This window comes from Colius striatus, chromosome 1 (genome assembly GCF_028858725.1).
Source record: "Colius striatus isolate bColStr4 chromosome 1, bColStr4.1.hap1, whole genome shotgun sequence".
NCBI classification, from domain to species: domain Eukaryota; kingdom Metazoa; phylum Chordata; class Aves; order Coliiformes; family Coliidae; genus Colius; species Colius striatus.
The window spans coordinates 194,514,021-195,667,453 of record NC_084759.1 but is presented as its reverse complement, the minus strand read 5'-3'; the positions used below and the strand labels follow the sequence as shown (position 1 = coordinate 195,667,453).

The following is a 1,153,433-nucleotide window of genomic DNA, read 5'->3' as shown; positions in this document are numbered from 1 at the left end:
ACTTTTGAGAGATGACATCAGAAACATGGTCAGGCCATTGACTATGCCTTATTGTTATCCTGTACTTTAAAAAAAAAAAAACAAAACAAAACAAAAAACAAAACAGGAGCAACAAATTTTTAACGTCCTTGAATTTTAAACTGCGTGCTATTACCGGGTGCTATGTCTTGAGAGTTCCCGTTTCTGCCGCTAGAGAGCAGTGTATGTCTTCTAAGTACAAAATACATATTTTTTTCCATAGGTAACCTATAGCTCTCACTTCTTGTTTATTAGTATTTCTTTCAATTAGTCCTGAAGGGTGGTGCAGAATTTGTGGGAAGAGCTATAGAATAGCATATGCTAAATATAGAAAGTAATATTAGCTTTTATTTGCTTTTTTTTGGTTGAAATTATGGAAAAAAGTGTAGACCTTGTAATGGTCCACTTATTCAGACTCACAGAAAAATCCATTGCTTAAAATGGAATTCCTCGGGTTTATATTAGTATAGTGGGAGGAAAATGTGTCCCACTGTCTAGGAATTCTTGAGCCTCCTAATAAGAAGGGGAAAATACATAATTAACACAAGTAGAAGGGAGAGTAAGGTTGTCTGTACTCTCCTGACACTGCTTTGGTCAGCAACATGGTAGTCAAAGGATGTAAGAGTGTTGTGCTTAAAAATACATCACTGTCAGTCCATTATGACATGTTGAATAACCTGATTTAATTGATTTCAGCAGCTCACTCTCTCTGTACTTAGAAGTATTTTGAAGCAAACCATCCCCTGTATAATGCATATGGAAGTCAAAAATGCAGTCAGCTAAGAGGTGGCTCAGGTCTACTTTCCTACTGCCTGTCTGTGCTGAAATAAAACTGAAGTGCTTGTTAATGCAAAATTAAGAGGCTCTGCCTTCCAGAGCTCTACTCTAACAAGTTAACACTCTGATATGAAGTGGGCTGTGATTCAAGGATTGCACATTTCTGATGAACACCATTAACAAAAACAAACCCGCAGAAAAAATTAATGCCAACATCGTTACAAGGAGACATTACTGAACAGATGGGCAAGCTTCTGGCAGGAGGACTTTGGAAACTAGCATCAGTGACTTGGCTGCAGGGAGAAAGAGAGGCAGAAAGTAAGATAAAAGAGAAGAAAATAAGATAAACAGATGCCCAAACTTCAGCAGAATCCCTGCCAACTCAAAGCAGCAAATAAACTGACTTCTCTGTTACTTTATAGAAAAAAAGTTTATTTTTAGGTATCTCCTTTTGTTGGTATATTCAGGAGTCCAAAGGACCAGAATAAATGTAAATATTTGAATATGAGGATAAATACAAATATTTGGGGATTTTTTTATTTTGTATTCATTGGGTGCTTGGGGGCTTTTTGTTTATTTGTTTTGGTGGACCAAGCTGATGTTCTTCAGGAAAGCATATGCCAGGATACAATTGGCTCTCAAGATTGACTGGATCTGATGTAAGGGTATGGTTTTAAACATAATCAAAAAATAGATAACGAAAAAGTTTTTCAATGTTAGTGACAGACTGAGCAAAAGAAGCAGTACTGCCACTGGATTTGTCTTTCCTGGGATAAATGGCACTCTGCAAGGACAGAATTGTAGTTTTTTCCTTCTGTTGCCTAGAGTTTTCTGAGGATTTGTTTAGGGACAACTCTTTTTTCTTTTCCAGGGAATTTCTTCAAAATTTGATATTACACCCTGCCTCCCCACTCTAAGTGATCCATGGGATCAGTTGAAGGAGGTACTTTGGTGCAGAATCTGCAGCCACTACTATGGATGTCACCTTCCCCCTCAATCAGTGAAAGACAGTGGAACCACTAGTAATGACTGAAATCCGTATCCATAGAAGTGGTGTTGAGAATTTGGCTAAGATATTGTGCAATATAATTAAGATTTTATGTTTTGTGTCCAAACACCTTTAATTTCTCATTGTTTTGGAATGAGAGGAGCCCACTGCAGTCAAATTTTCATTTTTTTCCAATGATGACCTAGTGCTGTTGGAATGAAGCTGAAAGAAGTCAAATGAGAAGCAGGAGCACAGTTTTCACTGCTTGCTGCAGTGCTTCTATCCATATCTTAATCATGCTCTCTGAAATGTTTCCCTTAATTTCCCTTGTGGCCATCTCTTTTGAAGTTTTAATATGTGACCTGTTGCCATCTACTTGAATAGCTCTTTTGGTTTTTTCCTATTTTCTCTTTTTCTGTGCCCTTTGTAACATTATATTTTTTAGTGACGGCCTTTTTAATCTCAAGATATTAATGAAAAATATTCTCATAAACCTGCTCTTCATACCAATGTTATGCAATGAACCTATATAGTTTATCTAGGCCAGATAATCTACTTAAAATAGTATGGAAATAATGGAACAGATAAATGTGAACTTCAGTGGGGTCATTTATTTCATCTCCGAATGCTACATACTATACTGTTTGGTAACCAGAGCAAGTCAAAATGAGTGAAAATCACATTGATGACAATTGCTTTCATTGTTCAAGGATTTTGATTTTTCAGAGGTTTTTTCTTCTATGCTTTGTTGTTTTGGTTTGGTTTGGTTTTTTTTTTTCCATAGGAAAACAGAATAGATCTGTCCTTATTCTCAAAGGAAAAAGAATTAAGAGAGAGAGAGAAAAAAAAAAAAGCATATTAAATTTTTCACAATAATTTCTGAGAATTCAGACTTTATTGTATCAGCAGCATCAATCACCTCTAACAGCAGAGGATCTGTGGGGTAGGATCGAGCTATTTTGATTCTGAAATCAGTTGAGCAGAAATCCACAGTAGTCACTTAACCGAGGCCAAACAGAAAAGCACTGAAGCCACTTCTAAAAGAGAGAGAAAAAAGGAAGAAAGGAGAGATAACTATATTTATATTGCTATGAAACTGGAGCTGGGGACTGACTGCAGTCTTTTTTTCCATTTAGAAAGCCTACTCTTAATAAGTTGGGGATTTTTTTTATCGACCAACAGATCTTTAACATAGCAACAACAGCCCAGAGGTACTGGGAAAAAAAGGTCAATGTGTGCCTTCTTATTCCAGTATGAATATATTGATAGGATTATTTTATAGAACCACCCAACTAAGCAGGCAGAAAAGCGGCCTTTGGCTATGAGAACAATAACATGAAATCTGGGAAGGCTCCACATCCGCTGAAAAGCTGTGCAGCTTCCAGTTACCCCAATAAACTGAGTCTGAAACTTCATTCAAGGCATACACAATTAAACAGATCAGTAAAAAATAATCACTGTAAGTATATACCTGGTATTGCTGAAAAGCACTTTCACAGAAACTTGAAAGTTTCTAATTTCAGGACAAATTAGCCATTGCAGCTTGGAGATTGCTTATGTTGACAAGGATCAAAAGAAATCAAATCGTATATAAACTGAAAGCACTCCACAAAATGTAAAATATATTAATGAGATTTGGAAGACATTAGGAACATTGCATAACTTATAGTTTGCTGTGTTCTCATCCATCTCCTTGACCAACTTTTCCATCACTTTGCTCATGACAGAGCTAACCAGAACTGCTGCCTCCGTGGGCTTTTGCCTGAGCCCTGCTAAAATGAATTGTGTTGTACCTGTGGGTGCTGTGGTAGCAGCTCATTTTGGGGAAAGGACAAGGAGTGTTCACCTTCTGCCTGCCTTTAATACCACCATTTGCAGCACTGAAGTTCACACATAAAAAATGGTTGTGACTGCATAGCCAGATTGATGCCTCTGCTCATAGGTGTTACCAAAGTCAGTGGACCAGTCCTTGTTAATACAGACACATTTAATGTGTTGACAGTGGCATTTGTGGTATCTGTAAGCAACAGTCATCTCTAAAAGAAGCAAAGGAAATTTCCCATGCTGGAACTGGTATTTTCCTGGGAGAGTAGCACAAGCCTGGTTTGAGTGAGAGCTTTAGAATATTTCTAGCCTTGTAGCAAAAGCCATCTAGAAAATCAGATCCTGAAATACTTAGTTAGAAACAGATGGATACGTCAGGCTGTGCTCTGTGAACCAAGGAGGGAAATGGGGCAGGCAGATTGGTAACGAACTGGAAGTTACGCTTCATATTTCCTCGTGCTCTTTTCTTCCTGGTAAAGGATCTGAATGTGTAGTGCTATTATAATAAAACTCATCTGCATCATCTGAACTTTCTCCAGCTTCGTAACAGATAACTCAATAAAAGAACAAACCTGATGATGGTATGAAGTACTTAATGGGCCAGTAATTAACTAACATCCAAGCCAGTAGAAGCCAGAACCCCTCAGAATACTGAAATAAAAACTCACTTATAGAAAGGAGATAATTTTCATTTCCAAGCTTAGAATATGAATTTATTTTATTTCTTCAAAGTAATTTATGAATTTTAGTTTTAGAAATATTGCCTTTCTGGAAGTCATTCAGGCTTTTCTTTCTCATCTTCCTCTCTCCTCTCTTGACCTTCTCCACTGCTCTTTTAAAGAGAGAGATAGGTGTTGGGAACAGAGCAAAGACACATAGGGGAAGAAATATAAAAAAAATATCATTGATTTCCACATTTCATCAAAGCAGCAAATACTTGTTATTAAGGGTTATTATTTTTTCAGTTTTCTAATGTAAAGAGCCCAAATGATTGAATCTGGCTGGAATCTTCCTTTGTTATACAATGCTTTTTTTTCCTCTTTTTTTATTACATGTCAACTTTATAAGTATAGTGTTTATGGCTTTAGTACAATGTTGTTAAATAACCTTGTCTTATTGGTTGTTATGAACTTCTATGTGAAAAGCAAATGAGGCTGGAATAGTAAGTCTAATGACATTATTTATTTACTGATCTTGATAAACTGTTCTGATAAAAAATTTAGTCTCTTTAATTCCTTGAAGACTAAGATAACCAATTCATTATAATGAATTACAAAATAAATCAAACCATAGCTTTCTCCCAAAATATTTCCCAAAATTTTATCTTTTTCACCATATCTTAATACTTTCAGCTTGTATCTTTAAGAAGCAAGTTAGTATTGACTGGCTGACAAGGCAAGAGATCGTAACAGTATTTTATTCTCTTTACTAAAACTGTTGGAGAGAATCTGATGGAAATTTTTTGTAAAATAATTGCTTGGTCCGAACAGAATGTGTTAAGTTCTTATATTTCAGTTTCAACATAAAAGGTTTCCTTCTCCAAAACAAAATGCCATCCAAAGAAGGCTAAAGGGAAGAGAAGAGCATGCCAAAGCAAAAAAGCTGCAGCTAGCCAGGGACAAAAAAGCAACTGGAGATGCAAGGGGGATGCGGCTCTGGATTCAGAGATGGAGCACAGAGCAGGTACTTGCAGCTGCCCCTGTGTGAGCAGGGCGGTACCAATTTGATCTCTCCAGTTCAAGACAGAAAGCCATTCACCTTGCCCTGAGGTTGACACTGATGACTCTGTTTTGTTCCCAAATGTATATGTCACAGGGGACAGCCTCGTGTATGAGAACACTCCAGATGTGTGTGTCCCACAGGCTGTGTCTGTGTGTGGGGTAGCTGATCACTCCCCACAGACATCCATGCCAGTAGCTGTCGGTATCTTGGGAACGGAAGACATTATGCCAGTTCTGTAAAGAGTGATAAGGTTTGGAACAGTGAAAAGCTCTCTGATGAATACAGTTTGTGCTGGGCCTACAGCCCAAGGAAGCAGTTCTGCCAACACACAGTATACATTTATTTGGTGAATTCAGCAACTCCATCTACAACCTTACATTAAAGCACAGAAGGAGCAACCAGTCTATCCTAACTTTGTGTAAGTATGAATAATATTCCCAAGGATGCTTATTGCTTGGAATTACTAATTTTGAAAGTCCCTCCTTGTCACACATACACAAAATTTGTTGTGTATATATATACCAGACCTAAGAATTTAGTAACCATGTTTTGAAAGTAAAAGTTATATACATCCCAAGGAGCCTGTGGACCTTTGTACTTTAAGCTCTGTTGATTTTTTTTCACCTTTTACTTTAGGAATGTATGGAAATAAAAGAGAAGGTGCTATAAAAATAATAATGCTGTAGGCTATAGTGTGTTAGCAAATGCTTCAGCACGCTGACAGCATATTTAGAAACAATAAAGCTTGGATGCCCTGGAGAGGACATGAACCTTGTTTTCCTCCATACTTGATCTCTTAAAAGGAGATAAGTGCTCTTGTCGCACAGTACAATGTGTTCAGCAGGATTCTATCAGCAGGATTATTCACAACTGTAAGTTGTCTCCCAAATTGTTGTTTCCCAAATTACAAAAAAAAAAACCCAATAAAAAAACCTAAAAAATAAAACCTAATCCTCTATAGAAAAGAGTTTGCAAATGGCTTCGTTTCATTACACTGATGGCAGAATAAGACAAGCTTTCGTTTAATTAAGAATCTGCAAATAAAATTACTCAGGTCAGCGTTGTTTTAGGATTACATCTAGAGAAGGCTGTTGAAGTAATTTATTTTATTTTTAGCTAGTAAAAGATTTGTTTCAACTACAGGAAAGCTACTCCTCAAAAGAACCCTAAGAATAAACATTCTCATTCATTGCTTTCTTTTTAAAAATAAAACTAGAAAGCCTTGAAGATTAAGCTACTTATCAACACTTCCAGGGCTGTGTTCTCCCTTTTTGCATGGCCTGTCTAGCTGGAGCCTCAAAATCAATTAACTAAAAGGTCTTCATCACCTCTGGAATCCCACTTACTCACATCGGTAATTACAGAGGGTCTCCATGAAGCAGTGGTTTCTAAAAGAGTTAATTGAAATGCAGAAACAGCTTAATACTTATTCAGCAGACTTAGCTCTGAACTTCAAAGGAATTGTGATTTACCATTTGGTTCTTTATTTGTCTATTTTAATTAATTATGTTACTTGGAGGCAAGGGAAATGAAATGTCAGAGGGCTCAGAGACATTCCAACAGAAATGTTAAGATACGGTAGCATTGTGAGATTCAAATTCTGAAAGGATATTTTATTTTCATTTATCTTATAAAATATTTATTACACGACATTTTTATTTTGTTTATCTTGCCCTGCAAACATAGAATTTACCCCTCAAATCTCTGCACTGTACATCACATCTGGGTTTATTAACCTTAAATACACTAACATAAGAAAACACTCCCAGGGCCTGGTTCCAGTTTTACAAAGGTAGCACAAAGCTTATCATAACTGTGGCTTACTCTCTAGATGGAGAAAGCTGCCCAGCAGTCCCAGTATGATTCATAATCATTCATTTTGACCCTTAGATGGGCAAAGACACAAAGCCAGAAAGAGGAATTTAAGGGATGACACCAGATTTATGTCCATGCACATTGTCTCCATCCTTCATCTGAAAGAGTGAGTGAAGATGAGACTACACAGAGATCTTCTGTAGCTCTGTAGCTCTGCCTGACAAAGCAATTGTAGTATCAAAGCTGTGGATTCCTGGGCAGCCTTCTCTGAGGTGAGCTTAGCCCTCAGCACTCAGTAGCAACCAGGGTATGTGTGATTCATTGACTGATCTTCCAGGTAGAGAGACACCAGCAACTGTCACTAGCTGAGTGCATGTCCTCCTGTTGAGAAGGAAAAACACTTTTTCTACTTGTGGTGTCCAGAAATGGCCTGTGCAAACTTGCTCACACAGACATGGTTTTCCTGGTGTGCTGCCATGGTGAAAGGCATTTACATCAGTATCCAGAAACAATGACTGTCTGCAATGGCCACAGCTTTGCAGAGACCTCTGCCAGTTTCTCACAACCTCTTCTCGGTGCTTGTGAGTGCTTTGAGTCTGACCTCAGCTATTGTTTCACTGTTGTCAGCAACATGGCTGAATCCTCCACAAGAGTCTCTGCAGCTTTCCTCTCCAGGCATAGCATCCTGATTTACTCCAGGCAGCAGAGATAGGCTCCATGGGCGATACCATTGCTGGACAGAGAGGACTTCAGCAGAGACCATCTGCTACACAACTCAGCTGCCTCCAGCTCTTAGTGTTTAGTAGACTCTGCTTACTTCTTTTCTCTGACACTGCTCCAAAGAGTCTACTACTGGGAAAGATTCTTGTGCTACTTATCCTGAATCATCATACATTAATAAAACCCCCCCTACTATGTCTGCCTAGCACCATCTGAGCAACAAAAGATTGTTGTCAGCCAGTCAGCAAGAGACATCTCAGCCACACAAAGACATCTACCACATGTTGGTGTTATGATAACTCTTCAGGACATGCCATACAACATATGCTATGAGTTGCTTGCTCCTTCCTTGCCCTAGCTTTGAAGGTTGATGGGCAGCTCTGCCTTCTCTAGTATGTAGGACCACATCTGCAATGGGAAAGGAGGAACTGAAGAGGGCAGTTTCTGGCCAGCACCACAATTATGCTGAAAATCAACTGCTGCATGACAGGAAGGCTTGGCAGAGACATGGTACGGGGTGTTGGACAGAAAGAGGATTCCTGTCCGTCCTCTGAGCTGACACAGCTTTCTAATCACCCCCTCAGATGCTCTTCCTGCTGGTGATGGCATGTGGTGGAAGAGATGTACAGATGGATCTAAAAGGCCTTTGAGAGGCCAAATAAACCCAGCCTTTCCCACCTCTGTGTCCAGGGAAGGAAAAGAGACATAGATCTAATTCTTAAATGTACTCTATCCTGTGGATGACAGAAGCATCCCATCAGCTACTATGCTTGACATGGAGCTGCAGGCAGAAGCTCATGAGGTGGGACATGCCTTGACCATCAGTTCTCATCAGCTCACAGGGGTATTGTTCTTCACTCAAAATAGTATTTCTCGGCAGTTTTAATTCCATCCCGAAGGAGTTTCCCACAGAAGTCAGTTAACAAATCTATCAATGTTGACTCTGATTCCTTCCTGATATGCCACTATTCCTACCTGTTATCCTCTGAAATGATGGGAGAACGGGGAGAATTTAGTAGATGTGCAAGTCTCTTCTCCTTTTCCCACTCTAACCTGCTCCATCTTGTAACACTCCATAGGGGCTCCCTTGCTTGGCTGAGTGGACCAGAATGTCTTTCCACCAAAATCACAAACCACCCTGGAATCTACCTTGTGCCATGCAGAAACACGTGCAAACCACCTCTTGGGGCTGCCAATGGGGGCTGGGGCACAAATTAGTAGGATTGCAAATATCAGAAGGATGTATCTGACAAGACAGGCTGGTCAGACAGAGTATTGGTCTTGCAGAAATGCTAGAAGCTGTTCGAACTAAATAGAATGTCTCTATGTCTTGTTGGGTCTTTTACAAAAGGATTCTGCCCCTCAGTAAGGAGCGAGTCTCAAAAGACTGACAGGGAAAGCAGAAACAGTGCTTCCTCACTTTTCCACAAATTAGATGTAACTCTTTCCTATAGAAACCCCCCAGAAGGGTAGTTGCTTAGCTTTCTCACTTAGATGTACAATCTTCTCTTTACAGCTTTCAGGATGAGAAGAAACCTGTAATTAGATATTTAACATGAAGTGAGTGCAAAATCTGCTGTGTCTTTAACATTCTTTGAAGTGAGAAGGGTCAGTACATAGCATCATTTCCCTAGTCATCATTTTTGCCCTTGTGTTTTCTGTAAATACAAGTTTAATTACTAACTCATGACTATTAATCACTGTCATTGCAGGGTAATCTTATCCTGGAAAAAGACTGTGGTAAAATGGATTCTTTACTTAATACCACTGCACTCTGAGAGTTTTGACAGCAGTATCTCAATGATGCAGACTAGCATTTTCAAAGTATCGCCAAACTGCTATTGAATTTAAATGAGATACAAGCACCTAAACCTCTAAGGATCCTTTGAAGCTCACAACTGGAAATCAATTTTCAGTGTTTTTAAATTTTTTCTACCTACTATAGAACCATCAGGTCTAAGACCAACTATTCTTGCCTGTTTTCTCTAAGATGAACTGTTAGCCGACCCGTTTTGGACTGGGGATAATTGTGTGGTTCTGGAGACCTAGTGGGAGTCATGGAAGTGTAGAGGTGGGCTTACAGATCTGATGTGAAGAGGTAGGGCTAATATCGGTTCCTGAGCTCTCTGTGTTTGCTGAGGAACCCTTTTTCATGGTATAGTCTATGAATAAAAATTAAAGCCAGTTGGTTCCTAGGACTGTAGAAGTACCACCAGACCATGATCTCCAAAATAGTTTTATTAGGGTACGTTGCTGTACCAAGGCATAAAATGCATCACAGGAGAATTCTGACCCTTTGTTGATGATTAGTGAGGAAAGTCAAGATGTTGAAAGGCATCACTTCATGAAGAGTACATTCATTGCAGGTATCTGAAGCGTGTAGTGCAAGCTGCAGAGTGCTGAAGCAGCCTGTCGTAACCTGGTCCTGAGATATAGACCTCTGTTTGAAAGGCCTGATGACCGCACCTTCCCTTGTGATTAGTGCCGTAAATGAGTTGTCTTACTCCAAGTGTGAGACTCATCTCTCCTCCCTTGAATATCTGCACTGTTTCAGCCTCAGTTCCAGTTCTACAGTTTACTGATGATTCTAGAAATTTCTTGCCAGAATAAAAATCATGCCACAGATTATTTGCTTAACAGAACAGGATATGGATGTATTTATCAGTGGGCAGGTACCTGGCTGCTTGAGTGTGTAGACACCTTCCTTCCCCCATGCACCTATAACCCTCTTCTACCCAATCTTCTGTAGTTGTTTTCTGCTGCTTTTTGATCATTCTCTGGTTTAAGTACATGACTACTTTTGTGCAAGTTTAAATATTGACTATCAAAAGCACTTTAGGGCTGATATGTGTGTATAAATACGATTTTATGTGCTGTAAATCATGAAATAAGTAATTTTAAGAAGTTTAGAAAAACTAAATATATATAATTACCTGTTTTACAACCAGTCTTGGGCAGTGCTAGGGGGGAATGGAAAAGAAGGATGGCAAAACAACCATCATGACTACAAAAATTCCAGTGCTGAAGCACAGAGAATCTGACATGACACTACAACCTATTAAAGGGTCACAGTCTTATTCCGTTAATTTTATTCAGCAATGAGTTATTTTCTGTCTATCATTGTCAGGGAGAGAGGAAAAGAAACCTGACTTCAAATGGTAATATGTACAATTCAGTCCATTTTATGAGCAGAGCTGTCCAGCTGCCTAGAGCAGAGCTAATCCTGGTCAATGCTGGGAATCCAAAGCTGATGAAGGCATAGTGAGGGAAATGAGGGGAAAGAGCAGACAGTTCTTAGGATTCCAGTATTTTTCTGGTGGTTAACTTAGCTTAACTTGTGTGTTGGTCCTCATAAATTATTCCAGAAGGTCACAGACAATTTCTTGGCTCATTAAGTATTATCTTTTCTCTGCTTTATTTTTTCTGAGTGTTTTTGGTCCCACAGGTTTAGATTAGACTATGACTCTAGGTCATACAAAAAAAAATTGTTATGTATGTAATGAAGGGCTGTAGCACAGACCCTGGGAGCTGCTATAGGGTTGTACACAAATGCACAATTATTGTAGAGCAGAGGAAGCCCATGTCTTCCTAAACCAGGACATATCAGTTGTGAGAAACTGACAGTATGACCTTAACTCAAGGATTTTTCATAGCACCAGTGACCTTTTGTCAAAACCTAAGCAGATGGAGAAGTAACTAAGGTGTATCTAGCCTCAGCCTTGTGAATTACATTAAGTTACTTGCACTGTACCTCTATTTGCAAAGGTTAACATCAATGGGATCTCACCCTTCTGGCATATGTGTGTGGTGGAAATATTGGCAGTTTTGTCTGTATTAGCCTGTCAAATAAAATAGTTATTACTAAGGCACATCTGCCTTTGCACTAAACTCTGTTGTTTGTGTTCTGTAAAGATGAGACAGACAAATTATCGTGTTTAGCTGTATATGTAACAGCCTGAGGCAAGAGAGAGGGGAGTTCTAACAGAAAACATGTATTTGCTGGAGGCTTATTTGTCTATGGTTGATCTCATTTTGAGCATCCAATTTTTTGCTTCTCAGAAAGAAGCACCAACCCTGTTCCCAGCCCCCTCTGACAGCACTGGCACTTCATCCCTCCTCTTGCCATGAGATCAGTCATCTGTACTGTGTTTCCACTTGGGAGCAAGGCTGATCTGAAATGAGTTTCCCAGCTATTACTGCGAGTACCATCTTCTAGTGCTGTAACACCTTGTACTGTAACAATGGTTAACAGGAGAGAGTAATATTTCCATTTTACATTTGACAGTCCTACTGCTATGAGTCTAGGTAGTCTGGGCTCTCTCTGTGGCTGTATGTGGTGATAACAGTGATGGAAGTCAGGCATTCCCAACATCATCCAGAAGTGTCTCTGACTGATCCTGTATAAAGTGGATGGTGTCTTGGTTTCCAGACCCAGTGTTCTACTGGTGCCTTTTGGATATGTGAAGCTTGGCTGTGATAGTTCTGGACATCAGGTCTGAAGGATAACCTAGTGGGAGAACACCTACCAGCTACAGAAGATGTAGAAGAGACATATGATGACAGATTTGTAGGAATTGCAAAAATTGCATAATTGAAATCCCTCAGGCTGACAACACCATCAAACTCAGCTCTATTTCTGCTGATTTAGTTCCTTAATTAATGGATATGCACCTTTAGATCAGATTTTTAATACCAAGCACTTATAACAGCTTTGTCTTGTCCCAGTAGATGCCCCCTGGTAAGGCAGAGCAGACTCTTCACAGGATTAGATGGAGCTTAGCTGCCTCCTTAGCTTGTCTGTGACTCATGGTAGAGCTTGCGAGAAGTTCCTTCTGTGCCAGTGACAGCATGACCACCCAACCACGTGCCTGGGCCACGTTGTCCCTGGTGTTGCTGAAGGAGGGAGCAGGGACTGTCTCAGGACCCAACCAGCTGCTCACAAGCAGCTGCAGCTCTGAAGCTGTCTGAGTTACTCCTGGAAATGACAACTGAACCATGATACCTACAAGTGCTTTTCGGCAGGCAGCTGTGCCCAGGTGCATCCAAGGCAGACATTGCCTTGCTCCATCTTGCTTCTTCCCACAGAGAGATGAGCTGGTGCAGAGGTTGGAGGGAGCACTGTTTTACACTGCAGCAGTTATCTGCCTAAAAATTTAGACATAGCCTAAATCTATAAATCCCTTGATCCATAAAAGCTGTTTTTTTCTGGTCAAAATATGTTTATTTTCCTTTCAGAAGAAGCTTAGCTCACTTAAAGCAGCTCATAGAGTTTTTATCTCACTTTTTTCCAGTACTGAAAACGTTGCTCCTCCAAGGGATGAAACAATGAAATAGTTTCTGGCTATTGCGGTAACTTACAAAGAAGTAAAAAAAACCAGAGTAAGAGTGAGCTGTCAGATGAGTGACCCTATCATGTCAATACCTGTCAGTGTTATGAAGCTAAGGCACAGAGAAATAGTTTTTTCTTTGGGTGCAGGGAATAGGTCAAGTCTATCTCAATGGGAATCTCAAACTATGAAGAAAAATCTGTCCTCTATCTGTAAACACATCTTCAGCAGTAGGATCTTTTTGGCATCACTGTGATGAATTGCTTTACAGGAATAATTTTGGAGTCAGGAGGAGTTCTTTGTGTGTCTCCTACAGCACATCCAAGTCTCTTCCCTACACACTTACTCTGAGATGACCCCTCAGGAGCTGGTCATGTCTGACTCTCCATTGAATTGCTGGCATCTAAAATATACTAAACACTCTGGACTTCCAAGGACTAAATAAAAGCATTCTCCAGCTCCAATCGAGCTATTGAAAGCAGTTTTCTGGCTGTAGCTATCTTGGGTTCTCCATGTGTGTCCCATTTGAATATAATCTTTTGTAGTGTTAATAGACACACTTTAGAGATAGCTACTCACAACAAATTAATGAGACATTTCAAGACAGAATTCTTACCAGCTAATTAAATTACCTGCCTAGCTTACTATCATTAATCACCCCGCTCTCAATATATCTGTGTAAACAGTCAAGATTTCATGTCAATTAAGTGATGTTTCAGATGGACTATGAATGCCTTTGAATCTCAGTCTTGTTTGGTGATTCCAAAACTTAATACAAGAAAAAAGATAAAATGATTAGATATTATTCTTGATTACTGCTTCCAGATTCATAATACTTGACCAGTTTCTCTAACCATACATTGTATAAAGACACTAACCTTCCTCCACATAGAAAAATCAAAACTTACTGCTCACTTCCAACATTTAATTGTCAAGCATGAGAGCAACTGTCTCTGTCACAGGAATAAATTTTGGAGATTTTAACAAATTATAGTGTAAATCTTTTGTTGAAGATCCATATTTCTCCAAAAGATTATAACAATCATATCATAATCATTTTGGTTGGAAAAGTCCTTGAAGATTATCAAGTCTAATCACTAACTTAACATTGCCAAGCTCATCACTAAACCATGTCCCTAAGCACTGCTTATACATGTCTTTTAGATACCTCCTGGGATGGTGACTCCATCACCTTTCTGGGCAGCCTGTTCAAGTGTCTAAAAACTCTCACAGTGAAAAAGTTCTTCCTAATATCTAATCTAAACCTCCTCTGGTGCCTTTTCCTCTTGTCCTGTCACTTAGGAGAAGAGACCAACCTCCATCTCACTACAACCTCCTTTAAGGTAGTTGTAGAGAGCGATTATGTCTCCCCTCAGCCTCCTTTTGTCCAGACTAAACATCCCCAGCTCCCTCAGCCATTCCTGATCAGACTTGTTCTCCAAACCTTTCACCAACTTTGTTGCCTGAGTGACCCTCTTGTAGTGAGGGGCCCAATACTGAACACAGCAGTCAAGGTATGGCCTCACCAGCTCTGAGTACAGTCACAGCTGAGTACAGACAATCACCTTGTTGGCCCTGCTGGTCACACTATTTCTGATACAAGCCAGCATGCCATTGGCCTTCTTGGCCACCTGGGTATCCTGCTGGCTCATGTTCATACAGCTGTCAATGAACACCCTCAGATCCCTTTTCAATGGCTAAAAAAGGAAAAAATACACTTTATAGGTATATTTTAAACATCAGAGGGCCTAAACAGTACCTTTTCTCTAAAGAAAATGATTTGGAGATTTTTTTTATTCTGATCAACTCACTGTTTTCAGGGGTGTCCACTCCTGAGGAAATTTTTCAGACTTTCTATAGAGAAAGATGCTAGAATAACAATGAAGAAAACTGGTTTTCCAATTCAGCTGCCTGAGCCACTTTGTCCTTATGTGCTTCCTCTTGCTGTCTATACCCTGTGTCATTGGTTGTAAGCTACATCCACTACAAATCCTTTTTCATTCCGTGTAAGCAATGGAGTATCAATAAGAATTCTGTAAATAAGATTATCTTGGTTTGCTGCATGAGTCAAACTGTAAAATTCAAATGAATTTCAGCCAATTTAATTTTTTTCAATTATATCGTGGAAAATGAACATACCTATTTCTGGATGAATAAAGTTTAATTCAATCTCAAGCAAATGGTTTCAATTTCAAGTATTTGCCAGGAAACTTGGAAAAAAAGAGGCTACTTCAAAAAACCAGAGTAAGGAGGTATTTAAGCTATTCCTTTCAGTCTGGAGCCTCATTTTTCCAAAAGATGAGGAAAGCCAAGTCCAAACTCCTGTTTTATCTTTCAGGTAAGGAGCTGTCTCATAGCCAATACTCTAATCAGCAACAATAAGGTTTTCAGTACAGGTGGCTTGTTTCAGGTCTTCTAGTTAAGTGCTTCCCATTTATATGAAAATACTTGTAGTAAGAGAAAAGTAGGAGTCACAGTGATTAGCAGCCCAGGAATTGTGGAACATTATGAGCTGGATTAAAAATTGCAACTGTTATTATTTTTAAATTAAAATTTGGGGTTTTTTAATAATTGTGTAATCAAATTTTAAATTGTGGGGTATGATGTTGGTTTCCTGATATAGAGGACCATGTGGGGGAATTCCATGAGTAATTTTACTAGCTGAGAAAAGTCTATACAAGTGAGAGCTATCAAAGTCTTTACAAGGCTTACCTTTTAAGTAATTTTTCATGTTCACAGCAATTCATAGGGGAGGAATTTATTATAGTTTCTGGTTTTACATTTCCTGTAGACCTAAAGATCCACATGTAAAAGTTTTCTCTCAGCAGCTGTAATGACACAGAGATTCAGCACTGGATACAGCAGATGAAATTGCATTTGCTCCAGGAAATGTAGGAAATTCATATCTTGAAGTCTCAGGAGTAAGGCTGATCTGGCTTTAATCCTGTGTGCTATTGCCAAGTTAAAGAACCAAAATTCAGACAAGCATCACTCCTGGGATTTGTGTCGTTATTATCATAGAATCATAGAACGGTAGGGTTGGGAGAGACCTTTAGAGATCATCTAGTCCAACCCCCCTATGGATTTAATTCCATAGTCCTCCTAGTGACAAAATCTGTTCTGCTGCTTCTCACATATTGTGGATCAGCATTAGTGTTATTACAGATAGAAAGGAATTTCAGACAAGGATGATAGAATGATTAAATTAATGTTTCCCTCTTCATCTGAAATGTGCCATTAACCTCAAATATTTGTTCAGTTGCAAGGTTTCCTGAGTTTCCATTCTCCAGAAAGCTTCTGCATAAGTAGGATCAAAAATTGTGTTGTGACAGAAATGGTTTTCTTTATGGAACGCTGTTTGAAACATAGTCCTGCCCCAGAACATTCAGAGCCGTGCTTAAATCACTTTATTTTCATTGATGCTGTTTTCCTTTTAAAGATTCACATCCAAATCTGATCCTATTTCTCAATATATTTCTGTGGGTTTCAGAGGTCAGTTTATAACATGCAAAGCTCATGATGAGATTCATTAGAAGTACATAATTTTAAAAAGGATTATGCAATCTGGGGATAGAAATCAGAGAGACTGAAACAGACATCAAGGACAGAAAAAAACAGTAAACTTACTGTCCTAAAAAACTTCAGCATGAGTATGAGAGAAGACAGGAGGTTTTCCAGGATGTGTTCCTGGGCAACCTGAGCTAGGTGGACCTGAGTTTAGCAGGGGGGTTGGAATAGATGATCTCTAAAAGGTCTCTTCCAACCCCTACCAGATTCTGTGAAAACTGATGTAGATGCAAGAGCTGGTAAGGGCTCAGAGGGAGCCCTTCAGGCTGGATATGAGGAAGAATTTCTTTACTAAAAGGGTTGCCAGGCATTGGAAGGGGCTGCCCAGGGAGGTGCTGGAGTCAACATCCCTGGAAGTGTTTAAGAGACAGTTGGATGTGACACTTAGGGAAATGGTCTAGTGGTTGATAGGTCTGGGACAAAGGCTGGACTCGATCTTAAAGGTCTCATCCAGCTGAAACAATTCTATGTTTCTATGGGTGCCCGTCAACTTGTCTGTGGTGAGCCCAGCAAGGAAATCCTTTCTTTATTTCTACCATTCTAGTCGGAGTTAAGGTTCAGTCAACAAGATGTTTTGTTTGATGGCAGATGTTGCCTTCAAGAGAAAACAATGCTCATTCTTTCTTCAAGAGACCAAGTGGAATACCCTACACTAGCCTGACATCCATCCTTATGCCCACAATGCCACCAGGAGGGCAATGGTGGCACAGCCTGACAATGTCCCTGCTGCTGAAGGGCACTGAGCATCTCACAGCAGCTGTATCTGCCTGCTGGGTGGTGTTATTATCAAGGCTTTGCTGCAAGGGCATGTAAAATGATGTATCAGATATAATGGTCAGGATAATGGGGGACACCCAATCCAATTCATCTGTGTTCTCGCTCACACAAGGTAATTAAGGAAATTGCAATTCATTAAATGAGCTACCTACATGTGTTAAATTAGGTATTGCTCTCTTGAAGTGCAGTGCTGCATCCACAGATTTGGTCCTTTCACACCATGGTTGTAGAGGGGAAGAAGTGATGTTGCACGTCCCATTCCTATGAAGAAAATGAATGCAAAGAGGAATCTGTTTGGTGTGCTGTCTGCATGAAGTTTGGTTCCCTGCCCAGAGACACTGAAGTGGCCCTGGCAATTTGTCTTCCTGGCTTTCTCCTGAATTCAGCATGGTTAGGCAACACTGCTGTCAGAAATATTTGGGCTGATTAGGTTTTTTTCAGCTAGAGGACACAATGTGGAGTATCAGGCCCCATCTGCACTGATCTTCCAAGAGAGTTAGCTTTGTTTAATAGTTTAAAACCTTCTTTCCCTTTTCTGTTTGTTTCCAGAATATTTACAGAGCAAAGTCATGCCTTGGTCAGCCTTTTTTTTTTAATTTATGATTAAGAAAAAATTGCCTTTAAACTTACTCTTGTGAGACAGCATCTGATCTCTCTAGCAGCATTTCAATGCACCTTTCCCAATTTTAATGATTTTTTACATCAAATCAATGTGAACTAAACATTACACAATATTCCAAATAAGGTTTTCTTAGTGTCTTAGACCTTGTCATTGCGCCTCCTTGCTTCCACTGAAATCACCTTGTCTGATCTTGGGTTTATATCTTCCCTTTATTTGGCCTTTTTCCTCATGCGAGAAACACTTCCTTAGCAGTGCTGCCATTGAGATATGTGTTCTGTTTGTGTGTTATTTAATTTTTTTATGTGATTTCAGTTTGAATAACTACTATGCTTTCCAAGCACTTTACTGAAGTAGAATGGGACCTGAAGTACCACACACTATCCACTACAAAAAAGCCATCACACAGACAATAAAATTCCATGTAGATTCCTTTATTAATAAGAGTAAAATTATTTTTAGCCAAGTTTAGCAAGAGTGGGGTGAACTGTAATTAAATTGCTGCAATATTCCAAGGAATTATGATGAGGTATCATGCATTATTTGTACTGTCTACTCAGGCTATTTAGACATCTTAATTAAGCTGTGATTCAGAAGACCACAGGAGCATGATTCAAAAGGCCACACTCTATGAAGCCAATGAAAACATATAAGGTCTTGTGATGGGCTGTGTTTGACACGTATCATGGTTTAACCTCAGCCAACAACTCAGCACCATGCAGAGAGAGAGAAATAAAATCCAAGGAAAACAAAAAAAAAAAACCACTCAAAACAAATGTTGCACAATGCAATTGCGCACCTCTTGCTGACTGATGCCCACCAACTGCCCCCAGTTTGTACACTGGCTATGATGTTCTGTGGTGTCAGATATCTCTTCAGATAATTTGGGTCAGTTGTCCTGGCCACGCTCCATCTCAGCTTCTTGTGAAAACTTAGCCTCCTTGCTAGTAGGATAAGTGAGAAGCTTTGACGCTGTGCAAGCACTGCTCAGCAAAAACTAAAGCATTCCTCTGATATCAACACAATTTTCAGCACAAATCCAAAACACCACCTTGTAGCAGATACTAGAAAGAAAATGAACTCTAGTTCAGCCTAAACTCAAATCCTCTTCCCAGTGCTCACCATGGAATAATGCTTTCTCCAAACTTGCTGCAAGTTCATCCTTTGTGAAAATGAAAGAGTTTTCCACCCTTTGGTGCTGGCAGAAATTGGCTTAAATATTAATATACAAGTGCAAAGCATGGATCATTTTTTAATAAAGCTTTTCTGTGTGTATTCCTTAAAGACTTGTGGGATGTAATAGTGGTGGTGAAAGACAGACATAACAATTAAGATGAAATATTTAATAAATATCTGAAGATTTTATTTTCACTTTGCTTTAAAAGTCACCAGGTGGGAAAACATGGTATTTAATGACTAATTATTTCTCTAATAACCTGTTGACTGTACACTTCAGAAAATCTATTTACTTTAGCCTTTTTAGTGTGTTTTTGCCAAGCAATCTGGTGTCTTCAGCTTCCTTCCTAGCAATAAAAGTGAACTGTTTTTGTGTTTTCACCCTTTTCTCATTAAGGTCAATCACTCTGTTTGCCTGACACAGGTTATAAGTGCTACTACAACTCTTTTGATCATAACACCAGGATTATTGACAGATTGTCAAAACATGGGTTATTCCTAGTGCTTTTCTGAGCTTCAGTATTGACTGTATGCCCTAAAAATTGAGACATCTCTTTTTTCTATAGTAGCTAGCAACAGGACAAGGGGTAATGGGATGAAGCTGGAACACAAAAGATTCCACTTAAACATAAGAAAAAACTATTTCACTGTGAGAGTGACAGAGCTGTGGAACAGGCTGTCCAGAGAGGTTGTGGAGTCTCCTTCCTTGGAGGTCTTCAAGACCCGCCTGGACATGTTCCTATGTGACCTGATCTAGGTGACCCTGCTTCTGCAGGGGGTTTGGATGAGATGATCTCTAAAGATCCCTTCCAACCCTACCATTCCATGATTCTATGATTCTGTGAAGTATCACTGCCATAATTTCAACTCACAAACCAACAGGTTTCGGGTCTCAATCAGTGACAGACTGCCAGATTGAGCAGATTGGCAGAAATAGCGATCTTCAAAATGCAGTAACGTAATAATAATTGTTAACAATAATGTTTCAGAATGGAATGTTTGAAGAGTATGATTTGTACAGGTTCCTGAAATATGATGCAATTTGGCAGTTTCAATTCCCTTTGCAGACCTTTGGATATAAATGATCTTAATAACTTTTACCCCTCCTCTGCTCTGCAGGGAAAACAACATTCATCTCAGTTTTGAAACATATATACTTAATATTGAAAAAAAGTTGAAATAAATCAACACAATTCTCTTGTATTTGTCATGTCTACTAATCCTTGCTAACATTCATGAATAATAGAGCTTTAACTAGTAGTCTAATAAAAAGATGGAGCCAAGATGGGTGAAAAATGTAAACATCCTGTAAAGTTAATATATTGGATGAACTCAAAAACTGGTGGTTGAGGACTGTTAGAGTCTTAATTCTAGTTTCCAGGCTCTGTCTGACAGCTGGTAAAGTTTGAAATATCTGTCTCTTGACTACCTCCTTGCCCAGCTTACAGGGAGAAAGACTGACAATCTATGTCATGTTGCCTTCTCTTATCTGTGCAAAAAGTCTACTGAAAGCTGTGCCCTGGTTTTTTTAGTAAATATCAAGGCAGAAGAAATCTGTCCATTCCTGTATTGGAAAGATGCAATTGAAAATGTCAGTAGCTGGATGTTAAGGAAGACTTAAGCATGTAGTCAAGCTGGTATCCAAGGCTCAAGTTTAGGTAATACCAGCTGCCTCATAAATAAATTACCACGGGTGGCTATATATTGAGGGCTTGACACTGATAGTCAGGCCATCTGGAGCTGTAGCCTTTATTAATTGCTCAGCTCATCTTTAATCTCTGCTTTTAAAAACAAAAATCCCATTTGCTATGATGTTATTGTGGTGTGAACTTTTACTGACAGAGTGATTTATGTGCTGTGCTAAATCAGATCACACATACTATTTTAGGGCCAGTGCATTGCATTTACTCTCAAAATACCAAAGTACTTTACAGATGACTAAGCTGAATGAAGTAAACCATTTGCTGCCTTGTTATGGCTTTGTTAGGAGTACCACGAGGTGCAGAGTATTTTGACTGGCTCTGACCGTTTTTCTATATGTGATGCTAAATTTACTCTCAGACAGCTTCAGAAGCATCTCAGCCACATGGTCTTAGGTACTAAACTACAATAAACTCATCTTGTAGTTCGTAAAACTCCTAACAGTCTTCCTAGGCAATCCAGCAGCATTTGACTATTACTTTTCTAGCTGTGTGCTTGGTAGGCTACCATTTGTCTTCCCCTCTCTTAGCCAACAGAGAACTAACATGAACAATGCCTTGTGTGGTATGTGAGCAATTACTGGATAGAGATTAAAAGTAGTGGAATGTCTCTAAGTAGAATTTGAGCTATGAATCTGGCAACGTACACCTTGCTCCACTGGGAAGCACAGGAGAGAATAAAGAAGCAGCTATTTCAGGAAGAGGGTTCTCCTCTACTCTTTTTATGATACTTGATGTAGCAAAGAGGAGTTTGAACCACAGATCCAGAAAGAGGAGGATTCACCAAGGTAGAGGTAAAGGCATTTGGAAAGGTGTCCACAACTGTTATTGGTGCAAAAGGTGTGATCAGAGATGAAACGACACAGTACGGTATATCATAGTTCCTGCACCTCCAGGGACAGCAGAGAAGAGATTATGGCCTTCTCCTCTGCCTTTATTTTCATTCCTGGTTATTTGATATGAATTATCATTTAAATAACATTTCAAGAGGAATAATTCAAAATATGATACCTCAAACCCTGGTTTTAGTCATCTAAAATGGATCATATGCCTCTTTCAATTACCCAAGGCAAATAGCTTGATAAAGACAGCACTCCAAACTCACATTCCATCTCTTTATAGGCTCCCAGCTCTGCAAAAGCTTTAATAAAAGTACAGGAAGGACCTGCAGAGCTGTTCTGCTTCCATATGGCTGAGCTGGGAGCAGCTCAACTTCCAAATGCATTTGTGAACCTCAGAGGCTCAAATAGTTTCTATCAAAATAATAATCTTTGAGTAGATTACATTTGTTATTGTCCTTTCACTCAAAAGCAAATATACTGTTAAGAGTGGTTTGCTTCTGAGAAATTGTGGTTTTCTCTAAATATGTTAAACTGGATCTTATTCAGTATTATAGTTTTGAAATGAAAAAAAGGATAAGGAAGCTCAAAGCAGGCTTGAGGCTGAATTATATATATTGCTGAAGTGCAGTACAAACTGGCACCGATAAACATGTCTAAGTTTGTGTCTGTGAAAGTAGCAATGTGTTAAGTAAAAGGAGTTAAATTAACACTATTTGGAAACTAGAATCCTCCCTATATCCAGAAAACATTTTTTTCTAAGTCTCCTCTCAACTCCTTCCTAATCAATTTGAACTCTAACCCAGTGGGTTGAGTATTTTGGAGCAGAGGGTAATTCTTTAATCTGTATGCTGAGGCTGTCATTAGCAGTTTTCTTGCAATTTTGGCTTGACCACCTGTTGCAGGGGGTGTTGAACTGCCATTAGCAGGGAGCAGATGAATAATGGTACAAGCAGCACCAGCGACCTGGAGATAAAGTGTCTGATGGTTCTTTCCTAGACCCAGCAATTTCCTCAAGGATGAGCTTCTGCTGGTGGACAGATTTTTTAATGAAAGTTACATTTTTTGCAGATTTATTTTGCTCCCTTATTAGCTCCATTGGCCATGTGTAAAATACAAGCCTGAGTTGTCTAAGTGGTATCTGTCAGTTTACACAGTAAGTGCTGTAACCCAGAGGCAATAATATGAGTTTAACAGATAAGAATAACTTACTCAGCATTCATCGAAGGCTGGGGGGGAGAAACCGGCAGCTGACCCCAAACGCTTTAAAAATACTCCTCCTAGCAGCAATGTACTAAAGTAAACTCTGAAGGGAAAATGCTGTGAAATGGTCTTGTCAAGGACCAGAGTAATAACAGAGCAGATCAAGTTAGGGCTAATTAAATTGTTTTAGCTACTAGAGGGTTGGGATTTTCCAGCTGTGTGCAAAGTGCAATAACAAACTTTCCTTAGGGTGCAGATTCTTTCTTGAGTCTTTAGCTTTACACAGCTTAAATGTTATTCTTGACCATGACAATTTCATCAGATATTTGGCTTCAGAAATGCTTGTCTGGCTGCAATAGCTATAGAAGAAAGCAAGTGGAGTGAATTAGATAAACAATTCAATGTCCTTGATGGCAGTGGGATTTTTGGCGATGGGATGTGGAGGATGGAGGAGATGCTCCCTGTAGCAATTACTCTGTAAATTGCTCTATCTTCTTTCTTCAGCTGTATTAAGCCTGAATTTGAGATCATTACTTTTTTTCCCTTCCTTGTATAATTAATTCTTACTCATTTATGCAATTCTTTGAGCTTCAATATTTTCAGGAGTGGCTAAAAAAAATGGACTCCTTTTTCAAATGCCCCCTGATGGCTTGAATATAGGATGAAAATGTTGCTACAGTGTCACTGCTCTTTGGAGATTACTCCCTTGAAGTAAAAAGAAAAATAATACAGAGTATTTATTAAGGCTTCACTATACAGTCTAAGAAAGGGAAGGAACTTTCATAGAGAAATAAACCACACAAAAACTGAAGAACGTTTAATTGTAGAAGAGTTGTATCTACACATGCACATAATTGTAGGATTTTGTTCCTGATTTCAGTCACTAAGCAATCACATCTAATGAGTGAGGAAAGAAAAGAGGGTTGGCTATACTTTCTACATGATACACACAGGGACAATGCTTCATTCATCATGGTGACTAAGGGGTTCAATGTCTATGCTTTAGTTGACAAGATATTTAAGACAGCCAGCTGTAGCTTTACCCACTTGCCAGCCCAGTCAGAAAAAAGACAATACAACTCTATGAAACATGAATGACTGATGCTGGAATTAATATGGCTTGTGATTGAGAGCAACCTAGTACTTTATACCTACAAAGAGAGTTGTTGCCATGATGATTTTAAATGAGGTTTGTTGAAAGTATCAAGAGCAACAGAGTTGGAAGCATCAAAGCACCATGGCTCTTATCACAGAGTCATTGATCTAACTTTTCTACTCTACCTCACTATATTTTTCTGTTAAATAGCCCAGTGACCTATACTAGATATAACGTGCAGAAAGTTTTTATATTTCTTTTTTTCTTTCACAGTTACAGTGAAAAAAAATAACTACATAGGCAAATGTCAGCAAAGAACTGAGCAAAGAATTTACAACAAATATGTTATAGTTTAGTTTGCTTTTGGAACTATGCAAGCATAAACTATTAGCCAGTGTCTATTATATTCCCATTTGTGTTTGATCCACAGACAATGTTTTACACTTACAAACCACGTCTGTGAGGGATGAATCTTTAGGTCAGTCTGGAATCAGCTACTAGTTCAGGAAGATGTTCCTGTTTCATACCTTAGTGTGGTGTTGTGCTTGACACAGAAGTATCCTGAAAATTTACATCAACTAATTGCTAAGTGTAGATTGTTTGAACCAGGAAGTTAAAACTTTTTGTCAAAGCTTATAAAAGCTCTGATAATACAAGCTAGGGCTTTTATTCAGGAGAATGGGCACCATCTCCAGTTTATGTTGTTTGGGAAAGAAAGAGGGTCACTCATTTATTGGAATTAGAATGTATTTACAAGTCTCTGTATCACAAAAATTGCATTAATGTAAACGTGCTGAATACTTACAGTATGTATGTGTGAATGTGAAGAGAAGTCTTTAATGACATTTACATTTTTAATTGTGTTAGTTTCTTTTAATTGGGCACATAGGCTCAAATTAGTGCAAGTATTCCCACCAGAAGCAAAACATCCCTTGGCTTCTCAGAGCCTAAAATGGAGAACTGATGTATGGAAGTGCCTCTCATGCCTTGGACTCTACAGGAAGCTTCACTGAAGCACCTAAATATCCTGGACTGAGCTATTTGTTTCACTATTTGAACAAATAACCTAACTGGGCATGAAGGTTCTTCCAGGACAAGTGTTCTTATGTATAAAGACAGTCAGATTCCATCAGATGTTCTCTGAGGAATGAAGCTTACTCTTACTAGAAAGGTCCCAGTTAAATTGAATGAAGCTTCAGTGATGGTTCTCTTGTCATATTTTTGTAGATGATGAGTTACTCTGAGAAGCTTCCAGTCCAACAGCCAGTTTACTGACAGAATTAAAAGACTGAACAACTATTAGAGAATTTCTCAGGCATCCATCTATGCTTCAGATGTGAGTATTTGAGAGATCATTTTAGCTATGAAAAGCAGGTGGAAGCTTCTGGATGACATGAGAGATTAAATCCCTAGAAGAATTCATTGACACTTTTATCTGTGAAGGTGAGAAAACCCTGCCAGGGCTATGGAAGAGGAAAATGGGGCATGAAGTTCAATGTGAGTGAGCAGCAGAGTAGAATAATACATGGGAAGAGGAGATGCTGTGTGGACGTGACAAAAGCTAGCCATTGCTTTGAATCAGCACACCTCCAGGCAAGGATGATTACTCTAATTTTGGGACCCCAGTTTTCCTCAGACACCAGTTAAAGGCATTCTTTCCCCAGTGAGTGAAAGTGTTTTACTAGGGTTCAGCTTATCCCTGAGAACCACTTAGAACATTGGAAGGGTGCGGGGGATACCTCCCTTGTGCTGAAGTATTTCTGTTCCTCCCCTACAGAGAGAGCAGCCATTTGTCAGACTTCCACAAGGTCCCAAGAAATTAAAAGCAGGAACAGACACAGATGTCTTCCTTGGAGATTAATCAAAAGCTTAGAGAGCATAGCAACTCTGGAAAAAATAGATCCCTTGCCTCATCCTTCTTTTTTCCTATGAAGACATTAGCATTATAGTTGAAAGGCCATACAGAACAATTGGCATGTAAACAAATGCTTTAGTTGCTTTTATTTTGTCAGGGAGTCTACCAAGGAAAACAAGTGACAATTACTCAGCATTCTTAAACTGCTGGTGAGTAAAACAGGCACAGTGAGTTTCCTGAATAAACAAAAGACCAAGTCTCCTTCTACTTCTGTTGCTTAACTGCATGCAGCTGTTCACAGGTATTCCATATCATTAGAGCTGAAGAGTTTTTCTGTTCACCTTTGACAGTAAAGTGAAATTTGTCTTTAAATAGTTCTTGCTTATTGAAAGCTGTGTGCCTCATTTTCTGCCGAGTACTGGGAAGCAAACTTGAAAACAGTATATTTAACAACACAGATGGAAGGACCAACTGTAAGAATTCATGATCAATTAGAAAAAAAATAATAACAGTTATCTCTGTATTAACATTCATGTTTTGGCTGTAGGAAATAGAAATGCTAGAAGCTTCTAAAATTAAAAACTACATTTGTATTCAAGTAGAACTACTTTCTTTAAATGCAAACTGCATTTAATTTGGGAATCCTACACTTTTGTCTATCGGCAGGCTCGGTATCATAAACATGGGATTCTGTTCTGTGACCTCCAGCTTGCCGACATCAATATAAGCGTCAAATGTGTTAAGAGCTACAAGTAAAAAGCTCATAGCTCATTCACAGATTCAGAAACCAGCGAAGGGCTTAAATCCAAATAATTTCAGAGTTTTCTTGTGTTATTTGGACATCTATATGCTTCTTAATGTGTCGTCAAAAACTGTATTTTCAGGGAAGATGTACAGCTAAAGATACTTCTATCTGAAAAAAATAAGTAAGGTCAAAATAAAATATATTGTGGAAATGTAAAATTCACTTGAATTGCTAAGAGATACTAACACCTTCATAAGAACATGGCAAAACTGATGAGAAAAGTGTTCATGTTTCTGTAGTACTTAACAAGAAGCTAATATAGAGTAGTTAAGGTATTAGACACTGAAAGTGCTTCAGATTCCCTTGATGAGGAGCTTCAGAAGTTGAACCATTTTCCCTCTGCACCATAGAAATCTTGTCATCATTTCTACAATCCCTCAAGCCAGTTCACTTTCCAGCAGCAATGTCTGCAGTACCTTGGGAATGCTCTTGACTGCAAATCCTCGTTACCCATAGTGGAGATGTGATTTGAGTCTTGGGAGTGACCAGGTTAAGGGCTGGAAAAGGCTGCTCCACTGCTTGCTGCTGTTATCTTCTGATCAGCTGTTACTTTCCAGCTGACTGCTGAGCACTGAGAGGGGCTAGCACAGAGGTACCAGTGATTCTGTAAGGTTGAGGTCTGAAAGGGCTCACAGGATTATATTGGGGTGATTAGGGTGGGAATGCAGAGGTGCTCATGAATGGCAATCTTAATACCTGGAGTGAAATTTGGAGGAAGGTAACAGAGCAGATCATGATAAAATTTGCCAGTGAAACCCAGATTCTCTTTCTTCTTGAAGGCTCAGAGTGAGATTGGGGGTCTTTACCCCATATTTTCCACCAGCTCCTAGACTAAAGTAAGACAAGTCTTGTAAGGAGAAGCAGAAAATAGGCACTTCAGAGCTGCTCTGCTCAGAGAATTTTCCCAGATCCAGACTGTACTTCATGTATCATAGAGTTGTTTAGGTTGGAAAAGACCTTTAAGATCATTGAGTCCAACCACTAACCTAGAACTAGCATGGTTACCATTAACCATGTCCCTCAGCACCACATCTACATGTCTTTTAAATACCACCAGGGATGCTGGCTCTACCACCTCTCTGGACAGTCTGTTCCAATGCTTTGCAACTCTTTCTATGAAGATTTTTTTCCTAAGGTCCAGTCTAAACCTCCCGTGGCAAAACTTGAGGCCGTTTCCTCTCATCTTATCACTTCTTACTTGTGAGAAGAAGCTAAGCCCTACCTGGTGACAACCTCTTGGTAGTCATAGAGCGTGATAAGGCCATCCCTTTTCTCCAGGCTTAACAATTCCTGTACTCTCAATCACTCCTCATCAGACTTGTTCTCTAAGCCCTTTACCAGCTTCATTGTCCTTTTGATACACTCCAGCACCATTTCTTTTTGCCTCCAGACAGGACAAAGAGGAAATGATGCTGAGATTTTTACCTTTTAAATTTAAAGGACTTCCAAAACTGTGAAGATGCTTTAACAAAAGCTCAATTAAGTGTCTTGGTCCTTCAACAAGAGTGCACAGTGCAGGCTTTCTGCTGAAGAAGAAATGAGCAGTGCCTTGATAAAATTAATTGCATCCCTGAATGATACAGCTACAAATTAGAGGTTTTTTGGATTGGTTTTTTTTTTTTTTTTTTCCCCCAGGAAACCCACTTATGCATCAGGCAGATGGAAAATGATGAATATGCAAACATCTCCCCCCTTCCCACAGTCAGACCAAGTGAGAAATTTGGGGTTGGAATGGGATAAGCCTTATAATAGTCTTAAGGCATTTGATGCAGGACATGCATGACTCATTAGCTCATTGTTCTTCACTGATGTACAAAATTATTCTTCTCATACAAGGTATTTCTTATCTGTCTATTGTGTTGACATCTAAGGACTGACTTTTCAGTTTTCATGTCATGTAAAAGACAGCTTACAACAGTCATGCAGATAAGTAGGGAATGACTCTACAATGTTGTTGGCACTTTGTACTAGGAAGGAACTATTTGTTTTTACTACAAGCAGGCAAAAGACAGCATAAGTATAACCTCCAGTGAAATCAGCCCTGCTCTGGATAGCATTCCTGCAATATTTTTGACACAAGAGAAAGAAACAGGCTTTCATTCTCACACAAGCAACCTCTGTGTTATTTTGACTTTCTGGGAAATGCACATTTCACCTGTAAAACATATTGGGTTAATCTTCTGATTTTTTCCATGTTAGTAAAACCTCATATAAATATGGTGTCAGTATGGGTCACTGTGCTTCAAGAAAGGTTTGAGTGCACATGAGACAGTTCACATGAGACCAACAGTAGTTGCCAGAGAAAACACTGAAGTACCGAAAAAGCTTTTAAAAGGAAAGAAGATTGAGAAATGAAAAGATGACACACTTCAAATACATGCTGGCCTACTCCAGCTAGGAAGAAAAATGCATGGAAATTAAAATTCTTTGGAGTCTAATAAAAAAAACCCAACACTTCTGGTTTAGGAAGTCCTAGGCCACCTTAAAGCAAAAGGATATTTTGGGGAACTACCTCTGTGCTAGACTTGCTCTTTCACAAGTCCATAAGTATTTCCTCTTGACTCTGCAGGATTGTGAGTTAGATGAACATTTTTTCTGACTCTGAACAGTTCCTATTTTCATTTGTTGTTATTGTCTGAAGTAACACTTTTTGATAACAAATGATTTTTGATAAAAAACTCATTTCTTCATCTGTCACTGAGGCAGGCAAGAAATCAGTCTGTTATAATGAGTGGTTTGTGATCACAAGATCTATTTTCCCTTTACCCTAAGGACCATGAGTAGTACTATACTTCTTATTTTCTCTTTTGTGGCCCACCTGTATCAGATTAACCAGCAGATCTCAGAGATCTTGAAGGCTGTTCATAGAATCATAGAATCATAGAATCGTAGAATGGTTGGAAGGGATCTTTAGAGATCATCTAGTCCAACCCTCCTGCAGAAGCAGGTTCACCTGGATCAAGTCACATAGGAATGCATCCAGGCAAGTCTGTTAGCTGATAGAGTGCCTCCACTTCCCAAGTATGGTCTTGCATTCTGGAATAGAAAATTCCTTTTCTCAATAGTCTGGACATTACTGTTTATCTGTAATGTACAGTTTGATGCCTTCTTGGATACCCATCTCATGTCAATCTCTCTCACACACGTCAGAAGGAGCTGGGACATCTTTCTGCTGACCTGATGACCTGAGGGAAAATGTTATAAATATGTATAAATATTTGCCTTATCTGTTTCATGTGATTCTCTCCACAACTTTCCTTAAAAGGGACTTGAAAATTTATTGTCCCATGGTCTCAGTGTTCTCACATATTTTATATTTCTGCAAAGGTTACAATTTCATATTCATATTCAGTTGTTTTTCTTTTAATGCTACAATTCTCCCCTGGATAAGTTGTCAGTAATTGAAGTCCCTTTCTTGCAGCATACATCTAAAATAATAGTGCCACTTTCTCAGAGCGTGGGCTGAAAGCACTTTGTTGCAGCTTGAAGCAGCTTTTAAGACATACCCTCCAGTGATTTATAGTCATGTTCTACTTGAATGGCTTCCTGCTCCTGAAAGTACTGGTTGAACTTTTCATGCACAAATACCACTGCAAGACATTTCCTTCAATTTGTGTCTACCTTTATTCTATCTATGTTAGTGTCACTGAGGCAAAAACTGGAGGCTGTCCCTTTCATAGGAAGATGTCTCATCTCTTGCCCTATGTCATAATTTTTCTCTTTACCTTTTCATTTTCATCATAAGTATTTTAGAATAGGTCACTGTTTCTCTGACACGTGGGATAAAAGCGCCATGTTGAGGAAATCATGGTTGTTTTAGTCTTTGGTCAATCAATGCCTTAAAGTTTGCAAATATTTGTGATTTCTGGAAGATATTTTGAGGTTTTGAGGTTTGTTACAGTGTTTCTGAATTGATCTATCTTCTCTTATGTTTTGTAATGATTTAATCTTTCCAAGGCCAGTATCCCAATATTTCCACAAATAATCAAAATTTCATATCTATCCAGTACTAGATATACTGACAATACACTTTCTAGCTGTTTGAAGAATCTTTCATCCCAACCTTATCATGCTGTCTCCAATCTGGGCTCTGGGTTGCCATCAGTTGTTCTGTCGATCCAGTCAAGTCTTGTCTGGCTGATGGCATGTTCCTTCTTCCAGTGGCCAAATGGTGTTGTTGACCACACTTGCCTAACAGCTGTGCCTACATCTCAGGAATGTGACTACCTCTACATTCATAATTTTTGTCAGTATCCTTTTCCAGACAAAGCACTTGAAAATATTTTAGCCTTTCTTAAACTGACAATAATGCTCACATTTTGTTTTTCATTTCATTTTTCTCCTACCTTTGTATTTCTATATTTGCTTTTATAACAATTTAATAGATCTTTCCTACAATTTCTATACGTATATGTATTATTTGACAGTCTACTTCTGTGCCTGACTCATATGCTCTGCATTTGGTTTTGAGCTTATTTACTTGTTCTGCATATAGGTCTTTGTTGATCTCTTTGGGCCTACCAGAGCACATCGATCTGAGCTCCTTCATACTTTATGGACATAATTAATCTATCACAATGTTGGTTCACAATTTAAGATCTTATCATTAGCCATCGGCAAAGGTTGACAGTTTACTTACTTTGTAGTTTTCTTGTGGAGTTTTAAGTAAAGTCTTTCAAAAAGTATCCTTTGTCTAAACTGAAGGAACTTTTGAACTATTGCTAGCATTTTGCATAGATACTTCTGGTCTAGTATAAAGATGGGCAAAGTCTGCCAAAGCAGAAGACAGCTTTCCTTATTGTTACTAATAACACAGCTACTCTTGCTTTGTTCTGTCTTCGTTCAAATGACATGATTTCCATTTTGTGGTGTGAAAATTTCCATTTGCAAAAGACTCTCACAGCTAGATGACTGGAAGTGGAATTTTAATACAGTACTATCATTATGTTTTGACTAATAGTTATGCCTTTTATTGTTACACATTTGCTTGTGGATAAATGGTTGAGGGGAGTCATTTTGCCCTGTTAGTACTTGCACTTACCTGTAGGAGCTGGCTTCAGCTAACAATTTTACTCCTAAATTGTTAAAAATGAGGACAATGCTCAGGTTCTATTCCTCTTTTCATATTAAGTATTCTTTTAAATTCAGAAATTACTGGAGGCAAATGTTCCAAATGCCCAACATTATCTCATTTATTAAAATAATATTATGCAACAAAATTGTTTTTATAAAGGAAATATCTTTTATAACTTGATTTAGTTAGATTAAATTTTACTTGGGGAAAGTTCACAGACATGGTTTTTCCAGGACTACTACACTCCATGGTACTCCCATGACTATTAATTTTACCCTCTTCCTTCTGTTGTTTCCCCCAAAAATATTTTTAGTTGATTCCAGAATAGTAATCATCTCTTTCTCCTCTCTACTTACACCTCTCTTCCCATCTTCTGGGTATTTGGAGATGTTAAAACCGAATAGAAACTAAAATTGGAGGGTGTAGGAAAAGAGATGAAGAGGAATTCCTTTGATTTTCATAGCTGGGGATATGAAGAAGGAAATCCACAACAACTGAAGATTTCAGCTTGTCAGGTAAACTTCAACACTCAAAAATAAATATTCATCTTAATAATTGATTTTCAATAGCAGTGACTTCCACCAAACCCCAAATTGTCCAATTACCTGTTCCACTACTATTATTTAACATGGACTTTCTAGTCTCACAGTGTCATTCTGCCTTTCATTAGCACTTCTAGTAGCACAACTTGGCTTGAAGTCCACAAAATTGGTCTTCTCTTTTGAAGATCATTCTCATAGATGGTTATACAAGGTTAGCTGTCATCTTTATTTCTTATTCACACCAATCTCTTCTGAAATACATAACGACCTATGGTAAACAATTATCCATTAATTCCGTTGACTCAAGGTAGGGAGCATTTATAACACACAAAAAATAGAGAATGAGAAAGTTGGCTTGAATTCTTCTTTCATTACTCAGACTAATTTCTTGTATACATGACAACTGACAAGTTAATTTTTGTTTATTTTAATTGAAGTTTTATGTTACACAGGCACCTATGATTAATCTGCCACCCTGGACACAGAAATTATACAAATTTAAAATCTAGAGCACTCACTTTAAATGCAATTTCATCAAAATTCTCTGAGGTTCTCTCCAGCAAAAAAACCCCACAGCATATATTTTACCCCTATTTCTAATATACATCCCTATTAATAGGGAGCACTACAACAGTAAATTGATGGCATGCTGAGCTATAAGACAACATTCAGATGACAGAAAATTGATTTTCTATAAAGCTGAGGGATTTTATATATAAAAAAGCCAAATAAAATCTTCTGGGAACAATTTGCAAATGAAATATGTGAAATTGGATGTTTCTAAGTCACATATTGATTTGATTTTCGTAAACACATTTGCTTGTCAATACTGTAAGTGATCATTGCTCAGTCTTCTTGAAAACATCAAATGGAGTAGGAAAATTACAGCAACATCAGCATTAGGGCTGGACCTCCCTGAAAGCTGTACCTGAGAAAGTCTGCTTTTCCTACTGGAGTTCAACTTGTATATTGACAAAAAATAGGTACAGTCTATTCTGTCCAATGGCAGTAATATGAGATTAAGTTAGGAGTCTTGTGCTCCTGAACTGTCGAGTATGAGGCTTACTGTATGTCCTCAGGTCCAGAAGAATGGAACAACCACCTTCTGTCAACTCATCACACTCCCCTGCCAGGAGGACAAGACCCAGGTTATGTCATAAACTGTACCAGGAGTATCCCAAAAGAAGTTCTGGGTGGGAATAATTCCTTCTCGTCTCACTTTCTTTTTTTCTTATTGGGACTAAATCGTTACAAGATGATGTACATTTGGCGTAGCCATTGTGACCAATATTGAACTGTGCTACAGAATATGATATTTTCAAAGTTTGTTATGAACTAGGGACAGTATATCTCTTTTATTGTAAGAGGTTTTTGAGATGCAGTTACCAGAAAAGAATTCTCAGCCCAGTTTTTCAAAACAGATTCATTAAACAATGAAAATTTGTTTCAACCTCGTAATCAGATTGTATCTATATTTTTAAGCAGTATCACTAAGTTGAAGAACATGAATCAGGAGACAGATTGATGTGGAAACAAACATGGATATTTATTTTTTTAGTAATAAAGCAATTCGCAAGACTCTAGCTGCCACTGAGAGACTATGCAAGTCATAAAGTGCAGTACAGTGATGAACTATTTTATAACATACTTTAGCCATTTCTCTGTTCACTAATCATTCTCTCCCAGAATCCCAGAATCTTAAGGGCTGGAAAGGGCTGGGCAGCCTGTTTCAGTGCTCTGTTACCCTCACAGTGAAGAAGATTTTTGTTATGTTTCTTTGGAACCTCTTACCTTCCAGTTTGTACCCATTACCCCTTGTCCTATCATTGGACATCACTGAAAACAACCTGGCTCCATCCTCCTGACACCCACCCTTTATATATTTGTAAACATTAATTAGATCACCCCTCAGTCTTCAAGCTGAAGAGCCCCTTTCATCATAAGGGAGATGCTCCACTCCCTTCATCATCTTGGTGAGTCTGCACTGAACTCTCTCCAGCAGCTCCCTGTCCTTCTTGAACTGAGGGGCCCAGAACTGAACACAATATTCCAGAGGTGGTCTCATGAGGGCAGCGTAGAGGAGGAGGAGAACCTCTCTCGACCTGCTGCCCATAGCCCTTCTAATACACCCCAGGATGCCATTGGCCTTCTTGGCCACAAGGGCACATTGCTGGGTTAGAGACATCCTGCTGTCCACCATGACCCCCAGGTCCCTTTCCCCTACACTACTCTCTAAGTGTTCCTTCTCCAACCTATACTAGTACATGGGTTATTCTTTCCCAGATGCAAGACTCTACATTTGCTCTTATTGCTCTTGTTAGCTTTGAGAAAACTGAAGAGTGATGTCATTAACGTTTACAAATATGTGAAGGGCGGTTGTCAGGAGCATGGAGCCAGGCTCTTCTCAAGCTGGAACATAAGAGGTTCCAAAGAAACACAAGAAAAACTTCTGCAATGTTCAGGTGTGGGAGCACTGGAACAGGCTGCCCAGATGGGTTGTGGAGTCTCCTTCTCTGGAGACATTCAAAACCCACCTGGATGAGTTCCTGTGTGACCTACTCTAGGTGGTCTTGCTTTGGCAGAGGGGATGGACTAGATGATATTTCAAGATTTCTTCCAATCCTTAAGATTCTGGGATTCTGGGTTTCATCAAGAAGAGTGTGGCCAGCAGGTCAAGGGAGGTTCTCTTCCCTCTCTACTCTGCCCTGATGAGGCCTCATCTGAAGTACTGTGTCCAGGTTTGGGCTCCCCAGCTCAAGAGGAACAGAAAACTTCTAGAGAGAGTCCAGCACAGGGCCACCAAGATGATCAGGGGACTGGAGCATCTTCCTTATGAGGAAAGGCTATGAGATCTGGGGCTGTTTAGTCTGGATAAGAGGAGTTTGAGAGGACACCTCATTAATACTTACAAGTATTTAAAGGAAGTATGTTAGGAGGATGGGCCAGCCCTTTTTTATTTCAGTGTTCAGTGATAAGGGTGGGGGTAATGGACAAAAGCTGGAACACAAAACGTTTCACTTAAGGAGAAACTTCTTTACTGTAGGGTGATGGAGCCCTGGCACAAGCTGCCCAGGGAAGTTGTGGAGCCTCCTTCTCTGGAGGTTTTCAAAACTTGCCTGGGCACGTTTCTGAGTGACCTGGTCTAAGTGGGCCTCCTTGAGCAGGTGGATGTGACTGGGTGATCTCTAGAGGTCCCTTCCAAAGCCTACCATTCTGTGATTCTATGATTCTGTAAACAAGAAGCACAGTAATTTTGCTGTGTGATTCTTTTTCATTGAAGTATGCATCTCTAATATATAGTCAATGGAAGAACTGGATGTGGTTTAGACTGCATGTAAAGCAATGATTTATAGCAGATTCAGAGTGCATTTCCTTTCCTACCTCAGTGTTTTGCTGAGTGATGCTGTGCTGGAGTTCAGTCTTTTAATGGGTAACTTCCATGAGACTGTGAGAACAGCAGCTCTCCAGCGAGAATAAAATTAACTGAAGAGAGAACAGGAACTTTGGCAACTGCTTGAGCAGCTCCATAACTATCTGTAGAACTCTTAAAAGTGTGGCCATGACATTGGTCATCCTAACTGTGTGTAATACATTTGCCTCTGAAATACATGCATCTACCATGCTGTCTCCTACAAAATGAGGAATATTTTGGTATTGCAAATGAGTTTCTCACAGAAGGAGAAATCAAGTGTATTTTAGCTCTCACTGCAAATAATTTAATGCTGTTATCTACTCTATCTGAAAATAGTTACTAAAGGAATTCAGGCAGTCGTTTTTTCCAGATACCCTGACATGAACCTGTCTATCCAATGCCAAGAAATGGTTTTATATACCAAGAACTGGCCAGAGAGGAGGACAGTAAAGAAATCTTCCTGCATCTGAGTTTTCACAAGTAGAGAGCTGGATTTCTTTACTACATACACCACTCCTGTGCCAACAAACATCTTCCCCAAGGTAATATTGGTAGCAGCTGTGCTAGCAGCTAAACAGGGTAAGAGAGAAATGCCCTCAGGACTAGAGTGGGTCTTGCTCTTCTAGTAATAATTCATTGGTACAAAACCAGATTTTCTGACCATATATTTTCAGATCTTAGTCATAGTACTCCTGGGACAGCACAGACACAGTAAGGTGGATCCAGAGTAACTGATCTGCCCAGATGGAGAAGAGACACTTAGAAAGAGGTGGCAAGATGAAAGGGTGTCTAAAGTAAGATGGGAAAAAGATGGAGGAAAAGAGAAGTAGTTAATAGGAAGACGAAAAAGAGAGAGAAGAGAAAATAGGAGCAGCAACAATAATAGTCCATCTCTGCTTCTCATACTTTTCAGCCTGTTTCCTAACAATAATCCTATAGCCTCCCATCTGTTACCTTCCCACAAAGCAAGGCTGTTCAATTGAACAGCAAAGCAAGGCTGTTCAATTTGTCTTGTTTTTGCAATCAGAATACTTTTTGCACAGATATTTTTGTACTATTTTATTATTGGGTACAATTTCAAGCCAGAGTCAGAAGCCCCACTGAGACACTTACCTTAGTCCATTGCCCCCAGCCACCCTTCCCACTGTGCACAGTCTTTCGATTTCCACCTCCACTGAACAATTAGGGTCATTCCACTACAGGAGGACACAATGCTGCTGAGTCTCAGCAACAGCTGAAGTTTTTTATACTTCTCAAGTTCTTTTGGAAATTCATGAAGAAATTTATTATGTTTGAGAAGACACAAGGAAAAAGAACAATTGAAAGCTTTAACTTTCAAGTGATTTTCACTACAGTGATGTACAATACAAAGGACAAACAGATGAATTTCCATGGCTAAACATAATGTGTAAGTTCCTTGTAGATGAGCTTCAACCAACTGAGGAACAATATGTCTGTTCTTCAGTAAAACACAGTATTTAACTATGAAAAATAAAGATATCACATTCAAACTACTATTACAGTAGACACTTTTATGGCTTTTCTAATTATACTGTCATCTGGAGAAAAAAATATATATCTGTATCATTAATCAGATCACAAGTTAAATTGCAAATCAAATATTCATTAAACTTGGTTATCATTCTGCAGCCAAATAGCTTCTGTTTCTGTAACACACACTTTCTTACAGTTTCTAATAATTCCTTCAGTCAAATTTCTTAAGAAGAAATACGCTGGGATGTAAATCTGTAGCTTTGTTTTGGTCAAAAATTCCAACTATGAATTGCCAGAAAGTTCTCGAAAGAAAGATTCATCTTTATGTTCCACACTAGGTGCAGAGTACTGGAAAATCAAATCACTATCAACAGTTTTATTAATTTTAATGTGATAAAGTCAAATTTATTATTCTAATTTGAAATCATTACAGTGGTTCCCTCTGAATTCCCTCTGAATCTTCTTCTTCATAAGACTTTCTTGCAAATGTGCCAAGCTCTTTCATTAGCACAAATTAGAACAAATGCAAGGATTTGTACATCAATAAATTTTCACAGATGCATGAAATTGCATGGCCAATAACTGTAGCTAGCTCAGTCATTTCAGTGATTATACTGGTGCAGAGGAAATTAAAGTAAACCCTTGCAAACTCTGATCTTGACAGTTTTCCACAAACAAAGCAGGATCCTGCTATGCTGAAATGAGAGTCCTCGAGAGAAAAACCTTGGTAGTTTTATTTTTGTGACCTGTGACTCTCAACTTCATACCCCATTCTGGGGCACAAGCTCAGTTCTAGCACAGTTTTCCAAGAGGCACCGCCTCTTATCTCTTTAAGACTGTGACTGATTGAGGGATTTTTAGAGGTCCTACAATTCAGAAAGCTGGAATTTCTACAGCCTCAGGCGGCACATTATTTTCTGTTCTCCCCAGTTTTTGAGCACAGTGTCTTTGTCCTGCACCACTGCTTTTTGCATACTGCTGATACAACCTGTTAAACAGATGCTGCATTCCACTACAGTTTTTCTTTCATTGCAATATGACTGAAACACAAATCCTTACAAAAATTAAAACCAAATCTGAATAACAAGGAACCAACGGATGAAAATACACAACTTAGCCAGTCAAATAAGTGCAAGCAGGGACCACTCACTAAAGCAGCTAAACGTTCTTGCTCAGCATGTGCCAGACTGAGGTTCAGTGTAGGGAAGTTCCCAAGTTCAAAATACTGGTTCACTGGCAGAGCCCAGATTTGTCGGATACATTTCTGCAGCAGCTACCACTCTACAGTGTCTCCTAAACCAGGCAGCTAACAATCTGTCTGCATGCTAACCTGTTAACCAGGCAGGGCAATTTGGGTGAACAATGAATGAAACTCATACACATCCTGATGCCTCTGGACCACTGGAAGTGTTCCCGATAGCTATAGACACAGACCCAAATGCAGTCTGGAACAGTTTCAAGCACTCTTTAATTATTCCTCCTGCCTGCAACGCAAGACATGGACATAGTATGTAGGCACTGATAATGAACCAGTTAGCCAAATCTGATGCAAAGCAGCCCTGATGGTTACAGGGAAAAGCAGTATTGGAGAGAAGAGAGAAGAAAACAAAACTGAAAATAATAATAATAATAATAATAATATAAAAAAATCCAACAATAGTGAATAGTGACTGAAATGGAAAGAACCAAGGGTTACTTTGCCAAGGGCTTCAGGCTACCTAACTACTTTACCTTTATTTACCTGACAGGCCTGCAAACTTCAGAGGATACTACACATCCTCAGTGATCTAAGTGGTCTTCAGATGTCCCATGAGAGAATAAAACTGGAGGCTGTGGTGTAAGAAGCGTGTATAGCTGACTCTGGCACAGAGGCTGAGAACCCTCTAGGACTGTATCTGGCCACATCTTTAGAGAGAGGAAAAGTTAAGTTGCCTACTGTCAGTGCTGTTAAATCAGTGCCACATTCATTCAAAAATTATCTAATGACACCTTGAATTATTCTAACACTAACCCTGAATACACCTTCATGCTTGCACTTATTGTACACTCCTTTCCTTATCATCATGCTCCATGTTGAAATTATGTTTTTAAAAGCAGAACAATATTTGCTTCAGAACTCATGATCAAGTATAAATTAAGGTATGTAAAAAATAGTACTTTGAAAAGGAAACATTTTGTGCAAATTGACTTTCACAAGTGCCCCCAAATCCACTTCTCCTTGCAATAACTTCTCATTTTGCTCATATGAGTCTCCTGTAAAGCAACTCTACAAAGATAAATTAACCTTTCTACTATCTAAAAATGATTTATTGTCTCCACACTGATGATACATTTTATAATAGATAAATCAGGACTAAAAGAAGGTTATGTATAATTGCCAGTGCATGTACTGATTTGCCTCACCTCTATACATCACACCCAGAATTTTAAAATGTAATTAATACCTGTCTTGTTATTAACTGCTAACATTGATATCAAAAGAAACAAACCCAGAGTTAAGATGAAAAGATATTCTGCAGTGTTTTCATTACCATTTGCTTTTTTTGTCTATGGACCAAAGCCAAAAAAACTTCCTCAAAAATGACTTTGCCAGAATATAGAACAAGCCTTATGATGATGGCATTCATAATTACAGCTATTAGTGGTGTAATTGAGACTTATCTTTTAGAACGTAATGATAGTACTTATTCGGATATCTGGTCTTCAGCAACCTGTTCTCCAGTTTTATTGTGAGATTATCACTGAGTGCTGATATCTTGTCTTCTAAAGATATTGTGGTGGAAGTCAAGTAGTGTAATCAAGTCTTCTTCAAAAGTGCTGAAGCCTGCAGAGGTCGTTCCCTTGACATCTTTATAGGTCTGGCTACTGCTCTGGGTTTCCTCATCTCCTATGCACTCCCTTTGAAGTTTGCTTGCTGCATTCTAATGCTGCTAACTTGAGTGGAAGAAGGTAATACACTAAATAGTACACTCTCTCTGTTCAGACAGTTTCTGTAACAATAAGGATACTGAGAGTCCTGACCCAGAATAGTTCTGGGAACCATCAAACAAATATGTTTTCAAAAAGCCTCAAACAATAAAAAGTTTGCTACATCACCATGTGTTTCAAATTTCTTTTGATAGTGAATATTCTTTTGTGTTAAGTCATAGATCCTGCTGGTTTTGGACTTATGCATTCAAACTGATCTTTGGCTACATACCATATATTTGTTCCCTACATGTCTGCAGGAGATTTGTACATGGAGTGAATGATAAATGCAACAAAAATGACATACACAGCCTGGATTAGGGAAGATCATTTTCATTTTGGATGATTTCTAACAGAGCCTACAGTAGCTGAAAAAATTGTAGATAAGTTTATAAGATTTTGAATTTGAGAATAATGCTTATCACTCTGTTGATGATAAATGACAGAGAAGAATGCAGTAGCCCTGGCCTCTAACATGATATAATTCAATAGGACCCTTTTTGTGCCAGCTAAAAGGCTTCAATAATTTAAATTGGAAAATAAAAATAGGGATTAACACCACAAAAAAGGAGTTACGTTTTTCAGTAGATAAGGGCCGTAGATATCAGACAGAAGAGAACAAATGTAACAACAGTTGGGATTTATTTGTCTTAATACAAACTGTTATGGATCGGATTCACTTTATGCTTGCATGATATCAAGTATCTACATAATGAAGGACAATTCAGTTGTGTAAACATCAGGATTCGCTGCTGTCTTCGGTGCTAGAGGTTATTACATATGGTTTCTTACTACCTCTCCAGAAGGACATAGGTCTTCTATAAACCATATGTCCTCCTATCAGTCATATATAGATATTTTGGACAACTGAGGACATCTCAGAAAACATCAAGTGCCCATATTTTAGGCATTTGAATTTCACTTTATATGTATGCAGCTGAGCTAAGTGCCCCAGTTTCCATTACAGTCAATGAAGAGTTGGTCAATGTTATCAAAGAGGCTTAGAAAAACACTTAAGTGTCTGATCAAGAGACATTCATTTTGAGGTGAACTGAACCTCTCTTGTGGTTCCTCTAGATACACTGATTTCACTCTAAGGATTAACATTGGACGTGACATAGCTAGTTCACATGTAGATATCTGCATTACAGACATCTTGACTTAGAAGTCTAGATCTGTACTAAAGTCAGATCTATATTCAAAGCGTTCAACAGAAAAGAGTCAGTTTATCTCCATTTTTCTGGTGAATTTCTCTCGTTCAGACTCAGATACTAACTTTTAGATATCTAAGTTCAGATACCATAAACCTGTTTACCTTCATGATTTGGAAAATTAAGTGGCTACATGAAGATAACACTGAAAAGAACTTGGAAAAATATGAGAAAGTAATGATTTTCCTTCTGTTGAAGCACTATTGAGAATAATAAAATAGACAGAGACTATCTCTGATGGAGAAGTCTCCACCTTTAGTGGATCTAGCTCTAGTCTGCACTAAGAGTCTTGTTAGCTGAGGGTAGAATCAGATTTACAGTCTATTTACCTCTGCAGGGCTGTGTTCATTTATGGTACAGTAATAAACATACTGTATTCCTCTACCAGGACTTAACACCATCTACTGGTTGGTTGTTGTCTGTTTTCTCAAGGATGTTCTTGTCTTGGTGATTTTGAACCATTTCTGTTTTGAGCAATTGTCAGACAGAGTGATTTACAGTAGCCTTTATCTAGATCATAGTACATTGCCATAGATCTTTTGCCAAGGCTTCTCGACCTTTTTTTATTTGCAGTGTCTAAGGTTGAAGGATTACTTGTGTGTACATTTTGGCCATTTGAGATAAGGGCTTTGACAGTTTTGTTCACACACCACTAACTTTATTGAACTGTCCTCTGTGCCAGGGCATACAGTCTATGCTATGAGAAGGACACAGATTTTTTATGAAGAAGAGCAGTTATTTTATTTTCTCGGGACTAAAACCCCTGTGCTTCCAGTTTCCAAAAGAAAACGCACCTTAAAATTTGTGATCCAGTCCTAGTCTTTGGGACTTTCTCAGCTAAAAGGAACAGAGCTTCACTGGGCTTAAGCCAGCATGCTTTTACTGCACAAACCTCAGGCATGATAGTTTATGTTCAAAGGTGATCCGATTTACCCTTTGTAACCATTGGCACCATAATTCCGCCCTAATCTCAGCCCTGCCACCATGTGGCACTCCTTTTGCCACCATAAAACCCAATAAGAACAAACTTTGAATCAAGGTAGAGGAAATACCTATAAAAGGACCTTCATGAGATATATATTCAGAGTTCCTTAAAAGACATTTGCCATTGCTTCTGCCTCTGAGACAGTCTGGGTTAAACTTTAAGCAGCATCCATGCTTTCATTTTCTCATTTTGGCTGAAAATGTATTATTCACATCTCTATTGCTTTCAATTCAGCAATAGAGCTCAAGAGGATGAGATTCATGTCCTACTGCATAGCACAGGCACAAAAGCCTACAGAACCACACAACACAATGAAGCAGAGTCTCACTCAAAGCTGGCACAAAACTACTCTATCCGGAAATAAATGGGGTCACAGCTTCTTCTTTTTGAAGCAAAGGAAAAGAATTTATTACAGACATCAAAACAATGCAACTTACTTCTCCTTTTCTTCTCTGAAATGAGCCTTGTCTATTGCAGGGGTTTGTGCTAAGCTGTGTAAAGACCTACGGCACTGTCTACCATCCGTCATGTGTATGCCTGCTCCTAAATAATCTGCAAAAGGAGGCACAGCCAATTCAGAGGTACTGAAAATCTTGCCCATATTGGTTCAGTGATAATAGATATCAGTATTAGATATCACTTCATTGATATCTATAGAGACTTGAATCAATAAATTCCTTCTGAGCAAATCTTATTCATGGTAATACCACACAGTTTTTATTATTGAGCTATTTATAAATTTATTTAATGAACTGAATCTACACTCTTTTATCCATAGCCAGTCCCTGTTATTTCCTATTTAAAAGTACTAGTAAATGAAAGAAGAAATTAATATGCCTCTGTAAAAAGGTATAGATTTATATAATTTTTTGGACAGGACCCAAAGCTTACCCTAGCAGAATTATAATCTGTCACAGCAATGTTGACTGGAAGTTTGTGAAAGAAGAAAGAGTGAAGAAGGATGCTGACCTGTACTAATAAGACTTTAGCTGTTAGCCTGTGAGCACAGAAGCCATTCTATGATTCTATGATAAGTATGTAGTATAATCATCTTAACTGCATCTGTCATGCTATGCTTTGGAAGGGCAGGATATAAAGAGTCTGTTTTGCTAGTTTGCAAAAAAATTTAAAAAAAGGGAAAAAGTCAATTCCTTATAGTCAGCAGAATTCTTTACAAAACTTTACAAGGAGAAAGCAGATGCTGAGTAGCACAAAATTAATCTTGTAACATACTAGCTATAAAATACAGTAACACAAATCAATATTGCAGCTCTACACTATCAGCTGCTGAGCATGGAAATAGTCAGCTGTATTGTGTAGGACATATGCTCTGCTTTCTGGTTTTTCACCACAGATTTCTTTTATAGGTCCTGAGTCAGTGCCTATTGGAAGCAGTGACAGAAACATGGCTTTGGATCAAGCCCTCAGCTGTAGATTTATACTGACCAGTAACTGAGGAGAAATACTGCAGTTGAGTCAGTGCTGCAGTAGAGTGTCACTGGTTATGTTATCCTCTGCTGGAGCCAAATTGCTCTGTGTTAGAAGAAAGCCAATCACTTTTGAACTGTATAATTTTAACACAGCAAAATCTGACCCTTTAAGTGTAAAACTGTACATGGCAATTATTTGGTTCTGCAGGAAATGAACTCACTATGTATTCTTGTCCAACAGCAATTAGGTTACTTTTATAGGTGAACATGTAGTTCCTTAATGCAGCAAAATCCCTGCCTTTAACAGCCATAGCTCACAACTTCAGCTGCAGAAATACAGACTCTTTCTGGTGCCGTAATCATTAGCTCTTTTGCAGTTGACTGCAAAGACAGCCCATGTTCTGCAGTAGCTCAGCTCACTGGGCCAAAGCCCAGGGAACAGGAATTTTTCACATGAATATTCTGGCCCCAAACCCTGCTTCTCATTTTGGTTCACTGCCAGCCTTCCTCAGTCCCCATATTTTGAAGGCGAAGGCATGAAGCAGGCATTCAGTACTGAAAATGAAACAGTCTGGACAGCAGCATCTCTTATTTAAACTGTTCAACTTTGAAAGCTGATAACTGCAATAAGAAAACAATGGATAAGCTGGAAAATACATCTATGGACTAGCAGGATTTGTTCAAGTCCCTTTGGCCCCTACCACAAAGTCTGATATCCTCAAAAGCATCTCCCATTCTCTCTTCTAAATACTTCCATGATCTTCCAAATAGTGTGAGGATCTGTTGTACCCTTCGACTCCTGACATGTTGTGAGATCACCTATCAAACCAATTGTATGAGATTGAAGTAGAATTAAAAGAAGTTTAATCTCTTGACTACTGGAAGTGATCATTGCCAATGAGCCTGCCCACACACTTCCAACATAATAAAAGTGCTATTCTTACTAAGATAGGCCAAATCAAATAATATCTTGCAATGTTCCTCTTGATTCTTTCCTGGTGAACAATGGCCTCATCTGGAGGTTTTTCAAAGGATTTGTTTCCACTGATGTCCTCAGATCCTGAGATCACAGATATCTCTTCTGCCATCTGCTTTAATTTTGGCCTCACGTTAGACAGGGGTAACATGAGTTACTGCCACCATCCCTTAGAGGGGAACCTGTAGCATATTGCAAATGAAGCCTTCACAGCTGATGAGGTAGGACCACCCCAATGAAGCAATATACTTGGACTGTATCAGCTATTTACTACCTCTAGTACCCAACTCTCTGCCTTTTCATTTTATATATGCTGAGTCATACTTTTCCCATATGAAACCTCTTATAATAACCAGCAAAGCTAACCTTTAAATTGAAATATATGTAAAGCTTATATAATAATTCTCCTTAATCAGCATCTGTTGATGAGTTTTATAGTTTATGTCACTTTCTCAGTTTATATTTACTTACTGTTTCTATAAAAATGCCAATAAATCCCATAAATGCGCAGCACATAGATGAGAGTTGCTGTGAATTCCAAGATGCAGCTCAAAATTTTATAGCACACAGAATGATGAAGAAGGAATGAGTAACTGGAAAATGGAGCCATACTTGAGCACATATATTTTTCCTTTGTATCAGTGATATGCAAAGGCAATTATGTTTATTGGTGCTTTATCAAGTGCTCTGTCAGGAAGATGCAGAGACTTTGAAAGAGCTGAGCTTCCTTGTCTTGCCAGTATCTGACTTTCAAGACATTTCAGATACAGAGAGAACTTTAAAAATATTCTGTTTGTTTTTCCCTGTGCCCCATTATAGTACTAGATCTCTGAAAATAATGGATTTTATAGTTCAGTAGTTCAATCTGAGGAGAAAAGAAATAGTTTAGGTTGATACCATTATTTTTCCTAGGACTTAATACAATTTTGAGATCAGAAACCCTTAAAATTTTTATCCTTAAAAACTTCTACATCTGTTTTGAAAAGGAAGTAAAGTTTTGAAAGAAACCAAGGAAACAAAAGAAGAAAATATACAAAATTTAAACTTCAATATATACTCAACTTTGCTTTAAATTATTTCTTGGACTTCTTGAATCCCTGAAAATTCAGCCAAGTATTGGTGCATAACAATGGTTCAGGATGCAGGACATCATCATTGCAGTCAGAGGATGCCAGGACATACCATTCTTTTTATGGTCTTTCTAACTGTTTCTGTCCTTGCCATCTGTCCATCACTGTACCTACTCTGCCCTGCTTCCAGATGAGCATCAGCAGCAGTGACCAAAATCATAAGCAGAGTTCAGATACACTTTTCTTTTCTGTATTTCTGCCTATTTCTCTAAGCCTGCGTGGAAGCTGGGAAGATAACACGGAATAATAACTGTGGTCTAATGCATAATTCTTAACATGCTTTACAACAGCATCCCCTGGCAGACACACCATTAGAGGCAGACAGCTGCACATCGGAGCTTTGTTTAGCCTTCAGAATGTAATATTTGAGTAACTTTCTTGGTTTTCCATAACTTATTCCACCTGATACTTTATAACTTGCATAGATTTAATGTAAATTGAACATGTCCAAAGACAACTAATGAAAAAATTATTAGAAAAGAGCTACTCCTGATTGACTGGTATTTGTGAAAGTCAGCTGGTTCCAGACTTTTTAATTGGAAAATGATTCTTGCTATTATTTATGACCATTCATGCAGAATTTCCTCTGTAAATTCCTTAGTTAACTGAAGAGAGATAATATAAAGAATTAGATTTTAAGAGTTTAAATGATGAGCTGTTAATTGACATACCACAGGTAGGTTCACATAATTAATATACCAATCAGCCACCTCATCATTGTTACTCAAAATACCATTGGGAGGATTTTTTTCTGTGCTGAATATGAAGATACTATTTGGCTTATGAGCCTGCTTAAATGTGTAAGTGTGGACACATTTCTAATTTTTGTAAAAGATACAGACAACTGACATCATTCCACAGGGAACACTGACCATATAATTTTAAGAATTGACATAGCCTGTGCAAATACAGAGAAATTTCTATCACATTCAGATATTCTTAAATTAAAGAAATATATAGGCCAATGATAGATAACAATTGAGGCTGTTAAAATATGTAAGGTCTATTACCAAAAGATATCAATTAATTACTATGTAGAAATTCAGTGAATGCGTCATATTATCCTGAACTAAGTTTTTATTAATATATCCATTAGTCTTGATTTATACTGGATGATGGAAATGACAGATCAATAAAGCAGAAGCCTGTGGGATGCTTTTGCAAATACTATACAAACCAATATGTTGATTAACATTTCATCACAGTAGCCTGTCAGGAAATTTTCTTGTACATATAAGCTGAATATGCTCCTGTCATCCAAAATGACTTAAGTTTATTATGCAAGCTGGGTGCCACTTCTTCATCATTTTTGTGTTTTAACTGAACTACTGCAGCCACTGAGCAGGGCTCTGAGGTACCAAATACTGCAAATGCAGATAACAGGAGTTGCTCTTGAGAGCTTATGATTTATTCCTTCATCTCAGTGAAGGCATGCTCTGCTTCAGCAGGGGAAGAGGTGCAGCCTCCTTCCTTAGCCAAATTTCTTTGAACAACAAGGGCCTGAATATTCCCATTTATCACATCTGTAATTTGTTTTTCCAGTGCTGACAGTGGACATCATACGTTGGCACCCTAGAACACATGAGGGCCTTGCGAGAGCAAACCTGTGGAAGTTCCCTTGTCCCTGGTACATTCTGTGAACTTGAGATAGGGACGATGGTGAGGTGGGGGGTAAGTGGGGCCTGAGGACCCTCCTAAGGAGTTTGAGTGTCCCAGTAGCTGGGAAGATGATCGTCTCCTGTGCAAGGCTGTGAGATTTGCAGCTGCACCTCTACCCTACTCCAAGCCACCTTGCTTTCAATAGCTGGCTGCACTGGCCTCAGGGGCTTGTTGTTTTTCGTTTTTTTTAGCTGTAGTCTCTGAACATCAGAATATCTATGAGCAGTTATTAAGGCATTTACAAAAAGTAACTATGAAAGCAGAAATATTGTCCATGACTTCCATCCTTTATATAGCTCTCTGTAAAAATGGTAAGGCTCTGCAGGCCAGAGAAACCCCCATCTTTGGGACTGACAGCGTCTTCTCCTCTAAACACAGTCCCCTCCCTCACAGTTCTCCATATCCATGATTGACAAAACACCTTGAGCATACCCTATGCTCTACCCAGAAGTGTCTTTAGCAATGACACCTGTACCTTTTAGATGATGAATAATTGATAAACCAGACTACTACCTCTCGATTAATTTACTTGCAGAACAGATTTAGAGCCTAGAAACTGAAAACAACTTGTACATCCAGAGATGGTTATAGGGTATCCAGAATCAATACCAATTCACAAAGGATGCTACCCAGGACCTGCTGTTAGGAGTTTCATTTCTAGTCTTAATGAAACCTATATTCTACATTCGGTCAACAAGATTTCTTGCAGCAATAAACTGCACTTTTTACAGCATGCCTCTGCTCTGGGAGCAATAATGTACCAAGTTCCATAGTTTGCTCCTTCATAAGAGAAGTCCCAGGCTATTAAAGTAACTATCTCTACCTATCAGCAATACAAACAATTGTTCAGTAGTTATTTAACAATTATTAAATATCATTACTAGAAATATGTATATTGATATAAATATTTCATAAATAAAATAATATTATTAAATATTAAGTAATTTTAAGACTATCTCAGGAACTTAATTAGTCTGGATAAAAAACTAGGATTTTTTTTTCCTGTATAGCATAGGGCATGCTCGGCTCTTTGATATTCAAGAACTCTAGTTTTGGTGAACTTTAAAAATCCAACTTGTTATATCACGTTTTACACTCTCATCTTATTCCTTATGCTCAGGTATAAGTACAGATATAAAATTTGTTATTGACTGCATTTTATTAGGAAAGTCTGAAGTCCTACAGCAGGCTAGCAGAGAATATGTTGAGTGATGTCTCCATTTCTTATCCTTTCTTCTGGTCTTAATCAGTGCAAAAGTTCATGTTTCTACTTGACACATGAGTAACAGAAATGCATTCAGATCATACATAGAGAAACAACAAACACTTCCCTGATGTATTGGTCAGGCTGCTCACTCAATGACCACCATTGTAAATCAGCAGAAAATGAGTCAGAGAGCTTGCAGTGCTACCAGGACACACAAATTTTTTCAATTTTAGATTGAGACATCACACTCTAAAGTAACAACCTCATACCGCTTCCCTAGGTAGTTCTAATTTTTTCACATCCAAAGTACAGTGATTGCACCCACCTTTACCAGGAATCCGTACGAAAATTAGGGATTATTTAGAGTCAAGTAGCAAAATGTTTCCAGCAGCTGAGAGGTTAAATTCTAACAGAAAGGTTTAAAGTTAAAAACATGAATAATGTGAGTTAAAAAATGTGTTGGCAGTAATGCGTAAAATTAATTGGCTTATAAAGTCACAATGATGTTGAATATTTATTTAGTTAGATTCACAAAACAGTAATTAGGAGTAATGGGTTATAAAGAGGAAAGATGATGTGTTGGACAGTTATCAGGATATGTGTCAAAGCATAATTCATTAGGTAGTGACAAACAATAAAGCTGAACATGGTGGAATATTAACATTTTGCAAATTGAAGATAAGCAAAGCACAAAAAGCAGTTTCAGGAAAAATCAGGCTGCTCTGACACCATTTTTCTGGGGAGGAGGGGCAAGGGTGGGGGATTGCTGAAGCTGTGTAAACTATCACTCAAAAAAACAATAAATGAAAATGATACCACCAGCTAGTTCTGTAACTAGAAAAGACCTAATGTTATTATGACTTAGCACTGTTGTTGTACTCTTATAGCTAGGTTTAATCAGAAGTGCTTATATATTTGAGCTTAAAATTCTGGTCCTCTGATCCAAGTTATAAGCCAGTCTTCAGTTCCCACATGAGTTTCCTGTATTGAACTATACTTTGAAAACCAGTTCCAGCCCTGCCAAAGGCCGTTCATGAAGCTGCTCCAGGAAAATGTAACAGTGATGCAGTCTGAGAGTTAGGATGGGCTCAGGCACCCGTGTTGTGCCACGCAGTCATAATCCAAGTGAACTGAGCCAGTTTAAGCAATCATAGATCTGCGAAAGCTAAACATGAGGAAGAAAAAAATAAACATTGTGATCTTAGCTTGTCTGCCTGTGTAGGCTTTTTGACAGAAATTAATAAAAAAAAAGTTTTCCTCCTCCAAATAATGCATTCAACAGAAATGGTACTTTGGAACCCTCGGTAGAGAGATTTTATATAAATAGTGGAAAATGAATGATATTTAAATGAATTTTCATGTAAGTAGTTTTTACTTTTTTTAAATGATGAACTTCTGTTTACCTAAACATCATTTTTCAATTTTAAATTGACAGCAATCACAGAAAAAAAGGTTTATGAGAAAGGTTAAATAAGCAATAAATGAAGCATTTCATCCTTTATTCCGAAGTCAAGCAAAACAATCTCATTTATTCCACAATGAACTCTATTATTTATGCAGCTTTAATTCTGAATCATTGCCTCCAACTAGGATATGTGGAGTTTTGTGAACAGAACTCCTCCTGTCATGCAGGCAAGAGCTGATTTTCTGTCTGGTAGAACAATCCCTTAAGTAGCTTTGCCCTTTATCGCCTTGAAAAGGGATCAGTGCCAAGCATAAGCCAAGCATTTATTTTCCATAAGTAATAAATCTGTGATTACGGTGATTGTACAAAACATGTTTTGTCTTTTTACATTTATCAAGGGGAGAAGCAATCCTGATTTATATTTTGTTAAACAATGCTTCTAACTGCTTTGTAGACACACGTGTTCAGATCTGAACACACCTTGGGATATATTCATTACCAGACTTGTATCATTTTACCATTTCCAGGTCTATTTTAAGTTATAAGCATATGCAGAATCTGGAATATGGCTTCAGTGGGAAAGTAAGCACAGCAGATTGAGGAGAGATTTGCAATTTTCTAGACACTCCTTTAGCATTCTGTTGAGTCTAAATTGGCATCCTTAGACTCCTGACTGGAAGTGCTATTCAGAGATGAGTTACAGGGAATGGTTACAACAAATCTGTGGTACTTAACATTTTGTCTCAAACCATTTTTTTCCCTCAAATTCAGTGTTGTTGGCTTTAGGAAGCCTAATATATAATGCAAGGTACTATCTCACAGACATCCAGAATTAGATACAGAAGGTTTCTAAGGTTTCCTACAAATACTGTTACCGACCTGTAGGTGGTCATCAGTTTTATAGTACTTAATGCAATCACTGAAGAATATAAGGTCAATGTAACATTGCAAAGGTTCTCATGGTGAAATTGTGATTTGATTGAATTTCCAAGTTGAATTGTTTCAGTGTTTGCACAAAGCACAAAGCAAACCAACCGTTCTTTGGCATCTGCTAATAAAAATCTATGACAGAGTAAATAAAAAGTAATTTGCCTACTGCAAATTAAACACAGCACAGTACCTTTAGGATGATGTATACAGGAAAAAAAAATCAGCACTCCACATATAACGACTTGAATTAATCAGCATTTTGACTGATACACAATGGCCAATTCAGCACTATTACAAGAGCTTCCTTTTGATTCTGCAATGAAGCATTAGAAAAAAAAATTAAATCAGAGCAACTGTAAGGCTAAATGATCTGTATTTTTGACTTATCATGTTCTCAGACCTTGATATTAATTCAGGTAGTTAAAAAAACACAGGAGAGGAGCATGACCCATGTCTCAGCCTGCATGTACTGCCTTTCTGTCAACATCTCAGAGAAATGCCAGGGCGTGCTTATTTTATCTCTGTGTGTGTGTGCATATGTGTGCTAGCAAATAATCTAGTAACAACAGATGTACCATAATTATGACTGAGATTTTTTCCAGGAAGAAATTACTACTTTTGCTGTAATGGTTATTTTCATTACAATTCAGAACTCAGTACCAGATTTAGTAGGAGCCTTGCAGTTTAACAGAAAAAGGATTGCACTTTCAAGTAGACAACATACTTTGCTAACTGCTGCTTAATGTTCTGTGGTTTAGAGATTGCATGTGCTGGCATGGTATGACGGCACTCAGTGGCACTGAAGGTGATGGGGGCTGTGGAGTTAGGTACTCTTACTAGGCTTCAAAAGAGACTGTAGCCTTTGATGTCTAAGAGTAGTCCTACACTTGCCAGTGTTCCTGCTACACAATTTTAAAGTGTGATTTGACAGCTCCAGCTAGACCTCTCTATTCTCTCTGCTTCTATGAGACTTCCCCATGAAAGCAAAATTTTCTCAGCACCAGTTTCCACCCATACAGGTTCAAAAAGATGCTCAGCAAGAGATCAGGCTGTACCTTCCTCAGGCCATGCCATAACATGTCACACTTCAAAGAAACAAAGCAGAAGGGAATAAAACCTTAGCAGTGAAGTCAAAAGGGGACCAGCCTCTTCCGGAACCTCTTTAGCACATTCTCCAGTCGTACATCAAATGGGGCAGAAATCATTCTCAGATTTTTATGTAAAAAAGAGTGCAGAAGTAGCTTCATACTTAGACTGGGTCTATACCATAGACCTCAAACCACGGGAGAATCCTCACTGCTCAGTGAAGGAATATTTCTGCAGAACATTTTTGCAACGAAATACTTTTGATTTGTCAGCCTTTTCCCATAATATAACTGGCACACAAAGCTAACAATCTTCTTTATAGTTTGCATACTTTTACAGCATAACAGTAGCTTGTACCTATACAGTTGATGCTGTATTTTGCTGGCAACCTTAAAATATATTGCTGAAGTGGACCACTGATCTGCAGGAATAGAGGGAAAAACGAATGATAACGTTTCTGTGCTGCTGAACTCAGAGCAGAGTTCACTCCTAGGCTGATGTTTTGTCCTTTGCCCGGATTTTTTGATTCCTCCCTTGAATTCTGTTGTGAATGCTAGAGGGAGTTGAGAGTGATGTGGGCAGAATGATCTTGTGCTTATAAATATTGCTTTTCAAAAAACTAGAGCTTATAAACCATATTTCTGAAGTATATTACATGCCTTGAAGTTTTATGAATCCCCCATGTGCTTTATTTTAAGATTAGTAGGATTCTTTCAGGCAGGGACAATAAGAACTGTGAAGAGAGTGCACTTTCTTTTGAGAGAAAATAACTTTTTTTTTTCTTGCTTAAAGTGAGCATCTAGAAGGAGAAACATTTTAGAAGAAGCTTAGACTTTATTTTAATCAAGATTTATGAAATTATTTTTGTTTCAAAGGGCTTGAATGAGATAGAATAGGAAAGATGGGAGAAATAATAAGCATTTTCCATTTAAATATCCACTTTCTCCCCTGAAGGGATTCCAGAGCATTTTAGAAGCCATGAGGCTTAGTGTGCCATGGGGACTGCTTGTTTGAAATGCTGTCTCCTCTGGGGTGGAGCCGAGCAGGCACTTTCCTGCACGTGGTAGCAACATGTAATGCATTATCACAGAAACAGAAATATCTTCTCTGTCTAAGACTGATTAAGACAAGCTGTAACACAGCATTCCTGCTATCTCATCAATCTGTACAACAGGCTTAATGACCTACAGTTAGACTGTCCTTGAGCCCAAGTACAGCCCTCCTACCCAGATGTGTACCTGCCTGCTGCAGCGAGGTTTGCTCCCGTGTAATGGTGCTTGGGGCCATAACGCTGTCTGTTCCACTCATCTTCTGAGATGAGTAGTAACAGTTCCTATTACTGAAAGAAACCTCAAATACAACTTCTACCTCCCTGTGTCTCAAACTCCCGTCCCAAAAGTATCCCTTTTTGTGTTCTATATAAACAACTCATGAAACCTAGGAGACGATTTCAATCATAATAAGGTACATCATCACAGAGATGAATATCCTCCAAAAACTCTCTAGCATTTAACTGTTTTGCTTGTGTTTCCAAGATGCTTCCTATTTCTACAGCTAAGGGAAGAGTTTCTTACTCATAGCTTACATATGAACCTCACCTCCTTTCAGTATTTCTGATCTGATAACTGCCAAAGAAGATACCGTATCCTTTAGTTACCGTATATCAAACCTCTTTCTGGTTATAGATATGCAGTAAGTGACCAGAATGTGCACTGGGTATATTGGATACTGGTACATTGGTATATTGGACAACTCTGATTTCAACAAGGCAACTGAATTCTCCTCTGCCTAAGGCTGGGGTGCATTGCCCTCTGCAAAGTAACAGACTCCCAGCAGCTGGTGCACAGATATTGGACTGCTTATTAAAATCACAGATCCCAGAATCTTAAGGGTTGGAAGGGACTTCGAGAGATCATCTAGTTCAAACCCCTGCCAGAGCAGGACCACCTAGAGTAGGTCACACAGGAACTCGTCCAGGTGGGTTTTGAATGTCCCCAGAGGAGGAGACTCAACAACCCATCTGTTCCAGTGCTCCCGCACCCTCACAGTAAAGAAATTCTTCCTTGTATTTCTTTGGAACCTCATATGTTCCAGCTTGTACCCATTGCCCCTTGTCCTGTCATTGGATAATTGTCAAGATAATTGTCAAGATAATTATTAACATTTTCTCCTCCACTGAAAGAGTCTGACATTTTCATATTTCTCCTAAAACCCAATGCAGTATATTCATTTCTAAATTTATGAGGAAGAATTTGAAAATATTTTGAGTTTGATTTATGAAATATTGATTTTGAAAATTAGGCCATTCATCAGAATGTTTTCACAGAATCACAGAATGGTAAGGTCCCTTAGAGATGATCTAGTCACACTCTCCTGCCAAAGCAGGTCCACCTACATCAGGTCACACAAGAACATATCCAGGCAGGTTTTGTAAACCTCCAGAGAAGGCAACTCCATACCACTCCACACCTGGGCAGCCTGTGCCAGGGCTCCCTCACCCTCACAGTGAAATAGTTTTTCCTTATGTTTAAATGGAAGATTTTGTGTTCCAGCTTCTTTCTGTTACCCCTTGTTCTGTCACTAGATACAACAGAAAACAGTGATGGCCCAACCTCCTGACACCCACTATTGAGATATTTGTAAATATTAATGAGATTCCCCCTCAATCTCCTCTTTTCTAGACTAAACAACCTCAGTTCCCTCAGCTTTTCCTCGTATGAAAGATGTTCCAGTCCCCTGATCGTCTTAGTGGCCCTGTGCTGGAATCTCTCCAGGAGTTCCCTGTCCCTCTTGAGTAGAAGGGGAGGAGAACATCCCTCAGCCTGTTGGCCACTCTCTTCTTGATGCATCCCAGGATGCCATTGGCCTTCTTGGCCACGAAGGCACATTTCTGACTCATGTTTAGATTACTGTCAACCAGGACTCCCAAGTCATTCTCCACAGAGCTGCTCTCCAGCAGGTCAAGCCCCAGCCTGTACTGGTGTGTGGGGTTGTTCCTTCCCAGATGCAGGACTCTGCACTTGTCCTTGTTGAACCTCATGAGATTCCTCTCTGCCCAACTCTCAATATAGTCGAGATCCTGATGAATGGCAGCACAGCCTTCTGGTGAGTCAGCCAGTTTTATCTTCCTGGTGCCAAGATAGTTGAAGTACTATTGCATGTTACTGTTAAAGTAACATGCAATGATACAGTTTAAAAGAAATCTTTTAAACAATTCAAATAATAGGAGTTTCAGTGAAATACAAACAAATGTGGGAAAGAAAGCAAACTAAAAATAATATTGAAACAAAAATAAAGAAAATCATTGAAATTAAATGTGTTATTCAAAACATATCATTGTTTTGAAACATCATTTTCAGTAAAAAAAAAAAAACAAAAACAAAAAAACCCTACAACAACAACCAAATCTCATTGGTCAGAGTTTTTCTTCAACCATAGCTCCTCAATTCCAGATCGTAGGTGCTTTCTGCCACATCCTGGTATGGATGAGAGAATAGCATCCAAAAGGAACTTATTTTAAGGAGTTTTCTTCCAGATCTTCTCCAAGACACTGTGGGAATTATCATAAACAGTAAGAAATTCAGAACTGATTAGTTAGCATAATTAAATAAATGGAAAAGAGAATTATTTTTGCTTTTGTGAAGCAGTACTTTCTTATCATCCCTGCCTAAAAGTCCTATATGCTATTGATTTGAATCTGAAGAGGATTCTAACTGCCAAAGTGAGACTTTGATAGAAAGTGAACATCATTAGTTGTTGAATCCTGGAGCCTTTTTATGTAGTTAAAGGGTAAAAATAATACCACTGAGCAGCATAGTGTAAAGAACTGAAGATGGGTCTGTCTGCCTGCCCCTCTGGACACTGAGTATACACTACACACAAACCATGTGCAGGGTTTAATGTGCTTAGGTTGGGTTTAATGTGCTTAGATTGCATCTTGGCTGCTAAATGTATCCAATCCAAGGAGTCAGACATAGCCTTAAGTGAACTGATGAAGAGTGGAAAACATTTTTGCTGATCAGGGCTTATTTCTTCTAAGTGGGCTCAGGGATAGCTTTGTTTAGGTAGTAAACTTGTTGCCTTGAGTCACAATGTTTTTTTGTTTTTCTGTGAGTTTTTTTAAAGTGAAATTTATGGATTGAGCTATGTCACGGGCCACTTAACTGATTTTGTTACAGGCTGGAACTCAGGGTGGACAGTGGAACTCCTGGTATATTTAAGACTTCCTGTCACTACAGACCAGTGAGGGTAGATCTGCAGCCCTGTAGGTGTGAGACGGTCCCTGACATGGACTGCATACAAGTTTTGTGTCAGTGGCTCTGGTTGGTTTACTCTAAGAGAAGTCCCACAAGCAAACTAACAACCAGGACACAGAATCCAATGCATAGAGTGAACTCAGAAACTAAATTATGTGATGGCATAGACAAATCCTAAAAAGAAATAAATTACACAATTAAGGGTACATGTTACATGATCACCAGAATGGAAAGGAATTGCAGTTATGAGCTAATAACATAGTTACCAAGGAGTGCATTTTAGTTACCATTCGTGTGTTTTTTCTGATTTCCATAATAAAATTATTTCACATATAGACCCAGTTTTTATGAATGGGGAAATGCTGCTTATTGAGAATTACTGAGGGAAATAACTTTTGATTCCGGAAACTCAGACAGTTGTATTTGTTAGGTTCAAGAGAAATGTTTGTCATATGAACTAGTTCCTTGTGGCTACTGTTATGCTATAGCAGAAGGCTTCCCGCTCTTCAACCAGATACAAAACTTTTCCATCACATTAGTAACTGGGGATGATATTCATTTATATTTAGGTATGTGAGAGTTAGGTACCAGTGTAAGCTGTCCATCTAAAACACTTTCTGTAACTAGTAGAGAAACTTGCTCTAATTAATCGCTATCCCTTAGCTACAATGGAGGGCCAGATCACAGATTTAAGCTGCATGCCTAAACTATCTAAAGCTAAGTGAAATGAATCATGATTTGATAGGATAGTTCATGCTCTTGGGAAAAGTGACTAAACTTCTGCAAGTATTTATTTAAGTAAAATGCTTAAGTAAATATATAGCCATGAGGATTTAAAGACAAAATATAACTCTGATTATGAAAAGTGTGACATTTTCCAATTTATACATTAGTCTGATACAGTGGATTAACTAACTCCTTGTTATAAATATAATACAGAAACTTCAAAGTGTAATTTTATTAATAATTTCCTCTAATGTGCTAAGAATATTTTGGTATTGGAGATATGGCAAAATCATATACTTCCCCGTGGTATCACCAAGGTCACATCTGCATAGCAAATAGGAAAACAGTTATAATGATAAAGGAGAGTTTCTGTGGGAGTTTAGATATCTTCTGCTATGTTTCCAGAGAATGATTAAAAAAAAAATCTATTCTGCTCCCAGTTTGCTGCTTATCTTAAACTGTAGGGATTTTTTTTTTCAGATTAGGAATGTATTTCATTGCCTTTGCACGGCATCTGACACATTGAGGAACCCAACGTAATGCAAGTGGTAAAAACGATGGTAATGTTAAGACATTGATTTCTTGTTTTCTTAAATGATTGGAGAGTTACAGACTGTTTTCTAATGGAGTGAGAAAATACTGAGGACAACAGAAACATCATCATTACCTTCATTGGGGTTAGGTGATGTTTTTGTAACTGACTGCATTTTAAAATGCAATTCAATATGAAATACCAAATATTGCCTTAACATGTTCTTAGTTTAGCTAAGAAGGCTGATTTTTCTTCTAGTTTGCTATATTCTACTGAAAATTTACTGCCAATAAAATACAGCATTACAACTGCATTCATTTTTTCTTATATTAATATTTTCTTTAGATAATGTGGTTCAATTATTTTGGTCGACTTTCTCTGTTCTTAAAACATTTGTGTAAATCATAGCAATCCTCTATGGTTTCCATCAACTTTTAAAATGGTTTCTTTCAATATAGGGCATTAGCTCATGTTTCAAGCATCCAAAAACACACTTTCAGTCTGGATCAGCCAGGCATGAGGTGAAATTCCTACCTATCCCATCTGAAGATACCCCTGTGTCACCTACAGTGTTACAGAGTGTATTAATGTGACAATTTTCTCTACTGTGTTGTTTCTAACCTTCACAGCATTACCTTGAACTGGTGTTGGCCTCAAGCTAGACAAAGGCCATGACCAAATTCAAGTGCCGTGGTTTGGTTTATTTACATGAGAGGCAAGGAATGTGACTTTTCAATTAAAGCCATTCCCTACAGAGCTGCAGGATCTCATTTACTTGGAATGCAAAGACTTTTTCTTGTGAACTAAACTCCTCCAGCTTTAGAGAATGCATTAGCAGCCTGTAATACTGTAACTCTGGTTTTATCACATAGCTATGCTTCTTCCTGAAGAGTTTGATAACATATGTGGATTTTTAGTAAGGTATAAGTCTACATTGGCCTGATCCAAAACTCCTCAGCAAAATGCTAGTCTCTTGCTTTGAAGCTAGATTCAAATCTCACTTAAACTTTTGGCATCATGAAGTTAGTCTTAATATGTTCTCATATCTGTGATTAGTCTCTCTCAGCTATCTGCTCCCAAGACTGCAGACTCCTGTAAAAGTCCTGAATTCATCTTTGCATAGGTCTTCAGTCACTCATTGACTTTCTACAAGGTAAGATTTTGCAGGAACAATATTCCTTTCTCATATATTTCCAACTAACTGTAAATACATTTATGCCAGTATGGAATAACTAAAGATTAATTTCCTTTCTGGAATTAAATTTTTTCAATCACATTAAAAAGAGACTGATGTGTACTTTCATGCAGGATAAGAGTCAACTAAACCAGTGGCTTTGGTATAAAGTCAAAATTTGGCTTGAAAATCCCTCTCTTGAATTAACTCTTTTCCCCTGCTCCCTTATCTCTTCACCTTCTTCAGAGCCTTTAAAAGCAGGTTAGGACATATGAGAGAAGGAAAACCAAAGGTTTTAGGTTTGGGGTTGATTTGGACTTTTTTTCCCCTTGCCAGCTGAAATGAAAACTATTAGGTGGAAAGGATATTGCTGGCTAAGTGAGAGAAGGAGCTGGACATAAATCACAGAACTGTCTGTAAGTTCAGAAAAGCAGGCTGAAAGAATACCTTAAAATATGAGAGAGGAGTTTGCAGAAGCACAGAGTGTTGTCTAAGTATTTAGATTCAGCTGTGAAAAGATCATTTAAGCACATAATAGTATTGAAATATCAGATGCTTACTGTATATTGTTTTGAATCACATTCCCCTCTGCAGTGGGTAGATGTAGCAGTGGTTTGTTGGTTTGCATGAATGTGACTATATAAAGAATGCACAGAGAGTGAGACATTTTGATATAGAGCTGGGGATCCAAGGACTTTGGGGATTATTATAAAAAGTAGTAAGTAATATTTTTAAAGTGAAAATTGTCTCTGTATCAGGAGGTTAAACAGTCTGAGCAGAGAGCCCACCCTGAGCTTCCACAAAGAACAGACACAGAGCTTCTGTTTTTTGCACTGTCTTGCATTGGTTTTGGACCATTTTCTCACAACTAAAACAGTGTTCTAGGGAGGTTCTAGAGACACTGCAGGAGTGGGTCAGCAGTGTTAGAGATGCAGATCCCACCCCAGACCAAACAGAGAGGGTCAGGTTGACACTGCTTTAACTCTGCTTTCAAATAAATTCGGCTCTGTGTCAGCATCACATCTTGAGTACAAGCCTGAATGCAACATTTCAAAGGACAAACTAGAGCAATTTTTTTTCTCTTCATGCTCCTTTCTTAGGAAATAAACAAAGAGTTATGTAGGTTATGTTGAAGAATTAGAGAGTTTAAGCTAGTGTTACTCCCAGCAATAAGTGAAAGCTTCTTGCTTTCAGACTATGTCATGATTTTCACCTGACAGGCAGAGAGGTTCAGGGTGCAACTATTTATAAAAACAAAACAAATCAAAACAACGGGGAAGCTTTTCTGTTGCTCATAACACGGAAGAACCATTCTGCTACATGTAGCTCTACAAATGGTCTTATAATCAGGTTAGAAAAGCACTTTTCATAGACTAGAACACAGTTTTAACCTTCCTCAGTGTTAACCGGATGACAACAGATGGAGCAGATGGAATAGTGTCAGAAGGTACAGAAGCAATTGGCATGTTGAGTTGAAGAGTCAGTCCCTCAGGCAAGAAAATTCTCTCTAAGTGGAGTTAATGTCTTGGGATTTCATTTAAGCTTAGTTGGACTTTTAAAACTGGTGGTCCTTTTTGAACTCTTTATAAAAAATATCAACAGGTTTGCAACAACTACTGCATTACTTCAGCATGCAGCCAAATCATTCCTGCTGCTTTGGTGACAGACAGTCCAGGCAGATGATTTATTTGCTTTTGTGATTTTTCACTGCAGATTTTAACCATTCATTAAAAAAAACCCCATGTTCCTCATAATGCAGAATGTATGAAATTTGCTATCTGCGTCACTCTGAGTATCTATAGGGATTTGGTTCACAACTGCAGCCCATCTCTTCTGCCATCGGCTAATCTGCAGCCCCATGCTTTTGACTCTCCTTTTCCTATACTTGTCATTGTTCTACACAGGCTTGAAACAAAACCTCCACACGTCCTCACAATTGTTTTTAATCTTTGGGACATCACTAGTAACAAGAATGTGCTTCTGGAGTGTGAAACTAGATTAACAAGAGCACAAATCTTTTCTTCACACCACACAGAGGAGCAGGAATGCTAGCAGATGAATCCTCTATGCCAGAAATGTTGGCAATTGATACAAAATATCACGAAGTGGGTAAGAAATATATATGCTGGGATGTTACTGGCTGTTGCACCCAGTCCAGCTGTCACATACTGCACTTGATGCACCAGCTGGCAGGAGATCAGTATCTACCGTAGAAACATTTAAGATGTCTATTAAGCTTTTGGCATAGGCAACAGATTGTTCTCATCTCTCTCCTGCTCTATGGGATCTCTTTGCAGTTTCAATCCATTTTCTTGGAGAAAAACATCCACATGACAAAACTGTGGGTGCAGTAGCACCCAGAGGAAGCATCTGGATAAAGTCCAAGGACTGAATAGCATCTTTAACTACTGTACTGCCCCTACCTCTTCCAGTCCCTTTTGGTAACCATTCTGCTGGATTCCCAGATGCCCAGCAGCCTGCCTGCCGTTCTGCTTATCCAGAGATCCCAGCTCCAGGATCCTTGTTCAAGGCCCTATATCACACTCAACTGCCAGCATCCTCTCACTGCCCATGGGTTGGGCAACCGACTTATGTCTGCTCAGCACCTTCCCCAGAACATTAGTTTTTTTGTATGGTTCAGTGCTGGAAGACATGGAATAGCTACAGAAACCAGAGAGATTTTCTTTGTTAATGTTGCTTTCCATGTTCCTTTGATATGTAATGGTACTTAGTGCAGAGAGGCTTATACTCCTTGAATTATTGTTGTCAATCAAAGGCAAATCATGCAGTAAATTCAACAGTGACATAAATGACAAATAATTTTAAAGGAGAAGAGAATCAGGACTTTGCTGCCTACTCAGTACTTTTCCAAGAGACAGACAAAGGACTTCATGTTCTTCTACTGTCAGTCTTGCACCTTCTGTAAGCACTGACTTAACTAAGAATTCTTAAAACACTAGAGAATGCTGATAAATATAGCTGCTATTTTCTCTTAAGAAGAGGAACATATATATTTCATGTAGCCTGTAAAATGATGTTTTATCTATATTAACAATATCTTCCAGGCAGCAACGTGTCTTTTGTGTGTCTCTCCCTTTTTCTTCCTTTCTCTCACCCAGAGAGCTAAAATGTGTACTGGGGGAAAATGTGATACAAAGAGAAATACTTGATTGTCACATGACATCACCTCATTATAAGCAACCCTTAATCCTATGGCTCATTAGACTTTCCTGCTGCTTGCATATTTCTAAAGGAAAAAAAAAATCTATCACTTATCTTTGCAACTGAATATTAAAAGTTCTGTAGTAAGAAACTGATTTATGCTGAAATCTTTTCCACTTAGATCTTTTAAAAAACAAGGTAAAACTTTTCACATCTAAGCAACCAGAAAGTATTAGTCATGCTCAGCTTAATAAGACAAAAGTGGTCAGGGGTATAATTTATAATTTTACATAGTTTTATTTTATTGATAGGGTATGTCCTTTCATTTTTCTCCCATTTCTCAGTCACATTATGTTACTCAATTGATCCAATACATATCTAGTACAAGCTATGACAAAAATAGTTTACTATCTCCATCTCAGTCTATGATTGATAATATTTTCCAGATGAACCTGTTAAGTTTCTTTTCCATTTTAACATAGCCAAATCTTTCAAGTGTTCCGTTTTAAGATGTGAACAACAACTGCATTTTACAAAACAGTGCACAAATCCTTTGTAAAATGTATTCTATGGTTCCATTTAAGAAGAACATACCTTTAAAGTAAAATTAATGCATTTCATATAGTTGTGAAAACCCCTTAATTTAGAAATATCTTATAAACATAGAGGTCTTTATGCTGAATGTTATCTAAACTACTAGTGTCTGAAAGTAATTACTGCTAAGCCCAGGATGTTCCTTACCTAATAACCTTAATCTGTTTTCCTAGTGAAAACTGCCCCGTTCATAAAGGGCACAGTCACAACAATGTGGTCTTCTAGCCTTGGCAAGCTATGAAAGAAGGTCAGGGAGTCAAGGAATAAAGAGACGTGTATTTCATGCAGGCATCTTCCTGCTGGGTTTGAGGTGCCCCGGTATCATTAATGTGACAAATTACACTGCTTCGGACCATACTCATAATTTCAGAACTTTTTTTTTCAGATTAAGCAATCTTAATTAAATGAATTACAATAAGGGTAAATGGAAATTCATCTACAACTCTGTGATAATGCAAATGACTATGCAAAGAAATACATGAGAGCTGTGTTTTCATGTAATGTGTGGCATATACACAGAAGATCACATTCAAATAAAACTTGTCTGTAATAGGAAATTTTGTTGTTTTAAGTCTGTGATCTAAGTGTAAGATTCACCACATTTACTAGCAGGACTAGTAAAAATAACATACATGGACTAATACATCATACATGAACAGACATAGTTTTACAGCTTTTGCCTTATAAGTCAGGCCTGAAACACTGCTTGTATCTGATGAACTCATCAGCAATCAAAAGGAGGGCTTCACTGAAGGGAAAAAAAATGGTTAGGATAGCTTTTTAGAAAATCACATTCTAGTTACTGCTTTCTGCTATGTCACACCTGCTTATGCTGTTTATGACACGTTACACTGCATGACCATAATGCAAAGTGACTTATCTGGTGTAACACAAAGTGAGGCATTAACAAATGTATAAATAGCTTCAGGAGGGAATCAGATTTAGCAAGGAAATTTTGATTACATCAGACACTTCAGATTTTGATAGACTTTTAGCCAGTTTGCAACAGAAGTCTATGTATTTGCATTATTCAGTGTAATTTGATATGAGTTACAACATGAAATATGTCAAGAGACATTTTGGTAAAATTCATGTGCTAAAGAAACATGGAAGTATTATTTATGGTGGAGACTCCTTCCTTAGAGGTCTTCAAGACCTGCCAGGATATGTTCCTATGCAACCTGATCTAGGTGAACCTGCTTCTGCAGGGGGCTTGGACTGGATGATCTCTGGAGGTGCCTTCCAACCCTACTATTCTATGAGTCTATGATTACATATCAAATTTCAAGAACAAAAATCCCTCAAATATCTAGAGACCCATGTCATTTAACAGATCACTGTCCAGTCGTGAAAATACTTAAGCCTATGAGTAATTTAACATGTTAATAGTTAAGATTACATACATCAGTTATTCTGTTGCTGGCGACTCAGTAGGTACATGCATTTAAGCTTGTGTGGACAGTGCATAGTTAGTCTCCTCGGTTTTGTATTGCCTAACAATTTTCCCCTTTACTTTATTACTCTAACTATTAAACAGGACTACAGTTTGGCTCAATCAAATGAATAGTCATAATTACAAAGTTATCTCCATTTTTATTTGTATTAAGTAATAGCCAGAAAATGAAAGACCTGCTTCTCCACATTTCTGAAGCAACAGATTTTTAAAAAGATTTGCACTGAAAGTTTAACTCAGTATGTTCTCTGCAAAAAAATCACCTCATTGACAAAAAAAAACCCAAGAGAACAAATTCCTATGAAAAATACTGTAGAAAAATAGCTAAATTTAAGCAGAATTAAACCTCGATGACAAATTTCCATTACAATATGGTAAATGAAGAAATACTGCATCTTATTAGTTCTGTGATATAATTGGAAACTATCTGGGAAACACGTACATAAGGATAAAGTATTAATATAAACGACCTTTACATCGCTACCATGTGATTTAAGACTTTTTTATTGTGTTACACTATTACTTTCTTTCAATCGTTTTGGATGGAAATGCCTGATACTTTTATAGCTCTTCCTTGATTGCTCCAATATGCTTTACAGGGAAACATAAATTCCATCAGTAAATGTATGGAAAACCAGCATAGCCTGTTCAGATCTGAATTATGAAATATTTTTAATTTATGTAACATGGCAGTGGTATTTCCATCTACTGAAAATTACACATATATTTCTGCAATGAACCACTCAAAAGTGACTCACAACAGCTAAGAAGTGGTAGAATATGTGCACCGAGCACGATTCTGGCATTGTAATTTTTCAGATGCATTACATTTCAAATAGGGGAACATTTCTGCACTCATCAGAGCTTGTTTTTTGCAATAAGACTACACATCTAAATTCCAGCATAGACTGGCATACAGATTAACACTGGAATGTAGATTAGCAGCAACAGATTAAAAAAAAGAAGAAATAAATAATAAGTTTAAATATTCTTTGCATCTAGAAATATTTCAGGTTTGGCAGCATGTTTATGGTTTAGCAAACAGAAATTAATTCCAGAAAACCTAACATCCCTCTTGGAATCAGGGGATTACCTTTTTTACTGCAGAGTATTTTATCTGATATCAACAGTTAGTGCATATGGAATACAACAAAGAATCAGACTTCATGAAAGTAAAACATAGCTTTTTTAATAACAAAACAATAATGATAAATTAATTTCCATGTATTCTAATGTGTTTTCCTCTTTTTGTGTCCATGGGATTTGTTGACTGTCTCTATCGTACATAACACAGCTGAAATATATAAGACAATCACTTACAAGAGTAAGAACAACAGAGTTAACAGATCCGAATGTGAAATGGCTTTCCCATTGATTAAAATTCTCAAAATGATAGAAAACAATTATTGCAAAAAGAGACTAAACCAAAAATTTCATTCATACATCTTTATTAGTCAAACCCTCAAGGAGAATTGACTGCAGAGAAGTTAAAACATTAGATTGGTTTATAAATATATAAATGTTGATATTTTTTATTTTTTTGTCTCTCCACCACATAGAACATAAATTTACCTTTAAAATCTTAAAATAGGAACTTTAGTCATCTTTGAAATATTGCTGAAACAATTTGGTAAAATTTTGAGAGCAGAATGCATCATGCTTTAAGCTTTCCATAAATTTGAAAATGTTTCAGTTTTGACAAATAAATATCGTGGAATCAAACCAAACCAAACTGATGAACAAAGCAATACCCTTGTAGCACTTCTGTTTTATCTCCTTTCTGCTGGAGAATTTTTTTCATACTCAAATACCTCCTACATTCTTCTGCACTGCAGTCCTTGTAAAAAAAGTCATTCTTTGAAAAATTTTCTTAGGGAGTTTGTGAAATATATTTTTCCTGTTTTTCAGGCTTCCAAATCATTCTAACGGAAAAAAAACATTGTCATATGCTCAGGCTTTTGAGGGCAGAGCTGAAGAGTTCCTGCAATGCAACTGTAAACATTAAAAAGCTCATTCTGTAGCAGTTAGATCCCATCTTATCTGTACAACATGATCCTGTGCATTTCAAACAAGGGCTTTTAATTCCAAGAAGTGGCTCCAGGTGACCCAGTCACAGCATTGATTGACCTGAAACTCCATAATTTGCTAAATCCATTCCCTGCCCAGTTCTGTAAGCCTGCAGCAGAAGTAAGGCCCTGCAGCTCAGAGCCACTAAGATGATCAGGGGACTGGAACATCTTCCTTATGAGGAAAGGCTGCAGGAACTGGAGCTGTTTAGTCTGCAGAAGAAGACACTGAGGGGGGTTCTCATTAATAATTACAAATATCTCAATGGTGGATGTCAGGAGGTTGGGGCATCACTGTTTTCTTTTGTATCCAGTGACAGGACAAGGGGTAATGGAAAGAAACTGGAGCACAAAAAGTTCCATTTAAACATTAGGAAAAACTGCTTTCCCTGTGAGGGTGACAGAGCCCTGGCACAGGCTGCTCATGGAGGTTTTGGAGTCTCCTTCTCTGGAGGTTTTCAAGACCCACCTGGACACGTTCCTGTGTGACCTGACGTAGCTGGACCTACTTTGGCAGGAGGGTTGGACTGGATGATCTCTAAAGGTACCTCCCAACCCCTACCATTCTATGATTCTATGAAATAAAATTGAAATGCACAGCCAAATTTTGCCTATTTAAGAATGATTTCCTTGAAATTAAGCAAGGAGGAGGGGAAAAAAAAAAAGTTATACCTATCCAGAATACCTGAAACAAAGGTTAAGGCAGCAATATAAGATTCCCAACTGCATTTATTGTCTTGGATTCCACTGTTGTCAACTTGGAGTCATTCTTCTATATCTTAGGCAGTGACCTGAGAGATATACACTGGGAAAGAAAGGATACAGTTTTTCAATTCTTGGGAGAGTAAGAGGTTTTTCAGAGGGTTGTTCAGATTTCAGATGTCCTTCAAAGTGCACAGATGACAATATGACAAGTATGATCTTGGATAAAGTCGAGCAAAACCTACTTCCTATAGTACGGTTCAGTGTTGAGCTTCACTGGCAGGATGGTGACAACAATAGACTTTTCTTCTGGCTATGAAGATGGGGCTGCACTAGCAAAATGTTAGGAGTTGATTCATTCAAAACCACCAGAAATGTGAACAAAACAAAATGTGGCACAATTAACACAGGAATCCTAATCTATAGTTTTGCTGAAGCATTTTTTATTTCATTCTGGAAAGGAATATTCAAGTGTCCTCATGGTTTGTGCTAATGGAGAGGGTTGATTAGATTATGACTCTGTATTTCTGTTAGAGGCAGAGGCACAAAGCCAGTAGGCACATTATAAACCCAAAATACAACAAATCTGAAAAGCTATGATACTACTGTATAAGCATTCCTGGCACAGAAAGAATGAAGAGAGCATCCTTGGCACTGCCTGGAAAGAGCCTAAGAAGCACATGGAGGGGAGAGGCTCCTTGGTTTTGTTCCTGCTACATTGGCAGAAATAGAGTTTTGTCTGGAATTTCTAAATATAGACAGGATTTCGTTTAACAGCAGCTACTTCTGATCATCATTTTTTCATCCTCAAGGAAATAGTCCTGGAGACCCTGAATTCTGTTAGAACTGCAGAGTCAAAGGCAGTAAAGTGTCTTCCCATGCATGGGTGTATAACTATAGAGACTTTCATATACTTTGCATTTTATTGAAACTGCTACATTGTCACTGTAATATATTTTTATCTGTAATTGAAGAAATACAACAAAAATGAGATCACTGAATCATTTCCTCTGTAAAATTTAAAACTCTTTTACTGATACTTTTTAAAGCCTAGGGAGGCCCAGAGCGATGTACTGTAACCTTTAGATTTCTTTAACGCATTCAAATGGGAATTGGAAACACTTTCATAGCTATGCATGCTATTAAGCAGTAACCTAATATCACAGTTGAATATACAAGTAGAAACAGTAGAGGGAATAAACTTTGATGTGGTTTTTCTTTTTTTCTAAGAGGATGAGAGTAAGAAACAATTAGTTGTTTAGGCACTGACTCCATAGTTTCTAAAGCATATTTGGTCACATTTATTTAAATATCTCAAACAATAAAATATAATGCTCTATTATTCCCACTTCCCTGTTTCCATAATGACACGATTTTTCTCAGTATTTCTTTAAAATATTCTAAAGTAAACAGATTCACAAAGAGATACAAACATATGCAGCAACATCTGGGTAGTTACTGCTCTTCTTTGATCTGGTACAGGTAATAGGGCAAGATGAATGACTTTTTAAGCAGTCTAGTACAATTACACTGCCAAAAGCATCATGTGCTACATTAAGGTGAAAAGTGAGGAAAAATTATGCTAAAGCTCCATAAATGTAGTTCTTTAAAGCTAAATGTGTTACATTTCTAATTTTGAAACATGCTGGAAAAGTGCAAGACTAATTTTATTTCTTATCTCAACATATTCCCTTGAAATAGTGAAATCACTTGGAGCACTGTCCAAAACTTTGGACATCTATACCTTTCTTTGCTAAGAACATGAAAAGATAGTGCAGGCCACAAAATAAGCTCTTTATTCCTCATGAAATCTTTGGCTATTCGGGGAAAACACAATATCATCTTCCTCCCAGTCTCTCAAAAGATCACTTCAAATTGGAAATACTCCAAGGTGTTTTACAACAGAGCAGCTAGAAGTTAAGTGCTGCACAACTCAGCTATGCCCTGTGTGCTTTACTGTCTTGTAGGAATTCCTAAGCAAAGATAATCTGTCTGATGCTGCCTCACACTACCAAATGTGAAGCCTGGTATGGACAATTGCCATGTGCCACTTCAGACAAATGCTACTCATCTAAGGCTTAGCTCCATACCTCCAGTGACAGTTATATATCATGATTAATATTGCTGACTGTAAATATAGTAATTTAGTCTAGATAAGGTCAAAAAGTACAAAGCTCTGTATCAGTCCACTGGTATGGTTGAGCAAAAACAGTCTCTGGCAGAATGTACCCTTCCTCATGCTGGAAGCATTCTGGTGGTGCTGTTGCACTTTGCTGGAAATGCTCTGATTTCTGACTAAATGAGATTGCTTTACAAGGCATTTCTCATTCATGGCAGCAGTAGGAGAGAAATCAATAGCACATTCACAGCTGATCCCCAGCAGCTCTCATTCTTCCTATTCTAAAAAAAAAAATAAAATAAAATGTGCTGAGAAGTTCCTCAGTCTGGATAACTTCATTATCTAAGACTAGTTCCAATTACAGAAGATTTAAAAGATGAACAGAGAGAGCCTAGTCTCCCGAGCTGCAGAAATTCTGTATTCCAGGTTATGATAGCAATGGTGAACACCTTACATTGTTGCAATTTTAAGCCACATGTACTTTGAGAAAGTTAGTTATGTTAGTTAACAGTACGTGTTGGTTATACTGCTGGTGAACTGATGTTAGAATAAGACAAAATCACTGCCCCAGTTTTAAGCTTGTAAGTGATATATGTAGATATCACACATTGCCATGTGTGTACTAGGATGTGAACTGTTAGCTAACATGTATTGTCTTGGTAAGGGCAGAATTTGTTCTTCCTATTTCTTGGTTATTTCTGCTTTCCCGAGAGTGATTCTCTTATATCTCATCTCCATCTTTAGGTATTTTGGAGCACATTACCACAGATCTCACTGGAGCACCATTGAAAGAGAAATGTTACCACTTTCCTGTTTTGTACTGAAAAAGAGTTCTGCTAATTATCAGTCTGTCCTTATTCCTATTGAGTTTATTTTCTTTTTTTAACAAAGAAAACATAGATAACCCTGCTCACCTTGGAGAATGATTCATAGTTTTCTCCTCTTTCAGAGCATAGTCAGATGTGAACTACTACAGCAGAAGGATTATGCAACAATTGTTCTCTTTCATATAATTTGATCCCAGAGTACAGTGTACTGCTATTCTTTATATCCACTGCAGCACCTAGGCATTCTAATTGATTATGAACTTTCATTCTATAGGGTTTTTTACAAACCCCTACTAAGAGATCCCAGTCATCTGAAAGTGAAAATCTTAATGGTCAAGAGAAAGCCTTATTTCCTAATTCATAAAATAACTACATCAAAGAGCATTTAGATGACTTTGTAATATCACCCCCAAGGACCATCATAGGCAGGAAGCTCTTCTTAATCAAGAAATGTCTTTGACTTTTTAAGAAAAATAATCTTGTGTGGTCTGGCAACTTGAGGAGTCTGAATCTAAAGAAAATCCAAATGATGGTTCTGAGTGTGAGAAATGAAATTCATTCCTTTCCAGTGGCAAAATATACAATGCATGTATACAGGGATGTATAATGCATCATCTCTTCTCTTTACCTGGAATAAAGCCAGTTGTGCAGTAGGTGAAAGAAAGAAGTTGAGAAGGCTTCAAAGGAACTGAAACACATGAAGGAAAGGGGTGGAAACGGGAGAGTGAATGGAGAGGCCCACAAAATATGGTGTCAGATGGTCAGGCACAGACTCCAGGATTGAACGTGCCTGGGGGACCCAGTACCAGCTAGCAGCATACCCTGTGCTCCAATGGGAAAAGAGGAAGATGTGTTATTGCAGCTATGGGAGAAGGGTGTTTTCCTCTCAGTGGGAGGACACAGTTGAAATGCTGAAGGCAGCAGGGTAGACACAGCATTTGGTGATGAATTATCTTGTCTAAATTTAGGGGTGGTTCGGATTGTTTTTTTAAAAAAGAATGAAGTCAGTGCTTAAGCCCATTATAAGAAATTGTTCCCAACATAAATTGCTAAAGAAGAAAATTCAGTTATAATCATCTTGGAAATAGTTTGATCTTTGATGCTTTCCATCTTGAGTATAAAGGAATCTAAAAAAACAATTTAACTCATGCACAGTGATGCAAGAGAGTGGTTGGAAGTGCATACTAGAAGTACATGCAATATGTCTCATCTAACATAAACCCACACATGCCCTTTATGACATAACTCGTGTTCTGATATTGTTCTGGGATTTGCTAGTTGATATTTTTGGTGACTGACAAACCCACATGATCAAAGAGCATCCTCTCATTGACTGCTCCCTCCTTTGCATTGAGAAATTCTCCCATCTAAAGATATCACATACCCATTTATTTGTCTTCGTCTACAGAAATACAGAAAAAAGTATACAAAGCTAGATACATGTATATTGGTACACGCTATATATATTTCTTATATATATTTATTATAGCATATATGGGAGAGACCACAAAGAGGACTCTACTAGGGCAGCCTTGGGGCTCTGATGGGGACTGCTCTGCATGGGCAACACAGCCTAAACCAAGTGGAAATCCAGGACAAAATGACAACAGCAGCAGAACACGTGTGGGGTCAATAAGGACATAAAGAACTTTGAGTTAGTCTCGTCACATTGGTGCCTCGGGACAGTATTTTCCTTTAGCTGTGTACCTGATCTGTGAAATTGTATTGAAGTGTCATGGTCCTGCAAAATGGAATTTTCTTAATGGTCTGTCAAATATTGCTGCTCTGAAGCTTTCTTCCAATGTGTCAGGGTGCAAGAGATGTGGGAGGAACATGTAGCATCATATGGAACACATTTAACCATTTATTTATTTTTATTTTGTGTGGACTCTAGTATCTGTATCTGGGTCTGGTTGCCCTGCCAGGGCTGTTATAAAGGGCAACAACCCTAACTAATACAAAAATCTGCTCTTTAATGAATGAATCAGTCTTGAATACTCTTTTATTAGCATATTTTCATGATAATTCTAATGATTCTGAAGCAGCTTTCCAAATTGTTTAATTAGTCTGATGATAAAGTATGGGAACAGTTTCTTTTTTAATATTATGAAATATCGCTTCTCCAGCTGTTACTAACAAAATGTGAGACTGAATATAAAACCGTGTATGGTTTGTATGAGACAAGCTCCAGGATGGAACACAGTGCAGGAAATAAGTTTCTTATTGCTAATATAAACTCATTAAAACTGTCTGCCTGATTCTTGCTGTTTTTCTTGACTTTCTGATAACAACAGATTTATGGAGCTGATTTTCCTATTATCTAACTGTTATTGCATACCATGTTGCTGATCTCAGGAGAGAGTCAGTTGAAGCTTCCAATTATAAATATGGCATTTGAACTTGGATCAACATCTATGTCTGATGTTAAATGACATCTCTATTACAACTAATACATTTCTGATTAGTCAGTGAGGTAGCCCTTGCTAATATGTAGCAGAAGAGTTGGCTTAAGAGTATTATAATTCAGGGAAAGATTATTTAGAATATATTTAAAAGTGAATTAAAAAAAATCCATTACTCAACAAATGTGTTTCTGTCTGGTTTATCCATGGTAAATGTCTCTTCCTCTCAAATATCTTTTCCAGTTTTTCTTGCATAAGAAGGGATCATGTGAGTAATGTACAATGAGAAAGCAGAAGGGCACACCATAAAGCTCATGAGAATCCAATGAAATAGATATTTGTGGATACAAGATCAGATAGAATTTATATACAAAATGATTGCATAGAAGGAAATTAACTTGAATATTCATTTGTAATTCTGGACCAGAAAAATGGAAAGTTTGCCATAGTATACTGCTGTATTTTGAGGTGCAACACCACAGTTCTGGTGATTTTTGAGAAGCAAATCTGTGAATCATTAAAGGCAGAAGTCATTTTTGACAATAGGCACCAAAGTGCCTACAATGTATTAAAAAATAGAAGCCTGGGAATCTTTTAGGGTTTTGGAAAACTGTAGGAAAAATGTTTATATTGATAGGAGAGAGAATGTGAATACATAGATGCAAGATAGCAGCAGGAGGACTATAAAAATTACATGTGTTGCTGAGGCTTCCAATAAATAGCAGGTTGTCAAGGCTCTAGTACACATCTACCTGCACTTTTTCTGAGCAAACATATATGAAGTAGAGACAGTCGCTAAATGCTAATGACTCACAGCAGTGGAACAAGGCAGAAAGATTAATCACTATCAGCTCCTGAAGGGCACAATGAGACGTATCCAAAACCATTACACTCCTGAGAACCTCGTAGAGGCTCAAAAATGGATGCTCTTGGCACAGTAAGGGGTTTTGGCAGAACTAAGACATAGTGTGGGGCAGACGGGGCTTGGCAAAGCTCCAGTAGGCTGGGGAGGCTCTGTGACTTCTGCAGATACATGACGACCTTTGTCAGCCTCTTCAGTGACTCCTGCCCAAAAGGTATCTGCTGTGACACCTCTTCATCTTCTGTCAGTCTGACCCAGAATTTCCAAGCTCTTTACAGGCTGAAGAGCTGCAACTCACAGTGGTCTCACAGGTGTTGTAAGTTCTCCACAGCCATGGGCAGAGGGATATCACTGCTTGCCTGTCATGTAAAACTGCCTTGGAAGTGCAGTTTCCAATTCATGGGTCCATTAGTTCTTCAGACTTAGAGAGTCTCTTCTGGGGAGCCTCTTTGGTCTTTTCCATACTGTCTCTGCACACATTCTTCTGCTGTTGTAATTTTGTCCTGGGTTTGCACTTTAGTTAACCATTTTGCTTGTACTGTGCAGCCCTCAGCAGAGCCTTGAGGCTGATCCAGGAGAATCCCAGGGTCCCGTGGGGCACAGGTGAGGAAGGTCCTCTCAGGGCTAGGCTCTTCTCTGCCCGGCCCCAGGGTAGCACAGGGCCTGTTGGTGGCCTCCTGGGACATGTTTGAAGACTAAGGTCATTTTTCATCATGTTCATGTCCATCACCACCCCTGCATCTGACACCCTGCCACCTTCAATACCTTCCGTCATGCCAGAGATATGAGGTATTCATCAGACTTTGGAGTTCATGCACCTGCCATTTGATTTTGTTTAATTACTTTTTATTCACATTAAAATTTAATTACTCATTTAATTTGTGCTTATTAAATTTTTTTTTCATTACTTACTTGTACTTTCAAGGATATTTATACTTAGTTTATATATATTCAAATATAGGTGTTATAAATATACATATCAAAGTATATTTATTTAATGTGCAGCTTTGTATAAATAAATAAAACATATTTATGCTGGTTTGTACACTTTTTTCTACAAAACATCGTATGTAGTATGTAATCATATATAAATATATGTTTATACATATAAAGAGAAATGTATTCATGTCTATGTACATACGTACTTTTTTCATAAGATCAATTCCTGGCAAAAAGGAAATAAGAAGACAATCAGCTGGTTTCAAAAAAATAGACCACAGCCAATCACTAAGCAATGAGATGAGCTTTTGAGTGTGAAGTAGTGTGTGTCGAGGATGGAGCTCCAGCAGTGCCTCTATCAACTCCACCTCCCCTTGCCCAGTTCTGCCTGGTGGCTCTTCCCAGGGAACAATCTCTGCTCCGGTAGAAGCCCTTAAACAGCTTTGATGTGCAAAATGAGCACTCCCATTGCTCAGCCATCTCATCAAAGTTTCCTAGAGCTTAAATTTGCTCAATTTTAATTTGCAGCTCTTACCCACCTGTCTCAATTAATTGCTCCAGCAACAAACCAGTTACTGAAATTGCTTCAGTCATCTGTATTGCTCTCTTCTGAAGCCCCAGTGCTTGTCTGTGGGCTATTTCAGGATGCCTCATGTCAATTAATGGAAGCATTTATTAATGCTCTGTAGTTGCTGTGTTATCATTTGCTTTCTAACTCTTGGCCAAGACAGGAAAATTAGGAAACATATTGTAGTCCCCAGTTTAAGTACCACACTGGACACATTTGAACTGCAGACCCTGCCTTAGCTGAATGTTGATGTGTTTTCTATAGACTACAACACTCCAAGAGGAAACAAAATTTTTGTATTCCAATAGTAAGGAAACTTTCCAGTTACATGAAGGAAGTGGATTCAGATCAAACAGAAGATTATATGAAGTTGTCTGTTTGAACTGTAGATGCATATGGCCACAGCAGGGATGCAGAGTACCAGGTCGATCTTCTCATGTTTGTTTTTCTTTCTTTCTTCTTTGTAGTAAAGAAAGAATTCACCTTGAATTTGCTGCTGAAGACCTAGAAAGTGGACTCAGCTGCAAATCCCCAAAGCAGATACCCACATTCACCTAGCCCAGATTTAGCAGCCTATGCAATTCATGAGTGTAGTAGTTCTACTGCTGCTGTATTACATTGAGACCTCTTTCTTCATGTAATGAACACGTTATTATGTTTTCTCCTAGAATATCATTGGCTACTAAATATTTTCACATGTTTAGAAAACTTAGGCAAAGGTAAAGAGGAAACCCTCTGAGAATTGTTAAGTTAAAAAGGCACTTGGAAATACCTAAGGTACAAATTACTAGTGCCTGGGAGCTATTTTCCCTATTTTTATGCATTTTATGACTGCTGCCATCCAGTATCAGGGAAAGGGCCCCAAGCCAGCCAAGTAGGTATTACAGTATGTACTATAGAAAAAATTCCACATTGTATTTCTTTGCTTTCTAGTGCTGCATTCACATGCAGTAGTACTGTTTCACCACAGCTATTTTAGCTTTCACTGTCATTGCAATTCAAAGAAGATGAGCTGTAACACCTGATTTGTCTTGATTTGCTGTGTTGAGCCATACATTGTTCCTACAAGATCACGAGAAAAAGCTTTTAAAAGTGAAGAGATGACACAAGGATGCATCAGGTACCAGGTAACCAACATCTGGGGATCACATTGACTACTTGAAACACAGCTAAGTACTTTCAATCCTTGTAGCATAGGGGGACCAGATTTATGTTGACATAAACTCCATGTGCAACTCATCAGACTCAAATGAGTTTCAAATATTGTGGCAGGGGGATTGTTAGAGTCTGAAATTCAGTACAAAATTCAACAAGATAAGCAGAAAACGAGAAATAATTGCATTAAATCCTCTGTCCCCAAGCACAAGATTTTTCTGTTGTGGGGTTGGTGTCCGTTCTTAACTGAAGATACATGTTTGCCTCATGAATTACATATAAGAATCTGAAATACTTTCTCATCTAGTTTTTCTGCACAGCCATCTTTTTGTTTTCAGTGGTTTACTCTGCTGTATCAGTTTGTGCTTCACTTAAAGTGCAATGTACTTCAAGCCCAGTGTACAGCTTATGTTCTTCAATAAAAACAAAATCTTTCATATATAACCAAAACCCCAGAATTATGACCTATCTAGAAGTTTCATTTTCCTTAGGAGTTTCTTCTTTTCTCTGCTAGCTCTGTGATACTCATTCATCCTCAAATTTTCCTAACAGAAATTCTTAACCATGACATCCACACGTTGCAATAACCATCATGTGTGTACCTGCTATGCATTTCCATTTATAAGCATGAGCTTGAAATGAGATCCAAATAAATGTAAGAGCAAGTAAAGCTCTATGAAAAGCAGAAGCACCTTTTGATAAATAGAGCTTTAAGTTCTCAATGTGCTTGAATATATCTATATTCTAAATCTTTTATTGCTTCACTGCTGCCTAGGTGGGAAGTGAAGGTTCTTTATGGCTCTGAAATAAAAAATCCTGAAAGCTTTCCAAGTCAGAATTTTGTTTTAAGTTTTTGTACAGAGAAAGTCTGTATACAAGGTTTCTAATATGAATGGACATTTCCAATGCTGCTTCAAAATACAAGAAACTAGGGAAGTCTGTAAGGCATGAGCAAAAAGAGTAGAATATTCTGAAAAATGGTTTCCATATTTATTAAGCAATATTAGTAACCATTGTCAAAATGTAAGTATTCAAGAGATGGAATATTTCCAACAAGATGCCGAGATACCATCAGAGTATCAAGGCAAATTGTTTCTGAAATACCTGTCAGGAGGATCAATGTCATACAGGTGCTGTCTCCTGCTGAGATGATTGGTAACAAAGTGATCTTAAAATAATTTGATGTCTTACATTGTCTCTATACCTTAAAGTTGCAAAATAGTTGCATCATCAACATGCCTGACCAATTAAATTAGCTAGATTTTTCCCACAGTATCTCAGATCTTTAAAATCCTAATTTAGGAAGTTATTTCCATTCAAATTATTCTATTTTCTCCTTAACATAGAATTTCCCTGTTATGTCCATTAAAAACTTACTAAATTATCCTATCCTTCCCTTGCAAGCTAATTCTTTCTGGACAAGAACAAGAAATATTATCTCAGAATTTGTCCATTAACTTATAGGACCTTATGGATAGTATAACCTTATTTTTTTTTCTTCGATAGCACATTGCAGACAATCAGTCTTAAATAGTTCAGCTATAGTGTGACTATCCAGCAAGTGTAAATGTCCCCAGTAAACAAGAGAGGATTTAAAAAAATGGTTCCACCACTTTACATAAAATTAATATAAATTTTGTTATATATATTCTAGCAGTGGTATTTTGGCCCTAGTCAAATGTATAATTAAAGAAAGATTTAAAATGTCATTCTGATTTTTCAGGTTCTGAAAACATGAACTGATCTACAAAGAAGCAAATGCCCAGACTACCTGCTATTCTTTCCCAAATTAATACTCACATAGTACAAACTGGATCTTCTAAGAAATCAGGCCATATTAGCAATACAACTTATCATGTATGTGCTTCTGTTTTGGCAAAATGAGTAAACCTCATGAATAAACTATTAAAAAGCAAATCAAGTGCCTGGAAACTTGTAAGAAAATGGGAAACAAGACTTGTTCAATAGCTGCACACAAATCATTCACTCAACTCTACAGATAAAATACAGAAAATTACTTTAAAAATTCCTCTGCCAATTTGTGTACAATTTATTCAAGCTTGTTCTTATTAATGATATATCAGACATATATCTTCCTTCAACAGGTAGTGGAGGCTGGTGCTCCTCTCTTGGCATCAGAAGTTCTACCAATTTGGTTTCTGTGTTTCATTTGTACAACAAAGAGTATGAATGTTAATAGCCCCACAAGAGCACCTGCTAGCTGGCATTCATAAAGTTCATCAGGATCACTTAAACTTTTTTATCTCATATGGGATGGTACAACATTCCTCTTAATTTACAAGAGCTACTCATCATAGACAACACCTGCTGCAATACAAATATCAGTCACCTGCTGCAACACAAATATCAGTCAAGGTCATTATTTGATGTAGTATACTGCCACATCCACTAATTTTATAGATTCTACCACCATTCCATAGCATCCTCTGGAAACAACCTGTTTCATTTTCCTTAAAAATGTTCATAGCCATATCTAATTCACATTTCCAGAAGCAGTAACATAGGAGGATCATTGACTTCCACCTGCTTTGCAAATGAACAGAAATTCTCCCACCAATGCCCAGGAAACAACTTCCATTAGCATTAACAGAAATTGCTAGCTTGGATCTCTGTGCATTTTATTGAGAGCAAACTTCAAATTAGACTCTGGATATTTTAATTCATTTGTAATTGCCTAAGTAAACACATCCAAAAATCCAATGGAAAATTTACTTCCTTTCTAAACTGTTTCTGGATGAAACATTAACCCCTTCCAAAGTGAATAAAAAATGAGTCAATATTTCTCATGAGAAGCCAGGTGCTTTCCAATAATAATAACTATAAAAGCACACTTCAATGCAAAAAGGAAAAAGAAGAAAAAAGAAAGAGAAAATGCTATTAGAGTCATAGCAAAGTCCTGCCATTAAATTAGGACATTAAATATTAAATATGGGTGGTGCATGTTTAATTTGCAGTACTGCACTTTTCAGCTTAAGCTGACCTTTAGTAGAGAATATGTTTTTCTGGCAATAAAAAATCTTCTTGCCAATAAACATGATGCTATCCTGACAATTAAAACATATCACCTCAGTTATACCTTCCAAACTGTATCTTTTTGACAGAGTGAAGTCATTGTTGCACTTCCCCATCATTTTAGTTCATTAGATGTCCCTCGCTGTACACTGGAAGTAGGCTGTCAACATGGTGAAATGGTTGATGTGGTACTGACGACTCGTCAGACAAAAACATTATGCAGACACAATAGGCAAGGAATCATGTTGTCATGGGTCATGGAAAACCTGATTTTTGTAGTCTTTTTACTGTCTGCTTTATGCAAGGCCTTCTATAAAGACCAAATTAATTGGCAGAACAAGAAATTACTTGAGTAATTTAGGACTGAAGATGCAGACTGTTATCTACATCTGAGAACCTCTTTGGAGATGAAAACCAGCAATACAAATAATGACATCAATGCATGTTAGCAAATCACCTACTGCTAGGATCCAAGATTTAGAAATTGATATAACAAATAATTTAAAGAATTTACGTTCTCTTTTGGTTATCAACATCACACCCACATCCCACCACCCCCAATCAGAAGGATATAAGCTGTTTTCAGATATGCTTTTGGAGAGGTAACCAAGAGTGATGTTTGTGCTGGCAGATCAGTTGTTGAAGACTTCGCAATAGGCTCAGAATGAAAAAGCAAGTTGAAAATTTAATCCAAATAAGAACAAGAAAACCCATTATAGTCAACCTAAAAATGCATGAAATGAAGATAGGTTTGGCCCAGTGCTCTATAATTAAAGAGTTGTGGGCTTTCAATCAGAAAAAAATGTCATCTTATTCACTTATTAGGTGCCAGAATAACTTAACTTAATTTCATGGTTCTTGCACATAAATTGCTCTTAGATTGATCGGTATGGAGAATTTCTTTAGTGTTGTACATAGCAATTTATGTCACAGTGATTCCTTTGGGTTCTAAGGAGAAACAGAGCCATCCTAGTGGAAATATAATCACTAGGTATACCATGGCTATACTATACCAGTCACCTTCATTTTCAGGTCCATGCTACATGGTTGAGAAGTGCCAGAGAACATAGGTAGGTGAAATATTCACAAAGTTTCTTCCCTTCTCAGTCTGTTCATTCTGAGCAGAGTCACACATTCATAGTTTGTATTGAGATGTAGAAGGAATGAAGATGTGCTATTTATCGTTTGTTTATTTATTGAGAAAAGTAAACAGTTGGATTTTGCTGTATTGGCGTGGAGTTAACTAGATCTGACAAAATTTTTCTGACTTAAGGAAGGCCTCTCTATGGTCAAAGTCAGTCTGCCAAAATGAGCTTTCATCAGAATTGTCAGAGATACATAAACATGTGTAACATAAACTCATTCTCAAAGGAAATTCCAAGGTTGTTGTATCAATTCCTTTGAAAATAAAGCTATGAACAATCAAGTGTGAAAATTATGTACAAAACCTCCAGTTCTCTCAAATCCTTTTGCATATATTTCCAATGCTATATTTTGCAATTAATGTAGAGTCAATATCAAAAAATAGTTATTCCCCAAAAGACTACTGAGTCTACCCAAATCCAACTCTTGAGTCAAAGATGGATCAATAGCTATGTATAATCTTTCAGCTCTCCAAGAGGTTAATGAGACATATTTGACGGTCTCAGGCTTACATATAGACAGTATTCCTTTAGACGCCCACAATATTCCAAATCAATTAAGAATAGTAATGTCTAAAGTCTATAGTGACTCCTGTGTAAGAATTCCTCAGTAATGCTGAAGACATGATTATGACATTTGATAGATCACTGGTGTATTTTTCAATAACATAGGTTCTGGAAGAATACACAAAGTAATGACATATTCCTTTAGTTAACATTCCAAAAAAGTAGATTTTAGGGTTCATTATAAATCATTAATTTCATCAGTATAGGTTTTAAATGACCAATATGTTCCGCTACTTGCTTAAACTCTATTTTTTTCTTTCACATGTTGATGTTGGGATTGATCAACTTTTCTTCAGAGCCAAAATACTGACTAAACAATAATTTATAAGAAAACTGTCATGATAATTTATTGATCCATATTTTCCAAAAAATACACAAATTGAGTTCAAATACTGTAACTTCTTTTTAAAATGAGATAATTTCATTTCTTCTGAAGCAGCTACTTACCAGATTAAGTATCACTATTGCAGTAAATGTGTCACTATCTAGATAATAATTTCCTGATTGTTTTGTGTAAAATCGATACTTGATATTATCTTTTATGAACAAGACAACTATATCCCATCATTTCCTCCTAGTTTCTTGTTAATGCCTCTTTGAATTATTTTGCAGGCTCCCAGGCTTTGACAAACTGTTGGAGTGTTTTATCCACTAAAACAAAAAATAACAATATCATTGTAGAGGTTGAACCTTGGCTAGGTGCCAGATGCCCACCAAGTCATTCTATCACTCCCCCTCCTAAAATGGATAGGAGAGAGTGAATCAAAACAAAGGGCTTGCAAGTCAAGAGGAGGACAGGGAGATCACTCAGCAATTATGGTCATGGGCAAAACAGACTCAACTTAAGGAGAAATGGTTTGATTTATTAATAAATGATCAAAACAGAGTAGGGAAATGAGAAATAAAAAAATGAGTCTTAAAATATCTCCCCTCAATGCTCTCCTCTTCCCAGGACTCTCCATCTTCCCTAACCTAGCAACGCAGGGGATGGGGGAAGGAGTTTGAGGTCAGGTTATTACAGATGGACTTTGCTGCTGCTTCTCAAGGGCAGGCCTCCTCATTCTCCCCTGGTAAGCATGGGGTCTCTCCCAAGGGAGATAGTCCTCCAACATGAGTCTGTCCCACTGGCTACGATTCTTCACAAACTGCTCCAGTGTGGGTATCATCCATGATGGAAACAGTCCTTTAGTTACCGACTGCTCCAGAGGGGGTCTCCCAAAAGGGTCACAAGACCTGACAGCAAACCTACTCTGATGTGGGCTTCTCTCTCCAGGGGTTCCCAGGTCCTGCCAGGAACTTGCTCCAGGGTGAGCTTCCCACAGAGTCACAGCCTCCTTCAGGCATTCACCCACTCTGGCGTGGGGTCCTGCATGAGCTGTGAGTGCATCTCTGCTTCCCGGTGGTCTCCATGGACTGCAGAGGCACAGCTGCCTCACCACGGTCTTCACCACAAGTCACAGGGGAATCTCTCTTCCAGTTCCTGGGTACCTCCTCCCCATCCTTCTCCACTGACCTTGGTGTCTGCAGAGATGTTTTCACATTCTCACTCCTTGTTGCTGCTGCAGTTTAGCAACTGCCCAGCAACTTCTTCGCCTTCTCAAACATGTTAATCACAGATGTGTTACCTCAGTCACTAATTGGCCAGGCCTGAGTCAGCTGTGAGTCCATCTGGCACTGGCCCTATCAGATACAGGGGAAGCTTCTAGCAAAAGCCACCCCTGTAGCATCCCTCTACCAAAAGCTGGCCACACAAAACCACTACAATAATTCCTGGTAATATTCACTTCAGAAATATGAGAAGTGTGATTATTCTGGTATTAAAATGCAGTCTAAGCATTGAAGTCCAGATTAAGGACTTTTACAGAAGAGTCAAACTGTGTAATCTGCTGAACCGTGGCCAGGTATTCCTGCCTCATTCATCATGTTGGAATAATCCTCAAAGACCTACCACGTTGCCAGGATGTCTATGAAAGGGAAAAGTATCTTTACTCCACATTCTGGAGGATGATCTCTGGAGGTTCCTTCCAACCCCTACCATTCTATGATTCTATGAAAGCAACCACTTGCTCCAACTTCCTCTTATGTTTATTTTTTCTTGTAAGCCTGCTCACACAATGCCTCTTCAAAAAGGGCTTAGTGAGATTATATTCCAGAGCTCTATCAGATCATATCTAAAACAAGCACATTAACACCAGTTTCCTGAAACGTTTCAGTCTTTAAAACAAATATTACCAGTATCACTTATCTGCTACAAGAAATAACACAAATACTTGTACATGCCTCCAGCAGCAGTGGAGAGGGAGTAAAATTGCAAAGCTTTACATACAGATAACTTCAACACAATCTTTGAATGGGTGTTAAGAGTTGCATAGAACAGTGTTTAGTGTAAATAATACCTGTGACATTATATCCAAAAGATGATACACATTAGGAGTTGGTAGGTAACTGGTAGATAGATCTGTATTCTATTTGCCCAATTCTAAAAATGCTACCTTGTGGGTACAAATGAATACAAGTCAACATTTACCAGTTGTCTCAAGAGTTTACAAGAAAAAGATATAACCATATCCTAAGCTGCACTTCATGACTATCAGTGATTACAGCTTCAGTTTGCATTTGGTAAATTTATAGTGGCCTGAGGTAAGACTTCATGCGTAAAGGGAAGTGATGTCTAAACTAGCAAATGCCATTTTATGATCTGGACTCCATGGTTTGGCAATGGTTTTTGCACAATCAGATGATTTCTTTAAGCCAGTATTTAATAGATTACAATAGTACAGTTGCAGAGCTGTTTATATAATTTTTCAAAATTTTTAAAAACAAATCACAAGAAAGAAGATAAACAGCTTTCACTATGTTCAAGGCAATGCTGAAAAAATGTATGTGGATAGGCTTCACAGAGACAACAAATATCTTTAGTGGTAGTTATGAAATACTTGGAGATGCAGGATTTACTGAAAAATGCAGTTTTTTTCCCCTTTGTCTTCTCTATGCTTGCTTCCAAACACAATTTTTTTGATAATGTTGATTGTTTTGAAGTGTCATTTGTTATGACATGCAACAGTTTACCCAATGTCTCCAGACAGGACAGAAAATAAAGCTTACTTATCATCAAAATGGGCAGAAAGACATGGAAAGAGTAAAAAATATCCTATATAAAATATAAAAATATTTTACAGTTTATGTTCTTGTTTCTTATCAGCAAGTTGTAAAGAAAAAGGCAGCCTTTGGAATAGTGTGACTGATTAGAGTAAATTAAATTAAAAATAACCATTTAGTGACTTTCACAGCAAACTGCTTAAGAACAATAATATTCCTCAGAGTATACATGCTTGGGGCAATTATATCTACTACAGTATTTCACCTATTAAAATTGAGCAATTTAATCAGCCTGTTTGATTGGATTGATGGCAACATCTGATATATAAACCTGCTTTAAGACTGTAAGTTTGTTCACCGTTCTACCTGCCTCTGCCTTTTGTCTGCCTTGGATGACTTTTGCTGTTATAATTAGACAGCTTTGGTAAGTGCTGAAGCATTTGGTTGTGTATGTAAATAAATTAAACACCTTGGCACAATGAAGTCTGCTTTTAAAGTCGTGTCAGGTAGTGAATGGTGAGTTTGTACAAAACTATTTAGTATTATTTCATGCTCCAGATTCAGGTTTCAAGAAGCCAGCTTTATAATAGCCTCAATACAATTTCTCTAGCCTGAAAGGATATACAACACCCATTACACCAGGAAGTGCACGGTTAACAAATCAGAGTTAGATTGAGAACTTGAAGAATTGTTCCTATGCTCCGCCCCAGGTCTCAGAAGAATAATTGGGCCAAGGAGTAGATTTCCAAGATTTCAAAGAGGAGGATGAAATTCAGCCTTGCTGAGATTTTCTTCTGTCTTCATATCTCTTGGAAAAAGTGGCTTGAGAATGGAAGTTGTAAGGCATAGGTAAACCTAGAAATTCATTCAGATTCAGGACACTTCCAACTAGAATCAAGAGTTCATCCAAAATCACACCCTGCATATTACTGCATTATTTAACTGCTTTCTGCAGCAATTTGTATGGATTGTTCATGATGATGATAAGCAGTCCAATTAGTTGTAAACTAAGCACTTACTCTCTTTACTCTGTAAGGTACAACCTTACAGGTTAGGTATGCTAACATAATATGAGAGCCAAACTGTATAGGGAAGTCTCACACATTTTTAATCAACAACAGTATGCTGAAAATTAATTATGAGCAAGGGGAAAAGTACAGTATCATAGAATCAGGGAATTGTTTAGGTTAGAAAAGGCCTTCAAGATCACCAAGCCCAACCATTAACCTAGTACTCCCACATCTAGCACTAAACCATGTCTCCAAGTACCACATCTATATGCATGAATGCAGATGCCCACCAGATTTCAGACAAAAGATATTATAATAAGCACTTTTCATTACAGGATTACTGATGATTAGAGAGTATTGCAGGCAGAAATCAACTCATCTGATTATTAAAGTATATCATAAAACAGGAGCTTGGTTCTATTAATAGAAAAATCAATGGGAAAGTAATATTTTACAGTTCACATTTCATGCTTCACATTTCATATTTAATCTTCCTCAATCTCATGGATAGATGTGATCTGATGGATTCCTAGAGTAACTCCATCAGCTTTGTGAGCATGCACAAAGCATAATACACTGAGATGGCAAAACTAAAAATGAGCTAGTGCTAAATGGAGAGTTCAATTTTCTGATCAATCGGGTTGAAAACAAATGGAATATAAGATTTACCTGTCTTTCATTCAGTGACCTTGTGTTAGCAAACCCTGCATGGACATGTCTCAGCTGCCACCTCAGCTTCTTCTTACCAGGAAACATCACCTTTCCATTTCATCTGTCATAAAGCAACTGGATTTGTTACATACTGAGATTAAAACCAGAGCCATCACTAGTTGACCTCTTTTAACTCCTGCAAATGGTTGTCATCAGTGTGTCTAACACAACACAGTAAGAACAAGTTATTCAGTTATTCAAATAATTTCCCTAGGGCCTAGTGCTCAGGTAAAGTGCAAGTGGCAAGTACTTAAAGACAGTGCATTGTCTGACATTACAATAATGGTGGATATTGAACGTGCTATTATATACATGTCCTTTCAGACTGCCAGCATATCAGTGCTTGCACTTTGCAGACTGGCAGCAATTTCTTTAGGTGACAGACATAGAACTGCAGCTCTAAGGCAGTTAATAAACTTGTCAGACTGTACTAGCTTTTGTCTTATACTATGTCTATCCTCTGTTGTCTAAAGCTGACAATATACTTTGATTTGCATGTAATTCATACTTTGCTGTAATATCTAATTTCACAGAACAAAAAAAAAGACTTGTTTCATTTATTTGTAAGCAGAGAATTGTCATCAACTCAATAGCCATTAAACAAAAATATTATTCTACCAAAACTCTAATAGATACAGTTTCACTTCACAGATCACATGTTTATTCAAGTGCATTTGGAGCATGTGGTTAAGGATAAGACATTTCTTACTAATGTGTTATATACAAATAAGTTTTAAAATATTTTTTTTATTCTTCTTGCATTTTTATGCATCTGCACATCCAAAATGAATTTCCCATAAAGTTTTAATACATTTTCAGCCTTTCTAAGTAGTTGTCAAATGTATTTAGTTACAAGAAATATTTGAAATTTTAATTTCTTTTCAATGACTAAAAACTTCCTTTTAAGGTGCATTGAAAAGCAAGATACAACTAACAAATGTTCAGACATTGAAAAAACAGCCTTTTTGGATACAGAAGAAAACTTTAATGTGAAATTCTTTTCATTGTATGGGGATTGAAATGAATGTTTTATTTAATCCTGAATTTTCTGTAACACATTTTAAAAATTATCTGGTTTTGGTAAAACATTAATTGAAATGAGGAAACTTTTGAGTATATCTTTTCTAGGTTTTCTAGGAAAAAAAAAATTTCACTTGGATTACTATTTTGATGAAGTTGTGTGCTTTTCCATAAAATATCATTTTTAAACAGAGCATATGGTTTCGATGCAATTTTCACTCATCTGTCACAAACATTTAGTATAAATAGCAGAAGGCAAATTATCCACTTCCAATTAGTTAGTTTTAGAGCTAAACAAATATTTGAATTTTTTATGTGAACAATCACAGAGATGCTTTTTTTTAAAATGTCAAATATTTGCATACTTTCATCACATTCATAAATTTAAATACTTAGATTTTGTAAAATAAAATACTTCTATCTCTTAAAATGTAGTCAGTAAGTTAATTAAAGGAAAAACAAAACAAACAAACAAAAAAAGCAGAGATCATGGAACCAGAGAATCACAGAATGATAGATTGGGATTAGAAGGGGCCTCTTAGAGATCATCCAGTCCAGTCTTCTCGAACGCAGGTTCGCCTCAATCAGGTTGTATGGGAACACGTCCAGACAGGTTTTGAATACCACCAGAAAAGGAGACTCAACAATCTCCCTGGGCAGACTGTGCCAGGGCTCTCCCACCCTCACAGTAAAGTTTTTCCTCGTGTTCAAGCAGAACTTCCTGTCCTCCAGCTTGTGCCTGTTACCTACCTGTGTCCTCTCACTGGATGCTATGGAAAAAAGACTCAGCCCGTCCTCCTGACACTCACCCTTCAGATATTAATCACCATTGATAAGGTGTGCCCTCAGTTTTTTCATCTCCAAGCTAAACAGCCCCCAGCCTTTACTCATAAGAGAGATATTTTGTTTGTCAGCAGAAGATCACATAGTTGGCAATCATAGATCACTCAGTTGGCAGGCTCACAGCTGCAGTAACAGTCAGTTCTTGTGGATGAGCTGAGGATCAAGGTGTACTGGGGGTTCCAGGAGCCAGGGACACCCAAGGAAGAGCAGAGAGCTCTGTCAGGAGCTGGCAGCTCTCCTGACAGGGGTTGGCATAGCTTGGGCCTTGCCTAAGGAGCAATTGTAGGAGATTTGGGTGACCCTAGGGAGCATCAGTGACCAGGAGTACTGTGGCCAGGGCACACAGATAGGGGTCAAGAGGGCACCACAGTTCTTATGAGTAGGGTTACACAGCCTGCTTGGCAGCCTACAGCCCAGCTAAGTGCTCTAGGCCTCTGCCATAATGGTGAACACTTGCCTCAGACTTAGAACCAGCATTTCTACAGAGGAAACTTCTGAGATGTCGGATGCTTCCACCCCGAGGGAACTGGTAAGGAAGGAGACTTCAGTACGGACAGTAGATTGCATTAAGTGTCCAGACTCTGCCTAGAGAAAAGGTAAGTATCCGGAAAAGATGTGCACAGGTTCATGACCTATTGTTTCAGGAGGCTCAGTTGCAGGAAGCAACCAAAAAGCTGAGCAGTACTAGAGAGGCTGAGATGGAGACAGAGACATGGTTTCGCAAATATGCTCCAGTGGCAGACACCATAGAGAATGAGGTACCTTGGACTCTGATGACTCACTCAGTCCTCACTTTCCAGCATTACAACCAAAACCTGATATGAAGCTTTAACAGATGTAGACTCCCATAAGCAAGGTTTGCAAGGAGAAACTCTACCAGTAACATACAATGGATACTGCAAAAAGAAGTGACAAGGGCTCATAGTGAGTGATTCTGCTAAGGGGAACTGAGGCACCCATCTGGTAGCTTGACAGGGTGTCATGACAGGTATGCTGCTTTCCAGGTCCAAGATGTTGCTGAGAGGATGCTACAACTTGTCGAAGGCACATACTACTATCTATTGCTACTCTTTCATGTGAGCATAGATGACACTGCAAGTCAGAACCTGAGTAGAATCAAGGAAGAATAAGAAATCTTGGGAATGCAAGTGAAAAGTACTTGTGCTCAAGTTATCTTTTCTACTCTTTTGCCAATTAGAGGGAAAGTTTCAGCCAGAAATAGAAATAGACATATCATGCAAATCTACTTCTGGCTTTGTAGCCGGTGCCATTGTGAGGGTTTTGGCTTTTATGACAATGGAACATCCTTCAATGACTATAGCCTGCTGGGGAATGATGGGATCCACCTAGCTAGAAGAGGCAAGGGAACCTTTGGCAGCAGGCTGACCAACTTGATGAACTTTAAACTGAAGGACTCAGGGTGAGGGGTTCAAAATGGGAATGTTCATGCCATTGGAACCAACTGGGAAATAAGCCAGACCAATCAGAGCAGTGACCAAAGTTCCTTAGCTGTCTAACAAGATGAGAACCAGAAGATCAACTATCTCAAGTATGTGAATAGCAATGCAGGCAGCCTGGGGAACAAATAGAATGAACAGGATCTCTGTGTCCAATCGGAAGGTTATGATATCATAGGAATAACTGAAACGTGGTGGGACAACTCATATGACTGGAGGATCATAACAGTTATAGGCTGTGTGAGATGTGATGGTTGGAGGCTGTCTTGGGCAAAGCAATCAGAAAATAATTGAGTTCCTGATTCTTGGGGATGTAAGCAGGAGGGTCAGCAGTATTGCTACCTTAGACTTCCTGAGGGCAGACTTTGACCCGCTTAGGAAGCTGCTTGCCAGAGTCCCTTGAAAGGGAGTCATGAATGGTAAAGGAGCCTAGGAAGGCTCAACATTCTTCAAGAAGGAAATCTTAAAGTCTCAGGATCAGGCTGTTCCCATGTGCTGAAAGATGAGCCAGCAGGGCAGAAGACTATTCTGGCTGAACAAGGAACTTCTGCTGGAGCTCAAGAGCAAAAAGAGAGTTTATGATCATTGGAAGAAGTGTCAGGCAACTCAGGAGGACTACAAGGAGATTCTGAGGTCATGCAGGGAGAAAATCAGAAAGGCCAAGGCACAACTAGAACTCAAGCTGGCTGTTGCTGTCAAAGACAATAGAAGTTTCTATAAATACATTAGTGACAAAAGACAGGATAAGGAGAATCTTCATCCTTTATTGGACACAGAGGGAAGATGATCCTTGAGATCCCTTCCAGCCTAGTATTCTATGATTCTATGGTAGTGTGATGGGTAAGTAGCAGTGCTCAAGGAGAATACATCAATATTTACGAGACAGTGCAGCACAGGTTTATTAAAGAATAAAGAAGCTAGAGTCAGTCTTCCCAATTCAGAGCTTCTATCAGCTTTTGTAGGCTGAGCAGAGACATGCCTGCTAAACAAATGGACATCAGACCTCCAATGAAAACCCCTCTGTTTCTGGAAATTATGTTAACGCTTGAAACCTCAGTCCAGCAATGTCCTTAATTACACTATATGGGAACCTGATAAATAATGTCAGGACAGTTCTGAAGAGCAAAGTTAACTCGTTTATAAGACATGTTCACCTGCAAATTCACATTTCAATCACACTTGCAGGAGAAAGGATTGAATTTTAGAAGGCAGTGAATCAGAAAAACATTTTGATTATCAAAAAGACATATGTTCCCAGTGTGCTGTAGCAGCTAATACAGACTTTGGATGCATAGACATGTAGGGCTGTCTAGCCAGTAAGGCATGCCTGAGTTATCCTTCAGAGCTGGGAGCAGTGTGTCTTTCTCAGGGCAGCACTCCACACAGACTAATCGGTCTTGCTGAGAAGTGACACAGCCCTCAGCTCCGCGGTCTTAAAGCCACAGGAAAACAAGTCCTCTTGAAAAAAAAAAACCCGACTCACTTCTCTTGTACACAGTATTAGCGAAATTTGATGAAATACCATACACGTTCTGTGGCTTTCATTTAACTTATCAAAGATTAAGATGAATGATTCAGTCATGGTGTACCAGCACAAACTCCCAGCCAGCATCACTCACTATTGCTGGGCAGCTGTCAGACTCAATAAGATTGCTGTGCTGTTTTGACTACAGAAGTAGTACATAAGAAACAACAATGGTAATCAGCTTCACTTTTATTTTTGAAGTGTCTACAGTATAGATGTTTACAGACCAGTCAAATTTATCAGTCCTCAGTACAACTAATGAAGATCTAGTCAGGACAGTCAATAAGAAAGAACTCCGTTACTTAAATATGGATATCTAATGCCATTTACAACAACCTGGAGGCCAAAAAAAACCCAACCCCAAAACAACCTGAAGTTGCACCAGGGGAAGTTTAGATTGGAGATGGGGAAGAATGTTTTCACCAAGAGGATTGTTAGTGGTACGGGCTGCCCAGGGAGGTGGTGGAGTCATCATCCCTGGAGATATTTAAAGGACAGATAGATGAGGTGCTGAGGGATGTGGTTTAGTTTAGTGATGGGCTTGTCAATGGGAGATTCGTTGGACTCAAAGGTATTTTCCAATCATAATGATTCTATGATTCTGTGTTATACAACTATGAAGAGCTGGGCTATATGACCTTCCAACCCTGAAGATTCTGTGATCCTATGAACCCAAAGAGAAACCAGTGCTTTGCTGCATCAGTAGGAAGATGAATAGATTGCTTCACAGCATCTCACTTAGAAGCTAGATGCTAGACATAGATGTTTCAGCAGATGAATATTGCCACTAGAGAGTTATTTTTCTTCTCTGAGAACAGACATCTACTTTGAGAAGCTGAAAATCTCTCTGGATTCCTTATGTTAATTAGATTTTTATTATCTATAGTTTTCTAAATCTATGACATACATAGGCATCAATTCTGTAACAGCTAAATTTGGTGTCTAAATCTGGAGCATCATTTCTGAAAATCAAAAAGAGATAGGATTATGTACTGGATGAGGCAGCCTAAATATTGCTGAGTCATAGTGCTTACTACTGTTTTCCAAAGGTCTACTTCATTTCCAGAAATTAATGTTTCAAACTTTTTTTCTTCTGACTTTTCAAAATACTGATTTTTAAAGAATGATCCCAGGGACTGAAAATTTCAGCACAAGGGTAGACAGAGAATTTGCAGGTATGTGAATGTAGGATATTAACATAGAGAGCACAGCTTTGCTGCAGTCTCCTTTTGAAACTCCTGATTTTACAGACATTTGCATTTCGACTCACACCTGCAAAGTAGATCTGTGTAATCCCAGTTCCAGGGGCAAATGACCATGACATGTCAAATGAAAGTTTATCAATCTAAGTCACTAAGGCTAAATCTGTTTTATGCAGTGGAGCAATGTACAGAGATTTAAGGTAACACAGGTCCAAGCTAGTAACTGAAAAAGTGTTCCATATCTTGTAAATATGACAACTTGGATCTGGAATTAATAGAGTTCATTTATATGTAGCCATTGTCAGTGTTTAGCTAAGGTAAAGCTGAGGAGCAGTACTGAGCAAGCCTTGCTGTACAGATTTAAACCTGTCTGCACTACTGAACTTCTGAATCCAGGGCTGATGTTCCCATCTCTCTTAACAGTGAGACAGCAGTAGAGCTAGTGAGGAAGCTCAAGCTGGAACTCCTACATCCCTCTCTCACGGAGTGCTATAAACTCCCATTAAAATGTAAGACAGGAAAATCTGATCACCTGTATACAGATAAATTTAAATGTCACTGTCATTAAAAAAATCACTGTAAGAAGAAATATATTATCAAGTATCTTGAGTTCCCTCTGGCAATGTGATGATAAAGAAATCATAGGATTCCAATTCCCTGTCATATAACTAGGGGTTTTTTTTTCCCATATATTTATCAGATAAGCAAGAGTAATATGATTTTCAATTTATAAAATGCTGTATTTGTGATTAAAAGTAATGAATCTAGAATCATAAGATTCCTGAGTGTGCCCTAAGATATTTTTTGTTATTTTTCATCTCATTTGAATGCTTTTTGCCCCCTATTTGGTCTTTTGGAAATTGGGGGGAAAAAAATACTTATTTTATTCAATGAGAACTTTAAAATGAAATGTTGCTATTTGCTGATACTTCAAATAGACACACTTGAAAAGAGATAAATTAACATTTTGAGGAATCCAATTTACATTTTCTATCAAAAATGAAGATTTGCTGTCAGGTGAAATGACACATTAACCAATCCAATCTATTAAATGCTAATATAATCAGCATAGAACACATTCATAATCCTCTTGCACTAATGCAAACTATTTTTACGTATTTCCCCTATTTACTTCCCTTATACTCTTGGTCTTGTCACCTAGAACTTCACTGGCAGTCTACAACATATGGTTAAAATGTCCTTTCATTTTTCACAAACCGTCTTATCTGTAGCAGATGCCTTAGGCAAGTCTTGATAGGTTATAAGGCTTTAACCAGACTTTAAATGGGTACCTGGCAAGCTTAGAGGAATCTGCCATTCACTGAGTCTGTTTTAGGCTAATAGCCAGGAGATCTCTTGGCCCAGGCATAAGGCAGAGATAACAAAGAAACTTCCCACAGCAAGCTCTCAGAAATGGCATGCAGGGGCTTACATGCCTTGGCAGGCTTTACAGTGGAATGTGGCGGGAGGAGATAAATTTTATGTTTCTGGATCTTTCGAATACTCTGAGAAAGAGTGATAAAAATTGTAAGCAGTTTATTATCACGTTGTCAGAATGTCCACTTCAATTATAAATCTTGGATGGATAATAAATATGTATACGTAGCCTTGGGCCCATATTCTGCAGCTTTTCCATGTATTAAAGCTTCCTTTGGCTACAATACAAGTTTCAGACAAGCAGCAAGTTTCAGGGCCAGAAGAATATGATGCTACAAAATGAAGCTTTCTGCCTGAGTGAATTTTGGCTTGACAGGGCAGAGAAGGACAAGCATCAGGGCACTACTCCATCTCCAATACAGGCCCCAGTCTTGTGCCACACAGAAAAGGCTCTGGGCTTCTTTCCACTTCATGACTGTTGTGTTACTGAGGAACATGGTGAGGAACTGGTTCTTGTTGGTCTTACACAAACTTTACAGACGCTCTTGACTATGCTAAGAGAAACTCCTGATGGTGGTCTTCCCCCTCCCCTTCCCCCACAATCTGACCTTTATTCTGTGTAACCCTGCTCAAGTGATAATCACCAGTGACAGTCATTGTAATGAATACATCTGCTCAATGTGGATTCAAAGCGGTTTTAAGGGAGACAGATAACAACATAACAGTAAAAGGCTGATTTTAACAATGGATTCCCCTAACCACAGGGCTGGTCAATGTCTTACTCAAGACAAATTTCAAAGAAACTAACATCTCTAGTCAGTATGCAAACATGACTGAGTCAATTATCTTACTCTCTAAACGATGGACAGCCTAGGGCCCATTGAGCTCTTCTGCATGGCAGCAACTGCACATCAGGATCTCCCCTTGAGTACTGAAGAGATTTCTTTCTGGAACAGATTCTTGGTATATGACTAATAATCACTTTGAAATCTTAATTAAGTGATATAAAGGACTTTTTGAACATATATAATCTTTAAGACCTCAGCTGTTAACCAGGTCTGGGACTAAAGTCTGGATTCAGCAACATCTAAACTTTCCTCTGAGAAGTTCAGAATACTAGGGGGTCCTTTGTAAACTTCATGACCCAGCGGGAGGGTCTCCCTAACAGTTTTGTCTAACCCTGTCTCATATGCAATACATAGTCAAGCATACCTTGCCATCAAATCTTGTTAATCCACTGTTGCATTTACTACCAAACTCCGTAAAATCACTGTTTCATATCAATAAACATATTGCTGCTTCTGTTTTATGAGCAAAGTGTATCACTCTATGCACTACACCTCTGAAACTGTATTTATCTGCATTGACACAGTTTCTGATAACTCTGGCCTCAGGTTTCACATAAGTCTTCAGACTTTGATGATCTAACAACCTATTCTTAAACCTGTGATCAGTCTTTACTCTGCAAGCAATGAAGCTGTACTCCAGATAAGGAAAATTGTACTTTGTCTACTGTTAAAGGCATTTTCACCTACAGGTTGTGCTTGGTCAAGCAACTCAGAGTTGCTTACACCTTTGCTGCTCTGGGTTGGCCCCTCCTGGATAGTCAAGGTATGTCACTCTGTTTGGCTGGGGCTCCACTGGGCACCACTGGGCAATATTGAGGTCCTAGTCTTTTGGGGTTTTAATTTCAAACATCTCAACGTAGTGCTGCAGCTGCCAAAGATGTCATATGGTTCTGTAGTATAAACCAGGGTTAAAAGTTGTTGAGCACAAGAGAGACTACCATGATGTGGTAGATTGTTTCAGTGGACAAGTCCTAGTGGAATAACACTAGGCAACTGCATAAAGCAGGAATCAAACATCAGTGGCATCGATGTATGAAAAGAACAAGAGGTTCAATGTAAAATCTGTTGCATTGATGAATTTTATCAAGCTTGCCAAGTTGTGTGTACACAACTTGTAGTAGTAAAAGCATAATCATCATAGGTAAACACAGGCCCATATTATACAAATTAATGACGGTCTGTTATCAGTTGCTGAAGCACAGCTTGATTTAAAATCTCATTCAGTCAATTGCTGAAAGTACCTTTACTAGCTCAATAGCTGTGAGAATCCTTTCCTCCAGCAGAGAGCAGCTGAATAAGCCTGTGTTTCTGTACTGGAAGAAGCTTTTCTGACTGGTTTGATTAGTGAGACAGAGTAATTTATTTGCAAGCAGAGAATCCATGGGAATGTCATTTTTCCTAGACAACCATAGAGATCAACTAGATATTTCCTCCAGAGTCCTCAGCATGCTAGCATGTTGAAATATTCAGTACATCACAAGATCAACCCCTTAGTTTATCTACCATCACTCTCTGACCTGAGCATCTTGTTTTGGAAGAAATTTAAGCTGCTCTAGTTCATGCTTTTGGACATTTTGCCCCTTTTTGTTGTCTTTTGGATCTAACTCCCACATGGATCTAATGTGGGAGTTCAGCAGGCAGCTCAGCCAATCTAATTGTACAGCTATAGATTTTTTTTTTCCCCTTATGTCTAATTAACCAAAGTATTTATTATTCCAAGGACTGATTTTTGTGAAGGAAAGTCTTCTCCAGCAGTGTATCAGTTCCCTAAGGATTATTAGCTGTACCACAGCTTTTTACTAGTTTATGGATGAAAATGTAATGGTGACCTATAAAAAGATAATTGTTTGATTCTTATTTGCTCTTATGTGATGAATAAAAAAAGACTAGAAAGCTTCTTTTAAAAATTATTTGCCCTACTGTGAGTACTAAGCAAAAATTCCTGTTTGCAGGAATGTCCTGGGATTAATCAGGGAATATTTAACTTAGATTTCACTGTTCAATGTGGGAAGGGGCTTTGGTCAAATTCTTTGCTTCATTAAAAACAACAGAAATTGTACTTTAGCAGTACTCTTGAAAAAAATTAGCTTTCAGAAAAATAAGGAAGTGGTAGCTCTACAGAGAAGAAAAATTCAAATCAATGCCTCCACAGTAGAAAAACTGGATTATTTGGTAGTGTTATAGACATCAGCATCAACTCATTGGTCAATACATCTGTAGCTTCAAGTCTGACTGCTGTTAAACAGAGCTCATGGGCAGAAGATGAGGGTACTTTATGGGACACACGGAAGGCAGACATAAGGGTTTTAGGGACCATGAGGCAAACTTAAATGTTGCACAGGTAATCCATTTTTTCTTGGAAAATTATCCTCGAAAGAGAAGGGTTTGAGCAAGATTCTTTCCTGATGTAAGTCATCATGTACTTAATTACAGTAGTTAATTATCTGGCCACAGCTGCAGTGTTTATGAGAAGAGAGACTTTGCTCATGGAGATTCTTGTCTCAGAGAATTGCTTATGTTCTTTGTATTTTCATGTATTTCTGTCAGAAGGTCAAATAAATGTTTAGTATTTAGATAACACTGAATGTTACCAGAGTTCTGTTCAAATATTAATTAATGATTTGACAAAGTATCTCAACTAAGATAATATTAATGATGTGGGGGAGACTGAAACACCAAGATTGCATTTCTTGCCCCAGAACATGCATTGAGTCAGAAGGACAGAAATTCAGAGTATCTCTGCACTGCTGAAGATGTAAACATTGAGAATCCCCACAAGCCCTATCCCAAGGTGAAAATAAGAGGTAAAGAATGACGACAGTGATCAGTTACCCTAGTAGAGCAACGTTGGCTATTTGTTGCCCCTTTTACCCTGCAATTCCTTTTCTGCAGGCCTCCATAAGAGAAGCTGTGCCTGTCACACTCACACTAGACCTACTAGGTTGCTGACTATGTGTTTTGTTGGCAATTGTTCAGCAATCTTCAGCTAGAGCATCTCTAACAGCTTTTACTTCATTAATCAAAATACCAGCATCTGCATCCTTTATTCCCTATCAGTTTTGCCATATTTTCCTTTCTTCATTCTGGGCTCTTCATCAGCTGCATCTTCTATCAGCCTCCCCCTCGTTCCCTCACAAGTTACCACTGCAGACAAAGATGCTGATTTCCATTGTGTGACAGCATCTCAAGAAACAAAACCTCAGTCGTTAACTCTAAGTTATTGGAGCAACATTGGAACAGCCATGACTGCCCCAGCAGTTACCTGAGTGCTGCTGCTCTGCTCTTAATTTTAATTCACACTGCAGAATTGCAAATGCAAATCACATACTGCAGTGACCAAGGCAGATAGCAGAGATGGCAACTGGCCAGCATATACTGTGCTGGGGAGGACTGAGAGTTAAAAATCCTTCAGAGGTGGGACATATCCATGAATGTGGACCCCCTAAATGAGACAGGGGTAGAAATATGTGAAAAGAGTTAAAGCAGAAAATCTTGAAGATAAGAAAGCCATTTCAAAGACACTGCTGGAATGAGAAAGGTTTTTTGGCTGCTTCTGCTGTGTGCTTAGCTCAGGCCAAGGGAGAGAAGATGAATTCTACGATCTGGCAATAAAACTGCATAGCAATACTTTGCTTCTCAGTAATAACTTTCAGGGAGTTTCTCATTAGAATTGCACTACTGCATTGCACACACACCGAGCTCAGCTTAACGGCATATCCGACAGCATAGCACTTCACTGTAACTCTCTCATACCCAGTTTGTGTGATGTGTGAAATGTACTTTATTTTTACTAACACCCTGATTCCAGAAGACAGAAGTTACAAGTTTAAACACATCCCTGTGAGAACTGTTGATATGACCAATGACTTTCCAATATCAGGCAACTATATCTCACTATAGGAGCTATCTGGCTAGAATTTTAACAGCAAGAACAGACTCCTAAAGAGCTGAACACATACCAATAGGGATACATTAGCATAAGTAGCCCTGGCAGCTCCTGAAAGGCAACTCTTGGAAATGTATCTAGTGATAGAGAAGACTGTAAGAACTTCCCGATGCTTTCAGAAATGGTCCCAGTAGCATTTTCAATATTTTCCCTGACAAATAGGACTAGAAAGAGGACGAGTAGTGGTAACAAGGAAATGAAACAGAGAAGGAAACAGAAAGTAGACCAAGAAGTTAGAACTTGATGTTAACACTAATTGAAAATAAAGGAGAAAGGTGTAAATCTTGGTCACTGGGACCAGCACCAGGCTTGTAAAGAAAGGTAGAAGAGGTTAATCTAATTGTGACTCTTATTTGTATGAGGCTTGGTTTTAGACTATAGCTATAGACTATGTAATTTACACTACTGAATATTTCCCTTTCAAGCAGGGAGCAGTAAGGCACTTTCTATGCAAGCTGTAGAAAAAACAGACAGGTGATAACTGAGATATTAGGAAAACACAGTCTTAGACAAAGAGATGGAAGTCAAGATATTTCAGTGTTTTTTATCCTAGTTAAGACATTGAATGAATGTAGCCATATCATTTACTTGCCTAAGCTTACATACTAGTAACATTTAATCACAAAACACATACATTTCATCCTGTACAATTCCAAGGTTACTTGGGCTGTCAGCACAGAGTTTGAAAGCATCTGATAAGATTTTCCTCAGTATTTCACTCTGTCTGAAATGAAAACTGCCTTGATGTCTTACACTTCTTTCTACTCCCTGAATGTCTCTCATGTTGTGACACATTATAGAAAATGATGACCAAGTAAATGAGTTTCTACTTTAAATGATGCCTACCCATTTAAATCAGCATGATGTTGTTAGAATATCATGTGACAGACTCACATTGAGTTGACCTTTTACTATTGCATATTCACTGCTTAATCAGATGAAAAAATGCCTTACTACCTCTTGAAAATATTGTACCATGAGCATTGGTTAATTATCATATATTTACATATATTCAGGCAGCTTCTGGCAGACTGCACAAGTATTTATGTGTTAGTATAGTACATGTCTTTTTATTTCATAATTAAAAAGTCTTACACATTTTCAATTTACTAAAAAACATCTCCTGGCATTAATCTGCTGATACACTCTAAAATATTCTCTGCTGTCTAGAATAAGCTGTATGTTTCAAATGATAACAAAGGTAACTTGGTTAAACTGGGTGGAATACTCTGAGTGATATTTGTGTGACGAGTTCTGGATGATAGCAGTCCGTATTTATAATGCATTCATAGACAAAGCATTCAAGTTTTACTACCTATTTTGCTTTCTTTGAGGCTTGAGCAAAATTAAAGCAATAACTAAAAGTTGCTAATTTTTTTGTCCTCTGAAAGGAGTTTTTCATTGAGGTTGCTGGCATTATCAACCATGAAAGTAAGCTCCTAAGGACTGATTCATTCATTCCTTTTGTGAAAGTTGAATCTTATGGGTTCTTTTCTTCTCATGTCCTTACATTGCTTGTCTTACTTAAGACAGAAATATTAATGCCATAGAGAGAGTAAAAATCTGTCTTAGCCATAACAGCAATAATCAGCAGCACAAGTTAGAAACCAGTCCACCCTACATGAAAACGTTCTGAGACAACAAAGATGATTTTTTTAAAAGTAGCCAAAATATGCTGATGAATGGATGGTACTGCTGACAGTGTAATTTTTCCAATTAGTTTATCTTAACACTTATCATTGCTTTGGTGGAAGTGCAGTTCTGGTATCACTATATATTACTAGCATAGATAAGTAGCTAACTCACAACGGAATCATATTCTGAACAGACACACTTATTTAATGCGTCACTAGTATTGTTAACAAAGAAAATCTTAGATATTTGTAATAGAAAGTCAATACACAGAATTTTTAACAGTTGGCAGACCCCCATGCACTAGTACAGGCTGAGGATTGACCTGCTGGAGAGCAGCTCTGTGGTGAGGGACATGGGAGTGCTTATTGATAATAAACTGATCATGAGCCAGAAATGTGCCCTTGTGGCCAAGTGGCATCCTAGGATGTATCAAGAAGAGTGTGGCCAGTAGGTCGAGGGAGGTTCTTCTCCTCCTCTATGCTGCCCTGGTGAGGCCTCATCTGGAGTCCTGTGTCCAGTTCTGGGCTCCTCAGCTCAAGAGGGACAGAGAACTGGAGAGAGCCCATTGCAGGGCCACCAAGATGATCAGGGGACTGGAACATCTTTCATACAAGGAAAGGCTGCAGGAACTGAGGCTGTTTAGTCTAGAAAAGAGGAGACTGAGAGGGGATTTCATTAATAGTTACAAGTATATAAATGGTGGATGTCAGGAGGTTGGGACATCCCTTTTTTCTATAGTAGCTAGCAATAGGACAAGGGGTAATGTGATGAAGCTGGAACACGAAAAGTTCCATTTAAACATAAGAAAAAACTATTTCACTGTGAGGGTGATGGAGTCCTGGCACAGGCTGCCCAGGTGTGGAGTGTTGTGGAGTCTCCTTCCTTGGAGATCTTCAAGACCTGCCTGAACATGTTCCTACGTGATCTGATCTAGGTGGACCTGTTTCTGCATGGGGGTTGGACTCTTATTCACCATCCTGATTAAAACATCAGTTTGTATGTTTCCAAAGAGTTGTTATAAATGTTTTATATCATGCTTATACATTTACGTATAAATTTTAGAGCAAAGGCCATAATTGACCTTTCTGGTACTTCAATAGGAAGATGTATTTTCCCATTAAGAAAACAGATACTTCAGTCACAGTTGTGTTTTCATTACCACACCAGAACACTAAAAGAAGACAAAATCAAAGTGATTTTTTTTTGCTCTATGCAGCTATATGAGCTGACTGCAAAATGGTTGCCTTTTCATACAGCAGAGTACAGAGATGTTAAAGTCTAGTAATAAAATGAAGGTTTGGAGTATAATAGTAGACTGTTTTGCAGTTATTGCATTATGTATTTGTATATGTCAAAGACACAACCACTATAATCTGCATGCCCCCATAAAACAAAGAATTTAATGAACCTGATTAATTTCTACTTATGGCAGAAACTAAAGGAGTAGCCAGTGATTTTTAAACATCCAGTGATGAAGACATTATCTACCACAGCTTTTGTTAAACTATTCTAATGATTAATGGCCTTTACTACTAATAGTGTGTGCTCTACTTATGGACTAGACTTCTTAGGTTTGGTTTCAAGCATTTGTATCTTCTTACACATGTCTGTGTAACAGAGATGCCTTCTCTGTTATCACATTTCTGTTGCACATGTAGACTTTTAAAGAGCCAATTGGATTACTGCTTGTAACTTTCTCTTTGATAAACTCCTGTGCACACAACAAAAATTTTGTTATCCCTTTGGCCAAATAACTGTACTGGAGTCAATGTTCAGCTGATTACCACTATAGTCTCAGTATGCTTTCTTGAAAGCCATTTTTAATGTGGCTAGAGCTCCCCATGCTGTAATCAGGTTCTGTATTCTTCCTTCCTAAATGAGTAATTTTACAGGTGATTTTATTGAAGGCCAAATTAATTTCTTGCAGTCTCATTTATCAAGTAGTGATTGTAATTGGTTTCTTTCTGTTACATATCCTCACCATTACTTATCATTCTCATTACTCGTTTCTTCTGTTAACTTTGTCAGCAGCAATTTTAGACTTTCTTCCAGATCAATAATACAGTGTAGAACACATGAAGTTGAGAATCAATCTCTAAAAGACCCTGATAAAGACCCAACCTACAGTGGCACATTGAGACACAGCAGTTGCTTTGCTCTTAAACTATTCTAGCTAGATTCTGGATTCTCAGTGGAAGGAGTTATCAACCTCAGTTTAAATACTTCATAGAAGTCTATTTTTTCAAACTCTTCCTTTTGTTAAACCTAACTTAAAAAGAAATAACAAATTCATTTTAAAAAAATTGTACATCACCTTCTTTTAAGTGGTTTTTTTTTAATTGTATTGGTGTCTGTGGAGTTGTTGATCTCATATCACTCCTGTCTCCCACTACAATTTGCTCCTGTCCAGTAATTCCTTTTTTTCCTTCTTAAATATGTTAATAATTAATCATTACCATCATTGCTAATTGGCTTAGCCTTGGCCAGTGACACATCCATCTTGGAGCTCTATTGGATATAGGTGAAGTTTCTAGCAGCTTCTCACAGAAGCCCTGTAGCCATTGCTACAAAAACCTTGTCAAGCAAATCCAATACAGTTATCACATTATTGTGTTTAGGACTGATGGGCTAGATCATGTTCCTAACTCCATGTTTACAGTGCTGCATCGTTTGCCTTCTTCCAGTGTTTCAAACTCTTGATGTTGCAAGATTTTTTGAAACTCGGTGTGAAGGAGCCAGAGAGCTCTTTGACCATCTCTTTTAAAGTTATTGGATAAGACTTATCTAAAGCCACTAACTGAAAAATAGAATCCTATAGCTGATGCCTAGCATCTTCCTCAGTGTCTGTTGAATTGGTTGTCATTTAGTCTGAACATATTCTAGTGTTTCAAAGATGAACTGTTTATTGAACATGCATTATATTACAAGTCACAATCACTGTGTCAGCACTAATCATTAAAGTAATGAGTGTAAAATTATACCTAGGAGAAAATCCCATGCTAATCTCTCCTTTGTTAGTCTATTCACATTTTTACTCTTCCCAAATCATTTCAGCTGTTGCAGAATTGTGGCAGATAATGTGCTAAAACTACATCCAACTCCATCCCCACCTGAACTGGGAGGAGTTGAAAAATTGGTTTTTTATTTTTAAAATTTTTTTTTTTTCTGTTGCTTTATTTATGCCAAAGGAATTTTGTGCTTTATTGGACAGTCACATTTCTAAAGCTCTCTTGAGCAAAACTAAAGTAAACACTACTACTGTCATTCAACTTTAGAATTAGAAGTATGCATGCCTGTCTAGTGGTATTTTTATTGCAGGAAAAGTTCAGAACAGTGTTTCAACATCCTACAACTTCCACTTGTACTTTTATTTGGTGTTTGTACATCTGCACTGCATGATGGATGATCTGAATTTCTGCCATTGGTTTTGTAACTTGGATCTCTTAACAGAATTCATTCGTAAAATAGGCCATCTGATCTTAATATGGCAAAAACAACATCACAAAAAGGAAGAGTGTTATTAAAGTGTCTCTGCACAGAATTATAAGCTATGAAGGTTTCTAATATTTCATTTTTTTTCTTTACTAGTTTTTTTTTTCTTTAGCTGGAAAAACTTATCTCTCTCATTAAAAACATTTGAGATTACAGAAGAAAACCTTCTTAAGGCTTCTTCATTTTTGCCAACACACAAGGATAAAAATTAAAATTAAAGACAATAATATTGTCTACAGAAATATAATTTTAATTGACATGCATATGAATATATAGACTTCTTTTCCTTGAACTAACTTACCCATGTTACACTGATTTTTTATTATTTTACTGACAATACTAGATTAATTCTCTATGAAAGGAATCACTAGGTCTTAGTGAAAGATACCTGCAGTGAAAGATAGTGAAAGATACCTGCATGATCTATCATCAGTGAAAGATACCTGCATGATCTAATGGCAGTAGCCATTTTCAGGTGTCTCTGTAGAGGCACAGATTCCTCTAGCGTGTAACATTCAAAAAATGCAAATTGTTCATGACTGATGAACACTGCAGAGCACAAAAGACCTGTGGTCCTGAAAAATATTTCAGCCAACCATCTGAGGGACGGAAGGAAAAGATGGGTTAACTGGCCCTGCCTTCTGCACAAAGGGCCTGGCTGCATTACTGCGCTTCCTTAGTGTTGCTTCGCTGACGATTCCAGCTCTTCCTTTGCTTTCTTTTCCACCATGTCATCCAGCAAAGGTTGTGTGGTTTCTGTATGGGCTCTGATGGAAGGAATGGGATCATCACTGTAGCAAGAAATGGTGTTTATTGTGTTGCAACAGAGCTGCTCTGTACTTACTATCTTGTTTATGTTGTGAAGTGTTTCATTGCAACATATGGGTCAGGGGACATAGGTCTTTAAAACCTTCCTGAGTTTTTTTTTCTCAAGCCACTGCCGTCATTCAGTCTTATAGAGGAGGACATGGACATACCACCATAACAGAACGATGTTGTAGGTGCTGCAGCTACCCTGACTATTTATTGAAACAGGTCATGCGTGTCTGCAGCACGTGTTAACCTCTGCCTGGGGCACAATACAGCCATTCTGATTAGCACATTTTCTTTCTGTGTTGCAGATCTTGGTTCAAAACTACAAATCCTTCAGGTGGAAAGGTCACTTGGATTAGATATATCAAGCAAACTTTTCTCAATTTGGGAGGACTAAAAGCCATTCAACAAGAACAGTTCATGTTTTATGTTTTCAAAGTTTTCTGCAGAAATGCAGTGTCTTCTATTCTTGGTATAGACATAAGCAAGTTCAAAAGAACCAGTGGGCCTTGGTTTGCTTTGGGGGATGATCAGTTTAAACATACTTTAATCCCTTTTAACAATAAGTCTGTTTGCTTCTGTAAAGTTTAAAAAAATAATAAAAAGGCACAGTGTATGCATATTTATTTTTTCATGGATTTCATTCTTAAGATTTGTCTTTGTCAGTGTAAAATGAAACCTATTTTGATTATTTTTTGTCTACTTTGAAAACACCATTATTCTGACTTTTTTACTCACTTTACACCCATTCACTAGTATTTGAATTCTTGGCATTTTTCTTCTAAATGAAAAAGGTGATCCTTTTAAAATCAACACATTTCTGACCAGATTAGGACAAATGAGTGCTGGATCCAATGGTCCTTCAAAATATCATAGAATAAATGCATTGCTTGAAAATGATTGGGTTTTTTTTTTCCTGGTATTGTAATTATTCTTGTGACTGAAGTAAGATAATTTCATTTTTATGCTCCATTATGAGATAATTTAAAATGTTACATTTGTTTAATGAGTAGAGCAATACAAGTGCTTTGGCAGGACAATATTTTTGCTGTACTGAAAATAGTTTTTTACTGTAAGCAGTAAGTCCCAGTATCAGAAATATTGTGCTCTTGCTCACAATACAGTAAATATTTAATCATTCATTGTCACTGCTAAGAAAAACTTTTCCTCTAGTTCTTTCTTTACTGTGTGACATGACTAACTACTCTTGCCATTATGTTCTCATTTAATAATGTCATCATGAAGCAGTAGTTTGTTGTCTTCATAATGAGATCAGTGCCTGGAAAAAACAAAGCAGAATAATCATACATCATATTTACCATAACAGATATATTATATAAGAGGAGACATTATTGCAGTCTTTCAGTACTTAAAGGAGTCCTGTAAAAAAGATAGGGAGAAACATTTTAGCAGGGCCTGTTGTGAGAGAACAAGAAGTAATGCTTTTTAACTAAAACAGAGTAGATTCAGACTAGGTATAAGGAAGAATTTTTTTACTAAGAAGGTCATGAAACACTGGAACATATTGCCCAGAGAGGTGGTAAATACCCCATCCCTGGAAACATTCAAGATCAGACTGAATGGGGCTCTGAGGAACCTGATCTAGTTGAAGACATCCCTGCTCATTGCAGGGAGGTTGAACTAGTCTTTTAATTGCTTCTTCCAACCAAACTATTCTCTTACATGTTCGGGCAAGAAAAAAGCTATATTGGATCAGCAGCATTTGGTACTGAACAAGAGAACTCCAGAAGCAAAAAACCCACAAATTAACAGTCTTGTGACACCAGAAAAAAGTTTTACACTGGGTCAGTAAATGTTAGCCTGTGTGCAGCTCTGTGGGGGTTGTAAATTAATGTAGCTGAGCTGAAATTGATGGAGTTTATCAAGACTGACTATTTATCTTATAACACAGAACATGACCAGTGAGGGGAAGAGAATATGAAATAGAAGAAAAGCTAATCATAACCATTGGAAGGTGCCTTCTGTAGAAGGTTGCTCAATACCATAGCAGAAACTTAGAGCTACTCACTGTTCTCATTCCACAAAACTCCAGCAAAGAGGGGGATGATGCTGATTAAAGGAACTTAGAAAATAAAGCAAAGATTAACTGTAAACATTATATTAGCTGGAAGATGGACAAAAAGGTATTAGTACCATTATGAATCCTCTTGATGTGAATGTTTCAGTAGCTGCTACTCCTTTGTACCTGGCAAAGTTGGGACACTTGCGCAATTGATACATAATATACATATTCTGCCCATTCTCCTTCATTATATGATACATCATTTTCTCAGTGTCTGGCTGCTAGCATTTAGTAGTGACTGTTTTCAAGAATTACTTTAACAACTCTATTTCTATAAGAATTTTAACACTATCAGGATTTTCTGAGGTTGAAAATGTTGGTTTATATTTTATACAGCCAAGGCTAGCCTGTGAGTGGTGAAAAAATTATCTATAATATTAATTCCAAAAATTCTGTGTCCAGTGAATCACTAGGGCCTCCTCATGCTGATTACATGGAGTCTTCTCTGCTTGAATTTTCTCAACAAATTGCTGTAAACCATTGCTTTCTGAATACATCACTGTCGTCTGCATTACATCTTCATTAAAAACTTTTGTTCAATCAAAAAAGAACTCCTATTCCCTTATATCTTAATTTTTTTCTCAATCTGGAGAACAAGAGATAGTAATGCAAAGATCTATATCTCTTCAGCTTTTCTGTCCAGCTTCCTGGCCAGAAGGATAGAGAGTTCACGTCTTTGTGAAGTAGCAATGTAGCCACACTGGAAGATGTTGCTGAAGTTACCATTCAATGTATAAACTGCCTTGCTGTTTTTTATGCAGATGATCTGGAAATGGAGAATATAATTGTCTTTCAGACTAGCAGGAAATAGAAAAAATATCCAGCTCTTCTGCAAAGATCATTTCACTGAGTTAGAGTAAGCATCACACAACAATTGGTGATTAAGCTAACAAGCTGGATGATGAGGGATGCAGCTCTTGAAAGTGGTCTCTTTTTTTTTTTTTTTTATGTAGGAATGTATGCAAAGAGAGTAAGTTTAACCAATCTAAACTTTTGATCTCCTTGAAGTTTCTCTATTCAAACCTCTTCTATTCTCTAAATGACACTAAGGACATGAGGAAGAGCTACACAGCAGTTGCATAGGCTATGGTTAGGTGCATAAATTTTATTCCCTACTTCCTTCAAGTGACACCTTCTTACAATCTTGATACCAGTTCTGTGAATTGAAGAAGTCCTTTACTGACTGAAAATCTGTATGTTGAAAGTACAAAAGTACCAACACATTATATACACACAGCTACTCAGTGGTATTGCTCAGTAGCTGAGCTGAAACATAAGAAAACCTCTCTCTCCCAGGTCTGGAAGTAGAAGGAAAATTGTTTTTCTCATTTTTTGTAAGTAATGGAAACTGGCATCATAACAGTGACATGAGAAAGAAATAGAGCTGACAAGCCCACTGTAAAATTGTATATGGCCTATGAAAAGCATAAATAAGCTTTTGCTGAACTCTATGGCAGAAGTAGCCAGGAAATTATTCTTTGCAGATCTAGAAGGAGAGAAAATATATTGTTAGGGCAATAGTTGAGGATTTTTCCCTTGTCTAAAGAATGCATCTGAAACAGGTTTCAGGCAGCTGGGAATTTTACAAGCTTTTCTGACCCATAAAAGTTATTGTGCACTAATATTTGCACAGTGTCCTGCACACCTTGGTATGTGTGAACTGATTACTAGTACCATTAAACAACAATTACAATGTTGTGAATAACAGCAGCAGTAAAACACTAACAAGTGAGAGCTTTAGTTTCCTGTTCAGGGAAGAAACAGCATCAGGAGTATATCATCTTGCACAAAATATAGTGAAATAAATGAACATGAAAGCAAAGTTTAACAAAGAATTAAATCATAAAGGAAGACTGGGTGAGATGCCTGGCCAGCTGGACAACATTTACATTCCAGGCAGCATTCCCATGATTTACTCTGAACACATGGTGAGGTCATGACTGTCAAATAACTCTACTCCAGATTTACATATCTTTGTGCCTGAAAAGAAAATTGAAGGACAAAAAGATTAAAACCTGGTCATTTAAAGAAGTGTTTTACTATATCACAAAAGTGCATAACTTCTTCCATCCATGGGGATTTTCAAAATCCTTCTGTAGAGAAATCATTTTCTCCTTCGTTGACTTTGCAAAGATATTTGATATGGTGGGATGAAACTGGAGATGAAGTTCTCATAATATCTAGTTCAATTTTTATGTAAGCTTTGTGGCAATAAAAATATTTGTCAAAGTTGAATGCACAATACTGGAGTACTTTGCCATTACAAAAGACATAAAACAAGGGCATATATTATGATGCTTGCTTTTTATCTATTTTCTGCCATTTTTCAAACAGATAGGAAAACAACTACAGCAGGTTAAATAAGAACAGATAGGAAATGCCAATACTTCTAAACTTGTACTTAGCAATTAATATGCAGATTGTACACTCTTGACTGAAGAGTGGATTCATTTCCATAGGTGCTCATTATCAACTTTCTAAAATTAATCCAAAATCTCCAACTACATTCACTCCTCTGTGTCCTTTCCCCAAGTTCTACTAAGAAGTGTCCCCTATTTTCCCTCTTATGCTTAAATAATTGACTTCTTCAGTCTCCTCCATAACTGACTACAGGTAAAAAACATACTAACTTCTTTTAGTTGCTTCAGTACTGGCACGTCAAATTTCTCTAGTCAATAGATTTTTTTCTGTCTATGTAATTCCAATAACTTTCAACAAGAATTTAAGCATTTTTAACTTTTACCTGAATCTTTAGAGTGAAGCTCTCACAACAAAATATAATTGGTGTCTACATAATTCCCTCCAGATTTCTAATTATAAGTTGATTTTTATATTTTTCCAGATCTTTTTTGTACACATGATGTGTCTAATCTCCTTCAAACAACCTGCTTGTATGAAATACCTAGATTCATTAACTTTGATCTTGCATAAAAGACATTACTTTGCCTGATATTCAGATTTGTCTTATTATTCTAGAACCATGAAAGTTTTCTGTCATTTCTTTTGGCTTTTATTCTTGTTTGGTTCTCTCAAGAGAAACTAACTGAAGAGTTTTTACTGTGACATGCCTTTTTTTGTTAGACACAGTCTGTTAAGCACATTCCTCAGGCAACAAGATGGCCAAACTCATGTCTTCTGCAAACTTCAGTCTTGTTCCTTCCTTAGGTCTCTCCTAAAATCTTCCAAGGTTTTGCTTGTTATCTCTGTAAAAATGCAAAGTTCTGATCACTGTAAATATTGGAAGTCAAGTAGGATTCACAATAGGTAGGAAATAACTCTAGCAAAAGCAAGAGGTCCAAGAAACAAGAAAAGATCCCATATTACTTGTTTAAATATATTAAGACAAACAGGAAGCCTAGGAGATGGACCTAGGTTGAATCACAAATCCAGAAGTTGAACTTGAAGAAAGTTTTGCAACCCATGAAAGAATTTTTTTCTCCTTATCAATCATAAAGTCAAGATTTACAGTTTGTGACAAAAGATGAAACTCCTACTACCATCATATACTATGTAGTGGTTTATTATTAATGTTACCTGAAAGCTAAAAATGCTATTCCCCTAATTACCGAAATGGTATATTACTGCATCAAGCCCTGTCTAGGGCAGCAGAAACATACAATAACTAGGAAGTACTACAAGATCACAGTTAATAAATTGTGCTACAGTCTTAAAATGGAACAAATAAAGCTATGTTTTACATAGATATTTAAAGTGTTAGATCTTGACTTTTGAAACAAGCTAGATATGAAAAAAACTTGGAGCAAAATGTTCATGGTTTTCATAGTTCTATTTTCTATTCCTATTATCTGCAGGCTCGCTGCCTGAGAGGTAATACAATTAAAGTGGACAATTAAGCCTCATTTAATTGATGTAGTCATTATAGATTTGGAGTACCATTCAACTTACATTCAGGTTTCATGAAATCAAATTTTCGTAATGGATGAGGTGAGGCTTTATTATTATTATTGCAAATGACCATATTCCTTATGCTTTCCAACCACATATAACATTTTATAGACAGATTGAAAGTTTTCCATTGAGCAGAGCGGCAAAGGGTGATATCGACACTGACGTTCAGCTGATCTTCAGACTGTTCTGCTCATAATCACACACCTTATTCTTCCAATCACAGACCCACCCTGAGGTCTAATTCCAGTGTCCTGTCATGGATATAGAGAAACACCGTATATCACATTCGGGCACTACTAATTTACATTATTCTAGTTTTGGGTTCTTGCATTAAAAAGAGGGGAAAATGTGGTCTGTGTAGAATCAGAGTCCCTTGCACTTCTGTAAGAGGCTGTTCTAGCAGGTGGTGGCCTAAGATATGCTGTTGAAAGCCTAGTACTTGACCACCAGCCTGCACCTCTAGGCTGTCTTCCTGAGCATTTACAGTAGACAGTCACATTGCCTTACTGGCACCTACTGGCATCCCAAGTCATACAGCATAGCCATCAAGATTCATTTTATTAATGGCACAGGCAGAAAAATTTTTAGCCACCACCAGCCTGGACTTGTCAGAATTTCTTCCTGACTTGTGGCTGTTGAGCACATTCTGGGCTCATGTACTCTATTATTTGTGTTGAAATAAGTCAAAGGGGAGCATATCAGCTTTCCTGGCTTCACACTAATGGCCAAAGTCCCAGGCTAAAATAAGCTAAATATAGACTATTCCTGGCATCTACATCACAGTATCTGCAATATAAAATGCTACCCCAAAGGTGTAAAGTATCACAGTGATTCACCTCAGGGACATTTTCATTTTCATTTTCATTTCTTCATTTGAGTCTAACCAAGCTTCCAGATGAAAATCCAGTGTCAGCATTGTGTCCATAATCATCTTTTTTATAATACTCTTCTCTGATTTAAGTGCACTTTCCATTTGCTAATTATATTTAATATTCTTCTGAAACTCTGTGATGAAACATGACAATGTTAGGATTAGTTTGTTACAATAATTACATCCTCTCCAATTTTTCTATCTTATTTCTTCTACAGATAATAAAATATCAAAAGTCCTTCCTCAAGTAAACACCAGAATATTAAGTTTTCCTAATATTCTGCAATACACAGGTGTGTGTTTTATTGAAAAACAGCAGCATTAATTCTAAATGCTTATATTGAATTTTCTATATTGAATTATTAAAACAAAATATTAATTATTCATGTGCAGCATTGATGTTCTCCCTAATAAGAAAACATATGAAATAGAGTTGTCAAGTATGAAAGAAAGAAAGAAAAAAAATGGTAATATTTGCAACAAAGGACTCCCTACTTGTTCCAGGCTGAAAAGTTCCTTATTACCTTATCCATCACAGCTTGCCATAAAGTGCTTTTCAGTGAGATACATCCAAAAGATTACTTCCTTTCCACACGCATGGTATTAGGCATCAAGAAAAATGTGCACTCTAGAATTAAAGGAGGCAGCTGATGGTTGCTATTCTGTTAGACAAGTGATGGAATACCTTAAATGTTGAAATGGCACGGATTTGAATGAATAGTCAAAACATAAAGTCTTTAACAAGAAGGATTTGTGTAGTGGATATTTTGGAAGCCTGGTTAATTATAACCCAATTTTTCTCTCTTTTTTAGTATTGTAGGTAATAGACAGCTAAAGGCAAAAAACAAAATCTTATAAAGGCAGATAGTTCTATGATGCACTTTGGCCACAATATTACAGTTGGCAACTTGAGCTAACAGTAAAAATCTAAAAACCCTCACAAATACAAAGTTGTTAATAGAGAGGACAGGCTGTACACAAAGTATGTAAGTATCTGAAGTACAGTATTAGTTGAACTTTACTTGAGATATCCCAGAAACTACATTTTATTGATACATCAACTGCAGAAGGAACTGCAATACAACCTTGAACTTGAATAAGTTCTTATAACAATATTTTACTGTGCTGAAAATAAGGCCTCATTAGGAATAGTTTCACAGAATAACATGTTTGCTATGATAGAGAATTCCAAAAGTGTTATGGAAATATACTTGAGAAAATCCTCATTACTAATTTTTTTGTTCTGTTAAGTGTCCCAGTGACACTTTTGAAAGCCATCTTTGAGGGAAAGATAGAGCCACATATAAGTGACGAGAAATAAATTTGTAATTTAGTAATGGAGGAGGCTATGATGATCCAAGTTTTCACAGAATCCTCCAAAATAACGTGAAAACTTACCAATAGCTCAAAAACTATAGAAAATCAGAAAATGAAATTTTTGTTCTATAGAAAAATGTATATTAAGTTTATATTTCAATATGTGTTTTTTTTAAAAAAAATAGAGCAAGCTAAACTAGTAAGAGAGCAGAATGATATACTCTGAAAAATTTTATTAAAAAAAACCCAGTAATAAGCTCTATCTCCTTTAAACCATAATATATCCTAATGTATGAGGTTCATGAAAATAATAATGATCTCCTTATATAATTAAGTATACCCCACTTTATATTGAGCATTGGTAATACTATAATTTACCAACAGTAATAATTATACATCCAAGTACTGCAAATTGAGTAAAGTTACAGGAGAAAAAATGGGCCCCTGTTATGACTATAAAGCATCTGAAAGCTGATCAGCTCCACTGAAGTCTCTAAAACTGCAATTATTTCAAGAAATTGGATATATTAAGAGCAGCCAATGCAGTCAACAGTTACACACCCTCTTAGGTCAGAGGTCAGCCCTAAAGAGAATTCTGCATTTGTTAGAGAGTGATATGTAATAAGTGTATATAATAAAGAACTATTTGTTGCTCCCTGAAGATTATTAAGATATCAATTTTTTTTAAGACATGTTCATTTTTTCTCTTTCATCTGGGATAATATTTATGCTTTGCTGCAGTTTTAAATAAAAGATTGTATCCCTGTTCCAGTTTAGTTTGTGATTTAAACAGGTTTCCCATGCACTATGTGACTGATTAGATGTTCCATCTTTTATTTGGAGTTACTGTAGCTTTAATGCACTTAGGTAGATCTTTCTCTTAGCTGATCTATTGTAAGTCTAATCTAATATGGAAACTGTAAGAGTTGGACTAAATTGTGCTATTACAAGAAGAGAATATAATGGAATGGGGAAAACATATTCTTTGCATTCAATATTCCTTTAACCAGAACTGCCATCCTATGAACCTTTAATGTGGAATATGCTTGTAGTATTGACTTGATCCTGATTTTCCAAAAAGCTTTACAAAACAATTTAAAACTTCTATATAGCCTTTATAGAGCTAAGGGTTGTTGGATTTTGCCCTGGAACTCTTCATCAGCCACAGGAAAAAAAAGCCTTGCCCTACAATATTTTTGTGGTTCAGACATCTCTAACAAGGGGAATGGGAAGGCAGGAATCTGAAATTTGAGACATCTGAGGCATGTCCAAGTAGGACAAGCTCCAAGTAGGAATCCTTTTTCCTGCTGCTCCAAAGTGAGTGGGTGTCAGACACTCTTTCTGGGCTTTTAGGCTGTTTTGTTTTATTTTGTCTATGAAACATCTTCAAAGACATTAGCTTTATCCAGATAGATCAGAGGAAATTAAATGAACAGTTTTTTCAGCCTCTTCTCTCACCTTTTGTCCTACTCAAAACTAATAATTTCAGAGAGTAAAGTTATATCTCATCAGTAGCATTGGGTGATGTCTTTTAAACAGAAATTTAATCCATAAACAATAATAACATATAACATAATAACCTATTATCGTCTTATACTGCAACTGCTACTAAATGCTGTAACAGTACTGTCTAGTTGGAAGTTTCACTTAATATTAGTATTATTTTGGGCTACACAAACACATTCAAAAGTGCATTCTCTGGGAAAAAATAAGAACCAAAACCTTGCTGTGTTTTATGGACATAAAATGACAGAAAAAAAATATCCTCTCAAGACAAACTTGGAGAATATTTCTGCAGTGTTAGATTTGTGCAGTAACAGAAAGGGCATTTCTTAAACTGGGTGGAAAAGTTTCGATTTGGTACATCATTACTGAACATTTTAGTGAGGCAGCTATACACTTACACTTTAGAATGGGAAAGGTCATTTTCCTGATGAACTGAGACCTCACTGTCTATTTTGTCATTTCATAACTTTGCTTTCAAATTGAGGAGTATTCTCTAAAACTTCAGATCACAAATGTTACAGGAATTGCTAGAAAGAGTAGATAAAGCAGGTAATATTAGGCAACCTCTCAGGCTCAGTGGATTCTGGATTCTTTGGATTCTTTTTTTTTATGGTCCTAGTTCTTTGGATTCTTTTTTTTTTATGGTCCTAGTTCTTATCCTCCTGCAGACTTATCATTTCATCCTGTCCTATTTTCCTTAGTTTTCCTTTAAAGTTACTAACTGAATTTCAAATAGAACCACATATAAATCACTTAAAATTCCAAGATGTCCATGAAAGTTCTGTGGACTAAGACACTGGAAACAGGCTTTATTAATAAGATGGAGAGCTGCTAGACCAAACCAGCTGTCTGCATGGCCCAAGAGTTGCAGTTAAAAAGGACAGAAAGTTGAAATATGCAATACAAGCTTTTCTTATTGTCTCGTGACAGTAAAATAAGAATGGCAATTTTCTCTTTTTCTTTTCTGTATCTCTCCAGTGTATTTGTTGGCTATGCAAAAAGCAACAATCATAGAATCATAGAAAGGTAGGGGTTGGAAGGGACTTTTAGAGATTGTCTAGTCCAACCCCCCAGCAGAAGCAGGTTCACCTAGATCAGGTCACATAGGAACATGTCCAGGTGGGTCTTGACCTCCAAGGAAGGAGACTCCACAACCCCTCTGGGCAGCCTGTTCCACTGCTCCCTCACCCTCACAGTAAAATTGGTTTTCCTTATATTTAAGTGGAACTTTTTGTGTTGTAGCTTCATCCCATTACCCCTTGTCCTCTCGCTAGCTACTATAGAAAAAAGGGATGTCCCAACCTCCTGACACCCACCATTTAGATATTTGTAAATGTTAATAAGATCTCCCCTCAATCTCCTCTTCTCTAGACTAAACAGCCCCACTTACTGCAGCCTTTCCTCATATGGAAGACATTCCATGGTGTTAAATAACCTATGCAAGTTGATTGTTTTTCTTTTTTTTTAAAAAAAAATTAACAAAATGCAGGAGAAAACGAGATGGAATTTCCAAATACATAGGTAGGATTTAGGCATAAAAATCCCATTGAGGAGAAAATTGGATAAGTCAATCAGTTTCAATGTTTTGTTCCAGGTGGCATAGGACTGAAAGATTAAATAGGGAACTAGCTGGTCTTAGGCATCTGTAAACAATACTTGTATTTGTGGTTTAAAATTCTTCTCTCATAGACAATCTCATTTCTTTCCTTAATTTTATCACCTTTGGAAAAGATATTCAGTAGTCATAGGAAAAGCACATGAAAATAAGAAAACAACCTTCTCCCTTGGGCATCAAAAAGAAGAGTTTCACACAATGTTCCCATTCTTTCTCAATGCCCATCAACAAACAGTCATTTGATCGCATAACTGTTCCAGAGAATTTTCACTTCTTGTTCTGTTTCTCTGTGATATCCTTAGTAAATGAATGCTTAAAACAATCATCATGGAGTTTTTACTATGGAGAAATAGGCCATTAAGTTTAAATTAATGTAGATGATTGTGGTGTGAAACTAATAATTTTCTTGGAATTAATACTGGAAGTGAAAAGCTGTGGCAAAGAAGTAAAATCAAGCTTCATTATTAGACATACTCCCACTATTTCCACAGAACTCAGATGATTAACTTATGCATGAAACTCACCACATTTCTGATTTCTCACTCAGTGCCCCTTTCCTAAAACCCACTAAATTCAATGAAAAGATTTTTGATAATTCCCATAAAACCTGAATTGAGCCTTTGTTTATTCATGTGTGTATTCAAATACTTTTTAATAGTCTCATTTCACACAATTTTATAGTACCCAAAGGTCCTAAGAAGCCACATGGAAAGAGGATGGTCTTTGATGAGGAATCAGAGTAGTATGAGTCCTGACAAAGAATACCTATGTCAATACATAACAGCAGCTCTTGAAGAGCTTACCATCTAAGCTGAAAAGACAGTGAATAGGCAGATATATACAGGTACAAAGCAGTCAAATGGCTTTGTCAAGATTAGTGACGGAGCTGGAATTAGAAACAAAGTACCTTAAATCACAGCCAAGGGATTTCAGATATATTGAAGGATGTGTGTTGCATGTGACTTTACTGAAGTTAGAAAAATTATCATAAAGGAGATATTTTTCCATGAACGATATCTCGTGTTGTAGCCTGGCTGCAATCAAATGTAGCTTTTTCATGGAGTGCCTATTTCTTTTCTTCCTCTTCCAAAATAAATTAAGAAAGAGGCAGAAATCAAAAGGAATTTTGATGAAAAACTGGAAATACTTGTCTCCTGTTCCAGCATGTTTTGCTGATGTAGATCAAATAAAAATAAAAAAACCCTGCAGAAAAATGAAATATACTGAGAGATTACCTAATTTGGATTTATTGCTCCTTACTTCTTTATAGCAACATAAAAAGACTGTCTTAATAGAGGAGAATGTGACAAAGATTCATAGAGAGTAATTTAATACTTTGATACAGCTTTTCTTTACAGATATGTTTGGACATGAACTTGCTTTCTCTGACAGAGCTTTGATGACCTTTTCTTAACCTTTACTGTCCCAAAGGCCTGATTAAATCAAACTATATCATATATACGCAAACACACAATATTCAGTTCTCCTAATTCCACTTCTAAACCATATTATTTCTTATAGATTATTTCTTAGAAAAATATTGTAGGCATTTTTGTGTGGGGAAGATTTGTTTGTTTGTTTGCTTGTTTGCAAATGCAACATAGAATTCAGGAAACTAAGCATTTTATATGAGCCCTGATCACCAAGAAATCACAGCTTCCTGCAGCAAGAAGCTATGAAACCAAAAGATTTGAGCTGCTACAAAGTGTTGTAATGGAAAGCAGCTAGTAAGATAGAGAGGGACAGAGTCACATGTCTGAGCTGAGAGTTCAGTGGCTGCCGGTACAAGAGACAGTTGATGCTGCTGCCAGCAGTTTCTCATGTGCACAGTATGAGTATGAGCACCTGTATGTGTGCATATGTGAGTAGGTCAAAAGGCTGTCAAAATTCAGTGCAGGAAGATACATCTGAATGACATTACAATGCCTTTTTCTACAATTATGTGTGCAATAAACAAAGAGAGGAAATTATTTGTCTGAACTTAGCTGTGACAGACTGATACAGTTTCAAAAACACATATGACTATTATCTCCTTTCAAGTCCTTTGGTTTTACTATCTTATAAGAAGAACAACTTCTATTAACTTAAAATATTATATTAAGTTATTATTTGGACAATAAGCCAATTTGCTAACTTAAATTTGGCACTAAAAATAGGAAAGGAGAAGAAAAATTATATATTTCTGGTATTAGCAGCTGCATCATTCTCCGAGGATCATTAGAAGGGTTGGAGTTATTAAAAATATAGGTGAAAGGTGAACAATGAGCACAATGGAGTCCTGAGTAACTCCAGATGAGACATTACATACAAAGTACAAACAATAGTTTAGGCATAAACACACTGTCCTGAGGGCAAACGTCAGTGAAATCTTTCCATTCACTCAATGATAATAAAGCTTCCTCTTGCTTGAACAATTATTTTTCAATTTAAAGAGGGAACTTGACATTCATCTAACTTATAGATTCAACAAGGGTGTCTTGAAAAGGGATAGGTACAGAAAGATGTATCTTTATCTAACTTAAAGTTAAATCAGCCCCACTTCCCAAGTCAATGGAGACAAATAGGTACTTTGTCTATCTTGGACAACTGTTTTAGGAAAAGATGAATCATGCCCTAGAATTTTCTTTTTTTTCTTGAACCTTCTAAACTTTAAAACTCTTGGGACTTTTATACAAGATTTTGACTCTTAATGACATATGATATTGACATACAACTCCTAGATTCAGTCCCAAGAAGTAACAGCCAGTGAACAGTATAAAAAAGAGGTAAAAGACAATCAGTTACAGTAATTCTGAGCACCACCAGAAGCCTGGAAATGAGTGAGTGATGCAAGTAGCACAAAGGTAGAAAGACAGCCATGTGGACCATTGACTTTTCTGACTTTGGTCCAGAAACACATGTGCTAAGGACTGATGGAATAAATCAACATAGCTAAGTACATTGCCTTTGTCATAGGATGAAATATTCCCTCAAATCTTCATCATGTTCTGCAAACTTTAAACATTATATCCCTGAAATAAATTATTAGCTTCCACTGTCAGTGTGTCCCAGATAAAGGGAAAATTTTAACCAATGTTTACCATTGTTGAATAATGAGTATACATTAGAAATGAGAAATAGTGTGTGTCTTCTTAACAGGTTTGATTTCAGATTACTGTGATTATCAGAGTAATTTTCCACTTAATTCATCTGATACACCTCAATCCTTAAATTTGAATTATTCGTGCATTCACAAAAATACTTTTCTTTGATTCATTGACTTGTTGCATTAAAGCAATGGGTAATTTTTTTTAAGAACATGCAGTAAAAGGAATTTGAACCATTTTATCTCTGATTCTTTCAAATGGACCGTATATACCACCTAACAGCCTGTTTCAGACTCCACTGAAGTTTGTAGAAAGACTTCCATTCATTTTAATGAGGACTGGTGCAGTCTTATGGTTCTACTAATTCAAGCCAACAATAAATGTGTCCCCTGTTTTTTTTAAATAGATGGCACAATATTAACAAGAATAAGCATGTGTTCAATATTTTTATTTTAGGACTGACTGGAAATATTTTCGTACTCCCACCAAATAGGTGGAAGAGGTGAAGAATAAAATGTATTCCCTAAGAAAAATATAAAATCCAATCTTCAGAGTCTTGACCATATCTTAAAACTTAAGTGATAGCTACTTGATTATCTCAACTCTCCTTCAGAGCTGATGAATTGCAGTGTTTTGCAGTGTCTTAGGTCAGCTGCTGCTCCTAGCTTAGACAGTTGGAGCAAGGATAAAAGGTGCCACTAGTCATCAGTCATATATCAGCCTCATCTGGAAGTGATAGCAAAGTGACTGTATTGCTGCCATGTGTGGCACAGAGTTCAGAGATAGAGTAGAAACAATACCATGGTTGATATCAGTTGCTGAAATAAAGAGTAATACTGAAAATGACCTCCTAGGTAATTCCTTAGCTGGTATAAAGTGGCCTAACTCTACTGAAGCCAAAAAAAGTCACACTTTTGGGTATCAGGTGCAGAACTGGCCCATTGTCACTACCTGCTGCATGGCCTCAGTTTCAGATGGGGCCCACTGGTAGACTCATGTAACCATGAGTAGCTTTACAGCTCCACTTTGCCCTCTGGGCTCCAACTAACATCACTACAAGAATGCAACAGCACGCTTACTGATTTCACTACAGACATGTTACCATATTCTCTTAGTAACTAAAAGATATTCTGTTATATACATCCATTCAGATGTAAGCTTACATAGGTGTCGGGGTTTTGCCCAGCCAGCAATGAAGCACCACGACAGTCTCTCATTTGGTGTCCCTCATCCCCAGCCTCATTAAGATGGCGGAGGCCCCAGTGAAATGAGAGGAAAAAAGATTACCAAGGTCGTTGTGGATTGAGACAAGGGCAGGGAGGGCTTGCTGCCAGTTACGGTTCCAGGCAAAACAGACTCCTCTACTCGACTTAGAGAGGAAAGTAGGAAAGTTTACTACTTACAAGAAACAGAACAGAACAAAAGCAAAAAATGAGTAGGATGATGAGAAAATTACAACCAGCACTTTAAGATCTCCCTCTCTCATCTCTCCTTTCTTCCTGAGCCCAGCTCAGTGCTCCTGATGTCTACCTACTCCTGTCTGAAGGGCTTGGGGAGGTAGGGAATGGGGGATGTGGTCAGTCTCTCACAGATGGGCTCTGCCACTTCTCTCTTCTCAGATGAGAAGAATTGCATTCTTACCCTGCTCCAATATGGGGTCCCTCCCACAGGACACAGTCCTTAATCAACTTCCCTGGTGTGGGTTCTTCCCACCAGCTGTGGCTTCTGCCAATACAGGGTCCCTCACATGGGACACAGGCCTTGGTGAATATCTCTGGAGTGGGTTCTTCCCCACAGCTGCAGCTTCTGCAGATAGAGGTTCCTTCCCTTGGGACATGGCCTCTTCTGGGCATAATTTTAACGAAATTCTTTGGCATGAGTTCTTCCTCACAGTTGCAGCTTCTGTGAATACTGGGTCCCTCCCACGGAACACAGCCTCTTCTGCCCACAGTCACTGTCCCTGGCATGGGGTCTTGAATGAAATAGAAATAAATCATTGCTTCAACAGTTCTCTCTGCAGGATACAGGGGAGTCTCTGCTCCAGCACATCTCTTCCTCTCTTCCCTCACTGACCTTGGAGGCCACATGGTCACTTCTCTCTCTCCCAGTTCCTTGCACCACCATCAGCTGGAAAAGAAGAAGGGACAGAAGAAAGAAAAAACAGGAAGAAGCCTCCTCTTCCGGCTTCTTAAAAAGTGATCATGGAGGTGCCCAATTGGCTCAGCCCCAGAAGTGGGTCTGGCTCAGAGCTGGGGAGAGCTTCAAGCAACTTCTTACAGGAGCCATCTTTACAGCCCTTTCCCCATTACCAGAAACAGCTCATGTCAAACCATGATAGTAGGCATACTTTTGGGGAGCATCAATCCATGTCTCATCAGCATTGAAGATACAAAAACAGGTACCTTGTGTGGAGTTTTAAACACCTACTTCAACTCCTCTTAACCCTTCAGTAGATTATTTGACCAAAAATAGGGAAAACAAGTGTTAAACAAGGACTCTAGAGCTGGCTAACAGTGTAGTTGCTACCTTGGCTGAGAAGTACTGCGGACACTGTGCAGCATTTTGGAAGGCTTTGCTCCCTCTCATCCCCAGAAAGGACATAGAAAGCAGAGGTCCTGGCAGCAGTGTGTAGGGTCAACCTCACATTTGTTTAATAGATGGCAAAATATGCAGAGCTTGGAAGAGTGACACCAATACTTTAGGCAACTTCTGATTTCAACTCTTTGTTATTTCTTTACAGCTAACTTGGATCAGTTGCTGAGCTCTGTTCACTTCTGAGAATTATTGCTTCCTCACTTTCTAGATTTCACTAAATGATGCAATACACTATATTAAACAACAAAGCAGCCCAGACATTCAGAAATTGTTGCTAGTAGTTGCTTTTCAGATTTTTTTTTTTACAGTTTATGTTTCAAGACAGGATTTCAGAGTTCATAAACTGTGCTGTTGTTGCAATCATTACTTCAGTAGGCAGCTCTATATCAGTGTATCTAGTTTGAAGCTGACTCAAAGGATGCAGAAGCAGTTACTTTCTTCTGCACTTCTTCAGTTCATTTCTTCTAGTATCTAGCAAAGCTAAGGCAAAGCCTTACATTACTGTCAAAAGCCCTGAGTTCGAGCTTACTGACCCAGTAAGAGAGCCATTAGACATGTCTTACCTGACAGTCATTCTGCAAACTTTTCAATGAGAATAATATTTTGATTGCTTATTAATAAATCCTATTTTATGGGAAACAAATAGAATGGAAACTGTGACAACTAGTGTAGGACACCACATCTTATGGGTTGAGCAATTTATTTGTCAAAACTTCTTGTCAATACTTGTCAATATACTGCGGATAACTAGTATTTCATGTCAGTAATACCCCCATGTTTTCATAATAATGCTGTTTTATTTTAATAGTTTGTACCCATAAGGCTGCTCATGTGGTTGTGACTCGTTATAGCCATAAAATCGTTTGCTTTTATCTGAAGAGTGAAGAAATCAAAACACTGCATGCAAACGTAAGATAAAAGTGGAGCACAAGGGACATAGGAGAGAGAAGTATTCATCTTGCATTAGTAAGACTCAAGCAGCATGAGTGGGACAGTTACACATCACTAAATGTCTCATCATCCTGCTGAGGTCTCTAGCACAAGTCCACATATTTACAACTTCTGCCCAGCCCCTTTTCTCAAGGTATGTCACATATGGAAGGAGTGGGCACAGATTTTGTGTTGTCTTAAGCATTTATCCCAACTTGTGCAGTCTGCCTCTGAATTAGTGATGAAGAAAAACCTTGGGGTTTTTGGTATATTTTGCAAAACCTTGCAGAATTAAGGTTGCAGCACTTAATATACACACATGGCAGAAGAAATTGGGGAATGGGTACACTGCAACACAGACCTCTGGGTACAGATAGCACTCAATGCACTGGCTCCACAATGCAATTCCCACTTCTGCTCATAAGTTTTGGACTGTTAGTCTTTAACCCCCAAAGAAACTATATCTGACAGGAAATTATGTGCTTAAATTGAGTTATGTGATATTAAGGCCAGATGTAATGGCAAAATTTAATGCTAAACAAAGCACTCATTGGTTAAGGAGATGGTGGAAGCTCTGCTGCTTCTCCTGAAGACAGATTAAATTAGTGAGACATAGATGATCTTTCTTAGAGCCAAAGACTCCATTGATAAGTTGGCCTGTTTCTCTTCACTATCTGTGAAAGAAACCTAGGTGAGTAGGTCTGCTTTAGAGATGCTGAAAATTGTTAAGGTGAAGATTGATGCTTCAGGTGCGTGAAGTGGTTTTGCCTGAGCCAAGTTTTTTTTTGGTAGCAGGGGGGGCTACAGGGGTGGCTTCTTTAAACAAAGAGCTGCCAGAAGCTTCCCCAGGAACTCATAGGGTTAGGGCCAGTCAATTCTAAGCTGGACCCTGCACCTGATCCAGGCCTGGCCAATTAGTGACTGAGGTAACACCTCTGTGAATAATATATTTGAGAAGTAAAAGAAGTTGTAGGGCAGTTGCCAAACTGCAGCAGTAATGGGGAGTGAGAATGTGAAAACATCTCTGCAGACACAAAGGTCAGTGGAGAAGGAAGAGGAGGAGGGTGCTTAGGCCCTGAAAGAAAGTATCCCCTCTGACTTGTGGTGAGGACTGTAGTGGAGCTGGATATTCCCCTGCAGTCCATGGACGACCACTAGGAAGCAGAGACCCACTCACAGCCCATGGAGGAGCCCACTTTGGAGCAAGTGAATGCCTGAAGGAGGCTGTGACTCTATGGGAAGCTCACCCTTGAGCAAGTTCCTGGCAGGACCTGGAAGGTCGTGGGGAGAGAGGAGCCCACACCAGAGCATGTTTGCTGTCAGGACTTGTGATTCTGTGAAGGATTCAGGCTGGAGCAGTCTGTCCCTGAAGAACTGTTCTCCCTGTGGATGACCCATGTTCGGGTTGAGTTTGAGGAGCTGCCCCCGTGGGAGGCCCCATGCTGGAACAGTGTGTGAGGAGCTGCAGCCCATAGGAAGGACCCATGCTGGAGAAGTTTGTGAGGGATTGTCTCCTGTGGGAGGGACCCCACAGTGTAGCAGTGGGAAATGTGAAGAGGCCTCCCCCTGAGAAGAAGCAGCAGCAAAGTCCATCTGTAATGAACTGACCGTAGCCCCCATCCCCTGTGCCTCTGTGGGGGAAGGAAGGAGAGTCCTGGGAAGAGGGAGGGGTGGGGAAGTGTTTTCAAGACAGTTCTATTTCTCATCTCCCTGATCTTATTGTTCCTTTAATAAATCAAACCATTTCTCCCCAAGTTGAATCTGGTTTTGCCCGTGATGCTAATTGCTGAGCTATCTCTCTGTTCTTATCTCAATTCACAAGCCATTCATTATAATGTTTTCTCTCTCCTGTCCAGTTTAGGAGGGGGAGTGATTTTTATGACTTGGTGGAACACGGTGCATTAAGGAGAGGAGATGAATCTCTAAGTGACCAATGTAGTAGTTTCTATGTAGAAATACATTTTCTGTATCACCTGTATAATAAGAATGGAGATGTCCAAGACACTGGAGGTGTTCATTCAGCTGCCAAATTCAAACATATTACAAGTTTGGAGTTAAATGTTGACTGTGTCTTAAAACATATATCTGCATGAAGTTTACACAGAAGCTTGTATATTTATTTGCTGCAGGAAAGCAATTCCACTGTTCCTTCCTTAGCAAATGTTCTAAATCACTATGAAATATTACTTTGTGTGACTTATGTTTTAGAATGGCATTTTTGAATGACTTCAAAAATGTCAATTCTGAACTGTCACAGCTCACCTGAAAAATTGGCAAGTCTTCCTTGCAGCATCTTGGGATGCTTCAAATCTCTAACTTCTGTGTGTTCAAAATTAAGAACTTTAAAAAATATCTTAGCTTTTCAGTCTCTGCTTTTTGAATTTTTAATCTGGAAATTAGCCTGAAAGGTTTCAGGTGATTTATGTCACTGTTATTCAAAATCTTGTCAGAACAGCAGCCGCAGTCACTGCCTTCTTTAATAAGTGGAAGAATAGCACTTGTTTAAACAATAACATTTTTACTGAAATATGCCTCACAACCATGACATAGGAAAAGATCTTCAGGATTGCTTCCTGCTTCTGACAACACTGCATTGAAAATTTTTATCAAGTAACATGATAACGAGACTGTTGTTACAAAAATCATCATCTTGGATATTAATAATAAATAAGATTGGACACTGATTAATTCATGACATACTATTAAAAGCGTTTTATGAATTAGAGTCAGAAAAAAAGGAACGTTTATGATTAATGAGTTCTTCTTCTGAACAATTTCCAAAATCAATAGATACGGCTTTAAACTTCCTGTGTCTAATGCAGAGCACAGCATGCTGGCCAATAGCATCTACTTCTCTCTTCATCCCGGGAGTGCTACCCAGAATCCCAGGTTGGTCTGACTGGAAAGTATCTGTCCTGTTGTCAAAGGTACCACTGAACTCTGATCTTACCTATTTCTCAAGAAAGCTGAGGCAGCAACAAAAGAAGCAGTAGAGCACGTTGTAGGACTAGAAAAAAGAAAAAGAACGATCAAAGGGAATGCATTTGATTTTAATCTATCCACTTGACCTTCACATTCATTCCAACTTTTCTTTTAGGTAGTGTTCACTGCTCATTGTAGTTCTAAGTTCAAAACTTGCTATCTCAGCTTTTGGCCCAAATCCCTCTGAAGAAACAAAAATCTTATTATCTTTTGTACAAAGAGGGCCATGACCCAGGTGGTTACTTGGAAGTGTTTCCTCTTTCCTCTAAAAAAAGAGAATAGCCAGAAGGCTAGTTAAAAGGTAAGAGTTTATTCTGGGTTTGTTAAGGGAAAAGTAAAAGAATTCACAGTACTTCCCCCAGACATAATGAAGGAAGGCTGCGGGGAAGCTTTAATGACTTTTGTATACAGAAGCCCAGAGACAGATCCTCAGGAGTGACTCTGTGTCCCCTCTGGCAACAGTGAGTCCAACATGCTCCCCAAAATATCTCAAATAGTAGAAAAGTATGAACCTCTGCAAGCAATGCATTTCAATCTTCTGCACTATTACCATGAAAACCTTCCCCTAACACCCAACCCTCATATTCTTATTCCTCAGACCCATAGAGAACAGTTTTCCTTTTTGCAGAATCTTTTCATATATTTAAAGAGTATTAGCAACACCTCTCCATTTTTTACTGTCTCCATTATGCTACATTGTCCTACTTTAATTAAGCATGTCCTTACAGGTTATGTGCCCTGTATCTATGATTGTTTACATTTCTATCTATACTTCTTCCACTTTTGCTACTTTCTGTAGCAGAGGTGAAGAGCTAAGTATGTTCAGCATATCCTAGACACTGGTTCATCTTTCTCACAGCCTAAGAGAAGCTGATAAACTATGTGAATGCCACAAAAAAAATATAGTACTAGTATTTCTTTAATGAGAAACAAATTAATAACATGTGAATAAAGTGTTGGATAAAGAGGAGTCAACAAGATAATGTATTTAAATCGTTAGAAAAATGTCTTTAGAATAAAGACAGAGAATTTTTCATGGGTGAAAAAGTGGACAGGAAACAGAAAATAATTTGTAACAATTTTAAAAATTCATAACAAAGTCCACAGTGACTCTGTATTGAGTTCAATATTGTACTTATCAGTGAACTAGAAGAAGGACACAGAAACTATTTAAAAAATACCATATCAAAGAGGATTATCTGAGATATCTAATCTTATACCAAGTACTTGTTTTGTAGTACATGACAAGAAATATAGCAACATGAATAACACCAATTTCTCAAATTTTTCTTCTTATGCAATTTTTTAAAGATCCCTGGTCATGTTTGTTTTTCACCTCTAGGCAGCTTTCCTTACTATTCATTATGTTCAGTAGTCATTGACAGGTAAATCCTCCATGAATTTAACCAATTCTGTTTGGTCTCCACAGTGCATTATGTCAATATGTTCCACAGTTCAGTGATGTACTCTCTGAAAAAGGATTTCCTTTTATTGTTTTAAACCTATTACAGGTTATTTTCTTGGCTGCCCTGCTGTTGTTTGATCTTGAGAACAATGAATAATCAATTCCTATTCACTTTCTTCAGGAACATATAGACTTTTATCCAAACTACCTGAATCACCTCTTTCCCAATCTAATTTTTCTGCTCTATCAATTATCTTCTTTCATAGAAGTTGTTTTGATGAGCTTTGTTCTACTAAATCCTCTCTTAGGTGGAGCAACCACAGTTCCACAAACCATTCATGGCTGCACATGACTTTTTCTCCATAAAGATATGCTTGGCTGCTGCTTTCCTTGCCATATTCTACAGAAAATATCTACCTTTTTTTATTTGATCCTGTATTTTTCCAAACGATGAAGTTAAACTGAAAACTAGTAGTGTTTTGGCTTTTCTTTTGCTGTGTTTGAAACAGAACTAAGACATGGTGTGTGAAACTTTACTGATTGTGAGATCTCCCATTTAATGTCTCATAGTTCTCCTAGTCAACACTTCCCAGTCTCTGCTAAATGTAAATACTCAGTTTACATTTTTTCTGTCCTGTGTCAGCTGACTGACCATAGTGGACTTTGTTTTGTGGACTGCTGTTTAAAAAGCCATTTTGATATATTGATGTCTTAATCTTCACCTCAATGGCCAATGAACTCTTCTGTGAGTTTTTCCTTTCTCTCTTAAGGCACTTGCAGAATGTTTTCCTGTCCATCTTAATGCCCCTTGCAAGCCATACTCCGTTTCATGTTTTTGTTATGCTTTCTGTTATTGTCCATGGATGCTTATCTCTACTTACCTGTCCCTGGCAACTTGGTTTAATTTGTCCAACTCAGTATACCTCCTTTTTGTTTTGCCAGCTCTTGAACCAGCCACAACAGTCTCTTACTGCTTTTTATCCTCTACACTTGCATAGTTTGTGGTTGTGCCCACACTATAATTTTCTTAAGAGAGTTAACTATTAGCTCACGTCCCTTTTCCATATATATTTGCTTTGAAAAGTAATGCCCTAGGATTAACGATGCCCTCAAAATGTAGGGACCACATAGACAGATTGTCTTGAGGATTTCCTTCCTCAACAGACTTGTGCTTTCTTCAAGGAACTCAATGTCTTAATAACTTGTGTTGTGTCTGATTTTACTGCCTACTCAGAAAATACTGCATCTACCTCTATGTTCACAGCAAATTTGTCCATAGAGGATTCCTGCTACAGCAATTACCTTTATTACTGGTAAAAGAATTCTTATAAGTACATCTGTGTGTTCAGGATCTAAGAGTTTGCATATAAATCTTTTATATATACGGCAATATATTTTTTCCCTTTAAAAGATGTACATTTTGCTACTAAAATTCTGATCATGTAAATCCTTTTTGAAAACATGAAAGTAAATAATCTGAACAATATAAAGACTTTGTAAAAAAACAAGAGTGTGGATGTATATACGAAATGTTTACAACACTATCTGCCTCCCCTGAAATACTATTGCAAAAATAATTCAAGAAAGAACAAGGGACATGAAGTTGTGCATCCGTATAGACAGGGACTCTAATTCCCAGATTTTGATAATAAAAATATCATTTGTGCATGTGGATGGTATTACAGAAGGGGTTTCTCACTGACTAAGATACCAGAGCTACACAAAGCTACTAAAAGGCTGCTAGCAGATGTTATAGCAGGCAAAGAACATTGACTCCTTCTAAACTATCACCTTAGAAGAAAATGTAGCACCTGTGACAGCTCAATTGCAGTCCAAGAGTCACGACATTTCTACATGAACTGCTTTCTTGAACCTTACAGCAAAACTTGGCTGATCAAGTCAATCACCTCATTAATTTTATTTCACATTATAACTATTGAGCTTCCTATATGTACCAGTCAGATTTGAGATAATCCTGCAATAAATTCAATTCAACTAATATCAACATATTCAACTTCAGACCATTCAGCTAAATTCATAAATCATATTACCTCTAAAAACCTCTGCTATTCTATTACTGTCCTGGCTTTGTTGAGAATATGTAGCCATTGCTGTTATTCAGACTCTCTCTCTCTATTCTTCCTGAGACTTCTATAACTGTAGTTAAAAGTTCTCTCATTTTTATGAGTGCATATCAACTATTCTAATTCACTGTCTTTATAGTATCTCGCATACAATAGTGTTGGGGCTTTTTGTCTCAGCATTTTGATGAACTGCCTGTAAAATTCTGAAGTTTTTCTTCTCATTATTTATGTACAGAAATATCTTGATTACATTTCAAAAATAATATAAGTGTTAAAATCTATCCTGAAGCAAGTGCTTTGTATGTTTTTTTCGTTCAATTCTTAGAATCGGAAATAAATCCTGAAATTATTTGACAGATATCTCTTTACCACAATATGCATATTTGATATAACTTCATCTTTTCTTATATAATTTAATAATCCTTTCTCTGCTGACATCTATATAACATTTTTTTCTCCATGAGAAAGTTTTCAAAAACAAAATAAATGTTTGTCTTTAAGTAGTTCACATTCCATCTCAGAATTAATGGAATAAAGCAGGAAAAAACCCTCAAAGTAAAGCACTTCATAGAAATGTAATAAAATTCAAAACATAAAGAGTATCAGGTGAAAAAGTAACTACAAAGATGACCAACAATTAAAACTCGTATTCTGTAAAAAAAGACTGAATGGTATTTTCTTACTTAATTAAGTTTCATTTGTGGATGAGATGTTCAGTGTCAGCATTTCACGAAAAGTCTCTTTTGAAGAGACTGAGCACAAAATATATCACAAAACCTTTTAGCTTCTAATGTGAAGATCTTTCTTTTTCAAAGGGAAAGTCCAATGTCTACGACTGTATGAGTTCAATTTCTAATAAGACCTTTGGCATTAGTGTAAAAGAGAATCATATTCCATATTAATGGATCCCAGAAGTGCTATTTGAAGACAAATGTACAGGTAGTTTTATCTTTGGGCATAGTAGCTGAGTTTATTTGACTTGGCATGTAAAGAACCACGATCTGCTGGTAGCCCGAGTGCATGAAATGACATCAGTACTAAAGGCAATAATCTGGGAACATCTAAAGAACAAATGCAGGGTTAACAACAGAAGCAGAAGTGGATAAAGGTTTTTTTTCTCCACACTCCATAGGTGGAGATGGCTTCCATATAAACATTTTTCCAGGACTTTCATAGCCCTGTTCAAAGGCATTAAACAGAAGAATCTTGGCAGTGGATCTTTCTAAGGGTGCATTTCAAGAAACAAGAAAAGGTATCTCAACCAGTAGGCACACAGTGCTTTCATGTCGTAAGACTTTCTAATCTCAAAGATAACCCAGGAAAAGTAAACAACAGTAATAACATAAACCAATCACACAAAATGGAAACCTTAATCTCTTTTTCTCAAGTCAACTTTGATACAGCTTCCTTAAAGTTTTATACCTTTAAAAGGATAAATTTTGCTGATTTCATGTTAGCAAGGTTGTCTATTCATTGTTATGACATTTTAAGTGTTCGAGACCTGTTTAATGGCAGCATTCTTTTAAATTAAGATTTTTTCCTAAATCACAGAATCATTAAATGCTACTTTGTATCAAAGGACCAATTCATAGATTGTTGCATTTATTCATCTAAAACATGGACTAAATTGCATTGATATTGGCATTGTGTTGAATTGGTTTGGGTTTTCATTTTTCCCCCGAGTGTCATGTTCTAGCTTATGTAGGTAACTATTTTAGGCAGTTTTCTCATTCAGATATGATGTTTTGCCTTAAAGTGTCACTGCAAGTACTGCAACTGCTGAGGTTTTATGCTCAGCCAACTACATTCAGTCACAGATTCTCATTTCTAGATGAAAGCATTTATACAGACTGTTGAAACTCTCTGTCCTGCAGCTCCTCATAGACCCATCTGTGTATTTAATGCATACAATCCTCAGTTTACCTCATTTAACTTTGGAAAAGCCCTTTTTTTTTTTCCATGTCAGATAATATATTTTACTTCTTTGTCACACATAATTCAACAAACAGAACTAATCTCTGGAGCAGGGCTGTGCATGGCCCTAACTCAGGAACACTATTGTACTTGGGGGATGTCTTTTTGCTGTAGCACTGAGTTTTCAAATGTAACAAGTGGGTTTGTTGTTGACTATGTCTTCTCTCTCTGAGCTAACAAAAACACAGTAAGACAAGGCTGTAAACCAAGAAAATCTAACTTAATAGAATCAAAGAATCATTTTGGTTTGAAAAGATCTTTAAGATTATCGAGTCCAACCAATAACACTGCCAAGCCCACCACTAAGCCGCATCCCTCAGCACCTCATCTGAGCATCCTTTAAATATCTTCAGGGATGCAGACTCCACCACCTCCCTGAGCAGCCTATTCCAGTGTCTGGCAACCTTCTCAGTGAAAAAGTTCTTCCTAAGAGGGTTGTTCAGAAAATAGAGTACTTGTTGACAAGGGTTCAAAAGGGCAATACTGTGACTTTTCCACATCTGTATTGGCAAAAGAGAAGTGAGAGACTGAAGCAGACACTAATGCTACCAGATAGTGTGTGGCAACACAGACTAGAAACCAAACTAGTCCAGAAACCATTTAGACATACAGCTGGACACTTGTGCAGCCTGTGGACAACAGATCAGAGCAGTCCTGCAGTCACCTGGCTCTGAGCACAGGAAAAATTAAGAGCTGCCTGTTTGTACTTGGCCATGACTCAATAAGAGTGTGAGAGCAACTAAATGCTTGGGCTGTGTTTCTCTGATGCTTTATTAATTAGAATTTCATATTGAAAGTATTGCACTGGGATATAGTTGCCCTGTGTAACCTCAAAGCATGGTGACTATGTACTGAAGTCTACTTCTACAGAAGTTTAGTCTATGTTACATTCCCTGTAGGATGCTCACCACACAGCATTTCCATCTCTTCTTTGTCTCGTCTTGGTTTGGTGACTTGCAGGGTCACAAACCTCTTTCCTGTCCTGAGACTTTTTGAACAGAGTAGAGAAGTAGAGGAAATTAGAAGAGTGGGAAGTGTTTGAATTGTGAATGTATTTCAGCTTTTGAATTGCCGAGCTTGCAGTTAAGAGTCTACACTGAGCTGAACCTTTGCTAAGTTTCATTATTTATTTCTGTATTTGGGGAGGTTTAGAGTGTTTATTTTGAACATATGTGCTTCTTCACGTGTATGTGAATTAATGGGAAAAAAAAAAGAATAATTCAGGCTCATATTATTATCTGGTTTATGCAAGTTTTGCCAGATGTTATACAGCATGAAGCATGTGAGTAAAGGATAGCAACACTTTTATCCCCATCCACTTTATACCATACACTTTTACATTTTTATTTCTTGAAATGCATTTGTTGTCATGCTACAACTAACACACAGTCCTGGGGAGGCAAAACAACGTTCATATACATTTAGTAGGCCTCATTTAAGTTAATACAAAATCACTGTTCCTTGAGATTACATTGGAAAGAAGTTTCACTGCAAATGTGAAGGAATGAAAGTACCATTGTGACGGGCAGAGAGCAGTATACACAGTTATGTTTGGGTAAGCAGATAACTATCCTAATATATAATATCATTAAAATATCACAGCAACTGAGGCTCATGAGAAGTAATATGGTGTCACGGGTGGAGTGACATACTTCACTTGTGAAGCAGCAAAATGCTTATTGATATAAAACAGTGGGTTTACAAAGTTTAATAGTAAATGCAACAGTGGTTTAACAAGATTTCATGGCAAGGTACATTTGATTACTTACTGCATAGATGACAGGGTCAGACAAAACTATCAGAGAGATGGTCCCTCTGAGTCATGAGGTTCAAAAAGGACTCTCTTGCATTTTGAACTCCTTCTCAGAGGGGGATTTTGATGCAACTGGATCCAGACTTAGTCACAGACTTGATCAACAGCCTATGTCTAAAGGATTGTATGTGCTCAATCAACCCTTTATACCACTTAGATAAGATTTCAAAGTATCAGTGTGCTTATTCCCAGCTTGTTTACTGAGTGTCTGACACAATAAGAATTCTCTAAGCCTCAAGGAGTGACCCTGAGAAATGTCCCTACTCAAGGGGAGATACTGGTGTGCAGCCACTGCCGTGAAGAAGAGTTCAATGGGCCTTGGGCTGTTCACTGTTTATGGTGTAAGATAATTGACTCAGTCTTATTTGCATACTGACTACAGATGTTAGTTTCTCTGAAATTTGTCTTGAGTCAGACATTGACCAGCCCTGTGGTTAGAGGAGTATACTGTTAAAATTAGACTTTTGCTATTGTGCTGTTATCTGTCTTTCCCAAATCCACTCAGCAGATGCATGGGTTATGAGCAGACACATCCCCTATGACCACCACTACTGGTGGTTATCACTTGGGCAGATTTATGGGAAATAAAGGTCAAGTTGAGGGAGGGGAAGAGGGTACAAACCCACACATTGTGATGCCATTAAAATGTGAGATTACAGAAAAAGTAGCACATCAACTTGCCACTGAGGCTCATTTCCACACACAATAGTGTGCAGCTGCCATGTCAAATGATGTGACTTGGAATTTTTTGGCCTTCCTGAACTTTAGCTGTACAGATACAGATTTCTGCCACCAGAAATTTTAATTGTAGGCAATACCATTTTTGACTATTTTTAAAAAATGCTTTGTGCAGTGCATGCTTTCCAGCTTCATTGTGCCTGAATGTTTTATTTGAACATTAACTCGGAACTTACTTGAGAATTACTGAGTAATAAATGCACTAGTGTGGGAATATAGATGCAATGTTTCTTTAATTTATTTTCCAAATAATGACCTATGATACAACTTACTATTATTTTGTCTAGTTATTTCTGTTTGAAGGCTATTAGTCATACTTTGCTACAGATTAACCTTGAAGATTTGAAGTGCTTATAAAAATAAACCTGTGATTTCAGAAGAGCACACACCTTTATGCATGTGCTTCATGGTAGAAATTATTTTCCTACATTCTCTGCTCAGGTTTTATTTCTAATTATTCATTTGAATGGATTTTGCTTAAAGTTGATCTCTCGGTTGTACTGAGCCATATTTGTCATTTGTTCTTGAGCCGTGGCAGCCTTTGTTAATAGTCCAGCTATATCTAGGGCTAAAGTGTCTGCAGCTGTTCACTGGCCACAACACTTCTGCCTTCACAGTAGCTCTGATTGTTTGAAATGAGAATTACAGTCTTAAAAACATCTTAGTTAAAACTCATGACTCGAGGTTTTTACCAGGTTCAGGACTTCAAAGATACTGAGTTACATGCCCATTGCTGATGCAGCGGCACATGGAGTCTGTGGTGTTCAAATTACTGTCTACAGATGTGTAAATGACACGTATTAGGTCCAAAAGACTGATTCATTGCATCTGCTGTAAATACTCCCTATCCAAACATAGGGAGATACTTCTTAGAAGGGGATTCCCAAAAGCTTTAAGATGGCACCTATCTCTCTAGCTTGTATAAGGCACATATTTTCTAACAGGGTAATTCAGTTTCCCACACCTCCAGAGAGGAGCTGCCTAGAACCAGAGCAAAAGGGAGCCCAGAAAGAGGGTGGTCTGAGCCATACTCAGACACAGTCCTGCACAGGACAACCCAAAGCTCAGATCTGTAAAATCAGATCATTCATATAAATTGGTTTTCTGGGAACATGGGAGACAGAGGTAGCAATGCTTACACATAAAAGATTATTGGATCTTCAATGAATTTTCAGCCATTGGGGGCTGGGAATAAGTATGCTGATACTTACAGATGTTGGCAAGCAACAGTTCTCTTATTCCCATGAAATTAATTACTTACAGACTTTCTAATGTCATTTCAGGTGATGTGAAAAAATAGTCTGATTATGGATCTAAGTTACTTAGACACTTTGGGAACCATTCCCATATAGCTACATGTATGCACAAGCAGTGAATATTAACTTATATTTTTTTTTCTTCCTTAATGTACCTAAATGGTTTTGTTTTCCTATTTTCTGAGCAGACTGGGAGCTATTTGCCACAATATCCAATTCTTCATTACATGATACTGCTGTTAATTCAGGGACCATCTGTGTGTACTTATAACTTAAATCATTCCTTTCAATGTGCATTATATTGCACTTGTCATATTTCAGTTTCATCTTCAGTAGTGTTGCCTGTTTACCTGGTTTTGGTCCTTCCCAGTGGAGCTTATCACATTCCTTTTACATTTGCACATAAAATAATCTTGAGACAGCCACATACTTTACAGCTTTCTGCATTTTGGCGAACCAGGCAAAACAGTTTATGCACACCTAAAGCGCAAAGGATGCTGCGCTGGAATTGGCACCCGTTCTACATTGTTCCCTCTCACAAGGCTGCAAGTGTGCAACAGTAAAGTGGAATTCCCATCCTAAATGCAGATAGAGGGTGGTGAAGAAGAATGTCCCACCTCAGCCTCTATCATGGTTTGACATGGAGCCATTTCTGGTAATGGGGAAGGGGCTGTAAAGATGGCTCCTGTAAGAAGTTGCTCAGAACTCTCCCCAGCAATAAGCCAGACCCACTTCTGGGGCTGAGCCAATTAGATGCCTCCACAATCACTTTTTAAGAAGAAGAAGCCAGAAGAGAAGGGTTCCTCCTGTTCCTTCTTGATGTTCTGTTCTTCCTTCTTTTCTGACTAATGATGGTGCAAGGAGTTGGAAGTGAGAGAAGCAACCATGCGAAGGAGGAGGAGATGTGCTGGAGCGGAGACTCCTCTGCATCCTGTGGAGAGGACCGATGAAGCAGTGATTTGGTTGCACTCTGTAAAAGACTCCGCACCAGGGGCAGCAACTGTGCCCAGAAGAGGCCGTGTCCCATGTGAGGGACCCTGTATTTGCAGAAGCTGTAACAGCTGGGAGTCATCAAGCAAGAGACTGTTGTGGTGCTTCATTGCTGGCTGGGAAAAACCACAACAGCCTCCCTGATGCACGAGTCCGAGTTCAGAGTAGTGAAGAGGAGCAGGTGTCTGGTAGAACAGTCGGTCACTGAAGTTACATGTGAGATATTGAGCATCTTTTGATGGATTACTTCTTTCAGCCAGATTGTGACTGTACAGAGAGAGATAATAAGCCCTAAGTTAGCTGTCTTAGGCATCAAGAGCAATAATGCCTGAGGCTTCAGTTAAGCTATGTAACCATTTGCCAAAGGCTGTGTTGCTGTGAGTATTCTGCTATTGATGTCTAAGCCAGCTGGACTTAAGGCAGTGCAGGTATATCAGCTGCAACCCTTGTGCACAGTCATGTAAGTGCTCTTTAACTTGCTTTTTGTATATTTTCTGTCTTTTCAGAGATGTCAATATCACTTATTAGTCTCAACTACTCACAGGAGGTATAATGGGCACGAGTTTCTCATGAGGGATTTATCTCCCTGAACTCCAGCCCTCAAGTGCATGCAGCTGGAGCTGCAGTGTTGACTGACAGTTATTCTGCACTCTACTCTCTGTTGCCAGCAACTTATGCTTTTTTATAGCCTTTGGTGATTTTTCTGAAGGCCTTAGTTCTTCCGTGACTTTAAATTTTTCATAATGTGAATACTTCTATGTCAGACGAAGACTTGAAAAATGTTAAAACTAAAGGTACAAGCACTGTAAGGAAAAGTCCAGCATTTATGATTACTAATGCCACATGATTTTAAAAAGCTTGAATTACAACTACTAAAAACTGATCATTGCTAAATGTAGCCCCAAATCAGAGCTGGGAACAACTTATGCAGACAGCATATGCGATGGTTGCTGCTGCTGCCAAACTGCATGGGTGCCTATGTCTTGTCACACTAAATCCTGGTCTCTTCTCAGAAAAGATGCTGCAGGATTCATTAGGAGCTTGCAACTAGAGAGCAGTAAGTAATGGATGAATGTGGTTACAAGGACAGCAAATGGTTAAGAGAGTATAGAAGACAAGGGTGGATAAGTCCCCACCTTTTAGGCAGATTCATTAGTATGCCAGTTCCCATCTGACTCTGTCCTCTCCTACTGTCTTGATGAACAAGAATCTGCCAGATGATGAGCTGAGGTGAAGAAAAGCAAAATATCCTTAAACATCTGTCAAGGGACATTTTTCATTTTGGAGAGAAGAGATAGTCAGGAGAAATCCTTTGGGAGAAGTAAGGAAATATTGACAAGGGTTTACCTGAAGTGTTGCTTTTCTCTCTCATCTGTTTAGACTGCACAAACATTGCAACAGAATCCATGCCTGTGTATCTGCACAGTGTTTAGCATATTTCAAGAGCTGCAGACAAATAAAAGAAAGGAAACAGTGAGAAAAGCAAAGCAAAAAGTACATTTCTCCAGTACCCAAGAAACTCAAGACAATTCTACTGAATGATAATGTATCTATATCCAAGAGTTTCATTCTTCCACTGTTTGATAGGTGTTTTCAGCTGTCTTAAAATCTGAATGATGATTTTATGGAAGACAGATTTTTAGGTTTGTTTTTTCCTTTTTTTTTTTTTTTAGAAATGCATGTAATTGTGTGATGAATACCACACCACCACCCTGTTTCATTTTAAACTCTTTGATTCTCTGTTGTGCAGATTTGCTTTCCTGGTTACTAGGAAGAACCATATAGAGGTAAGCCATGAAAGGCAGAAGGAAGGTGCTGGAAACAAATACACTTGGAAAGGACAGAAAAGATAACTGGAAAATTAGACACAGAAGAGAGAGAAGAAGGAGGTAAAACGTAAAGAAAAGGAAGAAGACAAAGCCCAACAACTACTTCCTGCACAAAGTTAAGCATGTGAATAATCACTTTTTTTCTAAGAAACTAATTCTTTAACATAACTTGCACATGTGCTATTTTCTGGTGATTCTCGTTGTCAAACATAGCAGCCCTGCCAGTCATTCTTTCTGCAACCACAGAGATCTACAGGATTATTAAGGTTTCTCAGATATGCTAAAAATTTTTAAGTATTATAGGATTTTACCAAATAAGTTTATGCTTATTATAGACATAATAATCTGCATAAAACTAAAGGTTACTTCAGTGTCAGTACAGGGACTTTTAACTCCAATTTCATGCATTTTTCAGCAATAGGAAACAACGAGGGAAAGGTATTTATAAGCTGTAAGTTGTAAGAGAAGTTTACAATATTCAGAGTTAATGTCTAACATAGTTCTGATTATGAAGTAAACCTTAATATCTTACAATGCACTCAAAATGCCGCTGTGTCACATTGCTTGTTCATCTGAGATAATTTTAAAAAATGAGGGTTTTTCAGGTGAAAAAGTTGTTCAGCCCATCTCCTCTTAGTGTATGGCTATAATTCTAAAGTCCATGTGTTGTGGTTTTATCTCATTAGGTAAATTAGTAATAAATGAACAAATAAATCCATCACTGCTTTGGATTGTAACCTTAGAAAAGCTGCTGCTGCTTTTACTTTTCTTCTCATTTTTTATCTACCTTATCAATCTCACCAGGTAGGGGTCAATCTCATGACATATTTTGCTCTCAGCTATGTCTCAGTAAAAAATACCCCTGATCTCATTTAGAATCTGCTCACTGCTGTACTATAATGTTAATAAAGAGTTCAAAAATAGTAGTATCCCTATCACTGTCATTGCACACCTTTTGAAAGACCAATACTTCTCACTAAATGGAAGTTTTCCTTTCCTTCTCTTTACAACTCTGTTTGCAGTTGTTCTGCTGAGCTCTGCTCTGAGCACTCATTCTGTACCTCAAAAGGCCTCTCATCAAAGATTAATAAAGTGAATTAATGTTTCATCACCTCTTAAGTTTAATACACAGATTTCACTTCTAAATCCTTATTCACATCTCTCCCAGCCCCTTGATTTCTTTTTGCGGTTTGCCTTTGGCTATCCAGTATTTCATGCAAAGCTACCCGTTTTTCTACAGAGAGCACAAACAAAATATCACCAAGGAACTTGACGGCCCTAAAAAAATTGCTTCACAAAGACCTGAAGTAGAAAGGATTCTTATTTATCCTGAACATACTGTACTACAGAAAAGTAACATGGTTCCCTAGTGACAGACTATAAACCACGCTTCTACCAGTTTTAATACCTTTCTCAGAAGAACAACTTCCATGTTTAAAGTTTAAAATAAATGTTTTATATTTAAAGCAAAATAATTGTTTTTGCCCTTCAAATGCTTTGCCAGTCATAAGGCACTCAGTGGGTGCCACTTTGCCAGCACTGACATCCGGCTCCCATTCTGCTGGTGCCACAACTGATTACAGAAACATGAGAACTGTTAGCAGCAGGTCCAGGAAGGCTCAGCATTCCCCCACCTTTTAAAAGCTTTGATTCAAAATCTGATTCACAGCTTCTACGTGTTTTTTTCCTTTGTGGATATGTATTTGAAACACTATGCCAAGCAAAAATTTTTGGCTTTTCTTTGAGGAGGATATGAATGCAGCAAATATTTTTCAAATAAAATATTCCAGAATGCTGTATTCAGTGGTGGACTTTTTCTCACACAGAACTATTTTCTCAAGGTCAAATCCTGTTTCCAATGAAATCCAGGGTAGATTCACAACTGACTGCAGTGGGATCAGGATATTGCATTTAAGGCCAGGTTCTCTCCCAGAAGCTTAGCTTTTGTGTATGCAACAAAATAAATGGTCAGGCATGAAGACAACAGAAATTGAGTTTCCTTGGAAAAAAACAGTCCTGATGGTCTACAACAGCATAGTATGTGTGATTACTTGCAAATTTTCGTATAGTTTCTAGTACTATTTTTGTACCTGCAAGATACAGCTGGAAGAACAGGGATAAACTAGAGAATCCATCTACCACAATCACAGCCTACCTAAAAAGAGAAGAAAAGTAGCTTCATTCTCCTGTAGAGTTATTTGAGTCATTCTTCATTACTTTTGTTTCCATTCTGTTTTTGTTTTTTCCTTCTTACTCCATCACCTCTATTCTATCTCTTCTCCAACTTTCATTTCTCCTGTATTAATCTGTATATAAGAAAGAACATAGCTATCCTTCTGCCCATAAGAAGATACAAGCACATATTTTCTTTTCCAAAGCATATTCCTGCTGAATAATATGGCATGTTCTGTTATTATCCTATAATTCCTTTTCATAGATACTATGTCTGAGAGTTCTAGAGACTTCAGCTTTGAATTGGACAATTTCTATGCTCACATTAACATTAGTGATCATGAAGTTTATAAAAGCAGACCAGGCGCTGTCAGTGTTATTCAACTGTCCAGCCTCAAAGTCTAATGATGAGATACCCTGAAGTATCTGAGACATCCACCCAAGCAGTAGCAGACATGATAGAGGAATCCAGCACCCTGCTGCCTGTATTTGGACAACAGAATTAAGCCTTAGGTACCACTGTCCATATAAGGTGAACTGCTGTATGGACTCTGTTACCAGAATTGCGTACATCTCTAAAGGTTACAAAGAGAGCTTAGATGTCATATAGGCACCTACATATATATGCTTAGATTTAAATGTCTTAGGGATGAATTTCATTCTTACAGTGTAGATTGGCACAAGTAGCAGTGTGATCATTGTCGTATGATACTATTCCCTGAAGATTTCTTCCTACTTGGTGGCAATTTTCATGCTAAATCGATGTAGGCACTTAAGAAGATCAAAAAACCCACCAAAATCAAACCAACCAAAATTCAACAATTAAACCATGAATCTGCTACTAAACAATGACTTCTAAAGGAAATGGGTGTCTACAGCCAGTTTATAGATACACAACCAAAATCATACCATACCAGGCAAGGTATGGGATTCAGCCAATATTTGGTCTGCCATACTGAAATCTATGAAGACGGCAATCCTTATCCAGAAGTCCAATGAAGCCTCTCTGTTTTTGCACAGCATGAACTGAGACTTTTGAGTATTACCAGAGATAATCTCATGTTAGTATAAAGTAATTACTATTAATCTGTTGCTCAATATGTGGAGGCTGCAACATGTAGAGGATTATTGCCCTACTGAGTTTGAAGCAGGAGTGTAAATAGTCTTTTAATAAATATACTTTCATTATCACAGTTCAGAAACAACTGACTGGCTTTAATGAACTCTAATGCAAAGATTTTGGTGCCATATACTAATTAGAGCATAGCTTGTTTGGAAACGTGTTTTATCAATACAGCACTGCTAGATGAACATCAATACTGTAACTGATGTTATTTTTCAAGAGGAGAGAGATGTAGTTTATCCATTAAATTCTGGACATCAGCTAGCTACAGACTTTAATAACAATTAGACCAGAAGTCCTTGACATGCAGCAAAACTAACTCACAATTCAAACTCACGCTGCTATACAAGATTCAAATGACTGCAGACTGCAGAAAGGTCTCAAGGCAGAAAATCCTTCCATGGTATCTTACATTTCTGACTCTTCAACCCAGCATCAATTTTGATGCTTTGTGTTCGTGATCCTACAAAGTGCTGAGAAATGTGAAATTATGTTTAATCAAAGGTAGCTAGAAGTTCTTAGAATTTAATCAGCTTTTGATTTACTTACACAAAGTGTTGGAAGAAATTCCATATTACAAAATATGGGCGATGTTGATGCGTGAGTATGGTCTTCTTCAGGGAGGTAGAAATACATAGTATTTATATACATCAAAAAAAAGGACTCTTCTATTGATGTAAAATACTGCCTCCAGTGTTTTACAAAACCAGCTACTCTACTTCAACCCACTGAATTCCTCGAGGTTTTATTAAAATTATTAAAAACTACTCAGTCTGGGGCACAGAAAGACAACTCAAATGTTTAGAATTTAGGATTTGTAGAACAACACTGGATTTCTATTTTCAAGATGATTTATAACTTTTCTTTTTTACTTTTCAGGGAGGCAACAAAAGGAAATGTATAATGAATATCATCCTGAAAATTTCACGAAATGTGTTTTCTGATGGAGAAAACTGGTTTATTTGTGACTCCGTCTGATCCAACAACGTGTGTCTAAAGCCATTTTAAATCAATCACTGAAGCTTTCAACTGTGTAAAACTAAGGCAGTGTTAAAATTGGACCCATCTGATTAAATAATCTTTAAAATCAGCTTTAATTTATTTTATCTATCTCTACGGTGCTTTTTTAGTCTTATTTCATCAATAAATTAGCACTGATCACAAGTCTATTTTGATTAAAACCAAAAATATATTCAGACACCAAGACTATGTGAGATGACACCGTGTACAAATTCTAATAATGGAAGCCAGTACAGCTGAATCCTCAGCTAAGACAACAATTGACATATAATGTGTTGTTCTTTTAGGCTTTCACACAATGGAGGTTGTTACCAGCACTCTTTCAGTTTTATCAGTTACTTTAGAGGAGAAAAAAATGGAAATTGAGAAACAGTTAATCATGTGGAAAATGAGATAATACACAGCACTGAAGTTTTCTGATATCTCTGTTTCTGTAAAAGCTCTTAATCACAGCATCACTCTTGTTCTCCATAAGCTAGCAGATAAACTAAGATTTCCAACAACAGTCTCACCAAGCAATCAGAAGTGAATGTAGGTTAACTCAGCTGCTGCTTTATTCACCGTGGCTATGGCAGCCATACAGCAGACCTAAGGTGCAGCATTTGCTATAAAGTCTACATTCAAGAAAATTGACTGTTCCATCTTATTTCATTGGTGTAAGTTAGGTCATATCTAACGTCTGGGCAAGAATTAGAGAACTGGCTGAGACTCACTTGAGTATATTGGGAGGAGTAGAAAAAATGGTGATGCAATCTCAGCCTCTTCAACCAGCTTGTGGCCCTTCTTAAACTCAGGAGGATTCCTACCAAGGGTGGATTTAAACACTGTCCCCTGGCACATGCTACTCATTCATCTGACTACAGAGTCCATTTTGCTATTTTGACACAGGTAACAGGCAAGTTACCTCATTTTAAATGTAACCTTGCTATCTACATACCTGCCATAGAAACCTTGAGATTAGACCAGCAAAGCATGAAGCTCCACCACAACACCGTGTCGCAGAAAAAAACAGATTGAGGCTTTCCCAGAGAGTCCTGAATCTTTGCCTGCAAAGCCAATGCTTGCAGCTTTATGGTCTCACAACTGTTTTCAGGGTGTGGATCTTAAGTCACGAATTTCTTGATAGCATAGAACAATCCTGTTTGAAGAGCACTTTATTCCCTTTAGATGTACTTACAGGGTTGAGATTAGCTGAGTGATTGATCAAACTGATTTTCAGAAGGGCATAATCAGAAGGACATTTCCCATGAAGCATGGAACTGATCTCACAGACCTGCTACAAGGTCTTCTCATGCATGCAGAAATTATTGATCTGACAGCTCTGGGGGGAAGCTTGCTGTTTTGGTCAGAAGGAGAGGCAAAGTAGAGTATTTTCTGTTGCTTTTGCTTATTGGCTACATGACTGAAGCCTTTACTTAGACCTAGGGATTTTTTTTGTTTCTTTAAGTCTGAATAAACAACAACTGTAATTACAGGTCTATTAAATTAAAATCCACTGAGGTTTTGCATTTATATTTTTATTGTAATTTAAATTTTAAACCTCTCTGCAGATCTATGCAGTATTCTCAACTACATAGTTTGGTGTGAAATCCAGATAAGTTCCAATATGACTTTATTTTACTTTGTGTAATGAAGTAGGATTACTGAGGTGCGAAACAGAGGAAGAAAAATGCAGATAATAACACTGAAAGTGTGGCTTTTTTCTTTCATAAAAACTTAGAGACTAATAAAAAGTTTTAAAGGTGGAATTTTTTATTAATCTTAGATTTCAATATTTACATAACAAACAGGGACATGAAAACCTCTTTCTACAAAGTTAAAGATACACACCATAGCTGACACTCTTGTTAACAGAAAAACACATCAATTTATTTATTAAATGTAGTCTTAACCTTCTGACTCTACAACTATCCACCTAATTATCACAGATTTCATGAAAAAATATTTATTTACTTGTACTGATGTATATTCAGAAAGTTAGTGTTAATTTTATAAGTGATTTTTGTGTTCTGATTTTTTAGCATCCAAAATATTATTACTGGAGGGAAATGAGTGTTACATGTTAATTGAATATGAATATCTAGCCTTTCACCATACCATTAATCAAATGATGGTTTCTACAGCTCAAATTTTTCTGTCTCTGGTTTCAGTATTGTCTGTTGTGACAGGTGAGCTTTGACTTTCAAACAGAAGTTGATAATGTGCTAGTCACATCATCCCATTTGGTTAGTTACTTCATAAAACTATTTTGATGAGTAATCACTTTTACTGTGTCAAAATGAATCCTACTCAGTTTGAAAAGTACCATACAGCCCTAGTAGTAATGGATTAAAATTACATTTGGATAATGACTTTAAATTTTTTTAAATGATGAAAGGAACTTTAGTGTTCAATGCAGTTTGTATACCATGCATATGCTTCTGCATAACAACAAGGCAACACAAGACTATCTCCTGAAGTCTAGTCATTAATAACACATATTGTATTACTCTTTCCATAAACCAACGGTGCTCTGTCTTAAACTCAATTAGATTTTATACCCTTACTCTTCTAACGGGAAGTCTGTTCCACAATTTTGTTTCTCTCATGGTTAAGAATCTCCTCATATCCAGCCTAATTGCATTCATAGCTAGTTTATATGCATTTATACTTGTGTCAGCACTGTCCTTTACCATAAATAAGTTTTCCCTTCCTGATGCTTACCCGTTAAGGATCTTTATAGAGCAGTCATATCCTTTCTAAGACTTCATATCACAGACAAGATAAGCAAAGCTTTTTTATATCATTCTATTGATCATCCCAGTAGCTGTAATTTTTCTGATGTGATTTTGAATTCTTTTTTTCTTTTTAAATAAAGAACCAGAAAAATCTGTCATATTTTAGATAGGCTTTCTCCAGAATCTTGAAAAAGTATTAATACTTCTATGATCCATCTGTCACATCTCACTATCACATTTTACTTCTTTTTTACTGCTAGTTATGAAGTTTTATGTATTGATTGGCACATGCCAGTCTTTACTGTTCCCAAGGCTTTCTCCATGTACTAGTTTGTATGTGTAAATCTGTGTACTTCCTAAAATCAATAGCACATTTGCTGTGATAAATCACAAAAATAAATCTGTTACCCTGCAGAGTAACTCTCTCTGCACCTGATTTAGAGATAATTCAACTCTATGTTCACATGAATTATGAGCCCAAAGCAATATTATTTCATATTTCTGTTCCACATATAGCACATTCAAAGTTCCTGAACTTCACCAAGCAGATTTCATAGTCTATTAGCAATAATTAAACCCATATAAAAGGTTTTGTCTTAAAGTCCTTATCATCATCAGTACTGCAGTTAAAGATATAACTACTGATCCTGTAGATGAGCTCCATTAAGTTCAGGTAGGTCACATACTGTGGGAACATGGAGTTCAAACTGCAAAATACACCTGGTATCTTGGGTAGAACAGGCAGATACTGCTGAATAACATAATGAGGCAAAGCTATTCCTCTCTGTCTTGGATAGAGTAAATGAAAAATTTGTTGTTGTCATGGTTTAGACCCATCCAGGGACAAAAGACCATGATTAGATTTAAGTACAATAGACTTAAGAATTCCCAAAAGACAGGGAGTGTTTAATTGCCACTTATGGTCCCAGACAAAACAGACGAGGCTACTCAGCTTGGGGAAGAAAATAAAACTTAAATTTAATTCACTTAACAAACAGAAATATCCAACGGAAAATGATAGGGAGTAGGGCGAATGAAGTGCAACAAACCCTTTAAGAACACATTTCCCCCATCCCTTCTGCCTTCCTGGGCTCAGAGCCCTGAGTCTGGTGTCATTACCTCCTCCCTGCCATAAGCAGTGCCAGGGGCAGGGAATGGGGGTGCAATCAGTCCTTTCTTGATGTTTCTAGCCACATCTCACTCCTGAGGAGAAGTACTCCTGGCCAGTCCTCCCTTGCTTCAGCTTGGACTCCCACACACCAGGCAGTGCTGCATGGGCTGCTCCAACAGGCTCCTGCAACTCTAGTTCATCTTCTTCAAACTGGGGTCTAAACTTCTAGCTCCCTCTGACCCAGAGCTTACCTCCTCTGTCATGGGGTCTCTGCTTCTCATTGCAGGCTGCAAGAGTGTCTCTGGTCCAGCATCACTGTTTCTGTCTTTTCCTGGCTGCAGTGTCTACGTGGTCACCTCCATCTTGCACTTCCCTTCCATCTCCTATGCACTTCAAATTCCTGTTGTTAAATAGTGATGGCAGAGGTGCCAGATTGTGTCAGTTGGGCTAGAGGTGGGTCTGAACTCCAGAGCTGGGGAAAGTCTGAGAATCTCTTTACTGAGCTTGCACTTCAGGCTCCTTCCCCTGTTACCAAGCAAAAGTAATTCCTCACAAACCCATGACGGTTAAACAAAAAGCAAAGTAGAAACACTTTTGAGTATCATACTTCCATTAAAATTCCATGACATGCATCTGGCCGTCTTAGATACATGTGAAAATTCCAGTATTAAAGCTTAGGCTAAAGGGCTGAGTATAAAGGATAGCTCAGAAACAAAGTAATTTATGATTTTTATATATATCTGTCCTAGATCTGGCTGGAATAGAATTAATTTTCTCCCTAGTAGCTGATCCAGAGCTATGTTTTGTGTTTACACTGAAAAGAATGTCAACAACAGAGCAATGTTTTGGTTATTGTTGAGGTGTGCTTGCACAGTGTCAAGGCCTTTTCTGCTTTTCACCCTGCCCTTCCAGTGAGTGGGTTGGGGGTGTACAAGAAGCTGGGAGAAAGTATGGTCAGGGCAGATGACCTGAACTAGCCACAGGGATGTTCCACACCATGGAATGACATGCCCAGGATATGAACTGGAGGCAGTTGGTGGGGAGAGACTGATGTCTGCATCCATCAGTGAGTAGTTAGCAATTGTATTGTGCATCAGTTGTCTTTACTTGGGTTTTGTTTCTCCGAATTATCTTATTCTATTTTATTATTGTTATTATATTTCTTTTAACTTGAGTTATCATTTTATTCTTATCTCGACATACAAATTTTGTCTTCTTTTCTGATTCTTCTTCCCATCATATGGGGGGCAAGGGAGAGTGAGTAAGCAAGCATCTGCATGATGCTTAGTTGCTGGTTGGAGTTAAACCATGACTATATCTTTTCTTACATTTTAGAAGAATATTGAAACTGGGAAAATAAGTTTTCTAGATGATATTTTGGCTGAAAATCTGAGATAGACTTGAAATACCTTTTGTAGCCCAAACTGTAATGGGATCTTGGTTTAAGAAAATGCGGCTCATTGCCATTGAAATTCTTACAATTAGAAGTGATTGCTTTCACAATGAATCAAAGAATCACAGCATCTTAAGGGTTGTAAGGGACCTCAAAAGATCATCCAGTCCAACCCACCTGCCAGAGAAGGACCTCCTAAAGTAGGTCTCACAGGAACTCATCCAGGTAGGTTTTGAATATTTCCACAGAGGAGACTCTACAACCCATCTGGGCAGCCTGATCCAGTGCTCCCTCATCCTCACAGTGAAGTTTTTCCTTATGTTTCTTTGGAACCTCTTATGTTCCAGCTTGTACTCCTTGTCCCTTGCCCTGTCATTGGACATCACTGAGAAGAGCCTGGCTCCATCCTCCTGACACCCACCCTTTACGTATTTGTAAACATTAATGAGGTCACCTCTCAGTCTCCTCCAAGCTAAAGAGCCCCAGCTCCCTCAGCCTTTCATCATAAGGGAAATGCTCCACTCCATCTTTGTGGCCCTGTGCTGAACTCTTCCAAGCAGCTCCCCATCCTGCTTGAACTGAGGGGCCTAGAACTGGACACAATATTCCAGATATGGTCTTATAAAGGTAGAGTAGAGGGGAAGGAGAACCTCTCTCGACCTACTAACCACATGCCTTCTAATGGCACCCCAGGATGCCATTGGCTTTCTTGGCCACAAAGGCACATTGCTGGCTCACGCTCATCCTGCTGTCTACCAGGACCTCTAGGTCTCTTTCCCCTATACTACTCTCTAACAGCTCATTCCCCAGCCTGTACTGCTACATGGGGTTATTCTTTCCCAGATGCAAGACTCTACACTTGCCCTTGTTGATTTTCACCATACTGTATGCAGGCAGTTACCTCAAATGTTTTGTCAGTTTAAATGAGTTTGCAAGCAGCTGTCACACATCTTTAGTCAATTTTCCCTTGTTGTATACAAAGAGCTCTGACACCAGAACTGGACTGATTATCATTAGCAGTCATGGAAACCAGATGGATTTCTTGAAATGTTACACAGTATTATTTCTATAATACAAGATGGCATCCTGGCACTGTAGAGTAGTCTGCTAAACCTCAAGACAGATACAGTGTAGACACATTTTACCACAGAATATGGCAAAGCAGCACAACTGTGTTTTATTGTACTGTGAGAGCCTCTGGGAGGAAGGATGGGCTTGGGACATACTTCTGCTGTATACTTTGTGTGTGACCATGATCAAAATTAGTCTGTCAGAGAGGGAGAGGTGATGATCCTTCAATGATGGGTGTCAATGCATTTTAATGAATGATGGTGAGATATTTTCATGGGGCATATACAGTGAAAGCTTTGCTCATGGCTAGATGCTAATCAGCTCTGATATAGAAGATATTTAGCCGTGGTAAAAAGGGGAACATACTGGTATTGAAACAGTAACGTAGCTCTTTTTCTTCATGAATAGTGACTGCTCTTGGTCCAGACAACTCAGAACACAGGCAATGAAGATTGTAACCATCCAAACTTATCTCTCAGGCAGAAAGTCACACATCTAAGAAGACAAATTCAGAGGTATTTCTGCCTACACTTCCATTATAAATCCAATTAATAATATTTGAGGGTTTTGAATTTGTCTAATATATTTTAAATGGTGAAACTGTCTTCTAGGATAGATAGGGTTATACCAAAACAAAAGTGTAGCTTTTTCTTGTTTGATGTAATAGTATAAGAGTGTCTACATTAACTCATTGGAGTACTGATGTTTCAAATTCATATTTTCTATGCTGTGGTCATAACAGTAAGACTTTATAGGCAGATGCATCAGACTGGTCCTTGTCATACTGATTTCCCATTCAGTTGTTCTAATAAACAAAAGAAATTAATGTCTAGAAAGTCAATTGGAACTGTTCTACAGATTAATGAATTTCCATTAGACAGAAGTAACTTTCAGTGATAGCTTCTAACACTGTTGTTTTCAAAGACATACTAAGGCATTCACTTCCCATGGACTGCAGAAATGATTGAGTCAGGAGAATTGTAGTCTAATCCTCTGACATCTCACCATCTCTCTTATTTCTCTGTGTTGTAAAAGAGGATTCCCTTAAGAGGACATACTCTTCCATTTTTCTTTCATTACTAGTTAGGAGTAGAACTACCGAAGAGGTAAATTCCATTTTTATAGCATTTCTAATGTCCTTTTACACCAGAGTGTCTAGATCAGTGGACAAGTGAAGAGCTATGGCTGTCTTCTATGAATTTTTCTAAGGCCTTTGATACAGTCCCCCAAAACATTATTGCTAGTAAATTGGAGAGGTATAAGTTTCATGAATGGATAAGGAATTGGCTGAATTGCTGCATCCAGAGTTACAGTCAGTGCCTCAATGTCCAATTGGAATCTAATAATAAGATGTATCTCTCAAGGGTCTGTACTAGGACTAAAACTATTTAATATCTTCATCAGTGGCATATGCAGTGGGATAGAACTCACCTTCAGCAAATTTACAGATGACCCGGAGTTGAGTGGGGCAGTTGATTAGCTTCAGGCATGCGATGCCATCCCAAGAGACTTCAGTAGGCCTGAAAAGTGGGACCATGAAACTCATGAGGTTTAACAAGGTCAGGTTCAAGGTCCTGCACCTGTGTCAGGGCAATCACCAGTATCAGTAGAGAATGGGAGGTAAATGGATAGAGAGCAGTGCTGCAGAGAAGGGCTTGGGAATTCTAGTGGATGAAAAATTTAATACAAGCCAGCAATGTGCACTCACAGGACAGGAAATCAATCATATCCCAGGTTGCATAAAAAGGACTGTGGTCAGCAGGTCAAGTGAAGTGATTTTCCCGCTCTGCTCCGATCAGATCCCACCTGGGGTACTGTGACCAGCCCTGGAGTCTCTGGTACAAGAAAGACATGGACCTGTTAGAGCAAGTCCAGAGGAGGGCCATGAATATAATCAAAGGGCTAGGGCACCTATCTGAGAGAGATGAGGTTATTCAGCCTGGAAAATGGAAGGCTCCAAGGAGACCTTATTGTGGGCTCTCAGTGTATAAAGAGGGCTTATAAGTAAGATGGAGGTTTTCAGCAAGGCCTGTAGTAACAGGACAAGGATCAACGTTTTAAAGTAAAAGAAGCTGAATTTAGATTGGATATAAGGAAGATTGGCACAGGTTGCCCAGAGAGGCTGTGGCAGCCTCATTCCTGGAAGTGGTCAAGGTAAGGCTTCGAGTGACCTGGAATAGTGGAAGGTATCTCTGGCCATGGCAGGCAGTTTGGACTAGATGATCTTTAAAAGTCCTTTCCAACCAGCACTATTTTATGATTCGATTATTTCAAAGCTTGTTCTATTCTGTTTCTGGAAACATAAATGAGGTATTTTTTGAGCTCCATAGTATGTTTGCACAGATGTTGTAATTATAGCAGGATAAACCAAACAATTCAGAATCAGATTGATCTTTGGCAAATTGTTTTCTTTGGCATGTCATAAAGTTCATCCTTCAAGCAAGGTAAAGCTCTAGGAATGAGTTTATCTAGGGGAAGCATTTCTTCTGTACTATAATTAAAAGCTAGTAATTAGGCTTATGATACATCATTATTTGTGCTGTGAATCCTGGTCACAGCAAAAAATTGTTCACTGATGTTTTCATCTTTTCCTTCCCTGTTGCAAGGAACACTAACTACACTAGGCAGGGGATAAAATCTCCTGATCATAGAAATTAAACACTGAATGGGAGATCTCCACATGGATTATCAGAAAGTAGTACAGTGATAGTAAAAAAAAAAAGGAGAAAAATAGGGTTCTACTTCCGTGTAGAACATGATTATGCAGCCCCACTAAGAGCAGAAGGGAAGCACTGAAGTACTTGGTCACTAATCATTCTTGTGGAAGAAGCAAACCTGTGGCACAGATCTTTAGTCTAGAAGTACCCTTTTCTTGCCTGTGCATAGCACCTTTGCTCTAATCCCAAATGTTTGCATAAAAGATTAAGAAAGAAGCCATACTGACAAGCTGTTAAGGTGTGAGATGCCACTTAAAAGCTATGGAGTTGTAGATGCAGACAGTTGATGGAGTTAAGCTGCCTTGTTAATTTCTATCTGTTTTTGTCATTGGTCCATTATGATAGGACAGTCACTTCATCATTTAATCTCATTTCATCTTTAGGTCATCAGGTCCAATGCTGTAATAATTCTTACTTTATAATGTACTATCACTCAAGTACAGGAGTACTGTATATTTCACTAAATTTTTTTTTAATATATAAATGGAAATGAACTTAGCTTCATCCTACCTCTTTTTTTGTTGTTTGGCTGATGTAGCTGAAGAGAATAAGCATGTAGATTCCCTTGATGTTCAGATAGGATCTGACACCATTTTTCTGCTGAGACCTGTGAAAATCTCATCTCTAATCACATTTTATAATTCATTACTTTTGGGTTATATGTCAAATAGTCCACATGACTATATTATGGTCAAAGAGTTACGAGCCTACAGAATTTTGAACTGAAGGACATGACAAAACTCACCTTTTTTTTTTTTTTTTTTTTTCTATATGCTTTCCCCGGTGAATTCCCACCATGCCAGCTTCTACTAAGGAAAAGGAAGATCAGCCACAGACACACAAGTTGCAGTGCTGAGCTTAGTCCACAATACATCCACATGCATGGTTAATGATGAATCTGAGCCCATCCCAAACATCTTCATGACTCTGCACTCCAAGGTTGACTGAGGCAAAGGAGTTCTGTGATCCTAATGATGCTCTATGGACAGATAAAGCATAGGCCACATCATCCACAAGAAGCCACCTGAAAGTGGTTATTAATAAGCATGTTATAGACTTTTGTTCATAAGCTACAGAAATCATAAAATATTTTATTTGAGAATACCAGCTAAAATACAGGGAAAGGAAACGCTTTGCAAAAGCTGCTCTTTGCTTCTGCTGATCTCCTCAGTGGAACTGAAATATGTGCCACACATACCAAACCAAGAAGTGATCAAAATAATACCCAGGGCAAGTATCTCTTTCACTGAAGAAAAAAAGTCATGAGTACAATTCAAGCAGTGGTCTCTCTCTCTCCAGGGCCTAAAGGGGTAGAGGTCTGAAGAGATCTGAAACTGAACCCTTTTGCTCAGACCCACAAAATCTTTCTCTCTACCTCATTGCTGACCTAATCATAAATTCATGACTGCTGTAAACCCCTCAGGTTGTGAGCTTTATTGACCCAAGCATGACACCCAGCAATTCAGGAGGGAACAATCTAAACATCATTTCATTTTCTTTCATGAAGCCAGGAGCCCATATCACTTTAAAGTTCATTTCAGCTTTCTTATCTGCTTTAGCAGAAAACAACCTCCCCCCCATGTATACTTTTGGATTGCTAAAATTATATTAAATTTATCTATGCTGAAGTTCATGGTGTTTCTAAGGGAAACATTATATAGTTTGCAATACAGATAAATGCATCATGCTGAGAAAAGAAACTGAGAAAAGAAAAAGAGTGAAATATAAATGTGCAATGCCTGAGTTATCATATCCTTTCAATAGGAATAGCTCTTGAAAGGTATAAAGAACAGCACAGAGCTTCTCAGAGGTAGCTCACTCTAAATAGCAGGGATTCAGCAAATACTCTTTCTTCCTGTCTGCTCATGTGACACAATAGGGAGTGAAACAAAATAAAAAGCTGAAGATATTAAAAATCAAGCTAAAACAAAGGATATAAAGACAAAGGTAGGAAGGGAAGTATATATATAAATATACATAAACTGGAATTTCCTTTCTTTTGTTTGGAAAATCTCAGATGTTCTTTCACTCAAGCATTCATTTAGCAAATCAATCTTGCTAGAAATGCATTAAATTTCCCAGAATGTTTAACTGTACATTTATTTTATGACTGAAGTACCAAAAATTGAACTAAGAATAACTTTTTCTGTCATATAGAGTAAAGTTATCTTGTTTCTATGAAAAATATTACTTGTATCCACAGTTTGTTGACACACAGAGACTAGAAGTTAAGATGAACTTGGGCAGAACATTTATAGTTAAATGGCGTTAAATCTACGTGAGTAGTTTAACTCACAAAATGAAATAGATGAAAGTAAATTGCAACCACTTGAATTCTCTACAAGGATGCCCAATTAGAGATTCAATAACATTCATCTTCTTTAAATCTATAATTTTAATTTGGATTAATGACCCAGTGAGTTCTCACACTAAGAAACCCTGAGTTTCCTTGGTTCACTGAAAATTCATCTTTTTCCAAAGTGGGCAGTTGTGGTAAGTGGATAGAAGTATTTTTAAAAGGTGATATTAAAAACTTCTAGAGTATTTGTCATATGCATATTGGACATGTAGCTAGAATAACAGATGAGGCTTGTTTTAGGAGATAATAATAAAGTAACAGTAGCTGAATTTAGCAGGAGCTTTGTCTGCCGAAGAATCATAAGATCAAGTCAATAAATTTTAATGCTTATGTTAGGAAAGTCACCTTCAAGTGAGCAATAGGGAAAACTCAAGGAGAGCTTGATCAGGTAATGGAGGACTGATAGTTTTCGGAAGTAGTATTTTTTTCAGTCAGCTGTATAGGAGAAATAGGAATGCATTTATTTCCTGCTGGTTTTGCTCCTATGTCAATGATGTTCTTCCTCAGAACATACCTCTAATTCCAGGTCATTCAAGAATCTGAGAAACTTCTTTTGTGTTGTCATGTGGTCCTGGATTTCCATAGAAAACAGACAGCAGATACTGCCCCAAAATGTCTGCCACGTTTTCCATTAGCGCCAGAATGCGTGCATGGGCCTCAGTGTCCCTGCCTGCCCCAAAGGCTCCCCACAATGTGCCCACAACCCAGTACCCATTTCCAGCCCCCAGGCCTGCCAGTTCCTGTCTCAATGAAGCTATAGGACACATCTCCAGCCCTATCTTGCCTGTCCATGAGCTATGCCCACCCACAGCCAACATCTCATCCCTGTTCCCAGGGAGGTGGATAATATATAGGGATGGGCTTGCCTTGGTGCCCTTCAGTCAGGGAGCTTGTACTCCTCAACCCCTGCACCACAGTGTAGGACACAGGTAGGATTCAGGCATCTGTGAATAACAAGCCAGCAGCAAGAGAAATCACAGTCTTTCAGGAGATTCAATACCTTTCTGAGCAAAAAGGTAGCAGGGATTCTCCTGGATTGCTTAATAGGACAGAGCAGTTACAAGCTCATCTTTATTTGGAGAACAGCAGCTGAAGCTGACTCATGGAAAATGTTAAATCATATACTGGGCTACTATACCCTCTATTATAATTACTGTCTTTCTACCTGGAAAGTTATGTTCCTCATACAATATGTTCAGCTTATCAAAGTGATGCATGCACACAAGCCTATACACTCATGCTGACTTTCAGGAACACATAGATATATCTAGAAATGGTCTCTTGAAAGTGTATAAATATCTCTTTAGATAGGACAAAAATCTCCATGAAATATTTGCATAAGAAGTCAGATTGTCTTTTAAGCATACAGTTCAAGCTCAGTAATTGCACAAACATGGAATGAAGTAGGAGTTTTAGCAAACATGCGGATGACCAGAGAACTAGATCTACACTTATAGTATACTTGTGGTGTAAAGAGGGAAATATTTCTTTGTGAAGATTTAAAGTAATTACTTGTAAAGGTCATCAATCATTCTTTAGTCAAGAAAGGTAAAAGTGAAAAGGCATTTTTACTTAATGTCTCTCACTGAAAAAGAATATTTAAAATAACATTAAAATAAATATGAAATTACCGATAACAATTTTTTATGTGAATTTTCAAATACATTTTTAGGTAGAATTCTTTATCTTTTCAGATTCATAAACAGTCCTAGGAAGAAACATTGGCCACATGTATATTTATTTGTAATCAATGAATGAAAGTCTTAAAGAATCAAACACCATGCTTTGATTCAGGACAGGCATTTAACCACTGTTCCCCGGCCAGCTCTGGAGTAAAGTGTTACAATTGTGTTTCGGAGAGCTCTCTGTGCTCCCTAGTAGAGCACAGTGCAAATATGCCCTTGGTGACCTTTCATATTCAAGGGATGTGTAATTTTTTCTTTTTTTGACCAAGCTATGTACATTCTTTTGCCAGTCAAAACCTGAATTGAAAAGTATGCATCATCAAATTGACAGATTGTCACATTTCTTGCTTGATTCTGCACATTCATGTTAAATTCATCTGTTTCAGCAAAAGGATTTGGACCATTGTTTTATCAAAAAATGTATCTAACTGATCAATAATCTAGTCTCATAGGGCCATGAAAAGCATTTAGTTGCTCTCAGTGAATGCCAAAATTCCCTGTCTAGTTCAATAATGACAACACATTAAATTACTTCCCTTCAGAAATATGTCTATTGACAAGAGATTTCAAGTTAATCTCCTTTATACCAGAGAACTATTTTAATGGGTGAATACTTCATCTTTTATCCCTGCTGGCAAGTAGAGCTTTCTGTTCATACTTTCTATCCTCCACCTGCATGTGTACACATTTTCTCTATAAGTTTAATGAAACAACCCTGGAATTTTGAAGAAATTTAATTTTTTATTAATTAACACAACGCTCTGTAAAGTTGGTTCTGATTTCTGCATTTCATCCAGCACCATCACATACTCTCTGATGTCAGGCCATAGTTTCCATACCCTACCCATCTGCTAAGCCTAACCTAAGGTATGCTTAATTGGCACAAGACCTTAGAGGATCTCCAAGTTTTATCTACATGACAGAAGGTTAAAGGCATTATTCTGACAACTATCAGATCTAGGCCATCAAAATTTTCAAAGGTGTAGGTACATGACTTCCGCTGTTCAGAACCTCTCAGGAATCTGAAGTTAATCCTTCTCCCAGACATCATGGCCTCCCAGATGTCAGGGTAGAACTTGGTCATAGAGTAGTTCACTATCACCCCAGCCCAAACAGATTGCATATGAAACAAATTATCCACACATACATGATTTCACTAGCATGGAAACATGTTCTAGTCAAGTTTCATCCACTATGCCAATTTAGAGACAGCACTTTCTTTACAGATTTGATCAGTATTTCACCAGGTTGGTTTATAAGTTAAATCGAGCAAGACTATCTATGAAGCATATACCTACAACTTTATCAGCTATTATCATGGAATGGATTTTAGAAACATACAACATAATTTGGGTTTTTTTCATATTCTAAGAGATATAAATAAATAAACCTCACTGAATTAATCACAAAGCTTACCTAACTAAAGGCTTATGACCATTAAACTATCACTCTAGTATCTAATTCATTACAACATTCTACCAGAAAATAGAATCTTTGTTTTATTTTGTTTGCGGTTTTTTTCCACTGAGAAGTATTACCAACTGTATGTTAACAGGCTTAACAAGGTGGTTATCCTTTTTTTCTTAAAAAGGAATACTTCATGACTTTTGAAACACAGCCCTGCAATTCATCATGTAATTCAGACACTATCTCTGTGCTACCATGGCTATGCACAGGTTCCTATCCACATCATGTGTGCTGATAAGATAGTCAAATACTACAGGTCTATGATTTGTAAACATTCGAATCAAGGGCATTGCTATATTCCTTGATCATTCACGCAGTAGCGTGCAGTAAAATGGAACAAAAAAGCTCTGACTGCAATGCTCAGATTTTAATAAATTAGCTTAATCTGTGGGAAGGTTAAAAGAAGCAAGCTTATTTGATTCAAGTTATAATTACTTTGCTTGTATAATTTCTGGCATCCTCAAAGCTTGTTTATGTCCTAGAAAGGCATGTACTTCTTCCAGTTTCATGTAAATTATTACTCTATGACCTTGTCAGGCAGCCACACTGAGTATTTCTTTGTCTTTGGGAAAGCTCTGTTTTAGTTCATCCAAATAATTGTCACAAAAGTGGCACAGTGGAAAAATAAAATACAACTCTTTGATTTGGTGTGGCTTTACTCCATATTTTTTAGCGATTTGCATGACATGCAAAGTGGATAGTCATATCAAAATAGTAGTGATTTCCACTCAAGTAATTGACAAAACAAAAGCTCAAAGCAACAGAGCCATTCAAACTTCTCATTTAACCATGAGAAGATGTGCTACATCTCAAAAGAGATATCTAAACTGCCACCAAATATGAGATTGCAGTTTTGTTACCAAGTTATACTGCAAAGGAATTTGCCACTGTCTTCCCACTTCTGAACATCTGCCTGAAACATATAGAATCACATGCATCAAGAAGAGCTTTTTTATTCTTCCTTCTCATTTGACAGTTCTCTCTTCCATTGTGAGAGAGTCATAGTCAAGGATTCCAAACTTCTTTGGCCACAAGGGCACATTGCTGGCTCATATTTAGTTTATTATCAATCAGGACTCCCAGGTCTCTCTCTGCAGAGCTGCTCTTCAGCAGTTCAACTCCCAGCCTGTACTGGTGCATGGGGTTGTTCCCTGCCAGGTGCAGGACTCTGCACTTGTCCCTGTTGAACCTCATGAGGTTCCTCTCTGCCCAACTCTCAAGCCGGTCGAGATCCCGCTGAATGGCAGCACAGCCTTCTGGGGAATCAGCCAGTCCTCCCAGTTTGGTGTCACTGGGGAACGTGCTGAGGGTACACTCTTCCCCTCATCCAGGTCATGGATGAAAATGTTGAACAAGACTGGCCCCAGAACCGACCCCTGTGGAACCCCACTGGCCACAGGCCTCCACCTTGACTTGACTCCGTTTATCATCATACAGAGGATTCTGTCATTCAGCCAGCGCTCGATTCACCTCACTGTCCACTCATCCAAGACACACTGTCTGAGCTTTCTAATGAGGATGTTATGGGAGACAGTGTCAAGAGCCTTGCTGAAGTCAACAGTCCTGTCTTAAGTACCCTAGATTTACCAAAGTAATTAAATAGGGTAGAAAACAGAGTAATCAATGTTCATTTTAAGTTTACTCCATTTCTATTTTGATTTCTGGGTTTCAAAAATGGATGAATTATCTTCTTTATGGACATTTATATTGCACTGAAAATCTGGTAATATATATCTTTACAGGAGTGATAAATGTATAATACTCAGTTTGACTCTACTGGTTTAGGACAAAATTTATATTCTTCCACACAGCTTGTCTAGGTTAGTTTTGATATATATTTCAGTCATTTACCCTCTTGTTATAGGGAAAAAAAATAGGGTGTAATTTTCAATCAATCCTAAATTACTAGTGTTAAGAAGCAAATTTTTTCTCTAATACAGTAAACCCTAAAGTTATATTTCTTCCCTTCAGGTTTAAGCCCTGTCAAGAAAGACAAGTGAGATGTTAGGAAGAAACTGTTAATTAAATATTCCTCATGAAAACTGCTGATTACCTCTTTAAGGTCCTATGACACATATTGATTGAAAATTCCCCCAAATCCAGTCTTTTCAAGGAAGCAAAAAATAAAATGGTAACTTTTCAGTCTTGCAGTCATGTATCCTTTACGTTTTCAAGTGATCAAACCTGTTTTTTGCTGTAAATCATCAAGGTCATCCTTTGTTTGGTTAAGTACACATAAAATTAACAGCTGTGTAATACCTGTTTGTACTCACATGAGAGATTCTGTGGCTTTTTAAACCATTAAATTAAGCCTCAAACAATGTTGTTACTGGCTAGAGTTTCAGAACAGAAATATTTTGCATTACCATATGCCTGAGCCTCTTTTCTCATTTAATACCCTCAGTGTGAATGAGCCTCTTTCAAGGGCTACATGCTGGTATTGCTTGTAGCATTACATGAGAAACACCAGGAATGTTCATTGTCCTCCATCATAGAAAAACAAAGCATAACATAGAGTTTATCCCTATACATCTGAAAGAAAAGATGAAAATATGATATTGTAAGTCCCTGTCTAAACAACAATATGCCAACAATAGGACCTGATGGTTTTTGTAGTGGTTTTGCCTGGGCCAGGTTTTTTGGTAGCAGGCGGCCTACAGGGGTGGCTCCTTTAAACATAGAACTGCCAGAAGCTTCCCATGTAGCTGATAAGGCTAAGACCAGTCAATTCTTAGATGGACCCCATAGCTGACCCAGGCCTGGCCAATTAGTGATGGAGGTAATGTCTCTGTGAACAACATATTGGAGAAGAAGAGGAAGTTGTAGCGCACTTGCAAAAACAGCAGCAGTGACAGGGAGTGAGAATGTGAAAACATCTCCATAGACACCAAGGTCAGTGGAGAAGGAGGGAGAGGAGGATGCTTAGGTGCTAGAAGAAAAATTCCCCTGTGACCTGTGGTGAGTGCCATGGTGAGGCAGCTGTGCCCCTGCAGCCCATGGAGGCCACCGGGAAGCAGAGATCTGCTCACAGCCCATGGAGGAGCCCATGCCGGAGTGGGTGGATGCCTGAAGGAGGCTGCGACTCCTTGGGAAGCTCACCCTGGAGCAAGTTCCTGGCAGGACCTGGAAGCTCACGGGAAGAGAGGAGCCCATGCCAGAGCAGGTTTTCTGTCAGGGCTTGTGATCCTGTGAGGGACTCAGGCTGGAGCAGTCGGTACCTGGAGGTCTGTTCTCATGGTGGATGACCCATGTTGGGGCAGGGTGTGAGGAGCTGCCCACGTGGGAGGCCCCATGCCAGAGCAGTTCGTGAGGAACTGTAGCCCATGGGAAGGACCCACGTTGGAGAAGTTCATGAGGGACTGTCTCCCATGGCAGGAACCCTACACTGTAGCAGTTGGAAGTGTGATGAGACCTCCCCCTAAGAAGAAGCAGCAGCAAAATCCATCTGTAATGAACTAACCATAACCCCCATCCCCTGTGCCACTGTGGGGGAAGAAAGAAGACTCCCACGAAGAGGAGGGGTGGCGGGAGGTGTTTTAAGATTCAATTTTATTTCTCATCTGTTTCTTCGTATTGTTCCTTTAACAAATCAAAGCTTTTTCTCCCCAGATTGCATCTGGTTTTGCCTGTGACGCTAATTTGCTGAGCAATCTCTATGTTCTTATCTCGACTCAAAAACCATTCATTATACTTCTCTCTCTCTCCTGGCCATTTCAGGAGGAGGAGTGATATTATGACTTGGTGGACACCTGGCTAAACCACCACAGTTTTACTGGAAACACAATGCAATAGAAGTCAGCAGTTAGATCTGCTTGCAAAAGTACATCTCACACTTGGTAATGACTGATCAGGAATTTGTGAGTGTAGCTCCAATTCAGTATCTAGCTTGTCATCTGCTTTTCAAGAAAAATAATAACTCAATGAAAGACTAGAAGACAACAAAGATAAAATGTTTATAAAATATACACTACTGTATGCAGATAAAATGGTAGGGAAGATGTCCTGCATAAAGGGGTTGATGATTTAGGATACAAGAAATTTGTTGTCTTCACACTTAGTGGTCCTCAGATGTGCAAGGGTTTGTGGACACATTCTCAGAGGTCAAAAGGTAGAAAAAAATATAACCTGCTAAACTCAGTGGTCAAGATACAATTCAAGTAAGTACATTCACAGTAAAATCATTAGGAGCTGCAAATTGAAAAAGAAAAAAAATCACCTGGAAAAGACTGAAATGAAACATGGTAACAGCTTTACAGTATACAGTAGAGTGTTAGAAATTGAAAGGTGATCCATCATCTGTTCTTTTTGCCCAGTGGGATGATGTCAGGAACAAACCAACTTAATTTGCAACAAACGATCTTTTTGACCACTTCACCAAAGAATGATCACACAGATGCAATATTAAGAAAACACTTTCAAACCACAAGAACAGTGAAGCAGATTCCTCAGCTCCTCCAGAGCTGAAATCAGCTGCAATGCATGGAAATGGTACTTTTGCACATAACCTTTAGATATCACAAGTACAGAGATACTCGTACATCACAGGATCCAGGCTGCTGTTCAGAGGTTCAATATAGTTTATCCATCCCCTAAGAAGTGGGATGAAGATTGATCCCATAGAAAAACTATCATGTACTTATTTAGACACACAATTTAAACACTGAAGTGAAATCATGACTTTTCAACTCCTATTCTGCCTGCAAGTAAGCTTCAAGGTAAAATGGTCTCAGACTGTCCTTCACAATGGGCAGATGATAATGCTTGATGACATTTTTTTAAATTCTTCCATCATTTTTTGCTTTCTTTCTTCCTTTTCTTCACTGTTAAAGTATACCTTGTTATAGGAACAATAGGAACCACAAGAACAGATGTAGAAAGGCACTACTATAGGAGGGTAATGATATGTTTTTCTGCGCTTACGAGAAAAGAAAAAAAACAAACATAGTGCCATTTTGGAGGATACCCAGCAGAGCATCAAAACGTGTACTGTTTCACTGCTTACTAAGCAGCAACAGAAAACATCTGACACCAAAGCTCATTTCTAGACTCAAAAGAAACCTCACATTTATTATTAGGGACACAGAAACAAATAATAACTGCAAAAGAGACTCAAAATGTTTGTGGAAAGAGACCAAGAATAGTGTTTGTAAAGATTATGTGCTCTTGTAAACTAAACAACAGGGTGAGATGAAAATGGAAGTGCAGATCTCAACAGTCTTTTTAAACCTACAGGAATACCAAATTTAATCTCCTCCTTTATGAACAGACAAACCTCCTGCAATTGTTCTCGAAGAAACTGCAGTCTCCCAGTAAGTCCCTGAGGTTCCATTTGCCACTTGAAATGCATTCCTTTCTTAACACACATTATTTATAAAATCATAACATTATCCTCTTATCAATTTAACAGCCAGGAAAAAACAGTCAGGAAAACACAGGCTGAACAGACTTCTAGATTGCCAAAATTAAAGGATTTATATTTTTGCACATTAACTCATACCTCTGCTAGCTTGGGTTAAAACTGGTAAGTCACTTCTTATCAATGAAGATAGGATTGTACTTTTAAAGTAAAACAAGACTAAAAGTTCATTTACTATGATTGTAAGACCAGGTATTGAATTTTAAAAATATGTTTCCGCAGAAGAAAGGTCAGAGTTTTGAAGCACTGGGGAAATGTAAAAATCACAGGGAATGAGCAATCTTAAGAAATCAGAAGAAAACATGCAGGAGAATTGCTTTCCTCTCTAGTCTTGATGGTGAACACTGGGCTAGGTGTGACTTCTGGCTGCTTAAGCTTTCGTTACACCATTTGCTGTTCTACTATTTCGCACACTAGTGCAGTTGTAGTCTTCCTGACTTGACACTGTGATAAAGAACAGCCTGTGCTGCAACTTCCATACCAAATTCCTTGGTCATCTAATTGTGCCATGCTTTGGAAGAAATCTTGATTGGCAACGTATTTGTCATAGCATCTATGCTGTAAGAGAAATCTGAGGTCTATCACCCTCTAGGTCGCCACATTCTGGATGACCTCACAGGAGGTTCTTCACCTGTGCAAAGACCTGAGGTCCACCATTATGCATCTCACAAACACATGGTCTCATGGCATGCTCAATGCCACTGTACCACATCAAATCACACCCATGACAATGCAAGTGCAAGATGATTGCAGAAGTCCTTGACAGACACTGATTGATACAAGGGACATCCAGGATATAAATACAAATGGCAGATAGTTGACCTGTGATCCCTAGAGAAATGTTTCCTGGACAGTTGGATAGTATCAGTTTGAGAGCATACCAAAGAGAATAGAGAACATTTCCAACAGGAAATACTTCTTATACAGGGTGAAGAGGCAAAGGCAGTAATGAGATGGTATAAACCACTCATGCCTTCTGCCAGAATGAGAGCAAGGTAAGTGCAGACACAGAGAAAATGCTTCAGGCCTGTATTGGCTGGTTAAAGGTGCTTCATCTGATCAACGCAACTGCAAATCCATTGCTGTCATCTAAGAAACACCACTTTTTAATTTGCCATTTGCCACATTCCTCCACTGCAACTCAGCAGCCACATGCAAAAGGTTATCTCATTGGATTAAGGAAATCAGTATTTTAAAGGGGTGTGTGTGTGTGTTTCCATCTTAGGGTAGGATCCAGAGAGTGGTGGTAAATAGAATTTAATCCAGTTGGTAGCTGGTCACCAATGGTGTTCCCCAGGACTTGGTGTTGGGGCCTGTTTTGATTGAGTGTATCCTCAGTGAGTTTACAGGTATCATCAAGCTGGGCCAGATTGTACATCTTCTAGAGGACAGGAAGGTTCTACAGAGGGACACAAACAGACTGGATTGATGTACTGAGGCCAATTGCATGAGATTTAAGTGCTGGGTCCTTCACTTGGGCCACAACAACTCCATGCAACATTGCAGGCTTGAGGAAAAGTGTCTGGAGAGATGTCCAGAGCAAAAGGATCTGAGGATCTTGGTCCACAGCTGCCTGAACATGAGCCAGCAGTGTGTCCAGGAGACCAAGGAAGTGATTTTCCCCTTGTACTTGGTGCTAGTGAGGCTGCATCTGGAGTACTGTGTTCAGTTTTGAGGCCCTCACTACAAGAGGGACACTAAGGTGCTGTAGCATGTCTAGAAGCTGATGAAGGATGTGGAGCACAAACTGATGAAGACTGGCTGAGGGAACTGGGACTGTTTAGCCTGGAGAAGACAAGGCTGAGGGGAGACAGGATCACTCTCTACAACTACCTGAAATGACATTGTAATGAAGTTGGGATTGGTCTCTTCTCCCAAGTAATGAGTGAAAGGACAAGAGGAAGTGGCCTCAAGTTATGCCAGAGGAGGTTTAACTTGGATGTTAGGAAAAACTTTTTCACTGAGAGAGTTTCTAGACACTGGTACAGGCTGCCCAGGGGAATGGTAGAGTCACGATCATTGTAAATATTTAAAAGTTGAATAGATGAGGTGCAGAGAGACATGGTTAAGTGATGGTATTGGCAGCGTTAGGTTAATGGATGAACTCCACAATCATAAGGGTCTTTTCCAACCAAAACAACTCTATAATTCTGTGATTTATTTACTAATCTGCACATAGTCTAGTCTGACACAAAAGTAGCTGGTAGAAAGTATAGAAGACTGAGGAAAGACTAGCTTTTTCCAAAGACAGTGTCAACCTCACCTTCTCAGTTATGCAGGCAGAACTGGAGAAGTGGTCTGGCACATGGCAGCCCCTATGTAACCCTTGTCTCTTTATTTTCCAGCAACAAGATACCACGTCTGCCATCCCCGCACATGCACACCTGCATGACCTGTTTTGCACTGCTGCCCAGACAACACAAATCTAGCAGGTATCTGACCAGTACATTTGGAAGTCCTTGCTGGTCTGAATGTGATGAGGATCAGAGGATCCTGAGTGATTTGGGAAAGCATTGGTTTTGTCTGGGATACAGTTAGTCATAGCAGCTTGTTTGGTGCTATGTCTTGGATCTGTAATGAGAACAGTGTTGACAATTGTTGATAAAATCTGGGAGTGTACAAGGAGTTGGGAGAGGACGCAGCTGGAACAGTTGACTACAAATGATAAGAGGAGTGTTCCAGACCATATGACATCATGTTAGCAGCTAAACCCAGGGGAAGAATAAAGGGGACATTTGTAGTAATGGTGTTTGTCTTTCCAAGTAACTGTTGTTACAGATGATGAATCTTTGCTTTCTTGGATGTGGCTGAACATCTGCCTGCCAATGGGAAGAACTAATTGCTTGTGCTACCTTTCTTGCACACATAGATTTTGCTTTACCTATTAAACTATTTCAACCCATAAGTCTTCTAACTTTTGCCTTTTGATTCTCAATTCTGTCCCATTGTAGGGGAGAAGAGTGACTGGAAGTGCACAGTTGAGCTGACTGTTGAGGTTAAACTATGACAAGGGATTAATCCTGTAATAATCCTAGATATAATCTCATTGCTTGTCCTGAATGTATAAAGCATTGTTAACATTGGCAGGGAACACAACAATATTTCTTACAGGTCACATCCTTTGACACTAACTGGATTTTTGGACACATCTGCACCTCCTAGCTTAGTAAGTGCTTGTAAAGTGGACTGAAAGGTCAGAACCCTTCAAATTCTGTGATATTTGTCGAGCTCTCTAGATCAAGAGAATATCAACGAGCTTTCAGTCAAAAAAATTCATTTTATGTGGATGAAATAATGCACAGTTTTACCTAGTGGATATTAGAACAGAACTCAGAACGTTTGGTTATTCAGTTTCTGCCTAGGTGTGCTTCATCACAGTCCAATCATTTCTGAAACTCCACAGGGATTATAAAATATAAGAGATAAAGGGCTTGTTAAAACACCATGGTTCTTGTAAATTCTTATCTTGCCAATTTGTCGATTTTTCAGATGGAAAGGATGATACATACATAAAAAACCTATCCTAACAGGGTACAGAGACCATCAGTGCCCTTAAAAGAGACATGAGCTTTGTAGCCATTTAGTATCGTTATCTTTGAAGGATGGGTAAGAAAGACCTAGAGGTTGCAACATACAATGAAGATTAAAACCACTTTTCCTGTAGAGAGGAGCACATTTGACATCCATTTAAAGATAATGATAGCAGTCTATTAAAGGCAAGTGAAACAAAGGGACAAGGAAAAATATGTCTAAATAGAAAATAATGATCATGGACTTAAAAGGACTTAAAAACATATCAGGTCACTAACTGATAAACAATAATGTCTTAAGTGCCATTTATCACAGACCTGAACAGTTATATGTTAAAAGAACAACGTCCTTCACCTCAAATGGTAAATCAAAACTGTGCTTTTACCAAGAACAGCACAACAGAGGGAAACAGAGAAACTCTTTTAATTCACTCTTGACATTATAGAGATAATGGCATCACCTCTCAAGAAAGTGAAGGCGAAGTCTGAAGTCCATTCTTGGGCCCTTTTTGATTTAATTAAAAATAAATGTAATTGAAAGGAAGACAGAGTTTGGGAAGTAACTTGTGCTTTATGCTGGGGGCTGAGTGACAGTTCCATCCGATTGAACTAATATGTCTTAAACGATCTATAAAACTATAAAAACCTATAAAACTCAAACAGCGTTCCCAACCAATCTGGTCACTAGGAAGTATAAGACTCGCTTCATGAGGTTTTTAGATTTTCCCTCATTCAGACTGTTCTAAGAAGATAAGATACAAATACACATTTCTGACAGACTGCAGTTCTCAGAACATATTCTCAGCTTTTATACATGGTTGCATCTTGTTAAACTCCACAGAGATGTGCAGATTCAGAGCAGCTGAGTATCTTGTCCATCAAGCAAGTAATGCTGTTGTATTTGTGGAAAGATACAGTTTATTTTAGGACTAGAAAAGGAAACTGTTTTATGCAAGATTGCATAGTCTTGCAGACCTTGTTTTGGAACAAAATTTACACAGAGAAACTGTATTTGGTTCACCTACCTGAAACTTGTAAATGAGATCCTGCTCAACAGGCATGACCAAATTTCCTCAAGAAGTCGTAGGACCGCTTTTCTGGCTCAAATATGTTCCAGAGTCTTAAAACCTGCTGGAACAGAAGTCAGTTATATATGTCAGATAGATGCTTCACACCAGAAGAATTGAGAAGTTCCACCTCTTTCCTTTTATGCTGAAGGAAAGTGATTATTTGCTTTGATATAATTTTTTTATATAAATGTAAGCAGTTTTCATTCCACCCAGCAGACAAAAATGGCATGCACTTAGAGCCACATGTATAAGTGTGCAACGTTGCATGTCAACCAATCCATTACAGTGCTTTGGAATAACATTTTCTGTTTGAACTTTCTAAAATCCCACATCTGTTTTGTATGTAACCCACTTGGAAAATTAAAATGAGAAGCAGGAAGATCAATGTTTCAGTTGGTTCTCTAATAGGCTTGGATTTCTGATACACACACTGCCAGTAAAACTGTTCAAGACCTCTCATGAGAACTTAAAATACAATTTCTGTACCTTTACTCATCTGATAATGTCTCTGGAAAGCTAGTCATAATCATCATCTTAATTAAAAGATGTCCAAAATTAGAGTGACAGAACCATGAGCCTACGTCTGTCTTCTGTCAGCCTTGCCGTAATATGTTCTGAAGCTATCCTATACCCCACATACTATCGTGCCAGTTTCTATGTAGCTGTTGCAGAAAAATGTTTTTCTTTGCAGTAGGAAGCACTGGGGAAGAATTTTTGTGCATGGTAAATGCTGCTTACAAAGAGATATTTTTCAGACCTCAGCGTTTAAAATAAATCGACAATTTCTACACAGGTAATGTATGTAAACCACTTAATGGAACAAGTCACAGTAATGCTTGCTTTAAAAGTGTCAGTTCCATTACTTTGCTCAGTGCCCCTTCAAAGTGGAAAAAAGCTGATGAAGAACCATTTAAAATGCTTTATACAGAGAAAAAAAAACTTAGAGAATTTTTTACTCCTGCTCCACAAAAATCATAGATGTGTTTGACTGAAAAGCTGAAATGAATTCAGAATTAAGACTGGAGAAGACATGGTAATGCCCACTTCTTCAAATTTTGATTCTGTAAATCATAACAAAATAAACTGATGTTAAAAATAATTTACTGCTAAGAAAAAAAAGAGGCAAGTAAGATTTGACTCAGGTCTCCTTGTTACCTGTTTGCCTGCCTTCAGATTCTGTTGATTTAATGTTGCTCCTATCTCCATTACATTCAAGCATTTTGCATTAATGAGCACATAGCACAAATCATTATGTTGGCTCTTAGATTCCTTTTGCTTCTTCCTACATCTGCCCAGGACACATCAGTGCAATTCTAGTCAATGCTTTTGTTATGAGCATCTCCTCTGGAAAAAAAAAAAAAGGCTTTATGGAAAGTTTTTACATGTCTGGAGCACACATTGATCTCCAGAAATTTATTGCTTGAATAGTCCTGAGCAAAAAGTATTCTTTTTCCTATATCAGTGTGGATGTACCAAAGTGGAATGCACATGTCTTGGTGACTCATGGATGTATACTCCAGGATTTAAATCTCCAGTTGCCCAGGTTCTCAAAAGTGCAGGATCCCCATCCTCCCTCCTTCCTTTTCCTCAGAGGAAGATAAAAGCTATAATGGGGGAAAGGTCTGTCTGGGAATAGAGCAGAGGATTTGGCAGCAGTAAGATTTTTTGAATGCTTCCAGCCAATCTGCTATTACTATCCCTCCTCCTTCCCCCAGTGAAGGAGGTGTAGAAAATGCCCATGGAAAAGCACAGAAGAAGAAAGCAGAGCATCGCAAAAGACTGAAAATCACTGTATCTTGGGCCACACTGATCAGGGACTAAGCCTGGTACCCTAGATCTACAGAATGACAGGTCTGATGTATTTCATACTTGCAGGCCACTGAACTCTGTCACAGCCTCTGGGATTTTTGGGGGCTGCACAGTGTTTAGTCCAGCACAAATCTGTTCTCTATCTATTTAAACTTTGGTCTCAGAAGCAAGCGATGGGTAGAAGAAATACTAATACTCTGTAAATTAACAACAAATGTTTATTCCCAAGTTCCTAATGAACCCTTCCATTCTCTATAAAAATGACTCATGTCCTTTCAGCCAGTTCTTTCTCTGGGTATATAGGAGATCTAAGTCAGTCAGGCTCCAAAACCACTTTGGTACTTCTGAAAAGGTTTCCCATTATGAACTGAGTCAGATTTTTTCTGAGCTTTATGAGGTCCTCTGAAATGGATGAACATTGAAATGCCTTTGATATTATCATTGTCTCTCAAAGTAATAATTATAATTAGCTCTTTTCCAATATCCTCTTTTGGCTTTAATACCGCTAAGGCTATAAAACAGACTTGAAATTTATCCCAGACACTGTTGGGAACTCTTTTGTATTTTAAGTCAATACCTAAATAAAATCAACTTTCTTAATGTGTATGAAGAGTTTGTACAAAGTCAAAGGACTTTTACAATGTTCTACAGATATTAGACTCCTGCTCCCGTGAAATAACCTTGACTAGATGCCCAGACACTCTGGTGAGGGTACAGTAATGTTTCCTGTTTTTCTTCCCTCCTCCCTACATTTCATAGAAACATAGAATCATATAATGGTAGGGGTTGGAAGGGACCTTTAGAGATCATCTAGTCCAACCCATCTGCAGAAGCAAGTCCACGTAGATCAGGTCTCTTTATCCATTTTTTAATCCTTCCCATTACACAGAATCTTCATTTCCAAGTGACCTCAGTCTCTCCCACACTCTTACCTCTCCATAAACTTATTCCCTCTTCTCCTTTCCATTTCTAAATATTTCACATGCATAATTTTTAGCCACTATGTTTCCTTCTGCAGAGAGAAGACATTTCAAAAGACATCTGTTTGTGACTCCCCCAAAAAACCAAGCTCATATCACATTTTCTGATAATTGCTTCCTAAAAAGCAAGTATTTTTTCTTCATTCCTTGCTGAGGACACTCGTATTTTTGAACTGTTGCTTTTTTCACCTTTTAGGATTCAGCCTTTTGGTTTTGATCCAGGTGTCTATAGATTTCCCAGAAGGTTCAGTCAGTTACTGCTGGTTCCTCCCTTCCACATACTGTCACTGAGAAACAGAAATGAGATTCTTTATTCTGGAGAGCCTCCATTTTACTTCTGTGTGGAGCTTTCACCTTTGATACCAATATATATCATATCTTCTGTTTCTGCCATACTCTTATCACAGAACTATACAAAAATTCAGATGGGAGGACATCAAGGCCAACCTTCTGCTCAAAGCAAGGTTAGCTCTGAAGTCAGATTAGAGTGCTCAGGGCTTTATCCAATTGCATCTTAAAAACCTTCCTGGAAAGAAGCTGTGCAGTCTCTCTGGGAAGCCTGATCTAAAGTGGACTTTTCTTGTGAATCTCAATCTCAACACCCTGAAGAGTACTGAGTTCTTTTCTTTACTACTCACTTATTATGAAAAAATATATGCTCTTTCTTATTATCTAGTTCATCACCTGGATACTGGTGTTACACAGACACTCAAAGACAGAATTCTCTGTATAGAAACGAATTTATTTAGATTGTGACATAGGGTCATTCACAGGCAAAGAGGACTGTGGCTGCCAGGTGGCAAGAGTCTCCATTGAAAGCATCCTCACAGCAGCATCTTCAACTGGATAGAGTGAGACTCCCTAATTTGCTGTTCTTCTTATTTCATATAATCTCACTGGCCTGTATGTGACTGCTTCAGCACATGTATAATAAATTGTTATTGGTTGTCTTAACTATATACAAAGCAATCCCAACATAACTTACCAAAAAGCTGTTCTACATGACTCTTTCTGCATCTGTAAGAACATTTTCTATTGACTATCTACACTTCTTATCCACATAAAATTTGACCAATTCTGCAGCATGAATCTCTGGGGAACTCTATACATGACAATCAATAAAATACTTGATTTTTCAGTGTGGCTGGGGGTTCAGACAATCATCTAGTTGGTTGGTTTTTTTAATTCTGTATTGAAAAAGTGACGATGATAGTGAGCATAATTCACAACTTTCATGAGATGCAGGAGTAATAAAGTCCTGGGAGTCTTTTGCTTTCACTGGTATGTACCTCAGTCATTTCAATAAACCATGTACTCCTCCAGGCAATAAGTGGAAGTCTCCAGCTGGGATTCAAATTAGCAAATTAGTTTAATATAACACTATCATCTTGACTCAAGCATAGAAATGGATTTTTGTTTGGTAAGTTTTGGTTATCATATTTGTGTATAAAGAAGGAGAACAGTGTACTAATCCATACAGGATAGGCAAGCTTGATTTGTTCTCAGCTTGCTTTTAACATATTTTTGTTTCTTGTTCCAGGTGCATTAGTTCTGTTTTATTTAACTCTGCTAAGACAGGGTTAGTATCTGAGATTGCTGTTATTTGGAGAAAAATCCAACCACAAACAAATAAAAAGCCTCTCCTTTTCTCTCTTGTTTCATATCAACACCTTGTTCAAGGAATGAAAGACAGAATGAAAAGATTCTGATATTACCTCATTAATGTGGATTCAGGGTTGATGCTTGTTAAGTCCTTCTTTCAGTTATTCTGGTATGATACAACAAAGCTATTAATTTGATCAAGTTCAGTATTCGCTAAAAACTCAGAATTTCTGAATTTGAGACTATGAAGACAGGGAAGGTATACAGCCCAAGGAATTAGAAAACTTCCACACAAAACTTGGAGTCCTCTGCAGCTCAGATGTCTGAGGTGAAATGACAATGAGTGAAAGAACATAATTTGCTTTTACATGTTACTTTATTCTTTATGATGAAAACCGCTGAAAAGGTCGTAGTCTTTCTTGAAGAGTGTATAGAAAAAAGTTCATTAAATTAATTTTCCAAGTCATTCAATCACTGTTTGGTCAAACAGTTCAGAAATTGTGGACATAATGCTAGATTTTTTTTTTTTTTTTTTCTATTTTGCATGTGTGTGTGATTTTTAATGAAGACAGTCCTTACACATTGAAAAATTGAAACACTCATATTTGACTTGACTGACTGGAGACATTCAAAACCCACCTGGAAGAGTTCCTGTGTGACCTAGTCTAGGTAGTCCTGCTCTGGTAGGGTGATTGAACTAAATGATCTTTTAAGGTCCCTTCCAATCCTTATGATTCTGCACAACAGCATCCAAGGTCAAGTCCACCCCTTGATCACAAGCTCATCTATAGGTGGCACCTAGGTGTCCCACCATCACAGAAAGCTTCTGCAGGTGGGCAGCAATATCTTGCCACAATGAGGCAGCCCAGATGGCTTTGCCCCAGCATTGTCAGTTATTCTGTTTCCACTGTTGTAGCCACCCCTACAAAGCATTTGCCACCATCCATGAGTCAGTATAGAAGTAAAATATTGGTCCTTTTTCTCATTCAACGATGTCTAAAGCCAGCTGGATGACTTTCACGTCTGCAGATTGACTTGATTCATCTTCTCCTTCTGCTGCTTCAGCAACTTGTCGTAGGGGACTCCACATAGCCGCTTTCCACCTTTGGTGTTTTCCCACAATACAGCAGGACCCATCGGTGAACAAAACATATTGCTTGTCATTTTCTGACAGCCTGTTGTATGGTGAGGCCTCTTCAGCATGTGTCACCTTTTCTGGCAATATTCCAAAGTCTTTGCCCTCTGGCCAATTGGTGATCGCTTCCAGGATGCCTGGGCAACTGGGATTTCCTATATGAGCTCATTGTGTAATCAACACAACCCACTTACTGGCATCAGTCACATGATGTGTGGAGGAGACCCTCCCTCTGAACATCCAGCCCAGCGCTGGCAGTCAGGGTGCTATGACGGGTTGTACTTCTGTCCCAATCACTCTGAGGCAGCTCAGACTCCTTCATATGCTGCCAATATCTCCTTCTCAATTGGAGTATATTGGGCCTCAGATCCTTTGTAGCCCCGACTCCAGAACCCGAAGGCCTGGCCTCGAGTCTCACCAGGTCCTTTTTGTCAGAGGCTCCAGGTATGGCCATTCTCTCCTGCTACAGTGTAAAGCACATTTTTCACATCTGGTTCTGTCTGGACTGGTCCAAGGGCTACTGCCTGAGCAATTTCTTGAAAGCTTTGTTGTTGTTTTGGTCCCCATTTGAAGCAATTTTTCTTCCAGGTGACTTGATAGAGAGGATTTACAATCATACTATAGCTGGAAATGTGCATCCTCCATGCACCTGAGTTTCTTCCTTACTGGTTGGGGGAAACATAGTAATTTTGTTGATGATATCCATCTGAGGAAAATTAACCCTACCCCTGTCAAGCCCAGGACAACATTCTATAAGAACAGAACAAAAACCCACCCAGCCTAGTGCCCTGTAGCTGACAGAAGCCAAAACAAATTTCCTGGGCTTATGGGGTAAGAACAATGATATTCTCACAATATATCATCACCTTCCCACAACTTGCAGTTCAGAAGTATCTTGGGAAAAAATGTGATATTTGTGTATTTGGGAGAACTGTAGTAAGTAAATCAACACCTGTACCACCAATACTCCAGTGCCTGATAAATAAAAAAGACAAGCGGGTAAAAATAAAATCAGATGATAAGTGGTGCTGGAGGGGGAAACAGTCTCTTCTTTTCCTTTCCCTTCCTCATAATTTATGTGATATTACAAGCACAATCTTGCCTACATAGCCCTGTTTCCTAACAGTAGGTAGGAAAAAAACAGATTTGGAGCTGGGGGAATTAATTTCTCTGTGCTTGGCAATACAACATTTGAATGTGTTTCATGCTTTTCTGCGAACATTCACATGTGTTTGGCAGGGAATGTGTGAAGATATTTAGGACAGCAAAGGTTCACAACCTCTTCCAGCAGAACACAGCTTGCTAGTAGCAGATCACTCTAATTTACAAACCTAACTTGGACTAGCAGTGGCATGAGTATTGCTTTCAAAATACCTTTAAATCTTCTGGAATGCAAAATATTCCATGGATCATTTCAAGATTTTCTGAGGTGGAGGCACTGCTAATACCCCTTTGGGCTCTGATTCCAAACAGTCTTGCATCCATAACAGTGTTTCTATCGCCTAAACAGGACTTCAGGAGATTTTCTTTCTCCTTATTACTTTTTATTCAACTAAAATATTTAGAAAAACTCTGATGTTTAACTATTTAAATGAAATAAGTCTGATCTTTTTGTGTGAAAAATATTATTTTAGATTAATTGAATCTAGTTTAAATATTCTGATCAATTCATACCAAAAAAGAAAGAAAATCAGTATTGGACTAAAGTGTTTGCTCTGATACAGATTTCAGTGTTCCTCATTTAACTCTACAGCTTAGGTTAAGCTAGTGTAATTTCAGACCTTGGACTACATATGATGCCACTTTACAGAGCATTCCATTTTAGAGATGTTTTCTGGGGTTGCATTTCCTTCATCATCTATTTCCCCTTAAAAATTCAGCACTGAACGTTTGCAAAATAAAAGATCTAGGAAACTATTTTTGTGATTAGCAATGGCAAAAAACATACTTGGAGTCTAGAAACATTCAAATCCACAAGCTGATGAAATCAGTGGGAAAATGCTTACTGACATTAAAATTTTGGATCACATCCAGCAGAACAAATCTTCAGAACTGATAACCAATTTTGAGGTGACTAACACATTTTTCTCCTGGTTGAAATAGTAAAAAGAGCAGTTCCTTTAGGCTATTTTACAGAGCTAAGTATCAAAAGGGTCTGTAATAGATTTAAGCTATTAAAAGGGAATATTTAAGGGCAATTAATGTGGGGTTTTTTGCAAGCCAGTGTCTTTTAATTTCCCATTTGGGACAATTTTATGACAGTCTAGTAAAGAAGTTTTTTTACACACAGACTGTCAGATGAAGCTTCTCTTCTTGCAAACATTATGTGTTTAAGCAACATAATCTTTTTTTTCCCTATTGGGAAATTATTTATCTTTAATTAATGTATGTCAAAATATTGTCCACCAATACACTGTTTTATGAGGGACTCTTAGATATTTTACTTAGACAAAGCACAGAGCTGGTGACTGCAAAAGATGTTTTTACCTAAATGCCAGTGGCACTCAGGTCCTTTGTCTGTACAGAAGTGTATAAAGTGGCTTTGTGAGCAAATGAGATGTGTGACTTTTGTTATTGACTTTAAAAGAAGCAGGTCTTGGTTCTGATGAAATGAGAGTGAAATGGCAGAAGTCTTCTACTCCTTATACATTAGCAGTGATGGAAGCAGAGAAAAGAACTGTATGGACAGCCTGGTCTACACCAGGAAGGCCAGTACCTTCCTGCAATTAACATTGCTCTCTGCACCTTCCTAAGTTCTTCTCCCTGGTATCCAGCTCTTAATAACATGCTTTAAACTTTTGGTCGCATAGTTGGACTAGATGATCATTGTAGGTCCCTTCCAACTGAAATAATTCTATTCTATTCTATTCTATTCTATTCTATTCTATTCTATTCTATTCTATTCTAGTCCAGTCCATTCCATTCCATTCCATTCCATTCCATTCCATTTCTTCAGAGATCTTCTGTTCCAAAGGGGTTTTTTTCCTTCCTGACAGCATGGAGAGTGATCCACAAGATAGTAAGATGAAAGGAAAGGAGGTGATTCTTCTTCACCAAGCTACTTTCCTTTCACCAAAATATCAAATTTCATCTATCCCTTGGTGTGTAATACAATCCTATTTATACTATGATTCTTTAGCATTTGATGAAAGAGCTAGAAATTTAGTTAGAAAGGAACTTAGAAACAAGACAAATCTCCATCCTTAAAATCTGGAAAAGAGGATATGAAGTGTTGTCTTGAATTCAGTCATAAATTCAGCAAATTTACTTTTAAAAATAAAATAGAAATATAAAATACTAAATTTATCAGAATATAACACATTCTTTCATCTTTGTCAGGAACAGGGATAACAGTAATATAGAAGATGAAAATAAACTATTCTGAATCTATTATTAGTTATTAGCCAGACAAGTAACTTCACTTTCCTGGTAGTCATGTTCTGAAGCCTCTTTACAAAGTTTTGGTTGTGCTCATCTTGTGTACATTAGACTCAGCTCCAGTTGGAAGAGCAGAATGGAGAGAATATTGCATGTATTCAGATAATTCACATGCTTGTTTAAAAAACTACTGTTTCACCAGGCAAGCCCATGAGAGCTCATTAATGCAAAAACTGATTCTCAGCTCTGCCAGCTTGATGCCACGGAGTCCATGGAATTGCTCCAGAGCAAAACTGATGTAACAGAGTGAAGAGAAAACACCTTTTCATCATCCACATCCTGTCTTTTTTAATAAAAAAGTGTACATTTCTTCTGTATTCTTGTAAGGAATTCATATTTGCTGTGAATGAGACATGGTTTATAATATGACTGCATTATTATTCTTTCTTCTGCTTGCTTTTTTCCTAACCAAAGTTATTCTAAATTGAATATTAAGCTGTTATGGTTCAGGCATGGAAGTCAGCTCTACTTTTCATCTTTCATACTTTCTGCAAAGGGTTTCAAGAATCAGTACCCTCTCCCGGTATTAGCAGAGACAGTCCAGAGCCATTTTTGCATATTGTGGCAGTGGTATGCTTTTTTGACCATTCATACCACATTATGTCAGCACCTGTCATAGTTCTGCTCCCACAGTGCAGTGGTCAACTGCTGTAAACTGAGTTTAAGTAGTACCTGATTTTTTTCCTGGCACAGGTAAGTTTTGGAAGCAGGATGCCTTTCTTTTTAAAGGGATCTCAGATATATCCTTACTACTTGCTCCACACTAGTGTCAGTTTGGTTGTATTTGTGTGCAGATAACAAAACAGTCTGGGAGAAAGCGGCAGGCTATAGTCTTTGTGCTTACCTTTTCCCAGTTCTCTGGGGCATCCACTGGAAAGAAACGGTAAAACATGGAGATCCCTTGGTTTTACTTATTGTCAATGTTCATGTTAATTCAGTTGTTTTAACAGAATGCAACAGCTGTGAAACCCCACCACAGAGATGTTCCTGGAATAATTATCTCCTGCTGCAGTCTGATCAGAGTACAGAATGTGACTGGGTCAAGGCTTTGGAGTTTGTTAAAATGAGATCCATGCAATGATAAATAATGTATGTATCTAATGTGTTGCAACAAGATGTAAAAGAAAATTAGTTCCAGAGGCAGTTTTTATTATTCTCAAGTCTGTAACATGTCATCTTCTCTGTGAATCAAATACCAAATTACAGCTGAAATCCTGGACTGCAAATGAAGTCCTTTAGTCATGCTAATTTTAATTGTTTGCATTTTACATTTCTTACTATTAGCCTGGAAGCCAATTCAGTCTCCTGAATTTTGACACACAAGAAGCTTTTTTCCTGTTCTAGTACTGCAGATGTAAATGATGATGCCATAACTTCACCTTAAGTGCTTCTCAGGAAGACAATGGGTAATGAACTGAGGAAGAAATTGGGGCTGTTGATAAGGCCTGAATGAAGCAGAGAACTTGGGCAAGAAGAATCTAGAAACCTCTGGTCGTTTTAGAAGAGCATGTACTGTAAAAAGGCTAAGGGGTCAAACTGAAAAGAGGTAGATTTAGAGGAGGTACTAGGAAGAAGTTCTTCTCTGTAAGAGTGGTGAGACACTGAGACAGGCTGGCCAGACAGGTTGCGGCTGCTTCATCAGTGGAAGCTTTCAAGGCCAGGCTGGACGACACTTTGAGCAGCCTGGTCTCCTGATAGGTGTAAATAAACAATTAATTCCAGCTGTTGCCTGGGTTCAAGAAATCATTAGTGGAGACTTATGCTGCTTTGAACTGGAAGCATGCACAGTTAGTGTCAGAGAACTGAGGACAGTAACTTCCTGCCAGCTTTAATACTATCTAACTCAAATGCTCCTTTTATACCTTAACTTTTGGATCTGGTCCTGAGCTCCTAATGCTTAAGCTTCAAAATGAGTTCAAGTCACTTCACCAGCCAAAAACACTAAAATACTCACTTTCCCCTTAAAGAAATGACTTTGGAATGAAATATGACTCTTTTCACAGCATGAATCAGTTCTAAACAGTATTTTATTAGAGGAAATGAAACATATCAGGTGGTGCTGCAACAGGAATCTTAAATTGGCAAAATTAATCAAATTCTAAATTTGACAGGTCAGAAGAATTAATATAACGAGACTTTCAGAAAGTGCCCACTAGTGAATATTGTGCAAGACTGTTACATTCCAAGTGGGAGAAAAATCCCAAATCATTTCGATACCATCTGCTACATGCTACATACCCTTGCCTCCAAAGAGGTTACAGTGGTTCCATAACAAGTGACTGGACATGTAGAAATGGCATAGATTAATCTTTTGCTCTAAAAACTCACTAGCTCCAGGCAGACCTCTGTCTGTAGCAACTGCAAAAGTGGGTTTAGATGACCTTGATGTGTATACCATCAAGTACAGAGATAATCATCTGAAAATATATATCTGAATGTAAACTACTGATGCTAAATGTTAGAGCTCTATGTTCAGCTGAATTTTGTTGAACATATTTACAAAAAAGACTGGCTAATTTCTAATTTTAACAGCCAAAGTTCTGCTAATTAATTCAACATTCATCAACTCAGCTTTCAGACATCTTTTTCCCAATGACATAGATGTATGATGCATAGACCAGCCTATAAGACAGCAAGTTATCTGGAAAGGAAAGAATAACTGATATTATAGCACACAGCATAACTATTGATCTAGCAGCTGATAGTTTTGGATCTCTAACAGGACATTTCTAATAATCTAAATCAGCAACAGCTGAAAATACTTATCAGAGAAATAAAAACAGAGGAAGAGAAGACAAGGACAGTACTCACTGAATCATTCAGAACATGAAGTGAATGAAAAGCTACAAGTGCACATAAAGATAAATGGGAGAGATGATAGGAATCTTTTATTGACATGAATGTAAATTATTTTTTTATATATCTACTGTACAGGTTTTTTTGAGATAATCCTCAACTTTCTAACTGACGTTAAGTTTTGCTGGTATTCAGTAGTTACTAAAATGATAAATTGAGCAGTAAAAATTTATTGCTTTAAAAAAATTGCTCCTTTGGCAAAGGACATTCCTGTCACAAAAACAGTGAAGGAGATTATACCATTTGCATATGTTAAAAAACATGCAAGATCGTGTTTTCCTGGACTGAATGAATTGCTGAAAGCTGGGTGGGATGGGGATATCTAAATAAAAAACTCTGACTGAAGGAAATCTTTCATGTTGATCACCTACTCTAGGAGCACTTAAGTCAACATATACATGTCTATCTTAATCTGAAGGTTACCAGGCACCTCATTTTCTGGTTCTATGTATGCCCATTGTCTTATCAGTCCCAGAATCTGGGTGTCAACTTCTCATGTAGCTGGGAACAGGACAGGAGACTCAACAGAGCATTACCCAAGTTCCCCCAAGGGCCTCTGCAAAGATTTTCTCTGAAATTGTAGCTCTAACTGCTTGCCTTTAAAAAAGACCCGGAAGAAGCATTTACCTCTAGAGCTCTGTTTTAGAATTGGGACACAAGAGTCTGCAGTCAGGGGTGGGAATGTTCCACATTCTTCCTGATGATGCTGTTCAGCAAATAATTTAAAACATTTGACTATAGGGGAGGAACAGGGAACAGCCCCAGATTACGCAGCCTTTCCTCATATGGAAGGTGCTCCAGTCGTCTGATCACCTTGGTGGCTCTGCATTGGACTCTGTCAAGCAGTTCCCTGTCCCTCTTGAGCTGAGGAGCCCAGAACTGGACACACTACTCCAGATGAGGCCTGACCAAGACAGAGTAGACGGGGAGGATCCTCTGCTATAAATCACAATGTCTAACAGGTCTGATACTTTCTGTGCAGGGACTCTGCATTCACTGTATAGTAGGCTGAAGGGCTCAAAACTTATTTGAGGGTGACATGCAGGCATATATTTCCCTTACAGATAATAATTACCTCAAGAATTGAGAGTAGGATGTTGAAATGACAATGTAGTCTGCAGCCAGAAGAAAAAATTAAAAAGAAACCCGTGTGTTGCTGTTCTCCATATCATGTGATTCTGTATCAATTCCTTAAAAAAGAAATTGCAACAAAACCTCTGGTGTTCTTATTGTAGCTGGCATGTGAGTAAACTCTATACAAGTCATAAAACAGTTCTTGATTCAATGGTCTAATATTTTGGTGTTTGGAAGGGGATATTTTCTGGGAGTAATGTTGCAGTACATTGCTACACTAAAATATGAATCACTTTTATGAGGTTGCACTACAGATCATTTGGATATTTTTGTAAAAGCTCTCCTGGCAAATGCTTCCTATCATATTGATTTTTGAAGAATACTTGAAATTCTCATGCTCTCATTATGGCTTATTAACATACAGTAATTAAAAAATACATCTATTTTTGGACATTTTTTCTATCAATATTAATTAATTCCCGACTATGCTGAATGATTGAGACAGAAGACAGTATTATTTTGCCTTTTGCTAGGAATCTTGCTCACAAACTTTGGTGTGTTTGGTGTGTTTCCATGAAGTGACAAAAAACATCCAAATTCTCTTGGGTTTCTAGGCTCAAAACTTCAGAAGAAAAATGAAGGTGTAGAACTCATATTTTTGAAAGAAAAAGTAGGAGAAATAGAATAACAGAAAAATCATGTGTGTATGTGTCATGGGTTTGTGAGGAGCTGCTTTTGCTTGCTAACAGGGGGAGGGAGTTGCAATGCAGACCTGGTAAAGAGTTCTCAGACTCTCCCCGAGCTCTGGAGTTAAGACCAACCTCCAGCCTGGCTGGGAAAATCTGGCACCTCTGCCATCACTATTTAAGGATGGGAATTTGAAGTGCTTTGAAGAAGATGGAAGGGAAGGGCAAGATGAAGGTGACCATGTGGACCCTGCAGCCAGGAAAAGACAGAAGGAGTGATGCTGTACCAGAGACATCCTTGCAGCCTGCAATGAGAAGTAAAGACCCTGTGAGAGAGGGGGTGAGAGCTGGAGACTCTGGGTCAGAGGGACCAAGCAGTTTAGCTCCTAAATCAGAGAAGGTGAACTGAGGTTGCATCAGCCTGTCAGAGTGGCCCATGCAGGGCTGCCCGGTGTGTGGGAGTCCAGGCTAGAACAAGGGAGGACTGACCAGGAGCACTTCTCCTCAGGAGTAAGATAAGTGGCAACCGATATCAAGAAAGGACTGACTGCATCCTTCATTCCCTGCCCCCAGCACTGCTTATGGCAGAAAGGAGGTAATGATACCAGGCTCAGGGCTCTGAGACTGGGAACAAGGGCACGGAAAAATGATTGTAAAGGCCTGGTTGCACTTCCATCATTTGCCTTACCCTGTATTGGTTTTTTTCTGTTGGATATTTCTGTTTGTTATGTTTTGGTTAGAGGTGGATTAAATTAAGTTTCGTTTTCTTCCCCAAGCTAAGTAGCCTTGTCTGTTTTGTCCAGGACCATGAATGGCAATTAAGCCCTCCCTGAGTCTATGGTACTTAAGTCTAATCGTGGTCTTTTGTCCCTAGATGGACCTAAACCAGGACAGTATGTAAATACTTTTATGTATATCAATAAAGAGTTCAAATAGACAAAGTGAATGAAAGTTTAGGATTTTACTGACTGACTTGCTCATTTCTTTCTGTGTCCTTAAATGCTGTTTTTCACAAGGCACTATAATATTCAGTCCTCATTAGAAGCCTACTGCCAGCAGAAGCCTGAAGGCTTTTGCCCCTCAAGTTGTTGAAATGGAAAGTACAGCACATATAATGCAGCCAGACCTCTCACATTTGACAATCTGGAGGATACTGGATGCATATAACATTTAATAACCAATACAGACAAACAGTAAAATCTAAAAATTCACTCATGCACAGTGTATTCACTGATCACAACTGCTACGTTCATGATGAAGGAAAGACTCTTTTAAGGAATAATTTTGAAGGTTAAGACAGAGGTTATAAAAGGATCCACTAGAGATGATCTTATCTGGTACCTTGTGGTTCATGAATGACTCTTTGTTTGACATGTTTTTAAGAGCCTATAAAGAGATTTTGCAGCCTTCTTCTATGACCTTAAATAGATCTCTTTCATAATGATTAGAAAGTCTTTCCTAATATTAAATTTAAATTATTCTGTCCCAAAAGTTAATTAACTTTCCTACTTCAAGCGTGTAGAAAAGTAGCTTGTTCTCCTGTATTGTAACCTGTGACAAATCACAAGCCCATTATTAAGATTTCTTTTTTATATCTTGCTTTCTTAGACCAAACAAAGCTAATTCCATTATGAGTTTGATTTTGATATCTCTAATATTACTTTAATTACTGCTCTGGAAAATAATCAGTCTCCTTATCAAATGCTATCACTAGTAATGGTGAGACTATTATTTTTGTCTCACACTCCCTTTAATAATGCTTGGAAGATACAAGTTTATTTGATGTCTAAATATTGAAAGAAGTAAAGTGTTTCCAGGTGGTCACAATAAAACTGTTCAACTACCAGAAAAACTTTCTATTACAATTTCAGTAGAACTGCTGGTTATTGCAATGGATTTCTAAGAGGTCTCTTGGCATTTGCATTGCTGATCTTGACATTTGAAGATGGTTTGGTTTGCAGATGACCTGCAGCACAGATGATGTGTTGGAGTGCCATGTTTAGAAAAGATTTTGTTTCTTTTGTGGTGTGAAAACCAAAGGACTTATTCACCAGTATCATCAATCTAAATACTTCTTAAAATTAGACATATTGAATACCAATAAATTGTTCATTTTAGTGCAGAGGTCAAGCCCTTTGAGGTGACACATTTCACTCTTTATTATTCTTTATTAACACAAGTAATAACAAAAAAAATCCCTGGAATATATGCTTTTATATGCCAGCTTTTTTAATTGTGACTTAGCCTGAAGAAATTTTGCCTGTCATCTCATATGCTGGGAGGGTGGAAGGTCCAGGGACATAAGTGCAATTCTAAAATTTGACTTCAGCATCAATAAGTCACTTGAGACCTTGATAGTTCTGCTACCATGTTGTGCTTTAAAGCCACACTAAAGCTCACTGTAAGAAAATTGCTACACAAATGAGCCCAGAGTTGAAAGGCAAGCACTTCAAAAACATCAAACAAAGCAAGGGAATGAGACCAGAAGTAATGCCCAGCCAAATGAGGTCTTTAAAAACTTGACAGTAAAAGAAATTATCTTTTACATTCATCACTAAATTATCTAGAAATCACCAATGATGTTATTTAACATCAAATAAAATGCAAGAAATAACCTTCACAGAATGTATATGACAGAGGGTAATATTTGCAAACAAAGATTTACACACATAAGAATAATCAATTTATTTTAACAAGTGTACAAGGAAATGAATGGCTTTGCTTCTCCTGCTGTGTTTTCTCATCTTTAGCTGATGTTCACTCTTTTTCTGGAGTTCTTGTAATATAACTTACCTTTGTTTTACTAGAATTTATGAATCCTGTGATGCTGTGAAAAAAAAGAGTCCTGGATAATTTTGTAGGGGAATGCATAGTAGAAGCACAAACAATTGTCGTTCCATAGAAAATTATTTTGATGTCAAAATAAACAATTTTAAAAGAAAAAAAAATAAACCCAAAAGGTAGTTGTATGGAAGGAAATCAGATCATTCAGCCTGGGACTGTTCAAAGTTGAAAGCGTTAAAACTATCAAAGAGAATGATTCTGTAGGAAAGGATTCCAGAACCTACAAATATAGAAAAAATGTTTTATTGAAACAAATGATTGACAGAGTAGTTATCAAAGGTTCACTGTGAAAATGAAAGGGTTTATTACATGGCATTCTGAAAAAGTCTATTGTGGATTGAAACTAATTGATATTTTCAAGAATTATGTGAATAATAGAATGAAGTATATTTCTTACATTTGCTAATGACACTATCCTGGATAGAACTGCAAGTGCATTCACCTAGAATTCAAACAGCCTTGATAATTCAGGAGAATAGCTGAAGAAGGTAGCATACCAAAAGGCTGCAAAAAGGCTGTCCTACAGAGCACGAACATGAGCAAGACACTGAATATAAGGCAGGAGTAATCACTTGCAAAAATACAGCAAGAGCACAACTGAGTAGGGAATAGTTCTGAGAGAGTACATGACTTAGAGAGGATTACAAACTGAACCTGAATTGATCAAGTGTTGTTGCTGGAAAAAAAACAAACAAAAAAAATACCATCTAGAATCTACAAGCAGGGATACCATTTCCAAAGTGTTTAAAGCAATATCTTAGAAGCCTCAGCTGATGGATATTCTTAGGCTCAAGCATGGTAAGAATCAGTTGAAATGAGTCTTAAGAAGAATAGTGAGGTAGTCACACGCACAGATTAACCCTGGGAAAAAAACATGGGACTGTGGCCAGAGGAAGAGGCAGCTGAGGGACACCTCAATAATTGCTCAAAATTGAAAAGGGTTGATACAAAGAAGGAAATAATCTGTTATTCATATTATTGGTCAAAAATGCAGAAGTAGTTTCAATTCAAACAAGAAAACTTAAAATTAAACAGTAAAAAACATTTGATAGAAATAATAGTGAAATACTGGAGGAAGAAGGATAAACCCCTGTAACTGGAGATCTCAAAGAACAGATTAAGCAGCCTTGGTTTGGGACAGCAAGATGAACTGAATGACCTCTTGAGGCTCCTTTTAACACTGTGATTTTATATTTAAGATTTTGGAAATAAAGTGATACAGTGATGAAGTGAGACTTCTCTAAGGGAATATTCAAGGAATTCTTGAAAAAGATTATGGGAAATAAGAACTATTAAAAAAATAGAGTGGGTTTTAATCATACAGATACAAAGACACAGGAAAAAAGAGTAAGGTGTAATATAAAATAATATATTTTAAAAATATTGAACCAGAATAGGTGTCAAATAAATGCTGAAAAATCATTGGAAATGTAAATAAGAGCAGGATGCAAAATTTTCATCTGAGGGGGAAGTAAAAACTTTCAGCATTGTAGGAGGACTGGGCGATTGCTGCCACACAATAAATGCATAAGAATTTGGGCAAAATTAATGATAAAGTATAACATTTTTTTTTAGAAAGTGTGAATGCCAGAAGTGCATTTTTATGAATAATGAAAACAGAAACCATATGTCACAGGAAAAATAAGTATCAATAGCTACAAAATCACTTTTTCTGACCTTAATATTATGCAAGACTTTAGAACAAATTTTTAGAAGAATAACTAATGGAAAACATGCAGATAAATAAAAAGTTAGGTAAAACACAATCCATGTTAACCAAACAACAGATCATCTAAGGCTTGTCCAATACCTAACTAAAAAACTATTTTTATAAGAATATTTTTATATAGTAGGGTTTTTTCCTATCTGGTCTTCAAATATGGTGCTTTATGGAAAACAGTTGGTGACATCTGACTGTGTGGAAATTAGTAAATGAATTCTCATGGGAAGACTAAATGACTTATGAAAAATGACACCTGGTCATGGTAGAGGGGGAAATAACAATCTGAATAGAAGATATCATTCTCTACCACTGATCTTTTAAAATGTTTTTGAACAACCTAGGTACTAAGGATAGTGGTATATTGCTGAAATGTGACACGGTCAGCATAGAAAAGGACTAGAATATCATGGGGAAAAACAAGACAGCCATGGTTCATGAATGGTAGAAATAGGATGAAATTCAAGTGTGCAACATACAGCACAATTCATGCATTTAGGGACAATAAACAGAATTTTGCAATGTAAATTGGATTCTAAAAACTGATTCTGCCACCCTCTGCCCTTTTACTTTTTTCTCATCAGACAAAGATTCTGGCCTCATAGTTCATAAGTTATGTTCAGAACTGCCACTTGGTTTTCATTTTTTTAGGAAGTCTGGCAAAAAGCCTCACACTAACACACTGCTGGCCAAGCAGCTAGAGGAACTCAACTCAGAGGCTGCAGAAAGACCTAGGACACAGAGTACTGGCTCCTGTTGAGTGTGAGATACCAGACATGGCACAATATTACATACCAATGGCTTGGCTACGTAGCTCTCCCATGCCCTTGCCATGTCCTAAGGTTTGTGACATGTCATCTACCTTGACTTCAGCAAGGATTTTGACACTGTCTCCCACAACATCCTCATCAGAAAGCTCAGGCAGTGTGGCTTGGATGAGTGGACAGTGAGGTGGATCAAGAGCTGGCTGAATGACAGAGCCCAGAGGGTGGTGATCAATGGCACACAATTGTGTTGGAGGCCTGTGGCCAGTGGAGTTACACAGGGATTGATTCTGGGGCCAGTCTTGTACAACATCTTCGTAAACAACCTGGATGAGGGGACAGAGTGTACCCTCAGCAAGTTCCCCAGTGACACCAAACTGGGAGGACTGGCTGATTCCCCAGAGGCTGTGCTGCCATTCAGCAGGATCTCAACCAGCTTGAGAGTTGGGCAGAGAGGAACCTCCTGAGGCTCAACAAGGACAAGTGCAGAGTCCTGCACCTGGGAAGGAACAGCCCCATGCACCAGTACAGGCTGGGGGTCGAACTGCTGAAGAGCAGCTCTGCAGAGAGAGACCTGGGAGTCCTGATTGATAATAAACTGAATATGAGCCAGCAATGTGCCCTTGTGGCCAAGAAGGCCAATGGCATCCTGGGATGCATCAAGAAGAGTGTGGCCAGCAGGTCAAGGGAGGTTCTTCTCCCCCTCTACTCTGCCCTGGCGAGGCCTGATCTGGAGTCCTGTGTCCAGTTCTGGGCTCCTCAGCTCAAGAGGGACAAGGAAGTGCTGGAGAGTACAGCACAGGACCACCAAGATGATCAAGGGTATAGAACATCTTTCATACAAGGAAAGACTGCGAGAACTGGGGCTGTTTAGTCTGGAGAAGAGGAGATTGAGGGGTGACTTAAGTCTTAACATTTGATGTGGTACTCAGTTTTGTCTGTTTAGGCCCATGTCTAGGATGAGGAGAAGCATCTGAGCAATCCAACCAATTGTAAGGACACCATGCTTTGTGACCACAAGAGTGGTTCCAGTCTTGGGACATAAGTGCTATCTTTTGGGGAAAAATAATAAAACCCAGATGCCATTGTAAGGTAAGGAAGAAATCAAGTGAAATTCTATATGGAGTTCTCATTGCTCATATTTAGGAAAGATCAGTTGCAGAGTTATGAATCTTATATGTTATTATGATGTGAGTGTGTTAGTTGTCATTATGATGCTAATGCCTGCATTAGCATTTGTTCAGGTTAGTAGTGCACCTCTCTAGCTAATCTTGTCACACTCACTTATCTTGCTTGGGTTAACTTCTCAGAGGCTCTCAGAGCACACAAACAAGAATATTTTTGAACAAGTGTGAGTCATACCCAACTAATGGCTGTTCAGTTTATGGGACTAGAGCAGACGTTGCATGAAGTGAAGACAGAGCAGACAGGTCTAGCATGCAGTGGTACTATAATAAGAGTAGAAATGCCCTTCTACGTACACACTGCTTTGCCTCTGAAAGTTCATGTTGGTTCTGACAATGGTGAAAAGTCATGCCACAGCCCAGCACACCCTGCACAGGTCAACTCCCTTGGAACTGAGTACCTGCCAAAACTTGTGCTGCCTATGTCAGACATGCCACAGGAGGTCTGCTTTGGCTCCATGGTACAGAGATGGAGGTAGACATGTCCTTGAGACATGACCTGCAAGCAGAGGTAGAGGCAGGTGGCTGGGATGCTGGATAAGTGCTGGCCTGAGGTTAAGCTATCTGAATGGGAGATAGGAAACTGCTGAATGAGACATGAGGAAAATATTTGGTTTAACAAATAACAATGTGAAAAGTTGACAAAAGTAACATCACTATGAGGAATAGCTAGATTTTAACAAGCAATAGGGAGGAGGTAAGTGAGAAACAGACTAACTTCACAGGTTAGGAATCAGCAAGATCAACAAGACACAGCACAAGAATGAGCTGTGCAGGTGCACCAAAGTATGTCTCTAACCTGTGAACTTCACAGGTGGAGGAATAAGAGGGACTCTTAGGAAACTCACAAGACCACTAGTGCCCAAGAAATATGGTAATACCCAGGTATACTTGTGTAACTATCAAAAATAATAAATATGGGTATTGATGCAGCAAAATTGGAAGCAGTGGGGAAAAAAGTAACTAGAGGCGAATTGTTCACATGAGATAGGATAAGGGTGGTAAACAGGAAGAACAATGAGCCAAAATTTACAAGAATTTATCTAAAATATTGACAACAACTTTTATTTTGAAGAAGAAACGTAAGAAGGAGATTTGTTGACTGCTTTCTGATAGAAGCAGAGGAAAAACTTTGAATTTGCAAAACTTTGGTTCCATCTTTTCAAGAGCCCAGGTGAAACCTATCTGTATAGTTCTGGTACAACATAGTGACATGAACATTAGTGAAGGGAAAGGCTGAGCCAGTGAGAATAAGTGGCAGAAAGAGCTGTAGAACTGAGAGTAAATAAAAGAAAATTGCTTTCCTTTCCCAAAGGATTCCAACAGACCTGAAGCTATGCAAATCAGTGTCTTCCTAACCTCAAGTAATCTAAAGCAGTCCTGCACCTGCCCTTGCTTAGACTGTAAAATCAATATAACCTTGCAAGAAGACACTGCATTCTATAATAAGCAAGATCATTCAACTGCAGCCCAGTAACTAAAGTAATTAAAGATTTAGGTATTCAAAAAAGACCTGTCTTCCAACTTAATAAAATCTGGGAGAAGTGGATGATTTGGATCCCACCTTTATACACATTGTAGACAACTTGTCTCTCAGACTTAGGAACATCTGTTTTGGCTGAGCATGACAAGAGCTCTCTCTCTGTTTAATAGTGGTTATTTACAGAAGCTAACATGAAAGAGGAAAAAGTGTTACTAATATATCTCCGTACTGTTTCAAGAAACTGATAAGGAAAGAACATGTATCAGGGCAGGATCCTAATCCAAATGGATCCATTCCTCAGCCAATTGATTCACTCAATTCTGGCAATCCAAATAAAAAGTAAAAAATTAAATTTAATAAAAATAATTTTATATTAATTAAATGAATCAAATAATGTTTTCCAGCCTAGGACAATCTAAATTTCCCAAATGATCTGCAATAACACATTTTAAATGCCTAAATTTTTATCACTAAACAATTTCCAATTATTCAGGAGCAATCTGTTCAAGGAAGAACCAAGCCCAACAGTCCAATAGAGAAAACAGCAAAGAAAAAAATTCTTTTGTTTCTTCTTTTAGCATTTCCAGATTAAGGCATCCATGAATGATGATGATGAGGATAAAGTATAGTAGAGTAGGGCAGAATAGAGTGGGATAGAATAGCATAGAACAGAATAGAAAGAACATATGCTCTTGTCAAAATATTCAGGTTGCACAAATGATGCCAATTAGGAACTCAGATGAAAAGATCTCCTTTCCCAGGCAAGGGGAAATATTTCTACACATATAGCTTTATGTTTTCAACAGCTGGAGAAAATGAATACATACTTCTGAAGAAAGTGATAGCAAAGATTGCAGCTACGTATGAAAGGTCTCTTGTTTGGTGAATCATCCATATTTTTAAGTACTTGCAATTATATGCTGAAAACCCTGTTTTCTGAAATTGTGCCCTAATTTCTTCTCAACCCAAAGTGAAGTGTTTTTAGATCCTTAAGCAAAATTGGTTGAGCTTACTATAAACATTTTGAATATGTAGGCTCAACTTGCTGATGTAATTTAGTAGAATAAACATAAAGTTTCAGTCTTGGCTTTTCTGTAGCTTTTGCTGAGATACTTGAAAAAAGCATAGAAACAACTTGAAAAGTTATGAAATTTTAAACATGCAATTTCAAATAGTCTTCCTGGATTGCTGAAAAGAACTTGTATATCTAGAAGTAGATATATACACATTAGGGGTTTGCCATAGGTTGTGAAGGCATCAACATTGGTAGTAACTCCCAGTTACCATCTATGAAGCACACAGATTTTTTGAGCAACATTTATATAACACTTGTTGAAAACTAATGGTGACATTTGAAGCACCATTGATACAGCTGCAAGGCATAAAAGGAGAAAGATGAGTCAGTTCTTTTAAAAGATGCAGAAAGAATCTAGAAGTGAATTTTTAAATCTACTGAAATCACCAGTATAACTTGTATTCTCTTTAGTGGCTCAGGCTCATGCACTTATTTTTCTGCAGCTCTCTCCTCAATCTACCTCACCCCAAAGTGATACAAGTTTAGAAGACAATCATGATTTACTGAAAGCTGAAAAAAAGAAGCAGCATTATATTTTTTGCAGTAACACCTCTAGGTGGATTTGGTTTTAAGTAGTTGAGTAGAAGAGGAAGAATGACAGTAAATTGATCTTCCACTGCTCACCTCAATGATGGGAATTGCTGTGAATGTCAGAACTCCAGTCATATACTGAGAATAGTCATGCAACCGACATTATGCAGAAAGCAGCACTGAATAATAATGTTGCAGATACTTTTATATAAACCCCTCTATGTTTAACAACTACAAGAGTGAATGCAGTCTCACCTACAGACAGCCTCACTCTAACAGCAGACAGGATAACAGACCACTTAACAAGACACAGCACAAGAATGAGCTGTGCAGGTGCACCAAAGTATGTCTGTAACCCGTACAACATGCAAATATCTTTTGATGGTTTTTACAGGTAGATCTTTTTTCTTGCATAGGAGAATGTCTGTTTAACATGATTTTCAGATGAACGTTGTCATTGACACAATTGGGGTCTCAAAAATGCTCCAGAGCATGCACATATGCAGATACAAACTCAAATAGAAAAGTCATGGCAAAGCAGAACATTTGCAACAAGCCCATGAAATTAAAGAATGAGGAGGTGTATCTCGTGTCTCCTGTTATCACTGAAGGATAAGATGGTTATCAGGGGGACTCAACATGAATTCACCAACGGGAAATCCTGTTTGACCAACCTGATAGCCTTCTATGAGTGTATAACCAGCTGGCTAGATGAGGGGAGAGCAGTGGATGTCATCTACCTTGACTTCAATAAGGCTTTTGACACTGTCTCCCACAACATCCTCATCAGAAAGCTCAGGCAGTGTGGCTTGGATGAGTGGACAGTGAGGTGGATCAAGAGCTGGCTGAATGACAGAGCCCAGAGGGTGGTGATCAATGGCACACAATTGTGTTGGAGGCCTGTGGCCAGTGGAGTTACACAGGGATTGATTCTGGGGCCAGTCTTGTACAACATCTTCGTAAACAACCTGGATGAGGGGACAGAGTGTACCCTCAGCAAGTTCCCCAGTGACACCAAACTGGGAGGACTGGCTGATTCCCCAGAAGGCTGTGCTGCCATTCAGCAGGATCTCGACCGGCCTGAGAGTTGGGCAGAGAGGAACCTCATGAGGTTCAACAAGGACAAGTGCAGAGTCCTGCACCTGGGAAGGAACAACCCCATGCACCAGTACAGCCTGGGGGTGGAACTGCTGAAGAGCAGCTCTGCAGAGAGACACCTTGGAATTCTGATTGATAATAAACTAAATGTGAGCCAGCAATGTGCCCTCGTGGCCAAGGAGGCCAATGGCATCCTGGGATTCATCAAGAAGAGTGTGGCCAGCAGGTCGAGGGAGGTTCTTCTCCCCTTCTATTCTGCCCTGGTAGGGCCTCATCTGGAGTCCTGTGTCCAGTTCTGGGCTCCTCAGCTCAAGAGAGACAGGGAACTGCTGGAGAGAGTCCAGTGCAGGGCCACCAAGATGATCAGGAGAATGGAACATCTTTCGTATGAGGAAAGGCTGCAGGAACTGGGGCTGTTTAGTCTGCAGAAGAGGAGACTGAGGGGAGATCTTATTAACATTTATAAATATCTAAAGGATATGCGTCAGAAGTTTGGGACATCCCTTTTTTCTATAGTAGCTAGCAACAGGACAAGGGGTAATGGAATGAAGCTGCAACACAAAAAGTTCCATTTAAATATAAGAAAAAACCATTTCACTGTGAGGGTGAGGGAGCCCTGGCACAGGCTGTCCAGAGGGGTTGTGGAGTCTCCTTCCTTGGAGGTCTTCAAGACCCCCCTGGACATGTTCCTATGCTACCTGATCTAGGTGAATCTGCTTCTGCAGGGGGGTTGGACTGGAAGATCTCCAAAGGTCCCTTCCAACCCCTACCATTCTATGATTCTATGTAGTAGGCATGACACAAAGGAAGGGTGTTGCTGAAAAATTAGGGAAATGGCATTGACCAGAAAAGATGGCTAATGATAGGAAAAAGGATGAAGACAGTGGAGAAACAGAACTAGGAAGTAAGTCTGCCTTTATAATCAAGAGGTGCAATTTCTAGTAGCTGCTGGACACTTTCACTCCCTTTGAAACTGGTAGGAGTTTCAGATGGTTTGCTTTATCTGGAAACAGCACTCATGGATATTGCCATGGTGTTTGCAATAAGATGATCGTCAGACTCATGGAGGCAATAGACTTCCATATAGAGCTGACAAGACCCCAACAACATTTCCAGCAATCCTCCCCACCTAGAGAGATATGTCTGGCTCAGGTAAGGACATTACAGTGCAGTTGTCTTCTCAGTGACTGTTAAGTCAGCTCAGTTGCTCAGTGACTCCACTAATATAAGGGCCTCCAGCCAAGCATTTGTTACCAAAGTTGTTCCACAAGTCCAAATGCCAAAACAGCCTCAACCAGAGCCCCTAAACACAGGCAGCATCATTTGTCAAACAGAACAGAAACTCATCAGTTACTCATGCAGGAAACTGAGGGTCTCTCTTTAGTCTCTGCAGCATAACTAATATTGGTGATGAGTTTCTGGTAGCTGTAAAAGGAGAACTCCTCTGGAGCTTTTGTGTCCTAGTGTGCATCCTCATTTGATAATTTAAACTGCAGGCTCTTTTAAACACAGAGGGGCTCATTTTATTACCACTGGGATTATTTTGTCTCATAGGTAGCTCAGAGCATTTCAACTGCTTTCATTTAACTGCAGGAAGAATTTTACTTCAGAAGGTAGAAAGCAGGATAAAATCTTACTGCAATGCTGCTTTTCCCTGCAGAATTACAGACTCAGCCTAAAAGATGTATCGCTGGTAGGGAAAAAGCAGTCTGCAATGAACACAGATTCATAAATTTGAAGGCCAAAAAAAAGATTATTATGATCATTTATGCCTTCCTGCATAGTTCAGGTTACAGAATTTCCCACAAGTGATGCCAGTGTCAAATCCAATAATTTACAGCTGAACTAGAGTACATACCCTGAAAACAATGGGAGTTTTTCCATAATGATGATGCCATGTAGCCCATGCAGTAGCTCCCTTGCTAAAAAAAAAAGAGCATTGAGAAAACTCCAATAACCTCACACTTCTGAAAACTTCAGTTTAAAACATTTTTCAGCATTTTTAATATTTTTAAACTGAACTTGTTTTTCAAAAGGAAATGCATTGTTACAGGATTCACTGTGCTCTGCCACATGAGATGTTCATTGACAATCTGTGAAAGTATCAACTCGGACAAACAGTAGCCCTAACACATAGCTGGCACACCACAGATGCACTTCTGAAGTGAGAGGATGTTTATATTGAACAGTGTATGTGACCTGATCCTTTCTTTGGCTTCTGCTCTGTATTCCACATTTACTTTATACGCATGACTGCTGCGTATCTAGGTGCAGGAATGTTTGAACACGCAAGGTGGATCTCAGGCAGCTTTCTGTGAGGGTTCAGTGTGTTTGCCTTTATCTATCACAGTTAATATGGCATCAAAAAAAATTTTGTTTGGTCCAAGGAGCTTACTGTCATTCAGCTAACACTCTTATTAAGAAATCTGCCCAAATGGATTCTGCAAAAGAGAATTTTGTCTTAATGTTATTTCAAGACAATGAGTCAGTTCTCAGCTGATGCAGAATTGAGTTAATTTACTGAAGTCAAGGAAGCTGCAAGAAAATCCATTGTAACCAGATGTGGATAAAGTCACTTACAAAAACTCCTGAAATGGCAATGCTACCTGTAAAAAGCTTATTGCCCAGCTTCTGTGGTGACAACATTTCTCATATGAGTTCTAATAAGATGTTTCCATACAAGTGAGGTTGTTTAGTCTGGAGAAAAGGAGGCTAAGGGAAGACATGATCACTCTTTGCAACTACCTGAAAGGAGGTTGTAGTGAGGTAGATGTTGGTCTCTTCTCCCAAGTTACAAGAATTAGGACAAGAGGAAATGGCCTCAAGTTTCACCAGGGGATGTGTAGATTGGAGATTAGGAAAAAAAATTGTTGTCAAAAAAAAAAAAAGTGTTGTCAAGCATTGGAATAGACTGCCCAGGGAGGTGGTGGAGTCACCATCCTTGGAGAGATTTAAAAGACACATAGATGTGGTGCTGAAGCAAATGGTTTAGTGGTGGACATGGCAGTGTTAAATGAACGGTTGGACTCAAAGATCTTAAAAGTCTTTGCCAATTTAAACAATTCTGTGATTCTAGAATAATATGCAGGTACAAGAAGCCTATGGTTAGTTCAGAACATAATTGTTATTACATTTCTTTTGGAAATTACTGATTTTTATCAGCCTTGATAGCTCCTCCCCTTGAAAAGGTCAGTGTCTCCCCAGGGAGGTATGGCTCACAGCCTGTGAGAGACTGCCTGGGAGTCATACCCTTTTGTCAGCTGACCTTTAAATACAATAATGTCAGTTTGTTAACAAGAAAGTTTCATTTATTAAAGTCCTTGATGTCAGTCTGACATGACTTGCCATTTAAAACATTTATCTGATTTTATTTCCTACTCTGTGATCTTATGATAATGCTGTAGTGTTAATCTGTGAGGTCACATACTAGACAGATTCCCTTTCTAGCCCATATTTGCAAGCTAAATATAAATACTTTCTTCTGTCACTAAACTACGTTTAAGGAAGTTCAGACATAAGTTCAAAGAAGTATCATTTCCAAAAGCTTTTGCACTGGGGGCTCCTTCAGGGAATGCTCCTTCAATTTCTCTCCGTCCCTGATTGACAACCTTGGGAAACGTTTTTGATTGATTTCATGGGTCTCATTAAACCAGTGCTCTGTTCTCCAAACGAATACTATACTCACCCTTTCTGTACTAAAAGGGGCAAATATTGAGCATTTAATTAAAGACAAACATTCAAAACTATTTTCCATCAGAGCTTAGCTAGAATATAGTTGGATGAATGTAATCCATCCAACATTGCAGTATAAATTCAAACAGTTTTCTGAACTCTTAGGCTTCTTCTGGTGCTGCCTGAACTCAGAATAACAGGCATAATATTAGGTCTTTTGGTGAGCACATGTATTAGTGGCAGAAAGTGAAGAATTTTCCATTGGAAAACTCAGGGACATCATTTTATGTGCCATACTCTTACACAAACAGAAGTTCAGGCTCTTACAGATCCTCTCCTAGGAGTTACTCAAGTAGTTTACAGTCTACATATAGCAGGCTAAATGTAAATCTTCTCTAGAAGCTAGCTGAGTCCCTGCTGCACAGTATTTCTTCCCAGGTTGTTTATATAGACAATCTATCAAAATGCACAGGATGCCCTTTTGTCTGCCCAACAGAATTGTTTACAAAGAAAATTGAGGAAAAATGTATGCACTGGTAACCTCCATGTGGTGGCTAAGGCTATGGGACATGATGCAGAGCATATCTGCCTCCAGCATGGACATGTCTATGGAGGAGAAACCATGAGCCCATCTAGGCTGCCTGCTATCACTTGAAACTCAGCTTTATCCCAACACACCGTATGGATTGTAAAATCCCAGCCCTTAAGTCTTGCAAGTGAGAACAAGGAGAGAAGAATAGAGTCATCAAGACTCTGAGAACTGTTTAGAGTCAGGACACTGAGTACATGAAGTTCAATTGAACATATCTTATACCATAAAAGCCAAATTAAATGAATAAACAAATCACCTCCCCCCAATCTAAACTAATCTGTCCATCCAAAGGAAAATATTCTTCGTAATTTTGATAATTACCTTGATCATGAATATGTGATTGCTTTAGACTCCTAGCACATCTAAGGATGTGGATTCTCTGCAACTCACTAGAGCACTGACAGAGGTGTGTTGATGATCTGCCCCCAGCTAAGTTCCATAAGCAAGGCTTCAGGACACACACATACAAACTTCACATTATTTTCCTACTTCTGCTTGATGCATCTTCCCCTTAATGTAATTCTGAAGTTCACATTATCCCTTTTAGTCACAGCATTGCATACAGTTCATGTTAAGGTAATTATCTGTGATGACCCTGAAGTCCTTTCTAGAGTCTAATGCACTTATGTTCATTACCATAATATCTCAGTCTCCATAGTATCAAGGCATCTGAGTCAGTCATGTTGATCTGCAGAGCACAGGATGGAGAACAGTGGAGAAGGAAAGTAGGTGAAGATAGAGATTCAAGAGCAAAAGCATATGATTTTTAAATTTTAGAAGATATTTAGGAGATCAAAAGGAGAATGTAAATTTTCAGTAATAAATTGAAGTGTTAGTGACATTTCATTGGAAATACTAATGCAGACATCACTTTGCAGAACACAGCATAAAGCTGCATTGCAAGAACTGACAGGAAATCTTTTTCCCTAAGAACAAATAAGTTGAACAGAAGCAAATTGCAATAGAAGACTAATGCCACTGCCATATACACTGCCTAAACCAGGAGTGATTTCATTGAAAACCATGCAGTTGCATGTGTAAGAGTGCTATAAAGAACAGAATAAAGCTCAAAATAAGGGAAATTCAGTTCTGTTAGTATTCCTGTGTTGCACTGGACTGTCATGTGAAAATAATGTACATTATCCAGCATGGCTTCTGTCAAATTATGTATTCACCATAGTCTTACAGATCTTTCCTTGGTTATTTGTTTCTTGCAAGTTAGTCATTAACTGACCTCCTTTAACAAATGACACATGCTTCCTAACATCTATAGCTTTGCAGCACTAACAGAGAAAGTACCAATTGCACATTTTCTCTGTTGAATTACGTATCTCCCGTTTGTATTGTGGGAATAGTCGTGCTGGAAGAACAGTTCCTCGGTGGGAATCATCTCACCTCACTTTACATCTCTACATCTATGGCAGTCAAACTTGACTCTTCTTGTAGCCAATTACAGACATCTCTGTATTAGGGCAGAAATGGCATCTACTTTAAGCATAGATGAATCATGATCTAAAAGTGTCTATTTCTCTTTATTGGCTGCAAAGGGAGCCAGGAGCAACTAGATCAAATATAGCCTTCTACAATAGACAGCTACACACAGTCAGCTGCGTATCACCCCCACAGTTTATAATTTTGACAAATCACACACACATTTTAAACCCAATTTGTTCAGTGGGGCATTCTTTTAACAAGCTTTTGACAGGTAACATGCAGTCTAGAAAATAGATCTTTCTGTATGAAACTTCTCTGCCAATATACTTGCAGGGATGACCATGTCACTGTGTCAGACTATTTTACTTAGACAAGCACTTTGCCCCTTAGCAAAGGACAGCACTCCGACAGCTGCCTCCTAATTGAATATTAATCCTCTGTGGCCTGGCCTATAGTAAAGTATTTTAACAAAGTATTTTAATGAAGAGATGGAAAGTAAAAAAGTATTAATGAACATCATTTGAAAATCAGATACTGCTTGCTGCAGATATCGGGTTATTCCAGAAAGCTCATGTGCTCTGTGGGATGTGATGTCATCTACTGCTCGAGACATACAGATCAGCAGTGTCCTCGTTGACCTCGTGCTCTTTTATTTCCAGTTGTCACTGCAGGTACCAAAACATGGGTGGTGAGCTAAAGGCAAAGTAGTGCAGGTGCCCAGAGTTGTAGATCTGCTTCAGTCCAATATAATACAAGGTATTTCTGGTCTACAAACCAGCTAATCATGCTAAGGTATGAAGAGCACTGGCTAGAACCTTCCTCCTCCATTTTAGTTCCCATGATAACAGTAACACAATGACATCTCAGGAGATACACTTTGCTTACAAATAAAAAGAAAGTAAATTTATATCCTAGATGATCAAGAGACAACTGCAGGTCACCTAGAACAGGTCACCTAGAGAGGCTGTTGAATCTTCATCCTTGGCAATATTCAAAAGCTGCCTGGATAAGGTCCTGGGCAGCAGGATCTAGGTGATCTTGCTTGAGCAGGGGTTTGGACAAGATGACCTCAGAGGTCTCTTCCAACCTCAGATATTCTGTGATTCTGTGAAATCTGCTACAAACCATCTGTTAGGAAGCTTGGTCAACTGAAAAGAGAGTTAATGTGTTTGTACCTGTGCTTGTAAAAGCAATTTGTGCAACAGCCTTTAAATATGCAGTGAGGAAGTATATCACTGCTATGGCTGTAAGAGATTGTTGTTCAGGTGTCCAGAGTTATAGATTTAATCTCTGCCATATGAAGTAATTGGAATATCATATGTTCTTCTCTATTCATGGCTCCCTTCAGCAGTTATTTCATAGCAAGGTGACAGCTTCTACTGAACAGTTTCAACTACAACAGGTATATCTATTCCTTTTAAAAAAAGAAATTAAATTGATTCTTATGTAGCAGCTGTTGGAGTTACTCTTGCAAACAGTTGTAGAAAATCACACAGGCATTTTCAAATTAGTCAGTCTAGAGAAAAATTATGTGAATATTTAAATCCTTAAGATTCCAGCATACAGCAGAATGCTATCTCCAAGGTGCAGAAACTGTACCAAAAAAAAGAGGATTGTTTTTTCCTTCATAAATACTGTACATACAACCTAAATTGACTTTTTTCACGTTTTAAAAATATGTGCTTCACCATATTTTGGATGTTTGCCCATAATTCAGATTGGCTTAGATTTCAAAATCAAGATCTGCAAATAAAATCCAAGATCTGAATGCCAAGCAAGGCATCTTGATGACAAATAATGTTCTTTAAATTTCAATTACTTTATAAATAAAAGCACCAAGTCCCACTTGTGATTCATCAGCTCACGTGAAACACTGAGTTTCCAAACAGAAAAAAACAATTCTGGGGTTTAGTCCTCGACTACATCTTTAGTCTACAGTCCTAGAGGCCCACAGTTGGATTGCTTATACTCTCTTACATTGATTTTATTTAGTAGCTTCTAGAGGTACTGTAGTTTCAGTATCGAACAACATTGTCTTGCACTCTTGGTAGTATTTATTTATTGTTCCTGTGGACTGTCTTAGGAAAGACAGTCCACAGCTGCAGATGCAGAGATTTCAAGATAGTCTTATCTTCCTTTAGTCCTTTGTTAGTTTTTACAAATTGAGGGAAACACTGAGGGAATTTGTGTCTAATATCAATACCAGAGAATGACATACAAAAGAGCCTCATTCTATTTCCTGCATACAGATTGTCTGGAACATTTTAAATATTTCCTTTTGGGGGAATAGATATGGAAAGTCCTTATGTGACACTGAATTTTCTTGGAATTTAAGAATTTATATGAGATGAGAAGTTGCCTTTTTGATTTTTTTTTTTTTTTTACAGAAAGTGACTTTAAGGACATCTTTTCAAATTCAGAGGATGTAAGACTGTGATTCTTTTTTTCCCCCTCATTCCCAAAAAGGTATAAATGTCCTTCTGGTCATTAAAGACAGGCATATAAAGCCAAACACATTATTTTCCTTGTTTTCCTGTATGTAAACAGAAAACTCATGTTTTCTTCAGCAGTTGCTGGTATAATGCTTGTGCATGCTTTGCAGTTTTTGCATTTAGGAAATACAATAGGAAATGGAGTGAATTAGATCACATGGACAAACAGAACACCTTTTGAAGTCACCTTTGCATTCCTACGGAGAAGAAATGAAGGGGAAGCTCAGCGAAAAGGGAAAGAGTTTCCCAGTTTAGTCTATGATGTGTCAAACGATGAGTACCTTCTCTGTGGGAAAGTGGCACACAAGAATAGTATCAGCAACAGGAAAGCATCAGAGAGAGAATTTTAGCCCTGGAAGGTTGAATTAAAGGAACTGATAGAGATGGGAAAATTAATTAACAGCACTTTCAGAGACATGTCAAATATTCAAACAGGCATAAGTCCTACCTAAAAAGCAAATGAAGAGATGGAGCTGTTCATTAAGACGTGGTTCAGAAATACCATTAGACACTGGAAAAGGTTAAAAAAAGAGATCCCAGTGAAAGGTTTTCTCCTTTGGATAATATCAATGTAAAATCCATCACTAAGGAGGGTCCTTTGAAGTCAAGAACCCAAACCAGAAGGAGTTGAATGATTGGTAGGAATAGAAGATGTAATCATCAGGGAAAAAAAGATACGATGTGTTTACTACCTTGAGATAATTGTATAATGATTTGTTTTCAGTCATCACCAACTGGTAGGCATAATAAGGAACCTGATACACCTGCAACTCCAGCAGGAGAAGGAAAACAGAAACAAAATTCTAGGAAAGAGGAAATTACTGCAGGTTTGTTGGGAGCAGAAACGACCTGAACAGGAGACATGAGCTATAGGGAACAAACCAGCTGGCACTTAAAATCAAGAAAGTTGTGAGGGAGCTTTTAAATACAAGGGTGGGGGAGATCCAGTGTTTGGGATGATACTTCAAAGAAAAAGCCTGTTGAAGACCAAACTAGGAAAGAAACTTCAAGAAAGACAAGTCTGTTGAAGAAGGCAAATTAATTCTTTGCATGGGCATTCACTTTAGAAGAAACTGAAGGCATTCCTATGTGATGAGAAATTATTTGATTGATCTAATCTATCCCGATTTCTAAATAGGTTTTGAAGGAAGATGACAAGCAATGTGTTAAGAGAGAAGGTTCCAGAATGTCTAAAATATTTGATAAAATACAGAAAAGTGATAAAAGAAGTAAACAAATAGTTCTTACAGATCAGGAATGTCAGCAGTGGATTCTGTAAGGATCTGTCCTGGGACCTATATTAATATATTCATAATTTACCTACAAAAGAAAATAATCCATGATAAGGTTTGCTGATGGTGCAAAGTTATTAAAGGGGATAAGTGCAGAAGGATTGACAAGACTGATTGGGCAATAAAATTTCAGATGAATTTTTGTAGACAAATATAAAGTGATACTTATGTGGAAAACCATTGTAGCTTCAGACAAATTGTTTTATTCTCACTTGGCTTTTACCTCTTGGAAGTGGGAAGTTGGGATATGATAGATAGTTCTGCAAAAATACCATCTCTGGCCTCAGCAAGGATCTTAAAATAGATATATAAATAAAGGAAATTAAGCACGTGTTAGGAGGAACATATTGGACCATCAATAGAGAGCAAAGAGGAACGAATGCACCTCTTTGCGGCTGTATAAGTTTACAACTCACACATGTCATGCCCTTCAGTTTGAAAAATATATGGTGTGAGTGGTGTGATAGACGTATAAAATTATGATTATGGAGAAGAAGGAGAGAGATAGACTGCTCAACAACAATTCAGTCAATAAAAACTAATCATTCTTCACCAATGCTCAACATCAATAACAAAACTAGAGGCCATAAAAGGAAGATAGTAGGAGCTTTTTAAAAACAAGAGGAGGTAGTTCTTTGCATAATGGACAGTAGATCTATGTTATTACTTGCCAAAGGTGGTTCTGCATACAGAATGTTTAGATGTCCAAGGAGAAATTGGATGAAATTCTTGAGAAGACATTCGATATAGGGTTAGCAAACAGACCAACTTTAACAGGCTTAGGAAGTCCACTAAGAGGAAAACATTAGTAAGAACCTTGACCTCATACAACTGATTCTTCACCTACTCTTCCCTAGAGGTCTGTTTATGGCCATTGTTGGAATCACTGGTCTAGCAATACCATTTGCCAGGACAAAAATGATTGAACTTATGTTCTTATGTGCTTATGGTTTGCAAAACACCATGCCTATTTTGTCATCAATGAGATCACAAGACTACTCATGACAGAATTAAGCTGTTGATCCAATTGCAAGTGGTTCTTTAAGATATCCCATAAACTGTATACTGCCACAAAACCCTGCTTGCACGTTATCAGAGTTTGCACTCCTAGATTGTAAAATATTACACAGAGCTATCTACAGTGTCTGGAGACAAGGATGTTTCATTTGGCAGTGAATAAATTAATTATTATTTCAACCAAACCAGTGATGTCAAGATGGAAATATAACATGGTTCAGTGCAAAGAATATGATAGGATTCTAGAATCAGAAGGAAACACACTTGATTCTGTATTGTAGCAAGGAGGTAGCCAGTGACAAAAGGTTTCCGAACTTGTGTACTTGAAATTAAGCACCTGAGAATTCAGCAGATGTTGAAGATATCCTTCAGTACAATCGTGCTTCATATGTGTCACAGACATTTAGAAAATGATACAAGAGATTGGTCTCCAGCTGAAAAGATTTTTTTAGGGAATCAATCTCTCAACTGGAAGTCTTATCAACAGGATATGAGATTCATTTTGTTTAATGCTAGATGTTTACAGCGTGTTTGTACCTAAGTTATTCGGTTGGACTTCTTTTGCAGTCAACAAAAAAGTATTTTCAATATATTACACAGATGATAATTTTAGACATGTACTAAATGAGTTATAACCAAAGTGCCTGGTTGCTTCCAGTGACCATAAAAGGAGTCTAGATAATTATATCAGATACAGAAAACTACACTGCAGTCTTCTCAAGTTTAGGTGAGATGTCTCCTATTACAGATGCCCATGTTTTGAACTGAAGAACTATTTATCTTACCCAAACATATCTATAATTTTGCAACTGTTGCATACTCAATTGATTCCACGAATGAAGCCTACTGTCTATCACAGGAACTAACCCCCAGCATACATTTTCCCTTTCTACTCCTTCCTGTTGTTGTTGTTCCTTTTGTCCCTTTGATTGTGCATTTCAATTTATTTTCCTAACTACAGTTCTATCTCCTATGACTGTCCACTCTTCCACTAAGTAGCTGTCTTAGCCTCCCGTTTACTACAAATGATCTCTTCCTTTGCTTAGATCTTCTTTAGGGTAAGGTCCCATGTACCCTTTGCAATGGCTTCTGTGGGTAAGGTAGGCTGTATAATGTAAAATGAACATCACAGGTTTTCTTTGATCATCTGGCATTCTCATAAAATTCTGAAAATGTTGTCAGTTGATTATGCAAATGCAGTAAAGAGGCTGCTTTTCAAAGAAAGTAGTAGCTGTTGAGTAGAGCAACTTATAAATTGTACCATAAAAGCATAAATAGCCAGTTGTTATTTACACAGGTACCTACATCCACTGTGTGCACCTGTTTTTGAATAGTAGATCACTACAGATACAGACATTTCATAAGATATATATTCCCAAATGTGACTGAAGTATTTTTTTTTCCTTTAAAAGAAATTGTAATTTACATTCTGATCCACTAATGGCCCTTTAATGCCTTTTACATTCGATGAACCAGTGCAAGTCTTCCATCACAGTTTAAAATCAATCAGAGGATGAAGAGTTAGGATTTATTGGTTAAAAAACTAAAATCACAGACTATTGAAGTTGTTAAGCTAATTTTGACAACAGTTGTGTTTTGTGAATAAGCATAAGAGTATTTTTCATCTCAGTTTATGTGACTGATTTAGTTTAATGCTGATCTGAAGCAAAGCTGTGAGATCTAGAACATGTTGAAAAAAGCAGTAATCTCATTTTCCAGTTTCAATTAGTTTGTAAGTAACAATGAGGTGTGAAACAATGAGACTCTACTCATTTTAAAAACCCAAAAAATGTGGTAAGCAAAACTAATCAATTGACTAGTGATGATTAATGCTCTCTTTGTTTAATATATTAATTAATTTTGAATTAAAATTTGTTTTGAGAAACATTTTTTTCAACTTCTAGAGTTTCTTTTCCCCAATAAACTGTATCAAAATATGATTTTGGTTCATTTTTAAGTGAGTGTCAATTAAACTGAATTTCCATTCAAATGTAATTCCACATACACAATTAAAAAGATAAATTATCGACTAATTAATGAGTTCACTATTCATTGATTCCAGTATAATAAAACTGTGAGTACCAAGAACCACAATAAATGTATGTAGTTTTATAACAGCTTAGACAAATGTGTAGCAGACACGCATCTCTTACTGAGCAAATAGCTTAATTAAATTTATCAAATTACCAGCGAACTAGAACAGACTTTATTCTTAGGAAAAAGGATAAACATTACTTAAATTAATGCTTGTCTGTTTAAATGATACTCAAAATCACTACCATTTAAATCACCCATCTTGATGCATGTATTGTATATACTTGGTTTTTACATGCAGGAAATGACATTGCATCTGGAAGAGGTTGAAATCTACTCTGGTTCCATTATTAGCTGTTGAAGATTACATTTGCAAGTCAGACATTTTTCTAGCATCTGTGTTTTGGAGATGTCTGTTCTATATTAACATAAATTACAGGCACTGCCTGCTTGATCTGTTGGTGAAAGAACTTTGTTAAGAAATCTGAGTACAAATAGCATTTCCACAGTTCTTAGATGTGCCTAAAGCACCTAGATATGAGACACACAGGAGTAGGTACATTTGCATTTTTGAACACTCTCAAGTTACATCGTGATTTGCAAATAATGTAAAAATAGAAGTATAACTACAGGTTATAAAATGATGGAAAATTATGAACTACTGAACTACAACAGTCGGCTGCAGAAATTTAACACTTTATATGATTGCACAATGCCTCCAAACTCTTCATGATTGTCACTTAGGATAAATCGAGATCTACAGTACTGAAATTTAGCACAGGAGTGAAAGCCAAAGTTAATTTCTAACAGGCATTATGCACAGAAATAGTGCACCTGAAGATTCACAAAATAAAGCAGGAAAGCTTACAATATAAACCCCAGGAAAAGAAATTGAGTTGGTACTCATTTATTAAGAGAATTGTGTTTAGAAAATCTTTCCTAATGTAATTTACTTTAGCATCAGTAATCAGTACTCGTGGAGCTGGCTACAATAGCAAAATGCAAATTTGTATAGAGTAGGTAACCAGTTCACACCACATCAGAGGATGGTAGAGCGGGGGAAACTGACGTAGCAATCAAAAATGCTGCACTACCTGCCAAACAAATCCAAAGAAACTGTGACACTGAAAAAGCAACAAACACAAGCCAAATAATTTCGTCCTGCATGTTCATATTCATCCCAAAGAAAATATTTATTTTTCTGAAATATTTCTTAAGTTCCAAGGCAAATATCCACATATTACTTGACAGGTAGCATAACTGTAGAACAAAGTGACTAATTTGAGGAAATAAAAACAATAGTCACATATAAGGCTACGTTTTCAGAGGACATAGAATCATAGAATGGTAGGGGTTGGAAGGGACCTTTAGAGAATATCTAGTACAATCCCCCTGCAGAAGCAGGTTCACCTAGATCAGGTCTCATAGGAACATGTCCACATCATTTGTTGTAACTATTGAAACCTTTTGAGAGCCACAGAAAAGGATAGCAGTTGCTTTTAAAGCTAGATCATGAAGGATATATATGGCAAATTATACACAAAATTGCACCTTACATTGAACTTACACATTAAATTGGAAGAATGATGACAATTGAAAGAAGAGTAAAACTTCAGTATTTTCTCTGCTTTGGCCCTTACCAAAAAAGTTAATTTTTAACAAATGTTTTTTCAAGGAAACCAGGATATAAGTCAGAATAAGAAACACAGCTTATAGAATATTTGATTGACGTAGATGTTTTCACATATGTGTGCCCAGACATACTTTATCCTTCAGTGATTAAGGAAATATACAAAAGAAGCTTTAATTACCATCTTTAAGAACTCATGACGAACAAACAGTATTTTGAGGACTGGGAAAGGACTACAAAACTGTCTCCAAACTAATAGGACGGATTCAGTGAAATACAGATCTAATCAGTCTAGCTTCAAATCTTGAAGTATACTGGAAAACTTATTAAAGGTTTGATTTGTGAGTGTTCAAAAGATAATTACATTATAAACAACAACCAACATGACTTTTTTTCAAGAAAATTAATATGAAACCACTCTAGTTTCATTAAATATCTTATTAAATAAGAACAGAAGAAAAATGTGATACAGCTTGATTTTTAAAAAGGTTTATGACATTATCTAGCATGATGTTTCTTAATGTAATGAAATAAGAGGTAATAACTCCAAGATGAGTGAATAATTGTTTAAAAATTGGATTTCAAATTGCTTTTTACCTATGGTCAAATCTTAAAATGTCATGTACAGTCCTGAACAAGTTTGATCTATGTTTCATTCTACTCAGAAACACGTATTTAAATAGGAGCACGGGTATGTAATGTGCTGTCCTAGAAATTTCAAACACTCTACTGAAACCCCAGCAGATGATCAGCACTCTTATTTTGTCTTTCTAGAAAATTAGTCACCTTTTAGATGAAATATGGCAAATTAGTCGGAAGTAATCCGATTTCATAAAACAATATTGCATTTATTCCCATTTTCCATTTATCTCTAAGTCTTAATTATTCTTCTCTTTCAAGGTTATTCAAAAGATTTTCATTATACTTAGATCAAACTGATAGATCTCTAGCTTTTAAGAGAAGATTTTTTCCTTCTCTCAGATATCATTACTGTAATGCTGGTTTTGTTGCTGTACCATCTTGACTTTGACAGATTCAATAAAATTTCATGCTACCAACTTTGAATCTTTATGTACTAGTTCTTTCCAGTATTATGCAATGGACATTATTCTTTCACTCCAGACTGATCAAAGGAACTTTGCTTCCACCTAAAATGAACAGGCACTTGTTTTCTAAAACCTACAAGGCAGATGACATGCTGGTGCCAACCTATCCTTTGAGGCCATGCTTCTCCTACTTCTCCTACATGTCATGACTTCTCAAGACATGAACTCAGCCCATACTCAGTAGGTTTCCTTTCATACAGTTTGTCAAGAACCATGCCAACGTTTTTTTGCAGGCTGAACTGCTGACATGGAGCTCTTCAGAAAGTGAAAGTTCAGTTAGAGGCTATAGCCTCCAGCTGCACTTAGATCCCTTTGATTATTTTTCTTAATCAGGCATCTCATTATGTTCTGTTTCAGTACAGTTTCTCATATCTAGTCTCTTTATCAGAAATGATCCTTCTCTGCTTTATGAGCGGCCATAAGTTACTACACTGACAGTCACTTACAGTTAGTTAGAGGCAAACTTACACCTGCTATTTCTTTCTTCTACAGAAATTTTATCTTAATGGATCTTATCCTGGAGGCTTATTGCAAACTCTCAGTATTGCCATCCCCAAAGCAACCTGGACCAAAGAAATTCTGGTTTACCTGTGATATCACATCACTCTAGCTTGTTGTATTGTTAGTATGCAAAACTACCTGTCATGTGCATCTTTACTCCTACCTCTCCCAAACAGTTCCTATCCCATGTCTTAGTCAAACTTATTTTCTGATGTATTTTTTATATACTCAGAATCTCCCATTTCACTTTGCTCACCAGTATTGTTTTTGTTTGTTGTATTGTGTTAGTGGGTGCAAGTGTTTCTTTTCCTTTTTTTCTGTATGTCCAGTCAGGTAGCTACATAACCTTTCACTGTTTATGTTCCTCAGCACTCAACAACAGTGCTTTCACTTTTGTTTTCTGTTGTCCTACTTTCCTGTTTGGTTTTTTTTTTGGTAGGACCACTCCTTTTCCCTTCCTCAGCACTATCTGATCCCAGTCTTCATTCATGAAAATTCTTCACTTTTATTTTTTTCTTTCTTCACCTATTCCATGATGACATGTTCCATATGTACCCTTCTTGGGATAGTCTTCACCCTGATATGTACCTGGTCAGCTCCTATTCTTGGTGGTGTTTATCTGATTGACATTCAGTGGTAACACACCTGTGGGTTTTTTCATTCGTTCATCTTTCCTTCTTCTCCCTGCCTTATCTTCATTTATGATAGACACTACTGCACTAATCTCTTTTAACACTTCAAAATATTTTAACTTCCCTCACTTAAAATACAACTTATTGGAGATTTCCTGCAAAAACACAGTTCATACATAATATTGAGAATATTCTCCCTTCTAAAACCTCTGTTAGCATCTTGGTGGAAGTTTCCTTCAAAAAAAAATCATGCTGACTATGCAATCCTTACCATTCTCTGCTGCTTAAGCTCTGCAATCCTGGAATTAACTTTTTCTGTAATTCCCAGCTTTTGTTTAATCATGCACAAATTTTATTCTACTGAATAAATCAAGTTGAAATTCTCCCAGTTTCTGCTATGTCTGATTTACTGTTACGTCCCATTCCATGCACACTAGATCACGGATTGTACTAATTCTAATGCCTAATTGTAATAAAGCACATAACTAGTAATTTTTACATGTAATTCTACAGCACTGATAGCATATCTTTTCCACTGTTAGAGCTAGACAGATATCTAAACCTTGTGCATATTTTTAACAGAAATTTATTGAAAAGTTGAAATACTCTTGTTTTATACATACAGGTATAATAATTGGTTTGTTGTCTGTTTTCAAAAGAGTAGTCATAGAGAAGAATAGATCCTGGTTTCAAAGACGATCTATGCTTTTTGACTCATACCAAAGACCAAGTAAATTTCTGTGAGGCTTTAACAGCTAAGGTCTTGCTCCCACAATGGATATAGGAATAGGGATTTTAGATTTTTTTTTTTTAATTTTGAATTCTGCACTGAACTGCTGCCCAAGTCTGCAATTGTCAAAGCTCCATAATGTCTCAGGTGTTAATTTTAAGTTCCCAGGCACATGAAGATCTGGCACTGTTCATTTCCAGGATGACATCTTTCTTGACTAATTTGACCTCTTTGTTGCCTAATATATGCCAATATGCCAGATAGAGCACAAGACTGATAATATTGCTCTCTGCTTGTGACCTCCGTACTAAAAGGGATTTGTGAGAACACATATAAAGCATAAACATGAACAGATAAAAGGCCAGGTTATCACAGCACATTGCATCTCAGTTGACAGGTGCACAGTCTTGGAATCCGTATAATACAAATTAACATTTCCTAATCCATAGCTTGTTAAATCCAAAATTGGAGCTTCTTCTTGCTGCTCTTTATTCTGGCAGAGAGAAATAACTGAACATCTAGGTAAAAAACTGCTGAAAACAGGATATTGTTCTGTCATATTTTGTGCAAACCACTGAAATCTGACCAAGTAACCTGAGCTAATATAAACATTAAAAACTTATTCTAGTGAGTGAAATAAAATTTTACCGTATTTTAAGCCTCAATTTGCCTTACCAAGCTGCTTGTATTGTGACAAGATATAGTCTATTCCGTTGAAACTAGGATGTTCTTCAGTCAGGGTTATATCTAAAGAAGGTAGATTCATATCTAGGGCTTTCACCTGGAAAGGAAAGAGCCTATGAATCTGCTAGTTTTTAATCTAGTGAATGTATAATATCAAGTACAGAAACAGTCCAAGGAGTAGAGCCCAGATTGGGCATGGAACAACTTGTAACTGCACTAAATAATACAACACAATGCCACTAACAAAACAAAGAAGAAAAAATAGTCTTCAGAATGGAAAATGCACGTCTTTCATAGCCTCTTCAGTTGTATGTGTCTGTCACTTTTATTTCAAAACCAAGGCCAAGCTCCTTTGCAATGCAAGGCACCAGAACAGATCAGCCAGCACTTGATGTCAGTGGCTGAAGCAGGCTACTCATATGCAATGGCAGTTTTAGGCTCAGAAAATAGAAATGCTAATTGATTTTTTATAATTACAAAATACATTTCTTCTACTCTGCATTCAACTGTTGAGATCTATTTATTCCACCCTGTGCTGGAAGAGTAGAAAAGAGTACAAGCAAGTAGTAACTTCTGTTGCTACTATATGTGAGATGGACTGATACATAAAGAGAAAATACTGCATTTGTGATGAGATTATATCAGTGGTTTAGCAGCAGTTCTGCTGTTGCTAGACTATTACATCTATTATTGTCATATAGGATTAAAAAAGTATTAAGGAATGGAGAGCGTTCAGGATAATTGAAGGATTGTAAAGCTGCCTGCAATGAAATCTTCAAAGGTCTGAATCCATTTAATTTTTTTTTTACAAATAAATAAATAAATAAACCTTTGATTAGAGGCTGGAAATTCTAATTTGGATAACAAACAATCTGGTTGTAGCTGACTCATCAACCTTGTAGATAAAGATAAAAGAAGATCAAGTGTCTGCAAATTGAAGCAAGGAAAGTTCAGATTCAGAAATAAAAGAAGGTAAGAAATTTAAGGAGAGGGACAATTAACCACTGAGATAACCTAACAAGATTATTGTTAGGTATATTGTTAGGCTATTGGGTTTTGTTTGCTTTTTTCTTTCTTTCTTTTCTAAAAGGAATATTTAATTCAACAAAAAATTATTCAGGAAAGCTTTATGACATGTATTATTTAAGAGTTTAGAATAGATGATGGTGATGATGATAATAATAATATAGAGTTGACACCTCTTCTGAGTAGAAGCCCGAGCTCATTATATCCAAGAGTATTTTGCCACTGGCTTGATTTCATTGTTGCTTTTGATTATATTAAAAATTCTTTCACCACTCCAGATCTACCAGTGAAATAAACATATACAAACCCTAGCTGAAGCGAAATACATTATTTCTGAAATAATTAAGAGGAAAGGAGGAAGCATTTGCTGAATACAATTGAAGTCCCAACATTGGTTACTCTATTTTCAGAGCAGTGTAGCACAACAGTGTCAGGGCAACTGCCCATGGCTCAATCACATGAAAGGGATTGGGTCAAAGACAGCACTAAAAGAACAAAGGGTTTGTCGTGGGGTTATTTTAAGCCTCTTCTCCATGCGCTTTCACAAGTAGTTAAACTGGCAGGACTTAAAAAACTGATTGTTCCAGGACAGCATGGTAAGTAGTGAAATATGGCTTTCACAGAAAGTAAGAGGAACTTCTGAAGCCAGCTTCACCACCAAAACCTGCATATCATGTAACTGTCTCCTGAAGCAGGCTGTCAGACAGAAGAGTAAAATACTGATACGTTGATCCATCATTGCTATGGTGGTTAAGAATCACCTTGCTTAGAAATGTGCCTACCTCACACATTAGTCTTTTGTTTAGATTCTCTAGAATCATTTGAAGAATATTAGATTCTCTACATAGCAACATGATTTTTGAGTAATATTCCTGTAGCACTTACACTGATTCAAAATAGCATCTATATCTTAAAAAGAAAATGTATTTTTAGCTTACAGCCCAGAGCATTTTTTAATGTCTACATTTCATATTGCATTTGTCCTTCATTTATAGTATGGAGAAGCCCTAGTCAGTTAATGGAAAGTTCATCTAATATTTTTTTTTAGCATTTTTGAGCTGACATGCTATTTTTAGACAAGATTAGTTATTCCCTCGTCTAGCTACTCTATTTTGATCTGCTGTTAACAGGCCTCAAGCTAGCTTTAACATGTCGTGTCTGGAAATAAAAGAGGAGAGGAACAATGGACGGGAGACATTGCTGTGTATTATTTATTTCTGTGCAACACATACAGTGTAATGAAACTCAGCTGAAAATGCCCATAAGCTTCCAGGTAGATAACATGGTAGCCATAAAGCCTTCCTCAATAGCTTCTTGTTCAGCTTTAGGTGGAGTGCCACAGCATTTTAACAGCCTACCAGAACAAGTACTTTCAACATTGCCCCTGACCTGGTGAATTACTCCTACTGCCTTGTCACTCAAGCTTTTGTAAATCAACTGGAAGCAAGGTCAGGGACTCGACTGAGCTGGATTAGCTTCCTGGTTGGTTGGGTGACTGCTGGTGCTGTCACAAGAGAGAGTGGGAATATGCATCTCAGAGGGAGGGAGCTTTGAAAGAAACTCTTCAAGCTGCCCAGATAGTGAATTCACGCTCTTTCCATGTGTCTTAAATGCCTTTTTACTAAGAAATTAGAATGTATAAACTCTGCATGAGCTGATGCAGAATCACTATAATTATTACAGAGCACCTACTAGGTTTTATGAGTTAAAAACAAGCTGTTTTACAACAGATAGTCTTAGATTTAAAACCAAACTGTCATGGAAATTTTCTCTTTCACAGAACTGGCTTCAACATCCACCAACTCAGCAGCTTCTCCATTCACTCCCTCTTCACCACTGCAATTCTGTAGCCCTGCAGTACAGCACTGCTATTGTTAAATTAGAGTCCATAAGGATTGCGGTTTGCCAGGTCTGCTCTGCATGAACTTGTCTTGACATGCCTGTAGCTCTAAAGCGCCTATGGCTAATTTGTTCTACTTTTGCTTGTCTTTGTGTGGCATAACCATCATTTTATATAGATAGCTGTAACGAGCAGTTATCTTGTATAGAATGAGTTATTTACAACTCTAACACGATGATGTCATGTACAGAAATACAAGTCTGCTACAATAGCAGAGACCTTGAGAAGTGAAATTGCAGAATGCAACAGAGAAGGGATGATAAGAGATTGGGTACAGACTGGCATTGTGGTCCCCACAGCTATAAACCACTCACCCACCACCAGGCAAAACAATTCCAATCTGGAGCTGGACAAAGGTACTTTTAACAGTAACACAACAGTATTGTCTAACATAAAGATCACCATGAACAGTAAGTTTGGATGTAACATGGAGCTGCAGAGCAATGAACAAAATGGAAGGGATAAATGTGTATTATTAAATGTATAAAACTGGGTAGAGTAAGCAGGGAAAACCAGCAATATCAACATTGCATTCTTCCTAGCAAAGGAGTCCAGAGGCTGAGTGCTTATGGACTTATCCTCTCCAGCTGCACATAAATGGAGGAATGCATGGGATTTAACTGTTAAGATTTACATTATACTAACAATATATTTTTGGCTTTACATATAGGTAGTGTGCTTTCTTTAACCGTAAACAAACTTTGGAATGTAACACCACCTGCTCCTTAGTTGCACTTGTTTATCGGTTTGTGAACAACAACTGCACTGTGAACAGAGCAGTGACCCTGGTGATGGAGTGGAGCCACGGTTAAAATAGCTCCAAAATAAAACCTGGAAAATCATCCAACCAAAACCACTTATTTGTTTCTGGTTGTGGACTCTTGATCTAGTCTACCACATGATCTGCAAAAGTTAATGATGGTATAACAAAGGGTGGCACCAGAACTGAGCAAGCATGGATGGGCATTGCTTAAATAAATTCTGTTACCAATGGAACTGCAGCCAAAGGTGTTACTCTGGCTTCAGAAAATAGCCAAAAAGACTTAACAATCCCTGGCACTCCAGTAAAAGTTTAGAGAGAAAATGTATGTCATTTAGTTATGTTATTTTTTCAATAATATCTTTGAACTTCTTTTTAAATGAGAGACTACGCATAATGTAAGCCAAAATCATTCAATTAGATTTTACATATGCAAAACATCCTCAAGTGACAAAGATCAAACCTGGAGTCTCAAATATTGAAAACACCTATAAACCTACTTAATCAGCTTTCAATTCAGCAAACACATATTAAGCAATTAAACAACTAAAAGCAAGTAATTTAGAATTTCTCTCCAGAAATTTGTTTTGAATCAAAGGCAGCTCTCAGTTTCACAGTGTTACCTGTGAAACACCAGAGGGGCCACAAATAGTTGCAGTCTCTCAGGATGAAATGCGAACATTGTGCCATGAAACAAATTATGTTGTGTAGCTGAGATAGGGGCGTGACAGAGATACAAGGGTCATTAATGGTTTTTACATGTCTAGGGGGAGGAATATGCTGAAATGGATTTGATATTGAATAAACTCTTGTTAAAGGAGAAACATTTTAAATGGGAAAACATCATCAGAAAAAATATCAGTGTTTTAATGAACTTTAGATTTCAAAAATTAAAACCCAAGGAAAAGCTGCAGCAAAAGAAGAAGAAGAAGAAGGGAGATTGGAAGAGTATAAAATAGAAGAAAAAGAAGGAAAAAAAACCCTCACAAAGCATAATATAACCTAGTAAAGCAAAGGAAAGCTACATAAGGCAATGCAAGACCATGTCCCGGCAGTGGTTTCCCAGAGAGGCTTGGCTGACATGGCCAAATGAGGACCCTAGTGGGGTCTCCCATCATGAGATAGCCCAGGTGGCCAAAGACCATGCCAGCTAGGTGAGAAGACCGAGATAAAACTTGCCGGCCCAACACTCGGGGTACTTGGCTGGCGAGGGAGGATCTGGGCTCTGAACGCCCTCACGGTGATCAGAAGATGCAATGGAACCTCTGTGGCACAGAGGCTGAGAAGGGGTAAAAAACAGTGAAACCAAAATGAAAACCCAAGAAGATACAGCAACAAAAGAAGATGAAGAGAAAAAAGAAGAGAAGACCAGTAAGGAAAAAAAACCACACCGATCATAACATAACCTAGTGACGTGAAGCAAAACAAAGCAAGGTAAGGCAAGTCCTGGCAGTGGTCGGCCAGAGAAGTTTAGTCGAGTTGGATGAGGGAGGTCCACTGTGGGGTCTCCCATCATGAGACGGCCCAGGTAGCCAAAGACCATACAAGTTAGGTCAGAAGTCTGAGATGAATCTCACTGGGAGTCCGAAGGCCCTCAAGACAGTCAGAAGGTGTGATGGAACCTCTGTGGCAAGAAGGTTGGCAAAAATAAAAAAATTAAAACAAAAAATGAACAAAAAAAGCAACAGGAAAAGAAGATAAAGGGAGATGAGAACAGATACAAAACAAAATTAGAGATTTTTTCCTTTATGTTTTGGTTGAACCAGAATTTTTCCATATTGCTTTCTCAATTTTTTAAGACAAGAAATATTCTGAAGTTATATGTCACATATTTTTATTATCTTTCTGCATGAAATATTCATAACATTTTTCAATACCTTCTCTTTGGTAAACATACCAGAATCAGCTTTTTCAGGAAAGAAAAGATCTTTGAACTGCATAAGCTCTCTGAACAGCTTGATTAAGTCTATTGTGACTGAGATGAGCAAATCTTTATTTTACAAATTGATGTTTATTCATTCTGAAATATCTACAAATTTGTCTCAATTAAAAATAAACAAATTCCTTTCTCAAGTTCATATAATTCCTTCCAGACTGTAATTTGCATCACCTTTCCTTTGGACTTTAGGACGTCACATTGGCTTCAGCATCTCCTCAATATTCTCCTTGACTAGTAGAAAATATTTCTATGCTTCTCTTAAACTCTTCATTATGCTATTGATTGCAAAGCATTTTTTATTCCAGCTTAACTAGGTAATTAAAAAACTCTCAGTTTAAACATGTGAAATATCTCATTGAACGAAATACTTCAGTGTTGATCAGTATTTAAAAGTTTCAGTGAACTTGGCCTTAGAGAATGTTTCTTCTCTCAGAGAAGCTCAAATAATATTTCCTTGTGTGTAAATTATGTCCTCATCACTCTGGTGATCTATTTCTGGTCCCTTTGGAAGAGGTGAGGTTACCTTTTGATTCAGAACTGGAGGTCAGTCTCTGGATTTGAAAACCTGCTCATTTAAACAAGTAATTAATGTCTATGTCATAAACCAAGGGTTTTATTATCAAGTTTATAATTTTTCATTAAGGGTACAGCTTGTTCCAAGGAACAAGTGCTATAGCACTGAGCACTGTAAGGTCCTAAGGTTTTTGATCTTAAGCTTCTTATCCTTGGAGAAATTAAAAGTGGTACCAATAATAAGTGTCAGCAAAGAACCACCTAAACGTAACAGGATCCACGGGAGATAAGGGTATCTCATTAATCCTATCCAGTCAAGTACCTTACAAACTCCTTAACTAGACAGCTAACTCACCGCAACCAGAGGTACTTGCTACTTGGTTCTAACAGACATGTGCCAGGAGTTTCCCTGCAGTGTGGAGTCAATGAAGTATCTGAATCAAAAATTGCTAGAATTGAGAGATCTTATGCTGTCTTTGCATATGTGTGTCCAAGAAATTAACCATTGTCTACTGCTGCAAATACTGCACTGGGCTATGTGGCACTCAGGTCTGAGTTGTTACAGACATTCCTACCCTCTCTTAAACCATGAAGGGTGGAAGTGTCTTCTCATGCTTTGCCTTTCTGAAAAGGGCAAACCCACTCTTCCCCATTCCCTCACAACCACGTGTTCTCTCTTGCAACCTTGTCCCTGGGAAAAGATTCATGTATGTGCACTGAGCCCTGCAGCTAGGTGATAACCCAGAAGAAACAAAGTCTATTTTTAGGTTATGTGGTTTTATGATTGAACAAGAGCAAGGTCCAATTCCCCCCACATCACAAGAGGACTTATATTCACAAGCTCTGTCACTTAAGAAAACAACCAGAGTTCAAGACTGCAAATAGTATGAGGTGGGAAACAAGGTCTGCTCTACCTACTGAAATTGAAACATATTACATCTTTTCATTTGTGAAATTTACTAACTCAGACTTGCCTTTCAGGGACAAGGAAAGGAAAGCTTTGTCTTAAACCCCACCTTCACTTTTTAGCATAACCCTTCTTTCAGGATCTCAGACTGGAATAAATCTTAAATTTAATACATCTTAAATTTTGCACCAGGAGAGGTTCAGGCTGGATATGAGGAGGAATTTCTTTACTGAAAGGGTTGTCAGGCATTGGAAGAGGCTGCCCAGGGAGGTGCTGGAGTCACTGTCTCTAGAGGCGTTTAAGAGACAGGTGGATGTTGTACTTAGGGAAATGGTCTAGTGGTTGATAGGGCTGGTACAAAGGCTGGATTCAATGACCTTAAAGGCCTCTTCCAGCTGAAATGATTCTATGATTCTAAATCTCCACATGTATATTCTAGCTATGCATCCACCCTAGACATAGTTTCTGTCTTTTCTTCAAGAAGGAATGGACATTAGTGGTTGGACACAAAAGCAATTACTTTCCTGCATGTATCTGTTTACCTATATGAAACTGCAGCATAGAGATGTTCCTAGTACTTTCCCTAATCGCCGACCTGTGCTATCTTCAGAAGGTATGAGCATCCTTGTCATGTAATATAGCACATAACCATTTCTTAGATTATCATTTTAGCACACTTAAAACCAGCAAACACAGCCAAAACCAGAAATTTTATAAATCCTAAATTCTCTTTAATAATAATTTTATCATTTGGGGAAATAATGCTGTAGTATATTTCAGGTTTCATAACTGCACTGATAAGATATTAAAATGAGAATGGTTTAAGTATAAAACTACTCATTTGGCAATCCTGGTTCATGGAAAAGTAACATAGGTCCTCGTCTAGGACATTCAAATTCTGTACAGTCAGATGGCATGTAGTCTGGAAGTGACAGGTATTAAAATGATTAATGAGATATTTAAACATGATATATAATGTCTCAGTACCACACAAATAAGAATATTGACTTCCTTTTTTCACTGAAGACTAATAAACTGTAATCATTCTAAGAACTTTGCTAAACATTTGTAATGATCACATGTGAACACTGGTAACTGTAGTTTGTCTTTCAGTGAAAGGATAATCTTAGTTTTAAAAGATTTAAGACAAGATTATGAGTAGCTATCTATGAATATTTGAGGATCTATCCCCTTTAATCTGCTCAATATCATGCATTTCTCATTTCTACTGAAACAGTTTCAGCAGCTTTTAAACCAGTTCCTGATAATGGTCACTTTATATCACCACTGCAGTATGGGTTTAATATGGTACATTCTTCACAAGCTAAAATTTGTATTCAGGTATTTGCATCAGCCCTGTAATTGTTATGTATGGTCAGTAATACTTAAGGCTGTCATTAAAACCATTATTTTTAATGACACAGTTTATAGTTTATAAATCAGCTCTTCAAGTGTCTAATCAAACTGAATCTTTAGATTAGTGGAATCTACTTTTTATTATTATTTTTTAATGTTACATTAAAGTAATTTTAAATTATCATTATATCAAATTTGTACTCCTGTAACTCCTTGTATACAAGCACTATAGTGTTTTCATGCTTTTTAAGGCTTCTCATCTAAGAATATTTCTGATCTGAAACCATAACTGTTGCTAACTTGTGTGTGAATTTATTTTTTTCCCTTATTTTAAAATAGATTTTCAGATCTTCAGAATACATCTTTCCTCAACAAATTGCAAACATCAGTGAATATATAAAGTCAACTCTTTCCTTTGTAACTTTTCTTTTAGCACAAAAAAATGTAACATTTTAGCACAATGTTAATTGATATTAACATTGAATCATTCACCTGGAATCACTCCTTTTAAAAGCCCTGAAAGCCATATTGGTAACTTTGTGATCATTAACATCAATTACTGTTCAACTGACCACAAAAGGTAAGATTCTTGATACATCATTACGCAGAAGATTAATAGAAGCCTATCTCAGCATATTATTTATAGGTGTAGTGTCTATTTTTATTAGGATGCTTGGAATGTAACACAATCACACATAAAGAGTGGACCATTGATTGCAATAGTAACACTTTCTATGATGCTCATCATCAATTTGCCAAACAAAGGTAAATACTCTAAATTGGCATGGATTTATTTACAACAGCAGAAGATGAATTGTGTTTTGTCTTTTGAGCTGTTCTCAAGCAATGATATAAGAGCAACATTTTGCTGGTTTTGAGTATCTCCTTACTTGTGCAGATGAATTATTACTATTTTTTAACCTGACGTTTTGTTGTTGCACAGTGTAGATCAAAATCCAAAGCCTATGGGAGTTAATTTTTCCTATAACTTCCAATTATCAGTAGTGAACATTAACAGATCTCTTGTCTGGGTTATTAAAAGAAAGTAGGGAGCTACATAACCATGGAAACACAACTTCCAACCCCCTCAAGCATATGACTTCTCCAAGCCATGACAGGCAAAGGCCTGGCAGCAGAAGGGCCTGATTCAACGGATCTGATGACTATCTAGGCATTAAACTCTGTTCAAACATATTTAGTGGAGTTTCTACCATAGCTTTTCAAAGGAAACACCTAAAAGGACAAAGCAGTTTTTCCATTAACTTGAATGAGCTTTATAAGTTTTTACCACTATGTTATGATAGCACACAAGGCCCTGACCACAGACCTGTTTTGTTTCAGGCATTTGCACAAACACAAAGAAAGGGACAGTTCTGGTCTTGAGCTTACATAGCTTACAAATAACTTATGCAAAGTACATGGACAGAAAAAAGAATCTTGTTTAACCATGTCTTTAAATATGTACTATCGATGACACCATCAGAAAATCAAGTTGCTTCACTGAGCCAATGCCTAACCGATTCTAGGGATACTGAGAAAACCTATGTTGGAGTCAAAAGTTGCATCTACATTTCCCATGCACCACTGTTGCCTTCTTCCTAAAAGAAACGTGCACCTCTTGCTGAGCAGGTGCTTTTCACAAGAACCGATTTCACAACAAATTTAAAAACCGCTACCATCACTATCTTTTCTCGGTAAGGGAAAGTGCAGTCCAAGATCTTCACAAATGCCTCAGAAACATCTGTTATCTTCACATGCCAGGTATTCAGGCTGGTGACAGAAAAAGTGTTGAAACACTGTTATTTCAACACTTCCTCAGTTGTTAAACCTGCCAAATTTTGTTCCTTGGGAAGTTCAGCTTTCACCAGGCATTATTATTCCTGACAGACCACCTTGTGAAAGGTTGTTTCCAGAATGTAGGCATCTTCCATACATATGCCTAGAAACTGAATCTTGCTTCAAAGTATTTTGCTCCTGCTGAAGCTATTCCTAATATATTCAGCACAGCAAAATTAGCTTGACATTCAAAGAGCTCCCTAGTCTTAGCATGTTCCAAGTTTTGTGAGGGACTGCACCATGTAGCCCTGCTGCTGGGACACCGCCTGGAGCTCCTCAGTGCATGTTCACAGCTTTGGAAAACAGGACCTCCAGGACCGAGCTCAGATCACAGTGCAACCGTTCAATGGCACTATCAGAAACCCCACTCTTTCTTTTTTTCCTGCTAAACACACCTTAAGCATTGTTTCCAAGAACAGATTGCACAGCATGCATATTATTTACTAAATAATCTTCAAAGACACATGCACAGTTTGTCCTTTGGGGAAAGAAAATTGCTGTGCAAGGTGATAGATACTCCTGCTGCTTCCTGTACTTTCAAAAGGCTTTAGTGCTACAGTGATGAGAACTATATGCAAAACTGGAGCAAAACATTGACAGAATATTGTTTTAAACAGAAACATCCCAACACTATGCAATCATTGTTGCACGAGTGCTCCCAGTAGGTTTCAACAGAGGAGGACTGGAAGATACCATTTGCTTTCTGTACCATCAAGTAAGAAACACAGAGATCCAACTTGATGGCTGCATGACTGTCTCATTCTGAGGGTCGTGTATGGTGATGTCCTCCTTAAAATCAGGTTCAGACTTTGCTTCCTGGGAAGTACATATATGTAAGAGCTTGCTGGTCACATGCTTTCCCAGCAGAATCCCACTCACCCACAGAAGTTCCTAACATAAATATTATCTCACCAAAATGGTAAACACTTGACTCTGGGGGCAGCCCATGGTGCCTGAAATAACTGTCTCAGATTTCTATGCTCTGAATAGTGCTACTGAAAAGCCACAGAGGGAAAGTCACTTGGCCTGAAGTGAAGCACCCATGGGGAGTACAAGGAATTGGTAAGAAATATCGAAGTGGTTCGTCCACTTGTCATGCAAACTACTCAGCTTTCTTCTAAGGATGCACACCTAATAGATCAGGATGGCTGCTCTGTGTTTTTTGCATTTTAGTCCAGTAATTAAAGCAATGATCCAAGAAGTGAAAATCCTGAATCCACAGCACTGAATATTATTTCAGGAGTACAGATAGTCTCTTGCATCAGCTTGCTTTGTCCCCCTTCTTTTAAAGACAAACCACTACCAGTCAAGAAAGCAGGACCTAAATGTCTGTAAGGAGATCAGGCAATTGGCTCTTCCAGTTTGAATACATTTGCTGAAAACAGGAATTCTGTTTGTAAAACAAAACCTGAATTCAGTCCTGTAAGTGTAATGAAAGTGTTGTATCATAAACAACAATGCCATGACAGATCTGATGCAGCATGAGTCACTCAGCTCCCAAGTAATTGTGAGCTTACCCACTGCTACAGACAGGCCTGCTCCAGGGTCAGTGCTAGCAGAATATGCCCTTCCCACACTGGCCAGCTGAAGGACTGCCCTGGACACAGCGTGCTGCCAGTTGGAGTGCAGGAGCATTTTCCTTTCATAAAATTAAAGTGTCAGATATAAACAAATACATCCATAGCATTGTTAGGAACCCTGTCCAAAATGAGCAGATGTAATTACATCCACCTGCAAGAATACTGTGCCAGGCAGGTATGGAAAGCTTCCTGCTCACCACCACTACTGAGCAGGTCAGTGTAGCGAGAGGGAGAAGAGCAGGAGCATTGTGATCCCAGGTATTATTCAACGTGGAAACATGGCTTCAGATAGTAAGGCAAATTCATGAAGTGCCACTACCTCTGATAGCTATAACATATTCAGTGCTATTCTATTTTAAATTTTTTTAACCCATGAGTTGACTGATGCCATTTCAGCAATGGCTTATTATACTGCATCTTAAAATGTCTACTGGGTCTACATATGTTACATTTGTTGAACTATTTAGATACTAATGAAGGAAATTTGTATTCTCAATTCTTCAAAGCATCCATCTTTCTTTTTATCACACTGCAAAAGCCTTCTGTTGACTTTTGATGATAAGCCAAGTAAATACACGTTCTTTAATTAAGTTCATCCCAGCAAACAGGCACAGAATACTGTATTTTTACACAAGAGAAATGAAACGAAAAATCCTGTAATCTCGAGGCTCCTTGAAGCATAGGCAAAATATCCAAGTTGTTGCTGGGCAATGCTTAGTTATTAAACTGCTTTGAAAAAAAAAAATAAAAAGGAAGATAGAGGTGGGAGGGAAATACTATTTCTAGTTGCAGTGCTGCCCATTTGAATATTGCTACTTTCTCTGAGAATTTTGCCAGAGATGCATGCCCATCTAGCTACAGAGCAAGCAGGATACAGGAGCTCATCTCACTCCTACGACATGCAACTGAACAACTACATTTGGGCATCGAGGGAAAATTTAGGGTAAACAATAGGGCATGTTATGACTACAAGCACCTATGAGTGCAATAGTTTTGGAGAATAGACAGATTAGGTTGCCATTTACTCTTTAAGGGATTTTCTATGTCCTTAATCTAAATGTAGGCAAGAAGAAGTAGAATAAAATTCATTAAAAGTAAGGCTTAAAGGAGAAAAACACATTATAAAGGTTATTTCCTTTATACTCAAAGCTCTATTGTCTGGACAGGAACAATATATATCAGAGAATTTATCTTTGAAAAAGAGAACTGCAGGAAAACCTGTATCTCAGTTATGGTCTGCTATCTCCACAGCCATGTTACGCACATTTTCACTTGTGAACTCTTAACTACCTGTGTACTTTGGCATGAACCTTGAAATATCCTATTTTATTTGTTAGATCTTACATTTACATCACTTCAATATTAACCACACCATTAGGGTCACAGTGCTGTCAGAGCTTGACTTGGCCAATGTCGTTAACATTTGGCATTGACACAGTTTTAATTCACAAATGTCTTATGATCTCAAAAATAAATTATTTACATACATATTCGTATGTCCATCATACTAATTAATAGTGCTAGATGTCTCAGCAGACTAAATGATTACTATTTATAAAGCAATATTTGTGTGTCTTTAGATATAAATTAGCTTATCTATATATAACAAAATCTTTGTTTTTTCTTGAATCATCCTGTTGCAACCTGTTTAACTGTCTGTTTCTTCATCTTGAGTGCTGCTCACTCATGAAGGTGGTGCAAAAGCCACACAAAGACTGATGTTTATCTACTGCGTAGAAGTTAATAGTATAAGTTAAAATATCAGGTATCTGACCATCCCACAGGCAGTGATTCTAGTCCCAGAAAAGTTCTTTCTTCTCCGTTTTAGCTTCCGAACTATCACGGGAAAAGAAGTTAAAAGAAAGAGTGACAAACAGCAGGACACATATGAGTGCCTAAATGAAAACAGATGCAATCATTGCCATCCTTCTCTGTTTCTGTGCAGGCCAAATGATGTCCCTGTTATTCCCACTGGGAGTGCTGAGTTCTGTGGTTCATCGGCAATGTTTCTACCATTGCTGCACAGAGTGTCCCTCTAGAAGAACCAAGCAGACCTTACTGGCATTTCAGTGATGTACTCAAACCTCCACCTCCTCTAGTGGGTATGGCCATGTTTATGGCATGTTAAAAGCAGCCTGAAAGACCTTCCAAGAGGTAGAACTTTAAATTAATTTCTATTGATGAGCAGAAACTGGAAAGCAGATAATACATCCCTTTTATTCAAGTTATTAGTCTGAACAGTGTTTATATCATTCCCATTGAGAACCTCAGTGTCAAAGAGGAGGAAAAAAATACAATAATGAGTCTGAAGGAGAAAATGAAATAATGGATGTGAACAATTTTCTCTGTATCACAGTCCAGTGCTCCTCCACTTCTGAAGGTAGCCGGGCAGGTATTGCTCCACAGCTATCTCATACAAATTCAGCATAGCTGAGCTCAAGTGGGCTTCATGAGCCAGGACATCATAGTTCCTGGATACAAGTACAGGTATAGCAAGAGATGGCAGCTCAGTTCCCACTTCTTTTTATCTAGGACTATGGCATCATGTTACACAAGAAGGAGAAGAGAATGTGGCTATTAGCAGATGCTGAACTGTGTTATCTACTGATGCGGATCAATGCCCTTAGTGTGCTTGGTGTCTGATAAATATGGAAAGATTAAAAATAAGGAGAAAACACTTCCAGAAAGTCCTTAAGCTTTACAGATCTCCAGGCAGACAGACAAAGAATTACTTGTCCTCCTTTGGAATATTGGTAATGTGCTCATTTAATTATTACATAAACATTTTTTAATGGGAATTATATATTTGGGCTTGTTCCTAATTCTGTCACTACTGATCTAAACAGACAGAAGACAGAAAAGAATCAAATCCTAAAGACATACTAACAATTGGTGTCAATTTTTTAGCATATTTTCCACTCAAACATAGCTAGTGGCTCCATATATAAAAAATATTTACGACCGTGAGATAATTTTTATCATCGCTGCATCACTTCTTCGTTATGATATTCTTCATAGCGTTTAGTAACAAATAGTCAATTATCAGCCTCCAGAGATTTTTAAGGTATGTTCTGCCAATAACAATTAAGCTGATAGTGACTTCTGAGTAAGTGAATATCCAGATCTATTGACCCAAGTGTTAAATATTAACTGAGGAGACGCTCAGGTCAATAGTCTCCTAGAGTAACAGTAAATTCCTATGTTCTTCACAATAAAAAAGATGCACCCAATAACATGTCCACGGAGAGCTGTTGCCCAAACCCTCAGTCTCTCTCCTAGGCCAATATAGGATGCTCCTGACAGAGAAGAATCTTTGTTATAGGTGAAAATAAGGAGAGAAAGATACAGTCAGCCAGCCCAGAGCCCATTTATCATGATGTTCTTTAAAATAAATTGTCTGTTGTTCTAAAATATGCCAGGAAAATCTGTAATCTGTAATCAGCAAATGGAATGAACAGTTGGGTGCTTGCCTCGGCTGTAGAGGTTACTTTTCCAGATTCATATGCTTGACTACAACTTTTCACCTAAATTTAGGTGAAACCACAGAGAGAATTAGATTTCTATCTTGCATTAATGAGCTGGGTAACCCATCTCAGCCTCATTTGGGGATCATCTGAAATATTAGAAATTCCCTATTATGAGCATTTATAAGACTATATGAACATACATGAGAACAGGTGAACATGGAACTAGATAACAGAAAAAATTCCAATGCAACAATCCCCTACTTCTTCCCAATTAAAAATATCACAGGTAATGGCTTCAAGCAGTTCACTTACCAAAAACAAATTTCATACCTCATCCATATAGCATTTGCTTTATAGACAGTCAGAAAATGTTGAAGTTGACCCCAGTCAGGTACTAGCATTTATATTTCAATCATTTGAATTATCTTCACATGTAGTCTCAGTAGGAGATTATTATTGCCCAGCTGCACCTTTTCCAAACTCAATTGGATTTATTGTGTGGCAAAACAACATTCAAATCAGAAACAATAGATGCAATTTAGAGCCTGACTGACTCAGATGCAGCCACTTAGTAGATCAGAAGGCAGGGGAGGAACCAAATCAGCATGGTTTCTAGTCTTGTAGGTGGAATATTTACCCACCAAACTGTTTAAATTAAAGGTTAAAACATAATCTCTGAAATTATAAGGTGTCCAGAAAAAGACATTGAGTTTAATGCTTACTCAAGGTCAGAATTAGAAGGGAAAAAAAAATCTTTTATAAGCCAAAACATCACACAAGCTGTAGCTTGCTTAGTTACTATAATGAGATCTAAGTGACCAACAGTTCCACCATGAGAAGAAAAATTATTATAATATCTTGATTTGATTGATTAAACATGTTAAATAGATAGTTTCAGAGATAAAATGATTGTACCATGTCAGGCATCAGCTTCTAAGAGTGGTAAAATGATCTTACACATAATTTGTGCTCAAAGACAAAACAACCTATGGAAAATCATGACTCCATTAACTTTAGTGCATAGACAGAAAGCTCTGTGTTTGATACAGATGCAAGGATGAGTCATGTAAGGATAGTGCAAATTACAATGTCAGGGTGGGAAATCCCGTTCCAAGAACTGGAAATGTACATTCAAAAGGCTGTGTGTACATACTTCATCTAGTTATTGTGTGAGGCCTAATACTATACAATGCAAATTGTTCTAATTTTTCACACACACTTATCTTGTACATGGTAGGATTCAAGATTGCATCAAAAAGATATTTTGTGTGTGTGTGTGTGTGTGTGAATTCATCAATCCATTATTTCTGTATACAATTTCTTTGGAATAAAGATAATAGAATAAATTCAGATAAACAGAATATTTGACCAGAGGGGAGTTTATAATCTATATGTCAAAGTGCATGATACAATATCAATTAAAGGGATTTTTAAAGACATATTTGTACTACTACATTTCCTCCTATGTACATACAGTGTTAAGAATTCATCTCATCATTTATTCTTACACTGTTTGACACTAACCATGGGGAAAAGAATTGAGGATTTTTTTCTTATTGGCTCACTCAAGCTTCTGATATTTAAATGTAAATCACTTATGGTTAGCAGGATTGTTATTCTTATCTCCCTGAACCTCATCTTTCCTGTGTCCCTCATTTGTTCTGCTTTAATGTATGTGAACTGTCTTTTTTAATTCCTACAGAGAAAGTCTGTTCTAAGAGGCACAGTGGTAAATGTTCTCCTTTCACCTGGAAGAACCACTCATTTGCATTTCAATTCTCATGCTGCTGGAAATTGTGAAAAATAATCAGAATATTTGTTTATATATATCACTGTTTCTCTAAAGTTCAAACCATTATAATAAGAAAATCCTATCCAGTATTCATAGAGAAAAATGTCAAACAGAACATATGGACATATCAGGTATTCAGGTGACTGAATCTCAAACAAGATTGTACTAGGGGAAGAGGACAAAAGCAATTTTGTAGTTAAATATTTTGGATAATGTAGAAGATGAACAGCAGGCAAAGGTCTTTTATTCACAGCTTTTTCTTTCTATTTTTGTGTTAAAATCAAAAATTGTAAGACTGTGACTGAGCAGAAAGATAGCGCAGTGAAAATTGTTCGCTTCACTTTTTTACTTAGGAGTGTATTGCCATAACTAAATTCCAATTTGCAGCTAAGAAGATTTTATTGAAAACTGACATTTCTGAACATTTGCAAGATGAAAAATAAACTAGCAATAACATGCACAGGAGAATGAGCTTGATAATAGATTCTTATGACTATGCCCAGATTGCTTTAGAGAAAGTTTAAGAAAACTGTAGAGAAAAGTAAAAGGGTAGTTCTTCTTATTTCAGTCTACAAAAATTTAGGGAATAAATAAGGGCTTTTAATTATTTTAATTATGATTTTAATTACATTTAGTGTTTGGGGAAAATGTTAAATCAGCAAACATTTTCTACACCCAGAGAAATGAAATGAGAAATGTGTCAGAGAAATGTGTCTTTGGTCACAGCCCGATAATTGCCTTTCTACCAGACCTCAGAGAATCACCCTGACAGACCTTCCTGCCTAGGTTTTGAATAGTGTGATGTGCTTTTCCATAAGCTGGCCCTGCTTGAGCAGGATGACTGGACCAGGAGACCTCCAGAGGTCTCTTCCAACCTCAATTATTCTGTGTTTCTGTGAAGACAGCTAAACATGTTGGTAACTTTGTGAGAAGGACACCTGTCCACTTTAAGCTTCTCTGAGCCTATTAGGCTTTGTTCTTAAACATCACAAAATGGTCAAGCAACAGTAACAAATTTCACTTCCTCATGTGTCAGGTTCAGATCTCAGTAGTCATTTAAGCACATCAGTAGCTTAAGTATATAAGCAGTTGAATCAAGCCTACAAAGTTCTTACTTATTTCTTTAGTAGGCCTATCTATACACTTAAAAAGATGCACATGTTTGTGTTTTGCCCCAGACCTCAGCCTTTTCCTGAATTTCCTCCAAGCTGAGCTCCAGATGCAGTAGAAGCTACTGTAGCTCTGTACAGGCACTGGCTGTTTGGAGGGCAGTCAAATATAAGACTGTGCATCCCTCTCTTCTCCCAATTACATTTTTAGGCTGTTTCCTTTCTTTTGATATTTATCATTGCTTAAACTGCAATACCTTTCTGAGCAGATATTCTCTTCATTGTAATGCTCCCCACTGGAGAGCTTCATTCTCTGCCACTACTCCAGTCTTAGTGCACATAAAGCTACTGAAATCCTTGCAGCTAAGCAGAGTGGTGACCTCTGGACTCTGAATCGCAGGGTTTTTGTATCATCAGCTTGTATGAGGTAAGTCTTTGTAAGGCTAACAGCTCTGCATATGACCAGGATAAATCCTCAAATGCTGTTTAAAAATCTTCCATCAGCCTCTTTCTCCTGCAGGTTTAGGGATAAACATTTCAACCTGGCTCTTCTAACAAATATGACATTTTATTCAAATGTGAAAAAGGAAATTTGAGAGTATATTACCAATTCATCTTTATGCAGGGATTTATAACTCAGTACCAGGATTAACTAAAGACCAAAGAGAGATGTCAACTTCTTCCCAGTGGGAGCAGCACGTCCTTGCTGAGCATTTCTCTGTGACGCAGGGATGTCCCTCTACACAGATCTTTGCTTGGTTCAGCCTCGGACAAACAGTCTAGGAGCAGGCTGTGGTTCTTAGACATTAATTCTGCCTCCTATTTCAGCGGTAAGATCTGGAAATTCCTTTGTAGTCTGAAAATGTTAATATAAACTTTGTTCTGGAGCCCATTGTTTTTTCCTCCAGTTTTTGCTGTTTTAAATGTGCAGAATCTTCACTCATTGTATCTGATTTGCAAATTAATTCAGAAAAAATAGCCCTTTCTTTCAGTTACACTGGAAAAATTGACAGTTAATTCTTTTTTCACAGAATAAAGTTTTATTTTAAAATTTAGTTTTACTCTCAGTTAAATAAGCATGGTTTGAAGAAAATAAATATTAAACAACTCAAAATCCGATGTTTTCTAGTCATTGCCCAATTGCTAACTTGCTCTTTACAAAATGAAGAGCTAGGTAGTAGCAAAATTCATTATGATTATGAAGCATGCCGAAGCATTCTTTAGCTAGGAAAGAAATCCTCAGCTGAGCTTGGATAAAACTAGAATCTGACAATCAAAAGACAATGCTTCATAAAATTTTTACAATTTTTTTTTTCCTCAGAAAAAAATACTTTCAAGAAAGTTGTAACCTTCCCTTTCCTAAATTATCTCACATTCAACTACATGAAACATTTGTAATACTGTGGAGCAGGCAAAAATCCAGAAACTTAACACCTCCACCATAAATTTTGTTTTAGTGCCAATCTATTTTCTTGGGAATTTGTTCAGATGTAGCAATTGGCAACCATACAAAACATGTAAATGGACAGGTCAGAGTGCTTATCAGACGTGTTCAGGTTCCAGATGACCTTTTCTCAGTGCCAATGATGTCAGCTTTAATCCTATTAGATATTTCTGTTGTGCTGCAGTGTAATAGGTCACTGCTGAGCTGTACGGACAGTTTGTGTGGGAGAAAGGTTTCACGTCTGTTATCATTATACTTATTATAGATGGACGGGCAGTGATTGTGTTCAGATCAGATTTAAGTTTCACTTGAGGTTTCAAAGTTTAGATCTGAATTATATAGGTTTGATTTTGATGATGGTAAAATTCTGCAATCTAACCTTGGAAGACTACTGCCGTCCAAATTGATAAAATCTTGTTTTCATTATATTCCTCCTATATCTAAAGTAGAACCAGAAGAATCAGGATTTTAGTTTGGACTTGTCTTAAGTGTGGCTCCCTAGGAACAGATGGAAATTTGAATACATACATTTCATGCTTCTGGGAATTAAAATATCACTTCTTGCTTTTTAAACCATCTTTAAATCCTAAATGTTTGCTGTTCATTTCCAGTTTCTTCTTGGGCCACATAAATGTGGTTTTTTTTGAGCTCATTATCATTCAGGCACTTCACATTTACTTGTTTTCTTCAGTGATCTAAAATATGGATTAGTTTTCCATTCATATGTTAATGTTGTGCCAGTTTCTTTGAAGATCAGCTCTAATCTTTCATCCATTTTTGTCCCTATGTGAGCTTTCTGTGAGAAAGTAATGCCTGGATAGTCAAGTACTTTTTAAAGCACAATGCTAACAAAAGTGAACTATTGAACTGAAATTTGCAATATTAAAGTGTCTTGTTCTTTTAATTTTTTCTTCTGCAGTACCCTTTCCTGGTCACACACCATCAATTTAGCTGGTAGTCTCAAGACTAATAGGGTTCACTGACTGTCTATTACAAAATAAGCCATTTCTAAGAATACAAATGTGCTAGTCAATTTGATCAAAATGCAAGGAAGATTAGTGCCTCCCTTCCGAAAATTGACTTAAGAACATAACCTCATTTAGATTAAAAAAATACAGTATATTTAAACACAAGCTTTTCTCAACGATGTCCAATGATAGGACAGGGGACAATGGGTACAAGCTGGAATGTAAGAGGTTTCAAAGAAATAAAAGGGAAAATTTCTTCACAGTGAGGGAGCACTGGGACAGGCTGCCCAAGTGGGTTGTGGAGTCTCCTTCTCTGGAGCCATTCAAAACCCACCTGGACAAGTTCCTCTGTGACCTACTTGAGGTGGTCCTGCTCTGGCAGGGGGGTTGAACTAGATGATCTTTTGAGGTCCCTTCCAGTCAATGAGATTCTGTGATTCTGGGATTAATATACAACAAATATGAATCTATTAACCTATAAAGCACTTTCAGTGGAAATGATATTTCTGAGATCCCCAGAGCAAGATGACTTCAATGAATATTTTGCAACATCTAATCTTTCTATGAATGAAAAGAAGTGTAGTTATAGTCTAAAGAAATACTAACAGAGTTTTGGAGACCAAAATTCTTCATTGGAAACAATACTAAGTAAAGTTACCAGTGCTCTTACCATTATGTCAGAGTGATGCTGTATTCCCAGACCAGCAGAGCACACATTTTATGGCCACTATACTTTACAGAAACCTGCCAGAAGAAGAGAGGGCAAAACAGTAGCTCATTTCTGAAAGCAAATTCTACCTACATAGGAAGTAAAGGATATAATGAACAGAGGAAAGAGTGATCAAATTCCTACTTTGTTATGCTTTCAACTTTAACTAGAAGCCCAGATATCCAGAGATATTTTTACTATATCTTAACTAATTCCTGTCAAGAATATTCACAAACCAGCTCTTTCAAAATGAAGGCTTAAACTCCTCTCTCACTCTGGGTTAACTACTTCACAGAATCTTGGTTATTATTTCATGATACTCAGAAAATGTTACACTCTAACCTTGAAATGAAATGGTGAGGTGAAAGGAAAGTCAGGAAAGTATGTTATTAAAACTAACATTTTTAAAGTCACAAATAAAAGCAAAATAATCCATTGTGACAAATCTGGGTTAACTTGCCTTTGATATTTTTCATTTTTTTCTTCTAGCCTCCTTCCAGATGGAAATAGAAATCAGAAAGAAATGAAGAATGCTAGTATGTTGAAGTAGTAATCTTATTAAGTTTTGTCAGTCAGAGCTCATTTTTTCTTAACTTTCCATAATGCCATTCATCTGAACTAATCAACTCATACACAGATTGTGGGGTTTTTTTCCCCATGAGATAGAGTTAAGAAATTGGCAAATGAAAACAGATACAGAATGTCTTAGTGGAATGAAGTTCGCTGCCTCAACAAACAAGTCAGATTGACACAATTAGGCAAGACTCTCAAAGCAGTTGCTGTATCAGATACTTCCCCTATCAACCAAATTGCAAGATTTGATTTACATAATTAAACATAATTCTTCTTGCCACCTGCATAACATGACACACAAATGAAAATAATTTTTTAAAAGCTTTAAAAATATATTACCCTGACGTAGTGGCTCTCCACACTGGCACAGGTCTACTGAGATGAAGTAAAATACTGAAGGATGTTCCAGGTAAGCAGAAATTGGCAGGTGATTCTCATTGGCTTTATATGCACTTCTACCTTTTCTTGTCTAAACCCTCACAGAGATCATTCACAGCCTATAAAAGGTTTTGTGGAAGTTTTCTAAGGTTTTTGTAACAACTATAGAAAACCACATATTTTATTGACTGCTACAATACCCATCTCAGCTGAGGAATTTAGCTGCAGAACCTAATTGCTGTATTATGCTCTCCATCACTCCTATGATATTCCAGGGAAGAAAGAATGAAAAATTTATAACTGAGAAAGGAATCTTTTTGCCCACCCCTTTGGGCAGTTATGTCTTGAAATACTTTTAAATGGAACTTCAAGCATTATTACTTTAACAGATAGTCATCTTTATTATAACCACATTTGGTACTCACCTGTGACTTGCCAGTCCACCCAAGAACAGTAGCTCTTTTTCACTTTAAAACAATCCAAAATGAAATAGTTAAGAGTGGTGGCATTAGGTCTTTATTACATCTCAGGGCTAATGATTGAAAATTATATTAAGCTAACTGGAAACATTTTCATTCTCTCAGACTCGTGAGACCTGGCTTTGATCTCATATCAAATGTATCAGAATTAATTTGAGTCAACTGAGCAAGTCTATTGACTCCAGTTGTACTAGGAACTCAGAAACCTGGTGTTGTATTTCTGAAGACAATTCCAAATTGAGTTTCATTTTCTGCAAACTTCCATCATGTGCCACAGTTCTCTATGAATTGGCTTTTTGACATGCAAATGAAAGAGTCACTCTGGTTCTCAAGTCTTATAAGTGGAGTGGTTAGAACAAGACAAAAATATTTCCAGTCCAGCTCTTGTAAGATCATAAACACTCTGATTCAAAATGAGAAAGTGATAAATGCTAATCAATAAGCAGAGAAGAATACATGGTTGCATGCTATTGTAATTCTTTTGTGCTTCTTTGGTTCAAAACTTTGCCACATTTCCTATATGCAGAATATGCGTTCAGCCCTTGAACTCATAAGATCTTATTCGTATTCACTGGACTCCACAGGCTCCTTGAGCACATCCACTCTCCAAAATATTATCCATCATTCTTCAACAAACCTTTCAAAAAGCCTACAGATCATCTCAAGCTGAAAGGAGGCACTGATCTGTATTTCTACTAATTCTGACCATTTTGCTACCTCATCCTTTCAGATTGTCTGAGATGCTCATTTGGTTCTTTCATTCAGATTCATCTCACCTAATTTTAGAGACCAGTCATGTTTGGGTTTGGTTTTTCCCTTTCTCCCAGCTGGACAAAACCACAACATTAATAAACTCTATCCTAGCCCAGACCAGGACAAGACCTCATATAAGTAGGACTGCTTGTCCTTAGTTCATGTGAAATCAGTAGAGAAAGAGACAAGCAACTCCCATGAGCCATTCCTGGCTCAGGTGGGCTGAGTCCTCACTGGAGCTGCCCATCCTTCTCCTCTGGCTGAAGAAAGATGCTACAGCAACTGTATGTCTCATGAGGCTCCTGAGCAAGGTGTGTAAAGTTAGCTGCAACTGCTCCAGAAGTGCAGTCTCACACCCTTAGCTGACTTCAGTTCGCATGGGGACCATAAAATAGGGTCCTGGTCCTTGAGAGGATTTTGATATTATTGTAACATGCTTTGTGATTTCTCCTTTCAGCACATTTTTTCTGAATGCCATTTTTCCATTACTTCCAGCTTGTGGATTATAAGACAAGCAAGTCCAATGTGTGTTATTATATAATCAAAGCAGTGACTAGTCCCAGGAAAGCAGATGGGATTCTTTTATTTCATTTTCCTTCACGAGCCTGTTACTTCAATTTCCATATCAGTTTTGTCAAAAAAATTGACAAAGGCTAAGATCTGTTTTGTAATGACTTAGTGGAACAGGAATTCAAATAATATATAGTGCTCTTTCCCATCCCACCTATGATACAACCAAAATGCCCACATGAGGTGAGGAATACCTTGAAGTAAGTAAGCCATTCCATACACAGTGCCAGCAAAAATCTTTTTCTTTCATCCCTTTCAGACACATTAGAATGGACAAGGAAGGGCTGTATGTTGGTGGTAGCCAACCAATCTATCCTTATTGAATTGTGTTAATACATAACCAAGTCTGGGAAACAAGGATGAAAGTATAGGAGGAAATGTCTGCACCACAGAGCAGTGCTAGTGTAGTTTTGAAGCCTGAAGGAAGAGAAAAACTTGTTGCATATCCCCCAGAACCACTCGCTGCTCCATCCCTCAGCTGAGCTGAGCTGGAGAATGCAGGGCATGAATTCATACCAGAGATGGATGTTACTGTCATCACATCAAATGGAAACCAAACTCTGGAACTGATGTCTAAGCAACATATTCAGACTCTGGACATCCATCACAAGAGTCGCAGGACTGGCTCCAGGTGAAACCCGATTTCTCTTTATCTACATGTTTTTAATTTTCTGGACAGTTCCTCTCTCTTCTCGTTCCTGCAGGGCCTGAATCTGCTTAGCTAAATTTATCTGTTATTTCTGTCATTATCATTGGAAAAGATTATTTTTTTATTATCTTTCACTTGATATCACTGTATCCTCAATGAAAAATCCCACCTACATACATTCTGCGAAGCCTCACAATGCCTTCAGACACCAATGCTGTTTACATACACTACATCTTTTCTCTCCTACTTACTAAAGTGCTGGCACCCAACGGGTTTTTGTATACCATCTGGCATAAACATAACACACAAACTGCATAACTTGATTCTGCTGTTAACAGCTATTCTTCAGAATTATTTACAATGTTTTACATTGTGCTTTATACTAAAATGAGTAGAAACACACTCCTAGCAATACTTCATGGGGTAATATACACCTCTAGGGTTAGGACTGAGAGGCAAAATAAGAGGCCAAAGGACTTTAAATATTCTTAGAGTGCTCCTAGTATGTTAGAAACAGTGAGCTTAACATGTTGTACTGTGAGGAAATGAAAGGCAAATAATAAGATGAAAAGGCTCTGTATTGAAAATGCCAGAGGCATAACCTTTCTGACAACAAAGCAAACAGATTCTTGCTTAACACCACTTCCATAATCATAATTATTGTTAATATTAGCAAGATAATTAGCTTTCTGCTGTGCATAGTAGATTGTGGTCAGGATATGAATTAGAAATTGCAACACATCTGTGGAGGTTTCTCACAGTGTGAACTGCTTACCTGGATTTGGATCAGTGACATTTTGATGCTATAAGGTAGTCTTCTGCTGTGCTAATGTTTAGCATTTCCATAGGCCATCTTCAGAGAGAGCTCACTGCCATTAAGCTATATTTTACAGTACTCTAAGGAAAAAGCTGCACAAAAGGATGGATTTACAAAGGTAATTGAGCACCTTAAGATGATGAGAAGTAGATACTCATCAGGATTTACAGAGGTATCTAAGCCCAGTAGACTTTATCTAGGCAGTAGTCTTTGCCAGCCAAAAGCAGCTATGATCCCAGTACTTCTTTCCCACATGACTGAAACTCATTGTGTCCACACTGCTTGCAAGGTTGAAGTGCTAATTTGAACATACACCTCTGCATTGCTGAAGGAGTGTGCAAATTCTCTTCTCTCTGAGCCTGCAGGTCTCACCCAGAGGAAGGGTGGGTGATGGGCAGATTCTGGCTTCAGTGTAGAATCATAGAATTGTTTCAGCTGAAAGAGATTTTAAGATCATAGAGTCCAGCTTTTGTCCCAGTCCTATCAACCACTAGACCATTTCCCTAAGTGCAACATCTACCTGTCTCTTAAACACCTCCAGGGACTGTGACTCCAGCACCTCCCTGGGCAGTACCTGACAAACCTTTCAGTAAAAAAATTCCTCCTCATATTCAGCCTGAACCTCCCCTGGCTCAACTAGAGGCCATTTCCTCTTGTCCTCTTGATCACGTCTGCTTCACTTTGTCCTAGCCAGACAGCACAGCTTTCACATCAGGCAGTTGACATCCAATGATTCTACTCTGGCCCAAAGAGAGAAATTACACAAATGAGGAGCATAAATAAAGATGGGATTCCAATTTAAAATCTTGGGCCTCTGGAAATATGCCAGGAAGACCATTTATCACTATGTAAATTTGTAAGATAAGTACATATAATCTTCCATGGTCCATGTTTGAAAGAACAAGGAACAATGATTTCAGAAGTAGTTTTGAAAATTAGAGATTCCATTGTTAACTTCTCTTTCACATATACAAACATATGTGTGAATATTAATTTAAACATTTTGTGCTCCAGTCCCAAATTTGGCTGACTCAATTTGCCAAATAGTGCACAACCTGTGCCTATGAGAAAATATTTTTCTCCCCTGTGCCTCATCTTCCCTCAGTAGAAGCTTCTAACAAATAACTTTGAAATTTTCACACAGAACAATGTTTTCAGGCTTAATATTTTAAGATAAACAAATTGTATAAAGAAGTTTGAAAAAGAACACTGCATAAATGCTGAAAGAATGATCACAGAGAATAATTATAGTAAACACACTTGGAGTATTAAGTCTGAAATATTTATAAGTATATAAATCTTCAGAGCAAATTTGTTGAGCAAAGCTATTCCTTTCAAGAGAGAGTGCTATGCAAGAAAAATAATAAGATTAAATATTGTTTATGTATATATCACATCATAATAATGTAGCTGCATTGGCTAAAAGCACTAAAACATCACATTAATTACTTTAAAGTGCTAAATTGCCTCCCGTAACAGGTACCAGAGATCTCTTAAGTCTAGCTGAGCTAACATGATTCCTGTTCAGTATAAAATATGTTCTTTTACGATACACTTTTTGCACTTAATATATATCATGATCATATGTGTGTTAAATAAGAATCAAGAAAAGACATGGTAACTGTCTCTAGTTGAGGTGAATAAACATTGAGGACACAGATGTGTCACAAGGTAATAACAAAAAAATACACACAGAATAATTCAGATTGAATATGAGAATTAAAGGTCTTAATAATGATAAGGTCTATTGGACTGTGGAATATCCTTTAAAGGAAATATAGCAGTCTCATCTCCAGGGATAACTGTAAGCACAGTGGGAAAAACAACAATAACAAAAAACCGAAATAGAATGTTGCAAGGAACGATCCTGATGTGGCTTGAGATGAAGGAGATTATTGTAATAGTTTTCTTCATCTTTACTATCTGTGATTCACAATAGTCAAAGACAAAAAGAAAACAAACCACACAAACATTCCAGACATGTAGTGACAGAATCAGTTTGCCAGATTAATATTTGGAAGACAGTTTTGCAGACCCATTGACCACTCCATGAAAGCATTTTCTTATTCAGAATATATACTGATAATAACTGATTATTGATTTAAGTTTCCAAGGCTCTAATCCTTCCCTTCACTCCCTCTGGGTTTCATTTATCAAAAAATACAGTAAACAAAACAATGGAGTCTCTGATATCTCTGTATATCTTATCAGAGCATGATCTCCATGGAAATTAGGTTGTCAATGAAGTCCAACTTCCCTTGCACTTTTATTGTCATGGATACTTTTCCAATCTTATTAACACTAACACATAGAATTGATAGACAACTATGTTTGTGATATGATTCATGGAAAAGAATAATGAAATTGTAGTCTTCCTCTAAGTTGAGCCCTTGAGGTGAAGGAATACAGCAGTATTCTCCGTTGGCAGAAGAGGACATTCAACTCTAGGACAAAGAAAAACTTAGTGTTAGCCAGACTGAGGCTGATTATTAAGTTTAGTGTCTAGAAATGTTACCATCACAGATGCTAGAGGAATTTCAGTTCAAACAGTCTCTTCTAGTTTCTTTCCCAAATCTGTTATTCTAGTTATAAGACAAGTTCCTCCACCTTCTCAGGCTACAGTCACTTCAGCAGACAGGGATTTAAAGGACAAGTGAAACTTGAGAAATTTCAAAGCTTTTGCTCTAGAGAGAAGATGGTAAAGCACAACAAAGCATAGTGTGTGCAGATATGTTCAGAAGATCCTGTGATACACTTAAGAGCATAACAACTCCTGAGAGTTTCCAATCAATGCCTATGGCTCCAGCCCAGCTGAAACACTTTAGCTAACCTGACTACTGTCCAGAATAGGAAATGCACATATGGTTATGCATACTATTTTATCTTATCTTTGAATAACTATGTATACTCTTACCATTTCCAGGATTACAAAATCTCGCCAATATCTGAAATCAGAGCAAAAAAGATGTCATGGCTTTCAGTAATGAGTTTCTTTTTATACAAAAGGGGCAACCAGTCAAATACGAGGTTTGAGATCTCCTAACCTGTCTTGCTATAAAACTAAAATATGTGGCACAGGCAAGCCTGTCTTGTCTGATTTCTGCAGCTGAACTCTTGATCATGCCTGTAGCATAATGTTAGCTGCTTTTATTTATACTCTGCTGCCATAGCAATTTAGTTCTAAATTCTGATTTCCTTCAAAATGGTAAAGATAAACAGCATATAGACTTCTTAAATAAAAATTCCCACCTCATTTCTCTACTTAATACAATACATTGCCTTTAGTATCTAATACGTATTTCTACCTCCAGTTCCTGGTTCTTAGGCATACAATATTATGTGATTGTGTACACTCTCTATCACAATTTCAAGTACAGAACCAACAGTTGTAATTTCTGGCTGCTCTATTTCTCATCCCTCATTTTCACTAGAAAGAGAGAAACAATGTGAGCAGTAGAGGGCTAAAACTTGTAGGTAAGTATCTCATGTATCCCTTTTTCTCTGAATAAATGTGTTGTACCACAAGTTCCCACTCAGCATACCTACAGACTTTTCAGGATAGGTGGTCGCCCATGTGTTGTCTGCTCCTGAGTTTGGGACATGCTAATGGGCAGCCATACATGCTGATCAACCAACTTGCAGGTATATTTGCCTTTTCCATAGCAGAGAGCAGTAATTTACTCCTTCTCTACTTGGCTGAAAATTTTAATGACCAGTCAGTCCACTGTGAGTGTGCAGGGAGGCAGACATTTACAAGAAAAAAAGAGGCAGAAAATCCACTGTCACTGTTGCAGTTGTTACCAATTTTATGAGAACATAGTTTCAGTCTCTTGAAGTAAATTGAAAAATGGCTCACAATAGTATCTAAAGATTTCTGACTAGTTTCTGTAGTCAGCTACATTTTCTAAATATTGAATGCTATAGATATCTAAGACAACAAAGAGGAAGTTTTTTCATTTGCTGATACTTCCAAATATAATGTGGGATTTAGGGTCATTTATAACTTGCTCATATCTAGATGATGAAAGAACCAGCGAAAATCTGGTAAGATCTTTTTTTCAGAGGAATTATGGAAAACAACTGAAAACCAGAATAGCAAGCCATGTAAACCCAATGCTTTGGCTAAAGCTGCAAAGAATTATAGAATCATAGAGAGGTAGGGGCTATTACAATTTGCAGACTTTGAGCTTTATATCAACATGCAGCTAAAACCCTGAGCTAGAGGTACCATTAGAGAAAAGGAAAAGCATCTAGGAAAAAATGAATAATCCTAAAGGTGTATCTTTTTGTCTTGAGTTTGAAGAGAAATTACTTGATCTATTAAAAATATTGTCTTTAAGGGAAAAATTTCACAAATAAAGGGTTTATTTATGTTATGTTTAGCCACCTAAGCTTAGGTAACCAGCCTAAGCTGGTCATCTAGATGCAATTTGTAGACGGAGAGAGGTCAGTATTCATGTCATCCTCCCTTATTTGTCTGGGAGGAATTCATTAACCTTTCAAGGCATCTACCTCTTTCCACAGATAATTTAGAATAAAGAGCTGAATAAAGTTTCTCAGGTTGACTAGGTGACTCCTAAACAAACTGAGCTGTTGTGCACAACAAAAGATTTGCAGAATGAGACTCATAAAAATCATGCAAACTACAGGTAATTTTATTATTCAGGGGTCATAACATGTTATTAAGATGGAAGAGAAACTAAGGTGAAGAGCCAGTAAAGGACTTGATCACCTCAGCATGGTAAAGACAAAACAGAGATATTCAGTGCAAACCAATGTAAACGTGAAAGCAACAGAATCAAATTCAGTCCAGGAGACACCTACACTTCAGGCTTCCCTCATTGTTCTGCCTTACATTTCCCCAAATGCTAGTTTACTGCGCCTTACCACCAATTTGCCAAGCATCCCAGCACCTGACTTCCAGTGTGTTGCACTGTGATTAAGAGATAGAAACCTTATTCCACGGGAAACTGGAACACAACAGTCTTCCCAGACACAACAGCAGGTTGTCCTCTTAAAAAGAAGGATGCAGCAAAGTTGTCAATATCTTTTTACTTTTCTTTTAATCCTCATTTGTTAGTCTAACAGAAAAACCACTCACTATGAAAACAGCAAATGAAAGTTCATCTACTTGAGAAAAATCTTGAATGGAAAAAAGTAGGTTTTTCTACTTGTAGTGGTTTTGCCTGGGCCAGGTTTTTCAGTAGCAGTGGGGCTAAAGGGGTGGCTTCTTTAAACAAAGAGTTGCCAGAAGCTTCCTCTATAGCTGACAGGGTTAGGTAGGGCCAGTCAATTTTAAGCTGGACCCTGCACCTGACCCAAGCCTGGCCAATTAGTGATAGAGGTAATGCCTCTGTGAATAATGGATTTGAGAAGGAGAAGAAGTTGTTGCACAGTCACAAAACTGCAGCAGCAACAGGGAGTGAGAATGTGAAAACTTCTCCACAGACACCAAGGTCAGTAGAGAAGGATGGTGAGGAGGCCCTGAAAAGACTCCTCTGTGACCTGTGGTGAGGACTATGGTGAAGCAGGTTGTATCCCTGCAGTCCATGGAGGCCACCGGGAAGCAGAGACCCACTCGCAGCCCATGGAGGAGCCCACTCCGGAGTGGGTGGATGCCTGAAGGAGGCTGTGACTCCGTAAGAAGTTCACCCTGGAGCAAGGTCCTGGCAGGACCTGGGAGCCCATGGGGGAGATGCCCACGCCAGAGTATGTTTGCAGTCAGGACTTGCGATCCCGTGATGGATCCAGGCTGGAGCAGTCTGTCCCGTAAGGACTGTTCTGGTGGATGACCCATGCTGGGGCAGGGTGTGAGGAGCTGCCCCTGTGGGAGGCCCCATGCTGGAGCAGTTCATGAGGAGCTGCAGCCCATAGGAAGGACCCATGCTGGAGAAGTTTGTGAGGGACTGTCTCCCATGGGGAGGGACCCCACAGTGTAGCAGTGGGAAGTGTGATGAGGCCTCCTCCTGAGAAGATGCAGCAGCAAAGTTCATCTGTAATGAACTGACCGCAACCCACATCTCCCATCCCCTGTGCCACTGGTGGGGAAGGAAAGGGAGTCCCAGGAAGAGGAGGGGTGGGGGGAGGTGTTTTTAAGATGGTTTTATTTCTCATGTCCCTACTCTTATTGTTTCTTTAATAAATCAAACCTTTTTCTCCCTAAGTTTAGTCTGTTTTGCCCGTGATGCTAATTGCTGAGTGATCTCTCCATCCTTATCTCAACTCACAAGCCGTTTGTTATATTTCTCTCCCTCTCCTGTCCAGTTTAGGAGGGGGAGTGATTTTATGACTTGGTGGACATCAGGCTAAACCACCACACTATTCAACTGTGTGGATATAGATTTTTAACAACCCATTTAAATCCATCTATTATTAATGATGAGGATTTTTTTTTGAAGTAGCAGTTAAACTAATTCCATCTTAATATTTGCATAAATACGATCCTAATGAACTGTATTTTCTTATTGGATGTGTACCTTCTATAACAGAAATTTCAAAGATCTGATTCCCACTTGTACTTGGATTTACTGTGGTTTCCTAAAGAAGTAAATTCAGAATTCTTGTGAGATGTGGCTGAATCTCAATGTTGGTGACACATATCCACTCTACAAGACGACATCGATACAAAATATAGGACACAACAGAATCTTAGGCCCTCAGACCTTTATTTCTTAGTCTGTGCATTAACATTTCCCACATAGTTTTTAAGTTTTCAGAAGCCAGTAGTATTTTAGGTCTGCAGGAGGCTGTGAATAATAATGTGCATTAACAAGGTAGCAGAAGATACAAGTTCCTGCTGATTGCATATCCAAGATTGTCATTAGTGACTACATTACTTGCTAAAAAGATAAACAAATTCCTACTTGGAGAGATCCAAGATATGCTAGTTGCCTAGTTGCTAAAGAATATTAAGATTTCAGCAAAGAAATGCTCAACTGTGCTGTCATTTTCAAGGGATGAATTTCACAAGTGATTTTTTTTGGAAAGTCACTTTTTTTTTTTCAAAACCACTTGAAAGTATGTTATGTTTTCAAAAAAAGTGTAAGGATTTTATTCCCTTAATTGTCTACACCATTATGGTCTCTAGCATCAATTCCAGCCTCAAAGGGCCCAAGTAATGAAGCAAACCTTCAGAGATAATACATAAATTGCATTTATTAAACTAAATTTCACCTTTTAGTGCTACAATTGAAAACATCCACATTTCTTTAACCGACAGCTTAGTTTGATAATCTTATGTGCCTGGTTAGAATTAGAATTCATCTCATATCTGAGAGATGGATTCATACATTTTCAGCTGATGCCAGCAAGCTTGAGTCTTTCCCATTGACTTCAATTGAGCTTTTCCCACAAGGCTGAGTTGTAAAAGGATTAGGCTGCTTCCATGAAGATCCTTGTGTAGATATTTGAGTCAAGCTGAGCGTTGATGGAGTTTATTTTTGGAATATGAGAAATGTATGTAGACCACTGCATTAATGGGTTCATATAAAGTTCTGCAACATATTGTTGTATGTTTCATATTTAGCTTTCTAGATAAATTAAAAGCTATAGAATTCTGGGATCCACCTAACAGAGTCTGACTTATAATTTTGTCCAGGAAATTACTTATTACTAGTTATACAATATACTGCTTCCTGAGCAGCATTGAAGAGAAAGTGCAGGCTCTGACTGTAGACATCTAAATACAATACAGCATTGTTTGAAGAATTCCATAGAAAGCCAAATCAGGGCATCTAAACAAGAGTTAGGAGTTCCTCTTCTCAAAAGCTTTCACAAAAAAAATAAGCAGCAGCAAGTTGCAGGCTATTCCAACAAATTATTTCAAAAGGGACTAGCAGAGTGAGGTACCCAGCCAAGGACTGTCTGGCTGCCATATGACTCTGAGAAAGTTCATGTAATGGTTGCTCATAGAGTGTGTCTTTTCTGGCCAGGGATGCTAAATGGTATAGATACTACCATGAAATAAGCTGCTCTGTGACAACTATTCCAGAATAGCTTCTCTATGTGGACATCCATTTCCAGACCTTACTCTTCTGGATTACTGTTTGTAATACTAAATTGCTTCAAAACAAATTAAATGATAGCTGATCTTCTAGATTCATTCTACTTGTCAGTATACGCTTTAATGATAGGGCTCGAAAAGATAATGGAAATGTCTTAAAGAATGGCATTATGTCCTGCTTATAGTTACAGGACCTTTTTCTGAAGATTATTTTCTTTCTAGCTGAAATATTTTGATCTAGCACAAGAATCTACCTATATGCAGACAACACACCAAAAGGAGATAGCTCATCCACACACAGTCACCAAGTTTGTACTGATTAAAGTTCCAGCAGAGCTAAGACCAGGCACATGCTGTTGGATTATGTGTCATATTGCCTCATCCATCAAACATTAGAAGCACTCATTTTAAGCACCAGTATTGTAAAATATAGATGGAAAATCCTAGATTGGGTGTACAACATCTTCAGCAGTGGTTCTGTTTCTCCATTGGATCATTCATACCTGAGAAACACACAATACACAATCATTATTTGCTTAGTATATTTTATCATGTCTGCCAGTTCACCAAATGCAATTTATATTTACATGTGTAAGCAACATTATATAGCATTTGTTTATAGCATATAGTTAAGTTTTACTTTGCACATGGATAATTTTATTTTGTAAAACTGAAAACAATGCGGTAAAAAGCAAATAGTGTTTGAAAACAGTGGGCACAATGCAAATGAGAAATTTTCGAAATATCAGTGCAGGACATGAGTATAGTAAAGGGAGCAATTCCTCAACAGACAGCACATTGTTTTTGTCACAACAGCAGTGTTACAACGCTTGCAGAAAGCTATTCTTGCTCTTGATGTTGCTAACACCCATGCCTTTATCACGACCTCACACTTGGCATTTTTCCTAAATCCTCGGGAAATACATTGGGGTTTTTTTTCTTTCTGTTTTTTTAGATGAAATTTCCTTCTCCTTATAATGTTATTGGAAAGTTTGCAAATATATGGGCCCAGAAAAGAGACTCAGAAATCCCCCAAGCTATCTTTATTTTTAATATCCAGATTTTTGACACATATTCCATTTGTAGATTTGTAGTACTGGCTTTTCTTGTAAGCTATGGCAATTTATTATCCAGTTAATTATGTTTTCATATTTGATTATCTATATTATTGCATAATTTTAATCCCACCTAAAAAGCCTACATTTTAAAAACTGGCAGAGTAAATCTGGATGCAAAGCAAGTTTCCAGTTTGGAGACTTATTTTTCCAGAAATATGATTTTGGTTTGAATCAAATGAAGCATCAAATCACAACAAAATTTATGCCAAACCAGCAGTTCCCCAGACACAGCAGCTGGTCAGTGAAACCGATTCCCTCATTAACTTTGCTGTGAAAGAACAGTAATTTTGGTGCAAAGAAGTTGCCACAACGCTTTGTTGGCACAAGGGCAGATCTTCCAGTGGACTCCCCAGGGGACAGTCTCCACAGTCCTCTGGACTTCTGGGAATTTTGCTTTTTAATTTAAGAAAGCACTCAATATGACCTAACTTACAGGTTTTGACAATGGCTGGACCAGATGAGACACAAATCTCTGTAAAGCCGCAATAATAACAACTTTGGGTTCGGTTTGGGGTTTTTTTTTTAATGATATTGTTGTGTTCCTCTTCACTGGAATAACATTAAAAGTCAATGTTCTTCTAGTATGGTGACAGCCTGTAAATGTAAAGTAATCCTCTGAACAGAAACACGCAAAGCATAGTACATTCTCAAATCTGAAAATAAAGTTTTGAGGACATCATCAGTACACAAGTCTGAAAACAGAGACATCTCTTCTCAATATTCTCTCCCAGTAGAGAAAATAAATATTAGTGTTGGGTGAGTAGATTGAAAATCTGAGCCTTTCAAAAACCAGCACTGCTTTAATCTTCAATACTAATATCAGACTCCTCATAAAGAGAAGGTACAACAATAGGACAGCATCTTTAACTACAAAGACAAGCCATGAGAGAGAGATCTATGTCATTTGTCCTAGTGATCAACTTATGTATTTCTTTCTTCATTTGACATTTCACATTACCCTTCCTCTGAGTGCAATTTCCCAGGGTTGATTAAGCACATTGCTTCCAGAGTAGACTTCTCTGGAAACCTGCAGAGACAGACGGAAATAGGGCCAGGTCTGCCTCAGGCTAGGAGAGCTGGCTTTGCTTTATTGGGTGAGTAACACATGTTTGTGACTGGCGGTTAGCAACTGGCACTTGGAAAGATATGGTGGGCAAGCAGAGTTCAATGGGGCTGAATATCTCCTGTTTGGAAAGGGAAACAATGCATGTGAAATCTGGAACACAGAAATAGTAATAAAAACTTGTCCGTACTAAACATTCAATGAATAGTGACATGATTAACAAAATAATAGTTTCAGACACAAAATGCAGCTTCAAGCACTACAGCTTCCACAGTGAGGGATCCCAGTCATTTAGCAGTCACTGAGTCTGACTAGCAGGATGAGAGGGATAATGGCAGAGAAAACTCTGGCAATGAACAAAGCAAGCGACCTAAAAAACCTTTTCTATCTCATTCATCTTTATTCATCTATTCTTACTGTTCCTTATAGCACAGGCACAGAATAAGCAACCCTGAAATTAAGGTTAGACTTCTTAACATGGGTAATTTTTCATGGTGGGCACTGCAAAGAACTAGCATGCAGCTTATGAAAGACATAAATGTTAAAATGAATTAATAACTCTGTTTCATGGATGAAAGTGTAGAATCCAGGAAAACCTTGCATTAAGGTACTAGATTGGGAAAGAGTAGATGTGGTTTCCATTACTATCTCTGTCTTGCTCTTTCTGCCTGAGTTTGAACAAGTCCCTCTCTGCTTCAGTTCATAGTGGAGTAATAATATTTTTCTGTCTCACTGTGGGACACTGTTATCCAGATAGTGTGCTGATGGGTACAACTGAACAATGTACATATATATATGTGAAAGAAAATATGTTCAGACAGATTGTGACTTTATCACTGGAAAATGTCAAGTGGTGCACTCATTTTTTATAGGTTCCTTGTATGTGCTTTGTTATAATAAGAAATAAGCCACCACTATGGGGACCTGAGTCATCTTTGCCCTTATTCTAATTTTTTGCAAGCGTTTTTCCTTGAATGCAATACAGATAAATCAGTATAAAAGCAAAGTAATATCACGGTGAATCAGAGCTTTTGCTTTTCTCCCTGAAAGTTGCACTAGCCCAGCAGTCCAAAACAATTATTACCATGTAATTTATTTTCACTTCAGTATGTTTCTCTGGAATCAGAATTGGAGTTTGCTGGTAATGCAACAGCTCCTCATATTCATTTCCCTACATAATGAAACTTCAGCTGGGAATACATACAAATTAAGGATTCAAATCTTTCTAAGAAGTTTTGCACAACTTCCTTTATTGCTAGCTTCTATCAAATCCCATTTGGTTTTATAAGCTGCTGAAAACCCTAATCAGAAACATCTGTGCTACAGGCTCAAAACAGAGTATCATCTATATCTTACCTTACTTCCCTGCAAAAAAAAAATCCCTGAATAATGTCAAAATGGCATGCCTTTCCTAATTCAAACATTTGGCAAAACAGTGTTATAATGAATGATGTAACAAGGGAGATTCTAATAAGAAACATGTGTACAGAGTGCTGAAGGCAACCTCAAAATATGTCAGAGTCTAAGAATTTACCACAAGGAAAAAAAACTGACAAAAATATGTAAAACATGTTTATGTTCAATGTTGCTTGAAATGCGGCATGAACAAAACGCAGAACAATACCACACAAGCAGATCACAACCCTCTTTTCATATTTACAAAGCTATTGAAGGGTTGGCACAGGGAAGTGAAAATGCTGCCCCTGATTAGCAACTACTTAGAAATGCATTTACTGTCCATAGGCACAGGTCTTTCCATGGTGCACCAAACTCAGTGCAGCTGAGCCTCATTTCACACAAATGAGCACATTCAGCCTCATACCTCTTGTGTAGGATAGAGAAAGATGATTATCTCTCTATTTTTGATTGGAAAACTCAGGTACAGAGATGCCAATTCAAAATTGCTCCTCTAATCTGAATGTAATAAAACTTGGGAAATCAATTTCATTTACCTGTTACTTCATTTAAAAAATGGTATATGTCTGAATCTTCTATCATTTCCAGCTAAAAGAAATATCATTTGGTCTCCTTGAACAGTGTGTCCAAGATTTTTCAAGTCAGAGACCTCCGAAATGAGTATGTGAACTTGAAGGTCATTCATATTATAAAGAATTTGCCTAAGGATCCTCCTGCTTTGACCATCCTGATAACCCAATTCCCTATGCATCAAGACAATAATTTTTTCCTTTCTCACAGGACCTTTTTTTCCTTTTTTCATCTATCTGTACCAGTGTGAAATGAGTAAGAAAAACCAAGATAAACACATTGCCAAAACATGTTATGTTCCAAAAAGTTGTACCAGGTCCTCATCAGCAGGTCAAGAAGGTGGCCACTGAGACTGCAATCAGGAATATAAAAAGAAGGGGTCTCTGAATGTCATGTCTTTAGGTTTCAGGAGGAAGAAGCAATGGAAGAAAAATAATAAGGAGATTCAACATATTCAGGAGAATGAATAATGAAGTTGGACAAGCGATCAGCACCCTGTCAACGTCTTGCTAATGAAAGCCTGACTCTTCCAGGAATTGATGCTCTATGCCTGGAGACCAAGACGCAAAGGTGCTGAGAGCCTTCAAGGTCTTGTACTTTCTTAAGGGTTTGGTCGGATCTAGAAGGAAAATACTTGAAGTATTATTCATTACTGAGTGGGGATGTCTCTGCTGTCCTAGATATTTGATTATGAAAGCTCAGGGACTACTGGCAGTGGAAGTCACTGATGCTGAAACTAAAATTTTTGCTCCATGCTTGGCTAGTAACTGGATTTTTTTTTTGTTTTATCCTTCCTCAGAGCTTTTCAAAGAGTGTTTTAAAAGCTGGAAAGAAATTGTTTCAAGGTTTTGGTGGGTGATAATTGTTTCTCCATGCATGAGGCTACATAGTTTGGAGGAGAGCTGAGGATGGCTTTTTAATAACAAACTCAGTTACTCATATGTACGTAAAATATTTTTATGCTTTATTAAAATAATGCTGATTCTGCTCAAATAAACTCACTGCTGAGATGCAGCAGTAAGCTTCAATATTTTTAGACCATTTGGGCCCCAGGCAATCTGAAGTAAATATATTTATTTTAGCTTATCCCTACTGTAAACAGAGAAAACCTGAACATCAGGGTAAAGGTCATAATCCCATGGGCAACATCTGCTCTCTTGAATTTTGAAGAATATTTCTTACTGCATGTGCAATAAAGCTCAACAGCTCTGCTCTAGATCTCAGTCTTCTCACATCTCTCCAAGTCTCCCAGTCTAAAAATGTTGGAACTTTTGGATTTCACCTCATGCATCAGATAGAAGCGAGTCAGCTACAAGTGCTGGACAGGCTTCCAACTGTGAGCCAGTCTCAGAGCTTAAGCGAAAATTTCTAACAAGCTTTCATTACCTCTTGTCATCACCCAAACTCAGAAAGCAAGAAACTCTACTAATAAAGCCATTTATTTTCATCTTATTTTCATGCAATCTGTACTTCTTTTTCTAAAGAGAAGTTGATGGCCTTTGCTGAGTTAAAACACTGCAGACAGAACAGATAGGATCTTTACACTACATTCTGCCACACATATATATGTATGTAAAAGCGTATGCAGTTTGTCTTAATTTGTTTTCCTTCTATTGTGCTAGAAAGTGAGGAATGGCATTTATTAACTATTTTGCTCATGATTTCCTGCTTTGCCAGAAATCAGAATCCATTTCAAATCCATTTCTCAGTTATGCTTGGTTATTATTATTTATTCAAAATTATTTCATATGTTCTGGGCAAAGAAGAAAAAATATATATCAAAACCATTTATCATTGAAAAGCTAATAAAAAGTTAAAAGTAGTTATTCTTTCATATCACATAGTCATTCAAGACTTTTGATCTAAGCAGGTCACAATCTCTCAGATCTCTGGGATATTCAGCTCTAAGAGATCGCTGCAGGTCCATCTCTTTTTCTTAGTGTTTGCACACAACTGAATGCCTGTCTTCTCTGTACCTGAAGTCGTAATTTATAAATAACACTTCATAACAAACTGTTTTTGCATTCTTCTGCTCACAAGAACTGAAAAACATATAAAACGTAGGTTCTCCAGGGACATTATGCACTGGGCTTCTAACTAGCAAGGCTATTCCAAATTGAACCTAATCAAACAGCTAAGTTAAAACTGCAGTATATTTAATTTTATTTATAGCGGAGCAGTTGTACTAGTTTAAGGCATTTTGTTTTTCCAAGTAAGCTTTTGCATAATGGTCTATCCCTCTTGTTCAAATTATGAGGAGGAAAAAAAAAGAAATTGGCAATGTATGAAAGGAAGAAAGTAGACAGAAGAAACACATTCCTAACATGGATCCACAGTGACACAATGAAGGCTCTAGTCTGGGAATTCACCAAAGTCTGGACATATTTGGAAGAACAGGAGGAAGTCACTTAGAGAGATCTCTCTCTAAGTCACATATTTTCAGATGAGATTTAGTTTCTTGAAATGTCATGCTTCAGACCAACTCTTTACTGTAGATCCAGGCTTTAGTGCTTAGAGAGTACAGCCTCCCCTGAGCTGTGGTGTTTTACCACTATAAGTGAGCTACATCACCTTTTGTTATCACCTTTTGTTATCTAAACAAGCTGAGGCCATGCCTTTACTCCTGCAAACCGGTGAAATCACAGAGGCACAATAAACATTGTTCTATGCCAGCATGCATAAGAAGTTCTATTTTGCATTAAATTAGATATTAACTATAATAAGCACTTATTTATAATGCTACACAGAAAGGCTCTATAGGAAGAATACATACAACAGTGTTTTCAAGCTTAGCTCTGTCTCCTGACTGCTGATTGTTTGATTTCTGAAGTTGTGTGATGCATAAGAACAAGGCAATTATTAGGTTATTTAGATGCAAGCGGATTTAGACCAACTATGGATATATCTTCCATATATTTACACATTATTTATATAAATGACATATCCCAATGATGTTGGCAATTTATGACACGATTCAGCCTGAACAATCACATGTGGCTTTTGTGTTTATCCCAGGCTCCCTGTGAATCAGCCACTGACTCCCAGAGCACCTGAAGCAAAGGACCATGTCCATAGGCACAACTCTATGCAGCACCAAGCATTTTCTTTGTCTGGCAGGTGCAAGTGGTTGACACATTCCAGCATGGGGATCACAGTACTAAACCACATTTCAGTTCCTGAAATTATATGGCAGATTAATTAACACTGTAAGAGACAACACGGGTCACTGAGTCCAGTCCTGCACAATCACAGGCAAATGTTTCATTGTCACTAAGGCCAGAAGGCTGCACAAAGGCATCCTCTCTATCCTCTGTGCCATTGCACATTGAATATCCCCCTGTATTTGACTTAAGACTTTTCCATTTAAGGAACTTAAAAACCTAAAAACAATGACAGAAACTGAGACTCTCACCTATGGGGTGGGCCCTTGCAATATCCAGAAACCTGCTGGCACTAAAAGTCATATGGACTATATTTATGCTACCCTAAAGAGAAAAAGCTCTTCTTCATTTCTGCAAAGTAAATACAGAGGATGGGCATTTAAATAATACAAGCAGTCTTATACAGCTTAAAAACAATAAATGGTCAGTACTGTGAGATTTTACTGGTGCCTCCAAGTATGGTTAACATCTTGGCATTAAACCTGAACTACAATTAAGAGACTGAGATAAAATGCAAAAGATAGGCTCAAGGCAGAAAGACTTACAGACCTTAGAAATGGATTTCTAAATCTCTAAACACATTTTTTTTCTGAATTGCAGTGATAACCTTTTATTGGAAGCTGTCTTGTGCTGTTTTTATATTTTATCATTGTAGCACCAGCACAAGAGCCCTCAGGATACACATGGTCGTGGCTTCAAGCCTGATGGGTGTGTTTGACCCAGCCTTTTTAAGAGAAACACAAGTGCCTGGATTGGTTTTGTCTCCCACCAAGGAGATGTTTCCCCACTTTCCAGAGTCCTAAACGGCACAATAATCTAATATAACCTGAATTTCCATCCTGTCCCCCAGAGGTCATCACCATGATGCATGCCTGACACTGGCACTGCAAGCCGCCTACCAAGCCAGCACCTGACATGCGTGCTGTGTGAATAAGCACAGACACGTACAGTAGGACAGTTTGCATACCTGTGCATGCAGCAGCTGGGACTGAGACACTCTGACCAGTGTCTCAGTGTCTCTCTTGAGGGCCCTGCCCTCAAAGAGATCTTGCTGAATGCAATTTTCTACTAGGGCCTATGCAGTGGCCTCAGAGGAGCCGTATACATCACAAAATGTAAACTGTGGCCCTGCTACCTGGCCCCATGGTATGGGTCCCCCCATGTCAGTTTAATCAGAAAAGTAGATGATCTGAATGTATCTCTGCTTATTTTCCCAAGCAAATGCCTGTTTAAAGAGGACCCCCAGCTAAGAAGGTGAGCTCATTCAGACCCAAGATCTCCATGTGACTACAACAGAGGGCATAACATCAGGCACATTTGTTACATTAATAAGTGGTTTTATGCTGAGAGTTTCAAAACTGCCCAATGCAACCATCAACCTTGTCAGAGGTTCACATAAACTTACCCACAAAGATGTAGTGAATATGACAGTACTCTAGGGACAATATAATTAATTAATACACAATTAATACACAAGGAACCCCCAAGCACATAAATAAATAAATAACAAAACCCAGCCCACAAAATAACAATAAAACCAAGCATCCCCGTTCCCCAAGCTGGACAAGGCACAGATTGACACCTAATGCATTTTTCCCTTGGCCATATTACCACAACACCAACTTTTACCCTCTAGCAATGGATTTATCAGTATCTCTGTTGTGTAATTTAGCTGAGACTGTGAAATGATACATATTTCATCTGCTTTTATAGATGTTTAACATTTTGTTCTTATTTTTCCCTTTGGTTTATTTAGCATACAAACAGTCTCTTTTTAGTGTTCCATATATTTCAGCTTTTCAGACTAAAATACTGTAAGCTACAGGTCAAGAATAGATTTTTCATAATACTGCTCTGTTTTTAAGGGACTGTGACTGGTAAATCAGCAAATATATTTACTACTATAAACTTAAAGTAGCACAGAGAAGAACTGGCCCATGGGTTAATTCAATTCAGAAGAGCAAGAATCAACAAGAAGCAAAGTGTCTACTTAACCCATCAGGGAATATGACTCAAAAATATTTCACCCCATGGTTCCAGTCACACAGAAATACAAAGCCTGCCTCATGCACACACATTTTAGATCTTCGCACAGCCACAGCAAGAGGAAGAGGAGTGTTTCCAAGAGCTAAGTGCGTGCAGTCTCACTAGCTGCTGTCATCAGCTCAGGAGAAGTGAGCACCAGTCCCCTGAACAAGGGAGAGCAGGAGATGATGAGCATGAGCTGCAAGAAGTCAACGGAAACAGAGGTCACTCCTGGTCTGACTGTTACACAGCTGCATGGGATATCTTTCTATCCAGTTTCTGAATGACCAAATACAACAGAAAAATCATTTTAGGGAAGTTCTCACCTTTTGCCTGACTTTTCATATGGTTTCACTTGTTAGAAACATGAAAGGTGTTCTCGTAATACGGCCAGCCAGCTCTCTGTGCATCATTCATGATTTCTCCAGGGGTCATAGTCGCCTGATATGAAAATCAAACCCATTTGACATCAGCTTCATTTCAGCACCAAATGTAATAAAGATGGTAAGCCCCAAGAGGATCTACTGCATTTTTCTGAGGAAAGCACACAGTATTAAACTAAAGAACAAATTCTCCCACTGTCAGGTGTACATACCAATGACCCCTGCTGCTCTGTGCATAAGAGATTGAACAATCATGAATAGCTTTTAATTCTGAAATGTATAACTTTATGTGTTTTAAGGCAAATGGGGAAAAAAAAATAAATCCAAACCCAAATGCAATTTTGATCCTGTGTTCTAAAGCTTTTGGTGGAAAACCATATCTAACTCCATAATTTCCAATGAATACCAAAAAAAACCTGATTTTTCACAGTTAGCATGTCACTATGAGACATGTAATGGAAATTTGTGGCTGTTCTAGCTCTGGAGTTTGAACTAGGGCTATCAAAATAAAATGATGGATGGCAAGAAATGTTTTACAATATCTGCTCCAAGCCTGCTTACATTTTGCAGGTAAGTCCTTGTTGGAATGTGCAGGAGAGAAGCAAATCTGAATGCTTTCAATTATAATTGTCATCTTCAAGCAACTCAGGTGGGATAGACAGTGCAATACTGGTTTAAAAACAGCCCACATGAGAAGGGAATCAGGCCCAGTGGTTATAAAACAGCTATATTAGAAAAGGGTTAGCTGTTTCCATAGAAATGGAAAGGAAATATAGATTCAGTGTCTTCAAATCAGAGCTCTCAATGAAGCAGGAGAAACCAAACTGTTTGTAAATGTGTCATGTCAAACCGAAATGTCTGGTAAAAGTACAGACTTGCAATGCTTATGATATTAAAGTAACTAATATTTTTAATATAAAACTAAGCAAAATGCAGGCCACAATGTCTCTGTTCTGCCTTGCATGCTCTTGCTGTAGTAGGAGGGAGGACGACCAGAAGGCAATTATGGATTATTTATTATTGTGATAGCTTAGTCCCTGCCCTTGAGTAGAGCAGTGTACAGATAGTTCAGGCTTACCAGTCTCTACTCCACACATCCCTCCTCACAAGGGAATCACTCCTCACAGAAACAGCCAGAGGATGCAGTGCCAGCAGATGGCACTCCGAAACACTCAGCATCATGCCAGATCTCGCTGCTGGGCAGCAAAGGTATCTCACTTCCAGGGCAGAAATGTTGGTTGAATGTGGGCAGTGACGTCCCCTCTGCAAGTAAAAATTGCCCCCAGTGATGCCTGCAGCATAGAAGCTTCTCACTCTGTGTACTCCAACATGTGGGTGCCAGCAGTAGCACTAGTGAGCAGAGCCATGCTTCCCTCCCTGGGCTTCAAATACCCAAATAATCATGACTGGGAGTGCAAAGATACAGCACATTGACCAAGCAGAAACTGGAAAGAAAACAGGATTAAGTGAGGAGGATCAGCAGCAAACTGGTGAGTGCAGATGACACAGGAAAATGCAATTACTGCAAGAAAGATGGAAGATGGTTCCCTGTAGCTGGGAGGTGTTAATAATGCACCAGCAGCCTGAGCAGCAGCAGTATCTGACCTTTCAGGAGGGAGCCATGGCTCTACCTCTAACCCTTCCTATTCCATACATCATGAAAATCAATTAGCAGACACATTTAATCCTGATTTGGGGTTTTCATTAGCTTGGGAGAATGTTGGCGACTCCCACACCAGCAAGAATTTCCCGATTGCTTTCAGAAACGCTGCTTGCTGCATTCCTCCAAGAAATGCCTTACCGTTTGCACAGCATAAACATGCACATGCAGGGGCAACATTCTCTGAAAGTCCTCTGCAACAGCAAAAAGTAGACACTCCTCCACATGCCCTTATGTCAAAGCACGAACTCTGACTTCCCTGCTTCCATCGGTATGTTTTAAAGAATTTGTTTTGCATAAAAGCAGAAAAGGAATGAGGTTAAAAGGAGAAAGAGTAAAAGATAACTAAAAGCACTGTTTGGTGCTTTCTAGGCTGGACTGAAAACAAAAACTGAATTTTATGAAGTATTTTGCACTAGACTTTATTCTTAATTTTTAGTATATCCTCGAGTCTGCTCTGGTTTGATATGGTCTTTTCATTATCTTTGTTCATAATGTCAGGTTGCAGATGCTTATTCCCTAGTTCCAGAATTTTGTCCTCCATGTCAGTCTACTGTATTTGCAAGCAAGTAGCAGATGTTTGTGTTCTTGGTCAGGCATTTACTATGTGCCTTTGTTCTTTCCTAGAACTGGCAGATTTGGCTTGGCTGAAAGTATTGATGGCAGTAACAAAAACATGGGGAAAATTCTGACATATTCCAAATATTAATTTCTTTATTTTAAGAGTAAAAACCTGCTCTTCTATAGAATTTCTCTTCCTATTAGGATGTTCTAGACTGGTGTTCAGAACCTTCAAAATGGTCCTGTATTTTCCTTTCAGCTCAGTCACTGTAACAATGGCCTAAACCATCATTTGACCTGGAGACATCGGTAATTATGATAACTTTTGCTTAAAAATTTCTATATTGAGGTAAATAGAGATACAGGTGTAAAGCTCTCAAAACACTATATGGATGTGTTCCATGCAGAGACCTCTAGGAAGTGATGAAACAGCTGAACTTTTTACACCCACATTTTCAACACTGTTTTTCACAGAGCATTACGTAGTTGGTTACTACATCATAAATACCTTATGATCTCCACTGACTGTGACAGACAAAAACCAGAGACGCAAATCGTGTTTCTGAATCATGAATAGAAAAACATGTGGCTACATCGATACTTAAAAAAATAATTACTTGAAAATCCCAAAGCATTTTTGACACCAAATGATTAATTCTTGAAAATTCTCACACCTGTAATACAGACATTAAAAGCTGAAAAAGTAAAGAAACCTCTAATCTCTCTGTTTCCTTTAAGCAGTTGCTCATTAAAATGATTTCATGCATATCCTCCTATCCTGACTGAGAATTAGACTGACTGTTAAAAAAAAAAAGTTTTCTGTATAGTTGCAAAACAAGGTTGAAAAATGAACATTATTTCCCCTTCTCTCTTACAACCACCCACACAGTTTTTATTCAATGATGATTTCTTTTTTCATTCCTATGCCTTTAGCCCTCCTCCAGGTCTTCCTTCAAACAGTGTCCTGGTCTGTCTGTAAGTGTATGTGCCATACAAAAACAGCTGGAAAGGATTTGCAGCTGCTGTTAAACTTGATTAGATCTCAAGTGCTAGTCTCACAATGAACAAGTTAAGGCAGAGCATATCCATTTCTTATGGTCCCATCCCCAGGTCCATGCCTAGACCACATTGACAGTCATATACTAGGTTTTCCATCACCTTTTTCCTAAAAACAGCTCTAACACTCACTTTTTGGTCCCTAGAGTTTAGAGCTAAAACCACCTCCCTCTTATCTAGCAGCTAAAACAGTGTTTCTGTGATGAACAAGAAAACGGTCTTTTTTCTGTCCACAGGGCTTTGAACCTGACAGGTTTTCCACATTTATGCTTTTAAAGACATGGCTATTGGAACTTCTCAATCCTTCAATTGTTCCACTGTATATGACATACAGAAATGTAACAAATCCAAAGACAGAGATTATATGTGATGCGATATACACGTTACAAACACAAAGGTAATCAGTGGCTGCTGGGAAGTTACATAAATTTCAGGCACTACAATACTTACTGTGTGCTCTTTACACAAAGCTAGCATTCTAACTGGGGGAGCAAAATGTCATGTCTTCTCTCCCTTGAATACAAACGGTTATTTACTCTTTGTAAAATAAACCAAAAATGCATGATGAGAAATTGAGAAATGCATGTGCTGTGTCATCAGGCTGTGAAAGAGAGTTGATCCCAGGTTCTTCACTTATTGAATGAAGACTAGCCATTAGGTGTTGGAAAAATGACATGTAAAACATGGCTTGTGTAGGTAAATGGCCTTTCTCAGAATGTTAACAGGACATGAGGCATAAGAATGTTGTGGACATTTTCATGCTTCTACTGAAGACATTAGTGGATCTCTTTCTTGAGCACCTAATTCTTCCTATACATCACACAGACATCTAATTACCAATGTGTAATTAATACATATCCACACATATAGCTCCAAGCTTACTCTGACTGCTTGAAGTTGACTCCTGCAACTATAATGCAGTCCTATATCTGAAATAAGTGTAATGTATCTTTGAAAAATGCTTACTCAAGTTTAGAACCAAGCAGTCAATTATCCTATTCTGTAGGAGATTTTAGAAAACAAGGTGTACATTTATAATCCTACCTGGGCACTTTGGACCTGTTTGAAAAGTTTCACCCCATCCATGTTATCCGCTATCTGCAGGATCTGGATATGTTATACAATATTTTACAAAGTATATGGAATTAAATGTGTTCTTTTCCCAATCAGGTTTTTGTATTTCCATGAAAACTTGGTTTTCAAATAGACTTTAAATGAACAATAGCTGATTTCAGTAGCTGCTCTACAGAAATACAGCATTTGGAGCCTTGCCCACAGTACAGCAGTTTTATGAGTATTAAGAAGATTAGAATTTATATTTATAATGAATTAAATATATGCCTCTTACAACTACTAATCTCAGTTTTTCTGAACATAACCTGTTATCCACATTCATTTTCAGATTCAGAGTTCCTACACAAACAAAGGGGCAAATATATATCCATATCTCATCCACATATTCCTATCTACGACAGAATATAGCACAAGAATAAAGAATTAATATCTAAGTTTAACTTTTAACAAAATCTGACTGAGCCCTGTCTCACGACTGCTCTTTCTGTATCCCTCCTGGGATCTCTTGTAGTGCTGTGGTTGTTCCCTGTGTGGACATCCTTTACCCACTGCAGGTCTCCACCCAGCTCCTGCAGACTGGAGAGCTCCTGCTTCTCCCCTGGTGCTCCTGAGACAGCCTTGGCTAAGCCATGCCATTGAGAGTGCTGGTAGGACTCTCCTGTTTGAGATCTACTGAGCAGGGGAAGATCTCATCTCATCTCTCTGGCATATCACCATACATTCAGAAGGAACTTAAAACCCTATAGCTAAGTGATTCCATCTACTTCTTGTCAACTAAGTTATTTCTCTAAGTCTTACCAAAGGTGCTCGAGAAAAGACTGGATAGGGTGGACTTTGCCAAGTAGACAGCTTTTTAGCTGAAAGAAAGCCTCAGATACCAAAGCTAAATTTAACACCTATTCATTTGAGCAGGAAGAATGAATGCCAGCGTCTTTCAGAAATGGTCCTGAATCCTCATATCTTCTTCAGGGAAGAAAGGAGGCACATCATTAAAGTAAGCAAATCCACTTCCTAAGAATATTATCAAGTATCAATCTGCATCTCTTTTAGTCATCTAATTATCATGTTTCATTAAAAACATTGCACAGCATATCATAGTACAGATTTGACCATGTTTGCACATACACGTTTGTTAACAGATCTTGGAACTAATAATAAATGGTTGATATATTATACTAATTTGTACTGGGACAAAATAGTAATATTCTTGTCTAAATAATAATTATGATTTTGTTTTCTCACTTTTGTGTATATAGGTATACAAGCAATTAAAATGCCTCCCTTGAGAAACAGGATGATTTCTAAGTCACTGTCAAAAGCTTTTTAAACGTGACTGTCATTCAAAGCCAGTTTTAAGACAATTCCCTGCTCAAATAGGACTTGGCTAGATTTGCATAAATTTATTCTAACAACGAATATGCAAAGATGCACGAAGCTTCAGGTTGATGCGTCTAATTAAATACATCATGTACAGAGAAGGAACAGAAAACATTAGGACATGGAAAAAATAGGATTTTTTTTTTCTTTTCTCTTAGTTTTCTAACTAAATATTGTCTAAGACAGAGAGCAGTGTGTTTTAATGTCTATCTACTACTCCACAAATTACTTTTCTTTCCTGTAATATAAGTAAATCTTGGTTTACTGCAATAATGTCTGAAAAGGATAATAAATAAATATCAACGTAATAGAGAAGAGTGTTCTGCAAAGGACACTGCATGGGGATAAAAGTCTGTCCAGTTGATTCCTTCCCAAGTGTGTGGCCCATAGATTTAGAAACATTTCATTTGATTCAGTTTAAACACTTGAGCATCAGACTTTCATTACTGTGCTAATAAAATGGAATAATGGATTCATATTTCATTGTACTAGTGGAAACTTCAGCTGTACTTGAAGGTGAACCTAAGAATAATGATAGGAAATGTAAGTACAGAACTATTTTAGAGATCATCTGAAGAAAATGAGGAAAAGCTTGAGCGAAGTTTGTGAACTCTGAAGAATCTTTTAATTCATTTTGCACATCTCAAATACATTTCAAATTCTCTTTCTGCTTCTTAAATGTCCTATCAGTGGATATCTTCTGTGTCAACATGAAGTATTTAAGGCACTGATCTCCTTTAATGAGCTCTTTTCTGAAAGCTTATTGTTTCAAGTTCAATTTAAATTTTAAAATGTGTACATTCACAACCTAAATCCTGTTGTATTGTGGCACATTGATCAGTTTTACAGTACCTAAACCAGTTTTACAACAGGCTACAGTAATTATTAATCACAGAATCACAGAATCTTAAGGGTTGGAAGGGACCTTGAAAGATCATGTAGTCCAACTCCCCTAACAGAGCAGGACTACCTAGAGTAGGTCACAGAGGAACTCATCCAGGTGGGTTTTGAATGTCTCCAGAGAAGGAGACTCCACAACCCATCTAGGCAGCCAGTTCCAGTGTTCCCTCACCCTCATAGTGAAGAAATTCTTCCTTGTATTTCTTTGGAACCTCTGGGGGAAAAAAAAAAATCCCAAACCCAAATGTGAAACAATGAAAGAAACCTGGAAAAATGTAGGTTATTGAAAAACTATACTTTGATTTTAGCCAAAGAGTAGCTCATTGATTGAGAAGTTAACAGTTAATAGTTGTAGAACTTTTATTTTTGCTAAAATGAGACAATTAAATTCAATTCACCAACACCAAGATACCGTGATGATAAATGACTAAATTTCTTCACAAATTTAGTCTGGTTTGTTAGATAAAACAATCCCTCTTTATTCTTTCTTTAATTTGTTAATCCAAATAAGAACACTTAAGGAGGTTTACTCCCATGACAAGAAAATTGAGCTGTGTAGTCAGAGATGGAGCCACAAAGAGATCCCATAGTTCATTAAGTTTTGATGGTGAGGGGGCAAGACTGCCGAGTACAGTATTTGCTCTTCGGTCTTACAAGCACAGATTATCATTGTGCTGTCTGTCTTAAGTCATCCGGAAGCATGAAATAGAAAAAAAAATCCGAGTTCCAAAAAGAGTTTACAAATCTGGATTACAGCCAGACATAACAGTGAGTGAAGTAAGCAGATGGAAGAATAAGGGCTAGGATAAGGAGTAAGTTTTTCCTGGTAAGTAGCAGTCACAGTGTAACACCTGCCTACTACCGTCCTCTGATCGCTGCAGAAAGCCAAGTGTTGGTAGTAACAAATACTGTCAAGTGCCATGGTTTTGCAAAAAGGAGCGAGCTCATAAAGAGTAAGCACTCATAACATTTAAAATCACTGTTTGAACCATAATTTTTTAGAATCATAAAAAAGTCAGTGACTCAGAATAAAAAAATGCAAGCAGTTCCATTCTTTGCCAGATGAAAGTAAAAAATTATGTTTTCTCCATCTCCAGCAATTCTCCCAGAAAATCATTCACTTTCAAAACTACAAACTAATCTTACATCTACTGAAAGATAACATATAAATTTCAGACTGAAGGTAAACTGAGGAATGTATACATACAGAGCAGAAAACTGAAGTTCAAATAAATCATAAAGAACAGAAATTCAAGTTTCATTTTTAACTTTTTCCCTCTAGAACTAAAGAGAGGCTGTTAACATTCACACAGACTTTGTTTTGATAATTAATTGTAATGTACATGCTACACAAATCAGTTCACTGGAGTTAAATACTATCATATTTACACCAAGAAAAGGAGTGTAAATGACTTAACTTGCTCTGTTTTAGCTGGAATAGACTTGCTATTTCAAAATCGCAAAATTTACTTGTTTCCCTTCTAATATATAAAAACCAAACCAAACTTGAAAGCATTCCACTTTGACCTATTTCTTATTAGCTTTCTTACTGCTGTCTAAGAAACAAGGCGACTTCTTTTTGCAATAACTGAAAACGTGTTCTTCAGGAAGTCCCATTGTAATAAAAGCATTGTAAAAAATTTAGTGTAATTCTTTACTGATTTTTTGTAAATATAATGGCTAATTTTAGAATGTATTAGTTTAAAAATAAATGTCTTTTAGATTTTGCAAGACTGGAACCCAAAAGCAATATATTTCAGTATATTTTTGTAGAGAAAGAGGATTTTTTAAAAAAATATGATGATATTTTTTTAAAGACAACGCTAAGACTGATGGACTTATAGCCAAGGCACAACAGTGTTCAGACTTGCTTTAGAAAGATCAGTGCATAGACAAAATCTACCAAAACTGAAGAAGCAGTAACAGAAAACAGTGGAGTACTTGAGAAACTAATACTGTTAATTGGTCACACTTTTTCTCACACCAGTATTAAGTACAGGAAACAGCTATCAGTGCAGCACTCATGTTTTAAGTGTAAGCAGTAAAAGCAGATTTTTTCCACTGACAAGCCAAAATGCATCCAAGTCAGACATTAAATGAAGCACTATGTGGGACCCACTGAAAATTTGGTTTCACCTACTGAGACCTCTTGTACAGAATTGAAAAAAAAAATAGTTTATCTGTGTAGGATGATGCACCATTTTAGTCTACTTCCAGCACTCCTTTCCAAAGTGAATCCAAAGTGTCTCCAAAGAGACAAAATCCTGACAAATAATTGGCCGTTTTCTCTCATCACTGGGAGAGATTCATTTCAATCTGAGACCATCAGTTGCACCCATTTACTACTATCAGTTTACCAATAGTAATACATTATTAATTCATTCAGGGCTCCTAGGTCTGGAAATTAAGAGGGATCTTAATCTGGGTTTGGAATAAGTGTTTTAATAGTGTCAATTAATTTTTAAATGGAATTGCATTTTAACAGCTTAACCTTCAGGTCAAGAGGTGCTTAGAAATCAATTTAGTATATAAGTCAATGGGACAATAGGTATGAAGAAGTACTTCTCAGTCTAATAATTGCAGAACTCGTCTCTGTCCATAACAATATTGGTTTTGTACAACTTTATGGCAAAGACGATGTAGTTCAATGAACAGTGATGTCATAAGATTCCAGAGGCTTAGGTCTGGTTTATTCTGCTCAATACAATTCCACAAAATCACTGAGTTGTTGAGGTTGGACAGGACCTCTGGAGATCACCTAGTCCACCTCTGTGCTCAGAGCAGAGTCAAATGGAGCAAGTCAGGGACTCAGGGCAGAGTCCCGTTGGTTTTTAATTGCCTGTAAAGACGGAGATTCCGTAGCCTCTGAGCACAACGTGTTCTAGTGTGTTCAAACACTCTCAACTTCTGTTATATGCTCAGAAAGTGACCTTGGAGCTAGTGATCCTGCCTGCCTTCACCCATATTACCCGTGATATGTGGATTATAAACTATTCAGAGCATAAACCATCTCTCATGATGTAATTGCATAGCACAAAGCTCATGGTGATAGTAGGAGTCCTATTAGAAATACAAGTAACAGTATCTGACTAGAAGATCATTGAATTTGAAGCTGAAGCGAAAACAAGATACATCCCAAATCAATATATAACACAATGTCTTGGGGATGTAGTTTGATCATTTTTAAAGTTCTTTTCTCTTCCAATCTACGCTACTAAAAAATTCATTTTAAAATCTCAACACCTGGAGTTAGTCTTTTTATTTACATGATAGGACGTTCATGCTTATCCCACCAACTTCATGGAACTGAGGTGAACAAAAAAATGGAGTGAAGGAAATCATGTTGCAGCAGCAGAACTGTGGACTGGAAGTACCAATTCATTCATCTTAAGCTGGAAGTGACAAAAGAATAAGTATCATTGTCTTCAGATGCAGCAACCCATACTCCGGCTATGATAAAAAAGGAACAAGGCTTGCAAACAAAGAATCCTTATGAGAACAAAATACCGTTATGGTATGAAAGTGAGAGCTCCAACATTATTTAGGTAGACAAAACCCAACATGCTTGTCCTTGAATTAAGTATCTCAGATTAATTATCTGAAGGAAATTTCCAAAACAATCTAAATTGCTCATACAGTGTTTCTTTTTCATGTGTGTTTTTAACTACACAGTCAGTTAGTACAAACCTTTTTCCCTTTGAATAGTGATACAAATTTCAACAACTATGCCAGTCTAAAAACACAGTACTTCTTTCATTTCCAGCCACTGTATAACAAGGCAATGATAGAGTACAGTATCTTTTCCAAGCAGCACAAGGAAATACATTTCCAAATACAAAAAAGAATAATTTGACTTTTGAAACTTTTAAAATCTATTTTTATATTCTATGTGCTCAACCCAAACCTCTCGATTGAGTGCAGCAAGAACTAATTTGTGTCTGTCTTGCTTCATGAGGGTGATGTATGCTTCTTTCTTCAAATTCAGTGCCAGTGCCTACATGAAAGTTTTTCACAGGATAAGCTGGGGTTCTGTGGTTGAGCCTCAAGTATTCCTGGAGTCTGTAGACTTGATCTAAAATTTTCAGGAACTAAAATCTTGACTAGAAATCTTGATTGAGTCTTCTGTCTTCAAAACACTAGATTTAGGTTATTCCATCACTTGAAGCTTTGTTTTTCTGAAGTCACCCAAGAACAGACCTTCAGCATTAGACATCTAGCAGTACAGTGCAGTCCTGTTTCCTGAGCTACTGTTCATGGAAGCATCTGTCCTCATCCTGGTTCTCAGCACCCTCTGACCAGGGAGGGGATGCCCTGTCCCTCCAGCTGTCATAGGGCAGCACAAGTCAGCCACTCTGTTGAATTAAAAACCTTGGTAGAACAATGGAAATAAGACATCATCATCATCCAAGTGAGTACTCTTAAACTTCATGCTTACTAAGGTAAAAAAAAAAGAGAATTTGGCCAGTTCAGTGCTTCAGCACCACTGGTACTGAAGCACTAAATGGACCAAGGTGTAAGTCTTTTTTAAGTCTTTCCTACACAGTTTCACTTGCGCTTGGCCTCTGAGACATGACAAGCATTGGGTGAGTTTGTGTAGGCATTATTTTAGAGCCATTTTCTCCAAACTCCTCATTGCACCATGATTTAATATTTATGAAAATGTATCTACGAAACATGCAACCTTTTATAAATTTCCATGGTAATGTCTGTGTGAAAATATGCTACTTCTAAAGTACTTGTTAATTTTCATGACAAAAAGTCTTTGCAATCACATTAAGTGCAAAAAATTTTTACGTGGAAAGGTGATTCCTCTCAAAGGGATGAGAGAGAGGTGCAAATAAGGTTCTGAATGGACATGCTGTCACAATTTTATGTGGAACATGAACAATACATCCTTAGAATAATATGCTTTCATTTTATCTTTGAAAAGTTCATAAAATATTCATCTTCTTTCCCAGCTATGCTGTGAGATCAATCTCAACAGCCCTGTTAGTTCACATGAAATGTAAAATGAAACTGATTGTAAGCATGAAAGAGGAAAGTCTCATTTCAACCTAATCCAATGGAAATGAAAACACAACAAGGAAAAAAATTCACAGACTAGGTCTTTTATAGTTTGTTAATCTAAGATACTATCGTGTAAGAGCAATAACTAAATTTTTATAGATATATTAATGGTGAGATAAATCACTGAATACTAAATATTATAATGGGAAATGAAGATACTGAGAATTCAAATTCAGTGAAAGACACGGGTTAATCCATACTATTCAATGGAGTAATACCCTAGTGCTAGCCAACGAGACTTACCAGTAGGAACAGGATCATTTAAGCCACTGAGTGCACAAACCAGTGCCATGGCAGTACAGATATCCTCATTCCAAACCTAAGCAGCTACCCAGCCTCTTCTTTCAGTGTTTTCTAGAATCCCAGCCACCATGGCCCTGCATGCTGCAAGGATCTCAGTAGCCGTAATTCAGTGTGTGAGCCTCACACTTTTATTTCCATTCACAGTAACACGTATTTGAAGGTTTGCTATCTTTCTAGTGTTAGGCCATATTTAAGGGATTGTTTTCTGTTAGAGTATTCTGTGTGGTTTTGTTTTGGTCTTATTCTGTCTCTTACTTTATTTACTGGGATGCAATTTAAACTTGCGTTTCTGTGGAAAGAGGCCATCATTTGTTTATTTTAATGGCTCTTACCAAATTTATTTTGACAGCCTATCTTCCAGAAGTTTGTCCCTGTGGAAGTTTTTGACCTCCACCAAGTCTTCTATTATCTCACCTTAACCGACAATCAGCAGCTTGCAAGAGCAACACGTATGACAGGTGTGTATAAGGAAGCCTGTAATACTGAGGTCTGATAAGAAAAGAGAGAAAGAAAACTGGAAAAGATCCCATTTACAATAAAGACCAATAAAGAGATGATCAGAAGAGAACAAAATGACTCCTGTGATCTTGGAAACTTACTGTAAACAATATGATTTTGATTAACTCCTCTTTTTAATTTTACTTCTACTCCCAAAGGCTTCATTTATTTTTCAGTTCAGGCATGGAGACTATTTTCTTCACATCCAGAAGTGATCAGGTTTGCCCACTGCAAGAGCTATTGCCACAACAGAAATCCTCTAATGGGTTTAGGAAGCTGTGTATTTCCAATTACTTTCCATTCTAAAATATGAAAGATGACAATGTCGTGTAGTCAGCATCTAGTCACACAGGAAGCATGTGCCAAAGAAGGAACTTTAGTGTGTCCTGAGTTCAAGTCTAATGTTACAAACACAATTACAAGGTAGAGATGAACGAAAATGGATTATTCCTGCATAAATAATAGTAGATAATAGGCATATTTTCTTTTTTTCCCCTTTGGCACATCAAATACATAATTTTCTATTTGAGGAATATCACTTACCGAAAAAATGTGGCACACTGAAAATACAGAGAGACTGCAGTTATGCTTTTACTGAATCTGCAGTGTTGCAGCAGGACAGATTACTTCCCAGATACAAAACATGTTTAGTTACTGAAGTCTCATACTTTGGTTTACTCGTGCTCAACTTTACTCCCAAAAGTACAGTGACTTACTGGTTCTTGTGTTTGCAGGCTCTGACTCAAAAGAATAATACAAGACATTTGTGCTGTATTTGGTGAACGTGTTTCATTATGTGCTGTTGTTACTTTTACCCATAGGAAATCCCTCCTGTTAAATGCCCTTACATTCACATTCAGGACTGGTTCATGCCCTCCAGGGATGAAATCCTACAGAAGGGACTAACAGAAAGATCCTGGCAAGTCACAAAGTCTCTTTCAGGCTCTTCAGAGGGAGCTAGAAAATTGGCAAACTCACCCCCTCAGCCACACGCTGGGACACTTACTTGCTCTGTCAGTGACAAGGATAATCTTGTTTTACAGCTACTCTTCTATCACTATAAAAATGAAACAAAGTTATCTGAGAGTGTAGCTGCTGCCGAAGGACGAGGTACCATTTCCTCAGAATATATTTTCAAATAGAAGACCAAAGCAAACTGAACATTTCCATTAGTGTCATTACTGTCATAGACCTCAATAACATAAGTCAGTGATTAAATGATGGCAAGACTTTATCCAGTCAACCCAAAATTCTAAACACTTGTGCCCCCTATAAGAGAATGCTGCAGAAAAATATTCTATCCCTCAGTCATCCTTTAACTACAATATTCTTCACTCTATCCGGATGTTAACAGGTATGACCTGTCATTCCGCACATAACTTTTGTTTGTCTCTGAACCTGAAAGCTGTGATTGTTTCCTGGTATGAAGATAAACTAACATGGAGCTGTTTTTGGAAAACTACCAAGGCTCCATCCATCGACCCCTCACATCTCTGTCAAACTGCAGACGCCTGCAACTGAGGTCTGGCTTGCTGCCCACCTTCATGTTAATGTAATTAGTCCACTGCTTCCATCAGCTCTACATAATATTATATTAGATCAACATAACTATCTAAAACAGTTAGAAATGAAGAGTTCGTAGAGCTTTATTTGTCTACAACACATGTTAAATCAGAAACACTCAAACTTGTGGGCCCTTTAAAACAGGAGTTTGTACCACCACTTATTCAGCAGGGCATCTACCTGTTCCCTAGTATTAATGTCGTCTGACTTAAGCACTTAAAAAATTCTGAACAATAAATTATCAGAGTCCCCTAAGAACAGGAAAACAACACCCACAGGATTCCCTTCCCCCATCTCCTAGGAATATTTCAAATATTTCTTGACATATTTCTTAAAAGCTGCATTTTTGGCAGATGTCCTAGAGTTGTACATATACTGTAGTGAACATGTAGGCATTCAAAAATGTATTTTTAATTATCAAATCAACAACTGCATTACTATACTGGCAGAAAGACTATGAACTCTAAACTAAAAAATGGCAATCACTTTAGTAGAGTGGCAAAGAAGTCACCATGAAAACATTTGGGAAACCAAAGGATAACAAGGTGTTATATCTCGTAACTCTTTACCCCTTAGCACATCTTACCCCATTTTTGAACTAAACAGCAAGATAAAATGCAAGGGCAAGGCTACAAACAAGTCTAGTGACTTTCTTGCTCTCTTTCCAAGTGTCTTTGTGCATTTATTTCAAGACCAGAGATCCTGCTTCCAGTGGCAGGAGGACCCTCCTCACTGTCTCTGGAAAAAGAGACCATTACTGTAATCCTTGTTCAACTAGTGAAAACCTCTTGGTACCTTCCAGTCAAAGTATCTTTCCAGTTCCCCTCTCACCTTCAGCTGTCTGTGCTTATGGATCTCTTGTTCCAGATTTGTGAGGTCTTAGTTTGGGGTAAAATTCTTTAATCCCATTTTTGTGAAGTCTCTCATGTACAGACCTTTGCACCACCAGCCAGACCCATATGGTGAAGCAAGTGAAATGACTTGCAGGATACAGACTTCAGTAATTTCTCATTGCTTTCTGCCCCTCTCTATATGCCTATTCCATCTCTGAGTGCATAAGGACTTTAAACAAGTAATTCTGGGAGAATATACACTGAAGAGCCCTGGTTTCCCACAGACTTATACTGAGGCCGATAATGAACTGTAATTGAAACTTTTCTCATTACAAAGACATTTATATGGTCTCTCAACCATGTGAATCACTGCTTAATAAAGAGGCAAGTTCACAGTAAAGCCTTTGGGACATTTACAGCCCTACCCAGCTGCCTATTTTCATGAAATAATTATATTTGAGATAGATTTGGGTGAAACTGCCCAATAGCTTCAAAAGTTATTGGAGAAGTAAAGGAGACACAGCCAAGCATGATCACATAAAGGCCTGTTTCCATAGGAACCCAGAGGGAAAACAGCAATACAATTTGTGAAAAATTTCATTGCAGAGTCACTTTAATTGTAATTTCAAAAATATCTGACCAGCTTTAAGTCACGTGCTGAAACATGCTACATTTCCCCTGCCTTCCCCAATTCAGTACTGTCTCTGCAGACCTCTGCCTTCACATACTCTCCTATGTTGTGCAGACACAAAAACTTACAAGTCCAGAGCTTGTTCTGACTGTATTTCATCAATCTCTCCTTCAGATGGAAACTATTTTTTTAGGCAAGGCAAGCTCCTCAGAAAGACATGCCAACTGCTACACTATATTGCTTGCACACGTGTTAGGCATATGACAGGACTAATTAAAGCCTCCACGAGTGGGTTACAATATCATCCACTGAACAAAATGCATCCGAGTGCTTGGGCAGAGCAAAGCTCTGAAGACTGGAAATATCGGTGTTTGGCCACTAAGGTCATTTGAGGTTTAAAGCCAAGGAGCAGATAGCAACCTGAGTGAGGATGGTGAACAGCAGGTGGCTAGTGTAAGTACATTTTAGACATAAAACTACCACCCCTCACTTTGTTACACCTTCTTCAGGTGTAACATGCATCTGAGGTCTTAGCTCCTGTCCCCTGCGGCCACAGAAACACGCATTTAAAGAATTATGCTGAAGTACAGCTAAAAGACAGAAGTGTGAGACCTCCGAATGGAGGAAACCACCCTGCAAATGTTCCTAACATCGAGATCCTCATAGGAAAGGGCTGCTATTTGTCTCATAGCCACAACTTGAAACCCATCTGCTGCCAGGTCCTTCCCTATCATGAGAAGAACTACCAGACCACAGTGTCCCTCTTCCACTCCACTCCACTGCCGGCAGACTTTCCAAGACTGATGATGTGGATGCCTCCGGCTGCGGCTGGCGGGCAGAGCCCACAGCAGGAACAGAGGCAGCAGTAACGGCAGGGGCTGGGGCAGGACAAGAAGGGCTGGAGGAGGGGCAGGACAAGAAGGGCTGGAGGAGGGCAGGATCAGGGTATGGGCTCTGGTACAAGGGTAGGAACAAGGGCAGGCACAGTCCCGGCGGCTAGCGCTCGCGGCTGCCCGGCCGCAGCGCGGGGCTCGCGGCACCATCTTCCCCCGGGCGCCCCCTCTCGGCCGGGGCCGCGCGGGGGGAACGGGGGTGTGGGGCTGGGGGTCGCGGCCCTCTTCGCTCGCCGGGTGCCTTCCCCCGCTGCTTTTCCCCCCCGGCCGGGCCGCTCGCCGCCTGTGCCGACCGTGCTACACAGCCTCTCTCTCGGCCTTCACTACCGGGTCAGGCGAGGCGGGAGCAGCGAGGCAGCGCCCGCCTCGCTCCAGCACCAACACCGACACCCCTCCTCCTCCTCCTCCCCTCTCCGCGGCCGTCTCCTCCCTCCCTCCTCCCTCCCTCCCCGCTGCCAGTTTCTCTACAACTAGTACATCCACGCACAGGCAGGGTCCCGGCCGCCGCGGCTGCCATGGATATCAGCTAAAGCTGGGAGGAGAGGGCAGCGAGGCGCTCCTGACCCAGCTCCTGAGCCCCGCGGGGCCGCCGCGCCCTCCCGCTGGCCGGCAGCAGCCCGCCCCGAGCCTGCCCCGGAGGAGCCCGGCTGCCCCGGGGAGGGGGGGAAGAAAGGGAGGGAGGGAAGAAGCACGGAATACAGGGAGGGAGTAGCGCAGAGCATCCCCACGGCAATGTCCAAGGGCTTGAAGAAGAAAAGCCACTGGACGAGCCGAGTCCACGAGATCGTGATCGTGAGGAACCCGGAGGGGCAGCTGGGCTTCGAGCTGAAGGGGGGCGCCGAGAACGGGCAGTTCCCCTACCTGGGGGAGGTGAAGCCCGGCAAGGTGGCCTATGAGGGCGGCAGCAAGTTAGTGCCGGAGGAGCTGCTGCTGGAGGTGAACGAGACCCCCGTGGCCGGGCTCACCATCAGGGATGTGCTGGCCGTGATCAAGCACTGCAAGGACCCCATCCGGCTCAAGTGCGTCAAGCAAGGTAAGGGGGGGACGGGTGCCCCCTCCGCCGCCCCCCGCGGGGCCGAGGCAGGTCTGGGGGAGCAGGGGAGAACAACTTTGTTGCTGCAGTTTGACTTTCCCCCTGCCCGCCGGAGCCGCCCCCTCCCCGCCACCGGGGGAGGCGGTGAGCGGCGCGGCGCGGAGCCCGCAGCTGGGCGAATTAAATGTGCGTCAGTGACAGCGCTTCGCCATGCCGGGGAGGGGACGGGGGCAGCGCCGCCGGGCAGTACCCCCCGCACCTCCCCGCATCTCCCCGCATTCCCCCCGCATCACTCTGCCGCCCCGCTGCTGCTGACGCGGCCGGTGGGGCCGAAGGAGCGGCAGGGTACGGCTGCGGAGAGGGGCTCGTCCTTGCTTTTGCTTCGTCCCCGGGCCCTTTGGCCGGGGCTTGCCGTTGCTTCCCGGGTCCCCGGCGGCGTTAAGGGCCGGAGACTAAAGCTAGTATCTCTTAAGTGTCATTAGCGGAGAAGTCATTCATTTGATCCGTGGTGAAAACGATCGCCTAATCTTTGGGAACGGGAAGCTCGGGAAAAGTGGGAGGGAAAGGCAGAAAGAAACTTTTGCGAGACAGCGGTCCACTTTGGCCTCTCTTCTGTTTCTCTTTTTTATTCTTAAAGTGTTGTAATAGGTTAATGCATTTCCAGGAAAGTCAATAGAAGAGAGACGACACAGATGCTGTTTACATGGTTCTTTCTGTTCTCTTTAAACTATGCTGAGCTGGGCTCTCTGCAGCTGAACGCTTGTAAGGAGGTTTCTGCTACCCCAGCAGCATTTCTGAAGCAGAGGAGCAGGGAGCTGCTCGGGAACAGAGTCTGTAGGTCCTCCTTGGACGTGGATAGTGCATATTGCCGAAGTACATGTTTCAGCCGGACAGTTAGCTCAGCTAGTGAAAACTTTGGGGATTTCTGCAGTGGGAAGACTTCAGATACAATGCCTCAGAGATGCTTCTGCTCTATATCTATAGCCAGCAGCCTTTGCTCAGAGAACATACGGGAGAGTTCCTCTGACATTTGGTGTAATTTTGTAATTTAACTTCCTCATTGTAATTTGCAGTTTATTGTTGAAAGTGTCATTTGTGATACTTCTCAGTGCTAGAAAGATATGCCAATTATTAGTTTATCCTGATACAACAGGATCAGTAGAAAGTATTTGGCTTTCAGTCAGGCCTTCAGAATGTACTTTATGATATATACAGGTATTTACGTAAGGTCAAACCTCTAAATACAGATGTAATCCATGATTTTCCTGGTTTTTCTTTTGGGTTTGTTATACAATGTGTTGTATAGTCAAGTAGTATGAGGAGATACAATAGTGTATGTGAATAATGTGAGTGAAAATTGTAAGAATATAATGGATTCTGTCTTGCAGTATAGTGTCATCTCTGGGTACCTGCACTCCAGGAAACCTGCTTTGTAGTTTCTTCTTTTTATTATTAATTTTAGTGCAAGTGGTCTTACTGTGATGGGAGTAAAAGAAGCAATGTGGAAATGTTAGGAAAGTAAAGGTATGTTGTCTGTGAAGTTATTTAAATTCTTAATTTCTTATCTTGCAGAAATAGATGCGTTGCAGTAATGCCAATTTAAAGTTATGTTCATTTACTATGTGAAACAGTCTCTGTCCCACCTCTTAACTGTTTTTCTCATACTTCTCCCTAAGTCAAAGCAATCACTAGTGAGTCATTAATGTGTGCACCTTTGATAAAGATATCTGTTATACTTGAATTAGGGACATTAGTCAGGCTTTTAGTCTGTGGATTACTCCAGTTTCTTGAATGAGACATAGAGGATGAATTCAAAATTCTCTCTCTCTCTGGGGAGTTTTCCTTCAGTATGTTTACACACTACACTTTTGATGTGACTCCTCAAAGCCCTGACCAGATGACTGCATGTTTGGAAGTGACAGTTCTGTATAGATTCTTGGACCGAGAGAGACTTTCTGGCTGGAATGATCTTGTGCTTCAGCATCCTTTACTTTGCCAAAGGGAGAGGTCTTCTGGATCCAGCTTCCTATTTTTTTTTTTTTTTTTAAAGAGGTCAATGATTTGTGTGTTTTGCCACCTGACTCCTCCTTCAGTGTAATTCAGTCTAATCCCTGCACAGATAGCAGGCATCTACATTACAGTAACAAATTACCGTTCCATAACAGTACTTTGCAGCAGTGTGTAGGAGAAAAAAAAGCTGGGCAATAAGATCTTTGTATGTTTTTGTAACTTTCAATCTCCTTTTAATTATGAAACACCTTTAGTGTGCTGGAACAAGGTTAATGACTCCATTAGCATTGTTTCTGTATAATTTATCAATGATATCTCTGCAAATTAGAATAGCATGACCTTGAATGCACCATGTGACTGTAACTGCTTTTCCAGGGCTGCCTAGGAATTAAGTCAGAGAGAGAAGTGTGGAGGTAGTACGCAACTATTTATAATGTGATGCTTAAGAGATTATGAGTATTTCTCTTGTTTGCAAGTTTTGATAATTCAGCAGTGAAAATTCAGTTGCAGATGAAATCAGTGAAAGGCTAATTCAGTTTGCAGGAATTAACTTAGCTGTTTTGCAGTACAGAAAAGAAAGGTGTTTTCATGATCTTTCATTATGTTTTGTTTGATTAAACATCCTCCTCTTTGAAACAATGAGCTGCTTCATTTTTTTTTACATTATAAGGTGAAATACTTATGTAAAAAAAGTTGGATGGAATATTGCTAGCTTATGTGAGCTGAACATCTTGAGCTAAAAATATTCACTTAGAAAAAAACCAATCATATAATATAGGAGTTTCTGTATGTCATCAAGTGGAGTAAACATCATGAGAAACTAATTAGCACTTCCACGATATGATCTGACATGGAACTATCCTAAGTATGACACCCAATAAATAAGGTTTTAATGCAGGAAATTATTGCCTGGTTTTGCACAGGGAGAAAAGATTGTAAGAACTCACCAGCACAGCAGAGAGGGAGAAGAACCTCCCTTGACCTGCTGGCCACACTCTTCTTGATGCATCCCAGGATGCCATTGGCCTTCTTGGCCACGAGGGCACATTGCTGGCTCATATTTAGCTTATTATGAATCAGGACTCCCAGGTCTCTCTCTGCAGAGCTGCTCTTCAGCAGTTCCACCCCCAGCCTGTACTGGTGAATGGGGTTGTTCCTTCCCAGATGCAGGACTCTGCACTTGTCCTTGTTGAACCTCATGAGGTTCCTCTCCTGCCCAACTCTCAAGCCGGTCGAGATCCTGCTGAATAGCAGCACAGCCTTCTGGGGAATCAGCCAGTCCTCCCAGTTTGGTGTCACTGGGGAACTTGCTGAGGGTACACTCTGTCCCCTCATCCAGATCATTGATGAAGATGTTGAACAAGACTGGCCCCAGAATCAATCCCTGTGGAACTCCACTGGCCACAGGCCTCCAACTGGATTCTGTGTCATTGATCACCACCCTCTGGGCTCTGTCATTCTGCCAGCTCTCGATCCACCTCACTGTCCACTTACCCAAGCCACACTGCTTGAGCTTTCTGAGGAGGATGTTATGGGAGACAATGTCAAAAGCCTTGCTGAAGTCAAGGTAGATGACATCCACTGCTCTCCCCTCACCTAGCCAGCTGGTTATGCACTCATCGAAGGCTATCAGGTTGGTCAAACAGGATTTCCCCTTGGTGAAGCCATGTTGACTCCCCCTGATAACCATCTTGTCCTTCATATGTTCAGTGATAACATTCAGGATGAGTTGTTCCATCACTTTTCCATGGATGGAGGTGAGGCTGACTGGCCTGTAGTTTCCTGGGTCATTCTTCTTGCCCTTTTTGAAGACTGGCATGACATTGGCCTTTCTCCAGTCCTCAGGCACTTCGCCCGTCCTCCATGATTGTTCAAAAATGATAGAGAGAGGCTTAGCAATCACATCAGCCAGCTCTCTCAGCACTCTAGGATGCACCCTATCAGGACCCATTGACTTATGAGCCTTAAGCTTGGCCAACACGTCTTTAACCTCTTCCTCTTCCACCCAGGGCAAGTCCTCTGCTGTCCTGGCCATCCTGTTATCCTTGCCGGACTGGGCTTCCCAAGGGTCAGCCTTGGCCGTAAAGACTGAAGCAAAGAAGACATTCAGTACTTCAGCCTTCTCTGCATCCTCAGACACCAGGGCACCCTCAGCATTTAGCAGCGGACCCACATTACCTCTCACCATCCTTCTGCTGCTGATGTACTTGAAAAATGCCTTATTGCTGTCCTTAACATCCCTGGCTAAATTTAATTCTAGAAGGGCTCTAGCCTTCCTAATTGCACTCCTGCCTGCCCTGGCAATGTTCCTATACTCTTTCCAAGAAGCTAGTCCGTTTCTACCTCTCATAGATGACTGCTTTCTGCCTGAGCTGTCCCAGCAGATCCACGCTCATCCATGGAGGCCTCCTACCTCCTTTTCCTCCTTTTTTATGGTATGACCATATGAAATATGAGTAACATTGATACTTTATATTGACACTTTCTAAGGTCTCTGATTTGACTCTAGTCAGACTTTAAGCTTCAACCCATAATGCCTTGGCTCCTTAGACAAAAAGGCATTTAGTACACATAATGTAAGGAGGAATTAAATCTCAGTTTTACTTTTTCAGTCTAATAATTTACAGTAAGCATACACTAAAATATTTTACTGACTGTAGATGGACTTGGGCATATTTGCAATTGCTTTGCCCAGTCAGGAGAAAATTGTAACTCTCATTAAGATGGATACAAGAGTGACTGTGGTTGGGCAGACTGCAGGTCTGCATCCTTCACATCCTATTCCTGGTAGTGGTGACAGCGGTTTCCCAGCAGAGAGTAAAAGGACAGAACAGTACTATTCCAGCACCCAGTGATATGTAGCTCCATAATTAAGTATCTTTGTAGTGGTTTTGGATTGCCTTTTTTTTTTTTTTTCATTTCTTAATGAGTTCATCCATGAATTTTGCAATTAAAACCTGGCTTGCAGTGAAGTTTTTTGTTTTCTTTAAAAATCTATGACAAGCCTTTTGAAGGAGAAGTACAGGAATGTTTTGGTTTTCCAAAGCTGTTCCCTCCACATGTAAATACTGTGTCGGTTAGTTAAAATGTTACTATTTGCCTACAGGCTTTTTCATACACATATTCCTATGTATGTTATGTTTTAAAGAAATTTCTTTGGTTACTTGTCAATAATTCTCTTCTACATCTCTTAAAATATTCTGTGCATATAGATTGCCTTTTTGTGGGTTTTTTGGATAAAATTTTCCTCTCTGCTGTAAAGAACAATATCTTACAATAGAAAGTGGCATGTTTTTCCTCAAGAAGTTGAAAAAAAGTCATAAATGTCTTACAAAAACCAAACCCAAGTTGCACTTCTGGTATACAATGGGAAGACAGTCTTTGAAAATGAAGTGTACTGCACACTTACTCTTTTAGCCTAACTTGTGCTCCTTAGGATTTTGATCACTCCAGAAATTAAATTCAGACTTCTGGTTTTACCATTACTTCATGTTGTGCATGTCCATCTTAATTTAAAGACCATTGAAGCTGACTTCTGACTCATGTAGCTGGTGATTTATTCTCCAGCTCTTCCAGAGAGATTGTGATATTCCATGTCAGGAGCTCTGTGTATTCACTGGCAGTGGAATTATATTCATTAGTCTTTTTCCTTCTCTGAGAATTACAAATGTGCCATTAAAGGATGGGGCCATGACTTTGTTAGTGCATCATTTCCTTGAAGAAATGAAATAATTTACGAGTGCTCTGCCTAGTTTAGTTGAGTTGCATATGGTGAAGTGCATATCACACTAACACTTGTTCATCTGTCGATACTGTTGACATTGAAGGAAAGAACTGGTATGAGGGCGTAAAATTACATCCAACTTACTTTATTCATTCTATAACCTCATCCGCATTAATTCAGTATTTAATGAAAGACATGGATCATGAGCTTTTGCAGTATTTGTGATCTTCTCCTTGCTCCTTAAGGATGAAGAATGCCATTCATAACATCAAAGAGTTGATAAATTACTGATCTACATTTTTTGTATACCTTTTTGTATATGTAGAAAAAGTGCTGCTTCAGAAGGGATTTATGCGAGGAGATGGTCATAACTCTGATTTAGAAAGTGTGATGGAAAGTGCTGCAGTAGCTGTAGAAGCAGATGTTTCTTGTTCTTTTCTTCCTCACAGTAGTATAAACAAAACAAAAAGGAAACTTTTTTTGCTGAAAAGCATCAAGACAAGGGTCATAGAACATAATGCTATTGCTTGACTATGTTAATGTTCTGGAAGTAATTTTTTCTTCCATACATAGAATATGTATTTATAAATATATAAGTACACATATGCATCTGTATTTGTTTTTGAGAGCTATGGGTAGGACTCTAGGTTGAGACTGCATAAGGCTTTGTGTAGTATTGCTGCACAATAATATGTGATGATATTTACAACTCTAATCTAGAATGCTTTCATACATGTTTTGATGCATGTTCCAATGACAGTTCCAATGAACTCATTCTACCTGGTGGTCAAGCAATGTGCAGTGTGGCACAGTATTCTGCAGTTGGAAATAAAATCATCATAAACTCTAGAGTAAGATTGGCTAGATTCCTAACCAAGCAGGTGCAGTCTGTAGTGCAGAGTTTTAAGACGTTGATTTCAGTAGTAAAGTGCCTATCTTTGCTTTTTGTTGCTGAATGTCATTGCAATGCTGGTCTTCAGTGAATTTTGTGAAATCACAGGGAATGTGGTCCCAGCAGTATCTCTTCAGCACACCTAATTTGTTATGAATCTGCTTTCTTTAAACTTCACAGAAATCTAGCTGGTAAGAAGGTGTACTAGTCTTGCTGGCCATTCATATTGCTTTCTTACTGTAGTGTGAGGCTACCACAATAGAAAGTGAAATGGCAGACAGAAGCAAGAGAAAAGGAAAAAAAATGAACTTGGTAACTGATAATCTCTAAACCAGTACTTATGGTTTGAATGTTCTTTTAACATTAGTGTAAAAAGTCTTATTTATTCCAATCTCCTGTCCATAATGTGGACTCTTCAATAGAAGTTGAGTTGACAGAAAGCTGTTGTTTGTGTACATCTGCCATGTGTTTATTACCTTTTTTACATCTGTAAATGAACCATGAACGCATTATTTCTGAACTTCTTGTTGACACACGTAGCATAGCTTAATCAAAAGATATGTTGCTGTCAACACAACACTTCCAAGTATCTTCTCATTCATGTACACGTTATGTTTAGTAATACATGAATAATGCTGGTTCACTCTGCTTATCATCCTCTGACATTTCTCCTGGATGTCTTTGATTATTTCCACAGTGCATGAAGTCAAGATTAAGAAAAGTAAGAGAAAGAGCAAAATGGAGAGAGTAAAATGCTGGAGAGAAAGTCCCAGGAAAAAAAACCCTGAGATTATTAAATTCAAACATCACTGGTTTTAGAAATGACAAATGTTCTATTGTATTCAAGAGGCTGTTCAGTCCTACAGAGATTCACCAGCACAGGTGAATCAGTACTGGAAATGTGCATTTCCTAGGTCTGTCTAGGTTCCTCAAACTATATTGAAATCATAGAATCACTGAAGTTAGAAAAGACGTCCCATTGTCCCAGGTCTGAGAGATATATGACACATCCTTGACAATGTGTGGTAGTCTCTATAGCCAGTGATGGCAGTCATTTCATAGAATTTTCCAGAATTATTAAATTGTCCACAGAATCTCCAGATTATCACACTGGGGAGAAGGGTTTTGCTTTGTAAGTCTTGTAGGTCAGACACTGAGGACAAAAGATCACTGCAGCGTCATAGCAAGTTAATTTGTTTGTTTTTAAAACTCTTCTATTGAGTTGAAATACTGTGTCCTAAGTATGTAGAAAAAAAAAGAAAAAAAGAAATAGATTTTATAGTTATGAGTAGTGCTGATAGATTTGCTATGAACAGCAGAACAACTATAAATAATAGTAGGAAAATAATTAGCAAAATTTTCTACACTATATACTTGCAAGTGAATTGTGTAACCGTGTTAATGTAATATTAATATTCCAGAGTGGAGATCCTTCCTGGAAAAAAGTACAAGTTGTCTTCTATTACTTAACTACTTAGGCTTGGCGTCTTCATAACTTACATTGTGGAGTATGATTTGTTAAGTTGCACATTTTATAGTGAGGCATTTTTTAAAATAAAAAAAAAATCCAGTTTTATTTCCATCATAGCAATTATGAATTAAATCTGTATTTTTTTTATAAAACATATCAATTGCATAAAGCCATACCTAACCTGTGCTACAGAAACTGAACGGAAATTAAGGTATCAGTCCCATTCCAAGACATTCATTTCACATGTAAATTCTTACAACACACACATTTTTTGTTTGCTTGATTTGAAACCCAGGGTTGAAAACTTGGAAACAATGAGTTGTACACAATAGCTTCTAATGTTTTGCATCCACATGGCTAGTTCTTTAACTAGTATGAAATAAAGTGAAATTAAATGACTGTTAGTTTCTGTTATTTCCTTACAAAGTCCTTGGTGCTATATCTGCATTAATAGATGTCACGTAAGTCTCTCTTACACTTCCAAAATGTTTTATTAGTATAAACAAGAACTAATCTCATTATATTTTAATTTTATTTCCTTGTATTTTTATAAGAACACTATTTTATATGTCAAAGTGTTGCAGAGTCCTGTTGCAACGTTAAGCTAATAGAGCACACAGGTGCTCCCATCATTGAACTGTGATCCTGTGGAGTGGGATAGGCAGCAGCTGCAAAATTTGTAGAAGATTGAGGCAGGAGGTGAACACTTTTTCAGTTTAAACTACTGTGTGCTTTGGTTAGGTAAACTCTAATTATTCCCCAAATTCCCTGCACAGGCGGTTGAGTATTCTTTTGCAAAGCATTCCTTGAAGCTCAGTTGAGATGCCTCTTCTACTCATGGCAATATTAGATGGTGTGCTGTGACTCCTGTTGATTATATTGACAATGATTGGTTTTGCTAGTATTTCTGGTTTCTCTTTCCCTAGAGGTTTGTTATATCTCCCTGTTGTTTCATTCGTGAGGTCTGAAACCTTTTGGTGAGAGGAACTACTTTTTTGTTTTAGCAACTATCATGACAATTTCAAGTTGGGAGTCTGGAGTTTCTATGGCAATGTAAGGAAGTGTTCACATGAAATTCAGAGTTTAGCCATAATGACTTTCTTGATAATAGTTATTGGAAATACTATGTATCATTTTAACATAGGATCAGTAAATCTAGTTGACAGTATTTCAGTCAGGTAGAAATTGAATAATATGATTTAAGAGCAAATAGCTAGTTATGACTAATGTGGAGATGTTCTTATTGGTAACACTGGTCTGTTGTCTCATGGTCTTTCCATAACTGCTTCTGCTTGTGAAGTCTGTTCAAAAACCCTCAGTTGTACTGTATAGAGAATAAATTTTCCAAATTATTTAGTTTTTCTTCTATCTGCTCCATTTACTTGTGGAAGAACATTTTCCCTCTGTAAACATCTAGAAGAATTACTGGAATTTCTGATAAGCCAGTAATATGAGCTTTTTTAACACTCACTTCATTTGGTCATTTTCCAGTAAAAAGACATAAACGATTTCAGGAAAAGAATGCATTAGCACTGGAGATTTTTTTTTAATGAAGTAAAATCAAACTGTTGGGTTTTCTTAATTAAAATTAAAAAAATCAGTGATTTAAATATTAATTAAGAGATCTTCTGGATTTATATTTGAGTTTTTTATTTTATGCCTGTGGTACTTACGTACAGAAAAGTTCAGAACAGATAAACTCATAAAGTTTAAAAATGTCTCCTTTAAATGTATATGAAATATGTACAGTTAATCTGACTTGCAGAAGTATAACAGCTGCTTTGGCTTGATAGAGATGTCCATTTATGTGTTTTAAGGGTAATAAAATTAAAGTTTCTGAATGTAAAGAGGCTTTGTTGTATACCTGAGAAAACATCTCCTGCAAGTGATTAGAGAAGCATCTCTCAGGAAATGTAGCAGATCCAGCTGGATCCAATAGTGTTCTTTTGAGTCAATAAGAAGTAGATTTCTACTAAGTAATAAGGAACTTTCTCACCAACTGCTGTAGAAACTGGTTTCAGTGAGCTACTGAATTCCTTCCTCCAGTGAGCTACTGAATTCCTCCCTCCTCTGAATTCCTCCGTCCCTCCCTCCACAAGCAGATGCACATTGTTTGCTGGCTGGCGTGGAAGATGCTGCTGGGAATGAGATTTGCACCTGAGACATTGCAACAGAAATCTTCACATGTATCCCTCAACACTAATATTACTATTTTCATTGAATTAACTGAATAACTTCCAGATTCCTAAAATCTGTATACAAAAAGAGCTTACTCAGATTGCTCCAACAGGGACAAACCCTTGGTGTCCTCACCAGCCTCTGTGATATTCATTGTGGAGAGAGAAGCTGGAACTGCACAAAATTTCCTTACATCCTTGGTGTCCTGATCTAGGCTATGAGACATTGTTCTCAAAAGCTCCTGGGAAATTGCTGGGTTTCACAATTGTATTGATTATGTTTTCATCATGTGTGCTGTCTTTGAATGTTTTGTTTTGGTTTTTTAATTATTTAAAGCCTCGTCTAGGTTTTTAGAAAGAATGGATCTGTCCAAATAAGTATGGTTTACCAGTTTTGAATTGATATGAATAGTACTGTCACTGTATTTCTCCAGAGAAATTGCTTAGATTTTTCTTTTTATTCTTAAAAAAAATAATTTAAGATGTGAACGTTATTATTAGTCTATCAAGACAACTGAAATCAGATCCCATGGAGACAAATATTACAGGCTGACATTGAGAAACAATCACTCCCTCAAAGGATTTTTAGAGGCTAATTAGACAAAGCAGATAGGTAGGAAGAGACAGAACCACATGGTGGTGAAATGACTTGCCAGAAACTCAGATCAATCAATAACAGAGTGAAGAACCCTGCAATGTAATTTAAAAGTCCCTGCAAGCAGTATTGCATCCAAGTAAAGGCACACAATTGAAAAAAAATGCCTCTCTCCTGTTCAGTGAGGATTTCTATTGATTGCTTGAGTAAAACGTTTTTGTAGGTATTTATTTTAAATTCCATGACAAATCCCGTGTAAAGTGTCAACTTTGTCAATAACAGAGAATCCCAAGCATAGAAAGGTCTGTATAGAGGAGAGAGTGTGCTGGAGTGTTGTCTGCTAAACTAAAAAGCATTTCAGAAATATGTTGGAAGTGGTAAAGTGTCAGAAACCAAAACACTGTACATTTCTATATTTTAGTGAGATATTTATGTTTGTTTGTAGTGCTAATTGGACATGTAGCTAGATAAACCATGAAACGTTTATTAAAATTCTCTGGCTTTAGAAAGCCACTGCCTGACTAGTGGCAAATTATAAATAATTTGTGTGTTGACTTTTTGGAGCGTTTTTTTTCCCCTTTTATTTTGGTTTTACAAAACTAATTTATTTGGAAATATGAGAAGTCTTAAAAAATGCTACCACAAGCAAAATTTGGTTTGCCAAGTTACACTTACAAAATAGCAATTGAAGAACCAGTGGGAGCCTCTCACTTTTCACAATGCTGGAGGACTTCAGATCAGCTTTGCTGAGCGGTGGCTTCTTTCAGAGCTCTGATGTTCCCATCTTTCATTCCAAACTGCTTGGGGTCATTGACATAATCCTAGACTTAACCCACCTTGCAAAAAGTTAGAGCTGACTAGGGTTTAGAATTATCAGATGACATCCCTCCAAATAACTGAGGAATCCTGGAGAAGCAGGACTGTCCTGATGTTTTGAGGATACCCGGTAATCGTATAATCATAGAATGGTAGGGGTTGGAAGGGACCTTTAGAGATCATCTAGTCCAACCCCCCTGCAGAAGCAAGGTCACCTAGATCAGGTCCCAAATCCTAGGCAAGGCTCCATTAAGGGCATTTCAGTTGCAATTACACCAAAGCTTATACTTTGTGCCTCTGTGCTTTTGTCCCTCCATGTCCTGCTGTTGGTCCCTCTTTGTGATTTCATCTTCTCTTTGGCATTGGTTTCTCATAACTTAGAGGAAATTCTTCCACTCCTCTTGGAGAGGCTGGCACAAAGTAAAAGGATGAGGAGACTCCCTGGCACCTACTCAGTGTGAGGAACATTCACATTTCACTGCAAGGATTTTCTAGAAAATCTCCATGTCCTCTTTCAGTGTCCAGGGCCTGTGCAGAGTTAAATAGGTAATCAGTGAGAGATCGGGGTAGGATTTTTGCATCGTACAAGCAACAAGACTTAGATCTTGCCAAATTTACCCTCCTTTTGCAGGAGAAAGGAGTGGTGTAACATTAAGGATGACGTTCAGCTGAGGTTCTGCAATTCTTATTTCTAATCCTCTTTTATGTTCTTTAAATGAAACTGGCACCAGGCAGTGCAGCATATTATGGACACCTGAACTGATGAAAAGACCTCATGTCTCTGTTTGACAGCCATGTAGTAGTTTGCTGTACAGCACCCTTCAGTTAGTCTGATAGGACTTTGGTCCTGAAGTTGATCATGACCACAGTGTTGCCCTGTGTTTGCATTATTAATCCATCAAGGGTTTTTGCAGGTGCAGTCCTTTGTAGGGTTAAGAACAAAAGAAACCTTGAAAAGCTGATAACTCTGGCCTTGAAAAAAAGACAGCTGGTTTGCAGTGCATGGCAATACTATGCAATGATTTGGTGCAAAAAAAAAAAAGTGTGATGTAATGTGCAGCCAGTATCACCAGGACTAGCTGAGGTGAGATGAGCTGGACTTTGACTCAGGCACCATATTTAACAGTCCATACTCCTGTAAAAAAAAGATCCATTCTCCTCCCAGGACCATTGCCAGCTGTCCTGAATTCAGCCAGCAATCAGGCTGCTCAGGCATGCCTACTGTCCACGAAGCAGGAGATGAAAATACTTGTGTTTGAAGGGTGCTGGGGTTATCCTGCACAGGAGAATGCTGAGATTTTTCTTCTGCGTATGTGTCTCCCAGTGTCATCAGAAGGATAGGATAGCTGAAGCTGCAGAGAGTCCTGGGCCCAACCACATCCCCAGATAAATGAGTAAGTAGTAGATAGCTGTCTGCATGTTAGGGGGCCTGAGCTTTCCCTCTGGAAATGTCATATGTGGCACCATGAAGTTGCTGTGAAAGACACGCTCGCAAGTATGAGTGGGCTCCTAATCTGACTTGGAGACTGGCTGTGGAGCAGACCTCTACAGTAATCTCCAGTGACCCTTGGTGCAGGGCTACACTTGGGTAGGAATTCCTCAGCTGACACTTAAAAGATTTCTTTCTTCACTGTTTTATTTTTTTAAATGCACCAAATGAAACCAAATGCCAACCCTTCAATATTTTTGTTTGTTTATTTAAAGCAGAATCCTTGCTTTACGACCAGGCTTTGTCAGCTGTCTAACTCAAGAGTAAGTGCTCCCTGCCACATTGCTTGGACACAGGTTATGCACAGCGGGAAATGTGCCATCTACTCAATTGCCAACTGTTTGCAGCTTGTAAGTTCCTCTTCAGAAGCCTTCCTAGCAAAACCCAACCACATCTCATCATATGTATCTTCTGAGATCTGGTGGATCACAGAACCAGTGTGGCATTGCTCTGAGTCAGAAGTTTTTGCACATGTTTATTCATGTCTTGCCTGTAAACAGTGTCGTGTGTCACTGCTGAGAGGCAATTTCTGATCAAGTCCAAGAACAGCTTAACCTTTTGTGTCTCTGTGGCTTTTTATTTTTTTTTTTCCTCTTGGGCTGTCAGCTACAGATACTGCTGCCTCCTGAAAACAGCCTGCAGTTAGAGAAGGTGGACCTGCGAGGCATGATTTACGCAGGAGTTTTTCAGAGGGGCAGCAGAGAAGAGGGGGAAAAACCCCTAAACCAAGATCATTCATCCAAATCTTCAAGTCAAAGATCCCTCCTAATACTGTAGCTTATTTTGTTGTTGTTGTTGTTATGAAGAGCATATCTGTTGAATTTCCAGTAATTATTTTCTAAATCAAGTGGTTAAATTTTATTACAAAGTATAGAAGACTTTATAATTATCAGATTTTTTTTCTGAGCTTTTTTTTTTCCCTTGCTGCTGTAAGCTGCACACTGCAAGGGACCTTTGACTGCTCTGAACTGTGAAATGTATCTTCAAAAGTAAAAGGACCTGTAGCAGAGAGGTCCATCTTTAAGTCCTGAAGGTATTTTACATCTGGGGCTTACTGTAAGAAACAATGAAACCCTTGCATTTGGTAAATGAAGTAATCAATTTGATTGACAATATTATAGGTCATATAACTTTAGAATCTGAGGGGCTAGAAACTGCAGGTTTCTCAGCATAAATTGCAGGTGTTCTGTAGGTTTCAGGGTGAGATATGCATGTCTTACAATGTCTGAGCAGAATGGAGCTGCCCATGCTGAGCAGCCCAGTGACTGTCCCAGCTGGAAGTGGCTGTCATCCGCAGAAATGCTTCATTAGGCTGCTGGAGCCTGTTTCCAGTGCCATGCTATCATGCAGTCGCTTCTGACCGCTCCAGCCCAGGGATGGTCATAACTACTTCCACCTGGGTTTTGATATTAGGCAGCCTGGAGATCTTCCTTCAGGCTCATTTTCCTTTGAAAAAAGTTCGTCTGTTAACAATCAGCTGGGTGTCATGTTTGCTTGCAAAGCACCTGCAACAACACATAATTTCTGCTTCGCTTGTGTCAAGCAAGACAGCCAAGAATTACATGCCCATGCTGATTTATGCTATACTGGTTGGAATTACATTGGAAATGCATGAATTTCATGTGTCTTGCTGAGCTTTGCTTTATTTTTGTCTGCCAATATCAACTATTCAAGGCAATTTTATATCAGTATTCTCAAGTTCACAGTGTAGTGTGGAATATTTTGTGTTTCTCTTGTAGGACAATTGCCAATTGACTATTTGTGGATCTTGCATTTCTGGGTGTTACAGTTGTGTCTTAATGGTTTCTAATTGAGTTTTGCTTATTAAAGCTGTCCACAAGCAATGCTTATAATTTGTTTCTGTCTTAGAACTGTTTATGAAACCAGGAAATTTTGGATTGTCTTGTTTTTCAGAAAAGTTTATGAAATATTTATGTAATTGCATATTATAAATACAAAGAATAATCTGACCAGCAAAGAAAAATGAGGAAAGGGGAAAAGAAGAGGTAGAAGATGGTGCTGAGTTATTCCATCCATTTGCTTAATAAGCTACAAAGTTTTTTCAGTCTGTAGTGTTGGTGCTACTGCATAAGAATTGCCATCTTTTAAGATTACATATCTGACCATAGGAGCCTTCAGTTGTTTTTTGAGAAGGACAACATCTAATGTAAGAGCTGGGGAGTTTTGCTGGGAACTGGAGATGTCTTGCCTTGGAGCCCTGTCTTGCACAGGAAGGGCTGAGCAACTGTCCAGCCTATGACGTGAAAGAGGCTGGGAGCTGCTGCCCTAAATTTGACTACAGGAGGGGAGAAGGGAGGGAGGTTGCTCTCCCCAAGTAGGTAATTCCAGCCCCTTGTGTTTGTGGAAATCATAGGAGACAAAAGGGAGTTGTGTCCTTAGCCCTGAGACAGCTGCCTCTTTACCATTCTTGCTGCCCATCTCCAGAGAGGAACTTTGCTTTGTTCCCCTCTCCCCTTTCCAGTCATGTTGGCCCCTGAAGAGGGAGAATCTGCCAAGGGCTTCACACTGAGTATTGCAAAGAAGTGCTGTCTTGACCTGGCTCTGTTGCATGCACCAACCTGCTGCTGAAGCCCAGTGCTGAAGCTTTGGCTTTGCATTGGCAGCCACTTTGAGTCAAGTTGGCTGTTTGCTGACACAAAGGGCTTCCCCACTGACGAGCTCTTTCCTATGCCTCTTCCTCCTCTACCAGGCTGCATGTCCCATGGGCTTTGGGAGTGGGGGAGAGGCCAGTGCTCCTGGCAGACTCGTCCACGGTGCCTTGTGAGCCAGAATCGGCATGTGTTGTCTTAACAGCTTGCTAAAGCTGTTTGTTGTCCTTTATCATACACTGTAATTCATCTCAGCACAGAAAAGAAATATACTTGGTCTAAAAAAAATTAATGTTCCTCCAAATTTGTATGATTCTGTTTAACTTTGGAGAAACTGTATTTTTAGTGGATAAATTGTTAAAGTAACATTAATAATTTGATATAAACAAACAGAATCAAGAATTTCCAAATAAAACCCAAAACCTGTCACTTCATCCAGTTTGTGTTAAGCATGTGCTGTATGTAAAATGTCCTCTTTTTTTGACTGTTTTCCGATTTAGAACATGCTTCTTTCATGAAGAGGAGATTGAGGGGTGATCTTATTTATAAATATCTAAAGGGTGGCTGTCAGGAGGTTGGGACATCCCTCTTTTCTATAGTAGATAGTAACAGGACAAGGGGTAATGGGATGAAGCTGGAACACAAAAAATTCCACTTAAACATAAGAAAAAACTATTTCACCGTGAGTGACGGAGCCCTGGCACAGGCTGCCCAGAGGGGTTGTGGAGTCTCCTTCCTTGGAGGTCTTTAAGACCTGCCTAGACATGTTCCTATGTGACCTCATTTAGGTGACCCTGCTTCTGGAGGGGAGTTGGACTAGATGATCTCTAAAAGTCCCTTCCAACCCCTACCATTCTATGATTCTATGATTTTATTAGCAGAAGCGGTTCAGTTATTTCTGTACTAGCTCAAAACAGATCCAGAGCAACTCCCCACTACCACGTGTTTGAGTCCTTACTGTTCATCGAGTGTGTTTGAGTGTGTTCATCAGTGGTCACATAAACACCCTTCTATACCATAGTATTTGATCCTGTGATTTGAAAGGAGTTACATGCATAATCTCGCTGTGTTTCAAAGGTGTTAGAGTTCTTAGCAATTTTCCCACTCCGACTTTGTGTTTTAAGTATGTGTTTTATTCTGTAGCTCAAATACTGAAACACTCAATGTATGAAGCATTGTGTTGTGACTCTCCATGACCTTTAATGGATGTAGCTCCTAAAGAGCTCAGTATTGCTCCAGATACTGTCTCAAGGAGTAAAAGTATAAACACCACCACCAGCCTCTCTCCTTTAAAAAAACCCCCAACAAACAAACTAAACCTAAGAGAAAGAAGAACAAGCAGAAGGGAAGTTATAAAAATTATAGCATTCACAGTAGGGTCTGGAGACTCCATAGTTTAAAACTAATATTAATCCATTATAGGTGATGTGATGCTTTGAAAACCTGGTGGCAGTGTTTAGCTTGCAGGTCATAGAGACTGGAAACATATCTGCCACAGCTCAGCAGCCACAGGGACAGGTGAAAGGTACCGGGGTGCTTCCGCTTTGGGACCAGCATGGGCTTGGCATGGCAGTGCAAGTGGCATTGGGGGCTTTGGGGGTGGTGTCTGAGTGGATGGAAGAAGGACTTGAGGTAATCTGCATAGCCACTCCTTAGTGTGCTAAGACAGACCAGTACATCACTTTTTGAAAGCTTACTTCATAGTTATTCATATGCAACTGTATATGTAAAGGATTCTGTTCATTGTAGTCATGACAAAAGAAGGGAAATTTATGATATGCTTTACCTGACATAGTGCTGAGATAAGATAATGTCAGTTTTGTTTGTTACCTGTCTTAAAGTGACAAGTCTATAGGTAATATCAGTATTTTCAATGAGATGTTTGAAATGCGCAGTGATGTAGATTTTAAGAAACTTAAGTAGATTAGGCAATGGGCGGTCAGTCAGGAAATCTGGATTCTGTCTGGTTCACTAGAAACCTTAAGTAAATTTCTCAGCCTCTCTGCCTTAGAAGCCCAATGATAATAAAATCATATAGAGTATTAAACTAATCATAGGTCTGTTCCTCAGAAAGATGTTCTGAGGGTAACCCAATTAATAATTGTGGTGCATTTGTCTGCAATAGTAGTAAGGGTAGCATACTAATATGACTTAATGTCTGGTAATTGCCAATTATTCAATATTGACCTGATCCTTGAAAACTTGTAAATAAGAGATTAATTATAATGTGGTGTTTTTTTTTTTTTTTAAACTCAAGCATGTATTTGTCTTTGTTAATCTTCTCTACATATAATGCGCTGGTTCAAGACATTACTTCTATCAGTTTTGCAACAATAATCAAGTCAGTTATCTTTTTTACTGTCTTTTACTTCATTTTTTAATCTGCATGCAAATATGGGCTTTTTTAGCTGATAAATGTCTTTTATGGTATTATTATTTTTACCAGAGGGATAATTTTCTTTGCTATCTGGGAGAGGTAAGAAGGATGCTCATAGAGTGCATTATCCTTCTCCTTTCACCAGGGTAGCACGTGCACTGAAGATCTCATTTAAGAACTTATTTAATACCTATGGCCAAATGTTTGGGCTCAGAGGCAGTTTCAGACTTTCTCAGTTCCTTACTTTCCAACTGAATTGTAATAGTAGAATTTAATGTTGTTTGTGAATATTATCTTGCAGTAAATTTATCATAGAATCATAGACTGGTAGGGGTTGGAAGAGACCTATAGAAATAGTCTAGTCCAACCCCCTGCAGAAGCAGGTCCACCTAGATCAGGTCGCATAGGAACGTGTCCAGGGGGTCTTGGAAGACCTCCAAGGAAGGAGACTCCTCAGCCCCTCTGGGCAGCCTGTGCCAGGGCTCCCTCACCTGAACAGGGCTCACTCACCCTCGTTTTTTCTTATGTTTAAATGGAAGTTTTTGTTCATCCCATTACCCCTTGTCCTGTTGCTAGATACCATAGAAAAAAGGGATACCCCAACCTTCTGACATCTGCCATTCAGATATTTGTAAATACTAATAAGATTCCCCCTCAGTCTCCTCTTCTCTAGACTAAATAGCCCCAGTTCCCACAGCCTTTCCTCATAAGGAAGATGTTCCAGCCCCGTGATTATCTTGGTGGCCCTGTGCTGGACTCTCTCCAGAAGTAATCTGTCCCTCTTGAGCTGGGAAGCCCAGAACTGGACACATTACTCCAGATGAGGCCTTACCAGGGCAGAGTAGAGGGGGAGCAGAACTTTCCTCGACCTGCTGGCCATACTCTTCTTGATGCATCCCAGGATGCCATTGGCCTTCTTGGCCACGAGGGCACATTGCTGGATCATGGTTAGTTTATTGTAAACAAGTACTCCCAGGTGACTCTCTGCAGAGCTACTCTTCAGCAGATCAGTCCCTGGTGTATCGGTTTGTTCCTTCCCAGATCAGGACTCTGCACTCATCCTTGTTCAACTTCATGAGGTTCCTCTCTGCCCAACTCTCAAGCCAATTGTGATCCCACTGAATGGCAGCCTGAAGGTACATGAAGACTTTGGAAGATATCTGTCCATAAGTACATCTTTCAGTTTGACATTAAAGAGGTTGAATGTCAGCATATTTTTCTGACAATATTAATTCTTCTATGTACTTTCAAGCTGTTTGGGATTTGTTAGTAGCTTGTTGAGTAGCAGGACCAGAGTTATCCTCTTACCTGACAGATGTCGTATTTTTTTTTTCCTCATGGTGATTTTACAAAACTATGATATTTGATTCCATCTTCCTGCATAACTACAGATACCTTAACCTACAAAATATTCATATCATTCACATATAAAATAAGAATCACTGTAGTATGTTTTCATTTTGTCTCCTACCCACAAAGCGATTGAGGTGGGTGATGCTATGAAGTCCACTCTTCCGCTCAAACTCTTAGCCAATACATAAGTTATAGAAATGTATTTTTATTTTTTTAAACCTTTGTGGTAGGTAACTGTGGCAAACTTGTTTTCAGAGGGATTAGTGCTGCACCACATCTGACCTGACAACTCAAAAAGAAACTCAAAAGTTAGGTGGCTGCTGTTGTAGGTTAATGCCATTATCACATTATCTGGGAACAAGGCAGTAATGTGCTTTTTAAATTTTTTTGTGTGTGTGCCTTCTGAGCAAAATTCAAACTCTCTTGTCAAATTTGGGTTTTAAAAAACCCCCGATCACCTGTGATTCAAGTAAACAAGTTTTGCTGAGCAGCTGTATAAGCCTTGAGAGTATTTGGTAATTTAATTCTAAATTTCTCAGATGACAGCTTTCTACTAAGTTCTAATATAAACCCTGAAGTTTATCAGTAATAAAAAAAGCTCTAATACAGGTTAATTCATAGAGTAGTTAAAATTAGTATCAGATTTACCAAGGATGAAAGACAAATATTTTTGACCATCTTACCTGAGATTTACTTTAGAAATTGGGATTATTTTGGATTTTTTGTTTTAAATTGTTTTAATAATATGTGAGCAATTCTAGCTTTCATTGTTTAAAATGTTTTAATAACGTGGACAATTCTAGCTTTCATTGTTTAAATTGTTTTCATAATATGTGAGTAATTCTAGCTTTCACTGGTGCTAGATTTGTGGTTACTTGATGTTTTTGTATAGTAAGCTCTGGTATCAAAGAGCTAAATCCATTTCTTAGTGGACTGCTGAAGTTGAGCTGAAATGGAGGTGGTTTTCATAGCTTCTCTGAATCATCGTTAATCACACTAGGAAATACAGACAGCTAATTATTATTGTTTTTAAATCATATTACAGTTTTGGTGATCTCAGACCATAGAACAGTGGCAAAATATAAGTTTTGAGGTAGACTGTTCAGTATTGGTATACTATGGTGTGTAAACCTAGAGAAAATCACACTAAGAGCGGGATTTCAGGAGGACGAAAAGGAGTAGGAAATCACTAAAATAGAATGGTGCTTTTGAAACTTCTTCTAAGAGAATAAGGTTTCAATACTTCATTAGCACATTGTTGATTTCCTCAAATGGTTGTATGATCTGGAGGACCCTGAGAGAGCTGTCAGTGTGTCAAACATTGATGATCACAGAGGACTGAGACCAAAGCTGGTCACGTATTGCCAATAAATACAACTTGATCTCTGTCAACATTACAGTTGTCATTTGTTCTCCAGGATCCTCGTGTATGAACTAAAACTGGTAGGGTTATTATTAGTTCTGTTTTCTACTGATCAGTAGTACATGATTTTGTTTACTATTTCATTTATTTATTTAATTGCAAATGCCTTTTGACTCTGTTACCCATTCGTTGCATTTGATGCAGTGTAATTCCACTGTAATATATGGGTCTGTATTTCTGCAGAGCACCTTATTCAAGAGGAGAAAACATTTAATCCTATTTCTTCTTTGTATATGCATATTAAATAGTAATCAGTGTTTACAGAAAGGGAAAAGGAAGTGACCATACGTCTTGAAGATGCTAACAGATTTTTTCTTATCTTTGTGGAAGAGAAAAATAACTGAATATGAAATGGAACTTGTGTTGGGTTTTTTTATCATACATTCCCCATAAATGAGTGACCATGGTATAGTCAAGTCTCTTGATCAAACACATTGATTTTCCCAGGGTAAATAATACACTGAGAATTGCTAAGTTGGAAGGTACCAGTGATGCTACTCTTACAGAGCAGCAATGTGAATTTCTTCATACCATGAACAGAACAGCTCACCTCTAATTGGGAAGGTCACTCGGTAGCTTTTGTAGTGTTGACTCTGCTCTGTGGGCATTTGGAATGAAACAGACAAATACTTTTCATGTAGGTTACTACTCTGAGGTAGTATGTCAGATATAGATAGTGCCCAGGGTGACAGATCGGGGAAGACCTGGGCTGCATTTGCTGAGCACACATGGAGAGAGCGGTATTGCTGAGGTATAACTGATGTACCCTATAGAAGATCTTAGTAGTTTTTGTAACACATGTGTGGTAATGTTCTATCTCCTGCAGCCATTATTGCAAAATTTCTGCATGTCCCAGTTACCATAAGAACTCAAAATCTTTGTGGATCCCTTGTAAAAGAGCAGATTACTGGTAAATATTTTAAGGTTGGGCGGTAGCAATGTCAGTTGTTACATAAATTTACTGCCATTTTTAGTAACTTGTACTCACTGCCACTCTAGGCTACATTTCATTTCCTGATACACAAAGATGAGAATTTTTTTGAAAGAAATTAAAAGATCTGCATTGTACTTCTGGGATGACCAGGAGTAAGTTGTGAAAATGAAATATGTAAAAACATTATAACTCAAAGAGTAGGTGGAAAAGAACGTTTAAATTGGCTAAATCTGGTTTGAATAAAATGCATTTGATAGGGGAAGACCAAAATTTAGATCCTTCAGTATCATAATAAGATGACCCAATAAATCATTGTCTCTGTGTAGATGAATAGTATTTAATTTTATGTTGTTTTATTGGTCTGACTTAATGCTGTAAGGTTCTTTTGTTTGGTCATAGATTACTCCTCAGAAGTTCTATATGCATTAGTATTCACTCAAACAATGTAAAAGCAGTGGAGGAGAAAAGTAAAATTACCCTGTTAACGGCAATAAATAAACAGCTAGATTTAATGCATAAGAATAAAACAAGGAAGTATTGCCAAAGGCCTGTCAGAGTACAAATTACTATCAACATTTATAAATCTATGGTGGAATGTTGCAAGAAATTCAAACTTCATGTGCAGAATCGTTGCCCAGAAGAATTATCTTTAACTTTTACAATCTTAAAATTACTTGAGTTCAAAAAATGTAAATCAATTTTAAAGGGCTTTTTTGCGAAGGAATATTTTAAGTGAGTTTCAGTAATGAGAACACAGACACAGAGACTCAATTTATGTCTTTTGTTTGATTTTTTTTTTTACTGGATGGTAAAAGAATAAATTAATCTTCCCTTCTCTATACTTCTGTTTGACCACTGATTATAAAATTTACTTCATTTATGTGTTGTATTGATTTATATGTTGTGAAAATGTTTTGTACAGAAGCAAAGCAGATTTGGTCTCTTATTTGTGATGTGCTCAGAATCATGTGACTTAATCACACTGGGTAGTAACTGGAACAGATAATCCTCTTGGAGCTTAAGGGCTCCAAAATCAGAGTATGATCTTGGAATCCTTGATTACTTGACAAAGGACTATCAGCACTGTTTTTAAAGATTGTTATTGAAAGGTGTAAAATCAGCTAATGAGATTTTCAGGTGGTTTAGACACTTAGGAAAACTTTACTGCCCAGCAGCATTTTTACATGCTCACAGACTTTTCTAGATATTCCCCATTGTGTGTTAATATAGAATTATGAGTGGGAAGCTTTTATTTTATTCTCACCTAAATATGTTCATGATTAAATATAAGAATGTGGATCAACCAGTTCTAATTCCTAAGTGTCTTTAAAAAAAGTGCAACGGAGCTCCTCTTTGAAAAGCAGAGGGGATCTCTTCTTCAGTGGTTTCACCAAGTGTCCTTTCTTCAGGTAGTTTGCTGAGGATGCATGGATGCAGGAGAGAGGAAAATGTAACCCAGTTGGCTTCCAGCTTTTTGATTTGTTTGTTGGAACAGCACTGTCCCCCAGTGATGTCTGATGAGGATTTACTCTGTTTATACTTTAGTTTCCCTGTCTGGGAATCTCTTGCTAAAGGTAGAATGTCTACTTTCCTATTCCACAGAATTGATCTATTAGAGTCTATAGAAGCTGTGTTCTTCAGGAGTTTATCAGCCCCAGAAATGTAGTGGCCTCCCATAGGTCTTTCCTCCCTCCAAACTCCTTTGAACAGGATTGGTACATAGCGGATGGGTTTGGGCTTGCTAGCTTCTTTGCTTCCACACACATTGGACAGACCATGGCCACACCATCAATTCACCTCAGGTCTTAAACCAGCTACATGTTCTTCTGCCCTATTCCTCCCCATGCTGCATCCCACCACCTTAGGAAAGGACATCTCTTTAGTGCTGGATGTAAGACGTAAAATTTTGTTTTAAAAATTTTGTTATATTTGCAGAAATGGGGAAATTCATGAAAATACTTTCTTAAACTTGGGAACAGGCTGTGGAAAATAGTTCTTAAGCTGAGATCAAAAGCACAGGCTGCTGAAGAGAGTAGAGTTTCATTGATGCTGAGCCTCTGTGAGGAAGAAAAGTTTATGATGTCAAATAGTTTAGTTTTTTTTCCTAGCAACTACAAGCAAACTGCATTTTAATTTTGTTTTCTTGTCATTTGCAGTAGGAATATCTGGAACTATTTGGAGATACCTCCTAATCTAATTATTGCAGTAGCCAAATACTTGAACACATTAAAAAAAAAAGCTATGCAGGATTTTGCTTTGCCTTTGCTGCTTTATGGCTTATGTTTGAAGAATGCTTTTAGCATCTCAGGTCTGGAATGGAATACCAATAACCAGTTCAGACTGAAGAATGATGCTTTCACTATCTTTTACTGAGTAGCAGCAGCCTGAAAAATCAAAGCATCTGTGTCATCTTCCCCATAGGAGCACGTGCAACAACTATGCAGCAGTTCACACGCTAAAACACATACTGCCCAAACAGGGTGAACCATTTTCTAAGTTGCCTTCATATATATTTATATGAGTGAATGAATTATTAGAGCGTCTTGCTTCTTTTTACACTTCATAGTTGAAATTTATGGCTCTGTGATCAGGTATCTATTACACTCTGACATTTCACTGCTGAACCACTTTCTCAGAGGATAATTTATTTATTCTTTTTATCTGCGTGTTTATAAAACTATATGGAAAGGAGTTTTACATAAGGGAAAATGGGGTTTTGGCTGCAGGGAGGAAATGTGAAGTATAAGAGAATAGCTAGAAACCCTGCAGGCTAAGAGGATGCTGTGTTTCACGGTATTAGATCCTTCTGTGGTACATCAATACTGTATTATGTCGGAAGCAACCCCTGCAGTTCTCCAGCCAGAGTGTCTTGTGAAGTCTCTGAGTCAGCAGATAATGGAGACAAATTTGGGATGTGAGAGAGTTCTTAAAAGAGACTTTATTCTTTTTTTTAATTGTCATAAAAAGTCAACACAGCTTCCTAAACCCACTTTTGTGGTATTTCTATATTTACTTCCTTTTGTTCTTATTCAAGTGTTATTTTTGTAACGCTTTGTTTCAGTCTGGTCTGTTTAGATTTTTATACCATTCTTATTGTTTCTCAGTGCATTTGAATACTATAGAAAATGACATGACAAACATCTGTCATATGTTGGTCTTTCATCTTCTCCCCAGGAAAGAATCATGCCTGCAGTGCTGTATTTTTGTAAGATTTTGTTGATGATTTTGGAGTTTTTTAATCTATGTATGTATTGCTGTAAGTTTATGGTAGAGCAGGATGTCTTAAAAGAGAATCTTTTGTATTTGGAGGAGAACAAGGTGAAGGTTTTGAAGTATTATCTGAATGTCTCTCCCATAAACATGGGAAAAGGTGGCAATACTCAACCACTCACTCTCTGCTTTTGAAACCTCCTGATATTTGTGTGGTGTTTTCTGAGGTGTGCTAGGGGGTTTCTATGAGAAAGCTAAAACAAAGGACTTGGTTTTGCCTTTGGTTCAGCATGTGGTAAAGTCAGCGGTCGTCCTGGTTCGGGTTTGTGATCTGATTCAGCTTTTGCGAGACTTGGTTTCTTAGATAAATACCTCTCACAGTGACAGACTGATACTCTCTGTAGTTACAGTCAGGCATCCTGAGCACTATGTTGAAGTTTGAGCCTTTACTGTGGTACTGGTATGTTTTATGGGAATGTCTAGTCAAGGAAAGGGAGATAATAGTGACATTCTGTGTGCTGTACAGAATGGAGTATAGGATTATTTCAGGCAGTAGATCGAGATAAACATTCTTGCAGTTAGAGTTGCTGGGACGTCCCTGCTACAGTAGCCAATGTGATAGGAGCCTAAGGCTGCAATGCAACATTAACTGTCAGAAAGAAATCATTGTAAGTGGCTTCCCATGCTGATGCGAAGCTGGCTGCAAAACCTGCTTCTTCAGTTCTAGCCAGCTACTCTTGATTGGCTTGGAAGACATAAAATGGTTGATTGAGCCTGGGATGAAGAAGCTACTGTGAAGAGGGCAATCTCTCCTCTCTCCTTTTAAAAATATACAGAAAACATACAGTCCTTTTACTCAGTAATGTATTAGATGACTGTGCAATATCATGTTTGGATTTACAAAGGACTTGATTCTGGACATATGAACTTACCAGTGTAAGGTCAGCTGAGTCTATCCTTCCTGGATTACATCTTGTAGCATGTCTCATTTTAACATTCACAGTTTTTTAGCCTAGGCAGGACTATTACCATAACAATATTGACTCCCACGTCATACTCACCATGTAATTTTAATAGCTTTATTTTTTTTATGAAGGCCCTGGGTTTTGAGTGGTTTTGTGTGGTATTTTTTTACCTCGAGCTTATCTTTTAGAAATACACATCATCTTGATTTAAGGCCCTTACGGGACCAGAAATGCCTGGTAGGTGAAGTGTTCCAGAGTTAATTATTCAAATTCTTAAAAAAACCTCCTTTATTTCTAGTGTATATTTCTAGCTTCAAACTCCAGTTGTTGAACTTTGTTAGGGATTTGAAGGAAAACTATCTAATGTCAAAAATAGTCTTATATCTGGAGAGGAAGACAAAATTGCTCCTTAACCTTCTATGTGGAAACTACACACCTTACCTTTATTCAGTGATACCTGTTTTCCAGGTCTCCAGTTGTTTCTGTAGCTCCTTTTGAAGTCTCTCTGATTTATCAACATCTGCTTTAAAATACAGACACCAAAGTCGAGTCCAGTGTTTCACTAATGACCTTAGGAAGTCAGAATGCAATGCCGATAATAATTCTGAGCACTTGTTATCCATGCAGTGATAATCTTCACGCCAGATCACTTTTTTTCATCCACCACCTGGTATAACTATAGAGCTTCTTATTCTAGGACACAGAGAAGGGCAGGATTTATGCCAAATTAGGTGATAAGTCTATGTGAATAGACCTGTGAATTGTGAAACTTGTCTCCTTACTTGCATGCTCCAGCATACGTGTGTGTATCATGCACATTTACTTTCACAGTCATAAGTGTGGCATGTAAAAGCAACCAATCTGACAGTTGCAGTAGGAAAGAGGCAAAGAGCAAATATGTAACATTTCTTTGAAAAAATAATCTTAACAGGCATCCATCCCTATCCAAAAATGTAGAAAACAGAAGTACGTCATTACTAACTCATGCCCTTGATAAGTAAGCCAGTCATTAGCAGTGACTTAAGACACTCTTAGGTGATATGTTAGGAGATGAAATAAATGAGTCAACAGAATTAGATCGGGATGCTAATCACAGTTTCCCTGTCACAGTTTTGAGAGCAATTAGTTTGCCATATCCCACTCAAATGTCACAGCTAGTAGGAAAAATAAAAGCAAAGTCCGTCTTCTTCCGAAAGGTTGGGGTTGGTCTGGCCATAACCACTCATCCGAACAAAGAATGTCAGACTGTTTAGGAAATCCATACTGTAATTCTTGGATGAGGCTTGTGATGTCTTGGACTTCAGCCTTGGCAGGTCAGGCTTGGTTTCAGCTGGATAATGTAGGATGCTTTGAGCTGCCCTTTTCCTTAAGATAAATCAGTGGCTTGTGTCCAACCATGTAGGGTGGCTTTGCACAACATACAAGTATGTGGCTGTGTTTTTAGCTATCCTGGGAGATAGTGTCACCTGATCCAATAGCTCACATAAATATAGATTCTGGCTGGCCAGCATGGTGGTCAACCATGCAGAGGATAGGTCTAGATTAGCTTCCCATGTCCAAACATATCAAGATGAAATAATACAGAATGGGAACATGAGGGAAAATAGTAAGATGGTCCAGGTAAAAAGTGGATGGGTCTGGCACTCATGAGGACTAAGAATCACAGAATCTTATGGACTGGAAAGGACCTCGAAAGATCAACCCCCCTGGCAGAGCAGGACCTCCTAAAGTAGGTCACACAGGAACTTGTCCAGGTGAGTTTTAGATATCTCCAGACAAGGAGACTCAACAGCCCATCTGGGAAGCCTGTTCCACTGCTCTGTCACCCTCACAGTGAAGAAATTCTTCCTTATGTTTCCTTGGAACCTCTTATGTTCCAGCCTGTACCTATTGCCCTTTCCCCTATCATTGGACATCACTGAGAAGAGCCTGGCTCCATCCTCCTGACACCCACCCTTTACGTATTTGTAAACATTAATGAGATCACCCCTCAGTCTCCTCTTCTCCAAGCTAAAGAGCCTCAGCTCCCTCAGCCTTTCAACATAAGGGAGATGCTCCACTCCATCATATTGGTGGCCCTATGCTGAACTCTCTCCAGCAGCTCCCCATTTCTCTTGAATTGAGGGGCCCTGAGCTGGACACAATATTCCAAATGTGGTCTCACAAGGGCAGAGTAGAGGCGGAGGAGAACCTCTCTCAACCTGCTGCCCACACCCCTTCTAATACACCCCAGGATGCCATTGGCCTTCTTGGCCATGAGGGCACATCGCTGGCTCATGCTCATCCTACTGTCCACCAAGACCTCTAGGTCCCTTTCCCCTACACTACTCTCTAAGAGAGTTCATTCTCCAGCCTGTACTGGTACATGGGGTTATTCTTTCCCAGATGCAAGACTCTACACTTGCCCTTGCTGAATTCCATTAGATTTCTCCCTGCCCAATTCTCCAGCCTGTCCAGGTTTCGTTGAATGGCAGCACAGCCTTCTGGTGTGTCAGCCACTCCCCCCAGTTTAGTATCATCAGTAAACTTGCTGCCAGTGCTCTCTGTTCCCTCATCAAGATCATTAATGAATATATTGAACAGTACTGGTCCCAACACTGACCCCTGAGGGACTCCACTAGACACAGGCCTCAAACTAGACCCTGCACCATTGATCACAAATCTCTGCCTTCTTTCCTTCAACCAGTTAACAACCCACCTCACTACCCAGTTTTGCTGGGAGGATGCTGTGGGAGACGGTGTCAAATGCTTTACTGAAATCAAGATAAACCACATTCACTGCTCTACCACCATCTATCCACCTGTTTACATCTTCATAAAAGGCTATCAGGTTGGTCAAACTTGACTTCCCCTTGGTAAAACCATGTTGACTGCTCCTAATGACCCTCTTGTCCTTTAAATACCTGGAGACAGCACCCAGGAGGGATGGAGGTGAGGCTTACTGATCTGTAGCTACCCATCTCCTCCATCTTACCCTTTTTGAAGAGAGGAGTGAAATTTGCTTTCCTCCAGTCCTCAGGCACCTCTCCTGTTCTTCACAACTTACTGAATGGGAAGGCAGGAGGCATTAAAGTGGGACTGAAGAGATAAAGAAGAGAAAATGTGGTCCAATGAGAGTAGTACTTGGGAGAATATAGTGAGGAGACAGGTGGTAGTAGGGAGAGAGATGTGAATAGTCCGGATTTGCAGAGGGCAAAAAGGATATGGGATATGTGGATGGAGAAGTACCCCAGAGGGAGAGGTGGGAAGTTGCTTGGTGACATACAGGGTGTAAATGGACAGAGACAGGAATGTGAACTTCAGTGTTGCTAAACTGGAATTTCTAATGACTGGCTTCTTCATGTGATCTGCACACCACTCTCTTTTGGCTTCATTTACATGGCTTACATACATGTGATTTGGTGGGAAAAGTTACTCTATCTATAAAAGGCAATCTAAGAACCAGATTATCAAGAAATTGCTTAGGGGTTGAAGAATGATACGGCAGATAGGAACACAGTGATTTAGAAACATAAATATGAGAAATTTAGGAGCATTTGTAAAGTTTTTACTAGTGCATACATCAATATAACAAGTACCATTTTTATGTCTTACCATAGTAGTACTCTGCACATTTATTCCACTGGGCAAAGAGTAAACATAAATAACTAGGGCTTCAGACAGTATGGGCTTTTTTTTCCTGACATTTCAGATAAGGTGCAAAATTGCCGCAGCAGAGCCCTAATGGAAGGTGGCTGATTGTTCTTATTTTTCTGCTTTCTCCTTCTTAAAGGAAGGAGTTACATTCCTTGTAAAGTTTACAGCCCTAAATTTACCATCTATGTTGTGAAGGCAGACTTAGGCACCTCAGAGAAGAATCCCCCAACACCCTGTGTGGTACAAGGTGGGAAATACCTCAGCTGTACTCAGCAAATGCTCCTCCTGCTGAAATCTGCCCCTCTCCTGAATATATGATGTTAGTAGGCAGTCAAAAGGCAGAAGCCACCTTGTTACATAGCTGTTTGGGATACAAGTGGTATGCTCTGTCTTTTAAAAGATACCTAAAGAAGGAGGGTATTTACATATATGTATGTGTGTGTGTGTTTATATATATGTGTATGTATGTAACACACATACACATTAGCCCTTATTATTTATATGTAATAGCCTAATAATGAGATTCCCTTGCCTGGAAAGTCAGAGGCCCAAGTTGCAAATCCTCTTCTCCCTGATGAGATCTAAACTGTGATTTACTACCTTGTAGATAGATGCCCTCACTTCAGATACCAGGCTTGCTTATACTGTGAGAAAACACTCTACATAGTGCTTCTGAAATTATATGACTGTGAAGAACTGCGTATAGGCTGATCTGCTTTCTCATTGTGTGCCTCAATTTTGTCTTTAAAGAGTGAAGTCTTAGGAGTTAAAATTGTCTTCTACAGGTGTTTATCAGATACAATGGAGGTATCATCTCACTTGAGACCTTTTCATTCTGAATCCTTTTTTTACAGGCAATTAAATAATTTGTTCAGTGCATGAACTTATCAAAGCCTTAACTTAAATGTTTAAAACCATCCAACCCACTGTTCTATATATAAATCAACATAAGAATGTTTTACTAAATTGGTCATGGTAGGTGGTTGCTCTTTTGAGATTTGGGAGTAGGTCAGAATTTGATGAACCTAATTTGTCATGGATTATCCAGACAGAATTAATACAATGACTACAGGAAAACTAAACCTGCAGTTCTTGTCTCCTTTTTGTTATTTTTTAGCATATCGTTAATGAAATATCTTGCTCTGAGATGTTTAGGATGAAGCTTTTTTTAGTGCTAGCAAGGACTGCAAAATTTGATTCTGGTTAGTGAATATTTCTTGCCTTACGCAACTGAAGTTGAAACATTCAGCAATCTTTTTTCCTTTGAGAAACATCAGTCGTCTCCATTCCTCTCGTTCTGTGAATTCCATGTGAACTGGAGTCATGCCACTTTTACTGTGGTGACTTGCTCTCTGATTTTAAGGTCAGATGAAGTGTTATGGAGAACCTCAGCCATCGGTGGCCAAATGTATTACTAATCTTCCACATTTCTCTGGTTTTACATGGAAAGTTGTTACTAATGAAGCTAGGATGAATCATAATCAGTTGACATTTGATATGGTCTGGTAGGAACACTGGAAAACTGGCTGGAGAGGTGAAGTAGTCTTGAATTAGTCTCAATCAGGTATCTCCTGAATTTGGTAAATAATCAGCCTGGGGCCAGCACATGACTCCTCTTAGCATTCCATGCCTCGATTAAGGCTTACAGTAAGAACATGCTAAGCATGCTGCACATTTGCCATAGTTAGGTTTTCATGTAAACAAAAGCCACTCTCCTAGGGGCCAGCAAATGGCATGGCTGCTTGGTGAGCTTTTGGGGTGGAGAAATTACTGCCAAGTTTCAACATGTAGTTGTAGAGTTTACCAGGCACGCCGTGCTTATGTAAATAATAAGGTTATAGCAAGTAATTAAGTTCTTACTCCAAAGTTCTAATTACTGTTTTAGCACCAAATTATTCCCATGTGGCACAAAGAATGTTATTAAACATTCCCATGTGGCACTAAGCAGTTACAAATTTTCTTCATTTTCAGCAACTGTGAGTTCTTTTGTAAGTCTGCCCTGTACTGCTTAGTGCACAGGCTTATAGTAGGTCAGATTTTGCAATATAGTGTCTATCACTGTGGGAAGTAAGTAGCACAGAAGGAATTTAGAATTTCAGGAAAATTGAGTCTTACAGGGCAAAGTAATGTTTTATACTGTGTACTGCAAACTGAAAGACACCACATGAATAATTGACTGGACACTGAGATTCATGTACAGTTTCACACCCACATCTTTTTTTTTTTTTTTGTGGGTAATGTAGCTTTTTCAAAAAAAAAGAAATAGCTGAAATGCTGTGCAGACTGAGTTCACACCATACTGATTATAGTTCATCTACTTAGACGATAAGCTCCTTAACGTACAGACTCTTTCTCTACATAGCAGCTAGCGTTTTGAGGCCTTGATCTTCAAGGAGTTTTGTGCAAACAGTGTGGTACAGTCCTAATGATATCTGAATAGCAGGACTACTTAGTAAAACTCCTTCCTTCCATGACCCTGTAAAATAATTTTTTCTGAAATTTTTCTATGTATAGAAATGTGAGGTGTTTAAAAATGAGCTCAGAAACTGCCCTGTGTGGGCGTGGAGTGTCCCCATTTATTTTCTTTTCAACTGGAATACACCTGGTTAGTTTAGCTGTGGTTAATTTAGTTTTTTTTTTTTCCCTGTGATTGAATCTTAATTTTGTATCGTATGTTCATTTTAGAAAGTTAATATAACTATTCAATTACAGTTTATAATTTAGTAGTTTATTCTTGACTATATATCAGAAGTTACATAGATGATAACAGTGGTAGGATGCTAAAAGGGGTGGCTAATTCATTAGCAGCACTTCAAAGCATTTTTCTTGAAGAAAACAGTAATTGTGCTCATGAAGGCTATCTCCAGCCAAAAGGGCCTATCAGATTTAAATTTGGTGTGTCAGTGAATCAGAAGAATATACTTGTAATCTGAACAGCTAGCATTTTAGAAAAGTCATGGGAGCTAAAAGTACATATAGTATTGGAGAACTGGTCTTTAGTGATATGTTTTTATATCCAAAGTTTCGTTCTTGGAGAGACTGCATTTCTATGAAAGTTAGCAGTTTTTAACACATGGCAATTTATGAATATATGAATTTTATCTTACTTTTGTAAGAGTACTTGTATTATTACTCTCACTATTACTGTTATTATGTACTTATTATTACTCTCATTATGTACTCTTATTCAAAATAATTTAAAAATAAGGAGGACTGTATAGGTTCTTTTAACTCTCTTGATGTTGGCAGATGAATAATGAGGCATATGAATTTCCACTTAAGCATTTCTGCGGTTTTTCTTTCAATTGGTAAGTCTGACACCGTGTAATCCATGTTTAAAAAAATCACAGCTGCATAATTCAGCACCTACATGGAATAAGAAATTCTGTTAATGTTTTGCTCTACAGCATGTATCTCACCCCTTGATCACTGGCAAGTGCGATGTAGCTTTGAGGCAACATGTGGGAAGTTTGGTAGAAATATAATCTTTTCCTCACTTTGCTTATCTGTAGTGATCTTTTCTGCTCCTATCACCAAAGTGAAGAGAAATCATGTACTTAAAGTCAGGCAGAATGTGTTTGGCTCTTCCTACTTTTTAATTCCTCCTTGTGTTTTTGTTTTTTTATTATTTTGGAGAGTAACAAGCAAAGTTTAGAGATAGTAATCACAAAAAAACCCCACCCGCATTTAAAAATTCTTCGGAGAGTTAGTTATTTATTTCCAGCTATCATGTTAAAAAAATCAAAATACAGTGAGATTTAATGGATAAATTTGATAAGAAGGAATTCTAATTATGGAAAAAGTAATGGATATTATCTGCACTGTTGAAAGAGGTGATAATGGTGAAAATATTGGCACATGCTGTTTCTGTGAAAAGGAAAAAAAAGCCTTTTGTACTAGTTGAATTGTAGTTTGTGATTATCCAAAGTTATACAAGGGGCACAATTTTTAGGAAAATATTGTCAGACAACTATTATACCTCATAAAGGAAAAAAACCCAAAGCTGTTAGCCATGCTTTGGGCACACCAATTCTTCCTCAGGTCTGGTTTCTTTTTTTTTTTTTTTAATTTTAATGGGAAGCAAAAATATAAAGTCTATATATATTGAACTTTTCAGTTTCTTCTTTTTTTAATCTTGTAAAATGAGAACCTCATACTCACTAAAAGAAAATCAAACTGGTGTGTGAAGAAAAATAACCACTCCTCTGAGATTCACATCCCAGAGAGTCCTCAGAGTTCTCAGTTTCTCAGAGCTGTATAAGGCTTGGCAGCTTTTTAGTCCCATATATTGAAACTTATTGCAGTGTGAAGTCATTGTGCTTGTGCTTCAAGAGACAGGGGTTTATATTCTGCAAAATATAAAAAAAATATTAGCAATTCAAGGTAATAAAAGAGCAGTCAATTAGTTGCTGTGTAAGCTGATTACATAGATGATGTCTGGAGAGAATTCCCACTGTTCTCTCTGCACCTGCATTGCAGTAGTACTTAGACATGTCTTCCTTAATTGCTTTCTTCTAAAAATCCCCTTTGGTCATTACCAAAATCAGGATTCCAGGTGGTACAGGCAATTGATCTAATAGTAGATTAGTGCAATAGGTGTCTTACTTTATGCAAATATAATTAGTAGAAATGTGTGACACAATGAATGACACAAAAAAAAAAAACACTTAAAAAATGTCCTCAAAACTAACTTAAAGTAGTGTGTGACCAGTGAAATCTAGACAAGCAAATGTCCAGGGATACAAAGCAGAAGTGTGTCACTTATGATGAGAGATGAGCAACACGTGTTGGATGTGCTACTGATTTTGAGAAGAATGATTCTATTTTCAGACTATTCTGACCGACTGTGGCACAATACCTCTTAGGGAAGGCTATTACAGTACTACCCATTTTTTCAGATATACTTAATATTCTACTAGCATTTGCATGATAAATCTATTTCTAAAGGCTACAACGAGGCAGTAAATGTTAATCCAGCAACAAAGACAGCTGTGATTAGACATTTAAAAAACCTAAAAATAGAAGCAGAAGTTCATAGAAACAGTCATGGATTCTGGCACTTGTATACAGGAGTTGGAAAGGTGTACAAACACTGCTGGGATAGTTTGTGCCTCAGGTGTGGGTTTTTGCAGAACACAGAGCAAAGGCTTTGTCTGTCCTGTTGTGCAAGAAGGCTATGGTGTTGCCTTTAAGACCCAAACCCTCTGATTATCCAAACTCTCTAAGCCTTTAGAAGTGCCAGCTGGAGTGCCATGGTGGTCTCTCAGGACAAAGTAGATGGATTGAATGACCAAAATTGCCTGGAAGAGCCTGAGTTCTATGAGTGTGACAGACTGTCATCACTCTCCCTCTCTTCACATTTTTTTGTTGGTATTCTTCAAGACTAACACAGAGGCTGACACAGGTGACCCACTGTCAGTTGGTTTTAGAGAACACCCATATCTATTCTTTATGTGGGAAGTGTACACTTAGCATCACAGCTTTGCCGGAGCCTCACTTGTGTTATGAGCTGATTGCCTGGGAATATTCCAGCAGGTTGGCCACCAGCGCTACATTAAGGAAGAAAAGCTGGAGGAGGGTAGGTCATGCTTAAGTATAGCCACCCTTGTTCATGGATGATACCTGTTTCTACAATGTGTGTAAAATTTTATAGAACTCAGTGGTTTTGCCATTCAGTTCATGCTATCTGTGGAATGGAGAAGAATGACTTTCAGCTCTCTGGAGAATCACAGATTGGTGGGGGTTAGAAGAGACTTCTAGAGATCATCCAGCCCAACCTCCTACTAAAGCAGGTTCACCTCAGTCAGGTTGTACAGGATGGGTTTGGGAACCTCCAGAGAAGGAGACTCCACACCCTTCCTGGGCAGTCTGTGCCAGGGCTCCCTCCCCCACACTGGAAAGAAGTTTCTGCTCATGTTCAAGTGGAACTTTCCGTGGTCCAGCTTGCGCTTGTTACCTACCAAACAGCTGGGTTGATGTGTGATGCAGCTTTGAGGGAGCACTTACAAACTCATCAATGCCAGTAGTGGAATGTTCATAGCCTTTGGTGGGACTGAAGGTCACAGTAATCTCTCTTTTTAATAATGTTTTTAATAATGTTGTTGTTTTCTTTGACTTTAGCATTTGGAAGACGTGCCCTGTCACAGACTGAAAATTCTAATTAAAGTTGAAGACATTCTAATCTAATGAGGAAGTTTACACCCTCATGCACCATTATCATAAGGCCGAAGAGACTAGAAATATTCATATTTTTGGTGCATTTCAGCAGACATATGCTGGTGCTATAGATACATTTTTTTAATCAGATTGCCCTTAAAAACAGAATATTTTTGTTCTTTTTCTCTCTGTCATCAGGCAGAGGGATAAAGCCCAAAGAGGAGCCCACTGTGCATGTAATTTGTCTGAATTTAAGGCCTTACTCACTAAGGGTGGCCAGTTTCCCAGTCTCATGTGTCAGGACCATGGTCATCTGGTCCTAGTGAACAAGGGGAGCCTGTATGAAAACTTATATATGGGGCAATTCTACTTGTGTCTGCAACAAGAACAGCTGTCTCACTTTGAAATGTCTTCTCTTTTTGCTTATCAGTGTCCTGTTGTGGTAGGTAATCCATGGAGTTAAATATTGGTTGGCTTTCAGGTCTACTCCTTGCCAGCAGCTTTCTGTATAAGGTTAATACAGTTGCCTTGCACTTGTCACACCGGAAAACAAATGTGGTAATAAATAAGAGGGGATTGCACTGTACAGTACGTGACTGTTCTCTGTACTTTCTGTCCTTTGGGAAGACAAGAGTCTTTATGACTGTCTCAGCCATCCTATGGAGTTTAAATGCCACTTGTCCCAAGGTTGAGAGACAATTTTGGGATGAACTGTTAGTTTCTTACAGAAACAAATTGGGGTTTTGGCATGAACTGAGGAGACCTGAGGAATTTGGCATGGACTGATGGGACCTGACTTTGCAACAAACCTGCTGTGCTGTGGAACGAGGCAAATGTTGGCAAATGCGTGACTGGTGTTTTCTGGGCAAACCCGTGGACTTGGCAGACATCTGGGACATTTGCTGCTGCTCCTTATGTTGGCTGCTGAGCAATTCTGTAGTTCCTTACAACCTTTAGGATGGATCAAGCTTCTCTAAGTTATAGCTACAAAGTTCAAACAAGAATTTTCCTACATTGAAAAAAACCACAGTGGACAAGCTGTGGATGACATTGGTTAACTTAACATTTTCATGGCAGTAAGAGAAATAACAATATGTCGTCTCTAAGTCTTCTTCAGACAGTGATAGTCTGTATCTGTCTGTGTCAGAAAGACAATGGTGGGGAAAAAAGAAAAAAAAAAAAGTGAAGAACTGTTTAAAAGACCCAAATGGGAGTTGGAAAGGACTGGAAAAACAGGTGAGCCTAAAGTTGCAAAATAAAGATGATGCACCATGCTGGGATAGGGAGGTCTTGGTGATGGACAGAGTTCTTGACAGATGATCACCCTTGTTTCCAGGTGCTGTGTTACTAGGGCTGTGTCCAGGGCTGCTGCTGGACATGGACTGGAGGATCTCATCCTCAGACTGCCCCAGCAGGACTTTTAAAAGGCTTTTCATTGTCTTTGCACATATGTGCATCAAGACCATCTCACAGGCAGTGCCATTCATCAGAAGCTGATCACTCTTTGAAACTGCTGGACACTGTGGTCACTGGAAAGAATCATACATGCTGCTTATGTCAGTAGAGAACAGATTTACCAGTGATAATGGCAAGTACTTCCACTCTTATGCAATGGGAGTTTTTGTTCTGTGGCAGGAACAAGATACCATCGTGTCCCAGAATGGGCATGCTGGAGCTCTTAACATGTGTGAAAAGTATGTGGTTTTACCTGCGGAATTCATACATCAACATGGAGATTTCTGAAGCCTCAGCACATGATGAGTTTATAGCCCTTATCATCATAATGATAATGTATTTAGTGCTGAGGGGGAAAATACATCACTTTGGACTCCTGTTGGTTGCTGTGTCTCTTGGCTTTGCACATCTTCAGTGGGGAATTACAATCAGTACGGCAATGGCCTTGCAAGCCTGACAGATCTGCTGACAGTGTAAAATTTTAGAAGCCCTTAAAATAAACCCAGTGCCTGCAACTGCAACGCTGATGATTGCACTTTTCCATTTGCCTGGCCCTCCTTGGAGCGTTTAGCTCTCTCCTTCTTTACTGAACCTTGCAAATAGTCACCTGTCATAGCACAATGAAGCAGGAAGATCAGTTTAAAAGCAGGAGGACACTGAAAACCTGAGCCCTTCTTGGTCAATAGTTTGATTACCTGTGAAAAAAGCAGATGCTAAGAGAGCTGTATGGAGCACTGAAGTGTGGAGTATCTGGAAGTCCTGAAAATCTCCCCTCTTTGATGTAGTACTGACATGCAGAAGGTCAATAGTGTATACACAAGTGGGCAATTGTAACCTGCAGCTCACGGAATCACAGAATAAAGCTCTCTCCTAATGTCCTTTGGAGGTTTTACTACAAATGCAGTGCAAGTCCAGGCAGTTCACCACTGGTCTTCTGCTAGACTCTTTAATGATTCAGGTTTAGTAAGGCTATTAGAAATTTTAGAGAATGGAGTAAATAGTAGGTTTTGTTACCTTTTCTTAAGGCAAAGTGACAGTTCACAGCCAAGAGTCTTTTAAGTTTTGAGAATAATCATGAGGTGCATAGGGTCAAAATGGAGCCTAAAGAGCATCAACTGGGGTGAGAAGAGGATGTCAGCTTAATATTCTCAGGGTGTTCAGTTAGACCCAACTCTTTCAGTTTCTGGTTGAATGCCTTAAGCATTATTTTATGTTAAATATTTAATACTTGCCTATATATTAAAGATGGATAGTGGCCAAGTCATTTCTTCCTTTGAAAGAAAGTGGTTCTGTCTTTCCAACTGGACTGAATATGTTACCTTTGGGGCATAGTTAAGTAACCTTAGAGCAAGCTAACAAATTACACACCTATAGGAATGTAAGCATCTGAGTCTGAATTATTGCCAGCATAGGCACTAACTAATTCTGCTGAAGCAGCGTGGTGGCCATTTTAGATGTGTTCAGTCTAGAGAACTCTAGATTCTGTTTTGGTTTCCTGGTGCAAGGTAAGATACTTGTGAGATCTCAGGAGGCTGTGCAGTTAAATAGGCTTTCTGTGGCTCATTATTTGGATTTATTAAATTGCCTGTCTGTAGAAGTGGGAAGTAGAACTTCTGTACTTGACAAAAGGGATTTTTAAGGACAGACTATTAGTAACTGTGCAGTGTTTAAGTAGAGCTTTCCTTATTAATGTCTTCTCAAATGTGAGAGTGGCCAAATACTTGGTTTTTACAGATTATTATAAAAGTGTACTTATGGAAAACATTGGTATGAGGCCAACTCACAGATCTTTGTGTAGTGTGGCTGTAGCATCAGACAAATAGGGTTTTTTCAGAAGAAAAACATTCTGTCCATATTTGTACAGGGTAATTACCATGAAAATATTAAAAAATCTAGGTCCTAAATATAGGAATACTGATATTTTACAGAGCTATTGACTGCTCTCTACAGCAATTTTTTTTATCAAAATCTAGCCTCTGAAGGAGAAAAAAGGAACAAAACTAGTCCTGGACTTTGGTACATGCAAACCAAAAACCAGCTTGCAGGTTGAAATTCCTATAATCTCACTGGACTCCACAATACAATAATGTGAATCTGCTGTTTTTCCCTGGGTTTATAAGTGCCCTTTGGAATGTACCTAAATATGATTCAGATAATTTACCACAACAGTTCTGATCATCTGCTGGGTAAATACACTGTGTCTGGAAATTTCCACACAAGGTAGTTTAGCTGCAACCATGAAGAATTAACGGTCAAGGAGTTTGTACCTCTAGTTTTTAAAAAGCTTGTGAACTATAATAGAGTCTTAATCAGATAAATCTATAAATCAGAATGCTTAAAAGTGAGAAAGATTTTTCCCTTCTTTTAGATGGCCCAACTAAATCTACCTTAGGCAGCCTCAAGGCACAACATGAAATGGGAGCTCCCTCAGGTACTAAGTTATATTTACTTTTAAAGCACATCCATAAAGAGCACTATCGAAGATCCTTCATTTGTGGTTAAAAGGAAAAGCTGTGCAAAGTTAAAGCTCTGTGGGAGATCTTACCTAGGGTACACTCAGAGACAAAACTTCCATCTTACTGCACAGTGACCCTGATACTGTCAAGTGATGAATGCCTTAAAATTCCTTCACTGTCAGTGGGAAGAGACTTACACCTCTCCACATCAGGCCTTTGGTCTCTAAAGTACTTGATGGAGCATTTTAACAGTCTACCCAGTGAGGTTGTGGAGTCTCTCTGGAAGTTTCCAAACCTATCTCAGTGACTTGATCTAGGTGAATCTGCTTTATCAGGGGTTTGGACTGGATGATCTGTAGAGGTCCCTTCCAACTGCACTATCCTATGATTCTATGTATTTGAACACTCATGCTGTCACTACGTGTGCAGTGGGATGGATGCTTTTGTTGGACTGACACTGCAGGTGTCTTGGAAATACTTACGATAGAGGCTGAAGAAGCCTTTGCTTTGCTTACAGGGTGGGGAAAGCTTTACAGCTTCTCTGGTATTTCCTTTTGAGCTATCATACTAATAATTATGGCTTTTTGTTTCTTTTTGTGCCTAACATTTTCTAACTTGCATATGAGTCATTGGTGCTCATTATCTCTTAGAGACTGTAGACTCCTCCCCCCATCTCTTCTCTAGAAGAAAATAATTCATAGCCTCCAGTAACCCTAAGTGTTGTGATCCCCTGTCTCACTCCAGTGCCCCCTTTTCCATGGAGCCTTGTGTGCTGCTGTGCAGATCCTGCAGATCTCAGCTGGCCTCTCCCCTACCCTGCATTCACAAGCTCTGCAGCTTTCCAAGGGTACAGATGCCTCCAAAAAAATACCAGGGGGTTTGGTCACTGCATTGAGTCAATGTTCTCTGGACTAATCTGCTCAAGATTTCTTTCTAATGTGTTTCTTCAAAAGGCTGATTATAAGTATGGAAACACTTGTTACTGATTCAATGACTTTAAACAAATACTAGGCAACTACTGAGACTTTTCTCAAGAGAGAGTACACCTGATCACTGAAAAAGATAAATAGTATATCTTTTTTCCTCATTTGATATTTTCTTTGCTGAGTATAGCTGTACATTTATATAATCATAGAGACAGCACAAAATGTATTTTTATTAAATGTTGAGGTGTTCTTTTTTAACCCATTACAAATTCTGTCACTGGAAACAAGAAGTACATCTGGACTGTAACTAGCCTCATTGTAGTTTTATTGGTTAAGTGTGGATGTCTTATGTGCAATGTTTTCATCTGCCTTGAGAATGTTACTTACATTAGTGCATGTATTTCATGGCTTTTCAGAACTAAATGGAGAAGACAGCCTTTCAGGAAGCCTTAATGCTTTTCCTTGTGGATGCAGTGCCTTGCTGTGCACATGACGTTTGATTTCTTTTCAGTTATGAGCTTTCTTACTTTATAGTATATATCATTTTAATCTTTTTCTTTTTTAAAAAGGAGCAAAATTGAGCTTATTGTATCAAGGGCACAGATCTTTTAACTCATAATTGTGTAAAACCCCCTGCAAAGAGATTTTTTTTTTTAATCTGAGCAGTGGAACTTGATGTATTTATAATTCTGTTTTTTTTTCTTGTTCAGTAGAAGTTGTAAATATAATTATTTTGTAACAGGATAACAGATAGTGATATAAAATTGAAAAGATTTGATGGAAGGCCTATTTCTGTTATAATAATAATAATAATAATAACAACAACGAACTGTAGATTGGTACAGCATAAGAATTGCAGAATATGAAATGGAATAATATTATCAGAAATACTGTTTTGTGTATGTGTTGGGTGTAATTAGCTAGGACTTTTCTGGTCTAGAAATTAAATTAGAAAAACATAAATGGAGTGGTCTGAACTGGAAGGTTAAGATGTAAAACTCTTCTCAGGTTAACCGAATCTCAGTTTGGTTGAGGTCACTCCTTCCCTCTGTCAAGGAATATGATTTCCTTGGCTTTAAAGGACTCCTTGGGATTCAGATGCTGGGATCCAAAATAAAATCCAGTGCACTAAATTCCTTAGAGGTTAAAAACCCACCAACCCAGACATCAGTCCAGCAAATCTACTTTCCAGGACTACACAGACTTGTAAGCATCTCCTTTCCTAGCCTGAAAAACTTACTGGATTCCTGTAATGACTAGAAAAGCATTTGCCTCCTGCCTAGACTTTACTTGCAACTGGACTTAAGGAGAGGATCATTTATACCTCTGCTGGGTCCCTCGAGAAGCCCCACAGTCAAGAATTTAAATGACTGTTTCAGACTGAATGCCCATCCATCTTTCCGTGCTTTCTAAACAGCACCCAAAGCCTTCAACTGCTTTGACACCTAAGGGTGAAGGCTGTGTCAAGGCTGATGCCAAAATAGATCAATGTTTCTTCCAGTATGTAAGATAGCTTTTGATGGAACAGTATTAGCTATGAAGGGGATCGCTCACTCTCTGTGCTACTGTTCAGGGAGGAGGTTTTGCCAGATGTGCAGTGAAGACAGACAGCATTCATCCGTAGTCAGGATAAACATTCAGGCATGGGTGTTGGGTTTGAATTGTTCTGATGAGAGAGGGGACAATGTAGAGCAGAGCCATTTTCTGTCTTTCTACTGTTATTCAGCAGTATCCTTTAGAATCTGTGCAAAATCGGAGAGTGAACAAACTTGTGAACTCAATGCCATGTTCCCTGCAGCTCTAAACCTGTGATGCACCAGCCATTTTGCCTGTAGGAATCATTGTATGATAAAGCTTCAAAAAGAACTCTGTGCCAAGCATAGAGTTTTTTGCTGTTTTTGCTATTGCTAGTATTGTTATTGATGATTAATCCCTCTGTACAACATACCACATTCCCCTTGTAATTCTGCTGAATTTTGCGTTTTCCTGATACTTCATCTCCTGCAGTATGAGTATTCAATTGTTGGCCTTTCTGTAAGCATTAATCCAGTTCCAGAAGTGATAAGACTAGGCTACAATGCCTCAGCAACTTGATACTAGGAGTTGTGCTTCATCTGTAGTGCCCATATTAATGCAAAATATCCCATCTGTTATATTAGCAATGTAAAGCCTTTTAGTTTCTATTTAATATAAGAAGTGTTGTCAGTCTCTCCTACAAGAGATGGAGTAGAAGAGCTTGCTTTCATCCGTCTTTGTCCAGATGTTCTTCAAAAAACTCAGTGGCTCCAGCTTTGAGTCTGGTGGCCATGTATGTAATGTTAACCAAACCAGCAGGGATCCAGACTGTTATTGTTAACTTCAGTAAAAAATTTGAAAGGTTTGATCCAACTGAACAATATTGTCAAGGTGCTAGAGCACCCTTAGCTTCCAGGAACTGTAATGAAATTGAATGGACTAAATTAACTAGATTGACCTGGCATGAATTAATCAAGAAAACCCATAAACCATTTAGCAGAGTAAAACTGAGCAGTATTTGAGTGGACAGATATCTCTATATAAGACAGTGTGCTAACTCTCAACAGGAAAGTGATGTATCTGGGGTTGTTCATGATGATTTCTTACTTGATGGATGAGTAACCTGTAGGACGATGAAATAAGTGGTGAAAAAGGCTTTAATTTGAGTCACTTTTAGAAAACTTATATTTTTTTGATGAGCAACATACATTATTTAGTTAATTGCTACTTTAGTCCTTTTTATGGATACTAATTATGGTAGTTTGAAGAGTGTGTTGGAAGGAAATATATATCCTGTTCATCATTGCCATGTGCACTCTAGCCTATGAAGATGGGGACAAATACACCTTTTTAGGTCAGAAGCTAGTGTAGGAATTCTTTAGCTGTTGAAAGATGATGATTTCTTTCTGAGAAAACGATGATCTGTACTCACCAAGTCAATAAGAGCTGACTCATGATTATGTAGCAAATAGCTACCACACCTTAAGGTATGATCAGCCCTATAATAGAAATGTCAGACAAATTACATGTGTCCACACCTTCAGTTATGCCAGTAAAAAACTGCCATTGTAGCTTAAACCCACTTTTATCAGTGTGCTGCAGGCAGTTGGAGAGAAACTGTTACAGTGAGGCTGAATCAGTACAGATGGGTTAGAAAGGGGACTAGGACGTCTTCTGCAATAGATTTTGGGCTTTGGAACTCTATCCCAGGAGAGGTCACAAAGCCCATCTGAATTTTGAAACAGGATACACATTTTTAACAAATTACACTCCTGTATTTGACAAAACACATGCTTGCTAATGTATGGCCCAAAGGAATAGGAAAAGGAGGGAAGTTTCTCTTGTGGAAATCATATTGTTCTGTAATTTTGCTCTGAAAATTTGAGTTAGCATGTGGATGATGAAAGATTTCCACTTAAGCATAAACGCAGACATATGCAGAAGCCCATGTGGGCTCTGTGTGTTAATCTCAGACTGCCACCTGCTCCCCCCATATTCCTGCAGCTCTATGTGTTGTTGCATTTAGGCAGCAACTCTCTGAAGCAGTGTCTGTGACTCTGGGTGTACCCAGGACTTCCTTCCTACAGATCAGCCTGACAGAGAAATATAGAGCACATGGCCAGATGTGCTTGGAGCATAAAATCACTGATGGTCCCAGGCCATCTAGGAGTTAACAGGCAGGCGCCAGTCTGTGTGACTGCTCCTTGGCACCTGTATAGGTATAGTAAGGGACTTTTAAGAAAAAATGCTTGGTTTTTAGATTGGTTTACCAATTTTTCTGTACCTGCCTGTACCTGGTAGTACCTGCCACAGGCAAAGCAATTTGTCTTTTCAAAAGCTTTGCTGAGCCACATAGTGGAATGGTCTCTGACATATTTTTGTTGAGCTATATTTTTTATGAGATTATAAATCCTTATTAAAAGAAAAATAATGTAAAAATGGAGATTACATTGGAGATAGTACGTCCAAAATTTTGCATGCTTGACGATGATACATTATACCATTTAACATACCAGAAGCTCAGTGAAGCAATATTTTAAGAGGGTACCTGCAATTAGTGAGATCTATAAATTAATGAAAGCACATAGAAACTGGAGTGTAAAACTCAATGAAAAAAGAATGTATTTTTAAAGAAAAATAAGAGGGTATATAGTGGTTTATGTGTTTAGTCTGTGCATTCCTCCATGAGACATGTATTTCTGTGAGTGAACAGGAAAATTATCTGATTATAGTCACTTTCATAATTCATTTCAATTTATTAATCATAAAATATGTCAAGCAGGGATGCATTACACCAGTTCCTTGTAATATTGGCAAGACTAGAATGGAGATTGCATTTCACCTACTGAGATATGCCACTTATGAGACTAATATTGAATCTAATGCCTTTTCACACACTAGAAAACAGAGCAGAAACTACTGGTAGTGTTTCCTGACATGCCATCAGCTTTTGTTGTTAGAAAACTTCTGGCAGAAGTCATGCCAGCTATAAAAAATTAGAGATGTGGACTTACCTCTTTGCATCACAAGCTGCAGAAGTTCTCAACATGTCTTGCCATCTGCACCAGACATACCTTCACCAGGTATTCAAAATTAACCTGATCCTGTATCTGAGCCTCCTGGGAGTTTGTGTGCCTTTGGGAGTTCTGCAGTGGCAAAGCAAAAACAAAAAAAAATCAGGGAAAACATTCAACAAAAAAATGCAACCAGCCTTGACTGAGCAATCATTTTCTCTTCCTCTGAGACTATGGGAAACTTTTCAGTTTCCTTTATTACCAAGATAAGAAGCAAAATCCTTGCAGTAGCAGCTCTCAGCTTGGGATGCTGCTGAGGACTGTGCTTTACCTTCATCAAAATTCTCTCCGGGAACATGAAACTCCAGAAGTCAGTCATGCCTACGGGACTCTGCTCCTTACCTTTTCCGAGAACTCCTCAAATTGTCAGAGACTTCTACTGCTTTTGTAGTGTCTGGTCTGTAAGATGATCATGAATCTGGCCTCTTGCATCTGAAGCTTTGTCTACAAGACAGAATTTCGCTGTCAGTGCTATGCCATTATCAGTTCACAATGTGTTTTATAATACAAACCTATTATTAAAAACCCAATAGCTACAAAAATTCCAGAAATATTTTCATTACTTTTCTTCTGACCAGGCATAGCCATTTTGTCATCCACTGTTACCACAGCAGTTGCTGCAGTCGTCACAGTGTCACTGCAGCAGCAGCACTGAACAAAGGTACCACACAGATACTAAGATGCTGTGGATCTTCCCAGCGCAGTCATCGTCATTGATGGCTTATCTCCAAAGCAGCACGTGTGGTGCCTGAACAGTGTCTTATCCCCTTCCCACCATCCTTTGCAGAACTCAGCTGTGGTGTTACGTGTCTAGCCTCAGCTGCGATTCTTCATTCATCAGCCCTTCTTCCTAGACTTCAACAGAGAGACACAGAGATAGTGGAAAATAGTATCAAAAAAGCAGGGTTTAAGTGCATGTTTCTTCCCTCTTGGGAAATTTGTCTGGAAGATTCAAAAGGAGACAGTGGAACCCCCAGTGAACACACATCCACAACGTACACTCTTTGTCCTCACTGTCTTATTGAAGTTCAGCTGTTGCCAGTGAACTTCTACCCCACTTGCAAGATCTGAAAACAGATCACAGATCCAAGATAAAATATGTGAGAGGAAACTCAGTATTAGCTATGGATAAAAAATTAGCTATTGGATAAAAATAAAGGAAGCTGTTTCAGAACTCTGCACATACTCTGCTCATTTTCCCATTTTAACACTTTTTTTTTTTTCTTTTTTTTCTTGGCACCTAAGGGAATAATGGGTGAAGACAAACAGCCTGGGTCAGGATAAGAAGTCACATGGAGTGATATTCTTTCTTTGGACCTGGGCCTCAGAAGATCCATTTTGTAAATGCTAAACTGAAGGCATAAAAGAAATAGTTAAGATAGAAAACATGGTTAAACCTCTATATTTGCAGTTCATTAAGCTCTGAGAAAAGCTTTCCAGATACCAGAGCACTAATTTCTTCACAAGAAGCCTGCCTAAATTCCTCCTTGTGTTGGACCTCAGTTCAACAATAATAGTGCTTAAGTGAGTTTGCCAGTGGATACAGAGCTCCTCTTGTTTTGAGATTAGAAACTGACCATCTGTATTGGCTTTACACCTTCACATACCAGATTTTGTTTCAAGGAATGTTCCTTTTTTTTCATTTTTTTTTAAGGCTGAGAGGCTTTTTAAGCTTTTGATTTTTTCTTTTTAATACAAAAAGGTGTCAGCAATATCTAATCATGTTTCAGCCCTCAGTGATCAGAGTCATCAGAGTATGAAGTGTACACAGGGAAGTATTAATCCCTACAGCGGTTTTCCGCTTGTATATAAAGAAAGAACCTCAGTTTTATACAATGACACAGAATGGCGATTCTGTGATTAGTCTTCTTTGATTCTGGTAATTAGTCTAAAACTTATTCATTTCAAAACAGTAGCACTATTTTCATATAAGTTTATATATATGTTGCTGTCTTCCTCACCTGTAGCATAGTTTCCTATCTTAATTTTCCTATTAATTGTTGAGTGAACCTCTTGCACAGGTTATAAGAACGAGATGGTTCAGCAGGCAAGTTGTAAGCCAGATCTGGGCTCAGGTTGGCATCATAAGTACTGTCATATTTTCTTTTGTAGACTCACACTCCCAGATCTTAAGATCCGTGGCATTAATATGGATTATGTTTTCTATCCTGTGTGACTAAGCCTTTCAGAAATACAGTATCTCAAAGACCTTCCTTCTCCTTTGAATTTGACTAAAATTAACTGGTAGGCCAGAGGTATTTAAGAAGGCTTGATGGCCAGTTTGAAAAGCAAGGGGATTGCTCGGGCTTCATTTCATTAGTCAGGTATGTGACAGAGCAAAGGGTTCCTTCTTGCAGTGCTCAGTAGAATCTGCTCTAAATTTGGAAAATATCAATTTTCAATTTTTAATTACAATTTTGAGCAATCAGCCTTGCTTTTTGGACATAACCACAGCAGGAAATGGAAGCTGATGAAGCTGATTTTACAGTGGGTGGGGTTAAACCAGTTCCACTACTTCACCACATAGTGTAACTTGATAATAGTGAAAGGCTCAAGTCCATGGGCTTTTGTTTCTCCTAATTTTGAGACTTTCTGGAGAGGAGAGGGAGCTTCCATTTATCTTTACTGTTTTGCCAAAAATCCTAGAGTAGGAAAGGGCAGCAAGAAATCTTACTAATGTAGTCAGTATGTTGAAAGCCTGCAACTTTCTGTGCTCTGCTTCTCCCAAATCCAGGGCTTGTACATGGAAGTGTGAAGGAGTCCTCCAAGGTGGACGAGGACTCTAGTGCAAGTGGAAGAGTGAAAGTTTTGTCAGTGCCCACTTCAGTATTGCACATTGGCATCAGCTAGTGCTGATATATATGATATTTCTGTATGTATATATGAGAGATATTTCTATTATAACTGAACTCCCTTTTGCTGTCATACTGAATTTACCTAGATGAAAGGAAGTACTTCAAGCATGTCCATCATGATAACAATGATGATTGCATTAACATAATACATTTCAACTCAAAGTACTTCACAAGCCACTTAGCTCTACAAGAATAGAAATGTAGGCCTCACTAAGATGAAGAAAAATTAATGGTCATATTACAACACAGTGCACAGCAGTACAAATAATACACAATACACAGAAACTTATTACAATCCAAAAGACCTTATAGGTAGGAGGTGTGCTTTATGGTCTTTTTGCCATTTAATGTCCTGCTTTCACTTTGTTTCCATGTAAAAAAATTCAATTCCAAAAATATGTCTTCCAGATTTTCCCTCATAGCAAAATGTATCCCCTCATTGATTTTTTGTTTAGTTTAGTTTTAGCAGTGATTTTCTTCAGCAATCTAGATTTTACTATTCTTGTTTCTAGGTTGAGATTCTCCGTTGCTGAAGTAGTAGTATGAGTTTATAGTAAGGGAGATCTGTTCCTGTGTACTTAAGGTATATAAAATCCTTATAATAGTTATTTTTGACACTTTGATCTCTCAGATTCAAAGCTCCATGAAAAATCTGACTGCAGTTCTGACACTTTCCTAATATAACACTGAAGAACTACAAGAGTGTTCAGAACTTGAAGAATTTTCTCTGTTCATACTTTGCTAGTCATGCTTGATGTACTTAAGAAATGGAGTGGTAAACTCCTGCCTTGATAATGGAGGATTTCTGCAGAGAAATACAAATTTACTCTCACATTTTGCTGGGAAAGACTATTTGGAACACATAAAAAGCAGAGCACCTGGCACAGAATGTAATTGCAAAAAGGCATAGGTGACATAGTTCTTGTTTTATTTTTGATGCTTACCTTATGTTATTGGATTTAACCTGACTCCATGTTGTATCTTGGTACATACATGATATGACATGTAAAATTAAAACCAGTTTCCTTTTGCGTCTTGAACAACAGATAATCATTTATTTGGAAAATTAAATTTGAAAACACATTGCCTGATTGTTAAAAAGACAGAAATTGTTTATGATTAAAACCGTTTAAATTATGTTTACTTTCATCTTTTGTCTTATGAAACTCAAGAATGAAAACAATTTTTGGTACAAAAAAAAAGATTCTTAAAAGCTGCTTGAATATGTACATTGTTTTCTAATCTGGTATAGGTATTTTGATTTGTAATGTAGAACAACTTCATTGATTTGAAGGAATTTTGGATTTAACACCTCATGAAATTGTTGTCACTGGAAATTTTACACATCATTCAAATATGTGTGAAGAAATACAGTGTCATCAGAATGTAGCAACGGAATCTGGCCAAATAGATCGGTGTCTGTCTCACCTTATACTTTTGTATCATCCTTTTCATCTCAGTGACCTCTGTTCAGTGTACATATTTTTCACAATCTTCTTGTTTAAGTAGTAAAGTAAGAACAAAAAAGGCAGAAAAACTAATAATGGTAAACCTATATCTGTGTTTTGAAAAGCTAACAGCCTGGAAGGACAGGAGCTTTTTGGAATAAGCTTTTCTATTCTTTATATTGAAGGTAAATATCTAGCACCTTTCAGTTTCTATTTCTTACCTTTGTGAATCCAGAAAACCTCCAAACCTGTGAGGGTGAGGGAGCAGTGGAACAGGCTGCCCAGAGCGGTGGTGGAGTCTCCTTCCTTGGAGGTCTTCAAGACCCGCCTGGACATGTTCCTATGCGACCTTATCTAGGTGACCCTGCTTCTGCAGGGCCATTGGACTAGATGATCTCTAAAGGTCCCTTCCAACCCCTACCATTCTATGATTCATGAATTGCAACTATCCAATATTTGCAGAAATAATATATCACATAGATGGAAACAATTAAATGTTCAGATAGATGAGTTACATCTTTGCATAAAGAAATGCAGAAGCTGCCAGAGACCTAGGCCAGTATCCAAACAAAAAGTCAATAAATTGTTCCCAAGAACTGCATCTTAATAAGTATAACGCTATGGAAAGCAGGACTTTCTGTTTTATGGGCACATTATTCTATTTATCAGAACTCAAAAAGCTGTAACCCAGGAGTTTACTCAGTGACTGGAAAAAGTGGTGAAACACTAGATTGATAAAAATCCAGCCCAAAACTTCTTAAGATTGACTGAGTTCTGGAACATGGACTTCAGAACATGGACTTTGGCTTTGGTCCTTCCAGAGGGGTCACCACCTTTTGTGACTGAGTAGTATAATGTTCAGGCAATAAAATGACAAAGAATAGTGTCGCATAAAAGATGACTAAGATGAATAATTAGTTGGGACAATGGAATGTCAGCTGGTAGCGCCAGGAAGCATACTGTTGAGAATTTAAGTAAAATAATGAAGTCTTAGTACAATGTAGCCTCGGTCCATTTTTTGTGATTCAGTGGAGAGACAAGAAACATGAAAAAGAGTGGAAATGGTGATAAGAGTAAGAGAGAGGAAGGAGGGGTTCTTGTCAGTAGCTTATCTTCAAACTGTTTGCAAATTATTGTGGTTGGTTTTTTTTTTTTTAAGTTTTAAACAAGAAAAAACATTATTTCCAGATCCATATTTCCATCTTTGTTCACTTTTCTTTTGCCTTGCTGTGGTCTCTCTGGGTGTTATGGGAAAGGAACAGAGTGACACTATACATGAAGAGTCCTTTAAGTCCATATACAAATCGTTCCTTCTCCCTTCTAAGCATGCTTGCATCAGATGTATAAGTTTAAAAATATGTAGATCATTGATAAGCAGACTAATACATTTCTAGCACCAGATTTGAACTTTTATGCATAACCAGAACAAATAAGTATTTCCTTACCTCACTGCAGCACGGGACAAAGATTGCTGGCATTACACAAAATGAGGATAAAGAGAAGGAACTTAGACATTTTATGTGTCTACTCAAATTACTAAGATGCAAAAACTCTTTAAAGTTATTTTCTCCAGTTCAGGGTCAATAAATATGACCAAAAGAGCCATTTTATCAAGTGATGAATCTCTAGAGCTTAGCATAAAAATTCAAAAAAGACAATTTATGGTGTTGGCTTTGACCTTAATTTTCTTTGTTTGTATGTAAATTTTTCTAGGAAGTTTAATACATAATTCGTGTATGTAAGTGAATTTATTTATTTTGATGGCACTGAATAACATTGTCTAAATACAAAAGGATATGAAATCACAGCTATACTGTAAGATTACAAGATAACATGCATTATCTTCAAATGTACTCTGTATATTGTCAATGGATGATTTATCATAATGCAGCTCCATTGCCTGTGTTCTTTATGCCACGCAAGCTTTAAAAGTCATTATCTGGATAAAATACAGTGATGGCCTTATTTAGAGCTCTGCCGATTATCTAAACTCTGAAAAAGGAGAAAAAGCCCACAGTCTTTAGAGGTTTTTTGGTTTTGGGGTTTTTTTTATGTTAATGGAAGATATTTAAGGCCATTAATTTAAAGCTGAGAAATCTTCCATTGGTCGTGGGATGCTGAGATGATTATGTGAAGGGAACAACTTTGTAATTGAAATTCCTACCAACTGTTATTACTTTGCCAGCAATATTTTGAGCATACTTTGCGTAAATTTCTATCTTCCTTAGTTCACAGTAGAGTAACACGTGTGTTGGGAACACCGGCGAGTCAAAGACAGATCCCTAGACAGAAGAAGATGATGTTATATATCCTAAGTAAAACTACTTTTTAAAAGAAGCAGTCCAAGTAACTGTTCAGTGGATGTCACTGGAGCACCAAAGGATCAGTGATTCAGTCTTTATCAATTTCTAGGACTGCAACATCCTACAGACCTCCCTGCTCATGCTGAACTATGAAGTGGAGAGAGTCTGAATGGATGTTGTACAAAACACTTTGGCATTGATAGACAGGAAATCTTGTTTCGCAAAGTGTTACAAATTTCGCATTAGCAAAATGATGTACTGGTGGTCTTAGCCACGAAGGTAGAACTCAATTGCTTATATTGTTTCAGAAAAATGCATACTAATGGTTCAAGTCAGTTAAGACAAGACAAGAAACTCTTTTGATACCAGGAGAGGAAAAGAAGGATTGCAAGAAGAGGCTTTAAAATGAAGTCTAGAAGAGGTGCAAGTATTTTTTTTTTAAGATTCTCATGGAAAAATTTTACAAGCAGGCAAATAGTCAAGTCAACTGTGTCTTTTATCATGATGGTATAAGTTTAAATGCTTCCCTAAAATTGTTGCTAACTTCAGATTTATTTGGTTGTCCTATATGGAACATCTGGTATAAGGTACTTTCATTTATGTTTCACAGATAGTAAGAACAAAGGCTGTTTATTTATCAGATTATGATTTTTGTTACTGTCTTATGATTTTGAGGTATTTCATACAGGATTTGCAAAGTGGTGTTATTTGAGGGTTATTTTATTGAAGAAGTTGTTTGCCCTCAAAAGATTCAGTATCCTAAAATGGATTTATTTCTTGCTCAGTGCCGGTTCATTGTATCCAGAAGCTGGTGTCTGAGCTGAGAATACAGAAGTCAACATCATTTAAGGCTGTTTTGATCTCCATGACATTGTTGGCTGTAACTTCTTAGCCCAGTAGTATTGTCATTGAGGGTACAGGAATTACCTGCTCGAGAATTTCCAAATAGAGTTGTACCTCTGATTCATTATTCATTAAAAGAGACAATCCATACAGTGTTTTTAGGGTAGACAGACTAGTGTGATGTACTGCTTTATTCCTCATCCCTTGTTCTGTTTTCTGATGATTAGAAACAAAGACTGAGTTTTCTGGGATAGAAGGGCATCTTGTTAAAACAAAAGACAAGAGTGTGATTTAAGAAAATATTAAGAAAAGGCCTTGTTTTACAATGAGAAGTTAGTGTTATGCAGAACGAGCTTAAGTGGCAGAGCCCCAGCTTAAGAGCTATGTCCTCAGCATGCAGATGTTTGCTTTCTGCTACTTGCTCCATCTCGGCACCAACACAGTAGCCAGAGGTGATCCTGGAATGGCATTTCTCATTGCCCTTGGGTGAAGGACAAAGACATAAGGTCATGCTGGCTTCCCCCAGGAAGTAAACTGAGGTGACTCTGATTTGGCAGAGACAGAGGATGTGCCTTTTGGACAAATGTCCTGATAAAATAAGCTGGGATATTTTTGATAATGGTGGCTGTTGTAATGTGGAAAGAATGAGTAGTGAAAAAAAATATTAATAAATTATTAAAGTAATCTGAAATTATAAAGTGAAAGAGATGAAGATGTATTTTCTACATTTATTGATGTTATTCTGATTTCTGTTTTGTACTTGGGTGTCCTTACACTCCTTCTCTCATACTAAACACCTCTCAGATAAACAAACATAAGGAGTGATGTGAGTTAGCACTTTATTCATTGTCCAAAATTTAAGAAAGCAAGACACTCAGTTTATTTTTGATTAATCATATACCTTAGTTGAAATTGAAAAATGCATCATTTTCATAGAAATACTTAAGGTTTGTGATCTACAAGTTGAGAATGATGCTGCTGAATCTTGAGTTTTGAATAATACAGGTCTCCTTTTTCTGAAGTGTAGAGCATCCGCAACTTTTAGCAAAGGTCCTTATTTCTCCTGTGTTATTCAACAAGGTGCATAGTTTTATGTATGTGGGTACTTTTATTGATATCAACTTGAACTTTCAAGATTTAAAGCTTTAATTTGCTTAATTCCATTACTGAATTAAAGCCAGAGTTGTTAAAAAAAAAAAGTCTTGGCTTCTCAGAGATGGTATAATGTTCAGTTAAAATTTGTAAATCACTTATTATGGCATCAGTCACTAGTCATTGTTAATTTGTACTTTATTTACTTCTAGCACAGAATAAAAGCGTCTGTACCAGAAGTAGAACATACCTTGCTTTGCAATGATTCCACTAGGTACTGGTCAAGGAGGAAGTGAAAATTTGGGGCATTTTTCTGTGGCGTCATTCTCCACCACCACTAAGACATAGGGCTATCATCCAACCACAATGCTGAGAGAGGAATAAATAGGCTATAAAATGAGGAAGAAAGCATTCACGGACTGATAGGGGAGGAAAAGATAGTTGTAGAAGTGAGATGTGACATAATTTTCTTGGAGTGTTTTGGGATTTTCCTAGGCAAAAGACTCCTTTCCCATTATTTTATCTGTAATTGTTAATGAATTGTATATGGAAGGGAAGTAACTGTAGGATCAGGTCTAAAAGTAGTCAGAGCTCATTTAAGTCAGGGGATTTACAAAAGAGCTTTGGCATGTAGAGGTCTAGTTAGTCAGAAATGTCTCCTCTGATGGAAAGCAAAAAGCCAAACTTGAAAGATACTGTGCCCTTTGAGGGTCAATATAATCCTGTCAGTATTTAAAATGGATTTCAGTATAGGTAATGTGACTGGAGTTGGTTCCACACCAGATTCCTGGTTCAGTGAACAACACTTAAGAGTCTGTGTCACTTTGAAGATAAAGTAGTCTCTCTCAGGACATGCTGTCAAACATCTGATGAGATGAAGTGCTGAAGCTTTGACTGGTTCTTTAGTTGTGCTTTGACTTCAGAGTCCTTTGGGTTATTCTTTATTAATCTAAAGAAATCACACCTTCTGGCTATTTCACACTCTTTGAATTTCTAAACAAGCCTGGCTGCTAGATTTCTAATTCCAAAAGAGTCCTCTAGATCTTATGAATGACCTCAGGTAGTATTGCTAATACCTGAAAATGTTCTCTGCATTTAGTTACTAGAGGCGTAGTCAATTTTGCATAGGCTTATTATGGGAATTTCTCTGGATGCAGACAAGTTACAATTGCAGTACTTAAATTTTGGGTCTTGATCCTTCATTCTAGGCTTGACTCTGTGATTCTGGGCTCAATCTTCAGTTCTCCATGCTCTTTATGCAATGCGGGCAAGGTACTGATATTACAGACTGTTTCAAATTATCTATATTTGCTACATTTCTTGGTGCTGAAGTATCATTACATAGCTTCCACATGGAGACTATGGAGGCTTATTCATAATAATAAGAAATTATTATTAGTTTCTTACTCTATGCTTAGCATAAAGAGACCTTAAATTCAGTTGCTATCCCAAAATACTAGGCTAATAATAATAGTAATTGCTGAAGAATCATCACAGGATTATTAGGGGAATTTTGTCTTTACATCACTGTGTTGACTAAAAGATGCAAGAGCCAAGCAGGAAGAATTAGTCCTCTTCCTATTCAGTAATTGGTCGGGTGCTTTCATTTGTATTATTTCACTGATTTGCTTATTAAATGTTGAAGTTACTTAATGCTTTATGAGACAATGTATTTTGTCCAGATCTATTCATCCCAGAAGGCAGAGATTTCAGTTTCCTTCTTTTTATGCTACTTAGTGCAGAGTAAAAGCAGACTGGGGAAGAATTCAAGAGACTGACACTAGATACTCTTTTGAGATTAATTGTTGTCTCAGATTGGAGACATTTGGCTCAGATTCTGTTATTTTAAAGTTCTTCTCTGGTTGGGTGGTTTTTTTGTTTGTTTAACATTTAAATGATACTGAGTAATTCTACTGTGATATCTTCTTTGAAAATAGATATTATTTCTTCCCGCTTTATTAGCAGTGATTCCTGAGGTAAAACATGGTTGAGGATGAGAAATTTGCAACACAGTAGGTTATTCATTAGCTGTTCCAGTAGAGGAGCTTGGCAGAAAACCGTTCTAAACTACTGATCATTTTATATTTTGAATAAAGTGAGTTTAATACTTTTGTTAAATTCCTACTTGATCCAAATATGTTTTATCCTTTTGTAAAGAATCTCTTAGGAACATCATCTTTAAAGACAATATTTTCAAGATCTGGAAAGAGCCTTCCATTCTCTCCATCCCTGCTCTGGAGCTTTCGTTCCCTACGGCAGTTGTCCCAAACTTAGATCCTCCTGGTCCTTGACTTCACTCTGGTGGATTCTTATCCACTGGCTTGTTCTTGTGCTTTCTTCAGATCTGTAAAATCTCATGGCTCAAACTTCTCTTGTTTCATTAGCAACTCTTACTAAATTGTCCTGCTGATTCTAATGGTTCAGGTCCTCCTGACTCAAAATACAGTCAAAGTGTAGACTCTGACCAGTCCTATCCAAGTAAATCAAAAATTAGTATGGATATTTCTGGCAATGCAGACATCGATGCATGGAGCCACCATGACACACAGTATTACAGATGGATTTGGTAGTCTGCACTGAATGATAGTCCCACAAATGTTACTGGTACTTAAGCTGACTTAAAGTTCATATGTGTACACATCTCTGTTGGCAAGATAATAGAATAGGTGTTTCACAAGGCTGGAAGTGATTTTCCATAAGGACCATCAGAAAATTGTGGGAAAAAGCTGTTTAAGGGGGAGCTCTGCTTTCTGAGAAAAAGAGCCAGTATTTTTAATTGAAAAATGTAATGAAAATGACATCTTATTTTTTGGGAAAAGATTTGCAGGGCAAAACAAAAATCTAATAAACTCTCTGAGTTTTATTAAAATTTGGCATCTTTTGCTTCTTTTTCCACTAATTTCTTTTCCATTTCTCCTCATGCCAAACTTGCAACTTATGACGCTCACCTTATCATTTTCTTTGTTTCTGCTAAGTTGCTTGGTCCTCTGACTGTACCAAGCACTTCGTGTCTCAATCAGTTTTTACATGTCATCTCCCAGCACAAAATAAACTCTCCTATTCACAAAAGATTTCCACCATCTCTTATTTTCTCAATTGTTTCTGAATAATCGTATTTTTGCTTACAATCTTCAGACTTACATCTTTGACAATAAACACTATTTATTCCTTCATTTATTAGATTCTTGTTGTCCCCTGGGTAATCCTGCTCTTTACCTTTCCTTTGCATTGTAAATTCCTTTTGTATTGGTTCTCCAAGAATTTATAGTGCGTCTGTTGCTCTGACTTTGAGTCTGGCTTTCTGTTAATGATATTTGAGCTGATCTGTTTAAAGCTGTGGCAGCGAACAACTGCGTGACCTTCGAACACTCTTTGAAATTGTGGAGTAGACTTTACGGTTTATCAACAGGTTTCACTGGAATCATCAGAAAATTGTGTTATTTACTGTGTAAGGGAGAAATATGCTTGTGGTATTGAACTACAAGTTTTAGACATGAATTTTGATTAAAAAAAAAATTCTACTTTAAGGTCATATTTGTGGCCATTTCTTTGCTAAATCACAGGCTGTTGGTGTTGTTCTTGAGAGGAAATACTACTTAAGTAGATTCGGTTTTTTTATGAGTATGAAAGGCCACAAATATTTCCAGAATGCTAATGACGTTTAACAGTTTAGTTATTATGTTTCATGATACACCGTGCTGTTATTTTTTGTGTTCTTCCATTCTTCATTTTTTGTTTATTCAGAGCAATATAAAATAAAATGAATAAATTTTAAAGCTTGGGTGTTTGTCTTGTCAGAGTTAACCAGAGTCTAGACATAAGAGAACAATCCCTTGACTCAATGATACTCTGTAACTGAGGTGTTGGGAGTAATTTTTTAAATTGTACCAAACCAAACACAATACACTCTAAATTTCTTTTATAGTAGCAATATTTCATGAAGCATAGACCATAGGCTGTGGAGGCAAAAAACAAGTCCTCTCTAAGGAAGACATATTTTTAATATAAATATATATATGTGTGGCTTATTTCATTTGTTTGATGGCATTTTGGTACTTTACATGCATGGTTTTGAGACCTCTATTTCTCTTCTACTATGGAAAGTTTATTGTATGGTCTACAAGGACGGCTTATATATTAAAATCATATATTTTCATTTAATATTAGCAGAATTTTCTGCACATTTCTGATTTTTCAGAAGTTGGTATGAAATGAAAAAAATATTTCACCAGATCTCATAAACGGTTGTGGTAAATCCTAAAATAATATTTTGGGCCAAATACTCCATTGCCATTATTTTCATGGAAGTACAGCACAAGCAGAGAGCTTCTGTTATTACTCTCACCATTTTGGATATTTCAGAAATGACTAGTAAGTAAAATAAGGCCATCTAGCTTAAACCTGTGGTATCAGGTACCTGTGGTAGCCTTATAAATGCAGACTGGTTCTGTGGAACTTACTGGCATGATCAATGACTCCAAATTTGGGAGCTTGCAGACTGTTGCCAACCCTCTTAATTTCTCCAACTGTACTCTCAGCATTACACAAGAAATGTAGTTGCCCAGCTCAGCCACAATCTGGTCATCGTAGATCTGGGGACCGTTGGTAGTTGGGAGAACAACTTAAAAATTAAAGGGCAGAATATACCCTCTCAGGAGCCTGGCACCATCATTGTGCCAATAAAGGTATTCATTACCTCAGACAACAATTTAGATCTAGAAATACTGCATTCAGATATGGAAAACAACTGTGGAAGAAGGCTTTAATCGTAACGTGGAATGTATTTACCAACCCTCCTGTGCAATATATGATTTCTTGTAGACAAAAAAGTTATTTCATAGCAAGTTGGTGCATTACCAAAGTTTGCAAAATATGCTTCTGATACTACTTGTCTGATAAGATCATTAAGATAGTCTTTTTAACTCTCAGATCTTAGAAATAGAACTTGAAAACTGGAGTCCTTAAATAAAGCTAACATCTTCGTTTATCTAGTATTAGAAACACATTGAATGATCCATATGCTTAGCCATAAGGGCTTAATGTTATTAGAGGTGCCCCGGGGGATCCACAACTGTTTCTCAGGGCTTGCAGATATCACTCAATACCTTCATGAGGCTTTTTAGGCTGAAGGCTGGAGGTAGGAAGACTAACCAGGAAGATTATGTGACATACCTGAGTTTACCTTGTGATGGGGTTCTGTCTGGAGGTTAAACCAGCTGGCTGTAGGTGTCATATGCACATATAAGCTATATGTATAGCCTCCTATTATAGCAATTGGAGGTCTGGTCAGTAAGGCTTGATTCTGGTGCCTACATGTAAGTGTACAGGCAGTTGAAAATGACTGAGAATATAGTGTAAGGCTTCCACTTGCTATTCAGAAGCATGTAAGTACCCTGTAGACCCTCAGTCATACCTGCCAAATATGATGTCTTTAAGAGCATTCACAGCTCTGATTCCTTTGAAAACAGAAAATAGGATTATTCTCAGTGACTTGTTTAAGGCTGTAGAATACACCATCCAGATGCTTTTCTTAACCCTGAGAACTTCATACACTGGGAGCCTTTTAGACACCTTAGTTAAAATCCTGCATTCAGCTGAGTCAGTTACAGTTCTTCTCTAAACAACATTGATGCCAGGATCTCACCAATCCCCCTGTGAACCAGGTGTAAAGCTAAAACCTGTATATATCAATAAATTGCAGAGAACTGCAGCGAGACTGCAGTGATGTTGATAACTCTGTGTTGGGTAACAGAAAGGTATTGGGTAATAAAGTATTTGAAAAGTACTCAAAAGACTCAAGGGGCCCAGAAAGGTACAGATGAGGAAATCCTCCTATGAAATACCCACTATGAATAAAGAATTGCATTAATTTTGGCAGGTGCAGTATGCCATGTGACAGTGCTCTGTTGCCTCACAGGCCGCTGAAATAGAAATGCATGGCAGTTTTAATTGCTGAGTACTGCAAGTGATGATTTAAATATTGAGGTCTGTTTTAACAGTTTTTAAAGATGTGCTACTCTCTGGGTGTTTTGGAATTTAGTTGTGTGCACTGTAGTAAACTTAATTCTCTCTTAAACAAACAAAAAAGAGATCATCAGATTCTGAAACTTTTAAATATTAGAAACTCATCAATAACTGTAATCATGATGTTCACTTATGTAACACCACAATTGTGTTAATCATTTTAATTAAAGGTATTATTTAAACCCTAAACTCACTAAAAAGGGTATAATCATAAGTACACTGTTTTCTTTGACATCAGCATTACTGTTGAGTTTGCCTTCCTATACACTATGTAGAAAAAAAATTGCTATTGGTGGAGTTTTGTTTGTCTATGCTGTTTTCAAACCCAAGCAGTTGTCCTTTGGCTGTGTAAAAGATTTTCCCTGTGAGCATGCTGGGTGGTAACATAAGCATTTTCTGTGTCTGCAACAGCAAACTGTGTTTAGTTAAGTGATGTTAAGAGAGGCTGCAGTTTCCACTAACATTCTTTCCATTTGGTGATGGACTGCAACTTTGTAGTGCCCTGTCGTAGGTCTTCTGATTCCTTAGCCTGAGTTTCTTCTGTTGGCTTTCAAACAAGTTATTGTTTCTTCCCTGTTAGCAATCATTTCAGTTATTGTGCTGTTTGTGGAAATAAGATGACTCTGAAGTGACCCTAGTAAATAGCCTGGTCTAGGAATGAGACCTTATCTCCCATTTGAGCTTGGTGGTCTAATACTCCTTTGTAGTTTCTCCTACTTTTAGCACATGCTGCTTTTTGCTTCTGCCAAATGCATCTTTCATTTGGTTGAGTGGACACCTGTGGATCTGTCTGTGCTGTTCTTACACATACTTCTGAATCTTCTGGGTCAAATCTGCTGATTGATTCAGCTTCTTTTACTTACTCTGGATCCTTTGACCCTATCCTGTTGCAGTGTCTGGTTGCCTGCCAATCCTGCTCAGTTATTTTCCATTCCTGCACCAGGACCATTCAATGCCTGGAACACTTTTTATGACTGTGTAGCATCAAAGTTCAGTTTGTTGACTCTACTCATTAGGTGGTTGAATGTAGAATCACAGAATCATAGAATCATTTTTTTTGGAAAAGACCTTAAAATAATCAAGTCCAAACACTACCTGACACTGCCAAGCCCATCACTAAACCATGTCCCTCAGCAACTCATCTAGGCATTTCTTAAATACCTCCAGGGATGGTGACTCCACTACCTCCCTGGGCAGCCTATTGTAGCTTTAACTACCTTTTCAGTGAAGAAGTTTTTCTTATTCTCCAATGTAAACCTCCCCTGGTGCAAGTCGAGGCCATTTCTCCTTGTCCTACCTCTTGGTGGTGGGACCAGCTCGCACCTTGTTACAACCTCCTTTCATGTAGTTGCAGAGAGTCAACTCAGTCAACACTCTGAGTCTCCTCAGGCTCTTCTGCAGACTAAACAACCCCGGTTCCCTCAGCCACTCCTCATCAGACTTGTGTTCCAGACCCTTCACCAGTTTTCTTGCCTGTCTTTGGACACACTTGAGCACCTCAGTGTCCCTCTTGTGGTGAAGGGCCCAAAATGAACACAACACTCGAAGTGCGGCCTTACCAGCACCGAGTACAGGGAGACAATCACTACCCTGGTCCTGCTGGACACATTAGTTCTTATACAAGCAAGGATGCCATTGTCCATCTTGACCAACTGGACACACTGCTGGCTTACAGTAAATATTTTCATTGTTGCATACACTTGATTTCAAAAAAAGCAAGTTTTGGGTTTTGAGCACTGAGATGAAAAATAATCTGTCCAGATGTTTCATAGCCTGCTGTAGCTGTCTTTCTGATTTTAATAATAGTAGATATTGATAATAAGAAGACTTTTAAAGTCAACAGATTTAAATAGCAGAACTCTAGGATGCTCATAATTATTTTGAACTTCCTTCCCCATAGTGATGCTGGGTCTTGTAGCATTTGAAACCCAAGTTCAAACAAACATGATGTTTATTGTATCTACATCATCTGACATACTGAGATTTAGAGGGGTCTTTTAATGGAAATATCTACTGTACCACCTGATCTAGGTGGACCTTCTTTAGCAGAGGCGTTGGACTTTAGAAATCCATTCCAACCCCTATAATTCTGTAATTGTGTAATTGTGTTACATCAAGTCCCAAACCATATAAAATTTTATCTTATGTCATACCTGATTTCTTAATATTTTCAAGCTTAAAAATTTAGTAGTTTATTTTCTTGCCCTGTCAAAGCACTTTTAACTTGAAATCTCAAGATACCCTGAGTACCTGGTGACTACAGCATATTTTAAATATATTTGCTATATGCCTGTTGCTTATTGATGAAACATAGGCCCACTATTTGCCCAGTACTCTTGACAGGCTTCACAGAAGGTAACATGCAGCACCTGTTCTTAGTTGAGACCTGTTTCAGTCAGAGATCTATTAAGGATCCCTTTGCTTCACACCCAAAACTCTGCTGTCTGAGGGAAGAAAAGAAACAAACTGAATAACTGTTACTGAAAACAGTATTTCATTGTCAAGTGTCTGCCTAGCTGCCATGTTGTCCTCATTCAAATCCTTCCTCAGGATTTCCCAGCCTGCTACCACGCATTCACAGAGTTAAGCAGCTGCTAGCACCTATTATCTGTTTATGAAGCTAATCATAACTTTTACCTACTCTACTCTTTTCACATGGATTTCTGGTTTCCATTACTTATTTCCCGTCATATAGTTAACATGGTTGTAAAATCATTGTTTTCAGTCTTATCCCTGTATGAGTCCAGAGTACTTAATGTGTATAGGTAAATAACTTTCAATAATTTCCCTGTATGAGTCCAGAGTACTTAATGTGTATAGGTAAATAACTTTCAATAATTTCCCACTTTGCTGCACGAAGATCTAATCAGCTCTGTTGGAGAACTGCTGATTTTGTTCACGGGAAATACCTGTCCATCCCCTTGGGCTGTGCAGGAGGTATACTTAGGTAAGAGTGCTCGGGATTTTTCTCTTGAGATGATGCACAGATTGTCATCTGCCTGAAGAATTCCCATGAACCTGTGGAATTAGGACTTGCTGTCTCTTGAGTTTTATTTGGGAACTTCTGCTAGTTTTGTAGCCTCATTATGTCTTCTGTACCAGTCAGAAATAAAACAATCTGGCCTTTGATTTTCAGTTAGTACTTGTTCAGAAGTAGTCTTTTTTAAATGAGTATGATTTTTCTTAAGATTCTTAACTATTCTTAATACTGATGTTTTCACCACCAAATTGGTAGAGAAAAAGAGCTCTAATTAGAAGAATGTTTACATGCAAAAAAACCATGTACCAGTTGATTTTCATGTGAAACCAGGATGGTATTATAGATGAGGAACATAGAACACAATGAAAATTAACCTAAAAAATGTTTAGTCTTAAACTGATTGAAACTTGTTATCCTTTTTTAACTGGGTTAACCATCATTGTTGAGAATGTGATTAGGGATATTTTAGAGGGACATTTGTTTTTGTACATTCTTTTGACATTGAGTAAAATATTTTTTAGCTCTCAATTTCTTACTTATCTAAATTCCTTTGTAGCAGTATTTATCTTATCACAAAGTTAAATAGCCAGCTGTCAGTCAGATCCCACAGTACCTGTTTTCTCCATCTGATTTTTCCATAAAGAACAATTTTAAGATAAAGTGTTAAATATTAAATCCACAATAATACTTTTTGTTATTGCCTTGAAGTGTAATTGAATTAGATTAAATGAACAAAGCTGAGAAGTCAGCAGAGAAAAAACTGTTCAAAAAGTCAAAGAATATAATGTTCAAATATGAAGGACACAGAATCTGCATTAACCAAGCCTGCCAGGAACAGGCAGGGTAAGACTAAATGAGCAGCCAATTAGAGCAGTTTGTTCTTACATAAGGACTAAATGCCATATTACACCATTTATCCACGCCTTAAACACTCACTGATTTTACAAGTTGTTTCACCTGTAAAAAGGTGGTAAACAATAAATCTTTTAACGCAAATTCATTGAAGGAGGCTAAATGAAGGCATAACCATACTATTTCAAGCTGCCTAAGAAGATGTGGGTTTTGGGAACATGTACATTATATTGGCACATGCCCCGTTCAAAGCTGGGTGCCCAGTACAAGAAGGATGCCGACTAACTACAGCAAGTCAAGGGAAGTGGAACTGAAACATGGAAGGACTTGGAGAATCTTTTATATGAGGAGAAACTGAAGGAGATGGGACTGTTTAACCTGGAGAAGGGAAGGTTGAGGTGAATCTTAGCAATGCCTGAAGGGGAGGTGTAGAGAAGACAGAGAGACTCTTCCCACCGATGCCCAGTGACAGAGAAGAGGCAATGGAAACAAACTGAAACACAAGACATTCCATTTAAACTGGAAAAAAACATTTCTACTGTTAGGGTGGACAGGATGCCCAGGGAGCTTATAGAGTACCCATTCCTGTACAAAACCCTCTTGAGCAACCTACTCTGGCTAACTCTTCTCAGAGCAGGGAGCTTGATGAGATGGTCTCCAGAGGTGTATGACAACCCCATCCATGTTCTGATTATACAGTTGTGTCTCATTGGACAGTTTTATAATTGTCATAGTATGTTCTATAGGAGCTCAGGTTTTCTTCAACTGCTGCAAGGCCAGATTAATTTAATAGATTTTTCAGATTTGCATATACTGCTGGGAGAAACACCTTTTCCATTAACAGATCCAAAAGAAAAATGAAAACAAAAAATGAATTCAAAGGAAAATGTCCGTGCTTTTCTCTAGGCTAAGTGGTTCTGCAGGATCATAAAATATTTGCAAACAAGAAAATTCTTTTCAAAGGGAGGAAAACACCAAGAGTTCATTTTGAAAAAGAAGTGTTCTTGAAAGACTCTATAACATTAGTTCATGTTAAACATCTGCAGAATACTAGCCTGCATTATTTTATCCAAGTGCTCAAAATTTTGTGCAAATATATCCCAAAACTACGAAGAAAGTATTTTTTAATAATTACATTTTAAAATTTATTTTACAGTTTATTTAAGTGAGCCACAGAGAATGTAAAGAAATAGTGCAGTATAGCAGTGGGATACCCAAACTATTTAGAAGGTCTAATTTCTAGACACTGACAAAAGATTCTATTGCATTCCATTTGTTGCAAATTACATAAAGTATTGTAATAAGGAAATTTTGATAATTATATTCAATCAGTCAGAAGTTAAAATTAATAATTTGCAGATTAGTTGAATTTGTAGAGAAGAACAGGTTTGTTGTTCTGTAAAACTGGTTTTGAAGTGATATCTGCCATTGAAATTCGAAAGCAAAGATCCACACTCTCACTAGTGCTTTTGAAAGTGCACTTTGAATGTCTAACACACATATTTCTGTAAACTAACAGAAGAGTATCTGGAAAATAGTGTGAAGAAAATGTTTGCATAAATATTAAGTTGGGCATAGCTTTTCAGAGAAAGCATGAAACTAAAATAGTAAAGGAAATAGAAACAATGATTTTTTTAATGTTTAAAATGTAAGCCTACATGAGAAGAGATTAATGAGTATAGATGTGAATATCATAATTCATTTAGATATGAGCTATTTCCGTTTTTTAGACCCTATAAGTTATGGTTTCATGAATATTTGTCAAAGTTAATGTTGTGAAACTGAGCTGTTGCTTTTTCTTGAAGAATAAAACTTGTTGTCTTCCTTTGTATTACATATTCTCTTTTAAAAAATGAAGAGAATGCAGTGATTAATACATATGCTGCTAAATACTGAAAAGCTGGATTCAGCTATGGAACAAGAACATTTTGCTTCTTGTGAAAAAGTAATGAACTGTATAAATATAGGAGCCAAAGCTTAAAGTTGGCTGAAAATGATGAACGGCTCTACCCTTTGAAAACTTTATCTTTGTTCAGGTTCTTGACTTTCAGAGAAGAAGGTCCATCAGGCTTTGCCACGCTTGCTCATGCAGTATGACATCCATTATGGTACTTACGGTGTTACAGGAAGAAGAGTGCCTTGTCCAGTTATGACTTGATGCAGTTGCAAATAGTATAGCTGCTACGGCAGATTCAAAACAAACAAGAAACCCCTCATGGTTTTCCACAGTGAAACAATAAAGCAAAACCTCTGTCAAAGACAGTTTGCATTTATATCTATATGAAAAATGATAAGTTTCTAAATCCTAATTGCACAAAAAGCCTTAGATAAATGCTTAATATTGATATTCAAGAAGATGGTATAGTCATGCATTAATTAAACTTGCAAATTAACATTCTGCTTTTAGGCAAACTAATAGTACATTTCCAGGAAAGGATAATTTGGCTTTTCAAGAAGAGTTTTCAAACATGAGAGAAAGTCTGTATTCATTTTAGATTGTCCTTAACTTTCTTTGTTGCTTGTTACAGTAGAACATAAGGCACTGAAAATACAAGTCATAAATTATACAAAACTGAAGACTTGAGAAATGGATAAAGGTCCTTCCACAAATTGATCATACCTTGTAACCACTTTGGCTGTACTTGATGTGTACATTGTACAGAATTTTTACCAGAAATTAGATTGCAATACTATTATTTCTTTTGTGTTACAAATTTATTTGATTAAAGGATTTATAAAAACATGGATTAATGAAGCAGACTTTTAAAATGAAGTAATGAGGTTCTGTGTAAAGTGAGTACATAATCCTAGTTGAAATTGGTATTTGAGTGCACAGTATACTCCAAATACTTGAGATACACTCATACTGTAATTTGTTGAATTCATGCAAGTTGTAGCAATCATCTTAGAATTATACATAGAAAAGCAAAAAATTGTTAATGTGTTAGCCCAGTATTTTAAACAATGCATAGCTCTGATTTTATTGATGTATATCAAAAAGTACCTCTAATTATTTCAGCATAACTGTAGTATCTGTCTGTAGTAAGTGAAGGTAGCACTGGTCTAAAGCACAGCTGCTTGTGTGAGTGTACTCATGAATGGTCAGTCAAAGTTACAATTGTATGTGCTAGTACTCTTCAACATTCAAAGATCTGCTTTGTTTTCAGACTGTTAGGACTTCAAAATTATGTCTTCTGGGTAAAATTAGGTCAGTTTCATATGACATAAACCTTATTATGGTATAAAATATCAATGTGTGCTTATAACGTGGGTCTTCAAATACTGACCAAAAAACCCAAAACCTTAGCACTGTTTAAGGAACTTTTGCCATTGGCTTTAATGTATCCTGGGGGTTTTTTTGCTGTATATTGATTTCACCTTGAAAACTTGCTTTTAGTGTTATGTATTACACATTTTGATTTCTGAGGCAGGAATGCAGTGACCTATGGAGGTGGTTTTGAAAGTTAATATTAGTGCTTCTGTAATTTTTAAACTTTTTAAATTCTTCCTCATATATTGAAATTCTAGAGTACACAAAAATTTGCCAACAGACATACTCCTAGCACCATGCAAGATGAGGTCTGTGGCACAACACATCAGGCAGAGGAGGATGGTAGACTGTAGAGCGATGGAGCTCCTGTGCTTTTGGGAGCACAGGAAGGATGTCCAAAAAATCCCAACCTTTTCTGCAAACCTTTTAGACAATTAAACTCAGGGCTGAGGTTATATGTAGATGCCTAAATTTGGATTCTCAGTCTGGATCTGAGTCTCAGCCTTATACCTTTATTCAGTTAGTAGAAAGGAACTGTGCAAAAAGTCACAATTTTTAACTATATAACCTACTTGAAATATGTATTTATATATATATATGTAAGCAAATGAATAATCCCATGTGGTGCATTGCTTTGGGTATACATAGGATCTTTTGAGATATCTCCAATCCTTGGAGATATTCAAAAGCCATCTGGCCATACTCCTGGGCAGTGGACTCTAGGTGACACTGCTTGAGCAGAGGGATTGGACCAGATAACCACCAGAGATCTCTTCTGCCCTCAGCCTTTGTCTGATTCTGTGTGGTGCTTGCTTATAAGCAAATTATGAATAATAGGGAATATGCCAGTAGATGGTGCTCATGAATGTAGAGCTTTGTTCTCACATTTTTTTGGTATTGATGCTGCCAGGCTTCCAGCATATAGTTTATGTGGCTCTTAAGAGTTGCATAATTAAAGTTCAGCACATAATTATTTGCAAGGTAAGAGCCTAAATGATTTCTTAAGGCTGTGGATGAAACTGACTCGGCACTAAATCCCTCAGTTGCTTTTGTGTTAGCATGAGTCTTTCAAAGGCCAAATTATTTCCATCCTCTACATAATGCTATTGTTCTTGCACTCTGGAACTATCCAAGATCATAGAATTTGGCAGGGAATTTTGAATGTGAACTGCCGGACTCAACACTTTATCACAGAATCACAAAATCTTAAGGTTTGGAAGGGACCTCGAAAGATCATCTAATCCAACCTCCCTACCAGATCATATCACTGCTAAATAAGGATAATAATATTTTCTGTTTTCTCAGGCTGCAGGAACTGACCTCAGAACTGTATTGGACTTTACTATTGAACAGATGTTGTAATCAGATGATAAAAAATCTAATTTGTTCCATAGTGAAAAGGAACAGGAAAGTATTTTATTTACATGATGGGCATAACCACACTGAAACAATTTGATGAAAACATTATATATTTCACAGAGTTGTTGCTGAATAGAGTTAGGGGTAAGGCTTATAAAAGACACATCTACAACCTGATGTATCAGTAATTGGTATAGACATAACGACCAACTGAAAACACTGCAGTGAGAACTGGGTGCCCAAGCTCCAGGAAATGGAATGGGGAAATCTGGAAGTAAAAAGATGCAACTTGAAAACCTGATGCTGAATGAGAAGTCTACCACTTCCAGATGGAGGGATTTTTTTGGTTTTTTGAACAATTGAGCAGAGCCTACTGCTGTCATTGTAAGGAAACAGGACTATCATGACAGCACCTTCATTTTGCAGGCTCCCATAAGTGGGTGAACACATTCTGAGAAATAGGAGAGCCCCCTCCTGCAACCTCCACAGTTTGACTGTTGACTTATTGCTGTGAAAGGCAGCATTGCCATCAACTGTACTAAGTGCAGGCTCTAAAGCTCTGAAGGTTGCTGCGAGGCTTGGTGTGGTGTGATGTGGGGAGTTGCAGAACTGTAACTGTGACGCATGATGGACTGTCTTGAGCTGCTGTGGGGCCACCCCCAATACATCTTCATTCATATGTCAGCACTGCAGAGACTGCTCTTCATAGAGATTTTGGCATTACCCTGAAATCAACCTCTCTGCAGCAGAACAGAACTAAAGGCAGGCTGATTTGATGTGATTTGTGCCCTTGGAGAGCCCAGTGAGCAACTAAAGGAACTGACCATGGAGGGAAACCAAACAACAGTGCCCAAAGGACCAAAATATGCAGAAGCCTTAAATTAAAAGGAGAGGAAGAACAGAAATACTCATAAATAACATGACAGCCTTTTATGTGTGCTTATAAACTTAATTTTGATAGCACATGGACTTCTGAGTGCATCATCTTCCACAAGGTATCTAGGAAATTTGTGAATGCACTACCAGCAGATGGAAAGCTGCTACATCCAGTTTACACAAAGCTGCCTGCCAGTCTGACTCATCCACCCACCTGAACCATGCTGCCAGCAAGGTCAGACTTACCAGGCACTTTGCTTTCTCTGTCTTGTACCAATCCTCATTCTCATACCAGCACATGGCTTGCCCTCCCCTGCAGATTTGTGGGACTGTTGGACTGTCCCTCCCTGTGCTGCTCACTTCTCAGCTGTGTCTGTCCTTGGATGCCTGAAGCAAGTGAGGCCATCAGTGATGGCAAACTGCCCAGGCAACTGGGCTGAATCTGGGTAGCTGATAAAATCAGATTATATCTTTATCATTAATACAACAGTTTTCCACTGATTGCCTATCAGAACACCTCCTCTTCCTCCTCCTCTCTCTTCACACATACATGCACATAACCTTTCAGTAGCCAGACCTCCTTCCTATTTAGCGTTTTGTTGGCTGAAAATTTTTCAGTGGTTGGAACTGCCTGACACATATTCACAGCTCCAAGATCGACAACCACTGCCACAGTGCATCAGCTCAACCATTCATCTCATTCAGCATCTTGCAACAACCACTTCCAAATCCTTCATGAAAATGTGCTACTCTCCCTTAATATGTAAGGTATAAAAGTACAAGCCTTAGAGGAGAATTTTCTTTTTAACCCCAGGCATCATAATACCTAACTTGTCCTTTAGACAATTTTTTTCCCTAGGCTAGAAGGATATTTTTGTTTGTCACATGCATACTTTTTCCTGTTGCTTTAATATAAAGGTCTTGATAAAATGACTTTCAGTTTTTTCCAGGTCATCTCAGACAGGAAATGTTTTCCATCTCTTCTGACAAACAGTAAAACCCTGTTCCTGTGACACATAAAAAAGGCTGCCTTCAGCACTGAAGTGATGATTAATTTATGCAATGTTTGAATGATTTTCATCAGTTAGCAGATACAATGATTTGATTTTCCTGTATAATGATTTCATCTTAGATATCTCACTTGCCAAGAGCCTGACAGATCTGATGTGAATACCATTTATTACAGTAAATGTCTTCAGTATTCAGATTTTTTGCATTTTGATACTTGTTTACCTTGAGATAATTAAAAAGAATTCTACTTTATTTTTGTTTTGAAGTTTCATTCTTTTAAATGAGTCATTGATGAATCTGTTAATTCCCTAACGCAATTCAGAATCCAGTCTGCTATTTTAAATAATCAATTCCCTAATGCAATTCAGAATCCAGTCTGCTGTTTTAAATAATCAATTCCGTAATGCAATTCAGAATCTAGTCTGCTATATTAGCCATCTGCTTCACAAGGAGCATAAATGCCCAGTTTCACAGTGAGCAGTTCAGTCTGCCTACCATAATTTTAGTTTTTCTCCTATGCATTCAACAGAGGCACTTCTGAAGATCAACAGGATCCAGCCTGCCTCATTTAAATACTCATTACTCTCCTTTGACACATGAGGGTTTTCAGCGCCTTGAGAGACTTGTTCAATCAGATTAAGTGCCAGCCACCTCTGCTGAAAATAGATGGAAAAAACCAGCAAATGTTAGAGAAAGGTATATGGCATCCAGTCTACCAAACCCTTTTCAGCAGTGGATAGTAGCATGCCAGCAGCCACCTTATTCATTTTAAGGATGCTTTTCAAACCGTAGGAATATACGGACTTTTAAGGAACTTCCATCAAAAGGAACAAGGAAAAGAGAGCTACTTGTCAATAATCTTAAAATCACTATGCACATCCTTGCACTTCTATATGAATTAAGATTACAGCCATAACTTCTTGGAACTATGGTTTAGTTTACATTACATTATTGTTGTATAAAAACCTCACGCTGGTCCAAGAAGCAAAGCCTAGATTGCCTGTTTTTTTCACTGATGCTATGTGCCCAAAGGAATAGGCTAAAGCCTGACTTCCTCCTGTGAGCTTTGCCTTAGGGCTGCATCGCTCACCTCTGCCCTGCTTCACAGCCTGCTCAGGATAGTCCTGGAGTGGCTATTCAGGGAATATATGGCAGCATAAAATGCTGTACACGTTTGCAAATACAGGAATTCCAGTGTCATCCAGTCATCGCAGATTTGGGTGGTTTAATTTAAGCATGTAAAGAATTTTTAGACTAACTGAGGAAGTACCTAATTAAGATTTTTCTTTTTACTATCTAGAAAACAATGGACTTCATAGGCTCACCTCCCAGCTCAGACCAAAGCCTCCCCTTGGTTTCCTCTTTAATAGAAATAGACTTTTGCGAGACGCAGTATAGGTTTTATGCTGGATTTCTGAACTTGGCATAAAGGGGGAGCAGAAGACAATTGAAAGCAAATGGGAGGTATTACATTGATAGAGTCCACAGCCTACCTACCTTCACTAACACCTTCATTAGAGTGTAAAGCAAACACCTTGACATGGTTGGCCATTCTATTATACTTCCTGGGCAGCAGGCTAATTAGGGTACCAGCTGCTATTCAAAGGTGGTTTCCTTTCTAAGTCAGTATGCACAAAGGTGTAGATAACTAATTAATTACTCAACCTTATATTAGTGGTGTTAGCTAAACGGCTAATTCCTGTGTTGGTTGTATCACTGCCTAGGCAGTCTGGCCCTCTCTATCTCCTGCTCTGTGTTGAAAGTGGTGGAGATAAAGTGAAACTCTTGAAACTTTGGAAAGGTATGTAATTTCATGCAAACTGAAAAATCTTGCTTTTTTTTTTTGTTGTAGTCTATTGGCAGATGAGACTGCTGGCACTTACTATGGTGCAATTATGTTCGTTTTGCTCCTGGGATAGAGTCAAGTGTTTAAGAAGTTATCCATGTATAGTTGATGAAAGGCATATAAGTTTGCCAAGAGTCTTTCCTGCTGAGTTAAAAGTAGTATAAGTATTGAAATAAAAATAATAAACAAACTTCTTGAAGCTTAGTCAAAAAAGGGTTATCTTCTTCTAATGCTACTATCTTTACTGAAGAGAAGGCTTTGTTCTTTTTTTTCTATGGTAGTCAAGAGACATTTTTTTTGGAAATGTATGCAATCTGCATCAAGAAGCAGGTCTTGAATAGTTCATAAATTGGTTATTCCTGGTTGATTTACGAATACAACAGAGTTTAATTATTTCAAAGACATGCTTCCAAGTAATTTTGATTTCTGTTTTTAACAAAGTGTACCAAATCGGTATTGAGGCATAGGTGCTGTGATTGTTATTTTTTAATCTTTTGTTTTCCCCCTTTTTTTACAAATGGGGGGGGGGGGGGGGAGGGAATCTCCGCTTATAGTCAAAGTAATGAGAAATTTGGATCTGTAGTTATGATTACAGGCTCAACTGAAGCGGAGTCCTGTGTAGAGAGGTAGTACCTCAAATTCTCAACTCAGTCTCATTCTGGAAACTGTTTCTAGAGCTAGGCTCATAGAATTAAGTAAAGATGTGATTGTAATTGTAGTACCATCACTCTGATTTATGGGTTACATGGATTTTAATTTTATCCCATTCAGGAATGGTATATTCTTCTTTAGCGGTCCCAATCCCCCTCATAATTCCCTTGATACATCACAGTCAGGGACATGCCTGTCTGAGTTTCAGTTGCTGTCACAGGACACAAGTGATGAGTCAAGTGGAGATGGCCTCAGGTTGCACCAGAGGAAGTTTAGATGGGATATTAGGAAAACCCTTCACTTAGAGTAGTGGTTAAACACTTGAATAGGCTGCCCAGAGAGATGATGGAGTCATTATTCATGGAGATTTAAAAGACATGTAGATGAGGTGCCAAAGTACATGGTTTAGTATGGGCTTGGCTTGTTTTGTTAGTGGCTGGACTTGTCCTTAAAGATCTTTCCCAACTGAAACAATTGTATGAAAGAGAAGCAGATAGGTCTCAGACACTCTTCCAATAAGTAAATTTGATTCTTAATCATACAGAGTCTGCACATCTTTGAGTCTGCATTCAAGAGGACTTTGGTATGTGATTTGATTTGTGGTGGGAAAACAGCAGAAGGCAAAAGTACCTTTTGGTACCTCACTTTTTTTTTTCTGGTTCAGCTTGTACTTCAAGAACTGGAATATAATTAAAAGCATTTCAGAGAACTAAGCATGATATCTTCTTACACTTCTTTTTTGAGATTGCTGTTTGTCACATTTTTTTAATAGACTTATTAATGTGGTATAACAATTGCATTAGTGAAAAGACTTTAAATCGTTACTTATGTTTGTTGAAGGATGGGCTAGAAAATGCTACAAATACTTAAAACTCAAGTCACACTTGAGCCTTTTGAGGAGTTGAAATGTAGTCTGTGTTATATAACTCTGATCATGAAAAGCCCATGAATTCTTAAATATGTACTTTGATGCTGCCTGACAGATTAATTTAGTCTACACAGGCTACTTTGCATGCATACACCTGTCTCTCCATATTAGACCTCTGAATGAAAGGGTTTCATCTTACTGAAGTCAATGCCAGGGGAATCACACTCACAGAATGATTCTAGGTTGTAGCGGTAATTCCCTTTTTCCTGAGACTTAGTGCCTCTGAATTAGTCCTTTCTCTTTTTTTCTTTTTTTTTTTCCCCTACTTTTTCTTTCTTTCAAGCATTGTCTATTTAATTATATGCAATTTTTGCTTACAAATGAGAAAGGCAGTTCTATTATTATGGTACAAAACAAGACTTGGAGAAATCTACCTTCTTTTCATGACATTTTTGTGTAATATGTGCAAACAAATTTGTTGTGCTTACAGAACAAAGTCCCCTTTATTTGCTATCTTTAAGTGTCCTTATCCATCTTTATTCAGTTGGACTACAGGATCTTTAGAACATGAATTGATTCTTACCGTGTAAGAAAGTACTGTACTCAAAGCCTCCTGATTTTCCTGAGGCTTAGGGACATTGCTACGTAACTAATAATAGTAATAATGAAAAAAATCTTAATTGCAGCATTGATCTTACTGCAAGACCTGTTCAGTAAAGTACCTGTTCACTCTTACATATGCTTTTTCATGACATGTCATAAAGAATGGAGTGTGTTCTTTGGTACATTTTATACAGCCAAGAAGGACAACAATAATGTATAATAATTTATAATTACTCCTTGGCTGAGAAACTTAGGATATGAAGTACTGTTTATTTTCTTCCCACAATACATCAGCACTTGAAAAGCAGCATAAACTTCAACATCCCTAAATATCATGTGGCAGTTTAATCCACTACATTTGCTTACTTCAGTACAGTTTGCATAGTACACGGCATGATTAAAAAACAGTTCTTATGTTTGAAACTTTTTGTTTTTCCAGAGTGGGAGATTTTTAGTGTTTATTTCTCAAGCAGCATGTCTTGCTGCTGCTTTGCTACTTCTGTGTTCCCTATCTTTTGATATGTAATACTTGGTAAGTTATTTAAGATGCAATTAGAGTTCAGAATTAATGATATAAACTAGTTAAACTGATATTTTTAAATGGTGAAAATTACCAAAATATTTGTGAACAGAATATTTTTTAATTTGACTCTTTGTTGATGATTATTTTTCAATACAAAGCAAACATACATTCAGTAACTGCAGATTATAAAAAAGATAAAATCCAACTACACTTGGAGAAGCCTACTGAATAACTAAAGTTAAGTTTCATTAACTTGTTATTGAATGAGTGTGCATCTGAAAAGGTAGAACTTGTCAAGTATTTGTAAAGCAATAGTATTTCTGACTGTGTCCATCAGGTAGCCAAACATCCTTTAAATGTATGTTATGGAGAGGATTTTTCAAGGCCTAAAGGTGAACTGTTAACAACAGTTCTGAATGCTTGTGTTAACTGCATCATTTTTTTCATAGCCCTTTTATATTTCAGAAGCAAATAGGTGTTACTTGCATACATTTCAGATGCAGATTGAGTGCAGGTTGTTCTGTTTGCTTTACAAAGTCATTAATAGAGCTCCAGATACATCTGTCCAGTAGTGTAATCTTGAAATTTTAAAGACAAGACTGCTTTTTTCATCACTGGTCAAAGTAAAGAACACAGCTAGGGGCTGAAATGAAATAGCAGGATTTCTCAGGTCTCTTAGTTTCTTCAACATGAGGCTGCTGCTGTGGAGGCAGTATGGTGGGTCTGGCGTTCAGACTTTTCATTATGGATTATAGCTATGTGAAGCACATTATTTGTTGTATAAATGTGTATACAAATACTTTGCCTTTGAAATTATGTAAATCTATATATTCTACTTACTTGGTATTTATTCACCATTGGACTAAGAAGCAGCAGTCACACTTCTGCATATGCATCCTAGTGCTGCTGATGGTATTGTGGAATCAATGTGTCTGTTGCCAGAAATGCCATTACCGATCAATTCAGTTATTTCATCACCTTTGGATGGGTAGCGCATGCTTATTGTACACAAAGCACCCACAGGAAGTTACCATTTTCAGTAGGTGGGAAGAATGTTCTGGGATTGAGCTGTTGCGTACTGTGCATCCCATAATATGGGATCTGAGGAAATGTCTTTTGAAAGCTGCTATATTTATTCTCCATCAGCCAACAGGATAGTGAAAGAAGGAGGCAAAGATTAACTAGTTCCCAGTATTCTTCCTTGAACCCATCTTCCTGTGCTATCTGCAGTGCTTGAATCAAATAATTTTTTAAGTCTTCTTTCTAAGCCAAGACTATTCACTCCCAGGAATTGCTGAATATAAGATGAAGTAGAGCATACAGCTGACATACAAAAAATGGTTGTTTGATCACTGAGCATTCAGCTGGGGTATTTATATTGTGAATAGTTTATAATCTAGAAAGTGACAGTTTAAAATATCCAAGGAAATGCAGAAGTGTCTTCCATCTCAGTGCTATGTATAAGTGTGTAACATAGTCTAGTTGTTGACTCCGAAATACTGATTTTAAATGAAGTTACTATATTCTGAATCATTTCCTTCAGAGAGAGAAGTAAAATTCATTCTACGAACTGGAATAATCTCATGAACTTTGTTTCATTGTGTTTTAGAGATAACTGCTCATTTTTTTTTTTTTTAATTTAAAAACTTTGGCAAACAGGTCAAGCTGTTTATTTTTATTTTCATATAGAATATGCTGGTAAAGTGTTACAATTTTAAATTGAATCTCTCATCTCACTGTAATTCATTTTGTTGATTGATTTGGGATATTTTTTTTGTATTCACTGAATGCATATCACATATTATTGTGATTATGAGAAAGTAAATAATGGTGTTCCTTAACAGCAATGTAACATATTATTCTGTTTTAAGCTGTGCCACATGATAAACAACATGGTTGTGTATTGCTCAAAAGACTATAGCAAATACAACTTCGAGGATAAATAAAATGCTTCTGTGGAATATGTCAAGCTGAGTTTACTCCAGTCCTTTAGGAATACCAAACTTGTTGACGATCCTTTAAATAAAGAACTGCAAAAGATAAATGCAAACAATACATGAAGTAGAAATGGAATTTATTCTATGGAAATAATTAGGTTTTTCTACTCTCAAATCAGTTCAAATAAATTCTTTAAACTATTATTTCCACACAACAGAAAGTTTATAGAAGTGTGAAGAAAACAGGCTGCATGTGTCCAACAGAAGAATGATGCCTTCTTTGTACGGAAGCAATGGTTCACTAACGAAGAAAGATTTACTGAATCTTCTGCACAAACATTGCTATCTATCTAAAAAAATAACTCAAAAAAATCTTCTAAATGTATTTATCTTGTTCAGTACCATTAGAGTATAATGCATCTTAAGTTGTTTATAAAGTATCATGTACATTTGCAGCACTAAGATTTTATTAGTAATTAGGTCAATAAAATCCCCATTTGAAAATCCCCTTCTTCATGTAGGTGACAGATTAACCCTCTGAAAAAACCAAATAGACTCGTCAGACCAATAATGTACACTCCAAGGAAAACTCTAAAGTTTATCAGTGATAGACCTTAATAGATAAAATCTGTACATGCTTTCTGTGCTATTATCAAACAAATCTCTATACTATATTGTTACTTAAAATAATTTGGAAGTTGAATTTTATACTTGCCATATGCTGTCTGTAGTCTTAAATTTACTTTTCTTGGTTGTACTTGCTTTTCACATGTGGAGCTGCCCTATCCCGTGTTAAATGGTTGAGTTCTTTACCAGAGATATGCTTTAATGATATAGATGATACTTATCTCTCTATAATACTGTTTATGCATTAGTGCTTTTAAAAAGACTTACAGTTTTCAAGTGAGTTACTGAAAGCTTGTTTCTGGTGTGGGTTCCTTCTGGTAAGTGAGTTCAACATCTTCATCAACGACCTGAATGAGGGGAAAGAGTGTACCCTCAGCAAGTTCCCCAGTGACACCAAACTGGGAGGACTGGCTGATTCCCCAGAAGGCTGTGCTGCCAATTCAGCGGGATCTTGACCAGCTTGAGAGTTGGGCAGAGAGGAACCTCATGAGCTTCAACAAGGACAAGTGCAGAGGCTTACATCTGGGAAGGAACAACCCCATGCACCAGTACAGGCTGGGGGTGGAACTGCTGAAGAGCAGCTCTGCAGAGAGAGACCTGGGAGTCCTGTTTGCTGGCTCAGATTTAGTTTATTATCAATGTGCCCTCGTGGCCAAGAAGGCCAATGGCATCCTGGGATGCATCAAGAAGAGTGTGGCCAGCAGGTCAAGGGAGGTTCTTCTCCCTCTCTACTCTGCCCTGGTGAGGCCTCATCTGGAGTCCTGTGTCCAGTTCTGAGCTCCTCAGCTCAAGAGGGACAGGGAAGTGCTGGAGAGAGTCCCGTGCAGGGCCACCAAGATGATCAGGGGACTGGAGCATCTTCCTTATGAGGAAAGGCTGCAGGAACTGGGGCAGTTTAGTCTGGAGAAGAGGAGATTGAGGGGAGATATTAGTAACATTTATAAATATCTAAATGGTGGGTGTCAGGAGGTTGGGACATCCATTTTTTCTATAGTAGCTGGCAACAGGACAAAGGGTAATGGGATGAAGATGGAACACAAAAAGCTCCACTTAAACATAAGAAAAAACTATTTTGCTGTGAGGGTGAGGGAGCAGTGGAAGAGGCTGCCCAGAGGGGTTGTGGAATGTCCTTTGTTGTTGGGTTGTGGAGTGTGTTGGACTAGATGATCTCTAAAGGTCCCTTCCAACCCCTACTGTTCTATCATTCTATGAAAAGACCATTGTGAAGCTGGTTGGTTCTCTTGTATCTTCCAGTATTTTTCTTTTAGATATAAAGAACTAGTCTATGTGTAGTGTAGCTAAATACTGCCTACCTCAGTGCTGTCATTGATGCTCTCAGGGTTTTAATTCAGTGCTGTATGCCTTGTCAGTCTCTCATTAATATTTGTCTTGTAAAGCTGACTTTTCAAGCATTCTTTCCATTTGAACGCAGTCTTACTGTTATTGAAAGCATCTACCTTGCCAGACAGGATGAGAAAATAGTTTTTATTTTTCTCTTGAAGCTGACCACAGGCTTCCTTCTGAAGTCATGAGGGTCACAAGTATATTGTACGTTCACAAAGCTCAAGTGATTGTTTTCTACAATAAAAAATTAAGACTGTGTTCCCGTGACAGCACTTTCATGATAGCAGTTGTGATCCTGCTACTGGTATTAGCATGCTGTGTCCATTGGGTAGCAGTTTGGTTGTGATGGGTATGCTGCTTGTTTTCTATTCTCATTTTGGTTTGCCTGTGTTTGTTTTCAAAATATGCAACTATAAATGTTATTTTCCTCCTGAGGCATTACTGAAGGGTCTTAAGTCTGGCAAAGGATTCCCACCTAACTTCTGCTTTATCATCTTTGACAATTGGTAGAGAGACCATTATCCGTAGCGTTTATTATCTCTCTGTAGCTGTATTGTATCTTAATTTGCTTTCCATGTTGCCTTTGTGTATTTTAAAGAAGATCTGCTTTTATTTGAGAGTTCTCAAGAATGTGTTCACTGAACTTTTTTGATTTACCTGGGGGAAAAATATTGTAAAATGACTTTTGATTCTTCAGTGGAAACTGTGTAGTCCTGTGACTTTAGCATAGATGTAAGTACTGCACAGTTCAAGGTGATAAGGAATGCATACGTTTTTATGCATAAGCAAGCATAATGAAGTATGTTATTGCCGTGCACTTTGTGTTGGAACTTAAGGATTTGTGGGATTTTTCATTAATATCAGTTTAAGTATTTGTAACTTCCTATCCACTGGATTTTTTTTTTTTCCCTTTTAAAATTTGTCTTTAGTCTCCATGCAGAAAATAAAAAATATTCTAGGATAGCAACCAGTTTTTCCCTAAGTTCATTGTGGAAACAGTCTTGAGTAGAAACACTTAAACACTACAATGAGGTGACTTATACCAGCTTTAGCTGTTTAAAAAGGTGAATTTGTAGATGAATGTGTGAATATGCTACACTGAAATCAGATGGTGGGAAACCTCTTCAATGTGAAGAAGATATGTCACTCAGGCTATGAGGCTGGGTATTTCCATCACAAAGTAGTTGTCTGAGCAGGGTAAAGACCAGGATTTGAGGCTTGAAAAACAAACTGTGAGCAGACTTAGGAGCACAGACTGTAGTTTGCACTGCCATGAAGCTGCATTTGGAAGCATGAAGTCCCCAGTCCTCTTCCTGTTCTATGTACCTAACATGTATGTACTTTAACAAATGAACACACTTTGAAAGCATCATATTTTGCTGATTGAAACTGCGGTAACATGACACCCTGTACACTGTCACAACTCCTTTACATGTTTGGGTTGATCAAGTGGATGTCATCAATTTTTTACTTACATGGCATTTAAATGAAGTCCTGGTGTGGTGAGAGCATGTTATTAAGATATGTGCGTGCTGCAACAGCTTGTTTCCAGCTGTTTTGTTATGATTTGTGAAAACATAAGGTGATTTTTCTCATTTTAAAAAATGTGGACTTCTGGTAATTAGAATGAAAGAGAAAGCACTGCTTTTGAGACAGAATGGAGTGGTGAAATGAAGTCCTTTACTCAAGCTTTCAAATATGTTAGAGCTCTGCTAGACTGACATGTAAACAACCATCCTATTACACAGAAGCCCACCTGTCTGTGATTACCTGGGGGCAGCTTTTTTTATGCCTTTTAAAAGTAATACAAAGTAAATTTTAGAGGATTGAGACTTCAAAATATATTGAACTTATCCCTGCCCTGCTGCTTGATTTGACTGCACCCTGAGACTTGCTAAAGTCTGCTTGAAAGATGCTAACCCTTGCTTGCAATATTTGCAGGGAGACTGTTGTGTCATAATAGTTATTCCTATCCTCTGTCAATTCAAAACATAGTGCTGGCAATCTGCTTTGCAGCCTGTCAGCTCTGAAAGATTGTCTTTGCTCATGCTGGTTGAACAGATTTTATTTTTTTTCAGCCACTGTTTTTGGGTGTTTTGCTTAGTAGTTTGGTTTTATTTTATTTTTGAGTAGTATTCCCCTTGGTTTCTGCTGTTGCTTTCACTTGTTCCTTTTATAAGTACCCAATGATAACACACAAAACTGGAATGTGTGAGTCGAACTTGTTCTGTTCTGAAGCTTTGGAAAGTTTGGGAGGATTTGCAATCACTGTGCATTTCATGGAACATTGGGATGTGTATGTTTTTCATCTTATGAGTATTATGGTACTTTTAGTATGTAGAAAATTTTCATGATCAAAAATGGGATTTTTTGTGGCAACTGTGGAGAATAAAATCTTTTTCACAATTCCAGTGCACTTGAAAAAGATTCTCCTCAAAGCTACCTTTGGACCAACTGCTAAACATGGCAGTAAAGCTGGGATTGTCACTGAGCCTTTAGAAAGCTTAAAATGGAATGACTATAAAGGAAGTAAACAGGAAAAGATTGAAGCACATATTATTTACCTCTTTTTAGATAAATGTTTCGTTGGCTTTATTTAAAAATTTAGTTACATAACATTCCAGAGACCTGATGTTTAGTTTCATGATCTTTGACATTAGTAATTCATGGCGCAAGCCTTCTCAAAGGTTTGTGTCAGGCTGGCACACTTGTGATATTTGTTAACTTAAAAAAAAAAATAGCTCTAGACAAACTCTGATTTTTGTATATGTTGTCTAACCGAAGCAGTGCTGAAAGCTGGATGTGCATGAAAATGTTAGGTCACATTATTTTCTCTTTTAAATTGGGAAAGAGAGGAACTTCTCAGATGAGTGTTAATTTGATTTGAGTTCTAAAACAAGTTGGAAACTTCTGGCAGACTCCTTTCATGTGAAATCTGTCTATAGATGGATCACTACTAAACCCTGTGAACTAAGGAGAGGAAAGAGGAACACTGTTCTAGTCCAGGGCTGGTAAAGATTTCTAGAGTGGACTGGCTATACACGCAATTTTTTGATGAAACCTTGAAGCCCTGTGCTCACAAGGTGCTTGAGGCTCTGGGAAGTAGTGAGATACCTATGATCTTGATGTCTTCACAAGTTGTATACTGAACTTTACTCTCTGAGTCTTTGGCAAGATCTGTTGAGATCTGATTCAGTCAAGATTATCTTTAATGAGAACAGGTTTTTTTCTGAAGAAGACAATGAAATTTTGTTGTAACTTTTTTGTTTTGCAGAATTGTTGTCAAACAGTGGTATCTAGAGTTCCATTTCAGTTTAAACCTGTTAATCTGCAGGAATATACATTTTACTCAATTTTTAACAGTAGAATATCATATTAAAAAAGTCAGTCAGGAGACATGTGATGTTCTACTCTAGATAGTAGCTTCAATGGTTTCTCTTTAAAAGTGGAATGCAAGCCATGTATACCAAAACTGTCAGATTTCATGTAAGGATGCAACCAACAGTTGTTAAAATTCTACAAATAAAGCCATTTGAGAGTAAGGGAAAAAAGGTGTTACATGAATACATGTGTAAATGTATAGGAATGTGACAGTTACAAAAATGTACCTACAAAGATCTCATTTCTAGGCTTCTCCCATTGTTAGTAACAGGAGTGGTTTCTCAGCTTTCCATTAAGACTGGTCATGAGCCTTGAGCAACTCGTTTTCTGACTGGAGATCTTCAGTAGTTTTGTTTCCTCTAAGGGTATGTAGAGACTACCACTTTGATTTAAAACAGAGATGATGGAGTAGGCAATCCTCCATTTCACCTGGTAATTCAGGGATTGGAACACTCAGGTGGAGGAGATTCAGACATCTACTTAACTATTTCTAGAGAGTGGGTTAAGAAGGAGAGGTGGAGGGGCATTCTTACAGTGTCTTGACCTACTCTAGGAGCTCTTGCTCTAGCAGGAGACTTGGACTAGGTGATCTTTTGATGTCCCTTCCAGCCTTTGAGATTCTGTGATACTACGATTCATTTGTCATAGACCTGTGAATCAGAAAAAGAGCAATCAAGATAGGTTGTTCACCTGTGACTGGGAAATCTTAGAGTCCAGTTACATTTGCTGCTTTATTTTTTAGTTACTGGTATGTCAAACAGTCTTTGAGGAGCCCATGAACCCAACCTTCCTGTTTTTATCCAAGTGTCCTGTGCAGGTGGCCACAAGCTCCAACCTAAGCATTCTGCTTTTTCCTTCATCCAGCAGTTCACAAAGTATGCCCATCCTGGAGGAGCACTTAAAACTAAGGGAGTTCCTGTACCAGACTTCTCTAAACTACATTTAGGGAATGCCTGTAAAAAAGACTTGGGTCTCTCAAAATGAGGGAATGACTACATTTGAAGTTATCTGTAGTACTTTCACATGTAATGCTTTGAGAAACTTCTGGAGAAAACAGAGGCAACTAGCTATAATTTAAAACAAAGTTATGACTCCTTGACTTTCTTGACATTGTTGAGTGTCTGGTTTTAGCGCAGATGCAGACGTATGAAACCTGAGTATAATTGAGAGCACCTAAAGCTTTTTGAAGAAGATTACTAAAGGAGCACTTCTGCCCTCTTTGTACTAACTGCACTAGGTGCTTCCCTGTTCAACCTATTTTGTCTGTCTTTTCTTCACCTCAGCCTGTGACTATGCTAATGTAAGAAGCTAAGACAGATGTGAGAGATAATCCTTTAGAAGTGCCCAGTTCTCTCCACCAATGAGTAGGTGAACTCGGAGTGACTGGATGCGATTTAGGTACCTGAATTTTAACTTTCTAGAGATTAAGAAGATTAATTTCATCCTTTGCTGCTAAAAGAAGCCAAGTTGCTTAAATGTCTCCCAGTAAGTGATTGGCCTTTTCGTTTTTTACTTACCAGTACAATTCATAGTGTTTTTACCCTTTTAAAGATCTTGTCTGAAACTTACATTATGCTAGTTTAGAGAAAATTAATTGTACTACTAACTTTTGCTTTTCCAGGGCACAGCTGGCCAGAACCTTCAACTGCTGTCTAATGGTACTGTTAAATACCATGATTCTGAATACACTTTAGGCCACATAATTTTTTTTGTCAATGATTTCTTTCTCTGATTAGTTGAGGGTTTTCAGCTTGCTGTTTATTATTACCTGATCTGAATAGCTCTTGTATGTCTTACTCTTCAGTAACTTAACTAGAGAATAGAGATAAGGCTTTGGCCAGTCTCTTTCTGATGGATGACCCTGCATTATATAACAAATGGTAACAAGTGATTTTCTTGGAAGGGTTTGATCAGTAAAATTCCCCTGTATTTATAAACCCATCGTCTTTATCCCCTTGCAAAGTAATAATTGATGTTCTTGTAGGCTTGACTGGCATTTGATTTATAAGATCCAGCTTTCTGCTTTGCCCTGTTGAGACTGTCATTATCATTGTAATGCTCTGAGACTTTTAGGACACCAAACTGTAAGATAAGAATCTGTTCATTTTTGGTAATTGATGTAATGAAGATTGTTTATGTTTTTTTTTTTACCTTGTGATGTACATCATGCATCAGTTACCAAGGATTCATAGAAACGGAGTTGAAGAAAGGAGCACCTTCTCCATTATAACATTGAGGTAGACTAATTGTAGTTAAAAGGAGGGTTTGTGTGAGGTAAAATCACAGAATTATTTATGTTGGAAAATACCACTGAGTCCAACATAAACTTAACACTGTCAACTCCACCAATAAACTATGTCCTTATGTGCCATATCTACACGTAAAGTGCCTCCAGAGATGGTGACTCGACCACTTCCCTGGGCAGCCTGTTCCGAGGCTTGACAACCTTTTCAGGGAAGAGGTTTTTCCTAATATCCAATTTAATCCTCCCCTGACACAACTTGAGGCCATTTCCTCTCGTCCTATTACTTGTTGTCTGCGAGAAGAGACCAACATCAACCTCACTACAACCTCCTTTCAGGTAGTTGTAGGTAGCGATAAGGTCTCCCATCAGCTTTCTCTTCATCAGTCTTTCTCCAGACTAAACAACCCCAGTTCTCTCAACCATTCCTCATCAGACTTGTGCTCCAGAACCTTCACCAGCTTTGTTTTGCCCATCTCTGGACACACTGCAGCACCTCAAGTGTCCCCCTTGTAGTGAGGGGCCCAGAACTGAACACAGCACTCAAGGTGCAGCTTCACAAGTGCCGAGTACAGGGAGGACAATCACTGTACTGGTCCTGGCAGTAACACAATTTCTGATACAAGCCAGGATGCCCTTGGCCTTTTTGGCCACCTGAGCACACTGCTGGCTCATATTGAGGCAGCTGTTGACCAACACCTTCAGGCCCTTTCCTGCCAGGCCGCTTTCCAGCCACAGCGCATCAGGAAGTAGAAGTCTGCTGTAATATTCCCAGCCTCTTTGGAGTTAAACATCAGTGCTCTTGTAGTCTCCTCCAATGATTTCCCAAAATTTATTTACAGAGGATGAAAATACATGCTCTGATAAGGCGCAAACCTAGTAGCAATGAAGTCCTTTTATAGAAAAGAAGTAATCGACCTGGAGTAGCTGCTTTGAGAGGCCCAGTAGTAATCTCAGATAACCAAGACTGAGTAGATGTGGACTCAAGGAAAGCTCCAAAAGAAAACAGTTCTTGATGGAAGCCTTATGGTTCCTCATACATTAGCAAAGTAGCTAAGGAAGAACCTGCCATCAAATGTTTGCTGATAGCGCCTTTGTTAATTTCATGCTCTTCTGTTCTGCCTGTTTCCACCATTGGAACAGAATGTTTAACTATAAATTATTCATGTTATTTTGTGACTTGACTTCATCATTGGCCCTGGGAATGACAAATAAATGCACAGAATCAAACTTGGAGTGTCTTTCACCTGTGTGAGCTGTGCTCAGCTTCTGCAAAGTCTCACACACTTAATCCACCTGCTGAAAGGGAATAAACTTGAGCACCAGTTGTCCTAAAAGCTGCTCAAAGAGTAGGTTTATTTTGAAGCTATAACCTTTGTTCCTCTGGAAAACAAGCATCAAATAACCAGAAAATATATTGCCTCTTCACAGCATAGTCACTTGTTTGTGCCTGTCAGTCAGCTGACATCAACTGATTTCTGATAAGATACTCTGATGTTTGTTTGTTTGTGTTTTTTTTTTTACTTCAATACTAACTGATGATTTTTCTAAAAAGAAATGTTTTCTTTTTATTTGAGGTCAGGCAAAAGGTATATAACTTGGCATAGAGATAATAAAATGTGTCAAAACAGTTAATGCCAGAAAATATACCTGCTCATCACAGTAATCTCGTAGCTCTTGACCAAAAACAATATGCCAAGAGTTCACAGAATGAAATTAAGTGGTTGCTCTAACTGGCAGAATGCTACTTCATCTTAATTTTTCCAATGTGATTTCAGGACTTCAGCATTTTTGAGAAATTAGGCTGTATTCTATAGTCACAAACATATAAATACATAAACAAATCATGCAGAGTTATTTTGTGAGAGTTAGAAGAGTAGAGGAGTTAATATTTATTGGTACAATGTACTAGGAATGCAGCCAGATATCTTCTGTTGCAGACTGTGCTCAGTAGCAGTGAATATAAGATCAACAGCACATGCAGTGAAAGACTGGCGAAGACAGGACTCTAATTCATAAACAGAGTAATTGGATTTATGCATAAAATTGTTACTGTACAACACTGCACAAAAGACAGCACTAGAGAGAGCATTTGGCCTGAGCTTACCCTTACTTACCTAATAGCTCCCTAGCTAGCTGCTGCTGTTATGGTTATAAACCTTGGCATAAGTGCCTCGAGTTTGCCCTATAATTGATTGTAGTAAATCTTTTATCATCAAAGCTCAACAACATTTTTAGTAGTTTACTAAAAATTATTCTTACTGATCACTCTCCTAAGTTAGACATATCTTTAATTTCATGTTAGTCTGTGGAGACCTGAGCTTGTCTAGGTTATTTCCATGAATCCTACAGATACTTTTTCCAGAAATATTTTCAAGATCAGTTGCATTTACCTGGACAGTACAGAAGATCATATAAACAAAACTATTCTTTTCTAAAGAAACTAAAGAATTCAACCCAAAGGAAACTTTTCAAGTACGATAGTGTCCAAAATATGGTCATGTGTGACCTGATCTAGGTGGACCTGCTTCTGCAGGGGTATTGGACTAGATGATCTCTAAAGGTCCCTTCCAACCCTACCATTCTGTGATTCTATGAAAATAGAATTTATGTTCTCAGTAGCCAGAAAACAATGGCGGTCAAATGCGCTGTCGTCTTGACTATCAGTTGTAGGAACTGCACATACAAACAATTGAGTGATTTGGATTTTTCTGTTCCTTCTTATGGGAAGGAGCAGCTTCCATTACAGGTGATACCAGGAAGGGTACCTGTTGCTTTGAATCTATGCAAGCAGTTTGCTCAGTAAAAATACATTGACATTAACAGTAAAATATAAATTATTGGTATTACCTAATTAGAAAACATAAAACCAATAAGATAGTTGATCAGTCTTATTTACACAATGAGCCCGTTTGACCGTTAATATAGTTTGTCTGCAGCATTGTTCAAATGGCATGCTTGGGCTTGTTCTCTTAATCCAGGGATTGTGATACAAAGCACTGCTTGTGCTAGAGAAATGGACTTTGTATGAGGAAGAGTCCTTTATGGTAGACACCATTTTATTAACAAGACCACTAAGCAGAAAAGTTTTTGATCTGTCATTGACAAGTCTTGATGCGTTCAAGAGTTCCACTCCTCTTCTGGAGCCTATTTCATCTCCAAGCAATGACTTTGAGTAGGATTCATTACTAAGCATCAATAGCTTTTAGAACAAGCAGAATTTACAGAAATCTTAGTATGTTAGTTGCATGTGGAGTTATCCAGCCAAGGCAGGCACACACCAGAGCATCCTCATAAGACACTATGAAGCCAACCACCTTTATGTTTTGAGTTGTTGTGAAAATTTGTTGTTCAGTTAAAGCTCCAGCTCTACGTAGCAAATATTTACTGGGAAAATTTCAGGCATGATGTAGAAGTGGTAAGATGCTAACCTCTCTGATGGTGGGGAAAAAACTTGATAATGTGACAGTAGTATGCACCAACAGGTGAAAAAATAGAAGATAAAATTCCAGATCTTTCTTAAAGCCAGCTGTGTAGTTTTCAGGGTGCTATATGGTGTGGTGAAGATGGTGAGGTTTGGATTTAGCATTAAAATGTATTGGAATTTTGCTTATTCATGGGTAAGAAAATTGCAAAACATTTTGCAGTACCTTAAATAGAGAATTTTCAAGTTTATGGCTAAGGATTGCAAAAGTTTCCTAATCTGTGGGGTTGAGGCTTATTTTTGTATTAATGCTTTAAACTCTTAGGTTGTCAGTTTACTGTTTGGATGGAACTGGCAAACTTTCAGTGAACATCTTTACATTATTAGTTTTATTTACTGACATTGAAAGTCTGAGTACATTTTCTTTCTGAACATGTAGGTTTTCTTTGTGTAGTGGAGGGATTTGAAGTTTATAGCATGGATAGACTTTTTTACTATGCTTGTAAAAGTCCACCCACATTTGGCAAAGTTATAAACATTTGAAAAACTGCATTTCACACATTCTTGGTCAAGTCTTATTAGATTTTTTAACAGCTGTGTTCCAAAAGATTACATATACATTGGATGTTTGCCTTCCTGAAGATAGGACTTTCCTTGAAATTACTGCTCTAGACAGGTCAAACCAGTACAATCAGAGGAAGTGGGATCAAGGAATTTGTTCATGTTTTCTAGTGAGCATCCCGATAAGATTAGTGGGCTTGTGTGACCAGGTTTTGGTAGCAGGAAGGCTACATGGGTGACTTCTCTGAGAAGCTGCCAGACCTCTATATCTGATAGAGCCAGTGCCGGCTGGCTCCAAGATGGACTCACATATAACCAAGGCCCAGCCAATTAGCAATGATGGTTACACCTCTATGATTAACATATTTGAGAAGGGGAAGAAAGCTATTGCACAGGTTCAAATAAACTGCAGCAGAAGGGAATGAGAAAGTGAGAACTTATCCACAGACACCAAGGTCAGTGAAGGAGGAGGTCCTCCAGGTACTGGAGCACAGATTTCCTTGCAGCCCCATGGTACAGCCCATGGTGAGGCCTTGCTCCTATGGCTGTGGAGGCGATAGGAGAGCAGAGATCCACATGCAGCTTGGGAAGGAACCCCATGTAGGAGTGGGGGGAATTCCTGAAGGATACTGTGATCCTGTGGGAAGCCCATGCTGGAGCAAGTTCCTGGCAGGACCTGTGAACCCACACAGAGAGGAGCCCACTCTGGAGCAGGTTTGTTGACAGGACTTGTGATCCCATGGGAGACTCTCAATGAAGCAGTTCTTTCCTGAAGGACTTTTTTCCCTGTGGATGAGACCCACACTGCAACAGTTTGTGAAGAATTGTAGCCTGGGAGACGGACCCATTGAAGAATTTCATGGAGGACTGTCTCCCATGGGAGAGACCCTACACTGTACCAGGGCAAATGTTAGGAGGCCTCCTCTGAGAAGAAGCAACGACAAAGACCATCTGTGAAGAGCTGACTGTAACCTGTGTTCCCTGTCCCCTTGCACTGCTGAGGGGTCAGTAGTTATAGGTAGATTGTCTAACTCAAGGTAGAAGTTATCTTCTTTTCCCTGCTGTTCTGTGCAGGCTCATCTACACCTTGCATAGGAGTTCAAGGTCTGAAGGAAGAACAGTTGGCTTTGGGCTCTTTATCTTCCCTTTGAATATCAATGGAACAATGCCATTCTGGAAGGCAGAGCAGCCAAAGTATAGCAATATCCACTTTCTGCACTAAGAGATATCTGCTTGACTTTGACAGAAATTTTCTAAAGAAAAATAGGATGACTTTGAAGCACCTCAGCAAAAATGTTCATACTGAATTATGATCAGACTTTTTTCTTTCTTCTAATAGCATTCTTTTTTTTTTGCTTCAAAGCAAAGGTGGGAAAAAAGCCATAAATTGCTGAACGTGCGTGTGGGTTTTGATTTACTTTATCCTGGCCAAGACAAGGAAGTATTGCAATACTCCTTTTCATCCTATCACGAGAAACGTGGAGCCGTCTCCTTTCTTGTCCCCTGAATGATTAGTCTAAATGCCACAGAGCAGTACAGCACAGAGACAGTAGCTCCAAAGCTGGAGACAAGGCAGTGCTGGACTGTGGCAGAAATACTTTATGCTGGTGGCCCTGTCTAAGCTCTGGAGTTGGTTTGCTTTGCAGGCCACCTAATGCAATAGCAAATATATTGCCTACAGACTGTTGGGATGGGATTGGCTTTTTGCTTTACTCCTCCATCTTCCCTGCGAAAGAAAGAGGACTGTGGTAGGCTCTGCCAGCCTACCTATCCCTCTGATGTACTAGAAAAAAATTTAGATTAGTTTACTCCCACGTTCCCCAGTATAAATGTAGGCTGAATCTATATCTCACCTGATTGTATTTCTACCCTTCAAATCTAGAGTTGGAAATATTTAGAGCCAGATTACATGAATCTGGATGATGCTCTATTGCCAATTCTAGGTAATGCCTTTCTGAAGCTTACTTGATGACTGGTATATTTCTGGATTACTCTGCTTTTAAAGGCTATATTTTGCATTTCTGTACTGAAATCAATCAGCAAACATTAAAAAGTTAAGTAAATCATACTGATGGTATTCTGACAGTTTAATTGCCGTGTACACAACAATGTAAATACAGTATTGATTAGAAAATAAGAAAAGATGGATTGTTTAAAAAACCAAAAATCTAAAATCTACTTAAAATTTATTTTTTCTGTCGCTTCACTCATTTTAGAGTATATAGGCATAGTACTGTGAACTGCTAAAATGATACATTAAGATTTGCATTTAATTTCTGATTTCAATGCTGACATGGGAGTTCCTGAAGTGAGATAGAACACAAGTTTCTTAGACTTGTCTAAGAGTAATCTTCTAAACAATTTAGAAAACAGGCAGTTTCCAAAAGACAGTAATTCTAAATACAGATCTCTAAATGTACTTAAAAATTGCTTTTCAAATGAAAATTTAATAGATTATCGTTCTTTGGAGAGTGTGCTATTAACTAGCCATGAAACAAAGTACTTCTAAAATGTTGATTTTGCTACTGAGATGTAAGTCTTCTAAATATTTGATGAGGAATATTAGAATATTAATTCTAAAAAGCTTCAGAACTATTATGTCAGAATTGATTTTGCTTGCTTAGGATCAGAAAAACTTTTTGTTTGTTGGAGGAAGCAGTTGTGGTCTGCAGGTGCTTTAGGAAACTGGCTGTATGTTGGCCATCCTGTGTACCCAGGAGGGAGTGGTGTAAGGACTTCACATCTTAAGTGCTTGTTAACATGTGGCTTTGGGTAATGTCTGTGTGGTTGTTTATGTTGTCAAAAACAAACATATGTACAAAACTCAAAGAAAATCCATAGCATAAAAGGGTTTAAATGTCTAGACAAATTAATGACCTACTGATTAAAAAAAATAATTAAAAATGACACAAAAATATTACAAAAATCTACTGATATCACGTGATGCCCATATGCTTTCTTGGGAAAAGGAAATAAGGAAATGTTTTCTCTGTTGGGAATGTGTAATAATGATAATAATACAGCCAGGTTTCTTGAAAAATGCAATTCATGTATAGTGGCTTCCCTTCAAAGGAGTTGACCTGTCTTCCTTTATGCAAAGCAAATTTCTGAAAACAGGACAGTCTGTAAATAAGAATGAGGACGTAGGCTGTGTTACAGCATGGTAACTGCTTTTCTCTTACAATGTTTCAGCAATGCTTGTGACTTGGCTGTTTTTATTGTGACCCTTCCCAGCACTATTGCTACTCTTCAGCCTTTATCAAAGCCTTACACTGTTGTAGCTTAATCAGCTTTGTCCAGATCTCAGTGCCACACAAGGATCTTGTTTGATACCCTACAAAGAGCTTGGATGTTGGGCATTGAAAGATAAGTGATGCATATTGCAAAAGCCCTAGTTTAGCATCAGTCCAAAGCAGTAGAGGATCTGCCAGGGCACTGATTATGAGATGAGACAGCTGCTGCCTTTTTTGTGTTTTGTGTTGTTTTTGTTTACTGATGTGTCCATTAACAAAGTGAAAGTGAGTATTTCTTAACTCTGTCACCAAATGTTTTGTGCCCCTCACTTTCTTAGCAGTTTGCATGGGCTTAAATACTCACCTAAAAACATTTAGAAACTATTCACTTGAGTGTTGTTTAACTCCAGAGTTTACTTCAGAGATGTGTAACTTTGATTTCATTTGCTCCGTCTAACAATGTGCACCAGCTAAAACCACCTTTAATGCTTTGTGGAACATAAGTTTCTGTACAGAACAATGCCAATGAAACTTCTTATCACCAGCTCTTCTAATGCTTTGTTTCTAATGAGTTTATTATTTGAAGACAAATTCCAGATATTCATAGAGCAAAGTCTAGACTGAATTTCTAGATTTTATTGTGTGTTTCCCTTACAACGTGTCATATTGATTGTTTCCAGTAATTAATTATTTAGTATAAAATGGGCAAAAATGGTTGTGTTGACGTTTCCATTAAAGACAAAATATTCAATGGAAAATACAAAATTCTCTGTAGGAAGCAGCAAAGAGACTTTTCTTAGGGCTTTTTTCCCTTCAAATATCTGGAGACCTGTTTTCTTTCAGATCATGACATTGTAGATAAATGCTGGGATTTTGGGGTTTGTTTGTTGACTGTGTTTGGGGGTTTTTTTGTGCTTTTTTAAATATAGTAACTGAACCAATATTCATTGTAATACCCCTGCCACTTCTGTGACAAAACAAGGCACACAGGAGACCAGGGGGAGATATTCAGCCTTTTCTTTCATCATGTTATTAGCTGCATCTGTTGAGGTTGGAACTTTTTGTGGTTATGTATGCCAAGTACTCAGGATTATGTATTTGGCCACACAGCAACACAGCATGGCTTTGTACCCTTTTGGTCAGTCACTTTCAGTATACCTCCTTTGATTGTCTTGACTGAGGCTGTTCTGTGTCTTGCCTAGTTTATTTTAATTATTTCACTTAATTTATTTCAATTAAGAAGAACCATTTTCTAATGCTGAAATATTTGACTTGCTGCACTGTTCCAAGTAGCATTAAAAATATGTTGCTCTCTTTAATGTGCTTCCATTTGAGACTGGCTTTCAAAGCCACACATGAAAAATTTTCCTTTGTTTCATTTATAGCAGACTGAATTTAAAAAAAAAAAAAAGATACACAGAAAAAAATATCCATTATATCTTACTTAGTAAAGGTATAAGTCTCTTGGAATATGATATTGCAAAGCTTGTGTAAAATGAGAAATTTGAATTCTTGCTTGGAAAGGAATTTACATAAAATCTCCTTCCATTAGAAATATGATCAGAAAGACAATTTTTTTGAGGAAAAAAGTGATTCAGATAGTTTTGTATTTACCAAAATTATTTTAATCCCTAGTTTATCAAAAACAGTAATTATTCTTTTATAGCTCAATTTAAATTTGGGAGACCGTTTTCATTTTTTAGAAAAAGTTTGAAATTTATGTGAAAATTGTCATTTTTTCAGTCAGTTGTCTCTACTGCAGATTAAAGGTCTCATATGTGCTTTAAAGGCACCTGTATTAAATTTTGTAGACCTACTTTTCCATTAGTACTAAAGTGTGGGGATTTTTTTCAAATTCTCCCTTTTGTCTTTAGTCTCCAGTGTAAGACAGTGATCAATAGCACCTTCATATATCCCTTTGAACCTTGAGTATAGACGATATCCTTCAGTCTTTCCAGAATTTGGACCAATAGTAATTCTACAAATAGATTAGAAGCATAGAAAGTTCATGAATGACATTTTAGTAATTTGTACTACTGTCATCTATTCAGATTCTGGCAGTGGGGAGAAATAAACACTGATTAGGCTAAGAGGAAACTACAGGGGAAAATCACAGAATGGTAAGTGTTGGAAGGGACAGTGTCAAAAGCCTTGCTGAAGTCAAGATAGGTAACATTCACTGCTCTTCCCTCATCTAGTCAGCCAGTTATACTCTCATAGAAGGCGATCAGGTTGTTCAAACGGGATTTCTCCTTGGTGAATCCATGTTGAGTCCCCCTGATAACCATCTTTTCCTTCATATGTTTTGAGATGGCATCCAGGATGAGTTGTTCCATCACTTTCCAAGGGATGGAGGTGAGACTGACTGGCCTGTAGTTTTCCATGTCCTCCTTCTTGCCTTTTTTGAAGACTGGAGTGACATTGGTCTTTCTGCAGTTCTCAGGCACCTCCCCAGTCCTCCATGATAATTTGGAAATGATGGAGAGTAGCTTAGCAATAACATCAACTAGCTACCCAGCATTCATGGGTACATCCTGTTGAGGTCCCATAGATTTGTGGGTGTTAAGCTTACCCAACAGGTCTCTAACCTCATCCTCGCCCACCAGGGAAAGTCTTCCGTTCTCCAGATCTACTGTACTTCAGGGACCAGGCTTCCCAAGGGCCCTGGTAGTGAAGACTGAGGCAATGAAGATGTTCAAGGTATGAGGGATATAGATATGTCTAGATTACATGAATTATATTTTCTGCTTGTCTTCCCCCTAGAAGAGAAATTATGACTTTGTCTCAGTGATATGCTCAAACACCTTGATGAACTGGAATTTCTTTTCTTCCCCACATGATTCGGGTTTGGTTTGGGTTTTTTTGAAACAATGTGATAGAGGCAGTATTTATGGGATATCCAGCATAGATTTTTTTTAAGAATCTAATAATACTGATCTTTAGCAAACACTGACATTTTAAAACTTTAGGTTTAATTTTAATTTTTCTCAGGTTTCAAAATACATGTAGATTTATGCTATATACTCTACTGTGTTGATGCTTTCTTACATTCCCTTTCAAATTAAGGAAAGAGACTTCTGTGATGACATGACTCTCTTGATAATATTGAACTTAAAATCTTAAATAGATACACAGGCATCCTTCCATCATTGAGCCAGATGGGAGTAGCTTTCTCATTTAACAGAATCCAATGACTCAAACATATTATTCTCTTATTTATTTTAATATGTTTCATTTCATGACTCCAAATGTTTTCGTTTTTACCCAACTCCATGGGTCAATTCCAAAATTCACATACTATAACCCTTCCTCTCCCCACCTCTCCAGAATGAGCAATCATATTTTATTCCTTATTCTCCCAAGTGGGCTACTTCTGCCAGACTTGTGTTTGTTTTGTTCACCTGCCAAACATGTTTTAAGGATGACAGGCCAGTCTCTGCATGAATTCAGAGGGTTCTGCAGATTTTTTGGAGGCTTTTTCTTTTTCTTTTTTCTTTTGTTATGTGCCTTTTAAAACATTTTTACTTGCAGATTTTTAATCTGTAAGGTATAGAAGCTACAATGTTCTTCAGCAAAAGATTCAATCTTTTCCATTCTTCCAGAATGGTAAATGTTAAAATTCACTTTAAACCAATCAGGAATCCAAAGCATTGCCTGGCAAAATCTTTCACTCAGTTATGAAACAAAAATCAGCTGTCCAGGAATTTGTGGTTTAAACATGGCATCACCAGCTAGTACACTCTAATAGCTCTTCACTGTTTACATGACCTGTTAAGGGCAAAACTTATGGTCACTCATATTCTTCTACCATCAATGTAATCCTGAAACCTGCCATGAGAGTTCAATTTCAGTATTCACTGCTGACATTTTTATGAAACTCCTCTGGAGTGTGGATTTTTATTTTACCACTGTGGGTAATGCCTATGTAAAATCTGTCTGTGAACATAAAGCCCAATTACATGTGAGGCTGAAATTTTTTCTTTTTCTTTTTTTTCTTCTGAGCTATTTATCAGTTCTCTTTCATTCCACAAAACAATAATGATGTGGCTGTCCAGGCTGTCATCTCAACATTACAATGTGAATGGGATGTTTTTTATACTGTTGCCAAAGTAAACAGTTATGAAAAAGTAGTTTTAAATATTTTTTGTTTGCTTTTTTAATTTAACTTTTATTTTTAGTACAAATTCAAACCCTTACATTCCACAGTATTGGCTACTGACTTCCTGTACAGGAGTGGAGGAATGTTACTGATCATATCCTAATTGTCAACAGATAGATTTCACTGTCTTTTCAGAATCTATTGATGCCATTTTATAAGATTCAGTGGTAAATCCCAATGAGGATGGAAGAAAGGTATGGGATTGAGGATAACCTCTTAAACGTGCCTAGCATGTATGGTCAGAAACTATCATGGAGGACTCCCTTGTGTACACATGATGCAAGTTTGAGGAGATAAAGAGGTAATGAGAAGAGGCACTTGAGAAGCAGTTACACAATAATAATAGTCCCTGTTTTCAGCTTTGTGAAAGAGCTTAGTTTCAGAAGGGGTTTCACAGCAGAAAGGCAGGAGAAGGTAGAGTGCATGGGGAGAAGTATAATTGCAGGTACAGAAAAAATGCAGAAGGTATAGGCAGAAATAATTGAGAGAAAAGGATGCAAAAGAAACAAATATGTGCATGGTGAAAATTCCTTGAGTATTTGCACCAGAGATAAAACCAAAAAGCTACATATCTCCATCGCTTCGAACACAAGAAGTTTAGAGTCCAGCATTTTAAGGCTACTTAAAACAAGATTATGATAGAGTGGTGATGCTTTCTTGGGGGGATTGCAGGAGAGAAATCCTCCTTCTTTATATAATAACTTGACTAGGAAACATGGTAAGGTCAGTGAGGAGACCAAAAATCACCAGGTTCGAAGATGCAAAATTGTAGGATTACACAATAGTAGGGATTGGAAGGAGCCTCTGAAGATCATCTAGTCCAACCCAAAGCATGTTCAACTCAATCAAATCACTCAGGAACATGTTCGGGTGGATTCTGAAAACCTTCAGAGAAGGAGACTGCAGAAACTCCCTGGGCAGCCTGTGCCAGGGCTCCCTCAAGTTCCCTCGGTATTCTCTTTTCCAGGCTGAACAGGCCCAGTTCCTGCAGCCTTTCCTCATATTAAAGATGTTCCAGTCCCCTGATCATCTTTGTGGCCCTGCACTGGACATTCTCCAGAACTTCCCTGTCCCTCTTGAGCTGAGGACCCTATAACTGGACACAAGACTCCAGATCAGGCCTCACCAGGGCAGAGTAGAGGGGGAGAAGAACCTCCCTTGACCTGCTGGCCACACTCTTCTTGATGCACCCAGGATGCCATTGGCCTTCTTGGCCACGAGGGCACATTGTTGGCTCATGTTCAGTTTATTATCAACCAGCACTCCCAGGTTTCTCTCAACAAAGCTGCTCTTCAGCAGTTCCACCCCCAGCCTGTACTGGTGTGTGGGGTTGTTCCTTCCCAGATGCAGGACTCTGCACTTGTCCTTGAGGTTCCTCTCTGCCCAGCTCTCAAGCCGGTCGAGATCCTGCTGAATGGCAGCACAGCCTTCTGGGGAATCAGCCAGTCCTCCCAGTTTGGTGTCATCAGCCAACTTGCTGAGGGTACATTCTGTCACCTCATCCAGGTCGTTGATGAAGATGTTAAACAAGACTGGCCCTAGAACTGATCCCTGTGGAACTCCACTGGCCACAGGCCTCCAACTTGATTCTGCCGTTGATCACCACTCACTGGATTCTGTCATTTAGTCAGCTCTCAATCCACCTCACCATCCACTCATCCAATCCACACTGTCTGAGCTTTCTGATGAGGTGAGGGTGTTATGGAGACAGTGTCAAAAGCCTTGCTGAAGTCAGGGTAGATGACATCCACTGCTCTCCCCTCATCTAGCCAACCAGTTATGCTATTGTAGAAGGCTCTCAGGTTGGTCAAGCAGGATATCCCCTTGGTGAATCCATGTTGTCTCCCCCTGATAACTATCTTTTCCTTCATGTGTTTTGAGATGGCATCCAGGATGAATTGTTTCATCGCTTTTCCAGGGATGGAGGTGAGGCTAACTGGTCTGTAGTTTCCCATGTCCAGTCTGCCATTTTCTGCATGGTGTAGGTAATTGTGGGCATCATTTTACCATCCTCTGTTGCCAAAGAGTGGATTAAATAAGAAATTCATCAGATACAGCCTTGATCCTTCAAGGCTTTTGTGGCTGTCTTTGCGTGCCAATTGCTTATGGCAATGTTTGCCCAATTGCAATGAGTCGTTTAAAGAAATTTTAGTTTAGGGTTAGCATTAGACCAAGAGATCAAATAGCATCTTACCCTGCCTAAAGCAGCACACTGGAAACTTTCTAGATTTGGAGCACTCTTCTAATAGCAGATGATGAGTGAAATTCGTTTAAAGACAGCCCATGAGCAGGACTAGGATTTTAGTGAACTACTCCAGAAACAGAAGTCCTCTTCAATTTCATTTGGCTGCATGATGCACAACAGAGACACTACAAACATTGTTATTTAGCAAGTGTGGTAGTTAGGTACAAAGATAATCCAGTCCACTTTTAAGTGTGTCTGCCTAGCATGCCACACAATTTGTAACTGGATAGTACACTGTAGTGCCTGAAGTTTGTATGTACTCTATACGAGGTTGTAAAATATTGCAGATTTTTAATCTAGAAGTAAAATTATTCCAGCAATGAGGAGAGGGAAAGTGTGCCTCCCATGTCCTCTTGTGTTATTTCTGTTCTTAATAAGATGGGCCTTGCCACAATGAAGAGATTGAGACTTGCCCACAGAATCAGTTTTGAATTCATCAGCAAATGCATCATTACCTCAGGAGAGTGTGTTTGTGAGTATGTGTGAGGGTCTGTTTTTTTAAGAAAAAGCTAGCTTGCTTCCAGAGTTGTAAGCAGATGACAGCATATTCACACAGACAGGTTTCAGGACACAGAAAGAGCAATCAGAAGTCACTGGATTCCATGTTTGAGGCAGTCTTTTGCAGATGAGCATAGTTTGGTCTATATGCCAACTCTCCCAACCTCACAGCAGGAGACTGCAGCAGAACTTACGGAGCCGCTCTCAAGGTATGTTACCCAGCTGAAGTGTCTACAGTAGAGCCTCTACTATAGCATGTGATGATGTATAGAAAATCTTTAATTTGGCATACGTTTTGGGACACAGCTTGCCATTGGGATACAATTCTACTGTACTTGTTATCCTAGTGTAAAGATATCCCATTTCACAATACAAATGCAGTGAATATTAAGGCATTAAATGTATAGCAGAAGAGATTAGAAAATCCCAAACCTAACCCCATAGTAATGAGTGCTCTCTGGAGTGGTCCTGAGGGTAATGGTTTTGATTATTATCTCTGTAAGTCCTGAAAGTGCATCTTTGTTGGGAATATATATGTAATTGCTTTTACCTTCTTCTGAAAGGAAAAACAATATATTTTTTAATTACTGACTGATATGGTAAAAGATAGAGTCACTCTAACTTTTATCCATTAATGGTGAGTGTAAGCTGACTACCCCAATAACAATGGGAAAATGTCAGATTTGTACGAAATTGTCTTTTCAGTGCATCCTCATCTATAATCATCTCTGGATTTATTGCTAGGCCTATTTCTGTTCTGTTCTATAACTGGGTTGGAATAGCTGTCACTGCAGCTATAATAGTCTTGCACATTAGACAAGCAGGAAAGACAGCAGCAAAAGCTTTTTAATACTTCATCAAAATTTTATTTCTTTGCTTTTAATAAAATCTAGTTAGGGAAACAGGACTTCTGCTGTGTTTCTGAATCCTGTAAAATAAGAGGAAAAGTCCTCCATGCTTGCATAGCTCTGGACCAAACGTTGCTCTTCAGACATTTGTTTTTTCTCTTCCTCTGTTTTGGGTAACATCTTAATGAATAACAAATAGCACCAGGCTCCTGTAGTCTTATCATTCTGTACCACAGTCTTTTCTGGGCCTTGCTGAATTGAATACTTTTGGCTTTTCCAAAATGCACTTTGCTCTTGTGAGCGGAGCTGTTGATCCCTCTCTGGCAGCCACCTTGGCTCTGCAGGGCAGTTTCCCCCCTATCTATGCTGTCTGAGTGCACCAGTATGTGTGTACCAGGATACCTGCTGATCTCTTTTTGTCAGATCTATCTGCATTGTACTCCCTTGACCTTATTTCATCCTCTCGGCTGGTGAGAGCACAGGAGTACAGAATGTTGACAGGTCTCCATCTGACATTTCCAGGTGCCCCGGTCAGGCAAAGGGAGGCAGCGTTTCTTGTGCTTCCCATGCTTGTCTGCTGGCTGATTCCTAGCGCTGGCCCTAGTCCAGGGGATGTGTGCTCAGCTGTTTCCAGCAAAACACACGTACAAGATGTTATGGGTGCGTGTGAAGCACTCAACATCTTTGACATTGTTGTTCCAGTCCTTAATTCTCCGCAGTCCCTGGACTCCACTGAGGCAGCGAGCTCGGCCCTGCGTAGAAAAGCCTTCTGGAGAGGGGCTTCACATTTCTCTGAGGCTGAGGCATTAGCACTCAGCAGGCTGATTCCTCCTCTCAGCAGTGCTGCTGAGCTCCTCTCTTCCTATCTACCAATATATAACCCAAAGTTGTTTTGAAGAACTGAGCAAGTAAATGTAAAATGAATTTATTTTAAAAAATATTTCTTCACAGAACATTTGAAAGTGCTCTCTTCTGGATGAGGCACTGCTTTACACTTGCCACATCTAACAAGAAATGGTGAAGAATGAAGTAATTCTGTGAGAGTAACTCTAAAGAATCATGATATTAGTTAACATTTTGTATTCTGCTCACTGCAAAAAGCATAAATAAGCAAGTTTACAGGTTTTTTTTCCCACTTTATGCTCTTGCTTTCTTAACTTAGCAAAACCGTTCATTATTTAACTGCCCAGTACTGCACAAAATGGTTTTCATTCCAAGGGTATACTTCAAAGTTGTTACTGTGAATAATGTGTATTAGCTTACAATGAGTTTTTAAAGGCTCAAACAGCTTTCCCATAATAAAATCTACACATGAGCTTTGTAATGGAATGAAGGTGTCAGCTTGACGGTGTTACCCTGGTCTCTTTACAATTCTAACCTTGCACTTTCTCAAGGAAGTTGGGAGACATTAAATATAATACAAGGCAGTCTGGAGGAGTATAGCTACTTTCAGCAAGAATATGTGTGCTTTTGGGTTTTTTTGATATTTTTAAGTGGTTCGTCATGAAATGTTCATGCTTTATTTTATTAGAATTGTAATTAGGTCACATGCTTCCAGAGGGAGAGACTGCTTGGCATGACTGAGCTGTTGGATCTTCCTCAGTGTTGGTCCATTTTTGTTTTACAGATTTAATTGACACCAGATTCCTTTTGCACACAGAATACAAATGTATTGTTAGGTTAAAATCTGCAAGTCCAAATCAGACATGGCTCATGCTGACTGAATAGGAAATTATTCCCAAGTAGGAGCTGTAGGACCAAACCAACCGGATCTGTTGTGCTTCAGGGAAGCACAAGCAGTATTAACTGCTCTCATATCAGAACTACTTACAAAAACATTATCGGTCTTCCACTTAAGCAAAGATCAGCTCTTCAAGTTTTGGCTGCAGCTTTGCTTCATTTGTAGTTGCACAAAAGTTCCCGTGGGTAGGGCGGAGTAAAGCTCTGTGAAAACCGAGTTTGAGGGGCTGTTGCATTTTTTCTCCCTATTTCCCAAATCCTTTACATAGTTATCCTTTATTTTCCTTTATTGTTTTCTTTTGGGTTGCCTTATCCCAAAGAGCCAGGGAAGTGCATCTGGCACACCAGGCGTTTTTGGTGGGTTGTGGGCAGACACGACAGTAGACGCACCGATCCTCACCGCGCACTGCAGGAGCGGCAGTGTGCTTGGAGCCTGTCATGCAGTGTCAGGGTCGGCTGCCTGAGATGGAAGATAGAGGTTAATCAAAATGTGCAGTACTCATGAACATAAGGTCACAACTGAGATCTCAGGTCTTGATTTGGAAATTAAGAAGTTGACTTATGCAAGCAGGAAGTTCATATCCTGGCTTATTCATTTCCGGAAGCCGGCAGAAACACAATCAATGGTTGAAAGGCTGTTGCATTCAATGGGAATTGCTGAGAAAAAAACAATGAATGTCTTCACTGATGTCAAACACGGATATAGCTTCTCCCTGGGTAGATTTCCCTGAAATCTGGCAAAAATATGACAGTATATTCAGGGTACTTCAGGGTTTTATTAACTATATGGTGATAACAAAACCACTAGAGCCTAGTTAAAATTCTTATGTAAGTCTTTTTAAGTGTTCATAACTACTTGCTTAAATAACACAAGCTTGTCATTTAGGTGATCAATCAAAGAAATTTCTATTAAATGTGGTACAAAGCAAGGGCTTGAAATGGATTACTAAATCAGAGTAGTTTTGACTAAGGTATACTCCTATCCTGTGAGCAGAGATGTTGTAGTAAAGAAAGTGATTTGAAAATCTTGATTTTGGATCTGTGGTTATCAATAGGATGCATAATAGATGTTGTTTATATTTCTGTGTGCTTTAAGATTTAGTACGGTTCTTAAGAATTAAGAACACATTTAATATGTGTTATGAGAGAATGAGAAGAATTGCTGCTGCTACTGTTGCCCTCATAGTTTCAGATAGTTTCTCTAGGTAATTTGTGTAAAGCAAAAACCTCAGCCTGGCTGGATGAATTCAATTGTGACTGCACGCAAGGAAGAGTCAGTTTGGGTCAGGTAGTCACAAGCTGAAACCTTTGAAAGGGCCAGGTCTAGAAGAATCACAGAATCATAGAATGGTAGGGGTTGGAAGGCACCTTTAGAGATCATCTAGTCCAGCCCCCCTGCACAAGCAGGTTCACCTAGATCAAGTCGCATAGGAACTTGTCCAGGTGGGTCTTGAAGACCTCAAAGGAAGGAGACTCCACAACCCCTCTGGGCAGCCTGTGCCAGGGCTCCCTCACCCTCACAGTGAAATAGTTTTTTCTTATGTTTAAGTGGAACTTTTTGTGTTCCAGCTTCATCCCATTACCCCTTGTCCTGTGCTAGCTACTATAAAAAAAAGAGATGTCCTGAGAATGATCCTTACAAGTTCTCAGACCTTGGACGGGAGGAAGATGGAAGCAAATGTGCCTTCTTCAGCATTAGGGTAACTTGATGCTACAAATTTCTTACACCAAATTCAGTTTTTAACAAGACTATACTTCATGGACTTCACTGACACATTTAATATGACACATGTCATATTAAAATGAAACAAGTAACCAGATTCCCTGAGGTAGAAGCGAAATTGAAGTATTAACTGGTGATGAAACTTTTTTCCCCCACTCCTAATTAACTAAAAGATTTTGGCTGTGGAACGAAAATTTGATTGAATGTGTGTAATACAGATTATTAGCTCCAATCTACACCTGGCTTGGACAGGTGTACTTAAGCAAATTTCTGTGCAAATAAGTTTTAAGATGTCTCTAGTTGTATCTGAAATTTGGCATAGCTATGTCTTGCTTTCAGATTTATTTATTTTTTTGAGGAGAAGGAGTAAAGATTTTAATGTTACAAAGAATGTATTGTTTGGGAAATAGAGGGTGTAAATATTTTCTTCAAAACCCCAAACAATCAGAACTGCTTGAAATCTGTGATATGAGAGGAGGAGAGGGAAAAAAACAAAGAAGAACGTCAGGAAGAGTCCAAATCCACAGACCCCACAGAAGTTCCACATCAGCAAATGTCTTTTGTTCATGGGTGATGTTTTTGATGGTGATCTAAATTATATTTGGGAAGTAGAAATGACAGACTTTTCACAGAATTGCTGATGGCAGCTCTCTGATAAAAAGTAGATGTGTAAATAAAGTGATATTGTTCACTTCTGCAGAGGGAGGGTGATAAGAGTCTGGGATAGTGCCAGGTGGCCAAAGATAAATAGCTTAAATGTGTAAATATTTGAAAGATTTCACTCCTTAGTGTTCTGATTTTGAAGTAGACAAAAGCAATAAGATAATGAAGTATACTCAAACATACTTCATAGAGATTATGATCCACCAGTACTCTTGTGTGTGTGCCTAACTTAGTAAACACAAGTAGTATTCACTTAATGCTTAAACTTATACATGCTGTAAACTTAAAAAGCAGACGCTCTGCTTCTACTCAAATTGGTGGTAAGATGAAGAGCACTAGGGGGAAAGTAATGTACTCCCTTCAAAGTTCAGTGCAAGGACTAATATTTAGTAAACAGCATTTCAGTTAGGGGACATAGTGTAAACCACATAGTTGTATGAGAACATGTGCACGTGTAAGTTGTCAGAGAAACAGAAAAAAAGAAAAACTTTCTTGTAGAAAAAAAATCGTTATAAGACTTTATTGAGGGTTTGAGTTTTGTTTTCTTGGGAACAGAATAATTTGGTGACTTATGAATTCTTCAGTGAGAGCATAACAGAAGTTTCTGTTAAAAAAATTTATAAATGAGAAATACAGTTACATTGTCATTAAAATATTTAATAACAACATTTAAAAAAACCACATTAAAATAGTGTGTCTATTACTTAGAAATAAAATAAGGAGAGTCTTGTCTGGGAACTTGAGAGTTCATCTAACCCCTTTCTTATCTGGAGACAAGATGAACTATACCTGTGTACTGACATATTTATCTGTCACTTTCTTTTCCATTTTAAGTAATGAAAATTCCATAGTCTTTATAGCCAGGCAGTCCATTCTGGTGCCTCTCATATAGCAGCAGTGTCTTTTTTACAGCTCTCTAACCTGAATCTGTGTTACTGTAGTTCAAGGTCATTTTGTAGAAGAAGAGAAGATAATCTTTCTAGCATCAACTTCCATGTATTTATTTAAAGAGTCACTATGATCCACCCAAGTTTTCTCTTGCTTAAACACTATTCATTCTTCAGTTAACATTTAACCCAGGGTTGTACTGAAATCTAGAAACTATAGTGTAGGATATATATCTACACTTACAGTGAGGTTGATTTGAAGATCTTTAATTATAGATCTTAACTACATATTAAGATCTATTATAGCTGCATATTCTAGGAGATACCTGTGATATCACCAATGATTGTCATGCCAGCATGGGAAGAATAGAAAGCATGTACAATATTAAGAGTTTTTAACCATTTGAAGGTTGTAATTGTACTGTTTTGATAATGCAACATTTCTGTACTACTCCAAGTACATACTATATCTTTAAAAGTTTCATATATAATCCTGTTAAAACAAAGTAGAGACTATAATGTTCAAGTTTATATTAACTTGGGTGATTTTGTTATAAAAACAATGAGATATGGGACACATTTATATGTACAATTACAAAGAACCTGTTTGTTAAGAGATTGAAGGGGTTTAAATTAAAAGATTGCATCACATTGCAATTAATTTGTAAAGGATTGCAAATATTAAGCAGACCTTTCCAGCTTTTCCTAATCTTGATTTCTTTCTTTTTTTTGGTAACGTTGCAATTCTAAAAGCCACAAATTTCATGTTCTCGCCTTTTAAATTCAGAGGGAATTACAGCTTGAAGTTAGATGTACTGAATGTACTAAATTTGCATTTGTGCTTGGCTTCTTGATTGGTTTTGTTTTCTTACTGTTGTCGTCTGGGAATAAAAGCAGAACGATCCTAAAGATTTATATTATTGAAATGAGAGACTACAAATAGAGTAGAAGACGGAAGCAGAAATATCTCCAATACTCTGTTTTGCAGAGTATCCCCAGAGGGCTTTTAACAATGGAGACTTGATTAGCTTGAAACTCAGTTTATATTAGAAACAAAGTCAACAACCAAAAACGTCCTAGCCTTTTCCACATGAAAAGTGTAAAAGTGCCAACAGGTTTATGATCTGCCAAAGGCAGGGCAAGGGGTAGCCATGATCTGAACAGAAAAAGGGGAATGAAGGAGAAGGAGGCTGCCCATGCCACCCTTCAGTGCAGAATGAAGGATGTGCATACCCTGTTTCTACAGCCTGGCTGCAGCAGATCACTGTCAACCAAAGCCATCCCTCTTGTCTTGTCAACAGCTGAAACACCACTTGGGTGTAGGCTATACACTATTACCTCTGATTATTTTTTTTTAGATTCACTGCAAATCACTCATTGTTTAAAGCAGTCATTTTCTGGTTGTAAGATGGATTTCTGTTGATTTAGTTCTAAGAGCAGAACAGCCATATGGGACTTCAATGTACTCTGCTGACCTTAAGGTCAACATGTTGGAATGGGCTGAAATACAGGTTCAGAGATACTCATCTGTTAAGATCCAGTAACTTGTTAGACAATGTCTCTGTGCTTTACTCATTCTAAATGTTTTAAAATAAAACATCAATTTATTTGTTTTTCTTCTTCGTTTCCCCAGAAGGCATAGACCAATAACAAACAGAAAACATCTACTGTGACTTCAGATCTATACCAGCTTTGAAAACCTCATGAGCTTCACAACTATGGCATTCATCTTCCTTTTATCTATTTCTGTCGTACTTACTTTTGTTATCTCAGTGGCCATAACCATTCCCATTTTTTTCTCGTCTGTGAGGGTGGCAGAGTCTTTACAGGAGGACCTGAACTTGGGTCATCCTCACACCAACAGCAACTTGGGGATCATTAGTTTAGGGTGGGAGCGGGGATGAACATTAACTTTGTATGCATATCAGATGTTGTGGAGAGAAAGGAAGCCCATTGATCTGAGTGCTGTGAGTTCCGGTTGTACGTGTTCTTGAGATTCAGGAAGGCAATTGATCTCTGAGCTCAATAGTTCAGCAATCTATGCAAGTGTAGGTCATGAGCAAGTCTTTCCTTTTAGATTAGTGATGCTTTTACCCAGTGCACTGGAATCTGTATTATGTTGAATTTTGAAATGGTGATTACAAGGAATCGTGTCCTTTCAGTCATTTTTGTTTACAGTCATTATCTTGGAGTCACTTGCAATTTATGTTCGATTATATGCAGGTATGTAGTAACCCAAATTACAATTTTTTTTTTTGATAAAATGAAAGTATTTGCTAAAGTAATCATACATTTGCTAAATTAGTAATACATTTATTTTTAACATTGTGAAATTGAATGTAGAATTCAAATGACCAAATGTAATCAACTAAAATACATCCCCAAAGTGTTTGCATATCCCCACAGAATATGAAAGGAACTTGTGGTGATCAGCTAAACACATATATCCACAATGGAGAAATAAAGGGGCTTTTTATCTCTGGGGTATTTTAAAGTGGGTATTAGTAGTGATGGTGGCTGAATTTGAGAAACAAAAGAATGTGTCCTACATTTGTCAATCAAAACTGAATTCTTGATTGTCTTCTTGTATAGAAGAGTGTGTGTGTGTATGTGTGTGAGTTTGAGTGTGTGTATTTATAGATATATATTTTAAAAAAGATACAACTACATTTATATAGTTAAGACTAGAATAGCACAAAAAAGTATGAACCTGTAGATAAGGGTAAAATAAAGCTTTGTCCCAAACATCAGCAGAGCTGCAGCCGTAGACAAATGATTTCTGCATTTTAAATGTGTATACTGAGCTAAGATGGCTGTGAAACATTTTAGAATTATGTGATAAAAGTAATTTTTTTGAAAGCAGGAGTATTTTTAGCATAAATCCAAAATGCAATTATTAAATTAATGCAATTTCAGGACAGTAATTAAAAATCCAAGTTGCAGTCATTGAATTAATGCAACTTCAGTGAAGTAATAAAGTTCAAGCAGAAAATAGTGGTTTGATCTTGTATCAAGCTATAGTTTTAGAAAGATTATTCCAAACACTTGAATGCAGGTACTAAAGCACATGCTGATAGGCTGAAATTCACAAGCAGATTTTTGAAATAAACCCATAGAATATAGTCAGGGAAAGGTAAACATGGATATTAAAAACAACAACAAACCCTCTTGGTATTATAATGAATATAGGAATTACCAGTGCCATCTACTGTCGGGAAAATAGAGATGACAGATGCAAGCAGTGTGGTAGAAATGAGCATTAGAAAAGAAAAGTTGCATACTTCTATTCTTTAATATAAAGCTGAAGAAAAATGTCATGGAAAGATCAGATTATTTTATCATGTTTATGAGTTCTTAACAATGGGGGAAAAAAAGGAAATAATTGAAACAGTGCTTGGAAACTGGTTAGGTGCTTTTTTTAATTCCTCAAACTCTGATTATTCAGAGAGGAAGGCAAGAACCAGATGTGTGCTGTTTAAGGATTGGAGTTTGACTTGATAACTTCATCCTGTTTTTCTTTAGCTTTTAAATCTGATGACATCAGTTCTTCAGCTTGTACAAACATTTCATTCAATTAAGCTTAGTGTTGGAATCTCATACTACAACATGACGGTGAGGAATACTCTTTTGGTGTTTTACTTGGCAGGAACAAGTTTCCTTCTTTGGCTTCTAAGAAAGCAGGTAAATGTTGGAGTAGTTTGGAAAGCAGCAGCAGAGATAACACAGATGTCATCAAAAGGATGACTGCAGTAGAAATAATTCAGTTTTTTAAGAAAGCAAAAAATCAGCAATGAAGGGCAAAATTTCTCGACATAAGTTAAACACTTTAGGAATTTAAGAAATTTGAGTGATCGTATTCTTCAAAAGAGCTTGAAGCAGTGATGGAGACAATCAAACAATGTTTCTATCTGCATGAATGCAGAGAACTTTGAGGGCCCTCCCACTGGAGATTTGTTCTATCTCATTATGATCTGGTTTCAAGGAGGTGACCCCCCCCACCGCCCTATCAGCAGGCAGATTGAAATACAAATTTCAGTTTCTTCATGCTCCTGGGTACTTGCCTACAAAACTTAACAGGACTTAAAACATGTACTGTACAGAAACACAGAGATAATAGATTCAGTTTATTTTAGGAAGACCTTAAAGACTTGATTTCAGGATGAGGGAGAGCAAAATCCAAAACTTGGGCTCTCACAGTTTTTACAAGGCTTAAATTCAGGACAGCTCACAAACAAAGCAGAATCGCAAACATGGACTGTGTCCCAACCTCCCGTGATGATCCTGGAGGACAATGAAGCAGCTCCAGTTGCTGGAGTGCTGTGTCTGAAGCTAAGGAACCACTTGGTGTCTTCTGTTCCCTGTCCATTGAATGAGGGTTGAGATCCATGCTTTTCACTAAAATGGGCAAAGGCCTTGTGTAAGAGTTTGCGTATGGTTGTACTGTTAAGAATAACATCACAGTGCATGCATATGGAAAGCTGTCACTTAATTATGGTGGTTTATGAGTTTTTGAATGTATATTAAGATACAACTGAAGTTGCTGTAAAATCCTGTGGTTTTTTAATGTGTTTAAATGTCTCCTCTTGCTTTTACAGCCCCATACCTATTTTGTATGTGTGAGTTCTATGTTGCAGCTCCTTTCCGAACACTGTTCAACTGATGATTCAAGAGTGAATCAGTACATATCAATGTATATAGACTGTGAAATTGTGCCTTAAAATGACTCAAGGCAAACCTAGTTCTAAAAAAATAATTTTCTTATTCTGTTTTTCTTACCCAGGTAATTGATGATCAGAGATAGCTTGATTCTGTTCCAGGAGTACATATCACTGCATAGGTGGCTCTCAGCTATGAAATTGGTCAACCCACTGAAGGTCTACACTGCCTGAAATACTGAGTATTAAATATATTTTCACCTGTGGCTAGAATCTGAATAACAGTGTTGCATTATCTTCCTGCTACTTTTCAAGGTTTTTCACAGACTGATTAACTCTTGTTCAGGACTTTGGTACTGAAAATAAAACTGCTGCATTTATGTTTGTTATTTATGCATTACTTTTAGTACACACTGCAACAAAAGCTTTTCTATGATGTACATGTATTGGTTTGGTTTGCATGTTGTTAGCATTAGCTATTGTGAGACTCATTTCTGTTAGATTAATGTAGCAGCACTGTTGTAAAGCTGTCGTGCTGAAAAGGCACAGCATTGATTTGCTTGTATGTGTACAAAAAGGTATCCACTTGGGTTGCTTTTTTGATGTGTGTTTGTTGGGTTTTTTTATTCTGGATTTGGAGTGTTTGTTTTTCTTTTTTATTTGTGTGTGTGTATGTTAATACAAAATGCATTAATCTGTTGTAGTAGTAGTTGCTTGTCCTTGGGGAGATGAGAGGAATTTTAGGAAGGGTAATGTACAGATTCTGAATAATAGTTATTTGTGCCAGTAAGTTCCTTTCAAAGTAGATGGCTCCCAGTCTTGATGGAAGTGAAAGGTGATTTCCAACATATGACTCAATGATCTGATAGCATCCCTAAACTTGAATGGGTCAGGGGGAGGAGTATCTGTGAAGGTTAAAAAAACTTGGGCACAAACACAGTTTAGAGTCTTGAGCGAAGTGCTGTTAAATGAGTGGTACAACTGCGGATACAAATCATCAGCTGCTTATCTAATAGTGCTCCTTTGCCTCTGAGAAAGTTCAGGTTTGCCCTTTTCCTTAAAAAAAAAAAAAGAATTGTTTAGAGGTTTAGAATTCAACCACTCCGTGTTGGTAATGAAAGGCCTCAAACATGCCATATTATCAGAGTTTCCTTTTGGTACGTGTCCATACAAAATTCTGTGCTTTGTTTTCATCAGATGGATAGAATTAGCTTAAGGCATTTTTATCCTAATTATGTTGAAGGTGCTTTGCCAACAGCTACATAACAAAGTATACAGCAGCAGTGTTTGAGTTTGCATCAATTTGTGCATCTAAATTACAGCTTCATTATAACACCAGTAGAACTCTGTTCAAGATTTGGCTTATCTAAATATCAATACTGTAAATTTTCCTTTTTCTCCTGTCCTGAGAAGGTTTCTTAGCAATCTTGGTGACCGTATCTGGCTACCCATTTAAATACTAGGCATTTGTCTGAAGTGTGAGAAATTAATGGAAACTGTCAATTTGAAGTTATTACTGTAGATATACATATTTAAAACTTCAGAATTGAGTTAGCAGCACCTGAAGTCAATGCATGTGGGTTTTTTCAATGCAGCTTTCTCAAGTGATTTTTATTCCGGTCTAACTTGAGGGAAATAATTTAAAGTCAAAATGCCTAGGTTTGATGTTTCACTTCAGTGTGTTCAGTATGCACTTCTAAGGCTCTACACTTAAGTTTCAGATCACACCAGAGGATAAAACTTGATATAATTTCAAGACTTCTGGTTTGGGAGGTGTTTTGTTGTAGAATAAATACTTCCTTCCTTTTTGTTAAGAAATGATTCTTTCTCAATGAATGCAAGTAATTTCTGCTGGTGGAGCAGAATCAATCTAAGCTTTAAAATTCTTTGTTGTTTTTAATTCAGGGAAAAGTAATTTTAGACTTTATTGTACCCAAAGCCATGGTTCGTGAGCTGTTTGTTGCAGTGACCACTTTCCTGTGGCTTGGCTCTTAAGTGTATTTTCTAACAGCAAGGTGACACTCTCATGAGAAGATTTGTCAGGTTTGGCAATAATTAGCATCACTGGAAGAGACTTAGCAAAGCTCAAGGTTGAACTGTTTCCTTGAACTGATTTCTTTTTTCCTCTCCTATGGAGATGATCCTTGCAAAAAAGGGTTGAAGTGTTCCTGGTGGGAGAGGATAGAGTCTCTCTGAATAGATAGTCTGAATTCTCATCCTGCATCTTTCACAAGCATTGGTTTTCACTGGAAAAAAAAAGGAGGAGGGGAAGAGGAAAATCAGAAGAGACTTCATTTATAATATATTTACTTCATTTATAAGAATTTGAGATAAAGATATCAAAAGAGAAAATACACTCAGTGGCCTTGGTATTTTTTAAATGGGTTTTTTTCTTTGCAAGACCAGCCTCCTACTGGGTTGTTTTAGCAATGTCCAGTCAGCAAAGTCCCGGCCATGAAACAGCAGTGACCTTGCCAGTGCAGGTATATTAGTATAGCAGTATTTGAGGGCTCCTGTTCAGATGCTTCCCTCTCTGTGAATGTGCTCAGCATAGTGATGTAAGTTGGTTTTTTTCCTTCAGGAGCTTAATGCTTCATTTTTAGAAAGGAAAATGAAGAAAGCAAAAAAAAAAAAAAAATCTCTTGTGGACACTTCATTTTCAAAATACTACTTAAAAGGCAATGACTGAAATTAAACATTTAAATATTTTCTTAGACTCAAGATTTCCTCGATCTTCTCCGTCTGAATAGTAGTGGAGCTGTTCACACCATAACATGGTCTGTAAAAGGAGCCAATATGGTTTTGGTCTACAAAATGTTTTACTCAAATGCAATTAAAATACCTTTAGGATTAAAGAACTGAGTACGACTTGTTATTCTACAGTATTAACTATTCTCTTCACTTAAAAAATTTATGAGTAGTTGTTTCTGGAGTCATCTCAGTAAGGAGTCTGGGCAGTTTCTGTATTGCTGTTGAGCTCTCAGGAACATTCTTTTTTTACATGTTGCAAGATTATTTTTTTTTACTATCAGTGAAAAATAATTACTGATTTTTTTTTTTTTACAGAATAGAATACTCTAATAAAACAATAAAATAGTTAGCAACATGAGAGTTGCTTATTGTTGAGGTGACCAGAAAAAGGTAAAAAAACCACAGCATCCTACAACATACAATTCTTAAATTTAGGAGCTAGTTTGGAGCATTCTTGCTTGTTGGCAAGCAAAAGTGTTTGAAAGCAGATCAGGTAATTCTCCTATGCTCTTTTTTGCTAGTAGGAAGCTGTTGCCATTTCTTTTTTTCTGCCTTAGGGAAACCAAAGAAGACAGAAATCACGTAATCTCGGCTTTAGATATTGACTAGGCTCCCATGTTCGAACACAACGCTCTTCACATGCAGATTACTGCATGCAATTTCAAAATGTAGAGTATAAACAAACTGTAGCATTTACTGTCAGAGAATTCTCTGGGGTTGAGGGTCTGGGAGATGTGAGTAGAGGGTTAGGATTAGGCCTGGAATAGGAGCTGGGGTGGATGAGAGTGGTGGTTAAACCCTGTCTGGGTGCCAGGTGCCAAACAAAGCTGTTTATCACTTCCCCTTCTCAAATGGACAAGGAGAGAGAAACATAATGAAAGGTTCATGAGTCAAGATAAGAACAGGGAGATCACTCAGAAATTACTGTCACAGATAAAGTAGACTCAGGGAGAAATGGTTTGATTTATTAACTGTAAATCAAAACAGACTAGGAGAATGAGAAATAAAAACTGAATCTCCCCCTCCTACCTCCCTTCTTCCTGGGTCCCTACCTCCTCCACCCCCCAGCAGTGCAGGGGACGGGGGTTATGGTCACTTCATTAGAGATGGACTTTGCCGCTGCTTCTTCTCAGGGGGAGGCCTCATCACACTTCACACTACTACAGTGAGGGGTCCCTCCCATGGGATATAGTCCTTCATGAACTTATCCAACATGGGTTCTTCCTATGGGCTACAGTTCTTCATGAGCTGCCCCAACATGAGTCATTCCCCCAGGGTCACAAACCCTGCCAGCAAACCTGTTCCAACATGGTCTCCTCTCTGTCCATGGGTCCACAGGTCTTGCCAGGAAATTGCTCTAGCTTGGGCTTCCCACAAAGTCATAGCCTCCTTCAGGCATCCACCTGCTCCAGTGTGGGATCCTTCATGGGCTGCAGGTGGATCTCTGCTCCACTGTGGCTTCCATGGCTGCAGGAGCAGGGCCTCACTGTGGGCTGCACCACTGGCTGCAAGAGAATCTCTGCTCCGGGCCTGGAGCATCTCCTCCCCCTTCTTCTTCACTGGCCTTGGTGTTTGTGGGGACATTCTCAGGCTCTTCTTTTGCTGCAGTTTTAGCACCTGTGTAGTAACTGCTTCCCTTTCTCAAATGTTAGTCATAGAGGCATTACTTCCACTGCTAATTGGCTCAGCCTTCGTCAGCAGCGGATCCATCTCAGAGCCAACTGGCACTGGTCCTATCAGGTCCAGAGGAAGCTTCTATTGGCTTTTTTCAAGAAGCCACCCCTCTAGCCCCCTGCTACCAAAACCTGGCCACACAAACCCAGTACAATGGGGAAGGTTCTGTAGACAAGGGTGGACCAGGACATGGGCTTGGCAGGCTTCCTGGTTGCAACTGGAGCTGGCATACTACAGCCTTGCAAGGGCAGGGGGGACTAATGGCCTCTGGGGCTGGAATGGGGTCCTGGGCTATGGGCAGGACTGGGGAGCTCCAAGTATAGGCAGGGACATTAGAGCCTTGCTACATTTGCAAACTAACATCATTATTTCTGCCAGTGTGAACAGAAATTAACATAACTGATGGTATTAATACTGGAAAAAAAATCATAGCCATTAGCTACCTGAATACTTGCAAACTGTGCACCACAAGAGCCTAAGAAGCATTTTAGGAACTGAGGCCAACTGTGTAACATCATGGAAATTTTTGATAGTAAATGTGCCTGTGGGCTTACAAATAAACATGTTCTTGTAACTCTCCTTTTCCTGAAGCAATTATAGACTCTCATAACATTGTACAATAACATTTCAGAGAAGAGGAGGCTTTGGAACACATCTCATGAAGATATAAGGCTGTAGTCTCTTTGGTAGCTCTGGCAATGACTGTTGGAGGTGAACTGGAGATTTTGCATTTTGCTGCTCAAGTAATAGAGCGTGTATCTGGATTTCAGCTGTGCTGAGTCTGGATGGAAGTGGTTTATGTAGTCTTGCTCACTTGGAAGAGTCTATTCACTAAGTCTATTCACTTCAGCTTACATTGCAAGTTGGAAAATATAGTGGCTTCTCAGTATGAATATTTATTTCAAAAGGTTTAATTGTAACATTTTGATAACTTCTGCTATCTCTTTAAACCACATATTCACCTTGAAAGCATCATTTTAGTCTATACACCACTAATTTCTAATCATAGAAATACTGACTAAAATATTGGAGGAGAAAAAACCCCTAATCTAGCTATTTTAAACTAATGCCTGGTCCTATTATGAGCTCAATAGTGTCTCCCAAATCCTAAAACACAGAATTATTGGAAGTGTTCTGTCTTCCTTTATTGAACTCTGTAATTCATCTCCTAGACCTAATGACCTTGTAGTATGAAAAGGTCTGGTTGATCTTTCCCTTAATATTGCTTTGCTTAAATGGAATGATATCTTGTCCAGCATTTATTGCATAAAACAGCATATTAGACACACTTGATGCTTCTTCCTGAGAACAGGAAAACAAACCAACAGTGTCTGGCATCTTGTTTTCGAAAAGACTTGACTGACCTCAGTGGACTACGAGACAGAAACTGGCTGTGGGAGTTTGATCTGAGAGATTAAAATCCGTGCTCTGAAGAGCAGGAGCACTCCAGTGCACTTAATGGAAATCAGCTTTGTGTCTCAGGTTGTCTAATAAACCTGTCTGTAAATTACATTATTGTGCAACATGCAAAACAAGAGTAGTGAAAATAAATCCACTAGATTTACAGATTTTTTTGAAAAAATGTATTCAAATAGTTCTAATATAATAATGCCAAGACCTCATTTATAAAACTATCAAAACTGACTTTTCCAGTTGTAGTGTATTCCAAATATACTCTTGCTACTAGTTTAGGTTGCAAAGAGAATAACTCTGTTATTCCTTTATTGAAATCCTTCTCATCACTGGGGAGATCTGCAACTTCATTCAGTGTTCTTAAAATTAATTTTAGGTGTCACTCTACAATATGCCCTTTTTAATCTATTTTTATTTCTTTATCCCATATCACACCACTGTATCATGGCCTTAAACTGTGTGATAGTGAAGTTTGGCTATTGATTTATTCTTCTTTGCGTCCTTGCTGGCACACTGACAGCATGATTTGCTTTTGAATGTCCCTGGGAATAGAATTCAAGAACTGCATCGTTTGGCTAAATTATTCTGATTACAGAATGGTCATTGAGCAGACTACTCCGTGCAGTCCTTTTGCATTAGTACCTCTGCCAGGGTTTTGTCCTGCTGCCTTAGAATTCCTTTGATCTGTGTTTGTTCAGAGATCATTCAGGTAGTTTCCTTGTCCCCAAAGGGAACAACATCAACATATATAAAAACTCATGAAAAAATCAGGTGGTGGGATGAGGGGAAGGTAACATTCATCTGCCTCCTCTGCCTGGTCTGCTTTTTGCTCAAGGGCTTTTTGGCCCTGCAGAATCCCTGTGAGCCCTCAGGAACAAGGATGTTTTGCTGCATGAAGACCACAGTCTGCTTTATGGCCTAGAGTAGACCTATGCAAAAGGTGCATAACATGGCCACTGTGGGAGCTATAGGCAGTGTTTTGGTTTTTTTGCAGAGGAGTATGTATCATGAGTAGGATGATCGACTCTTACATCACCGGTCTTTGGTGCTGATATTAGGATAACCATTTCCAGCATGGCAGTGGATGGATCTTAATTTGTGCACACAACTCCCTTCTGGGTTTTTTATCACTGTAGATTGTCAGCCTTCATTGCTGTAACACATAGCAGTTCTTGGGAAAGAGACGTTACTTGTTCGAAGCTTGGCTAATGTAATTTGTTATTCTGATTTGCTTTTTATGGGTTGGTAGATAAAATTCCATCACTTCTTTTATCTATTTTTGATTTGACTCTAGAAATGTGATATGTCCAAGATGTCTTTATAAATTTAACATGTGCTAGGTAGTCATGTGCTCTTCCCATCCTTCACCTTACAAAGACCACTAAAGAATATAATGGCAAAGCATTTATGGTGCTCCAGAAAGCCTGATATAAATGTTCTGTTTATTGACTCTACGTATTAGCTGATGGCAGACTTAGTTTTTGTCTTTGGGGTTTAAGTTGCTGTTCCTAGTGCATATTTACTAAAAGATAGCACTCATCACAGGAAGTTGTGAGTATTAATTTACAAGTGTTAAAAGGGTTATGAGCTGTGGGTCATGAATTCAGTCAACTACAAACTGTATTGTAGTATGGAGTATGCTAGACAAGTACAGTGTTACACTTATCACACCATTATATATGTATTCAGTTTTGATGCCTGTTAGAGGCAGGATCTCAGGACAGGCAGGATCTCAGGACAGGCAGGTCCTTGTAAAAATGTCTATATTGAGCCAGAGCATTTTTTGTGTTATGTTGTTTGAGGAAGAAGGACACAATAGGCAAAATCATATTCCCAATTCTGAATAAGTTAACAGATTTTTCTATAAAATCATCTCACAGTAAAGTGTACATTCTTTCTTGGAATATTTCAGTTCATTAAAGGTGACTAGTATAGCCTTTGTGGAAGCTTAGAGATTGTTCAAATAATATAAAAGCAGAGGACCTTTTGGCCTCAGAGCTGTTGAAGAGGTGATTACTGTAATTGAACTGCACTGCTGCCTTCAGCATGATGTATATTTTGCTTAATATTTGTATAAAACCTATAAAACACATGCTGTTCTTTGATCACAAATGTTTACAGCCTGTTTAGAAGGAACAATTTGACATACTTCATGGCTGGAGTGATGCAATGTGAGCAGTGGCAGCAAAGAAAAGGATGGATTGGAACCATCGATCACTACCATTAGGAAAGTGTTGATGAGGGCTCTCTCCATGCTTTATAGACACTCAGTGGATCAGCTCAAAGAGCCTCTACTTTAACCCTTTTGACTAAGAATTTAGGTTAGTCATCCAAGTCTAGCCCTTGCTTTTTTGCCAAATCTTTCTCACTTAATACTGACAGCATTGGTTTCAAAAGGAGGAGAAAACCAGAAGAAAAAGCAGAGATGCCTACTTCAGTCATTCTTACTTGTGTTTGCTGAGTAGCTTTTCATACCACATAGAGTTGTTTTGGCCAGGAGAAGAAGCACGTGATAGTGCAGCTGTTGGCCCAGGTGTGAAAGGTTCCCTGCATCCTTTCCCTAAACAGATTACTGCTAATAGGGAGGTGAAGAGACACCAGTATCTTGACAGCTGTCTTGGTAGTCATTCGTCTGGTTGAAAAATTCAACTTTCAGCAAATTTCAGCTTGAGCATGCAGTAACAGAGTTTAGAGGAGCTCCCCTCCATAACAGGCTTTTCAGGACATCTGTTCTGATATCTTGATACTTCAGGGGTAGTGATGATCAGAGGTTTTGGGTCATGATTTTGAAACATTTCTAGACCTTCAGCTGCATCAAAGGCTGTTCAGAGGAAAATGAAATCCTGTTAGTTGTAAAGCTGAGATGTCTGTAAACATAGAAATCATAGAATCCCAGAATGTCTCTGAGTTCATTTTTGCTCATCTTTCCACAAGAGAATCATAGGGACAGATTCCTCAATGTATATAAAGTAATGTGGTTTAATGCCAGCCAGCAACTAGAGCACTATACAGCTTCTTTCTCACTCCCCTCTGCCTGCCTCTTTCTCTGCTGTAGGATGATGGGGAGAACTGGAAAAGAAAACAAAACTTACATGTTGAGATGACAGCAATACAATAAATAAAATAGACCATAATAACAATAAAATATTATAATAATGACTAATTAAAAGGAAAATAACAAAAATACAGAAACAAAACCCAAGAAAGACGCCTGATGCCCAGTGCAATTGCTCACCACCTAATGAGGGATGCTTGAGCAGCAATCCTCCTCTCCTCAACAATTCCTCTCAGTTCATATACTAGGTGTGACCTTCTATGGTATGGAATAGCTTATTGACTAGTTCAGGCCAATTGTCCTGGCTGTTCTTCCTCCCAGGTTCTTTTCCACCCCCAGCCTTCTCACTGGAAAAGCAGGGTGAGAAGCAGAAAGGGCCTTGACACTGTGAAAGTACTGCTCAGCAGTAACTAAAACATTCCTCTGTTACCAATGTTGTTTTTTAACACAAATCCAGAGCATGGCCCCGTAGCAGCTGCTTGGAAGACAATTAACTTGATCTCAGATGAAATTAGGACAAGAGGGCACGCGATTTAACAGATAATCTCTTGTCACCACTTTTTCTTATTTATGCAATTCAGTAGGGAGGCATAATCTTTTGGCCTTCAGTTCTCCTGCCTTCCCAATGAATGATGGGAGACTAAAGAAGAAGGAACAAGACACAGATCTAAGAAGTATGTATTCAAAGATGTTTCTTGGGTTGGTTTGGTTGGGTTTTTTTTTCCTTCTTCAGGGCAAATCCACCTATCTGAATTGTGAAATTAAATGTCAACACTTATGTGTAGGTAGTCATTCCTCTGGGTGGGATGTACTGTGAATGTATACTTAAGAGGACTATGAGTACAGCTGTCCCAGAAGAAGTATAGCCACTTCTATTTTTCTTGTTGCTTGGGAATCAGAAACTGAAGGAAAGAGGCTTTCCTTGTATCTGCGTGTTTCCACAGAGTACCAGTACCACTGGGAGTTTCTATGCCTTTATATTGTATCAGTAGCACAGCTGTTCCTTTCTTTACATGACACAACTCACCTGGGCAGCCTGTTCCAGTGCTCTGTTACCCTCACAGTGAAGAAATTCTTCCTTATATTTCTTTAGAACCTCTTATGTTCCAGCTTGTACCCATTGCCCCTTGTCCTATCATTGGCCATCATTGAGAACAGCCTGACTCCATCCTTCCGACACTTGCCATTAATGTATTTGTGAACATGAATGAGATCACATTTGTGAGGCTATGAAATCTATCAGTATTTGTACTCATTATGTACATGACCATCTCACGAGTTTCTTCCTTGTTTTTAACTTAAAAGTATTTCTTCTTTTTCATGTTAACCTTTCCCAACTGCAAATCAAAGATACAACTTCAGATTCCTATGTCTATACTTAAAAAAACCCAAAACTCAAACCCAAACTTTAAGCATCAGCCTTATACCAATAAAGATGAAAACCTGAAATGGTATGTAATGTGCCCTTGCTTTCACAAGTGATCTAACACTCGTGCTCAATTCATGATTTCTGCTGTTTTAAATAAAAAACTATATCACTTTAGTAGGACTGAGATAAAGCTGTGTTAATATATTGTGCATAGTCTTCCACATCCTCTCTTCCATTGAAGAGGTTTATCTTTGAAAGTGATACACAGGCACTGAAATTAGATGCTTTGGAAAATCTCAGATCTTAGTGCCAGAGTAGAAAATTTTGCTGAAAGCTTGAGGCTAACCAGAATAAATCATAGTTGTTCCTGAGCCTTTCCACCACCCCCTACCCCCACCCCTCCACCTTTCTGTCCAAATCCACAGAAGGAAGTATGTGTTGAGTGGCAAGTCTAAAGCAGTCTCCAAAGCAAACCAAGAGGCAGTATCGTTTTGCACAGTTTTTGGAATAACTCCAGACCATAGAGCAAGCTGTATAGCTTCTAACCCACCCTTCCTAGAGTTAGTCCTTGCAGTTAACCAGGAACTTTCAGTCTGGAAGCAGACAGGTGACTATAGATTCAGACAAAAGGAGGGAAATAGGCATTGTCCAGAGGAGGAAACTTGTGGAGCTGTACAAGAATCTTCCTACAAAGATGCCAGTGGATTAGAAGCCATGCAACATGGATGTTGTTCCATAAAAATAAAGGATCTTTGAGTCTTTTAAATAAAGTCATGAAAAGCAAACCAGGATTCTCTCTATAAATATCTTCAAAGGAGGTGCTGTTGTTAAATCCCCACCCACTATCCACATCTCCTGCAGTATGCAGGTGATTTTATTAATTCAGGGTGTTAACTTTTCTTTGCAGAATATAAATTACTCCCTTCAGAGACAGGAAAATAAGTTTATGGTCTTTTACACAATGCCATGGTTTGTGATAAAAACCAGGGGCAGTGTAGTAAGTGCTATACTGGGAAGCTTCAAAGAAAATGTAGCCTGTTTTAGCAGAAGCTGATCTTAGAAGGATGTCATTAAAGACATGTCTATGTCAGAGAAAACCATATAGCTTTTAGGAAAACCATCTGGGAATCATAATTTCATTTACAAGTATCCTTCAGTGAATTGGTGAATCCTCCATACCCTACTGGCAAAAGTCGAGATCCTAAATTTCATCCATTTTTTTAAGGGATTCATCTGTTGAGCTGAGAAGTCATCGTTAGCTATGTGTTATCAGGAAAAGTGACGTGAAATAATTTGGGTGCTGGTATCTAATAGAGAAGGTGTAGTATCCTCTGCATCTCAAAAGACCATTGTCATCTCACATGAATAACTGCTTTGTTCCCACTGTGATAGCCAATGTGCCTGGCAGGCTTTGCATGAAGAAATTGGAAGATGTATAATAGCCTATTACAGCTGCAAAAAAATCAGCTTCTTGGATTAGGTAGAAATACCAAAGAGAGAAAATTCACACTAAGGCTTACAGGGCCAGTGGCTTAGAGAAAAACCTGGACTGCTTTTCTATACCTGGTACCAGTTACAAAACACCTTGTGGGCTCTTCAAGTGTCAGAACTCATCAATGGGTGATAAATGGTGTCTCACAGGCTGGAAAGGTTGCAGCTGTATATCTCCACATAGCTCTCCAGAGCCCAATAAAATATGGGAAGAAGGCAGCAGCAGTAACATTCATGTCTTTGTGGCTGAGAAGGCTCTGGCTCCTGGAGCCGATTGTTATGAAAAGTGGTTTTTCAGCATATTTCTTTCTTCATTAGGGAGTTTTAAGTTGTCAAATTCTGCTCTCGGATCATAGCAACTTAAAATAGATACCTGCACAAAACAGTGGTCACTTTCATGAACTTTATAGTGAAGCTAATAAACCTGGCTTATTCTCCTCTTGGAGCCAAAGCAATAATGTGAATATATTGTGTCTTGTATCTTTGGATGTCTTGATACTATTGCTGCATTAAATGTGGTTTTTCTTAACATTCATGAAAATAATCACTTTAAATAGGCCTCTCTTTAGCCTATTAAGGGAAGGGAATTTGCTTAAAAGGTTAGTACCTCCCATTGGAAACCTTTCTGGCAGTGTTACCTCTGTGGATTTATAGCTGATGCATACATTCTTTTTGGTTCTAAAGTAAAGCACTGATCATTATGATAATTTGTTGAGCTGGAAGCCTTCTTGGATGAGACCCAGAATGCTACTTGTACTTGGGAAAAGTCCTCCTAATAGCCATAACCACAAATTGCCTCAGTAAATATATAAATATTTATTTTTCCTCTCAAGTATAAACATTAAGATCATCAGTACTATTACAAAATGAAAGTGAGGGAGTTGTATATTCTGAAACAAGATCTGAGTGTTAAAATGCTGTGGTATACTGAAAACATTAAATATATGCATTTTCCATGTTATTTATAATGGTCACTTGATGACAGATTTGAGCACACGTGTTTTTCAAAAGTCAGAGGTAAATAAGAATACTTAATTCTATTTTTGAGCTGTTGATACTTAAAAACTAAGTTTCCCACACTGGAGTTGATGCCATGAAAACCCTGTTTTCATACTTTTCCTTAAGTCATTTCAGTACATATGCAAGATCTGTTTACTTGAAATTATCTTCTTTTTCTTATTTTATATAGCAAGATATGTTTGCTTGGTCAACACAGAGAATATTTCTAGGTCTATAAATGTAATTTTCTGTCAGAAGTTGTCATTATATTAAATTGGAGACTTGTTGTGCCTGTGATTTGTGATGAGATGCTAAGGAAAAAAACACCCAGTAGGCATAACTCCTCTGTAATTTAGGAAACTAGAGTGGAGTTATGGTTATAAAAGTTGTATCAGCAGATTAATTTCCAAGGGTGCTTGGTGTTAGCAGAAGAATGTGACAATTATTATTATGATGGAAAGCTGCCATCCATTTTAATGGATCAGCCCACATTATTAAGGGATATAGGAAAAAAGAGGAAAAATATATGTGGTTTATAGTTGTGGTAGGATGGGAGTCTTGGTCTGTTATTTTATGAAGCTACAACTGCTGACAGAGATTTTCAAGCAGAAAGTATATAATATTGTGGATTTGCCAGTGCTATTTGCATGAGAAAAACCCATGTTTTTCCCCCAGGACTTCACAGGTTTTCTAAATTTCAACATTTTTGTGGTAAAATGTTAATAAGCATTAGTAGCTCATTTCCATTCATCTCGCCTCAGGAATGAGGCTTTTGCAGTTACACTGTCTCTGAATGCAGGTAGTGGGGTGCAGATAAACTTCAAAATCAGTTGTCCGACTTAAGCCAGGCTTGACAGAAAGATTGAGTTTCCAGTGACTGTGGCACTGCAGGATGTGGAACAGGAAGGCTCAAATACAAAGCTTCAAGTTTGAACAGAGTAGTATTAGACATTGGATAATTAACATTGGAAAGAACTGCTGTAAACGCTTCATGCTAGCTTGATATGTTTATCAATACTTTTCCTGTTCTGACTTTTGCAAATAATAGATTGGTAAATACAGATAAAAACAACCTCATCAACTATTTCACTTTTCTTTCTGTTTCTGATCTGGTTTTAGAAAAATTCACACTTGAACAGGGGGCCAGCAATAAGCTGCAAGCAGCATAGTGTTCTGCATAGTTTGTTTTCAGATAGAACTTTTTATCTAACATCCCTCCTGACATTTGCAAACATTACTCCTATTATTTGTAATTTTTTTTTTAAGAAGAAAAAACCCCATATTTTAATAAATGCTTATTTGACTTAGGGCTCATGTAATAAATTCAAATCAAAAGACATCTTTTACCATCTTATTGTCTTTTCAAGTTCTTAAAAATACGTTTCCACAGCCATTTGGGAATCTTGTTCCAGCCCGCAAGTTGGTTCATACGCACCGGTCCCTCCAGACCATGCTGCCCTATCCTCCATGCCTCCTGGTTCCTTTCAATAGGGAAGAAATTCACAGGCAGATCCCACCTCAGGAACATTCCTGGATTTCACAGCTCTGATATAGTATATGAATACTATCCCTTGAGTTGACCTTCATCATAAGACGAAAGATGATCTCTCTACCAGTATTTGTCTCAATTTAAATGTTTTTTGCAGCAGCTTTCTTATGTATGAAGCCATTTCTTCTTGCAGCTACTACCATATTCACATCTGTACATCCTTTAATTGCATTGATTGCAGAAATATCTCTTAGTAGAATGAGCACTACATTTTTCAGTGTCACTGCAGTCCCATCCATCTAGAATTTTATCCATCATCTAATTGTATTAACCTTGAGTGATTTCAGTAGTTCAGCGGAACATAAAATAAAAAAGCCTGTAACAGTTACGTGTCTATTCTTTAAATGTAAAAACACCTCAAATATATAGGCAAATAAGCTCTTCCTAGAGCAATTTTATTAGATTTCAATATTGGTTTCTCTTTCATTAGACTGAATTTTACAGTAGACAACAAAAAAAAAATCATACTCTTCCAGGACTGCTCTTGACCTCAACCTGGAACATATTTTTAGAATCCATGACATTAAAGATTTTAAACCTTTTGCAGCATGTATTTCCTTGATATCATACAAGGGTGGCAATGTCCATGCAGAAAGCAACCAAGTCATAACCATCTCTTCTTCTACTTGGAGTGCATTTCTCACTTGGGTCACAGCTCGGGACCATTTAGCTCCTGGGGTTATAGGAGAAAAATGTTTTGCTCTCTCTGCCATGCTGTAATTGCTGCTGCTTGTTGGATACAGTGGGCAAGGACAAAAGCAAAAATTCAGGTCTGTTATAAGTGCTTGGATCTTGTACAAAGATGCTTTTAAGTAATCTCTAATAGTAGTTGTCTATTTTTATTGCAGACACTAGAAACCCTTGTGATGTTTTCTTTTGCAGTATGCCCTTTCTATATCTTGTACTTTGGCTTTGCTGAAGAAGATGGATTTTTTAATGCAAAATGTTTTTCATTTCTTATTTGCAGTTAGTGTTAAGAAAATAGAACCTGGTGTTTGCCATTGAGCTGAATAAATAATTGAATTAACAATGGAGAATTATCTAGGCATCAAATTTATTTAGTAATTTGTCTTCACAGTGCCACTGCATATGTATTTCTTTTCTGCATGACAGTTGTTTAATCTGTTTTGACAGCTACTTAATTTTACAAGCTAAGATACTGGACTGAGCGTCTATTAGAAAGTATTTCTTGTGAGGCACTTGCCTGAAGCTAGTTTCTTATTTAAATGAAATGCCTTCTAAAGCACAACAGCTAAGTAAATGTACCTGGATGGACTTGAAATATTACACCTATCTCTTACTAATCAGAGAATGGCATACAAATGAGACTGAAAATCAGCATTAATATGGGATTCTTGTTTTCCTCTGTTCTCTAATCAGTCTTAGTTCTTTTCTCCTTTTACTTTTGTTGTGTCTTCCTTCTAGGATGCTATTATTTGACATTTTTAATTCATTTAGGACTAGGTAAAGTGTATGTAGTATGCTCTGTTGCGCTGTGTATGCTATTCTGCCTGATCAGAGATGGGCTGGTTGAACATTTGAAAGAAACAGACACCAGCAGCTTCTTCTCTCACTGTCTTTATCCTGAGATGGAAATTAAATGAAAATGCTAAAGCAAAAAGGAGCTAGAAATATGTTTATTCCATTTGAGGGGGAGTGTCAACAACAGTGGATTATGTTTTTTGCTTATCTGTGTAAAATTCTCAGCTACCTACAATGACTTTGAGACAACAAAAGTTCTGGTGGGTTAAGAGACAATGTTGAACAGATGAGTAGAGGAGAAAAATATGTCATGATACCTCTGAATTCTCTCTGTTTATGAAGGATTAATAACCAACAGGTTTAGAGAAAGGAACTGCTTTTTGAAGAAGAATGGTGTTTACTATCAATACATGTCCAGTCTAGATGAAAATAAAAAATGTGTGCAGTGGAAAGATGGAATGAGTGAGGAGAAATGTCTTCTGTTCATAACTTATCTGCTAGAAGTAAAAAGATAGCCATTTCTTAAATAAAAGATCCTTAGTAGCTGACCTCTAAGCCTGTTTATTTAGACTTTATTTTTATTCATTTTTTATTTTCTGACAGGTGACAGTTAAAAAGTCATCTTACTTCCTACTGAAACATTTTATTCTCTGTAAGTTTGCTTTCTGAAGTCTTAAAATGACAAAGCTATTCATAGTCTTGTCCTTGTGGCATTTAAACAAAATTGAACAAAATGTGTGTTCTATATGAACAGAAGCTACAAGAAAGAACAGCCATAAGGAGAAGTGTTTGTGTAAAATTGTTTGAGCTATGATATTGCTTTGCATTGCATAACCAAATGCAAATATTGTATTTAAAGAAAAATGCTACAGGGAGCCTCAAAGACTAGAGAACAACTAAAAAATAAAGGGCAGATGAGGGGAAAAAACTCAGCAGAGAATCTAAAAGGTGGATTCTGGCAAGGCAAATGTGACAACATGGAGGGACAAAGTGCGTCAGTATGTGCAGGAGAGGACAAGAAAAGAGAAAGTAATAGAGATTAAGGGAACAATGGAAAAGCTGGAATAAAAGAGCAACAGAAAGATGAAGGGGGAAAAAATTGAATTAAGATGAAATTGACATTTAAGAGGCTAAATGAGGTATTAAAGCAATAAGAAAACAAAATCCAGATCTGGGGTAACCTGCTGTCTTTGTCGGTTGATACTTAAGAAATGTTGAGCATTGTATGTAAGTTTTCACAATTATAGTGTTCATCCAGTGGCACTAATATCACTTAACCTTGTAATATCACTTAACCTTGTAAAAATTGTTGACTTCAGGAAAGGCACCACAAAACTTCCCAGATATCCCCAGCAATTTTGAATTTTCATAAAGGCCACAAGCAATTAATGGAAATGTTCTGCTAAGTATTTGCTCATAAAAATTCCTCTTAAAAATGCTATTTCTAGGATTTTGTCCCCTGTGTTTTTCTAAATATCTCAGAAAGCTGTGAGGATAACTTCTGAGCTCAGCTACAGTCTGTGTTTTACACAGTTAATTGCACATCCACGGAGTACTATAAAGCAAAGCTTTCTGTATTAGCTTTTATCCCTTACAAAACTGTTTCCATGTCCCTTCATGAGCTATTGTTTAGCTGAATTGCATATTTATTTTAAATTATCTTTGTCGCTATTTCTTTCAGTTCCCAGGTCATCTTGTGGTTCTTCTGTGATTCTTTTCTGACCAATCTGCAGCTTTTCTTTCTTTTCTCTACACTATGCAGAATTGGGAGAATTTTATGTGGATGCCTGATATGTTACCACAATAGAAACAATTGCTGTCATATCTTTATAATGTGTCCAACTTGTGGTATTTAATGTCAAGGTCAGAATTAAGCACAGGTAGCCAAGGTGTGATCTGTTTCGGATTGTTGGGTTTGGGTTTTCTTTTGGGGGAGGGGGGGAATTTTTGTTTGCTTTTTTTGGTGTTTTAGGTTTTTCTTAGTTTGTGGCACATTGGAAGCGTTTCTTCTCCCTGCCCACCCCCCCACCCCCCCCCCCCCCCCAATACGTGCTTGGGCATTCCTTTATTGGCAGCATTGCCAAAATTGAGGCCACAGCCCCCAGATTTGTTCACCTAGGCGTGCAGTGCTTGCAGCCAGGTGGACAAGCTAACAGGCTTTTGTAGCAAGTCCCATGCTGCTCTAGTGCTTCTGCTTGCTTGGACATTGAGTGTCGGCTGTGTTGCAGCCTGCCAGTGGATGCTTTAGACACTTCCACTTGGAATATGCTCAGGCAATGATGTCAGCAAACCCTGGAGCTGGCTGCACACCAGGCCCTGGGAGACAATGGTGGGAGAGGGGACATGGGAATCTCGGTCCCCTCATTCTCCATGATCTGGCAGCTTCTCAGCCCTCTGCTTCTAGGCTAGAGCATATGGGCAGGGAAAGCCAGAAGAGGCAGGAATGAGGCAGAAGACAAGGACAGACCTAGAGCTTAATTAGATAAATGAGTATTTTTTAAAAATTAATTATGAACTGCAGTCCAGACAGTTAAAGGTCTGAGATCCTCTCCATGCCCCCAGATAGATGCAGTTTGCTATGCTGAACTGATAGCATGTAATTACAGGGATGTCCAGCATCTGTAAACAACTAAGATGCTGCAGTCCTTATCCATGGAGAAGAATTTGGGAGGTAGCTGAAGCAATTCACCATAAATTAATGGGGATTGTTAGACAGCAAATCTAATTTGTGGACAGCTATCACAAATTCTACTGAGAGAACAGTGCAGAGAGAACTAAACCTTAGCTGCTGCAGACTTAAAATTAATTTTGTTCAGTAGGATTTTTGTATCCTGCACTAGACAGTCTTGTATGGCTTCCTGCGGTGATTTTGAGTTTGGTTTGTATGACCCTGCAAGTCTCCCTAATTCCAATTCCAGTTCTTCAGTATTCCAGTTGCAGAAATACTTATTGTTCTAAATTCAGCTCCAGTCTTGCTGTTGACTAAAAAGATACTAAATTACCAGATCTGTTGAACAAGGAACACCAATAGATCATTCCTACCTGAGTAACCGAATTTTGGCTGTAGTAAGCCGAGACCTAAAATCCATCCCTGTCCTTGACAACGGCTGTCACAAGTGTTTAAGAAGGCCTCTGAGAGTAGGATAGTCAGGCTGTGGTATTGTCCAAAACATTTTGACAGTTTCCAGCACATCACATTTCACAGTTTTCTTGAATTCTAGGAGTTGATTTGATACTTAATAGTTGTTAGTGGATTTTGTCTCCATAAACTTATCCAGTCATTTTGTGAACTGACATAAGCATTGCAAGTCCTTTGGAAAGGACTAATATAGCTTAACAGCAAGACGTGTGGAGAAATACTTTCTCTTCAAACCTGTCATGTGATACTGTCTTTAGATGCCCCTTAGTCCTTGATAAGATGGCAATGAATAAGCATTTCCTACCTATTAATTCATCATTCCAGATTTCTTAGATTTCTTTTCTGTCCTACTCCAGTGCATATAGTCTGTGCCCTCTTTTGTAATGTTTCCTGTTTTGCTTTATTTCAGGTTAAGTTTCTGTGCTTAATGATCTTTGCATTCATTACCTTGTACTTCTTAATAGTTGATGTGTGTGTTTGGTTTCTTTCTCTGAAATCCTAACCTTGAGATCTCATTCCTCAGTGGTGATATCTATTTCAGAGCCAACCACAGCATACTTTTTTTTCCCCTTACATGTATCTCTTCACTTTCATTTGTATTTGATTTTGTCTTTCTTATCACTCAGCGTCCTGAAACTCTTCTCCAATATATTGAATTGGCCTTAGTCTTTACTCCTTGGAATAGTTTATATTCTCCACCACTGGTTATTATACTGTTCATTTCCTCATCCAAATAGAAGTGTGTCCCCCTTTATGATTTCTTTTCTTTGCTTTTTACTAGTCCATCTGTAAATATGCAAGAGAATAAAATTGAGATCTCTCCCAGTCTTGTACAGACTTTGTGAAGCCTCATGCAAATTTGACTTAAGCCTGTGGCTAAACCTTGACAGCTCTAGAGATACCAGCTTTGCTTTCTCCTGTCACAGGCTATTTCACCTGCCCATCAAAGAGAAATTGTCTTCTTAAATAAGGCACATAGATATCAAGGCACACAGAGGAGATACTGCAAAATTAGCTGGAGAGATATTAACACTGGAAAGCACAGAAGAAGCAGATGCCCCAAACTTACCAGCAAAGGTAGAGAGGAAGGGGGAAATGGCAGCCAGGATAACAGCAGATCAGTCAGCCATGCTTTTACCTTCACCTTTGGCTGAGCTGACAGTGATAACAAAGTTTTAAGAGCTCAGGTACTGCAGAGCTCAGGTCTTTCGCTACTGATCTAGGCTACGTTACAAGGAATAGCAAGTGTTTCTAACAAGTTTCTTCAGATGAACTGATCTGGATTAGTGTCCATAAATTTGTTGCCCAATCTCTTATATTTTAAGAGAAAATTATGATGAGTGTAGTAAAGAGCTTGAATTTGATCCCTTAAAACTACTTGACAGATATGACTTAACACATTCATTTAAAATTTGATGTTTGCTCTAACTTTTTTCACACTTTCAGATTCTAGGTACAGCTCATTAAACACACCTGTCACAGTGCAACTACTACATGTTCTGTCATTGTGCATCTCCCTGGTTTTAAATTCTTGTTCACGCCTTACAGGGTTTGGTTTTGCTTTTAATGAAATTGCCATAAATATGCTTTTCAAAGTAATATTACAAGAAGCTCTGCTGGTTATAGCTTGCTTACCAGATGGACATTGTGTACCAGGAGGAATGGTTTCAAAAAAAGAAATCCATTTCATTGCAATCAGAAATTTTCATACATTTGTTTCCCATCCACAAAGAGCGACTGAATACTTCTAGCCCAGATATTATTTATGTAGTTTACGTTTTCAAAGGGTCACTAGGAGGATTATTTCTGAAGTAAAATAGCCATAGAAAGCAATGTTCAGTTTAATAGTTAATTTACTGATTATTCACTGAACATTTAAGTCTTCACTTTCAGGGTCAGATAAAGCCCTGTTGCTTCTAAAAATATCAATTATTATGTAAACTGCTTTAGTAACTGTTATTCATTGTTTAGCCTGTGATTATCTATACATTTTTTAATAAGTTTTATTTGGCCAAAAAACCAAAAGATTTATAAATCAGTGAAGACTATCACTTTATTCCAAACGAAGCCAAATATTGCTAACTTGGAATGTGCAAAGTATAGTGTATTGACTTAGCTGAGAACTTAAGTGGGATTTGTCATCAAGAGCAACAGCTGTCCTTTAACATATCATTTTGAAACTGTAGACATAGTTTTGTATCTATTGTTATATAGTATTGTTATAAAATATTGTTATAATGGGAAAACAATGTAGAACATACTACCTCTTCATTCAAGGTCTATGTTTTCTGTAACCTTAAATGATTTGTGCATTGGGGTTTGTTTGTTTGTTTTGTTTATTTTTTTTAAGCTACTCAAAAACAATTTAATGTAGGAAAAAGAAATGCCTAGTAAGTTTAAGTAGAAGGAAATTACCAGGATGTTACTTTGGTAAAGACATCCCATACTTACGTGCCACAAAGTCTTAGAGTCTAGCAGGTCAGGATCTCTTGTTCAAGTTATTCTGATAATCTTCTGTCAAATCCAGGCTGTTCTGTTTAACATTGTTACTTTATTCTGTTAGAATCTGGACATTCCTAATTCCTCAAACTCTGCCAATTACATTTTTACCATTACCAATAATCCTAGGAATATGCAAATAAACCTGAATACCATGACAAGATTGATTACACGGGTTAATAACCTAAGAAGACTTCAGCAAAGCTCTTAATTAATCGTATGTACCTGAGCAGATACAAGAGTATTTGTTCTCCTCAACCCGGATAGTAGTTCAGCATCCACAGTGGAGTACTTAATAGCATTTGCTTGATGTTATTGTGGATTTTGTCAGTATTTAATCATTCTTGAAAATGATTTGTGTCCATCTTATTCAATGACACCTTTAAAATTAGGGTACCAAATGCCACAGGTAGCATTTAGCTTTCAATAGCCAGTCCCCAACTACTGCGCTGCTTTGTGTGTTGACCATAAAGCATATGTTCTCTTTCTGAAGCCTGACTAAGCAGCTTTGGATATAACAAAGGCTCTGCTCTTTTTTTTTTTTTTAATTCACACAGATTAGTCTTTCTCCTTTGTATTGCATTGACTAATCAGGAGAATTTCTTAGCTGTGACATGTTTATAACTTTGTATGATCATGTTTGGCTGCACAGATAAAATATCCTCTCATTTGCCTGATCATTGCAGTAAAAAAATACTCTTAGAAAGCCAAAACACTAATTCAACAGTCTGTCCCTGGCTCTCGAGTTTGTCTTCCCCTTTTTCCTCCCAGAACCCACTTGTCCAAATCCTCACATCCTTTTTCCACTCTTTCACTCTAATTCTTTTGGTGACACGGAATGATTTGTCTCTAGTCTCAGGCTCAAATCCAAGGGGAAACATTGAGCATTTTGAAAGGGTGGGGTTTGCTGTGGCTGGAGATTGCAGTGCTTAGCAATTACCCATTCCCCGTTTCATGCCAGGGGAACAAGGTAATGCAGACAAGAAGAGGCAGATGAAGCCACTGAGGGTGCAAAGAAAGGGAAAGACAGAGCAGTAGTTTAGAGAGAGTCTTGGGAAGACTGAGGACAATTTTTTGGGTGGCTGAAAGGCTGCTGTAGAGTAGCTTTTGGGGATGGCTAGTCTCTGCACCTTCTTCCCAGGCCATGTGCTGCCAGGTGAGAGGAAACACTGTGATGCTTCTCAATGCTTCAGACATAAACCTCCCTACATTAATAGGGAAAAATTAATAATTGAATTCACATAAAATCCAGTAAAATAATAGTTTCTTGAGCTTTGGCATGAAAAAAGTTATTTCAAAGTGTTACTAAATCTACAGAAATGCAGCTGTAGGAGTAAACTCACTGAAGCATACAAATATTTGATGATCTTAAAGAAACTTCCCTCAGTTTTGCTAACAGATGGGTAAGGGAATGTATAGCACAGCTTCAGGCCTGAATACTGAGTTTTCACTTAAATCTGTATTGGTAGATTTAGTCTTTGATATTTCATATCAAGTCTTCGATACCTCTCTAATGAAAACAGAAAGTGTTGCCTTAGGTTCAGATAATAAAGAGTGAAGCTTAGAAATCAGTTATCGATCAAAAAAGGCATATTTAGGGATGACATATGTAAACCAATCTGGCATCTTAGTCCTGTAAGATTTTCATAAAGCATAATGAATAAACTGACTACCACTAACACAGCTTTGAGAGATGAGGAAATGCCATCTGATTTTTTTTTTCAAGTTGCCATTTTTTTAATCTGATTTGGAAAATGGAATTTTTTTCCTAAGTTGAATTTTGTGGAAATAGAAATAATCTGCGTGTGTTAATTTGAGCTCAACAAATAATTAAGATAAAATACTTTGCAAAAGTGCCAGCTTTTAAAATGAGGAAATTCACATATCTGTGTGAATAGATATGAGATATTTTTAAAATGGTAGTTAAATTCAAAAGGATTTAACCTAAGTGCAGCTTAAATGCAGTGCTTTATCTACAACTTTATTTCTTCTGTTATTTCATCAGAAAATGTAAAAGCCATTGACTTTCACAGTGAGTGGTATACTTCCACAAAATGCCTGAGTAACTAGAAAGAGCAACAGTGGCTCTCTTAAGTGTGGTGCAGAGATGCATCTGTTGCTGCCTCGCCTTATTAGATCTAACCCCATTACAAACCATCACTGGCTGCAGACTCCTAGTGCCATTGTAAACAAATCACTTTGTTTCCTTATACAGTCACCTGAACATTGTTCAAAGCAGAGAGAACAGAGTGAACTGTCTTTGTACATGGGTGAGTGTGCACTCTGATTTATTCTATCGATTCTGCAAAGCCAACTGTTTGAATTAAACCAAGGACCATGAACTAAAGGCCAAGTGGCCATCAGAGAGCAGAGGAAAATGACTGACAATTTCAGGAGACAAGTAGAGTTGTCCTTGTACTTATCCTATCACAGAATCAGTGGTCAACATGAAGCATTTCCATACTCTCATGTATGTTTTTGTTCTTAATGTGGGCTTGCAACATGTATTTATTTGCTCTATCAACGTATCTGTTACCAGTTCATTTGCCAAAACATAGATGTCTTCTAAATTGCAGGATCACAGTGCCTTGATTTGTTTCAAATCATCATATATTTGGAATAACTACAGTGGGCTGTAGAAGGGTTAACTGCAGAAATAGACCATAATTTGTTCTTTTCCTCTGCTTTACCCTCTCTCTAGTCTTTAAATATGGGATTAAAGAGCTGTTTTGGAATAAAATGCACATTTAACCAGCCCAACATCTTTCACTCTGTACACTTATTACCTATTGCAATGAGTTTTCAATTCTAAGTAGGGCATCTTTGCACTGCTGAAGTGCAAATACTTCCATACATATTCTAGATGAGTGGGATAATGTATCTCTCTGTACCATACCAGAACACCCCTTAATAGCAGTGTTAAGAATGGTTTCCTGAAAATGTTTCCTAATAGCTATAAAGATCCATTCTTTACCCTTAGCTTCACCTGCATTCAAAATCTTTTTGGTAGGACTTGTATAGTGTCTGATATTATTATTAATACTTATTCAAAAGACAGTGTTATGAGAAGCCAGATGTATAATTTTGTATTCATGACTTTTAACAAAACCAGCTTATTTTTCTGATCTTACTTTCACTGTCTAGTATTGTAAAGATCATCTGAGGTTGTCTTGAAAACTAATTTTATGTTACCTCTTAGAACAGTAAGTTCTAATTTTGGCTTGATGTGCATGAACTGTGGTTTTCATTAATTCTTATTAACACATTTTTAGGAGGTAAAGTGGTGATTTGTGTCTGGATTTGCCATACTTTTTGATTTTTTGCATTCCTTAAGGTATTGTGAATTGTAGAGAACTCAGAAGTAGGTGGGACATGATAGGATTTTTTTTTTTAAATTATATTTAAATCATAGAAATGAGCACAGGAGTTCAAGAGTGGAGAACTGTCAGTACAGGGTGGGCAGTCAGCGTTGCATTCAAATTCAGAATCATATTACTAAGGCAATTGTATTTTAAAAGGGAATGTATTGAAAGTATGTCACCTGACTCAGTTTCTGGTACAAAATAAGTAAGTTCAATAAACACATGTACAATTTTGCTGTTCACCAATCTCTGTGTATCATCATAAAGTTGAATATTTACCAGGAGAGCTTACCCAGGCTTGGAACCCTCTTCCACCTTTTAATTCTTCTAAGTAATTCCATTAAAACCACATGAATAAGTTGCAGAATCAAGCTCTCCGTTTTCTCTTTTGCCTTTATTGCCTTAAATTATAAGTGGTATACTGTGACAAGTAAATAAAAAACCTTAGACAATACCTCTAAGGATTGTCTGGCCTACTCTGGAAGGGAGTTGGACTAGATGACCTTTCGAGGTCCCTTCCAACCTTTAAGATTCTGTGATTCAGTTTTGCATAAATCTTACTTGCCTGCTTCTTACTCAACATAAAATAACGTTTAAATTCCTAGAAAAAAACTTAGAGTGGGCTGTAGGAGGTATTTAACAGTTGTTGAATAGTGAATGGCTTTTCACAAGTTGCTGGTTTTAAACTGAAGTAGTTTGACATTTCATTGAGCTGCACTGCTTTAAGCACTAGCAATAACTTGATAGGCCAGGCTGCCTTGAGACAACTATGCTCATCTTAGAAAATGCACCATGAAGCATTCTGTATGATACCTTCCTTTACATTTGTATTGCAAATTAATTTACAATTGTCAAAATAAATGATACAATAATGCAAATAAATGACACAACTAGTACATAGAGTTTGACTAGGTTTTTCAGTAAGTGGTTTGAAACAGGAATTTACGTATAATTCATCATGCAATTACATGATGGCCTGTCAAACCACCTGACTTAAAAAGCAAAGCGTTAAAATGTAGTTATGTCAAATGTACCTCCATGAACTGCTTTCACAAATGTTTTCAGTTTAGTGTCTCAGTTTGTTCAATGTGTAAGAGAGATGTTTGCTACCTTCCACGTGGCTAAATGCAACATTTTATGAGTCTTGTTTCTTCAGTAGTGACTTCAATACTTTCAGATCTAACTTTTAGTTCCTTCCTACTTTGGGCTGACTTTACATAGAGGATGTTGTGTCTAAAGTCTTGCCAATGGTCTTTGGATTTTGTCCTTTTATTGAGTGGAATTTTGCAAATGCATGTTGTACAAGTATTTTCTTTTTCTGTTTTTATCATAAGCTTTAATCATAACTGAATAGTTAAGAGCAGGATATCAGACTAAATTTCCACTTAAAAGATGTGCCCAGTAATCATGCTGATCTCAGACAATAAAGGAGATTAATTGCTGTACTCATCCTGACTACTGTTGGAGATTCTTCTCGAAGGAACAGCAAAAAAAAATCTGCAGAGTAATTAATTGCTCTATATATGTTCCACTGCTAGCTCTCTTGTTCCTTTTAATATTTTGGAGTGATATTATCTTTTCTAAAGCTTTTACAAACTCTTGTATTTAGCACTTTGAAAAAATTACTTAACAAATACAATCTGTAGCACTCAAATCCATTGCAGTCTTTTCTCCTTCCAGATTGTATAAGAATAATAATTCCCATAGGTGAGAAAATAAAATGGCTATCAGTCTCTTTCCTCCACAGCAGGTGTGATATCTTATATGTGGCAGTGATTTGGTACAATTTTACCTGGAAATCTAAATCCATGAGCAAATATTAGTATTGAAAGCATATACAGTGATTTATCTACCATTTTACGGAGAGTAAAACAGGTGTAAAACAAACTCAGGAGTTTGTCCAAGATTAATTTTATTTTACTAATTTTTTTCTCCCTTTACAATAAACCCAAAAACAATTGCACCACGCACTGATTCTACACAGAGCTAAACTACACCTATAAGTGATCAGTGCATTTGAAAACAATGTTTCATACTCTTAAGTACACCTCTGAGGAAGGAGAGTATTGGTTTTAGTAGAAACTGACTAGAAATGGTGCAGTAAAGGGAGGAAACACTAAGCAACAGTGTACATCGTAGTCCAAGTCTAACCACCAGCCCATGCAGCAGTGCCAAGCTGAATTACTGCTGCTGGCACAGAGGTGTAGGGTACAGAGTTTGATGGAAGTCAGGGCAGTGGCTGACTGAGGGTGTACCTGTGTGCATATGCTCTTCAGCAGTGCAGTCACTCCATTTCATGACAAAACCCTGCCTCTCAGCCAGCAGCCACAGTGGGAAGGGATACAGGTGTCTCAGTGACCTGAACAAAATTCTCAGCGTTTGTGGTAGGTAGCTCTGGGTGCTGCCTTCCATTTTCCTTGGGCTGTTTGCATTTCATCATATTAACATGACACTCTTTTAACTCCGTTTATTAAATAATGCAGTGAATCCCTTTGGTCTTAACCCAGATATTTTTAGTCATTAGGCATAGATTACTATCCTTTATTAATTATTACAGTTATGGCAGATAAGCCCTAACCAAAATTGTGACCCAGTTGTATTGGGCAGTGATTCAGCACAAAACCAGAGTGCTGTTCTGCCAAATAGTTTTATAGTTCTTTTCTGTTTTATAGAAGGGACTTAAAGATAGTTGAATGTCACATAGAAAGACTGACAGAATCTGGAATTTAAGGCCTTATGAATCTTAGCCCACTGCCTTAACCAGAACAGCATTTTCTTTTCTTGCAGTAGTTAATGTTATTTACTCAGTGTAGCTAAGCTTTTTCCCTTGCTTGGTAGGAAAAACTATTAAACTGTGGTATAGTAATGCCATAAATCTAAAACAATTAACAGTGTATTCACTAGGGAAAAAAAAATCATAGTTTTAATATTTAGAGGATGTAAAGACTATTTATTTTTACTTTAAAGCAAAAATGTGTGTGCAGCATATGTGCAAATACTGTATTTGCTTGTGTTTAGTTTTTCCCCTAAAGGAATGAACCAATTACTCCTCTCAAACAGAGCATGACATACTGGAGTTAACATTAAGAAAAAAATAGCCAAAGTTATAATAAGTAGTTATGGTAAAAACAAAATAAAAACCCTCTGTGAATTTAAGAAATTTGAGTAGACTAAAACATGTCAGGAAGAAAATTACAATAGAAATTTTCTGTGTTATAAGTGATACTGTTCTGAAAGCAAGGATTATGTAGATCTTTCTCCTCCATTAGGATTCATTCACCTTTGAGATAATGAAATTCCCTAAAACCGAATGTGGATATACTCTCCTGTAGGTGTCTGAAAAACAGCACTGTGTCAGTGCAGGGGGAGAGGAAGAAATCGTAGCAAAATACTGTTGTTTTTTATTACTCCTCATTTATCTATAGAGGAGGAGGAAGAGGAGATAAATACTCTTTCTTAGGCCTTGCATTTACTATGCTCTGTGAGCGTCTGTTTCACACAGACCCAAGCGATAGAAATACTTATTCTCTTAGCAATTCAAATCAGCACTTGGCTCTGTAAGGTGATAATGGATTCTTGGGTCCAATAACACTCCATGGCACAGGTCATGACCTGGGCTCACATTGCAAGACTTCACTATAAAAAGAGATCCTCTCCACAAAAGCTGGAAGAAAGATAAAATACTATTCAGTAGATCATGGGTTCATAACTACTGAGTTGCAAAAGATTTAGGTACATAAATGGGTTTACAGTCAAGTTCTTGAAGGCTTTTGCCAGTGGCTACCAGTATGACAGTCTTCAATTCCCCCTAAACTTCCCTCAGCCAACTCTATTGTCTCCCCTACCACACATTTCTTCCAGAGTTTCTGACATATTTGATACTTCTAAGTATTATTTTGTGATGTATTCAATGTCTTTAAGTTTTCACACTTCCATAGAGGTGTTTGTTACAAACTGATAACAATTATTTCATAGTTTTTAAGTTGTAGAAATTCCTCCATTCCATGGACTGCATTATAAGAACTGGCCTTAGTTTAATAACTCTGGGATTTTAACTGGTTTTAGTGGATGTTAATAAGGAAGCTATGCCTTCCAAATTGGTAAGTTAACTAAGATGTTAACTGCTTAGTTGCAACTAAATATTAGCAACTACACAGAACAGTGGGGAGGAAGCCTTAGTAAATTTGTAACTGTGTGTTGTGTGAACAATATTTACAGAATCATAGAGTCTAGAATGGTTTGGATTGGAAAGGACCTTTGAAGGTCCTCTAGTCCAGCCTCCCTGCAATAACCAATGACATCTTTAACTAGATCAGGTTGCTTAGAGCCCAATCTAACCTGACCTTAAATGTTTCCAAGAGTTTAGGATCTCTGCAGTTCATTATACTGAACTTTACTACCTTTATCAACTTTTCATGTCAAAAAGGTCTGCTATTTAAAGACTAGGACTCCCTGTTGAAGGATGAGCCATGAAAGTATTTAAACAAGTTTCTGTCAGAATTGTGACTGGTGAAAAAAAAAAACCTGCAGCAAAATCTGTCTTGGAACACTTTTTATATTCCTGCTAAACTTTGCTTGGCTTGCGTTTCAAGATTGGTTTTCCGACTTGTTCTTTACTGGTCAGGGTCACTGCTTGCTGTTGGAAAGAAAAGGCTTTGCAGACAAGTGACATCAGACTAGAAGAACTGGAGATGTTAACACCCTTGGCTGGAAAGAGCCTGGGATGTAAGAAGCCACTGCCACAATGTCCCTGTGGCTCTGGACACATAGGAGAACTGTCCCAACATAGAAGGTTGATGTTCATCTGGGAGCACTTTGTGAATGAAGAGTGATTTACATAGTTAGAGGTAATACATGTGCTTTTTGGCACACAGTTTTTCCAGTTCTGTCTAGTAACAGGTACTTTGTCTCCCTGAAAACTTTTCTCCTGTAGTTGAGGTGGTCTCGAGATACTACATTGAGTACAACAATCTGATGTACTCACTGTATCTGCATATTTATGTATATAAAGACCTTTTGGCCCTTTGGTCCTTTATAATCATTCTTCCTTAAAAAAAACCCAATTTCGTCTTTCTGCCTGTGGTATTTTTAGCCTGTTTTCCACTCCATGTTTTTCTCCATCTCCTCTGCTTCTCATTGTGCTGTCAGCTGCATTACTGTACTGCAGAGGAATGTCTGCGCTTGGAGGATGAGGACACAAGTGTGTCAAAAAAACACCTTACTATAGTAAACCGAGGCATCAAGAACGCCTCTCAAAACAGAATGGAAGCTTAGGAAAGGGAACTCTAAAGCTTTAAGAAGGAAATTGTGCAAGTCTTACTTCTCAACATAAATTTGACATCTTTTGAGTGAGTAGTAGCCAGGAGCTTGTAATTTTAAAACAAAGCATAAGAAAACCCTTTTATTATGTATTATGTACAGAGAATTTTTGAGCCCCCTGATTATACCTTCCTCGTACCATGGAAAAAAGAAATGTGAAGAGCGTGCTCCTCAGTGTCAATATAAATGAAGAAAGAGGGCAGACTACAGTTTTCATATGTATTTGGAAGTGAAATTAAGTATTAACCAAAATTGTCTTTGGGAGATATGAAAACAGTTTATAGATTACAGGTAATGCAAAGAAACTAAAATGTGCATTGCAGTATAGGTTTTCCAGAACAGTGATACAGAGTCCACTCTATCGGGCTGTGATACGTCTTTGGGGAGCTCTTCTTAAATAGTTTGAAATAATCCACTGATTCTGTGGTCTACAATGAAGAGGCAAGGCAATCAGTGATGGCAGAGACTTTCCTTGAAGGAAACTATATCAGCATCCTGAGCAAAAAAGATTCTTAGGCAGAACACAAAGCTCTTTGAGAGACATACTACTATTGTGTCTTCTGATTTACAGAGGAGGTTTTTTTGCCTTCATTTTAACAAAGAGATGATTAAAGTAAGGTAGATTAAAGGTTTACAAAAGAATGAATGCTGAAAAGGAAAATGACTCCCTTACAAAAATCGTTATAGAGTCCCCATTTAAAATTATCAGGCACTTTATAAAAGACAACAGTTTAGTACTTCATGCAGTACTTCATGTAGAACTTCAAAATTAAATTCTTTGGAATTGTAGAACTTGCTGCCATGGGACATCATCCATATTGAGTCGAAATGACCTCAATCTGATGGGACAGGTTCACTTAAGGAAACAAAGAGATACCTACTACCATCTCTCAAATTCAATTTCCAGCTTACAAAGTCCCTAAGGAGTGAGTTCCCAGGCTCTGGAAGGTATACCATGGCAGTATTGCTTTATACTCACAGAATCACAGAGAATCACAGAATCTTAAGGGTTGGAAGGGACCTTGAAAGATCATCCAGTCCAACGCCTCTGCCAGAGCAGGATCACCTAGAATAGGTCACACAGGAACTCATCCAGGTGGGTTTTGAATGTCTTCAGAGGAGACTCACTCTGTTCTTAATTGCCACTGCCAGACAAAAAGATGCTAATCCAATAGATAGGGGTTTTTTCCTACATCTTCTGACTGCCTTTGTTGCATTTAGGTATTTTTGAAACTTATCCTAGAGGGAAAAAAAAAATCTCTACAGTAGATCAATCTAGACCTTTTTGGGGTGAGCTACCATGAGAAGTAATTTTAACGATATCTGTGGTGGTGTTCCATATTATTGATTCTGTAGTCTTTCCAAATTAAGTTCTGTGTTGGCTACAGTTAAGTCCATAGAAAACCCTGGGCAGTACTAAAAAATTGAATATATCTTTCTCTGTTTTTGTAGGATAAAGATTATATATGAGGCAATGAAAAAAACCAGCATATCTGAAGAGTGAAATTATCCAACCAGTGGGATATCTCTTCTTTTTCCATTTTGGGTTATTCATGAGAAAAAGTTGATTTTTTTCTGCAGAACAGATGTTCAAAGTGTTCCCTTGAAAGAGATCATTTGATAATTACACAATGAGAAAACCAAGCTGTGGGTTGCATGCTGTTGTGCAGATACTGCTACCTTTCCAGCAGCAGTCTCTTCCACTAGGTCAGACAAGTCCTAGCAGGCAGTGATTTGACACAGTGTTCCTTTTGCCAATTCCAGGCATTCTCTTGAGCCATATCATCATCAGCATCAAACAGAGCATCCTGTTAACACATTTTCTGACCACAGCATCTTTTTCCTTGATACTATTATTTGCTTAGAGTTCCAACTGTTTCTTCCTTAGACTGAGGAAGAGAGCTCACTTGGGTTACTTTGCGATGCATGCCCTAGCTCTCTGGTTTCTGCCGATGAGCTTTTCAATTAGCTGAGGCTGTTGGGGGACCTGGCAGGTAAATGGGAATGGATGTTTGAGAGAGAAGTAAGGGATAACCAAAAAGAAGTAGGTGACCAACATGCAAGAAATGTGAAGATCTTGTAACAATAGTTAGTGATCACAGAATGAGGCAGAAACAGAGTGCAAAGAGTTCTCTGAATGCATCAGCATGTGAAAATTCAGTACAGGGCAAGACAAACTTGTGTAGTCTGAGAAAGTTTGTAATGAAGCTGTTTTTACTGGCTGTTCCCATTTTTCTCATTTGAACTTTTTCTTTTTTTTTTTTTTTTTATAACTCCAGTTCATAGACTCTCTTGGCAGAAATTTTAATGTAATTCAAATGCTTAAATTGGAACATTGAAAAACATAACAGAGTAACAAGGTTCTATTTTTTTATTATTATTATTATGTTGGAAAGCATGAGGTTCTAGCAATTTGGAAAAGTGAGTCACTTCAATATGAGGACATATTGAAAAGCCTCACTTTTCATTTTTTTTGGAAAACACCGGCCTTTATTGAATGTATTGAAAAGGAAGGAGACCTAAATAGATTGTAGGACATTTCTTCCATTAAATTTCCAAATTTCACTTTTGAAGTAGGTCAGAGCATGTCTAAGAAATACCATTTTTGGCCAAAATGAAACAGTATCTTTCTGTGATGTCAGTGAATATGAGAAATTATTACGAAGACACTGAGATGAATAGAGATAGATATAAATATACACCTTATATGTTTATTTGACAGTGGCTTACAGGTAAAAAACTATTTTAAGTGAAGAACTGTGAGGTCAGAAGCATATGCTACGATGTTTATGATATGTTTTAACTGTGAAACATTAGGGTTTGATTTCAAATTTTAAAAATGCTTTCACTGCAAGCTTTAAAAAAATCTTGATACCAAACTTACATAATTTTTTTCCACCTCAATATTGAATCACTTTCTTTGATTAGGGGATCACTTTCTTTGATACAGGGGAGAAGATGCAGAGAATGAGAAGCAGAGTTTATATGACAAAATTTGTAATCAAATAATGATTTGGGATATTCTGTTGCTTCTATTTATTATTAAGTAAGATGGTTTTAGTTCATTACAATAGTTTTTAATTAATTACTGAAAAGCCAGTACCTCAGTAATGTTTCAATACTTTGTAAAACAATTAGATAAATTAAACACTCTTATAAAACCAGACTTTTAAGTGACACTTCCCTACTGATAGGCTGACAAAATTTAACAGAAGACTGTGGAAGATTTTCTGGAAAAAACCACAAACCAACCAAGCAACAAAACCTCAAAAACTTTTCTCTGCTGGCTAACAGGGAAAGTTCTAAGCTTTTTTAGCTTTTTTTTTTAACCTCCCCAGCAAGTGAATTTATTTTCCAAGCCTGAAAGAAATGAAGAGTAAGATACTTTCAAGAGCTAAGGAATAGCTGTTTAGTTCAAATTCAGTGTTATAACTGAATGTAATTCGTTTTAGCACTTATTTGAATTAATGTGGTCTTGATTAAATACCACCGTAAACACAGAACTTTTGCTAATACACAAAGGATTTTTGTTTGTGTAATATTTTGGATGTTTTTAGGTATACATTAATTCTTTTGCCTATATACAGTTTTAAAATGAAAAGATTTTGTACTCTAATACCCAAAATTGCAATCTTTGCTTAGCTAAAACCACTAGAGTAATCAATCATCGAAGTTAGTGCAAGCTTTCATCTGGATAAGAGCTGCAGGTTTCAGTTCATAACTATTAATATAGTCCAAAATGACTGTCATTATACCTCCATTATGGGAAGACTGTGGTCTGTGGCTCTGATTTTAATCTGAAGTCAGGGGAAATTGGTCATAAGGTCAATGAAGTTATAGGTACATAAAACACCAGAGTAAAGCCTGTCCTACTATCTGTGAGCTGGGGAGAATCAACTTAGAAACAATCCTTCTCAGGACTCAGTTGTGGCAGTGTGGTTTATGTAAAGTAGAAGGAAAACATTAAAGACCAAGGTCTAATGTCACTTGGATCTTGATTCATAGTCCACTGTCAGGTCTGTAGTTTACCTTAGGCCACAAGCTGAAGAGTTGTTTTATTAGGGAATTAAATCTTTGAGGATGAGAGAAATGTGCACACAGCATGACAATATTCTTTACAACTATGTCTTTACATTCTGAAAGTTAAAGAGAAAAATGTTTGAATTTTAAAGCTCCCTTGAGCATGTCGACCAAAAATTAATTGATGAAATTCCATTAATTTCCTGGGCCACTTTGGAAACATCAGACATTGTTTCTGTGAACGCTGTTGTTCATTCAGGAGAGCAGCGGATGCAGTGCATGTGATGATATTGGCTGAAACCTGTAGAACATCATTATTCTAAAGTTACATACAAGCATATACACAGAGGGAAGACAAGCAAAAGTCATTGTTTATAAAAGGAAAACAAAAAAAACCCCACTTTACAGTACCTCTTGGATCCTGCTTTTTAAATAAATGTGCCTTTATTTCCAAAATACTATTAGGTACAAGGAGGTTGTATTTAATAAATTAGGAAGTAGCAAACTTTCCTTCTGCAGTTGCTTATTGTAAAGTCTTATCCCTCATCAAGTTAAAATATACTCTAACTTGTCAAATATCTGACTACTTCATTACTAAGATGATCAAACTTGTTCTGACAGCAGGTGGCAAATTAGTTTTTAACAATCTCGCCTGCTGAAAAAAGTAATTAGTTTTGTGCCTTTTTAAAAGATTTTGTTTTAAGCTGTAGCTTTTCATGCTGCCTTTGCTACTTTCCAAACTTAATACTCCCTTAGTTAACTGTAATCCGTGATTGCCAGACTGCAGGCAGCCGCTTGTTTCAACAACTAGGATGTAATGTTTCTCAAGTAGATATCTAGGAAAAGGAATTTGTCTGTCCAATTTTTTTTTCTTTATAGGACATAGACTTTAAGCTTGAATTAAAGGAGCATGCTTATTGTTCATAACAATTTCCAATTATTTTTAAATTCTATTTTTCCTCAAGTATGTTGAACAATTTTTTAAAAAATCTCTAAACCTCTGTAAGTCAGAGTGCAGGTGTGTATATAAGAGCACAAGAAGCAGTCATGCCTGATGGAAATTGAGATGAAGAATAAGGATATATTGACTTTTAAGTAAAAAAATCATCTTGACACTGGCATTTTTAGAAATACAGATAAATATATACCTTTGCCAAATAATTAGAACACAAATTTCTCTGGTTGAAAAATGTTACTTGCTAAAGTAAAGGAGATTTAAAGTCTGGGGTAACCGAGTTATAATCCATTTATTCTAGTCTAGGCCCTCTTGCAGTGAAATTCCCAGATATGTAAATAGAAATTTAACCCTTACATGGCCAACACCCAATGAATGACACAGTACAAGAGCTTAGCAAAGTAGTTAGGAAGAATTTGAAGTGCTATGTTGTTGTGAGATTAAATACTGATGGTTTTGAAAGTAGGAAAATACTTTTTATTATTAAAAAAAAGCCTCGTTTTTGGCAGAAAAATTTCCACCAAGTATCAGTTAAGATTTTTTTATGGCTAGATAAGTGTAGTTGACATGGCTGCTGCTAAAAAGATCTTTCTGTTATGTACTGCTGACCTCTATTGGTTTATTTCCAATGTTATGCTGATGTTCTAGGACTGCTGTTTCCTTCCCCTGGGAATTACAAGAATGTGTTTGTTTTAACTTAGGGAATTTTGTAGTAAAGTGAAAAAACCCTGAGCATATATGTTACTTGTTACACATGAGTACACCCATTAAGTTGCTTTCCAGTCTCAGGTAAGTCAATGAAAAGGCCATTAGATTGAAATAGTGATTTGGTAGAAGCTTCTCCTGTCTATGAATTCAGAAATGTTCTTAAATAGTTTTACTGAGGTAAGGCCCTAGATGTATACTACACTATAAAAATAAAATAAATTCCTTAGTTGCAGTTTTCCTTTCTTAATCAAAAACTACTTTTGTCTAAGAAAGGATAATTTGGGAAGTCATCAGACTGTAACATAGCCTAATTGATTTTGAAGCCACAGCATTAAATTTAAATTGGAGACGATATTTAACTGTGCAAAATATTTTACTGATTGCCTCAAAGGAGTAAATGCAATAATGTTATTTTCTGAGCATTTACTGTAATCATTTTTTTCAAATCTATTCCTAATACCTTATACTGTCTTTCTCATGTTAGTACTAATTTTATTTATTAGTAATAATACAAACATCTGTGAACAACTTTTGTCCTGAAATACCTGCACTAGGAAATGCAATTATTAAGAGGTCCTAGCTCATACTGACCCTACAAACCATGATTTTTGTTAGGGCACTCTGCTGATGCCTTTTGGTCTTTCAGAAGTGGAAACTGGAATGGAGATTTATTTTCCAAGTTTGCTTTATCAGAGCATGATTAGTTCTTTAACAATTAACACAGCCCCATGGAGTGTATACAATAGGTAAAATTATGGTCAGTGTGCACTTTTTAGATGAAGCCTTGGTTTGGAGGTATTTTTAAAAGGAATAGTTGCTCTAGAAATTAATTTGTAAAAGTACTTGTTGGATTATGCTGGTTAAAATACTGCACTGGAATTTTAGATCTGAATGACTTCAGTGTCTTGAGAAGACAGTTCAAGGAAATAAATGTCTGAGAAACAGGTTTTGTGTAATGGTAGTGTGTATTTGGTTTATAGGGGCAACCTATAGAATCGTCATGATTCTCGATGTGAACCATCTGTTGTCACTCACACCAGTGCAAGCAAGAAGCAGACTGCAGTGGCTATGTTAGGCTCAAAATTTCAGAGAATCGGGAACAAAATAGTTTGGAATTTTGTTCTTTAATTGTCTCCAAGGAAACATAGGAAATAACTGACAGGACAAATAATAAGGCTTAGGAAACACTTGGGGAATTCTATGTCCCTCTGGGTGAATTATATGACATATACACAAAGGAGATAATTTTTCTTTTTCTGTTTTATAGCAGCCCCAGAAAGACCAGGAAGTTTCTAAACCATTGGGATTCCTTCAGTTCTAAAATTACCCCATTGTCATGTAGTCCTAAAACAAGCAGGGCCATCTTATTTGAAAATGGAGAGAAAATTGCTGTTCTGGCTGTTCCCTACTGAAATGTCAGTTAGGAAGGAACATTTCAAAGGTCAGTTCCTTTAAAGACTTCTGAGACAGAGCCTCATTCTAAAGAAATGTTTTATAGTTCTTGTATCTTCTAACAATCATAACTTTGCTAGTGCTTACCAAGTCAAAAATTGCATCAACCTAGATTTAACTGCATCAAAATTCTTTATAGTCTGTGATTATTAGTGCTCTCGCTATATATTGAAGATTTTTCCAGCCAAATTCTCTTATACAGTGAAATTAATGATAGACTATTTACAGTCAAGCCTAAGGTTAAGGTACCCAGCATAATGATTTAGCAGAGATGAGAATGATTTGCCGAAGGTGAGGTAGAACCAAGGATCAGGCAAACAAAATATCCATGCACTGGCGGAAGTAAGGGGGGAAAGAGTAAGGACAGCTTTGAATGAGGCAGAGAACAATGCTGAAAGGGGCCCAGAACTCAGATCCAGGTGAATCCTCAACAAGTTTGCTGATAACTTGAAACTGGGAGAAGTGGCTGATACGTTGGAAGGCTGTGCTGCCATTCATTGAGATCTGGACAGACTTGAGAGTTGAGCAGGGAGGAACCTCTTGAGGTTAAACAAGGACAAGTGCAGAGTCCTGCACCTCGGGAGGAACAACCCCATGCACCAGTACAGACTGGGGATTGACCTGCTGGAGAGCAGCTTCATGGAGAGACCTGGGGTTTCTGGTAGACAGCAAAACTAAATATGAACCAGCAGTATGCTCTCGTGGCCAAGAAGACCAAATAGCATCTTGAGGTGCATCAAGAAGAGTGAGGCCAGCAGGTTGAAGAAGTTTATCCTCCCCCTTTACTCTGCACTGGTTACGTTTCATCTGAAGTCCTGTGTCCAGTTCTGAGCTCCCCAGCTCAAGACAGACAGGAAACTTCTAGAAAGAATCCAGCGCAGGGCCGCCAAGATGATCAGGGGAATGGAACATCTTCCTTATGAGGAAAGGCTGTGAGACCTGGGGTTGTTTAGCCTGGAGAAAAGAAGACTGAAGGAGGAACTTATCAATGCTTATAAATACCTAAAGGGCAGATATTGAGAGGGCGGGGTGAGTCTTTTTTTCTGTAGTGCCCAGTGACAGGACAAGGGGTAATGGGCTCAAGCTGGAGCACAGGAAGTTCCACTTGAACATTAAGAGAAATGTCTCCCTGTTAGGATGAGGGTGCCCTGGCACAGGCTGCCCAGGGAGATTGTGGAGTCTCCTCCTCTGGAGATTTTCAAAACCCACCTAGACACATTCCTGTGCCCGCTGATCAAGATGAACTTGCTTTAGCAAGGAGTTGGGCTAAGTGATTTCTAGAGTCCATTCCAACCTCTACCAGTTTGTGATTCTGTCACATGAAGATCAGGAGTGAAAATTGAGCAGTACTGATTCCGTGCTGCGCTCTCTGCTCTGCTTTCAAAAACTACTCCTGGTAAAAGATGGTACCTACATCTCCAGCAATCAGTGCAGGCACTCTGTACTTTCTGTCTTTCTGGAGCTTTTTTGAAATAACTTTGGAATGAGAATGATGCCAGATCAGCAGAAATGGTAGCATAACAGCCTCTGTTGAACAGAGTGTGGTGTGTCTATGCTAAAGTGAACAGAGAAGTGCCATCAGAGAGATATATTTGGCCTTCTTTATTAATGGACAACATCCTCGACTAACTGGTATCTGATGATTGAAAAATACAAGTATTTCAAATGGTCTATTAAACTTTGCATTAGTGGCTTGTAATCTCTATTCACCAAATCGCTGTGGATGCAGCTAACCATAGTTTATCATTATGTTAAGGAGTTTCACAGTGTCCTGTCTAATCTTACCTCATGATGTATTCTGTGGCTCTGCACTGCAAATGCTAAGGATCTAAACACCGTCTTCTCTGAGTTGTTGCTTTTTTGAGGTTTCTTTTTCAGAGGGAGCATTATATTCTTTTTATTATTTTCTAAAAAAATATTTTCAAAATGGCAGGGGAAATTAAGTAGTTACCCCTGGAAACATAAAATTAAAGCTAGAAAAAAACCCATTTTTCTTATCCTTCTCTTGTTTTGAGTAATCAGCCTGGAAAAGTCTAAAATTAATAGAAAATGAAAGTCTGAAAGATTGCATTTTCAACTCAGACTGGTTTATCTAATTCCCACAATAATTTTACAAATTAGATTTCTCTGTGTGTCTCTGCAAGTGTACAGTTTCATGATGACATAAGTACTCCTGTGTTGGTTTCAAAATAAGATCAAACCTGGTACTGAAAAGCATCCAGTAGACCTGTACAGCTCAGTTTCCTGATGAGAAGAAATCTTTTCTTAAAAGACTCTACCCATTTCTTCCAGTGTTTTGTCTGTGAAACGGTAATGAGCACGAAGCATCATTCAAAGCTCCAATTCTTACTTGGCTTTGAGCTTCCATACTTGTTTGGTGGTATTAGAGTTTAGAAAAACTATTATGGGTTGAGTCTCTATTAAATCTTTGGCAAGCGTGTTTAATATTTTAATCTTGAAGACAACATTGAGTTAATTGTGTTACTGATCACTATGGCTACTCTGCCTGTGGTAGCAAGACCGTTTCTTAGAGAAAAATGTCTTTTATAACGTATCTTTTATACATTTAATGTGTAAATTTATGCTCTGAAAATATTTGTAATAGAGGGATTGTGTAACTATTCTATTTGAGGTCTGAGCCCTGTAGTATGTGCAGTGCACAATTAGCCCACTGGTGAGAGGGAGCAGAAAGCTCTTTGTGTTTTCCTGTACGACTGCCAGGAGCAACGTGGTTCAAAGTAAAGGCAGTTTGAGAAAAAGTCCTCTGAATTCTGCAGGATTCAGTCTTGGGCATTGCATTAGGTTTTAAGATGCTGTATCATAGCAATTGACTTGCGTGAGGTTAAGAATTTAGAAATCCTGTCCCTCAGAAACCAAAGAAAAATCCCAGTGTCAAGTAATAAAAGTCATCCTTTCCCAAGGGCATCCTCATTGTTCAGCAAAGCTCTAAACAATTCTAACACCTCTATGGCAAGAGATGTTTTCTTCAAATGGCCTTGTTATCAAAGTTTTCCTGTCAGCATTGCCTGTTGCACCGATGGTACCATGTAACCTATGAAAAGTTTTAGTGCTCTATGCATTTGCACTTTGTGGCTAGAGGGGCAATTTTCCTGGTGCTGTGCAGAAGGCTGCAAGGGTCTGATGTTTTCTTGAAAAAGCACTATTGTTCCAGAAATAGATTTAATAGCCATTTGTTCTCACCACCTTCAGTGTGCACATGCTGTACATTCAGACAGTTTTTTGTTGTCTTCATCTGGTCATGGGTTATTAAGTGATGACTGGGGAGCAGTGGGTGACATACAGAAAGCACTTAATTATCATTAAAAGCGCTGCTGTCAGAGGAACATCAAGCTGACAGAGTAAGAGCATGTCCAAATTCAGTTTGTTTTATCAGTCACTGCCACCAGACTGAATTTGTGCAAGGGAAATAGTTGACTGATAATATTTAGCTTGATAGCCTTTTCTTTATTAGAAAAATTCTTAAGTTTCCTATGACAGAAACTTTACTATAGTATCATTTTTGGAACTTTACAAAAAGAGACATTAGAGCCATAGGCAGTTTCAATGTCATATGAATTAGACTCCTTGAGAATGCTTGCTTATGTTCATTGACCACAGGATTTGGAATTCTTTACCTTCTTTTTGTTTGTGGAATCAAGCAGTATGAGTAGTAAAGTTTTAATATCTGAGACACAAGAAAAGGACACTTTTTACCTATCATTGACAAAATAATCCCATGTTTGGGGACTTAATTTACTTGCCAGACCAGGAAATAGTCCGTTGTGTAGCCAATAGTGAAGAAACTACTCTTCCTGTGCTCTTATTGAATGACAGCTGAGGTGGGAACAAGGCTGAGATGCTCACCTTATTCTATACTAAAAATGGAAAGAGCTCATATATGAAAGACAAACTGTTAACTACCCATTGCCATCTTAGCATGTCTAGGTATCATCTTCCCTGATTAGAAGGGAAACACAGGATATGACATCGAGTTTTCCACTTAAGTATTTCTTCTTGTAATATTTTTCTCTTTCATATTCTCTTCTGTTAAAAAAAAAACCCCACAAACAAACCCTTTCTGCTGAAGAACATACTCTTCTACAAAGCTAAAATAAGCTACAAGTTAAATCACAGAATCTGCGAGTAACAACAGTACTTTAGGTATTGCTTTTGTGTCCATTGGGGGTTGTCCTAACTTCAGTTGTATCAGCTGGTATGAAGAGGTGTGCCGTGTTGTTTTGCTGTATGTTGTGTGACACCTCAGTATCAAATTTAAACAACTAGGCCTAGGTAAATGTGTCTTTTGGAGAGGGGAGAATGAAATCAAATGCTTCAGATAACTTGATGTATTGAAAACAGTGTGATGCTGCATGCCCTTTAGTGAATGATTCTGGGTGTAAAAGAAAGAAATGCAATTTGATATTTAGTGTCTTGAATGTTCAGGTTTTGCTTGTATCTACAGAGGGCAGCAAAGAGCTTCAGTTTAAAACCTCTGCAGCAGGTAACCTGCAGTTGTCTGATAGTAACTTTAAAATAACATCACGAAAATATTTTCAGTGTTCCTTGGTTTTCTGGCTCCAGATATAATGATGGGTATGTTTGGGGTAGTTTTAAGTTACGAGACAGAATGGTCAGATTTAGCAACCTGACCACAAGCAAAGGGTGTTAGGAAATCAAGACAAAGTCTTATAACCTAAGCTCAGTTGATTAGTCCAGATAATTTAGTGTATTAGAAACAGAGTTTTTATTAAACCTCTGGAAACCTATTCAATGTCAGATGCATTGTCCTGAAAGTGCAGGCTGGATGTGTACTCCAGACAGACTAAGCAAGCACTGAAATGAAATTCAGTGCTTTCATTACTCTTCAAAAGGAAATCCTTCTCCATCGTGTGCAGGTACTGCAGGAAGCTGATACACAGCTGGCAGAGGTGAGAAGTCTTTTGCAAAGTGATGGAAGAAAGGTGGGCAATGGGGTGTTTGGAATGTGAATCCATAAACATCCCAACATAAAAGAAAGAAGATGAGTACCAAATCACTTTCCAGGTGATTCAGCAGAGCTGACTCCTTTGGAGCAGAGGTGCAACAACAGTAGACATTTCTCTGAAGTCCAGTCTCTTAAAACATCTAATTCTCCTTCATACCATTCATTAATCTCAACTGCCTGGCTTGAATCCAAATGTTCATGCCAAGTGATGTTAGTGGGAATTTTGTCACTGGTTTCATTAAGACTAGTTTTTGTGACTAGCAGAAGTGTCCTTACAGAATTTCCTGTCTTCCTGTGTGCTGCAGCACTCTTGCAATGTGTTGTTTTCACAGCCACTTTTTATTATAAGCTTGTACGTTTTGCGATGTGCAGTTATGCCTGCCAGCCTGAATGAACCACAACTTTACACCTGTTGTATTTTTTTCATATTCTGACACCTAAAAAAGAGTTTATTTTTTCCTGTAGTGTGGCACTCATACTTTTGATTCTTTAGTACAGATAGAACAGGCTAAGTGCTAGCCCTGACCTCATGCATTGACTAGAATTGATTTCCATAACATACCTCTTGAGAGCAGGAATTTATATCCTCTTCTCAGTGCAGATTCACTGGGAGAGGGGAATTAGCATCATATTGTCTATCTTTATAAGTATCTGATGGGGGTATAAAAAAGGCAGAGTTGGATTTTGCTCAGTGACAGGACAAGAGGCAACAGACACAAACTAAAACGTAGGAAAATCTATTCATATGTGAGAAATAACATTGTTGTTGTTTAAACTTTTGATGTGGATGAACACTTGGCATAGATCAGTCAGAGATCTTGTCAAATCACCATTCTTGGAGATACCCAAAAGATGAACATGAGCTAGAGTAACCTGCTCTAGGTGACCCTGCTTTGAACAGGCAGGTGGATGGGAGGGTATCTGGAAGTCCCTGACAACCTCAGCCATGCTGTGATTCCCCACGCAGATGTTGTTATAACCTGCTTGAAAATAATCAACAGTTATGCAAATCCAATAAAAGCTGTGTGAAATGTTTATTTCAAAACAAAAATTAACATTTGATTTAAATAACATGATTCTTTTCCCTAATACTTTCAACAAATTATTTCATTTAAATAATTTAAATAATTTAATGTTTAATAAAAATGTAGTATAGTATCTGTTTAAAATATGATCTCCTTATCCTGCTGCCTGATTTGCCTAAAGAAGATTTTTTCCAATGTCTGCAATACTGTATAAATTCCCTTGATATATTCTATTTGATAATCTTCCTTCCATCATAAAGTTTTTGGACTTCAAATGTCATTTGAAAGTCCTGAGCACAAATAAAATGTGAATCATGGTAGAAATCTGTCAAAGATGTAAAGAAAATGGGCATGCTTTTTCTTACTCTCTTTGTTTTATAAATGTTGTGACATTTCAGCTAAGAAATAAAATACAGCTTTTACCGTGCTGTGGAAAAGTAATGACTGAATTTTTGGTAGACTTAACTGGACATTCCTGGAATGTGTGAAGTTCTTCACATCGCTCTTACAGCCTCGGTGCTACTGTGCAGGAGATGTCTTGGTCATTAACAATATCCCAAACAATAATTAAAAACCAAAACAAAACTATCATCCCTGAAGCTGTGTTAAGAAGCAAAAAGTGTCTGGCAAAGAGGAACAAAAACAATTCTGAAACAGCTATAACATACTGTTTGACGTGTCAGAAAATTTTCAAGTGAACTCTTTAGTAAACTCATCTCATACTAATCAGTCTTAGATTTTGGGTCTATTATTTGGTAATAATCTCTAGCAAACATTACTTTCTTGCTCTTGGCAACAGCCTTTGGAGTAATTGAACGCTGTTTTAATCTCCTGACTTTTCATTAGTCACCTTATTTGTAGACTAAACTATCCTGATTGATTGCTGGTTTAGGGTTCCCCCCACTATCCTTCTGCCATGTGGACTCTGTCCGGTGGTTAACATCTCTCTTGATGTATGGACGTAACACAAGTTATACTTTCTGCCAGCCAGCAGAGAGGCTGCTACAACAATTTAGTGCTACATTTTTGACATAGATGCAAAGTTTTCAAATTGGGCTTTCCAAAGTGCTACTCCCTACCTGAGCCTTCTTAACTCTGAAGTTTTTCATGTCTTTAAGCTGGAAATCAGAGCCCTTGAGGTGTAAACGTTTATTTGGTAGGGCAGAAAAGCTACTCTTTTTAGTTCCTAAGGAGTTAATGTACTGTATCAGATACTGACTCGTGCTAATCACAGTAGTCTAATTGTGACGATTTACCTGTGTGGTAGGTTGACCCTGACTGGAGGCCACGTGCCCACCAGAACTGCTCTACCCTCCTCAGCTGGGCAGGGGAGAGAAAATATATTAGAAGTCTCATGGGTCAAGATAAGGGAGATCATTCGGCAATTACTGTCATAGGCAAAACAGAGTTGACTTGGGGAAATTAATTTCATTTATTGCCAATCAAATCAGAGTAGGATGATGAGAAAGAAACCCAAATCTTAAAAACACCTTCCCCCCACACCTCCCTTCTTCCCATGTTTAACTTCACCACTGTATTTTCTCTACGTCCTGCCCCCCGAGCAGTGCAGGGGGACCAGGAATGGGGGTTGCAATCAGTTCGTCGGATGCCGTCTCTTCTGCTCCTTCCTCCTCAGGGGAGGACTCCTCACGTTCTTCTGCTCCGGTGTGGAATCTCTCCTGTGATACACCTCCACACCCTTCAAAGTGAATCATTCACATGGGCTACAGTTCTGTACAAACTGCTCCTGTATTTGTGCACAGAGTCACATGTCCTGACAGCAAACCTGCTGTAGCGTGAGCTCCTCTCTCCATCTCCTCTGCTCCAGCATGGGCTTCATGTGGGGTCACAGCCTCCTTCAGGCATCTATCTACTCCAGCATGGGGTCCTCCCCAGGCTGCAGGTGGATTTCTGCTCCTCTGTGGCCTCCATGACTGCTGGGACAGGGCTTCACCGTGGTATGCACCACAGGCTGCAGGGGAACCTCTGCTCCACGCCTGGAGCACCTCCTCCCTTCTTCACTGACCTTGGAGTCTGCAGAGTTGTTTCTTTCAGACATTATCACTCTATCTGGCTGTAATTGCTGTGGTTGGAGTTTTTTTTCACTTCTTACATACCTACTGCTGTCACTGCTGGGCTTGGCCTTGGTCCACGGCATGCCTATCCATCTGACATTGGATCTATTGGACACAGGGGAAGGTTCAGGCAGCCACCCCTGTAGCCAACCCCCCGCTACCATTCAAACCCAATAAAATCTGGGCTGAATGAAGTGACAGGAGATATGTCTGATCGTCTCTCCTAGTAGGATGTTTGCTGTTTCTATAGTAGCCTGAGACAGTTGATGTATTTGACTAGTGGCTTGTAGAACCACTGAAATCCATAGATCCTTTAGTATTATCAGGACGGTTATTTCTCTTCCTTAAGAAAATATATAAGAAACTCTGCTCTGCATTGCAGTTCATTTTTCTGCTTAGAATCTCCAGTCCCCCATCACCTGGACCCCTAGTATCAACTTCAGTAGTGCCATTTTTTTTAAAGCACATTTTAAATTTGCCAAGATTTAATTATGCTCTTCAGGGTACTGGCACTTCCTCCCAGCTTGGTGTCCTTCTAATAATTTACTCTCTGTTCTATTACCCAAGTCCTTGCTGCTTCTGGTAATTGCTATTTTTAGGTAAAGAAAAGGAGTCACATTGAATGAAGTATATATACCTATCCATAATTTTCTATATGTGCAAAGCATTATAGTGATGGAAACCTGTGTTAGTTGTCCTTTCCTCTTCATCATATTTCTGTCTTAAATACCTGACCCTCTTATTTACGTAAAAGTCTATTACTGGAAGTAGACATTTCTAATTTTAAAGATGATGGGTAGATTCACCATCATATGATATGAAAGTTTTTACATGTGTCTCCCTTTTCTTTGGAGCCATAGAAGCACCTATATTGTTGTTGCCTGCTAGAGTAGAAGGCAGGAGAGAATTACCAGTGACTGACCTTCTGGTATACCTGAAATGGTGTGTCCAGTTTCTATAGGGAAAGGATGTAATAAGGGGACCAATAGGCTGCCTCTCTGCATAGCCAGATCAGCCTGATATCATTAGCTCCAGTCCTGAGATAGAAGAGTAAAGAAATCAAGTAGCAGAGAGAAGATAATAAACCTTAAAAGGAAACCTTTAAACACCAGCCTGGGAGCAAAATTCAAGCTATGCATTGTTACGTTGTTAATTTGAAAGCAGCAGTAAAGAAATGAGTGGGTTGTTTGCTAATAGGAGTGATTTTGTTTGTGTTGAAAGTGATGTTTAAATTTTAGCTATTCACAGTTTCCCATGTTTGTTTTAGATTGTTTGAAAATAGTTCAATTTTTAATCAATTAGAACACCTGAAATATGCCTAGAGGATATCATTATGGAGTGAAACACTGTATTAAGAAAGACAGCCCAAACCTTCCTGTGTGCTTTTTCTTACCATGCAGAATAAAAACGAGTTGAAGATAAAGGGTCCCAGAGGAAAGAAACTCGGAGGCCTTACAGAAAGATAACTTCGTATGCTCTGTGTTTTGAATGAATGCTATTTTTCATGTGACCTCTAGACACCCTCAAAAAATTGCTTTGACCCTTGTGATGAGCAGGAGGAAAACAGTATGACCAAGAAATAGCTAAGGAACCAGAGGGGAACAGACATTAATGAAATGAGCATTGCTTCAATCTCAGATCAAACCTTTTTCTTTTTTTTTAACTGCCTTGTTTAATGCTGCATAAAGTACTATTAAATCTCCCTCTAGGCTTTAGGAGTCCTACTTTGTAGGTGATGGATTGCAGGCATTGGTAGGTAGTCAAGGACTGGTGAAAATTAATGTCATAGGAAAGTTCAGAGGAGAGAATATGCCTGTGGGACACAACAAGAAAAAGCTAGTGTCTAAGTTTAGTACCTACAATTTTGAAGCTAGATATGTTTTCTTGGCCTTCAAATGTATCTCTAGTACCACTGGTTTGCCAGCACTGTATTCTGGATGGTTCTGCAGGTAGATGTTTCCTGCCATGTCTTAATCAGAGGGTTTTTTTTCCTTTTTGATGGGATTCCACAGAAGTCACAAGCATGCATTTTAAAGTGTAGTATTACAAGTTAAAAAGACTGTCACCACAGCTTTCCTAGTGAATAATGTTATGTAAATACTGTCATGGTACAGTTATATTTATTTTTAATTATTAGACCAGCCTGGGGAAGTGCTGTCAGAGAGCAGTGATAGCCTGTCCATTGCTTATTTGAGCATAACAAAGAGCTTGACTTGGAGGGATTTGCAATGAAGATGAAATACTGTCTGAGTTTATTCTGCTTTTCTTCTTAAGCAGCAGAAATGTGATCTTGAGCTGCAATGGAATTTAGTACTAGGGCAGATCCCTGTGGAGTAGTAACTTGACTATAAGTTTCTTAAGTTAACCATAGTCTTCAATTTTATTGTTTTGGTATGATTTTGACCAGTTAGGAAGTCATAATACTGCTTTATCATAGGTGAATTTCTGATTGGTCTATTTCTTCCTTTACTTTCACTTTTTAAAATCAGACTTTGTTTTCTTCTAAGAAGTATCTGATTATATTCAAATCAGCTTTGGACGAAATAAATCTTAGGTTTTTTTTTCCTGTACATATGTGTGCACATTTTGTTGTTTTAGGTTTTCAGGGAGTTTACACATATGTAAGTGTTGTTAAAACAACTTTGAAACAAGTGAGAATAAATAACTTGCACAAAGCAGATTTTATTGTATTATGTTGCATAAAATATGTTGTCTTTGCTTGCCCTCTGCTGCAATGGTCCTGTTCTGTTTTATAAACCAGTGTTCAGTCTGACTCAGTGTTGCTACTTTTCAGAAGCAGATATACAGATATACACAAAGATACTGGTTATTTTTAATGTTTAGGGCTGAAACAAATTGCTGCAATTATAAAAGGAGTTTGTCTGAAAGAAACAAGGGCACACAAGAGTAGCTTATGTTGAGACAGATTGGTACCTGGGGAGAAGAGTTAAAACAACCTCAATAATTCTGCAAACTAAAAGATGTGGCATGTGAAACAAGACTGTATTGCATGCATATGTCCACCTAATGTCATTTTAGATGTCCTGGGATATCTGAGCCAGCTGCAAAAGGTCTCTGATACAGCACAGGAGTCAATGGAGACCTGTGCTATTCTGGATGGGCAATTTTGGTGGTCAAGCTTCCATGAAACATCTAAAATAGCTCCAGATGAGTTCTTTTTGCTAGCCAATTAAAAATTGCCTCTGCACTCTTAAGTTATGGGGCCCGACTTGCAGTGAGAGGTGGATCTCAGATGCTCTGTTGTCTTTATTTCATCTCATTCTCCGTGCATCATACTATCCCATTTAGATGGCTTTTCTTGCTCTTTGTTTGGTGGGGTTTTGCTGGTTTTTTGGTTTGGTTTTTTTTTTTTGGGGTTTTTTTTTTGCATGCAGAAGACTGACCATTTGGAAGGGAATACTTTCAGAACCTGTGAAATTTAGGCTAATTTTATGTATATGTTTATACATAGATGATAATAAGTCTTAGGAGACCAAATATGGACTCTTAAACCCAGATCTTGAATCTTGTGCCCACACTCTGTGGAGGTGACGTGATGCTTTATGAAGGTGAGTTCAGCACATTGAATGTAGCTGTGCACTGCAGCAGCAGCTGTGGGTGCTGAGATTGGGAGTGCCAAACTCATCTCCACCTCATTGAATTCAGAGGATTACTGAAGCGTAAGCTGTATTTAGTGTCTAAAGGAGCTGTGCTGTATTTCACTGAAATCTCTGTCAGATGAAATCTTCTCAACCAGACTTAAATACGTAGGTTTCAAATGGTTTGGATCAACAACAACAAAAAAAATCCAGAACTTATTTTCAGGGTCTAGATGAGGAATGAAAGTTGTAAAACCACACTGCATGATGGCAGATTTCTGCCTTTTACAATAGAAGGAAGTCATGGAAATCCTGGTGCCTGCAAATAGTATGTAATATCTGGGTGGCAGAACCATTTTGGAGAAAGGTTGCAAACCTGGAGGAGACAGATATGCAAAAGTATTTTAACTTCACTTTTTTAACTAATTTGGAAGGTGCTGGGAATTTTGGGTAAGAACGTAGCAAATATTGGCACTTACTCATTGCAGAGCACACGGATATTTTCACTATGTGAAGGAGTTTCCTATGCAGCTGTTAATATATTAGAATTTAAAATGTTAATGTGTTTAATTTCAGGAAGTTCAAAGAAGGTTGAAAATGTCATGTACCATTTCTTTTTCGTTATTCCTAGGCAGAACTATCCAACTCATCATTGCAACCATTTTAGTGAGTGTCAGCTCTTATCCCCTTGAGAGAAGACAGTTCTCATTTTATAAAGGAACAGGATGGCAGAAAGGCTAAAATATTATTGCTCAGAGGATTGGCTGAGAAGAATCTGTTATTTGAGACTCTGTATACATGTAATAAGGGTGTGTTCATAAAATGACAAATGATCGAGGTATCTTCTCCTTCATCCAAGAACCCCTCATCTAAGAAACGGTTACTGCATGTACTTTTCTTGTCATCTGGAAATAAGTAGCAAGACACATTAGCTAATCTGCTTTCATGGCTAAAGGAAGATACAGTATGTTACTTTAAACCTTAGTAAAACCTCCTGTTCATGATTGGCTATAAAGACATGAGATGCCTTGAACTGACAGCCAATAGCTTGGTTAATTTCAGTAACTAGATGGTGGGTTTTCAGCCCAGTGAGATAAATAGGGCTGCTATCCGCCTCTTCTGAATGGGGAGCTGAAATACAACCCCTGGTTCCCAAGCAAAGTCTTTGTCCACCAAAGATCTCCCAAAGTCTTCACAATCTGAAAAATTACTAAAGGCTTCACTAAAGATTTCAATTTTCAACATTAGCAGTGGAAATGCCAGGATGTATTTTTGATGAAGTCTAGAACTCAAAGGTATTTTCAGTCAGCCTAGAGTAATGTAGTGGAAATCAAAATATGTTCTTCGATCGAACTAATAATGCCATCTTAAAGTCCATTGTTATTATCCCTTACATTTCCTTCTCTTTATTCTCGTATATAACATGATTAAGTCTGTTTGCATGAGCTACCTGATGCTGCTCAAGTATTGAAAACTGGGAATTATACAAGTAAATATTTTCTCATCTGTGAGTGAGATTAGATTAGGCCACATATTCTGAAGTGTGTTCCTGTGATACAGCTGTATTTTCTGTGAAGAAACTGTCATAGTCTTTCTTCCTAGAAGTTGCAGAGAATTTTCATAGCTTTTGAAAATCTTGTTTTTTATTAAACATTTTTGGCATAACAGGTTAGAAATATACAGTCAGTTTCATGTTGAAAGCATGTGTGTGTACCAATGCTGACAATTTTATCCTTTTTCTCCCTACTTCATTCTGTACTGTAGTTAAGCACCTTTTCAAAGGTCTACCATTTCATGATTAAGCATGAAATGAAGTATTAAGTATTTGCAGTAGCAAATAGTAGTATTTGTATTAAGCATTTGCAGTAGCTAGCATTCTTATTCTTATTATTATTATTGTTATTATTATTATTACTACTACTTACTATGGTTCTAATAGTAGAATCATAGAATCATAGAATGATAGGGGTTGGAAGGGACCTTTAGAGATCATCTAGTCCAACCCCCCTGCAGAAGCAGGGTCACCTAGATCAGGTCACATAGGAACACGTCCAGACGGGTCTTGAAGACCTCCATGGAAGGAGATTCCACAACCCCTCTGGGCAGCCTGTGCCAGGGCTCTCTCACAGTGAAATAGTTTTTTCTTATGTTTAAATGGAACTTTTTGTGTTCCAGCTTCATCCCATTACCCCTTGTCCTGTTACTAGCTACTATAGAAAAAAAAGGGACGTCCCAGCCTCCTGACAGCCACTCTTTAGATATGTATCAATGTTAATAAGATCTCCCCTCAATCTCCTCTCCTCCAGACTAAACAGCCCCAGTTCCCGCAGCCTTTCCTCATATGAAAGACGTTCCAGTCCCCTGAACATCTTGGTGGCCCTGCACTGGACTCACTCCAGCGCTTCCCTGTCCCTCTTGAGCTGAGGAGCCCAGAACTGGACACAGGACTCCAGATGAGGCCTCACCAGGGCAGAGTAGAGGGGGAGCAGAACCTCCCTTGACCTGCCGGCCACACTCTTCTTGATGCATCCCAGGATGCCATTGGCCTTCTTGGCCACGAGGGCACATTGTTGGTTCATATTTAGCTTATTATCAATCAGGACTCCCAGTAGAATGTTGGCATCTATCCACAGCTTTTTATCTACAGCTATCTACAAGTTTCCTTCTATTCACAAAACTGCTGGGAAAAATGCAAAGAAAATATTCACTGAAATTTGCTCAAATGAAAGTAGAGCATATACTTGACCTCACCTATGCCTCAATTGTAATAGTACTGTATAAATGTTCTAGTGCAAAAGTTAAACATGGATATGTGCCTCTATTCAAGTTCTGGTCTTTAAAATTATTAATTCTCAGAGAAAACAACCTAGCCTCCCATTACTCATCCCATTACCTAATCTAATGCAGAAGATGTGAACCCCACTAGTTAACCTGCACTAAGTTACATGCCAGGAGCAGCCCATGATTCATCAAGTTAGAAGTGTGTTCTCAACATGTAACTTGGGATCTCTATACTTACTCATGTTTGCATTTAAATTTTAAGGGACAAGAAAATCATAGACAAAATCTGTGTTTGGCATAACTTGTATAAGGGCAACAAGATAAGTAATAAGAATATTTTCTTCTCTAGCTCCTACTGGATATTTTGCTGCTTCGTGACTATTGTGGTTTAATCCCAGCCATCAACTAAGCACCACACAGCCACTCACTCCTCCCACCCCCCACCACCCAGTGGGATGGGGAGGAGGATCAGAAAAGAAAACTCCTGAGTTGAGATTAAAAAACCAGTGTAATAACTAAAAAGAACCCTGAAACATAATAACAATAATAATAAAACATAATAACAATAATTACTCTAGTGAAAGGAAGATAACAAAAAGACAGAGAGAAACAAAATCCAAGAGAGACAAGAGATGAACAATGCAATTGCTGACCACCTGCTGACAGATGCCCAGTCTTTCTCCGAGCAGGGATCAACCCTTCTCAGTCAGATCCTCCTAGTTTGTATACTGAGCGTGATGTTCTGTTGTATGGAATAGCCCATTGGTAGTACAGTCAACTCTCCTGGCCACGCTCACTCCCAGCTTCTTATGTAACTCCTTGGTGGCAGAGCATGGGAAACTGAAAAGTTTTCCACTTAAGATAAGCACTATTTAGCAACAACTAATGCATCAGTGTGATACCAATGTTATTCTCATACTAAATTCAAAAAACAGCACTATACCATATACTAGGGAGAAAATTAATTCTATCCTAGACAAAAACATGACAAGTGTTCAGCAACATTCTTTAAGATTTGGCAAACATATTAGTGGAGCTGATTTGTTGTTGACACAATTAATCTGATATCTTCAGATAGCAGGTGATTCAGCTGATACATATTGTAAATATAAAAGGAGTCTGCTATTTCTCTTAAAATATCAGGTATCAGTGCTTCTGACTGTGGACAGGGACTGCAAGAAACAGCAACATTCTGTCCTGCTTACCTTGAAATTAATTCCAAATTAATTACATGCACAAATTAAGTGCCCAAAGTCTTGATTTCTCCTTTCCTTTCTCTTTCCTTGTCATTATTTTTATCATTATGTTGCACTTCCTTTGGCTCTGTAATCTCCTGAAACATTTCACAGTCCTAATTTTCACATTCCAGTTCTACATTTTGTCCTGTGCCTGGATTTATGTTCTTCATAATCTTTCCTGCTTTCATGCTCATGTTTTCATCTCTACACATCCCCTTATCCGTTCCCTCTCAAATCTCCTTATCCTAGATCCCTAACCTTGCTCATGCTCAATCTCTCCCTTTCTTTGATGATGCATATGTCTTTCAGTTGCCCAGCCCTTCCAATTGTTTATCCCTTTGATTGCTTTTTCTCTGGTACAATTGTTTCTGACCCATTTTGGTGTAGTATGATCAGGATAGTTTGAATGACTAGTGAATATCTATTAGTATTGATGTGAAAATACCTTTTTTTCTCACTTCCTGATCAGTGATAATATCCTGTAAATCATTGCAGGAAGCTGAAGAAAGAGTGACTGTAATGTTTGCTGCAAGAAATCTACATTAGTCTTATATCAGACCTGAGTCCATAAAAAATAATGAAAAATCCCCATTGTCTTTACTGTAGTAGGAGTTGGATCAAGTCCATTATTATTGTTACCTTCATTAACTATCTGTAGACTCTGAAAGTTCCTAAAAGAACATATATCTTCTGAGTTTGATCCATTAAGTAGACTGAAAATCTCACTGTCAGTACTAGGAGTGACATTCTTTGCAATGTACAACACATTGTAGTTACAGGTTCATGTGGAGTGGGTCCAGCAAGAGCTCCAAACAAGGATCTCCCAGTCTGCTTCTAAGGTTTGGAAATGTGACTTTACCTGATACTGAAGTAGTTTTGGTCTCTTATGCTCTGTTAGTTCAGTACTCACAGGTACACATCCTGGCATTTTGAAGACCTCCACAGAAGGGGACTCCACAACCTCCCTGGGCAGCCAGTGCTCTGTCACCCTAGGTCCACCTAAATCAGGTCACACAGTACAGACTGGTGAGCAGCTCTGCAGAGATAGACCTGAGACTCCTGGTTGGTAACAAACTGACCACAAGCCAGGAATGTGGCCAAGAAGGCCAATGGCATCCTGGGATGCATCAAGAAGAGTGTGGCCGGCAGGTCAAGGGAGGTTCTGCTCCCCCTCTACTCTGCCCTGGTGAGGCCTCATCTGGAGTCCTGTGTCCAGTTCTGGGCTCCTCAGCTCAAGAGGGACAGAGAAGTGCTGGAGAGTCCAGTGCAGGGCCACCAAGATGATCAGGGGACTGGAACATCTTTCATGTGAGGAAAGGCTGCGGGAACTGGGGCTGTTTAGTCTGGAGGAGAGGAGATTGTGAGAGGTTCTCATTAAAAGGGGACAAGTATTTATTTATTTAATACAATGTTATCTCAGCATAAAAAGGCTTGTGACTCAGGAGGAAAAAAAAATACACAGGAAGGAGAAGTAAAGACCATGCCTGTCTTGTGCAGGAATATTATTGTATTTGGAATATGATATAAGAGTGAACTTCCAATGTCCTCAGAAAAGATGTGGATGGGAAGGGGGTACAAGACAGCCTTTGTATTCTAGAAACCTTCTTCTATAGGTGTTACAGGAATATTCAAGGATGATGACTAGTGGGGTAGTAAACTGATTTTTTTGTAGCCATCTTCACTTGGAAGGAGGCTATGGAAGTTGTTATGCTGAAAATGTTCTTTACAGAAGCACAGGATCTGCCTGAAGTTGAGCAGTAGGCAAGGTTATAGAGTAAGAGTAAGAGAAGAGAAGAAATAAGAGAGAATAATCTTTCATTAGTTAAAACCAGTCAGGAAGCAGGATAGGAATAATTATTTTCATATTAGAGGGTATTCATTGGTAGAATTTTAAAAGAGAATGTTTTTCAACATGGTCATGAGTCATCTGTAAAATGGTGGTAAAACTTGCTGCAGATAGTAAATTATTCTGTGTAGCAAAGACAAAGGCCAACTTCAAGAGCTACACTGAATAACTGAGAAATTCAATGGCAGAGGACAGGATGTTCAGTATTGAATAATGCAAAATGATGCAAATGAGAGAGAAACATTCCCTCCTTTTGGCTCAGCAGTGAGCACTCGGGTAGCATCATTCTGGATTCAATGCCTTATAAAACATCCAGGATGCTGCTTTTTTGGGGGGTTTTTTTGGTAATTTAGGAGCTCAAGTTACCAGCTGGTAGTTTTCTCTAAAAATAGTTTTAGGGTGAGCATACTATGTGCATTTCCTTTCACTGGTTTTGTAAAGGTACATTACTAGTGATACAAAATAGCCATAATTTACTCTTGGATTCTAGAAATACATAAAAAGATGAATGGGGTGTATATGTACTATCTAGACAGCTTTCCTTTTGTTGCTTTGGGCAACCATATAGTTAAGTGATAATGTTCCTGGAGGTTGAGTCTATGGAGCAATAAATGGCTTTTATAGTTGATTAAATGCTGAAGTGCAGCTGGAGCTACAAAAGGCATCTCAAGCAGTAAGTATGTTATTACCATTATGGAAAGCTAAAAGGAGAATATCATGGGAATAGGAATCTTTAAAATTTTGAGGCAAGAGGAAAAAATGAAAGGATAACATTTTCATTAAAAGCATTTGCAGCGTAGATGTGAACCAATGCTGTTAGTCCAGAACCTTTGCATTTTTTAACAAATCCAGATCTGTAATATGTAAGTGGACACTGTTAACATAAACTGTAAAACTTTAAATCAATAGGTGCGGTGACACTTAAGTTCTGAATTGATTTAGATGTGAATTGGGCTGCTCATTTCTCAAAAGAAGCATTGAGAAGAAAGACCAGTAGATTTTGCAGAAAGAGCAGTTTTGCACAATTTTCCTAAATCAGTGCTACTCACAAATTACTTTAAGCATGTAAACTAGCCTGTCGATTCTTTTTTTTTTTTTTTCACAAGCTCTGGCCTTCTAAAGCATTCCTCTTCCCCTGGCAGATGCCTTTCATCTCTACAAGAGGTTTGGAAGAGAAGAGACTGTGGAAAGAGCAGGACTGAGGACTTGTTGACTCTGCCTCTAGTTAAACAGACAAAAATCCTGTAGCAACACGACATATCCATTCATGGTTCAAAACCACCACAAAGGTGAAGCTGCAGCTCCTTTTCACAGGGATTGGATGCCAAACCCAGTCAGGCTGGGACTGAAGTGAACAGAGACTTCTTGTATTGGTGCTATAACTAGGACCCTCATGACTAAGTAGTGATTTCTGATGGGCTTCCAGGAAAAAAAATGATAGATTATGCCAAAAAGTGAAGGTCATGAAGTAGTGTGCTTTACTATGTGAAGTGATTCATTTTCTCACCCTCTCTGACCCATAGAAACAAGAATAGGTGCATGACACAAAACAATCTATAATTGTGCTGAAAGCTATCAGAAGTGCACAAAACATATGAAGTAAGTTTTCCCAAGTAATTGCCTGAAAATCATAGCCTCACTTTTGAACAAGCTCTTCAGGGCTTGTTCAAATACATCATCACCTACATGCATGAATTGAATGGTGAGCACACTTTCTCCATCTCAGACCATTTGAGTCATTGGCATTATTTTGTCCAGAAAACAACTTGAGTGAACACTGGAGTACTAGGAGTTTAAAACTGTAGGCATGGAATGGTAGCACCTCGAGGACTCACTTTACATCACATTTGGCCAACTGTGTCATCATCTGAGACCTTGTAATCAGAGCCAAACCTCCAGCAACTGCTGTCCAGCATATATGTCCCTCAATTCAAGACCTAAAGTTGAGTCAATAAACCAATACTGTGCTGGGCAGAGCTGCTTCTTCATGGCTTCTGCATTGCCTGAGATACTTGGCTACAGCTCCTAAATCATACATTAACAGGTGTATTTCTTTTCTACTTATGAAATATGGTTCAGTCATGAGGGCCCAAGCTGTTCCCATTAAGTCAATGAAGCTTTTGTCAGTGACTTAAATGGAAAGAGACTTGAGTCAGATACAAAAACATCCTGTCACTAGAAAAGCAAACTGAAAAAGCTCAATTTATCCAGGCTTGCCTTGGGTATTGTATTGTTGAGATTACATTGTCTACAAGCAAATGTTTCTTGTTGGTACCATAGCTTCAGCTTTAACTATTCATTGAACTTGAAATATATTTGTTATAAATAACATTGGAAATCAGTAATTTACGCTAGATCTTGTAATGCATTATGTGAGTATAGGAACACCATCCATAATGTGATCCTGACAAACAAAACTCCCAGGGACTGAATGCCAGTCTTTATTCTGAACTACTGCATGTCTTTTTCAGCTGTCTAAATCCTTGCCTGGTTTCTTTAAAGAATTTTTATTATCTCTAGGGGAAAAGGTTTTTATACCACATTTCTTTTTTATATGTGAAATAAAATGCATGTTATTTTATTTTGCTTTTTTAAAGGCATGAGAGAAAAAAACATCCTTGCACTTTTTTATGTAAGTGTATTCTTTTGGTCAACCATTGAAAAGGTTCAAGTTCTTAACTGGAAACTTTAACTTCACTGGGTAATTATAGCAGCGTATATTCACTCAGGTGTGAAGGATCCCAGGAGTCACTCTGCTCAAAGCAGAAGCAACACTGAATTCAGAGCAGTTTGTTCAGGGCCTTGTCCAAAGGAGTCTTGGAAACCTCCAAGGGTGGAGATCCCACAGCCTCCGGGAAACCTGTTCCAGTGCTTAATTATCCTCACAGTGAGTTTCTTTTTCTTTTATACCCAGTAGGATCTCTCTGTTACATCTCTCTTTGTTCTGCACTTCAGTAGAGAGCCTGGATCTGTCTTCTTGGTGACCATTTGTTAGCTATTGTCAGGCTGTGGTAGTTAGCCCCGAAGCCTTCTGTTCTTGGGGCTAAAAACCCCAGTCACTCAGACTGTCTTCACGGGCACATGCTTACAGAATTATATACATTCTGCTACACCTACAGTGTCTTGAGCTGCAAAGCACACGATTAATTTCATATTCTGTTGTGTTTGTCCTGAGGTTAGATAATTTCTAGTATTATTCATTACAAATGTGAACGTCTTTTCCAAGTGGTAACTAAGAAAATGCCTTTTGACTGTTAAAGATTAGTCATTGACAATGTCTATCTAATGATCTGAATGCATAATTGCATTCTCAGTCCATTATGATTGTGGGTTTAATCTAAAAAAATGCTGACTCATACCTTCATACTTCTTATACTTAAACATCAAATCATACCTCTGTCTAGGGAACTCTTAGATTGCTTCAGACTGCTTTCAAATAGACGTACTATTGTAAGACACATACAAATGCATACTTCATCGAGCAAGACAAGAGCTGAACATCTAACTCCTGATAAACACAGTGGATGTCTTTCCTTGCTTCAGTTAAATGTTGGGCCAATCCTATTGTCAGCTTCAAGAGCAGCAAATCTACTCATCACTTGCGAAGGTTGCCCACACAAAACATCATGCTTTTATTACTAGGTAATTACCTATTTCACTCAAATGAGACACTAAAGGTCTTTCATCACTACATTAGTAACAGGAATCTCAACAGAAAGTCCTGGAGATTTTAGTGTTCGTATAAACTGAGTATGGTCTCAAATCAGTGTTTCTACGTGCATGATTAAGACAGCTCAGAGATTTCTCTGCGGGCCTTATTCCTGCAGCATCTCTTTAAGCAGTTGAGATCTGATGAAACAGTGAAGTTCATCCAATGGAACTCATATCTGAGACTAAATGGTACCTTTTTTTCTCAGTTACTAATATGTGAATGGGCATTCATAGCTGGTGTATGACTTTGATACCTATCCACAAGATTTTCACATTCAGTCAAACAAGGTAAAACCACAATCACTTACTTATTTCCTACTTTTATGATTAGTAATTGAAGCAGCATAGTGTTTTCAGTTTTCAGCAAATGACATAGGCATCCATTGCTGACATTTCAGCAAATTACATCAAATGCTCCTATTCTAAGCCATATTCCACTGAAGCTGCTACAGTTTGTGGTTTGCAGGACTTCAAAACCACAAAATTACAGTTTTTACTTCTTTTATTTTGATTAGCTAAATTAAAACCAAAACAAAACCAGAAAAAACAAACAAACAAAAAACATTAGAGAAAAAGCAGAAACACAGTGATCATGTTCATTTTCCACAAAGGGTGACATCTGACTCCTAATAAAGTAGGACTGTTTGTTTGTTTGTTTTGTGCTTCAACCGTGGAAGCAACTGTAGGTGAGATGAGGCTGCTATAGATGAAAGACAAGCTGTGCAAGGTAAATGGGACTTCATAAGCCACTGCATTTGTAGGAATAAGATCTTTTGGGTTCCTGATTCATGTGAACTGAAGGAGGTGGACAGGCATATGAACAAGATATTCCTAGTTGCATGGTATATATATACACATTCAACTATATGGGTTGTGATTGAAATGATACAGGCCCTGTACAGTTCTAACATGCAGGTTATATGTTTCCAGTGAAGCATATGATTTGTGTTTCTGTAGGGATGAGAAATGCCTGTGCAGTGTAGATTTGTAGCCCTTGATGACATTTGGCAATGCAGTTTATACAGCAAATAATCTTCTGTCTGGAGGCATGAATGAATCTTTTTTCTCCTTTATTTTATCCAATAGCCACACGGTAGGTCATTCTGTCATTAGATGGCATATTTCTGTCTTGTAAACACAGATGTGTTTAGAGGGGAGGTTAGTGGCAGTGAGAATTGAGCAGTATCTCACCTGCTCTTGCCAATACTATTAATTATTTTTACAGCCCCCAGAAGTGTGCTAGGCACTTTGAGGAACTGTTCAAGCAATTTAATGCTTCTTGAAATACTTCAATAACTGGTGATTTTTTTACACATATGTTAACCTTTATGTAGATAATTTTACAAGATATGCTGCAAGCAATCACCTAACAGCTCCTTGTGTCACCATTGTGCGTGATGTGTAGGGCCCTGTTGACTCTTCCTGTGCTTGTGTTCTTTCCATTTCACAAGGGAGACTGTGATTGTGGCTTGGATTGCCATGCTTTTATAGCCAAGTGTGAGTGGGTTTGTGTTAATTACAATGTAATTTTGTTTTCTGCTCATCCTTAGTCACGCTTGTATGTATGAAACCAGCTAAGGTCCATAGATGTTCTTCTGAGTCCATGCTTGCTTGAGTTGTACCCTGAGAGAGGTACAACTTTTCATTCTCTTTTAAAGGAGGATGAAAGTGCCTTGTTCTTTTTGCTCAAAGTTAGCTTTCATTCTTTTATAGCCAAATCTCTGCATGTCCATTTACATTTGGAGTTATTGCCAGTTTATTACAAGGGTTTGCAACCTGAAAAGGTCTGTTGCATCATGCCTTAGCATCTCTGGTTCATGTGTGTGGCTGCTCAATGCTTTAGATGTGACATAGGTTAGTACCTGTGCTTAGCACACCTCAGTGAGCATCTCTGGTGGCATAAATGCAGAATATCTTTTGCCTTACACACAGTTTGAGCTTTAGTGCTTATATATGATACAATTCCATCACACTTGACTTTACCATCCCGATGTTGTTCTAGTTTATATTTTTTTATGTATAATATTTACATGATAAATTTATCTTATATATTTTACTTTATTTGTACAATTTTATTCATGGAACAATCTAATGAACATTTTTTCTACATAATTTGTGATAAATCATCATCATGTTGTTAAATGAGAATGCTTTTACGTGTAATATTGAATCACACATTTTTAAGCTGTAGCTATCAAGAATGTACAAAACAAATGGACTGTGACAATCTCTTGTCAATCTTAAGGAAGTCTAAGTCCTTTCTTAATTAAAATTTACCTTTTTCTTTCATTTGCATTGACTATGAATGAATTGAAATGACGAGCAAATGCTGCTAGGTTTAATGGGAACAGAAGTTATATTGAATATCCAAGCAGAGTGCTGGAAGCACAGTTTGTTAATCAGATTGGGAGTATTGTATCTGACATTGTAAATGGGAGCCGCAGCAAAAGACCATTAAATTTTAAGTGCTATTTGTAATAGAGGAGTACTATTTCTATTTGTATATGAGTTTTTGGAAGCATGTATATATTAGAAGTAAGCAAATTTAAACTTCAAAAAATATGCTTCTGTATTTAAAGGGTAGCCATAATTCATAAGCTGTTGAAACCAGCCTATTAATTTGAGACAGTTCCATTATCTGAAAAAAAGAAGAGAAAAGGAACTCAGTGAAGCAAAATTGATTCCATTTATGTGCTGAAATAAAATCACAGTGATAGAGATTTGTTCAAATAGCAGCTTAGGGAAGATTGAAAGTTGTTCTAGAAACAAGTGTGTGGTTTTTAGTGCAGGTTTCTAATGGTAGAAGTGCTATATTAATATTTTTTCATTTCAATTAGAGAAAGACGGGTGTTTATGAGTGTATGCATCTTCCTGGCATTCAACAGCGTTTCTCTGGAGCGGGGATTACAGCAGTTGAAAAGATCTGTAACACAAAGTTAGTATTTTGTGAAGGTCCAGCAAGTAGAGTGAGTTTTCATACCTTTTTATAATAATAAAGACATCTTTCAGTACTGTTCATCGTAACAAATCCCAGAGAGCTCTGCAGGTTGAAACACAGATCTGCATACCTGCAGGTGTTTGTTGCAGCCACCTGACAACTTGCAAGTGAAACAGAAATTGCCTATTAGTGCTTTTCAAAAGCATGTACCTTCCTTGGAGGGAAAAGGGGAAATTTATTTTAAGATTGTCTGCCCATTTTATGGTTTGCTGAACTATTATTTTAATAGCTAAGTTCTCAGGCCTGCCAGGCTTCTGTTAAAAAGGTTGTGGGGTTGTTACCTAGATGTCTTGCATGGTATCACTTGCTCTTCAGTCATCCTGTTTATGGAAGATTGTGTTTGGACCACATATATAAATGTAGCAGCACTTTCAGAGACTTCCAGGCTTCTGTAAAAAAGGTTGTGGGGTTGTTACCTAGATGTCTTGCATGGTATCACTTGCTCTTCAGTCATCCTGTTTATGGAAGATTGTGTTTGGACCACATATACAAATGTAGCAGCACTTTCAGAGACTTCAGGAGTGCAGACTCCTTACTTTGAGCTCAGTTCCAACAGACAATTAAGTGGAGTGACTGGAGTTAGAAAATGACCCAGGCACGAATAAATCAATATAGTAAATTCAAAACCTTCTTTTGTCAGTAGTTAATTAATTGATTTGGCAGTAAAAATGTTGCTGTGGCAATGGGCAGAGCTTTGACAGCAGTGTAAAGGAGCTGTGCAGCAGTGGCAAATTCCCAAGAGCTGCCAGTTCCAGCAGTGCAGTGGTCTGACTGAATGCTCCAGCCCCACCAGTGCCTTTGTAGTCAGGCAGGATATTGTTTTCCAGGATTAAAAATGGCTATGGGAAGGTTCTTCTGCCTTTGAAGGGCAAAGATATTTCTATAATAAAACATTAGCCTTCAGATGAAATGTGGTTTTTTGTTTGGTTGGTTTTGTATCTGTCAGAAATAGACAAAAACCCCTGTTGATAACCATTAAATTAAATCCTTCACTTTAAAAGGTCTTGAGATTAATTTGGTTATTGAAGCTTGCAGTATATCCCTATGTAGGGATTTTTATTCCCTATACAAATTGTTGGGACTTAAGAGTTGTTTGCACTTTCAAGTGTAAAGATTGCCCTGAGTGATTTGAAGCTTCGGAAATAAATTGTTACATAGTTATGACTATAAAAATAATCTTCCAAACATGAATCGATGCAACTCTGACTTCCTGAGGGTTCTGCATTTCTACTGTAGAAAAGATTCCCAATCAAGAAAAGAGGGAAACTGCCAATGTTTTGCTAAGATTCATTATTGCTACCTGGAAGCCTGAAGGACAAAGATGATGTGATCTGTGAGCCTAAGTACTCAAATATTCATGGCGGTGAAATAAAATCTTAGGGATAGTTGGTGGCTAAGAAACAGCTTCTGAGCATTCTGAGCAAAAACTGGTTTTGATTGTAAAACTATGTCTGATGTCTTTTTCACCAAAGCAGTTTATCTAATACCTTTAGGAGATCTAATAGTTTGAATTCCTCAACTGAGATGTTAACTGCATTCTTTCATTTGTTCAAGTTAACTTCATGAAATAAAGAAAAAAACATAAGGAAGAGGTTTTTACTATGAATCTACACTTCACTTATAATTTTCTTTTGCTCCTGTTCCCTTGGAGATTCTTTGTAAATAGGGACAGCACAAATGGTGGAAGATAAGGTAATTCTTTCTCATAAAAATAAGATCTGCTTTCCTGTTGTTCCAAATCTCCAGGAGAGCAGACTGGATTAGGTAACTGATACATGCAATATATAGTTCAGATTTTTCTTTAAACAACTATGGCATTAGTTGGATACTGAACAAAAAAATTCAATTGAAGTAAAAAATATTTTCAAGATGAATGACTAAAGGAACAGAATTGAGGTGCACTAGTAGATTGATAGCTCATTTCACCTTACCTTATGTAGAGCTGAAGCATGGTGCTCATGAAGGCAGAGGTAATGAATATGTTTGGAGGAAAATTTGGGGAAAACTGGATCACAGCATTAAGCATGAAACCTTTTTATAAAAGAAAATCCATTAAAACAAATTTCATTTCATTTTTAAGTAGAAAAATATAGTAGCATTAGACTAGACTAAAACCTCTTCATGTTTTTTAATGGATGAATACATTATCTTTGAATGAGAAAATCAATGCATTGATGATGTGCTAGGCAAAGATTTATGCACATCAAGATTGTTCCTGATGGATTAATTTTCAGAATAATGGTGGCACTGTTTGGAATAGTATGTGACATATTTTTGTAATGCTTTTAAATGACTAAAATTGCTGCCTTTGGAAAAAGAAAAAAAACACTATATTTCCTGTAAATACAAATGTACAACATGTTCTTTTCCTTTTTAGGAGCTCACCTTTGCCTTCTGTTACAAGTCTTTTCTATGGATATGCTGAATTCAGTCAAAGTGCGACATGACAGTCACATTTATTATTTCTGTGACAAAACCAAAGCTGTATTTAAAAAGGAGGGTTTTTGGGGGAGGGAGAAATACAAGATGCATGCCTTTTGAACCTGTAATTGCATGGTATTGTCTATTCAGTGTCTCTGTTAATCTTGACAAAAATATTTTTGTTCTTTTAAAGATGTGATCTACTGCTACTGAAGTGAATGGTAGGAGTCCATTAGATTTTAATGGGTATGGAGTGCCTTTGAAAGTGAGAAAAAATATTCTGGAATTGATAGCCTTGTTACCTCTTGGTCATTTCAATTTGAACTTTGGAATCAGAAAAGATGAATTGCGTAAAACCCATTCGTAATGAGAGATTGTATTTCCCTGCAGTTATTCAGCACAACAGAAGTATACACTACAATTTCATTTCTCCCATTAAGACTTAACAAGCTATTCCAGTACTGAATAGCTTATAGAAGTGAATAAGCCATCAGCTTCTTGTCTTTTGTGAGTAATATAATCCACTCTAATCTATTTTAAAGATGTGATACTAATAAAAGGTGTGCTTTGCAGAGCTCCTTGGGATCAGTCATCTTTTGTAGTACTGGAAGGTATCTCATTATCTAATAAAACCAGGAATTTTAACTATTCATATTTTTGTTAGATCAAAGAGCATCATTGGGTTTAAATGACATACTTTATTGTTTCTTTACCACGTATTTGTATGTGTTGTGCATGCATTTTGTACTGTGCAAAATCTTGTTGAAAAAGCAACTCAGCGCAGTGTCAGAACAATTTACTGACAACTTGAGAGGGAAGTAGAAGAATTAGAAACATCAGGTGATTCAATTGTATTGAGATTACATATTTTCAATACTTGTGCAGCTTTAGAAAAAATAAATCTGATGTTACTCATCTTTGAGGATCAAAGAAAAAAGCTAGTGCTCAGTATAATATATGACATCTACATACTCCCTAACTTAAGAGTAAATTATTGAGTTTGTAAGGCATATTGAAATAGAGTCCACAATAATAAAATACAGGACTGAAGTGGTAGAAAACTACTCTGATCTAATAAACTTTTAAGTTAAGCTTTTTCCTAGCAGCATTGAACCACCTTTTTCTCAGTAGAATAGAAATAATTCCCATTAATTAATTGATTACAAGTTGAAGAAGTCCTATGTGACTCTCAGAGGGTGAAAATCAAAAGACTATTTCTATTCTAGATATTAATGTCCAGTTGTGATTGATTTTTGTCCCTTGGAGCAGGTGGCATACTCTGGCTCACACCACTTTTGCTGTGTTTCCAGTTAGAGACACTGGCAGTAACCATGTTGCTGGGTATCCACTAAAAAATCTCTCCACTTTAGATATGTTTTTCATAAACTAAATCCCTATTTTAGGTAAGATTCTCATGTATTCACCTACACTTTCTGAAGTACTGTATTGGCAGGCAGCTTTAAGAGAGGTTTATACAATTCCCTGTGAAGATTTTCAGATAAATTTCCATTCTTGTTTACCTTGTAATCCACTTTGTTCCTGAGATGTTAGCCTTCTATGTAAAGATCAGAGTTGTTCATTTTTCTAAATGTCACCATGAGTGGCACCTAAAATTTTTTTATGAATACGATAGACATCTCTGAGGGCTTTGTACTTTACAAGACCCCCCAGTAGTTAAACTTGAATAAGCTTAGTGCAGGAACTATTCTTGGGCATGCTCTGGTTTTCTACTTACAAAGCAATTGCATTAGAAGGCAACATTAGGAATAAATTTGTAAGGATTTGTAGTGGTCAGTGAGGTCTTCAAGATGAGAATGACAAGCTGGAATTTTATACTGTGCTAGAGAAGGTGATGGGGTTTATAGCTTTTTTTCCATTTCAGCATAGTACTTCAAGCCAAAGCATTATGTAAATTTATTTACAGAGGTATCTATAAATACATTAATAAATGCATGCAACTCATTAGCAGTAAATGAATTTATGAGTTAGCAGTAAGGAGAAAATGCAGCTATTTGAAAAAAAATCTTTTTTTGGGAATAGTAATAAAATCTGACCTTTGTCCAGTAGAAAAAAATCTACATGTTAGGTTTGTTTACGGGATATCTTGAGTCAGATAGTTCTGGCACACAGAAAAGAACATGATGTCTATTACATGCATTATTTGAGCTGCAGCTTTTGACATACAGCTTAGATTAAAAAAAGCCAGATGTGTAAGTTAAACAATGTTCAATTAAAATTAACAAGAAAATTTAAAGCAGCAGCCACAAGTGTGCCTATTTTTATATTCTTTCTTCCACAATGTATTTTAAGAAAGTATTCTCAAAAATTGTAAAGTCATTGGTGCATCATTTGTTACACTATCCTGCAATTATTGGTGAAAGTTCAGAAGATTAATGTCTAGAGATTCAAATAAGCTTGAAAGATAGTTATTCAGCAGGGTTGGGGGAGAGTAAAGGGACTGACATAAAGAAGGAAGAGGCTTCAGGCTATTAACATTTGCATATATGTTGTTTAGACAATACATATTTTTGAATTGCATTAGAAATTAAGTAAGAAGCAGTGAAATATTGTCTGTGCTTTGAGTTCAGATGCACAAATCAAGTTTGGCCTAGTACTGCCTATTACCGAATTATGTTTAGTTTCTGAACCTAAGTAATGTGTTCAGGCTTGAACCATATGGGAGTTCTGACTCTGTCGGGAGACAGTGGCTGGGATTTGGTGGATGGCAGTGAAGGTGGGAAATGATGGGGCAGAAGACCTGATGGAAATTTGAAGATTTTCTGCAAGACAGGATGAAAGGAAAGGTTGAGCAGAGGTGGAAAAGAAAAGCAGGTGACAAAACAGTGTCTCTTGAAGAAGTAAAATAGGAGTAAGGCTGGACAACTCACTAACCTGGGTTAAGGGATACAGGGAGCAAGAAAAAGACAGGGATGATAGGGCAAAACTGTGCACTGCTGATACAGTGTGCATACTGACAGACCTGAAGCCTGATCTGTTATTTCTCAGCACTGCTTTGTAAAGAAATACGTTCATCATCAGAACCATCTCAGCAATTTAGACAAAGCTGAGTGGTTTTTCCATAAGTAAAGGACAAAAAGCCATCTATCTCTGACTGCTGTGGTATGGGACAAGAGTGGGACCACCATCTCTTTCCAGTGTCCCCTCCTGTGCACTCTATGGAGGCAGGAATAGCAGCAAAGCCATCACCTCAGGACCATGCACAACTGGCAGCACGGACATCTCTTACTAGGACAGTCTGCCACTGTGGACATCAGTTTATTTTGCCACTGCTTGAAATTGGCCCTATGTTCCTCTCTGGGTGGTAAATCCACATAGAAAGACTGTCCTCTTACTGCCAGACATTACTCTTTCTGCACAAGCAAAGTAGCATGGTCTGGGTCATGTCCCAGAGCAGTACCATGAGAATTCTCCTTTTCAAGTTTAACTTTTGTTTTAAATATAGAAAATTGCTTACAGTTCTCCACCTCCTTCTTTCTTCCTCAATACTCCCCATACCCTTGTTTTCTCTACAAAATTCATGTCTCAATCAGAGCATGGGATAAGTGGTGATCCCTGAACCAGTAACTACTCAATATTTCTTCTTAACATCAGCCATATGGTAAGTCTGTGATCATTGCCTAACTCGGTCAGGAGCTTAGAGTTGTAAAGCTTCTTACGCCTTTGTTAGGCCAGCTGTTTCTATTGGGAGACTAACATCAAGCATCCATAAAAAATCTTACTATGTAAATCTTGAAGGATTTAAAAAAAAAAAGTACTCGAATATGTTCTGAGAATTCTTACCTAAGAATTCTTACCAAAGGCCAGTCAGGAAGTTAACATTCCTTATTTCCCATCCTTCTTGCTGGATGTCTCCAGTTCTTAATCACATATCATCCATCCATTTCTTTTACTGTTTCATCGATTTCAGCAATATTTCATTTCCAGTTTTCTTTTAAGTGTGGTTCAAAAGTCTCCGTAACAGCTGGTAGTAATGTGAGAAACACACTAGTTTAAAATAAACTTTCCAGCACTATCACAAAAGCAATACGATTTCAATTAAATCAATTAATTGTACATGGCACTGCAATTACATGACAGATTTCTAGGACGTTCTCACTTTGCTGCTGATTATAATCAGAGGTGCTCTAAATGCACCTTAGCAAATAACAGTGTCCTAAAAATTCAAGACACAATAAATTTCCTGGTGATGTAGTTGCTGGGAGTGGGGATGAAAAGGGCTATTACTTAGAATAATAAAGAAAAAATGCGATGGCTTTACACAGAGAGTAGAACTGACCACTGAGCCAGTTGTGTGTGTGTGTGCTGTAGTCCCAACCAGAGCCCACGCAGCTCTTGCATTTGGCTTGCTCCAAGCTGTCCTATCAGCCCAGGCACTGATATTGCTGACTGCATCCCCACAAGTATGTCTCCTGCTATTGGAAGTTGAAACAATTGGATAGACAGCAATTACTTTTGTCTTTCTAAGCCTTATGCTTAGAACTTGATTGAGAGGAACTAAAAACATCTCCTGGAAGTAACCTATCATTAAACAAGTAAAGGGTGGTTGCTTCTGCCTCTGTTCCCCAGCTTAGGAATTGTGGTAGAAACAGAAGAATTTGTCAATCAAAAAGTCTTATTCTTGAATGCAAAATCCCAATTGGGAGTTCTCAAATGGATCCTTCAGGGTCAGTGTTGCAGAACCATTCCTGCTACAGAAACTGCACAGAGGGAAAGAGGGTTTTGTGCCTCCGGGAACAGGAGGAGGAGTTGCAGTTCAATAAGTAGAGCTGCAGTATCTGAACAAATGCAGCTACTCCTCATTCTTACTTCCACAGGATCTCATAACACATACTTCCATAACTGCTGGCAAGTATTGACTTTGGGAACACTAATATCACTGCTGACTTGTTCAGGGTACCAGTGAGTTGCTATTATAGTGTGTCAATGATTGTAGTTATTGCCCTTTCCATTTCTGCCTCTAGGTTAAGAGGCATTTTCCTGTGCTCTGTAATTACCAGCCAAACACCAAAGAATTAACACTGTCCATCTGACAGATTCTGTGATACTGTGTGATTGCTCCCTCTGAAGCAATAACCATTCACTGACCTACCATTTCTTGCAGGAGGTTTGTTTTATCATTCCATTCAAACGCAGATAAGAATACAAGGATCTGAGGAGAGACTCTGTGCACTGATATAAGTAAAGCTAAGACATTTGAGCTTACACACTGACATTTTCAGAGCTTTTAATTTCAGACAAAAAATGGCACAGTCAGTCATTGAGGCAATCAATTTAGAATGACAAGAAACATTTAGGTAAACACAAAGTCATCTATTGCATAAATACAGGTAGAAGAGGGGGGAAAGAACATTTTCCTAATGTAAAGAAACATAAATAAAAAGCTTGCCTATAGAAGAAAATTTAAATAAACATGGAGCAATTGTTCTCAACAATTATCTGTTTATAATGTTTAGTCATTTCCGTTTAGCACCATGAGGAATGAAAAGTATGAGCCAGGCCTTTTCAGCATGGAGGGCTTCAGGCCAGATCTAGTCTGCTGCTTGTCAACAAATGGTGAAAAGAGTGTCAATTAGCAAAAATCATTCTCAGTCCTCCTGCACCAAAACAGTGATAATGTGCCCTTTGATTGCCTGGCAGTGTTAGCATGAGAGAAGGGAGTCTTACAGATTGGAAACGGCCTACACCAATAAGAAGCCCCTGTGGATGGCTTGGAGGGGCTCATGCGCAGAGCTGCAACCATGGCTTGGCTGAGTGTATATGGAGAAGTGGTGCTGTCTGACAGGCTCTCAGCAGAACAATGTGAGCCCGAGGTCTACAAAAGAGGGGGAAAACCTCATTTTTCCAGCTTATTTGTATCACTGAGGGATGTAGCTATGTCATCCTCTCTGCTGATGAAATGAGGAAAAGAAGTCAGTGGGTCCTAGGTAGAGATGAATGCTTTTTCATTACGTGCTTAACATTTCAGGCAGATATATACAGTCTGTATGTTGGTTCTGAGATGTAAAGGAGAGTGAGACATAAAGAAAATAAAATCCAGAATCAAAATGTTCCCAAGAATTATTTAGGAACTGAGCCTGAGATGCAGAAGTATGTTTTTTGTTTGTTTATTTAGGAAAATAGGTCTCGATGATATCTCTATAAACCACTAACTTCGGTAGTAAGCATAGTTGAGAGCAGAAATTGATCTATAAAAGTCAGTCATAAGGCTGAAAATAGAGGTATTATTAGGAGGAGTCTGTTGAAGTGGAAAAGGATACAAATAGAGTATGAGAGCGTGAAACCCTTTATCTGAAGTTTCAAGTGTGTTTCTACTCATGAAGAAGTTGAGATCCTGCAGCGACAAAATCCTTAGAAGAAATTAGACTTTGCAAGTGCAAAGATAAACCAAAGACCTGAAAAACTCCGTTCTCCTTTTGCTTTAAATTGTGGTAAGTGGCAAGCAATTTTTCATGATCTTGTTTTCTGAAGTTTTCAGTTTGTGGAGTTCAACAATAAAAAATGACATCAGCAGCATAAAGTTTAAACTAGTGAATCGATTTTTAAGCTTGGACAGCCCAAGGCAAAGTTCTCAGTAACATAAAAATGTTAAGTCACGGGGTTCTGAGTGTCAGCACTACCATAGATCATTTCCACTTCTAGTGCAATGTGTGTAGGACAAATGCAGATCTTGGTAAATGCATTGCTTTAAATTCCTCTAGCACAAATACATTAAAATCCTTCATAGGTACTTAGAGCAGCGCCATCTGAGTAAAAGGTCTGAATGGGAATGAATTTTCTGCATCCCTGTAGGTCATTGTCAATGAAAATTCCTTATGACTAAAAGTGAAAGCAGTTGCTAAGGACGTTCAATAGTGAACTATGCAATTGAATAATATAATAAAAGAAAATTCAGCTGGTTAGTCAGTGCACTGCTAGTAAATGTCAGAAAAACTACTGTCCTATGGTCCCATCTTTGGATGGATGCTTCTCTTTTTTGATCCCTGTGTTGCCTAATGTACCTTTTTGCTGTACTTCTTGCAGTTTTGTGAAGTTTTTAAGCTTTTCAAAGCTGATTCTTTTTCTGATGCAGGCGTTCCCCACTGCATAGCATAATGCTGTGCTCTTCTCACTTGCCGCAATTGCTGGTGCTGCAGTAGCAGAGAATAATAATGCAGGTTCCATCTGCCTTTGCAGTGCATTTGGAACTTAATAGAAAAATCAAAATATTTTGTTATTTGGAAATTGGAAAGACGACATTCATTCTTAGTTTAATTTAACGACAAAACCTGAAGTCACTTCTTACATTAGGAACTGTATGGTATATGTTTGCTTGTGTTTTGCCTCTGCGATTCCATTGATAATAACAGGCTACTGAGCAATGTGTATTAAATTATTCTTAATACTCTTAGGCACCAACTTGTGTGTGTCATCAGAATGTCAATCTTTTTGTCTGTTCATGGACATCCATATGATACAAAATATTTCGAGGGAGTAGATGTGATGCTCATACACTTGGTTTGTAGAATGCATCTTACTGTGCATTTCTGCTTTAACCTTGAAACACGCTTATCCTGCCATCACCAATGCACTTGGGGGGAGTTGGAGAGTTGACAACGTGCACCTATTCCACCTTTGTACTGGATGCAGAACATTTTGGACTTCCCCATTTCAAAAACCCAGTTGTTAACCCTCTCTGCCATCATGCTTTCTTGTATATCGGTGCACGTGGGCTGCAGGTTGTGGGTGTCAGAATTTACAAGGTTATTGTTAGTTTAGATGTAATGTTTCTTTGATATCAAAACCAGCAAACTAGATGGTCTCATTTCTGTTCGTGCTTTCGTGACAAAAGTGGTAGAATGATTTCTTTCCTACATATGACATTTTATGCAATTTCAATAGGAGGTTTGGGTCAGAGCTTCTTTCAGCAATTGTCATTCACATAGTGACAAATTTTCATCAACCTGCCTGAGTTTCTCACAGGGATGGCAGAAATCAATGTGTTCCTCACCTCAGTCCCTTCTAGGCTATCCTATTCCAGACTGGCTTTTAACATTGCAGCTTCTTTCACTGTGCAGGCAAACCTACAAGCACTCTCTTGACATAATAAGGTGTGAGAAATCTAGTATAAGAATATTGTAGTAAACAAGCTAGGGAAATGTTAAGTGACTGGAGAGAAAAAACACAGCATCAAAATTAAAACTATTTCTAGCACAGGATCAGTGAAATCAAGGACTTTAAAAATTCATATATCATTTCCCCAGTGAGCATGTGAGGTGTGTGGGTAAATAGTTACAAAATGAAATATTACCGTATTAACCTTTTCTCTGTGAAATTTTTATTTCACACAATCTAAACACAGCCACTGCATAGGAACACAGATAGTTCCCTAGCACAGTTATTCAGCTGGAAGAAACATTAATCTTTAAATATAAGATTGTTCAGTTTGTATTCTGTTATGGATTATTTAGTATTTTTCATGTACTATAGCTCAAAGTGTTTTACTAAGCAATGAACTATACTAGAGATATGCCATGAATGCAGAGCTCTCCAGTGGTACAGATACAAATGTATTAGTCATTCTTTGTGTCTGAATGCTGTTACTTGCACCTATACAAATGATGGATAGGGATGAGTCCTGTGCAAAAGAGAGCTTTTATGAACTAACCAGAAAATGTGAATCCAAGCGTACTATTTGCAAACAGAAAAGCTGACTATGAGATAAAGGGTTTTTACCACCCTGTGAAAACACAACAATATATGTGTGAAAAATGCAGACTGGAAAAATATTAGTAAATATGAAGCAATAGTCTACTTAAAAAAAAACCCCAAAAAACAGCATTTTTAAATGATTTCAACAGCTGTTAAAATTCCACAAAGTAACCAGACAACAATTTTTTCCATGCATTCCAAAAGTGCATGGTAGGAGACAATTCTTCCCAGAAGGCCTTGCAATCTGGGTAGATAAGACAGGAAAAGGTTGTTGGTGGCAACTAAAAAATGAAAAATGATATTTGCAAGCAAATGAGTTACAGCTATATAACAAATTAATGCTGGGCAGCAGCAGAGCAATGCATGTATTTTTAGCCTGTTCAGTCATGAGGTTATACCAATTTGCTTCATCATCCTTCAATGGAAAGGAAGGAGTCCTTGCAGCTGGTGGTACTTACTTGGCTGCTCAGAGGTGACTTTATTCACTTCTGTGACTTGACCTTCTTCAATCATTTGCCTTCATCGTCAGTCACGTAGACAAGGGATTGCTTTGTGCCTTCTCTGATACCCGAATCTTGATGCTTCTAGTCCTCTTTCCAATATCTTAAACCCTTTTATCTTCCATGGAAGTCCCCTGTCTTTTAGTGTATTTAATGAGGCTTATAAAAAGATAAAGACTCAGGATGGAATTTAAAAAGATCAGAGAATATTACATCTACTGTGCTGGTTTTCAGAGGTATTTGCTATAAGCCTCATCCTTCTGTAGCACAACAGTGTGAACACAGCAGTCAGTAATGCTGGGAATAATAAAAAAAAAAGATATCTTGAAAATGAAGGATTACAATACAGTGAGTATCTCCAGTTACTTGGTATAATGTTATAGCATTTCTTAATGGATCCCTTGGGCAAAATATCTTCACCACTTACAGCTCTTACTGGGTATCACAGAAAGGAAATGATCTGAGAATTCTTTCAAATAAGAGAAATAACATTATACTGAAGCAACTGCAATGACTTTTTTCCTATCTCCTTTTGTTCTTCCTTTTATCTTTATTCAGATGAGTTAGGAGGATCACCAAAATCAGGTTTTAATAATTTCCAGCACTAATGTTTTTCTTATTTGAGAAGTGTAGAACCCCAATTTTTCTGTGTATCACATGCTGATGTATACAGCGTTGTACAAAAAGCACAATTTGATAAATATAATAATTGACCTAATATGATGTCAGCAGCAGAAAAGCACAAGAACATTGCCTTTTGGAAGAGATGGATTATGGTCTGTGTAGCCCACTTCCCAAGGTTTATTTTGTTTTGGCATAATTTTACATCTATGCAGAATGATTGCAGGGTACATCTCATTCAGTACCTAGGTGAAGTTTGATTTTTCTGTTATTATTAAACTGTTTTTCATAGCCCCCTCTACCCATGACTTTTGAGTTTGAAGCCTGATATAAAGAGACATTAAACTCTTTATTTCAATCAATCTTTATATTTCAAGCAATGGATAGTCTAGGTAGGTGTGCTTTGAAACTTGGGAGTGAACGCTCCAAGCAGATCAAACAGACCAGACCTATTTCGTTCAAAGTCTTTCCCGTGTTGTTCTCTGCCACGAAGGGAGGTCATCTCCAGTGCCCTGCATGATCTTCATGGAAGTCATTAAAAACAAACCGTTTTCTCTGTTATATTCTTTTTTGCCGTGTGGGTTTAATAGTCTCTCTGTTGTTTGTTGTGAATCGGTTGGTTTTTGCTACAAGCATAACAGGACATTATTATTTTGTAAAAAAATCAGCAGCCTGTTAACATGAGGTCTTGGTTTGGTGTAACAGGACTAATTTTCATACTATAATATTGACTATGGATTAAAATAAAAAGATCTGTGTTGTGCCCCTCACTCTCTAACTGCTTCTTTACTGTCCCTGAGCAAGTCACTTAAACTTTCTTCTCTGACAACTGTGGATAATAATGAGTACTTTGTTATCTGTAAAACAAAACTTCTGCTGCGTAATCCACAAAGAGAAGGTATTATGGCAAAAGAAAGTTATGTTATTAATCATGTAAATGCTTTAATGCTTTAAATGCTTTAAAAATAGCATTAACATCTGTGTTTCATGGCCGTGCACCTTCAGAGTACCTAATAACAAACATCTATTACATGCTGTCCAGAGAGGAGGAGAAAAATGACAAATGTGCCGTGCTTTGTCACAGTTCACAGTGCCCCTGCCATTTAGTCCAGCTCTCAGATGGCCTTGGTGTCCCTCACTGGAGCTGCTCCATTATGCAGATGTCTGTTACATGCTGGGGAACTCAAACGAAGACGTACTTCAGGGCTCTGGCTGTAGCCTCCCCGCTGCTGAAGTAGGGTGGGAATCGCTTCCCATGGGAAAGTCACTTGTGCAGAAATAGCTATTTCCTCCCCCATTTAAGCTATTCCAAAGCTTTACCCTTGATTTCTTTCTTTGAAACCACTGAAGAGGTCTCAAAACACTTTAGAATTGGAGCTATATTAATTTAACAGCCTTTTGCTGTAAGGATCCTGAAGTGCTGGGAGGAATCCTTAATATTTTCTGGGTAGAAACCCCAGGACAGGATTCTTTACTGTTAACAGCTGTGGAGCAGTCTCTCTGTGGAGCAATTTTATTCACGTTCTCACAATTGGTGTTCAGCCCTTCTGATATGTTAGTTGCCACGGAAATAAAAATATTGGACACTTCTCTTACATAGCTTTTATTGTTGTCAAGATTAAAAGCTCACTGGTAGACAAAGATCACAATCTGGCATGGCGGGAGGGACAGAGCTATCCAGATCCACCTAGCGTGCATACAGGAAAAAACTTTGAGAGAACTCACCAATAAAACAAATTCAATTGCTTGGCACTTACAAAACCCATGATAATTATGTAGAACTTAGAATTGACAATAAATGGGAAAATGCAAAAGCCTATTTACTGAAATGCAGAAGTATTCTAACCAAAAGAGGGATTAAGACCCTGTTTGTCATTACTGTAACACATCTCAGTTCTTAGTACAAGTCAGCAGGGCAGTATTCCAGAATTTGATTTGCCGAGTACAGCATAACAAAGTCTATTACTTTGCAACTTGTCAAACAGCTGTGTAAAATGTGAAACTAATCTAATGGGTTATGTTTTCTTTCTAATTGTACAGCACAAGTGATTTAAAAACCCGCACATTTATATAAATGAGGTTTTAGTCACCTTAGAAGAATAACTATACAGCTAAAATTCCTATTTCTCTGGTTGTGCTGTTCTTTGGTGAAAAACTGTTTTCATGGAAGCGGTATCAATCAGTTCATAAAGTACATAAGCAATCTCTTATACTTGACTAACATTTAAAGCTGTCTTGTGGAATCTGCTTCTTGCTTTGCTCTTAGCCATTTGAACTTTCCTGTTGTCAGTAAAATCTATAAAAAATGACAAGGGGATTCTGGTTTATATGCAATTTAACTTTGAGCTCTTCTAAGACAGTGGACACAAGCAAAACCTGAACATCTCTGAATTATTATTATTATTTTAGAAAGTAGTGATGTCTGGCTGTTAAGTGCATTTGATGTTCAGCAACGTTCCAAAACCAAACAAGCATTCCTGCAGTATGCAGTAACTACTCTCCAGTAACTAGTGTCTAGTATGGGAGATAGGGTGTTTCTTAATTGCCCTACTGTGGTGATTTAGTCAAGAGTCCATTCAATCATAAAATCACTCCCCCTCCTAAACTGTACAGGAGAGTGAGAAATATAGCGAGTGGTTTGTGAGTTAAGGATGGAGAGATAGCTCAGCGATTAGCATCATGGGCAAAACAGACTCAACTTAGGGAGAAATGGTTGTCTCTTAGGGAGAAATGGTTGTATAAGAACAGGGAGATGAGAAATAAAACTGAATCTTAAAACACCTCTTCCCACCTCTCCCTCTTCCCAAGACTCTCCTTCCTTCCCCCATAGCAGAGCAGGGTATGGGGATTATAGTCTGCTCATTAGAGATGGACTTTGCTGCTGCTTCTTCTCAGGGGGAGGCCTCCTCACACTTCCCACTGCTACACTGTGGAGTCCCTCCCCATGGGAGACAGTCCCTCTCAAACTTGTCCAGGGTGGGTCCTTCGCATGGGCTGCAGTTCCTCATGAACTGCTCCAGCATGGGGCCTCCCATGGGGTCAGCTCCTCACACCCTGCCCCAACATAGGTCATCCATCTGAAGAACAACGCTTCAGGTACTGGCTGCTCCAGCCTGAGTCCCTCACAGGATCACAAGTCCTGTCAGAAAACCTGCTCTGGCATGGGCTCCTCTCTCCACACAGGCTCCCAGGTCCTGTCAGGAACTTGCTCCAGGGTGAGCTTCCTGTGGAGTCACAGATACCTTCAGGCATCCACCCACTCTGGCATGGGCTCCTCTACAGGCTGCGAGTGGATCTCTGCTCCCTGGTGGCCTCCATGGACTGCAGGGGCACAGCTGCCTCACCATGGTCCTCACCACAGGTCACAGGGGAGTCTTTCTTCCAGGGCCTAAGCACCCTCCTCTGCCTCCTTCTCCACTCACCTTGGTGTCTGCAGAGATGTTTTCACGTTCTCACTCCCTGTTGCTGCTGCAGTTCAGCAACTGCCCAGCAACTTCTACCCCTTGTCAAATACATTATTTTGTTTATTTTCATTGCATTTATTTCCTTATGTAAGTATTAACCAAGGTCTGAAATCGATCTGAGAAACAGGTATTGTGTGAATGCCTCAATGAGCATCGCATTGAAGTTTTAGGTAAAATTCTAGACTATTACATATCTGTAATAAATTACTTTCAAATTGCATCTGACGTATCCTTCAATTCTCAATAGTTTAAAAGGTGACATCCAGTATGTAATATATTCAGAGACCTGAATGTATTCAGGTACTAGATTTGTAATAAAATTGCTTTCCTGACTCCATGGCATACTTTATAGAGGCTTAATGAAAAAGTAGGTGTCCTAATTCCTATTCTTTGAGGACTGATTTTTGAGATTTGGAACTTCTTTTATTTAAATGATCATCTGTGGCAGTATTGCAACAATTAGTAGAGGGCTTCCTGTTTAGAAACAGGAAAAAAATTGGTTTAGATAGGCTGTAACTCACTGTAGCTGGCTGAAGGTACTGTTTAAATGGATACAAATGAAACGGTTTCTCAGACACATGTCATGGTTTAGCAAGGAGCAGATTTTGTTGGTAATATGGGGAGACGGTTGCAGTGAAGACCCAGTAAAAAGTTCTCGGACTCTCCCCTGGCTCCTGGGTTCAGACCCACCTCTGACCCGGCTGGGCAAATCTCGTGCCTCTGCCATCACTATTTAGGGACGGGAATTTGAAGTGCCTGCAGGAAGGTATAAGAGTGGTACAAGATAGAGGTGTCTACATGGACCTCACAGTCAGAGGAGGAGGAAGGGAGGAGGAGCACCAGACCAGAGACCACTCTGCAACCCATGGTGAGAACACAGACTGTACCCATGCAACCCATGGAGGGCAATGGCAGGACTGAGAGCCACCAGCAGCTCCATGTGAGTGCACCTGGATGGGCGAGAGACTGTGTGAGGAGGTGGCCATGGCACAGGCCGTGCTGGAGAGCCCACGCGCCGCAGAGCAGACCCAAACCAGAGGCGGAGAGGAGCTGCAGCCTTTGGGATAAATGCACATCGGAGCAGCCTGTGCAGGGCTGCCGTGTGTGTGAGGTACCCCACGGAGGAGCATGGAGAACTGCTGCAGAGCCCGCCTGCCCTGAGAAGAGACAAGTGGCAGAAGCTATCAGGAATAGACTGACTGAAACCCCCATTCGCTGCCCCTCTGGGCCGTTTGAGGGGGGAGGAGGTAAAGACACCAGGATCAGGACTCTGAGCCCAGGAAGAGGGGAGGGGTGGGGAGAAGGTGGTCTTAAAGGGCTGGTTGTACTCTTCATCATTGTACCACTCTGTGTTGTTTTATGTTTGTTATGTTTTGGGGTTTTATGGTTATGCTTTAGTTGGTGTTGCATAAAATTATTTTCCGTTTTCTTCCCCAAGCCGAGTAGCCTGGTCTGTTTTGTCCTGGACCTTAAGCGGTAATTAAGCTCTCCCTGCCCTTTGGCAATCCTCAGGTCTTTGGTACTTGAGGCTAATCATGGTCTTTTGTTCCCTGATGGGCCTAAACCAGGACAACACAGTGTACTTTTAAGTGTTTAATATAAACAGCACTACTGTGCTTAAGTAAAAATTTCATTTCAGACTAAAATAATAGGGAACTATTGGGCAAGTTCAAGTGGAAGAAGGGAGTCTATAGATCATGGAAGGAAGGCATGGCCACTGGGATTACTATAAGACTGTCATCAGAGGCTGTAGGGAGGCAATTAGGAAATCTAAAGCCTTGTTGAATTTGTAATTTGCAAGGAAAGTCAAGGACAACAAGAAGGGCTTCTTCAAATACATTGCAGACAAAACTAACAGTAGAGGCAATGTAGGTCCACCGTTGAATGAGGTGAGTGCCCTGGTGACAAAGGGTACAGAGAAGGCAGAGTTATTGAATGTCTTCTTTTACTCTGTCTATGCTGCTGGAAACTCTCCTCAGGAGCCCCAGACTCCAGAGGAAGTCAGGTTAAAGGAGGAATTTTATTTGGTTGTTGAGGATTGGGTTAAGGATCAGTTGAGGAATTTGGATGTACATAAATCCACAGACCCTTATGTGATGTACTCGTGGTGTTAAAATCCCTTTTGAGTTCAGTGTGCCAGGATTTCACAATCAGCCTTGCTGAGCCTCAGAAATATATTCCTTTCTGGCAGTGTCATCTAAGGATGCGGGTAGCCCAGTGTCACTTTGAGTGCTCCTGGAATGCTGCTAACAGGCCCCGACAGACTGCTTGCAGGATGTCATGCCTCCTGCCTTCACACTTAGACAAGTGCTGCCAGTGTTCTGTGTAATATGCTGGATATAGACTATGAAAGAAAACCTTTCAGATAATAATTTTTCAAAATCTTTCCCCTGTGTAGTATTGTTTTCCTTCATAATATATCCCTAGATATTGTTAGTTCTTCTTGGAGACTAACCTTCCTCTTATGTGTAAAGGGCTCTGAAGATGTAAAAAACAATGAATGTTTGACAAGTACGTTGATATCTTTAATACAGGACATAGCACAGCAGCAGGAAGGATGTAAGAATGCCTTAATGAAATCTGGAAAATACAGCTATATTTTATTAGAGAGAAAAACAGCAAAGATTTTGCTCTATTATAACTTGATTGTAAATCACCAGTCACTTCCCAAAAGGCCAAACAGGATAAAACCAAGAAAGCTCCTTAAAATAGATAAAAGCAATTTCTTTTTTCATTTGTTTTATATTAATAAATGTACTTTCAAACTTTGTGTTCATGTTGAAGGAGTAAAAATTCGTGAGCAGGATATTGGTACTTAAAGCTTCTTTTTTTTCCCAAATCACATTTAATTTTCTTGGTCATGTTACTTACTATGATGTTTGCAGTCCTTACAGCTGCTATACATCTTTTTTTCATTTTCTGTCTAAAAGAAAGTTTATTTCTTGTTCTACTATAAAATTAGGCAGTCACTTCTGAAAAATGTAAAGAACACAAACAAACAGAAAAATCTTTAGCTCTTTCAAAGACCTGTGTTGGTACCCATGGAAAGTTGTGCAGCACTAACACCTGTAAGATAGTAAGGCTGAGAGAGAGAGAGAATCAGAATAGAAAAATTTGTTAAACCAGGGAATAATGAAAAATATATATTTAAGACCATTATGAGAAAAAAAAAAATATAATTCCAGTGTAGAGATGAAAATAGGAAGGTGTTGCTCTACCTCAATTATATCTAGAGATAAAAAATCTTAAAACACTTGCTGTTGCAAGGCACTATATTTAATACAGTACTTTATGAGGACTGCCTCCCAACCAGAGTAGGTAGGTCAGTGTGTGCAATCTCTTGTTTAGGTGTGAGTACACTGTGGTATCTGGGAAATTGTTGAATCTGAACAATAAATACAACAGTTTCACCGTTTGAATCTTGGCCTCTTTGAATTTGAAAATAGATGCATAATTCTGCTGCTCTTCATTGTAATGCTGCTTGGATAATGCAGCAAAAGCCTTTGGACAAGAGCAACAAGGGCTGGTTAGACTGCTACACAACTGGAAAGCTTCTCAGCTTGAGTAGGTGGCAGGCTTTAACAAGGATACGTGCAAGCTTATAGATCTGCTTTGCTTAAAGATATTACTTGATAACTCTTGTTTTCAGCACCAGCTCAAGAAGATATGCAGATTGTTTCTGACCAAATTGCCAATGCACTGAGAAAGGGCAAAATACAATTGCGCTGATCCAGTCTGGCAAATCGCAGAATCACAGAATCTTAAGGGCTGGAAGAGGTCTTGAGAGATCATGTAGTCCAATCTTCCTGCCAGAACAGGACCATCTAGAGTAGGTCACATAGGAACTCGTCCAATTGGGTTTTGAATGCGTCCAGAGAAGGAGACTCAAGAACCCATCTGGGCAGCCCATTCAGTGCTCAGTGAAGAAATTCTTCTTTGTATTTCTTTGGAACCTCTTATGTTCCAGCTTATACCCATTGCCCCTTGTCCTGTCACTGTAAATCATTGAGAACAGCCTGGCTCCATCCTCCTGACACCCACCTGTTACATATTTGTAAACATTAATGAGATCCCCCTTCAGTCTCCTCCAAGCTAAAGAGCCCCAGCTCCCTCAATCTTTCGTTATAAGGGAGATGCTCAATCATCTTGGTAGTCCTGCACTGAAGTCTCTCCAGCAGCTCCCTATCCTTCTTGATCTGAAGGACCCAGAACTGGACACAGTATTCCAGATGTGGTCCCACGAGGGCAGAGTAGAGGGAGACCTCGACCTACTGCCCACACATCTTCTAATACACTCCAGGATGCCATTGGCCTTCTTGGCTATGAGGGCACATTGCTGACTCATGCTCGTCCTGCTGTCCACTAGAACCCTCAGGTCCTTTTCCCATACGCTACTCTCTAACAGTTCATTCCCCAACCTGTACTGGTACGTGGGGTTATTCTTTCCTAAATGCAAGACTCTACACTTGCCCTTGTTGAATTTCATTAGATTTCTCCCCACTCAACTCCCCAGCTTGTCCAGGTCTCGGTGAATGGCAGCACAGCCTTCTACCTGTTGCTCATATTGTTAAAAAATTCTTCATGTGGTATCCAGGTAGTTTGTTATCTGGTGACTTATTTATAGATTTTACTGCATTCCTTAATATTAGATATGTCAGCTTTGCTTTTTCACAGCTGTGTTTATGAGTACTTATATAAAATCTCATTTTAAGAAAATGTGGACAGTATAAAATATTGAAATAATGCAGCTGAAGAGAACTACATGATCAACTGAAGTCCTCTGTTAAAAACCCACCTTACAAATTTGTCTTTATTTCTGTGGTCACTGCAGTTCAAATTATAAGGCAGTTCAAATTCTCCAAACTCTATTATTAAAAGTTTTTATGGCCATGCTCAGACAATTTATACCAAATATGACTGATGAAAAGCAGAACACTGCAACTATGATAAGCAATATTTCATGCCCTTGCTAATTAAAAAATGCAGCAAGAAAATGTTTCACTTATTTTTCTGTAGTAACAAGGATAACATCATTATTTTTTTAGTGGGAAAACTATTTACACAAGTGACAGCAAAGCAATGCACTTTCTTTACCTGTGAGAAATAGTTTGTTATAAAAAAAATTTAACTGTTTCTTTATAAGTAAAAAAAAATATATTAAAGAAATTGATAGTTACATTGCCACAATCCCAGTATCAGATATATGTTTGCAATTTGTAATTTGATAACACAACAATAGTAAATATACTTCAAATACGTACTTGGAAAAGTAACAGGAAAATACAAACCCAAGATAAACCATTTTTTGAAGCAAAGAATGAGTTACAGTATCTTTTACTAGGTCCACTTTTTAAATACTTCTGTGTTTAATACACTTGATGTTGTTTTAAATCAGCTATTCCAAATCTACCCCAAAATTGTTCATAGCTAAGTGAAGACCTTTGCATCGTTTACAAGAGATAGCAAACCAAACAAAGTTCTGTCAGATAAGGAAAAGAATGGTTAACACTCTGAAGAGACTGGACTCGAAGCAGATCACATCCTCTCAAAATAACGTAACTGAATAAGAGGGGATTCACAGAAAAGCTCAGTGAGTTTTAGAAAGAAATTCTCATATAAAAGAAGCGTGAAAAAGACTGAGGTTGATTCTTTTTAGAAAGTAAATTAATAAATGTATGTTGGAATTGAAGACCTAATAATGTGGAAAATTGTGTATTGATCTTCAGAATGTTTAATCGTAATTATTTTCAACGTTTTTAAAAGGCTGAGAAAATGTACACCTCAAGGCTTATACTAATCTCTACTTTTAGAAATAGTTATTGATCAAATGTAGATTACTGCACATACATGTGATACAGGATTCTTGCACCTTTTTCTGAAACATCTGTTACTGTTAGGAACAAAATACAGAGCCAACTAAAAATTTGTGTAGAAACAGCCTTGAATTTCCTTCTGGTTTTGATAAGCTCAGATCAATCACTGTCTCACTGCTGTGTCCAAACCAAAACTAGCAATCTGTAAGCAGTTTTCACTAGCTACAATTTTTTATCCCCTCTTATAAAAAGAAATCTGTTCAGTTGGATAATTTTATTTTCAGTCTTCCTATTTCATCTCCACGGAATTCATCCTGCTGTCCTGGAGCCTTGCGCTTCTGAAAGACCTTGTTAGAAATGAGCTCAATTTTTTAGTTTACTAGCTCAATACAACACACTTGAAATGTGGCAATGGCCTTGAATATTTTGAAGACTTTGTTATCCTTGATGTTAAGTTCCTCAGGAATGGGATCAGTGGGTATTCTCGTTATAACCTGTACCCTACAATACCTCATGTACTTCATGTTGTAGTACAGAAAGCCACATTAGTATATTGTTGTTCTCAAGAACAGGATAAAAAAGAAAAATGAAACTCTCAACTTCATTTATTTTAAAGTTGTCATTTTAACCTTGCTCACATGCTGAGGACTATGTTGGCAGAAGAGGTAAACAGTTAAGATCTATCTATTGTCTGCTTGACACACCTGGGCAGAAAAATTACTTTTGAGGTTTCCTACCCTTGGAGGCTTCTAGCTCATTTGATCACATGTACCACAGTTATTTCAGAACTGCATTAGCTCCTGTCCTGGTTTCAGGGTTATTCTTCCTAGTAGCTATTATAGCATTGAGTTTTGGGTTTAGTATGAAAATAATATTCATAACACAATGGTGGTTTAAGTTATTGCTAAGTAGTGGTTATATTAAGTCCAGGAGTTTTTATCTTCTCATGCCCTGCCAGCAAGATGGCTAGATGACACAAGAAGATGGGACACAGCCAGGAGAGCTGACTAAAACTGGTCAATTCCATACCATATGATGTCATTCCCAGAATACAAACTTGGGGGATTTGATGAGGAAGAAGGATCACTGCTGAGACATAGGTCAGTGGATGGTGAGCCATTGGATTGTGCATCACTTGTGTGTCTTGGATTTTACGTCAGTCTGCTGTTATCTTTGTTTTCATTACTATTATTATTATATTTTAATTTTATTTCAATTGTTAAACTGTTTTTACCTCAGCCTATGAGTTTTACTTTGTTTTGATTCTCCTCATCCCACTGGAATGTGGTGTGAGGAGTGAGAAAGCGGCTGTGTGGTGCTTGGTTGCTGGCTGGGGTTAAACCACATGTCAGTGGAAACAGAGAGGGGCAATTCCAGATGGACAATTGGGTCTTAGTGATTTGCCAGATGAAGTTGCTATTTCTTTTGTTGACTGTAGAGGCAGTTTACAGTAATTATGATGTGATTAGTTTCACCTAATTTTAGATAGCTGCAGGCATGTGTTGAGTGCAGTTTGTGTGGCATATACTAAGCAGCTGCTTTAGAATGAGATGAATCATGTCTAAAAATGCTCATTTCTCCCCATTTACTGTAAGGAAAGTCTGTGTAACTACCTCATAACTAAACATCTCCATTTTCTGTGTAGGAGAATAATTAAGCCATCAGCAATTCTGTGATGAGGGATTATTCTAATTTCCTTACATACGGGCTGCTCCACTTGGCCTAAACAATTAAGATCCACTAGCTAAAAAGAAAGAACATTAATGAATGTTAACATTAAAGCAAAGAAGAATGTGGTTGTCACAGTTGATTAGCTGTACCACTGAGGAACACGTGAGTTCTGGTTTCAGGAAATGCTGAACGAAAAGGTACAGCAAGGACTAGAAGCCAGAACTACAATCACAGATAAGTACCCTAAAATTAAGCCTTAAGCTGAATCCGTCTTTTACCCACCAAATATTGACGCAAAAATGGAAAGCAGGAATGATTTAAGTTGCCTGCAGCCCCCCTTGAAATACCCTGTGGTGTAGTGCTTGGCATTTTGTGTTAGTTGGGCTGAACCTGGATGTGTTTGAATCACTTTTTTCAGAAGAGGGATTTGAAAAAGGTCTTGTAACACATTTCTGAATACATTTCTTAAAAGCCAGAAGACAGTAGTACCACTGGAACAGCAAACACCATTTCCTTCAGCCATGTTTTAACAGAGAGTATTCATTTCTGCGTGGCTTCTAGAAGATGGGGCTCATGCACACAACTGCAAATGTTGGACCAGGTGCTTCCATGCCTGGTCAAGGATCCTGTTTGTTACAGAGTACAAGTTGAAGTTTGACTTTGAGGTTTCCTGTTTCTTACCTTATATAATTTCACATGCAGCATATCTGTTGCAGATCCCCCTTTTTTGTGGCTGCAACTCTTCTCAGCATTGTTCATACCAAGTAGCCTTACCCAGTACTGTGGATTCTAAATGGGTAAAGGGAAAAATTTGTGTGTTCCTTCATTCCTGTAGTGCTTAGTTTTTCCAGCCCTATTCCTATATGACCAAACCTCTCGAACCACAGAGGACATACCTTCTCTCAGCTCAGGGAAGCATTTCAGTCTCAGCTGAAAGTCTGAAGGTTATTGAAATAAATGGAAATAGAATATACATATGTGCAAATTACTTTTTTCAAGGAGCAAAAGACAGCTCAGCATCTGTTCCTTCCTTATATTCTTTTCTTTACGTAGTAATGTGCAAGATCTGCCTGTGCAAGATCTGATTCATTTCTTAGGGACAAAGTTTACCCTGAAAGTAAGTGAGAGAATAGTACATTCCATACAGTAGTGCTGATGCTTCATCTTGAAGAAAAACAACAAACCAAAAATAAACACAGATACTTCCTAGACACCTTGACTAAACAATAGCAAAAGTTTACTGGGGTAAGTCTAGAATATACTTCTTAGTAAGACCTTACAATTGAGTAGTTTTTTTCATTTTGAAGAAACCATATGTGCTCTGTAAGGAAACAATGAGTTCATGTGCCACTTGAGAACAAGCAGCTGGTGAGCAGTGATTAACACTACACAAGAGAACTGAGAGAGAGCAGGAATCCCCTGACCAAGACCAGAGTTTTGCCAGACACTGGAAGTAATTCTTACTTATTACTTCTTGATGTTTTTTGACCTTTATTTAATCTGAATGAATGGATTAATGAAGTAGCACATGAGTTTTAAATGCTGTCACTGTTCAGTGTGCATTCATACCAAGGTCTGCACCTCCTCTCTGCTCCCTCTGGTACGGGGCCCAAAACATGCACCCCCTCTGGCATTGGGTCCTCTCAGAGCTACTGACAATCATTAGTCCTGCCATTGCCCTCCATGGGTTGCAAGAGCACAGCCTCACGCTCTCCGTGAGTTGCAAGGGCACAGCTGCACACTCACCACGGGCTGCAGAGGGGTCTGTGGTCCAGCGCTCATCTTCCCTTCCTTCTTCTGTGATCGTGGGGTCTGCATAGTCACCTCCATCTTGTCTTACTCTTCTATCTCCTCCTACACACTACAAATTTCCATTCTGAAATAATAAATGACATAATAAAAATGTGCATGCCATTGTCACACAAATGCTGAATGAAATGCTTTCATTTATGAGTGGAATGAGGTAAATAAGAGTAAAGGAACCCAGGTTGGATCAAGGGTAACACTGAACATCAAGCTAGAACTTTTGGATTCACCACCAATTGAGTAATGTACCTTGTAAGCTTTTTTTTTTCCATTAACACATTACTTTTTGGTTGAAAATGCAGAATAATGCTACTAAATGTCTATTGTATTTTTAAAAGGAATTGCAATTTGTCATACTTCAATGTGTGAAGTATGCAATTACCGCTGATATGTAACTATGCAATTTAGGCAGATGTAAAGCCAGGTAATGTCATAATATTTATTGTGTCCTTATTGTACTTTACTTTGGAGCCTCTGGATTAGCTACAGCCAGGAGTTCATTGGACTAAGTGAACCTAAAAAGGTTCCAAGTGGATACCCCGTTTTTTTGATGTTTGAAGGAATTTCTTCAAAAATTTTTGTTTAAATATGAGCTACAGCAATATATACACCATCAGAAAAGAAAGAATTCTTTAGAGTGCCTTAGTGGAGATTCTATATAATTTCTACACAGCATCTATCAAAAAAAAAATAAATAAATGGATTTTATCTAGAAGCATTTGTAAATTAGGATCATTTTCTCAGAAACATTGTCATTACATAACTGTAACATCTGAATGTATAAATTTACTTAATTATTTTTAAATTAGTCTTCAGCTGTACTCAGGGGAGTATCTTTGCCAATGTCCTGTTAAAGACTGATAGGTAGCTCTCAGCAGATGAGCTGAATGGTGCGTCTCAACACTTGAAATTACTTCTGTGGGAAAGCTGCATGACCACCACTGTATGCACTGGTGGGTCTTCAAGGGCTTTTGTGCCATCAGCATGAAGCTTCCTGACTTTGACACACAAACTCCACACACAGCACATGCAGGGCTTTACCCTCCTGAAGCTCAAAGATCTCACTTTGTGTGACAGAGCGTGGAAAAATAGGTCATCATTAGTTCGCATTAATTTCAGGCTACACAGGTCTTTGTAGTTCACAACAAACGGTCACTGAACCATCTGATTTTGTTAGCAAGTGTTATGACGTACAGAAAACAGGTATTTTTGTCATACTGCTTTGGGATCTGTTAGGGCAAACATTTTGGTATTCGTAACACAGACCATATAACTTACTGAGCCATACTTGAAGACACCATTGGCTGTCAGTGGGTATGAACTATGTTAAGCTTTGTTGCCTTCTGGAAAAGTACTTTGTAAGACTCCCTGTTCTGCACTGAAGAAAGATTACTCATTTTCACACTAAACATATTCTATTCCAGTGAAAATTTAGAAGGAGGAAGCTGATTAAACTTAAATGTAAGTAATGTATATATAGTTAGGAACTGAACACTTGCTGTTTGCAACTGTTTATTTTTCTTGTCTAGAGAACAATGACAAAATGTTGGCTTGTGATTCGTATTAGAAGACACATGAGTCAACAGCATGCCATGAGAATATCCAGTTGTCAAATCAAATTTATCATTTGTGCTTGCAGACCTGTTAAAGTAGAAATAATTATTTCACATTGTATTTTTAGATAATTAGGTCAAAACTTTATTTACAAAATGGAAAAAAATAAGCTGTCATTCTAATTTATTATAACATTAGTTCCCACAGTAGGGTTTTGGTCTTACTGAGCTTCTGTCTTGGTGAGAGACACCACTGTTTTCTAAATTAATCTATGAGTGAAGAAGAAAATTACCAGATTGTTAGGCAGGCAAGTAGCTTAAGAATATATTTAATGTGAAAAATACAAATATTCTTATGATGGATCATGAGAGTTTATTCACACAAACGTCTCTCAGTTTGGATGGACCCATTGCTAGCAGAAATATTTCTGAACTGGTGTTTGAACGTTTCAAAATGAATATATATACTTTTCTTCCAGGGGAATTATATTTCTCTAAAATGTCTCTTGGAACATCAGAATTGCTCAGATACATTTATTGAAGAGTTCACTGTTCTTACCGTTCCTGAAACCAAGCCAATACATTTTAAAAAAACCCACCCAAACCCAACTGACAACAACAAAACCAAACAAAACCAAAACAACAAACAGATAATTATTAAAATAGATTGATCACAGTGTTTTAGCGTAGAATAACTGCAGCTGATGGGATGTGGAGTAACTTAAATGTGGTTGTTCCCAGTACAGATCCGACTACAAATCTAGTTTGTTTCTGGGAAGAGAGCAAAAAAACTGTGTCCATGGGTCAGATCCCTTCTGGCACAAATTCTCTCTTGTAGGCTTTGTGTCCATGCAGGATGTGTGGGGCAGACAGTGCCCCCTACAGGGAGTGGTGTGGGCTTTAGTTGTGGCTGGTGAAGGAGGGAAAAGGAGTTGGTTTTTGCAACAACCAAACTGATTCCAGTTTATTAGCTCTAATGAACAGTCTTAAGAAATGACTCTTATACCCACCTCAGAAGTGTTTTGACTCACGTGGATAAAACTGAAACTATCTCTTGAGGAAAGATAAAGGACTGCCACCCAGAACTGTGAATAAACTGCTTAGCCAATATCAGCTTTTTAGCTTTTCTGAGTAGCTACTTAGATCTACAGTAATTAGATACTTCTACAAAAGTCTGTGGCTGCAACATGTTGTAAGGAGGAGTCTAAATTCTCTTCATTTACACTCAATAGCTGCACAACAGCTGAGATACTAAGCCATCACTTGTCCTTGTGTCTCAGTTTAATATATAATTATGGTTTCATAATGACACTTTAATACCACCTGGATTTTAGTTCTATATGCTCCCTCTAGGTACACTTTTATTCATGCACGAGATGAATGAATATATTTATTATAATATTTTTGCAAATATGAAATTAATCTGTTTTGAGTTACAAAATTCATTTTAAACTGTTAAAAAGATGCCTAGATCAGTCTTTCATATGTATTATAGCATTGCTATTAAAATTGATTCAGAAGAAAAAAATCACAAATTCCTACTTTTAGATGGCAGCTCACCTAGTGATTAAAAATCTCATCTTGAAAGTTACATGCTTCTGCACAACCTACTGCTACCCATGAAATTCGCAGAAATCTTCAAAAATCTCTAGAGTCAATCAAGACTTGATTTATCCTGAAATTATCTGGGAAAAAGTCTTCCTCCTGAAGGCTCCAGGCTGTATTACCCAATTATGTTACCAGCTTGTGAGTAGCCCACAGTACCTATCTGAGTTTTTCTTTTTGAAAAGTAGAAACCGTTTGGCAATACCCTTATTTCCAAGTTCTTATTACCTATGAATGCAGCGTTTTGTGCACTTCCATTGACTTCAGTGGAATTATTTTTGATAAGGAGTGGGCAAGGTGGCTTTCCTGGGTGCAGACAGCATCCAGGAAAGAGACATGTGAACCCATGGCTCTTTGTGCTAGAATTCCAGCTCTGCACTAACATTTGATAATAAAATACTGTCACTAGAGGGGAAATTAGGAATCCTACCAAGTGGACTCACTTTCCAGGAAAATCAATTGGCAGAAATTTTGGCAAGCAACAGAACTAGAAACCTTGATTCTTACTGATGATAGGATGATGTTGAGGAATGTCTGTTGCTTTGTGTTGAGAGTCAATTACTTGTGGAAACAGAATACTGGAATAAAATTAGCCTGTTGGTAATGAGTTGGGGACAGAAGGAGAAAGAGGAATCATTCATAAACAGACGATTCAAGTAGAAGAACTTACAGATAGTACATGAGAAGTTACTGGAAAATCTAAGTAAAGTCTGTCTTCTTTTTGCAAGAGCAAGCTTGATGAGACTTGTTAACAATCCAATTCATTAAAGGATTTAAGTACTTGCAGGTTAAGAACAGTCATCTGCACACTTTAGGGCCCTAATCCCAAGAGGGGAATCCTCAAGACACTTGAACTACCAGATTGTGAATAAAAAAGGAAGGAGAACGACTTTAGGCAGTCATTATTTTAATCTTTACAATGTGAAAGATTAAGGAATGTATTAGGTGCATCTGAGCAAAGGATTTTTATTCTCATCTAATTTCTAGATCTAGATGCAGTTTGGTTAGGATCTCAGGTTTCTTCTACTCAGCCATAAAAACAGTGATTGTGAGCCAAATGTATGTTCCTGAGAAGTTTTCCAAGTGTGAAGTAAACACTTCTGGGTTGAGGGTGCTTCTTTGCTTTGGGAATCTCAGCTGGGGTGTTGTTTTTTTGTACCTAAGGTCCACCACAGTGGAGTATGTTAACTCTGGTTTTTGGACTGAGCTCAAAGCACGTAGTGTGCAGTTATAAAGCATATAAGGGGCTGTACACAGTTCATGTTTTACCACAGTTCATCAATAAAGCAAGCTATAGCGTGAGATATGTATATCCACCCTCTGGTAGCACCAGTTAGAAACAGGTCTGGCTTGGAAATTCTTTGAAAGTAGTCCCTTTCTTTTTTTTTTAATTTAAGGAGAGTCTCACATTTATCAATGTTTTGTGCTTGTGCCTCAGAAATTAAGATTTTTTTAAAAAGGCATTCAGTTTAACTTGTTTCACATAGTAAGTACTTGCTGAAAGGATTATAATGTAGTTAAAGCTCTGCACAAAGTCATGCTATGTGACCATAAATGGTTCAGATCCAAGGATATGGCGGTTGTGTTTGACTATTCAGAAAGTAGAAAGCAACAAATCAGCCAAGCATTTTAGTAAGCCTTCAACAAGTTATTTTCTCTGTGCTGATATGTACCTAATCTTAATAGATCTTCTTGGTGCAACAGATCATGAGCCGAAGTTTATAATATTAACTATTATTGTGTCATCTAAATCACCATACTCCTGCCAGAAGCACACTGCAAAAGTAGTTTTGCAGTAAAAGACAAAGAATGATGCTTGAGTTGTACATGGTTCACTACAAAAACATTAAAAACTATGTTACCAGCTAATGGTTGCAGTGCAGGACACTGATTTGAAAGTCATCCTTTCTGCCAGAAACCTCTGTAGAAAAATTACTGGGTTTAAGGTTTGTATAAGTCAAGGAACTGGAAAGATGGCTTACTCATATATATCTTATTTCTTTTAATATTTCACTTTCTGTCCCTCCAAAATAGCTTCTAATGGATTCTCAAGTGACCCTTGGGATTTTACTTTTTTGTAAGCATGTTTCGATAGGATAAAGTGCATCTGTACGTCTGCGTTGTCGAATGTTCTTAATGCTCTCTGGAAAATAGCACTTCTGTTGACAACAATATTTATTCTTTTGCTTTCAGTTTTTTCAATTAAACCTTTGGGAAGAATAATCCATATAGATTTAGGATCACATGATGATTTTGGTCATGTAAAATTAAGACTGATGGATATTTTGGCAAAATGTTGGTTGATCGTGTTTTCCTGCACTAGCCTAGGATCAAAACATTTTTCTTTTTTTTTTTTTTCCCCTTCCTGGTCTTTCAAATCCCACTTCTCTTTTACCCTGTCTAAAGACATGTCTACAGGCAGACAGATTACCCTCACCCTGCGTGGTTACAGTTAGCCCAGCCCAAGCAGGTGAAGTACTACATTGCTGTCACAGCATTGTGTTGTGCCTAAGCAAACCAGCCTTGCTGGGAAGCAGGACTTACAATGTGAGTACAGTTTGTGCTGTTGTATTGTGTCTGCATCGAACTTCTATCTCCTTGTGCTCTGCTGTGCACTGCAGAGGTGCTGGGCAGTACACCTTCTCTCAGTTTAAGCATGTAAAAGTTGTGCATATATATTTCAGACCCTCTGCTGGCACTGAAAAGTAACAGGCTGTCCAAAAATGTAGTTCTCCCATCTCAGACATCTATTTTGGTATTGGTTAATGATCTCCATCTTGCTGTATTAACTGCAGAGGAAGACCAAATGACTAGTTCAGACTGGATGTCTGACTCTTAGATGTTCCTATGCGACCTGATCTAGGTTGACCTGCTTCTGCAGGGGACTAGATGATCTTTAAAGGTCCCTTCCAACCCCTACCATTCTATGATTCTATGATTTAATTTATCCCCATTAAGTGAAGAATGGAAGATGAGTGGGGCTGCAGAGTCATTAATCCCTTAGCTTCAGTGGTTTGGTTTCTTTTCAATTTTAATTTGCCTTTTTCAGTATCTGTAGCACTCATTCTCTGACAATTCAAAACAACATCAGGGACGTCTTTAAGAAGTTAAAAAATGAAAGAGAATAAAAGCAAGTACTGTATGACAGTGGAAAAAAAGGATGAGAAATAAGGCTCTCTAAGAACTGGAAATAGCTTGAGGTGATCCCTGTGGTCACAGAGAGTAGCCAGGTATTGAACATCTCTCTACCTCCTTGGCTTATTTGGAGTTTGAAACTTCAGAAGATATACATTAGTATCTTCTTTTGCATCAAAAAATACATGTCCTCAGTTTTTTAACTGTCCTAAAGGGATTTTGATGGGAGTCTGAAATTTACATCCTCATTGATAGTTTTTCACTGTTAATGCAGAAGTGAAAGATGAGAACTACAGGAAGTGAAGACAAAACCAAGTGGCTAACAAATATAATAAAGGAATCTGATTTAATGACTTAATGTCTTTTCTCTGTAACTGCCATTCCCTTGTTTTATCAATGGGGTTTTTTTTTTTCAAGATTATGCAGTGTTAAGAGCTACAGTGCTGGTTTATATTGGGAGAAAAGAGCATGGGGAGAAGCAAACTGATTGATGAGAATAATTGCTAAAAGCCTAATACCTCCACTTTCATACAGCTGAATCTATGAGACTGTAAAATGATTACCTTAAAGAAAAAGAAAAATTGTATTTCTGTAGGTGTGGTAAAAATCCCATTGGAAAGGATCCCCAAAACTTTTCTGATACTCAAAACATTTTAAAAAATCTTTCTGTTATATTGCAATAATTTTGTTTTTGTTGAAGCATAGCATGCTACAGCTGAAACTTATTGATGTGAAAACACCATCGAGATATTGTACTGCAAGGATGTTCATGTGAAAAATCACAGGTTGTGAAGCAGAGCAGCAGATTATCTGTGAAATTTGATTTCACTCGTTTTCTGTGTATGTGTAGAATTAGAATTTCCAAACACAGTAAATTTAGCAGTTGCATGGTCCAGAATGCAACTTCATGAACATGCTGGATGTACAAATTGCTTTTAAATGATGGTTTCAGATGCGGAGGCTGGTGAATGATCTTTGCAGATAGCACCACAGCAGGAATTTATTAGACAGCTCGGGAGGTGCACACTTAAACTGATTTCATTCTATGGATGGGAGGATAGCATTATTCTAATTGACCTTCAGCACATAAAATGCAAGTACTTTTTTGACTATTTAATATAAAAATGGAATAGAAAAAAGTTTTATTTTAAAAGCACATATACTTTACTGGATACTTCAGCTTTCTGGGGCATTTAACATATTTTAGGTAGTCTTAATATTGAAGTGTTATATTGGCCTTTTTATAAACTTTTATCACTTGTTAGCTGTTCATTCTCACAGAGTAAAGTCATTCGTACTACTGTGAGGTAAGGAAATTTCCATTGATCTACCTCTAATGCGCTCAGCAGCAGTAGACACGGTGCCTGAAACAAGTCTGGCTCTGTTATAGGAATCCCTGTTTAAATAATGTTTTCAGAGCCCAGCAACAGTTACACCACCACAATATGTAAAGTCATATTTTTTTAAGAAGACACATTTCACAGAGTCACACAGTCATAGAATGGTAGGGGTTGGAAGGGACCTCTAGAGATCATCCAGTCCAGCCCCCGCTGCTAAAACAGATTCAGCTCAACAGTGTTGCACAGTAACGTGTCCAGGCGGGTTTAAAAAACTCCAGAGAAGGAGACTCCACAGCCTCCCTGGGCAGCCTGTGCCCGGGGCCCTCACTCTCACAGGGAAGACATTTCTCTTCATATTCAAGTGGAACTTCCTGTGTTCCAGCTTGTGCCCATTACCCCTTGTCCTGTCACTGGGCAATATGGAAAAAATACTGGCCCCATTCTCTTGACACTTGCCTTTTAGATGTTTATAAATGTTGACAAGATTTCCTCCAGGCTAAACAGCCCCAGTTCCCGCAGCCTTTCCTCATAAGGAGGATGCTCCAGTCTCCTGATCCTCTTGGTGACCATACGCTAGACTCTCTGCAGAAGTTCCTTGTCCCTCTTGAGCTGAGGAGCCCAGAATTGGGCACAGTACTGAGGCCTCACCAGGGCACAATAGAGAGGGAGCAGAATCTCCCTCAACCTGCTGGCCACATTCTTCTTGATGCATCCCAGAATGACATTGGCCTTCGTGTCCACGAGGGCACACTGGTGGCTCATGGTCAGTTTGTTATCAACCAGGACTGCCAGGTCTCCGCAGAGCTCTACTCTAGCAGGTCAATCCCCAGCCTGTACTGGTGCATGGAGTTGTTCCTCCCCAGATGCCAGACTCTACACTTGTCCTCATGAGGTTCCTCTCTTTCCAACTCTCAAGCCTTTCCAGATCCTGCTGAACAGCAGCATAGCATTCTTGTGAATCAGCCAGTTTTCCCAATTTGGGGTTTCAAGAAAAACATCTTCCAATATAATTTTTTAAGGAGTATATGACGTTGTAATAAATGTAAGACTGTTATTGAAGAATACTACCATTTACAATCCAAATTTAGATTGGCTTATGTGGATGTCCACTGCTTTATTTTACTCTTTAGAATGACTTAAGTCTGCAGAAAAACAGAGATGAACATTAAATTATATAGAAGAATACAGAAAAATAACATGTTAATTAGAAAGTCCATAACCATGTTATGCAGAGTAGTCTTCTGTGGTGTGCCAAAAGGAGTTGGGAAATTTTGAGAAGTATCTTGTGCTTGTTAGAATAATTTTTCTCATTATTTTGTTCTCTCTTTATGTGTAGCAGCCATAAATGGATCTACAGGTTGCTTTGAAAGAAAGAAACCAAACCCAACACCTAGCTACAATAACATTTGCCTTAGCAAAAAGAGTGGTATAAAGTACATCCCTAGAGTGCCAGAAATGTGTTAATGGTAGACATTAAGCCTTCAGAAGCCATGAAATGCCAGTTAAGGTTGAATGAATAGCGTTAACTCTGTCCCTTGTCCACATATATATTCTGTTATTCCTTAATCATATGATTGCTTACAGTTTATTGCTTAATATTGTATAATGTCACATATTTGTCTTCTCTGGCTTTATATGTGTCTGTTTAGGACTAATAATAGCAAAACTATTAAAAATGAGAAGTAACTGGTTGGTTTGACCATTTTGTGTAAAAAATCATAGTTTTATATTTACTTCAAATTTGTGTAAATATGTACTAGAAAAGATACTGAGGGTCAGAGAATCTCAGAACATCTATTTTCTCATTCAATTGCAATATTTTCTTTTCCTGAGTCATGGTTTAACCCCAGTCAGCAACTAAGCAGTATATATCCTGTTGCCCACTTCACCTTGGCAGGATGGGGGAAACAGAATTGGAAAGGTAAAAGTGAGAAAATTCATGGATTGAGATTAGAACAGTTTATTCAAAAACAACAAGAACAAGGGAGGTTCTTCTCCCTCTCTACTCTGCCCTGGTGAGGCCTCATCTGGAGTCCTGTGTCCAATTCTGGGCTCCTCAGCTCAAGAGGGACAGGAAAGTGCTGGAGAGTCCAGCACAGGGCCACCAAGATGATCAGGGGACTGGAACATCTTTCAGATGAGGAAAGGCTGTGGGAACTGGGGCTGTTTAGTCTGGAGGAGACTGAGGGGAGATCTTATTAACATTTATAAATATGTAAATGGTGGTATCAGGAGTTTGGGACATCCCTTTTTTCTATAGTAGATAGCAACAGGACAAGGGGTAATGGGATGAAGCTGGAACACAAAAAGTTCCACTTAAACCTAAGAAAAAACTATTTGAGGGTGAGGGAGCCCTGGCACAGGCTGCCCAGAGAGGTTCTGGAGTCTCCTTCCTTGGAGGTCTTCAAGACCCGCCTGGACATGTTCCTATGTGACCTGATCTAGATGAACCTGCTTCTGGAAGGGATTGGACTAGATGATCTCTAAAGGTCCCTTCCAGCCCCTACCATTCTATGATTCTATGAACAACGGCAAGTTGTAATGAAAAGTAAAATAACATACAGAGAAATCCAACCCAAGGCAGAGAAGTGATGCAAATGAAAACAATTGCTCACCAGCAACTGTTATTCTGTTGTAGTTTCTTTGTACTGTAAAATACAAGTTTATTCTGCATCATAAACAACTCACCTTTTAGGGATATTACTACCTATAAGCTTCCGGCAAGTAAGTGAAAATTATATAGCTACATGAATTAATGGCAAGTAGATATTTTAGAGGTTCTTGCACAGAAAGGTTCAAGTCTAGTTTTCACAGAGGAGATTATGTTTAAGACTTTATGCTTACTTCTTGCATACATTTTTCTGTTTATCTTCAGCTTTTCTCCTTTTTATCTTGCAATGCTGAAGTTTTCTAGACCCAGATCAGCAAAAATATATAGATACCCACCTCCTAGTGTAGTGCCTGACACTGAAATCACAGTAACTACCTTTGTTTTTTTCAACGGCTAATTAGAGCATAAATTGTACTGATCACCTGTGCCATTGAATAATGTAATTCATGCTTTTGCTAAATTATTTCCTACTTTGTTTTATAATTATTCAATATCTTCCTTTCCATAAATAGTTGTATCTTCTCTTTTTTTAAGTTCTCTGAGTGCAGTTGGAAGAGTTATTACCATTGAAAGTTTTATTGTTCTGATACTGAAATACACTTAAATATACAGTGTTCTATAGGCATTATGAAAAAACAGTGGGCTTTTGAGTCAAGCTGAGAGTTTATTTCAGTTAGTTCCTGTAATGAGGCATTAAACTCCCTATGATTTCAGTTGTAGCACAGTCACAGGCATGCCGTGGCTCATGGAGAATGGAGAGTTTGTGTGCAGCTCTGCTCTTTTCCTTAAGTGTGATCTAGACAAATTATAAATCAACTGCAGGGAAAAGCGTCCAAGAGATGGAAAACCAGAGTAATTCAGTCTCTCGGTTTGTTCATCTCAATTAAAACAGAGTGAAAAAAAAGACAAAAAGATACAAAAGTAGGTTTTTTCATTGAACTATTCCAGGTGTGTCTTTGTTGTAGGCAAAGGGAGACTTCTAGCCAAGGTCTCGAAACTGAGGTCAGTTTTGAAGACTGAGGTCAACTAAACTACCAAGGAAAGACAGGAATCTCCTTTTCTCATCTTCAAGCCTGTAGATCTTTCTGGAAAGTGCTGAAGCAAATATAAATTAATAGGCTTAATACAGGGGTCACTGTCTGAAATACCATGTCCTGCAGTGTGTGGGGAGGTCAGACTAATGTTCATAATGTTCTAAATGTCTCATCTAATAGTTTTTTCTGACCTTGAACATCAAGTATTAATAAATATGTGTAATCTAAAAATATAACTGCATGCCTTTGCCTATCTTTGGAGCAGTCTTTCCAAACCTACAGCCATCAAATGATATATCTGGTTTCTCCGTCCAATGTTTTTAAATGCCCCACACTTGTGATGTAAAAATTCAGAAAATGTAATTTGAGTCCAAATATAAAAATTTTAAAACAGTCATACCAAGTCTGTCTCATACTCAGTCCCACGTTACAGACATGCAAATTGCTCAGTGACATTTTTATAACCCAATCATTGTTTCAGTAGCCTTTGGCAGCCTGGCTACATTGACTCTGAAACTGAATAAAGTATTTATAATATCCAGAATCTTTCAGTAATGTTTTTCTTGTCTGTGGTGCGGTTGGATCCATCTACAGCTGTTGGATCAGGAGATGAAATCTGTGGGCATTACGAAATTTTTTTTCAGAGTTCAGCATAGCAACTAGCAGGAAAGCAAATGTGGGTGCATATGTTGTGGTATTTCAATTCAGATTAGGATCAATCTTCTGAAGTAAATATCCTGATGGTGTTTACTTTGCCACAATTTATTTCATCCTGCAGATGAGTCTCACAGGATATGGACTGGGTTTGTTATGGATGCAGATAAACTAAGAAGTGAACAATTATGAGTGGTCACTGAGTGAATGTGATTAGACTAGCACTAAATAATACTCATAAGGCATATTCAGTCTGGATGTTAGGTTCTCAACCAGTCGGTCTACCAGCCAACCCCATTGAACCGCCCTATTTGCTAATACAGATATATCTTCTCTTTAACCATTCACAAAGGCATGCAGGATTAGTCAATAATTTTTAGGAGATACTACACTGGCAGTATCTTCAGACATTAGCTCTACTCTTGGTTTTCCTTGATGTATGATATTCCTTTTATCGTTGAAATGTCTCCAACCAAAAAAGCTATTAACTCCATACTTTGACTATTCCCTTTCCAAATTAGGGCATCTGCCAGCTCTTCCTTGACAACTGGTGAATTAGTATGTCTTTTATGTGTTCCTTAAGAACAAAAGCGAGACCCTTTTTTCCTGGTGTCTTTGGTCTTTTACTGATTAGAAAGATGCAATACAGGAGAGATTACGCATTTTTCTTTGAAATGTCTTTCCTCCATTTATTTAATTAAAACACGAAAAAAAGAAGAGCCCTTTGTGGAATACCTCTGAATTCAGCTCATGAGTAAGATCACAGCTTCAAATGAAGTCTGTCTTTAAACGGCCAGTGTTTCTAATGATTCGCTTCATGTTTCAACCACCGTTACACATTTAGAAACTTCTTGAAATACTTTTGAGTTTTGGTTTTTGCTAGGGCAAATGTGATTTCCACTTCTTTCACCTTCTCAGTTAAAACGTGAGAATTCCTTGGGTCTAAATACTTCCTTTTATGAGCTCACTATTTCAATGTGGCAAGCTAATACTGAGTCTGCATTTTGAGTTAAAACTGATATGACAACCCAATTTTAAAGATGCTTTAGATATTTCTGAAAAAATATTTTATTAGTAACAGAGGCTTTAAAATGCTTTTTGTTATTGTTGTTCATTATGTTCTTTAATTGCAAGCAAAAGCAATTTTTCCCCTCAGTATTAGAGTCTGAAAGTCTTTAGTCCGGTCTAACTGTGCTATATTGATATAGACATATATGGATCTTTCATGTTTTATAAGGTATTTCCTTAGCTCTGACTATAGTATGAAATAGGTGTAAGGACACAGATATATTAGGTTCATGCAGATATATACAGATCTGTCTAACATTTTTATATTCTTGCATGTTTGAGACATCAAGAGCATTGGCCCTTCAGATATCTCTTCGTCTGGGATGACTGACATGTCTAGTGCATACTCCTGCACTCACCACCTCACAGCAGACTTCAGTTATCATGCTAGAAAGTAAGCAAGTATTGAGACCTTCAAAAAATGTGAAAGGTTAGATGAGAGTGTAACAGGGAAGAAAAAGGGTAGAAGGAAAGGCTAGAATGAAACTGGAATTTGACATAAAAGGAAAGATTTTGAGAAGCAGGGAAAGGTTCAAGAGCAAAAGGAGGAAAGAGGAAGCAATTTTAGACAGAGACACTTCACACATTTCGTGCCCTCAAGCAGGGAACCAGAATTCTGTGAAGTCTCAAAGATTTAAATTGCACAGAGTAGCTCAACAAGATAATTAATACTAGTTTCAGTGAAAATTTTTCTTCATGTATTAATATGTATAACATGTTTCAGGTAAAAGCATAACTAACTCCATATCAGAAATGCTAATATAGGAGAGGTCAATAGGTAGAACATACTGTCTATTAATATTGATCCCCAAGCCACATCATCTTTTTATATATCCATGCAGTATCTGAGAACTTCCAATAGAGCAAGTCTGATGCAGTCTTTCAGTTCTTCTGAAACTTATGATTTCAGGGGATCAACTGGCAGCTCAAAGAACCTTCAGAAAGCAACCTCAATGTTCAAATCAAAAGCTTAGCACACTTTAGTCTGGAGGGACTCTTGAGACAAAGAAAAGCTCCTTTCTAAGGTGCACTGAATGATATGGTTTATTCATTGCATGAAATATGCATAGAAAAGTCATTGTTTCTTGCTGTGTTATCATCCATCTTCATCTCTCCTCCTAAAGTAACATAGAGGCTTGTGGAGTCCCCAGATATAACCCTCTGGGTTCATCTCTGTTTGCCGAATGCAGACTCACTGTGGCATAAGGAGTGTTTGAGCTTATTAATATGAGTAAACAATCCGTCTTGCATACAAGCATTGTTCTGCATATGAGGCCCAGTTTCACCTGTTTGTGGCCTATAAGGCCACACAGTAGTGTTTCGAGTGGATATTGGTAAAATAATTACAGCCAATTGCTGAAGTTCTTTTGTTTCCTTTTAGTCTTTATGTGTTTAGAAGAGAATCCATGAGCTGAACAAAGCTGCATAGGATCCAAGAATCTGGCTCTTTACTCTTTTAATTTCTTTTTTTTTTTGTTGCACTCTTATAGAAACAGAAAATTTCTTACTAGCTTCCTGATTTATGTGGTGTAAAGCTCACTTACAGTATATTGAGTCTGTAGCACTAGAAGGAGAAACAGTATCAGTAGAGTACAGATCTAGTTCTTTATGAGGTGTGCGTCTAAATTTCAACACAGTAGGCAGGTGAAGTTACAGGCATATCCTCCTTGACAATATTTGTATCTGAAGCACTTTTAGTGGCTCTGTACCATATGCACATTGATACTGACCTGAACATGCACAGATAAAGCTAGAAATGTGTAGCTGTTAATCCACACCTCAGCGGCTTGCCAAATTCTTTGTTGTCCTTTCATTTTAGCCCACTAGTTTTCTCTTTTAATTAAGTAACAACTGTGAAATGTAATAAATTCTGTATGAAATTACTAAGCATACTTCTGAACTCCAGAGTATATTGATGTCAGCCCAGTGGATCATAGCCATGGAGACAATGTGCCTGAAGGGTAAAACGTGAACCTAGAACTCTGTCATCTCGTTTTTGTTCCCTGTTGTGATACCTTCCTGCTTCTGGGGATGCAGAGTGAGCAATTTTAGTCCAGCTGTAATCCTATGTTTTGTGCTGTGGATCAGCAAACTGGGGTATTACAGAAGTGCAGCAGCAGTCTCTTCCCCAGAGGCAGAGGGCATCACATCTCTGCAGGCAAAGTGCATGATCTTGCTCGAGTATCCACCATCTGCCTGCCTAGAGCTCCTGGGAAGAGGAGCATTTTATTTCTTTGTTGAAACATATTATGTAAGCACACATATTTTGCACAATGTAATTTTGCACAATGCAGTGTCTCGTACAGTTATGTACATTTTTCAGCAGTGCTAATTAAATCAACACAAGGGGACTCAGCTAAGCAACAGAGACTGTCCCACAATGCAACAGCTTCATCCTACGCTGAGCAGCTGGTTCAGTGCTCCAAGACCAAGTGCTGTCTTTCATGCTCAAGTACCATACTACACAAAAAGTACCTTTGATTGCCTAAAGACATTATTTTACTGGCTGGGCTTTGCAAGGTAAGAGTATTTTAAAAGTGCTTGCTGTGTGACATTACAAAGCCTTTCATTTTTTAATTACAAAAAAATAAAACCTATTTTTGTAGCTTTTTGAGAGCAAGCTAATTTGAAACTACCTCGTCTGTGTGCTGGGGATCTGATATTGTTGACTGATAGAGACATGAGTTAATGCAGTCTGTGTCCCTGCCTAGAAGTGAAAAACATTGTTGTCACTGCTTAGAAAACACTGGCAGCACCAAGTAACATGCAAATAATTTGCCTGGTCATCTGCAAGTCTCTCTGTTGTATTTACTGTTTAGTTATTTATTTGCTTGAACTTTATTGTCCTAGCTTCTCTCTGAAACAAGCAGGAAGATTTTTGGGTTTATATGTGGGGAAAAAAAAAAAAAGATCATAGGAGTTGTATCCTCAGTGCAGCCATGCTGCAGCAGCTGGAGTATCCAGGCCTTGGTAGACACTTAGGTTCTTTCTTAGCTTTGGCAAAATGTTTTCCAGACAGACTACTAAGCATAGTGGCTCAGAGCTTGACCAGAGCAATAGTTTCTTTATGTGAAATGTCCTGGTACATGTAACTGAGTGATTTTATAACAAATACGGCTGCATTTAATTAACACATAAATAGGACAAAAGTTGTTGTAGAGGTGTTCTGTAGCAAACCAAACGCATGGTGCTGCACAGGGCTACTGATACCCGAGCAACTTCATTCTAATTTTTCATAGTGAAGTATGATTCAGTCTTTTACTAAAATTTACACTGCTTTGATTTTACTTTTACTGTACATCTTCAAAGCTACCCTAGTGTGATTGATGGTGACAGAAAATACTTTGAATGTGTTTTATATTAAGGTACGAGATACTATGTGTCATGCTGTTGTGCTACAATAGCTGAGAAGCTTGTCACAATAAATCACAGAATCATAGAATGGTTTGAGTTGGAAGAGACCTTAAAGATAATCTAGTTCCAATGTCCCTTCCACTAGACACTTTCTACTAGACCGAGTTGCTCAGAGCCCCATTCAATCTGGCCCTGAACATTTCAGGGATGGGGCAGCCACAGCCTCTCTGGGCAATTCAGCGCCTCACCATCCTCACAAGAAAGAACTTGTCCCTTACATCTAGTCTAAAGCCATTAAACCCTGTCCTGTCACTACGTCTTTGTAAATTATCCCTTCCAACTTTCTTGTCAGCCCCTTTAGGTGCCAAAAGGCTGCAATAACATCTCCCCAGAGCCTTCTCTTCCCCATGCTGAACAACCCCGACTCTGTCAGCCTGTCTTCGAAGTAAAGGTGCTCCAACCCTCTGGACCCACTCCAACCCTGTAGCACTTGTGTTGGGGCCTCAGAGCTGAATGCAGTACTCAAGGGAGAGGGGGTGGGGGGGTGATTCTCACAGGAGCAGAGTAGAACGTAAAAGATGCTTCACTGGCAAACTGGCACTTTTTTCAACCTTATGCAAAACTCCTTGTCTTATTTGTACCTTCACTTTTCCTTCCCAAACTAAAATTTGTTCTTTTTACTAATCTTTTAATTTTTAATGATTAATTATTCTTGTAAGATTATTAATTGTTTTATAAAACAGCAAAAGCAAAGAATGATGGGGGTTTAGATGCCTTCAGGAAAGAAATAGGATTACTTATGTCTTGTTATGCAGTCATTTAAAAAAGTAAATGCTTATTTTGTTATAGATTTTAGTAGATATACCTAGCGTTTTAAAAATTTTGATAGTGAAATTGACTACTATTTCCAACTTTTTACATATATTTTATCAGATATTTTTTTTCCTGACAGTCACCTATATAATCTTTAACCTTCTTGAGTGCCTTAAATAGAATGGTCTCCCCAAGATAGGGAAAGAAAACTTCTTGATTAAAGGCTCTAATTCCCGAGACAGTGCAAAATTAAAACCTGAACAATATATAGCCTTAGAAGTATGTGTGCTAGACTTTCAATGGGATTAACAGTGTAGTCTTCTTGTCAAGCTTTAAATTCTTGTCCCCTGATAGTCTAATTATTTCTTGATTTTTTGTTATAAGCCTAATAGTGACCTGTTCAATTAGTACTGCAACTTTTGTTCCGGAGAAACCCAAACACTCCACAGACGTCATCTATTCCTGTCTTGACAGAAATGCAGGTTTCTTATCATGTAGCATGTATTACCACTATAACATTGTCCTACAAGTACTAAACAGTACATCCAGTGATAATGTGGCCTCAACATTCTGTGGCTCTTCTTGGCTTAGAAAGAAGACCATCACTTGCTTACTTCCCAGCATGACTTTCATTTTGGTTTCACCTGCAGATAAATTTTCTGTTTAGTTACTGACTGCACACAGATCTAGTTAACTTGTGTTATACCTGCAAGATGGTATATAGGCTATGGTCTCCAAGCTGAAAGGAACATCACAAAGAAAGAAAACAAAGAGGACCAAGTCACCGAATTGTGCTAAGTATTTTGTTGTGTATAAAGCTGGAGGACATCTCAATTCGAGGCTTATTTGCATATTTTGTATTGTCTCAATGTCCGGTTTACTGAAAAATAGCTGTTAAGGACCTCCCATTTACATTTTTCTGAGCATTTTTCTCTTGCTTTCACTTGATGCAAATGCTATTATACTTGATTCAGGAAAATATTTTGGGGGGTGAAGGATATATATTTGATAACATCTATACAGTTCGTTCCCAGACATTAGCAGTAATTTTGTGAACTCCACTTTCGAAGTCCAGTTTATCTATTGTAAGATGAGTTTGCACTTTGTTATCAAGTATAAAGTCTGCAAGATGGTATTCTGCTACTTATGCAACAAGCTATTGGAAAGCCAGGATGTAATATGTTATGGTAGGGAATTTTCACAGTACATTATAGATTCAGAATGAGATGCTGCAAAGACTTTAAAAAACAGAGCTCCCATGATTCAGATACTGACCTAAATCATATTTTTAACTATTATTAGAATACATGGAATAGTAGTCTCCCTGAGATTGCTTTCCTCATAAATTCTGTGTGACTTGGATTTTTTAACCCAAATTAATCTTTCCCTTTTTACAAAATGTCATCACACAATTCAGAGCCTATTAATATGACAATACTATTTCCAAAAGTAAGGAAAATAAGTCTCTATCTCACGCAATTAAAACTGTGCAACTATGATTTCAAATAATTTAAATATCTTTCAAATAATTCAAGTCTGGTAAAACTATGCCCCTATTCTAATTCAGTCTTTCATATTTCATTCAAATACATGTCAAACCTCAAAGTTCCATCACAGTTGTCTTCCACAAAGAAGATAAAACTGAAAGTATATTAGAGGAAAAGAACATTTATGTCCCTAGTAGGCGCACAGTCATGTTGCTGTATTCATAGAAAAAGAGTATTAAACAGAACATTAACTTTTCCATTAAAGAAGAGAAGCAATTGCTGTCTACTTTTTACAGGAGTTCGTTTTACCCATTGTGAAGGACAGGAGAATATTTGTCCACAATGAAACAGTTTTGGACACATTAAGTTCTGTTTTCTGAATAATAAAACTTGTAACAAATTCTTCAAGACTGACATAGCTGCTCACAGCAGCACAGGCTTTTAGGAGTAGGCAGCCCAAAGGGGAGCGCAGAGGATTGTAAAGGCTCTGAATGTAGAGAGCAGAGGTGGCTTTGGCCATGCCCTTCTTGCAGGTGTTCTGGACAGTAAAGTTGCCACACCACCAGATGACCCCTGGAGAGGTTGCAGGGTTTAAGTCTTAGGTGACTCACCCTTACTGCACAGAGAATTTAATTGATGCAGTGAGACATAATTTGTACCCAGCCAAAATGAATGAGGCCCACATTATCACCATTATTATGTATCAGAAATTAATGCTACATTTCAGCTTTTCCAGAAAATCAATTTGTGTGTTTTTTTCTAGTGAGCATGTCAGTACACAGAGTATGAAGAGAATCACAGAATGTAGGAAGAGCTGGAATGAATCTCTAGAGATCACCTAGTCTAAGCCCTTGCTAAAGCAAGTTCACCAAGATCAGGTTACTCATATACAAAAATATATTTTCCTATTGTTTGATTAAAAGATAAAATTCTTACATCTTGTTGGCTTTTTTTCCCCCACTTTGATTAACATGTCTATTGGACATTTGTGGCTAATGTGGATTTTCCCAGAATTCAAAACAGCTTCCTGGCAATGTATGAAACCCAAATAACACTACAAATTTTTTTCTGAAGCTAAATCCAGCCTTGTTAGTTCTGTACAAATGCTTTTAGCTACACTCAATCACTGGTTAAACTTATTTTTTGAATTTTAACCTTTAGGTGCCATCAATTTTCAAAGAAGTTTTGTCTTTAGAGAATACGAATATTTTATTTTCACTTGTGGAAGTCAGTTGGACCTTTCTGTCATTTTCTTTGGTAGCTATGTCTGAGAGTTATGTGACATAACAAACATTGACCTTAACACATTTCAAGCCCTATTGTAGTGCTCTCTGTCCAAGTAAAAGGAGATTTCTATGAGTTGGAGCGTCTGGATGCCAGGTAGTATTTGAAGTAATACTTTTGTAAATATGTTTAAATTTCAAGAGGAGAGGTTCTATATGAGTTCTTACTTTGTAATTAAATGTATAATCCCTTACAATTTAGTGTTTGTCAAAAACATCTGTAAAGGTAATTATTTTCCTTGTAGGAACTCTGGTAGGAGCAATTACAGTCTTAAACAGCTCAGTAGCAATCATTAATGTTTATAAGTTATCAGTCAGATCAGTTATATACTGGAGGCACCTACAAATAGCTGCTTCATAATTAGCGAATTTCAAAACTAGAGTGAAAGGCAGCTTGTTTTCAGACAGTCTTTGTAGAGAAGCAGCAGCAGCAGTCTTCAATAATAACTTTTTAGTTTATTTATACACCTATACCTGAAATGCCAGATAAAAGTATTGTGAAAGCAAAGTGCCCCAAATTGTCCTCTCTGTTGCATGAAGTACAGCTTAACTTTTTTTTTATCGGTCATTTAAATAATGGTATTTCCCAGAAATTCCAGCCAAAAGCTGTACCAGTGGTCAATTAACTGAAGAGAACAATCGTAAATACCTGTAAATAGCAAAGCTACAAAATGGAATTATTAGTTAAATGTCAATTTTTTGAGGTTAATAACCTGAGAGTGTCTATCTCAAAATCAATGTTGGATGCTACCAGAAGGCTGTAGAAGATGACTTCGCAATGGAAGGCTGCTTCTGTATCCACAGGGACTAGAACTCTACTATTGTATGAGAGCTGAAGTTCACTAATCTGAGATAAGGTACAAAATGCCAATGTGTTTGGCTCAAATGACTGTATCATTAAAAAATGCACATTTGCTTATAGCACAGTGCACACTTGGGTCTCATATTTCAAACAAAGATTTGATATTAGCCACAAAACTAAGCAAATAAATCCAGGGCATGATATGCTTTCACAGTATTCTAAGGATGATTCTACCCCTGGTGCTGCTGGTCTCATCGCTGCTGCAGGGTGTCCTGTTGATCTCATTCATACTCTGACTAGAGTATATGCAGTCTATAGTCTACATACAGTACCATCCCTGAGCAATTTATTCTGTAATTTATCCTGTATTTAAAACTTTGAATTTAAAATGCTAGGGGGAAGAAATCAAAGGATATATGTAAGGCTGGCAGTATGTGTGTGATAAATACATGTAAGACGTGATAAACATGAATATGATATGTAATATAAAATATCAGTAAGTTTAGTAATATAATCCATGTATAAAGATAAAAGGAAAGACCACAAAATAGAAGGCTGTAAAAGAGAAGGCCATTTCTCTGTCAATAAACTGAATCTTAAAATGTTTTTCATCATATATAGCACATATAAGAACTCCAAGATGTATTTTTCCAGTCTTTACTCTTGAATTTTGTTTAGATTGCCAGTAAAGGATCATGAAATAGAATTTATTGTAGTAATCCCAAATATAGAGTAAATGAATTTTCTTTCCAAAGAGTCTAATATTCTTCCGTAATTTCCTCTTGGTTCTGCATCACATTTCATCTTACCACACATTCCACAGTGATGATAGCTTAGTCCTGGTGGTTTGAGGTTTCGCAGGTAAGTCTGAGGGCAGATGTGGCTGAAGGTAGTGGTGGAAGTCAGACAAGTTCAAAGAAGACCCAGAGTCTATTGCAGGGGTAGAAAGGTTTTAAAATGAAAATATGTAATCTTCAGCTGATGACTGGGATGTGACTTATGCTACTGATAATTTACTGAAGTTTTGTTGCACTGTTTTCCGAGTACTGTTACGGCAATTAAATATTTTACATGGAAACCTGAAGGAACTTCCAGTGTTGAATATGCTCAATATACGATAACTAGTGAAATGCCAACATTCATCTTTTTACTCCTCTGAGCTCTAGGTAGTTTTGTTAATTTCCCCTAAATAATAGTCTTAGCCATAGATTGTATTTTAATAACAAATCCTTATAAAATCCAACTGAGAGTTTTGATGCTACATGGGATTTTCATATACTCTCTTAAAAGTAACTTTTTAGATTACTCTTGCTAGTTAAAGAAACCATTAAAGCAAGTAATCCCATACTGGTTCGGAAATGTTAAATGCATGACATATTTATTAATCAAGTACTAAGATAAGACGTAATTTCTTTAAAATGTATTGTTTGTACTGCAAACACTAGAAATTTATGGAAGTAATGGCAACCATCAATTCCTCTTTAATGAATGCTTTCTAGAGGATATTTTTTGAAGTTTATTACAGTACAAGTATATCAGTGCACCTGTGGGAAAAAAAGAAGTCTGATGCGCTTTCCCTGAGAAGGCCATCTGGGGAAAAAGAGATGATGTGGCAGTTTTGGGGTTTTTTTTAAACATATAAAATCTTTTCCATTACTTTAGGGAGCTCACAGTGAGAAGTGTGCATTGGCAGAAATGTTTTGAAGCCCTGGCTGACACAGGGTCTCTCACAGCTGGGTAATGCCAGTCCCCAAGCTTGCATTACTGCTTTTTGTGCAACACTAGCCTAGAGCTGTGTAAGTCTGGAGCATGGGATTGGAGAAGAGGAATTATAGGTCACATCAGATTAGGTCATATATGCCAAAATGTGAAAATCGTAGTGATGTTATAGGTAGGTTGGCAAGGTGTCACTGAACTAATGGGAATGTCTGAGATGGGTTGTATATCATAATTTCAGGTATTATTAATCCTGGACCATTAAAAAAAAAACAAACCAGAAATGAGCAATTGAACCATTTATGGAGCTTTTTGTTTATGAGTTCTAGAGAGAGTCACAAAAAGCAGACTCTTGCAGCCACTTCCATGGGCAGATGACCTTTTAATCTCAACAGTAAAGAACTAAAATTGGATATTCCTAGTATCTGGTTTAAAGAATTCAGACCATCAATTAGGCTACTTATTGGAAGGTCTGTTAGATCATCTGTGAGTGATGAAAGATAAATTGGTCCGGCATGCACCAAATTGCATGTCTTCTCCTGAAGTGGTACCAAAGGAACTTGAGCTATTGGCAAATGTCCGTGGAGGCATACCATAGTATTAATATAAAGCTCCAGGTAGCACCTGAATTTGGGGTCAGACCCTCCAGTATAGCAATCCTGCTGAACCTGATGAAAGCTTGTTGAGCCAAGGCCGTTGACTTCGCTAAATACGTCTTATATTTAGAGTCAGTGAGAGCTTGTTGAAAACAAGGGGAAACATGGATTATTGCAAGTAGAGCAGTAGAGTGAAGGTAGGCTATACTACAAGTTTATGAGCTTGTCTGCTTTTACAGGGTACAGATCCTAGAATATTTCTTTTATTTTCCTCAGATACATCATGTACAGATGCAAATCTACATTTAGGAGTCTTGGTTGCTTATAGATATTTCCAACCAGGATTATTTACAGAATCCAGGGAAATGAAAATCTTTGACATTTTAATCCCAGCAAATAAGATATCTAAGGCAAATTACTCTTGGCTGAGATACAATTGATTCTACTGTTAAAAAAATAATTTACCGCACCAGGTTTTGATAAATCAGTTCACTGCAAAGTTATTATCTAAGAGGAGAAAATACTAATGGGTGAATACTCAGAAATGTTTTTTGAGAAATTGTAGCCATAAAAATTGTATTAAGAGTAAGAAATAAATTATTGAGAACTAACATTGTGGGAACAACAAAAGGCATGTTCATGCTTACAAGTACGCCTTCAGTGAAAAATAAAATACAAGAGTACAATCCAGCTGCAGCATTGGTGATTTACCCAATAGGAAGCTACAAACAACCAGTTACAATATTTAGGACTAGAGAAAATTATAAACCTTTATCCCTGTCATTTTCTCAGAAATGGCAATTATCTTCTTGAGTTTTGAAGCTTTTAATGAGCTACAAACTATTCAATACCCCTTTTGTGTGTGTTCTCTGTTGTATTCCTTTTCTGAGTGGACTTTGCTATCAGATTTTATAAAGGGAAGGAAACTTGACAAAAATACATAAAAATTGTAAAAAGATATACTTTGCTCATTACAGTCATAAATATAACATGTAAACAGAGCATTTTTTTAGTACATCCAAGTGTATCTAATTTCATAATATCTGGATTCATGTTCAGTCATGGTTATGAGTTTGCTGTCATGATTGGTAGCTGAACCTAAACCCGACATACATTATGCAAGAGATGATTACTGGAAGTATTTAATTCATGTCCTCTATTTCCCAGCTAGCAAAGCAATGGGATTCATTGGAGTGAAATGAAACTGAAACAGAGTATAGGCCTCAAGCCAGGAAAAAGAAAAGGGAGGAAAAAAAAAAAGCCCTGTGTGGCTGCAAGCCAGTGCATGCTCTGTCGCGCCGTTATCGGCCTCTTCCCATGGCTGTGGACAAACAGCACTTTAAATTATGGTCTCTGAGTTGGGTTTCTAAAGCTTGTGCTGTATAATATTTCTGACACACAGGAGCTCTTCCTTTCACTGTCATGCATGCTGAGCAGGACACGGCCTTCATGAACTCCTCTCCAAACTCGTCCTCGCTAGCCGCTGCGCTGCTGCACTGGAGTTGGCAGTGCGGTGCGATGGGCACCAGCGGTCCCTGGGCATCGTGCCGAGGTCTTCCACTCTGGGCTGGCTGGGAGTAAGAGAAAACTAGGGGATTAGGTTCATGTCAGGAAACTTTCAACATCTCAGTGATTTTCAGTGTACTGTGAAAAGAGAAAATTCAGGAAAGTTTAATTTTACAGAAACCAAGTCAGTTACTTGCCCAACTGGGTTGGATGGAACCACTAAATAGTGGAGTATTGTTACTACCTGTTAAAACAACCTCTCTCTGATTGCTTCTTTTTCTAGGAACTTACTGACAGTATTGTGAAGTTGATTTTTTCCCTCCAGAGTGAACCAAAGGATAGTATTTCCTGTCTCTTATTTCTGTCTCTTGGAGGACATAGTCATCTTCTTATCACTCAAGTTATTCTTGATTTATATAGTCTGTAATACAAGATACAATTCACTGCTGCTAAATCAAGGCTGGTATACATATTTGCAAATCACTATACTTTCTTGCAAAAAGTCTTATGGCCCTATACTAGCATGCTCAAGATTTTATTCCGCTTGTACTTTAAAAGATCAGACTGCTCAAAAGCTCAGGTATTCTGAATACCTGGAAATCACGTCTGGAGTCAAGTATGCTTTGGACAAGCATCAGGTGAAAAACAAAGCTTTTTAGGGGAGAAAAGCAGAAGAATGACAAATAAAGGGATGAAAAAAAATTGCATCTGCTCTTCAGCTCTCTCAAACTATTTTATTTCTTACACTTTCCAGGATGTAGAATTCATTGTTATACCAGATTCAGAAAAGGTATCTTATTCCTGAAGAGCTGAAAAACATCACTTAGGTCAGAAAACAGAACGTCTTCTGAGGAAGAAAACTTGGCAATTGTACCTGTGTTGTGTGTAGGTCATCTGACTGCCCTTTAAAAAAAGCTTTGCTAATGCTACAATATATACTCAGATATTAAGGAAAAATAATGGTGTTTCACTTCTGCTTGGAGGCTGATAAGATTTTTCCCTTGCACCATGTACAGGTTTTATTTATGTTACAAACTTTTGCTTTTAAATCTGTGTGTAACAAATACAAGGCTGTAGGTATCTCCTCTTGTAAATAGACATTTTTGTATTCCAGTTTCAAATATACAATTTGCAAAAAATATCCGATGACTCTTTTGATGAAGTGCTTAGGAGGTTTCAGTGCATTCATTAAAACATAGTGAAGTAAATGGCTGTGTTTGAAGCAAAAGGCTGTAAATAAAAAATGCACTTTAAGGGTCAGAAATCTGTGTAGGTTCCTAAACTTACTTATGTCATAAGTTGGATGATTCAGGTTTATGTCAGTGGGCAGGCTACAGCTGTTGTTCCCGAGCTGGCATTTTCTCAGGCTGCCAAAAAGCATCTGCATCACTGGGCATGTTCTCTATATTAGAGCGAGAAGAGCAGGAGCTGCAGGACCTTTACTCTCTGCAGCCGATCAGAAAGGACAGCTGATTCTGATCAGGAGCAGAGCATCTATCTGCAGCCTCCTCTAGCCCTTTCTTCCCCTCAGATCTCATAAGAAATTAGCAGGAGTAAAGATGGTCTTTTCTACAAATGGTGACCATTGCTAGAAACAAGCTTAGTGGAACCAAAGTAATACACTAAGTGACTCAGCTGGGATCTTTAAAGAAGAGAGATGTGTATGGAAGTTCTCAGCCTCAGGGAACCAGACACACAGGTATTTCTTTCTTTGTGTCAGTTCTGAGTTGGATTGGGGGTTTTTTTCTTCTTATCTTCTTTTGATTATGACAGTCTACTGGGATTTTTTTGCCTTTAGATAAAGATGAGAGAAATTATTTAAAAGCTTTTTAGAAAACCTGGAACAAAAGGTTTTGAAGTTATTGACAAAGAGCAGTAATAATAAGATTGTGGACTTGTAATTGACAAATAAATAGGAACAGCTGTAAGATAAGCTGTAATATTTTAATTTATAGCATTTGTGCTTTGCAGTGAATTTCAAATAATTAGGTAGGAATGTTATTTGCTCCCTTTTACAGGAAAGTCTATATAGTCTAAGTCAATAAGACTTTTGGCAAAGTATTCAATAGCAAATTGCGTTTGAAAAAAAAGTGTTTTAAGGTTGAATGTGTGAAGCAACAAGTTAAGAATCTATCTACTTGCAGTTTTTCATCTCGGGAATATATCTCAACTCAATGCAGTAATGATTTTCTATATTTTTCTTATGTCAGAATTTCAGAGAGGGAAGAAATGGAGTTATTATAGGCTTTTTTTTTTTATAGTTATAAGTGTAATCCATACTCAATGTTAAAAGAAATGGAGAGGAACTATATAGGGAAATGCTTACTAACAATGTTGGATTAGATTTATAGTGGAACATGATACACCTGTCAGTAGCTAAACAATAAGTTGTTTTAATCTAAAGTTATAGTAAAAGTGGCAAATAGTTTTTAAACTCAATTTTGTTTCCACTATGTGGAGGCTATGTTTTACTAATGATTCTTTTCAGTAGCAGAAATAAAACGTGTACCCTCATTTGCTTTGGTATATTTTTCAGATGTGAGTGCTGTTAGAAATAAGACAAAAGAATATATCACATTTATATCCTCCTTAAATACAGCTCCATTTATTCTGCTTACAGTTGGACTAATACCACTGAACACTACAGAGACATTTCTAACCAAGATTTTTTTGTTTAATAAGCAGGTGGGAAAATGGTACAAGGTCATGTGGAACATAATACGTAATAATGTATTATTTAGATATATGTATAGGTAGTTATATAACAACAATATGTTCAGTTTTGTGCAGAAAAAAATCGACACATCTGTCTAAAATCCTATATTTATTTTCTGAACTGTACAGATTTAACCAATGAGTTGTTATGAACTGTTTTTAACCTTTACAGTTATCTATACTAAATAGTACTATACCAACTGCTTGCTTTAACAAGAGAGCTCTTGGTGCTTCTGTCATGCATTGTGGCAGAAGGGAAATAAGGTGCTAAGACTTTACAAGTGATGCATTACTCCAATTAAAGCAATATGTTTTTTGAGTCATGCTTTCATTTGTCTTTTTCCTTGACAGGAGGAATTGTTGATAAGGACCTTCGTCACTACCTCAATTTACGGTTCCAGAAAGGTTCAGTAGACCATGAGCTCCAGCAGATCATAAGAGACAATCTCTACCTCCGCACGGTGCCATGTGAGTAGGGTGGGGAAGAAAAATCTGTTTTTCTTAGTGACAACAGGCTATCTGCAGTGGTGCTGCTGAGGCCATGTACAAGGCCTGAAGAGGTGGACTGCAGCTGAAGCAGTCCTGGAAATAGATTTGTGGCTTGGTTCATGTCTTCCACACTATTGCTGAGAAACGAAGTCTTGTAATGCTGAATTAGCTTCTGAAAACACATGTTTTCAAAGTAGTAGTTCTCATAAACTAGGACTCTAGAATAATAACGTTTTTCTTGTTCGGATTTAGAAAGCACAGATTTAAAGGGAAAAAGCAGTTTTATGAGCAGGTTTAATTGATGTCCAACAGAGAGAGTTTATTCTGCCTGTATTGCATAACATTACATAGTAATACTATGATGTTTAGAGCACAACAGGGCATCGGGGGAAACACGTAAACCAGGAAGTTTTGTTGCTTAGGTCTAGCAGGCATGGAAATGAGTTTATATTATCATGCATACATGTTCTTTTGTTGTCATATAAGTCAATGATATATGTAACTGAAATATTCAGAAATCTCTAAAATAATTTTTGTAGCTGTTATTCATCTATTATTCACATATTCACACATTATTCATCTATTTCTGCAGCAGACATGAAGTTAAACATAGTAAACTAAGCCATGTCCAACTGTCAGGGCCATGCCTTTCGGATCTCCTTGGCCAACAGACATTACATCATTTAAAACAGATTGAAGTTCCATTATTCTTCCCTCATAAAATAATTGCTTTGTGGACAAAATCGGCCCTTCTGGTTTTGGCAAAAAAACGGTGCACCTTTGTACTTGCAGGTTTGACACTGGAGTGATAGGCAGAGAAAGATATACCAAGTAAGTGTCTGTGCTATTTATATGGTAATGAGTGGATGCTCTTTGAAATGCTGCTGTACATTTTTTCTTTCATTACATTAAAGGATGAAGCTTTCAAAAGCTACATCACCGAAAAAAAGATGCTCAAGCATTTCTCTTTTCTTTTGGAAGATGGAGGTAAATAAATATAAAGTCTTAACTTCAGGAGTTCCATTCATCCCTTATTAGAAAGGAAAGTGGAGAGTCACACTGAAAAAGTATTACCTGTATGCAAAAAACCAAACCTATAACATTATGTGAGATTTATGATGAATTAGGTTTTTCTGAGGGTGCTGAGAAACAGCACAGCTGAAGTACAAATGCAAATACAAATATATGTTGAGATAAATCCCCCTTCTTAGGATGTCTGGGAGGATCATTAGCATAGGAGTATACCTACTACAGCTGCAGTACATGCTTATTAATGACAGAGATCCTGACTTGAAGGAAAACCCAACAATATGGCAGTTACTACACACACGTAACAGATAATTTCTGTCAGCTGCTTGGGCATTATGAGTAGTTCTTTTAATTTGTTTTATTTTTTAATCAAGGCAGTAATGAATTAATTTGTCAAGTGAAGTATAGTACTCACAGAAGGAAATTTATCATTCAAAAAGTATAACTACAACTATGAAGACCACAATTTGGAACCTGTAAGCACTTAAGATTACCTTTCTTTTATGCTGTGACTTACCCATCTTCTGTGTTACTTTATGTGGTTATCTTCTTAGGTCATTATCATATTACATACTGAGCATCTTTAGGTAAGAACCTGACTTTGAAAAACAGTATAGTGTTGCAGCTGACAGCTCCTGAATTGCTAAGTAAGCAGGAACATTCTTTTATACAGCAGAAGACTTGTTTCAGTGATAGTGGTAGGAAAAATAGATCAAAATGGCATGCCTGAGTGGCATACTTTCTTTGAAGTTTTCTTGAAAATCCTATGAAAGTAGTCCTTCTGAAATGTGGATATTTTAAAATAAAGAAATGCAGATAGGGTGATACGTGGTCATAAAGAACTTTCAATAATTAGGTAAATGAAAAGGACACTATCATGTTAGCTTGCAACCCCAATTTCCCATTAATCATAGTTGTGGTGAGTCTCTTCTGATGCAGTTTTATGTCCAGCATCCTTGTTCTGAACCATTCTCTTTTTTTTGTACAACTTAACCAAGTTCATGCTGCAAAAATTAGTTTTAAATGGTAGAGATGTTCAATATTTTCTGCTTTGGGCAGTCTTTTGTGCATGTGTGTGTAAGCTCTATACATAGGCCAACAGTAATGGTTAGATGCAGGGAGATGTCTTTAGTGTGTGGCAGCAATATGTAACTGACTATACCAATTACCCACAATTTCGTTTAATTAATACAGACTAACCATACTTACTACAAATCATGCAACAAATGCAAATACAGCAAAAGCAGCAGCCAATTTGGTCAAATTCTTGTGCAGAAAAATAGCGGGAGAAAGCCAACTGCAGCCAACAGAGCCTAAATTTCCCATCACAAGGTTGTAACATGAAGAGGAAAAATAGGTGGTAACCTTTTCCCTTTAAAAATGCACCTACAGTCTTTCCTCAGTTGTAGAGGTATAATTGCCACTGAAACCAGAAGAAACTTTGCAAGAGAGTCCTTGACCTTGAGTTTTTACTGTTCTTTGCTTTTTGTTCAGACTGACAGCACTAGCCCTAGCAGTGCAGTGAGCATGACCACTGTTTTCTCACTCTTCCAGGTCAGAGTAAGACATCTTTCACTTAGATTAAATGAGTGAGCGTTCTGTGTGAAACTAGGAAGCAGAGCACTAAATCCATACCTGTTTTAAATCAAGATAAGATAAACGTAGTTAGAATAGGTAAGACTGTATTTACTGGGTAAAGAATTTCAACCATACATTATGCTAGTGTACATACCTGTGTGTACCAAAGGATGGATGGGCCAGAAATGCCTGACATCAGGATAATTAAGGATAATGGATAAATTCTGCCCTTGGAAATTTTGTCCCTTGTACATGGGGTGAATTGGTTTGGTGTGTGACCCATATGCTTTTCTATTTTCTATAATGCAGTGTCACTTTCTACCAAATTAGGAATGACCATGTAACCCTAAAAAGTCAAATGCTGCTTTCCATAAGTGGTTTCAGTTCTCAGTGCCATAAGAAATTGATTTTCCCTGCACTGTCAACAGGAATTACATGCATATATCCCGGGGCAGAACGTTTGATTGTATTTGCAGCAGTTGAGATGCAGCCGTTAACTAGCTCTGTCCCCAGAGCTGTGTGGCAGCAGTAATGAAGCACAGATGCATAACCAAGAAAATGAAGAAAAAGTTATGTTAATTTGAAGCTAAGTTAGGAAAACAATAAAGCTTTCAACAGGCAAGGTTAAGAAATGTAAACTTTGTAAAAGATACTATATTGCAAATAATACAAAAAATATGCACTCTTGACAAGGAAGACTGGGCAGTGGTCTTCTGTCAGGGCACAGTTCGTGTTTTAATGCAAGCAAGAGGATTGAACTTCGGATGTTGGGAATCCAAAGGTAAAGCAGATTAGAAATATGCTGAGCATCTCAGTGGAAAACAATAAAATGTGGCAAAAGGCTGTTCTGGGGAGAAGAAATGTTCAGAATTTTCCAAGTTCAGAAGACTTGACTGAAGTTTTAAGTGTTTCATGTGTTTTCTTCCCCTCTTTCTGTTGTATAGTTTTGCATAGTTTTCATACTTTGAACTTATTTCTGGAGTTATTTGGGAGCACTTAACATTGAGGTTGTTCTTACAATGCAGAAAAATAGCCATGGTAGGAAGTGATAGTTGTTAAACTCAGGGAAGCACTATCTGACTCTGTCCAAGTCAGGATCTGGAGAAAGGCCATGTAAGACTCTGAATGCTTTAAGCAGACAACTTAATCATGCTGCACTTTGTGCTTGGTAGTAGTCTTTGCCAACTGCAGTTGCCATGTGGGCAAGCAGCTTTCCAGTCTTCACTAATGTAAGAAGAGACAGCTCTAGCTTTGTGTCATTGCATGAATAAAGCTCTGGGGACAGGACATGATGGGAAATCAGTTTTTGTAGTGACAGTCATGGTCAGCCCTGTCTCCTTTTGATACGTCCTTCCAAGCTATTTCTTTAAGATCTGGCAAATAGTGGAGCTGTGGTTGAAAACAGAGTGTGTATGCTTCCTTCCCAGAGAGGGATTATGAAATGATAGTGGAAGACAATGTGATTAAACAGCACTGTAAAAGTCAAACAATGACAGCCTGATTCATAAAGTTAAAACTCATCTGTTAAAAATTATCCTCTGGGATATAACCTCATATTGACAGTAGCTCAGGGATTATCCTATCCTGATTTACACCACAGGAGGATGCAGCCCAGAAATGCATCCTCCATAGTGATAATGTGAAATAACTAGAGGGAAAAAAAATAAAGTAATAGGGATGAGGAGGCTTCCTTCCTAGTCTTTGCATTTAGGTTAAAAAAAAAAAGAAAGGAGAGGCTCAGGCTTAGCTCACTGGTTAGTGCAGTATTGCTGTTAATACTAAAGTCTTGGAAGAATTATGGTTTAAGACATTTGTCAGCAACTTTAAAAAAAAAATTAAAAAAGGGTTCAATTTATAATTCAACCTCATGCTACATGTATGTAAGTGAACATAAGCAAGAAGTGCAGTCATTATGTGCTGCAGTTCCCCACAAACCAAACAGTGATAATTCCTTCTGTTGCATAGTTTGCCTATTGGTGTTAACGATTGCTCTGTTAGGTGAACACAGGTAAAACACTGAACTGCAAATATGAAACCTATGAACACTTAATAATGGCCTTCCTTTCTGCTGTGACTGCTTTTTTTTTTAATCCTCTGTGCATAATGAGATACTTGGGTTGTTATGAGTGGCTTTAAATAAGAGCCTCGTTTTCAAATATGGTTTTGTTCTATTCTATTTTAGTACAATGTACTCTATGTATAAATAAATTTAACCTACATGGTGGAGTATTATGTGTACTATTGAAATGTTAGATCACAGAATCATAAAATCATTACAGTTGGGAAAGACCTTTAAGATCATGAAGTCCAACCACTAACCTCACACTGCCAGACCTATCAATAAACTAAACCATATCCCTCAGCACCTCATCTCTGCATCTTTTGAATATCTCTAGGGACTCCACCAACTCGCTGGGCAGCCCCTTCCAATACTTAACAACCCTCTCAGTGAAAAAGTTCTCCATAATGTCCAACTTAAACCTCCCCTGGCACTATTACAATATGCTTCTATTTATCATCTAGTTCTCTTCCTAGAAGAGAAAAATACATGTAGTGATTTTGTTGTTGTTGTTTTCTGGGCTTTTTGTTTATCATATATGGCAAAGGTGATGTCATTCCTTAGTTTTCTGAGATACTGAATCCAATAAAATGTGTTTCTACTTGAAGTAGAAAGTACTACAGGGTGGTAAGGGCACTTAGCTTCAGGGGAATTCACACTTTGAGCCCTGGATAGATCTCAATCTGCAAAACAAACAAGATCTTTCCCTCTGGAATATTACATTAGGAAAAGCACAGTCAGTCTTCTTCTTGGATACCAATCAGAAAGTAGTAAGGAAATTCTGGGTATGCACATATTGTGCTTTGAGGCTTTCCTCGCTCGCCCTTCCTCACTGGCTTGGAGCTGTTACCACAGTTTGTATTAATTATAATACCTCTTATATTAGTAACTATAGCACTAGAGTGACAATGACGAGCAAATAGTGAAGGATATCCCAGTTACATATGAAAATTTTCATTAGGAGTTTCTTTCAAGCTGAGAAGTTCCAGAAGACAAGTGGGCAATAGGGTACACCCAACTCAGAAGCTCTGTGTAGTTCTGATCTGAATTAGGATGATGTTTTACTAATGTGTATTTGAACAAAAATTAGACCCCTCAAATTTTGTAAAATACTTTATTCCTCTTCTAGAATTTATATAGCCAAGTGCATTCAGAGGAATGTATGAAACAGACTTGCCAGTTGTTTCATGTTTTTCTTACAAGTTTGTCCAATGTCAGAAGTATTTTTCAAGAGTGGAAATACAATGCACAGTCTTGTTCTTAAAATGAACAAATTAGAAAGTCCAGATACTCTCTGTTAAAAGTTCTGTCAGTTTGATGTCATGCAGAGCTATTGTTAGGCTAAAATAACCTGTGCTTAGCACGCTGTACTGCTGAGAAATGTCTGCATCACTGGAAATAACAGTTCTTACCTTTAATGACTACTTTATTCTTTTAGGGAGTGTTAGTTATTGCTTAGGTTTGACTTTGATGGTTTAGAATAAAGCAATGCAGAGCTCTAGGAAAAAGTTCTTGTTGTGTGTCTAATGGAGCACACCTCCAAGGTGTGTGTAGAGCAGAATCATTGGCAAGTGTATTCAGATTTTTTTAATCCCAAGCAAAATCAAACCAAATCAGGTAATTGCATGAGGACATCACTGTGCTGTATGCAGCACAGCCATGTGTATCAGAGAATGGTGATGATGTCACTGCTTCAGGTCACTGACACACTAAAAAGAAAAGGCAAAGAATGATTGAGAAATAAACCCACAGCACAGATACTGCCAGAGTTGACCTGCATGTTTAACCGGTGCTGGTTACACTGGTGCCCTTGGATCTTACTTTATTTTCTGCTGTTATGTTCCATATTCCTAATTACCTTCTGGAAATGCACATAGTACATGGACCTGTTTCTCTGAAGATTCTGGGAATATCTCATTAAAAGAGATTGGCTTATGCATCTGTGTGTTGACTTTTCCATGTGGTTTTTTTTGATCTGTTGCAGAGAAGGATGGTAGAGGATACAGTCAGCCCTGTGCAGCCTCTGTGTCAGTGGGCACAAAGCACTGCTCAGATGCAGAGTGTGTTCAGACTGCAGGCATTGTGTTGCCATTGGTGGGAAGCACTGGATGAATCGAAAACCAACCAAAACCCAATGTTCTTTATTTTATTTATCAAAATGAATTAGGATTTTATCTTAATTAAGATCTAGGGTAAACAGATACTCAAACTGTGTCTACAAATAGAAATGCTGATAGAAAATTCTATGCTGCTTGTTAGTCACGAGAGAGAAAACATCATTTTTGTTACCTTTTCTTCAGAAATTTCTCAGCTCTACATGTTGAGGAACATCAACTCTCATCTATTCAGTGTCTAATGCATCATTTTAAATACATTAAAGTAAATATTCAAAGAAAATGAATAGTCTTCAAGGCAAAGGGGAGATGGAAAGTATCTGATGAGATATAACTATTATGAGGTAGGAAGAAATGTAACAATGTAAAGAGCAGTAATTGTGTACCACTTAATACAGCCTGAATGTCCCATGAAAGATCATATGATGACATTAGGATGATCCCATTGGCTGTACCATTAGAACAGCTTTGTGCTTCTCTGAGGTCCTTGCACCGAAATCGTATCTGAAAGAAAGTGATACTGCTAATTCTGTCTTCCACTCCCATTCTTTCCTCTCTATTCTCTCCTTTCTGGTCCCTTAAACACTGTGCTTTTCTTTCCTATTTTAAAAATCAAATAATTCAACCCCTTTTTTTTTTCTCTTTTTACCTGCTGCAGTGCCAATATAAACTACTTGTTTAACGGGTAATCTGATGCACTGCCAACCAGTAAATTGATGTAATACCACTGAAGTCAATAAAAGTTCTGGCAGTGAAAAAGTCAGGAACAAGTTCTGAAATTGCAAAGCCAAACTCTTTTATGTAGCTTATTTACAAAAGACAAAATTGTTTATCTTCCTTAAGTCAGGTTAATGGATGTGATTTAAAGACTAATGTCTCTGACAAGCAGCTTAGGTTACTAATCATACCTATCTGAAACTATTTATATGTAATATAACATGTGTAATGCCAGATGAGAAGTTCAGTTACAATATTTGTGCTGATATCCTCCAAGAATCAGCCCATTTCTCTTTTAACTTTGAGGAAGCTTTCTAGTGTTCCAAAATGAGTTCTCTAATTCACATGGTACCAAAAGGATAAAGGATAGTGACAGCTTTAAATGAATTTTGATGATAGCACTAATCTTATTGAATACTTGAGAGCTAGCAGGTAACTAGAGGGGCAGTAGCATAAATCTGATAAAGTACTTTGTCTCTGCAGAACAAGAACAGCAAATAATAGAAGAGGCCACTTAGTTTACAAGTACAAGTCATAGCTGTTGACTTGCTTAAAGCAGCTTGACATTTGAGTAGAGAGTATATCTCCCTATTGACAGCAGGCTTTTCCAGCCTGTACTTAGATGTATTATTGCCCTTTGTCCTGAAATAACAAAACTATATTGTAAATTATGAGAATTATAACTATGATTAACAAAAGTTGCAACATTATTGAATGTAAGCATTACTACAAATTCTAAACCACCCTTTTATTTACTACATAATCTTCCTGTATTGCCTTCATGACATTAAAAGACTTCACAGTACATTCTCTACATAAATTTAGCCTCCATCTACAGACAAATAGGTCAAAAAAATGTGATTTTTTTTTCTGAGAGAAACTGAATATTCTACTCAAAGACAGAAGTGCATGGTATATTGTACAAGTTTTGTGCTAAAGCACAGATAGTGAAATTCACCTGGGAATATTAGAACTGCTTAGACTGAAATTGCCTTTGAAAAGTTTCTTAATTTTAGAACTCCTCATTTCTTTGCGTTTTTTTGTCTTAGTATTGTTTAAAGTTTGGTTTGGTTTGGTTTTTTTTCAGTCCTCTCTCAATCTGTAGCAGATAAACTGTCACAGACAGTGGATAATCCTTACTTGGTGATTTTCATCTGAAAAACAACTGAACAGTGAACATGAGACACCAGCAGCTGCTCTTAAAAATTCAAAACAATAGCAACAAAATAAATAGAAAAAGACTTAGGTAAAAAAAAAATATATTCAGAATTGAATGCCCAAATTAAGCTATTAAATCCATATTTTCACCATTTAATAAAAAGGTCTAATATAAACTTTGGCAGGATGTTCTGCTTCTGTTTTTCTCCTCTGGGATTTTCATCTACAATCACAACAAAAGAAAATCGGTGGTAGTGAGGACAGACTTCTTTTTGAATAGATCTGATCATCTGATGCATATTGAGCAGTTTATGTGAATTGGTAAGCAATTGGCAGAGCTTAGATTCACCAACTAACCAACTTGCTCACATCTATGTCTCTAGAGCCCATCTGCCGTTCAGTAGCTTCCTCACACCAACTGGAGCCCAGATCTTTGCTGATTTGTCTGGACACCATGCTCGGTGCTGCTGGTCCCTTCCTTTCAGAAGATCATGTCTACATTGCAGTAATGAGATTATACAACTGAGACTATGTTAAAGCTTTTCTGAAGCTTTTTATCATTCACCCACCTTTACATAACAAGGTACTCCTCATGTTTTCTGGGTCTTACAAGAAAAAAGAAAGAATTTCAAACCTTTTGTGCATGGTAAGGCAAGGTCAATGAAGTAGTGCCTCTAGTGGCACCATGCTTTAGACTCAAAAGTAGCCTGGCTAGAATAGTCTTTTGAGAAGAAAAAAAATATAAAAGAGAATGAAGATTAAATAAGTGTTTTTTAAAATCTGAAGAATGACTAAAGCTTTGGTTTCACCAGTAAGGATGAGACTAACTTGTAATTTACTGGTGGAAAACTTATGAGGAAAACACTTCTCTGTGAGAGCTTGCCTTTTTATTTCCCTTTATCCTGAGGACATCACTGTCCTGTTTTTGTCCTATAACAGTTTGTCACAACTTTATACTTCTCTTGTATCTCCAGGTTTTGATTCCACTCAATGCACATTTGGGTTTTTTTTCCCCAATGTATTTCTGTTATTAACAGACCAGCCTCTTCACTAGCTATCAATCTAATATGGATTATTAAAATCATTCTGTCAAATTTTTTTCAGTAATAATATGTAGGGAAATGTTCTTACCATGGCAATGGCAGAAATATGTTTTGGTTTAAAGGAAATTATAATAATGCAGAGGTTCCAGATTTCACATAAAAGCAGCAGTCTGGATTTAAATGAAGAACAGTGTTATAATTTCAGCTTTTAAAATGTTGGCATGGACATATACAAGGCTCTAGAAAATAATGTGCTTTCCAGTTAGAGATTAGATTTTTAGTATTAAATTTCATCATAGTAAATTACATGTCATTATTTTATTAATATATTTGTATTTTTTGTGGAAAATAATCAGTAATTCATGTCATAGGCTGGTAAGATATTTTCATATTGTTCACAAAAATAGTGGATCATTTTATATGTAGAGAAGAATGAAGTTCACTCTAGACCAGTAACAGTACAGTCCCTACCTGCATTCTAGTGGCCTTTTGCTAATGACAAACTGCACACCACCGCTAACTTCAAGTCATCTGTATTTTCTGGTTACCATTTTTAGTTTTGATTGACTGATAACCTTTCTTTTTCAACTTATTGGTACTGATATGATTTCTTCAACTTGTATTGGTACTGACTTCATTAGATGCTTGACCTGTCTTTTGGCATTTGTTGATCTTAAAGAAATACAGAATAATCTTTTTTTCAAGCTTTAAACCAAAACCACCCTACGCCTTCTGGCAAAAATAGAATCCTTTTTTTTCTTTCTCTGCAGAAGTAGTTGTGGAGCACTTTCTGGAAAGTTTGATCTCAGGTATGTCAGGAGTCATGAAGCAGAGCTCTGTCCTGCTATAATTCACATTTCACAGGAGACTTTATTTAATTGGCAAATGAAAAGCTCTTAGTATCCAGAGAACAGACTGTCATTTAATAACATTTAATCCATTGAAAAATATAAACTATGGTAGCATTCAAAATGGTGAGCAGGCAAGAATTCCTTTCAGAAGCTGATTTTACTCATGGCTTCTCGGTAGTAGGAGCAGCAACAGTAAAGAAATAAAATAAAAATAAAATTAGTTTCTTGTTCCTTTAGAGATGTTCTGTGTTTCCTTCTGATAAAATATTTCGAATATTGAGGGATTCTGAGCCTCTGCAAGTTCTCTTTCCTTGTGGTAGGTTGCAAATTCTGCTTTTTACATGACTGGGTTTGTATTGCTGATGTATCTCTCATCCCTTCAGAGTTATGGACACCGTGTGCAGTGAAGAGATGGGCTACTGCCTTTTCATTCTGTCCATGCAAACCCTCTGTAAATCTGTGTAACCATCCTGTTATGTAAAGTTACCTATAATAGAACAGCTATCCCTCTTTTTCCCTGCCAGAGTGAGCAACTGTGAAAAACAGGATATGAGAAATGCATACCTGTGCAGTGCTAATATACAGTTGTTGATATTCTCAGTCAATATTTGCAATATAGAAAAGTTAGCACATATTGGTACAAACCAACAAAATTCAGCATAACTTTGTGCAAAGCCCCTTCATCTGCCCTCATTGTGCAGCTTCTCCTAGCTGCTCCATACTTTGCTCAATTGCAGCTGGTGTCACCCAGCTGGCTGCATACTTTATTTCTATTTTTCATGTCTGAATGCAAACAATTTCTTTGCAAAAGATGGTGAAATCATTCCATGTGTATAAATGCAGGTAATCTAAAGCATTATGGACAGACTCAGGTTCTTACAGTTATTTTTACAGCTTTTGGCAAAGAATTTGTCTTGCACAAACTGGATTGTGTTCAGTTATATGAGATCTGTGGAGTGCACATTTTATCATTTGTCATTAAACCCGTGTGCTTATATATTGTCAACATCAGTACCTAATCATTCTTGTTTTCCTGTTATGAATGTTTTTGAATGATGTAAGAAGTATGAAGTATAAGATTGGTTTGAATATTTATCTTGGAGTGTTACCTAATCAGAATAAGTTAGAATCATGTAGCTTGCAATTATATTTCCAGATGAAAATTTTAAAATAACATTTTTTTAACTGAAGGCAGAAAAGACATTTTGTTGAAGAAAGTCTTACTAATACACTACAGAAATTTTAGAGGTGCTGGAGTAAAACAAAAATAGGTTAAAAGCAATGAATTCTTCAGTGGTGTCTGAGTTAGCACATCAGAGTAGCTCAGTGGCCAACACTACCCAAAGACTGCAGTGAAGAAACTTAAATTGTTGCAGCTAAAACATCATCTCTGGTGTATCCAGCGTATAGTGCCAAGTTTTCATGTGTCTGGAACAGGACATAGTTCTTATGTGTGTCAAAAACTGTCCTAGGTGCCTAAAGCCATCATTCTTATTTACACTCCAGTTACTTTTTATTTGCATAGCAATATAAATGATCTCAGTATTAGAAGCACAGAGGGACATAGGTAGGTTTAGGTAGATATTTGCTTCTTATCTAGATCTGTAGTTATTAAAAAGCTGCTTCTTTTGCCACTTAATTTTACAGAGATAAAATCCTTAGTTGCTTAAGTTTTCATTAGTGCAAGTACATAAGCCCTTCTAAATTGTAAACACTCCATATTGCTGAGTCCATATTACTAAACCCTGACTGATTCCCCACTCAGCAAGCTGGTGTTGTAGGGTATGACTCTGGGCCTCTGGGAACGGGGCATGGAAAGGAAGATTATGGTTTGAGGCTATAGGTTTTACACAGGTTGGAGAAGGTGGCTTACACCAAAGCTAATGCTTAGGTGATGGAACTTTTTGAGTCTAGTCCATAAAATAAGAAAGGCTCTTTCCCAGTGTATCTCAAGGGTTTTGCCCCTGCAGTCTACTGCAGCTACCTTCTAAAACATAGGATAGAAATCAGGCTGGTTTCATACTTCTCTAGTTTTCTTCTTTCCTTCCAGGTCCTGTGAGGAGATGGTGAAATGTACAGCTTACTGAGGCATTCTGCTGTTTGGGGTTTAATTCAAGGAATATGTGAAATAATGTAGAATAACGTAGAATTCCCCATCGATTACCAAAGGCTATGGGACAGGTTGTTTTTCCCCTCTGCATCATGTAGAGTGAGGCTAGCTAAAATATATATTATTTATCATCAGTCTCTTTTCTCTGCAATGCAAATACTTGTGTCAAGATTTGGGCACCGACACACCACTATTTAAATACACAGTTAAAATTGTACTGACTCAGAAACATGGCAATTAGAGCCAGAAACAATTTTGTAATCTTGGTTTTAAAGCTGTCAGAGAATGGTTGTCATCCTGATTTTGTACTTTCTAATGCATGTCCTGGATGAGAGCAATGAATTTTTTATAAAATCCTTCTTTTTATCATCCTCACAAAAAGAGAGCATTTAATTACTCCTGTTCTTTCCTGTCATTATCTTCAATTTTCATCTCCCAGCTCTGGTACGTCTGGTGGGCTTTTGTAGAGATTTTTAATTTCATACTCTTCTGAGTACGATGCAAGATTATTTCTGGCCTGAATCAGAGATGTTGATTCTGAACTGGAGAAACAGAGTAGAAGAAGGGCCGGGATACCTGACAGATTCAGTGGTGACCATGCTTCCACTAGCTTTGTCTTTTTGGTTTTTTACAAAAGATATTCAAAGTCCATGAGCCACTCTCTCTTTAAGAGCTTTTTTTGCCTACTGGTTTGAGGAAAATAACCAAGCTCTATGCTTTGAAGAATTTATTTCTGTTAAATAGTTCCTCTTTTATTGAAATTCTTTTAAAAGTTCTGAAAAAGCGGTAAAGTCTAAAAGAAAAGAGAAAGCTTCTGCAAGATGCAATTATACTGTCTCTCTTTGTCCCTCTTTTTTTTAAATGTAGAAGACTTGAGCAACAATAATAAACATAAGAAAGTGCTAGTTCTTGTATAATCCTCCATTAGCATCATAAAGGAGAATTCTGAATAAAGATTAAAGATTTTTTTTTTTGAAGTTGCAGATTTATGTTCTATCTTCTACAGAAGAAGGAACTTTAATAGAAGATGAGCATAAAGGAAAATAGAGAAGAAAAAGTAGAAAGCTATGTTATAAAAACAAATGTCTTTGCTCCTTTTGCCTTCTATTATTTGTCTATCAGGCACTGGAGTGGCCTGAAATGGAGACACGTCATGGGGGAAACTGAACAGAAGCTTTGTCCTTTAGCTCAGTACAGACCTTGGAAGTGACATAGTCATTTTTCAACAATGGTTTCATGCAGGGAGCAGTGTACACATGTACCAGCATTTCCATAATACTGTGGCAATGACATATTTTCTTTTGGTAACTTTAGGTTAAGTGAGTGAACCTAATAATGACTTCAAAATTTAAAGATTGTAACTGAAATTCTAGAAATAAGATTGAAATGTTTTGTATGGAAGGAACAATCCTTATAGAGTCACCTTTCAAAGTCGTGGGTAAAGCTCAGTAAAAAGACATTAAACATTTGTGTACCATGTACATTACTTTGATTTTTAAAAAGCAAAACTCCCATTATAAATTCTTTACAACTCACTAGTCACTGCAACTGTCTAATGGTATTTTTGACTGAGTTTGGAGACATGCAGTGGTTGCTGAGGACGTGTGTTTAAATGTGCTTAGATTGTGTTCTTGTAGAATGGTAGAAGTCTTCTGACTTGGGTGAGAGCTTCCTAGGGCTCACAGCATTGCTGTCATCATTAAGGACATTGTGGTATGGGCTGCAATTTAAAGTACAGTAACTGGTGGTTTATTCTGCTTTGGAAATATCTGTGCTTATAAACCAAAGACTAGACCGACTCTGAATTTTTAAGAGGATAGGTATGATTTTGAATAGACAGTAAGCTCTCAGCAAAAAATGCACCTCTTATCCTCCGATTGAGTGACTCAAGTCACCTTCCAGGCTTCAGGATATGCGACACAGGGTTACACCCTGTGATTGTTGTCTGTGGTGCTGCTTGGATGATGGAGAGAACATGTGGATAACTTTTGAAAATAAGTTTATTTTCATATTGTGTGATACACTGAAAATTTTCTACAATTTCCTGACTTTTTTTAATAATCTGGAAACTGTTGTTTTAGACTGAAAGTCACCTTAAATATAGGCTATTTAACTGCTGTATATGCAGTTTAAAAAAGGCAGAACACTGTGTTTCATCTCATGAAGTCTTTTCTAAAGTGGTTAATATTTGTTTCCCCAATTCTACTGTGACTGGTCTTTAAAGGAAGAACACTGTGACCTTAGTCTAACTTAAACATTGAAAATAGAAATAGTTGCCTGAAGGATGATTTTTAACTTACCAGATATGAACATAAACACAGTTACATGGGAAATTTAGAGAGTCACAGTCATAACTTAGAGCGTATTTTTTACTGCTTGAGTGAAATATCATCACAAACTTCATTGAATTGAAGTGAGAATTAATTTAGTTCACAGTGTCTCTGGTAGAATTTTGTTGAATTACTGCAGACCTTAACTTTCTGCATCTCTTTCCCCAGACAACACAGTGATGTTTATAGCAGCCTAATTTTCTTTCATTGTGTGATTCCAGGCAGCACCTATAAAATTGTGATCTGCATAACACTAACAATCCTTCAAAGTTTACACTTAAACAGATCAATGTTGTCAGGTCCATTAAACTCAAAGCAGAAAGCACTTCATGCTGCTGACCAGAGTAGTAATAAAGGTCTGACAGTTTTACAGAAATAAGAAAACCATGAGTAATTATGGAAACCAGTCTCTTAACCTGTTTATTCCAGAAGTCATGCACAGGTGACTGTGTAGTTACTGCTCTGGCACTGCATTTTTCCAGTCTACTTCTGCTCTGGTGCAGGACCATGGCATGAGATTGGAAATCTCTTTTCTTCCCGTTATTGAACCCCTGTAATGAAGTACCTGTGTGCTTGTAGAAACTGCTTCTAATTTAGTGCCATAACACAGAAAGAGGAGATAAGAGGGATTTGCTAGAGAAAGAACATTTAAAACAGATTGGTCTGTATTTTGCTTCATACCGTGTAGGTACATCAATGTGGAGACCTGCTCTGTTCTCTGGGAGTTGTGTGCTGTCCCAGATCAGACAGTATTGCACAGAACTGCACCATGTGGCAGACAGAATAATATGTATCTCTAAGGTGCTATACTCTCACTTCATACCACAGTTCTCCATTCATACCCCAAAGAGAGACCCCAGAAAATACGGGAACACTTAAAGAGCAATTTCCTTGGCCAATATACGGTAGCCACTGGCAACAAAAGGCAATCCTACCCCTTTCACGGTGTTGAGCATATCTGTGTTAGAAAAATAATCACATAGAGATGAACAGAAAGTAATGACCCTGTAGACTTAGGAGAAGGGATTTCCTTCCCTTCATCACCACTTATAAAAACATGTGACATAGTTAAATGTTCCATTGACTTTGTCTCCACTGCTCCATGAATCTTTCACAGAAGTGTACTTCCAAGCTTATTTTCCAGTGACATATGCTGCCAATTTGAGATGAGAAAACTGGTTCTGAATGGTATAGCCCAGTTTTCACTTCTGGGAGCTCAGGAATATCACACCATCTTGGCAAATATTATCAGCTCTTAAAGCAACCGTAGAACTTAAGTATGTCCCTTAGCACACATATTTTGTTTGAGTTTTTTTGTATGGTTTTTTGGTTTGCTTTTGTTTGTTTGTTTCTTTTGTTTTGTATAGGATTATTTAAAAGACTGGGAGCCAGAATATGTGGTATGTTCTCACTGTGCTTGGTTAGATTCATGACTCTGACTAGCTGCCTTGTTAAAACTGGGCTATATAATACACCTCTTTATGTGTCACTAAAAAGTTTGAGCGGGTGAAAATGGTCACAGTCCTATAGCAGACAAGCAGTAAAGAGTTCAACCTCACCTTCCCATCACTCTCCAGCCCCACAGATGAGTTCTGCAATAGTGTACAGAAGAAATGGGTATAGATAATCAGAGTCTGCTCTAACCACATGGGTTCACTCATCAAGGCCAGAAATACATGAGTATAACTTGTGTGTTCATTCTCTGCAGACAGCACAAACACCAATATTGCTCTGCTAAGAATTTGAGCTTGTTTGTCATTCACAGAAACAAGGATTTGGTTCTCTATATTCCTCAACCTGTGAATATAGTAGTGCTGTAATAATGCTGTTGATTGGATATAATGCTTAAATTTGTTCATACAGAAAACTTGAACAATGTCAGGATTCTGCAAGATGTATGTTTTATTTGTTATAGACCTTAGTCCATTTCTACTGCAACTGAAAGTATCTTTTATTATCATTCATTACATTTTGTATTTATGATTTTAAATATATCAACAGAGGTTGATAAAACTGTTAGAAATGTTATGACCTACTCTGTTCATCTCCTTGAGAACTGTTTTATTTATAACATCATAGAATGGTAGGGTTGGAAGGGACCAACTCTTCCAGTTTTATTAAGTATCTGTTATTGTCCCTTGCACATTCAGTCACCGTTCTGTGGACAAGAAACAATCCTGTTTCTTTTTGGTAATTCATGTTGAAAGATAATGCTTATTTTGTAGATAAAAACAACTCTAGTTGGGCTATGGCACAAAAAGCATCATAGCTAATACCGTTAGTGACTCGGATATCAAGGCCCTCAATTACACATTTATACCGTAGACATTTCTATGGCAAAAAGTAACAGCTAAGAAAAATGTGATAGATCATTTCAATGGTGTACCATATTATGTGAATTAAGCCCCAAACATCCTTTATCAGATAATGTCTCATAGCTTTCCACTCATAAAACACTGAGTAAACAGTGTTTTGCTCAATGGGGTATGAAAAATGTCACTAACTTCCACAAAGAAATATTGCCTTTCATTTTTTTCCAGCTTATTTTCTTCTTTGATAATAAAATGTATGAGTGTATGACTCAGTTGAACGTGAAGAAAGCAAAACCAGGTTGAAGGATTCTTTGAGAGATAAGCATGAAAACAAGTACATTTGTGTTCACATATGGAAGTGTACACTTTTATTATTTACAGAGTTTATTCAAAGGTGATAGTTCTGGAAATGTAAAGGACTATATTATATCAGTTAATTTGAGAAATTTCATAGCTAAGATGTTGGAGCTTTAGAAGATGAAACTGTAAAACCATCCAGATTTTTTTTCCAGGCAAAATCCTGAAAAGAAAAATCAAGAACAAAAAAAAGAAAAAAATATAACTAACTCTAAAATGATATTATGAGTAGGTGTAGAGTTTACAAGGAACAGAGAAGATAGTTATTGGCCAAGAAAGTAAACTCTGTTCTAGATGTTAGAAAGTAAAATTGAGAAAAATAAAGATAAATTAGACCTTCCAGATAACTAAACAAAATGATAAATTCTTTGACCACATAAATAGAAATTAAATAAAGAAAGATGGGGATTTCATTAGGAGAGGGAGGTAAAGATTAGGTATACTCCACACTGAACAAATATTCAAGCCTAGATGTAGTGGGAGAATGACTAACGAGAAAGCATGTAAACTTATGCGATTTGAAGTTTATTTGATTGGTTTAAAAAAACAAGAAAAAACAATCTGTTGTAACTGAGAAAGAAGGAAAACCCAAGAACTTTACTTGAGAGCAGATTGCTTCTGTATCAGAATATCTGAAGAATTTAAATATGAAATTGCAAGTTTGACATCCAGGATGTTTAATACAATTATAACGTCATAAGTAATATTATGAATCACAAATATAACTCATTTTAAGAGCTAAAAAAAGGTTCAGGAAACTGTTTTTTCAACTCTATAGAAAGCAAAACTTTAAAACAATTTTCAAGTGTTCATAAAACAATGTCATAGAGATGAAGATTAGATTACAAGCAACAAGATTTTTCATAAAAAGTTAAAAATGAACTAATATTCCATTAGTTCTTAGATAGAATTATTGATATCAGATGAGGAAGTACATTACAGAACTAATCTGTCTGTAATTTGTTATCATGTTTGATATGGAGAGAAAGAGGTAAAGCTGCTACATAGGAGATTGACAAGATCTTCTTTGTACTATTTTTCATACTTTTAAGAAAGATATAAGTTGGAAGAAGTGCTCAGGAGACATAGAAAGCTGCTCAGCACAGCAAAGTACCTCTCTTTCTAAAATAACCTAGCTTAATTATTTTAGCAGAGTAAAGATTGATATGTAAGATGTGTTTTATTCACCCTCTATAGATAGATTCAGGAATTAATACCAAAGTGAAAAGAAAAAAAAAAAATCTTTAAGGTAAAAGAAGTTAAGGAAATGGATAAAAACTGAATATGAATCCTTAAAGGCTGGAAATCAATGGCACTTTTGAAAATCTGAGGTGTTTTGGATGTAAGGGAGCAAAAAGAGACTAATTTTAAATTTATGAAAAAGACTTCTCTACATTTTCCCTCTGACTGTAGACTTAACTTGATGATAGAATGCATTTTATTCTAGCTATTTGTTCCTACACTGTACATGATACAGCCATTCATCTTCAATTATCTGTGTGCTATAGCTCTATTGACAGGACTGGGATCCTTCTTGATATAAATTATAGTCCAGAATAGAAAAATATTGCTGTATACACTTAAGTCTGAGTGAAGTCATGGGTGAAGACATGTAAGAAATACATAGGAACTATGTCATTGTTTTGTTTAAATCTGGATATAGGTAATTCCATTGATATTTTATGTCTACAAAGACAGAATTTTAACTCTGTAAAATCTGAAGGGCAGTGGAAGATATCTCCAGCCTTCTTTAAAAATGGACTTTTCCTCAAATTTAATTCACAGTTTTGTGATTGTCATCGTTTCATACCTGACAACAGAACAGTATTGGTGTTAATCCATTATATAAAGCCATTATTGTATCAGAAGTGTGAATTGTTCTTCAAAATGGCTGTCTGTGTGCTTGAGATGATATGTATAATGGTCAATTATTCAAAATGTAGTCACTGCTGTAATTTGCATGTGTGTGGCATAAGTGAGAAACAGAGGAAGCAATAGGTAGATGCAAGTGCTTTCATGTTTTGGCAGCTTCTATTAAAAGTAGATTCCTCTTCTGGTTAAGATAATCAGTGGGATACTCATTAGTAAGAAGTAGAAGGATAAATGTGACTTTGTTTTCACTGAAGGTAGAGGAAAGCGAGAGAAGAAATATTTTACAATTAACATCTTGCAGATATGCCAACTTTTTAAAGTTAAAACTGTTATAATGGTAGTTAATTAATTTCCTCATTCTACTTTTTAATTCATTTCAAAGCATGATGACTTTTTCATTTTTCTATCTTTGATTGGTACTAGTTTGGTTATCTATGGATCTCTATGTACAAAGAGTCACGCAAGCAGTTATTTAAAGACAGATGTTGGTTCAAAAATGTCATAAGTAAAATAAAAATATAACAAAGGTGAATGGAGTGGAGTGCATGCTGCAGAATGAAGTAATAAGTATTCGTAAGCACAGACATTTTTTATTTCCCACACTCAAACTTTTCTAGTAAAGAAGGGCCTTTAGAGATGAAGATAAGAATGTGTCAATCCAAAACTGAAGAGTAATTTGTATAGAAGAATTTGGTGCCAAGAAAAACAATGAGTGGTAAGTTAACCCTTCCCTGATACCAAAGAATTTTGTTTAGCCTATCCCCACCCATTCTCTTTAGTGTCTGTAAATTAATTAAGTATATAACTGTAGAAGTTAATTGCTTTTATGATAAATCAGCTCCACAAGGCAAATAAAACACCTAATCTTTAATGTTATCTCATTGGTACAGAAATGCAGAAATGTACCAAGTCTCCTGGAGGAAAGAGACATTTTGCAAAATAGAGGTAGCTTCAAACACAGATTCTGTTAAACAATCACGTACAATAACAGGAATGTGACTGCAGTCATCAAATAAATCTAAGTGCGCTCAGACTTCCAAAAGGTCGTTTGCACAAAGCTTGTCATTGCCAAAAAAGAAAAATATGTCAATGTAATGATACAGGAGACAAGTGCCTTGATAGTTAATAGTGTTGTTGTTTTGAATAGAAACCTTTTCACACAGAATTCAAGGAAAATAAAGATTATTTCATTGCCAATATTGAGTTAGAGAATTACTCCTAGAGTTTCAGATGCCAAAGTGTAAACACATTTCAAAGTAGTGACTCTCTTTAGGAGTTACTGATAGGGTGGTGTAGTATTTTAAAGCTGTCTAGGCACAGCAGTCATAGAATCACGGAATGGTAGGGGTTGGAAGGGACCTTTAGAGATCATCTCGCCCAACCCCTCTGCAAAAGCAGGTCAACCTAGATCAGGTAGCACAGGAACATGTCCAGATGACTCTTGAAGACCTCCAAGGAAGGAGACTCCACAACCCCTCTGGGCAGCCTGTGCCAGTGTTCCCTCACCCTCACAGTAAAATAGTTTTTTCTTATGTTTAAGTGGAACTTTTTGTGTTCCAGCTTCATCCCATTACCCCTTCTCGTGTTACAAGACACCATAGAAAAAAGGGATGTCCCAACCTCCTGACACCCACCATTTAGATGTTTATAAATAATAATAAGATCCCCCCTCAGTCTCCTCTTTTTTCGACTAAACAGCCCCAATCATCCATGGAGTATATGTATTAACATCATTCATTGTCTTGTCTATAGGGAATAGTCTCTCCTAAAACGTGTTCATTTCCATCTCTATAACTCTGTTCCTGGCTATTGAAAATTAAAACCCCTTCTTATTATAAGTATTAAAAATAATTTCTATATTGGTTACAATTTGGACCATATTTACATAAGTTTCTGCCATCCAACCCACTAATTTGTCATCAGTACTTCTGGAAAGACACTGCATGGCAGAAAGTGGTTACGAACCTCTGCATTGGCACATAGTGGTTGCTAACCTCCTCCCTAAGTGCAAAAAAAACCAGACCCATCAAGAAAAGGACTTGATTGCAGAGTCTGTTCACAGGAAATTTTTACTTTCTCTCTTTTGAGAGAGTGACAGCATTGCTTGTGAATTTCAATTGCGGACATTAAGCCATTCTGCTAAATTTCTGTGTCTTTGAATAGTGAGTTTTTCAAGTACTGTTGCATCGTGAATTTATACTAAAAAAAATCCGGTTAGAAAATCAGCAATGCCACATCTATTTACGCTTTTATCCTCATTTTAACTTTCTTATTGACTGACTTTTTATGTGTTTGTCTGACTTGAGAATTGCTGAATGATTATGGAACATTCTCAATAATAAAAATGTCTCGATTTATTAAAGTCTTTCAAAGGAAAACATTCAAAAATACTTAGAAAGCTATCCAGGGAGCTTTTTAATGTCCTTTAAAGCATATAAGGCTTTCATATACATTCAAAAAGCTACTCAATGTGTTAGGCAGGAATTTCCAGACTAGTTGGCTCTGTTACTACCCATCAGTGACAGTGACAGCTGCTGTCGTTACATATCTACATTTATGCACAGAAAGGGAAGCATAATTTCCTTTCTCACTTTCCAAACTGGAACCTACGTTCTATTATTTCCCTTAGACTCTTCTCGCTCTGCCTCATAGACCTTCCCTCATTCTTGCAGGAGCCCATGGTCATCCGTTCTTTGCGTAAAGGAGCATCTAGTGTAAGCCATAGTGTAGTCATCTCAATACAGGCAGAGCGAAAAGCTGCTTTTTTTCCACCTGGTACAAGCATGCCACATTGATCTGATTGCTACACCTCACTTCAGGAAACAGTCTTCTTAGGTAATAAATTTTTTGCTGCAGATCATGCAGACAAGATGATGCAAACATCTACTACTGCCATAATCCTTTGCCCAAAACTGGCATTCTGTGATTCTGAATCTATCAGTGAACACTACTTCCTTCAGTACAAAAATGTTTCTTTGGGCACATCCCATTAACTAGTGATGAGAACACTAATGTTGCATTGATCTCACTACTATACAGTGTTGGTTTTGTTTTATTTTATTTCTGAGTCATGCACTTGATTTATTCTGCATCTACGCTGGAAAATAATACACATTTCACTAACTATACATATAGGCTAAGTAAGCATGCTAGCCACAGATATCTAGGTACATAAAATTGGAGGGGGATTCGTTTCCTCCCCAGTGTCACTATTCTGTTAATTTACCCTCGTGTTAATCATCCTAATTTCACTTTTGCTTGACACATTTTTCATCTTTTCCTTCAGCAAGTAAATTTAAATTCCTAGGCTCCCAGGCCTTTAGCAAAGATAGGTTTTTCAAAACTTGCAATACTTTATCCACCAAATTATCAAGAAAACTTAATTCACTTTGAAGTATATATGAAAGAAATTGCATTACCATTGTTTCTTCTTCAAAACTTTTTTTCTCAAAGGTGAGCTTGGATAGGCAAAAGAAACTCTGCAGCAATGGAATCCCAGGAGTGCTTCACTTGTTGGGATTTTTGCATTCAACATTTTATAGACAATCTTTTGTGTATATTGTGTAAGTGATCTTCAACTGGTTCAAAGTTAATTCTAAAGGAGGCTAAAGGAAAAATGAACAGAACTCATTTTTTGTTAGGACTCTGAGACATTTTTTTTCTTTACTGGTGAAGAGGGACCTGTTAAGCTACTTCTGGTCAACTGAATTTTTTGTATTCATACAATACTCATAACAAGACATTGACACTTATTAGTGTTTCTGAAATACCACTGTGTATAGCTGATTATAAGGATAACACTGCCAAAAAATATAAATAATAGAATCCTAATTTAGTTCATGTACATTCTTTGACTTACTACTGCCATTTTTTTTTAAGTTAAATGAAAAGACAATGCTTGATACCATTTAAATAATCTGAAGTCATGTACAGCCGGTTTTTATTAAGTGTTTGCCAGCCTGAATAATAACATGCTTTCTTTGGCATGTCATAATAACGCTATGGTAGAATATATACATTATGGTTACATGAGTTAGTAACCGAGGAAACAAGATTGATATTATACAGTGTCCTTCTGGACATGTATAATTAAGAGCCTGTCAGGTATTCTGAAAAAGATCTCCAGTGTCTTGGAACTTAACAACATCCTTGTAAAATTCTGATATACAGACTGAAATGTGAGAGGTGAACAAGCAGGTACTGCATCAATTGTAACACACTTGCCTTTGTCTCTTAAGATGTTCCTCAGCAAAATATACATACAGTTTTTCTATTTGTATATGCCTTTTTTATGTCTCTGAGTTGCACACAGGAAGAAAATGCCTCAGAAATTAAGCCTTCGTTTAAAATTCAAGACACATATTGCACTGAAATCAGTAGCTGTTGGAGACATTGGGTGATTTCCAACTGGGTGAAATTGTAGGATTAAAAGCATTTTTGATGTTGTAGTTCTCTACATTGAGACCTTTATTCACCTCACCTAACCTTAGGTGAAAACCCAGTCCAGTTTCATGTGTACTGAACTTGAATCTCGGTCATATGGGCACCTAGTCAAAACATAAGGCAAAAGTACCTTCTGTCATGTAGGTAAAGTTAAGTTGTATGTGTCTTTGAAGGCTTTCAGAGGACGATCATAGACACTTGAATTATTGCATCTAAATTAGACAGGAAGATCTTTAAAGGCATCTACCTCTTTCTGTTCACTGTATAATTCATTAGAGTACTTGAGAAAAAATGGTTCACTAAGTCTTTAAAATGATTCACTACGTGCTTAAAAGGCAAAGTTGAAATGGCTAAGATGGGCAAATGGGATCCCATGTATGCATGCCTGTCAGGGAAAATTTGGTCCGTTCATGTAGCTCAAACCAAGTCAGGATCAAAGCAGTTCATTATTTTATTAGCAGCATGCAATTTTCTGACAATCGGTGAACTGTCCAGGATCAACAAATGAACACCTCATCCAGTTCCTGGGCACACTCTTGTGTGCATCTCCAGTTGCTGTGCCCCACATCATCACTTCTCTAACTGGTTGTGAGATTGCTACTGTATCACTTAGGGAGGCAGTTTGTGAAGCTGTCGGGCAGTTGTTGGCAATGACAGACCTGATTTGGACTGCTCCTTTCTCCACTCCCAGATCTCTCCTCGGTGTTAAAAATTTTTCGCAGAATCACAGAATGGTAGGGTTGAAAGGGACCTCTAGATATCATCCAGTCCACCCCCCTGCTCAAGCAGGTCTGCTTAGATCAGGTCACACAGGAATACATCCAGGTAGGTTTCGAAAACCTCCAGTGAAGGAGACTCCGCAACCTCTCTGGGCAGCCTGTCCCAGGGCTCCCTCACCCTCACAGTGAAGATTTTTTTCCGTAAGTTTAAGTGGAACTTTTTGTGTTCCCCTAGTCCTATCACTACAGAAAAAAAAAGTGTCATCCCATCCTCTTGACATACAGCTTTCAAATACTTGTAAGTATTAATGAGGTCCTTCCTCAGTCTTCTCTTCTTCTGGCTGAACAGCCCCAGTTCCCAAAGTCTTTCCTTGTATGAAAGATGTGCCAGTCCCCTGATCATCTTGGTGGCCCTGTGCTGGACTCTCTCCAGAAGTTCTCTGTCCCTCTTGAGCTGGGCAGCCCAGAACTGGACACAGTACTCCAGATGAAGCCTCACCAGGGCAGAGGGGGAAGAGAACCTCCCTCGACCTGCTGGTCACACTCTTCTTGATCCATACCACAATGCCATTGGCCACGAGTGCTTGTTTCTGGCTCTCCAAAAAGTGAACTCGCAGCCTGTATGTGTGCATGGACCATGTTATTCCTCCCCAGGTGCAGGACTCTGCACTTGTCCTTGTTGAATCTCATGAAGTTCCTCCCTGCCCAGTTCTCAAGCCGGTCAAGATCCCTCTGAATGGCAGCACAGCCTTCTGGGGAATCAGCCAGTCCTCCCAGTTTGGTGTCTTCAGTGAACTTGCTCAGGGCACACTGTCCCCTCATCCAGGTTCTTGAACTAGAACTCCACTGGCCATAAGCCTGCAACTCAATCTGTGCCATTGATCACCAAGTGATTTTTGCACTTTCACACTTTAAAACCAGTGCCCTCTGTTTTGTAAGGCTCCTTATAACTCTTCGTTACTGTTTAATCCAGATAACAATCATCTTCTCGTTTAACATAATTTTTTGAAAACACCTGCTTAAATGTTCTTAACAGCCCTGGTTACCCACACCATTTTCCCAAAGGTTGGCTGTTCAATCCTCAGACAAGTGCCTCCTTGGTTTTCAAGATCTCTTTGAGACTAATACTGTCTAGGGAATGGGTCAGATCTTTACGGATCTGAACAAATTTGGAAACTGAGCCTTTGTGCACAAGAAATCCCTTGGCATTTCAGTATTTGGAGTGTTAATTTTGAGGAGCACCTGAGCTTGTTTCTACATGGTTTGCCAACCCTTTGGATTTGATGTGTGTCATTCATCATCTTGATTTTGGATGCAAGTCAGAAATCTATGTGTAATTTGTAATGTGCAATTTTTCAGAGGAAGTTGTAAAAATTGTATATGTCACAGTGGATACTGCTATTTCTAAACATGCAGTTCTAAAGTATTTATGTCTTAGTTTCATGGACTCTTGCAGCCTGATTTTTTTCTTTTTTTCTTTTCTCCCATACAAAAAGAAGAGCTTCATATTGACAGTAGAGTTAAAATAATGATTTAACGCTTCCTCCAAATCAAGCAGCTGAAGCTTGACAGCTTCATAGTATTTCTGATAATTTTAAAAGAGCACATACTGTAACTCCGACTTACTTTCCTGTGAGCCACAAATAAAATATTGATGAAATATGCTCATAATAAAAAAATCTCCGAAAGTAATTTTTCCCTAACTGTCAAACATGGTGATATCCAGTTTATCCATATCATTGAGTATAGTCAGTAGTAAAAACAAAAACCCTTGGGTAGTATGCAGAACTTCTCTTGGACTAAGGATTAAATTATCTGACATCTCATCCATTTATCAAATGTGCAGGTGCAGAGGAAAGCTTCAGAGCACAGAAAAGGAACACACAACTTTATCTCAAGGTGCATTTTGATTAAACAACAATAAAAAACTACTTACTTTTCCTAATATTTTCAAGTATTAAAAATGTCATTCTGATAGGAACTGGACTATATAATTACTAAACACAGAAAATGCCCATGTTATAAGTTGCTGTGAAAAAGACCGAGTCCTTGGTTTACAGATCTCTCCCTGATTGAGGTATGTGGAACACCTCTTCCTGTTGTATGAGTTTGAGGCAAGATGCCTGCAGAGTTTACTGCAGGTTTATGTGATTTTTTTTCAAGAACTTCCTAAAGATGTATTGTTGTAAGGGTATATTACAAATATATATAACATCCTTTGAAATACAGAAAACAAATACAATGGTCTAATGCTTCTACTTTGCCACTTATGAAAATTGTTCATCATAGGTAAGAAGGCGTATGCTTTTGGGAGTTTTTGCCTACTTGCATTTAAACACAGCAACATTTTCTATTAAAAACCCCATTTGGTTTTGAGGGCATTTAGGCAATTGAGTCTGCTATGAACTTTTTACTGTTGGCTAACTGGTCATGATGTGAGTTACACGCTGAAACCAGACTATATAGCAGAAATGAGTTCACTTCTAGTATGCGGCAGAGACCAACACAGAACCAGGTGCTTGTTATTGCCACACACTGTGCCATAAAAATGCAGGAACTTTCATATTTTTCTTGCAGAACACTCCACAACTTCATGAAAATAATTTGGCACTGCACAAAAATTGTATTTTAAAATTGTTCTGAAATCTCCTCCAAGCTGTTGTCATGGCAAAGGAATCTATGGAGAATGCTTTTAATTCAACAGTATTTTAGTGGGCCTTAAAAAATATGAGTTAGAGACAGCTAAAAAATGTTCATGAGTGAATTACATCACGGTATTGTATTTTCTCTGTCTTATCTGTGTATTTTAGATTTTATTTTTTGTCATAACCTCTGCACTAGGAGCATGGAAGGGTGTGATCTTTCTGCTTTCTACATCTGTCAGAAATAATTGCTCAACAAATTGCAGTGTAGTGACAGTGAGGAAGGAATCACTCCATTGTTACCCCCAGTCCTCATATAGTGTGTAGAAAATGTCACCACACTGGGAAGCCCATTCTTTAGATCTCTGAACCTGAAAGATGTAAAATTAGCCCTGTTTGGAATCTTTTATAGCACAACTGAAGCAATATCAAATTACTTCTGCTTATGATTTCAATTTAAGAGAAATTTTAAAATAATCTCTCTGGAAAAAACTTAGCAACGTTCACTTTTCTCAGTAATTTTCACCATTTCCAAGGAAGAAAATAAAAAGATGATTGGTCATTCATCTGTTCAGTGTGGTGACTGACATCTGTGTACCACTGAACAGATTTATTATATGAGCATTTCAGAGTCAGTAATAACATGAATTAGTTTTCTTTTTTCTCCGGAGAGAAAGCTGATTAACATATCTGTGGAAAAAAATAGTTCAAGATCCAACTGCTGGAAATAGAAATTTGAAATATTCAGATTGGAAATAAAATTCTACCTTTTAAGAATGAGGACAATTTCCCAATGAAAATTTACTCTTAGAAAAACTGGTCAGAGAAAATGAGAGAGTCATCTTTACGTGCAGTAGATAATTGCAGAAGCACAAAATGGCTGAGGTTGGAAGTGGCCTGTGGAGGTCATCTAGTCTAACCACCTGTCCAAGCAGGACCATCTAGAACCAACTGCCCAGGGCTATGTCCAGATGACTTTTGAAAATCTCCAAGGATGGAGAGTCTACAACCAATCTGGGCAACCTGTGCCTACGCTCCATCACCCTCACAGTAAAAAAGGTGGTTTTTTGAGTTCAGAGGGATCCTCCTGTGTTTCGGTTTGTGCCTGTTATCTTTGGTCCTGTCCCTGAGCACCAATGGAAAGAGCCTGACTCCGTCCTTTCTGCACCCTCCCTTTAGATAATTATATACATTGATGAGACCTCGACTGAGCAGTTCCAGCTCTCTCAACTTTTCCTCCCAGGAGAGGCTCCAGTCCCTTCATCATCTTCATGGCCCTTCAATGGACTCTCTCCATTATGTCCATGCCTCTCATGTATTGGGGAGCCCAGAACTGGACAGAGAGTGCTCCAAGTTTGGCCTGACCAGTGGTGAGTAGTGAGGAAGGATCATTCCTTCAACCTGCAAGCAATACTTTGTCTAATGCAGGCATAAGGTGATACCATTGCACATGTTCATCATGTTGTGCACTAGGTCCTCCAGGTCCTGCTCTGCCAAGCTGCTTTCTGACTGGCTGTTCTGCAGCATGTTATAACATGAGGGATTTTGCCTGTGCATTGAACTATCCATCCATAGAAATTGGGAAGATTTTTTTAGTTTATTTATTTACAAGATTATTTTTCATTTCATGATTGGAAAAACTAACTAATTTTCTGTAAATTAAATTATTTATTGGGTTGCATTGTGTGGGTTTGTCAATACAATGAGATTAATCGTTCTGGCCTAACATTAAGAAGAGACAAAAATGGGGGATGCCTAACATGAATCATCAAGAGTTGCTTGAGTTTCAGAAATATAACTACATTTTAGTACTATTCTGGGTTGAGGTTTGTTTTCATTTATGTTCAAAAAATAGATGAAGCAGGTATTACCAGCTAATCAAGTAGGTAAATTGAGTGTATCATTTTGTGTCATAAAGTTCAGAGCAGAACAATAATGACCAAATGGTTAGGTATTGCAGTGGTTTAAGTGGTGATTGATTTATTGCTATAAATTAATGGATTACAGCAAAAGAAAAAGCAAAAATATTAGAATAGGTTGCACTTTTTTATTGTTTTAATTAGTTCTCACAAAATAAACAAATATACCTATTATAGGTGACTATAGTATCCTTTTTAAATTTCAGCTGTATTTAAAATTTATCCATCAAGCAGAAATTAAAAATGTGCTACATTGTCATTTGCTTTTCAGGACACTGGTAGGGTGAAAGGCAGTAAGCAGCAACTCTCCTTCTAAAAGCAAAAGTTGATGATTTCCACTTAGTTTAGAAATAGTGGGTATTAGTCTCCTGATTTTTAATATGTAAGAACATGTAATCCACTCCAAAGCAGAAGGAGTCAGATTTCCCTGTTTTAATAAGAACATAAATGGCTAGAAATGTTCTAGATGTTAATTACTGATGACCCCATTACTGACCTCAAAAGTAATTGCAAAAAAAATAGTATTTCTCCTCTGAGTCTTAGCTGAATTTGAACAGAGGAAATTGGTAAGGTTTTGGGATTTATTTAAATGCAGAGCTGTGGCTTTTCCATGTCAGAGAAAGATGTCTACTAGGTGCATATAAAGATAATCCTGTCACCAGGAAAGTGAAAAATAAATATGAACTGAGTGGGCAGGAGAGTTTGAAATTGGATGCACGTTCATTGAAAGCAATGAGAATAGATAATTGCTGAAGGAAAAAAAAAAGGCAAACATGCAAAAGAAGACATGCAATCTACTTAAGAGACAAAGCAACTTAGAAGTGTGATTAGTGTATTAGCCGATAAAACTACATGTCAGATGATTCTCCCCATTCTTGTGATGCAATGATGCATCTTGTCTTTCTTTTCCATTAGAGTATCACTCAACTTGGAACAGTGGAAGTGAGCTAAAATAGATGCACTGGAAGGCCATGATGAAATGAGCATTTCTGCAATGGATATAGTGAGCAATCTACATGTATGACAAAACCTTGAATTTGATCTGCAGGAACAGATCAAATTCTAGAAAAAACAGTATTAAGCTAAGAGGCTTATTAATGTAAAGAAATAAAATTTCTTAATACAGAGGCCTATACCTGTGCCTATGTGTAAAAAAATCCCAAATCGAAAGGATACACAGGGCTAAGACAAAGGTTGGATTTGATAATCTTAAAGGTCTCTTCCAGCTGAAACAATTCTATGATTCTAAGCTCCCTAGTACCCAAGTTGCACACTAATTGGAGGAAGGATATTGAAAATGCCATGGTACAGAATAGCAAAGAAATGATTGAGTTGAATCATGACCAGTTTCAGTTCCCAGTGTCAGAGCAGTCCCAAGGGAGAAAAGCAAATCTGTCATGCCTTAAGTGACTTAAAACATCCTATTTCTTGAGTAACACCAGAAGTAGAATTAGTATTGACTTAGTCCTAATGAAAATGCAGGTCTTGTCCTATTAAATAACAGTAATTGAGTCTGAGGAATAGTATTCATAAAATAATTAACTTCTCTTTATGATGAATCACAAGGAAAAAATAAGGATGTCAAAGAAACAGGAGGAGAATTAAATATTGTGCTAGAAATGAGAACTCAACTTACAGTTTAGTTAGTCATAATGGCAAAAATGTCACAAGTGAGCCAGCTTCTAAATGGTCAGGAGGGCAAGAATAAAAATGCACCCCTGTGGAAAAGAAGACGACGTTTTGGATGGAGACACTACTGTCTCTTAACTTAAATAAGCTCTAAATATAACTATACTGAGTCGTTTTTAGCTGCTGACAATTTGAGATGTTAAAATGTTTTCTGACATGTTGGCATCATTTTTTGTTCTTGCATTTTCTGCGAAGTTATAGACAAAAATATATGGTGAAGTCTTTTATTTGCAGTTTCACAGAATCACAGAATTACAGAATGATTTATGTTGGAAGGGACCTCTAGATATCATCCAGTCCAACCCCCTGCTAAAGCCAATTCACCCAGATGAGGTTGCACAGAAATGTGGAAGGTTGGCTTTGAAACGTTCCAGGAAAGGAGACTCCACACTCTCTGGGTATCTTATGCCAGGGCTCACTCACCCTCACAGGAAAGTAGTTTCTGCTCATGTTCATGTGGAACTTTGTGTGTTTCAACTTCAGCCCATTAACACTTGTCCTGCTACTAGGAGCTACAGAATAAAGACTACCCCCATACTCTTGACATCTGCCCATAAGGTATTTCTAAGTATTGATAAGGGCCCCTCTCAGTCTTCTTCAGGCTAAACAGCTCCAGGTCTCACACCCTTTCCTCGTGAGAGAGATGTTCTGATGCCCTCATGATCTTGGTGGCCTTCTGCTGAACTCTTTCCAGAAGTTCTCTATCACTCTTGAATTGGGGAGCCCAGAACTGAACACAAGACTCCAGATGATGCCTCACCAGGGCAGAGTAGAGGGAGAGGAAAACCTCCCTCAACTTGCTGGACACACTCTTCTTGGTGCACCCCAGGATGCCATTGGCCTTCTTGACCATGTGGGCACATTGCTGGCTCATGGTTAGTTTATTATCCACCAGAAGATGAGGAATTTTCATGTTTCCAGTTTTGTGGCATGGCATTTAATCATGTTTTCAAGGCTTCCTGGTCCTTCTCTTCAACTCATAAGTATTACCAAGATGTATACTAATTACTAAAAGTGAAGCTTCACTTTCATCAAAAATAGCATGAAGATTCATTTAAGGGAAATGAGGTCACAGAAGTAGTCATATCATCAGAGAAAATAAATATGAGTAGTAGATATGGATACTTTGTGTTGTGCTGGGCAGGAATTCTTTCTAACATTACATGGACCCACTTTCTGTCTACCCTCCATGAAGATGTGCTACCATGAAGAGAACCTGCAGTATCTGTGTCTGCTACAGTTGTAGTAATGCAATTTTAGATGCTTTTTCCCCACAGAAGGACATAGTGGCCCTCAGAAAATACTTCACTTTTGTGTGTGTGTGTGCCTATAACATTTCTAGAGAGCTTTAAACAGCTTGAATTCTGCTTTCAGGTATCTCTGAGAAAGCCCTATTGAGAGATGCAATTACTTGCCTGACAACTGTCTCTTCCTTGTCTCAGTAATTCTTAAATAGCCAGCATAACAAAGCCTAAAAGCAATGCATACAAGCAGCATTTATTCCAACATTATTTGAGAAAAAATGTGTTTAAAGCCACTGCTTTCCAGAAATTTTGGTAGTACAGCTTTGTATAATGTAACCCTTTTTACATTTTTACTTTTTAAAATGTCTCTAAATTGTTTCAATTGCAAAAGTTCTCCCTCAATTACCATGGTCAAACTTAGCTACAGAGATGCAAGATGAATGATTCCTCCATAGTTAAAGGGAGTAGCAGGGCCTTGCCCTTTTCTAGATGAGACATGACAGAATACTGATGCAAGCAGGTGGTTTGACCATCTCTGGCTTTTTGTGTCCAAATAGTAAAATAAGATATTGATGCTGGTGTTTGCCATTTTCGAGAAAGCTCCAGATCTAATACTAGCATACTAACTGTGAATAAAGTAATGCAGAAAAAACCCAAGTGGTGCAGAGTAGAATAAAACTTATGAGCAATTGAAAAAGAACCAGGTTTTTACCAATAATACCTTCATTAAAGCCAACAGAATAACTACTGAGCTTTTCTGAAAGAAAAATTAATGGAGAAACTTCATTCCTGAACTGGAGCTTTCAATAATGTCCCATTTATTTGGTTTTAAACGGAATGTGCTTCTAATAGACTCCACTAGAAGATGAAATGAACTGTTCCATTATGTTCTTTTATTAAATGTTTATTTTGGGGTTAGGCTGCAATCTGTTAAAAAGAGCAGCCCTTCCAAAACTGTCACAGTAGATCATGTAGAAATTTGAAAGATGCAGAATATTTACTTAAGAGGAAATGGCCTGAGGAATTATTGCTAATTTTAATTAAGTTTTTTGCATACCCAATTGGTCTGCTGTATCTGGATATCCTTGGAATAACTTGTTTCCTGCAGAACACATTGCTTTATGACTACCATGGTACCTTCTGGCAATTCATTCACAAAGATTTCTGGTCATTTGATTTTTATTAATGCAAAAGAGTGAATAACAATGTTATTTTTAGTATGGTTAAAAATCCTATTTGGTGAAAAAATAATTATGTGTGAAACTGTGTCTTCAGAGTATGCATTGCTTTCATCATTTATCTCCTTTTGCTTTTCACTGTGTGTATAGTGAATGAAATATCCTAAAAAGTTCTTGCATGTCCTAAAAAATGTCAATATATTTTCCTTTTCCTACAAGATAATATGCCGGCCATTTAAGAGGCCAGCTAAGACTACTGAATCACAGACATTTTAGTCCAAAGTGACCTGCATAGTCCAGGCTACACTCAAAACCAGTTTGCTATCTGACCCATGAAATTTATGGAAGACGTGAACTTGCTTAACATGCCATCTAATAACCAGTAATGGTCTACTCGGGGTAGCTAAGGCTTTCTGCTCTTCTCCATCTCTTCTCTTGCATCCAGAACTGTTTTGCATACTGTTGCTTTTTAGAAAATTGCTCTGACCTAAGGAAGGGTTCAGTATTCCTGTAAAAAGGTGAAAAACACCAAAGTGCCAGGCCTAACAAAACAAAACAAATCCACTCAAAATCACCCCCCAAAAGCCCAAAAAAAAGGAAAACCCATTAAAACCCATCTGCTAAAGCTATAGTTCAGTCAAGGTAATGATACAATAGAACAGTCCAAGTTGGGCTGTTGTTTATTTTTCTGTACATGTTCATAGTCAGTACAGTAAAAATCACTAATCCAAAGAGCTACAGAACCACAGGTGCAAGGAGATTATGAGAGGTCTCTGGGCAATTACCTGAGTCATTGTTTTTTGGTTTTTCCTATTGTCTTTATTCAATGTCTATAATTAGAGTGATTATTTTACAAGAAACTTTTTAATGAGATTCCCATTCCATTTTACAGAGCAGGTACCAAGTTTATCTCAATAGATTTCTAATTACCTACAGTGAGTTGAAGGGAAATGACTTGTCAGAACTACCACCATTCTTTGACCAGAGAACGCCTTCAACTCAGTGAAGAATAAGGCATTAAGAGATAAAGTTCCGTTAAAGAGCCTTAAAATTCAGCAGCCACAAATGACTCCTCCTGTGGGAGAGGAGCCTTTCTTGGAAGTCGGGAAGTGTCTTGATATCTGCCAGTTCCTCACAGCTGCATTGCAAGGAGTTTATTGATGTGGCAATCACCAATTCTTTTTCCCAAGTGAGATGCTTTTTTTTTTATAGTCTGGTACCACTAGGCAGCGAAGGTCCCTTCAGAGAACAAAGTGGAGCTTATTGCATAGTTCTTTGGATATAATGCTTTTGATATAATGTCTTTACTCAGATCTTTTCTCTTCCCTTTCCTTCACTACCTTAGTTGGCAAAACTTTATTTTGTTCAAAGAAATGGTTTCATCTGAGTGTACAGAATTTGCACTGGATTATTTTTATTTGAAAAGAATGTCTGATTCATGAGAGATAGCAACACACAATGGGAGGCCTTTACATCAGAAGAATACCAATCACCATGAGATTTTTCTGGAGTAGAAAGTATGATTCCATGGATACATTTGTTATGCAGTAGGTTAGCTTTCACTGTGTCAGTGACAATACAGCATTTTGGTTTTCTTTGGTTATAGGAATCTCCTGAAAGAGTTTGACAAGGACTTTCTCCATTTGCCTGAATAACTGGACCTGCAAATGCCAGTTTTCCATGGGAGGTTTTACTTTGGGTAAAATAGCTGTGGATTTTGGCAAATACAGACACGTGTCTACTCCAAATGAATCAGAATAACCATAGATGCCAGCTTCATCCACCTCAGGAAAAATTAAAACCCTGTAGTAGTAACAACTCATTAAAAATGCCCTTCCATGGAAGGATTTTAGTATTGAGTTTCACAGTTGTCCTGAACCCTGTAGCAAGGTTGTCATGGACAATTATTTGTTATCAAACAACTCAGCACCATGGACGAGAGTTTGGCTGTTGATGCTCAGAAAGTACCTTAGTGGAGACAGCAGCATTTTCAGAAGCCATACTCCTCTCCAGAAAACTAGGCACAGTAGGATATCTCTACAGAGGAGGTCTTTTCATTTGGAGAGTCAGCAATTTCAGTAATGAACATTTTTTACCCTGATGCAAAGCTCGATGACATTAATAATGATCCGATAACATTGAAATACTAGCTTACCCTTTAAAGCAGAAGTGAGTGGCATTCAAATTTTGTCTGAACCAGTAGACCATTGTCAATTTGGCATTCCTAAATCTGGGTGGGAAACTAATCTTGTCAAAGTACCGCAATAGAGTAATGCTCAGGCAGGCACATGTTCCTCCCCCCACTCTTTTTCTCCTTTTGCTTTTACTTTTGCTTTTGCTCTTATTTGTGGGAACAAGGCCCAATATGATAACCTTGAAGGGAAATGAGAATCTCCAGTCTGGATAGGCGAGACACCACTACTGATCATGGTGTGCATCTATCTTTCAGTCTGCATGTAGGCAATCTGAGTGCTGCCCAGGCTTTCCTTTCCTTGATGGGATGTGCTAGATAGCAAGCCTTCCTCTGCTATACACTTGCTTCTGTGAGGGCTTCTTTCCTTTTCTCAGTAATGAGGGATTAAATATGTTTGAGAAAAAAAAAAAACCCACGGTCAGATGAAAGTGACTTTTTACGACTTTACTTCTGAGTTGTACAACACCTTAAATCAAGCATCTGATCTGGCATGAGAACTCAGTACCACTGAAATTAACATCTAAGAAAGGTATTCACATTTCATAAGCAGCTCAGGGTGCAGTTGCGTTTTTTTTTCTTTTAGATCTAGGTAAAAAATGTCAGAACTTATCGAAGAGGTGCAGCCTGTTAAGAAAGAAAAAGAAAGAAAAAAAACCCCACTCTGCAGAATGTGTGAATACTTCCAGGGAGACCATCACTGTCAGTCTTAAGCAGGAGAGAGGTTCTGCCATCCACCATAAACAGGGTGTGAGTCTATGTCATGGAAGAGAGGGTTTGGGTTTGGTTTTTTTTTTAATTAATAGAGAGAAAACTGAGAAGTAAATTTGACTGTCCAACCAGAATTTGGATGTAACTTAATATTTCATCTTTTTTTTTATTTCCTGAGAGGAATCATTTCAAGTTCTTCAAGACAATGGAATAAGAACAGGTTTTAGCCTAAGGTAATTACTCATTATCATAATCTTCACAAGAACCTCCTCAGACGGACATGAGTGTACCTGGGGATCTTTAATCAGATTGAATGGATATTTTCCTCTTACTAATTAAAGCTAGGAATTTTGGTGTGAAACAAATTAGCAAAACCTGGCTGTTCTATGAAATTATAATACAGTACTTTATTAGCAGATCTCTATCTAATTGAAACTCGGTATATCACACTTCATAATGGTTCTCTAGAAATGCATACTGAAAAAAGAATAGCTTTTTGAGGACTGTGAAGTGTTATGTTTGATTTAGGAGGTGGGAACTCATGCTCACACTGAAGAAAGATTTATATCTCCAATGGTTTTGAATGGATCTCAAAGGTATTAATACTTCATGCAATGCTAAAATTTCCATTTTTGTGGTTTTAATCAACATAGATTTTCCAAGAGAGAGGAGGGGGATTTCAAAGCAGCTAGAATCCCCTCTCCCACAACCGTTGGCATCAAAGGCCAGGCATATACATGATGCCAAATGTTTTGGGAGGGTCTCCGCTGCAGATCAGAAGTGACTCCAATGTAGTAGGGTATTTGGTGCAGCCATGCAATTTTCATTTTTTCTGAATGTTCCACTACTTAGATTGACATATCTGAACCCATAAATATGAAAACTCAGCTTACATGTGCGCCTCTGCTTTTTCTCTGGTCTTTTGTTTTGCCATTATCACATAATGGGCAATAGTTTCCTTTGAGAAACTTAAGCATCAAGATCAATTCCGCAGAAGACGTTTCTGTTTTAATGTTAAAATGAGTGTTTCCTTACACGACTGTGTGAATTTAAATCCACTTGGAAGGATAGACATATCTGAACAAAATTAATTCATCAGATAAGATTAACACTGGGTTGTGTAATTCATATCCAACTGCACTAATGTTAAGGTCAACCAAAACCAGACTTCTCTTATTTAGTCAGTACTACTGTAAAATCTTTTCTGCCCCTCATTCTGCATGCTTTGGCAAATGAACTTCCTACCATTGTCCTTCATATTACAAGTACAAAACATATAGCACCTTTTTGATTTTACCACTGTCATGTTATTGGAGGCCCAGGTCAACAGTTTCACAGCAAAGGCAGTTTATGCTGTCATCTTGCTGCCTGTCTTTTCACTTTTTCTGCTTGTTTAGCTAAAATCTTGCATTTTTTACATTTACAATTGACAAGAAGCAGAAATCCCAGGGTGCAGAATGCTTTTGTGCAAGAAGGTACACTGACCTCCTAATTGACAGAAGTGTTATGTTATGTTGAAACCTGTTTCAGGGAATTTCTGAAATACAAATGAGTTAAAGAGGGAAAGGCAAGGTTATTCCATACTTTCTTTAAAAAAACAAAAAACTAAAAAAACAAACCCAAGACCAAACCAAACCAAAACAAAAAACAAACAAAAAAACCACCCCAATAACAAAAAACTCACCTCAGTTACTTCAGTTTTGAGATTGAAACAAAAAGTTTAACTAACATGTAGGTTATTCCATTTTTCTGGGCTATTAATTTTCTTTACAGATAAACTGAATCATTTGGTGTCATCATCTCAATAGTAGATAGCTTGTATGCAGAATGAGAGCTTTATAGATGGGTTTGCTAAACTGGGCCCTGGCCTGGCTCTTATCCTTCCAACCTCATATTTACTTTTTGTTTTATCCTTTCTTACCTCTATTCCATAACACATTTCAAACACTCCATCTTTATGTTCTGTCACCTTAACTCATGAAGAACTGCATAAATAAAACAAGCCAGCCAGTCTTACTTTAATGGATGTGGTGACACTGAATAGTCTGTTTGGGTTTGTACCTATTTAAAAAGGCAATACATGAAACTACTTGATTTCTTTTAAGTATAATTTTGTCTTGTGCAAGTTTACTGAATTGACAAAATACATCAATCCTTAAAAAAACAGTTAAAGCCCTGATGTAGCAAAAACAGTTGAATGGATATTTATCTTATTCATGTGAGTTGTCCCATTGACAGTAGTGAAACTGCATACAAATCATAGAATCATAGAATGGTAGGGTTGGAAGGGGTCTTTGGAGATCATCTAGTCCAAACCTCCTGCAGAAGCAGGTCAGCCTAGATCAGGTCACATAGGAACATGTCCAGGCGGGTCTTGAAGGCCTCCAAGGAAGGAGCCTCCACACCCTCCCTGGGCAGCCTGTGCCAGGGCTCCCTCACCTGAACAGTGAAATAGTTTTTTCTTATGTTTAAATGGAACTTTTTGTGTTCCAGCTTCATCCCATTACCCCTTGTCCTGTTGCTAGCTACTATAAAAAAACAGAGATATCCCAACCTCCTGACACCCACCCTTTAGATATCTATAAATATTAATGAGGTCTCCACTTGGTCTCCTCTTCTCCAGACTAAACAGCCCCAGTTCCCACAGCCTTTCCTCGTATGAAAGATGTTCCAGTTCCCTGATCATCTTGATGGCCAAGTGCTGGACTCTCTCCAGATAGTCTTTGTTCTTAAATGATTTTTAAAGGTAAAGTCTTAAGAAGATTATCTTGTAAAAGATATCTGGTCATGTGTAAAGACTCAACCATCATGCTATCAACACAGACTGAATTTAAGATCTTAAAAATACAAAGCCCTATGTAATGCCTTCATGAAATAGTGTTAAGATACAGACTCTCTCTCAGCTGTGACATAACTGTCAGGAGAGAAAGACATGGTTGTGAGTACAGGCCATCTTGGGTTACATTGACATTGTTAGAACTTAAAACTCACATGGATTTGGGAATCTGTTGTAGTGTGTAATTTAACCCTATAAAATCTAGTTCATACTTTAAAGATAAGTTATTTCTTTTAAAAGCAACTTCAGTCTGCAGGTGCAAAATCTGAGTATGTGCAACTGTACCGATCTATCTTTTCTTCATTAAGACTGCATAAAATACACAGCCTCATTGCTACTGTGCAACTATTTCCTAGCTAATCTCTAATTTGTATGAAACTCATTCTCAAGTTCACTCCTTCACGTAGCTACTTGACATACAAACTGTCTGCATGTTTTCCTGTGGCAGATTTGGACATGAAAGTGTATAAAGCTCTAAAATTAAGCAGTAATGTTCAAGCTCCTAAACATGAGGCAGTAGATCTCAACTGCTATATGACGTAGAAGTTTAGCTTGGTTTAGACTTTGTTGTGGATTTCTCTGCTGTGTGATGTTTGCATCAGAATTAAATTAGTAAGAACTTTATAACTGGTTGTCATTTTACAATTTTCCAACACTTAATAACCAAAGAAGGACATGTCCTTTGTTACAACTTACGAAGTGGATTTTTCCTGTTGGTATGTCAGGTCCCCCTGGATTTTTCCTGCTGGTCCCCCTATGCCTTTGAAAATTATAAGCGTGTTCCTGTATTTCAGGAATGTGCTGTGGATGCTCAACTACCAGGTGAAATTCCAAGAATTTTAGTAACTTATCCAGTGTCTTCAGGCATAATCAACTATGACTAAGCAAGTGATGATTCCTGCAAAGCTTTCAAGTGACATCTGGCTCAATCTTTATTTTGAGTTCCAGAAAAACAATTGTGACAATGTGTTCTGAAAGTGTCAAATTACTACCACAGATGAAAGAGATGAGTGGTAGCAGAGGATCTGAAACTTTAAACAGTAGCTGCAAAGTACTGTGGACAACAAATTACTTTTCTTATTAGAATGCAGTAAAAGTCTGGACTAGGCCTAATTGAACTTGCACGGTTCTTTAAGAAAGTGGGATTCACTTCAATGAATTCTTGTGCAACAACTAAAACCAATATAAATTTCTGAATTATTGAGTATTTCTGAATTATCAGCTATTGCCTGGATGTCTTCCTAATCGACCTGATCCAGGTGGACCTGCTTGAGCAGGGGGAGTTGGACTAGTATATGATCTTTAGAGGTCCCTTCCAACCCCTGCCGTTCTGTGATTCTGTGACTGCACAATTATCTGCATATGCAACCTATATATCATTGACAGGAAACATACTATTTCCATTTCCAATCCTCACACTTCTCTGAGGCTTTCAGATTATGGAATCTTGCTAAGATTCTGTTGTGGAATAAATATATTCCTTGATCAATACTTCTCATATTGAACACTGTGTTATTAATGAACTGAACAATATATTCCTTCAAGCACAATTTGACCACTAACTCTGTTGCTATGCATATGTGGGTTGGTCTGTAGTTCAATATGTCATCAGGAGAAGGTTTTCATTTTTCAGTGTAAGAACTTCAAGTCAATAAGCACAGAGTAAAAGTTTACTTTGCAAATTCTTAAGTAACAGCTTCAGTAACTCGACCAGTAGAGGGAACTCTAATACAGAACATGGCAGGTGACCTGGGATTGCCGAATATAGTCAGATCACAAATACAAAGCAGCACGAAGTGTAAAATGTATTTATATCATGTACCATATGGAAAGCAAAGTACCTACCTCATATGTTTCATTTCACGTTTGAGGAGTTTATACCTGTTGGCTTATTTCCTTTCCTTACTTTCTCCTTGTGTCCATTGGTAACAGTTCACATACAACTGCCAAATGTAAGGAATAGATTGCCAATGACAATGTCACAGTTGTAATTAAGTATTACAGATCATATACCATTGGCCATTTAGTTGCAATTTGGCCCAAATTAAAACTTGGAATTTTGTACAGTTTTTGTGAATTTTTCAAGATGTCACGATTATGTGACATAATGACAGATAGTATTCTCTCTTAGAAAGACTGTCACATGTCCATTGGAGGAGAGGAAAACAGTTTACAGCCCTAAAACATAATAGTCATAAAAATACCCAGTGTTGTGTGGAGCTGCCTTTCTATGGAAGATACCCAAAAAAGAACTCACTTTTTTTTTTCTCTTTTTCTTTCTCTTTCTCTTTTTCTTTTTCTTTTTCTTTTTCTTTTTCTTTTTCTTTTTCTTTTTCTTTTTCTTTTTCCTTTTCTTTTTCTTTCACCTTTAGTCACCTGAATATACTTTCAGTTGATGTGTCACTTCATTGTTTTTAAGACTTGATGACTTCACTCAGTCATCATTTTGCCATTTCCTGCTTTCCTTTTCTTGTTGTCCTTAGGGAGAAAATGTCATCATGTAGGTTGGTCACTAAATACATTTTTTAGAGAATTTGTTGTTTCTTCTGAACTGTTAAAAGTCAGCAAGTTCATGAAACAGATGTAGCATTTCTCTGTTGCAACTTGAAATTAGATCTTTCCTGGGTTTGTCCTCATCAAAATAGCCTTAGTTCTGCTACTACACTGAGACATTTTCTACACATTGAGGTATTCTCTGGGCTTATATAAAAAGACAAATATTTTTAAAAATGCAAAATCTGTTGAAGATTTTTCAAAGCTTTTTCAAAATATGTGTATATAGATGAGGGTATTCAGTATGGTGTTCTCACATGAAAATGGATTGAATATGGTTTTAAGGAATATTTCTTTTCACAGCAAGGACAAACATCCTTGACACTATGACGTGTTAGTGTTTCAATAACAACGTTTCAGAATCCATGCACAGCTATGAAACAGAACAGAAAGAGTGCTTTGGCCATGCCTACTGAAGCAAAGTACAGTTGCTTATATGCATTTCTAGATGAAGTTGCAAAAGGATTGGCATGTTGGTTAACTAATCCTTCCTTTTCGTGAAATGCCGTAGAATACTGTCTTTTTCAGATTAAACTCAACTCAGCTTTCCATTATAATTACATAGAAGAGTTTTTTGAAAAGAATTTGTTGAGAGACATCTAGAAATGATTGTTAATAGAGGAAGTTTCAGGAAACTGAGTTTGTTTTGGTTGCATACTTGTGTTAAACCTCATCTTTAATGCCATTCAAGTCAATGCAAAGCTATTTTTTAGCATCTGCAGAATCAGGAGGCAAAAAGGTGCAGGTATTCCTGTCGTTTTTACTAATATTTGTAATTGCAGTGGACATCAACTTTTGAAGAACATTTGAACCCAAGGAAGTAGCGTTGTGAAATGTCTTTCTATTTACTCAAATCTTCTACTAAGTTTGGATGAAGCAGATCCTGCTTCCCTAGGAGTCAGTCTAAAATTCTAATTCTAAGGTGTAGCAATAAACCTAGGAGAATATATACAGAATATTCTGTATTCATGGGAATACAGAATATGTGTTGATTTCCAGATGCAGAAGTAGATGAGATCTAAGCTATGGTAGTAATAACCCCATTGTTAACCATTCTTGTTAAGTACCCTGCTATTCTGAATTGTAACCAGAAAAAGATTATCTCTGAGGCTGCAGACTGTGCTCTTGTTTGTAAATTTTTTATACTTAGTGTTTTGTATCAGCTTCCTGTAAGATCCTCCTTTTCAATGGTTCCTACATTAAATGTTCTAAATACATTAAATCCTCCTTTAAAAGTGTCTACAGTCAAGGGGGGGAAACAGATGCCTCACTGAGACTGGAGTACTTCATCATGGTTCTGCAGAGATGTCAGACTCAGGAACATCACTTAGGCTTCCTGAATGATTACACTAATGACAGACATTTAATTTTATGTCTAAATTAGGCATAAAAACAGTCAGAATATGACTGTTCTTCAGCAAACTTGTACCATGATATGTTACTCTCAGGTTGGGTTTTCTATTCTCTGGTCATTCAGGGTGGCAAAACAGCACTTTCTTAGAAGATTTCAAAAATAGAAAACTGTAAATGAGTATTTATCCACCTAAAAAATTGAAAGCATCAATCTTGACAGATATCTCTAGCTGCTGAAGTACACATGCAAAATGATAGTAGTTGTAGAGCCTTGACAACAATGTCTTGTGTGTATTTACTTTTGTTGTTTGTTTCAGGATAATTTTTGCTGATTCTTTTTTTCCTCTTTGTTTTCTGATCTGTCTAGAGACAATTAACAAGCACCAAACATACCCATAGCATTTTTGATCAAATAAGCAGTTGTTCTGTAAGTAAAGGACTTCATCTAATATCAAATTCAGTGTCTCCTCCAAGACGCTGTGCACTGTCAATTTTAATCAGTATTGACAGAAATAAAGCGGTATATAGTGAGCAAGATGACAGGGAAAAACAGACTAGAAAAGGTGTAAGGACTTATTTTCATGAATTGCTTATAAATGGATTGTTCTTTGTGGGAGGAATGCCATAATGATGCAAGATTGCTTGTGTGGCCCTTGCGTTTTTCTAGAGAGCATTTTCCTTTTGTTGGCATTTCCACAAATTGCATAGGAAGTTTTTATATTTTTTGTGGTAAACACTTTTCTGTCTCTACAGTGCAAGGTGAGTCTGCACAAATAGATTGCCAATTTACATTCTATTTTTTCCTGCTACTGCTGGCATCTAAAATATTTCTCATTTAGCATGTTAGAAATTGATTTGGATTGTTAATGCATTACTCTAAGTGATGGAATGGATAATAATTTCCCAGAGTAAATGCAGGGCACATCATGCAGTACAAAAAGAAATGTATAGGGGGCCACATGTACAAGACAGGAAGGTAATTTGATCTCTGTTAAATTGTTTAGAGCACATTTCCATTGAAGTAGGAACTAATGATAAACAACCAGGTGAAGCTTTGTTAGTTGGCTTATGGATTCGTATTAAAGATTTCACATGGTTGCTTACAGTTTAACAACCTTGCAGGGTCTGTGGAGTATTCTATATTGTCTATGTATTCTGTGTTGTCTATGGAGTATTCTATATACTGCATATTGAATTGAGAGTTGGTATTTATGTTTCCAGTACAAACACGCGGTAAGAGGACAGATACTGAAATAATAGATTGTTATTATTATTATTATTATTTCTGTGATATACAGTGCTAACATTGGGTTTCAGGAATGATAGGTTTCCTTAATTAATTTTGTCAGTGTGTCAATACGCTGTATTTGAAGAAAACATTTAGATGGTTTTAAAATTGTTACTATCTCAAGTTGTTTGGAATGTTCCTGATGAATAGATTATACTATAGCTAATATGCAGTTGATGCCAATGATACAGACAGTGAGATAGCTGAATCTGTTTTATTGGAAAATATGCAGTAGACTTTTTAAAAGCTGCAACTCTTAGGAAGTTATTTGATTTGTCACTGAAGCCAAAATTAAATCCATTGTATTAATCAACATAACACTTTTATATGAAATACATGGTTACTAACTTGAAGGACTTTTGTTGCTACATTTATGTTTGTAACATAATATTAATTGTGTGTTCTGCATCAGAGATAACTGATGTGCTAAAGCAATAGGAGATCTATAATTCTTATCTTTCTGAAGTAGAAAATGAGACAGAAACCAAGAGTTCGTCTGGCATGGCATATAAACCTTTGTGATTGTGGTGCAGAAATGTGTGCAATCATTTCCTGATTAAGTAGCAGTTTCTCCTGTGGTTTGCTGATCTCACATACAGAGCGTAGACTGGATGTTCCAACCAGCAGCTCAGAAGCAGCTCGTAGAGTTTGGCATCCATTCCCAGCATGCTTAATCTTCACTTCCTTCTGTAAATATTCTCCCACACAATTTGAGACAGCAAGATGCCCTAAAACTGCAAGATAATTTTGTAGTGCTTATGATGCCTTGAGCAATATACTTGCTCAAGTAGAAAATCCAGAATACCTATCTGCTCCCTACAAACCCTTATATAAATAAAATTGATAGAGCCACCATAGCCCCATGGATCAGTGGGTCTAGGACTCCTGCAAATACCATTGATGGGGAGTGCATTAGCGTAATGTTCCAGAAGCTCTAGCTGATGTTAAGTATATGTCTTAAACTGGTTTTTTTCCCCATGTGAAATAGGATTACTCTTTTGAATAAAAAATGAGAACAAATTCAGTAATCCTTAACCTCTTTTAACTGGTTCAACCAAGCAGTATAAAGAGGCATACACATTTCCTATAAAATAGGAAGAAGAAATTCAACTTTTGATCAATGAATCATGAAGGTCAAAAGAGCATTTTTAAAAATAGCTATTATTGCACTTGCTTTGTCTACTTGCCAATCTGCTTGTTCCCAAATGTTTGCTTGGAGAAAGGAGATAAATAGACAGTAAATTTTCTAGACATGTATATGCAAACTATATAAGGGACACTGTTGCCTTGGCAGATAGCAAAAATATGAATATAAAAGTCTTATATTTTCATTTCTGACCTTAATTTTTTAATATATTCTAACTCAGAGTAATGACAGGGGATTTGTTTTATTCAGTTTCAAGGCCATACAACACATTTACAAGATCATATAAAATACAGTGTACAACATCTAGGTACGTATATGATCCCATTATTACTTTATCTGGGTACTTCACAATTTTTGTTGTGTAAATTTACGGCACCTTTCCAAGCAAGAATATGTAGTTGTGCCTATTTTCCAATTAGGAACTTACACACACTACTAGGAAATAATAGTGGTTCTAGCATGTTTCAAAGTATTTTTTTCAATTTTCTGGTATGTCCTGGAGTGACTTTTAAGTTTTTCTTTCAGATTTAGACAAAATAGAAACTCTTTTATATTCAGTGTGTTTAGTCTAGCCAGATCTGTGACACAGAACAAGATTCCTCTCACCTACCTTTCTACATTTATAATGCAGATTTTATGTTTGAACTTTTTACTAGACTCCTGTTGTAGCCCTCAGAGAAATGGATGTTGAGAGCATGAGTTATCTCATTCTGTTAATTACTCTGAGAGTCTGGATAACCAGCTGAGAGATCTACAGAGAAGATGATTAATTGGGCCAAATCTCACTCAAAACATTTGGGTAACTTGACCAAGACGGCAAAAGAACAAACCAGTTAAGTTGTAGTATCTAACTATATGTCCTAAACACTAAATCACCCTGTCCATCCATAACCTTGATTACATTCTTATCTCCTGATCTTAATAACTGTCACAGTACAGCCATAAATTATAGAGTGAAATTCATTCTTACGAACTCTAACCCCTATGATGTGGCTGCAAACACAAGCATTAGCCACTTCAGGCTTATTAAAAACATATAACCTTAATGCTTATACTGTTCATGTAAATTAAGATATGTTATATATAATGTAACATATGTAAGATGTAATACAATGTATAGTAATATATGTTATAATGTGTAATGTTTTATAATAAGCGTAATGTTCATTGTAGACATATTTATTCCATTCTCCATTCCAGTGGAGATTTTAGGATTATCTCAATAATTGAGCATTAACAAATAGCGTGAGCTTTTGTAACCATGAGTAGTTCATTTAAGACAGATCACATGAAGGGAACTGAGAAACTAGATATTTGAAAGAAACCTCACTATTTGAAATTTCCAAGATACAGAAAAAATCAATCAGGAAATTCTTTTCTTGTTTTTTTTTTTTTCAGTATTTTATTGGTGTTGCTGCTGTTTGTATTTCTATTGAATTCATTATTCCTGAGAGCAGTAGTTGCTGTGATGAAACGTTTGTGTATTGATGTTTTAGACATCATGATATACTTTCAAACTACATTCTCTTTATTATAAAGTTCTCAGATGTCTCAAGTTCAATTCTTTACATGAAACTGAAGCGCTGTGATAAAGTAATTGATAGGACTATATTCCTGAAGTAATTTTGAATGAAGTAAAGCTTTGTTTGCTCTCAACATGATTACCCTAATTTATCCAGTAAGAATGGAATCTATAGCAGTGTTTTCTACTTTGTGGAGTAGAAGTTTTTGTTTTATTTCGTGCTCTGTTGTTTGAAAGTAAAAGCTGTGTAACCCTCGTAGGCAGACAGATTTTATATTTTTCATGCTCCTGGCTAGTTAGGGAATCTGCTAAAGGTGATGCCAGCTTTTTTGTGAGAAGTCTTGAGACAGTAGATGTTTGTGTGTTTCATGAGGGCTCTTAGGTCAACCAAGGTGTGACCAAGAATATTGCTGAGAAGCTTCTGGTTTGCCAAGATTTACAGCTTAGTCAAGGCAGCCTTTTACAGTGACTCAAAGAACATATGAATGAACGAAGATATTTTCACTTGAGTATCCTTTTCACTCATTTGAGCCCTGAAAAGAGCATCATTCTTTCTCTGCATCCTATTTCTATCTCTGAGTCTCAATTTATGTTCTGAGCCTTAGACTTCTTGAGATGTGACCTGCTTTGTTATTCCATGCCATACTTTTTTAATTTCTTTTTTTTTTTTTTTACCTCTGTAAAGAGTCTAACAAAGATAGCTCATAACATTTCAGGAAATATTTCAAACATGTGAAAGAAGACAAGACAGAAAACAATGATAAGTGTAGTGATTTTCTGCACCTGAGGTTTGTGTTGAGTACTTATTAATCACAAATAATCTATTTGCCCTTGGAAGTTAGTGAAAGCACTTAACTGAGTAACAGTGTAAAGTTTCAGAAAAACAGATCTCAACAGGAAAGGAATTATAATGAATTCAGATAACTTTTATTACCAGTAAGTAGAGAAGGCTGTGCTGCCATTCAACATGACCTGGACAGGCTGGAGAGTTGGGTGGGGAGAAATCTAATGAAATTTGACAAGGGCAAGTGTAGAGTCTTGCATTTGGGAAAGAATAACCCCATGTCCCAGTACAGGCTGGGGAATGAACTGCTATTGAGTAGTGTAGGTGAAAGGGACCTGGAGGTCTTGGTAGACAGCAGAATGACCATGAGCCAACAATGTGCCCTCATAGCCAAGAAGGCCAGTGGCATCTCAGGGATATATTAGAAGGGGAGTGAGCAGCAGGTTGAGAGAGGTTCTCCTGCTCCTCTACTCTGCTCTCAAGAGACTGCATCTGGAATATTGTGTCCAGTTCTTGGCCTCTCAGTTCAAGAAGGACAGGGAGCTGCTGGAGAGAGTTCAGCACAGGGCCACCAAGATGATGAAGGGAGTGGAGCATCTCCCTTATGATGAAAGGCTGAGGGAGCTGGGGCTCTTTAGCTTAGAGAAGAGACTGAGGGGTGACCTCATTAATGTTTACAAATACATAAAGAGCAAGTGTCAGGAGGATGGAGATGGGCTCAGTGTTGTCCAAGGAGCCACGAATGTAAGCTGGAATATAAGAGGTTCCTAAGAAACACAAGGGAAAACTTCTTCACTGTGAGGGTGAACAGCCTGTCCAGAGGGGTTGTTGAGTCTCATTCTCTGGAGACATTCAAAACCCATCTGGATGAGTTTCTGTGTGTTGGTCTACTCTAGGAGGTCCCACTCAGGCAGAGGGGTTGGGCTAGAGGATCTTTCAAAGTCCCTTCCAACCCTTATTTAAAAAAAAAAAAACGTATTGATTGCAAGAAAAAGAGTGTTTTAAAGGGGGAACTATATACAAAACAATAAAAAACTATATAAAAAACAATAGAGGAGTTAACCTAGAAAGATATGTGATTGGGAATGATGCTCCATTAGCACATTTTAGGAATAAGCTTAGTATTAGTTATCCAAATAGCTATTTATGAAAATAAAAATATGGAATTGGCAAATTGTGCTGTAATATGGCTTGTTGAAAGCCTTAAGGACATCCCTTGGTTCTTTGTACTTTTTCACGTCACTTGCTGATGAAAATACAAGGTACTTGATTTTCTAATGAATCCAACTGTCAGATTATTGTACAGTTGTACAAATGGTTTTATGTCTGTGTTATGAAACAAGTTGCACACATGTTGAGTGTATGTGGGAAAGGATAGGAAAGAATCTAGAGCGTTGATAATAGGTAGAAGCTCCAGAATAAGGACCCAATAGTACAATAATGCGATTGGGGTTTCTTTAAAAGAAAAAGTTTACTATTAGATAAATACCATCCCTATCAGGACCTTGAATTAAGAACTTGAGTCAGTCCTGCAGTCTTATGAAATCACTATGTGAAACAAATGCTGAGTGGTGAGGATTCAAGGGAGTTAAAATACTCAAACTTTGCTGTACTGCGATATTAGTGAAGCTACAGAAAACAGAAATTAATATTTCATGTGTATATTATCAGCAGAGAAAGGGAAAAGAAAATGAAGAGTAAGTTGTGATACGAAAATGATTGTTCTTTCTGTTTAGGTCAGCTTCTATGTAATATGGTGACTTGATTGTTTTGATACCTTTTTTTTTATGATGAATTTTGGCATTACTGAATAATTTAGCCAAAGAAGTAATGTGAAAGGGTCCAGTTCTGAATTAAGTGAAATAATATTAAAACATTAGTTGGAGCCAAAAGCTGTATTATGGTGATGGAGTAATGACAGTGTAATTATGAAATCTAAAATTTGTGGCATTCAGTGCAATAAATGTAGGAGTAGCAAGATCAGTTTATGATTCAAATAAAGCTTAAGAAAATTAAACTTGATCTGAGCAAGTACTGGTCTTGCATACTCTCCATAGAGGGCACACTATGGGATACTTATTCTTTTCCAAAGAAGCAAACCGAGGCCTCACACTAAGTGGAAACAGGAACAGCTCCAGGTTTTTTTTGTTGTTTCTATGGAAACAAACTCCCACTTTGTTTACGAGGCAGAGGAAATGCCTTGTAATGCATGAATTGAGGGTATGAAGCATTGCACAGAACAGGTGAGTCTCAAAAAACCCCTAGGAGTCAAGGCCAGCTGTTGCAAAACCAGGGCTTAACAAAAGCTTGTCTGAGCCCTTTGCTAGTTAAATAGAGAAAAGTAAAACATCAGCTGCTGCTTTAGGGAGAATGGATCACCGCTATTATGCTGATGAGTGTTTCAGAGCTTCCTAAATTGTCTTCTGTCCTACACTCAAAACTGCCACATTTGAACACTGAAAAATACTGTTTCACTTCCAGCTAAATGTACTTTAATGGCTTCTAGACAGCCACAAAGCTGTGCAGCAGGCATAATTCTTCAAACAGGGTATAATATCTACTGTGTTCCTTGATCATCCAGCTCAATCTGATTCTCTACAGATTTCCAGTGCCTCACACTTTTGTATAATATATACTTCTATTAGAATGCATTCATTTACCAGCCTGGATATTTTTATGTTATAGTGTGAGGATTTATCAGTCCCCATCAGTCAGTACCCTCTAAATTTCTGTAACAGGAAATGATTTTATTTCATGATCTCCATTAACTTGGAGCTCATATTTGGCTTTCTCCAGTATTTTTTTTTTAACCCAGAAACTTACCAAGATGATCAGGGGACTGGAACATCTTTTATGTGAGGAAGGGCTGTGAGAACTGGGGCTGTTTAGTGTAGATAAGAGGACACTGAGGGGGAATCTTATTAATATTTACAAATATCTAAATGGTGAGTGTCAGGAGGTTGAGACATCTCTTTTTTCTATAGTAGCTAGCAACAGGACAAGGGGTAATGGGATGAACTTGGAACACAAAAAGCTCAATTTAAACATAAGAAAGAACTATTTCACTGTGAGGGTGATGGAGCCCTGGCACAGGCTGCCCAGGGGGATTCTAGAATCTCCTTCCTTGGAGGTCTTCAAGACCCCTCTGGACATGTTCCTATGCAACCTGATCTAGGTGACCCTGCTTCTGCAGGGGGGTTGGACTAGATGATCTCTAAAGGTCCCTTCCAATCTCTACCATTCTGTGATTTTATGATACTTCAGGAAGTTTGGTTGCAGGTCAGTAATTTGATCTGAAGTGTTAGGCCCAAATAAAAGGCTGCATGATGAAAATTACAGAGTGTAGAAATGTTTTGGGGAAACTATTTTCTTTCTTTGGATTATTATAAAAACCCTCTGCAGTCAAACCTGTGCATCCACCCGTCACATAGACTTCACTGATACCTCATGTATACCTAATTTTACCCACAGTGGTCCTGAAAATTCTGTACAGATCCAGTAGAATATTTCAGTTGGAAGGGAGACATAAAAATCATTGTAATTCTAGATATTCAGTATTTTACGTTACTAGTTACATCTATCATTGTGCATTTTGGAACGATATTGGGATAAATGCTCTTAAATGGTATATTCTTTAAATTCATTCTACAAAATTGCACTTTTCTGCAAAAACCATTTGCATATATGTGCTTTTACTTGCTTGATCTGGGTCAGTACTGGTCTTGCATACCCTCCATGGAGGGCGCAATAAGGGATGCATATGCTTTTTCAAAGGAAGCAAACCGAGACCTCACACTAAGTGAAAACAAGTGATTGACTTAGACAGTCAATCACTGTGACTTTCTGGTTGCTTGGTTTCATTCATATTGTATATTCCTGCATCTTTAGTGAACTGATGAAGTCCATTGATTTTAGAGACTTTTAGAGACTGGTTTATTTTCTGCAATAACTCAGAAGAACACATGGTCATAATGTCTAGTGAGGCTCATGCACGTAAATAAGAATATGAAAGGCAGGAGATGGACAAGTACCCAAAAGTATGAGGTTAGGATTAACATTGAGGTTTTTTGTTTGATTCTTTCATTCAAAGACATTTGTAAGAGTCTCTCATGACAGTTCTTTTTCGAAGTAACCCAGTAATCCCAAAGGAAATGGCATTTTCTGTAGGTTCAGGTACAGTTATAGTGCTCTCCATTCTAGCTGTGACATTTTGATAGTTAAATAGAAGAAACCTATAATCTTAGTCATCATCCTAGGGTCATGCAATTGTGAGAAAACAAGATGGGATAAAAAATTAGGTAGTACTTCCACACATTTTTGTTTCTCTCAGCTTTCCACTTGAACTGACAGATCTTGATGCGTGGTGAATACCCATTGAAAAACAAAATGAGTATTCATTTACTGTGGTGACAGAGAAATGTATTAATACTGACTCTGATACAAAAGGCAAAAGGTTTTAAAATAAAAAATGAAACAGGAGAAAAAACCCTGGACAACCTGTCCTATTGTACTAGATTGCCCTGAAATTTCATCGTGTTATTTGGGGCTTGATACTATTCAGTGGCAATTAAGTCTTATTGGTTTGATTTTCTCATCATTTTTTTTAACAACAGTTAGTACCTGGAAAACTGTTGAATGTTGCAAGTTGGAAAAATACAGTGGCTACATTTCACTGCCATATATAGCTAGAAAATTATTAGTTTGAAGAGAATCTTACAAATGAAAGTAAAAACAGACCTTGTGCCTTCAGTTACTTTGTGAATTACATGCACAGCTACCCTTGTAGTTTTCCTTCCTGATGATGCTGTCTTCATTTCGAACTGCTGTTTTGACATTTGTAAAGTTTTAGGAAATGCTTCAGGAAAAGGTCAGTTTATAGTGACATTTTCCCTTTTCAAAAACCTATGGAGAGGACACTGAATACAGGTTTAAATGATAAGCCATTGTAGATTAAAAAACAATGGTTTTCTTACTGTGTTTTATAATGCTCATTTTTTGTAATCTTGTTTTGTTTTTAAACTGATGCTCCAACCTTTTACGAGAAAGTTCTTTCCGCATAACTCTTCAATGTCTTCTTTCCACAGTGTTAACTGCAAATATATTTCACAACTTGGGTTGTTTTGATACAAGAATAGAATATTTAGAAAACACAGGGTTAGGGTATTAATATTACTGACATAGATTCAAATACACTGAAATAGCTCCAGCAAAAGCCTCCCTGCATACCTGTGCCTTTGTGCAGTATTCCCTCCTGATCAGCTATGCTCAGACTGTGTGTGCAAATATTTTTTTCCCATCCTGCCAGTGGGTTATTTCCATCTGTCACTGTTCTGTAATGGTTTAATATACACCAAATGAATTAGAAGTTGTCCAGTAACATGCATCAATGCTTTTTAACACAGTCAGAACTTCTGTCAATGATGCTGTAAAGTAATTCACTGTTTGAGGCATAAAAGCCCATTTATGAATAAGAATGTCTTCACCAACCTTTTTTTCATGTTTTCAAAATAAGAAAATTCCGGTGCTTTCTCTCTGACATATTTTATGACAAAAATTGTGGTTCTTCAAAGAAGTTCTCTAAATACTAAAAAAGAAAGATTGTACTTTTGCAAAAGTGTGCATTTATGCAAAGAGAAAATATATTGGGATATATCTTTTTGCGTAGTTATCAGTGTATTGTCTGTCCCTGAAAATTCCAAGACTTCAACCCTCCAGGAATTATGCTGGTGCCCTTGTGAATGCAATATCTGTTTCTATCAAAGCAAGGCCTATTAATTTTAAGTAATAAGTGCTTAGAGGAAAATTAAAATAAATTGCTCGATGTTCCCATTGACAAGGTGTTCCTTAGGAAATAAATACCATAGAGAAGTGTCCATAAATATCTGTATTAAACTGGAATCTACAACACCACTAGTGCTGTATGTTTAATGCCTGAACGAACTGGCCTTTAGTCATTACATACCATACACATTACACAGCAATGTGACAGAATATGTAAATTGACCTTTTCTTCAAATGAATTAGAATAGAAATTCTACTGCATTTTCAGGACTGTATGTATGTAACTCATTAAAGCTGTCAAATAGCATGTACACGCTGATCTGATAATATAAGGGGAATACTTAATGTGGCTAGATTATAGAAGTCCTGAGAGCAAAATGGCTCAGTTCAACTTAGCCAAAAAGACTAGTCAGGACATCTCAATGGTATATATTCAGTCAAACATTATATAGCTACTGCAGCATCAGAAAGCAGGGAGTTCTGATTAGGCATACTTGGTGAATTTGATGGATGGGGAGGATAAAAATGCCCACAGCAGCATTCTTCATTTCTTGAGAGCCAGGAGACATCTCATGACTGTAGAGATTTTTCTCAACTTTATAATTTTTTACTTTCACAGCTTTAGAGGGAATTTTTTTTTCAGTATTTACATAGCATGTCCTTCTTGGTAGACTCATTGAAAATATCTCGGGTTCCATTAAGTAAGAGGAAATATTATAGAAATTGTTTCTCTCTGGTTTGAGTGACCTACTTTGTATCACAAGACTTATTGCCAAATAAAATCTATGTTCATGTGTAGTTAATGAGAAGCACATGGTTATTAAGCAAATGTGTTACAACTAGACCAATGAGAATATACATAGCATATACTCTTCTGGACTGCTACTTCACTATTATGTCTGATGACTTCATTACATAACAGTAATATTGATGGCAGAGCACTGTCATATCCTACGCAGAAATAGCATAGATATATGTTTCATTAATTGATGCTTTACTCTATAGGAATTACATATTTACAAGTTGTTTATAACTTTATGCTTTTTAGCTTTCAGTTGCAAAGTTTTCGACTGAAAATTGCAAGAAAATAGGAACACAACTGATATTATTTCCAATCTTGAATTTTACATTTCTTGCTCTGACAAAAAAATAGTCAACTGACCCACAAGTACTTAAAAGAGCTTTCCTTGAAATATGAGACACATTTACAAAATGCATGATTTATAAGATTTGTTCTTTTTTGACCTAATGATTTAATATTGTTTTATGAATTTCTGTTAGTAACCTCTTCAACTGTTATAATTTATTACCTTTCATGTTTTTGTGTTCAAGCCAAGTGAACAGATTGCGTGATTTTTTTCTTTTCCTTACTAACTAAATAATTCCGTTAGATATTTGAGAACATTTTTCATTCTTCATCTGAAAGCAGCCAAACTTTCTAAAATTTGCAACTTAAGTTTTATCAATGAAAGTCTCTCTTTCTAGCTCCCATTCTTTCTGATTTTTTTTTTTTATTATTATGCCTTGTTATTTTGTGAAAATTCAGTTGTGGTGAGAAACCTGGCAGCAGAGCAATCATCCATCTGACCTAGTTCACTCAACTTGTGCAATAATCCATATTGTTTGTAACTGACTGGACTGACTGGTGATTATTTGGTGAATTTAAATCCTATATTTTATGGAAGAAGCTAAATGATTTATTTTTTTAGCTTAATTTGCCAGTATCAGAAGGTTTTATGATGGACTCAACACTCCTAAACAATGCAAGCAATGAAATAATAAATACTGAGAATGCGACTGAGTTTTGATCTCTAAATGATATCTTTACCCTAGGTTTGTATACCTGCTGAAGTTACAGCAAGAGTGGCCCTTCTGAAATCATTGAAAGCTACTACATGCATAAACATAGATTTGTACTTTTGCTTTCTCAGTCTATGCCTTTACTATGAAAAGGAAAAACAGTTTAATGAGGTTTGTAAGCAACTGAAACACAACACACTTAACTGTTCTTCTTTATGTCACTGCAATTTTTAAAGCCTATGACAGTATTCATTTGGAATTATTTGGAAAGTGTCATTGAGTTTTTACTAGTCTAAGAGAAAGGAAGTCTCATGACACAAGCAAAAGATAAATTGTGTTCAGTAAAACGTGCATATTTGAAAAGTATTGAGAAAATAATAGTAAGAATTATTCTAATTCTAGAAAAGCTGCCACGAAATAATCTGACCATATGTAGTGTAACGAAAGAGAACTGAAAAACTGACTTGATCATGCCAGTATTTAAGGAAGAGATACTTATGGAAAAAGTAGTTTCTGAGAGCAGAAACTTTTTAGTGTCTACTGGATGTAGACAGATCCAAAGGAAAATGAAGGAAAGTAGATAGTTCTCCAACTAACTCTGAAGAGGAAAAGCAGTTGATTGTTCAGTTGATTATTCAGACTCTCTAGAAAGAGTCTTACTGTGTTGAATCAATTTCTGTTGAAGGCAACTGTAGTTAAAATACCTCCTTTAAGTGTAGACATCTTTGTTCAGGTTTCTTATTCTGGAAGCAAATGGTTCCTTTCACGTTTTTCTAAGGAATATTCTCCAGGCCAAGGAGACACACTGGATATACTGTATTAATTAATTCACTGCTATAGTATATACTGTATTAAATCCTATATGGACCATGCAATTTCAAAGGACAGATTAATCTACCATGTAGTCCTGTGAAAGAGATATATTTTTTTTACAGGCTGGAGGTTTTATTAGTCACTTGCTGTGCCTACATCACTAGTTGAAATAATACAGGAATTTCTAGGTGCTTTATCCAATATATTACCTGAGCTTTCAAATTATCTGTGTCTGTGAGGTTTTACTAACGAGCATACATGTCGTATTTTATGCTCTTATGTTGCAGAAAGGAAAATCATGGTTTGTCCTGTACATAGCTACTCATCCTTGCACTTCACAGAATCACAGAATTTTAAGGGTTTGAAGGGACCTTGAAAGACCATCTAGTCCAACATCTTGCCAGAGCAGGACCTCCTAGAGTAGGTCACACAGGAACTCATACAGGTGGATTTTGAACGTCTCCAGAGAAGGAGACTCCACAACTTATCTGGGCAACACATTCCAGTGCTCCCTCACAGTGAAGAATTTTTTCCTTATGTTTCTTTGGAGCCTCTTGTGTTCCAGTTTGTACCTGTTGCCCCTTGTCCTATCATTGGACATCACCAAGAAGAGCTGCCTGTTACATATTTGAAAACATTAATTAGGTTACCCCTCAATCTCCTCTGCTCCAAGCTAAAGAGTCCCAGCTCCCTCAGTCTTTCTTCATAAGGGAGATGCTCCACTCCCTTCATCGTCTTGGTGGCCCTGCACTGAACTCTCTCCAGCAGCTCTGTGGCCTTCTGGAATGGAGAGGCCCAGAACTAGACACAATATTCCAGATGCAGTCTCTTGAGAGCAGAGTAGAGGAGCAGGAGAACCTCTATCAACCTACTGCACATAACCCTTGTAATACACCCCAGGATGCCATTGGCCTTCTTGGCCACAAGGGCACATTGCTGGCTGATGGTTAGTGTATTATCAATCAGGACTCCCAGGTCTTTCTTTGTAGAGCTGCTCTCCAGCACGTCGACTCCCAGCCTGTACTGGTGCATGGGGTTGTTCCTTCCCAGATGCAGGACTCTGCACTTGTCCTTGTTGAGCCTCAGGAGGTTCCTCTCTGCCCAACTCTCAGGCTGGTCGAGATCCCGCTGAATGGCAGCACAGCCTCTGGGGAATCAGACAGTCCTTCCAATTTGGTGTCATCAGGGAACTTGCTGAGAGTACAATCTCTGCGATTTATAATCCCTTCCCATGTAGCACTAAATGTTGGTAGTGTGTCGGAGCAGTGGTGGATTTTTTTTTTCTGCAAACTGCTTGCTTGATCAGCTTTTGATTTATTACTGTGGCAAGAGCTTTGAAATACCTTGCGTATGAAAGGAACTTTAAAAAAAAATCTATTCTGTTCTATGTAATTCAGTGCACATATTTCATAAGATGGAAGATTTGTTGAAAAGATTATAGAGGAGGTCAGACTAGCTGATCACAATGGTTCCCTTGGGCCATTCAAAAATCTATGACTAAATAACTAGTAGCAGTTTCTGTGGAGAAGTGAAAAGATAAAGACTATTTTAGTGCTAGAAAAGTGTTGCATGGGTTTTTTATTTCTAATGAAGTTAGAGAAATTGCAGCTCTCTTTTAGCTCATGACATATCGTATGTATTAATCTCTTTGATTTTTGTGTATCCTGTTTTAGGAGAGTGAGTAAATAATTTCATCAGTTTTTTGTTACTTCAATATGTTCCTTCCCATTTGTAAAGAAAACAGAGCCATTGAAATGCTCTCTAATCATTTACATAACATGTTTTTACAGCAGGAAGAAAAACATCCTCAAGCAATAACCTCTGTTCTCTTCTGTGAAATTACGAGTATTTATTTAGGGTGTGAAGTCTGAAAAATATAGTCAAACTTCTTATCACAAGACCTTATGGAGTTTATCAAAGTATGATGAAAATTTAACTGGATTAAAAATTTAAAAGTGACAGGCCTATTACTTAGCTGAAGAACTGTTCAACCCTTCTCTCTGATTAGATGTGCATGCTCAAGAACCTAAGCCAAGAGTTCAACTTTGCAAGAAGGAAGATGGGTGTATATATTTTAAATGCTACTTCACAGCATTGGTTTTCTTGGTCCATTTTGTTATCAGGAAGCTTCTAGGAGTGTTGGTTTAAAATAGATATCCTGATTAAAATCAAAGAAAACTTCTCCCCATTACAGCAATACTCAGTCTAGGTGCATTTTTAAAAGGTTAAGGTATATAAACTTTTTCACCTATGTAAAACACATGGGAAACCTACCATTTCCTTGGCATTCTTTGTGTTTTGTACAATAGATAACATCTGAAGCTGAACTGAAAGCTAAGAGCTTATAATGATATTACCAGTAGTACTACTGCTCTTCTGAAGAAGTGAAAATTAATCTGGGACTCTGTAAATAATTTTACTGCAGTAAAAAAGCTAGTGAGGAGTCGAGGAATAATTGCAATTTGTTAAGATTTCTTTAGGTTTGCTCTTACCCCACCAGTCCTTCAATAAATGTTCTTGCAAGCCCTTCAATAAAGGTTCTTGTACTCCTCTTCCAAGAAGAGTAAATCTTCTCTTTCAGAAGTCTCAGTCCAATCTGACTCTCAGAGTTTCTTCCAGATGAATTCAATGGAGCAGGAGGACCAGGGCAACAAGAGATTATCTTGATGCTTGCAACACCTCTGTTCGGTACAATTTTCACAGCACAGCACTGAAGACAAAGAACTCTTCCCCAAAGTTGGACAGAACTACTGGATCCAGAAGAATAACTAGAAAGTTTAAATGAAATAACTTTTAGGAGAGTAACTTTTTTTTTTTTTTAAGAATAACTTTCAGACAGAACCATGTGGTGAAACTCGCGATGCAATATGATTACAGTATTACATTTTTAACCCACAGTATATCCAGGAGTCATTTCATACAGTCTCTCAACATGGCATAAAGCAGTTTAATAGGCCATAGCAACACTATGAAGCCATTTGGAGGACGAATAAACACTACCATATCAATGTAAAATTCTAAACAGAATCTTACTGTGGAGTAGAAACTTATGCAAAAAGACCACCACTTTATTATAACCATAAATAAAAGGAGAAAAGGAAAATTCAGGTCATTACAATAGGCATTCACTTAAACACAAGGAAAAACTTCTGTACTGTAAAGGTAAGGGAGAACTGGCACAGGCTGCGCAGAGAGATTGTGGAGTCACCTCTTGTGTGGAGGTTTTCAAAACTCACCTGAATACGTTCCTGTGTGACCTGACTGAGGTGAAACTGCTTTAGCAGGGAGTTGAATGAGATGAACTGTAGAGGTCCAAATTAACTCTTACCGTTCTATGACTCTATGCTATTTACATATTTTATGTGTCAAGCAAAGTCATGTTGCTTACTATCATTCTTATGTTAATCAGGCTATACAGTCTGCTTCCTGTGTGAGATAGTCTTTCTCCTCATCTGGTGGGAACTAAAGAAAGAAAGATGACAGAAGCGTTCTGTCAGTTGGGCTAATAGTTAGTAAACCTGTCCTTTACTGACAGAATTTTGTCTCACAAAAGTGAAATCTGTACCTTTAACTCTGGGAACGTGTGAATTAAGGAATCGGCTTTCTGAATTTGTGTGTTTATGAAAAACTATCTTGCCAACAAAAGAGTTCTTTGTGCATGTAGCTGCTCAGTTTGAAAAAGATATCTTTGAGGTCTCTGACTCCAAAACTGTGAATGTCTACAGAGAGGAACAGCCTAGGCATAATATTTGAAAATAATTTTAACTAATCTTAAAATGACCATATGCCGTATTTCATTAGTGTAAGGAGTGCTTAGAAGACACATTCATATCTACTGCACATTCAAAAAGTCTTGTAGGAAATACCATCTTGTTTAGATACTGACAGGACCTAGCGAACCAGTAGTAAAAGCTCATCTACACTATACAATTTTTCCCATAGTCCTGGCTGTTCCTCAGGGTAGCTTTGAAGAATCATAAACCGATCCTCGCTTAGCCAAACATTACAAGATAACTTGATGTGAAAACAACTGTCTTTCATGCTATTTACCTTTTCATGCTGCACCCAGAATATCTTGCAGGCTGGTTTTTACACTAATAAGACCCAGTGGAAGGCATGATTAGGGACCATTAACCTTTAGAATACGAGAAGCTTAAGCTCAAGGAATATTTCTGAGCTGCCTCATAGTGCATTGAAGCCACTGCCTCCATCCTTCATCTAAACTGCCTGAATATATTTTCAGGGCTGATAAACTGTGAAGTGAATTATGAGACATAGGCCTTGGGTTAATTTATAGAAATGCTCCTTCACCGATGCTTAGTAAATCCACTTTTATTTTTGAATATACTTCCTTCAACTTCCAGAACTATCTTATTTTGCCCCATTACAAGCTCTGCATTTCAAGTTCTTCTTTCTGCATTTATAAAAAACTCATTTACTAAACAGATTATCATGAGGAGCATTTTTCTGTCACATGTTTTCTCTTGTTCAGATACAGTGGTAGTAATACAATATGTCAAAAGATGGCCAAGTTGGCTTCTTTAATTTTTTAAATAAGATGAGAAAGTCCGTCTCTTAATATTGCCAGCGCTTCACCTGTCAAAGATGAGTTCAAAGGAATAGTTAATCTTTTATCTTCTCCTATTCAGTGGCTATATAGAGTACAATTTATGCTTATCTGGCTAGCTGAATTCAGAGAGAATTACAAGAATTCTGTACTAGCCAATTACCTTCCACTGTTAGATTCTGGCTCTTTTTTTTCATATATATTTGGTATATGTAATATGGAACTGGAAATACCTTGGCCGTCTCTTTTTAATTCATTATTTTGCATATTTTATAAATGAGGGAGACAAGTATCTCAAGCTGAGGTACTTAGTATTCCCATGAAAATTGCTGACAAAATAACAATCACTTTGATGTTATGTTTACCTTTGAGAAGATTGACATTAATCTTCACGTATTTTTATGATTGGATGTTCAAATGCATGATGATAACTAGACTACTGAGTTGTTTTACTAAGAGAAAAGATGTATATTCTTTGGAAAGATAGATGAAAATAAACTTTTACACAACTTTCTTTGTTTTGCATATATCATTGTTAGTCCTTTAGCTCTTCAACTGTGGTCAAATCTACTTGCACTTCAATCTTTATAGTATATGCATGATTAGTTCTCAAATCTTTATCAACAAGATCCTTTTCATGGCCATGGTTGTAAAGACCTCACATGTAGAGCAATTATAGCATAATGTGCCCCTAGAGAATGCTTAGGTTTCTTAGTACTATATAAGCATCTGAAAACCTAAAAGTCCTTAGGGATGACCACAGTTTACCAGGCAGTCGTGGACTGTAACAGGGACTGACAAAAACTATTTCTTGTTCCGAGAAAGGCTACTATACCCATCACCCTATAACTAATAGTTACCAGCTTTGTTTTGGTCACTTCTTTGCGAAGAAATACCCTTTACCTGTGTGCCCAGTACAATTGTTTTAAGGAGTAAAGTCAGGCATAGTAAATATGCATCCTATTTACTTCAGCATATCTTACTAAAAAAAGCACCATATAGCTACGACATGCTGCAAACATTTAATATTTGAAAACAAAATGCACAGAATGATAATGCAAACCCAGCAGATATAGCTTCAGAGGTCTTTAAACTTTGTTATGTATTTGGCACAAAGAACTGTGAAGCTCTGCAAGGAGGATGATTTTGTTTTTTCAATTAGAATGCATTAAAGCAAGCTACTTTATTGCTCTGAGTTTTTTTCCTGACCTGAATAATTAGGATGGTAATGTGTTCATATTTCAGAAGAGTATTCTGAAACTTAATTCACTCAACTCTGTAGAAAATTAGTATCTAAATGGTAAGCATTATTTGCTTAGGTCCTGATCTTCCAAAGAGAACCAAGTGAGAAAAACTTAGAAGGGGCAAACTTAGAAGGAGCAAACTCACTGCATGCAAAGGAGGGATGTGGAAAGAGATGGAGGAGATGAAAGAGATTATGGTTACTTGACTCCACTTACATGACTACCATGCAAATAGTTGTACTCTTAGGCAGTTCCCTCTCCCTGCATTCTATATACAGGGGTTGTTGGCAGTCCTGCATTTCTTCCTTTTTCTCTTTAAATATCATGAGAAACCCTTTCTGTCCAAATGCAAATGTCTTCAGACCTTATTGTAGGGCTTTGATATTGCCATCATAGAATTCTGTCAATAGTCATAACTCAAAGTGCACAAAGTTATCTCAGGACACAGAGCTGCACATGCATGCAGCAAATCCATCCAGTGCAAACCATTGCTTCTTTCCATAGCCATAGTCATAGTCACAGCTTCAGTGAAAGTACTGTTTCTTCTGTGGGTTTTATGTTGCTGTCACTAGATTGTCCAAGCTCAATAAACAGAATATAATAATAAGAATGGCTAAATATAAGAAAACTAGAGGAGAGCAAACATGGTTATTGTAACAATGCATTCATTTTCTATTAGTTACCTATGGAAGGTATATTGTGTTACAAAGACTCAATTTACTGCATTTTCTAATTAAGAAGAAGATGAGGAAGGAGGCTGAATATTTATTCTACAATTGCAGTGTACAGTATTTAAAATGCATGACAAGATACAGTCTTTCTTCCTAATTACTTAGTCCCTGTCACTTCTCATTAACATGTAAATCACGTTATAAACATAGTAAAGGTGGAGTAAAATATGTTTTGAGGGAAGGGGGCATACTGGAAAATTGCTTTGGGCAGTGTGGTGATCAGAGTGTTTCATTTGCAGCTCATCTGTATTCTGCTCCCATGGGAAGCTGCATATATGAGATTTAAAGCAATCATATTTTCTTTGTCCTAGGCTTGAGTGGTTGTGTCACTTAAACAAATTGATCTGCAGGTTGAATGAATTATCTACGAGAAATTTAGTCTATCAAAAAGATTAAGAATTAATTTACGGAGTAATTATATTCTTCTTTAAAAATAAATAAAAATTTGTTTATTGATGTTTGTTTGCTTTTAAGGTGATTGTCCTGAAAAGAAGAACATTGTTGAGATGGTTTGATTCACAGCAATCTACTAACAAAAGCCTCTGGGCAACGTACTATACAAAAATGGATTATACCAAAAAAATTACAACATTCAGAACATGCAGAACTAATTACATTAATTAGTGAAGTTATTTGAAAACTGGAGATATGACTTCCCATAAACTCACTTACCTTTTAGTGTCTCATCTTTATTATTGGTAAGAATAATTGTTTCAAAACTGATTCATGCAACAACCTGAACACTTTTTACATACTCCAAGGACTCACATACTGAAAAGGCATCAAGGCCTATAATTTTATTAAGAAAATAATTTTACAGGTATGACTTTACTCTCAATTTACTTACCTGCCACTGACTGAATGATGAATAGAGGAGGAACTACAAGGTTTACATGTCAAACACTACTCTCAAACCTGAGGAAAAAATGCATACTTTATAAAATGTAATTGTGATACTTTGCTGAAAACTACTTTGGTGTCCTTTATCTGAACCAGAAAACTGAATTTGAAAATTTCATCCTTTTCCTGTAGTCAAATTTGCCAACGATTCATTTACATTTGGATTAAATAGTATATAGGAATGACTAGTTTATATGTATTTAGCATTTAGCTTAGTTATCTGATTTAGCTGACATTTTACTGATCTAGTGAAATGTAGAAAAAACGGGAATAGAAAGAAAAGAAAGAGAAAAAAAGAAAGAAAAAGAAAGAAAAAAGAAAATAAAGAGATGAGCACTTAATTGTTTAATTAAAATTAGCCTTCAGCTCATGGTGATATGCATTTTACACATATATCATATTACACCGTACTTTTTAGCACTTTCCACATGAGTATGGCGCCTATTTTAAAAAGATATCGGCAAGTGATTAGGAGACAGCTGGGACTTTTGGGTTAAGGGTGTGTATATCACACATCTAGAGGTTACTGAAGAATTTCATGTTGAGGAAAGGATAAATTTTGTATCCCATTCTCAGAAAGAGGAAATAATTTTCTTTATTCTGAGGAGAAGGATTATCTCATTCCTCAGCTTCTGAGGATTTTGATGGCAGCTAGTTTTCCTTGGTCATGCGCCATTATCTGCCATTATATCCACTTACAAGGGATCAGTTCTATCATTCCACTAAAATGATGGAAGTGCTACAGTTAGCAGTACTGGAAGCAAGAGTATCAGCTTTGAGCTAAGTTTTCACTGAAATTATTAGGACAGTTTACTTACCTCTGAATCTATTTTCAACAAGGGAGTATTTTAGGAAGATGCTGTATTCACACATTTACTGTTACCTTCACAGCCAAAAGATCCGAGGATACGTATTTTACCGAATTGAAGTTGAAATTTTAGAAGATGCTTTACAGCATTTGTTTTAATTACACAGCAGTTACACTACAGTAATCACTCCCTCGGCTCACTATGTGGTTTACTGGACATTTGGGGGGGTCTGAAACAGAAAGCAGATAATGGTCACAGTGAACATTAAGTGAACTATAAACTTCCTATGTAAAGAAAGATTGAAGAGATTTGAACAGATGAGAATGATGATAGAAGAGTTTTGACAAGTAAAGAGAGAAAAGACATCGTCCTCAGGACTGTTATATTCAGGGATATGTGCTGAAATAAAGTTATAAGATTTTTTGGTAGAAGTCAATGTTGTGAAAACTACATTGACTGAATGAATTGTATACATTCTTGTGCAACCTGGTCAAGGTAAACCTGCTTACCAGGTAGTTGGACTAAATGTTGTCTAGAGGTCCCTTCCAATCCCTGCTATTCTGTGAATCTGTGTCATTATGAGTTAAATTGAGTTTAAGACATGTAAAAGTACTTGCACACTGACTTGCTCCAGCATACCAGGAGGCAATTGGAAGTGGGGTTAGTCATTGCGTTGTTATTCCCCAGAGAAAGGGAATATAGTCCATACTTGAAACAGAATTCTGGATGAAGAATCAGAGTGTAATTTAGCAGCAAACTGATGATAACATGAATTTAAAGACACTGGTAAACTTGTGTGCTTGAGTCGTATAGGAGGAAATGTCTGTGCTTGCAGTGGTAGGAAGAGGGTGGAGATGAGAAGTGACAAGTTCAGGTTTCTCAATGGTTATGTAAGGCAGCATCAAGGCAGGAGGAGAGAGAGGCTACCAGGGTCAGCACCCTGGTTGACAGGCAGCTCAGCTGCACTCTCAGCTCAGGTAGATCAGAAGACAGGGAAGATGGCCACTGCTTTTCCCATCTGCAAGGGCAGCTGGGTAGCAAACACCAAGGAAGATGTAAATCAGCCCTTTTCTGAACTTCCTGGGGAATCTGGGTGATGAGGGACAGTAACATGTACTTTTTAGCACATGAGGGACAGAAAAAGTGCTTTTTAGCTAGGGCAGGCTAGTGGAGAAAGGGACTCCTGGCTTGTCCTGTGGCACTGCCATCCATGAACCACTCAATGGCACTATAGCCAACAGGCAGTTCCCAGATAGGTCAAGCTGAGAGGCCATGTTGATCACCCTTTTCCTTATCCCAACAGTTAGTTACCTACCACCATAACAGCATCTCTTCCTGCCTTCTTCTTTAGGTCATAAAAGAGCCAGACTCTTAAGAACAGGCACTTCGCACCTTCCCCTTTGACTCATCCCCACCCCACCGTAGTTGCCTGAAAGGACTTTTGCTCCCCTGACTACCAGCCTTACAAAGCCAATCTGAAGCATTTGCTTAATTGCATGTTCTTTGTGTGTGTGCAAACTCACTGAGAGGTTTTGCACAGGAAAATATCAGTAATGCATTGAAAAGGTGAAAGTTTCCTTTAAAACAGTAAGGAGGGTCTGTAGGAACAAGCACAGAGGTAAAAGATCCTAAAATACATCATGCACTGAGCAGGAAAATGTAGATGGAAAAAAAATATGAGACCACCAAAAGCAACCTTTGAGAAACTGCAGGAAAGAAGGGGTAGAAAAAGACATGATCTTTCACTGTGAGGGTGAGGGAGCCCTGGCACAGGCTGCCCAGAGGGGTTGTGGAGTCTCCTTCCTTGGAGGTCTTAAAGACCCGCCTGGACGTGTTACTATGCAACCTGATCTAGGTGACCCTGCTTCTGCAGGGGGGTTGGACCAGATGATCTCTAAAGGTCCCTTCCAACCCCTACCATTCTATGATTCTATGATCACAGGGTGTGGGTGGGCATTACAGTGAATAGTCAGTGGTGTTCTACAAACATTATTTCTGCCTTTGTATTTTTCTTCTGTTCTATGTCGGGGGGGTTAATGAGATATTTAAAAAAATAATCAAAAGGCCAAGTTATATAAGAAATATCAGCAAAAACTGTTAGTTTCACTTGATAAGAACAAGAGAGAAATAGTTAAGGAGACCAGAAAATGGGTGGTTAAGAATAGTTTTCTGTTAAGCAAAAGATTATGTGAAACACAAAGCAAAAAATGAAAATTGAAATTGAAAGTAGGGAGGAGCTCTGCACTTCAGTTGAATTTTTGCATTTGAATTCTGACCTGCTATTAAAATTTTCTGAGCCAGACTGAAAATTGAAGGCAGCCTGGGAACAGTGCTCAATGACAGTGACATTTCCTGACAGAGCAATTTTTTGCATATCAGTTGTACTAATTGTATTCAAACTGACAGCGACAATTTAACCCATTCACCAGAGGAATTCTCTTGCTGCAAGACCAGTGATCTATGTTTTCATTTGGATGTCAATCTATCCTTGTACTGTACTTTTTAAAGTTACAGTTAGCCTTAAATGATTAATACCAATACAATAAACATAGTCTCCCCTTGAAATGTTGCACAGCAGAATCTTTAAAAAGGAGAATGCGTTCTTCTGCAGAAAAACTTAGAAAACTGAAGGATTTTGCCCTTTTCAAAGCCAGGTTGAATGAAGTCACTTCTTGCCTAAGGCAGTTTCCTTTATTTGACCATACATGAAAATAATTTTGAGCATGAGAAAGTGTTTTGCCTCCACAAATACCCAGAGTGCATCATACAGTTGGAACAGCTGCCTATGCCATTTTCTTCCAGACCTAGTGGGTTTACATTTTTTACATGAGAGGCAAAAAACTCTATCAAGGCTGGAAGACAGGAACATCAGATGAAAATCAGTTAAATACATCCATTCATTGTAGAAATTATTCTGCTCTTAGAAAATTTAATCGTGGGTGGATATGGAGAGAGATGAAAATCCTGTATGACTGGCCAAGCTCAGAGGGTTGGAAGCTGCTTTAGATGCATATTCAGTTGTCCTTTGGAAACTGTCAAGCCTTATAAATGCTTCATAGGCCTTTTTCTTTGCTCCTACAACACTGCTAGCTGCTGCAGAAAATATCACCAGAATAAATCTTAAAAAATTACACCCTGCTATTGGGTTACATTGAAAATGATGGGTGCCTGAATAGACATTTGAAGAATAGCTTAAGTAGTTAATGAACATAGTTATGGTGTGGAAAACTCTCAGATATTTAGGATATTTAGTCTATTAATATAAGGTATGGGCTTAATTGCAAAAAGAAGAGAGAAGAAGGGGCATCATAGGTAATCTCCAGGACCTGAAAACCTGTGGTTTTTAACATATGTCTGATTTCTGCTTGGTGCTGTTGGCTCAAGTGGTGAATAGGTTATATGTTGTGTTATGAATTATGAGAATGACCTACTCTTAGAAAAGACTGGGCAAAGAGAACAAGCAGAAAGTTTCTTCAAACTTTCAAACAATTCCAGAAAAAAATATTATTAAATGCGAGGAAAAGAAGAAAAAAATAGAGAGAAATTACAAAGAGAAGGAAAAGATAGATGGAGAAAAATAATGAAGAGAATTTGGGGTTTGCAGAAAATCAATATAGAAATATTAACTCAGAAAAAAACCAAATAAATTGTTTAACAGAGCACAGAAAACTACGGTACCTGACATCTATAAATGTATCTGGGTATTATGACCAATAGGGTAGCCGTGCCATGGAGACAATATTCACGTGGCAACCCAGGCTCAGCGTGCCATAGATTTTTCTTTTCATGGAGTTTGATCTCCCTTCCTAAAGGCCCTTAAGAAATAAAAGCTGTAGAGCACTCAAAGCTTTTGGTGGAGAGACTTCAAAATTTTCCTTGCTGAGACATGAGGGAAAAACTTAATCTAGGTGAATAACCAACATGATGGTAAATGAATGTTTAACTGAAATTAATGGACTTTGATCCAATGAAAAGTATTTTTAATAGACCTTGAGTGCGGGCTCAACATTAACGTGATTGATGTATTCAATCCAGGTAAGAAATCTGTGCATTACTGTATAGAGTGCAATGAGATATCACATTAATGTTGAACTACTGTCTAACAATCCTTACAGATATAAAAACAAACACAGTATTAAATGCACGTATACCCATGCCAATCCTAAAATGAAAGACAGATCATTTGAACAGGTTTCATTTTATGTAACTTCAGTCTTCTTGAAGTGAATTGTCTAATTTCATGCTAGTCACACAGGCATCCTTTCCAGTAAATGGAATAAATAGGCATAGCTGAAAGATAAATAATCTGGCCTACTTTAGAAGCTATTTTTGGATGAAACATATTATCTTTTTGAGGTGCTTGTTTCTCTGACAACAATGAAGAGAACCTACAGTGACTGTCTCAGAGTAATAGATTTAACTTTTAGACCCCTAAATTATAGCAAATAAGTTGTGTCCTTTGTTATATGAAGGAGGGTCAAAGTGTAAAACACATTTCCTCCTGCTAGCAGTGTTTTCATTTTTTTTCAGACAACATGAGTTGTTGCCTGTTAGTAATTCAAGTACAGAGTAATTCAAGAATCATCTGCTTTGTTCTGCCTTTGTTTTCTCATTGTTATCTACAGCCTTTGCTAGTCTATTTTTCAAAGACTAATTAGCAGAAGTTTATGAAGAGTCTCAATATGATGCATTATTTTTAAAGTACAGGAATATTTTGTGGAAGTTTTATATTTCCATATTTTAGATGCCTCACTGAATAGCATCGTAAAGTTAAAAATATCTTCCAGTATGAATTTTTTAACAAACAAAAAGTCTTTAGATGTTTTTGAAAATTGTATAAAAATAGAACAGAAAATTCAAATGTAGAACAGCACATAAGAATGCAGCTTTTTTTGATAGAGGACTAATGATTGCTTATTCTTTGCTTTCACCTGATGATTAGTTTAGAGTATGTTAGCAGCAGTTCCCCAAAAGGTGTCCTGAGGTTTTTTTTCCTATATCTGAGGTATATACTTCTCACAGTATCTCACTATAGATGATATGCTCATCTTCTGGACGTTTTTTGTGTTATGTGGTTGAGTTCTTATACATAGATCAAAATATGGCATGTCCATATAATATATATACAATGATTTATTTTCCTTTGAATGTTTGGAGTTTGTTATTGTGAAATGTTTATTGTCATCATCCCAGTTGTTTTAAGGAATTGTTTGGGGTTCCACCTAAGATTTCTTCCTGTATGGCAAGTGGTCTTGTTACAGGCTGCCAATGAGATGCAGTCTGGGACGTATACAACTGTGGTTCAAGTGCATGCAAATGCATGTGATTCTGTGCAGAAGCTGAAGACCTTTTATCCTTTGCATGCCATCAGTTTGTCTTAAGATATTAGTCTCATTTTGAAATTACAGATTCCTGCTCAGTAGATTGTTTCCTTTTTTAATTCTTTTCTTCAGGGTTTTGTTTTACTGTTTACTATAAGAGCTCTAAAAGCAGGACCCACTCTTAGTAGAGCTACTGTAGTGTACCATTGTGATCTTAAAGCTGTCAAGGACACAAAATAGCATCATAACATTTTGACTGAGTACAAGTGACTGTGCTTTAGTTTTGAGACTGAGGTTTGCAAGCCAAGTGTCAGTAGAGGTAAGTCATTAGCTACATGGCTTTCAGTAAAAGACTGTATAGTGGATTGGCAGTCACCTAATGTTTAGCTATATCCTCACAAGTGTTGTTTTTTGCAGAATATAACTTCTCGAAAGGTTTGCTTCTAGATAAGCAGCCATATTTATCTTGAGTCCACATACTCCAATCTCTTTCTTATTAAAGCATCAACATCAGACTATTATGTTTTCCAAAGTAGGCCACGTAGCTTAAGCTTTCTCAGAGTAGTCCAGGACATGAGATGAACCATCTTCTTTGAGAAGTGTTCACAATGTTCAAATATCCTTGGAGTTCCTGACCTCTTGTACCAGACCTAGTGTAAGCAGAGCATCAGATTTAATGACATGTGTTATGGATCAGACAAATGGATAAAAGTGCTGTGCAATATACACTGGAATCTCCAAAGGTAACTGAGGAATCATGAATGGCTAGCATGGAGAGCAAAAGGTCCAACGTGTGTGTTTCCACAGTCAAAATGACAAGTTAGTGCAGTGAAAGCAATGACAATCAAAGGTCAAGAGGCTATTTTCAAAGCATAGTATATGCCTGTGAATTTGTCCAAGCCAGATTCCTCATTTCTGTTTCGGATGAAGACAGGAGATGAGGAATGGCTACTTCTCTCTCCTGACAGTTAACCCAAGAAAAAGTTAACAAGCACAAACACACACAATGAACCTCCCAAACTCTATTAATTCTCAGTTACTGATCAAAGAACAGTACAACAGTGTATTAACTGTTTTACTGTGAAGACAGAAATATTTTATGTAGAATATCTGATATTAAAGCTTTTTTGAACTCATGTTTTTACCTTTTTTAAACATGACTTCAGTTAGTATTTTCTTCTGAAGTTGAAACTGACCTGTATTTCAAATTCATTTGCAGATTGAGCATCTCACGTAAGAGATTTCCTAATTAAGAACACATGAGCAACTTCAGTTTTCTGCAGTCATTAAGGGCACTGATTAAGAGTGTATCTTCTCAGCCTCTCTTTGGATTCTATGTGTCAGTCATCTGGGGAAAAATCAATTGTGTCAAAAAAAGACAATCAGGAAGTTTCTTGAGAAGTTTTGATGGCTAAAAGGCCATTTTTCTGTAAACCACCATCAATTATATGTAACATATCTTCTAGCGACTATATTCAATTGGAAGCAACTGTGATTTCATTCTTTCTATGCAATGAGTTTATATCAAGTATTTCAACAGTAGGAATAAAGAGAAATGAAAAGTTGATATTTTTGTTATCAAGTAAGAGGATTTTCTGAATCACCACAAGCTTCTCCCAGACTTTATAAGAGTTTGAATAATCTTAAGGATTTTTTAAAATGAGTGAGGAGTGTCAGTAGAAAAATCTCCAATTCAGGGTATTCATATATATATTGCATGATACAGATATGTAAATATTACTGGAGCTGTTGGAAGATGGAGAGGCTATCTCGGTCCTATCTCAGTCATATAGGAAGACAAGAGTTGAGAATTCTTTTTCACAGATGCCTCCATTTGAGAAGAAGCTTCCAATAAGACCATGAAAGCTTTACACATTTATATCAGTTCAAATCAAATAACAATTTGAGAAAGCATATTAACTTTTTTTAAAAAAATGTTCTTAATAAATGAATAATTGTTTTTAAAATAAGATACAAACAGGATAATGTTTTTCCCTATATACTTTCAAACTATGATTTATTTTTCTTAAAGACATCTAGAGAAAAAAAAAGTTGTAGTTTCTAACTTTGTGTGATGAAAGTATGTTGTTATTGAATAGTTACCACTGAAAATTTTAAGTTATGCCCATACTTTTTGAGTAAATCAACTGCACCTCTGAAAGTCAGATATTGCAGTGTGAAAACTATGATTCTTGAAGCACTAATAGCTACACCACAGAAGCCTTAGTAAATCTTGGCATGATATTTTGTGTGATGTGTGTCATGTGTCTAAAATCTTAACACAAATCATGAAATAAGTGAAGGATTAAATACCAACAGATGTGCCTCTTTGAGCCACCCTTTATATTAGTCCAGTAAGGGGATGAGACTATGGGAAGCAGAACTCTTTCTAGCATTCTTTTCCTCATCACCTTGAACAATAGCTTTGAACATGGATGTTAAACTGCTTACTTGTGTGAGAAAATTTGTCATTCATAGTCAGGAAGAATTTAGTTCACTTTAAAGCACAGATTGTCAGTTCAGTTTAGTTGATGTTGAATTTGTGATTAACTTTAGTAAAGAAGTTGTCATGAATGGCTGTGAAAGAGTTATCCTTTCTATCAGTCTCAGATGATAAAATGCTTTTCCAGTATTTTTATTAACATACTAGGAAAATAATTAAATATATTTCTCATATCCGATATTGTATTGAGAAATTATTTTTTGACAACTTGACATATTTATGGGACCCAATATAAAAGGTAGGATACCATTACCAAAAGTGCAAAGTGTTAGGAAGATTAGAAAGTTGACAATACAGTCTTAATCAGAATTGTATCTGAATACATATTCAAAGGTAATGCAAATTACACTATAGAGAGAACAAATGGCCAAATATAAATTTTGGAAGATGTCTTTTATTGCTAGAGCACCAATGACAATCTATTGTCAATACATTTCAATTCTCCATACAAAGAAGTAGCAATAGTATGTCAACAGTATATCAAAAGTAATCACAACTCGAGCAAAAAATGTTTTGGCAAATGAAGTGAGACTGATTGGCTTGGTTTGGTTTGCTTTGGTTTGCTTTGGTTTGCTTTGGAAGCACTGGAAACCATTATCGTTGCTAGAAATAAAAGGGAAAAAAATATTTCCAAGATGCTTTAAAGTGCAACATATCCATGTGAAGAGAAATATTAAGGATCTAGATGTCTACTGATATAGCACAGTCACACAAATATGCGTCAAAGGGTTTCCTAAGTTATAAAAGAACTGTCCTTGTGATTGTGCAAACTGAGATTACATCTAAAAGAAAAGGCATTCTGTAATGATTAAAAAAAAATAGTTCTCAGAATGCACTAACAAGAGAGTTCTATACAAGTAACTATGAAATCAGCAAGGATGTAAAATAGATTCTGTATTTAAAATAATTCACAAAATTACTCTGTGAGCTAATTAAAGAAGACCAGAGGGAGTTTTATTGCTCAGGGTGTTAAAAGTTAGAGTCAATGAGACACTAGGGGGCCTGTTCAAAAACATCTGAAATCTTTTGAAGTCATCGGAAGACTGTCCCTTGAATTTCAGCAATTTTTGAGTCAGCCATAAGTAGTCGTGCCAAAGGAATTGCTCTCCATTGTTAGGCTATGCAAGGACATCACCTGACTTAAACATTTCTAAGTGTAGGATAGGGTATGAAAACTTACTTTTTTGTCTTCTAGAATGAAGTTAATTGCAATATGAATCGAAATTAAAATAGATTTCCCACTTATATGATATAAGCTTATAAAATTCCATGTTCTCAGTATGAATAAAGGATCTGAACTCTACTCTTTACTAACGTTCAAGGTCTTTTGCTAGCCAAGGTAGACAGCAGTAAATTTTCCAAGCAGAAAATTGCCACTGAAGACAATTTAGTAACTGAATTGGGAGTCAATAAGAATGATAATTTCTCATTATCATTACTAATTAAATAGTTTATTAAAAAGTGTGGATTCCCAACATTGAACCTCACAGAAAGGAACCATCTATTTCCCATAAGTATTTCATTAGGTATTCCAACATTTTAGAATAAAAATTTTAAACCACTTTAAAATGGATGAGTACATTCCATTAGGCTTGCATATTCATAACTCAGTTTTTCTTTCAATAAAGACCAGAAAAGTCCATATGAAATGTAACTTCTACTCCTGTAAGTCTTGCAAAACTCTATTATATATAAGAATAACTGTATTCAAAATTTCCCTTGAAGGACAAGGCTCCATCAGGCAGCTTGTGCACATATTTGCATATATTTATTTTTACATTTGCAGATGTGCAAGTGCTCCATAAAAAGCCAGCTGGGGAAATTACTCTTCCAGTCATTAGTGTAACATCAGAACGGGATGAAAGTGTTAGCCGTGGTTTTTGGAGATGTCTGAAATCAATGTAAATTCTGACCCTTAGCTATAGCATACTGAGTAGGAGAGACAAACAGCAGCGTCTGTACCTGTGTTAAGTGTCCAAGGGGATCTACCTGCCCGAGTTTGCTCTGTGGAACTATGTCCATGTGAAATGATAGCAAAATGAAAGTGGCTGGTACCTGCTCACCCAAAATCTCTTCTGAGGTAGATCTGCTACAGACCTCTTACCTGTTCCATTTCTATCTAGTCTGTCATTAATTTATCTTTGCGTATAATCAATTTTCATACCTTCTAGCAATCTAAGAAATGAGACTAGCATATCCATTTTCAAGTTAATTATAAAGATAGAACTCTGGGATTCCTTATATATAACTTTGTGTATAAGTATGTGTGTGTGTGTGTGTGTATATAACTTGCTTGATCAAGCACCATTCATCAGTATCTTATTTAACTAAATCAGATGTTCATGGTTAGAAGAAACACAATGACCTAAAATACATTTCAATCACTTAGAAAATCAGGTAAAATTCACAACATGCATGGGCTCCATCACTTAGTATAGAAGGATGCACAACTTTTTAAATTAGATTTCAAATTAAAATGACACTCGTACCTGTGAGAAGGAAGAAATGGATCTTAAAATAGTCCAATATCTATTTGTACAAAAAATCTTCCCCCCCCACACCAAGTTATAAGGAAAAAGGTATTTTAGTTACTGAAGCTTAAGTACACATTTTAAAATACCTTAAAAATTGCACTTTAGAAAATGTCCAAGTTGATCCATTGAAATTTAAAATTTCTCTTCAGTCCCTGAAGTGGTGAATTTCTATCTGTAATACTTAAACAATCCGTTCAGTGTCTTCCACTGAAGCAAAACCAGGTAAAAAAAGAAGTGGAGCTGAAATGCCAAGACGACAATGTTTTAAAAATATCTGTACGCATCATTAAATTGTAACTGTCTGCACTTTATTAGATCCATATTTCTCGGTGAGGAGTAAACAATAGTTTTTTTTCAAAGTTTAATGACATTCTGCCCAGTTGTTTGATCTGCTTAATTAGTGTGTTCCACAGACAAGGTACGCAGACAGAAAATACTCACCAGAACCTCTCTCTGTTCAATCTCTTTAATAATTTAATTATTCTATAATGTATTTCTTGGCATGAGACTGTTAAATAAACAAGAAATTATGTAAATTGATCCAACATCACTTCACTAGTATGAACTTGAAGTTAGGGAAAAAAACCAAATTTTATGGCTTTCTATCAGGACTACATACAGAATTAAAAGTACTTGCAAGTGTACCATTTGAAATCAACGGAAATATGGAACAACATGAATTCATTTGTAGTGATTTGTAGTGTATTAAATAATCTGTTTATTTTTGTAGTGTAAATAATGAAATTAAAATGCCAGTGCTGTTCACACTTTCTGGAAAAACAGAGCAACAGTAAATCTTTTGGAATGATAATAACATGAAATGATGGTAGTGAACCTCACGTAACTCTGCAAGAGAGGCCAGACACTCTGTCCTGACAAAACTGGTTGAAAGTCATTCTGATCTTTTGGCTATAAGCAATCCCCAGTGAATCAAATTTGACATCATATTTTGTCAGTGACTTCATTTATGTAACAAAACCATTTCAGACTAGACAGAAATGGCATACTTTACTCAGTAAAAGCTTAGTAAATTGGTACTATAAGCATTGCATAATTTCTCTGCATAAAGTTACATGAAGGGTGAATATTGGAAAAACCTCGAGACTATCAATCCATGGGTTTGCAGTATCCAGGCAAAGTTTAGACAAGTTCATAATTGAGTACCAACATCAAATTCTGTCGGCCACAATAGAAAAGATACCATGATGAACAAGCTGAGTTTGAGAAAAGATTCTTATGTCAAAAAAAACCTAGAAGCCAACAATTTTTACAAAAGTGAAAAGCATCACTGCAATGTTTTCCAGGAATGAGAGGCATACATCACATCATAGAGTGCTATTGTATTTTCTCCCTGAATACTGTTGAATTCATTTTTCTTTTGCTATTTATAACAAGCCTAGAATGAATCTTCAAACAATGTGCTGTACATATTGAGAGCTATTTCTGAGGTCTCATTTTCTTCCAGTATGTTTCAGTTCATTAAAAACTACTGTTCAATTGAAAAAAACACAACTTATGGGAGCAAAAATAGAAAAGATTTGGTAGCCATTCTTATATCAGAAGTTTCCACTTTCAGACAAGAGTTTCTTCATCTCTACAGGTAAGGCTTAAATAAGATATTTTGAAACATGTATAGAGTATTTTCTTCTGCAGAAATCAAAATACTGTGAAAAGATGTAGATCAGGATGTCTTTCACAGAATCACAGAATGGTAGGGGTTGGAAGGGACCTTTAGAGAGCGTCTAGTCTAACCCCCCTGCGAAAACAGGTCCACCTACATCAGGTCACACAAGAATGTGTCCAGACAGGTTTTGAAAACCTCTAGAGAAGGAGATTTCACCCCTACCCCAGAAGGCTGTTCCAGTGCTCCCTCACCCCCACAGTGAAAGAGTTTTTCCTTATGTTTAAATGGAACTTTTTGTGTTCCAACCTTTTTCCATTACCCCTTGTCCTGTCACTGGATACAACAAAAAAAAAAAGTAGTGCCCAAACTTCCTGACATCCACCATTCAGATATTTGTAATGATTTGTAATCATTGTAATAAGATCCCCTCTCAGCCTCCTCCATACTGAACAGCCCCAGTTCCCACAGCCTTTCCTCATATGAAAGATGTTCCAGTCCCCTGATCGTCTTGGTGGCCCTGTGCTGGACTCTCTCCAGAAGTTCTCTGTCCCTGTTGAGCTGAGGAGCCCAGAACTGGACACAGGACTCCAGATGAGGCCTCACCAGGGCAGAGTAGAGGGGGAGCGGAACCTCCCTTGACCTGCTGGCCACACTTTTCTTGATTCATCCCAGGATGCCATTGGCCTTCTTGGCCACGAGGGCACATTGCTGGCTCATGGTGAATTTATTATCAACCAGGACTCCCAGGTTTCTCTGTGTGGAAATGTGTGGAAGAATAATAGTTGTTTCAAAGTTCCAGTAAGATTTAAAGATCTATTTTGCTGTTTGCTATCCAAGCATAGACCGTTCCTAACTTGAAAAGCTAATTTCTAATAGATCTATATTACAAATAGGAGTAGTGACTTAAAATATGACATCCAAACAAGTAAATGTAGAGTAGAATTGTACATAAAATTTCTTACAGGACTCAAATCTATGAACATGGAAATTTCCTAATGCAACTTGAATTATTAGGTTCTGTAACTCCCTAAGTTATTTCAAAATTTATTTTCCATGAGGAAGTGCTATTTATAAATGAAACAAGTTGGATGGCAAAATCCTTACCAAAAAAAGGTGGAAGCTTATTGACAATATTAGGCTTATATTTAATTATGTTACTCTTCATGCTTTCTAAAATCTAAAAAAGTGCAAATGTAAATGTTTGTTTATTGTATCAAAAGATTTCAATCAATTAATCTCAAATAAAATAAACTCAAATTCCAATATAACTCTGCAGAAATGTAGGGAAGGAAGTGAAAAATAATGACTTGTGCAATACACCTATGTCATCTAATATTGCTTGAACAAGCTACTAGTAGTTTTAGGAATTGTTTAATGTGAGATTTATGCTTGGGTTAATAATAATTTCAACCCCTACCATTCTATGATTCTGTGATTCTATGATTATATTAAGCATTTATATTTGTAATCTTCATTTGTAGTTATGATGGTTTAACTCTGTCTGGGTGCCAGGTGTCCACCAAGTAATTCTATCACTCTTCCCTCTGAATTGGACAGAGGAGAAAGAAGTATAACACAGGTCTTATGAGCTAAGGACAGGGAGATCACTCAGCAATTAATGGTCATGGGCAAAACAGACTCAACTTCTGGAGAAATGGTTTGATTTACTAACAAAAGAATCAAAACAGAGTAGGGAAATGAGAAATAAAATCTAAATCTTAAAACGCTGCCTCCCAACCTCTCCCTCTTCCCAGGCCTCTTCCTCCCCAGCGACGCAGGGGGATGAGGAATGGCAGTTATGGTCAGTTCTTTACAGTTGGACTTTGCCACTGTTTCCTCTAAGGGGAAGGCCTCCTCACACTTCCCACTGCTGCAGTGTGGGGTCCCTCCCATGGGAGATAGTTCTTCATGAACTTCTCCAACACGGGTCCTTCCCATGGGCTACAGTTCTTCACAAACTGCACCAAAACGGGTCTCGTCCATGGGGGAAACGGTCCTTCAGCAATGAACTGCTCCAGCATGGATCCCCACAGGATCACAGGTCCTGATGGTGTGGGCTCCTCTCTCCATGGATTTCCAAGTCCGGCCAGGAACTTGCTCCAGTGTGACTCGTGGGGTCACAGCCTCTTTCAGGCATTCTCCTACTCCAGTGTGGGGACTTCCAAGGGCTATGGGTTTATCTCTGCATTCCTGTGGCCTCCATGAGCTGCAAAGACAACAGCTGCTTCACCATGGTCTTCACCACAAGTCACAGGGGAATCTCCCTTCCAGTGCTTGGGCATCTCCCCTCCTTCTCCACTGACCTTGGTGTCTACAGAGATGTTATTCTCACATTCTCACTCCCTTTTGCTGCTGTTGCAGTTTAGCATCTGCACAGCAACTTCTCAAATATGTTCTTCACAGAGGCATCACCTCAGTCAGTAATTGGCAAGGCCTTGATCAGCTGTGGGTCCATTTTAGAATTGACTGGCATTAGCCCTATCAGACATGGGAAGCTTCTAGCAGGTCTTTTCTTAAAGAAGCCACCCCTGCAGCCCTCCACTAACAAAATGTGGCCACACAAAGCCACTACAACAGTGATCTATTGGCATTCACATTTCAATATATAATTAATTCAATGAAGAAACTTGTGTATTGACTGTGTATTTGTGAGACTGCAAAAGTCATTATTAGTGCCAGTTAACTATAGCAGTAAACAACAGACTTAATAAATAAGGTAAATGTAGAAAATTAACTTCACCAAATAAGATTGTCTTGGAGCACGTGTAATTGGTCAGATGCTTCTCTCTCAGCGATGTGATGTTATGTGCACAAAGATATTCCTCTAGCATTAAACATTATCTCTCTGAAAATTAGTAGCTGATAAATTAGGTGCTGATGGGGAGCCAACAGAGTGCAGTCAACTGTGAGTGTGAAGATAGCACTATTTACATTCCTTATTATTCATAGAGACTTACAGGACGCCCACACATCTGACATGATTAGAACGCATGAACAGTAGATGAAAATTCATACTGTATTAAACATACAAAATGAAGTGGAAATGAAAATACATTTTGGCCATTATAAGAAAGTAATGTTTGTTCAGTATTTCCTAACTGCTCTCTGAATTTCTGTGTCAGCTGTCTTTTCAAGCAAAAGAAAGCTTTACCTTTCTCCTAGAAGTGCTCAGCCTGCAGATTTCCACAGACCTATTGCCTAGGAATGACATCAGAGACTATTTTGCAAACCCTAAGTCACACCGGAGCTGACGACTCAAAGATGGCATTTTTCCTTGTTTTTTTCCTTGGTTTGTAACGACCTTTTTGTAGTCGTTACTTGAAGTAGTCTTAATGCTATTTTTTAATATTGAAAAGTTATTATTGAAGCTAATCTGTCTACCAGTCTTAAAGGGTGGTAGAGTGTATCTGAATCCTTATATTCTACTGAACAAATGTACACATACCTGTCTTCAAATAACTGTAGATAGTATTATATGTTCATTATTGCAAAAAAGTAACAAGAGAAGAGAAACATAGCATGTTGGGAAAGCTACATGCCTGGAAGTTGATGCAAAAGTCACAGAATTCAAAGGGAAACTATTCGTTACATAAGTGAATTTTGAACCAGCCCCATGCTCTTGAAATTACAATATACACCCAGAAGTGTGTTACTGCTTTCATTTAGCTTAAAATTTTCATGAGCCTTCAGTTTCTTCTTTCCATGAGGATGTTCAACCCAAAAAAAAAAAATCATTGACATTTTATAACAGAAATCTGATTGCCACAATTTACTTTTTGGAATAAAAAGATTAAAGCTCTACAATAGAAATTCTAGTAGACGCTTGCCCTGATATTTACATTGGTATACAGTAAATCAGCAATGATGCCACTAAAATCACAGTAATTTGAGTACCTTATGTGTAGACATGGTAAGTCATCTATTCACTCTGCCTGTGTTCCTGACCACCAGTCAGCTGTGGTCCAGGTGGCAAGAAGTTTTATTAGAGTGCTGAGCCTGAGGTTATACCTATTTGAAAACCACACAGCTTCTGGATCAGGAGTTTAAAGAACAGTGATGTTGTTTGATTTGACAATGTCAAATCTCAGCACAGTTTTTCAAAAACTCTTCATGAAAGGTGAAGGGCAGCAGAGCAGAGGGATTTGTGAATCAAATCACAATAGTTCAGGTTAGGCATCCCTAGCTTAATGAACCTTCATTACTTTAGTTGGTATGATAGCAGAATAAATTTGAAGACAGCAGATGCAAAATAAAGAATATTAAAATATATACTTGAATTATCTATATACCTCCCTGGACCTAAAGATATTGAAATTATTCCTACTGAGGACCAAGGTACTGTTTCAGGGAGTTTTTTTAATAACACTGTTCAGTACACAGGACATTTCAAATAGACAATGATGTTAAAGAGATCAAAGACTCAGTAGAAAATAATGTGGAGAGCATTCAGTATCACCTTATCAGTTTAAATTTCATGTGCTAAATTTTAATCACCTCATTTAAGAAAAATTTTTTTAAAAGGGTGGGAGGGAAAGATAAATAGGAGCAAAAGAGACTTTGAAAGGGATGAATAGATCTTGAGAAATCTGTAGCTAACTTGTAAACAAGACAGGATGTAGCAGTAAAGTGTAATATATTAGAAGGGCTGGTAACTATTTTTTTTTATCTTTTATACTAAACAAAAGGAACAGTCATTGAAATGGAAAAATGTCACAAATATTGAATAACAATGTGCTTAATTATTTTCTATTGCTGTTTCATTTGCATAATGTCCCCTGTGGATAAATTGAGACTCTGAGTTTGAAAGTATTAAAAAAAAATCCACCAAGACATACATGTGACTATGGAAAGTACCCGTAGTTGTATTAGATAAAGCATATCCTTTTTAGAAGGGATACAAACCCATATATTTCTGAGTTCAGGGCAAACCGTTAACTAATGGCTTTTTTTCTTTTTGCCCATGGGTTGATTGTTTCATAATTGTCAACTGAAGAGTTCTTTTCACCTTCATTTGAAGTGTGGGGTGGTGGCCTCTGTCAAAGATGTGGTAGTGGATTAGATGGATAATCGGTCTGATTCCTTCTGACAGCTCAAAGAATTTTGTATAAAATCAAAGTAAAAGGGAAAGAAAATCAAGCTTGTACATTTTACTGAAGATGAAAGCAGTGGTCTAGTATGGTGGAGTTTTTGGAGGATGCTAATTCTTGCAAGCATTTCTGCTACACCTAAATAATCATGAAGTGAGCATTTCCAGAGATCATGATAAAATGCAATTAATTGGAAAAATAGCTCTGCTAATTTAAGTGCTGGAAAACGACTAAAGCTGTATGAGCATCGCCTTTTGCCTGTACTAATATACTCTGTTACTCTGAAAAACTTGTTCATCCAGGCAAAATGCACCAGTAGGTATGGTAATAGTGTTCATTCTGATATTTCGGCCAGTGTATATTTGACCAGTTAAATACATGTGTGTGTGATACCGCATTCTGCTGGATGTACAAATCTGTGTGGAACAAACATCCAGTAGTGAGTGTGTCAGCCATTTGGACTGGTTATAGACATTTTAAGCTTTTTTTTGGTCCTACCTTTCAACATCTATGTGACTACCAGACCTGTATAATGAAGCCATCAGTTCATTAGAGAAATAGCAGGAGCAGTTCTGTTTATTCTGAAGGGTGCTTGAAAGAAAGAAGAGTCCTTTCCTTCCTTAGTGGCTTGCTGTTGGCTTTCAAGGAGAGTATGCATGAGCAGCCCTGGGCTATATTTAACGAATGCAACAATAAACTTTTCTTCTGTTCAATCTCTACTGCTTAACAAGTACATCAGGACACAGAGAACGTTCTGTTTTTCAACCATGTTCTGTCACTTTTTTGTGTCTGTTTTTGCACTGTTTTGGACAGCTGTGATCACTGGAAGGACAAAATGCTGATCACAAGATGAAGGGAAGCTTAGAGATAGAAAAAGAGACAATGTTTCTGGGAGGGAAAAGAATATATGGATAAAAAAGGAAAATGCCAAGAGTCATTATTCTCAGAACAATGTATTTCTCATATTTTCTGTAATGACTAGCATTGTGTGGCTCCAGCAACACTGAGTTCTGCACTTGTCTGGTGTCAGCTTTTGATAGGAGTTGATTATCTACTTTAGACCACTTCTAAAATTACCAGTATAAGTCTGTTAGTATAAGCCTACTATGGAAAAAAGAAAAATAGAAAACCAGTATTTTCTTGATAGATTGCTTGTCAAGCATCAAGAGGAGAAGAGTGAGAGTGCAGAAATATGAGGTCAAATCGTCTTGACCACCCTGGACTTCCAGCAGTAGCATTTAGAGCAGCACTTAACTCCTACTCTCTAATGCCAGACATGTAGTGGATCTTAAGCAAGTTATAAATTTCTTCCGTACATTTCTATAGATAGCTGTATGATGGTCCTTACAACTGTATGCTTCTTGAAACTAGGGAGCACAGCAATTATCTTTAAACCTTTAAGTTGATGACTGAATTGGCTCTTCATGGTGACCAGTAACAGTCCTTACTGGGTGAAAAGTGAAATCAGAAACACATTATATGAGTTGTTTGATAGACACCTGAATATGAGCCAGTATTGTGCCTAGGTGGCCAAGAAGGCCAATGGCATCCGGACTTGTATCGGAAATGGTGCAGCCAGCAGGACCAAAGAAGTGTCTGTCCCCTGTACTCAACACTGGTGAGGCTGTAAGGGACATTGAGGTGCTGGAACGTGTCCAGAGTAGGGCAATGAAGCTGGTGAAGGACCTAGAGGACAAGTCTGATGAGGAATGGCTGAGGGAACTGTGGGTGTTTAGTCTGGAGAAAAGGAGGCTGAGGAGAGACATGATTGCACTCTACAGCTGTCTGACAGGAGGTTGTAGCAAGGTGGATGTTGGTCTCTTCTGCCAAGTTACAAGTGACAGTATGAGAGGAAATGGGCTAAGGTTGTGTCAGGGGAGGTTTAGATTGGATATTAGGAAAAATTTCTTCACCAAAGAGATTGTCAAGTGTTGGAACGGGCTAACCAGGGAAGTGGTGGAGTTACTATCCATAGGGATATTCAAAAGACATGTAAATGTGATGCTACAGAACATGATTTATGATGGGCTTGGCAGTGCTGGGTTAATGATTAGACTCAAGTTCCACTTGAACATGAGAATTTCCTGTGAGGCTGAGGGAGCCCTGGCACAGGCTGCCCAGGGAGGATGTGGAGACTTCTCCTCTGGAGGTGTCCAAAGCCGCCTCGATGTGTTCCTGTGTGACCTGATTGAGGTGAACCTGCTTTATCAGGAGGGCTGGACTAGATGATCTCTAGAGATCCCTTCCAATCCCTACCATTCTGCAATTCCTACACACAGGTATTTTGGAGAGGAAAAGACAGTACCTTTGCCAGGAACTGAGATGACTATTTAGACTTATTGTGGGTTTGCTTAATGTGCTTATTTGTCAATGCCTTTACCTTTAGTATTATTTGATAGCAGAGTCCTAGTAATAGAAAAAAGTCCTCCTGCTAACTTGCCCATATTCTTCTGCATAGTGCCTGGATTTTTTTGGGAAGCTCTGACCAGGAATTACAATGGTATGGGATGGGAGGATGCTCAGCTCATGCAGTTCAAAGTGGCATATTCAAATGTCAAGCACTGAGTGAGCAACTGATTTCCAGGGTACCATAATAAAGATCATTCTCATGCATTTATAGGTCAGCACTGTATTTGTGGTCCCAGGTGTGAGAAGCAGCTGATTGGTTGATCTTGTGTGAGTGCCCAGCTGTGCCTGGCGCATATTCATGGAAGAGAATATTGCAGTGCAAAGGTACACTACTTAAGAGAACATACTGTGTCCACAGGTTAGTAGTACAGCCTACCCCACACAGTGACTAGATGTGCCCCTACTTTTCACACAGAAATGAATATGTCAAATGCAGACTCCCCTACGTGTCCTAGTGCAGAGATGGTGCAAACATCAGAGAAGGAAACTCAAGATGATAAGATTTCATGCATAGACTGAATGACATACCAAAGGTACATGTTTACATATTGTGTCTGAGTCATGCAAGTTGAGATGCATATGTAAATTTTAAAACTCTGATATTTGCAAATAGAAATTATTTGACATGTAACAGGATGCTGCTCCAGCAGGCACTGAGATAATAAAGTCTTAATGTGACAAGATTTAAATTTTTCCTAAACAAATGAACTGTATTTAATCTTGCGAATGTTCATATGATTGGAAAAGGGAAAAAAGCATATGTGTCAATGTGCTTAATAGTCCTTTTTTTTCAACTTAACACATTTTTCTTGCCTTTTTAGGAAAAGGTACAATTAGAGAAATGGCAGATTCTATATTTTTAATTGTCATTGGTTACAAATGCTGATATTAAGACTTACTGATTCACATTGCAGAAATATGATGCTTTCCACTATAGACCAAAACACAAAATAAAGAGTTTCATGTGGCAGACAGGAATGAGTATTCCTGGACAAACACAGGCTTACCAATAATACAACCCTCAGGCTATACAGTTTTGTGTTCTCGCTTTATTAGATATTCTTTAAAAGAAAAAATCCTTCTCAATGATTAAATGCCTCAGTTGGACAACGACTCCATAGACTGGATAAGAAGGCTGGAGAATATAACTACTTGCAATATAGCTCTCCATAATCCAAGTTTTTAGAACTCCCTACAGTATGGGCATGCGTAGCATTCAAATATCATTCTTCAATCCCCTGCAACTAAACTAGCCTAAAATTACTTTTAAAATAAAATCACTTGTGATGTAGTTTCACAAGATTACAAGAGTTTTAGAAGTATTCTAATTTTATAAAGATCAAGGGAAGTAATTTGAATATGGAAAAAGGGTTATAGTAGAGGGTAATGAAGAAAAGGTTGTTTTGTGATAGGTGGACAAGGAAACTGAAGTAGTAAAGAAGTAATGGACACTGATAGATCATGGGCTTACAAAGTACTAAGCAGAAAGACATGGAAAAGATAAATGATTCTGAAGGAGACCAAATGCGTCCATCGAGACACAGAAAAAGGAACAAAGCAAAATGATGACAAGGTTGGGCAAGTGGTAAATGGATGAGCTGATCCATGACTGAAGCTTATTCTGGGAGATGGTGCTAAGGAGTCCAAGGGGATGTTATTGCAGTTGCACCAGTTACCCAGTATGAAAAAAGAGGCTTGAGTAGAAGAAGAGCTCATTCAACATTATTTTTCTCTTTGTTTTCCTCGGTGTATGTAAGCTTTTTTAATTACATTTATCCTATCTATATTAATTTTTTTAGGGTCTGAACTTTGGCCATGTCCATGATATTATAAATAGAGTTGAGGCATTGTTTGATTAGTAAGTTTTTTCCTTTCTATGAGTATTCATATATATGAATTTAGATTTATATTTCTAGATATGTATTTAAGGAGCTAGAAGACAGTAGGATAAGTTGATAAACTGCCTGCAGTTTTCTCTGCTCATATTAGACGTGAACATGCTGAATGCTAAAGCTGTCATTATCACACAATCAAGTTTGAGGTACCATTGTGGAGCTGTAAGATCAGGAGCTAATCTTTTCAAGGGCTTAAAGAAACTAGATGAGTAAATCTCATCCTGGAAGAATATACAATTTTTTATGTGTGGATGGATGGGATTTATTCATTGTAGGCGGCCTTCTTCCCATACGGGGAATATAGAGGCAAGGTTGATTTAGCTTCAGCTTTTAAAGAAAATGTGCCTGTTTGAAACATGGAGGAAATAATTTTAACATAGCTTTTCCACAGATGTTGTCTGGCTACAAGAATAGACAAATTGGCTCAAAAGGGTCTATCTAGTAGAACTCTGCTTCTGAGTCTTTGGAGATGGCTGTAAAGGTGAATTGGCATCTTTTGCAGCTTCTGTAGTCGTTACTACTCTCCTCTAGTGTTTTTCCATCTTTTCTCTTTTTCTGTATTCCTAGATTAGAGAGGAAAGACATAATTTGAACAATTTCATTTCCAGTGAGCAATTACCATACCAGTGTAATTGGCCCTATGGTCTTCTCTCAGACAGAGACAGAAAGGAGCACTTTACTTAATATTTCTTTATGAGCTCCATAGTTAGTATCCTTAAAATAGGCCTGAGGGAAACATCTCAGTCTTGATAAAACCCACCACCTTGAGATTGCTTCTGCCCCTCAATTTCCTGTACCACAGATGTGACTGACCTCCACAGTCTTGTCACGCATTCATGTGAGCTCTAACTGCTTTTAATTTTACAAGTAGGAAAAAGAAAGACATTTGATGAAGCAAGTTACTGAAGGCAAAATTTTAAAATACACAGCAGTTTATCCTGCAATGAAAGCCAGTGCCTGACAAATAAAATTACAGCAGCAATAAAAAAGAAGTGTCCCAGTCTACAAAGCAAATGATACCTTTGGTAATTAAGATAGAAAACTAATGTAGGCACTGCAGTTTCTAATGTATAGCAGAGCTGGTGGAGTGCTTTTGTCTGTTCTATTTTCTTTCTGAGTGAACACATAATAGGTTCATGGTTTAAGTTGAGAATCAACTGCATTACAACATTAAGTCCTTAATTATTTGACCATTTGGAGTACAATTAAATATCTCTAAAAAGTGATTGGTAGTTTAGTTAGCATTCCCAAGTTTTAAATGAAAAACTGAATGATATTTTAAATCTAATTTACTTAAACAACCAAAACAAATCTCACTGTGAGCACTTAACAAAGTTAATCTCCACTTGTGCTTTTTATAAATTGGGAAAAACAGCTGGTTTCAATCTCTTTTAAACTTGGATTTCTTTCAGTGGTAGTGAACAGACATCTTGTTGAATAAGTATTATCTTGAAGGACAATAATTTTTATTCAAATGTGTGCTTGCTGTCATATGATTTTTTTCAAAAGTGTAAAAATAAAGCTTTGAGGTAATACAAGATATGGCAGGAATCTTGTATTTAGATTTTATTTTCTATTGCAAATAGTTTTACAGACTTTCCATCTGGAGATTTGAATGATCAATAGCAACTTTTGATTAATTGACTCATATATTTAAACAGTGAGGCCATCTTTTTTTTTTTTCATTCAGTTTCTATTTATTCTGCATTGTCCATCTGGAGTCACAAAAGGAAGAGAAACAAAACGTTCTGAAATGCGTTCATGGGCTTCTATTTGTGATTTTGTATATTTATGGCATAATAGTCCATTTCAACGCTACCTGATTATAGGAGATGTATCCATCAGCGTCTATCTGTAATTTGATTTTATGCTGATCCCATTTCCTACACGTTTATATTTCAAACTATGTATGCAGCAAGGCTTTCTGACAGCAAAGTCCTTGGAGCCAAGTAGGGATTTGCTACCAGATAATTTGATCCTTTACCTTCTGCATTTTTTCAAACTCTTCTTATCCTCCTTTGCTATCATTTACATCCCACAAGCCTATGTGAAAGTCATTGCATGAACATTAGTGAAAAATAAAACTTTCCTGGTGACTGAGGGAAATACTGGAGATATGTAAATACATAATATACTTTTTTTAAAAAAAGCATTGCGTTGAGGGCATCCTGCAAGTTGAGGGCGCATATTTTTATATATGTAATGCTGACCAGTTTCCCGGCTTATGATTCAATTTATTGGAATGCAGAAGCCAGATAATAGGATAATAATGTGTTTCATTTAGACCAAATAGCCCATGTCTGTAATATAACTCCACCCAAGATAATATAAACTCACCAACAAAGAGTCTGACCCTACTACATACAAAATTCAACGTTTAAATAGCTTCTGAGCTTGAGTACAGATACTTTAGTCAACTAGTCCCATGCCAAAGATACATAGGATTACATGAAAAAGAAAAAAAAATACTTGAAATCAGAATGACTAAGCAAAACTAACTAATGCAAAATATATTAAAATGTCTTTTTCAAGTTGAAGACATTGGTTAGAATAGATTTTATCCATGCATAAATATAAGTCAGAATAGAATAGTCCTGTCACTGAATTTTGAGTGGACAAATGTGAATAGTGGCTATTTTTCCAAATTTGTCAAAACAAACTATAGTAAAAAGAACAGAGCATACTCTTAGTATAAATGGCTATGACAGCCACAAACATGCACTCTAATGTGGTACCCACAGTTGTAGTCAACAACTACTGCAATCTGTCCTCCACAACCACCTCTCTTTATTTTCAATTATTTCACGGCTTGAGACACCATCAGGCGAGTTGCTTTCCTTCTCTGCAGGAGCTGCCGCAGCCTCTTTTGCCCGTGCTGCGAAATGTAGTGAGGCTCGGGGTTGCTGTGAAATTGAGAGAGAGATATGGGTAAAGAGGAAAAATGAGAAGGTAGTCAGGAGGACAGAAGGGGAAATGCTGCAAAATCTCATGCATATCAGGTAGGATTTTGTTGGTGCCTTGGTACAAATCAGAAATCCTTGTGGCTGTGCTTGTCCAGATCTCCCAGTGATCAGGGCTCCCTAGCAAAGGGCACAGTTTCTAGACCACAACAAAGACTCACTGGCCTTTGCAAAAGGATTATGTCAGGAAACTTTAAGTCTTTAAATCTAAAAAAAACAAAAAGAGAAAGACTAGAATTTGTTTTTATTCATACATAAGCCTCATTTCTGATATCCTTCTTTCAAGGCACACATTTCAGTTGTTTATTCTGGTTTGTTGGTGAAGATCCTAACAGTCCTTGGACTTCATCTTTTGTCCTTTATACCTGTGTTTACTGGGAGGTTTGTTTCCTTCTTCCACCTTTTCTCTCAGAATTCCATCTCATCCATTAGCAGAATACTTTCTGAACTTGCTACGTCTGAGATTACTGTAGAGACAGATCAATAGGCCCCAGTTACAGCAATATGATGCAGACACAGTGAATATACAGCTGTTCACTTTCACATTCGTTACTCACACTCAATTCTACTTCAGGGATTTTTTTGCCCATATATTACCTTTTATATCTATTTGAAAAAGATGCAGAATGGTACCCCATGGATCATGAGTGACTGGTTTTAGTGTTTGACCTGAGAAATGCTGAGAAAAGCTTTGTTTGTTTAGGGCCTATTGGTGGAAGATACGCCATTGTCTTAAATGAGCAGAGGAGTATACAGTGTGGTTATGATGCAGTGTACCTCAGAGATAGCCTTAGAACCCAAAAATGCCCTATTCAGGGAAGCTGAGTGTGGACACCTCTCATGTTCTCAGTTACCCATATCCTCTTTAGGATATTCCCACAGGAGCGGTTCTGACAGAAGGTTTTGCAACTCCTTTTATCAGCCTTTTCTAAGTTCATTTGAACTTCACCTTTCTTGAGTTTATATGAGCAAGCAGAGTAATTCTGCAGATGTAAGAGGGAGAAAACCCAAAATTGTCATTTAAACTGTCTTTATACTTGGAAGAGTCTATTTTTGACTTTGTATGTGAGAAGACTGAAAAATGTTTTACACAATAGGATTGATTTTTTTTTTTCACCCATATGTTTACATTTCTTTGCCTTCTGGTGAATTTTTTTCTTACCATTGCTAAAGTTGACATTAGTGCTACAGACAGGGGCAAATAATGCCATTATTTGTCAGAGTCCCAGAGCAGACCACTTCTGCGGTTGTGGTCTTATTTTTGCTTTTGTATTTCCATTTGTATTCCCTGACATTTGCCTGGAGCTCTACTCTTTTCTGTTATAACCTTTACCTGTAGAGTGCAAAGGAAGGTGAAAAGACCTGTTTCAGATATATTAGTGCATGCTCATTGTTTTAATTGTGATGATCAGTGAGAGCTTTAGTTGAATGGCTCAGAGTTTCTGCAAACATAGCAGAGTTTTCCTTTGTAGCATCATTTGCATGGGAGGCAAGGATCACAGATCCCCACTACCTCTGCATGTCTGTGTCTTTGTATTCCCTCCAAAAACTTTTTAATTTGTTGTATTTTAACTTTATGTGAGAGAAGTAGAGGACTCACATTAGTTAAATTAGATTTCCACAGATTCATAAACGTTTCAGTTGGACATCAAGGTCAATCAGTTACAAAGCACCTCTCTAACAAATCGTGTTTTATTAGTTCTAGTGATGTCAGAGTTTACAGTTGACTTTCATGAATCATTCAATTGCTGTGGTGCTAGAGGATATATAAACATAAACATACAATTCAGATGTCTGCGCAGTCCACATCTTTGTCTTTTGAATAGCCCAGATTTTCAAACACCTGTAAAAGCAATTGGGATGGTGTTTTAACACCTAGTAAAATGTAAATACCTAACAGTTTCCTGTGTGAAAACCTTAGGTGTTAAGTGAAATTTTCAAAAGTCTGTATGTCTCCATGTATCTGCAAGCACATGGATAATTTGAGAGTAGAATAAGAGAACATCAAAGATGCCTTTTCAGTGACACTAAAAAAACTCTGTGTACCAAATTCCTCTGTTTCTCTGCAAGTAAGCATGTGGTAATAAATACATTGGCAACTAAATTAATAATTAAATAAAGTTTAGCTTTCTCAGTCAGTTATCTGGAGACACGTATCTTTCCCAAGGTGCCTTAAAAGTTCTTCACAAGTAAGGTGCAATAATCAACTAAGCCTATAAATTTGAGATTGTTGCCTGGGCTTTCCTAATGGTCAGCAGAAACAGATAGGTGGTGCCAGAGGCTAATTCATCTACAGTAAAGTAAGTATTAAAGGTAAGTGGAATATATGCCCTGTGGACATTCCTGTCTCTTTTTGTAAGGCAGTCTAGGTGATTAGCTTAGATTTGACATCTAGCATTACTGTCACTAAAATTAAACAAAATGAATCCCTCATCTATTCTTCAAATTGACATGTCAATTTCTGTTGGATTCCATGTGAAGTAAAGTGTTTTTCAAGGTGCAACAGGCAAGATCCACCCCTTAATATTCCTATAAATTATCTGTTCTTTTTCATGAGATTCATCAATATAGTTTTTTTCCTCATAAAAAAAATGAGAGCCATTATTAAAATGAATGCTTGAGTATAGATTTCTGTCATGGTTTAAGCCCACCCCAAAAGAACCAGCCACGTGGCCACTCACTGGCTCTTCCTCATGTTGGCAGGATGGGGAGGAGAATCAGGAGGAAAATGTAAAACCTTGTGGGTTTAGATAAGGACAATTTAATAGAACAGCACAAGGAGAAAACAGACAGAGCAAGTGCTGCCCAAGGCAGCTGTTCATCACTCGCAGCACGGTGTTCAGTCCTGACGGAACAGCCGCAGTTCCCTTATGCTCAAACCCCAGCATGAGTATGACATCATCATGGTATGGAATGGCCTGACCACACCTCTCAAGGTGTCTGGTGGCAATTACCCCTGCCCCGCTAAACAGAGGACAGTTCTGAATCCTTATCTTTTCACACCAACAAGAAACTTCAAATCTTCCTTAAGCTCAATTAGAACCCAGAGATTGATCTAGATCTTGCAAGCATTTTCCCTACTGATTTCCCATTGTCTACACTAGGTGTTTCATTAATTGAGAATTAATCAGTCTAATATCATATTCATCACATCTCAGAGTTTCTGAAGTATTTATATGTGTCATTGATAGATAAACAGTGCCAGTTCTGTGTGAAAGTTGATCTGAAAAATGTTTACAATGTACTACTTAAGGACGGACTAAGTTTGAAATTTATGTGTCCTCTGTAAATTTATTCTGAAATTCTACTAGGAAGAATTCAGTCGTGTATCTAATTAGTGTGTTCTAATATTTGTGAGGAGTTTGTGTTTTTCCCCAAATCCACAAGAAAGCAACTTTCCCTCTCCTGGGAAGTGTTCAGTTCAATGTCTCTGTTTATAGTCAGGCTTCAGAATGTGGAAGAAAATCTTTTTTTTTTCTTTTTAGAAACAAGGTTTTAGTTTCCTTTTAAAATTTCTCAGTACAAAAAAAAATCCCAGTAGCAATAAGCATGCAAGCAGCATACATGCTGCTTCTAAATAAAGCTTTTCTTCCAGGCTCTGTTTTTCTCACCTTACACACACAGGCACACAAGGGACTCAGTCTTGGCAGTTTCTGCCACTTCGTCTCTAAAAACAGACAATAGTCTGTCATCTTCATTGTAGGTTCTTGAAGTCCTATTACACCAATGACAATTCAGGCAAAGAGAGCTTCCAAGCTTGGCAAAGGTTTCAGTCTCATCTCTTTCTTCCTATTCCTTCTCTAGAAGTCTGCTGGAAGAATGAGAAAGGAGAGATGCAGCTCACCTAGAATTGTGACATTCATAGCCACTACCATACTCTGTGTCAGCAGACATGGCAGTGCTACACTGGCCACACTTACAAGGGATAGAGCTATAACTCTCTCAGATGTCCCCTTTTCTTCTCTGTACCATTAGTCTTTCACTTATTATCAGAGAATTTCCAAGGGCTGACACAACCAGCTTACTTTCAAGATTGATATTCCTGGATGACAAGACAGGAAGGGCCACTTTCAGATTCTGAAAGGCAAGGTTTCTGCTATACAAACAGTGGTTTTGCTTTGGTCTTGAGGTCACTGCAGCATTTGCAAACCACCAGAAATAGTAATGGGTCCCATATGTCCCTGGAAATCTATTTTTCTAGAGAAAAAAACCATAAAGACAAAAATTTATTTACCTGATATTTTATTTCTTTTTTTACTGCAATATGTAAGAACAGAAATAAATGCATTCTGTTGTTGCAGTATAAATCTACTATAAAGTATATTTACAAGTACTGCTAACTCACATTGGCTGAATTTAGTAAGTAAAACAAAGCTTATTTTGGAGGGTTATTTAGACTCGTCTAACAACTATTCAAAGAAGTACAGAGACATTGCAGATGTCAGAAAGGGAGCTGCATCTTATTCCCTTTTTGTGCAACAAGTAGACCTTGAGCCAATGAAGCCTTGTCCTGTTCAGTAAAGGATTGCACACACAGCCAAACGCCCATTGAGGTCAGTGTAAATCCTGATCACATTTGCTCTAAAAACCACAAAGAATCACATTGAAGTTTGGTGCCCAAAGCAATGCAGTGGGCAGAGGGGGCTGGGCTGTGGTGCGCTGCAGAGTTGCGTCTCTCCTGCTAACACACACCATTACTGCCTGTCAGTCCCCAACAATTTACCTTTTAATAGTGGACATCAGATTTTATAAAGCACTTAAAGAGGGCTGTCACTGCCATCTAGAAGTATAGCATGCAGATGTTTTAAGATCAGTTAAACAAGTTGCAAACACCAGTGCATATTCAGTCTACCAACTCTGTGTTCAGAAACACCATTTCATTCTTTTGTATGATACAGTATTATTGAGAAACCAATTGCAAATAAGCATTGCTTTGGAAAAGATGGAGAGGGAAAACATTACCACGTTCATTTAAATGAAAAGAAGTCAGCACAACTGACAAGGTTTTGTTTTTTTCTTCACTGCTTGACATGGTATAATAAATCATCTCTGATGTTTCCCCCATTTTATTATCAGTAACTGTGAATAAGCTAGAAGTAAGTTGATTCTTTATGAACTATGACATTCATCTGAAAAACAAGACTAAAAATTCAATCTCCAGAGGAAAAAATTAAAATCATTAGGGAAATATGGAATAGAACATCTAATCAAATGATTATATTGGGTGAAGGAAACCCATGATTTGGCAATGAGGCATTTTGCTTTGTAGTTAGAATTAACTTGCTAATTATAATAAGTTTTGAATTTTGCAATTAATATTTTTAGAAATACATAACTATCCAAGAGAGACAACAGTGTTTTCAACATCAGAAAAAAAATTTGCTAAACTCCAAACTACTACATAGAATTAAACTGCACATACACTCAAAACATAATTGTAACTCTGCAAGTAAGCTTCATATGCATTGAAAACATTGTATTTACTGGGGAAAGCAGGAATGTATGACCTGAGAGAAGACATTCTTCAAATATTCATAAACGGGGTTGGAAATGTTAGTTCACCTAGAGTTTCACCTGATGAGGGACATGATGGGCAACAATAAGGCTTCTAGAAAGGAAAAACTAGGGGAAATGTGTTCCTGATGCTGAATGGTGTAGAGTAACTGGTGATGAAGGACGTGGAAAAGGATGAGGTACTCACTGCTGTTCTTGCCTTGGCCATTGCTGATAAGACTGGCTTTTAGCAATTCCAGGTTCCTGCAATCAGTGTGAAAGTCTGCAGGAAGAACGACTTACCCTTGGTGAGGGAGGGTGATCTAAGGGAACATTAAACAGAGAGGACAAGAGAGAACATACAGAAGTCCATGGAACCTGATAGGAGACACTCAAAAGTGCTGAGGGAGCTAGCCAGTCACTGTGAGGCCACTTTTGGTTATATTGGAAAGGTCATGGGTGTGTGGAAAGATTCCTCAGAACTGGAAGAAAGCAAATGTTACTCCTATCTCTAAGAACAAGGAAGAGGATCCAGGGAACACCCTCCTGGATCCTGGTCAGTCCTTGGGAAGGTGATGCAACAAATAAACTTGGAAGCCATTACTGAATGTACTAAGGACAAGAAGATGATTTGGAATAGTCAGCAGGGATTTATGAAGCAGAAATCATGCCGAATCATGCCTTTGTATAATTAAATAACTAGCTTGGTGGACAAGAGGAGAGCAGGAGATATTTTTGGTCAGATTTGGGCCATGTCAGCATCTTGAACTAGCATAATTAACAGAGGAAGAGGGAGAGGGTGGAGCCGTGGCAAATTTGCTCTGCATTGACATAAACAGTTGTATCTCTCTCAATGTGGGACTCTAGGTATAAATCAAAATACAAAATTTCAAGAACAAGCCTGGTATGCAGGCACAACTGTACAGCTGCAAATTAGAAGATTTTTTTACCTGCTGCAAATATATCCTCAGTTACCTTTCATTTATTTATCGAGTGATTACCTTTCACTTTATAAATCACTCGACACCATACAATAATGTAGAAGGGAATAGCAGTTTAAGCAGAATCATACTTCCACATGGAAACAGGACTGCTTTGAAATGTTTCCATTAGATTGAGTTTATGCATATCTGTTGTAAATTCTACTGAGAAGAGAAACATTCTCTTTGATGTAGAGTCACTAGATCTATATTGTTTTATAAATGAGATTAAAAATATTTCATTATTGATTGTGTGATTAATTAAAATGGTAGCTAGAAGGAAAGCCTTTATTACTATTTGAGTCAAGCTGGTTTGGTTTTCGTTTTTTTGGATAAAGTAGTAAGTATATTAAGGGAAATCTCTTTGGAATGAATCAGTTGACTTCAAGGGGTTAACAGGAATTCTGGGAGAGCAATCTATTTATTTCCTTATCTCTCTTGTACCAGAGAAAAGTAAATCACATGGAAAATATTTTATAATTGCAGCTAAGCTGTTAATCAGACCAGTTCTCAGACACAATGGATTTTGTGAAAAAATTGAAACAAATCTTTGAGGAGTGCAATTTAGAGCAGTTAGGTATTACTTTTGCTTACAGTTTTTCAAATATAATTTAGAAGTTTCCATTTTTTAAATGTGTATTATTGAAATTTGTAGTTGTGTGGGTTTTTTGAAAAAGATACAAAACTTTACATGTAGGATTCAAACTGTAACAACATGAAATTTGTGGAGTTTTTTTTCTCTTTTCCACTTAAATATTTGCCTACCTAGTATAAGACAGTTTTAAGGCAGTGGTAGTAATAGCTTTAGTTATTGATGACTTTTTTGTGAGGCATGGTATGTTACCTGAAAAATGCAGTTGAAGTGTCATGAGAACTTTGCTTTAACATCTTAGATGAATTATGGAGAGGGAAGGGAAATGTCTTCTTTCACCTTTTTTGAAATGGAATATTGCAGCTTTTTTTTCTGCCAAAGCATGACATTTAGAAACTTATGTATAAAAGTGAGACTTTTTTTTTAAGTGGTTAAATATACTGGAGAAAAAATACTATGTTTTGAAGGGAGACCTCAGACACGTTGGGATTGTTATGTGGATGAAAAAGAACGTGGAATTATATTAACTATCACCAAAAATATTATTCATATCACCAAAAGTATTATTTATGCTAATGTAGGAACAGACTTCCAGAATTTCCCTGCCATTGTCATTGTTTAGTACATTTTGTGTGAAAGCTAAGATTGGAGTGCAGTCATTTCTACCTGAAATATTCCTCTCAATTTTAAGTAGCAGAATAGTGTTGTTCTGCAATCATTTGTATGCTGGAAATTAGTCTTTGAGTTATATATCTGGAATTATTTCAATAAAGTGTAGGTCTCTTAAAAAACTGCAACCCTAACATGAATAGAGCCATCATATCCTAATGTACTGTTGTTACTGTAATGCTTATCTTTAAATCTCTTAGTGTCTGTAAGCCTTCTTCATTAATTTTTCTAGTGAAGTTGCTTAAGGGGGCTATTTTTACGGTTGTTAACAAAGATATTAGAGAAAAAAATTAGTTTTAATTCTTTAATCTCAGTTGTTATTATTCTTAAAATAATTCAAGACAATTCACAGTAACTGTCATTTATGTGGACTGGTGATACAAGAACAGTGAGAACTTCATAGAACTGGCATGGAAGCTGAGGTGCCCTTCCACTTAAACCAAGAGGCCATCTCTGACCACATTGGAGCCAATCTGAGGGAACTTTGTGAGGAGCCATGCAAATCTGTTGGGTTTCTGCTCATTTTGTGGAGGTATGAACTACTAGGCATATTTGCAAAACAACCACAAAAGAAAGGCACTGAATGCTTAATTTTGATTTTGCAAAACAGTGTCCATATCTTCAAAACAAACTGAGTATCTGAAATTCCCACTGAGGTCAGTGGAAATTGTCACAACTCACAGCTTCATGAACCAGCTCAAGTGACCTTGATCAGGCAGCAGGTGAGAGAGACTTACCTAAACTCAAAACCCCTGCCTCCTTCCACAACGAACCACAAATCCGAGGTGAAACATACAGGCCACGGATTAAATATCAGAGAATCATAGAATGATAGGGGTTGGAAGGGACTTTTAGAGATCATCTAGTCCAACCCCCTGCAGAAGCAGGTCCAGCTAGATCAGGTCACACAAGAACATGTCCAGGTGGGTTTTGAAGACCTCCAAATAGAAGCAGACAGGTTTTAAAGCACTTTATAAGACAACATAGACAGTTATATATAAATTCCTACAAACAGTGCAAAAAAACTTTCACAAAGAGAAAGTTTTGCTGTGTGAAATATATAAAAAGACACCTTAACAAATCAATAAGTCAATTATCTCACACATTTCTTCCTTTCATAGAATCATAGAATGGTAGGAGTTGGAAGGGACCACTAGAGATCATCTAGTCCAACCCCCCTGCAGAAGCAGGTTCACCTAGATCAGGTCACACAGGAACATGTCCAGGTGGGTTTTGAAGACCTCCAAGGAAGGAGACTCCACAACCCCTCTGGGCAGCCTGTGCCAGGGCTCCCTCACCCTCACAATAAAATAGCTTTTTTTTATATTTAAGCAGAACATTTTGTATTCCAGCTTCATCCCGTTACCCTTTTAACTACAATAGAAAAAAGGGATATCCCAACCTCTTCTCCAGACTAAACAGCCCCAGTTCCCGCAGCCTTTCCTCATATGAAAGATGTTCCAGTCCCCTGATCATCTTGGTGGCCCTGCACTGGACTCTCTTCAGAAGTTCCCTGTCCCTCTTGAGCTGAGGAGCCCAGAACTGGACACAGGCTCCAGATGAGGCCTCACCAGGGCAGAGTAGAGAGGGAGCAGAACCTCCCTTGACCTGCTGACCACACTCTTCTTGATGCATCCCAGGATGCCATTGGCCTTCTTGGCCAAGAGGGCACATTTCTGGCTCATATTTAGCTTATTGTCAATCAGGACTCCTAGATCTTTCTCTGCAGAGCTGCTCTCCAGCAAGTCAACCCCCAGCCTGTAGTGGTGCATGGGATTGTTCCTCCCCAGGTGCAGGACTCTGCACTTGTCCTTGTTGAACCTCGTTACATTTCAGCATGTAATTATTTTAAACTCCTTACATTAAGGAGTTTCAAGTTTTTTAATGTTACACAAAATGGACTTACTGTACATATAAGCATAAATAAAGCAGATGGTCCCGATGGGCATATCCAGTAACATCCACTGTTGTTGCTTTCTGGCTACTTGTCATGGAAACTAGGGGCTGCCAAAAGAAAAGAAAAAAAAAAAGTTTTGTGAATAAGAAATGTTTTACAAATATCGAGACTAAATTCATGCTGTGTTGTGTACCACATGTATGCATCTAACATGTATCACCTCACTTTTGATGCAGATACTGAAAATACAAGAGCCTTTATACCCTGGGTGAGGAAGAAAGGAAATACCGAATCCTTAAACTGAATAAAATACCTGAAGAAAATGATGCAGAAAGAGGCAAACATTGGAAATAAACATTAATTTTATTAATATATGTGACTTCATACAGTCTAGCTAGAGAAATAAACTGCCTCTGGAGATGCTTGAAGAGTAAGAAAATCAAGTATTTCTCCTTATTCAGACGTAACACTACATTACATTTTACACTGGTCTTAAAGCACCAAACCTTTCAGTGATTTGATTCTATTAATGAAAAAGTGCGTGTCCCTGGTATACACATCTGTTTTCACATCACTATTGATTCTGATCTCATAGAAAAGAAGATTGTGCAAGTGTCATTTTTCCAAATACATCATTAGAGGACTTGCAATGCCCATGAAAAGGGAAAGGCAAATGTCATCAACATTGGGAACACGATTTTCAAAAGTATCTTCATAACTGAGAAGGAAGATGCTCTGTTACTCACCCACTGCAACAAAAAGGGAACAATCCATTTCTCATTTAAGTACTTCAGTATATGCAATACCATTTTAAATCAGACATCTTCAGGATCCGGTACAATCAGTAGAAAATGACGATGTAAAATTGAATGGAGCAGCTTATGGTGGAAAAGATGCTAAAATTATAAAAAAATAAAACACTACATTTCAGTCACCATTCCAGTCACTGGTGACTGCACACCAGTCACTTCTTACTGAGGGTACCGAAATCGCATTTTTGATGGTTGTGGAAGTCTGAAGGTGTTCCTCACTTCCTGCAATTGCACTTGCAAGACAGTAGAAGCAAAGACAAAATAAAAGAAACATGAAAGCCTAATTCTTACTTGATACACTGACTGAGATGCAATATAATACTGGTTCCAGACACAGCTCCCCTATGTTTTACAGATTTTGAGATCAACTCAGTTTAAGGCAAATTCCCTTCAGACTGCCACAGCCTCCAGTCATAATTTGTTGAGTGCATCAATGGATACGCAAATAAACCCTAGCATCTATTTTATTTAATCTATCTATTAATCTACTAATTTATCTCTCAGATAAACTATTAAATAAAATAAGTTATTTTATGGTAACTTTAGCAATTTATTCAGTCACTGAATTCTCATCAGTCAATAATGATATCAGTCGATACTGATATCGAAACATATCAAATTATATCATACCTGAGCCACTGGTTCACTTTACCTCCCAAACTATAATCAGTTGGTCAGTCTTAGCATTGTTTGTGTCTGTTAACATGCTCTGCATCACCTATCCAACTCTGGGTTTACAGAAAGAAAGATAGTGATTTCTGCTTCTGCTTTTCATTCCTGCCTTGGAATGAAAATGAAATGCAGCACTCCTGTCCTTTGTGATCATTCCTCAGGTTTGGCATGTTCCCTTTTACTGAAGTAAATTTCTATGAATGAGCAAAGTTGGGTTTTTTTTTTTCAAATAGCTACTTTCTTCCTTCTAATCTAAATGTTTTGGTTTGCTCTTTAGGAAACTGATGGCTTTGCAGCAAATTTTACAAGCTAGTTTGTCAGCACTTGAAATAAGAAATACCGTACAACAAATAGTCCATACTGAAGTAATGCAGTTACAGTATCATTAATGCAGCTTTCACAGCTCTCCTGCCTTCATTAGTGTGTAAGAATATTTTCCATTCATAATTCTCTCCATGACAACTCATAAAATGAACAGTTTGTGCTCATTTTGTGCTAGTACTCGTTTTGTTTCTCAGTCATCCAAGACCATCTGCACATGCCTTTTACTCTAAAGACACATATTTCCATTTCAAATCAACTCGAAGTTTGCTGAATATAGTAACCCAAATACTATGCTTGAAGACCTCTTAAGATAAACTTAAATACTTTAATTTCATCTTCTAAAATTCCTGCAGACTGTCTTCCTCTAACACTATGGCTATCTCTTGAGAATATATAGACTTACCTAAATTTGTCTGTAATTCAGGAAGCTCATAATGATCTGCAGTTCTCTATGTGAAGTTGAATGTAATTTCAAACCCAGATAGTGGGCTTCAATTCACAGGATGTTATTTATTCTTATTTAGAATCTCCAAAATCAAGCAGAAGTCAGGAAAAATGAACTCGGAGCTGACTTTCTAAAAGACTAACACTTGGCAAGTTGTTATTATGACAAAACCAATTTTCAAAATTGTCTGCCTTTTTTCTTAGAAAAACTATCTCCTCCTGAGTCTGCCACATTGTTGCAGAAAGTGACAACAGCGAGAAAGCATCTTTCGCTCTGTTCCCCCCAACAGATCTTTCTGTAGTTTTTATCTCTCCTTTCAAAACTGAAGTACTTCTGTACTATCTGTGTTTAGGAAAAACTTATAGGATGAAGGATATTTTGGTACTTTTCATAAAAATAGGAATTATCTGCTATACATTTTACTGGTTTGATTTTAATTTTTACCAGAACTTTCTCACCCAACCTTTATCTAAATTATCTATGGTGATTTTTTTTTCAGTGATTTCAGGGTGGCCAGAGACAGACATGTAATATTACATAAAAAGAAGCTGAGAATTTCACTCATAAACACAAGGCAGGGAAAAATCAAGTAGTATTTATATTTTACACTGCTCCATAACATGCAGGTCAGACTACAGCTCAACTAATAAGCGTCCACATTCAAGGACTGACTACATTGTTTCACAAAAAAACAGCAACTCTGCACACTCCTTCACCAGCCGGGCTCTCTGCTAATCATCAAGAAGCCCCTGCAAGGAGCCTGCAGTCAGGAAACATTAGCTCTGTACATATTCTTCCAAAAGTAGAGATCTGTTAAACATCTGCCTTCTTTTTTTGTTCTTGGAAGCCATGTAACCCACAGAGACTAGCATTATTTAGATGTGAGAAAAACTAATAATCCATCTCTCTTAGTATCTTAGTAACTCCAGCATCCAATGATGGTAATGATGGTTATGATTATTACCCTTCCACTGTAGCAATGTGATGAAGAGTGGAAAAAATACTTCCCTTTGCCTAATTGCATCAGCATTTCAGCTTTCAACTTTTGCAAAAGCTATAGCCACCTAAATCAACTTCAAGTCTTGCATAAAAATGTTTTTGCTCTTGTATTTACCACCTACAAAACCTCACAAAAATGAAATTACAGTTTATGGAAAATAGTCCAATAAATGAACTGAAATATATACAAGTTACCTACAGATCTACAAATTTCTCTCTGTAGCCTGTTTTCACAAGCTAACCACCAGTGTCTTGACCTGTTAAATTAAAACTGTAGGAAATGAGAAAAAAAATAAAATTAACCTTAGCTCTGCCCTTGCTTATGAGTAGTCTGCCACATATATTTTGCATTCTGTTTTTGCTGATAATATAAAGGAATCATGGAAAAAGCACTTCACTTGCTCTGCAGAAACACTGTTTTCCTCACCAGCGTCTACTCACTATAGCTTTTTACCACTGTACCCTGTCATGCACTGCTTTTTGGAGATGGACTGTCACAGATATTCCCAGTGGTTTTTGCAGAGATAGAATTGGATTGAGTTAGACTGAACTGTCATGTGTTGTAATTCTTTATTTCATACTTTTCAGAAGGTTTAATTTTTCTGAAGTGATATTCAGTAAGAGATACTAGTGAGAGTCTTAAGTGTGCATTAACAAACTTCTGTAATCAGATAATACGATTTTGTTATGTAGGAGGATGCAGATTTAGATCTGATTTCATAGAGTCATAGAATGGTAAGAGTTGGAAGGGACCTCTAGTCCAAGTCCCCTGCTAAAGCAGATTCACCTAGATCAGGTCACACATTCCTGCCATACAAGGATTTGTCTGTAAGATTAAAAGCCTGACTAAAACACAGCATCCTCCCCCAACAACAACAACAAAACCCAACACAAAACCCAAAAAATAAAACAAAACAAAAGGAATAGACTAAAACTGATTCTGAAACCAAGGTAGCTGACGAAATATAAATGACAACAACCATTACAGCATAATGCAAGGGAAACAGTTGTAATACAAAGTTATAAAGAACCGGGTGAGTTGAAGGCGCCAGGCGTAAAAATATCTCATCATGTGAAGAAGACAAGGACACTTCAGAAAGGTGCTGAGGATGCACCTACCTCTTCAGTGTGGCTGTCTTCAGAGAAGAATATAAATAACAGTATTTTTAAATATATAGCAGTCTTCATGTTAAATGGTAAAATGATTTGCTGAAATATTTTGTTCTCAAGAAAATGTAAATGTCACAATTAAAGCTATAATTTGGCAAAGAAGCAAGGAGCCAATCATGGTTGGTGTCTGTACCACACAGTGATAAGCAATGCAATTTGTAACAGTTTGAACAGTGGACTTCTATGCTTTGGTGCATAACCTTGACTATCTTCCAGACAAATATCAGAAAAATGTCCTAAGGCTACAGATTATTACATGTGGGATGATGAACATCAGTTTCTTGGCACCGTTACAAAATTGTCCTATTTTATCTCAGTTTTGCTTTTTCTAATTGTATGTAATTTACTATACAATGATAGAAAATAATGCCTTCTTCTTTACACCTGCAATCCTACAGATTTCGTATCTTTTATTATTCAAAGAACTGTTGATACAGATGTTCTGCTCATAAAAATTCACATGCACATAATATTTCCTACAATGATGCCATGTACTTTATGAGCATAATTAAGCCCTGCAGCACAGTTAAATGGCATTCCAGTTTCACAAACAGGTAAACTGAGGCATTGTAGTCATAACTTGCTTAAAACTACACCAATTTAATGACAGAATTAGTGATGGAAGCTGGGGGCTCTCACTGCCAATTGTTTGATCCAAACAGTAAGAACATATGGTCTTCATTAACCCAGACTGACTTCAACTACAGCCACGGTTCTTTATAACTTTGTATTACAAATGTTTCCCTTGCATTAAGCTGTAATGGTTGTTGACATTTATATTTCATCAACTACCTTGGTTTCCAAGTGCCTCTTTCAGCTCTGTTCAGCTACCCAAAGCCTCATCATAAATCCCTTTTTTATACACTCACATTTTTCCCTTATTTTTTTCCATTGAGTTTCTATTCTGTTCTACAAAACCTCGTCACTATGACCCTGCAGTGCACCAAGCACACTTTAAAATTCTCTTTCCTTTCCTGATGATTTGTTTCATTAGTGACATTCTTCAAATCAAATGTACCTAATCCATGGTTCAGTCTACTAACAGGAAATCGGTTCAGTGAACAGGGATTTATATAACAAAAGAAGTGCTCACTTAGGGAGTACTTTTAATACTTTGTTCATTGAAAAAAATGCTAACCTTCAGCTTCTTCTGACTTTAATGCTCTGGTGTTTCAGTTTGGATTTAACTGTAAATGAAAGCCTTCAAAAGCCTTATAATCCATCGATCTCATATTTGCTGAAGCACAAATTTCATAGTACATAAATGGGCTTTATTTCTTTGATTTTTTTTCTCCTGCAATTATGTCAGCTATGTTACTTCCAGACACGCTTAATTCTGTTGTCAGTTCTGCTGTGCAATTCTTAACCAAAGTCCAAATGTCTATTTTTTGTTATTTTATAATTGTTTAATGTTGGTCTAGTGTTTGTAATTCCAGAAGTGAATATTCCTGGTTTTTATGCTATCAGTACTTCAGCTGTTGGGATGTTGAGGCTTAAGTGTCCTGCTTTCAGATGTGAGCACATAAAAATACAGTCTTCTTACTTGATATGTTTGTATTGTTGTATGCACAGGTTTTTAACTATTTCCTGAGAACAGAATGTCCTGTATTTCTGAACATGAATAAGTTTTTGTTTCTCTTAGCTTTCCAGAGGAGATATTGATATGAGAAACTGTACTAGGCTGCAGATCATTAGATTGTCTCATCACCTTTAACTAACTGCACAATAAATTCAGTGTTTAAAGGAAAGACCAAAATGTGCTGTCACCACAACCACTGCTAGTTTGGCTGACTTTCAAAATGATTAATCCATTGGTAATACTCTGGAAAGAGAGAAAGTTGGACTTTAGGGTCAGGATATGAAAACAGTAAAGAGCATTTATGCCAAATGGACTCTGTTTGGAAGTTGTAACACAACCTTAAGGTATCATTGTTCCCGTTATTTTTTTTTTTACTTTCTTTTTCCCTTGGGGAAGAATGATTCCACAGTGTAATTGATTAGAATAGATAGATCCTAAAGTAGTACGGCCTTTTTACTGAGTCATGTCGTGCTACTTTTATTCTTTCATTTTTAAATCTAGTAAAATAACTTCATGCCCACTCCCCCCCGCCCAATACAGATGATCTTGCTTAGCTCAGCTATGGTTAAATTATTAATATCAATACATTTTACAATAGGAGTAAGCATGGTGATCAGATTTAAATGAAAATCAGGTTATGAAGAACAGAAATTAAAAGAATCCATCCAAAATATGAACAAGAATTGTATAACATTATTTTAGACTCTTAGTAGATAGTTTGTCTCATGGATTTTCCACTGTAATTCAGTAGGATACAGGTATTCTTTGAAAACTGTAGCCACAGAATCATGAGACAGGTGCATATCTTCTATATGCAGATCCATAGTCTTCAAAGAGGAGTCATTGCACTTCCACTTACTACTCTTTAAAGCAATGGTCCACCTCATCACTCATCTCTGATGATTCTCTTCCTTCCCTCTGGGATACTTATGTCATTAAACAAGCCACATAGATGACAGTTTTAACCATGCCCTAAACAGAGAAGAAGTTCCTCCCAATATATCCTGCTTGACCTTCTGAAACAGAGGACAGAAACAATCCAGCCATTCATTATCTAGTTTTCAATTATCTGACTGTAGCCTGATTTGAGAGAAATAAGTTCTCCACATTTCAACCATCACATTTTCCTGTTGTGAGGAAGTGCCAACAGCCAATAGGCTATTCTAATAAAATAAAAATTAAAAAAAAAAATATTGATTAAGTAACTCTTCCTTATCTATGACTTTTTGTAAAATATAATATTTTGCTATGATGTTACAAAGTTGTCTAGTAGAAAAAGAATGCCCAGAGTTCAATGTAGCATCTACAGTACATCTCACTACTGATGAATAGCTATTGGTTTTATACATAGTTAAAAATACCCTTGATATTCTATATATGAAAACTTCTGCCTGTACCATCACTGGAATCAGATGAGACTTATTTGACAGGCAAAAATCCACAATTCCACTTGTGAATCCTTTAGGGAACATAAGACCAACAGTCAAGTTCTGCAATCTAGCAAAGATTTCAGCTCTCATTTAGGTGTAGCCAAAGATAAGTTACTCTTTTCTACTCTTTTGTTACAATGCAAAGTCCTGTATCATACTTTTAATGGAATAACGTGGCAAAAGGTTTGCAATACAATATTCAGTTTGTACTTTGTGAATGTAAGGCTATAAAGAGATTTTTTTTAAAACAATACTCAAAAATTAATGCTCAGAAGTGATTTTAGCAAATTTCATATCAAAAAGTAGGCTAGCATTCCATACTTGAAGGATTGAATGAATAGGCATTGAATTTTGGTATATGTAACCTTTGTTCACAAGATTTTTTTCTTGTCAGTGGAGAACAGGTGCAGTGAGGTAAACTGTAATATTAGAAATCTTGACATGTATGTCAAAAATGGGTTTCTCTTTATGTGCAAAGGTGTTTCACAGAATAAAGAAAAATACAGTAGAAGAAAAAGCAAGGTTAGGCTTTTGGTGTTCAGTCTGACAAGTGGATAAAGTCCTGACACTCTGGAAAATCAAGCAACTGCAGTTACCTACATTCTGAGGAGACTGTAAGCTCTGTGCTTGGAATGCCAGCTCGTAATTGTACATCATAAAATTTCCACCTGAAGTATCATTAAAGATTGAGCTTTTAGTATTATTTCTGAGTTTTACATTTATCACCTGCAACTATTCATTTATATTTCAACTATTTCTAATGTTCCCATTGCATAGGATATAAGCCCTAGGAAATCTTAATTCTCTATAGTTCTACACTGGGTCTTTTTATCAACACCATTCGCTATCCATTACGAGTCATAACTTGTAACTTAGATTAGTAGAAAACAGATAAATAAGAATATTAATAATTGTAATATGGGGGGAAGGTAGTTAGTGTTATTTACAGAAGAGCATTGTATCTTGTATTACAGTTAAATATGAGCACATCTGAATTCACAGATTACTTGACAAAATTCTTCTGGCAAATGTGGGGCTACTTAATTTTAGAATCCTTATAGAAAACACTTCTGGTGGGTTATGGATAAATTGCGATCTCCATCATAGTCACATCATCAGAAATGCCTATAAAAAAACCCCATTTTCATTTGCACTAGGAATGTGAAGGCACAGAATCTCAGTAATGGCACAATGAAGAGCTACTGGCCTTGTAAAGAGGATGACTTGCCTTCCTCTTTCACTACAAGTGGAAGTAGGGCTTATGGTTTTGTGAGATGTCCCCAAGAAAGACCTGCTTCTTCAGCCCATTGTGCTTTGTAAAGTCTAGCATTCACCTCAGACCCATGAGATTTGTCTTCATGGACTGAGTGCAGCCAGATGGACTGTTCTTCACATACAGTTGCCAGCTTATGTAGTAACCTACATGTGAGTCCAAACCAAGACTTGAGTGATCCAGATTAAGGCTATAATTTGTTTATGATGTGGAATGTGATTGCATTTGTATGCCACTTTGACTTCCTCCTTCTTATCTAAAAGATACAAGTCAATTTCTTTTGAAAATCTATGGGCTTTAGCCTTCAGACTTGTCACTTTCTGGTACTTCACTTACTAATGTGTATTGAGGAGTGTTCTGACTGGAAGTGCATTTCTGGTAGAAGATGCCTTGAAGCCAATATGAGCAGGTCTTCACAACATTTCAACAGTTTGACTGTTTTCATTTGAGGATGTTTTTTGCTTGTTTGTTTCTCAGTCTTCTAAAGCACATTGTGTGGGTGTTTTGTTTGTTTTGAAGAAAGAGAGTCTAATTCTTATTCTGATGGGGAGGCCATCGCTGAGGATGCACTCTGAATTCCATGTGGCAGAGTAAACCTACATAAGCCACAGCATTATAAGAGAGATGTGAAATACATTTTCAGAACTCTTCCATATTTCAAAAGGAAAGAATGCGTCCATGCTGCCAAATCCACAGAACTGGTCCCTTAAGAATATTGTGATTGACCTCCAGAATGAATTCTTTATCCATCCTTTCCTTATTTCCCCTACCCCTCTGTGTCTTCACAAAACTTGTAAAAACTTGATAGCTTGATGTCAATTGCACTATAAAGATTGTTTGAAATTGGCCGTTGTGCTCAAGACTTGTAGGGGAGACTGCAGGATGCACATACAAATGTATGTATATGTATATCTCATACCCACATACTCCTGTCCTTCATTCTTGCTTCCCTCATAAATGCCATCACAGAAATCTAATTTTCCTTAAGAAATCAACATAAAAAAATCACTGAGTTACACCAATTAACCGGTACTGAGTTTTGGGACTAATTTTTGATTTATATCTGTCTGGGAGTTAATTAAACTCTGAGGCTTACTGAGATCATTTAGGTACAGACCCTGCAAGGCCATATCATGTGGCTTTGTACAGGTGAGCAGTTCCAGTGAACTGATTGGGATGATTCACTCTTGTAAGCTTTTGCAGAATCAGGTTTATAATTTCAAACTTTATATGGTCTTTCAGACTTTGAAGAAAATCTGAATTATTCAAATTTAATACATGAAAGAATAGTAACTACAACTGTATTGCTGTAGAATCATAGAATGATAGTATTGTTTGTTCAGAAAAGACATTTAAGGTCGAGTCCATCCACTAGCCTAATCACTGCCGAGCTCACTTTTAAACCATGTCACTGAGCTCCACATCTACATGTCTTTTAAATATCTCCAGGAATGGTGACTCTACCACCTTCCTGGGCAGTGTGTTCCAGTGTTTATAACAACCCCCTCAGTGAAAAAAGTTCTTCTTGATATCCAATCTAAATCTCCCCTGGCACAACTTGGGGCTGTTTCCTCTTTCCTCTTGTCCCATCACTCGTTACTTCAGACCAACATTCACCTTTCTACAACTACCTGAAAGGTACCTGAAAGGAAGTTGTAGAGAGTAAAAAGATCTCCCCTCAGCCCTCTCTTCTCCAGACCCTTCACCAGCTTCATTGCCCTTCTTATAGTTGTGCAGTTATAGCTGTAGTGGATTACTTTATATTACTATAACCACAATAGTTCCTGATCCTAGGTTATTATAAAGTAAGTTTTGTAACAGTACACAGTGTAAAATAATACAGTGTATCTGACCACATATATATTAAAGCAACAAATCTGTAATGTTTGATACAATACTTCTACAATTGTATTGTGAGCATTAAATGTAAGGTACCTTACCAGTACTACAAAATTCAAGGAGCTGGAAGAACTAAAAAGGGAGAACATTTTCTTCCAGACAAACAAACTTACTGCAACAGTAAGTGCCACTGTAAAAGGAAAAGGCAATTTGAGGTCGAGGAAGGGAAAGATGAATCAGTGGTAGGAGACACACAGAAGAAGAGAGGATGGTAATTTATGTGAAGTGGGAGCCCACGGTGGTGGTGTCTCCGCGGGGCGGGGGCCGCTCGCAGGCGCTCCCGGTGCTCTCCAAGGTGCTGAGCAGAGAGGAACCGCGAACCGGAAGGGAACGGGACTAAAGCTGATGAAGGAATTTAAACATCAGATTACATTGTTCACAGGGAGTAAGAACACACCATAATTTTACTTATTTATGCGTTTATTTATTGGATTTGAGATTGTGTTTTGCCCATCTTGTGCTATTTCATCGTAATTCTTATAGGAAATATGTATGTGGGTGGTTTTGCATGCTCATGCACAATATTTAGCAAAGAGTTTGATGTGTTCTGCTGACACAAGCTTCTCATTGTTGCATTCCTTGTGCATTAGATCTAATCAGTGATATGCTTCCATTCTGCTTTTCATACTGAGTTAATTCCCTCTTCCAGTGGGCAAGCACACCACTGAGTGTTTCATTTACTTGTCATGGTGAGATCAGGAAATCTATTGTTAATTATTATGGTTTCAATTCCCAACTCAGCTGCCTGTGTCAGATGTGCCATTGTGTGTGTGTATTTGACTATTAATGACTAGATGGAATATTACTATGTACACTATGAATATGAGGCAAAGTCTAGAGACAAAAAATAAAAAGGTACCAGAAAAGTCTGACAGTCTCTTACACAATTATAAAAAAAATTGATTTAAATACAAAATTACAGTTGCCAGGTTTATGTGTGCATATAGGAAATAAGTTATCTAATTTTTCACATTTATTTAAAATGTATGTAATATGCAAAGAGATGTCTTTTAAAACAGCATATGAATACAAAGGTGGATACTATCAACAGTGATACTGGCACATTTTTATTAACTGGAAGAATGGCACCAGACATAGGTAAAACGTTGAAAATACAGCAAGAAAGATGAAGTAATATAATTAAAATAGTATTTGATTGATCAAGTTTCTATCATAGCCCAAACTTAACGAATAGATACCTTTTTTTTTAATACGTTGAGTAATTTCATAATGGCTTTTTGTTAGTAGCAGCTACTGAGTCAAACAAACAAAAAACTCCCAGAATTTCTGTTTTAAATCCTAGTTTGTCCATGTCTTAACAGGTTCCTCACATTAGAGTGTTTAGAGCAATGATATGAAAAATGCTTACCTCTTCTTCCTGTATAACATGGGGGGAGAAAAAAAAAAAGAAAGAATGTGTAATAATTTCCAATTGTTGGGCCTCTTCAGAACAATCACATTTGAAATGTAAAATGAGCCACTTCACAGTAAAATGTTTATTTGCTTCACTGCAAAATTATAGTCTCTGGTACGTAACCATAAGATTTACAATAGTGAGTGTGCTAACATTCTTTAACTAGCAAACCGTGGAGTTAAACTATCTGTACAAATAGTATAGGCCTTCCATATTCTTTTGCAAATGTACTATAGAATCCTCCTATAAGCATAATTCATTTCAAGTAAAGTATTTTAATGAAGTACATACAAATAGAATACTGAAATGGAATTTGCTTTCTTTTGTAAATTCCTTTATTTTATTGTGAAATAAAATACATAAACAAATAGCATATTTTATAATAATGATGAATGGAGATGTAATAAATTGACAGACTTCATGCTTAACAACAGTTTGATTTTATTTTGTTCTTAGCATGTTCTTAGCAATCTAAAAATTTTTAACAAAAATTTTAAAGCTGTCATAAATGAGGTTTGTGTCACATATAGGGACTAGTGAGGGCTAAGGAAACATGCAGACAGGCAAAGATATATTAACTTGGAAGCACAGGGCAGTAATAGTAGTGTAAAAAGACTCAGTGAAGAGTCCTTTTATCTTAGAATATTTCGTCTATGCCTCCTGGAAATTTAAATTTTCTTATTCTTTCTGTTTCGTTCCTACCACTGGTAGAATTAGTATTGATACAACCACAGAGATTTTTCAAATTTACACCTTTACAGGTCAGGAAATTATTTTTCTCTGTGAAATATTATTACAAATCAAAACTTGTTCTACTTGACTAACAGAGGAAGGAACAAAGATGCAAAAATAACATTTTGTAAAAAGTAAAATTTCATCAAAACATAAAAAATTCTTTGGCAAGTTTTAATAGATTTAGTTGATTTGGTTTGCAACATACTCAGTATTTTTTTACAAAAGCGTTTGGTGCATTTACAGTTTCAAATCTTAAATGAGATACAAGACTAGTAGGAGCAGTCAGATAGGTTAAGGGATTCTTTTTATGAAATTGTTTGATATACATATCTTAAACAATTTAAATCTAGGGAAATTCTTTCTGAACTATTCTACTATTTTCTCATATGGACCATAGAATCATAGAATGGTAGGCTTGGAAGGGACCTTTAGAGATCATCTAGTTCAGCTCCCTTGCAGAAGTAGGTCCACCTAGGTCAAGTTGCATAGGAACATGTCCAGGTGGGTCTTGAAGACCTCCAAGGAAGGAGACTCCACAAGCCCCCTGGGCAGCCTGTGCCACTGCTCTGTCACCCTCATGGTGAAATAGTTTCTTCTTATATTTAGGTGGAACATTTTTTGTTCCAGCTTCATCCCAATGCCCCTTGTCGTGTTGCTAGCTACTATAGAAAAAAGGGATGTCCCAACCTCTTGACAGCCACCATTTAGGTATTTGTAAATATTAATAAAATCCCCCCTGAGTCTCCTCTTCTCCAGACTAAACAGCCTCGGTTCCTTCAGTCTTTCCTCATATGAAAGATGTTCCAGTTCCCTGATCATCTTGGTGGCCCTGCACTGGGCTCTCTCCAGCAGTTCTCTATCCCTCTTGAGCTGAGGAGCCCAGAACTGGACACAGGACTCCAGATGAGGCCTCACCAGGGCAGAGTAGAGGGTTAAAAGATCCTCCCTTGACCTGCTGGCCACACTCTTCTTGATGCATCCCAGGATGCCATTGGCCTTTTCCCTTGGACAAAGGATAGATTTACACATTCCATCAAATGGTGTTTTTTCCCAGTTCTAAGGAGGAAGACTATCAACACATGGGCAAAATCACAGTTGCTGAGAACATTCCAGATCTAGCTTTAAAAAAAAGTGGTTACATAGTGTAAAATCAGACCAGATAGGTCTGCTATATTTGCAGACTGTGCCATAAGATTGTGTGATTATGCTGCTTTTCATAGTGTATGGCATCTTTGTACAACACTTATTTTCTGGGAAGGTGAGAGGACCTGTAATAAGAGAAGTGTGCAGAGTGAGTCAATCAAGTGCCATTGGAAGAAGAGGTCCACACTGTGAATATACCAGTAATTGACATCTTGTGGCTACCCCCATTGTAATCCAATTAAACTTTATTGAGTTCCAACAGGGGAAAGCGATAGGGGCACAGATCCTTACTGCCATACTACCACAGGCCATCCTACTTACAGACACTGGAAATCAATTAAAAACTTACTTATCCAAAATAGCATGCTTAATGAACCCACTGTCTGGAGAGGACTATAATTATCTTTTTCTCATCATGGGCCTGTACAGGCATTAGTACATTCTCAGAGAGAAACAGTAGAACTATCCCAAGAAAGTTAAATTAATATACTCAAAAAAGCAACAGAACATTTTTATGGGTCTCTTTTTCCATCACTACCTACCTGTTTCTGCCAAAGTTAATAACACTACTGTGCTTAAAAGTTAGATGAAGACATTTGGTCTCTGAAACATATACGTCAGAACTGGTTGGCAAATAAATTGACAAGAACTTTTGTAAAAGTTTGTCTGAAAGTTACATGTTCCATCCCCCAAACCCTCTACAAATGGAATTGTATTGAATTGAATTGAACTCTCCTCACATTTTATACAAGGGAATGACTTTGCCATGTCATGGATGGGATAAGATTCTTGTATGTAGAGATTAACACCAGCACTGAAGAGATATAGAAGTTAGTTATTTATATATTTATGTTTTGTTTTTTTAGCTGTATAGTGTTACTCTGAGGGATATAACCTGTTTTTCTTTTTGGAGACTGATAAGAATTGCCCAGAGCAGTGACCCCTTGTGCATATACACACATGTACACATATTTATATATGACAAAATAAAGAATAAAATCTTTCTTTGCTCAGTCTGGGTCAGCAAAACATTTATCCTGGCTCTAGATTTTATCCAGGATATTGATATTGAATTCCTGCTTCACAAAAAAAGAGCTATGAGATATTTCAGTGGTTACTTGCAGTCCAAACCCTCATTTTTATGTTGTTAAGAGGTTTCCTGTAGCACAGTCTTCTGAAGTAGCAAGTAAGGTGTGCTGCTGACATCAGAGGTGAATGATATCTACCCATTCAATCTCTATTTTGCTCAAGCAGTTTCTTCAGTAGTATTCAAGAGCTGATGTTACTCCTGTACCTGTTCCATAAGGAAAAAACAGCATGGACACTCTAGCAGGCTGGATGGTGAACTTCCTCTTCACTCTCAAAGAAATTTTGTTTCTTCTGATTTTATCTTTCATCTGATTTTTGAAGGGAAAGTTTCCATAATGTCTTCCTGTGGCTTCCCATCATTTGACAAGAAAATGCCAGGAGCTCCAAAGGATATTTGTATTAACCTTGCTCATCACCTCTCAGTTCTTTATGTCTTTTTTAAGGTCAAAGATAATGACTAATTCATTCCACAGAGAGGCCTGCATTAAATGCTATCTCTAGCACAGGTCACAGCCCACACATGTCAAATGGCTTATTTATAATGTCACTGGGTTAGGACCACTAGTCTACCTCAGCCTGCCTTCTTTCTCTTTCCTTATGGAAAAGCACAAAGTAATGTAGGTACATCCAAAAACCAAAACAAATCCATCCCAGAATTGTTAAACTTAGTGATTATAACTTACAGTATTTCTGAAGGTACAAGATACTAAAAATACTGTCAGTATTTTGCAGTGATTTTGGATATTTCCACTCATCAGTACTGATGTAAATGATCTGAAGTTGGGTTTGAAACACAGACTTGCAAATTCCATGGAAAAGGAAAACATTCATGTCTGTTTGCCACACAAATTCAAGAAATTTCATAAATATGTGACGATCTTTTTTCTACTGATTGGACACAGTTTCATTTTTAAGCACATACCTTTTGCATATAAATGAACTATAAAAAATGCAACCTAGTTCTATGACTTCTTTAGGAATAAATCCAGCCTTAAGGCTGACATGTATTATAAATAAAATAAAGATTTTTATTGTTATTTTATGTTGATGTATGCATGTTTTGACTGTTTTGAAATTAACATTGCAAATATTGAAACTATTTCTATAACAAAGTAGGCCATTAATTTATTTTTGTCATGCCTCAATAATTTGATTATGTATGTATTGTCGTTCAAATTAAAGCTCTAATTTTTAAAATAGAATAATAGTATAATTTTAAAATAATGATTCTGACAGGAAACTTTCAAATCACTCTCAAGGGATTACAGATGATAAACTTAATGATTAAAAAATACTGGTTTTGCTTCTTCTATAAAGTTTCAGTTTATGAATATTTTTATTTCTGTGAGTATTACTGCACACAGTTTCCAAAACATAATTGTTATGGTTGAGAGATTTTCATCCATATTTATTATATAGGTTTGGTTAATTATGTATACACGCCTCTATATATTTATATGTCTGTGTATGTATACATAGAGCCTTTAGATGGAACTTAATGGTCCAGTGTCTTCCAGTGCATTAGGCCTACAGCAGTTAAGGCATCAACACGAAAATTCAGAATTCTTCTTGTTCCTGTTGTTTTGTGTGGCAGCCCAGTCATTTTAAGAGGCTTCATGGGAAGTCTAAGATCATTGCTTTATTCCTTAGAAATTAAATGACTGTCTTTTGAGAGTCATAAACTATATTTAGCAGTAGATGAAGTGACCACAGCATTTCATTGTTGAAAATCTGTAGTGTGCTCTGCTTTGCTAAACTGAATATTTTTAGTGGCTGCACTAAGTGTGCATAAGATGTGATCCTCTTCCTCATCAAGAAACTCGCCACATTTAACTTAAGTCCTGTGCACAAAGTGACACAATGGCATGCTAGTAGTTGACTTCCAACTTAGTTTATAAATTCTATCGAGCATTCCCATTATTTACACAGTGTTAAAACATCTATAAAAGGCTGGTAGGATAATGGTGTCTACTTGGCCTTTTCAGCAATTACAGTTTAGGCCTATTTCTTTACTAAAAACAAGTTTTATGTTGACTTTATAGTAACAGAAGACTGTTACTGATGTCCAAATTAGAAAACACCAATATGTATGCAATCCTGTTCTATGAGTTGAAGGAATTAGAGAAAGAAATATGTTTTGGCAGTCCCTGTTAGCCTCTTCAGATGAATTTATCAGCTGATCCTCTGCTACTTGACCCATTCTAGGAAACATGTCATTGCCCTTCTTTCAGTATTATTGCTTCAGAAGGATGAAGGGAAAAAAACTATTAATAGAGTAACTACCTGTGGATATACAGAGTCCCACTGATTGCAAAATTCCACTTACATCCAGGAACTTAGATGGTTGAGGTGGAAATGTCTGGTTCTTTTGACTTCTATTGGCTTCCATGACCTTAAATGTTGAAATATCATAAAGGTGTTCATCAAGTGTTAGTTATGCAAGGTATTAAGTAATGTTTTACAGGGATATGCTTATCTTGGTGTGCAAGAGTCCCACTTCTGAAAATCTTTTAAATGTATAATTAAATTATATCTATCGCTGGCAAAACTCCAGTTACTTGGTTTTTCTCCTTGTTTTTTTTCCTCCTTTTTTTTTAGTCTTCCCCCCCCCCCCACCGGCTTCTGCTAGGAGTTCATGGACTACCACAGAAACTTTGGCTATAATAGGAATCATGTGAAGTACTCCTACTACAGCATCACTACCAAGGATGTGTCAGAGTTATAAACCTTGAGCTTCTGACCGTCAGTTGCAAGATAAAGTGTTGGTAGTATAGATCTTGTAGAGATAACCCAGTAATATCTGGCAGATAAACTATGATATCTCATGTAGCTCATTTCCTCAATAGCCTAAAACAAATTCGGGTTGGTCTTTTGTGTGTTTGTCAAGAGAATTACTTTACATCAGAAAAGTGATAGAATGGAAAGTAAAGAGTAGAAATTTGTGTTCTGTGTATAGTGCCAGAGGGACTGAAGTGTGGTCTGTGGACAGATGTGCATAATGTTAATATGAAATGAGTAAATGGCTACATAATATATTATTGGAAACACTGGGAAGAATTAGAAGTGCCTGTGCTGGATGACAGATGGATGACTAGGGTTTCTGGCTTTAACTTGAGCCTTTCAGAATATGGTCACAGGAGAGTGGACTTAGATTTGTTCTGGAATAGCTGATGTATTACACCTACACATTCAAAGTTTCTTGGAAAGATTGATTAAATATGAACATGTGCTTTACTCTTTGTGCCTGGTTTTACATTTTTTTCCTGTTTGCTAACATTTTATAATGAATGCAAAGGAGATATATTGAGGTGAAATTCTAGCCTCATTAAATCCAATAGAAATTTTTTTTAAGACAACTGGGGTTAAAAAGACTTACAGTCTTTGTTTCTTATAAGATTTGCTCACAATAGATTGTTTTCAAGTGAATCTAACTTTTGCAACAATATTTGGGTATTTCTGCAAACTTGGCAGTAGCTAGGACTCTCACAGAATCTGGGGCTAGAGTTTCATTCTTTCCATGTTTCAGAGTCTGAGCTCCTAAGCCCTGTACACTATGGTAGCTTTAATCAGGGTAATCCCAGAGAACAGAGCCATTGGGTGTGCTACAGTTCAGAAAGTCAGGTTTACACATATGGCACTTATGTCAGAGATATTTTGAATTTCAGTGTAATAATATTAATGAAGAAATGACTACTGTTGAGATATTAAATATGGCTTCAGTATAAGTATTGAAATATTGCATTGTAAAAAAACCTGAACAACTGGGAAGAAGCTGTAAAGGGACCTACAGAGTCAGCATAACATCTTTGAAAATATGAAAAATAATTATGCTTAATTATGAATAACCCCCGACTTTAGATTTCTAGGAGTGTCATGGTATGCAGAGTATGTGTGATTATTACCACTGAAAAGTTTAATTACATATCTTTCTACTGTGCCTGCTTTTGTGGCTTGCTGGAGGAGAGCTGGAAAGCAGAAGAATGCCTAATGATCTCCTCAGAGCTATATTTTTCTCCCTGCTTTGTAATGTAAATGGCTAGTTCGAAAACCACCACGGATTCATACGCTTCATCCCCGAGCATCCTTTCTGTTTTTAACAGGAAGATCACCTGACCGCCACCTAAAGCTGCCCCTTTTACTGAAAAATCTCGGCAGGCGCTGGGTAGGGCTGGGGTAGGTGGTGGCTGCCGGGGCCGGGGGGGTCGGCGGCGGAGCCGGGCGCCCGGCGGGGGTGGGGACGGGAGCGGAGCGGAGCGGAGCGGGAGCGGCGGGAGAGCCGCTGCCTCGGCCCCGGCAGGAGGGAAAACAAAAGAGCTCGGCTGCAGTTTGGGGTTGCTGTGTCTGGCTTAAGCAGAAGATTCTAGACATTCGTGCTGAAAAATCAAAGCGCAGCTGAGGCTACATCTACTGGGAAGATATTTTCTGCCCCAGAATGGGCTGGATCGGTACAGGTGGTTTGCAGATCATGCGAAGACAGACGGGCTGAGAGCCATGGAAAGGTGGGATAAGACTCTGCCTCGCTTTCTTGCCTTTTATTTTTTTTCTTCCCCCCCCCCCCCCCCCCCTTGATTTGTGAATCTGTATAGCTGGGACCTGAGATGGGATCATTAAAGAGATTAGATGGGTTTTAATCCCACAAAACAAAATCAAAATTAGAGGCACTGGTGTGTTCAGCCAGATGTTGAATCCAAACTTGGGCTGAGTCGGACTTCCTTTGGGTGATTCTTGTGTTGCTTTTGATGTTGCCTTTGTTTAGAATAGTTCCTGTACGAAACACTGTGCTTTAAGCTGAACTGCAGGCTTCTTTCACAAATTGTCAGACGTCTGTTCCGATGCTGTTCGGATTTTGCGAGGAAAACTGCAAATGAAGGCTTTGATTATGATATTTATGGATATAGAAAGAGCTGTTGACTTTGAATTTCTTGTGATGCAGGCATGGTTAGAAGTTGAGCTCTGATTGTTGTTAGACATTGTCTGAACCGTAACAATGGACAGTTCAAGTAGAGCAAGTTTGAATGGTGTTTCTTCAGCAATTCCAAATGCATTTCACTCTTATGATCTTTGGCGTTTCACTGAAGGCAAAGAATGTGGGTTTTGTTGGGTTTCTTTTAAGGAAAAAGGCAATAGAATTTTTAGACAGCTTGAAAGACAGGAGCAAATTAACATTTTTATTTGAATGGTTGTTGTTAATACCAGCATGCCTAAAGATCTAAACCAAATCCCAGCAATTTCTCGTTTCTCTTGCTGGGCAGATGCATTTCTTTTGTTCCTGAATTTTTTTTCTCTGCCTTTTTAGAACAAAAGGCTTTTTTTCTTTTTCTTTTTTTTAATGTCAGCAAGAGAGTTATATACAAATTAGCAATTTTGTACAGGTTAATGCTCTGCTTCATTCTGAAGTAAACTGCCTTAAGGTATTAGGAGGAAAGGGGTGGGCGAAGAAGGGGGAGGCTTGACCAAGGTCCAAGAAATACTGAATTCAGATGGATTTAAATCGTACTGAGAAACATACATTTGTCTGCAGCTGGATTTCAGCTCCATGTCATGCAAAATCTGCAGACCATAGCAGGGAGTTTCTTAGCAGCCAATAAATCAGATTTGTAATGGGCCTTTAAAATTTGTCTGTGAGGGGTGACTGCCTGGGTCCCCTTTGGCCAAATTAAGATGCAATCTGACAGTACAGTAGCATCTGTGTGCTGACATTTGCTCATGAACCTAGTGAAAAATGGCTCCATATCTCTTCTTCAGTCCCCAAAAGACATTTTCTGAATAGCCATGCATTTTTCCCCTCTACTGTTGTTTGTTATAATCACTATTCTCTCTGATAATGTCTGACTGGCTTGTTTTGCTTTGCTTGCTTTGACTGTTTGACTGTCTGAGAGGCTGTAGTGGGCAGTGGTTCTTTTACCTGAAATCAGAACCTCATGCTAATACTACCGCTCTTCCCCAAAAAATAAAATAAATGTTTATTGCAAATTAGTTGTAGAAATACTACTAATAAGGCAACTTCTGCCTGTACTGCTGGAATTAGGTAAGTGGGTTGAAAAACATGTGTCTTAGGTAATGTGCCACCCACGATACAGGTATAAAAGAGATGCTAGCCAGCAGTAACTTGACAGGTAAAACTGAAAATCCTAAAAAAAATGCACAAGAATAAACTCCTTAAAGGCCAGAAGTATGCCTATTGGTACAAGTGTTTGTTTATCCAAGGGAGAAGTTGATGTTCACATACTACAAGACTGGGTGGGGGAGGAGGGAGGAAGGCACTCCTTTAATTGTACTATGAGTGCACTTGTTGGAAAGAGCCTCGTATCGAATGGCCATTCAGTCCGACACCGCAGCTCTATTTTAACATTCCTCAGCACGAGTTGCAGCTCAGGGGTGGGAGAAACCTCTGTCTGTGCATGTGTGGAATGAGCACAGGGAAGCGAGGAAGAGGCTTGTGTTTCTCCACAGTGACCCATGACATCATTCATGGGGCAGCAGGAAAGTTCACTCCTGTGGAAACTGTTTCTTTAAACATTCCCTGAGGTAAGGTTGCTCCATAGCACAAAAGTAGGGCAAGCAGGAAGCAGAAGGATGGCTGGGAGAAGTTGTGAGCAGTATGGATCCTCTCCAGAAAATGTGGCCAGTGTTTTTTTTTTTGACTGCTTAGTATTGCCAATGGAGGCTTTTGAAAAATCACCATTATTTACTGGACTCCTGCACTTTCGCTCCAATTTAAGGTAATTGTTTCTCTACATTGCAAATACTATTTTTAGCAACCCTCATATAAAACAAACAGTACAAGTTTAGCCACTGCAAGAAGCATTGAATTTTATTTGGTACTTAGAAAACACGTTCTGTGGAGTACTTGTGAAACCCCGAGACTTGTTACAGGAGCGAAACAACTTTAACACCACATGCAGATCCCATTACTGCTTTTGTACAGGTAGATAATTTGACAGTAGTAAACAGTTTGCTTCATAGAAAATGACACAATTGCACTGTGGGAATGTGAAAAAGAAAACAAACATCTTGCAAACCATCAGACAAGCAGAAATGTCAATGAGAGATACTTGAAATAAATAGAGTTAAAATGCTTTGAGTGACAGAGAGATTCCAGATGCCTAATTCACATTGACCGTAGTTAGAAAACAAGGAAATGCAGCTGCAGTTTTAGAAGCTAAACCAAATCAGACTGATTTCCAGATGTGTGTGTACATAATCAGAAAGAATACGAGTCGAATACTGAACCTGAACAAATTAGATTTTAGAAGTTAACAGAACAAATTTAGAGAAACAGGATCAAAGATTCACCACAGGTGGAAAAGTTTCTAAAAGAAATGAAATGAGCAAACTTAACATAAATGGAACACACACATCCAACTAGTAGCATTGCCTATCAATTATGTGATTATTAAGTACAAAATCATTCACAGAGGGCTTTTATAGAGTAAATATGATCATAGAATCATAGAATCATAGAATCATAGAATGGTAGGGGTTGGAAGGGACCTTTGGAGATCATCTAGTCCAACCCTGAAATGAAACAAGACGTTAGACATTTATTCACATTAGAAAATGAAAACTGCCCAGGGACTTCGCATGCAAATGCACATTTTCTCAGGATGCAACACTAACACATTGGACCTCTGTAAAGGGAGAGGGGAAAACAGAAAGAAAATGGTGACACTTTGAAAATTTCTCAGCATCACTTTCTACAAGCTGGGTAAATACATCCTATGGTTAAACATAAAGGTCAGTATCTTCTTGTGATGTAAATAAAAAATAAGAAGAATTAAATAGTACGCTAACATTTAAAAAGACTCAGAGTATTGCAGTCTTGAGAAAATTGTATTTACATTGAAGCAGTCCAAGTAGCGATTGTCAGTGTTCCAGCTGACAGACTCAGCAAACAGCCCACCTATTTCCCATTTCAGCTGCAAATGCCTATACAGCAATGATCATACTCTCACTGCAAAATCAGCTTAAGGACATTAAAGGCCATATAGTATTCCCAGTTGCCCTAATGCAACCAGTTTAAATCAAGTTTGTTGTAAATGATATCACTGTAACAAAGCTGACTGTAGCCCATAGAGTCAAGGAAAGAGTATGGTCAGCAATATTTACTTAAAAAAAATAATAATAATGTCCCATCTATTCTTCTGTCATTGCGTCCACATATATATAGCACTTTCTAGTTCCATGTGTCTTTATTTCTAGCACCAGATAACATTTTCAGGGACAGGTTTTTGGGGTTTTTTTGCTGTTGTGACTGTTTTCTGCCTTTATTTTACTGTAGGATAAAGAGGAATCTGTTTCTGTGATGACCTTTGATGTTTATATATAGAACATACCCATGTATGTCTGTTATTTAGTAGAAAATGAAGCATCAATGGTAGAGTTATCTGCAAATGGTACTGGCTGGGTTTTCTCTTTCTCTGACCATGGAAGGGTAGATTGATTTTTTTTCATCTGAAGAAAGAAAACCACTCTCATCTGGAAAGATGCAAGATGTTTCTAACCTGACGTTACCATCTTTTCCCTGTCACCTTTCTAATTTCTTGGGTTTCTCCTCTCATAGTTTTTTCCCGACCTTCCATAACTTCATTATTTATGTAAATCTTCTTTGATTTGACCTTGCCAACCATCTATGACTTTCCCCTCCTGCCCCACCTTCATGTTCTATGACAGTGGGAAATACTTTCTGCCACCTGACTTTTCTTTGGTGCAGGCGAAGTCAGAATTTGATGCTGAGAAAGTAGATTGTAAAGAGACGCGTATCCATATGCCTGCAGAACAAGGTGCTCTCAATCTCATCAGTCTCCCTACTACAAAAAGGCAATAATTGTTAATCCCAACATTAATCAAATCTACTGTAAAGAATTTAGGCAATATTCCCATGGTATAAATTTGCCGAAGGAAGCAGAAAGAGCTGGTGGCTTTCTAAGAATACTTTGATCATCATATGAATCTGTATCCCAAATACATGAATTGTCATATAAATACTCCTAAAGGAGAGTGTGATTGTTAGGGTTCAGGGCTCAGCTATGCCTCTGAAATCAGTGCCAAGTTTAATTCTAGAGATGAGACAAGAAAACATTTAGTAGAGAAAAGAAAGCTCATCTTTCAGAGGGACTCAGGTTAAATACATTTTAGTGCCTTCCTAGCAAAGAAAACAAGCAAATAGGATTGACAGTGAGCGATCACTGAACCTCTAAACCTCCTAACTGTTATGCCTTACAAAAACATGAACCACAAAAAAAAGTGCCTGGGAAAAAGTCTTTAATCTGAAGGTATTAGGAGTTAAGTCTTTACAGCCATGACAATCCCCATTGACAGAAATACTCATAACCCAGAGGTGATGGAATACAAATGGGCATGTATGTGGGAAGCATTGCAATAGAGAGCACACCACAATAAAAGCTCTCTATCTTGGTTATCCTTTCCAGTCAAATAAATAAATTGCAGTGATGTACAGTGTGAAAAATTATTGCAGCTAGAGTGCTTTTCTGATGACAGAGATGACATAAATTATAAAAGTGTATCCCAGACAATAGAAGGTAAAGATTGCTAGAAGTTAGTAAAGGTTTAGGAACTCTTGGGGTCTGGATTGATTCAAGCATACTAACTGGATATGGATTGCTTCACTCCAGATTTGGTCATGTGCTGAGAAACCCACACCAATGGGAGCACAGAGCCACAGCACTCTTGTACTGCACATGCTCTCTGTCAGACTCTGTTCCTAAAGTCCTGGCTTAAGTCTTCAGGAATGCTCATGAAGTTGGCCAGAGTTGTTGGAGCGATTGCACTTGTCTCTGAGAAGCCTGATGGAAGAAGCCATGATCAGTCCAAAAGGTGACAGTGATCATAGTGAAACATTGGTGAGCAGAGCCGCTGTGGCGACATGACCTTCACGGCAGAGTTCCCTTTCATCAAAAGGTTTTTCACCTTCAGAGTCAGCTTCTTGACAGACTCTCCAAAAAGTAACTTGGCATTGCTCTGTAATGCTATGCAGTCAGATATAATGCAGCATTCTGTATTTTAACAATGCTGTAATCTAGCACATAACCTGAAGAGTGAAGAAGGCCTTAGTGCCTTTCTTGATAAAGTTCCCTGTCACATGGTTGAGATAAAGCACATCTAAAAGCAAAGCTTAAACATGACACCAGTTTTCTGCAAATCTAGAACACCTGAGGAGGTTTGCAGAAAGATGAATAAAGGAGCTTGGTCAGTTCATAATCATTCACTATCTGTGACTGGGACAACTTATGTGTGTGCTACTGTCTTCAAAAGTCTGCAGTTCCTGAATGACAGAAGAAGATACTTTTGTCTTTGTGTTTTCTGTTCAGAAATTAGAAAGTGATTCAGGGACACAGAGTGAGGAATTTGTATAAGCGTGGGTATCTTTGCATCATTTACTTTTATCATTCTGCACCACAAGATCCCAGAAATCTTTATGGGATGGGTGGTAGCTATCCTGTAGATAACACTGAGGGGACCGTGCTGCACAAAAGGAAGGGGTGACTTTCCTAGTTTTTGCATTGCAGGATTTTAAAACTTAAGAATAACTGAGGTGATAGTCTGTACCCATCAGCTCTCATTCACATCCATCATACATCATTTTTAAACCAGATACAGTGACATAACCATCCTAAAACACACGCCTATGTGCCTATTGGAAAGTCCTGAAAAAAAGAGTGTGCAGATAGGGAACTCTTTATTGTATTTTTTGTCTTCTGCAGATTCAGCAGGTGCTATATATTATCCTTTACAACCTTCAGCCATTGGGAGCTAGGACACTGTAATTATGTTGCCTGTCTATGGAAGTTACTGCCTATTACTGTGTGAAATATGCTCTCTGCTCAGGATTCAAAACTAAACTGAAGCAGCACAATTGCTGCTGCTTCCATACCAACAAAATAATGACATTGTTAATTTACAGTAGTAAATGCTCTCTGCCCCTTATATAGTGGAACCTGCGTAAAAATACCCTGTTGCTGATCTGTAACAAAGTCAAATTTTAAGTGGTGACAATTCACTTCCACAAATAGCATTTTATGTATCTGTTGTTCCTTTCACTAAGAAGTCATAGGAGTTCACTCACTCATAAGTGTAAAAATAAACTGGGAGGCTGAGACCAAGGAAGTCCATGGCCATTCTTATACAGAAATGCCATAAAATTATCTCTGTAGAGATATTCGGAATCTCATAGCCCTTCATAACCAAAAAAAAAAAAGGTCAGTGCTCTTGACTTTGGATTGATCCTTAAGTGCCTGGACACAGTTCCCACATTGAATTAGTAGCACAGGAGAAAACAAAAGTTGATTATTCCAGCTCCTGCAGCTCTTACTTCTGTGGCCTCATCCACATAAGTATTGCCTTCTGTGAGGTTTCACCACTTTCTGACTAGATAAATGTAGTTGGTTTTATCACACTCTGGTCTCTCTTGAAGTTATTCAGAGAAAGTGAGATATGGTGGGTACCTCGTACACTATTCCGTTAGGATAAGGAATTTATGCTGTTTTATTATGGTTAGAAGAATGTTCCAAAGAAAACTCTCAATGGCACAGTTGTGATAACAAGCAGAAAAGAAATAAATAAAAGGAGAGAAAGCACAAGAAAATTCAGCTGGTGTAATCTGCTGGTTCAGCATTACAGTATTTGATAATAGTGTGCTTTTTCTGCCAAGGCTCCTGACAACAGCAACAGCAGTCCATAGTATAAGATACTGACTCATCTGCAGCTGCCCTAAAAGTAAAGGGGAAGGTTTTGTTGCTACATACCTCTAGAATGCAGACCATTCTTGGCAGGGGGGCCATGCACAGTGAGCAGGTCTTGAACATTTTCTATCAATTTCTTCTTCCCACTTTCATTTAAATAGTGAAGTCCTATGTGCCCCCATGCTTCCTTATGGAAGTGACCATGGCTCTTAAGAAGTACCATGGTTGTCAGTTTGTCTCTGCACACACCAAGGGAATGGGGCTGGGAGTGAGTATTACTAGAAATGTTGATGCACCAAACACAATAGATCAGGTGTGGTACCTCATGAAAGTGGAAAACACATTCTTACTCTCCTACCACACATTGTTTGTATTGTACTGTGCATTTGACAATCACTTCTGTGTATAAAGCTTAGTATATTTGAATTATTCACTATGGTAAGAATATATGGTCAGATGTCCCAGACTCCACCTGAACAACAAATACAATAATTACTATCAAAATATCTTAAATGTTTGATATCAAATTTGCTTCTCCAAGTGGAGTAACAGCAGAGTATTTTGTACAGCATCCTGCTTTTCATGATGGCCAGTAGTTGCCACTCTGGGAAATGCAGAAGTTCCAGGGTAGTATAAAATAATACTTTTTTATATGTTCCAGTTTCCAGTACAAGTTGCCAAAACACTACAATGTTTTCCAAGTTACATTCTTCTTTTAAACCATGAATTGATATTTATGTGGCCACACAGTGCAGAAGAAACGTCATTTCCAGTGTTGGTCCTGTGGATACATGCTCACTGCTGTGTGTGTAACTAGACCTTTGAACCTCAGAAAATGGTGATCCAGTCATGGAGACAAATTGTTTTGTTATGCCTTCACCTGAGCTTACTGCTGCTTTGGTGATGAGCTTCGTCTCTTCAAGCACATCAGACCTTTCTGTCATTACTAGAAATACTTTAAATATAAAAGCTTTATCTTTAGGCTACCTATGTGTGTCAGTCTCAAGACAATCATAGAAACATAGAGTCACAGAATGGTAGGGGTTCGAAGGGACCTCTAAAGATGATTTAGTCCAACCTCCCTGCTAAAGCAGATCCACCTAGATCAGGTCACACAGTAAAGCTTCCAGACGGGTTTTGAAAACCTCCAGAGGAGGAGTCTCCACACGTGGGCAGCCTGTGCAAGGCTCCCTCTCACAATAAAGAAGTTTTTCCTTAAGTTTAAGAGGAACTTTTTGTGTTCCAGCTTTTGTCCATTACCCCTTTTCCTGTCACTGGGCACTACAGAAAAAAAAGTGTTGCCCCATCCTCTTGACACCCACCTTTCAAATACTTGTAAGTATTAATGAGGTGCTCCTTCGGTCTCTTCTTCTACAAGCTGAAAAATCCCAAATCCAGCAGTCTTTCCTCGTAAGGAAGATGTTCCAGCCCCCTGGTCATCTTGGTGGCCCTGCCCTGGACTCTCTCCAGGGAGAGAGAGCAGGTTCTCTGTCCCTCTTGAGCTGGGGAGCCCAAAACTGGACACAGGACTTCAGATGAGGCCTCACCAGCGCAGAGTAGAGGGAGAAGAACCTCCTTTGACCTGTTGGCCACACTCTTCTTAATACATCCCAGAATGCCATTGACCTTCTTTGCCACATTGCGGATGAGCCCTAAGCCTGTACAGGTGCATGGGGTTGTTCCTTCCCAGGGTGCAGTACAAGATGTTTTTCATTTGTGATAAACACATTTTTGTGTATATAAGTCATGGCCAGCAAAGACAAAGTGTTGTAATCCCCCCTGAAAAAAAGAAGGAAAAAAGGAAAATCAGAAGAAAAGGAGGCTTTTTTTAAAGTTACCGTCAAGTAAATCTATTGAAGTGTTTGACACAGAAGTGGCTTCTCTGATGGGATCATAGTAGTATTTTACCAATCAACTTTTTTGTTACAAGAACATTATCCCTTAATTTTGCAGGCACACATTTCAAATACCAGTTCATCTTATCAGTATGCATATGATTTTGGTTTACTTGTTTTCTGATCCTTGCTAAGGTTCTCTCACCCTTCCCCAAAGGTATGAGGGGAGATTAAATCAGTGCAGATGCTGATGAACAAGTGCTTTATCTTTGAGTGCAGTATAGTTGTCTCTAAGAGACAGCTTCTGTTTTTCCTTAGAATTGCTGACCCTCTCTGAAAATGGCTATCAAGTCCTGGCTTGAACCCTTCCCACTGAAAGAGAGAATTGGCTATTGTCACTGCACCAGGGGGATCAATGGGAGAGAGCGCATTTTAACAAGCTGTCAGTGACTGAGAGGAAGAAGTAGTATGGAGAGGAGCTAAGAGCAGAGAGCTTGGAGTAAAGCATCAAGGAGGAAAAAAAAAATCAAGAATTTACAGATAAACAGGGAAGGCAACAACAACAAGAATACTGAGAAAAATTAAAACGAGAGAAAGCAGAAACAAGAATCCTCATGTGCATCCTCAAGCTGTCATGGTAAAGAATATAAGCCCTACAGCTTTTCCTTCACTTCTCCATGGAAATAAAACAATTATCATTAAACTATTCTATTTTATTCTTCAGAGAAATGATTTAAAAGTAGTTCCCCATTGTGGGAAGACTTGACATCAAGAACAGTTAGTGTCTCTCACAAGCCCTTCTTTATGGTTACTGTTTAACTCAAATGCCAGAAGGCTGACATCCAGGTGCCACCCTACCACCTTAACAGAAATGGATAGTTCTCCCTTATGGAAGCTGAGGGATAGGGAGAATGTCTTCAAAAGTAGAAGAAAAATAACTGTGATGTGGATTATGTCCTCTGTTCTGCACAAGGATGGTTAAACAGATGTTAAAGTTTCCTTCCTCAAGTGGGATAGAAATTCAAGGCAGTGGAGTTCTTCCCTTCCACCCCAGGCACTGTTGCTTGTTCATTACACTCGTGCCATTCACCTTTCACTCTCAAACACACATCCCACCACTATGGTTTCCCCTCTCCAGAAGAGACTCTGGGAGTGACGTGTTGTACTGGACTACTCTACATAAGGACTGTTTTGAGAGGAGTCAATGCTAGGGAGCTTGCTGTGCCAAAAGTTCTTCAGCAGGTCTTCAGCATCCTGGTGAACCATGGGCTGTCGAGGGAAGCTGGGTGGGTGAAGATGGGAAGACTCAATGTTCGTGGCCTCTTACCTGGCATATATCTATCACATGGTAGAGGACAACCAGATGATCAGGCCCAGTCTTCACGAGATTATGAGACACACCTTGCTTTACCAATGTGATCTCCTTCTATGACAGGGTGACCCATTTAGTGGATGAGGAGAATACTGTGGATGTTGTCTACTTTAACTTTAGTAAAGCCTTTGACACTGTTTCCCACAGCATCGTCCTGGAGAAACTGGCTGCCCATGGCTTGGATGGACCTAATCTTTGTTGAGTGAAAAACTATCTGAATGGCCAGGCCAAGAGAGTGGTGGTGAATGAAGTTAAATCCAGTTAGTGGCTGGTCACCAATGGTGTTTCCCAGGGCTTGGTGTTAGGGCCTGTTCTCTTTAATATCTTTATCTATGATTCGGATGAGGGGATCAAGTGCACCCTCAGTAAATTTGCAGACCACACCCTCAGTAAATTTGCAGACCACACCAAGCCCAGGGGGAGTGTTGAACTCCTGGGAGGCAGGAAGGCTCTTCAGAGGGACCTGGCCAGGCTGGAGTGATTGGCTGAGGCCAATTGCATGAGGTCCAACAAGGCTCAGTGCTGGGTTCTACATATGGGCTATAACAACTCCATGCAATGTTACAGGCTTGGGGCAGAGTGGCTGTAAAACTGCGTGGAGGAAAAGGACCTGTGGGTGTTGGTCGACAGCTGGCTTGTTCAGGTGGCCATGAAGGCCAACAGAATACTGGCTTGTATCAGAAGTAGTGTGGCCAGCAGGACCAAGGAAGTGATTGTCCTCCAGTACTGGCCTCTGGTGAGGCTACACCTCAAGTGCTGTGTTCAGTTTTGGGCCTCTCACTGTAAGAAGGACATTGAAGTGCTGGAGTGTGTCCAGAAATCGGCAGTGAAGCTGATGAAGGAGCACAAGTCTGATGAGGAGTGGCTGTGGGAACTATGGCTGTTTAGTCTGGAGAAGAGGCTGAGAGGAAACATGATAACTCTCTACAACTGTCTGACAGGAGGTTGTAGTGAGGTGGATGTTGGTCTCTTCTCCCAAGTTACAAATGACAGGATGAGAGGAAATGGGCTCAAGTTGCAGCAGGGGACATTTAGATTGGACATTAAGGATTTTTTTTTCACCAAAGGGATTGTCAAGTGTTGGAACAGGATGCCCAGGGAAGTGGTAGAGTCACTGTTTCTCAAGGTATTTAAAAATCATGTAGATGTGGTGCTGAGAGACATGGTTTAGTAGTGGATGTGGTGGTCTGGGTTAACAGTTGGACTCTGATTTTAAAGGTCTTTTCCAACCTAAACAATTCTTTGATCCCTAGTCATGAGAAAAAGCAGAGAGGAAACAGAATGAGAGAAATGGTCCATAATCCCTGCTGCTTCATGAAATATTATTATATGATAGTATGTGGTACCAGTGTGCTTTTTTGATAGAAAGTCATCTTGTAGCACTTTGTCATTCAGGTTCTTTGAAACTCAGCCTGAATGAAACCTGCTTGTATAAAGCTCTAAAATGTGTGCTTTATCTTTAACTCTCTGAAGAAGAAGTGTCTTCAGTTCTGAAACATGTCAGAGCTTTATTATGAGACAGATTCTGTACTCAGGCACAGTGGTGCAAATCTATTACTCAAAATCATTGGTATTATCGTAGCAGTGGAAAGGAGCAAGTTCATCACTTCCTCCCAAGCAAAAGGATGAATTCGTTCCATGTTGTTGGCACTGTAAACTTCTCCTGACATAGTACTGGGATTTACTTTCATCCAGATGATTAGAATTAAGCATCACCTTCCTTTTGCAGTTATACTAAATTAAGCTATTTATTATGTTTTCAACCTTCTGTTAGACTGTAGAAAACATACTTTATATAAAACTCATCCTTATATTTTACTTTAGAATTCTATGCTCAGGAGTGGCTTCCAAAACATGAAAATGCATATTAAAAACGTGCAGATTTAGGTGTCTCTGTAATGATGTGTGTTGAGTTTGCATGGTGTCCTGGTATAGGCCCATCAAGGGACAGAAGTACCCAGACTTGAGTCTTGCTAAAGGGCAGGGAGGGCAGAGAGGCCTTAATTGCAACTTATGGTCCTGGACAAAACACGCCAGGTTACTTGGCTTGGAGAAGAAAACAAAAAATAATTTAATCCACCAACAATTAAAACATAACCATAAAACCCCAAAACATAACCAACACACAAAAACACAGAATGGTACAACGATAAAGAGTACAACCAGCCCCTTAAGACCACCTTCTCCTCACCCTTCCCTTCTTGCCAGGCTCAGAGCCCTGATCCTGGTGTCTTTATCTTCTCCCCCACTGAACGGCTTGGGGGCAGGGAATGGTGCTTTCAGTCAGTCTGTTCCTGATGGTTTCTGCCCTTTGTCTCTCCTCAGGGCAGGTGGACTCCTTGCTGGTCCTCCCTGCTCCTCCGTGGGGTACCCCACACACCCAGCAGCCCTGCGCGGGCCACTCTGACGTGCATTCATCCCAAAGGCTGCAGCTCCTGTCCGCCTCTCGTGTGGGTCTGCTCTGCGGCCTGCAGGCTCTCCAGCACGGCCTGCGCCCTGACCACCTCCTCACACAGTCTCTCACCTCTCCAGGCACACTCACATGGAGCTGCTGGTGGCTCTCAGTCCTGCCATTGCCCTCCATGGGTTGCAGGGGTACAGCCTGCATTGTCATCACGACTTGCAGAGGAGTCTCTGGTCCTGTGCTCCTCCTTCCTTCCTGCTTCTCTGACTGTGGGGTCTGCATGGTTGCCTCCATCTTGTGCCACTCCTACACCTCCTCCCAAGCACTTCAAATTCCCATCCTTAAATAGTGATTGCAGAGGTGCCAGATTGGCCCAGCTCAACCAGAGGTGGGTCTGAATCCAAGAGCCGGGGGAAAGTCCAAGAACACTTTACAGGGTCTGCACTGCAATTCCCTCCCCCTGTTACCAAGCAAAAGCGGCTCCTTGCTAAACCATGAGACACTGGTAAGTTTTTGCAGTGTGGGGCTTCTGCAAGAAGCTACTAGAAACTTCATGGTATGTCCAATAGAAGTAATGCCAGATGGGTGGTCCTGCTGCTGGCCAAGGCCAAGCTCATCAGTTACCAGGTGGTAGAACCTCTGGGATAGGAGATTTAAGAAGAGGAAAATGTAACTGTGCAGCAGCAGTAACAACTTGTCAGTCACGAAGGTCAGTTGAAGAAGAAGGGAAGGAGATGCTCCAGGCCTGGAGCAGAGGCTCCCCTGCCGGCCATGGTGCAGCCCATGGTGCAGTGAGGCCCTTTCCCTGCGACCATGGAGGCCATAGGGGAGCAGAGATCCACCTGCATCTTGGGGAGGACCCCATGCTAGAGTAGGGGATTGCTCAAAGGAGGGTGTGACCCCATGAGAAGCCCATGCTGGAGCAAGTTCCTGGCAGGACTTGTGACTCTGTAGGGGACCCATGCTGAAGCAGTCTGTTCCTGAGGGACTGCACTCCATATTCATGAAGTGCAGCCCTTGGGAAGGACACACAATGGAAAAGCTTGTAGAGGACTGTGTCCCATGGGAGGGACCCCACGCTGTAGCAGGGGAAGAATGTGAGGAGTTCTCTTCCTGAGGAGAAAGTAGTAGCAGAAACAATGTCCGATGAACTGGACACAGTCTCTGTTTCCCAACCCCCTACGTCGCTGGCAGAGAAAAGGTAAAGAATTCGGGAGTAAGTAAAGCCGAGCGCAGCAAGAAAGGGGGGGGGGGGTGATAGGTGTTTTTAAGATTTGTTTTTATTTCTTGTTATCTTACTCTGATTTGATTAGTGATAAATTTAACTAATTTTCTGAAGTCAAGTCTGTTTTTCCCATGATGGTCATTGCTGTGTGATCTCCCTGTCTTGACCCACGAGCTTTTCATTATATTTTCTCTTCCCTGTCTGGCTGAGGAGGGGAGCAATATAGCAGCTCAGGTGGGCACCTGCTGTCCAGCCAGGGTCAAGCCACCACATGATCCTACCAATTTTTCACAGTTAGATATGTGATAACTTGCAGAATGGTGCAAGGTTTTTGTCAGTTCAGAATAATGACTAAATTGCTGAGTTTATCAGAGCAGAGGTATAGATGCCAGTTAATGAGGAGTCAATGTTGGGGTTTATATTAAATTGTATGTTTAGAATGAAGGTAAAACTTCAGGGCAAGAAGAGCGGTAAAGAGCCTGAGTGTCAGAAGTCTTGATAGTGCAGCTCTCAGAAACTGTTTCAGCCAGCACATTGTAGGGGTGCTGACCAGACCACATCTCACAGACGCAGGTGACCTTGCAAGAGGCAAAGAGTGAATACTCATGAGAGAGGTGAATAATTTTATTTGCTTAGACACTATCCTTCTGCATCCCAGGTGGTAGTATCAAACTGAGAAGATATTCCAGGAAATAATCATAAGAATTCATTTCTAAGACCATTAGTCCTAATCCTCTCATCAACCCAGGTTTTTTTTAACAATAATATCATGCACTTTTTATAATGAAAGTTGCTGCCTCTTCACTAGTCCTTCTCAGATAATTCCTTTTTTTCCCTTATTAATATGACTATTAATGTACTATCATCTCTATACATTTATAAAGAGAAATTCAGTCTCTACGTAAAGGGGCTGTGAACAAGCAGTTCTACATTTGACATGTGCTATAGCTGTACAAATGGTTTTTACTGTTCCAGAAAATCAGATTTCTTAACATAAAAGCAAGGATTTTTTTTTTAGAAGCGTAAACCATGCAGTATTAATGCATTTAAATGAACATATCCAACCATAATGAAGAGACTCTAAGAGTTTCATATACAAATGTATAGAGTTTTGCTTGCTTTTGCTTTATAAAGACCAAACCTGAAGAACTGTTGCATAGTAGGGACAAGAAAACCCAACATTCTCATCTCTTATCAGTGTTTTTAATTGATCTCAGTGTTGTGCTCTATTCACCAATTAACTAGGCATATCACCTTCACTGACCTGAATACAGACTCTTTGCAGAATAATCTCTCATCCAGGAGCCGGATTTGCTGCTTTATACTCTTCCACCTGTCTAGCTGCATCGTGATCATATTTGCTCTCTGCCGAATTATTTTCCTTTTTCTTTGTTATTTTAAAGTCATAGCCATAATATGTTAAGTAACGAGTAATTTTTACATGGAGTGGTCAATACAATGGAGAATGATTTCTAGTTTATGTTTGGAAAAGTAAATTAAATTAGCAATTAATTTCACAACAGTACACACTCAGTTTGTATCAAGCCAACCTAATTTGGTAAGGCAAACAAGCACCATCATTGACGCTTGATTCAAGACATGTACCACAGAAGAATAGACTATTAAGATGTTAAAAATGCTTGGTGGTGAGACTGTCATTATGCCAAATACTGAACTCTTGATTGTATCTATGGTGCTGATGGATCAGTAAAACAACCCTCATATATAAACATGATTGCTGTATTTACCGTGCTCTCAGTTCTGTATATTTGACATTTCATTAGATGTAGCCCCTTTAACTATGATGTTTACTGGATTCTTCATTAAGTCTCACTTCATTTTAACTTAAAAGGAGTTATGTCACAACCCTTTGATCACACTATATTTTTTCATTTTTATACTTCCACATTTCAACATATCTTAATCTTCCTGTGACTTTGGTTGATCCAGACTTTCATTTAAGGATTTTCTCATAAAATTAATATAGACCATTCCTTCTACACCTTTTTTTTTTTTTTGTAAGGATCTCAAAAAATCTGTACTCAACAACTAAAATGAATGTTTCATGAGACTATTAAAATAGTCTCTTCAGTATTGGAAAACATCCATGAAGAAAGAATTTTTGTTTATAGAGCACCCAACTCTTTGATCTCCTTCTGGAGCTGACAAGAGAGGAAGCAAATTGGTAATTTTGAGAGGTGTTTTTCTAAAAAAAAAAAAAAAAATTAATTGCAAAAACATGTTTTACATCAATGTTAGACTTGCCCAGTCAAAGATCCAGACAAGAAGAAAATGAACGCTGGATTTCTTACAGCAGTTTAGGTACCGTGCTAACACAGAGTAAAAAAAAAATAGTATTTCCTGTTCTTAAAATTGCAGTCAGAGTTGCAATTGTGTCACAAATTGTATAACATAAATAAACTATGCCATGTAAGTGAGGTAACCTTTGTTTCTTTTATCTGCTTCTTTAAAATAGTTTCCTTTGGCCATTAAGAGCTGCAGTGACTCTAGGCTGTTGCATCTCTAGACTCTTCTGTCAAGTAGAATTCAAACCTCTTGTTGGTTTATGGACAGCTTTGCCTACAGAGAAATTAGAGGCTGAACTCAGTAGTGAAGTGATAACTTGTAGCTATATTCATAAGTGTCTCTCTGAACTCTTGAGATACCACTTCAGAAAAAGCTACATCCCCAAATGCTTTGAGATGCTGCTTTTGAAGTGATAAGGGGAGAGAAATACAGGGGAGAGTGGGCTAAAATAGGGTACAAGAGAAGCAAGAAATGGCCACATTTGAATGACTGGGTGCTCTAGCCTTTGATGAAAGAGGTGAGTGATTTAGAATTCATTTATATGAAAGCTGCTGCCAAGCTTTTACAGCCACAGCACTAAAGACAATCAAAGTGAAAATCCATTTATTCCACATTTGGTTGGAGAAGATATTTCACTTCCTGAAGCAGTCATTTTTTTCCTGCAAGAAATTTTATATGACCTATGAAGAGATCATGGAGGGATTAAAAAAGTACCACAATGACCAGTGAATTCAAAATGAGAATTAAGTTTTCACATAAGAATTTTGAAATAGCATATATCTAGATGAATGGCAAACCCTGCTATTTTGGTAAACAAACACCCACAAGAAATTCCTGTCAGATAGACGTTAGAGGTGTAAATTTTAAAAGTAGTTTAAATGCTCTTCACACAAATATTATGATGTAGGAGGAGTGTGTACCATGTTTCTCATATCATGTAGCTTACTGGCCAACAGACCAGCATTCTGATATCTCAGAGACTTACGCCTCTGCCCTGATCATGTAAAGCAGGTTGTGCCCAGCCTTGCACAGATTTTCTCCCAATAGCACATTTCAACCCGCAGGTTTAGATAAACTATCTTATACTGGCAAAGGTGGGTGTTAAGGGGACTCTATAATGTTTAAAATGTCCCCCTGTTAAGGGGACTCTGTAATGTTCATAACACTGACATCCCAGGAATGAATTAGTTATTAATTTTGGTTCAGAACAAGTCACAGTAAAGAAATGTGATGAAAATACAACAAACCAAAAGATAAGCATCCAAGGAGGACTCAAAATTAACACAAATGAAAGAGGCAGCAAATAACTCCAAGAAAAGTGTTAAGACCTGTGACACAGCTTGTGGTAAATGGAGAAATAATGAAGAAAAATGTCATGCATTTCTTTAGAAAATAAAGAAGAGATTGACGTAGTAAGAAGCAGTGTAATTCCTAAAGGAAGGATATGATTTTTTTTCCATTAACATGATGATGATGTTAGTACAGAAACCAAATCTGAAAAGAAATTGTTATTGTAAAAACATCTGTAAAGGTCAATAAGCAACTAGAGGAACAAGTAGAAACTGCTCCTGCTGCTGACAGGCATTTCTAAACAAGATGAAATCCCAAAAATACCTAAAGAGTAACTTGGTAATTCAGGAATTACAAGTGAGGGGTAAAGTGGCTAGTGCTTTACACTATGCTAACTTTCTGTTACTACACATTAAGCCAAGCCCTTAATGGGGCAGTGTATTTGGGTTGCTCAACAATAAGACCTTGTCAATTGAAACAAGGTTCTATCCAAAAAGAGGGTAGGAAGCAACAAGAGCCACTGGTATGTGTCAGCTCATTCTTATTGTTGTTTTACATAGTGATTCTGCGCTCATTAGGATTCATGTAGTTAATGAAAAAAGGCATCCTTGGGAGTCTGAGAAAGACACTTTTATTTTAACTGTAATCTACATTAATGTAAAGCTTTCTGTGTTTACACTGTGAAAGTGCTGACACAAGCTGAGAGCCACTCATAAAGCAAGCTTATTTTTCAAATACATCAAGTACAGAATGCACAAAAGAGCTTACAAAAGAGGGAAGCATATCTCAGAGAGACAGAAAAATATTTCAGAATACATTTTATTAGCTTAAAAAAAGATGCTGGTTTTCATAAAAGTCTTTTCTTTTTTTTCCTTAAAGACTTACCCATAGCTGGTGACAGAAATTGTATAACTCTAGAGATACATCTTTTTCAGATTCATTGGGAAACGCCCAATATTCCTGCTCTAACCTTTCATATAACCTCAGCTAGAGGTTTTACTTAAGGCTAAAGCATCTCATGAAGTATTAAGGCTGTCCTAGCTTTTCCCATTTCATTTCTTCATTCGTACAGTTGAAAAAATGAAAGTACTAATCCTTCTCAGCATGGCTTTTAGTTCCAGGCAGAGCAGGAGTTCACAGAGCAGTTGGGCTATCAGATTGCATCATGCCTGGAAGCTGCATAACATGTTGCCATGGCAATACCATACAACAGTTTCTCCAAGCTGCACCACCTGGACTGAACAGCAGTTTCCAATAGGTGATAAACACAGGTTGAGCAGCACATCGGATTTTTTGAGTTTTATGACCATGTTTGGTAGAGATGGATTGTGTCCATCCTGTGTAGTTACATCAGTAAAAATCTGAGTTAGCATGTATTTACATAGGCTCTGTATAGCCATAAAACTCACCAGCCTTCCATACAAATAGCTACACTATCCTAAGTGCATCCACCTAAGTCTGGGCATTATACTGATCTCAATTATACCAACACAGACACAGATTAATATTTGTCGGAAAGTTGAGTTTTTGAGAGAAGTCTTGTCTCCTTCAGAGACGTAATGTGGCTCTGCTCTATTGGGCTGAGCAAGTTGTAACTTGTCTTTGGAGACTGGACTGAGATTGAGTTCTGGGTTTGTGTGGATTTCTTTTTGAAAGTGGTCTAGTCTATAGTGACACTTAAGTCTCTAAGGGCTCTGATATTTCACTAATGAAATACAATGATAATGATGACAGTCCTTCTATGCAACATGCTTAAAAATGAGAGATTAAATAGAGGTGGATATGTATTTTTCCACAGTGACCAGATTTTTGTTAGCAATAATAATAATTATAGCTTGTCATAGGTTGTATTTGTTGGCTATCTTAAATAAATGCTGATAAACTCCTTTGAAAAGGGCCTGGTGCTGAATATTCTAGTCACATCTTATTTTTGTCTACAGTTTTCATGAGAATGCTGCCACTTCTGTCAGGTGCATAGCAAGTTCCATAAATATCCACCTTGGGGTGTGCAAGGGTAGATAGAAGAGAGCTTACTTACAACAAGATTGCACTCAGATTTCACATACGTTAGCTTTTTCTGCATTAGAAGTTATTGGAAAAGATGTGTCAGATGGAAGAAAAAGGTTACATTTTTCAAATATACTCATCTTACAAGACTAGCTCTCCATTCATTTTTACTTAGGGTCTCTTCAACTCATGCTAACTTGATGATAGAAATCATCACTGTATAGGGAACAAAAACCTTCAGTGGTGTAACTCTAAAACTGATGAAAGGTTTGTTTGAACGCTGGGAGAATAATCAGCTCACCTTAAAATTATCTCTCTTTTCAGATGAGCACAGTGTTATCTCAGTTTGGGAAAATGAATGGTACTGATGTGTCTACTACTTTATAATAAACTGCAGATACCTTGTATTTAAAAAGCAACACATCAAAGTGACTTAATGCATTAATTGGATAAAAGGAAAAAACAAGTATATCTCTAAATGAAGGAAACTTAATAAAACTGGCAGATCTTTTGCAAATAGAGAAGTATTCTCTTTGTATTTTACAGGGTTGGGTTTTTTTTTTCTGAAAGGGAATTTTTTCTTTGATTTAGCCTTGATTAAGTGTTTCAGGGGTAAAAAAATCCAACTATGCCTAAACTCAATGTGTTGAAAATACCCAGAAGAGAACTTAAATGTAATTGATGTATCTGAATTCATATTCAAAGCGAGGAATTACCTAACATATGTTTGTAAAGCATTGTACCAAGGTGTTCATTTCCTTCCAGCATCTTTCTTCTTTCAAGATATTGACCTGAAAAATTTAAATTAAAATAACCAAAACCACTACCTCAAGTGTACTGCTTGCTTTTCAAACTATCTGCAGAGTTCAAACTGTGTGCTAGATTAGTGGATCGGTATTCTCTAGCACTCTTTCCTTGACTCTAATTAAATTGGTTTGTGACCTTGGAGAAAGTCATTGAACATTTTTGTCTATATCTCAGTAAAACTGTGGACAGTGAAACTCATTTAGTGTTATTTTTTAAAAATGCAATTATGCTTATAGATAGAAATGTGAAGTACTACTGTTACTAACTTTCACATCTCTTTCAACCCAAAATCTCTAACTTAATGTTAGTCTTTATGTTGCTTATGAATGCTTTCTTTTCTCTCTGATTATGGGAGTCTTGTTAATGCCTCATCAAGGACAAAGGTAAAATTTTTTGTTTCAGTGGCCTAAGAGTACAGACACCAAAAGTAAGAAACCAATGAGATTGCAATGAGTTTGCCATTTCTCACTCCAAGGAAATAACATATTTTTGGCCTCTCATATGAGATTTTTTTTTTTTTTCCCTTTCCTTATGAGCTGGAAGACGAGCTTCCCTCAAAACTGAGGAAGACTGAGGACTACATCAGATAAACTGGCTTATTTCATTGCTTTCTTCATGTTGTGCAAGCTGACATGAGTATGTTGTAAAAAGAGGTGATAATACAATGAAAGAGTTATAAAAAAAATTGGAGAAGATGTAACCATTTTATTTTCCTCTAAAATGTAATTTAATTTTTCCAAACAGCAATAAACCTCAGGTTTTAGGGTGGTATTTGAAGGTATGTCTGTGTCCCAGTTAGACATTGAACTGGACTGTGTATATGCAAGTGACACTGTTTTGATATCTGTTGAAAAAGTTCATCAATTATATGTCATATGCTAAAACAGCAGGAAAATTATATTTCCTGACAGTTTTGGAATTTGTATGTGTGGTCAAATTTCAGGCAGAGATTAATTATCTGACCTATGGATTAACTGTGTAACAGCAAAAGAGATAATGAGGCAGTTATTTATAGTGCCAAATCATGCCTAGCAAGATTTTATCTTGGGTACAGTGCAGCATAAATCCAGTGAACGTCTTTCTAGAGCCAGTCCAGAGCTAGACTACTTCTGGAAGATCACTGAGTTGTAACTGGGCTAATAGCTAGTACATAGGTCCCCACCTGGTCCAGTGCATGGCTTTGGCATGACCAGGAGTTGGATGATCTCTGTGCAGTGATACCCCTTTGACTGGGGGCAGCATTGGAGCAGGATCCTGCAGGGTTTATTATGAGTCTGCGCTGAAATGGACATAGGGGATGTCCAGTTCCCAGTGAGATCAGGCACAGTGCTGCACCTGGAGATGTCTGCTCCAGTCATGTGCCTCAACTGGTAAATGAGAGCCATTGTCAAAAGCCACTGTGGATGGTTTTGCACTTCCCTCTAAGCCTCAGGTACAACATATATCCACCAGACAGAAATGTCATGTTACTCCTCAGCCTCAGCTGATGCTACCAGTAGACTATATATTTATAGTGGTCTTGTAAATATAGGTAGTTCAAAGAGTGTACAAAGGAGATAGCAAAGGTTCCCGGCACCTTTGACATTGAATTGTGGATGAAGGCTTCTCTGCTAAAGAGTTTTTTTTTAATGTGAAGTCTGTTCAGCTCTCAAATTTAGCACCAAAAAACTGAAAATATGCTATTTTTTGATTTGGTGTTGGTATCAGTTTTTACATAAAGCTGTAAAGTAGTTAAGCTTAAGAGTATTTTGAACAGTTATTTCTAGTGTGTTTAATTAGAATTGGGTTAAGTGAGGACAAACTCAGACTGTTAAGACTTCAGAGTGACTGTTCCACTTAACTGCAGATCACTCATTCATGGACCTTATTAAGGTAACTACTTCTCTTGATTTTGGAGTCACATTGCCAGGATGTCAGACATGAAAGAAATACCTTAGTGCTTACTCTGCTTACCTTTGGATTTATCAATGCATTTGAAAGTGCACAAAAGAGGATAGATGCACATAGAGAATGTATAGCAACTCCCTATTTAGCTTGTTGCTATACATTCTGCCAAATACATCAATATCTCAGATAAGGGTCAAATAAACAAACATAAGCAGACCTAAATATTACATAATTATATAGTGAAGGATGAGCTTTATTTGCACTAGTATTAACTTTGGTCATTCAGCTTTTGTTCTTGAATGATGTAAGTGAACTTTTCAGCTGTTAAATGCAGTTTCATCTGCTGCTAAAAGTTTTGAAATATAATGTCTATGATTAAAAGTAACTAAATATTGAAAAAAATAAAAATATCTGTTAATCCAAATTCAACAGAAGCATATTGAAATGTTGTTCATCAATGAAGTACGTATTTTCTTGCTACCTGATGACTTTACTGACTTCAAGTCTTCCACCAGTATTAAAATGACATTAGACTATTCAGTTAAAGAGATGTTTATGTCATCTTTATGTGTAGCAGTTTGCCTGTGTAAACTGTAAGAAAATGTGTTTCAGGTACTTTAATAGAGCAGCACAGCATGAGTTAGAGCATCCACCCCTTTTTTAGGTCTTTGCTGATGTGCTGTACAAGAGTGAACTAATGAACTGTTGACTTAATTTTGCTACCTCTGGTAGCTGTTGCATCACCTTAGCAGGTGAATGAGATCACATTCAGATCACAACTAAGAAAATATAATTTTCTGCCCTTGGAAAGGTGGTAAAGCTCCATCTGGTTTCTGTAGCATCAGGACTTATATACTCCTACACAAGCAAAAGAAGACCAGCAGAACCTGGACTGCAAGTTAATTTTAGCAATTCCCAGAAGCAGTCATATTTTGCATGTACATAACATTTGTTGTCCAGATAACTGCATTGGCTTTTCCCATCAGGAACCAGCCATGACTTAGTGTATGAGGATACACTAAGGCATAGAAGTATCCAGAAGCACCAAGTAGGCAGGTCAGGGACATGGCTACAGTAAAGTCTCAGATTTCTGTCCTCGTCAGTAAACATAAACTTTTTTTTGTTTGTTTCTATATAGCTCAAGAACTGCAATAGAAACCAAGAAAAATGCTGTCTGTTCCCATCGAATTTCAAGCCTACTGTTAATTGAGACATAACACTAAATCTGTAATGCTGGTGTATGTGACAACTCACACCCATTTACTGTCTATTACTGTTATTGTTCTGGCTTTCAAAACTAAATCTGGCATCTCGTTTTGCAGTTTGGGGAAAGATCCTATGAGGAACAAAGTGCTAGGATGCTGTCAGAAGTGCCTAGTCATTAATGCCAACCATCATCTTAGTTCTCAAAAGTGCCTGCATTAGTGTTTGACAGGAGCTTATTTGTTAAGAGAAGGAAAAGGTCTGTTTGAAAAGAGAATGTCTTGGTAGGAGACCTATTAAAATAACAATTATGTGCTATAGAAACAGTAGTTCTGAAGGAACCCTGGAAATGTTTTGTTTGTCTTCTATCCATCCTGTGTAAAAAAAACTTGTGTAGATAATGATATCTTGAGTTTATTAACAAAACTATTGCAAGACTGTCAAATCAGAAATCTCTCTAGTTCTCTCTAGTAATGAATGCTAGGACAAGAGGAAATGGGTTTAAGTTGCACCAGAGGAGGTTTATATTGGAGATTAGGAAGAACTTTTTCACCAAGATGGTTGTTAAGCATTGGAACAGGCTGCCTAGGGAGACTGTGGAGTCACCATCCCTGGAGCTATTTAAAGACACATAGATGAGGTGCTGAGAGACATGATTTAGTGATGAGCCTGGCAGTGTGAAGTTAGTGGTTGGACTCGATGATCTTAAAGGTCTATTCCAACTGAAATTATTCTATTATTCTATGTATCTTACCCTTTTTGAAGACTGGAATGACATTGGCTTTCCTTCAGTCTGTACCTCACCTGTGCTCCACAGTCATTCAAAAATGGTGGAGAGCAGCTTAGCAATAATATCAGCCAGCTCCCTCAGCACTCATAGGTGCATCTCATCAGGTCCCATGGATTTATGGGTGTCCAGCTTGCCTAGTAGATCCCTAATCCAATCCTTCTTAGCCAAGGAATGGTCTTCCTTTCTTTGGACCTTTTCCTCATACATCATGGATTGGGCTTCCGAATAGCTGGCCTTGGCAGTAAAGACTGAAGCAAACATGGCATTTAGAAGCTCTACCTTCTCTACATCCTCTGACTCCAGGGCAGCAACCTCATTCAGCAGCAGGCTCACATTCTCTGTCTTCCTTTTGCTACTGATATACTCAAAGAAGTCCATCTTCTTGTCTTTTTACATCCCTTGCAGGATTTAATTCCAAACTGGCTTTAGCCTGCCTTGTTACATTCCTGCATACTCTTGACAACGTTCCTGTACTCTTTCCAAGTGTCCAGTTTCTTTTTCTACATTCCATAAACTTCCTTCTTCAAGTTGTTCCAGAAGCTTCTTGTTCATCCATGCAGGCCGCTTACCTCCTTTACCTCATTTTTTCCTTGTAGGGATCATTTAGTTACAACTCCCCTGTCATGGGCAGGAATACCTTCCACTAGAGCAGGTTGCCCCATCCAACCTGGCCTGCAATACTGCCATGGATGGAACATCCACAACTGCTCCATCCTGCTCCAGCACCTCACTACCCACATAGTGAAAAATTTCTTCCTTGTATCTAATATATTTCATCCCCAGTTTGAGTGTGCTGGCATGTGAAGCTTGCCCTTATTCTTTCATCAGCAGAGTAATACTGCTGGAGTAATATCAGCTCTTGCTGAATGCCATGCTGCGCTGTATAGGGCTGCAGCTGGCACAAGCAAGTGCTCGGCCTTCCCTCCTCAGTTCTCCCAAAAACTTCCAGTCTGACTTTGGCGTCTCAAGTTGCTTATTTCTGTGTTCTGGTATGGAAATTTCCTTCAACTCTCATAAATAGTCAGTAATTTTTGGACCAGTTCTATTCTTGTAGGATTTAAATACTACTTCTAGAAAACTTTTCCATCCTGCAGCCAGCTATCTGTAAGGCAGTTCAAATCCCCAGCACTGGTCTTGGTGATCAGAGTACTTCTTTTCTCTCTGTAAAGTCTTCTAAGTCAGTCCCACACTCTGGAATACACGTGAGGCCCTGCCAGTTTGCTGCTGTCTGAAATCAGTATTTAAGCCTGACAACATGTTTCAGGACCTGTGATGTAGGATTAGGAAGACAGGCTCCAGAGCCAAAACCAAATCTTCTTGGGCATTTTCTTTCCAAACCTAGCTCAAAAAGTACCCCAGAATTTATGTATTAACCCCCAACTTTGAAAAAGTGAAAATCCACAGTTCCTCATGCAGCACTTCTCCTAGAATGTACGTTCTTTATAGGAAGATGGACTTTTGCCTGAATCTCCAATGCCTGACTTGGAGAAGCCCAGCCCACCTGTAAAAAGCTACTTAGGAAGAAACTACAAAGATGGGGGGGGGCGGGGAACGGGACAGAAAGAGACATGCTTCTTAAAGGCAGGACAGTATGAGAGCATAGAAAGGTCAACACTGCTTGTTCAGTGCACTGAGGGATGCTTCATGCTGGAGGGGAGGCTTTTCCTGCAGTGTCAGTTTACATTCAGCCAGGGGAAGTATGATTACCATCTCCATTACAGCAACGTGGAGAGGAGACCGCCCTCCCACTCATCTGCAGACATGTGGAAACAGTGGGGGAAATTAAACTCATCAATAGCTCACACAGTTTCATGTGTGCAAGTCAGAGATGATCATATCCAAAGCAAACACTACCACTAACACATTGGCTGCAGTGGCTCCAATAGACTGCAGTGAGGCTCAAATCAGCACTAAAGGATAGCATTTTTACAAACATTGAAAACAGACAAATGTCTGAGGAAATAAGTCTGTAGCCTTTCAGCAATATTTTTAGAAATTCAGCTTCTGCAGGCTGGTCAAAAATGTCTGCAAAAGCACACTGGGCCATCAGCATGCTTTCTTTGTGTGCCTCAAATCTAGCCTACATATCTGGCAACTCCAAGCTAGATTCTGAACACAGAGAGCTCTACACAGCCTGTCTTTGCTCCTTATTGGTACACTCTGCCCACAAGATCTCTCCAATGGGCTTTGCACCATTTTTCTGCCTATGATCCCGTCATCAGGCTCTGCTTCATGGCCTCACACACAGAGTAGTCCCACAGCTGATGTAGATATCTCATGACTGCACAGAGGACTTCACTCTCAATATTGCATATTGATCATCATTTGTGAGCCCTGCAGTTGCCACTGTTACTCTCTTGTGAATAGTTCCAGGATGCTCTGAGAAATTTGCTGCTTTTTTTGCTCTCCCCATAAGTCATCACCTCCTCCTGAGCTGGCAGATGATTGAAACTGATACAGGATTTCCAAAGCATTGAAATAATATTTAGCACTGTAATTATGTTTTTGTAGGTGCTAGTAATAATAATGTAATATTGATTCATCAGATCTCAGGCTGGAAAACTCAACAAGTCAGCAAGATTGGGAAATGCAAAATTAGTTTTGAAGGCATGCTTTTCTTCTAACCTGTAATAAAATACTGACTTAAAAATCTTGATTATGGAGCTACAGTGGATATTTCCACACACTCTTTCCCCTAAATTATAACTTCAAATGGGAAGATATAGATTTGTGTTTGGCAGGATTATGCTAGAGCAATGTTGCGGGAAGGGGACAGAAGAAAAAAAAGTGAAAACAGTTCATATTAAGTTAGAATAAAAAGAAAGCTGAGTCCTGTCTCTCTCTGACCTTAGGGGTATGAGTGAGATGGTGGGATAAACTCAGCAGTGTGCATGCAATGCTGGAGAAGACTGAGGGAAGAATTTCTGCCTTGTTGGCTGTATTTCTTTCTTTGGAGTTCTTGCTAGTGTGTAAATTAATTGCTTTTCTTGTGGGTACTTTTGTAGAATACATTAGCTATTCATAGACATTGAGATCTGTCGGGCAGGAAGGGTGCTGGGGTAGAGGAACATTGCATTAGGCAGTGCTGTTGAGAGTTCATGTAAGTTCTGCAGATAGAATGACTTTATAGCGAGGAACACATTCCTGAGGCTGTCAAATCTCCAAAATGGGTTGATATGCTTTGCATCATGCACACATCTATTCCTTCTGTGCTAGAGATACTGAGGTAGTCCTCCACTAAATATCAGCTGACAACATAAGAGGTACTTTGGGGAGATCATGGACAGCTTTGCTTTGGGTTACAGACATAATCAACAGGAAGAGGAGTTGAGGGACAAGATCCTTGAAAGGCCACAGAAAGAAAGCCCACTGCGTCCTTGTATAACAGCTGCCAGCTGCACAGGCATGACAAAGAGACACTAAATGTCTGCACGTCGGTGTGAAGCAGCACACGGGGCACTGGGAGCTCAGTTAACTGAGCACTTCTCACCTGAGGCAACTCTGTAATTGCCATTGCCAGGCTCATGGCTGAACGGGTCTGGCTGCCTGCAGTTAGTATTCCTCCAGCTTGCATGGTTCTCTCTCTTAATGCTCTCTAATGGATAAATGTCAACACAATGCAGTAAATAAATATGTGCCACCAGGACTATTGACACTGAAGATCAGGCATTCATACTTAAGGCTTCTTGTCCTCATTTACTTACTTACTCAACTAGAGAAAGAAAATAAAATGGAAAAAGGTGCAAGAGTGCTCTTTTTGGAGGAACAGCAGCAGGAATAACAAATCAGCCTAGTTACTGAACTATTCAAAGCTGCCAGAAGCTAATAATTTCCTGTTGGTTTTGACGGCAAATTGGGAAGGCAATCTATTCCTCCTCCTAGTCTCACTATTGAGAGAGCTAAACCTTTCAGCAGAGAATTTGAGTGATAAAACTCATATAGACTTCAAAAAGGTCAAATGCAGATGCTGATGGTGTCATAGTGGTGACATCCTGAGGCTGGCATGAGCATTGTGTCTATCTAACAGAAAACCAGACAGCCATCTGATGAGCTATAAAGAGTTGCCTCAATTGCCTTTTTTTCTAGAAGAGGGTCTACAGTACATAAAATCCAAAAGCTGTTCAGTGGGTTCATTGGGGGATTTAACAAGCAGTTTGCAGAAAGAGCGTGAGCTTGCAGGGCTGATTTTTAAACAGATGTATGGTTTATTTGTTTTTTCCAGTTCTAGTTACTGCAAGAAACCATTGCTCGACTTTTTTAATGACAGCAAGTGTATGCACATAAGCAGTTTTCCACCCTCACTGCCCTGTTCTTTTGTTACTGCAGGCAGACAGCTAAGTGGGATATGCAAAAACCCTACTGTCTTGTTCTGTGAAGTACTCATAAAGGCGGAATGCTTATACATTTCACCTCAACACTATAATAAGAAAACAGAGCAGACAAATATGGCTTGGAAAAGCATGATGCGTACATAAACCCTGGTCTAAAACATAACTGCTCAGTCAGATCTTTTGAAAACAATGAATTCAGCTCAGGATCTCTGGTAACAGCATTCATCTCTGCACACAAATTCTAGACTCTAGATGAAAATGAGTTTGGATGAAAAAATAGGTGTTTCTCTTTTTTATACACATAGACAAGTTTGAAATAATTATAGAGCAAACTCTGTAGGCCAGTAAGCTGACATGAAATAGCATCACTTCAGAGATCCCACATCTTGTTGGTAAAAAATTCAGAATTTGCCTTCTCTCATTAGACTAAATGCTGCAAATGTCAGCCTGGATGTGAGGCAGCACCAACAAAAGTTTGGAGGCCTTAAACTTTGGAGTTTTATTTTGAGTTCCTACTGAACTAAGAAAATTGCTGTAATTGTGGTCTAAGCTTAAAGGGGGAGGGGTGGGGAGTGACACACAAGGCTCTTGTAAAGTTGTTCTCCAGAAGTTTCGTTTTTGTGCCAACTTTACAAACACAGATAGGATTTTATAAGTAGATATCAAATGAAATGCAACATGGCCTGTGAAATTTAAGCAGCTCTTGGCTTAACCTCTAAAAGACTGATTTGGTTTTGCTAAATCCTGCCAAGTCAGGAGTTGATTTGGAGGCATTTACCAAGCCATATGTTGTCCACTTCTTAACACAAACAGAAACCTTTTTTCATCAAACAACGCCTCTGCAATCACATGTGTCTTCCCAGGAACACAGCCCAGTCTCACACCAGTGGTTGTTTCCCCTTAGGCTGTGCCCATCTCTGCCCACAGACCTCAGAGTGCTGGCCAGCTCTGCTGCTCTCCCTTCAAACATATTTTGATGCTTGTCAGGCACAGCAGCCTTCACACGTGCCCAGCGCCCTGGGCAAGATTCCATGTGAGCCATTGCCCATAGCACAGGAATGGGGAAGAGGGGAGGTGTGATCATTAAAGGCAGTGACCACTGCATGTGTCCATTCATCATGAAGACCCAAGGTGCAGTTCACATGCAAAGTATTAAAAAGTTACATTGATGGTTAAGGAGGGAAGGCAAACTGAGCTATAGTCTGGAATAACCCAACAGATGAAAATGGCTTTGATTCTGCTGTCTGCTCAGCTCTAGGGATCACATATTGCTAGCATCAGCTGATAAGAGAAATGTAATAGTTTTGTTAAGACCTTATATGCAGGGAGATCGATAAACTGTGGACAAGTCACAGGAAACATTGCAAAGCTCATCCAAAGAAAACTGGAAAATATTTTGACCAGCTACCTGTTAGCCAGGAATTTCAGCTGACACTTCCTGCCATGAATTCCTTTTGTGGTTAAGCCAGTTGCTGAGAAAGGCAGTAGTAGGAACTCATGGGTCTCACAGGCATTTGAAACTTTATAGAAATTAAAGAGAGAAAGAAAGAGAGAGGGAGTGAGAGAAGGAGAGAGAGAATGAGAAAGAGAGGGAAAGAGAAAGAAAAAAAAAGAAAAAAGAGAGAAAGAGAAAGGAAAGAAGAAGAGAAAGAGAAAGGAAAGGAAGGAAGGAAAGAGAGAGAAAAAGAAAGAGAAGGAAGGAAGGAGAGAGAAGCATAGTACTTCTCTAGGGAAAAGTGTGGTATTGTTCCCCACTGCTTTGTAGAGCTGAGATCTTATTGTCCATTCATTTGCAAAGAAACATATGTTCCCATGAGGCCTGAAAGAATCCACAAAGCCCCTCAATACAACAACATATATCTTTCAAAAAAGTCCATGCTACTAGTGATTTCTGAAGTCTCATACAAAATTCAAAAATTATATTTAGAAGATGTACTACTACTAGATACATGCTACAATGTACCTCTAGAACTCAGCCTGTTGATAGTACAGATGCAGGTGCAGAATTTGGAGGACTAGACTCAGTATTTAAATTGACCAGATTTTCTGACTGACTGGGAATAAGTTCCAATCTTAAGCTTTTTAATTTGTATATTCAGATGATGATACTGCTGAATGTCTTGCAAGTGCTATGCAACCATGTTAAATGCAAGAATTGGAGGCATCTCTTATTGTTTCCATATCATATCCAGTGCCATCCCATCTTAGTTGCGAGGCTGTCCTTCTTTTGCAGATGACTGCGTATGTCAATGCACAGTTCACTGTCAGTAGGCATTACATGGTCTTTAGCACTGTGGAAGGTGCAATTTCTTTGAAGTTATGGTATAAATCCCTTGGGAAGCCTGTTCTGCGACTGACAAAACAGGTTTGCAGTGAAGGAGCCATTTAGCTATCCCAGCACGGAGCCTGGGATGTGAGTTCAATCTACCAGCACAATCTCCATTTAAGCATGCTTCTGGTGGCAAATGGTGAGGAGATGAAGGCAAGATGTGATGATAGGCATATTGCACCTTTGAAGCACCTCTGACTCCCTGAAAAACTCATAAAAGTCTTGTATTATAGAAAAGATATGAAGAATACACACGTATGTATGTTGTAAATAATTTGTGATATATTTTTCATTTTTTATCTTCTTTGAGAACTTTAAGCAAACACTTAATATCCATAGTCTTATTGATTTCAAAACCAGATCCTTTCCAAAGGGCTGGAGCACATGTCCTATGAGGACAGGCTGAGAGAGTTGGGGTTGTTCAGCCCAGAGAAGAGAAGGCTCCAGGGAGACCTTAAGAGCAGCCTTTCAGTACCTAAAAGGGCCTACAAGAAAGCTGGAGAAGGACCTTTTGCAAGGGCAGGTAGTGATAAGACAAGATATAATGACTTTAAATTGGAAGAGAATAGATTTAGATTAGATATTAAGAAGTTTTTCAGTGAAGGAGGTGAGGCATTGGAACATTTCACCCAGAAAGGCTCTGTCTGCCCCATTGTGACCTGATCTAGGTGACCCTGCTTCTGCAGGGGATGTGGACTAGATGATCTCTAAAGGTCCCTTCAAACCACTATCATTCTATGATTCTACAATCCCTATCAGTATTCAGGGACAGATTGGATGGGATTTTGAGCAACCTGGTCTACTTGAAGGTGTTCCACCTATAGCAGGGGGGTTGAAACTAGATGATCTTTAAGTTCCCTGCCAACCCAAACCATTCTCTGATTCTATGGGTCTGTGTTATTTATTATTTATTAAGGACTCTTAATTTCTGTTTGAAAAGTTTTATTAGTTAATCTTGGTAGGAAAATGCATTGTTTGATCTGTAAACTCTAGACATATGATGAAAGATAGCTGCATAGCTATTTAAAGCTAGTAAGGACCATTTTGATCAAGTAGTCGAACTTTATGCACAGAATTTCACCTGATAATCCCTAAAGCAGAGGGAATTATTTTTCCTTACTATGTTAGCAAACATTATTAGGCCTATCTGGTAGCATTTGTGCATTTCTTTATGAAAGACTTTGCATCTCAATGTAAAGATGATTTAAAGCTGAGGTTGCTTCTCTGGTGCTGGCCCATCACACTGCTTCAGGCGGTCAGGCAGCAGTGCAGCGCACAGAAGGATAATTAGCAGAAAATGCAACGCTTTCTCTTATGTGCCACATCTTTAAATGGAGGAACCTCTTCTGGAAGCTCAAATCCAGGCAGAAATATGTCCTTTTTTCTTTGTCTCTTTTGCCTGTTTCCTTTCTCTCAAATGCCATTGATATGAAAATGCAATTTTTCTTTGTTCACTGCTCTTGCAATGCCCATTGTGTCATCAACCTCCTGCCACTCCATGCACCTTACTAAAATCCCTCCATCATTCCCCCCGCACAGCTTCCCACAGTCCCCGTAAACCCACCACAACAAGGAAATACATTCAGGTAGTGACAGAGTCCTCTGCCCATCTCTGGCTTTGCTGCTGTGCAGGGGACCGGACACAGAAACATTTGTCTCTGCTGCTGAGTCTGCATTAAGCCACATCTGGAGTGCCAGCGGGAGTATGCAACCCTAGGCCAGGCTGCGGGCACTTCACTTGCCAAGGCTTGCTCAGTGGCAGCTGATGAGCTAACCAAGCTTCAGTTGTGCTCAATTAGACTTTGGGCATTTAAAGTAAGGAAGTGAGGTGACACACAATCATACTTGGGAGAGGGGAGAATAAAATTATTAAAAGATTCCAGATTAGCAAAAGAGATTGGGGAATTAAAGTGTGGCTTTAAAATGCCGCTTTGTACGCTACGCGCAGGAAACTGCGTCTTGCTCTCCCATCCATTTTACAGTACAGTAATCCCATTGACTTCACTGTAGTTTTCCCTGATTTACACTCATCTGAGATAAACACAAAGCACAGTGTCTTTCCAAGTCATCCATCTTTGTTCGTGGAGAACTACTTGTGAGAGAAACAGCTCATGCGTAAAGGGAAGTTATAATCTGACTGTAAAATCTGCAGCGGCAGATCGTATTAATAGATTCTGAGTAGTCTGTCTTATAGCACAAATGAATCGAAACATACTTTTCCTTTTTTTTTTCTTCAACTTCAGAGAAACTATTTTTTAATGCAAGCTAAAATGTTCCAAAAGTCTAGAGTACCAGTTTTTCTATTTTGCTCATATTTTCACAGTGTATGAAAACTTGTGCTGTCCCCGGTTTATTATCTGGAATGAATTTCAGCTGTACCTGTTAAATAAGGAAACTACATTCCAGAGGTGTGAAACTCTTGTTTCCAGAGATCTTGGTTTTATTCCCTTCCCAAGGTCATGAGGTAGAATCATGGAATCATAGAATGGTAGGGGTTGGAAGGGACCTTTAGAGATCATCTAGTCCAACCCCCCTGCAAAAGCAGGGTCACCTAGATCAGGTTGCATAGGAACACGTGCAGGTGGGTCTTGAAGACCTCCAAGGAAGGAGACTCCACAAGCCCTCTGGGCAGCCTGTGCCAGGGCTCCCTCACTCTCACAGTGAAATATTTTTTTCTTATATATAAGTGGAACTTGTGTGTTCCAGCTTCATCCCATTACCCCTTGTCCTGTTGCTATCTACAATAGAAAAAAGGGATGTCCCAACCTCCTGACACCCACCCTTTAGATATTTATAAATGTTAATAAGATCTCCCCTCAGTGTCTTCTTCTGCAGACTAAACAGCCCCAGTTCCTGCAGCCTTTCCTCATATGAAAGATGTTCCAGTCCCCTGATCATCTTGGTGGCCCTGTGCTGGACTCTCTTCAGAAGTTCTCTGTCCCTCTTGAGCTGAGGAGCCCAGAACTGGACACAGGACTCCAGATGAGGCCTCACCAGGGCAGAGTAGAGGGGTAGAAGAACCTCCCTTGACCTGCTGGCCACATTCTTCTTGATGCATCCCAAGATGCCATTGGCCGCCTTGGGCGACGAGGACACATTGCTGGTTCATATTTAGCTTATTATGAATCAGGACTCCCAGGTCTCTCTCTGCAGAGCTGCTCTTCAGCTGTTCCACCCCCAGCCTGTACTGGTGCATGGGATTGTTCCTTCCCAGATGCAGGACTCTGCACTTGTCCTTGTTGAACCTCATGAGGTTCCTCTCTGCCCAACTCTCAGACTGGTCAAGATCCCGCTGAATGGCAGCACAGCCTTCTGGGGAATCAGCCAGTCCTCCCAGTTTGGTGTCATCAGCCAACTTGCTGAGGGTACACTCTGTCCCTTCATCCAGGTTGTTGATGAAAATGTTGAACAAGACTGGCCCCAGAACTGATCCCTGTGGAACTCCACTGGCCACAGGCCTCCAACTCGATTCTGTACCATTGATCACCACCCTCTGGGCTACCTTTTGGTAGATTATAACTTTCACTCACTGCAAGATCTACTATGTAAAGTTGTGAGTTCTTTGAGACAGGAATCTGGTTTATCACATTTTCTCCCTTGGTGTGTTTATTCTGCTTCCATTTGCAAACATGGGAGGAATGTAAAACTACACATACCGTGTATGTGCTGTTCTAAATAGAGGCTGATTTAGGATGCACTCAAGAATAATGCTTTTCCTGCTGTATGCAGTAAATGAGCAAAGCTGAGCAAAAACAAACAAAAAAAAAAGGAAGAGTTTACAATCATCTAAGTTTCTTCTTTATTATGCTACTGTACTTAAAGTTGTGATTGCATAATGAGCTGAAAAAGACATTATTTTTTATTTTATTTAAATGTACGTGAGTTTTCATACAGTCACTCTCAGAAGAGATAGAAAAATTCAGAAGAGATAGAAAAATACAGAAATATTCCAGTGGCCTGTAAAATGCTTTACATTTTCTTTACATGGAAATTTCTGGTTAAAGGGGATGATATCATATTGTACACTGTAACAGCCATTTCTAATTCCTGGAATCAGGAATTTCTCATATTGCTCCATTCTTGTTGCAGAAAGCAATCTAGAAACAGTGTTGAGCACATATTTTTGCTTTCTTTCTCCTGGAGCTGTGAGCTCTGTGCTGTATCCTTGCCAGCTTTTACTCCGTGATACTGACATGGCTCAGCTTCCCCTTGCTGCAGACACCAGTGCCAGGAGTTTCCACCTTGCATGTTGAATGCCTGTGTTTTCCTCTGAGCTGTAGTAACCTTCCCCTGTCTTCCTCTACAAGTTTTGCTTTTCCTCACTCTGTACTGACTCAGGGTTCATAACCAATAGTACTCCAAGGTGGTGACTTCTTTGCTTGTCTTATCCATGCTTTGATGCAATTCTTCATTATCACAGTTATATGCATGATGAAAAAAAGAGTTGTATAGAAAGTTTATGACAGACTAACATTAGACTTTTTATACAGTTAATTTATCCTTAAATATTCATTTTGCATTTCCCTGTATGAAGGTAATTTCATGACATTGCATGCAAGAGTTTTGATGGAAAGCTGTACTAATAGTAGTGGTATCTATCTTTTTACCAATTGATCTGTGTTACAGATTTAAAGATTGTAACACTGCAAAGTAGACTCAGTTTTCACAAAGTTATTTGTTCCATCAAGAACCTTTGGGAGTATCTGCAACTTTCAGATTTTGCTTTGTAATTCTTTTCAGTCAGAAAATATAACTCAATCTGTATTCCAAAGAAACCTCACTAAATTAAGGCTCCGATTGATACATAAAGTAAGTACTGCTAAGGCATATAGCAGTGGAGTATAGCTCAGCTTCCGTGGTTCTCAGTTATTGCAGATGTTAATTTATATTGTATCTCATTCTTCTTTTCAGAAATTTCCTTTCTTTAGAAAAAACTCTCTAAAGTAAAACATAGTGAAGTGTTCTGATTATTCAATAATGGATCTTTCAAATTAAACCTCAGTAGTCCTGCCTGAATTAACCCCTGATTTTTACATGTACTAAATTTCTTTAGATTATGAAGCTGGAAAATGCTCAGATTTTTAGAAAATGGGGAAACAGACTAAGATGCCTTTCTTTGCTTTTGAAAAATGTGGCCACCAGGTATAAGTATTGGTCACAGATATGGTACAGAAAATGTTACCACTATCACTCTATGTCATTTACTGGCTTTAGATCAGGTCGTACATTTCTCTTCATGTGCAGCCTGACAGTGCATTGTAATGGTAAGACTAATTACAATAACAGATGCAATAATGGCTTCTCACAATTGGATGGATTTTTCAGTAACTTATTTGAGGTCACTAATTCCTTTTATGTAGGCTATGAATAGAAGGAGAAAAGTAGTCTGTGATCTGTTATCAATTCATGAATCTGTGTCTCCCAGTTCTTGCAAAGTGACTCTTGGGTCTTTAAAAAAAAATTATTTACTGCATACAGAATCAAAGGTGTAGATTCAAAATATCACTTTCTGTACCCTAAAAGTAGTACTAATGATTCCCCTGTTACAATTTCCAGCTGCAGAAATGGCAGAGGTATGTGTTTTGTTTTAAAAATATTGTGCATAAAAGAAGACTGATTAGAGTGCATTAGCCTTTTAAAAATAAAATGTAGTGTTCTGAAGTACTTCATTCTCCTGGCAACTTCTCCAATGGTTCAGTGTCAGCCTGTAGTTTATTTGGATTTTGGTGAAGCTGAAGCTGACCATGTCTGTTTGAGCTGGGTGCTGCCATTAGGCATGCTAGAGGACAGAAGTACATATGCTTGAGTTTTGTATGTCTGTGGCTGTCAGTTCGGGAAGTATTTGGTTGCCTGAAGAGACCAGAAGCAGTATGACTTGAGGGTTGCACACAAGAACAAATGCCTGTCTTTCATGGCCAGTGGAAAGCATGCATCTTGCCATATACTGGCCAGATGTTCTGTGCTCTGCAGTCTTCAATGAGAAATCTTAAGATATGTTTTATCTGCTTTGGTACTGCTGACTGGGCAGAGCATTCCGGACTGAAGGGCTTTATGGATAAGAAAAAGGCAAATCTAGGCAAGTATCTGCGTAAATACATGATTCCAGATTTTACTAGAAGCTAGCTTAGAACAGAAAAAAAGTGAGACAGGAAATACAAACATTAGTAAGCATATCTCTGATCTTTCTCCACATGACTTAAATGCATAGAGATGTGGTTTAGTGATGGGCTTGGCAGAGTTAGGTTAGTGATTGGACTCAATGATCTTAAGCATCTTTTCCAACAAAACAATTCTATTAATCTAGAGCAGGTAAGATTTTGTCTGTGGAAAAAAGAGATTTTTCCCTCCTTTGCTGTCTGGTGATCATTACTCTTAAATCACTACTGTCTATGGCTAAAGGCAGGAATACAGATCACATTAGCAATATTCCTACTTTTTCTGGCATTAAGAATTGTACAAAGATATGAAGGGAAATGTGGGCTATCGGCATGTAACGGTGTGTCTAAACTGCCTTTTGAAGGGCATCTTAAGATTATGTTTAAGACTGATTGTAGTGTCAATCCAGATAGCCAACTAGGCCATTGATGCAGGTAAAGACCATCCGTAGAGGACAAAGTGCTTGGGCAATACCAGCAGGAAAATGTGTCATCAAGACACTCTCAGTAGTTTAGGGTACTGCCAGAGCACAGTGCCATATGCAGGTGGAGCAGTAAATGATAACTGCAAGCCTCTTCTCTTCAAACAAAGTTCTGTAAAGTCCAAGTATTAAAGTTGCAACATATATTCACTGAGTGCCACTTTAAATGCTATTTTTAAAAGGCAAGTTGCACTTTAAAATATAAAGATATCTACTGCAATTTATTTTTAGTAAGAAGTAAATCTAAAATTCAAGCTTAACCTTTGTGATGCACATATTATTGTACTGTCTGTGTTCAGAACATACTTGCTTGTTCAGTCATACTTGCTTTTTACTGAGAAACTAAAAATAGCCATGACTGTAATGTATGTCATGAGTCATAAATCAATAAGAATATTCTGCAGGACAGTCTTATTGATACAGTGCAATTAAAGTAAAACATCTATTTTGGACTGTGAAAAGGCTACCACTTTTATCTATGGATTGTACTTTGGATGTAGAGTTTGTCCAGTGCTAGTCTGGTTATGTTAAAGATTATTCTTTATTTTTCATGTTTGCCTTATGTAAGAACAAGGAGATATGGTTAAGAAGGAGAAGCTAGGTACTAAAGAGTTTTTACTCAAATTCATTTTTTAAAGAGAATAACTAATAACAGATTCTTCATTTAAATAACAGATTCTTCATTTAAAATGCAAACAGATTTTCAAAGTGTAAGACATTAGTGATAAAAGTATTATCTGAGTATGTTTACAGACTCAATGTACAGTTAAAATGAGACAACATAGATGGGTTTGCAAATGTATTAAACTAACTTCTTGTTTTGAAAAAAGTAGAGGATCCACTGACACCATGTGGAAAATTTGGAAAATGCCTTATTAAAAATAGTTTTCTTTCCAACACGGTAGCTTGTTATATCATTCTTTCTGACTTATATACTGTTAACAGGACAGGGTGATGAAAGAATGGCACTCCATGAGATTGCAGTCTTTTAAAGGTGGGAGTGATATTCCTTATGCTTAAGGTGATGTCTACACAAAAGACAGGAGTAGGAATGACTGCAATGGATTATAAGAACTCGTGTCAACAAAGTCATACTGTCTGGTCCACAGACCAGAGAGTCATGAGAGACTGTTAACAGCAGAATAGATATTGCTTTGAGGAAAATGTGAGCAGAGAGGTACTGAGTGTATCTGTATGTATTATGTGTCTGATCATAACTGCTAACATGTCTCTTTGTGAGCCAGGTCTCCAGTTGTAGGGTCAAAACTGTAAATACAGACAAAATGTGTTCCTTGGGTTTCGAGGAGTGGAGAAAAAAGCACTGGTATTATTCTCTTTTTCTTAAGATCAATTTTTCTCTCTAATAATAATGTTTCTGAGAAAAAATCTCCCTCCTCACCTAATTTCATAGTGAGATTTAGACTATCACATTATGTAGAACAGGATTTAGTATTACTTTCAGGAAGATAATGTTATCAGATGGGAAATCAACTACAGGCAAGCCACAGAAAGGAAGGACACTCCCCCAGAATTAAACCTGTTTGCTCTCAATATTCCTAGAGATAGAAATGACCCCAGTAATGTACCAAGTAAGGCAAGAAGCACAAATGCACAGAGAAAATGACTTGGAGACATTATTTTCTCTAAATACAGTGGGTTTGAAAGCACGGAAATGCTATCAGCTTTCTAATGGTACAGTGTCTCAAGAAAAGTGTTCACCATAGCTGTCATAAATAAAACTTTTGTTCCTTCTCTTTCTGAAGGATATGTTTAACAGGTTCATGATGTATCATTCCTTCTCATGACAAAAACGATTGAGTGGATTTTTGAAAGATTTGTTGAGACATTCAATTCAGCTGCAAAAGGAAATGCTGTATTAAAAATTCTTTTACTTAATTCAACTTTTTCTTCAGTGAAGCATTTCTGTTTTGCTCTGATGTACATGATGTGTGCTTTAAAACCATTTTTCTCACATTTTCTATGTAATTATTTAAATTGTCTACTTTCATTATTAAACTCACTCATAATTAAGTGCTACCCATCAGGGTCTTCTACAGTGCTGTCATTAGCAAGTCTAAATTGTTTAACACTTTTTATGCAATTTTTACTTATAATACTTCTGTAGTGTCCTGCATTTTATTTAGAATAAGTGTTATTAAATTCCTAGTAGAAACTGTGTAATTAAAAAAGTATATTATGAAGCACCCAACTTACCCACAGATGTCTTGATTCATTCTTCTAATTTCCAGGTTATTTTTCAATAACTTTGGTTCTTAAAGGGAAATCTATTTGTGACAATACAGCATTATTTAAATGAAACACATTAGTGAAGGAACTTGATAACTTCTATGAGGACAAAGTGACAAATAATTTGTCATTTAGGTCAACATTTCACAAGTAGGACAGCAGAAGCTAATGATGAAAAGTGGTTATACGCTTATAATATTCAATCACACACTTAATAGTGCTACACAGATGTTCAGTATTCTATGTGAGACAAGTAAACAATCTCTGTGTAATCTTAAGGTTTAATCAATCCCAATTGAATTCAGTGCTTATTTCTAGTGCTTCTTTGAGTCCTATCAATCTGTTAGTGCCTAGGTGTATATATCATAAAATCATCTGTGTTAGTCTCAATAAGCCTGTAATTGAAGGAGCTGTGTGATAAAGTAACATCTTGTTTTTTAAACTATATTTTTCTGTAACAGCAATATGAATTCTGATGGATTAATGTTATGACATTGAGACAGTCACACTATTTGCAGTGATTCTGTTTTGCTCCCATTTGGGCTCCAGTCCTCCAAGTGATGGATATTTGGAAGAATACCTACTCCTAACCAGATTCCTATTTAAATACTTAAGAAGTCCTCACCAATCCAGAAGCCAGTCCATTTGTGGGCAACTCCAGAACCATGACCTTGTTGAACAAACCAAGGACTTAAATGAAAAAGGTCATTGCATCTAGCACTTCTTTTATAAAATATTGCATTCACTTTAACAAACTGAGAATTTTAAAACTGCATACATGTGTGGCAGAGTTGATGGCACTAAGGATTACATCATCTTTGATTTGCTGCAGGCAATTCTTGTTTAGAATTGGTTTTGGTATGTTATCTACATTTCTTCTTTTTATTAAGCTGTTTTTTATAGAATATTACCTATTGTTGACCTGATCTTCAAAAGATTATAAACTTTTCATTTTTCCAGTAGGTTTTAACTTAGATATTGTGTTTATAGCACTGTTAAAATACAAATTCAACTGGAAAACTATACTGCAGCAGTTGTCAAGTCTTTATTGCATTAAAAACATTTTATCCATAACCTGTAAGATATAGGAATTCTAACAACCTGTATCAGAATCACAGAATAGTAGGGGTTGGAATGAACCTCCAGAGGTCATCTAGCCCAAATCAAAGTACTATATAAGCACTTCAGTAATGCTAGCATTAAAGCACTTGAAGTTTTGTTGGTTATTCTCTGCCCAAGTTTGCCAGACAAGATCTACTTGGAGACCTACTGATACTTACATCTCCTTATTACTGCTCAGTAAGGAGCTAGCTACTCATCATTCCTTGTGGGTTAGTTAGGGAACTCGGGCTTTTATTATAGAAACCAACTGAAATGTGAGCAGGCAACTAAATCCTATGACTACACAGAGAATTCTATGTGGTATTATGAAAAAATAGAGGCTGGGTGTCACCAGGACCTTAACTCCTATACCGTAACTTAATATTTAAGGTATTCTGATTTGTATGTTGGAGAAAGTAACATAGCCTCAACTATTTAAAGAAACACAACTTTTTCCTACTTCAATTGAAACAGCAAGTTATGACACATTAAATTACTTCAAAAAGCCTCAGGGAAAGGATATGAAATAACACCAATATTATTTCCATCTAAAAATATCTGATTAAATGATAGGCAGATAGGGTTTGGAGGACACTGACACTTTTCATGTCAATTGCATGGGTTAGAATTAATGAAGATTCATATAAGTTTGTGTAGAAGACAGGGCACTTCAATCGACACATATTTTCTTCGTGCCCTTCTACCAGTTGCCCTTCAACTTTTTAGCAGAAACCCTTTTCCGTTGTACAACCCTTTTTATATGTGTCTATAAAGTATGTTTTCTTTTTTGGGGTAGTTGCCTGTGTTGGACTGAAGGAAATTTAACTCCTTTAGTACCTTTTAGCCCACTTCTCTTCAGCAGCTCTAATTGTGGCATCTACTCCTCCATTTGTCCTTGGATTGGGCAAACCAGTTATCGAGCCTCCTTCCCCCCATGGTGTGCTTTAAGATATATATGAAAAGAGCAGATACCTGATATTGGCTGGAACAGAGTGTATCAGTATAGTGAGGAAGCCAAGGTAGCTCACCCATTACAAACCTTGAATCTTCATTTGGAAACAACCAGATTTTTGTTAGGCAAGATCAAGATTCAACACTTGGAATGGCTCTGGTCATGGAGTAGTAGACTGTGTTATCTTGGTAGCAGTGGACTTTGTGTTACACAGATTCAAGTCATGTAAATTCCTCTAAAACTTTCTGCATCTGTGTTGATATGTTAGGAAGAATTATACCCTTCTCCAGACTTTATATGAGCCCTGGCTTTGGGAGGTTCTCAGTTTTAATACATCATTCTGTATGTTAGCCCTGATAGACCACTTCCAAAGTTTTTGTAAGTTCTTGGAAGGTTAGCATCAAATGTGAAAAACAATGAGGAAGAAGATAACTCTTTGTCATGTTATTATTGGAGCTGTACATTAGTATCAAACTGCTATTCTTCATACTGAACATTACAAAGCATTTGCAAATAAAAGTAGGAAAATTGTAGTAGAAAAATATGCTGGAAAGGTTTCTGCACGTCTGCTTTGACTAGTGACTGATTTCACTAATTAGCAGCAAATATACAGATCTATATTTGTGCCTTCAGATATCCGTGTTTAACCAAGTATTAATTAATTAACAATGAATGTGATTATTCATATTGACTTTCAGCAATATTCTCCTTAATGTATTAGTACCATATCAGTAAAATATTAAATGAGAATGGAAATTCTAAGACTTCTTTATGCTAATGAACTGAATTTTATTATTTTAAAACCATTAGCACCAGAATTTTGAGATGTTGGATGAAGCTGGATGTACTTTATTGCTGAACCTCATCTGGGAGTCAACAGAACCATACACATGGAAGTACTCAATTTGAAAGCCCAGACAAAGCCACTGATATATATATTTTGCTTGAAATACCACCAACTTTTAGTTTCTGATAACTGATGCAAACACATTTGCACAGTTAGTAAAGAAATTTATAGAAGCTATGTTTATCTTATATTAAACTGAATATATATCCAGTTAGACTAGAATTGTTACAAGTCATTCCAGTCCATTGCATAAGTACGTAATTATATATTTAAGAGATAGAGATAAACATATAGTAGAGAGATCAGTGAGGAAAATCTTTGCTGTAAATTGTTACAGATTCCTTTGCAGTACATTTATAGTAGCTTAAGTTTTAGTCGATATTGTGCATGTATTTACGGTCTAGACTGTTCTACTGTTTAGATTAAATGAACACTAATACTGTTAAGTCAAATGCTAAAGAGAAAATGATCTTTATTTTATTTTATGAAGAGCAGTTCTTTACCTGTGCTTAATACTATTGATTTTAGTGAGAATATATATTAATTCAATTATTCTTTTCCTTCAGTGTTTGTCAGGACTGGGATGTAGATGCAACCTAGTGGAAGTTTGTGTGGGCTGTATGAAAAACCTTTTCTTCTCTCAAATTTTATTGTAATTATGACAATTTTGAGTTTCTACGCTTAGAAATTAGCCCTGTTTCCTTCCTCTGCATATTTATCATACAAAAATAATGGGATTCAACTAATCATATTAATTCTTAATAGAGTTAAGAGGAGAGGACTTAGTGAGTCAAGTTACTCATTCTTGAATATGGTACTCACTAAACATTAAACTGGACAAAATTAAAATAGACATTGCTGACCATAAGTGAGATACACACATGAGCTCCATTCTTACAAATTCTTTTTCTTCTTCTGGATTCTTTTTCTGAGACCTTGAGGCAGCTTGTGTTACCTACCATGACATGCAGTTGCTAGAACCTAAAATGAGATAATGGCATTGCATTATCTGCTGGTGACAAATCGATTAGCATATGTCACCAGTCTCACTTGTAATTCAAGTCTCTGCCTGCTTGGTGCTCATTGCAAGGTTTTATATTTCCATTTCTTTACAAATGTTTTGTACAGCTTTATAAGGCTGAGGAATGCATTCAAATGAAGGACTAATTTTTGTGTTTTAATGGCTGGACATAGATTTGTCATAATAAATTTTTTTAAATCTTCTTTTTAAACTGGAATGACCTACAGTACATAATTAATATACTTTGTATTAATTATGAATTCCATGGATTTTCTTACTCTACTAAAATGAAAAAATTAGATAACTATTCTATACTCTTCTGTAATAATTTGCTTTACAGCAAGTGCATGAAGCATAGAGAGGCAAGTTTTCATTGTCTTTTACTCGATGTGAAAGATTTGGGCTTGCAGAAAGAAGTCTTAGTGGTCCAAGATTTTACTGAGCTTCCTGAAACAGAGGACAAGGCATGCCAGTACCAGAGAGCATATGAAAAACATTGCATTCCCTAGGATGAGATGAGTTAGATAAAGTTGGCCCTTCAGGCTGGTGTCACTGGGAAATTGCTGTTCAAACACAAAGCAGCACTGAGCTGGGAGGTAGCACAATGGTTGGCAGACACCTTAACCTGTCTAGCTGCTGGGTTTTAATTCTGTTCTTTACCTCCTGAAGTCAATGCAATAGGCATAAAAGATTTGTACTTAGAATTAGGAAAGAGAGATTTGTCTGGCTTTGGTGAGGCGAGAGGCCAGCAGTGAGGGAGGGCAGGAAATGTGTTCAATGCATACTAGTTGGAAAAAAGCAAAGGGAAGATGAAGTGGGAGAAATGAAAACAGAAGTGGATTGATAATTGTCCTGGGTGGAAGCAATAATAAAATACTGATCTTTTGAAGTGAAGATCAGGAATTTGTAAGAAGCCATAGGTGGGAAAGAACTTACTATGGTCAGAGAGTCAGTTAAAGAAGGTGACATAGCTGTGGTAACTTAAGAGCAGGTTAAAATGGCCTTGTCAGAATATCAGTGGAAATAACTATATAAAACTGCATTTATTTTCTACAGTAAACAGGTTGAATAGCAGAATTAACAAATAGTACCTTAAAACTGACTACATCAGTGGACAAGGGAAGAGCTACCAATGACATCCATCTAGAATTCTGTAAGGTCTTTAACATGATTCCTCCAAACATTCTTCTCTATAAATTGGCAACATATGGATTTTATGGGTGGACTACTTGATGGACAAGGAGTTGGTTGGATGGTCACATCCAGAGGGTAGTGCTAAACATCTCAATGTCCAGGTGAAAATGAGTGACTAGTGGTGGCCCTCAGGAGTCTGTACAGGGATGGACATCAGTGACAGTGAGATGAAGTGCACCCTCAGCAGGTTTGCAGATGACACTAAGCTGAGTTGTTCAGCTGACGTACCTGAGGGATGGGATGCCATCCAGAAGGACTGGGACATGCTTGAGAATTGGGCCCATATGGACATTATGAGGTTCAGGTGCAAGGTCCTGCACCTGAAAGAGGGCAATGCCAGTATCAATACAGGCTGGGGAATGAAGGGATTGAGAGCAGCCCTGTGGAGAAGGACTTGGGGGTCCTGATGAATGAAAAGCTGGACATGACCTATCAGTGTGCTCTTGCAGCCCAAAAAGCCAACCGTATCCTGGGATGCATCGAGAGCAGCATGGCCAGCAGGTTGAAGGAAGGGATTCTGCCCCTCTGCTCTGGAGAGACTCCACCTGGGTAGGGTACTGCCTCCATCTCTGGGGTCCTCAGCACAGGAAAGACGTGGGAATCCACAAAAATGTACAGAGGAATGGAACACGTCTCCTACAAGGAAGGGCTGAGAGAGTTGAGGTTGTTCAGCCTGAGGAAGAGAGAACGCTCTGGCAAGAACTTGTGACTTTTCAGTACTTAAAGGAGGCTTCTAAGAAGGACGCTAACAAACTTGTTATTAGGCCCTGTAGCAATAGGACAAGAGGTAGAGTTTTTAAACTAAAGAAGGTAGATTTAGATAAGATGTAAGGAAGAAATTCTTTACCATGAGAGTGGTGAAACACTGGAAGAAGTTTTTTACGAGGAGGTGGTAGATGCCCATCTCGGGAAACATTCAAAGTCAGGTTGGATGGGGCTCTGAGAACCCTGTTCAGTGGAAGGTGTCCGTGATCATTGCAAGAGGACTAGACTAGCTGACCTTTAAAGATCCTTTCCAACCCAACAAACTGTATGATTCCATGAAAATCAACAGTCTCTTAATAACAATATGTATTTTTTTAACTTAACCTGCTTTGGAGTCTACAAATGAAATGGTATGGCCTATATTTACCCAGCCTAGCTTTAAGCATTTAAGTGATACATTGTCAAATCAAATAACAAAGTTAAATAATTAATCAGCATTTAGTAAAGCAGTCATCTTCCAGAAGTGCCTAAACTCCTTTAAAGTATCCAAGAAATATGTCATAGCAGGAAGAATTCACCCTCCCAGCATATGTGCTTCATTTTTATTGTCTTCAGAAGTATTCATATTATATAAACTTGTGATTTCATTTTATGAATTCTGTTATATTTTTTTGCTAAAGCTATGTCCCTATTTATGTTAAATACCTACCATCACAGAAGATAGCCAGCTAATTTAGCCATTATCACCTGACAAGTTCCAATTTACACAACCTCAAAATTTAGCACATGCAATTCAAGTTCTTTCCCTCTCCAAGAAAGGGCTTCAGGCAGAGAGAATACAGCAGTGGGGACATTTAATTCATTATTATTCACCCATTGTTCCTTGTGTTAATCTCTCATGCTTTTCCCCTCTAGTTGTCTTTCTCTCATTTTACAATGGGAACTGGTGAGGACACTCCATTTTAGGGAATTCTAGCATAGTTTTTTTCAGGACTGACCATGGAGTGTTTAAATTAACTGGCAATGGTTAATGATCTGCGTTTTCTCAGTTGGGTTAAAGCAATCTGCATGGCTCAGGGTTAGTATACAGGGCAAACACAGCACCACAGTTGCAAGAGAAAATTTAAAAAAACAAAAGCAAGGTGGCTTTAAACTACAGACATAAAGAGGGGAATCTTCCTAATGTCTCCACTCTGATATTTTCAAACATTTAAGTCTCCAATTTTGACCATAGGTTGTTTTTTAAACTTGTTCTTTGTAAGTTAAGTTTTCATCAAATTTATTATTACCATTTTCTTCTTCCAAGTTCAAGATGTAAGCTGCTAAGGAAATAACTTGTGATTTAATATTCTAAAGATAGGAAGTGAGTAATTAGGCTTTCCTGGAAGTACTTAACAAAGGAAGAAAACCCTTACTGCCATAATTTTATGTACAGAGTTGTCCTGGTTTAGGCCCATCAGGGAACAAAAGACCACAATTGGCCTCAAGACCTGAGAATTGACAAAGGGCAGGGAGAGCTTATTTGCCACTTATGGACAGAACAGACAAGGCTGCTTGGCTTGGGGAAGAAAACAGAAAATAATTTAATGCAACACCAAGTAAAGCATAACCATAAAACCCCAAAACATAACCAATACAAAACAACACAGAATGGTACAACGATGAAGAGTACAACCAGCCCTTTAAGACGACCCTCTCGCCACTCCTCCCCTCTTCCCTGGCTCATAGCCCTGATCCTGGTGTCTTTATCTCCTCCCCCGCTGAAAGGCTCAGGGGGGCAGGGAATGGGGGTTTCAGTCAGTCTACTCTCCATGGTTTCTGCCGTTTGTATCTCCTCAGGGCAGGCAGACTCCGCATCAGTCCTCCCTGCACCTCTGTGGGGTACCTCGTGTGGGTCTGCTCTGCAGCACGTAGGCTCTCCAGCACGGCCTGCACCACGGCTGCCTCCTCACACAGACTCTCGCCTGTCCAAGTGCACTCACACGGAGCTGCTGGTGGCTCTCAGTCCTGCCATGGCCGTTCATGGGTTGCAGGGGTACAGCCTGCGTTCTCACCACAGCTTGCAGAGTGGTCTCTGGTCTGGTACTCCTCTTTCCTTTGTCCTTCTCTGTGGGGTCACCTCCATCTTGTGCCACTCCTACACCTCCTCCCAAGCACTTCAAATTCCCATCCCTAAATAGTGATGGCAGAGGCACCAGATTGGCCCAGCCGGGCCAGAGGTGTCAGGGAACTCTTTACCGGGTCTTCACTGCAACCCTCTCCCCCTGTTACCAAGCAAAAGTGGCTCCTCACTAAACCATGACGAAGGTGATCAAGGCAGAAAGGCGAATACTTTCCCTGCTGCCTCCATATTTCCAGGCTGAGGCCTTATACATAGGACCTAAGAAACATTTAACTACTTCAAAGTTCGAAATTTTTCTGAAGAAATGTAATGTTCTGCTAATTCTGTGTAAAATAGGTTTATGTACCCTCAGCATTGCATGGTGCTGAGAAAACTCTTCATTCACTGACTCTGGTAGCTGAGAGCACTCAGCATTTATTAGATGAAATCCTTTCTAATTATAAATGGGGAATGAGTCAGGCTGTTCCAGTCGTGATAAATGAACCTGATTAAACATTTTGTGTCAAATATAGCACAGTGGAAGGGAAAGTTAAGAGTAAGTGGATTGAAGGGCTGCATAATTACCAGGAATGGTGCTCATTCATTTCAGGGAGGTAGCGCTTTGCGGCAGCATCAATTCTGGGAGATTAGGAGGCAAGTTATAAAAATGGTACTAGCTCTGTTCTTTACTGGAGACCAGCCTGGCAGCATGTGTATTTAGCTTTCTGATTTCCAGATACCCTCTGAGTTTTGTGTGGTTTGAAAGTAAACTGACTACCTGTGACCTGCTCAGACTATGACTGCAAGGTTGCTAGAATTGCCAAAGAGTTGCCAAGGCAGACTTCTGAGCAAAAGCCAGATGAGGTGAATAATTAAAATAGGATATTATTAATAACTAAAAGAATTTTAATCTGGTTTCTATTGTTCCATGTTTACACTATGTTTTAATTTAGTCTGAATCTTAAGTGTCTGATTTCATTATTGTGAATGGTTATTAAAGGGTTTTTTTTTTTTTAATCTGAGGAATTTCTGCATACATTTCTGTCTGTGAATGGCTCTTTTATACAATTTCTCTTGATTAAGATAGCCACATTGTTTGCTTTTAAGCTTTCCAGGGACTTTTGCTATATAGTGGCATACAACGAGAAGAGGGAAAGGATGAGAAAATGTTTACTGTGCAGGACTGGAATTCTGATTCTTTGCTGGGATTGTTTGCTGTAAGGTTTTTTGCCATAGCTACGTTGCAAGTTTCAATATGCAACATATATTTAGTATGGCTACCAGGGGAGAGCTACAAAGCTGGCAATTAGCATCTCCCATGTTTCAGATGAAATATCAATAGCACAAAAATCTGCAATCCCACAAGGACCTGTCCATGAGCTTGACTCTGCGTACACCACTGAAGTGTTGAGGCTATGCAAAGGCTGCCAAATTAAGCATTTGTGTCAGGATCTAGCATGGGAGAATGCAATGAGTATGTGAGAGCTTTTGACATTTAGCCAGTCTCTAGCATTTTCTTGACCTGACCATTTGAGAAACCACTGTAAATTGAGTTGCACAGTGAAGGTGGAAATGCAGTACGTCCTGTGCTCTGTGACAGCATGCTGTCAGCGGGGCTTGTTTGGAGAGCAGGTAATGCTGCGGGACAGCATCTACCAGCAGTGCTGTGCTCTAGCCTTGTCTGCCTCCAAGGTTAACAGGCAGCAAAGGAGAAGACTGGGTGAGTTAGGGAAGACAGGTCTTACAAGTAACAGAGAATGGACCGAGGAGCTAGATTCATAGCATAAAATATTAGTCTGTAAACATTTATGGCATAGATTATCCCAGACTAATGTATATGCCCCTAAAGAAGAAGAAATACTTTAGCTTCACTCTCATCAAGAGTATTTTTTTCAGGTGATTGTGTTCAAAGGCATCATGCTGCTTGAATTCTTGACTCATCTGAGGACTGAGCAGGAACTAATGTAGAGACGAAGAATAAAATTTAGTCAGAGTATTAAAAGGATTAAAGGATTTTTTTTTTTTTTGGTAATTATTCAAAGAATCAGGATCTGAAATGAACTTCCAATACAAGGGTCAAGGATTTGCTGGCTTCCCTCTGAAACCTTGAACAGTTGATGCTAAGGGTTATTTGGCATGGTGAACAGCAGAAGGCAACTGGATTTGAAGACCTAAGCAATTTCTCCTAATTTTCTTTCTCTTCTGGTGCGATTTGGTCTGCCTGAAGACCCTTTTCTTTTGAAAAAATTCTGGAGTCCTTACATCAGGGAAGATCCAGTAAAACAACAGTGTCAAGATCTTTTTGCCTGTGGCTGCCTAAAAAAGCCTCCCTTGACATAGTTACACTGGCAACGTAATGCCTCAGGCTATAGGCACGTTTCAGTATAAAAATCCTGCTTCCTTCCTGGAGTTATATTTCTGTCACTAAACCAAGAAAAGATCCTATTAATGACTGTGTTGTATCTCTTTCTCAGGCATGTACCATGGCTGGTTTTGTATACCTCAAAATCTTTCCTGTTTTTTCACAATGTCCTTTGAGGTAGCAGGATTTACAGTGTTTTACGGTGAAGAATATGAGGCAAAGAGATTATTCCATAGAATTTAATGCACTACCTTCTGTCCTGGTAAGGATTTGACACAGACAAATAAACTCTGTCTCCAAGAACAGCCAGACAGGGTGGCAGAGCTAATTAATCTATGGTAGTTACTACCATAGTAACTTGTGTCAGAGTTCAGGTAATTTTGCAGAGCAAGTGCATTGCTTTTCAGTGGCTATACCTGGGAACTCCACCTGACTTTTTTGCCCACAGGAGGGAAGACAACTGACACTGGATCGTTTCAGATTTATACCTGTGCTTTAACTATATTGAGGCCATTTTGAAAACATATGCCCTGAAATCAAAGGAGAAACTGCCCATAAATATATGGCTTCCTTGGATAGTGAAAAAATGGTGAAGTGTAACTGAGACTGCAATCAGCTGTGATTGTCAACACCTCCCTCAGTGTTGGCAATCTACGAGCAATGCTAAAACACTCTGTAGTCTGGTATTGATTCAAGAAATATCACTCTAAACTAGTAGTCTTGCCAACAGCTATCCTATTTGTAATCTTTTCTACTTAAGGTAATTGTCTTACTTTTACCACCTAAACTCAAGAATATTTTGAATCTATTTTAGTTAGACTGATGCATGTTCTTATAAAAACTCAGGACAAATATACACGCTTCTAGGTCTATCGGCAGAATTCAGCCTGATCAATAGAGATTCTTAGCATGCTTAAAGAATTTGACTCATTCTATTCACTCTTCTCCAACAAATTCTGCAAAAGTTCAGATGAGTGGTTGTTTCCTCCTGCCAGCCATTTTCATTCCAGTGCCTCTTGAGTCTATTCTATTTGTCTGAAGTTTTCATGGTACTCTTCTAATAGTTTGCATCCCTGAAACGCAAACCCAGCCATTATTACTAGAAAAATGCCATTCTTCTTGGCCAGTATTCACCTGAGACTTTGGAACCACTCTTGTTTACCATTTTATATATAAATACCTCTATGAATGTGTATGTCTTTATGTTGTCTGTATTGTGTGTGTACTTCAATAATAGGGTTTTCCTCTGCTATTCACAGTCCTGTGCTTTGTCATAAAGCACCTTAAGCAGAGGTTTATGTTACTACTACCCTGTGAATGGCAGTGCCTAGGAAACTGGTATGCATTTTACTTCTAACATGCCTATTTTGGGACTACTAGCTGCCTTGAAAGCACAAAGTGGACTGCAAGTGTGAGTATCACCTTCACATGTGTCTGCTGTTTCCAAGACAGCTTGTTAGTCTGCAACTGTACTCTTTAAAAGTGAAAAATAGAGTTCATGGGATATTAGGAACTTGAATATTTTAAACTACTTGTATTAGTCCTAACAGGGACTAATGTGTTCTTCTCCATAAAGGAGCTTTCAGAATATGTAACCATGCTGCCTCCATGTCATCAAAAAGATTACGTTACTTCTCCCTGATGCACAGTATAAACGCCTCCAAGATTACTTCTGCTGTTTTCATCATTATTATGACTGCTAACAGATTTTATGTATAGACTAAGTGTTTTAGATGCTAAGATTTTTCATTTGTTTGTATTCTAATTGTACCAATTCATTTTACCAGCCTGTTGTGTCACTAGCAGTGTTCCTTTTCATTACCTGGCCTGGTAAAGTTGAATCATGTGCTGAAGGTCTCCTGCCTTATTGTTGCATATGTGTGAACAGCTTTAAATGAATACAAGTACTAAAAGATTTCATTTAGCTCCTGTTTCCAGAGAAACCAGTTTCTTGTTGTCTGGGCATGTTCAAAGAGGATAGGTCAATTGTAAACTAAGCATAAACCTTGCTGTGGCTTTGTGCTGAGAAAACAAGCAAGAAAAAAGGAAGTTATTATGAGAAAGCCAATAGTGATAACAAGGTATTAAAGCAAATTATTTTAACACTTGGATTGGTGAATGGGTGAGAGGATGTCACCAGGGCTAAAAGCAGAAGTTGATGGGAATGTTCTCACTTTTCTGAGTTTCTTTGATTTATTATCTTCCTTCTTTTTTCTTGTTTTCTCCTCTACATAGGTATTTGAATTGGACTGAGGGAAGGTGGAGTGGAATGAGATACCTCTTAAGAATTTTCATATTTAGATATTGCATCTTTCTTCATCCTTTAAGTATGGGAGACCTTTTCTGGCATGTGACTCTTTTCTCTGGGATTTAGATTTACATTTATGCATTTCAGCATTACATTGCTTTATCCACCTTTGAACATCCCATAACTATGTGAAATCCTAGGGTTTAGATCCCTAGTTCCTACCATTGTCCCCCAAAATAAGTTGCATGTTTCATCCTCTGTAATGATACTTCAACAAGGTCAGTAGCAAGCAAGGTCACATCTGAGTTGCACATTAAAAGGGAAGGACTGCAACTGCTCAATGTTTTCCCATTGCTCTATATGTCTTGACTCATCATAATGCTTAAGTGTACCTGATCTGCAGCAAAGAGCTCTGGGCTAAATGGCAAAACGTAAGCAAGGGGAAGCAAGTGTTAAGGGAATTAATGATCTCTAAAGCCTCCTTCTTTCTTCAGTTCCCTCAATACAGCAGTATCTACTGCAGTATTGGCCCCCAGGAGTTGTCATTAGGAGCCATCCTTGATTTCAAGGTAAGGAATTCAGAAAATAGTAACTCCTTATGGGGAATTAGCATGGATCAGTACATGTCTGTGCTTCCTGGGATATAAGTAATAAACAAGTTGCTCCATTAAGGAATAGATAATAAAAAGTCTGGTTTGCTAGGGATGTTTCTCCTGCATTCCTCTCTGTCTATCCCAGATATAGACACTCTTGTCCCCCTTATACTGAGTTTAATCTTTCAATGTCATTAGTTCATCCAGCCCTCTGGGTGTGACTCCCAGTACACTCAGATCCATGGATGAAAAATGCCTCATACTCAGGCTGTTTGGGGGGCAGCTGTGCACCAGACAGAAAATGGAGCTGATAGACCAGTAAGCAGGCCACAGGGATTGCAAATGTTAAGTTCTCACTTTAGCCTTATCTGTTTGGTCTGACTACCCAGCGGCCAGTGTTCAAACATTACTTTTGACATCTAATTATCTTCACGTAACATTGATAAAATTAGAAATGGTTTAAAGATATTTGTTGGGTGAGGAAGGGATAGCAAATCAGATGGCACAAGCCTCATTTCCTGAGGAAACTAGGCTAAACACCTTGCATTCGCTGGTGACAGCCCCACAGCAGAAGGACGCAGAGTATTTGTGTGTGGAATTTTCTGCCTTTGGAAGTGAAAAACACCTATTTTGACTGGTGAGTCAACATCACCAGCTAGAATAGTGACTCACAAAACACTTGATGGGGGTGGTATTGGTGGAGGTCTCTTTCCTTTCCCAGTGATGGGAAACCAATATGAGGTATTCCTTTGTAGCATTTCCATAGTTATTTAGGCTAAGAAGTGGAATCTCTTTAGGTCTTCTTAAAATGAGAGGATAGCACTAACTGAGCAGAAAATCTGTAAGCAGACATTACAGAATCACAGAATGAGTTCGGAAGGGATATCTGGAGGTCTTCTGGTCCCAACGCCTCCTCAAGCAGGGTCAACCAAGTTGCCCAGGACTATGTCCAGATGGCTTTGAATATCTCCAAGGATGGAGATTCTTCAGCTCCCTGGGCAACTTGTGCCAGTGCCCAGACATTTAGGAGAACTGAAGTATCTGACTCATCATCCCAGCTCAAACCTGAAGAGTTTTAGGTCTTGTTGTGATCTCAGTTAACTGTAAATCTACTGCAGTCAAGAGAGTAAAACTGCAGTTATGGTGGTGTTAGTAACATCAAAATCTGCCCTGAGGTTCTTATTATTACATAGTTGTCTTGCAGGGAATGTTGTTGTGTTCTTTAAGCATCAAACTTATCAAATTAGTGGATTTTTATTTGCAGATTTTGGGGAAAGGGATATGTGGGTGGTAGAGTGTAGAAGAAGTTATTATTATTTAGAATATAACACAGCAATAACGTACCTGAGGATTATTTCTGGGGAATTTTTATAGCAGATATTTATTTTCCTCATATAAAGAAGTAATGTTACCAACAGGTTTCAAAAGCAAGACTAATGTATTCCTGAGTTGTTTTTTTCTACTGAGATGGATGAGACGCTAAAGAAAAGACAAATTAATTCACCTGAAGAAGAGTTTAGAAATTGTTTTCAAGTCACCATTTATTATTCTTTATTTTGCTTGACAAAAACAAAACCAACAAAAAAGGACTAACCAAAGTTGCTGTAATAATTGAGTGGAAACTTTTTTTAATGAAAAATAAAATAACTCTATTTAGGGAAGCGTATTGTTTGCTGGTCTATATTGATTGCCTGGATAAATGGCCTAGAAATTATGAAATTGTTGTACAGATACTCAATTACTTGCCAGTACAGACTTTCCTCATGAGAATAATCTCATGTCCTTGGTGACATTTACAAAGTAAAAGAGAGTATATGAGTATACTGAAGACAAGGGTAACATTCAGTACAAATATGAAGATGATCATATGACAGGTAATACCAAGTGTTTATTTTCTTTGGTGTTCCAAGGGTAGATTTTGGAACTAAGTATTATCATATGACAGGTAACACCAAGTGTTTATTTTCTTTGGTGTTCCAAGGGTAGATTTTGGAACTAAGTATTCTCCAGGACTTGGGAGTGGTGGACCGGAGGATAGGTCTTTGGGGGTTACAGTACTGAGAACACTAGGTCCCCGTCAGATCGCTTCAGGAGAAAGCCTGAAACTGAAGCTCTCTCTGGCTGGACTTTTGTGTCTTTTTGAAAAAGTCATTCTAATTCCTGACACCAAGGTACTGCACTTCACCACTGCCTTTCTTCAAGAAGTGCTCTTGGATCCTTGACAGAGCAGGAGAACACAGCTGGGAGTGTACCTTTGTTGAGCTGCCACTTTTGCTGCAGTGGGGGAGAAACATCGCACCTCAATACCCTCACAGAAGGCCATCATCACAGGGATAATGCTAAGGGCCCTCCAAGAGTCACATTGACCAGATGGCAGCATTTCAGGCTGATACATTGCAGGATGTATTGTGTGTCAGTAAGACTGCTGGAAATTTAGTGTGCAGTCTTTCTGGGCATAACAAAAGCAGCTTATTTGCAGTGACTGTTTTTTCAAAAATATGTTTGTTGAAGGTGAAGTGGTTGAGTAAGACTATGATTCAAACTAGTGATTTATATGCCCAGTTAGAACAGTCCACATTTAAATGTATTTTGTATGAGAAGAATCTAGTGAAATGACACCTCACTATCAGTAAAAATAAGATCAAAGTCTAAGTGTCACATACTTCCTCCTTCAGTTGAAATGAAGTTACCAGCAAGCATAAGTTATCCTTATCAAACAGCAACCTTCACTGACTTCAACAATAGTTTAATAAGAAATCTCTTTTTTTTTTTGAGAAAAGAAAGAAAAAAGTCAGGTTTCATGTGAAGCCCAGGGTACTTTGTAGTCAAAGCCTGTACTACAAATTCCATATTTTATTTCTCCATATCTTTCTTTGAAAAGTGTAGTTATTTCAGAAATTGCATCTCCTCCTATGTTTGTATTGTTTAGAGATGCCCATACATATCAGCGTATTATTATATTGGTAGTTATTGTACTGAAATGTACATATACTTGAAGAGAAAGGTTCTACTTTGTTTTGGGAGACAAAATGAGCACAGTCAGATAGTTGGAAATCATGAAAACACAACATTAGCTCCATCTTATGTAGAGGATAATAGGCATAGTATATGACATAAACACCATATATTTTGCCATGTACTTACCTATGTTATTGATAGAAAAGATCTACTGTGGACATGAAATAAAATTCTTGTTTAATTTTCCTTTACCTAAGGAATACGTTTTAAGAGAGACATTTTTCAGTGGCTACTATTAACCATGCCTTATTTTAAAAAACACCCCAGCTGTAGTTATGCATAAATGAATACTTTAAAGACAAAAGAGTACAAATTGGTGATGAAACCCATGACCGTTAAGTAAGAAATGGATTTGTGACTCTTAACAAATGTGTACTTTAATTTTCCATGCTATTTTCTTTGATACCCCATTTACCTCTATATAAATGCCATTGCACTTCGGGAAAATAACCCTTTACCATGCTGGCATAAGAAAAACAGCAATGGAAGGATTTTTTTAATTCTATTAAGCTGGGGAAGAAGATTGAAAGCATATAAGCAGATGGAAATAAATAGAGGGCTCAGAATTTGTTGCTTTATACCAGGAAAAAAGTTGGAAGGGAAAAAAAATTGTGTCGTTTTCAGGACTGGATTTTATGTAATATATAAGGAATGGCTTTAATGGATAAAGAAATACTAGAAGAGGAGGAAATAGGCATGGAAAGAAATTACTAAAGCTGAATGAGATCAATAGGTATGAAAGTTGTGCAGTAGCATAATATGTCAGAGAAATGATAAAAAACAGGACAAACAGTATGATTCTGTTAAAAATTATTGTTGGAAGGATGATAAGAAGTCCTGTTTGGATTAAATTATGATTCTTCTGGAGGCTCTTCTGGTCTGACTAGGACATAGAGCAGAAGTTCTGGCATATAATGGTGGTTATGAAAACTGCAGGAAGTTTAGTTACAGTGGAATATTGGAAACATCCATCCATAGCCTGGACTTACTAATAGCAATAATTTCTAGTTATACTCCTGTTACAAGATAGTGAATAAACCAAAAAGAGGTGATTGTCTTTTGAAATTATTTTCAGAGAGATATTATAGAAGTTGTTATAGGAAACACTGAAGCTTCATTAATTTATTCAGTTTAAATTAGATGGAAGAATAAACAAAATACATCAGTAGTTAAACACTTCAATTTTGAAAAGGGAAGACTGAGAGATTAAGAAAGCTAATTAGTGAAGTCAACTGGAATGAAGAGCTAGAGGGTTTTCATTTAGACAAGACTTGGAATGTAAAGGACGCTGACCTTGAGTGCGTGCAAAACCTATGAACAAATTTTGAAAGAGAGAATAATTAGACATTAGTGGCTAAATGAGAAATGCATCATGGGTTTACTAGGGTTGATCGTGCTAAAATTGTCTCTTTATAACTGATCTTCTAAAAAAAAAAAACAAGTAACTTTCTACAAACAAGACTAAATTTAAACTGAAAGGATTTCAGAAAAGCATTTAATATGAAATTATTAGATTTCACATAGGAAATTATTAGATAAACCTTAGAAAATTAGGATTAATAAAGGAATTATGGGGTGGTGGACCATAAATTAATCTAGCTAAAACCAGCAGGATTTGTTAAAAGGTCAATATTGGTCTGAAAGGGATTTTATTAATAGAACTAACAAGGATCATTATTAGAACAAATTGTATTTAATGATTTCTTTAATGATGTTAGTGTAAAATACAGAAGATAGATGAATTTTCAGTACAAAGGAAGAATCGAATATCATGAAAGAGTACAAATAAGATGAAACTCAAGATCATCTGATAAAAAAAATTACATAGTTTTGTACTAAATATTTCTACTATAATTTGAAGACTCATCTGCATGAAATGTTGACAGAAAGATAACAGCATGGACTAATTAAACTGATGTGACTATGTCTGGAATTTAATGCACAGTGCTAGTAATGAATATTTAAAAGGACAAAGTGGAATTATGTTAGGAATAGAGAGGAGTATTCTATTAGTTGTATTAAAAGAAAGAGGAAAAATTTGATAGGAAGAAAAATGTGTGTTGATAAAGGATGACCTTGTTCCCAGTCGCAAACACAAAGGTGGTAAAATAAATACTTTACTGAAAGAGCAATCTGGACACAAAAGTAAATGGGAATAAATTGGCCATGGACAGATATTGGCTGAAACTGGAGATGTGTCTTATTACTCAGAGGTGTCAGACCAGTTTTTCAGAGGAAAGTGTAAGGATAAAACATTAGTTAGAATGTGGTAGCCTATGAAAGTGAAAATAGAACCTGTCTCTACAGGAGGAGTGGACTGGTAACTCTTTCAGTCATCTCTCCTGCCTTACCTATGCAATCATAAGTGCAAAACATGTTGTGTCTCTTGGTTGTATGCCTTGCCACGGTTTTTATCCCAAATTCCTATGAACTATGAAAGCAGAAGCATGAAATTATTTCTACCAATATTTATGCATGGTAGCTATAAAATATGTGTTTCATGTATTCTATTAACACATCTGACATTCTGACATCCAAACATTCCTACAGTTGGGAATATATTGTTCATAGTTTCCCAAAGACACAGACTTCCTCAAGGACATATTACAAGCCAAAGGCAAAAATTAAGTGGAAGGTCCACCAGACATGGATCACAATCTTTGGTTGTAAACCCTGAATTCTGTGGTGAGTTGGGGTTTTTTTCAGGAATAGAGTATGCATTGCTAAGAAAAAGGTTGGCACGAATTCTTTTTTCCTAATTAGGCATTCTTCAAAATGAAGTTATTTCACTTCTAGTCTTTTTGTTCATTCTGTAGCAACATTACCCAAGCATTATTCATTGTTATGCTGAGAAGGTAAGACTAAAGAGTTTATGGATAGGTAAGCAGGTAATGTTAATTCCAAATAGTAATAAAATTATAGGTATGTAACCCCAAGATGATCTCATTAAAGTAATAAAGTCAGAAGGATATTGAAGACCAGATGGAAATCCAAATAGGAAAATCTATAATAGGATATAAGGATGCAAATTACTCAGAGCAGTTTTTCCACATTTGAGTGTATCCCCTTATGTCATAAAAAGATATATACATAAAGTGCAATCTGTTAAAGTATTTGTATTGAAATCACAATTTCTAAATAGATATACTTTGAATGCTTCCAAATTAATGAATATGTATGGAATTGTTACCTTTCCTGCAGAGATTCAGTGGAAAATGTCAGACCTTGTGTGATGTGCAGAATCAAAATTTCACATTTAACGTGTCAGCAGCTTTTCAGAAGCTTTGTACCCATGTACATGTGAAAGTATGCTCACTGAATAGTCCACTTATAGAATATTTAAGAACTTATGGGTAATTACAGATCAATAGGAGACTTCTGTTCTCTGTCAGTCTCTATCAAGCTTTAGTAGTCGGAATCGTGCCAGAAGGACTTGATATGGGCAGAATTTGAGCAGTGGAAGAAAGAGATGGCAGAAAGAGCCATCATACTGGCTTCAGAGATCTACCTGTTTTCCTTATACAGATAATGCAGTATTAGAAAAACTGGCTACTCTGAAGATCTCTTTATCACTGTCACAGATCTTACTTAGTATCTTAGGATAACTATCAAAATGTACCTTATGTTAGAATTCAGCCTTGTACCCTACAGTCTTTTTCAAGGTTCCCCTCCAAGGGTCCGTTCAGATTTGATGGGTTTTTACTTGTCTTTTCTGTGGAAAACACGCTTGGAGTGGAAACAGTGAAGATTGATAAAGCCGAGAGGAGAACAGAATAAGTGGATTAGGATGTCTGCTGTAGGAACAAGTATTGCCTCTGAATCTGTTTGTTTGTTTGAATTTAATCCTTTGTATCAAAAGAAAAAATAGAAGGGTATACCTTTATACCTGGTAAAGAAAACCAAGAAGGGCTTTTTCAAATACTTCAGCAGCAAAAGGAAGATTAGTGAGAATGTGAACCTGCTGATGAACAAGGAGAGTATCCTGTTGACAGAGGATGCAGAGAAAATGGAATTGCTGAAGGCCTTTGCTTCAGTAATCACTGTCAACACCAACCCTCGGGAAGCCCAGTCCCTGGAGGATAACAGAATAGTCTGGAAAACAGAAGACTTTCCTTTGATGGGTGCAGGTGAGATTAGAGTCCTGTTGGGCAAGCTTAACACTCTATGGGACCTGATGGGATGCATGCACAAATGCTGAAGGAGCTGGCTGATGTGATTGCTAAGCCATTCTCCACCACTGTTGAATGATTGTGGAGGACAGGCAAGGTGCCAAAGTGCTGGAGAAAGGACAATGTCTCTCCTGTCTTCAATAAAGCAAGAAAGACTACAGGGGAAACTATAGGCTGATCAGCTTCACCTCCATCCCTGGAAAGGCGATGGAACAACTCATCCTGGATACCATCTCAAAAAACATGAAGAAAAAGATGGTAATCCAGAGAACTCAACAAAGATTCACCAAGGGGAAGTCCTACTTGACCAACCTGATAGCATTCTATGAGAGTATAACTGGCTCGCTAGATGAGGGGAGAGCAGCAGATGTCATCTACCTTGATTTCAGTAAGGCTTTTGATACTGTCTCCCATAACTTCCTCATCAGAAAGTTCAGGCAATATGGCTTGGATGAGTGGATGGTGAGGTGGATCAAGACCTGGCTGAATGACAGAACCCAGAGGATGGTGATCAACTAGAGCTGAGTCAAGATGGAGGCCTGTGGCTAGTGGAGTTCCACAGGGATCAGTTCTGAGGCCATTCTTATTCAACATCTTCATCAACAACCAGGAAGAGGGGACAGGGGAGGTTCAGACTGGATATTAGGAGGAATTTCTTTACTGAAATTGTTGTTGGGTTGTCAGGCACTGGAATGACCTACCCACGGAGGTGCTGGAGTCACCATCCCTGGAAGTGTTTAAGAGACAGTTGGATGTTGTACTTAGGGAAATAGTCTAGTGGTTCATAGGGCTGGGATAAAGGCTGGACTTGATCTTAAAGGTCTTTTCCAGCTGAAACAATTCTATGATTCTATGACAGAGTGTACCCTCAGCAAGTTCTCTGATGAAACCAAACTGGGAGGGCTGACTGATTCACCAGAAGGTTGTGCTGCCATTCAGTAAGATTTGGACAGCCCCGAGAGTTGGACTGAGAGGAGCCTCCTGAGGTTCAACAAGGACAAGTGCAGAGTCCTGCATCCCGGGAGAAACAACCCCACCTACCAATACAGGCTGGCAATTGACCTGCTGGAGAGCAGCTCTGCAGAGACAGAACTGGGAGTTCTCATGGACAGCAAACTAAATATGAGCCAACAATGTGCCCTCATGGCCAAGAAGGCCAATGGCATTCTGAATGGCATCAAGAAGAGTGTGGCCAGCAGGTCGAGGGATATTCTCCTCCCCCTTTCCTCTGCCCTGGTGAGGCCTCCTCTGGAGTCCTGTGTCCAGTTCTGGGCTCCCCAGCTCAAGAGGGACAGAGGGGTAATGGGATGAAGCTGGAACACAAAAAGTTCCATTTAAATATAAGAAAAAACTATTTCACTGTGAGGGTGAGGGAGCCCTGGCACAGGCTGCCCAGAGGGGTTGTGGAGTCTCCTTCCTTGGAGGTCTTCAAGACCTGCCTGGACATGTTCCTATGCGACCTGATCTAGGTGGACCTGCTTCTGCAGGGGAGTTGGACCAGATGATCTCTAAAGGTCCCTTCCAACCCTGCCATTCTATGATTCTATGATTTTTCATTCAGCCTGGAGAAGAGGAGACTGAAGGGGGACCTCATTAATACTTCGAAGTATTTGAAAGGTGGATGTCAAGAGGATGGGGCAACACTTTTCTGTAGTGTCCAGGGACAGGACAAGGGGTAATGGACAAATGCTGGAACACAAAAAGGTCCACTTAAAGAGAAACTTCTTTCCTGTGAGAGTGAGGAATCTCTGGCACCCGCTGGTCAGGGAGGTTGTGGAGCCTCCTTCCCTGGGTGGTCTTTAGAGATCTCTTCCAATGCCTGCCATTCTGTGATTCTGTGATATGCATCTCCTCTTTTGAAAGCAGACGGTCAGATGAACTAGGAAATAAATAGTATAAAGTGTTATTCATGCAGTGGATAGTGTGCATGGCATCATTCTGTGGAGTGCTCCAGGGCAGAAAGCAGATGTTATTTCTATTGTGTTATTTTTTTCAAGAAAAGATATTTACTTCTAACAGTTCAGAGGGAGTGTTTAGCACTCACTTTCAGTTATTAACATTACTGAAAAATTGAGCATTTAACAATGATTCAAGTTCTTGCAATGTGGTAACACTTGCTCAAACTTTGTTTCCTAGGCATACTGGCCAGCCCTGGCCTGGAGATTGCCCTTAATAGCAATTTTGCAACAAAAAAAGATAATCTATCAGGTACGACAGAAATATCAGGTGTAAATCTTTCTATGCTTCCTTCCTTTCTGCTAGTTCTTTCCCTCCGGTAGCAGTTCTAAAGAAAACTCCTGTGAGGGTGTGGCACAACACAAGATAGAGCAGCTGGCAGTCCCTAAACAGCAAACAATCCCTATACTCTTCAGCAGAATTCTCTGTACTCAGATTGATGTTAAGTCAATCTTTAAACGACGTTGCCTTACACTAAGTTCATTTTGATTTTCAGTCAGTAAATAATGATTATAAATAGATATTTTTAGAACCAACTTGCTCTGTTGGTATTACCTGACCTTGTTCTAGTAATAGGCAGATGAATGTGGAGAGGTGGTAAAAAACAATGAGATATCACATAATGTACAGGGAAAAAGGACTTGACGACATATTTCTTAATGGTTTTGAGACTGGAGAATGATCTGAGGAATTGCAGTGCATATTCCAGATCGTTGTTTTGGGTGACAAATGTTCGAAAGCACCTTTAAGCCTCATTTCCAATTGTTAAGTATGAAGTTAAAAATCACCTCCATCATAAAGCTTACAGTAGACAGGAGGAGTGTATTTTGGGCTAAACACCACTGACCTTACAGTAGGACTACTTTTAGAAAACAATCAGCATGTGATGTGGACAATATTCTATAATGCAAGCTGCCAGATTCTGAGCTCACCCTGGTTTCACTCCAGCAGGAACTCCAGTGGAGTTGGCAGAAGTCAATGGGGCTACTTGAAATTTACACCAGAGGATATTAATTTGGAAACTGGCCCATGCCTGGGTAGCATCTGAAGCAATGCTGTATTCTTCTGTTAAGCCACAAGTGATTTTGGATCATGTTCAGGTCCTAAACATCGAAAGGACTAATTTCAAAATGAGGAATGAAATATTATCAGCAGCGAAACAATTACAAGCAATATAGAGTCTGTTTCTTCTGAAATTATGGGCTGGAAAAAACCTCTAATCTATACAAGTTGATCATTCTAAAAATGCTGCAGCATTAGTTTCATGAACTGCAGTAAATCATGGATTTTGCTGTGTTAGTTCTTTCCAGACCAAACCTGTCCTCAGATTTATATGTCCTCCAAATTTCAAGTCAAAGTGTATGCCAAATAGCCATTCTTTCTCCCAGAGGGCTATATCCTGAAGTCAGGGAAACATGGATGAATTCTCTTGGTCATTACTATTCATAATACTAGGTTATGAGTAAAGATTGCTAATTGTCCACAGATAACAAAAAAGAAGATTCTGAAATCTCAAAGTCCAAAAGGCAAGTAGAACTGGAGATTTCTTTTCAAATGTCATTTTTAAAGAATAATTTTTATAGTTTGTGGACTCTAACTGTTTAGAAAGTTGGATTGCTGGAGCCTGAGGAGATACAGAGTAATGTCTTATGTGTGAGGTCCCCATGTAAGCGAAGTTGTTTGCTCCTCTGTGCAAACAGTTCACCTTACAGGCTCATTTGGATGTTGGTTCTCCTAGGAGGGTGATGAAAGTTAGTCAACCTGCAGAACTTGTAAATGCAGAGTGGGAAGTTTTCCCATTATAACTTTGTGAGTCTTTCAGTGTAGAATATACAGGAGTATGAATTGATATTTGCCATCAAGGATATAAGTGAATATTTTAGATCACGTCATTTATTTTCAGATTTGAAATTTCCCGAGAGCCACTGGTGAGCAGTTCAGAACAGAAGATTACCCTTACAATGGGGTTTCAAATTCTGTTCTTAATCAGTTTCTTTACTCTCAACTTCTTTATCTGTTTGCCCCCAAATCCATTTACAACACACATAGACAAAACTATTATTTTCTCTCTTTAAAAAGTAAAGCTGGGATAATTGAAGTGATTGTTCAGATTGCTTGTAATAGTTCCTGAGAGAGATGACATTCGTCTGAGTATTGTATTAGGATTCATATTTTCTACTTTACTTGCTGGCTTAGTCACATAGTGCTCTTTAATCACTATTTATTTGGGTAGAAACTTCTAAACAAAATCAAGATCTGAAAATACATGTCTAATTTCACTCATGTTCTTTCCACACTTCCTACTGTGTTAATCTCTCTGCACAGACTGGAGTGAATGGTAATAATATACACAGAGCTTTCTCTGACACCTGCCAGGACTGACATTCAAACTTAGTGTGCAATTGCTTGTATCAGTGATTCAAGGTACTAGTTTCCCAAAGGTTAAATGAAATCAGCTTTTCTGGAAGGATACTTTTTTTGGGGGGACGGGGGGCTCCTGCAGCAGTTCAGAAAAGCTACCTCTTCTTTTAATGATGTTTCTTCTGTATATAAGCTTACATTTTACTGTCTAAGGTCAGACTGAAGATGAACATAAGAATGTTTGCTCTTAAGAGTGTATTCATTTGTCTTGACTTTCGTAAATGATACCACATTCAGATCAGTAATTCTTTCCCTTTCTCGCTTCTCCCAACCATGATGAAGTGTAATAATTGTGCAGGTTTTAGGCTACTTAGAACAGTTGACCTTTAAGTAGAAAATGTTTCTCAGTCCCAGCTAGAGAGGACATCATTTTTTGCTGTGATAATTAACAGAACTAAGCTATTAAAGTTAGTTTAAAGCACATTCATGGGAACAAAATGCATTAATACCAGAATTTAATAAGATGCAAGAGTATGATTGAAAATTGTAGTCTCACTTGTGAATAAGAAATAGAAGTCTCACATCAGTACTGAGAGCAACAGTGACATAAACTAACCCATTCTCTTTGCATTGCAACAGGTTGGAAACACACACATGTCAACCTATTGAATGTCATCCAAGTCCTGGCAGTTTTCAGCTGAAAGCTGTTGGTTCCTTAAAATGAAGTAACTCCATTGCTTAAAATTATGAAAGCATAAACCTTCTCGTAAATGCTTGGGTATGTTTGTAACACTGTTACTCAAGGAGAAGCAACTGTGTTTTGGAAATAAGTAACAGAAGTGAGAATGTAATATCAACTCAATTTTATAACTACATAGCCTCATTAGTTGCTGAAACTTTTAGTGTATCTGTCTCCTGCTTTTCCCTCAGTATGGGCAGAAATAACAAAAGTCCTGAACTATGACAGAGAATTAGAAAAAGACGATGTAAAAGCATAGAAAATGGTGAGGGTGGTTTTGTTCTGTTTTCTTGTGGTATTTTTTTTTTGTAGTATTAAATATTTGGCCTACTTGATAGTTAAGACATTGCAGACAGGCAATGGCAGGGCTTCTCATGTATACTTGTTGGATTTTTAAATGTGATCCAGTCCCTTTGCTACAATTGTTCATAGACCCACCCACATAAAGTTGAAGTGGTCATTTTAATCATCTGTTGTGACTGACCAAATTACAAAAACCCCAGACTTTGACAAATGGTTCTTGCTTGAACCTTACAACTTCTTCACACTACTTTCATTTTAAAGGCTCCACATGAGGGAAAAGCTCCAACATAAAACTTTCTCTCTCTGCCCTGCATTCTTGAGTTTTCACCTTTGATGTACATTTCAACCTATGCTACATATTTATTGATCCTTGCCCATATGAATTATAATAAATACACTAGACAGCTTTGTCACTGAAAGGCCATTAGTTAGGCAATGTTGAAGAGAGTTGTTCCTTGACAGAAAAAGTCTATTGACAGCCTATTGAAAAGATAGAAATTAGTTAGGTGAGACCAGCTGACTCTGTTATCTTATACCAGAGAATTTAAATTTTCATTCAGTTGTCCTGAAATCAATGTAAAGGTGATAAATCTTTGAATGAAGCTCTCAGTTATTAGTTGAAGCCCTGAGCAAGACCTTATGAGCCTACAGATTATGAGGGACATGTACCCTGGTTCTGCAGAGGCAGTTGCCTCTTATTAGTACTTGGCTGAGCTTTCAAGCTTTGCTTTTCAACCTTTTCTCCCCACAGTAGACCTGTGTCCTTCCCTGTCTCGCAGTACTCAAGGCCATTCAGTGACCACAGAAGAGACTTCTGGAGTGACAGTCTTTCAGATGGCAGAAACACCCAACCACATATGTACCCAAATCTGCAGTTCAAGCAAAAGATTTTCCACAAAACTCTGGCTACTTCTCTCCTTCAGCTCTGCTCTCCCCCAGCTTCACTCAGAGAAAACTAATGAAAGAATAAACAACTAACAAAATAAAGTGAAACAAGAAACTGTAAGAAGGGAACAGGTCCAGCAGAGGTTCTCCGAGTCTTCTGTAATTTTCCTTTTGCAAACAGTTTCAGTGTTTTCAGTCTATGATTCATGTGGTTTGAAGATTTTATTCTAGGAGTCCTGTGTTTGTCAGCCTGGCTGAGTCAGGCAAAGATAGTGCTACAGCTGAGAGGGATATCTCAGCTAAACCAATTAGCCTCTGTAATACTGAATAATGGTTTATGCTTTGGCTTGTTGATTATGAAATTATTCATCCTTGCAGTGCACATAGGAGATGTGAAAACTTTCCATCAACTTATATTCAAAACTTCTTTCAAATAGGACTTGATAAAATATAAAAAATGTTTTTTCATGTAACCGGTTAGATACAAATGCAGTAAAAAAAACCCACCTTTTTTAAAGGGTGGTGAGAAAATGATGAAACTTTGAAAGGCAGAGAATCCTGTCCTTGGAAACACTGTCAGCATAATCATAGAAACATGGAAAACCACACAATAATTAGCTTTTTAAAACCTGCAGTTCTTCACCAAGTTTAGTCACAGGCAATTCTGTGTATAAAAGCAAACAAACACCTTAGTATTGCTTCTGAAGCTGCCTTTTACTTTGGAGATTTTAGTTTGGCAGTTCTCACACATCCTAGCACGTGAGAATAAAGGTGCAGTGGGCTTTGGAAAAGATGCTGGTATAGTTTCTGGTTTTTTTCTATTTTGCCCTTTTCTTCCCTCATTTCTACCTCTTTTCCTTTTCTTTTCATGTCATCCCTTCTTTTTCTTTTTTCTTTCTTTCTTTTTGTTGTTTGTGTGTTTGTTTTAAACTCTTCTATGGTTTAGTTGTGGGTGGAAACTTTCATTTTACTTTGAAACTATACCCATTTTTGAAATCACATAGAAAGCTGTTAACCTGAAAAGAAAAAAAGTATTCAACTGAAATATTGGAAGGAATCTAATCTAATGCTTATATTGGGGGGGGGGGCGGGGGGAAGGATTCTAATCAGGATGGGATTTTTAAAAACCTATTGTAAACCTGGAAAGCAAAATGACATATTTCACTTTGATTAACAATAAGTGCTTGATCCACATGATGTAAAAATAGGGGGTTTACGTATATTTTTACAATTCATGCATAAAAAGTCAATGCCTTGCACAGCTCTATTCAGAATTGTGATTCTTTCTGCTTCCCATGCTCCCTTTCTTTTATCCCAGGGAAATGTACTACACATTTATTGTATGCCAGTTTATTTTTATATATTTTTGTTGCTGGCTCTGATATGTTGCCAATAAAAAAAATAAAATCAGATCCAAAATCTGAAGGTCACTAGTTAGTTGTGGGGTTTTTTTCATAATAGAAGAAACAATATTAATTTCCACAGCATCTAAACTTACTAGAAATGCCTCATTAATCTTAGACATATCAAAGGAAATATCTAGTGATGGATGACAATGTAGAAAAATAGTCCTGGAAAGTAAGACGTAGAAAGATTAGGCAGTGTTTATTATCATAAAATAGTTGTTATGTGCTCTATAGACTAAGTGATACAAGGGCACAATGCAGTGTAGTGAATGAAGAACAATGTGTTAAGAAGAACTGAGGAATGCCTTGTATGTAAATAGTGAGATTTATTTTGGAAATCCTGCCTAAGCTAAAAGTTCTCCGAGAGCAATGCTCAGCACCTTATTAATTTTTAAAGAAAGAGGCAGTAGGTAATACATTCAGACAACAGAAAGCTTTCTTCTTGGATGTAGCATTTCCACTTTGTTGCTATATATTTTGTTACTAGCTTTTCAGAGGTACTTCAATAATGCATGGAACATGCTTTAGGAGGCCTGAGCAGGCCTCGAAGTGCAGCGCAACTCAAAGTAGTGGCCTGAAACAAAATTCATACCAAAGATCGTGTGTACAGTAAGCAACATCCCATCTTGTGGTAGCAATCTGCAGGTGATTCACTGTTGATTTAAATTAATTAAACAAATCAATGGTTCATGATTTTACATAGTCATATATTAGTTGAAGATGAAAACTTACTCATTAAAGATGAAAGCTAGTTATTTGGTAGTACTATCTATTCTAGCGAATCACACAGGCTTTCATATGTAATCCTAAGGATTTTGATATTTTCATTCATTCCAGTTGGACTAAAAAGTCAAAATTTATGTATTTGCTACTTATATTTGGGAATATTTCGATAGTAAATATACACTATTAAATACATAAAATAATATTATAATGCATAAGTCAAAGTGAATAATAAGGGTGAAACACTGAAATCCTAATGCCTTATTTCCATATATTTTTTCCAACTTTTAAATTGACATGTTCTAACAATGCACTTTGATTTTAATGAAGCTGTCTTTCGAGTTGAAGCATATTCCACTGTAATTAAGATTCTCTTAGTTTTCCAGTTAAAGTACTCTAGAGAATTGCTTAATCTTCCAAAGTATTTCCTTTCAAAGAAAAAAAGAATCAATTCTTTCCAAAAAGTTTATGAAATTTAACTTCAGATAAGTAACTGTTTGATGAAATCAGAACCACTTCTTAATGTCTCTTAGTAAAAAAATAAAAACACAACACAACATAAATAACTATTCTTACTTACTCAGATTCCTTCCGTAAGGAAGATAGGTGAGACTACTGACTGTTTTGTAGCTGTTTTTTTTTCAAGAAAACTTTAAAACATCAGTATAAATCCTATTCAGTAATTTGTCTGTAAAATGAATTGCCATTTACATTCCGTTTGCTTTAAAATCCTTACTTAGAATTTATCCACGTTCCATGTCTAATAATATTTCTTTCAATAGCAGAGAAATAGAAATAGTGAAAATAAATGAAACTTGGTAATACCATTTAAACTGAAGAAACCAATCTTGTTACATCAGTGGTTTAACTCATTTTGCACTCTTGTGTCCCTGAAATAAACTTCAGGAGACAGTACTAACATTTTCTTTTCTCTTTCTGGTATTCTTGAAAAAAAATCAGAAAGGACATAAAAATATTTTCTCCAGTATTAACAGCTAGTAGATAACAGTGATAACAATGTATATCATTGGAGTTTTCATTTGAAGGACTATCATTTGGCTTTTAAAAGACTACCTGTTTATAGGAGAGCATATTAAGATTGTCTTAAACTTTAAAAGATTCTTTTATTTCTGTTAAATTTTTGCTTCCATGAAAGTATACTGTGTGAGAAGAGATCACAGTGTAGAATATTGAGATTCTGTTTTATTAGCAAAGCTATAGAAATGACTATTGCCTAAGTAAAACTGAGAAAATTTTGAGGAAAAAAAAGACTCTGGCCTCCTATATAAACAATAGCTTTTGCCTATTACATCATCATATTGTAATTAGATTTATTATGGCTGTGTGCTCATAATTTGAGTAAGTGAAATATATTATGTGATTTTAATTGGCTTACGTGTCATGCTGAGTTCACTAATGCATTAGAGCCGGCCTTGTCCTGCTACTGTAGGAAACATTTCCTGTAAAATTCAACCAGTCCACCACAATCTTTCAGAAATATTCCACTGCAATAAATGGCAACATTTTCTAATTAAACTGGAGACTTAACCTGTTAACAGAGTAACTATTACATCATGTCTTTCCCTTCCTTCTCATCATATATGAAAAATCTCTGTTGAAGTCTGTCCTTCCAGATCTGGTGCAAAACCTGCTCATCAAGAAGCACAAATTCACATTTATTTCTGCCACGGGCTTCCAACTATTTTTAGTTACTCAGATAATGAATAACATTGGACTGCTCATTTCATCTGTCTGTGTATTTATATAGCAGTTCTGTGAATAGAAGGAATAGTTCTTAACCCATCTTGGAGATTTGTGAATGAGGTATGCAAGATGACTTTTTTTAAACTCCTCCTATTTGTGTTACAGTATCTGTACCATTTTTTCCACAAGTGAATAGTGAAGTCTAAGTCTTAGAAGTGCAAGTGTGCCCTTGTGTTTAATCTCTTTCAGTTGTTAATGGCAAGCAACTTTTTGTCAAACACACCCTTACTCTTTAGAGGGAGATTTGTCAGTAATTCTTGATTTTATTGTCGTGTTTTCTTAGGAATGGGGTCTGACTGTGAAGTTCTATTATGCAACAATAATTAAGAAACAAATAAATAAATCGCATTCAAATATTTGTTTGAATATGGGAGGAATCTAGACTGAGCCATAGTCTGACATCCTGTCTGTTCAGATGAGATAATTTGAGTTGTCTTTGTACATCCAGAGTTCAAATTTCTCTTTTGTTTGAAATCAGTAGGCTTGCATGGATAGTAGAGTGCTGTCTGCTGCCTTAGGATATCCATTATGTTGGAGACTTTAAAAACCAAATAAAAGTTGCCAGGTTACTTTGTGATTGTGCAACATATCTCTCTATTTCTTCTTGCTCATTTTAGGAAGCGAGTTCAGTTTTGATAATGATGAGCTCTAGACATAATAGTCTGTGTGGTTTGTGGCAAGATTTATAAAAATATATACACGTGTGGAGCAGATAGTTTTGGAAATACTGTCCTAATAAGTAATTTACAAAAGTCTATGAAATAACATTGAAAAATTATTTTTCTGTAGGCTGTATTTAAAATGCCCATAAACTGAACACTTAAATGAAATGCAGAAATCGGTAAAACCTGTTTAAAATGCTATAATACTTTTGTGTAGAACTGTTTTCAGTACTGTTTTGTCTAATAGCATTTGTTGTTTTTTTAAAAAATAAAAGTATTTGTCAACTGATAGTTTGTAATTTTCCTTTGTCTGCCTCACAGCTGGTATACTACAATATTGTTTGCTTCCAAAAACATAAAATTCAGTAATAAAAATGTCCTACCGTTTGCTTTAGAAAGAGCATCAATTATGTACAAAACTTGAATTGCTGTTACATTTTTTGCCAAAGGTAAATTATGTATTAAATTAAAAATAAATGCATGCACAAGCTGTGCACATTTGTGTTGTCAGGAATATCATGATAGAAAGCTGTGTACATTTGTGTTGCTGAGCTCTATGATGTCAAGAATATCATGATAGAAATTGTGAATTAGAACCAAGTTACCTATGATGCAATCAGTAATGGCAACTTTTATTTTAATTTACTTTGCTGAGTGTTGGGAACCCTGTCTTGATCCTGAACTGTTGAAATGACAGGAACTTCATCATTTACTTCAGTCTGTGTGAGATAAAGGAGAAAGAAAAGCATGAAGAAGTAGCGAATAAATTAGAAAACAATTAGATAAAAGAAAATAAATTTCAAAAGCGGGAACTAACAAGGATGATTATAGATCTAGCTGTGTTCATTGGAAGAAAATACAGAGGAGAAGCGTGAAAATTATCAACTAATGTATAAAAAAGACTGTAAAGAGAAGAGTGACCAATTAATTTTCTCAATTACTAAACGCACAATGAGAAGTAATGGGCCTAATCTTTTTTATACAAACTTAAGCTTAATCAGTAGAAATAAAATATATATTGTACAATTACACAATGAAGTATTCTGCCAATGGAAATTGCAGGATTACTGATATGTAAAGTATTTAGTGCTGACATATGTAAAAGAAGCTTCAGTGTGACCAGATATAGCCACCTTTGAAACTCGCAAGTGTAGGAACACAAATTTAGCCACGGATAACAGCTGTAAATGAGACTCAAAAACTAGAAATGGATTTTGACCTTTATATATTATCATTTAGAAGCTGTTGCAGCTCTTCTTCTTACAAAGCAATAGGGTCCCGTAAACCATATGCTATCTTCCATGCCTGACTATGGATTTGATTTCCTGTTTCTCCAAGAAATAAAAACCTGATGTCTAGTAGATATGATGAGACCAATGTATGAAAGCATGAGGTAACTATTCAATACTTGTAGAAAAATGTCTGACTGTTGGTTTCTGGTGAGGAATGACATTATCATAATTTTATATTTTGTTTAGCAAATATATTAAATAGATTTGTACATTCCTTAGGGTCAAAAGTAAGTGAATGGAAATGAGCATGCGCATTTTGTAGTAAGGACTGCACTCACAATAGATATAAAACAAAAGTTGTTGGTAAGCTTCCTTGCACACTGTTTCTTGGGATGCTTTATATATTAAAATAATAAAACTGTAAGAGTTTTCTTCCTTACACTGTGCTCAAGACCTCAATCCTTAGAAATGTGACTTATTCATGTCTATAAATTGAAGTATACCAAAAGTCATATTTTTAGCTCCTCTAGCTGGCCACAGACATGGAATCTGAAATTAGTCCTCCTTCCTAAGTAGGTGGAATTATTTTCAGAAATTATTTTCAGAGCAGTTGAAGTCTTTAAAGTCTCAGAGGAAATATTGCTACATGGCCAATGCCAAGTCCTTAAATGGAATTGCCTTCAGGTGGATTCACGTATGTTCCAATTGATTCCATATTTAAAATCCAGCCTGATGAAAGCAGACAACCTTGTACACAGTCGAAAAAGTACAGGAAAGGACAGCAGGATGTATGTTTTGGACCAAATCAAGAATAAAGGACAGTATTATACGTTGTAGGTATATTTTCATGACACATATATTTCTGTGTGTTTACACATGTACGTATCTATATTGCAGACAAATCTGTCTTGTAAATCTCAGTAACAATAGGTAATATGTGAAAATAACTATTTCATCAGACCTTGTGGTGTACATTCAGATTATAATGAAAGAGAAATCTGTATCCATATTTGCAAAGGATGATAAGAGTAGCAACGTTCTTCCACACTTCAACTTTACATTATCCGTGCTGAGATATCTTGGAGATGATATGTGTAGTTCAAATGTGGGAATTTGCTAAGAATGACTTAAATTTTCTTCTGATTCTGCAAAAGTCTACACAAGAACAGAGTTCACTTTCTCTTTCCTGGTGAAAGTGATCTGAACAAAACTGTGTCAGCCCCAACTTATTTGCAGAGTTAGACAGCAGATGAATGGTGCTTGATTGATCTATCACATGAGCAGACTCACTATAGCACTTAAAAAGATTCATTTGTTAAATGTGAATGAATGAAAAATGTTTCTGGGGTTGAAATGATGTTTTCAGTGTCTTATACTGAAACACAGGCTCCTATACTCACTACATCTTGTCCATTATTTCTCTAGCACTAAAGGATAATTAAGACATCTAGAATGGACTGCTTTTTTCTACTACTAATTTTTATCTTGAATACTTTTTCCATCTGTCCTAGTGTTTTCATTCTCTGGAAATAAATACTGTGTTACTAATTTTACCACTGTTACTGAAACAGGTGAACAAAACTGGAAATGACAGAACAGAGCAGAATAGACTTTCAGAGGATTTTTCAGAGATGAGAATGGTTATATCCTAAAACTCAACTGAAAAGAGAAATCTGAGTTTTCTGCATTGAGAATATGGGGCAAGTTTTATTATATTTGCCCTATATTTATATATTTGGTCTCTAAATCAGTGACTGTTATTGACTAGTAGCATGTAAGAATTTCATTTCAAAAGAAGAGTTTAAAATACAAAAATCAGAATTTCTGAGAAATTTTGTTTCAGACTTCTTATCCCGTTCCTCAAACACAGCTGAAATCTGCAGTGGTGGCTCTAGGTGGCACATTCTAACTATTTTATGAATGCAAATGGCTTGAGAGGATGTTACCTACAACTCAGTATTTCAGGATAATGAGTGAGAGACATTTAACATTGGATATACGAGCATGAGTTCATTTTAGTATCTGTTGGATGGACACAGAACTTCACTTTTGGAGGGACAGACCAATAATGAGAAGAGATTGAATGCTCTTCATATGTGAAGAGATAGGAAGAAGAACAGTATATCACAAGGAAGGAGAGCGTTAATCAGTTGTACCTCTAAACACGTAAAGGAAATTTTTGTACTTCAGGCATAAGGTGATATTTTCTTTTTCACATTTCAAATCTAAAAAAATTTCTTATTCTTTACCTAACTTCCTCAGAGGAGTAGAGTTTAAATGATAACAAAATTGCAATAATAACTCCATTCTTACATTAAATAATGCATTACTGAGAACACAGCTATATTAATTGTATTGTCCGTTTATGCAAACTATCATCTACACTGCGACTTCTGTTGTCAACTTTATGCCATTTTCTGCTTTCTGTCATTTTTGCAGATGTTTTGCTTGTAGTTTTATGCCATTGTGGGTTTTTTTCTGATGACTTTTTACTTAACTGCAAATGTTAGAAATAATGCTTATATGAAATAGTTAGGAATCTTAATCTAAGCTTTGGTGAAACATTCACCTATCTTAAGATTAATTACATTTTTTCCTGCTGTTTATGTTTGTGTGATGAAACAATGTGAAGTAAAATAATTCTAAAGCGTCTTGGGGAATGCACCCGAAAACTGCAGTAAGTGGAAAGAAGGATGAAATTACAAGGAGAGTCTCCTTTTTCCAAGTAGGACCTAGTTTTCAGGCAGGGAGAAATAGTACTTTTGCTCGTAGCCAATGTGTAGAAATTGTTCACTAAATAATTACGAAGTGATAGTAAGTTTTACAGGATCAGACACATTGTATTTATTTTACCTAAATACAAGATGTCAGCAAAAACATTATCTCTTCCAAAAATAAAATAGACATGTATAAGCATTTCATAAAAAAAACCAAGGCTGTACACTTGGAAAGTATCTCCTTATATACTGGATACATCTTTACGCCAAAACTGCTGCTTTTCAGAAATTTGTTACAACTAACACAATAATGAGTCGCTCATTCAAAACCTTTTTAACAGGAATGTGGAATTCTCAGTAATGATCTTTTACAAACCTTCTTAAGTTCATCATCAAAGCATCTTGTTAAATAAGCTGCAGGATCAAGAACTCCATGGAGAGTGAAAAGTTAATTTCAAACCTGTTAATTAAAGTAAGAAAGTGTGTTGCTACCAGGAAAATATCTGTCTCCTTCACGTCTGTACCATCATGGCTTTATGACATGAAGCTTAAAGAAAATGGAGAAATTACATATCCCCTCTAGGATCTTTTCGTGCTAATATGTTGCAGAGCAATATGAGGTAGATGTGAATCCAGTCATTAGTTTTCTTTGACAGAATAAAATAATTTTACACTGAAAAAGAAGTAATATTATTCCACTAAATCTGTTTATCTTAGTTCTGTATTCCCTGATCAACAAAACTGAATCGTTATGTCACAGCCCAAGGAAGATGGCTTTGCAAGTTGAGATGGTAGGTTCATCTGTGTCCTGTTCTTAATTATGAGTATAATGTAACGTGACCCTGCCTTGGAAAACATGGAACTATACAATTGTGTACAACCTGTTCTGTTGGTAATATCTCTTTTGTTAAAACCAATTAACAAGAATGAGTTCCTGCAGGGCTCCTGTGGGGCTTTAGAGAAGTGGAGTGCTAAAGATCTTAGGTTTCTTTATTCATTAAACATTACTATGGTTACTTTTATGTAACGTTTCACTTTTTATTACAGCATTATATCTGTCAGCAGAAGGCAAATAGACATTGTTTTTCATAAAGTAACAATTCTTTAAAATACAATAAATTCAATTTCCTATTTTTCATTCCCAGTGATTGGCTTACTGTAGCCACATTATAGTATATTCCTTGGCTCAATTATTAAATCAGATAACAAATTTTTAACTGTCTTCCTGTTTTCTATTCGGCTAGAGAGAAGAAAGCAGAAGTGAAAATGAGGATTCAGGGTGTACTTAAATGCACACGGTGTAGTGAGTTTTGGGAATTCAAACTTTGTAAAGTGGTATCACCTTGCTGGCCGTTTGTAATTGACTAGCAGCAACCACTTCTTGTATTGATAAACTTATTTATCACAGAATCAACAAATAATTAGTCTGGAAAGAACATCTAGAGATCATTTAGTCCCAACACTCCACTTGCAGTAGGAACAACTTCAAAGTTACATCCATCTTGTGTGGTAGTCATGTTGTTCAAGACTTCGTCAAGGTGACTTAGAGCATCTACGAGGATGTACAGTCTCTGTGGGCAACCTTCTAGTGTTTGATTACTCCTAATGTCTTTTTTTTCCCCTACTTCTTAATATCTTTGTTGATAATGTTTACTCTGTTTCTTTCTGTGTATTTGGCATGATTAAGGAAGAGCTTAGATTGAGGAGATTACTTCCCCTATTGTTCTTGGATGTCTCTGGCAAAACCATTTTATTGGCAGATCCAGTTTCAGTTGGAAGTAGTGGACCTTTTTTATTTTCTGTTAGATGAAGAAAAAGACTAACTGGAGAGTGACAGCAGTATGCTTGCATAAAATATTTGAGATTTGTCATCAATACTTGAGCAGCACTGAGAAGATTTTAATCTCTGTGACTTGAAATCCCTGAACTATAACTATGAAAGATGTCATACATCTTCCGTAGACTATAATTTATCCCTAGATGGATGGAGGTAAGCTATTCATATGATTTGAAGCTGCTGCTTCTTTGTCAGTCTGATTCATTTACCTGCCTTTGCTGAGAGGCAGCTTGAGGGAAGAGTAGGGTTACTCTACCCAAAAATGAATGTGCTAATACTTCTGTAGCTAAATACATCAGTAACTACGTGCTGAACTCATAGTCAGAAGTTCTACAGCCAGAGGGGATCATTATGTTCACCTTGTCTGACCTCCTGCGTTACATAAAGGACAGAGTTCCTCAACTATTTTTAAAAACTAAGACAAATTCCTACAGAAAATAAGCAACAAATCCAACCTTAAAGATACAGACAAACTACTGTGTGGTAATAATACAAATAGTTAATTAGTCTCTGTATTAAAAACATGCACTTTTTTCTAGTCTCAGTGCATAGATACTCAGCTTCTAGCTACTAGATAGATCATGGTACTAGACATTTTATGAGGCATGTAATTATTCATTAAACAAAATGTTTGCTTTAAAAATAGTTTATAATGGGATATATCAGTCACTTTTCCATAATGTGAAATTTAAAATATTAATTAAATCTTTTCACTATGAGATTTTAAAAAATACGTGCCCTGGACCTGCATTTGGTTTCAGACATACTCATCTTTATTCTTCTGTCTCTAATCTTCCTGTTATCTGTTTATACCCTACTTGTAGCTGAGTCAACATATTATGAGCTCGTTTATTTTACACATTTAAATATGTTCCTATAATAGCATAAAATCTCTAGAGACTCTGGGATCATTTGGATCATTTGGAATGTGTATATGATTCTTGTACATTTTCTGATATATGACTCTATGCACAAGTTTTTCCTGTACCTGTGTTGTCATTACCATCATGAAGAGAGTTATTACTGAATAAGTAAGATTGACGTATGTTTCAGCCTTTGTGACATTATGACTTTCAACATTTTCAAGAAAGAGCAACAGTAAGAGAACATTTATAGCATGTTCATTTTTTTGTTAGAAGGCCATTGTATTTCTTGTTGAGATGGCTACCGTACAAAACCAATTCCTCTTGCAATACTAATTGCTGTTTTTTCCTTATATTTTCTCAATGTAGTCTGCTGATTCTGCCAAACATTTGGACTTGTCTACATTTTAGAGAGAGGGTACATTTGTGGATCTCATATTGTTCACAGATATTTTTTTAAGAAGACAATTGCCCCTCTTGGGTAGAAAAAAAACTCTACCCAAGAATTGATGAAGGTTTAATAGATGATATAGTGGTGCTTTGTGGTATTAGTGAAATAATTCACCTGCAGTGAATTCCTTGACTTTGTTGGATTGTAAGATGGTACAGTAGCAGTAAGATAGAGCACATTATTTATTGTATAATTTTAGACTGAAATTAATATTAAAGTATGAGAAAATTGTACTGTGTGATTTATGAGCTTGATTTCAATTACTTGAAAGTTTTTCAAGTCATAAGTCAAGTTCTTGGCTGGTATAAATCAATAAAATTACTTTTATTTATGCTAGTTGCAGACATGATTATGTATTTTTAGTTTCTTCATAACTGTATTCTTCCCTAAAGCTATTTCAGAAGAAAAGCCCCACAGTCACACTTCAGAATGTCAGGAACTGCAGAACTGATTCTCGTGGGAGACTTGCATTTAACTTGATCATTTTTTACTTGTAGCTGATCAAAAATACCACAGGCTATAGCGTGCCTTTACCTTTTTATGTAGTGACAGTTTGGGACTCCCTTGAAAAGATAAGAGATGAGTGCATATTTATTTTAAAGTTTGCATAAATCACAGGAAAAAAGAAAATGATACAGAATTTAAATTGTTAATAGATCATTTCAGAAACTACTTACTGCCTCTAGTGATGAATAGGTCATTTCCAAAGTCTTCATAAGGTTATAAGATTTATTCAAAATGTTGTTGACTAGTAAAACTTGGAAACAATCTTTTTCATTCCAGTGCTTCCTGGTATTAATATGCTTTATTGCATACATGTTTTGAATAATATCTCAACAAGTTGAACTGTTTTATTAGAGGTACTGGAATGCAAGATTTCTAATATATTGGTGGTGAATTAATTTTCTTTACTCACAAAAAGAACAACTGTGAGTTAAATAATAAATAGACTAATTAGTACTCATAATTCTTACATCATTAAATCTTCCTAAAGCGTCATTAAAATTCAATGTTTGTTACACAGAATGATGTGCAAGCAATACCTACTGTAAAAAAATTCAGTGGACCTGTAAGAGGTGGGTTTAGGCAAGAATTACAGCACTACTTCATTTGTAATTATTGTCTTTATTAGAGGTAATTTGGCCAACGAGTGCAATTTAGATAAAATCATGCATATACTACTTTAATAAAAATGTGGTAGTTGCCCTTCATGCTTTAAGCAAACTCAATGTATTGAAAGCTCTACCTGTTCTTAATGCTTTCGTATTGTGCAGTTCAGCCAACACATATCTTTGTTGTTGCTGCCATTGTTTTATTCTGCTTTCCATAAACTATGTGCTATAGCTAAAACAAACAAACAAAAAGTCTCGTTTCTTGTCATCTCTCATCCTCAAGGTTGATTGATTCAGCAGCTAGTGTTCTTGACTAGGTTTTCAAGCCCTAAAAAAGTATTATTAGATTTATTATGTTTTTATTCAGGGAGCTTTTTATACTGGAATCCAAATTAATTCTTTGTTCTTCTAAACAAACAAAATGAAGAAAATTTTTTTAAAGCAAGAAACATTGGTAGTGAATCAATGAACTTACTATTAAACTATGCAGATTAGATGTTGAAGTCACAGTTTGATGTAAGATCTAGTTACTTAGTCAGAGAAGATGTGCTGTCTTTGTCAAACAGTTGACAAAGATGCTCCACCGGTGGTACACATGGTTGTCCATGAGTTGATGATTTTATCTGGAGGATTTCTGGAGTTCTACACCTCTTTGTGGCAAACTAGTTCTATAAAATAGGGGTCTGAAAATCAATCTGGGAACTTGGCAGAGAAGGTGCATGATTTTAGTGTTACTTCATGTGAGCTGGTTGAACAGCTGTATTAAAGAAGTCCTACTGTGTGGCAACCATGCAGCTTGTTGGTAACTGAGGAGGAGAAATCACTTCCCGAGGTGCAGATGACTCCTGCCTTCTGCTGAGCAGGATGCCCTGAGATTTGATTCTTGCAGCACTGATGTGTTGCTGTTCCAGTAAGGACTGCAGCAATGCCTTGTCCTTCCAGAACTCATTGTTCTCCTCTGGAGAAATAATTGGAACAGCAATATTAGCTGAGTTTTGGCAAGTCTGCATACAGCAGTACATCCTGACTGCTATTGAGTAAGCACAGCAGTGTTCATGTTTAAACAGCTTAGTGACAAATGTCGTGTGCCATAAAAACACAGGGAAGGAGCCTGAGCCAAAATAAACTGCTTGTCTTCCTCTTCACCTTCAGAGCAGTACCAGTGGTAGCAAGTCAACCCTGCAGTGTAAGTGTTGGGATACTACTTTTCCCTAGGAAGGATCAAACACTGAAATGTTGATACAAAGGAGCCAATTCTCCTCTACACATTCTTCATTATGAAAACATTTATTTTCCATTCTGCTGTATTTCCATCATTGTTTTTTTGTGGATGCAAATGATTCTACTACATTGCTGTATATCTTTGGGCTTTAAAGTGATCTGATACATATTTCATTTCTTTGAGTTCTCTGAAGTATATATTTTTACTGGTACTAGTAAAAAATAAACCAAAATGAAATCCTGTAAGTTCTTTCTGTGTGAAGGAACAGCATTCCTTGGGGTTTGATGAAGATGTATCTTTAAGGTATACTGTCTTTCATTAATAACACTGAAATGATGCTTATGCTTGTCATTGTTTTGGCCCAGCCAGGAACAAAGAATCACAAGCAGCTGCTTGCTCACTCCTTCAGCTCCCAACACGACAGGGAAGAGAAAAGTAACTGCTATTTAGATTGCAGGAGTAGAAAAGAGAGGCTAATTATTATTTCACTTGTTGACTTTAAGGAAGTCACTTCCAAGTTATCAGTTATCATATTATGAATTGCAAAATATTGTCTCTAATGTCTCCTGTGTTACTAGAGCTACAAATTTTTAAATAGTTATTAATTATGTCCATAAAAATAAATGTAGCATCATTAGATATGTTTCAGTTTTATAGAAGTGCTTTTAATTTGCTCTGTTATCATCAGTAGGAACAGATGTCAGTTCTTGTTGTCCGTTTGGAGCTAAAATAAATGGAATTTATTCATTTCTAGTGACTACTGAATTGAATGTTGCAAGGTTGATTTTTACAACTCATTGTATCAGAAAAGGAAACCTCACTGTATGTGACAAATAGCAATTTTAAGTAGCCAACCAGGGTAACATTTGCCACTTAACAACAACTTTTCTTTCAGCACTCTTGAATACAATAATAATATCAAGGTCATTCTCAGGACTGAAATTTTTCAGGTTGTTCCAAGCCCTTTTTTATTCAGACATAACCTTTCAAACAACAGTGATATTCCTCTGGAAAAAGGAAATTGTCCATTAGTTGGAGCATGTAGTCCTCATGAAATGACCTTCATCAGTTCTGTAGTTACACCTCAGAAATATTTCTTGTAGGAGGTAAGAATAGCAGTGGTCTTCCCCACATTCAGAATTACGTGACATTTATTTCCTTACCTTCCCTGTATTTGACTCCTTTGAAGTTAAATCTAATCTAAGCTTGTTTTTCTTTCTATCTTCAAAAGAAGACTGAACAAGACTGTTTAAATTTCTTTCAAAAATTTGAAGATAGTCACAGTATCTAAATCTGCAGCATGCACCGTTAAGTTTGTGAGTATGCTATAAATTAATGACTCCTGTATAAATAATTTATTTAACTTGTTACTGAGGCATGGTTTTCTTTATTAATGTGAGTTAAGCTGAAAGTATGGGTTTTTTACTGAAAACAGATGGGAATAAATCTGTTTCGAATAGCTGGGGCTGTTTTATCAGAAGTCATGTTTTTAGGAAAAAGTAATTCAATATAAAAACTAAGATGATCTCGAATACATTTCTTTTCAGAATAACAGGATACAAGTGTTCCACGATGCATTCATTTATCTGAAAGAAGAATACATTTTCTCTCTCACTGTTTTAAACTGGCCTTTTTAGAACCGTGTGTTTCCATGGAATTTACTGAGTAAGTTTAGAGTTTAGTCAAAATTTTATTCCCTATGAGAAAAAGTGGATGAAGAGCAATAGCTTTTACCAAGGACAAGCGTTTGCTGTTCATAGTGGAAAGTGAGAGGAAGAAAGGAAACAAGATGGTTTTGCTTTCTCTGGAATCAGATAAGAAGTTATGTACTTGCTATGCCATAGTGCCTGAGAGGTACAGCATTTGATAGCCTGTAGCCTTCACATGAGAAATGTGCTTCTGAACAGACAGAGCAGTGTGGCCATGGGTAGCAGTCCCACAACATGACTTCTCCTTCTGCTCAAAGCCTTCTTGCAGCATGTGGTGGCATCCCACAATGACAAATCCTGTCTAGCACCAACGGGATCCCTACTGAGGAAATACAGTACTCTGTGTCTCAGTTCAGCGCTTACTAGGCTGTCTGGATAGCAGTTGGCCACCTGGATTTCAGCTATGAATCAGCTTAGGGTGCTGCACACAGTATTACACGATCACTCATTCAATTCTTTGAACTCTCTTCACTAAAAAGGATCACAACAGAACAGATGTTTTTTTCATATACATGTATTAACTAGGTTCCCCGTTATAAGTATAAATTCCCTTTTTTTTTTATGTCTTCTACCCTAATCAGTAAATAACCCTTAAAATCCTCATAATGTTTCATATTCTTTGTTCATTAATTAACTGTTCTGTATTATAGACATAAACTTTCAAAACACCTGAAATGAGTTTGGTTAGGAATAAATCTGTGGATGGTTTCTATGGTAGCCATTCCACAGTCCCTCTTTTAATGCTTCTCAAAGCAAGACTGTAGATTTAGAAAATCCATTTATAAATATTTTCAGAGATTTAGTAGCGTCAGCTAACAACTTCACAAATCCTTTTAAAATATACTATTAAGTAGACATTATACAGAGTGGCTGGCTTCCTATGTTTGAGTAAAATATGTGGAATGGTTAAGAATATTGGTATTTTTTCAGTTTTGAAGTTATCATTGCAGACATTGTAGAATCTTTCAAGGTACACTATGGTCTGTGTATGAATTAAACAAGCTCTTCAGTTCTCTGTAACAATACCTACAAGCTTCCTAACCGAAGGCATCCACAGCAGTTTATAAATAATGTTAATAAAATCAACTAATATAAAAGATTCTGTGATTCTATGCAAAGAGGATTCTGTTGTCGACAGCGCAAGTGTTGTCACTTATTCCAGATGTGGTGTGTTTCCATGATTCCTGAAAGTATATTTGAACATTGTGCAGTATAAATAGAAGGTTTTACATCACAGTTGAACAAATTATCCCAAATCTCATTTCTGTTGATGGTCCAGTCAGCTGAACTGTCTGGAATAACTGGATCACTAAAACTGGGAAATCAATCAGCTGTAATACCTGACTGTTCAGCAGAGCTACACATGTCAACAGACTACTATGCAAGTAGTTCTGTAATTACATCATCTGTCCTCTTGAAGAGCTGCAATAAATCAGACATTTCACAGAAAAAGTTTTGTTCTCCCAAAGGCCTTAAGAAACCATCTTCTAATCAAGATTCTCTAGTAGTAGAAAGTATTTTACACGAAATTAGGTGTACCTTTATTTTATCAGTAACATCAAAAGTCTCTCTCTAGATCTCATTAGCAGAAGACTTTTGTAAATCTGAAGGAATGTATGGAAACATAAAAACTCATGCGTACACGATTCTGTCACTACGATATCCTAATGCATGTCTGGATTCTTCACGTAGTTCTATTGTACACATATATTCACTATCATGTAAAAAACTTGTTTGTAGTTGGAATAAAGGTTTACAGGAGTAAACCTTTTTTGTGCAAAGGGAATCAAAGTCTGAATTTCCAAAATGGATAAAGATTTGTAGTCATGTTTTAGTTTATTTCTTTACCATAAAAAGTGCAAATCCATGAAAGAGCAACTCTGAGTGTCTAAAGCATGTACAAAAAACAAGCTTGGACTTTACTAATTATTATCTCTACAAGTTCCTAATTAACCAAAATAAAACACCCATCTTCCTGTCACCAAAACCTACCATCCATTTGGCATCAGATTTTCAAATTTCCATTCTGAAATGTTTATTTAGAGCATCTGGAAAGCTGATACAGTGGTTTCATTTCATAATAAGCGTGAAAAATTTTGGGATATATTGCAGGAGTGTTTGCTAAGATATTAACATGTTTCATGAGGCAAATGCCAGTGTTTTCTAGAGCTTCATGGCTGGCAGTAATTCTTGTCTTAAAAAAAAAATAAAAACAACCAACAAAACTTGGGAGGCAATAATGTGGAATCCAGAATGATCATAGAATCATAAAATCATAGAATGGTAGAGGTTGGAACGGACCTTTAGGGATCATCTAGTCCAATCCCCTGCTAAAACAGGTCCACCTGGATCAGGTCACAGGAACGTGTCCAGGTGAGTTTTGAAGACCTCCAGAGAAGGAGACTTCACATCCTCCCTGGGCAGCCTGTGCCAGGGCTACATCACCCTTACAGTAAAATAGTTTTTCCTTATGTCTAAATAGAACTTTTTGTGTTCCAGCTTCTTTCCATTAACCCTTGTCCTGTCAGTAGATGCAACAAGATTCTTAACTAGTTTTTATATATTTGCACTTTTTGAGTGCTCAAAATCAGTTTCCTTCAGGCACTTGGCCACCCTTTAAGGTCTACACTTCCAAATGCCAGAATAGCCATAATTCCTAACTTGGTGTTTTCCAGGAATCACGTAGAATATCTCTTAAGTGTCTATGGTATCTGCATTAGCAGATTGTTTTGGGTTGGTTTTTTTTTTCCTTTTTGTTTTTAGGAGTATCTTCTGCAATATTCAATTCTTATTTGACACAAAGTAGTCACACTTCCTTGCTTTTAGCTTTTATCTCTGAAATTGTTAACATCTTAAAATATTGTCTTGCCAAAGGTTATGAAGAAACATTTTTTTATTTGCTCAAATGCTGTGCTGGCAATGAAACTTGTGTAGCTGGGCTTAATGCTGGGTCAGAGTTGTTCTTAAAAGTACTCTGCAGATGTAATGAGGAGTTCACCATCAGCAGGAAACAAACCGCATTCATGCTGTGATCCTCCCATTGCTGTGTAAGGCAATGAGTCATGTACTTTTGTGGAGGGAATACCCAGTGCATCAGTGCCTGTCACAGGATAACAGCACCAAAGTGCAATGATCAGTCCTCACATGGTGTAATAGGTAGCTCTGGATATGTCACAGTTTATTTAAACAAAAGTCATCATGTGTCTGTCTCAGCCTACAACTCTTGTGCTGCATTTCTTCTCTGGGTGTCTTGCTGCTTCCAATGACCCTCTCATAATTAACTGAATAAATAACCTTCCTACCAGCAGTCCTCAGTTAGAACTACTGTCATTCCCATCTGCCAATTTTACTTTGCTGTTCAGCTCCAATATGACTTAATTTTTAAAGTGCATAAATTATCTTTCGGTTGTTTTTATGCACATTGTGCAGTGTCTGTCACATAGCAAAAAATCAAAAGAACAAACAGAGAGCCCAGGCTGTGTTTAATCAGAAGCTACTGAATGCATATTGAATTTAAAAAAAAATAAAATGAAAATATACATGTATTTGGAGTGTAATAAGCCTGCTAACAACCATGCAGGATCTTATCTAGCTTACTTAATGCATATGTCTCAAGTTTAGAAAAAGTGAAAACCTAAGGATCCATAGGCTTGAATGCATATTCTTTCCACAAAGGACATGGTTATTTGTGCATTGTAGTTATCAAATCCAGGAAGTCACTGCCTCTGTCTTACACTATAAAATATAAAATGTATTGTCCTAAGAATTAAGTGGCATTATAGAATGTAGGCACTACAACTTTCAGTGGACACTGGATTGAGCCATCTAGTTAATTGATTATTTCTGTTAACATCAGTGGATACTGATAATGAACAGGGATCGAAAACCTTCCTTTCAATTCACATGAATTAAACACTCAGAAATGAAACTATTCTGTGATGAAGTATGGCTAAGTGTTTTTCACTCTCTACTCAAGCTGGAGATAGTAAAAATTTACTCTTTCTTTCAAATAATGTCTGACTTTTTTTTCTGTGCACATGTAACATCCTAAACACTGTTGCAGTCTCACAACTCAGCAACTGCTAAATGTCTGGCTTTGCCTTGCTGTAGAGCATTTAGCACCTTTGCTAGTGGTGTTTGAGTTGATTAACCTGGAGATCTTCAGGATCACGTTGGCCAACAACCCGCTTATCAATCAGCTTGAAGCTATTACTTCTGAAAAATATTTTCAAAAATCTGAAATTCCTTCCTTTGCCTCTGCCATTTTTTTTGTAGGGATGTGAGAAAAACACTTTTCATGACCCTTGGCAAGAAGAGGCTTATGCCATTGTGTTTTGTTTTGTTGTTATGAGAAGTATCACAACCACTCAAATCTTCCTGCATTGTAGTACATCTAAAATCACTTTGCTTGAAAATTATGTTTATTATTCCCTTCATCTGGGAATTCAGTAGATTGAGATGAATGTGGTGTTTCTCTGCTTAATGCAGTTAGTAATTTGACAAGATAGGTATAATTTCCCATACATTTCAGTTCCTCACAGTAATAGTGTCCCAGAGTAATTTGGCAAACAAACAAAAGAGCTAATTAAACATTGTTAAATTTTTGTAAGGCAAAGTCTATACAAGGTCATTCCAAGGGCTCAGCTGAAGTTTATTAAAGATTAACAGTCTGTTTCTGCAGGAGGGATCCCTCCAGCTACTCTAATGTATGACAGCCTGGCATACTGCTTTCCACAACAAGCTGTTATGCAAAGCAGAATTACAGAACAAATTTGCAGTGGAATGTCTAATAAGAAGGCTTTATATATTAAAGGGTTTCTTTTCTTGCTGTTTTGTTATATTTGGAACAATGAAGCTCAGTAAGGCCCTATTTGCTGCCATATATTTTGAAAACTAATCTAGGAGTAGGTTATGCAAAAAGGACTAGGTTATTACTGTACCTTTCATTTACATTATAAATCCTTGAGGCAAAGACATACCTTTGCTTTTGTATTTACCTCATGCAATAGGGACCAATCTTAGAATGCAAATCAGCTAAATAATTGTGAAGGTATTTGGATAGCAAAGAGGTGTGCCGTGTTTGCCCTTAACTTGCAGCTAAAAACCATAATAATGTAAATATTTATAACATGCCTATAAGCTTGGAGCACTGAAATCTGTGCACAAAGTCTATGAGTAGATATTGGACCATACAGGGACTAATGTATGTCCTTCTGCTCTCCTGACCATCATATAGACTGTACAGGAACACTATTAGTACAATATTATTCTTGTAATGCTGCCAAAAACTGTAACGTGTGGATATTTACCATACAAATATGAAATATTCTTGAGACTTTAGTAAAGCCTTTGACACCATTTCCCATAGCATCCACTTGGAGAAACTGACTGCCCATGGCTTGGATGAATGTACACTTTGCTGGGTAAAAAACTGACTGGATGGCCAGGCCCAGAGAGTGGTGGTGAATGGAATTAAGCTCAGTAAGTGGACAGTCAACAGTGGTATTTCCCAGGGGTCAGTGTTGAGACTTGTTCTGTTTAATATCTTCATCAGTGATCAGGATGAGGGTATCAAGTGCATCCTCACTAAGCTTGAAGATGACACCAAGTTGGGTGAGAGCGTTGATCTGCTTGAGAGTGGGAAGGCTCTACAGAGGAACCTGGACAAGCTGAATCAATGGCCAAGGCCAATTGTATGAGGTTCAGCAAGGCCACGTGTTGGGTGCTGCAGCTGGGTCACCACAACCCCATGTTGGCTTGGAGCAGAGTGGATGTAAAGTTGCCCAGAGGAAAAGGACCTGGGGATATTAATCGACAGCAACTGAATGTGATCCAGCAATGTGCTCAGGTGGCCAAGAAGACCAACAGCATTCTGGCTTGTATCAGAAATAGTGTGGTCACCAGGACCAGGGAAGTGACTGTACCCATGTACTTGGCACTGGTGAGGCCACACCTCGAGTGCTACGTTCAGTTCTAGGCCCTACACTACAAGAAGGACATTCAGGTGCTGGAGTGTGTCCAGACAAGGACAGTGAAGCTGGTGAAGGATCTGGAGCACAAGTCTGATGAGAAGTGTCTGAGGGAACTGGAGTTGTTTAGTCTGAAGAATCACAGGCTCTTAAGGGTTGGAAGGGACCTTGCAAAATCATCTAGTCCAACCCTCCGTGCCAGAGCAGGAGGGATCTAGAGATCACACAGGAACTCACTCGTGCAGGTGGGTTTTGACTGTCTCTAGAGAAGGAGACTTCACAGCCCCAAAGAGGACGGTGAGTGAGGGGATAGTCTGGAGAAGAGGAGGTCTTATCATTCTCTAAAACTACCTTAAAGGAAGTTGTAGTGAGGTGAGTCTTAGTCTCTTCTCCTATGTTAAAAGTAACAGGACAAGAGCAAATAGTCTCAAGTTTTGCCAGGGAATGTTTAGATTGGATATTAGGAAAAATTTCTTTATTGAAAGAGTTGTCAAGCATTGGGCTGCCCAAGGAAGTGGTACAGTCACCATCACTGCAAGTATTCAAAAACAATATAGTGGTTTAGTGGTGGATATGACAATGCTAGGCTTTAATGATCTTAAAGGTCTTTTCCAGACTAAATGTTCTGTGATTTTGTGAAAATGCATCTATAGTGCTCAGAACAGATCATCTTTTTGAGTTTTTTCTGTCACAGTTCTGGGATTTTTAGCTAACATTCACATTCTTGTAAGGAGACTTGAATATATTTTCCCCTTTTCTTGTCATGCGTAACTACATGCAATAAAAGAAATAATGATAATGCACCTTTCCTGGTTTTGAAAGTAGCAGAGCTGGATAGAGATTACTTTTTTACTAATAATGAGTATCTGAACTCAACACAACCTTTGTTGACCCTTATTCCAATCTGCAGTAGTAGTCAACATTAAACTTGAATGTTAAATGTTGTTTATTGTTCCCCAAGCTCATATAAGCAGTATTTAAGAAATAGGTTATTGCTATTAACACATTCCTTTTCTTATTCATTGTAAAGATTTCTTAGGTGTCTAAATTTCTACCCTCAGGCACCTTATACTCAGTTAAAAGAAAAATGTTCTTTCAAAGGCTCTTCATGTAAACGGCACCTAACTTCTCTCCAAAAATATGTCACCACCATATAACATAAGATTGAGCATGTAAAGCTTGCAGTGAAATGTGGTGAATTGCCGTGTTTCTCCTGTAGAAGAGAGGAAGAAATAAGATGTAAAGGCAAAGGGTCTTTTAAAAATAAATAATAAGACATCTGCCATGTAGTATAAATATCTCTAAACTGTATCGTCTATCCATCTTGAAGTTATAAATCCAGACAAAGTAGTTGCTCACTGAATTACCTTAATGTTGTTTTTGAGAGTAAATTGATGAATCATGCCTGTGAAATCAAAGGTCAGTACCAATCCATATTTTTGTAGACCAAGTTCCTTTAATTTGTAGGGTAACTACACATTGTGTGACAGCACTCACTCGTATGGACTGGTCACAGTTACTTGCAAGCTTCTCCTTTTGTGGCTTCTGTTCAGCGGTAACAATAGATTGCATTTGTCATAAATATGCATAGTGTAAATATCCCTTGCTGATTTTGATCCTGCAAGATCTAAAAGTATCGTGTTCTTTCATTATGGAATTCAAAGATTATTTTTTCATATGTTACTATGGTAACAAAATGGTAACTGGGTTCCTATTTTCATTTTACATTAATAAAAGGCTCAATATTATAAGCAGTAGCAAGTGTGTCCTATTAAGCCTTTATGTTGTATAACAAGAGGTGTTGTGTTTTGGTAAAAATACAAGGCTTGGAATTAGTCCTTTGTTTTACATCTTGAATCACCGTAGCGTTTAGGCCTCCTTATCTGTCAATATGAATGTAGTTCAAGACAAAGTCTCTTAAGAACAGTAACTCTACATTAGTATAAAAGCAAGGAAAAAGAAAAAATCTGCTATGGTCTAAAAGGTTCTATATATAGACCTCAACGTTCAGACCTTGATGGGCAATAACTATCGATTCTGCTATTAGCTAGAGAATTGTTTTAACCATTTGCAAGATCTCACATTCTCTGGGCTGAGGGAATGAGAACAGATGCAAGAGGGAAATGGGACTCAGATTTCATCAAGAGCAATAAAGTTCTGGTGTGGATATAAACTGCTGTACCAGGGGTCAGGGTCACCCTGAACACATAAAAGTGGTGATCACGGTTTTTTCTTTTCCCTGTTTCTTGAAGGAAGTAGTTGACATCATATAGGAGTACAACCATCAGTATGCAACACAATGCAGAGCTCTCGGAGCAGAGTCTTAATGATTATAAGAAAAGTGAGTGGAACCCTCTCTGTTACCATCTGAGTGACAGTGTTATCTCCTGTCACTGTTCTGGAGTTCTGGATTTTTTGGTTGTGATGAGGATATAGAATTAGACTATAATTGGACCATGCATTTAATTTTAAATAAGGGATGCAAATTAGATTATTAAATTCATAGTGCAGAGCACATACATTATCATATACATACCATATCCAAAAGAATGTGACTAAATTATGTACGGTCAGAAAGACCAAGTCTTTAGCTTTCAGTTTGAGAGGGATTCAGAATGTGTAATTTTACCCATTACAGTTTTCTAGGCAACTTGACCAACAGCCTTGACCAAAGTAGAGAAGTATAAGGATAACCGAGTCTGTTGTTGAACCTTCCATGAGGCTTTGCAGTTGTCCCTGCTGAATTTTACTGATGAATGTCTATACATTTAAACATACAGCACTGTATTAACAGTGTCATAGATTCATTGAAAATCTAGAGTGAGAGGGAGCTCAATAGGTCATCTGGTACAACCTTCCCCTCAAACCAGGACTTACCTCCCCATTTTATGTAACTAGTATTTTTGTTTGGTAAACTTCTGGTAATCCTAGTCTGGTTGCGTAAAAAAATAAGGAACGGTAAGGTAGAGGTACTCATCTAATATGCCAGCTTCTTCCCTGTGCCATGTCTAGGAATAACATAGCCTTGATTTGCCAAAGCATATTATGAGGAAGATACAGTTCCTGTCAATAGACTCTGGAAGTGAAAAATTCCTCAGGAGACAGCATGCAGATCAAACATCTGATGCCTCTGCTGTTGACAGAACTCCCAGGAGCTTGGGGGCTTGCCAGAATCCCTGTGCTTCTCTACAGTTTTCGTAAAGGCTTGGAGATCTTTGAGGATGCTGTAGCATCCCCAGGGGTCAGGTATTCCATGGGGAGTAAATTCAATACGTTTGTGGACAATCCAAGTGTCTGAGTGCTTTAACCATTTCATCCTTGAAATACAATGATAATCCTAACAAATCAGCAAATATGAAATTCCCAGAAATGAACATTGAAATAAGATGAATTTTAGTTTTAAATGTTGAGAAGAAAAGGGAACTGGAATCAGACAAATGAGGGAAAGTGTCTTAGAGATTAATCAAAATGTATTCCTGGTGTTAACTGCTGAAATATTAACTTCTTGGACTCATTAAATCCTTGCCATAGACATTCAGGCTGCCTGTGGGAAGAGAAAGGTGTCTATGACAAGCAGTCCGGATAACCTAACTATGTCTCTCTGTCTCCACCGTCATAAAGGAGTTTGGACAACTCTGAATGCTATCCAAGGCTCTGGCAAAATTGAGTACTGGACAGTAGGAATCACTGAGAGCAAGGGAGTCTTGTCATTGATACTGAGAGAACCTCGTACTTACAATGTGCTTTTTGTTGCACAGAAGTCTCCATTAGATCTAGCTAGAGGGGAAGATTGAGAATGAGATGAAGACAGCTATATTTTGGGCAGCACAAAGGACAATTTGGAGCAATGCAAGAGATATTTTGTCCTTTGCATATCTGCTAGCTTCACATGGATATCTGAAGCACCCCACAGAGACCTATGTATGGCCAACTGAACTGAGCTCTTTGCAGACAGGCAGCTGAACAGCTCTGTTGATTCCAGAGTTGATGACATCTCTATTGACTAGAGCCATTCATGAACATGGCAGAAATATAGACAGTTACACTTCGTTTTCTTAGTCTCACAATGATTCTCAGACTGAATGATTCAAGAGATTTAAATGCAAATGTCTGAACAGAAGATATTGAAAAGTAGATGAGATTTTATGTTAGCTGACCTGAAGAGATGTCTGAATCACTACTGCATTATATGAGGTGTTTAAGGTGATGGATTAATAACTGAAGAAGAGAAAGCATCTTTTTGCAGAATATCATGATGTTAAACTTCTGTCCATAAAGTGAAAGATCTGGTTTCTAGTCACTTCCCAGTGTCAACAGTCTTGAAATAAAACCCTGCATATGTGATGTAATCCCCACAGTACTGACAAAATGTTGATTGATTAAGATGTTTTAAACATTCTGAGACTGAGACAAACCTAAAACTCTCCCATTTCCAAATGGAATTCTGAGACTTATTTAGTGGTTTCAGTCAAAGTAGGGATAGCCTGACCACAATAAACTGAACCATTAGGAAGTAAGGTCAAATTCAGATGCTTCCCTGCTAATATGTCAACTTCTGCTTGTTAAGCTGAGTCACTTTTCAGCATGTATGAAAAATTATCTGTCAGTGTTGATGGAGTTCTGTCATCCAGAGATGACAGTAGAGGCAATAACTACATATAAGCACCTTTGGAGTTTGATGGCATGGTTAGCAGGTGATTTGAATCAGTCACTCAAGCCTAACCATTTAGCAAGTCCACTTCTGTCACTGAAACAAGCATTTGAACATAAGCCTTACAGATTTGCTTATGGGTTTATTATTTTGTATACTAAATACATATTTAAAAGATCATGAAGCAGATTAATGGTAGATGAGACTTAGTTTAAGTCCTAGAAAACACATGTCAAAGGTTTGTGTTACCTCCGAATGCCTGGTGTCACTGAGGGTTTTTCTAGTAACATACAAAGAAGAGAAATATGATACATTTTCATTAGTGAGACTAAATAATATACATTCAGTGAGCATCTGGCATAATCTTAAACATGTATCTTGTTTACCTCTGATAGCTTCAACAACTATAGCTGTATGGTTTTGAAAGACATCCTCACAAGGAGGATATGCCATTCAATGTGCTGTATAAGGGGTTTACATGGTAGATTTTTGAAAACTTCCAAAAACATCATTCTACATTTAGGTCATGTGCTTGACAGTGTGTCTTTTGTCTTATTAACAGGCACCACAAGGCCACATAAGGAGGGAGAAGTCCCTGGTGTGGACTATATTTTCATCACTGTTGAAGATTTTATGGAATTGGAGAAAAGTGGTGCTCTCTTAGAAAGTGGAACATATGAAGGTAAGCATGCTTTTGCTGCTAAATCTGTCTCATATTTCCATTATACTCTTTCCTAATTTTATGGAATTGCACTGGGACATCCCATTACAAATGTGTCATTGCTACTCTTATCAGAAATTTGCAAAGAGCCATATGGCAATTATGAAAATATTCTCACATGTAAAAGCTAAATGCAGATGGGTTTATTGTAATTTTAGTATACTATACTGGTTAAGAGAAACAGGATAATTCAATGCACTTACAGGAAAGAAACACTAGTTCTTTATGCCAAATACTTGAAGAGCTTTCCACGAGATTTCAACAAACAGCTGCTTTTCTAACTTAGGACAAACAAACTCTACAACAGCAATCAAGAAAATGCAAGGCTGACACATTTCTTTTGCATGTATGGACTTGGAAATACTGTATGAGGTTGAAACCTCACTATTTAAGTAAAATAGAAAGGATTTGCCATGTCATATCATACAAGCTTTGTAAAGCTATCGAAAAGAACTCATTAATTTTGTAATATGACAGAGGGATAAGAACTGTCCTAATGACTGTATTAGAAAATGTCTGTATGTGGGGCAAAGCGCCAGCAGCTTATTGCAGAGCAGTGCTTCCCAGGAGAAGTGGTGATTCATCTGTTTTTAAACCTTTTTCAAAGCTATCCTAAAAGTGAAACTACTAGAAATGAAAGGGCAGTTATATAGCAGGTCATTTTCATAAAACAAGAATAATACTTTACTATTTTAAAACAGATGCTTCTTAGAAATAAACTAGTATTTAAGATAACTGAGTAATGGGTAGATCTTTTTACTGTAACCTTAAAAATGGTAGGGAACACTTTTTATATGAAAGAAAAGATCCATATATATTAGAATATCCGGATAAGTAAAACTATTTACAAGAAGCAGCCCCATATTTTTACCTTTTAGCAGAAGAAACAATGAAGACCTTTTTGTTCTGACTTTATTTCTGTCAAGGAAAGCATCTGAAGATAAATAAGAAGCTATTCACCCCAAAGAAAATCATTAGCTGTGTTATAAATAGCAGAAAGAAGGTAATTTTTTCTCACCTAATCAGCACAAAGTACCCATTTGAAAGTAAATAAATTGTCATAAATAACTATATCAGTATAGAACTTGTAATAAGAATTTCCTTTCAATCAGGTCAAACAAAGGAAAATCTATTGTCTTTTCCTTTTCTGCTTTTTTGACCACTCTCTGACACAGTGGTAGAAGTTACCTAGATATTAATACAACACCACAATTTTATATTTATCATTTGCATTAAATAATGAGCCTTTCTTGAAGTATCTTTTTGTTATCTTAGGTATTTGAAAATAAAATTGAAGAAGCTTAAGTATAGCACAATTCTGTCATTGCTTTACCATGTAATTTCATTAGTTTGTAGCAAGTTTGTGGTAGTTGAACTGCTAGGTTGAATTAATTCACAGTGCTCCTCTGTCCCTCAAGGGATACTGAGAGGTGTCTTAATACCAGCTGCCAGAGCTGAGTGGACAGTAAGGTGAAATATTTGTTGGGGAAGTCTGCATATCTCCTTACACCAGCTGAGGACCTAGCTGAAGAGAGGTATAAAGTTGTGACTGTGCTATGTCTGTCACATCATTGCTGATCACAGATGACAAGTTAAGTGAAGTCAAGGAGTCAGAAAAGAAAACCATAACAAAGGAAACTCAATACACCAATTTCTGCATAAATCCTCTCTATGATTCCCAGGTTTCCCAATCACCAGTTGTGCATTCCGACTGATAGATATAACCTATGTATCTATGACAAATGATAGGTAACACATTGGAAAACATACCTAGTTTACAGACAGTGTTTCTTCTGTTTCTGTGCAAAGCTTTTTGGACATGACTTTATAAAGTTACACCTCTCATTTTCTGATTGATTCCTCATGACTGTGGTACTTCCTCAGGGAAGGATTTTGCTAATCATTCCATCACAGGTTTTCCTAAGCACATTAAGTCTGCAGTGATTACATTCACTGGTGGCAATTATACCAACCAGAGCAGAGAAAGTTTCAATTTCCCCCACCTAAGAGATGATTTTTGACTCCTTCCATAGATGAAGCAACTTACATGAGCGTGCATGGTCTGTGAGATGAATTTTCTGGTTATCAAGCCTCTGACACAAATCAGTCTTCTTTGTAATGATTCTTGGTGTTAATGAATTGGTTTGCAGATTGAATTTTTTTTTTGGTCTTAAAAAATAATTTTGTATTTAACTGCATTTCTATAGTTTAGCTGAGTTGGTTTATGCTGATTGTCCACTGCTACTATGTACCATTTTGTCTCCACCAAAAAAATGTTTTAGTGGAGATTAAAAGACAGACTTTGTGTACTTGTGTTGTTTTTCACCACTTCTTGACTAAAAGGTTTGATTCAGCTAATTTACTTTCTACTGTATGAATTCCAAAGACAATCAGAAACTTCCAGGTAAACCAGAGGAGGAGGCCAAATGGAGACTTACCTGACACTGAGTATTGCTCATTATAGTATTCGTTATTTTGTGGAGGGCGATGTTTTCTCATAGTAATTAGAAAATCAGTGAAAACAATCAGAAACTTTTTGTTCTGGTGCAAGCAAATAATAGTTGTGATTCCTAGCTGGACAGGATTTAATCTAAAAGTCAAACCAGTATATAGTCTTACAAAAGTATAGTTCTGTGGTTCGTTTGGTTTTATTTCCTTTTTAAGCACACATTCTTTTTTGTCTTAAAATAGATTTGGAAGTTTTAAAATAGATTTTTAAGTTCTAAAAGCTGAAGAACTAAAAATAGGATGCTCTGTGACCTACTTATTACTTAGGCTTTGAATATACCTTTTTTGTCTACCACTTTTGTAATGGAATGACTGTAATGACTGTAGTATTCTAAACTGCTATAGAAAAGCAACAGTATATTCATGATAAAAACTCTGCAAATATTTTTAACCAGTTTTTTAAATGAGACATTAGTTAGTTTCAGTAGGACCAATTCCATTACTATCTTGACCCATCCTATGTATGCTTTTTTAGCACCTACTGAAAAGATCAAGCCATCTTTAGTATCTATAAATTATTTTATACATACATAATGGCACATAAATGATTGATGCAGGTTTGCAGCTCACACAGATTCTTAAGGGTTGGAAAGGACCTCAAAAGATCATCTACTCCAACCCCTCTGCCACAGCAGGACCACCTAGAGTAGGTCACACAGGAACTCATCCGTGTGGATTTTGAATGTCTCCACAGAGGAAACTCAAGAACCCATCTGGGCAGCCTGTTCCAGTGCTTCATCACCCTCACAGTGAAAAAGTTCTTCCATGTGTTTCTTTAGAACCTCTTATGTTCCAGCTTGTACCCATTGCCCTTATCCTGTCATTGGACATCATTGGGAAGAGCCTGGCTGCATCCTCCTGACACCCACCCTTTACATATTTGTAAACATTAATGAGGTCACCCCTCAGTCTCCCCTGCTCCAGCTAGAGACCCAACTTCTCAGTCTTTCATCATAAGGGAGATGCTCGACTCCATCATTTTAGTGGCCCTGTGCTGAGCAAGGAAGTTGACGCAATATTCCAGATCTGCTCTCATGACAATCTAGGTGACACTGTTCAGTGAAAAACAAGTGAAATAAGAGCACAAGACTCACTTCCACTGTCACTCAGACTAAGAGTCTAAGTCACATTAACTACAGTAAGATTGTCCTTGAGTTCTGAATTTGTAATACAATTTCAGTGAACAAAACATTGCTTTTTGAGGCACGAGTGTTTGCCTGAAGCATGCCAAACTCATTTATTTGGAGGTCTTTTTGTAACAGCCCAGCCAAATCCTAATTTCTTTTTAGCAGAATTCCAAATTATTGTTCTGATTATAGGAATTCTGATTTGGCCCAGAATTATAACTTCATTGGCGATAAAACTTGTTCTGTAGCAGAGGAGGAAGTGTTCCTGTGCAGAGATGCATTTCAAATACACAAAAATAAGAAGGATTTTAGCAGTGTGGAACTAAGTAGAACTCTATTTTTTCATCAGATTTCCATTTACCTCAGAAGAGCTCCATAACAGTTATTTTAGAAAACACAACTTACTTACTATTAATATAAGTATAGACCTTCATTTATCCCATGAAAAGCAATCATTTTAGTTCTTGTGCTATGAATTTAGTAAAAAAATCCACATTTGTGATTTGTTTGATTGCATAGCATCAAATTCATTTACTGATTACAATTCAAAGCTAACTGAAGAAATTTAATTGCTTTACATGAATCTGGACTTCCCTTGGCCCTGCTGCAGTCCATGGTAAAATTCCAGACAGTTTAAATGGAGGCAGAATTTCACCCATTTATTTTTTTTTACTGATGGAATAGTGTTTTGCAGAAGGCTTAATGTTAGTTGAAATTTTATTAATATTCCAGAACTCTGTAATTATTATGTCTTCAACAAGAAAGAAGTTGAATATGTCCCATCAGTGAAACCTTAGTGTTTGCTCTTATTTTGTTGGTCAGCTTACATGTTTTCAGTTGAGTCACCATTATCAGTAGCTCCCACAGGAAAGTGAACATGGGTTGAAGCTGATGACTGGCCTGTGACTCTTTGCACACACTGGTATGTAAGCAACACTGTAAGGTACTCTGATTCCATTCATCTGGAGAGAGTCATCATACCCAAGAAGATATTAAGTTTTACATAGGCTTTTACTTGTCTCTCTAGTGAAGTTGAGCCTAAAACCTTCTAAATGATCTAAACCCTTCTGTTCAGTTAATGCGTTTTCAATTAACATTTCATTTTACTATCTATAAATTTAAAATATGAGTTAAGGACTGTTCTATGTTGGTGGTGGAGTTTTTAATTACTGCATTGTGTTGGCAATGGTTTTATAAAGATGTGGTGTGTGATTCCACTAGTTTTGATTCTATTCTTCCACATTAAAAAATCATATGGTATTCAAAATTCCACCCACTGACTGTATGCAGTGTTCCCTTATGAACAGGACATCCTGAGTGTTCTACAGCAGAGGGATATAGACTACAATCCTCCTAAGACCTAAACACAGTAGTTATTGAAATATTCTGATTTAAACTGGAAAACAAAGGAATTGTGAGGGTAGAAGTGTTTTCAGGGGAATAGATGAGATACTTTATAATAAAGATCACATCCCTGCTGAAAAGTGCATCTCAAAGTGATAGATCCCATATCAATATGATATCCACGTCTCATCCTTTTATTTAGAGAATATGTAAATGGGAGTATTTCAACATTTAGGTTAAAAAATAGGAGAAGACATCTTAAATACAGTCAAGTGACTTCATGATTTTATGTTCTTTCACCTGTTCTATGTTAGTTAGTTCTATTTTATGGGCTTTGTTTTGTTTCCTTCCTTACCCTTGGGACAGGGAAGGAAGTTGCAGCTCATCATTAAATATGAAATGCAAAGAAGTAACAATTATTTTTTTTCTTAAAAAAATAGAATGGGAAATAGCCCTCAAAAATGTAAATGCTCCGAAGCTCAAAAATGTAATGCCAGTGGATATAACATGTATAAGGAATCCTGCCTACATTTTTTAATGCAGTTTTGTTTCTACATTTGCTAATGCATAAAACATCATGTTTTCCTCCTTTTTTAAAAGTTTATATAAGTATTTTTTCATTTTCCCAGGGAAGTAATAAGTAAGGATTCTAAGTTAAATAACTATGATTTTCTTTTTGTGTGAGAACTAATCACTTCTTAAAATTATACTAGTGCAATATAAAGGGAGACTTTCATAACTTTTACCGTGCTTTTTCAAACTTTCTGAAATGTAGAGTGTTCTGAATTGGAGGTTGTATAAATGTTGGTTATTTTAATTTATATTCCTGTTGTGTGGTTGCTTCCATCTTTGGAAATCTGGCCTCTATCTTATAGCATCCAGAGACAGGAACATTGGTAACATCAAAACACTAACCGTTTTGCAAATGATGCTTCTTGGCAGGACTGTCTGGTGAGAGTAGTTGTCCATAGCCCTGCTGTCGTCCTCTCACTCCTGCAGCTTGGGCTCTTGTCTCTTTTCTGGAACAGGCTTATGGTTAGAGGGTTCCTTCCCTCATATGGGTTCTGCAGCAGGTCACCATCCTCCATAGCTGACTGGTGACCCTTTAGCCAGGCTGCTGTCTGGGGAAAGCTTACAGATACCTGAGGCTACAGGCCATATTGATAGGCAGATAGTATTATTTCAGAAATACCTAACATATGGTCAGGTTTGGACTATTGTAAGGACACAATAAGAAAAGATGACATCCAGATGTTCATCGTAATGTAGCATAAAAAAGTGGCACCTGGGTCACTTGTGTCAGTATAAGTCAAACCGTCTCCCACAAGCATCTAGGAAACAGAATCTTATATTACTATAGTTTTATGTGTGAAATTAGAAGAGTAGGAACATTTTTCCTTTAAATAGACAGCGTCCTGATATAAAGGTATGATGACTGCTTCATCCTGTGCACTTCCAGAGAAATCAAAGTGACAAATGGCTTCTCCACAGCTTCTAACATTTTTCATCTGAAAGAAAAGCAACAGCTAGTGCAATTGTCTCCATCTCTGGAAGCATCTTTCTGCTCACATCCCCTGCCCAGTAGACAGTTGTACCAAGGATGCACATGGGTAAACTCAATCGGTTTGTGAGCTGAGTAGGCTGTTATTGGGGTGCACTGGGCAGAGCTGTGATGCAGTCAGCTGCTAGACTGAACTCCCTGCATGGCCTGTTGGACAGCTCTGCTGCAATGTTTCTGACTATGCCATGGTGCTGGATAGTGCTCTCTGAGTCAATGTGGAGTGCTTCTTTCAATTTATGTTGGGCACAAGGTTATAGAATAACTGCTGTCACATATAGCTTGCTAGAACCCATAATTCTGCTGGCTGGTGCTCAGCAGAAATGTACATGGAAATTCAGTTCTTATAATTTGTGTTCTGTTGAGATTCTTGCCTACTGCAAGCAGCAACTTCGTATCAGCTCAAGGTTGCTTTAAGTCCCTAAGGAAATCAGATGTATGTTCCCCAGGCACACAACACTTTCCTTTGCTCATATGTGTTCCCAGGGTGTAGAGAAGGACCAGGTGCCACAGAGCACATACTATATGGGATCTTTGTGCTGTAGAAACACTTTCTGCTCAAACAGGCTCACTGAACCAACTGTCAATGTACTCTGTATCAAAACTAGATCAGCATCTAGAGGACCTCATCTGCATGCTTTGCCTTCATGCTTTTTTCTAAGCTGAGTTCACGATGTCTCAGGTCAGCTGATGACCTGCATTATTCTTACAATTCTGTGCAGCCACTGCACAGAAAGGTATTAACAAACTGAAGTATCCAGACAAAAGTAAGGCAAATTACCAGGAGAGCTGTAGGGAATAAAATTAGAGAACTCATCAGATAGAGCTTTGTTGAGTAATGATTGAAAAGCTCAGAGAATTTAAAATGTGTTACCTCAAAAGATGAATAAAGATAATTCAAAGTCAGGCAAATAAGTAACCAGGGCTAATGTGATGAGTCTGGAGAAGATGAACATTTGTATTTAATATTGGGAACAAATTTTCTCATTCTGATGTGATTTAAACGTTAGAATAACCTCCAGAGGTGGAGATCCAAGTTTCATCTCCAAGGAAGTTTAAAAGTAGTATTAGTAGAAATATTCCTTCACTAGTCGAGGAATAAATTAAAGGCTATGGCATAACATGTCTTCTTCAGTATAGTATTTATTAATGTGTGACACAACAGGTGTAGCTTCTAGGATTTATTTATTTTTTTATAAAACAGATCACAACCAGTTAATGTGAGCATTTCAGATACATTTCTAACTGAACTTCAACTGCAATATGTATTGTGCTGTTTCAGTTTAAATGCAGACTGTATTAACAATGTCAAGCTGTGTACAGTCTGATGTATCATACCAATAAGTCACATTTACCTGTGCATATTATAAAAGATGTTAAAAAATTTACTATCTCAAATTATAAATTATAATAGCGTGTCATTGCCTGGAGAAATGTTTAGCTACATTGCTCAGTTACAAAGATGTCCATTTTTTAAAACATTACCGGACAGACACAAGGTCTGTTATATCATCTTCAGTTTACATGCAAATATCATTATTGCAATTATTATTATGTCTTTATGAACTTCCTCTGAACTTTATATCCTTTCATATGTCTTATATCCCTCATTGCTCAACTTCAGGAGCAGGTAGTATTCTGTTAAATACCATAAACTGCAGTCCAAAAGGTGTTTGTTTGGGGTCTTTTTTTCCCTAAAACACAGGGAGAAAAATCTCATTGCTACATGTCTTTTCATTTCCAAAAATACAGAAGTATTTTTATTTTCTAAAGATAACATATACTAAAGCTTCCATAATACTTTCGTATTAACATCTTCCCATGAATCAAAGAATTATGGTTTTTTTGTGAGTAGGTTCCCTAAATCCTTTCCTTTTTTAAAGATTATTTTAACAAGTGCCTTCTCCAGTCTTTGTTCCGTTATTCACCACAGGTTTTCAAACATGAGAGAGAACGGTCTCAAAATAGCATCAAGCCGGCTTCCCAGCACCTTCCGTTGCAGCCTTTGAAGTTCTGTGGACTCGCATATGTTCAGATGACCTAATTAGTACCTATTTTGATCCTTCTGTGCCATGGGTAATACCTGTCTCTGCCAGACTTTGCTACTAGTCAAAGACCTGAAAGGCCTGGGACTGAGAATCACAATCACCAGTAAAGGCTGAGGGACTGAAAATACTGAGTCCTTCATCAAGTTATCCTTCTCTATGGTCTCTACCACTTGTGCACCTACCATATTGGGCAGCAGGCCTACATTCTCCCTGATCTTCCTTTAGAAACTGTTTCCAGCAATTTCAACTCTAGCTGTTCTTTTGCCTTCCTAATTCTGCCCTATGTATCCAGGAAGTATTTCTCTATTTCTCCCAGGTTGCCTGTCTGTGCTTCTGCCTTCCTGACAAACCTGAAGTGAGAAGTTCCCTGGGAGCAAAACTGACCCTTAGAGTCTTCCCTTGTTTGCACAATATTCCATAAAATGAGGATAAGCCTTCCTTATACTAGCAAGGATTGAATTGTAGTTTCTGTATTCCTGTTCTTTCATCAGACATTGCCTTGTAGCAAGACATTTTAAAATTCTCTTTTCTGGCCTTGGGAGGAGTTACAGGTTTTTGAAATCTTGCTTTGATTACTCTGTTTCAATAGGAAGGTTTTCTGTGTCTTCACAGTACTGTATGCAACCCTGGTCATGGCTGCTATGGTGGACTCCAGACAGGTAAACAGAAGTGTGCATCTTGCTGGCACAAAACAAGGGAAGGGAATGTGCTGTTTCCTGTCAAGATGACCTTAATAATGAAGGACACCGAGAGAAGCAGGTTGTACCATGTGTGGAATAATGCACTAGAAGTGTGGGAAGAGGGTCTGGATTTGTATGGTTAATTGAAAAGAAAGATTTGGCTACCCAGGAAGCGTTTTCTACAACAGTTATATTACTTCCCAAGTGAGCTAATTAAAATAAGATAAAAGATCAACAAAATCTAAGTACTAAAAGCAATGTTTGTGTTACAAAGCAAGGCAGTTTGAGATTAAAACCAAAACTGAACTAAATAAAAAACCCTAAAGACATTAAAAACAAAGAAACAAAACCTTTTGAGTATAGGGAAATCCATATATTGGGTTGACATTGTTTTCAGAAGTAACTACTCCATGTTATACCTTGTGTAACTGAAAGTGTAAGTAAGTCTACAGGGAGTTTTAGCCAATGGAAGGCTCCTCTTGTATTCACAGTAAAAGTAACAGATACAATGAGAAATCAAGGTAAAATATGCTGGTAGAGAGTGAACTATAACATCGCAGTTAAAGACCTACTTTTACAGTTATTTTATGTCACACACACAGAAAAGAAAAAAAAAAAAAGCCAAGAACATAGAATAAGCTTTGAAAGACCCTACTGATGCAGAAGTAGACTACATCAGCATAAGTAAAAGGCAATATATTGAGTGCAACAACACTGAAAGTGATGGAGGAGAGGTCACAGCATCTGCAAATAGAGTGGCTTTTCAGGATTTAGATTTCTCTTTCCAGAGTCATTTAAGTCTAAGCTCCCTCAGTCATCACCAGAAAGAGATAGGATGTGACTTAGCTATGACCACAGTATGTTGATACCTGACCTAGTTTAGAGCATCCTCTAGGCTGCTGAAGATCAGAGGAATGCAAAGACAAAAATCTTGCTTTGATCTTAGTTCACCCTCAAATTATGTTACAAACTCCATCACTGAGGTCAAGACTTCAGGAGAAAAATCTTTAAGTCCTTCTGAGTTGTGAAGTAGTGTACTTGAGAAGAATAATGAACTTCCAAAGTGATGACGGTATCAAATACCCTCTCCGTCCATGGACAGGCACATATGAAGGGTTTTTCCACAGACATGGAGGTCAGCAGTGGGGGAATGATCCAGTTCTTCTTCCTTTGTGCTTTGTGCATATGAGCATTCTCCCCCAGTAAGCATAGAAGTTGTAGGAGCTTTCAGTAAAAGGACCAAAGTGATCGTATTTGTTGATGATGTTTGTGTTTACATGGTGTCAGAGAGCCCCAGGCATAGACCAAGAACTGTTGACTTGGTGCTGCAGAAGCAGAGTGAAAAAAAACAAAAAGATCCTTTCGCTCAGGATATGAGAGAGATGTGAAAGTGGTAAAGAGAATATTCAAAAGGCAGTGGGCACAGAAACACATATTCCACCTGAAGATTTTACTGTGAGTGACCAAATACTGGCACAGGTTGCACAGAGAAGTTGTGGAGTCTCCATCTTCAGAAATATTCAAAAACTATCTGGACACAGTCCTGGGCTCCTCCACTCTAAGGAGGTGGAAGGTCCCATGACTGGGAAGACCTGGGAATGATGTAGCCGACAGCTGCCTTCTTGCCTGATTTAACAAAAAATACATTACGTTAGTTTAACCACACACAAATGGAGAAGCTGAGCATTGGAACAGGATGCCCAGGAAGGTGGTGGAGTCACCATCCATAGAGATATTTAAAAGATGTGTAGATGAGGTGCTGAGGGATATGGTTTAGTTTAGTGATGGACTTGACAGTCTTAGTGGTTGGACTCAATGATCTTAGAAGTCTCTTCCAACCTTAATGATTCACTGGGAGAGTTAATTCTCATTAAAAAAAAAAAAAAACCTTTAAAGGATAGCTTCTGGTATGGAATAATATTCTTATCAGTTTTTTTAACATATTCTGTTAAAGAGAATTGTACTCAATCTGCTTCATAGTAAACCTAAAAGGATTATTGTAAAGCATGCTAGTTTAGCATTTTATGTTACAGTAGGCTGCACAGGCTGCTTTCTATCACCAAATATCCCATTAACAGTTTTCCGTGAAAAGGTTTTGAAAGACTTTTACGCAGAGACAAGGAGGAAGGTGCAAGTATTTCTTCCTCCCTTGCCCAGTGTGTGCAAGGCCTGTTAGAGACCCCACAGCAGAGGTTACAGGCTGCAGAGCAGACCCTGTTCCTGTTAGAGATACCACATGAGAGGTTACAGGCTGCAGAGCAAATCCTGTGCCACCGCTGCTTCAAGGAGCTCTTCTCTTGCTACAGATAGACAAAGAGTGTGCCAAGGGAAGCAGTATCCTCCTCACCAACTTGACACCTGGGATTTGTCAGACAGAAGTTTGCTTTATGAGTTAGACCAAACCAAAAGCCGCTGGCTGTTGTAACTTTATAATTGAGAGCCCTTTGAGAAAAATTCTGTCTAAACTCCCTGAGGAGATTTTGGTTGCAAGTAGTTGTGTTGGTAATCCCTAGCACACGTTTCATTGTCATATTTTTCCCAGCTGTGCTTGGATGCTAGTCTGCTGAGCATAAAAACTCTGAAGAGAGAAGAAATAGAAATAAAATATCCTGTAGGCTACTGAAATTGTTATTATCTTTGGAAAACCTCTACTTCTCTCTCTGAGACAGGATACAAATCTCTTGATCGATGAAAATTCAAATTAAAACTCTGACTGATTCGGCTATAAAAAATATGAAAGGAGGCAGATGGTATGAAGATGTGCACGATTATATGCTCAGTGGTGAAATTTAGATGGGAAAAGAAAGGAAACAAATCAAAGTGATGGAAATAGGAATTCCTCCTATATCACTGTTTAACAAATTCCGTTCATAACCTCATCAGGCAGTGCCTTTGCAGTATCAGCCTCCAGCCTTTGCTCCCTTGTTGCAACTCCCACACAGTGGAGTTACTGTCAATGTCAGGGTGGGTTTTCTAGCTAATTGAAGAACCTAGAGATGAAAAGAGTACACTTGGTTAGTTAGGGTATAGCAAGGAGAAAGGTTGGGGGTTTTTAGGGGCTGTGAGGTGGAAAGTGGTTGTTGTCTTCTATATTGAGGGTTAGGTTTAATCAGCTGAAGTAGTGTCTGCATCTGTGAACTTACAGGCTTTAAGCAGTCTCTACCTAAATTCTATGGGGTTTTGTTTTTAGGAGTTACAAATAATTTACTACATATTCTTGACTGTTAGTACTAGTGGTTTTGTCAAAGTCACATGGGAAAAAAAAGAAAGTTACTCCAATCATAAGATTAAAGGGAAATCTTAGGACAATCATTCTGGTATTTCAGTGTTTCATCAACTCCTCATTTTATGTATATAGAGTGTTTGTTTGGAGTATTTACCTTAACAGCACATAGCTTGTACAGAGCCTTAATTTTGTGTAGTGTCTTCCAATGGTTATAGCTAGGATAAACTCAAAAGATTCTTTATTTGAAATGTGGCAATCTGATTAGATGAGCAAGATTCAGGATTAATCCTTCCTTACACAGACAATTTTTCAAGACATGTTTTTCCCCTTGGAAATGCATTCTGCATACAGAATGTTGTTAATATATATAAAAATATAGTGTGGGGTGGATGTGAGTGTAGATGTGTTTCATTGGTTTAATTACAGGTTGCAATTTCCTGTGTTTTCAGCACTACCATAACTTTTCAACCTGTCAATATAATCTTTATTTGTAAAAAAGTTGGGCAAAGTGTAGTGATATATTTTTTTAGTAGTCTTCATGCAACTGAACTGCAATTTTCAGAATAATTACTTTCCTTTACTGCTTTATCTCATTCTTTTCACTCCTCATTCTGAGGATGCTCAGTAATACATCAGTTTATGAGATACCATTTACTTTCAGAAGTGCCATTCCACGTAAGTCATCGAGGCAAAAGGTAATACAAGCCATCTACTTTCAGGGTTTTATTTGTGGGGTTTTTTTGATTAAGGAATGAAAAAATTCTCCACAGCACTTCTACTTCATCAGCTACAAAAGTTTTCATGGTATGTGTTATGCAGACACACAGCATTCAGATAAAAATAAATACCGAATACCCATCTCTTTCACACTGAACTTTTTTATCCTTTACATTTTACACCGGGAAAATCAGTGTATGTTTGAGAGGTTATTCACATTATGTAAGGTTAAGTGCCCAATGCTCTTAATACTCTTAATTCCCCTATTAGAGGCATCCAATTCTCCCTATTCTCGACATTGCAAATTTCAGTTCTTAGCTTTGGGTGCACTAAATTACAGGGCATGTGCTGAAGGAGTTGAGCAGATGAGGTGAACACTCTTATACAGCTGAAGACCCATTTAAGGCCCCAGAAGAGGCCCTTAGCAGAACAAGGATTGTACACCAGGGCTGATGATCAAACAGGGGACAGTGAAATGCATCAGTAGTTTAGTCTACTGAGTGCAGAGATAGACACGAGCTACCATTTTCATTGGCAGCCTTGACAAGCATAAATTGAGAGGAAGTCAGTTCTAAAATTCCCTGGGATTGCAAAGGAAGCCTCACAGGTAGTGGTCAGGTTTCAGATTTACTAATATCAGTAAACCTGTTCTCACTCGGTGGTTATCTGCTGACAGACAGATAACCACGGCCCGTCTACTCTTCTTGTCTGGCACAGACTGTTACACAGTCATCCTCAAGATCAGACTCAACAGAATTATTTAGGTTTCAGGGGACTCCTTCAGGTCATCTGCTGACTAGCTTTGTGAATGAGAGAGCAGCAAATGTTTTCTACCTAGGCTTAGTAAGACTTTTGACGTTCTTTCCAACAGCACCCTCATAGACAAGATGACAAAATATGGATTAGGTAAGTGAAGAGTATGGTGGATTGAAAACGGTCTGAACAGACATGTCCAGAAGGTTGGCATCCATGGTACAAAGTTGGTTGGAGGCAAGCTGCTAGTGGTGTATCTCACGGGTTGATACAGGAGCCAATACAGTTCCTCAAACATCTTCAATGGGACAGTGTCACCCTCAGCAAGTCCAGAGACAATACAAACCTGGGAGTGTTGATACACCAGATGATTGTGATGCCATTCAGATGCATCTGGACAGGCTGAAGAGGAAACTCATGAAGTTCAGCAAAAGGAAATACAAAGTCTTTCACCTGGGGAAGAATAATCTAGTGCACCAGAGTATTGTCCCCAAGCAGTGTTCAGGCATTCCAGCTGCAGTATCACAAAAAGATCAACATGCTTCCCTCACCTTCACAGCCCATCTTCCCAAAAGAGGCTATATCCAGCCATTGCTGAAATCTAGTTGTGTGAGTTATCCCATCATTTCTCCATTAGCTTAATGACTGTAACTGCACATAGATTTCTAATTCCGTCTGTTGGTTCTCTGCTGTGTCCATTAGCATCGAAGTATTTCAGCACTCAGGCATGCTCATTCACCAGAACAGTCTCAAGAGCTTTCCACACATGATTGTTCCACAGCTACTTCTTTCTTTATATGCTTACTCTTAAAGAAATTCCACTTCAGCATTGTCCTGTTGATATGTCACTTCTGTTTCCATCTCTTATGGCTCTTAGCTTGCTTATCCCATCTACAACTTGCTCACTTACTTGCCGAGGAATCTCTACCTCTCCTCTTTAGTTCTCCGTTTAAAACTCTCAGTTTGGCCATCCTGTTGGCACACATTGTATGCTTCTTGTTGCATGTTTGGATCACAAGAACCTCCTAGCTCATTCTACATCATTAGATTATAACTAAAAAATAGATTCCAGCCTTCCGCTATTGGAAACTTATCAACATCTTTCTCACTATCATAGAATATCTTTACCTAATTTCATATGGAAACAATGCTCTAGAACATACTCGTCTTACCTAGAAAATTATGTCTAATTTATGGCCTTTGTTCCTTACAAGCCGAAGCCATTCATGTCTATTTCCCTACTGCATTTCCTTTACATAACTCTACTTTGGTAACAAATCTAGGGCCTAAACTTAATTGCGCTTTCCATGTTTGGAATACTATTGGGTATGAATGATATCCAAGATAGTTCTCATATGGAACTGGAAGATATTACATATGACCTGTAAGATTTGTTCTTCTCTGAAGCAGTTTCTAGAGGCTACACAGAGTAGCCCACAATGTCTGAAATGGCAGTAAAAACTATGTTTAAGTGCCAATTCATTTTTCATTTCACTCTTCCATTACCCCTTACTAATGTGTCATCTGTGTCTTCCACCTCGTCCTTGTTCTGCTAAGCTAAACATACCATGTGTTTTTGTCTCTTCCTATACAAGGATCCAAGTAAAACACTCAAACTGAAGAGAGATCAGGTTACTGTGACTCTTATTCAGTGTGTTTCAAAGCACTCCATAGTTTTGAGGTCAGAATAATGGGCCAGTGTGTTCTTGGATATTTTCCCCTCTTTCCTAACCATTGACATTTTATTTTCTATTTTTCAAATTTATAGCTTGATAAATGCATTAATATCGTTGCTACTAGTCTCAAGAGATCATGTACTGGCTTTTTGCAGTGGAGGTTACGTGTTAACCCAGTTTTGAGAACAATGAAGTCTTCTTTGCCATTCTGCTTTTTTTTCCTCGACATTCTGCAGCATACAGGTATAGAGACATTCATTCTTTTTCAATCCTGGAAAATATCTGTAAAGAACAATAAAGAAGAGGCTGAATTTCAATAGCAGAAGTGGATTAAGATTCTATTATCAATTTGTTCCATGTGTTCTTTTCCTGTAAACTCCCTCAAAACTTCATACTCTATCTTCTTTCTCTGTTGATCCCATGATGGCTGAAATTGAAGGAAAAGCAAATGAGGTACTCACTCTTCTGAAATGTATGCTGAAAATCTCAGGGGACCAAATTCAGGATGTCTTGCTGCTCAAACATGAGTGTTTTTTACTGACAGTATCTTCCTCTCTGCTGCTGCAATTTTTGCTTTGGCATTGCTCAAGGAGTGTCTGCAAAGGTAGATATTTCAAGCAGTAGGAGTCCAAAAATAAATGCTCTAACCATAATCATTCCAAGTTTGTGTGTTTGATTACCCCTGGCTGGTTCACCTTCTGGCAAGGAAAATTGGTCATTTCAGTAGAGGGAGAGGGGAAATGCTTTAAAACAGCTTCCTAAATAATAACACAAACCAGAAAACAGTTCAGTTAAACATCAGTTTTACTTATCAGGTATCTGAATCTTTATGATCATTTATGTATTTTTCATTTATAATCAGTCACTTGAGGAAACAAGTATGAGTGCTTCACGGAATGCTATTTTTTCCTCATTTTCCTTAATATGAACATTCTAAAATTAAATGGAATGACAGGAGAATGAAAGGAGAGCTGGTTAAGACTTGTCAGGTCACTGAGGTTGTCTGACTGCCAACAAAGCTATGTTGCCTGCAGTATGTGCAGGTGCTTTGTTTCAGTCTAATTTTAAATGACTCATACAGTGAAGCTCCTTGGACCTCCTCCCTGAGGAGACAGCTCTGTAATCTAACATCCTAATGGTGAGAAAATGCTTCCTAATATTTGGCTAGTGATTTCCTTTTCCACACCATCAACCCTATTTCTATCCACTAAGGCCATCTTAGATAATTTTTCTTCTTAACCTGGATTTGACCCTCCAAAAAGATGTAATGATCATATTCCTCCCTGATTTCTCCCACTCTGCATTCTGACTTGTAATTTGTTCACTCTATTACTAAACTATTCCTGAATACTTTCTAAATATTCCTAGAATCAGTGCATATATTCTGATGTAATTCTTTCCTGATATGCTTTTATTTTCTTGGTTTTGGCACTGAGATGCTTCAAATTCTGGACTCAATGTGTAAATTATCAACATGCCACCTCACTGCAACTCCTCCATTCAGTGCTCACTGTCTTTTCTTCACCAGCTTCACTGCTTTAACATTCTCCTCATAATCGTGTGGACAAGTTTACCATATATAACATCACAAAGTATCACAGGATAGGATAAAAGGAACCATGCTGAAGAAGTAAATGGAAGGACTGAAGAAAAAAGTATTTATAGATTAAATTTGAGTGAGTAAAGTATTAAAATTAAGCATTCTTTGGGAGTGATGGAAAACTGCAGGATGTATAGTCTGGAAGAAAGCAAAACTTTGAGGTACCTACAAGAAGGACTGGAAGGGGAATCTGAGGCACTACAGGCCTGGCAGACTGATACTGGTGTCAGGGAATGTTACAGAGCAGATCCCCTTGAGTGTATTCATGAGCCACAGACAGGACAATCAGGTGATCAGGCTCAGTCAGCATGAGTCTATGAAAGTCTTGCTTGACCAGTCTGATATCCTTATACAACAAGGTGACCCACTTACTCGATGAGGGAAAGGCTGTGTGTGTGTTCTACCTGGACTTTACTAAAGCCTTTGACAACGTTTCCCACAGCATCCTGGAGAAACTGGCTTCTCATGGCTTATATGGGTAAAAAAACTTTGCTGGGTAGAAAACTGACTGGATGGCTGGACCCAGAGAGTGGTGGTGAAAGGAGGTAAATCCAGGTGGTGGCCAGTCACCGGTGGTGTTCCCCAGGGCTCAATGTTGGGGCTTGTTCCATTTAATGTCTTCATCAATGATCTGGATAAGGGGATCGAGTGCATCCTCAGTACGTTTGCTTCTGACACCAAGTTGGATGGGAGTATTTGAGGACAAGAAGGCTTTACGGAGGGGCTTGGACAGACTGGATGAATGGACTAAGGTCAATTTTATGAGACTCAACAAGGCCAAGTGCTGACTCTTGCACTTGAGCCACAACGACCCCATGCAACAATATATGATTGGGTCAGAGTGGCTGGAAAACTCCCTGGTGTAAATAGACCTGGGAGCATTGTTTCACAGACACCTAAACATGAGCCAGCAGTGTGCACAGGTGGGCAAGAAGGCCATGTCATCTTGGCTTATGTAAGAAATAGTGTGGCCAGAAGGACCAGGGAAGTGATGGTACCCCTGTACTTCACACTGGTGAGGCAGGAGCTCAAATACTGTGTTCAGTTTTGGGCCCCTCACTGCAAGAGGGACCAGAGGTGCTGGAGCGTGTCCAGAGATGGCAATGAAGCTGGTGAAAGGTCTGGAGTGCAAGTCTGATGAGGAGATGTTTAGCGTGGAGAAGAGGAGGCTGAGGGGAGACCTTATCACTCTTTGCAACTACCTGAAAGGAAGCTGTAGACAGGTGTCAGTCTCTTCTCTCCAGTTACGAATGATAGGACAAGAGGAATCAACCTGAAGTTGTGCCAAGGAAGGTTAAGATTTAACATAAGGAAAAATTCTTTTCTTGTAAGAGTTTTCAAGTGTTGGAACAGGCTACCCAGGGTAGTGGTAGAGTCACCATCCCTGCAGGTATTTAAAATACATGTAGATGTGGTGCTATGAGAAATGGTTTAGTGGTAGAGATGATAGTGCTAGGTTACTTGTTGGACTTGATAATGTTAGAGGGCTTTTCCAACCTAAACAACTCTATGATGAGGATGATCAAGTTAATGGTGCTCGAGTCTCCCCTGCCTCTTTACCCAGGCCTGATGCTCAGAGGAATGGTATTGTGCAGCAAAACTACCTGTCTCCCACTTCCAAAAGGCCTCCAAAGAGGCAGGCTGGAAACCTTACTCTTTGCACTAGGGTCCTGCTTGTACCTCCAGCAGGGCTTGGATACCAGCTATCATTGGTTATTAATAACTTTGCTTTATGCCAGCAGTTTTCCCCTGATACATTGTATTTGCAAGTAAAATCAAGTACAACATATGTCCTTTCTCTTTCTTAGCTAGAATTACTTCATTTTATACTTTGATGCGCTCTTTTTTCCTGCACACCTGCACTGACTTGTGTCTCCTTCTTTGACACATTCTTGTTCTTGTTTTCATTGCAGCAGATATAAGTCATTCCTGGAGGAGCTTTCTTATCCATTTATTTTATTAGTTCCTGAGGGATGATGCTTACTGGTATAAAGAACCCCTTTGCAACTTTGAAACTTCCTCAGCCGCCTTCTACTTCAATGGTACCTTATGAAGAACTATAAGAACTAAGTATCTTAAATCCCCAAGAAACTTATTTCTCAAAAATGAATGATTTTGTTTTCATGGAAACCATTTCTTAATAAGTGGAATCAGTAGCTCATTGTCATCTTCACCAAATATTCCCGTTTCAAACTGTTCATTATTTCATAGTTTTTAATAAGACATGTATTTTCTCTTGCTTCTGTTGTAATTTATACTTTCTCAGTTCTGTGATTTCCTGGTACTTGTGTAGCATACTTTGCAATGACAACTTTTCCTCTAGAAAATTTATGATATTCTTTGAAGATCTATATTTAAGATATATTTTTACACAACAGATACATTCCTGAATGGTTCCACTTGAATCATAGGAAAATAACTGAAAACAAGTATCTTTCACCTGTAATTCAGGAGCAAGAATTGCAGTAGCAACAAACTGAGATGGCAGTAAGTTCAGTAAAATAGACATCAATGAGACTGAGATAATATCACTTCTGAAGCACAGCAAAAAAGACAAGATTTCAAACATACATGTGAAAAGGGAGCTATATCTGAGCGCTTTGTCTCTTGCTATACAAAACAATTCATTTTTATTCCAGGCAAGTCAAACTTGTCCTAGTAGGAAAACACAGGGGTTTTTTTTTTTTTTCTCTCAAACAGCAATTTTTTTTTAAATAGCTAAAATGACAGCAGCAGAATGAAAGGTAAACAAGGGAATAAAGAAAGACACAGAAGGAAAGATATATAGACATAACCTGGAAGGTTCCAAAAAAATCTAGAGGACTTTCAACATTAGAAAAGCCTTCCTATAAAAGAGACAAGATTAAAAATAGTGTATGTGAAGATTATGAAGCAATTTTGAGATAGGTACAATTTTTTTTTAAATGTCAAGATTTTAATTAAAACTTTAGTTGAATATGAGGTAATATTATACTATTATTAATTATAAGTTAATTTTAATTAAGTTATACAGTAAAAACATTAAAGCTTGAATTGTATTAACTGTTTGAATTAAAGACTTCCTACACTAAAATACATTTGCTAATATATTCAAATCAGCAAAATATTCTTGAGACGATGCAGAGTATGTTAGCAGGAGAGGTTTTATAAGGACACAACTCCCACTGGTTCCTTGAATAAGATAAACTATCCCAACAAAAGGCATTCTTTGCTAGTATAAGTACATCCAATCTGGGGCTTTTTCCAGTGCAGTCATGTTAGTTGATGGGGCTATGAGTGATATTTTTTCACACTCTCAATCAAGTCACTGTGACAAATTCTAATTCTCAGTCATTTTATAATTAATGAAAAAACTAAGAAATCTTGGTGATCTTCTGCCGCCTATTCTAAGGAGAATATAGGAGCATCTATAAGCATCATCTAAGCATCTGCTTGATGAGATCCTGTTAATTAGCTAAGGGGAGTCTGGAGAAAGATTCAACTGACTAGCCACTAGATGTCAACTTCAGGCTGAAGTCAATTCACAGACAGTGTCAGCCCAGGGAATATCAGTTGCTTAAACAAAGGTGTTTAGTATCATTTGCAAAAAATGTAGACTGTCTTTGCACTAGCAGATAGTACAGTAATATGGGAGCAGATCTTTAAAGAGAAACACACATGTACTGTAGTCCCAGTGCATACAACCTGTAGGCTACAGTTTATTCTAGTCCCAGTTTCATCACAAAGAATTGTATTTTTGTTTTCTCAGATGGCTTCATATTTACAATGATGTACAGTAAATAGGAGCAATGGGGGATTGCATCATATCTATACTTCTATTCCAAACTCAAATGCTCAAATATATCTCACTGGACTTTAGCTGCTGTTTCTGAAGGGCACATGTCTACTGCAGGTCCTGTTTCAAATCTCATATGTGAATGTCCCAAGTATCCTCCTATGTGAATGTCCCAGGTATTTTACTGAGGCCAAAGCTATAGAGAGCACTTGCACTTAGTCAACTGGATTGTGATCCTGATCTCAACTGTATATCCTCAGAGTTTAAACATTGTAGGTAGACACCTAACTTTCAATGTTACCGATTGCCCAATCCTATCCAACAAAATGAAGTTACAAAATTCAGTGTCAGCCCCTGCTATAGGTAACAATGACCTTTCTACTGCAACAACTGAATTTTATTTCTTCTATTTCCAACATTCCCAATTGTTTCTAGGTTCACTTCATGCTCTAGTTTCACATACTTCATTTTTCATTTATATTCTTGTTTGAGTAATGTAATATTTATACATTTGGTCTTGGCATCCAGTGAATGCTAATGATAGTTAGATGTTCTCTCAGTCCCAGAAGAACGAGCAAAGAATTTTCTTAATTACACATTGCGTATCACATAAAGTCTCAGACAAGTATTTGGCTGTCTGTCAAATGCCTCTAGCTCACAACTGTGGAATTAAACTATGAAAGATTTGGGAGTGCTCTGTGTCGTGCTTGGGTGTTTTCTGCTTTATTGTAGAGCAAAGTTTCCAGTTTCTGTACCTAGTAACCTTGTGGTCTTTGTTTTATCCAGCATCTGGTAGCCAGGTCATGGCATGAACTTTGGTAGTAAGTCATGGCTGGAGTTTGAGAGAAGTTACTTTACACAATTATAACATTAGTTTGTTCTTTAGATAGATGTTCTTGGAAACAATGACGAAAAACAGTTTGGTATAAAAGTAACTGTGAAGACCACATCAGTTCAAGAAGGACAGGGAGCTACTGGAGAGAGTTCAGTGCAAGGCCACCAAGATGATGAATGGAATGGAGCATCTCCCTTATGATGAAGGACTGAGAAGCTGGGTCTCTAGCTGGAGCAGAGGAGACTGAGGGGTGACCTCATTAGTGTTTACAAATATGTAAAGGATAGGTGTCAGGAGGATGCAGCCAGGCTCTTCTCGATGATGTCCAATGATAGGATAAGGGGCAATGGGTATAAGCTGGAACATAAGAGGTTCCAAAGAAATACAAGGAAGAATTTCTTGACTGTGAGGCTGATAGAGCACTGGAACAGGCTGCTCAGATGGGTTGTGGAATCTCCTTCTCTGGGGACATTCCAAACCCACCTGGATGAGCTCCTATGTGACCTACTCTAGGTGGTCCTGCTCTGGCAGGGGGGTTGGACTAGATAATCTTTTGAGGTCCCTTCCAGCCCATAAGATTCTGTGATCTCCAGCATGGTATGTGTTCCCACAGTAATATGAGAAACTGTTCTCATAACCTATACTTACATCAGAGATGCATGTAGCTGTACAGGATGAGACATCTTATAAAAGGTGACACTAATCTGTAACTGTAAATGCAGGAAAGGTGTTGTGAACGCTAAGTGATAAAAACAGAGTGATAACAACAGCATCCAATTACAATTTGGTTTTCTCTTTTTGTTTCACTTATATTTTCCATATCAGACAGAATGACTACTGCAGAATGAGCTCAAGTGTTAAGAGAAACCCAAAACAGCCAAAACTGGTGCCTGAGTAAAAGGTCTGGGGAGAATTTAACTGAGGGCCAACCAGCCATAAACCAGTCCGAACCTTTTTCAGAGCATTGGATCCAAATGGCTGCTCTATTCTACACTCAATTAACTGCTGTTTTTTTCTACATCTTTTGATAGTATGGAAAGTATAACCCATGCCTATTTTAATATCCAGTATATTCTACTTACCAGATCAAGCTGCTGGTAAAAAATGAAGACTATTTTGCACACAGCCTGCCACAATAAACTATCTCCTTAAATGAATCACTGAAAAGAATATGAATAATTCCAAATGCTGGTGAATCTGAGTCATCTGATCCGCTAGTTTATAAATAGTGCAAATACCTTTGGTTGCTTTCATGATATCTCTAGCCATTACAGTTCATTAAGATCAGATGTGTGTTGCTTTTCTCTGCTATTTGGATTATTCAGGCTATTAAGAAGACACAGGAGTGAGAGAGAAAATCCTAAGAGCTTTTGTGTCAATATTGTTGCTAGGGAAACCACTTTCTGTGCATGGGACACTAGTGTCACTTTGAGTCTGACTCACAGAAAGACAACTTCAGAGAGAGGTCTCAGGGATAAAAACCAGAATTAGTGGAATCTTAAACTTACCCTCTAAATAGAAAAAGAGTTATACAACATGCATCAAAAGCTGCCTGAATGACCTGTGAGCTTGACGGTTGGATTTTTTTTTTAATTTGACTAGAATTTTGAAGGGAATGTTAAAGAGATGAGAGACTAGTAGGTCTCTCCAGACATGTTTTAGATAATCTCCTATGGCTTTTTCTGTACACCCATCATTGTGATGCATCACTATTTCAGCAGAATGGAGAATATCTGTCTGGAATGACAAGCAATATTTCATTCTCTCCAAAACTGCCCTTCTCTGCGCACAGCTAACTGTACAACTTCTCTTGTACCTTTGCATGCCTGGAAGAGTTTCCTGACTTAATCTTATCAGTATTCAACCATTCAGTCCTCTAAAGAGCTTTATAAACCACTTTTCTTCTAAGAAAACCTTTATATCTATTTGTGAAGGGCAATAATAATGCATTTGGAAATGAAAACCAGAAAAAATGCAAATCCAGTTCAAAGCTATGAAGTCTATATAACATAAGAGATTTCACCACTGGATTGTCTTACATAATTTAATGCTCATTTACCATTCTCATTTTGATCAGATCTTTGTGAGAATTAAGCTCTACAGAAAAGGAAGTTTAAGAAGGGTTAGTAAAGTATTTTTAAAAGTAGGGTTTTTTTTCTTAATTCTTTAAGGGGAGGAAACATCAACAACAGAGGAACCTGAATGATTTTATCAATTTTCAGTGCAATACTTCCAAGTTCCAACATCTCCTGACTTCTCACTATGAAGAATCAGAATATTCAGAGAGTGGATGGATAAATAATGTGTAAAGCACTCTTTTCAAATTACAATATTTGCTAGGTTCAGAGTTCTTCATTCTCAACAGAATTTATCTTAACTATATACTTTTCTTCTTTGGGGGGATTGGATACAAAAAAAAACAAAGGATGAACTGAGATTTATTTTATATCTTAATTATGTTTAAAATAGTCTCAGGAAAGCACTGTAACTGCAGTACAAGAAAGAAACTGTACTGGTAGGGACTGAACTAGATAATAATATGGGTTTTTTCTGTCTTTTATTTGCTATGTTCTGGTCATTATCTGGAGGATGAATGGTACTAAATAAATAATAAGTTTTGTGCAATTCTTTGAAATGCTAAAAAATGTAAAACTTTTTGGAGCAACTGAGGATTGCAGTTATTCCTAAATAGAACCAAATAGATTCCTAGCAACAGAGCTTGCTGTCTTCACATTGGTTTTTTATCTCCTTAAATTCTTCTTTCCATTGCTCACTCAAAATAAACATGAGAAGTGGAAGCCAGATTTTCATGAAAAAGAATCAGAATCAGGTTACAGTCTGAAACAGGTTTCCAAGCTAAGGCTTTTTCAGTCATTTTGTGAAAACCAGGTTTTTAGCTATATTTGTTAACGTGTCATTGACACGGGATGTTATCAGCACAGTCTTTGAAAGTGTCTTCATTAACAAGGCACATTAACCAGATACAAACTGTACATCAGCATATCTTGCAGATGGTCAAGAGGACTAAAAGTCTGATTTCAGTCTTTCTTCTATTGCAGGACATACTACAGCTATAATCAAATGTCCAAGTATGTTAAGGCCTGGATGGGTGTGCAACTAGATGGGTGGAAACTGGTTAGATATAATTTTTTTGCATTATTTAGAAATATATAAATATTCTAACAAATGTTTTATTATTTTAATATTTTAAGATATTTAGTTAAATAAATCATGTATGATAAACAGCTAATTATTTTGATAGCCTAACTAGGAGTTAAAATATGCAGGGAGTTTCTGTAATGTGAAATGATGATAAAAGCCTTGATAGGAATATACCTCTTGCTTGAGCACTTGAAAAGGGATTATTAAAGTGAGTGTAAAGAATTATACTTACATCAGTTAAAAACCAGATTAATTGAAATTTGACTTTGTGCTTGCTTGGTCAAGGTTACAGTGTTTCAATAGCCTATAATGCATTCAATATATTACGTATCATTTGTTCTTCACTTAACTGTAGAGGTATCATCTCATGTATCATTTTTGCTCCAGTAGTTTGGCATGCAATTGCTGTCAATAACAGGATAGAACCCATGGTTTTATATATATATTTACGTTATTTTCTAAGATTTTGACATAGGTCTTCCTGTCAGGTAAACTTTTGTACATCCACCCCTCTGAAGGCTTCTCGGTGTTAATGACTTATTAGGAAGTAAAATGTTTCAAAAAAAGTATTTCTCTGTTGGTGTTAGCTTGTCACTGTTTAGCTTAATTAATTTTATTCACCCAACTCCTTCTGTGAAACAAAGCCGCACAGACATCTTTCTTTTGCATCACTAAGTATAAAACAGTGTATAAAAATTATGGATATCTGATAGGCCATAACTTCTGCTGCTTCTAGTGTGATTGTAAGGTGTGTTTAACCGAATTGTACCCTACACAGTCTCAGAAGCAAAAATCCAAACATCTGTAAACAGATGTTTTATTGAGAGCCGGGCTGGATGCTAAATGACAGATGACTGGTTCAGACACCTGCTTTAGATGATCTAAGTAAATGATAATAGGTTGTAAACATAAAGTTTCTTTGTAAAGGAACAATGACTCTGAGGCACATTTATACAAGATTTTTCTTTCTCCTCATAATTGGTGCTGATTGAAAAAGACACCAATACATAAGAGCATAGCAACCCACATTAACTGAGTGTGAGCTTCCACTGTGGTATTAGGGCAAAGAGTTAATATGACTGTAGTGTGGACTAGGCTGGTAGGACCTGGGAGGTTACAACACCTTTGTATATGAAGCTGCCTGAACCTCTCCTGGCTGTCTCTGTCCAGTTGTGGTGCATGACTTTCAAGTAGGAAGATGACAATTTGAAGAAGAGTTCGTGAGAAATATTAAAGAACTGGAAAACATGATCTGTGAGTGATACTCAGACCTGAATCTGTCTGGCTTAGCAAAATAAAGCTGAAGGGGTGACTTTGTCGTATGTTGCAAGTACTTCTGCTGTGTTTGTAGAAACAGACACCAGGTAATAGAGAGCGCTTCAGTCTTGCAGCCAAAGTATAACACAATCCCCTGGCTGTAACTTGAACCTGTCCAGATTAGACATAAATCACATGGAGGCAATTAATGGTATACCCAGAGTTATCACATTTCTTCTTGATTTTTTTTTAAATTACGATTGATTTTTTTTCCCCTAAAAGACAAGCAAGAATTCAAATGGCAATTAACTGAGGGAAGTTCACAGAAGGGTATGTCCACAAAGGCACCATGCTATTTCACAGTCTGAAAGCCTAGGTATGATCTCCTCTTAAAAACTGGTAAGATTCCTGCAGCAAAGTGGAGAGGCAGCTTGTTTTGCATTGCTCTAGCTCCTGTAAGAGTATTTCATTGTCTTGGTAAATCCCCAATAGTGACAAATGCCAACGGCCTAGACAAGGTCAGAACTGGAGTCATCCTATGGCAGGAGTCCTTTTTTTCTCCGAGTGCAGGTCAGAAGTTGTGACTTGCCTGGTGCAGTGCTGTTGCATAGCATCACAAGTCAATCTATTTCTGGCGTCCTCTGCATTCACAGCAGATGGGGCCATCTAATACTTTTGGCACTCCCAGTGTACTGTTGTTACCAGGGTGACACTATGGGGCAGGCAGTTTTGCACATGAAGAGCTACCCTGAGTATGGTTTGAGGCTAGTATGGTTAATGAGCATTGCCAGAGGCAATGTGTGAGGTGCATGCAAGTCCCACTGTGCTGCAGCCAGTTTTTGGGGACACTGGTGCCAGGAGCCTGTGAAGGCAGGTTTAAACCCAGGTCTGATGCAGGCACTCTGTTTGGGTATTGCACAACACAACACGTGGGCCATGTGCATGTGAGATTTTGGCTGCTTAGCAACTGGATAATAAGGCTGTCCCAGAAGGACACACTGTTTGTTCAGTCTATACATGTAAAATGTCCACTTAAAATCTCCATAGTAAATCCCAAAGAACATTTGTGCATTCTCTGCTTTTATAATACCAGAAGTATCTGGCATTATCAGTGCAGCACCTTCCCAACACAGTAGCATGACAGAGGTTTCTGATAGGCTGTAGCTGTGCAAGGCATTAACCTCTTTATCCAGTGAAAAGCTCCCTGTGGTTTTCTTCCTGTCCTTTCTGACCTATTCTACTCTGCAGAGAGCATCATCAGCCAGGAAATTGCTTCATTAGCTGTCAGCTGAAAAAAGTATCAGTGTTTTTAAAACAGTTTTTCCTTAAATTAAAATGTAATCAGCTGAACGGCAAATACCTGCTAGCTTTCTCTGTATTTCTGCATGTTAACTTTCCAGTTTCATCTGATGAAAGGTTATGTCTGCAGAGGGAAAACCTATTTGGGTGTCTAGCCTGCTATTCAGTTGGTGACACCTACATCAGTAGTAGATAAATGAGATTTTTCTCAAAAACATCTATGAAGTTCATATGCAAAAAGTAAATGCAAGGAAATACCTGTTTTTAAAGTAATTAGATGTCTTCATTTCTCCTAAAAAAATACAATCAAGTGGTAAATGAGCATGGCAATTTATAAATAGTCTAAACAGTTTCTAACCACTGTTTAAGCAGTTAAGTCTGTTTTAAAGCTTTCTGTGTTAGAAATAGCTTCACTGTTCAGTGAACAGACAGACTGACATTAGCGGTCAAGTTTCCTGTCATCAACCTCGTTCCAAGTTTCAGGGGAAAAATCAATCAGTCCTGATTTTTTCTTTCGAGTGTACTCAATAGAACTTTTACATCCACTTACTATCATTCAGGTTTCTGGATTTCAAGTTACTAATTTCTGCAGTACAACCAGTGTACAATATTCGTTGTTTTACAGTTGTCTGAAGGGCATTCACTTCTACAGTTACCAAGCTTTTTTGACTATTAACCTGAATAGTTGGATGTTAAGGTAACTCTAGAGCTGAAAAAAAAAAAAGACACTTGCATCCTTATTGTGCAGTGTTTGAGTTGAATTCATTTCATCAGTATGACAGCTGGATTTCACTCCTTTGTTGGGGCATTGACAGACATCCTGCCTAGCACCAGCTGTCCTGATGGAGAAATCGCCATCTTGGCTGTTCACTGTCACTTTCTCCCATCCTTCACTTTCCCATATTTCCCATTTATCTGCCAGCAGAGCAGTTTGTGCTTGACAGCCCTCTGGTCTGCTTCAGATAAAATCAGCTAGGAGCACTTGTGTGAACTATCAATAAAGATGATAGTCCAGTAACAGGGCAACGAGGGATGTGTGTCAGGTGCAACTTCCAGTAGCCTTGGATTTTGTTACAAACTGCAGTCCAAAAGCTGTTCTGGGAACTTTACACAAAAATAGGTCTTGTTCAACAAGATTAGTTTATATTGTGACAATGGCATCAGTGAAAGCGCTGAATTTAGTTCTTCTGGACAGAAAGTGTGCATAAAAATTAAGCATTTCCAAAGAAAATAAACAAACAAAAAAGTAGTAGGGAGGCACTGATGAAATCTATGCTAACACGGCACTTTAACTAGTGGCACATGGCAGCAACTTTTAAGATCACTCTGGATAACACTTTTAATGTAGGCCATTCGGTTTAAAAATCAGGACTGACAGTATCTCTGTAAGTTTTTCCTTGCAGCCTGGTCAGCCATCATTGATCTTGCCTTCTGTTGAAGGATCTCATTCTTGTACATTCTTCATGACTATGTCACCTTTGATCTTTTGACACGGAGAACCATTAATAGCAGGGCTTACACCATTGATTTATTTTATACTAGTAAGTACACATTCCTTTGATTTACAATAAATTTTGGCTAGAAAATATCTAGTGCTCTAACAGGGACAATGTCTACAACACCTTGTAATTACACTGATGTTTGTAGTAACTTCAACCTGGCAAATCTGTAATTCTGTTTAGACATAGTGGTTCAAGTTCAGCTACAACAACTGGCCGTAATACCATGAAAGCTATTGAGAATTGAGCAGAGATTGTTACACTTTGTAATAAAAGATTAATTTTGCAATTTTTACCTGCTATAGTTTTGTTTATTAGAAACAAATTGGACAATCGTAAGTATGAACAAGGAATATACCGGTTCTAAAAATAAGGAACTCAGCTTTGTTGTAATTTATAGGCCTAAAGACGTTGATTTCAGCAATGCTGTTCTAGACCTTTGACAGAGAAAGGGAGTTCCTCGCTGTGGTTCATTTTAGGAAGGGATTGTTGGTCCCACAGATAAACTGACCACATTAAGAAGTCCTCCCAAACCAATCTCATGGGAGTGCATGAGAAATCTTGACTGAGCATAGCATTACTACCATATGTGTGTGTGTAAACATATGTATACACATGTGCACATACCTGGCTGCATAAGTTGCCATCATTTATAATGCTAAAAGGAAACTTAGATTGCTCCATAGAGTATTCTTTGTCTGCTGATTATTACTTAGAGGACTATGCATTAGGAATAGGTACACATATTTTTCCCACAAGCTCACAGATCAACACTAGAGTCTGGAAGGAATTTGTACCTGTCAACTAACTGAAGACTGACTCACATGTCTAGACCCAGTCATATTGAGTCCTTCTTATCCTTTACTCTTTCAGGGACAGGAGTGTGACCCGTGAGTCTTAAAACCTGCAGCAGCATGATACTTCAGAGCCTCTGATCAGCCTTTGCACCCTTCTGCTCTGGCACATGAAGTAACTGTAACTGCAGCCTCATTATTGCCCTCTGTCATGGATCGAAGGGTCCTTCTTTGCCTTTTAACAAAGAATCATGGGTGCAAACTAAAATCAGTGCATTTATAGACAAGTCTTGATACGCCTTGGCAGGTATATCCTTTCTTCTCCAACGTCCAATCACTGCTTGTCTGACATCTTTATCTTTGTGATGACTTAGGATCATCCTCTGGCACTAACAGCTGCAACTGTGTGTGCTCAGTGTATACAGATGCCCAGCAGTGAAAAGGACAGAGTTAAGAAATATTGCTAGGAACTGAATTAGTAAGAATCCAACATCCTCTGTAATATTACATCCTGACTTTTAAGTGGTAGTGGCCTTTTGAAAGGCTTTTCCAGTCTAGGCAAGAATTATGAGAGTAAAGGTTTCCTGCCTTTCCGGTGCAGTGGTGTGTTCCTTGCTCTTTCTCCCCACTCCACTCCTTTTTTTACTACTTCTGTGCATTCCTGTTCTCATTTCTCCAGGTTCAAATCAGAGCCCCTTTGCTTTGAAGCTCAGGTCAGCAGTAGGCAAGGCACTGGGCATTACGGTTGCTAAGAGCAGCCCGTCCTCTCTCAGTTCCATGCTTGTGCGTTGACAGGTCAGGGTGTGATTGAAGGGTGAGAGATGCACAAAAGCAGAGAAGGCTTGAAATTAAATAGTCTTTGAAGCTTTTTCTTAACTAGTCTCACTCTGGCACAGATCCCTGCCTTAGGGGGATGATCCAGTGGAATAGCAATGACCTAAAGCTACTGCTCTGCCCACTCAAGCATGCAAGGAGAATTTATCTCAAAAATGACCATACAGGAATATCTGGGTTGCAAATAAATATTTGTGAAGATGTACATTATCATTAAAAGAGTGAAGATTTTTCTCTTCTTTTTTTCTCCCCTGAATAAAATTGGTTTTTTCTGAAATACTGAATGCTACACAGAAACAGAAAATGGAAAAGTTCTGGTGGGTGAGACCTTTAGATCGCCTCTCATTTATTAGTAGTGCCAATGGAGTAGCTGTCCTAATTAAAAAGAACTTGCCCTTTCAAACAGAAGAGCTGGATTTTGATCCAAATGGCCTTGTACAAAAGAAAATGCTGAATGAAGTCATTACTCTAATTAACATTTATGCTCCTGATGTTAAGAATGTACTTTTAAAAGGAATCAGTAGCATAGATATTCCTCCTTAAACCATCTAATAGTCTGGTGTGGATACTGATTTTAATTGCCCTTTGGTTATCAATTTAGACAGATCTACTAGGGGCGGTTGCTTTGTAAATCAGATATCTCAAGAAAGTCATTAATGAGCTAATGAAGGATAGATGTTTAGAGTGATGAATGGCACAACTGATAATGCTTTTTTAGCCAAGTGGTGTGCTTAAGAGTTCTGCATTGCATATGGAAAGAACTGACCATTCATCAGTAACTAGGTAATAATGTATTAGCTATTACTCAATCTGTTCTGTCGATTCATCTTCCAATTCCCAGGATTAGCTCAGTCCCCTGTGCTCTACTCCCTAAACTGCTTCTGTGATTTGTAACTCACAGAACTATAGTGTGGAGCCCTGTATCTTTGTTTGACTTTGTTTATATATCTCTTGTCTCCCTTAGCATAAATCATAACGACAGCTTAATTGGCTTATATTTCTGAAACAATTTGAAATGTGAAGTGTTGCGTAAGTGTTCAAGGTTGTTATTACTTTGTGACTTTTCCCAACCATTTTCTTTGCAGAATGAAAATTAAAGAGGAATTATTTGCCATTTATTAGAGTAAATACAGTGAATTCTGTCATAAGTAATCAGTCAAGGATCACCAAAAAAAAAAACCCTTTGTTTCACAGAATTGCATTTGATAAGTACTTGAACTTTGCATCTCCTTCATAACACCGTAAATCCATTAACTTCACTGGAAGTATTTGATTTATGCTCATATGAACAGTGAATAAGATTTTTTAATATCTGCAGATGTGGCAGTTTCATGATGGAATAAAGGTCCTGAAAAATACAGGTTTCTCTGTAAGGGTTCTACTGTAATTAAAACATTAGGTCGTTTGATACACTTAGAATATGAGATTATGACTTCTTCATTTGACAGGAGGAACATTGATTCATTCATAGATGTATATTTTATCTAAAGAATTTACATATACCAAACAACTGATGTTCTTTTTTTTCATAGCACAGTGTTGACTGAAGACTAACCTTTTCCTTAGGACCTGGCCAGTGTTTAGCATTACCAGAAAATTTCTATCAGGTGCAGTGTTCAAAAAATAAAGTCACACAGAGAGAGGGGTTTGTGCATTTAATTCCCTCTGTTGCTTTCACCAGCTCAGAGGGCAGAGTCAAGAGGTATCCATGACAAAGGAGAAAAGTCTTTTACCCCAGAACAGGATTTTAGGATCAGAAATGAAGCAGGCAGGCAAAACAAGGACAGCCAACAAAAAGTAGCCTGAGGCAACACAGTGTGTCAATGAGAAAGAGAGAGATAAGAAACACTTGGACAGTTGTGCATGTTGGCTTCAATCTGTAGTGTCTGTGCAGACAACACATCAAAAACATTTGGCTGTCCTTGACAGAGAATAAAAAAAAAAACCCAGATATTTCAGCTATTGTTTGGGGGTTTTTTAATTGAAATTATTTCCACAGTCAACCTGCTGAATAGCAATTCATTTACTCTACCTCTGATTTTAATTGTTTGTCTGAATGCCTTCAGACAATTATTAGTTGTCATCTTGTAGAGATAAAGTGAAAGCTCTCTTTTAACAACTACTCTTTCTGCTCTTAATCAGCTGGATCAACAGCTCTCACTGGAATAAATTCCATTTGTATTGAGTCTTTCTAGCATAAATCAAGGGCAAAATTTGGGCCATTGGCTCAAATAACAATTAATTCAGCACTGACAACTACTGCATTTCTCCAGTTCCATGCATGCAAATACCTCCATGGCCTTGGGACTAAAGTGACTATTTGTACTTAAATCTTGTCATAGTTGAGCAATTACTCTTATGAACTTATACAGCAGTCAAATCCATTCTCAGATAATATGTAAAATGAGTTGGATGCACGTAAAAATGCCCAGGCTCTCATGGTCATGATGGCACTGTCTTGATAGCCTCATGGCCACTTTCTTGGTAGCCTTTTGGATGAAGAAAAGAGGCGGTGGAAGGTCAGGGCTTATCTAATGCCTCACCCTGCACTCACTCCCAGAGAGTACCTTAGCTACTGGATGAAGGTAATTCTCCATTCCTTCTTTTGGAAGAATGACACTGTGAAGGTTGTAATTTGTGAGACCTAAAGAAGAGCAAGGCAGAATTGGCTTGATTATCATAGAATCACAGAATGGTAGGGGTTGGAAGGGACCTTTAGAAATCATCTAGTCCAACCCCCCTGCAGAAGCAGGTTCACCTAGATCAGGACGCATTAGGAACATGTCCAGGTGGGTCTTGAAGACCTCCAAGGAAGGAGAGAGACTCCACAACCCCTCTGGGCAGCCTGTGCCAGGGCTCCCTCACCCTCACAGTGAAACAGTTTTTTCTTATGTTTAAGTGGAACTTTTTGTGTTCCAGCTTCATCCAATTACCCCTTGTCCTGTTGGTAGCTACAATAGAAAAAAAGGGATGTCCCAACCTCATGACACCCACCCTTTAGATATTTGTAAATGTTAATAAGATCCCCCCTGTCTCCTCTTCTCTAGACTAAACAGCCCCAGTTCATGCAGCCTGTCCTTGTGAGAAAATTCACCTGTGGCCAAGTGCGTCCTAGTTAATTTTTAAGAGACTCCATGACTATCTTTTTCATTACTCTGTTCTTCTACTAGCATATAATAAACTCACACCAGGATGTATCAATTACATCATTCTACAATATCTATTAGTTTGTTCTAATTGGAATTTTTCTGAAAGACTCAAAACCAATCAGTTTTTAAACATTTTCCTCCTGGCTGAAAGTTGTGTTACAACACAAGTAGATTGTAGGGTTTTAGAACAGATTTTTAGGAGTAGGGATTGCCTCATCATGCATCTTTATGTGGTAACTATGATTCTTCTTATAGCATAATAACTCATTGGTAGTAAAATAATGGCTTAAAATTCCCATGACAAAAGTAAAACTCTGTATCTTTGGCATATCAGGACTGAAGTGGTTGACAGCAAATTGAGTGAAAAAACAAAAAGGACCTTACAATGAGATATCATATTGGCTTTAATGGAAAATGAGAACAGAGTCTCCATTAAATGTTTCATTATTGCTTAGTATTTAGGATTTATAATATCAGATTACTTCAAAAACCTTGTCTGATTTACATTAATGTGGCAAGATAATAATATTCAGTTGATGAAAACAGAATTTATATAGTTTTCTCTGGTTTTTTTTAAATTCTATTTTATTTACTTGAAGTTACTGGGAGTCTCTAAGAAGTAGTTTTATTTATTCTGACAAGTCCTTAAGGGAAGAACCAATAGGGAATATCAGATTTATTCACATTGTGCAAGTTGACTATCCCAGACAATCTGCAGATGCCTTTTTAGGCACATAAGGCAAGAATTCCCTATGTACCTCCCTTAGTGGCAAGATAACTTTCTTTGGTAGCAGCTTGAATAAATGAATTAAAAAAGCTGATTGACTATAGGGATCTCCTTTTTTTGCTCATAAAACAAGTTTGAAGAAAATATCAGATAAAATTAACAGTCTAGAGTGCCTTCTTGAGGTTGCCAAGGAAGTTGGAGGCAACAAGTTTCCAATTGTAACCCAGAAAAAATGCCATTGTGAAATTGTATAAGGTGTCTGTAAATGCTGCTTTTAAAATAATCCAAAATTCCTATTAAAAACAAAAAAGGAAACACAGTAGGGATTCAACCAGGGATGGGAGCGTTAATCCAGGACTGTATAAGACCTCCTCAATATACACTTTTGAATAAACTTCACCTGGTCCCTGGTTCCCTACACAACACATTTTCGGGTAGATTTGTGGTAACTATGGGTTCATTTAACATGAGGGTGAATTTTCAAAAAAGTCTGGTACAGTTATCTGTATGTTCTTGAAATTCATACCTATTTTTGACTCAAAACATGATCTCATCAATTCTATAGTTTAATTCATTTCGAATGTGGGGACTTCCTTTCACTGACCTTCCATTTCTCATCTTTAAATTTATGTACTTGTTGTATTTATTTGGTTTTGTCATATCCCTTCCTTTTTACTACCTTATTCCTTAAATACGTTTGATTTGTACAATTGAAATACATTTGCTGTTTATTATAGAAAGTTTCTCATTTTCTTTGCTTTCTTTTCTGTGGGGTTTTTTTCCTTAAAAAAGTCTAGGCCAACACTGTATGCAATGAAGTTCTTAAACACATTATTGAACACTTGCATTACACATGATCCTATTCCTTCTATAAGCTGCCTTTCAGTTTACAGTTCTAGCATTGGTTTTTGTATTGCAGAAGGAAGCTGCTGCCGTACTGTAGCCTGTAGAAAGCATAGTCATTTTACAACCAGGTGCTTCCCTGGTTTGCACTTATCAATAATAAACTCCATCTACTGTGATATTTTCCTGTACATGTATATTTTTTCTTTTACTCCTTCTGAAGCTTAAAAACCATGCAATTCTGTGGCATAGTCTACACTGGATAAAATTTTGTCTAGAAATGCTATTAGTCTTTCCTCCTATTTCCTTTCCAGATATTTATAAGGGTGTAAAACCATGCAGGCACTACTGTCAGCTGCTGCAAACTGTTCTTTAATACAACAAAGGATTTTTATTTCTACAAGAACATTAGTAATAAGGTGTAAATTATACAAAATCAGAAAGCAAGGGAAGTAAGCAATCTCATAGTTTGTTAAGCCTAAATCTTTAAATGAAAGTAGAAAGCAATAGCATGATTCAGTGTGTTCAGGCCTTGATCATTAAAGGTCTTAATCACGTCTTGTACTTAGGAAAATGGTCTAGTGGTTAATAGCACCAAGGTTGGACTTGATGATCCTAAAGGTCCCTTCCAGCCAAAATAATTCTATGATTCTATGATTCTGTGTCATCATTAGCCATCTAAAATGTGTCCTAGAATTTCTTGTAAGCTCAGCAACCAAAACCACGTACACTTCCAGATATCAGTTCATCCCACCTAAGATGCCTACCCAGGGCAGGGGGGCAGAGAGAGATGGTTACTTAAAACCAGACATCTAACTTCTAAGGAGCAAAAGTGAAATGAGTCAAAAACCTACTCTCTCAAATCATCTAATAATCTGACAAAATGACAAGTGTCTACTCAAGGGCTGAATCCAGACAACCATCGACAGTTTATAACAAAAAGATATATGTGCTGTGGAAGGAAGTATCTCAGTAAGAAGAAGCAAAGAATATACTGTTCAGGAATTGAATCATATCTCTTTTATGGGAAAGCAATAGCTTTTTAGAAGATCAGATCAGATGACAGAATTGCTTTAAATAGTGTTCAAAACACTATTAAATAATTACTAATTTATTTATCAATCAATATTGTTCCACGGTCTTGTTCCAATATCTTGCATTCATACCTCTGTGATGCTTGATTGTGAAGTCCAAAGGCCCTATTGTATCAATAATTAATTATTAATTCTTGTGCCTTTGTCCACGATTTTCCTTAAATAAGTCAGAGCAGGCTTTAAAGAGCTCTGTCTGGATTCTTTACTTCTGGTATGCTATGCTCAGTATAAGATTAAAATATGGAAGTTAGAAGATTGCTTCATGTTTGCTGGTTGTTGGGGGATCTGTGATAATGTGCAGTCTGTGCAACACACTGCTGCATCTGATAAGCGGTTGTCGCGGTTTAACTCCACCCAGCAACTAAGCCCCGCACAGCCACTCACTCACTCACTCACTCCCCCGCAGTGGGATGGGGGAGAATCAGAAGAGTAAAAGTGAGAAAACTCGTGGGTTGAGATAAAAACAGTTTAACAGGTAAAGCAAATGCTGCACTCACAAGCAAAGCAAACCATGACATTCAGTCCACAGTTCTTGTGGGCAGACAAGCTTCCAAGCCATCTCCAGGAAGCAGGACTCCAGCACACATAAGATACTCGGGAAGGCAAACACCATCACTCCAAACATCCTCCCCCTTCCTTCTTCTTCCCCCAACTTAATCTACTGAGCACAACATCCTATGGTGTGGATTATCCCTTGGGTGAGTTGGGTTCAGCTGTCCTGTCTGTGTCCCCCCCCCTAGCTTCTTGTGCACTCCCAGCATCCTCACTGGCAGGGCAGGGTGAGAAGCAGGAAAGCCTTGACTCTATGTAACCACTGCTCAGCAATAACTGAAACATCTCTGTATTACCAGCACTATTTTCAGCACAAATCCACAACATAGAGCCATATTAGCTACTATGAAGAAAATTAACTCTATCCCAGCCAAAACCAGCACAGCAGTCATATCCGTTCTAGGCCATTATCTAAAATTTATTTGATCTGCTGCTCAGAGAGACATACAAACTTGAAGAATATTTGGGAGAAATAAGGTCAGGACCTTTGTCTTTGAGGAAACTTAAAGCAAGACAGTTCCCTGTCCATAGCCACCTCCACCTGGACCTAATGCAGAATGGTTTATAGTTACTTCATCTGAAATGTATTTATACTTTTAACTTGTGGGATTCTCAGGTCAGACAGAAGAACTGCTATTTCTCAACTGTGAGAGATTTAGTGCTCAAGAGGGCTGCCTCTGTTCACAGAGTTTGGTCTTGGTAGGAATTAAAGGGATGGTGAGAACAGTTCAGGCAGTATCTCATTCTGTAAGAGTAGAATTATTCTTTCTCCTTGCTTCTTGTACTTTTGCACAGAATTTTTAGGAATTAGTCTTGCATATGTGCTAAATTTGTAGACAGGTTACTGCAAATAGCAAAAAAATAAATTAACAACATCTAAGGAATGCAGAATATTTATAAGATAAAGCCACTTTACAAAAGAAAAGAGAAAAAAAGAATAGTTAAAAGAAAAAGCAGCTATGAAAAATGGAAACAAAGGTGAGGAAAGCTTAGGAGTTTGAACTCTCTGAAATACTCTACAGCATGGAAGTGTCATCTTTGAGGAAAATACTTTTTTTAAATGAAAATTAATTTTCTATGCCATAAGTTTAGGGTCTTCACATTTCTGAAAATCGGAATTGTTTTAGGTCATCCCTTATGCAGATCTGATATACTTTATCAGCACCTCAGAGTTACAAAACTTGATGTGCTACTGATATTTATCTCGGAAAATATCAATTAAGAAATCAAAACTAACTCATATAGTCTTACTTTTACAGACTTTACCAGTCTATCTTGAAAAGAAAGATTCTTATTGGAGGCAGTTGGGGCCCAGCAGCCAGAAATGAGCAGGTCTGTCATGCTGGAAGGGTTAACAACCTGTCTGTCTCCATTCTTTTATTTGTGAATTTAGAAGTGTCCTCTGCTATTTAATTTTTATGTAGATGGATAAAAAATCCTGAAGCCAGTTATTAAAATGTCATTAGTTGACAAAGAAGTTAGTGTATCTGCCTAATGTCTGTTAGCAGAAACTGCAGAGACCAACCCAAATGAGAATTTTGCCCAAGGAAGAGTTGTGGCAACACATGGCATAAAAAATCTACCTGCCTCTGGGAAACAGCTGGATAGTCCTTGCAGAAAATGCTCCAGAATTTGTTGGGAATACACAGGCAATAACTGATCCCTCTGTTCTAGCAGAACCCTGAGCTCTCTGGAAGAATATTCCTTTTGAGTAGCTTTGACCATAGCTAAAGCCCCATACAGTTAGAAAATAGCAAGGGTGAAAAACAGACTTTATAGCAAGTAGACCTGGGGATCTGTATAGCCAAGGAATATGGAATTAGTTCTGTATATTGTGTGTAAGTCATTCTGACAGTACTCCCAAAGTAAAAAAAAAAAATAATTGTATTTTTAGTTCAGATGTTAATGCAACAGCAAGGCTCAGAGACCTGAGCAATCTGTATTCAAAGACTCAGAAAAAGAAGGGTAAAGACTTCTCTGGGTTCTTCAATCTCTGGCTGAAAGTAAAGAAACCAAAAGTAGCAGCAAAGATCTTAGTAAAAGTATAACTTTCCTTCTAAATATTTCAGAGAACACAAGGAAAGTTAAGAGCTGGTGTTGAAAACATAATCACAAATCTATTTTTTTTCCCTTAAATCCTGAGAGACCTGAACTACAAGCTTTCCTGGCCTCCTTGCTATCTTAATAACACAAGATCATGAGTAAATATAATACCAGTGTAAATCTAAAATTTCCAGGCTTTAGGAGGCTTATTTTTTTAATTCCACTTACTTTGGCACCACACTGAGAGTTCTGCAACTTTGATCCATCAAGCAGCATTGCAAAACCATCATGAAAATGTATGAATCCAAGTACAAAATCTACTCACCCAACCTTACAGCAATGATTAAAAAAGCCTAATTATAGTATAGTCACCCGTCAAAATAAATTACTCAGGGTGAGTGGGTGAAAAGAAGTTTGCTAGGCTTCCTTAAGGAGGTGGTAACTGTCTTGAATTTTGTTAAAATACATCACTAGTTATATTTTAACAATGTCTATGTACTGTTTTCCTCTTTGGGAATTTTATAAGATGGTTGTCAGAATTTTGAGAGAAGGCTTTTTGAATTTCAAAACATTCTGTATTTGTCTATTTGTACTACAGAAGATGTTTCATGACACATGAAGGAACACTCTAAATGATGTGTACAGGTGACCAGAAATGCTAGAATAAAGTAATTTCGTAAGAAGATGTTAATTGATTGGACATACTTCCATGTATTGTGTGAATCTGACAGCACAGTGAAGTGAGCGTGTGATGATAGCATGTGATTGGTTCATGGAGGTCTACACAGAGTTTAGGAGGTCCATAGAGCCTGCATTTAGGAACACATTTTGCCTTCAGCATCCATTGCACACAACACCAAACCCTTCAAAGAAAAAGCCTGCAACCCCTTCATCATCTGTGCTATGCTGGCCATGAAAACACAATGCAAAGTTTGCGAGACTACCAGCCATGTATGATCTTCCTCTGCTGGTTATATTGCCAGCGTATTGGGCCTGCCCTGAGCAATACCAAAGCCACAGGCTTTCTTTCCTGCTGTTTATGAAGGTTGCCAGAAACCTACACTTAACATTTGTAGTCAAAGAATGTTCACTGCAAGGAGTCCAGACTACTGCAGACTTGAACCAGGACCTTCAGACTGTGGGCCACTAGAGATAAAGGTACTGTTTTTAGATCTACTGTCATTATTACTTCCAAAACCTGGGTTGTTTGGTTTTTTTTTAATAGTGTTTCACTATTATTTAGACAATTTTCAGATACTTTTGTTACAGAATACCTTGGGTTGGAAAAGACTTTTAAAGGTCATCTAGTCCACCCCCCTTCTCATAAGCTAGGACATCTTCAACTAGATCAGGTTGCTCAAAGCCCCATTCATCCTGACCTTGAATATTTCTAGAGATGGGACATTTACCACCAATCTGGACAACTTGTTCCAGTATTTCACCACTAGATATTCTTTTTATCTAGTTTAAATCTGCTCTTTTTTAGTTTAAAAGCATTACCTTTTGTCCTATTGCAACAGACCCTATTAAAAATTTCATCCCATCTTTCTCATAAGTCCCCTTAATACCAAAAGTCTGCTATAAAGTCTCTTCAGAGCCTTCTCCAGGATGAACAACCCCAACTCTCTCAGCCTGTCATCATAGCAGAGGTGTTTCATCCCTCTGATCTTTTTGTGTACTTCCTATGGGCCCTCTCCAACAGACCCATGTCTTTCCTGTGCTGAGGATGCCAGAGCTGGAGGCAGTACCCCAGGTGGGGTATGACCTGAGAAGAGGGGCAGTCACCTCCATTGACCTGCTGCCCACGCTGCTTTTGATGCAGCCCAGGATATGGTTAGCCTTCTGTGCTGTGAGTACACATTTCTGGATCACATTGAGCTTTTCAACCAGAATCTTCTCCACGGGCTTCTGTCATGTGACCTTGCACTTAGTCTTGTGGAACCGCATGAAGTTCACATGGACCCACTTCTTGAGCTTGTCTAGGTCCCTCTGAATGGCATCCCATCTCTCAGGTGTATCAAATGCACCACTCAGATTGGTGTCAACTGCAAATTTGCTGAGGTGCACCCAATCACACTGTCTATGTCATTGATGAAGATACTAAACAGTATTGGTCCCTCTTCACTTTTCACTGATCTCCATCTGGACATTGATTACAAACAAACATAGATTATAAACAGATACTTCTTGATATATACAATAGGTCTCTAGTAATAATCGTAAAATCTTTGAATAAAATAATATCTTTGAATCAAGTAATGAAATATTAATATTTATTCACATTATTATTCTAATTTAAAAGTAGACTAATTTCTGCCTACTAAAACTCTGTATAGCATTGCAGTAGGATATTTTTCCACATGTATTTGTTTCTGACCTATTAAAATATCAAATGCAACTCTTATTTCCAGATAAAAATTAGACTTTCCCTTTAATTTATTATCACTAGTGAGTGACCACCAAAGCAGGATGTAAACATTTAACATTCGATAAAATTTGCAGTTGTTGTTCTAATAAATGAAAAGTAAGGTTGGTCTTTCATTTCCTACAGTTGTGGCTGACTCACACAATTTTGACTGAAATTTCAGCAATTCAAAGTTGTATAAACAGTACAGGCAGATCAACTTAAATGAAGGTGCTGAATAAGCAGAAGCAGGGCTCTATTTGTAGCTGGGTATTGTTTCATCTCACTCTAAAAATAAGTGTGAAAAGGAATGTTTGTCTCATTCCGGGCTCAGAATGTGAGTCACACCATAGTTACAAGTATTTATGTTAAAAGCTTTTGGCTCTGACACACCTTTCATTTTATGTCTGATTGTTCATTCTTACTATAATTTCCTAATTCCTCAGCACCACTTTTAACTTTTCATAATACTTACATTTTTAAACTAGACTTCTTCATTCCTTAAATGAGATCAATGGAGCCTCGGGAGCCAAGAACTCTCCCAGTGATAACTCCTTTCCTCCACACCTATGGTTTGGGTTGCCTGGTGCCAGAGGGAGTTTTCCCTCCTCCACAGCCAGGGATGCAGACCCTTCCACTGCCTTCCCTATGCAGAAGGATGGAAACTGGAGATGTCTACTCTACACTGCATTTTGGGCTCTTTCCTCAGAGAAGGGAAGAGGGACTGGGGATGCTGGCAGTGAAGGTGCCAGCAAGGTCAGGCAGAGGAAAATATATGTCAGTGAGTCCCTGCAGTATAATGCAAAGTGGAGCACAGTGTCATGGGAGATATGGTTATGATTGCTTCCAGTAATTGGGATCACTGAGTGTCAAGCACATGGGCACAGTGACCAGCACCAGATCTGAGTCTTGTTACTGCTTCAGCATGATGAATCTTCTGCTTTTTTTACTACCACGCAAGTGCTTTGTCTTTTTTTCTTCCATAAGAGCTTACCTGTTCTCAGGAAGCAAGTTAGGTTCTATTGCTTCATCATCAAACACTCTGTCGATAAAATAAAAGTCTGACTACTTCCTGACATAGATGATCTCAGGTTAAGAAAAAAAGTAGATGCTTTGTCCTCCTCATTTTCTTCTTTTTCTGCTTCTTCTGACTTTTTGACCTCCTTATCTGGTCTCTGTCATCAGGGCTAACCTCCCCAGTAATTTTATCTGACTCCCTCCTTGCAGAATCATGTAGACCTTTCCATACAGCTTAGGGGTGGCAAAGAACACTTGGTAATTGTAACTGTGCCATGGCTTCCTAGCTGTTTCACAGAAAAATTAAACAGGTTAGGTTAGACTGTTTTCAGTGTTCAGCTGCACTAGGAGAGAGGCTGGGAGCACTGAGGCAATCAGGCACAGCAGCAAGATGGATTAAGCAGTGGTGGTTTCTCTGCAATTAAATACTCATTCTGCACTGCCTGTCTGCATGAAGGCTTTTAGTCAGGTCCAATGGAAAGAGTTTAGTTTAAGTTCTGCTGGCTTAAACTGACCTCTTGACTTTGTGCTGGGGTGGCAAAGGAGTATGCATGCATTTTTTAAGTAGGAAGTACCTCAGAGAGCAGCTGCACTGAGTCAAACCTAGGGAAACTATAGCCACATGTTCTGACTCCACTATTGTCCCTTGGTAGATGTTAAGGCAAAAAAACTATATTCTGCACTCCACCAATACATAGTGTATGGAACTCTTGATTCAGAACGTGTACCTTTATGTTTAATAGGCTTTCATGATATTTTTTCTGCTGTGCCTTTGTATAATTACTTTTTTACTGTGTTTATGGCAGCATCTAACAGTAAATGCCACTATTCTCATGCCATGTGAAAAAACCCCAACCACTTTTTTTGCGTGTTTTAAATCTGATAATTTCATTGCACATCCTCTTCTTCTCACATAGTGAGAAGCCGTGCATCCATTCATTTGTTTTCTAGGCACCTTCCCAGGGCTCTCCTGATTTTATGCATATCTCACATACCCCATTCATTGTGCCCTTTCCAAGCTGAAAACTCCAAATCAATTTAAGCAGTTCCAAGCATTAATTACCCTTCTTTAGATCCCCGATGTAATTTTTGAGAGACAAGTACTAGAACAGCAGGCAGTGTACAAAAGGGAGGGTACTGTGTGGTTTTGTATAGTGCTATAAAGGTGTTTTCTGGTTTGTGCACCATTCGTTTTTTTAAAGCTCCTAACTTCTGGGTTTTTTTAACTGACAAGGAGCATGGGATTTATGTTTTCTTTTAGCAAGTTTTGGTTTTTATTATTATTATCAGAGATTTTCCAAATATCATTGCAACAAAAATTATGATGTTTAAAGATTTAGTCTCTGCATTATGCCTAGATATGACTGTGGCTGAGGTTTCATGAGAAAGTCCCCAGTTAGCTCTAATGTTAATTCCTAAGTTTTATGTAAGGAATTTTAAGACACTGAGAAACTTTTTTTTTATATAAGATATAGTTTGCATTGATTATAATTTTGCTTTAATGGGGCATTGCTCCTTCATTGAAATGACTGGGTCTCTCATCCTAGATATTTTTTCATTTGGAATTGTATGGATTCTTTTCATAGTTTTTCTGATGCAATGAGATTATGTCAATATCTTTAGACCGTTTCTTTTCTTTTTATTTTGCACTGATTATGCATGTATTTTAATTAAGGGTGGATGGATGGATGGATGGATAAATTGCAACTAATAATGCAAACTTCACTTTCAAATCAGTGGTTACTGGATTATAAAGGATATAATACATTATGTTAGAAGACAGAAGTTGGAAATTACACTGCATTTTCAGTTTGAAACTCCTTGTATCCTAACCTTAAATCTGTGGTTTTATTCTTGTGTTTTTATGTATGTCATATTCATAGATTTTTTTGTTATGATTTTTGTCTCTGCCTCCCAATAATACATACAGTCAGTTGAAGTTTTAAAAAGTGTTTAATATCCAGAAATAGAATAGGCATGTTCTTCATTTGAAACATCTTATTTTATATTCAAGATATTAGCATTACAGCTAATTACTACTGCACTCAATTTGTATGACTATGGAAAAATTAAGAACAAAAGAAAAAAAGCCAAGGTACTGCACTTTTAATGTCACAGTTTGTATCACACTGGTCCTATAACCCTGGGATTTGTGTGAAGATATTTATTAAATCAGTGGAAATTGGTGCAGGCAAGTTTGGTAAAGCTTATCTGTGGCACCAAGTAACTTTCAAACTAGTAAAATGTCTTAGGTCAGGGAAGAATTTTTAAATTGAGGAATCCTTTTTTCAAAATACTTAATATTTCAGACATGCAATCTCACCAATAAAGGTAACGTGCTCTTATGGAAATACAAAAGTAGACTTCTGGCTGAGCACTGCCTTCAAGACCATTCGGACTCTCAAAATACCCTGCACTGTCAGAGCTTTGAAGTTTGACTGTGACAAAATCCGATTTTCACGTTTTGTAGATACAGTTTTGTGAGTGAATCAATGTAGATTTCATGCCCCCCTTAAACCCCAAATCCTGCTCCCCTGCTTTGACCCTGGGTGTCAGAGAGACATCCTGCAGACTGTGGGATTGTCACAAACAGCCATCCAAAAGGTGCAACTCATTACCCTACTGACATCAGGGCACTGTGTTAAACCTGCTGCCATCTCGTAAAATCAAAATAAAATCTTCAACAAGTCAGTTTTTCATTGTGCCATCCTTAAGCCCAGAGCGAGTTCAAGGGCCATTGAACACAGTAAATTTTTCTGTGTTACAATTACAGAAACGTCTGTTATGAACAGTGTTTGCTAACTCACTGCAAAAAATTCAGAGAGTAGTCAGTACCTGCAGGACTGCTCAATTACTTACCTGTCTTGAGGTGTTTGTGTGGCTGAACATTGTAATTCATTGGAAGCAAACAGGAATACTAACTAGTACCAGAAATAATTTTTGCACTGCCTGCAAAAATGCATCTTATGATGGTTTACTGTGCAGATATCACGTTTCTCTATCTGTGTCACACTAATATGTGGTTAAAATAGTTTTTTCCAGTTCCTAGTATTATTTGATCATGCAGAAGCCATAAATTGTGAGAGAATAATTTAAAAAATGGTCATATAGTCTACAAATATCTTCAGCAATGTAATATCCTTACATAGCTGCTTTTTTCTTTGGAAAGGTTTCTAAGAGCTGGATGGTATTTTTAGTTTCCCATACTAACTGCTGAAAAATCTACTTGTAAGGTGTCATGTGCATTGCCTTTCAATGCAACATGCAAGTGAAAAAGATAATTGCTTGAATAACGTGGTTTTATCGTTATGCCTTATAATATTCTTATATCTGCTTCTGGAGAGGACTTGCTTTTTTATGTATTCTTTTATTTAATTGTGTTGATATTTTATTTTCAACCATATTTTTAAAGACAAATTTGAGCTATCAGTAAGAAGCCAGTTTTGAGACCAGACATACTAGAAATGCAAACATACAGATATTGGTAAGATCAGACCACAGTCCATCTAATCTAATAATCTTTGTAACAGAAAGTAGACAATTCAGAGGAAGTTCCCAGAAATTTTATGAGATACACAGAGGGCAATCTATCAGCCACCTTAAGTCTTCTCAGAATTCCATAGTACTTTGAGATAATTTTACGTGCTTAAGTACAAGGTTTCAGCTTTCTTTGAAAATATGTTAGCAGTAACTATTACAAATCCAAAAGTCATGAAGAGCAAAAATTTAACAATTTTTTAAAATGAGATGGTGGAAGCATTACTGCAAACTGCAGATCTCTGAATCATGGAAGCATTATTTACTTACTTAAGCAGGTGAGGGAATTGAGGGAGTGAAAATGATACAGCATAGTGAAGAGCCAATAGTTCTGTAGTCCTTTTGCTCCTTCAGAAACTCTTGTGTTGTGGCATAAATGTTACAAAACTAATTTCTCCTACCTAATGGTTTGAAAGAAGAAAAAAGCTCTGTTACACTGCCTATTTGTCAGGTATTTGGATGAGAGGAATGTTAATTTGTCCTGCTAAAGTTTCAGAAGTGTTAATACGGTATATACTTGTGAGCATGATCTGGTCACTAGTGCTACCATCAAGAAAATTAGTTACCACCATGAAAGGTGAATATTCAACTTCTCAGTAAATATTAGAACCAATCTTTATATTAGCTAGTGAACCACATCCTACCTCACATAATCACATTAAGACAAAAGAAGATGCGACAGCATAGACATTTCTGCAAATTTATGTGTTATTCCTTTTCTTTCCAGACAACTATTACGGCACTCCGAAACCTCCAGCAGAACCAGCTCCATTGCTGTTAAATGTAACAGATCAGATCCTCCCAGGTGCCACTCCCGGGGCTGAAGGCAAACGTAAAAGGAATAAGTCTGTGAGCAATATGGAGAAGACAGGTATTGAACCACCAGAGGAAGAAGAGGAAGAAAGACCTGTGATCAATGGAAATGACGTGACAGTAACACCAGGTGTGTTCTTCCTTCTTACTTTGCATTACATTTCTGTTACCTCCTTATATCATAGAGTTACCTTCTTCTACAGAGAGAATATACATGTTCAAGTAAGGATGTTCTTGCAAGACTGAAAGCCAGGAATCCTGAACAACAGAATTTCTTTGAAGCCTAAAACAAGTTACTTAACCTCTATTCTGGGGAGTTATCTCACTTCAGATACTGTTAATGACAGCTGTCTCTGAACTAGTCCCTTTGAACCCTCTTTATAGCACAGAGGAAAATACTTTCTGAACACAGTTTGTGTGTTCTGTTTTAGATTTCTAGGTTAGGAAATCAATCATAAGTGTCTTTCTCTCCACGACTACAGAGGGAATCAAATGGATCTAGTTTCTGTGTTTCAGGTCTCCTTGCCATCAAATAGTGATACTCAAAGAACAGTTCACTACAATATGAAGTGATTTTTTGTAATTTTTTATGAAATCTTAGCCATGTCATGAAAGAGTAAAGTTGTCATCATATTAACAAATTTGTGACAATGTTGATGAAACATAGCTGGCAGTATTATCAAGAAGGCCCCTTTTCAACAATGTTCCAGAGCCTGCATAAGGCTGATAAAGGTTTCAGATGTCTAGCCCTAAAAGGGTGCTGTTGTTATACTCCTTGGATCATAGATATTCAGAATAAAAAGGAGCTCAAGATACTGACTGGTATCCTGAGTGAGAATACTCTATAGCCTATTCCCAAGCAGGGCATCAGCTTCCCCTTCAGCATTTCAGCAAGTCATCATTTTAACGTAATTAATCATTTTTATTCTGAAGTATCATTTAAGAAATTGTTGCTGTTGTGATTGTTGCTCAAGGAGAACATTAGAGAACTCAGACTTTTATACCTCTCTGAGAAATAACTGCGAGTCTTTTTCAGTGAACATAAAATTCTTGAAGTAGATATCTTTATTGACAATCATAGAATGGTGGAGTTGGAAGGGACCTTTAGAGATCATCTAGTCCAACCCCTCTGCAGAAGCACGTCCACCTAGATCAGGTCACACAGGAATGCATCCAGGAGGGTTTTGAAGACTCCACACCATCCCTGGGCAGCCTGTGCCAGGGCTCTGTCCCCCTCACAGTAAAATAGCTTTTCCTAATGATTCAATGGAACTTTTTGTGTTCCAGCTTCATCCCATTACCCCTTGTCCTGTCACCAGATAAAACAAAAAAAATGGAGTGCCCCAGCCTCCTGACATCCCTCATTTAGATATTTGTAAATATTAATGAGATTCCCCTTCAGTCTCCTCTTCTCCAGACTAAACAGCCCCAGTTCCCTCAGCCTTTCCTCATATGAAAGATGTTCCAGTCCCCTGATCATCTTGGTGGTCCTGCATTGGACTCTGTCCAGCAGTTCTCTGTCCCTCTTGAGCTGAGGAGCCCAGAACTGGACACAGGACTCCAGTTGAGGCCTCACCAGGGCAGAGTAGAGGAGGAGAAGAACCTGATTTGACCTGCTGGCCACACTCTTCTTGATGCATCCCAGGATGCCACTGGCCTTCTTGGCCACGAGGGCACATTGCTGGCTCATGTTTAGTTTATTGTCCATGAGAACTCCCAGTTCTGTCTCTGCAGAGCTGTTCTCCAGCAGGTCAATTCCGAGCTTGTACTGGTGCATGAGGTTGTTCCTTCTCAGGTGCAGGACTCTGCACTTGTCCTTGTTGAACCTCATGAGGTTCCTCTCTTCCCAACTGTCCAGCTGGTTGAGATCCCCTTGAACGACAGCACAGCCTTCTGGGGAATCAGCCGGTCCCCCAAGTTTGATGTTATCAGGGAACTTGCTGAGGGTACACTCTGTCCCCTCATCCAAGTTGTTGGGTCACTAATCATCATATGGATGAGTAGATAAAAGGGAATATTGCAAGTTCTCTAAATGTTTAGGTTAACATAAACAAAAAAGGAGTCAACACTTTAAAAAGGATTTTTATATTGCAGATTCTATGTATAATTTTTTTCTACTGCATTAGAAAGTATATAATTGAATATCTTCCCATGAAGGATGCTTGCTGCATGCTTTTCTGTAGTTGTTGCTTAACATTATATATAAGGGCAAATCCCTGTGCAGAATTCCAAACTCTGTTCAAGAGGGATGGTGGGGAGTTATCTGGTGACTGAATCTCATCTTCCCCTCTCATCTTGCCTATGGGCTGCAGCTTTACTACCTGTCCATTGCCATCACATGCTGTTTGAGCCTTCAACACAACGTGCTCTAATGCTTAGTACCTTGCCTACACAGCTAAGGAGGAAAGGATGAAGCCTAGAAAGCCTTAAAGAAAACAGCACTGTCTCTGTTGCCAGGATACTCCTCCTCAGAGTAAGAGGCAAAGACAGGATTTGGTCTCTCATGTATATTGCAGAAATCATTAGAAAGATCATTCTTTGCAGTTATTTGACATATACCACATAATGGACCATTGCTGAGGAACAATTTCCAGGGCAATATGTTTCAACTCAAGACTGGATCAAGAGGCAATATTTACTTTCTTTTTTTCCTTGCATTGTACACCTATAATTTGCTTCTCCCAGGCAAATGCTATGTGAATGATGACTAGGCAGCATCCAAGAAACAGGCACTGGCATGTGCTGTGCTGCAAAATTAAATACATGAGCATCAGTGTAAGACAGCCCCCATCCTCCCCCTTCTCGCCCCCTACAATGTAATTCCTGTAGGTGTGGCCAGCAGAACAAGCAGTGCTTGTGTTGGCTCTCATGGTTTCATAAGCAGGGTTTTGTTGTTCAGCTACACTGATTAAGGACTTTGAGGATCGTAGCAAAGCAGCTCTGTACATACATGCTGTGTTGCCTTTGTTGGGCAGTGTAGCTCCCACGGACCCTGTTACTGCAGTCATTTTCTCTGTGAGCTGACAGAGTCTTAGCTGCCTTAAAATGTGTGTGCATTTGTACTTTGCATCTTTGAACAACTGGGAGAACCAGAATATGTTAATTACTTTTTTAAAAAACAAACCTTTCTTGGCTGAGGGAATAATCTAGTTTTCATAAAAAAGCAACGAAGGGAGGCTATTTGCTATTTCAAGTTCTTGAGAAAGTGTATTCTATTTTAAATTATTCACTTTTAAAAGGAATCTTTTATTAAATATAGGACTCTTGGGACATGTGAAAATTGATACATTTTTTATAGATGCTCAGAAACTTAACGGCTTATTAACTGCCATAGGTAAGAGTCTGGCAACTCAAAGGACTGCTGTAACATCTAGGACTTCTAGGTGGATATAGTAACAGATCTAAGATGACACTTAAGAAAATAAACCCATCTTTATCATCAGCCCAGAACCCAACAGCAATCCTCATTTTTTCAGGATGAGGCTTTTGGTTATTTTAGAATTGAGAACTCTCAGTCCTTCATCCCAGATCAAATTCTCTCAGGACAAAACAGTATTAATTGGGAGATAGGGTTTAACTCATAAAACTCACACATTTTTTAGTAAATTATATGCCTAAATACTTTACTTTTTCTTGAGCTATTTGTCTCTGCTTTCTTTATATAAAGAATTGTAAAGAGTAAGACGGCATGGTTGGTTTAGATACCCATTTTAAAGGATCACTTCTACAATCCAGAATGCTTAATTCATCCTGCAGATACACAAGAGCCTAGATGGCTAAATTTAAATGAAAAGTCTTGCTATTTGCCAAGCAACATGTGAGAGACACATTCTCTAGATTAGCTGTTAGTGGCAAAATCTAGAGTCAGCATGGGTTTCTCACACGTAGTGCAATTGCCCACATTATTGGACTTCTGGCTGCTCTGGGTTGGGTCTCTGCTGTTCACTGGTTTAGATGAGACATCTTACACCTTAGAAGCCTTTCCTGATGTACACTGCATTGAAATGAACAATTTCTGCAAAACTGATGCTTTGACAAAATAAGTAAAAAAAATCTTGGTAAAGTTGCAAACTGCTTGTCAGACATTCAGTTTTCACTGCTGTTGCTGTTCATGTCTGCAGAGAGTTAAGTCAGTCTCCTTCACAGCCAGCATCGTGAATTGACACTGTGTTGGTCATGTCACATTTGCTTCACACTTTCGACTGATTAAGTGTTTATCATCCAAATAGCAGAATGACTCTAACATTGAAAGAATTCTTATGTATGAGCATTATTTTGACATTACTTGAGCAATAAGTTGCACCCAGAGAGTGAAAGTTCTGGCAGGCTCAAATTAATTGAATGATAAGATATGACATAAAGTTTTAAAATGATCATTCCATGCCTTAGGTTGCTAATAAAGCAAAAGGCTAGAGTCCCAATGCCATCAATCACCATACAAGGTAGAGTAGTCCCAGGCAACAGGTTGAACTTACTCTTTTATTATTATAGAGCAAAGACAGCCAGAGGCATGAAAGTAGCACATACAACATCCAAGAGCCAGGAGATTTTTTAGAAATATAGAAGTTGGTATCTGTTGATATTTCTGTTTTAGATATGTTCTCTAAACTCAATTTACCATAGCTAGGTCACAACCTATGACCTACAGAATACCTTGTGCTCACCCTGTCTCCATATCTCCTGCTTTCCTTCTCCCATATCAGCTCCCAGTTCTTATTAGGTTAGTAGTCTGTGGGAATAGTGCCTCCATGCAAAGCACCAGACCCCAAATATGGCTATATCTCTGTGGGAAGGAGAGCAGGTCCAAGACTGCAGAGTGATAGTTTCACAAAAAAAGAGAGATGCACATAGCTGGGAAACATGAGTTTAACTACTCTTGCATACGAGAGTTATAAAAATTAATGGACTGTTTCCTGTGCAGAATTTAATAAATGATTCATTTAGATAAAATGTTTGTAAAGAACTGCAATATTTTCTTTTAAGAGCTGCTAAAATCACTCTATAAATTACTATTTAATAATATTTCCTTTAAATTTTTCTCTGCTGATATTGCTTAGGTCACTTGAGTCAGTTCTTTCAGAATGAAAGAATAAGTCTTTAAACTTTACAGCATGAATAATCTGAAGCAGTAAAATAAAGGGATAAAGTGACAAGGTTCTCTTATATGTTTAGATAGCAAATTTCAAGAGTTAGAGTGCAAATAATAGAAACACTTTAAAGTGCAAGCAACAGCACTGATGAAAGCTCAAATTCTGAGACTATCACAACACAAGTACCAGTTATTTTTTTTAAATGGTCACCATATTGTCTGAGAGCAGATATAGGACATACAGTGAATATGTCATATGAACCAGTAATATTTTAACTCCTTTTATTTGGAGTTGGAATGCTACAGAGATGAACTTACAGTATTTAATGATAATTAAATATTTTTAATGTATACATGACCTACTCTCAAAGTTCTTTGTGTTCCCCATCACTTGCTGGTGCTTTACTACTGCCTATTCTGTCACTTACCAGGACACTCAATCTTGAGATAGCATGCTAAACTGCTTTTGAAAACTGGACCATGTAATCTGTTTTGTAGCAAGACAGCAACTCTAGTAGACTACTTCACTTGACATAAAGTCAATTGATTGTTTTTTCAGTGACAAAAGTACTTCTGGACTCACATTATGGCACATTTTTAAGATCTTTTTTATATCATATGTTATCTGAAAAATATTTGTACATTTAGACGCTGCTATTTTTTAACCAGAACTCCTGTTCTTTATCAAATGAAACATTGCATATGAATATATATTTGCAGAAAGTAAAGTAGTAAAGTGAATATCTACCTTACTTGGAGTATGTGAATGATAGACACATATAAAAAAGATAAGATGACACTGTAGAGCTGTATTTCAGTTAAATGTGTCTGGGTTGTCCATTGATGTTATTAAATGGTTTTAGGCAATTCTACATTAATTTCTTGTGTTTTAGTTATCATGATGCCTTCTCCTTTATCAAAGTAAACTATTAAAAGATCTTAATCCAGTAATTAATAATTCATGAGATTGGCTTTAAAATAATTATATTTTTAAGTTTTTAAATAAACATTACTTTCTTACCTGCTGTATTTTCATAGCAAACTCTCTTTTAGAAATCTAATCCTCAAGATTTAATTTCCACTCTTTTTTGCCATCATAGTGACTGGGATTTGTTAGTATACTTATTGAAAATCAAGAATCTGACCTTTTCAGACAGGTTGAAAATAATATCTTGAGGAAGAACATGTTATAGATATCATGATAAAATCCCAACACAACAATGCCACCACATCTGCACTCTTATCAGACCAACTGACTGATCATTAGCCATTGTGTGTGATGCATCCATGCTCCAAGATTGTTTGGTCTATTGCAGTAATATGTGTGGCCTTATGTCTTGTCTTTAGTTTAATCTCCACAGCATCCTTTCTGTAGTAGAAATGTGATGTGGTGGGCTGACCCTAGCTGGAGACCAGGTGCCCACCAAAGCCCTTCTATCACTTCCTCTCCTAAGCTGGATGGGGAGAGAATCTGTAATGAAAGCTCATGGGTCAAGACAAGAACAGGGAGAGAGATCATTCACCAATTACCATCACAGTCAAAACAGACTTGAATTGGGAAAATTAGTTTAATTTCTTACCAATCAAATGATCTATCAATGATGCTTGAGACCACATAGAACTTACTTTTGCATTGCAGAGATAAGAACAAAAAACCCCAACAATTTACATGCCATTACGTTGGCCTATTTTCAGGAGAAGTGGAGACCATATATGCTCTGTGCTTTTCAGGAAACTTTTGCATATTTGAAAATGTTTCCCCTGTCCATCAGTCTTGTTTCCACAACACTAAACCCACCTGATTGTCAATCTTTCCATCGTTTCAATCTTTTACTTTTATTTTATTTTATTTTTCCCCTGTCCTCTGAGACTGTTTCCCATCTTCTCAACGTAATGTCTTGAAACTGAGCATGGTAGTCCTGACAAAAACCTTACTGTAGTTAAAGATGGAAGGATCTGTATTACATACGCTTACTCTTCCTGCCTGATATGATTCTTTTGCAATAGTGTAATTATTGACTGAAGAAAATGGTTAGACATCCCTCACATGTCCCTATACCTCCATTGTCTTTTCATTAGGAATTCTGCCTAGGCATGTTGTTCTCATCATGTATTTTTACAGCTGATTGTGGCTTTTTGCATCAGAGAGATGCCACACATTTTGGAAAGCCAGGGCGAGGCAGAGAGGGGGGACTTGTGAGTGGTAGATAAAGAGGAGGGGACCTCAACTCCTCTACTGTTTGCTGTGGGATGCAACTAAGCAAACTTATGTTTCTGTCTCTTGTTAATTCATTTCTTCCCACAGACAAATTTGCATTTCCAAACAGCATAAAACGATGATAACTCTACATAGTTCAGGTATGAGTTAAGATTTGGCAGTGTGAGCTGCATATGACTTTAGAGCTATAGACCATCACCCTATTCAAGATCAGATATTTTTTCATGCTATTCAAAAAAAGCTGTATGTGTCAGTGTCAAAAGTCTTTTTTGAAAAGATCATGAATGCTGTATCTACCATTTCTCCTCAGGGAATATCACCTGTTACAATTATTTATCATCTTTGAAAAACCTAATATCTAAGTGGTTTGATTGCTGGTCCTAACATCCCTCTAGGAATGAAAAATATAAAGAAGTTAAGTTAGTTTCATGGGTCTTCCTCCTTCCTTTTTACAAAAGTACATAATGGCATAATTGCGCAAATTTTTTCAAAGAGAATCAGTATGATATAGAATCACAGAATGGTTTGGGTTGGAAGGGACCTTAAAGATCATCTAGTTCCAACTTTTACTGCTGTCGGTGGCCAAAGATACCTTTCACTAGATCAGGTTGCTCAAATCCCCATCCAACCTGTCCCTGAACACTGCCAAGGATGGGGCATCTATAAATTCTTTGGGCGACCTGTTCCAATGCCTCACCACCCTCACAGGGAAGAATTTCTTCCTAATATCTAATCTAAATGTATTTCACTTCAGTTTAAAGCTGTTACCCTTTTTTCTATCACTACATGCCTTTGTAAAAAGTCCCTCTCAGGCTTTCTTGTTGGCCCCTTTAGGTATTGAAAGGCTGCTATAAGGTCTCCCTGGACCTTTCTCTTCTCCAGGATAGGTAACACCAGCTCTCTCAGCCTTTCCTCATAGGAGAGGTATTCCATCCCTCTGATCATGTTTGTGTCTCTCCTATGGACCTAGTCCAACAGATCCATGTCTTTCCTGTGCTGGACCCTAGAGCTGGAGGCAGTATCCCAGACTCACTAGAGCAGAGTCACCTCCCTCAACCTGTTGCCCACACTGCTTTTGATGCAGCCGAGGATATGGTTAATTTTATGCTCTGCAAGCACACATTGCTGGGTCATGTTGAGCTTCTTTCTCGTCAATCAATATCCCCAAATCCTTCTTCTCAGGACTGCTCTCCATCCCTTCATCCCATAGCTTGTATTGATACTGGATGTTGTCTCGACCCAAGTGCAAGACCTTGCACTTGGCCTTTTTGAACTTAATGGGCTCGCTTTTCAGGCCTGTCAGGGTCCCTCTGGATGGCATATCTTCCTTTTATCACCAATGTGCCTATAGAAGCTTTTCTTGTTGCCCTCGACATCCCTGGCCAGATTTAATTCTATCAAGATTTTATCTTTCCTATCCTCATCCCTGATTGCTTGGACAATTTCTCTGTATTTCTCTCAGGCTACTTGTTCTCACGTCCCCTCTCTGTAGGCCTCATTTTTGAGTCTGAGTTTGTCCAGAAGCTCCATCTTCATCCATGCAGCCTCCTGGTACTTTTGCCTGACTGGCCTCTTTGCTGTGATTCATTGCCCCCTAAGCTTAGAAACTTAGATGCTAAAACCCTAAAACACAGATACTTATCTGAAGGCAAGACTGTGTTTGTCCTTTCTAAGATTATTTTCTCTATGAAGTCTCAAAGATGTAGCCATTACTAGCCATGAGTCTGATTCATTGCTTCCCTCAATTGCCTGTTTCATTTCATCAGGCTTTGACAACTTAGAATGGCTGCTTCATCTAAATTTTACCTGACCTGTTCTCTGCCCACTCTACTCCACGTTCTTCGTCCCTATTGCTGATGTTAATTATGTTAGTCACTTAATCATGGGTGATTTTTATGCCATAGTGACTGGCAAAAAAGAGTGCTAACTGCCTTGGGTTCTTTATGCATCATATATAATTAGTTCTCCTTCCTACATAGTGGAGTAAGTCTGCTTTTTGTCTTATTATTAATGCAATACAGAAGGTTTTCTTGTAACCTCTAATACCCCAACTGTACAACATTTTCTAAACTGACCATTCTGCTTTGCTATTAGATGGCCATGTTGTTATTCTGAGTTCATCCTTAACAATTTAAACTAGTAAAAATTTACCTTTTGTAAAAATCTATTTCAAATAACGGACTATTCAAAAGTCATAGTTTAATCAAAATTATCTCTGTTTGTATATTACTGTTTTTTTCATTAGAACAATTTGTGCTTGCAGTCTTAGTATTATTTATTTAATCCTTACCGGTTCACTTGAACTCTTTTTTTTTTACCATATCTTGCCATTACATAAAATTTATGAATTTATGAATACAAAGCTGTGCATACTTCCCTCATTCTTTACGTATCTTTATCAACAAGCTATAGTAGTCTCTGTCTAGTCTTTGTTACACCAAATATGTGTCATTTTTATGAAATACTAGTCTACAAGCTCACAGTTTGTTCTCAGTTCTCCTCAGACAGTCATTGTCTGTATCCCTATGATTTATATATGTTGGTGAGCTTCCTTAATGTAACATAATGCAAAGCCATGCTTACTAGGTCTCAGATTCATCTTCCCTCATTTTTACTATATAGAAACTAAGCAACTAGTCTAAGCAGGACTGAATTTGTTTTACCTAACTTAACATGTAGTGTCACTTCAGACATCTGACTAGCATCCCATCATAGAGGAGATTCAGTCAATACATTAAAATTGTGAAATTATTTTAGTTGTACTTCATTTGGCCAAAAATAAGGATCTGATTACTTTTTCAATGACATCAGGCTTCATTTAAGTGCAACAGAAAATAAGGACCCAAGGATGAGAGCTTCTGGTTTCCACTGAGGCAACAGGCTCCTGACACATTTCTTTGAGTAAATAGTTCCTAGATAGACTACATGACAAAACACATACCTAGTAGACCAGTCAAACATGTTTATTCAACACCAAGGATGACAAAATCTCTTTCTTTAGTAGAACAAGTTCTCTTAATCGTTCTCTCTTTGAGCTAGTAGGAGGTTGCGTTTTTTCCACTGTCATTAATAGTTATGTGAATGGAAGCCCTGCTATGTGATACTCATTTTTGCAGATGAACATGTAGACTCTTACGTGTAGGGATAAATGTCCAGTAATGTGGATATGGCACAGTTAGACTCATAATAATGCCATTTAGATGGTTTTTTTAACTCCCCATTTAGATGATTTTTTTAAGATATCTGTGAGTTCCTCTTAAGTTTGTGTTCAGTGAATGTTTTAACAAGTATTGCCAAATTCTACTGCACATACTTACCAAAAGTATGTTGACTGGACTGTGGAAATTGGTAGTAGTGGAGATACTGTTGGATACCACATTTTTTTAATTAATGACTTTATGGAAAGCAAAATCAAGAAAAAGTGAAAGGTAGTGAAAAAGACATAGGAAAGGAAGACCCCTTCCTGAATATGTTGTTGGTCACAGTGAGACATAGCCACATACATAGGAAGCATGTATAGGAAGCATACATAGCATGTATAGGAAGCATTTGGCACCGGCTATGGGAAACTAAGCCTCCCACAGATTATATTGATAAGGAAATAACAACCTTTTTCTATATGCTTAAAATATTGCTGTGAATTTATGGATGTCAAATTGGTTTCTTTTATATATAGATATAGGTAAAGCAATTACTGTATATACTTTTTTAATTGAATAGGATCTGATGTTTGTAGTAAAACAGCAGGGTAGTTACTTTATCATGTATAATTTGAAAAGTTAAGACACAAGACAGTAGTGCTGCTGGATATAATTTGAAAAGTTAAGACACAAGACAGTAGTGCTGCTGGATATAAAGCTGCCTTCTGCTCAGTGCTGAGTGACAGAGCATTGTAATGGGCTGCCCAGATGGGCTGTGAAGTCTCCTTCTATGGGGACATTCAAAACGCCCCTGAATGAGTTCCTGTGTGACCTATTCTAGGTGGTCCTGCTCTGGCAGGGGGTTTAAACAGGATGATTGTTAGAAGTCCCTTCAAGACCTTGAGATTCTGTGATTCTGTGAACTGCTGGTCTGGAAGGACTCCTGGGATCAAAAAAATCCAGAACCCTTTGGCTTGTTTCTTAGTTCTTTATTAGTTTCTTGATTCAGTTTGCATTTATTGCCTTATTTTCTTTTAGTATGTTCCAGATAAAATGCATCATCCTTGTGACATGACCCTTGTGACAACCCAAAAGAATTTTTCTCTTCCTTTCAAGATTTGCAGTTGATAGTGTGTTCCTTCAAGACTTGCACTTGGTAAATTCTCCATAATTAACTTGGGTATAAAACCTGTATTTTTTCCTTCTCTTGTAGAATCAAGTGAACATGAAGAGAAGAGTACAGCTGTCTCGGGTGAGGTATCTTCCACCCAACCTTGTCCTGCACCAGGATATACTCAGCCTGAAGAAGCAAAGGAAGATATGGATGTAACAAAGCAGACTAAACCTGAAGAGAATGACGACTTAGGCCCACTGCCTGATAACTGGGAAATGGCTTATACAGAAAAGGGGGAAGTCTACTTTATTGAGTGAGTCTTTTTCCATCTCTAATAGCTGTATTGTATTTAACTGGGTGGGGAAATGGTTTGTATGGTAGAATGGAGCATTGCACTCCTCATTAAAACAGCAGGACTGTTCTGGCTGTCAAAGCTCCTGAGAGCTGGTGTCAGTTCCTGCATTATTGACTTACATTGAAGCATGCTGGTTTTTAGGTGGGTAGCTGGACTGCTTAGCACTTTGATGGCAGCAACTAAAGCTGTTGTATAATAAGCTGTTCTTATGTTGAAAGCAAGGCTTTTCTGCTGTTCTGGTGCTTTTGGGAAAGTAGCACAATTGTTGGGTTCTTCCTTACGTGGACAGAGCTGGAGAAGGTTGAGCTGTTTGCCAATTTAAGGAAAGAACGATAGGCAGGCTAAAAACTAGCTAGTGAACAGTAGAGAGAGGCCATACTATATTTAGAAATAATAAAAGAAATGAGTGGACAATACAGAGAATGAATTATGTACAGAAACTTTTTTTCTGATTGGTAGGCTACATATACTTTTTGCTAATCAGCCAACTCATTGAACAAATGGATATGGAAGTTCTTTCTTCTCTAAATGGAGTCATTAATATATGTTACTAAAGTAAGAACACAGCAGATGAGTGAGTTCATGTAACATCATGCTCCACAGAAAAAAAAAAGGAAAATCCAACATGTTCATCAGCAGAACACTGTTACAGAAGTAGCAGTAACATCTATGTTTGCTTTAAGGACCTGCCTCAAACACTTTGGATAGTTAGCCACTGTTCTGATTAGTAGTGGGTAAAAGTAATATTTGTTGATGGCACTTGTGCTCTAAGACTCTTACTTCATGTAAAAATTTCTATTGCATGAAGTATAAACAAATGATAACAATAAAGCTTATGCACATAATTTTTCATGAACACAAGCATGACCAACTATAGCTTCTGGCATGTACAAGGCAATAAAAGAACAGTGACTATTAAAACATAAGTGTCTTTGCTGAAAAGGGCAAAAATATGCTTATTCTAGAAAAAGAGTAATTATAGTAACTTTACTCGCGCAAGCAGAGAAGAACTAGGATGACCTCAAGGCTAACTCAAACCCTTGTTTCCTTCACTCCCAAATTTAATTTTTCTGCACATATTGAATGCTCTGACAATCAGCAGACTGAATTATGTGGCATTTTTATTTAACTTGTGGTAACAAAAATCTGCATTGCATTTGGGGGATGAGGGACGGGATGATGGGTAGGTCACTAACACAACAAACAGTCACAGTAGTAAATACTGCAGCAGGCAATTTAATAGAAAATAAATGTATATTTTGGAACAAATATAGTGAATGCAAATAGCCCTGCCACTCTAAACAGCAGCCATTCCACCCCACAAATTTCTTTGATGTTACAGCTTACTTCCTTTCCTGGAAATGTTCTGGTTTACACTGCATTTCTGACAAGGCTCATCATTCACTTCCACTAAATGCATGTTATGTAAAGCAGAGAAATCAATCAAAGGACTAGGCTGGAAAGAAAGACTGTTGTAAGGGCTACTTGCCTTTGGGATTATATTCTTGAATAATGTAATTGCAAAAAAGTGCAACTACACATTTGCAGAAATACCAGATTATTTACTTGACTCTTAGCACAGGAATAAGTCTTGATCATTTGAGTTTTCACACTTGCACAGCCTTCACAGGGTTAAGTAGGAATGTAATGCTGTGGGGATGCTGTTAAATTGCCTCTTTGTTTACAAGTCACTTTGGTTAATGGCATGAAGAGACTCCATTTGCTTTTGCAAAAAAAAAGGGAAAGATAAAAAGACAACAAAAACCTATTTGTCTAACAACATCTCCCTGAACAGTAGTAAAGATGGTACTAGATTATTAAATAATAGATGAAAAACAAACATTTTTAAAGCATACATCACAATGGGTGGGAAAAAAAGTCATACTAGGCAGCATCTTTTACTGCTTTATTTGAGGCTCCTGTGAATTGTGCCTTTAAACCCTACAGACTTCAAGAAATAAGCAGTCTCAAATTCCAGGTTGTCACAGGTACATCCAAAGGTGCATTTTCATTCATTCACCTCAAACTAACCTCAAAAATTTATCTGTGAACTCATTTTATTAAAACTACCTTCAGAATGAATGTGGCAGATTTACACTGAGGAAGGGAGTGGCTTCAGAAGAAGAAAGATAACTGTCTATAGACAGAATTATTTATTTGTTAATCATTAATTTCCTACTTGGCATTTTGTAACGCACACTGGAAGGAATTTCCTCTGCCTCAAAGACTAAAAAGAACAAAAAATCATGTACTAGATTGACTTGATGATTCAGAGAATGGTTGTATTTTAGAGCTTGGCTTGATCTCTTCCTGCCTTTCCTTTTTTTTTTTGACATAGGTGCATGTTTACCTATATTAGCATTTACAGACAGAACAGGAAAAGTACCCCTTCTTACTATGTAATACTTAACACTGTTTTTCAGGAAGAGTACTTAATGCACTTAAATGTACTTAAGTACATTTCTTAGGCTGTTTCTAGCCTCCCTTACATATGAATCTGAATTTTTGAATACAGGCACACACCACACATATAGGAGTCCATCTCTTACATATGCTTTCATTGAGAACATATGCTAATGAGAACATGCAATAACTAAAACACTGTATATAAATTGGATTACTACCAAAAAACCCTTCACTTCTACTCTTTCTTTCTTACTTTAAATATGGCTGATGAGTGTGACCTATTTCAGTGTGCTTAAATAAACTGTAGCCGTCACTGATTTTTAGTTTTTCCCTCTCCCAAAGCTAAGGAAAGTCTGCAGTTTCCTATAGCCTTCAGATCTCACCTTGCCAACTACTCTCCAACCACATGCGAGAGAAACAAGTGTTGCATTGTCCTCACAAAGTCAGCAGATGCTGGCTGTGTCAGATCACAGGCAATCGATGTTTGCTATGGTGGTCTAGTGCAGTGTTGAAGGGAATACAAAAGGACTAAGACTCTCAGTGCATCTGCTGTCATGTTGTCCTGGTTTCAGCTGCAAGTTAAGTTTTCTTCATAGTGGCTGGTGCAGTGCTGTGTTTCAGCTTTAAGATGAGAATAACGTTGATAAACCATGGATGGTTTAGTTGTTGCTGAGCAGTGCTTGTAACTACATGAATGACTTTTCTGCTTCTCACCTTGGCCTGTCAGTGAGGAGGATGGGGGTGCACAAGAACCTGGGAGGGAGCATAGACAGGAAAGCTGACAATAACTAGCAGTTCCACCCCATGTGATGTCATGCTGAACAGTATGAGTGGTGAGGAATTTAATTGTGCATCACTTGTTTTATATATTTTTTATCATTATTGTTATTTTTCTTTCATTTTCTGTCCCATTAAATTGTCTTTATCTCAGCCCACAAGTTTTACCTTTATTCCAGTATTCCAGCATTCCACTGAGGGAGAGTGAACAAACAGCTGTGTGGTGTTTAGCTGCCTGCCAGGTTAAAGCACAGCACATGTGCCCTCAGCCTTAAATACAGCCCTCATCCAACTCTCCAACTCCATCACATACACCATTACATTATAGACTGTACTGTAGATTGGTTACTGATTTATAAAAGGCAGAATTGATTTTGCCTCTCCAGCCCTCTATCCACCTATAGCCAGCAGAGATCTCTGGAAGAGGTGTGGGGAGAGTAAGACATTAAACCAGGAAGAGGTACAGTTCATTAAGCTGAGCAACACTAAGCCTTGATGGATAGTATCAAGGATATTATGTTGCCCATAACAAAAGCTATTTAAATCTATACTGTTCAAAAGCACATATTTTTTCCTTTGTCTGTACTACATTAATAACTATTTTATTAGAGAAGAAAAGTTGAGAATAAACTTAAACCTCTGTAATATGTCTTTAAAGCATCATCTGCTTTGACTTGTGGTGTTGAATTTGGCCACATGAAGTTTAACAAATCACTTTGTATACATCTCATAGACATTCAGTCTCTTCCTACCTAACCAGCCACTTGTCCAAGCAGCATAGTCAGCATTGCTATTTGGACCTGTTGCAATATCTTTTCTAGCTGTTAAAGCTGCTTCTTTTATGAGAGCACTATAAAAGACTACAAAACAGCTATAAAATGAGCCTCTGCCAAGGACTCTCCTCTTCACAGTAAAAAACAACCATTACATTTTTGAATATGGCTGGTGCTATTTCAGGTGTTACCTGAAAGTATAGCTACAAATTGGAAAAGTAAAATCCTGACCTAGTTTGTTTCCAAGAATATTGCTACTTACTTCAGTGGGATCAATATTTCTTCTTAGTAGTTTTTAAGGTAGGAAAGTCTTTTGATTGCAGGAATAACAAGTTTATCCTAACATCTTGCTTACCTGAATAATCATGATCTATTTAGCTGTTCTTGGTTGTTCCATCAGTTCACCATCAGAAAGCAGGATATATTAGTTAAGCCTGGCTGCACCATTACATTTGATAACTTCATCGTTTGTGTCTTCTGGACACTGAAAGTACTGAGGTGGAAGGAAAACCTTCTTCTGTCTGCTCAAGATTACTTCCATATCCTGCAGCAATTACCCAATCTCTTTTAAGATAGCTTGGTACTTTTGAAGGTATGTTACATCATCAGTGTCATCAGCATGTAAAGTTAAAATTTGGTTATAAGGTTACTTCTGGTATTTCAATTAAATAGCAATTAAAATGAACATTTTTTTTTTCACACACTGTTTTGATAGTCACTTCTGATAGTCATTTCTCTTTGGGAAACAAACCGTCTTGTATCAGTATGACTTTATTGTGTGGACAATTCTGAATCATCAGAATTCTTGTAAATGTGATGGTAGACATCTGTAATTCTTCATTTATAAGTTGTATTGAAATTGACAGTTTTGGTCAGCGTAAAAATGATCACATCTCTAATGCTCCTTGGACGTCGATATGACATACAGTGGGACAGGCAATAGGCAAAATTTATCTTGGTTTTATTCTTCTGAGACCTTGCCTCATGACAAATTAGTAAGGAAAGGGGAGATGTTAGAACTGGAAAGAATTTGGGGAAAGATAATTTTTTTCTTCACTTATCTTTTGGTGTTATAAAGAGATTCTCAGTCTGTACTAGTGGTGTATTGTCCCTTGCTCTCACTTGTTGTTTTTATCTACGCTGACATCCAGGTCAAACTGCCAGCTCAACTGCTGTTGTCTTTCCTCACTTTCTTATTTCTTTTCTTTCCCTTAAACGTCTCTACTGCTCTTTAGAATTCTTCTCTCAGCACCTTTTCTCAGTGCTATTATATTTTTCTCCTCTTTATTTATTGAACTAGAAGATCCAGTTCACCTGGCTTGCCTTATAGCATTAGGTATCTGGTACAAAGGACTTACCAAGACTCTTTCTGTGGTCAATGGAGAGAGATAATTACCTCCTGAGGCAGATTCATTCTGTCCAAAGATAAGGATGGAACTAATTTGCCTAAATGTAGGTGCTTCTACCAGTAGAGATGCCCTTGCACATTCGAGCGTACATCTGCAGTAGCATGTAATTTGTGTCAGAAATACACTTGTGAAGCAAATCTGGTTGTCTCCACACACTGTGATATGGTTCATGTTTCAGAATACACGAATTGCATTCCTTTCAGATTAAACTAAAAATGAAGTTGATCTCTGTGAGTGCACTTAATTGACTCTAACCCATGAACTCATTCCATGAGACCAGCTTTGTGTTCAAAGCAGCCTGTATTCCTTCTGATCTAAATTATATCCATATCTAAAGTAGCAGTATCAGTAGACTGCAGAGTGAAGCACTTGGAGCTGATGACCAGCCACTAGGTCTTTCTGGGCTGTGTACCTGTGAATAGCTTGTAGTGCATTGTGAGCTCTTGCTATGTATCATCTGGTTTGAATACAAGCACAAGAAACTTACAAGCTGGGAGAATGCTCAGTGTGTAAATTAAGATAACAGAGAGATGAACTTGAAAAGTGATCTCTTGATCTGTGCCAAAGAACTACTGAAGAGGTAAACTGCAGAGGTGTGGGACATCTCCATGAATGTGGCAGATATAACACAGAATCTGTCAAAATCTAGCCCCTTTCTGGAGTGGCAGCCAAAGACCATTTGGGGGGTGCCATAGCATCTAGTGTGTCACTTAGAGTATGTGGCTAGGTCCCCAGTCCCAATGGAGGATAGTTAAGATAAATTATTCCATATAGGTACCTCTCCCTTGAATAGAGAGGAATACTACACACTTAGTGGTGTAATTTCTAGATGGCTGAAGAGACAAGATGAAGCCCATTTTTTGTCAGAAACTAAGTCAAAGAGAATGACTTAAACAGCATAAATTACATAGGAGACTTCAGACATCTATACATTGTTAAAAAAAATCTTGTGTAAGCATCTCCTGCTCCTGTGAATGTCTGGTTCAGTACCACCCAAGGGCATCTGGGATTCACAGGATAGGCACCCTCAAACCCGTGTCTCTTAAGGACCACATATTCTGAGCCCTTCTAACAGACTGACAGCATGAAATGCAACGTAAACGACCACTCATAGCTGCTGCCATTCAAACCATGGCTGGAGGACGACTCCCTTTTGTGTCTGTTCTAGCATGTGTGCAAGAAGTTTTAGTAGCACCCCACAAAGGATGAATTGCAAAATTGCCATTTTAATGCTTGGTTTTCCTGTCACTGTTTCCCTACGCACACATTACTTGAAAATCATTACTGTACTATCTGAAAAGTTCTTCAGACCTACAAATCTTAGACATACAGAAAGGAGAGAGGAGTAAGTATTTTAGAAGTCAGGTGTTCTACAATGCACTCTCTTGTTCTTTGTCTCATATACTGTCCTTTGTTCAAGCTATTATATTGAGAACTATCTTGAATGTAATATATTCACAACAAAACCCATATGTGCTGTCCGCAAATACACTGAAGCAGCACATTGGTAAATATCCATTTTGAAATGCCTGTCACAAAATGGGCAAATTACATACCTGGCAAGAGTCACAATTTAGAATAGGTTTGCAGTGTTTTCAAAGGACATTAAGCCTATTACTGTCAGTAACTACTTTCTATAGTCACTTCAAAAGTATTTCAAGAGATTATCTCAGGCCTTTGTTGGTAAAAGAAACTTTATCTAATGAAATTCTTTATACTGACAGATTGCTAACACAAATCTATTATATTCAAAACTTAAGTAAAATAATATACTATCTAACAAGTAATTATAATAAAAAGATAATACCTTGTTAAATAAGAAAAGCCACACTGCTAATGGGTTTTTGTTGCTTTCTGAAGGTATAGAGGAGTATCCTGTGAGATTCCCAGAAAGGCTCTGATCCTCAGATCTAGCTCCAGTAGAGATAATGAGAAACTGGGGCATAAACATTATCTGCAAAGTATTAAAAGCAGAGCTCCAAAGAAAATCTGCAGAAGAACAGGAGGTTGAGTCAGATTTTTTTGAAAGTATTATGAGCTTTCTTTCACTCTTCAAATTGGATGGAGAGTATTTTTTCCACCCATGTTTAAAATACTTTGTAACTGATACCAGAATACTCTGATTGATAACTTTTTTTGCAAATACTTGGCAAAGACGGGGGATTTAAGTTAGTTTAGCAAGAATGATGATACTGAATTTTGGTTACAATGTTAAGATCCACCACTTTACTCAGTGACCTTTTTTAAATGATTTTCAAATTTGCAATACACTTCAGGCTTATAAACCATTTCTGTTTTGTACAGTAGGTAACAAATTAGGATGAATTTAGAAATTATATATACTATTATTCCCATGCTCCACTTCCTTGAAGCAAAACCAAAAGGATTATTCTTTGACAACTTTCAGAGTTTCCAGAATTAGGAATTGCAAATAGATAGATTTTAAAATGTGAATGGTTGATTTGCCAGCACTTCTGTCTTAGCTCAGTCATCCTAGCTAGTAATCAGAATCACTGAAGTTGTGTAAGGAGGGACTTTTTAAACCTGCCCTTTAACGAAGAGGTACGGTTATTGCTGAGTAACGAAGCAGTGGCCAGCGGAAAATGTTTGTGGAGCCACAGCTGTATTTCTCACAGGATGCTTTTGTTGCATCACTTCACTCTCATTCAGTCAGTAACAACTGCTCTGACTGCCTGTTTGTGTATTTATTCCACAACTGCTGCTGCTATTCATCTGTAATTCATTCATAACTTATCTGTAAATACCCAGCCCCTTTTCCTTCTGATCTGTCTATAAGATTTCCCAAATGGACACACATGATTAGACCTAGTGGTAAGGCAGGCAGGTTATAAATTGTACATTTTACAAAGTTTTCAGTGCTTAAAAAGCATTTGCATGCATAGCTCATACAGCAAATACACATTAATGTTACTTTTGCCATTGGTGTTAGTTTGGCTGTTTTACTGTTCCTTCTGTCTTCTTCCCCATAGTTAAAGCTTTCCTATTAACATTTCTTTTAAATTACATTCAATATTGTTTAGGAGATAAATATTGTTTCCCTTTAGCTTTTACAGATTCTAGTCCATTAGGGAGCTGAAGAGGGAATAGTCAGAGCCCTGGAACACAGTGGAGGTGGCATCTGAGATGTTTCTGCAACCTGTCCTGGGACATTCATCAAGCTGGCACCACTGTGCTTTTGTTCTTCCTCTCATTCCCAATGTGTCTTAGCTATGTGGGGAAGAAGATGTCTCTCCTTTGTTTCTATGGTTGGTTGATCCCAATTCTAGTCCTTTTTGAGAAAGGTAACAGGAGGTTGCTTTGAACAGCACTGCATAGTGCTAGCACAGCGTCAGCTAATGACAAAAGCAGCATCACTCCAAAACCCAGTACTTGAAAGATGATAGAAGGGAGGTTGAAAGGTTGAAGTAGTACCCTGAAAAAATCTCCAGTTTAGGACAGAAGTAGACATGTATAAAAAAACATTGTGCTGTAATCCAGGGCTGCTTATTTCTTAAGTGCAGCACAACATTAGTCATCTCTTTCCTGATTGTAGAAGAGTTAGTGTGTGTGCACCAGGTTGCTAAGATGATCAAAGCAGTAGACATTGTGTATTGATGGTAATGTAGAGTTGCTATAAGACAGGGGGGATTAATTCTGCTTTTTTTAAAAAATCAGGTCTGTTTTCAGAGCAGGAAAATATTTTTTTTACCTACTGGAGTGTGTGTCTAGAAGCATTTGAAGTCCTATTGCAAGACATAGCATGAGTGTTTACTATAGATAATAAAGAAGAGAGGCAGGGCAAGGAAGCAGGCACAGAGATGGGTAAGGAGGAGAGAGACTTTGCTCCTTCAGTTATTTGTCATCAATACAAGTTCTTGTGGATGATTTTTAGTTTTACTAAGTAGCTGAATGGGTTTGAGAGACAGTAACTAGAAGATGTTACTGAGTGCTCTAAGAGCTGAGATGCCATCTTCATCCTCTGAAATTTTGCTTCAGACTGAAGGATCACTCTTCTGTTGGAAAAGCTGATAACTTTTTTATTTATTTATGGTTTCATTTAGAATGGCCACAGTGCACAAAACTGGATGTCCATTCTTCTGGGCATATAGAAGCCACATTTATACTGCAGGGAAGTGTAACCACTTGCTTGTTGCATGTCTCGGTTTCAACAAAAGCCTTGGAGTCTGTCATTCAACTAATTCACATTTTTAAACAGTAATGCTCAATTTGGGTTATTTTTGGCTTGGTACATGTCTTTATAGATGCCTGAAAACTTGTTTCTCAGATGTATTCTATAAACATCGCAGGGTTATTTTCAGGGCTGGTGAATTGTTCTTTTCTGATGCTTTGTGGTATTGCAAGGAAAACACTGCAACAGAGTTATCTTCTAGCCCTGACACTGGCTTGTTTGGTATCTGTGACTCCATCTTCCCACCTTTAAAACGGGGGTGGTGATTTTTATTTCCTTTATCAAATCCTTTGAGATCCACTTTATACCACAGCAAACATTACTAACAGTAGTCATATGTTTATTACTCTTTTAAATCCATAGGAAACAGCCTGTGAGTCCGACTTAGTCCATGCAGCCAGTGGGAGTCCCTAAAATCATTCAGAATTAGTAGCTGGGGGAGAGTGACTGTTGTGCAGACATGCCCACACACCAGAGATGCAAGTGCAGCTTCCACAGGCATGCCCAAGCTCTCTCTGAGCTCTAGCACTGCTGATGGGGTGCCCATGGTAGTGTGGAGCTCGATGTCTGCTGCTGGCTGCACCCAAGTAGCTCAGTAGATGCTGGGGTGACGGGCCCACACTAAGCTCCATACTGCCGCAGTGGCATTGTTGTCAGTATCTCCCTTGTTTAATTTAAAGCTAGCTCAAATATGTCTGCACAAGCTGCAGTTAGGCTGTGACTGCCGTATAAAAATACACCCTACAGAAGACCAGAGGCAGCCGGAGCTTCGGGGAAAGCGTCTTAGTTACATTTGCAATCAAGCACAGGCTGATGGCATCGTTTCAAATTCACCTTACCTTTGGCTTATCTTTCCTCATACTCTTCAAGTATAGCCCTGCTTTCAAAGTAGGGGAATGTTTCATTCATTCTCTTCACCTGTCATGAATGTTGTTTTAGACTAGGGCAGACTTAAAATAGGAATTTAAATGTGTCAATTTTCATTTTAGTTGCCACTTTATCTGTACATAACTGTCACCTAGCCTTTTTCCAATCCAAAACCTAGAGAAAGCTTTAACATCATGACAGTAATGCTGAGAAGTAGGTGGTATTTCTCTCTTTGAGAAAGAGAGAAATTGAGGCAGAAGAAGTTATCTGCCATGGAGTAAACAGGGAGTCAGGATTGGAAAAAAGAACAGGCTTTACATATTTCTTTTTTCCTAGGGGAACTGGTGGCCTTTGGACCACATGGACTGTATCAATTAATCAGTAACTCACCAACTACCAATTGCATACTGATCCCTTCTTTTTTGCTTGGTCCACTGTTTTGTACACCTCATACTAACGTTTATAAGAGAAGTCTTAAGTACACTTTAAAATTACTCAGAAAATTATTAATAAATAAAACAACTCATTACTAAATAGATTAGATTGTATGAAAGAAGCCTCCTAGGATGTATTGGGTAAATACAACAGGGATTAGAAGTGACTCTCGATGGTGTTGTAGGAAAGGCGTCTCAAAAAACAAAGGAGTAGTGATCACATCCTATTCTATCATATTCCTTTCTTAACATATTTAAAATATTTGCCTCCAAATTCAAGTGCATATAGAAAAGGTATACATGGAAAAGATCTGATTTTGACTCTCATTAGCTGGGCTAAGTATCAATTCATTTGGCAAAATAGTCTCCCAGAAAACAGTTTGTGCCAGTTCAACGCTATTTGATGGCTGATTCCTCAAAGATCTATTCTGGGCACAGAAAGGAGCCACATGATTCATTCAGCTTATGCATATCTATTTTATCTCGATAGAAGGAATATATATGGAGAGATGAAGGTTTGTTAAACAAAGTATCATTAATCACTCTGTCCGGAAATGTAGACTTTGCAGGAGCATGCTGTAATTTGCATCACTTTTGCTGTGCCTTGCCAGTGCTGCTGATGAAGAATAACAAACCTGTATTTATGAAAAGGACAGGTTTAAGATAAAAATAATTCTATCTGAAAACTGTGAGAATGCTACAGAATCCTGTCTCCTGCACTTGTTCAACGGGAGAACACTGTATTTGTAATAAATTCCTTTTGCTCTGGATGAGTTCTGCATTTTCAATGAGGTTAACTTGGCAACATTCTAGTTGATTTTAATAAAAATAGCTGCTTTGAGGACAGGGAGCTGAGGTTGCCAAATTTACAGCTGCCTTGCACAATTACTCTTACACCTCCTTCAGGGCTACTTAGAACCAGTAAGCAAATTAAGTGTATCGATTGCAATTTTGTTGGACTAACCCTTTTTTCTTAAGGAATAAACTTGATTCCTTTCAGTATGTGTCTGCTCAGAGTGATCTCTTTTCTTTTCAGCCATAACACAAAGACAACATCATGGCTGGATCCACGACTTGCGAAAAAGGCTAAACCTCCAGAAGAGTGCAAAGAAAATGGTAGGTTATTAAGTTTTCGTTGCTGCTCAGAGGGGATTTGCTTTTGTGTGTGTCTCTCTTTCAGTTCTGACAAAAATCAGGCATTTGGGGGAATGATGAAAGGTGTTTAATTGCTGCTTTGGTTAGAAGCCATAAGTGATACCAGTTCTCAGTGTGCCATGTGTTTCTGCTTTTTATTCCCCTTTCTGATGCTATCCAAAGCTGAGGATCACAAGTGTGTTTTCTGCCTGTTGTGTGTGTGACTCCGGGACTGACCCTCTCCCTCATCTCCTACCGAGAACTTTGGTCTGCAGAACAGAATCCCTTTTCAGATTCTGAGCTTTTAATCTACAAGCGATTCAATGCATAAGGGAAACTAGCAGCACCGTGGGAATATGAATATTGTTTGATTTGTATTTAAAGGTACAGTGCTATGCTATTTGGTAGCAATTTAAACAAAATAGTGTCTGATAAAAGGGTGTGGGAGGGAGAAAAGAGATCGGTGTCTGTCAGAGTTCAAGGCTGGATTTGGGGGTACTGCGTTGTTAATGGTTTAAAAATTGAAAGTGTAAATACTGTTGAGGATGCTTAAAGGAGCTGTATCTGTTGTGCAGGAGAGGTGACTGTATTGACAGATTCAGAGATATGAAATAATACAGATCATATGGAACTATCTTATATGCATTCACTATCATTTCATTTTTTTCCTCTGGTAAAGTTTCAGGAATCAAAATCATTTAATAAAGCCAAAATAAAAATGTTTTGTAATAGATCTTTGGGTTTTTTTCTGAGGAGGATTTTTTCATTGTTTTACAGTTCGGTGTCAGTTCAGTTACCCAATTAAGAAGTAATGGTTTCTAAAAACTGCTACTTATTTATTATTGTGAGATACAGAGGATTAATTGCATGCATGCTATGTGCATTAAATCAAAGCATATTTAAATGTTAAATTTTAAACTGTGTTAATAGGTTTTCATGTGCTGCATCTGATTTATTTTACATTTTTGAGAACACATTCATTTGGTTGATGTAAATACTATTAACAGAAAGAACACTCAGTGCTGTTTTGGGCTGATAAAAGAGGTCACTAAGGAGTTGTTGGCTATGTGAAATGCAGAGTCAGTGGTTTGGTAAAGAATATTCCTGTTTTTTTTTTTTGTAAATGGCTTCGTTTTGAAAGACTTATATTCTAGAAATCCCTTCCTTAGTTCAGCAGTAATTCTGACGTTTTCTTCTGACATCAGATATTACATGTCTGAATGATTTTGTGATGCTTATTCTAGGACTGACAACACTAGTTCCCATAGTAAATTCTACAGTGAATACAACAGAAGTGTGTTACTGAAACAAAATGCCTGCTCCTTAAGGAATACTAGTGGGAAAACCAGAAGAAAAATCCAGCAATATCTATGGAGTAACAAATCATAGAGTTACTTGAAGTAAATGTGTATTGATGGGATTTTTTTTTTTCTGTTACCAACAAGCACTGATATATAAAAATAACTCCAAGTATCTGAAACAATTTAAAATTAATATCAGTGCATTAAAAACCAGCATTATTTTGTAGTTGACTACTGGATTATTGAATTACTATAGTACACTGGATCATGTTGTTCTTTTAAGGGTTGCTCAGCTCATTAATGCAAAGTACTTGAAGTGAAGCATAAAAGACTGTTGAGAGAGATTTTCTGTTCTTATGGAGATTGTTCTTGCGACATCCTCTCTTTTCCTAAGGTTCCTCAGTTGTTCAAAAATGTGGGTTTGGTTTTTTGTAATCCAATACTTTCAGAAGAAAAGGTTCTTAAAAATTACTAATATGCCTTAAAATGACTGTACCTTGCTATTGAGGTCCAACACCAGGGACTTTGTTACAACACACAGGGATTTGTAATTTTTATTTAGATTTAATGTCAAATCAAGGATTAATTTTGCATGCTTTTCAACTATGGCTAAGTAGATATTTTGTATGCCAAACATATTTTCTGTTTCACTTTCTGATTTATTCTGGCACATTTTACTCAGAAATACAAAATTTTAGAAAGACATCAGGGTTTAGATAGGAAATGATACTTACCTTTCTTCTTAACTGCTATCTGCATAACTTGTGTTTTTCATTGACATTCATTTTGTCACATCTTAAACTTGTATTGATTCTCTAAGACACATTATGATGTCCTTATCAACTCTCAGATTCTGCTATCAGATTTTCATTCTGAACGACCCAACTTTTGTACTCTCCTTTCAGTGCAAATCCTGCCAAATCCTCCTTCTTCATTCTGTCACCAGCACTCAGTTTCCACACCAGATGTTGCTTCTACAACATCCAAGCAGCACACAATATTTGAGTCCTGATGTTCTGGGTTCATGATATTGAGAGCCCCCTTTGCTCCAGGCATTTCTCCTTCCATTTTCAGCTCTTCAATACTCCTTTGCCAAATATGATTTCTTCATTTTCTCTGGCTTCTGTATCTGCAAATCCCAGTGCTTGCTCATTTCTCTTTGTGAAATCTGAACCAACCTTCCAGCACATCCCTCCTCTTGGAAGAATTTTCACATGCTTTGCCAAGGGATTGACAAGCTCTACCAAGTCAAGCTTTCTTTGCCTCTGTGTTGTGGACTCTTTCAGCTTTCCTTTAATGACATTCACTGCTCTAAAGCCCTTTGTAGGTCAAGAGGTTTTAAGGGCTGATCTTTATTTCTGTCTCTCTCGTAGAACTTCTCTGTGTTTCAGCAAATTACTTTGACTTTTGCACTGTTACATTTACTTAGATGGCAGGTCTTTGAAGCAAGAATTGTGTCTTCTCTGTTTCTGCAGTGCATATCTTTGTTTCATACTAGCATTAAGCAGAAAGAAATGGCAAATCTTTAATAAGAACTAGAATGTTTTAAACAATTCTGATTTCCTCGAGAAAATCATGACTTTAAAAAAATTAATTTGAACAATCTCCTGAAAATATGAATTAAGCAGGTTTTCTGAATTGGAATACTTCTTTTAAATTATTCATTTCCCTGCCTCCCTGTCATCAAAATTGGTTAACTCATTTTTATCTGTAGAGTACTACAGAAGTTATCGTTATGCTCCCTTTGTTTCCATGAGCCAGATTCCCTGGTTGCTACATTTTCTGTAAAGTCATATTACATAGCAGACTCACAGGATTTGCATGATTACAGGTATATTATGTGAGTGGTCTACTAACAGAGCCTTTTCTTTAGGGGAGAATATGGAAAAGAATGACAAGTCCCGTAAGGCAGTAAAAAATGTAGTTTAAAATTGAAAGGCGGTTCAGCCTTAATGACATGAAATATCTCAGGTTTTAGAAAGTTCATTTTTGGTTGAGAAATGTAGTAATTGAATTTTTCAAAGTCTTTCATTCATTTTAGAGAACTTTCTATTCTAACAAAAAGTGAACATTTACTTCTTTATCCAATTTGGGAATTAAACAGCTGTTGAAATTTCCTGGGATCAAATGTGTCAAATTTCATTTATTTCATTACTACAAATTTCACTTATTTCATTACTAATCCATCCCAGTCAGTAGTCTCCATCACTCTTAAACCTCCCTTTCTTTTTATGTTAACCTCCTTTCTTCTGTCTCTTGGTTTTCAAATACAAGTAAGCTTAAGACTATAAATAAAGCTTTGATTTCACCTAGCATTCGTTCACCTAGACATCTGTCTTTCCATCTCCTCTACACCCACCAACTTGACTGCAAAATATAGCTGTTTATTTAGAGTGAGACAAGGTGCCTTTAAACTTCATTGACTGTGAATGTCAGCTCTATTTTCACAATTACAGGGCCAGATACCTGGTCCACATGTGAATACCTGTATGTACACAGACTACTACATTTACGTGTCTTCATCTTGAACTCAACTGCACCCCCCTGTCATATTTTGACAAGGTATTGTTTTCCCAGTTCCTGTAGTCACAGGTGACATGTTTTGGAAAGCTCACTACCACATACACCTTCAGCACTCTTCATGCCAACAACACACACATGTACCCTTATCCTCTTCATCCTTCTCTCCTGGTTGATTGACCCCCTGGTTTCATACTACATGTGACATCTCTCATTGCACATCTCTCATCTTGAGTCCTACCACCAAATTCCCTTTTAGCAGTACTTTTCACCTTGTCATGACATTACAGGACTTCTCCCTTTTCCCTTCACTCAGACAGCAGCCTTCCTTCTCAGGGCTTTGCGTGGCACATGCAGTGTGTTGGAGCACATGCACTATGCAAACACAATCATAAATGCAGGAATTCAGTTCTCTTTCCTTCTTTGAGAACACTGTCATCTTCATGACCATTTACCTCTAAACATTTCAGAATTCCTCAAAAAAAGGGGGGGGAATGCTCTAGATTTATTGTTGGAACTGAAATTTTAAACACCCATATTTATATATGGACATCCCCTATTTCTATAGTAATTAGCAACAGGACAAGGGGTAATGGGATGAAGCTGGAACACAAAAAGTTCCATTTAAACATGAGAAAAAACTATTTCACTGTGAGGGTGAGGGAGCCCTGGCACAGGCTGCCCAGAGGGGTTGTGGAGTCTCCTTCCTTGGAGGTCTTCAAGACCCTCCTGGACATGTTCCTATGTGACCTGATCTAGGTGAACCTGCTTCTGCAGGGGGATTGGACTAGATGATCTCTAAAGGTCCCTTCCAACCCCTACCATTCTATGATTCTGTGATTTGATTCTTGCCAGGAAAAAAAAAAAAAAGAGAAAACAAGAAAAATTCAGACTCATAAAAGCAATTGCTGATTAGGCTATCTGTAATCTCAAGGGTATAACTACCCTAGGAAACCAATAATCTTTCACATGAATAAATAGGCCAAATCTTCCATACTTTTTTTCCTGAAACTTTATTTAGAGCAGTTTTAGCTGGATTTGTGTATTGTGAGACACAGGAGTGCCTTTACTCCCTGTGCCTTCAGTTTGGAAACCTTTTTAAGTAGTACTGAGATTTAAGAAAAAATGTTTTCAATCCTTTGTATGTTACATTTGATGAGTCCTCATGCTAAAAAATGCTTCTTTCTCAATACCTCACCATTCAACATGCAATCCTCACTATTTTTGCGTACTCCTATCCTAACCCTAGAAATGACTGAAGCCCAGCAATTATTGTGCAATGTTGACTCTTTTGCTTGTTTTCACTGTATGTGAAAGTAATAATTCCTAAATAATCTGATCAGTAGAAATTATACTCAGACTTCCAGTGACAGAGGAAAATTTACATGGGCATCTCTGTTGTTATAATCCCACAAATGTAAACAGGAATCCGAATCACATGTTTTCTCAAATTTCACCAAACATTGTTAAAATTAGTAGTTGTCATGACAGAAATAAAATTTAAGACTGTCTTTTGCACCTCACTTTCATTGAATACATTTTTAATTCCTTATTAAGAGTTCAAGTTATGTAGTGAACCATTGCATATTTCACTGTGAGGATGAGGGAGCCCTGGCACAGGCTGCCCAAAGGGGCTGTGCAGTCTCCTTCCTTGGAGGTCTTCAAGACCCGCCTGGACATGTTCCTATGTGACCTGATCTAGGTGACCCTGCTTCTGCAGGGGGGTTGGACTAGATGATCTCTAAAGGTCCCTTCCAACCCCTGCCATTCTATGATTCTATGATTGCACATATCCATTTTCACTTCAGCTGCCAGCAAATAAATCCTATACAAAGAGATCCTGTAGATTCATGAGGCTATATTATTCTTATTAGTCATCATAAAATTCATCCAACTCTACTGCCTTAAAAAACAAGATTTTAAATTCATTAATCTTTTTCATATTTACTATCTGATACTTTTCTTCTTCGAAAAGGTTATTTATATGGAATAAAAATAAATAATGAAAAGAAAGATAAAATAATTGGCATTATCATTAATCCCCATAATTCCTGTTTCATAAAAAAGATCTTAAAAATAAATATTTGAAACTATTTAGTTTTATTCATAAATATGTTTTTCTTTTCAGCCATAAAGATTTTGTAACTGAACATATAAAATGAGTATAAAACTGTCTCAGAACTGGAGCACTTGATTTCTTGTTTTAATTCATAGCAAATACCTATCAATATTATTTTCATTTAAAAAAAAAAGTAGATGTGACTCAGACCACTTTATGACATATGCAGTTTTTTTCAGTTCTTGTAGCCACTTTTTTTCTTAATTCCACGGTATTTTTGAACATTTCTGTCACGATCAAATTGTAGAATGTCTGCCTGTATACACCTCCTTCCTTATAGCAAATGCAAGCTGCCCTGTAGTTATGCATATGCATTATTCCGTCCAAAATTGCATCTTAAAGTAAATCATAGGCATAATAAGAAATAATTTGTCATTGTTTACCAGATTCTTCACTGTTCTGTAGTAAGGCATATCAACCCTTTATATTTTTGGTTTTTAGATGCATTTGAGCATAGACAAGCTGGTGAAGCATTACTCCTGCAATCCCCCAGTTTTTTCACTGAAAACTAAGTACTAAACTTTTTTCTTACGTGGGTATCCTTTATGTGTGGCAATGCCCACTGGTGGCAACTTGTAGCAGATACTTATCTACAAATAGGTTTAATTGGATTGAAGTAGTAGTAGTAGCATTTGAAACCAAGTCTTTCAGCAGTCTATGGTAGAAATGTGTGGAGGACTTTTTTGGCTGATTGGGGCGAATCTGTATCAGAGATTTACGTGTGAAATTTGGACACAGCGGTGTCTTACACAGATAGAGGAGAATGTGGAATGAGGAGGAAGTGCCTACACTGTTGTGTGGACAAAGCATTAGCAGGATATCTTGCACCTCCAAATCAAATGTATCTTAATGTGTACTGGGGGAGGCAGGCTTTTGGGTTTTGTCTAGTGCTGTACGACCCTGAGTGCTGTGTCTCTCAACATGGTATTCTGCTCATTGCTTCCATTTTGTTTCTCTCAGTGCCTTGTAAAAGGCTTTTTTTTAATTATTTTTTTGGTTTTTTTGAAGTTACCTCTGCCAAGTCAATCAGCTTGTGCAAGCCAGACGAGTACCTGCTGAGCTCAGGGTATGACATTATCAGATGCAGGGGAAATGTATTTATCTTTGAAAGATCTGTGTCTCAACTAAATTTAGTTGAAAACTAACAATAGACTGAGACTTGAACAGAGGGAAATGGTGAACAGATAGACAGTATGAACCCCAAAAGTTCATTTCCCCAGGAAGTCAGAGATACCATCTTCAGAAAGTAGGGGTTTTTTTTCTTGATCAAAACAAGCACTCCTGAAGTTATTAAAGTCATGATTGTTACCTAATGCTAAGTGCTAGTTACTTTGTGTGTTAAATTATACCATTTGTTCCACTATAGTCAAGGGTCTACCAGCATTACTATTTTAAACCTTGTTTCCAAGGAAATTATACATGCTCTTGGAAATATGTTGAGAGTCTCTCTTCTTTAGACTTTGTATCAAGATAGTTTAATTCTTTTATTGAAGTGGTAAAATGTTGTCAGTTACTTAATAAGTCGCCATATAAAACAATGCTTTCATATAGAATGATACATGACTAGATACACTAAGAGATCTTTGCTTATTTTATTAGCAGTTTGTATGTGCATTTTTTCAGGAAAGCTGTCTTGGAGAATTTTAACTTCATGTTAATTTATCATATAAGACTAAGACACAGATAAATAAAAGCCACAGAACTGTGTTATCTCCAACATAGTTTTCAGCCCACCGTCCATAGCAGCCATGCAATTAGCAAAAATTTATTGTGTTATCTTTATTATTCCTATTGACCTCAGATAAACATGTTAAGTGATTTCAAATTGGAAATGAAGTGCCATGCAGAATTATGATGGATAGGAGATAGCCAAGGAGGTGCTCCCTCTCTCAAGGGAAAAACAAGGAATTCACCGTCATAGCTGTTACGGGCACCTATCAGATACTTAGTGCAACATCTGTTATGTGGTGACCCGGTGCCTGAAAGGAAATCCAGATCCTCGTGTTGGGAATTTATTTGTGGGAATTGAGTCCAAAATGTTGAGCCAGAAAGGCTACACAGTGAAGAGGGGAATAGCTGAAGACAGGAGAGAGGAAAAGTCAGTCAAAAGCTTGCATCTCAAATCTTCATCCTGTTCAGAGTTTAGTGAAATATTCAAGGCTCTGAAGTATCACAGCTATCTAAGAGACAGAGCTTGGCCACCTCTGCATCCTCTGTTCAGGTTGAGGCTTACAAACAAATTGTGTGGGAACCTATTTCTTTTATTTTAAAACACAACTTTCTTTATTACAGCCAGGAAAAGATACTGTCCTGCAAGTGAGTAAAACATGTACTCCTCAGCCAGGTGGGGTGCAGAATACAATGTTGTATTAATAGATCCAGAGAGAAAATATGAGAACAACATAGAGCATGACATTGTCCCTAGACATTTTAAACCATCTCCTCTGGAATGGTTTGAGTTGCCACGCCATGATTTGTTGCTTTTTTTCCCAAGGGCAAGTAAGCAAGCAGTGCTTAGAGTTCATCTGAGAGTGCCAGGCTCACATGAGTAATTTTGCTGCAAACTTTTGATACTGTTCTGCAAATGCTTTTCAATTCAGACATCAAAACCCTTCTTGTTCCAGGCCTGAGTCACTTCTGGGGAGGGGCTGCCCATCACGCACTCCTGCCTGGTGGCTTTGTGATATGAACAAATGACTAGGAATTAGGAAATGAATTGACAGACTACCAAATTCATTTCCAGTTTTGACTTAAATCCAGGTGTTTCCAGATGATAAGAATGCTGCACATTTAAACCACAGAGTTTTTACTTAGAACTCTCTTTTGCAGATTATTAACCCCAGTTTTAAGTAGTATTTAATGCCATCAGTTTTGTAATAGAGCTGGCATTACTTAGTTTTATATTGATCACAATACATATTTTCTGTCATTTAAGTAGATATCAAGCATCACTTTTTCAACTTTGCATTCTCAGTTTTGGATTGATTAAACAATAACAAAATCTTTTGAATTGTTGTGACCTTTGGATGGTCAATTTGTGCTCACAACATGAGTTAAACGTTAATTGACCTAAAAAAATTTCAATGCCAAAATCACAGTAATGATAACAAAAATAAGAAAGGCACCTCATTAGTGTTTCTTCCTGGGAGTTCAGAAAAACACTGCTCTGGACAACCTGGTTGCAGTGACACATCCTTGGATAAGATTTAGCTGTCCACGTGTATATATCTTGTCTGTCTATGCCTTGGGGCCAGCCCGGGGCAACCTGCTGATATCTCACTGGAAGAATACTTGGGTGCAGAGAGCTTCCTTGGAGCACACTTATCAGTGTGGCAGATAAATCCTTTAAGCTGTAATGGACTATTAGTATTACTTTACTTTCAGAACCATTACAGTTTCTCACAGTTCCAGACATACAAATCCCTACAGAGTACTAACCTTAATCTTAAATGGAGTTGGTAATTGCAAGGACAAGAGTGAATAAAAGTATAGGAAAAAAAAAATCTCTATTCTCCTGATTGTTCAGCTAGCACTTGGCTGTCTTGCACTCGCTGCTCTCACTGTTCTTTCAGATTGTGTGTTTAAATGGGACCCAGAGGCAATGTCTTCTGACACAGTGCACAGGCTGCAATGATCCCTGACTGTACAGGTACCGTCAGTCCATAGCAACTATCCCAATGACCCCATGATTTTAAAGGTTGCTAAATGCAGGCTGAGGAAGCTACTAACTTGTCCCATGGTCCTTGATGAGGAAAATCACAGGTTTTCATTCTATATATAGTTCATAATGTTACAAAACCAAATTGATTTTCAGTGTTTTATGAAAGGGAGTCATGTAAATACACTCTTCATGTGGCTGTGAAAGTTTATTTGCTTGTAAAAATGCTCTGAGATTCTCAGCTGAAAATTTTCGTGGAGATGTGAAGTGTTATTTTTTATTTATGTCACTTTGCACTCTTTGTTATAACATGGATGATAAATGCCCACTGTAAGGAGTGCGGCATGTTCATTAATGATATAAGATATAATGAATAATACATTATTAAATGGAAATAAAGGTTCATTGTTATTTTGTAAAACCAGAGCTAGCAAACTGGATCTAACATGATAGTACAGTTTAAACCACTCTGCAACTGAAAAATGACCCAAAGCTACATGACTGCCACAAAATGGGCCATGGTAGCTTGAGTTTCTGCTGGCATTGCTGGAGCTCCTCACGTCCAGTTTCTGATAGCATCCCTTTTTCATTTTGCTGCCAAGTTAACTGGCTAAGCTTAAGTAGTTTTCAGCTGGAATGTGTAATGAAATTTAGAAAGGGACGGGGAGAGATATTCTTTAAACTGATCAGGAGGAACAGGGCCAGAGTTTTAACAATTCACATCTTTAATGAGCTATAAATTGGATTCCACTCACCACTGACGCAAGTAGCGAAATTCTCACTGACTGCATGAAGTTGTAGTATGAGAATAGAGGTGGCCTGAAATATTCCTACAAGAACCATTGAAAGGAATGCTCCAATGTGGGACATTCTGAAAGATAATCTCTTCACATAGAAAAGAATTCTCAACACCGTGTTTATCAAGAATCATACTTAAGGCCTTGATGCCAATAAAGAACAAAAGGTTGAAATTCCTTCTGAAATATTATTTAATCATAAGTAGAAATCAGAGTACATGATGTTTAATCCTATTCTCTCTATAGCCCTAATCCTTCAATCCTTGACTTCTAAATGGCAATGAAGCATGATACATTTAACAAAGAGGGATTATATTCATTACAATATGTCCAGCTACCTTTCTCCTCCCTCTGGCTTTTTTTTGTGAGTGCTCTTGTTTTTAACAGAGATCATTAATGAAAAAGGAATGGCAATCTTCTCCTTTTTAAAAACTAATCTTCATAATCACCTCATTTTAAATTTCATCCAGAAGGTCAGTAAGTTCATCAAAATTAGAAGTTAAAAACAATTTGGGCTTCTTTGATGGAAAGTTTGCCTTGTTCAGACCTGCTGAGTATTTCCTGGCAATCATTTCAAAGCACATTGCTACCAGATAAGAAATAGAATGACTCACTAAAATCTCATTATTTTTCAGATGCTTTTAAAGGCAGATTATTTCTCTTTTTCTTCCAACATTCTTTGATTGTTCTTTGCTTATAATGTAATACGTTTATAGACAAGTGAAGATTAATCCAAACTTTTCTCTACCTGTAGCAGTAGAGATTCACAACTACAGTTACCTCAGGATTCCTAGTATTAACAGAATTCCTTATATTTACAACTTCATGGCTCCATTTTCTTTTTATTTTTGTAATATGCTTTTAAAAAATGCCTCAGTAACTTTCCTTTTGTGACATCTGTGCTTTAATTCCAGCCTAAACTCCTCAAAGTGGGTGTTGGAGTCCCCATTAAATAGATTTGGAAAATCTTGGGCACAGATGTCCTGTAACTGTTTAAAAACTACTGTCTATCATGACTAATACCCTTGAGAACCTGGTGGCAGATAAACACTGTTCGAGGGCGATGATAAAAAAAATAGTGGTAACATTTCAAGCTTTTTGAGAAGTGTATCTGCCCAAGTGGGAGGAATGCATAGTCATCCATTTAGTATGTGGATGGCAGCTACCACAGAACAGTTGGGAAGGCAAGATCTTCGTTTTCAGAATTCATAGAAGTCTTTGGAATAGAGTAAGTGGCTATAAGAGATGGAAAATATGAAAAGCAGAGATGTGAAGAACGTGTTGTAGGCTGTGTAAAAAGAGAAGTGGATTTGTGATGTCTCAAAACATTAGAATTATTTCAGTATAGAAAGATAAAAAAGGAAAGATCTCTCCAGATATGAGAAAATTCTGAGCAAAGTAAAGACAGGAACAAAGGATTGGTGAGGCAAATAGGCAGGATTCTGGAATCTGATGAAGAATGTTAGAATTTGTTTCTTTTAAACATAAAATCTTTATCTGTAATTAAATTCTGCAGAATAGATAGTCTAATGTTTCAACAAAATAGTCATTTCTGATTACACATTCTGGTGAAGTGTTGGATCTGTCTATGCAACTATAAAAATGAAAAGGCCATAGAAATCCAAAAGGATTCCAGATAAATGTAGACACTTTCTATAAACAAAGACAAATGAGCTTGCATTATGTGTCTATATGTGTACATATTTCTGTAGCCTTGCAGACAAGATTGTGGTAGCTCCTGAACTGGGAGGCTGCCCAGGGAGCTTCCCTGTACAAAGGAGCAACAACCAATAGGTCCTCTTCCTTCTACTGTTTGAAGGAGGATTAGAATGTTGTGTCTTATTGTCAAAAGCTATTAACCATGATGTAAACTAGCAGTTTTATCTGAGAGATTCATTAGTATAGGTGCCATCTCACTGTTAATAACCAACACCTTTCCTGTGCTGGTACTGCAGGGATAATGTTGTTTGCTCTGTTTGACTCTGGAGATAAAAGCTACAGCTTCTTTTGTCTACATAGTTAAATGTACTGAACATTTTACTTTGTTTCAATGTACTTTTACTCAACTTAACTTCAAAAAAACATAACAAGTACTTCAGTTTTAGAAACTTCCATTTTTCAGTTCTGACACCACCATGAAAGATTTGAGCTGTTCTGTCCAAAAGTTTTGCACTTATAGTTTACCTTTCTTATAATAGAACACTTACCTGTGGGAGCAAGATTTTTCCTAACAAAAGACCACAATGCTGCATTTTTTACTCCTTTAAGAAAATATCAATGATCCCAGTTTTCCTGTTACAGAAACATTTTACCCATATCTGAAATCCTGCTCCTTCTGTCTGAAAAGCATCCAGAATAATTCTATGTCACTTTCATAATTAAACACTTTTAGAGGTTCTACAGCAACCCTTGATAGGTCTGTCATGGTCATGAGCAGCTCCTGAATCTGAAAGTGTCTGCCACTGCTCTCACAAGATAGAGCTTATGCTTTTCACATTATGCTTTTTGCTTGACCACCAATTTATTGCAAATTTATGTCAGTTTTTTAGAAATTTTTACCATTACAAAATCGGTGAACAAGGTCAGCTTTAGCTATTTTGACACTGGTTTATTTTGTATACTCACACATTTGTTCTGTCTGGAATTGATTCCCTGGTTTCCACCATCAGGCTTGAAGAATTGTTTCGTTTCTTTCTGGTTCAGCTATGGAAGTGGGAAAGTTTTGCCATCATTGGTGGTTTGGGGATTAGTTGATTATGTAGACTTTTCAGTCTCTTCATTGTTTTTTCAGTAGGTTTAGTAGGGGTCATTATACTATTGCAGGTTGAAGCCTCCATTAGTATTCATTAAACCTGCCTTTTTTTATCTGGTAATCTACTTTCTTCAAAGAGGTAGTTGTCTTCAGGTACTTTCCTACCCCTCAGTTCTCTGTGGCTGCTTTGTGTGCCATGATATTTCTTCTTGGGCATTCTGTCCTCACCACTATTTTATTATTTTGCCTCTTCACAACTCAGGAACACATCTGTATTTGCAAGCTGTACATTGGTATACAGGCCATAAAATGTTGTTCTGATGAGTACTGAAAAATAGTATGGAAAGACCTTAAAGTGTGTGGCTTCACAGATATTAAAAGCATGACATATAATAACTCTTCACAACATAAGAGATTTTTAAAATTGTTTGAACCTTCTGTGTTTTATCCCCTTCATGTCTTTTTTTTAAAATTCTTGAAGGAATTTATCACCTCTAGTTTCTTCTCCCCACCTTTATGTTCTCATGCTTCCCTGTGGCATCTGGTCTCATAGTGCCCTATTTGACATCTACCAAGTAGTTTAGATTATTCATTAAATGTAGGCATTAATTTTTGAGAAGTTGATTTATGGGTTTGAATTTTTGTTGGCCTGTTCTGGGAAGCTGAACAATACTGCCTGCTTGCTGCTCGCTACACTGATCGCTGAAATTTGCACATCCTTTTTATGTTTAAAAAAAAATTGTGATTGTAGCTAGAATATATGTGTCTCTATTAACATGTAAATTTCTAGAAATAAACTAAACAGGTAACACTGGATAGAAAAATATAATTCCAGTTATCTATTTCAGTAAATAATATTGCATTAAGATTTCCTTATGCCAAGCTTGAATACACTGTTGTTTTCATGACTGAAATGGAATCCAACACATGGCTAAAACCAGTAGAATTTAGTCTAGCAAGGAATAAAAGGAAATCATCTTTTCCCCCTAATAAAATCTTTCAGAAATAAAGTTGTTAGTGGCTAGTGTAAGGAGCATTCATGTTAGTAAGGCACTAAAGAATGCATTCCGTCTGTCCTATCACTAGGTAGACAAATGCAGAATTAGAATGAATTGTTATGGATAAAGGAAGGTGGTAAACACGCTTTCATTTTTTACTTAAGCATTATTAAGATTATAAGTGACACTAGTAAAAGAGAAGATGACATCTGGAAAATCCTGTTGCTGATTATTTTTTGGAGGTTAGTCTTTAAAGAGTGCCACAAATTTATTTCTTTTTTTTAATGTTTAAAAAGCCCAAATAAACTCTCAATTAGTGAAAGGTGACAGGAGACTTCTTTAAAAACCACTGAATGGCATCTGTTGAAATCCACTGAAGAGCATTGGATTAGGTAAAAAGCTATAGTCATCTGTAAGAAGGAGGTTTTTGCCTTTTTCTCAGTATAGATTCCCATTATTGATTGACTCGAAGGGTTCCCTATTCAGATGAGGGGTATACTGCTTGCGATTTTGTTTATGCAACACCAAATATTGCAATTATGTCTTCATTGATATTCTCTGCATCGTGTATTCTGGTGGCAGTGCAATCCACATTTAGAATTTGTGTGCAAACAGTGTTTATTCTGGATTATGTATGCCTTTGTGATAAGTTTTCATTCTCTCACTTCCAATGGGTTTTGAATGACTGTGGCAGCGGTCACTGACAACTAATAGCTGATGGGAGCCATGTGTGCTGGCTTCCTTCCCATGATTACAGAGACACTTAAAAAAAAATGAAATCGGCTCCTCCCCCCTGCCTCCCATACATTTCTCTGCCAGCCATCATCTCTGAGTTACTGTTCTGCTCATGTTTGCCTCGTTTGTTCTTGAGATTCACAAAAATGTAGTAAGTTTTTCTCCTCTTGGAATACTTTTTTTTTGAGGAATGACCAGATTGATTGAAAGCCTAACTAGAATATTTAGTATGTTCAGTATATATATTTTTTTTTTTTGCTCAGATCTTAATCTGAGAAAGAGACATAAAGGCAGATTCTCATTGCTTTCCTGGGATAGCAAATGTGCTCAGTTATTGCCATAGTAACTAAGTTAGGCATTGTTATTACAAATACAGGCGGCTTTGAAAAATCATTAAGAAAACTTTTTAAACCTGAATCTAGGGGAAAGGGGGAGCTGTTGTTTCTGTCATGTCTTGCTATGCAAAACAGATACCTATGATCCCAAAAAGTTTAAAAGTTAATTGTGTTTATGTTCTTGTTGAATGTGCAATGTTATATGGCAATAATGAATTTGCACATATATCAGAGTTCATTCACGGTTGTTAGCGTGGTCTATTTAATGCTTATACTTTGGGCAATGTGAGGGCATGCTCATCTCATGTCCTGTTGACCTGCTCTAGCTGTTTCTACCATTCAAATCACCATAACTTCTGAGCTACTGGTTCTCTGTTTTGCTATTGTGATCTCCTTATGCATGCAGGTCTTTCACTGATGTTGCTGTAGGGAGCTATGTAAGGAAAGCAGAATATTGAAATTCATTACTATCATGTGCAACTGTGAGGGGATGTTTGAACTGAGAATCTTGCCCTTCAGCTTTTGCAGTTGTATGTTGCATTTCATACAACTCAGTGCTCATCATTTGAGATTTTGTACAGACTTGTGCTGAATTTGAGGTTGAAATAGTGCCACCATGGATTTGATCCTTCTGAGAACTGAGTCCCAACTCTTATTTTTGAAACGTTATGTGTGGCAAAATGCTAGTTCAGCTTTGCATATATTCATGCACACAGAATTTTGCAACACCAGCCAAAGAAAGATAAGCTTTAAGCTGGTTGAAAGAATTGTGGATTTTTTCTTCTTGGGGTTTTTCCTTCTAATTACAGTATTCACATTGCTGTAAATCTTAGAGTTTAATACCAGAGAAATATTTTCTCCACAAACCTAGAACATTGACTTTGGGAGTTGCTCATCAAAGGGTTCAACTAAAAGCATTGCTGTGATCAGGTGTTTCTAGACTACATAGCTCATACAATGTGGATTTTTGTCATGCTGTGATGAGAGTCCCTGATGAAATATGAGAAATTCCTTGCTACTGTTAAAATTAAAATCATGTATGACTGACAGTCACCTGAAATGAATATGGAATGCCTACCTCAGCTTGGATTTTACAGAATGTTGCTTGTGTGATGGGCTTTATCAGAGTTTTAAGTTGTATTTTTCTTTATAAAGTGCTTTGACATATGTAATTTTTCCTTGGAAGACAATGAAAGATGACTTGCTCCAGAATAATGCACTAGGATTGTATAGAAGCTAGTCTATACATTGCAGTTCTTTCAAGCGTGGTCAGTGTTGGTAGTTTTCATGGGCTACAGTCAGAATTGTGATAGTCATACAAAAAGTGGGACTATATTATATATCTGAATGACAGCTGTAGACGGCTTTTTTGGTATTTAGTGTGAGATTGACCAGTAAAACTAGAGATATCTGTAGTTTAAAAGCTGCTTTTATTCCTGGACAAATAAACATAGTTTTCTTTCTATTTTAACAATTATACAAGTTATTTTAAAATATAGTAACTTTTTTTTTTAAGTAACATTTAATTTTAATGTTAATTAGATTTGTTTGTTTGTTTGTTTATATTAGAATGCTAGAATAAGAACAAAACTAGAATTATAAGAATTCTGGAGGTTTTTATTGTGATTCCATAGCTGAAAGAAAGTTGGATCTTGTGCTGAATAAAGATAAATTCCTCCTTTACACATAGTGAGGAAAATATAGTAAGAACATAAGGTCTGCTTTATTGGCTCAGAATAGTTCTCTGCCTAACCTGTATCCTGTCTCTAAGTACCTCTCAGAGCAGATGGTTGGGAAAAGACTACAAGAGACAAAGCAGACATAATCTTCTCCCTCTCACACCTTCCTACTTCTTATCTCTCAGTATGTTAAATAATCTCTGAGCTGGAGGCTGCCTAAGGATCATTGTGCTGAACTGTCCTTTATAAATACATTTATTTCCTTCTTAGGGCCATTTAAACATTCCTCTTTCCCAGCCTCCTGGGACAATGAAATCCATGGTTCATTCACATGTTCTAGGGGTAGAAGTGAGGGGCAATACAAATCAGAACAGAACCAAAAATACTCTTTTAACTTGTTGATACCTGTTTTTTGATATTTTCACTAGGTAATCACAGGTGGAATTTCCAGTTTTGCATACCATTATCATATTCCTTTCTGTGATACCTGTCCAGCAGGAGAATCCTAGCCCTCTAAAACTCCCATTTGCAAGCAAGTTCTTCCAAGCCTCCAAAGACAGTGACTGTCCCTCTCAGCACCTCTTCTAGTTCTGACATGCTTTTCAAGATCAGATCTACATGCAAAGCTTAGGATGCAATTGTCCTATTGATGGCAAAATAATGTTTTCTGGTTTAGTCATAATTCCTTTCCTGAGATTGCTAACATTCTGTTTGCTTTTTGCATACCACTGGGCTTAAGTTGGTGCCTTGAAGTTCTTTTCCCTGAGTGGCAATAACTGCTTTAGAGCCCCTCATTGTGTATATATGGGTATGCACAGTTAGGGTTGGGTTTTTTTTCCCTTTTTGCACTTCTTTGCATTTCTGAAGATTACATTTCATCTGTCATTTTGTCATTCAGTATTGTAAGATTGTTCTTCAGGTTCTCACAGGTAGCTTTAATTTGATCATCCGGAATAAGCGTTCAGTCTGTCATCAATATCTCAGAATCAAGAAGGTGGCTTCAGAATCACAAGATCTTGAGAACAAATGTGTGCTAATTTTTTGATGGGTTTTTTTGTTTGTTTTTTTATTGTTACAGCAGCTCAGTTTAGCTGAATGCCATTACTCTACAGAAATGAAACCAGTAGTTTAGGAATGGAAAAGTCACATATTGAAGTCCAGAGCTGGACACCATGGTTCTTTGTAGCAGTAGCTTTCTCCAAAGGACTTTTCATCTCACTCTTAGATTTTACATTAAACCAGGGAGATTTTCCTTCTGACACCTCTGTCCTCTCAGGCAGCTGTAAAGGGAGTCAATGGGGTTTGACTTGGAGTGAGAATGACACAAGTCTTTGTCTTTGAAGTAAGTGAGGTGCTTCTTACTTCAGGCTCAGCAAGCTCCAGGGAAGGCCTTCCCATTTATAGGTCTTGAGGCTTCTAACCAGTGGGGGAGATTGCCTGTGAAATTCATTTAGCAAGGAGTCTTCTATAAAATTGGCCTAATGCAGCAGCAACAACAGCCATTACCTTCCTTTTCTTTCACAAGACACAACAAGCCTTTTACATTTTATCTCCACTCCCCTGCAATGTCCTATTGATGCCACACTACTGAAGAGCTCCGTAGGAGGTGTATAACAGGCAAATTTGTTAGGGAATAGGCTTGTGGCTTCACTTTGTTACTTTGAGAATATTTTCTAGAATCCATGGGGTTTTTGCTCCTACATGCAACACAGTTATGCTGAAATAGAGCTTTGGATTAAGTATTGTATTTGATGGGTTTAAGGACCACAGGTAAAGAGGAAGAATTGTAATATATATATATATGTATTTTAATTCTTAAATTATTTGTCCAGATATTGCCTATTCATCTAAGAACTTTTAAGAACTTTTAAAGAAAACATAAAAGTTTTTGGCTAAATTTAAGCTGACTTCATCCTCTGAGATCTTTTGAAATGTGAGGTCTCAATACTGTAGTAGTATTGAAAATGTTAAATTATTCTTGAAAATTAAAAGTTTTTTAAATTACAGGAAATAATCCTTACAGCTTTAGATTTTTTTCCTACTATTTTATAGTTCTGAGTAAACTTAGCACTGAGAAAAGAAAAAAAACAAACAAAATCTTTGTATTAAATAACTTTTTGAGAAATAATGTTAATGTTTAATTGCAAGTTCATGACCCAGTACATAGTTTCTTTTGGCTTATTAGGAATATATAAAAGTCATAAATCCAGATTTGTTCATGATGTGAAAGCATCACACTTCAGCAAAATTCTCCTACATCTTGGTAAACTGCAGGACATTGCATCTGGGATTTTCTGAATAATTTATCTCAAGTAATGAGTATCCTCACGCAATGCTGTATCAAAGCAACTGCTCGAGTGAAAGCCAGCTGGGTACAGCCGTTGTATATCAAATAGTTGCTTGAGTTGTCTCTCTGGAAAAATTAGAGAACATAATGAGCAAATTAGAAAACCTGGGGAGCAGACTCCATGGATACCTATTAGCAAGAAGTAATTTGATTAGTGTGAAAGTTCATTATTTGCAAAGTTTGCTGGTGCTGCAAGGGAAATGCATGTCTACATACACACATCTATTTATACAATATGGACATACAAATATATAAAGTATGAGATAAGTACTAGGTATACTTATTTTTCTGTATCAGCTTTATGCTCAGAATCTAAAAAAGCTTTCAGTTTGAGTTTCTCAAAAAGCTTTATATAGTCTCAATAAAAGTACATGCTTCAAAAACAAGATCCAGAAGAGGCTTACAAATCAGGTTTGCTAAGGGAAAATGCACAGCTCTGTTAAGTATTATATTGATGCTTTTACAAGGCATGTATATTTAAAGTGCCTTTTGTACCCACTCTGCACCATGCTGACTTGGAATACAATGCCATAACATGCAGAAGCGAGAGCGAAGGACAGACCTGCAGAATTTTCAGCAGAGTCAACGGATACTGCAGCTGGTCTGTATGTCTCAGGATCAAGTCCTGCTTTAAACATTATAACTGCTTTTGTTAGCCTGTCTCCTAGTAGATCTAGTATCTGATGGTTTAACAGCGAAGTTATTTACAATACCTTTTGGATCCAAAACCAATTGGATTGTGTATTTGTGTCAATGGCTTTTGTTGCTATTGCTAATCGTTCTTTTTCTTACAGACATGAGAAAAATACTGCTTCATAAGATTGTCATTAGCCTGGAGAAAAAAAGTCTATTGATTAGAGAGAGGCATGAATAGAATGGCTTGTAAGCTAAATTACCAGTTGGGGATTCCCAAATGACCAAGGGCACATCTTAGCAAAGCTCTGCATTGCAGTGGGGAAATCCCTGAAGCATGCATTAACTTGTGATGTTGACCTTAAATCAAGACTTGTTGTTTGAGGGAAGCAGAAGGCTTATATTTTCAATAACAGAATTGAAGTTCACTAATTATATACAACCCAAAAGCAAAAGTTCATAGCAGTTCAGAGCAACTGATGTATTTCTTTGACATATTAGGTACATTTCTGTAGTGCATGAAACCAATAAAAGTATTCTACAAAGGAGAATGAGTATGAACATTGCAGCATTATTCTGTTACATGGAATCTGAAAGTCGGGGACTGCATAACAGTTCTTTAATATTCTATACTAACGTAAAGGAATGACATTGTTGTGTTTTAAAAATGACCAAAGTATGATGTACATCCAGACAATGCTTTTGTTTCTCTTTATGCAAAGATGTTTTAAAAAATTCTGGTTTTAAAACTAGTAGTGCCCTTTGACAGACATTAAAAATGACAAAGTGGAATCTTTAGCTATCCAAGTTCAAAGACCTACTGTTACCCTATTTAAATTCACTCTGCTAAGTTTGTAATATAAACATGAAATGCTTATTGGAATGTTCTTATCTGTTGAATTTAACTAGGCAATATCTACCTACAGCAAGAAATAGTTGTAAATTCCCTGTCCTTAAACATGAAATGATCCATTGCACTGAGTACAAAGGTGTACATCATCAGTACATCAGCTTGTTTACAAGTTAATAGAGAATGGCAAAATAAAAAGCTAAAAAACAAAACTAAACTAAAACCTTCACTGAAATCTTCAAGTTCATTTCTCAGGTTGCTAGTCAGCAGAGATGGACAAGGCTCTATAAATCCTTTCGAGAAAGGATTTGAGAAAGAAGTTGCAACATATTGTCCTGAGAAACACAAAGCACTCTTCTAACCTTACCTTTTGCAAAAGGTGAAATTGGTAAATTGTTCTGCAACACCTCTGATAGCAAATGCTATTTATTCCACAGAGCACTGCTGCAGTAGTTGCTGTTTAAGGAGCCTTTTCCTGCTTTGCTTTCTTCCTGGATCCCACAAGTGTTGTCTGGTATCCCTCCTTTTTCCTACAAGCTGGATTCTTAAGATGAGAAGTACTCTCTGTTTCCCACTCACTCACATGGCAAGGCAAGGCAAAACAAAGATAGAATTTAGTCTCTGCTGAGTATTGGAATTATTAATGTTACATGCTTTATCACCACTGGGTGCAAAATTGAGTTAGTTATTATCAATTGAATGCCTTTCTGGAGTTCCACTACAGTTAGCACTGCGCTACTTTGATTATAAAATCAGCTTCCTGGAGATGCCTATCTCCTTTCGTTAAATGTATACCAGTTTAAAAGTTGATGTAGAGGTGCTGGTGCTCTTCCAAGGCAGCAACACTGACTGCTCAAGAGGAAGTATAGTTAAAAGAGGATGAAGCAATAGATTTTCCATGTTTCAGACTGGTTGGTGTTATCCAAACCTAAATGACAGGACTCAGATAAATTTGTACTTTAAAGCAAGTCCCTGTTCCCATGTGAGTTGTATGATTCCCGTTTATATTTCAAGAAGTATCTCTGATTAATTTTAGCCATTCTTTTTCTCTCATTTCTCAGTTTTCGGTCAGTGGGTCTTTTCACAAGGTTCTACTGTAGACTTCAGCTTCAGTAACCTTCACTTTACCAGTATTGAGATGGAGGAGCAAAGCTCCTGCTGTAATCATAGATGTGGGCTGCCTGGCCCGAGAGGGACCCATGTTTCCCTGAAGTGATCCATCATTTTAGGCACTCGCTGCAGTGCAGAAGAGAGATGCTGTGCCCAGCTCTAAACAGCCAGGTTTGCCTGCTGCCAGCACTGTGCTAAAAACCGGGTCACTTGTATACTGCAAATTTCAGATTAGGAAATCCCCATAGTAACAGAGAGCATAAAACTTATTCAACATGAAGAAGTTTTATGTCTACCCTTGCTTACACTCTGGCAATGTAACTGCAATCATAAGGTTACAGGAACAACAAGGGTGCTACATCATGCTATTAACATGTCTAGGTTTGGGCCATTTTAAGAGGATTTTGCAGCTTTATGTGCCTACAGATACTCTTAGTCATGGTTTTATTAGGATATTTTTCCTTTTTAAGTCTTATTAGATATATCTTGAGAAATGGGGTTTAAAAATGTCTCCTTTTTTAGGTAATTTAACATGTATAAAAATACCAACTTTCATTCCTTTTACTAGAGGGCTTCTTCAATCACTAAAGTGTTAATCAACCTCATAACTTTACCTAATTTCTATTAATCTTATTTCCTTTTCCATCTCTCTTCCCCTTCTCATCCTTTAAGTGATCCTAGCACATGCTACAGACATCAGAATGATAGCTGTGCGGATACAGGCTCCCCTTTTATCAGACTTTAAAAGACATTGTTAATTCAGGAGTAAACATCCTAGATCACAGATTATGAACTGTTATGAACTTTGCCCAGGTCCCTATTTAGAGAAGGAAAATCTATACCTCGTGTTCTTTTATCTTCCTCAATGGTGGCTACTGAAATATTTGCAGATTGACCACTGATGATGAATTAGTAGGTAACAGGCATATGTTAATCTGCATAATACCACTGTGTCAGAGGTTCTGTGTTTGCTGGCATTTGGTCTATTAATCACTTACAGTCGTGCTTGTTTAGTATTTGTACCACATAATACACGAAATATACCCACTAGAATTGCATCACTAGAAATGCAAAGCTGAAGTCCTCAAATTCTGAGTTAATTAGAAATATCACACAGAATCATAGAATGGTAGGGGTTGGAAGAAACCTTTAGAGATCATCTAGTCCAACTCCCCTGCAGAAGCAGGTTCACCTAGATCAGGTTGCACAGGAATGTGTCCAGGCGAGTCTTGAAGACCTCCAAAGAGAGAGAGAGACTCCACAGCCCCTCAGGGCAGCCTGTGCCAGGGCTCCGTCACTCTCACAGTAAATAGTTTTTTCTTATGTTTAAATGGAACTTTTTGCATTCCAGCTTCATCCCATTACCCATTGTCTGGTTGCTAGATACCATTGAAAAAAGTGACACCCACCGTTTAGATATTTCTAAATATTAATAAAATCTCCTCTCAGTCTCTGCTTTTCTAGACTAAACAGCCCCAGTTACTGCAGCCTTTCCTCATATGAAAGATGTTCCACTCCCCTGATCATCTTGTGCACTAATTCCATCTTTTTATAGCAGTTTAACCTTTTATTTTGCTGTGTATCATAAACTCTAGCTATTTTTTCCTGTGTTGTTGCTTTTTAATAACTTCTATTTGCTGTCTCAATTTTTCTTTATTTATTAAACTCAGCCCAACAGTTAGACATCTGCCTGTCATGACTCTTTCTTTGGAGTTTATCTGAGCTCTAAGCCTTGAATTCTGTAGCCAGCCCTTGAGTTTCTGCAGGCAGGTGCCTCTGCCCAGGGGTACCCACTGAAGTACGAGATACTGGAGATGTCATTGGCCTGCCTTTTATACTTTTCCCTGTAAATAAATTGTTCTGTTCTCTCAGTGATTGCTTTTTTCACTAGATCCTATTGTCTTTCCAGTTTCTCAGACATGGGATACCTTCACCACACAAACTGCTATAAAGCCCTTCTGTAGGGGAGGAGGCTACATTGTCATAGTATAGTATGTGTAGATCTACTCAATGGACCAAATTGAAACCTGGAAGGTTATTTTAGCTCTGCTGGCTTCCATCTTTTTGAGAAAAGTGGGTTTAGTTTGTCTAAAAGTAACAAAACGATTGTGATTGTTTATCAGCCTAACTGCTCTAATTTCATTATTACCACTCTCCAAGAAAAGAAAACCTAGAGTCTATTTTAGTTCTTGTTCTATCAAGAGATGTATTAATACACTAGTGCATGAAGATAATCATTCTAGCTCCCTTTATCTTTTTAAGATGCCTGTTCAAAGTCATCGCTATATCAGTTTAGAAGTTCTAAATATCAGTTCAGGAGTACACCATCATTTTAGAATCTACTGTTACAGCACTGAAGGCTGTTATCAATTGTAGAGCAGGTATTATTATATATAATTAATAATATCTATTTATATTTAGAGCTTGGCAACTGGCAAAAGACAGTCTCATATTTGGTTGTTTGGTAATAGCAAGTCTAAAGCTATTAAGCTGTTCATTTAGAGATTTTCTGTTATGGTGTTGATAATGAATGCAGTAATCTTTATGAAAGGTTGATGTGTAATCTAAGGGAAAAAGAAGGGGGGGATTGGATTGTATTGTATTTTTTTGTTTTAATTAAGACTTTGCATCATTTTAATTCTGTAAGTACCATCATCTTTTACTGGGCAGATTTACTTTGCTTCCTAGTCCTAACCTCTGTCCAGTCCTAATCATCTAGTCCTACCACAAGCTCATTTGTGTCAGCAGTTTAAAGTCTCTTAAATGAACATCCTCATAGCCCAATGAACCACCTGAGCCCACGCGTTCTTCTGTGGTTGCAATTGCCACATACATCTTGTGACTATTGTCAGACATAAAGTCTGGGGAAACTTAGCATTAGAAAGCAGCTCCAAAATCTTTGTGATACTACAAACTGCTACTCAGCAATTTCCATTTTGTAATTGTCACTTAAGCAGAGATAAGCAGCTTTCTAAGCTGTTATTCATCTATTCCTGCTGGTGCAATCAGTCCTTTTACTTGCTAAAGATGATGATAGTTAACTTGGTAAACTTTGCACCTGTATGAGGAAAGTATTACCCAGTGGAATTATGTCTGAACCTGGTGCACAAGTGAACATCTGACTGTACCTTGACTTTCTCCTTAGCTCACCAGGATTGCCAAGTGTTTTGTTCTCTACAGAGCATCTAGAAATACAGCTCAACCTCTCTGAGTTGGGCAAGGTTTCACCTTTCCAAGAGAAAGGACTTAATCATATAATTGAAAAAGCCATTCTGGCATAAGCAATGGATTTTATTAAGTGAACAGAGAGTGGATGTTTTGTCTTCTCTGACCTAGACTTGCATTATGGACCTGTGCTTAAAAGTTGTGACGGGGAAATATGGAGAGTTTTGAAGACCAAGGCTTTTGTACCAGCCTATTTATCATCATGAATGTTAATTCAGTAACTTGGTGTTCATCTGAATGCATATTACAATGCTTAGTCAATCACTTTTCATTTAATAATTTAACATGTCATTTTTCCAGTATGCCACTTGCAGCTGGCACTTTTGCAGTACATTTTATTTTTCAGACATCTTTTAGTGAATCACCAGATAGAACAGCTGTGACAGCTATCCATTAATTACATTTCTGTATTAAAGTCTAATGAAAATATGACTTTCAAGGGAAAGTCTCCAATAGTGCCTACGTAGCGGTAGTTAAACTACCACTATCTGGTAGTTGAATTGGTGGTTGATTAAATATTTGTATAGATATTCACATAGTTGCATTAACCTCAGATATTATTTATGAATGATTTGCCTTTGGGATTAGAAAGAAAAAAAGCAGTGGAGTTTTTGTCTCAATAGTAATTAGTATTGCCTTGACACACATTTACAGTGTGCCAGTCACAGACAATCCAAAATCATCAATGTGTGTGCCACGGCCTTGCACTTGATTCAGTCTAAACCAGGCAGGACTCCTGCATTTCAAATACTGGAAAATGGAAGCTGTGCTGCCTTATTCTATCTACTTCAGTTCATAAAAACTAAAGTGAAAGGTCTTTTAAGATAGTAAAAAGTAAGTGACTTGCAAGATGAATCCAGCTACTTTGCTTAATCCAGAACCAGAAACTGAAATCAGAAATCAAAACATAAATACATTCATAATTGTGTGTCACAGCTCTGAATTGTCTTGTGACTCTCTCTTTCCCAGTCACTGAGAAAAAAAGTAGATTTGTGTGAAGGTCAGATATGAGCAATTTGGGGACAGGTTGTTAACCTAAAGGCCAGATTCTCCCAGTTGGCTGAGGCTGGAGAGACCACACAAACTGCAGCTGCTAGAGGGGGACATAAATGAGAGGGTTTTAATTACACAGACAGCTACACAAGAGATGACTGGGTCTCAGGGGGAATTCCCAGGAAGATCTATGAAAGCTGAATTCAGTAGGTTTCTATTACAAGCTCATTCAAGAGTAGATAGAGTGAAGCTTATGCTGGGGAGGAAGACCTGTTTCATTGATTACCAGAACTTTCTCATCATCCCTTTATATGATTTTGACCTTTTTTTAAATTAAATGGAAACTTTTCAATTTTCTCATTGAAAATAGAGGTAAGTGCTGTCTGCAGGAACTATAGACATACCATTTCTGTCAGCTTTGTGATTTTTCTGTCAGTTTTTTCTTTTTGTTACTGGTATGCCATAATGCTGACAGCTTTTATTCTTTGAAGAATGCCTAGCAAGGAAGTTTCTGTTGGAATGTGATTATTCCTTTCACTGACACAGATGGGGACTGTTCCCACTTACTTCTGATTCTATAACTGTGCTCCTGAAACTGTCACCCTTCACCTTGATTTTTTCCAGACACCAAATATTTTCTGGGGCTTGGCAGCATTCCAGAGAAAGAGCTACTCTGCTCCTGCTGAAATTATCAGCAGAAGTCGTGTGTAATTCAGCTGCAGTGCATTCAGGCATTGATTTTTGCTTACCACAAATACTGACTATTCCTTAACCTTGTATACGATTTTTTCCCTGTGAGCCAGAAAGATGAGCTTTGCTACAGTTATGTTTAGAACTCATTTGTCTTTAACTGCTGTCTGTTCTTAGTGCTCAAAGATCCACATCTATGCATTCCCTGGACTTTTATTATACCACTTGGAGGGGAAAGACAGAATTATTATTGTAGATTTACTGCCACCAACTTTAATACTTACCAAGAAAGTGTATGTCTGCTAGTTGTTTTCTTGGAAACACAGATGTTCAGTTATGGTTTCCAGTATGCTTAAAAAGGTCTAAAACATTCAACACTCACTTCACTCATATAGCACACTATGCTATGAACCTCACTCTTCATTCCACCCTATCTGGATATGAATGAGCCCGTCCCTGCTCTGTTCTGTGACTATGAATTTTTCATGGACTGACACTGCTTTTGTGTGGGATAGCATGCACCCATAGAGTTTTCAGATATCTACATGGATCCTGCCTGTTCCTGCATGTAGACTGCAAAGAAAGTCCTAACACCAAAAACATGGTGAGTTTCTCTCCTTGTCCCTCGTCTCAGTAAAGATCAAGGAATCCTGATGGTAATACAGTTGAAAAAAATTGTAATGAAATAATCTCAGTTAAGACTTCTTCATACATGGGACACATAATTTCACCCCATTATTTAGGAAAAAAAGGATAGAGGAAAATGAGATGGAGGGATAGATAAAAAAAGACAAAAGGGCCTGTCCAAAGGAAGGAAGGAAGGGAATCCAGATAAGCAGAGCTTTATGGATGCTCAAGTCTTGGTTTGGAAGGTAGTCACATCTATAGACAAGGAGGCATGAAATTTTCCTATAAAGCACTAGTTGCAGGGAACTTTGTTGCTATGATGACTTCTAAGATGCTGGCTGTTTAGTAGAAGATGAAAGCTAGGAAATTAATTGACAAAAAATAACCTTACGTCTTAGCTGAAGTACATCTCATCCCAAATCTCCAGACACCCGAGAAAAAGAATCATGGCCATATATTTTAACTTTCTCCTCTTTAAGCAATGCCCCAATACATGCAAATGTTCACAGACAGGAATATGGTCATTAGAAGAATATGATTTGTATCTCATTCAGCCCTACTATGTAGCCATGAATTCATACCAAAATTATAACTAGTAATGATCGAGACAATCATCATAGTGATTACATGTGGTAAATGCATTTTCTTGCTACTGGATTTAAGACGAGATTACACTCATGCATAATGTGTTCATATTCTTCCTAGTTCTTTTACTAGAACTTTTAAGTAACCTCTAGACTTCTTTAAAGTTTCTTGATATTTAGAGTCATAACTTCTAATATTCTGCCTTACATTTTATCTTCCTCAAGGAAGCCTTGGTGACTAAAAGTTAGCGCTTCATAGTTCCCACTATATTCTTTCATTTAGGTGAAACAAAATGCAGACCATAATAGAAGACCATAGTAAAGAATTACAAAAAATATGTTTTTAAGTGCTAGGATTGTCAATACTTTCAAAATAGCAGAAGTGACATTATTCTTAACATTAGTTTTTTCTCTGTTTTACCATTCTTTCTGTTTCTTCTAGCTAAAGTATTAATCCACTCCTCTGTGTAGTTGCTGTTAAACTATGGATAGTATTTTCACATTTTGCTTTCTTTAGAGTACATGTTATATAGGCTGTTTGGAGGTGATACATGTCCTTCTCCTCTGCAGTCTCAGAACCCCAAATCTAATCAAGTTGCCTGAGTCCTTAGGGGAAGGGCCAGGATTCAGTAGTGCAAAGGAAGATGATGGACAGAAATTGCATAAAGCACAGTTTATTAGTTAAAAAGGCTTCTTATCTTCTTTGTATTAACTGTTAATACTTTCTAAAAGAAAATTTAGAGCAAAAACATTGAAGGACTTGCTCCAGATTAAAAAAAAAAAAAGTAGACTTTCTACTATGATTCCTCTAAGTGCTTGTTTTAGATTTTGAAAGCTGAAATGCAGTGAATGCAGCTTGATGTACTCAACTTTTCTTCTATGGAATTGGTTTGATGGAGAAGAAAAAAAAGGACATATGTAATAACAAGAAACTGCTAGTAATTCAACCAATTCAGTGCAGGGGTTTTTAATCCATTGGGGGGGTTGTTTGTTTGGGTTTTTAAATCAGCAATACAGAGAACTTTAACATGGTAAAGGGAAAAAAGTTAAATACAGAAAAATGCAGAAACAGATGCAGAACATTTTATGTTTATGTATACCAAACAAAAGATCAATCTGTTTGTCCATTTATGCAGAAAATGTTTTAATTTGAATAAAACAGAAAAAAAAAGGTTCTATTTTTTTTCAGGGTGTTGAAAAAGTTTACAAATAGTTATTTTGGGTTTGCAAAACCAAGGCTAATCTACTTAATCTTTATTCTTTAATTTATCATTTAAAATCCTGGTTTTATTAAAAATGTATTATCATTTACCTTTTGTGGAGGGATTGAAGAGCAGTGGTTCTAGCATTTTTATGTTTCATTGGAAGTGGCATAGTAAATTGGGATTCTTTGGTGAGCTGATTTAATTCTTTATGGAAACTCAATTTTACAGATGCTGTTACAGTTCTACTGTCCTGAGCTGAACAGAGAAAGCAGATAGCCTTTGCTTCTCACTGTTTGGATTTTCTCTCTGGGGCAGAGCACCAGTCAACATTGAGTAAGATCTTGATAGTGCCAAGTGTTTAAATCACATTTTGCATTCTGCTCTAAGCACTACACACACAATATTAGATACTGTAGTCCTGAACTACATTTTTTCTTAACTGGTGCTATGTGGACCCAGCTCTCCATGCTCAGGCTTATGGGATATTTAATAATCTATGCTTCTAGGTAAATTACCCATCATCACAAAAAAGAATTTGTCACTTGTGTCCAGCATTAAAAGCAGGAAGTTTTCCAACTGAATTTTCACTGTAAATAGGCTTGAACAGATAGATTTTAAAGCACACACAGCAGACTTCTTAGAGCAGAATTCAGTGTATTTAAGGAAATTATGTATTTGTTAAAAACACTGGAGGTATAATCTCCCTTGAGAAATAAATAACTGAAAATGGAAAACAAAACCTATGTAATTCTTCGTTGTGATTGTTAATGATAGGTGGTATGCCATGCTGTCACTAATAGAGATAAAAACCCATTTAAGTAAGTGCATTGCTTTTCTGCTTTGGTGAACTTGCTGTATCACGTCCTGTGGTCTTTATTAATACACTCCACAAAGGATAATGGTAATGTGTTGTCTGAACTTGTCATTTAGGAAACTAAAACCACAGATGAGAGAACAAATAAAAATTACAGTTTACACCGAGTCATATATGCGAAAGTTTCTGCATTACTAGTTAATCCAGTAGCTCAGTACAGCAATTGAAACCATCTTTTCTCACAAAAGTTGTAAATGTGGATGGACATCTATGCCCATGGAAGCATCATCTGCATCTCACCTTTAAGGAGATATTACTCATTCGCTATTTCAAACAGTTAAAATTAAACCAAGAAAAGTGCTCTGTGGAATTTTTTGTTAAATTTGAGTTAGAAATGGGGTGAAGAAAAATAAGTATGTTATGAAATGCATGCACATTGAATCAGGGTGGTGTTTGGCTGTGCAGCCTTAGGAATCTGTAACATGTCAGGCTGGGGTCTTCCCTCTTGCCATATGAATAAGGTCACTAGAGAATTTCTAATCTCAGTCCTGATGATTTCTTAGGGCATACATTTTTTTTTTTTTCAGGTACTCCTGACCCAACTGTGCAGCTTAATAATAGGGATACTTTCTGCTGAAATTGTCAGAGATGTGAGACTGGCCTTTAAGAGTCCCATAGCATTAATGGCAAGGGTAAAGGCCCACCAGTGTACTCAAATCCCATCCGTTCCACGCAGTGGCTGGAATAATAAGCATGAAAGAGTTCCATCTCTCATAATATGTTCAGTACTCCAGTTCGTCACTGAAAGTCAGGGTTTCTTCAGGATATCACTTGTTCCTTGTCTATATTTCGTCCTCTTTCATTCAGATTCCAAGGAGTGAATTTAAAACACCTGAGGAAAGCAGTGCCCTGCTGTACGCATCCACATTTGCCTTTCTGGACCTCTTTCCACCCTCTTCTACACATCTTTCTCACCCCACACTGAAATCTTTTTGGCTTAACTATATGCCAATGAGAAAGCTACTTGTGTGTCAGGGGACAACTAAATTCACTCAGTCAGATAGATAAGCTTTTTGGTAATGTTGTTTAGTGTTTTAAGAGTCTCTGGAACTTAGCCACAGCAGGAGACTCTGTCAATGTACAGTAAACAAGAGCTGATTGATTTTGCAATCTCATGAGGGAGGTCTGCCTTCACATTTGACTAAACGTCTCATTTCTTTTGCTCTAGTAAATCTACAAGCTATAGAACAAACAGCATTCTAGTATGTTTAAAAAAAGAAAATCTATTTCCATCTTCCAAATGACAGAATTGCAGGTGCAGAAGGTCAGGACAAGTTCCAAGGCACTCTGTAGCATCATGCTCTTGTAAAAGACTGAGTTATTTTTTTGGAAATGGCTGAGATAATTTTAGCATTAACTCACCTGTGGTATGATCTGTATCTGCATGAACTTTCCTTTCATAGAACTGCATTTCAAATCATAGAATCATTTAGGTTAGAGGAGACCTTTAAGATCATTGAGTCCAACTGCAAACCTAACACTGCCATATCCACCACAAAAACATGTCTCTAAGTGCCACATCTCTTTTAAATATCTGCAGGGATGGTGACTCAGCCACTTCCCAAAGCAGCCTGTTCCGATGATTGACAACTCTTTCAATAAAGAATTTTTTTCCTTAATATCCAATCTAATCCTCCCCTGGTGCACTTGAGTCATTTCCTCCTGTCCTTTCGCTAGTAAGTTACTAGATTGACCTCCACCTCACGACAGCTTCCTTTCAAGTAGTCATAGAGAGTGATCATGTCTCCTCTCGGCCTCTTTTTCTCCAGACTAAATACCCCTTGTTCCCTCAGCCACTTCTCATCAGACTTGTGCTCTAGACCCTTCACCAGCTTTGATGCCCATCTCCAGACACTCTCCGGCACCTCAATGTCCCTGCTGTAGTGAGAGACCTCGAACTGAACACAGTAATCAAGGTACAGCCTCACCAGTGCTGAGTACAAGGGGAAAATCACTGCCCTGGTCCTGCTGGCCACACTATTTCTGATACAGGCCAGGATGCCATTGGCCTTCTTGGCCACCTGGGCACACTGCTGGCTCATGTTCAGCTGGCTGTTGATTAACAACCCCAGGTCCTTTTCTGTGATACAGCTCTCAAGCCACTCTGCCCCAAGACTGTGTCATTGCAGGGGCTTCTTGTGGCCCATGTGCAGGACCTGGCACTTGGCCTTGTTGAACCCTCTAATTGGCCCTGACCCATCAATCCAGCCTGGCCAGATCCCTCTGTAGAGCTTTACTGGACTCCAGCAGACCGGCACTACTGCCCAACTTTGTGCTGTCTTCAAACTTACTGAGGGTGCACTGGATCCCCTCATTTGTATGAACAACAATAAATATTTTCTGTGAAACCGAAAAGTGGGAGGAAAACAGTCTGTAGGTGTTAGAGGGTAATGTAAAATTTGTGCTTTTACAATGAAGCCAGGATTTCCATAAATTTTTCTTTGTATGCTTGGAGCCTTGTCATATGCCCTTTGAGGTCAATAAAACTGTCTCCTATAGCAAATGCTGAGGGTTTAGAAAGGGAGATCAGTTAAAGGCTGAGGGTTTTGGACATTCAGTATTTTACCTTTTACTTGTTTCAGCACTGTGCATGTTTTTAATGCCTTGTAATTATCTGATGCTTGGGGACTTTTATCAGTGCTATGTTTTCCTATAACTGACAAATGTATTCTTTCTATTATTTATGGTGAGTTCAAAAAAACCTACTAAGAATAGCTTTTAAAAATTTATGACTAGGAAAAAAAAAAAAAAGAAGTTTGTTCTCACATTGAGGGAGCACCTTGTTTATTCCTAAGGCCCTGAGAGCTATCCCAGTAGTTGCATCATTGGAGCTGAGGAGCCAGAAGCTCCCAGCTGGGTCCTGGGTCCACCAATGTTCAGGCATACTAGGCAGCTAAGTGCATGCTGCAACCCTACACACTCCTTGGGAAGCTCTGCAATGGTGGGAAGACATTTTTATAAGCCCATTTCCTTTAAATTGAAAGGACTCAACTCTTTGGCAAAATTAAAAACTGTCCCTAAGCCATGTTTTGTTCTCCAGGCTGCACCCTGTTCTCCATGCTGTCTTTTTGCCGTAAAGTCCCAGTACAGGTTCTACACACCATCAATCCCAAGATTAGTTTCAGTTCCTTGCAGAATACAGGCAGAACATGCCTCTCTGAAAGCTCTTACTAAACTTATACAGCTATTAAATTTACAGTTTGGTGCAAGATAAAGGTATTAAAATAATAAAAGTAGGTTTTTTTCAAAATTAAGCACCCAAGGATGAGGAAACACCAAAACTTAGGCTGCATTGCCAAAACCAGTCCAAACCTTTTTGTGTAAATTGAGATATGTGTTTATTGCACATTTTATGAAAAAGGATTCTGGTCTCATTTATAATGTCAGACACTCAGTACACAGAATTTTAGATTAAATGGTTAAAGATTTTTAAATTCTTTAGGCAACTGAAGCTGATTTTAAAATGGGATAGATCCACCATCTTAAGCCATCAATAGCTGTGCTTTTCTATGTGCTATCATCTGTTTATCCCACTTCTTTACACACAGACTTTCTTCAAATTCAAGTCCTGCTAGCTTAACGTGACCACTGAAGCTGAGATTTATGACATTAAATGACACTGAAATACAAAGATTATTTTACATCCTTCTATGTGTATTTTAACAGGTCCAAGTTCTTTGAAAGAAAATTAAGTTCTAGCATTTTCTCTTACATGGTAGCAAGTTTCACTCATTTTAACGACAAGGAAGAATGCTTTTTGTGAAGAGCAGCAGCTAAATGTTGAAAGTATTTTGAAAGAAATATCATAGACTTTGAGTTAGTTGACAGCTGAGTTATGGTCAAAGGAAAGTGTATTTTCTTTAGCATTTAGTGAAACTTTCACAGCTGCAATTGTGTTGAAAAGTATTAAACTCTATAAACTTCTAGTCAGCCTGTCACTAAATAAAATGGTGTTCTAGGAACTGAGGTGCAGTTGCTCAGGTACCGTGTCTCCCATCTCTTTCGAGTGCCATTGGGAGATATGATATTTTTCAAAACACCTTAATGTGGTTTGTTATAGAACTGAGGTACTTTTGTTAGTATTTTCTCGTCATCTGACAGTTGCTTCCATTTGCAGTCCTGCAGAGGGAGAATCAGTAATATCAAGAAAACATCCTAGGTAAGAAAGTATTTTGTAAATGAGTGAAACAAAAACTTCATTTATTTATTACAAAATAAAATCAATCCTGGATGGGTTGGTTTTGTTTGAGGTTTTTTTTTTCTTTTGGGAGTCAATGTCAGTTTCAAAACTGTAAGAGAAGAAAAGAAAAAACATCAGGCAGTGTTGGGTCCTTAATCTTCAAATTTCACTCCTCCAGGCTGTCATTACTCATTGATGAGACTGATGAGAGCTGGACAACTTGCATGATATTCTGAAGTACTGATTTTGATAAGGCAAAATTAGTAACATTTGCAAAGTGCTCAGCAAATCTCTGGTATATTGGAAAGGCAACACTTATTTCTTCAGAATTATTTTTCTGAGCCTTAGAATTGAGGATGCAGGCTCCCAAGAGAGCATAATTCCCTTCAGAGATAAATTCATGTCAGCTTTCCCTTCAGAGAGGTGAATGAATTTTAATTGGGTGCACCTGGGACATGCCCCAGCCCCCCCCAGCAAATCTCTCTGCTGACTTCCAGCTCTGGTAGGATTGAGTCTACACAGCAATAGAGTTTCATTTGATCCTTTGAGGAAGTGTCAGTTGAGATTTTGTAAGTATAGCTTTAGAATTTTTGACTCCATCTCCATATTTACAGCTTCAACAAAACCACATCAAAAACACTAATGTAAAACACATCAGATATTGAAATGGAGAAAGGGAATACGTTATGCAACTCTCTATCATTTCAGGTTAGATAGGCCCTCAAATTTTTGCAGCTACCAAAATGACAGAGAAACTTCTTTTGTTTGTTTTGTTTGTAACATATGCAGAAAGAGTTACAAAGAATTATGGGCATCAGATTCTTCTGGGCATCCCTGTCCTGCACTATCCCACTATCCTGATCCACCCGGTAACCTCTATCCCATGCTTTCCAAGCTCATCAGTCAGATTCTTCCTGGCTAGAGATATTTTCACCCATGTCACTGAATCCAACGTGATCAGAAGCTGTTTCTCTGTCACAGTTTTTACGTTCCTGATTTGCCAGCATGTATTGATTAGCTATGATACATAGTCTTTCCCATGGAGCTTAGATTTTAAGGGAAAGTTATTCCTCTAAAAATTGTAGATTTGCCTTAGTTTATAACAAAAGCAAGGAACTGGTTCTTTTTGAAAGTAATGATAGTGAATATATGGTTCTGGTTACCCCTGAAAAGGAAAAATTCTTCCAAAGTCTGTGATCCTTTAGAGCACTACAGTTTGATCTTGTCTCTTTGTCCTTCAGACAGCCTTGTGTGCTCCTTTAATACATTGGTAACCTTCCCCATCTAGATATCCCTGAAACATCAATAATTATCTGCCATCCAGAAACGCAGTACCCTGCAGGAGGCTCATGTCACTTCTGAAAGCATGTCTGAGTGAGGAAGGAAAACACAATCATGTCTAACTGTTTGCCAAGAACATGAGGAAAGCAGTATCACCAGCTAGAGCAGGGCAGTCAGTGGAATGGGACTGGAGTGCATGAAGCAGCAGGAGAGGTCAAGTACCTTGCCCTGAACTCAAAGTCAAGCTGAAGGCAAGATCACAATTAGTTCTTTTGCCATATTTTTGCTTTATTCTTTCAGTTTGTAATATTTTTTTTTAAATTTTCTATTACTTTTTCATTTGATCTGATGAGAAATGCTGAACCACAGAGCAATGTCAGCTGGCACTGGATGTCCATGACATCTCTGTTTAGCTTCCTCAAATCTGTTTCTCATCAGATCTCTATTGAGACAGCCTTTGATAGAAACCCACTGAAGATGTTCCATAACATAAAGGTTTGTGTCTCGGTGATATACATTTTTAATTGATCAGAGTTGTTGCTTATGCTGTACCAGATTGATTCCTTTACAGTCTTCTGTTTATCATTTCATAGGCTATCAGGAAGTTAATCATTTTTGTTTCATTTTTGTCAGATTGGCTGCAACTTACTTTCATTAAGGATTCAAATAAATCTTAAGTGTTAGAGTATACTGTCTGATTTTCAACTGGTAAAGGTACACACCAATATAAGAGCGAGAAGAGGAATACCTGTTTGCTAGAGGTACCAAGTATCACTTCATTCTTGGGTGGTAACTTATTTCTTTTTTCTTTATAAATAAATATAAAAACCCCTCACATTCTTAAGCATTGTGGTGTGTCATTAATTCTATGTAGAGGCTGTAACTGATGTTCCATTCAAATCTATTAATTTAAGTGTGGTTTTGCACTCAGGTCTATATGAACAGAGTAGACAGATACCATGATAGCTTGGAATAATTGACCTGGTGGAACCATTTTGAAGTCAATTGAGAGTATTTTACTGGATCCTGCAACCCTTCCTTCCACGGCCACCCCACTTAGTTTAGTAATTGCTCAGGCATTTTCTCATCAGGGCCACCAAGAGTTCCCAGGAAGAGTAATACTCAGGTGAAGGCTGGAACCTGTATGGAGCTTAAGATATATATAGACTGAGCATTATTGAGGTAGTCTATTAGTCAAGATGGGAAAATCAAGCTGAGCATGAGAACTGACATTTCCACTGAAATTCCAGAAACAGGGGGTTGTTGGCAGCAGTGTCTGGCCATTCTCCTTGGAGATCCCATGCCCAGACAACTGATGTGACTCTGCTGAGGCTTAGAAGGTGAAATAAAACTCACTCCCTGTAGATACCAAAGACTCTCTTGGGTTGGATTTAGTGATGACATGATTCTACTCTTTGTCAACAAAAATGACCTAAATTGACTGTAGAATAATAACTGGAAATGTGCAGGGAGTGGACATAGATGCTTTGAATCTCCTTGCCTCTGATTAAGTGATGCTTCCTTAACAACCTTGAGGGGGAAGTGGGAGGAATTAGCCTCGTCAGATAATAACTGAAGCTTCAAGTTGTCTTCCTGTATCTTCTCAAAGGAAAAAAAAAATCTTAGCTCTTGCAGAAAAGTGTCTCCTGCCTGTGGGGGCATGACAGGGCAGGTGCTTCTGAAAGGACTCTAGTGCTTTTAAGTGGCTCCAATTATTTTTGAGAACAACTAAGTAGAGTGCTCATTAAGCATTTCCCTTAAATGAAAATGATGACCTACATAGTCACCTTAATTAAGAAGCACAGTAAGTCAATGTGAAGAGCTTTCATTAACATAAACAATAGGCCTGATCCTGTATAACACTCTCTTACAATTAGTCTGGGTTTGTATTCATACCTGTAAAATCAAGAATTTCTAAGATAAGATCATTGCACGAATAAGAATTGCAGCAGGTCAGTTCAATCTGAGAGCTGCTACAGGTTCATTAAGTGATCATGAGCTGTGTCTGCTTTTAGATAATACTGACCAGAATGCTCTGGCTTGCTGTGATCAGGAGCAGTGCCAATTTACCCTGTTGAGAAGAAAAGTTGACATGTTCCAAGACTTTTACTCGCTTTGCACAATTGGTCACTTGGACCAGTATGGTGCAAGATCATACCCAGTGATGAAAATTTACAGTTGAATCATCACATTTCAGCCAAAAGTGCCATTAGCTGCAGGAGGCTTTAGCTGCCAGACACCCTCCAACTCCAATTAGTACAGCATAGCCTGGCCTAGGGCCGGGATTTCTCCTCTGTGAACCAGTTTAGATGTGGTGAGTTTCACATGTTCTTGCAATACGTTTATTACTCTCACCTCCCATTGCTCCACAGCTTTTCTCTCAGACTCCCTCAGCATAACCCCACCATGTCCCACCATGTGGGAAACCAGTCCAGCTGCTGGATCTGGAACAGACAAGGTCTCAGTGCAGTGAAAGGACAAGGAGATTTACTGCAGCTTTGGATTCATTATACACAGCCCTACACTGCAATGAGCCCAGCTGGGGGACATCTCGTTGGCCTTCCACAGTTGTATCCCATTCCCTTTACAAAACACACCTTGTGTATAACCAATACACTCGTATCCATATGTGCCATTATTTAACGTCAGCAGCCTAAGCAGCTTACAGAATTTGACACTTGACATCCCAAAGATTTTGAGAAGATGAAGAATGCATGCTGTTACCAGCAAGACAAAAGCTTAAATCTACAATAGCCCTCTCAGAGGGCATGTAATATTGTTCCAGCTGACAGATGCATTCTGAAGTAGAGAAAGATCCTCTAAAATAAGTATTTGGCCCTAAAACTGCAGAAAACAGGCTTTTAAATTTGGAGCTTTCTGTTGTAAAGGGGTTAAAAGGCTTGTTTTTTAAATGCCTGTACATAGCTGTCTACCTCATTGAAAAATACCAGAGCTTAGAGCATTCTTGCTCATCCGTGTTTAGAAAACACCACGGGATTTTTATTATTCTTACTATTAAGACTTTTTAATAATGGAGAATTTATACTATTTTAACAAGTTTATGCCCTGAAGTCTTTAATTTTTTTCATTTAAACAAGAAGAGACAGTTATTAATTAAAACCTACACATCAAAAAGGAAAATCCAGATATTAAAAACAAATCTGGAATTTGAATTACCAATTTTCCTCATAAAATATAAAGATTTTAAGGTGGAATTTTATGCTTCATATTACAATATTGTACCTCTTAAACATTGCTTCTGCGTAACATAGATGGATAGCTGCTTTTTTGTATTCAGTATTCAAGGGCATATCTCTGCTGGTGTGAACTGTGGCAGCCCTGTTGAAGCCAGCAGAGCTCGGACAATATACATCGACTAAGATCTGCCCCTTAGTATTCACCTCCATCTGCTGCGTGACTCAGTCATACCAATACTGCCGAGCATCTGCTTGCCTGATGTTTCTTTAATGAGTTGAACTTTTCGTGTTGGATTTGTGTCTCTGCCAGGTTCCAGTTTAATCACATATAATTTTAAGTGTGAAGTTTCACCTTGGGCTTTGTACTTGCAGGAACAGCACAAGTCCTATTTCTAGAGAAACTTGCATAATAAAAATAATAATAATAGCTAGAATACAAGGCAAGTATTTTAATTCATAGGTTATGACATTCAGCTTCTATGAACAGGAAGAAGGAATTATCCTTGGTAGACAGAAAATAATGAGATTGACCCATATTCCATAATAGTGGATGAAAATTAACTAAAGATTTGTGTAGCTAAGATAAAGAGCACTTATATTTCATAGAATCATAGAAAGGTGGGGGTTGGAAGGGACCTTTGGAGATCTAGTCCAACCCCCCTGCAGAAGCAGGTCCACCTAGATTAGGTAATACAGGAATGCTTCCAGGTAGCTTTTGAAGCTCCCTGGGCAGCCTGTGGCAGGGCTACCTCACCCTCACAGTAAAATTTTTTTTTCTGATGTTTAAATGAAACTTTTTGTGTTCTAACTTCTTTCCATTATCCCTTGTCCTATCACTTGATACAACAGAAAAAAGTGGTGCCCCAACTTCCTGACATCCACCATTGAGATATTTGTATTAATAAGATCCCCCCTCAGTCCCCTCTTCTCCAGACTAAACAGCCCCAGTTCCTGCAGCCTTTCCTCGTGTGAAAGATGTTCCAGTCCCCTGATCATCTTGGTGGCCCTGTGCTGGACTCTCTCCAGAAGTTCTCTGTCCCTCTTGAGCTGAGGAGCCCAGAACATTCAGCCAGCTCTCAATCCACCTCATTGTCTGCTCATCCAAGCCACACTGCCTGAACTTTCTGATGAGGATGTTATGGGAGACAATGTCAAAGGCTTTGCTGAAGTCAAGGTAGATGACATCTGCTGCTCTCCCCTCATCTAGCCAGCTGGTTATGCACCCATAGAAGGCTGTCAGGTTGGTCAAACAGGATTTCCCCTTGGTGAAGCCATGTTGACTCCCTCATAACCATCTTATCCTTCACACATTTAGTAACAACATTGAGGATGAGTTGTTCCATCACCTTTCCAAGGATGGAGGTATTTATAGCCTGGCCTAATTGTGTAAAAGTTTGTAGGAGAAGATGTGTGTGTACATAAATAGATCAGTGACTGTCTCCAGAGCTTCCAGTCAAAGGCTGTAAAACAATTCAGTTTGTAATAAGTCAAACTCAGAGGGCTGGCTTGTGAAAAGTTTGGCTAAAAGTATCCTAAGGTGCTGGAGACTTGCTTTCCATAGAATCTGATGTTGTTTTTTAACTTTCAGATCAGAGTCAATAAGTAATCTGTGGTTTACAGTAGACCAAAACACATTCATTTAAGTAACAAAATGTATTTTGTATCAGGAAGAAAGGCTGTCAGGGAAAAAAAAAAGCTGTGACATCCTAGAACCACTAATGTAAGCTTTTGGTGAGCTATTTTGAAAACAGTGGGATTTCTTAAAAAGACTGTCATTTGGAGAACTGATTTTTATCTTTAAAATTCTGGTTTGGGAAAAACACTGTAAAGGAGGGAAAAAATGGATACACACAAACATGTTTTCTTAATGTGAATGGTTTGTGAATTTGTTACTTGTCTTAACTATGAAATGGCTTTGAAAGCATTTAATTTGTACTAATTGTTATTTTTGTAGTTTCATTCTACTATTTTTTCCATGAGTCTTGAGTGTCTTGTGTATTTTCCCAGTGATTAACAAAATATAATAGGTTTTCAGTCTTGGATAAAACTGAATGGGAAAGTTCTCTAAGTGGTACATTAGAACATTTTAGTGAAATAGAATGTTAATGAACACTTTAGAACAGGAAGTGAAAAGACTATCACTCATATACTGAAATGCAGCTTGGGGTGAGAGTTATCCCATTACCAGGGCAGGAGTTTCACTGAAAACCCTGTATTCATATGGTCATAAGAGTACAAGTAGCCAGGCTCCAGTGGTTTAGAGATCATATATAAATTTTAAGAAAAATATTCTGGAATATCGTTTCTGTAACTCACGAAGACACCCATCAGGGAGCAACTTCAACATGATTATTTTAAAACTGAATATGCAATGAATACTCAGATACAGAACCCTTTAAACTGCACGTCCTGGTTTGTATGTAATTTATTCTAAAAACAAAAGGATGATTTCCATTGCCCTGTTGCTGTTACGGACAATAATTTTGGACAGCCTGACAATAGCACATCAAAGAAACTCACAATTCTGTCTGACTTTAGTCTTATTTCTTTTTCTCTGCTCTGCACCTTGCTCCCTGCATGCCTTTTCTGTGTTTCACATTTTGCTGTGGCTGGTAGAGTGTTATTGGTAAATATTCTTTTCACAGCCTGGGAGAGTTCATCAGTGAAAGACTGATATAGATAATCCACAAAATACTGCCAAATCACAGAGTGAGCAAACAGACATGTAAATTTTCTTACTGGCTCTTTCCTACAATGGAAATTACTTTTTTTTTAACTAGAAATTGGGACGGAGGGAGTGTACATTACTGGAATTACTGGTCTTGCCTTGCAGAATGTTATGTAGTGAGTATAGGCACTCCTGTAGCTGATCAACACCGGCAATGACAGATGCTTCAGAGAAAAGCACAGGAAACCCAGGAGAGTCAATTAAAGATTAATTTGAATTAGAGGAAGTTTCCCCTTAACCTTCATTAACTTGTGATATGACCTCAATCTGAAGGACATTTTTCCTTCAGTTATTTTCCCAAATATTCATTATACTTATAAAATGCTAAACTTGATTTAAATCCTGTTAAGTCTCAGTGATAGTCTGTGGTGGTATTGGATTCCCCTGGTCTTATAAAAGGAGTTAATTTCTGCTGCTTTTAAATTTACCACCTTTAAATTTCCTATTTAAATAGGCAGAAGGAAGGTAACCATGTTCAATTTATTTTCTATATATTCATTTGTAAAACAACCCTCATTTCAAAGCTCTGATCTTTTCAACCTTCCTTTGTACAGAATTAATTTGCCTCTACCTTTTTATTTAATACTAATTAAATTCCCCAGTGTGATGCTGAAGATCAGTGGCCTTGTCTACATCTAACCTGACTTACAGATAGCCCTGGGCCACAGGCAGTCTTCCAAGACATTTCTACACCCCTCACATTGTGTAGGCAGAAGTATTTGGCTCATTTAATCTCCTTCAGCATACAGAAGTTGGAAGAGATAGCTATGAAAGCTTTTTTCTCCTCTTTCTGCCAGCTTGGTTTTGCAGTGGATCTAGTCCTCATTGATAGGCTTCGGTGTTTCAGTCACAGGAGTCCAAGATTGTCAGTCCAGCTCCTCTGGATGTTTCTAGAAATGCTTCCAAAGCTCATAAGAAGAGACAGGAGGCAATGAAGAAAGGTTGGAAGTGGGCACTGCAGTCCCCATGCTTTCTCCAGGATAACTGCCCTTGTGGCAGCTGATGAGAAGTAGCTCGATGTACTGCACAGCATCCAACTGGCAGTGAGTGTTTCCTGGGAGAGCTTATTCCCATAAGTGGATGACATGGTGCTAGGTTCCCAGTTTCATGTATATGCAAAAGAAATGTAGGACTAATAGTATGAAAGGAAGGAGACCCCTGGGACAGGTGATGCCAGCATCCTCCTAGGATAGACGAAATGCAGTCTATCCTACCCAAATTGGCTAGTATTGCTTCACAGCTGAACAGTTGCAGACTTCCTGGACCTGTGCTTAAGTATTCTTGGTAAGTTTTACATCAGCAATACTCAAAAGCACAAGATGCATCTAAAACTCCCACTTAGAGCAACACAACACCCGAGCTGCCTTAGAGCAGTCATTTAGAGCATTTCTGAAGGCAAAAAGACAGGGGTGGCTGGTGTATGATGAATTAGATCTCAAACCTTGCCTCATGCACACTGTTACACCACACTGGAAGTAAAACTGGTGTGAGTTTGGGAATATTTTGTGTAAGACAGAGATTCTATTACCTCTTGCTACAGAAAAATTCTACAAAGCTTTCATTGCTGACCAACTTCCAAAGCAAGATTTACCAGTGACCACAAATTCTGTTGCACTGGGAGATAGCACTTTTCGATGTGCCTAGATAAGATGGCAGGGAAAAGCATTTTCTGGTTCAGAGCATTCAGTATAGATTTTTCTTTGTAGTAATTTTTCCTAAACTTTGTGAAGACATAAACTAAAATCTATGGCTATAAATTTCTAAAAACAAATTAAACACTGATACTGCAGCAACTCAAGGGAAACTGTCTCATTAGTGCCAGTGAAACTGCTGTAACAACTGTCTGCCTTTACACCCGTTCAGCTGAGAAGTAAATATCCAATATCAAGAAGACAATTTTATTAGCTAACTGTACTGTGAAATCACTATTTCAGTCTATACATACTTCAGTATCAGAAAATAAGCTGAAAAGATATTAAGCATTAAAACAATTAATGCCGAGAGCTACTTATATAATGAATGTGCTAACTGTATTTATATTGTTGATTGCTTGGTGCTACTTACCTGCTAAACATGCTGCCTGCCGAATGAGATGAATTAACAGCAATTCTATTCAGAGGTCAGATCACCTGATGTGGATCTCAGGTAACAGAACCAGTAAAACCATATTATTTAGCTTGTGGATGTAATTAACAGAAGGAATCTCTAAAGAGATAATCCACTGTCTGCTTTTTGCCTTTATTTGCCTGTTTCAACTACTCTGTAGTTAAATGGTCTTTTAAATGGATTTAAACCTGTTTAAAACCCAATTGCTAATTTTAACACACATACACAAGTGATCTAGTTGTCCAATTTCCTTTTCTGTCACTGTACATATGCACATGCAGCGACTTATTTCCTTTTCCAGCTTTCATAACTTGATATTCTCGTCCCTTCAGAGATGTGTGCTTTCTTCTGTGTACCTTAAAAGTTTGTGTCCTTGCTCAGAATAACATTTCTGTGTTGCTTTATATATTAATTAATTTACTGTAGTAACTTTATGCCACTAAGTTATGAAAATCAGAAACTATAATGTTCCTCTCACTCTGCATTTCATTAGAGGTTTTAGGAGAAACAGAATTTTTTAAAAGAAGGTCAGCTTTTCTGTGAGCATATCAGTATGGAATGTATACTGAAAAAAATTTCAGGTATGAAGAAATTGCCATGTGCCAATTATTGCCCTAATTGTCTTCCTGAAGCTTATTGTACACCTTGAGACAAAATTAAACTTTGGCCTAAATAGTATCATTCAACACATGAACACACATATATGGAAAAATAGTACTGTTTAGATGGCAGAAACATACTCCTAAAAATCCAAACACATTAAAATGTAGGATTCTTGTGCAATTTCAGTTTGGGTCTTTTGTTATACAGGTGTGAGTATTTTTTACATCAGAATCAAAGTTCTGTAGAAGATTAGACTTTGTGGCTGTGGGATGCTTTTGCTTTTGCAAACTGCTTAATGCAAGGAATTGCTGGAAGAAAAGGCAAAGTGGAGTGGTTTGATCCTTGATTTTTCTTGATGTAGTTGAATGTAGCCTTGAAGAACTGCATTCTTATGCTACAGGTTGGTAGTGTTCATTGTTAGGGTGGTAACTTCAAAGCTCTGGAATTTTCAGATTTAAGAATAAACTTTCAACATGACTTTCTCTATGTGTTATTGAATTTTTTTAAAAAGGAAAAAAAACCCTGAAATGTTTCTATCCACAAAGTTGATCTCCAGCTTTGCAAGAAGAGTCTTCAGTAACAGACTCTTTTCACGTGAGCAAATAACACAGTGGATCAATTGTGGCTGTAGACTGTAGTCTACTCTGCTGTGTCATAATGACATGTACATTGCTGTCTCATCAGTTTTCAGATTTGTGCATGCTCTACAAGGCCAGAATCTGAGGAAATTCTGCCTGGCCAGAGCAGCCATATGCAAAGTGCAGCTTTTGAAAGTGTAGTGATTTTTTTGGGGTTCCTAAAGGTCCTACTTGACATAATGATATTCTCTTTGTAGGTTTAAATTCTGCTCCTAAGCAGGTATTTTCTTAGAGCATTTCAAAGTCAAGTTATATTGAAGTTTATATAAAGGGTCAGTTCTCTGACTTTTTTCTAGGAAATAGCTGCATCATTTTGACAATTTTCTATCAGAAGTTCCAAGCAAGTAGAAGGAATTGTGGTTATTATGAGTGTTTTATGACAGCCTGGTGGCAGGCTGTAATTGTGAACAGTGCTGCCTGTCCTATAAGGTTACTGCTCCCAAAGCAGTTCCATGGGCAGCTGATGTCCTATCCAGGAATGTTGTTTCCCTGCAACAGCAACAGCAGAACCACCTAGGTCTGGGCCCACATTTCCATCATCACAGTTGCCACAGCATCATGGCCTAGGTGCTCTAAAAATAGTCCCATCTGTTTGAGGGTGAATAAGGCCCTTATAGGATGGACATATTTCACTGTATGACAGGTTTACTGAATAGTTTCTCTTTCCATTGCTTGATCAGAGTGATACCACAGGAATTGATTAGACCTGTTGAGATATACTTGACCCAGCTGTAAGCAGGAGAAACTACCCTTGCTTTCATTTGTGTAATACTTATCTTACCTAATCTCTACAATATTGTTGGCTGAAACTCCCATTTTATTACTGATGATTTTTGGTATTGTAGTTCCTTTTTCCTTTTTTTCCTTTTCTTTTTCTCTCTCTCTCTTTCTTTCTTTCTTTCTTTCCTTTATTGCAAGACCAATTATTATTTTCTTTCTCTCTGGATACTAAATTGAAGTGAGTCACACTTCAGGCCTTAAGCATATTTGAGAAAATCCTTCTGAATTTAGTTTAAAGAGACAAACCAGGTAGATTTCTGTCTTCTAAGAAATGTTATTATGGAGATATTAGCATCAGACACCGTGGCAGGATTTTATTTCTTTTGTTGGCTTATTCTATGTTCTTTTATCAAAGAAGTTTAAAAAACTCTGTAGTTAAAACCCTTTATATAAGGTTGTTTGCTAGCACAGCATTGCATTAAAAAAAATGCAAAAAATGAAGTGCTGTTTCTAGCTGAGGTTATTTGAATTTTTAAAGATGGTAATGCTATATTGTAACTTTAACTTTCATATATTCTACAGTAAGATAGTACAGACTCAGACATTGCCTTTCTAAGATTTTTTTTGTCATTTTGGTTTGGTTTTCCGTTTGTCTTAGAGCAATTCTCTGTTCTTTCTACAAGGAACAGGAAAACATGATGTCAGTGTCAAAAAGATAATACTGTGAAGAGATCCACTGGATTATGAAATCAGGCCTCATGTCTAAAGGTTGACGAGCAAGACCTACAGAGCATTGCATGCCTTTAGATCCACAAAATCGGATGCATATATATTTGGATTTCTTCAGACTCCAGGCTGGCTGCTCTTCAGCCTGCTATGCTCCTGGGGCTGCATTATACTGGGACAGTGAGCCTAGCTTAATACTTTGGTATTGAAACTTTGGTTTGAAAATGTTTATAGTTTTTTCTGTGTTTGACATGGTACGCTAACAATTCAAGTGCCTGTTCAGTTTCAGAAGGCTTTGAAGAGATGGATTAATTATAATACTGTTGTCATAGTTTCAGTAGTCACCTGCCATTCTCCAAAATCTCCACTGTTTTTTGACTGATGCTTCATTATATCAGTCTGATACTGAAAAGAGTTGAAGTACTGTGGTGGTTTAGTCCTGCCTGGGTGCCAGATGCCCACCAAGTTACTCTATCACTCCTCCTTCTAAACTGAACAGGGGAGAGAGAAATATAACAAAAGGTTTGTGAGTCGAGATAAGGACAGGGAGATTGCTCAGCAGTTAGCATCACAGGCAAAACAGACTCATCTTGGGGAGAAATGCTTTGATTCATTAATGAAAAATCAAAACAAAACAGGGAGATAAGAAATAAAAGTGAATCTTAAAACACTTCCCCCCACCCCGCCTTCTTCCCGGAACTCTCCTTCCTTCCTTCCTTCCCAGTGGCGCAGGGGATACAGGATGGGGGTTGGGGTCAGTTCATTACAGATGGACTTTGCTGCTGCTTCTTCTCAGGGGGAGGCTTCCTCACACTTCCCACTGGGGTCCCTCCCATGGGAGATAGTCCTTCATTAACTTCTCCAACATGGGTCCTTCCCATGGGCTACAGTTCCTCACTAACTGCTCCAGCATGGGGCCTCCCACAGGGGCAGCTCCTCACACCCTGCCCCAACATGGGTCATCCACTGGGAGAATAGTCCTTCAGGGACAGACCGGTCCAGCCTGAGTCCATCACAGGATCACAACTCCTGCTCTGGCATGGGCTCCTCTCTCCCCACAGACTCCCACATCCTGCCAGGAACTTGCTCCAGGGTGAGCTTTCCACAGAGTCACAGCCTCCTTCAGGCATCTACCTGCTCCGGCATGGGCTCCTCCACAGTCTGCAAGTGGATCTCTGCTCTCCAGTGGCCTCCATGGACTGCAGGGGCACAGCTGCCTCACCATGGTCCTCACCACATAGTTCAGAGGGGAATCTTTCTTCCAGGACCTAAGCTCCCTCCTCTCCCTCTTTCTCCACTCACCTTGGTGTCTGTGGAGATGTTTTCACATTCTCACTCCCTGTTGCTGCTGCAGTTCAGCAACTGCCCAGCAACTTCTTCCCCTTCTCAAATACGTTATTCACAGAGGTGTTACTTCATCACTAATTGGCCAAGCCGGGGTCAGCTGTGGGTCCATCTTAGAATTTACTGGCAGCTACATGGGAAGCTTCTGGCAATTCTTTGTTTAAAGAAGGCACCTCTGTAGCCCGCTCCACTACCAAAACCTGACCCAGGCAAAACCAGTACAAGTACATATTTGTACTATATTTTCAAAGCATCCACCAGTTTTAAGCATTCTGTGATACTGTATGCTGATGATGCCTGTGCACCAGGAATAAAATGTTTCAATAGTTGAGGATTCCAGATGAACTAAAAAAATTGCCACAAAGACACTTCTGTCTGTTGCATCATTCAGTGTTTTCAGATATTTATGTGCAAGAGTTTATTAAACATGATGGATATTTTCATTCAAATTTAACATTTTTATATCCAGCACATATGCAATGATTTTTATTTCCACCAAGCACTCTAGTATAACTGCAGTAAATATGTAATATTAATTAAAGATTTATATGCTAGTTAGTATTTCACTGTAAATGATAAAAAATGAGTCCTATTATATTTTATAGGGATTCTAGAATGTAACATAATTGCTGTAATAGGATGGGGAAAGGATGAGGAGAGAAAGTAAAAAAACCTGCAAACAAGTTTAAAGCGTGGTTGAAATATTTCCACAGTAATGGTTTTATCTGTCATTTTCTGCGTCAAATTATGAGAATGAAATATACAGATCAGAATTCATCTTTTTGAAGTGTCTGTTCATAAACATTGCAAATTTTCAGCTGTTTTAATGACAGCTTCCTTTAATGGAAGATCTATTATAAAGAATCTCATTGTGGTCACTTCTGGTTCTGTCATTTGCTTTGAATTTTAATTTGGACAAACAGATTCCAGTGTAATAATGTTAAACAATATGCAGTAACTAGGGCTGAGAAAATATTACCGTATAGTCAGCAGATGTCTAATGATACTAGAGAAAATAATTGAACATCTAATTCAGAAATTATATTTTGCTGCTTCCACAATGCCTGTAAGTGGTGTCTAATTTTTCATGACATTAAATGTGTGGTTCAGCACTTAGGAACTCATACATACTGTGAGAATGTTTGGTTTTGATGTTGTATTTCAGAGGTCAAAGCATAAGACATAGCATAAAAATTTACCCATTTTTGCTTAATTTTACACTTAAAATTTCTATTCTGATCTTTCAGAAACAGTGCAGGAAATCCCTTAACTGTCATAATTACCTTTCTTCATATATTCTGTCTCAAGTTTATCATTCATATAGATGCTCCTGATCACTAACACCTACACTGGGAAAAGCAAAGAAAGATCCACCTGTTCCAGTAAATCCTGAATGAAAAAGTTCCATTTAAATATAAGAAAAAACGATTTCACTGTTCAGGTGAGAGAGCAGTGGCACAGGCTGCCCAGAGGGGTTGTGGAGGCTCCTTCCTTGGAGGTCTTCAAGACCCACCTGGACATGTTCCTATGAGACCTGATCTAGGTGACCCTGCTTCTGCAGGAGGGTTAGTCTAGATGATCTCTAAAGGCCCTTTCCAACCCTACCATTCTGTGATTCTATGTATTATAAGACACTAAACATAAACCAAACATTTTCTTAATCATATCCGTCATAATCATCAAAGCCTTAGAGTGGGCAGAGATTTACTCAGTTACAGATTTAAACACCAGGCCCATGTACATCATTGCTTTCTTAATCGTTCCTGTGGCTAATCCCTGCCATTTTGTAGATGGCTCACCAGTAAAAATATAGAGTGTGTAATTCTTTAGCCTAGTGTGAAGGATTCTCCCTTTAAAGGAAAATATGTAAACTCCAAGTTCTGTCCTGTTAAATAAATCTTCATAAGAAGTGAAAGACTAAAATCAAATGAGAATCGTTGCTTTTTGACTGAGCACATTGGTAAGACTGTCCTTCTGGAAAGTTTCAAATCTGCTCTGAATGTGGAAGAGACATCTTATTGAGCAGTACTTGCACTCTACATTTAAACAAATATTATCTCATATGAATCTCATCCAGAAAAGATATCAGCAGACAAATCTTTCTTGAACCATATTCTGTATTTCTGAATAATATGGACTGACCACTTTATGTATTTTTAGGCAAAATTATTTTTTCCAGAACAAATAATGTTAGGATTAAGTCCTATCTTTTTCGTATTTTGGTCCCTGGTTGTGTTTTTTTCTGTTCTTATCATAGCATCATTCCAACTTTCAGTGACAAAATTAATTCCCTGGTAAATTCTGTATGTATAATATTATTGTCCACATTATTACTTTTAATTAGCATTATCTGATCTATAATCCAGAGTTCTCAAGAGCTAATCCCAAAGCATATTGCTAAGTCAAAAACCTGGGATATAGGATGAATGAAAAAAAAAGAAGGTATAACTGCAGCATCTGAAACCTTGCTGGGAACTTTTTGCAAAATTATATTTTAGAAAGCTGTCTTCTGAGATTGAGGGTAGCTCTTTAAATCATGCTGAGAGATAGTGTAGTCTAGTGGTTTGAAGCCAGTCAGGAGTCCTGGAATCTAACCCATGCATTGCCAGTGATTTAATGTGTGATTATGATAAATTTCATCTTTTGGTGCTTCAATATCCCCATCTGCAAAAATAAGCATAATATTTGCTTACTTTAGTTGAAATTAAACAACATTGTTGTATTCTGAAGAAAAAACATTATAAACTGCGGCTTTTCTTATTAAATAAAATGGGAACATTTCCCTGTTTTTTTTGGTTGAGCATGGCTACCCTCCCATAGGAACAAAATGTGTTTTTAAGGGGAATATTTAAAACCAAATAATGTCATGTCCAGTAAGGGACAAGTCTGCCATTTGTGTTTTTAAAAGTATCCCTACTTTTGTATTCCAGTAGCTCTTAGGATAGTCATTGCTTCTATAGGTGAAGTATCTGTGCTTTCAGAAATTTAAGTAGCAAATAATTTTGCCTAAATGTCAGGAGTTCATTTCTGATGAATTTCAGTGCTATCAAATCTCCTTTCCATTGAGTTTAATGTGAACTGGCCCACATCCAAGGGATTCAATGCAAGCTGTAGCTACCAATCTCAAGGCAACTTTAGTGATGCCAGGAACAGTAATAACAGCTCTACTTTAAAAACCAGGTGCAGTTAATTTTTCAGATTTAATCAGTTAATCTGTTGCTTTTAGTATCGTGATTCAAAAGCACAGTTTAGGCTACCATATGTAAATACTTCTTAACATAATGTTGTTGTATTTAATAGATATTTTGGAGTAATCTGTAAATACATAACAGTAGCCACATGGAAAAGGAAAGCTTACAGTAACCAGATTTAGCACTTCATATGGAAAATGTTCTCAAAGCTGTTGAACAAATTAGTTATTCAGCTACAGATTTGAAAAACAAGTATTGCTTTCAGCAAGTAATTTAAAGAACAAACATAAAGTACCTCAGTAGTGAAGATGATGCTGTAGAGAACTATGATTTACCTGAAGTCAGCACATAAACTCTTAAAGATCCTTGCTATTCAATAAATGCTGAGTTGTAACTAGAGGCAAATTAATCTTTAATTGAATAGAAAAAATATCTACATGTCCTGGAAATCTTAGAAGAGCAAAAATGTTCAACAGTATGGCTCAGAAGCTAAAATGCCATCCATTCCATTTTTTATCATTTTCTCCATCTGCTTTCATCCCAACCTGATGATAAGAATATAGAGTTGTTTTCTGGTTTGCTGTTTATTGCAGCTAGAGTTCTTTACATTATATATGTATTTATCTTAGTTTCAAACTTTCACAACATCCCTCCCATGTTTCTTTATGGTGTTGACTTAGACACTTTCTGAAATAAATACTTGTCAATTAATGTGGCTTTTTCAGCAAATGCTGTTTTTTCCACTACTTTACCTGTTTATACTATAGCTTTATGATTATTAATTTGTATTTTTACAGACAATAAAAGCCTTTTTTTTTGTAATTCTCAAATGAACATCTATTATCTGATCTCTGCCCAGAAAAATTCGTAATCTAAGAAATACCTTGACAACTTCAGTGTAGTGAACAGAATAATATCAGCCTTAAAAACATGTTGAGGAGATGCCTGGCTAGCTCTTAAAGGTCTTATTCTGCACCAGAAGTAGCTGGATACATCTAGTTTACAGGAAGTTTTGTGCTGCCGATTCTTTGTCTGGACTGTTTCTGGGACCAATAGTGTAAATGTGTCTGCAGTTCTTGGGGCTTACAGACTGGGAGAAATATTTAATCCTTTTTAAATAATGGAAGTTCTGCATGTACACCTCAGTTCGTGGTGAGAAAACAGAAGGCTTGGGTGGGCATGAGAAGAGAATTTAGAGGAAAGAATTTAAATCAGCCATTTTACTTGTTTAATTTTACATTTTTACACTTAAGTTGTTTCTTTTAAATTCTACTCTTTTCTTAAACATCAGAACAGCCGTTCTTAATGTGCTGGATCTAAAATAGTTCAATAAAATGTAACCTACCTGATTAGAGGAAACCTACTGGGTATGTGAGTGTGATTAAGAGCCCTATATCTTAGATTTGAATGAGATGGCATGCACAATTAAGGATTAAGGAAATATTTTTGTGAAACTAAAAAGCAAACTTCTTTTTAATAGGCAGCAAATTTCAATGAAAATTATTTAGATTAAAACAACCCAGACAGTAAAAGCAGTCAGTCAACACAAGGGTTTTCATAAGGTGTATGCCTCCTGAGTAGGCTATGCATTGGAACCAGAGTCTGAAATGGACAAAAGGAGTAAGAAATGGAGGCTAAATTTATTTCACCCATTATATTTTTTTGTGCATTTTACTTTTTTTGTAAAATTGAATTGTCTTTCTCGTGTGTGCTTCTGTGTAGCATATGCCTGTTTCAGCATATATCCTGGTCTCAGCTGGAACAGAGGTAATTTTCTTCCTACTGTCTGCTGCAGGGCTGTGTTTTGGATTTGTGCTGGAAACAGCATTGATAACATGGTTTTGATTATTACTGAGCAGTGATTTTACAGTGTCAAGACTTTTTTTTCTTCTCACATTGCCCTGCAAGCAATTAGGCTGGGAGTACACAAGAACCCAGGAGGGAGCACAACCAGGACAGCTGACCTGAACTAGCCAAAGGGCTATTCTGTATTACAGGACATCACGCCCTGTATATAAACTGGGGGGGAGCCATGGATCTCTGCATGGGCATCAATCAGCAGTTGGTGAGCAATTGCATTGTGCATCACTTGAGGGTTTTTCCCTTTTTTAGTTGTTTTTTTTGTTACTTTCCATCAAAATTATTGCTATTATATATTTATTATTATTGTCGTTCTTTTATTTAATTTAAGTTAGTAAACTGTTCTCATCTCAACCCACAAGTTTTAATTTTTATTTTCCTGATTCTCCTCCCTGGCTGCTGCCTACTGGCTGGAGGGTGAGAGAGTGGCTGCGTGCTGCTTAGTCGTTGGCTGAGATTAAATCACCATTTTTAAAAATACTTTTGGTAAATTATAGTCCAAGTGCCTGTCAAGACTACTTAAGACCTTGTAGATGCTGCCAATATCTTCTGCCCTAACAGAATGACAGAATGACAGAATTGTTGATGTTGGATGGAGCTCTGAACTCCACCATCTCATGGTCACTGCAGCCAAGGCTGCCTTTGACCTTCCCATCCCCAATGAGTCCCTCCTTGTTGGTAAATATAATGTTCAGCAATCCATCTCTCCTCTTTGGCTCCATCACTTGCATGAGAAGGTTGTCAATGGACTTCTGTAGATTTCAACTGTTCTGTCACATAAAGGGCAATTCTACCTCCTTATTTTCCCAGCCTGCCCTTCCTAAGGAGCCTGTAAAGAATCTTCCTTCCCTGACTAGAAAACTGGTGGTTGTCACTTATTCCAGTTTTGCACACTGCACATTAGATCAGTTCACAGGCTTTCAGGGTGCTCTAACATCATTACTTTGGTGAAAGAATGACATATAAATGAGTAATATATTATTTTTCTCATATCTGCTTCAAAAAAGTAGTGAAAATCACACCTTGCTGGGCTGAGAAGCCCACCTACACTATCATAAAGAACCAGCGGTCCTAAGAAAAGCCTCTTTTAGAAAAATGTTGTGAAATCCCAACACTTTTTAAGGTTTCTGATTCATTTGTAATGCTAATTCAGGCTGAATCAACTCAAATTATTAGAGACAGAATGTAAAGAATATTTATTTAGGAAATAGGGAGCTCATTTTTTTGAAGATGTATTAGAATGGAACTGGGGATCTGAAAGAAGTATCTCTTAACAGTGACTGGAAACTGCAGAGAGGAAAGAGAGGGACAGAGCAATAAAAAAAGTAACTTGCCTGTAGAGAAACTGGAATTCCTGGACAAAAGTTGTTCTGCAACCATTCACATTACCAATTATCCTTAGAATCACAGAATCATAGCATGGATTGAGTTGGAAGGGACTTTTAACATCATCTAGTCCAACTCTCCTGTCATAGGCAGGAGTATTTTTCACTGGATGGTCAAAGCCCTCTTTCTTCATTTCTGCTAAAGACTGCAATTCCATTGCAGTTTGTGAAGTAACTACTAGTATACAGGTAATTATTCATTCTTCTTCTAAAGATAAAAAGGAAAATGCAGGATTCAGTAGGTCTATACACTTCGGAAGGATAACCTTGCATACAGGGATTTCTCATCCTTTTTGTATTTCTAGCTTATTTTTAACATTCCCTCCCTGTATGTATGTGAAGTGTTCAGTATTCAGATGGAGGTTAACCTAGTTAAAGGTACTCTTACTCCAGAATAATAGCCACACTTGGCAGGAACTGTAGGAAAGAAAAGCACAGCTTACCTTAATCCCAGATTTTCTTGAAGTGGAAATAAATTCTGATGGGAAAAAGAAATAGAGGTGAAATGAGAATATCTAGACTTTTATTATAAAACTAAAGTAGACAAGTCATATGTTTCATATTGACAAAAAAGAGGAAATTTTGACAGACCAGCATATATAGCACTACAATTTGAGGCTTTGTGGACTGCTAATGTGTGGGCTGGCATTTTTTGATACATCAGACATAAGAAGCTTACATATTCTTGAGTAATTCAAACTATAGCTCCTGGAAGATTTGATTGTCAGAAAAATAAACTTGGAGCTACTGGTGAAAGATAACAACTAGATTTCTAACAACAGTACATGGAACTAATGAGAGAATCCATAGCAATAGCAAAAATGGAAAGAAATTATTAAAAAAAGAGGAACCTTGAAGGAAAGAAGGGAAAAAAGAATATTTATTTTTAGTTTAAAACTATTACCTTACTCTTCTTTTAATAATTTAATAGATTTTAGAGGGAAGGGCCATTTATCTTTGCAGCCTTTTTATATGATAGTGATGAGATGAAAATATTTGCTTCTCTACTGGAACATATGGCAACATTGTCTGGTTTTGTTGATTTGATCAGTTTCATTTTGCGCCAACTGTATACAAATTGTGTTACAAGGTATTTTCTTTGGGCTATTTGAAGAATAATCCATATGGACAACGCAAAAGAGACTATCCTAGTTGAAAATTACACTTTGATGTTTTCAGAGTCTACTTATGCAGATTTGTTTCATTTCTATTGTTCATTTTATTAGCTTATGTCTCTTTGAAAGGGAACATGAAATGTTAGAAGTAGAACCTTCAGCAGACATTCCCATTTTCTAGATAACTCAAAGGTCATCGTGAATATCCATTAATATTTAAAAGAAAAAGCAAAGGAGATACAGAGGTTAAAAGTGATCCAGGGAAAATATTAAGAGCCTTTGTGTTCTGTCCTTAATAGATCAAGGTCTTATTTGGGAGGAAATGGGAGAAGGTTATACATTTTATTCTGCTCTTTCTTCCAAATGTTTTCTTCTGCTTAAAAAGATTTGCCTTAGACATGAGTCTAAATCAATGGCTACAGACATACACTTTTAGATATATCAAAAATTGCATTTCATATTCATATTTGTCATCTCAAGACCATTCATACTGCAGCAATTTGACAATTTTTCCGTTTCTTTAATCCAATATTTTATTTTCATAAGATTGAGTGCTGATATCCTTGATTTTATTTTTTATTATATTTTATCCTTTTATTCTCACAGTCTTTAGTTGTCCTTAATAACAGAAATGTTTATTAATTTATTGAAAATTAAAAAGATAAGGGGACAAGCTTATGAGGCAATAGCAATAGTTTATCTTCAGGATTTAACTCCATCTGACCGTTACATTGGCTAAACTAAGACAGGAAAAAGCCCTCCATCAAGAGTTTTCTAAGCTAAGACAGCAGATAATGGACAGTTACCATGCATTAAACACTGCTGATTCCCCTGAAGCTGCAAAACTGGTGCAGATTCCTTGGGAGAGAAGCAAACTGGGCTGCGCAGCATGTGGATGCAAAGACCATTCAGGGCCAGAAAGCTATTGCAAGTAGGAGATGCAAATTTCTGTGTCTGTGTGCAGAAGTGAACACTTCCATATGATGTGTGTCTGTGTTTTCTTGGTTCTTCTGCCCTGCTAAATATTCCATCCCTTTCATTCACAGAATCACAGAATCTTAAGGGTTGGAAGGGACCTTGAAATACAGTCCAGTCCAACTCCCCTGCCTGAGTAGGACCATCTAGAGTAGGTCACATAGGAACTCATCCAGGTGGGTTTTGAATGTCTCCAGAGAAGAGACTCAGCAACCCATCTGGGCAGCCTGTTCCAGTGCTCCGCCACCCTCACAATGGGGAAATTCTTCCTTGTATTTCTTTGGAACCTCTTATGTTCCAGCTTGCACCTGTTACCCCTTATTCTATCATTGGACATCATTCAGAAGAGCCTGACTCCATCCTCCTGACACCCACTTTACATGTTTGTAAACATTAATGAGGTCACCCCTTGGTCTCCTCTTCTCCAAGCTGAAGAGCCCCAGCTCCCTCAGCCTTTCATGGTAAGGGAGACGCTCTACTCCCTTAATCATCTTTGTGGTCTTGCACTGAACTCTCTGCAGCAGCTCCCTGTCCTTCTTGAACTGAGGGGCCCAGAACTGGGCACAACATTCAGATGTTCATTCCTGTAGCATTACCCAGATTATCTCAGGTTTGCATAGTATCTTGAAAGAAAGGCTTTGGCTTATTAGCTTAACCCTGACTTGCAGAAAAACTATCAATATTCTGTTCCAAAGTCATAAGCTCTGCGTAAAAATTTGAGAGCTTCCTTGAGAGCTTCTCCTCATAGGGACAGGTGTGATTAACAAGAGTAGCACAATCTTCAGTATAGCCACAGCAAAATTTCCAGTCTTTTAAAGATTTTTTTAATGTTTTCTGTTGGAAGAAAAATAAGTTATCCTCTTACTATTACAAAAAAGATCCCAAAAGAAGATGACAAAACTTTAATAATAAAGAGAACAGCAGAAACATGAGCAGGTCTGAATAAAGGCTGCTGTCATTCAAGAACAGTTGGAGCTGTGAAATGGTGTTAATTGTTGCCTGGTTGCAGTGAATTACTTTTGATATAGCAAAGGTGCTCCTACCTGTCCTTTTGAGGTCAAAACAGACTCCAAAATACAGACTTTGATATGTGAACGGACTGGATTGAGAATTGGTGATTATTGGTTCTTTGATACTACTACTTCATTACTTTCACTGTCTATTGGAGAATGTTTTTCCACTCATTATTGTAACTAAGTGTGGATGAGAATGCTGGTGACTGATTGCTATGAATAGCTGGTGTCTTGGTTCTCTTTATTAACTTATTTTAGAACCTTAGTTCTGAGCATCAGAAGTCTGACTTGCAAGTCTAACAGTGGGCAGAGTTTACCTCAGAGATACTATCTGACACCAATTGCTTTTAACAGCTCTTTTCTGAAGGAACATGAGAATGACCATGATGATTGTAGTTGTTCATGAGGTCCTCATTTTTTTGAGGTAAGCAGATATTGTCATACTTACCATGACAGAGAAGGATGCTGGAAATCTGAGCAAATGATTAAGTGTTGTGAACTTCAGACTATTTAGGACAACATAAAGTTGTCAAACCTGATACAGCTCATACTTATTCTGTTTACAGTTATAGTCCCAAAACAACTGAGTGGCATTAATTACCTTTATTAAAGGAAGACAAGGAAACCCAAAAATTCTCAGGAGAACTTTAGACTGAAATCTAAATGAGTTTTAATTTTATCAAATCCTTGTCGTGCTAAGCACTCAACAGTGAATTACATGCTCATATCACAGGGAGATTTGTGTCTTAAAGAAGCAGACAAATCATGATCTAAAAACCCATTCCCTTTTAGACCAGGTACAGATATCCAGACTGAGTTTCTGCAAACTCAGAAGTTACAAAGACAAATATTCTCCCTTCTTCAGGATGTGGCACAAATTGAATGAACATTTATTCCTGTTTTAACTTGAAGGAGATACCATTGTCTTCCATCATTTTAGTAAACCAAAAGGTATCCTGTTTGTTACCAACTAAAACAAATTAAAAGAGGGAAAAAAAATGAAAGGAAAGGAAGATAAAAATTGTGGGTTTTAAAGAGAAAAAAATGAGGAAATGAAACTGACTAAAGAGAAGAGATTGAAAAAGAAAGGACGAAAGAAGTAAGATATGGAGGGAAATAGCAATTTCAGGGCTGGTCCAAGCAAGACTTGTCCAGCCATTGTGATAATGCTTTCTCTCACTCATTTCTACCCATCTTTTGTACTCTCCTTATCCCTTTCCCCTTTTAGACACAGTTTAAAATAGTAGAGGCGAAAAATAAAGAGGAAAAAGAAATAATTGCAAAGCAACACCACTTTCCCTTCTTTGACTTAAATTAGTCAACTGCTAAACAGCACAGGTTTTCCTGCAGCACCAGCTGCATTGTGTAATTAAGAATGCAACTGCAAAGTTGAAAAGTAATACATTTTTATCATTTCACTACGTATGAAAAGGCTGGCAGAGGCTGCTTCTGCTGCAGATGTTGCAAGTACTCACAGCCAACAGTGTTACAAACATGGCAGTTGCACAACTGACTTTGTCAGTGGAGCAGAGAAAAATATGCACCTAAAATACATGTAGCATTCAATTCTCCACATTTGTAAGACTTTTTTTATTAAACACTGGAAGCTTATCCTATGATTTTTTTTTCCCATGATACAGAAATAATCTTTCTCTATGAGAACAGACCAGTGAACCAGATGTGAACCAAGCCTGTAAAGTGCAATCACCAAGGGAAAAAATGAACACTAGTTTAAATCCACAAATCCTGACTGGAGCTCAGCACAAAAGGCAAACAGCAGACATATTCTGCACGCATATAACATTTTCCTCAAAATAATTACAGTTCATCAAGGAGAAACATGACTAGGTACTGATTACTGCACACAGTGAATATAGCATAAATTGGAAAAACTTCATTTAGGTTGTTCTGCTGTATCTGAAAGTTATGGATGATGATCTCGACATTACATTTTACAGCAGTACATAGCAAACATTGGAGTTAAAACATCAGGAATGCTTGTTGTTGTGGTTTGGCCCAGCTATCACAGAAGCACCACGACAGTCTTGCTCAGTGCCCCCCATTCACCCCTACTCACATTAGGAGGCCCCAGCGAAATGAGAGTAAAAAGATAAGCAAGGTTGTTGTGGATTGAGACAAGGGCAGGCAGGGCTTACTGCCAGTTACGGTTCCAGGCAAAACAGACTCCAGTACTCAGAGAGGAAAGTAGGAAAGTTTATTCTACTACCTACAAGAAACAGAATGGAATAAAAGCAAAAAAGGGAGCAGAATGATGAGAAAATGACAACCAGCACTTTAAGATCTCCCTCCCCCATCCCTCCTTTCTTCCCAGGCCCAGCTCACTGCTCCCGATACCTCTACCTCCTACTCCCTCAATGGCTTGGGGGGAGGAGGGAATGAGGGATGTGGTCAGTCTCTCACAGATGGGCTCTGCTACTTTTCTTCTCAGATAAGAATGACTCTTGGCATTCTTCCCCTGCTCCAACATGGGGTTCCTCCCCTGGGACACAGTCCTTAACAAACTTCTCTGGTGTGGATTGTTCCCAACAGCTGTGGCTTCTGCCAATACAGGGTCCCTCACATGGGATACAGTCTTTGGTGAATATCTCTGGCGTGGATTCTTTGCCATGGTTGCAGTTTCTGCAGATACAGGGTCCCTCCCTTGGGCCGTGGCCTCTTCTAGGCATAAGTTTAATGAGCTGCTTTATCGAGGGTTCCTCCCCACAGTTACAGTCCCTTCCATGCGACACGGCCTTCTCTGGCCTTGATAAAGGGCCCCTCCCTTGGGACATGGCCTCTTCTGACCATAGTTTTAATGAAGAAAATCACTGCCCCTGGCTCGAGGCCTTTAATGAAGTGAATTGCTGCCCCTGGCTCAGGGTTCTTAGTGAAATGAGTCTCTGCCCCTGGTACGGGATCATTATCAAAATCAGTCTCTACCACTGACACCGGGCCTTTAAAAAAACGGTCCTTTAAAAAAGACCCTTTCCCTGCATTCTACAGAGGGGACTAAAAAGGACTTTCCCTGCATTCTACAGAGAGGACTGGTGGAACAGTGATTTGTTTCACCAGTCCTGTCTGTAGAACGCAGGGAAAGTCTCTGCTCCAGCACATCTCCTCCTCTCTTTCCTCACTGACCTTGAAGTCTGCATGGTTGTTGCTCTCACTCTTCCAACTCCTTGCACCACCACCAGCCGGAAAAGAAGAAAGGATAGAAGAAAGAAGAAACAAGAAGAAGCCTTCCGGCTTCTACTTAAAAAGTGATCGTGGAGGCATCTAATTGGCTCAGCCCCAGAAGTGGGTCTGGCTCAGAGCTGGGGAGAGTTTCGAGCAACTGCTTACAGGACTCATCTTTACAGCCCCTTCCCCCTTACCAGAAAAGGCTGTGAAGTCAAACCATGACATCTATCAAGAAAGATGTAAAATCAAAACCCTTCCAGCTCTGCTTAACTTCAGGATAATAATTATAGTCTCTGCTAATTATAGTCCAGTAAAGAAGTCCAAATAAAATTCTCATCCTTTGAGTTCTGCATGCAGATGGCCAGTGGAGTTTATTAAGTTTTATGAAGATTGCAAATGAATGAAAAGAAATATAACCAGCCACTAGAAGTTTTTCTATTCCGTGATTATTTTTTCTTCCCTGGTTATATTACAGCTATACGTAGTTACAGAAAATGAGAACAAAATCAGTTTTAGAAAACATGTTGCCACAGCCTAATTCCTCCCTTTCTCCTGCTTGCAATTTCTGCAGTTCATTTGTCTGATATCCTCAGACTCCTTTCTACTCATTTAGGGACAGTTTTGGTTAACAGTAATATTTATATTTTCCTTTAGGCCCTCATACAGTGTCTTGTTTTAAGTAACTAAGCCTCTAGTCAGTAAGGTGATGCTGATGCCTTTTTCACTGAGGCTTCTGATCATGGTGTGCTGACGAGGTGGCCCACCAGCGTAAGCACTTACTCTGAGTTGTTCTCATGGGCTAGAAGGAGAAATCCTCAAAAAACTTCAATAAAGTATTGCTAGGTCAGTCTGTAAAAGGCATGCCTTTGTATGCCTATATCTGATTACTTCTAAGATTATTTTCAGAGGAATTAGAAAGGTATGAAATAGACTTAGGCAAAGCTGGTCTGAAATGAGATACGGCAATGAGAGATCTGTTCTATCTCTGTGGTGTGTTCCTATAGGGTCCCTGTAGAGTCTGTTCTGTACTAACTTTGTGGCAGATCGTACATCTCTTGGGATAAGTTGTAGGGGAAACAGTCTGAAGGGTCCCTCTTTTTGTTTCAGAACTTATAGTGACCTTGATATTTAAGGATATTTAATCTTATTCTCAGAAGTTCTGGGAATGAAAATAACTGACTTAAACTAATGGCAGCAGAGATGCCCCTGCCCAGCAGAATTCAGGAGGGCTACATCACTGGATAGGACTATAAGACAGAAGTCTCGGGAGGGAGGCGGGGGGGAAACCAAATTATTTTGGTAAAAAATTATAATGTATGGCAGGGGAAGAACAAGGAACAGACTGCAGCTTGTCTTTGAATGAGAGCTGAGTTTTCTTGGGAGAAGTAAGGGGCTCTTTGGGTAAAGAATCTGAAGGTTTTTAGAGTTACTCAGTAATAAACAAGACACATAAAGAAGCACAATCTGCTCTTTGGTTTTTTTCTGTCTCCTTGTCTCATCTCCATCTCCATAGTGTGCCTCTAACATAGGACTAATAGGGTACTAATGTTTGGGTTACTACTCTCTTCACTGTTACAAAGGTTTTTTGCCGAGAAGGAAGGAGGTAAAAAGGGGAGTGGAAAATCCTTCATGACATTGAAGTGTATAAGAATTTAAAATAGTGACTTTGAACATAAAAGTACTATTTTGCCTTCCATTTTTTTGCTTCTTCTAATAACATATTAGTACATGCAAACATTACTGAACATTAAAATATGATGAAAACAAGGGTGAATCTTGATTGTCTTATTGTTGTTCCACACAGTTAAAACTCTTGAAGGAAAACTGATTTAGAAACCCAATTATTTTGTCATTGTCACAAATCCATATATTAATTGAACACTACATTTGCAAGTACCCTCTGAATACAAACACAGTGTATCTGGTAGATGAACAAAGGACAACACACCTGTTTCTCATGCAAAGTTCCTTTCTGATGTTGTCACGGAGCCATACAGAGAGAGTTTTGGCAGATGGTATTACAATTCAAATAAAGAAAAATAAGTCTCTGCATTCATACATATCTCCTTGTCATTCAAATGCCAAGGGATTTTTTAACATAATGTTTAAAGTACGGAGTGACTCAATTTGAGTGTCCTCATGTATATAACTAATGCACAATGATGAATAAGTTATGACAAGAAGTTTCAGAAAGCTGTTACATGCAACTAAAGCAGCTTTTTATTTATTGTGCAACAAAGCAAAAAGTAATAAAAGATGGGACTCTTAAAGTTCTCACCCTCAACAAGGCGATGAAGCCACTATGGAGACAAACGCACTAATATAAGTCAAGAACTGCTGCCTCAGCAGCTGCAATGTTAACTTGACTTTTCCACAGTGCAATGCAATCTCCCTCATCAATTGTATTGATTTATCTGTTTCATCAAATATTGTTTAAACAACTAATGTATCTACAGATATCTAGCTATTCTTCAGAACTGTGAAAACATATTATTAAAAAGCGTGGTAGTCATGGTAACAGGTCATGTAGGAAGTACCTTGAGAGGAATTTTTCTGTTTGATTGCATGAAACTTCATTGGTCACTTGGAAATAAAATGTAGAAATGTTAGATGTCTTGTACTTGATCAGAACATTAGTTTATTTCATCTGCTCTGAGATTTCCATCCAAGGCTAGTATCTGATACTTCTGATGCAGTTGTAGCTCACAAATAAGTAATGTAACTATGCAATTTTACTGTCTGGGCAAGATTGCTTTTTATTTGTGGACCACTCATAGATAAACAGTCCATTGTAAGCATGCAAAGTAGTTCTTGACTGGGTTAGGGGGGTTTTTTCATTATGGCTGTAGATGTTACATTTTCCCATCTCTTTTTATAATACTGCTATCCATTTGTCTCACTGGGCTGTCATATAAAATCAAGTAATTGCCATTTGGTGTAATAACAAAGCAGAAAAGCAACATAAACAAACAAAAAAGAAAAACAGAAAGCATTTTGCTACATGCTTTATTTTGAAATATTGACTCAAGGATCTCAAGGCCCAAATGAACTAATGAAACAAATGATTTCGAATATTGATTGACATTTGAATTTAAGTTTAGTCTCATTTCAAAAATCAGTCAGAAGCAAGGTAAAATAACCCATCTGACTAGGAAAGGGGAGATGAGGAAAAGGGCTTGTCCTCTGTGCAGAGGAACACCTTGGATGAACAGAGCTCTCCTGTGAGATGGATAGCTAGCTGGTGGAGAGTCTGTGAGTCAGGATCAGAGGACAGGCCGGTAGCATTGCAGATCCCCTGATCAGGGTGAGGAAACCTTCTTTAAGCAACTCAAGGAAGCCTCTCATCACAAATCCTGGCTTTTATGAGGACTTTAACCTCCCTGACATCTGCTAGAAGGCCAGCAAGGCACAAGACAAGAAGGCAACAAGATTTCTGGCAGTTTTTAGGGATAGCTTGTTGATACAAGAACCAGATAAGCCAAAAAGGGAAGATATACATCTGGATCTGCTGTGAACTAACAGCAAGAACTAGTGGAAGATGGGGTAATCAATGGCAGCTTTGACTGTAGTGACCACAGAATAGAGATATTCAAGGTGCTGTTGCAGAGGAGCCCAGGACACTAGCAGATGTCAGGCCCTGGCAGTGGTCCGGAGGTCATTATGAAGCAGGAGTCCTCTGAGAACACATTTCCAGACACCTGAAGGAGAGAAAGTGGGGACTGGGAACAGCCAGTGAAAATCATACCTGACCAACTTGGTTGCTATGTTAAAATGACTGGATTTGGGGATGAAGCAAAACCAGTGGATGTCGTTTACCTCAACTTTTAAGATTTTTTTCACTATCTCTCACAATATTTGTGTATCACATTCAAGATATTAAAAATCTGGATGGATGGAGAACTGTACAGATAAATAACTGGTTGGGCATTGAAGCTTGGAAGGCTATGAGTGATGGGCCATACTATACCTGAATGCATATGCAAGAGGAGTACTGCAGCAATTGTAATGTCTTGATCCACAGGAAGGGGTTAATGTTCCTCTTACCCTATGCCAGGTTAAGACACAAATTAGGTCAGATAGCACAGAATGGCTCTGGTTTTATTCTTGATTAAGGTTTATGAAAAGGGATAGCCTGAAGTGGGAAAGAAAGGAAGAGATAGAAGCAAGAGTTTCACCATGATAAACCCAGCAGTGTCCAGTTGGTCTTTTGTTGTCCTGGGTGGAAGTCCTCAGGTTGAGTCTCTACGTGTCTGGGCAAGGGCCACCCTTGTATTTGGAAGACAGTTCTATATTCCTGTCTCATCAGTAGTGGATGTCACTCTATTTGTATTAGAGGGGAGCAGCAGGGGGGTGGAAAGTCTTATGCTGAGAGCTTCCCTTGTAACTGCTTAACCAGATAACAGAATGCCAGTTGCAACTCACTGAGCAAGTTCAGGTGGATCCAAGACAAAAGTTGTGTTTATATGAACAGACAGGCCTCCTCATCCCTCTGCCAGGGAAGCACAATGTTTGAGACAATGTCACAAGCCTCATCCTCAGTCTCTAATTCTTTGTACCCTATTTCAGCTGTTGATCAATGACCGTCCTAGCTTGAAAATACTACTATACTGTCATAATCAACCCCTTCTTCTGAGTTCCAGAGCCTTGTTTCTCAAGATAGGGGGCACTGGTTCTGTGAGGAAAGACTGAGAGTAATCCTGTTTCCCATTTAGTAAAGTTCACTGAAAATATCATTAAGATGCGTCATTTGGATGTGTAACAGAATAATAGTCTTCTTTTGTTTGTTATACCAGCAGCTATTGTTATACCAGAGGTTAAGAGGTGAAGTGCTAGCTAAAATATATTGAGGCAAATATGTGAATTTGAGATACTAGTAACAGAATACCTAACTGCGTCCCTTAAGATCTAGCCTGCAATATTAGTAGCTACATACTTTTGTGGTTCTTTTTGGGTCAGCAGCTATACTGGAGTTTTTTTAGGTTATAGAATAACAGAAAATTAATAAACTCAGTTATTCACAGGGTATGTTGTTAACATTTAACAGCAAAGGAAATAATATAAATAAATGAAGAGACTGAAAAGCAAATAGAAGAAGAAAAGCCTAACTTCATGAGATCAGGCAGTTATTAGGTAGGAAACACTGTTTTGTAACAAGGCTGAATTGATACACTCAGTAATGAGGTACAAGCACTGGAAGATTTGAACATCCAAAAGATCAAAAAGAATGTTTCTTTTCAGTCTGTTTTCTTCAAAGTCTAAAGAGTATAGCATAAAAAAAAGCTGTGTTAATAAAATCAGTTTCAAAGGCAGAATCTTCCACATTGGAGCTGTATGTGGCATGCAGCAAATCTGCTGAACTTGAGGAGTGCTAATTGATAATACATGCAGTCAGTGTACCTGGGGCTTCTTTTCTGCTGGTAAAACAAGTGCAGGTGACAGTCCCTTTTATGTGGATGTCTGAACCCTGAACCAGCCAGCAGTGCCATCGCAGCTCCTTGGCTGTGTGTGAATAATCACTGGGGCATGTGCTGAGCTTCTCTGGCAGGTGTACATTCTGCACTGAGATGCATCCCAAAGTGACTTTACTCTTAGCAGAGACCATGTTAGCTAGTTTAAAGCTAGGAGCTATGAGGATAAGAGTTTCAGTGACTCTTTATAGATGTACCCTTTGTTATATTAAAAAGGAGATAACATGTAATTAACACAGAATTGAGAAATTATCTCAAACTATTCTTGGAAGCCAAGGCACATAGATCTTTAATTATTCTGTGGAAGTCTGGATGCATTCACATCCAGTCTCCTGAGCAAGGACTTGTAGCTAAAAAATGAAAGTTTTCAGCATTTCCTAGTGTTTCCTATTACCCCAGCAAAACCCTAGTCACTCCAGTGGGAATTGTGAGATCAACAAGGAGCAGGTTTAAGCTTCTTTCTCCCAAAATATTCTGTAATACAAACCACGTACCCAGCACGAATAACATAGGATAACATGACTTGATGGGGAAAAAAAAGTTTCCATAATAAATATTTTATGAGCATTTCTGCTTTCCCTAAATCTATTATTTCTAAATACATGGAAAACAGGATTATATAGGTTATTGGGAATCTTTTAACAGAAACACAAAGCTTTCTCTTGAAAATGTCCATGGAGATTACTCCAATCAGCTTCAGCTGTTGCCTATTAAACTGTTGAGAAGTGAGTTCTTTGCTATGGCTTTATAAAGGAAACCACCTCAGGCACTGCCTACAGTAACCTAACTAAATTCACAGCATGTAAGGTATTCTTCTCTTAATTTCTTTTTTTCCCCATTTTTATTTGAATTAATACCTAGCAAGCCTTTTGTGCCCTCTTTTTTGATAGTTAAACCTTGGTAATTCAGTTGGTACTTTTGCACTGTATTAAAGCAAATCTTGATTAGATGTTACATAGTCCTGCATGTCAGAGAGATCAAGTGCACCTAATATTAGAAATATCCCTATCATTGACAATGTTTCACTTGGTAACAATACTGGGAGAAAATATTGAATTGATAGTAACATTTAGAGATCTACATTCTGCACAATTAAGGATGTAACATGTCACAATTAGCTGCACAGAATGAAGAAGATGCATTTATCAGATGTGGATGTTACTTAGACATTTGTTTCCATTGTGCAATGAAATTATGCATAATGAGATTTTATTCATGAGAATAAATTGCACATGAATGGTTTGTGATTACAGATAGAACATAAACAGTTGTGACTTTGTGAAATATTCTGGTTTGAGAATGGCAGTTGGAGAACACAGGTTTAATTGAAATTGATCTTGCGGGGCTTGACTAGTATTTGAAACATTCCCAAAGTTTACCAAGTCTTCAGGGGTAGAAAGAGTGAATTTGGTTTTGCTATAGGGATGAAGTTGTCTATCCTGCCTTTGTTGTTATTTTCACTAAGACAGTGAACAATTCAGCTTCCTTTTTTTTTTTTTAATCTATTTTCTCCAGCAAAGTTTGATTTGTGCACTAGCATAGAGAAGTCCATGTTAGTAATTGCATTGTCCAGCTCAGGCAGAGGCATTTGAAACATGGCTAAGTGGAGGAACTTGTTGAGGCAATAGCAAAGTTTTTACCATATCATATACCTGTTGATTTTTTTTGTTGGGTTTTGGAGCTCTCAGATGATTTGCTGATACAGCAGAGTTGACACTGGTATGTGGGTAGTAGGTTAAATACTGACTTTCAGTGAGTGATATTATCTTCTCTTTCTTTATGGCAACCTGTAACAGAAGGTTTCAGGAGCTGCAGCACAACTACTGTATCTGTTTCATGTATCAGCTGAGCAATGCTCTGACAAAAGCATTCAATCTTGACATCTCCAGCCCTCTGCTCCTGAAGGAGCAGCACAGGATGTCATGAGCAGGATCTGCTCCCTGGTAACCTGTTTGCTGTGTCTTGGCGTATTGCGGGCAACATTTTTTCATAAGCTGTGCAGTGAGGAACACTGGTTTAGACTTACAGATGAATATTTGCAAAGACTATGTCTCTTAGGAAACTGGAAGAATGCGTAACTGCATTGGACTGTGGAGCTGCTCCGTATTTTGTATCTTTTAACCCAGCTCTTTTGATACTCTTTGTAGTATGTAACTGACTTGAAAAGGCAACACTGAGTTTGAAACAAGGAGAAAGAAAAGAGCAGAGAGAAAGCAAGAGATAAAATAAACACAGGCTGCTGAGTGTAAAGATACAATATTTTTCTGTAAAGGCTAATATATGTATCAGGAAAGTATTCATGACCTGTGCCTGGGTGTTAACAAGGCAGGTGAACCAAACTCACGCTGACTTCCTCAGCTTCCACAGCCTTATAGTCAGGATTTTCTAAAACAGCAGGCACTATATTTTCTTTTTCTCTCTCATATTCTTTTATACTACACAAATATTTTGATTGCATCCGATTCAAGAAATATGCTCTCGTCTTTCTTTCCAGCCCATAGCATAGTGACACAATGCTGGCTGTTTTTCTGAAACCGTGAGAGGTTTTTACGACTCTCTTTAACAGTTAGTACTGCATAAAGTTCAGAAAAATTAATCTATGGGTTTAGTAACATGCTTTTTCATCTTGGCACATTGAGATCCAAAATATATTCCTTCTTCCATTCCTGGAGAAGGTTAAGTGGCACCATCAAAAGTCATCCTGAAACACAACAGCTTTCAGAAGGCACAATAAGAGCATCTGGACAATTAGCATAAGCAGGCTGTGATGAGAAGACACTACCATCGATTATTAAAGTAACCTCTTTGAATTTGTATTAGCTTTTCTTTTCTTTACTTCTTGCTTTCTTTACTTCTTGCTTTCTTTACTTCTTGCTTTCTTTCCTTGAAAATAGCAGGGCATTTGTTACTCTTGGGCATTTAATGTTCAGAAATGCAGCTCCTTCTGCATTTAAAAGCTTACCGAGATGCATACTGAGCAAAGTGTCTTAGGATCAGCTGTACCTTTTTGATCTTTTTGGTTTTTTGGATAACTGCTGCAGTGTTAGCTAGATGCTGCTTCTCCAGTAAGCAATAAAGCATGAAATGTGAAAACCGGAGCATATATATGTACTATACACATTGCTCAGCACCTTTCTATTGATTTGGGTATCAGCATTGCCAAATGCTGTACAATTACTCTTTTTTAAATAGTGATTTTGCAATTGTTCTTGAACAGGCCCCCCAGACTGTGGGAATGCAGTGTTTGATATTGAAGTCTGAAAATAAAAGATAGCATTAATTTTTTTCTTCTATATAGAGAAATCCTCTCAGAAACAACAGAATAGAAAGACATAATTGATAGAAGTGTTGAGCTCATGAAAATGAAGACTGTATCTATAGCATAGCAACTGTGAAAATGTTGATTGCAGATATACATGAACTAGCATGCTAATGCTAACAAATGAATATCAGAGATCGATAAAATTTATAGCTCCCTTCCCAGTTTAAATCATGGTAGCCAACAGTAATCTTCACAAGTGTTTTATAACAATTCTCTTTTATAAATATTTACTGTTCACTCTTATCCCTAATGATCATCACTGGGCATAGTGAAATGAAAAAGAGAAATTGTAAGGCCTTCACCACTGTTTTGGCAAATGCTTAGCTTCCTATTTTATGAAGCACTGAAGTATTTTTTTGTCCTATAATCTTTCATTTCAGTAGTTAAAAATTAAATAGATACCACTATTAAATGTAATCAAAAATAATCACAGTGCTCCTGAAAAAAAAAACAGCAGAAGATTCTCCTAACAGAAGTTCTGTAGTAAACTACACTCCACTAACCTTAGCTACCATACTTTAGAGGCCTGCAGAGGGCTTAGGGTTTGTGCTCTCACAATTGTATTTTACTGGTTAACAGAGAAATTTAATTAAACATAGCTTACAGGCTGCATCTCAAATGGAAAAATGAAATTAAAGCATAGCCTTACATGGAGTTTATATCTATTACGGTATATGAAGGTAATTTTTTTATTTCCTTTCTTCTAAACCCATAACTATTTTATGATGTTAGATAACCAGTGGTTCAATCCCTGCATTTAGAAGTGAGTTCTCCCTTATATGTCCAATTCATTAAATTTTTACAGTCTTTTACACTAGAAAATAGGATTTGCCATTTGCCTTCTCAATAGTTGTGCCAGTTCATAAATACAGTTCTGCATCATTACCTTAGGAAAAAATAGGCCAATAGGTGAATAGTAAATCCTCAAATTATTTCAGATTTTTGTAAAAGTGTGAAATAAAATATGTCCTCTGCATCTATTCAGTTTAAAGTGTATATACTTACAGAAAGATGCCTACCTATCTGGGCAAAACTTCTACTTTCTTTGTTTTAATTTCATAGTTGCAAAAAACTCCATCTACTCATACACTTAGGGAAAGAGACCTGGGCACACATCTGTGTATGTGTGGTTGTGGGTATTTTTAAGCATGGACAGATTTTACCACTACCTGCCTCACTTTTCTCTAATGGCAAGTCATTTCAGATGGCCAGATATGAAAGCAACGTTAAGTTCATTAGGGAAAGAAAACCTTGCAAGATTAAATGAAAATAAAATGTATCTATAGTATTTAAACTAATTGTTTAAATTTACTCTGTCAAAGGGTTAGTTAAAAGCATAATTTTTTCGTAGCAAATTCTTACCTTATATATCATGCCTGCAGTTGAGAATGAAACTTACTGTAGGGACAGTACAGGATTTGTGCATCAGCTGCTTTGTTTTTGAATATTTATGGATACATTCCAGAGTCTTGCTCAGGATATACAGGACTTTGTGGGAACCATTGTAGGGCCAGTCTCCTATTGATTTTACTAAAGTTCTGGGCAGATCTGGAAAGAGCAACACCAGGACTTTCTAATGCTTGTTGACTTGACAATGAGCCAGTGACGTGCTCTTGCAACAAAAGAGCCCAACAGCCTTCTGGGCTGTAGTTCGTAGAGCATTTCCAGCAGGTCAAGGAGAATGATCCTTCCCCTCTAATCAGCACCGGTGAAACACAGATAAGAGTTCCAAGTCTAGTTCTGGGCTCACCCAAGCCCTCACAAGAGAGACGTGGACTTACAGGAAAAAGTCCAGTGAAAGGGACTGGGGCATCTCTTCTGTAAGGAAAGACTGAGAGAGCTGGAACTATGTGGTCTGGAAAAGAGAAGGCTCAGGGGCATTTTGTTAATCTAAGTAAATACCTGAAGGAAGGTGCAAGGAGGCCGGAATGGGCTCTTTTTGGTAGTGTCCAGAGACAGCACAGAAGATAAAGGATGCAAATTGAAACACAGGAAATTCTGCTTAAACAAAAGAGAAACTTTACTTGTGAGCGATCTAACACTTGAAGAAGTTTCTCAGAGAGGTTATGGAGTCTCCATCTCTAGAGATATTCAAAAGACAATTGGAGATGGTCCTGAGGAACCTGGTCTAGATGACCTTTCTTTGATCAGAGCAGTTGGGCTAGGCAGTCTCCAGAGGTCCCTTCTAACCTCAAGTGTTCTGTGATTCTGTGACCTGATGATGCATTTATTCTGGTGAAGTGACAATAACAAAATAGCTCTGACAGAAGCGATTGAGAGTGCAGACTTGCACAGATTTCAAAGCTAACAGTATTCTAAGAATAATAGGAAAAGATAGTACCTACATCAAGGAAATCCTTCAGCTTTTCATTACAAATTCATGGAGTTCCTCATTTGCCAGTCTTTGGCAGAGGGTTGTATCTTTCATTGCAGCATTCAAAAGGGCTGAGCAGGATCATCCCTGAGTGCTATGTGACATAAAGACTCTAGAAATTTGAGCAGGTTCACTCAAGAAAGGAAGAGCTATTATAGATGTGTTTAAAGGAAGAGTAACAAGCAGAGGTGAAGCAATTTCTTACCATTGTTTTTTAGCTCTTTAATCTCTGTATTACCAGGCAGGTTTTACTTTCCTATTTGCCTTTTACAACACACCAGTAATTGTCTATTCACACTGTCACTGAAAAAAAAAAAAAGAATAAAGGCTCAGTTCTGAATGTTCTGAGTAGTTCAGTACTCTCATTGTCTCCAAAAAGTTACTTTACAAGTATGATTGCATTTAGAAAGGAAAAAAAAAACTTAGAAAAAGAATTCCAGAATAAAATTTCCTAATAGAATCTCAGTACCACTCCTTGTGTATTGTGCCATCGTCTTTAACTGCACAGAAATCAATACCTGTGCATGATAGGAATACTCATCCTTTTGTGAGTCTCCTCCATCAAAGTCATCACATCTGATACAGAAGTTTTTTCTGGATATACGTAAATATATAGATATAACAATTTGCTTGTATATGAACATGGATTGATTTTCAGGATTATTACATTAACATTTTAATTATTAATACCTGAATGAAAGCTATTAAATATTTTCTCTATTACTGCAAAACTTAATTAGTTTTAAGGCCAGAAAGTTCTATAGTATTTTATTTTGGTTTTTACTTCCATGTACTAGTATTTACTTTGAAGTACCTGGTACATAACTTTGGAACAAGATGCTGTTGGAGGCTGTGGAATTGCCATCACAGTAAGGCAAACTGTGCAAACTTCTCAGTAACATTTAGGTATATTTATTGTACTTACATGACAGAAGGCAAACTTTTTGTTCCTTCAATGATAACTTTTCCAGGATTCATAGCAAAGAAAAAAGCACCAAAAGCAAAGAACTTTTTGTGTGTGTGTGTGTACCTGTTTGGTAGAACAGAATGTCCTCACTTCCTCTGGTAGTGATGTCATACAAGATGTGCTACAGTTGATGGCTTGCATAGCTGTTGGAACAATAAAGTAGTTCAACTAAAATGTGTTGTTCTAGAGACTGAGATCTGTGTTTGCATACCATTTTTCAAGTTGTTAATCCTTGAGATTCCCATGGTATGAGTTCAAGATTTGGCATTTGCTTTGGTCACTGTGTCCAATTTCAGTATCAAGATATCAACATTCAGCAAAGACCCATGATTTTGTTATTAGAAATCTTTGTATTCTGCACTGCACTTACTAAAAGAGATAATTCTTTGTTTTTCAGAGCTTCCATATGGCTGGGAGAAAATTGATGATCCCATTTATGGCACTTATTATGTTGAGTAAGTTCCCAAGTTCAATATTAATTTGCTCTTAATATGTCATAACCTAATACTGGTATGCTTAGCCTGGCAAGACAAGTGTAAAATTACTTGACATGTTAAACTGAAGGTATACGAGGAATTCTCAGTCATCAGTGCAGCTAATATATCCAAATATATTCAGTGTGTCTCAAATCAAGGACTCAGGCATTCAGTCATTCTTTTTCTGCAGATCTGATTTCTTGATGTCATTCCAGGTGATACCTGTGCAGAGATCATATTAATTGAAGAAATGTTGTATTTTCTATGTAAGGTTTGCTTGTCCAGTGAGGTGAAGATCTTATTAATTAATGACTAAAGCAAACTAGAATCATTTTAGTTCTGTTAAAATCTTTTTCTGGGTAGTCCTTTCTCGCTGCAGATCAGATATTTACACTGTTTGTACCAGAAGGCAGGTTATTTATACACTACATGTGAAGTTTTAGAGATGTGTGTTTTATTTTGTACTTAAAAGTGCATTGGAAAATGTGATAATATAAATTAATATTTTCACAGCACAGTCTTTGCTTTTATTTTTTTTTCAGATTTTATTTTAGTCATGAAAACAAGATAACAAGATTCTTAGTCTTTTGTGCAGAGGGCAACAGAAAGCTTTTATTTCAAGTACTAGGTAGAACCTGTTCTGGCCAGTTCCTACATAAGTAAATCAGAGATATTATTTTCTCAACTTTTTAGCTAAGCATAGTGAATGACAATTATATAAAGTGAATCTAGATTCAAAATTATGATACCTGTTTAGAGTGGTCAGTTCTCACTCTAATTTCTGCATAAAGTATATGGCGAAGGAGGGCGAAAGCCAATAACCGTGCAGACAGCACTTTGAAAGGCTTAGAAAGACCTACCTATTCATTCCTTTCATTAAAGAAGAGACGTCTTTAGAGAACACGTCTTCTGACATAAAATCTCAATTTTTTTAATCCTGGCACTCAAACAGTAAATTTATTCTAGTTGTTTCTTACAAAATAGAAAATTTTAGTTTGTGCATCACATGATTCCCTTCATCTCTTGAATCCATGCCAACACATTGGCTGCAGGATCACTCTGGGCAGATACTGGGGCTGCAGCTTTTCCAGACCTTAGGATATGCAACTGTTAATATGCAGAGAGTAGAAGTGGACAGAGAGATCAAAAAAAAGATCTGATTTCAGAAGAGTTAGAAGGTTAAGATTCCCTTTTCTTCACTGCTGTAACAGCAGCAGCTTGTAAATGCTCGTGCACCTTCCCTAGCCCTCCTACAAAGCAAACAAACGAAAAACAGTGTTGAAGCACTTGCCCTGATGACTCCTTCTGTCCTGTTCTCCAAATGCAGTAGCACCTGCTCAGCTTTGTCCCTGGCTTGCTTGTTTCCTGCCCTCAGGTGAAAGAGCCAGTAGCCCCATCTGTTTTGCTGCTCAGCCCAAATAAGCTTAGTCAGTCCAGATTTAAGTAAAAAGACAAGGAAGTTTTTGAAGTCCCTGTGTAATGCCATTAAATTATCATCTTTCTTTATGCCTGAGTTCTTTTATGGTGTTCCCAAGTAGCTAGGGGCTGGAGTTCTCATATCTCTTTGTACTTAACCCTCCCTGAAGATTTGTACACGTGCAATTATGCAGCTGCTGGGTGTGAGTAAGTCTTCTGCCCCAGTGGGTTTCAGTGTATTGTAGCGGGTAACAGGTGTTGTGCAATTTCTGTGCGTTAATTTCTTACTGAGACTCTGCTTGGTTGTTAGTGCAGCCCAAGGCATTCTGGCATCGGTGAGGCCCACAGTTCACTGCAAAGTCAGAAAAAGGAATACATATTTATCTCCATTTCATATCCATCCACAGGTAAACAGACACAAGGCACCAGGCCCAGATGTTATTACGAAATTACATACTTCAAGGCTGTTAGTGCCAAATTTATTAGTCCTACGACAGATAAGACTTCTGGAAAGATATATCAAACTCACCATAGGCTCAGTGGTTTTTAGAAGTGTAACAGATCATCATAGGATGGCATTAAAACTGCAGCCATTTCAAGTTCTTAAGGAGTTTTGTAGTCAGTAAAATATAACTGCACTTCAACGTGCTATCTGAGCTTCAGTAAGTTTGAAGCAAAGATTGCTTTCCATTTTTCACACCAGAAAGTGGCAGTCACACCTTTTTTTATTACCAGCATTCAACAGATTAGTTCATTTTAACTAGGTAAAATCAGTCTAGAATAAACTCTCTTAATTATGTAATAAAAGTGCGTAAATCATTAAAAGTTAGATTATGAGCTTTGACACATTGAAGTCCAGACCAACTTTACATGCAGGTCTTTAGAACTGACAGTGAAAGAAAGGCTGAAATATCTGCATTTCATGGGAAGTTTATGAGGGTGAACAATCAGGCAGACAGATTCAGATTCACCTTACAAAGACCAGCCATACTGAACTCCAGTATTCTGAGACCAGAGGAAAAGCTAAAAAAAGAATAAAGGAAAAACATTGAAGGTCTTGCTAGTAAATTTAATAAGACCAATCGCAATATATTTGCAAATTCTGTTAAAAAATAAGGTCTCCAGTATTAATGCCTCTCTTAATAATGCATGGATGTAGATGTGAGACATTATTAAAATTCTAATTTCACTCGTTATGCAGGTCCAGGCTTTATTTGTAAGTTGTAGATATTTGTCATAAAGGACAGGTGTTTGCTATACGTGGCTTAACTTTCATGCAATTTTCTCTTAATTTATAAACTAAGAACCAGCAACACTTAGCTGTGCAGAGAGTGTGTTATTAGAGTATGCTGGGTCTTTCAGCATTCTAATTGCCTAGAGATTATTTCTCTCTTTAAGGATGATTAACTGCAACACAAAGGTCAATTTCCAGACATGGTCTCCTTAATAGAACACCTAAATTAGTCATACAGGTATTTATTCTGAAAAAATACACTTCTTTGACTTACTATTTCTGACAATGCTCTATTGCTACTCAAATGGAAAAATATGTTTCAGGGACTTTTTGTCGTTATAAAGTATTAGTAACTGAAAAATGTGAAGGTAAAGAAAAGTTAGACACTTACAAGTCGTGCATCAGATTGTCCATTTCTAAGGCATCCTGAACCTCAGAATTACTTTAGTGGGTTATAGGCAACAATTTCAGAAGTTAGAGTCACAAGCTACCAAAAAAACTGATACATTAAAGTAACTATTAAAAGGCTATACTCCTGCTGATGTGCACATTTACATATGCTACTATTTTGGCAGGGCTCAGTATCTTGGCCGTCAAATCTCCTAAGACCATGTTTCAGTTGTCTGAAGCACATCGAATGTGAAACTGTCACAAAACTGGTTAGATGGGAAATGGTGCCTGTGCCTCATAGACTCACTAGAGGTGACAGCACCTACTCATAATATAAGAGATGATGTTTCATCTTCACAGCTAAAGGCAGCCCAAACCCACATCCCACCTCTGAGGGAATGTCCCCAGTTCATGTAAGGTGAGCTTAAACAGCACCAATTACACTTTCTTTTCTGCAGAGGGAAATTCAGAGTTGCTAGGACTAGAAAGCAAACAAAAGGCAGTATGATTCTTCTTCACAGACACAGGAGCAGTAGGAGAAATAATTTAGATTCTTGCCTTTGGATTAGGCTTTTATATTTTCTTGTATAAAATAAATGAAGATAGAAATGCTCACAGAATTAGATAGTATGAGCAATGAGCAATACACTTTTGGATCACATCCAAAATCTCTTTCAACCTCAAAAGCGCTTATTTGTAACCATTTCTAAAACTTGTATTTGGCTTGTCTTGCTAAGGCTTAGGTTAGTAATACCTATTTTGTATGCAGTGGAAGTAGCTAGATGAAAGGCTAGAATGTCCTTTCAGGGGAACTACTTAGCTTAATAATTTCTTTCTCAGGTAAACTCATTGGTAGCACTTTTTCTGACTTTGCCATAAAACTATATAGTACTTGAATGTACCAAAATAGAGGTGCTTCATGTCTCATCAGTCTACGAGCATAAATCTAGTATAACTGACTGACAAAAACAACTGATTATTAGTATAATTATTTATTTTCTTTTACTCTTCTTGGACATAATGTTTAATGCAGTTGTTTGAATTTGTTGAAATTCTCACATTGTGCTTTCAAGCCTGCACACGACCATAAAATAGTCAAAATATGGGAATAAATTGGAGCTAAGACTTATTAAGATTACACAAAAAACTTGAGATGTTTCAAGTACTTCTGCTTATCTTCCTCTCTGATCTGCTAGGACAAAAATTTTATTTTCAAAATAGTCATTACTGAAGACATTTACATGTAAATGGATGGAACTACAATTTCAACTCAAACTAGAAATGGTAGAGAGGCCGTCAGTAACAGATTCTAGCTGTGATGTCAGTACCACAGAAACTAGAGCTATGAGCCTTGATGTTCCTTGAGCCATGGACACATCCTTTATTAGCTAAAATCCCATCTTTTTTATATTACAGAACCACATGTAAGTTGTAACTCGGGCCTACAAGAGGCCTCCTGCAGCACTGACATGTGCCCTGCAATTATAGCATGACATTAAGCATAGTTCAAGGTCCTAAATGCAGATCTGTAGTGTGATCCTGGATATCCATGACACCTGCGTAATATGGCACAAAAGCTGTAGGAAACTCTTGCTCTTCTGCATGGGCAGATGAAGACAAGAGTAGGATACTTTAGAGCCTCTAAATTAAGACCTGATCTCTATGGTGAGGCAATTAACCCATGGCGTAGCAACTCTGGGTTTAACCCTATCAACTGATAATGTACAATAAGCTAGATATTTTACCCCATATATTCAATTGGAAACTGTTTCATAATTTCACACTTCTCCTTGTAAGACGCCTACAGATATCAAGTCTGAAATCCAGACATCTTTAACACATCCTAGTATTTACTTCCAAATGCATTCATAGAATGCAGTTACATATCAGAATTAATTCTGCTTGAATAAAAAACTAAAATTCCTTTGGTTTCTATTATACATGTATCTGTCACTAGTATTCCTCTAAACCCCTTTTTATGGGTTCCACTTATTTGGTCATGAGCAATCAGAACTTCAAGTAACTTTTCATGTGATGTTTTGCTGCTGCTTCGTATGGCAAAAGTAATATATGATAGTTAGTAGCATGAATATTACCTTTCTTATGCTCCCGTTAGTAGTTCATAATTACTGGATTTAATACATGTAATTCTTGCCTTTCTCCACTTTTAACTGGTGAAATTTGTCTCCCATCATACATTTCTAGGTCTGCAGTAGTCTATTAAGGTGCTGAAGTCCTTGAAAATTACAACGTGGCCTAACTAAAAAGCAAAAGCCTAGGAAAGGAAAGCTTGCAAACTTAAACAGGCTGTCTGAAGAATGACTGAAACAAAAGTGGCTACCTCTGCAGCATAGATTAAAATTTACAAGAAAACCATTAATCAAAATTTTAGACTATGAGAGTAGGTTAGCAGCCACTTGAATGAATTATAGCCATGTTAACAATGTAGCAACTTCAAGATTTATCATATTTACTTCCTCTCATTCAGTCAAATATTCTTTTACATGACTGGAAATCTTTTCATTGCATTAGCTCTGTCCACTAAATCCTGATTTTCCAAGTGTGTTGCACTCCCGTAGGACTTGCTGCCTCTCCTCTACCTCACTTTTTAATGTCAATTCCACTTACTTTCGTTGAAGCAGTGGTAGAATCTGAATCCCAAGGGACATGAAAAGTTCTTAATGTGGAATAAAAGATCATTTCAATGTAAACTGAATGTATTCGACCCTTTTCAGGAACTCAGGGTTGCAAAAGTTTGCAGGTCACCTCTCCAAGTGTGTAACATCCATGACTGGGACTGGATTTTCAGAAGAACTCAATACATAGTAGCTCAGTGAGAACAAACAAGGAGTGACATGTTTGAAACCCGCCATTCTGTAAATATGTGCTCATTTCATCAGGACAGCATTTGCAGCTCCTTTTCTCAGTTGTGATCCTATCTTGTGGAGTTCAATGCAGCCTACTAAATCAGTTTGCCTTCTTCAGAAAGTTTGTGAAACATATCTCAGGACAGGGTTCTAGGATTACTCACTGATTGATAAAATATATGCTTTAAATTAAAGAATTTAAATCAAGGCTATGAGGAGACTATATCATAGTAGTTCCAAACATAATGCAGAAAGTTAGTAGTGTAATGACAAGAGATATACTTACTAACCTGCTGTAGAAAACATAAAACGTCATGAAAAAATGTGAACATTAAGTTTTCTTATATTTCATATATTTATCCATGTAGTTCTAATCTGTCATCTGATTTAGTTTCTGCAAAATCCTATTTTTCTTTACAGCTAAGCAGATATATACCATAGAATGAAAAAGGAGTCATCTTCAGTTTATTTCCTATGTTAGATTTATTTTTAAGTTGCAATCATAAAAGTGTTTTGTTCTATGGTTTACCTTTTCTGTAAGTGATTAAGTAGTTACACTTACAATTAATCAATAATAATGTACAACACCGGTTCAGATCCTTTGAATCATGCACAGAACAATGTTTGTGCTAGAAATGTAAAAACTGTAAAATGCTTCAGCAGTACTATTTAATATGAAGTTCTGTAGACCAAAACCATTTATCTGTAGCAGAGTTCAGCATACTGAAGTGATAGGACACTTAGTGCTGTTCATTATGCAATGTGCTAAATTGTGCTTTTCTCATCCCCAAGAAAATTGTGTGTAGTATAAGAGACGTGCTCAGGCCTATTGAGGATTCATAACAGTTTCACTATCTAACTGCACACACCTAAGTCACATACAGCATCCTACTGTGAAAATGATCATTTTCCCCAACTGAACCTAGTTTTTAATCAACACCAAATTTTTTCCAGCCACATAAATAGAAGAACACAATTTGAAAACCCTGTCCTAGAAGCAAAAAGGAAGCTACAGCAGCATAACATGCCCAACGCAGAACTTGGAACAAAGCCTATGCAGGCCCAAGGTTTCCGAGGTACAGTACCATGTCAGCTGTCTGAGTTAAGATGAAACGTCCTGCTCTCCTGTTTATGTGACAAATCTTTTGTCATAGTCAGATTAAAAGAGGAGTGTTGCCAATTCTCACAATGTTATCACCTGTCTCCTAGCATCCTTCTCTCAAATGCCTGAGCTCCCAGGGCTGGGGAACTCAAGAACCACTTAAAATACTCTAACCTTCAGAGGCACAGAGAAATGACAGGAAAGTTGATTCTAGTGTTTCCTAAAAGCCGAGAAACAGAAAGCAAAATAAGAGCCCCGAAGTCAATTTGTAAATAAAATAATAAACTCTGTTCTCGGGAAGGTGTGACTCTCTCTTGAGCAGCTGAGGTTGGCAATATTGAAATAGTTAATTGTACTTTTTCTGAATTACTGTTAATTGATGTTTGGTATGTTTTTAAGCTAGCTCATCTAGCAAGCATCAATTAAGTTAAAAGCCTCAAGCACTGTGTTATAGGAATTTGCAAGAATACAGCCTCTCGGTAACGTAAAAATTAATGTGCTTAAAATGAGCTGTACGAGCAAAAAACAACACCGGTAGAGAGGAATACACTTTAACATAAGGTTGTAGCCAGAGAATGAGGCTTGTTCTTCTTTGTAACAGTAGCAAGCTCTTCATCAACCCTACCTAGACCCAAATTCGCCCACCTGCGCCCCGCTCCCAAGAGGTCCCGCAGCGTGAATGACCTGTGGCAGTGCTGGTGCGACCCCGCCAGGATGCGCGGGCTGCACGGTACGTCCCCGCTGCCAGCCAGCCCAGCACAGCCCAGCCTAGCCCCGCCGCTGCAGGCACGGGCACAGCAGTGGCAGTCACAACCTCTGCACCCTCCTCCCACCCTTCCTCACCAAGCGCAGCACGGCGGAGAGGCACGGCAAGCCCCCACCACCCACACTGCACACCAAGGCACGCGGGGAGGGGACGCAAGGGTCGCATGGCAGTTGTGTGTCACTTGTTGGATGCTAAAACACCACTTGTTTGGAAGGAGAAGTTCACCTAATATTTAGCACTGCTTGTTAACAAATAGAGTAAGATATTCAGAAGATATTTTCCTTATTGTGGTTGGGAGGGATATTACGGAGAATGGATTACTACATAGACAAAGCTGAATTTATAGATTAGGAGAGGGGGTTAAAAATTACCTCACAGATCATTTTTATTGTTGTCATTAGTTTAGCTACAAAATATCCACTTTTAAATGTATTTCTGATATGAAATAATATTTATAACTCTGCACTTTATGGCTGATCTGCCATAAGAAATCTATTTTAAGCATTGTATAAATACAAAAACTCACTTTTTTCTTTTTCCTGGAATGCCTGCACTCTTTTATTTCCTTGCTTTTCATACACTGTCACTTGCTGTCAGCCAGTACTGTTATCTGCTGTCCCTGCTGCATTGTGACTAGATCAGAACTTTTGTCTTTCTTGTTTGTGTTGACTGATGTAGAAAAACCACTCTTCACCCGTGATGCATCACAGCTGAAGGGGACTTTCCTCAGCACAACTCTTAAGAAAAGCAACATGGGTTTTGGATTTACCATCATTGGTGGGGATGAGCCAGATGAGTTTCTCCAGGTGAAGAGTGTAATTCCTGATGGGCCTGCAGCACAAGATGGGAAAATGGAAACAGGTAATTAAAATGGTTCCTCTGTTCTTTTATATGAGAAGTAGAATGAGATATAGATTTCTGATTCTCACTTCTTCCCATGCAGGTGTATAGTTTTCTGTATGACTTTCCACGTTGTGTAAAACAGCTGTTCTATAAGAAAAGATAAGCTTCTCGGATAAAATTTATTGTAACTTTTCTTTCTAATAATGCCATGTAGCTTATTTTTTTCCATTTTGCAGTATTTTGAGGGAGAAAGGATCTCCTACATGAAAACGGGATATGATGTTCTTTGGTTTATAGGCTATTTACTCAAGGGAAGTCTGTGAATGGAAAGAAAAAGAGACAGGCAGAGAAAGCACAGACTACAAACTGTAATTTATTTCTTTAGAAAGGATGGTTTTGCAAAATAATCAAAATGAAATCTGATCCAAAATTGTTCTCATTAGAACCATCAAAACACGAGTTTTCAGTGTGACATATGGACATGTAGGCATCTGTGGCCTACTAATCAAGAATCTGTGAAAACTAATTAAATAAAGGAAACTTTCTCTGAAGAGATTTAAAGCTGGTATTAAGATCTGGGCCACTACTGGTAACATTTTCATGTCCACAGGTTAATAAACCACTGTCTTTGAGGTTTGATGGGTCATATCAGGTCTATGTATGGATGAAACATTTTTGGAGGAAGATGAACTTTGTTTCCAAGCCAGCTATCGTCTATAGAAGAGAATCAGAGAGTGATAGAATAATTTCAGTTGACAAGGACCTCCAGTTATTAACCAAGTGCTCAAAGCAGCTCTAACTTCATTGTTGGATCAGGTTGTTCAGGGGTTCATCCATAGGTTTTAGACTCTGTTGTCTCCTGTCCTGATTTTTAACCACTCTTATGGTCAAGATTTTTGTTCATTAGATCCAATTGAGTTTTCCACTGGTGCAACAGGTTAACAGTGGCTGTAGCCCTGTGTTCATGCAACACTGTTTACTGTCTCTCCCCAGAAATTCTTGTTCCTCAGAAAATAGTCAGGCTGCACACTGCGACATGAATGCATAACTTTTCCTTCCATTCCTCACCAAGGCTTTATAGAAGAAATGCTAGTTGGGTAGAAACCAAGTTCATGGTGTCCAGAGTCATGGTAAAGATAATCTCATAGCCTGTGGCAGATCACTATGGGTGGACCACAGCAGCAGAGCAGGGTCCTTTTAGTCTTTTACAGTACAGGAGGCAGGCACATAAACAGGCATAAATAATGTGAGTGGAATAGCCTCAAGTTCCAGTGATTCTTCTGGAAATTTCCTTTCATCTTTTTATTGTAGCAAAATAATGATCTGGACTATCCCATGTTGGAACAAATCACCCTGAACTCTTGGGTTTTTTCTGTAGGACTCACCAAAACTTTGCAAGTAGGAAGTGTGAAAGTTGTGAAAGCATTATTTTTTTTTTAAATGCAATTTGCTTCAAATCTTATGTTACAGCTGGGATAATGTTTCTGATGCCAAATAGATCAACAGATGATTTACATAAGTAAAATGTAAGAAAGAAGTAGAATATAGATTGTTTGCATTGGTTTTAGAAAAGACTTAGTCTAACATCTTTTTAATGTTCAGTTCTTACTGCCCTTTCAGTTTTGGTTCTTATTGCCTTTTTAACAATGCTATTCCCAATGGCAAAATTGAATTAGCTGATTAAGCTGATTACCTGATTAACAAAGGATACAACAGATTTCCTGAAGTTCAGGAGATTTTAGTAAGATGAAATTCGTTTTTCCTAATATTTTCATATTATCTAAATACACTGTGTGAGAGATGCTTGTCATGGTTTAACATTCTCAGATTCAGCACCCAAATATAGTTTCTTGCTAATCTGTCTGAAGTGTGGGCTGGTTATTGATGAACTAGCTCATATGGTGTTCTTTTCTCTTGAAAGTATTCTTGCAACTTTTTGTTGAAATTTAATATGGATGCCATAATACTATTGATTATTATTATATTCATGCATTGTGATGAGACTATATAGAAAAAATATGCTGTAAAATAAAGAGAAATAACACTGACATTTTTTTCTGAGGTAAATAATTCAAGTATTTCAAGAATGCAAGACATAAATGTGCATTCAAATATATAATCACTCTATAATTATCTGAGCCTGATAGTCGCATAATTGCATCTCAGAATAAATTCTGGCCCCAAATGTCTTCATTTTTGAGAAGAATGATGGAGTTCTGATGCAGAGTAATTGGAGAATCTCAGTCTAATGATTGTGGTGTCTAACATGGTTTCTATGAATATTTGAAGTGATTTCTAAATATGATAATGGCAAACTGAAAAGAGATATTTAAGGCCAGTATATTTATAAAAGCACTGTTCAGCAAAGTGCTTGTACTTCCTGATACTCAGTCCTTTTCACACTTCCTGAAGTAGTATTTCTCTCCCTATTCAGTCTAATCAGCTGAAGAAATGAAAGCCTCTCGGGTTCCATCAATACTGTTTTGTTCATAAAGCTGTTAAAATCTTGTGTTTTAAAACAATTTGAAATGGCTTATGTACCTTTTTTCTGTTAGATAGGCAGCGCTGGATGATGAATAGAGCTTTTAAAACAGATTTTATTTATTCCTTTGACATGAATTGTGTGTTGTTGTGGAATTTATGTGCCCTCCAGCTATGATCACAGTCATAGGAGGCTTTGATAAATGATAAAACTATCATATTGTGGCAGTATGACATCATAGTATGATCTGTGAAGCAACTTGAGTGTAAAGGATAACCAGAGGTGTTGGTGCTCTCAACTGTGATACAGCTCTGGAGCCTTTCCCTTTTTTAGGCCCAGTGATAAAGAAAATCCTAGTGCGTCAGACTTACGTCAGATATGAGGGGAAAAGGAAGATCTTGCTTGATCTTGGCCACAGATTGAAAACAGCAATGTTGAACTTTATCATCATTGTGAAAGAAACAACCTCACAGAAAACTAATAATGTAACTTCTGCACCCAAAATTTAATTGGAGGATCAGATACAAATGCTATTGAAAGTGCGAGTGAGTCTGTGTAGGATGTTATTGTCCCCTTTTTAACATGATAACTGCACAATGATTTCACCTGCAGGTTTCAAAATGAGCCAATTTTAGATTTCATCCTTTGGAACATAGAAGCAGCTGCCTGACAGTGACTTGGCATTTCTGTGATGCTATGAAACAATTAAAGCAGTGAGGCAAACTGAATGAAGTGAGATGCAACAAAAGATATTTGAGATCCTGGTGATCTAATACCACCACTCAGTGCTGAGTGCTGGGCACTAAGAGGTAGCTATAGTTGTCCTGGACCCACAGCAAACCTCACAAGAAGGAACTACTTCTCAGTGGATGACTCAAAACCAGACAAAATTACATTCCTGATCCCATTTGCCAGATGTTTCAGAATTCCTAAGGGTTATTATGCCCTCATGAAAATCTAGCATCTGTGAGCTAATGGCTGTTAATAATACTGCAAATGCCTTTCTAGGACATGTTTTAGCATTTGGAACTCAATCAAGCTGCTGGATATGAACATTACACTCCACAGCATCTCTGTCTACCTCAGGACAGCCTAGGAGCTGATACCACATTCTTTCCTGAGAGGTTATATTGCTTTGTCTTGTCTGAAGCCTCATGCTGCCGATGGAAAACTATCTGCATTTAAGAGGCCCCTGTATCCCATTAAAATGCTGAGTGAACGTCACTGGTGAAGGACTGCATCTACATGAAAAGATTTTTATACAGTGAGCAGTTTTGAATGACTGCTGTTCTAGGGCAAACAAAGATTTAGGCCTGCGGCTGAGTCAGATAAAAGCTCAAGCTGGAAAGGCAAAAACTTTCCTAGAATTCTCAAGGTTATTCAGTAGAGTAGATAAACTGAAACACTCCCACATAATCAAGCTTGAGAAAGATTCACACTCTGTGTATTTCATCAAGTTTCAGTGCCTTTGGTGAAAGTTTCCAGGAAACAGCTCAAAGACATGCAAAAGTGGTTAATTGAGTCTGTTGTTGACTCTTCTGACTGATGAATAGCTGTGGTCATAGCAGGTTGAACTTTCCAGAAACATGTATGCATTTGTGATGAATTGTCATAGCTCAACAGTGTGAATCAAGAAATGTGAAACCTGGTCCTTCATTTAATCAGCTAAGCATACCTTTGGCTGGCTCCAAGATGCTCTGTCTTCTGTAAACAATAGTGATTTAAACTTTTTTAGATGCTAGTCTCTCAGGAATAGTAGCTTGACTATATTACTTACTCTGTTCTAGACATAAAAATTCAAAAATGAAAGGTAAGTTTAAGCTAGCAGATAGTGTCTACACCTACCATATGAGTAGACATGTACCACTCCTAGATGACTGTATTAAGATGAAGCCTAGAGACTAGGGTTCTAAAGTCTAGAGATCAGTCTCACATCAACCACTCGGAATTTCTACTGACCTTGAGAGATCTCCGAAGGGAATGAGCCAGCTGTTAGAAAAACCAGAAGTAATCCATGTCCTTGCTGGTATCCATGCTTCTACTGTCAAGACTCATAACAATCTTCTATACATGATGAATTTTTCAAGAAACCGAGGTTGCTCTAAACATAAGCAAATTGGAAAGACTGCACACTTCATCTGCAAAGTCATAAATGTTATTCACGTGAATAAGAGCAAAACTAAAGCCATTATCACTTGTTTGACGCTACAATACCACTAAGCTTAGGGAATAACTATCTAGTCATCATTCACGCATCATCCATTCATTCATCTGGGAGTGTGACTACTGTCAGAATATCACTAAAGGACTCGGTGTATCATGACTATACACCACTGTACCTATTTTCTTTTTCATTCAGGTCAAGTCTCTCTCACATACTATGAGTTAAGATTCATCTAACATTATTAACTTTTACAATATTCCCTCCTCCTGGTAGCCAACTATTTACCACAGCTGTCATCTCAAGAACTTCACTAAGCAGGACTCCAGTGAAGAACTTCTGACATACATATATAGGACTTCTTTTCCACAGTACCAGAAGCTGTATGAAATTGGGGTAGCTCACCTGGCTGACACCTCCTCATCAGTGACATGAGGAGTACTGGCCTCCTAAAATTAAGGCTTGGCACTAGGAACGTGAGAGAGTGTGCTACTCATTGGATTGCTGAGTAAGGAGCATGTTTTCATTATCCTTATGCATCTCCAGATTAAAATACTCTTTTAATATATACCAATGTCTCATCAAGTGTCAGTCTTGCAGCTGCAAGCTTATGTCACGTGGCAGGTCTGTGAGAGCAGAGCAGCATATATAAAAATAACTTGTATTTTCAGCCACCTTTAACAACCTTGCTTTGTTTGGAAGCTAGAATGTTTCATCTGAACTGGAAGTGGTCTTTTGTCTCCTCATTTCAGTATAGCTCCATTCAGTTACTGTTACTAATCCCATGGAGTTAATAGAAGGAAAATTAACTGTCTGAAAAGTAACTAAAAACAATAACAACAAATATCTCAGGCATTATTGAGAGTGAAATATTCTCCCACCTGTGTTAGGCCAGTAAGTGTGGATTTCTATTACATTTAGTGTTTGTGTTCCAGCACAGGCAGCTGATGAAACAATGCAAAATGCAGCAGAAAGAGTATATTTGCATCACATGCAACCAAAATCTCTGGTCAGTCAGGATATTCACAGTTCCTTTCACCAGTGATACTGATCACATTTTCCTTTTTGTAAAAAATCAACTTGGCTTTCTAAAACCAATCTTCTTTCATTTGACAATTTAGTTTGGCGTTATAAGGAGAGGATCGCAGAGGACATTGAGACTGGCACTGCAATGTGAATGCTGTGGTCTTTACACCCCACATAAAGATGCAACTGATAGATGTCCTGCTAGTTCATAGCTGAGACAAATGGGTGCTGCACCCCAGGGTTTTTTCCTCTGGTACACAGCATCCCACTTCATTCAATCCACATTTCTCACCATAAAATCTTATCTATGTAATATAATTAATGCCAAAACTGTCCAAAGGTGTATGGGTAAAATTAACACTGACTTTTGAGAGTCTTCCCAAGGTAGACTGATGCAGTATTGTTAGCCCTCACAGTTTTATCCTGAATTTCTACGTAACCAGAATTCTTTAAAGCTCTAAAATTTGACCATTTAAGAGGTTTCAAATAGAAAGCAAAGGAAAAAAATCCATTTTTACAGTCTCTATGATATCATGTACTGAGACTGTCACTTTAGCTGGGGAAAGGGATACGACTTATGATTTTTGAATGCTTGGTAGGGTCAGTAAAACTAATTCTTTTTAGGAATATTAATAGCAATGAAGAACTTGGTAGCTGAAAGATATTCTTTTTCAATCCCTTTTTATTTCATATTTTATAATAAGCAATTCATTGATGTAAATAGGTAGACCAGAAGATAGCACTTAAGGTGCTGGAGATTTTAAGTATTGTGCAATTTTTTCTAATACTAATTTTTCATTGTAGTATTTGTGTTTCTGTTGGTTTCATATGAAATGCACTTACTAGAGTGGTGACAGTAATATCTGTAAATTCCCTCTTAACATTAACCAAAGGCTTTGGAAAAGTGTCTACTCTGTCACAAAGTTACTGAATTCTAATCTTCATATTTTTATTCTGTTGGTACTCACTAGATTGTTAGATGTCACTGAATGATAACCAGGATAGAGGTGAGCCTGGACTAAAAAAGAATGTATCCATATTTTGTGTACCACGCGCTATTACTGCCTACGTATGAGGTCTTTGTATGCATCTTACTAGATTTCTTTGCTTGTCTGGTGTGATATTCAATAGCCTTGTGTTGTTTCCAAGATGCAGAAAATCCATATGTTGCTGTCTGTTCTCCCTGATACGGAGTTAGAGCTTAAGTCCATGTTGCTTAATGTCTGTTTCAGCTAGAATTGAGTTAAGCATCAAGGCCTTTTGTGCTTCTAATGCTGCCCTGCCAGTGAGGAGGCTAGGGGTACACAAGAAACTAGGAGAGAACATGGCCAGGACAGCCGACTTGCATTAGCCAAATGGCTATTCCATACCATAGAACGTCATGCACGGTATATAACTGGGGAGGAGTTGATAGGGAGGGGTGGATTGCTGCTTGGGCATCAGTCAGCAGGTGGTGAGCAGTTGTGTTGGGCATAGCTTGGGGTCTTTTTTTCTTGGTTTTTATTTTTCTCTGTTTCTATTATATTTCTTTACATTACTATTCTTGTTATTGGTGGTGATGGTGGTATATTTTATTTCGTTTTAGTTAGAAAACTGTTCATATCTAAACCCACAGGTTTTAATTTCTTTTCCTTGATTCTCCTTCCCATCTCACTGTGGGGGGACAAGGGCAAGCAGCTGCATGGTGCTTAGTTACTGACTGGGGTTAAATCACAGCACCTATCTAACACGCTACTGAGAATTTGCTAGGCACTGCATACAAATCTTTCCTACTAAAACCATCTCAATTGCATAAATATTCCTGGAGGTATGAAAACAGCTATTGATTTTTTTCAGCTCTGATGTTTGGCTATTCTCTTGAAATTTTCAAAGAAAATTATTCACACAAACTGGAAGAACAATTACATCAGTGCACCTAACCTGGATTTCAAAATGCTTCTGAAAATGGACTGTATGATCTTTAAGACACATAAATAATTAGAAAAGGATTCTTAGGAATTTTTGGTCTTCACCTCACATGCTATCTCACTTCATGTAGTTATTCTTACAAGTAGGACTCAGTGGTCTCTGAGTCTATATTTTAGGTTTTGGCCTTGAAGTTTGCCATAACTTAGAATTTGGAGAATCTTCTATCTCAAGCTGTAGGCTTAGTACCTAAGCAGATCATACAGAAATGGAGAAACATAGTCAAGTAAAATATAAAAGAGTTAAGGTGAGAAAGTAGAGAGAGTATTTGGAGCACTAACTATTCAAGCCTTACTTTCCGTTTAATTGAAGATCTAACTTCATGGGGAACATGGCCACAAATGCCAAAAGCATAGACAAGGATTATAGAACTATGTTATACATGTTACAGTATGCAAAATACAAAAGCAGAAGAAGCCTTAAAAGATTTTTCTGTCTAGTATCACATACTAGTACACTTTTATCCCATATTCATATCATCCTACACAAAAAAAAAGTGTATGACAAGTCTCAAAAGCCCCTAAATTCAGTCTTTGATCTGAACTCCCATGATACAATATCTGCAGATTCTGCTATTAGGATATTTAACACAGGCCAGGGGATGATAACTGTATTGTCATAATTCTCACATTTATTAGAACAATTTTGGTAAGATTTGCAAGTTGCCAGTTGAGTAAGCAGTGTGCAATGAACTCAGTGGCTGCCAAAAATGCTGCAGTTGCAGAAATAACTTTTCTCCTATTAAATGTAATTAACATCTATCTCACATGATTTGGCTCTTTGTATGAACAGACAAAAATATACATTGAAAATAATAGTCATAATCTCATGCATAATTTCATTTAATAAATAACAACATCTTATTTCTTAACAAGAAGAAATATCTAGGAAAGGAGAAAAAGCTTATTTCTATATAAAGAGGTGGCAGAGAAGGCGAGAACTTCATATTGCACTAAGAAGATTAATAATCCAGACCTTTTTTTCAATGTCATCAACTTTGACAGCTTTGATTTTCTTTTAATATTGTTGTTTGGGCATGTAGGGCTTTATTATATTGTTTAATTATCAAGACAACAAGCAAACAATGATCTGAGTATCAGGGTTTTTTTTTTCATTTTATATTAAAAATTAAATAGGTTAAGAAAATATAGTCACCTCTACCTCCACACTTGTGCAATCAGACACAATCTGTATCTGTATTAAAATACAAGAGTTCGGAAATTCAGCTCATTTACTTCTAACTGTTCTTTGAGAACAAATTTTAAAGCTAAATTTAAAGCAAAATGTAAACCTGTTGAAAATTTCAGAATAAGTAATGCCTTTTAGGATACAATTTCTGCTATATATTTAGAATGGGTTATATCTTTCTCTATAATTACCAAATATTTTACTTGAACAAATTAGTTATCATCCCCGTACCTGAATTTCCCCATCCAAAAGGAGAGACATTTTAGAACCTTGTAATAATTATTGCAGTTAGCAAGTCCCATCATTTCTACTTCAAATGTTAGTGAAGTGTAATGGAGTTCAGCTTATGATATTTAGTCTGAATACTGTATTTCTTCAGTTGTGCAGTATGCATTAAACAGAAATCTGTGCTCAATCACATGTAGATCTGTTTCTTGTCAATGCACGGCATAAAGTAAAAATATCCAGAGTTTCGTTAGAGTTGAATAAACATTTCCAGGCATATCAATCATATTCCAGGAGTGTTGTGAACCTTTTACTAATGGGGGTTACAGAGACATTTCAGGCGATTTTGACATGAGTTCACTTCTAAAGCATCTTTCACGGTCTGTTGCTTGAATCAGGATATTAGCAAGGATGCCCCTCTCTGACCCTGTTTAGCTGTTCACATAGCCTTTATAAGAAGAGCAGAGTTTATTCCTGCATTTATACAACTGCCTTTTTGTAATTGGTGATTCTGACAATTTTTAAAAAAGGCTTGTTTGTTTCAAAACCTGTAAGGAAATTTCTCTGTAACATAAGGAGCACTTTTCAAACCAGTAGGCAGGCATGAAGTTAACCCCGATGAAAAGTGAGAAGCCGCTGGAAAATTTTGTCCAACCTTTTGTCTCTTTGCCCCACAAAAGTCTTCTTCCCTCCAGCAGTCCCATTAAGTCCGATATTGATTCTGAGTCAGTGAATGTAGGTAGAGCTTGAGACGCAATGCTGCTACCATATGCTCTGTGCATGCAGCAGCAGGGAGCTGCCCATCTTGTGCTCATCTCTTCTTTCAGTACATACCACAGGGGAGCAGAGCTAGATAAGTGAGAACTGTGTACAGGAGCTAAACAAATTCCTGGTGACTGAAGCTCAAGAGATTTGCCAGGTCTCAGCTATCACTCTCAGGGGGTGACTAGGTAGGGGAGTAGGGAGAGAAGAGGGTCCCATCTCCAGAGGCTGGATGAAGAAAACTGACTAGAGTAGGATTTGATGGAGTTGAAGATGTGACAATTTGTTTTTTCTGTGCATGGAGGCAGGGAGAAAAGGCAGTGATTTTATGCTCAGAGATGGCTGGAGAGTGGGTGTTTCTATGCATGTGTGTTCTTGTAGAAGGAGGTGGGAAATGGGAGGAAGGAACTAAAGAAAAGTGATGCAATTGTGAATACTTCAAACCCTGATACTTTCACTCATTTTGATATATTGCTTTCTTCTTTAGCTCCAAATGAAAGAAAATTAAAATTCTTTGTATTCAACTAATTTCTTCTGCATTAGAGTCAGCGTTGTTGCACACAGTATTTACTGAGACTTTCTTTGCCATACTGAGCAACACCTGTGGTACTTCTGAGGAAAAGTCAGATAATATTGAACACCTCTTTTTCTGGTAGGTCTGTTCCTTGAGAATTTATTCACAGGCTAATAGTGAGTCTTGAAGAATGCTCACTTATGCTGCTGCTCTGTTATTCATGGTCTTTCTATTCCATCTGTACATTTACAATATAGGGAGTCTCAATAAGCAAAAGCTATCAGCGTTTGATAATTGTTGGCCTGAAGTCACACCTTTCGAATCCTGTGAACCCATCAGCTCTTCAGAAACTGGCAGGACTGAGCTGGGGGTGCCTGTAACACGGTGAAGGAATTAAAGAGCACAGGAAAAATTAGTGGTTTCACTCTGGGTCAGTTCAAAGAGAGCACGCAGCAGAAAGAGGTGTGAAAATGGAAAAAAAAAGAAATTGAGGTAGTAAAGGGAACCTGACAGTGCTTTCATGTCTCATAAGGGAGAAGTGCAGGTCATAGTTTAATAGGGTCATCATTGCAATTGTGTGAGAATGAAAGACAGGTTAGATATGCATTAATCATACCACTGTCATCAGCATCTTACTGGGATTATTCCCCTGGTAGTGGCCAGAGCCTCAGCTAGAGCTCCTGGTACCCATCTTGTTCAATGGAGCTTGGCTGACTTTCTTCCACTGAAACATCTAGAAAAGCCTGTGAGCTACAAGACAGCCTGATGTGCTCAGGCATGCTGGCCTCAAGCAACTGGGGAGGAAAGTATCCAGCCACAGCACAGACACTGCCTCCCCTCAGACCTCATCACTGGTACTAGAAATCACCCATGTATTTAACCTTGTTTAATTAATAGGTGGGTTTGGGTCTGGAACCCTCTCAAAAATTCTGCAGGAATTTCATGTAACACTGGAGTGCTGCACACAGTCTCAAAATATTTACCACATTTATATGTTCATACTTTTTATATAATTTTAGAAGATTACTTTTTTTAGAGAGAAAAGCTGTCCTAACATAGACAAGAGACGTTAAAAATACTGTCATTTTACCTCTGGTCGTTTTCCAGGCAGATTAGAATGACAGCATCATTACTCAGAGTTCAAAAAAGCTTTCTGAGGTTTTTTGTTAGATTGTTTTCAGCAATCTGTTTAGTCTGTCTTATTCCAATTATTTTCTGTATGTAGAGTATATTTTTTAGGCCAAACTTGATTGCATCAAAAGGAAATGCAGCTGACTATTATGTAAGAGATTTCAAGTGTTTCTAGTGCAGTTCCTACTTATTTAAAAAATAGCTCTGAATTGTTGTGGGAAATAGGGATAATACTAAGCAGCACACTTGAACAATTGTTATGTCAAAAATCCTGTTCCATCCAAGGTGCCAAACCAATGGACTTTTACTTGAAACAATACAGTATTGCAAATGCTGTCTTTTTATAATCTATTTCTAAATGCAGGATTATAGCATTTTAAACGTTTGATTTGCTACAAGAATAATGAATTCTGCTTTACTAAAGCATAATATATGTAATTTCAAGGCGACTAGAAATGGTTTTTGAATGGCATGTTTATTGTATGTATTACAGGTACTTGAATGTATCTGAAAGTGTTAGATAGTAATCTAAAATTGATTGTAATATTAATGAATGTTGGCTGTGTATGATAAATTGTGTTTGTATGTGCCTGTGGGTAGATATACTAAAGTTGTATCTCTGTAAAAATATATGCATGCATGTGTTAAAATATATACATTTATTTATATATAAAGTAAACATCAAATTTGATCAATTTCATATAATAACACAATTGTTTCTAGGAACTAGGGTGCTAGAGGAACCATATTATTTCATCATATCAAATATTCTTACAGACATTTCACTGAGAGGCTTCATGCCATGGAGCAGTCACTTTTACAGTGATCAGCCTGATCACAGGGATATGGATTTTGACTTTCCAATGTACAAATAAATCCATATATTGACATGTTAGTACATCCAAATGTTCTCATTTTGCATGAGTGTATTAGAATTAGAAGCTCATTTTCTTTCACTATGACTTCTGTGTGATCCTTTACCTTGGGATGACAGAAAAAATCAAGCTTTCCCTGACTTGGCTCTTCTCCCACTTAAATTCAGCAATGGCACTGGCCACAGAAATCAACCTCAAGACTCTCTCACACACACACATAAGTGGAATGCAATTGAGAAGAACCAAACCAAGTGGAGGAAAAAGGAAGGACTGGAATAAAGCTACTAATGCAAAGGATAAAATGTAAAGCATTATCTCAATACTCTTACCAAAATCTGTTTGCACAATGCAAAGACATCAAATGGACGTAGACAGCCTTTGATCTATCGTTTTTCAAATTTAGAAGTTTCCTTTTATGCTATATAATAGGTATCATAAAAAGGCTTGAAACAATACCTCTCTGAATCAAGACTGCAAGGGAAAGCCAGTATATGTAGTCAGTGTCTGGTAGCCTACCTATATATACCATGAAAGCAGCTGTGTCCAATTGACAAGCAGAGTGATGCATTAATACCTTGTACAACATAATTGCATCTGCTTCAACAGACTTCGGCAAGTTAGTTTTACTTCTTACAGTATCAGCAAGTTCTTCTCCCAAATCTTAGAAATATATGATACTGTGACTTCTTTGTAACCTCTGTGTGAATCTTGCAATAGCAGTTTTTAGGGGCAGGCTGTATATTGAACCTATTCCTTCAGAGTAATTTAAATTACTCATGCACTGTAGTCTTATTATTATATTGATATCAGTGGTGGAATTAGATGTTCCTTTAAATTCTGATTTAGCTAGAAGATAGGGAAATCACATTAAACTTGTATAATTTTTATTCCACTCTCTTTCACCTCTTTACATTTCAGTCAATTTGATACAACAGTTTTAATTTGCCATTAGATGAAGACACACCTCATATTTTTGTGTTTCAATTAGGCAGCATGGCTGTTTTTTAATTTGAGGGAGGGATTTGAGGAAATCACAGAATGCTCACGTAAATAATTTCTTTTTTAATGGCGACAGCTTCAGTCTCATTTACATCTTGATGGTATCTGAACACATCTGGGTCTTACTTAGCTATTCAAAATCTTTGTTACGCCTTGAGAGCATCATTCCCAAATGGATTCTGTTTGTGCAAGTGAAAAAGAAGAATATATTACCAGTCATCTGAAACAATCTTCTTTTGCATATTCCCTTTAACTACATGAAAATAACCATACAGACAAGTACACTTGTTCTACTTATTTTCATAGCTGGAGGAAGGGGGAGAATCCTTCAGTAGAAAAAACAGAGAGAGTGGGTAAGAACCAAGTTGAGAAAATGTGTAATTATCAACCAAACTAGAACCTGAATAGACTCGAGGAGAAGCATGTTCTTCCCTGCAGAAGACTCGCATTTGCCCCTAAAGCTCATCTTTGATATTTCTTGTTTGGATAGTGGTATCATTTTTTGAATGCTAGAATGCTAAAATAATAATTTTGAGGAGCATGCTTTTTGTAAGATTATGCAAATCCTGAGGCAAGGACTGTGAAGCATTCGGCTTCTTTGTCTAACATGTGACACGAGCCACCAATACTGGAGGGATTCATCCTACGCTTTCTCCACACCATAATGTTTGTCCCTCCATTATTACTTGTATTTGCTTTTTTTCTTTATTTCTGTGTCACTTAAATGACATTGTCAGTTCCACTATTCCCACCTGTCTTGACCTAGGCTGGCTTTGAGCGATCTCTGGTGCTATAGAGCTCTTTCTGATAGCAACAGCCTAAAACTGGATATAGAGGCAGATGATCTCAACTCTGTCAGAGTAAAGTCTGTCCTTTGCCTTCAAGCCCAAGTGAACATACTTGGAGGAAAATGTGCCATCTATGGTTACCAACAACACTGCACCAGATAAACTTCTGTGCTTGCAGTCACATGGATTCAGAATTGCCTCAGAATCCAAAACACACTCTTCAGATTTGAGACTAGATGGACTGCTGGTGCTTCTTCTAAATCACTACTCTTTTTGAAGGCAGCTGAATCTATATGAGTAAGTGTGAAAATCCACATACCTCTGTTTTCCAGTAGTACCTTTTAGATGAGTTCTACTGAGTGATTTGTGGTATTCAGCATTTATTGCACAGGTCATTGCAATAAATCCTAAAGGACAGTGAAGTCTGAGAAAGAAAACGGAAATGATCACTGCAGAAACCAAAGTTTGTATCCTCTCTTTTTATGGTCTTTAACAACATATAAGCACATTGAGAAGCGTTTTACATTACTTATTCCTAGCATAGTAAATAATTCATAGAAGTAGTGTTAGTAATTGTACTTTAATGACATTAACAGCATGGTATCAGACTTTTTCATTGCATAAAGTTCCTCAACTGTCCCCAGTTAATCAGAATACTCCATGCCATGAGAATGCTATCAGTGCTTTTACCATAGTTCTCTTGTGCAGGATAATAATATACGCATTTTTAGAATTTTAGTGAAAAGACTGGATAGGTTCATTCACAATGGAAATCAAATGATACAACTTTTCAGAATTTGGTTCTTCACAGTGTTTTATTAAAACTCAAGTTACTTATTAACCGTGACAATGGTGTTGATGTTTCAGTAGTAGTTTATAATATTCCAGGCTCACTAGACATTAACTACATTGATTGATTAGTTCATCTTTGTGTATGTAAAATTTCTCAAGGCTAAACAATTTTGGGGTTCCTTGGTGAGAAAAGCTACATGACTGCCAGCTTGGAAATGCTGTGATTGTTTTTTCTAAATATTAACTGGGAACATAATATAGAAACTTTCACTAGTATAAAATAAGGAAAAAATACAATTATATATTGTGATTATAACATTTAGCACTTTGTTTTCAGTTCTTATAAAAACTTGTTCTGTTTCACAATAAACTAATAAAATTAGTTTATTGTCCTGTGAGCAGGTACACATTCTCCCTGCTATATCAATTGTAAAATCCATGACATCAAAGTACACTAAGTCAAACACTGAATTCATTCACCCAGCCATGATTAACTTTGCTGGTAGGACAATTTTATTTATAGTGATGTCTGCCTAGTTAGTGTTAGCAGCCCTAGATATAGTTTGAGTGATTCATAAAGACAATTTGGAGTTTCTTTTCATGAACCTGTATCTTCTCGATTATAAAAAAAGCAGAATGAATTAAAATAGAAAAGGAGCCCTGAGTTTGTTTGTGTACCTAGTGTTCTTTGGGTTTTTAATTTAGCCTTAGGTGAGTTTCTTCTGATTGTAATTCCTGTTGGAATTAATGATTATGTAATTTCACTATATTTGTAACAATCATATATACAGTTTACATCTTATGGTGGTTTTTTTGTCTGGAAAGAGCTTTCTGGTGGGACATGTATGTGAGCATTAGTGCACACACAAGCCTGAAAAATTAATAATTTCATATTCAAACTATCATAAGAACCAAAATGGACAAAACCAGTTTTAATACAAGTTGCCATCCATTTTTAAAACATTCATTTTTTTATTAGAATTCATCAATAGACTTTAGTCTTTTTGTGCCTGCCTGAAGCATGATAGGGCTCTTAGATATGCAGCCAGTTAGGATATTTTTAGACAGGGAAGAACAGAGCACCCAGCACACATCAGTTTCCTTTCTGTTTTCTCTAGCACTGCTCTGAGTGTTCACATCCCAGATTCCTCCTGCTCCTTCTGTTCTGGTATGCCACAGAACACATACTCATCCATTACTCATCTTTAGTTATCTCCTGTCTCTAATGTGCTGCATCCCTGCACACATTGTACTTTTACTTTTTTTGCACTTCTTCTGTAGCAGATAGTTCTTTGGAGGGAGTTTGTGAAATGGCTGTCCCATTTCCTACCGTTTTCACAAGCTTAACAAATAAGGATAAAAAGTGCATAAAATATGCTGGGGATAAATTTTCCGTGAATTGGCTTCTGTCACTGTAGCTACTATCTCCAGTCAGATGGGAGACTACAAGTTGATCTCAATTTTTTATGGACATAGAAGCCATACACTCTCAGGAGATGGCACCATCTAGTTGGTCAGGAGCAGCATAGAAATACTGTGTGGAAGCAAATGACAATAAGTGGTAGCCTTTTGAGGAAGAATTAGATACAGTGATCATTTTGGGAAGGACTTTTTAACTACAGGCCACCCATGGGATGATTCACAGTGAGAACATTAGAAGATGGCAGGCATACTGTGAGACTGCTTTTAAAGTCTGAACAAATAGTCTGATGCAGGATGACATAATAACCCATTGTAATTTACTTTTAATTCATTACCTAATTAACAAATTGATAAATTCAAACATCCAGAAAATTAATTATTTTCTAAAGAGGAAGAAAGGATGTGTTCTCATACACAACAGAGGATTAGTGCCCTTTTATAAATAAAATCTCAGATTTGACTATTGAGCAGTAATTGATGTATCCATAACACAGCTTTGTTTGTTGCTAGTGTTAGGACTCAAGCATTAAGCTGCACTCCCACATTACAATGAAAAAAGATAGAGTATTTACCCTACTGTGGTGTTATTATTGTTCATATATTTGCTACAGTGGAAACGAAGTCAGAACAAAATTGTGACTCCTCAATGCCATAAACCGTACAAGAGTACTGCAAATTGTCATATCTCTCTCAGAAAGCGTACAAACCAAAACAGAAAATAGGGAAAGTGAATGAGCCATACAAGGAGGCAGAATAGCTGATGGGATATTGGATATTCCTCATAAAGGGAGATTCTTAGCCATGCAGCTATAAGTGTGAAAACTGACCTTTTCCTAACCATTATAAGGCTGCAGTTTCCTCTTTGTTACAAAGCAACCTTAAAGAAGGGGCTTGGTGGGAATTTTGTTAATCATTTTGCCTCCTTCATCTCACTAAAAAAAATGTTATGCAAGCTGAATTTAGTTGTTTAGACTCAGTGTGGTATTCAGGAATGGGCTGGAAAAGAAAACATAAATTACTCAGTGGGTGAAGGTGTTAAATTGTTTTGCAAAGAATAAAAATATATTGTCCTTGAAAATGAGTGCTTGGCAGTGAAAGAGGCTCTAGAGATACTAAGATAACATTTGCTCAGAAGGAAGGTCAGTTTGATAATACATTACCCTCTATTAACCTGCAAAAATACAGTAAAAGCTGAAAGAACCAAAAGGAACTCCACTATTTTTCTCTACCATACAATTTATGTATTTACAATACATACCTGAAAAACGGTGTAGATCTTTTGCTGTAGAAATTATATGAGAAGCTCTCTGAAGTAGAAGTAACTTTTATGTTAATGATTTTATTATCAAAACAGTTAAAATGGAGGTAATGCATAAGGTAAGCATAGGTTGCACTAGAACATGTTTAAAAGGCCCTTACAACCCCACCATTCCACAATTCTATTATTCTGTGATCAGCCTAAAGGTTGAGTGACTTTTATAAAATTCTTAGGTAAAAAATGACTTGTATAGTAACCATACATTTATGTGAGATATTTGTTACTGGATTGGTAATCGGAGATTACTCCATTTTAAATGCACTGAGGTATTTATACATAGCAGACTGTTAATAGAAATTCACTTCTTGAAGTGGAAATTATTTCACTCTTCTGATACATTTAAATTCTACTTGAAATAAATATCATCCTTTCTGTCTTTAATTTTGCATAAAACCATTAACTTGTAGTAATCCTGACTTCTTTTAAAGTCTGTCTCAGTCTCTTGAAGGTGCTAACCTTGTATATCCAGTTGACTGCTTTCAAGATACAACAAGAATTGAGGATTTTTGTATTCGTACAATTGTATTCTGAATTTCTGGTTGACAAGAGAGTAGAAGCTCTCAAAGCTAGGATGAAGCAGTGAATGAGCACACAGTTTGTCATAAATGGTAGGATTAAGGACACAGGATGTTTAGCCAGAGTCAGATTCTTCAACATAAAGTTTAGGGGTAAATTTGTAGTGTTAACTGCAGCATCTGGGGTGATAGTAACTGTAAACATTTCTCATGGGAAGCATTTGGATGCATAGTATTAAATAGATTGAAGTTTCTAAACAATACATCATAGCAGCACCTTGAGATTTGGTGCCTGATGTTTGGCTTCACATCCATGGATTATCTCTGAAATAAGCACGCCGATTTTCATGGGTGCTGAGTGCTGGCATTTCCCATTGAGCACAGTCAGAGAACCAAGAATCCACAAATTCAAGTTTTTACTCTTAGCTTTAAAATAAGTTAGTGACCTGACTGATCATGAAATCAGGTTTGCATGAGTGTCAGTCAGATACTGAAGTTAGGCACCTGGGTGAGCATTCTTTGTAAGTGCAGCAATAAAAACAGAGTATTGATCAAACAACGATGAAAATCACAGTCTTAGTAAATAGATAACAGTTATAAAACTGCCCCAGTTCTGGCAGTAATGGCCACTTCAGTTACAAGGAATGTCCTCAGAAACCATAATATCTCTAAAATTGAGACAAACTTTCAAGTTACATCTCTATAAATTCAAAATGGAGACTAATCCTACTCATCTGTCTTTGCACATTCTTAAATATCCAACTAACTGTTCTTACTTTCACTAAATACCAATTTAGTATGCTTTAGCAAGCATTACTCAGAGAAAAACTCTATTAACCATTTCAGTTCACAAGTAAAACATGACTGCCTGTTACTAAAAATGCCCAGTTACCTATAAATTTCAACCTTCAGAGACATTTATCTTTGTGCTGCAGCCTCTTTGTCAATGCTCCGTCTAGTTCCTCACTTCATTCATCTCCCTCTTTCCTTCCTGGCAGTTTATGTCAAGAATTAGCAATGCTACTGGAAATGTCTTCCACCGGACAGGTGGCATGTTGCCAGAATTCCCAGGTGGAGACAGGGGCTACTTGGTATTTAAACCATGTTTTACCATACCCTTATGATTTTAGGCTGCCAGCAGGCTGGCTTTGCTGCATTCCTTCTCCTGGGAACCATTACCTAGATAAATGTGATGCTCTGTGTACAGAAATAAAATGTTGTGCATACAGAAGCAAATGTGTTGTAAATTTTGACCTCTTTTTCCTAAAGAAAAAAAGAGCTTCATTTCTACATGAGCCTCTGCACACACTGACATGTTCCAAAGTGATCCCAAATAACTATACAAACATGACATACATTTTTGCCTTGCTCTTGAGGTCCACTGACGTATTATCACGCAGTTCAGTCATCCCAGGTAGTTCAGGATATGCAAGTAGGTCCTGCAAGCAAAACCTAGACACACCAGTCTTACGTTATTTGTAAATAAAAGGCTGCCTTGAAAATGAGACCTTTTTCTTTTTATGTGCTCTTGCCTCCAAATTACTTATCATCTTTTAAGTAATTACTTTTTTTGTAAAGTGGCTATTTTAACATCCATGCTATGCTTTCATATGCTTGAAGAAGTGAAAAACTGTCTAGCTAGGAAGAGAATTTGCCTGCTCTTTAGCACTTTATGAGCAGCATTCATTTAAGTTTTCTTTTGCTATTGCTTTACTTACAGTTTTAATGTGCAATGTTTCATGGTTACTGCATCAGCAAGGGCTGTAGATTTCCTTTGACTTTATTTTATTCCTTTCCCCCAAAAATTTTAAATGCATTTCTTTAAATAGCTTTTATCACTATATGCAAAACAAATGTACATAGTTTCTTCTACTAATCCACATCTGCCTGGGTGTAATTGCATGATACATGCTGGTTAAACACAAACAGTTTGAATAGACAGCTTTTTAATTAGGAATGTGCATTGGGTCACAATAGAGTTAAAGTGGATTCTAAAACATTGATACTATAAAAATGGTACCTGCTTACTCAACAGATCTGATTCTTGGGTAAAGTTGAAGGCACGTGTCTGTGTCACATCCTTCCGTTGACCCTTGCTGCAGAAGCCAAGTTTGGAGCCAGCATCCTCAATCCTTCCAGTGACAGGGACAGATTTTAGCCTGAGTTAACAACCTCTACAATCATGCTTTGTAGAATTACTAACTTTCAAATATGACAAACAACTGATTTACATCTGTTGCTTAGTCTTTGTCAAGAGGAAAATTTAGGCCTATCTAGTACAAGTTTAAGTGCCTGAATGCCTTGAAATACTGTTTAAATTCACATTTTGACAGATTTAGTAAGTAATTTTTGTTACCTTGATATTTGCCCCTAAATCTCAGTTCCCAGAGTCCAGTAAGTGAAAGGAAGTTCTGTGGATAGTGGTTACCTTTCAGTTTTGCAGTTTGTCAGCACATAGGTAAAACTTTCTGTATGAGGTGAGGACTAGGAAACATGCCAGTGTGAACAGAGATATTTTAATAGGTTCTTCAATGTTCTCACATACCAATGAGTGGTCCTGAAATGATTTCTCCATGCAGAGGCAACTGAGCATGTTAACCAGCAACTCTTCACCGTGATTGCCGCAGTATCAGATAAAGTTGTTATAAAGCTAATAATAAAGTGGTCAACTTTAAATTTAGCACTCCCAATCAGTAGCTGTGGTTATTTTACGTATGTACTTCTCCCCAGGTTACATTCTTGATATGTTTTAGCAGCTAATTTAATGTTCTTTTTTGAAAGAAATAAGTTAGAATTTTCTTGGCAGGTGTTTTAAGTTTTTCAGTATTAATATGCAACAGTAATCTTAGACTGAAATCTCCTTTAAGAAGCTCTTATAGTTTATTAAATTTTATTTTAAAAATTAGTGTAATTATGTAATGAGTATTAACAAAAAGTAGGGCCAAATTTTTCAAAAAAAGATAAATCAGGCTGCCATGAACTGATCCTAGGTTTTACCTTTTGTCTGTAAAAGTTAGGCCTTGCAGATGTTAGCAGCTAGAGCCAAATTAGTTGTACAAGGTTCTGTGGCAGGTCAGAGTACAAGGAAACACGGAATTTCTGTTTATGCAGTACCTTTTGAAAACTTTTGCATCCAAGGAAATGCTTCTTCCTATTCATAACAACAATTATTTGTTCACACACTGGATTAACACCTATGACAAGTGGAAGGAAGATGAGATTTAACGTTTTAATTTGGCTGTTACTGCTTAAGTGATCTCTCACACACTAGTTTTCTGTACTGTGCTCTGTACTAGTAACTGTATGCACATGTGTAAAAATTGTTTCTAATAAATTTTCACCTCTTTCATGACCATCAATCATATGCCATTGTTGTTAAAACTACCCTCGTATTTTATATCTCAGTACTGGAAACCTGCTAACACCTCTGAATTTATTATTAATAGGCTGCATTGCCAGCAATCTTGCAGCACTTTGCAGAAAGTGAAGACAAGGTCACTGCTGAGAAATGACAGAAATAGCTGGTAATGACAGTAGATAGTGTGGGTGGGCAGGTGAAGGGAAAGCTTCAACAATAAAGTAATTATGTATTTCTAGTTCTGAAGCTCATGCAAAGTATTCATATGCAGAATTTAGAATATATGGTTGAGGAATACAAGCGGGAATAAGTAATGCTGGAGAAGTACCTTGGTAACTAACACTGGAGAGTTAACTTGGGCTATAAATGCAGCAATAAAAATGCAGCCTGAGTCTTGCAGAGCTGCTACTGCCTGCTCTGATTTCCCATTTCTGCTGGCTGCAGTGACTCTGCCCCCCACCTAACCACAGTGTTCTGTCAAATTTTAAGCACATGAACACAGATACTAAAAGCTTGTTCCAAAATTACTTTAAGGTAATCTGTGATGAAATGAGTTATATCAGTAAAACATACTGTATTTGAATCAAGCACTTCAAGCATGAAAAAAAGTATTTTTTCAGAGGTAATGTCTGTGGAAAATCTCCAGTGTCAGATTTACCCCTGCAACATCGTTGCAGAAAGGAATGTAAGTGGAAATCTGTTATTAGAGGATGTTGACACTCTCAAAATTCTTCACTAGTCATTGGTGAAGATCTGATTTTTCCTTTGAAATAAGTAGTTAAAACTTAACCTTTAACTAAACATTCAGGCATTGAGTTTATTAACATTACATGACAAAATAATTAATGGTTAGCAGATTTTAATAAGCAAAACAAACTCATTAAAGAAGTGAAATATTCTGGGGCTTCATGGATAGTTCTGTAAATAAGACATCAAATTTCATCAAGTGTAATGTACTGTGTTGGATCTGACAACAGGGGACTAGGTTCAGACATCCCCTCCAGACCTGTGTTCCTAAATTTATCAGTTAAATGCAAGAGCCTTAATTGAAGCAGAGGTAACTTTGAGACATTTTGATTCAGTTGGTCGTGGTTAGTATCGTCTAACAATGACTGACTCAATGCTGAAGTTAGGTATTGGCTGCCAGACTGCAGAATCTGTTCTTGTGATGGTGTAGATGTTTGAGATTACAGGGTATTTGTTGTCTAATGGGTATCTATCAAACTTGTCACTTCATCCAGATAGTCTTATTCAGATGCCTTCTCCAGCTTTCCTGGTCTCCCTCATCCCTAAGCAGTCTCAAGTAAGATAGGGTTGGTAGGGCACACGTTTGTACATGCTAAGTAAGGAAGACAAATTGGGGAGAGCATCTAATACTGAGGACATGGAGTACAAAGACGTTCAGCCTGGAGAGAGAAGACTCCAGGGGATCTCATCATGTCTACAAATACCTGAAGAGAAGGTACAAAGAAGACAGATCCAGACTCTTTCTGTTGGTGCCCAGTGATAGGACCAGAGCACAAATTGAAATGAGGGAAGTGCCATCTGAACAGCAGAGAACACTTTCTTGCTATGAGGGTAACTGAGCACTAGAACAGATTGCACAGGGAGATTGTAGTGTTTCCCTCCTTGGAGACATTCAAAACCACCTGGACATGATGCTGGGCAACTGGCTCTAGGTGACCCTGATTCAACAAGAGAGTTGGACATGATGACGTCCAAAGGTCACTTTGAGCCTCAACCATTCTGTGATTCTGTGACCAAGCTCTAGTAATTTTAGTAGGTTTAACTGTAAAAGCCAAGCAAAGTTTGATGCTTAATATAAATGTTCTGCATAACGATACCCACTCACTGTGAAAGTGTGATTTCTGGAGGCAGACTATGACTTTCTCTGAAAATCAGGCAGGAATTATAAAGGGGGTTGCTATTATGCTTGTCCATATGCACCCATTATTATTAGAAGCAGCAGAAGAGAACAAGCAGAAAAGATGCTGCAGGAACCTTTCAGGGAGTGTACCTGAAGTAGAGAGGTTTTGAACTTTGCACTAAAATGGCACTGGCTCTGTAATGCTCTTAACTACCAAATGCTGGTTATTTCTCTCTGTGTCAGCAATGAGGAACTCTCAGCCTGGAAAATTAGTTAGATTTGGAGAAACTCCTACAGTCCAGAGATTTATTTGAAGGCTTCCTGAAATTAGCTGCTCGTATTCCTCCATGTTTCATGATCTGAAATTTTCTTCCCAGTTTAACACTGTTGTAGCTGTTTCTTTGAGCTGAACTTAGTAACTCATGCCTTTTTCCCCATCTATTTTAACCTTCAGCTGTATATTCTCCATAACAGTACAGCATTATGGGTCCCAAAACAGTTTAACTGTAAGCAAGTTACAGCTTCAGAGTGTGCTTAGACATGCTGTTCATGTTATACCTCAGAAACCACAAAGACCTTTAAAAATGTTCATTCAAGAAATGCTGAAGAATATTCTGCTGTCTTGTGAGGGTCGTTATTTGAAGGAATTCTTACTCAAGACTTAATGCTCAGTTTTACCTGTTTAGTGACTGGGGAAGGGGATTACTTGGCCTATATATTTCCTGAATGCATTTCTTGTGCACAAATTAACTTCTGTTTGCTGTGTAATGACAACTACTTGATCCAATTTTCTGATTTACGAAAGATATATTGGTTTAAGTTTTATATCATAAATAATTCTAGACAAATGCATAAAGTGAAGGAGTGAAAACAGACAGTTTACTTGCCCAACACAATAAATGCATTATTCCTTTTACACCGTGTCTAAGTATTGCAAGAGAGGATGAACAAACAGATTGGTCTCCTCCCACCACATATCTGCATTGCCAGCACTCAGGGAAATTAAGACTGCATGGTTTAAAAAGTTGGAAGGGTACTATTAAGGCATAAGCTACTGAAACAGAAGCATGCATTGGAGAGTACCAGTTTTATTATGAGCAATGTCAACTTCACTGATAATGTGGAAGCCAGGAATGAGAATGCAGGTAAGATCTTTCTATATCAGGACATGACCAAATCACAATGAATTGCAGCTGTTGCCATGATAATTTAGTACAGTGCATTCTTTCTCTCTTTTAGACTTTTGAAAACTGTTTTACTCTCTGCTACTTGAGGCAGCAGCATTGGAGTTCTTTCAGCACTGCCTGTGAAATGACTACTGCTTTTGCTTATAGTTTGAAATCTATTTATGTGGCATGTTTAAGACTATTTGTAGCTCCTAAGGTTTCTGTGAATAACATTCACAAACATTTAAACAATGTTTCTTAGCATTTTTTCCCTGGACACCCTAGAGGAAATCTTTCTCCGAATCATCATTTCCGTGTATGCAATTAATTACTGTCAGACTGTTAGATGAGCTGATCATGTGGGAATTGACCATTTCATTTACAGATACAAAAAGCCTTTGCTTTTCACTGTCACATAGAAACAGCCCTTGCATTGGCATCTTGATGGTGCTCTTTTTTTCCTCTCTGCTTGGCAAGATCTTTTGATTGAAATGCTTAAAAGACATAATTTCATAAATAGACTCAAAACAAATTCCTTGCAAGCTCCCTCATCTTCCCTAAATCATTCTCATTTTATTGCTGAATTTTCAAATCCCATTAAAAAACATTTATGTTATGATAGGACAGGTTTTGAACTGTGTACCTCATAGACAACTCACAGTGTTGTCTGTATAAATCATTTTTGCTCCTAATTAATGGTAGGATAATAAGATGATCATCACTTAGAAAAATACTAATTTGTGTAGTTGCCTAACAAAACATCTTTCTCCTTTGTTATATACAAGCTCTTTTATTAAAGTGGAAACTGATTGTGGGTCATCAAACTATTCTAAATATTGTTTATACTGATTACTTGTTTTAATACACATCTTAAGAGTACCATAAAAAAATAATTTATTTCTCCCCCTCAGTCAGTTCATCCCAGATGGACTTTGCTGCTGCTTCCTCTCAGGGGGAGGCCTCCTCACACTTGCCCCTCTCCAGTGTGAGATCCCTGCCACGGGAGACAGTCCTCTAGGAACTGCCCTAACGTGACTCCTTCCCACTCCCCCTCCTTCTGCGCTGCCCTGGCTGGCTGCAGAGATGTTGCTCTCACATTCTTCCTCCCTTCTGCTGCTGCAGTTTTGCCTCTGCCCAGCAACTTCTTCCCATTCTCAAACACATTATTCATGGAAGCATTACTTCAATCACCAGTTGGCCAGGCCTGAGTCAGCTGTGGGTCCATCTTAGAACTGGCATTGGCGCTGTCAGATACAGGAGAAGCTTCTAGCAGCTCTTTGTTTAAAGAAGCCATCCCTGTACCCCCCCACTACCAAAACTTGACCCAGGCAAAACCACTACAGTGCCCCAGAGCCGGATGCAGTACACCAGGTATTCTCTTAGATGGTCTTCTCAAATAGCTCCTTGTTTCCAGGGCTGCATGTTAGGCTGTGTGTTTTGTTAGCCCTCTGTCTGTGTGTGTACACCCAGACACAAAAGTGTATGCATGTGCAAACATAAAAGACTCACAGCTGTGAAAAGGACGAAACTCAGGTCTCAGTTGTTGACCTAGTCCTTTCCTTCACAGACTCTCAAAGCATTTTAAAAGTGGTCATTAATATTTTCAGTCCCTTCTAAAATGACAGCTTCAAAAGAGCTGTATCAAGCCCAGTCTACCTCTGTGAGACTTGATTAGGAAAACCACATTTTCTCTCTCCTGCCAGATGCTTTCAAACCCTGCCCTTATATATTGCTCTACTTTATCTATCTGTTGGCCAGTCATGGATAGAAAGATCTCACTCCGGTTTTGCACTGTGCAGTCTCAGATCTAATCCCCCTTCTGTGATTTATGGGAGCAGGCCAGCCCTGCAACCTTCTCCTTTTAACACTGCACCTGCACATCATGGCTAACAGTTTTAGGCACGTTCCCGCAATAACTCATAAGATCTCTTTCCCAGGCAGCCATGCCTTTCCGTTAGCAGATATTTCCCCTCCTAGTCCTTTGCTCTCCAGCTCATTTTTTGAGTGTCCTCAGCCTTTCCTCAGATGCTGAAATGACCCAAGTCCTGTGGTAACAGACTCTGCCGTGTTTGTGGTGTGCTCAGCTGCTTAATGCAGCATCACATTTAGCTTCACTACTATCCTCCCCGTTAGCTGCACCAAGGCTGTTAAGAAAAATAATCCCACACCTGAGTTGCAACACACATACCCAGGGAAACTCCATCAGCAGCTTCTTTCCCATCAGCAGCAGTTTTGCACTTCTTCAGCTTCCAGCCTGGTTTTGCTCAGCTTTATGTTGGGGCAGTTTTGTGTCCCTGATCTTGCTCAAGCTCCTGATAACATGCTTTTTAAATGACCTCAGAGAAGAAGGAATATCTGCATCTCTCTCTGTATATATAGATGTCTATCAAGTATACCATGGGACCGGCTTGGCTGGTGAATTATGCATCTGAGTTCAGACCTTGAGTACACAATCTGCTACAAGCACCTCCTTAACTGAAACAGGTAGATTTGGGCCCTGAGATGCCATGTCACACTGTGTCACTTCCAAGCTGATCTTCTTCCCAGGTGGAGCCTCCGATTTTCTTTTGTATCTGAAAGCTGGAGCAGCAAGGAGTCATTTGTACCTAAATATCTCAAACCTGGAAAAACACCTTGATATGAGGAATAGCTTTATTTTTCAACAGGAAGAAGAGTAGCTGAACAGAGTTCTCTGCCAGCAGCCATCCCAACTATACAGTATTTTCTTACCAAGGTGGCCACTGAGACAAGAGAGCTTCAAAGAAAATTGTCCATATGCATCCAGGACCTGATCTAGGTGGACCTGCTTCTGCAAGGGGGTTCTGCAAGGGAGTTGATCTCTAAAGGTCCCTTGCAACCCCTACCATTCTATGATTCTATGACTGTAAACATGTAGTGTTGGGGCCTGCGTTATAATGAACATTATGGAGTCAGACAAAGACGGAGAAAGTTAGCAGTTCATCTTTGAATCGCTTTCGGCAGCAGAAAAAGAGAAGAAAAGAATGCCTATGTGACAGCAAGCTTGAGAAAGGAGGAAACCCATTTTTATTTTAATACACATCTTAACAGTACCATAACAAATAATTTTTGACTGTAGACATATAGATCCATTCTAACCACGGGAAGGGACTTGAACTTATTTCTAAACTTTTCAGTAACAGGAGCTGGTTGGTGCATGAGCAACATGGAGACCCATAAATATCCTTTTGACTCAAAGTATTCTGCTTTCATATATGCTCTGGCTGGCAGCTCTGTACTATACGTGAAGCAAGATTTGGAAATAAAAGTAGTACCTTTATTTTTATTTGATAACCTGGTTTAACTGGAACTATTAAACTGATCTTCTGACATTTTCTTAGATTTTTCTAATAAAAACTTGTTATATGTATCTGCAAAATTTGTCCTGTCGTTGTCCTTGGACCATCATGGCTACAACAAATTGCCAATAAACATCTCTAGGATGTGCAAGATACAGTTTTGTTCATGGCTATGGTATGAATGCCTGGATGTCTGATGGCAAGTAATAGGAAACTGTCAATATCATGATCAATGCAAAAACTATTTTCTTATGCACATACATGCACAGTCTTGCATCACTATTCATTGATTCGTCAGTCCACGACTGCTTGATATTTCCTTTTGCTCTTCAGCAAATAGTAGCATTTCTTGACAGTCCCTCCTCCGAATGAACTTCTGCTGTAGCTTATAAAAAAGTAATCTACAGACTACATGGAAAAGAGTCAAAAAAATAGGGAGGAAATGTTAAGAGCAGGTATATGTCTGGATCCAGCTTGATTCTCCAGCTGTGAGCTTCCACAGAAAATTGTACTGTCATTGTCTATTTGTATTACATTTACTGGCACACACACTTTGCTTTTTTTGTCTCCACTCCTTGAATCAGTATGTTGAAATTTATTTAATTTTTTTAGTAGAGTTCTATCTCATTTTAAAAAAATTACACTGCACATACAGTAACTGAAGTTGTCTCATGTTATTGCTATTTTTTTTCTTCTCTTTCTAGGTGATGTCATTGTCTATATTAATGAAGTTTGTGTCCTTGGACATACTCACGCAGATGTAGTCAAACTCTTCCAGTCTGTTCCTATTGGTCAGAGTGTCAACTTGGTGCTATGTCGTGGATACCCTTTGCCCTTTGATCCTGAAGATCCTGCCAACAGCATGGTGCCACCCCTTGCAGTAATGGAGAGGCCTCCGGTAGTGGTAAATGGAAGACATAACTATGAAACTTATTTGGAATACATTTCTAGGACTTCTCAGTCTGTTCCTGACGTAACAGATCGACCACCACACTCCTTGCACTCCATTCCAGCAGATAGTCAGCTTGATAGCACATTCCCACCAGCTGCCCATGATGATAATGTATCAATGGCTTCTTCTGGGGCCACCCAAGCTGAACTCATGACCTTAACCATTGTGAAAGGGGCCCAGGGCTTTGGCTTCACTATAGCAGACAGTCCTACAGGACAGAGGGTGAAGCAAATTCTAGACATTCAGGGATGTCCTGGTTTGTGTGAAGGTGACCTCATTGTTGAGATCAACCAGCAGAATGTACAGAACCTGAGCCATGCAGAAGTAGTGGATATACTTAAAGAATGTCCTGTTGGAAGTGAAACTTCTTTGATTATCCATAGAGGAGGTAAGTTTGGAAAGTCTGTACAATTAAAAAAATGTGTGTAAAAGGTTCTAAACCGTAAGACATACATATACTCACTTGTGTGCTAGATTGGAAATTTCCATGTTGTGGGAGGTAACACAATTGATTCAGGAAAAGAGTGTCTGCAATTAAGTATCCTGGGCAAAATCTTAAGAGCTTGTTGTACATTACCTTTTGTGTTTTGGATGTCAATGGTCCCACCTCTGTATAGGGTAAAACTAGAACAGTGTCAGACCTTTCACCCCATAATAGTTTGTATGGTGTCTGCAGCAAACTCTTACAAACCCAAAGGAGTGCTACAAGCTTTTCATGTAATTATATTTTCATGTAATTATATATATTGACTCATTAAGGTAGATCAAATTCAAAGCCACCTATTAGCCTTTTACAAGGTTACTGGTTTTGATAAGCCTCCTTTTCCTTCATTGTAAAAGTATTGTACAATAGTTATTTTGTTTCTTTCTTGACAAGATCCATAGTATGTTTTTCTGTTTTAAAAATACAGCTTCTAGCAACTTAGTTTTTCTGACCAGTCTGATACAGTCAACTTGAATATACAACACTGGAAGGGGAGAGTCAAGACTTATCTGTAAGGAATCAATAACAACATAAGAATTCTTAATAACTTAACAGTGATGAGTAATTTCATAGCTTTTAATAGTCTCTTTGATTGTCTGAGATGAGCATCCATTGTTATTTATTATTACCTGAAGTTAATAATGATTTTGTTTCTTTGATTAAATGTCTTTGTCCCTTTAAAGGCATTCATATGTCACTCAATATACACTACCCTCTGCTTCAAAAGAGAAAAAAAAAATAAGGATTCTATAGAAAAATATAATTACTTTCCTTCTAAAGAGTAGAGATTGGGAAGTGAAGCTTTAGTGTTTGCATATGCTAAATGTTTGTCATTAGAAATTCTACAAATCCTTAGAACAAGGAATATAGTAACATTTTACCAAACTGCAGAAATAATAAACATAAGCTGGTTTAAATATCTGTAGATTCACATAGTCAATAAAGCTTTTTACATATCTGTATTTAAAAGATCTATAGGATATAGAATCTGACATTTCTTTGGAATTAAACCAAATTAAGAGTGATAAGTAAAGGCCACTTGGTGTCTTTATAGTATATGAACTTTGAGAAAGTTATTTGCAGCAGAGGTGCTATGTTAGTTGGTGTTAAATCTGGTTTTATTTAAACTCCTTTAAGAACCTGGAACAGTGGAATAAGCAACATCTTTTTCTAAAGATGCTGACAGATTAGGGAGAATTGCATAGCAAAAATAGTATAAAGGGGATTAAAAGAGTTAATGTAACCTCCAAAGATGGGATTTTATTTTGAAAAAATACAAGCTAATCCCTCTCTAGAAGAAAACAATTCAGAACACCAATCTTCAGAGAGAAGTGGAGTGTGAAATCCAGTGTGTTGAACAAGCCTGAGTAATAATAGACAGCAAAATAGATACTGCAGTAATCAGTGCAGGATAGTAGAAAAAAAACCCTGAAGCAGCAACATACTCAAGCTCATGAGGATAATTCCTGTCTCTCAAGAGAATTCCTTCTCAGAGGATCAATACAGGATCAAAACAAGTTGATCAACGTGATAGTTTAGCAGGATCTGGTATATTAACTGAGACATATTTATTTTCCACACATCGCTGTGGCAGATGGGAAGTACTGCACTGAGCTCAACCCTCAATAAAGCTGTATGAATTTACACCATCTTGTCTTTTGTCAGGCCCAACACTGAGGTACAGATAGTTATCCTATCTCGACTGACACAACATACTAGGCCCAAATGCAGCAATGTGTTCCTGAGTCTTACCCGTCTGTTTCTGGCAAGGGATGTTTGGTTGCTGTAGCGAATGAAGAGAAAGAGCATGTTTTCTCCATAGTAAAACAATGAGTAAGACTAAAGCAACTATTTGGAAGTACTACAAAGTGATTAAACCTAATGAGATTATACAGAACAAATGAAAGTTTACTATCAGAAATTTGTGTACATCAGAAATAAGGAATATACTTTAATGCAAGATTAATAGACTCTGAAACTAAATACACCTTAATGCAAGATTATTAGACTCTGAAATTAAAGAAGAGGCTTATTTGCTTGTGTGCTTCAAAATAAGTGAAAAAATACAATGTATGAGACAAACCTACTCTACCTGAGAGATGGATAAATGATAGCTTAATAGAACTTTAAGGACTATAAGGTGACAAGCCAGAGTATTTTTCATAAATTCATAGGAAAGTGGAATCCATGTGACCAAATATATATCTATAATGCAGGTAATTATATCTATACTAGTTGCCATGTCTCCTTTTATAGTCTCTGAGTAGAAGAAGCCTTTCTAGGGTGTAATTCATGTTGTAATTCATGTTATTCCAATGTAGACATTTCAAATAAGTCAGATGTACCCTAAAAATGTACATTCTGCTTGACAAAGGGAATTTAGGATGTCTGGTTCAGATGTATGTCTCTATCCTGCATGTTATGGATAAGAAACCAATGACAAGATTTGGTCATGTGAGATAACCTGAATACAAACCAAAATTCTAGTACTTGGAGAAACTTGCTATGATTCTAAAATATTTAGTCTGTGACACTAATGAGACAAGGCATACTTTCTCGTTACTCATGGACTCAATTTTGATTTCATTATCTCTAATGTGTAATAACACCTGATTAATGACATCTTTTTCCATCCTTACCCTATGCATCCTGTCTTTAGTGTCTCATTTTTAAGATTAAGACCAAAGTAGTGTTCTTACCTGTGGAAGAGGAAGACTGTTCTGCATAAGTTTGTGTGTTGTCTGTAATGTATTCTGTCTCTGGTAGGAATATGATTTGACTGCATAGTTCACTATGGCAAATCCATTTTTCTAAGTGATTTAATTTTTCCCTCTCATGCAGCAATTTTATTTACATTGCAGACAAGAATCATCGACGTTGACTGAGATAAATTCTCAATATAGGAGAAAAGCATCTTATGCAGGAAAAAATACTCTCTTGTATGCATATAGTATGTATACCACAGTATTAAAAAAACCCATTTTTCCTCAAGCTTAGGAGATCAACAGCCAAAGTATGCAGGGGAAGGAAAAGTCTGTGCGTTTCAAAAAGATGGAGGGAATTACAGTACTCAAATTTCTCAAGAAAACTGTCTGAACCAACACCAAAGGGAAACTTGTCATGGAGTACAATCCAGCTGGAGGAAGCCCCACTGAATTGTACACTGAAGTGTACTCATTTTAAAATTTCCAAAGCAGAAGTAGTAATTTACCTGCTTGTTAAAAAAATGGTTAATGGAAATATCGTCATTGTGTATCTAAGAAAATACTAAGCAGTGGTTGTTTGAATAACACCTGTGATACTCTATGACTAGAGATCTTTCAATCGTTCTGTTTGTGTCAGGTTCTTTGCTAAACACAGATGAGCTGCATAGTTTGATTTCTTTGCATCTGTTTTTGCTGAACAGCCATATTGTTTCCATTGATTACTATAAGCTGACAAAAGTGTTTCTACTGAGGAGAAAAAGAAAGAAAAAATGTTGTTTAAAAAGAAGGAAAAAATGAAAAGAAAATAGGGAAGGAAAAGATGTGAAAGTGTTCATTACCCAAACACATTTATCCCTTTCCAGTTTTGCTACAGCCTTCACACCTCATCCTCAGCTTCTGCAGCAGTCTGTATTGAGTACAAGCTGCTGAAATAGTTTAGAAGACCTCTCAAAAATCCATCTTTCTATTTGTGAACAGAGGAGAAATTCTGCATTAGTCCAGAATGACTGAAAAACAGCACTAGAGTGGTTGAAGCAGTATGTGGCATATTTATGTAAAGCAAAATATTCACTAATTAGGACATCAAAAATTGATTTTGGCATGTTCTACTAAATGAGCTATCCAAGTACCTGACATATGCCATCTCTTTTGGAAAGTATCTTTGAAATATATGAACCTATAGACAACAGCCCAGATCCAGAAGTGTTCCTGTCTAAAAAAGAACTGACACAACAAGGGGTAATGGAAAAAGCTGGAACACAAAAAGTTCCATTTAAACAAAAGGAAAAGCTATTTCACTGTAAAAGTGAGAGAGCCCTGACACAGGCTGCCCAGGGAGAGTATGGAGTCTCCTTCTCTGGAGATTTTCAAAACCATCTGGACGTGTTCACATGCAACCTGGTCTAGGTGGACCTGCTTTTGCAGGGGAGTTGGACTAGATGATCTCTAAAGGTCCCTTCCAACCCCTACCATTGTGTTATTCTGTGATTCTGTGACACATTCAAATATAGATCCATTAAGACTATATCTAAAGTACTGTTGTTAAGAAAATCTGAAGACAACCCAGGACTGATTTGTGAAGCTATATCAACTCCTAAACAAATGCAGTGAGTGAAACATTAAAACTAAATGCGAAAAGTGGGAGCCTGACAAAGTTCCTACATCAGACAGATATTTTACAATGGTAGAATACAAACAGACTCTGACAAATAGAGACAAATGAAATAGAGCCAGAGAACTGATGCACTGTCCATCCTGGTTAATTGTTAGCCTACTCTTGGCATAGGACTGGACTAAGCCAGCAGTCAGTTTCACTATGACATGGTATGGGAGAGAAGATGTGTCATATGCAGTGCCTAAACAGTCAAGATGAGGAGGGAAAATTTAACTGTGTAGATACAAACTGTGAGAATAAGAGGATGATTTTGAATAAAGCCTGGTAGAAGTTTAGAATTACTTAAAATTGCCAACAGGTACAAGTATATCACACAAAACATCACACATAAAAAGAAATCTACATATTCTAGTGAATAAGCCTAACTTCTCACCATGAACAGTAATACATAGTACACACCATATGTAGAATTCATACACACCCCTTTCCATGGACTGATCTCAGATTTTTCTCTCTACCATAGAGATAATTTTTGGTTTTCTCTTATCCTATTGGCTGTCCTATCCTCTTTTACAACCCTGAGTCACTGGTGAATTTTTCCTTCCAGTTGCTAAAGGTACCCAGTCTTAGTTTAATTGCCTCTTATTTGCCTCTTATGGATAGTCTGAATTAATAGCAGTCTGTTCATACTTTGGTATGTTTCATTTTCTTGTCAGATACAAGAGATGCTGGGAGGTACAAGATTTGATAGCTCTCCTGCTTCTTACCATACTTCCTCCTCTGCAGTTACTCAAACTGTACATTTGCTACTGATCTCTTTTCTCGTATTTCTTGAGAGTTTAATTTTCAGAGGAACTTAGGTCCATTTGGCAACACCTGCATTGTTAACCCTGCTATATTCTTAAATGGCACATTTGATCCCACAAAGGAAATGTACCCATGAATCTCGTAGTGAACTACTAACCCATTTGAATTGAACCATGTAAGCCATTGATACCTAGAAGTCAATGACATAAACTTCTGTTCCATGTGCTGCTAAAACATTCTCTTCAACTTTATCTTTCTAATTTACCACATTATTTTGCCTTGCAATCCCCCTATGAAGTACTCTGTTGTTCCTGGCTCTGTGTGCTTAAAAACTGATGGAAAACAAAGGTTTGTAGCTGACCTTTCTCCTTCCATCTCAAAATTATAAGCTTTTATATGACATCATAAATTCAATATTTTCCTCAGCTTGAATTCCCTGTAAACGTATCCTTCTCCTGCTGGCTTTTCAGTTGTTGAATATTTTTGCTCATTTTTGTTGCTGTTCTTAGCTAGTAATGATAGAAATATTTAACGATCAAAAGTATTTTGAGTCATGCCACATTTTCCACTTTGTTGTCTTTGCGGTTAGATGTTATGTCACCTTCTTACCCACCCCTAGCCTTGGCCACTTTTTCTTTCCTGTGTCTGCTACATGGAAATCAATATTTTGTGCAACATAGTTTCATAACAGCCTTATGAGAGAGGTAATTGTCTTTCCTATCTTAATTCCATTTAAAAAAATCTCAGTAAGATTTTTAGAAGATACTGTTACTGTGCAAGAAGTACTGCTGATACATTAACATAACTCCTGGAAGCACTGCTTTCCAGTTTCAGTTTTAAAAGGCAAGTCGCATTATCATATTTTTAGCTGTGAGATATATACTCTCCTAGCAACCTTCAAATTATTTGCATCCTTTTTTCCTACACATTGAGAGCATTCTATAATTTGGATTAACTTGAAACATTTTTTTAAGCATCTTGTTATCATCTGATATACAATCTATTGTAATAAATATTTGAAATGTTATAGCAGGTGAACTAAAAAATAAGTTACAAACAGACTCTAGTTTATACAGGGTTTCAAACCAAATCTTGATAGTAAGAGAAATGCTAACCTCTTAGTAGCACAGGGAATGATAAATTTGAACAGAGGGAGCCATGGCAGGAGAGCAGTTATCTTAACATTTTAATTGATACTAATAAGTCTTTCATATCTTGTCTTGTGTAGCTCTGATTAGCAGTGAAACAGTGTGCAATTGCTTCCATATTTCTGAATAAAAGAAAAAGAAACCATAGACCTCCTTAATGAATATGGATTCCTGAAAAAAATAGACATCAATAACAGTTAGTCGCTATTACACTGTATTAATGACAGTAGTATTAATTGCATTGCATTTCAAAGTGGTAGTTTTATGGTTTTCCTGCTTCTTTCTTATTAATATTTGTGCACTGTGTGATACATTTGTGGATAAATTTGCAAAGCATTAGATAAATCTCTTTACAGAGAAAGCTTTTAATGACTATTAGCAAGCATTTTGTTTCAAAAGTACTTTTATTGTTGGTAAAACTGTTTTCTAACATAGGCTTATATGGTCTGCATTAAATTTTAACAATGCTTCTATTAAAACTTGTAGGGACATTTGTAGGGATATGTGTGCCTCACTCTTATTGACATTAAGAGGAGTTAATCTGCACACTATAGAAACAGATCCCGTTAGAAGATCATTTAGCAAAAAGAAATATAAGCCATAGATTCTCATCATTGCCTGTCATAAAGAGGTAACTACCATTGTTCCAATGGCTATTTTGCCATTAAATTATTATGCCCAAGATAAGGCTACATACAGTAATCATTGTCATTGTTAGGTCTATGCAGAGACTTTCTGTACACCTAGGCTTTGTGCAGAGCTGCAGGAACTCTGCCTTCAGGACAGGCAATCACTTGTCTCTGTTGAGTACGGGGCATGTTTGTGTCTCATAGCCGCAGCCCACGTCACTGCTGGAACTTCTGCAGAGAGCCCAGTGCAGGGCTACCTCATTGTGACCTAATCTAGGTGGACCTGCTTCTGCAGAGGGGAGTGGACTAGATGATCTCTAAAGGTCCATTCCAACCCCTACCATTCTATGATGATTCTGAGATTCTGTGAATACGAATTGAAGAACAGTTTGAGAAAACAGACCTTTTGGCTTGCCTACACTGAATTCTAGCCAGACCAGAGAAGCTCCTCTGTTCTTGTAGGCAGTATTCTTAGAAAACTAACCAGTTTATCTTACACTGTGTATCTCTGTGACAAATGACATCTTTTGTAGCTGAATACCTCACATGCATGGTACATGGGAGAACCTACAGCAGTACCAGGGCATGAAAAAACTTTTTTTTCCTAATTGCCCGTAGTCTAGACTCTGAGTGAATTTATCCTTCCTCAGAGGAGAACCAGGAGATCTCAGCCTAATGAGAGAGAAGTAGAGAGCTGTACTCTGAAAAAGTACCATATGGCCTGTGCTTGTGTGCTGAGACATGTCTAAAGTTTAGTCTAAATATGTTGAACAATGTTTCTGTTGGTTCGATATAATGTAATGTCATATTAAACAACATTTGTTGTTTCCAAATCTGTTGTCAAAGTACATTGTGTAGATGTTGTGATGTGGTGATTTGTAATATAGTGCAATATTTTATAGTAATAAAGTAACCTAATACACTATGAAACAAGTGAGTACATTATCTATTGTGCTACAGTCATGAGACTCAGCGCTGGGGCAATGGGAAGCTGAGATTTTCAGACATTGCATAAGCCAATTTCTAGAGCCACAGAACTTTCTTGGCTACTACAATTTCCCTGTCCAGTAAAAGTTCAGAAATTGAAATAGTCTTCTAGAAGACAGTCTAGAATTCTGTACATTTAGTTAAGCAATTTTCTTTTACATTGTTAAAAAGAGGAGTCTTTAACAATGGCTATGCTTGCCCTCTATGAGTAGCACTCAGCTTTTTCATTTGTTTTATAAACCAAGAGCATACAGTTATTAAATATAGCACTGCCCTTCTCAGGAAGCCTTTGAGTGACTCGTAATTCAAACACAATCAAAACCAATACCAAGACACATATACCTTTGCTGTGTCACCTTCAGATTACAGTATAAAAAAGGACATGGAATCCAGAGCTGTCAGACACAAACTCTGAAAGTTGACTCCCAAGTGTGTCACAACAGATTTCTAAAAGAAGTAAATTGCTTTCCAAAGCCAGATTTGTCATAACTTGAAACAGTATCTCAGTGTATAAGAAACATACAATGCAGTTTTCCTGTTTGGGAAATTAAAAAATCTTGGCTTTTATTTATGTTGTACCTTTTATTACCATGAACTAGGAGAAGCCAAGCTTTCTGTGCACATCTTCCCAGAGTCACCTTATTTTTGGTGTATATTTCAGTTAAGCGTAAATTATCTGTGATGGACCTTTTTGGATATTTTTTTTCTCCTCTCTAAGCAATTTTTATTGCATTTCTTGTATTGTAGGTAGAGAAGTTCTAAAGATATTGTGATAATTAGGAAAGGATTATATCTATGAATAAAAGCATTGACTCAAAACCTTTGAATGAGAAAATAGTTTAATGATCTTTTAATTAATTTTAATAATTAATTTCCATTTCCACAATGAGTTCTTTTTCTCCCTAGCAGAAAGCTTGTTATCTTTTTAAAGGATACATTATTATGATGATGAAAGCAACAATAGTAGTACAGGTTTTATTAAAGAATACAAAAAAAAATATCATTAAATAGTACTTCAGGATTTATATAGCATCATAGAAAAGGGCTGCTGATTACAGTAAATATCACAGTATATTTTTAATAGCTTAGCTAAATACATTTGTCAATACAAAGTCAACATGTTTTTCTTACTATCCTTGGGAAATAATTTAAACTACTTGTTCTCACTAAATACAATTTTATCAAAATCACATTATTATTATTACTATTATTGTTATTAATCACATTATATATGTGATGTAATGTATCACATATTTTTTTAAAAATTATTATTTTGTCTCTCTGGGGCCAAGCAGTGCCTGTCTACTGCAGTGCGAGCATTCTGAAGTAGTGTAGCAGACACCTTAATGTGTTCCTTATGGAAAAGAGGAATCACCACTGGAGAAACATGTTCCTTTTTATTTTATAAACATGCTCCTAGTGGGATGCTGTATCAGAAGATCCAACTGCTCTTTTGCATAGCTTTTAAGTTTCACGATGTTTAACATATGATATTCTCAGGAATAAATATTACAAATTACTAAATGAAGACGGAGAGGTTCTGGCAGAGTAATTCAACAGGGTAACCAAGATGCAGGATGACTACATTAATGGGAAGTCCTAGAGCAATCCAGAGAGAAGTCTGTGGAAAAGTCCCCAGGGCTTTGATTTGGGGCCAGTGAGAACTAACAAATGTAGAGCCAAAGACTGTCATCTCCATCCAATTTCTGCCCTTCTTTACTAGCTTTTTCCATGTTTCCCAAGTCCCTCTTCAGTCTGTGTTTACTGTTTGTCATTCTGGCTTCACTTTCATTCATTTGAGCAATTCTGAGAATCTGACTTCTTGAATATCAGCTGAGTCTTTGAAGTTAGCCTTGCTTTGAATAGGACGATGGGCTGGATGAACTCCAACTGTCCCTTCCAATCTAAACACTCATATTATTCCACGGTTCTCCATATTTCTCGTGTTTGGGGTCCCAAGGTGCTAAAAGAGAGCACCTGACTGAATGTAATAAATGAAAATTCTGACTGACTGTAATAAATCACCATCTGGATAATTTTAAACTTATTCCACAGTACTTCTCAGAGAGAAAGAGAATATATTTAATTTTGTGTCCTTATTACACCATATTAAATATATATATGACCTGATCTAGATGAACGTGCTTTTGCAGGGGGTTTGGACTAGATGATCTCTAAAGGTCCCTTCCAACCCCTACCATTGTATGACTCTATGATTCTGTGATTTATATAAAACAAATATATATTTATAAATGAAAACTCTTTAGAAATTGATGCAAGCAGAAAGATTGAAGATATGCTTTCTGATTTCAGCTTGCCAGATGTTTTCATTGAGATTACATACACAGAAATGATTCTCACTATAATTGAAAAATAATGCAAAAAATAGTATTTTTTTATTTATCATATAGAGTTCTCAAAGGCTTGTGGTGTTGGCTCTAAAACAGGAACATCTAGATAATCAGAGGCAGCTAACATTGACTACACAAACATCAACTACGGTTTCTACTAAAGTTAATCTTAATTAAGCAAGAGGTTTATCTTGTAACTTATTCATTGTATACCAGACTTTCAGCTTCATCAAGATCTTTGTCCTAATAGAGGGATGTTAGGATGCACTGTACTGAAGAAAGAATCGGCTGTATACAGTTTCAGTCAAAAGCATTCTTTTTAAACAGTCATAATAATTAATTGTGAATGAATATTTTTACAGGTCCTTAAAAGCAAAGAAGCTGAAACTATTAAACATGCTACATACTTCAGACTATCTTCCCAGACTTGCCTTGCAACACGTATGCCACATTTACCTCATCTATTGTCATCAGAGATCCTGTGTAGATAGCTAGGGTAGCTATTCCAAACAAAAGTATTAAAAAAAACCCCCCTGCATTATCACAAAAAATCTCACCTATGGTACCATAGAAAGTAATCTTGATTTCTTTATAAATGGAAGTTGTACATGTGGACCTACAGAAAAATATATTATTTCACATTAACTATCTATTAATAGATGTATTAATATTTCCAGTTTTATGATAAAATTTAATATCTCTTATGTAATTGATTTTTTATGGCTTTACATGCAAGAGTCCCACTCTTTCTTTAGAAATGGAAATGTAAAATTAATATGGCTTACATTGAATTGAAAAATTAGTTAACTGATTGATATTTTAACATAATTGGAAATAGGAAATCAGAGAATTTGTTTTTAATGAGCTTCTCTTGGATAAGTTCTTGGCTTTTGACTATATTACACCTTTTGTGAAGATCTTGTAGAAAACATAAAATCAATACTGACAAAGTTTGCAGGTGATAGAGAGACTGGTCCATGTCGTTGGGCAGATGATGCATTACTGATAAAGAGCGATGTGGAATACTTAATAAATTAAGCACAAGCAAACAGAACACATTTTTACGCAGTCAGTGTGTATTAATTCCTGAAACACAGAGCAAAGAATGCAGATCAAATTTGCCAAGGTGCTTTCAAATCATTTTGGATAATTGTGTAACATCACAATAAAAAAGGCAAATTCAGTACAGTTTCCTAAAATAAAACTTACTGGTTATATATCTTTCTCAGTGACATGCCATTGGTAAAATATTGCATTTCTTATCAATGTTAAAAAAATCAGTGAGATCATGTTCACATCATTTTACCGTGCTTCTGAAGTGGTTTTTTTTCCATTTCTTTTTCTGTTTTCCACATTTACTTCAAAGCTATGACATGACACTTTCATATACTATGCAAAGATTGAGCCTCCTGCAGGAGTCTAATATTGTTAGTAATGTTAGTAATGAAATGGGGGATTTCTCTGGGATTTTCCATACAGTTCTTCATTAGTAAACATAATGACTGATTCAATTATCCACATACAAGATAGATGGAAATATATTTCCTTAATACCCAGCTCCTATAATATGTCTTATTTCCTGTACCAATAATTAAGCATCAAGAAGAGTGTGACCAGCAGGTTGAGGGAGGTTCTGCTTCCCCTCTACTCTGGCCTGGTGAGGCCTCATCTGGAGTCCTGTGTGCAGTTCTGGGCTCCTCAGCTCAACAGGGACAGAGAACTTCTGGAGAGAGTCCAGCACAGGGCCACCAAGATGATCAGGGGACTCGAACATCTTCCTTATGAGGAAAGGCTGTGGGATCTGGGAATGTTTAGTCTAGGCGATCTCATTAACATTTACAAATAAGTAAATGGTGGATGACAGGAGGTTAGTTCATCCATTTTTTTCTGTTCTATCTAGTGACAGGACAAGGGTTAATGAAAAGAAGCTAGAACACAAGAAGTTCCAGTTCAACGTTAAGAAAAACTGTTTTACTATGAGGGTGAGGGTGTGGAGTCTCCTTCTCTGGAGGTCTTCAAAGCCCACCTGGACACATTTCTGTGTGACCTGATCTAGGTGGACCTGTTTCTGCAGGGGGGTTGGACTAGATGATCTCTAAAGGTCCCTTCCAACCCCTACCATTCTATGATTCCATGAAGCACGTAATTTCAGAATTAATTTCCTGTGAGGAATCTTGCAAACAGTTGTTCATCAAAAGCTTGTAGAAATGGAAGAAAAGGACTTGGTTTGGCAAAAGTGGTTTAAAACAGACATGAAAGGATAGAAACCAGAGAGTAAAGAGTAGGAGATTCAGAAAAGATCTTTTGAGCCATGTAAATGATTCTCTAAGGAATCATATTGTAGGATGATCCTTTTTTTTCAGCAGAGGAAGCATAGTCCTTGACCAATGACACTCTGAGTATCAGAGACTGCTAGCTATAAAACTGCTTGGAAGATATTTATGTTTAACATGAGAATCCATTTACTTAAAACAGCTACAACAATCCTCTGTGTCAAGTAGCTAGTTGCAGTCTGACAGAGAGTATGTATTTGGGTTCTTCCAAGTCTGTGAGCTAACATCCTTCCTCTGAGAAGTACCTGGGTCAGGGAGGTCCTCCTGCGATGAAGTCACCTTGCTTCTCTCTGTGGTCCTCCTCACTGGAGAGGCATTTCCAATGGCTATGGGATCTGAACAAGTGGAAGAGCACTTAGGGCAGAGAGCTGGAGACCTGCAGCCTAATCCAGAAACCTGTGGAGAGAGGCATGTAGCAGACAATACTTAATGTGTATAACTCACAGTTTCACTGGAAACAATCGTCTGTATTGTAGGGACACAGTGAGCAGGAAAAGCTCCTTCTGCTTCTGTATTTTCCAGCTAAGTGTTTTACATTTTCACTATTTGAAAACTTATGTGTTTTAATTATATCATAATAAAGCCTGGTGGTTTGGGGTGTAGTTTTGGTTTATATACGTATATCCTGCTGAGCTCCAACTCTGATATCATTTCTGTGGCTATTTAAATGTAAATTCATAATGAGGAAACAAAATTACATGGAAATTCTAGGGATTCTAGAGTTTTTCACAAAAGGAGAAAGTCCTGTTACATCAGTTTTACATTTTGGGTGATAAAACACAAAAATAATAAGCATCATTGTAATTATGAAGTCAGAAGAAGAGACTCAAATAGAAATGTACTGCTCCCGCTTTCACTTTGCTATTTAAAACTGTGAAGGTATTTGGAAGCATACACAGATCTCAATGAATAATAGAAATAAAAATTAAATAATAGTGGTTTAGAGTGCAGTGTAAGTAAGAAAACATTATTTTTCTGTATTGGAAATAATGTTGCAAATTAAACTCCCAAAATTTAGCAAAAAAGATATTGATGCCTCTGAAGTTTTACAGGTGGAGGATCAAGCCTAGTTATACAGAGTGAGTATTAATTCTGAAGTCGTCACAAGCTTTTTTTTTCCTCCTTTATATTGTCTCAGAGACACAGAACTGCAGTGTAACAAAATACATGTTTTTGTCATTATATCGAGATGCATCTTTTGCACAGTACTGATGCAGAAGTTGCAATTCAGTTGCATTTCTAATTCATTCATAGTAGGAAAGAGATTACTAAAAATTTACTAATTGTGTTGCTGCAAAGAGGTATATACTTTTATTCATTAATATGTGATAGCTACTTGCACACTGTTTTTTCCAGTTCTTATTAAAAGCAAATAATCTTTACAAGATTAAAAGGAATTATAGACATTTGTCATGTCTCCCAATTCAGGTCTTTCTTAGTCTTAGAAGACACAAATTTCAGGACATTCTTCCTGGAAAAACTGTTCCATGGAGGTTCTGAACATACTTTTGATTGCTTTCTGATGTATATTTGTTAATCTTTTCAAAGTGCAGACATAATTTCTGAATTATTAAATTCCTTGTAGCTGGACATACAATTTTGTTGATGCTAGAATGTGATTGCAATTGGTTTCCTCTACCCTATGAAATATTAAGTTCAGAACACCTCCTACCAAGACTGAGTCCTAGACCTTTTAAAAAAATTACCAGAGAACACTCAGTGAGAAATAAAGCACCTTAGTCTAGAGCTATCAATTGTGTAATAGTTAAGTAAGAGAAACAAAGGCCTGCTTGTAATAGCATAAATTATTTCAGGCTCCGTGTTTTCACGACCATCTGATATTTAGTGCTCCCTAAATATCAGGTCATCAGTAAGTATTTTATCTAGAAAGGAACTAAAAATTTCATCTCAGGAGAAATTTAATTTGCCAATTAAATAGTCAGTACGTGCAACTGCTTTTTACAAAATCTACTTTAATGAATCACCATTCACCAATGAATATTCCCATTGTCACAAGAGCACTAACAGTCTCTAATTTGAATCAACCTTTACCTTCCTGTTCCCGTGACAGAGACCATTTGTTGTTGATCCCTCTGAATAACTTTTTTAATTAGCACACAAGAGCTTAAAACAAAAAAAAAACCAAAAAAGCCAGGGACACATTCCCCTGCAAGCTATTTTGTATCCTTGATGATTTGGATTATACACCAGCAAAACTATGTGGTGACTGGGTAAAGAGCAAACACATCTACTTTTAGTGTCTTTTTATTTATCTATTCTTTGGGGAACCCCAAGGAAAAAGCATATATCACGTCCAATTTGGTGATTATCACTGATTAATTGTACTGGTCAGATTCCTTCAGACAGCTATGGGCTTCAAGCATAAGCTTGTAGGTTTTGTTTTGTGATCATATGGGTATACTGAGATATTTGGATATACTGAAGGAGAAGAAAATGTTTTAGTGATCCAAAGGCTACATCCAAGTTTGCTTTCTTATGTAGTGACTCTTTTTAAAAAAAGAAGAGAGAACATGCTAGCAAATCTTTCTAAAAATGCAAATTTGTTAAGCTTAGGCCAGCTGTGAGGTCCACAAGGTGCTTCACGGTTGTCAGCACAATAATCTCCTCTGTTTAACTTGTCATGTTTATGTACTGTTCCAATTTTCTCAGTATTGAGGGGTTATTTCCATTATGTTAGACATGTCATCTAAATCTCCAAAGTCTGAAATCAATTTATGTTCCCCTAAGAGATGGAGCATTATCGCAGAGAAAAAAATTACCCAGACATAGTTTTTCTTGTTTTTCTTTGTAATACATTCATTTTGTACTTATCACTTCTCAACTGTCTTGTCAAGATCCTTTATCAGCATCGTTTTTTTAGCATTCTGTTCATTAACTTTTTAAGTACTGCACAGGACTACATGTGACCAGCACACAACTTAAACATCATAAAATTCACATCAATACCATTCCTTTTTCATTAGACTTCAGGACACAGCCCTCCTTTATGTTAATTGCTCATGTCAAAACCTTCAGGAACTCAGAAAAATGTGACATCTCTTAACCTTTTTTTGCAAGCTAGGTAACCGTGATTGATTTATCGTGCTTTATACTCTTTAGTGTTCTGTGCTGCAGTACATTCATGCCATCAATCTTTATTTCTCTCTCTTGTTTTTCTTTCAGGCTCCTATGGTCTTATGATAAATCTTCTGAATTTCATGTCATTTTAACCATTATAATTTAGATTGTTGCAATGCTTTTATTAGTTCAGATTTGTTCTTCTTGATATGTTAGTTAACGACAGAGAATTACCTCCCAGCTGAGTGGACATGAAAGCAAAGTTTCTCTCTACTAGGTGCATGTCAGTGTGGACAGTATCAAATCTTCAGCAGGTCAAAGCAAAGTGAATTAATTACCTAGAGGTTAAATCAGCAAATTGAGACTTTAGAAATTTACTGTTCTCTTCACAGTTTTGTTACTCCTTGGAAACTGACCTTCCCTTGCGAAATATTCCTCCTTCCTACACTGAATGACATACTTTCACAGCTAGGATTCAACTGTGTATAACTTGAATCTTGTGATAAGTTTTGTTTCTTTTGTTAGTTTTTTCTTTCACAGTGCCCCACTGTTTGTTAGTCTTTCTTTCTACCTGAATCTCTATAAACAGGAATAAATTGGTTGGCAAAGCTGATGTAAAGGAGCAGGAATTTGGAAAGAAATTTTTACTTTGAATAACATCTGGATCCAAAGAATCAAATAACCATGCTATTGCTTATTCCAGCTTCTGCTACTGTGGCCAAGTGGTATGATTACCCTTCAATTACATTGCCATTCGGTGTTTATCATTCTACCATGTGGTATGAAAATGAGCCAATTATAGTTAAGACACCTGAGCTCTTGACACTTCCAGTTGTCACAGAAGAGACGTCAAAGGCAAATCAATAACATTCAGAACCATGCGGACAGCTTAATGAATATTAAACACAAAATTCTCAAGTCTTTACAATGTAAATTATGATGACTGAAAGGCAGTCAGGTGAAGCCAGCAGGCTCTCTCAATCTCTGTAATTTAACTTATTTGTTGCTTTATGATGAACTTTTGTCCAGTACTTCGAAACCTCAGGGAAATCAGGAGTATGCCCACCAACAGACACCCAGGACCATCTGAGATGCTCTGAAGTCTTTCATGGATTCTATGTCACATCTGCCTATCCAGCACAGATTTCTGAGTAATGTCTGGCATGGCACCCTTCATACCCTTCATATGCATCTGTCTTAAGTTCCTAATTCACAATGGCTAGCATCTGTGTTAGGTTAGTTCCTAGTTCACAGACTATGACACTAAAATGGAATTGTCTCAGTATCAGTGTCTGAATTTGGTGCAGATGTCTGTATGTCCATTATAATTAATGTGGGTTTCTATATCTATAGGTCCTTTTTCACAGCTTCTATTAAGATACATGTTCCAATCCAAAAGACACTTAGATGGTGATGATATAATATTTGCAAATTCATTCAGTACAAGTAACAGAGTTCAGACAGTTTTTCAGGGCACTGCAATGTTGACAGCTCTGGTTGGATTAAATCTTTCTAGACTCAGCTCTCAGCTCTTCTGCCTAAGCTGCGTGGTTCACCACTACTTCAAATGTGCTGATTTTCTGTCTCCCATCAGAGTGGAGAATTGCATCACAAGGTCTTCATTCACAAGTAGACACAGACAGTAAGGGCATTTATGTATTTTTGTTCTTTGATTAGAGATTTTTCTGATCACCATTTCAGCAATAGGATTAGCTGGTTTTCAAATCAGGATCCAGACACAGAGGGGGTCATCCTGGGAACAAGAAGTCTATAAGTCTTTGGGAGCAGGCATCTGAAGAAGAGGGTAGCTGAGAGAAAATTAACAAAATGAAAGAATTCCAGACAGGAGGAACTAGCAGCATAGATGTCAATATTAAATATCCGTTGACAGTTTGTCATCTATGCCTTAATATGAAGCTTACATATAAGAAGTAGATTTATTATTGACTATTTTTTCCCTCACACTTGCTGAAGATTTCCTGCCACTGTGTTTTCATGAAAAAGACTTTAGACAAAATGTGTGCTTCATCTACATTTTAACAGAAAATATTTGGAACATGCCTTGATATTCATCAAATTGACATGCCATGATGTAAGCTGAGATTTCTCTAATATGCTTGGAAAGTGTAAAAGCTTAAATGGGAACAGACTCTAAGCACATGAAAGAGCAGAGACACTAGCATAGTTAGGTAGTTTCTGACTGTCAGAGAGCTCTGAAAATATGATGCAGTATTCATGAAAACTTAGTTTTTAAGCTTAGATTAGGTTTCAGTAAAGGCAGGCTGAGTTGACAGACATGTTCATGGCAAGTATACAGTCTTTTTGGGTATGGCAACACTTGCAGGCCCTTCTAGAAGCAACAGCCACAAGCTGTCAGGACTCGAAAGACTCAGTTTATATTCAAAATTATGTTACTGGTTCAGTGTATGTGACATATACCAGTCTTTTCACCTTGCTGTATCTGCTTTACTCAAAGGGAGTTGCCTGCAACAATGTATTTGCCTAAGATGATGCATGACTTGCATTACTAGGTCTTGCAGTATTAGAGCGGTACAGTAGAGACAGGTAAAGTAGTGGAGACAGTGCCTGGACACCTAAAGTAGTGACACCGATTTCAGCAGCAGTCATTGGGCAACACATGTCAGCAAAATGGGAAATTTCTCTTGGAAAGTTTCCTTCTGCCAAACAAAAGGTTCTGTTTCTTGTCTGTACAGAAAAGTAGCTTTGATCTTTTCAGGTTGAATTTACCACCTGTGAGTATACTTCTGAGCCATTCACCATACAATAGTACCTGGACATGCAGATTTTTATTATTGGGGTTAGTATTTACATAAAATACATATACTGTAGATGTCAGTGAGGTCTAGCACTACCTGCAGTTCCAAATCTTAAACCAGGGTATGGACCTAAAGTTTTGAATTTGTGGTAGGAGCTTCTGTAATAAAAGGTAAGAGACAAGGGTCTTCATTCAATAAGCTAGCTTTTCCTACCTCAGGTCAAGTTGTCTCAGTAAAATCTGTTCCAAATTGTACTGTAGCAGCAGTTTTTCCATTCCAAGATACATCTGTCCTTTGCAGTTGGTGTATCAACAAGGAAATAAATCTGTAACAGTGTAACACTGTTCCAATAATAGGTGCCAGAAAAGAGAAGTTCATATAAAAGTGTCACCCAATGAGATAGTCTATAGGTGCTTAGCATCAAACTTTTGTCTATAGAAAGTAATCTACTCTTGTTGACCACATACAACAATATTTGTTCAAAAAATGTATTTCTCATTTCCAGAAATTGTTGAAGATATTGTTATTGTTTTTTTCCAACACTGGCACATTTAAGCATCAAAAACTGTCACCAACAAGTACCTCTGTGCTATTTTAGCTACGATTCAGAAATTCTCTGCTTCACATCCAGATTAATCAAAGGGAAATGGCATTTAGTTTGTTGGCTTTTTCTAGTTTTGTAAATTATTTTAAATCTCTGACTGATAGGCAATTCACAGAGCTGCTTCAGCCAAGCAAAATAAATAGCTGTATGTCCATTCAAATGTAAATTAACTAATTACTATGCCAACTTCTGACCTTTTCTGATGGCTAACAAAGACTCTTTGCTATTCATGAAAGTGAAAACATAATGGTTAGCTTGAGATTCTCTGGTGTACTTTATAGGAAATTCTCATAGGTACAAGTGACCAGAGTCACAGCTTGAACAGCAGTACTTCTGTCATTCATGACTTTGAATAGCTCTCCTTTTTCTAATTATTAGTGAAGATCTGAATATTATTGAAAAATTGTGGCTTAAAAGGGCTAGGTCAGTGAAACTGCACAAAAAGTGCTCCTATGTATAAAAAGATGAATATTGATTTATTCCTGAACTCATAGTCAATTAAGTTTTTGTATCAGTTCTATAGACTTCAGTGAGATGAGATCAGGTTTAATTTCCCAAGGTACTCCTCTACCTCCACATCATTTCTGATAAACCCTCTGTCTCAAACTTTATGCTACTCATCAAGAAACCTGAAAGTTTGAAGGAAATAAATACAGACTTGGACTCATGATGCCCTCAGGTCAACTGGAGGAGAGATGAGCCACAGAAGCTGCGACTCCAATGGGGTCTAAAGGTCAAGCTGACCTTTTTGTGGAAAGTGACTGCTCTTTGCCTTGCACCTTCATAGACATTATCTGTGGGCAGGAATGTATTCATTCTTTTGAGTTACTTTTCATAGCTGCAGTAGGCCAAAAAGAGTAAAAAATAATACTGATTGGGGGCTGGAGAACTACTTCTGTAACTGTCTCACTTGAGTTGAGATCAGGAGCAATGTACTGGTGGTGCATAAAGCAAAATGTCACTACAAGCAATTGCTGAAAATCACTTTGTACCATTGTGAGTCTCTTTCAGGCAAAACTGTTTAATAATACCTGGACATATATATATAGCCCTAAAGAAGACAGATCTATTTCATAGTTTGATTAATCTGAACTTACTTTTGATATAATAACTGATGACTGTAACCAGCCTTCATCTCAGTGCAGCACAGTGCTACTTTAGCTGCTTGCCATGATGCCAGTGTGTAGCCTGCTGCAAGGGAAACATCACTGGATCTAAGCATATGTAATATTGCGGGCCTGATCAAACATTATGGATCATTCATCTCACACTGATGTGATATGTATTGATTTTTGACTCATTGAGTGCCAACCCAACCAAAGACCAAATGGATCCTCCACGGTGTGGCACCGTCATTCTGCAGGACAGCTGACCACAGGACTAGGTAACTATGCTTGAAGAGCTAGAGATCCCAGTCTTCTTACACCTACTCTTTGTTTCCAGGTAATTCAGCTTTTTGTCATTGACAGACTAACAGCTCAATATTTAAAGCTGTTTGAAAAAGATGGACCTTTGAAAAAATGCTACATGGTAATGATTGTTTTTATGGCAAATGGAACTGCTAATTGCCATTCGCTATACATCACCTGATATTTAAGTATTATGTGACCGATTAAAACTTTTTATCCTCTGCTTGTTCATTGCTTCCTTTTAGATTTTGTGTATGACATATATAAATTAATTAAGTAACTGAATTTACTTGTTCTCATTGATCAGGTTTGTTTTCCTGAAGAGGGGGAAATATTTGAGGAATAACTGAATTAATGCTATATATTTATTCTGCTTATGCAAAAAAAAAAAAACCCAAACAAACGTTATCTCTCCCATCTGTACATCCTGAGTCTGAATTCTTGGAGTAGTTCTCTATTTTCACATCTGTTTGAAGGTAATGGATACTTGACACCTCTGGAACTGAGGCCACATTGTAGGCAACTGATAGACATCTAAAGGATCCCAGAAAGAAAGAAAAATCACAGAAAAAAAAAAAGTACCGTTTTAGTAAATTTATACAGCAACTTTTCTAGAAAAGAAACTTCACTGAAGTGTTGTCATATGGACATTGATTAGATGCCCATGGAGTCAGTTAATGCTTTGGGAGTGCTCATCAGCCATCTGTTCAGCAACTACAGAGAAAGGTCTGTACAGTGCTTGGGACAGCTTTGCTCAGGAAGCCATATGCAACAAGGCTGTTATAACACAAAAGAAAAAACAAACACGAAGCCAAGCAAAAGCTAATGGGCAAAACACTTCCCTGTGAGATCAGTGCAACAAGTGATGTGGAGGGAAGTTGACTTTGGATTAAAAGCCTTTATCTTTGATGCTGTTGAGTTCCTCCCTGCAGAACTGCCACACACTGTCATTGAAGAAATCAAACCAGTCCCAGGCTTTGGTTTAATTATACATGCATGTCTGCCACGGGAATGAACATCATTAAAAGTCTTATATTTTAACAACACCTACACTAATTACTTGTGATTTTGCAAGGTCTTAAGAACTTTTCCAGGAATCAGTACAAAATAGGGAGAATAACGGAGACAGAAACATAGCGAAGAGCATCAACATGGCAGCAGAAAAATAACCAAAGGCTGGTTTTGTCTTACCAACATGACAGAATATGCCAAATTCAGGATTTTAATGAAAAGGGAAAAAAAAAGGTACTCCATCTTGCAAGTGCTCTAAGTCCTGTCTGATAATCTGCTTGTAGGAAATGGAACTTTTCAACAATACATACTGTCTGAAGTGTAAGACATGAAATATGTGAACATATTTTATGACAAAAGCATACTTAATTTTGTATATAAAAAGGAATAGACACAGTGAGTGTGATGTGATTTTTCTTTTGTTATAGGATATCTTCATCGAAAAGGAACAATACAGTAAACTGAAGATGGAATTTATCTTGATCTGAAATAAGAAAAAATATTTTCTTTTTCCCCCAAATACATTTGAATTCAAAATCTCTCTTCTGTTACTGGTGTTTTTAGTAAAGTTACAACATAGAAACTCTCACAGCTCTGATTTCCAGGGAAGCTCATTTTGGAAGGTGGTAAATATACTTTAAAAAACAATGTCAAAAACAGTTTTTCTAACACTGCTTTATGAGAAAATGTAATTCTGATTTTTAAACAGCATATATTTGTTACTGTGCCTCATCTTATTTATTTAAAATGAAACAATTAACATTTCCCTAAATGTGTTGACGACCAGCTGCTGTACCTTATTACAGCTTAAATGGTCAACATTGAAAAATAAATCATTATATACTCAAAGCTGACCTTGAAGTATATGAGGTTATGTATTTTATCCTCATGTGCTTACATATTACCTACCATTACACTTGGTCGTGACCATAATATTCTTGTGCTACCATCTGGCTGGGTGGTGGTGGTTGCTCTTCGCTACAAGCCAGTAACCCCACTCTCTTTTCTGAAACTAATTCAGACCCATACTGCTGCCTTTATAAGGACTGTTAATAAAGACTTCTTTAAAACTAATAGAAAGATACCTGAGGCTTCAGAAAATGAACCACAGCTTATGTTGTGAAGCTGTTATGAGAAGAAACTGTTGTCAGGCACATGGATGAGCCCATGGAAAGAACAGGCTGCATAAACTATTTTTAGATGGATCTAAATTGGCTTTTACTATTTGAAAATTTAGAAGTGTATGTGAATGTGGGGTCGAGTGTGCATGTGTGTATGAATGTGTATATCTATACAATATTCTCAGCTACTTATTTTTTTAATAGAAGACGTCACAAGTTGGACAGTAGAGGATTGGGACTTTGGGGAGGGAGAAATAGAAATCTGAAAGTAGGATAAGGAGGTTATAAGAGCTTATCCAGGATGTGTGCCTCGTTAAATGGCTTAGAAGATTGAGCCATATTAGTACTGTATTAATACTCAACAGAAGTTGAAAACTGTACTCCTTGGAGAAAAATTTCAGCCTTGCCTCCAAGTCAGTACTGAATTGATGCCAGTCTGCTGACCACTGTCATTCAAGTGGGATTCCACTGTCTCCGGTAGGAATACTCCCAGCTGTAATGAACCAGCAGCAGAAAGTCAAGGGAAAATCTGAAGTGGGGTCAAACTTAGTCACAGTCTGCTGCTTCTTATCACCAACTGTAGATGTGGCTGCACAGGGCAGCACTGTTGAGTATGCACTAAACACACATTATTAAAATATGTTCTTCAGGTGAACTTCTGAGTAGAGGATTTGGTCCCACACTTATGCAGAACAATATTTAAAAGTGGAAGTTGAGTGCATGCAGAATACACAGGAAAGTACATTCTACTTTTGTACTTTTCATGTAAAGTTTCTCTTACACTTAAAATGTATTACAAATGCATTATACCCTTGAATTCTTGTATTTGCAGCAATGATTGTGTGTATTTAAACACCAGTGATAATTCTGAACCTGTTTGGTTCACAGCCATTATCCATTATCAGTGTCATGTTGAATAACTGATATTGCCATACGTTGTCTAAAGGTCACTTTTGTTTAGACTGGGAAAAGAGATGTTTAATTCACCTGAGAATACAGATGTTATGTGAGGCAACATTAAAATATGAAAGATAGGGTTTGATAGGCCTCCATCTATGTAGTCTAGCACTTACCATTTGACATAACTGAGAGACTGTCCCATTAGAGCAGCCTTCCAGTACTTGGAGGAGTCTACAAGAAAGCTGGAGAGGGACTTTTTACAAGGGCATGTAGTGAAGACAAGGAGCAATGGCTTTAAAGTGAAAGAGGGTAGATTTAGATTATGAAAAGATATTAGATATTAAATTCTTCACTGTGAGGGTGGAACAGGTTCCCAAAACAGGTTGTGAGTACTCCATCCCTCAAGTATCCAAAGCCAAGTTGGATGGGGCTTTGAGCAACCAGGTCTAGTAGAAGTTGTCACTGCCTAGGACCTAGGGGGTAGAACTAGATGGTCTTTAAGGTCTCTGCCAACCCAAATCATTCTATGATTTTAACATGAGGTCTTGGTGTAATAGCTGAATTTAAATCTGAAGGATAGATTTTAATATTAGGTACTAGGTTTGTTACCTTTAGAAATTTTTGCTTCTAGTATGCTTTTGTACACATACATAAATCCAATACTTTTTTTTACATCTTGCTTTGGATCTTTAAATTGTGTTGAATCCTATATCCATTTATTTTCTTAACCTAATTTCATGCTGAGTGAATAAATATTGCCTTTATTTGTTTTAAATGTAGATGTTGTCATTTGTGTGTTGCAGTCTGTGCTCTTAGCCCCCACATTCTCCTTGTTTGGGCAAATAATTGAGGTTTTTTAATACAGAGGTTTTTTTTAAAAAAAGTCTTCACTTGATGTGTATGTCATTAATCATTTGATTTATAAATATTTTTATATTATAAATGATAGTAAATTGTTCTGATAACTCCAGCAAAACATATTGTGGGAAAAATAATCTTTCAGTTTGACCTGGAGTAATTTTTACTGACAATAAGTTATGGGAGATGTATCAGTACTAATGAGGAGAGAGTGTTGCCTCTACCAAAGTTTTCTGAACACAAAAGCAGGGTAGTAAGTTGATGTAAAAATACCTTTCAGCAAAATCCTTGCAAGTTTCAAGTCTTATCTTTAAGACCTTTAGCTCTGAGGGGAAAATTTTTTTTTGCTTTCACTCTTATTAGCTGTGCAGATCAATAGCAGGTAACAAAACCATAGCCGTCTACCATCCAAGAAGTTGTTAAACAAGTTTCTACTACAGGATCTTTAATACTGAAGGTGATGTACAGGCCAGATCTACGTAGGATGCCTTTTATCTCAGCTTGAATTTGCAGATGGAAAGAAGGCTGCCTACTTGTTAATATAGTGAGTTTTATCCAGATGGTGTAAAGTCAGCAACCATAAAACTTTACAGAATTACTTTCCCAATATACTTTTGTTCAAAAGTACTGTCGGCTTATATATCGGAATTAAAAAACAAACAGTGTTTAGCTGCAAATGGCTCAAGTGGTTTTTCAATCCAAGATTTTTTTTTGGTCTAAATAAATAGATATCATGGCAGAAAAAATTACCTCGTTATCTCAGAATTCTAGGAACCTTAAATACTAGGTACAAATATAATTCCTGTTGTGATTTGTCTGTAGAAAGATACTTTCCCCAGTGCTCTAATGATTTTTTTTTTCTAGGCTCACCTTAGGAAAAGAAATAATTAAGTCAGTACTACTCTTACAGCTTAGTTCATTTTTTAATGAAAGAGACGCTTTCCTAGTAGATGTTTCAGTGCAAACTCCATTTCAGTTTCTGACAAAACAAATGAACTCTTTCTAATTGTCTTTTAATCTTACTTGGGAAGGTCCACAGAAATTGTTTTTTGCTGATGTTAAACCGAGAATGTTTTTTTAAATGAAAGCTATGCTGAAACCTACTATTTTAAAACTTGTGACCGAATATCCTTTGAAATGTTTCTTTTTTATTTAATATTTTGTAACAGTTTCAGCATTGTGCTCTATAAGACAAGAATGGTGTTTACAATTACTGTTTCAAATTCTCTCCTTTTATGAAAAGGACATATCTGAAGTTTCAAATGTTTGTAAGCTACTAGAGTTGAACTTCATGAAAAGCACTAAAGAAAGCTATCAGTCATTCAATAACCAAGGAAAATGAAGTAACTAGTTGTGTAGAAGCAGTAGTCTTGTCTGACCGTTTATTAGCTACGACAAAAAAACAGGACAGTATCGAAACAACCAACCCTGACAAGACTTGGTTGCCATTTCTAGATTGATGAAACAGTTATTTTTCTTCTAAACGTATCTCTTGTATTATTAGGTTTTGTTGATGGGATGTTCTGAATTGCTTCTTCTTAAAGGTGCGACTGCATTTGGCACATCAATACCAGGTCATTTGGTGTTTTATCCAATGTCCACTAAGACATTTGGAAGTCCTTTTGTTCTTTTAATTTCAACCTAATCCCATGCTGTTTGTAAAGTATGGCAATGATCTCAATAACTCCACTTGCATATATATATGTATGCACATATATATTTGCTTTTTTTTTTTCTTAAATATTATCCCCTGTGGTTTGTGTCTTCACCCCTTGTGTGTAGAGACTTTTCATATTTATCAATATTATCTGCAGACCTGAATGAGACTGGGATCATAGACACCAATTAGCCTCCACTCTTTATGCGTCAGAAAAATATGCTAACTTTTTTTTTGTTTATTTCAGGTTTCTTTTCTCCATGGAAAACTCCAAAGCCTGTAAGTTCTCTTTCAAAATTATACACATTGAGTTCATGAAATGACTATCAGTCAAAGCACATTTCTGTAGACTTTCATCCTCCTGTTCCCAGCTCATGAGACACTTCTCAGCAGTGCTGCAACTCTAGGTGAGATGGCATCAGGGATGGCCTCACTATTAAGCTCTGCAGATCCATTGCCTTGAAATCTATCAGCAATGGTGTAGAGAAAGAAACATCTCCATGTTAATATGAGTGTCAAGAAACGGAAATGCGGTGTCTCTTGAAATGAGGGGTCTGGAAGAGAAGGCAGCAGAAGGCCCCAGTAATGAGGCCAATGTAGTTCGCCTTTTAGTTGGCAATCTCTTTGGAATGGACAACATACACTTTTTCTTGTTTATAAGTGACTTGAGCTTAACATTCGTAAAGTTATTGTTACTCTTTCTTGCATTAGTAGATCTAGAACTGTAAATAATCACATTCCAAGTGAGAGCTCAGACTAGATAACCTACTTAGGTGCCTTCTAATCAAAATTTCTGTATTTCTATGATTTTGGCATTAAATCCCAACATATGAAGACCTTTCCTACTGTAAGACTGTAAGCAATGACTATATTTATTCTGTTGACAACAGGGTTTTTTAAGTTGTGACAACATTCTCAGTGTAAAAAGAAATCATAGACTACTATTTTTGGTTGTCTGTTTTTTTTGCCAATGTTTTTTAATTTGACTTTTTTTATTTAGATTTTAAAGACCTTGAAGTAGTGCTTATCTCTCATCAGAGGTGAGCGGAGGAAAAAAGAGCCCCGACTCTGCTTCTAAGAACAGTAGAAATAACAGTAGTAATATTTTTTTAAGGATTTATAGCTTTCTTATTACAAGGGGTCAAGCATATTGAATCTAGACTACTTCACATTCTCTCATATTAGATCATGGTGTGTTTAATGCATACCAAAATAATTTTTGGACCTGTCAAGTAAAAATAGCAATTAATTAATCAGCTGATGCAACTAGGGGGAGATAACATTTCTCTTGTGTTTTTCTATGAAAATATTTATGTTAGTAGTATTACCCAAAAGTAATAATGTTGTGGGTTTTTCTGTTTTTTAACTTCACACTTGAAGATGTAAAGCTAAACAGAAAATAAGAATTAAATGTATGAGACCCAGTAGGATTTTGCCAATTGATTTAGAGTTTCTTGTCCTTCCTCCAGGGAAACATTTGCTCATCCATGATAATTATATTTCCCATTCCCTTTTTAAAGCCTTCTTGAAATATTTTAGTTTTATTCAGTTTCACACTTTAAAATATGTAAGTGTTCTATTTCTCTGGCATTACCCAAGAAATTTGAAAACTTTTACTTCTAGGTAGACAGGGCATCACATGTATTTCTGCTTAATAGTGATAAGAGCGTTTGGTTCCACTGACTGGTACTCTAAGTTCCTCACTCCAGGTAAAATCTAAACATAATTCTCCATTATTTTCTTTGATCTTAAGCAACTTGTATTGAACCCAGTTCTCCTTTTCTGTTTAGACATAGGAGTCATAATCAGGTTTGTCTCTGGAGACCTACACTGCCTAGAATCATAAAATCATTGCACTTGGAAAAGACTTTTAAGATCATCAAGTCCAACCACGAACCTCATGCTGCCAAACCCATCACTAAAGTAAACCACATCCCTCAGCACCTCATCTATGTGTGTTTTGAATATCTCTTATGAATAGTGACTCCACTATCTCCCTGGGCAGCCCATTCCAATACTTAATAACCGTCTTGGTGAAAAAGTTCTTCCTAGTGTCAAATCTAAACCTCCCCTAGTGCAACTTGAGTACATTCCCTCATGTCCTAACATTCATTAATAGAGAGACCAACCTCACTACAACCTCCTTTCAGGTATTTGTAGAGAGTGTGTTTCCTTTCAGCCTCCTCCAGGCTAAACATCCCCAGCTCCCTCAGCTGCTGCTTACAAGACTTGCTCTCCAGACCGTTCACCAGCTCCATTGCCCATCCCTAGACATTCTCCAGCACCATAATATCCTTCATGTTGTGAGGGGCCCAGAACTGAACACAGTATTCAAGGTGCAGCTTCACCAGTGCCAAGTACAAGGAGACAATCACTTCCTGCTGCATATATGTTCATATATACCTGAGGTAATTCCTTTAGAAAGAAGAGCTATCAGAAGTAGTATAGTGACATTCATGTGACTTGCCACATAGGCTAATTTACCCAAAACTGAGATTTAATTTATCTTGGTATAAAGGGTATCTGAAGGTACTCTAGGTACTTTGCTGTACCTCAGTTAATTCGATGAAAGCTCAGGTATCTTCATATGTTACTGTGTTGTAAAGGATCTACATACCTATAGTGCTGTCATATCACATCCTAGACCCAAAGTAAATGTATCTTGCTTGAACAATATTGGCAAATACCGAATGCAGTATTTCATAGCTTCATCATTTAGCACTTCATAGCACTAATACTCCCCTCTCTCAACTTAAATATCATACCTGAAGCATGCTTGTGCATAAGAGTCATCCCTTGATGGACTGAGATACCTAGATTTTCCTTGTCTTCATTGTATGCAATGAATCTGCCCTACTTACTGTGGAAACTGTCAAAAGCACAGCTTGAATTATAACACTACTCTGTATAAAGAATGAGGTCTTCAACAACTTAAAATGGCCAGTATCAATATTTTGTTTGTTAGGAAGTATGATGTCAGATCACCTGGGATGTGCAAAGTGATGGATACTCAGCACGCTCGTGAAGAAGAGTCTAAAACATCTGTAGTCCACACATACTTCGTGGCAAGAAGCCTGTGGCTGTTAATCATCAGAACAGAAAGCACAGCCAACCTGCTGAGCCAAACACCTTCGGAAACTGAGGAAATAAAAGCAAATGATAATCACAGAATTTTTAGAGCAAACTTGCTGCAAATCTGCAATCATCTTTGATAAAGCACTGCTGATACAACACTAGAAGTCAGTGGTATTTAATTACAGTTCAGCTTGTTTCCAAGAGTCTTTTTTTCTTATTATTAACTGACTGTTTGGTTATGTGTGAGAACACACTGTTGTGGAGGCTTTATCATCCTTTGCTTCAGGAGGAGTCACAGGAAAAGCCAAATATTCATTCTCTGGAATAAAAATTTCTGTTTTGTTTAGCTTGTCCTCTTCAAAAATATTTGCTAATGCAATTTGTTAAGTAGCTGCCTCCTTCTAAAAGAAAAACGCATATTCCCGAGTATTCTTTTATGTGGCCTGTCATATTCTTTCCTTTCTGACTTGATGTTTGTGAGACCACTAAGGAGAGTTTTGTAGAAAATATGGATCGAGGTGTCTTTCATGCATAGACAATACACTGCAGTGTAGTTCTGTAAACGGTCTGGATGATCTGCAAGCTTATCCTGTTCTTGAGAGTTTGGTTGGATGACGCCACTGTAATTTTTGTATGACAAGGCAGCAATAAGAAATTAAAAAGACTCTATCAGATTAATGTCCACTTTTCTCTCACTACTTTCTGTATTTTATCATTGAACATTTGACTGTTGCTCAAATACCTGCTGTAGTAACTTTCTCTTCGTGGTTGTTTTTTTCTCTTTTTCTTCAACTGAAGCTTTAAATTCTGTTCACAGTTACAGTAATCTACTTCTCCCTGGGCAACTAGATATTTTCCTGCATTCTGCAAAGATACAGCATTAAGGTCATTCATTTACTACCCAATCTGGCCACTTCTTTCTTAAGCATTACTTTTGGTTATTTATTTTGATGAAACTGATAATTGTGTCTTCACAGACCCACAGATTCCATCTTTAGCACAATAGCTTGGAATAGGTCAGCATATTCTGTGGCAGGCACTCAACATGCTTGAGGGGTAATACTGGGCCCTAATCCACACAGGATCATATTATCTGCGAAAGATTACTTCTTCCCTTGAGAAACAAATGAACAAGTAAATTTAACCAAGTCATTTTGCAAGTAGCACAATGCACATCTTTCATCTCAAAAAGTATCAAACATTTCCTAATTTTACAAAACACATCTTCAAATGCAAGAACTGTCTTTGGTCTCATTTTAGAAGTGACAGTCTTTACAAAACTTCATCTTTATTCTCTATATGCTTTTATTTCAGATGATGGAACGATGGGAGAATCAAGGCAGCCCTCAAACGAGCCTGTCTGCTCCAGCTATGCCACAGAATATTCCCTATCAACCCACGCTTCATAGGAGTTCATTTCCTGATTCCACAGAGGCCTTTGATCCACGAAAACCTGACCCATACGAGCTATATGAGAAATCAAGAGCTATTTATGAAAGTAGGCGTAAGTGAAAGCCCTGTTCACCCTGCTGACAATTTAATACTTTAAGGTTTTGCCTATGGGTGTATCACTGCTGACAGAATTTTCCATAATTCTTTTTTCTAATTTAAAGAAAGCAACTATAATGCCAGTTAATAGTAGCTATTATTATTTATTCAAAAATTCCACACATATATTTCAAATCTTGCCTAGATTTGGAGGTTTGAATTTCATAGGTTGTACTTTTACTCTCGTCATTTTGACTATTAAATCCTTAGTGAAGAAGAGTATATGTGCCATAACATTTTATTGTGCTATTTTTCTTCATAGTTAACGAATAGGACCGTGTAAATTTATCAATAAATCATTGTTCCACTTACTTTCACTTTAAAGTGAAGTTTATTGAAGAAATTTCAAATTTAGTTGTTTTGATTTAAAAAATACTTTGTCAAGCTTTCACATTGTCCTTGATAGTTTGAAAGAAACACATACCACTAAGTACTATTTGAAGATCTGTATAAAAGAAGCCTAAGATATCAAGATTCTCATGTTTGTGGGGAGTATACCAGATATTTTTCACAACAAAGGTAAAAAGAGTTAAATTCATTTCTCCTTATCATAAAGAACATTGTAGCTAAAATATTTTTCTAAATTGTCTAGACCTTTTTTGTTTTTTAAGGTCAAATCTTAAAAACAGTATATTTTTTTTACTGAAAGCTTTTTCATAGAAGTTATTACTTGCTTATCTTCTACCCTTCTGGTCCATTTAGTAGAAGACATTTCAGTAGAGATTTTCCCCATAAACCTCACTTTCCATAGTCCAGACCTGTGGGGACAGGGGGAGTAAGGGAGATGTTTTTGATTTAATTAGTAGGTGCCTGAAATTAATATCTCAATTTAAAATCTTAAGTACTTAAATAAATTGCTGGAGTTTTTTCAGCATGGTCAAGTACCTTATTCCCCCTGGATTTGAGAAGCAGCTTTATGACCCCTGGATTTGAGAAGTAGCTTTAGATGCCCTATAAAAAGTATTTGACCTTCAATTATGAATTGTTAGGCACAAGAACTAAGATTTCCAATATTTTTTACCAACACTGTGTAGTCCTTGCTGGCTGGTATTTTACTATAATAAATATCATTTATTAATGCAGCATCTTATTCTGCTCCAGACATTATCCTTGTTTGGAATATGCACTCGAGACAATCATCATCATTATAGATTCATCATAGAATGGTAGGGGTGGATGTAAAAGTAGAATCTATAATTTTTTTTAATTGTGAGAGTCTTGGAGATGAACATCAGGATACAGTGTAAAGTAGGCCAAAAAGGTTTAAAAGAAGTAGAACTAGCTTTGATCAAAGATTGGAAATGTTACAGACATTTCTCATCTTTCTCCCTTTCTCCTTCTGTCTCTCCTTGTCTCTCTCTTTCTCTCTTGTGCATTATGGACTAAAGTGTCAAATAAATAAAAGGATTTACCAGAGCTGAATCTCCCAAAGTGATGGAATTTGAGATTATAAAGAGAAGTAACAGGAAAAAGAAACTTCCATAGTTAACAAAGAGTTCGTCTAGTTGAGTACCTCTACTGAAAGCACACTTCATATGGTGTTTTAATGAAGGAAAACCCTTTTCAAATAATTATTTCTTTTATGAGTAGTTTCTAGATGTGAAACATTTTAGAAAATCAGCACTTTAAAATCCGCAAAGTCAGAACCATCTGCTGGGGTTAAAGCCATCAAGCCTACAGTGGAAAAGCACACACTACAGACTTCATGTACTGAAACAAATATCTTTATAAGACAATCAAGAAAAAAGTTATACATGCCATATATATATGAGGTACCTATTTGCATCTTCTTTCATCTTGATCCCCAATATTAAGACTTGTATATTTACAGAATTTCCCTAAATATTAATGAAAGAAATAGATTCAGTGCATACTTACCCTTCATAAAACTATGTGAATATAGATCTTATGTCAAGTACAAAGATGTTACACCAAAAGATATATCACACCATTCAATAAAATAATGAAGTGATTCATTATTATGCATGGATGCCTTTCTGCATTTTTCATTGACCAGTATAAACTGCAGTCTTTTACTGATATAATCTATTGTGATCAGGAGCATATACTACACCAGAGGAAGAGCTGATAACTCATAGATTGACATTATGCTAATGCCTGTTCTTAAATGGTTTGGTTGTATGTGAGTTCTTTTCAAGAGTCAATGGGGAATTGTATATGTCAGCCATCTACCGAGATAAAATAAGAATTAAAAATCATGAAGCTACTAGGCTCAAATCAAGAAAATGAAAGATGAAAAGCAAGTCTACAGTAACCACTCATCCTAGATTTCTAACAGCGTCTTAATCTTTCAGATAATCCTGAAAGATTTAATTTGTTCTTTTCAGATGCTGCTATTCTTTGAACACTTTTTCTAAGCTTTCCCAAACAGATTTCATTCATATCCCTTGGTCATAAATAACTGCCTCCAAACATCTCTATTTTCCCCGACATTTGGGTTTCCTGAATGCCATAAGCACATATTTAAGCCAATTCAACTTGTCAAGCCTTTGATTGCTTTTATTCTGTACATAGAGCTAGTGTTTCCTGAAGAGAGAAACAGGCAGGAAGTCCATTACTGAGTCAAGAAGTTGTCATCTACATTGAGTATATAAGAGGGAGAGTTTCAAGATAGTATGTACTTAGCTTCCTACCATATGGCTGTGTCAGGTTGGTTATCTTTGGTAAAGACATACCCTTAAAGTGCACAGGACAAGTTCAGCTACTTTGAGGTTTTTTTCAAGTACTTCTTATCTAAAAGCAAGTTTGCCTTATTTCCTGGCAACACCAGAAAAGAAAGACATTCATCTTTCAAAAATAGTGCAAAGATGTGAATTGTCATGACCTGGAAAACTCAAAAAGAAAGAGATTTTTGTTTCTCTCACATGGAGACTCTTACTGAACAGTTCATTTTTGTATTGCTGTAGCTCAGAATTTCTATAGAATCTTTTATCAGAGGATCTTACTGCAGTCAGCCCTCACCAGGACCTCATCAAAGCCTCCTACTTCTGTGTCAGGGAGCTGAGCAAGTTATGCATCACAGCATAGTTCTGTGAGGAACACAAGCGACATGACAAGAAGCAGAGCAAAAACTACACCCAAGTAGCCTGATTCATAAACTTTTGCTCTAGATGCTAGATGTACTCATCTCTACCTAATGATAGCAAGAAAGGGGCTTCAAGCAGGAAGTCTCAATGGAAAAGAATGATTTTCATTCTACAGGAATGTGTTTCCCCTTTAGGAACATGAAGGACCTGCATGACCATATGCTATAGGGAGATTTTAAATTTTAATGATCACATATGAAAGGCCTACTACACTGGAAGCAGTTTTGTAGAAGCAGTTCTGTCAATATGGCTTGGAGACAAATCAAATGATGCACTAGTACAGAGTGCAATTCTATTTCGTAAGTCCTAGCTCCTCGGAAAAATTGTTTGTCATGATGTAGCTGTTAGCCATCAGCATTTAGCTGTTAGCTGTCACCTACGTCTGCTGTCATCCATCAACTATGCTCAATAACTTCAAGTAGCCAGAAAGGAGTATAAAGTGTTTCCAAAGACTGAAGATTGCCATATCATTCAATACAGCTGTCTCAGAGCAAAAAAAAAAAAGTTGGGTTTTTTTTTTCCTTCTTTTTTGTCCTTTCTGTAGCGACATCTCTCTGTTTTTTTTTTTTCTCTCATCCTAGCCACTCCTTATTTCTTCTCCCTGGTGATAGGAACTTACCTAGCTTTCTACTGTTACATAATTTTTCAAAACTCAGAAATGGAGGAGAAGACCTACTCAAATAACTTGATACTTTTTTCCTTTTTCCATCCAACTATTAGTTTTAGGCAAATCCTTTAACTCCTTTCTCCTTATGAAAAGTCTTAAAGCTTAAATGACAGCATGATGTCGCTGATAGTCATTGAATTTCAGTACAGAAGCTAGAAAATAGAACATTAGATCAGGAATTTCCTACTAATGAAAATAAGACTTGATATGCAGCAGTTGTTACAGTTGTAACTGGAGCTCCACAGTTGTCATTATTGTACTCATTCTTCTGAATTTAACTTTCTTCCCTTTATACATTCTCCTTATCCTCTCTTACATTTTGTATTGAACTCTTTATTTTAAATACACAGTTTATAACAAACTGTTCACATGTTTGTGTAGGCAGACATTAGTCAAACAGGTGGTACAAAACTGATGGAAATCACAACACTATAGTATTTGTCTGGTTAAAATATGTATAATAGAAATTTGGTTTCATGTGTCTGTAGAGAAAACAGTAAAAGAAAACATTTCTTTATAGCAATTAGGTTACATTTGTCCTTCAGTTAGTGAGGTAGTCCAAGACTTGTGATGTGACACAGAAACGCCAGTCAGAAGAATGAGTTAAATCAGTGATAAGCTCTCATTAAAAGTGAAATCTGAACAATTACAGTTCCACCTTTTACTGGAAGGGCAAAGGTTCCTGCCTTCAAAATCTCTAATGTTATTTTTCTCCTATTATCACAGGATCATGAATTTCCCAAGTCCTTTAAAAATCCACCAGCTGTCTTATACACTGCAATTTTTCTTTTTGCTGCCAGAAAGACAAACTGGAAAAGAAGCAAAAAGCAAACCAATAGCTGTGAAACATGTAAATAGCAAGTATATTAGCATAATGTATTATTAGCCTTCCTAAAATAAGGGTACTTTCTTATGCAGACTTACGAATATCTTTCTCTAAGGGTCACAGACAAGTATTTCAATACATATTCACAGGCTACATCTCCTGTGGGATATCACTGCAGGTATTCCACACAGATGTGCATCAATCTGAAAGATCCGTCCAACAGCTTTATACTCATTCATAAAGTGCAACTTTGAAAATATCATTCCTGCAGAAAAATACTAAGGCCATTAGGATTTCCTAAATTTGATACTCATGGAATATTTTAAAAAGTGTAGAACTGAATACATTATCACCTGAGGTGGTATGCAATATAACCTAGAGCCAAGCCAGATTTTCTTGTCAATACTTGTTGGCTGAAGACCTACACAGTTAGAGTCTTAAGAATTGAAGGAATTCTTTCAAATAATTGTTTCTGATTTTTTGTTTCAGACAGTATTTTCCTGACACACACACAAAAAAATACCTCTAACAATTTTTTGTATTTTTGCTCATCTCTAGTCTAAAAAAAAGTCACATTTTGGTTGTGGTTCTTTATAAAGATGTGTGAGTATGTACGTGTGTGTAGCACTATGATAGGATAAAGTAGTATTCTGAATTATTATATAAATATAAAGGGTGGGGTTTTTGTAGGGGTAAAGTATTTGGGACTATTAATTTAAAAAAATTAGGTTCTGGTTTCAAATTTTCCTTGAGCTCAGTTTGCCATATCTTTCAATATTTGTGTTCACCAGTTACTGCCCTTTATATCATTAAGACATGCCTGCCTTTACTTAATAAATAAAAGTATTGGGAAATTACTGATTTTTATTTGTTATCACCAAAATATTCCTAGGGAATGAGCAATTGAGGTACAGGAAGTTAATTTCTCAAACTGATATCCTTGTTGTTGTTTTCTTTGAATCTGTTGCTACTCCAAGCAACACTATAAAGAAGGTCTAAGAATTTACATTGCTAAATGAATGTAACCCTTTTTTTCAATAAGAGATAATGCATAAAAAAAAAAAGAGAGAAATTTTAGCAGACTAAATAATTTTGTATTGTACATCAGTGCAAAAGCAGTTACTCACCATGACAAAATGGATTTGCTATAAGAACTGACAGTGAAACTAAAAGCATTTTCCGATGGAATTATGAGAATATCATCATCACAGTGCTGCGGATGTAAAGTGATTTTGGTTACTGGATTGCAAAGTAGGTCTCAAACAACTTATATGAATATGAAGTGTCAGTTTTACAACTGATGGCAATTTAAAGATGCAGTATTCCTTTCTGTTGAATAATTTACACTTCACTAGAAGGTATACAAATAGATTTTCATCTGCAGAGTGGTAAGGCGTATTAAAGAAGTCAAAGTAATAATTTAAGAAAACTGACTTTTAAGCATTGGGGAATTGGTCACAAGTGCGTGAGACCAATGAGAACTGCATTATCTATGTGCTATTTCAAACTGCTACTTGTCCAGCTTTGGAAAGGACATTGCAGCATGATCATATTCATTCTGCTCATTTGTAAAACTCGTATTTACTGAAAGCATGGCTAAGACCGAGATGCTGAAATATAAATGTTCCCTAGTGCTAGTTTTGTTTCATATATTTAGCATTCATCAAAGTATGGTCCAGAAAATACCACAGTATGGAAAATAAACATCATCCCAGTCTTCCGTCAGCATAATTCTCCCTCCAGAGAATACCAGTGACTCCATGGGTGCAAATTAATACACCTGTGTCATATTCAGTTAAACTATGCTCTTGGGGCTGTATCTTGACAGCAAAAATGGCTGATATTTTCACTATTGGTTTTAGTTAAATCAGGATTGTGTCTCAGGTCTTGTTTATTGTTTTATCTGTGATGTCTGTGCAAGCTTTTAACTATTCTAATCTAGTAGTAAAGTCAGCCTTGGCTTTGCATTCATCTGATATGGAAGGAATCTTGACATATATAGCAAGGCTCCTTGAAATGCACATCTGCATCTTCATTCTCCACGGTATATAGAGTAGTCCCCATGGTGGAGATATATTTCAGTTACAGTACTATAAGTAACAATTCAGAAGAAGGCTTCTTCATTTTGCCCAATTCTTGTGTCTATGAGAGGTTTGTTGAACTTAAAAAAAAACGCAGCAAATCTACCAAGTATTTTATTATTCCTTCAAGCTCTATTTTGTAATTATTTCACATGAAAAACTACAAATGCTCACGACAATGCAGCTACAGAAGTTCAACTAAAAAGAATTCACGTGGAAAATACAGAAATCTTATGTCAACATTTTAAAACTTTCTGCACTTTGAATTCTTGTTCACGGTGACAGTGTTGGGTAGTCCATTCTTTTTGTCCTGACCTCTCCAAACATGCCTTCTGCTGCCTTGTTTCCTAAGAGGTGGAAGCAGATGTTTAACATAGTAAAAGGTTAGAAAATGTCCAAAATAATTTATAATAAGTATATTGAAAGTTTCAAATTGCCCTGTGTAAAGATTAATTCCTTATAAAATCTAATTGACAAGTTTTTCTATAACAAAGCTTGATAGAATCTCTCAGTATTTTGGTAAAATTGCCAGTTCAATCATGTTTTTCTTAGAAGATACAAGACATCAGGATGTGCACAAATGACATGCATTCTGCTTGGCTGAGGACCAATCCCAGCAGTCCTTTCTCTTCACTTGGAAGTTTCTGTTTGTTAGGATCTTTGAGCCCAGTGTGAGTTTTGAAAAGAGTGACCTATATCAATGTATTTGACATTGCGACCTAATCTATGTGACCTGATCTAGGTGGACCTGCTTCTGCAGGGGGGTTGGATTAGATGATCTCTAAAGGTCCCTTCCAACCCTACCATGCTATGATTCTACGACATAGGAGACAGTGTTAATAAAGTCCCTTTGTATATGTTAAAAATTCCTCCCATCTTCCTTTTATCTCAGGAAGATAATATATAATGCTGTGTTACATCACTGTCTTCCAGATGCTGATATGACAGATCTTACCTTGTTTATATCATTAAATATGTGTGACTCTGGTTTAGAGACACATGAATGCTTTTGTTGGTGGTAGGCCAATGGAAATCACCTCTGATTTGAGATGTTCTGCAATTCACACTGCATACTGCAGAGATAATAAAACAGAAATTCTTAGTCAGAACATTTCAAAATCAGCAAAGAAAATGTGACAGTGAAATCAACTGTGGACTTGTTACAGATTCTGATAATGCCAGCAAAATAGTTGTATATGAAATCAGTTTATTTACTGCATTTGATCTAGTAAAATGTAAAAACTTTGAAACTACCTACATGAAAAATAGTTTAAATGGATTTACCTGCATTTACCTTCATGTACAACCTTTTGTTGTTATTGGCAATATACATCCTTCTAGCAAAATATTGCTCCTCTTGATGATAAAAGACATTTTGTAATTGAGTTGAATAAAAGCAGTAGTCATCTAATCACAACCATAAAATATTCTCTTTTATTGCTGTACTTGAATAAGTACAAATATTGTCACTAACTTCCACAATTTTAAACACATTAACAGTTTAATCTTCGTCAAAACCTGTATTATGTTAAAGGGGCATTCTTGTCATCTGTTTCACTTTGTATAGAAATGGACATAAAAGTCTCTATCTAACCATGGTATGTACATAGACCACCTAGAAAGTCAGGAAGGAGGGTAAGAGAAGGAAAAAAAGAGCAGTAAAAAGTAGAAATTGCATCTTAACATTTCAAAACACAGCATAGAAATTGATGCTGCATCTTTAAATAACTTGAGAAATTTATTTCATCTTTAATTCCCCGTTTTCCTATTCAGAGCAAGTGCTGCCCAGGACTGGTTTTCGAGTGGATTCCTCTGGCAAGTATTCTTCAGCATTCATTGTTCTGTAAACTAGTTGTCCTTCATTTTATGTTTTAGTTATTATTCTTTAATCATTTTTCTTGATAAAAGCCAGTCCTGACTGCCTAGTCATCATTTTCTTTTTGTATGAGCTTTGTGGGGTTGTAGAATTCTAACTCTGAATCTTTTTATTATAGATTTGCATTTTGAACAAGGAAAAGTATTTATTTTTCTTCAGCCTTTGTGTATATTTTATGATGTTTTATGTGTACTTCCATATGTTAGTGTTCACTCTTTAACGTAAAAATGTATCTCTGTAGCTTATGCACAAATCTAAACTTAGGCAATATTTTGTGTAAAACTGAAACTCATTTTAATTTCATTTTCAAAACAATAGAACTGATGTGTTATGCAGACCAAGCCATTCCTTGCTCCCGTACATATATCATGTTCTGTAAAAAAACTTTCAAAAATAGGAAGGTTTTTGAGTGTTTGAATCAACATTGGTCTTATAAAGTAACAACGGACGTGTTTAAAAACCAGCAATATTTATTTCCCAGTGTAATCATATTAAATGAACTGTTAAGACAGGCATCCCATACAAAAAACCAAAAAAGCTATTTAACAGTCACATTAAAGTATTTTGTAGTCCTACACATGTTGGACAGAGATCCACAATTAACTATGATATTGGACTGGTTTTGCATACCCCCATAGAGTTTGTATTGAATAACTCTGTTAGCACACCAATTCTTTTCTCTTGGTTTTTTTTCCTTTGCCGATTTTTATACTGAAGTGTTTATTTACCAGCTTTTTCTCTCTATAATTATCAAGACTAAATATGTATGTTTTTTAAAAAGCTGCTCATGTTCAAGACCAGCATAACTGTGATTGTTTTCAAGCTTTAAACATTTTTCTGCATCTCTCTTTAAACACTTTTAAACTTCCAAAGTGCAGATAAAAACATGTATTTAATTTGTGTTGTTCCCAATTCACAGTAATGGTTAATGTGGAACAAAAATCCTCCATGATCTGCAGCAAAGGAGTCCAATTTTTACAGTCCAGGAATTTAGCTGAGAGTTGATAATCACATCTTCACTTCTGAGATCTATTATTCAGCAACAATCTATTCTAGTACCTTAACATTTAAAGAAAATTTCACATCATCCAGGAACCAGAAAGCAAAATATTCCAGTGTTCTTTACTATCCTCACTGTGCAGCAATGAATAGATGACAGCTTCTCCAATACCATTCTCAAATCCTTGGAGAAGCTGCTTTTATAACCCAGCAAAGGGAATTGTATTGGGTTTTCTTCTCTTCTAGGTCAGATGATCAGTTAAGAAAGTTTTTTTTTAATACAAAAAAAGAAGAAACAAAATGGTAGAATTATAAAAAGACAAAGAAGTTGTTACTAGCAAGCAAAACTATAGTTCTTTTTCTGATATAAATATGTGTAGAGAAGCAAGGGAAAACTGGGAACAATGTCATTCTTTCACAGGATATTCATATGATTTGAAATAATGACTTTAAGGTGAAACTTTCCTTTCAATGAAACTTCTAAGAGATGGAACATTCAGATGTATCGTGTTGACTGGAAGTATAAGCAAACTGTGCAAAATACTATGCTAGTTCGTCCTTGGATTGACTGACATGTCTCTAAATCTATTCATTTTTTCATACCTGGCATGAACCATAAGGTGCTAATCTGTCTTATCAACAGGAAAAGAAGGGCACATTTTCCATAATGGGGTTATATTAACTAACAGTTTGCAATATATTGCAAGGCACTGAAGCATCATTTTTCTGTAAGTATAGGTAATTTTCTTTGTATAGGTGATTCTCTTTGCATGACCAACTGAAAATCTGCTCCAGCAAGAGAAGGCAAATTTAGTAGATCTAACAGTCCTTTGTGAGGAAAAAAAAAAAAAAAGTGCAAGAATCTTAGAGAAGCAGACACAGAAGAAATATCAGATGGAATGAAACTACTTAGATGGGTAAGAATACTTGACCAATATATATTCAGGAGTATTGAAACTACTGACACGTAACAGTAGGGGTTTTTAGTAAATCTACAAAGTATGAGCTCCTGTAGTAAAAACATATGGTAATGAACAACTTACCTGTGTTTCAGAAACAAGAAAGAAGGGATATCAGCAGTAAAAAGACTTTAAAACTTGTTTTTTATTAGACTATATGCTGATATGGAGATAAACTGAGACATATGCAAAAGGAGTTGATTGTGTCAGACTAACTTGGTAAATGATTTTTTACACCAAACATGTAATGCATTTTTAATCAATCTAGTCTTCAACTAGACATTTTACAAAATGCCACTGAACATTTCCATGCTACCCCAGAGAAGACAATGCTTAGCACAAAATGTAAAGAGAAATCACTAGAAAGCAAATAGACAATTCTACTAAAAGTACAATTTCTGGACTGAAAGGATAATAGTAGTGGAGAGCCTCGCAGTAAGTCTTTTGTGTTATGTTCATTAATGACCTAAGCACAAAAACTAAGGGTAGGAATCAGGCCCACATTCAGACATGTAATTTCAAGTACTTGTGGTGTAGTTGTCTCCAGAAAACTAAAGTCAGTTAAATAATGGGGTCCAACCCATCAATTAAAATTCTGAATGAGACAGATCACCTCGTGACAAAGGCCTCAAACAAGCTCAGGTGCTGGTGTCCTCTTTGCATGTGTCTTTACTGGTAAGGTCTGTGTGCTGTTTGACTGCAGAGGCTTGCAATAACAGGGAGCGGGACTAGATGACCCGGGGATCCTTTTCCATTTCCATGTTTTGCTTGCTTGGTGGAACAGAAAAGAACATAAATTTTTTTAAAGCTGTTTTCAGTGGCCTGGTAAGAGTTGACAGAGAGTGGGATCCATAGACTTCCAGGTGTCTGGAAAGGAAAGCACTTCTGAGCAAGCATTATGGCATAGTCAGTTAATCAAAAGCCTTCCAAACTATAACTTATAGAAATACTACCCCCGTGCAGTATTTTTAGTCCAAACCTTTTCATGATCAATATGGCTTACCCATTCCATTCTAAATGGGTAGAGGAACAACTTCTTAAAAAAAAATAGTACCTCTTATTTTGGAGTCTGATGCCAACATTGGTTTGGATCAGCTTTCTCAATGTATGTGTTTGCGGACGTTTTCATCTCAGTGTGCCAGAGCATGTATTCTTCACAACCTGACCTTCTTATCCTTTCTTAATGTAGTCCCAACTGTGCATATTCATTCATGTGTGTGCAAATAAAGGTAGGGCTTGGTTTGTGACAGAGTGCTAGAAACAGTGCCTGGGCTATAAAGGGTGATCCTACTGTGGCTATCTACAAAGTCCTCTACCTGGTACTAAGCCTCATCTTTGTTACGTTTAGGCACAGTATATTAGGTAAAGATAAGATATCACTTTCATCTTATAAATCCCTTGCCTCTTGCAACTTTGAAATAACCTTTGCATTAAGTTAACACACTGTACATGCACAAACTTCATTTGTTCTTTTATTCATTGCTGAGACACTTATCAAATAAATTGGAAAAAGTCAGGATAATAAGCTGTTAGGATAAGTTTGGGCTTGTCTTCTAACTATATGAGAAGCAAGTTGGTACAGGAAGGTAATACTTTTATTTTTCCAGTTGAAATATTTGTGATTCAGTCTCATACCAATATACATTGCTGAAATAATGCACCATACTGCTATGTGGAGAGGATTTTTTTTGCATGGTCATTATATAGAGCCACTGCATGGAGTTCTGTGTCTCTGTCTTTGCAAGATCTGACTGAAACTGAATCATCTTTAACCCCAGTCTAAAGCTGGGATCTACCCAGCTCTGCAGTTTGTGAGGTATCCACTGAGGGCTCAGGGCGGAGGGGAAGAGGAATCTGCAAATGGGAGTTGCTGGAGTACCTTATTTCAGCTATCTGTAGTCCCTCCCCTCCTGATGAAACAAGGCACAACTGGATATGCTATGAACAGTTTGCTGAAATAAACCTGCTCGTCCTGTTCTGTTGGTTTTGACAACGAGCTGACATTGGCCAAAAGCTGCCACAATTTATAGATAGTATGCAGTGTGTATGAAAGGCAATTGTCCTGCTTTAGGTGATGAGCCTAAAGCATCTCTGAACATGCAGACAAAGCAGTAATCAAAATAGACAGCTTATTAGTCCTCTAGCTGTTTACAGTTTCACTTTACACTATTTGAAATTTTATTCCAGATTTCTCTTCTGTATTTTGAGGGCATCAAGACTCAAAACAGTGGTCTCAAATGACATTAAAGATACTTTTATAAGAAATTGACTTTTAGAAAACACTGTGCTCCTGAACTGATATATTCCAGGGCAAAATATATGTTTACGGGCAAGGTGCACAGGCATATGGAAGCACAATCTCAGTGATTCATAAAGCTGTTGAGACTTTAATTGAGTAGCATTAAGGAGTTTCAGTTAATGATGTTAGCTTTCAATTTAAACCCTAAGACTCAGAGGCTTATAATGATAGCTTTCGTCAAAACTCTTTATTGATGGCATTACCTGAAAGTGGAGTGCTTAAAAGCTATGTTACATGAAAAAGACATACTGCTTTATATCTGTATGTGGAACTAAAACAGCCTGTAATGACTATTCATCTTTTGTAAGTGGGACTGATAATTTTCCTGTGTATCTCTCCCATTTCAGTTTACTCTCTTTAAGTTTTAATGAACTGCAAGGAAAACACAAATTAAATACCAGAAGTGGGTGAACAGGAGTATATTGTACAGGCAGTTGTAGGAAGAAGACACCTTTATAATCTCTATTGTGGACAGACTTTTCCAGTACTGTTCTCCTGTGAATGTGTTCTAGCTTGGTTTTGTGTATTCTACTGAATATAATCATCTTCCAAGAGATACCTACATTTTCAAGTCTCCTCCTTGTCTGTGTGCAACACATTGTGTCTCATTTGTTTCTACCAGATCTAACCAGGATTCCACTAGTCATGGGCAATGAACAAAGGTGGGAGGGAAGATGGTGCAAATTCTCAGGACAAAGCCAAAATGCTTTGCTGAGTGATATTTCCCTTTAAACCAGGTCCCGATTACAAGGAGCTGGATGTTCACCTTAGGAGAATGGAGTCTGGATTTGGCTTCAGGATCCTGGGAGGAGATGAGCCTGGACAGCCTGTGAGTTATTTCTTCCTGATTTTCTTTTTTTAAAACTCTTAACATCTGTGTAAAGGTCAAAAAGTATTGCTGCATAACTGAACCAAAATGAGCACCACGTTAAGGCTATAGAATGGCTTTTGTATTCACTCATAGAAAAACAACTCCTGTGTTGTCTGCATCTAGCAGACATCTCAGTAAATTAACTTAAAATCAGAAGAAATTAAGTCTGAAACAGTCCACTGCTCAGCCCTTTACTGCAGAGTGTGACCTGACATCTTTTAATCTTGACTTTCCAAAACTGATTTTAAGAAGATTTTAAAAATCAGATTATGTAAGACTGTGTACAGCTGTGTTCAATGTAGGCAGACTATAAATATATGCATAAGGTTAAAAGATACTATTGAGAGGGCAGTTTGTTTTCAGGAACACCAAAGGCTTCATCAGGTAGTCCATGTTGCAGGTGAGATGACAGCATCCAAAGAAGGGCAATGAAGCTGGTGAAGGGTCTGGAGCACGAGTTCAATGAGGAGTGGCTGGGGAAATTGGGAGTGTTTAGTCTGAAAAAAGGAGACTGAGGAGATACTTGACCAGTCTCTACAACTACATGAAAAGAGGATGTGGCAAGGTGGGAGTTAGTCTCTTCTCCCAGGTAATGATAGATAGGACAAGAGGAAAAGCCTCAAGTTGTTTGGGAAGAATTTTTTCACTGAAAAAGTTGTTAGACAGTGGAACAGGCTGTCCAGGGAGGTGGTGGAGTGTCCATCCCTGGAGACATTTAAAAAACATGTAGATGTGATGCTGAGTGACATGGTTTAGTAGTGGGCTTGTCAGTGTTAGGTTACTGGTTGGCTCGATGCTCTTAAAGGGCTTTTCCCACCAAACATTGATAGGATTCTATGATCGTGTGATGCATCAAGCATAAAAGTGATGAGTACCATTAGGAGGGAGATATCCCATAACAAAATAACAGGTAACAAAACCAACATTGTTTCATTGCAAATTAACTAAAATATAAAGTAAAACATATATATATATTTAAGATAAATTTCTAGACATTTTGGTAAATTAGTAATATATATAAATAGAATTATTACTCCTTCAGAATTACTTTGATGATGTAACTGTGGCTTGTCAGTGACGACTAATCCCAAGCAAATAATGTTAGTATCTTATTATCACAACCTTACATATAGTCTAATTCATTTTTGAGATAAAGTATAACTAGTTGATAGATTTATGTATTCCATATTCAAATTCATACAGAATAATGTAGTTGTCATTCAAGCATTAATACTAACCAACATGTCTCAGAAACAAAGAAGTTCCTCTGTTTTAAAATTGTCAGCATCTGGTGAAGCACTGATAAATACGAACATTTTAGTGATACTTCCTGTAAAAGAAACAAATGCACTTTATTCTAAAAAGGTGCTTCAAAAACTGATTGAAATGCAGGGACAATATTTTAGAGTAAGTGTTTTGAAGTGGATTTTCAAAGCTAAATAAGATGTAGCTGTACAGAAGGACTACAAAACAACACTATTTCATTATGATTCTGTGATTCTGTGATCCACACATGCCTGAAGACCCTCTGGCATCTAACTTTCTTCCATGAGGCATATCTCATTGCACATAAAATGAGGCCATTGAGTCATCATCTGCACATTCTCCAACTAAGCTTTTTTCCTGTCTTTTATGGAGGGCTCAGCCAGTATGGGTTCTTAAAGCTGATGGGTGAAGCCAAACAGGAAATGTGAAAAGTGAGAGGAAATGTGAAAAGTGAGAGGAAATGTCCCATTTTATCATTTTATCCTGCAGAAAAAAAACTGGCGTCAATGGAAGATTTGGAAATCTCCCTCTACATCCTTTGAATAGTAGTGTCTAGTGGCATTTCCTGCCATCCAGGGAAGTGACCCTGGCTACAGGACTGATCCGTATTCTGAGAAAGTGTGTCTTGGTGTCTCCTTTGGTGCTTTTTTCATTACAAATGGATAATTAAGTAGTCACAGTCTGAGTGTCTGACTGGCTCTGCAGTTTGAAGGTTTATATCATTCTCATGGGGAAAAGTGCTGCTCAAATGCCTCATCTAAAATATGATTATTTATATAAAATTGAATTATTTCAACCTAAAGGTCTATGAGAGAAATGGTTTAGAATATCTCATATTCTGATGGTTAAGAATACATGGTAGACTTGTGGGAGACCTGAATTTATGTCTTTGCTCAGCAATCCAGTAGAGTGGAAATTTGGAAACAAGTCTTTTGCCTCCCAGCTACATGCATTATGCACTGAGCTCTTAGAGAGGAAGTATCTCTTTGAGGTTTCTTTTCAGCAAAGGACTGACCTGGTTTTACTGTACACAGTCAAAGAGTCATAGCTGGATATCAAGTGCAGAGATAAGCAGCTTGCTACTTTTGGAGAGCAGGACCAAAAATGCTGCCTTCTGGGAATCGCCTTCTAGGACACTAGCCTGCTGAACAATTGCTCTCAGCCTGCATGTAGCCTCAAGGTTGCTATCTCTAGTTCAAGGCTTGCAAATACAAAAGCATTTTTCTCCCAGATGTACCAACCTAACGGGCTTTCTGTCTCCCCACAAACTGTATTTCCAAGTCCTCAGGAATGAAGAAGTTCCTAGCCTGAGGGTGAGGATCCTATGAGGTAAAAAGGCATCCTCTTAAATGTAGGCGTTATGGTACTGAACTTCTCAATTGTCACTCTCTCTTTGTTGTCCATCTACTTGCTTTCACTGCTCAAATTCATCACTAATAGACAACAAACCTACACCACATTTTTAGTTTCAATCTGTTTTGTATTCAAAATACAGGACTTGTTAAATCTGTTTTCTCTTCTCCACTGCTTCCCTGCGCCCCCATGGACAGCCCATCTGCAGCCTCCCATTCCTTTCACCTCTAGAAAAAGAGAGGCAGTTTTTGCCTGTTCTCCAAACCCTTGAATTTCCTATGAAACAAGAACTGAGACACTTTGAAATGTTTGTTTCAGCTCTCCTACTGTGCAGTCAGGTAACACAGAACAAAGGGAAGCTTTCAATGCCTTCTGTCTTTGTGGTTTGGTTCCAAAAAAAGGAATATAGATTCTTCAGTATAAGGCAATAAGCTTCTCAAAGAAGTAGAATCTACATCAAGTTTTTTAGAGGGATAATACTGACAATATAAAGGGACTATAGCTTTGTTTCCTCCTGGTTATATCAACTACCTGGCACCTTAGAAGGAGAAAGTGATGCTGGACTACTCCACCTTCTGTATTTGTAAGCATAAAGATGCTTTCCAAAGGAAAGAGAACTTTATTAAAGAATTTCAAATATCATGACTGGAGGTTGTGCCAGTCCCAATCACCTCTCAAATCTCATGAGATCATACCACTACAGGTATTTATCATATCTCCCAGTAACTTGAGGAGTTAGAGATAATCCGACTCTTTTAAAGCAAATTATAATATCACTGGAAGGTTGCAAATACATATAAATTGTATCTTTACTGAAGCTGCAAATTTCTGTCCCAAAGTGGAAAACTATTTGAATATGTTTGTACAGCTCAAACTCAAAATCACAGGAGCATATGCGTAATGACAGTGTTTCACCTTTTGAACACAAATTGACTGGGATTCTCAAAAATGCCTGCAAGATGTATGTCTACACTCGTCTTATGAACAGTGCCAAGAAACAGACGTTTCTAAGACATGACAGATGTCCATAGAGCAAGACATTAGTATAATGCTGACTGCACTTTCAGAACTCCTCTTTTTATCAGTGATTAGACAGAGCTCAGATTATTATCTTGTATTTAGATGTCACAGATATTTCAAATTAGTTGAAGTGAATCACACCTTTATGAGTATTACTTAAATTTTCCTATGTGCTTACTATGTGCTTGTGAAACTAGTGAGTTATATTCTGAGAAATTGAAACACCAAGTCAAATAATTACCAAGAATCACCAAAAAAACTCACTATTGAAGCAGATTACCATGGATGAGTTAATAGACTCAGACTTCAATTTCAGATTATATTCTGTTACAGTTGTCATAATCCCAGCATTTCTGATGTAAAATCTCAAGCAATAGATTAAACTTTCCCTTTCCTCTATGACACACTTTCGATTGCCTACATGTCATCATCCTTTTCCTCAGACATTCAAAACAATCTCATGCCAGTATGAAGCTGCATTTCAGAGGTAATGTAATTCTGATAAAATATTTTCCCCATTTATATTTTGCTTGTAGAATTTATAACTATTATTAAAACTACTCAACCGTAAAATGCAAGCAGATACTGGGTAAGAAACAAGTTCAAATTTTGGAAAATTAAAAAGCAGGAAAATTAAGTTATTATTAAATATATCACACAATGGTGGTCATCATCTTGACAAACACACCTACCTGCAGCATTTAAAGCAGGACTGTACTGCATATGACTCTGCACTACTGAGATGAGTGACAATTGCATTCGACTGTGGACATGTGAAATATCAGCAATAATTACCCAATTAGTGAAAACTACAAAGAGTTTTTGCTCTTCGTTGTAGATACTGATGACCTACAATGCTGTGAGCTGCATTTGTGTTTCTCCACAAGTTAATGACACACAAATTGTTCAATACTTTGGCAGCCAATCTTAAAGAACTGCAAATGCTCAATAAAACCAGAGGAAGGCAGTCCCTACAGTCTTCCAAGCTGCAAGGGGTATCACCTGTCTCTTCCCAAGATAGTTAGGAATAAATTCTTACTCATATGAGGTGCCCAAATTGAAAGGTTTTGAGAATACTTTGAGGAGGTCTAGCTAAACATAGCTTTGGACAACTTTTGTCCTGTCTGGTAAAGGAGCATAAATACACATTTCATAGTTGGATTTTGCACAATGTTCCAAAGCTTTGAGGTATATTCTTTCACTGTTTGAAGAACAGAATGGAGAACCTGAAAGAGTCTCTCTGGCAACTCAGCCTAGCACTGCCTAACAGGATTCCAGGAGCACTGGGGAGCAGGAAAATGCCACATCTCTGTCTTTTCTAAGTTTTGAAAGCAAAAATGAGCCAAAAGGAGGCTAAAAATTGGGGAAAAGTCTCCAGGCTCCACATGGGTATTCATTTAAACACCCTGCTGAGACATTTGCAACTCTGTAGTTAAGACCACAGAAAAAAAACCCCACAAGACCATCAGAATGACTACCACATCTAGCCTTTGCAGTTCATCATGAAAAGCGATACTTGATAGCTTTTATCTTTTATTATTTAAAATGGATTGTCACACGGCATGTCATATCCATCATTCCATCAGCTCACTCTCACGCTGAACAAGAGAAAGGAAAATTTGGAGCACACTCTGTGAGTGCTTTAATACTCTTTCAAAGAAAGCAGGTTTTGTTTGAATCAATCTCAACTGTTCTACCAGTTATTCTACAGGGAAAATATATATGTCTTTTTCTAATAAATTATGTGAATTTATGTGCATAAAAAGTGGAGAAAGTCATTAAAAGTTTTTTAACAGATTTTTTACTAGTTTATATGTCCCATACACATTACATTTAAGTGTCGATTAGGGAAAACAACATCTGCCCAGAGTTAGCTGACATTTTTCCTCTTTTTACATTTTGTTAATCAACCACTACCTGGTCAATTATTCATTATGAGTAACGACATTGGAGATACCACTTCATTTCCCCAAAGAGTCCCAAAGCCTTCTCTGTGTAGTGCAATCACTTCCACTATTGACTTCAAGTCTATTACTCCAGGTGCTCAAATCACACAACAGTGAGGAACCTTCAATAAGAAACATACAGACTAATCTTAAGTCAAAATGACCCTTACATGGAATTAATCTGCTTAGATCTTCTGCCTAATGTAGTCTATACGAATTCAACACTGCTAATAAGGCAGCTTGTCTTGTTTTGAAGATACCGGGTAGGTTATCCTTAGATCAGAAATCTTAGACTTTCCACTCCTGCACAGGTAGGAATCATCTTGCCTGCTTACCAAAGGCAAGAAAAGCATCTTTAGTCATACCCACAGAGGAGGAATGCAGCTTTCAGATACACAGAGATCTCTTCACCTGCACAACATCAAACAACAAAAGGAAAATCACTGCAACATTCATGGCACACAGTTGGAGACTCGGAGTATATATGACAGGATATTGTTTCTTTGCTGCCTAGATTCTCATTGGAGCAGTAATTGCCATGGGCTCAGCAGACCGAGATGGTCGTCTCCATCCTGGTGACGAGTTGGTGTATGTAGATGGGATTCCAGTGGCCGGCAAAACCCACCGATATGTGATTGATCTTATGCATAACGCTGCCCGAAATGGGCAAGTGAATCTTACTGTGCGGAGAAAGGTGCTACCCACAGGTGAGTGAAGACTGGGAAAGGTGGAAGGGAAAAGCTGGCAGCACAAACAGGTGCTGCTTTGAAAAAAAAAATAGTGGAAATTAAAATCAAAGAGAATGCTTGTGTCATTTTGAAGAAAGAATAATTGTAAATATGTGTCCCTTGTTTCTGTGGCAAAACCACTACAGCTGAGTGTTGTTTCCTTTGGAAACTGAAACAATATTTGCAAGCCTGGTGTGGTGATCATGAGTGCTCTGGATTTGTTCCATGTTGTCTTGGTCTGTGCTGTCTCCTCTTGTCCACTCTTTGGACAAAATGTTCTCTTAAGTTGAAGTTGTTAAAGCTGGCTGTGTCAATAAGCAATCAGAGAAAGGCTCAAAGACTGTTAATTGTTCAGGGCAGGAACTCATTTCACTCTTGTATGTGTTGAAAGCCCATTTCTGGTCTCACTGGTGTCATCTGGAATTTTCTCCTTCAACTGCAACACAAGCTGGCTGAAAATCTTCTGTATGGCACAAGCAGCTCCTAGGAACAGAGCTGGATTCTCCCTTCAAGCAGACACTTTCAGAAAATAAACCTAAAACAACATGAAGAATTTGAAGTAATTTAAAGCTTTAGAGCTATCTCGATCTCAATTATTGAAAAACACTGCAACCTGGAAAATGTGGGGCAGCATCTGTTAAATCTTTAATGGGAGATTTTGCTGCCATTTCATCACAGCCTTTGCTTACTTGAGGAAAGAAGTTTCTTTAAGAACTTTTAAACTGTTTGTGGTGAGTACGCTTCACTGAGGCACCAGAAATGAGCGAAACCACATTCCCAGCCTGTCCTGTCTTCTGCCTCCCCGTGCCCTAGATCCGCTGTCATTGCCTGCGCCGTTCCCCTTCGCTCCCCTGCCAAAAAGCCGCCCTCCTACTCACCTTCGTCTTCGCAGTCCCCCTCCCACTGCGGCACCGCAGCTCCCTGCCAGCCGCGCTCTCGCGGGACTGACTTTCTTCTGTTACTGACTCCAGAGTCCTCCAGCCAGAAAGGTCCCCCTGCGCCCGGCGCGACGCCCCCTCGCAGCTCCCCCAGCACTAGGAAAATGGCCAATAACCAAGGTAATCCGCCGAGTGCGTGCGAGCAGCACCTTGCCCGGGTCAGCCGCCGGTACAGACTGCAGGCAAAATTAGCAGGAGGGTTAGCACAGAGTGGATGCCAGCCATCGCTGCTGCTTGTTAAATATTAAGTGAAAGGGTCTTTTAGACACTCTGGTCTCCTGGCACGGAAGATGAAGCAAGCTGGTAAAACACCTGGAGTTATTCTTGGGCCTTGAGAGTGCCACACCGGGGAGTACAGTGTGAAAGTCTTTAATGTTTGAGCACTTCAGGAGGCGAACGGGGGTTTAATTTGGTGTGGTACAACAGAAGGTTTGTGGAAAAATTTTGAGCATGGCTAAGGAATGTAATACTCATACATCAGGCCAAATGATTTCAGGTTAATTTCTCATGAGTGTGAATGTATACAACAGAGGGATCTGGGGCTTTCCTTACCTGCCTGATAGCCGATGTACATATCTTAGCCCTCACCTGGATTTACCGTTTTGCAAATCCTATGTGGATCTGGAACAGAGAGTCACCATTCATAAGCTCTGCAAAACTATTTGATTAGGGGAAATGTGGCATTCAGAACAACAAAGATTAAAATGCTATTTATTCACAGGCAGAAGCAAAATGTAATTTTTGTGATTAATATCTCTTGCACAGCTGACAATTGAACAGCCATTTACATTTTTCCTCTTTTATCTTTCCTTTCCTTTACTTAATGGCGTCCAGTTGCATTCTTTTATGGCCAAGCCAGCTCTTGGTCATTCTACAGGGTGAGATAATTTCCTTTCTGTTGCAGCCATACTGACATAAACAATATACAGCTTTCTGGAACGTGACAGCCAGAAAATGAGATCTCTCTTGTCACTGACTACGGCATTTAGTTGCAGATTTGCTTCAATAACTCTTGGAGATTTTCAATCCTAATGCAAGGGTATAATAATTGTTTGTTTTTCTTCCTCTTTATTGTCTCTAATCACTTTATTTCACAGTTGCAGAAGGACTGCTAAAGGACACACCTGACTGAGAAAACAACAACTTGTCCTTGGATGATGTTTATTTTATTAATACATACACACTGAAGGTCTAATTTGCAACCTCTCTTCCTAGGATGTATGTGTGCGTGTGTAAGCTCCTCACATGTTCAGTAGAATGATTCTGCCACTCATTGCTCCAAACAGAAAATTTATTACTTACATTCGCCTGAAAGTTCTGTATTAAAACTGTCAATAAATGCTGGTTTGTGTAAACAACTTAGACATATGAGGAATGTAAATCTTTTTTTCCCATCTGGAAGTGGAACTTTACTGTTTTCAATTGCCAAAAATCTTATACTAAAATGTGTGTGATCCCACAAGATTTAACTTGTTCCCTGTTCTTGTTACTATGAAGCAATACTGAAGTGTGGATGGACTTCATTTTCACTTTCGCCCTTTTGAACTCACCACGCAAGAGCATCTTCAAAAGCTTTAAATGACCTCTGCCTCAGTCATGACATCCACAGAAAAACTATTTGTGATTATTTTCATTGTACGACTGCTCTGTTCCATGAACATCCTTTGAGCATGCTAATCAACTTGTAAGAAGAACATTATGCAGCTAATCCTAATTAGTCTATGTTAGCTGCCTGCTTAAATTCTTTTAATCCAAACATAAATAATTTTATATTGGATTAGGCGGTCACATTTTCCTCGTGATGACAGATCAACCAGCAGACAAGGGAATAGTGCTTGTTCATGTTTTTGCAATCCAGATAGCCACTGTTTTTTACTTCCCTTTCCTCTCTTGTAAATAGCTTAGCAGTGAGTGTTCATTCTTACTTTATCTGATTGCCCTCAAATGTTTTACATAATTGTGTAGATTCCTGTCTCTCTGCATCTATTGCAGCTCCTGGTTTAATACTTGCACTAGTCTGGGCTATAGACAGTCAACTGTATTCATGTTGCATTAGCAAATGTAGTGCAAGTCACAGAGCGGCTGAGCAAGTCAGACTGTAATACCAGTGTGCTTTGTGTTGTAGGAGAACCGTGCCCAGAGAATGGCAGAAGCCCAGGCTCGGTGTCTACGCACCACAGTTCTCCAAGAAGTGACTATGCTACTTATGCTAACAGTAATCACGCTGTCTCTAGCAGCAATGCTACACCCCCCGAGGGCTTCACTTCCCACAGCCTGCAAACCAGTGACGTGGTCATCCATCGCAAGGAGAATGAAGGCTTTGGCTTTGTTATCATCAGTTCCCTGAACAGGCCCGAATCTGGGTCCACAATAAGTAAGTAAATCACAAGTCTCAGCTTATATTTTTTCAAGTTCACCTCAAATTAAAAAAAAAAAAAAGAAAAGAAATGATTAAAACCTGGCATCTGTGAATTAATCACTGCAGAGATTAAAACTGAAGAGACTCTCAAGGTTGTTTCCAGGGGCACCGTGTGTTATTCTGTTGTGTCTTCGACAAAACCAGAGGTTATTCTGGCGTCTAAGGCTCTATGCTTCACACACTTATTTGGCTGTCAGAATACAACAGGATTCACCATGAAAAGCAGATTTTCCCTGTTCCTATATCCCATAGGGACGCTACACAAGTAACTATTCTTTTGCCCAAAACTGGTTCCTGATGAAATAAAATCATAATTTCAACTGTTAAGGACAAACTTCATTATTCTTAATTCACAACATAAAGGCAACTAAAGGAGTTCTGGGAAAGCCATATCTCACAATAGCAAATGACCTCAGAAAACTTCTTTGCAGTATTTCATGATCATGCAGTTATTAATAGTTGCTTTTCATATTGCCTCAGCTGAATTTTAAAAATTCCATGATTTCCAGAATTAATGTTGGAACAAAACCATAGATAATTAGCCTCTCGAGACTCTGAGTTTTCACTTTATGGAGTATAATAGCCAATTGGACGTTCTTTGCAGAAGGTCAGTCCAGGAAGAAAAAAAGTAACCCATATAGAACACTGAGATGTATACATATTAATCAGTTAAGTCAGTCACAATTTTTTCAAGAAAATTCTTTCACAGATAGAGTTTATGGTTGGGGGAGATGGAGAAGGAAAAAGGAGAGGAAGAGAAAGAGAAAATGTCCAGGCAACCAAAAGCTCTGTGACTGAAGTATTCTGTTGAATACTTTGCCTCCTAGTCTCTAGCATGTTCTTGTGATACTTGCCTTTCTCGCCAAGAAAATACATAGGTAGCCACTGTCAAACCTTTGTCGAACATCTCTAATAATAAAGGAAAATTACAGTCTGCTGTAGAAGTCACAAGTGAATTTATTCAAATAACTGCATTGAATTTGCAGATCAGAGGTAACTACAGACCAGTCAGCCTCACCTCCATCCCTGGAAATGAAACAACTTATCCTAGGTACTGTCTCCAGGCTTTTAAAGGACAAGAGGGTCATTAGGAGCGGTCAGCATGGCTTTACCAAAGGAAACTCATGTTTGACCAATCTTACAGACTTTTATGAAGATGGATAGATGGTGGTAGTGCAGTGGATGTGGTTTATGTTGATTTCAGTAAAGTATTTGACACCATCTCCTACAGCATCCTGGCAGCAAAACTGAGAAAGTGTGGCCTGAATGATCGATCAGGTAGTGAGGTGGATTGTTAACTGGTTGAAGGGAAGAAGGCAGAGAGTTGGTCATTAATGGTGCAGGGTCTAGTTGGAGGCCTGTGTCTAGTGGAGTCCCTCAGGGTCCCAATGTATGTGTTCAATATATTCACTAATTATCTTGATGAGGAAACGGAGAGCACTATCAGCAGGTTTGCTGATGATACTGAACTGGAGGGAGTGACTGACACACACGAAGGCTGTGCTGCCATTCAAGGAGACCTGGACAAGCTGTAGAGTTGGGCAGGGAGAAAACTAATGAAATTCAACAAGGGCAAATGTAGAGTCTTGCATCTGGGAAAGAATAACCCCATGTACAAGTACAGACTGGGAAATGAACTCTTAGAGAGTAGTGTAGGGGAAAGGGACCTAGGGGTCTTGGTGGACAGCAGGATGGCCAGGAGCCAACAATGTGCCCTCATGGCCAAGAAAGCCAATGGCATCCTGGGGTGTATTAGAAGGGCTGTGGGCAGTAGGTCGAGAGAGGTTCTCCTCCCCCTCTACTCTGCCCTTGTGAGACCACATTTGGCATATTGTGTCCGGTTCTGGGCCCCTCAGTTCAAAAAGGACAGGGAACTGCTGGAGAGAGTTCAGTGCAAGACCACAAAGATTATTAAGGGAGTGGAGCATCTTCCTTGTGATGAAAGGCTGAGGGAGCTGGGACTCTTTAGCTTGGAGTAGGGGAGACTGAGGGGTGACCTCATTAATGTTTATAAATAAGTAAAGGGTGGGTGTCAGGAGGATGGAGCCAGGCTCTTCTCAATGATGTCCAATGATAGAACAAGGGCCAGTGGGTACAAGCTGGAACGTAAGAGGTTCCGAAGAAACATAAGGAAAAACGTCTCCACTGTGAGGGTGCGGGAGCACTGGAACAGGCTGCCCAGATGGGTTGTTGAGTCTTCTTCTCTGGAGACATTCAAAACTCACCTGGATGAGTTCCTGTGTGACCTACTCTAGGAGGTCCTGCTCTAGTGCCAGGGTTGGACTAGATGATCTTTCAAAGTCTCTTCCAACACTTAAGATTCTGTGATTCTGTGAATGTCAGTGATCACAAGGAATACCCAAATTCTAAGTTTGGAACAACAGCAATAAACAAAAAAAATGACTTTTACTGTAGACGGTGATAGGATAGAGAAGAAAATAACCTTTGTACATGCATTCTCTTCCAAAACTCTAGTAGAAGAAAAAAGATGAAAGTAACATAATCAGCCATCAGTAATAAAAACAGTCTAAAAATTGTTTTGTAGTTTAAGGGACGTATATTTTCTTTACTTTATTGGGGCTGTATTAACAGGAGCATAGCCAGTAGACTGAGGGGAAATTATTATCCCTCTTTACTGAGCACTAATTAGGACTCATCTAGACCATAGGATCCAAGTTTTTGGGCCCTTTGGTAGAAGGCAGAACAGATAAACTTCAGCAGCAGCCACTGAGACCTCCTGAGGCCCAGCTTGAAATAACTTGAAATTCTTTGATTAAAATGCACAATCAGGGGTAGAAGACATATTCACATTAGGAAAGTATCAACTGGATGTGGGAAGGGTGATGCCCAAAATATAGCTTACATCAGTATCGAAGCATGGATCCGCATGGAACCATCTGCCTTGGTGGTCACTCACTTAAAGCAGTAGTATGTTAATTTGATGAAATGTACTATGGTTCCAAGGTTTATGGTTTCAGAGTCATTACACTTGTTGACAGCTTATGTATCCCTGCATGGCACAGAATGCTGCTGTGCAGACATGCCCTTAACATATGCAGCTAAATGTTAATTTTGTCATTTCAAAGCAACTCCAAAAGAGTCAAAATGGGCAAAATAGGTTAGAGAAGGGAATATCTTTTAGTGTCAGACACTACTAGGAGTAGCATAGCCTAAGAAGTTATCTCACTGGGAGCATTCTCAGGGTAAAGTGAAGAAGAATTCCTTTGATTTTAGAATGTTTATTTTGATAATTCTATTCACTTCTCTACTTTCTTGTAAAAGCAAAAGGCTCAAGGACTAGAAAGTGTAAGTGCTATTACCGCTTTTACTCAAGAAGGCAATTAATCTTGCACTGAAAGTGTTTTCCTTCTTGAAATCACGCTTAGAAACTGTGTTTTACAGTTCAACAAATTACAACAGCTCTTGCCGAGTACAGGAATGTGAACCTTGTGTGGCACTTACGCTTTGAGCACTGTTACAATCACGATAGTCATTCTGACAGAGTTGCTACTAGCCTCAGAGCCACAGGTTCATGGGTTTGCTGCTTTGCGGTTGGCATAAAGCTCAAGGGCTTACACAAAACCTCATGCTGTTCTCCAGATGAGTTAAAACTAGCTCTGACTGTGAAGATCTAGGACTCCATGAAGTCAGAGTAGCGTTGCTCCAAGTCCCGTATCCCTTTCCCACCCTCTGATGGGGTGTACACTGTGATCTTCCCACATTACCTATCAGGAGTGCTTCCCACTCTCTCTGTCCTGGAAAAGAACCACAAAAGGCTCACGAGCTCGGAAAATAAAGGATGTTGTTCTTTTTCCAAGAGGCTTAAGATCTTAGTCAACTTTTCTCTCAACATGCCTTGCAAGCAATTTGTTGTTACTGTTAGTTCACAGACCTGCCTTTGCCATCCAGAAATTTTCAAAATACCATGTGCATCTCTTTTATCCTCGATAAAGGTACAGAGTGAGGACAGACTACAGCCATAAACAGACTATTTGTTTTTCACATTTTGTGATAGGAAGCAGTGTAGTAGCTGTCATTTTAACAAATTACTGTTAAGTAGTTTGGAGGCAGCCTTTAGATCTGGATGTAATAATTACTTACTAGCACTTGCTTAAGCATCCAGGTCTTGTGACACATTTCTTGTGTTCTATATTGGCAGAAATTTTGTATCCTCTGTGTCAAAGCATTGCTTGGGATGTTCTCTAATCCAGCACAGGGGATTATTTTGCAGCAAACTATAGTTCTGATGTGGGGCAGGTGAGGAGTGGAAAACGAATGACAGTGATTGAATGAAAAGATTTCACAGGGCAAAGCGGGAGCAGAGACAAGGTCAACCACACTTCAAAATTCTATCAGCAAAAGAAGATAAAGTGGATAAATAAAGAACTGTGTTTGAGTGGTACATCCAGGAGCAAGTAATTTTGGCTAGTGCAGGGCAGAACAGATCTTAGAGTGCTAAGAGAGTAAGAAAAGAATATACGCCTGGCCGGGCTCCTGACCTGTTCCTAATAAAAGGATTAGCTTCCACTGACCCTAAAAGATACTCTCATGCTTTTCTCCCAGACCCCATCCCAACATTAAAAGATGCTTTGGCTCTTATCCCTTCTCCAGACAGGCCAACTAAATTTGGCCTTACTCTGTGATTTCTTTTACTATTCAGACTACACATAGTTTATCAAAATTTTGTCATCTCCAGTGGGATTTCTTTAGAGGATTCGGTGTGACATTTGCAGATTAATGCTTAGAAGCTAACTCTAGTTTCACACTTTTAGTTTGGGGTGGATCTGCACTGATTTAACAGCTCTGTGAAGATCTTCCCAGCAACTGCCTTTGCCCACCAAATTAGAAACATCTTTTAGATGCCTTGGTTCAGTGACAGAGTTAAGTGGCTAAACTGAGCAAACTACATATTTCTGGAGTCCTGTCCTGAGGAATACCTTCATGCTTCCCCCAGTAAAAATACTTGCATCATGCATGATTCTGTAAGGAAGGGCTCCTCCTGGGGCCGTTTCCTCCAAGTCTTCAGCACCTGGCAGCAACATGTGAGGCTACAGAGATAAATCTGTGCCTGAGGTGACATTGTCTCACACGACAGTACTCTGTCACATTAAAGTTCCAATATTGAAACTGAATTAATTAATCTACTCTTTATTTAGGATAATAATGAATACTATGTGTCCTTTGTGGTAAAATTCTATTCTTGTGGAGCTTTCTAGGATATGAAGATAAGGTCACTATCTGCATCCTATGGAAAAGCACTTGCAGACAGCTGGAAATGGCCCAAACAAGATTTCTGGATTAATTCAGCCCAGAGCTTTATGGAATACACTTGTTCCTGTCTACTTGATATCTTCCTGCTGTTTTTACTTCATGTATTTGGATACAGCTTCCTCTAGGATCCCCTGTAAATCTCTTAACAGCCTGATTTCTGTAGAAAGAAATGAAGTGCTGTGAACAGAAGGAAACCATGTGTTAACTGGCAGCTTCCAGTGAAACTGGAAAATTGACAACATTTCCATGATTTTTACTGTAGCAGGTACTGTCAATTGGTAACAGTTATAAAGTATAAACAAACTGAAAATACACCCATAATCCATAAACAGCATTTAAAAAAAAATTAAAGGCAGACAGCTGCACATACTTGTTATGATCTTCCTCCCGTTCAGCAAGAGGAGTTGTAGGTATAATATGCCTCTATACTGCATGTGCCAATGACTGCTGGATTTTCAAAACAGGATGAAAGAGTCTAATGAAAGTGGTTTCTATCATTTCTCAAAACATGCAGTCTTAACTAAAAAACATAAATCCAAGATAAGCCTCTGCTGACTGCAAAAAACAGCGTTCTGAAATAAGTCCCACTCAGCCCCGGAGTTCCTTTGAACTCCTTGCAGTTTAGAGATAAAAAGCAGCTTATTGATTAATGATAACTGTGTGATCTGAAATAGTTATTTGTACCACAATTTCACACATGTTTCTTCCTGGGTAAGATGGTACCTGGGGACACAACTTTCTGTGACCAATCTGCAAATTCTAAAGAAAACAGAGCTTTGTAAATTAGGATGTCTGTCTACTCCACCTTGGAGATCTTTGGAAAAAACTGTGAAAACCCACCAGCAGCATGAGTCCCTGTGGAAGATACTTGTGACTGGTTTCTTATTTCTGCTTAGCTTTGATATTCAGGTTTGAGCTGCCTCTTCAGCAACAAAACCACACTTTCTAATCTAGTTTGACTGATAATATAATTTGGAGCTAAAAGAAATTGTTATGTGATTCAGTTTTTCAAATGCTATATGCAATTAATAATAGTGAAATAACCTTAAGAAGTGAAGGATATTTTTAATATCACTGAAAATGTCTTACTGCAGTTTGCAGACATGAAATATTCAATTGACTATTTGATATGTTTTGGAGAATAAAATGTGGAAGATCTTAAACATACAACACCCTTCTATAGATTACTTCTGTCCTCAGGTGTGTTCCTGAATAGGTCATTGGGACCTAGTGGTACTGTTTTTGTGTTTTCAAAGAACAAACTCTGTGAGTTTTCTTAGCACAAGCCTAGAAAGGGAATCAAGGTTTTTCTAATGATTCCACAGAGCCCATTTTGCTTTCATGGAAAGCCTGAATTGAAGTACCTACATTCCATTCATTTTTCTCAGGACAGATTTCTAAGCTATGTTCACTCCTTCCTTCCCACCTAGTTATGCTGTGCAAGTAAATTTGCTCTGTGTCAGCACACAACAGAATATTTCGATTCATAGGTTCATTAACCTTATAAACAAAAGGGATTATTGTCATCTGCAACTATATAGCATGCCACAGATTTCCATTTCCAAATGAATGTCACATAAAGTAGCCTATCAATTTCAAGAAAATATTTTCTCTCGATTCTAATAATAGCCCTGATAGAAAGTCCATCACACTCAAGCTTTCTAAATTTTAGGTTATTTAGTAGCAACGAAATTACAGGTGTTTACATTTAATATATTCTTCCAATCAAAATCTGATATGCTGGAGCCTGCTGGTTGAATGAAAACTCTTACACCTTTTGAGAATTGAGGATGTAATAAATATTCATGTGATCAGCTGTATAACATTGAAAAGGACAGCTGGCTCAGGAAGGTTCATTTGCTTGGTTCATATTTGTTAACATTAGAAAAGATTGCAAGAATTTATCTGCCACGGGGCTTAATAAAGTGGAGGTTCAATTTTTTTCCCTTAACTGATCATTTTTGACATTTAGCTACTGTATAGAGGGGAAAACCAGGAAAGTTACTTTCTGCAAAATACAGTCTCCACAGTTATGTCTAAAAGTACTGAATAGATGTAAAAAAAGAAATCATTCTTGATTTAAACTAGAAAAGAATTCTTTGTTGGTAACACCTTCTTAGGATTGGCTGTTTCTACCACAGGGGTCACCCGAGTCAGCAGACATCATTTTCGTTTCCAAAAGGCAAGACACTGATAGATATATATAGTGTTAGAAGCAGTATCTGTTTCAGCAGCTGCTCTGGCTTTGTGTACAGTTGACCCAAGCATATGGACTTTCAGGTGTAAATCCATAGAATTTACTCTTTCTTTTCTATAACATAAAGATGTGGGAAGGATGTTAATTTGTATCATGGAGAGCAAAAGTGTGTGATTTTATCAAATAAAAACAGGAGGAAAGTGGATTTGTGGTTGTCAGTAAGTTTCTGAAAACAGACCTTATCCACCTTTTTAATGCAAAAACTTATTTTAAACTATTTTATCTCTTAATTTTTTAATTTAAATTCTGTTTGGATAATGAGGTTACAGCTGATCATTGCACAACTACCTTCGTTCTGAGAAAGCATCAGTTGCTGGGAGCCAACGTTGGGGCAGTTAGTGTTCCTGACACAAGTGCTGGAACTATCTGAGGGAGGTTTAGGGGAACATGTTGATGGCTTCAGATATCTTGGAAGCTTTGGGCCTCTCAGGATTCAAATCATTCTGAAGTCACCGATTTCTTAAAACACACATTGCAGAAAATTTAAGCCCTATCATGAGGTCCATTGTTAGGAAATGCTTCTGCAGCATTGCTATTCTTTGCTAGATTTGTTTTGGATCTAAGATTATGTTTTCTGCCTTGGAAGAATTTTTTTTTCTTAAGATAGATATACATATTTATCACTCCTGAGTATTGCATTTTGGATTAATTGATAGTATTAGAGAAAAAAAAAAAAATCCTGTGTGCCTATTTTGAAGGATTGCATGTTTTATATAAATTGTATCTCACTAATTTCTCATCTTTTCAACACTGTATAAATCCCATAATATTTTTCCCTTGGAATCTCACCCATTGTATAGTCTGAGAGGACTAAGAAATTAATTATCCTGCTATGGGGCAGCTTGTTTTCTTTGCTCACTCTTAGCATGAATAAAGGGATTATTGAAAAATAAAAAACCACAAATCCAAGTGTTTCTGTATAGCCTGCTAATATTAAATGCTGCTCAGGTAACTCAATGGTTTGAAATAAGTGGATCAAATTCTCTGCAGAGTCTAATCCAGACGCATGCTGCCACTGTTCAAAATGTACATGTGTTTGGAGAACAGCTTGTGATGAATTCTTATAAGCAGTGTGAATAGATTAGTAAAAATTTTTAAGAGTGAGGCAAATCATTTACCACCAGGCAAGTGGTCTGGGACTTCCTTTAAAAGGTTACACTGGTAAGTGGTCTGCTTAGATAAAAATAAAGCACCAAAGATGCAATTTAAGAAAAAATTTGGTGTGTTAACAAAGCCCTAATTAAATGCCAAATATAGGAGGTTTCTTACCGAGAATTGACCTCTGATGCTGGGAGAGACCAAAGAGCCGTGCAGCTCTATGCTTTCTCTGGCCATGACCAGTGGCAGAAGGGACAGCCCATACAACAGACAGGGACCTCCCTCAGTTTTCACAGTCATGACTTCCTGGTTTAATCGTCAGTGGATCCACTCCTGTGAATTTGTCTTCTTTCTTTTTGAATCCTTTCTTCTGGCTCTCAGGAAGACCCCACCTTCTCTTCTCCAAGCTGCAGATAGAGTTTGTGGTCTACTCCTTTGAGCAGAGGCTTTTGTCTGTTTCTGACTGCCATGTCGTCTTTGAATCTCTGCTAGTTCAGTGCTGTAATTTTTGAGATGAGGATATTGAAACTATCAGCAATACTCAGACTTTAGGTACACAGTAGTAACTAGCAATAGTGTCATTTGCTATTCTTTTTCTAACTCTTAAAATTCTATTCACCGTTTTACTGAGTTTGTGTTTTTAGAGAATTAGACATATTTATATCAATATCTCTTGATAATTAATAATTAATTTAGAGCTCATCTCTGCATAACCTTAGGCAGGGTTATTTTATTTCCCCATTACTTTTCATGAGATCTTGTCTACCACTTCACTCAACCCACTCAGTTTAACAGTTTTACAGCTCTTGCACACCTGTTTTATGTGACCATTCCGAATGGTAAAAATTTTCTATTATGGAAATTCACAGTTCATCTTTACCTTTGTTCCTTAGTTTTTACCTGATTAATCCCATAAGAGAGTAGATCTTTCATATCCCTTCATAGTAGGTATTTCACCACCAAAGGCTCGAAAGTTTTGTAATATATTTTAACATTCCTATTTTCAAGAATCTGCACATGAGATGGCCTGCATCCCTTAGGAGCGCTCATATTTGTAAACAAATCCTTAAATAAATCCTTCCATCCCAAGACAGCAACAGTGACCATGCTGGCCAGAGTATTGGTGCTGAGGAGGAGATTCACACAGAGCTCCACTGGGGAGAGCAAGCAGAGACCAAAAACTCCTCAGAATATTACTCGGAGAGAAGGAGATGAGAGATAAACTTCTCCTTATATTATCTAGAAATATACAGTAACCAGCTTCTGCTGAGTGGCTGTGAGTTTCATTAGCAATTCACTGGACCTGTCCATAAACCCCTGATACAGCATACCAGTGGTCTCCTTTGCAGAATCTGGTAGAGATAGCTTTCCATACCGCACTCTGCAGCAAGATCGTATGACAACACATTACACCAATACAGCCCCAGAAGGGGAGCATTACATCTTCAAAAACCAAAGTGCAGGAGAAAAGGTACCTTGACAGACATGAGCTTTGTTCTGAATGTAACACACTGATGATCATTTAATAGCAAGGCAGGACAAAGGGAGTGAAACCAAAACATTTAGAACAGATTACTTTATCAGGAAGGTAAAGGACATTAGGCTTAAGTGGAATAGAATTCTCTTTCTCTCTCCCTTCCCATTTCTCTGGATTTGGAGCAGAAACAGACTCTCATGGCTGTCTCACCTCCAGCTTTAATTTTAGCAGGCATCTCAAACATGCAGACATCTGCTCTATTCTCTTGTCAGATGCAAGAAGTCCAACAAAAATTGCTCTGGTAAATTAATAGGATTTCCTACTCACTCACCCTCTCTTACTACTGAAATTATGATTTAATTATTTAGGCTAGCAAAAATATCTTTAGAGTTAGAAATGGCAAGCATGGGAATTTTAACTATGACATCTGGGCCATAACACTTCCCCTTCTTCTTTCCAACTTAATTTTATGCTCTCTCAAATGAGACAGTCTTATTTTCAGATCTCCACTGATGTGTAGTACAGACATGGCAATTTCAGACAAATCTTTTATTATATACACCAGAAACTGGCAGTTTTGTCTTAGCTTAAATGATTTGATGTGATGCTATAACAAAAGATTTGATGACAAAGGCACTGTGTGAATGTAAACTGTTTCAGTGTCAAGTTACTCTTTTACTTGTTTGCTTACTAGTATGCATGGCAGTTATACATCTGCATAGTGGGCAAAACAAAGGCAAGTTTTATACAAAGAGTGGTTATTTGTACTTAGCATATTTTAAAACACTGAAATGTTTGGCATTGTGACACAAATTAGGTGCTTCTTTCCTAAGCAGCAAGACATTTCTCAAGTACACTAGTTGTGATGTTGTTACTAGAGACATCAATTAATTTATATTCTTGCCAGAACTATAGTGGTAAAGAAGCATGAAGTTTGATTATGGCTTGCACTTCAGAGTACTCATATTTTTAGTTCTTAGAAAATTAGTTTTTAACACTGTAAACAACATTTGAGTTCATACAGTGAGAGATATTGAGACACTATTAAGATATTAATAGAATATATGATGAAATTAAATTGTGATAAGCATATTTATGAGTCGTAGCGAGAAGGAAATATAGCATGTTCTTTGGGACGCCTAGGTAGAGGGAAAAGAATAGTCAACTATGGTATATGCATTTAATAGAAAAAACAAAGGAGCATAGGGGAGAAACAGTGGAAGAAAAATCAAAAGTAACATTTAGAAAATTCAATGGGAAGTGAGGGAAAAGACAGAAGAAAATGGATGGAGTACACAGAAAGGAAGAGAACCACAAAGGGCAAAAGGAGAACTAAAGTTGATCTGTACTCTTTTGAGAAGGTGAGGGAGGTTGTTTTATCTATTTGATATAGTAAGTGTGTCTATGCAGTCATAATTAACTGAAAATTCATGCTGGCATGTATCTAATTAAAAAGCTGCACAACTCAATGAATCTTCAGTATGATTTCTCTGTATCAGTTAACATATTTGAATGGAGGAGAACAATTTAGTGAACCCTGGGTGTTTTCAGTAATAACATCTATTTGTATATAAAATAAATCATTTTTGTCATGTCTCTTTTGTAACATACAAATAAAGAAATTCTGTAAACTAGGAGGTGGGAGGCAATTTATGACTACTACTTACTGTGCAAATATATCCCCTTCGCTGTTTTAATGCCTTATTACTCTCCTGATCTGTTTATTATCTTATTACGTGCCAAGTTTACAAACTAGGTGAAACATAAACTGATTCTGGGCTTCATGAGTGTATGCCATGCATAGATGAATGTCTTGATTCTCAGTTTTTAGTGAAATGTGTACTGTGTTAATAGAAATGACTGTGTAAGAATTTGTTCTGTGTTTATACACAAGCTCGTTTTAATTAATATAGAACTTTATTCCAAATGAACACATTTTCTTTGCTTGTGAACAGCACCACTTCCTTCAGTCTATGTTAACTGTGACCTTTGTTCCTTGTCTAGCTGTACCCCATAAAATAGGGCGGATAATTGATGGAAGTCCTGCTGATCGCTGTGCAAAACTTAAAGTTGGAGACCGGATCTTAGCTGTGAATGGCCAGTCTATTATCAACATGCCTCATGCAGATATTGTGAAGCTCATTAAAGATGCAGGTCTCAGTGTAACACTTCGCATCATTCCTCAGGAGGGTAAGTCAAAACAGGAAGAAGATTTCAAGTACCCTCTAATTAGTTTGAGTTATGTCACTGCTTGAAAGAATGTGTTTTGTTTCAGTTTCTCAGATGTAACATATAGCACACCAAAATTACAGTCTCAGACCAGCTCAAATATTATCTGAATTCTTGAGGTTTCTCATGATTAACAGTGTATTTAAAGCAAACCTGGAGAAACTTGAGAGCTGACAACCACAGAGTCAAAATTAATGTTTTTTCAAAATAATTGTCTTCCACATGGAAAAGTACCCTTCAAGACAGACAGGTTTTGAGTTTGTTTCCTTACATCCTGCTATAAAACAAACCAAAGTTTGTCAAAGTGACTCACAAGAGACTGCAGTGGCTGTCACCAAGCCTGTTCAGCTACCTGTGACAAAAAGTGATGTGAAGAGTTCTGGTTTGGTAGTTTCCTCCACATGTATCACTGTAAATGCATAAGACAAGAAAGAACTGAACCCCAGATTATCTCATTTGTAGGGTGAGGATAAGGGAACAGACTCATTATTCTGGTGATTACAAAGTTAATGAGTAAAGATCTTTTGATGTTGGTTTCATGAGTTTGGGGGTTGATTTCAGAGCTTTTTTTAGTTTAGTGATGTGCTTTACTGGTGTATGAGTTAAACTGTGTTAATGAGATCGTGGCTTTATATCTCAGTAATACCATTAGAGATAGGAATGTCACATAGCAAGTAATGTAATTACTTAATGATATGTGCTCCAGTTAGACAACCTTTACCTTATGCTGCTGCATCCAGCGACAGAACACGAAAATAGTCTGACAACTCCGGGAGCTTACTACTTTGTTAAATGAGCTCTCTGAAAGGAAAAACAAAAACATACACAAGTTAAAAATTCACACCAAAAGCAGCTGTCTAATCACTGGAGGTCACTTTTTCAAGCATCTACAGGAAAGCGTGATGCTGCATATGGTTTGTGGAGCTTATTAAGCCTCCCTGGTACTTAGATTAATTCATATTAGCAATTTGCTCGCAGAAAGAAAGCAGCAGTGCATCTTAGATGCAATGCTACAAGATGTTCTTGGGTGCTAGTAGTGAGAAATTATTTGTGTCCAAGGCATGGCTTCCCTGTGTGACTGTGTGACACTGGACACCTCATTTGCCTTTTGATATTAGCTTCCCACTTTATAAAATTATTAAAAAATCCAATACCTCTGTAATGTACTCTCAGGTGAAAAATGCTATCAAAATGCAAAGCAGTTTTAGGAGCAGCTTATGATTTGACTAGTTCATCCATAGTTATGAGAGTAATGTAGCAATGAGGGACAATGTTTCCAGTCTTGTCTCTGAAACTTTGCAATACAAAAATGTCTCACAGATGCAAAATAGGCAATTAAAGCCTTAAGCACAGTAATTACATGGACAAGTATTGCTTATGCCTGCATGAGGAGTGTTTTAAGTGCAAATGTACAAGCTTTTTTAACAATTAAGCGTAAATAGAAAATATTTTTAATAAAGTAGCCAAAATGTTTAAGACAATTATGAGCGTAAATTAAATAAGTAGAGACATTAGACATGTACAGTCATAAGGGACAAACTCACATGTTAAAAAGCAATAAACAAAATTATGCAAAAAACAAAACTAAGCAAGGTCTGGCTCACGCATAGCCATAGCTGTTAAAGATGCTCAGCCATACACATCCATTCTGGGTGCTTTGCACCACACCACATTGGTCTCACTCATTCTGTTGCAAACAGTAATAAAACAGTATAATGTGTATCTTTGCAGTTGCTAATGCATAAGCAATAACTTCTGCAGTGCTCTGTCCTCTTTTGGGTGGAATGTCTCTCCTTTGCACTTCTTAATAGGTAAATGATGAGCAACTTAACTGTGCCAGTGTGTCGGGAGAATTATATTCTATGTGAGCCAGTGCCAAATGTGTCTTCCCCCAAGTGCAGCGGGAAGCCTGAAGGAAGATTGGCATTCTTTACTTGTAACAATGCCACAAGGACCCATTTCCTACCACAGCCTCTCTGTGGTTTTGAATTTTATGTTGTTTGGAAAGAAGGATTCTGGTTTTCTGCAGTGTTCCTAAGTGAAACCCAGATCGTTTGGCACAATACATTGATACAAAGCATCAGTTTAGTTGGTTAGTCAGAATTTATCAACATTGTTTTTACTGCTCACAGTCCCCAAAGATTTTTAAAAGACAGGAAACTCTTGTTGAGCTTATAGACAGCAGGAGCTAACACAAGCACACCAATGTTTTAGCTTTTGTGACAATAATGTGTCATCTCGTAGCAGTGGTGAAACCAAAAAAGTCATTCATTCCCTCAAAATGAAAAAGTCTTTTTCAAAGCAAAAAGTATTTAAATTTTTTTAAACTAAGCTAAGCACATGGAGGACAGGAAGGTGATTCAAAACAGCCTGCCTGACCAACTTGGTGGCCTTCCATGATGGAGTGACTGCATCAGCAGACAAGGGAAGAGTTACAGATGACACCCATCTGGACTTCTGTAAGGCCTTTGACATGATCCTCCACAACATCCTTCTCTCTAAATTGGTGAGATATGGATTTGATGGATGGACTGTTTGGTGCATGAGGCATTGGCTGGATGGAAATCCATGACAAGTGGTGTCCCTCAGGCATCTGTACTGGGACCAGTACCATTTACTACCTTCATCAATGACACGGACAGTGGGATTGAGTGCACCCCCAGCAAATCTGTAGACAACACCAAGCTGTGCAGCTGACACATCTGAGGGACAGGATTCCATTCAGAGGGCCTTGGAAAAGCTCAAGATGCGAACATCATGAGGTTCCACAAGGCTAAGTACAAGGTCCTGCACTTGTACTGGGGCAACTCCCAGTACCAATATATGCTAGATGATGAAGGGGTTGAGAGCAACTCTACAGAGAAGGACTTGGAGCTACTGATGGATGAAAAGCTGGACATGAATTGATGCTGTGCACTCGCAGCCCAGAAAGACGGCCACATACTGGGCTACATCAAAAGCTATATGGCCAGCAGGTCAAGGGAGGGGATTCTACCCCTCTTTTCTGCTCTGCTCAGACCCTACCTGAGGTACTGCCTCCAACTCTGGGGTCCTCATCACAGGAAAGACATGGGCCTGTTGGAGCAAGTCCAGAGGAGGGACACAAAAATGATCAGAGAGATAGAACATCTCTGCTATGATGACAGGCTGAGAGAATTGAGGTTATTCAGATTAAACAAGAGAAGGCTCCAATGAGACACTATTGCAGCCTTTCAATATTTAAAAGGGGCTTATAAGAAAGATGGAGACAGACTTCTTACCAGAGCCTGTTGTGACAGGTTGAAAAGTAATGATTTTAAACTAAAAGTTTCAGACTATATATAAATGCATTTTTTCATCGTAAGGATGGTGAAACACTGCAACAGGTTGCCCAGAGAGGGATATGGTAGATGCTCCATTCCTGGAAATGTTAAAGTTCAGGTTGGATGGGGCTCTGAGCAACCTAGTCTAGTGAAAAACATCCCTCCACATTGCAAAGGGGTTGGACTAGATGACCTTTAAAGGTCCCTTCCAACCAAAACTACTCTATGGTTCTATGATTCCGTGATCAGTATTTCTAGGCTTTAAAAGAAAGCATGAAACATGGAAGCAATTTGCCTTCTTCAATTGGATTTTAAATAATAGAGCTGTCAACTGGAATTATAGAAGTGACTAAGATTTCACATCCCACAGACTATCAAAAGGAGCCCATTAGGTTCAGATGTCTTAAAATCTGATTATAACCCAAGAGAGTAAAAGTGACAAAGCATAAATTTTCAGAGGTAGTATGTGACCAAAAATGATTGTTGTCTACCTTTGCCCTTTATTAAATGCCACGCTGTGACAGGTCTTTAATCTCCAGCTTCCCATTATACAGAGCTGAACAGCCCAGCCTCGGCCCCCAGCTCAGAGAAGCAGAGCCCCATGGCCCAGCAGCACAGTCCCATGGCTCAGCAGAGTCCTTTGGCCCAGCAGAGCCCTGTCGCCCAGCAGAGCCCCGTCGCCCAGCCACCACCTCCACAGCCCCTCCAGCTCCAGGGACATGAAAACAGGTAAGAATGACTTCTCCAGCCTCTGCCTCCTGTGAGGACCACAGGATGCCATTGTACTGGGTCTTCATTGTACTGGGTCAACAGCTTACAGCTGTTTCTAGCAGCTGTAAGCCATCACTAGTGAGACTCTGACAAGCCACAGCCCCGTGATTGCTCTTGCAGAGCAGCAGCTGTGTGTGCCAGGATGATCTGTAAGTCTTATTCAGGTATGAAACACATATTATGAACAAGGTTTTAGCCAAACTTCCTCTAATGTCCATCAGAATCATATGTTTGCCAAGTGACTACTCAATGAAGTATTCCTTGCTGACAATTTCACTGTTGACGTACTATCTCGTATCACTACAAAATATAGGTATATCAGAATCTGATTGTGAGATGGCTTTTCTTTCATTATCTTACACCTCTTTTTCTTTTTTTTTTTTATGTCTATTAGAGTTCTGGAGTCCAGAAGATATTTTTATTACAGGTTTTATCTATGGTGTATCATTTTCCAGCCAATTTCTTTTGTGTAATTTATGCATATGCATTGATAAATTTATCTCTGGTAGAAATTAAACGGTAGGGGGATAGAAATTTTGTGACCAGCTGTATTGAAAGCTGTATGTATAAAAAGCACACTCAGGCTGTGAGATGATACAACTTTCTGTGATCTCTAATCAACACTGTTTAGTGCTTGGATTAATTTTTGGCATGTTTAAACGAGGCTGATTACACTGACTGTCTTTATGCTAATCTTCAGTAACCAACATACCTCATCAAGACTCTCTTCCCTAAATAGTAGGTGCTGGTTACAGGATTGTAACTTTTTGCTTTTGGAGACACTTGAGTTGTGATTTAGACACTATGCCCTCTAATTCTCCTTCCTTAACAGATGTTTTGCTTGCTTGAAATTATTTTCTCTGTCATGCTTGGCAAATTTCTTTGCCTTATATTTCACAGAGTACTTTCTCCAAAAGTGATCAGCTCCTAGAAGACTTGTTTCTCACAAAATCCAATGCAAAGCTTTCACAAAAGTCTCTCTACGCAGTTGTAAGTCAGTATTAAATGTCTGTTGGATTGGGAATTTTCAGAGGGGACCAATAAACAATGTTAATTGCATTCCAAAAAGAAATTCTGTAATAGTGGTATTGAAAAGCATAAGCTATAATTGGTCGTGTCACCCTTTGTATATTCAGCAAAAATTACAGTGTCTCAAGCTTCCGGGATACAGCTGTGGTCATACATTGGGAACTCACCTAAGTATGACTCTTATGCCAGACAAAGTCCATGCTTGTTAGTTCATATAGTATCATTTTTCACTAGATTTTATTTTCAGATTATGTTGTTTATATAACCACATACATTATGAAAATCAAAGTACTCTAAGTTATTTAAAACTCTTCAGCATACTAACTAAGATTTTTACTTCCACTATTAGTAAGGATTAGTACTACAGCTAGCCTGCTTATTTGCCATCTTATTTTTACAGGATCATAATACTGAGTCAAGAAAGTAAGAGGATTTCAGGTATACATGCAGGTCTTATTATCAATGCCACGTACAGATTTTAAAAGAATGTGAGGCAACAGGTTATTTTCATCTTCTCAGCAAAGTCAAAGCAAAATAATTCTGATATTTTTGTGTTTGGTTAGACATTCAACTAATTAAAGCTTGCATGTAGGAAGATTTGCCATAATGTTACTGTAACTGTGCTAAAGAAATTAAGGTTTGAAACATATTTGAAATATTTTGAAATGTTGATTTAGATTACCTTTTCTTACAGAAATTAACGCTATCAAAAACATTCTGAATTTTTTTTAATTTAATTTTTCTTAAGCCAAAAGTACATTTCAAAATCTCTTTCACAGTCTATATGTGTACATGTACATACATGATCGCTTCATCAACCAAGAACTTTCAGACCATTATTAAAGCTGAGTTTGAAGTGTGTATTTCCTGTATAGAAAAAAGAACATTTCCTTCAGCATCTAGGGTGTGGAAATATTCACTGTGTGAAAATTTTTGTTAGATCTGACTCAAATCACTGTTACAGAACTACCTTGCTAAAAAGGTTCCTTGGTGTGATCATTCAGCACATTACCTGAATGAGGTATGGATGTTTGCAGTAAGAAATCTTCCTTGCTTGACCCCGAAGTGTGAAATGCCACTATGCCCTGATTTCCATGTGGTAAGGGAAACACTCATTCCCGTCTAAGTAAATTAATGAACTCATCACTGTACTACAGAAAGTCACATTTTTTGGAAATATCAGAAGATCTTCCTGTAACCAGCTACCAATTAAAGCAATTTTTTACTTGTTATTAGTTCCTTATTAACCACATTTGTTTTCCTTTCACCCTGTGTTACTGATATGACATGTTATTGACTTGTAGCCAGATACAGAGTGTGTAATAACAATAATAATAATACACGATATTAATGGATGTTATATCAAATAATATATTTTCTTTAAAAGGTAACAGCGAGTGCAATGTGTGTTTTTAACCTTAAGAAGCTCATCATAATAGTAATAATTCATGTCAATGAAACAGAGGGACTATGAATGCAGTGATGCTTCATTTAGTCTGTAGCAATGTTAATTCTAGGAAAAAAGCACGTTATAAACTCAGTGCATTATTTTATAGTGAGTATAATGAGTGTTTTCACATGCGGTTTCGTCTTCCAAGTAGGCAAGGTAAATGGGAATGAAGATGCTTTTTCTGTTCCTGTGCCTTTGGTCCTAATCCTGATCTCACTGATAGGAGCTGTAAAATTGCGCAGTATGACCTGATGGAAAGTTTCTTATTTCCAGATGTCAAAAGCATTCTCTGGTTTTGGATGTCTTGGCTATTTGCCCTGAAAAGTTTTGCTTCTCTGTGAAAATTTCTTTTATTCAGTTTTGCAATCAGGCAGTTTCTTTTCACTCCTCAGTACTGCATGTAATTCACATTCTTCACGTTTCGCCACTTTCTGAAACTAACTCATTTTACCTTTCTCAGTTATAGATCAGAAGTAAAAGCCAGACAGGATGTGAAACCTGATATCCGGCAACCTCCATTTGCAGACTACAGGCAGTCCTCAACGGACTACCGACAGCCTCCGCTGGACTACAGGCATCCTCCAGTGATGGATTACCAGCAGCCACCACCTCTCGACTACAGGCAGCCACCCTTGATGGATTACAGGCAGCATTCACCTGACACCAGGCAATACCCTCTGTCAGAGTACAGGCAGCCCCAGGTACAAACTGAAATATTTAAAGCACTTCCAAACATAAAGCATCTGTAAGGAGAGATCATGTGTATTGGTAAAATAGATAACATTATAGAAGAAACGGGCACTTTTATAGTTTTATCTCCGAGTTACTATTTATCCATCCAAAAAACACTTCAAAAAATAATATTAATGAAGAGCTGTGTGATCTGTCAAATAACACTACATTTAGAATTGTGTGACTATGGTGTTAAATGAATGCTATTTTTAAGGCACTGGAGAGTTAAAATAAAAGTTCTGAAAGAAGCCGACTTTGCACCAGCAGAGGAATTTTTTTTGTTCCTAGGAACATAATACAGTCATCAAACAGTGTATGTACTGCAGACTGCATTTCTACTGCTTTCATTATTGAAAATGAAAATGTTATGAGACCTGAGTAAATAAATAAATGTAAATCCCGACTGATACAATTGCATTTGTGTTGGTAACAGTCTGGATGAGGAGGAGCTAGCCTGTGCAAGGACTTTATTTAACATAAGGCACAATCTTACAAAGTCAAAGACATAAACCTTAGATGAAGAGTTACGTTACCTTGGACAAGACTCTGCTGATGACAAATATTTGCTGATCTCTGTGAAGGTTTGAGGATTTAGTCCAAAGTTCCAACTTTCAGAAAAATCCTCATTTCTCCTTACATGAAGCCACAAAAATAGAAAGAGAGATCAGAAAAATATTAAATAAGAGAATGTAAATTTCTGGACAGTATATGCTGAAACCATATTTAGATGGTTTCTATGTCCATATTTTCAAAGCCAGACACATAAACCAAGTCAACAAAAATATCTAAGTTCTTAAATGGGATCCAGAGAACCCTTTGAAAGTGTTACGCGTTTCAGTTCTAAATCCAAGTCCTCATGCACATACCCTATAAGATGCTTCTTAGCATCTAGAGAGATGATCTAGATACCTCTTTTTCACCATCTCCAGTTAAATTCTCTAACCACTGGTCTACAGAATGCAAGCGTGTGCTTGTTTTTTGCCCACTTCCATGGCTTTTGCACTCTTTGCTGCCAATGGATCAAAAGCAACAGAGCAGGTTCCCACTCAGACCTCTCTACGTGGCTGGTAGTTGGAGTTCACCAAGGAAAAAATGGAAAAATGAATCTCAGTCTCTGCAGGACACAGAAAGGGTGAAGCTCAAATCTACGTCTCATCTTCTCCCCAAGGCACACTGAAACTATGACTGAAGCTATGAGAGTCGCTGTACTTTGTGATTCCATGCAGTCCAGCCTGATGACCATGTTAAGTTCTGGTGTGAACTGAGGAGTCACAAAAGTGCTGTGAATGTGGAAAACACCCAGAGATTTTTTGGCACGAGGAAGGTGGAACTGCTGGAAGATGCCTTTTCAGGGTAGTTTAGACTTAGACATTAACATTTTGCTAAAGTTTCTTTTCAGAAATGGCCAAAGTCTGTTAGTGCAGAAGTGTACTTTGAAAGTCCCCTTGTTTGTGTCAATCGGATCCATGCACTTTTGAACAGATGTATTTTTAAGTTTTCTTGAGTACCATGTGACATGTGGTTAATTGTATTTCATGTTATATTTGTCTATACAGGACTTTGATTATTTCACTGTTGATTTAGAGAAAGGAGCCAAAGGTTTTGGGTTTAGTATTCGAGGAGGAAGGGAGTACAAAATGGATTTGTATGTGCTGAGGTTAGCAGAAGATGGACCAGCAATAAGAAATGGAAGGATGAGGGTAAGTAAAATGCATTGCAACCATTTAATTTTTTTAACATTTACAGATATGTTTGGTATCTTTGGGGTCAAAGAGAAAGCAGTTCTTTCGTGTCTGCTCAGGTTTTAAAGAACCAATGACAAATATCACTTTATATAAACTTGTTCTGTAGGAGTTCGATAAATTAGCTGAAACATGTAGAGCAGGTCTGTGTAGTTTCCTTGTGGAATGAATGTATTCACTTCTTGTTGATTTTTATAACCTTTGCTGTGTTGTACGTTTTTCTCATTCTTTCACTTCTATCAAGCAACTTAAAAATCTCTGACAGAAAGTCTTATGTTTCTTTGATAATAATAACAGCATAATTAACAGTTATGTCTCTAACAAAAGCAAAGTGATAGCTATATGACATTTATTGGATAACTGTGAAACCTAAAACCTGGACTGTGTTATTTTACTAGTTTAATCAGGTTGCTTTCTTAGTGTTTGCTAAATTTGTTTATTGATGTTATTCAATCTTGTTTTTAGGGATCAGTTTTCACTATTTGTCTTCATAAATCTTCATGCATTTGTGTCCTGTATTGGTAGAAATCATTATAATGTTACATCCAAATACTAAATATAAAAGCATTTACTTAAGAAACTCCATGATAAAAAAAAATACGTGTTCTGTGTAGGAAAAATAAATAAAAATTGATGGGTTTAATCTGGGCAGTTGGGCTGAAGAGGAGGCGTAAACTCAAGAGTTGCTTCCACCATGCAGAATACTAAGTGCACAAAAAGAGGAGAGAATATATATGAAAGAGAGTACCAAGAGTCAACATTAAAAAAATGTTTATGTATCTAGCACTGCCTTGTTGAACCAATATTCAATTATAAAGATGGGCAGTGGAAATTGTGTTCTGTTACTGCAGATTTTGCAAATGTCACGGCTGTTACACAGATTGTGTTTCACAACCCTAACAATCTCATGAAGTTCGACTTCATACTGAAAGAGCATTGTCATCAGTCTAAATATACAGAGACTTTCTGTATATAACTCAAGAGCTTTAGTATGCTTCAAATCACTCAACCTGACTACTTTGTGGAACCACAGAATCCGGTTAGTCCTCAGTTGTACCATGGAGCGCGAACCCCTGGCACTGGGAGCTCGCATAAGGGAGCAGTGACATAAGTAATTCCTGTGATGAGCAAGCCAGGGACTTGTGTCAAATATAGGTGAACTCTTGCTGCAGCTAGAAATTTAAGAATATTTTCTCTGGCACGTGTTTTCATTCCTTCCTTTACTGTGATTAAAGGTGGGAGATATGCACTTTTTAGTAAGCTCTGGAATCACATATGTAGAAACATATGTCTGAGACTACAGAACAACAGAAGAACAATGCCTTTGGAGAGGTTTCATTTCCAATAATTACCTGTATTAGGCATAAAATTAACCTATCAAGATCTATGCAACATTTGAACAAACTATTACCACAGAATAAAGTTAGGCTAGCCAGCCACTCTGTGTATTTTCCTAAACATAAAAAGTGTATCATACAAGTACATAACTTTAATTTTTTTAGGAAGAATTCTGTATCTTACAATGGAAAATGTTAATATATTCTAATACAATTTATTTCAAAGCTTTTTTTGTTGATGTGGCCATAGTACACAGCCAAGGGTTGTTCTGAGCAGATAGTTGCAATGCGATTTTTTTCTCCTCTTTAAAAGCATCATTCTTTAGAAACAGTTTTACCCTCCAGCCTTGTCACTGAGGCTTGTATTACATTCCCCTGCTTAACAGCCATTTTAACTTGACAGTCACAAATGCGTTTGCAACTTGCAGGGCTTTTATCTCCAGTGACCTATAACTAATGGACAGCAGAAGCTCAAGAAACATCTTCCTTAAAACAGAAAGACAGAACAAAAAAAAAATATTACTGAAAGGAATAAAGTATATAGAAAGGAGAGGAAAGGAAGCAGAATTCCGTACCTACATCTCCTTTCCTAGATATAAATCTACTCTTTAGAATGCAGATTCATTCCCATTTCTTGGCTGGGACCACTGGCCTGCTTGTTGCAGTTACGCATCTCTCTATTTCACAGATGCATCTCTGTAGCAAAATATGCAAAAATCTGTTCAGTGCTTCTCACTTCACATGCCATTGTCTTTAAAGATCAGATTCTCTGATCCCAGGCTTTCAGCACTGGGGATAGTAAACCATGCTTATGTGGTAGGATCTTATCAGGAGCATTTTCCAGCTAATAGTACTTCTCACAATCTACTTATTTCAATTATTTTTGCTTCCTCTTTCCTCTTCCTTGAAGAGTCTTCTTTGATTTAACTGAAGCCTTAAATAAAACCACAAAGCAGATAACACAAATTGCAGATCATGCTTATAGAAAGAAATAGTGCACGTAACTCCACCATTATTCCCACTCACTAAACCAAGAAAAGAAAAATTAAGCTAGCTAAGCTGTTGAAAAAAATAGATCATATAATGAAACATATTTATAAAGCATTTAGATGTAATAAATAAACATATTCCACAAACAACATTTTGTTAACATTCTACTTAGAGCCAGAAAAAGCCCTGATCAAGGCACGTTGATACTGATATAAATCTCCCTACTTTACAGAAATGAATGAAAGACAATAACATACCTTAAAGTAATAGAGCTACATCTGTACTAGTGGTTTTATAAATGTGTATAATCGAAGCAATGCAATTGCTATAGCTCCAGATAGACAAATCAAAATCTGCATGTTGTACTTTGTTAGTGGACCTTTCAAAAACCTATTCTCTGCTTGGACATGTTAAAATCTAGAAGCACAAATTTAAAAGATTCTGAGGTCTAAAAGCATGTAAAAGTGTTACATATAACAGAGTATAAATTTAAGGAAGTAAAAGCTAAGATTATAGGAAATCAAAAGTAAATAAAGAACTGGTATGGAACTATCTCTCGTAAAAAAAACCCATTACTAAGAAAGGTAAATATGAAAGGAAATTAATATACCAATAACAGGAGCAAAGAGAAATTGAACAAAAATACATTGATTGAACAACATGAAGAAAGTGAGAACAAAACTGAGGCATCCTTACGACACTTTCAGTTTGATCTTCAGGCTTTTATGAAGCTCCAGTGAAGGTTGGGAGCGCCTTGGACTGCAGACTCCTGCAGCAAGCACTGGTAGTAATAAACTCCACTGTTACACAATGTTTACAGACCCCAAATAGATAGCTGCCTACATACTGCCTATTCCTTTGAGAAGTCTGAAGAATTAATCTTGATCCTAATAAATTTATTCTGATAGCAACAGCCAGCTATTACATTACACCCTATTGTTTAAAACACTAGCCTGTAGGCTTTTCAAAAAGACTTAGAATTATGTCTTTTATGGCTCAAGAGAGGGCATTAATATCAAGTTACGAGTTTCATAGGCACTCTGTCCCTCTTATGGCAAAGATGAATGCATGAGTTATATTGTCAGAATGAAAAAATACAAAAGTTGCCTGACCTTGTATTTAGAACACTGACAGAGAGGGAAATGTCAATCTTGAATGGTTCTGAATGCTCATACATGGGTTTTGACAGCAGTTTCAAATGTAGTGCTTATTCCTTCCATGATTCAAAACTTTAGTTCTGTCCTTCCTAATTAGAGACAGACTCACTCTTGTCTGCCTGCCTTTTTTGACCCTTGGCTGTTGAATTCTGAATTCTCCTTTTTTTCTAGGACTATTTCTTGGTGTAGGAGGATGAAGTTTCCTGATTAATGAGTTTGGTGCAAACTGTTATCACGGGAAAGGATGAAATACACAAATTGTGCTGGTTTGCAGAATGCCATGAACCTGTTGGTTCATAGGTTGGTTGCTGTTGTGAGTTTGACTGTGCTGCTCACCTGGCAAGCTGGAACAGACCAAGCAAGGCCACACAGGTTTCTATGCAACGACACAGAAGCTCATAATTGACGCTGTAGGAGCTTCCTGTCCTTTGTGCCTATTTTTATCTCCAATTGTATACAACTGAAACAAAGAGAGAACCATAGACCACAGGAAAGGCAAACAAACAGCAAAAAGGATTGAAGAGTCAAAGGAGTACTGCAAAGCATGAAATACAGAAAACTCTGCAGTGCCTGTATTTTAAATGTCTGTTCTACAACCACATAAGAAAAGTCTACAAAAGAATGATGTAGCATTAGGAGGAAGCTAGAGATAGAGCTAAATGGTGTGTGTGGACTGAGAAAAATGAGTTGACAAGACAATGAAACTAGAAATGTCAGAGATGAGAAGTTTGACTTTCATGGAAGATGTGAAAAAAAGGATGTAACTCAAAGTGACAAAATGACACAGATACACTTTGTGTATAAAAAGGCACATCTCACCCTCATTCTTCATGAATTTCACATTCGCTAAACCCATTTGTGTAAGATACTCTGTGTCTTTGCAGCCCTCAGCCACAGGCTCTTTGTTTGACACTGGTTTCAATAAACATGCTGGCTACAGGAGATACCATTCAAGGCAATAAGAGATCTGTTGATCATATCTCACATGTGTAGCAAACACTATGACCATAGTTAACAATTCTCCTGAGAGCAGTCAGTAGTTCCTCATCTCTAAGACAGGAAAGGATAGAGATCTGCAGTTAGAACTCTGCCAATCATTGTCCTCGACATGAGACAAGAATAAAATATGGGTTATCATGAGCCTTATCTAAATAGACCTACACAATTGTTGCCAGTAGTGTGTGACTCTTCAAAGGCCATGGGAACTGTGCTCCACGTTGGCAGTGTTACATCCCTCATCTCTGGTGACTGATTCAGCTCAATACTGCTGTCACTGGTAGCCTGTGCACCATGTTCCTGCTCTTCTCTGAGACTAGGCCTTGCAGCTTGATTTTTTCAGTATTGGCACCCGTTTTCTCCTTGATGTTGGAATTACTTGAGAAATGGAATCCCAATGTGCTCAGATCTCTGCTAGTTTGGGATTAAGAGTTGGAAGCACAAATAATTCTCCAAACCTTTCTTTTTTTAATACAGTCTTGTCTTGTAGAGTACAGATATGATCCTATTCAGCCTTTTTTTTATTGCCATGGTGTGGCCAGTCTTATATTTCAGGTCTTCCCTCATCCTGAAGAAGAAAGGAGGATGGAGATAAGTTTTTTAGAACTCAGAGGCCTCGATGAATCTGTCATTTTAAGTTTTGGATAGTCATGTTATCTTGCATGGTCTTTTCCTTATATCTAATAAAACTTTTCCTCATTACTTCTAATTTGAAAGATATCTTGCTCTGTGTGAAAATTCCCTTAGTTTACTGGATATATTTCATGTCACATATTTCAAGTTCTGTAAATCTTTGCTGTGGTAGGCTTTTCAGTTTTCACCATTGTAGTTTGTTCTCTGCTCAGCTGTCAGAATTAAGAGGGATCTGTATTTACATCCAGTGTAGTGATGAGGTTTCTCCCCTAGAGAGATCTTCTGTGAGAAATCTCTGTATATCTTATCCATGAATCACAGTAAAATCCTGACAAAGTTAATTGTGGTATATAACCTGGCATACAGTTTTATACAAAGTTACACAGCTATGGCTGTGCCTCTCCAACAGTAGTTGAGAATAATTTACAGATGAATGCGAATGTTACTAGTATGTATGCCTGGGCTTCCTGCAGAAGGGGAGTCTAAGAGCCCAAATAAAAGTGTCAGTACATGTAAAAGCGACATCACCAAGAACAATGTAAACAAGCCTGTGAAAGTTTTAAAAGTGATTTTAAGGGAAGAATTCATTGAACTTTAAGGCATAGCGCAGTGTCTATATAGGCTAGCAGAAAAGGAGTAGAAAAGCAATATGCTTGTGAGACTGATGAACTCTGTATGACATCAACTCACTAGTCTTTCACCTTTCTGGTTCTCAGAGCAATTCCACAGAAAATCAAAGTAGAAAGCTCCACTAGTCATGAAGGGCAATTAAAGACTTATTTTAGGTCTTGTAATGGTGTGTTCCTCAGTGAATTTGTTTCCAATAAAAACACAAAGTACCTAGCATGCTATTTCCAGTGGGAAGGAAGACTAGGACTTCTGATTGGAAATGGTGATGTGATAACCAACTCCATTAAACTTTCTTCTCCCTTCCATCAATCTTTTCAAATCCAGACAGTTCTGGTCAGGCCAGTGGAACTGTTATCCTTAAAACATCTCAAGCCAGGCACTCAGAAATTGCTTGAGCTATTCTGAGATCAGTGGCTAGACAGGCAGAGCTGAAAAGTACACAAAGTTTAGAGTAGCTTTGGTTAATCACATCCCTACAGTGTTTGAAAGGCTTTTATACCATGTAAAGCAGAAATCTTTCTCTTTTGTGTTCATCGTGGATTTTTTTTTCCATTTCAGCTTTCGTCTTTGCTTGCTGTTGCACACACTTATAGAATCATAGAATCATAGAATGGTAGGGTTTGGAAGGGACCTTTAGAGATCATCTAGTCCAACCCACATACTCAAGTAGGTCCACCTAGATCAGGTCACACAGGAATGTGTCCAAGTGGGTTTTGGTGTTCATCTGGTCACTTTATCACTTTATCTGTTTTCAGCAGACCTTAATTTCTAGGTTTTTAAAAGATTAGTTATCCATTTCCACCCATTAAGAAACAGTACCTGTCTGAGGCTCATAGTACAGCTTCCACAGACACTTCTTTTAAGTCCATATCATCATGTTTAAAGTATCACCATTCTTTTCAAATGTATTTTTAGTAGCTGTTGTCTTGCATCTCAGAGAAGACAAAATACAAGCAGAAATAGCTGTGTTGCCATGTATGCTGTTTCGTGAGAGTCCCAGATTTTGTACCAGAAATCACATTCAGTTCCTGTAGCTTCATACACAGATAAACTTCTAATCTTTGCCATTCCACTCTCCATGCAATAATATTGTTTTTCTTCAAGTCCTCCAGAATAGGGTTTTTACAGTGTTATCTCAGCTTTTTTTGTAGCCCTATTGCCAAAGAAAAGCACAAAAATCATCAACAGGACTGATTCTTTCCTGTCAAAGACCATACAATAAAAGCTCAAAAGGAAGAACGATTTCTTACCCTACAGTAAATGGAAAATTTTAAGAGCATGTTGTCATGCAGACCCTACAGTATGCACTGACTCCTCACAGGTATAGAGCCTCCCCTATATTTCTTGTTCATGAAGAAAAGGGTCTGTTTGGGATGCTCCATCATCAATTAGCCCCACATTAAGGGGTCATTTCCTACAGTCTGTGCTAACGTACACCTGAGGATGCAGTCAGTAAGCAAGCAAGAAGTAGCTCAGCTCAGCTTGAGCTCTGCTCTTTTGATTACAGTGAAAACTGTTTAAAAAAGGAGGCAAGCAGCTGTCACACAGTAGAAATAGCAGATGACAGATACAGATGTTTCTGTGTGCAATCAAGAAAACTGCAACAAGGAAATCAAAAGACAGGAATAGTTTATCAGTTATGACCTTCTTACAGACATTTAGGGCAATCGCTGGATCAAAAAAACCCCACAAGGATTGACCAGTGTAACCCTTAATTTTGGCCACAGCAAAATCCAAACTCCTATTTTGGATCAGAAAGTAGACTGAAAACTTTCAGATGTACTGCTGACTGACTTGTGCAAATCTCCAGATCTTAAAAGGTGCTGAAGTCCTATGTTCACAAAATTAGAGAACAGCAGCTATTGCTGTTGGAAAGCCTCTGGCAAGTTTTCTCTAGTCATAGCAAACATAAAATCAGAAGGAGTAGTGGTGAGTCCTAAGAGCCAAAAATGTCTCCTCCAGGTGTTGTGTTGGACGCAGTATGGAATAAGATGCTGAGTGCTTGACTTGAGTGAGGGCTTGAAAAGGTTGGCAGAAACCCCATTCAAAAGTCACTAATATTTAGATATAGAATATTGACATTGTGTCCACAGATAAGGGACAAAAGTATACTCCAAGAGCATACAGTGCTCCACGAGCCTCTATTTGACTAAGGTCTTGCACACACATCTGAAAGACAAATGCTTACAGAGTGATTCATGTCAGTTAAGTAGCCAATCTTTTCTACATAAGTAGCACTTACTCTTAAAACCTGCCACATACCTGGCTTACTTTATATGGTAATATAAATCTTACCTTCATAGTAAGCATTCAGTGAATGTCAACACTGTCATTGCAATGGAGCACAAAGACAAAGATATTCTTAGTCCCATTCATTTATTCTGTGATTTGTGATCCATCTGAACAGTACGAGAAGATGTTAGCTATGCTTTCCCACCGGATTGCACGTCCCTTTGGGGTAATCTCATTCACACGCCAGTTCCTTACTACATACATCACTGTCCAACCTCATTTGTAGTAAGACTAGGTGTGATTGATTTGACTTCTGGGAATTCAGTTGGGGTACTTGAGTATATGAGCTATGTGCCAGCCTGTGGCAAGAAGAGCTCAATGCCAGGTTAGTGTAACTGGCAGAACTCAGGGAAGAACGTGTGGACAAGCAGACATAAAGGTGATCAACATCTTTGTGTCTGCATAACAAACAAATGCAAATGGAGGTCCTCAAGGATCCTGGATATCTTTTGACAATATAAAAGCTTAATGAATCAAGTGTGAACTAACTGTAGGGGAAATTATTATTCAGTGTTTCTCTAAAAACCTGTGTGTATTTTTTAGATTTTTTTTGCAGAAATCCTGCGATTAACATAATTCTAGCAAATATTTACTCAATTTGACAACAGTCAAAGCATTCTTGTAACTAATAGCAAAATCCTTCAAGCCCAAACTCTGAAAAAGAATGAGTTAATAATCTTGCTAAAATTAGTTTTCTATGAAATTTTAAGACTAAAATACTTACTTGGCAGGCAGACATATTTTATGGAAGATTTAGAAAGATTTTTGGGCCTAAAAAATTAATTATCCCTAAAATATAAGAATCAAGAGTGTTTGAAAAAAATAAATGCACCACATGATGCCACTCTGATAACTGAAACACTCTGTCCAGCAACAGGAATGACAGAAGTAGCCTCCCTTCTGTTTTTTCCAAACCACAAGTAGAAATTGAGATAGGTCACCTATGAAAGGAAAAGGATAGAGATATTAGCCCCATTCCTAACACCTGCCCATCGCAGTCTCCTCACTCCACAAGGAAAAGTAGGAGAAGCTGAGGAAAGAAATATAGAACAAGTACAAAATTATTCTTTACTGGATGTGACAAAATGCAAGCCCCAGAAGACAGTTTACATATTTTTTTTAATGCTAGAATTTTCATAATTAGTAACTAGGACTACTTTTTAACCATTTGCTCATCCTTTTGATATTCCTGATATACTATGTTAATGAATTTCAAGGCTAAATGATTGCATTGTTTGAAAAAAAGTTTCTTTTTTTGTCTGGAGCTACAAGATAATACTCTTATGATTGCTTCCTCACTCTCCATATCATTCCTTATTCAATTGACCTATATCATATCCAACTTTTTCCCACTGAAACTTAACAGTCTGGTTTATCTTGCCTCATAAGGTAGCTCTTCTTTACCGTGACCAGTCTCATCAGCCTTCTCGAAGCATTTTTCAGTCAGTCACATTCATTTGGAAGTGGAAGCATCACAACAATCTGCAGTTTTCAATATATTGATGCCCTTAAATGACACAATGATGGCTTCTCCTTTATTCTCTCTTCTTTCCCTAATGGTTAATATTCTGTTTGCTTTTTTGACTGGGCTGACATTTTCAGCAAGCTAACCATAAGGACTATGAGATCTGTCTCCTCAGGGGTAATGGTTAATTTAGAGTGATTGTGTATATAATTTTCCACATGTATTATACTTAGCATTTAGCACTTAGCACCATTGAATTTCACCTGCTGCTTTAACACACGGTATTATGGTGTCTTTTTACAGCTTTTAAGTTTAGATTTGACAAGCCTGCATGGTATTGTGTTGCCTGCAATCTTTGTCACCTCCATCTTCAATTTCTTCACCATTCCATTTAAAAATATGCCGATCAGAATAATGGCTATAGTAAGGTCCTTTGGTTGTGAAAACTGACCACTATTTAAAGGGGTTTTTTTTTTCTCTAGAATTTAATCCTTTACCTAGAAGATCCTATTGTTTCTCATCCCACAGCAGACCCTTTTCTGAAGGCTTTACTGTTAAAAGCTTTCTGAAAATGTCAGTATTCTAACTGGGTCACATTTATCAATATAGACACAGAGAGCTCCAGCAACTTGCAATAGATCTATGAGGAATGGCTTCCCTCTACAGTAGCCAAACTGACCCTTGCCCACTCTATCATCATTATCTATGTGCTTACTAACCCTCACCATCCTTATTGCTTCCTTCCATCTGCTCAATTGAACAGGAAACTTGCTTGGTTACTTTCCAGGACCGTTCTTAAAGATTGGTGTCAGACTTGCCAGTTCCCATTCCTCTGCTGTTCAGCAATTTACTGATTTAGGCAGTACCTTGTATTCTGTAGCTACTAGTTCAGCAGCTTCATATCCAATTCCTTTAGAATTGAGGATGAAAGCCATCTACTTCTGATGGTTTCTTACTATCTATTTCATCAGTTTGTTATGAAATCTTTATCACTGACACAAGCTGGAACACAGAAAGTTCCGCTTGAACATGAGGAGAAACTTCTTTGCTGTGAGGGTGAGGGAGCCCTGGCACAGGTTGACCAGAGAGGGTGTGGAGTCTCCTGTGGAGGTTTCCAAACCCGCCTGGATGCGTTCCTATGTGACCTGATCGAGGTGAACCTGCTTTAACTGGGAGTTGGACTGGGTGATCTCAAGAGGTCCCTTCCAACCCCTACCATTCTGTGATTCTGTCAGTTCCTCAGACTCACCTCTGTGGTGAGCAGACCCTCTTGCAGGAGGTTTGCCGCCTTCCTCTTTAGCAAAGAACTCACCTAACTGTTTCTGCAGTCTTCTCTACCTTACACCCAAACTATCTTTTGAGATGTTGGCTCTCTTGCGGGCTCCACATCTCTGGCGTGTTTGAATGTACATTCTTAGCTCTTATATTTTAGCATTTTTTCTTTTCAGTATCTTTTTGTGGTTTCATGTTTAACTTGTCGCAGTTTATGTTCTTTTCTGTTTTGCTGTTTGGATGCAATTTTGGATAGCGGAGTCTCCATGCCCAGGCTTCTACGTCGGATCTATAAAATCGACTCGTCAAAACTTGAATTTCTTTTGCTCTTACCCAATGGGAACTGCCTAAGATCATCAAAATCTCCTTCTTCCTTTTTAAGAGTCTCTACCGGATCCCATCCATGACTGTAGTGGTGAAATACATACTATTACTATTACATTATGCTACACTAAGTCATATTAGTTCCATTTAAAAAATAAAATTGTATTTCATTTAACTCCAGTACAATAATGATTTTTCCTTTTAACCTTGACACCTTTAATTTTCATATACATGGATTGTTTTGCAGCAATGCTGTAGAAAGCATAAAATCTAATGTAGTACCAGAAGTCAGCCTTGCTGTCTTGTTAGCCATCCACCACTGCAAACTCCATTTCTCTCTCCTGCACTCCCCATTCTCCACAGACACTTGGTCAGGCACGTTTTCCACTTTTCAAGCTGTCTTTCTGTAATAGCACTTCTAATGTTTCTCCCTCTCTCAGAAAAAGGTGAAAAAGTAAAAAGTAAAAAAAAAAAAAGCTAGAGCACCTGCTGAGGAGTGGTGTGAAAGCCATTCCTTGCTCTGCAGCAGCTCGGTCCATGTCACGTGGCCCTGCTCTTCCCTGCAGTGTTCCCTTCCCTTTTGGGCAGGAGGCAAGCACAGCTCTCTGCAGGAACAGAGAGCTCAGCATTTCCAAGGGTAAGAAGCACAGCTGCTTAAACAGTTGATTGGCCATAGAAGAAAAAAAAAAAAAACCCAAAATTTGTCACTTTAAACCTTCATGGGTGGTTGCTTCAATAGTGGCTTGGGACATGTTAGTGCGATCCCTCCAAAAAAAAATGCCGTGTCTCTTACTGAGACACCCAAGCTCACTTACCTAAAATGGACTCGAGAGAGTCCAAGACTAGAAACACCCCATAGCATTGCTCAGGCTACACATTACACCTGGGATTTCCAAGCAGTACAGATCCTCTGCTGTGAGGAAATTTGCACAGCAGATATCCAGCCTGTGTCTAACTCCAGGCAATGATATTAGGCCTTGACAGTACTTGGAAAATTCACTAAAATAGATGTTCCACAGTTGCTATTTGGTCTCCAAGTACAGACAATCTCTCAGCCTTTTGGATACATTAACAATAACAAGAGCAATAAATAATATGCAAAATACTTCAGTTATAAAAATAGAATGCCCATATAAAAGGAATTAAGTGTAATTAGTCTCTTTCCTGAGGTTTAATTATAAAATGCATTAATAAAATGACAGATAGCAATGCCCTCTGCACAAATCATTTGAGGCAGCTTTTATCACTAGATTTCTTCATTTCACGTAGAATGAAAATGTGCATACACAATTAATTTCATTTTGTGCAACTGGGAACTGTACACCTGCTTAGAGACTGTTCCTTACACACTGACAGAGGCACACATACTCAAGACTATCATCAGTAGTTTAAAAACTTTACTCCGTTAAGGCTCTATGTATTTCCTTCTGATTTAGCCTGCTTCTGGAATTCCTTATGTATGTATGTATGATTGGCTTTTTTTTAACAAGACAGGTAAAAATTGCTATAAAATATGGCTAGAACAAAGATTCTGAAGATAAACTCTCATGTACTAGAGGCACTTTCTTCTAATGATTCGGAGAAGCTTTGTAATTTTCTTTCTAATTAACCTATCAATAGTGATGTCACTTAAACATTCTGAAGGAATATTATCTTCTCATTATTGCCAGAAAACATGCTGCCCAATTTTATAGCTCAGTTGTTCGTATGCATGGAGGGAGCAACTGAATTAACTTGAACTGAAACAGATTTTTTAAGAGACATTTCCCATACACACAAACTACTTTCGTAATTACATTTAAATCATTAATATTCAAATCTTTAAAGATGAAAGAGAGGAAGTATTCTGTGATTATTTGTGCTTGCACATTGTAAAAACATAACAGAGGAGCAATCTCTTTATCTAATGTCATTGGGTCAGGAGCAGGATCAGCGAGTTTGGGTAGACAGACATTTATCCCAAAGAGCATGGAAATTCACTTCTCTAGGAAGAAAGAAACACAATCCAAAGTCAATTTGTGTAAAACTAGCAGATTCATAGCTGCAAAAATAGCATTTTGTCAGAATAAAGACAGCTCAGGCAGCAGCCATGCAAGCTTCCCAGCCTGGCTTGCCAACTTGCTTCAACCTTAAACTGGTGGGAACATCTGGAGGGTGCAGAGGTCAATCACTCTGGCTTTTTAGTCTTTGCTGAAGATTGCCAGGAAGATTGCAAATCAGACCTGATGCCAGTTCAGGGGGTGGCCCACCATGGTTGGGAGCAGGAAAGGGTCCATCTGTCTGTTTCACATAATTAGCCACCAAATATCTGCCAACCTTGCAAAGGCATCCATTCGTTGCAGTTCCAAGCAGGAATCCCAAGTAAACAGCACCTTCACATGACAGGTTATTCCAAAAAACCAAAGGTAGTCTGAGCTTTGTGAGATTAAAATATAAGATTTCAAGAGCTGTACTGTCAAATGTCTTCCCTGCTATTTGCAGATTTTAAACTTGGTGATTAGAATGTGTGCATCCTCTCAGGCTGCCATGTAAAAACTATGCCTGAATGGCAGGGAAGCTGAAGGTATTATTTTAGGGATGGCTAACTCTCCAGATCTGGGGAATTATTTTTTCTGTTAATTTCTTGACAAAAGTGAAATTCATATAGCATAAAATGACAGAGAACCTAAATGCCATGCAAAATTATATTGTTGCTGCAATGAATAATCTGGTGCTCCATATGGAAAGCTTTTTATCTCCACTGAAGACAGTTTGGTGAAGTGCCCCTTTAAAATAATGGTTTGATATTCAAATATGTCACTTTTTAGGTAAAAGTTGCTAACGACACAGGGTCACACCAGCTAAAAGATTTAGACACTCAAAGTTGACGCTGCAACACCTGTTAGGTGGCTGATGTCCCACTAGATGCAGAGAGAAGATTAAATGTGTCAGAAAGATATACAAGCAGTCTGCAAGGAAAGTATAAAAGGTAACTAGAAAAGGTAACATAAATATATTAAAGGAAAAAGAAATAACAGGAAAAAAGTGGCCCATCTCTTGCTGAGAATGTAGAGAAGCACTGAAATATTCAGTGCTTTCTTTGTATCAGGCTTCTTTCAGATATTCAGAAAGACCATAAACTTACATCAACTTCAGCAAACAGAATTTAGTATAAATCAGAGTAAGGAAAAAACTACTTAAAGCATACTTAGATTCAAGTCAGTGTAACATGTTGATGTCCGTGTATGTTCAATGACTAAGAGAAAGTAATTTCTAGACTTTTAGTAATTATGTCCAAGAATTCATGGAGAATAAGAAAGTCAGTAGCAGACAAGAGAAAAGAAAACATGTTCCATATTTTTTAAGTCAAATAATAGAGAAAAGTTCCCTTAACTTTCGTTCTCGGGAATAATCTGACAAGTTATCACAGTTGGAAAAGGTCACCAACATGCAGTTTGTGGAAGCAAGTCTTGTCATACTAGTCTCATTTTAATTTCTTATTTCTGATTTTCATTTTTATTTCTTTGTGGAAAAAGAGGAAAGAGCATATATGAGGCATCATCTTACGAGGCATCATCTTTTCACCTTTCAACACCGCCTTGCATGAAATTCACAGAAGGATGGGGAAATAGAGTCTAGGTGGAATCAGTAATGTGAAAATAATCTCTCAAAGGTTTCTCTGAACAGCTTGATCTTGAATAGTTATTACAAGTGTGAAATTACAAGCGTTGTTCTGAGGAGTCTAGGATGAAACCAGCTTGATTCAATCATTTCATTAATCATTGGAGAGCTATTGATAAATAATAAAATTGCTGATGACCAGATACCACTATTCATAGAGGGTTTGAAAGGGCTTTGAGGAACTGACTTAGATTTCTAAATGAAAGTTTGATTCTAAAGCGGTCAGTCTGATAAAATTCACGGAGGTGCCGTGTGCTCAGGTTAAGGCAGAGAAATCAGATGCACAGTGTAAAATGGGGGATAAGTGTTTAGACAATACTGCTGAGAATAATCTCAGAATCCATGCTAATCATGACTCATCAATCTGAGGTATTACAAAAAGGCAAAGGTCTCATTCTGGGAACATTATTAATAAGTGTTTCTCCCACATAGGAAGAATGTTTTTTTCCATTTTTATCTGTTCTGCCTACCTCACACCTTAGTAATATCTGCAGTTTGGAAACTGTGGACAGACTTGGAAGGATCCAGAACAGAAGTACAGAGAAATGCCATATGTGGTATAAAACTGCAGAATCAACTTTTAATCCTGAGAGAGAGTAGTGAGGATCCCATATAATAGACATTGGATACTTTTTGGACCTGTGTCTATGCTTAGCATTTCCTCTAACCTCACCTTGGTGGGTCTTTAATATGTGGGTATATCTAAGCTCCTCTTAGACAACCACTGGATTTTTTAAAAGACAGAAATAACCCCACAATATATAAAAATCTATTCCACAGTAGAAAAGACAAGAGAGCAAACACCTTTGAATGCCTGGACAGAGAGAAAGCATATGGCACGGTTTCCTCCTATAACAGACATAGGAGAATCTACATCGCCAAGGGGAAGGAAGGGGAGAGTATAAATGTTCAACTGCAGGAAAAAAATAGGAATTTGGACCTTATTAGACACATGGGGAAGCACTCAGTCAAGGTTTTCTCTTTTGTATGAATTCCCCACATATGAGTGTAAAGTCTAATTGAAGCTTTTCTCAGGGTAAGAGTGTTGTCAACATTTGTCTTCCTTGTTTTTCTTATCTAATCAGAGCTGGGTCTGGATTACAAAGAGAGTATATTTCAGCCATACATTATTCAGACACAAGACACAGATGCATGAAACACAACCTGCTGCTCCTGTAACTATTCATTTTTACCTCTGGTCTCACACTTTTTCTGTTGTAAATTTCAAAGCATTTAATTTTTGCAAACTTATTTGTCTCCCCTCTCCCAGTCATACAACCAAGATGTTGGAAGGTTGTTTGCACATAAGATTTTATTATAAAAGGAACTATCAAATCAGCTATGTGCTGCCTACAGAGAAAAAAAATCTTTTAATCCACTGAAGTACAGTAAAGGTTACATTAATACAAGGTAGTTCCTGCCTATTAACCAATGAAAATGGGAGAAAAGCAAACAGCAAGGGGAAAATGTGACATTAACTTAACCTTTTTTCATATTAAACTGTGTTAAAATCTCTTTCTGTCTTTCTGCTCCAGAGTGCAGTGGATTTTATTTGAACAACTGTAGAGCTCTGCTTAGCTTTCATCAGTAGTTATTTCAAAGGCTATTTATCAAGGAGTGTTAAAAACACCTCCTTCATTTGATCTAATCTGGCACATCTGAAAATATGCTAACAAGATCATTTTAAACACCTTCTGGAAAATGTGTTCTGTGCAGACAACATGACACAAACAAAAGAGATGTCTTTAAGCCTTTGGAAAATCTGAGATTACTTTTATAAGTTTTACCAGAGTTTAATCATTTCATGACGTTTAGAAACAGGTTTTCCCAAACTGGCTAGATTTTGTCTGTGTTTAGACTGACTAGTATCTCGTTGGGGATGCTACAGATCCATCTTCTGTCGGTGTTACAGAAGTGATAAGAAACAAACAGCCCCCAGAGCCAAACCTGTGGGAGATGTCTCCAGGATCCAGGCAGCCCCTGCATAGTGTGTCACTGTGGCCTGGAGGTCATCAAAATTGTCCAAAAATGTGTACTGCAGGGTACAAGCAAATATATTCCTCCCAGCAGAAAAAATCTGCTAAGAGAGAAATTTGCACTGCAAAAATAAGGCCTTTTTTCACAAAATAATCCTGGCTTTTTTTCCCTACCACTCAGTCTGCAGCATTTACAAAGCATGGTAGCAAGGCTGAGAGGTTTTATTCAGATCAATGGCTTTTTAGCTAAGTAAAGTACTGGCATAGGATGCGTACAGGATCCTGGGAGAGTTCTTCAAATGGGCTGCAACTCCTGTTGACAAAGTCTGAATTCCTATTGAAAAACACTCCCGTAGTGCTTTTAGTACCATTCTTTCCATCTTTGAACAAAAGCAAGGATTAGATAACTTCTTGACATTCCTTCTAGCTTTCTTTCATGCTAGGAGTCTTGTTGACATTTCATATTATGCACATTTATTTGGTAAATACAGTATTTCAGACTCAGGAAGGAAGGAAAACCTCTGAAGGATTACACTTTTAGTTGACAGAAATACAATAGGAGCAAAGAAAACATACAAAACACAAAATATTTCAATGTCCAAGGCTAGCTAAGAGCTGGTTTTGTCAAGACAGGCTTATAGGAGGAAAAGAAAGTTCTCATCTTGAAATCTGTATAGTTTTCTTAAAACTCTCTCCAGTATGTGCACCATTATTTTACAGCAGTGAGTATGGCCAGTGAGGAAGCTGCAGATGCAGACTGAGACAGGTGTGATCCTGCCAAGTAGATGTGCTCTTCTGGCACTGATAAATGAGTTTGTGAAACCCACTCCACTGAGACCACCACTTACTTCTCTTGGCCATCCATCACCTGGACACACGTTTCTACCAGCACCAGGAGATCAGCTCTCCACAGAGCCTTCACCCAGGCCACCCCTCCGGTGGGGCTAAGAGATTTCTGCAAGGCAGCTGCAAAACAGAAACACCAAAGGCCATGATGCTGCTAACACAAGGCTCACCTCGCCAAATACATGGGCAGCTGTGGTATTGCAGCACCAAAAAAGCTGTATAACTGCCATGTCCTACCTGTGCTGTCTGCTGTGCTGTCCAGGCACAGCACAAAGCAACCACTTCCCTGATCATGGAGAAAGTTTCCAGCATCTAAAGACAGATCTTTTCACAGGGAGAAGTGCAGAACAAAAACATACCAGCAGAAGGCAAAGCTGAGAGGGAGATTGGAGTGGGAGACACAGATATCAGTACCCCATATTACAGCTGTAGAAATAGAGGTGAAAAAATAATAATGAAGCTAAGACTGGAAAAGCAGCCAGGAGATGAATAGCAGAAATCTACAATCAGCACCTTGGAGTAGGCTCCTCTAACTAGACAGCTCTGCCAGGTGCTGTACTTATTCTGAGCAAAAACCTTCTGTGGATAAATAGCTCAAAGCATGCTCTTATAATAATTCCAGCGAATCTGGGTGTCTTGTGCCACAGCACAAACCTTCCTTTGTTTAATAGTTTACTTTGTAGCAACTTCTAATTTTAGGTGAAACTTTACTACAAAGATTTGGATACTCAAATGATGAATCTTTGTGCTTTGAATCTCTCTTTTCTCCATGAAAACAGCCAGCTAAAAGGTCTCAGGCCCACGCAACATTGCAAGTTTAGATGTAGCACAAATGAAGTTTCCAGTGATTCCAATAGATCAAGCAGTTAACTAAAAACTCTTACATGTAGATGTGAAGCAAGTTATAAATGTGTTACGCTGATTTCGGCAGAAGGCGAGAGACATTTGATACACCACACTCAGAATCCACTTTAGAGGTTATTTAATCTGCCAGTAGTATCCCTCAGACAGACAGGAACAAATTTACCTTGATGTGTCTGTCTGTCATTCAAGTAACCTGTGATCCATTGAATATGTCTCCGAAATGCTCATTTTACTGCAATTTTGTCTGACTCAATATTCTTCTTACCTGACAGGTAGGAGATCAAATCATTGAAATCAATGGAGAAAGCACAAGGGACATGACACATGCCAGAGCAATAGAGCTAATCAAGTCTGGTGGCAGGAGAGTGCGATTGTTGTTGAAACGTGGAACAGGCCAGGTCCCAGAATATGGTGGGTTTTCATCTTTACATTTTATTATATGCATGAACCTATATAAATTAATTATATTGTTTTTCAGCTAATTTCAGATACTTATATATTGTAATACTTTGAGACACATTAAATATGGGCTTAAGTGCTTACCAGAGTAAAGGTGGATTTCTTTGTATATTTGTTTCCTTGGCCCAAGACCATACATGTGTGTACACCACTGTCATTTGCTGCCCTCCCAACACAGACAATGGCTTATAAGATGTGCATTGGAGGAAGCACCATGAACCCTTTCGGGGACATCTCTGAGTGTGCTGGGAGTTGCTGATTTGTCCATAAACTCTCCTTTTCTTCCTCTATTGGTACTTCTCTGCACTTTTTGAATCACAGCAGACAGTCTTGCCATGCAGTTCAGTGTTTGGGGTTTACACTCAAAGCATTAACAAGAATGTAGTTCTTTCCTTGATAACCTCACCCATTGGATTAACTCTGACACTATAAAATGATGATAAGTAGAAAAGGAGACTTTGTCACTGTAGTGAGAAAACAGGATCCATTCTTCTCATGTTTGTTTCAGAGGGACTTTGGGGACTTTTTTGAGTATTTCAAAATGTGTCAGTTATTTAGACAGTAATGGAACCCATATTTCACTGCTGAAATGATGAGAAGTAAAAATAAATTATCCAAAGGTAATTTCAAAGGAAAAAAAGCCCTCTTTAAAAATTGAAATCAGGGCTTACCCTAACGTGTGGTGTGACCATGTCGTGCATTTACATAAGTCCTATGACGTGCACAGATGGCCCTGAAATGTCACAGGAAAATGTTTTTTTAAATGAAAATTCCTTGACTTCTTTATACTAGGAGGTCCAAAACTCTATTAATTTTTTCTAATATTACTTTTGAAGTTCCAGCATCATTTCCCATTAGAATCAGAAATTGCAGTAGCATATGAAAATTCAAAGTAATACTTAGTCTTAAGTGTAGATTCAGGTCAGTCTTTGTTACAAATATAAACTCATTACTTCTGTTGGAGACATTAAAGTCAGCTCCACTGAAACTCAGCGCCTTGCTGGCTGTCAGCATACACAGTAATTGCATCATTTTTTTCCCTAAACTAGAGCCAAATCTGTGGCTGAAGCAATATTTTGGAGAGTGTATGTCACATTTTTTTCCAGCTTTTAAGAGTTCCTGAATAAGCACCACAAGGATGGGCCATAGTCCACTCATAGTTTGGGTGGGTAGGAACAAAGCCCAAATGGCTTTCAGGAATTGTGATAAATTGACACTAAGATGTTTAGTAGCAATTTTAACCAGTGTACAGTACTTTCAGAGAGACCGCCAGCAGAGATTCATATCACCTCTAAAACTCTTTTGTAGGGAGAAGTGCATCAATTTTAATGGAAGAACAAACAAACATCCAGGACAGCTATAGTGGTAGTAATCCTCCTCAAACAGCAGAACCATTTACCAGCAGTTCTCTGGTTCCTCAGGAAGCAGTTTAATCTAAAGGGGAATCACAGGAGGCTGCTCTCAGCAAAGAATTGATTGCAGTTCACCCCCTTTACAAATCTGACTTTCTTCAGGTCCTGGTTCTGGATGGCCCTTAAACCTACGTTTACAGGAGATCCAAAATAAGTTTATATTTATATCTCATAAATCTGTACCTTTTATCCAGAATCACATAAAAATGTAAACAGATGTAAAAAAAGTTCAGCGTAAGTAACATTGTTTTAAACCTCCCAAAAGGTTCAAAAGTGCACAAGCCTTCCCTTCCACAGAAGAATATGAGTAGAAAATACGGATAAACCATTACAAATCCAGGCACAATTTATAGTGCTAACAGAAAGAAACAAGATGACATCACAGGACTGTTTAAAGCCATGCTCACTATTCAATAAGGCATTTGTAATGCTTAGCATTAGTTGTGTAAAACTGCAGATCACAACAAAATAAAAGTTGCTATGAAGAAGTGTAGTTTATTCAGATCATTTTTCTGGATGCATCCCCAGCTTACAGCTCTGTACAGGAGGAGAACCAGGTAGATCTGCTTGAAAGCTGCAATCCCACTGCACTGAAAAATCGGCAAATGTGTTCAGGAGTTACATTGTAATGTACACACAATCTACAGAAAGCATCACAGCGATGAATAACATCCACATGCCTGCAGTTCTTAATATGTTCATTATGCAAGCAGAGAAACGTTAATGCTGCATCCAGTCTGCAGGCAGAATGGCAGCAAATAAAGAAGATGCTTGTTGAAATTAACTGGGATATCAAAGTCCTCCCTGGGTCATCTCCCAAAGCAATGAGAAATACTCTAGGAACAAACAGAAGGTGCATATAAAAACTAACAGCAGACTGCTTAGGAAGTTAAAAACAGAAATTAACACACAGAAAGTATTAAAAACAGAGAATATGTCTCAAGAAGGCCAGATCTCAAGGGTAAATCATCATACTGCAGAGAATGTCTGTCAGGTCACTAGTGACAGAGATCTCCAGAAAGAATGTGCTGAAAATTGAATGCAGAGAAGATTGTGACAGTAGGCTCAAGGACAAAGTGGTCTGGAGGACGGCAGATAAAGTAGTCAATATTTAGTAATTCCTTCTTCTTCTCACCAGAATTGCACAACTGAGATGTAACAAGACTAATTAGAGGAGGGGTTTTTTTTTTGTTTATTTGGGCTTTTTTGCAAGTACACTGCAGAAATATTTCTTATTCTTATCAGAGTCAAGCTCCGGAGATCATCAATGGGAAATAATAAGACTTAACTGAGTATAAAAATGCAAGGCTGGAGGACTGAGTTGGTATCTGGATTGCAATGAAGGTTTGCAGAAGAAGCCTAGGGAGAAATTTAAAAACAGAGCAAGTGTACCAGCGTCCTCTCTTAGATAGTCTCTCTCAGTCTCTGACAAGCAAAATGGTCAGGGATTTCCCAAGTCAGTTGTAGTAGTGCTGTGTTTAAAGACCTTTCCAACAGCAGTTGTATTCAGACTCACAGCATCAAAAAGAAACAAGCTTACACAGAACAACTTAAACCAACCAGCCAAAAAACAATACAAAATCATTGTGTCTCAGTTTTCAACTTCTTTATTCTTCTTGTGCAACATAATCAATGTGTTTTAAATTCCAAAGCCATGTTTCTGTTAGTACAAGATATGGCATTATATATTTGAGTGCAAGAAACATCAGTGTTCGAAATATGATGTGATTGACATCAGTAAAAGCAGTGTTGAGGAAAAATCATCAATGGCACAAAAGTGATCTGTAAAAGAAAAGAGTATGTATTGAAAAGAAGAAAGCATGCAGTGAAGAAACAAAGAACAAAGCTCCTGAGAGGCTGTAAATCTCCTAAATGAGTTATGCCTGTTTATGCTGCTTGGAAATCTGTCCCTACAAGTACATCTCAGAAAATTCTGGCTGAGCTGAAGCAGTATTCAAACCTAGGGGAAGAAAGAAAAAGTGTTACAAATGCATCATTTACCTCAACTCCAGATGTTGATTTTGCTTGAAAACAAATGCCAAAGATCCCAGAGCACTTCAGAGGGGGAAATCCCCTTGCAGCATGAACAGTAGCATCAACATATATGGGAAGGAGCATGGATATGATTAATACTCTAAAATAATAGTTGATTTCACAGCAGGGTGCAACAAAAGAAGCTTAGAAAACAGATGTTTTATCACCCGGCATCTCAGAACATGTTTGCTGAGGATAAGGATAACCAGAGGAGCTGTGCTTCCGTTGAAGGTGAATTATCACAGCTCATCCAAACCTGAAGAACATCAGCATGAAGTTTCAGAGGAAATAGTCTGCCAGCCATGTTCTCTAAAGCACCAAGTCAGTAGAAAATCGTATTACTGTGCAAGAAAAACTAGAAGTATTGCTGGGAATCCTGATCCTGAAATGCACTTAGTGCCCAAGGAGCCTGTCCAGAAAGAGTGTGAGGTTTCATACATGTCACAGGACACAAAACTCCCAGTTACCACTGTAGCACTGAGCACTCCTCAGACTGACATTAAACACAATTCAAATAAAATGACAGAACAAGATTTTCCTTGCAATGGCTGCCTAACTCCCCATGTATGCATCTGCCCGAGAGATTATGGACTTCAGCAGGAGCTACTGGATGTGCAGCACTTCTAAAAATCTGTCTGCTCACACTGTGGGAGCCTAATTACAGCTGCTCGTCTATTTCAGGCCTTAGCCATAGCTGTAGGAACACCATGAGAAGAACATGTACATTGCACAGATGAACACCAGGATGAAGCGGCCTCCCTACAGGCAAAACATAGGAAAACTGTTCACAAAATCCCAAAGCAGTAATATTAAAGATTAAGTAAAACAAGCAAATCACAGCCTCTCCATCCAGCAATGACTTCTGCAAGAGGCAAGTTAATTCCAAGTTCAGGTCAACCCCAGGCAGCTACAGTTTTGTCTGAGAAACAACCATTTTCTCTAAATATTTATGGATACAGATCCCTGGGAAAGCTGGCATGTTTCATTCTCAGTCCCAGCATTCCTAGAAACTTGCTTCTTCTGGCTTACTGCTTCTAGTTTTTCCTGACTGGAGCTTTCTTTACTCAAGGTCACATTAAAATATGTAAGTTCCTAGAAGTATCTGAAAACAACGAGACTTACAGCCAAATACTTGCAAGCAGGACATAAAGATGGAGGACGCTGAGGCACAAGATGCTTTCTGTATGGCACTGCAGAGAATCATAGAATCTTTTCAGCTGGAAGAAATCTTTAAGACCATCGAGTCCAGCCTTTGTCCCAGCCCCATCAACCACTAGACCATTTCCCTAAGTGCAACATCCAGCTGTCTCTTAAACACCTCCAGGAGCAGTGACCCCAGCACCTCCCTGGGCAGCCCGTTCCAATGCCTGACAATCCTTTCAGGAAAGAAATTCCTCCTCAGATCCAGCCTGAACCTCCCGTGGTGCAACTTGAGGCTGTTTCCTCTTGTTCTGTTGCTTGTTACTAGGGAGGACAGACCGACCCTTGACTCGCTACAACTTCATTTCAGGCAGTTGCAGAGTGATAAGGTCTCCCCTGAGCCTTCTTTTCTCCAGGCTAAACAGCCCCAGATCCCTCAGCTGTTCCTCATATGAATTATGCTCCAAATCCTTTACTAGCTTGGTAGCCCACCTCTGGATCCTCTCCAGCACCTCAGTGTCCTTCTTGTAGAGAGAGGCCCAAAACTGGACACAGTATTTGAGGTGTGGCCTCATCAAAGCCAAGTACAGGGGAATGATCACCTCCCTCCTCCAGCTGACAGCACTGTTCCTGATCCAGGCCAGGATGCCATTGGCCTTCTTGGCCACCTGGGCACTCTGCTGGCTCATGTTTAGCCGCTGTCAACTGACACTCCCAGGTCCCTCTCTGCCTGGCAGTTTTCCAGCCACTCCTCCCCAAGCCTGTAGCACTGCTGGGGGTTGTTGTGGTCTAAGTGCAGGACCCAGCACTTGGCCTTATTGAAACTCATGGCACTGGCCTTGGCCCAGCCACCCAGCCTATCTAGATCTCTCTGTAAAGCTTCCCTACCCTCAAGCAGATCAACACTTCGACCCAAAGTGGAAGCAGAAACATTGAATTTCAGCTTTGAGGAATACCTAGAAGAAAGCTCATTTGCTTCCCTTCCTACTTTCACAGCAGGACTTCATACTTTCTATCAAGCTTGGTAGTTTTCCACTTAAAGTTGCTTAAGATCTCCTAAAAAAAGTTGTAAGCTTTAGAGACTCCATCCCATTCACACTGACATTCTGGAAAATTTCTCCATTATCCTATCTGGGAAGTCCAGATCTGGCCCTGAGCTCAGTCATGGCATGAAGCTAACACACACAGAGCCACGAGAACCAGAATCATTGAGGTTTGGTGAACAAGGAACTTGTGTCACGGGGTTGGTTGATGCTTTTGGGACTCACACAATGGTTGTTCTTTCCCTCTCTGCCTCCCCTGGGCATTTCATTCCATTAAAAGATATGTTCTAGGATTGTATTGTGCATTTTTTGAATCTCTGTTGCTTCATATGATGCTAAATTATGTCCAAAACTTATCCCAAGGGCTCATGTTGTTCAGGTGGTTTTGCAGAACTAGAGTTTAGATAGTTTTGGCTGTTTAAGGCAGGAAGAGTTCTGTATGCTAATGATAAATTTTTGCTATATACAAAAACATTACTGATTAACAGTTAAAGGCTGTAAGTTATTTAGCAGTAAGTCATTTTTAAGAGCCTTGAAGAAACTCTCAGAGCTCACATTTCAGCACTATCCCATAAACAAAACCAAAAAATGTCAGAGTTGATACCAATTAGAGGATTTTTTTAAATACAAATAAATTGGCACAGATCTGAAAAGCATTTGGCCCTTTGCTTTTGATGTGTTATGACTCCTTCAGAAAGCACCTCAAGATGTACTCCAACTCTATAGTCCAGGTGAATCTTTGACCTGAATATATATGTACAGTAATCTCAGTCATTCACTAATATTTAGACTTACAGCATGCTTATTTGTCTTAGCTTTACAGAAATACTTCTTTCCTGTCGCATATAAACTTTTTACTCAGTTGTTCTAAACTTACTAAGATTTCTCTGCTCTAACAACAATAAAATATCTGTATGTCACTGGTTCTGTTAATTCTAATGATTGGTCCTAGGCTGTTCCTCCCCTTCCTTTAGGAATGGTACCTTCCAGTCTCTCCATGTGCATGAAAAGTGACAAGCATGGGTCCCCATATTTCTACTTATTGGGCCACCCTAAAGACACGGTTTGTAAACTCTGCATGTATATTATCTTTATCTAATACTCTTTTATTTCTCGTAACTGGTAATAGAATCTATTCCATCTTTTTCTTACACACTGGCTCTCAATAATTACTAAAGTGTTCAACTTTTCTTTCATAACTGATTAGCCTAGACATCAAAGCAGCTATGCACTTTACAAATGTCTTTTAATACCCTAGATAACTGGTTCTTCATACTATGTTGCTGGTAGTGCAAGAAACACAGCCAGAGGTCTGCTATATATCTACTTTTTCTCATGGCAGAAGTTTATCTTCTGAATTTTACTTTTCAGGTAGAAAATCTTAAACTTCTGAGAAGCCAAGACATAATTTTCCCCCTGCTTTATGGCACTTGGCTAGCAAAAATGTTAGTAATGTGATGGTGGAAGCTGGATGCTGATCTCAAACAATATTTATATGCAGCCTCTTGAAGAAATAACTAATGTAAAATTGAAGACTTTTTGAACATGCTGTAAGGCAATTCTCATTTTTTAAACCCAGTGGTTATGCTGAATTTACGCATAGCACTTTGCACTTGATTTCAACCTATTATTTTCCCCATATATCAGATCCAGCTGCACAGATTGTTCAGATACATCAAATTTGTAACCGAGAGTCACGGCCCAGAAATGATACCTGGAAAGCAAAGAACTTTCCTATTCTTTTATTGATTGCTGTCATCACAGAAAATGCAGTGTTCAGATTCATTCAATCTGTCTGCTCTTGAATTTGCACAGTGTAGTATATTTGCTAAAATTACAAGGCCAGTCACACTATTGAGGTAGATGGATTGGAAATAAAAAGGGCACTATACCCAAAGGTATCTTCCCAGCCTTTGAGCAGCAAGTCCAGTGTGATGCCCACAGAATTCCTGCCCCCAGAACACAGGCACTAAGCTGTGCTTAAGTCTCATGCCTGAAAATCCAGATAATGTAATCAGTTGCTTGCAAGTGTTCCCAGTTACAGTTTATTTCCAATTTGTGTCCATACATAGTATTTTTTTTGAGCAGGTATGTCCCTATCCTTTGCTAGCATAGGACTGGACACATCTAGAGGCCATCCAAAAATTGTACCCATGTAGTTAAAGCATGTATATCTCAATAGGAGTCCTCCTAGCAACAAAAAAGTTCCTGCATCATGTAGAAATGTGAATTGCACCATTCCTTGCTGTTATTCTCACCTTACTAATGCTTTGTTCTTCACTAAAAGTAGTTAAGAAACAACATGAGGTTAAAAATCCAGTCTGGCATTAGGGCCATTTTGCAAGTTCTAGTTGTCAAGCATAGGAAGTTCAGTGACTGTTCCACTACAAATGTTCTATATTTATAACCACAACTTTCTATGCATTTATTTTTCCCCCTAGAGCATAATGGACACGGGAAATAAGTCTTTTTTCTTGAAACAAGTAGAAAAGTGAATCCTCTATAAATACACCTGAAGTTAGTTTTACACAGTCACACAGCTATAAATGGTTCTGACTATTTATTTGGAAGGAGGAGTTGGAACAGAAATTTTTTTCCCAGTAAAATATATCCACAAAATCAAAAGCAATTCATTTTGGGTGAACACCAAAATCAAAATACTCAATTAATAAAAAAAGCAGTATCAGGACAAATGAAAATACATGTGTTATAAAACATTGGGACATCCCTATTTTCTATAGTATCTAGCAACAGGCCAAGGGGTAATGGGATGAAGCTGGAACACAAAAAGTTCCACTTAAACATAAGAAAAAACTATTTCACTGTTCAGGTGAGGGAGCCCTGGCACAGGCTGCCCAGAGGGGTTGTGGAGTCTCCTTCCTTGGAGGTCTTCAAGACCCACCTGGACACGTTCCTATGCGACCTGATCTAGGTGACCCTGCTTCTGCATGGGGGTTGGACTAGATGATCTCTAAAGGTCCCTTCCAACCCCTACCATTCTATGATTCTATGATTTCCATAGCATGTGTTTTTAATGAAAGAGTTTTAAAAGGGGAGGGTTTTCCTAAAGAGTAAATTTTGTCATGGGGATTTTCCAATTTTTTGTCTGTCTTACCTTTCATTTGAGCACTGACCAAGAATGTAAGTCAAATCTCCTGATGTAGAACAGATATATTGACCATTCTAGCGTGCCTTAGGAGAGACTTCTACCATAACATCAGAATTAAATCTATTATGAGCTTGCATTTCTCCTACAAGAATTGTTTCATTTTGTATAAATGATCACTAATGGAAGATGATCAGTAGGCATACGTGAAGTTCAGTATAGGACAGGACAGATGCAGGTGCTAGAAGGTGGTTTAGAAAGTACATCCAGATCAAGTGATACATTCCTGTGTTTCCTTGCACCGTGGGTTTGGTGCTTTTCTTGGTGACCAGTGCATTTATATTTGCAAAAATACATGAAAAATTGGGAGCTTATACTGTGTTTTTATTGTTTGAGTAGAATTAAATCCTTCAGAAATTTCCAGTCAGCTGCAAGCTGCATTTTCCCAGTTCTTTAGCTCTGTTAGTATGTCTGAAGCTTTTATGTTTGTCTAATAAATGGCTAAAGCATCTTGGCTTGTACGTTTAAGCCAGATACTTCTACCTATTCAGAGTACTGATCAGATAATCCACCTCATCCTATTTTTAATGCTCATTTTGTAAATGTCTAGAGCTGAAGTTGTGTGTTATTCGAAACCTGAAGTACCTCATATATCATTCATCTGATGTGAGCGCAAAAATCAATAGCCATTTTGGAAAAGTGCCCTTTCCTTCTTCTGACCACCTTGGTGGAACTGCAAACATCCATTCATATTCCTGATGCATTTCCAATACCACCACCTTGTTTCTAGCAACACCAAGTTAATTTCAGGAATCTGTGGTGTGTAAAAAACAAAGAAAAAACCACAACCAAAAAAACCCCTAACTAAATGAATCAATTTACTGCTTAATGAAATTGGTCTACAACCATCAGGCAATTTGAATATGGGCTCCCAAAGGTTCTAGCTGTTTTATTGCTATGGGTAAAAACTATTCAAGGACAAAATTGAATATTAAAATTTTCTTCACAAACATGTCTTTAGTATTTAATAAATATGTAGCAGCTAGCAGGAAAGTAGCACATCCTTCTGTTAAATAACAATTTATGTGTATGTGAATGTGTACAGTTATTTTTGCCTTACAGAAAAATTCTATTTTAGAAGACTTTTAACATGAGTATCCCTTGGTATAGGAATACAAAAGAAAATGTTGAAAGAAGGAGAGACACGTGGGAAGACATGTTCAGTTTCATGCCCATGTTTTTGAGCTTTCAGGAAGTGATAACTTTTCCTTACTTTAAAATTGCAAAAATACTAAGCTCTTTCCATAGTCCTAAGTATTGCTTTGGGAATTAACACTCCCAGTGGCTTTGGCCAGTCCAACTGAATTCTCTAACCCGTGCTTCCCCCATGTATATAACAGGGATAGTAATATTTACTTACCTATCTCGTGGGATTGTTAAGGGGATTAATTATTAAATGCTTGAAAAGCACTTTAAAGATTAAAATTCCTAGTCAGCAGCTACTCATTATTATTATTAAAGCAGAACCTCACTAATCCACACACATAATGATACACACCAGAACTGGCACTGTCCACCCACATCTGAGCAAAGATTTAATAATGAAACTGTCAAGCAAGTTCTCTTATTACTAAAGCTTAATTATTATAATATTCTGGAGTAGATTTACTAATGTGGTGTAAAGAGTAGGTAATTACAGCTAAACTACACTGAATAAAACAGATTATCCCTGGTTTTGTTCACATAAACTGGCAAGCAGACTTACTAGCCAAAGAAAAGTCCGTCCCACAAATCCTTTTCTAACTTTTTTTCTTTAATTTGTGACTTCCTCTATTTCTGTCCAGTTGATGATATTAGAAGATAAGAACCTAAAATACAGGGCTTGAAAGAATGCAGCCATCACTCTCTCCACTGAGCCTTAGTTTTTCTTTTCTCCATGTAATCCAGAAAAATAGGAAAAAGAGGAATTCAGTTGCACTTACTGTGTCTGTACAGTTTGCTGTTCTCTCTTCTGCTGTTGCAGCACAATGTTTCATAAAATCCCTCTCCTGCTGCTCATTTTGTGGTCCTCCTCATCTCCAAATTTGCAGTGGGCCACCAGTTAATAGCAAGACTGAATTGCTCCAGCTCATTCCTAATTGGAGTCAGCTTCCCTAAGCGTCTGTGATGGTGCTGTTGCAATATAGAGTCACATATTGAAGGGAGCAGTATAAAGGCACAAACTGCTACTCCTGTGGCCTGTCCCAATAATTCTCATCATGAAGGCTGTGCAGTAACTCCTTTGATGGCTGTACTCCAAGGGATCTAAAACCAGTTCCACATAGAATCACACAATCATTCAGGTTGGTAATGGCCTTTAAGATAATCAAGTCCAACAGTTAAACCAGCACTGCCATGTCCACTGCTAAACCGTGTCCCTCAGCACCATATCTGCACATCTTTTAAATACCTCCAGAGACAGTGACTCCACCACTTCCCGGGGCAGTCTATTCCAATCCATGACAATCTCTTCAGCACAGTCAGTCTTCCACAATGGCATGTATTTCCCCTTAGGAGAGCAGAGCCACTCATCTAAGTGTTTAAATAGTGATTTGGAGAGGTCAAATTTCACACTCTTTAGAAGGATATAGATATTATTGTGTGTCCTACTCTGGCTTGACACGAACAAGAACATTTTAGCTTCATAACTCCCAACAAAGACTCTACCTCTAAGAATATCAGCTGAACTTGGGATATAGTGACTTTGAACTCAGATACGTGATCTTTTAACTGATCTGTGGTTATCCAGGTGTGAAAAATCTGGCTTTTTAGGTTGCTCAAAAGAATCCACACACAGCTATCAGCTCTTTTAGGGACAAAAGTACAGCCATAACAGTACAAAAAGCGAGACAAAAGTACAGCAAGAGGTACTCAGGCTGTATCAGAAAAGCCTTAACAGTGGCTTGATGCAATAATATCCAAGACTAAATTAAATTAACAGAGCTTACTCTCATTGTTGTCAGAACTTTGGTGAGTCTAAATGGTCACAGAGAGAGTGACATAAAAAACACTAGAGAGGAGAAGACAAGTTTTGTCCTTAAAGGGACTTGCAGTTGGTTGTGCTTCTGCCCTTCATGCTTTGCCATCCCATGGTGCAATTCCTGGCTGAGGCTTTGTAGCCCCACCACGGGGAGTTGTTAACAGAGCCTTGTGGCCACTGTCAGACTTCCCATAGCTTGCTACTCCCAACTTGGGAAATATCCCTCAGAAAATGAACTGCGTATTCTTTTTACTTTGACAATATAACTGTCACTCACCAATAGACACTTGATGAACGTGACCATAGAGCATGTCATATTTTGCAACACAGATGCAACACAGAATTTTAAACATCTGGGTTTTTCTAACAACATGCAGTTTGTGTTTTCTGATTGTAACTGCTGAATGTTACCATTTATTTGTGCACTTCTATCTCATTATACTGTTTTCAGAGAAAATTATCTCAGCATACAAAAGATGTCAGATACCACATCAGCTCTGAGAATGAGCATGCTCCCAAGCTCAGCTCTGCACTTTAAGTGCCCAACAGCCTCCAGTCTGGAAAGAGTTTGCTAAGTAGAGGCTAGAATAATTCTGCAACTTCTACCCTAAGCAGGACAGGGATACTTATTCATGAGCTTTGTAAATAAGGATGCATTCAAACAAAATCATGTGTTTTGCTTATGATCCTGATGAGATCTTAAATGAGAACCACCAACAGTCAGCATCTGCCACAAACAACTTTTAGGGGCATTTCATATACAGTCAAAATGTTCTGAATTCTTCACATTAAATACATTTTCTCTATTGTCTATGTATGACAGCTATGTATTGACCAGACAGGCTGTGATGCCTACTGTTAATGCACATTTTACCTGTGGTAATTAATAATTTTAATATTTAAGTTTAATTAAGTGTGTAATATCCAACTCTTAAATTATTCAGTCTCTACAGAATGTTTTTCATTAATACCACACATTCTATTAACATATTTATGAACACCTTTTATTACTTAATGTGGTTTAATTCTATTAATAAAAACTAATTTTAAAGTCATTATCTTCTGTAATTATACAGTAACTTGCAGTGTAGATTTTCCAGCTCCAGCATATCTCTGGAAGAGAATTGCTGAGGTTTCTGCAGCTTCTACTCAATTGCTGAGGTTTCTGCAGATTCTACTCAGCTACTTGACCACACAGAAAAGATAAAACCACCTTTACTGAAGGGACGAGGTTCTTTTGCCTGAGTAGCTCTCATCTGAAAAACATACGAGATGCTCAACACTTCAAAAGGGGTACCAAAGTGCCTGAAGGATCTAATGAATGATAATGCATGGTTAGAGCAACACCACTCAAGACTCACACTTAGGCTGTCCATAGACTTTACACTGATGTAGCAGTGAGGAGCTTGCTGTGGAAAATGAAAGCACTGTAGAGGCTGCAACTTTTCCTTTCAGATGTTCACAGTGTTAGTGAGTAATCCTGTAACATATATGCAGATACATTAACTTTATTCAAGGAAAATTGAATTTAGCAAGTTCACTCAGATTAGTGATCATGATGATTAGTTTACATGGATCAGACAGTCTACTAGATCCATATCTGTTGAACAAGCTAAAATGAGTCGTGCAATGAGTGATAAACTGTGTACTTATGGTCATCTGGCCTTAAGATCGACAGCCACAAGACTATTACAGAAAATTACTAAACTGATTTACTAAATTAATTTGCCTGTTTCTGATCTGGCCTGAAATATAACCTGTTTGTAAGTGTGACTCTTGATGATTTTTTTTTCCTCTCCCATTCTGCACTTTTAGTAGGTTTTTTCTGCACAGAAGAATTAGCCTTTTCGTTCTTCCTGTTGTAAGGGCAGTGTTAAAACTATCTCTGTCCTGTTATAAGGTGTGACTGATCATGTTGGAGAGAGCCAAATGATGCATAGCTTAAGCCTTGTTACAAAATCACTGTGAATTGCTTATGGATGTCATCTATGTTTAAGGGCTGATCAACGGCAGTGTAACCAGGCAAGGGCTAAAGTAACACCGCAAGGTCGTTCAAGTCCTGGAGAAAATCCAGTCTACCTTCTCTCCAGGGCAGAAATTCTGACAGCTTCTGAAATCATTAGTTTTCTCCTGTATTAGCCTGAAAGGTCTCAGGCCACTTACTTGCAGTGATCCATGCTTGTTAAAAAGGGTCTTATGTGGGGCAATGGCTGTAGATCTCTGTGTCCATCCACTCAGCTTTCATCCACAGCTTCCAAAAGGGCTTCCCAGGAGCTCCCCAACACTGTTTGTGTACACACTCAACAGAAAAGCAGACATCTGTTTCCATACGTCTTGAGACACCTTTTTCTCTGACTCAGTAAGACAAATTATTATCTCAAGTGATTAGGACAGTAAAATACTGGTGAAGCAGTTCCACAATTAAATAACTAATTGAGGGAATAAGATTTACTGAGGATGCACTGGGCACGGTGTAGGATCAGAAACAGTGCAGAATAAGAATAAGAACTCTCCAAGTCAGATCAATCACTTCACGTTTCTTTGTTAACTATCTTTAAAGAATAAGTTACATAAAAAATTGAGAAGTGCTTTCATCCATGGTACTTTCTGCAGATTAAAGCCAACACAAATCGATGTGGTGACTTTCTTGTTTCAAGAAAACATTCAGCATTTTTCTAAAGGATTTTAAAATTCTTTTCCTTGCAATATGTGGGTTTGCCCTCTCTGCCCCAAGTTTCATTTTTCCCTTTCTCTCTGTTCCCTTAGCTCCAAAACCAAGCAATATCGTCTCCCGAGCTTCTGCAGATTTGGCCTTCCAAGTGTAACTAACAATCTGCTCTTTCTGAAGAGTGTTTCAATAATTCTCAGATTAGATCTCTGAACATGAAAGGACTTTTTCTAACAAACCTCCTTGCAGAGTACAGAAATGGTGATGAAAGTGAATTTTACCTGAGCTCATTCAAAGACTCATCAAATGACCCTTGCAAGGACTCTATGAACACTGTCTCTGCCGTAAAAAATATTTGAGGCATCTTCCATTTAATATCTAGAGAAAGTACACGATGGAAGATGGATATAATGAACACAAAGGAACTAAATTGTTGCTCAGCAGTAGTGATTAGCAACATAAAAAGAAGTAGAGCATCAGGATATCATTGATACTGGGGACAGAATAGAGCAGAAAGTAGAGTCGTGCTTCCCGGTGTTGGAATAGGTCAGTGAAGGTATTTGGTTTTAATTTTCTGCATTTAAAACTAAATATTTGAAGTTTACAGGGGAGGTAAAAGTATTCCTCACTTACCCTGAATTTCCAGTCACATCTTTTTAGTTCTTGTGGACATCTGCAGAACCCATGAAACCAATAGCTCCCAGTGGTAGGATTCCCCTCCTCTTCCAATTTTAGACCAGTGACAAAAATTAAAATGCACAATGACTTTGCACAAACACTAGGTCTGTTTCATACTTTCTAATTAATTCACTCTGGTTATCCTGACCAAACATCCTCAACCATTGCAAAAACAAATGTGCAAAATCAAAAAAACACAAATTATTGGGAAGCAGAAAAATTCTACTTCTAGGCAAAGTTACATTTACAAGCTACTATAAACATTCAGAGTCACCGTGACATTCCTGAGTAGAAACAGACAAGCAGTGTAGTGAATGTGCTTACATTAAGATAGCAAGAAACTAGATTAGATTTCCATTGCATCAGAAATGAGACTTCACAATACCAAACAGATCACTTCACTGCGTGTGTAGGAAAGGAAGAGCCATTCACATGCCAAGATAACCTGGATTTCTTGTTGTAACTGTATATGACATGGATATCATTTCTCTATATAGAAACAACAATTTGCACCTGTAACATACTGTCATTATAGCTTTAAAAAGATAAAAGGAAAGAGCATAAAGGCAATGCTAGTGATGAAAAGGCTATTCCACCTGCATGTGCCCTTGGTGACTGACTAAACAAAGGACCACATCACAGCAGAAGGCGACTATATCCATAGATGTTTGTTTCCAGAGCTATTGGTGTTGTGGGATCTGAACGTGGATAAGTGCAGTGAAAGAGGAGCCAAGCAAAGTATCGTTTTAAGACAAGGAAAGTGTAATTTGGGAAAAAAAAATGCATATCCCTATTGAATAATTAACAAGAGAGGCAAGATTATAGCCAGACATGTAGGGAGCCTGTAAGGTGGGTGCAGAGCCTATTGCCATTCACTTTCTGGGAGAAGCAGGTGGAAAGGTTGGCATATTGTGTCACGTTCACATGCGGCTGACAGCTGGGCAGAAGGTACCAAGAGTTTTTCTAACCATCAAAACCTAAAAGGATCATTTATTTCAGGAGACAGAGGGTGCTGTATGTCTGGGTTGTGGATGCTCTAGGATGAAAGATTAAAGATTCTTTAAATGTTCTGAATCATCCTTCCTTAGAGAGTGTTAAAGACAAGCTGCAGGAGACCAATGCAATCAGGAACATCACAGACATGTCAAGTTATAATGAGAAAGAGCCAAACACGTTCGGGGTGTAACACTGCCAACATTAGCAGATACTCACCAGGGGACCATTTGTCCCATTTTGGTTATTAGCAGCATCTGTAAGAACTGTGTGCCACCTTCTGGCAATACGTAACTTCAGTCAAAAATTGGGGGGGGGGGGGGAAGCTTAATAGTTTTTATTTAATCAAAAACTCTTTGACTCCCCAGGAAAATAGTTGTGGGAAGATACAAAAACAGCCACTTAGACATTTCAGGAAATGTTTTATTTGGACTACTGAAAGCATTCAAAGCTTTAATATATTGATCATTATTCACATAATCAGGCAATTTTAAAGGCATTGAGATTACTCAGGTAATAAAATGTGATGTCATTTTTACTCAATATTACTATTAAATATTAAATAAATTAATACTGGTACTTGATGGTTAATTTTATCTGATGGAAAATCCCACATTCTTAATAAACTACCAAGCAATTATTTGAAATATTTTGATGCAAAAGAGCCTAGTCACAAATCCAAGGTCTAACCTCTCTTGATCTGAGATCTCAGCAGAGCAGATAAGCACAGCAAGATTAGACAGAATTTAAGAAGGGCAACCTTTTTACCTATTGCAGGAAATTAAATAAACTCCTCACAGACTGAGCTCTTTGATTCAGTACCTAGACAGTGCTCAGAAAGTAAGACACGCAGACTTCTCTGTCCATTATCAGTAAGGTCAGGTTTATTTTGCTAGTAGTTCAGATGTAGGCACTGATCAACAAGCACTGATACAGGTAGAAGACTAGGCTTTAGTTAAGAGGGGAGTAAGTAGACACGTGAGAGCAGTACCCTCTTTTCCACTCCATTGAATGTGTGTAAGCTGGAATAACAATGCAAACAATTCATGTATAAGGCAGTTCTACTCCAAACAAAAAAGCCTTTTAGACAGAAAACTTCTGCTCCTGATGTTTTCCCCTTGTCACTCTTCCTCCAAAATGGCTGTGCTCATCTCCTACTTGTCCTCCCACACACTCAAGATCTTATGTCTGTGGTGTCTCTTACTCAGTTAGCAATTTACTCTTTGCCTGGCAGTTAGGTGAAACAGGTCGTAGGTGAGTCATTCTTACACATATCCCATGGAGAAGGCCTGCCAACCTACATGACAGTAGCTTGTGGAAACTAAAAGCCACCCAGAAAACAACTACTAAATTAAACCAAATCAAACGCCATCACAGTGACAGATTATAGTGCTGCTCCCAACTCACTTGTCTAAATTAGAACGTTAAGGGAGATTTTCTCCCTTCAAAGAACAGAGGAAGGCATTTATTAGCTTTCAGGGAGATGTATACCTTTGAAAAAAGATGATATCCACAGTGACATAGTCAGAAACAAATTTAAAACTACATTGTCCCCAAATCTCTCCAGCAGTTTCAGTTGAATGCAACATCCTCCACTTCTGCTTTTAAGTTGTTTGGCTATTAGTAGTAGTTCATGGTCTATTAAAAAAATTCTGTCATCAGTTCCTCCCAGAGGCAAAAAGAGAGAAAAGTAAAATTGTTGCTCTGTTTCTGGTTTAATATGTTTGCAAAATTTTTGGAGATAGTTTGGAATAACAGACAGTGAAAGTAGGTTACGTTCACAAGTAACACTTGGGTTTTATAAAGAACTTTAAAACTATAGAAAAAATAGTCAGAAATGGTAATAACTCTCTCCAAAATGCAGCTATAATCTCAGAATAAACATAAAGAGAAATCATTTAGTTACTATACAGAACAAAATTCTACATTTTTCTCATGTTTTTCTTTTTTCTGGAAAAGCAATCATTGTACTGCTGCTTGAACAAGTCCAAGTGAACCCTCGTGGCTTGAGCACAGAGCTTTAAAAGGCTTTCCTTTTCAGCAACAAATTACTTAAATTACTACGCTTTGCTCTACTCCAGTAATTTTGGTATTTGCCCATAATGTTCAAACATTAGAGGAAAGTCGATGACTATACCTTCACATCAGTATTCTCCTCACTATCCAGTGATGTATTGCAACAATGGCTTGTTGACATTGACATCCAACAAGGCTGAGGATGACTCTACATAATTTTATTTCATTTGAAAGAAAAAGTGGGTTAGGTTGGGTTTTGGCTGTCTCAGACTGATGGTACTTAAACCTTACTGAAAGCAATTTTGTCAAGATCTTTCGTTCTGCATTGCTGCAGAGTATGAATGATAGTTTTATTTCACGGCAGCTTTTTCCCCCAGCCACTGGAAATACAGCCTACATAGGTGCCTTGCCAGCAAGAAGGCCAGGCACAATATTTTAAACAAACAGCAGCCAGTGGCCCCCCTCGGGTTCTCCCACAGCCAGAATTCCCTTTAAGCTGTGGTAGCTACAAGTCTTCTTGCTTACTCGGCCATGCTGATTTTTTTCTTAGGGTTTCTCAGGGAGAGGCAGAAATCCAATAATGCATCTAACATAGCATGTCCTGGTTTATAGATATCTGTATTTATATATCATCACATGTAGCAAATAACGCTCATTCACTTGTGTTGAAGTAAGTTCTAACCCGCTCCAATTTCTCACTGCAACATTTGGTGTTTTTTTCCCCTCACACTGAAACAGAAAACAGAAAAGAAAAAAAACCAACTGCCTAGGGAGACAGTCCATTACTAAAATCAGTTATCTTGTCTCTAGGGAATAAAATAGCAGGCCACTCACTCTCAGGTCTCCTCCTCTGAGTGTCCCACAAGTAACTGTTACAATTTTTCCCTTTATGCCTCAGAGGAGGCTTGAGAAGTGTTTGTAACCCTGGTTTGGAATGGTGACCACCTGGCTTGTCCTCCTGAATGAGACACAACTGATTTTAGCATACTGGCACATTTTGCACAGAGACAATCTTGTTACCTGAAAGCATCTTGCTGCTCCAGGCCATTTATGTTTTTACTGGTATACAGCTGATATTTCTCAAAGTAACAAGTTATTTCGGTAACTTCAGATGCTCTCAGAGCCTTGCACAGGATCTGGTAATGGCCCACTGCTCTTCACTGCCACTCGGTGAAAATCGCCTTGTGGGCAACTGGGAAAGAAGACTGTAGTTAAGTCAAGTACACCAGTCAGGCCAATGCTCACCACTACCTCTGGCCTGAGGAGCTGTGACAATGCTATAAAAAGCATAGATTTCATTTTCTAAGGCCCAAGGTGGCTTGTGTAGTGCTAGCTCAGGTACCTTGCACACAGGCAGCTTCATGCTGCTCAGCAGAGTCCAAGGACCAATCTAGAGAACCAGGCAAAGTGACTTGGACTCCGTGCATGGTCCTTGATTCAAGTGTTAACCAAAATGGGATCCCCTGGATTTCAGATCAGAGGTGGAGCAGGGTCAGCACCTCCTCCATCAGTCACAGCCTTGGTCCTGGAATGGGGAGGGGGGTCATGGGGTGGTGCTGCAGAGCAGAAGTAAAGAACAAGTCCATCGAAGTAGATGCTTCTCGTAGGCAAGCTCCTGAGAGCTGATCACTGCGTGCATGAGCCTTCCTTTTATTTTTTCTTGTCCAAGTGCCAAGCAGGGAGCAGATGGTACATTACTCAGCCTTAACTGGAGGGTAAGGAAGTGTGATTTAAAAAAAAAAATAATCAGTTGAGACCCTCAGCCCATTTAGATTCCCAGCTCAAAGTTTATTTGCCTTACACGGAACTTGTGCTTTCTACCCCTCTCAAATGCTAATCCTCTCCACACATATGCTCATTATGCAAAAAGCATATGACAAACACCATCTGGGAAAATAAATAGCTCCTCAACTAACCACACTGCTCCCTCCCTTTACGTCACCCACCTCACTATTGTCTCTCCTATTTTTATCTGCAATCACTCGATCCAGCTCTTAACTGAACAGTGCAGTCTCAGTCAAGCAAGCTGCAGGTCCCAGGCAGGGTAGTAAAACCCATTCCATTTTTTGAGATCACGTGCATCTTCATGATAATTTGAAAGCAACGACAGCACCGAGAAAAAGAAATGTATCTTTTAAAGGACAGTTGATATCACTGAGAGATACTAGTCCCAACCCACAGAGGTTTGTGCTTGTTTTTCAGCTGGAAGGTTACATTTTCTCTCCCATGAAATACACAGCTCTTGCCACGAGTTCCACCTTGTTTCCATGGATTCCTGAGGCAGTCCTTCATCTCTGACAGATTATTGCTCATACTGTTCAGAGACAGGCAATGGTGCTAAATAGGGAATGACATTAGCTAAGTTCAGTGATTTCTGTAACCTCTATGCAGATGGGTAAGGAGTCGTGCTGTCTTTAGTCATGATGGATTCATTGCCTGCCAGAACGTTAATCAAAAGAAATGAGGATTGTGCATGCAAGAGAAAGGCATCTCAGAATATTGTGTTTTGTACCAATGAATTAGGAAAATCATCATGATTCAGCAAAGGAGATGTCTATTTAGCTAAATTAAAGACGAGTTGCACAATCTAACCGTATTGCATTGAGGCTAAGTAACCAGGAGAAATTCAAACTGCACAGTCAAAAGACACAGCAGCTGACGCTGTGATATAAAAGCAGAGCTTTGTAAGTACCTTGTAAGAATTGTGGGGCCATAAACACTGCAATATTATATCTGTTTAGGAAAAATATGGGACAGAATTCAATGATGACCTTATCTGAGCTACAAATTCTTGGCAATTATTATATGCTTGTAGGGACACGTTTAATAGATGGCAGAAAGTCCTTCTCATTTGTCGTCAGAGACAGCGCTGATATTGGCCAGCTGAGAAATCCATTATACAGCTACAAAAGAAGCAATTTGATTTCATAAGCACGTGCCTTTATTATTTTAAGAATAATTTAATGTAGGCAGAGGAAAGCAGAATCTGTGGGGAAAAAAAGACAGAGGTTTCTAACACTTGCAGTTAGCAGCCCTGTGGTTCTGACTTCTCCTGGACTCTTCTTTTTTTGGTGGGTAGGGGGGTGGCGGGAGAGATTATTTTGATTCTCCTCCTCCTCCTCCTCCACCTCACCTGGTTAGAAGAGTTTAAGTCTTGTATTCCTAAAACAGAGGAGTTTTAGTCTGGTGTGTAGTTCGGGTGTCAGTGTTGCTCAGAATGCATGTGCCTGTGCAACACACTCTCTGTGCTGCTGAATACGCCCTTAACTCCCTTCTCTTTCTCGTTACAACAGACGAACCAAACTCCTGGAGTGCTCCCTCTGCCACCTCCCCAGGTCTGCCGGAAGTAGCTCTTTCCCTCGAAGACATAATCTCACCATTATCTTCATCACACATAGCCCCACCCTCTGACCCTTCTCACCAGATAAGCCCAGAGCCAACATGGGATATCAAGAGGGAACACGATGTAAGGAAACCAAAGGAGCTTTCGGTGAACGGTCACAAAAAGAAAAGGTTAGGAGAACAAAGAGAAAGGTCAGCAAGTCCTAAAAAGGTAGATAGGTCAAAGCACGAAGAGGCTTCTTGGAAAGGATATTCAGAAAGCAAAAATAAGACCACTGATGGTGGCAGGCCCACCTCAGAAAGCAAAGCGGTGGGACACAGCATTATGATCGAGGCTGGCGCGAGAGAGCACGTGTGTGCTGGAACCAGTGATGAACAGTTTGGGAGGCTGAGGAAGCCAGAAAGCAAGAGAGGAGGATCTCTTGGCAAAATAGATCACAAATCCACAAATACCAGTGAGAAGTCAGCTGCGGCATCCGATCTTGTCAAGCTTGATATAGGTGCTACCAAGACGTACAGTAGCAACCGCTGCAGTTCGCCTGGAAGTGATATGGACCACAGCCAGAGGGACCCTGATGGGAAACCCAGCGAGTTCCCCAGGAAGGGACATGTCCATTCCATTAGCACTCGCAGCACCAACGCCACAGTTCGAAAGGCAACGGTCTCCCCGGGCCCATGGAAAATCCCCGGCTCAGATAAGCTACCAAGCGTCCTGAAGTCTGGTACTTCTGCCATGAGCAGATAAGCAAGGGACTGTTGCCCTCTAACTGTCTCAAACTGACACAGAACATTCTTCTTAGTTTTTGTCTCACATTGGTTTGTTTTAATTTATTTTAACTATCACACATACACACAAAGCATTGAGGAATGAAAACATTAGTGTATAATTCCATGACAATGTGCACAGTATCTAATAAGTTCAAGAGCATATAGTCAACACGGAGATTTAAAATCGACCCTGAAGTCCCGGTTCCATTTTAGGGACTTTGGCAGCTATGGAAGAAACCAAAACAATATGAAGGACAGTAAGTACATCAGAGAAGGATAGTGCAGTGTAGCTTTAGCATTTTTTTTTCCCACTGCATGAAGGACTTGGATTTCATTCAAACTTTGTATCGAGAAACTGGAACAAGTTAGAGCAATCACAAACTGGAACATCGCCTTAAATAAAACTGCACGGAGCAAGCTGAAACAGAGAGAGGATCTTTACATGGAGCTAAAATGTTGTAAATAAATTGTTCTCGACATATCTAGACAGGGGTTAAAGGGTTTCTTTGAAGCATCGTTTGGAACTGTACACCCATGACACGTCTCCACTGTTAACACTTTGGGATAGTCCACGTGATACCCTGTAGCATAGTTCACTGGGCGCTACGGGAGGAGTGGGGAATCCAGTGAATTAGTTTCTGTGATGCCATTTCTACTGCCATTTTTGTGAACAAACCATGTTTCTGTACATTGGAAAGGAGTTGTTAGGGTGGAGTTGTATTTGCAAATTATTCTCAAAAGCAATTGATTACAGGTTCCCCAAATCCCACGAGGTAGCACGCAAGCCAATTGGTCAGGCTCAAAACCCAGACGTCTGCAAAGGCCCTTGCAATGAAAGGAAGAGTGCTACAGAGAAAAAGCTGCAGTTTCCTTAAGGAAAGGCCTTTCCCTCCTGCAGAAAATGAGAGCTTCACTTACCAACAGTGCTATGTTTCATACCCATCTACATTCGGTTAGGACACTCTCAGCTTTCATCCCCTCAGTTTGGCAGAGCAGGTGCCTTTCAGGCACACCTTAATAATTAGACTGGTTTCTGAAATACAGTTGTCAGTGTCATCATTCAGTAAATTCAATATATTTCCATTTTTAAAATGGTTTCTATTTTATCATTTCTTCCCTACCTCCATTTTTGTTGTTGTTGTTGTTGTTGTTGTTCTTTTTTTTTTGGTTCATCTTTCTTGCTTGTCTGTTTTGAATTTCAAGCCTTAAGTGCCAGGTAAACATTCCAGTCTGCCTTCACAGGAAATAACTCCGGGTTCAGTCAATCAGTCATTATCTCGTTTCAAAAAGATGCGTGTGTGTCTGTGTAAGTGTGCTTATGCTTATCTGTCTGTCAAAATTCAAACAAAATTCTGGGCAATAATACATTGGTAATTTAAAAAGAAAAAAAATTAAATAAAGCTAAGTACTGTCAAAAATTTGTATTTAAAAATTACTGTTCTCTAGCAATCTTAGTTCCTCACATGCTCTGCTGAAAAAATTAGATTGAGATTGGCTTTGTTCCAAGAAATTAGCACATTACTGTATGTCTCAAACATTGCACTGGACTGAGAAATTTATAGGCATGTTTCTTCCTGTCCAATTATTTGAAAAGCCTCAAGTCAAGGATTTTGCAGCTTTCAAACAATTTTTTTTTAGAAAGAAAAATCCATTTATCGTTTCTAAAAAAGCACAAGTCCATGTAGCTGTTTATAAAACTCTTATTTAATGGTTAAAAAAAAAAAATCTTTATCCCCTGAACTAGAATCCAATATAATTTGCCATTAATTTATTGAATCTGATTTTGGACAATGCTTCTGTAGTGTAGATGCACGTCCCGGTATCTTATTTTTATGTATAAAGAAAGTAAACAACGAAATCTGAAAAAACAGTTGAGATTATGCTTGCATAAACTCTAATTTGCACAGTTCACAGCTACTCCTTGTGCAGTAATTGCTTTATGCGGCTGTAATCGATAACCTGTGAAGACAGCACATCATCTAAACCCCATTCCAAATAATATTTCTGTGTAGTGTTAGCTGTGAATTTACCCTGTACAGCTCTATCTCTATAAATATAATTCCATGTATTAATAGTCACAGAAAGGCTGTAAGTGAGCAACTATTTTTATGAAACGCACCACTATGGATAAATTAACTTTTACAGAAATCTTGTTTACTGTATGATATTCTAAACCACTGTCAAATAAAATATATATCCAAAAAATCTCTTCTGTTTTTTCTTTTTTTCTGTGGTAATTGTACATAGTCTGTGTTAGTTTGGAGTAATGGCATCAATGAGCAATGGTATCCTGAGATGCTCTAAGACGAGCATGTCCAGCAGGTCAAGGGAGGTTCTCACTTTCTACTCTCTCCTGGTGAGGCCTCATGTGGAGTCCTGTGTCCAGTTCTGGGCTCCCCAGTTCAAGAGTGAAAAGGAACTTCTGGAAAGAGTCCAGCACAGGGCTACCAAGGTGATCAGGGGACTGGAGCATCTCTCTTATAAGGAAAGGCTGAGACACATGGGGCTGTTTAGCCTGGAGAAGACCAGGAGGAGACCTTATCAATGCTTAAAAGGGCAGGTGTTGAGAGGATGGAGTGAGTTTTTTCTGTAATGCCCAGTGACAGGTCAAGGGGTAACAGACCCAAGCTGGAACACAGGAAGTTCCACTTCAATATGAGCAGAAACTTCTTTTCTATGAGGTTGATGGAGCAGTGGCACAGGTGGCCTACAGAGGATGTGGGCTCTCCTTCTCTGGAGGTTTCCAAACCCGCCTGCACGTGTTCCTACGTGACTAGGTTGAGATGAAACTGCTTTAGCAGGGCGGTTGGACTGGATGATCTCCAAGGGTCCCTTCCAACCCCCATCACTCTGTCATTCTGTGATAGACTCCAGTGTTACACTGAGGAACAACCATTTATATGCATATGAGTAGAACTGATTAACTACTGCATTATAAAAAAGGGGAACACTGTTTTCTTAGTCCAAAGAGGGGTCCAATTTGTGAATACACGTATAAGTGACCAGACTCTATAGGCAAGTTAAACTGCATGAGGCTATCCAGATGCAGAGAAATCTCTCCCTTGGTGGAGAATCCTGAGCACTTACTCTCCTCCTGTAGTCCCAAAAAACATAGGACCAGGCTGGTCACACACCCAGCACCGAGACACAACTTCTGAGCATACACCATATATACAAAAGGAATCTTGCAGCTCCACAAGTATGTAAAGAATGAGTGTCAGTAGAATGGAGCCAGGCTCTTCTCAATGATAGCCAATGATAGGACAAGGCGCAGTGGGTACAAGCTGGAAGATAAGAGGTTCCAAAGAAACACAAGGAATAATTTGTTCACTGTGAGGGTGAGGGAGCACTGGAACAGGCTGCCCAGATGGGTTGTTGAGTCTTCTTCTCTGGGGACATTCAAAACTCACCTGGATAAGTTCCTGTGTGACCTACTCTAGGTGGCCCTGCTCTGGCAGAGGGGCTGGACTAAATGATCTTTTGAGGACCCTTCCAACCCTTAAGATTCTGTGATTCTGTAACTAGCCCTAGGAAGGTTTGTTTACAAGCTGAGTGAAGGGGGCATAATTTGATGGTAACCAGATAGCCTCTTCTGGAGCTTAATCCATCGCTTGTTGAACAGACAGAAAAATGCTCTTTGGCTTCTGTAAGGCAAAATAAATCGCTGGTTTGCAGACCATAGGCACTGTAAGATGTGCTGACTGGAAAACTACCAATGTTTTTCACACAGATATGACAGGTTTTTAAATAAATATTTTCTTTTTCCTTAAAATACCATTTTCTGAAAAAAATACTAATTTGCCTTCATGTACCCTGAGTCAGTTTCTGCAGAGCCTCGCTTTTCAGAAGATTAATGTTCCATGTAAAAATTTCGACCAGCTGAACTACTAACGTCATTTTTCATTACAATAAACATGTAACAAATTTCAAGCATCTTCAATACTCAAAAAAATATTTGCTGATCCTCAAATAGGCACCGTTTTCATGGTCAGAAAACTGGATATAGGCCTGACTCAGACCCACAGGTATCACAGGGAAGCGTGTTGAAGTTGTGTAGCCTCACACAGTAATTTTCTGTTAATAACTTGGGGGGGTGGGTGGAGGGGTGCCTGTTAATAACATGTCCTTTTAAACGTAGTGGTACAACATCTTCATTGCACTGCTGTTCTTATGAACTACTTTTTCGTATCTATACAATCACATAGTAAACTGCATGTTCATTTAGATGCAGATTCTTTGCTCCAAGCTCCAATGCATCAGTGTACATAAGCTTGCCTGCATATGGTCAGCAATGCACATTTGGGAGGAATTTTGGTTAAACCTCATCAACAGATGTTGGTACAGCCCTTTTTCAGTGGCAAATATTGGCCCTGGATCTCACTGTCTCTCCAGGTATTTCTCAGCTCAGTAGCTTTAGGAAGTGCACACAAACTGCAGAGCCTGGAAGAGCAGATGTTCAAATAAATTCAGTAAAAAAGAGAGAAAAATTAGCAGCTCCCATGTGTTCTCTTTTTTTCAGAAAGCTGCTGGAGTGACAGCACTCTTCATTTAGGTACAACAGAGCACAGGCTGCACTGGTGTCATGACACTACTCTCTCCTATACACGAGGGACATTTGTAATCATGCATCTACCTTTTCCATGGCCTAGGTGGTAAGACTGCAAACAGTTTAGCATCAGTGTGGATAGCTGTCTGCTATGAATCGATGCAATAGTTCAAACTCAATCCCATTTCCACTCTCTTATCTCCCATCTGAATGAGCAGCTGACCATCATTGCCAAAAAATTCTCATCTCTAGCAAAGATCAGCTTCAGTCTGATTTGCACCATCTCTGCTGAATATGAACACCTCATGCTGAGCCTCTTCTACATCCCAGGTACCCTGAGCACCACCAAATTTATCCCAAATCTCCTCTTACTTCACAGCTCCCCACTGCTTTTGTTTTTCATCCTACCTCTGAGATAAAGTGCTGCTATCTGTAAGTGGATTGAATCTTCTGTTCTGTGTTTTGCCCTTCTATCCCTCAGATCTTTGTCTCTCTCTTTTTCTCTCTTTCCTTTCCACTCTCGCACACCAGCTGACATGCTGTAGCACTCTCCACCTCTACCTCACATGCCTCAAGAGCTCCAAGTTAGCAATCTCTGCTGAGAGTTGTCACGACCAGTTACTCACACTGGGCAAGTCATTATCATACTCCTGAGTGTCATCTAAACACACAGGCATACATAATACCTTGTACTGAAGCCCAGCCCAGATCATCTGCCTTTGCTTCCAGCAGCAGTTGCTGGTTAGATGTGCTAACCCTACATGTGGCCTGTAGCTTCCTTTGCAAGTACAAATAATGGTTTTTCTTTGATGCTGTTACAGCTAAATGCCTGTACGTCCATTAAATGTCCATCCATAAACATATCTTAAATGTCTGTAAACACAAGCATTCAGGCCAGGTTTTGTGGCTGCAATATGCTATGATCTCTACTGGATGTCTCCAAATTAATTTTACAAAGGCAAGGACAGGCCAAGCTGCAGACACATTTCTGTCTTAGCCACTATACTCTTTTTGTATACCACTGCTGTGGCAGAAACCCAGCACCAGAATTACAGGGGCATGAGTAGCACACTTCAGCTAATGAGGATGTCAGCCTCCACGTTTCTCCTTGCTTAGAGGGAAGCTTTGGTGTGAAGGGGAGAAGTTTCTTGGTACGCTGCTACAGAGCTCAAAGTTACAGATGGCTTTGGGCTTGCCTTGGGATGACTGATCTCATTAGGGATTTATTTCGTAGTTCACTTCTGTAGGTCTCAAAAAGTGCCCTTTCCCTCTTTTGTCCCCTTGACACCTAGGATATTTTCTGTAATTGTTGCTAAAAACGCTGCACAGGCAAGGCAGGCTGCCTGCTCTCATGACTAATAGAGGACTTGTAAAGAACTCCCATGGCTGTGGCATTCAGAGTGCCCACCCTCACATCTATTATACTCAAGGACCCCCAAGGCTGTTTCTCTATCTATCACATCAGAGCCAAATATCCCCTTTACCTTCACAGCTGTCATTGAAACAGTGAGCCTTTTTTTCAGCCATTACTCCCAAAGGAAAAGCCAGTGCACCATCTGGACAGAAAGAGCTGTGCTTCAGGAGGAGCCAGGACTCAACACCTACACCTTAAGCTGCTCACTGGAGAGCCTACGGGTCTCCTGCTCAGCACCCAGGACCAGCCTCTGCCTTGGAGCAACAGCCCATCCCCACCACCCAAACAGGTATCTGTAGGCTCTGTGCAGACCGTGATTTTCTTGGAGACAGCAGACAGTCTTCAGGGACCCAGAATATTTTCCTCAGTATTTACAAGTAACAGCATGATCACACATTTATCTCCATAGCTGGCACCTAAGCTTAGAGCATTTTTTAAAAACTATGTTGTGAAGACACAGTAACATAAGTAATATCTCTGAATTATAGCCAACCTAAAGATGATGTTCTGTCCTTCCCTGCCTTTAGTGCCTCTGTGGCAATAAGTCACTCTGCCAGTTCAGTTAATCAATAAGGAAAGTTTTGTTTACAAGGTACAAATATACCTTCTTTAAACAACTGGAGCAACACCAGCACACAAATACCTGCTCCCACTCGCACATACAGGGGCCTGGAGCATGACCTTCCACTCCCACTCAGGAACTTCCCAAACATCTCTGTCTGAGGCGGGCAGCTGTCTCTCAGAAAAAATACATAAGGATGCAGACTGATCCGTAAAGCTGTTGTTCTGACACAGATGAACTGCTGCAAGTATTCTAAAAGTAGAAGGTATTTAAATTGAAAAAAAAAAAACAGACAGAAAGGTTTGGGGCAGGCCAGCAGCACAGTTATTTCCCTGCAACATAGGAAGGTCAAGAATCCAACCTCTGCGATGCTTCTCTTTACCTCTGTGCCCCAGGGCTGCTGCATACCAACAAGGGACAGACCTGCTGCCCACTCAAAGATGCTATAGATATGGAAGCAGAGGGAAAGCCAATACAGACCTATGATGAGAGACCCGGTGCAGGTGGTGAGTTGGAAGAAAGGATCTAAGCACCTGCAGAGCCACAGCTACAGCAAGAGACCCAGCACGAGTGAGACGAGGCCGCTGGCATCCTTCTGTCCCTCCTCTTCCAGTTAATTGAGGCCATTGCTGTCACTGAAGCCACCTGAATTTTTGCACTTCTTATCTCTACAAAAAATGTAGGTTTTGCTTCCTGGATTGCTCATTGCTTGAAACAGTGAAAAATAACAGGCAACCAAAGCAATCAGTTGCCATCACCAGACAGCAGGGCTACCCATGGCTCTGAAGCTTCCATTCATACATGTGTATGAAGTTAATGAATTTTGGTGTTTGTACTTTCTCAAAGTGATTAAAAACTACGCCAAGAGCTTTAACTAAAGTATTTAATGAAATGCAGTCTATAAACCAGAAAATTGTTTACCATCTCTCTAAATCAGCAAGTACAAAGAGCTACATTTAGGTACTTATTTAATTCAGGAAGAAAATCAGACCCTTTCTAGCATAGTCCACAAAGCTCACCATGTACTAAACATCTATTCCAATTAGCACTTCACTCACTCCAGAAGTTTTTAAAAAATAAGCCCAGCAGGCAATAAGGAGCACTGTAATGTGTTAGCACAGAATATTTCAGCATACTTCCCAAACCTCAAGCATCACAAACAATACCGATTGATTACTCTCTTAGATCACCCCAGGAAAGATGAATGCAAGCGTGTGCCTCCTCCGGAATGGCTCCTGTCTCCCTGGTGCTGCAGAGCTTTTCAGGGAGGTTTGCTGGTAGAAATGTGGCCAGAATTACACCATCCCATGATGGCTGCAGCAGGTCCCAAAGCTTTTTGGAGGCACCTTCCCACCCGACTTGTACATCAGCACCACAGCATCCCCTGTGCACCCCAGAGTATGGGGAGCCATCCTGAGTGGCATCCAGGGGAGAGGGGCTCACAACCCTGAGCCATGGGGTACACAAAGAGCTCTGCATCCTCAGCCATTTCCTACAGTGATAAACCTCCCAACAGCTTACACGCAGCAGCACCAGCTCCCAAACTACTATTGTGTCAAGGAGCAAAAACTCACTCCCTAACTGAAATGGTTTATCCTGAGAGCCTTTTTTGGGGTGTACAGCCCCCTTGACCTGTTTGGTGATTCATTTGCCACATTGATTTATAGCAAGGCCCTCTTCCTGAGAGAGGGCAGCTTCAGCAATGCTTGTCCTGACTTCACATTGCAATACAAGGTACGCTTAACATTTAATGAAACTGAAAGAGCCCAGCCCGAGGCTCTGCTCATAAAGCATCTCTGGAGGACCAGCAAACTCCCTTCCTGTGAGAAGACTCCTTGAGCAGCCTCTGCCCAATTCCCTGCTCTCGTCTCACAATCCTGTTCTCTCTATATCGAACACTTTCCATGCTATCATTCAAATGCAAATACAGCCTGAATTGACCCCCTCCATCCCTCCAGTCCCCTGAGGTTAACAAGTAGGTCTCTCCTTCACAGATTTACAGGTCCGTTATATTCTTGGATTAGCAGATCCTTCCCAGACTAAATGGCTTTGAAATAAACTCAGAACGTTTGATAGCTAGTGTTTTTAAGGCTGATTGTTAAAGTGTTTTGCAAATTACAAAGAAATTATTCATATTTCAGTCCTGCTTATAAGCACTAACTTCACTGGCTACAGCAGAATCATAGAATCATACAATGGTAAAATGCCAGCAAGCATCCCAGGAATGAGACTGGAGGTGACAAGGCTTGGTGTGCACTGGGCCTGGGTACCACCAGAGCTCTTTGTCAGACCTTCCCACCTGGATGTCCATACTCTGCTCTGCCAGACCTGTCAATGCCCATTGCTTACAGCTAATGAGGCCCAAAGGGAATAAACAATGAGCCAAACTAGTGACAAATCCCCCCTGATTTCCCCATTCATTTCAGGCATTTTCCTCACACCAGGAGGACACAGTAAATAGTGTGCACAGCAACACACAGCTCTGCCAGCAGCAGCTCAAGAGCAGCCTTGCCTGGGGCAAATTGCCCGGGAGAATCAGGTGCTGATTTTCACCATCCACGTCTGGATTGCCTCCTGGTGACCTGGCCAACAGGGAAAAGTGCTCGAGGACCTCTGATCTATCTCTGGCCATGTAAACATTGCAGGCTCAGATGGAATAAATGGGCCCCACAAGTCAAAGCAGAGTGTTATGAGCTGTCACTATATAACAGTAGCAATTACTCTCACATCAAACTACCAAGCACAGGAACCTCGGCCAGCATAGCCTGGGGGACAGTGAGGAACTATTAAATCTTTTTCATAAAAGATTGTGTTGAAGTAATAGATAAGAAAGCAAAAAGGCAGTTGTAGCATGTGAAAGATGAAGTACGGGTTGACCAGCTCATTTTACTGGCATGTCTTACTTCCTTTTCTTGCAGTTAGAAACAGCCTTTGTATGTCAAAAAGCTGTCTGTGGCCAGCTGTTATAGGGCGTGGATGGAATGGTGAGAGTTGCTCTATGGGGAAGGGAAGAAAGTCAGATGAAGTGGGCTGCTGCTGCCACTGCTCAGTGCCCTTGAGCAGAGCACCTATGTGCACACGTACACACGTGTCCATCGCAGAGAGAAGCAGGCAGCTCTGCCGCTGGTGCTGACACTTCCTCGCAGCCTCAGCACTGGGGAAGAACAACTCAGATGTTTGGTCTTCGTGGCTGCTCCAGCTCACAGCAGGCTTGGGACCATGCCACTGGCACCCAGGGTATGTCAGTCACGCTAACTTTCTTCTACTCTGTTCACAGAAGCACTTATCAGCAAGAGAAAGTAGCCTCTATGACCCAGCGTTGATCTTCTGAGCTTTAGCAGTAAGCACTAGTAGAAAATGCAAACATCACCTTTTCTAAGGTCTTTCAGTAGAAAAGTGATTCACCAGCATAATAAAAAAATAATACTTTAAGAGTAAACAATTTTGTCCTCTAAGTCATAAGTAATATAGTCATAGAATTCTTTTAATTAGCTGATATCACACCATTTAAAAATATTTTGTAAATTACCTGGTGAGTATGTAACCTTAGGGAACTACTAGATCATTTATGATGTCTAATGGAGTCAGGGCATGAAAACACAGAATAACTGACACAGAAAAAACTATCAAATCGTAAGAGGTCAAATCACGGAGATACAGTTCCATAGACTGACCTACAGCCTAAGTAACCCAATGGATATAATCCATAAACAGTAAAGAAAAAATGTAACCACAGAAATTGAGAAAAATAGGATGAGCAATCAAGTTGGTAAAAGAAAATAATCATACTTTAAGTCTTTGTCAGAGAGAGGAAAACACCTTCCCCCAGGCTGGTGTCTACCTGGTGTCTGGTCAGTGCAACACAAACTGGGGTCAGCTTCACAAGAGTAAGGCTTTTCAACCAAGATCTGTAATTTATTCTCAGTGTGTTCATTAAGTAATGTCTTTTTAATTAGTTTTTCACTTTGAAATAGACTTTTTTGAGTTTCCTATCTCTTCCAGCATGACAGCTGTTGTGTAGTGAGTCACTGTCAAGAACTCAAAGGACACATAAACTTAATCAATATTGTGAATTTGTGATCAATGAGTGTGTCTATATTGTATAGCAAGGAGCTCAGAAAGTGTGAATGTAGGATGGCAGCAGAGGAACTCCTCAAAAGATGCATTCCAGGACGCCAGGGTGCCAAGGTCACAAACACAAAACACAAATTACCGATTAGTGAACTCAAAAGGAGTGTGACTACAAAAGCTGTTACAAGTTTTCAGGGCATGGCAAAAAAACATAACAAGAAATACTCTGCATAGGGTGACAGCACACACAAGGCAGCAAGGAGTACAAAAGACAGCAATGGACCCTTCAAGACCAGGATCAAAGGAAGAAGCATGAAAGGAATTGCTCCAGCACCATCTTGCTTAGGTTGTCTCCACACAGAATCAACATGGCTACATTTCTGCAGCAGTTCCTTCATGGCCTCTGGCAGGGAAAGAGCTCTGCCACTGAATTTCACACTTGCCACATGCTGACGCTGCAGCTCAGCAGCCATCTCTGTAAGGTTATCTTTTACAATGTCACTGGGGAAAGGAAATCAGGATTTTAAAGGCAGCGTGTGTGTGCTTCCAGGCTCCAGCTTTCCTCCCTGACTCGGTGATGCTGCAGTGCTCAGATGCACTAGTCACTATGGACTCAAGGCAAGCCTCACTCCCTGTAATACAACATGAAAAAGTGAGACTGAGACTATTTGGTAGCCCAGTCGTTAGGAAGACGGATGTCAGAGTCCCAAGTCTTGTCCCTCCTCCAGAGACTATCGGGATACAAATGGAGAGCAGGATTCATCTCATCTAAGTTTAGCTAACCACGTTACTGTTAGTCTCTCTAGGCTTTTTACAAGGAGACCGATAGGCAACTTTAGAAAGAGGTCTGTCCAACATTTTTAGCACTAAGTTCACTGTCCTGCAGAAGCACCTAAATCTTTCTATTGACTGTAAAGAGTGTGCACAGTTACTAGCCCTGAGTCATGTCTGAAGTCTTGGTTTCTGAAGTAAGGACAGATAAATCCCTACTAAAATGTTCCCAGATGCCTTCAATTTCAGACATGTCCTGAGCGTATCTGTAGGACAAGGCTGCATGAAGGAGATAAGCAGGGAAACCCCGAGGGTTCAGCCAGAGCTATTAGTTACATTATCTATGTGCAATGTCTCCACTCAGGTGCCCACAGCTGATGCAGGGACTCAGCCCCACGGGCAGTCAGGAGGTAGCTGAGCTGCAGCTCTGCCAGTTTAGGTCGACATAGAGGATTGCTACTGGCACTAACCAAGCAGGGAGGTGACCAGGCTCTTCTGAGAATGTGATCTTCCTACTCAGGGAGTCCTGCTCAAATCACAACTCCCAGGATCTGCTGTTGCCCTCCTCGCACTGCCTGCATTGCCAGTGCCTGATGCTGCCCCAGAACACTTGTGCAATGCTTGGGAAGTAACACAAAAGTGAATAACAGTGAATGTCACGCTTTTATAAGAATGAATATTTCACAGTGCATCCAACTAGCAGGTAATTACTAATGTGTCTGCAAAAGTGTCATGTTAGGAAGTTAAAATCTCTCTTTGCAAAGTTCACATTTGCATTGCAGACTCTATGTCCCCTTCCCAATGAGACAATGCTGCTTTTTGCCATGATGTACATTCAAGTGTCTAGAGGCAGCAGTTCAGGTCTCGGTGTGCAGCTGTTAGACAAAAATGTGTGTTTCTCACATTCCACACACACAGCTTCCCTCAGAGTGCAATTCCTGCATGGGTCATCACACATCTCAGGTGCTTCTGCCTAGAACCCATCAATGTATCCATCCCTCACACATTGTTCACCATCCCAACTTTAGCTACCTCAGACTTGTTTATCAGTCTGTTTTGCAGACCTTTTGAATTATTTGATTTGTTACTTCTGCTTCCTCCTCTCCTGAATTGTCCTTAAGATTTTGGTTTTACTGTTTTAAAAGAATACCAGACACTTAAAAAACCTAAGCCAAAGTCTCTCAAAGAAGCAGGAGCAGGCCCTTACAGAATACAAAGAGAATCAATACCTGGGTACTCCCTTTTTCATCTGGGGACACAGAAGCATAATTTTTTTTCAACCTTGTTGCACATGTGGTATGATTAGTGAGAAACAGAAACTGAAGCAGAACTTTGCTGCCCAAACAGAGCATGGCAAAGAGGATCTATACACAGGCACACACACACAGGCACATCCATGAAACACACCCCAACAGTCAGGCAAGCAGCCCTGCCCACTCTGAGCTTTGCCACTAAAGTCTGTGAAGGCACAGTCAGGCCTGAAGCTCTGTTGTGCTGAGATCACTTTGGCTTTTCACCATGAAACCTGAATTTTGCATTTGGCATTATTTTTCTTGGCTTAATCACATACTTAGATTTGTGTACATCAAATGATTACTCTCAAGGAAATGAAAGGTGATCCATATGAAAACAATGAAGTGAGAGTGCTTAGGGAGCACCATGTGTACCGTGTCTGGGTCCCAAGATACACTTTAACTTCCTCTGTTCTTTGAAGGACAATTAGAGAAGGATGGTTAACAGACGAAGTGATCAAAGTGGTTAATCCCTCTGCACCATAGAGTGGCATTAGTAGAAGAGTAGGATATTACAGTCATGATGTGATGAGCACCTTATCTGAGCTATCCTTGTCTGTTCTAGAATTAACCCACACAGGATTCTACATACCATAAGAAAAAGGAGATTGTAGCACTACCAGGCAATGACCAAAGTTACAATATATTTGCACCATTCACAGCTCAGTTTAACACTCTGATGCTACAAAGTAGGTGACATAAAGAGTACTGTGCAAGCCGGGACATATTGGGGGTTATTTCTCACCTAAGGGATATCTTGATCAATTGTTTGTAGCCACGGATTTTGAGGATGGGGATTCAAAAGGAATTCTTTTCCTAATTCTTTTACCAAATACAGAATTTTTACTTCCTTCTCATATTTCCTCCAAGGATGCAAAACCCCTTTGATTTAAACTAACGTCAGCTGCCTATTGCTGTGCAGCACAAAGAGAGACAGAAATTAAGAACTAACAATATTCTGAAATTAGCATGACCTTAAATTACAGCAGGTTAATAAATCACTTCAAATGTAAATCTCTCTCTGCTCTCACCTTGAGTTCCGAATACCTTTAATCAAGTAGCATAATAGAAATTTTGATGATCAAAGGCTGTAACTCCTGGCAGAGGGAGACTACAAGTTGGAGAGACAGCTGGGACTTAGTTTGGGCTATTCATCAAAAAATGCTTTGGAAATTCAGTCTCTCAGGAACCTGTAAAACCTAACAAAGTGATGGAAACACACTTAAATATTTAACAAAAGACATTACAAAGCTTGTAAAACCCTGCATGGGTGACGCAAGTGGGACCTCAGAGCCACCAAGGAGATAGGAAGGGAAGGATGAGACTGGAGTTAGTCACAGGGTGGACATTCGTGAGTACAGCTGTGTGGGGTGAGTTGTGGCTGCCTATGTCACAACAGGGCTCTTCTGTAACATTGTTCACCTGGGACATTGACACCAAGAGAGTTTGGAGACCTTCATCCTGCAACAGTAGCACATACAGCCTATGGTAAAGCCGAGACTGACAAGCCTTATAGAACCAACAATAAAGGTGGGGGTTCTGTCCTGCTCAGGAACCTGAGGGCAGCTGCAATACCAGCATTCTAATGCTGCCATCCTGCAGCGGCTTTGTGGAAGCTGAGCAAAGGTCCAACATCACTCATTCTGAGGTTTTTTTTAACAAAAACACAAAAAAGACTTGCATGTGTCTGTCTTTTAAAAAAATTACCTGTGTACCAAAGATCTGCAAGTATAAACATCAGCAGTCACAAGCCCTCAGTCTGAAAGTCTGTGAAGAGGAAGACTTAAGGGTCAGTTCAAAACAGAGAAAAAAAAATTGAAGTGGCATTAACCTGCTTCACACATCTCCCTCCCCACACGGAATCTGTACTGGGCTGTTAAATTTGAGATGTTCGTGTTTTTCTGAGCATGTTCCCATTCATGCATTTGCTCTCTAGGCTTTTCCTAGCAGGGTGCAAGGCAGTAGAAGGCTCTCATGGTTTTCTCCATTTATCAGTATTACTGCTTACAGTTACAAAAACACCCTCATCTTAGAGACATAATTTGTGGGTATGCCTGTCCCTTCATACTTAGAAAGCTTCTAAAGGGTCCAAAAAAACCTGTGTCCTTACAAGAACAGTAAGTTTTGTAAAACTCATAATTATATAAATCAGAGCAAACTCCCTATGAAATAAAAATGAAAGCTTGGCTCCACTGAAATCAAACATAGACCTCTGATGTTAGGGTGGACAGAATTTCATATAACACCTGGAAGAGAAATCAACTGTTATGCCTGGGTTATTATAGCACAGGGGGAAGCACTCCCAGCAGCATACTTGGCTACTTGAGCACTTCAAGCCTGTTATGAGGAACATAAAAGTCAGAGATCTGATACTGAGTCCCCTGCTTCAGCTGTTTCCAAAAGGACAAGTAATTCTTACATATCACAGAAGATTTCAGCACATTCTAGAATGCAAATGTCTGAATTTGGTCCATCCAGAATGAAACACTGGCTGCAGGACAGCTCCAGTCTGCCACAGTGAAACCCAGACATCTCCAGATAGAGGCATTGAGATAGCTTCATCACACATTGCCACGTTACCTCCAAAGCTGAGCTGGCCTGGAAATGTGCATTTTGTCACACAGCACTGTACCTCAGCTAAGAAGCATGATGCATAGTAACCATCTCTTGATTACCAGTATAACAAATGCAAGCTGGATCATCTGCAGTCCAAATAACCCCTTTGCAGAGGATCAGAAGCTGGCTTGCCAAGCTGCCTCTCCCTGCTGTTTCACTCCACAGCACAGGTAATGAGAAAGACACTTCAGCCGGGGTTTTGTTTATCTAGCATTTTCTATTTGATAGATACAGAGCATACTAAATGCATATATGCCTGTCCATATTTGTATACAGCCACATCCATATGAGTTAATTTCTTACAGCAGTCTGCACTGATAAATTATATCTGTTGCTGGTCCTTCAGGTTCCCTCTGTTTTTCAGCAGAGGCCCTGGGAAGTCAGCTTAAGGGGATGGACTGATACTCTTTAAACACTGCAAGCCCCTCTTCAGGAAATGTAGGTCTTAGGAGGAGGCAGAGCCTGGCTAGCAGGGGACGAGTCATTGCCTTCTGGAAGCGAGCTGCAGCACTCAGCATATCTCTGCCTTCAAAATGCAGTTTTAAGTCCCCATCTGCAGGCAGGATAGAGCAGAGCAGCTCAGCACCCCAGCTGGGCTGGGGACACGGGGGCAGAGCTGTGGCACTGCAGTGGAGGATGCAGAACAGCCCTGCTGTGCAAATGCTGGCAGAGATATGCAAATACAATCTCATCTACCCTCCATCATTTGATCACCTCCCAGCTAACACTGCAAGGGACTGGTCTGGTTGTGTGGCTGTAAATGGGCAGTCGCTCTGCAGCTGTGCCAGAGAGTTGGACTGGGGGATAACTACAGGTTTGCAATATGCATACACATACACACCTGTTTTGGCACAGTGGAAGAAAGAAATAATTTTAACACGAAGGAGGAAAAACTAGACACAGACAGACACCACTCTTGTTCAAATGGGGTCGAGCGGGTGTGGGGGTGGTGGCACATAGCCCCAGGGCAGCAGTAGGGATGCAGAGAAGAGCGATGCAAAGCCCTGCAGAGACTGAAGGACTAAACATCCCCCAAACCACAGCAACTTCCCAAGTCTCAAGCCAGCCTGAATTTCATGACAGTTGAAAGAAGAAAGCCAACTACCTGCTCAGATAGCAATGTGCACCTCAACTGCATGAGCAAAACTCAGATTTCCAGCTCGGGGAAAGGGCTACACACAGGAAGAATTTGGGGAGAGGGATGCATGCAGTTTGAGCTCTATAGCATCTGTATGGTAGCTCACTGCTCCCTCAAACAGGAATAACCACCAAGCTCCTGCCTATACCAAAAACCTAATCTGACTGATAAAAGGCTGCCCAAACCCTAAGGCAGTAACATCTTACAGGCAAATTTTCCTTGCTCTCTACCTTGGAAAGCAGTGATTGAGAGCAAGGATTTTAGCTTCATCCCAAGGAGAAAGGAAAGTACAAGTCAATCAGTACTTTCAGGTAAGAGAATATTCCTTTTAACTGAGGAAGCACAAGGAATTCAGAGGTTTTGAGTAAAGTTCACCTTCCAGCCCTCCTTTCTGTTAGGACAGAACCACTCGCCTTCACCTGCTGTTGGACAGCTTGCTAAAATACGCAATGTTAGTCAAATTTGTCACAGGTCTTTCAAAATTCCATCAACTTTAGTAACTTGAAAAGGGGAATATTGACCCCGAATATTCCCATCTAGTTAGGAGCTGCACTTTCCCTAGTTCTTAACAAAAATTACTCTGTAATAAATTTGTCTTCATTTTTTTGTTGTGACACAGTCCTTTAATTAATATATTTTTACAGTCAAAGTAATGAGTTTTCTCTATCATATCTGTCTGATAACACATCTTTTAAGAAAAATGAGATTAATCATCATTTCTAAATTATTTTTAAATCATGGCTTCATGATTTTTTTTCATTTCATTTATGATATCTGCATAGATAAATCAAAAAAACCCCACCAGTTTCTATCACCCTCCCAGAATGGAATTAATTTACTATCAGGAAAATGGATGGGAGCATCAGAAGCACTCACTCCAAATATGCTCACAGTGACTAATATCATGAATATGAAAAGCTATCTTAACCAGTTCTAAGTTGCAGATGGATCTTGGCAGAAAGGAAGCCAGAGAAAATGAATGTAATCGCTGCAAAATATGTAAAAATGACAGAGAGGAAAGTCTAGACAATGTGAGATGATTGCCATGCTCTCCAGCTTGGAATGCAAAGCTCGTCTTCTGATTGTTCTGGGGTTTAATCTGCTGAATACATATCGCTCTTCGAACCCATATGGGCAAGTAATTTACCATATGTTTTAGTACATGGCACGAGCACCCAGAGATGTACTTCTGCAAGTGCTGCAACGAGGAAAAAGCAAGAAATGCTGCCTGTGCCTGATACACTAACGAGAGGGTGGCATGCTCTGGGGTTGTTTTTAAAACAAATACCAGCCTCTACATGGGAACTTCTCCATGCCTGTAGCTACAGGAGCTCTCCTTAACTCTCAGAGCCCTGGGACCACAGAAAGAGACCCAACAGTTTGGGTTGACGGCAAGTTGAATATGAGTCAATAGTGTGTCCTGGCAGACGAAAGGGCCAACTGTGTCTGGGGTGCACCAAGCACAGCATAGGTAGCCAGTCAGGGGAGGAGACTGTCCCACTGCACTGCACTGGTGTGGCCCCACCTCGAGTCCTGGGTGCAGCTTTGGGTATCTCACTCTAAGGACATCAAACTATGGGAGCGTGCCCAGAGGAAGGTGACCAAGGTGGTGAAAGGCCTCGAGGGCAAGACTTGCAAAGAGCAGCTGAGGCCACTTGGTTTGTTCAGCTTGGAGAAGAGCAGGCTGAGGAGGGACCTCATCACAGCCTACTCCATCATAAAACCAACATCTGAAACATCTGTCAGTGTGCAATTCAAAAATTTCTAAAAATCTTCATACAATTGAGTGGAGCATCTAAATAGCCTTCACAGCCTTGTACACTTACCCCTGGTATGTTTGTCTGGTACACCATTCACCTCAACTGTGGTCAAACCTCAGGGTATCCTGGTTTAAATCTGCAGGGACAGACACACACACGATATTGCTGGTATTTGACTTTGACTATATTGATGCTGGTTAAAACTATTTGCAAAATCATAGCCACTAAACTTTTGGGACTCTATCAGAGTTTGCCTGTAGTCAAACATTCAGTAATTTACTGCTGCTTTAACCTGAGACCTTAAGCCAAAAAGGTGGGATTTTAACGTACATTCAAGTGAAAATTTTCTATAAACATCCTGATGGTAATACTAAGATTTTTCACTCTGCCACATCACCTCAAAATAGCAGTATCACAGGCACTTTAACTAGGCAATCCTTCTGCTGTTATTAAACAAAATGCATTAGTACAGCACAGGACAATCCTAAAGCATAAGAAGATGAGGTGCTCCCAGACAACAATTCTGTTGAGGCCGCACAGACTCGGAAGGCCGTGCCAGAGGAGACGGCTGCCTCAGCTCCAGCTGTATCCCAAAGGCTCTGGAAATGTTTGCTCAAATCATAATTGTGTTTGATAAGGAGCATTGCAGAGAATTAACAGTCCTGCAGTCCTGTTTGTTGATCTTTATTGGCTTTTGTCTCTTGATTTACTTTGTATGCTGATATAATGAAAGTCTTTGTGTTTTCAGAAGATCTGCGTATGCAAGGAAACCTGTGGCTGACATAGGCGATTTGTACCTGCGGCTCCTTGTCTTCTCCATGCGACTCTTTGTGAAGAGAAAGCCTCCATCCTCTTTGTAGCCACCCTTTAAGCACTGAAATACAAAAATGAGGTCCTCTCATTCTCCAGGGAGAAGAGAACTAACTCCTTCAGTTTTTCCTCACAGGGCAGGTTCAGATAGCAGTTTGATCATTTTCACGCCCATTTTGGATCCTCTCCAGTCTGTCCACAGCTGAAGTCAGTAGAAATTGTTCTAACATTCAGTACCATAACAGCTATCCAAGCTATGTCATCTACATGATTTTCCTGTACTGCAATGACAGCTATTCATTTTGCAGAGCTGGGCAGGTACTTGACGAGTAAAAGTCACAGCTGTTGTTAGAGGAGCTCACTCAAAAGATCAAACCTGGAGACAAGATCATTGTGGCTGTTGAGTATCTTCCCCACCTGCAAGCTCCAGGTGTTAAATCTGCATTATCAGTAGTAAGTTCAACACAGCACCAACCTTACCTTCAGTGAAAACAGACTTTTTAGCTATTTTTCTTTCACGACTAGGTGTTGGGAGGTTTTTTCAATGCTATTTTCAAGCATTAATAATCTATTTTGCCTTTCATTGCAAGGAAGATTACTGAAAGAAACAAATACAGAGGTAGTTGCAAAACCTGCTATGCTTGTCCCAGTAGTGCATCCTTTGGCTGTGTATTATGAATCTAACACAGAGAACGTTCTGAGGAATACCCTTACGCTGCTGCATAGAGAAATGCATTATTAGCATGTACTCAATACACTTGGAAAATTAGTTCTCCTTCAGAGAGCTCCAGCAATAAGTGAAACATCTGTTGCTTCCTCCAAGTTATAACAATTATTTCACAATTTTTCTTTTGCATACTTTGAATTTCTAATTTTGTACTTGCATCTAGAAAGTCAGGATTTGTGCTGCAATTGCATTGCACAGTATGCCCATGGGCACGGGAGAATAGGAAATAATAGTGCTCTCTAACCGCAGCATTCTGTCACCTCAAGGCCAAAATTCTTGGCAGTCTACATTATTTGCATTCACTGTATTAATTCCACTCCAGACACAATGGGAGTTAATCCCATTTCAATTGCTTCAATGGCTCCTATTTATTCCAAGCTTGATGCCAGTGGGCACTGCTGTGTGCAGCCAAAAAGCCAACTTCGAGTTTCTACCCCCTTACCTCAATGCATTGCTTGTGCAGCTGTATAAGCACCAAAGCTCATGGTATAGACACCACTGACAAAAATTGCACTAAAAGAAAACCACCACTGGGTTGGTGTAGCAAACAGCATGATAGCTGCACTCAGAAGAGAAAGGAGTTGCTTCAGCCAGCATCAGGAGTAGTGAAAACAAGGCATAGCACAAGTGAGCAAGAGCTGCCAACAGTCAGAGCCCAGACAGCAGAGGAGTCTAAACACAGACCAGAGACCTCATCCCATGGCAACAAGTCATCTTTGTGAGACGTAGGACAGGTTTGCCTTATTATATTCAGTGCTATCATCAACCTTTACTTGATGGACAAAGGAGAGGTGAGAAATCCAGTTTAGATATGTACTTCACTTTTCCTGCTGTTTGCCTGTGCCATAACAGCCCAAGAGCCGGAGCCACAGACAGTTACAGATGGCCATTGGAGAGTTAGTTCTGCCGTGTACAAGCCAGGTGAACAGCTGACTTACCAAACACACCTCGAAGCAGTCCAACCTCAGAGGATGGGTTTAGAAAAGACCGAGACCAGGTCACCTTGCAGGATGAGCAGAATGCCAACGGCTCCCCCTCTGCAAACTGGAGAGGTTTTGGCTATTTTTATCTGCCCTGCAAACACCATTTGGCAGCAAGTGATGGCCTGCTAGAAGTGTCTTTGGCTCAGCTGCAAAACTACAGTGCAAAGATAACATTAACAGACAGCTGGAAAGCCTTGTCCCCTCTGCTTCTCTTGAGCACAGGGAACCTTTGATTCCAGCTGCTGGGAGGAAGCACATGGCAGTGTCTCGTCTCCACAGAGGGTTTTTATTAAGTGGGGGGGCCTTGCATGGGTTTTAGAGCTTAATGGCATCACAGCTTTATGTCTGGTGGTAATGTTGCCATAAGGGATTTTCATCATTAATAATGAAAGCAGCACTACCTGCAAACAGGAACAGTATTCCCCCCATAAGCAGGTCGAGTTTGGAGCTGATCTTATCCAGCAGATCTTACCCAGCCAAGTTTTATATATATATATATATATATATATGTGTGTGTATATATATATATATATATATATAACATATATATATAAGTAATAAAGCAACAGATGCCTTGAGGTACACCTGCACGTTACTGTGGCACTGGCTGTGACTATTTTGGGTGCTGTGTCCAGGCTGCAGAGCAGCGAGCTGTACAGGGGTGGGCCTTCACCAGCTGAGTAGCACAGCTTGGGAGAGCCTTTCCGAGCACTGGCACAGGATGATGGAAATCACATTTGGAAATATTTTTTTTTTCTAAGAGCAAATCAATAAAATAAGAAAAGAAAAAAACTGTCATCCTTTCCAGTGGCAGCTGAACTAATTACACAGCTGCAAACACTAAAGGGCTCGCTGAAGAACAGAACTGCAAAGTGCAATCTGCCCTAATTTAGGTGGCTAAAAGTTTCACATCTGATTCTAAATCATTCATGGTATTTTCCTTTTACATTCAAGAGAGTAACACCCCAGAGGATCACTAAAATTAGTGTTAAAGATCAACAGAATGAATCCTCCTCTGAAGGTAAATGTCTCTCTAGTGACTGCAAAGGAAGAGTTGGGTCATTTCAGTGTCATTTCAGACATCTGAGGCTGAGGTCAGTGAGCCCTATGCAAAGTGTATACCCACAGCCACAGAAAGTGGGCAGAGCATGGAGAGCTGTGGAGAGTGACCTTTCATCAGGGCCAAACTCTTACCCCTAGGCTGGCTGAGTCATCTTTGACTGTAATCAGTACCTTTTGTAGAGACGGTTTAATGAAATATTAGAGTGCGCCTAAATACACCAAAATACAACTATTTCCCCAAAACTTCCTGGTTTAGTGTCATCTACCACTCAAGTTCCATTTGTTCAACTGCATTTTCATTTTTCAAGTAATTCACTTCCTATCCATTCACATGCACGAGAGAGAGCAAATGATTTCATTTAATTTACAGCCAGAGACTCGGGCTTGCATGGTGATATTGTCAGGAGGCAGCCACCTAATCCCTGATAAAGGCCATCACCAGTAAGCTCATGCTCAAGGGGCTGGAGCTGTTTGCAAGTAAGCAAAAAGCCGGATGGTTGAGCGTTTAAGAATGCAAGTGTGCCTAAACATAAAGTGTTGTCATTTTTAACAGAGACTGAAGTAAGAAATTAAATGAATAACAGATGAATTAATTTAGAAAGCTTGAACTGCATATGCCTTCTTTTGCTTGAATTCCTAATCAAATACAGGGGGGAAAAAAGGAAAAAGAGAAAAATCTGTCTGTGGCATGACCTTATTTCTTTCTCCTGATAATAAATTTACACAAACTTGTACTGGAAAAATTGAATCTGACTAGCAATCAATGCTGTTTATTTTATCAAAGGTGCTGGTGTCCATCCTGAAGGTTGAAGCTCCATCTCTCAAGAGCTGCAAAAGACAAGACAATCTCTCTTGATTTCTCTCTCTCCAGAGCAGCCCATTACTGATAGCAGGAGACGTGGTACTGCTTTATAGCACAGAGAATTGACTTTTTATCATGAAACCCAATCTGCAGCAAGTCCAGATTTCTGAAATTTTGTTTAAAGAAGGCAAGTGTCAGCTCAAGCATAAAACGATTGAAGAATGGAAAAGAATTGGGAAGGAAAAGGTAAAAATAGATATTTTTTAATTAGTTTTATTTTGTAACAACCCTTTGGGAGTTATTTTTAACTGCTGAGGTTACATAGACTCTCTGACTTTTAATCACTCGCCCAATTAAGACATTCCATAAGGACATGTATCAAAGGTAGTGGTGGGAAGTTCCCAAATGACCAGGTCATATTTGCAACCTAACAGTTAATGCAGCTGATATCAACAAAACGATTTTCTTTGCCCTTTCCCACTTGCACTATTGCCACACTGTGAACTTCCCCTGGTGAAACCAAGATTCTGGCCTGAGCTTTTTACACTCATATATGATGAGAACTGATGGCCTCACATACCTGCTTAGATAAAACTCCGTTGAGTCTTTGATATGACAGCACTTAAGCAAGGTTTCCCGACACCTTGTTGCCAGAAAGCCCTATCTGCCTTAAAGCTGATGTGCTATCAGCTGGCAGGGCACGCAGGCTGCTGTGGTGGTACCAGTGTGCTGCACCACTGTCCCAAGCAGAGCTCTCTGCAAGGGACTGGCCTCAAGCTGGAGAAACATCCAGCTACTGAAATGGACAGACGATGGTTGACATTTCTTTCACGTGGAACATTCCCTATATCAAATACACATTAAGCAATAGTCCACAGCATCCTTAAGGCTCCTGCACTTGCCCACATCTATTGAAGTCCTTGGAGTACAGTATTTGTGAGGATTTACAACTTATCTCTCCACATGACTCAGCCTCCTCAGGTTGACTTGGGTCAGCCACAGTATCTAGTCACACGTTTACAACAGTCTTCAGTTTGGTAGATGACCATCTTGCATCCACAGCTAAACCAGATGATTGTTTTGCATCCACAGCAAGACCAAGTGACACAGGATTGGGCTCACAGCTGCAGCCTCCTTGGTGATTTCTGTAGTTTTTTTCTGTTACTCTCACTGAATTGGCAGCAGCCATCCACTGCAAGTCCTGTCTCCATCCTAACCAAGTGAACTAGAAGCACACTACAGGGAAGACCCTGGAGTCCCTAATAGAGAGGGCTCAAGGGTGCCTGTATATCAAAAGAACATGCACCGCACGCTAGATTCAAGGTTAGCAGTGACTGACTGGGAACACGCTCTGTCCAGCCCCAGGCAATGCTGGGCTCACAGTTTATATTCAATATCCAACTTGTGACAGTAGAATTGTCACCAGAAGTGGATCAGGGTGCAGTAGGTGCCGATATCAGAGGAATCATACTCCCTTCCTTTACCTGAGCTATCCGTATTATGAACTGCCCATTGTAGCACTGGATAGTTTCCCGCACCAGAACTGTTTGGTTGCTGTCAGCAGCAGGGTCTATCTGCTCAATAAGCAAGGCATTAGGCAAAATGAGCAGATAAAACGAGCAGAGCTTACAGGTATTACCACAAACACCTCATCATTCTGTAGTTCTTTTTCTGTTACTCTCACTGAATTGACAGCAGCCATCCACTGCAAGTCCTGTCTCAATCCTGGCAATATGGGTATCCTCCAGATATTTTGCATAGCTCTCCTTGACCCCTGTGCCATGCACTCCCCAAAGCCCAGCAGCATTGCTTGGCTGAACACACCTCACAGAGAAACTTCAAAGGACATCTTGAGGCTCCATCCATCACAGCTGCCAAGAAGATGGCGATTTCAAAGAAAAAAAAGGGTGAGCGAAGCAGAATCCTAACAGCCCAGCAAGGACTGATTGTTTTCCTAAGACAGACAGTGCAAAAAGGCAGCATTTGAGAGTAAAGCTACAGCACAAGTGAACACTGTTGTGGTTTGAGTTTTCCTAAACAAAACACCATGCACACCTCCTCAAGATGACTTTCTCTGCTACCTTACAAGCAATGACATTCTAAGACAAGACTGCTTTCCCAGAGTTTGTCAGTTGCTACTTATGACTAAAAGGTTTGCTTCCTCATCTCCTGTACCCATACAGATATATTTTGTGCAGTCATGCACTAAAAGTGAGATTGCTCTATGAGCTAAGAAAAAAGAATAATTCATTCTTTCTCCTCCAAAGTTCTCCCTTAGGTTGCAGCAAATTCCCTGCTGAGAAACTGGTAAGAAAAGTCTACCTAAGCAAGCAGCAGTGGGTGCAGCAGCACCAACAGCCTCTTCCTCCAACAGACAAGGCAGATGCCTTTGGGTTTGAGTTATCCAGAAAAGAGAGCAGCAGCAGCCCACTATCACCAGCTACAGAGAACAGAGAAGTAAGTCTCTCTGCTGTATACTGCTGGATGCCAAAGATAGATCTTTGAAATCTGAACCAGTAATATTCTTAAGCATTACCTGGAATGAAATGTGCTCACAATCCAGAACAGCTTTTGGAAGTTACAAAATTTGGTACCTATCAAAGTGTTCTAAAGGTCCCATCCTTCAAAGATAACATGAAGGACTCATCAAACTGTTAAGACTATCTTTCTGCATCTCACTGGTACTTTGTTTTAACCTAAGCTGCTCTGTTCTGGCACATACCAGGCTGAGATAACATTGTAATCTTGCAAGAAAAGAGTTGTAAAATTGGTCTTTGCAATCCACACACTGGATGGTTCACTGTAGCCTATTGGAGACAGCAGGTTTACAATAGGTTTGCAATCCTGTAATTAAGCAAACAGCACAGCAAACAGATAAAACCTCATAAAACTCACTTCTGAGGCTTCCAAAAACATCTAGCGTTCCTCCAGATTCCAAATGCAGCATTTGAGAGGGCAGATGTAAATTTAGCTCCCAGCTAGGAGCTGTAGAAATACAACTATCTCTTGAGGAGGTACTAGGATCTCCTAGTCATAACAACCAATGAAAGACAGAGAACATAGTCAGCAGATGCTGAATTCATGCCTTAACAGCTGGAGATTCTATGTAGGATTTCCAATGGATGGAATGGTTTTAAGAAGGTCAGGATCGATAACAGTGGGACAGTCCCATTCTGTCATCTTCAGCTCCACACCTGTTTTGGAAGGTACTTAACACAGCTGGTATCTGGACTAACAAGACTTGCACTATGCATTATCTGCCAATAACTGAGAATTCTGGCACGTTGAGGTGTCACTCAGAGATGGATGTTAAAAAGAATGGCTATCAGAAGATGTTCCCTTCTGAACGTGTGTCGTGTATTTCACAACCATCAAAAGAAATTTTAAATTGTAAACACCTCACATTTGGAGTGAGTTTAGAGGTGAGCAAATGAACACAAACGTGGGGTGTAAGCCATTGCCCAACCATCAGTAGTCATGGGGATGCCACTAGCAGAATGTGTTCAAAGTCCAAAGATGAAGCTTTGGAAAAGTGAAAATTAAGCCAAGAAAAAAGTAATAATAAAAGCCATTAACAGATCAGTTTTCTGTTAGAAAATACTTTGCTATTCAGTAAACAAACATAAAATACATGTTATCACACATGAATTCTGTCCAAATAATCCATAACTTGTTACTGAAACATCTCACTTCCATTTCAGTGAGTACTTTAGTTCACTTGTATTTTGATTTGCACATGGAAGCACATCTTGTGACATAACGAAACAGTCAAAACAGCGATTGAAATTAATCCCTTAACTCCTGGTGAGATAGGACTGCACTGTTTCAATATTTTACAAATAGAAAAAAATATTTGGAAGCTGCATGTCCACCAGTCTTAAGAGAATTATACTACTTTGTGCAACTACAAGTGTCTAAAGGTTCACGTTCTTGTAATTAAGTGTAACTTCGACAACCGCCATTTGCATTCCATGTGCAGGGTTTCTCTCTCAAATATGCTTGAATTTAACAGAATATATGGATTCAAATCAAATAGGGCAGACTCAGAAATATGTTGGATATCACTCAAATATGTAGCTTAGCACATTGTTGTTCTCCTTTTTTACCATCAGCCATAGAAAGCTTTATTCCAAGCCTGATCACACTTTCAGTTACAAAACACGTGGCAAAAAGTAACAGTTAACATGTATGATCTGCCATTTTCCTACTTGCCTCTGTTCTCATACTGGATTTTCCATACTGAGAGACAAAGAATAAACCTCTCCCATTTTTAACATAATGAATATACCTAATGGTAGCAAATAAAGGTTTTTATTGTTTTTAATCTCATTTCACAAGTCTTTCACTCTCCCCAAGCCACCATTTGTTAGTGCAACAATCCAGCACAGTGCTAGCTGCTGAGGTATACACGGTTAAACTAATTCACCTTCAAACAAAACCACGATGTTTTTCCCTCCTCCTTTCTTTTTTTTCTTTGAAAGGTAACAACAGTCATATATTCACCATTTTACATTTCTAAAAATAACGCCATTCTAAAGAATGGTTTTGTATTAGTGACAAGTTGTAAAAAGCAATAGCTTTGTCTGTGATCACCCATAGAACTCCTGCTCTTCTTTTTTCTCTTAAAATATATTTTGTGCAAAATTAAGTTCTGTGTAGGTCTGTACCATAATTTGGAAAAAACTGTGTATAAAACGTACTTAATTTTTAAAAACAATCCCAACATCAAACAACAGAGAAAGAAGAAACAGATCAGATGCAGCTGAGGTTTTCACGTGAGTAACTAAGTATCTCATGTTCTTAAAGCTCCAGTAATACATTCTTTCAAAAACCAGAATGCACTTTGGTCATTATTAAACATTAGTACAGAGGCAAATAAAATACAAAATGCTTGTTTGTGTTGCTTTATATATAAAAATACTTTTATACCACATAGGTTTAAGATACATTATTTCAAATCTTTCAAGATTCTGAAGATCAGCAAACATAATGCAGTGTCCGGACTCTTGTCACCCAATTACTTGTCATTTTTCAATATGAAGCTGCTATTTTAGAAACATAAAATGTAAGAATACTTGCATCTGGTGACATTAATCCTCCCAAAATCATTTGTAGATGGGAAGCTTGTCCCAAATAATTTAATTCTACCTGGGCAAACACCTATTTTTTTGTCACACTACAGAACCACGAGTGGTCCATGTGGGAGGCAGAGACAGAAGGGCAGAGGGAGAAGTGGGAAACCCAATGTTGGGAAACTCCAGCTGGAAAAGCGCGAGGGAACGTCACCTGCTGGGGAGGAAAGGACGTTCTTTATCGTCACAAATCTGCCAAACGCCAGGCTTCACGAGCTCTGCTGCTCGCCAGAGGAGCTGGTGTTTAACTGCTCTTAAACTCTAATGTGGTATGAATGGCATATACTATAGTGTACAAGAGGAGAGCATCTATCTATCTAATGCTCATTCATAGCATTCCTTCCACCAGTAAACCTTTTGCTCGTTTAAATATTCAGCTTCGACATATAATATATACTGCTCCGTAGTTCACCATAATATATTCCAATTAATATACATTTATATGTATATATAAAGTTTCTCATTAAAAGTAACAATAAAAAGTGCACATATTGAGCATGCACAGTCAGAGCTGTGCACAACAGCCCAGTATTTCAAATAAATACAATATTTAACTTTATCAAAATATCATACAGCATGGTAACCATTTACAATTATTGCTCTAATAAAAGTGTTATCAAAGAGCACTTGTTGACTTGTTATATAATACCTTGGTAATATCCCAGGATATTTAAACTGCAACTTGTATGAGTTTGGATCCTGGAATTAATCAAAATGTTCGAAATTCTCACTTCCTTCTAATAGTAATATAAAATATTTCTGCTACCTGTCATACTGTATTGTCAGTACTTTATTTTTTGTATGTGTGTCACTTTTCTATTGCAACCAAACATCTATTGATGTTATGCTTTCCCCATGAATGACTGGTGCAAAATGGACTATTCTAAACAATGTTATAACACTATCAAAAATCAAATGACTTCCATACAGCCTTACTGTAACTAAAAATGTCCAGCACCGGCTTCAACCTTAACAACATAATCAATCAGCATAATCAGTTTCCAGGACTTCAAGTTCTCAGATACGCAGCTTTTGACCTTTCCCAAATTTGACCTTTTCCAAAACTGAACAAGTAAGATTTAAAATAAAATATAAATGTCAACTAAAATGAACACAAAACAGTGAGAAGATGAAATAAATACAAAGATTGCACAAGACAGTCAGATGTAAACACTTCAGTTTCCAAACGACATCCTTGAAGAGGTTGTAGCATCTGAAATACGGATTCAAGTGGCTGCTTTGAGGCAGTTTTGTCAACCAATGAGCTTTTCTGTAACACTGTGTTATCTCATCTTCTTTATACATTGTGTCAAGATTTGATCTTCCAGAGCTGGAAAAATTAGAGTAGTAAATCAACATTGTTTCTCATTTTAGTTTTCTGTTTACTAGAACTACTATACCAACGTTTTCCATTTCATTGCATTTGCTGCATATTCTATGACAAACAGAATAAAATTTACATTCCTCCTAAACTAACTCAATGGCCCATTAAGGGCTTTGTGCTACAAGCTTGTGGAAACTAATGTATCCCATAACCCGAATCCTTACACAGTTTCCAGAGTTTGTAGTTCAGAGGGGGCCGAAGAGCAGGACCAAACAAGACAGTTCTTCAGTCACGACAAACTATCGAAGACTGCTCACAGTAATACTGCATCTACTGTCATACTTTACTGCAATGCAAGGCAAGGATAGCTTGCATCTTTCTGTACCCCTTAAAGAGCAGCAAAGTCAACACTGAGGAATTCAAAACAGAAAACAGATCTGCAATACCAAGAAAAATTATATGGTCTTGTATTTATGTGTACAAATGTGTCTGTATTTATGTCTATGAATTCTTGGCAATGACGTGTTCTAAATCAAGTCAGAAAGCCACAAAAATGCAACGAAAAAGTTTAAAGGACTGCTTTGACAAATACATTGCTATGTTTCTGATGTAGCTTAAAATCCATGACCATTTTCAAACAACAAACCTGCTAATTAATACAGTTAAGAATTCACTAGGCTACAATAAACGATCCATCTATCATTCTGAACACCATGGTGAAAAAAATGATGCTTATCAAGCAGTTACCTTCAGATTAAATCCAAGCAAGTCACTGATGACACCAGAAACAGCTGACAGGATGACAACTTGGGTGATATTATAAAGCAGTGGATTCATTGTAAGCCCATATAACCTAAAGGGACTGTCCAACTCCTAGCAATACAAAACAATGACGTTGTTACAAAGCAAAAATTGCTCAAAAGGGATTTGGGTCACGCACTTATTGAGCAATATTAAGACAGTTCAGAAAGTCTTCAAGTCACAGCAGAATAAAACATTCTCCTATTCTTCATTAAAAAGAAAAAAAAAACAATGTCCAAGAAAATACCCATCACATTAACCAAATGTTGACTGATGGTGTCTAAATAAGCCTTCAAAAAATTGGAGGCTACCCATCTAGAGCATCTACCAATTTTTAAATAAGCGAGTTAAGTTTTCCTGGCACCAAGGTACCATCATTTTATAATTCCTTATAACTTTAAAGAAATCACCTTTGGTGTTAAGAATTGCTGACAGACAGCAAAACCACAAAAAATTAAGACAACATATTCCACAGTGATAGTAGGCTACCAGACTATTCTGAAAAACGAACAGAAATGTCTTCCCTAATGCAATTCCTCTCCTTTTCCATTAATTTTGTGATTAATTACTGATGAACATAGCTAGAAAAGGAAGATAAAGGGAAGAAATACCAATAATCATTTAACTGCCAATATCTTACTGCTTTTTGTATTTGAAGCATTAAAAAATTAGCCAAAATTAATCTGCAGCAAAATTTGAACAAAGAGGCCATTTCACCAGTTTTCAATCAGTGGAGTGTGCCTAAATGTTTCTGGCCTAGAAATACACAAATAAAAGAAGAAAAAAAAAAATGTTAAATATATTGTGGATTATATAGAGTTATAAAACCTATCACTGCTTTGATCATTTATGTTTTCTAGTTTTAAATTCACCTTCATCTCTTTCCTGTATTACATCCATGGCCTTGAACAAGGCCTTCTAAACACCTTTTTAATAAAGAAGAACTTCAGAGCTCTGACTCACTTTGGAAAAAGAACTGACAAAAGAATGAACAACCTTTTCATTTAGATGTAACGTGCTATAAAACTCTCCTGCAAATACAAAGGATACAAAAGACACGATTCTGAGAACTAAGAAATTCAGAAAAGAACTGAGAATTCTAAGAAATTCTTTAAGGAAAAAATCCAAACCACAAATCCATTTAGGTACTGGGCATGAAATACATATTTGAGTTGATCTTACCTTCAATAACTTAGTAGCAAGTTTTAAAACATTGTTCACTAGTGTCAGTTCCTCTTTCTTATTAGGCTTTTTCTCCATTTTCAAGTACAAGTTTATCTGATTTAAATAAAATACAAGTGTCATCACGTGCTCAGAATTTCAAGGGATTCATTTTGAAACATTTTATAATAGCATTGGTTACTCAGAGATATTAACAGCAATGACATTTCTGCAAGTAAGTAAATCTTTTGCTTCCTTTTTAATATTTAAGAACAAATACTGGTTCAGTGCTACAGAAAAATATAGTGTTTCATGATATAACAAAATACATTTGACACTATTATTAAAGTTCAGTTCCATTTACAAGGTAGGCAACAAACCACACCATGTATGTAAGGTTTGCAGAATTTCTTTTTCCTCATTCAGTAATTGTCTGATGCTTGTTAATTGTAGTCAGAAGGTTTTTATACCAGTATGCAGACCTTAAAGGGCTTAATATCCCCAAAAGTTATTGAATAGACTGAAATGCAAAACCAGGATTTTGCTAAAGTGCAATTTCTTATAAAACATTTCAGCATAATTGAGTACTTCATGAGCACCAAGAGTGCAGAAAATCAGTCTTTCCAGTGCTGTGAAATATTTGAACATTTATTAAATTCTTCACTGCTGTAGAAGAAGGGTATGTTCATCACTTCAACACTTCTGTGACTCAGGCTTTTTTAGGTCATTGCTTCTGCGAAAGTTTAGTTACGAGTTCCAGTTTGCTCTCTTCTGATCTAGCAATTTTGAAACAACAATTTCCATTCTCAAATGTGTTCTGATTGATATCCACAACCAGGCAAAGGTTAGTTTTTATATTTTATTGCACAACAAGAGGAGATCAAAGAAAAAATATCTTGAAAAGCTGTGGACTTTTTTTGAGGATGATGACCTTCAACAAAATAAAGAATGAACAACTTTGCAATATGCTGAAGTAGCCCTTCACATGATAGACTCTTATCAAGCTACAGAAAGGAACCAATGCTGTATGATGCTGTGATGTATTTATCCACCTTGTTGTAAGATGGTTATTGAAATATGAGTCCCAGACATCTAAACACAATAGCAGAATATTATCAGATCTCCCTAAGAAAAAAACAACACAACAAAAACCAAAAAACCCCTCTGTTAATTTATTATACAAATTAAAAATCAAAAACTATCACAGACCCATTTAGGTGGGATGCCTAATACATTCCATGGTATATTAAGCTCCTAAACTGTCATTTTCATTTTAAAGTAAATTATCCTTTTAGAGGCAAAGAGATTCCAGACTTTAAATACAAAATTCCTGATTTTAACAATTCAGGTACTAATAAACAAGAATAAACTAAAAAAAAAAAAAAAGGCTCTATTTAACAACTCTGAAATGGTAGGTTACAAACCCTAGGAAGGGTCAAATCTCTTTTAACAGCTTACTATGTTTTCATTAATTTATTAAAAAATCAACATTCAATAACAAACTTGGAATCAGAAGGGGAGGTTTGACTGTGTATATGCCATCTACCATACCTATTGTGAGCCTTGAAACTGGCAAGATGACAACTTTGATCAGACCTTAGGGTGTATTTGCTCAAGAAGGAACCCGAGGCACTTAATTTACAAGACCAATTAAATAAACTTTCAGAAAGACTTGGAAAAATTACAAGCAAACAGCAAATGGTCAAAAAAATCCCTTGATGGAAAATTACTGATCTTTTAGTTTCCCATCTTGACTCCTAATCATGAAATTCAGTAGTTAAATACAAAACACACAGCTGTGGCTGGAACTTTGATGACAGAAAGTAGAATTTGCAATTTAATCTTATACATGAAGCATTTAAATGGAATCTGGTGGTTAAGGCTCGTTTGTCCTTTTGGGTACTTCTTTGTTGTAGTTTTTTGTTTGTTTTAAAGCTTCATTCTTTTCTCAGTAAGCCTAATAACACTGGAGTGTGATTTTTCAAGCCATCACTTCAGATGTACTTTTTTAGATAAGTGAGAGTCAGTCCATCACTTGGATTTGACCTCTATGAAAGGCTAAAATGTCAGACTTCCATGAAAGGCCAAAATGTCAGTCTTTTATGAGCCTGTCTCAAGAATACTGTAAACATGCTGTGGTATCCAGCTAGTTTATGAAACCAGTCCAAAGTGTTTTCTACCCAGAGTGATGTGTATCCTTATTATTTTCTGAGATACTATTGTGAATTCTATTCTGGTTTTCATTTCACAAAGCTCTCAGGCATTTTTGAGGGAAATGACTTTTAAAAGGACAGCTTTGTATTGAATCCAGCTGAAGTGATGACCTACCATTTTCTGAATTTTATTTTTTTTTAAGTTCTGGGACAGAGTCCTCCTTTCAATGACCACATTGGCCTAAAATGTTCAAACACTGACTCCCATGAAAAGCATAGCATAAAAACCTCTGAAAGCAAAACAAAGGCTTGATGTTCTCTCTCTTTCTTTCTCCCTCCCTGTCCTTCATCTTCTCCCCTCCCCTTTGTACGCTGTAATTTTTCCAGTTCTCACCCCAGACATTTCCTTGCATTTCCATTCCAGAAACAGAGGACATTAGGACATTCACTGGAACATTCGTCTATTCGTACTCTGAGGACTGAAAGACCAATGCAAAGCTCTCCATGCTCAGCAACACCAAGAACTTTCACATATGTACAAAACACAGCATTCAGGAGAAGGTAATCTGCTTTCTCAGTGTCTAGCCTCATCCTCTTTAGTAAAGACAGAATGAATCCTCATTGAGCAATATATGTAAGCAGTTGTTCATACTATTTGTCATAAGATTCACATCCTGTCTTTGGGAGACTCAGTTTGGAAGATCTTATTCTCCAACTTGTATATATTTCCTGTAGGAAATCTATGTACATTTCTTGACCTGCCTATTTACCTTGTCCTGGATGCTGTGGCTTACACCAGCGTGAAACCTCTCCAAGAAGAAACAGACTGCTTCTTACTCAAAAATAACTGAACATGCTCATCTTGGAAAGCTATCAGCAGTGCCAGGCTGAGCAGACAGAGAAGTATGCAGTACAAACGATGACTAGAACATTTCTGGGAAAACAAGTACATAGACCCAAAGCCAAACCTGACAGATGACTGAAAGGGAAAAATGTTTCCAAGCAGTCTAGAGGAGACTATATATAATCCACACAACCTACCAGACAAAATTATTGGACTGTAAATGGTGACTCACTTTGTAGGGGTTAAGTTTGTTTTCAAATTTTCTACTCTCCTATCCGACACAAATTCTTTTTCCTTTTTAAAAGCTGTTTTTTAGGTTTGTGTTCTGGTAGATCTTTAACTATATCAAATGATATATACTGATATCTCTATGCCTGCTCCCTTAGAAAGAATTTGTGATGTGGCCATCTCAGTGTTCCATATGTTTTTTAAACAAAGTCACAGAAATTGAACTTCAGGTTGTAAAGTGGTGTTTCACTATACCATAATTAACTGCCTAATCCAGAGTATTTTAGTACATGCAAAATGTATGGCTGACACCTACCAGATGGATGACTTGTTTAGATATAAAAATATTGGTCTACACAAATTCTCACCTGCTCAGTAAGTAATATTGAGGTATTGCTGTACTTTTTACTCGTTTCAGATCCAAGGGTAACAAATCTTAAGAGAAAAAGAGTTAGTGAAATGCACCAAATTACAAGTTCCCAATTGTAGTGACAATCAAGGAAGATCTCATGCATGTGAAGCAGCTGAAAACAAAAGAGGAAAAAAAAATCTAAGTAATAATTACATTACAACATATAAAAATAATTACACATCTCTCCAACTTCAAGAAAAAATTCCAAGTAATTATCATATGGATTGGTTTTAGGCATAAGAGATTTTTTGAATCACAATTTAAAATCAACACTATGGCACAGATACGAGGTTTCAGAAAAGATATGGTCTGAAAGGCTCAATCAAAATTTAGACATCTTTTTTTTTAATATTCCTAAAGCAATAGGAAAACACATATACACTAAGGTGACTTTAAACTCGTGCAAAGACACTACATGGATAAAAAAACATACACTCAAATGTACTGAATTATATAGAGAATCAAATCCAAACAGAGTTCCTGCTAAACTATATTCTTATTAAAGATATAGAGTTAGTCACCAGGAAAACACATTAGCATTAACTATGTAAGAGAGTAGGAAAAAAAATTTCAACCAGAAGCCATTCAGAAGCTTCTCTGTATTCTGAAACAGAAATTCAAGTAAAAGTCTTAAGCTGGAAAAAACATCTTTAAACATAGATTTGCTTACTAAAAGATATTCCACTAGAGGGCAGGCCAATATAGCAACAGTCTTGTTTCTCACTAAAATCAAAAAGGTGAATTTCAACTGTCTTGCAAAAGTGTGTTTTGATGCAAAATGTTAGAAAGCCCCGTGTTCCAAAACCCACAAAGGAAAATGAAAGTGGGCACAGATTTTTAAAATCAAAACAACAAAAACATGTTAGGAATTATGCTATCAATAACTTTCTTTAGCTCTTGAAGAGCAATATTCTAAAGCAGATAAAATGAACAATACAAAATGAGACTTAAATCTTCTGAAAAGCTGTTAGCAGTTGTTACTCATTTTTCACTGTGGTCTTACAACTTAATGTGAATCACAATGCAAAACGCACTCCAAATTAAAACTATTTCGGTCATGGCTGTTTCTATCCAAGTAAGATTTCCTCACCTGTGCACAACAGATAAACACAACTGAGATAGTCAGTAGAAAGGCAGATGAAACTATTACATCAACTGAGCGTTGAGGACCTCGGCGCTGAAAATAAAGAATATACATCTATGTGAGTGAAAACCTACTCAATGAGCTTTGACATTTAGCACACCTAGTCAGACTCATACCCTGAACCTATGTTTCCCTATGGCTCACAATTTGTCAACCTAAGCTCCAAACACTATGCAAGATACTAATAATATGACTATATTTGAATGGCCCTAAAGGCACGTGAGATGAATTCAGATCCAAGAACGCAGGGAGAACTATGAGAAAATATTCACCCTTAGTTGAGTCAGCTCCTTCATGATGTGAGGTAACTTTCACTTAGGCAGCATTCCCTGACATAATAAATTTGATACAACTCTGGGCTTTAACCCCAAGTATCAAACCAGTACTAACAAAAGATATTTGGACACCAGATATCAACAGGACATCAAACTATGACTTCAGATGGTTGGTTGTCATGGTTTAGCAAGGAGCAGCTTTTGCTTTGTAACAGGGAGAGGGAGTTGCAGTGCAGACCTGGTAAAGAGATCTTAGACTCTCCCCCAGCTCTGGCTGGGCCAATCTGGCACCTCTGCAATCACTATTTAGGGAGAGGAATTTGAAGTGCTTGGCAGGAGGTGTAAGAATGATACAAGATGGAGGTGACCACGTGGATCCCACAGTCAGAGAAGGAGGAAGGAAGGAGGAGCACGAGACCAGAGACCCCTCTGCAAGCTGTGGTGAGAACGCAGGCTGTACCCCTGCAACCCATGGAGGGCAATGGCAGGACTGAGAGCCACCAGCCACCATGTGCTGGAGTGCAGGAGTGCACCTGGATGGGTGAGAGACTGTGTGAGGAGGCGGCCATGGCGCAGGCCATGCTGGAGAGCCTGCAGGCCACAGAGCAGACCCACACAAGAGGCGGACAAAAGCTGCAGCCTTTGGGATGAACAGACACAGGAGTAGCCCATGCAGGGCTGCTGGGTGTGTGAGGTACTCCACGGAGGAGAACGGAGGGTTGGTGTGGAGCCCACCTGACCTGAGGAGGGACAAACGGCAGAAGCTATCAAGAATAGACTGACTGAAACCCCCATTCCCTGCCCCTCTGGGCCGTTCAGTGGGGGAGGAGATAAAGATACCCGGATCAGGGCTCTGAGCCCGGGAAGAGGGGAGGGGTGGGGAGAAGGTGGTTGTACTCTTCATCGTTGTACCACTCTGTGTTGTTTTATGTTGGTTGAGTTTTGGGCTGTTTAATTATGTTTTAGTTGATGTTGCATTACATTTTTTTCTGTTTTCTTCCCCACGTGGAGAGTAGCCTGGTCTGTTTTGTCCTGAACCTTAAGCAGAAATTAAGCTCTCCCTGCCCTTTTGCAATTCTCAGGTCTTTGGTACTTGAGACTGATCAAGTCCCCTGATGGGCCTAAACCAAGACACTGGTACTTCATATTTTTTTGTTTCTTTTGACACAAAAATTGTACTTGTACATCATTGTCTCAAGTGAAACAAGAACAAGAAAGAAAATTGGGGAACAAACACACTTGTTTTGAAAGGTGTAATCTCACTGTTTTCAACTATTTTTTTCTTGCTAACTGGTACAATGAAATATTTCTACCCACTGAGCTTTTTCATCTTTTTAAAAAAATTAAACATCCTGTGCCACATTGAAACACAGAGATCACTAGAGAGATCTAAAGAGATTAGTCAAATATGACCTGAACACACAGCAGAGGTCTAGGAATGTCTTACAGAAAATACTTATGCATAATCTTTAGCTTCTGTCCTGCTTTACAAATTCCTTCTGTGTTAACGGCACTAACTGGTGAGGCTCTTACAATAAGGTACTGGCTGTATTATACTATTAGAATACCAGTCTTCCATCAACAGCATGAAATATTTTATATTAAAGTGACAGTAAAAATACATATGATGTTACCTTTAGATAGGACCTGAGAGAAAGCCACATTTTTATATTCTGTACTTTCTTCAAGCGGAAGTGAGGAACTTCTGATTTTTTTGCCCTTCTGGCAGATGTTAGATGACCAAAAAGTTTGGCAAAAAGTAGCCTCTGCAGAGTAGGAAAAAAAAATTACTTTAATTGTTACTTGATTTTCAAAGGCACTGACAAGAAAACAGAAAAAGCTTCACTTAATCTGTCAAAATAATACCAATGTGTCAGTGTAAATTAAAATATGTTCAATAGAGTGCAGAAATAAGAGCAGCGTGTTACCAAAGAGAGGAGATCATTACAAAGTTTTAAAAGTCTAATTACAAACAAAATTTAGCTACACTCTGAGTTATTTTCTTTTAATTTTATACAAGAGATCTGCTATGTTCTTAAACTTCAGGAGAAAAGTCAAACCTACTCTCTCAAATTTGAATTAGAGGCAGCCTGTATCACAGAACTTCCTTCCAACAGAAAGGACTATTAGAAGCAGTCCATTCCTATTCCACTGTATTAAATCACATATTTTGGCTACAGTTTCAGAAAAGTATAAAAACCTTTCTCTTGCAGACCATCTATAGCATGGACCATCTATAGTACAGACCATCTATAAGTATCTATACCCTGCAGCTAGTAAGGACCGATAGTGATAGTCTCTTAAAAATTTAAATTACAAAACCAAGCAATAAATTAGCAGGTATGTTACTTCAGATAGCAGTTCAAAGCTGGCAGGGCTCTTGGTTAGGGTCTAGACTGAGCTGCTTTGAATTAAACTGAAGGTTTTGAATGACACGCAGTAGGGGAACAACTGGAAACGTATAGAGTTCTTTTATTGAAACTCCTTCTCCTTGAAGAAAACTGAGACAAAGTGGGACACAACTAAGAGCTGTGTTACTGCATTGAATTAGAAATCTGAAATAAAAGATTCAAGTTTTCCTTGAGAAATGTCCTCCAGGAAAAAAAAAGGTTTAGCTACAGAGGCTGTATAGAGACTTCTGTCCATTGTAATTGAGTCATAGCCTAAACTTCAAGCCCACTTAAGTATTTGTCACAGTTGATGTATTAATAATAGTACGCTGAAGAAAACAAGTTTAAAATATCCAAAAAGTCAAAAAACCCCCCACAAACATTAAACCTTGTTTTGCTTTGGATGAAGTCTCTCAGTTTGCTATTCATACCTGTTTATATGTCCTCTCTGCTACACACAGTAGAAAAAAGAAAATCCACACTAGAGACACACGGACTACAAAGCTTATAATAACCATTGAGAGAACTAGAATGTCTCCATTTGATCCAAAGGCAGTCACACAAAGTTCAGTGGCAGAATGTGTAGCTAGTTGTTCCAAATCTTTAGCTTGGGAAAGTCGAAAAACAAATGGCATTAAACCCAAGACTAAAGATATGACGTTTCCAAAAATCTGATAACCGATTCCTGGTATGTAGCTGTTCACCTAAAGCCAAAAGAAAACGGGGTATATTTTTAACTTTGGAATTAAGTCAATAAATAAAGCGTTCATGTTACTGCCTTACTTTCACAAAGAACATTTTACAACCTGGTAAGTTTTATGAAACCTTCAGCCATGCAGCTCCACAATTTACTATTAAGAAAAAGGAAGTCTTCAAAGAGCACTTAATGTACAGGAATCAAATACAACAAATCATTTAAAAACCCAACAACATTGCAGTTAAAAGACTCCAGTGCACATTCTTTATTAAAAATTCATTCAACACTTAGCTAGCAAAGTGTGCCCATCAGACAGTGTTGCTTACATCCTGGATGTTGTATTGTGTTTTGCTTTTAGGTATTGTATTTTTTTTAAGGAATCAAAGCATTCGCAGTTCTTACAGGACTGGAGTTCAGTTGTGCTGGCTATGGCTTTAGGTTTACTTTTCCTGAGGATTACACCTAAAACTGTATAATCTCTGAGTCCGGTACAAAGACCTGAACTAAGTTTGTGAATACATTGCTTTTTAACAAGTTGGAGATGCTAAGTATCAACTTGTCAGAATTAGTGATAGTTTTTTTAAGCTATGCTAGGATTTTATGTTCAACTCCATAAAATGTCTACACTGTCTATATTGAAAAAGAGTATTACATTAATGAAATATTTGCCCAACTGTTTCCTGAACAGGGAGTACTAGGAAAAAGGGAAAACTAGTGGGACATCCCACTCATCCACTTCCTAAAGAGAAAAGTTTTATTTCTTTTCCAATTTCAGCACCCAGTTACTCAGATCTGTATATTCCTAAGCCAACATATTAGTTGTTCATTGGAATCAAGGAGATAAATAAGAATATTCACAGATGTAACCCTTCAGAACAACAAAACAAAGGTTGGCTATGTTAGTAACCACCTAACAATGCAAATACATTTTATTGTCCCAACACTTAGGATTTGGTAGCTCTTTCACCTGTTAGTAACAAGTAAATGAGTGACGTAAACCACAGAACTATGAGGTCAGCACATATATCTTAAAAAAAACCAAAAAAATCCCAAACTAACAGAAACCAAGATTTTTTTGGTAGTGCTTAGACATCTAAATAAAACATTTACATGGAGTAAAAAGGCTACTCACCCTGTTCATTATCATACCACTGATTTCAAGCACAGACATATCTGCTTTCTTGCAGTCATTACCCTCCCATACAATTGCACTTATTTTTTCTAGTCCTGGATTCAAACTGTGGACCCAAGGCAAATGACTCTGGGGAAGACAAGGAATATATTCCATCAGAGATATAAATATACCGTCATGTCAATATGCTTACAAAAAATGCTTTAGACTGATACAAATATTGGTTTACAGCATTTACTTCTACTACGTTAACCATATTCCTCAAGATCATCCATGCTTTTTCCCGTTCCAACAAATAGCTGTGAGCATAGAGATCTCTCATTCCTCATACTTCATTTTCTAATAGTGTTGAGTTCTTGCAGTTGAGGATTAATTGGCTTCTTTTTTGCTCAAACATATCAGAAGAGAGGGGTATGAAAGCAAAGACCTACTTATAAGTCATCTTTAACTTTGCTACATGTTTAGTAGAACATTTTACTTTTCTAATTTTTCCCCCTACCACTCTGAAAAGTACTCTTTTTTTTTAAATCTGCTTTAATGATATTTCTGTATTTTACAACCCTTGTGACAGATAGAAAGACCCCCCATGCTAACTGCATCTGGTAAAACTCAGAGACAGCAGTAAGAGTCTAATCAATCCATGCTACTCCCGTGAGCCTAGCAGTCCCAGCCTGATCTACTGAATGTACTTACGGTTGCAGCACCTTTACTCTAAACAGAGAGATAAGTAACAAGTGAAGGATCTGGAAAAAAGCTGAGGCAATAAGTTTGGCTCCAGCCATTTCCTGACTTCCCTCAGCCCTCTCATTCCACTCCCATTCAAATGATTAATATTGCTCTCAACTCTGCCTGCTCAGCCAGCACTGTGCACATTAGAAGTGGTGGTGGTGTGGGGGGATGTAAGGGATAATTTAAAAAATTTAATTTATCATTGGTTAGCAGTAAAGTTTTTTAATTTATTACTTCACAGAATCATCGAATGGTAGAGGTTGGAAGGGACCTTTAGAGATCATCTAGTCCAACCCCCCTGCAGAAGCAGCTTCACCTAGATCAGGTCACATAGGAATGTGTCCAGGTGGGTCATTCTTCATCTCCAAGGAAGGAGCCTCCACAACCCTTCTGGGCAGCCTGTGCCAGGGCTCCCTCACCCTCACAGTGAAATAGGTTTTTCTTATATTTCAGGGGAACTTTTTGTGTTCCAGCTTCATCCCATTGCCCCTTGTCCTGTTGCTAGCTACTATAGAAAAAAGGGATGTCCCAACCTCCTGACACCCACCATTTAGATATTTGTAAATATTAATAAGATCCCCCCTCAGTCTTCTCTTTTCTAGACTAAACAGCCCCAGTTCCCGTAGTCTTTCCTCATATGGAAGATGTTTTATACCCTTGATCATCTTGGTGGCCCTGTGTTGAGACTCTCTGCAGAAATTCTCTGTCCCTCTTTAGGAGCCCAGAACTGGACACAGGACTCCAGATGAGGCCTCACCAGGGCAGAGTAGAGGGGGAACAGAACCTCCCTCGACCTGCTGCCCACGCTCTTCTTGATCCATCCCAGGATGCCATTGGCCTTCTTGGCCATGAGGGCACATTGCTGGCTCATGGTTACTTTATTATTAATCAGGACTCTCAGGTCTGTCTCAACAAAGCTGCTCTCCAGCAGTTCGATCCCCAGCTTGTACTGGTGCATGGGGTTGTTCCTTCCCAGATCAGGACTCTGCACTGTCCTTGTTGAACCTCATGAGGTTCCTCTCTGCCCAACTCTCAAGCCAGTCAAGATCCCGCTGAATGGCAGCACAGCCTCTGGGGAATCATTACTTGTGGTTCAGTATTTATCTGAAAGCTCTGTGTTCTGCTAAGTACCAATTATCTCACTTTTTTTTTTTTTGCATTGAATGAAAAAATGCTTTACACTATTCAACGCAAGTATCACTTGCAGGACTTTGCTAAGCACAGACTTCCAAGGTCTCCCTCTAGAGGGAGTATCAACACCAAGAGATAAAAACTAAACCTACAAACAGAAACACACTCAGCTGTAGAAAAACTAAGCCAATGCATACACCAAAATTCACCTCCCTATTGTAAGGCTTCCATTTTAATTTTTATCTGGAATGTAAGCAAGAAGAACAAAAAACAAATCAAAAAGGACACGTACATGAAATCCAGACTGCCACCTCTTTTGGGTCAAGGGGTGGAGCTGTGTAAAATCAACAAATGTGCTGTTTTCAATTCTGGTTGTGAGTGAAGAGCCTGTCTTTTGTCATTCTTCTCCTTCACTAGTATTACTGCTATCTCTTGAATGGAATTCCTTAGTACTCATGATGTACACCAAAAGTGCTACCCTTATCTATAAGAATGTTTCACACTGTCTCCACCTCTTTACTTGAATGCTTCGAATTAGCAATGCAAATAATATGCAATTTAAAGATAAGACTTGATAACAAATGCAAATAGCTCTGTGACATCTGAATGGATTTTATCAAATGAAAACTAATACTTGGTGGTTAATGATCAAGCATTAACAATGAATTCTGTCCAACATTATCTCTAGGTAGACTGCCTTTGAAGTGTTGCCCAGTAAACACAGGAATTTTCACAGATGACTGCCTATATGTTGCTACAGAATTAAGGAAGGGAAGTAAAATTATTATCTTTAATGCAGAAATATTATACCTAAATAGAATTTAGACATGTATCATACTCATCATATATATGTACATTATTTATACCCACATATAACATTGGGCACTACGTATGTTATCTTTCTGTTTCTGTTTTAATATGTACGCTTACATATCAGCAGACAGAAAGATGTCTGAGATGTGTTCACAAAAAAGTAATTTCACTAGAGAAAAAAAAAGGTGGGGAAGTGGGGGAGGGGCAGTCAGAACCGCAGAGGAAACCAAAATCGATCATTACGTCAAGCAAGTAACTCCACCTAAGAGTTAAGCACTCAAATTATTCTGTAGGCTATTTCAGTATGTTGTCACATCATCTTCATTTGACAAATAAATGACTGAGTAGCAGAAATCAATTTTTCCACACCAAATCACATCAGCTTTGTTACTTTCATTTAATACAGAGTTCTTTCTCTCGGGCCTCCTGACAGATGATAAAGTTAATGACACTGAACTTGTGTGTAGTGTAAAAAAAAAAATCAAAACTGGTGGATATCAACCTGATGAAATGGGTCATCTCTATATTCTTTCTTCACAGATGGATTCACTTGAGGGCTTTCTACATCTGTCTCACTGGTACAGGAGGAGTGGCACTCTGCACAGTGTAAGAGGTCCTCCCACAGCACATCTTCAGTTTCCGATTCTGGTCTCGCACTCTCAGAGTCTTGTCTGGAGCTTGAACACCGAGAACTGCAGCTTGTACCTGATTTAGGTATATCCTGAAATTAAAACATGCACTGGAATTAATACAGCTTTTCTGTTCTATGTTGCTTCCTGGCAGAACAGTTACAAAATTCAAACTACTGAATTCACATTCAGCTGGTTTTCTTTATGTTCCAGTCCTCTCCATCAGAATGTTCCTCATGTTCCTTATCATCAGAATTACATATTTATTGAAGGTGTATACAATAAACTTTAACAGTAATTATCAAGCCACAGATTCCAAATATGCCTCAAACTTCTGATTTGTAAATTATGAATTAAATTTCTTTTAAAATACCCTACAGCTTCATTATTTTAGTGAAAACGTGAAAGACACAAATGAGGCTTAAAGCCATATACACCAGACTGAAATTATGTGACAGGGTAAGAAAAGCAGCATTCATAAAATATTCTATGTTATTTTGACATTTTTATTTTTTCTCTTTAGTTGTTTGAGAAGAAGTACTTTAGCTACTTATTAACTTCTCCATACAGTAAGGAATTCTTTCTCTAAAAAGGGCAAGGCCCTGGGGGAAGAAGAGACAGATATTTCTAGTCATTCAAGACCTGACGCAATCACAAACAGCCTTTCAAGCAATTAATTAGCTTTGAAAGAAAGCTTGATATGTTTTAGAAGTACATTTCTAAATATATGAGCCTGTAGTAAAATAACTCTCTAAGTTAGATCACAAACCGCACTGCTCTGCTCTTACTATTAAAGCTCTTTCTCAAAAATAGAGTTGTTTGAAGATAGTTACACATCAGGTGTACAGACAAAAAAAATAAGTATGAGTATATATAGCTAATGCTAGCTATGTGTGTAATATACACAGTCATACATGAAATTATCATTATTTTAAACATACTGTACTGAAGAAATGAGCATGCCTTATCGTGTTCAAATTTTACCTATATCTTAGATCAAGAAAGAAAAATATTAAGTTTGGGACATATCGAACTCCCCATGCATACATATGAAATAACATAATGTTGTCTTCAGAACAAGAATGCAGAGCTTTAAAATACTTTCTACCGTCAGGGACTTCACTTCCTCTCAGACAAGTAAGTAGCCTTAAAAGCAGTATCACTGTACTTATTGCCATCCTACAACAATTTCTGTTACCTCGGAACATAAAATTCCTTTTTGTGTTCTTAGTTCCTCTCAAGAATATACACAATTTTTACTCTTAAAAAAAAATTAAAAAAAAAAAAATCAAGTGATGTCTCAGCAGAGCTGCTAATTTGGTAATGCATTACACATTATATTATCTGAAGAAATGTTCTTTGTGAAAATCATGCTTAATGTATTTTATGCAAGCAATTTTGTACAGAAATATTTAGAAGAAAACCGGCCTGATCTTTCTCTTTGTAAAAGAAAGAGAGAGGTAACATCAAAGAAGAAAGAGTCTGAACTATTTTTTTCCCTTTTGAATAGGTATCTTTTATTTATAGAAAGCAGTCGCTACTGGGAACCATTGAGTTCTGAAGTTAATAAAGTCAAAACATTAAAAAATTCACTCAAACATCAATAAAGTTGACAAGCAAACATGAAGATAAAACGTAGGAGAGAAGTTGAGAGTATATCCACTGACTTCACTAGTTGATTCTTTTTTTAATACAAAGCAAGCTTTCACAGATTTGAAACCTATTGTTTCATTTCCTTTGTAATCACATGGGGGAGGCAAGTTGGTAACAACACAGACAAACTTCCTCTTTCATGGCATCAGTCAGATAAATAAACAGGGAGTAAGTGTAAAATACTACTGTCAAAGCTACAGGCAGATCAAATTTAGTCTCTTTGGTTTCTTCTGATATTCCCAGAGTCTCCCCTAGCTCTGAAGCACTCTGTGCAAGAGAAAATAGAATTCAGCTAAAAAAAAAAAATTACTTTAATTATGTGTTTCTGCTTCCTCTTATCAAGCACTACCAGCTGTGCAAATATACAGCCAAGAAATACCTTCTGCGATATGAAACAAACTGTTCAAAGTATCAACCTATAAGGCATTAAATACTCAAATCATTTTGCCTTCTGGATCATTTGAATCAAAATCTGTGAGAAATAAAGAACAGAAGACAATCCAAAGCATCAACTTCAAGGTTTTGCAATTTTTATCAGAGAAAGCAGTATCAGAACCCTCTAAGGAGTAGGTCCATAGATGGTCTATAGATCAAGCAGAAAGCTTACTCGTGAGCCTCTGCCTACTAAACCCATCTGTAAGTAGACTTTTTCAGAGATGAAATTATTCTTTACACTCTTTTTTCATAGCCCTAGTGAAAAAAGTGGTAATACAGCCTTTAGGGAAAAAAGTTCTATAACTGTTAAGTTACATACTAAATTATTAGCAAAAAAGAGCATAATTTCTTTAAAATTATAGATTAATAAATTTAAGCACGATAACAGATTCTAAGCTAAGATTTCATCAAGACTCTTTACATTTCAGTATTTTATGTGTTAACAATTTTGTTGAGATTTCATGACAATGTTTTAAATGAATGTTTCAATAAATATGAGGGAATGAAACCTCAGAGGCAGAGTCAATTAGGTTTCTCCACAAGAAGGTGAGTGAATCCAAAATATTAACTAAATGGAGAGAAACAGCATCACTATCATGATGAAAATTTGCATATTGTCAATTACTACTGCCTCTGTAACAAATCAGGTTCTGGAGGAGATAAACAGTGTCAAAAAATACAGCAACAGAGTTGGCCATAGACTGATGTAAGATCTACAGAATATATTTTAGGATCCTTACAACGAAAAGAAAAATAGGCTGACCTTCAAACCAACTAAATCAAAATCTCTTCATTTCAAAACTCATCTTAAAAATAATCCCACCAAAAAATCTCTATCCTCCACTGGCATGACTCCCAGTAGACTCCTAAAATCCAATATAGCAGAAAAAAAGCTTGAGGAAAAATGTATCTATTCAATATAAACCAAGAGGTTTTGATCATTTACAGAAAAGCAACAATGGAAAAGAACATACCTCCAGAGGATAGTGTTTCTTATAATGGTGAGATTTCCTGTTTCGAAGTGTACAATCACTACAAGCGCGTTCTGCATTGCGGCGTAAAGAATAGCCCGTTTCAGGTCCTTCCTCGCTAGAAACTTCATCTGATAAATTTGTCACAGTCCTTTGAGTATCCTAGTGCAAAAATATAGTATTAGTAAGACATACACTCATACTTAATGGGTCTGGTTCTCAATTACTAAAATAAAATTTCTCTCTGCAATGTTACTACCTGTGCTCAGTTACATCAGATACTAAAGTGTTTCCAATCATCAAAATCAAGTAGTATAGCAGGAATTATAAATAAATTTTCTCAGATGATGACAAGCTAGTTCATATTAAAGAACAAATCTGATATTTTTATTTTAAATGCAATTTTGTCTAAACTGAACCTACCAAGAAAGGTCTATAGGGAATATATCCAGAATATTTGAGAAAAAGTCCCAAAACACAACAAGCTCCACCAAAACTGTGACAACAGACACTATAACATTGAGCTGTCAACACATACAATGCAAAACTAACATTTGCTGCTTCTTCCACTGATAAGGTGCTAAAGATTGCATGTAGAATACACAGATTCTACATGTATTCCATTTTCCATTTTCTAATGTATTCCATTTTCCATTTCCATTATTTTAAACTAAAGTAGCTCTTACAGAAACAAAACATTCATCTGTCATAAATATTTTTTTGTATATTCTCATTTATGAGATTCAGATAGTACCCTGTAAAGTTCCCTTTGGAGTCTTCCTATCATCAATGAAATATTAAAAGGACAAAAATAACAGCTTTTTTCAATGAATACAACAAATCTTTTCCTCTCCCGCACAGCTCGCATCATTCTCTCTTCCATAATGAACTCTGTTTTCAAAGATGCTTCAAGGTGAGGTTACTTCACATTAAAAGATGAGTTGCACAGAGAAAGAAGGAAAAGTGGAACAGTTTGGGGTGTATTATCTATTAATTTTGGCAGTGGCCCTAAAATGTATTGATTGTTTTTGAAGGAAGAGATGAGAAGAAGAGGAGCCTATTCTGTCCTCTTCTGACTTCTCTTTCATGTGAGTGCACATAGACAACATCTCATCCACTCTATCAAATAAACTTAAAACTCTTTAAAATTACTTTTTTATTTAAAATCCTTGATTTGTTGAATTTAAATCAAGAATGGAAAATAAAGACAACCACACCTCATTTGCTATCACTGCTGAGAAAGAACCTGCTACAGAGCAACAGAATGAATTCTTGCCCTGAGATGAACTTTCATCACCTTGATTCTGAGATAATCATATAGATCTTTAAGAGGTTGTTAAATAATTTGGCTATGATATTCCACAAAGAATGTCTTCCCTTTATAAAAATGTGTACTTGTAGACTTCCAGTAGAAGAATCTTTCCCTTTGATGTTATCATGGAAAAATTGCTATGAATGATCACCAATGATCAATCACTATAATCACAATACTAGTGACACAGAGTCAAGTATAAGAGCTGTAATGGCAGTCAATATAAGTTCAAATGCCAATAAGACAGGCAGGAAAAATGTTTTGGAAAAGTTATTCCATAGAACAGTAAGGTGAAAATAGGATAACCAGAAGACAATCATATCCAGCCAAAATAAAAGTTCTACTTTCTTCTATGATCGTTTCCTATGCTTCCATCTCATCCCTGTTCCTCACTATAGAGTTCTGCCTACTTCACTGAGAGGGAAATAATGCTTTCCACATCTTCTACAGAGATCAATTTAAAAAAAAAAAAAGAAGAAAGGAAAAGTAAGATGATTCATAGTTAAATATGCTCAGAATTATTTAAAAATTACAAACTGTAAGTAATCAAAAATTTGCTCCAATTTTTCGTGGAGATAGACCTGTGCCCAGAGTACTGCTGTGGCAGAAAAAGGTACAGTGTGTTTAGTTGATCTGAAAAAACACCAAGATGAAAGACAGTACAGAAATTTGTGCCTTGAAACACCAAATGGCAAAGAATGCTTGGATGTCTGTCATGTCTTACAAGAAAAAGGAAAGGCTAGGAACATAAGAATGAAATAAGAAGACAATGTAATTTTTGGCCTCAGGACCCTGAGCCTAATTTAATTTTACATCTATTTGAAAGATAAAGTAGATGAGAATGCATCAAAATCATAATAAAAATCCACCTCCTATTAATTGACAAATTAGTAATCCCGCTTTCAAAGGATCAAAGCACACTTACTTTGTGATGACTCTGATTGCTGAAGGCATCTCTCACTGTTGCAGTGCTCCACCCTGACTCTTCTGGCTTAATCACTTCACATCGACGTTCATGGGCCTGAATATATTCTTCATTGCTTTTACCTGTCTTTTTCCCATCAAGGGACACGTAGCCATTATCAGTTTCAGTGGATTTATCTATTGAGTTTTTTGCTTTCTTAGATCTATATTTGAAACAAATACATGTATTAAATTAATGATTCAGTTTTCCTCCAGTTTAAATCCTGCTTATACCTCTCAAGTTATGTTTTAGTTTTACTAAGAGGACCACCAACCAGTAATAATAACATTTGGCACAATATTTGTAAATATTTCATCTACTAAAACAAATAAACTGTCAGTATCTGAAAGAAAAGGAAAAGGCTATCAAAAGAAAAGGAAACCTATGTTTTAAAACTGAAATTTCACAACTTTTACAATAGAACCACAAGCCTCAAATTTAAGAAACTTCTCTGTATTAACAAATAAAGGTATGCTAAATTTCTTTAAGTGTTAGTAATTCAAAGTAAGCGTGCCATGTCCTGAAGCTGCAAACAAACATGCTGTTTAGCACCCTGTACAGATTTGTTGTTGTTTTAAATACACTCTGCTTATTGACAACTACACTAAACAGAAGTGATTTACCCTTTCCATATTATCCACTACATCCCGGAAACATATTTCCATTTATCTTAAAAACACAATAAGCTTGTTTTCAAATCATAAAATAAGTTTTAAGAATAATAATACCAAAGTATAACTCATAAGACTACTAACATTGATGAACAGCATTCCATAACATTCTCTAAAGGCCCTTATCTAGTCAATAGATGTAGTAGCAAGAATATCTAATGCCAGAAAAAGGCCTTCTTGAAGCACAATTACACTTCCAAGTTAGAAAGTCCAGTCAATGAAAGAATGAAAAGGAACAGCAGCTTGCTACCTTATCCATAGAGACTGCTTTAAGTCTTGGGTTAAGCTTCTGTATTCTCAAAGTAAACAATGGGAAAATAAAAAAAATCAGAAAATCGGTGATTATGTTGTATTTATTATATTTTGTTTGTTAGATTCCCAGAAAACTTGTAAGGGGAAAAAAAAAAGTTGTTATAAACAAGGTTTCTATTTTTTAAAAAAATTATTAAAAGCAGACCACTGGTCATAGGTCATAGAACTATCAAGAATCTGTTCAATTGATCTTGTGCTCCTACATGGGCGTATGCGTTGCCTTTCTCTTTAAGGAGTGAGGTGTTCTGTGAGAGCTTGGATTACACAAAGATTAAATTCCTCTTCAATATGTACATCAAACAAATTGGGCAAATTGGGGTAGTTGCCTTACATTCTTCCCAAGGTAAGGTATTCCACATATACAGAGAAGACCTAAACACCAATGAAATGGCTAGGGAGAGCTGGATAAAACAGAAAAATCCAAAAAGGAACAATTCACTTGTTGGAATGCAGACAAAATAATGAAGAGATAAGATAATGTTACTACGGTGTTTCATCCGCCTTTCCTGTCTTTAATCTCATTCCACCTCCCTTCACTCTTTTCTGGAGAAAAGGTAACGGATGCTTTTTTTTAAAAGTCAAAGTAACTGCACTTCATGGCTTTTGTAGGAACCACTTGTAGGAACCTCCAGAACTCACTTACTATTACTTTATTTCTAAACGAGTATAAAATCAGCAGAAACACTTTCAGTAGTTATCATATATATGCATGAACTCATGGTTATTATAAGCTTACAAAAGTAGAGACAGTAAGATGTTTTGGCATGTGTTTTGTGATGGAGAAGGAGTTAAGTCAGTATCCTGTTTGCAGATTATCAATGTGCTAGCTCACTGTGTATACAGAGTTTTAATTTTTTAAGTCCATTAAGAAGATCATTTAAAACATTACCAAGGCTTTGGACGAAAAGGTCAAATTAGCAACAGTACACGTTAGAATTTTTTTCTCTGCTGGTCCATAATGTTATTGTGTGTTAATTTAATGAAGATAAGACAACTGAAGAAACAGAAAGCTTAAGCTTACTATTGAATGGTAAAATATGCCTTCCACTGCTGGAATAAAGCAAGTATTGGCCTTTCAGTGGCAACTCATTGTGAAACTCCAGGAAGCTCCGTTGCGAGTACTAAGGAAGTAGCACTACCACTAAATTATCTGCAAGAAGCAGGAACCCAGAGAGGCCAGTTTTTAATCCATTAAATATACTTCTATCACTTTTTAAAAACTTTTTAACAGTGCAAAAGAGAATGCAGTTCTCGTATACATGCACACATATCTAGTTAGAAAGAATCACTCCACCACTTACTAAGCTATATGAATGGAATGACAGAGCAACTCTTCCAAGTTTGATTTGATTTGAGAAGTTTCCTACCAGGAAAAAGTAGCCTCAAACAGTTGATCAGGGATGGATAAGAGGAAAACAGAATGCATGTATGTATCATTTGTTCAGATAGGACTTCACCACTCAAGCAAAGTTCAAGTGCTAAAACTGCAAGACAAATACTAGTCTGATATTATTTTGAAAAACACATAACTTGACTGAAATCTTTGGTTTGTACTTTAGAAAGAAATTAAAGTTATTTTTTATAAGAATCCCTAAATTTAAGTGTAAGCCTTGAGACAGAAAAGCGTAATTTTGAGCTTTAAAAGTTAGGCTCTCATGTACTACAATGTCTTTAAAGAAAAAACAATAACAAAAAAGAACAATATTTCTTTAGCTGACAGAAATGTATATTTTCCCAGAATTACTGTATGTGTAAATTATTAATCATTTTTTAAAATGTCATGCTAGAATTAAAAGTATTTAACAGCAAGACAAGCAACACCATGAATAAATCTAAGGTCTTAAAAAGTCTGAACATAAGCAAAAGCTAAGTCAGGAATTACTATCAGTCTTATTCACGTATTAGCTAAAGATAATATTAAAGAAGATTTAGGGCAAGTTTCTGGAAGAATAAAGATACTACCAAATATTCTATTTCCATGTATTTTCAGTGTGTTGGTCAAAAAACCCTTTTCTTTTAAAGAAAGTACAATTCTAAGATTTCCCTAAATGCAGTAAGGACATAAAGTCCCAAATCGGCACTATATTCTGATTATCTATTTGGATACTACTCTCTTTTCCAGTAAACTAATTGTAGAAACCTAGAATGGCAGGATTGGAAGGGACCTTTAGAGATCATGTAGTCCAACCCCTCTGCAGAAGCAGGTCCATCTAGATCAGGTCACATAGGAACGTGTATTTTCTAAATTGCCTATGTTGGATTAAAATTTAGAACGATATTTTATTTGTCACACTGAGTTCTGCCTTTCAAAAGGACATTTATTGAATACAAAGTTTCAGATTACCAATGTCCTGAGTGTAGGGAAATGCTCTAGGTACACAGGGTCCTGCCCTAAAGCAAATAATTTCTGAGGTCAATTTTGAAACTATGCATTTAAGACCTATATTTAATACCCTGGAAAATGGTATCTCAAGGTTTAATATATGTTAAAAATTGCTGTAAATAAACACTAATGAGATGTTCTAACATGCTTATTTAAAGAGCTTCAAGATATGTCTTAATGAAACAGAACAGATGTCACTACACAGCTTCCTTGCACTGAGGTTTCGTAAGATTTTCTTCAGCAACATCATCAAGTAGCCAAGGTACTCCATGCTGCACACCTGCTTACTTATTCCCAGCCCCACTCTGTCATCCCACTGGGCTGACAGAACTGTTTGCATTACCATGAAAAAAATAACATGAAAAAACTAATCTGTATGATCTTCTGGAAAAAAGGGTTATTTTTCAGTCAGATGAATTCCTGATATGTTTTGTATGGCTCCAGACATACAAACAACTATGTCTCTGTAATTGAAGTGGTAACTTAGGGCTACTTACAGGTTTCTCAGACCCTCTGTGCTCTTTATCCTTTGAAAATACTGTATATACCAAGTAGTCATCATTGAGGCTTAACATCTCTCTCTCTCTCTCTCTCTCTCTATATATATATATATATATATGTATATATATACATACACACACACTACCTCTCACTAAATGGTTTAAACAAGTCCTTAGAGCAAGTTCCACACAGCCCTTCTCAATGAAAAACAACTCAGACTAATTTGGGGGGAGGAATCTTCAAACACTCCTTATTGCAGAACAATATCCTCAATGAACAGAAAACATTCACAAGATAACCCTCCAAACATACCAGAAAGTAATGCATACAGACACAAAGCACAGCAGTAGTGTCTATTATTACGACTCAGTTTCTCAAAGCAAACTTAAACCATAAAGGAAGAACTCAAATGATCTCTCCACTTGCAATATTTTTAAACATTTTAAAAATTTCTCCAGAGTTCCACCTAGATAGTCACAGAATGTAACAAAACCACTGGTAAGCTTATCTTATGTTAACAGCACGTATCACAAGTATGACAGACATGTTAGTGTTCCCATACTTAAGATGCAGCATGCAAAACAAAACATCAGTGTAACAACTTGCAGTATCTCTTTTCTCAACTTCATACTGTTTTAAGAGCATATGTTCTCGTTAATAAATGCTGATACACAGCACTGGCAATGCTGTGTGCACAGCACCTCTTGAACACAGTCTTCTACAGAATGTATTTTTAAAAAGATTAATCACCCACTGCATTACAGATCAATCATTTGCAAAACAGCTCTGGAATGCAACACATTTAGATGTTTCTTCCAATTACTGGAAAATATATTTTCAAAGTATATTTATAAGCTAAATATTGTGTCTTTTTGAATCCTGAAGGCTTTTCCTTCAGAAAAAGGGTGTGATTTGATGACAGTGGGAGTTCAATAACCATTCTCTCAGAGTAATAAGTAGCTAATGCAAAAAGTAAAACTTAAAAGAGTTGAATTTTCTCATTGGGTTACAACTGAGAAACTGAGATGGTTTGTTCCTGCTAATCCACAAAGAGTACTCCTACATCAAAATATAATTTAACTAAAAGTTAATTTGATATCTTTTCAAAACTATTGCATCAGCATTTGCAAGTCAAGAAACAACACAAGAGGAGATGTTCAAATACTGAGACGAGCTTAGAATGAAGAAAAAAAAACTAGATCAACAAATGTTTAATCATTACATCAATGTTTACTTATTCAGAAAAGGGATAGTGCATCTCTAACACATATGTAGCCTTGAATAAATACAAACCCTGATAAAAAGAAAGCAGCATGCCAGATATCTCTGAAGACAGCGCCAATACTGCAAGAGGTGCTTGTACCGTAGCTCTGCACTGTTCCCTCCTGTGTGTTATCTGTGGTACTAGAGCCATCGCCTTCCCTATGTACTTCCAAATGTGCTGCTTTCCTTAATTTCCTTCATCAGAAGAGATTAAAATTGGAAGGTAGCTTTATAAGTGCAATCTACTAGTTCTACAATGTGTTCAGCAGTTTAAACATGCAAAACCAACAAGATTTCAAAATATTTTACTAAAGCTTAATCATCTCAATTTAATAAACTCCATTTAATAAAACTAAGCATATCAACTCATTATGCACACTTAAACCCAAACAACATTTCACCTCATTATCAGAGGCTTAGGCCTGCAAAATTCACTCCTGCAGGTTTTCCCATTTTAATGGGAGAATTCACTGTAGCAAACCATGCTCAGTGAAGTACTGGAAGACTTAAATTCTACACTTCCAATAGTGTCTCCTTTAATGTATTTTTCCCACAGAGATCACTAGTCAGTATTGCAGAGAGTTCTAAAACTTAATTTGCAGTAATATAAATACTGTCACTCTACCACTATTCAAATAAAAACTGTTTTGAGGCAAAATGGCAGATTCAATGCATTTAAATTCAATAAAACAATGCATAAATTAGTCAAAGAATAACGTTAAAGAGAGCATCAATCAAGCATTCATTTTAAAAGCTGCTGATAAAAACAGAGCATCAGTTTCTCCTCTCTTGCAGAGACTGTAAACTCGTACATTTTTTTCATGCACATTCTTTAGAATAGTTTAACAGTCCTAAATGAGAAGTACTTGAACATAGACTATACCTTCTTCTTTTACCCCCTGTGCTGGGAGGTGGCTTAGGAGTTCGTGTTGAAACAATCTGACAATGCACAGTTCCGAGTAGCAACATGAGCCATACTGGCCCAATTACTTCAGTCAGAGGTATATTATGTGGGCTTTGGGCTGTACAGAATAACACTACAGCAGCAACTGTAAAAGAAGGGAAATGAAGTTGAGTTGAATATTTGAAACGTCTGAACTAGCCAACTCATTACATGGTTTTTGTTAAAAGCAGGCACGGTCACATGTAGGCTTTTACCTGTATTTTAAACCAACCCATGTAATTCTGAATGGAATTGTGATATTATAGCTATTGGTCAAAAAGAAAGTTATATCTGTTACAAAACAACTTTAAATTTAAGTGAAATTTTAGGAGCCAAAACCAAAAAGCAAATGTCATCCTTAAAGCAGTCCAAATCAATTTAATTCTGTATCAGTTATAATGACTCAGCACAATCCAACAAGTTAGGTAGGTGATCATAAGACTCATCCAACCAGGAGCAGGATGTCCAGACAGGTTGAAGTCTCTCCATCCTTGGAGACATTCAAACCCTGACTGGACATAGCTTGTTCTGCTGACCTTGCTCTGAGCAGGGGTTCAGATTAGATGATCTCTAGAGGTCCCTGACAACCTCAACTAGCCTGTGTTTCTGTAGAGCCATATATCTATTTTGACACCGTAAGGACCGACAGACTTGAGACTAGAAAGTCTTTACATTCTCCAGTAGAATGCATTTTAAACTCCATATTCCAGTCAAAGGACAAAATTGCCCTTATGCAAAGCCAGACATGTCTAAGTGCAACCCTGTATTTGTTTCATATATACTTGTGTGTATATTTTCTAGTAATGAGGAAAGATCAAAGACAAACCATGTAAACTATGAGGTAGTACAGCTGCAGTGACCAGGGCTCCAGCTACCACTTGTGGTTAGAAAAGGGTCAGCTTCCAATTCCATAGTTAATTGTTAATTTTGTGCCTCTATAACCAGCTCTTCATATACAGCCAACACCCACGCAGCAACTCTTGATCCTGTACCCAGAGCCCAACCACGTCTACAACTCAGAAATGTCTTTATAGGCTTCAAGTCAATTTAAACCCATTCAGAAAGCACGAGGCAGATAGAAAGGGCAATCTCTGTCTTTTCTCTGCTTATGGTATGTCTTTGTTGCTCTGCCTCTATGGCTTCAAGTGCTGCATTCTGTAACTCAGCTGAGAGAAGCTACAAAGTAAAAACAGAAACTCCAAGAAACAATTCAGAAAGTAAAAAGAGGAATAATTCTCTGTGCTTAACATCCACACATCCCATGAGAACTTGATTTTCTTCTTGTACCACTAAGAAATGAATAACTTAGATTTACTCCTAGCATAAGAAAAACATGCTAAAATTTCAACAGCTTTCATCAGTTCTCTGCTAAAATTAACTCAAAAAATAAAGTCACATGCACACCTAAAGTGTTTCACATGAAGGCACACCTAACAGTAGACACTTGAATGTGGCATTTTCATCTAAAAAGAGATCAGATGTGTTTTTCATTAAGTAGTCCTCATCAAAGTAATCAGTATTCCAATACTGATTATTAACATAAAGAACAATGGAATTATTTTTGATTGTTTTAACCTATTTCTAATTTCCCATCAGTCTTTTTTCCTAAATTAAAGCACAGAAGCTTTAGGTAGAGGTCACCTGAGTTTCTCACATATACAATTAGCTTAATAAGGTATAAAGTGTAAATAAGTGGTCAATCTTTATTCCTACCATAGAATATGGAAACATATACTTCTGGAAACACAGACCACCAGAGATACATGTGAAATCATTGACAGGAGCAGGCTTCCACAAAACAATTTCAAACTTCAAGATTTCTTCTGCTACTGAAATAATACTTAGCAAAGCAGAGTAATCTGGAAGAAATAATCTTACTCCAGAAGACATAAATCTGTAGATTGTAGATTGCAGATTTGCAATATTAAGTTTCACACACATTTAAGACATTACCAACATCCTGGTCTTCTCAGTAGGCTGGGAGGGAAATCCAAGAACCCTTTCTACATAGTGTGCCAATACATCATAGTTCAGATCATTCTAGAACTGCTCCTACCAGCAGCTAGGTCTCAGAGGAAAATTTTTCACATCACTTTTAATTAGTTTTTTACTTATAGTATTTGGATTTGCACTCTTCTAAATTGCAATGGTTTAAACCACAATGGTTTTGCAAAATAGACACAAGTGAAATCATGCCACAGAGCAAAAAGCTGTATCCAAAAAAGCAATCGTACATTTCAAAGACCAACAAGCATCTATTTTTTAGCATTTAAAGCTTTGAAATACTTGTATTACCAACTTTAAAAACACATACACACATGTCACCACAATAAACAATCATTATATCACTATTAAAATTTCTTGTTTGATACTTAAGAAATACAAAATAGAGACATACACTAGAATTTCACTTCCCTATCAGAATGGAGAAACATTTTTAAAGTAAAAATGAGGTAATGCTATAACTAAATGCATGAGTCAGAAGAAACAAAGATTTACTTCTACCTTAACTCATCAGACTGTTCCATGACCTTGGACAAAAACCATTTCTCTCTAGTTCTCTTATCACATATTTTGCTAATCAAACTTTATACTAAAGGAAACCAATGTAAATAACATCTGGAGTTTAAATAAACAGCCAAAGAAATAGTTATTTACTGTAGACTTACAGAAATGCTAGCAAGTATCCTGCTAATCAATTTCAAAGTAGTCATTCCAAGTAAAGCAGTTTATAAATCTACAGAATATACTTAATGACTAAAGTCATTTAACTAAATATACATTAACAAATGTAGTCAGATCATTTTATAACAGTGTCAGTGACAACCTGTCATATGACAAAGTCTGAGCAACAATACAAATTCACATTTGGGGGAGAAATACAGCCTTTGAATTTTAAGTATTTTATTGGTAAGTTTTCATTTCTTAACATTTTGGTGCTGCCTTCACTTTACACAAAGTCAGGAATAACTGAGAATATCTGAGTAAAATGTAAGCAAAAAACTTACACACAAGTGTTAAAAGGAGAGGCTGTTTTAAATAATTTCTTTTTTTTTTAAATTGTCAACTTAGTTTCACTTATGTGTACATTGTAAGTCTTTCAATTTATTTCAAAAAACATCAAAAACTCCTCAGTTAATTCAGAACAATTTAAATGACAAGTGTTTGAAACAGTTGGATTACAGTGTAATATGGAATACTAATAATTCTTTTCCAGTATTTGTTCAATTCACAGCCTCAGAAATACCAGAAATATTTTGTAACATTACAGACCATACAGATTAGAGAAATGATGCATTCCAACCATAACTTTAGTAACTCAAAGAGATCCTAAGAAATCTGGGGGGGAAAAAGTTAATTACAAGGCAGCTCTGTAACTAATGTCCTAGATACTTGCTCGCACTCAGAGTCTTCATTGTCTTACTACTTTGCTACTTTGAGAATCTTATGAAGCCTCCACAAATTAAATGCTGGTATTTTAAAAATAAATTTAAGAATGGGAACACAGAAAATTACTATAATGGTATTTCTCAAAATAGGCCACCTATGAACACCTATGATAACAAACAAACTATAACTTACACAATTTACTACCTTTATTACTATAAATGAGATTAAAATTATTAACACTATGGAACAACTTCATAGAACAGTAGGGGTTGGAAGGGACCTTTAAAGTTCATCTAAGTCCATACTTACCATAGAATACACAAATGCTAACATGTGCAACAATATTTCTTAAGCACCTATCTCAGAAGCAGGGATAAGGAGAAGTTTTGATAGAAGACCATATGAGTATTTGTCACTATTTAAAGTTTTGGTGCACTAGCACCGTGAAAGTTATTTTCTAGCTGCAAACATCATCACACAAGGCACTGTCAACTTTAACTCCATTTCTTGTTTTAAATAGTTTCCCAACGATACAATGATTCACAACTCTACAGACAGCTGGTAAAATTGAAGAAATAAAATTGTATTATTTTAATTGGATTTTAGTGGAAAACTTGTCAGTCATTTAGTTTCTTAGGGCACTTTAATTGCTCCCAACTTTCATTAAGCTTTGCTCCATTTCTGTTGTACATGCGCCTGATACACTTATTCTTTTGGTGACTTTCCCACTGTTAGGTACTGATTCACTACATTACGTTACTCCTTTTCTGATTTTCCTCTTATATATTACATACAATTTTAAAAAGCACGGTCAGACTACTAGAACTCGAGACTGAGCATTCTGAAGGCTGTGAATAGCCTTCTGTTTGGTAAAAGTTGCCCAAAAGTCTTCTATAAACTAGGAAATATAAAATTAAGATGCATACTCTCCCTGTTGCAAAGGGAAAAAGAGCAGAAACACGTAGGAAAACAAGCCCCTCGTTTGCCAGTCATTTGTGAGTGTGGGTGAGGTCTGACTAAAGCATAAGCTACAAATTCACTGCCTCTGATGTGACAGAGTAACACATGGAAGGAAAACCAGAAACTTGTCAAATAGATTATCCTAGCAGGCTGCACAAAGTGCATGCACCTTGGCATGTTTGGCCCTGCTTGCTTCTTGATCAGAGCTCTTGACTTGAATAAATATCATAAAGAACAAAAGCCTAAAACAAAACATCATTTAAATTTGATATTGCTGAGTCCTGAACTAAATTAGATAGTCCTGGAAACCTTTGCTATATGCAGCAACAAGAAACTAACATGTTTGCTAAATGCTAAAGAAAGTATGTAAAGAAATTGTTAAATTTTCAGCATGCCTCTTTTAATATATGCAAAAGAAATGTTAAACAGAAGACACATGCTTGGGACTGCGTGGAAATACTGGAATGAACCTTAACAGTTTACAGTGAACCAAATAACATACAGTAGGTTTCATATGGTTAAAATAAGGCATTCAGCTGATGCTGATCCTGTAATCCAACTCTACCTTGAAGAAGGTAAAGAACAAGCAGCCAGAAAAAGATGACCCTTGAAGTTACTTGTAGCCACCACCTGTAGAAGAACGGAAAGAAAACAACTCTCACGATTCCTTTGCGGGTCAGAGATGTCCAAGGACTTTCAGGCTTTGCTTTAGCAAAAGCAGATCCTTTAAAAGAAGAAAGGAAACTTTCATGTATTTCATTCTTATGGCTAATAACAATTTTACTGTACAATAGTAAAGTAGTTAAGATAGTTATTTAAAAGAGTAACTATGAAGCATAATTATTTGAATAAATCTCATACTCCTACCACTCCACTATCTCCTCAATTCAAAATCTGTGTAAACAGTTCGTGCCCTCTTGACTGTCATTAGCAGGAACTTCTATAAAGATTAGACTTTGGAACGTGTGAATAACACAACATTGTCATTTCTAACTATGTCAAAATTATTTTGAAAATAAATTGTTCATAATTATTCTGTTTCACTGAGGTAACAGAAACTTGATATGAGGCAACAGGAAATCACATGAAAAGTCCATATGCCTGTGCAGTCACAGCAGAGCTCCTTCCTGACATTGCAAAAGGATTTAAAACATCAACATCTATAAATTACTCCAGCCATGCCATTCAGGAAAATGAAATAAGGTTGAGAAGTACAGAGCATCTGAGCAACCAAGGACTGGCCACAGGAGCATGGTAACCATCCAAAGAAAAACTTATCTCTGCCTTTCCTTCTACATCATTTTTCATCTCACATATACTCACACTAGAGATATTCATTAAGGACTATGTCCCATGTGAGGGACCCTGTAACAGCAGAAGCCGTAGCTGCTGGGAAGAACCCACACCAGAGAAGTCCACTAAGGACTGTCCGGTGAGAGGGACCCTGTATGGGAGCAGGGGAAGAATGTGAGGAGTTGTCCTCATCTGAGAAAAAAGAAGCAGCAGAGCCCATCTGTGAGAGACTGACCACATGCCTCATTCCCTGCCCCCCTGAGCCGTTGTTGGGGGAGGAGTTAGAGATACCAGGAGCAGTGAGCTGGGCCGGGGAAGAAAGGAGGGATGGGGGAGGGAGATCTTAAAGTGCTGGTTGTTTCTCATAATCCTGCCCTGTTTTTGCTTTTTGTTCTGTTCTGGTTTTTGTAGGTAGTAGAATAAACTTTCCTAACTTTCCTCTCCAAGTTGACTAGTGGAGTCTGTTTTGCCCAGAACACTGTTCAGGTGAGGGAGCCCTGGCACAGGCTGCATATGGAGGGTGTGGAGCGTCCTTCCTTAGAGGTCTTCAAGACCCACCTGGACACATTCCTATGCAACCTGATCTAGGTTGACCTGCTTCTGCAGGGGTGTTAAGACTACATGATCTCTAAAAGTCCCTTCCAACCCTACCATTCTATGATTCTATGAAACCACAACATTAGCTTAGGGGGAACAGCTCTGCAGACCACCTTTCTGATGGATGTGAGACTCAATACAAGACACAGGGGAAAAGGAGCTTTGATTGCACAGCACTTGCTAAAGGATATTTAGGGAAGAAACCAAGTGTGGGAGAAAGGAGCATTCAGGTGATTTGGGGAAGAACAAGAGTGCAAAAATTGAGGGATAAGGGGATATAAAGACTGCTCATGTGTAAATAGCTGCTTATCTAACCATGACATGTGTCTGATCAGCACAGTCTGTAAGATTTTCCGATTAAATCCTTTTAACTCCCTGTAGCGCACAGGGCAGCCTATTCCATGAGCTGAATGCACACACGTACAGGGTCCCCGATGAGTGCAGCCCCAGAAGCCAGACAGCACAGAGGCGGCCAGGGAAGCCGTGTGCCCATGAGTGCACAAGCACAGCAAAGACCCCACCAGACTAACTGTGAAGCAGCCTGGGCTCAAGGGCATGACCAGGCTTCTAAAGGGCAGCACTGAGTGTAAGGGTGTCTGCATATCTCTAAGGACAATAGCATGGTGGGGTGCTGTGGTGAATTCCAGACAGAATTCACTACCTGGAATGGATTCAGGAGGTGATGCTGGCTGCTGGACTCGTGGGGAAAAAAGCGCTAAACAGTATTTTCCCCAGACTTCAAGAGGTATGAGGGAAATTAAATAAAGATAAAACCAAATTAGACTAAGTAAAGACTTTTTTATAAGTATCATAGCATCTGCCTTTATGTTGCTGTCCTGTTACTAAAGACAGGCAAGAAACATTCAAGGCCTAGAGAATTTCTGCTCTCCAGAAATTTCTCTGTAACCTTTCTCCTAGAGATGAGAAGATTTGAAAGAAGTCTGAATGCATGACAGTAGGAGATTTCTGAACTAAATCTCAAAAACTTTGAGCCATGACAATCCACAAGCTCTGTTTTTTTCAAAATCTAAATCTATACAGCAAAAGTTTTTAAGTCTTCAGTTTAATCTAGAGTTCACCTTTAACGATATTCTTTATCCAACTTCTTTAGAGAGGAATTACATAGGGTTGGGTTGTTTTGGGGTTTTTTTCATACTTACTAATACACTCTTACTACAAGACACAGGATGACAGTTATTTTTATACTGAGAAATTCATTTTATTCTAGTTCAGGACCTACCTCTTACAAGATCAACATCTATGAGGTCTGGTTTTACATGTCCCGTTTTCTTTGGTTTGTTTCTCAAACCCTGCAATAGGCAAATACTATCAAAATATATTCATGCAGATGACAGACATTACCAAAGAAAAAAATGCTGATGAGGTCAGTAATTGTATTTAACCTGTATTGCTGTTGAAAATTCAGACAAATATGTCAATTTCATAGATTTAAAGTATAACAAAATAAATGTTCCAAGGAATAAGGCACAATAAATGCCTTTTACACACTTGACAAGCTAAACAAAACACAACCAATTACTGACCCATTAGGCAATTTTTCAAACCTATTTAAGCACTCAGCACTCATCTCCCATGGCCTGGGATTATGCTGACAACATATGCACACACTTGCAAGAATTAGTAATACATTTATATTAGGCTTTCAGAACTTTTGAAACAAATTAATTTCCTGAATGTCTTTTCTCCTTAGATGTCTAATTAAACTTCAGAGAATGCTTACATTGCAACTCCTTAATTTCAGACCCAGATAGCAAATCACATCGGAACACAAGCGCCACTAATCAGCAAGTTCCACTGTCACAAATCCAAATTCTAGAAAAAATATTGGATTTTTCCTAGCCTGTTAAGATTAGGAAAGAAATCCCTCATGACAGGAAAGCAGCAGGAAAAAAGCAAGCTTATTTTGTCTTTTAGAAGCAGCATCTTCCTTCATTGAAGAGCCAAACTATCTTACAGTACTTCCAACTTTGTTTTTAAAGCTAAGATGTGATGCTGCACTCTCAAGCCTCCAAAACAGTTGTGAGTTTATTCTGATCCCTTTAGATTAGGCTCTTGCTCATCACTAGCAAATAATGACTCCATAGAATACAATTCATACATAGTAAAACATGATATTTTTTAAAATATATATTTCAAGTACAAATGGAACTAAGACAGAAGTGGTTTAACTGTCTTTATTCCAAAAAGCGTTAAATTCACTGGTGAACTATAGATTTCCACCATCGTCACACTTCATCCATGTGAAAAAATATTTATTACTTAAATATAAATATTAAATTCAGAAGAAAGTATAAAATTGAATTTCTTATCAATGAGAGATCTATGAAATCTGCTAATACTAATCTTCATGAGAACAATATCAAGCAAACTGTTCAAGTAGGTAGAGTGCAGCTCAAAATATTTCTCACACCTAAATTGAACTGAATTTCTTTTTCATGCTGAAATAAAAACCAGAAAAAATCCAAATAAACTTTTCACAATGAAGTAGATACATAATCATCACCTGATATGTCTATTAGAAAAACAAGAGTTTGCTTGAAATGAAACAAAATGAATACATAGAGTTGAAATATGGGTAGGACAAAACATGCTCTGAGGTTTCTGAAGTTCAGAAAACCAGTGGTATTGTAGACTTAAGCACTGCAAAGCACTACTGTGCAAGATTGTTACAGAACAGCAGTCTTAAAACTGTAGTAATTTTACATGTAATGAGAAAACAAGATTTGGAAGTTACTGTCATTCTAGAATCAGCTACAGAGTCTTAAGAAATCTTGCGTAAGTGAGCCACTCTATTTCATAAATATACCTAAAGCTTAAAAATAAAATGCTGAAAGATACAATAACAATTTCCAAATGTATGACTGCTTAGAGGACACAAGGTTTTTTTCTTGAAAGTCTAAGTGAAGATGTGCATGCCTCTTAGAAGAAAAAACTCTCTCAAAATACATGCCTAGTCCTAAAGAAAGAATTCTGCAAAAAATAAGTCAACAGTATAAGTTGATGTGTCTTTCACAGGAAAAGTAGTGACACATTATTTTAAAATTCCATTGGTTAAATGCTTTCCGTGTCCATGGACTATATGGAATTGGTTCTGCTACTTTTCAGTACCTGCAGTGAAAGAATTCTATTTATTAAGATGCAATTTCTCCATTCTCTTAATGCATCACAATCTCTGTAATATATATGAAAAGCAGCAGTGTTTCAAAATAAAGTTAGTATAAAAAAACACTCATAATGTTTCATACTGTTCAGGCCCATTCAGCTAGTTCACAGAATTTCTATTCAACACCAAACACACTTCAGCTAACTATAAAGTTTACATTAGAACACTTATGAATAGTTGCTACTACTGTAACAAAATGTCATATACACAAATTTTTTAATTCATTTTAATATATTCTATTATAGTTCTCACTAAACTATTTGTTTATAGTATCAGAAGCAGATTTTCTACTACAAATAATATTCATTTAGATTTTGAGTAAAGTTCCCTTATGAACAGCCTTCGGTAAAGTTTGAGACTAAAGCATTGACGTGCAATACTGCAACTTGGTCTGCTTCAGTGTTACCATAATTACACTTAACTCAGGCACCACACTTATTTAGATACCATCATTAGTTTGTTAGCTGTTGGGCTCCTGAACCAAAAGAGATGCATTATTTGCAATAAATCATTTGAATGACGTCCTATTATGCAGTAGCTACGAGAACTTCTATCACAGCAGTGATTGGTTTTCATGGTCGTGGCAAAGGCCCTGAAAACGAGTAAGTCGCTAGGGTCTCAGTTTGCAATGAGCTGTATGGATTGCCAAGAGCAGTTCTGCAGGCTCTCTCAGGGCACACTTGGGGCAAACGGCCGCACAGGGGAACGTTCCTGTGCAGGGCATACTTCCAGCTGTGGTAACAGTGCCGACCCCGGCTGCTAGCACTGCGTGGGCAGCAGGATGGGGACTGATGAAAGTGCATGGACTGATGCAGGGAGGGAGCTTAGAAGCACTTTAACCTGTAAGTCCAAGCTGACAGTATTTGTCAATTTGTAGAACTTGGTATGGAAAGAAGAGAACTCTGCAGTTCACAGCCTGTAACAGTTTCGTGTTGTGCCAAGTCCCCCCCGCACACCCAGCTTGGCCATTTCAGCGCTGGAGAGAAGAAAAAAATACACAGAAACCAAAGCAATGTACATTTTGACAACGTTAAGAATTAGCCATGCCTTGAAAGTCATGCTGTCATAGCACATTTCTTGTGTGCAATATTTAAAGAAAAAAAAAGGTTAATTCCGAGAAAATGTTAATTAAATTAACATTGTGGAGTATCACATACACAGTCCATAAAGCTATTACATACAGGATTGATTTCTGTTTCACCAAAACAATTTAGCAATGCATCAGATGCTGATGGCACTGTTAGTTAAACCAAAATGCAAAGAATGCTGTTAAACCACTTGTTCAGGGAAACAAAGCCTGAAGTACTTACCAGTCTAATAAACTGTACAAAACAATGACAGCATCATAAAGGAGGAAAAGTAAACTGCAGGTATAAGGTAACTAACTGAAAGTAAAGAGAGCTCAGATAACTGACATTAGAATTCATCACAAAGAAAAGTGAAAGACAGAGGTACTAAAACAACTAAGCCCTGGCTGAAAAGAAAACTGAAAAGAAAAACAAGGTACTGGGGTAAAGAAAGATGCAGCGCACTAAATGCTGCAGAGTTATTAATTATGTAAAATAAACAAGCATAGTATGCCCGCTACACTTGGTTACACTCCACAAGTCTAGTTTTACTTTACCTGTATTAAATACCACCACATACATTGTAAATTACATCAGTGCACACAACCCCAGACAACTGTCCAGACACCAAAAAATATGGAAATGCTATAAAATTATTACCTTTATTTCTCTTTGCTCTACTGATTTTTCCCATATTTGCTGATCATATGCCCCAATCTAAAAGGAATACACACATAAAAAAATCTACATTAGTTTTCAAAAGACACTGATCATCAATCAATCATCAAGAAGATAAGCATGAAGACAGTAGATTATTTCCTCAAAGAGACATATTCACAAGAAGTTTTTATCATTGCCACTCCATCTTGGCTGGACAGGATCTAGCTAGTCTGTAAATGAGTTGTGATAGAGAGGTGAGCAAGTGGATCCTTTCGGCCTTGTCACGTGACCTGCACAAGCCAGAGGACTGGGAAGACCATGCTCCCTCCCATCTCACATCGGGATTGGACTCAGGATTCCAGTCTCTACTGACAGCAGATCCACAGCAGCAACACTGACATAGTATTTCATTTAAATTCAAATAAAATACTAGCCTCGTTGAATCTATACTTTCAATTAATTCATTATTTTTAAGATCATCTCCTTCATTCCATTCCACTCAGTTTTACAGCTACATTGTATTTAGCTTTACCTCTTAAGAGTGCAGAGCAACAATTAGTTATAAACATCTGTGTAGATATAAACCTCAAGCTATAGCCAACTAGTTTGCAGGCCAGGGAAAACACAGTGTCAAGTAAATGAGTTCTGTCACTTCAAATAACCATCAATACAGGTAGCTATAGTTAATTTAAGAAATTACTGTGCACTTGTTTATACAAGAAAGTCACTCCATGACTTGGTGTTTTGAAGAAGGGTAACCTTAAACTTCAGGAAATTCACATGCAAGACAAAGTGACAAGAACCAGTCATTGTATGAAATGAAATAACCAGGTTTTATAAGAAGCAACCCAAGACTATCAGGTCATTTTGAACTTTGCACAAATAGTATTTCTAGACAACATTCAGTAATGATCACTTTTACTATGTTAATTTTAAAACTGTTCCATTCCAGCAGTTCTACCTAAATATATACACATATGTGCAAATGCAGGTGCGCACACTGGTAGGTATCTGCAGCTTGATTTCTCTCACAACCTCTAAGCAGTTACATGCAAGATCACTTCCAGGTCATGAGGGAGAGGCAGGAACATTTCTGAGATTTAGGGTCCCTTCACTGTGCAGAGAGCTGATACAAGCAGCTTAGCCCAGAGCAGCAAGAGCAAGCCCTGGCATTTGCATGAACCTGCTTAAATTCAATCTTCCTGCAACAGAATGACTCCTCATTCCAGTTCATGAACTGCAACAGATATAAAAGGCCTGAGCACGAGTGCATACACCTTAAACCACAAAACACTGAAACTCTTTCTCCTGTAAAGAAACTTGAAACTATTTATCTATCTTGTACTATTTCAGTCTACAGTGTTAAATTAGAAGACATGGAAAAAAAAAAAAAGGTCATTCTTGGTTAAAACGGATCTTTTAACCAAGGATCCAACTGGAATCATAAAACGATTTGCGTTGGCGGGGACCTTAAAGATCACCTAGTTCCAACCCCTCTGCCATGGTAGGGACAACCTTCTACTAGAAAGGTGCAAACAGATATCCTGGACCAATAGGCAAACACACCCATAAACAAAAACAAACTAAAGGCATCTTCTGTACTTCTAAACGTGACCTATCAGTGGAAAATGAATAAGAATAATCCTAATTTTGAGCAGCAAAGTCCAAAGCCGATCTAAAACTGAGAGTGGGAACACTGAATTCAATTACTGAATTACTCATTCTCAAATTTAAATATTTTCTGTTCACAAGAACTAAGCACTCCAACAATTTCTACAGTCTAACTTAAAACTTAAAACTCCTCAGAAATGAAAAAAAATACTAGCTTTTCAATAATATTAATAAACAACTGGTACGTCTCATTTGGGAAAAAGAAATGTAGACTGTGTAAAATAATTAGGGAGTCGGGTACTATATTGGGCAGAATTAAGCACCGGCTACAATTAAATCAAAGGAAATTTCAAAGCTAACTCTACCTGGATAATAGCCAGCAATTAAAAAGTTGAATATATATTGAATAAACATTATATCCAGACATTTATATCTAATTGTTCTGGCTTTTTCTCTAAATACAGTTTAAATGAAATTTCAAGTCTTCCCACTTTTCAAGAAATTTAGTGAGAAGAGCCCCAAGTGAGGGTTTTGTGTTGCATAATCCTGTGTCCTCCCCTCCTCACTTCCAAAAAGATTTCTTTCTGCAAAGACAGAGAAGGGGATGCAAGCCTGTCTCCCCCTTGATTATGCAAGAAGCAAAAGCAGAAGGAAGCCTTTATGCCAATAAAGCTGTAAAGCAAACTCTGTATTCCTGATTCCATTCATAACTGAAACCGGTGTAGAGGTGAAAGAGCCTTGAAAAGAGCCTTCTTCTTTTAGATAAATAACAGACTGTTTGTTAAAGGAATTCTGGGAAACACAGACCCCAGAAGACATCTGAGGGAAGGAAGTTGACTGATCTAAAAAAATCTGACTTTTTCTACAAGCATTTCTTCTGTCTCAAGACTAAGTAGCAGCTTACATCTCTACAAAAAGACAAGAAGTAGGGATTTTGCCATCCACATTTTTCTTTTAACATTGCCCCATAAAGATGTTCTTCCACAGCAGGAGGTAAAATGAAAATGCCAAAACAACTTTAAGAGAGATGGTCTTTTACAACCGTTTTATTAGACTAGTAGGTCTGACCAATCACCTCTGAGCAACTTCAATAATTAAAATCTGAGCAGGGAGCTATTAAGTAAAGGCTTACTGCTGCAAACTGAAAAGAGTTAAGGGATAATTACAGACAGCAAGTATCATTACAACCTCTCACCTTTTTAAAAACAAAATTAATCTACCTAATTTCACCTCTTTATGTTTTAAGAAAGTTTCAGAGGCACTTTAAGGGGCAGGTATACATGTTCTGCACATTAAATTTAGACCTGATAATCAATTCCCCTTCTCTCCATCTGCACAAGCATCCCTCTGTACTTCTCCTGCAAGCATATCAGAAGGAAATGCATAAAAACAAAGGTAGCATTATAAAGTAGCACCCTGACAAACTTCACTTCCCACATTAAATAAAAATGGGTAAAACTAGTGTTGCTGAAACAAGGCAAGTGAAAAACACAGGCTTAATTTTTTTTTTCTTCTCTACCTCAAGTCAGGGAAACACATTTACAATTTTTGAAACGTTATCTTGCAGGATTCATCGAAAAGCATTTTTTATTGGCAACGTGCCCAATTGTAACAGATAATGATTAACAGAGATGATAGATAGCACCTGTGTGAATTAAATTCAAGAACTAATTCCTGAATGAATTCAAGAAAGCAAGGTAATACTAGCACACCTTCCCAGTTTTAAATTATTGAGAGCACCAGTCAATTCCATCTTCAAAGAGTTTTGATTTACAAGTATTTGCATCTAAATAATGTTTCATGTTAAATCTAGGTATTAAGTTGTCAGGTGTTTGCATATAGGCCCTAGCTCTTGTATATTCATACAGTTCTTGAAATCATACATACCTGCAGGACACTGAAAAGAAGTCTAGCATCTAGTAATGCCAAAGAAATTAAGCTCAGAAGGCAAATAAAATGAAGGAATAACCTTCTAGAGAAAAGATTATTCATGCTTCCAACTTGAAGAATTTAAATACACAGAAAACTGGACGACAGCAAATTTTCCCTCAATATGCAACTGTCCTCAAGACTCTTCCACAGGTGTTCAAACATCCTGTGCCTGCAATTGCTCAGCCAACGTGAAGGTCCCAATCAACTCCAGTACCTATACACTCCTGAACTCACCAACTCTACCTGGAGACTCAGTCATTATAACTGCAAATTCTGCAGTATCCTTCAAAGAAAATTTACAAGTACAAAATAAGGGTCCAAAAACTGTCCAATTCTTAAATATACAACAATAAGTAATGTTTAAAGTCTGTTCAACAATTAGTGCAAGACTTCATATAACAGCTTTTCACTCATTTTCATTCCATCAGTCCAGTCTACAACTGGCAATAGATTTCTATATTTTTTTAACAAACTATACAACAGAGTATGTTAATTCTAATCTGATTTATCACAGCAATGTACTTCAATAAGAGGACCTGAAATGTGTATTTTATAGTATTTCCTTTAATGAAAATTTTGCAGAAAATAGATCAACAAAAAATATCTCCCGTGATTTTTTATTATTATTATTGGTTAATTCATGTTAGACAAGCCTATCTTATCATTTTCACATGTAACTTTCATCAACAAGCAACATAACCTTGGTGTAGTAAACGCATCAGTAATATGTCAACAGAGATAAAAAGTTGTAGTGTAACTTATCTGTAGCAAAACTGGATAAACTAGCAGATGTTATTGTATACACATTTGATTTAGATTCTCTCCAGACCAGGCTTTCTCAATGCCAAGATTCTATCCAGTCTATCCAAACCAGTTACCTCTAAAATGTTCAGTTCTCAAGACACTATGCCTCAATAAACACCAAGAAAATAAGAGGAAAAAAATTCAAGCAGCTATTAAAATATTCAGCATATAAGGGTTACATGCAAATACCGAAAACTCTGTCAAGTCTTTTCTCACAGGGAAAAGAGGTAGGTTAGCATCCCAAATTAACTAAGTGTAATAAGCTTTCAAATAGGTTTTCTACAAAATAAAAAGCTTCCTTACTAGTAATTAATTGTAAAAAAAAAAAATTAACTTGTATGTGACTTGGCATGGGATATTAAGCCATACAATTATGCTTTTGACCAAGCTATAAACTCATCTAAGAAAGCTAGACATTTCCTGAAGGAATACATTGGAGATGATTTTTAAGTGCAGACTCATGTTTTCTGGTTTTAAGAGATCTGTGCACTTCTTGAAAATTACTGAAATAATTGCACTTATTCCTTCCCAATTAAATAACCAAGAAAACATCTGACCATATTTCTTTAAATTTCAAGTAAAAGAGGTGTCAAACAAATTTCAGATATGTAAAGACCAGTGCAAAGGGTTTCTGCATTGCATAATATTTCCTCCCAGTGTCTTTCTCATAACAAGCCATATGTGCATGATGATTGAATTTGAGCTTTGTGAATGACACTGATATTCGTTTTAAGCTAATGTAGTGATGGTATCAAGCTGTAGCCCAATACTCACAAGGCTTCTGATTCTAATGGAGTCGATCAATATTTCAGGAGGCATTTATAATTTATGACCAAGCAGACTAGCAAAGATTATAATCCGAAGAATACATAGTACTTCCTGTTGGATCTTAAAACTTCAACGTTTATCAATAATGAAATCCATACACTAAGTTTTGCTCTTTAAAACCTCTAAACAATTACAAGCAACATGACAACAGTATTACAAATCCAAAGGAAATTAAGAGTTTAATACCTCATTAAAATATTTGGTGTTAAAAGATTAGCTAATGTACTTTAACTTTTACAGTCCAACATTCTTCAAAAAACTGTATTATTTTAGGTATCAATTTTAATATTAAGATATTGATATATATTTTCTATCTTTTAAAATGTTTTATATTTAAGTATCCAGTATCAGATATTGGAAATCATTTCATATTTTCTCAAAACTCATGATTCCAAAAAGTTATGCCACATTTTATTTCTTACCTGAATTGATCCTCATTGCAGCAAAGACAATAATCTAGTAGCTCAGCAGTATAATTCTCTCTGTTGGAGCAGATTTCTATTATTTAGATTACTTTTTTCAGGAGGTTTTAATTCTCAAAGAGAGAGTGTTGAATTTTATGGTAGATATGCAGACTGGACAAGCAAAGTCAAGACAAATTTAGCCAACAAACCATAGACAGAAATCATTATATAGCAGTTGTATACTCTCTGCTAACAGTAAAAAGTTTAGTAACTTTTGTAAAATGGAGAAGGACAATGAAGGACTAAAGCTGTATATCCTAAAGTACAGAGTTTGTATTTATGACTGCTGAACTGTTACCTCTGATTACTGAAAGATTCTGGGAGTCCCCTCCCTTCTCCCTGTTCAGCCCCAGAGACAGACCTGAAACCAACTGTTTAAAGTGAGGCAGTTCAGAACTTTAAGAGTTATTTATTCTTAACTATTTGAATTGCCAGCTAATGACCCCCTTAAATTCTGGCAATAACTGCAACAGCACTGCACTTGTTGTCATCTCACTGAACAATAATTTTACCAAAGTTTACTTCAAAGATACAGTCCATTTCAAGAGTATAATAACATATAATTAGACATTTATTAACTATGTATTAATAGTTTTTCTGTATCATTCTTGGTAACACCAGCCCTACTTATTGCCCTGAGTAATAGTTTACAGATTTTAGCATATCTACTAAAAATATGAAACATCTTTTTTCATAGCATAAGAATAAGCAACACCTACTCTAAGCCTGTTCCCAGTGACACGAATTAAACACTATGGGCAACTTCAGGTATCATTTCTTTGGATTAAGGAGATTATAGAGGAAACGCTCAAAAGTAGCACAAACAGAACAAGATTCCATCTTTGTCATTAATTGCAATTAAGGACAAACTCCTATGAGAAAGTTTACTCATCTTAAAATTTCAAACTGAAGTCATCACAGAATCATATAGCTTAGAACCTCTGGGGGTCATTAACTCAACCTGCACAAAGCAAGTCCAGTTACAGCAGGTTGCTCAAGAATGTATGACACACTCCAAAGATCAGACACTTCATGACATTTCAGCTCCTTGTAGGTTCACAGTTTTAACTGGGCTAGTTCCCTGACCAAATTCATAAGTGCATGAAAATCTGTGGGAAGGCAAAGCAGACATGGGAGTTAATAGCCAGGTAAAATGCAAGCCTGCTTCGTTCAGCCCCAACCCTAATTTTTGAGTAATATTTTGCACAAGACTCAGAAAATTGAGTTTTGTCTCACCAAAACAAACTACTGAAGGAAATCCCACTATTTGGTCAGATGACAACCTGAATATCGAATCCCAGCACTCTGTGGAAGGAAACTCTTCCAAATATCTTCTAAATATCTCTTTGCCCCCTAGTCCTTTCATAAGTAACCATTTCCTCTGAAGTTTTGGCACTTGAAGGCAGATCTTTTTAAACTGATGCAGCTTAAGCATACAAAGTTTTAAGAAATACAGCCATATAGTCAAACTACTTGGCAAAAACTGGCTTTGGTGCCAGGGAAATCAATGCATCACATGAATTCAGTGTCAAGGAAATCAGGTGGTTTTAGGGAATGTCAATTTTTTGTTATTTCCTCCTTTATTAACTTGGACTAACGAGCTGCAAACCACTGAATATTACAGATCTTAAAGCAATGCAATTAGGACTGAAATTTTGCCACGAGAGAAAAGCCACGAGAGAGAAAACATCTCATTTGTTTTATTGTGACCTTTAACAATCATACCCGAGAGAAACCCAAAACAGCAGAAAGCTGCATTAGCAAAGTTAACTGATACGCAACCAGGTGCAGGACTGAGGTTCAATTAATTAAGTTCCATTTTGTCTTTCCCTACAAACATCCCCAAGAGAAGAAACAACGTAATTATCTCCTGCAATATTATTAACAAATTTGTATGAAGTTCCCCATTTTATCAGTAAGGTTTCTGCAAGGATTGAAAATCAGAAAGTTATTCAGGTAAATTTATGTGTGGTCTCCAAACTGGAAACCAGACCACAAGCTGCACATCTACTATTATTTGTAAAACTTGAAAGTATTGTAAGAAATAAAACTTGAAAAAAAAGTTACAAGCAATATTTGAAATTACTACCAAATTCATTCTTTTCATTATCCATTACTGAGGCAGTATTTCAACCACACATCACGTATCAGCATGAGAGGTACACCATCACCTACTGAAACTGTTTAAGCTGCCAAAGTATTTTCAGAGGAAACATTATGATGGCTTTCCCCATAAAATTCAGCAATTAAAAACCTGAAGTTCAATATTCTGGTAATTACACATAATCCCAAGGATATTAACTAACAGAGCACACATATGTGACTATTAGCTTGGTAGCTGTCTGGGACTGAAGTAATGAACCACGCCAGAGAGCACAGACACCCCACCACACCCTTTACTGCAAGAACCAGTAAAGCAAAAAGTGTTGTAAACAAGCTAGACAAACCTTGCCTGACGCACAAATATCTCATCATTGTACTCCCCAGTGCATTAAGGAACATAGCAGAGGTTAAATTTTGCCTTCTATGGAGTCAACCTGAATCTAGTAGGCTTTATCCGTTCAGATTGCATCCCTTGCTGAAGTGCTCTTACCAGATGGGAAACGGAACCGATCACTGGAAACTATAAAGCTATGTCCATGCAATCTTTTACCTCAAATAACAAGCTGGTATAACACATTGAAATCTTACAATCCAACTTGAAATAACAAAAAAATTATTATTGTATTGTTAGAAGGCAGTAATCAAGAACTCCTACACACTAAAATCAGAGTAAATATATTGCAAAAACAAAAAATAAGATTACATAATAAAACGGATGACCTTTTAAAGGACTAAGCATTACCAAATCATCCTCGAGGAGCTCAATTTCAGACAATACTATGAGTCATATGACTAAAGAAACACAAAGAGTAAGTTATCTGTGCCACATTTTTACACAGGCTGCACCTACTCAAATACATTTTTCTTCTTCATGTATGGCTATAAATATCAGATGCTATTAATGTTCTTTTTTAAGGGCATACATACACCAATTCACTAATCAGAAAATACCTCCCTAAAATAACACCTTATTTTCCTCACTTTATCAGATAGGCAAGTCATATAAATTTGATCAATACTGACTGCAGTTCTGGTAGTCTCTTGTCATAGAAGCAATATTTTACTGCCATAAACTACGTTTTTATCTCTTTCCACTTTCAATTTCAGTTACTGTTGTGAGGAATCAGCAGATCTGAAGAGCAAAGTAAGCAGGCTAACTTCATCAACCCTGAAACAAAAATTTAAAACTGAGAGCAAACACCAGTTAACAACATTCGATATTTTGCCATCATAAGCAATCACATAATAGAAACGTATCAGAAAGGACAAAAAGGTCTGGTATCCACTAACAAGTAGCATAGTTCTTCCTGTTCGCCAATTTGAAATCTTTGGTGCAAACAACAAATTCATGGGGAAATATTACTGTGTCATGCTTAGATGCTCCCAGAAAAGGATCAAACACCACCTTATGAAGTTTAAAAAAAACCCTTGGAGCTATCAGTCTGATCCAGAACGTAAGAAATAACAATCAAATTAGCATGACCATTTGCATTTCTGATATAATTTCTGCAGTGCAGCCAGTTGTCCCAAAATAAGACTCCACTGCCTCAAAAGGAAGCAAAGCCTGCTTATTTGGCAGACCCCAGTGCAATACGTAGCTTTATGAAAAAATCTTATCACTCCTGAAGATAGACCATTCTTTCCTGCAGTAACAGGAGTCATCTCATTGCCATAGAGGCAGCACGTCATAAAGGCAGCACGCAGTTTCTGGCTGAGCAGACCTCTGGTAAAGCCTACAGAGACTTGTAACAGAAATACTGTTGTTGTTATGAATGAAATAAATGTAAACGTGTGAAATCACTGGGAAAAAAACAGAACAAGCATTGAAAAAGTAACCTGTAGAGATAACAAGTAAACCTGTTAAGAGTAGTGTCCTGGGAAAAGAAAAATTAAGAATGGGTTGATATATCAGGACCCAACACCTGTCCTCTGTAAGACCACAGCAGAACATCCCGCCTGCCTAACATCAGGAGGAGGGAAAGCCGGAGCACCCCTCATATGACACTCCTTTTCCTGTATGATCAACAGGAAGACAAATAAATATTTAAAAAGATGTAAAAAGCATGAACTTCACTTAAGATTTACAGATATTTCAGACTTTTTTTCTTGTACCAATGGACTGTTTATATATAAAGCTGAATACCGTAAGAGATGTTCAAAGACTAGTCCACCGTCACCAGTGAAAACTCGTCAACTTGTGAGGATCAGCCAGCATCTCTTGTGCTGCACAAAAGAGGTCCTGGCCAAACCACATAGACATAGAACCTGGTGTTTGGAAGGACTATCAGTATGACTGTATGGGTGAGTGCAAATTATGAGAGAATCAGTGGAAGCAGGTAAAATCAGCATCACTTTCCCCTTTCATGCACTGCATTTTGTTACACTAAACATTTTACAAGAAATCCTGCAAATCTTTAAAAAACAGTATTGGATCTGCAACCAAACAATGGTTCGAAACCAGCATAATTCCATAGATACTTCTATAAAAATACTTTTTGTAAAGTTTGAATAAGATAAGGGAGAGAGTACACAGTACAAATCAAACAGGAGAGCCTCACTAAATTCAGAATTATTTTCCATTTTTCATGTGCAATCGAATGTTTGATATAAATTAAGTCAGAAAAAAATCTTTTTTTTCTGCTTTTCCAACTGTACCTTTAATTCACAGTTGTAATGATCTCAGCAAAGCATAACAGTATTGTCTTTTTTTCTAGAAATTAATTGTTGCTTAATTAGAAGTTAACCAGAATTTTTATTTTGATGACCATTGCTACAATTCTCCTACAGACAAAATGCATCCTCTCAAAGAGACAGCCACAGGCCCAAAGAAAATTGTCACTCACAGAAATTTAATAAATCATGGAGAAACAAGGAAAAGAAAAATATCATCATATCTTATTTATATCTTAGTAAAGAAGTACATTTCAAAATTTATCAAATTATTCAGCTTTTTAAAAGCAGTTTAACTGAATAAGCTGGCACACTAATGCCAAGAGGATATCATGATTTCCTAATTTATTATTTTGAATATTTCAAAAGACATCAACATTTCTATGCATAGAGTATCATCACCTAATATTGTAACTATGTATCTCCAATGAGACCTTTATCCTCTCCCACCCCATTTTCCTTTTCTAATTAACTTCACTAAAGCCCTAGCCTATCTCTTCTGGGTATGGGTTACACAGTTCCTTATTACTGACATAGAAATCATTTCAACTCTTTCTACTTAAATACAAGTGTTCATTTATGTGCTACAGAAACAACATTCCCCTGTACATTAATTAACATTCTACAGAGAACAATAATTTCCTTTCCTTTTTTTCCATAGCACAGGTATCTGAGGGAGAGGAGTGTTCAACAGAGACCAAAAGCTATTCTGTTTTGTTAGACACAGTCACTGAATATTTATTTACTTTTGGAAAGAAAGTTTCAAGCTACTCACTCTCATACAATGCTAACCAATAACGCAGTAGTATTTTGTATTTATTATACTCTACACATGAATAACAATAAACCAACTTGTTTTAAAGCCACCATAAAAACAAATAGAAAGCTTACCTTCTTCTGGTACCAAACTATAGCATCAGTTACTTTGGACGCCATTTATTCCACTGAATTCACACAGTCATTTTAGGCTGTTAACAGAAAAAGACAGAACTTTACTTCCACCTTCCCTACCAAGGCCAGCATAGGGAATGTAGAAACACTCCCATTACCTACAAAGCATTCAGCAGCTACATTTATGTTAGATCCTGCCTCATGACTATCTTAGTAAAGAGTTTGGGAGTTCTCCTCTAAACAAAAAGCTACTGTACACCAGAGCCTCAGTTTTATCCATCCTTCCCAATAAGACAGAGGTGGCACATAAATTTTCATGTTTCACAAAGCTTTTTCAAAAAAATACCCAAATGGAACTATATTTAATATTTCTAACAGTGTGATTCCAATATCCTTTATACAACTTTAGATAAAATTACAACAGGAAGAAAAGTCTCTGAGAGAGCTTACACAGTCATTAACAAATTTCAGAGATACTAGGACATGGAATTTTGGTGCAACTGAGCAAAAGAACACTGCAATTTTTCCACCCTTGATAACATTATGACTTAAGTCACACAAAGTCAGCTAAAGCTAGCAGCCATGATGGAGTTGACATCTGTAATTGTTTCTGATAACAGAAGTATTTTTTCTAAGAGCAGGTATAAGTTATTAAGAATTCACTGACACATGTAAAAATATAAAAATCTTTCTATCACAGCATGGAGTCCAACAGACGTTGATATAACCTGGCATATTACACAGATTGACTATCCTTTTTTCTCATCTATAGAAAGTTTAAAATAGGATTTGTTTTTTTGTTTGAAAATCTCTTTGAGTAAACTTAAATTCATTTGCTACATTGGACTACAGAGTCAAAGCTACATAAATCCCTTAGCCACGCACAGCCTCCACACATAACACCGCCTACATGGCTCAGTCACAGTGAAAGCAGTTCCACTGCTTGCAGAGGTGTCTGTGTAGGAAGGGTGCCATACAGATTTCAATCCCACTTGCATACCTCACCTTCTGCTTTATGAGCTCACCTTGCAGGATATTTAGCTCCTCCTAATTTCTCTTAAACCAACATCCCCCCTCACATACAATACACCCTGCTTCCTACCACCGTCATTACAGGAAGAGAAAAAGGTTGGAGAAACTCTTTCTTGACAGTAAAGAACTAACTCTTGAAGTTGCACAGCAGCCTTTCTCCCAACAGCCACATTAACTTGATCAATCTCTCTCTCTCTCGAAGGTCAATGATTTTTCAGGAAACCTGTCTTCCTAACCTAGGAACCCAACTGTGTCAAATATAGCTAAAATTGGACAAGCTATTTTAAAGGCAGCAATCTTTTTTTGCAGTAGTTATCCAATTCACTCAAAACTCCTTTTGTCTTGAGAAATAATTACATCACAAAACTGTAAACCAAGTACAATGAAATAGTTTTATTATTAATATATTTGAGTATTAATATATTTTAGTTCTGTCAATAAACTGGTTATTTAGGTTATGAATGGTTTTCATATTTTTAAGAAATTCTCTACACTAAATTCTCCATAGAGTCTATTTTGGTGGTGTTTAAAGCATATCTACATACACATCAGTACCAAATGGATAAAGTGAACAAATCAAGATGTGATGCACAGCCACTGGCACAACAAAGCACAGCTGACACTTCCACCTTGCTTCCTTCCCATCTGCTCTAGACATTATCATTTCATGTTCTAAGTCCAACAACTGCACCTGGGACAGAGATCAGCTTTCGCACTCAGTTGTACAATGTCCTGCACTGAGTACCTAAAGCAAGATTAACTATTTGGAGACTTAAGTACAACACAAAAACCACTCCCAACTTCAGACATTGCACAGGATATCCAAATAGGAAGTTCTGATCACACCATTTCTTGTTGAATGTCATCTCTGTGACATTGAACAGAGCTGTTCAGCACATTTCCATCAAACAGCTAACACCACAAATAACAAGCAACGGGTTTTTTTAAGGAAAACTTCATTACTTCCTTAAAACTAAAAAGAGACGACTACTTGGTTTTGGTGATCCCTATTCAGAAGTTGAGTTTCTTAGCTATTTTTTTGCCAGTTCAAGCATATTCCATTCATATTCCATTTTTAGTAATAACACACCACACCTTGCAATCAAATGAGCAGTTTTTCAAAAGCCACAGAAGTCTGTATTTAGATGTCTTCAGGTAGCTAAATGCTCATGCAAGCAGTGTACTGTGTATTGTGCAAGACATGACTAGACACTGCACTACAGATTTATGCTGATCTACATGAAATCTATTCTGAACTTTGACAGCAGTTCAGAATAAAATTGTGCTCCTCTTTACTGACAAAGGCAAAAACTGGCAATTTTTGGAATAACATAGAAAAGTCTAAATAGCATCCACAGCCAAAAAGACATAACTAAAAATAAAATCCAGACAAGGAAGATGAGGCTAATAGTTGCTTTCCTTGCCTACATACAGCCCTACAACTGACCAGGAGTCATTCTTCCTGCACTCAGATACACTGGAGTTCTGCCACTGCCACCAACAATAGGATTACCTCCCTTGAAGCACCATTTCAAAAGACACATTCTTCTCATGTGCATTACAAATAAACCATTAAACCTATATTTCCATTCCTAAAAGGAACATCAAATACTATATAATGCACTCCTTGTTATCTTTAAGTACTTTATCTATGCATCACTGTTCCAAAACAGCATTTCAGACTTGCAAATCCTATATAAGCAAATAAGAAACTTGTCACTCCCTGATTCACACCTCTCAGAGGAAGTTTCATCACGTTCCTTTCAGCTAGCAGAAAGGAAATCTGAAGCAGCCAAAGGGAAGGAAGGAAAGAAAAATAAAAAGAAATTTAAAAATTAAGACACTGCAAAGCTCAAGTCAATATCCAGCAGCCAGCATGAAAAGTACTCCTACTGCTGTGCCAGCAAAGGCCCCTCCAAGTTCTGGCCTCACAATCCAAGGTCACGATAGTTTGCAAATAAAAAGGAATTAACATACTTGCTTTCCCCAAAGAACACCAACAACTGCTAAATTTGGACACTGGCATTCCTAAGGTACTGCTCGTGAAAGACAATCAATTTTCCAACCTCGTTCTTCACTCTACCTCAAAAATCCTCTACTAATAAAATAATAAAATAAAATTTAAAAAAATCAAACCCAAACCACTGGTGAAAAAAAAAAACCCACTGAACATCCTTAGTTACCTGTTTGAGGAGTTTAGTTGTTTTAGGAGTTTATTAGGCCAACAACAGCAACAATAAAATATGAATTGGATCCTACGTAGGCTGTGGTGTATTGAATCCTCTTCTTTAGAAACACACACACGTGCCAAACATGATATATCATGACACATACAGACATTTGGCAGCATGTCCATACTTGCCTGTGCCAACAGTTAAGATGTCAGTTAGTAAAGAACAGGTACATTCTCAGGCCTCCATATTTCACCCACAAACCAGAGTATCCAATCTCATTTCTGTCACTACATATTTTTTCTTCTTTATAAGCCCATGCCTTTTGTCACTTACCATCCCAAGCAGGAAGCTCTCACAGTTGCAGCTGCAGCAACTAAGCTTGCAGAGAGAATCAGTTTGCAAATTTTGTTGGCGAGTCCGCTGAACTTCACCGTCTTCACTTAATCATCTTCACTTCCACAGTAAAAATGCAAATATACAAAGGACAAACTAGCAAGGAAGAGCCACGGAAAAATCACTGTCTCCCAGGGAATACTAGTTTTGCAAGTGAATTACACAACGGTCTGAAATAGTAGGAAAACGTTGAGTATCAGGATTTCTGATACATATTTCAGGTTCTGGGAAAAGAACACTGCATGTAGTTGTTGCAACTGCTGTAGCCATTTCTGAATTCATGCTCTCAGCCTTAAGGTCTGAGTAAGTTTCTTAATTTTGTTACATAACTGGTTTCTGTTCATAGCTCTATTTGAAGTGACACAGCACGATTTCATAGTTACCTTACTTGTAAAAATAGGCAGGAAAGGCTCTCTACTGAGAAGTCCATGATGTTATACTTCTCTTTACTCCTGAGCCTGATGCGATGTTTATTAATTAGGACAAAGCTCTTTTTTCTTTATGAGGAAAGGCTGCGGGAACTGGGGCTGTTTAGTCTGGAGAAGAGAAGACTGCAGGGGGATCACATTAATATTTACAAATATCCAAACGGTGGATGTCAGGAGGTTGGGGCATCCCTTTTTTCTACTGTATCCAGCAACAGGACAAGGGGTAATGGGATGAAGCTGGAACACAAAAAGTTCCATTTAAACATAAGAAAAAACCATTTCACTGTGAGGGTGAGGGAGTCCGGGCACAGGATGCCCTGAGAAGTTGTGGAGTCTCTTTCCTTGGAGATCAAAACTCACCTGGACACATTCTCCTGCAACCTGATCTAGGTGGAGCTGCTTCTGCAGGGGGATTGGACTAGATGATCTCTAAAGGTCTCTTCCAACCCTACCATTCTATGATCCCATGAATGTTTAAACATATTCTACTGTTGAAAAGAAAAAAATATAAGCCCTGAAAGGGGACTATAATCAAGCCAATTTTGCCTTTTAGATGTTAGTTTCAAAATTCCTTAGCCAAAAAGCAGTAATTGTGGCCAGCATGCTAGACCTACAGACCAGGACACTTATGAAAATGTTGCATCTTTAAAAGCAAAAAAACAAAACCAACCACAGTATATGGTCAATCCCAAGGTCTGCTCTTTAATTTCTGGGTTTTTTACTCAATACTGCACACACACCTACCTATGCCATTAAACATTTAAAATCTTGGCATGAGAAACCCCTGAAATATTACATGCATACATCTGCTCTTCGAAGTGGAACAATTTTCTTAAGGAATGGAATTTCTATAAATATTGTGTTTTTCATTTATATATACACACTCTTCTAAAGAAAAACTAAAAAAAACCCTAACCCCAATATAGTGGCCACCTTGAAATAAAATGCTATGCTCCTTTTCTTTGTGGTTCTAAATACAACAGTAATTTCCTGCCACAATAAATCTTGCTCGCTGAAAACATTGACTTGGTGTTTAGAAAGACATGTTTATCTGTCACCAGGCAATGCATAGCAGAGCTGTGGCTTCTCGATGAGTACAGTCAGGAAGTTGAAAACCACTCCTAAATGAGCAAGTTTGCATCACGTTCTACAAATAGTTATCCAGTAAGTTTTTGAAGCAGCTGAGGCATGAAGTGGCTGAGCTGTCAGAAAAAGCTGCAGTCTCTTATAACAGCTCCACTGTTCTGTAGAACATAGTAGCAAATGCTGAGCTTGTATTCTTACAATAAAAAAATCTCTGGAGTGATCCAAGCAAGAAATTGCAGACTAACAAGCCTTATACATGTCTGTGGCAAGATCTTCAAAACAGACATTTAAAATAGAACACTATTATACCTGAAAGACTATCCGACAGAGTCTAATCAGCATGTCTCGGTCTATCGGTATTTCTGATATGTCCAGCTAACTGATAAACACGAGCAAGTGATGTGGACTTTCAAAGAGCCTTTGGGAAGATGTCGAAGACTTCTAAATAGACTGTTTGTGAAATGTAACTGTTGCCACAGATCAAAAACCAGCCAGAAAACTGAACAAAATTTTGAGATCAATATTCTTCATTGCAATAGGCTAACTGGATAATTAACAGTAGTATTTCAAGAAAATGGCCTATTTCATGCCTGCTCAAGTGCCTAGAAGCTCCTTGGAGCCTGTTGCTGTCCTGCTAGCTCTGCCATTCAGTGTCAGTCCAAGGCCAAGTGCACACAAATCTCTGTTCTCCTTCACACAGAAGCATCCTAGTCCCTAAACCGAACTCAGTCTTCCTAGTCTGTATTCTTTACGTTCCACCAGCTTTCAAGTACTGAACCACCCTGTAGTGACAGATATTTGGGATCTCATTCAGCATACACAGGCCTTGGTAACTAGCTTCTTTCAGAGATAAGGGCCTCTCAGGAGAGGATCCAGAAATCACAACTTCCAAATTTCTAAAATATGCCAACCATTAGATGTCTACAAGAAAGATAAACATAGACACTTGTCACACCACTGCTTCATCAGGCACTGGCAGCTCATCTTAGCTTACAAATAGACACGTCCCATGTGTCTGATGGTTCCCAAACCTCTTAAGAAGGAACTTTTAGGAGAAGAAATCACTCATTAAAGATGCATAAGGTCCACACAGAACTGATGGAGAACAGCAGGGTGGCCTAGTAAGGCTTCATAACTGTTTTAATCACTCTGAACCAGTATTGGCACAGTCCACCCTCCTTCTCGGTTACGAGCTTCCATCCCTCTTTTTACCAGCACTGGAGCCCATCACAGGAGACAGCTGCAAGGAAGTGACTGATAGTAAATGAGCAGATTTCACTTGAATTAGTGGACCACAGAACAGGGAAGCACTAACAGCACTGCCAGTAGTGAGGCAGCTCTGATGGAAGTAAATTTGAACACTCTAGATCTCTACCTGCAAGCCTTCTGAAGTACCAGTAACAGAGCTAATCTGGACTAAATAAAGAGTCCTCCCCTTGTTTAGACCAGTAGCCTAGAGTTTTTATGAAGTACTGCCTAACTAAGTCTTCAAATGGTGGTGAGCCTTGCCCTATTATTCCAGACTTCAAGCTTCTGGCACATCAGTCTGGCAGCGCTCATTATATTTATCTTTTATACATCAGCAAAGAAAACCTGAAGTAGCAACATTTCCCAACGGCAATCTTACATTAAGAAAACTCAAGAATATGGATCAACTTTAACAATGAATAAGCAACAGAAACAGAATCTAGTATCAATAATGCAAATGATATCTATAAGGGGGGGGGGGGGGGGGGGAAGTATGTACACCGCATAAAGATTTAAAATCAGGTATCTCAAATCCAGAAAGGAAAATCGGCAGCTCAGTGAGCACTTCCATTTGATATAGTACAGTCAGAAGGGCACAGACACACCTGAATAAAAGAGGATTGAAAAGGAAAACAATGAAGTACAGCTCTGTTGGTCAGTTATGCAATTTGACTTGAAATGCAAGGATTTTATTTGAAGAACATTAAAACACTCGGGGAAGACGGGTGGTCCAAGAAGGGCTATGAACGATCAATCACTTAGAATAACAAAATCATTTAGGTTGGAAAAGATCTTTAAGATCAAGTCCAGTCATTAATCCAGTACTGCCATGTCCACCACTAAACCATGTCCCTGAGTGCCACGTGCACATTTTTAAATCCCTCCAGGGATGGTGACTCAATCACTTCTGTGGGCAGCCCATTCCAATGACTGACAATCCTTTCAGTGAAGAAATTTTTCCTAATATCCAGCCTAAACCTCCCCTGGCACAACTTGAGGCTTGAAGGGCTCTTCTGTTGAGACAGGCAAGTACAAACAGAAAAATAAGAAACTACAAATTAAATGAAACTTAAAAAAAATACAGAAAATATAATCAAGAAAACAACAGCTTCCAATAACACAGGGAACTTCATTCATTAACTGAGCTTAGAGGCTAGCAAAGACAAACTTTTAACAGAGAAATATTATATTACAACGCATTTAGACTGTTAAACTTGGAACCACGGGAAGTCATTGAAGCCAAGATTTTACTCAGACTCAAAAAGAAAGCAGCTATTTAAACACATTAAAAGCAAATAAAAACAAAAAACCCCACACAGCTGAGGGAATCTCAAGCTCCATGACCCAGGATGCAAGGAAAAGATCACCAGACCGTATCTGGCCATACAAATACTTTACCTAACCCGACCCCACAACAGCTAGTAGCTAATACTAAAGAAAGCATTTGAGTAACATGGCAAACACAGAACAAACTGTTCCTTAAGACAGCTGAACACGAAGTGTCTTTAGCTGCCAGGCTGGCATCTGCCAACAACCTCATAACCCCCAAAAGCACCTGGTGCTGGTCAGCTTCCAAAATGCAAGGCTCTCATGACTTTGTATTTGATGCTACATTGCTTTAATTTCTTCTCCCACTTTGCTATTCTATTTTACTTTTAAGAACAAGAACCACAAATGTATTTGCAAATAGGAGTTCAATGCAATGCCTGGACTCATTCCATGAAGCCATCTAGTCTCTCTGGAGTAGGCTACTAAGATCACCTCAAATGAACAAAGAATTAAATGCTGAATTCCCAGCAGAATTGAGTTTGGAAAAAACAAAAAAATATCCTTTTACACAAGTAAATTAAGAAAGAAGAGAATAGCTTCCATTAACTGATACCTCCTCTCAACTAAAAATAAATAAATAAAGACACAAACATAAGCTATATTGAAAATTTCCTGACAACATAATGGGTCTCTCTCTCTCTCTCTCTCTCTATATATATATATATACACACACACACACACACATATATATATATACACACATACATATGTGTATGTGTGTTTGCTCTAACTCTGAAGCTGGCCCTGCTTTGAAGATGGGCCAGAAAGATGAATTCCAGCGACCCCTTTCAACCTAAATTATTCTATGGTTACATTTGGAGCAGAACCAAACATCACACAGCACCAATATGTTACAGTCCTAATTACTATTAACTCCTTCTTCCCTATAGGCAATTAAGCTCCTTGCATTCTCCTTACAAATCTGAATATAATTTCTTCAAGCAGTTAACCACTTCCTCTGTACCCTGCAAGAAGGACCTTTATGAATAACAGCACAGTAAACTCAAGGGAGAAAACATGGTATTTCAAAGTCTCATTTTTCACACCACTACATATTTTAAAGTAGTGATCAACTATCCTTGAACAGACTGAAGAAGCAGTACCTCTCTCAGAGGTATCCTAAAAGCTTTCTTCATAAAACAAAACAAAAAATTACAGAAAAAAACCCACTCCTACCTTGGTTCTGTGAGCAGAAGCAATCAAGTCTGTTTTTACCAGTGTGCCCTGGCTCCCTGTTGTCCTTCTCCACCTCACCCAACACTTTTTTTGTGCCACCTACCTGTATTACCAACTTCCTCAACAATCTGGCTGGGCCAGTAGCAGTTCACAGCACGATGGCTCAGAGCTTAGCCTGTGGACTGGCCAACAGTTGCTCACTTTCTGAAGAAAGATGGGGCTCAATTTTAAGTGTCTTTCTTCGGGTAGAAATATTAATTTGGGTCACTACCTGTCAAAAGTTTTATAAAAACTGGTCACTGTGAATGTACTTTGTGTCTTTCAGCTGCCAGTTGGTTTCGTCAACTGACTGAGTAAAGAAGTTACGAAAACAGGAGAAGATGGGTAAAGAAAGTAATTGTAGAAGCTCTATGTTCTTAGTAAGCACAGCTAAAAATTCACATTAACTATTCGGTGATAAATCCACAGAGAGTGTCGTTTATTATGAAAAGGACTTCATCACAGACAAAAAAAACACAGCCCTGTGACTGTCATCACTCACTCACAGGGGTCCTGAGAAAAGGGAAAAAAATACATGTTCTTATTTCTTTAACAAAATTTCTACTATCAACAAGTAGAAGATACAATATTTTGAAAAAGCCTGGGAAAACAGTATACATCACTTTGGAGAACTTGGAAAAAAATAGTGTCCCCTGCTTTCCAGTGACCCCTGCCAGCTGTGACAGGAACAGCACTATTCAATCCCAAGAGCCGCTCCTCCCTTCGCTGCCTGGTTAACTGCCTCACACAAAGTTGATGGGAGGACTTTTTAATGCACTTATGCCTCCCTTCCAACACATCATCAATACTCTGTTTCCAATTTCCAAATCGGAGATTTGAGTTCTCCCAGAATTCACACTAATATCCTACGGATACAGATGGGGCCAACTTTCTGAGACAAGCTGAGCTAACTCTGCTTTGCAAGGAATCCAGTACTACCGGAATACTTGAAATGCTCTGTGGAGTTCCCAACAATTACTGACCATTTATTTGTATGTCACATTCCACACAATACAAGAGGAAAAAACTGTACTACAAACATTGAATTAAACTAACTGGGTTTCCAAATTATTTTCCAGATAACTCAAGCTCATATTTTATCCTTTATAATATTTTTTATCCAGAAAAAAACATATACTGTCGGCAAAACATAGCAACAGAAAATCCGACTGTGCACACATTCCGCTCCAAACAGCGATGAGGATCTTAAGCACACCAGTTTCGAGTACTGCTCTCAACCTTCACCTTCAGAAATGAAAATTGTTTGCAAATATTGTTAAGAAGAGTTGGGGGGGGGGGGGGAAGTTGTCAAAACAAGTGTAATGTGCATATTTTCATCACTTCCTTACTGGAACAAAAATAAGACTTCTGAGAAAAGGATTATCCCTTCCAGGGAATCACAAATAAAGAGGCAAATCAAAGAAGATCACCAAAACCTTCAGAGCTCCAGAAATAGCCAAATACATACAGCTATTTATAACCCAGAGATTTATTCAAAGAACACTTTTAGCCTCAAATCTCAGGAAAACAAAGACATCTCATGCCAAGTGCTAATGTATGTAACAGAAATATATCCTTCTGCCCCTTAGTGACCACTCTAAGCGCAGCTAAGATACTAGGAGGCAATTACTAGGATTAACAGGTTATTTCAAGTGATGCTTTTCTCTCTGATAAAATAGATACCACCATCTGTTTAACAGCATCAACACGAAGATATAAGCAGGTAAATTACTGATGACACACTGTATTTAGTCTCATTACTATTACAGAACTTGTGTGTCAAAATTATAAAACCAGCTGTACTTTCTGCAGGAATGTTTCATCACAAAGAAGTTCAGAATGTTAATTAAAGTCCTTTAAACAAGTCAGGTTTTCCAATTAATTACTTTTTCCAGTTAATTATATGACAATTATAAGACATGGGCGAATTTGGAACAAAATGCAAGGCTCAGGAGCATTCCTTTTAAAGTGACCAATAACATGTAAAAGCACTACAAGACAAAATGCCACGCGTAGAGCTTAAGAATATGAACTACAACAGTTATTGAATCTGATACGATTGAGTCACGGCCACTCAGAGAGTATATATAAAAACCAAAAGTAAAAGAAGCAAACACCTGGGTAGCTGTACTAATGTGTAATCACTTTTCCTCACTGTTCTCCTTTGTTTCTCATAGAACCAACATCAAATAAAACATCAGAGAAATTAATATGACAGAAGAAATTTTAACTTACAGAAGGCAGCCTAACATTTCAATTTCCAAACTGAAAATCCAAGAAAATGTTTAAGTTGTAGACAGGTTGTCATCGGGTTAGGACGCAAAGGGGGTGAAAATGAGATAAGGAATAAGAAAGAATGCATCAAAAGAAGAGGAACGCGTGTAAAATACAGATAGAGAAGGCAACGAGGTCAGAGACGAAGGTGAAGATGTCAAAATTTAAGACCTTTAAAAGAAAGGAGAAGAAAACAAAAGTACCATCGCCTGACACAGGCATTAAAACAACTCAAGATGCATTAATGCAACTTACCACCGTAAAGGTGCGTTATGGCAGAAGTCAGACTTAGCAAATACAAATACCATGTACGGGAACGGCCAGGAGCTGAAGCCCTGACCGCGCAACTGTACATCGAACACCCACAATAAACTTAGCGATCCGTGGCCACCAAGAACGGGTAAAGCTCATCAGGACGGCGCGGCCCCCTGCAACAGCCGGCGCAGCCCGCTCCTGATGCGGCCACACGGCGAGGCGGGAAGGGCCCGTCAGCGGCCGCCCTCAGACCTCCCGCCCCGGCGAGAAAGGCCCGGGGGACGCCGCGGCAAGAGCTCCCGCCTCAGGGGGGGAACCTCGGCGCCGCAGAGGCCGCTGGCCTCGCGCCCTTTCGCCGGCCAGGCTTCCCCCCGGGGCGGGGGGCGGCGGCGGGAGGCCGCGGCGCGGCGGCGGGCCGACAGCGGACCCGCTCTGGCCGCCCGGGCAGGGGCGAGGGGAGCAGCGGCAGACGGGCTCCACCGCGCCTCGCTGGGGATGCGCGTGCCGCCGCCGCCCCGCACAGCCCTGTCACTCCTCACCGCGCGCGCACCGCCGCCTCGCCCCGGCCGCGGCTCCTCGGCCGAAGCCGCTCCGGCCGCCTCCCCTCGCCCCCTTCCGCCGGTCGGCCCCTTCCCCAGCCACGCGGGGAACTTGGCTACCCGGTTCTCCCCCTTCTGCCGCGGCGGAGATACCCCCCCCGTGCCACCTCCCCCGCTCTTCCACCAACGCCTCCTCCTCCTCCTCCTCCGCTGCCCGAGGAGGGTCCCGACCTTACCGGGCGCCCGGTGCCGCGGGGAGGCGGCGGAACGGGCCGGAGCGCGCGGCAGACAACAGCGGCGAGGGCAGCGCGAGACGGCGGCGGGCGCGCGCGCGGCAACAGCTGAAGCGGGAGCGGGGGTGGGAGGGGGAGGAGAGGAGGAGGCGCGCGCCCGCGCGGCGGCGGCAGCAACAGCGCGCCACCCGAGAGGGCACGCGCCGCGGGGGCGGGGCCGGGCGCGCAGCGACCGCCGACGGGGCGGGGCCGAGGCGTGACTGGCGGCCGCGCTGTCCAACGACAGCGGGAGGGAGGCGGGGCCGGGCCGCCGCAACCGACAGCGGCGACCGACAGCTCTGCCCCGCATCGGGCCGCCGCGATGGGCGAACAGCCTCCGCGCGCGTTGACGGCAGCGAGCGGGGAGCCTCCAGCCGCCCCGAACGGGCTGCCCGGCCTTGAGGGGCGTCGCCGCCACCGAGGGGGTGAGGGAGGAGGTGACAACGAATTTGAGCGGCGTCGCGGCTGCCCAGTGACGTTGGAGCGCGGTAGGATGTGCGTCCCCGCCGCCCAATAGCTGGGCCCGGGACGGCGGAGGAGGAAGGCGGTCGGTTTCCTGCGGCGGAGCGGGTCGGGGGGGAGCGCAGCCGCCGCTTCAGCTGCACGCTGGTCCCCCGGAGCCCGGCGGGAGGGGGATGCCTCGAGACCCTGCGCGGGGAGGCGGTGGTGCAGGGCGGCCCGGGCCCGTGCGGTAGGTGCCGGAGGGCGGGAGGGGGCTTCCACCTCGGGTTCCCGCGCTGCGCCCAGGGGGACGGGGCCTTGCGGGGGGAGCATCGGGAGAAGGCCGGTTCGGCCGAGGGAGGAAGCGAGGAGGTTGGTGAGCCGGCAAGGAGAGCTGCAGTGGGAGTGCGGAGAAGGCCGGGCGGTCCGGGGTCAGCCGTGAAGGCTGAGGAGCGGGGTTCGGCCTTCGCCGCCGGCGGGACTCCGGTCTGGGCCCTTCCCTGCGCGTCCCGGCAGCTGCTGGAGCCGCATCCCCCCGGGGCCGGCCCGGGCTCCCCGAGGTGCTCACAGACAGCTGGAGACACTCGCTGCTCATCAGAGCACCGCGAGAGGCTGTGAAATTGCTGCCTCGGTCGGTTACCAGTTTCCTCGTTCTGTTCCTCTGAACAGTTTCTGAATGTTATGGCTTTTTTCCAGCCCCGTTCAGCACTCGAGAGCTGCCGCTTCACAGGAAACTTTAGAGCAAGCATTCCTGTTCAGATGATGTTGTAGTTTGACTTTAGTTACATTTTTAGATCTGTATAGACTACCTGACCCGAGAACGCACCGATTGCAAGAACTTGTAAACATATAACCCACATTCGTATCAGACTAGTTTAAACGTGGTTTTAAAACAAGGCTACTGAAATATCTCTCTCTGGGTGTTAAATTACTCCCACCTACTGTATTGCTTTAAAAATGTCATTTAAGCAAGCTAGAGCTCTGTTTCATCTGGCTTCAGAGTAATATAATTTTTCGAACTTTGTTTCAAGGTTTAAATTTAAAACTATAGATCCATGTTAACATTGAGACAAATGTCACGTGTACGTTTCCCTCTTTATTTTTTCCTTCTAAACATGATTAAAATGAGCTGTCATAATGTACTAATTATATAGCTCATTCTACCAAGGTCAGTAATGCTACTTAGTGTTACTCATTACTGAATGTTTTCATTTCCTACTAATTGAACTACTAAAAGGAGTTGAGAGGTTTTATTTTTACACTCTGCCTTTGTTCCTTGAGGGTTTTCACAGAAGAGCTAGTTCACATTTGCATCCTTTTTCCAGAGTTAACCACCTTGTTGTGATGGCTGACCTCTAGCCGATAACCTCCTTTCTGTCCTGATGAAAGATGGTAGAACGCTGTAGGTAATCAAACCCCTCATCATGATGTCAGCTGTATTCCCAGCCTTTAAAATTCCCTATCTTCCTTTACTTGGACTGTAGGAGTATAAGATCTCAAAAGTAAATGTGGATTTTCTTTTAATCAGAAGAAGCCTCTGAAATGAAATGGAGCCTTGCAGTTCTTGCCCAGTCCCACAGCTCCATCTCTTCCTTAGGTCAGAGAAAGGTGGCATAATATCACATATGCATTTTCTGCCTCTGCTTTTTAAAATTGTTACCAAGTGGTTCTGAACACTTGGAGAAAACTGAAAATCTTTTTATAGAGTGAGCAACTTTATATGGAGTAGCCTCATCTAATACATCTTCAGTAGCTGTCTGTTTCCTCCAGATAGGTGCTGATAGCACGTTCTTTGAGTACATGATAATCTGATACTTCTCACAATGTTGAATTCCTTTTTTCCTTTCAGGCCCAAGTTTCTAGTCTGTTTCTTTGGTTTCTGCTTTCTCCAGTTAATAACAGATTCTCCTTTTTTTTGTAGTACCTGTAGCATTGATTTCTGGAATTAGTTTTCAACAATGTTCTCACCAAAAAAATGAATGTTGAAGGCAGATCACTGCTGTCTTCACCTGAGCCACAAACTTGCACTTGAGAGTATCAGGAATGGTTTTCAAAATACTGTAAATCCCTCGGACAGGTCATAGTAGCTGTTCTGTAACTCTCTGAGCCTGCCAGCTGGTTTGGGTATATTTCTACAAGAAGACAAGAGCAATACTATCTAAGCCCCCTCCAATTGTTTTTGTCTATTTAGCAATTACCTCTTAGGTTGAGTGTCACTGCTAAGCTTCACCCCTTTCCTGAGGAGGAGGTCTTGGTTCCACCCTGCCAGAAACTGGCTTTCACTAGACCCTTTGGTGATTTGAGCTGAAGAGAGTCAGGAAAAAACAAACTATCTATTTTAAACTTTTTTTTTTCCCCCACTATTGAACTCAAAGAACTGGCATGCTTTGTGTCACATGTGTGTGCAATTGTGTGTCAGAAGACAGATATTTAAACTGTGGGCTAGTTGTGGTGTATGGAAGCCTTAGATACAGCCTGGCTCTAATGTAGCAGGGTCAGCAGCTGTGACTTCCTGCCTTCTGGTTCCAATGCTTATCTGAGCTCAAAGTTGGTTCAGTTTGCTCATCTGGAAAAAAAATGAACCCAGTTAAAAGATGCAAATAGATTTCTGCTGGTTCAGAGAGTTTAATAGGCTTTATCAAGCAATCTCATGAGCACAAGTCATAACATCCAGGAAGCATCAGCAGCTTGTGGCTGGGGCACTGGTGAGATAGCGGAGGCAGGTCTAGTCCTTCCCTTGCAGCGTCTGGCGGTGAGGACCGGATGCTTCAGAACACATCACTGCACTTTCAGTAACTTAAATAGTTTTCTAATCTGGAACAAATTAAAGCTCAGTTTCTTATTTCAGGTGGAAGAATATAAGTGCTCTAAAGGGAATTATCAAATCTCCAAAAATATCAGACTTTCAAAGAAAGTTATTTCTGCACTGTTTCACAGGTGTGTGTATATATATATATATATATATATTCATTATCTATCTTTGTAGCATGAAATCTTGAGGAAGATGATAGTTCTTCTCACCTATGCTTCTTATACTGTCAGTGAAAATCCTTTGGCAGATGCTGTAGTAAAAGCATTCACTTAGGAACATAAAAATTAACTTTTATGACGGTGGTGGTATGTGCACTTGTCCTTGTCCTTCTTTTGTTATGACTACATGGAAATGTAGATGTATTACCAAGCCAATAAACTAAATAGTTTTCCCTCAACCAGAGCCTGTGACTTGAGCTACCCACCTACCAGGAAGCGAACAGTACCTGTAGCTTTTAGCAGGCTGACAAAGCAGCAGCAGTGCTTACTGGCAGTTTCAGCCTGGGTCTTCTCAGTGGCAGCTCTGCAGACTGCAGTATCTTCCAGCAGGTTTGTTACCTGTACTTGTCAGTTGGGTTACGTTTGATGTGATTATATTGTTATGATGAGAGAATTGTTCCGTTTATTTTCAACTGTGAACTAGGAGTGCTGCTGTACTGGAGGAAAATGGCTCTAAACGTTTCTTAGCATACAAGAGTCCCTCTGTGATTAGACAGCTAGGTTAGGATTAAAGCGTAACTTGTTTCATGGATGGACTTTAGATGAAAGCAGCTGACTGGATGGCAGACAGGACCAGACACCTCCACTGTGAACTGTCCTTAGAACAGAAATGCTCAAAGTGGTTTGTCGGTGAGGCTGGGAAGGCCAGAAAAAGAAATCGGCCTCCTTGAGGGGATATGCCCAAGGGATGTGCAGTGTCATCTTTTGACACCTTCCCCTTTTTTGTTTTGGTAGGTTGTTGCTAACAGTGAAAGACTTCCTCTCAAAGCTGTTTAAATGAGAATGTCCCTGGCGCAAAGAGTGCTACTGACATGGCTTTTTACGTTACTCTTCCTGATCATGCTGGTCCTCAAGTTGGATGAGAAAGCACCCTGGAACTGGTTCCTCATTTTTATTCCAGTCTGGATATTTGATACGATCCTCCTGGTGATGTTAATTGTAAAAATGGCTGGACGTTGCAAGTCTGGTTTCGACCCTCGCAATGGCTCCCCCAACATCAAGAAAAAAGCCTGGTATCTGGTTGCAATGCTGCTGAAGCTCGCTTTCTGCCTCGCCCTCTGCGCTAAACTGCAGCGGTTCACTGCCATGAAACTGGCCTATGTCTTTATCCCTTTGTGGGCCTTGCTTCTCGGGGGCATGGCTGAACTCGGATACAACATCTTCTATGTGCGCAGAGACTGAGCTGTAATGTACTGTGGGGCTTTCAGCACTGAGCTTGGGACCAAATCAGTGGATTATTCTAGCTTTGCCACAAACCCAATCTCCCAATTAGAAGACTAAATAAGAAATGAGTCAGGCTCGAGACTTTATCAAAACCAGGCTGAAACCTGGAAGTAGACTTGCTCCACTGTTTTATTTGAAAACTATCACATGTGCTCTTGTAAATAAAAGTATTTGTTCACCATAAGCTGTTCCAATATTATTATTATTGCTGTTTGCGACATGGGATAAGATACAGACTCTGCACGTGCAGGTAGCAGACCTTCTCAAAGGAACCGTAGATGTTCCCTTCTAGAGTACTTAGCACATGGGGTAGTCCTTGGAAAGAGAACTTAAGTTTTCTACTATTTGTTTTGTCATTCAAGAAATAACCAATCAACAGTAGCATCCACAACATGCAAAGTTTGCTTTCAGTATCAGTAACAACTGAGAGCTGCAAAAAAGGCATCAAGTGACTCAGCATTTTTTTCGGTGAGAAGCAACTTCCACTCTGAAAACATGTACTTCTGGGTTTTTTTCAGCTGCTGCAACAGTAAGGAAAAGGGTTAGTAGCTGAAGTGAGCCGGCCATCCAAGAGCCAGAGAAGAGGCAGCTGATAGTGATGACCTTCCTGAGGGAGAAATCACCAGAGCTGTGTGAGAGTGAGGCTATGGCCTGAGTTCTGTAGGGCATCTGGAGCCAGAGCAGTGGTACTCTAACAAAGGAAAAGGTTTTTTTAATGTACACATACAGCAAATCTCTAGGGGTGAAGCCTGGGCTTTGTGGAGTCCTGGGAAAGCTTTTCAAGTCACAAATGTAACGAGTGCAACTCCTGGGAAGAGTTGGAACCGTGAGCATGTTCTGGAGACTGAAAGTATTCTTCCATGAGCTAAACTAACACTAATTTCAAATGTACAAGTTGTCCAGGCCACAATTAACATGCATGAAGCTACTGCTCCACTTACACTTCCTAGGTACAAAAGACGGTCTAGTGAATGAGAAAAGCCCAGGAAAACCAGTCCAAGGTAACAGGAGCTGACTAGATCAAAGTGTCTCACCAATAAAATTTTAATTGCATACCCTGAGCTGCACTTGCCTCTAAGAAAACCCAAACAGACGCAAAACCTGTTCCTGCAGTGTGGATTGACTGTTGCTGTTCAGGGCACAGGCACACAGGCCCCATACTGTCAGAACCTGCCACAAGGGTGGGAGCTGGGAGAGGTGCCTGTTCCACTCTAAGGCAAGGGCTCTCCCTTCAGAATGTGGGTGACAAGTGATGTTTAGGAAGAGTTTAAGTAAGTCGTGTTTGCTGCAGCCTGGCTGCCTGGCCTGCTTTGCTAGAGCAGAAATGGAACAAATCCATCTAATCATTAGCTGTTGTTAAAAAAAAGGAAAAATCTGTAAGTCCTTTACTACAATAAAAATAATGCATCAGCTTTTACTAAGCTAAGCCCTGTACTCAGCCCCACTTTAGAAGCATCACAATTTCTGGGGAGCTGAAACTACCCTATAGCCATCTCTTGTCCCTTCAGTGCTTACCAGGAACAGCTGTGTTTGGGAGGTGTATCTGTGCCTACCTTCATCCTGAAAGATAAGTGGTGGAAAGGCTTTTTGCCCATTTGTATGAGGTTCTCAAGAACAGCTGTTGCCTTCATCATCTGATTTTTCTTTTTTTTTGGTGCTTGTGATTAGCCATAGCTGTGGGGAAGGGGTAAGAGTGCTCATGGTGGTACAGGTTCTTGGGCCTGCTCAACAGAGGAGAGGGAGAGGAAGCATGCATCTGTACACACTACATGTAACTACACATGTGCGTGTATAAATATAGGGTATAGAGAATATGCTCACTTTGTACAGGCAATTGAGGTCTTTTAAGCAGTTCCTCCCATTCTGTCAAAGGCAAAGCAGAGTCACTGAGATTCCTGGGATGCAATATTCCAGGTGTGGCCCATGCAGACAAGCTAGACCTCATGGGGAACTTTTATTGGATGTTTTAAAACTTTATGGAGGAGAAAAAAGAACGTCTTAAGACCTACCACCAATTAAGGTAAACTTTTATGAACCAATTAGACACTGAGTAAATACACAACAAGCATTTAAGCACTTTAGACAAATAACAGAGACGCGTGCTCTACTGTTTGGTATGTTATGGCATCAAGCATAAAACCACACACCCAAAACCTTTCCCTGGCTGATGGTTATCAGAGAATAAAAGCAAAATTGCCTGGTTCACACAATGCCAACCCCACCTCCTTACAACTTTACACAACAAACCCTGGGTAATAAGGACCAGCCTCTTTAGGGCTGGATAGGCCATGAGGGGTGACTCTTCCCCCTTGATCAGCCCCTTCTGTTCCACAGATGTAACAGAAAAGTTTGGCATCTCTAACTAGAATCGAACAGAGTTGTTCCAAATCTCTGACTGCTGCCTCTAATTCAACAGAAGATCAACAATTTCAGTGTTTTGGCTGTGCATTTGGTTGGCACTTTGTTGTTGGCACTTTTAAATTGAACTAAATGGCTTTGATTTTGAAAGCTAAAGTAGATGTTTCTTTCAGATGTCCTACAAAACTAATAGAGAAATTTATTTTCTTTAGCAAAAAATGTTTTCAAGACCCAGGGAGTTGCAAGTGCCCAACTTTGCAAGTTCCTAGTGTTTACAAAGATACTGACCTAAACTGTGCTTACACTTTTGTACCCGCAGTCTTGCTTTTTTGTGATACTAGAACTTCATTCAAAGATTTTTTTACAGATGATGCCCAGTTGGGTGGGAGTGTTGATCTTCTTGAGGGCAGGAAAGCTCTACAGAGGGACTAGCCAGGCTGGAGCAATGGGCCAAGGCCAATTGTGTAAGATTCAACAAGGCCAAGTGCCAAGTTCTGCACTTGGGTCACAACAACCCCATGCAAGGCTACAGGCTGTGGCAGAGTGGCTGGAAAGCTGCCCAGAGGAAAAGGACCTGGGGGTGTTAATCAACAGCCAGCTGAACATGAGCCAGCAGTGTGCCCAGGTGGCCAAGGCGGCCAATGGCATCCTGGCTTGTATCAGAGATAGTGTGGCCAGCAGGACCAAGGCAGTGATTGTCCCCCTGTACTTGGTACTGATGAGGCTGCACTTCAAAGGCTGTGTTCAGTTTTGGGCCCTTCACTACAAGACACACACTGAAGTGCTGGAGCGTGTCCAGAGTTGGGCAATGGAGCTGGTGAAGGGTCTGGAGCACAAGTCTGATAAGGAGCAGCTGAGGGACCTGGGGTTGTTTAGGCTGGAGAAAAAGGAGGCTGAGGGGAGACCTTACAGCTCTCTGCAATTACCTGAAGAAGGCTGTAGCACACCAGAGACCACCTATTCCTCCTTCACCTCCTTGCAATTATGAGCAGCAGCTGGCACAGGGTTTGGAAGGAAGAACTTCGCATTTTAAGACAAAGCTGCTGAAGGCAATTCAAAAGCTTGCTGTTCTGAAATGAAACTGGAGGTATTTATCATACGCTGATGATATTATATACATAATATATATACACAATATATATTGGATATGAGATATTCTACATGTTTTATTTATCTTCAAGTTATTTATACAAACTTGAACAGCTCAGCATGCATTGTACGCAAGTATCTACTTTAGTCTGATTAAGGAACAGACTGAATGCACACCTGTGAAAGGTCACGAAACTTAAAATTTCCAGTTACCTATTCACACTGCAGTTGTGTCACCACTTTAGAAGAGTACCCAGTTTGCTGTTCTTTTTATTCTTTAAAAATACAATTATGTGACACAGGTGTTCCTATCTTCAACAAACTTTAACCTGAATGCTCTAAGAGCATGTATACGTGCACCCAAAATGCACTGCTGGGCACAGGTGACAGGATTAAAAGCAATGGTAGTGCAGGATACAGTTACACCAGCAGCTAGCGGAGGGAAGCACTGTTACTTTCTGACACAGAGGCACATCAGAACAAAACATCTTAGCATAATCTCATGGAAATTTTTACATTAGCCCAGTTTAAAAGTTGGGTGACACAAAGGTATAGATTAAAGTAAAATTTATGAGACTTCCAGAACATCCAAATTATCATGATGTTGGGTGTCACCTCTTCTAACCGTGTTGTATTTTGGGAACAAAGAACATCGCTTTTCAGTAACAAGACTCTTGAGTAACTGCATCCTCAGAATTCAGTTCTTTGAATCTGTTAGCACAGATGTATAGCACATCACACTTCTTTTTTTAATTAAGACTGAGGTAAAAATAACTGCAGTGAGTTGTAAAAAGAGTTTTTGTACCTTTATTGTTCAATGTTTTGGATGGAGTCAGCCTCCCGTATCATCTGTGCAGACCTGAACAAGCCTGGGAATCTACCTGCTGCTGGCACACATCAGGCTCCTTGGAGCACGGCCATTTAAGGGATCACTGCAGCTGGGCCACTGTTCAACATTCGTTCAGCAGTTAAGCTGTTTCCTTCAGTCTGCCTTTTCTAACACATCCATCGCAAGCAGGCCAGTCTAAGAAGTCTCCATACGGCACAGAACAACAACATACAAGCAAGAAACAGGCAAGAAGTGAGAACCCATTTCATTGTGAAATTTATGAAGAAGCTACTGCTAAAAGACAGTTTTTTAGTCTTAAAAAAAAAAAAAATCTAATTTCCAAGACAAACAAAAGCTCTCAGCTGCACCAATCAGACAGACAAGTACCTGAGTGTTACTGCATGCTTAGGCTGTAGCTTTAGCAGTCTTGGATCAACACAGGTGTAATTCTCAAGGTTTTCTTATTCCTCAGACCCTTTGGGAAGCAGCTTTCTCCACCAACTGCTCTTTTTTGTCTCCATACAGACTAGATAAAAAACCTGCCATAAAAAGCATAAGCTTAAAAACACAGGCCCAAGCTCTGCCAAACTTCGTTGAGCTGGGCTGGAAGTGAATTGGTAAAAGAAAACATAACATCCAAGTAGTTAGTGAAAAATCAAACTTGATAAAAATTTAAGTTTAAACTGCTATTTTAATGTTTGTATCAGATTATCATAACTGTACACCAGATGTTAAAGGGCTGTTTAGGACTGATGCCCCCATGAACAGGCTCCTCTATCAGCACATCCAGGACATGGGACAGGCGCTGCTCAGCCAGCACTGGGGTACAAGCATGGCTCTGCAGCAGAATGCAAGCTTCACGGCACAGAGGAAAGCAGGGTAGATAGGATATCATACACTACATTTGCAAAGTCAGCAGATGGATGATGATTATAGTATAAACAGCAACCTAGGTACCGTGACATAAAGCACCACTGCTGAACAGAACACCAAGTAGTTTGCACTTCTAAGACAAATTGAGTGATGGGAACTAAAGCTTCCCCAGCTCTCCCACATATGCTGCAAATTCAGGGGGATCTGCACAACACCTATTACACAGCTTTTAAAGTGCATGTCAGCCATCTGGGAAAGCAATGATGTATCAGTGGAAGACCAGGATGCACAACCAAAGGAACCATTCCCAGTAGTGTCATTCCCAGTGAAGGCAAGTCAATGAACGTCTGTCCTGCCTGTCTCCAACTTGCACGCATTCACAGCACAGGCAGCAGCCCTGGCCTGCCCCAAGGCAAGGCTCGCTACCCATCTGACCCCTGGGAAACACGGGTGAGAAGCCCACCAAGCTTTTAGCTCATGGTCAGAATTAGTACAGTTTTCACCCTGGCAGGGTAAGGTAGCCTGCTACCTCACAACAGTTTCATTTTGCCCACGAGCAAGGAGAAAACACGGGTTTATTTCCATCAGTTCAGCATCCTTACTCACATACAGATATTAGTAATCAGCCATTTGATTGATGAATACCAGTCCTGTGTTTCTTGGAAGACTTAGTCAATTTTCTAGATCTGTAACATTTAGATCTGTTTCACAGCACTCTACGATTTTAATTTTCTACATCATTTGCAAAGCCAACTTATTTACTGTGCACATGTATATCTGCTTAAAAATCACTTTTATTTATCACCAAGGAGTTCGTTCACAGATGAATACTTAAATCATTACCCTCTGAAATAATACTTTATTTCTAATACTAAATAGAATTAATATTTCTGTTAAAGGACTATTGAAATATTCACTATAGTAACAAGGAAGGGAAAATCTGCATGCCAGCAGTACCTGTAATGAAAATGCTGTTTCAGGGTCAATTTGCAGGCATTTGGAGGGCTGGGGGATGACACAACACAGTCACACTTGGATGTAATACATGAAGTCAGTTGCCACTGAAATGCAAAATATCCAGTAGTTTGGGGTTTTTAAAAAAACAAACAAACAAACAAACAAAACAAACCACAAGAGTTACCATCTGAAAAGCTACAGGTAGTGACAGTAACAATGCAATTCTGGGCTACCCACAAATATTGAGCAAAACAAGCCTAAGCTTCTGCACATCATGTCATTAACTGGAACACCACTGCAAATGCACAGCTGGCGATAACCACGGCAGCACAGGCAACAGGCCTCCAGCACATCCCTCCAGGCTGCAGGAGAACTGGCACCAAGAGAGCCGACAGAAAACACTGGAGATTTCAGCCCAAAGAACAGAGATATTTATATATATCTGAAATCCAGGAAGAGGAGAAAAAGCAATAAGCAAAGACTAGTTTCAGTACATCAGAAGGCATGAAAGATTTATTGCTGAAGCAAAAGTCTGAATGTGACGTCGTATGCGGCACAAATAGAGGTTATAGCACAGGACCACTTGAAACCAAAGCAAGACCTTCGGCAGACTGATGAACCACTTGGGAGCTGAAATCCTCAGGTACTCCCCTCTTCAAGAAGCAACCACCTCAAAATGAACACACCACGGGCAGAGAACAAAAACTTTTTTCCCCCTTTTTTGTTTAGGAAAAAAACAACAAAAAATCCAAAATCCAAGAAATAAGTGTCCACCAATGTAGCCAGTCAACCCAGACCGCTTACACCTCCAGTACAAAGGGCACTGAGATACCATTGGTAACCCCAGCATCCCAGATTCTGTCTGCAAGGAAGTCTCTCTGAGTATCTAGTCTGTCTTGAAACACAAAAATAAAGGATGCACTGAATCTGCAAAAACTGCCACTATTTTGTTGTTTGAGGGGTTTTTTTTAAATAAACTCTTAAAGTTCTGATAGTGATTAAAAAAAAACGGATATGTTGAAGATGTAAGCTGTTCTAAAGCAAAATGTGAGAACCAAGACAAGGCCAAGCAGACATTAGAGGCCATACCAGTCAAGACCACTCAGCAAGTCTTCAAAAGGAAACAAAGTCCTACTCTTAAGTGTAAAGTTGCATTTGTTAAATCACTATGAAAGATATCTTTTTTTCAGTCTGGGCAGGGCCTATATGCAGCAAGTTGTTTGCTGTCAAGAGTGATGTATACACTTCACTAAAATCTGACAGATTTTTTAAAACTTCACCTTTGAAGCAGAAGGAATGATCAGCACACAGACCACCAGCATGCAAACAAGATGGGTTTTTTCTTTAAAGTAAAATGAATATTTGTTTTTGCATTTGGGTTTGTTGGTTTTGTTTGTTTATTTTTTAACAAGTATCTTGCAAGGCTGGTTTTGATCAAGCTGGAGCATTCTGCTAACCCACTTGGAAAGCTGCAGCTTGGTGCAAACTACAGCCTGCAGCGCTTCTCTTTCCCTGTTGTCCCACGGCTGGCAGAGAACAGGGACCAAAGGCTACAGAGTTGTGTATGGATGGATGTTCCTAAAGCCCAAGAGATTATGGGTGGAAGTTTCTGCATGATCTAGACAACACAAAGGGTGCTGAGACCACAGTTCTACTATCAGGAAGGCTCCGGTTCTTACATGAACCAATTAATTTTTCAAATCAGAATCTGCTGGAGTAATAACTTACCATGTGACACATGAATCATTTGTTCATGGCTTGAGGGGAAAGCAAGATCCCTGAGGCTGCAAAATTGGCAGTAATCTCTTAGCCAGCATTAAAGAAAAAAAGCACTAAGACTTACGGACATATCAGCCGCATCCAAGAGATTCATGTTTCTATTGCTTTTCTAATACGTAATTATGGCTACAGAGGAGTATTGTTTAGCAATTAAAATGCTGATTTAACTAAAAACTCCTTGACAAACCTATTTTAGATTTCAACAAAATCGGGGCACTCAAATTAAAGGTGATTTTTAGTGCCAGGCTTAAATATGCAGTAACATTTTGAATTTCAACAACTTATAAAGCAAAATACCATTTGCAACAGAAGGGACTCAGGTAGTTGAATCAGACATCACCTGGAAATCACATTGTTCTATTGCTACAAGTGAAACCAAAGTGACTACTAAGTGCATCAAAGGTTATAGAGTGAGTACAAGTATGTACAACTTCCTGAAAGTTACAGGGAAAAAGACAGAAAAAAAAATCTGAGATACAGAAGGCTTTGGAAATACCAACAGGCCTAGGATCTTAACTTTTAAACACTTTGTAGGACAGGCTGTAGGGCAGTTTGCTGCTATTTGTAGCTACCTGAAAAAAAAAATATTGTTCAGATCTGAACTATACAGTAATATGTTACACAAAGAATTAAATAAGTTAAATGCCAAAGTTTTTGCCGTTACCATACCTGATACTAGCTAGCCTTGAAATCCTCCTCCCTCTTAATACAGCTGAAGGGAATTCAAGCGACCCATAGTTTGTGAGAGAGAAGAACAGATAACTTGGATGCTACTGTAATTTTCTTAATTCTTGGTTCTAAACTGGGACTCATGAGGAATCTTCCTACTAGACACATTGGCAAGTATCTCTCTTGCCTGACGCCTGTGTAGGGAGCAGCTCAAATCTAACCATGTCCCTGGGAATTGCAGATCACTGCTAACTTTGAGGCCTTTGAAAAATGACCTTTTAAATGTTCTTTTATCATAGTCAGATAACTGATTTGAAATGTGCTGCTGTGGGTTTGGGGTTTTTTAATGTGACATGGAACTGCCTTAACTGTGGCGTAAGCAGGTGGAAGAGGCAAGCATAGAAGGGAATTTGCTCCCTTGCACCAGCTTCTCTGGAGATGCAGAGTTACCAGTAATGCTCCTGGAGCCCACTGTTGTCCAGCTGTCCTCCACAACAGGAGAGAGTTTGCCTCTGCTCCCCATTGCCATCTGGCAGCAGGAGCTTGGGGAGTGCCTTTAATGAGCAGTTGTAAGGAATCCTGGGAAGGGAGGACTGGTTTTGCTTTCCAACTGATCTTGATTTACAAAGAATGCCTCAGGTCTACCTTGGTTTGCTACAGCTCCTCAGCCCACAACGGCGTAAGGGCTTCCTATGCATTAGTGCAGGTAGAAACGTGACCATTTAGAGAGGCAGTGTCACTGAATTATTTTTTGCACACCCAAAAATAAAACCAATCTGTTATTATGAACCTTTATTAAGCGGCTCACATTTCAGTATAAATCACACTAAAAAGATTTTTAAAAAAAGATATTTACACTACAGTGCTGACACATTTAAAATGAAAAAATTGGTATAAATAAGCTCTATGGAAAAGCCTGGAATTGTCAAAAAGAATTCTGGCTCATCTTACAAAAAATATATATGTTAAATGTCAGCTCTACTCTAAAACCTACAACTCAAAATTATTTAAAGACTTCTTTATGTTAAACCTGCAGTTTTTACAGTGCATCTGGCCCTAAGTGCTTTGATACTTCACAGTTATGGACAGGCACTGAGGAATGTTACAAAGCTACATAACTATTTTCCGTAACAGATGCGAAGGCAGGTCACACACCTGCCTCACAGAATTTATGATTCTTTACATTATTACATCATTAAGTTTAAAAAGGAATTTAAAACCATATATACAAATTTAGCACAAAAAATCATCCTCTCTTTGTCCATGCAGTTTGGAACACGACGAACTATGTTGTCTTGTATCATCTGGATGTACATGACCTCCAGGGCATAACTTGTCTTGTAGGTCCTTGCTGCTAGGCTCAAACTTAGAATCCATTTCCAACTTAAATGCTGTCAACTCAACACGATCCAATCTAGTCTGAACATTCTGGCCACCGGCCTCATGAGGTGCCGCTGTCTTTTCAGCAAGATCAACATTCACGGGTTCTTGTTTTATTCTGTGAGATGCAGTATGTTCATGTTTTAGCGGCATAAATCCCTGCTGCACATACTTTGTCTGCAGAGCATCTGAAAATTTGGTGTCTTCGGAGGTATTTTTGCTTGTCGTACAAACTCTGCTGTCAGCCTGAAGTCCGACAACCGAAGACTTGGAGTCTGCAGAGGTCCCTGCTTCAACAGTACTTGTATTTTGAGAAAGTTCTTCCTCTGAATGATACAGCTTGAGCCGGACATGCCAAGCCAAACTACACACAGCTGAAACTGTTTTAAACTGATGCACAACATTCCTTGGAATAAAATAAATGTCATTATCAAATAACTGAATTCTGGCATATCGAATGCCTTCCCTTCGCAGTTGATTAAGTTTTGCATCATCAACCCACTGGACACACTGAAGGGAAAAGAGCACAAAAAAGAGGGTGAGAACTCTGACTGAGGGTTCAGAGGACACCTGATCAACAACTGGCAGCATGCTTACCTGGGAGAGTGGAGGCTCATGCAAATCTAACTGCATCCGCTGAACTACCTCTAAGAAGTCCTCAGCATGAAAACAAATTACATCTTTGGTTATACGAGGCTGCTCAGACCTACAGAAGAGTAAGAACCACACAATCAGAAGCTAACTGACATGATACAGAGTAATAAAGGAAATGTACATGCAAGGATGAAGTGATAAAAACATGAAACGCCCAATCTAGCATAACCTACATTTTGAAGAAAAAAGGTTGTCTAAAACAGCTAATTCTCAAATACCACCTGTTTAAATTGGTTAAATTAACCACAATTTCTTTACAAGTAGCAGTAAAAGCAGCAATGAAAGGTCAACAAAACTTCTAATTTCAGTTTTAATTAACCTCTGTATGCCTTGATGCTGAAAGACAGACATCTCAACGACTAGTCCATTGTGCCCATCAAGTACCTCAAAGCATGCAGCAGTCTGACTAGTATTATGGCAAACATTAGCCTCAAACAGCTGCTTCAGGGTTGGCAGTACAGCTGCATCTACATTAAGCTCCACAGCGTGAGCAAGCAGCAAATATTCTGGCATCCTCTTCAAAACATCCCTTAAAAATACATTCTTCTTTGTGCTCACTAGAGAGCCACAGAAGAGCAAAATCTGAATTAGGGTTTGCCTCTGTATTCTAACAGTAAGGAGAAATCACCTCTTCACCAACATTTCCACCAAAGAAATGGATACCATTTATGCAATACCCCTAGAGACATTATTTAGGATTAGCTAATAAAAGGAAAAACTTGCTACCATCCTGATCACTTTCTGATCTAAAAGCCAAACTCAGTTCTTCAAAAGAAACATACAAAATAAGGTTCAGTGTTTGTTCTTGAGATATGTTGGGGTTTTAAAAGTTGGAGTTTTTTTAATGTGGTGATTTCATTTACATGGGAGAAAGCTCACATTGAAGGCATTTTGCAAGGAGAATTTATCAGCCTGGCTGGTGACTTTCTTCCTTTGCCCTCTGCAGTCTTCCCAGGACTGACAGGAGAGGAACAGCTGGCTGCCTGGCAGGAGCAGCAGGCCAACTGTGCTGCACAAAAGGGCTGAAGACAAGTAGGCATCCTCCTGCCTCCCTCCCTTGTGCGGGCCTGGGGCTCCCCCTGCCCCACATCCGTCAGGGATACAAGTTTGGATTTGCTGGGACCCAGGGGGGAAGCTGATGCAGCAAAGCAGTTTGAAACATTTCAAAATGTATTTAATGGATGTTCAAGCACTCTCTTCTAAAAGCAAGATGTTAATTTTAATACATACATGTAGTGTTATTAGCATTCTAAAAAGCAGGAATGACATGCAGTTTATTAGACTTTTTAAGCTGAGGAGACATGTTTGTTTTATTTGGGTCATGACCTCAATAAAGTTAAAAATAACCAGTCAGAGGCTATTTTCAGGGGAACTACTGAAAGTATGCTAGGGACAACTTTGAGACCGCATACTTCATTTTCAATTATACAAAGATGAAAATGTGTCCCTTCATTTTGGTCTATATAGTCCAGAAGAGGATTTAAGCACTGAAAGCAAGAAGTTTATGGGAACATCTCCAATCAGCAGCACTAATATATATATATATATATATATATATATATATATATACACACACACACATTAGCTACATTAAACTACTTTTAGTAATGCAGATATGGGTTTCATTTTTTAAAACTCTCTCTCTGCAGCTAACCACATTTGTAAATGAAGTTAAGAATTAAAAACAAAGATGACTTGCATACTAGAAGAACTTTAAGCCAAAGCCATTTTTTCACAGCCGTGTCTATTTTATACATTATACAGGAGAAAGTATAGTTAATGATATTTTTTTACATCATTCCCTCATTCCCTATACACACACACACGCAACAGTATGCGTTACCCACTGTGCTGCAATCCTGTCACAAAACATGAGAGCCTTCTTGCAAACACCACAGATAAGAATGACTGCCTTATAATTGTTCATTCTGCATTTTTCAGATTTGATATTTAGCACCACCTTGAGATTGTATTTTGTAAAACCAAAAGTTGTGTCACCCCCTACCCATGCAAAAGAGTAGTAGAATAGTTGTTAGATGTCCAAAAACACATTAAAGCCAAACAGAACTTCAGAAAAATACATTTTTGTCCCTACTAGCACACTACTAGAATTATTTTTGGCCTGTTTTTTTCTTAACCTCATTCGTCAGAAGGGCTGAACTTTATTTGCTTTAACTTTTTAAAAGGGGTTCAAGGCTACAGGTTTTACCATGAATATTTCTGACCTAATGCATAAAGCCCAGCAATATATAACAAATTCCTGTGACCACACAGAGAAACACTAACAACTTCATGCTCTGGAACACAGACTTGAAAGCTGCTAACTGAAGCACAAGACAGAGGGATTTAGTTTTGCTAGCGACAATGCCATGAAGTGCCCTTTGCTGTCCCTGTAAAAACCCACCCCAATTCCCCTCAAAAAAATCTTCAAAAGTTTCCATAATTTAAAGTGTCACTGGCATTTTGTAAGTTCCAAAGCTGCTCGATGTCACTGAAAAAAATGGAATTAATTGGTGTGATCACAACATCAGCGTTTATCAGACTTCAGTGCAGTGCAGTCTTCAAAAATGTTTGCTGATCATACCCAGAGCTCTTCTACAACTCGCAAATATTCTCAGAAATGAAACAAAGGCATCACAATCCAGTAATCTTACAAAACAGATCAAGAAACTGTTTTCTTTGAGAAAGTGAAAAATATTTATTGTTCTTTCAAATACTATGTTTTGTTTCCAGCTGTGTCCTTTATCCCTCAAAACTGCTTTTTGCCTCTTAACAGTTCTGTTCCTGTCTTCTCTGAAAGACACCGGTGATCCTAACATTAACATCCATTCCCATCAACTACTACATAAATCACCTTTTTTAAATCTACAGCAACGTCTTGACTGATTACAAAGCTTTTTTTATACACGTAGATAATTTTTACAGCAACTGAACACAAACTAACAACTCAGTTCAGCAAGTCTAAGAATTGTTTTATTTTCTCCTCTCAGCAAACATGAATTTCATAGGTGCTGTCTCACCATTACAACGTGTGCATTTTTATTGCCACAGTGCCCTAGTCACACCTGGAATATCTCCAACCTTCCCTTTGCTTCCAGAAAAACCCCACAACACACCTCATACTATACAGCATTCAGGACTTCCACTCATGCTGTTTCTTTTAAAATACATGTACTTGCAGCTTACAAATTACAAATTTATTGTCACGTGGAACGTTAATAAATGATGTTTCATTATCAGAAGCCATGACTAGGTCTCTTCATGGAAGTACAGTGAACTGGCTTTTCAAAATGATACAAAGAATGGAAAGGGAAAGAAGTCAAATCAAGCTTGAGATACATTACTTTCATTTTATTCTGTTTCCCTCCTTTATATAGGTCACTCCCAAATGTTTTATTCTGCATTGAGACATTTTCAGTCCTTACACTGAAGTGAAATGCTGTTACTTTTTCCATTCTTCCCAAAATGAAGTACATGCCAGTTTATTGGGCAGTTCTGCCTAGCTTCATACCCGTTTCCATATCACTTCTTAATCTATACAATTCTTGTTTTTACTAATCTTCTCAAGTTTAAAAGGAGTTTTAATGAAAGCTGAACAGACACCCTTTTCCACAAGTTCCAACACATGAGAGATCGTGGCTTAGATCTGAAATGCAAAAAAACCTTTGATAAAGCTTTGAGTCTCTCGTGTAAAATGTAATTTAAAATCATTAGATCTACATAGTGTCTCAGCTCTTGCCCAGCTACCTACCACTGCTCAGTCTTATTCACTCCTGTGTGTCACAGTCAGAGCAAGCAGAAAGTTTGAGGCTCCAGCTATCATCAGCCTGAGAGGAAGTAAACTGCAAAACCCGAGAGCCCAAAACACAAACACATCAACATCTGAACAATCTAGTTCTCTCCCAGCAGTGATTATTCAGTCTTCTATCTCAATGAACTCATGCACCGTAACAGAGATTTGTATCATTTTATCTAAAATGAATTCACACTACTAATATCTAGACAAAGAGCAAAAAGGTGGTTTTAGTATTTACATATGCAAAAATAACCTCCAAAACTAAGGTCATTCTCCCAAGCTAACGTCAGAAGATCCTGAAAAACGCTTCTTAGGTCTGAGTAGGGAAGTCCATATGATTACGGTCTTTTTATTTGGCTAAAGTGTAAACAGCTTCATATTCATTTCCTCAGTCTCACAAAGAAATTCCAAAGACAGACCTCAAAGAATATCACACAACCTCCAAGAGAACTCTTCCTAGGTGATCTACCATAAGTAAATCAGGGTTACAACAGCCACGACTTTGAAGCACAAGCATAAAGATGCTGCTCATCTCCAGACAACACAAAGAACTGCCAAAAGGTCTTCATGACCACCTCAGGCAGAAACTCAGGTCAATCCACAGGCACTACTTAAAGCAAAATAAAGTAAGAAGTGTTTTTACATCTAACATTGACTCAATTACAGCACCTCAATTACTGCTATTAAACTGTCATTGCAAGGCACCTTTCCAGTTCCAACCTGTATGCAATCTAGGAGAGGGCAGACAAACACATCTAGTGCACAGAGACAGAAGGAAAAAAAAATCCATCATCTACTAAGTCTTCATTAGATCTCTACTACTAGATTAACTTATTCTGTGCTCCTTGTACCAAGCGTAAAGGGAAATTTAGGCAAATACTTTTCAGACACCTAGGTAAGTCAATCAACACATACCACTCTCCACAGTGCACAGCCTTCAAAACTCCCACAGCAGCTGTAGTCTGTCGTTCAAAACCTTGTCCTATGTGATCTGCATGGGCTCGTGTCCGGTCTTCAAATAGCATTTCACGGGGTTCACTGGTTCGAGGTAGGTACTGCAAGTTTTTTATTTCATTGGTAGTTCTGTATAAGCAAAAGAGTGTTAGTCATATAGGAATTTATCTTATTTAACTCATTTCCACCATAGCAAATGGAATTGTTTGTCTCCCTTCAGTAGAACATGTAGTCAAATTAGAAAAAAAACAGTAACAGGGTAAATTAAAAACATTATGAACTATGCAAAAAAAAAAAAAAATCACAAGCTCTATGTAATAAAACACCCAACACACAACAAACCAACACCAACAGCACAGGTCAGGGTCCTGAGTGCATTTGAAAGGCCCTACTGACTAAGCTGCCTCACCTGCAGCCTCCGCCCACAAACCTAGACAATGAGCCCAGGAGTTCTATTTAAGCTCAGGTATGGACCTTCAGTCCTGGCTTGTGCCATGCTGCAGGAGCACTGGTCTTCACCTCAGCCATAGGTGGGCCACAAACTTACCTCTCAGTTTGACCTCCAGATAGCTCTGTCATGATGGATCTGCCTGGGGCTCACTGGACCTAAATCCTCGCTGGCAGGCTGACTTCCTCACTTCAGACATGCCTCATAACTGTGCATCTGTATCTGGGCTAAAGCCAGTCCCCAAACCCCAGGTCTGCCCTATCTGCCTCCCTGAGGCACTGTGAGACTGGGCCCTACTGTCATCAGCCCCTGGCTACCAGATACACACTTCAATTGTCCCTCAAGTCATTCTTCATCATTCATGTTCCTACCAAACCTCTGGCAAATGTGCAGGTATATTTAGCTCTATGTTGTAGAACTAGAAATGAAAAGCAGCAAAATATTTTGTGAAAGTGAAAGAAACTCTGCAGAGCAGGGACAGAGCCACAAGACCATTTTCTTGGCCACCTGGAGACAACATTTTCTTACATTTTTCCAGGAGCTGTTTATAATCATAATAGTCAAGGAGTGGAAGGGATATCTGAAGACTGCATAGTCCAACCTCTCCTACTCAACTAAAGCAAGCTGTCCAGTCAAGTTTGGAGCAACTTCACAAGCTCCTTAGGCAACCTATCCTACTGTTCAACCATCCATACAGTAAACTTTTCTCCTTTCTTATTTTAAAAGGAATTTCTTTTTATTGTTTGTGCTCATTACCTCCAGACACATCACTGGGCACTGCTGACAAAAAGTCCTTCTTAAAACCTCCCATTAGATACTTATACACATTGACATAACCATACTGAGCCTTCTTATCTCAAGAGTAAATCCCAGTTCTCGCATGCCCACCTTTCATGTCACCAGACCTGCTCCTGTATGTCCATGCCTGTCTTGGACTGGCAAGCCTGGAACTAGACACAATCACAGAAACACAGAACAGCAGGTGCTCAAAGGGACCTTTAGAGATCATCTAGTCCAACCCCCCCTTGCTAAAAAACAGGTCCACCTAGATCAAGTCACACAGGAATGCATCCAGGCATTATACTCCAGATGTGTCTCACCAGTCAAGAGCAGAGGGGAAGAATCATTCCCCTGCACCTGCTGGCAGTGCTCTTCCTCATCCAGTCCATGCAGCTGCTGTCCTGCTTTGCCACAAAGGCACAGTGATGGCTCATGGTCACCAGCAGCCCATAGTCTTCCTCTGCCAGGCTGCTGTCCAGCCAGTTGAGCCCCAGCCTGTGCACATACAAGGCTATTCCTCTCAGGTGCAGGGCTTTCCACACCTCTGTATTAATGTCAGGAGTCCACTCAGTTGTTTAATTTCTAGAGCTCCTCCAGGTCCCTCTCACAGACAGAGCAATTCTGTGGTGTATCAACCATTCCTTTTATTTTTGTATCACCTACAAACTTGCTGGGTGGGTGCTGTGTCTCTCCTGTACTCAGTGCTGGTGAGGGCCACACCTCAAATACTATGTCCGGTTCTGGGCCCCCCAGTTCAAGAAGGACAGCTGGGGAGAGTTCAGCACAGGGCCATAAAGATGATGGAGTGGAGCATCTACCTTATCATCAAAGGCTGAGGGAGCAGTGGCTATTTAGCTTGGAGGAAACTGAGGGGTGACCTCATTAATGTTTGCAAATATATAAAGGATAGTTGTCAGGAGGATGCAGCCAAGCTCTTCTCAATGATGTCCAATGATAGGGCAAGGGGCAACAGGTACAAGCTGGAACATCAGAGGTTCCAAAGAAATACAAGGAAGAACTTCTTCATTGTGAGGGTGACGGAGCACTGGAACAGGCTGCCCAGATGAGTTGTTGAGTCTCCTTCTCTGGAGAGATTCAAAACCAATTTGGACAAGTTCTTGTGTGACCTGCTCTAGGTAGTCCTGCTCTGGAAGGGGGGTTGGACTAGATAATCTTTGAGGTCCCCCCCAGCCCTTGATATTCTGTGATTCTGTGCCGAAGCATGTCCAGAGCAGGCAATGAAGCTGTTGAAGGGTCTGGAGCACAGGTCTGATGAGCTGCTGAGGCAGATGGGGTTATTTAGCCTGCAGAAGGGGAGGCTGAGAGGAGACAGGACCACTCTCTACAACTACCTGAAAGGAGACTACAGGGAGGTGGGAGTTGGTCTCTTCCCTCCAGTAATGAATGATAGGACAAGAAGAAATGGCCTCAAGTTGCACCAGAAGGAGGTTTAGACTAGACATTAGGAAGAACTTTTTCACTGAGAGGGTTAAGCACTGGAAGGGGCTGCCTGGGGAGGTGGTGGAGACACCATCCCTAGAGATATTTAAAAGCCACATAGATGAGGCACTGAGGGATATGGTTATATCTGAGTTACTCCAGTAGCAACTGCTCTCCAGCTGGACTTCATGCTGATGTCAATCTTTTGAGCAAAGAAGTTACACCAAGTTCTCAAAGTGCTTCACTGTCCATCAGTTCAGTTCATCCTTCATTAATTTGTTATGGGAGACAGGTGTCTAGTGTGGAAAGCCTTGTTAAATTCATGATAAACAACACCCTAGCACTCTTCTCGTCCTGTGACCCAGTCATTTTGTTGTAGAATGCTATCAGGTGCATAACACATGATTTACCCTTTGTAAAACAGTACTAACTACTCCCAGCAGTCATCTTACCTTTCATGTTTGTAGTTATGTCCTTCCTAGGATGAAATTCTGAAGCTGACTAGCCTGCAGTTCTCCAGGGCCTGCTTCTTACCCTTCCTACATGACTGGAGTGACATTTGCTTTCCTCCAGTCCTCAGAAGCCTTTGCCAATTGCCATGACCTTTCAAAGACAACTAAGAGTGGCCTTACAATGGTTATCTGCCAGCTCCTACAGCACCTGTGGGTACATCCCATCAGGTTCCATGGGCTTGTGTCTATCTAATCCATGTCCAAGATGTTCCTTAATCTGATTCTTCTTCACCAAAGGCAAATAGTCCCTGCTCCAGACATTCCTACTATTTCCAGGACCTGGCAGATTTTTTTACTGGTGAAATTTATCTTCAGCTAAGACAAGTGCAAAGAAAGCACTGATAATCTTGGCCTATTCTCTGTCCTTTGTCTCCAGGCCCTTTGCCCCATTCAAACACCTTACATTTTCCCTAGTGTTTCTTTCGCTATCTATACGCCTGAAGAAATCCTTGTTGCCTTTCACATCACTTGCCCAAGTCAAACTCTAGATGATTTTTGGCTGCACTCCCTTCATGGTTGGACACCACCTCTACGCTCCTTCTGAGGCACCTGACTCTACTTTTACTTCTTTTTATGTTTAAATTTTGAACAGAGAACTCTGAAGACAATTCCACATGACATATAATACCCAAGTTCTGCAGAGGACATTTGTACTCATAAGCTGATCCTTCTACCCAGTACCATAGCAAAGCTTAAAGATGTAATTTAATGTTGGAGGTGTTACCTTTCAGACAAGAGAGAAGCCCTTGTCCCTTGAGGTCTTTAAACATCCGCTCACATTTGAGAACAGAGGTAGTAATTCCAGTCTCAGGCCTAGTTGTGCACCTGTTCACACTTCCCTGCAGCTTTCACTTTGAATTCCTACTAAAGCTCCCAAAAGGACCACATCGTAACAAAACAAAACCACTTAGAAGCATATTTTGAGATAAAGATTCACAGAAATATGTATTAAGACACAGTATCAATTGGTATGAATTTGTATAGAAAGAACCAGACATTTAACAAGCAAAATAATTCAACATACCTCTTCCTTTTGAAAGGTGACTTTGGCATGTCAGCCACAGGGATCATCTGCTCTCCCGGACGTACCCACATAATGGGACCATCATCACTGTCTTTACGACTCTCTAATTTTAAACTAGAAAGTGTTCCCCAAGGCAGTGTACACTAATGGGAAATACAAGCCACAATTTTGAAGTGAGTTACTTTAAAAACTCTTTTAAAGAAACCTTTATCTATAATGATGAAAATATTTATTAGACCACTCAATTATTTATCACATACTCTCGCTTCTTTATAACAATACTGACAGTATATTGGCCCCATTTGCCCAACCCATTCCCTTCTCTCCTTACTTTTAAGAAGGGTGATTCTTCCAACATATCAAGGAATTCAGGGAAGTAATCCCCCACTTCCTCATCAACTGCTCCAACCAGGCTGATCTGTCTCATTGGGCCAGCTCTATACGTACCGTGAGAGTATGTTCTTTTTACCTACAAGTAGAATATGACAGCAAAAGTTATACCAACTCCACTACCACTCAAAGTTTACATTCCACCAACATTTATTCTCTATGCTTATATTTTCCAATTGATATTAGTTCTACAGTCTTCAGTCAATTACCGTGAACTCATCACCAAAGACAGAAGTTCTCAGAAAAGATACATAGCAACTTCTATTCTACTTGTTTTCAGGTCTGAAGGCAAGATTGAGTAACTATTGTCTTTCAAGAAAACATTCCATAGTAGTAACTGTGGAAAAATTACTAACAGATGTTCTGCTCAGGAACTAGCAAATAAAGAATCTTACCTGGATTACTCAAGTCTAGCTGAATTTCTACCCTTTTCTTGTAACAGTTAGGCAGAGGCTCAAGTTACAACTAATTAAACTCTAAACATTTCTTCTGCTAATCATGCTCTCCACTATGGTCTCTGTGAGCACAGTTAACTGGAGTTAATTATCACAGTGAAGACAAGGCTTGTAAAGAGTTAGTACAGGCAGAATGACAGTTATTCCTTCATTTTTGCTCTACTAACACATGTTATGCTCCCTTAAAACTTTAAGGGCTGTAACATTCACCTCATGAAAAATCTTCTATTTTCAACTTGAATAGAAGCACATACTGTTACAAGGTTTTTTCCAATAGTCTGGTCTGTCATGTTACATCAACAAAATACTCAGGCATAAGATTGATGAGGATCATTTTCCCCTTAAGCTTCCATCTCCTATTTAACAGGCTGAAAGACAGTGCTACGTTATTAGATGAAATGTGACCAGATCAGAACCGAGGGGAGAGCAGATGGATTACTGCACAAACCAAGTAAGGCTCTTGCACTCTCCTGCATCCAAAGCAAGAAAAGAAAAAGACGTGCAAGGAAAACACTTAATGACGTCCCACTTAGCTACAGTACTCATCCAACCAGATCACTAAAATTCCTAGCAATTATGGCAATGCAGAGGAGAATTAGCAGCAGTTCCTGACAACAAGACTAACTCACACAACATGGAAGAATACTGTGCCCTTCTAAGAGCTAGACTGATGTAACCAGATGCATTCTAGAAATGCAGAATGGAATACTCTTCCTCAGATCATCTTAGTCATCATACACACCCAGGAAATGTAGGACTGACTAAAAGTAGGAATTTACAAAATGTCTGAGGAAAGCCACTGGAGCCACACTGAAATGACCAGCCTAGCTGACAGCTGTATTCCCCAAATACTTAGTCATACATTCCTGTAGCTTTTTTTCCACGGACAACTGATGATTTTCTGATAATTATCAGAAAGCATTCATTTCTGCTGAATCTGCATCAGCGCAGTCCTCAGCTATGTCTGCATTGGCATAAAGCATTAGGACCTCATGCTACCAAAGCATAGGGGCAAGGACAAGACATTCCCTTGTCATAATTGCCTTATTGGACAGATCAGTTCTGAAGTACCCTAAAATCACTTTCTGAAGCTACAGATAGACATAAATCTGTTCCTGATAAACCTAACATGCAAAAGGATGCTTCTTTCGCTGGTCTAAGTAGCTCAGGATCCCACCATTGCAGGCCCAGATATTAAGCAGCTGTTTCCATCCACATGCCTGATAGGAGCAGTCAAAAAGGCAGGAAGATGATTCCTTTCTTTCTGCTACCGCTACATTCTCCCCAAATAACATGTGAGAGGGCAAGAGGAAATGGCCTCCAGTTGTGCCAGAGGAGGCTGAGATTGGGTATTAAAAAGATTCTTCAAGCACAGGAATAGGCTGCCCAGGGAAGGGGTTGAGTCACCATCCCTGTGGGTATTTAAAAGATATGCAACTGCAGCAATGAGACGGTTTAGTGGCACACTTCACTGGGCTCGATCTTAAAGGTCCTTTCCAATCTAAATGATTCTATATTTCATGTAGCATATGATAACCTATTTATGGAAGTAGTACAACTGAATACTCTACAACTTGCCCAAAATTACTAACTAACATTAAATTAGGAGAGGCTGTGAAGCTTTCAATTCACTCATCTGGCTTATATACCAGTATGTGTTGCCAGCAAAACTTAAACAATTTAAGTGTGGCATAATCGTTGCTTAATGTGGATCAAACAAGAAACTTCTTATATATTCCCCCCCCAAAAAATGTCACTAAAAGTTAGAACTGAAAGATCAGCTCAGCTTTAAGTATTATTTGTCCATCCCAATTCACTCCTAGCTCTCCCGATCAATTATGTCCCCCTCACTCAGCTTTTTAAGGCCCAGCTATAATAGCGTAAAAGTTATACACATTATGAGTGGTTTCTTGTGAAATCACATTCAGAGTTGTATAACTGCAAATACACAGAACAAAATGTTTGTGCATTTAAGAACTGTGGTAGGTTAATCCCAGGCAGCAGCAAAGCACCTTCCACTCCTTGCTCACTCAGTTCCCCAGTGATGAGACACATGGCAGAGAACAAGAAAAGCAAAGATATGCACAGGTCCAGATAAGGACAGTTTAGTAAGTGAAGAGGAAAAACGACTGACTGGCATTTTTCACTATTCACTACCTCCCATGGGCAGACTAATTTCCAGCCAGTCTCCGAGCAATAGTCACCTTCCAGACCAACACATCCCCTGTATTCCCTTGCTTTTTATTGCTTAGCAGGGTGTTATATGGCCTGGAATACCCCTGCAATCAACTTGAGTCAGCTGTCCCGGCCATGTCCCCTCCCAGCTTCCTGACTGCTCACCAGAATAGGGAAAATGAGAAAGCCTTGACACTGTGCAAGCACTGATACTGTCCCAGCAATCACCAAAATACCAGTGTGTTATCAACAGCTTTAGTCACAAATCCAAAACACAGCCTCGTAATAGCCTGCTACAAAGAAAATTAATCTATCCAGATCCAGGATAAACAGAAAATCAACTGATGCTGGTGATGAAACAGAAGATCTGCTCTTTTTCCCTATTTCCTGCTAGCATTAGGTTTTCCAAAAGTAGATGGTGAGATTGCTTAGGGAATCGATCCAATTTTAATCCACTAATAAACTAAAGAAAAATGTTTCAATTTTTTTACCAAAATTATATAATTAAAAATTAAATAAATACCCAGGCCATGAAAAATAACATCTGGCCTCAAAAAACAAGAGGGAACTGGGAAGAGGAGGCAGTGAAAATAGACTTCTGTCTTATCTCTTCCATGGACTGGGTTATAGCATCCTCAGCTCAGCTTAGGGGTTGCTGTTTAAATGACACCATCTTAAATTAGGCTAAAGAAGCAGAAAAAAAAAAATCCAAGTTGAGGTCATTCTTAAAGGGAAGAACTCACTAGCACACAAAATTCATTTTCATTCCAAAATTAGACTACTACTAAGTAATAGTGTGAAAATATCCAAAACCTTCCATAAATGTTTGAACAATGACAGAAGTAAAATTAATCCTCTTAAACACAAATATTAAACCAAATACAGTCTGTGGTATAGCAGATAACATTTTCCTTCCATTTTACTGCCAGTATCCGTTGGCGGTTTTGTTCAAAGGAAGATAAAAAGATTCCTCTAGATCCTTCTAAATTCACAGGAGTAATGCAGATGCATTAAAACCAGTACTTCTTGATTGAATTCTATACATTAAATTATGCACTTGCCACAAATCAAGTACTATACACCTTTCATAAGGTAATCTTCATTAATGTAATTTTATAGGTTACAGTGTGACTATGTTGTTAGTGTTACAAATTTGCCCAAATAAGTAGCTTGAACAATCTAAGTATAGAAATGTGTAACAGAATAAAGACAAAAGCCTAACTTCTTTCATCTTATGTAGCTTAAATTTGTAGCATGTTACCTAAAAACCACACAAATGGAAATTGTGTCATTCACTTACATAAAGGTTCTGCAAAATTATGACAGTAAAAGTAATACTGAATTCAGTATTAGTAAAATTGTTTCTGTGACTATTATGGCATCAACTGACTTTTCAGTGTAATTTAATTAGCTTAGTTTTAAGTAAGGAGTTGTAAAAAGCAAATCTTTTGGCATAAACATCTTGGTGTTTAAAAGAATCTTGAGACGGTATCTGAATATATACTTAATACTGACAACAATGTTTGAGCATTATCATCCTACAAATAAGACACTATCAGACACATTTCAGACACTACATATTCGAGAGGTTTCTGTTTTCTCTCCAAGACACAAACTGCAAGGAACAGGCCGGAGAACTCAAGCATTTCACGAGATTATTTTAAAAAGTGTAAACTGGGGCAAGCCACAACTGAATTTCTGGTTTTAATATATTAGGAATTGGGGTGGGTTTTTTTTAGTTAAAGTTCTAACATTTCCCTGGAGACTTTTGAAGGTTCAGATTTCTTTCAGATTTCCAGCTTTAAAACCAGGAAGTCTGGAAAAGCCATCCAAACAAAAAAATCCAGATCCACTGAACCCAAAGTAATTTCAAGAAACCCACAAGGCAAGCCCCACCAAAGACCAACTAAAACATCAAAAACATGGAACCCCCATAAAAATATGCTGGGAGATCAGAGGGAATAGTGGATTTTCACTTCGCTGCACAATTGCACAGGCAATGCATTTACTTCTATCTTAGATTAGAATGCACTTCTAGCTTAGAATTGAGAACGTTCAGCTTCAGATTCACTGTTACTACCCTAAATTTGTTTTTATCTCAAATGCTGTTGCCATGAAGAGTCAATGCAGCAGACTTTCTCGGTATATTTTGAGGAAGTACCCAAAAGGTTTTTCTGTTCCTTGCCAACGCTCTTCAAATCCTTAAATGCTTACATTCATTTTTGGTTCCAAATGGGAACTGATACTGAAGCATCAACATGTCAGTGAACAAATACTAATCAAAATTGCTTTGAATTTTAAAATACTTGCAAATGTACTCATCTACTTTTTACTCATAAACCACATGTACCTCATACTACTATTTTTTTCTCCTTTTTTTTTACATCAGGGTTTTGGTATCAGGCATTTCTAGCATTACTCCAAGGTCATCCATTATCACTGAAGCTTTCCTTTCAACAAATATACCATTTCTCAATTGGAAATATCTGCAAATGCAATCTGCAGCATAGTTCCATCAGTGGCCTTTTTCCACTGTGGTTTATCACTTCACATATCTCACCTTGCAGTCAAATATTCAAACAACATGACAGAAAGACATTTTTAAAAGCATGACAACTTATTGTTCTGAATTCCAGTGACACCACATATAGTGAAGCAACCGATAAAAGAATAATAAAAAAAAAAGAATAGCATCAGTTAGGTATATTCATATAATGCTCTTGTAACTCAGATTATGGAAAGGTTCTGTCTCACACGCTGTCTAAGCTACCTGTATAAACCTCTAGAGCTTTGCTTAGGTTTGGGTTTTGTTAATACAGAATATGTGACAATATATGGTTGAAACTGTCAAGAAACCATCTGGAAAGGTAACTGTTTTCTAAGCGGAAAACAAATGAACAGGTATTGCAGATTTCTAATGTCATTCCATGTGAACTGATTCTTTCCTCAGTGGTATTCAAGAAGTTAAAACTTTCTTTGAAGACAATAGGCTGCCATCATTGATCAAAAAAGTCTTATGTATAGTCTTATAGAGTATTTGATTAAAAAGAACAAGTCAAAATTTTCATCATCCAGAGGGAAAAGAAAAAATAAAAAAGGGCTGCTGTAGAAAGCAGTAGGTTAAAACTTGTTAATAACTAACCAAACATTCAAAAAGCTTAAAAGCAAAGAGCTAATTCTACTGAAAGCAAAGTTCTACCAAAAGCTACCGAAAAGAGACACACAATTCCAATATAAAGAACTCTTTTCAGAATACAGGAAATACTATATGGAAGTGGACACTGGACAAATTTGCAATTAAAAACTGAAACACTAACCAATTATTTCAGATTTTATTTAAAAATTATTTTCAGCAATTCCCCTCAAATCCTAGAAGAACAAATATTTTCAAGCAGGATTTCACAAATTAGAAACACAGTAAACAGCAAAAACCTCTCTGCAGAAGATAAAATGTTAAGATACATGAGGAAGACAGCCAAGAGAAGATAATATTAAAAGTGACTATGAGAGATTTGGAATGAAGACCTCTGTATCCAGAACTTAAAGAAGCGAGAACAACCACTGATTTGAAAAGTTATAATAAAAACATAAACTATCATCACTACTGCACTTTTTCCTCTAATTTACTGATGATTTTCTTGATACTATCTGAATATCATCCAGTGTCCACCACAGTTAACACAGGCAACACAGAATAAACTACTTCACACTGGGGGAAAAAAACACAACAGAAATGATTCCTCTCAAGATGCGACCTGCCTAGTGTTATGGAACAGGGCTGATTGTTAGGTCCCACACTCATCCTTGAGCTACCTCTGCACAGTAACCTACTGTTACTTGCCAACTCAGCAAACAACAACAACAAAAAAAAAAATTTCAGCAGTAGGTTAAATTTTCTGCTGGATTTACAAAACAAGGTGGCTCATCAGTTCAAGAAGCACCACAGCTTGTCACAAGAAAATGGAACTAGGAGCAAAGAAGCATTGAGGATAGTTTGTTTTAGCAGCAACAAGTGCTAGATCAGCTCTGACATTTTGTCTAAGTGCACACTGAGCAGTGTAAAACGCAAGTGACATCTTAAAATAAATAGGCTTACTGATGAGTATCCTCACATACCTTTACAGCAGAAAGGCAGCAGGCTAGAAAGAAGTAAAGCTTTAATAAAATCAATGAGAACTCAAAACCACAAAATAGTCTTCAATGGGAAAGAGGATAAGCACATCATCTTAAATACACAGGTGTCAAGAGAAGCAAGATACAGACAAGTTAAAGATCACTTGGCCTAGTTTCAATTTCCAGAAAAAAAAAAACCACACAGCTAGGTAGATACTCCTGTCTAATCAACTAGACAATAAATAGTAAAAGCTAATAAATACAGACATGTCAAAAAACCCCCAATCCAGTTAAACTAACATTTCTTTCTATGACAGCATAGGCTTTTTCAGAGAACCTGTACACATGTGACATCTGCTAAAAAACATTGTCTAGTGACAGCAAAGAGTGGGCAGTTTTGTCTGTGTTCACAGAACTATCAACATGAAAGGACCAATTCTGCTGTGTACAGGCAGGATCTTTCCTTTGAACACCATCTATGCATATAAAACTTGCACGTAACACAAAGGTGTAAGTCCACTCCAGAAAAAGATCAAAACTAACAAGATGTTTGATAAACTGGAGAAAGGATCTGTATACACAGGATATCATTCAATTTAAATAAAGAACTACACGCAAATATTTATATAATAACCTGCATAAACAGGAAAAGCGGAGTGACTGCTACAGATGAGAAGTTGCTCTGAAAAAGGCAGGAAGAGATAACAAAGAGCAATAATTTGCAAGACACTTGAAGCTATATTCTCATACTCCTTGTCAACAATACATCAGGCAGTCACTGCCTGTTTTCAGTACTGTATTTTCAGAAAAAAATCAGGATGATTGAAGAGAGTTGTTAAGCAATATTCAACTACAGAGAACACAAAGAAAAGCACAGACTGTTGGCCTGTCCACTCAAGATCAGACTAAAAGGACTAGCAGGAGGATTAAGATAAGAAGACAAACGAGAGGAACTTTCAACAGATTTGTTCAGGAAGTGTGGAATCACCCAGAGATCCCCAACAAACACATCAGACAAGTGTTTGTCAAATAAGGCTTAAAAATCATTAGTTCTGTCTTGAAGCAAAGAACCTCATGTGAGCCTCATTTCAGTGTTTTAATTAAAATTTGCAAACCAATATGGAAGTTTCTTAAAGCTAAAGAAGGCCAAGATAGATAATCAAAGCAGACTTAAAACAGACCTCCTACTTTGACATCAGAAAACCAGTCACCTCTCAACTGAGACTATACAACTGCAGCTCAGGCCAAAAGGGAACACAGAACCACAGAGGTTTTTCTAACATAAAAACAGAAAACTACATTAAATATCTCATTGAAATACATCACAACAGCACATTAGAATCCCTTTAAAAGATTCACAAAGAACAAGATAGGAGAATATTATCAATTTCCTCAAGACTAACAAGTTATGCAATAATTTAGTATCTTTTATAAAGGAAGGTAAAGGCAGAAACAGAGAGGTAACTGATACTAATGGACAGGAAATCTGAAGGTTCAAACCACAAAGTTCACAACCTACAGATTCAAAAAAGGGTCTTGCCATATCCCTGATGGATGAGCACTCTGACACAATAACACTGTGACTACTAGCCTTTTAAAATTCTTCCTAGGCATCTTTTATACAGGCCCTCATCAGCAAGGAGAATAGTAAGCCAACAAAACCTTTCAATTGTAGCAGACCACCCAACACAAAATAAGCAGTCAGAATAAGACCAAAAAAATAATAAAATCATAAGGAAAAACAGAATCAGTCTGCTAGGCAACCAAGATAAAACATTCCAGTAGTCATGCTGCACAGACCAAATGAGTAAGTCTCATGTACACTGGTATACGCTATTTATATCCCTGCATGTTCACAAAAATACCAGGACCCAAGTATTTTCTGGCAAGCAACCCAACTCTGACAAGTGATAAAAAGCTACAAAAACTAACTGAAAAACTGAGAGAAAATAAAGGAAAAGAAGAGAGCAGAACTAAATCTGCAGCCAAGTAAAATATAAGTTAGCAAACAGACTATGAAGCTGACTGCTTCAACAATATAGTTTGTCTTCTTTCATCTACTCTCTCTGTTCCTCCATCACTTACAGAATAATGGGAAATTACCATCTCAACCCCAACAATCACATGACCGATTACATATATTGATAATACCACTGTAATACCAAGTTAACCCATCCTTTAAGTAAAATAACTCCATTATAATTCACTAAAAATATTTCAGTTTTCCTTAACTCTTTCTTTAGGGCTGATACTAGCTCAGCTGCTATGCATTAATGCTGTCCAAGACAACAGGTTGGACTTGAATGTACTTAAAAAGACAGATGCAATTTGGTGGGGGGTTTTATATAAAACAGCTTAGAGGAGGCTCTAGGTAGCTTCCAAGTTATGCTCTGTGATTTTTTTTTTTTTACTATTGAAGTACTTATTCAGTTGACACACTTCACAAAATTAAAATACTTCACAGACTATTCAATTCCATGGCAATGGAAGTTTTCTTCACCAGCACTACAAACTCTCGCAACATTTCAGTTCTGCATACCCTTGTGGATAACACACACTGAAAATGTGTCAATAAATGCAATACTGTTCCATGCAAAGTGTTTATGTAGCCAAAGAAAAAAAAGGGTTCTCATCAAAAAGATGGCATAACTTACACTTGAACTCTTCATAATTGTCTAGAAAGCCGAGACAAAAAATAGTTTAAAGGTGTTCGACGTGACATCTAAATTGATAATTAATGAGTTAAATTAGTCAGTTGTGAGATGAAGTTAACATCATCAAAGACAGAGTGGAGTTTCTTTTTTTCAGAGTACCTGTACAGGTTTTACATAATGCCCTCATCAACAAAGTGGCAATCTGAGAAAGTCAGAATCAGTTTCCCCTGAACTTAAGATCTGAAATATAAATAATTTATATGCAACAGTAATGTATCTTCTACAGTAAATAAATAGCAGAGGTGACGTTGAATCAGTGCCTGTTAAGAGAGTATACAGTCACCTCCCCAGAAAATAAAAATACTCTTAAATTTCCAAAAAGAGATTCACAAGTTGCCTGCCACTTTGTCACATAACTGCTTTCAAGAGTATACAACTCATTGAGGGGAAATGCAAAGTGATAAGGATGAAATTAGCAGCTAAGTTGACCACCATCAAGTTCTCCTTTAAAGGATGGATTTAGAAGCCTCAGACTAGAAATGCAACTAATTAACTGTATCCTACACAGGTTTTATGTACAAGACTCTTCAAATGTATGAAATCATTTCAGTTTTACAAAGAAGGTCATATAGATAAACTACAGTTCAGATGTCCAAACAGTTGCAGCTAAATCATTTTAACCCTCCAATTCAGCAACAGAAGCAAATCCAAAGAAACCTACACACACACACACACACACACAGAGGCAAACACTTCCCCCTCCCCCATCAAATCCAACTTGGTCTCAGTTAACAGGCTCCTTACCTTTGATATTACAGTACTTATTACTTAAAGAACTGCCTTGTTTCTAGTCTTCCAGGTCACCCACACAGCACAACTGTAACTGTATTCTAAAAAAACCCATTCACAGTTGTTTGAAACCATTATATGACTTTAGAAAGTAAAATGCATAACCTCTTACCTGAGCATGAAAATTTGACATAGTCGTTGTCTCTATATCTTTCTTTCCCAAAATCTCCATTTTCACTGGTGAATTGGGAAAATTAAATGAAAAGTAGTCTAAAAAGTCAGGTAAATAAGTAGCTGCCCCATGAACAATACCCATTACATAGTAAGCTGCACAGTTTTCATTTTCACTAAAAACCAGACCCACAAACTCTTCTGCAAATCTCTCCATCTCCACAGGAGATAAGTGGGAGAGTTCATTACTGTAGGCATGGATAACTGATGCACCTCCGTTAGGCTGGTGCTCAATATGAATCAGCTGTTTGAACTCCAATGTGTCCAACCTTTTGAGTTTATTTTGAACCCGTGGCTCCTTTAACGAGACAAATGGAAACTCACTGTTCTCTGGTATCTTGGACTCACAGTCCTTCTTGGGATCCATATTTTTCCCATTGAAATCCTTAAGATGATCATCTATGATGCCTTTGGCTTCCTGATGCTCAATGTCAGAAACCAATCCTGAGCAGATGGTCTGAATAGATTTGCTGTACATTTTTGGACGCTTCCTCTTCTCATTCTCTTTATGTTTCTTTTTCTTTTTCTTCTTAACTTTTTTAATCTGTAGCTCTTCCGCATTGGTTTTTGGTTTCTCCTTCCCACCTGTTAAGAAGAAAACGAAGAATTTTTAAGTATCATCACATACAAAAACTGTATTTAAAGCTCAGGATTTCAAGTTACCAAAAGTTCACCATGGCATGCGAAGACCAGAGATCAATGGCAAGAGTCATAATGAGTATCTTACTGAAAATGAGTAGTAGAAGAAACACTGCCACATTCACGTTGTGACGGACAAATAAACTCGGTCAGAGGGGGAAAAAATTATAAAAAAGCAAGTTTACCAAGGCTGCTTTCATGAGTCAATTCCTAATCATAACCTTAACTTATCACTATTTATTACTAAACTAGAAAGTTCAGAGACATTATGTGACAGCTGTCAACAAGTGTTGCCAAACAATGGGTTTACAAATGGTCAATGACCATCACACATCATCAGCGAGCTGTTCGCAAGATGCCAGTGTCAGAACCTACCTTGTAGGTAGCTTTACATGATCATTCTTCCAGTACTAAAATTCTTTTGAAGTATGTGTGGAAACATCTCAGAAACAGACCCCATACTTAAGGGGGGCGGGTAAGCACAAAACAATTTCAACAAACTGATGTAAACAAAAAACAATCCACCAACCAATCACCAACACCCAAAACCTCACCGAACAGAAATTAGTTTCAAGTTTATGTAACAGGCAAGCTGAACTGAAAACAAGCTGTAATGGCCTAAACCCAAAAACCATGTTATCCCCAAGTGAGTGCTAAGTGATCCCAAGGTAAACATTCTCCCTTGTTTTAAGTGTTTTTGAGGGGCTTTTTTTGCAAGTAATAAACAGAGCAGCGAAAAACATGCCTTTGTCACTGCACTGCCCTAACAACTAGCAGCTGAAATCACTTTATAATTTGATAAATCAAATTACTTACTGGGCATGGTACAGCATAAAACTATATTCACAACAAGGGACTCAAGATCAGAAGGTTCAGACACAGAAGTTTAGTCTTGCAATGAAATACACAATTTCTAGGTAATATCAATTTCACAGGAGTTAAGTTAGCTAGTCTCTAATACTATGCTGTAGCAGACTCTTCAGCTTGGAAACCTCAGCCCAAGTAATTCACAAGAGTCCTTAAAAAAAGTTAATTACTGGGGGTGCATAGAATCACACATTCTGATGCTAGTTAAGAGGTCTGGATAGGAAAGGTACAGATGTTGGAAAGGAGAACAAGCAATTAAAACACTTGCCTCTGAGCCTCTTGAGATTTGTGACAGCAGCTACATACCTCAAGGACTTCTGAAGTGGAGGCAGGCATGCTAGTTATCTCTCTAGCTTCTATTTTCTCACCTTGTAGTGGGAAGATGTGCCCTGAGGTCACTCATTTCTTACTTAGCCCAAACAAGGAAGTGAGCTCTAGGATGTCTTAACTTAATCCAGTTAACAGCCTCAAAGACTCCCTTCATCCTAAATTAGACTTGGCATAATCTACGAGCACAATTTCACTTTTAGCTAACCAAGTTCCACTGCCAAAAGGCACATAATCCTCATGAAAAATCTGTCCTTTTGTTAGGCTAAATTCTATGTAAAATAAGTGTGGGCCTCTACAACAGGACTGCTTCACCTGGCTGACAATATTCACTACTTTGTTAACATCTTCCTCCTGTCACAAGTGTCTTTACATTTAGTGGGCATGGAAAGAACAGTAACACACATACAACCAACTACCTCAACCTTTAGATAAAGTCCTGAAAATAGTTCACTGAAGGTGCCAAGGTACTTGGGTAAAACACCATCACCTGACAAAAATCACCTAGTGCTCACATTCTGGGGTACTTTAATGGTGTCATTATAGCACCAGTCTCACTGTGTGGGGAATAAAAACAAAAAAAAATGCTTTATGACAGTGATTAGTTCCACACTACAGGCTTAGAAACCCCAATTCAAATAGACAGAACAGACATTTTTTTTGTCCCCTCTCCTGACTGCACAGGGATACACAAATAGAGAACATCCAAGAGTCTATCAGTATTTCAAACCCTTAATAACACTTTGACTTACCTTTTTAAGGTTGTTTCACTCTAAACATGAAAATTCATTGCTATACTGATGGATATCATAAAGAAATCAAACATTTCAAGATAAGAGATTAGTTGGAATATAGGAAACATGGAACTATAGCACTGAATGTTGCAGCAAGGTGAGGCAAGGGGAAGCATGGGATACCTGTGAACTCCTAAAATCAAGCTCAGATTTTTGTAGGGACTAGTCACTCAGATCTGGGACTTCATGCATGGCAAGGAAAAGATGCAAATATATTCACCAGTGTAAACTGCCAGCAGTAGAACTAGGAACAAACACAACAACCTATAAGTTTAAAGCAAGAAGCAATTTGTTATGACAAGAGAAAAATCACTCTTTTGTAGTTTAGCATATCTATAATTAGCAAAGAAAATCTTAAGAATCTTGACTGAAGATCGGCATCTATACATTGTTGCTGAACCTCCAGCTTTTAAATTATGTCATTATTACTAGTTAAAATGTACTTAAAAGATGGTTATGTATTTCTATCTGTGTAAGACTACCTCAAAAACTGTTAAGTTCTGTTTCTGCAGAACAAGAAGGAAGACTAACTGATCTCCCCTCTCAATCTCTCCCATTCCGTGCCTTTGATTATACCCTCTTGAGAACTTTTACCGATTAACAATCAGTTTAATTTGACGCCTGCTGGGATGGCTTTTTTTCATCCATAGAATCATTTTGGTTGGAAAAGACCTTTAAGCTAATCAAGTCCAACCACTAATGTACCACTGCCCAGCTCATCACTAAAATCAAGTTCGTCAGCACTTCACCTATGCATCTTTGAAATATTTCCAGGGATGGGGCCTCCAAGTCCCTGGGCAGCCTGTTCCAGTGTCTAACAACTATCTCAGTGAAAAAGTTCTCCCTAATCTCCAATCTCAACCTTCCCTGGCACAACTTGATCATTTCAAGTATTTCACAGATACAGCTATGAAAAAAACCAAACAAAACCCCACACCACACTTCTAAGGTTACAAAACTACTAATCAGGCCTCTTAAAGAAGTGGTGACACCTCAAGCCTGGTATGTTTAAGAGGCATTTGGACAGCATCCCTTAACCAATAGGCTTTAACTTTTGGTCAGCTCTGAAGCATTCTGGCAGTTGGACTAGATGATCCTTGTAGGTTCCTTCCAGTTTATTCTATTCTAGTCATCAGTAAACAGCACTCGAAAGAGCAAAGCCAGGGTCTCAAAAGCAGTGGTGCTTTTAAGATAGAAACAACAATTAAAACAAACAAGCAAACAAAACCTGACAAACCAAAACACAAATAATGTAATATACAGAATTAAAAACTTCTAGATTTTAATAGCTAGAACATGATACTGTCAAATCATGAGACATTCACATAAACATATCCCAAAAGGTTTGCACTCAAAACCACCTGTGAAAATGTTTTAGTCAACTTGGTATACACCTACATAAAGTACTCAAAACCTTCTGAGACATTTTCAAAGCGAAGAACATTTATCATTCTCTGTGTTTGTTTTCACACTATCAGCATGAAATCTTCAGAAGGAAAAAAAGCTCTTCCTCACAGAATAAAAATAATTCTTTTTCTGGTATCTACCATAGCCTTCCTTCTAGATTGAAATGAAATTTTCTGTTCAGCTTGAAATACAGATATTTTATTAACACAGACTGTGTTACTTTTGATCACCGACTACTAGGGTTATGCTGTTTACATCTGTCAACATACTGAAGTTGATTAGTCCATGCTTTCCAAAAATCATTGCAAGGTGCAAGCAATTTGGAACCAAATAAATATTTACTAGCAGCCTCACATCTTTGAACATGATTCTCTTCCACAGAACTTTCTGGATATCTGTATGTCAAAAAAGATAGAACTGAAGCCATTTTTAATTCTGATACACCTGGAAACCAAGAGAGTAACAATCACTGAAAGAACAAAAAGCTGTACAACAAAAAAAAAAATCCCTGTAAGAACTACAATGGGAAATAGCAGAAACCCATGAACCACTACTTGCAACAGGGAAAAGAAAGAAAAATCAAGAAAGAGAAGTGTCTATTGTTGGGAGACAAAATATGAATCCTTTCTTCAAAAAACTACTTGAACTACTGATGTCACTGGAGAGGAAAAAAAGAAATAAAATCACAGAATCATAGCCTGTTTCTGACAGAAGTAAAAAAGATCCCAGAAAGTAAAAGATTCCTAATGGGATGTTTTCAAAAGATTACTAGAATTAAAAGACTTCAAAAACTTTAAAAAAAAATTACATACTCTTGTTACTAAGATGATTAAAACTTAGCTCTCTAAATGCAGTTCAAATGAGATGAAAGATTAACATGACTGCAAAATCTGATGTTGTTGTGAGTCCTTCTCAAATTCACACAAGCTTCTGCTACTACATATACAAGACAAACTCTGTAAAGGACTCCAATTTTTATACCGGCAACAATGATATATTTTGGGAAAATTATTTTTAGGTATTTGGTCCCAAGTATTTCATAGAGAAAACTATAGTTCTATTATAATGTTAAACTGAATACTGAAATATTAGAAAAACGTTAAACTCATAATTATTTGTTCAGCATCCAAATGTGGATACATGATGCAGTTGAGCAACTAAAGAGCTTCACAGATGCATAGAGTCCAACTCCTTACTTTCTCTTCCTCTGCTTCAGGCACATAGTCCTACACGAGCCCTGGTACTGACTGACACTCATCTGGTTGCACAGAAAACTGACTTAATGGCTCAGCAGAAAACTATTCACTTTGCTGATACATTAGTGAACAGAAATAGTTCACAGCATTGTCAGACAGGAACCAGAGCACAGAGACTACAAAGAGCAAGCAATGAGAAGCAGCAGAACCCATCCCTCACCAGCAGCAGCAAAACAAACACCTGATCTGCTCAAGTACACTGCCCACCACACCTTCAGTTGTCCACTGAATAAGCCTCAATTTTGGAAGGTGAAACTCGCACACGCACCCCCCCATACTACCTTAACACAAAAGATATAGCAAATGTTAATAGAAAACTCCCTAACCCAAAAGCTTGAACTTTTAAAATTAACATTAAAATTATACAATTTACCTTTTTACATTCTAGTACATTTAACAGATCAGACTACAATTTCTTCCCTCTGTCCTTTTTTTACAGTGTGTGGGTGGTGCTGTACAGTGCTTATTCCCAGTACTGCTTTGACACTAACATATGCCCAACTTTAGAATATTTGCATTCAATTATTTTGGCATACAATTGAAGTTTTTCTCAGGAATACAAACATGAAATGGAAAACTTATTTCTAGAAACGGTATTTCTCATTAAAGCTTCAACAGAATTTCACAGAACCAAGGAAGCAGCACATGTCTAGCCTAAGGCATCTGCTTTGATGAATTTCAAAGACTCACTCTGAAAGAGGTGTTTCAAGCTGCTCAGAAGTTGCAAAGGCTTCAGTATTCAATAGTAAAAATAACTAGTTTGCTGAAATACTGGGATTGCTATCAGCAATACCCAATAAAATACTTTCATCTTACTCTTCCACTCTCTGCAGAGAGAAGCAGAGACATATCATTCACTCACTCCTCTGCTGCATATATCAAAATACTTAAAGCAAAATGTACTGCTTCTTCCAAACCCAATAATGCTGCTTTGACAATTGGCTAACAGACATTGAAAACAGAACAGCTGCTTCAGTATCTCTCTAGGGCTGTAACCAAGTTGCCTCACAGCAAACAGAAAATTAGGTGAAAACATAAGCAAGTGATACAAAAGGCTAAAGAAATATCTTAACACTTTAAGACTGAGATATCCAAACTAGCTTTGTTTTAAACACTTATTTGGCAGCAGGAATGTAGGGCTTGATGCAAGCTAACGTAGTTCACCTCTCACTTACTATTGAAGCATTCACTCACAACCCAAAACCTTCAAGACAGGCGTTTCATAGAATCTTCACCAGCAATCACAATAAAAGTGTGTACATACATATGTATACATGCAACTGCTGGCATCTAATGTCAGCCAGACATTAAAACTGAAGAACAGGAGTGCGAAGAAAATCTCCCAGCATCCATAGATGTTAACAGGAACATTCCTCTTGATGTTACAAAGCAGACTGAGCTCAAATTTCACTGAAGTGTGAAGGACCAAAGAACAGCAAAACTGTTATTTTCTTTCTGCTGTTATTTGGCTAGCAATACCTGCACAAGGATGGTGTTATAAAACCTGCACTGTATTTTTTAAGAAATTAGAACAGAAATCTGTGCTCATCCTGTTCACATAGGCACACTCAGCAATAACAAAACTGCTTCTATACAACCTTTAACCATCTCCTAGGCAAGTCAGACCTTGCATACCACAAATACTTCTGACAACACATACATCTACATGATAGGTAGATATTTCAAGGTAACTCAGTAAATGTATTTCTTGTGGTGCTACGCTAACCCTGTCACTCACAGCACTGGACCTGTGACTAAGGACTGATATTCAGAACTGGTCAGATTTTATGCAAATAACCATTGCTGTTATTACTAGATGATACATACTTGTAATTTAAACTGATGTTAGACAGCCTGAACTCTAATAACTAGATTCCCTGCTTGAGTTTTTATAAGAAGAAAACTCAGAAGTTAACTGAAGCTGATTTTTTGGGTGTCTTTTGCCCATGAAATCATTTGATCTGAAATTTTATTTAAGGAGAAGTCACAAAGCTTTTACTTCATTCAGTTGTTTCCACCAGGGCAGTGTTTCTCAGCTTCGAGGTCACAGCTCCAAAAATAATTGGGGAGGGGGCTGGAAACTCCAAAAGTTAAAAAAAAAAAAAAAAAAAACAAAACCAAACCAACACCCACACATTAACAACGCTAAATTGTTCTTTTCACACAGTTTTCTAGCTGACAGTTAATAGTAGAAAGAGATAAACATTTTAAACTCCAACCAGTCATTAAAATCACCTTTCACTTCCTCACTTAAGGCAAGTCCAGACACCAAAATTTGTAACAGAACTGTGAAGCACCTGTGGAGGGCAGAGGCACAGAGGAAAAAGATGAGTGCAGAGACCGTATCCCTAAGTTTTTCCAACACAAGGACTGCAACACAGCATCTTACTCCTTGTTCTGTGGTACACAAAGTCACAGTACTATCAACAAGCTGCCTGTAAACTACTTGTTCTGCAGCAAGAGATCAGCCTGGCTACTTCTGTCATCAGCTGAAAAACATTATTAAAGTCTTTGGCTTGATCCTGTACCAGCTATCTCCTACCACATCACTATGAGACTTTCTGCCCAGTTCTCTCCAGTAAGGAGAAGGGTAAGGAGAAACCTCCAGTCAATGACCTTCACTGTCTTACCACAGTCCCACAAGGACAGGCATACAACTTCTACAAGCATTTTCCACCTTGCTATGGAAAAGCTTTGAAGCCAGTAGAGTAACCCACACAGAAACAGATCTCTTTTCAGAACTGCCCATCACAATATTTTAATTAATCTATGGCATCATAATTAGAACTAAAACCCATTTCACATATAGAAGACCACCACAGGGTAAAAGGAAAATATTTTGCCTGTATGCAGCCTAGCAACTTACCAAAGACATTTACTAGCAATACACTGCAGGTAGAAACACTGTTCTCAAAGGAAGAGTTCCTATAAACATGACAACATTAACACTTCAGAGAGAATTGCACTTTTAATTCCTTGTCTTTGAAATTAATTAAAAACTGCAATTATTTCCACAGTCTTCATCATAAAAAGAAGTTCCAAATACTAGATGCTACACACAGCCTATCTTAATTTCTAAGCCACAGCCTTCAGATCAATATTTCAAGTTTTCCTTCTCCAGTGTGGGCAGCATTTATCATTGCTTGCAACTGTATGGCAACCCAAGGTTAGTCAGATGAATGGCTTACATCTCTAAGCTTCCTAATGTAAGTGAATTCTTCCACACTCAGCTCAAAGCACTAAAATCAACCTTATGCACCAACTCTCTCTCAAAAGGCATCAGTCTCTCAAGTACCCATCTCTTCTATAAACAGCCACCTTTTATGTTGGGACAGCCAGCTTAACTGTCTGAAGTCAGGCTATTACTTCTACTCCCTTAATGAAAGCAAGTCACCAACAGAAGGGAGAAAAAAATAAGGAAAAAAATCCAAAAATTAACAACATTCCCAACATAAGAAAAGCATTCATCAAATGGTCAGGGCAACATTTTACAAGAAGATACAGATCTAATGGCTAGAAGGAAGAAATAAGCTTCAGAGATGAGGACTGTAGTCTCCTAACACACCAAAAAAAACCAATCACAAAAATCCAAAGAAAGTCAAGCAGACTAGTTCCAAATCTTTGTTTCTAGGCCCATACAGCAAATTATGAGTTGGGAATAAAAGAGCTCGGAGCTTTTGTTCTACAGGAAGAAGGTATCATCTCTAAGGATACACTGTTTAAGAGCTCATTTCCCAACCTGTACTGGTACTTGGGGTTATTCTTTCCCAGATGCAAGATTCTACACTTGTCCTTGCTTAATTTCATTAGATTTCTCCTTGTCCAACTCTCCAGCCTGTCCAGGTCTCATTGAATGGCAGCACAGCCTTCTGGTGTATCAGCCACTTCCCTCAGTTTAGTATCATCAACAAGTTTGCTGACAGTGCCCTCTGTTCCCTCACCATCCAGTCTCACCACTGGGTATCACTTATTAGATCTGTGTAACAAGACTCGCTGTCTTTGCCTCTTCCACCTCATGTGAACAGCAACAGATACAAAACACCTGGTTAAAAAAAGGCTGGTATGCAAACAAAACCCAAAGAACCTCACAGCAGAGGCAGTTAAGTGTTGCCCACTATCTCAACCACCAACTTCCTTTCATGCATAGCAAAGACAAGCCACATTTGCTCTTTACACGGGAAGTCACAAGCTCATACATTCCTCATGGTCTAAGCTGATACCTTGAGATCTGATCAACATAGGTTTAAAGCTGTCACAGTTGCTAATACCATTACTGTGAGCTGTGCGTAGAGTATGACACATGATGTAGGAAATAAAGGGCTCCGTGCCTCAGACCTCCAATGAATATTTTTAAGACAATGTTTTGGTTTGGGCATTTCAGGTTTTTGTTTGTGAATTAAATCCTACAGCAGACAGATACCCTCACTATAAAAACCTGCTCTTGTTGACCTTACTTCAAGGAGTAGCATTGGAATAGGTCCCTTCCAAACTCAGTGTCATGGGTTTGTGAGGAGCTGCTTCCAGAGACCCCTCTGCAACCTGTGTCGAGAACGCAGTTGTACCCCTGCAACCCATGGAGGGCAATGGCAGGACTGAGAGCCACCAGCAGCTCTGGGTGAGTGCGCCCGGATGGGCAAGAGACTGTGTGAGGAGGCAGCCATGGCACAGGCCATGCTGGAGAGCCTGCCGGCCACAGAGCAAACCCACACAAGAGGCACAGAGGAGCTGTAGCCCTCAAGGTGAACACACATTGGAGCAGCCGGTGCAGGGCTGCTGGGTGTGTGAGGTACCCCACCATGGAGCAGGGAGGACCAGTAAGAAGCCCACCTGCCCTGAGGAGAGACAAATGGCAGGAGCCACCAGGAAAAGACTGACTTGAAACCCCCATTCCCTGCCTCCTTAAGCCATTCAGGGAGGGAGGTCAAGACACCAGAACATGCAAGAACATGATCTTAAGTCCCATTACAGTAAAATAAATTGAAATTAGCCAAAATTAAGATTGCATGCTGCACAGTTTTTTATTATTTGACAAAGCTCCTGAATTTTAACTCATTCATTATTCAACTGTGCATTTAATGTTAGATCTAAAGTGACATGCGTTTGTTTTTCTTCTCTACAATATCTAAAACAATAGCCTTCTACAGTAACTGCAAAGAAAATGTAGTTAACATCAATATTACTCCTTGAAGTACTATTTTTTCCTACTACTGATAAGACAACATTGTGGCAATAGTTCTATTATTAACCTCCAGTATCTAACACAGGTGACAAACTCTAAAATTTATAGTTAAGTTCTAATTTGCAACCCTCAGATCAACTGACGAGGCAAAATGGCATTTACGTTAAATGAAAATCAGAGTATTAAAACTCTATCCAATCCCAAAAATATTAAAGCATTAGAATGAAATGCCACTACATAGCTTGAACCTACCTTTCTGTAATAATTTGATCTCTCCATTTTCTTTCTTGATTTCATTCATGATTTTGTGCTTCTTCTTCTCCTTTTGCTTCTTTTCCCTTTCTTTAATTTTGTCTTTGATTTGAGCTGAAATGAAAATATTTTACAATTAAGTAGAACAGAAAAATGTCATATTCATGTTTCATATTACTCTTACCTAAGCTCTATTAAGAGGAAAAAAAGAGGAGTTACAAGGAAATCCCAGTAGTTTTAAAATGAAAAGCTAATATTTGTCCGTTGCACTATCCAACATAAGCTTATTTTATTCAGGTGAGTTTTGTTTCTATTACGTTAGAACTGTATGCAACAACTCAGCACATTAGCTGTATACAGTTAATTTTTGCTTACTCCTACCAACTTCTGCTCTTACTTTGCATCTCTGGTCAGCTCTTATTTCTTACATACACTATACATACATATTTATATATATATATATACACACAGAGAGAAATATATACATAGGTACATATATATGCATATATACACTAGAAACCTCACATAACTATCTCCACATAATCTAAACTTTAAGGCTTTTTCAAGAAGCTTTGAATGAAAATGTGATTTGTCAGCTTCAAAATGTTTAAGTTCACAGGCATTATGGCATTAATGGCAGCAAGACATACTTAATAGAAATATGGGCAACATACTATATTTACTCAGCAGATAGAATACCCTGCTGCTTCCCCACCATCAGCTACAGTTTACCTGAGTTTATTCATTATTCATTTACTTTCCTGTCAAGTCACTCCAGGCTATTAAATCCTTGTTCATACAAAAGCAGAGCCTTTAGGCATGCTTTCTACATGAAAAATACTAGACCCAGAGGAACTCATAACTTAAAGGAGAAATATTTTCAAGACACATTTAGATTTACTTGTGAGGCCACCCATTTCGAGAAGTCAGATTTTAGAAGGCTTAGATGAACTGCAGTCAGCACTTAGTGCCTAGTTTCTTGGACTGAAGCCAAGTACCTGCTCTAAGAGTTGACTGGGCTTTTTGACCTCCACAGGGAAAGAGGAAATCTCATTTCAAGCTTCTACATAACGTTATGCTTCAGAATGCTTTCTCAATGATATAGCTTAAAGACAATCTGATGTTTTATTTACGGTACTTGCATTATTAACCCCACATGGAAGCAAAGAAAAACCCAATTACTTTCCCTCAGGCATTCACACAGAATCGAAGCTGGTATCTTCACTAGAACAGAAGCAAGTAGCTTTGCTACTAACAAATCTGAAGTATTTCTCAGAACCAAAGCAAAGAAAGCCTTCAATTCTAGAAGACAATGTAGTGTCCCACAGCCAAACTACTTATGAAACATGTTAACAGTTAAACAAAAAGTGCAAAGGACTGATAGTGATCCACATAAATGAATGCTGTAATAGCAACTCCACAGCATTCACATTCTTCCTTTTAGGAGTCTGGTATGCCTACAGAACTTGAAGCCTAGCAGTTGTTACAATGAAGAACACCTTTTGAGAAGACTCTAAGAAAAAAAATAAAACCCAGAAGAGACAGCAATTGAGGTATGTCTATTGTCTGTCTACAGATGAAAATAAGCCTTGGGGACAGAATAGAACCTACGCTGGTATAAAATAAGGAACAAGGTAGCTGTGCTTCAAATTTTCTGGAGGACTTAGTTCCAAGCAATTGAAAGAATCACATCCAAGAATGGCCTTCTAATAGTTCATTGAGGAGGAATGACAAAGCAGATTCATCTTCACAGCAGACTGCAGAACCCAAACAAGCAACACCAGCCTGTACTTTCTAGAATAGGTTAAGCAGACATGAATTTTCCTCTCCAGCCTGGTTCTCCCCCAAAAGAAATCCAGAAATCATCAATTCCCTGCAACTCAGAACTATGAAGTAGGAAATAAATTACACAACAGGAATTTAAGTAACACTGACAGGCAGTAGCACTAGGGTTGATTTGTAACCTGCATTGAATGTCCAACTCAGCCAGGATTATAATTATCATGGGAAGACCTAGATTTTATCTTAACATTTGCATAATGTAAGGAAGCACACTTGACTTGCGCCATCACTTATGAATCAAAGGAAGACTGAAGAGCATATACAAATGCTAAGCCTTGTTGAAAGATGCCAGGAAAGACTGAAAGAAGCCTTTATTGCAGGCTCACGGATAGCATCACAGGCCAATGAATCTTCCAGTTTTGTCAGAAGCAACACATAAGTATGGACAGAGAACAAGCTGAAGCCTTTTAAAGGGCTTCCAGTTTATTTTCACATCTAGAAAGCAATTAGCAGAGTCAATGGTGAAATGTTCCAGACAAAAGAAACAATGGAAGTGTCCTGCTAACTTCTCCAGCAACAGTCACAAGGGAATCATACTTGAGAGGATTACAAATACAACTGAAATGCAGCTGAGGTTTGAAATAAATTAACTAACCTAAACAATTCAGTGATTCTACTTCCCTTTTAGAAATCACAGTACTGTTACAAAAGGCAAAGAACAGTTAAGAATCCCAATTTAAATGCACAAATCACCAGGTTTTCTCCCTCAAAGGCCACAGACCAGATAAGGAATGATAAGGTAGCATTCTCCTTAAAAAGAAAAAAAAAGTTTTGTATTTCAATATTTTTATGATTATAAAATCTACATTAAAATGAGAGACATTCCATGGATTAACACCTGGTCTTGGCAGTTCAAATGTTTTCAGTTTGTAAGTAAAAATAAGTATGTTCTACTCTGGCCATCAGAACTCTAACAAAATTGTACAGATCATTTCTTCAGCAACAGACACTCCATTTCACAGCTTTTAACAGGTTGCAGAGATTAAAAAATAATGCAATTTATTTTGAGTTCACCACAAAATCTACTGGAACTTAGTTACACTGCAGAGTCAATAAGTTTAGAAGTGCCTGATAGTCATCACAGTCAGTAAATATTTTGCCTAAGGCACAGATATCTAACATGGGTGGACATGTGCAATTCTCCAAGTACAGTCTCCATATTAGCTGCTGCTACCACATAATGCTGCTCAGTGAAGCTGATGCAGCTCACTATAGGCTAGAGCCCTTTTGACTTTCCAAAATGCCAGAAGCATCAATCTCCTCTAGCCATACACAAGAAGTCCAAACCTCACTTTCTCAACCAAGAACCTGAAAATTCTTCACAAAAATCCTGCTTTAAAATGAATGCCTCCAACATTAAACAATTTACAACCTACATTTTGTAAAATAAACAGACAGTGAGACTGGTAAGGGAAAAAAACCAGATTTTTTTTTTCCTGTTGCATAAATTACTAAATGCTCTTGTGCAGTTTTTTTGAGGTTTACCAGTAGCTGCTACAACTGATCAAAAACATTAGGTCTTTATTTGTACAGCAACAGCAACTCAAAGTAGTAAAAAACACAGAGATGTTGGTACTAGTCTTTCCACATCCACAGAACACTCTGCAATCAGCTTTCATCAAAATTACTCTTACATTAAAAACAAAAAGTCTTGAGTTACTGAGGAACCAGAACAAAATTAGTCCCCAGTGACATAACATAACCTACGGAGTCTGTGACCAGGACAAGAGAACATGAAGTACCTCCATGTGTCACAACATTGCAGTCGCCAGTGAACTAGTTTCAGTTTTCATAATGACAAAAAAGTGACGCTTCAGAAAAGCAATTAACAAATTTATGTTTCATATGCTAAGAAGAAGATAATTTTAGTTCAATGTGACTGAAATAGAGAAAACAAGTTTTAATTAAAACATATTCATTCTAAAAAGAAAGCAACATATAGAGGTGTTCCAGTGATTTGAAGTTGAAGCCTGACATGCCTAGTCCATAAATGATCACATGACCGTCTTTCTGCAAACAAAGGCACAAGTTAGTCACAAGAACATCTTACAAAATAGCTGTGGGCCACTAGTGGAACTTTTTTAACAAGTGTGTGGCTATTTTATTTTGGAGTGTGTTTGTTTGGTCATTGGTTTGGGGTTTGTTTGGAATTGGGGTGTTTAAAAAGGTCCTAGCCTATTCACTCTCTTTCAGCAAAGTTTTTTTTGTGACAGATAATCAAAACATTACTTAGATACTGAATGGGACGAATTATCTAACATTTCATCTGTTTTGGGTTTTTTGTTTTGCGAATTGTAATTTTTTTTAATTATTGGAAGGAAACAGATATAACAGGATTTTTTTCCCTATGTATCTGCTCTACTTTGAAAGGGAAGAAAATACCAAATCCTACAAGTTCATATCCTAATTCTTCCAACAGAAAAAAGTCAGTCATGACATTAACCACACCTGAAGGTGACAAAAAGACTACTTAATAGTCAGAAAAGACAGTAACAAAAAAAGCAATGAAACAAATCTCTCAGTTCCTCTACTAAAGATTTAAATTAATAGTTCCTGTTTAATCAGCATATCGCTCATACCAAAATCCTTAATCTTAAAATCACCCAGAACCCTAAGCAATGCACTAGCTCTCAACTCAGCCCCAACACAGCTGGATGACTGATGTCTCTGTTTCTACTCACAGTGCCAACAGCTGCTCCTCCTCAGCCCAGTTTACTGCTGCTACAATTGCTTCCTTGTGACACTGGACACCCCAGGTCAACAGTCCTCAAAATATTATCTTATTGTTCATTTGATGAATTTTAGGGACTAGCTTCAAAGAGCAAACAACATATGCAGGTGCCTCCACATGAACCCGTATCTTCCACTGTTTTTAACAACTATGTTAGGGATAATTACGACTAAAACAGTAATTATTACATACATATCAACATTACTGTGGCATAGTAATACTTAAGAGTCTACTCACACGATTGCTCACTGTACTACATGCTCTACACCGAGATTTCCTATTCCTTTAGGAACACTAAAGCTAAAAGCCAGAAGTTTTAAGTAATTTGTATCCTTCAGTAAAGATGGAAGAACCCTGTATCTTTTCACCTATGTTTTTCCCCCTACCAAAATGCATTTTTGCTTTGCATGCTTTTGACAGAGAAATACACTGCTCAAGAAATAACTGGTCACAGACTCTGAGTTTGTAAATACAAATGAGTACAGTAAAAAAAAAAAAAATACAATAAAAAAGAAATTCTAAGCACAGTAGGAATCGGGCTCTACTGCCTGAAGAAAAAAAAGCCTCTATAACAGCAGTTATTTTTTACTCTTGTGGTGGGTTGACTCTGACTGGACACCAAGTGCCCACAAAAGCTGCTCTATCACTCCCCTCCTGAGACGGACAGGGGAGAGGAAAATCACAGAATCACAGAATGTGACCTTCCTCATAAGGAAGATGTTCCAGTCTCCTGATCATCTTGGTGGCCCTGTGTCGGACTCTCTCCAGAAATTCTCTGTCCCTCTTGAGCTGAGGAGCCCAGAAACAGACACAGGACTCCAGATGAGGCCTCACCAGGACAGAATAGAGGGGGAGTAGAACCTGCCTTGACCTGCTAGTCACACTCTTCTTGATGCAGCCCAGGATGCCATTGGCCTTCTTGGCCACGAGGGCACATTGCTGACTCATGGTCAGTTTATTATCAACCAGCACTCCCAGGTTTCTCTCAACAAAGCTGCTCTCCAGCAAGTCAATCCCCAGCCTGTACTGGTGCATGGGGTTGTTCCTTCCCAGATGCAGGACTCTGCACTTGTCCTTGTTGAACCTCATGAGGTTCCTCTCTGCCCAACTCTCAAGGTGGTTGAGATCCCGCTCAATGGCAGTACAGCCTTCTGGGGAATCAGCCAGTCCTCCCAGTTCGGTGTCATCAGCCAACTTGCTGAGGGTACACTCTGTCCCCTCATCCAGATGAAGATATTGAACAAGACTGGCCCCAGAACCAATCCCTGTGGAACTCCACTGGCCACAGGCCTCCAATTTGATTCTATGCCATTGATCATCACCTTCTGGGCTCTGTCATTCAGCCAGCTCTCGATCCACCTCACTGTCCACTCATTCAATCCACACTACCTGAGCTTTCCAAGGAAGATGTTATGGGGGACAGTGTCAAAAGTCTTGCTGAAGTCAAGGTAGACAACATCCGCTGCTCTCCCCTCATGTGAACTAAAGGCTTGTGGGTCAAGATAAGAAGAGGGAGATATCATTCACCAATTACCATCATGGGCAAAACACTAAGTTTGGGGAAATTTGCTTAATTTATTATCAGAGTAGGATAAAGAGAAACAAAGTAAAAACCTAAAACATTTTCCTCCCATGCTTCCCTTCTTCCAAGGCTTAAGTTCACTCATGACTTGTATATCTCCTCTCCCCTAAGCAGTGCAGAGGGGATAGGCTTGCGGTCAGTTCATCAAACATTGTCTCTGCTGCTCCTTCCTCCTCCGGGAGTGAACTTCTTAGACTCTTCCCCTGCTCCAGTGTGGAGAAAGTCCTCCACAAATTTCTCTAATGCAAGTCCTTCCCGCAAGCTACAGCTCTTCACAAACTGCTCTAGCATGTGTCCCTTCTATGAGCTGCAGTCCCTTCAGAACAAGACTTCTCCAGCATAGACTCCTCTATCCCTAGGTCCTGCCAGCAACCTGCACCAGTATGGACTTCTTACAAGGTCATAGCCTTCTTCAGACACTCCCCTCACCCCAACATAGGGTCCTCCATGGTCTACATCTGCTCATGATCCTCCATGGCTGCAGAGGCAGAGCCTGCCTCACTAGAGCCTGCTTCACTAGAGGCTGTAGGAGAATCTCTGCTCTGGGCCTGGAACAATCCCTCACTTCTTCATTGACCTTGGTGTCTGCAGAACTGTTGCTTTCACATACTCTCACTTCTTTTTCCAGCTGCAGGATTTCCCCTTCCTCTCCCCTCTTAAATATCTTATCCCAGAGGCACTACCATGTCACTGTCGACCTTGGCCAGCAGCAGGTTCAACTTGGAGCCTGCTGGCATTGACTCTAAGATACTGGGGAAGCTTCTGGCAGCTTCTCACAGAAGCCACCCCCGTAGCCCCTCCCCACTACCAAAACCTTGCCAGGCACACACAGAACAACTCTACTAAATAAGCCAATGTCACAAGTGTACTACTTAGTCCTGCAGAACTCTTATTTCTGCCAAACAGGGCTATTTAGAATACAAATACCCAAGGAATTAAGAGACCTCAAGATATCTCATTCAAGTTCACAACAAGAGCATCACCACAAAGTCTGTAGTCTTTGGTTATAATGTCACAGAAACAGTATACCCATGAACGAAATCCAGCAACAGCAGTATATTCTTTTTAAAGTGCTATACACAGACAGGAACAACTCCATTACAAAGAAGTGTTAAATGGCATCTAAAGAATGCTTTCCTTTTACAGTGAGTCCACATGATAAACTGAATTAATTCAGAGTGATACGCGTACTTCCTTCTCAAGTCACAGAACCATTTCAGTTGGAAAAGATCTTTTAGATCATTGAGTCCAACCATTAACCTCACACTACCAAGCCCATCACTAAACTAAACCATATCCATCAGCACCTCATCTCTGGGGACAGTGACCCCAGCACCTCCCTGGGCAGCCCCTTCAAATGCTTAAACACCCTCTCGGTGAAAAAGTTATTCCTTGTGTCCTATGTAAACATCCCTAGTATAACTTGAGCCCATTTCTTCTTATCATTAATTACTGGAGAGAGATTGACCCCAACCTCAGTACAACCCCTTTTCAGCTAGTTGTAGAGAGTAATCATATCGCCTCTCAGCCTCCTCTAGGCTAAACATCCCAGGTCCCTCGGCCACTCCTCATCAGACTTATGCTCCAGATCCTTCACTAGCTATGTTGCCTATCTCTGGACACACTGCAGCACATCAATATCCTTGTAGTGAGGGGCTCAAAACTGAACACACTGTTTGACATGCGGCCTCACTAGTACCAAGTTACAGGGGGGTGGGGGAAACCACAAACAACCAAAAGGCTTCTACTTTTTTCTGGATGTTGGGTTAAGTGAATAGAAGAAATTCAATACATACCACATTTGTTTCAGATCTCAAAAATAAAATTATCATATCTTTGCTTCTATTGCAAGCTTTCTACAGACAAAAAAGTAAATCAAGCGTGCGGAGGAGTCAAGTGGGAAATGCCCCATAGCAGATTACATGCACGGAGGTTGTTGCCACAGTGCTGAATTTGCACCTTGAAGTTGCTGCAGGAGCTCGAGCAAGTCCATTTCAGCACTCAAACAAGTGAGCTTTACAACCTTGTCAGATGCCAAAAGCTGCAGCTGCTTTGCATCAGTTTTCCAGATGGTAACCCATATTAGTAGTCAGTCGCAGATTACGTTCAAAGTATTCTGCTTCTCTCTCCTCCTTTTGATTTAAGGGCTGTCACTACACATCAGGCAAAATATTTACAAACTTCTGCTAACGGACACCATCAATACGGTTACCACCAACAGTATTGTAACTGAAGGGAGGGAGGAGGAGGACAAGAGTACAAGAACATCAGTCATCGTTCCTTCAATCAGTACTCTCCTCCCTTTGTACAAATACCCATAAAAATAACACCTTAGGAAGCTGTGTTTATTTGGGTACACAGATACATTTAACAGCACTATGTGAATAACAATTCTGATATCAAAACCATAAAAGGTACAATGAAGGACAAGCTTCCTGACAAAATGGATGTGAAAAAACCCACACAGTATTTCTGAGACACTCCCCTCACCCAAAATCACAACAGCTTTCTCAATAACTAGGAATATTTAGCTAATATCTTTCAGTAATTAAAGTTTAAAACCCAAGATATGACTAAAGAAATTCCTTTACCAGCTGACATCATTTCCCCAAGCCCTCCCATGAATGGAAAGGAAGACAAGTCCCTTTCAGAATTAAAATACTTCCAAGAAATTAATGCTTACAATTTCTCTCATCTTTGCACGTGTAAATGAGAACTGCCACATGCAGAACTGAACGAGCAAAGTTTAAGCTCAAGCACTGGGGAGTTGCATCAGAAATCAGTAGTGGAGAACATGACAGCTGCAAACAAGGCCTCCAGAAGAGGTTTCAGATCTGATGATTCAGCCTTACAGATCTTGTTTCAACTAAGAAAAATTCTTATTCCACAACCAGAATAAGTTTCTGCTGTGTACATTACACACGCAGTTGAATTCTGGCGCACATGAGGGGTTTTGTTTGTTTCTGAGCTCAGTAAGTGAAAGATTTTGTTCTGACTAGCAAAGCTTCATGGTTATTTCGAAGAAATGAAACGGGGTCAGGGTGCCTCAGGAGAAAGATACACTGCTCCAAATTCATGTCAATTTTGGATGCTTATGTTATCAGCTCTCAAAACTACACTGCATATAAACTCAAACATCCAAAGAAATTTTTTGAGAAGTACCTCTTCCCCTTGTATAACACACGTAAAACCCTTAACACTTCCTAGATATTGCTGACTACAGTGTGAGATCTAAAATCAAAACATATTAAAGAATTCAGAAGGGAGTTGATCAAAAAGCCTCACAAGCATCAGAACGACTGCTGAATTTAAGGAGTTTGGCAGAGGAGATAAGGGAAAGCAAGTCAAGCCACACAGTACAACATAAAAGCAAAGGAACTAGAAAGAAATGGAAGAAGGAAATGTTTAGCAGAACTAAAAAAAAAAAAGACCATTTAAGTAGCAAGATGTATGATATCCTAATCCTTAAGGAAGAGGGAAGAAAAAGATTCAAAACTTTCTCCAACCTGCTTTGGTGAGTCAGAGTATAAAACAAGCACCCCACCAGATGCAAACCTAACTTAACAAGCCTTAAGGCTGAAATTTCTTGAAAGGATAAAACCCAGAAGTGTCATACAACCCAAAGCAACAAAGATAACAGAAAAAATCACTGGTAAGTATCCACCTGAAGTTTCATCTGAGATGTAATCTATCCTTCAAAGACAGCAGGAGAAAGAAAGGAGAAGAACAAAAGAGGTTAAAAAAGAGGACTAGAAGCAAAACCAAGAGCTGCAGTACCACATTCAGCTCTCTTGCTCACACGGGGAATTCCCACATGCAAGTTAAAAATACCAGTCTCATTTTGCAACGGCTTGCACACTAAGGTAATCTTATCAGGAAATGGATCGGTGAAGAAAAAAATGGAGGGAAAAGGAAACTGCACACAGAAATAGAAAAACAGAAAAGATGGTTCATACATCTGGATCACACCTTACAGCATGTCTATGGACCAAAACAAAAAACTCTGGGCAGGCATCATCTAAATAAGTGCGAAGTGGCTGAGCCACATTTTACACTGTTAACAAAACAATTTCAGCTACCGACTGTTATAGCAGAGTATGTATCAGTGAAATGACTAACTGAATCAGTACAGTTCAACTGGAATAGAAGTCACTTGAATCAGATTCACACCATTTTTTAAACAATAGTTACACAATTTTTAATTCCACTATCAGAATGTACTTGAGTGAAATTTAAGCTTAAACAGCCTGAACCTCACATCTGCAGGATAAATCACGCATATGGCAAAATATTTGTCCAGGTTCTCTGTGTGCTAAGTCTTCATTTCAGAAGAGTTCGCTGAACTCCTTTCATTCAGTTGAAACACAAGCTGTAAGCTCTGGTCATGACTCTGCAAATTAAAGGTCTTTCCAACGAATTACAAGACCAGAGAAATCTGTAAATGAAGAACTGTTCAAGGATGAAAACACAAAATTTTTTAAGAGCTTTAAACACAACATCCATCTTGACTATTACAAAGTTTACCATCTCCCCCTCACTTAGGAAAGAAAGATGCCTTAAAATTATGCGCCATTACCTAGGAATCACTATTGCCAGCAAAGGAAAAACAACAGTCCTTATAATCAGCTTTTTGGAAAGGCAGGTGAAAAATCTGCATGCATTTCCTCCTCAGTTTCCATACCCACTATAATCATCATACAACGATGGACTCAAAGTCCAGACCTCACGTTCATTTGTCCTGCATCACCACACACACCGATTACCTGCGTTATCTTGTCTACACCACAGTCCTAGCAGCCCCACAAGACAAATTTTGCCATTTTTCCCCCTAGCTTCATTCCTCATTTTCTCCAGTACTAAGTTTTGTGCAGGTCTTCTCTCTCTCTCTCTCTCACCAGGGTAAAGCTGCTTCTCCCAACATCTCAACTGTTCTATGTAACAGAATATGCACCCAGCTCACTGATTAGAACCATGACTCCTCCCAATTCATAGACAACAGCACCCTTGTCAGTACAAAGTTATTTGGGAATTCCCCTCCATTCCATGTACCCACATACGATGCAATTCCATTTGGGTTGCAAGGAGGAAGATGTAGTTTTTCCATTTTCAGAGTCTCAAAACGATCAAGAGAATCTCATCCATTCCATCCATTGCTTTTGATAATATTGCCTCTTTTAGAGACTTCTGCACCTTTAGTCTCCTCATCTACACAATTTTCTTTCTGGAAGGTGCAACATGGATATGTTTACCAGTTCTGAATGCTATGAAAGAAAAAAAAACAATACTGTCAATTCCATGTTGCTGCTCATTTTTCCATAGCATCACAAGCAAAAAAAGGTTGTCTAACTGCAGCCTTTAGGAAAGGGAGATTGCACTTGTCTGTATCTGGTTGATTTTTAGAAAATATTATCAGCTGCACATCTGAGTTTCTGTGAACTCATCTCACTACAACTAAAGGGGCATATTTTACTCCTACTTTGCCCCTTTATATTCTGTATGTGCAATTCTCTTGGGGTTTATTATATAAAACCCTCTTAAATTTACGCTGATGTCATATCTGTAGGCCACCTACACTTTCCCCTCTCCTTCCAGCCTACCCTTCCTTTAACCTTTGTCTTTTCTGCAGCACCTATGTCTATGTCTTCTGCCTCAAAACAAAATCAGAATATCATCTCCTTCTCATCCAGCTTTTGCATGCTATTTCCTCCCTCTTCCATGTCAATATCTAAAATTCATTCATTACACATTCACTGATGCAACCAGAATCCCTGCAGTATTTCTAGTCTATACCAAAGTCCCAGTAATTCCAAAGCATAAATGCTGCCTATGCCACCCTCTCTCCCTAATATATCATTCTGAGTTTTCCCCTGTACTTAGGATTCTGCATGTCTTTGTCCATGTCCTCCCTCCCCCCATCATCCTTCTCTCTCTGCACGATGACTGCATTTCTCCGTTCCTCTCTGAAAAGTAAATTATTCACAGGATTAACAGCACAAACCTGTTCTTTAATCTACAGTCAAACACTGAACAACTGTAAAAAGGCTGGCTGCTCTCAGCAGAAGACTCAGAGCATCCCTCCCTTTCTTATTACCTTCTCTGCAAAAATATACAGTTTAATGAATTTATATAGGAAACTACATTAGAACATTTTAGCTACAGAAACCACTTACTACAAACTTAAATCTGGATGCCAAAGAGGCATCATTTGCCTTGGCAAACATTATTTGTTGCCTGTATGTAGGTTTTCAAGAAATAAATGAAAAGTAAACAGATCTCGTCTGAGCAGACAGCAACTAAAAAAATCAAACGTCTGTGCCTGTCAGTATACAAATCTTGGAAAATATCCTTTCCAGATAGAAGGTGAAGCATCTCCTATTTCATGTTGAATTACTGCTTTCAGGAAGGGTCAATTAACAATTATACAGTTGACGCTATCAGAGTCATAATTTTGCCTGCCAATATGCAAAAAAACCACTTCATGCTGTAAGTGTAATTCTGTTCCCAGATTTATTAATTTGATTGTGTAATACTAGTAGGACACTACGGCAATCTGAGTTAATATAGTTACGATTTCCACAGCTTTTCTAGAAGGATATTGGCTGAGTTTCTTAGCAGTTACCCTTGAAGACAAGGCTTCATCGTCATCAAACACCTACCAAATTGCATTTCTGAAGACTTCTCCCAAGTCATCTTTAGGAGAAAAATATGAAAAACAGCAACTAAAGGAAAACACTTAAAAGCACCGATGTGACGTACTTGAAGCCCACTTGTACAACAGCAATTGGTTTCCCAAGAATAAGAGGTGCAACATGCTGACCAAAAAGAACAACTCTTTTAAAAAAGATACTCAAATTGAGTGAATTACTGATTAAGACACTAGAGGAAAAGTAAGGCAGCACAACAATGTAATCAATACACAAAAAAGCATATTGATATTAATAATTACTCACTACAAGCTTAGCTCATTCTAAGTATAGACCACAATCAAAGTAACTTAAGCCTACATAACAGCTATAATTAACCCTTCTTTTAAAAGAAAGGAAACTTGATGAAAACTAGGTAATAAAATGAATCTTTCAAGTTCTTTGTATTTCAAAGTAAATGTAAAAGCATCAACATCTGGTTTAAGGTCACAAGACTGGAAAAGCATATATTCTTATACTGTCTTCATGCATTCATATATTGTCTTTTACTTCCTAAGCATTTACTGCAGATCACAGTCACCAAGAAACCAAGCAAGAATCTAGCCTAATATCTTGTCTTACCTGGTATGGCCATTTTTTGCCCAGTCCCATTAATAAACTAACTCAGCACTCCTCCCCTGCTCCAGAAGGCCCCAGGCATTTCTTGAAAGATTTTAGCCTTGTGACCTTCAGGAAATAAAGCAAACCTGAAGCAGTGACTAAATGAGATTTCAAAAGCCTGACTATCTAAATTTTAACTGCATGCTCTCTAACACTCAATGACTTAGCTTGCAAATATTAACAGCCTAATGAACGAGATCGTTTGGGATTTAATTTTAAAACTGGGGATTTTTTGTAACATGTGATCTTCTCCATTCCATCCTCCCTCAACAGCGGCAGAAATTCAGTTCTGTTCACACATTTTTAGTAAATTACTAGGCACCCTTATTTCCCTAATAGGTAAGAAAACCTAAGGCCTCTGGCAGCTTCTAGCTGACGCCATCGCTAATTCCACACCCCCTTTTTTGACAGGATTGACGGCAGCCTAAGTCGCCACTGCCTTCTCCACAAACTTCCACTACGCCAGCGGTGTCCTCGCAGGGTCTAGCGGGCAGCCCCGCAGCCCAGCCACCCCCCGCTCTGCCGCGGACGGGGGAGAGGCAGCTCGGGCGCCCGCGAAGCGCCGGGGCCAGCGTGCTGAGGCGGGGCGCGGGCAGGCAGCCATTCTAACGGCTCGACCCCGGGCTTTACAAGCATTTCCTGCTCCCTCACGGCAGCTACACCAACTCCGAGCACCTTCACGTACAGTACCATACCCACCCTGTCCGGCCCCGGCTCGCTGCTCCTTCCCGATCTCCTCCAGCCCTCACCACCACTCCTCTCCCGCCCCTCAGCCTCCCTCAGGCAGCGGGCGAGCCCCCTCGGGCTGTGCGAGGCCACACCGCCCACCCCTCACCTTTTGGCAATAGCAGCTTCACCTCTCCGTTCTCCTCCCGGCCCACTGCGCTCAGGCTCCCGCCGCCATCTCCCACCGCCGCGACCACGGGCAGGGCCCCGTGTTTCTTCCTCTCCTTGTCTCTCTTCTCCTTGGGCCTTTTGGGCTTGGCGCTCCCGGCGCCGGCCGCCCCGCCGCTGCCGCAGCCCCCCGCCTCGACGGGCAGAGTCAGGCGGTGCCGGTGGTGGCGGTGCTGGTGCTGCTGGTGCGAAGAGGAGGGAGAGGCGGACGACGGCAGCAAAACGGCGGGCGACAGCAGCTTCCGGGGCAGTGGAGAAGGAAAAGCGAAGCCCCCCGCGCTCCCAGAGGGACCAGAAGAGAGTGCGGGGAAGCCCCACGCCGCGGGGTTGCTGTAGCTCGGCACAACCGCTGGCAGCGGCAGCGACTGCTTGCCGCTCCCGCCGTTGCCACCACCACCGCCCCCTTCGCCGTTGACGCGCTTCGTGCCCTTCAGACTCCTCTCATCAGCTCCCTTCATCTTCTTGGCGGCTGGCTGGGACCCGCGCGAAACCTTCGCGTCCGAGACCGGCCTGGCGCCGAACGGCTCCTGCTCGGGCGACGCCACGCCACGAACAGGACTCGGCGGTTCCGCCATTTTAGGCTCCTGCTTCTATTTACTCTCGGCTCGCCTCAACCGACAGAACCGGGAGGGGTGGGGGGGAGCCCCCGCCTCGCCCAATGGGTAGGAGCAGTGCTGGAGAGACAGCGAGATCGGCCAATCGCAGGGCGGCGAGGGGGCGGGTTCTCAGCGGATTGGGGGCGGCGGGCTCGGCCGAGTACGCAGTGGGCGAGCGGGGGTGAGGGGCGGCTGGGCCGCGGTCAGGGGCGGGTACAACTGCAGCCGCGAGGGGCGCGGAGCGGGCTGGGGGCTGGCGCTTGGCTTGGTGCGGAGCCCGACGCGGGCCTCGGCCCCAGCCCCAGCGGGTGTGGCGGCCAGCGAGGCGAGCAGCCGCCCCGAGCGCTGACGGGTGGGGCCGAGACGGGCCGCGGCAGCCGCAGGGAGAGACTCGGGCCTGAGGGGCTGCGCCCTGGGGAGCCGCTTCTTCGGGATGCGGGTGGTCGGGCCGTGGCGCGTTACGACAGGTCCGGCAGGCCATGGCGAGCCGGGCGCGGTTTTTATCGTGATTCCTAGGGTTTGGGGGTTTCCCCGCTGGCACCAGGCACTGCTCGCTGCCGGGACGGGGGGGGGATCCCGGTGGCCTCGCGGCCACCACCCGCCCCGTGGGCTGTTTTCTGAGGAAGGCTGGGTTTTTGTAGACGCAAGGACACTTCGGAATACCGCCTTGCCCAGGGCAGTAACCCATGAGGTGATGTAGCCAGCAGCACTCGGGATAAGCCACCTGGCCCACAGCAGCCAGGCTGCACCCACGTTGTCCACACGTGTCCAGGTGATCAGAGGGAGTCTGTTGTAAGGGCTGGAAGCTCTTGAGGGCCTAATGGGAGGAAGGAAGATGGGGCAAAGGTTGGCTGCCATGTGAGATGCCATCCCACTGGAGTAGTTGGGTGTCAGGAAGGTCACTGCCACCCGACTGCTGTGCTTTGGTAAAGAGATTGCACTGCTGCTTCCTCCAGAGCAAAAGGCAGCATGGCGTATAATGTGGAGGTTATTGTCGTAAATAGGACACCCCCAAGCCATGCCTTTGGCACCTAGAGATGCCATAGCTGCTTGTTCAGGTGCAGGCTTGAGCTTTCCCGAGACTTAGTGTAAGAGGGAAGGGGTCATAGAAATAAACAGAAGGTGAGCCCTTCTTTCCTGTAGTGTTTATGTGGCCAGTCTCCTCCTCAGGGTCACACTGAAATCCAGGTACAAATCTACCTACATGTATATGTGGGCTGGTAGAACTAGAATAGGCCTATGAGTACCAAGGTCATCTTCAGCTCCCTCAGAAATGTATTACTCATGTCAGTAGGTGAGGAAAAACTTCGGATTTTCATACCCTGGAGTGTGAAATTTTCGGTACTTCGTGGCACTGTCTCAACTTCTCAGGCTTTACAACCCATTTCACCTTAGTTCTGTGCTGGTATTGGTTAGGTTCGTTCAATAAACTTAAGTGGCAACCATGTTTTAAACCCTCACTTTGGGGGGCTTTGGAAAACAGCGTTTCCTGAGGGCTTTGGTCTTTAAGTAGAGTCAATGCTAGGATGTGTTTTCAGTCCAAGAAACGTGACCACAACCGCAGTGAAATGCCAAAGTTGCCTGGCAATACAGCAGCACTTTCCTCCACAGAGCAGGCTGAGCAAGATTTATCAGGCTAATTATCTGAGAAAGCTATATAAATAGCTGAATATCTTCAAGGGGGCACTTAGACTGATGTAGTTAATATTTAAGGCAAATCTTCATTTTTCTGAATTTCATATTGCATGTGGTGAATGTCTTAAAAGCATTGAGTCATAATGCAACATATTAATGTGAAAATAGAGGATAAAACTGGTGGAAGGGGGGGTATTAGCCCAAAACAAGCTGTTAAAAACTGACAAGTAAACTAATAAGTGTACAGCAAACTTGAACAGACAGCTGACAATATGTTACTAACCTTCAGCCAAGCTGTTGTTTGGTGATTGAAGTAGCATATCGTGCTTGTAAGCAGAAGCCAAGTTTTTATTAGGGAATTCTTCAGAAAACTCAACCAGAGGAAGATGACAGAGCACCTACTAGGTGTAATTGTTGCCTCTTGGAAAGCAGTATGACTAATGTCTGGATGTTTTCTGCTGCTGTCTCATACCCATCTGTCAGCAAAGAAAATTATAAAGTGCTTGAAATTCAGAAGCCAGCTGCGTGCTTCAGATCCCCGAGTCGTGCTGCTGTGTGGTGGCCAGCCTGGAGGCATGCCGGGGGGATTGGTGGTAGCCCTGTCACTCATTGTGTCACAGTTCACATGGGTCACAGAATGGCAAGGGTTGAAAGGGAACTTTAGAGATCATCTAGTCCAACCTCTGTGCTAAAGCAGGCCCACCTAGATCAGGTCACACAGGAACGCATCCAGGCAGGTTTTGAAGACCTCCAGAGAAAGAG

At 38.1% G+C, this 1,153,433-nt stretch overlaps 4 protein-coding genes across 22 annotated transcripts; 2 read left to right on the top strand and 2 right to left on the bottom strand.

Annotated features, from left to right (window-relative positions):
• Positions 1–267,901: 267,901 nt before the first annotated feature.
• On the top strand, positions 267,902–1,002,835 carry MAGI2 (membrane associated guanylate kinase, WW and PDZ domain containing 2). 4 transcript variants are annotated; one of them, XM_062019637.1, is made up of 21 exons: positions 267,902–268,234; positions 491,192–491,308; positions 702,480–702,599; positions 749,424–749,639; positions 761,170–761,383; positions 773,317–773,396; positions 846,217–846,274; positions 853,157–853,278; positions 854,749–854,931; positions 883,489–884,124; positions 910,458–910,489; positions 914,600–914,789; positions 928,385–928,476; positions 934,618–934,810; positions 937,895–938,143; positions 950,296–950,481; positions 954,377–954,551; positions 957,533–957,773; positions 959,361–959,504; positions 978,261–978,399; positions 999,850–1,002,835. In XM_062019637.1, exons 1-21 carry the CDS (start codon positions 267,934–267,936, stop codon positions 1,000,641–1,000,643), a joined length of 4,482 nt encoding a protein of 1,493 aa, XP_061875621.1. In that variant the 5' UTR covers positions 267,902–267,933; the 3' UTR covers positions 1,000,644–1,002,835. The 4 variants fall into 4 exon arrangements, with proteins under 4 accessions (XP_061875621.1, XP_061875613.1, XP_061875638.1 ...); XM_062019629.1 differs by having other exon boundaries at positions 954,362–954,551; XM_062019646.1 differs by having other exon boundaries at positions 268,145–268,220; positions 954,362–954,551.
• A 24,254-nt stretch (positions 1,002,836–1,027,089) lies between these two features.
• Positions 1,027,090–1,090,375, bottom strand: PHTF2 (putative homeodomain transcription factor 2). Of its 6 annotated transcripts, XM_062019603.1 has the most exons (19): positions 1,081,617–1,081,709; positions 1,081,293–1,081,471; positions 1,078,078–1,078,154; positions 1,066,775–1,066,831; positions 1,063,104–1,063,173; positions 1,060,539–1,060,697; positions 1,055,564–1,055,729; positions 1,054,711–1,054,875; positions 1,049,512–1,049,713; positions 1,047,278–1,047,436; positions 1,044,089–1,044,307; positions 1,040,914–1,041,042; positions 1,039,516–1,039,788; positions 1,038,329–1,038,460; positions 1,036,366–1,036,452; positions 1,035,232–1,035,387; positions 1,031,660–1,031,755; positions 1,030,424–1,030,549; positions 1,027,090–1,029,682 (listed from the first exon to the last, which is right to left on the bottom strand). In XM_062019603.1, exons 3-19 carry the CDS (start codon positions 1,078,120–1,078,122, stop codon positions 1,029,662–1,029,664), a joined length of 2,262 nt encoding a protein of 753 aa, XP_061875587.1. In that variant the 5' UTR covers positions 1,078,123–1,078,154; positions 1,081,293–1,081,471; positions 1,081,617–1,081,709; the 3' UTR covers positions 1,027,090–1,029,661. The 6 variants fall into 6 exon arrangements, with proteins under 6 accessions (XP_061875587.1, XP_061875586.1, XP_061875590.1 ...); XM_062019602.1 differs by lacking the exons at positions 1,081,293–1,081,471; positions 1,081,617–1,081,709 and adding an exon at positions 1,090,287–1,090,375; XM_062019606.1 differs by lacking the exons at positions 1,081,293–1,081,471; positions 1,081,617–1,081,709 and adding an exon at positions 1,089,512–1,089,575.
• Positions 1,090,376–1,090,587: 212 nt separating this feature from the next.
• TMEM60 (transmembrane protein 60) lies at positions 1,090,588–1,095,201 on the top strand. 10 transcript variants are annotated; one of them, XM_062019573.1, is made up of 4 exons: positions 1,090,588–1,090,747; positions 1,093,612–1,093,700; positions 1,093,977–1,094,123; positions 1,094,529–1,095,201. In XM_062019573.1, the coding sequence occupies exon 4, from the start codon at positions 1,094,571–1,094,573 to the stop codon at positions 1,094,973–1,094,975; it is 405 nt and encodes a 134-aa protein (XP_061875557.1). In that variant the 5' UTR covers positions 1,090,588–1,090,747; positions 1,093,612–1,093,700; positions 1,093,977–1,094,123; positions 1,094,529–1,094,570; the 3' UTR covers positions 1,094,976–1,095,201. The 10 variants fall into 10 exon arrangements, with proteins under 10 accessions (XP_061875557.1, XP_061875547.1, XP_061875518.1 ...); XM_062019563.1 differs by having other exon boundaries at positions 1,090,588–1,090,810; XM_062019534.1 differs by having other exon boundaries at positions 1,090,588–1,091,013.
• A 5,743-nt stretch (positions 1,095,202–1,100,944) lies between these two features.
• RSBN1L (round spermatid basic protein 1 like) lies at positions 1,100,945–1,151,042 on the bottom strand. Of its 2 annotated transcripts, XM_062019512.1 has the most exons (9): positions 1,150,382–1,151,042; positions 1,136,088–1,136,201; positions 1,125,691–1,125,951; positions 1,125,308–1,125,372; positions 1,114,891–1,115,028; positions 1,114,560–1,114,702; positions 1,110,317–1,110,484; positions 1,105,549–1,105,657; positions 1,101,267–1,105,461 (listed from the first exon to the last, which is right to left on the bottom strand). In XM_062019512.1, exons 1-9 carry the CDS (start codon positions 1,151,013–1,151,015, stop codon positions 1,104,805–1,104,807), a joined length of 2,289 nt encoding a protein of 762 aa, XP_061875496.1. In that variant the 5' UTR covers positions 1,151,016–1,151,042; the 3' UTR covers positions 1,101,267–1,104,804. The 2 variants fall into 2 exon arrangements, with proteins under 2 accessions (XP_061875487.1, XP_061875496.1); XM_062019503.1 differs by having other exon boundaries at positions 1,100,945–1,105,461; positions 1,125,308–1,125,951.
• Between the last annotated feature and the right edge of the window lie 2,391 nt (positions 1,151,043–1,153,433).

Bases quoted from the DNA above. Each gene is read 5' to 3' on its own strand.
- MAGI2 (XM_062019629.1), top strand. From the start codon at position 267,934: ATGTCCAAGGGCTTGAAGAAGAAAAGCCACTGGACGAGCCGAGTCCAC. The intron at 959,505-978,260 runs GTAAGTAAAATG...CTTACCTGACAG, and splicing joins TAAGAAATGGAAGGATGAGG to GTAGGAGATCAAATCATTGA. The intron at 978,400-999,849 runs GTGGGTTTTCAT...TCGTTACAACAG, and splicing joins AGGCCAGGTCCCAGAATATG to ACGAACCAAACTCCTGGAGT.
- PHTF2 (XM_062019602.1), bottom strand. From the start codon at position 1,078,122: ATGGCGTCCAAAGTAACTGATGCTATAGTTTGGTACCAGAAGAAG. The intron at 1,054,876-1,055,563 runs GTATAGTCTATG...CTTCTGATGAAG, and splicing joins ACAGGGGGTAAAAGAAGAAG to GAAATTAAGGAAAGCAGCAC. The intron at 1,035,388-1,036,365 runs GTGAGGAAATCT...TTTTGTTTTCAG, and splicing joins TGTTTATCTGTTGTGCACAG to CTGCTTCACATGCATGAGAT.
- TMEM60 (XM_062019598.1), top strand. From the start codon at position 1,094,571: ATGAGAATGTCCCTGGCGCAAAGAGTGCTACTGACATGGCTTTTTACG.
- RSBN1L (XM_062019503.1), bottom strand. From the start codon at position 1,151,015: ATGGCGGAACCGCCGAGTCCTGTTCGTGGCGTGGCGTCGCCCGAGCAG. The intron at 1,136,202-1,150,381 runs GTGAGGGGTGGG...TTTTCATTTCAG, and splicing joins GAAGCTGCTATTGCCAAAAG to CTCAAATCAAAGACAAAATT. The intron at 1,105,462-1,105,548 runs GTAAGCATGCTG...TTTTCCCTTCAG, and splicing joins ATGAGCCTCCACTCTCCCAG to TGTGTCCAGTGGGTTGATGA.